This window comes from Panthera leo, chromosome D2 (assembly GCF_018350215.1).
Source record: "Panthera leo isolate Ple1 chromosome D2, P.leo_Ple1_pat1.1, whole genome shotgun sequence".
NCBI classification, from domain to species: Eukaryota; Metazoa; Chordata; class Mammalia; order Carnivora; family Felidae; genus Panthera; species Panthera leo.
In genome coordinates this window covers 32,995,911-34,149,343 of record NC_056689.1, presented here as the reverse complement: position 1 = coordinate 34,149,343, position 1,153,433 = coordinate 32,995,911, and the positions used below count along the sequence as shown (strand labels likewise).

General features: G+C 39.7%; 24 protein-coding genes, 2 long non-coding RNA genes, 1 other non-coding gene and 3 pseudogenes across 102 annotated transcripts in view; 18 read left to right on the top strand and 12 right to left on the bottom strand.

Annotated features, from left to right (window-relative positions):
* ADK (adenosine kinase) overlaps positions 1-50,463 on the bottom strand; it is a 517,703-nt gene extending 467,240 nt beyond the window's left edge. The window contains exons 1-3 of one of the 7 annotated variants that reach the window (XM_042909150.1): positions 9,506-9,567; positions 6,144-6,219; positions 5,877-5,995 (exon numbers count right to left, since the gene is read on the bottom strand). In XM_042909150.1, coding sequence (XP_042765084.1) covers positions 5,877-5,956 — 80 coding nt within the window. In that variant the 5' untranslated portion in view covers positions 5,957-5,995; positions 6,144-6,219; positions 9,506-9,567. Of the gene's footprint in view, positions 1-5,876; positions 5,996-6,143; positions 6,220-9,505; positions 9,581-10,731; positions 10,757-11,971; positions 12,007-12,058; positions 12,293-28,131; positions 28,241-50,368 lie in introns of those variants that run through there. The other 6 variants (XM_042909145.1, XM_042909147.1, XM_042909148.1 and 3 more) reach the window with 6 other exon arrangements.
* Positions 50,464-50,639: 176 nt separating this feature from the next.
* Positions 50,640-74,416, top strand: AP3M1 (adaptor related protein complex 3 subunit mu 1). 2 transcript variants are annotated; one of them, XM_042909143.1, is made up of 9 exons: positions 50,640-50,904; positions 61,280-61,555; positions 62,269-62,440; positions 65,385-65,522; positions 66,936-67,021; positions 67,630-67,763; positions 68,621-68,828; positions 70,515-70,659; positions 71,099-74,416. In XM_042909143.1, the coding sequence occupies exons 2-9, from the start codon at positions 61,283-61,285 to the stop codon at positions 71,197-71,199; spliced, it is 1,257 nt and encodes a 418-aa protein (XP_042765077.1). In that variant the 5' UTR covers positions 50,640-50,904; positions 61,280-61,282; the 3' UTR covers positions 71,200-74,416. The 2 variants fall into 2 exon arrangements, with proteins under 2 accessions (XP_042765077.1, XP_042765078.1); XM_042909144.1 differs by lacking the exon at positions 50,640-50,904 and adding an exon at positions 50,928-51,180.
* A 200-nt stretch (positions 74,417-74,616) lies between these two features.
* On the bottom strand, positions 74,617-184,644 carry VCL (vinculin). Of its 2 annotated transcripts, XM_042909142.1 has the most exons (22): positions 184,363-184,644; positions 148,423-148,493; positions 120,529-120,679; positions 120,237-120,345; positions 118,071-118,193; positions 116,319-116,479; positions 108,114-108,204; positions 106,682-106,829; positions 102,738-102,891; positions 101,364-101,539; positions 98,167-98,357; positions 96,001-96,200; positions 94,743-94,871; positions 90,943-91,092; positions 89,087-89,195; positions 87,668-87,970; positions 86,318-86,442; positions 84,823-85,008; positions 81,584-81,787; positions 79,355-79,558; positions 78,871-78,975; positions 74,617-76,611 (listed from the first exon to the last, which is right to left on the bottom strand). In XM_042909142.1, exons 1-22 carry the CDS (start codon positions 184,528-184,530, stop codon positions 76,465-76,467), a joined length of 3,405 nt encoding a protein of 1,134 aa, XP_042765076.1. In that variant the 5' UTR covers positions 184,531-184,644; the 3' UTR covers positions 74,617-76,464. The 2 variants fall into 2 exon arrangements, with proteins under 2 accessions (XP_042765076.1, XP_042765075.1); XM_042909141.1 differs by lacking the exon at positions 81,584-81,787 and having other exon boundaries at positions 184,363-184,643.
* Positions 141,488-216,931, top strand: LOC122202697. The gene is made up of 5 exons (XR_006194807.1): positions 141,488-141,886; positions 168,143-168,256; positions 186,083-186,138; positions 209,510-209,669; positions 216,008-216,931. It is a non-coding gene; the product is annotated as an uncharacterized LOC122202697 (long non-coding RNA).
* Positions 216,932-251,310: 34,379 nt separating this feature from the next.
* On the bottom strand, positions 251,311-256,242 carry PLAU (plasminogen activator, urokinase). The gene is made up of 11 exons (XM_042908119.1): positions 256,124-256,242; positions 255,725-255,811; positions 255,242-255,275; positions 254,982-255,089; positions 254,490-254,664; positions 254,212-254,303; positions 253,776-254,043; positions 253,411-253,559; positions 252,680-252,820; positions 252,183-252,331; positions 251,311-251,508 (listed from the first exon to the last, which is right to left on the bottom strand). The coding sequence occupies exons 2-11, from the start codon at positions 255,779-255,781 to the stop codon at positions 251,332-251,334; spliced, it is 1,350 nt and encodes a 449-aa protein (XP_042764053.1). The 5' UTR covers positions 255,782-255,811; positions 256,124-256,242; the 3' UTR covers positions 251,311-251,331.
* Positions 256,243-285,932: 29,690 nt separating this feature from the next.
* CAMK2G (calcium/calmodulin dependent protein kinase II gamma) lies at positions 285,933-342,159 on the top strand. 8 transcript variants are annotated; one of them, XM_042908113.1, is made up of 21 exons: positions 285,933-286,121; positions 287,455-287,549; positions 299,017-299,076; positions 306,264-306,318; positions 307,193-307,258; positions 310,242-310,314; positions 310,461-310,563; positions 310,995-311,078; positions 311,525-311,619; positions 312,225-312,347; positions 315,938-316,021; positions 316,270-316,312; positions 320,930-320,973; positions 330,869-330,937; positions 332,077-332,121; positions 333,963-334,011; positions 335,226-335,339; positions 337,370-337,445; positions 337,816-337,910; positions 339,444-339,688; positions 340,134-342,159. In XM_042908113.1, exons 1-20 carry the CDS (start codon positions 286,057-286,059, stop codon positions 339,674-339,676), a joined length of 1,671 nt encoding a protein of 556 aa, XP_042764047.1. In that variant the 5' UTR covers positions 285,933-286,056; the 3' UTR covers positions 339,677-339,688; positions 340,134-342,159. The 8 variants fall into 8 exon arrangements, with proteins under 8 accessions (XP_042764047.1, XP_042764045.1, XP_042764051.1 ...); XM_042908111.1 differs by lacking the exon at positions 330,869-330,937 and having other exon boundaries at positions 285,990-286,121; XM_042908117.1 differs by lacking the exon at positions 335,226-335,339 and having other exon boundaries at positions 285,990-286,121; positions 339,444-339,617.
* Positions 342,160-342,489: 330 nt separating this feature from the next.
* NDST2 (N-deacetylase and N-sulfotransferase 2) lies at positions 342,490-350,788 on the top strand. Of its 4 annotated transcripts, none has more exons than XM_042908110.1 (16): positions 342,490-342,891; positions 343,567-343,812; positions 345,068-345,112; positions 345,197-346,537; positions 346,729-346,816; positions 347,132-347,286; positions 347,472-347,657; positions 347,929-348,057; positions 348,189-348,371; positions 348,464-348,560; positions 348,919-349,042; positions 349,181-349,355; positions 349,546-349,716; positions 349,824-349,896; positions 350,104-350,206; positions 350,304-350,396. In XM_042908110.1, exons 4-16 carry the CDS (start codon positions 345,533-345,535, stop codon positions 350,362-350,364), a joined length of 2,550 nt encoding a protein of 849 aa, XP_042764044.1. In that variant the 5' UTR covers positions 342,490-342,891; positions 343,567-343,812; positions 345,068-345,112; positions 345,197-345,532; the 3' UTR covers positions 350,365-350,396. The 4 variants fall into 4 exon arrangements, with proteins under 4 accessions (XP_042764044.1, XP_042764043.1, XP_042764041.1 ...); XM_042908109.1 differs by having other exon boundaries at positions 342,491-342,891; positions 349,597-349,716; positions 349,824-349,933; positions 350,304-350,788; XM_042908107.1 differs by having other exon boundaries at positions 342,495-342,891; positions 349,824-349,933; positions 350,304-350,788.
* A 283-nt stretch (positions 350,789-351,071) lies between these two features.
* On the bottom strand, positions 351,072-365,411 carry ZSWIM8 (zinc finger SWIM-type containing 8). Of its 4 annotated transcripts, none has more exons than XM_042908103.1 (26): positions 364,707-365,411; positions 362,207-362,360; positions 361,876-361,970; positions 361,527-361,699; positions 361,244-361,351; positions 361,047-361,128; positions 360,792-360,912; positions 360,351-360,552; positions 360,029-360,204; positions 358,662-359,655; positions 357,771-357,902; positions 357,455-357,634; positions 357,160-357,343; positions 356,852-356,950; positions 356,171-356,295; positions 355,504-355,744; positions 355,246-355,404; positions 354,920-355,148; positions 354,461-354,750; positions 354,094-354,317; positions 353,087-353,575; positions 352,673-352,856; positions 352,392-352,568; positions 352,104-352,223; positions 351,670-351,780; positions 351,072-351,549 (listed from the first exon to the last, which is right to left on the bottom strand). In XM_042908103.1, the coding sequence occupies exons 1-26, from the start codon at positions 364,912-364,914 to the stop codon at positions 351,089-351,091; spliced, it is 5,718 nt and encodes a 1,905-aa protein (XP_042764037.1). In that variant the 5' UTR covers positions 364,915-365,411; the 3' UTR covers positions 351,072-351,088. The 4 variants fall into 4 exon arrangements, with proteins under 4 accessions (XP_042764037.1, XP_042764038.1, XP_042764039.1 ...); XM_042908104.1 differs by having other exon boundaries at positions 352,697-352,856; positions 364,707-365,410; XM_042908105.1 differs by having other exon boundaries at positions 351,253-351,549; positions 351,670-351,848; positions 364,707-365,410.
* A 1,649-nt stretch (positions 365,412-367,060) lies between these two features.
* CHCHD1 (coiled-coil-helix-coiled-coil-helix domain containing 1) lies at positions 367,061-368,321 on the bottom strand. Its single transcript, XM_042908321.1, has 3 exons — positions 368,169-368,321; positions 367,927-368,045; positions 367,061-367,362 (listed from the first exon to the last, which is right to left on the bottom strand). The coding sequence occupies exons 1-3, from the start codon at positions 368,290-368,292 to the stop codon at positions 367,249-367,251; spliced, it is 357 nt and encodes a 118-aa protein (XP_042764255.1). The 5' UTR covers positions 368,293-368,321; the 3' UTR covers positions 367,061-367,248.
* A 4,702-nt stretch (positions 368,322-373,023) lies between these two features.
* Positions 373,024-376,578, bottom strand: FUT11 (fucosyltransferase 11). The gene is made up of 3 exons (XM_042907747.1): positions 375,836-376,578; positions 375,091-375,716; positions 373,024-373,489 (listed from the first exon to the last, which is right to left on the bottom strand). The coding sequence occupies exons 1-3, from the start codon at positions 376,541-376,543 to the stop codon at positions 373,342-373,344; spliced, it is 1,482 nt and encodes a 493-aa protein (XP_042763681.1). The 5' UTR covers positions 376,544-376,578; the 3' UTR covers positions 373,024-373,341.
* On the top strand, positions 376,414-384,440 carry LOC122201764. The gene is made up of 4 exons (XR_006194328.1): positions 376,414-376,718; positions 378,858-379,031; positions 382,998-383,072; positions 383,860-384,440. It is a non-coding gene; the product is annotated as an uncharacterized LOC122201764 (long non-coding RNA).
* Positions 376,759-401,793, bottom strand: SEC24C (SEC24 homolog C, COPII coat complex component). 4 transcript variants are annotated; one of them, XM_042907741.1, is made up of 23 exons: positions 401,660-401,792; positions 399,715-399,914; positions 397,494-397,629; positions 388,914-389,089; positions 388,111-388,482; positions 387,690-387,826; positions 384,966-385,077; positions 384,618-384,745; positions 383,322-383,460; positions 382,991-383,106; positions 382,697-382,821; positions 382,386-382,577; positions 382,083-382,176; positions 381,764-381,880; positions 380,817-380,987; positions 380,039-380,135; positions 379,791-379,936; positions 379,430-379,568; positions 379,163-379,281; positions 378,891-379,070; positions 378,452-378,643; positions 378,129-378,218; positions 376,760-377,983 (listed from the first exon to the last, which is right to left on the bottom strand). In XM_042907741.1, the coding sequence occupies exons 2-23, from the start codon at positions 399,884-399,886 to the stop codon at positions 377,843-377,845; spliced, it is 3,291 nt and encodes a 1,096-aa protein (XP_042763675.1). In that variant the 5' UTR covers positions 399,887-399,914; positions 401,660-401,792; the 3' UTR covers positions 376,760-377,842. The 4 variants fall into 4 exon arrangements, with proteins under 4 accessions (XP_042763679.1, XP_042763675.1, XP_042763678.1 ...); XM_042907744.1 differs by lacking the exon at positions 401,660-401,792 and adding an exon at positions 401,217-401,639; XM_042907742.1 differs by lacking the exon at positions 401,660-401,792 and adding an exon at positions 400,013-401,188.
* Positions 401,794-408,267: 6,474 nt separating this feature from the next.
* On the top strand, positions 408,268-417,884 carry SYNPO2L (synaptopodin 2 like). Its single transcript, XM_042907746.1, is given in 5 exon segments — positions 408,268-408,595; positions 409,781-409,932; positions 410,400-410,428; positions 410,431-410,913; positions 414,163-417,884. Coding segments are annotated over 5 exon segments (2,919 nt in total). The 5' UTR covers positions 408,268-408,490; the 3' UTR covers positions 416,313-417,884.
* Positions 417,885-420,139: 2,255 nt separating this feature from the next.
* MYOZ1 (myozenin 1) lies at positions 420,140-426,493 on the top strand. Its single transcript, XM_042907748.1, has 6 exons — positions 420,140-420,227; positions 421,533-421,623; positions 422,547-422,725; positions 424,324-424,567; positions 424,926-425,091; positions 425,998-426,493. The coding sequence occupies exons 2-6, from the start codon at positions 421,551-421,553 to the stop codon at positions 426,227-426,229; spliced, it is 894 nt and encodes a 297-aa protein (XP_042763682.1). The 5' UTR covers positions 420,140-420,227; positions 421,533-421,550; the 3' UTR covers positions 426,230-426,493.
* Positions 426,494-429,832: 3,339 nt separating this feature from the next.
* Positions 429,833-563,729, top strand: USP54 (ubiquitin specific peptidase 54). Of its 17 annotated transcripts, none has more exons than XM_042907951.1 (24): positions 429,833-429,851; positions 478,379-478,416; positions 500,108-500,680; positions 504,269-504,361; positions 523,242-523,376; positions 524,971-525,084; positions 525,220-525,302; positions 525,744-525,849; positions 525,961-526,107; positions 527,426-527,575; positions 529,352-529,520; positions 530,871-531,041; positions 534,622-534,753; positions 534,926-535,306; positions 535,534-535,765; positions 537,945-538,078; positions 541,166-541,333; positions 543,768-543,902; positions 544,823-545,021; positions 546,807-548,200; positions 556,740-556,858; positions 557,176-557,316; positions 560,586-560,772; positions 562,403-563,729. In XM_042907951.1, the coding sequence occupies exons 3-24, from the start codon at positions 500,534-500,536 to the stop codon at positions 562,960-562,962; spliced, it is 5,097 nt and encodes a 1,698-aa protein (XP_042763885.1). In that variant the 5' UTR covers positions 429,833-429,851; positions 478,379-478,416; positions 500,108-500,533; the 3' UTR covers positions 562,963-563,729. The 17 variants fall into 17 exon arrangements, with proteins under 17 accessions (XP_042763885.1, XP_042763887.1, XP_042763884.1 ...); XM_042907950.1 differs by lacking the exon at positions 429,833-429,851 and adding an exon at positions 430,404-430,630; XM_042907953.1 differs by lacking the exons at positions 429,833-429,851; positions 478,379-478,416 and adding an exon at positions 430,372-430,461.
* Positions 464,069-464,340, bottom strand: LOC122201808 (annotated as a pseudogene).
* Positions 563,730-565,591: 1,862 nt separating the features above from the next.
* Positions 565,592-638,419, top strand: PPP3CB (protein phosphatase 3 catalytic subunit beta). 7 transcript variants are annotated; one of them, XM_042909071.1, is made up of 18 exons: positions 565,610-565,649; positions 580,549-580,749; positions 581,432-581,556; positions 584,248-584,359; positions 586,261-586,406; positions 586,674-586,813; positions 586,917-586,994; positions 587,101-587,195; positions 589,972-590,097; positions 608,647-608,724; positions 616,065-616,149; positions 617,130-617,227; positions 632,923-633,166; positions 633,443-633,598; positions 634,642-634,766; positions 634,966-635,532; positions 635,872-635,965; positions 636,556-638,419. In XM_042909071.1, the coding sequence occupies exons 2-18, from the start codon at positions 580,599-580,601 to the stop codon at positions 636,773-636,775; spliced, it is 2,640 nt and encodes an 879-aa protein (XP_042765005.1). In that variant the 5' UTR covers positions 565,610-565,649; positions 580,549-580,598; the 3' UTR covers positions 636,776-638,419. The 7 variants fall into 7 exon arrangements, with proteins under 7 accessions (XP_042765007.1, XP_042765006.1, XP_042765008.1 ...); XM_042909069.1 differs by lacking the exon at positions 565,610-565,649 and adding an exon at positions 575,142-575,414; XM_042909070.1 differs by lacking the exon at positions 565,610-565,649 and adding an exon at positions 575,144-575,414 and having other exon boundaries at positions 616,068-616,149; positions 636,556-638,418.
* A 5,215-nt stretch (positions 638,420-643,634) lies between these two features.
* On the top strand, positions 643,635-675,456 carry ANXA7 (annexin A7). 3 transcript variants are annotated; one of them, XM_042909076.1, is made up of 14 exons: positions 643,635-643,752; positions 654,261-654,315; positions 656,068-656,272; positions 656,989-657,102; positions 658,112-658,176; positions 658,588-658,653; positions 663,929-664,031; positions 664,489-664,583; positions 668,156-668,269; positions 668,500-668,670; positions 670,793-670,963; positions 671,043-671,118; positions 672,159-672,271; positions 673,965-675,456. In XM_042909076.1, exons 2-14 carry the CDS (start codon positions 654,262-654,264, stop codon positions 674,085-674,087), a joined length of 1,470 nt encoding a protein of 489 aa, XP_042765010.1. In that variant the 5' UTR covers positions 643,635-643,752; position 654,261; the 3' UTR covers positions 674,088-675,456. The 3 variants fall into 3 exon arrangements, with proteins under 3 accessions (XP_042765010.1, XP_042765012.1, XP_042765011.1); XM_042909077.1 differs by lacking the exon at positions 643,635-643,752 and adding an exon at positions 649,013-649,031; XM_042909078.1 differs by lacking the exon at positions 658,588-658,653 and having other exon boundaries at positions 643,638-643,752.
* A 5,423-nt stretch (positions 675,457-680,879) lies between these two features.
* Positions 680,880-782,694, top strand: CFAP70 (cilia and flagella associated protein 70). Of its 7 annotated transcripts, none has more exons than XM_042907502.1 (28): positions 680,880-681,170; positions 682,797-682,899; positions 683,890-684,076; positions 701,987-702,085; positions 702,246-702,325; positions 706,070-706,249; positions 708,384-708,566; positions 712,084-712,178; positions 716,467-716,566; positions 719,053-719,187; positions 726,644-726,814; positions 726,995-727,075; positions 728,652-728,743; positions 733,831-733,891; positions 734,208-734,402; positions 735,888-736,019; positions 741,267-741,392; positions 747,131-747,264; positions 747,384-747,499; positions 747,698-747,925; positions 755,785-755,943; positions 756,688-756,809; positions 762,654-762,806; positions 763,332-763,493; positions 765,159-765,248; positions 769,227-769,328; positions 780,634-780,681; positions 782,382-782,694. In XM_042907502.1, the coding sequence occupies exons 2-28, from the start codon at positions 682,837-682,839 to the stop codon at positions 782,460-782,462; spliced, it is 3,375 nt and encodes a 1,124-aa protein (XP_042763436.1). In that variant the 5' UTR covers positions 680,880-681,170; positions 682,797-682,836; the 3' UTR covers positions 782,463-782,694. The 7 variants fall into 7 exon arrangements, with proteins under 7 accessions (XP_042763436.1, XP_042763437.1, XP_042763438.1 ...); XM_042907503.1 differs by lacking the exon at positions 680,880-681,170 and adding an exon at positions 681,236-681,334; XM_042907504.1 differs by lacking the exon at positions 680,880-681,170 and having other exon boundaries at positions 681,236-682,899; positions 706,073-706,249.
* Positions 705,131-705,232, bottom strand: LOC122202891. The gene has a single exon (XR_006194946.1). It is a non-coding gene; the product is annotated as a U6 spliceosomal RNA (small nuclear RNA).
* Positions 782,695-783,804: 1,110 nt separating the features above from the next.
* On the top strand, positions 783,805-785,193 carry MRPS16 (mitochondrial ribosomal protein S16). Its single transcript, XM_042908213.1, has 3 exons — positions 783,805-784,013; positions 784,483-784,743; positions 784,944-785,193. Exons 1-3 carry the CDS (start codon positions 784,001-784,003, stop codon positions 785,075-785,077), a joined length of 408 nt encoding a protein of 135 aa, XP_042764147.1. The 5' UTR covers positions 783,805-784,000; the 3' UTR covers positions 785,078-785,193.
* A 610-nt stretch (positions 785,194-785,803) lies between these two features.
* On the top strand, positions 785,804-792,061 carry DNAJC9 (DnaJ heat shock protein family (Hsp40) member C9). 3 transcript variants are annotated; one of them, XM_042908434.1, is made up of 6 exons: positions 785,808-786,616; positions 787,768-787,824; positions 787,998-788,138; positions 788,665-788,919; positions 790,841-790,927; positions 791,299-792,061. In XM_042908434.1, exons 1-6 carry the CDS (start codon positions 786,539-786,541, stop codon positions 791,416-791,418), a joined length of 738 nt encoding a protein of 245 aa, XP_042764368.1. In that variant the 5' UTR covers positions 785,808-786,538; the 3' UTR covers positions 791,419-792,061. The 3 variants fall into 3 exon arrangements, with proteins under 3 accessions (XP_042764369.1, XP_042764367.1, XP_042764368.1); XM_042908435.1 differs by having other exon boundaries at positions 785,804-787,824; positions 788,758-788,919; XM_042908433.1 differs by having other exon boundaries at positions 785,807-787,824.
* Positions 792,062-793,522: 1,461 nt separating this feature from the next.
* On the bottom strand, positions 793,523-880,031 carry FAM149B1 (family with sequence similarity 149 member B1). 6 transcript variants are annotated; one of them, XM_042908422.1, is made up of 15 exons: positions 879,879-880,030; positions 873,636-873,740; positions 871,578-871,707; positions 845,534-845,676; positions 844,349-844,465; positions 841,817-841,981; positions 838,685-838,872; positions 804,809-804,933; positions 803,110-803,216; positions 799,405-799,629; positions 798,594-798,656; positions 797,983-798,106; positions 797,611-797,736; positions 794,987-795,062; positions 793,523-793,887 (listed from the first exon to the last, which is right to left on the bottom strand). In XM_042908422.1, the coding sequence occupies exons 1-15, from the start codon at positions 879,923-879,925 to the stop codon at positions 793,814-793,816; spliced, it is 1,815 nt and encodes a 604-aa protein (XP_042764356.1). In that variant the 5' UTR covers positions 879,926-880,030; the 3' UTR covers positions 793,523-793,813. The 6 variants fall into 6 exon arrangements, with proteins under 6 accessions (XP_042764356.1, XP_042764357.1, XP_042764359.1 ...); XM_042908423.1 differs by having other exon boundaries at positions 804,833-804,933; XM_042908425.1 differs by having other exon boundaries at positions 845,534-845,695; positions 873,636-873,771; positions 879,879-880,029.
* Positions 880,032-880,048: 17 nt separating this feature from the next.
* Positions 880,049-927,985, top strand: ECD (ecdysoneless cell cycle regulator). Of its 9 annotated transcripts, none has more exons than XR_006194493.1 (16): positions 880,049-880,356; positions 881,558-881,772; positions 885,033-885,150; positions 887,501-887,588; positions 887,693-887,871; positions 888,816-889,008; positions 889,554-889,682; positions 891,523-891,651; positions 893,550-893,635; positions 903,246-903,352; positions 903,487-903,670; positions 906,144-906,211; positions 907,698-907,912; positions 910,205-910,415; positions 912,754-912,850; positions 924,172-924,254. XR_006194493.1 is itself a non-coding variant. In XM_042908417.1 (15 exons), the coding sequence occupies exons 2-15, from the start codon at positions 881,568-881,570 to the stop codon at positions 927,823-927,825; spliced, it is 1,962 nt and encodes a 653-aa protein (XP_042764351.1). In that variant the 5' UTR covers positions 880,049-880,356; positions 881,558-881,567; the 3' UTR covers positions 927,826-927,985. The 9 variants fall into 9 exon arrangements, 7 of the variants coding, with proteins under 7 accessions (XP_042764351.1, XP_042764349.1, XP_042764350.1 ...); XR_006194494.1 differs by lacking the exon at positions 924,172-924,254 and adding an exon at positions 916,548-916,851; XM_042908417.1 differs by lacking the exons at positions 912,754-912,850; positions 924,172-924,254 and adding an exon at positions 927,776-927,985.
* Positions 911,759-945,507, bottom strand: NUDT13 (nudix hydrolase 13). The gene is given in 9 exon segments (XM_042908431.1): positions 911,759-912,819; positions 913,769-913,923; positions 914,988-915,099; positions 915,264-915,389; positions 917,437-917,543; positions 918,358-918,492; positions 920,233-920,372; positions 923,641-923,732; positions 945,139-945,507. Coding segments are annotated over 9 exon segments (1,143 nt in total). The 5' UTR covers positions 945,220-945,507; the 3' UTR covers positions 911,759-912,624.
* P4HA1 (prolyl 4-hydroxylase subunit alpha 1) lies at positions 944,544-1,033,992 on the top strand. 4 transcript variants are annotated; one of them, XM_042908428.1, is made up of 15 exons: positions 944,544-944,755; positions 960,666-960,773; positions 962,524-962,620; positions 964,224-964,375; positions 967,287-967,424; positions 987,390-987,629; positions 990,073-990,269; positions 993,044-993,220; positions 995,201-995,271; positions 1,012,084-1,012,183; positions 1,023,922-1,023,975; positions 1,026,929-1,026,994; positions 1,030,835-1,030,903; positions 1,031,404-1,031,500; positions 1,032,916-1,033,992. In XM_042908428.1, exons 2-15 carry the CDS (start codon positions 960,698-960,700, stop codon positions 1,032,984-1,032,986), a joined length of 1,605 nt encoding a protein of 534 aa, XP_042764362.1. In that variant the 5' UTR covers positions 944,544-944,755; positions 960,666-960,697; the 3' UTR covers positions 1,032,987-1,033,992. The 4 variants fall into 4 exon arrangements, with proteins under 4 accessions (XP_042764362.1, XP_042764361.1, XP_042764364.1 ...); XM_042908427.1 differs by lacking the exon at positions 995,201-995,271 and adding an exon at positions 996,302-996,372 and having other exon boundaries at positions 944,547-944,755; XM_042908430.1 differs by lacking the exons at positions 944,544-944,755; positions 995,201-995,271 and adding exons at positions 945,653-945,668; positions 996,302-996,372.
* Positions 1,006,698-1,007,452, top strand: LOC122202638 (annotated as a pseudogene).
* Positions 1,033,993-1,088,619: 54,627 nt separating the features above from the next.
* On the top strand, positions 1,088,620-1,089,696 carry LOC122202620 (annotated as a pseudogene).
* Positions 1,089,697-1,091,739: 2,043 nt separating this feature from the next.
* PLA2G12B (phospholipase A2 group XIIB) lies at positions 1,091,740-1,123,024 on the top strand. Of its 2 annotated transcripts, none has more exons than XM_042908409.1 (4): positions 1,091,740-1,091,950; positions 1,103,855-1,103,943; positions 1,115,322-1,115,487; positions 1,121,625-1,123,024. In XM_042908409.1, the coding sequence occupies exons 1-4, from the start codon at positions 1,091,740-1,091,742 to the stop codon at positions 1,121,741-1,121,743; spliced, it is 585 nt and encodes a 194-aa protein (XP_042764343.1). In that variant the 3' UTR covers positions 1,121,744-1,123,024. The 2 variants fall into 2 exon arrangements, with proteins under 2 accessions (XP_042764343.1, XP_042764342.1); XM_042908408.1 differs by having other exon boundaries at positions 1,121,622-1,123,024.
* On the bottom strand, positions 1,123,020-1,151,451 carry OIT3 (oncoprotein induced transcript 3). 3 transcript variants are annotated; one of them, XM_042908405.1, is made up of 9 exons: positions 1,150,358-1,151,451; positions 1,145,863-1,146,237; positions 1,144,526-1,144,633; positions 1,138,590-1,138,712; positions 1,134,471-1,134,593; positions 1,132,594-1,132,754; positions 1,130,287-1,130,702; positions 1,125,740-1,125,839; positions 1,123,020-1,124,051 (listed from the first exon to the last, which is right to left on the bottom strand). In XM_042908405.1, exons 1-9 carry the CDS (start codon positions 1,150,416-1,150,418, stop codon positions 1,123,878-1,123,880), a joined length of 1,641 nt encoding a protein of 546 aa, XP_042764339.1. In that variant the 5' UTR covers positions 1,150,419-1,151,451; the 3' UTR covers positions 1,123,020-1,123,877. The 3 variants fall into 3 exon arrangements, with proteins under 3 accessions (XP_042764339.1, XP_042764341.1, XP_042764340.1); XM_042908407.1 differs by lacking the exon at positions 1,125,740-1,125,839; XM_042908406.1 differs by lacking the exon at positions 1,134,471-1,134,593.
* Between the last annotated feature and the right edge of the window lie 1,982 nt (positions 1,151,452-1,153,433).

Sequence of the window (1,153,433 nt, the reverse complement as noted above, 5' to 3'; positions counted from 1 at the left end):
CCCCCCCAGAATTAGTAATCCAAAAGAAAGAAAGAGGTGTGTGTACAAACAAGTGAGAGAACACTCAATATGGAAACCACAGTCTTTTACAACCTAATCTGTAGCATACCAACACTCCTACTGTATGCCATTCCTTATATAGATCAGTCCTAGTACAGTTGGGATGAGACTACTCAATGGAATACCAGGAGGAAGGGATCACTGGGAGCCATCTTGGAAGCTACCAAAGTGTACACTCTGGTCCCCCACCAGTAATCCCTGCCTCCTGTTTTTTACATCCACGTGTAGTGCCCTCCCTCATTATACCAGGCTTGGTGTGTATGATCAACAGTATATGGCAAAAATGATAGCATGTCACTTTCTAAGATTAAGTTATAAAAAAAGACTACAGTTTCCATCTAGGGAAAATGATTGCCTCTCTCAAATCACTAGTAAGAGAGCAAACAGCTACCATGTGTTGGTCCATGAGATGAGAAACTGATATCCTCAGTTCAAAAGCTTTTAAGAGGGCCATCTGGGTGGCTCAGTTGGTTGAGCATCCAATTCTTGGTTTCAGCTCAGGTCACAATCTCACAGTTCATGGGTTCGAGCCCAGGTAGGACTCCACACTGGCTCCTTGCTAATAGCATGGGACCTGCTTGATATTCTCTCTCCCTCTCTCTCTGCACCAACCCCCTCCTCCACTCATGCTCACTCACTAACTCTCTCTCTCTCTCTGTCAAAATAAATAAACTTTAAGAAAAAAAAAGGTTTTAAGAAAGTGAGGACAGCCAATAATGAGTCATCTGGGAATCAAATCTTCCAGCCATAGTTGAGCTCTGAAATGAATACCACCATGGCCAAGAGACTGACTACAACTTGACCAGAGACCCTAAGCTAGAATGACTCAGCTATGCCACACTCTCAAATTCCTGACCCTCATAAACCATGATAGATGCTAAACTTGTTTGTTACTTTAAGCAACCAAGTTTGGGGGTAACATGTTACATAGCAATAGATAATTTTATCAAAGCTTTTTTAAAAAATTATAAAAGCAATTCAAAATTGTTATAAAAATCTTAAACTGTATAGAATGTTGAAAAAAAGGTACCTACCCTAGCCAACCTACCCTCCCACAACTGTTAGAGCTTAGAACATATCCTTTTGTATTTTTTCTTCTTCCTATACAAATCAATGGAATGAGGTTTTTAATGTCTTACCATTTAATATGAACAGAGAGCCAAAAATCAACTAATATTGAAAGAAAGTCTCCATTGTGAAGGCCACAGTAAACAATAAGAGTAATCCACAGAAAACAGAGATAAAGCAGGAAACAGAAGAGAAACCTTCATAAAACAAACAAAACCATCTCTAATTAATATGTTTAGACAGGAGAAAAAGACTACATCCATAACACAACAGAATGTTACATAATAATAATTTACTAACAGCAGGAACAACAACAACAAAAACACTAAAAGCTTTCACAGAGAAAAAGACTAGTGATCTACAAAGGAAGGAGATGCATTTGATGTATGGCAGACAATGGCACATGCCTTCAAATTTGCAAAAAAAAAAAAAAAAAAAAAAAAAAACCCTATTAACCAACCAATAGGTGCAAAGGAAAAAATTTTTTAAAGATCATCACACATATGCAAGGATTAAAATTACATGTACTCATGCACTCTTTCTCTTAGGAAGCTACTGAGGCTATGCTATATACACACACACACACAAACACACACAAAACCAACTAAGCATATATAAGGTATGGGAAACAAGAAATCTGAAACAGGAGAAAGTCAGAGGGAAGTTCAAGGCAAACTGCTGTTTTAAAGGGTGGGGGCACGCCTGAATGGCTCAGTCAGTGGAGTGCCTGACTCTGAGTAAATGGAAACTCTTGGTTTCAGCTCAGGTTCCTGAGCTAATCTCAAGGTTCCTGAGGTTGAGCCCCGCATCAGGATCTGGCATGACAGCATGGAGCCTACTTGGGATTCTCTCTCTCCCTCTGTCTCTCTCTGCCCCTCCCCTGCTCATTCTCGCTTTCTCCCTCTGTCTCTCTCTGCCCCTCCCCTGCTCATTCTCGCTTTCTCCCTCTCTCTGAAAATAAATAAATAAACTTAAAAACAAAAAAAAGTCTAATAGCACAACCTGTTCATTTTGAGCACAAAGATGGAGAACTCTAGAAAGGAGGTCACCAGAGAAAAAGATGTTGACAGACTTAGATTTTTTTTTTAATTTTTTTTTAATGTTTATTTATTTTTTGAGAGAGAGAGAGACAGAGCCCGACACGGGGCTCAAACTCACAAGCCATGAGATCATGACCTGAGCTGAAGTCAGACACTTAACTGACTGAGCCACCTAGGCATCCCCTTACTGATTTTTAAGAAATGAGGAGGCAGAGGGGGAGGAGAAGGGAAGAGGTTAGTAGGCATATGACAGATTTAAATCTAACAGTGGTTTGAAATTTTCAGTAAGTGTATAGAAAATGGTACAAATGAATACAGGATATAATAAGTCACTGGAAGAAAAACAAAAAGTTTTATAAGTAACCATAGTCCACAATTTTGTTCACAATGATTATTGGCTTTTAACATAATTTAATAACATGGGGAAGATGAAGAGGAAACGGTAACAGGTGAAAGGAGCTAAATCCTTAGCTATCACAATAGGGAGTCAATACATATCTAAAACTGGCAAACCCAAAGAGCTCCTGGCTGACTCTGCTGGTAGATGGAGCATGTGAATCTTGATCTTGCGGTCATGAGTTCAAGCCTACGGTGGGGGGTAGTGCTTAAGAATAAATAAAATTTTAAAAAAAATTTTTAACAAATAAATAAAAACTGACAAACCTAAGAAATACCTAGTAATACAGACCTCAAACAGACCCTAAGCTTGGGATTGCTAGTCAGATTGTATGCATGAGAAATTAACCTTCAATTCGCCTACTCTCACAGTAAACATTCAGGAATGTACAGCAGTTTTTAACAGTTACTAGAACCTGGACAACAATGAGATAAGTAACCAGAGACTCTTCAACAATTAAACACCAAGAAATTATAAAAATTCCTGGTAAAAAATGGCAAAAGCAAAGTTCTCAGAAGGCCAGAGGAAATCCTTTCCACTAACATTCATGAACATGATTAGGTTATATCCTCCCACAGGAACTTGAAGATCAAATGTGCCCCTCCACACGGAGTGTTGTGTCCTCTGTTCAGGAAACCCTCCTAATGCAATCGTGTTCTTGTATCCTTTCCCTACACTAAAGGAACATTTATTCTTTGCCTCTCCAATCAACCAGCCTTATAAAAATCACATACAGCAATATTAGTGTATTATTTAGAAACAATTGGATACCAGGAAAGAACAGCTAAGAATTAGAAATGGTTTCTTTTGGAAAAATAGCACTTTTGGGATATAGGGTAAAAGCAAGGGGAGAGGTGGAAGATGCAGCAAAGGACTAACATTATTCCTTAAAAATTTTCAGTACTAGGGCATTTGGGTGGCTCAGTTGGTTGAGTGTCCAACTCTGGATTTGGGCTTGGGTCATGGTCTCAGTTCACGGGACCAAGTCCCTCGTTGGGCTCCATGCTGAAAGCACAGAACCTGCTTGGGATTCTCTCTCTCCCTCCCTCTCCGTCCCTCCTCTGCTTGCACTCTCTCTCTCTCTCTCTCTCTCTCTCTCAAAATAAATAAATGAACTTAAAAACAATAAACCTTTAGACTAGTTTACTTTTTAACTAGCAGTAGTTGTACATTGATAAGTATTTTTTATTCAAAAGTCCAGATACTTTTTCTCTTTTTAATGTTTACTTATTTTTGTAAGAGAGAGATACAGAGCATGAGCAGGGGAAGGGCAGAGAGACAGGGAGACACAAAGTGGGCTCCAGGCTCTGAGCCGTCAGCACACAGCCTGACGTGGGGCTCCAACTCACAAACTGTGAGATGATGACCTGAGCCAAAGTTGGATGCTCAACCAACTGAGCTACCCAGGCACCCCCCAGATACCTTTTTTTAAGTTTATTTATTTATTTTGAGAGAAAGAGAGCACAAGGGAAGAGCAGAGAGAGACAGAGAATTCCAAGCAGGCTCCACACTGTCAGCGCAGAGACCTACTTGGGGATCAAACTCCCAAACCATGAGATCATGACCTGAACCGAAATCAAGAGCAGGACACTTAACTGACTAAGCCACCCAGATGCCCCAAGGCCAGATATTTTTTTAAAAAATCAGAATCAGAAAACAAATTCTATCCAAAAAATTTTGATAGTTAACTCGTTTTCACAGTGTAAGATACTAATAAATATATATTTATTCATTTGGTTAGTACCCAACTATTCCCAGAAAATTTATTTTTACACAGTTCAAATATAAAAAACACTTAACTAAATATGGTCTGAAATGTAAATTAAACACAGTCTAGTGAAATAATAAGGAATACTTTCAAAGTGTATTTTGGAAAAAAATGTTCTGGAACATAAGAATAGGAAAGTCTCTACATTTATGATTAGGATCCAAAACCTTGCTTTTTATCTCCAAGTACTGACGTCAAAAATCAAGTTTAAAAATTAAAACTCAAAACAAAAATACTAAGTTTCAGCTTATTTAGGATGAGCTGCTAATGAAACAAAGAAGCGACTTGAGCTCTCTGTAGTATCAGCACACAGCTGTCAGATCACAACCATTCTGATCACATTTGCATGAACTTTTAAAACCAAATATCCTGGGGCGCCTGGGTGGCTCAGTCAGTTAAGCTTCCAACTTGGGCTCAGGTCATGATTTCACGGTTTGTGAGTTCGAGCCCTGCGTCAGGCTCTGCGCTGACAGCTCAGAGCCTGGAGGGTGCTTCGGATTCTGTGTCTCCCTCTCTCCCTGCCCCTCCCCTGCTCATGTTTGGTCTCTCTGTCTCTCAAAAATAAATAAACATTAAAAAAAATTTTTTTAATAAATAAATGCAGGGTGGCCTGGCTGGCTCAGTCAGTGGAGCGTGTGATCTCAGGGTAGTGAGTTCTAATCATATGTTGGGTGTAGAGATTACCTAAAAAATAAAAAATCTTAGCGGCTCCTGGGTAGCCTAGTCAGTTGAGCATGTGACTCTTGATTTCGGCTCAGGTCATGATCTCACAACCAAAGTGGGACTCTTAACCGACTGAGCTACCCAGGCACCCCCTAAATAGACAAAACAATCTTAAAAGACAACAACAAAGAGGGCTCACACTCTGTCACATTACTTCAAAACTTACTTCTGCAATAATCAGCTGCAATATCAAAACAGTGTGGTAGTGGCAAAAGGAAAGACATAAAGATCAATGGGAAAGAATTGAGAATCCAGAAATTAACCCACAAGTCTATAGGCAAGACATCAGTCTATATAGAGACATAAATATGAGTTTGGGCCGTACATCAGGCTCTCTGTTGTCAGCGCAGAGCCCACTTTGTATCTTCTATCTCCCTCTCTCTCTGCCATTCCCCTGCTTGCACGTGTTCTCTCTCTCTCAAAAATAAACATTTAAAAATAAATAAATAAATTTGAATGTGAGAGAGAGAGACAGAGAGAGAGAGCAAGCAGGGGAAAGAGAGAATTTTAAGCAGGCTCCATGCTCAGCACAGAGTCCTTCACAGGGCTGGATCCCATGACCCTGGGATCATGATCTGAGCCATTTCTTATTATATTACAATAGGCCAAATTTACACATTTATAAATTCTTGCCTGATCCTTTGACATACAAGTTTACCTAAAAGAGTTATAGGGGTAGTTTCCAGGGCATTAAAAAATACAATTTGTTAACAATGGTTGTCCCCCCACCAAATCAGTTGTATTTTTATATACTAGCAATGAATAATCCAAAAGTAAAATTAAGTTTGGGTTTGAAGATGGTGTTGAGGAGAATAAATACCGTGACTTCCAGTGCTTTGCTAAAACTTCAGATGCAAGGCCTTCTGGCCAAGCATCTGTAATTTCGTATTGTTGCAACATTCATTATAACCCTGGGGGTTCCAGCTTCCTAAAAGTTTGCTGTGGACAAACCAGAAAGAAGGTTTATGTAGATTTCTACAGAAATTATGATTCCCGGAAAAGATTTTGAGGAAATGATGAAGGCTGGTATCTTTCAGAGAGCAAAGTGACTTTCTTTCGGTTGGTTCCACGGAAGTTGGTCACTGACCTGTATTCCTGAACTATGAAACATGAATATTGGACTATGGAATAGTTTCTCTTGATAAATAAACAACTAACAAGTACTGTGGAAAAAAACAAACAAGGAAAAATAAACTTAATAAAACAATTCTATTTACAGTAACATCAAAAATAATGAAATACGTAGGATTAAACTTAACCAAGAAAATATAAGACTTACACACTGAAAACTACTAAACACTTTTGAAACAACTTAAAGACAACCTAAATAAATGGAAAGACATCCCCTGTTCACGAACTGAAAGACTTAGTATTGTTAAAATGTCAGTACTTACAAAACTGATCTACAAATTCAGTACAGTCCCATACAAAATGCCAAGTGCCGTTTTTGCAGAAATAGATAAGCTGATTCTAAAATTCATATGGAATTTCAAAAGATTCCAAATGGACATCTTTTTTTTTTAAATGTTTATTTTTGAGAGAAAGAGACAGAGTATGAGCAGAGAGGGGCAAAGAGAGAGGAGACACAGAATCTGAAGCAGGCTTCAGGCTCTGAGCTGTCAGCAAAGAGCCGGACGAGGGGCTCGAAATCACAAAGCACAAGATCATGACCTAAGCCAAAGTGGGACACTTAACCGGGTAAGCTACCCAGACACCCCCTAAATAGACAAAACAAGCTTAAATTAGAAAACAACAAAGTTGGAGGACTCACACTTCCTCATATTACTTCAAAACTTACTACTGAAATAATCAGCTGCAATAATCAAAACAGTGTGGTAATGGCAAAAGGACAGACATAAAAATCAGTGGAAAGAATTGAGAATCCAGAAATTAAACCTCAAGTCTATAAGCAATTGATTTTCATAAGAAGTACCAAGAACATTCAATGGGAAAAAGAATAGTCTTTTCAACAAATGATGCTGAAATAACCAGATTTCCACATGCAAAAGAATGAACTAAACCCTTAACACATAACAAATAAAACAATTAACTAAAAACAAAATCAAACACCTAAATTTAAGTGCTAAAACAAATCTTAAAAGAACACATACACATTGTGATTCTGGATTTAGCAATGAATTCTCAGATACGACAGCAAGAGCACAAGCAACAAATGAAAAAATAGATAAACTGAACTTCATCAAAATTAAATATCTTTGTGCATCAAAGGAAACTATAAAGAAAGCAAAAATAACCCAAAGAAAGGGAGAAAATGTTTACAAATCATTTATCTGATAAGGGGGTCTATTATCCAGAATATATAAAGAGCACTTACAATTCAACAACAAAAGACAAACAACTAAATTCAGAAATGGGTGAAGGACTTTAATGGGTGAAGGACTTTAATATACATGAATAGCACATGAAAAAGATGTTTAACATCTTTAGTCATTAGAAAAATGCAAATCAAAACCCACAATGAAGTATCACTTTACACCCACTAAGATGGCTATAATTTAAACAAAGGAAGGGGCGCCTGGCTGGCTCAGTCAGTGGAACATGTGACTCTTAATCTCGGTATTATGAGTTCAAGCCCCATGTTGGGTGCAGAGATTGCTTAAAAAATAAAATATTTAAAAATAATAATATGGGGTGCCTGGGTGGCTCAGTTGGTTGAGCATCTGACTCTTGACTTTGGCTCAGGTAATGATGCAAGGGTCGTGGGACTGAGTAATGCATCCAGCTCTATGCTGAGCATGGAGCCTGCTTAAGATTCTTTCTTTCTTTCTTTCTTTCTTTCTTTCTTTCTTTCTCTCTCTCTCTCTCTCTCTCTCCCCCCGCCCCCGCCCTCTGCCACTCTCCCCTGCTTATGCTGTCTCTCTCTCTCAAAAATAAAAAAAATTATAAATATTAATTAATTAATAAGGGAAAAGAACAAGTTTTGGCAAGAAAATGGAATCCTCATACATTACTGGTAGGAATATCAAAGGGTGCAACCATGTAGAAAAGTTAGGTAGTTCCTCAAAAAGTTAAACACAGAATTACCATGACTCAGTAATCCCACTCCAATAGATACCAATACCATAGATTAATGAAAATACATGTCCACACAAAAACTCGTACACAAATGTTCATAGTAGCTTGATTCACAACAGCCAAAAAAGGAAACAACCTAAGTGCTCATCAACCAATACAGTGTGTGTTGTGTGTGTGTGTGTGTGTGTGTGTGTGTGTGTGTGTACACAATGGAATATTATTTTGCCACAAAAAGGAATGAGTTACTAATACATGCTACAACTTGGATGAACCTTGAAAAACATCATGCTAAGTGAAATAAGACAGACACAAAAGGCCACAAACTGTTTCCATTTATATGAAATACAATGGCCAAAATAAGCAAATCCATAGAAACAGAAAGCAGAATGGTAGGTCCCAAGAGATCAGAGCATGGAGCAGAGGTGGGGAAAGGGCAGGTAGGGATAGTGAAATGATTACCCATTGGGTACAGTTTTGTTTTTGGGGTGATGAAAATGTTCTGGAATTAGATAGCAGTGATGGTTGTACAACCCTAAAAATGTATTGGCAGTCATTGAATTACACTTTACAAGTGTTAAAATTATAAATTTTAAGTGAACTTTACCTCAATTAAAAAAAAAGTGGCTGCCCTTGGGCACAGACAGAACTTGCTTCCTCATTATATATCCCTTTTTTACTACTTAATTTTTTCTTTGTACCAAATGGTGTCAAACAGCCAGAAAAATAAACACAAACTGATTTCTCAGCTAAATTTAAAACATCAGAAGTTACTATTAAGGGAGAATTAATATAGAATGATCACCTCTGAATTATGTCCTGCATATTCTTCTTGTCCTCTCTAATCCTATTTCTTCTCCCATTTATGTTATAGCACCATGACAGATGTAGTTCACTGATAACAATTTAAAAATTTGGGAACTAAATCATTAGGTAAATCATATATACTTCTTCCTTGCACAGAATAAAAAATAAATTTCAGGGACACCTGCGTTGCCCAATCAAGTTAAGTGTGTGACTTCGACTCAGGTCATGATCTCACAGTTCGTGAGTTCAAGCCAGACATCAGGCTCTCTGCTGTCAGCACAGAGCCCGCTTCGGATCCTCTAGCCACCCCCTCTCTCTCTGCCCCGCACCCATGCACGTGCATGCAGTTTCTCTCTCTCTCTCTCAAAAATAAACTTGAATTAATTAATTAATTTCAAGTGAAACTAGCAACAGGATTGAACAAATGTACCTAAAGTTTTCCCAGAGAAAACTGTGGTCAATTCATAAATAATTATAGTGCAACTTACTATTAATGACATTAAATTTCCTGAGTTTTCCTCCAATTGAAAGTATTAGAGTCCAAAGTCTTCAACAGTTTTTCTTTTGATATAAGTTTCACGTAGTACATACGAAGAATTTAATACTCACTTATCAAGGAAATCCTTATCCACTACAGCAGTGATGTCAAGAAGAGGATTTCCCATCCCAAAGAGAATATTTTCACTAGAAAAAAACACACAAAAATGCAAGCACAAGTTAGAAATACTTCTAAAAGTAAGCTGATGTATAAAATGCACACAAATATAAAAATATGTATCTTCACTTTACCTCAAAAATAAACCTAACATGCTAGTTTATTAAACCTTTGATTTGCTTTTTACATTTCAGACAACATTTTAGAGGTAGCATAAGCTATTTAGAAAGGAGGATGACTTTCAAATTGGATCAAATAGAAGAAACCAGATCATGTGATCTTTTTTCATAATATTCAACAGCTAATGACCAAAGCTAATTAGACTGTTTTTTTAAGTTCTATCATAACAAAAGTTCTATACCCAACAAACATGACAGATAATTAACTTTATCTATCTAGTAAAATACCCAACTACCAAAAATGATTAGGGAGGTTACAGCAAGTCCTCCAGGAGTCCAGCCAAAAGCCCCACCTTGGACAAACTGAATGTGGTGAGACCCACACAATGAGTATCACAGATAGTGTAATTTTCAATTACGTTTAACAGACTTCAAAGAAGTCTATGTTCCACAATGATCCCAGTGTAGCTCAAAACCAAGAGAAAGCTACAACTCTACCACAAGAGATGCCTTAAACAGAAGCCCAACTAACAGCAAGAAATGGACCAGTGGCCATGGTTGGGTCAGCCTCAGTGGGAAGCATTCTTCTAGGTTTTTCAATGAAATTTGCCTCTGTGTAATCTCCCGTTGGTCTCCAGTTTGCTGAAGACCTCTTCCAGTTGCCTCCAAACCAGTTTCTATCTTCATCACACGGAGACTATCAGTAATATCAATACTACTGGTACCCCAGAGTTTCTTTAAGAGAATGAAATATAACCTACACTTATAATCTATAATGATTTAGAAGACTGAATTGCAGTATCCCATTAAAACCACAGTTTGGGCAACTATGGCTGAATACATAACAAAGAGGTATTTGTCCCTTTGTTCTTTTTTCTCTCCCCTTTCTCTTTTTATTTTATAAATTTAATTTTTTTTAACGTTTATTCATTTTTGAGAGAGAGAGAGCATGAGCAGAGGAGGGGCAGAGAGAGAAGGAGACACAGAATCCAAAGCAGGCTCCAGGCTCTCAGCACAGAGCCCAATGCAGGGCTCAAAACCACAGATCGCAAGATCATTACCTGAGATGAAGTCAGACACTTAACTGACTGAGTCACACGGGCGCCAGCCCCCCCTTTTTTCTGTTTAAAGAAAGCTGAATGAGGGAGAGTTAAAAGAAAATAAAATTATCTATTCAGACTTAAGTTGCATTTATAATCAGAAAAAAAATCTAATATAAAAAGAAAATATCTTAAGTACTTAGAAGATAAAGGATCAACAGGCAGATACATTAAAACTTGGCCATCATTTTATTAGAAACTTCTCTGCCTGATTTTTGTATTGTTATTCAAACAATAAAAACTCCTAGAACTTGCTTTTTAAAAAAAAAAAAAAAAAAAGCATGGGATGTTACTGGGCTGCTTAGCTGTTTCTTTTTACTCACCCTTTTTTAGTGTTTGGTTTAATGCATACAGTCATGAATCCACCACCAGAATCAAAATATGTAACATTTCTAACACCACAAAATATTCTGCTACCCTCGTATCAATTGCTCCACCCCAACTTGTCCCCTCTTAGTTTTAGGACAATAATTGTGATATTTCTTTTTCAGAAGCCAAAGCTTTGAACATCTCATGCATTCCCAAAACAGTTCATTGCACTCCATTTGAAAACTTAGTATAGTATTAATAAACCAATGCACCCTCTCTGGGCCTAAGGTTTCTATACTCTAAGAAATATGGGGAAAAAGATGAGCAGAATGAATCATAGAACCCTGTTTAAACTTATATTCCTAAACTTATCTGTCTAGCAAGACTTTTTTTTCCTGAATGCAAATGGACACGAATACATTTACACACAGAGCAAGAATATACTGGAACTGAATTGGTCAAATGTAATAATGGAAGAAATTTTTTATATATCATTAATGATGATTGTTGGGGCGCCTGGGTGGCTCAGTTGGTTTAGCGTCTGACTTTGATTATGGCTCAGGTCATGATTCCAGTGTCGTGGGATCGAGCCCCAAGTTGGAATCCATGCTGAGCATGGAGCCTGCTTAAGATTCTCTCTCTCTCTCTCTCTCTCTCTCTCTCTGCCCTCTTCCCCCACTTGCACTCTTGCTCTCTCTCTTCTCTATAAAATTTAAAAAGAAGAAGAAGGAGGAGGAGGAGGAGGGGAAATGTGATCAGGAAAAAATTTAACTGGAAATTTTTTCTTTTATTATTTATTGTTAATAAACTAGATAACCATAATATTTGCCTTGTTATTGCCAAATAATATTACAATTCAGTTAAGGTCATTTGAAGACATTCTCTAACAAACCAGAATTGTGTGCTTGTCATCTGTTCCTTGTCATCCTCCTACTTTCACTCCAAAGGTACATGCTAAAGAGATCTGGGTGGAACTGACCTACTCCAGTTCATGGAGAGAGTGAGTCTGACTGGCTTAACCTGGAGGAACAGCAAAGTCTAAACCAATCAGCACAATGCATTTCTCTACCCATACTTATCAGTTGAGAGATAGGCATGTAACCTAAACCAGTCAAATCAAAAAGGACGCCAAGGTTTCCTTTCTAGGAATGCTCATATATAAAACATCTTCCTCCAGAGTATAAATGCAGAAGGTGTTGGAAGATTTAAGTACCTCAAGGTTCCCAGGTGGCTGCCTTGAGGTAAATCTGACATCACAGAGGGCAGAATGGAAACTAAGTCATGACACAGAGAAACTGGGTCATTTGATGAAATTGTTGGACCTATTAAGCTTCGCTTGAAACCTATATCCTCTTTGGACTTTTGATTACATGTAAGTTAATTATTTTGTTGATTACAATTTCAGACTCATTTTCTGTTACTAATAGACATAAATTGTCATATTTCATTTTGTAAACTTGTTATATTTTATAATTCATTTTTATTATAAAGCTGTAATATAGACAAGATTGTTAGTATTGGCATTATGAATCCATGTTCATTAATTTAAGTTCCTCTGAGGCTAAAGTCTTAATTAATTCTCAGCAGATCTCTTGGATTTCTTTCCCTTGCCTTTGTGAGACAGGTTATATGGATTTTACTTTTACTGTCACAGAAACATGGAGCTTGAAAAAATATGTTCAACCAAGATTTGAGATTTTCTTTGTATATCTCCAACAGACGGTAATAGATTTATGCATTTAAACAAATTCCACTTATTCACATATATAGGCTGCCTCGTGTCTTATTAAGTTATTTCTAATTCTCGAACTATACACCTAAACTACCTCCCCAAGAGTAACTCAATAAATATACTAGCAGATACCAATCAAAATTTTAACATAAATCTTAAAAACATAATAAATTAAGATGGTGTAGAAGCTTCTGGGTTGGTGAACACAACTGCTGGGAAGGTGGTACCGCCCAGAGTGCACAGAAGTTCAATCCCCCCACTCCCATACCTTTCTGTGATATTGTGATTTAGAATAAGAAATGCACGTTTGGCCTTCTTCTGGATCCCTGGCAAAGAGCTCCTAAAAACCTTGACATTTCTGAGGAGTGGGATAAAGGTATCTTTTGTTATATTAATGAGGTTACTTTTGGAAAACTCCTAGGTAACCTAAGGATGGGGGTGATTCCAAGGGGAACCTCAGGGGACTAGAGGATTAGTAGTCCCCCCACCTCCAGGGAGTGATTTAATCAACTATGCCTATGTAATGAAGCCTCCATATAAATCCAAAAGGATGAGTTTCAGAGAGCTTCCAGACTGGTGAACATATCTGGAGATTTGGGGAAAGGGGCTCACAGAGCATGAAGTTCCTGTCCTTTCTCACATACCTTGGCTTATGCATCTCTTCCTTCCAGCTGTTCCTCAGTTATATCCTTTTATAACGTTAAAATAAATTTCTAAGCCTAAGATGGAGCCATCTCCAGCCCAGGGTGCATCATCAGCAAACTAAACTTTTGTGTTCCGGGGCGTCTGGGTGGCCCAGTCGGTTAAGCATCCAACTTCCACTCAGGTCATGATCTCACAGTCCATGAGTCGTGAGTCAAGTCGTGAGTCAAGCCCCGCGTCAGGCTCTGTGCTGACAGTTGAGAGCCTGGAGCCTGCTTCGGATTCTATGTCTCCCTCTCTCTCTGACCCTCCCCCTTTCATGCTCTGTCTCTGTCTCAAAAATAAATAAACATTAAAAAAAATTTTTTTTAACTTTTGTGTTCCTGTAAATGGTCAGAATGACCAGAAATGTGGTATATCCAGTCAGCTACTCCCCTAACACCAGACAACTCTATACTTATTTGCTTGTTCCTTGATGTCTCTAAATAAAGTCAGATATGCAATCCTAGCCAATCATGCCATTTCCACGTTGCCCCTTCTAACACTCTACAAAATACATGCTTGCCCAAAATCCCTTGGGAGGAGTATTCCACTGCTTCTAAGGCACTGTACACCCCAAATCCACACAGTTTTTCCCTTGAATAAAGGACATGAAACTCATCACTAAATTGTTTGTTTTGTCATCTGACAATTATAAACCATAATCTAGTAAGTAAAATGCTTCTCTGAGTTCTATGAACCACTCCAACAAATTAAATGAACCCAAGTAGGGGGTCATGGGAATCTCTGATCTCGAACTGGTTGGTCAGAAGTACAGGTGGAGGGGCACCTGGGTGGCTCAGTCAGTTAAGCATCCGACTTTGGCTCAGGTCATGATCTCACGATTCATGGGTTCGAGCCCCGCATCGGGCTCTGTGCTGACAGCTCAGAGCCTGGAGCCTGCTTTGGATTCTGTCTCCTTCACTCTCTGCTCCTCCCCCACTCATGCTGTGTCTCTCTCTCTCAAAAATAAATAAACATTAAAAAAAAAAAAAAAAGTACAGATGGAATCCAGAATCTGAAGTGTGGGAAGGGACAATCTTGTGGAACTGAGCTCTTAACTTGTGGCATCTAACACTATCTCCATGTAGATAGTGTCAGAATTGAGTTAATTGCTTGGTGGTGTTGGAAAACCCACACATAGCACTTGCCCTATGCATCTTTTCCATTTGTCTGTATGCTTTATGATAAACAGGTAACGATAAACAAGTATACATTCACAGGTAAACATTAAAAATACAATAAATAGGCAAACATTAAAAAAAAAAAAAAAAAAAAAAAAAGATGGTGTCTTGGGATAGGTTCTCCCAAAAGCAAGTCTGAAACAAAGACTTATAAACAGGGCACTTATTTGAAAAGTGATTCCAGGAAGCAGAGGCAAGAGATGAGAGACTGAAACAGGAAAGGAGGAAAAGCCTATGAAGATGTGTTACTGAGCTGGCCATGATTACAGATGATATCACTCAATCCCATCACTATAGGTGATTGTGGCTCAAACTTTTCAGGAAAAGTTGAAATGTAACTCAGAGATCCCTGTCTAAAGGACAAAAGAGAGAGAATTTATATGGTGACTACTATCTCCCCTTAAAAAAAGTATGCAGCATGGCCCTGATGAGAAATGCTATTAGGTTGTAATTGTCCGAAACCCACGTGGAACCTGTTGCTGCAACAGTGGCTAGTGTAAGAGGTAGCAACAAAATTTAAAATAGTACATAAGAGAAGTCTTCATAAGAGCTAGAAAACCCTCAAAAAAAAAAAAAAAAAAAAAAAGAGAAGTCTTCATAGAGTAAGTTAAAATTAAACAATTATTTCTTAGGGCACCTGGTCTGGCTCAAGTCAGCAAGGCATGCAACTGTTGATCTTGGGTTGTAAGTCTGAGCCCCATGTTTGGAATAGAGATTACTTAACAAAAATTATACAGTTATTTCCAAAAGCAAATAATTTAAACTACTCTCCATCATCATATAACTAATATGACTTCATTCCAATATGACAAATTAAAACTTTGCTAAAAACACTAATTCTTTAAAATGGCTAGTTTCTTAAATAGAAACACAACTTCTGGTTTTGGCTCAGGTTGTGATCCCAGGGTCACAGGATGGAGCCCCACATTGTCTCAGTATGGAGCCTACTTGGGATTCTCTCTCTTCCTCTCCCTCTGTCCCTCCCCTGCTCACATGTGTTCTCTAATAAAAAAATAAATTAAAATTTAAAAAAAAGCACTGAAATACAGTGCGTCTTTCACTTTATCACTTACCATTCTAATACACACAATCTATTTGCTGATCATAACACTTCCCTTGTTCCCCAAGAAAGACTAAAAGTCCTTCCCCTACTTCTTTTGCCTAGCAAATTCCCATTCATCTTTTTAAAATTTTCTCATATGCAACCTTTTACAAAATCTTCTCTACCTAACTCCTACCAAAAGGTTCTCATGTAAAGCTGCACAAGTTGATGTTCACAGTATGGATGAGAGCTTCTGGAGTTCTGTGTTAAGTACTGCTGCCCTTCCTCCCAAAGTTTTATTCATTCTCTCCCCCTAGGTTCTATAAGTTCTTTAATAAACTTTTAACTGATTTTAGGGGTTACTTTGTATTTTATCTTAATTGATCTCAATCAGCGAGACATAAAAGGTGAAATAATTTTTTAAATCTTAATTATATTTGTCTTCTCAACGGCTAGCGTATGATAATCACAAGGGCTTTGAGCAATTTTGCAATTCTACGTTCTGACCTTTTCTATCAATAGACTGCTGCTTTTCTCAGGCTCCCAAAGATCAAGACTGAGTCTAGAGTAAATTTAGATTTTAAAGGTGAAATGACAGATCATTAATTCAAGATAGGTTTAATAAGTTAAAAAGGAATGTTGTGTTCCCTAGAGCAATCGCTAAATGATAATACAACAAAATCCAATAGAGGATATAAAATGAAAAACTATAAAATACTCAACTTAGAAAAAAAAGGCATGAAAGACAAAACAACATAAAGGATAATTGGAAAACATTATTAATACCAACCATATTAGTAATTATATTAAATGTCAATGGATCAAATACTCCAACTAAAAGATAATCACACTGGATTAAAAGCAAATTAAATGTTATTTACTAGAGATACACTTTAAATATAAAGGCACAGAGAGTTTGAAAATAAAAGACTGAATAGAAAGATATACTATGCAAACACTATAAGAAAACTTCAGTGGCTATATTAATATCAGCCAAGGTAGATTTTATTTTTTTATTAATGTATAGTAGACATGCAACATTACATTAGTTTCAGGTGTACAACATAATGATTTGACAACTCTGTACGTTATGCTCACAAGTGTAGCTACCATCTGTCTACATACAATGCTACTACAATACCATTAACTTTACTCCCTATGCTGTATAGACTAGGTAGACTTTAAAACAAGGAGTATCACCATATAAAAAGGATTTCAAATAAATAAATCATTTCATCAAGAAAAGAAATGGCTTCAAATACTTGGCGGGGGGGGGGGGGGGGGGAAACTTGACAGAAACAAATTAGATAAATATACAATCTTAACACCCCTCTTTCAGTAATTGGTAAAACACAAAAATAAGAAAGGAATCACACTATGAGATATTTATCCTAGAAAAATGAGAACTTAGTTCACACAGAAACCTGTACACAAATGTTCATAACAGCTTTATCTGTAATAGTAAAAAAAAATTAGAAACAACCAAATGTCCTTCAAACAAGTGAGCAGGTAAACTGTGGTACACCCATACAATGGACTAACACTCAGTAATAAAAAGAAATGAACTAGGATACAATTTGGATGGATTTCGAAGACATATGCTGAGTGAATATAAAAGCCTTATTTATGTGTTACATACTGTATGATTCCATTTATATAACACCCTCAAAGTGAGAAAAATTACATTGTTAAAGAATAGATTCGTAGCTGCCGGGGCTAAGGTTGAGGGGAGGTGACCATAAAGGGATAACACAAAACACTTTTTTTGTGATGATACAACAGTTTAGTACCTTAACTATGTTAATGGTTACACTAATCTGGACATGATAAAACTTCGCAGATCTATACACCACCACCACCACACCAATAAAAAAACAGTATGTGTGAAAACTGATAACATTCTAGTAATATCTGTGGTCAACTTATCCTGTATCATTAAAGGAAGTTGGGTGAAGAGTGCACAGGATCTCTCTGTACTATTTTTGCAACTTCTTGCGAGTTTTAAAGTATTTCTAAAGAAAGAAAAAGTATATTTAAAAAGTTTAAAATAACAAAAAGGAAAAGTATATTTAAAAAGTTACAATAACAAAAAAGCTTAAAATGTCCTCATCATGACATCATGAGGAATAGCAAAATAAGAGCCTCCAAAAATTGTCTCTCCATAAAAGCAACAAGAACACTGGCAAAAAAAAAATGTCAAAATCAATTTTTTCATCAGAATCTTAAATACTAACCAAAGGCTTACAATAATCTGGGGGGCATTTTCTAAAAAAGGCCAAATCTCATTTAAAACAGCAAGTTTTGGGGGCGCCTGGGTGGCTCAGTCAGTTGAGCATCCGACTTCAGCTCAGGTCATGATCTCACGGCTTGTGAGTTTTAGCCTCGCGTCGGGCTCTGTGCTGACAGCTCGGAGCCTGGAGCCTGCTTCAGATTCTGTGTCCCTTTCTTGCTCTGCTCCACCCCCACTCATGCTCTGTCTCTGTCTGTCTGTCTGTCTCTCTCTCTCAAGAATAAATAAAACATTTAAAAAAAATTTTTTTTAAACAGCAAGTTTTGTGCCATTTTAACTTGCTCTATTCCCATTCCCCTCTTCCCAGCTCCATGGTAGCCTTAAAAAGCAAAAGCCCACACACACAGTGAAAACCAGGAGCCTAGCAGCTGCTAGACAGGTCCAAACAGGACTGGAGCTCTTTCAAAGCCCTATCTTCAGAGAACTGCTATTATTTAAGCTTACTGGCAGTTCCCTGAAAAACCCTACTCCTGAGGCTTCTCATTATTTGACCTGACTCCGAGCTTGCCCAGCTCTAACACCCTTTTCCCCAGGAGCATTTGTCAAAAACAATCAGCTGCAATTGTTTAACCTCCCAGCTGTCTGAAGCAGTTGGCACACACAAGAAGCTAACCAAAAAACTTAAAAGGAAAAATGGAGGCAGGAGACATCCACAAAAGGCTCTGAAAAGTTCTGAATATTCCTGAGGACCTAGAAAGCTATGCACATGTGCCCAGAGCTGTGGCGTGCTCAAGACCTGAAAAGGTCCTAAGCAATCATCTCTGAGCCATGAGTCTCTGCACAAGCAGGAAATAAAGATTATGGCAGAGTTGTAAGCCTGCCTGAATGTTAAAAGGTATGCCTCAACAAGCACACAGAGCCTCTCAGCAAAGATTGGGAGACAATAACAAGTATTGGCAACAAGTGGAGAAAGCGGAATCCTCGTGCATTGTTGTTGGAAATGAGCAGCTAGCTTGAAAAAGAGTTGGACAGTTTCTTGAAAAAGTAAACATTAACTTAGCATATGACCCAGCAATTCCACTCCTAAGTATGGGAAATAAAAACATGTGACAATACAAAAACTTATACATGAATGGTTATAGCAACGTTATTCGTAATACTCAAGTGGAAATACAAATATCCATCAAAAGATGGATAAAATGTAGGATATACATACTATCGATTACTCAGCCACAAGAAGGAATGAAATACTGATACATGCAACAACATAAATGAACTTTGAAAACATTATACTCAATGAAAGAAGCCAGACACAAAAGGCCAAATATTATGATTTCACTTACGAAATGTCCAGAATATGGCAAACCACAAAGACAAAGTAGATTAGTGAATTGCCAGGGGATGGACAGAAAAAATGGTGAGTGACTGCTAACAAGTATGAGGTTTAGTTTTGGGGTGATGACAATGTTCTGGAATTAGATAGTGGTAATAGTCGTACAACCTTGTAAATATATTAAAAAACACTGAGCTGTACAGTTTACATTTATTTATTTTTGAGAAACAGAGTGAGACAAAGCGTGAGGTGGGAGGGGCAGAGAGACAAGGAGACACAGAATCTGAAGCAGGCTCCAAGCTGTGAGCAAGCAGTCAGCACAGAGCCTGATGCGGGGCTCGAACCCACAAACTGTGAGATCATGACCTGAGCTGAAGTCAGACTCTCAACCGACTGAGCCACGCAGGCACCCCGAAGAGCTGTACAGTTAGTTTAAAATGGTAGATTTTATGGTATGTGAATTATATCTCAATTAAATAACAGTTAATAACAATTAAGTAAACGAATTAAACTTGACCTAACTGGTATTTATAGGACACTATACCCAGTTACCATAATATTTATTTACTTAATGAAAAATGTGCACAACATCTACACTGAAAACCTCAAAATACTGCTGACTGAAATTAAAGACTGAAAACACATGTAACATTCAGCAAAACAGACTATAAGCTAGGCCATGAAACTAACTTCTAAATGACCCATGGATTCAAGAAATCTCAATAAAAATTAGAAAATAATTTGAATTGAACACACATATAAAAATCTGTATGATGTTGGGGCGCCTGGGTGGCTCAGTCGGTTAAGCGTCCGACTTCAGCTCAGGTCACGATCTCAGGGTCCGTGAGTTCGAGCCCCGCGTCAGGCTCTGGGCTGATGGCTCAGAGCCTGGAGCCGGTTTCGGATTCTGTGTCTCCCTCTCTCTCTGCCCCTCCCCCGTTCATGCTCTGTCTCTCTCTGTCTCAAAAATAAATAAATGTTAAAAAAAAAAAATTTGTATGATGTAATCAAAGAAGTACTTAGTGGGAGAAATTTCATATATGAAGTACATATATTAGAAAACAGGAAAGGTTTAAAATCAATAATCTAAACTTCTGACTCAAAACAAAACAAAAAAAACCTAGCAAAAGAGCAAATTAACTCCAAAAGAGTAGAAGGGAAAAGATGAGACCAAAGATAAATGAAATAGAAAGCATATTACCAAAACAGAAATTTAAATTTAACAAAACCAAAATCTGGGTCTTTAAAAAGATTAATATGATTGGTAAACCCTTATAAGACTGATCTCCCCCACTACACGCAATAATAGAATATTAGGGGGGTGCCTGGGTGGCTCAGGTGGTTAAGCGTCCAACTTCGGCTCAGGTCATGATCTCACGGTTTGTGGGTTCAAGCCCCACGTTGGGCTCTGTGCTGACAGCTCAGAGCCTGAAGCCTGCTTCAGAATCTGTGTCTCCCTCTCTCTCTGCCCCTCCCCTGCTCATGCTCTGTCTCTTTCTGTCTCAAAAATAAATAAAACATTAAAAAAAAAAAAGAATACTAGGGAAATATTATGAGCAACTGTGTAATAACTCAATAAATTAGAACAGATTTCCTTAAAAATGCAACTTTCCAAAACTGACACAGGAAAAAATTGAAAATCTGACTAATTATGTATCAGTTAAAGAAAGTGAATTTGTAATTTAAAATTTTCTGTTTTACCCAAAAAAATATTTCAGACCCAGATAGCTTCATTACTGAATTCAATAAAAAAATTTAAAGAAACCATATCAATCTTACAAAATTACAATAATTAAGACAGGGGGCACCAGCAGAGCAATATACAAATAGTTCAATGGATCAGAATAGTAAGTCCTAGGAAAAACATACACCAATTTAATCAATTGACTGAGGACTTTTTTGAGAAACTCTTACACCATAGCAAGAATTTAGTTTTAGATGGATCATAGACCTAAATGTGAAAACTAAAACTATAAAGCTTCTAGAAGAAAACATAACAGAATAGTTTCACAATTTTGTGACAGGGATAAGGAAAGATTTCTAAGAACACAATAGGTAATAACTAACAAATAAATCAAATCAATTAATTTGACTTCATCAAAATTTAAAACTTCTGCTCCCAAAAGATGGAAAGGCATGGCTCAAAATGGGGAGAAAACATCTGCTACATATCAAAGTGTGTTTAAGAGTGTGTGTATATATAATCTGACAAATAACTTGTATCCAGAATATAAAAACTACAAATCAGCAATAAAAAGACAACTGAGTCAAAATATAGGTAAAAGACTTGAAATGACTGGCAGTTCAAAACAAAAGATAAGCAAACAGTGTATAATCACAACACCATTAGCCATCAAGGAACTGCAAACTAAAACCACAATGAAATGTAACTACACACCCACCAGAATGACTAAAATAAAAAATGCCAAACATTGTTAAGAATATAGAATAACTGGAAGTCTTATAACACCACTGGTGGGAATGTCAAATGTGTTTAGCTTTCCATTTTAAAAAAGTGGTTTAAAAGTGGTTTGGTGGTTTCTGAAGTTAAATAGACATTTATCCTAGGACACAGCAATTCCACACCCAGGTATTGACACAAGTCTAGACAAAGGCTTAAACAAAAATGTTCACAGCAACTTTATTTAGAGTAATCAAAAACTAGAAACAACCCAAAGTCCACCAACAGTTCCATATAATGGAATATTACTCAGCAATGAAAAGGAACAAACTACTGATATACACATCAAAATGGATAAATCTCAAAATTATTATTGAACAAAAGTAAACAGATAAAAGTAAAGAGACACAAATAGTACTTACTGTATAATTCCATTTATATGAAGTTCTACAACAGGCAAACCAGTAACTACTGATAGAAAATGGTTGCCTGGATGCAACAGGAAATAACAGGATTGACTGAAAAGAGGCAGGGGAGATGAAGATGTTTTATATATTGACCTGAGTTGTATTTATATGAATATGAATATGAATATAGACATTCATATTCAAAATTCAGTGAACTTATGATCATTGATTTTACTGTATATAAATTATTTTGTTGGCATTTTTTTTTTTCACTAGCCAAGTGAATAGACAAATAGGGAAATATTTGTGTCCCTTGGGCTCTGTAAGGCCAATCCTTGCATTTGTATTTTGAATACACTTCCTTGCATTCTCAAGAAAATGATCTCTGATACAGTAACTTATTTAATAAAGCTCTTCCTTTTTGACAAAAAAAATAAAAAATAAAGTTTATAGACTTCCCTAATGATACACTTATTTCATAAATCTCTTTTTGACAAAAAAAAAAAAAAAAGAAAGAAATGATCTATTCCCTCTTTCCAGCATCATCTGTGTTTTTGCTTCCTATGGCATCATTCTTTTCAGCATACAAATATGTTGAAATTTCAGCCCTTTCCTTCCAAAAAACCCACACATATATCTTCAACTGCTATTAAGTCCCTGTTCCTGTTACAGTAAAACACTTCTACAGAAGTGCTCTATTAAATAGTAAATTCCCTTAATCTAGATAAAATTGTTCATTTTATTTATTTTTTTAGTAATCTCTACACCTAATGTGAGTCTTGAACTCACAACCGCAAGATCAAGAGCGGCATGCTCTTCCAAGTAAGGCAGCCAGGCACCCCAAAATTGTTCGTTTTAAATTCAGTTTTCAGAAGCACATATGTGACAAGGCTAACACAGTTATTTAGAGCTTAAGCATTTTTATATGTTGTCTTTATTTTTTTATGTTACTGTCTTAAATCTTCACAATAACCCCATAGGATAGGTATTGCAATTACCTCTGTTTAACAAGAACACAAGGTTTAAAACGTTTTAAAACCTGCCAAAAGTCAGACAACAAATAAATGATTCCCAACTTCAAATCATATGCTTTCATGTTTAAAATACTAGATTTAGACATCCAGAACTCTCAGTACAATAAAAATACCTGACCAATGAAAAACATCCAAATATACCCCCCCCCAAAGGCTAATATTCCATTCTTGTATGGTCCTATTTCAAGTAACACTTCAATGACCAAAATCTACTACAACAAAATTATTACAGTGTATAAGTAGGTGACCAGATAATTTATCACCCAAACAGGACACCTTTGAGAATAAAGGAAGAGCTATTAATAATTATGCCAGGATAACTGTATGATCCAGGAATGTCCTGGGCAAACTGGAACATATGGTCACCCTATTTATAAGTTAGCTTTGCTTTTTGAAAATAAAAATCCATACTTATGTTTTATTATAACGTTTTTGAAATAATTTAAAACTGAGTAGGTATGAAGAGATAAAGAAATATGAATGTTAACAATGTTACAGGAAAGGGTTAACATTCAAACAGTCTAGGCAATCATTTTGGTTCCCTTTTATCTTTGACATTTCTTAATGTAGCAATACTGTGGCTGGAAAGATTTGTAGTTAGAAAACCTTGTATGCTTTTTCAAGGAAAGATGACCTATTTACAAATATGAGCATTAACAACTGACAACACTGCACAGTTCTGTAACAGAAGGGTTTCTGTTTTAGTTCTTCAGAATATTTCATAAATGAAACAATTTCATTTTAATTTAAAAGCTCACTTGTCTCACTAAGAAGTCCCATAGCATAAAAAAGTTTATGTAAATCTGAAATTTATAATTCTTATAAAAGACACAAGTCCTGCAATGAGTTTGAAAATTCTATTTAAAGGCTCCAAAGAAACCAACTCAACAAAGTAAGGCAGTTTCATTCTTAGCCAGATTTTAGTCTCCAAATGAATGTTCGCCATCTGAGTGGCTTGGCAGATATTACTGGACGCATCTCAAAAGACTTGAGTGTTAGGAGAAAAACACCATAGGACCCAACCCACAACCCACATAAATTTTCCTATGTAGGCCTAACCCACAAAAGTGGTTCCATAATCATCATGTAGGGCACAGTCATGTCAAGTCCCAGAATAAACCAAATCTGACCTGTCTGGGCAGGCCAAAGAATAGGGTTCCTCAGCTCTACAGCAAACACTCTCCCTATCTCCCTACCTCATTTTCCTAGTCTTCCCTGGGACAAAATCCAGCTCTAAGCAATGCCCAAAACCAGACTAGACACTGATGTTAGGAAAACAAAGCAATATTCATAGCAGTATTTCGAAACAGTATTGCTCAGTGAAAAGTACATAAAGTGGGAGTCAGAAAACCTAAGTTCGATCCTAAGCTCTACCACTGTCTAACTAGGACATACCCTTCACTTTGGGCCTCAAGGTCCAGTATAGAGAAAGGAAAAGGTAAAATGCCCTCTAAGATTCTCATCTAGTCCTGACACTGCACATTTTCCTGTCTCCTGAATTTAACTCAAGCATCAACTTTCCTATTGGGCCAATTAAAAATGACAAAAGCATCAATTTATCAGATATGTTCTATCATTTTCCAAATAAAGCCCAGCTGGAATCTGATACATATAACAAAAGACAAACATTATTCTTCAAGGATAACTGGTTTTAGAGGCTATAAATTTAGACTCTTCATCAGTAATGATGTAGCAGAGCAGAATGCAAATGGTAAGCCAAAGAAACAGTATCTCCACCAAATTCATTCAAAGATCTAAGGTTTTTTTAAAAAATGCTTTTAATTTGGGGTTCCTGGGTTGCTCAGTAAGTTGAGCGACTGACTCTTGATTTCAGCTCAGGTCATAATCTCACGGTTTATGGGATCAAGCCCCACATCGGGCTCCATGCTGACCTCACGGAGCCTGCTTGGGATTCTCTATCTCCCTCTCTCTCTGCCCAACCCCCACTCGCATTGTCTTTCTCTCTCAAAATAAATAAACTTTAAAAATGGTTTTAATTTAAATCATTGTTGGCGCGCATCCTGTTGTCACTTGCCAACTCAGTCAGTTGAGTGTCCAACTTCAGCTCAGGTCATGATTTCGCAGTTCATGAGTTCGAGCCCCTCATCAGGCTCCGTGCTGAGAGTTCAGAGCCTGAAACCTGCTTCAGATTCTGTGCCTTCCTCTCTCTCTGCCCCTCCCCTACTCGCACTCTGTCTCTCTCTCATAAATAATTTTTTTTTAATTTAAATCACTGTTTATGAATTCCTAATAGTTGAATGCTACACTATAAAGGGCATTGAACCAAGTGTCTAGAGATCTGGATTCTAGTTCAAGATCTGCAACTATTTGTGTGAGCTTACACAAATCCCAACATCTCTTAGCTTTCGTTTCTTGAAATGTAAAATGAGGGAATTAAATAGGTTAGTTTGCTTTCTATTTAAAATTTTTAAAGTTTAAACAATTATTCTCAGATAACACTATTCTCTAGGGGGTTCAAATTGCTTTAATGAGAGAACACTGCATTTATAAAATGCCATAAAATTTAAAAGCACTTTCATACCTACCCAACAACACTGTGGGATACCTATTAGTATCGTCGTCACTGAGTATTTCATTAAACAAACATTCAGAGAAGAAAAGAGGGAAATCAGTTAACTAAAAAAAAAAAAAAATGACTCCTGGAACCCAGGTATGTTGATCATTGGTCCTCATTGGTTTCTAATCTTGTATTCTGTCATTGCAAAAAGCTACATATTACTACATTTAGCATTGATTATTTTAAGTGTGGTATAAAAAACAACATTGGACATAAACGCAGATTTAGATAATTTGTGATCTCAATCACTCTCCTCACCAGTAAAAGCCAGTCAGTAACACCTATCTTTTGGGCTACTGTTAGACTAGGCACAAAATGGGAACAAGCCTAATACCATGTTTGTGAAAACTAAGGCTGACAAAATTGCACTGAATGCAGTCCTCAGTGGGAAGTGGCTGGCATCTGTAGGATTACCAACTCATGTAAAACTGCCATCACTTACACAGACTTGCTTCAACTTCAGTAGGCTCCCTGCCTACTTCTAAACCTACATTCTAAGTTATCAAGTTCCTCAAAGGACTAGAGCAGAGCAAGAGTTGCTATAATTGTCTCTCATAATACTTGACAATTTTTGTTCACAGAAGCAGCTTTTTCAGGAAATTTAAGTAGTATATTGTTCCTATAAAAGCATCACGCAGTGCACTAGATCATGGATGTCTGGATTCAATTCCTAACTGCCACTAAATGATTTGGTACAAGGCACTCGACTTTTCTTGGTCTGTTTCCTCAGGTGTAAATGTGGTATCTGGTTTAGATAACACCTAAAAAAAATTTTTTTTGCGTCACCACTATAATTCAAGGCTATATAAAATGCAACTAACATCTGAAGAAACAAGCATAAATTTAACTATTAGCAGTTATCAATCCTTCCATAAGTCAAATAAGGCTGATGTCAACCTTTAATTCAGTCTTGTGAACAGAACAACCTTTCAACCTCTACATTAAAACATGCATCCTGTTGTCACTTGCCAACAGAAGCTTTAGATTTGTGTTTCTCCACTCAAGAGTAGCCAGAAGACAACGGTCAATTAAAATTAAGTCCACATAAGAACTGATGCTTAACATAAAAGTATCTGACCCACACTCCTAATTAGCAGCAGGCTGCCAGGATGGGAAAGGAAGTGGGTGAGGGGGGGACTAACTTGGTTTGACAGCATAATGTTAATACATCCTAAAATACTAACATTAAAAGCTAGATTCTCATGTCACATGTCTCATTTCACTTACTGTGAAACCTTCCCATGTGGGTCTCCAAGTTTTAGCACCTGAATTTCCTCTTCTGCGTAATGAGGTAATTACTCTTTGTCTATGTTGGTATAAAATTATACAATTAAAGAAACTGTATCCGAGTTCAGCACAGTTGCATCTTACCTTATCTTACCTGAAGGAGGTTCTCAAGTCATCTCTTAAATATCGTGTAGTTCAAAATTATCACTGAGAAACCGTTAAATCACCAGGGCTTAGGCTGCCGGAAGCTCAAAGACCAAACATTAATTTATTTTATTCTCTTCATATTTGTGCTAGGGCCTCCCTTTCTCTGGGACAACGATCGCCAAGGTTTTTTGTTTATTGTTTTTTTGATGTTTTTTGGGGTTTTTTGCCAAGGTCTACTTTAAAAGAGGCAGTTCAGAACACTGGGTAAATACGGCAATTTATCTCTTTTTATAAGTAGTCGCATTAGCATAGTTAAACATTCAGAGAATGCTACTTGCAGAAAGTGGAGTGGCCCATTAATCCGTCACCATTAACCAAAAAAAAAAAAGAAGAAGAAGAAGAAGAAGGGAAAGCAAGAAACCATCACAACTTTGGAAGAGCAACTGGGGGTTAATCTGTTCAGCGCTCTCATTATATATCTACTATCTCACAAAAGTCATTTCACTTGTGAATTTCGGAAAAAAGTAAGTAAACATATGGTACCTGGCCAGAGTACTAATTCCGGTCATAAGCAAACATTTTAGGGGCACACAATTTCACAGCCCGGGAGGCGATCTAATTGCATCAGAGAAGGGCCAAATATACAGGTCTGCTCATGGCCACAAACGAAGTTGTCAGAACGCATGACATGCAGGCATAGCTACACACCGTGCACGTCACACTTCCTCAGGCGCTGGGTCACCCCTAGGGGGGAAAGATAGCTACATTTTTTTCATGAGAAATCCTACACACATAAGCAAGCTTCAGACCCCGGCATCTGGACGAGGGTCACCTCAGCGGTGCGGCTAGTTACAGGGCTCCTCCATGTGCCAAAAACCCAAAAACTTCTGAGAGCAGAAATGACCAAATTGAAAAGTGCAGAGAAGCTGCAACGTGTGGGAGACCCGTGCCACGGGGAGGCTCCAGACCACTCAAGAGAAGGGGAGACACTTCTCGGCAGTCGGGAGGCTAATGCCCAGCAGGCGAGCACTTTAGACTGCCGCCCTCTTTCATTACCTGACGGACGTCATGGCTTCACCTTCCTGCCCCACGCACCAGCGCTCGCGTCCGAAGCTCTGTGTCCGCACCGGCGGCAGAAGCGGCGGCAGCAGCAGCAGCAGCAGCAGCAGGTACCACGGCAACTGCTCCTCTGCTCAGGCACTCGGCGACCGGGAGCGCGTCCTCACACACCCCGCACGCCGGCGGCCCCAGCCGAGACGGCCCCACGCGCTGATTGGCCGCGCCGGGAGGAGGCGGGCACTCCGCCCACGGCCGGTGGCCGGAGATGAGCCGGGGGCGCCTCCGGCCAAGGCGAGCCGCCCGCGCCGTCTCGTGCCGGCTGCCTGGCCCACTGGCTAGCCGAGTGGCTAGTGGGAGCGGTGGCCATCTTGAGTCTTGGTAACAGCGTTCCCCCTATACCCGGTTTATGGGGCATGAGGTTGGGTGCCCGCCTCAAAAATGGCCGCCCGAAACTGGCAACTGGTTTGTCAGTCACATGGCCCCGGTCTACCTCTACAAGCTCAGGTCGCTTTAACAGGACTTGGGACAGGGACGCTGTCAGGGCAATCTTCGGGGATGGGATTTAACAGCCTGGAAAACCCATGTGCAGAAGAAAAGCAGCAACCTCCTGGGAAACCTCAGCCCGGGGAAAATCGAATGCGTGGCAACTCGAATGTGTGGCAACAGCAGCATGATGTGTTAAATTCGAACTCGCAGCCTTTCAGAATCATTTGCTGAGTCCAGCAGTCCCCAAACGTTCTCGGACTTCAGAAACACTTAGAACTTATTTAATATAGAAGTTTCCAGGGCCCACTTTAAACTTTGTGCATCAGAATCTAGAAGGGTGGAGTCCAGATACTAGTATTTTTAGCAAGTCGCAGGTAATCCAGGTACATATATAGTTATAAAGCCTCTGGTCAAATTAACCTACTCATACTATACTGCTTGCCACACTTAACTGTCGGATTACCACAATTTTCTGAAAAGTATTCAGAGCTATGAAGCAAGCAACTAATGCCACGAGGCGGGGGGGTGGGGGGGTGGGGAGGGCGGGAATTGGAAGGACCCTAACTCAGGGCCCTAACCTTACAATTTAGTGGGGCTAAAGGGTTAAGAAACTGATTCTGAACCACTAATAAAAGGTAAATTTCAACTGCGGTAAGGATAGGAGGGAGTAATATCAATACAGGCTTTATGACCTAAACAGCATTTCTTTATTCCCTCTTTATTCTCTGTAAAGTAATATTTATATTAACTCACTACAGCCTCCAGTGTGGCATTCACTACTGACCATACAGGGTGTGATCAATGCCATAGGTCTGAAATTAGTTATATTAGAAACACAACCCAACATGTGATACTGAAATGTGCCTAATGTATCCGAAAGAACTGAATTTTTAATTTTATTTAATTTTAATTAGCTTAAATTTTAAAAGCAGAGCAATGTAAAATATTTTCCATTAAACACAATTTTGTTTTCATTGGACTACATTTCACTTTTTAACTGTTGAAAATTTAGCACCCAAATCGCGACACTGTAAATATAAAATACATACCAAATTTTTCAAGACTTGGTACAAAGAAATATATTAAATATTTCAGTAATAATTTTTATACTGATTGCATGTTGCATTAATATTTTGCTTTACTGAGCTAAAATATATTAAGATTAATACCAGCTGTTTCTTTTCACGTTCTTAACGTGGCAACTAGAAAACTTAAAATTACATGCGTCTTGCATTATATTTCTACTGGACGTTGATATTCTAAGTTAGACTTCCTTCTTCTCTTACCTATCATTGCCCCTCTGACAGAATAATTATGTTCACAAAATGAAATTAGTAGGCAGACCAGTTTATTCAGATCTGTGGTTCCTTGGTAACCATCTAAAACATCAAATATTTCAAAAGACTTCAAGGTTCATTCTAAAATGCTTTTTTAAAGCATTGTTCTCTTTAATTTGGGAAATGCATATCCAGAATGAACCCATGGACTATAAATCTGGTGCGTTCAGTCCAGGACTAAAGGCTGTTAAAACCAGAACTATGCTTGGCTGATTCAGACTTTGACCAAATGTCCACAAGCAGAACAAATCAATTGTTCCTCTGGATTAAACAAGATCTGAATCAAAGAGGCAACAGAATAGCAATTTGAAGTGGAAAATGTTGACAGCCCACATGAACTAAAGTTAAATCAGGAATAATCCTTGGAAAGGATTTCAAAACCTCAATGTAATTTTTATATGGGATGTAGTATAGTGCTACTTTATTATGCATACACATCACTTGACAGATCTTATTAAAATAAAGAGTTTGACTCAATAGGTCTTGTGGCCAACATTTTGCCAGTTCTTTATGCATTCAGATTTCATCAAGTGCTTGTGGTCTGTGGGCCATGTTAAGTAGTAAGGTTGTAAAGGTAGCAAGACAGGCAAGATTTGGAGCCCCTGCTTGACTCCCTACTAGCTGCATGACCTTGGACTGGTTCTTAACCTATCGGTCCCTCAGTTTACCCACTCATGTTTTTCAGGGCATTGTGAAAATTAAAACTTAATTCTAGTAAAGTATCTATTAGAGTCCTTGGTACATGGGTAAGTACTACTTTGTTATAATCACACTGGTTAAAATTACATCTCTGGGAAGCATTATATGAAAGCTAACATGAACGTAGCCCTGTGAAAAACAAAATGCACTTTTCCTCATGCCTAAAATACTCAGTGATTCCCGCTCTTGATTTTTAACAATAAAGTTTTTTAAAATATTAATTTTCTTAAGCTTCTAGATTCGAAATTTTACTTAACAAAAATATACTAAATTCTGTGCCATTAAGGAAAGATAAGGGTCTGTGCTATCCAAATCTTTCACCAAAATAAAGCTACATCACATTCTCATCTAACAATCAAAACTTTAAATGTTTTTTACTCATAATCAGTCTACACAACTTTCAAAAAATTTCTTTTAAAACATATTTAGGTACCAGTTCATTTCAGCAGGTATAGGAATAAAAATGTTATTAGAGCAAAAGGGCTCCTGTGTGATTGAGTCAATAAGGTAGGGACAAAAGTAAAGACAAGTTTTTCCAGGCAAAAGCAGAAGTTCTCTTTATTCTTTCTCTCCTAGGCCTTTCTTTCACTCTTTTTCTAATCTTTCCCTACCCTCCCTTCCACCCAACCTTTCCGATCTCCCCCACCCCCATCTCTCCCCCCATCTCCCCACACCCCCCGGCACCCCCCCCACACACACACACTTTACATGCAGCTACTGAGTAACTATTATTTAAACTTCTTTGATTAATTTTTTTTTTAAGTAGGCTTCAAGCCCAGCATGCAGCCCAATGCAGGGCTTGAACTCACAACCCTGAGATGGAGACCCTAGACGAGATCAAGAGTCAGATACTTAGCTGACTGAGCCACCCAGGTGCCCCCTGATCAATTTTTTAAGTAACTTATTTCAACTGTATTCTTTTCACTTTAGGGAAAAAAATGGCCAACTGAAATTTCTAACCTTCACTAACCTTACAATTTAAATTGTTGCATCAATAAATACATAGTTGCATCAAGATAAGTGGGTCAGAATAGTTTGCTTTTGGAAAGATAGGTAAGTAAATACTCTATTTTATTTAACCATGTGGTTAGTCAGCCACTGTAAAAACAAATACAGTATGTAGACCCACCCTCCGAAATTTTTTCAACAAATGCTTCAAACCTCAAAATAATAGCAAAGTTCTCGTCAAACACAACCAGTTTGTTGTTGAGGGTGCAATAAAACAAGCACTTTCATACATTGTTAGTGGGAGTATAAATTAATACATTTCTAGAAAGCTTTTTGGCAGTATATGTCACCAATTCCTTTTTTAGGCAACTACCATAAATAAAATAGAACAATGTGAACAAAGATTTGTACACCCAGTTATTCATTTCAGCATTAATAGAAAAAAATTTATGATATTCTAAATAACAAAAAATAGGGTAATGGTTAAATAAATTACAGAAGAATGTTATAGAGCTATTGCAAAATGTTTTCAGACACTTTTATAATTTATTTGAGAGACAGAAAGAGTGTGTGTGTGCACACCCTTAAGCGAAACAGGAGCAGAGAGAGAGGAAGAGAATCCCAAGCAGGCTCCATGCTATGAGTGCAGAGCCTGACGTGGGGCTCGAACTCACAAACCATGGAGATCGTGACCTGAGCTAAAATCGAGAGTCAGACACAACCGAATGAGCCACCAAGGCGCCCCTCACAGGCTTTTTAAGGATGTACGAAAATATTTATCATATATTAAATGAAAAAGCAAAATAAAAAAAGGAATGTCAAGTGTGATCTTGACCATGTTAAAAAAAAAAAAATACATGCCATTATGCAAAGAAAAAAGATTGGAAAGAAATACCAATATGTCATTATGGGTTTCTCTGGAGAGTGGGATTATGTGTAATCTTTCTTTTTCATACTGATCTGATTATAAACTTTCTATTATATATTGGTTTTACTAAAGTAAAATTTTTGTAATTATTGTTAAATTTTAATTATCTTTCTGAAATGGTTTAAAAATTCACAACTTATTCTTTCCATTTTTTAAAATGTATTTTTTAAATCACAACTCATCAAAAATACCCTTATTTTTAGAGGAACTGGGCTTATTTTATTCTCATTTTTATTCTTTAAAACAGGAATAACAAAAATGTCTGTGTGATTTTCTTGGTTAATTTTAAATCTTACCTTGACAAAAGTTAAAAGCATTAATACCACTTTTAGAGTTCTACATAGCCCTTATGAGGCCAGCTATCACAACACTGAATGTGGAATGCCTTCCCTGCATATTACTTAAAAACACATCTCTTCATTTAATATAAATGAAAATGCTAATAAAGTAATATTTCTAAAACAATCTATATCCTACTCCAAAGACTTTCTCCTAAAAATAAGTAGTATGCTATAGCCTAAGTTTCAGGAGCCTGGGAAAAAAGAGATGGGAATTCTAATCCTGGACCTAACAAAAAACAGTATAACCCTATCAGTTTTCTTACCTGAAACACAAGGGAGGTTGTTATAGGTGACATCTCAAATCCCTTTCAGTTTTTATTGATCAACAAACAAAAAAAAGTTCACTTGTGTCTCAATACAACTTCGGTTGTTTTTTAAAGAGTTGATCAATTTAAGGCAATTTTAGTCATCTTTCATTATGGACAAGATTATTCCCAGAAACACTGCTAAATGTATTTACTCTTTTCCCCAAAAGACATTATATAAAAAAGGCCTATTATTTTTATTTTCTTTTAATGACTATCTGTAGATCATGTCACATTTCACTTTAACATTACATATTCAAACAATATAATCTTTAAATGGAACCTGATGATTTATTTCCCAAGAGAATTTGAAGAATATAATAACATTTGATTGACTGAACTTTATTTAGTAAGAATTCTTAGCAAACCTCCCTCCCAGGAACACCTACACAGTGCTTCTTTATTTCCAGTGAACTACAAATCTCTGAAACTCAAAGAAAACTTCCAATCTAAAGGAGGAGGGCAACAGTGCTACCCAATTATTTATGCTGACAAGAACACATTTTTAAATTATGCAATTGAGTATCACTACCATTTCATTAAAGAAAGGGCATCTTAACATAAAAATTATGAAACACATCACAAAATAAAGAACAGCTCTTCCCAAAGTACTGTTAGAATCTTATACAGTATAGTTTCTATAGAATAGATTAGTCTCAGGCACCTGGGTGGCTCAGGCAGTTAAGAAACTGACTCTTGGTTTCAGCTCAGGTCATGATCTCAGGGTTGTGAGACACAGCCCCAAGTCTGTCTGTCTGGATATGCGCTGAGTGTGGAACCTGCTTAAGATTCTCTCTCTCGCTCTCCCCCCTGCCCCTCCCCATTCGTGCTCTATTTCTCAAAAAAACAAAAAACACCAAATTTTTCTCATTTTTATTTCACTATAGATCTGGTATACGGTACTTACAAACAAGCTTTTTTTTTTTTTTTTTTAAGATTTTACTTTTGGGGCGCTTGAGTGGCTCAGTCAGTTAAGCGTCCAACTCCAGCTCGGGTCAGATCTCACGGTTCATGAGTTCAAGCCCCACGTCGGGCTCTGTGCTGAGCACTCAGAGCCTGGAGTCTAAGCCTGGAGTCTGCTTCTGATTCTGTGTCTCCCTCTCTCTGTCCCTCAGTCTCTCTCAAAAACAAATAAACATTTTTTTAAAAAGATTTTATTTTTAAGTAATCTCTCTGCACAACATAGGGCTTGAACTCACAACCCTGAGACCAAGAGTCCTATGCTCCACTGACTGAGCCAGCCAAGTGCCTCGGAATTATTCATCATTAACTCAACAAATATCTACTGAGTACCTACTCAACTGCTCAAGACACTAGAAATTCAGCCACAATTAAGAACGTGAACTGCCCTTATATTCCAGCGAGGGGATATGGATGAATAATCAAACAAGTAAGAACATCAAATGATCATAAGTGCTATGCAGAGAATTAAAACCAGCAGTTCAATGTAGAGACAGGCTCCTTTAGATGGTCAGGGAAAGCTTCCAGCAGGAGAGAAATGAATGACAAGACAAAGACAGGTGGAGGCAGGCCATTACTGATAGCAGTAAAATGATGCCTAGACCAGTGTGAAAAAAGGCAAGGGAGAGAAGAAATGTTTGTGGTCAGAGCAAGAAGCAGATCATCTTAGCTTTTATGAGCCTAAGAAGTTTTGATTTTGTTATAAGCATGACAGGAAACCACTATAATTAAGTTTCAAATAGATGAGTAACATGATCTGATTTTGTTTTCAAAAATCACCCTTGGTTATTGTGTAGAGAATGGACTACAGGAGGAGTAATTAAGTTTTAAATGGATGAATAACATGATCTGATTTTGTTTTCAAAAATCACCCTTGGTTATTGTGTAGAGAATGGATTACATGAAAGCAGAAAGACCAAATTAGAAGCCTATTATAGTAATATAGATGACAAACAATAGTGGCGGACATAAAAGAAGATGGGCATTTTCAAGACAGAATGACAGGGCTTGCTGGTGGACTAGACATGAGAGACTAAGGAAAAAGAAGGAATCTAGAGCAACTCCTAGATTTTAGATCACACTGGGCAAATTTGGACTAAACTGGGTAAATGGTGCTGTTTATTGAGATAAATGGAGAAAGCACAAGATAAGCTCAGAAGACTGGAGCTCTTGGAGAGGTCAGGGTTGGAGATAGAGACTTGTGAAACATATTTTTCCTTCTAGTCTTTCTTACTCCATGGTGCCTACTGTTTTCTATTGATAGACTAAAAATAAATGTCCAGAATTGTATATGCAGTTTCATTTGAACACCACCACAAGAAACCATCCTTGGAGTCAAATGCTAGCAGCCATAGGTATACACATAAGTAGAATAAGAAGTAAAACTTCCTGAGTGCATAGTTAGTGGCAGACACCATGCTATCTATCTTTCAAGTACTATCCCATTTTACCTCTCAAATAGCAGGAGATATTTTATTATTGTCATTTTACAGATAAGAAATTGAAGCTCAAAGAGTTAAATAACTTGCCCAAAGTCACACATTACAAAACAGAAATCAAAATTCTAGTAGTTTGACTGCAGAACTGGGGCTCATTACCACTATACACAGTGTCACTAGAGTAAACCCAAAAGTCTGAGACTTTTACAAATATCCAAATTTTAGAACACCACACCATGATTTCACCCACAAGATGCAGTGATTCAGTGAGTTTTCTGATTAGCTAGAGCACCATATGAAATATTTTCAGAAATTGCTTCCTTTGTTCCTATATATGCTTAAATAGATTGAGCAGCCAATGAATTGCCATTTTAATCTTTAATTTAACCAAGACTAAAGCCAAGAATCATTTCTTAGACCTCTTCATTTTTCAAAATTTCATTTCTGTCAAAATCACAAGAGTGGTTTTTGACAAAAACATTTTTAACCACTCTGCAAGAACTTAGGGGGTACACAAGGAGTAGCAAGTGGCTAAATTTACTACCAAGCTAAGTAAATCCCCCATCCTAGACATTCAGCTGTATGAATCTAATTTAGGCCTTATTGAGGCCTTGCTTATCAAAATCTTTCAAGACTCAGGAGTTGAAAACACAAATGTTCACAAAAGGTTCCAATGTAAAAATAAATTAACTTAGATAGCCCTTAGTACATTCTTTTTCTAAGTCCTAGTCCCTACCATTTTCTTTACAACAGTAAAAATAAATGTAGTCTCAAATTGAATATGCAGTTTTATCTGAAAAATATCCTAAGAAATAATCATTTCTATTTGGTTGTTTTATAAATAATGGAACGAATTTGTAATGTTTTCTTTTTAAGTTTTTTTTTGTTTGTTTGTTTATTTAGTTTTGAGAGAGAGAGAGAGAGAGAGAGAACGTGAGCATGGGAGGGGCAGAGAGAGAGGGAGACACAGAATCTGAAGCAGGCTCCAGGCTCTGAGCTGTCAGCACAGAGCCCAGCGTGGGACTCGAACTCACTAAGCGTGAGATCATGACTTGAGCTGAAGTCTAACGCTTAACTGACTGAGTCACCCAGGTGCCCCTCTAACCTTTTCTTTTATTCAACGTTTTTGTTTTCTTTACTGAAGGGGGGTGGGAAACAGAAGCAGATTTCTCACTCATTCTGGTTTCAACAAAAACATAAGAACCTCAAACTGCCTGTATGTGAAGGGAGTTATTAAATCCAAATGTAATCTTTAGGCATTGTAAGAAGGCAGCTCCTTTTGCATGCCAAACAGACATTTTAGGAAGTATTAGGTAGCAAAATTAAGACTTCACAGAAATTTTTGAACCTTAAATCATTTCTTTTTTTTTTTTTAATTTTTTTAATGTTTATTATTGAGAGACAGAGAGAGCGAGTGAGCAGGGGAGGGGCAGAGGGAGGAGGAGACACAGAATCTGAAGCAGGCTCCAGGCTCCAGGCTCCAGGCTCCAAGCTGTCATCAGCACAGAGCCCAATGTGGGACTCGAACTCACAAACCATGAGATCACGACCTGAGTCAAAGTCGGACACTTAACCGACTGAGCCACCCAGGCGCCCCTAAATCATTTCTCCAAAAACCTAAAATAATCAGTATTCCGTGGAAAAATAATATACATAAATTCTGAACTTTGAAACAAAAATAGACATAATATTTCCCAATGGGGAGGAGAAGACTATTAGAGTAATCATCTTTCAAAGGGCAATAACAGATTAAAAGCTTGGAAATATAATTCAGTCATGTTTTTCAAAATTACTTTACCATAATTGTAGCAGATTAAAAATGGCCTCAATTTCTTGGAGACAAAAGTCTATGCCCCCTCCCCTTGAATTTTACCCTAGAACTTTTTGACCAATAGGGTATATGAAGTGATGCTATAACAGATTCCAGACTAGCCTTAAGAGGACTGCCAGTTCCTGTCTTGGTCTCTTAAAGCCCTGAACTGCCAGGTAAGAAGCCCAACAAAGAGGTTGAAGAAACCACATGGAGAGGATCACAAACTACACAGAGAGGTAGAGAAGCAAGTTGAGCCAAGCTTTCCAGCCATCTTCAATGAAGCATCAAGCATGTAAGGACAAACTGAACACTCCAGACCAGACCTGTGGTCAGCTAAATACCTCCAAGTGATCCTAGTCAGTACCACATGGAGCAGAAGAGTCAACCAGTCAAACCACGTCTGAATTCCCAACCCACAAAATCATGAACTCATAAAATGGTTGTTATTTTAAGCCACTAAATTTTGGGATAGAAAGCCACACTCACTGTGAAAAATACATTTTGCATTGCAACCTAATATACTATACTTATACCTAAATGAACAATGTTTCACAAAGCAATACTTAACACTTACCATATTCAATGCACTGATACTTTCTATTCTGTTTTCCTTTTATAAAATACCAGTTATGCTACAACTAAATTGATTCATGATGTAGTTTGAAAAGCATTTTTAATTTATACTTCTAGCTTCACAGGTACATACACAAAGCTAAACAAAAACCTTATTAGGACCCAGTTCATAACAAGAAGTTTCTCACAAACTCACACAGTTCAGGGATGAGTGAAAAGCTGAAAAGATGAGGTGTCTGAGGCTGGAGATTATACAGAAATCAGAAATAGCTAAGAGGAATTGAGCCTTTCTCTTTTTTATCACTTCCTTTTACCTCCCCCTTCCTATTCACAGAGCTATTATTTCCCTCCCCCACTTTTTTCTATGATTATCAAGCATTATGGAATTGAGGTTTTAAATATTATATGAATTTAATGAAATGTTGTAGTCCTATTCTTAAAAGTAGGTTAACTGAACATTTCATCATTTCTATTAAAAGGTTGCTTTTTATTATTATTATTTGTATGAGATCCAAGGCTAATTATGACTATAGGTGATATTTAATGAAAAAAAATTCTCATCATTGCCATCTCAGATCTGGTAGAACATTTTCACAGGATTTGAAATTACTAATAGTATTAAAAGATTAACAGCTTTTCAGACGATTACTAGTAATTGTTTCATTTATAATATAGGAATACTTTTTGAAACAAAGGGTGTGCTTAATTTTTTAGTCATACAAATCACTGTTGATTCCTGTTGTTGTTTACATAGTATCTGAATATTATAGCTAATTATTAAAAATCTTTAATAAGACAGATTCAGGTTTGAATCCTATCTCTGACACTCACTGTGTAATCTTGGGCATATATTACACTTTCTAAACAATAAGTTACTTCATATTATTATAATAATTAATAACATTTGGGACATAAGATTCAAATTATTAATATCAGGGGAAAGTCTAAAATCTGCAAAGTAAATTAAAACTTATTAGAAATTGTTCTCTTAACTGGAACAGTTTAATTCTTAAACATAAGCAAAATTGGGTTTGCTCAAGGCTTTTTAATTGGAAATCTGCTCAAAAGTCAAGTTCAATGAGTTAACCAACTGAAGTATATTCCACAAGGGAATACAGTATTATTTACTCTTGGGGCTTGGGGGGAAGGGCTACATATGTTTTGTTAATAAGAGAACTTGAAAGACAAAAATTAAACAAGATTACTAAACACAGTGCCACCGAATTTCTTTAAATAGTGTGATTATCTAGGACACACAGAATTCACTTTGACAAGTTCTCAATTTGTATCTTCATAAGTGTAATATAAACAGCAGGAAATGTGAGTTGTAGGTCCTGGGTGTGAACTGAGAGCTCACTAATTAGGGAGTCTTAACCTCTCTGGGTCTATTTCCTCAGTTGAAGTCAATTATCTGGTGCCCTTCCTGTGAGGATCTGTAAGAAAAGGTAAGTGAGAGCACATGATATAATCCTTAAATATGTTATTTTATCTCAAAAGGAACAAACTTCAAAGAAAACAGGCACTTCGTTTCTTGTTCCGGAGGGTAAATACAATGGGAAGTTATAGGACTTGGGATCAAATCTCAACTCAAATACTTAATTGCTTTAAGTAACTAGCTGTGTTACCTGACTGATACCACTTAATCTCTTTGGGCTTCAATTCTCTCCTCTACTATGTAAATATTAGACTGATTTTAAGGCACTAACAATCTAACGGTTCTAAAATATGTTCAAAAGTTTCTAAAAATCACATGAAATTGTAAATTACAATTTCAAAGGCACATCTTGGCTGAAATATGCTATTGTTTTCACACCCCAACTCCACAATTTGCAGAAAACCTCAGCTCTGTGAGGTCCCACCCCACCAGAGAATTCACACCCAGTCATCTCCTCCCACCCCTGTTCCTACCCCCACTCCCGCCAGCATTTCCCGGCAGTCTTTGGAAAAACTGCTCAAAAGGAATGGCTAGACAGCTTGCTTATGAGTATACAGATCTGTTTTATAAGTGTAAAGATTCAACATCTAGGCCAACAAATCATTTAAGGAGCTCTGGCTTGGACTTGATATCTACCGGATATTAACAAATCTTCTCAGGAATGTAGTTTATTCAAGCTTCACATAAGTCAAAGGTCTCGTCTGTGTGTGTGTGTGTGTGTGTGTGTGTGTGTGTGTGTGTGTGCGCGCGCGCGTGCGCCCGCGAGTGTTTCCATTAGTAGAAAAATGTACTCCTCTTCCCTTATTTGTGCTGAACCTAGGGGAGGAATGGTGCACACACAGGGGAAATGGGTGCTAAAGAAGGAATTGCTGCCTAATGGAGGAGGGTAGACCAAGATAACTAAAGATGTGTGAGTTTAAGTCTAGAAATGTATGTATTTCTCTATACAGCACCCTTACAACATTCAAACACAGGTTTGTATTCCCCACCCCAAAAAAAGACAAATCTTTTCCTTTCTTTTTTTACTAAAATACTATTTTTAGTACTAAACATTGAATATTACTTACTGAATAAAACAATGTAACTATGGGGGCAGCTGGGTGGCTCAGTCAGTCTCAATCAGACTCTTGATTTCAGCTCAGATAATGATTTTGCAGTTCTGGAGTTCTAGACCCATAGTGGGCTCTGAGCTGACAGTGCAGAGCCTGCTTGGGATTCTCCCTCTCTCCCCTCTCTCTCCGCACTTCCTCTGATCACTCTCTCAAAACACAAAAAGTAAAAAATTAAAAAACTTTAAATAATGTAATTGTAATTGTTTTTATTGTACTATTTCAAATCTAAACCACCCAGTTCTATACATTTGGGTAAGCAACGGCTAAGTAAAACAAACAAGTAGAATTTTGTCAGTATACTTTCATGTGCATCAACAAGCCATCTGTACTAGAGTCACTTCATCTTGAGTGTGTAAGAACAGAGACATAACCCAGGGTGTAAGCCTGCATCACTTCTACAGCTTAACAGCTTTAATCTTCAACAAAACTAAACTAAAAATGATAACTATGGTTTCATCTCCATTTAGGAAAAACAATTCCTGAAAAACTCTATTTTAGGAGGAACCTAAGACTACCCTCAGTCACGCCTACAAAACAAGAAAATGTTCAAATTTCTCATGTGATTAACTTCAAAGACAACACATTTGAACTGTTTATTTTTAAAGGAAATAATTTTCTTGTATTTCAACTTGTTTACTCAAAAACTTACATGGTTTTTCAGACTTCAGCTCTAGGGCTCAAAGAGTAAAACAGTTTATTGCTATATCAAGCCTAAAGGAATATGAGAAAACCAAGACATCTGAATTTGATTCTTCAGCTATATTTTGTTTCCAAGTGACCCCTCTTGGATGAGTCAACAGAGACAGATTCCTTTAAAAGACCATTTTGTGGTATTATCCATTGGTTACACAGCATATTATGTTACACAGTACCCTACAAAATTAAGAACAGTATTGCTAATCCTCAATGTTTTTAGAGGTCTAATTACATTGCAAATAGGGTCACTAATTAAGGACTTGCTAACCCACAGGAAAAAGATTAATCATTCTGATAGGTCACTGAGATCTTTTTTGTAAATGCACTCTTTCAGAAAATGTATTCCTCCACCAGATAAGCAATTTTATATTTAAAAAACAAAACACTGGGGGCGCCTGGGCGGCTTGGTCGGTTAAGCGTCCAACTTCGGCTCAGGTCATGATCTCACGGTCCTTGAGTCCAAGCCCCGCGTCAGGCTCTGTGCTGACAGCTCAGAGCCTGGAGCCTGTTTCAGATTCTGTGTCTCCCTCTCTCTCTGCTCCTCCCCTGTTCATGCTCTGTCTCTCTCTGTCTCAAAAATGAATAAACGTTAAAAAAAAAAAAATTTTTTTTTAATAAAAAAGAAAACACTGACCACAGGGCCTTAATAAAATGTTTACGTAGAAGTATATTTACTTCTGAAGGAATTTTCCCCATAGACAAATGCTGTACATATTTTCTTATTCTATTCTAGAAAAGACACTGAAATCAGCATGCATGCAATGAAAGCCAAAATGCAAATGGAAACTCACATGTTCAGATGTTCTTATGCTGAAAGCTAATTACATTGCTTTCTAAATGAACACAAATCATAGGAGGCCACAAGTACAAACAATTCAAGCAAAAACATCAGAAATAAAACATGTAAGCGAAAGTAACAACTTTAAATCTGCTTTGGAAAATATTCAAAAAGTATCTTTTCAAGTGGCATGTGAAACTTCGGTGTGTAAAGACCACTTCAGTGAAATAAGCCTTCTAAATCTTGAGATCCAAAAGTTGAAGAAAAATCTTTACTTTAGTCAGTATTTTACAGGAAGAAAAGACTAATAACTTAATGACATGACCAGTATTTTTTTTTTTTTATAACGTTTATTCATTTTTGAGAGACAGAGAGAGACAGAGCATGAGCAGGGAAGGGGCAGAGAGAGAGGGAGACACAGAATCCGAAGCAGGCTCCAGGCTCTGAACAGTCAGCACAGAGCTCGACGCCGGGCTCCAACTCACGAACTGCAAGATCATGACCTGAGCTGGAGTCAGACGCTCAACCGACTGAGCCACCCAGGCGCCCCATGACATACATGACCAGTATTGTGGTAGGGCTAAACAAAAGAGATCTTTGAAATACTTAAAGTCATAGATGTGTTGAATGGGAACCTCAGGAAAAATGCAGCAACTGATAAGAAATTCATGTTTCTGCACAATAGCAAAGTTTTAAAACCAATTTAAAATTTTAATAAAGGTCCACAATCCTTTTGTTGAATTTTTTGGGCAAGATATGTTTTGGGGCCACAATTTTATGAGATTCTAAATTTTACGGCTTTTAGGAAGATAATATACTGTATGTACTATGTACTTTGTAAACCACCCACAGTTTCATCAAGCATGTCATTAACAAACTTAATATTTCTACAACAAAACATATACAGTTGTATAAGGCAGATAAATATTACAGAGAGCCTCATATCAAGTTGTGCTGCCAAATTAACTTTTAAAAAAATTAACTTTTTAAAAAAAGTTAAAACTTCCAGTTTTCAGAGCTTTTGGGATTTCAGAAATATAGACAAAAAGATTACAACCTGTAATAAAACCATTATACTACTTATTTTATAAAGTTTCAGATTTACTTAGTATCTCAGAGTTCCATTCTGTAATGGGGATATCTAGCTACTCAGCACCCACCCAAAATATGTATTCAGTGCACATCAAGTTTCTCCAGCTTAAAATGCAGAGTCCTAATATACACGTGCAGTGTAAAAAAGTTGGAAATACAAAAAAAATAAATAAATACACAAAAATAACCCACAATGTTTCCACAGAGATAACAGCTATTAAATTTTAGATGTTGTTGGGGTGCCTGGGTGACTCAGTTTGGTTGAGTGTCCAACTTCAGCTCAGGTCATGATCTTGCAGTTCATGAGTTCAAACCCCATTTCGGGCTCTGTGCTGACAGCTCTGAGCCTGGAGCCTGCTTCATATTCTGTGTCTCCCTCTCTCTCTCTGCCCCTCCCCCACTCGAGCTCTGTCTCTCTCACTCTCAAAAATAAATGAACATTAAAAAAAATTGGGGATGTTGTCTAAATTGTCTGATTCTTTCTATACACATTAATAATTAGGATCAAATCCCCATAATTTTAGTGCGGATTTTTGTTTTTATCTTACTATGGACCTGGAATACCCTTTCAACCTGAGGATGCTGGTCCTAAAGTCTGGAAAATTGTCAGCCATCATTTCTTCTAATATATCTTCTCCACCATTCACACTATTTCCTCTTTCTGGAAAACCCAGTTAGATGTTAAGTTGTTGCCTCTCAATTGATATTTGTATCTCTTAATTCCTTTTTATTTCTCTATTTTACATCTGAGTGAATTACTCAGTACTATCTTCCAATTCACTAATTTTCCCTTCAAATATGTTTGGTCTAGAGTTTGATCAACCTATTTTTTGTTTTAACTTCAATAACTCCATTTATTCTTTTACATAGCTATTTATTTCATATCTATTAATTTTTGATTCATAACATGTTTTTGATAGTGGGGAAATTACAATTCCCAATTCTGAGCCATCTGGCAGCTCAGCCGTCTCTGTGCCGCCACTTTAGGTCCACAGCTTTTTAAAGCAACAGCCAGGAGTAAAGGCACTCAGCCTTCTTTTCGTCCAGGCCCAGCCCAGCTCCCAGTTTCATCCACTTTATGACACCACTTCCCCTACACAATTATTTCCACCAGCTCATAAACCCAGAGTCTAATTGTATACTTCCTTCCCATTTTAGTCCCTGCATATGTTTATCTTGCTCTTGAATATAGCTGTATCTGTTTTCTTTTTAAATTTTGTAATTGCTGCATTTGGAGCAGAGAGTCAACAGTAGGATAAACAATACCATAACAGCTAACATTTATTGTATACTTATGGACTGCCAATTTTATATTTATTTTCTCATATAATCCTCTTAACAATGTTTTGAAGTAGGTACTATTATTATACCCATTTCATAGGTGAGAAAACAGGCACAAGGCCAGTTAGCAACTGTTCCAAGATCACCAGCTAATGAGGACCAAGAGTCAAACCAGATATCAGATTCCAGAGACCATGCTCTTAATCACTATACTGCCTTCCATCCCGATCAAAATGCACTTTATAATTCTGATTCTCTCTTTCTCTCTCTCTCTCTCCCTCTCTCATTCCACCTAACTGTGAACATTTTGCACACAGGCAGCATCTTAAGTGACGGAAGGGAAGTGGAGCTGTATTCCAGGTAGAAAGTAGTATATCAGCCTTATATTTTATTTAGTGTTATTCAGTCTAGGCCTATACCTAAAATCAGAAACACGGTTTTCAATGCCTATCTTTTTTCATAGAGCCCTTCCCACTTTCCCTGAGCTCTAAGCATTTCCCATGTACCTGCCCCTAGACAGCCAGGACCATCCATGCAGGCTTGCCCCTGCTCTCTCTCCACCTCCCTCACTCTGTCCTAGTATATAATGCCCAGGAAAGCACCTTATTAGGACATTCATACAAAGTACCTCAGAAGACTTTTGTTTTCCATTTTCCTTCATAGCCCAAAGCCTTAATCTTAAAGGATTACCTTTGTGAATATAAGTGAACAGCATGCAGTATAATCCAAAAAAGAGCCATCTTCAATTTTAGGCTGCATTATTAAAAATATAAAGTCTAAAAAAGTGAAGGTTATCAGTGCCACTCTATACTGTGCTAATAATTCATTCAACAAACATTAATTGAATCACTCCTAAGGACTAGGCACTGTGCCACACACTAAGGACGTACAAATCACCCTTTCTCTTTGCCAGTCTGCATATATTTTCCTCATTTAATCCTCACAACAGAACGCTCCTAGAACAGTGTGCTCAGTTTGTAAACTAATCTTCCAGAGAATTTTCTGAAAGAGAAAAAAATGTGTTTTAGAAGAAGGGTTATTAAAACTATTACTTGGTCACCTAAGATACTTAGCCTTTTCTCCCTATATTTACTATCCAATTTTTAAAACACAGGGTCCTTAGTAAGGCAGGACACAGAGGGAAAGAATAAAAGGAATCCATGGAAGTGAAATGGTTAGGAAGCAATTATTTGAGAAAAGCTCAATATTTGCTGATTGGAGAATTGCAGTTTGTTTTCTTTTTAATGTTACTAAAAGTCATGACCTGGAACAATCTTTAATTGCTAATGTCAGCAAATTATGATGTTGGCTCTTAGGATTCAACCCTTCCTAACATCAACTTCAGAAATTACAAATATTTGCTATGATGAATAAGTACAGCTATGTCTCAAGAAGATTAGGAAGAACTTGACACTGGAGGTGGAGAGACTAGTTAGGAAGCCAACAAATGTAAGCAAGATAAAGTCTACACTTGAGTTGTGGCAGCAGGAATGGAAAAGGAAAGGTGTTTATGAGACATTACTGAAGAAGAAAAGATCAACTTTGATAATCATATGTGGATGGAAAATGAAGCAAATACCTAGGTTCCAAACTGTGGAGAAAGAATTAGTAATGCCATTAACAGATGTAGGAGCCATGTTAAGAAGGTGCACATTTAGGACAAGACACAGATTTAGCTTGATATACATGACTTTGAAGAGCCAGCAAGACACTCAGAAGATATTCAGCAGATAGTTAAAATTAGGGTCTGACAACTTAAGGACTTAGCAATAGCAATATGATCCAGTACATGTCCACTACAAAGTATGGATGCCCTCTACCTTCTGCTCCAGTCAGACCAAACCATCTGTAGTTCCCCTACAGAGGCAGCTCTCTCCCATCTCTACCTCCAAACAAACCTTCCTATAAAGCCAAGCCTACTTCATACCTGGTTAACTCCTTGTCATCTTTCAGAATGCTCAGGTATCATTTTCCCAACCCTTACTCATTTCCCACCAGGAGGATGGTGCCTGGGTCTTACCTCTCTACATATTAGCACCTAGTATTTAGTACCATTCCTAAAATAGCAGCCACTTAAAGACTGATTGGAAAAAACCAGACTTGGCACATGTTCAATAAGCTTTCAAAATAACAGGATCCTCTTAGAGATGACCACTAAAGAAATGAACTTGGATGAGATTTCCAAAGGAGAGGAAAGAAAATGAGTGGTCCTAAATATAGGTATTCATCGTGGAATATATTCAACTAGGGATCAGTTCCCAAAAATGGTTCTCAACTTCCTTCAGCCCCAAATACCTCATCGGTGACACAAGGAGTATTACCTACCTCACAGGCTGCTGGGAAGATTAAAGGAGATAGCATACATAAAGCACCCAGTATAATATCTGGCACTCAATTAATATTCCCTTCTGTTCCCCAACCCCACATGAAAACATGTTAAAGCCTGCTTATTTCTCTGCAGCTTTAGTAACTGCTACAACCTGACAAGCAATCCAACCTAGAAAAATAATGGATATTTGAAAAAGGGAGGCTAGACTTGTCAAATACTCTCCCTTAGAGTAGTCTTTTCAGTCTCAACACTATTGTTAATGTTATCTAGATAATTCTTTTTTGTTGTAGGGGGCTTCATGTACATTGTAGGATGTTTAGCAGCATCCTTGAACTCTACTTAACTAGGTGTCAGTAGCACTCCATACCAAAAATGTTTCCAGACATTGCCAAATGTCCCTAAGAGGCAAAATTTCCCCTGGTTGAGAACTACTACCCCAGAGCTAACTGAAATTCTCAAAGTTCTAACTCTTCTCCCTGACACCTACAAACATATATCATACATTCGTTCCTCACTAATTCCACACATTAAATTGTGCTTAGGCTTTATAAGCCACTCTCCTGAAAAATTAACCAAAATGGGTAGCTAGCCTCTTAACTGTCAAACCAGTCATCATAGATAATGCATGCAATCCAACCAATCAGTGCATTATCACACTGCAACCCTTAAAACCAAATTAATATAAGTAGGAATAGCCAATCCCCAAAGGTCTTCACACAAAATTAAGAGATTTATCCAAGTACTCAAGTGTCTAATCTTTTAACTTCATGTCTACAAGTGGCACTAAATAGGTTATTATATAAAGTGAGTTTTTAGTTGCCTAAGGACTTGTACAATTTGGGGGTGGGTTTTTTTGTTTGTTTGTTTTTTAAAGTAAGCACTATGCCCAACATGGGGTTTGTACTCATGACGCTGAGATCAAAAGTCACATGCTGTACCAACTAAGCCAGCTAGGAGCCCAAGTACTTTCACAAGTTTTAAATAAACACAATGACATATAAGATACATTCAATATATTTAAGAATTAAGTAGGATGGGGGGGATGGGCTAAGTGGGCAAGAGGCATTAAGGAAGATACTTGTGGGGTTGAGGACTGGGTGTTATATGTAGGGGATGAATCACTGGATTCTACTACTGAAATCATTATTGCACTATATGCTAACTAACTTGCATGTAAAATTTTTTTTAAAAATTAAAAAAAAAGAATTAAGTAGGAGACACCTATATATTGCAACAACATAAAAAGTTATGTACATTAACAAAAAAAAATAAGCAAAAATAGAGAAACAAAAACTGAGTTAACAGTTCTCAAGGGTTTTTGGATAATTGCTTGAAGTTATAAGTATACAGCATGGTAATTAAGAGCACAAGCCTGGAATCAGACTACCTGGATTAAAATCCCAACCCCATCTCTTATTAGATAGGTGACCTTGATCAACTTACTTAATTTCTCTATGCCTGTTTCTTCCTCAGTAAAGGAATTATAGTATCTACCCTGTAAGGCTGTTGTGGGATTGAATGAGTTAAAACAGGTAAACTACTGAAACAGTGCCTGATACATATATACTAAATGTTAAATATTATTATTTATCATTGTTTTTAAGGCTGCATAGCAGACAGTAGTGTTTCTTGGGTGGCTATATAAAAGTTGACACTGGGGGCGCCTGGGTGGCTCAGTCTGTTAAGCATCTGACTTTGGCTCATGTCATGATCTCACTGTTTATAAGTTCGAGCCCCACATCAGCTCTGTGCTGACAGCTCAGAGCATGAAGCCTGCTTCAGATTCTGTGACTCCCTCTCTCTCTGCCCCTGCCCCACTCACTCTTGCTCTCTCTCTCTCTCTCAAATATTTTAAAAAATTAATTAAAAAAAAAGTTGACAATGGAATCAAACAATGGACTTGCATCCAGATGCTCTGGATTCATATTTCAGTTCCTTAACTAATTATTTCATTTGGGCTTCAATCTTCTCACCTGCAAAATAGGCAAATGCCTTGAAAATGTGTCAGCATAACAGAAAAATCTAAGGACCATATGTTTAGTAGGACAGAAAGGAAAAGTTGCATCTGTCTTCCAATTTGGTAGAGGAAACTTTGTGAAGGAGGTACCTTTTAAAAAAATACTCTAGTAATGGACAGAGTACGGAAAGCACATGCCCTTGAACCCAGGTAGGTCTGATTCAAAAAGCCGATGCTTTTTTCAATCTATGGATTGAAAGCTTAACGTAAAAAGAGAACATCCTGGGGCACCGGGGTAACTTAGTAAATTGGGCATCCGACTCTTGCTTTCCACTCAGATCATGATCTCACTGTTACTGGGATCACTCAGGGGTCAGGCTCTGTGCTATTAGCGCAGAGCCTGCTTGGGATTTTCTCTCACTCTCTCTCTCTCAAAATAAATAAACATTTTTTTTTTTTTTAATTGAGAACATCCTGAGTTGTCAAAAGAAAAAATAAGTTTATTTCTTTGCAAACTAATCCTTTGGGGGTAGTAGGAATACATTAAAAGCACTGGCAGAGGGATGCCTGGGTAGCTCACTGGGTTAAACATCAGACTTCCACTCAGGTCATGAACTCGCCGTTTTTGGGTTCGAGCCCCGCGGTGTCCGGCTCTGGGCTGACAGCTCAGAGCCTGGAGCCTGTTTCAGATTCTGTGTCTCCCTCTCTCTGCCCCTCCCCTGCTCGCATTCTGTCTCTCTCTGTCTCAAAAATAAACATTAAAAAAAAAATTTTTTTAAAGCACTGGCAGAGATATGGCCACCATCCATCCAAAACAGCGTGAAAACAGTATCAGGCCTCTAACTGACCTTCTCCTTTCATTTACAAATGCTTCATTCTTTTGGAGGTGAAGGATGATTTTGGAAAAAATGAGACTTGTCTTGTACAATCAAGGAATATCCCAATAGTTTTAAAACAATTTGTCTATACTTACATATAAAAATCAATGTCTTCCAATAAACATTTCAAAATCATCAAGGGCTGTGCATGTTACACTTTATACTTATCAGGAAGGAATATTTTAACAAACAACATTTTACAAGTAAATTACAACATCATGTGAGGCAGGTGTTAGGGGCAAAACTATCTCCACTGCTGCCAAAAAGTAAAAAGAAAAATCAGTATTTCCTATCTATTCAGCCCAATACCGTCCCGCCAAGCCTGCAAAAGGTCTTCAAAGATGTCAACTTTCAGAGTGCGCACAAAAAAGAAAGGTCAAGGCGCCCTTCCGCGACACTACTAAAAATCCCTAAGAATTCTGTCTTTGCCCAAGGGTAGAGCAGTCGCTGGACCTCCTCCTCGTTATCACCCAGAAAATAGGAGGTGGCAGGGTTGGACTCTGCTCTGGACGAGTCAGGTCATCCAAAGTCCCACTAGCCCAGCCGGGGGGAGCTCCCACGTGGCGCCCGCAGCGTGCACCTCGCCAGATATGTTCTCCCCGGCCAGTGTCCTGATTGGCCAAGAGCAGCCGGAGCCGCTCCGGAGCAGGCGGCGACTCGGCCAAACTGGGCGGGCGCGGGGCAAAGGGTCGCAGCCTGGCGGGCAGCTCCGTAAACTGCCGATCGTGTGCTTTGGCCCCAAGCCGACAGCGAGGACACCATTCGGCTCCAGGGCCGTGAAACCCTACGTGGGCCCTGGTTAGCTGCAGACGCCGTCACCCTCCACCCTATGTCGAGGAGCGCTCACCTCAGCGCTCGCGGCGCCTCCACCTTCAGCTTTTTGGGCTTCGGCTCCTCCTCGGTCGCAGCCATCTTCGAACTCCCACCCCTTCTGCTCTCTGGCCCCACCTCCCTTATCTCATCACCGCCCCTTTCTCCCCGAACCCCGCCTCTCCTGACTCTTTCCACTCGGTGTCTCTTCCTTCCACAGCCATTGGCTCAGCTCCCTTCTGGTCCCGCCCCCCGGCTGTAGGGGGACCCCAGACTGAGTTGGGCTGCGTATGAGCGCCTGAGTCCACATGGTGTGAAACCCACTTTCTTCTAGGTTCTGGGTGATCTAGAAGATTTAGATCCTAAACCCCAAGAGACGTCCTTCTTCTCATTCAACGTCTTTCTTCTTATTTAATCTTCTCAATACTGTAGACCCAGTTGGTTTCTTTGAAGCTGTTAGTCAGGCAATCTATTGGGCACCCCACCTGCGGGGTCCTCGGGGCCTTCTCAGCTGCCACAGCCTAGGTCCGGAGTGGACCTGGCGCCGAATCACTGGCTGGCCCAGGTGTCGGGGTGAGTGTGAGGGGCGGGGAGTCTGCGGACAGGGAACAGCTCGAAAACTGGGGGGCAGGCTGAATAGCTGGGGGTCCGGACTCCAGCCTGGGCTTCGGGAGAATTTCTGATGCTGACCAGGCCTCCCTCTCGGCCTTCCAGGCTTTCTTGCCGGCAGGGCCGGAAGGGAGAGGTGCACCTGCAGCCCGGCCTTCTCGGGTCCCACGCCCAAGAGGTTCAGGCTCATTGGGGTCCCTCTCCGTGCTTCAGCGCGGGAAAAAGATTTTGTCACCCACGGTGAGCTGAAGTAGCAACAACTCGGACCTCAGCCGTAGCCTTCTGCTTTGGAAGGCAATCCCCCTGACTAACCTGAACGGACGTCCTGTTAGAGGGTGGCGCCTGGATGAGCCTGGGGTGGCGAATACAGTGAGGAAGGTGTTGCAGTTCTTCAGGAGAGAGGTGACGGGAATCTAAACTGAGTATGGAAAAGTGATGAGCACTGTGGCTGGTTGGATTTGTTGGGTTTGGCTTGTACCTAAAGCTAGAGTTTATAACCTGTATGATTATGAAGGTGGTGCCACTAAAATTAGGAGCCCATACGTGAGGAGAAGGAATTTTGTGGAGCTTGGGATATACCGAGTTTGAAACAGGGGCTTAGGTGTGGATGGTAGAAAGATTAAAAGGGGGAAAAAGAAAAGGCTGGGAAGTAAGCCGAAAAGAAACTTTCAAGGTGATAACCAAACAGGTGAAGTTTCATGTAATAAGAAGTCTTTGTTTTGGTTTGGAGAAAGTTATCAATGACATGAAATGCTGCAAGGTTCAAAGGAGGAATTTGAAGTCTGAGACTAGGTAGCTGGATTTGATGATTAGGAAGTCATTAGACCAGTTAAAAGATCTGCTTGAATACAGTCAATTACTGAGAGGAGAGATTGCAAGTGTAGACTAATCAAACCTTCATCGTTTGGAGCATGAAGCAAAAGTTTATTGAGCGGGTGTCAGTCCCTGTAAGGATTGGGGTTTATTTTTATTTTATTAAAAAAAATTTTTTTTTTAAGTTTATTTATTTTGAGAGAGACAGAGCGCGAGCAGGGGAGGGGCAGAGAGAGAGAGAGAGAGAGAGAGAGAGAATCCCAAGCAAGCTCTGTACAGAGCCCGACCTGGGGCTGGAATTCACAAAACTGTGAGATCACGGCCTGAGCCAAAAATCAAGAGTTGGTCGTTTAACCACTGAACCACCCAGGCGCCTCTGGGGGTTGATTTAAAAAATACAAGACACATCATATTTTGGGGCAGAAAGCAAGTAACCAATGTGTATGATACAAATCTAAGAAAAGAGAGAAGGAAATGGGATCAAAATTACAAATGGAACGATCAGTTATGGAGAGAAAGGAGGACTCTTTAAGAATATAGGAAAAGTGGGGGAATGAGTTGAGTGAGGAATTACCTGAAATTTACATATCTTTGGTAGGAAAGTTCTCTTTGCAGTAAAGTTAGTTTTTCTTACCTGAATCTTAGGATTTTTATGGTATTTCTAAACATTCAACATACTATACTGTTGGAGTTCCCTCTAGATTAGATATGTTTAAGTAGCTCAGTAATATGTAAATGCTTGAGTAGCAAATGACATTTGTAGAGAAGAATTCTCTCTCCCTCAACAAATGATCTCTTCTGTTACACAGAAAACAGAAGCGATCATGTTGCTACAACCAAAGGTACAAACCTTCTTCCCTTTTGTTTAAAGAGACAAAGTGTCCCTTCTTTTTTCTTTTTTTTTTTAAATTTTCTTTTTTATTTTTTAAAATTTACATCCAAATTAGCATATAGTGCAACAATGATTTCAGGAGTAGATTCCTTAGTGCCCCTTACCCATTTAGCCCATCCCCCCTCCCACAACCCCTCCAGCAACCCTCAGTTTGTTCTCCATATTTATGAGTCTCTTCCGTTTTGTTCCCCTCCCTGTTTTTATATGATTTTTGTTTCCCATGTTCATCTGTTTTGTTTCTTAAAGTCCTCATATGAGTGAAGTCATGTGATTTTTGGAAAAGTGTCCCTTAAGGAAAACAAATCTCTGAAGTCTCCCAGTACCATCCTCTCCTTCCTAATCAGGATCCTCTTTTTTTTTTTCCCCCAGTTATTTCCTCTCTCCTACATCATCTGCCTTTTGCCTTCTACTCATACCTTCCCTTAAGCATTTAGAAATATTCTTCCTTAACTGTATTTTGATATAGTCCCATTTATTTTTGTGTCTTTTCATCCTCACAGCTAGAGTTCTTGAGTATATCATCTACTTTCCTTTCTCTGTTTTTTCCACTTTGAGCTATTTCTCAGCCTATTTCATCGTGTCTTGTTTCCAGCATTCCACTGAACTACCACAAAAACTACTTTTACTAAAGTCACCAATGCCCTCTATGTGTTAAATCATAAATTCTCAATAGGGACAAAAAAACCATAATACTTTATATATACTTTATATATTATACTTTATATAGTTGTACTATATATATTCTTCTGGATACACACTAACACTCTATTTACTAAAAATTGTTACCCTCCCTCCTACTTTTTTTTTTTTTTTTTTTTTTTTTTTTTTTTTTACACACTGCTCTCCAGCCACATCTTCTCAGTCTTCTTTTAGGCCCATTTCCTTGGCCCTACTCAGATGTTGGAGTTCTATCCATAGGTTCTTTCTTACTATGCACATTCTCTCTTTGTTGTTGTTTTTTTTTCTTCTTATAGCTATAATCCCCATTAACAAAAAGTCGTGTTTACTCATAAGCATGTCTCCAACTCAGCTTCTCGCTGAAGCACCAAACCTACACACGCAGTGGTCTTGTGAATATATCCATTTAGGTCAAATATATCCAGAATTGGGTCAGTATACAGGACCAGGGCTAACTGCCTCATTTTTCCTCTCATCTCCACCCCCCAAATCCACCTAATCTTTGCTCAAGCCTAAGCATTTCTCCTATCTTTTCATTATACTCTGTCCCTGCTGTCAACTCTGTTAGTCCAGGCCACCACCATAATTCATCTCTCAGCCGGTGTCACAATATCCAGTTGCCTAAGTTTCCACAGTGTGGTTTTTCTTAAAACTATAAATTGGATTTCATGAATTCCCTGCTTAAAACCATAAAAAATGACTTTACATTGCACTAAAAACTAAGTGAACCAGTCTCTGCTTATCTCCTTCCCCGTCACATCTCACCACATCACCTCACCTCCTAAAGTTGCTAAATTTGTGCTGGTTTTCTTTACTTGTGTTCTCTGTCACCTTAAAGATTGGTGAAATTCTGAAGGACTTCTGTCATAGAAATTACATCTTACTGTTTTGTTTGCCTTCTTTGCTGAAGTCTAAACACTCTTAAGTTCAAGGACTTATTTAGTTCACCCTTTTATCTCCATTGCATGCTGTATATAAAACATATTCCGAACTATCTGTTGAATGAATAAATGGTCTAAGTATTATCTGAGAATCAGAGGAGCTAGATTCTTTTCTGATCTCACTCTCTTACCTTGCATATAGGCCCTTCTATGCCCCCATTCTGTTATATGTAGAAGGAATACATTTTCTTTTTTAGACACTATTCCAAGAATAGAAATTTGGCTACACATCTTCCTTATTTATGACTTATTTAAGTCACCACATCTGACTTATTTATGATGAGGTTATGTCCTGATAAACCCATTGTAAGTTGAAAATATTTTAAGTCAAAGATGCATTTAATATACCTAAATTTACTGAACATCATAGCTTAGCCTAGCCAACCTTAAATGTGCTTAGAACACTCAACAGTAGCCCACAGTTAGGCAAAACTATCTAAACAAAGCGTATTTTATAATTAAGTGTTGACTATCTCATGTAATTTATTGAATACTGAAGTGAAGAACAGAATAGTTGTAAGTGTATTTCTTGTTTACTTTGGTGATCATGTGGATGATTGGGAGCTGTGGCTCACTGCCTCTGGCCAGCATCCCACAAGAGTATGGTATCACTCTACTGGAAAAAGATCAAAATTCAAAATACGGATTCTAATGGATACATATCACTTTTGCATGATTGTAAATTAGAAAAATCTTAAGTCAAACCATCCTAAGTCAGGAACTGTGTGTTTTATATTTGCATTGTTTGTGACTCATCAGGTTGAGTGTTCATTTGGTAAAGAGGATTTATGAAGTATGTAAGCTGCAGTCAAAGCTCTGATAGAACTGTTTCTGAACAGTTTCTCATGTGGCTTTAAAATAAGCTGGTAGCATTCTGTTTTCTGATTCAAAAGTCACTAATAACAAAAAGATGGCTATAGTTGCGGTACGTGTATAAATTTCCCAGAAAGTTTGTTAAAATGATGAAAGAAGTAACTGCAGCTGCTAAAAGAATAAGTAGCTAAAGAAACAGGCTAGGGGCGCCTGGGTGGCTCAGTCCATTAAGGGTCCCACTTCGGCTCAGGTCATGATCTCACAGTTCGTGAGTTCGAGCCCCATGTCGGGCTCTGTGCTGACAGCCTGGAGCCTACTTCGGATTCTGTGTCTGCTCTCTCTCTCTGTCCCTCCCCAGTTCATGCTCTGTTTCTCTCTCTCTCTCTCTCTGTCTCTCTCTGTCTCTCTCTGTCTCTGTCTGTCTCTCTCAAAAATAAACATTTAAAAAAATTTTTTAAAGAGACAACTTACACTGCTATGTGTGGCATTTATTTAATTGTTATATGTATTAGGCTTTTGTTCATAATATGAATAGAAGAAATAAGCTCTCTTCTTTTATAATAGAAGGGTAAGGTGGGTTTTAAAGCTAAGCACTGATGAGAGCCACAAGTGTTATGCTTTCATCTCAGCATTAAAGATAACAATAAATCCAGATGGCTGGTTTAACTTACAGTATTCTCCAGAGATTTGAACTATTGCCAGTGAAAACAACTTTGGTGGAAACTTTTCCTGGAAAGAATTTTTCACCAGTTTAAGAGAATGAATAGGAATGTGGCCTCTAAAATAAAGGAACTATGAAGTCACTTGCTTTGAGAACAAGCAGCTCTTCTGGGGTGTACTGTGACAACAAAGTACCACAGACCTATACCTTCTATAGGGTGACTGGTTTAAGAATATAACTTACTGTCAGATCTTTTAAATATAATTTTTGCTCAAAATAATTTATTAGAACACATTTTGACTTCTAAGTAAGCACATCCTTCAGTTCTTTTTCTTAAATTATAAGCTCAAAGAGCACATTTGCTATCCATTTGCTGCCTAGTCCAGTATGGCAACCACTAACTACATGTAGTTATATGAATTTAAATTAAGTTAAAATTAAAACTTCAGTACATCAGTTACATTAGCTGTATTTCAAGTACTCAATGGCCACGTGTGACCAATGGATACTAGTCCATCATTGCAAGAAATCCTATTGGACAGTGCTGCCTTAGAGAATGTTCCTAATAACTAGTCTCTAGGAGCCAGGTGAGAAAGGGAGCCCAAGATTCATGGACCTGGGTTTGAATCTTAGCTCTTATACTTAGTGTAGGATCTGACTTAACATTTCTAAGACTTTATCATCTTATCTGTAAAAAGGGGATAAGCACGATATTTATAACATTGAGTTGTGAAGATTCAGTGAGATAATGTAGATAAGTGCCTAGCATAGTGCCTGGCCCACAGTTAGTAACTGAATACATTTTAGGTATTATTAGTTTATTTACCCTTAATGAATAAAACGCTTTGAAAATTTATTTTTTCAAATAAAATTTGAAAAATGGAGCTGAAAAATTGGAGCTGAAAATTTAGTTTTGCAAAGGGTACCATTTTCCAAAGTTGGCTCGGTTGAAGTGCTCAAATTGGAGTCTTCATTGAGGGAATTACAGTGTTCTCCTTTAAGCTACATTTTATATTTCAGATGAAGATTTTATTCCAAGAAATGTATCATAATACAAGTTTAGTTGCAGATCTTCTCATTGGATATTCCTGTTTGTTTGGTTTTTTTTAAGTGTATTAGCCCAGATGATAGTTAAAAGTCAGTAGGTTCTATATAGCAAGTCTGTATTCCAATGACACTAATTTTTTTTTTTTTTAAGTTTATTTGTTTTGAGTGAAAGAGTGGGAACAGGTGAGGGGCAGAGAGAGAGAATCCCAAGCAGGCTTCACAGTCAGTGCAGAGCCCAACGTGGGGCTCGAACTCACAAACCATGAGATTATGACCTGAGCCAAAACGAAAAGTCAGATGCTTAACCGACTGAGCCACCCAGGTGCCCCTAATGACACTATTTAACACCCAAATAGAAATATAAAGCTGACATGAAACAAACCTATTAAAGCATCTGATTAGATAAAGTATAAAAATGAGCAGGTTGCAGTATTAATCTAGAAAAATTTAGTAGGTCCAATGCCTGAAGTGTCAGGGTTTATTGTCCTGTTGGTTGCTTGCTAAGTAGAGATGGCTTTGAACAAAGAAACGTATTTGTTTCTAATACAGGAACTGTTAACAGCATTTATTTTATGCATAATAATTAATACAGTAATTATTAAAACACATCTTAGTAATTAGTAATTTACTTAAAAACTTCTAAACGTGCCAGACGGGAAGGGGAAATCATCACCAATTAGTCCTTAAATGTCAGATGCTTTCATAAAATTAATTACTTAATCTTAAAAGAACTGCTCAGGTTTATGTCATTGTTTTGTGTGTCAACAGAATTGAATGAATGTATCCATTCTGGAAAGTTTTCTTTTCCTCTTTGGGATTTATCTTCATGCAGAGAAACTATTCATTTTAAATTTTTTACAGTTGGGCTACACTTCTACAGTAGTATAATTTTGAATTAATGGACCACCAGACTAAACACCTGATAACTGATGTTATCCATATAAAAGAAGGGAACATGTTAAGGTACTTAGATATTTTTCCACCATCCCCTATTTGCAAGGATAATACAGTTTTTATTTGAAGCATAATTAACACTCAGAAAATTATATGTCATAAAGCCCAATGAATTATCACAAAATGAATACAACTTGTAACTATATCAAAAAATAAAATGTTACAAGTACCCTAAACCACCCCCATGCTCCTCTTAGTCACTACCCTCACTCTCCTCCATAAAAGCATTTTTATCAAACCATAGATTATTTTGGTCTGTTCTAGAACTTCACATAAATAGAATCATACTGTATGTATCCTTTTGCTTCTGGCTTTGTTCAATAAACAAACAAATCTTACAAACAGATTTTAAGATTTTGCTTCGTGTAACAAGTTTATTTTCATTGCTGTGCAATTTTTCATTTTAGTAATATTGTGTAATTTATTTTTCCATTCCACTATTAATAAACATTTGAGTTGTTGCAGGTTTTCACCATAACAATATATTTTTATACATATTTTGGGTGCACATTTGTACACATTTTAATCCACCTGGAAGGAGATTTGTGTGTCACAGTTATTAAGAATATTTTTTAAATGAAATATAATTCACATACTATAAAATTCACATTTTAAAGTATACAAGTTAGTAGGTTTTAGTATATTCACAAAGTTGTACAATCATTATCTCTAATCCCAGATGGTTTTTATCACCTTAAGACATGAGAAGCCCATAATCACTAACTCCACATTCTTCCCCTTCCACCCAGCCTCTGGCAACCACTAATCTACTTTCAGTCTGTGTAGATTTGCCTATTCTGGACATTTTATACAAATGGAATCATACAATATGTGACCTTTGTGTCTGGCTTCTAAGCATAATGTTTTCATGGTCAGCCATTTAATAGCATGTATCACTTCATTCCTTTTTATGGCTGAATAATATTCCATTGTTTGAAAATTTGTTATTTACCCATTCATCAGTTGATAGACATTTGAGTTGTCTCCACTTTTTGAATATTATGAATAATGCTGCTAGGAACATTTGTATGCAAATTTTTGTATGGACATCCATTCCTAGTTTTCTTGGTTGTATACCTAGGAGTAGAATTTCTGAGTCATTTGATAACTCTGTCTTTAACTTTTGCAAGAATTCACACTGTTTTCCACAGCAGCTATACCATTTTAAATCCCTATCAGCAATTGATGAGGGTTCCAGTTTCTCCACTTTCTTGTCAATACTTGTTATTGTCTGCATTTTGATTATATCTACTATAATGGATATGAAATAATACATCATTGTGATTTTGATTTACATTCTGAGAAGGCATTGAGCACATTTACCTCCGCTTATTTGCCATTTGTATGTCTGTCTTCTTTGGAGTAATGTCTTCAAATTCTTTACCCATTTTTTTTATTGTGTTGTCCTTTTATTATTGAGTTGCTAAGTGTTCATATATTCTGGATAGTAGTCCCTTATAAAATATATGGTTTGCAATTATTCTCTCATTCTGTGAGTTCTCTTTTTACTTTCTTGATAATGTCCTTCAAAGTACAAAAATTCTTAATTCTGATATAAGTCCAGATTATCTGTTTTTTCTTTTGTTGCTTGTGCTTTTGGTGTCATATCTAAAAAAATTATCTAACCCAGGGTACTGACAACTTAATGCATATATGGTTTTTTATAAGAGTTTTTAAATAGTTTTAGCTCTTAGATTTAGGTCTTTGATACATTTTGAGTTGATTTTTGTATATGACATGAGGTAGAGGTCCATATTCATTCTTTTGCATGTGGAAATCTAGTTGTCCCAGCACCATTTGTTGAAATGACTCTTCTCTCTCCCAGTGAATGGTTTTGGCATTCTTATCAGAAATCAATTGACTGTATATGTAAGGGTTAATTTCAAAACTCTCAGTTCTATTCCATTGATCTATATGTCTATCCCTTTGCCAGTACCGCATGGTACATTTGTAGTAGGTTTTTAAAATCAGGAAGTGTGAGTCCTCCAAATTTGTTCTTCTTTTTCAAGATTGTTTTGGCTATCCTTATCTCTCTTTCATTTCTGTATGAATTTTAGGATGATCCTGTCAGTATCCACAAAAAAGACAGCTGGCATTATAGTAGAGATTGCTTTGAATCTTAGGCCAATTTGGCGAGTATTGCTATCTTAACAATATTAAGTTTTCTAATCCATGAACATGAAATACCTTCCCAAGTTTTAGATATTTTTAATTTCTAATTTCTTTCAGTGATGTTCTGTACTATTCAATGTACAAGTCTTGTACTTTTGTTAAATTTAGTCCTAAGTATTTTGATCTTCTTGATGCTCTTGTAAATGGATTGTTTTCTCAATTTCATTTTCAGGTTATTCAATGCTAATGTGTAAAAATAGAAGTGTTTTCTAGGGGTGCCTGTGTGGCTCAGTTGGTTAAAGCGTCCGACTTTGGCTCTGGTCATGATCTCATGGTTTGTGAGTTCGAGCCCCACATTGGGCTCTGTGCTGACAACTCAGAGCCTGGAGCCTGCTTCAGATTCTGTGTCTTGCTCTCTCTCTGCCCCTCCCCTGCTCGCACTCTGTCTGTCTCTCTCAAAAATAAACATTAAAACAAATTTTTTAATAAAAAGGAAATATAATTTTTTATATTAATCTTGTATTCTGCGAGCTTGCTGAACTATGATTTTGTGTGTGTGTACGTCTGTGTTCCTTAGGACTTTACATATATAAAATTGTGTCATCTGCAAATAGAGGTAGTTTTTTTCTTCCTTTCCACTTTGGAGGCCTTTGGTTTCATTTTTCTAATTGCCCTGGCTAGAATCTCCAGTACATACTGAATAAAAATGGTGAGAGTTGGGGCGCCTGGGTGGCTCAGTCAGTTAAGCATCCGACTTCAGCTCAGGTCATGATCTCACGGTCCGTGAGTTCGAGCCCCGCGTCGGGCTCTGTGCTGACAGCTCAGAGCCTGGAGCCTGCTTTGGATTCTGTGTCTCCCTCTCTCTCTGCCCCTCCCCTGCTCATGCTCTGTCTCTCTCTGTCTCAAAAATAAAAACATTAAAAAATATATTTTAAAAAAATGGTGAGAGTGGACATCATTGTTTATTCTTGATATTAAGGAAAAAGGTTTTAATCTGTAATCATTAAATATAATGTTAGCTATGGGATTTTCATAGATGCCCCATCAATGTTAGGAAGTTTCTTTTTCTATTTTAAGTGTTTTTATTATAAACAGGTGCTAGATTTTGTCAAATTATTTTCCTGCACGTTTTGAAATGATTATATGGTTTTATTGTCTTTTATTTTATGTGTGTTGTGTGTTACATTGATTGATTTTCATATGTTGAACCAATCTTCCATTCTTGGAATAAATCCTATTGGCTGAGGTGTATAATCTTCTGTATATATTGCTAGATTCAATTTGCTAGCATTTTGTTGAGGATTTTTACATCTATTCTTAAGTGATATTGGTCTGTATTTTCTTGTATTGCCTTTGTCTGGTTTTGTCAGGATAATACAAGGGTACTTTTTGATGTACACTAAATTGTTTAAACTTTTTTCCCTCCAGAAAATGATTCACAGTCTATTTCTCATAAACTGTTCCGGTGACATATTTCTAGAGAAGCACTGGAAGAGTGTTGTGAGCCAGTCTGTCTGTGATTATTTCTTTGAAGCTCAAGAGAAAGCTGCTGATGTTGAAAATGTACCACCTGTCATTTCAACACCTCATCACTACCTCATCAGTATCTACCGGGATAAGCTCTTCTTTGTGTCTGTCATACAGACTGAAGTGCCACCTCTATTTGTAATTGAGTTTCTACATCGAGTTGCTGACACTTTTCAGGTTGGTTATTCATCACATCTTTTGAACTTAAATTACTCAAGTTAGGGGTAGGACACATGATGATATTCTTTAATTATCCAGCTTTGTATGTGTATTCTATCTCTCTCTCTCCTTTTCAACTAAGAATAAATTCATAAACCCTTTTTTGTAGGCTGTGTAGCAGTATACATGGCTGTTGTATTCATTGTTTCAGTAGAACACAGTAATCTCATGGTCATGGAAGCCACCCAGGCACCCCCAAAAAACAATATCACTTAAGAAGGTTATTTTTTTATATGTATTACAAATTATGTCATCAGGAAACAGTAATGTCCTCTACATACAGTTCTCTGAATGGTCCCAGGATTTTTATTGGTTATGCAGTCTTCTAATATTTACATTTTATTATCTTGCTAAATGTACCAAATAATTGAAAACTTACCTGTGTTTTGGAGGTAGGCAAGTGAAGTTTATAGTTCACATTCTAGTTTAATGTTTCAGTGTACTCTCTGGCTTAATATGTAATAGGAATTCAGTTCAATCTAAAAATATTAAGAAAATTATTCAAGAATAATGTAGAGAACTACAAAGGGTTTTTTTCCTTCTGATTTATGTATTTTCAACATATTAAACAATGAATTATGCTACTATAAGTTTATCCTGCTGAACAAAGAGTATCTAGCAAGCCTTTCTTCATGTCTTCCATTGTGCAATATTATGTACATTTTGTTAAGGACTACTTTGGTGAGTGTTCGGAAGCTGCAATTAAGGATAATGTGGTCATTGTATATGAGCTCTTGGAAGAAATGTTAGACAATGGATTTCCACTGGCTACTGAATCTAATATTTTGAAAGAACTGATTAAACCACCAACAATTCTACGTTCTGTCGTCAACTCTATTACAGGTAAGGTGAAAACGTAGGAACTGAGCAAATAAAACTTTGTAAACAAGTTGTTTATAATCTTGTTTATGATCTGACAGATTATAAAGGTAGTACAGCTTGCCCAGAGTTAAAGTTAGTGCTGTTGCGAAAATAGATGTGTATTTCTTTTCATGGGAAGAGGCTAGGTCTTAAATGAAAAAGAAAACTTTTGGTTTTTATTCTTTTATTACAGATTTTTCTGTAAGACCACAATAACATTATTACTGTTACTTAACACTAAATAATAAGACTGAATAACTTCCCAGTTAATCCTAAAGAAGCCAATAGAAAAGGGAAGGCTACGTAGAAGAGCATTCAATCTATGTACAGACTGGCATTGTAGTATTTAAAACAGCATTATTTTATGTGATGTGATGAATATATAAACTAATACTATACTCATAGTCATTTTGTAGTGTATAAGTATATCAAACCATGTTATACACTTAAACTTAACACAATATTATATGTCAATTGTATCTCAATAAAAGCTGGCAAAAATAGCATTATAAAACTGGCATTATGTTATATATAAAATATATAAAACCCAAATTACTAGACTATAGAAAATTTAAGATCCTCACCACAGAGTACATATTGTCTCTTCCAAGTCTTTGTTTTATACATGCAGAAGATTTATTAAAACAAAAAGATAGGAAATTAGTCTATTTGTGAGATCTCATGCAATGTGGGCCTTGTACTTGTTTTGTAAGTTTCTAATTTTGGTTTATTTCTTGAGTGTAGCTAGAAATTAGGTACATCCAGATGATGGCTTTTTTTTTTTTTTTTTTTTTTTGAGAGCATTGAAGTCTTCTAGAGAAAGATTTCTGTGAAATGTTACATGCCACACCAGCTATAATGTCTACCATTATAAACCCCTCTCCAAATGTACTGACCTAAAAAATGGGGCAAGGGAGGCTTGCAAGAAAGCTTTATTCATCCTCTATACAAGGCTGAGTGTTAGGAGAAATTCAAGGAAAGATAAGATGGAGTGTCTGTGTGCCTAAAATTTAAACTCTGGATGAGAGATTGGGAAAAAAAAAATAAAGTACATAAATAATAGTAAGATTGTAAAAGGCAATTCCATACTTTATAGATAATGCAGTGACACTGGAAGGTACACAGGATATAATATTAAATGGAAAAAAAAACACAAAACCATAAAAATTATTTAATTATCTTAATTATACATAAACATTCATACAGACAAAAAAGCTCTAAAATGTTTTCAATGACCATCTCCAACTAAGGAACTACATACTATCCTTATTTTTGCCTTATACTTTCTAATTTCCAAAATGAACATGTATTTTATAATTACTAAAATAATAGAATGACAGTATATAGGCTATTAAGGCAGTGCTTTATAAAATTCAAGAGAATGGTTCAGTGGATGAAATAATTCCTCCTGAATTATACTGGTTGGCCCTAGGGCAGAGCCCTAGAGAAGCAACAGAATTTAGGGAGAGAGGGAAGAATAAGAGCATTCTATAGATGCAATGATATGAGAAAACACACACAAAGTGAAAAGCCTTGAATTGTATTAATTTGTTTAGCAGAAGCAGAGCTGTTTTTTAGCTGAGTAGTGAGAGATAAAATTAAAGAGTTAAGTTGAGGAAATTCTTGAATGCTAGGCTAAATTTGTTTTGGGGGGTTTTTTGGGTTTTGTTTTTTTTTTTCCCCACAAAGCCAGTGTGGAAACATTGAAAGTTTTGAACAGGAAGATTAAGGCAGTGTTTTTCAAAAATTTTGGAAGGCAAAAGGTTGGAGACACTAACACCAATCAAATGAGACTGTAAAATTATATGTAAAAAAAACAAAATTATAAAAATACAAAAAAAAAATAATAATAAGTGGAACCTACTTATGAGGGAAATGTTTAAAGAAATATACCAAAATGTTAATGGTAGTTGTATTTTGGTAAAAGGAAGATAGATATTTTTAGCCACTTTTCTGAACTTCACATGTGTTGTTGTTGTTATTAAGTATGTACTACTTGTATGTTGGAAATGTAAATTAACCAAAATGTTAAATATGTCACAGCTCAAGGATATGTTTTGGACAACCAGACTTTCTTCAGACATATGTCAGTTTATCAGTAAAAAAGCCAAACATTAAACATGAGCGATATTGCAGCCATATGGGTGTCTGACCTTAAAATGGGAGAAGGCTAGAGTGTGTTCTTCATCCAGTTACTCCACTGAGGCCTGCTTGGCAGCATCTCATGTAGAATTTAAGCTGAATACCAAAGGGCCTACTAATCACTTTGTATTCTCAGTGGAGACATTTTATCAGCAGAAGGTTTTAAAACAACTAGCCTCTTTTCTTCATCAGTGGCAGCAGGATGAGATTCCGTTGTTGAGCCACTGGAATCAGGTTAGGTTACTGTTAACATGAAGAAAGCAAAAGATAAGTAAGTGAATTTAACCTGGTTTGGCACATAGAGGACCACATGGTCTACTTCTGTCTTCTAGAAATTTGATCATGTTGGTATGAATATATCTCCGACAATTCTGGAAACCATCCACAAGTGGTTCTTCAAATACTTCAATGAAGTAAAACCCAAACAGTAAAGAAGCAAATAAAGCATTCTTTTGTTTTTTGGTTTTGTTTTGTTGGTTAATAGCTTCTTCTTTCTTTCTTTCTTTCTTTCTTTCTTTCTTTCTTTCTTTCTCTCTTTTTCTTTCTCTCTTTTCTTTCTCTCTCTTTCTTTTTTCTTTTTCTCTTTTCTTTCTTTCTCTCCTTTCTTTCTTTCTTTCTTCCTTCCTTTCAAGTTAGCTGTACACCCAACTTGGAGCTTGAACTCACAACCCCAAGGTCAAGAGTCGCACACTCTACCAACTGAGCCAGCCAGGTGCCCTTGTAAATAGCTTTTCTGATGACTATTTAATGCATTACCTTTGCTTTCTCCTTTTCCGGTTTCTAGGCAGCAGTAATGTTGGGGACACACTCCCCACTGGGCAGCTGTCCAACATCCCATGGCGACGGGCAGGGGTAAAGTACACAAACAATGAAGCCTATTTTGATGTCGTTGAAGAAATAGATGCAATTATAGATAAATCAGGTAATTGTGTGCATGTAATCTTATTTGGGAAGAAACAGTTGAGCTGACATAAGCTGAACAGAAAATTGAAACCCTTTGGCAGTATGGCTTCAGTGGAAAAGCATTCACTTTCTAATAGCTTAAAAATCTGTTTATTTTGCCCAGAGGTTACATATAATTTTCATAACCACTAGTTTAGGTCTGCCAAACCTTATAAATCAGATCTCATGCTGCCTTGTTAAGCCAGTTATTACCCTGTATGCCTCTGCCTTTTGCCGTTTATTCATTTAAACATTTATTGTATATCTACCATACATCATACTTTTGCTACCACTTTAATATGCAGTACTTCTTTTTTTTATGTAGAATTTTTTTTAATGTTTATTCATTTTGGAGAGGGAGCAACAGAGCACCAGCCGGGGAGGGGCAGAGAGAAAGAGAGACACAGAATCCGTAGCAGGTTCAGGCTCTGAGCTGTCAGCACAGAGCCCAACACGGGGCTTGAACTCTTGAGCCGTGAGATCATGACCTGGGCCAAAGGCAAACACTTAACTGACTAAGCCACCCAGCTGCCCCTATATGCAGTACTTCTAATAACAACCCCCCAAAAAACAGCAGTACTGTCTTAGAATCATAAAGTTTTATTTAAAACATCTAGTCCAACCCTCACATTTTATACATAAGGAGACTGAGGCTCAGAAGAGCTTAGTAATCTGCTTAAGGTCACACAGCTAGTTGCCGTGTGAAAATGAGTTATTACGAATTACAACCAATATCTTTTCTTTAGTGAGTGCTCTTTTTCATTATAAAATTCTATCCTACAGAATAATAACTGTATTATTACAGAATAATGCCTATTTCTTAAAGTTAACAGTTTAGTCCATTTCATGAGAAACTTGCCTCATTTGTAAATTCCATTAAAAATATTTAATTTCAGGGGCACCTGAATGGCTTAGTTGGTTAAGCATCCGACTTCGCTCAGGTCATGATCTCGCGGTTCGTTGATTCGAGCCCCACATTGGGCTCTGTGCTGACAGCTCGGAGCCTAGAGTCTGCTTCAGATCCTGTGTCTCCCTCTCTCTCTCTGCCCCTCCCCCACTCGTGCTCTGTCTCTCAAAAATGAATAAACGTGAAAAAAAATTTTTTTTTAATTTTTAACTTCATATCCAGCAGTCTTTCAAGGTTCACTATCAAGATAGAGTCAGGTTTGATATTCCTTAGAATTACCTACCAGAGTTAGATGTGGGCCATGGCACTTAGTGAAGAAGCTGTTGTAACTGGTGTAATAGATCCTTTGTCCACTAAACTTGTTAGAAGATGTGCAAGTTTCATTATGTCCGACACTCAGGAGGTGTCTCCATTACTTCAGATACAGTGATAGCTCTAGTAAAGACTAAGATTCCAGTGATGTTATCACTTTATTTCTTTCCTCAGGATCTACAGTCTTTGCAGAAATTCAGGGGGTCATTGATGCTTGCATTAAGCTATCTGGAATGCCTGACCTTTCTCTTTCTTTCATGGTAAGTTCTCCTGCCCTGTAGTTCTTTGCATGCCTAATACATATGAAGTACTAAATGAAATGATAAATACTGAGAGACGTTTGTATCTTAGATTATAAGGATTATCTCAGTAATATCTTAGTACAGCTTCCCAAGACAGTGTTTTGATGAGCATGGCCTTTATGAAAAGGCTGAGGTCTTTTCCTGAGTTTGCCAGAAGTGGCTTAAGTGGCTGGCTGCCTTCTGCAAATGTGTAGTCTCACTTAACCGAATTATTTGTTTTGCTGATGAAAGGGCATTGATCTTTTTCATCATTTTAGACTCAGCATGATACACTACTAAGAAAATCAAGAGAACAGAGTTCTGATGCTGTCTTGTCCTGACCTTGACTTCTTCAAACCTCAGTTTTTTCATTTATAAAATGGACATGATACTACTTGTATTTTCTACTTAATAGTTATTGAAATTCAAATAAAATAATATCCATTAAGATTGTGTTAATGTGGTCATAGTAACCAACTCTTAACATGACTCTCTTATCTTTAGGGAGTCTATTAATTTCTCATATCTGAGTAGAGTTGCCATATTCACTGCACTCTATGAGTATTGCTATCTTGTTTTCCTGGCAGAACCCACGGCTTCTAGATGATGTCAGCTTCCACCCCTGCATCCGGTTCAAGCGTTGGGAATCTGAAAGAGTTTTGTCATTTATTCCTCCAGATGGAAATTTCCGACTCATATCATATCGTGTCAGCTCACAAAAGTATGTCGGTGCATCAACCAGAAATCTACCATCGTAGATCAGTGTGATGGGTAGAATTCGCTTTACCTTTTCCATTTTGACAGTTGAATACTTGAATTCATCACTGCTCCCTTTAGCCATGGCCCAGCAGGAGACTCAGGAAGAACTGGTGAAAATATGTATCTAATATAATCAGTGTACCTTGAATCTGAAAGTATAAAATAGTAGTAAATGAGAGTAGTAAGATATATACCTGAGAACAAGCATTTTGGAATTGTGTAACCTGGGCAAAACCTTGAATCCATGCCATAATTTTACTGTGGTCTTTAGGCTTCATAACTAAAGGACACACATATCTCCAGCTTCCCAGGGTATCTCCCAACTAACTGGCTTCAGGACACTCTTTTGTGTACTGAGGTTCAAATGAATGAATTAGCATTATGGGTTGTACCTGGTTTGTCCCTGGAAAATGTCAGAAGGTATTCGGGTAATATTAGACGGGACTTAAAAGCAGAGGAGTTGTTTCTTGGCTCTTACCACATAGAGACTATTTTATTTAGTATAATTTTAAATTATCTTTTCTATGGTATCTTAATTCATTTCTTTAAACTAGGGCTATTTGCCCCAATTGTTTATACTATCTTGACTTGTATATGTATTGCTCAGAAATTGTATGAGTCTTAGTGCAGTGATGCTGGAACCCTGATGTACTCAAACCCCCTGGTACAGATGCTGAATCTCCACTTCTGGGGGTATATGGTCCCACAGTGGAGTCAAAGGCAGGGTAGGACACTCTGGACTGAGGTTTTTAGGCTACCTCTAGAACTGTCTCACACTATTAATCATGTTTGTGGTTGAGTCTGTCTTTCTCTTTTCAGTCTAGTGGCAATACCAGTGTATGTGAAACATTGCATCAGCTTTAAGGAGAACAGTTCTTGTGGAAGATTCGATATTACAATTGGACCAAAGCAGAATATGGGGAAAACTATTGAAGGAATCACAGTAACAGTTCACATGCCAAAAGTTGTACTGAATATGAACCTGACACCAACACAAGGCAGCTATACATTTGATCCAGTTACCAAGGTATGGCCACCTCTCATCAAGAGTAAGCAAGTGTTTCTGCAGTCTTTATTTTGTGATGGCAGGGAGGGCAGAAGGAAGGGTTTAATGTCTTGGTTAAAACTAAAGTTCCTAACAAAACCTAGAGAGCATACTGTGCTATGCGCCTGCCCCTGGCTGTGGAGGGAACCCACATCTGCTGCTGAGGAGATGAACAGAAAACTGAGACTCATTCTGTTCTCCCTCAGAGTGTGTCTTTTTCTCATCCACTGATCATCTAGAGACCCACTCGCTAATGAGGAAGAAGATATAAAAAGCTTTTTAAAAAGAGAGAAGCATTAGCTGGATATAAGAAGATAGTATTGTAGTCTATTGTTAAATTTTCTGTAGAAATTGATCAGTAAGACCTTTCTTTTTCATTTAAAAGCACTGTTTCACACTTTTCCACAGTGGGTACTGGCTAGGAAAGCTGCTTCCTCACTATACGTAAATGTGCCTCTAGCAGAGGGTTTTCAGAGAAACTATAAAAGATGATTTTCTGTCAGCTTCCTTCTTGGGTAAAAAATATGATTCTTTTCAGTGGCAGTTATTGTACTGCCTGATAAGTGAAAAGGCATATTTTTGAATGAAATCATCATCCAATCCAGTCCTAAGGATTTGAAGAACCTCCCCGGATACTACACAGGGCTGAGCAATGAAGGGGGAGCTCCAGATCCCTGGCCCTTCACCTTGGCTTCAGTCGTAACAGCTTCACTTTCTTGACTGTTACTGAGCTTCCACACTAAAGATTTCATTTGAACAAAGAAAGCTAAAAGTTTAAAAAACACCAGTTTAGGTCCATTTTCTCATTTTACAAGAAAAGTAAACTGAGGCCCAGAGACACAGTGAAGGCAATATAGTAGAAACAACATTTGAAATCAGTCTTAGGTTCAAATCCCAATTTTTTTTTTTAAACATTTATTTTTGAGACAGAGAGACACAGAGCATGAACGGGGGAGGGTCAGAGAGAGAGGGAGGGAGGGAGACACAGAATCTGAAACAGGCTCCAGGCTCTGAGCTGTCAGCAGAGCCTGACGCGGGGCTCGAACTCACGGACCGCGAGATCATGACCTGAGCCGAAGTCAGCCGCTCAACCGACTGAGCCACCCAGGCGCCCCTTCAAATCCCAATTTTGCCTCTAAACTAGCTATGTGACCCTGAGCGAGTCATTTGACCCCTGAGCCTCAGTTTCCTTATTGATAAAAAGAAGATAAAATCTGCATCACAGGCTTTTTTTTTTTAATGTTTATTTTTGAGAGCAAGAGCCAGTGGGGGAGGGATAGAGAGAGAGGGAGACACAGAATTGGAAGTAGGCTCCAGGCTCTGAGCTGTCAGCACAGAGCCCTACACAAGGCTCAAACCCACAAACCATGAGATCATGACCTGAGCTGAAGTTGGATGCTTAACCACCTGAACCACCCAGGCGCCCCCAGGCTTCTTTGAGATAATGTGTGAATAGTGCTAAGCACAATACTGTATCCAAAAGTAGATGGTCTACAAATGTTGGTTCTCTGTGCTCACCATTCAGAGTCACCGAAGATCCCAGGTCTCTTGTTTCCAAGACACTGTGCTCCATTCTGTACAGAAATTTATGGTGTCTTTGAACCTTGTCTCTAAACATTTGTCTTTAGTAAATAGTTCAGGTTGTATTTGGTTGTTATGTCTTTTAAGGTACTAACATGGGATGTGGGAAAAATTACTCCACAAAAGCTCCCAAGTCTTAAAGGACTGGTAAATTTACAGTCTGGAGCACCCAAGCCAGAAGAGAATCCAAGTCTCAACATACAATTCAAGATCCAGCAGCTTGCTATTTCTGGTAAGGATAAGTTTTGTGTTTAAGGGTTAACTGAATTTTGCTTAGAAGGCTACTAACATTCCCTCTTTAAAAAGAACTAACTCCAGCCTGCCTTTCACACTGTGCTATGGGGCCTCCTCTCAGGTACAGTGATTTTGGAGAGCACTTTAACTTCCTTCACCAGACCCCCTTCCCAGCACAAAAGAAGGAGTCATTCATACTCACAGAAAGAATCATCTTGAAAAGACATCCCTTGCCCACATGGGAATCTAAACTAAAACCATCCTTCCACAGTGCTATAATTTATGAGCAGTAGAAAGGAGATTGCTTCCAAATGATAAAAGGGACTCTTGGTTAATGTCAGATTTACTGTGTAGTATTCATTGCTAAACAAATATTGTTGGTTGGTGTGACCAGGATAATAATTTGTTCCTTTCCTTACCTATTCTTTTTGACACAGGCTTAAAAGTAAACCGTTTGGACATGTATGGGGAGAAATACAAGCCATTTAAAGGAGTCAAATATGTCACGAAAGCTGGAAAGTTCCAAGTGAGGACATGAGAAGAAGCCAAAATTCCTCAAGATCTGTTTGTTTTCCTAGTGTCATTATAGTTCATTACTGTTAGGTACCAAGTGGGTGGGAATACATATTCTAGTTAAAGCATCCCTGTTGAGCTACACACCGCTAACGAAGTTGCTTAGTAATCAATGTAGGGTTCTTAAGGAGCTTTAAGCTAAGGAAACTTTGAATTACTTAGCTTATTTTGTATCGTTTCAGTTAGGAAGATTCTGGAGGTGATTTCCTTCATGGGGGGCATCAGCTGGAGGCTGCACGTTGTAACAGTAAAGGCAAGAGTCTACAGTGATCACCTGTTTCCTAAAACAAGTGAACTGGTCTCAGCCAGCAGGAGCTGTCTTAATCTGTAATGTGATGCATCAAGTGCAGCCAAATGTCACACCTGATTTTAGCCATCCCAAATCAGCAACTGTCCCAACAGAGGAAATCTCCCCACCCCCAAGAAGTTTACAGAAAACTGCCTCTTCAAGTGTTTGCCTTATTCAGCTTTTCACTTGTGCCATTAAGCAAGCACTGTAGCAGAAGCCACTTCCACATGGCCCTGGCAGGGGGCACTACTGCTCCATGCTTCATTCTCACTATACTTGGTATTGTATTTTTTATAAATAAGATTTTTATGTAAAGCTCAGATTTTGATTTACAGGGACCTTGCTGCAGTATGTACCATCTCAGTTTTGTGCCACTGGTTCAGCCATTTAGATAGCATAGTAAAAATGATTTGTATCAAAGGGGCAAATGCTTTATTAAGGTCATAAAAGGGAACACTACTTCTGCTTTTAGGAAGTTATTGCAAGCACAAGCATTTGAGATTTGAAGCAAATTTAAGCAGTAAAAGAGAAACTTCAGTGAACTTTTGCCACCTTCGTGTTCTATAAAACTTGTCAACACCACTTAAACCATAGTTAGCCTAAAGGCCTCAAGCCCTAGTTCAGCAAAAGGAAGAAAATGTGCCTGCTTCACTATCGTCAGTCTTTTAAACCTTTTATCTTTTTTATTGTTCTTAAGGTCTTGAATTTACCTGCATCCCTTGTCTTCAAGGGGAACCCCCTTTTCATATTGTGTGCTTCCCAAGGTTATGGTAGTAGGTTCCTTCCTGAAGCTGTTCAGAATTATTACTTGAATGTGTCTACTGTACTGACAAAATACTTGGATGTGCATTATATTGAGGCAGAAACAAAACCTTCACCAACACTGATGAAACCATATTGATCCTCATGGTTGGCAAGTCAGTCTGTAGTTGTATCACTTCACTCAACTTCATTGGCTTTGAAGTCCTTGCCCAGTTGTTTTGCCTCATGAGATACGAAGAATGGAGATAGGCTGAAAGATGTAAGTGCTTGTTCATCATGGTTCCCACATGTTCTTGCTTATGGTATTAGTTTTCTTCTCCTTGTGACTCCATTCGTCTCTGCTTATAACTCCCTTTTCTGTATCATGCTAAGAATGACCCTTAAATTCATCACATTGTGCTATCAAGGGCTAGTGGTTGATGCTGGTACACAGAGCCCACCATACAGCAGCATTCTTACCTTTGCCTGCCTAGGGTACCCAGCCTGCCTTTCATCTAATAGGAAATGGCACTTTTTGCAAATTTGGAATTTCCTGGGTAACCGATATCAGTTTGGCAGCTAAAATCAGGGCGTTGCCAAATATTTATTCCCTTTGCCTGAGGTTAATTACCCAGTTCAGTTGCTTTTCATTTTTAATGTCTTTTAATGCCCTATCTTAAAAGAGCAGTCAGTACCTTGGCTTTTCTTTCTGCAGAATCCCTAATCTCAACCATCCATATCGCGAATGTCCAGTTTTCTTTCTGTGCTATCTTCTCATATATAAACAGATTATATGCCAAGAGTCCCTTGTCTTTAGCAATTTCTGCTAAAACTTCCAAGTAGACAGTTTCCTTTTATAATTAAATTATTGTATTTATTAATTTGAATCCAGTAAGTCCTTTATCTAACCTGGCTTTACTGTCAATAAAAAGACGAAGCAACAAATTGATTTTTTTTTAACTTGACTGTTGATTGAGCATTCTCAGATGGGCATGCCTCAGTATCAGAGGAGGCTAAACATGATCAGATTTTGTTCTGTATCATCACATAAGGTGTAAGGGTTGCTGCAGAGCACTTCCAGGTGCTCGTCTCTTAACCTCAGTATGTTAACAGCCATGTGTGTACTTTCTCTAAGCATCACCCTATGGCCAGAGACTGAGCAGTAAGTGATCAAAGCTACTCTCCCTACCACCACCACCAGCACCAACTACTAATAAATAACAAAGATCCATGAATACTTAGTGGAATATTTTTCAAATACAGAAATCCAGCTAATCCCAGAATTGCCCCATTTTATAAATTCTTAAAGGAGCCATCCTAAGAGCAAATGAAGTTAGATGCTCATTCTCTGTATAAGGAAGTTACTATCATTTATTCAAAGAGTATTCACGTGATGGGTTCATTCCTAAAGTGGTGCTACAGAAGAACCTTTGGAAGATGCTGGTCTTACTGTCCTTAGAGTCCTCTGATTTGAGAAAACAACTAAAATATGATGCAGCAGGAAGGCAGCACCAGTGAACATATGGTGAGTAACAAAAATTAGACCATGAATACTGTTTTCAGATGCTGAGCTAATTCTGTAGCCTTGGATATTTCTCTTCAACTCCAGGAGTCTGGAATCTGCCTCCCTAGTCAGCAACACTTCTAAATCGGCAATAGGTGTAGTCTGCAGCACTATCCCCCTTTCACACTCCCCTTTCAGATCTAGAAAACCAGGCAAAAACAGTGATGTGCCCACTCTGCTCCCAAGTACCTGTTCCTACTTTTAGTCAGTGCTTCCTCAAACAAAAGGAGAATGTCCCCAAAAGCTAGCTATCTGCCTTATAGCCCTGGTGGATCCCTGACAGCCCTGTTGTTCTGTATTGGGCTTTGAAATTCAAAAAATAGGCATGTGATATTCCTGCACATGTAACAGCTTCAGCTTCTTAGAGGCAATGGTCTCCACAGCTTGCTAGATGAAGACAGACTACAGGATGATCCACATCAACTGGCTGCTTTCTTTCTATTGTTAACCTTTGTCACCTCCTAGTGTATAATCCCAAACCTGCCCTTTATTATGCAGATCTTTAAGTAAATATACTACTGCTATACAGTAGTATGTTGTTCATCCAGTACATTTGGATTAAATAAAAGTCTTTAGTTGCCAAATCCTGAAGATTAGTTTCATTGGCTATTTTTCAAAACAAAGGAGAAAGCTGGTCTAAACGTTTTTGCTAAAATAATATATCCATCATTTAAATCATTATTTATACAAATGCACTTTATTGTTTTAAACAGAACAAAAGAAGAGGCAGAAAATATTTGCATATAACAAATCCTAGCTTATAAATGTAGTTTTTTAGTGGTGATGTCTCTAATCAGTCTTCAGGGATTTTTTTTTTTTTTTTTTAACTTGCTTCACTGTCTTGAGCGCTGATATTAAGAGAAAAGCACATTGGCGTAAAGTGTAAACCAGTGTCTCAAAACACTGGAAGAACTTGGAGAGCAAACATAATTTTTCTTATTTCCTCTAAGTAATCTTTCGTAAAACAAAAGGTGATCTTTGGCATAGATTCATACTTTAAAGGCATTAATATTGCATTTATATCAGGTAAGCAACTACAAATATGCTGAGGGCCTTAAAAATAATATTCATCAGTTAAAAGAAAATAGAGGAAGCCTGAGTGTACAGTACCAACTTAAGTTTTACACATTCGATGTTGAGATTTAACATATATGGGAGGTGAGAAGAAAGGACATTCAGGCAAGGGTTCTTACTCCTTTACTCATCCAGTTCTGGCTTTGGGAAGAAATAAGATTTCATGTGCTGGGCAATGCTTAGACAGCAGTGATAAGTGCAAAAAAGGAAAAGTTCTTCTCTCACTTTGCTAATAGGAAATTTATGGTGATAATTAAATATTATACCCATTATTCTCTTGGACACTCATACTTGGGAGGGAGGAGAGGATACAGGGTCTTGGTTACGGGAGGTAGGAACATACTGAGGACTATTTCTCATTGATTCATTCCCAACAGTGCCAGAATTCCAGTCTGCAAGTACCAATCTCCCTTAGGAAGTGCCCTTCAGACAGGACTGCCTTTCTCTTAAACAATCCCGGAGGCAAGCACCAATTCTTAGGACAATTTCAAAAGGATAAAAAGGCTCTTTCAAAATTACAATGAACAAACACATATCTTTAAAATCCTGTTTAGGAAGGGGGTGAGGGTAGAATACAAAAGCCAGGACAGGAGACATGATTTGGTTAAAAATTAAATGCAGCATTTCAGCTCAGAACAAGAGATACGAATGAATGATAAGGCCTCAGCACAGACCTCTGCAGGCAGTGACAAAGCATGAAGCTCCTGGGAGTGACCCTGCTGGGAAGATGGGCAGGGCCACACCCCGGCTACTCTGCCCCTCCAGTAGCAGAAAGCACCAGGACACACAGTGTGTTTGTGGGGTGGCTACCTTGACAGGCCGAGGCCGGATATAGGACAGGAATTTTCCCTAGCACAGACACTGCTCAGGGGCAAGGTAAAGACAGAATCATGTGATTCTGTGATTTCCTCCTGAGAGTGAAATTTGGTTTTGTACTGTGGGAAATTAGAAGGATTAAATTGGGGAAGGGCAAGAAGTAAATCCAGGCTCCACCTACTGGGGCTTCCCAGAGGCCATCTTCCCTTGTAGCAGCGAAGCTCACTCTGAAAAGGACCCAGATAGTACACAGCCAGGGTCAGGAGCAATATAGAAAGCCCAAAACAAATTTTGGAGGCACAGTGATTTCGTTCTTAACTAAGCTGTCTGGGCCCTGGGTCTTGGGAGCCTAGCAGGTAGAAGGGGGTAGGGGAACAAGGAGAATGAAGCAAAGAAGGAACTGTCCCCTAGGGAATGAGGGCAGAGCAGGTGTCTGGCTAGTGTTCAGTCTTGGATTCTGAGCTTATGTGAAGTCCATGGGCTATAAGCCCAGTCTTCCTATTGGGATAGAGTGTGCACAAGTATTAACTGTGTTTGAGAATACAGGCTTTATACGGAGACATATTTCAAAGTGTCCATGACAAGAGTATAAATGATTTCTAAAGTGAAGAGGCCTCATTCCTTTCTGTTACGTCAGGCCAGGATGTGGCTTTTAACCCCTAAGCAATTTTCATCATCTTCTGGGACTCCAATCATTTCATTCTGTTTAGTAGGGGTTTCTGTGCCAGCCAAGTTTGACCAAGTGCCTACTGGTACCAGGGAGTCTTTCTAACCCAGCGCAATGTAAATCCAGCATCTGTTCGAATTTTGATTGAAGCAGCTTCAGCTTCTCTAACAGTCTCCTTCACTGACTGCATGAGGTTCTGGGCATTGTGAACCAGCATCTCGGTGGCCTGCAAGGAAAGCAAGAATTCTCCATTACTCACAGTCCCTGACGCAGTCCAACCTCCAAGACTGGCTTAAGCTAGGAGTGGACTGCAGTTTACCCCGCCTGCAGCTGGCGTCCCCCCACTTGTCATATCACTGGTGGTGTAGGGGAATCACCAAAAACAACCCAAAAAAGGCCATCACTGTGTACTATACCAGCAGATAGATTCTAGCACATACTCTTTTCCTGGTCTTCAAACAAGCTCCTGCCTCATGCTCCTGCTGTTCCCTCTACCTGGAATGCTTTTCCCTCATGGTTCACCCCTCACCTCCAGATCTTTGCTCTGATCTTTGGTAAGGCATTCCCTGCTCACTTTACTTTAAATCACAAAGACCTTCCCACTGACAGCATTTCATCCTCCAATTCTTCATTTTTCTCCACAGAACCCATCATTACTAACTGATAAACTGTATGTTTTACCTAAGTTGTTCATTTTATCTGATATTTTACCTGATTTAAAATTTAAGTTCCATAAGGACCGTGATATTTTTCAGTTTTGTTCGCTGCTATGTCTCAGGACAGTGCCTGGCACAAGAGATATTTCATAAATATTTAATTCTAATAAGGAGTGAAAAAACCAAATGAACAAACCCATCATCATATAAATCGATGAAAATCTAAATCAGTAAATCTAAACACAAACTTACAGGACTGGGATAACACTAGTACTCCACCATAGAAACTCAGAGAACTAACAATCTATTAGCTCAGTAATTTACTTCTTAATTGTTATTTGAGACACACACACACACACACACACACACACACACACACACACAAAACCACAAAACTATTTTTGAGCCACAGACCCTTTGAGGAGTTCATGAAGTCTAAAGATTTTTCCCCGAAAAATGCTCGTGTGTATAAAATTTGTGCATGCAATTTCTGAGGGTTCATCGGCTCTGAGAGGCAGAACTATGGGCTTAAATTCCTGGTCAGCTGATCTTTTCATGCCTGTCAACAAAGAGGCCAAGGCCCAGAGAGGCTCAGAGATTTGCCAACCAAACTCACACAATAATCAGGATGAGGACTCAAAACTTCTAACCTGGCAGTCCTGTGTTTTTTTTCATTCTACCACCCTGTCACTTTCTACCTTTTTTATTTGGGATATTAGGTGGAACATAGTAGATATTCCCAGAATATGTTTTTGTTGGTTAAATGATATGGTCTGAAACTATGAGTCCTATTCTTCCTTCCCTGTTTTCTTTACTTCCTTTTCTTGGGGGCAGATGAGATCACATGACAGGAAACAACCCAGTACCCAAACCCTGCCCAGATTACATGGAAGTTAGGGGAGAAGATCCAATTCCTCTGGTGCACAAGGAAGGCCAGGGTGAGAGCTGTTGGATTGAAATATGGTAGTGAAAGCACCACTGGCACTAGGGGAGTAGGTTCTCTGTCTCCTGGCCCAGAGATCAAGGACGGAGTTCCCCAAGGAGAGGGACTGTGTCTGACTTTTTCAAACCCCCTTCATAGTGCCTAATACAGTGAGTGCCACATGCATGCCCATGTACGATGAGCCTGTCTGAGCAGTTCAACAAAAGCTGTGCTACCTACTGTAAGATGACACTGGAAGTCTGGCTTACAGCAGGGCCTACTAGAGAGGAGGTAAGGAGAGAAACAGGTGCTCAGATGAAGACTTTGTGAATAGTCGTGGGCCACATTTCCAGGAGGCAGTGAAAGAGGACAAACTCCAAAAAGTGGTTGCCATCGCTTAAGAGAACCCTCCTCCCATCATCCTTATTTCAATTGCTGTCAAAGAAACTGAGAGAAGCACCTCCTTTGAACTGTCATTTCAGCCTCATCACACGCCCCTGAAAAGCCTACATTATTCAACCTCCCCAGGGTACTTATCACCCAGTGAGCTAGGAAGGAGAAAGTCTCTCCAGTCAAAAAGGTCAAAATGGGCAGGAGTGAACAGACTAGAGGCCTCAAGATCGCCAAACCTATTCCATGGAGAAAAAGAACTGAGCAGAGTCCCAACTGCTACCAACGCTTAACCCTAGGCCTCAACTTCCCATCTGTAAAGTGACCAAAGTTGCATAAGACTTTTACTTCCCCTTCGAAGTTTTTGATGCATCTCTCCAACCAGATGCCCTTCGGAGAAACTCCATTCCACATACTGAATACTCAAATCATGGGTAAAACTTACCCAAAGCTGAATTAAGTTGCTATAATTGGCAAAGAAGCTGCTGGCACGACATCAGCAGCAGCAGACACATACCTGCTCAGATTCTTCATCACTGATGTTGGTCCGACCCAGCATGGTAGCCTTCACGGTGGACAGGATCTTGAGCTGGGTGCTTATGGTTGGGATTCGCTCACATACCTATAAAGAAAATTTAGTATGTTTCTAATGTTTTTCTTACCCACGAGTTCCTTGAGGGCAAGACTTGTCCACCTCTGTATTCCTAGGGGCTGGAATACAGAAGGCATTCAATAAATTACCAGCAGGATTCCACTTGCTTTCTCCCTAGGACCAATATAGTCCCTTTGTTCAGAAAGGAAGCATTAACATTTTTCATTTGATCAGGGAATAAATTTTCCTGACTCTGCCTTTCCCAAATGTACATATAAGTATTTCCCTTTCTGCCATTTCTTTCCACTCCGAAAGCTCCTCCTCCTCCTTGCTCATCCAGTTTTCTCTCTCTTGCTTTCTCCCTCCCATCCTCCCCACTCCAACACACACGCACACTTTTCTTGAATACCTGTAAGAGGTTGGTTCTGATCCGCTTATCGGTGCACTGCTTGGCAACCTCCTTGGCCAACCGCGTTACCTCATCTGAGGCCTTGGCAATGTCCTTGGCACACTGAATCAGTGCCCGCTTGGTACCACTGCCCCCTCTTACCAGCCGAGACATCTCAGCCATCAGCAGGGCCATGCGCTTGGCTGCTGCAATGATGTCATTGCCCTAGAGAGAAGCAAAGACATAATGTGAGCTCAGCCCCAACTCTGGCCAAGTTAGGGAAGGAAGGAGAAGCACAGAGAAGAAAGGACGGAGCCTGCTGCTCCAGTGGCCCTCTGGAAGGGTGGGAAGAAGATAAAAGGACTACTCTTGAGTGACATGGATGGTACAGGAGAACAGAGAGAAGAGTGATCCAAGGCACTCCTCCCAGGACTGAATGAGAGAGACAGAGAGGGAAAGAGATTATCCAACTGAAAAAAAGGAAGACCAGGTAAAATATTAGTCTGGAAGGGCAACATGTGCACCCCTGGCATAGCACTGAACACAGCACTTCAGCATCTCCAAGTTAATCATGGCAATAAAAATGAGGATGAGGTCAAGAAGTTGGTTAAACAGGCATTTTCCTTTCTATAGGGGGAAAGCAGTAAGCTGGCCTGAGGGGAAAAATACAGAGGAGCCTTTCCAGATGCTGAAATCCTCTTCATCCTAACCCTTGTTACAAATAGCAGCCAAGGACCATTGCTGCTGAACTGGAATTTAAACCAAGTAACTGTTATCAGCATTGGTGAGACAAGATGTATTTTCTCACCTAGACTGCTCCTGCCCTCCCTCTACTGCCTCTTATTTGTCCTGTCAGCCTAAAGGAACACGGTATTTTAATTTATCACTTTTTAAAAGGCCAAGAATCAATTTTTCTGTCCCCTCAGCTAAGTGGCTTCAATTAAAGAAACCTTCAGCTAAGAGGATGCCGCGGAGGCACCAGAAAAATAAAAATCATGAGTCAAAGCTATAAATGGAACCCCCACTCCAACAAATAGCAGTTTATCTGAGATTTGGCATCTGGGTTCATTAAAACCCCATGGGTCACAATAAAGAAATGTACAAGTAATTTATGCCTTCAAAAGGTTTCTCTTTTGACTGATAAAAACCAAAAATAACAACTGCAATGTTCAAAACTACCTAAAAGGTCAGGCCCTACTCATTTTTCCCCTCATGCTTTTCAATTTCTATACAAGGCAGTGAAGCATACACAAACCATGCCACTGCAGGGCACCATGTGAGACACCCCCACAGGCATCACGAAGTGGCTGATCACTATGGGGGGAGGCGTGGAACATCTCAGGCAGTAATTGAGGCCAGAGAGAATGCAGGTATGGGAAGTAGTCAGGAGAATAGGGGCATGTTAGACAAGGCTGTCTGGGCCCATCTCTTCCAGTGTAGACCTGGTATCATTCCAGGATTTTATGACCTTGATTAGAAGACAGTGTAGTGCCAGGGTTAGTTATTACCCATCAGTCTTCAAACCCTTTCTTCTTGCAACATGCTACCTTCAAAAGGAAAAAAGAATAATCACCCTCTTCCCTACTCCCCAAACTAGCGTTGGTTCAGTCCCAAGGTCAAAGCTCTGTGGCTGCCTGTCCTACAGCCTTGAAGCACCCACTGTTCCCCACTCCCAGCCCCTCCCACTGAAATACCTGGACAAGCAGTCAGTAAAGCCCCCTTCCCTGTGGGTTCCCATTGAAGCCAGCATCTGCCAGGCAGCCAAGTGCAGGGCCACAAGCAGTCCGCCCCAGAGACCCTGCCGTATAAAGCTGCTTCTCACCCTGATCAACTCTGCCTGAGCCATCAGTGACAGGTCAGCAGAGAAGGGGGTGGCAGGCAAAGCTCAATGGTCAGGCCAGGTGACCTCTTAATGGTCTACAGTGGTTCCAGACCTGCAAGTCATTGAGAGACATATCCACGGCTTCCCAAGGGCTTTAAGGTTCCAATTGTGGCCCCGAGGTAAGAAAAGAAATCCTTTCAAAAAGTGACCCCATCTCTACCCCCAAACATAAATGCAATCCAATTAATCTGGCATTAGCAGACCTATCAAACTTGTGAAGCCAGTCCTAACAACAAGGTGCAGACAGACAGATGCCCGCCCTGCTCAGACTCACAGGACTCGCACAGATCATGAGTGATGCAATGTGTCAAGGCTGCACATGGCCGGATGCATATGGAGCAGCCCCAACCGGGGGTGCTAATCAGTACCTTACTAGACCACTTGGTAGCTTCCCGATGCAATGACTGAGCCGCGGCCAGAATGGGCTGGTTGACCGGCTGACTGGATGGCATTAACAGCAGCTCAGGTTCGTAATCGTCTTCCATGTCAGGGGGGACAGGGAACCCAACAGCATCGGCCGCATCTGCCTCAGCTACAACACCTATACCCACCTCAGCGGCTGGGTTACCCCGCTTTGTCGATGGCAGGAAGGATGAGAAACAGGGACAGTGTTAGTAAGAGCAGTAGGACTGGGGAAGCTGAGCATCAGCTGGTTTAGTAACCAAAGCTTGCCTAGGATGGGAAAGAAAACGGCAGACTCTCCAGAAGCCAGATGAACCAAACTCACAGAAAGGGAATTCTCAGCCTCCAGCACCAATCCCAGCCGCCCTGTTCATAGTGAGTAAAAGAAAGAGCCTCACTCCAGTGGCGAAGGGTTTCCAGAGAAAAAGTCATACCAAGGAAGCAAGTGCAATTCCTTTTACATACACTCACCACCAAAGGTAAACCTGCCAAGAGTAATTCTCAGAATAGTTTTGAGGAGCCAAACAACCAAACAATAGTAGCTGATTACCTTTAAAAGGAATCCAGAGGGAAAAAGTAAATTCAGCCACACAACTTGCTTTGAACAGAAGAAAGTGAGTACTCCCTGCTGGCTCATAAGGACACTATTCTATATCTTCCTGGACACAGGAAGTGAGTTGGGTCAGCTCTGCAGTAACCAGACACAGATCATTATTTCCTTCAGGAATTAAAAAGTCCCAGAGTTTAAAATGATACATCAGAGGCAACTGATAATGAAACCAGGAAAGAGGCAAAAAAACCAAACACAATGGTGATTGAAGAGGACTTATCAAATACCCCACAACCACCCAGCTGAAAGAAGTCTCCAGAAGATGCCTCATCCAGCTTCCCATCTTAGGGAAAACCCACACTTCAGACCACCTCTCTCTCTCTCTCTCTCTCTCTCAAGATCTTCAGGGCCAACACTTCTACAATCTCATATTGCATCCCTTGCTAGTACTGACTCAGAAAGCTGTTCCTTGGGTACAAACTAAATCTCTCCTGTTGCAAACTAGGGTTCTCATCCCAAGCTTAATTTACATACTTCACAGATAACACATGAACGTGGCAACTGATCAAGGCTGGGTTCAGAGAAGCCCAAATGTGGGCCCACGAGAGAACAGGCCCCATGAGGGGAAAGAATGAATTTAATAACAGGGATGGGGATTCTGAAAGGCCAAGGCAAGAAGCAGTGTGATCAGATGCTGAAATAGGTTGAGGGGAAAGAAAATAAAAGGAACTGCCTCAAGGAAGGCAAACCATGTATATGAAGAATGGTGAACACAGGTTTTTTTGTTTTGTTTTGTTTTTAAGAATTTTGTGGGGCTCGAAATCACAACCCCAAGATACAGAGTCACATGCTCTACCAACTGAGCCAGCCAGGTGCTCCTGAACACGGGTTTTTTTATATCAAACATCAGTGGGGCACCTGAGTGGCTCAGTCAGTTAAGTGTCCGACTCTTGACCTCAGCTTAGGTCTTGATCTCAGGGTCATGAATTCAAGCTCCATTGGACTCCACACTGGTCATGGGGCCTACTTAAAAAAAAAAAAAAAAAAATCGCTAACCAAGAGGAAGTAAGAGTTTACATGGAAGTTTAACTGAGGTTGCTATCACTCCTAAAATTCTTATCCTGTACAGGAAACATGTCTCCAAATGTTGATGACAGAGTTGGAGAATTCAGGGAAAACAAGGGGTTCAGGTACATTCTAAACTCTTTCCCTAAACTCTGTCTCAAGTAGGACTCATCCCCATTCCTTAGAAGAGAAGCCAGCTCACTGCTACTGGGGTTCAGAGTCTCAAAATGTACAAAAACAGACTGACAGATACACAAACACATAACACACCCATCCCCCAGATACACACGGTTCAAATAGCTCCTGACTTCACACAGCTCAAAGTTGGCAATCTCCTAATGTTCCAAATCTCCAGGGATAGTCAGACCTAAAGACTTCTGGCCACAAATGGCAGAGTCGGAAAAATATGTAGGCTGATGCTCTCTGCCCCTTAAGTTTGTTTATAATTCATGTATGTTTTGTGTCCTGCTGCACAGTATATCTGGGTTTACTGTAATAAAGCTTAAATTTCCTTTAAAATCTTTAAGTAAAACCAACCTTCATCGTCACCTCCATCCCACTCTCCACATGCAGTGGGACTCTGCTAAGGTCCTGGAGGTGTGCATGCCCTAGTTAGAAAGATACAATTATAAATAATTCCATGGTCAGGCCCAACACCAGCAAGGTCACACTATTCATTCCTTCTTAGAACCTAGGCTCACAGCTAACAGCACAGAAAAATACAGAATTAAAAACCCAAGGTCAATTTCCCAGGCTGGAAAAACCCAAGATCAGCTGCGTGCAGAAGGTCCCTGGGGAACTACATTTAATACAAGAGCTTGAGACAGTTGAGGGTGTAAAAAGGCAAATAAATGGTGGGAATAAAGATCTAGAAGAAAGGGTCATATCACGAACAGTTTAGAACTATATTTCATTGCAAGGTTAGCAATAACATTTAGCTTACATCTAGAAAAGCTTCCACTCACTTTCCATCATTTAGGGGAAAATAGGCAAAAGTTATTCCCAGGGCATGACTGCTGCCAGCATCTAAATTTTCACCAACCACACTAATAGTTACACTTTCAGATTTGTCGAGGTGGAGTTAGCCTGGAGCTGTCTTGAACCAAGGCGTAAGATGATTCTAAGGAAAGGACAAAGCACATGGCTTTTAAGACACCAATCTAACTGCCTTTATGCAAAACAGAAGGAAAATGCAAACACTTCACCTAGCTCTAGCAGAGCCCACAGAAGACTATTTCATGTTTGGAGTGCTGATAATTAGCAAGAAAGCATCTAAAAACATTCAGCAATCTTAAGAAAGAGAAGCAGTTTCTCAAAGACCCCAAATGTCCAGGGTCACAGCAGCTGACCCTTGCATGGACAGAGGACAGGAACCCTCCTCTTAAATCACAGGCAGCCTAGATGACAATAGAAGGAGAAGCCATCAGGCGCCAGAAGCATCTTACTAAACCACAAGTAAGAAGAGGAACATGCTATTGACAACAACAGGAACCAAAGCAGACAGAGGGTAACTTTCCAAACAGACTCTTCTTCCTGGGCTGTGTGTACAGTTCTTCATCCTTTTTCCACAAGAAAAGCTTCATTACTTACCTTGCTGGACCACTTGCGAGCTTCATCATGGAGCTGCCTGGCAGCCATCATCATTGGCTGGTTAATCACCTCCCCGGCTTTCTGCTCAGGGAACTCTTCATCCTTCTCCTCTGGTGGTGGGGGCCTGGGTGGAGGGACCTCACCCTCAGGCAGCGGTGGTTTGGGAGGAGCAAGCTCATCTGTCAGCTAAGAAAGAATTACTGGGTTGTAAGTAAAACCCTAGGAACTACTCCCCTCTAGAATTCTTTCCTTTCCTCTAAAAAGCATCCCCAGAAAAGCCACCCACATTCATTCCATATAAGACCACCCACACTGAGCACAAGGACCACCTGCTTCAATCTCAACAGATGCATATTTTCTTCCTTGTTCTCCACAAAAAGCCAGCAGCTACAGTTTTGGACATATTCCAGGGAGGCACGCACGCACTACTGGACCAAGGATTCCCAAAGAAGATCTAATTTGTGGCCCTGACTATGTTGAAGGGAAGGTGCACAGGCAAATAATTTCTCCCCTGGGCCTCAGGGTCCTCCTCTGTCAATAAGGGGTAGCTAAACAAGCCTCGAAGATCTTGATTCTGCGTGTCATAAATCTGTTGATCCCATAAAAAGCCATTTGCCAGAATAGCCCCCACCCACCCTGGCCCTAACAACCCACCAACAGTCCAGCTATAAAGAATCAAATGAGGCTGAGGCACTGGAGGCTAGGGAAGCACTGTGTCTTAGTTTGGGCAAAATGACCCAGTTGTATCCTCAAACAACTTAGAAATTTACATCTTTTATCGACATTAAACATGGCAAAGTAAGTCAAGGAGAGTAAATCAAAGTATTGCCTTGATAAACTATTCCCAAAGTCCAGCTATTTCTAATACTTGGTTAGAATAATCACTATTTCCTATTCTAGGATTTGTATCTATAAGATATTGCCCAGCTAAGCCTCTTTCTAAACCACTGATTTATGGAAGAATAAATTTATGGTACTTTGGGGTGCGTCAAAAGAGTTTACATGATAGTTGGGGGGAAAATAAACTTGAAAACAAAGAGACTGTATTACTTTGTTACTAAAAAAAAAAGTCAAGTAAAGGAACAAAGAATGCACACAAGAGTGTACCCACTTCAGTTTGCCATTGTCAACTGGGAACACAAGAAAATCTCACCGCAAGATTATTTTCCCACTCTTCATTAACTTACTACTACCTCATCACTCATCACATGCACACTTACCAAAGCCAGTTCCTCTGCTCCAATCAGTTCCCAACACAGCAGGCCAACCCCACAGACCCCCACCTACCCAGCACGCCCCATGCAGAACCATGGGGTTAGGACTCCACTAATTTCAGAATGAAAGATGAAAGTCAACTTGTGCATCCAACTAGGCTTTAAGCAGAAGTTAAAAAAAGACCGCTGGCAACTGAGGCTCCAGAACACAGCCAACCTCCCCCTTGTTAGAGTCCCAACACCCTCTGCTCAATTCTCCCCATCACTCTGAATTTACTTACACGGAGCTGTTCAAGGTCTGGCGGAGGAGGCGGGAAGTCAGGCTCCTGAGGTTGGAAGGCTTCTCTGACCTTGGCCACAGCTCCCAGGATCCGATATCCTGAGTCCAGGAAGCTCTTTTGCAGGCCTAAACATAAGAAGCCCTCACTTTCAGCTGGGCAGGTCAGCACCCTGGAGCACTGTCTGTCCAGCAGAAGAACTGGTTTCTATTAACAAAAGCTGGATGTGAAGCTGCCAGGAAGCATCACAGGCAGTGATTGAAGGGGAAAGGAGGTAAGGGCAGGGCAGAAGCCGCGAGGCATACAAAGAGTCAGAAGGGTCACAGCCAGCTATTCCCAGTGGTGCAGGGTGCCTTCTTGCCTGTACAATTAACAAGTACTCAAGACACTCCTGGGCGTGATCACTTTGGGCTCAGGTGGTGCTCATCACCTCTTTTATGATGAACCAGTCAAGAGATATGCCTGCCTAACTCAGAACAGGGGAGATGTCAGTTTCAGATTGGGCATACATTCCCTGGAGTCTGTCTTATCTTTCTCACTACTCCTTTGCTCACCTTGGCATTAAGTGTATTAACCCTCTCTGTTGAGCTGCTGCTGCTACAGTGTCCAGTCACCGGGAATTCAAGAATTCTCCTCAAACTACTAGAAACTCCAATTAGGAACCTGAGCGTGTCCTTAGTGATGGTGGGTTCGAGATACCAGAAAGATCCTGCCTGGGCTAGGGATGAATAGGGCAGTCCTTCCTACCCACTCCCTTACACTGACTGCATTCTACTCACAGACAAGGCTAGACACACTGGATGCTCAGAACAGGAAGGAATTCGATGTTTCTAACCAAAGGAGTGGTAACATCTTCAGTAATACTGAAAACGTGCTCAAAGTTCAGCTAAAGAAAGTCCAGACTCTTTGGTAGAGGATGAGGACACTCACCTAGGAGATCTACACGTCAACTTAAGCCCTCCCAATTTGACAGAAACAGAAAATGTTTAACAGAGTAAAAGCATTTTAAGAAAAGCAGAAAAGAAGTTATGCATTGGTTATCATGCATCTTTTGGGCAATTTCCAAAACAACAAGTAAACAGGACCAGGGGGTATCTAATCAGACAAGCACAGAAAAGTTGGTCCAGAGAAACTAACTTGCAACAAACCTGCAATATTGCAGAAATTAGTCTGTGCAATATTTTTTTTTTGGACATGAAAAGATTAATCTAGCACTCTCAAACTAAGTATCTGTAGTTTCAGCTCCCAGATATTGTATGCGGTGGTTGCGGGTGGGTGCATATCGTCTTACCACTCTGTCGGCTTCCTGAGTTAACCTCTCAAGTGAGGTGAACCACACCATGAATTGCTTACCAGGGTCAGAAATGTTTCCGGCCACAGCCTTTGCATCCATCACCATTGGAGAGATGGTTTTGCTCAATTCATCAGAGGCGGCTTTCACAGCCTCACGGAACTTGGGATCCTCAGAGTTCTCCACCTCCCTCTTAGCCACCAGCAGGATACGGTTGGCCCGGCGAGCAATGCTGGTTGCCCCAGCGACCAACATCTGTGGCTGAATATTGGCCATGGCCACTTTACACTTGTCCAGATCTTTTTTAATTGCTTCTTCAGAAGCATCCAACAGAGATTTGGTATCAATAGCTTCGTCCACCAGCCCTGTCAGGAGAAAAGGAATGTAATTTAGTTTCTATTTTAGAAGAGAGACTCAAAAACCCTGTTGTCCACTCAAGTTTCTCACGTGAAAGTCTAACACCCAGAATTCTCTCCTTCAGCTCTAAGCCCTTCCTCTACAATCAGAAGCTTCCAGGTGAATACCTTAGTTCAAAAAAAAAAAGTGAAGATGGAGACCGGGAGGGCCATATAGAGTCATAGCATTCGTACCACCGTGGTCACTGGCCTTCCTGTGGCTACAACAGACAACCAGAATTGCAACGACATCAGGAGGAAACAAGGATTGCGTCCCAAGCCTTTACCGCATCTCCACGTTGTGTTAATAACATTTTCTCCCTTTCTGCCTCACTCCCCAGCCATCTGTTGCTTGTTGGCAGCTTGTAGTGCCCAAGATGAGCCACTCAGAGGAGTCTAATAACCTTAACCACCTGTTTCTTGTTTCCGTTGCCTCTCTTACGATACCTCAGGAGCTCCACTTTCATCTCTGGCTGCTACGGACCCTGTCCCAGCAAGTTCTGCAGGGAAGCCGAAGAGCCTGCCTTCCTCATTTCTTCCCTCCTCTCCCATCCCTCCCTCCACAGAGAATGAAGATTCAGAGGTGCCACTTCAATTGCACAGACACAGGTTTGTTGGCGGTTGGTTTCTCCTTTTTTTAAAACTACGTACTTGATAAGTTGGAGGAAACTCTGAGACAAGTTGAATTAAATGGTAGCTATTGTGGTTCCTTGAAATGTGAACCCACTGAAAATGACAGGGACACTTACTGTATCCACAAACACTGCCTCCCAGCCTCTGAAACCAAACTCTGGTTCAGACTGAGCAAAGGCACTATTCAAAGAGAAGATAGGAGCTGTAACAATAAACATCACACAGGGAGGGCAGCATTAAAATAGACTCAAAGAGCCTCTCTTCAAACAAAATTGCAAGGCTTGAATGAGAAGCCGCCGCTGCTCAGCAGCCTTAATCAGGGCCAAGTACACTGTCGGGCACATGACCGTCCCTTCATCCAATTACAGCTAAGTAATATAACCAGTCCTACTCGAGTTTCTCAGAACTCATTCCTCAAGGATTAGACAGTAAGAACTCTGCACACAGCTCTACCTGTCATTTTTTCTACATTATCAATCCACTGGTTCTTCATGGTCTCAAAATGTTCATAAGCAGCTTGATTTCCAGGATTTCTAAGTAAGATGCGAGCAGCTGAGACGACCTGTCAATGACAAAACAACCTTTAAACCTCAGGGCACCCTCCCGCTGGAATACAAACTTTCAGCAAAGCTTTCCCCTCTCTACCTACAGATGGCGCTAGAAAGCCAAAAATGGGTAAGTCTCTTTTCAGGCTGAACACATTAGATTTGGTCTCATAAACATCTCACCCAAATGGGCCCCTGCAGAAGATTTTACAGTCACAGCCTGATGTGGGGAAGGTAATAAAATGACAAAGTAAATGGCATTCACTTGGTACTTCCAAACATATACCAAACTGACCTATGTTTAAGCCCTTGGGAAGACTCTTCCACCTTAAAAATCATCACCAAGAAAGATACTAAAAATTACTTAAAACTGATTATGAATATTTATTTTTAAAAAAGTAACTATAGGGGCGCCTGGGTGGCTCAGTCGGTTAAGCGTCCGACTTCGGCTCAGGTCATGATCTCACGGTCTGTGAGTTCGAGCCCCGCGTCGGGCTCTGTGCTGACAGCTCAGAGCCTGGAGCCTGTTTCAGATTCTGTGTCTCCCTCTCTCTCTGACCCTCCCCCATTCATGCTCTGTCTCTCTCTGTCTCAAAAATAAATTAAAAAAAAAAAAACGTTAAAATTTTTTTTTTTTTTTTTTTTTTTTTTTTTTAAAGTAACTATATACAGTTAAAGAAGTACTTTCACATCTATTATCTTACTGAATCCTCACAACAACCCTATGAGACAGGTCAGGTAATTTCTCCACTTTACAGATGCAAAATGTAAATGACTTGCTCAAGAGCTCCCAGTTAATCAGGTATAGCAGTTGGGGAAGGAACTAACATTTCCTGAGTATTTGGTTAGTTACAGGCTGTACGCATATCCTTTTAATCCTCCAAATGATACACTAGGAAGGAATTCTCCCCATTTTACAGATGAGGAAACTCAAGGTCACAGAAGATTCAAGTCCAGATCTGTCTCCAAAATCCTTACTCTTTCCATCATTGGTATCTTTAGTTTTCTGTTTCTCTTTTTTAGAAATCTCACTTTTATGCAGAAATCCTGTTTTATGTTCCATGTTTTATGGAAGTTTTTAAAGAAAGTTACTCATGTTCATATTTTATGGAAGTGTTTTTTAGAAGTTGGACATGTATGATTTTCAAGAGAATCTAACTTGTTAACATGCCATGTGGGCAAAAGATAAACAATATAAAGGTGTGCTTTTTTTTTTTAAATCTCTCCCTGCATGTTCCCACCAAAGCCAGTATCACAGATGTGTAAAGCCTAGCATGGTTCCTAATATACTACAGGTACACAATAAATATCTGCTGAATAAATCAATTTTAAAAAGATGAGTTTCCTATAATTTGATTACTATATTATTCACAGCATACTGGCTATAACTTGGTTATATAATGAAGTAGAAAAAAGAAAACAAGTTATGAACACAACCGAATTTTTAAAAAATATCCTCAAAGAGATGCAGGGAAAGGCAAAAGCTCTAAAATTCAAAGACTAACCTCTGAAGATTATCCAAATATTTCCCTAATTATGAGTGTGGGTGAGGGGTCACTTTATTAGTTTTCTACTTTCAGAAGTAATCTATGATCATTACAGAAAACTACAACAATATAAAAATGATTTTGAGACTATGAGTGTGTTTCTTTCACGACAATTTACAATAAGTGTTCAAAAATGTATAGAAACTGTTCTATAATTGACCTTTACTGAACACTGTAGGGTGAATATTGAAACAATAAAAAGCAAGCATAATTTTACCTGGGGTGTGAGTTCTCGAGCTGTCTTTACTGATGCCTGAATGCCTTCCACTGTGGATTTATTAGCAGTTCCAACAGCAGCCGCCTTCTCCGCCGTGGCACCAAGCCTTCCCGAATGGTGCTCAAAGTTTGCCGCCCTCTCATCAAATACCTTGAGAAAAAAACAAAAACATTAGGAAACTTTATTTCAATCAAATGGGTCAGGAAGCCTAAGAAAAATTCTCACTTTAAGCAGAGGCAGCAACCACTCAAGCAAAGACTTCACAGATGACATCAAACCCTAGTTAATAAGACAACAATCAATCGCCAGGTCTTGGCCTTGCTCTATCTCCTCAGAGGTTTGGCCACAGGCATCATGTGCGTGCATGCGCACACCCGCACACCCACACACCCTTGAATTTCAGCTCAACCAATGCTTACCAAGTGCAGACAGAACACACAGCACTGTGAAGTCTACAACAAGGACTTCACAGAAGGTGAAGACCAAAAATCCCTGTTCCCAAAAGTCTTATCCTGGAGTTTGAAGAAGAGAGACAAACCCACTCGAGGCTCCAGTGCAGGTGGCTGGGTGCATTAAGAGCCAAGAATATCCACAGTCCTAACCCGAACTCCAGCCTCCTCAAGGCAGATTCGCTCACATATCCATTACCATTAATGTTGTAAAAACTCTGCCCCTGACCTCCATGAGAAAAATGATAGCTGGTGCTCACAATGGGGCCTAACACTAGGGCAGGGAAGGTTGATTTTTATTATCCCAAATAAAAAACCTATCTACTGAATTGTCCATTCAGCTCTCAAATTTGAAAAAAGTTAGCTTTTCTGTTGACATGGATATTATGCAAAGTTGCATACAATGAAGTAGACTATTTAACTTAGATAAAATAACAAAAGCTCTTCTGTCACTTGCTTAGATAACAATGCTTTGAGAAGAAGCAAGGCATACCAAGCAGTGCTGGGTCAGGTTTACACTCCACACAGAGCATATCAGAAACTGCCTGACAGAATCCATCCTCTCCTTTGCCTCCTCCTGAGGGTCTACTTGCCCATACACAGGGACCAGGGCAGACCACCTGTAAAGCCCTCAAGCCCTCCTGGTTCAACAGCAGACTCCAGTCTCCTTGCCAGGGTGCTGTCTTGACCCACACAAGTCTCTTCCCCATAATGGCCTCTTGTGGGTTCAGCCACCTGGTTCTTGCCATTTAATGCTCAGAATCTTTGTCTAAATCTCTGATTTCCTAGTCCCCTTCTCCTGGCCTCAGTCCTTTTATCTTGGCTGGTCTCCCATAATCTGGATCTACAGGGCTTTTGCTTACCCTAGTCAGTCATTTCAATTCCAGCCTTGTCTGCTGCTCCCTCTGACTTAACTGGCCACTTAGCCTGCTTTTTGTATCACTCAATCAAAATTTACTAAGCACCTACTATGTGCCAGACCCTGGAGTAGGTGCTAAAGATACAAAAATGATTAAGACACAATTTCTGCATCTCAGAAGCTCAAATCCTTCAGATGTAAAAAGGGCCCGTAAACAGATACTTATATAGAGTGTGCTATGTACAATCATAAAACTAAGCAGATACCATGCAAGCAAAAGGAAAGGCACTTAACCTTATCCAGGAAGTAAAAGATTAAAGGATAAAAGATATATAGGAATTAGCCAAAAAAGAAAAAGGGGAAGATAATTAGGCAGAGACAAAAAGAACAAAGACATAGAATGGAGAACGGGGAGAGTATGCCGAAAACCATAAGAAATTAAGTACTGCTGGGGCATGAACTGAGAGGCAGAGGTTTGTGGGAAACAGGTTTAGAGAGAGTATTAGAAGTAGATCCCAGTGCTACTTTATCCTATGTGAAAGGAAAGACTCACTGAAGGGGTAGGATAAGAAGGTCAAATCTCTGTTTTTATTTTATTGGTGGCCTGGTGACAGGTTCAAAGAAGACGAGTCACAGCTGTGCAGTCATTTAGGCAGCAGGGGACAAGGATCAGAGCTAGAGCTGCAGCAATGTGTGAATGGAAAACGTAAAGGATTCAAGAAATATTTGTGAGATCAAATTAGCTTGCCTTAAGTTATTTATTGGTATGAGAAGAGTCAATGGCAACTCCCAAATTTCCAAGAGAGAGAGAATAGGAAAAGGACAACACATGCTGATGTCCCAACGAAGCATCAAATTGGGGATAACCAGGAGAGACTTGATCTACTCGTCAAAACTCAGAGAAGTCTGGACTGAAAAACATAGCAAATCATCTTAGCCTAAGGGGACCATGAACGAACTACACCCAGGCCAGAGAAAGAAAATGGGGGTCATCAGCAAGTAAGAATAACACACACCTCCAACCCACCAATGCTACCTGGTCTTGGGTGCCTGACCCAATAACCCCTTCTTCTTTGCTGCCAATATTTGCTTTCCTAGATGCCTCTACAGCTGGAGCAGCCATATGATGGAGTCAATGAAACATAAGCAAGCCACCTGGAGGATTTCTGGGAAAACCTTTACTTTCATTCATTCAATACCAACAATGTCCCAGGCATTGTTTTAAGAACTGGGAATAAAGTATGACAAAACAAATTCCTTGCCTACACGGCCTTTCATGCTAATGTGAGGGAGACAGACAAACAAAAAATGAGGCAAACATGTCATATGTTGATAAATGCTGAGGAGAAAAATAGGATATGGAGATTAGGAAATCACTGGGGGCGGGGTAGGGATGCTATCTTGGGCAGTGACCCAAAAGTGGTATTTCAGTAGAAGCTCAAGGAAGAGAATAAATAATACATGTAATTATCTATGGGAGGAACAGAGAGAACAAGTGCAACAGCCCCAAGGTTCAAACATGGAAAATATAAACATGACATGCTGGGAACACAACACAAGGAAGTCAGTGTAGACAGAGCAGCCTGCAGGGTAAGAGTGGTACAACATGATGTCAGAGAGGTAGAGGGGAACCAGATGCAGTGGTGTGAAGTCACCGTAACCACTCACACCAGCTCATAAGAGGCAAATGCACCCATTTCTTCCCAACCGCTTTCAGTGACTCCACACCGAAACAGCCACAACGGGAATATTTACATCATGGAAACAAACAAACATTACAAATCAGGGCTTTTTGGTTTTTAGGCTTTCTTTCCTAGAGTGCCAGTCTACCAGCACATCACTGGTCTTACTGTTATTGTAAGGATCCTGGCTTCCCTCTGGGACAGGAGGGAGTCATCGGAAGGGGGTGAGTAGAAGAATGACACCAAATCATTTAAAAGGACTACCTTGACTTTTGCGTTGAGAATAAAATGCCCTAATAAAAGGGACAGTTGTGACTGGAGTGCCCTTTCCCTCATTTCTTCCTGCCTTGAACATGATGCATAGGGTTACAAGAGCCATCTCACACCATTAGGAAAAGACCAAAAAAAAATCACAGAAATGCCAGCTGTCACAGTGTCAAGCTGCTGAACCAATGCCAGGGCTACCTATGTCCGTGTTTCTTGTTACACCATAAAAACAAAACCCACTTGTTTTCTTCTCTGATAGTCAGGTCTTCTACAGCTTACAACTCAAGAAATGTCCTAAAGACATTACTAACTGACACACCTGATAACTAAAAGAAGAGTTAGCAAGGCCTTTCCTCTTCTGCCCTTCCACCCTTCACCCACAATTTCCCAACCACTGCCTCTGATGCACACTGAAATCAAATTTTACCTTTACAAATATCCAAATATATATAAATATGCATGCGTGCGTGTGTGTGTGTGTGTGTGTGTGTGTGTGTGTGTGTGGCTGGCCAACAGAAGAAAAGGAAGACTCCAGATACCCACTTCTTCCCTACTGGGAGCATCAGGAGGTGCAGTGGCCGCCACCGCCAACAGCTTGATGGGAGTTGTAGTGTCGCTGAAAACATCTGATACTTCCTGAGTCATCGCCTCCTGCATCCGGGCTTTCAGATCCTTAAAAACATTGTTCACAAATAAAAATTACCAAAAATGTCCAAAAGGTACATCTGCCAATATCCTTACTTTAGTGACACATTCATTCATTCCTTCATTTAATCTTTCATTAAGTATTTACTATAACTATGTACAAAGCACTGAACCAGCATGGAACAGGTCTAAGATATGAATCCTACCCTCTAAGAGATTCATGTCTAGTAGGAGAGGTAAGACAGCACCCACATTCTCCACCCAAACAAGAAATCTTACTTCCTTTCTTGGTGGCTTCTAAGAAATGGTACTGAGGTTCATGGGGTAGAATAGAAGACCCTGAAATGTAAACAGAGTTCCTCGCCACTCCCAATGTTGGAGGAGCCTAATCATGGCCACAGAAGCTGTAAGGATTGTTTGGCAGATGCAGTGCCATATTTCTAAGCATTTTCTTACATTAAGAGTAAAGAAATTAAGAACGGGAAATTTTTCTGACACATGTTTTTTCAGTTAAGTTTCTAGAAAAACTTGATAACCAATATATGTACCCATTTCTTAACATAATCTAAAGACGATTCTTATAAGTCACGGAAAAGGTTCCTTTTCATAGTTATCACACTTAGTCCAATCTAAGTTTTCTGGATTTATAGAAAGAAGTCTCAGTCACTCCCACTGCTTCTCAAAGTGGGTGACACTCACGATACCTGAAATGATGTTAGGTGTTAGATAGAACAGTGTTTTCATTTTGATAATTATGTGTTTTCTTCTAAAGAATATTAGGAAAAATGTAACTAGCACATCAAGCTCATGCTTTCATGATTATTATAAAGTTGTCTTTTAAATAAATCCACCTAAATTTAAAAAGGGAGTCCATTTTAAGAAAAATATTGACCAAATAAATAAACACAGAGGACATATGGTAGAACAAATATCACAAAAGAGGTCTTGCTTGACTGAGACTTGGAAAACAACTTCAGCTGCAGTCAAACACAGGTGAGCTTTTTCCTAGTAAGTTCTAGACTTCATTATATGCTCCTTGATCACACTCTTCACTTTCCCTGGATTCAAGAAATTGTATATTTTAAAAATCTCTCCCCTCCCATTTTTCAATAATAGTAAGCATAGAAATGTAATAATGTGTGCTCCAAAGTTCTACCTTTAAGGAGTCTTGGAGCTGAGATGCAAGTGCTCTCGCCTGAGGACTCTCTCCTTCCCCTCTGGCAGCAAGGTCAGCCAGCTGGGCTGTCAGCTGGTCCACACGGTCACACTTTGCAAGAAGATCTTGGCGATACGGCCCCATCATGACATTAGCCAGACGATGCCCTTCGGCCACAAGACCCCGGATGGCAGCCTGACCTGGATCAAGAGGAAAGCACTGTAACTTACAGAGACCCAGAGAAGGCAACTGCAGTACCATTGTGGTAAACTATTGTGCTGTTGTTGTTGTTTGTTTTATTTTAAAGTTTACTTATTTTTGAAAGAGAGAGAGAGACACATGTGCGCATGCATAGGGGAGAAGCAGAGAGACAGGGAAAGAGAGAGGAGAGGAGAGGAGAGGGGAGGAGAGGGGAGGAGAGGGGAGGAGAGGGGAGGGGAGGGGAGGGGAGGGGAGGGGAGGGCAGGGGAAGGGAGGGGAGGAGAGGAGAGGGAAAGAGAAAGAGAATCCCAAGCAGGCTCCGTACAAGTCAGCCCCAACTCGGGGCTCGATCCCATTGACCCTGGGATCACGACCCAAGCTGAAACCAAGAGTCTGACACTTAAGTGGCTGAGCCACCCAGCTATGCCTGCTGTTTTTTTTAAATAAAAACATTTAGTGGGGTTTTTTTCCCCTAACAATAGAAAAAAAATTAGGAAATACAGGAAAGTATAAATAAGAATAGATAATCCACCCATAATCCTCAGAGACTGATACAGTTGAACATTTCCTACCAGTCTTTTTAAAAATTATTCTACTAATATTTATTTATTTATTTATTTATTTATTTATTTATTTATTTTAGTTCCAGTATAGTTTACAGTGTTATATTAGCTTCAGGTGTACAATGTAGTGATTCCATAGTTCTATACATTACTCAGTGCTCATCACCATAAGTGTACTCTTAATCCCCTTCACCTGTTTCAGCCATCTCCCACCCCTCTCCCCTCTGGCAACCATAATTTGTTCTCTAAGTTCTCTATTTTTTTGTTTTGTCTTATTTTCTTTGCCCATTTGTTTTATTTCTTAAATTCTAAATATGAATTTCTCTTTCTCTGACTGACATATTTTGCTTAGCATTATACCCTCTAGATCCATCCATGTTATTGCAAATCTTTCAGTGTTTTTTTAATGCACTACATGTCCCTATACAAATACACATTTCTCTTTTACAAAACTGAAATCGTACTTTACATTAACTTTTATTCCTTGCCTCTTTTTATTTAATGGGAGCATTTTTCTGCATCATTGAGTATTCTTAAAAAATCATGATCTACACATCTATGTAATATTTTATCATATTAACCATAATTATTGATCATTTATTATTAAACATTTATACTGTTTATATACATTCTCATATGTAACTCTGTATAGAAACATGTCTAATTATTTCTTATAATAAATTCCTCTAAGTCAAATTGCTAAGTCAATGAGTATGAACTTTTTTAAAGCTTTTAATATGTAATACTCAATTGCCATTCAGAACGTTTATACCAGTTTATTCCTCCCGCAGTAAATTATACACCTGACTTCCCAAAACTGGGAATCACCAATTTAAAAATTAATCTTTTTATTCAACAAAAATAGTAAATGAAGTAAACAGATCTTTCAGCTTCAGCAGATTTGCTATCATAATATGACCTAACTTCTTATAGATTCATCCCTAAAAACTCCCCAAAATCAAAATTTTAGGTTTTCAGTTCTACTGGTGACTGTGTAATGCAGGAGCCCTCAAAAATGAAAATAACCTTGGTAGCTAAGTGCTTCTTACTTATTTTCAAAAACTACATTTAGCTGGGTATTTTCCAATGAGTGTAATAGAAATACAACAGAATGGAAGTACACATAGACTGGAAATAATTAGTTCAAAGTTTCGATTCCAACCTGAGGACCTTTCTATTTGCCCACAGCAAAATCATTTACTCACAAATTCTTTTTGAATAAGCCACAGGTATCATTTATGGGCTATATTTGGAAATGGAGTCACACTGTAGGATGATTTACTCACCAGTAGCTGAAGAACCCCTTCTGCACCTAATTTCAGATGAACAGGATCTCTACCAACAACTTGCTTATTTTCACTAAGACCAGTTTATGGAGGGTTAAGTGCACTCATGGCCTTACCAACGCCCCGGTCATCCACTGTGGGATTATCAATCCACCGCTGTGCTTGTTCAATCTTGCCCTCCAGGTGGACAGCTGCCTTGGCGGGTCTGCTGTTGGCCACAGCCCTATTGGTTTTGGTCTGCAAGTTCTGTAGGGCCGTGGCCACCTGTTTGGCCAATGCTCGAGCCTCTGGGGAATCTCCTTTCCCCCTGAAAAGGAAAAAAAAAAAAAAGCCATCCTGTCATAGACACTATTTACAGTGAGAGGATTTTAATTGCTACACAAATGCTAATGAGATGCCAAATTGCTAATGATTATTATTAGCTTAGTTTGGAAGGAGAGTGGTTTATTTATTTGGCACTAAAGTAAGAAATTGATCATTTAAATTCAGATTGCATTATCCCAGTTAAAACATTAAATATGAGTTTGAGTCAATCTACCTCAATCAAGCTCAACCATTTGGTTAGCTGAGCTCAATCAAACATCACTAAGTTGGGGGGGTGGGGCACCTGGATGGCTCAGTAGGTTGAGGATCCGACTTCGGCTCGGGTCATGATCTCATGGTCTGTGAGTTCAAGCCCTGTGTCAGGCTCTGTGCTGACAGCTCAGAGCCTGGAGCCTGCTTTGAATTCTGTGTGTCTCTCTCTCCCTCTGCCCCTCCCCACTCGTGCTCACGCACGCGCGCACGCTCGTTCTCTCTCTCAAAAATAAACATTAAAAAAAAAAAATCACTACATTGGTTGACCCCTCAGTTGACCATCAAGGAAAACACTAGTTCCCTCAGGGATTAGGTGGGCCCAAGTAGCCATGTATGTTGTATAGCAGTAGTTGAAGCAGTTACAGTACTAGTTATAGAACTAGTAGTAAGTAGTACAATTTTTTGAGTCCCAACTCTGATAGTAAATAGCACTCTTATGTTATTTAATCCTCATGACAAACCTAAGAGGTAGACACCAGTATTATCCCCATTATTCAAAAAGCAAAAGTGAGGTACCAAAAGGTTGGATAACTTACCCAAGATCCTATCACTTACTTTGGTAGACTAGGGATTCAAACCCAGGCACTATGACTTCAGAGTCCTCACTCTTAGCTACTTACATTGGTATCAAAATAATTCTCCAATTCTTGCCATAACCGATTGAACTGGTTATCTAACTCAAAGACAACATGAACACAGTCAAGCAAGGAACCTAATTCCAGTGTGCATAAAAGTCACCTGGGATCTTAGTTTTAAATGCACCACCAGAAGAGATTATGATTAAGTACACCCCACTGCAAACACAGTGGGGTCCAGGCTATACATTTTTCACAAGATTCCCAGGTGGTTCTGAGGTATGTTGTCCTTGGCCCATGCTTCAAAAACACTGCATAGTCAACTAGTGGTGGGTCTGGAACTAGAAAGCCTGGGACATGGTAGGGCAAAGCTAGACAAAGAACCCAAATAAACAAAATCAACACACAGACTGAAGCAGACAGCATGCCATACAGCTACTAATAAACAGAGGGAGTAGTTTCCAGTTGCCACCAGACCTGGCCATACTTCAAACTATTAAGTTCCATTAGACATTAGATGCCACTACACATTTCTGACCTCCACTTTTTCTTGAGTTTCTTGTAACCAAATACAGAAATAAAAAGAGAATCACAATTATGTATCACAAAGGGAGATTTCTGCCCCCAAAACCCTACTCCAAAGACTTCAGATTCTAACCATTATGAACATATAAAAAATATGACACATTTTATTTCTCAAGTCCACCTAGAGAAAACTTCAGGTTAATCTTATCTGCCTCACCTGTAAAAATGAAAATGTTAGCCTACCAGCCAGAACAACTAATTTAGATATTCTCTGAAGAACTCCTTTGTGATTTTAAATTTCAGTACCTTCTCCATTATAAAGCTGGACAAAGAAGGTATTTACTTTGGTTCTGATCGTGGCTACTCCCACTGTCAGGAAGCTATGGATATGTATATGTTATACTAATAAGTAATGATGGCATATGACCACACAGGAAGGTTTGCTGTTCTCACCATTAGCATCAATTCTCTCTTCATCATTAAGAAACATTAATGAGTGCCTGATATGTATATGGAATCGTGTTCTGGTCCTTAAAACAGTTTCTCCTTTGAGTATTTTAAACTAGTGATAATGTAAACAGATTATATTAATGGGTTAATATTAACAAACATAGACCTAACTGTATAGACATTATATTTTACAATGATCAAATTATTTTCTCTACCTAAACAACTCAAGATTTGGGGTATAAAACAGTGATTCCCAAATGATCAACCTTGATATATAATCAAACTTGAGCTGCTAAGTTGGTCTTTATCACAACCTCCTGCCTAAAGTATGTTTACCCTGCTCCCACCCATCTCCTATTCATGGTAGGCAGGAGTGTGCTTTCTTAGCCAGTATTGTCCTCTTGGTCAATACAAGACTTGAAAGAATTCTAAAGTACAAGTCACTGAGACAAGGTTAGGTATTCTCCCACGGAAGAACAGGAAATGAAACATGCAAGTTAAATGAAAAGCCAAATCTCACAAGATACTTGACTATGGTTATCCCTGAAGAAGTGGCTGGAGGCCTGAGGTGGAGAAGAAGCGACTTTTGTCCTCTTTTTTAATGTTCTTTTAGCAGTTTGTTTAAGAGAGAAAAATACTGATCAAAGGAACAAAGCAACACCTCTTTATATAATCAAAGTAGAAGCCATGAAAGCCTTTAAAAGCAGTAGCTGTGGTGAGGACATTGTATTTAAGGATGTTTTATAACTGTTACATAAGAAATAACATTGCTGGGGAGAGAAGAAAGCATCTTCTTATGCCTCCTCCCCCTCCCCCCTGTCCACAGTCCACAGTATCTTTTCTTAGATAGCCACAAATATTTCCCTCTTGTGCCTGGGAAACAGTTATGCCACAAACATGATATAGCAGGAAAAGTCCTAGCTTAGAAATAAAAAGTGGATCTCAAAAAAGGAGTTCTTAGCATCCTAAATACATTAATTTAAAACCATGCGATCAGCAATAAACCATTAAACCTCAGTTATGTCAATAATAAAACAGAAGTAATACCTGACCTAGCCATGTCACACAGAATCAACAAGAATACAGTGAAAGAGCATCACATGTGCATTTAACTTATAGCATTCAACTATATATGCACTTGGGGGAAAAAAGAGATTAAAAGGCAATGTCAGAAGTTAAATACATACTGTCTTCGTAGATCTGCTAATTTAGAAGTCAGAGCAGATATTTCCCCAAGAGAACGTAGAATGTCATCTCTCTCTTTAGGATCATCACATAATTCTGCTATTTTCCGAGCTTCAGCCAAAGCCCCTCGAATCTGTTCTTCTCCTTCTGGTCCACCATTTGGATCTGCAAGCCAATTCTAAACACATAAAAATGGAAAAAAAGCACACTGTGATCTCCTCATAAACCACATTTCATTCAACTGACAAGGCCATCAGAAATATTTCAAAAGTAATCACAAGGCACACCAGTGATCGCTTTTACAATGTTGATTCTTACTGTTTTAAACAGGTTCTTAGCTCGGGCAAAATCAAATCAATCCTCCATCTTCTTAAAAGTGATTTTTTTCCTTCCCCATCAGAATAAGTATCTTCAGCGGCGACTGGGTGGCTCAGTCAGTTAAGCATCCAACTTTGGCTCAGGTCATGATCTCATGGTTCATGGGTTTGAGCCCCACATCGGGCCCTGTGCTGAAAGCTCAGGGCCTGGAACCTGCTTCAGATTCTGTGTCTCCCTCTCTCTCTCTCTGCCCCTCCCTCTCTCTCACTCTGTCTCTGTCTCTCAAAAATAAACGTTAAAATTTTTAATAAAAATAAATTTTAAAAAAGAGAATCTTCACAAGCGTATCTTTGCTTTAATCACACCTTACTAATTCTTCAATTTCTCAAACATTTGTTTCTCTGTGAACTGCTTGAAAATCATTTTACAGGAGAGTGGCATCAGAAAACTTTAACCCTTTAACATTGCTATGACCAAATACAGTTGTGAATTCTAAGATGAAGAAAAGCTTTTATATACTGTGATATATACCAGGAACTAGAATTTTCTTAGTGCTCAGAGTACTTTCTCTTTTTTTTTTTTTTTTTTTAATTTTTTCATTTTAGAGAGAGAGAGAGCACACATGCACAAGCAGGGTACAGGGGCAGAGGGAGGAAGAGAGAGAGAGAGAGAGAAAGAAACCCAGGCGGGCTCCACACTCAGCGCAGAGCCCAATGCAGGGCTCAATCCCACACCCCTGGGATCATCACCTGAGCCAAAATCAAGAGTCAGACACTCAACCGACTGAGCCCCCCAGATCCCCCCAGAGTACTTCCTTTAATCAAAGTATTCAAAATTAAGATCTCTATTTCAAAATAGAGTTAACATGAGTCTAAACCTGTGGTAGTAGAGGAAGTGTTAACATTGGTAATTGCTGGGAATCAGTCATCACTTAGAAACACCCATTATCTACCCATCTATATATATGGGGGGGGGGGGGAGGGAGAGAGAGAGATGCAGGATAATTATGGAACCTTTCTCTTTTATTTCCCATCCCTCCTTAAAACCATCATTACTACCTGAGCAGCATCGATCTTCTTGGCAATGCTCTGCTTTGAGTTGGTCATAGCTTCCAGCTTGCGAGCTGCATTTTCCACTTTGGCTGTTAGCACATCCAGACCCTGAGATACCTGCTGGGCCTTCTGCATGGCCACTGGCGAGGCTCCTTGTCCTCTGCTCAAAACAGATGTTGTCATTGTACTCTCTCAAATACTTACTGGCAAAATATCATGAGAAGCACTAATATGTCATTTTTGTTAACATGCTTGTCTTTTTCCTTTCCCCTACTACATCTGGGATAGCACAAGAAAACAGAAGAGATAAAGCAAAACACCCAAACCATCCACTTTCTCCTTTGGCTTTTAAAAATATGCATTAGCTTCCTGGAACAGCATAACCACTTTAGAGACCAGCCTGCAAATTTCAATAATAATGATTCTCCTTTTGATGGTGATTACATAATCAAGTCTGAACTTCAGGGGGAAAATGTGCTTGTGATCTTCTTGCTACAAGGGTTTTGTTACCATAGTAATGTGTGCTTTAGAAAAAAAAAATCCCATTAGATTGTCTTATTTATGGGCAAGTATACATTGAAAATGTTTCAGGAAGCAGCAAGCACAGTATTACTGAAAGCACATGACACTAGGACCAAGTAGATCTGTGTTCAAATCCTGGCTCCTGGGACCTGTGAACCTTGTTTACAATGGGCTTCAGCTTTGTAACTTATAAAATGAGGGGTGTGCAGGTAACAATACTTGCCCTGCTTACCTAACAGAGTGGCTTCAAGCAAAAAAAAAAAAAAAAAACAAAACAAAAACAAAACTTGAAAACACTATGTCAATAAAGTACGAACATATAATTACTACTGTTATTAAATTGTCATGATTATTAAAATGAACCTAATAATAATCTTCAAGTCTACCTTCTACTCCTATGCAATCTATAAATATCAAAACCAGTTGTCACTGAGGTGACAAGAAACTGTTGTTTTCCATCACATTCTTAAAGAACTAATTTTACTATTTTCCTCTCCCAAAAGTGATACACTTCTGAAAATGATGAGCATTATTAGAAACTTGTTTTCTCTTTGTAAGAGACTTTCCAAGTCATAACAAAATACGATTTGCCACATTTTTATAAGCTCATATATTTTTTAAATTTTTTAATGTTTTTTTAGTTTTGAGAGAGAGAGAGAGAGAGCCCAAGCAAGGGAGGGGCAGAGAGAGAGGGAGACACAGAATCCAAAGCAGGCTCTGTCTGTCAGCACAGAGCCCGACACAGGGCTCGAACCCACAAACCGTGAGATCATGACCTGAGCCAAAATCAAGAGTTGGGCACTTAACCGACTGAGCCATCCAGTCGCCCCTCAGGTATTTTTAATCCACTCGGTCTGGTAAACTCAATGATGGGGTGGCAACTTTATCAGTTGGTATAATGGCATGGCTTATCCTCTTAACCTGAGCTTCTGATTTTAGGATGAACTCCAAAACATCTTTGCTCCCCTTTATAGTAGCATGGATCTGTCATTCATTTATCTATCTTTTCAAATTCATCCTTATTGGGGCACCTGGGTGGCTCAGTCAGTTAAGTGCCCAACTCTTGATTTCGACTCAGGTCATGTTCTTATGATTCGTGAGATCAAGCCCCACTGATAGTGCAAAGCCCGCTTGGGATTCTCTCTCCCTCTCTCTCTCTCTCTCTCTCTCTCTCTCCCTCTGCCCCACCCCACTCACACACACTCTCTCTCTCAAAATAAATAAAATAAACTTAAAAAAATAAATTCATCCTTATTTTTCATCTAAACCAATATGTGAAGTAATGAACTCAAATACTATTTATTGCCAGGTATATAAAAGATATATATACCTTTTATTTGTACTTGAGGCTTCCCTTTTATGTGCAGAGGAGTGGAAGACTTTGGGGATTTAATTTGCTTTTTTCCTTCATATCTAGTAATTCATGATGAGAAACCATGTTAGTATAAAAGTCCAATTGTGAAAATGTAAAAATATTGATGGGCTACCTAATTTTTCATTCAAAATAAAAAGTTTACTGAGCCCCATGAGAGGAAAAATATATCCTTACAACCTAGAAACCCCAGGTGAAAAGAAGAGTATCAATGAGGAAATTGTTACTGAGTTTCAGCCACTAAAATGTTAAATAGCTAGGCATATTTAAGAAAAGCTAACAGGGGGATAGCTTTCTAATCTTTCATCAGGAAAGGATATTGCAGACTCCAGTGTGAAGAAGGCCCAGAGCTCCCTTCCCTGTTCTAGCCTTTTCTCTTTACAGATTTATGGCCGATCCCATACAGCAGCCACCTTGTTCTCTTGCTCAAATTCATCTTTCTCTGAACACATACAACTGTGTATTTGAGAATTCCAAGTGAAAACTGTCTACCACACTGTGAAAAGGCTGCAGACAAAAGAGCCAGCAGTGAGAAATTAGAAGAGCCAAGAATCTTGTCAAACTGCATTGGCATTTCTCCGAATGGGAACAGAACTTCTTTTTGTCCTTTCTGTAAAGTTCCTGTCATGCTCATGACAGGGGAGACTGCTCCACAGCAGAAGAAAAAGGCTCACTGGGTTCAATGAGATCACATTTATTTATGCAGTTCCTTCTCCCCTACAAGGTAGAGATCCTAAACCTGAAACCTCTGGAGTTCCCAGGACTGCAGTGAATCCACGATCCTCGGGAAATTATACATAATACTATAGGGGCAAGTTTATGTGCAACTTTTTACATAAAGATTAATGGCTCTCATGAGATTATAAAAATTATTTTGATCCAAAAAAGGTTAAGAAGCACTCCTTTAAGAGCTGTATTCTTGGGGCACCTGGCTAGCTCAGTCGGAAAAGGGTGTGACTCTTCAACTCAGGGTCACAGGTTCAAGTCTCATGTTGCGTGCAGAGATTACAAAAAATAAATAAACTTTAAAAAAACTGTATTCTTTTTTTTTTAATTTTTTTTAATGTTTATTTTTGAGAGGCAGACAGAGACAGAGTATGAGTGAGGGAGTGGCAGAGAGAGAGGGAGACACAGAATCCAAGACGGGCTCTAGGCTTGAATTTACAGTGAGATCATGACCTGGGCCGAAATCGGCTGCTTAACCTACTGAGCCACACAGGCACCCCCAAAAAACTGTATTCTTAAGTTTATTCTGTTAATACATTTGAAACCAAGTGTAATGGTGTACAACATGTCAAGGGGTTATTTCTGAGGCCTGTTTGTATGGAGACCCTATATATTCCAATTATCTCAAGATGTTTCATGACTTTCTTGAAGCCAAATTAAACTTCATCTACACTAGTATTTCATATTTCAATTTTTCCTCAATGCTGATATTATAAAAGTCCATAAAAATGAGGATAATCTTTTAGAGCTGCATTAACTCTATGGCTGAGTTTCAAAGAAGCCTATATTATACTGAGTTTTCTTAACAGTAAACTATATAGATTTAGTTTACAGGGGGAAAAGTTCTAACAGTCAAGTCTTAAAGGAAGTAAAAGAATTATGAAACCAAATGAATAATGACGAAATAGAGACTCAAAAGTCTACAAATAACCAACTTACAGGATAACCTATTTAACTGGATTTTAGAATAACATGAAATAATTCTAGTGTTTTCACTCTTTGTTTCTTTTTACCCATCCTTCATAAAAGATATGGCTACCCATGCCAGACTTCACCACTGTCCCTTATTCTTTCTAAGCCTATGGCTAGAAACTAAGATACCATATTTCTATTTCTATTTCAACCTTGCTACAAAGCATCTGCTACTTTGAAAGTTTATCAAAGGAGAAGTTCACTTCAATCTTGAAAGAATTAATAGAGTATAAAATCTGTGTTGTCCATTAGTCAAAAATAACACAGGGAAATTAGCAGAGACTTGGTCTCTGAATTACTTTGTCAGGAGTGAGATACGATCTGTTACCTAACTTGGGTAAGAGTAGAGCAATTTTACCGGGCTCGGAGTTCAGCCACTTGATCAGTCATCTGCCCCAGCATTTTACAGGTTCCCAGGATCTCTCTGCGTTCTTTGCCTGCACAGAGTTCACCAACTTTTCCAGCTTCATCTAAGATCTGTCTGATGGCCTGCTCACCAGCATCCCCTAAAATAAAGAGATACTCAATATCCTCACTGTTGACATATTAATTATTTAGAAAGGATACTTTACAAGTCATTTCATTCATGAAGGAATGGGTGATTTTTTGAAGACAAGTGAATAGAAGGCAATACATCCGATAGCTAACAGCCAAGCAGTGCCCTTATAAGCAGAGGGTGAGGTTTTAACCACAAATACTTCTAAAAAAAAATACTTGGAACCATATCCATCTGGAGATGATAAGCAGCTTGTGGTAAGAATACAGATGATGAAAATAAGCTCTACTAATTTAATACTACTTAGCACCTCTAACCTCCATTAGGCTTTTCACATTCATTCAAATATTAATCTAAAACTGAATATTAGATTAGAAAATCCATAAAACCCAGCTCAATAACCCATTTGGGTCTTTACGTAAGTCAAATTTTCTTTCCAATTCTTATTGGCATCATTTAATCTGCTTAATTAAATACTTTTTTGACATAAATGGAAATCTGCCCAATGGGAACTAGAAAGAGAAGAGTTTGGTTTTTTTTTTTTTAATATTTATTCATTTTTGAGAGACAGAGAGCAAGCATGAGTGGGGGAGGGGCAGAGAGAGAGGGAGACACCAAATCGAAGCAGGCTCCAGGCTCTGAGCTGTCAGCACAGAGCCTGACGTGGGGTTTGAACTCACGGACCACGAGATCCTGACCCAAGCTGTAGTTGGGTGCTTAACCGACTGAGCCACCCAGACTCCCCTAAAGACAACAGGTGTTTTTTTTTTAAATAATTTTTTTAAGTTTATTTATTTTGAGAAAGACAAAGCAAATGGGGGAGGGGCAGAGAGAGAAGGAGAGAGAGAATCCCAAGCACACTCTGCACTGTCAGCACAGAGCCCAATCTGGGGCTCAATCTCACGATCCATGAGATCATGACCTGAGCTGAGACCAAGATTTGGGCACTTAACCAACTGAGCTACCCAGATGCCCCAAGACAAGAGTTTTTATTCAGAATAATTACCTTTCTGATTCAGGGAAGAAGTGAGCCAGTATTCTGGCAGAGAATGCCCACTTCAGCTTGGTTTATTCCTCCATGATGAGAGGTGATTAGTCTATGCCGTTCATCTTTTTAAGGACCAGTAATGCTTCAATTAGTCAAAACTATCAGAGAATGGAGTATGCCCCTAAATGTTGCAGTAGTTATCTCAGAATTATGAGATTATGGAAAGACCCTCTTTCTTTATTTGTTTGTTTGCTTGACTTTTCGCTTTTTACTGTATCTGTCAGAAAAGTAGAACCAGTGGGTTACCTGGAGAGGCACTGGGATCACGGAGCCAACCCTTGGCCTGGTTCAGTTTGGAGTCTATGGAGGCCAATGCTCTCTTCATGGCTTCAGTGTCCTTTTGAAGAGAAACACCACAATTATTTTCTTTGCAAAAACTGAGATACTATGATACAAAGTAAGACAGAGAAAAAGTTACAGCACTTAACATACAATAGCTAATGTAGTCCTAAAACAGCCTTAAAAATACTCTCATCACACCAGAGTGCTTATTTCTGTCAAAATGCAGCATTGTGCATGCAAATCTTCAGTTAATTCTATTTTGTTTTCTGGTTTCTCTATTGCTAGACTGTGAAAACTGGTAAAATCACTCAAGCCAAAAGATGCTTAATGTCTGCAGCAGGAAAAAGCCCTGTTGTCACATGCCTCATTATCAGCCTTTCCACTCATCTAGCGCAACCCTGGCAAAGCCCTCCCTGCATCAGGGAAGCCTCATTAGCATGTAGCGCCACAAATCACAGTTCTTTTACATCTTGTTTTGAAATACACAAACACTGGATGATGCTTCACTATACTTAATTAATCTGAAAAACTTGGAATTACTGGTTGGAAAAAAACTGAAAATTTTAATCTAGCAATTTAGTTTTAATTCCACAAATAAACCACTGAATGTAATGTAAGAAAAAAGTGTTTTTCTGGCCTTCCCTGCCATCCTCCTCACCCTCCTCATTCTTCGTTCCTTTACCATCCTAACCTGGAAGGAGAGGCAGAATAAAATAAAGCGTGTCTCAATTTATTGCTTACAATCAGGATTCAAAATGGCTAGCATGAAACTACCATAAAATCTCCCAGGATATGGCATGAGAAGCTGAAACAGACTAAAACTATACCTATAGTTTGATGAAGTTTTTAAAATTTCATCAAAGTTTTACTCTAGGGAACTGGCTCTTAGAGAGTTCATCCATCAAAGCATGGATTTAACCTCTGAAGCTCTGGGCAATGCCCTGAATCCTTAACTTTTTTTCACTTTCCAATCCTGCAAAACTGGGGTTCTTAAAAGTGTTGTATCACCATGTTTCCACACGGGGGCACAAGGAGCATTCCCCCCCCCCCCAACTTTTAATTCAAACAAGAATTAGTACAGTATACTAATACAGAGTAAGTGCTGACAACGCTCACAGGCCTAAGGTCAGCAGCCTGACCACAGTTTTTCCAAAGTACCTACTCACATTATAAGGACTCTCGGCTTTAGGATTTCTTCCTTCCCCATTTAAACAGATAATGACTGCTCTCCGTTTTAACCCTGGCTATCAAAGACTCTGAATAGCAAATTCTCAGCCACAGCAATGAATGAGAAGTGAACTAAATTACTGAAAAAATGTAAAGAAAATATTTTCTATTTCTAAGTTATTTGGAATTATGGGGCTATCTATCAACAGAAGGCAGAGAGTGTCATGACAGTATTTCGAAATCCATTTGTAATTAGTACAAGCAGACAAATGGCATTTTTTAAGTGCTTTCGTTCTCAATGGCTTAAATATCTGCTCCTCCTCCATCTTGTTCTACGGCAAAGCCTGCCTTTAAAAGTCAGCATCAGCATGATTCCAAATTAGCAAGGCCCAAATCAATACCTGTTTAGAGAGGCTCGGGCAACTCCCAACCTCAGAGAATTAGATAGCCGTTAGTGTCTAATATAAGTTATAGGACTTCATCTGGATACAGAAAAAAAAATCACGATCTCTGACCGAGGCAATATGCACACACTCTGAAGAGAAATCATATCCACGTAAAAATACCTCATAACCATTTCCCTAACACACTATGTTTTTAGTGAAATAAAATCAGAGATTTATTGCATTTCAAAAACCTAAATTCACAGGAACAAAGATCACATTTTGTGTGTGTCTACTCTAGCATTAATGGCTACTAGTTTGGGGCTCCCTGGCTGGCTCAGTCAGTAGAGCATGCAACTCTTGATCTCAGGGTTGTGAGTTTGAGCCCACGTTGGGAATGAAGACTACTTAAAAAAAGATTAAAAAACAAAAGATTAAAAAGATTAATTTGGAAACTAACTTTGAGGATTTCTTGCAAGTCAAGTTGTTTTAGGTATTTCTTCCCTTCATTTCTTTATTGAACCTCAAATTTAAATATAATTTAATTTTACATGAGGCGCCTGTGTGGCTCAGGCAGTTAAGCGTCCAACTTTGGCTCAGGTCTGATCTCACCACTGGTAGGTTCAAGCCCCGTGTCAGACTCTGTGCTGACAGCTCAGAGCCTGAAGCCTGCTTCAGATTCTGTGTCTCCCTCGCTTTCTGACCCTCCCCCACTCACACTCTGCGTGTGTCTTTCTGTCAAAAATAAATAAACATTTAAAAAATAAATAAATATAATTTAATTTTACAAATTAAGAAACAAGGGCTCAGTCCTACAAACCCAACTGATCTCAGGTTTGCTGACATCAAACCCATGAACTTTTTCCTTTTACCAAAAAGAGCTGCCAAAGATTCTACTAATCTTATGTTATGCAGGTCCTTGCCTTGTTGATGTTGGCTTGGGTTAATAGTGTCCAGAAAATAAGCTCTAGAAATCAAAATCATAATCCTCACTAACCTAAAGGAGTTATTTTATTCCCCATTGCCCAAAAAAGATTTGAAACATAATGACAAAAAAGTGGCTTTGCTCTACTCAGTACCCTCAAAACTAATTGTTTTTTTCCTCCCTAATAAAGCATCAATGACCACCACTCTTGAAGGAGAGAATCTAATTCTCAGGAAGTGAGTAATTGACTCCTGAGTGGAAGATGATGTGGCATCAATAAATTAAAATTCAGAGGTGCTGGTTTTCCCCTAAAAAGCATCTACAGCAAAGTTGAAATGAAGCTGCAATTTTAAACTGGGAATTTCAATTAGTTACCAAAGTTTTTAATAGCCTGAATTTTAGATAATTTTGGTGTTTAAGACAATAACTGAAAGGACCACCTTAAATTCTTTCTGGAACAGAGCAAGTTTTGAATAAACATTTAAACATATTACATTTTAATGTCACATCTATTAAAATAAAAAATGTCCATGGGAACAAATATTTTGGTCTTCTAAGAAACCCATATATATTTCTTTTGAAGGGCAGTATTTATTATGGAATTAAAAGAATTGTCATAAGCAACATAAGAAGTATATTAATATCAAATATGATATAAACCAAGTGACTGAACAACTAGGACCAGAAGTCAATTTTGAGATATATTTATAAAGGGGGAAAATAACCATAACCCTGTGGTCAACCGTACTATGTACCACAGAGTTTTCATTAAGCCATGTGAAGCCTAAATACCAAGTACAATCTGGATATTAAATAGAAGGGAAAACAAAAACAAAAACAAACAAAAAAAACACACCTCATTTGAATATTTTCTCTGCAAAATCTCAAATTTGGGAAAGAGAGAAGTCTCCACCAATTTCTTCTCTGTTTTTTTTGTTGTTCTTTTTTTTTTAATGTTTGTTTATTTTTGAGAGAGAGAGAGAGAGAGAGACAGAGCGTGAGCAGGAGGGGCAAAGAGAGAGGAAAACACAGAATCCAAAGCAGGCTCCAGGCTCTGAGCTGTCAGCACAAAGCCTAACGTGGGGCTCAAACTCACGAACTGCAAGATCATGACATTGGGCTGTTAAGATCATGACCTGAGCCAAAGTCAGAAGCTCAACTAACTGATCCACGCAGGTCCCCTGTTCTCTCTCTCTCTCTCTTTTTTTAAAGAGTGACTGTTTTTTAAAAAGACCAGATCTAAGTGTGCAACTCTGGGGACAGCTGGCATGTCACCTCCCGCTATGGTCCCTTCTACAGTAAAACTCTTCTGAGTTCAACTTTTAAATGAAAAAACCACGGTGGCTGGGCACTGTCACACACCAGAAAGCAGAGGGACAACCTTAAAAGAACTCCTTTCTGCACACCCTCCCAGGAACTGAAACGCTCCTGAAATGTAATACAAAGTGAGATCTAAAGAACACTGACTAGAACTGAGAACCAGAGCTCCTCCTACAAATAATCAAGAGGAACTGTAGTAGAAAAAGGGAGGTCCTACAATGCCATGTTCCAGAAAATTTGCAGTATGGGACTAAGGACCCCCTCTTGTTCACTGCCCAACCTACTCTCCCTTTTCCCACTGACACTTTCCCTCCCCACCTTTCCCTTCCCACTCTGTTCCATTCCTGGTGGCATTCCCCTCCCCCACCCTTAAATTAGTGTTTTAAACAAAGATGTTTCTGGAAAGCATAGACTGAGCAGAACAAAATTTTACAAACTACATTTAAGTGGTGGGAGAAAGTTGTCTACCCCTGAAATTTCAGAGAAGTTACTCTCCCAGACTTCAGTTCCCCATCTTTGAGAATACCTCCCTATCACCAAAATAAAAAAGAATAGCTTCCCAGCTCTAAAATTCTATGCCACCCTATGTGCACACAATCAGAGGTAGCAACTACAAGATCACTTGGATCAGAAGGGAAATCTCAATTGCTTTAACATTTTGGGCTTTTCTCCTTTTAGAGGGGAGGGGCTAAAATATCATAAATGCCTAATTAACTATTTATCTCAAACTCCAAGAGATAAGTCTTTTATTGTATTTGCTGCTAACATAAAACACTCTAAGATTCCTTAAGAAGCTCCATCATATTGTACACCTGAAACTAATATACCATTATATGTCAACTATATCTCAGTAATAAAAATAAAACACCTATAATGGAATCATTTTAATTAACTTATTCAATCTTAAATCATGTTTCATTTTCATAGTAGACATTCTAATAATAATATAAAAAATCCTCACATACAACCTTATTTTTTCAAAAATGATATAAAAATCAACCCTTAAATCTCAATGGTCTGTATTTAACAGCAAGTATTATAGGATCACATGTTCTAACCACTATTTCCTTCTTTGGTAGGATAAAGTAATCTTCGGTGTAAGACATCTGAGTCAGTCACTACATTTACTCACGACCAGCCTAGACCCACAGAAGGAGATCCACTACAAGAACTAGTTCTGAATAATAGCATCTAATGACTCAAGGAGCAGTTGTGGGAGCGCCTATGTAGGGCTCAAAAACTCTTAGCTTTTAAAATTTTTCTCACTTCCTCTTGATTCTCAGCATGCATCAACAAACAAGTAACATAAATACAAAAAAAAAAAAAAGAGATTAGGTATAAACTGCTAAATTTACAAAGGGTAGGATTATGATTGTGTTTAATTCACAAATTCTTTTGCTTCACAATGTATACTAAATTAATTTTTAATGATCACTATGACTGTTGATTTCAGGAGGGGAAAATTTTTACTTTCAAAATAAAATAAAGTGTTTAAAGTGAAAGTACTTTTAAATTTGTAAATCTGTAATTTGAAGGTAGGTATAAAAGGTAAAATAATTAGCTATCGCATTGCCTCTTTAAAAACTTATTTGGCAAGACGCACTTTTACCAAGAATTTTTTCCACTTACTTTCTTCCCCACTTTTCTAGAGGAACCATCACTTTCCAGGAGAAAACTGCACCAATGGGGAAGCATGAAACAAGTATGGTAAGACAAAGTTAATTCTTTATTGGCAGGGTCGAGAGGAGGTAAAAGATATATGTAAATAGAATGAGGAGCCAGTGGTCAAAGACAGACATAAGGTCTGATTAACTCACTGCTTACAGCTGAGCAATGAAAGATGCATAATGCTACCAAACTAAAAAAATAACCAAAATCCTAGTTACCAATTTCCATTCTCAAGGTGAAATTTTTTTTTCTAAGCGTTCTTGCAACTAATAGAAACAATCAAACTTAAGGGGTAGGGCGAAGTAGAGTGAATGGGGATGGGGTTGGAAGTAAGATTTGTCATGTACATCTTTTTATAGCATTTTGATTTTTGAACCAGGTAAATGTATAACAAAAGCAAAATGAGATTTAAAAATAAACATTTCTTGTTCATTCTGATGTGATTATATACTTGAGCTTCTTTCAGGTGAACTAATTTTATTTACTTTCTTTCATTCTGATAGTTGTATAGTACCCTAACAGTCTGGTTCCTTCCAGATCAGCATAAGACTAAAACATCTACAAGAATGTACACAGTGGGGACCAGGTCTGTTTCCCTTGTATATTTCCCCAAGTGCCTAATCCTTGTCCTGAAAAACTCCACTGACCACATTTAAAAAAAAAAAAAGAAGCATCTCTCAATGGAACTTGCACAAAATAAAGCTTAATAACACTTATTAACTAAATGATGGATAACTTTTCCCTTCCAAAAATAGAAAACCATTAAAGTCGTAATGCCTGCTCCTCTTTTTTGCTATTTCTCATCTGCTAGAAGCAAAGGAGAGAGAATAAGGAAAGAGATTAGATTAGGGGACCATGAGGTGATGGAGAACTATGGCTGATTCACAGCTTAGCAGGACATGCAGTGAACCACGAACTGAAGTTAGGAAAAACTTTAGATACACTTAACTTTTTCCCTTTAGATTTTGAAGGCTAGGATTATTGTGAAGGGCAGGTGCCCCATCTAAACTCCTTAGCCTACCCATTTCCATTATGGTTAAAATCTCAGCGACACATCTCCTAAAGCAAAATTCCGGAGCCTGCAAAGAAGACTGGTAGCAAATGCAAATACAGTGATGGCATCTGCTAGAAGTTTCCTTTCCTAAGAGCAGGGTCCACAGGTAACTTGGAGGTCACCCGGCTACTTGGAGAAACTTGCCCCTCAAATGAAGTCAGTAGGAATGACCAGGCCAAAACAGTTCTCAGGAGCCTGTTCAAAAAGATGAAAGCACCCACCAAACACAGAAAGTCTGATATCCCATAGTAATGTATTTTCTTTTGCTTTCCCCAAAGAAATAGCTCAATACGAGCCAGAGTCAGTCTGCCAGACACAGCCCCAAGTCCCAGATTAAACCACATTCTGACGCACATTCGGACACAGTGTTACACACCGGCACACGGAATAAGGCACGGCACACAGCACGAGAAAACCTCACAGACATGCTTTTTCTCTTTTTAAGCGAAAAAGAAACTAGAGGGCAAGAGAAAGCTTACCTTCTAAATGTGAGAAAAAGAATAAAACAAACAAGAGAACAAAAAAAAAGATGCATAAAGAAGTCATAACAGGGAAGTGAAAGTTGTCAAATATGCAAAAGCAAAATTAAGTAAAATATCAAAGACTTAAAATGATTTCACCATATAGATTTAAAATACAGTCTTAGAACTTGTTCAAGAGCTTTGTGCCTCTGTAAACAAATCCATAGTTAAGATAAGCTAATTTCCTTCTGCATATTTAGATTCACTTTCTGGGCAACAAGAGAGAGGGCTGGTGATTTTAAGACCGCAGCTTTGACCTTACCTTATAGGTGTCCTGGAGGATAAACACAGCCCTACTGCACACCCAGTGGAAGTCATATTACAAATCCCCTCTTTGCTACTAGCCTGCTGGGGGCTCTGGAAACACCATCTGAGTCACACGTGGGGAAACTGGATCCTGGAGTGTGTTTCCTCCACTGCTTGTATCTTGGGCTCTACCCAGGAAAGCGTAAACCCAAGTGCCCCTATTCTCCCAGAGAGTCACTAGACAGGGAGAAGCAGACCACAGTAGCAGCAACACAAGACCACCGCGACTAGGCTCTAGAAGAAATCCACCAACTCTTTTGGAGTCCAGGAAGAAATTCTAGATAAAGGGTGAATAGGACCCTCAAACGAGGTTTTCACAAATGTGCAAACTAATATTTTAATTAAGCTTTCCTTAAGGAAAATGGTATGCTGAAGGGACACACCTAGAAATGCCAACAGTTTCCTCTGTAGATTTCTTAGTTCAAAGGTTGGTTAAGGAAAAGTTTCCATAAAATTCAGTCACAGGCATATTCTGTATCTTACTTAGTCACCTAGCAACAACCACCCACATAAAAAGGGAGGGTTCCCACCCAGGGGAGTAGACACCACATCAGAATTCCTCCACCAGACCAGCGAGGGTCCAGCTTAAAGAAAAAGCTACACATCTGAGCCTTCAACTGGCCATTCACCCCACATACCCATTTCTTTGTTCTAGTCTGGGGCAAAGTAAATTTGCAAAAGCAGCTAGTAACCCATGAAACCCATGAAGAGTGAAGTAGAAATTATTTCATAAAATCTGAGTTCTCTTACGCCACCCACAATTACAAGATAAAATGTGAGGGGAGAATTCAGGAGTTTTCTTATTTCCCCTCTGAGAACACACACCTTGCTGGCCCAGGCATCTTCATCCCAAGAAGTGAGTTGTAATACACGGATGATCTCATTAATTTCAGCACTCATCTTTTCTACAGTAAAATTGCGATTTTTCAAAGCTTCTTCTATTCCTTGGTTTTTTGAATTTTTAGTTGTTACAAAAATCTTCATAGCTGTAAAAATAAATGATCAGAAACTAAGCTTAGAATTTAATCTTGCTGTATGACAACATTCACACAAGATATTCCATATTTTAGTACATGTTTTGGGTTTCTAAGATCTTAAAAAGAATATATTAGTTTGGCTCAGTTGATGGAACGTGAGACTCTTGATCTCGGGTTGTGTGTTTGAGGCTTACATTAGGCGTAGACATACCTTAAAAAAATAAAATCTTAAAAAAAAGAATACATTAAAAACAAAACAAAACAAACAAACAAAACACTGAAGGCTGCCAATGAAGTTCCAATATCAGCAACCTTAAGGTACAAGACATCACTACAAATGATCAGGGAGCTAATCTGACATGCATATATAGATGACCTATAATCCCAAAATGTCCAATATCCTTCTAAATCAGTTATCATCACAGCCCTAACACTGTGCCCCATCTAATGCACACCCAATAGGACAAGACAAAAACAGTCAGTACAACTGTAACTGGAGTATGCTCCTGCACCCAATCCTAATGAAGATCCCAAAATACTGAGTTTAGCTTTCAGAGTTTCTCTCAACATGTAGTAGGAACCTTTTAACCCCCGAAAGTACAAGAAAGTACTGATAATTTGAAGCACTAGAGAAAGAGAATATCTTCCCATAAAATAACTAAAATTGTGAAGACAAAGACTAACCAACACTTTACTGAGTTACCCAGATCAGAAAGAAATCTTGCTCCCAAAACTCTTCTATCACATGGAACAGCTGGCCTCAAAAACATTTCCCATGGAGATAGTAAGACTCTACTCACAAATGTTTTGTTTTCTGGTTCATATAAGGGCTTTCTGAGCTCTTACATTCACCTCTCCTTTTTTAGCTACTACCTGAAATGCCAAAGCAGGAAGGCAGGATCTGGGGGTGCCAGGACATGCCCTACAAGATTTTGAAAATAGGAAACAAAACAAACAAAAAAAAAAGACAGACTATAGAGCTGCCCTCTGACAGTTAAACTAACCCTTAACTTGACTAAGATAACTTATGTGAACCATGAGGTATCTGGTACATACTACACACCCAATGAGTGTAGCTCCCTCTTGCTAGCTGAGACAGCAGCCACCATGTTTGCATTTCTGGGCTCTACCCAGTGGAAAAGAAGTCCCATCTGGTACACTAGCTCTGTACAGTTCAATTTATTTTAGGAAAAACTGTGGACTTTGGGTTCACTTCTTTGTCATATAGTACTCTATAATATCCATTCCAGCTAATTCTTTTTTCATAACACAAATAAAAGTGTCAATATTCATATGCCCATAACTATAGTTTCTAGACATTCTACCTCCTAGAAAAGGAGCCTAGTAGAACTATGAGAACAGAGCTGGGCAACAGGAAAGGCAGCTTCAAACAAAGAGTAGGAGAAGGAGGACATTACAGAAGATGAATACTGGTTCTTAGCCAATCAGCTACAGCCATCAAGTAACACCCAATCTATCAGGTCTCATTTTTACCCAGCCTGAAGGACATGCAACCGAGCAGCAAAAGAAAATGAGCTTCAGGAGTTTAGAATATAGTGACTTTTTTTTTCCTGTAAGATAATGTATAGGCAGAAAATACCTGAAATGAGAACTGGCAGCAACTCTTTCACAGTGTTCATGGAGTTCACCAACATCACTCGGTGCTCCTGGTGAGTCAGTTCCTGCTGCCTTTCATCAATCATCTTGGCCATCTTTGTCATTCCTGGGGCATAAGGAATAAATTGTGCAGGGTGAGTCATGAAACGATCCAGATTCACTTTCTGAGCCTAGATCCATTACGAATGACTACAAAAGTCCAAACTGATTGTCGGCTTATTTAAACAACAGATACTGTCACTGAACTGTAGCATTTTTGATAAAAATTTTTCAGGGCAGCTGTAACAATGCAACTTTATTCATTTCATTAAAAGTAATTTGTTAAATGTAAATCCAAACTATGACATAATTTTCACATGGTTGACATATAAAATATATTATATATATATATATTATAAATAATATAAATAATATATATTATAAATAATATAAATAATATATAATATAATGTATAATTATAACATAAATAATATATTATATGTATATATAATATAAAAACGTATTTGTGAAAAACAAATATGTATTTGCAAAAAATGAATAAAAATATTTTGCCTGGTTACTACACATACCAGGTTCACATAATGTATCTGGCCACTGCACGTATGTAAGAATGACATGCAAGCTGAGGCACCTGGGTGGCTCAGTCAGCTGAGCGTATGACTTTGGCTCAGGTCATGACCCCGCAGTTAGTGAGTTCGAGCCCCACATCAGGCTCTGTGCTGATAGCTCAAGGTCTGGAGCCTGCTTCTGGATTCTCCCTCTCTCTGCCCCTCCCCTGCTCATGCTCTCTCTCTCTCTCTCTCTCTCTCTCAAAAGTAAAAACATTAAAAAAAAAAAAAAAATAGTAAAAAAAAAAAAATCTCATGCGAGCTTAGTACTGAGAATCTAATGGCTGAAAAAATCTTAAGAATTACAATAATGTGTTTTGTTTTCATCTTTATATTTTCTGTACTTTCCGATTTGTCCAAAATAAGCATGTACTATTTTTATAATTAGAAACAAATAGAAATATTATAAAAATAATTATACTAAGGACAGCAATCAAAAGCATCTGGTGTTTTGGAACTGGCCTGCTAGCACTTTTTGTTTACTTTGGTTATTATTCAAAGGTGCTATGTGATTCTCTCAAGCTTTGGTTTTCAAACTGCTCTTAAGATTTCTTAAGTAGTTTCACAGATCATCAAAGGATACCAAAGAGGGGTAGGAAAGGAGGTGTTGCCCCTGCCTCATTCAGAATAGTTCCATTTTTGTCTTTTATATGTTGGGATTCCGTGTAAGATTTTATTTGAAGAAATAAACTTTATTTTCCCAGTGCTATGGGAAAGTTTAAAGAATACTGCTCTAAAGGCATTTCCGGGTGATCTTCAAAGATGGCTCAGAGAAAGTCTTAACTGCCATAAGTTTACAGAATGACTATATCGGAACCTCATGAACACACTGTGAATTAAAAATCATTTCACCTAAGGCAAAAGACTCTTATGAGGTGGTATGTGATCTTTACTACTGATAAGTTGAACATCTGAGGTTGTCCTGTCATTGGTCTCAATCATACTTTAAGGACCCTCAAGTTCATGTTATATGCTTATAACAGAAAAAGCTGGTATCTGTTCATGTATTTTGAATATTCAATTCTCAGGTGACTAAACAATCATTTCAAAATGAGACTTAGTCACAGTAGCTCTTCTCTTCTTCCAGGTCTGATTATATTATGCAGCCTCGGGCTAGGGCATGAATCCATAATAGTAGGCAGGCTAATTAACAAGATACGAGGTCATTAAGAGCTACAGGCCAGCTGGCAGACAGTGAAGGAATGCTGTATAATATGGAATGGAGGGGTCAGAATTCAGGGTGGCCTTAAGCATTACAGTAATAGAAAAGTATTTCCTATATTCTCCAGCAACATTTACAATGTCTAGTTTAATTCATTAGGCAGGGCCAGGATTTGTAGAAAGCAGATTCAGCTTTCAGAGACAATGATATCTCCTCAGTAGAAACACAGTGTCAGCTCCATCAGCAGAGTACAGATACCTCAAAAGCCAACGTGTCATGACTAATCTTGGGCAAAAAGCAGGAGGGAGTACTCCTTTCACCTTGATCAAACTGGACAATCTCTCAAAACTCTTTATTATAAAAACTGGACATGACTAACCTGGTCCAAGATTCTTTGTGTAAGTGACCAAATCTTCCATAGTTTCCACCACCTCTGCCACTGTAAGATATTCCAAAATTCCTTTGCAAACTCTAATAATTTTACGAACCTGAAAATAGATTTCATATTTTAGTCAAATGAGTGAACAATAAGTAGAAAACATGCTAATTCAGATGTGCAGCTCTTCGACATCTTCCCATCCTCAACAATCATCAATCCTCCATTATTACCTTTAAGACTATCTTTAAGACTTTTGCCTGGAAGAGGTCTGCATGGGCCTCAGATTGCCTACCTCAGCCTCATCGAAGGTGAGGAGCAGGTCTGATGTGCCGGAAAGGATGCCCCTTGACCCATCGATAAGATAATCTCGAGCAGGCACCGAGTAAGGATCTGATTGAAGCATCTGGGCTGCCTGAACAAGCTTGGTACAAGCATTCTCCACCCTGCGGGGAGGAACTTGGAGTTAATTCACTGGCAGAACCAAACAGAAGAATATCACGTGGAATGCAAAGAATGAAGGGACATATCCACATTTTTTTACTGCATGGAAAATTGCCAAGACCAATTTACAATAGGATTTTAAGATTTTAACTTTTAAAATCTACAATTAAGGGGGTACATCCATCCATCCATTCATTCATTCACACATTCACTCATTCACTTCACTAAGCCCTTGTTCTTTGTTATTTCCTGGCAACAAAAAATGATGACAAAATGTTTTAGACCTTTCAGTTTAGGTTGCTATATATCTCTGCAACTCCTTTGTTTCCTTCTTCCTCGCCCCATAGACACTGCCGTTAAAAGACACCACACAAAGAACGAAAATCCTTAACAACAGTTTCAGATTTAATATCTGAAAGTAAATTAAAATGCCAAAGCACTGTGTTAAATGAAATTTAATAATCAGATAACACAAAGGATTAGGAGGAAACAAAAAGTATGAAGTAATGCATAAATTCTCATTCATCTAGCTAAAAGGATTTGACAAATCCACTGGACTGTTTGAAAAGAGCCCTCTAACACTATGTTGTTAATTAAAAGGCCACTAGCATTAATAACCGAACCATTTATTGATAGTTTAATATTAAAACAGTTCAATAACATAGACAACCTGATCATACAGAATAAATGAATGAATGAATGAATGAATGAAATCAATGAAGAACAGAGCCTCATTGATGTGGCTTTGGATCACTCTTAGACGCCTGGTTGTTTACTGTTCCTTTTTAACTTTTAAATTAAATCTTTAATTTAACTTTAAGTTATATAGAATATGTATAGTCCTATATATGAAAGACAGTGAAAAATCACTTTCTTTCCACTATCTCCCAGACATTCAAATTCCATCTACTTGCAATTAATGTTACAAGTTTCCTCTGTATTCTTTAAAATAAAACATTTATGCATCTAGAAACAAAGACAGGCTTCTACTTTTTTATACAAATAGGATCATACTATTCATACTCTCTGCATTCTGCTTTTTCCACCTAATTTACCTGAGAAATGTTCTAATAAAAGTACATAAAGAGCCTCCTCATTCTTTAATATAACTATACAACTAGTCCATAATTCATTAGCCTGCTACAATAAATCACCTTGAAAAATATCATTTTAAAATGTATGTATCTGTAAGACACAATCCAGAAATGGAATTGCTGAGTCAAAGGTACAGACACTTAAAATTTTGACAAATGTTGCCATATTGCCAATCACAGAAGTTACTTACATTCCTAACACAATAGATGAGAGTACCTATTTCCTCACAGTCTCAACAACTTGGTATATAATCAAACTTAAGTTTATCTTCATCAATATGAAAGACCAAAATTAGATCACAACATAGTTTTTTATTAAGATGAAAGTCACATAACATACAATCAGTCACTCTAAACAGTACCATTCAATGGCATTTAGTATATTCACAATGCCGAGCAACTACCACCCCTCTCTTGCATCAAAACTTTTATCACCTCAGAAATGCAGCCTGAACTCATTATGTAATCACTCCCCATTTCCCTCTTTCCCCATCCCCTGGTAACCCCTAATCTGCCTTCTATCTCCATGAATTTACCTATTCTGGATATATAAAAAGAATCATGTACTATGCGACCTTCTGTGTCTGGCTTCTTTCACTTAGCATAAATGTTTTCAAAGTTCACCCAGGTCATAGTATATGCGTTACTAGTCTGCTCTTTTTCATAGCTGAATACTATTTTATTCAGCTTTGAAAATCTGATTATCCATCCATGTGTTGATGGACATCTGGGTTGTTTCCATCTTTTGGGAATTATGAATAATGCTAACATTCATGTACAAATTTCTTTTTTCTTTTTTTTCTTTTTTTGAGAAAAGGAGTGCAAGCGGGGCAGGGGCAGAGGGAAAGAGAGAAAGAATCACAAGCAGGCTCCATACCCAACATGGAGCCCCACTCAGGGCTCGATCCCATGACCCTGGGATCATGACCTGAGCCAAAATCAAGAGTCGGACACTCAACCAGCTGAGCCACACAGGCACCCCACTGTCATTATGTTTTAGATGTCTTTTATAAATATCATATAGCTACAGATTTTTTATCCAGCTAGGAACTTTTAACTTAGTAATTCAGCCCACTTAAATTCATTAATATTACTGATAACTTAGGATTATTTTCATATCTTATTACTTATTTTCTATATGGCCTGTAATTTTAATTCATTTTTTTTCTTTTTTCCTTATTTTATCTTTTGTTGGCGGGGGTGGGGGGGGTTGCTAGCTATTTCTATCTTTTTCTTATTCCCTTAAAGGTTATATACTCTGTCCTTTTTGTGGTCACCTTAAATATTTTAGCATGCATACTTGGCACATTAAAAATCTAAAACAGGGGCGCCTGGGTGGCTCAGTTGGTTAAGCATCCAACTTCGGCTCAGGTCATGATCTCGCGGTTAATGAGTTCAAGCCCTGCCTCGGGCTCTGTGCTGACAGCTCAGAGCCTGGAGCTTGCTTCAGAATCTGTGACTCTCTCTCTCTCTCTCTCTCTCTCTCTCTCCCTTTCCCACTCACACTCTGTCTCTCAAAAAATAAACGTTAAAAAAAATTTTTTTTAATTTTTTTTTTTAATGTTTATTTATTTTTTCGAGACAGAGACAGAGCATGAACGGGGGTGGGTCAGAGAGAGAGGGAGACACAGAATCCGAAACAGGCTCCAGGCTCCAAGCTGTCGACACACAGCCCGACGCGGGGCTCGAACTCACAGACCGTGAGATCATGACCTGAGCCAAAGTTGGACGCTCAACCGACTGAGCCACCCAGGTGCCCCCCCAAAATATTTTTTTTAACCTAAAATAAAAGCTGTCCTCTTAGCACAGTTGGCAGTGCATCAGTCTCGTGAAAATCTAAAATGAGTCAATATTTCTACCTCCTTCCCAAAGAATGATCTTAGCATGTTTAATTCCCAATCATCCCTTTCTGACCTTTATGCTACTGTTTCCAAGTTTTGTTTTATGTTTATGTTGTTTTCATGTATAATATGTCCTATCTTTCATCTTAACCTTTATATCTCATTAGATATTACATTGTTATACTATGTAAGTCAAAGTTTGTTTATATTTACCAACAAATTGTCCCATATTTTGGTTAATCATTCCCTCTTATATCTCAGGCCTTACATCTAGAATCATCTGACTTTGTCTGAATTGCATTCTTTAGAATTTTCTCTACTAAGAGAATGCTGATAACAATATGTATCCATTTTTGTTTGTTTGAAAATATCTATTTTGTCCTCCTACTTCAAAGACTATTTCTGTAGTACAGATTTCTAGGTTGACAGCTATTTTATCGCACATTGAAGGTATTATTTCACAATGATGTAACAGCAGAAGCAGAAAGATATAATGACAGAAGAAGTAAGAGAGATGCAGGGCTATAAGCCAAAAAATTGGGGCAGCTTCCAGAAGCTGGAAAAGGCAAAGAAATGGATTATTTCCTAGAATCTTCAGAAGCAACACAACTCTATTAACCCATTTTGGACTTCTGACCTCCAGAACTGGAAGATAATGTTGTGTCTGTTACAACAGTAATAGGACACTGTCCTCCAACTGAAATTTACCAGGCATACAAATAGGCATGAAAACACCACCCACAATGAAAAGAAATCATTCAAAAACAACCCAGAAATGACACATGACAAAATTAATAGACAAGAACGTTAAAACCATTATTATAACAGTATTCCATATGCTCAAAAGCTAAAGGAAAGATTGAGTACATTAAATAGATAAATAAAAGATATAAGAACAAGACTCAATAACTGGAGATGTGTCTCAGATACAAAAACAGACTTTATAAATTACTAACAGATAAGATATTGCATGAAAAAAAGATCAGTGAAATTCAAGTCATAGCAAGTAAAATTACCCAAAATTAAACAGAAAAAAAAGACTTGAAAAAATTAACAGATCATCAGTGAGATGTGGTACAACTCAAAGCAGCCTAATACATGTGCAATTTGAGTCTCCAAAGGAGAGAAAAGGGGGAAAGAGAAAACAGTATTTGAAGAGAGGATGACATAAAAAAAATTTTTTTAATGAACACTATAAAGCTGCAGGTCCAAGAAGCTCAATAAAGGCCAAACACAAAAAGCATGAAGAGAACTACACACATCATAAGGAAATTGCTCAAAACCAAGGTTGAAAAGAAAATATTTAAAGTAGTCAGAGAAAAATGACACTTTATATACAAAAAGACAAAGAATAACAACAGACTTCTTGCTAGAAACAATGCAAGCCATAAGACAGTGAAGCAAAGTACTGAAAGAAAAAAAAAAACCATCAATCTAAAAATCTACACCCCAAAAAAAACACATTTCAAAAATTAAGGTGAAATAAAGATTTTTTCAGGTATATAAAAGCTGAAAGAACTCATCATCAGCAAACCTGAACTATAGGATATGTTAAAGGAAATCCTTCAGGAAGAAGGAAAATTATACCAGATGGAAATTTGGACTCACAGAAAAAAATGACAACTAACAAAAGACAAGAGGTTATAAATAACAAAATGTTAAGTACTGAGTAAATATTAAAAATTGTATTATTTAAATATGTTTAAAAGACAATTGACTAAAGCAAGAACTATTTTAAAAGTGAAGTTGAAAAAGGTAAATTTGATCCAGCTGGCTAGATAGACAGTGAGAACTGGCTTTGCCAATGATTAACGGCAGATGCTTTCCATAAATCAAATGAGCCAAATTACATGGAAACATTTAAGACAGGTATATAATACACAATATGGCAGAAAATACATGCTGTAAAACTAGTTACACTTATTTTTAAATGTTTATGGAATTTAAGAAACAAAACTAACGAGCAAGGGGAAAAAGAGTGAGAGAGAGAAGCCAAGAAACAGACTCTTAACTGTTAAGTACAAACTGATGATTACCAGAGGGGAAGTGGGTTGGGGGATTGGTGAAATAAGTGATGGGGATTAAGGAGTGCACTTGTGATGAGGAGCACTGGGTAATGTATGGAAGTGTTGAATTATTACATTGCACACCTGAAACTAACATAGCACTGTATGTTTACACTGGAATTAAAATAAATAAAAATGTTTCAATGAAAACTTTAAAATATTCAAGAGAAATATTTCAAAAGACCTTTAAGGACAGCCAACCACTCATTGAAGACATTTAGTTAAAGAGCACTGGCATCTTGCTTCAAGATATTTCATATCCATTCCCTCGAATTCAAACACCTCTCTCTCCCCCCTCTCTCCCCCCTAACCACTACTTACTCTCTTAGACCCTGCCTTTAAATGACTCTTCTATCAGGAAACCATCCCAAATCTACAAGTACACCTCCTATGTGCTCCCATGAGACTGCTCACACCCTCTCAGTTTAGTTTTCTCTATTTCCCACAAGACTTTAAGTTCAACAAGGCTAAGAACCTTGTCTATCTTGTTCATTAATGTCTTCAGAGAATGCCCAACACATAACAAATGTTCAGTAAATATTTGCTGAATGAGTAAATAAATGAATTTTCACCCAGTATAGGCAGTCAGGAATTTTCACCCATAGAGATCATTAACTTTAAAAAGTCACAAAACTTGGTTTTGTTCCCAGGTGACATGAACCCTGATGAAATTAAAGCAAACAAACAAGAATCACAGAATGCAACTGTTGTACTACGCCTACTTGCAAGGATTCGATTACTGCCTAAGTGTTTCAAATTTGGAAAAAAATAAAAGAAAAATAAATAAATGAAAGGAATAACCATCATGGAGAAAAGAAACAGAAAAAAGATGATGAAATCAAAAGGCTTTGCAGGAATCAATTTGATTCTCCACTAATGGTTCCCTTGTGTGGTAAACTGATAGGTCTAAAACAGACACTGTACCATTTTTCTACAATAAGACATCTGATCTGTACATTAAAATTTAATGGCATTCATAAAAGCCAAACAAATCCCACCATGACTAACCAGTAGTCAGAAACAGACAGAAGTCTGTTTCGTCTGCGGAAAATGAGATTTTAAACATTCAAGCTGCCTCACTTCTTAAAGTGATCTCCTACTTTTTTTAAGTCTTTTATTTTTAATTTTTAAAAAATGTTTCTTTATTTTTGAGAGACAGAGAGCAAGTGGGGGAGGGGCCGAGAAAGAGGGAGACACAGAATTAGGAAGCAGGCTTCAGGCTCCAAAGCAGTCAGCACAAAACTCCACGTAGAGCTTGACCTCACAAAACACAAGATCATGACCTGAGCTGAAGTCGGATGCTCAACCGACTGAGCCACCCAGGTGCCCCAATCTCCTTTTTAACACAAATCCAAAATTTTTAAAAAGCATTTCAGAGAATGACAATAGGAAAAAGGTCTGTTTCCTAAATAATTATATTTCTTGACTCTATCCTAATAATATTGACTTAGATACTTTAAATCAATCAAGTGTATCACAAGTTAAAACTTCTCTCTGCCTTTGAGTCTTCAACATAAATTGAAAGAAAATTAAAGCATAGAAAATTCTTATGCTTTAGATCAATGGACTAATGACAGCCTCACAGGACCCAAAATATGTTCACTCATAACCTACTATATCCATTCTCTCCAGAATTACACATGATATAACTTGATACAATTTAAGATATATAAAGATCCCAAACTACTCAGTTCCATGTGATTTCAGTGATCACTTTATCAAGCTTAAGTTTATGCTGAATTTTTAATTTAAGAAATATAAGAGAAAAACAGATCCAGAAATTATAAAGATTACCTTAAGTCATTTTTAAAGCTTCTACCAGAATGCATCCACTCTTAAATTACTTGAATTTAATTCTTCATCCATCTGTTCATCTAACATATTGAGGACCTACTACATGCTATAAGATACCCAGGAATAGAAAGTATTTTTAAGGGGTGCCTGGGTGGCTCAGTCGGTTGAGCGTCCGACTTCAACTCAGGTCATGATCTTGCAGTCCGTTAGTTCGAGCCCCGCGTCGGGCTCTGTGCTGACAGCTCAGAGCCTGGAGCCAGTTTCAGACTCTGTGTCTCCCTCTTTCTTCTCTCTCTTCCCCAACTCATGCTCTGTTTCTCTCTTCTCAAAAATAAACGTTAAAAAAAATTTTTTTTAAAAAAAGAAAGTATTTTTAAGTCCCTGCTTTTAAGGGGTTACAACTTTGGTAGGAGGAGACATACATGTAAACAAACAAATATAAATTAGTATTTAGAAGTACCTCCAGCAGAGGATAAGGGGACATAAAAGTAGAAGTAGTCCTTTTTACTTGGGAAATTAGGAAAGTGGTGATAGAGAAGGTGGAGACAACATTGCTCCTGCCTCAGAAGCTCAGCACTACTTATAAAGATGATCCTCTTCACAGCATCTTGGGAGTTGTTTTTCCAATGGGATAATATTCCCTCTCTCTCTTACCCTCCCTTCCTCCCTCTCTCTCTCTCTCTCTCTCTCTCTCTCACACACACACACACACACACACACACACACACACACACACACACAGTTCTTTCTGTGAAAAATACCATGCATTTGCCATAAGTGTGGTTTGACCAGAGAGGGCAGCCTACTATCACTAAGTACAGGTAACTCATTCACTCTGAAACCAAACAATCTCCCATCTGCTTCTGTAAAAAAAAAAAAATCAACCAGCAAATCCCAGCTCATTGATTCAGCAGAGGGAAAAAGAGAGTGCCCTGGAACAAAATAATGTCAGGGAGACAGTCTGATAGGCCTATTTAGACATATACCGCTCCATAATATAAAACTAAATGGGGTGCCTGGGTGGCTCAGTAGGTTGGGTGTCCGTCTTTGGCTCAGGTCCTGATCTCACAGCTCATGAGTTCAAGCCTTGCCTTGGGCTCTGTGTTGACAGCTCGGAGCCTGGAGCCTGCTTTGGATTCTGTGTCTCCCTCTCGCTCTGCCCCGCCCCCATCCACACTCTGTCTCTCTCTCCTTCAAAAATAAATAAACATTAAAAAAATTTTTTTTAACTGAAAACCTCTCTGAAACATTCAACAAGTGAAACTATACCTCACCTCAAAAAAACATGTTGGGGTGGTCAGGTGTGGGGGGGAACAATCCTATATCAAATTCACTGATAAAATCTGAACTGGGGTGCCTGGGTGTCTCAGTGGGTTAGGTGTCCGACTACAGCTCAGGTCATAATCTCGCGGTCCATGACTTTGAGCCCCGCGTCGGGCTCTGTGCTGACAGCTCAGAGCTTGGAGCTTGCTTCGAATTCTGTGTCTCCCTCTCTCTCTGTCCCCCCCCCCACAAAATAAATAAATATTTAAAATAAATTTTTTTAATCTGAACTTAGTAAGTACAGCCATTTAGGTTTAGGTTATACATACTATCACACACACACACATACACACACACACACACACACAAATGCATTCTGTTTGCCAAAGACTGAAGTGCTATGGAGAAGAACACCTGAAAATTTGATTTCATGGAAGTCGGATTACCCTGGAGCACACCCAAAGAAGCATACATTTTGGGTCTTATCCTTTCAAGAGAGAGAGATGGTTAGGCCACAAGCATGTCCAATCGCACAAAACAACATTTGGAAAATGGGAAGGTAACAGACAAAAGAAAGAAAACACAATCAACTGGTCAGTGAGGCTTTCCCTACTGTGGCCACTGCGCCCAGCACCTCCATCACTGCCATTACCAACCAGGTTAGCCTTGACATAAGTATTTGGCAGGCAAAACGGCCTGTCAAGACTATTCCTTCTCTCATCTTAATCCCTGTTGAGGCTTTCCTTTCCTTGCCATCTAGGTAGTGTCTCTCAGAGGTCAAGAAAGGCCCAGATCACTTCCAAGTTTGAGAAGTCCATCATATTTAAAAATGAAGAAATGCCAAAACAGGGTCATAAAAATGGTTGGCATAGACTTAAGTGTTTACATTTAATAATTTTAATTGCATGAAAAACACCTTTTAAGGCTTTTTCTCTATGACTATATATATGGTCTCATTTGAAAGGAATATTAAAGTCCAGGCCTGAGAGAGATGCCAGGGGGTAGGGTAAGGGTCAGGCTCTCAAACTCTCTCTGCTTTCCCATATTTAGAGCCTAGTCTCAGCCACAAGTATGATGAGTGAAAATGACTGCTGAGGCGTCAAAAATTCTCCCTTCACCAGGCATTTAAGCGTTTAAATTGTTAACCTGAGGAACAAGCTCCAGTGAAATTCCAGGCATCAGCAACTGGCAGTTCAAGCCTTTCTAGTATCCCTCCAATAGGAAGTACTGCCTCTATAATCCATTCATTTCATCCTCAGATCTTATATACATAGGATTAAAAAGTAATAATAAAAATAATGTGAAGATCACAAAAGACTCAGGGAGTTGTGTGAAAATAAACTTTTCTTTTATATACTGGCCATTTGGCATAAATTTTACTTTGAAATAGCAAAAGTAGATTCATCCTGTGGCATCCCAGAGCTAGGACTAGCCAATATGCTTTGGTCCCAGTGTTACCATTTTGAGAAAGGTCAAGGATCCTCAGCCATTAGTCATCTAGAAACCTGAGTGAAGGCCACAAGAATAGTTACGGTTTTTAGGAGGGAGTCAGGAACACAGAGTACAATGACAAACTTTAATCTAGTTCATGTAGCAAGTACACAGCAGCCACTCACCCACGTGTACACTGTGTGATAACACTAAAACAGGCTGTTCCAACCCTGTGCTCCCAGATTTAAAGATCCTACAGGCCTCATCCATGAATTATTCCTATCCCTTTCCTAACTCAGTGATAGCACAGGACACTGCATGTATACACCCAAAACTAAAATTAAAAACCACAGTGAATCATACTTAAAACATTCAAAGCCTTTCAAGGGCCACACCAACCTCTTTTTGCTAGAATATGTACATTGAGATACCAACACCACAGGCTCACTAAATTCTTTTATTTCAGATGAGAGTAGGAGAGTATGCGACCAGTTTTCACTTCGCCTTCAAACAAAACAGATTCTGCCAGAGCCAACAGATAACTGAAAAGGAAGTGGCACGTGGGCAAGGCGGATGAGAAGTGTCACCTCTGTCCAAGCCACATGCTCTTCAAGTTTTGGTAGGCCACTTATTTGAAAGGTAGAGTATGAGTCATACCCTCTGAATCCTTTAAAGCCTGAATGACTAGTCATAGTCTTTCTCCCCACTGCCTTCACCCCCTGTTCAAATCTGACATCTGATAAGGGAGAGGAGATTCCAAGCCTGCAAAGTTCAGGCAAGAAATCTGCTACCTGTAGGTCCTTTGGCTCCTATGGCTCTTCCTCTCTCTCATGTTAGGATTACAGCAGAAACAGATGAACATAGAAGTAAGCGTGTCTTACAGATACCAGTAGATTTTTAATGTATCTTAAGGCTGTTGTGATGACTAAAACAAAACTTTATTTTAAAACATTAGAGGCCTGACTGATAGCCCTGGAGGAGCAGAGGATGGAGGGGAAGAAGCCCAGAGTGATGGCACGCACTGTGAAGCTGGAGGACAGGCAGCGGCTGGCCCAAGAGGAGGAGAATTAAGCCAAGTGCCTGGCCATCAGGATGATGAAGCAGGAGAAGTACCTTTATAACAAGATCATATTTGGCAAGAGGCACAAAATCCAAGAGGACACCAAATTGGCAGAGAAGCATAAAGCCCACAACAAGGCTGTGAGGTCTCAGAGGAAGGCCAGGGAGGCCAGGTCCATGTGAGTGGCAGCAGCCTCTTGATGGGCAAGGCCCGCCCCTGGCAGCTGGACTTGGCACAGGCAAGCCAGAAGACCCAGACTTGGTGGCAGACCAGAGTCTCTTCCCTTTTCATCCCCTTGCTCCCGCTGCCGGCCCTGGCTTCCTCTCAAGCTCTCTGGCTGGAGACCCAGCCTCCCTTAGATGGAGCTCCCTGCTGGTGGCTGGGCAGAGGAAAGGCTTCTGTGCCAGCCCAACTTGATGCTCCCAAGAGTCAGTGACATGGGGGGCAGGAGCCTGACCAGCCCTTCACCAGCTGCTCCCTGTTCCCTGCTTTCTGCAGTGCACCCCTCCCCCCCCACAACTGGATGGGTGATTTTCCTGCTGCTGTGATGGGGTGAGGGTGGGGAAGCATTTGTTATTAAACAGCTGGAGTTTGGGGGAAAATAAATACAGAAAACATTATAAAATCACTTCACCTTTTGTTCTTATTCACTCCTTATCAAATAATAACAAAAGTCTATTATTATTTGATGGTCCTTACACTAAAAAAGTTGACAGTCACTGTTCTACAGCACAATGTAATGAATGAGTTAGAGGTATAAATGCCTAAACACAAAATGAGGTGGAATAGACACAATAAGAGAATATTTTTACTTATGAAAAAAACTGCCAAATACTAAGATATGGTCTTTAAAAATCTTGAGATAACAAGTCAACAGTAGACTAACATCAGCCAAAAGTCATTCTCAAAAAAGGACTATAAATAACAAAATAATTGACAGAATTTAGGACCCAGGAGAATCATAACCTTATAACCACTTACTACATATAACCTTATAACCTATAACCACTTACTTCTATTGCTTTGAAATATATAAAGCTAAAACTGACAATTATGAGAAAAACTGACAAACCCACAATTACTATAGATTTCAAGATACATCATCATAAGCTGATAATTCAGACAAACAAAATAGTAAGGCTATAAACAGTTTGATCAATAATATTTAGGGGTGACTGGCTGGCTCAGTCAGTAGAGCACACGACTCTTGATCTCAGGGTTGTGGGTTCAAACCCCACTTCGGGTGTAGTGATTACTTAAAAATAAAACCTTAAAATAATAATAATATTTTATACACTGACCTAACTGATATAAAGAAAACCCTAACCCAAGCAAAAGAGAATATACTTTCTTTTTTAAAAATTTTTAATGTTTGTTTATTTTTGAGAGAGAGAGAGAGAGAGACAGCGCGACGGAGATATAGAATCTGAAGCAGACTCCAGGCTCTGAGCTGCCAGCACAACACTGGACATGGGGGTTGAATGCACAAACTGTGAGATATTGACCTGAGTCAAAGCCGGATGCTTAACCGACTGAGCCACCCAGGCTCCCTGAGAATATACTTTCTTTTCAAGCACACATAGCACACAAAACTGACCGCATATTATATCACAAGAGAATTTCCAAGAATTGATATTATGTCATTCATGTTTTGGGCAAATGCAATTTAAATTAGAAATAGAACAATAAAAAGATAGTAAAAAGACTTTTGAAATTTTTTAAATATACTCCTGAATAAAGCATATTATGAAGGATGAATTCACAACCAAAATTACAACTATTAAATGTCTATAGCTGGAAAATTCACAATCCCATTTACAAATGCATCAAAAAGAATAACATACCTAGTAATTAAGTTAACCAAGGAGGTGAACGACCTATATATATATTGAAAACAAGACATCAATGAAATAAACAGAAGACACAAACAGAAAGGTGTTCCATGCTCATGGATTAAAAGAACTATTATTGTTAAAATGTCCATCCTACCCAAACCAATTACAGATTCAATGCAATCCCTCTCAAAATTCCAGTGGCATTTTTCACAGAAATAGAACAAACAGGGGCGCCTGGGTGGCGCAGTCGGTTAAGCGTCCGACTTCAGCCAGGTCACGATCTCACGGTCCGTGAGTTCGAGCCCCGCGTCAGGCTCTGGGCTGATGGCTCGGAGCCTGGAGCCTGTTTCCGATTCTGTGTCTCCCTCTCTCTCTGCCCCTCCCCCATTCATGCTCTGTCTCTCTCTGTCCCAAAAATAAATAAAAAAAAAAAAAAAAAAAAAAAGAAATAGAACAAACAATCCTAAACTTTGTATGGAACCATAAAAGACCCCAAGTACACAAAGCTATCTTGAGAAAGAAGAACAATGCTGGAGGCATCACGCTCCCTGGTTTCAAACTATGTTACAAAGCTACAGTAATTAAAACAGTATGGCACTGGCATAAAAACACACACACAGATCAATGCAACAGGAGAGCCCAGAATAAACCCACACATATATGGTCAATATGACAAAGAAGTAAAGAATATACAGTGGTGAAAGGACAGTCTCTTCAATAAATGGTGTTGGTAAAATTGGACAGCCACAGGCCAAAGAACAAAACTGGACCTCTATCTTCTATCACTCACAAAAATTAACTCAAAATGGATCAAAGACTTGTATATAAAACCTGAAACCATGAAACTCCTAGCAGATAACATAAGTGGTAAAGCTCCTTGACACTGGTCTTGGCAATGATTTTTCTAATCTGAACAACAAATGCAAAAGCAACAAAACCAAAAATAAGTGGAACTACATCATACTAAAAATCTGCACAGCAAAGGAAGCCATCAGCCAAATGAAAAGGCAACCTACTGAACAGGAGAAAATATCTGCAAATCATATATCTGATAAGGGGCTAATATCCAAAATACATGAAGAACTCCTACAACTCAAGAACAAAAAAACGAACAATCCAATTTAAAAATGGGCAGAAGAGGGGCACCTGAGTGGCTCAGTTGGTTAAGTGTTCAACTTTGGCTCAGGTCATAATCTCACAGCCTGTGAGGTTCAAGCCCCGCATCGGGCTCTGTGCTGACAGCTCAGAGCCTGGAGCCTGCTGCAGATTCTGTGTGTCTCTCTCTCTGCCCCTCCCCCATGCGTGCTATCTCTCTCAAAAATAAATAAACATTAAAAAAAAATTTTTAATGGGCTGAAGAAAAAAATAAAAAATAAAATCAAATAAAAATGAGCAGAAAATATGAATGGACATTTTTCCAAAGAAGCCATACAAATGGCGAACAGGCACATGAAAGGATGCTCTGTATCAATGATCATTAAGAAAATGCAAATCAAAACCACAAGGAGAGATCACCTCACCTAGACAGAACGGCTATTATCAAAAAAACTAGAAATAACAAATGCTGGCAAAGATGTAAAGAAAAGGGAACTCTTGTACATTGTTGGTGGGAATGTAAACAGGTGCAGCCACTCTGGAAAACATTATGGAGGTTTCTCAAAAAATTAAAAATATAACTATCATATGATCCAGCAACTCTTCTTCTGGGTATTTACCCAAAGAAAATGAAAACACTAACTTGAAAAGATATATGCACCATGTTCACTGCAGTATTACTTATTACAATAGCCAAGATATGGAAACAACTTAAGTATCCATTGATGGATGAATGGATAAAGAAACTGTGGTGTGTGTGTGAGTGAAATATAGATATGAAATGAAATATACATGAAGAGTGAAATCTTGCTATTTGCAACAACATGGATGGACCTTGAGAGAATTATGGTAAGTGAAATAAGTCAGACAAAGACAAATACCACATCACCTCTCTTACATGTGAAAGCAATAAATCAAATGGATGGACGGATGGATGGACGGATGGATGGACGGAGGAATAACCAACCAACCAACCAACCAACCAACCAACTGACCGGCCAAGCTCATAGATACAGAGAAGAGATTGGTGGTTGCCAGAGGCAGGGTTTGGGAGTGAGAGAAATGGGTGAACTGCTTTTATCTTTTTCTTTAGTTTAAATACATTGAATAACAAAAAGTACCTATAGCTGCTTCCAAACTTGTAGTAGAACTTAGAACAAAATTAAGAATCTAAACTATATTTATTTAAAAACAAGAAGACTGAACATAAAGACTGAAATATTGAAAATAAGGCATTTAAATAATAAACAATATGGAATGAATAAGTCACAGGAATAAAAGTTATAGTATAAGAAATAAAGTCAATGGTGTTGTATGGTGACAAATGGCACCTACACTTATGAGCAAGCACAAAGGATAAACTTGTCAAATCTCTATGTTGTACACCTGAAACTAATATAACATCATATGTCAACTATACTTCAATTAAATAAAAAATAAATAATAAGCTTAAAGTAAATAATAAACATGAAAGAAGAATTCTGGGGGGATATAATAAAACATAAATTTCTAAATGAGTGATAAATAAAGAAAAAAGGCAGAACTAAATAATACTGAACAAAAAAAGTGATATAACTAGAGACGTAACTCAGATGAAAAATAATAATAGGTTATTATGAACTTCATACTAATAAACTTGTGAGCTTAGGTGAATGGATAATTTCTTAGAAAAGTATCAGATTATCAAAGTTGACTCAAAACAAAAAAAAGCCCAAAGTTGACTCAAAATGAATTTAAAACCTGAGTTACAAAAAAAAAAAAAAAAAAAAAAAAAAAAGACAATGAATAATCAAGTTTCTTTCTCTCAAAGACACTAGACCCAGAGTTTTGCATGTAAGTTTGGCCAAACTTTCAAAAAACAGATAATCTTTATTTTCTGTAAACTGTTTCAAAGACTAGAAAAAGCTCTTATATCATGAAGTTAAAATAACCTTGACACCAGAACCAGATAAGAACAGAACAAGAAAATTATAGATCAAGACACCCCATGAACAAAGAAGCAATATCTTTCAAAAATATTAGCAAATTGAATTTAGCACTGCATTTTCTTTTTTAAATCACAACCAAGCAGGGTTTATTGCAGAAAATTGATATTCATGTAGTAGACCAGAGACTATCTTATCAAGTAATGGATAAAAATTGCATTATCATCTCAATAGATACAGAAAAAACTTTAAATAAAAACAAGCAATCATGTTTTTAGTTTTTTGGGTTTTTTTTAAAAGACCTTACTACAGGCAACAATAAATGAGGGGAAATTTTTCTCTGAGTAAAGTTTAAAAAGCAACTAACTTTATTTGAAGAAAATGAGTAAGAAAAAAAGATTGAGAAGCCAAGGAAGGAGGGTAATAATCATTAATGTCTTTCCCCCCTCCCCCACGTATTTTCACATTCATTATCTCATACATTTAAGCATCACAGTAATTATGTTATAAGAAGTTCTTATAATAAAGACAGAAAAAGAGTCTTAGCATATCGGAATGAGCACAGCCTGGGAGTCAGTCCAGGGTTTGAATCCTACCTCTGACATTGATGTATTGGGTGACTTTGCAACAAGTTACTGAGCTTCTCCGAGTCGTAGCTTCCTCAACTGCAAGATGAGATGAATTAAATAATACAACTTAGGGCCACCTAGATGGCTCAGTCAGTAAGCATCTGACTCTTGATTTCAGCTCAGGTCAAGCTCTGCAGCCTGCTTGGGATTCTCTCTCTCCCTCTCTCTGCTGTTCCCCCCTCCCCTTCCACATGAACATGCACTCTCTCCCTCACTCTCTCTCTCTCAAAAATAAACATTAAAAAATCATAATAGTACAACTTAAAATATCCAGTTCACAAAAGGTGCTCAAGAAATGGAGCTATTTTTATAAGGTTCTTTTGCTGTACTAAGGAAAGAGCAATAAAGATTTTAAACAGATGTGGGAAAAAAATTTTCAATCTTGAGAACTTCTTGATTTGGGACTTGACCTATATATGGACAGTCAAGGTAATAATTAAGGGAATACCTGTGTCTAATTATTTATAGTGTTTGTTTGGCTTGGGGCAGTAGGGCTGACATAGACAATGACCTCAATTCATCTATAAAATAAAGCAGCTGGATTAAATAATCTCTAGGATTCCTTTTAACTTTAAAATGTTATGAATTTAACTTCTTTATAGCTTAAGAGTTGCAAGACATCACAATACATCACAAATTACACGTGTAATATTCCTTCTCTGGAAATACTTAGGAAAAGTGTAAACTGTTATCTTCTAAGAGTGGCATAAAAGTAGCACTGCCTTGGAGAGGACGATGGACTACATGACCCTCATGGAAGGTCAGATTGTGGAAAGACCGTGGATTCAGAAGAAGCCATGAAACCACCAATAGGAAACATGTCCTGCCACATACAAGCTGAGCCAACCTTGGGTGAGTTAAAGTTCGTCAAGCCTCAGTTTTTTACCTGTAGAATTATTTTATTAATATCCTGAAGTTGATGTTCTCAGAATTACATAAGAAAATGAAAATACATAAGTACCTGGCCCAATAATATGCTTTTCAAAAAGGTGAGTTCCCTTGGTCCCTTGAGTTCCTTTCAATCATATGATTTTGATTACTCTCTAGAAATCGAAGTCAAAGAATTACACATTAAAATTGTGTATGATTTCTTAATCATAAAGGGTATACAAAGTAAACCAAGGATCAAATCTTTGCCAAACTGTTTAGAACTCTTCTGCAAATCAATAATACTGACTCAGAGTTCATCATTGACAAGACTCAAAAGTTAAACCATTTTTGTTTAAGAAGGTCCCTGAAGGGGCACCTGGGTGGGCTCAGTCAGTTGAGCATCTGACTTCGGCTCAGGTCATGATCTCATCAGTTGATGAGTTCGAGCCCCATGTCAGGCTCTGTGCTGACAGCTCAGGGCCTGGAGCCTGCTTCAGATTCTATGTCTCCTTCTCTCTCTGCCCCTCCCCTGTTCATGCTCTGTCTCTGTCTCAAAAATAAATAAACATTAAAAAACATTTTTTTTAAAAAAAGTCCCTGAAAAACAGTAGTACCCAAATATGTTTAATATGGCAAGTTCAAAGGTGAACTATTTAAAGTTTGGGTGTTTGCTCTAGGTCAAAAATGAAGCAAGTCAGCTGGCAGATGTGAATAGTCTCACAGAACTTTGGTCATCTATGTTGAAACACAAATCTTCTCTTAAATAGCAATGGAAATAATCACACACACACACACACACAAAAACTCAAGTTAAAAAAATAAAGCATTAGAATCGCACATTAGGCCCAGATAAGCAAAGTGCATTGAGTGGTATAATCAAAGAATTAATTCTAAAAAGAGATATTCAGGGCACGTTCATTGAGAAGAACGTTTAAAAATACAAATTTCATCACAGATTATTTTGAGTGTTCAAGATCATAAGCAAAGAAAAAGCTAAATATACAGGCTGGTGATCTAAAAATATGACACTACTACTTTAGGTCAAAGAGATCTAAATTAAATGTAAGCATGTTTCAATCCTTTTCAAACGTCTTCTTTGTAGGACATGAGTATCAACCAAGGTAAAATTGTGCTTAACTAATAAAGTTTTTAAGAGTTAAAACAAGGCAATTTTCTAGGAAATATGATTAATGCTAATCATGCAGATTGTCAACAGTACATAAGCCCTTTCACACAGTATTTTAGAAACATTCTTTTATTCAATAGGCCTAGACATCACAATATGTTTCAAAAATAATCCAAGCTGGTGAATGATTTCAAGCAGACTGTTCAGAGCAGCATTGAGACAGAAACTGGCAACACTTTACAGTTCTACATGAAACTATCATTTGCCTGCCAACAAACAAAGCCACTGATGCCCTTTTTAAGGAGTTCATAGCACTAGACCACCTCACAAGTGACACATTTTGATACATTCAGATACTGAACACTCTTATACAGGGTCCATAAACTGCCTTCCTTTTCATTTATTTATTTTTTATTTTTTTAACATTTATTTATTATTGAGACACACAGAGAGATAGAGCACGAGCAGAGGAGGGGCAGACAGACAGGGAGACACAGAATCCAAAGTAGGCTCCAGGCTCTGCACAGAGCCTGACGCAGGGCTTGAACTCACAAACTGCGAGTTCATGACCTGAGCCGAAGTCGGACGCTTAACCGACTAAGCCACCCAGGCGCCCCTCCTTTTCATTTCTGTTCCATTGCAGAAATAAGAATGAAATTCCATGCACACTACAACAGCAATTTTTCCAAGGCAAATAAAATAGTTTGCCATAAACATTTACCTATAAGGAATCCATCTGAAGTAAATCCACACTGACAGAAAATGGATCTGGTAGGTTCACATAGCTTACTTTCTTTCCTCCACTAGCACCTATTATTCATCCAGTGTTTGGCTATGAACTCTGGAAAACCACTTCCAGCTTGTCATCTTACTGCTCAAGAACTGGAAAGCTTCTCTGCTACTCAATTCCAAGTTCCTCTGCCTGGCTTTCAAGGGCCTTTATCACCTGGCAGAACTTAGCTCAGCCCCTACTACTCCCAACATGACTGTCCCTCTCCTCACAGGCCCCATGACTTGCTCATGCAATTCATTCCACCCAGAGTATTTTCCTTTTCCCCACATCCATCCTACCAAGTTCCATTTCCCACAGGAAGCTTCTTTCTACTATTCCTACTTACAACAACAGCACTTTCTCTGAATTCCTATTATATAGTGAAAGTCAGTCTGCATTACAGCTCTTTAATTTCAAACTTTTTAAAGCATCTTTTTACTTCTTTTTTTTTTTTTTTTTTTTTTTTTTTAAGATTGTTTTCAAGCAATCTCTACACCCAGCATGGGGCTTAAACTCACAACCCCAAGATCAAGAGTCACATGCTCCACAAATTGAGCCAGCCAGGTGCCCCCTTCTTAAAGCATTTTTTAAAAATTTCTCTGCAGCAGCTTTCCACCTTTGTTCCTCCATGATAACACAGAAGAATAAAACCCACATGTATGACATACCCCCAAGTAAAGCATTTGCAAATGTGGCTATTTTATTACTACTAAGAAATAACTTACAATACATCATACAAGTGATTAGTGTGCTACACATAATAGAAGGTGATCAATAAATACTTAATTAACCAATTAGTGTGTCCAGCCCATTAATCAATCAATTACACATAAATATTACTGCTGCTGCTGCCTGATAAGGATGATGATTGACGATGATGCAAAATACTCTTCTCCTGACAGTCTCTACAGGAACACATGACTTCTTACAGGGCAAATCTAACCAATATTATAACAGTACAGCAGGGACATTATACCCCTGAAGTTATGAAGATTGAGACAGTTTCTATGGCAATCCTCGTGCAATCCCACACGTCCTGTGCAACAGTGTGGCTATTACTTCAATCTTGGGTAAAATTAGTAAACTGTAAACTCTGCTAGTGCAGTTAAAGATCAGATAACTCTTACTCCACCCAAGAGAAAGACTTCCTGTAACAATGCAAATCTTGCTCCGTATTAAAATGTTCTTGCTTTTACAGTAAGGAATTGCTCAAGCATTGGAAGTCCCTCACTGAGAATTATAACTCAGATATATAATTTTAACTGATATGAAATATTTTCTCCAACATGTCAACATGCTCTTAATTGCCAGTCACACAAATAAGACCATGATTTGATTTTGACACCCCCAAATCCTAAAAATGCCAAAAATCCTGAAAATATCGTATCTTGCCCCGAAAAAAATCTCTAAACATATTTCAGACTGCTTAGATATAAATCTATCTACAGACCAAGAGCATTCTGTTTTCTCTAGTACTGACATTCTACCATTCTAGGAGTAGAAATAGATCCAAGAATAAATTTTTGAAACTTTTATTCTTTAGTATTGCCTAAGCAGACACTATTAGATAGAAGTGCTTGTAAAAGTAGATGACAGAGGAAGCTCTGTCATGCCCTGGAAACCTCCAAACATCAACCAAACAGCCCAAAAGAATGTCCTACTCAACAGTTCCAAGGATGTCATTAATTGCTTCCATCTGCTTCTCTCTGTCCCCTCCCCCTTCAAGTCAAGGCATCTACAAAAATTTTCTGCTTCATTTTGCATTTGCATTCTAAAGAAAAGCAAGAAAAGCATAAAGAGCTATAATGTTTTAAACTGTGGAATATTTGCCCCCCCAAATCTGTTTGACAGCCACAGTCATATTGTTGTTTGTACCCTGTGCTATTTTCAAGTAACATATTAAGTTAATTGAAAGGAATCTATTCAAAGTCCCCCCAACCTCCCAGCCAAGCTTACAGGTAAAACTCACAGGTGTCTGCACTTGGTCCTAACTCTGCTTTTTTAGGTCACAGGGCCTATATTCTCAGAAAACAGACCCCAACTACAGAACATACTCTTCTCTAGTCGGACCACAACCCACATCCTGGAGGAGCCCCAGACAGAGCAGCTTGAAAAACACGCCATCTTCTACTCTACCTGGCCGAGAGTCGACCCTCTCTCCACACACTGTGTCCCCTCTCAACATCCTTTAAAACTCCTTACAAGGCTCAGCCTGACAGAAACTTGTGGCCGACATCTCTCTTGATGTCTGGCCCCTCTCCTCCCTTAGAGAGTGAATAAACTCTGTCCTGCTTGTCTGGACATGCTTTGTGCAATTCCCTAACAGCTTTGGTGGCCCGTAAGAAGACTGGCCATTACCTACTGACCGGAATCCATCTCAACCAGATCGCCTTCTCAACTTATCTCAGGTGAGTCAAATTTTCATTTTCAGGAGGGCGCTTTGAGATCTTGAGCACTGACAGCAATCACCCACCAGGTGTTGGCCAATTCCCCCACGGCAAGGTTCAAGCCCCAGTACTGGGCTCAGTCAACAATCAACAGTTCACCACTGGAGCGACACCTCCTCTGGGTCTTTCTGCAGTCTTGGGATCCTCAATCCCTTCCCTTCACACAGACCCTTCAGTTTGGGGGGATGCCCCTTTCTCAGGCTCCACACTGGTCAGGGTTTCATCTTCCTGGAACGCTGAGTCAAGATGTCTCCCTTCACAGTTTTTCCCTTTGTTCCTGGTCCTCAAAATCTCCTTTCTCCTCCTAGATTTCCAGATGGGCAATACCTTGTCCACCCCTCCCAAGGACTCCCCTCTGGGATGCCTCCTTAAAAAAATATCAAAAACCTCCAGGTGCGTGGGTGGCTCAGTCAGTTAAGCATGTGACTCTTGATCTCGGCTCAAGTCATGATCTCACAGTTCCATTCGTGAGATCAAGCCCTATGTCTGGCTCTGCAGCCTGCTGGGGACTCTCTCTTCCTCTCTCTCCACCACTCCCCTGCTCACGTGCTCTTTCTCTCAAAATAAATAGATAAAAACCATTTTTACAAAAATCTCAAAAACCTCCAATTGAAACAAGGTATTTGGCCCAAACGTCTTAATTTTCTACTGTAATGCAGCCTGGCCCCAATATTAATTAGATGACCAGAAGGGCTGGCCAGAGAACAGCTCTCTTAACCACAATTCTCTCCTCCAATTGAGTTTATATTGTCATGGCCTGGGTAAATGAGGTGAGGTTCCTTATGTCCAAGCTTTCTTTGAACTCGCTGGTCATCCTGACTTTCGCACTGCCTGTCGTATGCTCCTTCTATCTCCCCAGTTCTACCAACTTGGATTTGACCCTGCTGACCAACCTCCACCTTTCCACTTACCCATAGTTGATCCTCTGGCACCTCCACACACACCCCAGCACCCTCCTTCCCCCCTTAAGCCCTTGCCTCCACTTCTCAATCCTTCTCCTGCCCACTCTCACTCTGATCACTCTTAACAACCTCCTGATGCTCTCACCACCCAATTCCCTCTTCGCAAAGTGGCTACAGCAGGGGGCATTGTTTGGGTCCACGTTCCCTTCATGCCAGATCTTTCTCATATGGAATTTAAGCTTAGCTCTTTCTCAACTGATTCCTCCAGGTTCACTAAAGAATTTGAATATCTCACTCTTTCCTGTGATTTATTGTGGAGGGACCTATATGTTATTCTCTCCACCTGTACCACCCCAGAAGAGAAAAACAGAATTTGGTCCAAGGCTACTGAATATGCCGATGATCTAAACTGCAGAGAGCCTGTACAACATGCTCCCAGCAATGCAGCAGTTCCCTTAGCTGAGCCCAATTGGAATTACCAGCCCTCCTCTGGAGACAAAGCCAAATGCAACCACAGGACCACCGGCTTCATAAGAGGCATGTAGCGGGCAGCTTCTACACAGGTCAATTATGAAAGGTTAAGATAAAGCACGCACAGATCAGATGAAAACTCTGCCCTTTTTCTCACCCACCTCACTGAAGCTCTTTAAAAATTCACAAACTCATGACCTCGAGCCCCACATCAGGTGAGCTCTGCTTCTCTGTCTCTGTCTCTCTCTGCCTCCCTGGGATATTCTCTCTCTCTCTCTCTCTCTCTCTCTGCCCCTCACTTACTTGCACCCTCTCTCTCTCTTTCACAAAGGAAAATCGATCCTGCCTATCTATGCATTTCATCTCCCAGTCAGCCTCAGACATTAGAAAGAAACCTCAAAAGTTGGATAAAGGCCCTCAAACCCCTCAATATGAACTACTGGACCTGGCCTTCAGGGTCTTTAACAACAGACAGGAGGAATCAAAGAGGAAATGAGACAAAGAGATCAAAAACGATCTCATGCTTACTAGGCTACTGCCCTTACTGGAGCTATTCAGTCTTACCCTGCTGGCTCAACCTAAACATTCTCCAAGCCCCCTCCAAGAGCTTGTCACACTTCTGGTAAGCCTGGCTACTGGCCTAAACAATGTCCCAATAAAAAACTGCCACCCAGGAGGCACCTGGGTGGCTCAATTGGCTAAGTGACTGACTCCTGATCTTGAGATCAGGTCATGATCTCACAGTTTGTGAGTTCGAGCCCCGGGTCAGGCTCTGTGCTGACAGCTCAGAACCTGGAGCCTGCTTCAGATTCTGTGTCTCCCTCTCTCTGCCCCTCCCGCACTCATGCGCTTGCTCGCTCTCTCAAAAATTAACAAACATTAAGAAAAAAAAAAACACTGTTCAGTAAGTTTTTCAGTTGATCATAACGTAGTGTTTTTCCTTTATTCCCCATGGAGACCAGGATTTTTCCCCATGATGCAATAAAGGTTAAAACCTATGAATGGTTTACCTAAATCCATTAATGATCTTTACCTAATCAATTGCTTCCTAATTAAAATTGCATAATTACGACTTCCTAATTCTGTCATTAATTTCACATTTGTTGGCTAAAATTCCCCTCATCAACTAGGACTATTCGGTTACTCTGAGATAAAGTCTGTACAGGGAAGGCAAGATAGTTACAATTTTTTGTGTGTGGGTGAAGACAACATTTAAGATCTATTCTCTTAGCAATTTTCAAATATACAATATTGTTAACTATAGCCACCATGCTGTACATTACATCTCTAGGACTTAATGTATCTTATAACTGAAAGTTTGTACCTTTCAACCACCTTCACTCATTTCCCCCATATTCCAGTGTGTGTGTGTCTGTATACATACACACATACAAACAGACCACATTTTCTTTATCCATTCATTCTCTGATGGACACTTAGGTTGTTTCCGTGTCTTGGCTTTTGTAAGTAAGGTTGCAGAGAATATGGGTGTGCAGATACCTTTCTGAGGTGGTGATTTTGTTTCCTTTGTATAAATACCCAGAAGTGGAACTGTGGATCATAGGGTAGTTCTACTTTTAATTTTTTTGAAGAACCTCTGGAAAGGCAAGGTAAATCTTAATTTTTTTCTTTAAATCGCCAATTACCAATAAATAAATAAACAAATAAATAACCTACTAGAGTAGGGAACTGGTGTACTACTTACCACTAAGGATAATCAATGAAGTTTTGTTTTGGTGTTTTTTTTTTTAAGGTTTATTTTATTTATTTTGAGTGAGAGAGCATATAAGCATGCAGGGGAGGGGCAGAGAAAGAAGAAGAGAGAGAATTCCAAGCAGGCTCCACACTCAGGGAGAAGAAGCCCAATGGAGCCCAACGCAGGGCTCAGACTCACAAAAGTGAGATCATGACCTGAGCTGAAATCAAGAGTCAGATGCTTAACCCACTGAGCCACACAGGTACCCCTAAAGTTTTGTTTTGGTTTAAAGTTACCTATTTTTTTGGAAAATATCACTAGGACACACTCCTTAATTTGTCTAAGTCCCCAAGGAAGCCTGTGAGAGCACATAGCATACTTCAAGGATATATTTCTGGGGATGAGCAGAAATTAGTTTCCTGAAAAAAAAATCATTAATCAGTCAAATGATCTTCATAGACTTGAATGTCAGGGTTGAAAGGAAATTTCTGTAGGGTCACCTAGTTCAAATACCCACCTGATGTTGAAAACCCCTTGTGCATTATCTCACCATGCTCTATACTTTCCAGGGAGTGAGGGGCAAACAGGTATGAGCTAGATCTATGTGGTTTTTTTTCTCTTTTTATTTTTTATTGAGGTATAATGGACATATAACATTATATTAGTTTCAGATGTATAAATGATTTTAAATGTGTATATATTGTGAAAGAATCACCAAATTAAGACTAGTTGCCATCCATAGTTTTAATTTTTTCATATGATAACTTTTAAAATTCATGTTCTTAACAATTTTATATTAAACCCCCAAGACTCATTTATTTTGTAACTGAAGCTTGTACGTTTGACCCACTACACCATTTTGGCCCCCCACTCCACTCTGCCTCATCTCTAGCAACTACCAATCTGTTTTGTGAATCTATAAATGATTTTTTAATGTCTTTTTGTATTAACTTGTTTTATTTTTTATTTTTTTTAATTTACATCCAAATTGGTTAGCATATAGTCCAACAATGATTTCAGGAGTAGATTCCTTAGTGCCCCTTACCCATTTAGCCCATCCCCCCCACACACCCCTTCCCGTAACCTTCAGTTTGTTCTCCATATTTGAGTCTCTTCTGTTTTGTCCCCTTCCCTGTTTTTATATTATTTTTGTTTCCCTTCCCTTATGTTCATCTGTTTTGTCTCTTAAAGTCCTCATATGAGTGAAGTCATACGATTTTTGTCTTTCTCTGACTAATTTCACTTAGCATAACATCCTCCAGTTCCATCCACGTAGTTGCAAATGGCAAGATTTCATTCTTTTTGATTGCCGAGTAATACTCCATTGTATATACACACCACATCTTCTTTATCCATTCATCCATCGATGGACATTTGGGCTCTTTCCATACTTTGGCTATTGTGGATAGTGCTGCTATAAACATGGGGGTGCACGTGTCCCTTCGAAACAGCACACCGTGGATAAATCCCTAGTAGTGCAATTGCTGGGTCGTAGGGTAGTTCTATTTTTAGTTTTTTGAGGAATCTCCATACTGTTTTCCAGAGTGGCTGCACCAGCTTGCATTCCCAAGATCTGTGTTTTTAATGTAAGGTAAATATAAGTTTAATTATAATGTTTAACTGACAGCATAGGACTCCTCTTAATATTACCATGCTGATGAAATGGCACATAAACAAAGTAGGCTCATATTGGTTAGAGCTGGAAGAAACCTTGGAGGTTATCAAGTCCAGTGAGGCAAATCAGAAAAGATACTCCCACAAAACAGGCTCTACAAAAAACAGATGCTTCTGGCCCCTTACTTCCTGACACATGAACATTTTGCAGAATTAACAGAAACACCATTATGTAGAAGCACCCACTCAAGTTAGAAATAAAAAGACATCAACATGGGTGAAATTTTGCATCTGTTCAATGAAAATAGAACATAAGGAGGTTAAAAATAAAAGAATACTTCTCACTTTATTTAAAATTGTGATATATAACATACATAGAGAAATTTGTATAAAACATACATATAATGAATAGTTATAAAACAATCACCCATATAACTCAACACTTACATCAAGAAATACATTACCGTTTATTTGTTTATTTTGATATTATTACCATTTCAGAAGCCCCTGTGTGGCCTCACCCTGAGTATAACCCTCTTCCTTCCTCCCAGAGGTACCATTACCCTGACTTTTGTAATCATTATTTCCTTACTTATCTTCATCTTTTTAAGGCAGTTTACTTCTACATGTTTCTGAAGTTTAAATAAATGGAGACTACCTATGTATCTATCATTCATTTCTCTCATTTATTTTTGAGATTCATTCATTTTTTTAATTGAAGTAAAATTCACATAATATAAAATCAACCATTTTGAAGTGAAAAATTCTCTTTCATTATTGATTGGTATTCCAATTTATGACTATACCATAATTGTTTTTATCCATTCTACAATAAACAGACCAGTGGAGTCATCATGAACAATGTTGATATCAATGTTTTCATATATGGATCCTAGTGTACATGGGCATAAGTTTCTCTGAGAATTGTCTGTCCTCTACTTTACTAACACCAAACTGTTTTCCAAAGTGGCCGCACCAATTTACATTCCCAGTAGGAGTGTATGAGAGTTCCAATTGCTCCACATCTTTATCAACAACTAATATTATCACACTTCTTAATTTAGGGTTTATAATGGAGTAATTTGCACAGCTCTGATGAGTAATGAGATAGAGTACCTGTTCATAATTTATTGGCCATTTAGATTTCCTCTTTTGAGGTGACTATTCAAATCCTTTGCCACTTTTTTTTTGTAACTGAATAGCCTTACCTTACTTTTGACTTTTGAAAAGTAAAGATTCCACTTTTTTTCTGTCCTATGCACCAACCTTTACATTTACTTAGGTCTTGACTGCCATAGAACAAAATCACTGAGCAAAGACAAACTTGACAAAGTTTTAACTAATCAAAAGTTAATATCTCCGCTTTTACTCAGGATAGGCCAAAACACCTGCAAATTATTTGTAGGAATTTGGGTGATAAGTAAATATAATTTAAATTTAAAATGTTACTGAAAAAACACTGCAATAAATTTTTAAGTTTGTATCTACTGTTATTCCCTCATCTCCAAGCAAAGGTGTTTAGCATATAACTCAGATTCATGCCTGCTAAGGTCAGAATGTTTCTGAATCTTTTCCATTCCAAATAATGAAACTCAGAAGTCAAACTTTCATTAAAAATCACTATGTCAAAAATGCCTAATAGCAATGAATACAATCAACAGTAGGAACTACAGTGTTATAAGATGAAAAGTCAAAATCTCAATTGTAAACACTTTTATATTAAAAAAAAAAAAAAAAAAAGTTGCTCCTGGAATCAATTTTCTTTCCTACCAAGAGGATTATTCTGCTTAGCAAGAGAAGAATGTTTTACTCACTTAATAAATGCTGGTGGCATATCTCTCTTCAAAATCTGATCTTCAGTGGTTTGAACAGTCTCTTTTCCAACCTACAGGAGAAAAAGATTCACAATTCAATAATAAATTCTCAGACTTTTAAAAACTTATACTTAAACATATTGAAACACATACTTTATCATTGAAGTTTCTGGATTCAAAGAAAATTTCTGGATTTTTGAAATTATCAAGACAGTTCCCATATATCCTTCCACAATATACTTGGATAACAATATGGGATACAAACAATGTACCACCCCTTGTTCAGAGTAATTCATTTGAAGGCACCGCGGAGCACAGTAAAAAAAAGAGATAAACTCATCTCTGAGATATATGTATATATGTTTAATTGACAAACTACTTTATCTTTTTTTTTAAGATTTTATATTTAAGTAATCTCTATACCCAATGTGGAGCTCAAACCCACAGCCCCAAGATCAAGAGTCACATGCTCCACCAACGGAGCTAGTCACGTACCCCTATATCTCTAATACAGTACATGAAGTACAATGAATCAAGATAAGTAAGCTAAATGTCTATACGGGGGGGGGGGGGGGGGGGAAACATATTACTGGAACTGAAAAAAAGTATAAAGCAATTATGATGCTGAAACTAGAAACCAAACATATGAAAATACACAACTTCACCATTAATCAAATAAATTCACACCAGGGGTGCCTGGGTGGCTTAGTCAGTTGAGCATCTGACTCTTGATGTCAGCTCACTCAGGTCACGATCCCAGCGTCCTGGGATCAAGCACCATCTCAGGCTCTGCATTGGGCATGGAGCCTGCCCCTCTCCCTTGCTCATGCTCTCTCTAAACTAAAAAAAAAAATTTTTTAATTAAAAATAAATAAATAAATTCAAACTAAAGCAACACGATTTTTCCCCTAATTATAGATCAACTTTTTAAAAAATAATATATAATGCTTAATGCTACAATAGAATAGTTTTATACCCTTCTAATGGCAATGTAAACTGGCATACTCCATTTGGAAAAGCATTTACTAGTATGTGTTAAGAGATATGAAAAGTCATATCTAGGAATTCCACTTAAAGAGAATATACACTATAAGCAATAATACCAAATGTAGTAATAACAAGATTCACAAAAATATTCACTATCATGGTAGTTATAAAAGCCAAAACATTTTTTAAATAACTTATCCAACAACAAGGAACAGCTAAGTAAATTAGGATAAAGATAGAGTACTACAGAGCCATTAAAACAATGGTTATAAAGACTCAGCACTACATAAAAATTTTTCTGACATTATATTTCATTTAAAAGGAAGAATAAAAATAATAAATACACTATGATTACAACAAACCAGAAAAATCCATATGTATGAAGCAAAACACTGAAAGAATACAAAACAAAATGTTAACAGTGATTATAATGATGCTTAGGAAATTCTGTATCTGTATTTCCTCTTTTCTAATCTTCTGAAATGTGAATATACAATTTTTATAATTTAAAAAGTAATATTAAAATGTTATTCTGGGTTATTTAGATGCAATTATTTCCTACCTAATAACTGTAGTAATTATGTCATTTCATATAAATCTTCCAAATAGTAATATCTAAAAATATCAAAATATATCAAAATATTAAAAGCCACACTAACCAGATTATGTGCACACATATTTATTATATCACAAATGGTACACATACTCACTTTCTTCAAAATTATTCCTCTGTAGGGCTTGGATGTCAATTTTTCTTTCACTACAGCTATATCACATACTCTAAAGTACTCTAAAGAAAGGTAAACTTGAATATAGTAAATGGTGAAACCCACCCATTTTACCAATATAAAGCTACATAAAAGTGCTAAATCATAAATATAAACCACAGTTTAACGCAGAAATCTGTAATTTTTTTTTAAATCCAGAATGGAAAGTATCTCAATCCTACCATTTAACTGTTTAACTTTTGATTGAGTTTAAAGAAAAAAAACAAGTAAGAAAAATCCCTTAGTGCACAGTAAATCAGCTAAAGAAAATAATACAATAAACTATTCTCAGGGAATACAAGTCATGCATAAGTTAATGAATACAAGTTTTTTCTCTCAAGTTAATAGCTCAGAAAAAAGCAAAAACACATATACCACTGTGTAATAGCCAGTGCTTTTGTAGACAATAGACTGCCTGTATCATAATAAAAGCCTTTCAAATCAGCAGCTGGTTCTCTAGAGTTTCTCAGATCAAAACATGACAGAATATTTCCAGATGTATTGTTCACTATATTTTCCAACTAAAATCAACCATTCAAAAAGCTGTGGGCCATGATTTCATGAAATAAAAAATGAAGTTCAGCAACAAAGTCACTAGTTCATACTGAGTATAAGGGCCTAGAAGGATATTCATATTTAGACACATGGAGATTTCTTTTATTTTACACACACAGAGACACAGCAAGGGAAGAAGAGGAGTGAGTTCCTCTTATATCTCCTTTAGAAAACATTCAGTTATTCAGCTGTTATTCAGCATTATGAAACATTTATTGAGTACAACTACATAAGCCAGGCACTGTTCTAGGTATTGGGGCTAGAGCAGAGAGTAAAAATAAGCCTCCTGCCCTCATGGAACTTATATTCTAGTAGGAGTAGACAGAAAGTGCACAAGTACATAAATACACAAACAAAATCACCCCAGATAATGGTAAGGATGATACTATATAGACTATAGGGTAGGAGTAGAGGGTTCCTACTTTAAAGAGTGGATAAAGAAGACTTCCCTGAGGAAGTAACACTGGAGTTGAGACTCTGAAGCTGAGAAGGAAGCCTCATGGAAGAACTGGGAAAGAACACTCCATAGGGAGAAACAAGACAAAGACCCTATGGCAGGAAAATTTGAGTATATCCAAGGAAGCTTAAGGAGGCCAGAGTGGCTGAAGTTCAGTGAGGGGAGAAGGTGTGGTGGTGATAGGGCTGGATAAGAAGGCAAGGGCCAGATGGCAAAGAGCCTTTTAGGCTAGGTTAAGATGTGTGGAATCTTTTCTAAATACAGTAAGAAGAAGGACTGCTAAACAGGAGATTGAAATGACCTGATTTTCTTTTTAAAAAGACATTTTTGTCTGTGATGTGGCCAAGTGATCTTAGTGGGTAAGGGGAAGCAGGCTGACCAGTTAGGAGGCTACTGCAGTCATCCAGCAGAGAGAAGACAGTAACTTAAAATAAGACATGAAAGTGGAAATGGAGAATTAGCTCTTTTGGAGGAGGAACTAATAGGACTTGCTCTTGGACTGCAAGGAGTGGGGGATGGGGAGTAGACCGAGGGGGGGAAAAATCAGAAATGACTTCTGATCAATTAGGTGAGAGGTCTTTGAAGGCAGCAATGCTGGAAGGCTGATATATGGCAAAGATTTACCCTCAAAAAATAAAACAATCATGGGGCACCCAGATGGCTCAGTCAGTTAATTGTCCAACTCTTCGTTCTGGCTCAGGTCATGATCTCACAGTTTCGGGAGTTTGAGCCCCACGCAGCAGGGAGCCTGCTTGGGATCCTCTCTCTCCCTCTCTCTCTGCCCCTCCCCCACTCATGCTTTCTCTGTCTCTCTCAAAAAAAATTAAATTTAAAAATTAAGATAATCTGGGGGCGCCTGGGTGGCCCAGTCGGTTAAGCGTCCGACTTCAGCCAGGTCACGATCTCGCGGTCCGTGAGATCGAGCCCCGCGTCAGGCTCCGGGCTGATGGCTCGGAGCCTGGAGCCTGTTTCCGATTCTGTGTCTCCCTCTCTCTCTCTCTGCCCCTCCCCCGTTCATGCTCTGTCTCTCTCTGTCCCAAAAATAAATAAAAAACGTTGAAAAAAAAATTTTTTTTTTAAAAATTAAGATAATCTGTTTTTAAAAAAATAAATAAAAATTAAAATTAAAAATAAAGCAATCATGAGTACACCCAGCAAAACCATTAAAACAGTTTTACGAACAGCCAATAATCTGACCCTGGTGAAGGTAATTACTAAAGAATGAATGAATTTTACTTAAATATTTTATTTCTCTTTTCTAAGGGTAGGGGTAAGTGGGGAAAGAAAAGTAGATAATAAAAATATACTCAAAGCCTACTTATCCAGAAGCTATTTTTTTTTTAAAAAAAGGCATGTGGTTCCAGAGCCTGTGCTCTTCTTTTTTGGTGGCAGGGAGATGGCGTGGAAGGGCAGAGGGAGAGAGAGAATCTTAAGCAGGCTCCACACCCAGCACAGAGTCCAATGCGGGGCTCAATCCCACCACCCTGAGATCATTACCTGAGCTGAAATAGTCAGATACTCAACTGACTGAGTCACCCAAGCACCCCTTAATTTACTATTCTAAGCTGCATTCATACTTGTGGTGACAGTATCCACAGTCACTCCAATCTTCAATATACTCAATCCAGGATTAAATTAGGTACAATAAATAAATGCTCCCATTTTTAAGGCAAAACACATAAAGCATGACTGTGTAGAATAAATGTCATTTTCACTTGAGGAATTGATTTTTAGCAATCCTGTCCAATAGAACTTTCTGTTATGATAGAAATGTTCTTTTTGAACTGTCCTACCCAATACAGTAGCCAAGAGCCACATATGCCTATTGAGCAGTATGGCTTGTGCAACTGAAGAAGTAACTTATTACTTTTTATTTAATTTTAATTAATCTTAATTTTTTTAATTAAGATTTTATTTTTCATTTATAGCATTTTAAGTTCACAGCAAAACTAAGGGGAAGATAACAGAGATTTCCCATACACTCCCCGCTCCATACAACAGCCTCCCCCATTATCAACAACCCACACCAGAGAGTACATTTGTTACTACCCATAAACCTACCATTGACTACATCATAATCACCCAAAACTCATAGTCAACATGACAACTCACTCCTGGCAACCACTAATCATGTCACTGTCTCCATAGTTTTACCTTTTCTAAAATGTCGTACAGAATCATCCTGTATGTAACCTTTATCGATTGGCTTCTTTCAATTAATTTTAATTGTAATTGCCACATGTGGCTAGTGGCTACTATATTGCACAGCTCAGGTCTATGGGACTTTCACTGTCTCCTAAAACTGGTCTTCCTGACTCTAGACTTCCATCTTCTAATTCACTCTTCACACAGCTGCTAGATTAACCTTCATTTTTGCCTTTGCTGCATGGTCTCTTCACAAAACAAAGGAGCTGGGTCTGCAAAGACAGTTGCTAGATGGAGAAGAGAAGGATCAGACAGTCCAAGCAGAAAGGAAAGAACAGGCAAAGGCTCCGATGTGTTTGAGCATATGGTTGAGTAGACAAGAAAAACAGGTTGGTGTGGCCTCAGCAAAAGAAATGAGGCTAGAAAGGGAAGCTCCAGTCACCTTGGGAAGGGCTTTGTATGCCAAGCAAAGACAGAGAAGATTATGTAACTTAACTTGCCCATTTATTCAAAGGTTGTCATCCTCTGTTCTAGATCTTTCCAATTCAGTGTTGTATCACTGAAGTATCAAGTCAAGAAGTTCCAAAGAAGCCAGTTTCTAAAGATATGCAGGATCAGAAAAGCATCTTCTATTTGTGAACAGCTGGCAAAGTCTATCTAGGAGAGCCAAGATAAAGCTTCACATTTTTTAGGCCATCAACCAGGAAATGTACTTTCCTTCTCTTTCCCCACACTATCAAAACAAAACAGCTTTTTTAGCATCCATCTTTTCCAAACAAAAAGAGTAGAACAATTAAGAAAGGGATTAATTCACAAAATGCTCTTTGTTAACTAGCAGGAATCTTCATGGCTTGTGGAAAACATTTCTCCTGGAGGCCTCAGCCTTACTGTGGGGAAGCACATGATTCCTAATACAAGCTACACTTTACAAACAAGCAGGTCAGTAATAATTTGGACAAATGCTTCTCGAACCTGTGCAGCACCAGTCATCAAAACACTTAACTACTTTAGTTAAGCCAAATGTTTTTACTACATACATGTTAAGAGCACATGCACAGGAATTTAGTGACTTGGTTTCTAGTTACAGCTTAGCTAATAAATAGCCATGTATGGGGGCACCTGGGTGGCTCAGTCTGTTAAGGGTTCGACTTCAGCTCGGGTCATCTCAGGGTTCGTGACTTCAAGACCCGCGTTGGGCTCCATGCTGACAGCTTGGAGCCTGGAGCCTGCTTTGGATTCTGTCTCCCTCTCTCTCTGCCCCTCCCCTGCTTGTACTCTGTCTCTCTCCCTCTCAAAAATAAACATTAAAAATAAACAAATAAATAAATATATGGTCATGTATGTGACCTGAAATGAATCATATAATTACTCAAATATTTCTTCTCAACTATGTGATCTCTTTCCTTCCTTGTCTACTGTAGTTGACCCAATTACCTTTTAGCTCTCTAATAAAGGAAATTTACCTTTAAGTTTATCTTTTCTACCTTCAGTCTTCATTTACCACTTCAAATTCTTTTTAGGAACAAGGCAAGGTATGAAATGATTAATAAATGCAAAATTTAAAAGCTCTCACTTCCTGTATATTTTATCTATACATTTTATGATTGTGAGGTTAAAGTTGATGTCTGATTTTTTAACCTTAAAATAAATCATATTCTCTCTGAAAAATAAATGCCCATAGTTAAAGGGTACAAAGCGGGGGACGGGCACCTGGATGCTCAGTCAGTTGAGCATCGGACTCTTGATCTCATCTTGGGTCTTGATCTCAGGGCCGTGAGTTCAGGCCTCATGCTGGGCATGAAGGGTACTTAAAAAAAAAAAAAAAAAAAAAAGCAGAGAAAAGAATGCCAGAATGCCAAATAGGTCTTAATTATAAGTTCTGAGGTTTTCCAGGTGAGCATTTAAAAACAACCCTTTCAAAGTAATCTAACTTTATAGTAAATACATTTTATTACTTCCAAGCTTTGTTCCATTGCTGAAATTCAGACTTGTTGGTTCTATTCACTGCTAAAACTATTTCTCTTTTATTTTCTTCTTCAGAGAATTGCCTCTAACTCTTGAGGCCCAATTCCCTCAATTCAATAAACAGGCAGTAAGTGCCAACTATGTGTCCGCTAGGTGGTAGGAAGAGAATGAGATAAGAAATAAAGCATCCTTAGATAAAATGAAATAAGGGTAGTGAATGAGTAAGAGGCCTGGGGGCATTTTCAGGGGGCTTGGCGGGAAGCCCTGTTTCTTTTGAAGAGCTCTTACTTTGTTCAGTAGTTAATTTAAATATCTTTTGTTCAATATGTGACTTTAGTTCAAAATTCTATGTGAGAGGCCTTTTGTCTTCTGCTGTTGTTATTATTACTCCTTTCATCACGACCCACTCAATTTGGTTCAGTAATGTACAGAGATTTGGTTTCTTTCCAGCAAAAGAAAGAAAGAAAGAAAGAAAGAAAGAAAGAAAGAAAGAAAGAAAGAAAGGGAAAAAGAAAAAAAAAAACAACTTGGCTGGTTCAAGTCATTACCCAGACTAAAAGTATGTTAATGTAGAGGTCTCCCTTAGCTAGCCTAAATATAAGAAAACAGAAAGACAAAACACATAAGAGAATTTGTGTTAGAGATTTACACAGTATAAGTGGTAGCCATAGAACATCAGATTTAAAGGGTGCAGGGAGATGGTAATCAACAGAAGTCCTTAATGTATTTTATTTTTATTTTTATTTTATTTATTTTTTTTATTTGAGAGAGAGCTAAGAGGGAGGGGCAGAGAGAGAGAGGGACAGAGAATCCCAAGCAGGCTCCACCTTGTCAGCGCAGAGCTGGATCGGGGCTCAAACCCACAAACCGTGAGATCCATGACCTGAGCTGAAATCGTGTCAGATGCTTCACCGACTGAGCTACCCAGATGCTCCCCTAATGTATTTAGACAAGAAAATGCAATGAAAATGTAAGCCAAATGTACACTTAAAGTTACAGTAGGCCAGCCATGGAGCCAACTGATGGAAACCAACTGATTGTGACCAGACAAGGGAATGTGCACAATTCTGCCTGTACTTAGTTTGGCTCAAATCTCTGTTTCTGTAGTATAGCTATTAGGCTGATCAATCCATTATACTGAAGGGCCATTCTGATATGCAGCTGTGTCCAGTACCATGTCTATGTCATAAAACAATAATAATGTATATGCCCACCATCAGCAACACTTTTGCTTATTTTCCTGCAGTGGTGATGGATTTATGATCCACCCACCCCTCACTGTACCTTTTGCATTATTCACAGATGATATACTAGAGTCAGGTGTTTAAAAAGCCATATATCCAGAAAAACAAGGACTCTCTAACCTACTCTGATTTCCAACTCACTCATTTAATCAACCACTCATTGAGTACTTCCTATGTGGTAGGCACTGTGCACAACATTGTGTGCGATGGCAATATAAAAATAAGTGGGATTCAGTCCTTGCCCTTCACAGAAAGACAAGACAAATGCTTAAACTAATCATTGTTACACAGTGTAATGCATGCTCTAACGGAGTCACATCCAAGCTTCAGCTCTGCATCAGTGATGTAGGAGAGGTTTCACAGAGGAAAAGAAACTCTAGAAAGGTTGATAAGAGCTCTTCTCCAGGAGTAATGGGATTTGGGGAAGAAAGAGCTTTCCAGCAGTGGAGCAGCTATGTGAAGGTATGGCCAGTTTAAGGTCCACAAGGAGGAGATATAAAGAAGATAGGAAATTGGAGAAGCAGAAAGGGACCACATTAGGGAGGGCCTTGTGTGCAGTGGACTTAGACTTTATTCTCTAACCAATGGGAAATTATTTAATGGTCCTAAGCAAAAGACATTATTAGGTTTGCATTTCAGTAAGAAAAATTCAGCAGCAAAAATAAAACAAAGGTAAAAAAAATAAAATAAAATAAAACAAAACAAAAAAACTAGAATGATCAGTTCATTTGTTAGTTCATTTACTCAATCAAATATTTATATAACATACCATGTGCCAGGTATTATAGACAGTAATGAAGAAAACACATGTGGCCCCTAATCACACAGAGCTTAGAGTCTTAGTGAAAGTAAAGATAAACTAAAAGCAGCAGCAGTATGGATATGGATATGAAGGCAGATTTAAGAGGTGCATCTATGTGACATTCCATGTGGAGGGTAAGGGAGAAGTCTGGAATGACTCTCAGGCTCCTGACTCAAATGGACTTGGTAGTATAGGTAATATAGGAAGAGAAAACCAGATCTGAGAAAGAAAATCATGACTACCTATGGGATGTTGAGATGGAGATAAGCACTTGCTCAATAAGCAACTGAAGAGATGGTTCCTCAGTTTACATGCCTAGGCTGAAGAAACAGAGCAGAGCTGGTAGAAAAGCAAGCTGGTGAAAAGAGCTGAGAAGGAAATGTCTGAAAACAGGATGTGTGGAATGGTAGAACTATGCCATGAAAGCTAAAGAAATACAGAGTTCCAAGAATGTGAAAGAAGAATCAATAGTGTCTACTGCCATAGTTAATGGTTTCAGTATATTCAGAGAGTTGTGCAACCATCACCATAATCATTTTCTGAACATCATCATCATCCCATACAGAAACCATCTGCAGTCACTCCTTGTATTTATCCCCAAACCTTCTCCACCCCGTCCAGCCATAGGCAATCAGTAATTTACTTCCTGTCTCTACAGATTTGCCTATATTTGATACAAATGGAATCACACAGTGTACAACATTTAAAAAAAAATTTTTAATGTTTATTTATTTTTGAGACAGAGGGAGACAGAGCACGAGTGGGGGAGGGGCAGAGAGAGAGGGAGACACAGAATCTGAAGCAGGCTCCAGGCTCTGAGCTGTCAGCACAGAGCCCGATGCAGGGCTCGAATCCACGAACCATGAGATCATGACCTGAGCCGAAGTCGGACACTTAACTGACTGAGCCACCCAGGCGCCCCAGGATACAACCTTTAGTGACTGGCTTCTTTCCTGTTGGAGCATATAGCGGTATTTCATTGCTTTTTATTGTCAAATAATATTCCATTATATGGTTATACCACATATTTTCTCCCAGTCTGTGACTTGTTTTTACTTTTTTGATGGTGTCCTTTGTAGCACAAAAGTTTTTAATTCTGATGAAATTCAAGTTATCTATTTGTTCTTTTGTGGCTTGTGCTTTTAGTATAGTATCTAAGAAGGCTTTGCATGACCAAGGTCATGAGGATTTATTCCTATGTTTTATTCTAAGAATTTTATAGTTTTAGCTCTTACATTTTAGGTCCACAATCCATTTGAAGTTAATTTTTGTGTATGCTAAGAAAATGGTTATTATTTTCTTTAAAGAAACCAAGCATGTTGATAGGCTGAAGGAAAGGAGGCAGGAAACAAGACGTTGATTATAAAGCAAGGTCTCTAAAGAGGCAGGGACAGAATCTGGAGAACAGGTAGAGACACTAACATTTACCAGGAGGAAATCATCTCTTCCTCAGAGACAAGACGGATGGTGAGTGAAGACAGAGACATTAACTGTAACTGTGGGGCCTATGACCTATATCTTCTTAGGAATTTACAAACAGTTTATTTAAGGATCTAAGATAACTTTCAGTCAGGAAATCTGTTTAATTTAATTTAATCCACCACTTTCCAATTTCTTAATACCTACCAACCTATGATGGAATTGGGATTTGTAGGATATACTTAGGAAAACAGTCATCTAGGCCACGAGTTACAAATTAGTAACTCTTTGTGCAGATTTGGACCAACGGTAATTTATGTTTCATCCACATTGTTTTTAAGTCAAGAAATTTCATAAAGATACAAATTTATGAAACTCTTGACATACTAGAAGATTGGCCACATCAGATCTGCATTTCAGCAAAGAAACAATTTGCTAGAACCCAAATATCCTATACAGGGAATATACTCTCTGTACCATTCCCTATAATCTTAATATCCAGACCATTTCACTCATTTATGTCAGTTCCTGGTCTCTGTGGATATCTAGGTTTATCATTCCCACATTAGGCAACCCTCTCAGTGTCTACACAGAGTGAAAATTCCTGAAGCCACTCTTAGAAATTCCTTATGCAAGTCCCCTCTAAATATTTTGTTATAAAAGTGCTCTTCTTATGAGAGCTGTGAGAAAGACTGAGGGAAGTATTTATGTCAGGAATGACAAAACGGCAGTGTATGGGCCAGGTGTAATCTACAGACCTATTTGACAGGCACGGTATTTTTTTAAAACGGAAAACTTCACATTAAAAAGAAATACAGATGTCCAGATTTTATTGGATATCAGGAAGATCTGGTAACACAAGACTCTGTTTCCATATGGCAACAATAAGCTGGAGATAGTAGCAGTCTTCTTCAATCAGGTCCTACATTTTTCAATTTACCACAGTCCCTACCACTCCCCAGTGTCCTCTAACTGGTCTGATTCACACATTTACACATTTGGTTGTGCAGGCATCTGAGTTTGTGCCACCTGGTTTAATAAAATCATTCAGTTCTTGTATTTTTTTAGTATTTATTTATTTTTGAGAGAAAGTATCGGTGAGGGAGGGATGGGGGTGGGGCGGGGGGACAGAGGATCTGAAGCAGGATCTGCGCTGACAGGAGAGGGCTTGAACTCACAAACTGTGAGATTATGACCACAGCCAAAGTCAGGATGCTCAACTGACCGAGCCACCCAGGTGCCCCAGACAAAATCATTCAGTTCTTAATTAGCACAGTACACAAGGCAAGATTCCCAACATCATGAGTGTCATGGGAAATTCTACTTATGCCTCAGCTGTTTCACTAAAGAAATATCCCCCTCTCCCCCAAACACATAGCTACCTCAAAAAAAAAGAAAAAAATGACTAGAAGGAAACAGCATGGAAAGTAGAATTTCAGGTGATTTCTCTTTTCTTCTTAATCTTTTCCTGTACTTTTCAGATTTTTAAAAAATGACTATGCATTACCTCTATAATCAGAAAAACAAACTAAATTTCTAAAATGTGTCAACAGGGGCACCTGGGTGGCTCAGTTAGTTGAGCATCCACCTGCAGCTCAGGTCATGATCTCACAGTTCATGAGTTCAAGCACCCATTGGGCTAACTGCTGTCAGTGCAGAGCCCACTTCGGATCCTCTGTCCCCCTCTCTCTCTTCCCCTCCCCCGCTTGCACTCTCTCTCTCAAAAATAAATAAAACATTTAAAAATAAAATGAAAAGTGTCAACAATATTCTTGGTAAGGGGGCGCCTGGGTGGCTCAGTCAGTTAAGCATCCATGTCTAGATTTTGGCTCAGGTCATAATCTCGCCATTTGTGAGGTGGAGCCCTGCATCAGGCTCTGTGCTGACATTGTGGAGCCTGGTTGTGATTCTCTCTCTCTCTTTCTCTATTCTTCCCCTGCCCGCACACTCTCTCTCTAAAAATAAATAAATAAAATTTAAAAAAATATTCCTGGCAAGTAATAATCCATAAAGTAATGAGAAACCACCAGTGCCTAAAAGGTTCATATTTTGACCAACTGCCGAAAATTGAATTTAAATGTACACCAATGATAACACAATCACATGGGATAAACAGTAGATGAACCATGTCAGTGGCAAGTTCTAACGTCAAGCAGGCTTATTTGATGCAACATACGTTCCTTAGAACTAGTGTTAAGCTGCCTCGGCAGCAGCCTTTTATTCTAACCCAATTTAAGATTGACTGTATCGGTTAAGGTTAGATAAATGTTAACAGAGCAGCCTGCTCACCAGATTCATATTTATGAAGATGCTGTGGGCAGGCTTCCAATTGGCAAATACTAGATTCTCTCCCTCAACTCAGTACTCTTCTGTACATGTCACAAATACTTACACTTGCACTCTGGATGGCCACTAATTTAACAACAAAGCAGGTCTCCAGCACAGTGAACTTCTCGCCACCACCCACTTTCTCCCAGCCGTCTCAAATAAACACAAAATATTCTCCTTCCATTTCACAGAGAATTTCAGAGTAAAAAAGACTTTGGCAATCTACCCTAAATGCATCACTTTAAAAAGGAGGGTCAGGGAGGTAATTTCTCTAAAGAAGTTGCAGAACATGAATGTAAATCCAAGCATCTTGGCTCCATTTCCTGTGTTTTCAGGTATACTTCCTAACTTGCAAGCCAGACATTAAGTTGACAAATATTCCTACACTCGTTTACAGCATATCAAATCCTACTTAAAGGGATTTCCCTTTTGTTTTGAAACATGCATAAGCAAATACTACATCACATTAAGTTCCCCCAATTCTCACCCTTTAGTCCTGTCTTTAGTAAGAGGAGAACAAGCAATAATTACAGGAAAATAAAAGGATGGTTTTTCATTCAATCTGCTTTACTTTTTCTAATTTTTTTTAGTTATTAAAAAGATTACTTAAACAGGAACTCCGTACTAGTCCCACTAGTCTTATAATTAAATAACTATCGCATATTCATAAATACTGATGGGGAGGAAAAGATCATTGCATGATCTGAATATAATCTTTAGCAGATGCTTCAAGTAAAGAACAGATTCCACTGGGGTCAGGTTTGACACACAATGACTGATAATGTGCTCAGAAAACAGTGCCAACTAAAATAAGAAAATATTAAAGACAGTAAAAAAAAAACAGTTAACATTTAATTCTACCATTTTCTTATCTGCCCACATATACCCTTTACTCCATTCTAATTCCTTCTATTTCGGCACAATTAACTCAGGAAGACTGACATGGGGAACAAAAGCAACAGAAAAAAATTAAATTTCCTTACAACTTAGAGCCCAGTGACAAGTCCTTGAAACAGGCAGAGTGACCTTCCTCTAGGAACTCAACTGCCTGGATGTTAATACTTTGCTAAGGGCTTAACATCCCAACCTCCAGGGCCCTGTTAAGTCTCCATTAACATATAAAAATTCCTTTGGAAACTTCCTTTATCTCTACCCGCCCGCCCCGCCCCGCCCCGCGCAAGATATATGTTAGCAATCATCCTCCAAGCATATGGCCCACTGATATACATCTGAAGGGTCTTATGACTAAGGTTTTACTAGACAGTAGTAAATGACCTATCCTAACAACAGCTAGCCCCTCAAGGTCCTGGAAACTTTGCTTCCAAATTCCTTAGAAACTTATACTATCCCTAACCCCTCCCAACTTGAAAGTATGTAATCAATTGTTCTCACAATCCCAGTGCAGCCCTTTCTGACCATGGGTCCAGTCTTCATGCTTTAATAAAGCCACCTTTTTGCACCAAAGAGGCCTCAAGAATTCTTTCTTGACCGCTTGCTCCAAGCCCCAACATTTCTACATCAAAGACCTTCATTCTTTTATTTTCATTCATTCTTCAATATACCTATAAACTAATCCTTTCAGTATTAAAGTGACTAGCTGGGCTCCTTTAAAAAACAAAAATCATGGATGAAGTGATGGGGGAAAAAAAGCTAACTATTGCCAAGGAAAATTAGGTCAACTCTACTACCTATCCTACGTGTCTCATACATGATTGTAATGAATAAGAATGTGCTTTGTACATCATCAAAGTGTCATCAAACATAGACTGTTTCCGTGCTATAAATGTTAAGTCCCTTAAAGTATTCCAAAGGCCCCACCAGCATCAAAACAGTCTCCATCTTCTTACTGTTCTCTAACCAATCTGCTTTTCTCAAAGAACTATTATTCCACAGAATTTAAAATACACTTTTTCTGTTTAATAGCCAAAATTGCAAATGCATTTTTTTCCTGACAGTTTTAGTTCACAAATGTGCATAATTTCAGTAACAATGCAGCTCTTGCAGATAAGACTGGGTCTATAACCACCATTTGTAACTTTGTCCTTATGGAAAAATAACTTCAAATGAATTTGTAAATGAATTTTTGAAATGCAACCCATTTTTATGTGGGGAAAACTGGGGACCTCATGGAAGGTAACAGGGTAGTGGAAAAGAACTGGGGCTTTGGAATGAATCTCTCCTTCCACTCTGCTATTATTAATACCGTGTCCTTGGGCAAGTAACTTAATCTCTTTCTCACTCTTCTAACCAGCAAAATGGGAAAAGTAAAATCTCTCTCAAGGCTAAAGAATGTAATACATATGTAAATCACCTAATACATCTGTATCTTCCAGGGCCTGGAAGATAACAGGTGCTAAATAAACATTAGTCCTTTTTTCTTTCCCTCTGCCATTGTGGTATTCATCTGTGACTTCTGTTTTCTCCTTTTAAAAAAGTTTTTTTTTTTTTTTTGTTAACTGCGCACATGCTGTAAATCAGGAGCTCTTTATTACTTCATTAAATCTTTATAACAATATACCTATGAGGTAGGTACCATTACAATCTCATTTTACAGATGACAGAGGCAAAGATAGGTTCCTTGATCTGCCTAAAATTACTCAGATACTGGTGTTGACTTCAGCACACCCATGCTCTAATTCTAAACCACTCCCAGGGGTGCCTGGCTGGCTCAGTCAGTAGAGAATGTGACTCTTGACTTAGGGGTTGTAAGTTTGAACCTCCATGTTGGGTGTAGAGATTGCCTAAAAACAAAATCTTAAAAAATACAAATAAAATAAGCCACTCTACTGTGTTTGTGTGTGTATGTGTGTGTGGGTGTGTGTGTGCATGCGTGTATGTGTGTGTGTAATGAGGGAAAAGGATTCAATGATATGGATTGTTTTCTGCTGTTACATCACATGATTCTATAATTCTATGGAGCTATCAGACGGCAAGGATAAGAAAGACTTCAAGCCCACAATGGGTATATATAAACCACCAGGCTGCAGTCTAATCAACTCCTATCCAATTGTTCTGATTTTCCTTCCCAGAAGCTGGAAGGTTTCCACAGCCAGGACAGGTCAGGCTCACTAGGGATAAAGCTGCTTCAGCTCCATAACTGTTACTTGCTTAGGAATGATCAGCTGAGTCAACCTGGCCTCAATTAGCTTTTAAAATTGAACCAGGATTGACCAATAATGTAGCCTTTTACTTTTTTTTTTTTTTTTTTTAATTACAGGTGTGGTCAAAATTTGAAATAGTAACCCAAAGACAAATGTCTTTGAGTGTCTTTACTAATGTTGGGAATCATCCTGCTTGCTAACTGGAGATCATTCAGAGTCACTTTTACAGTTTAGTAATTAAATTTGGCTCCAGGCTGTAACAGACACTCTGACCCATTAAATTAGGGCCAGAAGCAGAATTACTCTATTTCAGCTCAAGCTACAAACACATTTCTTATAAACAGCCAGAACCAGAAATCCAATGTTTGGGAATACTAATATGACAAATGGTTAAGGCTGCTCACTTCAAACGCCCATAAAAAAGATTTGTTTAATGGTACCTAAACTAAATAAAACCCCCAAGTTTTACCTTTAGGCTTTTGTTTTTAACGTTTTTACCTTTTCTTCTTAATGACTACAAACATATTTAGTGCGACTACACATGGGCTAAGCAAGACTCAATTCTAAACTTGCTGAAAAGTGAAATAAGAGAACAGCTGCAGCACATCCAGACCAAACTGGCCGAGATGTACAGACAGAAAAAAAGCTGTTGTCAACCATCCCCAGCTATACTATTTGTGTTTGTGCCTTTTGCCGATTATATTTCATCACTGCTCTTCATGTAACATTAATAGATCAGACACAACCTTGGTTTAATTAGAAGACTTTCACAGGGACATTATTTCCTTTTGTTTCACCTGCTTACTACTACAAAGTACCACAAGCCTAGATGTTGAAGAGCTGCCACAGATAACCAAACCCATCAGTTAAGTTCTGGCTCTACCATCTTACATAACTTATTCCCAGTTGGGGAAAAGAAAGAGAATTAGAACTGAGAGGATTACATTATCATGAGGGTCTATTCATCTATCTAGTTTTTTTGTTGTTTTTTTTTAATTGTTGATGTTGTTTCAAGCAAAGTATCAAAAGTCAATGCTGGCAAAGCACCTATACACTAAACTACAATCCTTTTATCTTCAGTCAGCCCTAAATATCAAGTTCACTCCTAATGATTCATTACAGAACAACACAAGTCTGTATTTGGTTCATAAATGGAAACCTTCCCGAACTGAATTTACATGGAAGATATAACAACAGAGAATCCCTGTAGATAGAGAATGTATAAGATTATCACTGTTGAATTTGAATTTAGAGTGTGAATTCCTACCTTAGCAGGGAAGTTTCTATAAGCCTAGTAATCAATAAATATACTCAAGTCTTAAATAATAATCACATAATTAGATGATCCTCCTTGGGACATATCCAAGTTCTCCCTAGGGTATACACACTTCATCGACTGTGAGGTAGATTCTTCTATATAGCTAATACCATCAAAAATATTATTCAGTGGTGTTGTATTTTCTTTTTTCTTTCTTTCTGTCTTTTTTTTTTTTTTTTTTTTTGAGAGAGAGAGGGAGTACGAGCACAAGTGGGGGAGGAGCAGAGGGAAAGGGTGAGAGAGAATCTTGAGGACGCTGGGAGTAGAGCCTGCCCGCCCGACACGGGCTCAATCTCACAATGGTGAGCTCATTACCTGAGCCAAATCAAGAGTTGGACACAACCGATTGAGCCACCCAGGCACCCCCTTTTTTTAATAAGACATAAACTAGAGATGTTGAAGGTATCTTTTGTATCCTGATGTTTTTAGTTAATTTATTCTTTAAATTATGTCCTAGGAATTCCATTTGTAAGGCAGTGTGCAAGTGATACAAAGATGCAATTAGGCAGTTTATAGTTAGTTAGGCTTGGAAAAGATCAGAACTACATAAATGCCTGCTGTGTATAGGCCAACAGGGAAGTAGAACTTAGCACTACTGGGGGTAGGTGGACACAGAGTGCAACCAGCTGTTGAGATTAAGACAGTCTTCAGTATTTGAGCTAAGCCTTAAAGCATGGATATAATTTCTGGAGGGAAGAAGGTATCTTAGATGGAAGGAAATACAGCATATGCAAAGAAACAGAACTGAGAAGGACTGGAATGTGTTCATGAAATGCCAAGCAGTCTCATGGGGTCTAAGTGCAGGCTTTGAGGGAGGGGCCCTACTCTGGGGTAGGACCAGCAGTAGATTCTGATTTTGGCTTTTCCACTGTCAAAGGTACCTGCCTCAGAGACTCTATTGATCATGTCTGAGAATACATTTTCTCATTTTTATTTATTTATTTTTTAAGTTTATTTATTTTGAGAGAGAGCATGTGCAAGCAGGGAAGGGGCAGAGAAGAGAGATCCCAAGCAGGCTCTGTGCTGATAGCACAGGGCTTGATCCTGCAAACTATGAGATCATGACCTGAGCCAAATCAAGAGTCGGACCCTCAACCGAGCCACCCAGGTGCCCCCACTTTCTCATTTTTAAAATGAGAGAGTTGGGGCCATCTGGCTGGCTCAGTCAGTAAAGCATGCGACTCTTGATCTTGGGGTTGTGAGTTTGAGCCCTACATTGGGCATACAGTTTACTTAAAAAAAAAAAAAAAAAAAAAAAAAAAATGAGAGTTGGATTAGAACATCTCTGAGGTCTATTCCCAACTTTATAAATCTTAAGACTCTGGGTCAGGGATTGGCAAACTTTTTCTATAAAGGGCCAGATAGTAAATATTTTAGGCTTTATGGACCATATAGCCTCTGTCACAACTTCTCAACACTGTTGTAAGCTGAAAGCAGTCATAGAAAATATGTTAATGAGTGGGCAGGGCTGTTCCAAGAAAGCTGTATTTATGGATATTGAAACTTCAATTTTATATAACTTCATGCACCATGGAATCTTCTTTTGATTTTTTTTTCAAACATTTAAAAATATAAACACTATTTCAGCTCCTGGGCAGTATAAATTTTGGCCCACAGGCTATATATATAGTTTGCTGACTTCTCCACTCCATAGAGAAATAAAAACAAAGGGGGGGGGGGGCGTGAAGTGTAATAGCCCTCAAGAGCTAAAATAAGGAGTTTAGATTAATTTAAAAGACAATAGGAGGAGGTACAGACTTCTGAGCAAGACAAGTGTTGAGATCAGAACTGTACTTAGATTTACTAATAAGTAAATTGGCAGTAATGGATGGGAGTGAGAGGCTAATAGGTAACTATCAAGGAGGGACATTATTCTTTTTTTTTTTAATTTTTTTAATGTTTATTCATTTTTGAGAGCCAGAGCGTGAGCAGGGGAGGGGCAGAGAGGGAGACACAGAATCCAAAGCAGGCTCCATGCTCCAAGCTGCCAGCATAGAGCCCGATGTGGGGCTCAACGCACCAATGGTGAGTTCATGACTAGAGCCAAGATGGACACTTAACCGACTGAGCCACCCAGGCGCCCCAAGGAGGGACATTATTAAAGTCTAAATCTAGACTGGTAGCTTTGAAGAAGGAGAAGAAGAAAAAAGATATGGAAGGAAAGATCAACAGAACACTACTTAAAAAAAAGAAGAGGAAAAGGTTTATCTGGCAAACATAATAAAAGGGGTCAATTTCTGGACAAGAAGGGGGAAGAAGGGGATTCTGCACTCCCATTCCTCAGTGCCATCAGTATACGACTACAGGAGACTGAGGAATTTGCCTGTTTCTGGAAACTCTAGAACAAGCAGCCAATTTGGAGCTTCCAGTTCAAAGATAATAGTTTCCTGGTATATTAGGTAAAATGTAGCATTCATGTTTAGGTGTTAGAGACGCAATAGATATGGCAGTTTTAGAGACGATGTTTATTTATTTACGGCTCCTTTTTCTCCAGGGACTTTTCAGCAGCCTTCGCAAATTAGGAAAGAGTATTCATCTGGTGTACACAGATAATATCATTGCGCTTAGAATTTTAAAATCACTCTGCTGACTGTGACTTGGAATTTATCTCTATTTCTTCTTCCTCTGACAGAGAGAAAACTGCAGTGCTGCAAATACAACTGATTCAGCATTACAGTATCTACCAAGTGCAAGCAATCCCACTCTACGAGAGCACTACAAGCCTTCCAGAACTCAAACTTGTAAGGTGGGTGAGGTTGGAGGACAGAGTACAAACACGTATACTCAAGTAGCTCTAATTCATGACAGTATCTTCTAAGAAACATAGGCAAGCCTTATGGAAAGATTAATTTCAACTGAGCCGCCTGGAAAGAAGCTTCAGGGAGAAAGTGAGATCAACATCGGGCCCATTTTAACTCTTGGAAGGGTGATTCCAAGCATTGAAAATAGCACAAACAATAACAAGAAAAATATATGAGAAAATACTGGATGTATCTTTTTTACTTCGAAAGTGGTACATTTTCATTTTTAGGAGAAAAACATGAATTTTGGTAAGAAAAAAAAAGTTTAACCTGAAATCCCACCACTCAATCCCACCACATTTTAGTCTATGCTCTTCCACATATAGGATAATATAAAACGGGATCATTCTAAACATATCTCCCTACTGGTTTTTGCATAACATCTTACTGGAGTGATTAAAAACCACAGGCCTACCTGACTTGAAGGCCAAGTATAGCTCTTTCCTTAGAGCTCCCACTTCAACTTGTTCTTTTCTCTTTCCTTCCAAGATCTCTATAGGTAGATCCATGCTACTAGCCACTGTATTTAATTTTTCTTTTTTCCACATGAAATCAAAAAGGTATGTATGGTATGACTTATTTAACATACAACTTCAATATAGCCATTGTTGACACCTTTTAGGTTTTTGGTCCTGCATTTCAAAGTGAGCTCATTTGCATAAATAAAATACTGAAGTTCTGGCCCTGCCACTTATTAGCCCCGGGCTCTATGAGCCTTAGTTTCCTCATCTATAAAATAGGAGTAACAACCACATAGTGTTGCCCTAAGGATAAATAAAATAATTAGTAATTTTTAAAACCACTTTGTTTCACTGGTGCATTTCTGAAATTGAGAATACTGTGACTCCAAATGTAAATGAAGTAATAAAGAACTCTCTAGAATTTGCCCCATCTTTCTCTATCTGCACTCCCCCAGTGCTTGAAGGCAGCCTTCCCTGTCTCTTGGATGGATGGCTTTCCAACAATGTGTGTCTCACTCTCCAGTCTATGTTCCTCACCACTACCAGGGTTATCCTACCCAAACCCAAAACTGTCCATGTTATACCTCAGTTTAAAATCCTTCCACTGCCTCACATCCAGTGCTTAGAATGGTCCCCTTCTAGAAATTATCCTATAAATGTACTTGCACAGGCATAAAATGACTTAACTGTGTCATTCATTGCCACAGTCTGAAATAGCAAAAGATCACAAATAACCTGAGGTCCCTCCATAAGGGCCTAGTTACATAAACTATGTTACAGTCATCAATGGATTACTATGTAACTGTCAAAAGGTTCAATATGTATTAAGAAATGTTCTCAAAGTATTTCAAGGGAAAAAAATCGAGGAACAGGACAGTAATGATAGGTAACCACTTATATAAAAGGTGAACATATATTGCCTGAATATGCATAAACTATCTCTAGAAGCATACCCAAGACATTGGGTTTCCTGTGTCCATTGGTTTCCTATGAGGAGGAACCCTATTGGTTTCCTATTGAAACTGTGACTGATGTTCAAGGGTGGGATTGAGACTGTTTACTAAATCCCAAACCTTTCAAATTTCAAACCAGGTGAATTTTTTACTTATTCAAAAATTAAAGGATTTTTTGATTGGTTAATATGGCATATAATATTTTTTGGTTGGGTTTTTTTGATTGGTTAATATGGCATATAAGTCCCTTCCCAAACTAGCACAATCTACCTTGGTAGTCTCATTACTAAAGCTTCCCTACTCCCTAACTGCACATTTACACTCTTGTATCTTTGCATTTGCACAGAAGGCTTTTCCATTTTTCTCTGGCTGACAAACTTGCTTGTGCTTCAAATACTGGCTCCCTGGGATGGAATGAACTTCCCCTCCTGTCTTCCTGCCATATTCTGCAAAAGGGCCTTTGGCCTAATTTGATTACATGTTTGATCCCTGGCAAACATGGCTGGGTTCACAGTCCTACCTGAATCCATCAGAAGCTTCTACCCCTCAGATGCAAAGTCCAGACCTCAGAAGGCAATAAAAAGAGTGATGACACAGCAGCACTATTCACACGAGCCAAAAGGAAGGAACCTAAGTGGCTATCAATAGATGAATAAACAAAATGCAGTACATACTCGCAATGGAGTATTATTATTAGCCTTAAAAAGGAAGGAAATTCTGACATAAGATACATGGATGAACCTTGAAGACATTATGTTACGTAAAATAAGCCAGTCACCAAAGGAAAAATACTATATGATTCTACTTTATATGAGTTGCCTAGAGAAGTCAAACTCAAAGAGACAGAGAGTAGAATTATAGCTGTCAGGAACTCAGTGGAATAAGAAATGGGAAGTTGTGTGTAATGGGTACAGAGTTTCAGCTAGGGGCAATGAAAAGGTTCTAGAGGTAGAAGGTGATCATGGTAACACAACAATGTGAATGTACTTATTGTCACAGAATTGTACACTTAAAAATAGTTAAAATTGGGGCGCCTAGGTGGCTCAGTCGGTTAAGCGTCCGACTTCGGCTCAGGTCACGATCTAGCAGTCCGTGAGTTCGAGCCCCGCGTCGGGCTCTGGGCTGATGGCTCAGAGCCTGGAGCCTGCTTCCCATTCTGTGTCTCCCTCTCTCTCTGACCCTCCCCCGTTCATGCTCTGTCTCTGTCTCAAAAATAAATAAACATTAAAAAAAAAAAATTAAAAAAAAATAGTTAAAATGACACCTTTTTATTATTATTTTTATTTTTTATTTTTTGAAGACAGAGAGTGCAAGTGGGGTAAAAAGGACAAAGGGTGGGGCACCTGGGTGGCTCAGTCGGTTGGGCAGCCGACTTCGGCTCAGGTCACGATCTAGCAGTCCGTGAGTTCGAGCCCTGCGTCGGGCTCTGTGCTGACAGCTCAGAGCCTGGAGCCTGTTTCAGATTCTTTGTCTCCCTCTCACCGACCCTCCCCCGTTCATGCTCTGTCTCTCTCTGTCTCAAAAATAAATAAACGTTAAAAAAAAAAAAATTTAAAAAGGACAAAGGGAGAGAGAGAGAATCCTAAGTAGGCTCCACACTCAGCACAGAGCCCTTCACAGGGCTCAATCCCACAATCCTGGGATCATGACCTGAACCAAAATCAAGAGTCAGACGCTCAGCTGAGCCACCCAGGGGCCTCTACAATGGTAGCTTTTATGTTACATGTATCTTCCTGCAATAATAAAAAAAAATTTTTTTTAAAGAAAGAAAGAAAAGAATCAGAGACTTCCACGGTCTCATGACAGTAATATTATCCTAGAATTCCTTCAGATTTCAAAAGTACCTTTCTATTCTCATCCTGGTATTAAGCTCTTATAGTTTCTACACTCCAAGATGTTTTTTATCAAACCAAAAAAAAAAAAAAGAAAGGGAGAGAGAGAATATAATCTTTTTTAAAAGGTCTGATGAAAGAACAAGAGACTATTAAAACTGACAGGCAGATTTTGAAAAAGATACAAACAGAATTCTAGAAGTAAAAAATACTGTCATTTAAATTAAAAACTCAGTAGATGAACTAAATGACAGACACAGCTGCATGAGAATTAGCAAACTGGAAGAAATGAAGAAATTACTAAAGGTAAAACACAAACTACTAAGAAATATGAAGCACAGAGTGATAAAGTACAACATTTTTCTAATTAGAGTTCCCAAGGGACAAAATAAAATGAGGAAAGAGGTAAAAATTCAAAAAGATAATGGCTAAGAATTATCTAGGATTGATAAAAGAAATCAATCCTCAAAAATCAGGGAGCCCAAAAAAAATCTCAAGAAAGATAAACAAGGTCTTAAAAACCCCTGGGAGAAAAGTCGTAACCTGCAGCAAAACAACAATTGGCTGATGTGAATACAGAAACACTGGAATAATATTTTCAAAGTGCTGGAAAAAAATTACTATCAGCCCTGATTAGCATATCTAATGAAATTATCTTCCAAAAAAGAAGACAAAAGAAAGACATTTTCAGCCAAATAAAAACTTAGAATGTATACTGCCCAAAGACCCCATTAAAGATAATACTAGCATAGGGGCCCCTGGGTAGCTCAGTTGGTTGAGCGTCTGACTTCAGCTCAAGTCATGATTTCACAGTTCGTGAGTTTGAGCCCTACGTTGGGCTCTGTGCTGACAGCTCAGAGTCTGGAGCCTGTTTCAGATTGTGGCTCTCCCTCTCGCTCTCTGCCTCTCCCCCACGTGTGTGTTTTTTCTCTCTCTCTCTGTCAAAAATAAAAATAAACATTTAAAAAAAAAGATACTAGTGTAGGGTGTACTTCAGGAAGTAGAGAAATATACCTAGAAGGAAGGTCTGTTCATCACTTCTCTTACATCTCAAAAAAATAATAAATGTGGGTAAATGGGGAAAAAAGCAACAGTATAAGACAACAATACTATCTAACTTATGGGGTGAAAAAAGAAGACAGAAACAAAATTTTACACAACCATAAGTAAAGGGATCATGGAACTAGAAGTATTTTACAATCTTTATATTACTCAGGAAGATAGTAAAAATGCTATCTAATTTAAGACATTGACATTAAATACACATGTTAAAAAAATTTCCAGAAAACCACCATAAGACTAGAAATAACAGTATACCTTCTAAACTAGTAGTGTGGCCATCATATTCTTTGACTCTATTACCCCCATGTTGATAAGACATCTGAAAGAGATTCTAGCCCTCCTTTCAGATAAGAGATACTAAGCCCACCCAGTACCTACCATAGTATGTAGTCATTATATATTTGTTACATTAATTTGGCTGTTCCAGAATAAAATGAATTCTATTTTACAAATGCATTACACTTCTCAACTCTACCTGGAAGGCTGATCCCATCTTACTTATTTTAGTGAGTGGCCTGACTATCCCTTCATCTTTTTTCTTTTTTAGAAAATGGGACAATGAATGCTTGGGATAAAATCCCAAATCCTAAGCTCCATTTCTTGATTCTAAATTGGGGGGACAAATATAGAGGGGGGGATACTTTACTTTTCCCTTCGCTATTGCTCCAAAGGAGTTATCAATCAAAAATTTAGATGTTTGATTCAATCATGAGGAAATGGCAATCAAAGCTCAGGCACCTAAACTGTGAGTGATATTTTCCCCACAGTTGGTAAAACTGTATATTCCACAACATATGGAATTCTACTGAAAGCTTTCACTGGCACTTTGCCTTGTTAAGCAAAAGTTAGAAGTTATGCTTAGACATTAAAAAAAAAGAATCAACACTGCCTTTTCATTAGACTAACATTTTAAAATATGACTTAAAAATTATGGAAAATATCTTAATATATCTAACACTCATTGAGCTCTTAACTATATGACAGGCATAGTTCTAAACATTTTTATGAATTCATTAATCCTCACAATAACACATGATGAGTCAGGTAGTATTATGATTAGCTTTATTTTACAGAGGAGGACCATGAGAAATAGAGATTAAATAATTTCCCCAATTTACATACCTCAGAGGTATCGATCAATAGTGGGATTTGAACCAAGGAGTTTAGCTCTGGAGTCTTTACTCTTAACCATTATACCCTACTGCTTTCCAAGATTCTTGTCAAGTTTGTATCCTGATTTACCTTGTATCTTTATCTAAAGTCTGACTTTGGTATTTGCTAACTCATACTAGATGCATTTTGCCAAACTTGTCTATTCTGTTTATTTGCAAAGCATCAAAACTAATAGAGAATTTCAAATCCATGTTATAGTTTTATTTACACTTAACAAATTCTGCATCTTCCTATGTTGGACAGGATTATTCCCACCTCACCCCAGGACTTTATGCCTGGAATTGATTCATTCAGTAAACAGGAATTAGATGGTCCTACTACATACAATGCTGTGTGCTAAGCAGAAACTTACAGCTACTTTCCTAATTGGCAGCTAAACCTCACCAAGATTCACCCACAGCATGATATATATTTTTCCAAAAAAACATAAAACAGTTTTGGTAGGGAAGCAGCACATGGTCTTCCCATTTGTTCATTCCACAAGTATTCTTCAAGACTCTACTATGTGCAAGCACTATGATGGGTGCTGAAAATTCTGGGGCAAACACAGTAGAACCAGTATTTGCTCCTTAAGGCTCTAGTGGGGAGAAAGATGTTAAGCATCACACAGATAATTACTTACAATTGTGATAAGCAAAATAAGGAAAAAAGTATAGAAATCATATGATAGACAGACCTAACTTAGTTCTGGAGATAAAGTCAGGGAGGGTGTCCCTAAAACACTGACATTTAATATGGAAGTTGAGGATTGGTAGAAATTGCCCAAATAAAGAAGCACTGAAAAGTAGTTCAAGCAGAGGAACAGCACTGTGCTTTGGAGGAAATGAAAACCCAGTGTGTCCAGAGTACCACAAGAAGACAACAGCTGAGGCCAATGCTCAAAGGTCTTTTCCTCACTATGAGGCCCACCACCTGCTCACTCTGCTGCTGGTCCACTCATATTTTCTCTGTGGCTCCAAGAAATAAAGCATTTACAGTACTAGAGCACAACCCCTTAAAATGGGTAACTTAAATTCTGCAAACAATTTTACTGGTGGAGAGGACATGGATAAGATAAATATTTTCTAAGATTATAAATTTCATCTGTATTTCAACAACTTGAAGCCAGAGACCATATCTTACATATCCTACTATCACTCAGAACACCTAGCAAGGTGCATAGCAAGGGTCTGATAAATAATTTTGCTCTTTGGGGAGAAGAGCAAAGATAAGATATTTAAGTGTTAGTAGTCTTGATTTTTTTCTGTGTAAGAATTATGCCGCCATTCATATATCCTTATCCACTTTAACTGTATGAATAAAAACAGGTTGTCTACCTTACAGATAAAACCAATTCTTCAGAGATGCATTGAACAAAGAAAGAGGGCTTAAAATATAGGGAGCTAGGTAATAGAGGTCCCTCACCTCTCAACTCTAAGAACAAATGTGCTATTTCTCTTTCTTCACAGAAAGCTTACTTGTGGGAATAAGGTAAACTTATTTCAAAAGAAGGAATGACTTTTACTTGGATTGTGGCCAGCTGCAATGAAATTCAGCCACTCTCCTCTTAAAAGTCATTTGACTGGAAATCTTATCGGTGGGAAATTCTCTAGGGGCCAAAGATTCTATTTTCTGCAACTTGACAATATTTGTAAAACATTTTTAGTTCTAAGATTCACTACCTCTCATCCTCTATACACATAAAAATCCCACACTCATACCAATCCAATAAGCTGACTTCTAGTAGAAGTAACAAAATTTTTTGAAATCTAAAAGTCCAAATGCGTAACAACAGAATATAATATCATTTATGAACCTTTGTTTTTCTCTTTGATTACATAGCCATTTGTATATAGCAACATTTGAAGGCAAGAAAAGAGGATCACCATGCCTTCCAAGGGAGGCAAAAGATAGTGAGCTATCCTCATTAGAATGACTAGCTGGGATAGCAACTATCAAAGCACAACACACTTGTGGAAGGAATGCCATGAGCAAGGGACTAGGATAAGAACAGCACCAGAAATACCAAGAATATAGCCCCATTCTTGCCCTCCAGAAACCAACAATCTAAAGGAAATACCCTAAGGGAAGGGGCGGGGCAGGTGGGAGGGATAAGAAAAACCACAAATCAATCATCAGACTGATGACCCAATATACAAGGACACAAAATCTACCAAGCGACTGGAAAGAAAGCAACAAATCCCCAATTTCCTATGTCTAATTATACAAGTTCCCTTTTATCCATTACTCTCTCATACCCTACCTATCTCTTTGTCTGCACATATTGCTCATACCTAAATAGATTTAATCAGACTAAAGCCCCCATATCTTTAAATAGTATGTCAAGATTAGTTCTTTCAGGATCTAGCCCATTATTTTAAAGTCATCTCATTCCACACTTACTGAAACAAGCAGTAAAGTACATCATGGCTCTTCAATGGTACATGACAAAGTCTTGGGATATTGTAACAGACTAGGTCTCCTCACTTTTCTTTGCAAATTTTTTTTAAACATTTATTTATTTTTGAGAGATAGATCATGAGCGGGAAATGGGCAGAGAGAGGAAGACATAGAATCTGAAGTAGGCTCCAGGCTCTAAGCTGTCAGCACAGAGCCCAATGCAAGGCTGGAACCCATGAACTGTGAGATCATGACCTGAGCCAAAGGTGGACGCTTAACCGACTGAGCCACCCAGGCACCCCTTTCCTCGCAAATTCTTAAACAGGAAAGTGAATTAAAGGAGTTGAGGTATTGTTTGTTTGTTTGTCTTTTAATGGTGAAAAACAATAAGAACTGGTGCATCTATATATAGTTTAATTTGTATTTATATCCAGGGAAACGCAAATTGGTTTGAAGTAGAGAGAAAAGACAGAGGAATTCATGACTCATAGTATGATACTATGCTGTAACCTGCAGGCCTCCAAATAATATATCAATACCTGGTCTAAATTGTTAAATTTTAAAAAGACATTGCAGTTTAAAAAGAATGCAAGATCCCAATGCCATTTTCAGTTAGGAACATGTTCTCACATTATGAATTTAATAAGTGGCCTGCGTACTTGAAATGACTCTGAAACAGAGAACCACAACCCAAAATAGCCTGAACACTTTTGTTATCTCAACCAATGGGCAGCTAGCCATTCGTTCCTTCCTCTTATACATATTCTACTTGTTTCAGACAAAGCCCACTATAAATTCACTGCAACTGTTCAAATTTGGCTACATCAGATGCTTCAAAGCTGGGGATGAAAAATATACATTGCACAAAATTTTTATTACAATATTTTTCACATAAAAAAGAAATGCTATGTACATGTTCACTTAGTTAAAAGAAAATTATATTGCACACCTATGTCACAGCTTGACACTAGAAATAAAGTAATGAACACAACAGACATGGTCCCTGCCATTGGAGAACCTATAATCTAGTGGAGAAAACAAACACTGACTAAGTATGATGAATGTCACAGGAGAGTATACACATGCCATGCTGAACTGGAGAAGACCAGGAATAAAAATGACCTTCTCAGTTTTGATACATATGAAGCATAAGCATTTTATATGTGTATAAGTGGCTAATAATTAAATAAGTATATAAAATGATGAAACCACTTTTTTAACAAATATACAAGAAATATTAAAATCCAAATAAGTCCCATCCCCATTAAAGTAGTTGCCTTAATGCTGCCCTTATTCCTGGTCTGTAACAGAAGAAGCCAACTTAAGACACTGTGGTTAATACCATAGGACTTTTACTCTAACCTTTATTCTGTCCACTTAGAGTTATACCAGTGCTATTTATACAAAAGCTTTAGAAAAACCCAACTTTCAGGGCACCTGGGTGGCTCAATTGGTTAAGCGGCAGACTCTTGATTTTGCCTCAGGTCATGATCTCGTGGTTTGTGTGATGGAGCCCGCAAGGGGCTCTGCACTGACAGTGGAGCCTGCTTGGGATTCTCTCTCTCTCTCTCTCTCTCTCTCTCTTTCTCTCTGCCCCTCCCCTGCTCATGTTCTCTCTTTCCCTCAAAATAAACAAATAAACTTAAAAAAAAAAAAAAAAGGCCCAACTTTCTACTACATAGATACACAAATATTTAAATTCAGGCCCTATTAAAATTAAAACCATAGTTGTAGAAACATTATAATCTTCAAAACTCTCCAGTTCTCTCAATCACATGAGTAAATGTTAAGTATTATTGGAACAGGGGCGCCTGGGTGGCGCAGTCGGTTAAGCGTCCGACTTCAGCCAGGTCACGATCTCGCGGTCCGTGAGTTCGAGCCCCGCGTCAGGCTCTGGGCTGATGGCTCGGAGCCTGGAGCCTGTTTCCGATTCTGTGTCTCCCTCTCTCTCTGCCCCTCTCCCGTTCATGCTCTGTCTCTCTCTGTCCCAAAAATAAATAAAAAACGTTGAAAAAAAAAATTTAAAAAAAAAATTAAAAAAAAAAAAAAAAAGTATTATTGGAACAAAGTTCACAACCTGTCCCATCCATTTATCTCTTTTGATCCATAGTTTTTCATTTTTCTTTTTTTTTTTTTTTTCCAGAAAGAGAGAGAGAAAGTATGAGCAATAGAGGGAAACAGAATCTTAAGCAGGCTCCATGCCCAGTGCAGACTCATGAACTGTGACATCATGATCTGAGCCAAAATCAAGAGTCAGTCGCTTAACTGACTAGGTCACCCAGACGCCCCTTCATTTTTCAAATGAAAGTTCATGATTCCCCAAAGAGTCCACAAACTACTTCAAATACTATTTAAATACAGAAATCCTACAAAACTACTTTAAATACTATTAGTTGTAATAGGCTTTCAATCTGAGCAGGCATATATACTATAAAAAGCCTTTATCTGTTTTGCAGGCATAAATACTTCTGTGCTGATCTATATCTACTCTTTTTTTTTTTTTTTTTTAAAGAAATGCTACAAAATCAAATGTTACTGTGAAACAGAACCATACCTTCACATCATTCTTTCCACATAGGCCCGTCATGCAGGCCATGCCAAAGAAAGGTTTTAAACAGATAACCTTGCCAGGCCCAGGACAAACGGAAACTCTATGACTAACAGCATTCTCATTGTTTCAGACTCTAGGTGGAAAACTTCCACTGATATTTAACAACTTTGCTCTAAGTGGACACAGAATAGTGGAGTAGAGAAAGCAAAGGATACAGAGGAAGAAAAATAGAGTTCGGGTTCAAGCTATACCACTAACTAGCTGTGCCACTGTGGGCAGGTTACTTAATTTCTCTGATCTATATAGTATCCTCATCTATAAAACCAGGACCATCGCAATACCTACCTTAATGGATTTACTATGATACCGCATATGAAAGTATTTTATTGGGGCACCTGAGTGGCTCAGTCGGTTAAGCGTCCAACTTCAGCTCAGGTCATGATCTTGCAGTTTGTAAGTTCGAGCCCCACATCAGGCACTCTGTTGTCAGCGCGGAGCCCACTTCAGAGCCTCTGTCTCCCCCTCTCTCTGCCACTCCCCCACTCACTCTCTCTCAAAAATAAACATTAAGGGGCGCCTGCGTGGCTCGGTGGGTTGAGCTTCTGACTTCGGCTCAGGTCATGATCTCGCGGTCCGTGAGTTTGAGCCCCGCATCGGGCTCTGTGCTGACAGCTCAGAGCCTGGAGCCTGTTTCAGATTCTGTGTCTCCCTCTCTCTCTGCCCCTCCCCTGTTCATGCTCTGTCTCTCTCTGTCTCAGAAATAGATAAACGTTAAAAAAATTAAAATAAATAAATAAATAAACATTTAAAAAAAAGTATTTTATTAACTATGAAGGATTACACAAATGTTATTATTCACTTTATTTTTTCCTTAATATAGGAATTATATGCTCATTTTAAAAATTGGAAAATACAGGAAAATATGAAGAAGAAAAAAATCACCCACAGGCCTATCACCATTATTGTTGTTGTTTTTTAAGATTTTGTTTTTTTCAAGTAATCTCTACACCTAATGTGGGGCTCAAACTCACAACCTTGAGATCAAGAGTTGCATGTTCTTCCAACTGAGCCAGCTAGGCACCCCCGTTATTTATCTTAACTGAAATAAATCTAACATCAACCAAAAAAAAATTAGAGCAAAAATAATTTCGGATGTTAATGATAATTTATAAATGACAAAATTAATTGCTGATCTTTTTTTAAGAGCAGAACGGCCTTTCCCATGTATCAGTTTAAAGTAAAGACAATCCTGCTATTTGTACCACAGCTGGTCTCAACAGGGTATAATATATGGGTGAGGCTCATAAAAGTCAAGGCCACAAAAACTCCCAAAATAAATATTTCATGAGCCCAAGGAGGAGTTACAACACATGCCCTCAGATGCAATGGAGAAGGCAAAGTGTCTGAAGTCCCATTAATAAAACTACCATGACCGTATGATCACAAAGACTGACAGATTTCTATGGGCCACTTCAGTGGGAAAAAAAGAAAAATTTATATGCCATGCTACAAAACAGGCAGTCTAAGACTTCTGACTTTTTCACACTGCTCATTGAATCCCACCCTTGGAAATTCTTACCCCTCCTCTGTTTTTCGTTTCCCACCCTTCTTTGTCTCAGCACCTCTTCCTTGTTTTGTTTATTACATTAGAATCACTCTCTATGTTTAAAATGGCCTTATTCTATACAATGGAATATTATTCAGCAGCAAAAAGGAATGAAGTTCTGATACATACTATGCTACACTGTGGATGAACCTTGAAAACATTATGCAAAGTCAAAGAAGTCAGAGACAAAAGACTATATATTTTATGATTCCGTTAACACAAAATGTCCAAATAGGCAAATCCACAGAGACAGAAAGTAGACTGGTGGTTGTCTAGGCCTGAGAAAGTAGGGGATCGAGAGAATGAGTGACTGCTGATGGGTACGAGGTTTCTTTTTGACAGGATAGAAACTTTCTAAAATTAGATTGCAGTGATGGTTACACAACTCTGTCAATATATTTAAAAAACACCTAATTGTACACTTTAAATGGGGGAATTGTATGGTATGTGAATTACATCTCAACAAAACTGTTTTTAAAACATGGTCCTCCTCAGGATCCTGAAAAAAAGGACATGCAAATAAATACTCCCATCTTACCCCTCCCTAAGTGTGGAGTAAAAATGATAACTCAGTTGCAATAAGATATGTATAAAAAGTGACCGGACTACTTCTGTTTAACAAATATACTTGAAATTACAACTCCAAATGAGTCTTACCCCTCCAAAAGTAGTCACCTTAATGATGCCCTAAGTCTAAACTTGGTCCTCAGATTCTCAATAATTCTATGCCTCTGTTTGGGTCATTCTTTCCACTTAGGATGCTTTCTTACCACATGTTTAAATGTTCAAATTCCAGCTGTCTCAAATGCTACATCCTCCTTGAAGCCTTCCCGATTCTCCCACCGAAAGTAACCTCACCTTCCTCTGAACTTCCACAGTACTTCACTTCCTTAGTGTCACTTGGGACTTTCAATCTAGTATTATACTTATTCTGCCCAGAATCATACTTACTGCTTTGACATTAAAAGGGAGTCTCCATAAACACCTGTTTGATAAGTGAGTGACTATGCTTAACAATCAAGAAGTTCATCTTCATCTGGTAAACTTTCATTGTGGAAATGTCCAAAAGGCACTTGGACTCAAGAACGACACATAAAATAGTAGGGCTAAGGAATGCCCACCACAAATAAAATTTTCTGGACTAATTTGACACATATATGTAAATAATCTGAGAGAAATTCTCAAACAGAAGCACTGGAATAAAGATATAACTTCCCAAGGTAACTGAAAGAAGCCTGAATTATATCGATTCCAGAATATTTGTTCAAAAATCAGTTTCATTATTTTATAATAACACAACGTTTTTTCCTAGCAAAACCTGAGGGCACTAGTATCAAGTTCCACTAACTTTCCTCTACTGTATTTCTAGTTAACTCCTTCTCCATTTTCGCTGCCACACTCAAAGTCCAGGTCCTCAATTTTTTCATGACCAGCCAACTTAAAAGTTCTCCTAATTTATCTCCTCTCCTACAGTTCCTTCTTTCCTTCAGCAATACTTATTGGGCCATCCTGTGAGGCCTATTCTCCAGACACAACCTAGTTGAGAACTTGACACATGTACACGATTCATCACAACACTCAGTAGCATATATATAAGGGCCACAGTTGGCATTGAGAATTCCACGCAATGGGTAGGTCCCCTGGCCTCCAGAGAACACAACCTATACAGTCTCCCTCAAAAACTATTCTCATCCACTCCTCCCTCCCACTGTCTTTGTTCATCTTGGATAAGATGATTGGATAAGGCCTTCTGTTTAACTGCCATATGTCATACACTGACTTCGTCTCTAATTTCTCTCCAACTTACTTCCTGAGCTAGTCCAGACAATATGCTTGTTGTAACCTGGAAATGACTTACCAGTACCTTTGTTCATTTTAACTATCAGCACAATCCTCCCAACTTTCTCTTTGCTAATTCAGATGTACCACCAACCTCAAGTCCCTTTCTTTGTATGTATTGGGATGCAACTATATGTTTTGTTGTTTTTTTTTTTTTCAGCTCATGACTGGCCTTATTTCTTTTGTATTTGTCTCACGATACTTTTGCAGTGTTTCCTAACTAAGGGTGTATCACAACCACCTATGAAGCTTCTGAAAAATACAAAGGCCTTGAGACTACCCCATGAAAGGCTCCTCAGTTAAGTCTGAGATGGGAGCTGGACAACTTTATTCCTAAAAACCCCTCTGGTGATTCTGATGCACACCAACCTGAGAACCACTGATTTATTACAATGCTCCCTAGGCAGCATTCACTTCTTATTAATTCATGCAATGAAGCTCATAAATAACTTTTCTCTAAATAGCCTAACCAGATATCAACCCCTAGACTAAACTAGCTCTGTTCCAAGTGCAACATGTGGTTTTAAGATTTCATTTCCTGAAGTATTCCATGGGGGGACACTATTACTCTGCCTCTTTACATTGTTTCCTATTTGTTGAAAAATGGAGGTCTGGAATGCAGCCATGTTAGACAACACTACTTAAGAATGTACTCTGGAGTCTTAGATTAAAATTAGTTACAAAAAGAACAAGAACAATATAGAACTAGATATTCTGAATGAATACTGCATTCTTACTGAATAGATTCTTACTAAATCTATACAGAACGAAATTGAGGAATTTAGTCGGTGGGGTCCCCCCCCCCCTTCCTAATTATCAGTCTCTTGAACTGGCTGAGAAGGACCCCTAAAGACTGAGGTAGACTTTCAGCTGCTAAAGTGCCACTAGTGCATTACAGTGCTCTAATCAGACAAGTAAACCAAGCCCCACCCAGACCCACAGTTGCCTCCCAAGCTGCCAACTACCCTGACATACACTATTTACACAGCTCAGTGGGGGAACAGTATGAACTTTTTCCAAAGTTGTCCCTTAGAGGCAGCAGGGGTCTGAGTGAGTCACCCACCCAGGGTGGGAAAGAAGTGTGATATTAGTCAGGGAAGTGTTAGGAGACTGGTCACAGCACCTCTTTTCCCATTTCAGAAGTGAGCTCCGCCTCCCCTAAGAACCACCTCTGTTATTAGTCACAGCTGTGGGCTACAGAGGTCTGCAGGGCCACTCAGCCACCCAGCAAAGTTGTGGGTTGGGGAGGAGACGCCCCGTTCTCCTCTCCGGCAGGGGCCTCTCTCTGGCAGGGGCCGCAGATCCCAGATTCCACAGGCCTCTCCCAACACTCCATCTTGCTTCCTGCCCGGAGGAGGGGCGGAGGAGGAGGGCCCCCAAGTCTAGAAAGGCCCCAGAAGGAGGAACCCGTTTGACAGCAGGTAAAGCCCGGTGGAAATCTCCACGGGAGGGAATAAAATGAAAGGCCGCAGGGTGAAGCAAAAGTGGAAAAGGGACTCGGGGTCATGAATTATTGCATAAAGAAATATAAAGAAATTACCCGGTGTTTGAGAGTGCCAGAGGTGTGAGCAGAAGTAGAAATGCCTAGGAAGGAAGGAGGAGACCGAGAGACGAGTGGCAAGTAAGACAAGTAGACAAAAGAGCCCGACTCGGGGAGCGCGGGGGGGGAGGGTGGTGGGTGAGGGAGGTCTCCGGGTGAGGGGCAAAAGTATTAGAAAGGTGAACAAGGCCGCTCAAATAAGAATCCCTCGAAGGAAAGGCAGGGGAGCGCGCCCGCACATAGGCCAGACTGGGGAGGCCTAAGAAGGAACTGAGAGCAAGACTGTCAACGCGAGGGGCGACAGCCTGCTGAGTGAAAGGGGCCATCAGACACCCTAACAACTATCCTTTACTGAGCGCCTACTGTGGGTCACAAGCTGTGCTAGGCACTTTACAAATACCACCTCGCTGAATCTTCACAACAAACCCGCAAGGCAGGCATTATTATGATTGCCCCCATTTTATGGATGAAGAAACTGAGGCCCAGAGAAGCATAGGGGCTCGCTCAAGGTCACAGAGTGGGGGGAATTGGGATTCGAACCCACGGCCATCTGGCTGCAGAACCCACGCGCAAAGCCACAGGCAGCAAGCCGGCAAAGGGGAGCCATTGGAATGTCTCCTCACCCCGCTCCCCACTCCAGGCCTAGCGCGCTCACCCGGACAAGGTTGCTGACTGCCGCCTGCACAGCGGCCACCGGCGCGGTGAGGTCAGGGATGGCTTTGCCGTCCACCTCGCCTTCCTCGTGCATGATCACCAGGTGGGAGATTTGCTGCGCCACCGGCTCCAAAATGCTCTCGATCGTGCGCGTATGAAACACCGGCATCGCGGCGGCAAGCAGGAGGCGGCGAACCGCTGGCTACAGAGAATTGGGAACGGCTGGGCCGGGAACCGGCAAAGAGACCGACTGCGAGCAGCAACTACGGAGTCGGGGCTTCCCTCGGCGTAACCAGCCCCGCGGGCGCCCCGCCCTCTCATGTAGCCGCGCCCAATGGCAGCACCATTTAGACCGGGTCCGCCACTCCTATTGGTCCCACTTCAAGATGCTCCGCCCTCGCTACCGCGCCGCCAAGAACCCGCCCCGCCCCCATTCCCAAGGGAGGGGCCTGGGATTGGGGCTGCGCCGCAGGGATTGCGACCGGATTCCGGAGACCTAACGCGGGGCGCTCCTTATAAGGGCATGGTGGGAGCGGAGCGTGCGGCTGGAATCAGCAGCCCCGCCCCCAGGAGCCACCTCCCGCCAGGGCTCTGCAGAGCTCCGCCCCTCTGCAGAATCACCTCAGCGGGGCGGGGTCTCCTCACCTCCCGCGGCTCGGGAGTCTCAAGAGATCAGGGTCTCCCCGCCCCCCCCTCAACTTTTCCTTTCGCACAATTCCCTCAAAATACTCTTTCCATTTCCTCTCAGTAATACGTGGAAATATTTTTGGTAAAACATTCATATAACAGGAATGCACATGTAACATGAGTGTCCCATTCATTCACACACACACACTCCACCCACTCCCTTCCTCAGAGATTTTCACTGTTAATAGTTTAATGTGTAGCCTTCTAGACTTTTGGGTATTCATTTTCTTGTACATGTATATTTTCTAAGTAAGTGGGATTAAACATTTTCCTGGAATTTGATATTTTTCCCCTTAATTAAAACCCCCTGGTTATCTTTCATCATTGATAAATATAGGTCTAACTTCATTCTTTTTTAATGGCTGCATGGTATTCCATTGCATTAAATCAAACAATTTATATAACCAATTTCCTACTAGTGGACATTTAGATTAAATTCTGTTTGTCAGTATCAAAAAACAATTCTGCATGACCAGCATTGTGTTGTGCTGCACGTGTGTAAATATCTAGGACAGAAACCTAGAAAGGAAGTAAAAATGAAAAAGTTTTATCAAAAGTTTTACATTTTGATACAACCAAATTACCTATTCCTCTCACAGCACACTTTATATTAAAGACATCTTGTGAATATATCTCTGATTCTCTTTCACCCAAACTTTCCCATTCCAAGGTAACACTTTCACTAATACCACCAAGCTGACATTCCTCAAGTCAAATGAAACTATTTCTCAAGGTCCCACATTTTCCAAGAGGCTAAACTATGTGTGTTTTCCTGTGCAATTTTTGAAGCTATTTTTGTCTGGTAATATATATCCCCTATTTCTACTCTACATGTTGCCAAATCCTGCATTTTTTTCTTCTCATAATATCGTCACTGTTTGGCTACTACTTCCATATCCTTATAGGTAACAGAATTCTATATCTATTTTAAGCTAACATTTATGTATACTTTATAACTTCTAGGCACTGTGTAAACCCTTATTCAAACTGAGGTATATGCAGTTTATACTACTTTATTCTCCCCCATTTTACAGATAAAGAAACTGAAGCTCTGTCGTTCATCTAAAGTTTCACCTAGGACCGGCTAAAGGTAAGGAAACCAAGCCAGGCATCTTCCCTTCCAATAGGCCTTCTTCCACAACCCTCAGCAGATGGGTGACCTCAAAAGACATGCTTACCTCAACACTGAGACTCACTAAGTAACTGCATCAAGAGAGGGAAAGAGACCCATGGCCACCTAACAGCTCTCAAACATGCTGTGGCCCTGATAGCTTGAGTTGGGAATGGCCACCATAATCCCTCACCCCTAGATGCTATGAGGAGCCCACATGGAATCCTGCCTAAGGCAGAAGGCAGAACAGAAACCAGCTGTGGTCACTGGACAGGAGTGGGAAAGAAAAGGTTAGTGGGGGCAGGGGACCAAGAGGCTGGGGGAGCAGGCTACCTAAAACCCATCCACAGGAGGTGGTGAGAGACAGGACCGTGCAAAAGTGGAGATTCCAAACCCCCGATGTGTGCTCCATTGTCTCATTGGACTTCTAAAATACAAACTCAAAGATAAAGTTGGGTTTTTTTTTTTATTTTTTTTTATTTTTTGAGAAAGAGAGAGAAAGAAAGAGAGAACGAGTGGGGGAGGGGCAGAGAAAGAAGAGGAAAGAGGATCAGAAGCGGGCTCTGCGCTGACGACCGATATGGGGCTTGAATTCACGAACCATGAGATCATGACCTGAGCCGAAGTCAGACTCTTAACTGACTGAGCCACCCAGAGGCCCCTCAAAGATAAAACTATAAAAACTAAGACAATAACCCACGAGCATTACACCTCAAATGTGAAGCTCTTATGAGTGCAGGGCCCTGTGCAACCACCCCAGCCTGTGAACCTCACCCTAGTTACACAGCTAGTAACCATGTTAGTCTGACCATGACTAACTCTTGATTACTAAACAGCTCGCAGGAACTCCCTTGCCTGATGGATCCTCTCTTCAAAACTAATAACATTTTTGTCTAGTCTACCACAGCTACCAAAGCTGTTTTCTCTGCTTATCTCACGTAGTAATAGTAATATATGGGCAATGGAATTACATATGATCTTTTTTCTGTAATCCTTACTCTGCCCCCACTTTAATAATTATATACTTAAGTGTAGTTTAACACTTTCTTCTGGCCCATGTATTTCCTGCAAATCAGCAGCAAGACTCAGAGACTTAATCATGCAATAGACTTCTAACTGTAATATATCATCCCTGCCTCCAATTTTATACTCCCGGCTACTCCAGACTAACCATATTAACCTCCCTAAAATACCACATGGGATGTCCAAGCCACATGCTCCCCTCCATCCACATCCGTGTCCACGTCTGTCCACCTCCTCCCCCACACTCATGCACACCATCCAAAATCTTCCATGGCAACTTTTAACCTATGTTAACGTCAACGTCCTCCACAGTCTGTGTTCAGACCAACCTCCTTGCCTTCTCCTTCCTCATCCAGACCCACAGAAAGGTGGGTTAAATAGTGCAAAGAGCTGGAGTCATCTAGAGTTCAAGCCATAATCCCAGCTTCACAATTCAATTGGGATAGAACTCTGACAAGTAGCTTTTCTTCTCTCTCCCTGAATTTCTGTCTTTGTAAAAGTAGAATGATACCACCCTTATAGAGCTGATGTAAGGATTGTTAAATGAATTTGTGTAAAGCACCTAGGAGACCCTCAGGAAAAGGGAGCTGTTACTATGATTACAGCAGTCACAACAGTCACAAAATTGCCGGTGGAATTTTTCTTTTCAGCTTTTGCCTATATTTCTTTTCCAACTAAAACCTCTCTCTGGTTGTCTAAGTCTTATCTACTGTGGTAGGTAAAATTCTAAGATGTCTGCCTAGATTTCCTATCCCTGGTATAATCCTCAGAACTGCAAATGTAATGGACTTTATCTACACATGGTGATGTTATATAGCACAGTTGACCTTAAAATAAGGAGATTATCCAGGCAAGTCTGGCCTAATCACATCAGTCCTTTTTTTCTAAGTGTATTTATTTATTTTGAGAGAGAGAGAGAACACGAGAAGGGGAGGGGCAGAGAGAGGGAAAGAGAGAGAATGCCAAGCAGGTTCTGCTCTGTCAGTGCAGAGCCCAATTTGGGGCTTGATCCCACAAACCATGATCATGACCTGAGCTGAAATCAAGAGTTGGACGCTTGGGGCGCCTGGGTGGCTCAGTCAGTTAAGCGTCCGACTTCAGCTCAGGTCATGATCTCTCGGTCCGTGAGTTCAAGCTCCGCGTCGGGCTCTGTGCTGACAGCTCAGAGCCTGGAGCCTGCTTCCGATTCTGTGTCTCCCTCTCTCTCTGCTCCTCCCCCGTTCATGCTCTGTCTCTCTCTGTCTCAAAAATAAATAAACATTTAAAAAAAAAAGGGTTGGACGCTTAACCAACTGATCCTCCCAGGTGCCTATATTAGCCTCTTTAAAGCAAAGAGTTTTCTTCAGCTGGTCATGAGGTAGTTAAAGATTAGAACCACAGGAAGGATTTAACAAGCTGTCGATAGATTAAAGATGCAGGAAGTCACATGTCAAGGAATGCAGGCTGCCTCTAGGAACTGCAAGTAGACCCTGGCTGACAACAGGAAAACGTAGACCTCATTCCCACAGCTACAAGGAACTAAATTCTGACAGGTAGAATGATCTTGGGGGAGTGCCTGGGTGGCTCAGCTGGTTGAGCATCCAAGTGTTGACTTCAGCTCAGGTCGTGATCCCAGGCTCATGGGATTGAGCCCCTCCTCCACACCCAGTGTGAAGCCTGTTTAAGATTAAGATTCTCTCTTTCTCTCTCTCTTTCTCTCTCTCTCTCTCTCTCTCTCTGCCCCTGCCCTGTTCACGTGCTCATGCTCTTTCTCTCTCTGGAGAAGGAGAAGGAGAAGGAGAAGGAGAAGGAGAAGGAGGAGGAGGAGGAGGAGGAGGAGGAGGAGGAGGAGGAGAAGGAGAAGAGTGATCTCGGAAACAGATTTTCCCACAGAGCCCCCAGATGAGAACTCAGTCCATTGGATACCTTGATTTCAGAATGTGATAATGAACACTGAACCCAGCCACACCATAAAGGACAAACATCTGACCTTTACAACTGTGAGATGAACATGAGTGTTGTGAGGTAACTTGTTACATAGCAATAGAATACTAATGCACCTACCTTCAAGGTCTACTTCTTTTTTTTTTTTTAATGTTTATTTTTGAGAGAGAGAGAGAGAGAGAGACAGAATGTGAGCAGGGGAGGGGCTGAGAGAGAGGGAGACACAGAATCTGAAGCAGGCTCCAGGCTCTGAACTGTCAGCACAGAGCCCAACACAGGGCTCGAACCCATGAACTGTGAGATCATGACCTGAGCCAAAGTAGGACACTCAACCGACTGAGCCACCCAGGCGCCCCCAAGGTCTACTAGTCCTTTCTATATGACTTCCCACCACAAAACCCTGGCATGAACTATTTATACAAACCCTTTTTCCTTCTTAAAACTTATCACAATTGCCCTTTTATTACATGACCACTTTACATTTCTCTCCTATTACAGAGACTGCTAAATGTCCCCCATACTTGTTCTGCTCTTTCTCCACAGTAATAGAACCCCAGATTTATAGCTGGGCACTTAGCCACACTGTTCCAATTTGACACATGGCAAGTTACAAAGCTTTGGTTTTCTCATCTCTAAAATAGGGATAGTAATCTTTTGGACCTTTTTTAATGGAAAGGGCTTAGCACAAAGTCAGCACAAGGAAAACATTAACAAAGGTCAATTCACAGCCTACACTAGACTAAGAAACTAAGTCACAAATAATGTGGTGAAGACCATGTTGTCATGTACCAAGCAGGAAGAGATCACGATAAGGACCTAAGGATAAAAAAGAGTTGATGGGACAGTGAAATCAGTGTAGCTGCAAAGGAAGAATGTTTGGTTAGGAAGGCACCTAGAGGTGGCAGCATGTTCTGGGACATGATTAAATTATAGTAGTCTACCTTATGCACAGGAGAGTACATTCTAAGACCCTCAGTGGATATCTGAAACTGCAGATGGTATCGAACCCTATATACACTGGTTTTTTTCCTATGATAAAGTTCGATTTATAAATTAAGCACAGTACGAGATTAACAACAATAACTAATAATAAAAGAGGACAATTACAACAATATACTATAATAAAAGTTGGTGACTATGGTCTTTCTCTCAAAATATCTTGCCATGCGATATTCACCTTTCTTCTTGTGATGCTCTAAGATGATAAAATGCCTGCATGATGGGACAAATGAGGTGAAGGACATAGGCACTGTGAGGAAGTGTAGGCTGCTATTGCCCTTCTGATGTCTGTCAGAAGGAAGAGCAGCTGCTTCGGGGCCACGGTGGACTGTAGGTCACTGAAAGCCCCCAAGTTGAAGCTTTGGATGAGGGGGACTAGTGTCATCAGACTAAAGTGAATGTTCACATGGCTCAAAGATAAGAATGAAAAGATAAATTTCCACAAGATTATAACCTGCAGAGGTTAAGGACTGTGTGACATTTGCTCGTGGTTGCAGCTGGCTCAACATCGCTCTGCCATATAATTAGTCTGAAGGCCACTAATGACAGGGTACATTGTAAGATATGTAAAAATTTAGCATTTCTCGGTAAAAAATAATTGAGGAAGAGTTTTATTTTTAATGTTTATTTATTTATCTTGAAAGAGAGGGTGGGGGAGAGGCAGAGACAGGGTGACAGAGAATCATAAGCAGGCTTCACACTGTCAGTGCAGAGCTGGACACGAGGCTTGAACTCACGAATTGTGAGATCATGACCTGAGCCAAAATCAAGACTCGGACGCTTAACTGAGCCATCCTGGTGCCCCAGGGGAAGAGTTTTTGATGATGGCAATTATTTCACACAGTGCCCCATAGCATGGGAAGCTTTAAATTCTTCTAAGTCCGTAGCAGTTCTCCAGGTTACGTGAAAAACAGGAAATACAGCTCTCTTTTATTACACAGACTGGGAAATTGAGACATAGTAGCAACTGTCAGTATGAATACAATATGTGGAAATTTTAATCAGGGAGAGAGCTGGGTATAAGATCTAAGTCTTCTGTATTTAGTTGTTTAGTTTAGTTTCTATGCTCTCCTAATTAGTTTTCGGACTGCTCTATGTCAGTTATGGGCCTGAGGATTGGCTTATACCTTCTCAATACTCTCTAGTATACTTCACGCCCACTTTGGTAAATCTACAATTTACACGCACACACTGCATCCCCCAACTCACACAGATGTACCTTCTCTGTTTATACCATCTCACCAACCTCTTCCCCACACTGTCCCCACATCAGAACCACACAGTGGCTCAATCAGTAGTTCTTTCTTTCTTCCCCAAATGCTACATGTACACCACACTCCTCCCTCCACCCCCACCCAAAACCACAACCACTTCCCCCATCACTTTGAAAACAGCAGGGCTCTTCTCTTTTCTTCTTTGTTACCCTTAACTTTATTGAGGTATAATTAACAAAACATACACACACACACACACACACACACACACACACATATATATGCTATACAATGTAGTGTTTTGATATATATTCATACTGTGAAATGATTACTACAATCAAGCTATTTCACACATTCACATAGTTAACATTTTTTCTTGTGAGAATACTTAAAATCTACCCTTTATAAATATACAATACATTATTATTAACTATAGTTATCATGCTGTATGTTAGATCTCTAAAACTTATTCATTTTATAACTGGAAGTTTGTACCCTTGACAAACATCTCCCCATTTCTCCCACTACCCCCCACCCCCTGGTAATCACGCTTCTTTCTTTTCTTTTTCTTTTTTTTTTTACTTTTTTAAAAAATTGGAGTACAAATATCTCTTCAAGATGTAGATTTCATGTCTTTTGGATTTATAACCAGAAGTGGGATTGCATTATCCAAAGAAGATATCTAAGCGGACAACAGGTATATGGAAAGGCACTCAACATCACTAATCATCAGGGAAATGCAAATCAAAACCACGTTGAAATATCACTTCACATCTGTTAGGATGGTTATTATCAAAAAGCCAAAAAATAGTAAGTGTTGGCAAGGATGTGGAGAAAAGTGAATCTTTATTCCCTGTTGGAAATGTAAATTGGTACAGGCATTATGGAAAACAGGAGGGAGGCTCTTCAAAAAATAAAAAATAGAACTATCTTATCCTGATCTTTTCCTTTATTCACCAATTTTTTAAAAATTCAGTATGGATTTAAATCATTTTCAGCTTCACATTTTTCCAGTGTTCTCACTTTTTTATTGCACTTCAACCTTCTACTCTGTGAGAAAGCTACAAAGAAGGTTATTAAAAATTACGTAAAATTTCGGCTCCCAGAGATAGCTACTAATAACATTTTAATATATTACCTTTCAGGCTTTTCTCTGCCCATATATATTTTTATGTGTGTGTTCATTTTTTTCTCACACAAATTTTTTACTGAGATAATTTACACACCATAAAATTTACCCTTTTAAAGTATAGTGTTCAATTTTTATTCCTGCTATTTTCACCTCAACATTATTATATCAAGAACATGTGCTCATGACATTGAATATTCTCCAAAACTTTATTTTTTAGAGTTTATAGCCATTTTAAAGTATGCAAGAATCATAATTTATTTAAACATCTTCTTATTGGACATTTAAGTTGTCTCCAACTTTTCATTATTGTAAATAATCCTTTGAAAAATAGTCTTGTATTTTTATTTTTATAGACATAGAATTATTGTTTTAACACATTTTTACTTATGAGAGGGGCAAATGCTACTGTTTGCCTACCCAATAGACATTCTCTCCTTCATCCTTAGTTTGTAGAATCTCATAGTTTGGAGAGGTGTATTAGTTATCTATTGCTGTCTATAAACTACTCCGAAACAGGAGCACCTGGGTGGCTCAGTCAGTTAAGAGTCGGGCTTTGGCTCAAGTCATGATCTCATGGCTCATGAGTTCCAGCCCCATGTTGGGCTCTGTGCTGACAGCTGAGAGCCTGAAGCCTATTTCAGATTCGGTGTCTCCCTCTCTCTCTGCCCCTCCCCCAGTCATGCTCTGTCTTTCTCTCCTTCAAAAAGAAATAAACATTATAAATTACTCCAAAATAATCCTTTATTCTCTCTCATGTTTTCTATGGCTCAGGAATTTGGAAGTGGCTTGGCTGGGAAGTTCTAGCTTAGAGTCTCTCATAATGTTGCAGTCAGCTGGGGTCATCTCCAAGCTCCTTCAGTCACATGTTTGATGCCTGGACTGGGAAGATTAGAAAAACTGGGGTCTTACATGGTAGAGCCTTTCAAAAATCCCTTTCTATTTCGAGGCACCTGGGTGGCTTAGTTGGTTAAGCATAGGATTCTTCATTTTGGCTCAGGTCATGATCTCATCATGAGATCAAGCCCCGCATCAAGCTCTGTGCTGGGTGTAGAGCCTGCTTAAGATTCTCTCTCTCTGCCTCCCTAGACCCATCTCCCACTCATGCTCTATCTTCTCTCTCAAAAAAAGAAAGGAAGAAAGAAAGAAAGAAAGAAAGAAAGAAAGAAAGAAAGAAAGAAAGAAAGAAAAGAAAGAGGGGTGCCTGGGTGGCTCAGTCAGTTGAGCGTCCGACTTCCGACTTCGGCTCAGGTCATGATCTCACAGTTTGTGAGGTCGAGCCCTGCAACGGGCTCTGTGCTGACAGCTTAGAGCCTGGAGCCTGCTTCGAATTCTGTGTCTCCCTCTCTCTCTACTCCTCCCCTGCTCATGCTCTGTCTTTCTCTCTCCTTCAAAAATAAATTTAAGACAAAATTAAATTAAAAAAAGAAAGAAAGAAAGAAAGAAAAGAGAGAGAATCTCTTTCTATATCTATGTGGTCCCCTCACCATTATCTCTCAAACACGCTTACTTCAGGGTAGCCAGACTTCTTATATAGGACTCAGTACTTCAAAAAGCACATCTCTCAAGAGATCAAGAGCTAGGCAGAAGCTGTATCACCTTTTCTAACTTAGTCGTGCAAATCACAAATATCATCTCCCACCTGAATCATACATAGATAGGCCCACCCAGATTTCAGAAAGGGAACATGGACCTCATTTCTTCCTTGATGTAAAAGTATCAGTCACATTTAAGGAGACATTTGGAAAATCTAACCTGCCAGAAAAGCAAAAATGCTCAGAGAAGGTGGAACCCTACCCAAACCTAAGGGATGAACTATGCTTTGTCTAAACCAATTATGGTAATCCCACTCTTTATTGTTAGTATAAAAGACACTGCTAGCTGTCCACCTAAAATGTATTTATCCTTCCTCCTATCAGAACCCAGCTAAACATACTAAATTACCCAAGCTTTCCTGCAGCTAGGATAGCCAAGTGATAAATTCTGCCTTAATGAAACGAAGCTAAGAGATCTAGTAAAGCTTCCATTTTCCTAATGTAAGTCCTTGCCCCTTTCTGATACACAAGAATATAGCTCCAGGGATAGTTCTTGACAGGCATGGGCCAATCAATACTGTCTATCCACCTGCTCGTAGTGTTTGGTTCAGGAATAAGTATTTGACTCAATTTGGCCCAACATGAGAAAGAGTGACTCTCAGGTCTCAGGTGTAGGAGCTACCAAAGACATGCTTTCTTTTTCCTTCAAGGCATGATATGAAAGCAGGAAGCATCTGCAGTCATTTTTATTTCATTAGGAAAAAGTTTGGAGCTCTGGGGAACACCACAGGAGCTTGAATTTGAAGGCAACACCAGGAAGTGAGAGAGAGACAGAGAAATTTGTCTTCAGTGAAATTTTTATTTTGGACTCAATCCTCACCTAAAGCCAGACTGACCTCAGGATTTTTCATTTACCGAATATATTGGTCAGGGTTCTCTTGAGAAACAGAGCAAGTAGGAACCAAAGAGATTTATTATAAGGAATTGGCTCATGCCATTATAGAGGAAGACAAGTCCTAAGATCTGCAGGATGATTGGCAATCTGGAGACCCAGGAGAGGAATGTTTTAGTTCTAGTCTAAGTCTGAAGGCCTGAGAACCAGGAGGGTTGATGGTGTAATTCCTGTCAAAGGGTGACAGGCTCAAGGCCCAGAAAAAAAAAACCTGTTTCACTTTTAGTCCAAAGGCAGGAAACAAGCTAATGTCCCTGTTGGAATTATGAGGAAAGAAAGAATTCTCTCTTACTTGGGGGAGGGTCACTCTTTTTGCTTCATTCAGGCCTTCAATTGATTGGATGAGGCCCACTCACATTAGAGGGCAATCTGCTTTACTGAGTCTACCAATTTAAATGTTAGTTTCATCCAAGAACACTCTCACAGAAACACTCTGAATAACATTTGACCAAATATCCAGGCACCCCATGGCCCAGGCTAGTTGACACCAATTTAACCAGCACACTGAGCAAATTAATCCCTCTTGTGGTTTAAAACAGTTTGATTTGGGTTTTCTTTCACTTGCAACCAAAAAGGCTACATTGATATAGGGAATCTACTCTGTGCCAGACTGTGCCAAGTGCACCAAAACAGCAAGACAGACCTTCCAGTCTAGCAACATATGTAGGAAGACCACTGCTTTTTTTTAAATTTCTTTAAGTAATCTTTATGCCAAAAGTGGGGCTCAAACTCACACAACCCTGAGATCAAGAGTCACACATTCCACCGACTAACCCAGCCAATTGCCTCCAAACCGTTGTGTTTTTTTGTAAAAATGGTATTAAAAGATAACATTCAGATGACCGCCAAGTTGGTTGACATCTTGACTACAACCTCATAAGAGGAGAGACCCTGAACCAGAACTACCTGGATAAGCTACTCCTAAGTCCTTGACCCACAGATATTTATCTGATATAGTAACCATTTTTGTTGTTTCACAGCATTAAGATTTCAGGTATTTTTTTACACAGGAATAGATGTGTACTAGGCCCCTTCCACAAACATATCCACTAATCTGACCTTTATCATCATCATAAGTTAGCTTTACCTGTTCTTGAAATTGATGTAATTGAATTCATACAGGATACACTCATTTGTTCCTGGCTTCTTCCACTCACTGTTATATCTGTGAGATTCACCATATGCTTACATCTAGAAATAGTCTGTTCTTTGTTATTGTTGTATAGTATTTTATTTCATAAATATACCAAAATATATCTTTTCTACTGTTGGTGGAAATTTAATTTTTTCCCACATTTTGACTATATAAATAAAACTTCTATGAACAATCATATATGTCTTTTGGTTGGACACATATATACTCATTTTTCTTGAAAGCCACTTGAAAAACTGTTTTAATGTTTATTTTTGAGAGAGAAAGAAAGCGCCAGCACATGCAAGTGAGGGAGGGGCAGAGAGAGAGAGGGGAACAGAGGATTGGAGCAAGCTCTGTGGTAACAGCCGAGAACCCCATGTGGGGCTCGAACTCAGGAACCATGAGATCATGACCTGAGTCAAAGTTGGATGCTTAACCCACTTAGCTACCCAGGTGCCCCGTGGAAGCCATTTTTAAAATGTAACATTTCTGGGATGCCTGGGTGGCTCAGTCGGTTAAGCATCCAAGAGCCCCATATTGGACTCTGTGCTGACAGCTCAGAGCCTGGAGCCTGCTTCAGATTGTGTGTCTCCCTCTCTCTCTGCCCCTCCCCCACTCACACTCTGTGTGTGTGTGTGTGTGTGTGTGTGTGTGTGTGTGTGTGTGTCTCTTTCAAAAATAAATAAATGTTTTAAAAAATTTTTTAAAGTAATATTTCTTGCTTCCAACTTTCCTATACTACTGCTTACTCTGATATTTTACTTATTAGCCTCTCCTGCTGTTCTTTTGAAAATGACTGAAAACTCAACCTTATCTTTTAAACACTTCCAAACAATCTTTATTTTTTTTTAAGTTTATTTATTTATTTTGAGAGAGAGAGAAAGAGCACACGTGTGCACACAAGCACAGGAGGGGCAGAAAGAGAGAATCCCAAGCAGGCTCCATGCTATCAGTGCAGAGCCCAACATGGGGCCTAAATCCATGAACCTTGAGATCATGACCTGAGCTGAAATCAAGAGTCAGATGTTCAATCAACTGAGCCATCCAGATGCCCTTCCAAACAACATTTAATTTGTAAATTTTAGCTACTTATAATGGCAAAGGAATAATCAGAGGACATTGTTTTCTTAGCTGTGTGGAGAAAGGGTTCTTCCTATCTCCCTCATTCCCATGGGTTTTTGTAATCCATCAAAAAAGAACTTTCAGTCCTCCTAGATTCTTATGTACAGAGAACTTCTTTCAGCAATATTTTTGCAGATCCAAGAATTGCGCTGTGAGTAAAACTACTACATAACAAAATTGATGAATGGCTAATTTTTGCATATGCCAGCAATTCTCAAACTTTTTGGTCTCAGGATCTCCATATACTTTTTTCTTTTTTAGGATCTCTGTATATTTCTTTTTGTTGTTGTTGTTTATTTATTTTTGAGAGACAGAGAGAGATAGAGCACGAGCAGAGGAGGAGCAGAGAGAGAGGGAGACACAGAATCTGAGGCAGGCTTCAGGCTCCGAGCTGTCAGCACAGAGCCCGTCGCGGGGCTCAGACTCACCGACCACGAGATCATGACCTGAGCTGAAGTTGGATGCTTAACCGACTGAGCCTTCCAGGCATCTCTAGGACCTCTGTATATTTCTAAAAATTATTGAGGACTCCAAGTATCTTTTGTTTATGTGATTATACTTATCAGTATTTACTGCTTTAAAGAAATTGATAAAACTTTTATATATTTATTAATTAATTTTTAAAAATAATGATAAACCCATCATGCATTAACATAAATAACATATTTTAATTGTTTTTATTTTAGAGAGACAGAGAGAGAGAGCTGCAAGCAGGGTAAAGGGACAGAGGGAGTGAAAGAACCCCAGGCAGGTTCCATACTCAGCATGGAGCCCAATGTGGGGCTTGATTCCATGACCCTAGGATCATGACCTGAGCCAAAATCAAGAGTCAGTCACTCAACCAACTAAGCCACCCAGGCACCCCAGAATAATATATTTTTATGAAAAATAATGTGGATGTGGACCTCCTGAAAGTATCTCAGACACTCAAACACTGGACTATGCTACGAGAACCACTGATCTGTGCTGATGCATTCTTTGCCCCTATCATATCACTTTGTATAAACCATCTTTTATTTTGACTTCTCAGCATCACATTCATCTTTATTTGGTGACAAAACCCTTATTTCCTAAAGAGAACCTATTCAAGATGGTTGAGATGAAGTTGACCACACCCCTTTCTCACCCAGTGATATGCATGTGATGCATGATTGCCTAGAGCTTCTTGGGAACTCTCATGCTGAGCTATTAGAAAATTATTTCTCTCCCTCTCTCTCTCTCTCTCTCTCCCTGTCTCTCTCTTTCTGTCACTCACTCCCTGTCTTCCCTCTCTACCTCCAGGTTGCAAATCATGTTTTAGGAAAGCCTAAAAACAACTTTCTTCCCCATTAAGTGGAGGCAGCCTTCTAAGAAATGAAAAGCCCCAATCCCTGATGACATCATTTGAATTATTGGAGCAAGCCAGGACTGAAAAAATCTCTCCTCCCTCTTCTCAGTTGTGTTAGCCAGTTTGCTAAAGTTCGGTCTTTGTTCCTGACAAGTGAAGGAACACTGCTTAATACACATTGATAACATTTATGCATCAATCACAGCCTTCAACATTTAAATATAACATGAGAATTTCAGACATTGTGGTAGGACAACAGGCAAAACATTTAGGTGGTATGGAGTCTTCCAGATATTTATTTCTAAAATGTGGGTACACCTCAGAATCAACTAAGGGAGCTTTTTCAAAATACAAACTTCTAGACCCTGCCCAAAATACTCTGACTCAGTTGATGGAGCCAAAGAATATGTATTATTAGTAAGGTCCCTTGGTGATTCTGACACAATCAGTACAAGATCTGGCATTTGATAAACACTAATCTAGAAAACTATCGATTCCATCTGTAAGAACAATATACAGTATGGATTTCTATGCTTCTATAAATAAAACTTCTTTGGCTAGTACAGGAATGCCATGATTTTCAGAAATTCACTTAAGAGAAATCCTGGAATTTATAAATTAGGTAAAATATTCACACAAAGCATGGCACCCATGCACTTCCCATCCCCTTTCAGCTAAGACCATTTAAGAGTTCTTTGCTATCTTCTTCAAATTTCTATCTCATCCACATCTTTACCAACTAAGCTGTTAACTGTATGTATTAACATCACACATAATATATAACACTGTACAGTATTTGGCAATTCAGCATTTTGCCAATCAATAACAGACATCATTCAAACGTGCAAAAAGCCACTAATAAGGACAGCAGCTTGAACACCATTAGGCTGGGCACCAAAGCAAAATCTAGGAAACTCAGGCAGAAGTTTCTAATTATTTGATCATTATCAAACTTTAGCTGATCTAAAATGGTAGGGAAGACTTTGAGAGAAAATCTTCAAGTCCCCACCCTCAGAAATGTTTGGAAATGGTATTTGCAAATAAGGATTTTGTATATGATAATTATGAAAGTTTTGTGTTGTATTCCTTCAATAAAATGTATTGCTTTTTTCACACAAAGAGGTATTATCTTACTAAATTTATTTCTAGGTATTCGTAGTTTGTTGATAACTGGAACAGCTTTTGAAATTACCCTTTCTAGGAAATTATTTATAATTTAAAGAAAGGCTATTTTTAAATTTACCATAAGATAAATTCTCTTATTGGCTGTGAATAAGATGTATTTTTGATAGTCTCTTGGGTTTTCCTGTTATGTAATCATATCATCTGAAAAATCAAATTCATGTTGCCACTTTATTTGCAATATTTATTCCTGTATATCTTATTTTCTTATCTTTTTAAAAATTTTATGTTTTTTTAAATTTACATCCGAATTAGTTAGCATATAGTGCAACAATGATTTCAGGAGTATATTCCTTAACGCCCCTTACCCATTTAGCCCATCCCCCCTTCCACACCCCCTCCAGTAACCCTCTGTTTGTTTTCCATATTTATGAGTCTCTTATGTTTTGTCCCCGTCCTTGTTTTTATATGATTTTTGCTTCCCTTCCCTTATGTTCATCTGTTTTGTCTCTTAAATTCCTCATATGAGTGAAGTCATATGCTATTTGTCTATCTCTGACTGGCTAATTTCACTTAGCATAATACCCTCTAGTTCTATCCACATAGGTGCAAATGGCAAGATTTCATTCTTTTTGATTGCCAAGTAATACTTCATTGTATATATACACACCACATCTTCTTTATCCATTCATCCATCGATGGACATTTGGACTCTTTCCATACTTTGGCTATTGTTGATAGTGCTGCCATAAACATGGGGGTGAAAGTGTCCCTTCGAAACAGCACGCCTGTATCCCTTGGATAAATACCTAGTAGTGCAATTGCTGGGTCGTAAGGTAGTTCTATTTTTAGTTTTTTGAGGAACCTCCATACTGTTTTCCAGAGTGGCTGCACCAGCTTGCATTTCCATCTTATTTTCTTATCTTATTGCATTAGCTACAACCTTCAATATATCAATTTAGTGATGTTGATAGTCATCTCTTTTTTAATGATAATTACCTTAGTATGTCACCACTTAATATCATTTTACTCTTTGTTTGATATACAGTAAAGATTATATTTTAGTCAGAATATAAATTAGTCACCTGAATGATTTCAATGAGGCATGTACCCATTAAGAATGCTTTCAGCTACAAATAATAGAACCCTAAGACTGGCATAAACAAATAGGAAGTTAACTTCCAAGTTTGACCAAGACAGAGTAACAGGGACCAGATTTACCCTCTTACCTAAAAACTAAAGAAAAACCACACAAAACATTTGAAACAATCATTTTCAAACATTAGCCAATAGGCAGTGCATGGTAGTAACACCTGAAAGAAGAGAAACAAGCAGTGGGAGCTTTACAATTGCTCTGGCTCATTGCCAGGGAGGAGGAACCCAGAATCCATAGTGTCCCAGAGTTGGAAAAGTTTTGCTAGGAGTACAGGCAGGTCAGTGTGAATCAAAACTTGAACAGGGATGCCTGGGTGGCTCAGTCGGTTAAGTGGCTGACTCCTCATTTCGTCTCAGGTCATGATCTCATGGTCGTGAATTCAAGCCCTGTGCCCAGCTCTACGCTGACAGTGTGAATCCTGCTTGTGATTCTCTCTCTCTAATCTCTCTACCCCCCCCCACTTGTGCTCTCTCCCTCTCTCAAAATAAATAAACTTTAAAAATATTTTTAAAAGACTTGAACAAAAAAGCCATGTTTTGCATAGATAGTAGAGTATCTGACACAATCCAAGGATAAGATGTGCAGCCCAGCCTCATAAGACACAGAACAAAAGGGATCCAGGAGTAGTCAAGTACAATAGCAGGTATCTTCTCTGTGCCTTCTTCTGGAGTCCCTTGTTCTCCTGGGCATCTGCTTCATTCTCCACCCTCTGTAGTCTGAATTACTTTACTTTTTCATCCATAGTCTGGAAAATAACTGTCCAAACTCTCTTTGTTGTCTCTCCATTTGTCTCACAAGCATTTTCCCTAATAAATTTGTTGCACATTTAATAGCATCTTGATTTGCTTTTCAATGGACCTGAACTAACAGATCAGTATCAATATATTCTGGTTTATTCAGTCTTAAAAATTATAATGTGAAGGGCAATAATAGCCCAGAGCTATCATTGTGTACAGTCATTCCTCCAACGTGAGGTGAAGTTCATGTCTGTGGTCTCTCCTGCAGTCCTCAGCATTCCTTCCTAAAAAACAAACAAACAAATAAAAAGTTTTACACTACTACCCAAGAATGAGTAACAATTATAGGCATAGGGCAGCCTAGATTCATGGAAGAAAGAACAGTTTCCCCTTCAAGGACACTAAAGATACACCCAATTTACATGATCAAACACATAACTTCCTGATTGAAAACCACTACATTTTATTCAATATTCTCCTAAGAACAAAGGGTGGATACTGTGTACTTGTTTGCATAATTTTAAATCAGTCACGGCTTTTCCAGAACAGAGGGGGGGCCAACTTTCAATATGTATCCAAATCTTCACTTGTTAGCAAGAAGGAACTGCTTATAATTTTTAAGTAACAGTTTTTATTTGGCTTAAAAAAAAAAAGCTCAAGATCCAGTTTCTACCAAGGCAAGCCACTGCATATATTTTATCTCATTTATCCTAAACAGAATAATATCTTTCATTTATCTCCATTTTAAGAAGAGGAGACTGCATTTCAGAGAAATTAAGAAATTTACCAACGGTTGCTTCACTGACTCTTATAGACAGAAATTAAACCAAGTTCCTTCTGGTTCACAATCTAGTATCTTTTGTTGCTTTTTGAGATGCCACTGAAAATCTAGTTTGCCAAAATCTTTGCTAATGATAATATATGGATCTTTAAGCAAACCTGCTTGTCCTTTGTGTTATTTAAAAACGTGAATGGTCTGTGTACTGCTTGGTCAAAAGTTAAATATACATAAATGTCTGCTATATGTTGCTCAAGTTTCTGACACATAGAAAAAAAAAAAAAAGGACTTTTCTTTTCTCTTCCTCTTTCCCTTCATTAGGGCTGAGCTTTCCACTGGTACCCAGTAAAGGATGGAAGTTGGCATGTCCAGGGTTAGACAAATAAATAAATACAGATTTCTCACTATCAGAGAAAGGAGTTACAACTATGGAAATTAGGAAGTCCAGAATATATCCTGGAGTGCTGCAAAGGAACTGGAGATATCAGTCTTATGGCCTGATTAGATAGACAAATATAAGCGTGTGTGTGTGTGTGTGTGTGTGTGTGTGTGTGTGTGTGTGTTCTAGCTCTGTTCACTAAGAGGGTCTAGAAGCAATGGCATTCTGATAACAATGAACCGATTTAGATCTTTTTTTTTCTAGATAACATTATCTGCTAAAAAGAACCAGGTCTCCTTGCCACAATATGACTCTAGGACTAGAGCAAGGAAAATATAAGATGTATGTATTTGGAACATTTTATGACACCAGAAGGTTAAAAACAAATGCTTGAAAAATTATGGGGGCATGTGTATAATACACAGTAACCAGCTTGAGGTGGCTTCTGCTGGTAAGTCTGGGACAAATTGAGTGTCAAAATAAATAATAATAACCGATTGTAACCCTGTGAGTAAAAGACAAATCCTAAGTTCATACTGACATTAATTAATTGATTAATTAATTGGAGAGAAAGGAAAGCTCTATCCTACCTAATCTAGAATGAATGACAAGATTAGAAAACTCCCATTTCATAATCATCAGAATAATAATTTATTCAAGCTAGAATCATTAACTGATGGTAAACTGGTAAAAATTTGCTAAGAAACAAGATAGTCAAATGATCTCAAAGAGTCTTGCTACAAAATAATAATTTATTATGTTATAATAGAGAACTTGGCAGACATAATCTTAACTAAGTAATAAAAGTTGACATTATCATTAATGGAACAAATTGACATCATGTGCCTCCTCGTATGATTCCTGGAGACTAGCACAGCATCACTTCTGTAAGATTCCTGCCAAAATGCATAAATTATAAAGAAACATCAGACAACTCCCCATAATTGAGAAACATTCTCAAAAGCAATTGGTTTGGGCTCTCCAAAACTATCAAGATCATGAAAGATCATTAAACATTGAGAAACTGTTCCAGACTGAAGAAGACTAAAGAGACACAACTAAACGCAATATATGATTGTAAACTGAATCCTGAACCTAAAAGGGACATTATTGAGACCATAAGATTTGAGTAGGGTATATAGATTGGATATTATTGGATCAACATTAATTTCCTGATTTTGATTGTTATACTGAATCCTTGCACTCAAGAAATACAAATTAGAATATTAAAGGTAATGGGGCATTGTGTCTACAACTTACTCTCAAATAATTGAGAAATAAGTAGAGGATCAAGATGGAAGGTATACGGAAGCTCTGTGTACTACTTTGCAAATTTTTTTGTAGATTTGAAATTATTGCCAAATAAAGTTTTAAAAATTAAAAACAAAGGGCACCTGGGTGGCTCAGTTGGTTAAGCGTCCGACTCTTGATTTCAGCTCAGGTCATGACCTGAAGGTTCATGAGTTCAAGCCCCACATCAGGCTCTGTGGTGATGGTGCAGAGTCTGCTTGGGATTCTCTCTCTCTCTCTCTCTCTCTCTGCCCCTCCCTGCTCTCTCTCTCTCTCTCTCTCTCTCAAAATAAATAGATAAACTTAAAAAAATTAAAAATGAAAAACAATAGGGACACCTGGGTGACTCAGTTGGTTAAGCACCCAACTCTTGATTTCGGCTCGGGTCATGACCTCAAGGTTCGTGAGTTCAGGCCCCACATCAGGCTCCGTGGTGACAGTGCAGAGCCTGCTTGGGATTCTCTCTCTCTCTCTCTCTGCCCCCCCCTCCACTTGCACGCATGCTTCGAAAGAAAGAAAGAAAGAAAGAAAGAAAGAAAAACAGACAATGGGATTTTCTTCCCCCAAATAACTCTAAGAATAGCAAAGCCCATCAACACCTCCAAAAGATTGGAGGAATAGAAAACAAAATGTTTCATTTCAATTATTTATGGCTGCATAATAAAACCACTCCAAAATTCAGTGGCTTTATTGTATTATCTGTCATGATTCTGTGGATTGATTGGCCTCAGTTGGGAGTTCTGCTCCTTGTGATGGCAGATGAAGCTGCAGTCATTTGGGTGTCCCCTAGGCTGAACATCCAAGATGGCACACTCACATGTTTGGAACTTTGCTGAGGTTGGTTAGAAGAGGGAGAGGGCTGAAATAGGCCACTGAGATGGCTGGGGCCTCTTTGCCCATGCAGTCTCAGGGTCTCTCCCTTTCTACCTGGTCTCTAAGTCACTTCTCCATATGATCTCTGTGGGATGACCTGATCAGAGGCCGGTGAAAGAATTCCCCCAATGCAGAACAAAAGAGAGAGAAGTTTATTGACTATACCACAAGGGAGCAATGGGCAGGACAGCAAAGGAGAGATGCCTGCCAGGAGGCAGCAGGTGGGGGGTGGGGAAGCTGTATTTAAGGGGGAAGGTGAGAAGGTATGGGAATTTTCCTTTTTTGGAACCTATGTCCAGGTATAAGTAACTCATTGGTCAGCTAGGCCTTATGGATATTGTGAGGTGGGTGGCCTAATGGGCCTGTTTGTATTCAGTAGGGAGTCTCTGTGGGCCCTTCTACCATACTCAGGTTTCCATTGTTCAAGTTAGTTGACTAAAAGTGGCAAGCGCCCTTCAAATACATGCTTTTATATGGACATGAGTATTCATTTCTCTTGGGTTGATATCTGGTCCATGAATATTTAAATATATTTTATAATATATTAATTCTATATATTTATTAATTTTGTATAATTAATTATATTTAATTACATTTCTACATTTAATTAATTTTATGTATTCTATAATATATCTGATTCATTGATATTTTTATGAGAAAGCTAAAGGTTATTTTCCAGTTATTAAACTTTATCTTTCTAATCCCCAGTTAACAGTAAATAATAGTTAATTTGGAAGAAGATGATTAGAGAAGTTGATGGGACCTTTACTTTAAGGGTAAAGGAATTTGCAATCCCTGTCAAAATATCACCAGCATTCTTCAGAGAGCTAGAACAAACAATCCTAAAATTTGTATGGAACCCCAAAAGACCCCCAAATAGTCAAAGAAATCTTGAAAAAGAAAACCAAATATGGAAGCATCACAATTCTGGACTTCAAGATGTATTACAAAGCTGTAATCATCTAGACAGTATGGTACTGGCACAAAAACAGACACATAGATCAATGGAACAGAATAGAAAACCCTGAAATGGACCTACAAACATAATGGCCAACTAATCTTTGACAAAGCAGGAAAGAATATCCAATGAAACAAAGACAGTCTCTTCAGCAAATGCTGTTGGGAAAACTGGACAGAGACATGCAGAAAAATGAACCTGGACCACTTTCTCACACCATGCACAAAAATAAACTCAAAATGGGGCGCCTGGGTGGCTCAGTGGGTTAAGCGGCCAACTTCAGCTCAGGTCATGATCTCTCGGTCCGTGAGTTTGAGCCCTGCGTTGGGCTCTGTGCTGACAGCTCAGAGCCTGGAGCCTGTTTCAGATTCTGTGTCTCCCTCTCTCTGATCCTCCCCTGTTCATGCTCTGTCTCTCCCTGTCTCAAAAATAAATAAAACGTTTAAAAAAAATTTTTTTAAATAAAAAAAAAAACTCAAAATGGATGAAAGACCTAAACATAAGGCAGGAAGCCATCAAAATCCTCAAGGAGAAAGCAGACAAAAACCTCTTTGACCTCGGCCTAAGTAACTTCTTACTCAACACATCCCTGGAGGCAAGGGAAATAAAAGCAAAAATGAACTATTGGGACCTCAACAAAATAAAAATCTTCTGCAGAGTGAAGGAAACAATCAGTAAAACTAAAAGCCAACTGACGGAATGGGAGAAGATATTTGCAAACAACATATCAGATAAAGGGTTAGTATCCAAAATCTATGAGGAACTTAGCAAACACAACACCCAAAAAACAATCCAGTGAAGAAATGGGCAAAAGACATGAATAGACACCTCTCCAAAGAAGACATCCAGATGGCCAACCAACACATGAAAAAATGCTCAACATCACTCATTATCAGGGAAATACAAATCAAAACCACAATGAGATACCACCTCACACATGTCAGAATGGCTAACATTAACAACTAAGGCAACAACAGATGTTGGTGAGGATGCGGAAAAAGAGGAACCCTTTTGCGCTGCTTGTGGGAATGCAAACTGGTGCAGCCACTCTGGAAAACAGTATGGAGGTTCCTCAAAAAACTAAAAATAGAACTACCTTATGACCCAGCAATTGCACTACTAGGTATTTATACAAGGGATACAGGTGTGCTGTTTCGAAGGGACACATGCACCCCCATGTTTATGGCAGCACTATCCACAATAGCCAAAGTATGGAAAGAGCCCAAATGTCCACCAATGGATGAATGGATAAAGAAGATGTGGTGTGTATATACAATGGAGTATTACTCAGCAATCAAAAAGAATGAAATCTTGCCATTTGCAACTACGTGGATGGAACTGGAGGGTGTTATACTAAGTGAAATTAATGAGTCAGAGAAAGACAAAAATCATATGACTTCACTCATATGAGGACTTTAAGAGACGAAACAGATGAACATAAGGGAAGGGAAGCAAAAATAATACAAAACAAGAAGGGGGACAAAATATGAGACTCTTAAACATGGAGAATAAACTGAGGGTTGCTGGAGGGGTTGTGGGAGGGGAGATGGGCTAAATGGGTAAGGGACATTAAGGAATCTACTCCTGAAATCATTGTTGCACTATATGCTAACTAACTTGGATGTAAATTAATTAATTAAATAAATAAATACGAAAATAAGTAAATAAATAAATATTAACTTAAATTTAAAAAATAAAATAAATAAAAAACTATTTTAGAAATAAAAAAAGGGTAAATGAATTTGATTTTTCTGTTTGTTTTTGAGAGAGAGAGAGCGAGCAAGAGAGAGCACTTGTGTGCACCAGTGGGGGAGAGTGGCAGAGGGAAAAGGAAAATCTTCAACAAGCTCCACACTGAGCATGTAACACATGATCCCACAATCCTGGGATCATGACCTGAGCCCAAATCAAGTCAGATGCTCGGGGCACCTAGGTGGCTCAGTCGGTTGGGAGTCCTACTTTAGCTCGGTCATGATCTCGCAGTCTGTGAGTTCGAGCCCCGTGTCGGGCTCTGCACTGACAGCTCAGAGCCTGGAGCCTGTTTCAGATTCTGTATCTCTCTCTCTCTCTGACCCTCCTCCGTTCATGCTCTGTCTCTCTCTGTCTCAAAAACAAATAAACGTTAAGGAAAAAAAAAAAAAGAGTCAGATGCTCAACCAACTGAGCCACCCATTTAAGAGCTTAGATGTTGAAACGTAACTGCGTTGTTTAAAATCCTGATTCTACCATTCACAAGATGTATGACCTTAGGCAAGTTACTTAACTTCTGTGAGCTTCAGCTTTTTTATCTGCAAAGTGGAGGAAAATATAATAATAACTATCTTATTAGATGATTGTGATGATTAAATCAGATGCCTCCAAACCTAACGCTAGGCACTTTGTAAATATGTATTAATTGTTAGTAATTATTAATAATAATTTATATACTGCTGCATTATTACCTTTAAAATTTATTTATTTATTTATTTTGAGACAGAGAGAGAGAGAGAGAGAGAGAGAGAGAGAGAGTGCACCCGTGTGCTTGTGTGTGTGTATGTGCACGGGTGTGTGGGCAAGCAACAGAGGGGCAGAGAGAGGGAGGGAGAATCCCAAGCAGGTTCTGTGCTGTGGCATCAGACACAGGGCTCCAACCCACCAACCAATAAGTCATGACCTGAGCTGAAACCAAAAGTGGGATGCTTAACCAACTGAGCCACCCAGGCAACCCTGCATAGTTACATTTTTATAGTGAAAATGCATTGCTTTTGAAATTTTTTATTTATTTATTTTTAACTTCTTAAAATATTTATTTATTTTTGAGAGAGAGAGACAGCATGAAGGAACGGGGGAGGGGCAGAGAGAGAAGGAGACCCAGAATCCGAAGCAGGCTCTAGGCTCTGAGCTGTCAGCGCAAAGCCCAACGTGGGGCTCAAATTCACGAACCATGAGATCATGACCTGAGCTGAAGTCAGACACTTAACCAACAGAACAACCCAGGCACCCCATTTTTGAAATTGTAAAAACAATTTTTAAATGTGTGAAGTCAACCTTAATTTTGAGCGTTTACTAATACAAATGCATTCTTAAATTATCAAGTCATGCGTTAAGCTGCAAAATAGGAATTTTGCCCTGCTTTCTTGGTGTTTCAGAGGAAACGGAGACTGCTCACTTAAGGTCTGAATTGTGCTTTAGTTATTCTTTTCCATTCTATAAATCAAGGAGGGGCACTTTCCCGGGCACAAAAATTCATGAAGTTGTGGTACCTTTTTTACCAAAATTGTTCCTAAAACAACTACTAATGACATTGAATTTCCTAATCTACAAGGAGTTCCTTAGTATTCTATTGGTCATTCGGATCTTTGAAGCAAAGCAATTCCAACTAAATTTCATGTTGACCCCTAAGGCTTTTTGTTTTAGAGTGAAAGAACTCTGTTAATAATCTAGCATCTTTTCCAAGATCCTGTCTCATCTCCCTTTGGTAGATTGGAGCATTCCATTTTAATTCATTGCCTGTGGAATTAGTAATTATATGATTTCTCTTGTGACTCCAATCTTAAATAATGATATCCCTTTAATAAGCTTTGTTCTATTTATAGGCCTTAAAGAGAAATTTGATTTTTAAGAGAAAACAGCAGCAATACTACAAATAACTGTTAAAATGTATTCTAGAAGCCATTTTCTGTCCTGTTTTTTATTGCTTTATTTGTGTTTCTGGTCAGAAGAACTGGAATGCAGAATGAGGAGCTTATGAGGTTCTCACCCTGGCTCCTCCCACCCATGCTTGGATTCAAACAAGTGGCCACTCACTAGCATATCCAAATGGATACCAGAGCCATTTTCCAGACCTCAGGAGTCCTATAGCCTTTCACCAGCCAAGCTGTAAGTACCTACAAGATAACAAGTACTTTTCTCAAGGCTATCTTTCTGTGTGTGTGTGTGTGTGTGTGTGTGTGTGTGTGTGTAACAGCTTTATTGAGGTATAGTTTATATACTACACAATTTACCCATTTAAAGTGTAAAACTTATTGGTTTGTTTTGGGTTTTTTGAGTGTGTGTGTGTGTGTGTGCATAAGCTGGGGAGGGGCTTGTGAGAGGGAAAGGAACAGAGAGAATCTTAAGCAGACTCCATACCCAGTGCAGAGCCCAACGTGGGGCTTGATCTCATGACCCTGAGATCATGACCTGACCCGAAATCAAGAGTCAATGCTTAACCAACTGAGCCACCCAGCGCCCCTCATTGATTTTTAATATATTCACAGAGTTGTGCAATTATCACCAAAATGAATTTTAGAACATTTTCATCACCCCAAATATAAACCCTATGCCCAGTAACAAAACTCCCCTTTCCACATAGTGACAACAAAGCTCACCAAAAAAAGTATTTAAATTTATCCTACTAAAGCAAAAAGGACAGATTAAGAAAGCTCAAACTGTGCATAGTGTTCTAATTTTTAAATTCTATAATTGTGTTTTGTCCTATCTCAAATTGTGCAAAGAATATTTTTAAGGACTCCTATTTTTTAATTTGGGAAATTTATATTTTATAACAAAAAGGATTGAAATTGAGAAGATATAGAATTTTCCAGCATCTAAAATCGTGAAAATTGGGGTGCCTGGGTGGCTCAGTCGGTTAGGCATCTACTTCAGCTCAGGTCATGATCTCGTGGTTCATGAGTTCAAGCCCCGCGTTGGGCTCTGTGTTGACAGCTCAGAGCCTGGAGCCTGCTTTGGATTCTCTGTCTTCCTCTCTCTCTACCGCTCTGCTTCCCCTGCTAATGCTCTGTCTCTAGGTCTCTCTCAAAAATAAATAAACATTAAAACTGTTAAAATAATTAAAAGAATCACAGAAACAAAACAAACAAACAAACATTCCCCTATTCACCCCAGCCCTAGGCAACTACTAATCTACTTTCTGTCACCTTGAATTTGCCTATTCTGGAAATTTCACATAAATGGCAGCATATAATATGTGGCCTTTTGTGTCAGACTTTTTCATTTATCATAATGTTTTCAAAGTTCATGTTGCAGTGTGTATCAGTACTTCCTTTCTTTTAATGGCTGAATAATACTCCATTGTATGGATGTGCCACATTTTCTTTATCCATTCATTAATTAATGAGCATTTGAGTTGTTTCTACTTCTTAGCTATCATGAATAATGTTGCTATGCACATTCATGTGCAAGTTTTAGTGTAAACATATGTCTTCATTTCTCTTGGGTGTATGCGTAAGAGTGGAATTACTGGTCCATGTGTTTTGAGAAACTGCCAGATTTACATCAAGGCTCTCTTAAGATCTACTTGGTCTTGGGTTAATTGTTGTTCCATTTGGGTATGGTCCTGGAAACAGGCCCTTGCTGTTCAGATAAGAAACTTCTGTCAAAGACTTTCACTACATTATGATCTGAACTTAACAATCTAAAAAAGTATGTGCTTTTCAACATTTTTGAAAATACGATGATTAGCATTCTTCTCTCTAGGGAAAAAAAAAAAGATCCTGTTTATCAAGTTTCCAGAACCATATAGACTCTTAAGGAGCACTTGACTCTTCTCACCCTAAAAGGCTGAGTAGACTTTAGGGGCACGTGGAGCAAGGCATAGTTGCATAAATTAAGGAGCATTACAAAAGAAAATATGTCTTCATTATTGCAAGGAAATTCTTCATTTCGCTTACAACAACATATCTTGTTTCGGAAGTCAGAAATTCATATGGGCTAATAAATTTTTTATTGTAGTCACTCACACCTTAGCACAAATTACTTTAATAATCACACTTTCCTCTTAACCCCTGGTTAAGTACAGACTAAGATGTTCTGGTAGTAGAGGAGGTACTTTAAAAAAGGTAGAAAACAAGTAATTTTAGAGCCTAAAAAGGGGAATTGGGACACACTACATATATTACATTTAGTAGGTTATTTACTGCTCATAAAAATGCCATGAGATAAGTACTATCATTTTCCTTTAAAAATTTTTAATGTTTATTTACTTTTGAGAGAGAGAGAGAGTAAGAGCATGAGTGGGAGAAGGGCAGAGAGAGAGGGAGACACAAAATCCCAAACAGGCTCCAGACTCCAAGCCATCAGCACAGAGACCGACACGGGGCTCGAACTCAGGAACCAGGAGATCATGACCTGAGCCGAAGTCAGACGGTTAACCGACTGAGCTACCCAGTTGCCCCCATTTTTACTTTAAAAGAAAGGAAAAGGGCTAAAAAAAAAAAAGTTAAGTAACTTACTGAAAATCACACAAATTATATGTGAGAACTTTAACTCATATCTATCTGATTCCAAAAAACCAGAGCATCCACTCTCTGTCCTGAAGAGAGAACAAATACTTGCAGAACTCTGGGGCTGGGAAGTAGGGAATGTGGAGAGTAGAGGTGTGCCGAAACCAAACTTTGCCTTCTCTACAAATTTTTTTCACGTCCCTGGTTGCCACAACCACCTGCTGGCAGCACCCCCTGACCCCCAATGGTGCAAAAATGCTAATGAGTCCTTAAATGCTCCGTCTTCCTGGCTTAGAGGACCTACTGTATCTGACTAAGTTAGGATGGTAACAACTGCTGCTGCCTGAGCCACACACTCCAGCAAAACTTCCTTATTTGGAAAAGTCCTTTCCATCCTATCTGGGCAGAAAGAATACAATCTCACATTTAAAAAAAAACAAAATGCTTTGACCTACATCAGAAGGGGCACTTGAAAACACTAAAACACAGAGAAATGACAAAAAGATCAAGTATATTTCTAAATACTTTGCTCAAGTGGAAGGTGGGGGAATGTGGATGGGGTGGGGAATGCTTCATCAGATAGTTAAAAGAAAGAACATTCACAAAACCCTTTTGCTTTAACCCCAGAAGCTCTTCTAGTTAGCAATAAGCTTTGTATCTCAGTTATATGAAATTTAGCACACTTTTTACTGGAATGAAGAAAAAATACATTTTGAAACTGCTGTTGAAGCCAGGAGGGAGCTGAATGGCAGGAGACTATAGTTTCTCAGATGGGGTTTAGCATTGCTTCTCTCCTACGCAGAGGTTATATTTGAAAAGGTGGGACTAAGTGGATATTTTCAGGATGGGCCAATGAGGTCGGCCTGAGTGTTAGCTCTTGCTGTTCCGGGAGCAGCTTGGTAGAAAGATGAAAAGAGGAGACTAAAGTCTCAACCCTGCTGCTGGGTGAACTTGGGCAAATTACTTAACCTCTCTGGGTGGACCTCATTTTGCTCTTCTTTGAAGAGGAGTTGGACTAAATGACCTCCAATAACCTTTCCAGAATTGACTTTCTGTTTTGTGATTTCCATGATTGTGGAAAGGGCTTGTCGAGGCTAAAGCGTGCAACAGAAACCATGGGTTTCCAATGACCTCTAGACACACCCCTCATTCCCTAACTTCCCTCCTGGTACCTTTAAACCCTCAGCCCTTCTGGAGCCCAGGGCCTTGGTGTTGCTTCCTGGCTTCCTGGAGGGACCTCCCAGAAGACCCATTAGTATGCAAAGCACAATAAGCTGAATATCATTCCCAGTGCTTATCAAATTTTATCTGTCCTATATTCCATTCTCTCAGAGTCTGCTTTCAACCACCTGGCCCTGCGTGATGATGGATTAAATCAGATAAAATAACCCTCACTGAGATTTCCTAACATGTAACCCTCCTCACAAAATAACTTAAAAATAATCCGAATATACATCCCTCTTCCAAAGTTCCTCATATCTTTTTTTTTAGTTTATTTACTTTGAGAGAGAAAGGGAGAGAGAGAGCGTGCACATGCACATGCAAGCGCACAAGCAGGGGAGGGAAGAGAGAGAGAGAGAGAGAGAGAGAGAGAGAATCCCAAGCAGCCTCTGAGATGTTATTGCAGTGCCCCAAGTGGGCCTGATCCCATGACCATGAGACCATGACCTGAGCCAAAATCAAGAGTCAGACGCTCACCCGACTGAGCCACCCAAGTGCCCAAAAGTTCCTAATATCTACATTATTTATTTATGTGGAAGGAGACCATTGATGGAGGGGTCTTCCTATGCCCCTGAAATTACATTAAGATTGGATTGCCTTCCCTGATCAGTGACACTTGGGGAAGTTGTCCTATCTTGGCAGGAAGATTGTAAACTCAAGATGGAGATTTTGTTTTTCTCTGCATTAATCTGCAGCTAATGCCAGTGAACATTATCCTTGTTTAATTACATTCACTAACCAACTGACACAACTTCCCCTGGGAAGAAGCTTATCCGACTCTGACTCATGCTTTACAGCATGTTGGATTTGAGGAAATGGATAATATACGCCCCGCTGGCTTTGGAATTTTAAACAGAAACCCACATGCCGCCAAGTCTCCAGCTTACTCCCAAATATGGGAGAATGTGTGCCCCAGCCACGGTTGCAGGAGGCATGCTCAGTGTGACAAAAGGCAAAACCCACAGTGTGTGCTGAATGCCAGGCCAGGCGTGGAGAGGCAGAGCAAGTATTCACTTAAAGGAAAAGGAACAACCCCAGAAAAGTGGTGGGAGGATGCCTCCTCTAAGGACTGTGTCCCTTTCCTAGAGTTATTTTGATGATGTCATAGCAGTGAATGTCTTATTAAAAGTAAAGTAGGAGTGCCTAGGTGGCTCAGTCAGTTATGCGTCCAACTCTTGATTTCAGCTCAGGTCATTATCTCACAGTTCGTGAGTTTGAGCCCACGCTGACCTTGAGGAGTCTGCTTGTGATTGTCTCTCTCCTCTCTCTCTCTCTCTCTCCCCTCCCCTCCTCCCTTCTCGTGCACTCATCTGTGCTGTCGCACTCACTCTCTCTCTTTCTCTCTCAAAATAAATAAATAAGCACTTAAAAACCAGTAAAATCCTTGCCAGCCTCAGGGACTAAGAGGTGTGATTTCAAAGGGCTAACCTTTAGAGGTTTTTAAAGCAGTACTCACAGACACAGCATGTGAGAACAAGAAATGAAATGATAGGAGCCTTGTGCTGAGCTGGTCAGGTCACTCTGTATCCAGATCATGGCAAGAAACTCTCTAGTAGCCAGTGTGCCCCAGGATTCTCTAGTATCAGAGATGTTTCCAGAGTAGAGCTAACTGGGGCAATTGCTCTTGTGTCTGAGCTTAGGGTGCAGGGAGCAGTAACCCAGGGCAGAAAGACATAGATCCTCAGCTGGAAGCCAAAAAAGAAAGGCTCATAGTCCAATTCAACCCCTACCCCCCACTCCATGGCTGAGCCACTCCCTCCTTTTGCCCACACCTCCTAAGTCTCCACATGTCTTCTTACAAACTCTCTTCCTTTTCAGGACTGTCCTTGTTCTTCTTTAAAAAAAAAAAAAATCTTTATTTTTTTAATTTTTAAAATGTGTTTGATAAAAAAATGTCAAAAAATATGGAAATATAACAATAACAGCTCCCATTTATGGAGTGTTTTCTTTGTGTAAGACACTATACGAAAACACTTAATGTGCATCATTTTATTCAGGTAGGTTTATTATCATCCCCATTTACAGATAATAAGATTAAAGTTCATACAGGTGAAGTAACTTGCCGAAAGTCACATGGCTGAGATTTGAACCCAAGTGCTTTCTGTCCTAAGGCCATGTGCTTAAATATTGCACAGGCTTCCTTAAAAGTACAAGGAAGAGGGAAATATCAACCCTCGTCCACCACTCAAAGGTAACTACTGTGTTATCTTTCCAGACCTCTCTTTACATAAGTGTGTGTGGTGTTTATTTTAATCTGATTTTAGTAGAATAAAATCTGGGTTGATTGGGCTTCCAGGAAGAGGGAGAATGAGTCACCCACTGTAATTTATCCAGATTTCTCTTCCCCTTAAAAAGCTCTAGCTCAAACAACCTGCACTTGGATGAGTCCTGAGCCCTCTGCTGGTTTCCAAGAGGCATGGGTATCTTGCTGGAAGCATCATGCCAAGCACACAGTAGGCACTCAGTTGTTTCTCTCCAGTGGTATTATCAGGAACAGGATTTTCTGTTATTCTTGGCCTCTACTCCAATGTAAGTATTTTAGAGCTGTGAGTTTCAGGGCACCTGGATGGCTCGGTTAGTTAAGCATCTGGCACTTGATTTCAGCTCAGGTCATGATCTTGCAGTTCATGAGATCAAGCCCCACTTTGGGCTCTGCGACGACAGTGCAGAGATTGCTTGGGATTCTCTCTCTTCCTCTCTCTCTCTCTCTGACCCTCCCCACCTCTTAAAAAAAAAAAAAAAAAAAGAGCTGTGAATTCCTTCCCTCTCTAGATGGTGCTGGTGCTGGTGCTGGAGCCAGATAAAGAACCAACTGCCCAAGTGAGCCTGGAAATACATACATGTCATCTCTCTGGAGAGCAAAATTGACACCATGACTACTGTTCTGGGACTGCCCTTTAAAACCTTTGCTGAATTTGTACTCCTGGTCTTTCTCATGACTGCTGATGAAGAGAAGAGCTTCAGGGGTAGAGATAGTCACAGGTGAGGTGAAATGTGTGTGTTGGGGGTAGTGAGGAGAACAGAGTGGGATTCAATGGCTCTTCTGGAGTTCATAGGAGCTCCTGTCATCAGTTCTAGCCTGACTTCAGGGGGCTGGAGAATCCCCCACAGCCAATGAAGGGACTGACTTCAAGGGGCGGTGAATTACCCTGCTTGGTCATGAGACCTCAGCTGAGCAAGCAGAACAAATTGAGGCAAGTATGACAGAAGCTAATCAGGGACTCAGGAAACCTGTCTTTCCTTCTTACTTCTCACTAACCACTACCTCCCCCTGCCACACATACAACCACACATATTCTCTTAAAAAATACCCCAAGCCATAAAGGGGTAAATTTTATGTTATACGTATTTTACTATGATTAAAAAGAATCATATTTAGCCAACCTAGGTTAAATATTCTATTCTCTGTCCTTATTCCTATGTCTATGTATTCCTCAGAACTGTAATCCAAGCACTATAATCCACATTATTGCATTTGAATCACCTCAATTTGTGATATAATTTGTGAGTTTCCTAAATGAGGGATTACTAATTTTTTCTTTTTCTTTCTGCTTTTTGTGGAAGTATAACATATACACTGAAAAGTGCACAAATCATAAATATACAGTTCTATAAATTTTCAAATGGCAAACACCTTCATATAACCAAAACCTAAATGAAGAAACAGAATGTCACTAGCACACCTTCCAGTCACTAGTTTCTCAAGGGTAATTCCTATTCATAAATTAAAAACATATATTAACTTCTCCTGTTTTTGAACTTGACATAAATGGAATTGTAAGTATATATTCTTTTTTTGTCTGGCTTCTTCCACTTAACATTATATTTATGATATTCATCTTTACTATTGTATAGAGTTATAGACTATTTATTCCCATTGTGATCTAATACTCCTTTATATGAATTCACCATGATTTATTTATCCATTCTATTGTTGGTGGACATTTGAATTGTTTCTGGTTTTTAGCTATTACAAATAGTGTCACTATGAGCATTCTTGTATATATGTTTTAGTGAACATGTTTTTCTAGAAATGCAATTGCTGTCATAGGGTATGCACATGTTCAGCTTGGATAGATATTGTCAGACATTTTTCCAAGGTGGTTGTAACCAATTTACACTCCCACAAGCAATGTGTGAGAGTTCTGTTTGCTCCATATCCTCACCAACACTTGGTGTTGTCTGTCTTCTTTATTTTAGCCATTCTGGTGTGATGTGAACAGATATCCTGTTGTGCTCTTAATTTGCATTTTCCTGTTGATTAGTGAATGGAGTATTTTTCATATATTTATTAACCATTTGGATATTCTAGGAATTTTTTTAAGGTTTTGCTTTCCTGGTTATTAAAGTAATACATGCTAATTGAAGAAGGTATGTCAAATACAGAAAGGAATCGTGGTGGCTTTGTACACGTCAATTTAGTTAAATTGGAACTACGTTTTCCAGAATTTTTTTTCCCTATCTGATTCCAGGCTAGATTTAGCCACAAGAAAATTTGCATAAAGGGTGCCTGGGTGGCTGAGTCCATTAAGCGACTGACTCTTGGTTTGGGCTCAGGTCATGATCTAGTGGTTTCATGAGTTGGAGCCCCACTGTGCTGGCAGTGCAGAGCCTGCTTGAGAGTCTCTATCTCCCTCTTTCTCTGACCCTCCCCCACTCATGCTGTCTCTCTCTTTTCTCTCTTTCTCTCTCAAAATAAATAAGTAAACTTTAAAAAAAAGTAAGTTTGCATAAGACTTGCAGAAGTGAAGCAGCCATGTTTATGTTCAGAAGGTCTGCATAAAGGCAGGCACCATTGCAACTCATACATGTCTCAGATCTGCTGGTTTACCTGTTGGCATGGGAAGGCAACTGGACTCATAGTTCCCACCACATCTTGTCCTTCAACTTGTTCAACTCCTGGTCCAAATGTGTGTTTAGCTCCATGCCAAAGGTCCCAGCTCCTTTTGCAGGTCACTGACATCACTGAGGTTGGAGGTTGTGGAGGCAGTGGGAGACAGATGCAGGTTCCACTTCACCCTTCAGGGTGCCACATTTTTCTTGCAAGTTCCAGTTTGCCCTCATTCTCCCATACTTCATGTCTCTTCATTCTTCCTAGCTGCTACCCTCCTGACTTCAGGCCCAGTGCGAGAAACATAAGCAGCAAGTGCACATAAGCTATTTAACCAGCGCCCACAATTACATAACTTCAAATCCCTTATAATAAACCACTGATCCTAGGTCATTCTTAGTAGTTATGCATCTCTAATTAAACTCTGATACAGGCAATAAGAAGAAACAGACTTCACCTGTAATCCCACACCCCGAGTGGACCACTGTCAACATCTCAGTCTGTATTTTTCCTGCCTGGAGTATTTTCATTGAAGAGAATGAGTTCTGGTGAGGTTAAGGACTGCTCAGGGCTCAACTGGTAGGTGGCAGAGCCCAGCCATCAGAAATCTGGTTTCATTCACGCCAGTGTGGTGTTGCTTCCACTGTGTCTCAGAATCCCTGAGTGACCCTTTACTCCTCCAGCTTTCTGGGGGCCCTCCAACTCTGAGCATGAGCTCTGGGCCTGTGAGAACAGCTTTTGAACACATTTTCCTGGGCTTTTCAGCCACCTGCTTTTACAGCTTCCCCATTCTGTTCTGACCAAATTACAGGAGTTCCACCTTTCTGTTCCTCTTCAGAAAAAGAAAAGTCTTTTAAAATGAGAGTCATGCTGTGTCATCTACATCCGGAGAACTGTCTAAGAAGTGATGGCCACCAGGGGGCCAAAGAGAGTCCTAAGGTCTTCCCTGCCCTGCCAAACACTGCTCCCCTGAAGTCTAGAGATGAAGTACTTTGATTTAAGCATTACTGTCTTGAGAGTTCTTTTTTAAAATAGAAGTACTCTTGAGAGAGGCAACACATGACATAATTCTTCAGAATGAATGATTTCCCAGATGTAGTAGTAAGTGACAAAAGCTTTGGTAAGAGAGCAGGCTGGACAGGAGACAGAAGGAGGTGAAGTCAAAGACAAACTCCCTACTATACGATTTGGCCAAGAGTCTCCAGGACTCTGAGTTTTATAAAACCAAGAGTCAACAACACTTTTCTGCTCAAACCTGAGACTTGGGCTTGAGCTCTGCTCCTCGCCAAGAGGGTGGACCCTCTAGGACAGATTCGCTTCCCTGAGAACAGAACCAGAGAGAAGCATCCAGAGATGGAGAGCAATTTAGAAACTAATGACCTTTGGAGTGCCTGGCTGGCTCAGTCAGTAGAGCACGTGACTCTCAATCTCACAGTCATGAGTTCAAACCCCAAGTCCAAGTAGGGCATGGAGCCTACTTAACATACATTTAAAAAGCAAAATACATTAAAAGATAAAAAAAAAAAAAATCTGCTCTAGAAACTAGTGATGATGAGAAGAAGCTGGTAACACATACTCTTCCAGCATGTCAGTTATGCCTGACTGGCTTCTTGAAAAAGAAAAAAAGTGGATGTTGTAGTTAAGGTTTCTTGCTTTGTTTGTTTTCCCCTTCCAACAGCTATAGATACTGTTGGCCTCATTCCTGGTTTGTTCCTATCACTGCCCCCCAAGTAGAGGGGATAGTTACTCTACAGGTTGGTTGCTGAGCTGGGAGCCGCAGGCTGGCAGGGAGGCCACAGCCCAAAGCACAGGAGTGCCCAGGGGTAACATTATCCTGCCAGAGCTAAACAAGGAACTGAGTGTTTAGAATAACTTCAAGAAAGTCGTGGGTGTTTCCTCTGTCAGAGAAACAAGAAACCACAGTGAGATAATGGATAGCTATGTTCAGGTCACAGATTATCAGCTGCCATTGCTACTTCCTGTTCAGAATTCAATGCAACTTCTTTCTAGTCACTGGAGCCTCATGGATTCTGCAAGCATGACAGCATTTTGTGATGTGGGGCTTGGAAGTGCTGCTAACCAGAGGTGGAACTGTTTTTTGGGAGGCGGGGGTGAGTCTTCAGGGGCCTGTTCCTTGTAGGTGGTGAGTGAGGAACCATGAGTGAGAATAATTTTTGCCAGACTCTTGGTATTTTTCAGGCTTTTAGACTACGATTTTTGTGCATTATCTTATTTGACTCTTAAAACAAGTGCTATGCAAAAGACAAGTGATAGTGAGGATGTGGAGAAACTGGAACCCTTGTACACTGTTGGTGGGAATGCAGAAAAGTGTCCATCAACTGACGAATGGATAAAGAAGACATGGTATGTATATATTATATGTATATGTATGTGCATATATATATATATATATATATATATATATATATATAATGGAATATTACTCAGCGATAAAAAAGAAAAATCTTGCCATTTACAATGATGTGAATGAAGCTAGAGAGAATTTATTTATTTATTTATTTATTTATTTATTTATTTTTTCAATATATGAAATTTATTGTCAAATTGGTTTCCATACAACACCCAGTGCTCATCCCAACAGGTGCCCTCCTCAATACCCATCACCCACCCTCCCCTCCCTCCCACCCCCCATCAACCCTCAGTTTGTTCTCAGTTTTTAAGAGTCTCTTATGCTTTGACTCTCTCCCACTCTAACCTCTTTTTTTTTTTTTCCCTTCCCCTCCCCCATGGGCTTCTGTTAAGTTTCTCAGGATCCACATAAGAGTGAAACCATATGGTATCTGTCTTTCTCTGTATGGCTTATTTCACTTAGCATCACACTCTCCAGTTCCATCCACGTTGCTACAAAGGGCCTTATTTCGTTCTTTCTCATTGCCCTGTAGTACTCCATTGTGTATATAAACCACAATTTCTTTATCCATTCATCAGTTGATGGACATTTAGGCTCTTTCCATAATTTGGCTATTGTTGAGAGTGCTGCTATAAACATTGGGGTACAAGTGCCCCTATGCATAAGTACTCCTGTATCCCTTGGGTAAATTCCTAGCAGTGCTATTGCTGGGTCATAGGGTAGGTCTATTTTTAATTTTTTGAGGAACCTCCACACTGTTTTCCAGAGTGGCTGCACCAGTTTGCATTCCCACCAACAGTGCAAGAGGGTTCCTGTTTCTCCACATCCTCTCCAGCATCTATAGTCTCCTGATTTGTTCATTTTGGCCACGAAGCTAGAGAGAATTATACTAACCAAAATAAATCGGCCAGAGAAAGACAAACACCATATGATTCCACTCATATGTAGAATTTAAGAATGAAACAAACAAAGGGGGAAAAGAGAGAGAAACCAAGAAACAGACTCTTAACTATAGAGAACAACTGACGGTTAGCAGAGGAGAAGGCGTGGGAAGATGGGTCACATAGGTGATGGAGACTGAGGAGTGTGCTTGTTGTGACCACACCAGGTGTTGTATGGAAGTGTTGAATAACTATACTGTACACCTGAAACTAGCATTACACTGTATGTTAACTAACTGGAATTTATTTATTTATTTTAATTTTTTTATTTTTTGAGAGACAGAGACAGTGCAAGTCAGAGAGGGGTTGAGAGACAGGGAGACACAGAAACCAAAGCAGGCTCCAGGCTCTGAGCTGTCAGCACAGACCCTCATGCAGAGCTCAAACCCACGAACTGTGAGATCATGACCTGAGCCAAAGTCAGACACTTAACTGACTGAGCCACCCAGGCACCCCTGGAATTTATATAAAAAATTTTTAATAATTGAAAATAGAAGTGTTGTGTCATCGAGCAAACCCACTTCTGGGGATTGATCCAAAATAATTGAAGTCAGGATCACAAATCAATATTGGAACTTCTATGTCTACTGCAACACGTTTCACAATAGTCAAGATGTAAAAACAACCTAAATGTCAATTGAAGGATGAATGGATAAAGAAAATGTATAGATACATACAATGAAATATTATTCAGCCTTTAAAAAGAAGGAAACCTTAAAAATATGTGACAGCATGATTGAGTCTTGAGGACATTAGGACATTATGCTAAGTGAAAGAAACCAGTCACAGGACAAATACTATATGATTGTACTTATATGGGGTATCAAAAACAGTCAAACTCATAGAAGCAGAAAATAGAATAGTGGTTGCCAGGAGAAGCCTGGGGAGTTGCTAATCAATAGGTTTAAAGTTTCAGTCATGCAAAAGGAATAAGTTCTAGAGATCTGCTGTACAACATTGTGTCTATAACTTACAATACTGTGTTGTACACAGAAATCTGTTAAGTACAGGGGCGCCTGGGTGACTCAGTCGGTTAAGCATCCGATTTCAGCTCAGGTCATGATCTCATGGTTTGTGGGTTCAAGCCCCACGTCGCGCTCTGTGCTGACAGCTTAGACCCTGGAGCCTGCTTTAGATTCTGTGTCTCCCTCTCTCTGCCCCTCCCCTGCTTCACTCTGTCTCTCAAAAAATAAATAAACGTTAAAAAATTTTTTAGGGACGCTTGGATAGCTCAGTCGGTTAAGTGTCTGATTTCGGTTCAGGTCATGATCTCATGGTTCATGAGTTTGAGCCCCACATTGGGCTCTGTGCTGACAGCATGGAACCTGGAGCCTGCTTTGGATTCTGTGTCTCCCTCTCTCTCTGCCCCTCCCCCGCTCATGCTCTGTCTCTCTCTCTCTCTCTCTCTCCTTCAAAAATAAACATTAAAAAATTATTTAATCTGTTAAGAATAGATATCATGTTAAGTGTTATTACTACAGTAAAACAAAAATACAAATTTAATTTAAAAACCACACTTTAGGGGTGCCTGGGTGGCTCAGTCGGATGAGCATCCAACTTCAGCTCAGGTCATGATCTCACGCTCTGAGTTCAAGCCCCGCATCGGGCTTTGTGCTGACAGCTCAGAGCCTGGAGCCTACTTCAGATTCTGTGTCTCCCTCTCTCTCTGCCCCTCCCCTGCTCATGCTCTGTCTCTCTCTGTCTCAAAAATAAAATAAAATAAAAAATTTAAAAACCACACTTTGAGGGGCACCAGGGTGGCTCAATTGGTTAAGCATCTGACTTCGACTCAGGTCATGATCCTGGGGTCAGCGGGTTTGAGCCAGCTTTGGGCTCTGTGCTGACAGCTCAGAGCCTGGAGCCTGCTTCAAATTCTGTGTCTCCCACTCTCTCTGCTCCTCCCCCGCTCATGCTCTGTCTCTCTCTCTCAAAAATAAACATTAAAAAAAACTTTTAATAAAAAAATAAAAACCACCCTTTGAGAACAGTACTATTATTATCCCCATTTTATAGATGAGGTAAGGGGATCATAAATGTTAATTTGCCCAGGGGTCACAGTGGTAGAACTGGGAATTAGAATCAAGACTTGCTTCTCTCTCTCTCTCTCTCTCTCTCTCTCTCTCTCTCTCTCAGTACTTTATTGAACTGTCACTTACATACACTTAATATGTATATAGCCATGTGGCCACCACTCAGATCAAAATTAGAACATGTACATAACTCGTAAAAGTTCCCCCATGCCCATTCCCCCTAACTTCCAAGGTAACCAATGTTCTGACTTCTATCCTCACAGATTCATTTGAACTTCATATGAATGAAATCATATTCATATCTGGCTTCTTTTGCCCAGTAGAGTGTGTCTAGGGTTTGTCTACCTTGTTGTATGTATCAGCAGTTTTTTCCTTTCCTTACTGCTGAACAGTATTTGATTTTATGAATATACCACCCAATTTACTTTTATCTATCCTCTTGTTGCTGAATATTTAGGTCGTTTCCAGTTTTAGGCCCTTTCGAATAACACTGCCATGAACATTTTTCTTAGGTAGTAGTGAGTTTAACTTTATTAAATACTGCCAATGTTTAATACAGTATTAAATACTTCCAAACAGTTGAGTTGTTCCACATCCTTGCTAATACATGGAATTGTTGGTCTTCATTTTAGCCATTAAAATGAGTGTGAGAATCAGCCCTTTCCCATCCCAAAGCCTATGCAGTATCATAGAGCTCCTGCTACATCCATAGCTCTCGGTCTTGGGTAGGAAAAAGCCACTTAAGTACCACTTACATGTTGGCAGCAAGAATGGAAAGTGGCTTTCCAGGACAGCTACGTGCCAGGACATCTGCCTCCTCCATCATTTCTGAGGTGTGCCCATCAAAGTCAAGATTGAGTGTGCACATGCCATTTTCTAGGAAAAGCTCCTTTAGAGAAAGCTCTCCTGTGGCTTCTGGTACAAGGGTGTGCCAAGTGTGTGGCCAATGTGGTCAGAGCCTACTGTGAGGCTGGGCCTGTTCATTGCTGCTAACAACTTGGAGTGGTTCAAGCCAGAACATCAGAAGGCTCTCAAGGATGTCCTGGCCCAGGAAGCACTGTAGCCCGAAGCATAAAAATCTTAGAACTATTTTGTAGTTTGACTTCATCCCCTAATGTGGCCTTTGAGCAGGTTATTTAACCTTCTGTGACTCAGTCTTGTAAACTATTTAATGGGGCAGCAATGCCTGCACTCTATCTTGCACAGGGTTCTTCAAAGGCTTCCTACTGTTCTTAGAGTGTCTCTTTTTCCAGCTCATCTTTCCCCCATGACCCCTATGCTTCCACCACACTGACCTATTTGAAGTTCATGAGCAGGATGTCTTCTTTTACTCCTCCACATTTTTATACAAGGTGCTTTTATGTAGGTATTCCTTTTCTCTAGAATACCCTTTCTCACCTAGTCCAACTAGCAAACTTCTCTTCATTCTCTGACACTCAGCATGAGCAACACCTCCTTTGTGAAGTCTTCCCTGATCATTCCTTGACTCTCCTAGCCAGATGGATGGCCTCATAACACTTGGTGTTATACATCCACTCACATCACATTGTTTTCTTGTGAGTCTTCCCCATCAGACTGTGGGTTCCTTAAGGAGAAAACCTCTTAGCACTGTGTCAGGCAGTCATGGGATAGCAGTTGCTCAATAAACATATACTGAATTAATGAATAAATCTTGAAAGAAAAGGAAATACGTTAATAGTAAAAAACAAAAAGGAAAGCAAACCTTCAGCACTGTCTCCATTAGTTAAAGAAATACATGCATATGATGAACTATTCAAGCAACAGACGCAGAAGTTTCCCCCAGTCTATGACACACCCAGGGACAGCCCTATCAGCAATTTGCTTTCAGACCTTTTTCTATATGTATACAATTTCTTTTCCCAAAAATGGGGTCATGTAGTTCAGAACCTGTTTTTTATTTATTACATCGTGAACACCCTTTAGAAATATCTCTTTTTTCCCATTATTATTGAAATATAAGTTGGAAGCACAAGTCTCAGACTCAGTAAATAGGTCAGGGATAGAAACTTAAGGACAGAGTTTCCTTCTCCATCCACCCTTCTGGGAAACCTAAAAAGTCCTTTATTCATTCATTCCTGTGTTCTTTTAATTACAAAAGTAACACATGTGCACTGTAACAAATTCATACAATACAGAAATGTATAAATACATAGGTAGATATCTTCCACATATGTATGTGTGTATGTGTATTCACAATTTTTAGGAAGAAAAAGAAGACTGTACTGTACATCCATAGCTACACAAAAAAGTGTTGGTTTTTTCACTTAGTAGCTCATGGACAACTTGATCAATAAGTATATATCAGCCTCATTCTTTTTGAATGTTTATTAATTTTTGAGAGAGACAGAGTGTGAGTGGGGGAGGGGCAGAGAGAGAGAGGGAGACACAGAATCCAAAGCAGGGTCCAGGCTCTGAGCTGTCAACACAGAGCCCGATGCGGGGCTCGAACTCACAGACTGTGAGATCATGACCTGAACTGAAGTCGGCCCCTTAACTCACTGAGCCACCCAGGAGCCCCAACCTCATTCTTTTTATGCTTGCATAGTATTCCATTGAATGGTGTGCCATGATTTAGATGTTTCCTAACCCTTTATTGATACAATATATCCATTGAAAAAATACTTACTGAGCACTAATAGGAAAAAATAAATAGCAGTGTTGAGCTCACAATGGCAGGTTTATCCCAGGATGCTGCGAGAGCCTAGAGGAGATGCATAGGCTGGGAGGCACGTATTTGACTGCACCTAGTAGCATCAAGGATTTACTAGCAAGTATGAATCTAAAAGCTCAGCTTCCCAGCACTCTCCCTCCCACCCAGGCCTTGCATCTCATTGGCTAGAACAAGGCAGGATCCAGGACCCCCAGAGGGAGCTTCCAGAACATGAGCTGAATAGAGCAAGCAGAGTTTGCGTTAGATGAACAAATTGATTTTGCAGACACAGGAAATTTCTCTCATACTTCAAGTCCTAAAATAGAAGAAATATGCTGGGATGCACAGGGAATTAGGGAACTTGGTTAACATTGTGAAGTAAATTTGATGTGCATTTTGAATCTGACAATCTCAACGTGAGCTGTTCCTCACTTCTCAAAAAGACTTTTACTGAAAATCAAGCAAGGACAGCAATCAGGGAATGTTCATACAGTAATAGAATGGAGGGAAGAGAACACTTCAAAGTATTGCTGGTATCAGAGGTGCAGGAAATGGAACCCTTCATGCTCTGCTGGGGAGACTGTAAATCAGGCAGCCTAGAGGGCCAAGTGTGGCCTGGCCCAGCCTTCCTCTTTAGCCTCAACTCCAGATTTTCTCCCTGGCACTGGCCCTGGTATTCCTCCAGCTCAGCCTACTGTCCACCTGAGGACCTCTACACAGGTCTACCTTGTCTGGAAAGATCCTTCTTCCCCAGGCATTCTCCTGACCCTCAGTCTCTCTAATCTTCCTATTCATCTGTTAATTCTCAGTTTCAGGGAGGCTGTCTCTAAACCCCTAGTATAAATTAGGTTCCCCTGTCTACATTCTCTGACAACCCTGTTCTTTTTCTTCAAAGAAGTAACCCTAATCGCAGTAATATATTAATTCATGTAATTATTTGTTTAGTGATAATGTCCATTCAGTGACATAGGATGAATCTGTGTCATTTTGTTCATAACCGAGTTCCTAGGGTCTCATAAATGTCTGACACAAAATTGCACCCAATATATATATGTGTTGAATAAGTGAATGCTTTTAGAGTCTCTATAAAAATTGTAAATGTGATACTGTGTGACTCAGCCATCCTACTGAAAGAGTCTATCCTACAGAAATAGCAAAACTGCACTAAGACATAGGTGCAAAGTGTGTCTGTGGATGCATCATTTGTATTGCAGAGGTTTAGAAAATGCCTGATGTGGTACATCATTCAATGGAATATTATGTAACCATTCAAAGGAATAACAAATATGTATCTATTACTGATATGAAAAATGTAAAGGGAGGGATGACTAAATGAAGCACAAAGGATTTTTAGGGCAATGAAATTACTCTATATGACACAAAAATGATGGACACATGCCATTACATATTTGTTGAAACCCATAAAATGTACAACACCAAGAGTCAACCTTAACATAAACTATGGGCTTTAGGTGACAATGGTGTATCAATGTAGATTCATTAATTGTAACAAATATACCACTCTGGCAGGGCATGTTGATAGTGGGGGAGGCTGTATATGGATGGGTGTAGGGAGTATATGGGAAATCTTTGTACCTTCCATTCAGTTTTGCTGTGAGCTTAAAAATATTCTTTTTAAAAGCCTATTTTAAAAAACGTCCTTGAGCCATATATGGAGGATTTCTAACTTTTTATTTACACATTTATGTTTTCCAAATTTTTTACACTGCACGTATATATTAACCATCTTGGTAATTGAGAAATACTAAAGATAAAAAAGAAAGGAAGAATAAATACTGTCAGTCTATATATACAGTCCATACTGTGCAATTGCATACATGCACAGTAACAACCAGGCATGCAAACATGCTCGGAGCTCTCTAACCACCAATAATAGTATCCACGCTTTCTCCTGAACATCCACAGGGCCACACATTTTCATTCAGGGTGGACCTTGCAGAGGGAGAAGAACGCTGTTCATCTCTAGGAGATTTACTCAAACCTGACCCTGGGAGAGGATGAACCTGGGACCCAGTGAAGGTTGGAATCTGTGTAAGACATCCAGGGAGGGTGTCCTGTGAGCCTGGCACCCTGTTCTCTTAGGGAGGCCCAAACAAGGTTTTTTTTCTCATAATTATAACATTTACATATTTTTATTGTAAAATTTAGACAATACAAAAAGGTACAAAGAAATGAACCAATAACCTATAGCTCACATCTTTGTAATAATATGGTATAGAGATAAGAACATTCTGGTATACATTTTTCTAAACTTTATAATTTGCACATCTATAAACACATATGTATGCAAATATATACAATACATATTTGATTGATATATTTACCTATTTTTGTTTCTTTTTATATGCCTTTGGACTGGAACTGACTTTCATTTTTTCAAAGAAACATTTCATTTTGGAATAATTTTTTTAAGTTTATTTATTTATTTTGAGAGTGGGGAGGAGCAGAGAGAGAGAGACAGAAGAGAGAGAGAGAATCCCAAGCATTCTCTACACTGTCAGCACAGAGCCTGATGTGGGGCTTGAACTCACAAACTGTGAGGTCATGACCTGAACCAAAGTCAAGAGTCAGATGCTTAACTGACTGAGCCCTCTAGGTGCCCCTGGAATAATTTTAGATTTACAGAAAAGTTGCAAAGAGAGTCAGAGAATTCCTGTATAACCTTCACCCAGCTTGCCCTAATATTAACACCTTACATACACCTAAATGTGGTCCACGGTCGGGGTGCCTGGGTGGCTCAGGCAGTTAAGTGTCCGACTTTGGCTCAGGTCGTGATCTCATTGTTTGTGGGTTTGAGCCCCATGTCAGGCTCTGTGCTGACATTTCAGAGCCTTCAGCTTGCTTCGGATTCTGTGTCTCCTTCTCTCTCTGACCCTTCCCAGCTCATGCTCTGTCTCTCTCTCTCTCAAAAATAAATAAATAAATAAATAAATAAATAAATAAATAAAAACATTAAAAAAAATAAAGGTGGTCCATGGTCAAAACTAAGAAATTAATGCCAGTATAGTACTATTAACCTAAATTTAGACATTGTTCAGATTTTACCAGTTTTTCCACTTATGTCCTTTTTGTGTTCCAGGGTACCACAATGCATTGAGACAAATAAGTTTTCATAAATTCCACCTGCTTCTTAAATTACTCCTCTTCTTTTACTACTACATGTAGTACTAACATCAGGTCAGAGTGCCTTCCTTCATTTTTTTTATCTCCTTGCTTTCAGGTTATTTACTTTTCTCATGTGCTTCTCCATAGACTGCCTTTGGAGGACCCCATAGTTATAAGGTCTCTCTGAAGACTCCTTTGGTCGGACAAATCCTGCTCACTGCCTTTTCTCTGAGTAGGGTAAGTCCAGCCAGGAGGTTTGCCTGTTAGGAGGCATCTCACCCAGGACTGGCCTGGATCCACTGTGTTCTGGCTTCTCTCAGTGTGCATCTTCCCTATGCCTTCCATTGTAATTCCCACCCCATGACTTCCCTGAGTATGTCACCTGGGAGCCTAAGCCTTTACCTGCTTTCTCACTCGTACAATCCCTATGTCACTTTAAAATGCCTCCAAGATGCCTAAAACATTTTGTAATGTAATGGGTCTTCCTTTAAAATGTCTATCTAAATTTTATATAGCCACCAACTATTCTAATCATTAAGCTCCAGATGCCCTTATTGTTGACCAACTTTGGGGTGGTAGCTTTTTTTTTTTTTTTTTTTTTTTTTGTCTCTGGTACAGAAAGTTGGACAAATCTCTTCAGTTCATGGTACATTATTTCATCATCAATAGGTAGGTGCTTCTTTTATCCCCCCCCCCCCCCCCGCTTCATCTCCCTACTCATTCATCTTTCTTCCCACCTCATAAGGGGAAATCTCTATAATGCATTTAATACATACCCTTCGGTATACATAGTGTTCTTTTGTGGATAGATGTGATGTTAGCCTCCATCAATGGTATTATACCAAAACTTTTAGTGTATTTCTTCCTTACATGACATATAATTTAATATTGTTGTGTGGCTCTAAGTACATCTGGTTCATTGCGTCTGACTTCTGCACAGTACTGCAAAGCATGCATCCACACATTTCACTTCATCATTTCTCTAGTGATGAACACCTAAGTTACCTCTGCACACAATCTTCTGACAAATATGCTTGTTTATGTTCCATTAGGGACCTGTTTGAGTTTTTTCCAGGGCAGTATACCCAGATGTGGGGTTGCTGGCTCTTTGGGTAGAGTATATTTAAATTCGTGAAATAGAGTCAGGTGGCTTCTAGAATGGTTCTATAAGTTTATACTTCTACCCATGGTTCCCTCTTTCCCACATCCTTGCCAACACTTGTTAGGTAATAGATGACTTGTCTAACTTTTGCCAGTCTAATTAACACAAAGTGATAACAAGTTTTAATTTGCATTGCTTAGAACGCTTCTAAGGTTGAGCATCTCTTCACACACTGGCAAGCCATTCTGATTTCCCTTCTGTGATTTCCTGATCTATCTATCATTCACTTTTCCATTGGGTTTCTGGTCTTTTTCGTGTTTATCTGCAGGAGTTTTCTGCATATTCCAGATACTAATCCTGAGTCTGAGCAAATTTGATTCCTGAAGTCAGACTGCTTCAGATCTTCTGTCCCCCTCTCTCTCTGCACCTCCCTTACTTGCACTCTTTCTCTTTCAAAAATGGATATTAAAAAAACTTTAAAAATATACACAAAATGAGAAGGAGGACAGAATTGGGGGAGGCTTCTACCACTAGCAACCTAATGGCCCCAAACTTCACACATAAGTGTTCTTAATCCATATGAAACTAAGCTATTTTTTCTTTAAAGTTTCCATCTGCAATATTGGATGAGAAACAGGGTGAAGGGGAGAAAGCAAGCTGAGGTGGTATAAACTGCTTTATTCATGATGACTAAAACCTCTGTCTGTTTGAAGTGAACCTTTGCTAAACCTAAAAGGGTCTATTTTCTCAATAACTTGATACCAGCTTCTGTCACACGCCACAGCAGCTGCACTAAGCTGTGGGCTCCCATGTGTTATTTTTAACCCAAATACTCACTAGTACCCACTTGGTCACCAGTATGTGCACAGAAGTGTTTGGGAGCCTGAATGCTTCCATCTACCTCACAGGGATGAATGCCCCATGGCAAGAAGAAGCATTTTTAGTAACTGGCTGGGTAAGGCTTCTGCATGCCCTTGGAACAAGGTTCTTTAGTAAAAGCTGGGTCAGAGAACTCAGCTGTAACCAAAAGGCCTCAGCAAGCCTTCCTGTTCCCTTTGTCTGAATCAGAGAGTTCATGACCCAACCAGCTGCACAGAGGATGTCTGCCCTTCTCAGAGAGGCCAGGCCCTTTATGGTCCATATGGAGGCAGGAATCGGAAGAGAAAAAAATGGAGTCATTAATCCCCATGCAGCAACAGACCATTTGTCTCCCTGGGCTAAGCCATCTTGCCCTCAGACCTAGACTTGCCTCTTTCCTCAGCCCCAATATCAGAACAATTTCTAAAACCCAGAGCATGGCATAAACAACCTTGAGGTAGTCAGAGTTTATTTTCTCTGAGCCTCCTTTGACAGCAAGGTCCACACGCTGCCCGTCAGACCATCCCTCCCAGCCTTTCTTCACAGCCAGAGTTCTGGGCGCCTCCCCATCCTTGGTCGCTTTCACCCCCAGCCCAGCAGAGGCCGCTAGAGTAATGCAGATGGAGCCAGAGTTGGCGGGAATGGTAAAAGAAGGGCTGCCAACAGGGCCCAGGGGCTGGCATAATAGCCTATACTTCAGAAGCTCTCAGTCCAAGCACCTAGCTGGGACAGGCACTCTGAGCCTCCTGCTCAGAGATCCCCTCATCCCTCTCAGAAGTGAAGACAGGGCCAGAGTACTTCCATTTTATTATTTTAAGAAATATGTTTAGTATTTCCATTTTTATGGCTCCTGATATATTTTTAACGCCCCCCAAAATTACTAAAATTGTGGTTTATTTAAAAAGTTTATACTTAGAAAATTAAACTTCATGATATCCTCCCCCACCCATACACACTGCAACATAATAGTACAATTCACAAGCTGTATGAAAATACTTTATAGCACACTACAGTTGGCATGATCTGGTAATGGGACAGGTTTGGGATGCATGTTTTCTGCATCCAGTGAGTGAGACTGAGTGCAGCTCTGTGATGCGTACATAACCCCCACATTTCAGATCCGTACTTAAGGCCCATCATAAATGTGAGACCCTAGCCAAATGGCCCTTCTAGTCCACTGCCTACTATCCATCCCTACCCTCCATGGACCAGGCCACAGTGAAATATTAAACTAAGTACAGAATGGAGAAGAGGGAGCTGTGAAAGTTACTGGTCCCCCTCTTCCAGCTCCCAATCCGTCACCCTTAGGTGGAAAAATGCACCCAGCAGGCTTGAGAAACATAGATGGATGGCAAGAGTGAAGCTTCTCTGCTCCCAGCTGTTTTCTGTACAAGTCTCTACCCCCCAAAACCTCCACTCTGGGCCATTACTCCCACCCCATAGGTCCCAGAGCCTTTTCCTGTGGTTGTGCTGTTTTTCTCAGAGCAGGAAATCTTCCTGGAAATTCTCCAGGAATCCAACATCCTCCTCCTTACCCAGGGGACACTAGCCTCAGGCGTGCAGCCCACCCCGCCCACCCCACCTCCTCTCTGGGCTGGGCCAAGAGGCCCAAACAACAGGAAATTATCATCCCAGGGACCTAGCACTTGCCCTCCGAGTGCCCTGGGCACCTTCTCCTCAGCAACAGTCAGAACAACAACTTCTTGCCAATGAAGAGAAAATAACAACCCATATTTCCACAATGCTGCTTGTCTTCATGTCTCTTTTCTCACTTGGGACCTGGAGGCTGAGCACCACGGACCCCCCTCCCCATCTCCCCAAGATCTGTGGTTTCCGCTCTGGTGCTCAACATTTTCAACCTCTTCCTCCTTGTTCAGCTGTCAGAATCCCCATCTTCTCTGATTGTCATGGGAGATGATAAGGCAAATGTGAATGACCGGCAAGGCCCACAGTTTGCTCCCTCTCCTGAGAAGGTTATATTATAGACTAATACCTCGGGGTATCCTAAAGAGCCTCTGCAACACTAGTTCTGTTGGATGCTCCAGGAAAATGGGGTTCGTGGTCAAATATGTTTAGGGGACATCATATACAGATCTACAATCCTTTATCCACAATGTTAAAGTAAAAACAAAGTCCTGATTCTTTTCAGATTCTTTATTTAACCTACTTAGTGTGACTATCTGCAGAAGTATGTGATTATAGGTGATAAGTATGTGATCCACTCTGCTGGGGATGCTATGGAATAAGTAGTACATTCATTATAATATCTTATTAAAATATGCACAATTCTGAATTCTGAATACATCTGGCCCCAAGGGTTTTGGGTCCTGGATTGTGAACTGTATAAATCCCCTAATTTATCCTATCTATAGCATTTCAAGGCTCTGGAAAGATTGTAGACAAGAAACGAACCATAAAGAGTACTCCCAAAACATATTTGGCTACAAAACTCTTTGTTCCACTTGATATCTATTAATACCTCAAAGAATTTCCATGTGGACACTAGGAAACATGGGATATTCATAAGAATTTAACTCTCTAACAGTGGATTCTCAGACATAGGAAAAGGTGGATCTTCCTGAAAGCTTTTAGAGCCTAGGTCCTAGGGATAATTTTTCCTTATTCTCAGGGATAACACTATGGGCAAGACAAAAAACTAGAATAAGGAAGACTGAGGCAAGACTCTGATGACTCATGTGGGCCTGGGACAGGGACAGGGCCTGCTAGAAAACCCAATTAGGAGAAACACCTATGTCAAGAGTCAAACCAGAGAACCAGACAAGAACCAGGAGGGAAACAGGTAAAAGTTCAGCTAGAGATCAGATATCAAGACACATGCAAAATTTAAAGCACTCAGGAATCCAAGTACACACACACACACACACACACACACACATCCTGGAAACTAAGGCAACTTTTGCCTCATCCTATGAGTTTTTATATGCCTCCTATAAAGATTCACCCATTCTAAAGTATAAAGGTATAAAAGTATAAAGGTATAAAGATAAGTGAAACTCCTGGCTGGTGTGTTAAATCAGTGAATAGGCAGTTAACCCACCTAATGTCCTCTCTTGACCCAGGTGGAAGGGATACTAAGGGGTTTATAAGAATAGCAGATTCAGGCAGTAAGGACTTCCAATATACTTCTTGTATCTCCGGTCTCTGGCTGCTGAATGTTATCATTCGTTGAAATTACACATTGGTAAAAAAACATTGGGCTCAGGTACCACGTGTCAATAGGGCCAGAGCTAGGACTCTGGCCTGTCACAATATGCTAGCGAGGAATGGCCATCTTGGCTAGTACCTCTTAGCAGTCCTGGGTCTGTTAGGTGTCAGGAAACTCTTCAGAGTTAGTGAGTAACTCTAGGATAACTCATTAATGGCTTTCTCTGAGCTTTAAGGCTGGTGCTTGGGAGTAAGCAGGAGCACACTGGGAAAAGGATGTGCCAAATCCATTGCAGGCTTTGTTGTGGCTGACCCCTGCCTCTTGCTGCTGTGAGTGCAGTATGTTCAAGGCCTTTTTAAAAATGTCTCTTCCAAAAGTCTCACACTCACCTTCTGGCTACCTCCCTGTGCCTGCCCTCTATGGATTATTCTCAATCTCAGGATTTCTTGATCCTGGCACTATTGACATTTGGGGCCGGATAATTCTTTGCTGGGTGTACCTGTCCTATGCATTGAAAGATGTTAGTTACCTACTAGATGCCAGTAGCATCCCCCCAGTTGTGACAATCAAAACTGCCAAATGTTTCCAGAGGGGCAAAATCACCTCCCTCTGTTGAGAACCACTTCTCTATATGAATGAGGAGGTAGCATGGCAAACTGAATGTCTGGGTTAGACTCCAGTTCTGCCCTAGGCTAGCTGGATGCCTAGAATCTATGTTATTTCCGATAGGACCCTATAATATTTCTGGCTGAATTTAACCTCTCTGATCCTCAATTTCCTCATAAAATAGAGAAAAATGATAATACATAGTTCACAGGCTTGCTGGGAGGATTAAATGAGATAATTTATGTAAAAAGATCACAGTGCTTGGCACAAAAGAACATTCCAATACCTGTGGGTTATTATTTACCCCTGTCCCTCAGGGCTCTATACCTGTTTCAAAGTGACTGCTAACTGACCTTAAACCGCCTTATAAAACATCTTGATGTTTGACCTTCCCTCTCAAACTTCATTTCTTCAACATCACCCCAAACTCAACACTCCAGACCTACTGACTCCTTGCAATTCCAGGTAAGCAGCCAAGATTTTTATGGCCCCTGTGGTCTTTGTGCACATATGTTGTTCCTTTTGCCTGGTACCCTCTTCCTTTCCCCTGGCTAACTTGCTACATACGCTTCAAATCTCCATGTGGGCAGCCCCAAGCCCAGGAAGGCTTCACCTCCCAAGTCAGGGCAGAAGAGCCTCCTTTGCACTCCCTGGTTTCTCTACTTACCTGTCATCATGCTTCTGACACTTGCATGATCATTGGCTGGATATCTGAATTGCTCCCCTGACTCAGATATCTATGAGGCAAGGGATAGTACGTTGCCCTATGCAGAGTATCCAGAACCTAGCTCAGTGCCTGACGTCCAAAAGGGACTTTGTAATGTTTGCGCAATCAATAACTAACTTTATGAACTGCTTCAGCACTAATATGGAAAAAAAAAAACCCTCTCTTTTTCTCCTCCTTTCCAGATAACCATGTACTATTCTTTTCATTTGAATAGGTAATATTTGAAAATGGAACAAAATTTGAGTTATCAAAAGGTATATGGAGAATGGGGCACCTGGCTGACCCAGTCAGTACAGCATACAGCTCTTAATCTCTGGGTCATGAGTTCAAGTTCCACATTGGGTATAGAGCTTACTTTTAAAAAAATAAAGGTATTACCTATTTTTTAAAAAGATAGATAGATATAGATGTAGATATATAGATATATATATATAGATATGGAGAAGAGTAAGTCTTCCTTTCCCATCCTCCAGCTACCTAGCCTTCCTTCCTAGAGGCCACTATAGTACCATGCAGCCTTTCATTGATGTCCAACTATGCACTTTAAATGGAGCCTTTGTAATCTAGTACTGGGCTTTCTTAAGTGCTATCCCACTGTTAGGACTCCAGTCCAGGCAACCAGCATGAGTCTTCCCCATTCTGCAAATCCTACTTTCCATATTCAAGAAAATGGATGCAATGGGACAGGAAACAAACTTTTGACCCTCTTCAAAGGCAGCAAGACAGGAGATAGCAGATGACAGAGATGACAGCAAGGGAGAAATCTGGTAGATCCCAGCATGGTCACCACCTCCATGTCTCCTAAACTGTCTACACACGCACGCACATACGTACACATACCCAGAATAAAAGCAGAAGTTGGACGCTCTAGTGGACATCCCCAGGAGCACTGTCGCCTGCAAAGCCCCACCCCCTTTCTTGCTACCTTGAGAAATCTGAGGGAGGGGGAAGGTCAGGCCCAGCTTCCAGCTTCCTCCTCCCTCCCCATTAAGAGGAAGCAAACTTCAATGCTTAGTCATTTCCCATGGGGTAGGGCTTTACCTGGGGGTCTGAGTCACCATACAGGTGCCAGCAAGGGGGAGGTGCTGTCCGATATGACACATCTGCTTGCCCAGGAAGGACATTAGCTACTGGGGGTTGTGGGGACCAATCTGACCCTAGATGCTAAGAACCCATACTATTCTGTGAAGGACTTTGGAGTTCCAGGCCAAGGACACGAACTTAGGGTAGAGAATTAAGGCTCCTTTCCTTATCTAACACCTTTTCCTTTCTCCCTCTCATTCCCCTCCACCCATGGGGAACCCATGGCTGGTTAGCCAACCTGGCCTTCAGCTCCTAGTACCTTAGTAGGCAAAGCCACAACCTCCCTGAGAGGACAGAGGTAAGTCCCAGGCACGTTATGGGCCTTCAAAAATGTTATTTCCCTTCTCCTCTTTGAGTTGAGGAGAAAGTCCAGGACATGAGGAGCACCAATGAGCATACTGATCCCAACAAGTAGCCTCAGCGCCTGACCAACATTTCAACCATGCCAGGGGCCTCCTGGAGCTGGCCAGAGGTGACCAACCAAACCCTGGGAGAAGCTGGACTCTATACTGGAAATCTTCACCTTGGCATGACTTTCACTGTGCCTTGACAACTATTTCCACTCCTATTAAGCTGCACTAACTGTAGTAGGCTAAATAATGGCTTCCCAAAGATGTCCACATCCTAATCCCTAGGACTTATATTTCTACCTTACATAGCAAAGGAGACTTTGCAGATGTGATTGAGTTAAGGATCTTGAGATGGGGAGATTATCCTAGATTATTCAGGTGGGCCCAGTGTCATCACAAAGGTCCTTACAAAAGGGAAATGAGGAACCAGAGTGAAAAGGGGGGAGGTCTTGATGGAAAGAGAGGTCAGAGTGATATGGGACCATGAGCCAAGGAATATAGTCAGCCTCAGAAGCTGGAAAAGGCAAGGAAACAGATTCTGCCCACAACCTCTAGTCTTGCTGGCTCATTTTGGACTTTTGACCTCTAGAACAATAAAATAATACATCTGTTTTCTTTTAAGCCATTAAGTTGGTGGTCCTCTGTTACAGCAACAGTAGGAAACTAATACAGATTCTGATACTAGGAGAAGGGTGCTGATGTAACAAATACCTTAAAAGCCAAATGGCTTTTGGAATTGAGCGGTAGGCAGTGGATGGAAGAATTTTAAGTGTGATAGAAAAAAATCTAGGTTCCCTTGAACAGACTTGTTAGTAGAACTATAGAAGGTGAAAATTCTGCTAATGAGGAATGAGAATTAAGTGAGGAGCACAATAGAGAAAACCTATATAGTTTTAGAGAATATCTAAATCATCATAAACAGAATATTAGTAATAATATGGACATTAAAGGTGATGCTGGTAGGGGTTAGAAGGTAGTAATATTTTATTGAAAACTGGAGGAAGGAGGGGAGGGGTCTTTGTTATATAGTGATGGAAAACCTACCTGAATTGCATCCTTTAGTTATATAGAAAGCAGAACTTGTGAGGAGTGAACTTGGATATTTAGCTTAGGATATTTCCAAGCAAAGTATCGAAGGTGCAACCTGGCTTATTTTTGTCTTTATAGTAACATGTGAGAGGAAGGAGATAAGTTGAGAGAAGCACTATAAACAAAAAGGGAGGTGCCTGGGTGGTTCAGTCAGTTGAGTGCCTGACTCTTGATTTCAGCTCAGGTCATGATCCTAGGGTTGTGGGATCAAGCCCCATGTCAGGCTCCACACTGAATGTGGAGCCTGCTTGGGATTCTCTCTCTCTCTCTCTCTCTCTCTCTCTCTCTCTCTCTCTTTCTCTCTCTCTCTCTCCTCTGCTCCTCTCCCCACCCCCCAATAAATAAAAATGAAAGAAAAAGAAAGGAAGCAGGAGTAATGATTTGGGAAATTCTCAGCCTATCCAGATTGGAAAGGATGCTAAAATTAGGAGATTCACTGTCAGGAAAGAATTCTCTGGAAAGAAAGCCAAAGGTGTGACTAGATAACCTTTTGTTAATGCCTTGGAAAGATCAAAAGGTCAGAGTATTCATTTTCTCAGTGGATTCTTAGAAAATATTAGGCATGTGACTCATGTATCCCCACAACCATCTCAGCAGAATCCAGAAATAGGGGTGCCTATGTGGCTCAGTCATTTAAGCATCCGATTTTGGCTCAGGTCATGATCTTGCAGTCCGTGAGTTTTAGCCCTGCATCAGGCTCTGTGCTGACAGCTCAGAGCCTGGAGCCTGCTTTGGATTCTGTGTCTCCCTCTCTTCTGCCTCTCCTCCACTCATGCTCTGTCTCTCTCAAAATAATAAACAAACATTAAAAAAAAAGAATCCAGAAATAGAGGTTGGGTCATCTAGGAAAAAATCTATGGAGGAGACTTTTGTCTAATGGAGTGAATGCCTATGACATGTATGGGAGACCCACAAGTTTCTTGTGAATTTTATACTGGCAGAAACACTGTCAACTTGGATTAAAAGGGATAGAGAAAAACAAAATGAAAGAAGGTTGCCAGACTCTCAACATTCTACAGGCAAGAAACAAGATGATAAAATAAAATTATTCAAGAAAAAGGAAGAACAACTGAGAGAGGAGGGGCAAGCCCAGATGTCAGAGTCTCAAGCCACAGGATTATTCTCAGGCCTTGAAACCTAAAGGAGTTTGCCCAGCTACATTTTGAAATTTCTTAGGACCAGTGACTTCCTTTTTATTCCATTTTCTCCCTTTTTTTTTTTTTTTTTTTTGAGTGAGAATATCTATAACTAGTATTCAGTGCCCATCCTGGGAAGCAGACAACTTGTTTCTTGAATTTCGTAGGTTCACAGATGGAGAGAAAATTGTCCTCAGGATGGATTGTATCCAATGTCTCACCCATGTCTTATTTAGAATATTTAGATGATGAGATTTGAGGATTTTGGGCTGATGAGATTTAGATGATATTTTAGACTGAGTTGATGCTCTAATGGGTTGAGATTTTGAGGGATGTTGGAATAGGTATGTGAGTATATTTTGTATATGAGATAAATGTGAATCTTTGGGGTCTGGAGGGCAGACTGTAGTAGGCTGAATAATGACCCTCAAGAGTATCCACCTCTTGAGGGGTCTGGGTAGCTCAGTTGGTTAAGCATCTGACTCTTGATTTCAGCTCAGGTCATGATCTCATGGTACATGAGATCGAGTCCCACATCAGGCTCTGTGCTGACCTTGGTTCCGGCTTTGGATTCTCTCTCTCTCCCTCTCTGTCTGTACCCCCCTCTCTCAAAATAAATAAATAAACATTTTAAAAAATATATCCACATCTTAATCCCTGGAATCTGTGAATATGTTAATTACACGGAAAAAAGAACTTCACAGATGTGATTAAGTTAAGGATTTTGAGATGGAGAGATTATTCTAGATTTTTAAGAGATCTGGATCTCTTACAAGGGGATCCTTATAAGAGGGAAACAGGAGGGTCAGACTTAAAGGAGATGTGATGATGTGGATTCATGAGCCAGGGAATGTAGGCAGCCTCTAGAAGCTAGATAAGGCAAAGAAGTGGATTCTACTCCCCAGAGCCTCCAGAAGGAATGCAGTCCTGCTGATCCATTTTGGATTTCTGACCTCAAGAGCTATAAAAATAATACATTTGTGTTATTTTATGTTTGTTAATGTTTATTTATTTTGAGAGATAAAGAGAGAGCACAAGTGTGTGCACACAAGCAGGGGAAGGGCAGAGAGATAGGGAGAGAGAGAATCCTAAGCGGGCTCCTCACTGTCAGCACAGAGCCCCACACGAACTGAGATCATGACCTGAGCTGAAATCAAGAGTTGGACACTTAACCAAGTGAGCTACCCAGGTGCTCTTGTGGTATTTTAAATCACTAAATTGTGGTGATTTGTTGCAGCAGCAATAGGAAACTCATAAGCTAACCCTTCTCATTCACCAAGCTCCATACCACTCAAGCCAACCTACTCAATCTTCCACCTGAGGCTGCTTCCACCTTTCTATCTCCTGTAGATTTCCAACTTGACATTTATAACTAATTCCCCCCACAGGCTTCCACCGTTTCCTTGGCATTCCATTGCTTTCTCCTGTTTCTGACCCTTCCCAGGTCTGCATTAGCCTTTGGTTTAACCCTAACTATACATTAAAATTACTTGTGTGTGGTAGGTGGCGTGAGGATGGGAGTGGGGGAGGGGGAAGACTCGTAAAAAATGTTGAAGCCCCAGCCCATACCTATTAAAGCAGGCTCTCAGGTATGTCATTATTAAAGTTCCCCCAAGTGATTCTACTGTGCATACTGTCATTGAGAACACCTGTTTACATGTTGCTCCAGGGTTATCAAACTTTCACATGCATAAGAGCTACCTAGAGAACTCTGAATGTAAATGCCACGGGCTAAGGCCTAGAGAGTCTGGTTCAATACATTAGATACTTATATCCTACTCTTCTAACAAGCTCCTCAGAGGGTCAGATGCAGGTGGCATTTGGAACTTGGAGAGACATTTCCATAGCCTTCTGTCTGCTCCTTCCCCAAAAGACTCAGCTAATTGATAAGATGAATTCCTTAGATCAATGATTCTCAATCTTTGATGAATATCAGAATCACCTAGGGACCTTGCTAAAAATAGTTTCTCAGACACCAATCCAGTCTTGTTTAACCAGATTATGGTTAACAAGCTCCCCAGGAGGTTTTGGTTCATGCTGAAGTCTGAGAATCAATGCTTTAAATCAGTGATTCTGGTACTTGAGTATGTAACAGAATCACCTGCAGGGCTTCTTAAAACACAGATTGTTTGGTTGCACTTATAGAATTTCTGAATCAGTTGGTCTGGGGTAGAGCCTGATAATTTGCATTTCTAACAAGTGCCAGGTGATACTCAAGTTGCTGATTTGAGAACACTTGGAGGGCCACCACTTTATTTTATTTATTTGTTTGTTTGTTGTAAGCTCTATGCCCAACTTGGGGGCTTGAACTTAAACTTATGACCCAGAGATCAAGAGTCTCATGCTCCACTGACTGAGCCAGCCAGGTACCCTGGAGAACCATCACTTCAGATTGACGTTTTAAGCAAAGTGTTGATCTCACCATGTGTCTCTATCCATCCTTTCTCCTGATTCTCTCAGCCATGAAAGAGTCTAGCCAAGGAGAAAGAAAGGGCTAAGGCAAGTGGCCAAGAGACTCTTGACTTGAGGGGGCTACAGAGGGGCTGTTAGGGAAGGACTTCTGGTAAGCTCACCACAGGGGCATCCTGGGATAAATCTAAGAGCTCCTCATGGCCAGTCTCCATGGTGGCCAAATTCCAGTGGAAAATAAAAATGATATGATCAATAGCTGTTAACTCCACATATACATCCAGCCCCACTGGGACTCAAGGGCTTAGAGCTTCCCTGGCAGAGCCTCACAGCCTGTGATAGTAAAAGCTATGCAGGTATAGTGAGTAATAAGAGAAAATCTGAGGTCACCCTTGTCACCAAAGTAATTAGGGGGAAAGCCAAGCTGAAGCTATAGAGTCTTGTTCATCAGTAGTATTGACCTCAGCTTATACACATGCTCTGGAGAGGAGAGCTAAAGAAACCAAAAGAGCAAAGATGAGAAGAGCCAGGTGAGAGAGGAAAGTCATTCCCTGTCCTTTTATTAAGAGAGAGTGAAAAATTAAGGGCAACTGACAGGCCATAACTGGCAAGGGGATGTAAGGGCTGAGAACCCAACCAGCCAAAGTTCTTACAAAATCCACTTTATTTTCACACTCTGCATGCAGAATTTGGTTATGTGCTAAGTTCACATGCCCTGCTCAAACACCAGAAGTCACGTCTCAGTTTTAGGAAGCCAGAAGGCAAATAGCTAGATCCAGTCTGCTGATCCTTTTATACATAGTATAGGCCCATCTACTAACTCACTGACAGTAAATCACAGGACTGGAAGGTTTGGGAGAAGTTTCTAGAGTCAGAACCACAGTCACAAGGCTAAACAGATTTGGGGTATTTACCCCTGCAGGTTTGGACAGAGTCACAGAGGCCATCAGCAGGTCTAGCTTGCCCTGTAGATACTGATCCCCCAAATTCCACCAGAAATAACTCTAGTTTGTTCATGTGCCTGGTAGATATGGCTTTAGGGAAATCACTTATGGTAGAACGTCAGCTGTAAAAGTATACAGTATCTTATCTGTCTAAAGGCAGGAGGCTAAGCCAAATGATACCTTCTTTCACCCCCGACCCAGGCACCAAGTCAATCCTATCTTCACAAAATCTCCCATATCTGCACCCTCTCCTCACACCCCACTGCCACTGCCCTGGTTCAGACCTTTTTCAGTTCCCACCAAGCTCAGTTTAGTGGTCTCTGAACTGGTTTTCCCTGCTCGTAATATCATCTAGGCCCAAGAATCTTCTTTTAATTAGTCTTTAACACTGTTGCCACACGCCCCAAACTTTTTAATGATTCTCCATCATTATGAAGTCCAAAGTCCTTTCTGTAGCAGGCATGGTCGCCTAGGACCTTAGGTGCCAGCTCTCACCAATCCCAGCAGACAAATCACCTCTACAGAATTGGCTTTATACCCCATCCACTTGAACCACCTGCAGTTCTTTGAGTGCTCCTTGCTTTCTCCTTCCTCTTTACCTTTGCACATGCTGTTTCCTCTGCTCAGATTGTCATTTCTCGCTTCTGTATTTGCCCTCCAAGACTCCACTCTTAGCCATCCATGCCCATTTGCACATCTGACTCATAGTTTCACTCTCACTGTACTCCATTCATCTGCGTATCTGTTTTTCCACCTGACTTTTATTCCACTGAAGCTGAGACTGGGGCTTTTACCTCCATACCCAGTACACAGTACAGTGCCAGGCCTACAACCAACAGTAAATGTTTGTTAAGTAAAATGTTTGTTAAGTAAATGAATGAAAAATAAATCAACGAATCAATGAATATCTTGAGTCCTTGCCCAGGCCCCAAACTTCATCAACTTGCCCTGAGTGTCCTTCTTTAAAAGTCCTTTTAAAAAATGCAAACATCCTTGGGCTGGTAGCATATTAAAGTTAATGAGTTATTTTAGATTAACTAGGTGATCAGGCAGAACAAGGGCACACACACACACACACACACGCATGGGTGCCCAAGGAAAGGAGGTATAAAGGCAAGGGTAGAGAGGGCACCAGAGACAAAACAAACTTTACCCACATTTCCTTTTAAATGCAAATAATACTGCCTCATATGTACGTGCCGTTTACAAAGAACTTTCACATACTTTATCTATGATGCCTGAAACCAGAAAGGTAGGTTGGATGAGTGTTATTAACTACATGGTACATACAACACTTAGAGAAATTTGTAACATCCCAAGAAAAGGCTTATGACAAAGTAGTCAAAAGAAAAGAGCAAGATACAAAATTATGCATAGAATGTGAACTATGTAAAAAAGAAGCAAATATTTTAAAAAGGAAATAAATACATCAGAATGCATTCATTCGATAAATATTTATTAAATATCTGCTATATTCTAGACATTGTGCTAAATGCTGGGGATATAGTAGTGATCAAAAACATATCGCCTCTCATGGAAGTTACAATTTGGTGGGGAAAAGCAAACATTAATCAAATAACGAATGATGCAGTAAAGGTAAAATTGCAGCAGTTACAAGTGCGTCAAAGAGGTGGTACTTGTTACCATGAGATTATAGACAAAATAGAGGGATCTTATACAGTTATAGGCAGTCCAGGAAAGACTTCCTTGAAGAAATGATCTCTGAAGCACAAGGAAGAATTTGACTAGTCAAAGAAAGTCCGAGGCAGAAGAAACATCATGAACAAGGGCCCTGTGGTAAGAGAGAGACTGATGAGTAAGAGAATGGTTGAGTAGAGCAAGACCGGGAGAGGGTGGTGCCAGGTGGAGCTAGAGAGGAAGTAGGGGCCAGACACTGCCCAAACCAGCCAGCCAGGAACAATGGGAGTCATTAGGCACACTTGCATTTTCAAAAGATTTCTCCAGAATGAATGGGTGGGGTGTGGGAGAGAGTGGAAGGGGAAATAGAGTCAATGGGGGAGGCCAGTTGGGAAGCTATTGTGGCAGTCCTTGCAGGAGCTGATGGTGACTTAGGCTCAAGAAATGGTGGTGCTGCAAATGGAGAGAAATGGGTGACTTCAAGGGCTATGAAGCAAATTGCCAGGATGGGATGAGGGGAGCAAGAGGAGAAAAGCATTGAGATGGCTCCTAGGTTTCTGGATGTGAATCGATGTGGTGCCATCCCTTGAGACAGAGGGTGATGGAAGAAGTTCATCAGGTTGGGGCCTGAAGACAGGACCCATTTGGGGCAGGTTGTTTGAGGTGCCCTATGTGTGACAACCAAAAGGGGGTGTAAAGTAGCAGAAAATGAGGGTAGGTCTGGCTGGGTATAAGCATTTATAAGTCAACTGTTTATTGGTGGTAATTTAAGCCTGTGTGTGAATGAAACTGTGTGAGAGAAAGTTGGGAACAGGAGAAAGTCTAGAATGAGAACTTAGGGAACCCAATATTCAGGGCCAAGTAGAGGAGGTTGATTGCAAAGGAAACCCAAGAAACCAGAGACGTTAACAGCAACTATGGAATGCTATGGAAGCATTTTACTTTTATAGTTACTTTTATAATTGGGTAGAAAATTTTAGTTAAGGGGAAAAAAAACTTCTTATGGCTCCTTGACCTTAATTAACTTTTTAGATTTTTGAAAAATAGTATTTGAGGGCAAGAGGTGATGTTCAAACTATTTAACTAGTAGGACTTCAGAGCCCCAACACATGGATGGTAGCTAAAGGAGGGAGGGGTGTCAGAGGCCCTATGCCCTATGGTTGCTGGATCATGAAGTGGAAAGAGGCTGGGTAGCAGGAGGCCACATGGAAGCGGTCTTCAAACAGCTATTTCTGATTATCAACCCTGCTTAAGGGTCCTCACCAACTGGATCCAACTAGCTCCTTCCCCCCATGCCCCCACCAGCCCTCTGCCTGCTCATTGCCAACCCTCAAACTCTTCTGTCTACTGCAGTGATTTATTTATCATTTCTTCCCTTTTTTAAAGTAATCTCTATACCAAACATGGGGCTTGAACTCATGACCCCAAGATCAAGAGTCACATGCTCCACCAACTAAGCCAACCAGGTGCCCCTATTCATCATTTCTTGAGAATGCCTTGCCTTTTCATGTCTTCACGATTTTCCCTATACATAGAATGCCTTTCTCCTCCTTGTTTGGCAAACTTCTTTGCATTTTTATAGGCCCAGGTAAAATATCACCTCCTCTATAAAGTCTTCCTTGACTTCCCGAGGCAGAATTGTTTCCTTATCATTGTTCCATATACTTTCTACATACTTTTATTATAGCATTTATCACGTTGAACTGCAGTCTTGGTTCTGTCTCTTTCACAAAGCTGTGAGCTCCTTGAGGACTAAGACTATGTCCCACTCATTCTTGTATCCCCAGCATCTAAAACAATGTCTGGTGTCTAGGTACTAATTTTTTTTTAAAGGTTGTTGAATGACTGCCAATGGGACTGCAAGGTCAGGGGGCCCTAGACTATCTTTTCTCCCAATTTTCTATTTAAAACTCAGCAACAGGGCACCTGGATGGCTCAGTGGGTAAAGTGTCCGACTTCGGCTCAAGTCATGATCTCCCAGTTCATGAGTTCAAGCCCCACGTCAGGCTCTGTGCTGACAGCTCAGAGCCTAGAGCCTGCTTTGGATTCTTTGTCTCCCTCTCTCTAACCCTCCCCCGCTCGTGCTCACTCTCTGTCTCAAAAAAAATAAACAAACATTAAAAAAATTAAAGCTCAGCAACAGTCCTGATACATGCTACAACATTGATGGAAGTGGAAAACATTATGGCAAGCAAAAGAAATCAGTCACAAAAGGGGTGCCTGGCTGGCTCAGTCAGTAGAGCATGTGACTCTTGATCTCGGGGTTGTGAGTTCAAGCCCCACTTTGGGTGTAGAGATTACTTAAAAACAAAAATCTGGGGGAAAAAAGTCTCTCACAAAAGACCACATATTATATGATTCTATATATATGAAATGCCCAGCATAGGCAAACCCACAGAGACAGAGGTAGATTAGGGGATTGAGGAGATGGAGAGAAAAAGGGAGTGACTGCTAACGAGCATGGGGCTTCTTTTTGAGGTGATAAAAATGTTCTAGAATTGATTATGGTGATGGTTGCACAGCTCTGAATATAAAAATCATTAAGTTGTACATTTTAAGGGGGTGAATTGTATAGTATGTGAATTATATCTCAATACTACTGTTATGGGGCACCTGGGTGGCTCAGCCAGTTAAGCATCTGACTTCAGCTCAAGTCACGATCTCTCGGCTAGTGAGTTCAAGCCCTGCACCGGACTCTGTGCTGACAGCTCAGAGTCTGGAGCCTGCTTCAGATTCTGTGTCTCCCTCTCTCTCTGCACCTCCCCAGCTCTCTCTCTCTCTCTCTCTCTCTAAAATAAATTTAAAAACACATTTTGGGGTGCCTGAGTGGCTCAATCAGTTAAGCATCCCATTTTGGCTCAGGTCATGATCTCACCAGTTTGTGAGTTTGAGCCCGCATTGGGTTCTGTGCTGACAACCCAGAGCCTGTAGCCTGCTTCAGATGCTGTGTCTCCCTCTCTCTCCCCTTCTCTGCTCATGCTCTGTCTCTGAAAAATTAGTAAATGTTAAAAAAAAAATGAAATAGTACTATTATTTATTTTTCATTATTTTATTTGTGGCTTTTGTTTGGTTTTGCTTGTTTGAGGTTTTTTTGTTTTTTGTTTTAAGAGAGAGCATGCATGAGCACCTGAGCTGTGCAAGCTAGGGAGGGGCAGAGGGATAGGGAGAAAGAAAGAGAATGTTATGCAGGCTCCACATCCAGTTCTGGGGTGGGGGATGGGGAGCCCCACAGGGGGCTCAGCTTGATCTCACAACTGTGAGATCATGACCATGAGATCATGGCCTGAGCCTAATCAAGAGTCAGACGCTTAACAGGTGCCTCTATAGTATTGTTATTTAAAAAGCACCTCAGCAACTTCTCCCACTGTATCTGATTGAAAGGGAAGGTTCAAATGTTTGCTGCTGGGGAGGAAGATGGACACACTGGGGGTGAGTGTGGAGGGGCAGATGAGGGGTGTGGTGTAGGGGGTTGGCTTGGGAAGGGCAGAGCATAAGTGGAAATCAAGTTGAGTCCTCCTAATAGAACGGGCCACAGAATATTTCAGAAGGAGGGCTTCTGGTGTAAACGGAAACCACTTCAATGAAATCAGGTTTCAGAAAAAAGAAGGATGAGGTTAGCTGAGAAGAGTGAAATTTTACTTTGAAACTAGTGGCTGAGTGTGGTCTCCTCATTTGACCTGGGAATCTTTTAAGAGAAAAGAGTTATAATATAGGCAGGGGTGGAAATACTAATACACTTAGCCTGGAAACCCCAGCATCTCCGAAGTAGGGAGCTTGAAAGGGGGCTGCTCTCCTTTTCCCAGGTTGGGCCCTGCCAGGAGGTCATAGGAAGCCAGCTGAACCCTGTCTTTGCCACTTACCAGCTGTGATGCCTCCGGCAAGTCTCCCTCTGTGTTTCCACTTTCTCTACTGTAAAATAGGGCCAATGATAGCACCTTCCTCATAGGACTGTTGTAAGGATTAAACCAGACACAGTGTCCAATACAGGGGTGCTTGGGTGGCTCAGTCATCAAGAGCATGTGACTCTTGATCTCGGGGCATGAGTTCAAGCCCCATGTTGGCTATAGAGCTTACTTTAAAAAACAAAACAAGGGGCGCCTGGGTGACTCAGTCGGTTAAGCGTCAGGCTTGGGCTCAGGTCATGATCTCGCAGTCTGTGAGCTCAAGCCCAGCATCAGGGTCTGTGCTGACAGCTCAGAGTCTGGAGCCTGCTTCAGATTCTGTGTCTCCCTCTCTCTCTGCCCCTCCCCTGCTCACACTCTGTGTGTGTCTCTCTCTCAAAAGTAAACATTAAAAAATTAAAAAACAAAACAGTGTCTAATACATAGTGAGGACTAGAAGAAGGCAGTCCCTAAGGTGAGTGACAGGTTAGGAACCTGTGAACCCTGAAACTGGTTGCTGGAGAAGGCTGTTCCTGATAGTCTTGAGAGAGAGATTAGGGAAGAGATAGTAGCTGGCAGGGGAAGGGGGGAGTCAGGTCAGGGTGGTGGCTGGGAAATGGTCTGAAAAGAGCAGTGTCATTGCTCAATCCCACCAGTGGGGCTCACACTTCCTGTTTTCAGTGTCTGTGAGCCCAGATGCTGTAGCTGCTCATGTTGGAACAAGATCTTTCTTGGCCCCTCAGGGGAAATGCAGAGGCTGAGAAGCAACTCAGCCTGGGCTGGGTCCCTTAGCTTCACATTATGCCTTTTCTTTCCTGGCAAGTTTCAGCTCCCACAAAACCCACAAATGCAATCCTGGGGTGGAAGAGAGGGGGCTCCCACTCAATCTATAGTTTTATGGTATAAGCCATCATTTTTGTGCCTTTATTAGGTGCCAGGATTATACTAAGAAATTTGTGAACTCACGAATCCTTATAACATTCCTGGGAGGTAGATATTACGATCTCTTTTTTTCAGATGGGGAAACTGGGGCACAGAGAGGTTAAGAGTCTTTCCCTTATCACACAGCTAGTGTCAGAGCCAGGGTTCTAGTCCAGACCACTTGACTCTGTAATCCATGCTCTGAACCACTGGATCATAATAATAAAACAACATGCCAGATTAGAGGGACTAAAAATGAAATACTCTGGGTCCCTGACCTCCAGAGGCCCATGATCTAGGGAACCTCTGAACAGGAAGCCCAGGAGACCTTGCACCCCCAAACCCCACTCAGAAAACTGATTGCTCATGCAGAGAATGCATGCTGACAAATCTTGAATTTACTGAGCCCTTCACATAATCTGGCCAGTTGTCCCCAAAGGATTTCCATCAGGAGTTCTTATAAGAAACACCTGGGAAACTTTTCTAACATCACAACCCCTGGCACCAGTCCTGACCTGAATCACAATCTCTGGTGGGGGGGGGGGGGCATGGTCATGTATGTATTTTTCAAAAGGTTTTCATGTGACTTGGTTAAGAAACACTGCTAAAAACCATTTACATAGGTTGGAAATCCCAACACTTTAGCATCCAACTATATCTCCCCACTTCTTCAGAAACTGATGTTTGGTTCAAAATATGTGGTCACCTCTATTAGGATACCACCTAGGTTTAGATTCTGAGTCCTCTGATACTAGGGATAGCAGTGACTGGTCATGAGCTTCATTAACACACTGAGAAAACTCAGCACCAGCCCCTCACACAGATGATGGGAAATCGTTTTCTATTCCCTGAATGACACAGACCCAAGCCAGACTGGGTTTTGAATCAGCAGTTTTCACTCATGCCAGTGTTCTCCTAGGTTGAGGTCAACCCCAGGATTGTTATGGGCAGAGTAAAGAGAATGTGGTGGGACTTATCCTAGAGGATCACTGTGTACACCCGTACAAGATGTGCGTTGTACAAAGGCATCAGGCTAAGGAGGGAATTGAGGGCAGACATCCAATCTGCACACTAGGCTGTACCTTACATGCTATGCAGGACCTATTCTACAACTCTTCTAGCCTCTACTTCTCAAAGTGCCATTAAGTCCGGAGATTCAGCCCCCAAGGAACTCTGGGGTATATGCCGCCATCATCATTTTCCACTTTTTATGCTCCCCAACTTCCTCCCAAACAAGTACCAAGAAAGAACCAAAGTCTTCAGAAAAATCACATTTTTTGATCATATTTATTCAAAATTACAAAAATAGATATAAATAAAAATAGCAGAATATAATTATTAAATATTCAGTGTATAGGAGTGGTCCTCACTTCACCCAGTGAGGATTGGATAGACTCAGCTGAAAGGTCAGAAGGAATAACTGGCCAAGAAAGAACATCTATGTAAAAGTGAAAGTGAAAATTTAGTGCTGGTCACGGGCCATGCCCCAGAATGATACATTCATAGGCATCACATGAGAGACCCAAAAGGACATAGGAGTCCATGACCTCTCCAGACAGACCATTCTATGTGGCATCATAGTCCATTCAGTTTAGGGAAATATCTAGACTTGCAGTCAGACACAGGAATATCAGCTGTTACTCATTCACACTGACACAGCCTGTGCACGGGTGTGCAAACATACATACACATATATAATATTTCCTGATACATTCATGGAATGTCAGAGCCCTTCCCTAAGTCATTAGTGTCTCCACTCCCCAAACCACTGTTCCACAGTGGCCGAGCTCACTCAAAAGACCTCAGTTCTGTTCTACTTCCTAATTGAGAAATTGTTCCTTTCCCCAACAGTGGGCCTCATGAATGCCCACTGTTGGGGGAGCTGGCTCTCCTTCTAGCTGTGCACAGGAAATGGCATTTTTAACTCCAGGAGGCTTTAGTTCCGAAAAAGACAAACTACTGGTCAATACCATCCTGGGTCAGAACCAGCCCTCCATCCTGGCCACAGGGGATCTGGGCACTCAGCACCCAGGCCTGTATCTAAGGATAAAGCTATTGTTGCTCACCCTGGCGGGCGGCACATGCAAAACCATCTCTGCAGAGCCTATCTTCCTCAGTTTCTTCCTTATATATAGCTGATGCAGATGGTTCTACTGCAAAAACGACAGCATGGGAGTGGGTGGTACCCTTCTCTTCCCTTGGCTCCCTGGGGAGCCTCAGAGGTCTAGGCCATTCTGCTCCCCAGTGTGCCTTTGGATCCAAGGCAGGAAGCCTGAGACTCTTGTGTAGACTCCCGGCTTGTCCTTCATGGCACATCCGCTGCCCCAGCTCACAATCCCAGTCAGAGTCAGGCGGCCGTGGATAGAGCAGACCAGAGGGCCCCCAGAGTCTCCCTGTTAAGCCAAAGACACAAAAGGTGAGCCCAGGGAGAAGTGAGGAGGAGGCCATCTGATCCAATCACCCAATCATACGCAAGAGAGAGAGAAGGGAGTTTCTTAGAGTCAAAATCCTTAGTGACTCCCCACTTTCTACCACATAAAGTTTAAAATGCTCTGCTTGTTTTTCAAAGCCCTGCTATCTGCCACAATTCCATCTACATTCTCAGATCCTTTTCCTCCCCATCCTGGACTATGCCATGTTCACCCATTTTTGTATCTTTCAACTGGAACATTTTCCTTTCTTCCCTAGACCTCCTCAAATCCCTGCAGAGTCACATTCTCTTTAAAGCCTTCCCTCCAGTTGGCACTCACCTTCTGTTCCCAAACATCTAATCATTTACAATTCCTACTACACCCTGAGCACTGAGTTGTATTGTTTTCTATTGTTTTCCTCTTTCTTGTGGTCTTATTTCTTTCCCTCCCCAGTGCAAAGTGTCTAGCACAGAGCCAGGCTCACAGCAAATGTTTGGGAAACATATAAGGGTTAGTTTAAACTGTCTAAGACCTAAGCTCCTAATACTGGCTTCTTGGGGCTTTGGTTGCACAGAGGCTCCCCAAAGCTGGCAGGTACAGGCCCAGGAGCCCTGGGGAGGTTTGGGGGTGACAGGGAGAGAAGCTAGAACTCTCACCTGGCAGGAATCTGTTTCCCATTGTGGGTCAGCAGCACACAGCATTTTGGTGGTGATTTCAGAGCCATAGTAGTGGGGCTGCTGACACTCCTGGTAGGAAATCAGCTTCACAGAAGTCATTTTCAGCTGCTCTGGATAGAGATAGTCAGCTGGAGGGAGGAAACAAGAAGTTTACATTAAGCTGTATATGTCTAGTCTTTCCACTGGGACTCTCTGCTGGAGTGAGGACCAAAAAGTGTCCTCACCAGGGAAAACCTTTATTCATTTCCACCCAAATCTGAGCCTTTACTCCATGTATAGCCCCTCACCCCCCATCTATTTACCTTTATGGCCGATTACTCCCTAAACAGTGCTCCCTACTCCATCCCTGGACCCATCTGCTACCTCCACAATGCTCCCATCTCTATCTCTATGGTCCTCTCTTGATCAAGTTGAGTTCACTTCCAGGTTACAACACTCCCTCAGAACCCTCTCAGCCAGCCCCAAATGTCACTTACTGGTATTCTCTTTTCCAAAGCCAGTGATCTCACAGCTTGTGCCAAAATGAGCATCACCATACGATGGGGGCAAACAGATGGTTTGTATGGACCTGGATGGCTGTGCACACTGGCCTGTGTTGGATCTGATCTTCAGCAAGGCTGGGGGAGGAGGGAAGCAGGAGAGGTCAGGGGGAAAGATCTCCACCTGGTTAGTTGGTCACCATGTTTCGCCTCCAAATGCTGAAGGACTGGCTGTCTATCCCTAAATCGGTTAGGGTCAGAGATCATCCTGGAAAGTCTGCCTGTAGCTTATTACCTGAAACAAGTCTCCCCTGTCCCATGTCTCAAGGGCTTTGTTACAGCTGCCGACAAGAGCTTGGCCAGCCAGAGCCGCTGTATACAGCCATATGGTTGTTTTCTGTGAACAGCTCTGGTTGATGTAGATGAGCTGAATTCAGCCCAATTCTCTAAGTTGCAGATCCCGGGACAGGCAGAGGTTGTATCCAACAAAAGAAGGGGCCTCCCAGCCCAAGCCATATGCCCACAGGGTCACTGCCATCCATAGGAGGCTAAATGTTTGAAAATTTAAAGACTCTGCAGAGGAGCAGCAGGCCCTTCACATATGTCCTTTTGTTATATAAAGTAGGCTTTTCAGTTCCCCTACAACCTCAACCTCCCACTTGGTTCTCTTTTTGGACCCCTCTTCCTCCAACCATCATCATTATGGCAGATAAGGGTTTTCTACTCACCGATATCATTGTGGTGAGCAAGAGTGTCAGCACTATAGTCCTCATGCAAGATGAGATTTTCCACTTCAAACTTCATCTGCCCAAGTGTATCGGAGTTAAGCTTTGACCGACCCAGGTAGACAATGTAGTCCTCCTTCTTCGGGTTATTACTGTGGGAGGGGAGACCTGTTAGATAGTCTGATCTCATGAGATCTTGTCACTTCCCCTCCACAGCAAGCTCAGAGCATGACTTGTCCCCAAGGCCATGGGCCACATGGAGAGGGGCTAAGGGGGTAGAATTTAAGCAGAATCCTTTGCTGGGAAGGAGAATGGGATGTGTCTGGGGTAAGGTAGGAGGGTCAGGGAGAAGAGACAGAGGGACGTACATGAAGCAATGTGTGGCGCTGACCACCCAGCAAGGACTGATGAGGCTGCCTCCGCACAAGTAGGTGACAGAGCCTCCACGGTGCCTCCTATAGATGGCTGCAAACCAAGGCTGGTTCTCGATGGTGGTGAATTCTCCCCCAATAATCTTAAAGCGAGGCCTCAGAGCCTTCTGGCCACACTGAAACTCTGCTGTTTTTGGAGGAGACAGGGGACTTTTTCCTGGAGGAGACAGGGGACGTTTTCCTGGAGGAGACAGGGGACGTTTTCCTGGAGGAGAAAGAGAGGGATATCTTGGGGAGGCAAGTAGGACAGTGTCCCTCTCTTGTCCTTTGACCTCCCAGTTTTTCAAAGTCCTCAACTCTCCTGATGGAATAAGGCGATGTATGAGGCTGTCCCCTTCCACCCTACTGTCATAAATAGGTCAGTGACACTCACCAAAAGAGCAGTCGTGCACCATGCACTGTTGGACAAGCTGGTTTAAGCCAACCTGCACATAGCACCACGGCTTTCTCTGGTTGTCCGGGTTCCTGGTAACACAGAGGGGAAGATGGGGGGGGGGTGTCATTCCAACCCAGAATACGTTTCCTCCCCCTCCAGGGAAAACTCAGCCAGAGGCCTTGCTTTTCTCATGCTATGATCAGTACTCTTGAAACACAGGATGGTACCAAAGGTTCCTGTGTGGCTACGGGAGGGTCTTTGTTGCCCCACCTCACCTGCAATAATTGTGTTTCCCCAGGCCCAGCTGAAGGGCATCAGATCGGAGGGCATGGTACTGTTTCAGAAGAACGGCAGCAGAGTTCCAGGCCAGGCAGGGCCGGCCCATGATGTCGGTGTTGGCCTTCCCTCGGTAAGAGTGACCATTCCCCTGATAGCAGGTTTTCAATGTATCTAAGGAAGAATGTGAGGATGAGAGATATTAGAAAGAGGAGGAAATTCAGACAGGCGTTTTAGAGATCCGGTCAGGCCTTGCATGATTTCAGACCTGGCAGAAAACACTAGAAAGGATCTCCTTCCGTCCCCACCCCACATTTGTGCAGCCACAGATTCATGAGACAGTGTGTCTGTGTACATCACATGGGGATCAAGATGTCCTCCACTCTACCTCCAGTCCTTAACTCCTGCCTGCTCTGACATCCCACCCATCTCACCCTGTCCCCAAATCTCTGGTATCCCCTACTCCCCAGTTAGAGTCAGGATATCCATACCTATCTCACAGTGTTCTCCTTGGAATTCCTTTGGACAGCTGCATCGCTGAATGTTGGAGAAGTACTTGTAGGACACACATGTTCCTCCATTCAGGCAGCCGCAGTTTGCTGGAGAGCACAGAGGTGGAGGGGTAAGCAAGGAGTGTGGGGAGGAGGCAAGGGGGGAGCCAGCCCTGCAACAGGGTCAGGGAGGGGCTGCCCCCTGAGGCTTTTCCAAGATGTCTGTACGGCCAGATATTATGCAAGGGGTGGATACTCACATGCATCAGACACTGGATGAAGTTCATGGCTGCCCTGGAAACGATGAGAGGGATGGGAAAGTTCATCAAAGGTCCCATGCTCCTGGGACCCAAGGGGAAAGACAAACTGGCCTCCTGCCAAATCTCACCTTTTCCTCCAGCTCCCTCTCTCCTCACCTTGTTCATATCTAACTAGCCCTCAAATGGAAGATCATAGGTTTCAAGCAGGGAGAAATGGATTGATCCAAGCAAGCTAGGGTGCAAGAGAGCTAGGCCAGTCTCTGCAGTTTCTTCCCTTGGCTGAAGGTGTGAACTCCCTTGGTTCTCAGGGCCCCCACAGCCACACCTGTCCTATTTTCCTGAGAGGCTAGCCCCCCATAGATGGATGGAATCCAGAGGACCCCAGCTCCCTATGTACAGCTCTCCTTCCTTCCCCTGACGCTGTTCAGGAGTCCTGCCAAGCCCCCTCCCGCCGCCGTAAGTCAAAGCGGGGAAGCCACTTACTTCGGAGTCGCTCACCACCAGGACACAGAGGAGCAGGCACGTCATCAGGACTCTCATGGTGGCCAGGCTGGGGCTCTAGACAGCACTCTACAAAGGAGGGAGAAGTCAACTTGAGGAAGGAGCAGAGGAGAGAGAAGGCGTGCCGGGTGGGTTACCGCAGTTCAGAACAGAAATCCCAAGGTCTCCCCAGAGGCGCGCCTGCGGTGACCAGGCTTCCCAGGCCCCGCCGCCTCTCCTCGCTGGAGGCTCAGGGGTTCCGGCACCCGAAGGGGATGCACAGGCACCGGGAGCGGTGACTCGGACTCTGCTGCTGCGGAGCCGGGCCGCTGGGGCAGCCGGGGTAGGGGGAAGGGAAACCCGCAGGAGCAGCCCTGCGCAATTAGGGTGGCCTGCACTCACCGGCGGCTGCGGCAGGAGGGACTCGGCGCCGGGACGGCAGGGACAGGTTGACACTGAAATCCGAGGGGCTCTGGGGCTCCAGCAGTTGCGCTGTGCTGCTAGCCCGCCGCCGGGCTCTATATCAGGACCCGCCCCAGCCCTGGCCCCGCCCCAGCCTGGGATCTCCCCAACCCCTCCCTTCTCTCCGCTTCCCTGGGGAAGTGTGTTTCCTCAACTTTGTCTGAGAGTGAGGGGCTGCGCGGTCCCCAGGGGAGGGGACGTGCGAGGTCTGAAAACAGAGACACAGAGGCATCTAAATTCCTCGCCCTCTCCTCCCATTCACCTGTCCTGGGCCCCATCCCAGTGCATGGGGCCTCCGAATTGCTCTTGGGAGACTCTCCGTCCAGCTCTGATGTCTCTCCCCAGATCCCCTAAACAGCTCTTCTCCAGCCTTTACACCTTTGGGCCCCAAACGCCTGGGAGAATGATTCGGACCACTGGGTGTGGGGTCATAGTCCGCAGCTCAGAGAGCTAAGTCTGTTTCTCAACGTGAAAATGCACCTGACACATGCTTGCTTACTCCTGCTAACAGGAGCTGTTGAATAGCAGCTCCCCGAAATTCATCAACACAACCAGTGGATAAGACAAAGTTGAGTTTATTGCTTACCGTCCTAAGGGCAGGAGCAGCGGGTAGGCAAGATGGGATTTTACTGAGAATTTAGAGTTTGGTTTAACTTAAGGGTAGCCTTTCAAAGTGAGGGCTTGGTAAGGATTGCATAAGGATCACACACGATATATTATTATAGGATTGTGAGAACAAAGTCTAAGGGCACAAACTGTTGATGCTTTCTATTAAAGTATTGATGGATCTTTCAAAAATTTCCTGTAACAAACAATCCCTTTATTTGCCTGGGCCAGAGTATAGTCAGTTAATAAAGACAATAGAATGTAAAGCCTTATTAAGGTAGACACTAAGCTGTGGAGGGGCAGGAAGTTCTGTTTTCACATCTGAGGAGAGAAACTGGGGAACTGGAGGACAAGAATGAGATTTGTTTTTCACTCTATGCCTTTTTGCACTGTTTCAACTTTTGAAAACATACCTTTATATCACCCATTCCAAAAATATAATTACAGGTTTTTTTTAAGTTTTTAAAATTTATTTTGAGAGAGACAGCATGAGTGGGGGGGGAGGGCCAAAGAGAGGAGACAGAGAATTCCAAGCAAGCTCCTTGCTTCCAGCACAGAGCCCAACATAGGGCTTGAATCACAAAACTGTGAGATCATGACCTGAGCCGAAGAAACTAAGAGTGGGACACTTAACCGACTGAGCCACCCAGGTGCCCCATAATCATAGATTTAAAACAAACAAACAAACATATGTATTGGGGTGCCTGGGTGGCTCAGTTGGTTAAGCATCCCACTTCGGCTCAGGTCATGATCTCACGGTTGGTGGGTCCCAGCCCCTCATAGGGCTCTGCACTGGGCTTGGAGCTTGCTTGAAATTCTCTCTTCCCCCTCCTCCTCCCCCCACCCCTATGTCTCTCAAAATAAATAAATAAACTTTAAAAAATGCATATGCTCACTTGGCTCAGGTCATGAGGTGACGGTTGGTGAGCCCCGTATCAGGCTGTACCCTGACATTGTGGAGCCTGCTTGGGATTCTCTTTCTCCCTGTCTCTCTGCCCCTCACCCACTTGCTCTCATACTCTCTTTCTCTCAAAATAAATAAACTTTTAAAAAAATGCACATGTATTTAGTATTCTAGACTTCACCATAAAGCCTTGTTTCTAATGAGATAAAATAATTGCTTATCAAACAAGGTTGGCCTCCAGAAAGACAGGCCATGTGTAAAGGACTCCACCCGCTTTACCTGCCCGAAGGCAAGCATACATAGTTGTATAGCCATGCACATTCACATATCTCTCAGGCATAGCTGAAGGAGCACAGCAGGGACTCTGAGGTTCAGTCAACCCTTTCCCTTTCCCCTGGTGTTGGGAACCAACACCTTCGTGAAGGAATGGCTTGGGGTGACTTCCTTCTATCCAGAGGGACTGTCCCCTTAATGGGAAGAAAGAGGGCTGTGTCCCTGTAACTCATTAGCATCCTAAAGCCAAGCCCCAGGCTTGGTCCCTCTTTCTGCCTAGGCCTACAACATTTTGTTGCCTGGCAAACCTGAACTTTGGGTCTGGATCCACTTGAGAAGGGAAGGAGGAAGGCAGGGAGAATGCCAGTAGGAAGGAGGAAAGCTTCTTTGCTCTGCTCCAGCCAGAGGTCTCAAGATGCCAACCTCTGCTTGGGGGAAGTTCAAGTTAACCATTCAGCTTTCGTGAGGAAGGTGACCCATCATCCTCTGGAGAGAGTTTTTCTGTGTCCGGCTGAGCTGCCAGCTCTCAGGGAATGGACTGAGTCACGGGTGCTAGAGGCTTCAGAGCTGGCCTGGCTACTTCCTCTAGAAAACTGAAATATGTTTTGTTTGGATTTAGAACCCATTAATTGCAAATAAACGTGATCAAAATGTAAACAGAGATGTTGCAGCCTGAGGACTTACCCCGAAACTACTAGGTTAGGTATCAGGAAATTCCCAGCACACTGTCATGATTCACAGAGCACCCCCAGCAGCTCTCATGACTCCAGATTACTTGGCTGGAGGCTGTCATGCTGATTCTTGAGAGCAGGATGACCTCATTTCCTCCTGGACAAAGAGGCTTGGAGACCGTTATGCAGCGTGACACTTCTTCCCTTTTCTTCCCCCTGCAGTGCCTTCACCTGGTTGAACAATCCTGGAGCCTCCAACTCTTTACTATCTTTCCACTGTATGATCTTTGATGCTCCCTGAAATCTCTGTGTCCGTCTTTTGGTGCACAGCCTGTGCTAGTCTTTTCAATTCTTCAAGGGCAGAGACCACATCTTAAACATCTTTGTCTCTCCCTCAACCCTGGGTACATGCCCTGTTCATGTAGGTGTTTTATGAGGAATGGATCAGTAAACAAGTGGCAATAGAAAGCTTTGGGGCACCCTGAAAGTTTTCCTACTCTCTTTCTTGCAGTGAAAAATACTACTGGTATTGTTTCTGTCTTGTGCTAAAAAGCAATTTGACACAAACTATTCCTCTTTTGTTTTAAACAATTTTTTTTTTTGAGAGAGAGAGAGAGAGAGAGAGAGAGAGAGAGAGCGGGCGAGCGCACGCCTGTGCCTGCGAGCAGAGGATGGATACAGGGAGGGGAAGAATCTTAAGCAGGCTCCACCCCTAGTGCGGAGCCTGGTGCATGGGGCTTGACCTCACAACCATGAGATCATGACCTGAGCCAAAATCAAGAGTCAGACATTTAACCAACTGACCACCTAGTTGCCCCCAAACTATTCCTCTCTAAACTCTTAACAGCCTTATGACATAGCTGGAAATCGTGTCCATTTTGCAGATGAGGAAAATGAGGTGGAGAAAAGATACACACTTGATGAGTGGCAAAGCCAGCACTAGGACCCAGGTTTTCTGATCCTTATTCCCATGTTCTATACCTCACTGCCTCCATGGAGAAGGGAATAAGACAGAATGCTGCAAAGATGAGCGTCAGATGATGTACAATGTTCCAGCTCAGGGGAGCCCTCTTGCTGGTTTTGGGACCACCTTCCAGAATTCTCCTTGGGCTATGGGGCCCTAGTTCTTGGAAAGTCTGCACTGTAGTATGGGTTAGTTGCTTGCCTGAGTTCTAAGAACTAACTTGGTGGTCTAGGCTATCTGAAGTTTCTATCGAGGGTAAGAGAATAAGGAGCATAATGTATATGGTTTCATTCTGTTCCTGACTCCCAGAGTCACACCACCTGCCCCCGCCTCTGTGTTTCAGAAGACCAAACTTCAAAGTCAGATGTGGCAACAAAGACTAATGAAGGGGTCCCCTTTCCCAAAGCTTCTTATAAAAGAGCAGGCAGATGCCAGGTGCGCAAGAAGAACCAGGATGTCCAAACTTGGCCTTGAGACTATGTCCAGGAAACTGGGCCCCTGAAAAGGCTATTTTCTGACCAGCAGGAACCAAAGGGAAGCTCACATCAAGGCACAGGATGTATTCCTGGTCTGCTGTACCAAAAATGTTCAACATGGCGGTGACTGGGTGGCTCAGTCAGTTGAGCATCCGACTCTTGGTTTTGGCTCAGGTCACAGCCTGCGTTGGGCTCTGAGCTGGGCGTGGAGCCTGCTTGGGATTCCCCCTCTCTCTCCCTCTGCACTTCTCTCTCAAATAAATAAAATGAAAATAATAATAATAAAAAAAGAATGTTCAGCATGGTACTACATAGAGAGTAGCGTCTAGCCTCAGGTCTGCCACATCCAGGCTGAATAACCTCAGACAAGACACTTAACTCTCTTCATCTCAGTTCCTAGCTGCAAAATGAGGCAATGCCTGCTCTGCCTGTTCCTCACTTTGCAGATTGAATGAGATCATGCTTGTGTGTGTGGAAGTGTTTGTTCATTCCTTTATTTATGGACCCAATGCCAAGGACAGTTCTGGATACTAGAGATAGAGGGATGAACTTTGTAAACTACAATTCCTACCCTGAGTGCTTGCCTTGCCTTCCTGACTATGGCTGTACTGGGCCAGAAGACCAGCAATTCTCTGGAGTCTGTCCCAGGATTCCAGTTAAGTGGGGATACCGTGTCCTTAGCCAATAGTTCCCAGCAGCTGGCCAGCTGCATGTGCTATTCACCCTCTATAGCCCTGACTCCCATTCCCTCCCCCACTTCTCTGCTGTCTGTGGCCTGAAGCTCCTCTCTTTTTCCCCTACACCCAGGGCAGACAGATTCCTCTGCAGTTCTGGGAAGGAGGCACTGAATGCCAGTCACACAGCTTCCCTGGGTCTGAGGACTCCCACGTGTGTTTAGAGCTAAGGGAAAAGACGCTGTTGTCGCAGTATGCACTGAAACATGATAGGGGAGCTTCTGGAACCGCTAGGCCCCCAGCAGCCTGTGGAAAGAGTGGGGCAGAGGAAGCCACATACTTGCTTCCTTACTCATGGAAAGCAAAGAGCCCAGGGGCTGCATCCTGAGGTTATAGTCTGTCGTCAGTAATGCCCTGAACAGAGAGGCCACGTTGGTCCCTCCAGTTCAGACTCTGACCCCTACTCTTTCTCACCCTTTACGCCTCACAATTTCTGTTCCAATTCCTACGCCGCTGAAGTCAATTAGCTCAGATCTCTGCGTGAATATTTTGAGCCTTGGCCAAATTTTTCTTCATCTTTAACCCAAATCTGTCTTTAACTTCCTAAATCAGGAACTTGTGACCTTAAAGGAGTGTTGGTCATGGCTTTCTAGACGTAGATTCTGAGTCCCCTCCAAGAACTAAAGCTAGGTCCTAGAAATTCTGCTTAAGTTACTGTGCTGGATGGCAATGGCTCCTTAACTGGAAGGTAAGGGGATACCTGGGAAGAAAGGACTGGAAAGGGAAACTGGAAACTGGTGGGTACTACCAAGAAGTCGATGATGTTTAAGGAAATACATTAAGCCAGGAGCTAGTATATTAAAAAAACATTGCTCAGAAGAAAACCAACATAGCATCCATAGCCCATACGATGTATAATATCATGTGCTCATGGCTCTCCCGAGATGATTTCTATATGCTTCTCTGTCTGTAAAGCAAGTGCAAGCACTTCCCTTTCCATTACACAGAGAGGAAAATAGAGGGCTAATGAAGGGAAGTGAATCATCTGAGTTCATTCACTGAAAATGATGAGATTCAGAATTCACCGATTTTGAGGAAACTCATGACACATTTCCACCCTCTCCCCTCCTATTCTGAATCCTCACCGCCTCCCTTCCTGACCACCCTCAATCCCCACCCTCAGTCTCTTTGTCTTCTGAAGGTGCTTCTTTTCTCCAAACAGTGATTGATACTAGTGTGATGAGGCAGCCAAGCCCTGGGGGGAGGTCAGTTTCCTTTCAGAGGGCACACAGGACGAAATGTATGGAAGTCTGTGAGAGGAGGGAGCAGGGACCCAGCAGGGAGCCCCTGAGATATGTGTGTTTGCAGAGTGAGTGGAAAAACAGCATGCAGGTAGTCTAACCAGGAGGCTTCTCTTTACTCTGAAAGCAGTGGATGGTGGGAAGTGTGACAGCAGTTAAAGAAGACAGCAGTTAAAGACAGCAGCTAGAATTAAAGCAGTGGATGGTGGGAAGTGGAGCTGGAGGTGCCTAGCTGGCTAAGTTGGAAGAGCATTCAACTCTTGATCTTGAGGTCATGAGTTCAAGCCCTACATGGGGTGTAGAGATTATTAAAAGAAAGGAAGAAAGAAAGAAAGAAAGAAAGAAAGAAAGAAAGAAAGAAAGAAAGACACTTAAAAAAAAAAAAGTCATTAAAAAAAAAAAAGGAAGAGGAAGGCTGTTCCCCCCAAGGAGATGTTATAATCTATCCTTTGTTAAAAATAGATGATAGGAACCAATTTTTATTTGCTTAAAATTCTTTTTCAATCTTGGCAACAACTTTTAAGGAAGGTACTTTTTTTTTTTAATTTACATCCAAGTTAGTTAGCATATAGTGCAACAATGATTTCATGAGTAGATTCCTTAATGCCCCTTACCCATTTAGCCTATCCCCCCTCCCATAATCCCTCCAGTAACCCTCTGTTTGTTCTCCATATTTAAGAGTCTCTTATGTTTTGTCCCCCTCCCTGTTTTTATATGATTTTTGCTTCCCTTCCCTTATGTTCATCTGTAGTGAAGTCATATGATATTTGTCTTTCTCTGACTGACTAGTTTCCTTTAGCATAATACCCTCTAGTTCTATCCACATAGTCGTAAATGGCAAGATTTTATTCTTTTTGATTGCTGAGTAATACTCCTTTGTATATATACACACCACATCTTCTTTATCCATTCATCCATCAATGGACATTTGGGCTCTTTCCATACTTTGGCTATTGTTGATAGTGCTGCTATAAACATTGGGGTGCAAGTGTCCCTTTGAAACAGCACACCTATATCCCTTGAATAAATACCTAGTAGTGCAATTGCTGGGTCATAGGGTAGTTCTACTTTTAATTTTTTGAGGAACCTCCATACTGTTTTCAGAGTGGCTGTACCAGTTTGCATTCCCACCCGCAGTGCAAAAGCGATCTCTTTCTCTGCATCCTCGCCAACATCTGTTGTTGCCTTAGTTGTTAATGTTAGCCATTCTGATAGGTGTGAGGTGGTATCTCATTGTGGTTTTGATTTGTATTTCTCTGATGATGAGTGACGTTAAGCATTTTTTTCATGTGTCGATTGGCCATCTGAATGTCTTCTTTGGAGAAGTGTCTATTCATGTCTTTTGCCCATTTCTTCACTGGATTATTTGTTTTTGGGGTATTGAGTTTGATAATTTCTTTATAGATTTTAGATGTTAACCCTTTATCTGATATGTCATTTGCAAATATCTTCTCCCATCCGGTCGGTTGCCTTTTAATTTTGTTGATTGTTTCCTTCGCTGTGCAGAAGCTTTTTATTTTATTTTTTAATGTTTTTTTAATGTTCATTTATTTTTGAGAGAGAGACAAAGAGAAACAGAGCGTGAGAGGCGGAGGGGCAGAGAGAGAAGGAGTCACAGAATCCGAAGCAAGCTCCAGGCTCTGAGCTGTCAGTACAGAGCCCAACGCAGGGCTCGAACCCACAGACTGTGAGATCATGACCTGAGCTGAAGTCAGACGCTCAACCGACTGAGCCACCTAGGCGCCCCTGAAGCTTTTTATTTTGATGAGAAAGAAGGTACTATTATTTTCACCATTATGAAGGAGAAAACTGAAGCTCATGGAGTTTAAGCAGCTTACCAAAGGTCACGCTATAGGTAGGTAAATGGTAGACTTGGGATTTATACTCACACCTGGTTGATTCCAGAATGTGGAGAACTATCTCTGAGGCAGTAATGCATTCTGTCAAGAAGGTGAGGGTTTTGGGGGTGCTTGTCCTTTTTTCTGGGAATCTTCCCACTTCTAACCACGGATGCTATCCTGGGGTAGCCCCAGCTGTCCAAGTCTTGTCTGCATTGGTTCCTGACTACCTAGCTTCAGCCAGACTTTAATAAAAATGTTCTTCCTCTTATTTAATATAACCAGCCACAACTGGGTCTAGTCAAAGAAGTGATCACTGGGTCTTCTGGCTATGTTTATTATATCTAAGTGGATCTCTGGAACCATCTATGGCCAGTCTTCCCTTTTTGCAACCATTATTCAACCATATTAAGTAATGGGGATGCCCAAGAGTTCTTCTGTAGGGAAATAACAATAGCTTCTATCTACTGAGTGTGCATTTTATTTAGCAAGCATTGGGTAACAGCTTCATGTGCACTATCCTATTTAATCCTCAATGAGGGAGATGCAATATCATCCCTACTTTATGGATAAGGAAACCAAGGCTCTGAGAAGTTAAAGTTACAAAGCTAAGCTGATACCTGGCAAGTCAAACCTCAGTTTCTCACTCCAAAACTTGTGCTGATTATCACTACGATAGTGTTGTTGCTTTACCCTTCCCAAGGGAAACAATGCACCCTGTTGAATAGGTGCCCAGGAGATTGTAATAATAAACATTCACTGGGACGTCTAGGTGGCTCAGTTGGCTGAGTGTCTGACTTTTGATTTTGGCTCAGGTCATGATTCCAGAGTCATGGGCTCAAGCCCCATGGGATTCTCTTTCTCTTTCTGTCTGTTTTCCCCACTTGTGCTCTCTCTCTCTTCCTCTAAAATAAAAAACTAAAAAAAAATATTCCCTGTTATGTTATCTAACCTTGTCTGATGATAAGAATCACCTGACTTAAAGGTTTAAACAATACAGAATGTCAGGTTACTTCTGGGGAAATTCTAATTCATTGGGTCCAGGATGGGGCCTAGGAATCTGAATCCTAATATGCATCTTAGAAGATTCTTACCATTAAACAATTTGGGGAAAATGTCAGTTAATGCATAATTGGGACTGTTGGTTTACTTTTTTATGTGGGAATACCCAGTTAAGTCACAAACTTTCTATTTCCTATGTCTTCTACTCCAACCCTTTCCTTTGAAATAAGGACCAGTATAGAAGTGGGAAAGATCCAGGGCTGGAAGGCCAACTTTTGCGTAGAATTTCTCAGACAGGGATGAATCAAGAAGGGAATGTACACCTGAGAGTCTTGTGCAAACCCAGCTACCCTGAGGCGACTTTCCTGAAGAATCTGTTCTCAAAAAAGCTAATTGCTTCGGCACTTTTGTACTTGTTCTTTTTTTAGATCCTAGTGATAATTCCATTTTAAAAATGTCAGATGTTTGGCTAATGGAGGGACTTTTCTGTACAGAAATTGAAAGAATTTGGGGAATGAGAGTAACCCTGAAAGTCACAGCAGTGGATGAGAATTTGGTTCCCTAAGTTTCAGGAAAATTGGGAGAAACTGGGTAGAAGTGAGAAGATAGCAGAATTGAGAATATCTGTACTTACTTTCCATCTGTGATAGTTCCTCACAGTTCTTGTGCTGGCACCCTTCTGAGCTTTTTAATTTTTCCCCCTAGGATCTTCTAAGTAAAACTGGGTTTCCAGAGCATTCTCCCTCTGCAGGGAGGGTAGGAACCACCCTCAGAAACAGTGGGCCCAGCAGCTTGTGGGATAACCACAAAGTTTGCATTTTTGGTCAACAAGGAAATAACAGTGACATTCTCCCTGAACAGACTCTCTGCTCCATGGCATAGTGTCCTAGGATTTATTCAGTCTATGTCATGGCAGTCAGCTTATTCTATTTGGAAAGCAAATTCCAGCCCAAGTTCAAAAATAAAAGAATTAAGTTCAACTCAAGCTGTTAATTTCATACAATCAACCAAAAATTACTTTCAAATACCTAATGTGTACCTAGTGCTGGGCTAGACCCTAAGAGCACACAGAACATACGTGATCTGTGTCCTGAAGAAGTTTAAATCTGGTAAGGAAGACAAAATGCATATATATGAAACAATTAAAATGCTATTAAACAAGATGGTTACTATAAAAAAAGGAAAAGAAAAAAGAAAAGAACAAGCATTGGCAAGATGTGGAAAAATGGGAACCCTTTTCCACTGCTAGTGAGATTGTAAAATGGTGCAGCCACCATGGAAAACAGTATGGCAGTTCCTCAAAAAATTAAACATAGAACAACCATATGATCCAGCAATACCAGTTCGGGGTATACATACAAAAGAATTGAAAGCAGGGTCTCAAAGGGATATTTGTACATTCACATCATAGCAGTACTATTCACAATAGCCAAGAGGTAGAAGCAACCTAAATGTCCACTGACATGAATGGATAAGCAAAATGTGGTATATACATATAATGGAAATTAGTCAGTCTTAAAAAGGAAGGAAATCTTATCACATGCTACAACATGGATGAATCTTGGGAACATTATGCTAAATGAAATAAGCCAGTCCAAAAACAAACGAACAAAAAAGGCAAATACTGCGTGATTCTACATATATCTTTAGATACAGAGGTATCCAAAGTAGTCAAATTCATAGAAATGGAGAATGGGAATTACCAGGGGTTAGGAGGAAGGGGGAATGGGGGAGTTATTGTTTAATAGGTATAGAGCTTCAGTTTTGCAAGATGAAGTTCTGGAGATCTATTGCACAACAAAGGGAATATACTTAATAGTACTGAAATGTACATTTAAAAATTGTTAAATGGTAAGTTTTATATGTGTTTTTACTATCATTAAAAAAAATGGTCGGGACGCATAGATGGCTCAGTTGATTAAGCATCCGACTCTCGGTTTCAGCTCAGGTCATGGTCTTGTAGTTTGTAAGTTCAAGCCCCACGTTGGGCTCCGTGCTGACAGTGGGGAGCCTCCTTGGTTTCTCTTTCCCTCCCTCTCTCTCTCCCCTTCCTCTGCTCATGCTCTCTTTCTCTCTCTCTCTCTCTCTCAAAATGAATAAACAAGCTTAAAAAATTTAAAGTCAAAATGCTTAAAAAAAAAGTTAACATCAGTCTGACCACTGACCAAAACTACAGTAAAAGTAGAGAACAGGCACACTGAAGTTAGAGATTTCCTAGGCCTGAACAAATCTTAAGGGATGGGTTATGATGGATTGGTAAGAGCAGAGAAAAAAAGAAGTTCCAAACAAGAGTCCTGGAAAAAGACAGAAGCTGGAATAAACATTGTATATCTTAGAGAGAGTAAATTTTATATGTCCTTAACTGTGGTGTGTGTATGCATGTGTGTGGTTGTATGTATACATGTGTACACGTGTATACAAGAGTGAGAAATCTGGTGCAGTTAAGAAGAGTTTACACTGACGAGTAGTGAGAACAAAGTAGAGCTAAGTAGGATGAGTTCTGGTTGTAAAAGTTCTTAAAAACCACATGATACCATAGACTCCAGAAAGGCACTATAAGTTCTTAAACAAGGATGTGTATAAGGTTTTTAGTAAAGCTGAAAGTTCCTACTAATCTCAATTGAAACAAGAGAAGCAAAAGAGAGTGACCTAGATTGTGTATGGGCCTGGGCTGGAGGGAATGAGGGAAGGATACCCCCCAGAGCTGGGTGCAGTAGCGGAAGGGAGAAATGAAATGAGAGGACACCAGAGGGGAAGTGACAATTCAAGGGAATAGAGGAGAGCCCCTACAGCTGCCTCCATTCTTATTCTTCAGGAGCTTTTGTTTTTCCAAACTTGCGAGGTCATATGTTTTGCTTTAGAAGGAGCCTTAGAAAGGGGGCGCCTGGGTAGCTCAGTCCGGTAAGCATCCAACTCCTGATTTTGGCAAAGGTCATGATCTCACAGTTTGTGAGTTCGAGTCCCACATAGGGCTCTGCACTGACAGCACGGGGCCTGCTCAAGATTCTCCCTGTCTTGCCAAAGCATAAGAGACTCTTAAAAACTGAGAACAAACTGAGGGTTGATGGGGGGTGGGAGGGAGGGGAGGGTGGGTGATGGGTATTGAGGAGGGCACCTTTTGGGATGAGCACTGGGTATTGTATGGAAACCAATTTGACGATAAATTTCATATATTGAAAAAAAAAAAAAGATTCTCCCTCTCTCTCTGCCCCACCTCTGCTCTCACTCTCTCTCTCTCTCTCTCAAAAATAAACTTAAAAAAAAAAGAGCCTTAGAAATTTCCTTTCAAGGGTTATACCATGAAATCCATATTTGAAGGTCAATACAATAGTCTCATGGGTTGGAGTGGGAATAATGAGGGTAGAGAGCCCCACTACCCAATCCCAGTGGCACCTGTCAAGTACAAAGGCCATATCTTGGAGCATAAGCCAAGAGCTTTTTCTTGAAGAAGAGGGTGACTGCCCATGGTGAGGGCTGTGGTTTCAGAGTCAGAATGGAGTTCCATTCCCAGCTTCATTGCTGAGTCCATCTGTGCACCAGGGTGAATCACTTCCCTCCATAGTTCTCTCCTCTTTTGTGAAATGCAGGACGTTTTTTTTCCACCTGCTTTCACGGAAGACAGAAAAGACAAGAAGAAAAAGAAATTTACATCAGGCACCTAATTTAAGCAAACAGGTAAGGACTGGGCTGAAGCAAAGCCCAGAACGTATGACAACGTGGGGGCCGGTTTTGACACACTTTACTCTTGACATCAGAAGTCCATGGAGAGGACGTAAGTACTAAACAGTACAAACAAATGTTGCCCCAGAGGGTCTAGATTCTGGGAACATGAACTGGGAATCCCAACCAAAATTCCAGGTCTCCAAGTTCCCCTGAAGGAGTCATGAGGCTCATGCAGGAGGTGAATCACCACACCCAGGATCTGTCTTGGAGACCTAAACCACCAAATATGAGCCTCAGCAAAGGAAAGGACTTGATGCAAATAGATCGGGCGCTGTAACTAGAATATAAGCTGTTCCCTTGGGTTCCGATGAGACCAAGAAACAATTTTGCCTAAGGATCTGGATGCTGTTCTAGTTCTGAGGTCAGTGGTAGGTCAAAGCCATAAAATTGGTCCCCGTGGAGTCCTATGGTCTCTGGTCTGGAAGACGATATGAATAAAAGAGCTCAGAAGATTGTGGGCCTGATGATATTGAATTTGTATTCTTCCCAAAGCCTGTATTATTTCTCAGTCCAACTCTCCGTAAGCAAAAGGCAGAGAGATGGGCAGCAGCTTGCCAGAACTTGGAAGAAAGACCAGAAAGTACAGGGAGAAAAAAGGGTGGTGACTGCTCATCAGTGATGATGGTTTCTCTGCCACAGGGAAATGCCAACCCTCACAGTCAGGAGAGGTGCATGGGGAGTCCAGAGGGAGGAGCAGACCCTGGGAATCAGGAATGCTTGGAACACTGTATTCAAAAGAGATTTCACACACCCCTTCATATCCATTTGTTTGGCTGTTATCAAAAAAGTGGAAAATAATAAGTGTTGGCAAAGATGTGGAGAGATTAAAACCCTTGTGCATTGCTGGTTGGAATATAAAATGGTGCAGCCACTATGAAAAGTAGTTTGGCAGGTCCTCAAAAAGTTAAACATAGAATTACCATATGATTGAGCAATTCCATTCCTAGGTATATACCCAAAAGAATTGAAATCAGGGACTCAAAAAGAGACTTGTACACCATGTTCACAGCAGCATTATTCACAATAGGTGAAGTCAAAAGGTGAAGCAACCCAACCGTCCACCAACAGATAAATGGGAAAACAAAATGTGGTATATACATGCAACGGAATATTATTCGGCCTTAAAAAGGAATCAGATTCTGATACACACTACAACATGAAGGAACTCTGAAAATTTTATGTTTAGTGAAATAAGCCAGACACAGATTGTATGATTCCACCTCTGTGAGGTATTTAAAATAGGCAAATTCATACAGACAGGAAGTTAAGAATAGAGGTTACCAGGGTTGAGGAGAGAGGGGATGGAGAGTTATTGGTTAATGGGAACAGAGTTTCTGTTTGTAATGTTGAAAAAGTTCTGAAAATGAATAGTGATGATGGTCATACAGCAAAGTAAATGTACTTGATGCCACTGAACTGTACACTTAAAATGGTTAAAAAAGTAAATATTATGCATATTTTACCATAATAAGAATAAATGAAATTAAAATGGTACATTTTATGTTATGTATATTCTACTAAAAAAGGGGGGGGGATCCCATAACACGGGGATCTACCAGGCACTGAGAGTAAGATTCAGAGAAATGGGACATGGGAAGGTGGCAGCAATGATATTCAGAGTCATGAGCTGAGATGGGGATGGGGACTTGGAGGGAGACAAAGAGCCCTGCCCATGAAGGAGAAGGATAAAGTGTGAGAGTCAGAGATGAAAGACAGAGAAGTTGACCAAAATGGAGCCCTATTAGGGAGTAGGGCTGAGTATGGAGAAAGAAATGGGGTTTGGCAGGTTTAATTTTCAAAATGAGTCTTAAGTCTGGGTCTTTTCTTTGGCAGGCACGTGGATTTCCATGTTTAACCACTGCAGGGCTTGTGGTAGATGCTTCTGGGACCTTCATCCACTCTGCAGTGGTCTGCTGGCTGTTGCCCTCTGAGGCTTCCTGTCTCCTTTTAGAGCTGACAGACACCACAGTGAGTCAGTCCTACCAAGACCTGACTCATTTTTGACCCAATTTTAGTAATCAAACACAATACTCTAGAATTTGGCACCATGGCTCAAAAGGTATGGTGGGTATATGGTTGCAAGATCCAGGCTCCAAGCTGCTTCCTGTTGCTATTCCATTTCTTTGTAAAGATTGAAGTGAGCTACATTTAAAATCAGAGAGACTTGAGTCTGAATTCTGTCTTGCCCCTTACTAGCTATGTGTCCTTGGGCAAATTACTTAAACCTCTGAAAGCCATGGTTTCTTCACTTGTCAAATGCAACTATGGAGCTCTGTAGCCTTGGTGGGGGGATTAGATGAGCTCATGTATAAAGAGCTTCTCAGCACTTTGCTTGTCACAAAGAAATTGCTCAGTGAGTTAAGGTTATTATTATTATCACTACTATTAGTACCCTGAGGTCTTTGATTATCTAGGATTGCTTTGCCCCAAGGGCAATGGAACCTTATTCTGGAACTTCAGTAATCCAGATGCCTGTAACCCTGGATTTAGAGCAGGAAGACCTGAATCTGATCTGGGATCCTCAATTTATTAACTGTGTGACCTTGGGCATTTTCCATACTCTTGGTTTCCTCATTTATAAGATGAGGATGATTACATAGAGTTGTAAATTTCAAATCAAATACTATCTGTAAAGGCTTTAAAATAACAACAACAACCAAAAAGCATGGATGTATGTAATGTACTCAGAATCAGAAGCAAGCCTATTTCAGGGCCAAGGTTAGGGTCAAGATGGGAATCAAGGGTGGGATTGGCATGAGGGCTATAAAAAACAATTATGATAAGGGCACCTGGGTGGCGGCTGACTCTTGATTTTAGCTCAGGTCATGATTTCACGGTTTGTGAGCCAGAGCCCCAAGTAGGCTCTGCATCAGCAGCACGGAGTCTGCTTGAGACTCTCTCTCTCCCTTTCTCTCTGCCCCTTCTCCCCCATCCTCAAAATAGATAAAGAAACTCAAAATAAAAACAAACTGATTAAGATGAGTGTTGGCCTTAGGGGTCAAAATAAACTTTTGGGCTAAAATAGGGAGGGAGTCATGAGCAGGATCACAGTAGGGAGTTGGGTGGAGTTTTTAGTTTGGGCTAGGAATTCAGGCCGGATGGTGCACTCTGTCTGAGCCCTGAGGGATACAGCAGTTCTGTGCAGTGACTCAGAGGCGGCTGCACTACCTGGGATAAGGCACTAATCCAGAGAATTTGGTTTGGGGGAAAGTAGAATGCAGGACTTAACAAATCCCGAGAGACTTATAGAAGAGTAGGCCTTTAGGCAGATAGTCAACTGCAGTAGTTCAGTGACCTCATCTCCTTCATCCTTCTCCCCCTAATGAGCTGTCATATTAAGTACCATCCCATCTCCAGGCGTGTCCTGCACAGCGCTGGTCCTCACGGCTCTCATCATCCCTCCACATCTTCCATCATCCACCACCTACCTACCCATCATCATCCAGTCAACAAAGATTTATTGGATACTCACTATGTGTCCAGCACTTTGCCAGATCCTGAGGATGCAATAATGATGAAGGCAAGAATGTTGTCTGTCCTCATGGAGCTTCAGTCTAGACGGAGAGGCAGATAATGCAGTTGAAATTTCAATCTTCTATATTTGTGTGTGTTAGTGAGTGGAGGCAGTTTCTAAAATCAGTTCAAAGGCAAAGATTGCAAAATTATTCTTTTTTTGAGTTTATTTATTTATTTTGAGAGAGAGAGCAAGAGAGTGAGCAAGCACGAGCAGGAGAGGGGCAGAGAAAGAGAGGGAGAGAGAGAATCCCAAGCAGGCTCTTCACTGTTAGCTCAAAGCCGGACAGGGGGCTCGAACTCACAAACCGTGAGTTCATGACCTGACTCGAAATCAAGAGTTGGACACTTAACTGACTGAGCCACCTAGACGCCCCAAAGATTGAAAAATTACTCCTGAAAATATGTTAAGTCACCAGGACTTTGGCATTTAGAAGCACAAAAACCAAGAAATAACAGCTATTTCTCTTAGCATTTCAGGTATCACCTGAGACAGTAGATGTCCAGATCTGGCTTTGAGGGAAGAGCATGCTTTAAATAAAGGAATTTCTTTGTTTCTTTCTCTTTCAGTTGAGTGTGTATAGTCGGGTTTGCATAAGATAACTGCATTAATGAGGGAACTCCAGTGTAAATACAAATTATACCAATATATATGTAATTATTATTATAAATATGTTAAGGAGGAATACAGTGCACTGTGACAATGTATAGTAGAGGGACATAACCCTCGTAAGGGACTGAATGATATGGAAGGTTCCACTGAGGAGGTGACACTTAGTCCTAGAGGATGAATATGAGTTAGCCTGTCATAAGGAAAAAAAAGAACTTTTCAGGCAGGGATATTGACATGAGGCAGGAAGGAGCTTCATGCGTCTTAGAAACTGAAAGCCAATTAGGTTGATGTTAAAAAGATAAGAAAGGGCCTCCCCAAGCCAGTCCACAAAGTGAAGACCTACTCTACACGCTCGGAAGCAGAGAGGGAAGATGGTCTGAAATTCAGAGAATTAAATAATTCAGAGTACAGGGCTAGAGAAACAGAAGTAATCAGTCAACATCTTTTGGAATCACTGGGCTAGCTGCCCTGTGAGATGCAAAGAAGACTAAGAAGTTATTGGAAACAGAGTCAGTGGGACTCACAGCTATAACTAGACATACACCAGGGGTCACAAACGCCAACACCCCAGAGGCTAAGTAGGTAACATAAAGAGTAAAGCAGGCTGAGTGTAGGACAACGTGGGGAAGGGAGTGGAACGACTATGGCAGAAAGGAGAGCTCTTATCTTGTTTAAAGGGGCACCTGCCATCGAGCTCCTGCCAATTGTTGCCAAGTGAGAACTGAGGAGCAGTTTTGCTAAATCTTCCATATTGTGGCAGATGCTGTCAGTTCCAGCGTCTTCTGGCTTTTGGAGCCCACTCTTCTCTGCTGTACAACAGGCTGGATGTTCCTTATGCATTAACACCACCATTGTCCCTTCTCCCCCACACTGTAGCAGCTCCCAGCCAATAACTGCTGGTTTTGGTGGATAAATATGCTAATGCTTTTGCCTCTCAGGTGAGACAACTGTGAGACGCGTGTTCTACACTGGTTCCCCGAATGCCCCAGCATAAGTAAGCTCCAGATGCCCATATGGTAACTTCCTGGGTAACCTTGCCCTTCTACCATCCCTTCCCTGTCTGACTCCCTCACTCCCTAACTAGAGTTTCCTAGGACCACCTTCCAAATAAACTACTTGCAACTGAAGACTTGTTCTGGGAGAAACCTACGTAGGACACAAAATGTTAAGAAATGTCTGAAATCTGGATTTTTTTAATGTTAAAACTTCCCAATTGAAATTATGCAAGTCAACAAAAAAACAGGTTTAAGGGCTGGATTTGGCCAACAGACCATAAGTTTAGGATTCCTGACATTAACTAAGACTTCATCTTTCTTATAGCAATCACCCAGGAAAGGAATACACATGTCAAGAAAAAGTGCTTAAGGAAGAGTCTGATGAGAAAATTCTAAGAGTGAGACTAGTGCTGTGGGAAAATGACTGCTTAAAATATGGGGAATTAGAGAGGCCTCAGCAATAATGAATGCTACTGCGAGGTTGGCAGCTCCTGCCCATGGTTCCCTGCTGCAAGCCCCCTCGCAGCTAGCAGTTATGGCTCCCACCTGAGTTACACAAACGTCCTATGTGAAGTCTCAGAGCAGAGGCAGACCCAGCAGCTGCCTGTACCAAACTGGTTCTGCAGCAAGAGTGGCAAGCCAGGGCCTGCAGCTGCAGGGTCCTCAGAGTGAGACTCTCTTGGTTCCCAGTCAGCAACCCTTCCGAAAACTGCAAGACAGCTGCTATTCTGCATGATCTGAGCCCAGTTCACCTGGCCTCTTGGTGCAAGGAGGGGCCCCCAGAGTATGTGTTCGAGGAGTCAGTGGGGGGTGGGGAGAGCTGTGAATCCCCCTCCCCACACTGGCATCTCTAGCCAAGCCAACTTTCTAGTAGTCATCCAATTCAGCCACCTAAAGTGCTGACAGGAGGCACTGTCATCCTCTGCTGCATAGAGGAAGACACACCAGGCCCTGGAGGGTAGAGGGCTGCAGCTGGCTGGGATGCCCAGACAGGCCCACAGGTGACAGGCAACACCTTATGCCCCAAGCCATCTCCAGCGGTGTTTGCAGAGCCTGTGCTATTTTAGGTTCCTTTGTCATCACTGCAGGCAAACTGGACTGGAGGAGTCTGATTAGAAGAGAAAGAACCGGTTTAACAGAGCTGGGCTGGTGGAGGTTGCTTCCCTGAGTTGGCACCATAGCACCAGGCAGAAAAGCTTCTTCTGAGGCCCAGGACTGGGTTAGGATTCCAGCACTGGCTTCAGAGCTACTTGTCTGACGAAATAGGCAAAGAGGAGGACCTTGAGTTTCAAGGGCTAGCAGCTATCATTCCCATCTTGGGAATAACCATGACAATTAATAACACCTGCTTATAAATGTACTTTAGAGTATATACATTACCTTCATAGATGTGATCTTATTTGATCCTTACTGCAGTCCTATGGACAAGCAGGTCTTACCCATCCCACCTTAAATAGAAGGAATCTGAGACTCACAAAAGTCAAAGTAAGTGACCTGCCCAAGATCACAGTCTTAAGAAAGTGACAATGGTGGGGCCTGAATCAATCGCATAAAGGGGTTTGGGAACCTAGATTTGCACATCTAGAGGTCTTCGTAGGAAGAGAGGAACTCAGGGAAAGTGGGAGAGCCTTGGCCTTCTGCTGGTGGCCCCAGGAAATGTGGCACTTCATGGATCAGTGGCTGAGAAACAGACCCATCCACAGAACCTATTGGTGGTCTACACTATAGGGCAATCACAGCAGGCCTCAGGGCAGCTTCCTCTCCTCTCCTAGCTGGTGGGTGCGAAGGGTTTTTCTGTTCCCCTTATGCCGCCCCCTGAGTCAGCTCTCTGGCATTGCCCTGGCATGTCCTGGGCCCCACGCCCAGGCAGTAAGGAGGTGCTGGCACACTGCCTGGGGAATGCTGCTGTCTTAACTCAAGCCAAGTCCTAGTTACGACCCCTTCCCAGAGGCAGCCCAACAATGGCCACATGGGGAGCTTTGACTTGTAGGCATGGGTGAGTCTTCCTCACTCCTTGGACTTCCTGGCATAGGTGGCATTGGGCATACACCTTTACCTAAGGGCCACAGTCTCAAAGGGGATTCAGGGACCAAATAAATTTTATAGACTGGCTGAGCCAGGCTGCTACCCCACAGCCCTGCTTGGGTTTCTGGTCACATCCAAATAGCTAGGGACGGAGTTGCTTTTGGACAGAAAAGGGGAAAAGAGAGCCAAGACTCCAGCCTGAAGCTGCCTCAGCTGTTTCTGGGGCTCTGACTCAGAAGCTGCTTCTCAGGAATGTTGAGCACATGGGCCTCTGAGCCCCTTGTCCAGGCACAAGGGAATGAACAAGGAACAGCTGGGGTGTGGGGGATGTTTTACCCTCCCCTCTGTTCTCTGAGGATATCTCTCCCAGAGAAACCCCACTGGAATAGATTGAAGGCTCATCCTGGAAGGTCTTGGTCACCTTGTCCAGGAAGGAAGTCTCCTCAAGACCACATCAGCCCCAGGGATAGCCCCCAGGGATGAGTGTCTGTGGCTACCAATTTGCACTTGTCAAAATGCTGCATTGCATGGGTGTCTGTCTTTACCTCTCTAGTTATATTCTTTCTCTAACTGTTGTAATTTCCTTGACCTAATGTTTCTGGATAAAAAGGAGTACCCTAAACAGAACATTCATTTGATAAATACATTGATTGACAAATCATCTGAGAAAAAGGAGCAAAGGAAAGAAAGAGGCAAAGAGAAATCAGTGAGAAAACCAGCAGTCTGGGTCACACCTCAAAATCTGGGAAATCTTTCCTTCCTAAGCAAAGCTCCCAGGCCACTTGGAGAAAGGAGAGCAAAAAAGCTGTGGAGAGGTGGCTTGGCACTTCCTTTCCCCCAGCACCCACCCCAACCCCAGACACCCTCAGATCTCCCAGGAGCCACTGGGAACCATTCCACCTTGAGAGAGGAGGGGACTCCACAGTGATTCTCCAAATGTGGACAAAGGTTCTTATCTCGGTCTCGCATCTTTATTTATTTCATTTCTCTAAAGCAGGTAGATATCCCATGGGATAACCTACTTTGAAATGAGACCCAAGGAGAGCTAACTAACCCTGGAACAGAAATCATGTTAGCAGCTTATCACACAATACAATATTTTTAGGCTTGTCTGCGTACCTCCTTAGATCATAAGAGCTGGGATCATAAGAGTCTGTTTTGTTGACCAAGCTAGTCCCAGGGTCTAGCATGCTACGTGGTACACAGCAGGCGCTCAGTAGTGTGCTCCATGCATGTTTCTTGATTTGGCTAATTGAGGGGCATCTGGAAACTGCCAGCATACTCCTGCTATCTAGCTGCCATCAGCAGCTTTTATTCTGGAGCTAACTCATTCCAGGTCCTGGAATCTGATGGTCTATTGGAAGAAACTGAAGCCAGGTACACTGATAGGCTGTCTCTGGGGCTTTGGGCTCTAGGACAGACTTGGTGTTGGAAATGACTCCTGGGGTGGGGTCTGCTGAGTAATCCACAGCCCTGATGTCTCTCTAAACCCAGGCCTACTGCGGCCCCTAGTGGACAAGCAGAATCACTACCCTTTTGGGGTGGAGGTCCAGCTCCCTCACATCTTTGAAACCAGGAGCTTCAGGTTCTCCATCCTTGGACCCAGGGTCAAGAGTATACACCATGGCACCATCAGCAAGATAATGAACCATATCACAGCAATAGACAAGAGACATCAAACACGCCAATCCATTAAAAAGCACCCATTAGGGGCGCCTGGGTGGCTCAGTCGGTTGGGCGTCCGACTTCAGCTCAGGTCACGATCTCGCAGTCCGTGAGTTCGAGCCCCGCGTCAGGCTCTGGGCTGATGGCTCGGAGCCTGGAGCCTACTTCCGATTCTGTGTCTCCCTCTCTCTCTCTGCCCCTCCCCCGTTCATGCTCTGTCTCTCTCTGTCTCAAAAATAAATAAAAACATTAAAAAAAAAAAGCACCCATTAGGTACAGTACATAAAAGCATGAGGAGGGGGAAGAAGGAGATACAGGAATAAGCAAGGACTCTGCCCTTAAGAAACCTATGCTCTAAGAAGGCAAAACTAAAATTTAAAGTAAGCAAACAGCGAGCCTGTAATCAGGTGCCAAACATTTCAAGAGCTGAATTCAGAGATTTAGCTTAACCTCTCTGTGCCTCAGTTTTCCCATCTGTAAAACAGGGATATAAAATTTACCTTGCAGAGTTACATGAAGTTTATAATAAGATGATGAGGAGAAAATATGGTGTTATTGTTCTTGCTCTTATTCAAGTAATCTACGTTCATCATAAAAAACTTAGCACATTTAAGGAAGAGTAAAATGTTCACACTGATATCATGATCAGAGTACTATTAATCCAATGATATACATTCTTAATGTGTTAAGCATGTCTACAGAAGCAGGGGCATTCTGTGAGTGGTATGAAATCACAAGATTGGCTAGAATTGGCTAAGAAGTTATACATAAGCATTCATACATAATTCTGAAGGAAACAGCATTTCAGCCAAGATGTGACCTACTGAAAGCGATATTATTCCCTGCAGATTTCTGCACATATGTTCATCTTATCAGAGGGACATTACTTCATTACCCTACATTAAACAGCACCTCCATCCCCTTCCCCTACTTTGATTTCCTTTGTAGTATTTATCGCCACCTGACATATTAAATATTTATTTGTTTATAGGTTGTCCCTCTCACAAGAAGGTAGGCTTCCTGAGGGCAAGGATAGCCTCTATTGTGTTCACTGCTCTACCCCCAGCACTGGGAAAAGAAAGGAAGAGAAAAGAAAGAAAGAGAAGGAAAGAAAAGTGAAATATAAAATGAAGTTGACAAAGGTAGGAGAGCTACTGAAGTAACTCTGGAGGGTGAGGTAAGCCAAGTCTAGGGTGGTGGGAGGGAAATGCAGAAGAAGGAATAGACACAAAGACATTTAAAGGGTGAAATATACTGGTGCTGGTTCCTGATGACACACATGATGAAAATAATAATAACTACCATTTATTTAGCATCAGGAATTGAGCCATTAACCTACAAATATTATCATTAAATTGTTATAAGGACCCTATAGTGAAAATTATGACGTCTTTATTTTACCAGGAAGGAGCATGAAGCTCAGGGACTTTGAGAAACTTGCCCAAGGTCACACAACTAGTAAGTGGCAGAATCCACACCCACATCTGCCTCTAAGTGAGATAAGGGATGAGTCAAAGTTGACTCCAAGATTCTGAACATAGGTCATTGGCAGGATAGTCATGTCACTGTCACAGCCAAAGGAACTGGAGAGAAAAACTGGTCAAGGCAAGAGAAGTAATTATAATAATTAATATTTACTGAGCCCTTAATATGAAAGGCACTGTTTTACTTTTCTCATGTACAAATAATGTACTCCTCATAAAACCCTGTGAGGTGAGTTCTATCATCATCCCTATTTTGCAGATGAGAAAACTGAGGCAGAGAGAAGTCACAAAATGCACAGACTCCCATAGTTAGTAAGAGGAGGAGCCAGGATTTATTTGACTTTATTGTTCTTAACCACTATGTTATACTCTCTCTCAATCTGATTAATTTGGCTATGGATCATGTTAAATTTGAGGGGACAGCAAGACATTCAAGCGGAATTATCTGGTAAGTAATCATCTCTAGCCCAGATCTGGGATCTAAGACCCTCTGGAGTTGGTCTGGTCAGACAGTTGGACATTGGTCCTTCCTGAGGCCTAGCCTGCCTGGCCCAGAGCCAGATACTATTTACATCTTGCTGGTCCCCAGATTTATGTTCTTTTCCTCCACTCCACCCTCCCCTCCAGCTCACCTGATCACCCAGTTTCCCAAACACCTGCCAAGCACTCAATATCTCAGGGTCTGATTCACACTCTCTTTTTTACTAGCAATGACCCCTCACCTACAACTCCATCTGCCAACATCCTTCCTTTCCTTTTAGCTCATCCAGCTTTTCCAATTGTTCCAACTGATCTGATTGCTCCCCCATTAAAATCCCATAGTACTTTGCTTTTTATCCCCCATGCATTTATTATTGAGTAACTACGATGCCCCAGGCACTTTAGAGGATACAGGATAAACATAAACAGACACAGACCCTACCCTCATGAAGTCTGTAGTCACACAAACACATGTAAGATTACACTTGGGACAAGCGCTTTGAAGAAGTGGTGGATGGAATTTGCGGCTGCCATTCAGGGATCTGATGTAGTCAAAAGGCCAGGGAAAGCTACTCGGAGAAAGTGGCACCTGAACAGAGAACTGGAGGTTAGGCAAGGGAAGGGAAATGTGATGCAGGTAGCCATTTGTACTATGGTACTTATCTTTTGTTGTATCATTGTTTTATTATCGTGCTTATCTTCTTGCCTCCAGTGAGTAAAGCTCCTTCGAGGCAGGGCCTACTTCTGGCCCATCTTTTTGTCCCCTATAAGAGTTAGGACTGACGCCTACCTAGGGCTGTAAGATATTGTCTAAATGGACTGAGGGGATATTGGCTGTCCCAGAACCCCTCAGCAGAACTGAGGACATTGGCTGTGTGCAGAACCCCTCAGCACAACATCCTCAAAACCTCAGGGGCACTAAGAGGTCACCCTGAGCCCCCCTTCACCGCCCTCTATTGTGGTAAATAAGGAACAGCATCATCTCCAGCTTCAGGCCCATTTTCATGTCCACTCTTGATGAAGGTATCTTCTGGCATTGAGCTGGGGTTTCAGGTCTCATGCCTTTGTGAGCATGAAGGCAGCCTGCCCCTGAGGACTACCTGTGACCCACAGCTTGGAAGGAGCACCAGGGTAGTTGTACCAGGACAGTGGGGTTTACTGGGGTCTCCAGGTCCTGTTAACCTACTGCTTCCCACTTGCCCTTTTGTTCCTGCCACACAGTCCTTCTTTCCACTCCTCCAATATACTGTGACCAATTTTGTTTCAGCCTTTTGCTGCAGTTCCTTCCACCAGGTATGCTCTTGCCCCACGTCTTCAAATGACTGCCTCTTTATCCTTTAGGTCTCCCTTAAAAGTCCCTTTCCAAGAGTATCCATGTTTGAGTACCTCAGTTAAAGAAATTCTCCATTCCTCCCTCACTCTATCCCATTGCTTTATTTTATTTTCTCTGTGAAACTTACTCCAGTCTAAAGGGACCACTTTCTAGGCTAATTGCTTGCCAACAGTACAGACTGCATTACAGTCCATACAGGACTACATTACAGTCCAATGTAAGTACCATGAGGGCAAGAATTTTGTCAGATTGTTCTCTTAGGTTCCCAAGTGACTGGAACAGAATAGTGAGCAACAAGATTAAAGAAATGAATGAATGAATGAATGAATGAATGAATGAGTATCTCCTCTGAGTAAGTATCTGGATTCAGGACTAGGATTAGATTGGGATAAATCCACCTTGGGTTTAAGATTCCAATCTGGATCCCATTGCTAGTATGATCATATCTATATTGAACCCTGCATGCCATTTACTTCTCTTCCACCTCAATACCCACTTTTTTTCACTTCTCTTCAGTCACATCATCCCCTACAACATATTAGTTGTTTGCTCCTAGGCAAGCAACTTTCCTTTTCTTTCTCCCTCTCTTCCTCCCTTCCTTCTTCCCTCCCTCTCTCCTTCCTTCCTTGTTTTCTTTCTAAGCAATGTCTACACCCAACATGGGGCTTGAACTCAAGACCCCAAGATCAAGAGTCAGATGCTCTACCAACTGAGCCAGCCAGGTGCCCCTACTTTGCTTTTCTAAACTCCAGTTTCCTCTTCTATAAAATGGGGCTGATGGCCCGGCCCCTACACTCACAGTGTGGTGGTGAGGGTTACATGGAATAGCATAGGTTAGAGTACCTAGTGCCTATGACTTTCTGGTAGCAAGCTCTCCCTAAAGGTTAACTACAATTATGGTTTTATTATTGTCACCACACCTCTCTTTCTCATTCATAGGCCTCTGGCTCTCCATCCCCTCCCTCTAGCATCCTGTGTGCCTCAGGTCTGCCCACCAGGGGGCCCCACATGCCACTCTTCCAGCCCTGACCATCCATCCCCAATGGTGCAGGCAGCCGGCCCCTTACCTCAGTATCTCCCTTCCGTCTCTGATAACAGCTTTGTCACCTCTCCTCTTGTGCTCCCTCTTCATCCTAAATGTCTCAGTTTCCTGCCCCCAATACTCCATTCATTCTACAAATAGTTACTGAGTACCTACTATATGCCAGGCTTTGTGCTCTGTGTTAAGGATACGAGGAGAAAGATCAGGTACCCTCTATCTTCAAGGAATGCATAGTCTCTAGGAGGATGGTGGAGGGGTGAGAGAGAGCCCTGACCTGGACTGGGGGTGGGAAGTCAGAAGGAAATCAGATTGTCCTTTGGAATCAGCCCTCTAGCTGGGAAATGGAAGGGAGTTCCTTCCTGCCAGTCCCTCAGCCCCTCACTCCAAACACTACAGCTCCTCACATTATATATATCACATCCCCTCCAAAATCTCATCCTCTGTGGCCAATCCTTCAGAGCTCAGCCCCTCACCTTACATTCCTCAGATCCTCTGTTAAGAAATACTGTAGTCATTGGTTAAATCTGTGGTTCCTAACCCTTTTTTCAGTTCTTAGACACAGCAGGGATGGGAAAACACTCCTACTAAGGACGATTGCTATCAGGAGTAGTTACTGAGGTTGGTTGCAACTACTCTGTGCATTGTTGTGATTTGATGTGTCTTCCAGAGGAGAGAGGGGCAACCCTCACCAGGCCCCCTAGCTTAGGAACTGTTTATTTAAATGTTTTCATTTGTCTTTCTCCCTCTTTCTTATCCCCATTTTCATATGTTGTCACTGGTTCAAATACCTCACCACTAATAATTTTCTCAGAGTCCTTGGAGAGAGACCATTACCTCATCACCCCTAATTCTCCAAAACTAGCCATAGAATCTTAGAGTTAGAGGGGACTTTGGAAGCCACTGGTCCAGTGAGTTTCAAACTTCTTTCAGGGACGTCTTTAAGCCAGGGACTCTTCGTCAACAAAACCTTACATTGAACCTCAATATATATGTTGAGTAGCTGCTGTGGCATGACCATGTAACCTGTACATTTCTGTGGAATATGGATTGAAAACTCCTCATGGGCACAAGGCTAAATTCTCTCCAAATTTATTTTACAACATCCCCCAACAAGTAGGTAACTATTGTTTGTTTCCAAAAGTGTCATCCCCCTTGCATTTAAACACCTCACTTTCAACTGCCCCATTTTCCTCAGGTCTGAAGAATAAGTACCTTTCTACTCTAAAATTGCATTCCAAAATTAGGAAGGGAGGCTTCTCTCATTCAGGGAGAAAGTCCCATGGTGCAATTTTTGGAGCCTCGAAAGAGAAAGAGCAGAGGAATGACAGAGGGTCCCACCCAGTGGAACCCCTCTGGTGATTATCAGGGCATCAATTTCCTGTGTAATTCCCTGTTCCCCGTGCTGTGGGCACAGCCTGAGTGCTGGTGCTGCCCAGGGGACTTGCTGCAACCAGAACAGCACAGCTCGAGGACCCCATGAGGTTGCCATAGATACTGATGCGCAGGGAGCTGGTGAACTCGTTATTATTTATATGTATCTTCCTCCTAATTTCTGTGGGGTAGCTGGAGGTTGCGTAGGTACTACAGCAATGGGAATCAGGAGGGTGTGTATGAGGGTGTGTATTTGTGTGTGCACACAAAGGTGTCTATAGGCTCCGAATTGCCACTCTGGCCATGTCAGAGTCTGACTTGTTGACAGAAGTAGTGAGAGAAGGAGGAGAGAGAGAGAAACATAGAAAGGAAAAAGGAGAGAATGATTTGAGTTTTGTTTTGATTGTGAAGTCTAATTTTCCACTTTATTTGGATGTTTCTCAAAATGAGAAGCAGTGCCAAGCACATAGTAGGCAGTTGATAAACATTTGTTGAAAGATAGCTAGTTCCCCTTACACAGTACTGTGAGTCATCCCCAAGGCTTCCCCCCACTATTTTTTTCATCACTCTTCCTTTTACCCAGAGGCTCATTGCAAAGTGCTTTATATGGTTACCCTCAAATATCCAGGGTAGAACCCTCATGCTCAGTGGAGAAGATAGCCCCCACTCTCACAGTAGGTACCTGGCAGTTGTAGTGCTGTTTTAACATTTTTTCCTGGGATACCCTAGGGGACTTTCCAGTAGCCCTAGTCTGTGCTTGTTCAGATCTCCCTCCATCTTCTCACTCCACCTTATATTAATGAATATTAAGTTTCAACATGAGGAGGTCAGGAACCAAGTTGTCCTGAGGGCTCGGGAAGGGCATATTGATGATTAATATGCAGCCCCTATTTCTGGAGTGCAGACTAGCTGTCACTTCTGCATTTAAGGTAGATGACAGAAACTCAGGACTGATTGTCATCCCCATATATAATCTCATTGCATTGCCCTGCCCAAGTCCCACGCTGGGACTTGGAACCTGGCTTTCACCCCAGTGCTTTGAGATAGGAAGTGGCCTTACTCCCCAGCGCCTTACTTCCTGTTGCCCTGGGGAGGGGTGGAGCATGGTGTACTGTCACCTCAGCCCTTTCCTCTGGCCCTCTCTGACCCCTTCCTAGACAATCTGTTAATGCTTTTCCTCTCCTATTCCTTAAATCGCCCCCACTGGGCAGTCTGGCTCTCCTCAGCTCCCAGGGCTGTTGCTTAAGGAGAGGAGGGGAGCCCTCCCTGGGAGATTTGCTCCACCCACCCCTCAGGGAGGCAGCCAGGGAGACTGGAAAGCCTCTCAGCCTCTCAGCTGCCTTCTCTGTGAGCCAGCCTGCTGACAATGGAGGCCTGACTCCCAGTGGGCGTCCTGCTGTAATCAAGACTGAGCTGCAGCAGTTGGCCCAACTCCATCCTGCCCAGTTGGGGCTGGCCCAGGACTTGGGGTACACTTGCCCGGGGAGGGCAGGTCGGGAACCTGCCCAGTGTGTTTCTCCTCCACTGAGACAGTTATGTGCCTCAGTCCTACCATTCCTCTGACAGTGGGGACAGAGGAAGGAATGGTAGCTCCCTCCCCCTACCACAGCCCTAAGTAGTTCCTTCATTCCACAAATATTTCCTGAGGGTCTGGGGCTAAGTACACAATGATGAACAGAGGAGGCAGGGGCCCTGCCCTATTGGAGCCTACAATTTAGTGGGAAGACAAATATTAAATAATAATAGCTACCTCTGTTCTAATTAGGTGCCAGGAGCTCTTCAAAGTACTTTATGTGATTTAGCCCATTTAATACTCACAACCCTGCGAGGTAGATAATATTATTCTTCTCAGTTTTCAGATAAGGTACTGAAGCACAGAAAGATTAAGTGACTTGCCCAACATCACACAGCTGGTCAATGAATTGCCCATAAATCCAAGCAGGCGGTCTGACATCAGAATTCACTCTTTAGACAACCACATTCTAGCTCTACTGCCTCTCATAGCAGTAAATATATCATTACAAATTGTGATGGATGCCATAAAATAAAAATACAGGGTGTGCTGAAAGAAAATGGGGATATTTTCTCCTTCCTTCCACTTGCTCTTCCAGCCCACAACCGCACAAAACGTTTCTAATCATTCCCACTTCATCCCTGCCGTTACTAGCCTGAGAGAGAACATTGTCTTATCTCCAGGGTTGGAGTGCAGGAAGGCAAAGTTCCACCTGCATCCTTGGCTCTGGCCTGGTCTCCCTGAACAAACCGTGCCTGAAGGGTTTTATCTAATAATGGCCCTGATGCTTACACAAGTCTAGACTATCAGCTTCCAGAGGGAAGGCTGCTGAGAGCACTGGCTCTGCACAGGCTGGGGGCGCCGCCCGCGTGTGCAGTCTGACGCCGACTTTTTGACCTTGGCCTCTTCTCCACGTCGTATGAGCCGGTCTGGGGGCTAAAGACTGCTAGAAAACTCGGTGGTCCAGACCGGTACATATTCCCAAAACACACACATAGCACGCACATTCCGAGCCCTTGCAGGGTCTGCCCTGGGACAAACCCACAGGTCGCGAGGCTTTCGGCTCCCTCGAGGTGGCCTGGGGCTGGGACCCCCGCTCCTCTCTGCTCCCCTCTGCTCCCCTGAGCGCGCGGCCAGACCCGGGCGGCTCCCGGGGCGGGGCGGAGCCGGCGGCAGGAGGCCCCTCCCCGGAGGCGGTCCAGGGGCCGGGCGGGGGGCCGGCGGGACTGGGGGCGGGGCAGGCGGGCGGGCGCGGGGGTGTCCCTCCCTCCCTCGCTCTCCCCGGTAAAGTCTCGCGGTGCTGCCGGGCTCAGCCCCGTCTCCTCCTCTTGCTCCCTCAGCCGGGCGGCGGTGACTGTGCACCGACGTCGGCGCGGGCTGCACCGCCGCGTCCGCCCGCCCGCCAGCATGGCCACCACAGCCACCTGCACCCGCTTCACCGACGACTACCAGCTCTTCGAGGAGCTCGGCAAGTACGGCCCTCACGCCGCCCGCCGCGGCCCCCCACCCTGTCCCCGCCGCCCGGGCGCTATGCGGCTCCTCGCCCCGCCCCCCGGCCCTGCACCGGCCGCTGCAGCGCCCCCTCGGCCCGCCCCACCCCCAGCCTTTCCCGCCTGCCGCCTCCGGGGCCCCCTCGTCCCCAGCTCTCTGCCCCGCAGCCCCCTCCGCGCCCTGCAGCAGCTGCCCAGGCTGCTGCACACCGCGCTGTCGCGGGGACTGCAGCCCCCGGACCGCTCCTCGGAGCCCTCCAGCCCCGCCCCTCCCTCATCCATCAGGCGCCCCCCATTCTGACCCCGCCTGCTCGCCGCGCCCCCTCCTCACCCTACTCAAGAGCTCACTCAGCACCCTGTCTCAGGTCCCACGCGCCTGGCACTCAGGACCCTCCCTGGCCCTGCGGCTCCAACCCCGCTGCGGTGCCCGAGTGTGGGGGGGATGTTTGGTGCCCGGCCCCGCCCCCCGCTAGTGATGCTTCCAGGATCCCAGCCCCGCTTCTGGGCAGTGCTGCAGCACCCCCTTATCCCCTCCCCCTATCCCTGCAGTGGTCCCGGGAGCCGCGCGCCGCAGCCCGCAGCATCCCCCTCCCCTCTGCACTGAGCTGGCCGCTGCAGCAGCCCCGGCCCCCCCACCCCCACCCGCTGCGCCGAGCCCGGCCACTGCAGCCCCCGCCCTGCCCGCCCCCCTAGACGTTTCCAGAGCTAGAGAGTGCGAGTTCCCATTTGGGGGAAAGTAGTGGAAAATATCATAGGGTTGGGGAGCTATTGATGTCTGAGATCCTCTCTTTCCGTGCTGTCAGTTGAGCCGGGATGCAGTGGGATGAAGCCAGTTGTGGGGGCTCACTTTCCTCATCTTCCCCTATGATTGAGGGAGATTTCCCTCTCCGGATTATACCTTCTGTCTAATCTTCCCTTCCCCTACCCTCAACTATTCCCGCTGAGAGAAGGGCAGGGTCTCTGTCCCTTCTCCTGGTTCTCCTGGTTGGGACTGCAGAGCTGTCTGTGAGATGCAGCAGGTGTGTGTTTTAAGCATTGCCCACCAGCTCCTGATGTACAGCCTGAGGTTGGGGTGTTGCTTTGTCCAGTGACTAGATGTGGGAGTGGGATGTGGTGGTCCTCCGTCACATCTGTTCAGTGTCATGCAGTGGCCTCATCCTTCTGCCCCACGTTGGATGGCGATGGTCACTATGCTGGTGTGTGTGATTTTGACTAAAGGGGTGGTAATGCGATCATCGCTGTTCTCAGACCCGAAGCGTGTCTGTGTCACTCTGCTCTGCTCCGTGTCCCAGTTCTTTCCCCCTTCTCCCTCCAGGGGTGCTTTCTCTGTGGTCCGCAGGTGTGTGAAGAAAACCTCCACGCAAGAGTATGCAGCAAAAATCATCAATACCAAGAAGTTATCTGCCCGGGGTGAGTGTTCCCCCATCTTGGCCTCTCATTAGACTGCTTTGAAGGGCTATAGCTTCTGAAGATGTTCCAGGAATTAGGAGTTGTGCGTTTTAGCCCCTGCAGAAGAATTGAGATTTCAGGGTTGGTTGACTTGGAAGCCAGGCAAGGAGTTGCATGGGGAACCAGAAGTGCTCAGGTAGAAAAGAATGAGAAAGATGTAAGACATGGAGATAGCTATGAGAAGGAACGGAACCTGAAGGCTCAAGGGAGTTTGGTTTTTAAGGGAGGAGGAGATGTGGGGAGTGGTGGTAGCATGGAATGGGGAGCTCTAAATTTGGAGTCTCTGTGTTGGGGGTAGTGGTAGCCACCCCAGGCCTGTCCTATTCCCTGTGCCCCAGTGGTGACTTAGGATGGAAATGCAGTAAGTGAACAGCTCTGACAAATCCAGCCTCCCCCTGCCCACCAGGCGGCAGAACAGACTCCCAAGGGAAGGGAATCTGTAAACATCAGGGGAGGCTGCTACTGGCGAGGGCTTCTCGGGAACAAATCCTGCCAGATGAACTTGATTGCTTTTTTGATCAAATTACAAAGTTGGTGGTGCAGCAGCAGATGCAGCCTGTCCTGGGGAGAGGGTGATGCCTCATGGTCTGGAAATCTCAATTGCCTGGCCCGGGTGGGAGCAGCATTGCATCCAGATCTGAGGATTGTGAAGGCCCAGGCCTTGGAGCCTGCTTTGTGAGATCCTCCCAAGTACCTGAGGCCAGGAGGGTGAGGCCCTGTCTTTCACACCTCGAACCTACACTCCCTGAACCTTGTATTGGGTGCTTGCCAAACTCACCTCATCTGATAGGTATAGACCCAGCAATGTGTGAAGTGCTATGTGAACAGGTCTAGTGAGTACAGAGGTAATGTGGATGGATTGTCATCGAGGGCGACAAAGGTTATTAGACTCAGAGAAAGGAATTAGTATGGGGCAATGGGATGCCACAAATATATTAGGAGCCAGGACAAACACCCTGGGGAAGGTGAGGACTGTGGTTAATAGTGACCCAGGCGTCTCTGGGTAAGAGATACAGTAAATGTCCCTCAGCATCAGAGAAGCTGTTAAATTCCACAGAGATGACAGTGGGCTTCTGTTATGTGTACAGTTGTTCTGGGACCTGTTTACCAAGGCTGTGTCTGCCTCCTGGCTGGGAGGGCTTCTCTTTATCCCCCAAAACAGAGCTTGTCTTGCTGTCTCCTTCCCAGCTTCCACTTCTTGCCATTCCTCTAATTGGCTATGAAGTTGACTTATTTGTTTGTTTTCTTTCTCTCTGGGTACCTTAAGTCGGAGGCGATGGTTGCCATAGAGATATGTGGGCAGTCAGATGCCCTCCTCCCCTGGGGTAGGGGATGACACAGTGGGCTGGGCTCTTTGGCAGACATCCTCTGGCCAAGGGTGCAGGGTGCAAGCAGAGACGACAGTTCTAGAGTGGATACCTCCCTGTGCCCACGCAGCATAGCCCTGGTGCATCAGAAATGGGGCTGGTGTCTGGTGTCTCCAGTTAGTGATGCAATGCTTAGCGTTCCTCATCTCACCAGTGTCCTCCGACCCAGGCGTAAGAGAGGGAGGGACTCTAGGAACCAAACTCTAGGATGTGAGGATAGCTGTTGTGGTGACTTTGTGGAGCTGCCTGCCTTTGGTTGTCATTTCCTTCTCCTTTCCTACCCACCTGAACTTTCCTGACCTGTGTCATCATGTTCTATTCCCTTCCTCACCTCCTTTCAACCTTGTCTTGGTTTTCTGACTGACATCTTTCTTTCCCTGCCCAAACTGGATGAGGTTTGGTTTCTCTTTGATTTTTTTTTTTTCCTCAAGAAAAGGATTCTTGTGTAAGATCATATGCTTCAGACATCAACTCCCCCTCTCTCGAGATGGTTATGCCAAGACTGGGGCTCTGTTGTATGGCATGCGTGCCAGGTTAACTTAGGGACAGAGGCCTGGTCCTGGCTGATAGGCACAGGTGCCAAAAAGACGGGTCAGGAATCTGTCGGTGCCAGTACCGTTTGGAGGTGGGAGAGTGGGAGGGTGTTGTCTTGGAGATGGAGGGACCAAGCTGGGGGCTGTGCTATAGGTGTGGGCACAGGGGATGTGAGCTTGTGGAGAGTTGGGCCAGGGTGCCCACTAGGCTGGTGCCCATGGGGTTAGGGAGTGAAGGCCATGGCTTCCCTGCAGCCTCTCAGTTTACGCTGTATATTTTATAAAGGTGCAGCAGCTGGGGCTGGGTTTCACTCGTCACTGTCTGTCTGTCTAGGGCTCCGCAGGTGTTGGATTTCTGTGTCTGGGAATGTGGTGGGCCCACTGGAGTCATCCATGAGGGTCCGAAGGGGCTTGCTCTGTTTGCTGAGTCTCTCTGCCTTTTCCTTTCTTGTTTGTGATTTTCTGTGCTGTAAGTCGAAAGGAAAGAAAAGGGTATCAAGCTGCTTCTCCTTGGCATCCATGGTGAAGTGTTCAGGAGGCATGGGGAGAGATCACCTGGTCGTATGGGGGATCTGATCTGGATGGGAATCCTTCTTTTGCTCTGTTGTTTCTTGTCATTGCGGCTTCAGAGGCCCATGTTCATAGCTGTGTTACAAGGTAGGGCGTGCGTGTGCCTGTGCATTGAGCACCGTCTTTGTCTGCTGGCCTGTCTGCATAAAGTCACTGGAAGTCACATAACGTCACTCCCTTTGCTTGGAACAGTGATAGGTGTGGAGTTGGGGCTCTGAAGGGAGCCTGTGGTTCCAAGCTTAGCTCTCCACTAGGCTGAAGGAGGCATTTAAAATAGGCTTGGATGCAGGAGCTAGTGGGCCAGGTGATGGCAATGATAAGTCGTTATTTTAAGATTTAAGAGCACCCCCCAAGGAGCCTGAGCCCTTATGTCTTTTTTTATTTTTAAATCTTCATATTCCCTTCTTATCTTTATTCATATGCATATAGATTTTCACCTCGTGGAGCCTAACATTTTATATCCTGCTCTCTTGCTTACATCCAAAGCGTTTCCCCATATTGCTATAGTTGAAGGGCAAATGGTCCTTTCTTCTTCTGTAGTTTAGGATTTATCCTTGGAACAGTTAGCATTATAAGAAATCTCTGTATTTGGACCATTTATCTGGATTCCAGTTGCTTTTACTACAGTGGATACTTGGCCTTACTAAGAGATGCTACCAGAAACAGTATTTTGAAATCTGTTATAGCACTTGCTATGTCTATTTATTTAGTCTGTATACCCCCTACCCCCGTGAAGAAATTTCTATTGAGGCTAAATGTAAGCAAGCTTTCCTCTTCCTGAGGACCTGTGAAGTGAGGGTAGGAACCATATCTATTTCTTCACTTCTGTGCAGGCAGGGCCCAACAAAGTGCCTGACACATACCTAGCCTATACATGTTGAATGAATGGATTCAAAGGACCACATAACCGGTCATGGTTGCTTCTTGGCTTTGGCTGTCAGGAAACTCGGAGCCAAGTTGTAGGAACCCTCGTACCTTGTGGCTGGCTTGGGTTCCCCCTTTGTGAATCCATGGAGCCAGGCTGTAAGCCTGACATGACTGTTGGAGAGGACACATGAAGTTATAGACCGTGCTTGGGGCATGTATGGTAGGTGGGCGATGTAGGAAGATAGTGTAGCTTATGATTCTTTCTTCCCTTCAGAAATGACCTTATAGGGCAATGTTGGGACTTCCTCTCAGCCACAATTTTCAATTTTAGTATGTGTAAGGATCACCTGAGTACTGGTTAAAAAATACAGATTCCTAGTCTCCATCCACAGAAGGTCTGGGGTTGGGTCCCAGAATCTAAATTTTACACAGGTGCCCTAGTGAATTTCATGCAGGTGGTCCCTCAGCCATGCTTTAAGAAATGCCATCTAAAATCAGTAACAGCATCAACAATCACTCTTGCCACATTCTCCGAGATTACCAGACAAACCTTGGCCCAGCCTTTTCTAGGTGGCATCTCTGCCCGTATGTGGCCATCTGTGCACATGGGCTTTTCTGTGATTAGGGGCCTCCTTCTGAGCCCCCAGATTGAGGTGTCAGTCTGTGTCCAAGCCTGTGGCAAGCTGAGTGGCTGAGATTGTGGCATGTTGGCCACCAGAAGGGCAAAGGCTGTCCCTTTCTGGGTCCAGCTGGCCCTGGGGACTGAAATAGGATCCCCCTGGGTGGTGCCAGCTGTAAGTCCCCACCCCCTTAGTGTTGGCCTGAGTAGCCCCCATGACATTTGTGTCCCCTGTGGTATCTCCAAATGAGACTTTCCTGTTAAGGATCTGGGTGAAGTGAGGGGAGGCAGAGAGAGGAGGGTGAAGCAGCAGTGCGGGAGGGGTAGAAGGAAGAGAGATCTATGCAGCACTGGAATGCCAGGACTCTGCGACTTGAGGAAGCATTTAAGGAGGTTGTATGCAGAACTGTGTTTTCCTCCTGAGGATAATAGGCCAGTCAGTTTCTGTTGACAGAGAGATGGGCATCCTGTATATAAGTGACTGAGCTCCACTGACTCGTCCCCCTAAGTGGATGAGAAAACAGCCTGGAGGTCCCTTCTCTGTGCCAAGGCTTATGCTGGGCCGGTTTTGTCATACAGTCACGCTGTGAGCTATGTGGCTTAGTTCATACAACACTGGCCTGTCACCCTGCCATCCTGTCCACCTTCCCAGAGTGACTTCGGGTGCTGGCCTCATGGGGTGGGGATGGAGGTTGGAAGGTGGCCCCATCCTTGATCTCTTCCTGCTGCTTGCGCTGGTCTCTTGTCAGAAGCTGTGTTCCAAGCTTCGAGGCTATGCTGAAACCCTAGAGGTGAGTGGCTGACCCCATTCTCTGGTGAGGCTACAGGCAGGGAAGGGGAGGCGTGGGTATGACGGGCTCCCGTCCCCATCTCTGTGCTCGCTCTCTGGACAGCCTTGGCAGGCCAACAAGGGCCTGATCCCATGGGTGCCAAAAGGGTGATGACAGGAAGAGATGGGCACTTTGCACCTCTTGAGTGCCTCTCAGCAGAGGCCTTTGTCATCTTCCCAGGGCCAAAAAGATCTGCCCCAGGGCCAGTGGGGAAACCAAGGCACAGAAGGTTGGTTTGTTTCTTTTGAGCTGTAGGTATGCCGTGATTTTGCTAGTGCTCAGACCCCAGCATCCTCAAGCAGTGTGGTCTTCACTTGGCTCCTCCCTTTAAATCAGATTCTGGGCATTTTGTTCCTGTGATGAATGTTGATATATCATCCCCACACCTCCATCTAGGCCCAGAGCTCTAAGCCCAGTGGAGCAAATCCCTCCGTTCTGCTGGCTGAGGCCTCGCTCTCATCTGTACCCCCCCTCTCTGGGTACAGACCCTTTGTGGTGGGGACATTTCCAGCCACTCCCCACCAACACCGTCTCTGCTTCCTGGGTCCTATCAGCAGCAGCAACAGCTTCCCATCTGCTCCCCTCTTTTCTCCTCTCTCTCTTCCCCTCCCCCCCCCCCCCCCCCCCCCCCCCCCCCCCCCCCCCCCCGCTTGCTGCTGCCCTGGGAGGAGCTATTTTTAGGGGCTGCTTCCTGGGATGTTTTACTTGGGGCTGGTTACCATGAAGGAAATGTCACCAAAACAGTGGGCAAAGGCTGCAGGCACCCAGAGCCGTGCCGGGGGCATGGAGAACTCAGCGGCTGACCCTGTTCTGGCCCTGAGAGCATCCAGAGTGTCCAGAGGCAGAGCCCTGCCTTCTTGGACCTTGCTAGTGACCCCATGGGGATTTTCTCCACCCAAGCTGGTTTGGGAGACCTTTGCTATGGAACAACTTCTTGGTTCCTCTCTCCTTTCCCTCCTTAAAGCTTCTCTTATCTTACGACACAAAGGGCAAAGTAGGGCTTGGCTTTTTGTGTCACCTGGTTAAACCTGCTTGAGTTAGGACTGAAGAGAAAGGGAGAATACCAGATTAAGGGACAGAACCTTGGAGGTTCACATGAGCACATTTCAGGGCCTATCCCACTGTACTCATAGCCCTCAGCTGGTCCCGGGTGTGTGAGTGTGAAGGAATTGGAAGCCATGACCCCTGCTCTTACATGGTGGATGGACTTTGCTCTTAATTGGAGACTCTTTGCACCTTTAGAGTGAGATTCAAACAGGAAGGGATGTGGCATCACAGTGTCAGGATGAGGTCAATGGGATTGTGACTTGGGATTCCCACTGGTCAGTGCCCAAGGCCAGGGACTGTTAATAAGCAGCTGGAAATGCGGATAATGACACCAGATCCTTCTGGTGCCCTTGTTTCTTCTCCTCCAGGTGATGCCCCAGAGGCCAGACGGAGGTCTCTGCTGCTTAGTAAGGAAGAGGAGGGCACTCAGGAGGGCAGCAAGAGGAGACATTCCACTTGAAGCATCTGAAATTGGGCTTTAGGAAACTGTAGGAATCTTCTCATCGTTCATGTTGGGATCATAGGCACAGACCCTTGAAATACCCTTTGAAAAGTCAAGGATGTCATTGGGATTGGAACTTGGAGAGTGTTCTCATAGCCAGAGTAGGGCTCTGTGTCCTTTCCATGATAGAGGGTTGTGTATTTAGGTGGCAATAGGATCTTATGTGAAACTAGTGCCGGCGGGGTGCCTGGTTGGCTCAGTCGGTTAAACTTCCCACTTTGGCTCAGGTCATGATCTCACACGGTTCATGAGTTCGAGCCCCACATCAGGCCCTGTGCTGACAGCTCAGAGCCTGGAGTCTACTTTGGATTCTGTGTCTCCCTCTCTCTCTGCCCCTCCCCAGCTCACACTCTGTCTTTGCCTCTCTCAAAAATAAATAAACGTTAAAAAAAATCTTTTTTTAAATTAGTGCTGACACTTGTGGTTATAGAGAAAAGTCGCTAAATCAGTCATATCCCTACAGGGCCATGGAGGATCAATGGCCAGCCTTCCCTGGCCCCTGATCCTGTGATGGAAGGAAAGTGCATTTGGAGTAGGCTTCTCTTTTGGGTTTAGGGGAGAGGTGGTTCTAGAACTCTGCCTCCCCTTTGCCGTATGCTGTCTCCTCACTGCTTCCTCTTTTCTGTCTCGCTTGGCACTGACCCTCTCTGGTCACTCCTTGCTGCTCTTCCTGTGATGGGTACTTGGCCGGGACCAGGTCTGGACATACTTGGGCAAAAGGCAGGAGAGGCAGAGCCTCCAGGGATGCCTGTTTCTCGGGCCTGGCTCTGTCTGGAGGGGCTGTTGGGGAAGGCCCAAGCAGATCCCTGATAACAGCCACTTCTGCTTTCTGCTCCTGTTGCTACCTCTGCTATTGAGGGGGAGAACTTTGCAGAGAGATGTGGTTGGAGCTGGGCTGAAGGTCGGCAGGGGTGGGTCTCTCCATGGCAGCAGCACACAGGCAGGCAGGAAGTGGCCCTGTGCAAAAGCGGGAAGTGGCTGTTGTCAAACAGGAAGGGGGGGCTGGGCCACGTGAGGGGGCGGGGAATAGCCCGCTTGAAAGGTGGGTGGGAAGAGGGTCAGCCTTGGAAGGCCTAGGAACAGTGAGCTCCATGGTCAGTGGGAGGAGGGGTGTATCAAGGGAGAAGGCCACCTTTGTGACAAGAGCACCAGCTGGTGTGTTGTCACCTTAGGATGCCCAGCCAGGCCCTTGACCTGCCACTGTGGACCAAGTCAGTTCAGTGGCCTCACCTCCTTTGGGGTTGTGATACTGTGCGTTAGCCAGGACAGCCCTTGCAATTGGGAAAGATGCTCTACAAACCATATTTGTTCCTGAAATACCACAGCCTCTGCTAGGGTGGAGCCCTCTGCTTTTTCCCCAGACGTAGACCAGTCCTGGAGGGGACTACAGGCCAGGAGGTGTGTGGAGGAAAGAGACAGGAGACAATAGCAGAGAGGCCGGGGTACCGGCTGGCTGTGTATGGTGTGAGGAGGCAGAGAGAGAATGGTTGGCAAAAACCACATGGTTCATTGAGCAGAGCTTCTGCATGGCAGGACGCCACAGCCAACAAAGGTGAGGCTGAGGAAGAGGAGGGATCCTGCAGGCAGTGGCACTTCCTTAGGCTTTCCTCTCTCTGAGAAGCCCCTGTTGCTAACCTTTCACCTGCAGGCTGTAGACACAGGCGGGCCCCACCAAAACAGGAGGGAATACCTCGATGCCCAGGGGGGCTGCAACAGAGCTGAGTCAGAGGGCTCCGCTGGTGTGTTGTGGACTCTCTGGGTGCCCGAGCTGAGAGAGAATGGGTCCAACTCTCTCAGTGTCTCTGGTGATAGCCACGGCTGAGGTTCTCCATGTGCCAGGCACCGTGCCGAGCATTTACCTGATTACCTCATTTAATCTGCAGATATCACTGCCTCTGTTTTCTTTCTTTCTTTGTTTTAAGTTTATTCATCTACTGTTTTGAGAGGGAGAGTGTGAGCTGGGAAGGGGCAGAGAGAGAGGGAGAGAAAGAATCCCAAGCAGGCTCCACACTGGCAGTGTGTGGATGCAGAGCTGGAATTCACAAACCGCGAGATCATGACCTGAGCCGACATCTAGACTCCGACACTTAACTGTCTGAGCCACCCAGGCGCCCCTGACTGCCTCTGTTTTAGAAGTGAGGACACTCTTTCCCAAGGTATCTATCTGGCTCCTTTTATCACCTCCATTAGGTCCTAATCAAATGTCATTTCCTTGCTGAGGCTTTCTGTGATCATCCTATTTAGATATGTACTATTCCCCTTCCCTGCTTTATTTTTCTACATTGCACTTGCCAAGACATTTAATGTGCCATCTAGTTCTTATTGTCTGTCCCTCCCCCAACCCAGCCCCACTAGAATATCACCTCTATCAAGGCAGGGATTTTTGTCCTGTTTTGTTCACTGCTGTATCTACAGCATTTAGAACAGTGCATGTCACATAGAAGGCCTCAGTAAATATTTTTTTGAATGCATGAATGAGGCTCAGATGAGTTTAATAGCTTACCTGATATAGCAGGGCTTGGACTCAACCCGGGGCTGTCTGGCTCCAGAACTGTTGTGTTCATGGATGGACTGCATGGCTAAGGATCAGAGCAAAGACGAAGGAGCAGCCTGGGGTTCAGAGAAGACATGGGGACTCAGCTTCTTGGAGACAGGGCTGAATTAAGTGGCTAACAAGGACCCTCTGGACACTGGGAAGCTCCTTCAAGGAGCTGGAAGGATGAATCTGTGTCTCTCCTCCTTCTGAGTCACTGGTAAAGCCAGAACACCCTTATTTTTAGTGCTGTTGCTCTTGTGGGACTGGAACCATTAGCCAGTAAGAGACTTATGGGAGGAGATAAACATTAATCTTACAGGCCTTCCCCTTAGCAGCCATCTCCGCATTGCAAGATGCTGTTCCTCTGCACCTGCCTGGACAGCCATGCCCAAGGGTTGTGGGTTGGAGGGTGGTGAGGTAAGTGGTCAGAGAGAGGGAAGCTTTGGGGCTGGCTAGCTGGGTACTCCCATCCCAATTTCAGGGGCTGAGAGGAAGGTGGGGTAGCCCTGACATCCTTCCAGCCATATCTGGAAAAAGCAAGCCCCCTGCCAACTGGGCTGGGCTAGCACTACTTTCTCAACTAACTCTAGGGTCTGAAAGTCCCTGGGACTGATGGGTCCCAGGTGATGTGGGAGTGTGGGGTTACCTGTGGTTTTCTGGCTGCATCCCGGTTAGAGGTAATGCCAAACCTGAGGATAGGAAGGAGGGCCTGACCCAGATCTTTGGGCAGCTGGGATGGATTAGCCTGGGCAGCAGGAACTAATCTCTGCCTGTCCCCACCTCCTTTTTCCACAAAGCAGAGCTGTTGCTAGAGGGAAAGTTTAGGACAAAACTAGGGGTGATTGGTGAAACAACAATTAGGAATTCCTTTTAGTCTATAATCCCTGCATTATCACAGACTACATTATCTTGGCAGGCCTGGGTCTGAATCCTAGTTCCTCCCTTTCCAGATGTGTGATCTCGGGCAAGTTATTTAACTTCTCTGGGCTTCAGTGTCATTTTCTGTGAAATGGTGACCGTCATAGCACCTACCTGGTAGGATGGTTGTGGGAGTCATGGCAAGCTCTACAGAGGCTCTTTGCTATTAAGGTAGAGGTAGGGTGGGGAGAAGCCCTTACCAAGGGAGGCAGGAATTGTTTGGCAGATGGAGATGTGAAGTCACCTGCCTGGGCCTGGAGAAGTCGAGGTGAACTGAGCTATGCCCCCACAAAGCCTGGAGTTTTTACGGGTTGCTCTTACTTTTCTTTATCCTGTCATCATAGCTTCATGCTGGAGAAAGGGCTCTAGGCTCAGACCACCTGCATCCACTGCCTGCGACCTTGAGCAGGTTCCCTCAACTTTTTAAGCCTCAGTTTCCTCATTTCTTCACTTGTAATGTAATAGAGTTAATCAGATCCTTTACTTCATAGGGGTTTGGTGGGGATGACATAAGATAATCTATGCCTCTGCCTGGCAAATAGTAAATCCTTAGTAAATAATGGTTGTTACTACTATTGATGCTATTGATAAACCCTTATGAAGCCTCTGTTATGGAAGGAACTCTAGGAAGCATCACTCAAAAAGATCCCACCCTTTAAAGAGCTTGTGACCAAAAGATGGTGGACATAATGTATGATGTGAACATTATAAGAAGTGCAGTGGAAGGTGGGGGGATGGTCAGGGGGAGGAGAAGTCCCATCTACTGAGAGGAACAGGGGAGACTTTGTGTAGGAGGGGACTGTCTGGCAGAATTCCAGCAGGTGGGGTGGAGAGGGCTTCTAGGCCACCTTGCTTTGCATAGTAACATCCTCTCTTTCTACTTCTTGGAGCTCTGCCTTCCTATGGAAGGAATTGACCAATGTTGCTTGCTTGCATCTGAGATCTCCTAGACTCTGGTCATTTCACCAAAGCAGAGTAACCCCAGTGCCTGAGTGTGAAGAGGTGAGAGCTCATAGCAGTGTATGGCCAAGCAGATCCTGGGGAGAAGCAGGATTACCGTAATATGGGCCTCATAATAGTGCCAGCCTCATGGAGTTGTTACGAGAATCAATTAAAAGCTGTTTCTGCCTGGTGTAGAAGTAAACTCTCAAGAAATGTTAGCTATGATTATTTTATCAAATCATTATCATCTTCATCATCATCTTGGTTGTCAGCAGCATTATGTTTCAGGGATGCTATGAAGATTCAATTAGAGAATATATGTAAAACTCCTAGCACAGTGCCTGGTCATATAGTAGGTGTTCAATAAAACTTAGCTATTATTAGTATTTCTATCAAGAAAGAAATTCTGGACACCCTGGCCCAGTGAAATCCCTGCTATAGTGAAAAGGGTACCAGAGTTTTAGTTGAAGACCTGGATTCAAATCCCAACTCCACCTCTCACTAACTTAAGGTGCTTTCCTAGAGCATTACTTCATTTGGAAAAAGTGGTCATAATACCTATCCCTGGGATTGCTGTGACTTGCTGCATTAATTCAGCAAATTGTAAAAAGTGCATAGTTGGAAGAGTGTGAATAGCAAGGTGGCCACAAAGAGAATGGATGGTTGATGGTTTTTGTTTCCTCCCTTCTGCTTTTAGATCACCAAAAACTAGAACGTGAGGCCCGGATATGCCGACTTTTGAAACATCCAAACATTGGTAAGTGCTTAGGGTATTTATCGGGCATGTTGTAGAAGGCAGGGAGAACAGAGGTGCACTGCTTCTGTGTATGAAACCACTTCTGCCCCTGGGCCTTTGCCTGGTGTAATTTTTTTGTCCAAGTGGGATAGCAACTGTGTCTTGCTAAGAATTCTGGGGCGTTCTAGTTTAGAGACCTGAGGGTCTCCATCCCTGCAGTGTTATTTCAGGGCTAGGATGTGAGGATTGGAACAGGTTTTGGACTCCCTTTCTTCCCTTTCTCCTTCCGTCTTTGGGCTGAGGTCCAGGATCCTCAGCGTGTGAGGCACTGGGCTAGTAGCCTGCCAGCATCCCTCACCAGGGGCCTTCCACAGCCATCATAAAAGGGTCCGGATTTTGTTCCTGGACTTGAAAGAGTTTTGTTCCTGTTAACGGTGTCATGCACACTCTGGGGGTTTCCATGGTGCTCCCGTTTGTATTCCCCAGAGCCAGGAAAGCAAGCTGCCCACCCGCCTGGCTTCTCTGGAGAAGGGATGGCAGGGGCCACTCTCATGGGGAAGGAGAAAAAATTAAGAGGATTTCTCCCTGCTCCCACCCCAACTTGGGGGACAAGAGCACATTGTTGGTTGTTCTAAAGCCTGAGGAGGTTTGCCTGCCACAACCCACTCCGGCTCAGTTTTATATTGTTCAGCTGAAATAGCCTTTGCCAAAAGCGTTGGCCCTGATTTGGTGCTTCTTGCAGAGGGGACAGAAATTGGGCTGGCTGCAGCATCTGAGCAGAAACCCCAGTCTTGACTTGAGGCAGAGCAGGGAGCATCTCCTAGGTTTTCCCTGAAAGCCCTGAGTCATCACAAAGAACAACACGTGTTCCCTGCTCCTCAGGCATGGCCTAAATATCGGGGCTCCCACAGTGCCCCGGAGGCCTCCCCCTCTGCTCTGTTGGCGGCCGGGGCTGTGAGGTGACATGCCAAAGCTGGATGCTTCCTCCGGAGCTACCCAGCCTCTGGTTTCCCAGACCTCAGGCTGGAATGCTTAACGTGAGCCCTTACATGGGAGAGCCGAGGTCGTACTCCGGCCCAAGGGGGAGAGGAGCAGCTCTGAGGTAACCAGAACTCCAACCATGCAGGGCTTTACAGATCGCAATCGGCAGCTTGGATTACACCTGAAGCAGATTGGCAGAGCCGGTGCTCGACTCTGCTGGTGCAGTGTGCTCCATTGAGCCAACACCTCTCAGCTGATGGGTCCTGGGCTTGGAACTACTGGAGCTCCCTGGGTGAGCTCTCATGTTAGACCCTCACCTGAAAACAGCACAGTTGGGACCAATGTATCACCTTGGGTAGGAGAGAAGAGACAATGAGAGGAATAACTAGAACAGCAGTCGCAAATTCAGGCGTGTTTTGTTTGGCCAGCTCAGTGGTCTAAAAATATTTCATTATTTGCCAATATTTAAAAACGAGATTTTACATTTTGAAGAAAAAAAAAATTCTGTTTCCCAGTCTTTCGAATCAGACATTGTGGCTCTCCTGAGCCTCCATCTGCTCGGGCTGGGCAGCGGCTGTCCCTTGAGCCTGCTGGTCACCGTCGTTTGCCACTCTCTGGTACCTCATGTTTGCACTGATTGCCATAGGCTTTTGAGCTTGTGACCTCTAACCTAGAAGTTCCAGAACAGGAAGAAAAAGTGTGTTGGTAGCTAAAGCCATCCACAAACACAGAAGCATTTTGATGTTCCAGTCCCAGGTCTCAGGGTCTGAGGACAGCCACTTCCTTTCCTTATGCTACTTGTGACCAACTCATAGAGTAATGATGAACTGTTCTCATGTAGGGAGGAGAATATAGGGTGGGATAAAGGAGGCAGGAGGCGGAACCACCTCCTGGTTGACCTGGTTGACCCTAGAAGGGTTGAGGTAAGATGAAGACAATTGAGAAATGACCAAGGACAAAAATGGGATTCTAGCTGAAAACAGTCATACCCTTCTTTTTATGCATTTCTAGAAATGAAATATATACTTTTGACCTTTTAGACCTTACTTTGGTTTGGTAGCTCTTTCCTTTTTATCTACCTGCCCCCAGCTCTACCTGGAGACCGTCTGCCTCAGCCATCTGCTCTGTTAGGGGGCCAGCGAGACCCAACCCAGGAAAGGCATCCTCACTTCATCAGCATCTGATTGCCTAGAATTGTGCTTCGTGTCATTAATGTTCCCAGATCCTGAGGGATGTTGGTCTGAGGCCTTATTCTGGGGTCAAGAGCAGGGAGAGGGAAGGGTGAGTCAGGACGGTGTCCTGGGAGAGCTGGCTGGCCAGGCTCTCTGGCTTCCGGTGGGAACCAGGGCTGCTAGAGATGTGGTGGAACTGTGGATCCAGGAGGCGGGGGTTGCCATGGATCCTGATCTGGCTTGTGGCGGGAGAGGAGGCAGTTTTGTGCCCTAATTCACTATTCTTCTCCTCTCTTCGCTGCCCCCTCCTTCAGAGCTTTGGCCCTTTTGGCTCCAGCCTCTTTAACTCCATCCCGCAGGGATACAAGTGGACCAGCCCGAGAGTGGTGCAGAGTTGAGGATGCTGAGAACAGAGAGCACATGATCACCCTCTGGTTGCTGTCAGACTCGGAGACCCTTGAATTCAGAAGGATATTTGGTGCAAGGAGCCAGGCATCCCCAGTTTTCCTCCCTAATAGATATTCTATCCCAGAGGTTAAAAGCCTGCTGGAAGAATGAACCCTACTGTAAACTGTGGAGTCTGGGAGACGATGATGTGTCAGTATAGGCTCATCGATGATAACAAATGTGCCGTGCTGGTGGGAGATATTGACAGTAGGGGAGGCCATGAGTGTGTAGGGCAGTTGGTATGTGGATGCTCTCTGTACTTCCTACCCAGTTGTGCTGTGAACCCTAAACTGCTCAAAACAATAAAGTTTATTGATGAAAAAAAAAGCCTGTTGGTTATGAGGCATTAACTGCAGAACCTAAAACATCTTTGGAAGAGTGGCCAGAGGTGTGGAGTTGAGAGGAGGAGCCGGCAGCAGTACTGTCTAGTCTGAGTGGAATGTGTGCTACCTGTGATCTGCTTGCTCCCTGCTCTAAATTCCTCTAATGAATAGACTCTGTCTTCCTTCGTGCTGAGCTGCCCTGGGAGGTTCAATCACAGTCTAGGATTATGGTTTAAAGCAGCACTACTCAAACTTTCATGTGCTCATGAATCATCGAGGGATCGTGTTAAATTCAGATTCTGATTCAGGAGGTCTGGGGTGGACCTGAGCTTCCTCGTGTGTGTAGTCTCCAGGGTATGCCCACACTGCTGGTCTGTGAACCATATATGGAGAAGCAGAGTGTGTGGCTTTGGTATCATGTCTTCCAGGTTTGAATCTGGGATGTGTTGGTCTGTAGCTGTGACCTGCAGCGAATTATTTAGCCTGCCTGCACCTCCATTTTGTTATCTGTGCCTCTTCGTGGAGTTGTGAGAGGGCTCCGTGAGCAAAGGAGGCCTAGGAAATAAATGGAAGTGATGAAAATGGGGATTCTAGCCCCCAGGAGTGATCTTCCCTAAATCCTCAGCCCCAGTTCAGTTTGCAGATTATTTAAGCCAGGCTGCCATTTACCTTGGACCCAGGGCCATTTAGCTAACAGGAAGTGTGGCAAAAACAGGTGCAAAGAAAAAGAAGAAAACATTGCATCATGACCAAGCAGCTCCTAAATCTCTGCTCCAAGGGGGTTCTTGCCCACCTGCTCCTAGATGGGGAGGGCAGCCAGAGTCTCCCATCAGTCCCCCGGGAAGCAGGACCTCCTTCCCACTCTGCTGTTGCTGCAGACACTTTTAACAGTGACGCTTTATCCAAGCCAAGATTTGCTAGTTAAAATATGGCATGTTTTGGGGTGGTTTTTAAGGAATTGGAAATAGCCACAGCACTTGGGTTATGGCTTTGTGAGTGCTTGGAGGTACGAAACATCAAGCAAAGGTATTTAGGTGTTTGGGCTGTTTTTTCTTTCCGCAGTTTTTAAAAAGCAGTAATTAGGTTTATATCACTGAAATGCAGTAAATGCTTTATAGTCCTTTTCCAGGTCTTCCCGTCTGTGGACTTAGTCTAGCCCTCCTTGGCCTTCGACCATCTAATTACTGTGGAACGGGCTGGGTGATTATTTTATTCTGTAGCGTCCTTTACTTCTACTTCATAGCCCTTAACACAGTAGTGCTTAGTTACATATTTGTGTAAGTGCTGGTTTAACACCCGTCTTCCCCACTGGCCTGGAAGCTCTGCAGCAGCATTGCTGGGTTTCTCTTCCTCACAGCCATATCCATGGCCTGTTCAGCCATGCCCGTTTCAGGGGAGCAGGTCGGAATGGCTGGAGTTAGTGGGGACAGGTTGGAGCTCCTTAGCCTAAGAGGACAGAAAAAGTGACTCTCTTGCAGGCAATTCTACAATGTCAAGAATCTTGATGTCAGTTTGTTTTGGCTTCCAGTCTCAGTTCTGCCACTTAGTATGAGCTTGGATGAGTTCCTTTCGGAACCTCAGTCTTCTCGCCTGTCAAATGGGGGTAGTAAAAGTACCTTTCTTAGAGTTCAATAACATAACATATGTGAAGCACTTGCACAATGTCTAACACATAGAAACAGCCCAACTAAATATTAGCTGTTATAACTTGGATCGTTATTATCAAGATTCTGCTAGGGAGGCACTTAGAGTTGTGCAGTCAAGTTTTTCCCTCGTTCTCAGTTCTCCTAATTTTCTTTGCAAGAGAAAAAAAAGTATCTCGTTCAGGTATGGGGACTTGTGCACCTGTCCCTTCTTGTCTCAGTGGTACCTTGCTCTGGGGCACACATCAAAGCCATTCTCTGGGCTGGATTAATTTTCCATTACTGCTCTTCTCTTCTGATTCCCCTCCCCTGCTTCCTCCCACCTGGGCTCTGTGTGTGGCCTTCCTGGAGAAGAGCAAGCGCCAGTGCCTCCATATCTCAGCATGGGCATGGGTGCCTGTACTTTCTGCCCCATTCTCAGCCCTGCTGTGCTAGTCTAAGAGGCAGGCACAGGGGCCAGGGGCTGGGAGAGGCAGGGCCGGGTGGCAGGATTCCCCTGGGAGTGGTTGTTAACATCGTACCTGCTGTACTATTAGCTTACTGTCCTGCTACTGTCAGTCACCTCCCTAATGAAGCTGGTCTTTAGCTTCTGGGACAGCTGATTTCCAGGGGATTATTTGTATTACACACTTTAATGCTTTTTAATAGTGAATTTTTAATTAAATGGAAAGTCCTTTTGGAAGCAAGGGAACAGCAGCTGCAGCAGGACTTTGTGTGCAGCCCCAACTTAGACCAGAGAAGCACAAGTGAGGAGGGGGCTGGCTGGGCTTTGGGGGAGCTCACTTGAGCACGCCTGGGTTGAATAGCGTGGGAGGGAAGAACGGGTCTGGCTGTAGCTCCTTCCTTCTGTCATCTGGGGGCCTAGAGAAGTATGAGCTTGTTTGCCCAAGTACAGGAGGGAACAGTTGGAGGAGGAGGGATCCTGGTAGTACCACCTGCCTTTGATCCCATTGGTAAATCACAGAGATACTGAGTTTGGGGTAGAACTTTGGGTAACCGGATCAGATCAAATAAAGTAGGCGATATGACAGTTGTTGGGCCCTGGATCTGGCTCTGGCAGGTCTGTGTCCTCATTTGTCAACTGAGAAGAACCACAGAGCTGTAGTAATGGCTAAGTGCCTATATTTTATGTTCTGGCTGATCTTGCTGTGGTGGGAGAGGATGTAGGGAAGCCCCTTGGCCCTGAGGAAACAGTCTGATACTGGAAGTGGAATCTGTCATTTGGGGTGGTTGGCAACATGGAGCCACCAAGGAAGAGACACAATGACTTCTGTGTATCCAAGATCTTCACTGGCTGGTTTGGTGTCAGGCCATTCCTAACGTGCTCTGTGAGTTGCTCCTGAAACCCCCAAGGATTGGCAAGGGTCAGACAGAGGTTCCCCATCAGGAGAGATCAGGTGAGGGAAGGGACGGGAGCAGCTGGGACATTCAGCCAAAGCATCTCCTTGTGTTTGCATTAGAATGGTGCTCAGGGGTTGGCATTTAGGCCACAGGTGGCTTTGTGGGCAGAAGCTTGAAAAGGAGACCTCAGAAGACATTAGATTGGTTTTTTGCCCAGGAGCTCTGGAGGCGGGAAGTGGGAAGGGATTCTGCTTGCCAGCCTTTTCCTGCAGCGGGTGAGTTGCCCTAGTCTGCTCATTGCAGTGGCCTCCTGGACCCGTCTATGCTGCTGTCATAAGTGCGTTCGCGAGTAGTCTCTCTCACAGTCTCCATTGCTCTATTGCCTGGCTGTATGGGCTACACTGCATCTCTTATGGGAAGCAGTGGTGTAGACCAGTCTTTGGACTCAGAAAGAGCTGGATTTACATCTTGACCTATTATATCTTTGGCCTTTGGTAAGATACAACATCTCTGAGCCTCCAGCGTCCTCATCTGTAGAATGGGAGTGGTTGTCCAGAAGAATAAACTCCTCGGAGGCAGCTGCTATGTCCCTAAATCCCACCATCCAGCACAGAATCTGACACATAGTAGGCACTCAATAAATGCTTGTAGAAATACATAATGTATGCAAAGAGCCTAACCCAAGGCCTGGCATGTAATAAGCACTTTAATAAACAATTATTATTGTCATTGCCTGAGTTTGCATGTTGCCTCCCATGCTTACCATCCATTAGCCTCCTCCACGTGCCTTCCTGCTGGGCTCTACCTTTCCAGCTTTTCCCCTTGCCTTTAATTCCCCTTTTCCCATCTACTCCCGTAAAAGAGCTCTCGGGCTCGTCCATCTTGTCATTCTTTGTTCCTCTGCGGTCAGCATCCCCAGGTGGTCCTTGCTCTTGCTCTATGTTACACTGTCACGCATCGTATCCCAGGACCACCTCCTCTGGGACTAGCACCTCTGGGAAGGTTCCTGCTTTTCTGTCTTATTTCTTAGCCACAAAGCTTCTATCTCTTGCCTATGTTTGAGGCAGTATGAGATGGCAGCCAGAGCACTGGACCTGAGGTCTGGTTGTTTCTCTGTTCTGTGGCTGTGTCACCTGGTCTTGGGGGGTGATGGGCATGTCGCCACTTCTTACTGCCACTCCTTCAGAAGACCGTCCAGTGAGGCTGACAGGCTGGGACAGGGGTGGGATTGCTGAAGAGGAGAGGAGTAGGTTTCCAAGGTTTCTCTCTGTTAATCTCTGTCCCCATCTCCTCTCTTGCAGTGCGCCTCCATGACAGTATTTCTGAAGAAGGGTTTCACTACCTCGTGTTTGACCTGTAAGTTCCACTTTCTGAGGGTGTGGGGGCCTTTCCCTCCAGCTGGCTCAAGATGAAGGCTTGGAAAAAGACCTAAACTGGGTCTTCAGCCTCTGCTGAGAGTCCCTCTCCTTTAGCCAAAAGAAAGGGTTTGAGTTTGAACTTCCTCTAGTAATGGGCAGGTTGCTCAGGGGACCTCATTGCTCACTCAGTATCTCCCCAGGGCTCTGAACCCCCGGATGGCATTACTCTTGCATTTCTGTTCAGCAGCACACCTTGTGCAAATGCTTTTTTCTTGTTTCTTGGTGTGTTGTCCTTAGTGGAGAAATAGAATACAGCTCTTCACATGACCTTAAAAATTCTCGGAAATTGAAGGTGGCTTTTATTAGTCATAAACTGGACTCCAATTGGTCTCTCCTCCACTTTGGTTGTGGTTTAATATCTTAAAAGTGGCTCTTTACCTCCTGGAAATGCCTCTCTGGTATTTTCAGTATTGGGTCTCTGTGTCCTTGGTCTCATTATTCTTCAACTTTAAGAATAGGTCTGTCCTTCTTGGGTAGCTGTGTATCTTAGTATTCATATTGGTCTCAAAGCTATGACTTTCTGAGTAGATTGATTATTTTCTCTTAGATCTCTGTATATTCTTCTTTGCCTGAGTGTTAACTAATCTGTAGGTTATAGAAACAAATGTGCTGGAGAAAAGGAGGGCCCACATTACCCCAAGGTGAAGCCCCATGTCATTGAAGGATCGAGCATGTTCTGGGCTCTCAGATGAAATGCATGTAGAGTTTGGATTTCTTTAAAAGCTGTTCCTTGGTGTGACCTGTTACCTGTTGGATGCTGGTATTGGCCAACTGACCTACCCCCTTTGACTCTCTCTGTCTGTTGGTTGCAGTGTTACCGGCGGGGAGCTGTTTGAAGACATCGTGGCCAGAGAGTACTACAGTGAAGCTGATGCCAGGTGAGATGGGCGCCCTAGAGTTCAGTGTGAGCCTTGGCCACGTTAGGGGGAGCAGGCATTTTGCCTATTTGAATAGTCTTTGGGGAAGATCAGAAGAGCTCTTATCTGGACAGAGATTCTGTAAGCTGGACCTGGGTTGCATTTGATAGGTGATGTTAGAAGTTAAAAGTTCAATACTCCCAGATCTGTGTTTTTGCGAAGCATTTGCAAGTCTCCTTTATCCTTTCACTCTGGAAATACCTTTTCTTTGCACTACTGTGTACTTGCAAGTCTGCCCAAGGGCCCTCCCTACCCTGCTTCTTTCCTTTGACGAATTTTACTGTGTGCAAGGCATCCTGGGAATGATCCAGAGATGGCGGAAACATGGCTTGTGTTCTGAAGGAGTGTAAACATCTGGGCTAATAATCCAACCAGGAACCTTCTTGGCAGAGATTCCATCCTGGATCACTTAGTCTCTTGACCACCATGACCAGCCCTGATGTGGGGCTCCTCAGGCTGGAGGACTGTTCCTTGGTCATATCCCTCAGCCTTCACCCGCCCCCCCACGGAAGCCCACAAAGCTCTTAGGTGCTTGTGTGACCTGTATTTCCTGCCTTGGCTCCTCCCCCAGCCCTGAGATTTCTCTGAGGGTGATGTCCATACAACCTGGTTTTGATCTTCCTGCCTACAGTTTATCTGGCATTTGTGGCAGCTCTGGCTGCCTCTGGAGAGTGGGGGAGTGCAGCTTCCTCACAAATTTCTCAACCCTGAGAGGCCAGCGTTTGCTGATCAATTTCAGATGCTTCGGCCTCGGGGAAAAATTCTCAAGTGGGGAGATGAATTCCAGTGCCAGCAGGGGAGGACCAGACTCTGGGGCAGGAGGAGGCGGTGATAGCTCTGGGAGCCTGGCGGGGAGGAGGGAGAGCTGGCTAGGGGGAGGGGAGGGGTTGTGTGTGACTGTACCAGTGGGCTTGGCCTGGCTCTGCTGGGACACTTCGCACTTTTGCCATTTTTGGCCAGAAGGCTCTCCCTGCTAGCCTGGCTCTGTTCTAATTATACATTTCTGTGGAGACTCGCCTCTTCAGCTCAGTCTTGAAGTCTCTTTGGCCTACTCATGGGCTGTGTCCTGAAGGGAGGCCTGAGCCTCAGCCTCCAGGAGCCTGGTAAGACCCCTTGGCTCTTGTGGAAGCCCCAGAATCAGATTTTAGAGGAAGGAATAAGAAGTCCAGGACATCAGACCAGCACCCCCCGACACTCTGCAAGCCTGCTCTGCATACCTGGTGGTACCTCCCGGCTGGCTGGGGTCTCATTCTCTAGGCCAGTGATCCTCAACTTCAACACTACTGATGTTTGGGACCAGATAATTTTTTGTTGTGAGGGCCTCTCCTGTGCATTGTAGCATGTTAGAAGTATCCCTGGGCTCTACCCACTAGATGCCAGTAGCATCTCCCCCCGCTGAAAAGGGATTTACCCACACCTTAGAGGATGGCTTGTGAAAACCAGCAATGTCTCCAGACGTTACCAGATGTCCCCTGTGGGCAAAATCATCCCCCACTTTTCACCATTGCTCTAGATCACCAATGCTCTCTGTCAGGAGTTTGACTGCAAGTGTGGCAGGATATTTTGGAAGGTGGACAGCCTGATTCAAGAAATAGCAGTTGCAGTGCCTGGCTGGCTCCAGTGATAAAGCATGAGACTCTTGAGGTCTCAGGGTCATGTATTCAAGCCCCACGTTGAGTACGCCATGTTGGGCGTGGACCTTATTTAAAAAAAAAAGAAAAGAAAGAAAAGAAATAGTAGGTGAAGGTGACTCTGGGTTAGTTTGTTTTTTTTCTGTGGAAAATCATCACCAGAAATGTTCCTCAGTTGCCCTGTTTGGAACCTTCTTAAGCACATCGTTTCTTTTTTTTTTTTTATTTTACTTTTTTCATTTACATCCAAATTTGTTAGCATATAGTGCAACGATGATTTCATAAGTAGATTCCTTAATGCCCCTTACCCATTTAGCCCATCCCCCCTCCCACAACCCCTCCAGTAACCCTCTATTTGTTCTCCATATTTAAGAGTCTCTTCTGTTTTGTCCCCCTCCCTGTTTTTATATTATTTTTGCTTCCCTTCCCTTATGTTCATCTGTTTTGTGTCTTAAAGTCCTCATATGAGTGAAGTCATATGATATTTGTCTTTCTCTGACTAATTTCACTTAGCATAATGCCCGCTAGTTCCATCCACGTGGTTGCAAATGGCAAGATTTCATTCTTTTTGATTGCTGAATAATACTCCATTGTATATGTATACCACATCTTCTTTATCCATTCATCCATCAATGGACATTTGAGCTCTTTTCATACTTTAGGTATTGTTGATAGTGCTGCTATAAACATTGGGGTGCAAGTGTCCCTTTGAAACAGCATACCTGTATCCCTTGGATAAATGCCCAGTAGTTAAGCACATCATTTCTTAAAGGTGTCTGCGTCCTGGGTTTTATCTTTATAGTCTGTGTGCTACCAAGCACAGTGCCTGTAGGTTGTCAATAAATGTTTAAATGAGTGAGTGTACCTCCAACAAAACAACTTAGGTATAGTTGTACTAGCTTTCCTAAGATGCCACCACAAGTCTCTTCTCCAAGAACAGAGTTTCTATAGGGGGAAAAAAGAAGGAAGGGATTGGATGGTCTCTCTTTCTCAGGAGTGTCCCCAATTTCCTGGAAATGGACTGGTTGTATTGGGCCTTTGCAGTCTAGGGAGGCCTGGTGGACTCTGTTCTGGTCTGTCCTCTGCCATTATCTAGTGGGAATCCCTGGACAAACCTGTTAATATGCCTGGACCTCAGTTTCTTCTGTAAAATAGGTTGAACTAGATGATGTCCAGAGTCCAAGGTTTTAGCTATTGTTCAGTGATTCCCTGTGAATCTGTAACCCAGACTTACATGCTTTAATCTGTAGTGTGTGGTCGTGGATGAGTAGTTTAACCCTGCACTGACATTTCTTTTCCTTGTGCTTTTACAGCCACTGTATACATCAGATCCTGGAGAGTGTTAACCACATCCACCAGCATGACATCGTCCACCGGGACCTGAAGGTACTACTACCCAGGCTCCCCCTTTGCCTTCTGCTTGTGAAGCATAGGCGCCACCTGGTGCCAGGGTGTGGTACTGCGAGGACCCAAACAAGGCTTCCTCAGGGCCAGAGGGTGGGTGCCTCATAAGGTTTTTTTCCCTTATACAGCCTGAAAACCTGCTGCTGGCGAGTAAATGCAAGGGTGCCGCCGTCAAGCTGGCTGATTTTGGCCTAGCCATTGAAGTACAGGGAGAGCAGCAGGCTTGGTTTGGTAAGAGTGACCCTGTCTTCCTGGAATGTGGCCCCCGCCCTTCCTCCTCTTCCTGATCTGCTTTCCTCTTTCAGAACTAGAAGCCAGACCCTTAATGGTCCTGGTCTCCTCAGAGACTGGAGAAGGGGGAGGGTACAGAGCGTCCCCCTGGCCCTACGTGACTCAGTACAGTGAGTCTAGCTGTTGTCAGCACAGCATTCTTGCTGCCTCTGGGGAGGAATGGGAGCTCCTGGTAGGCACACAGAGTTGCCCTCTGATTTTTATTCTGGGCACTACAAGAAACCCAGCCTGCCATCTCTTGCTGCCCACGTGCTGAGAGCTTATGTAGCAAAAGCAGCAGGAATGAGAAGGGACTTGGGGGAAATTGCTGATGTGGTTTTAATGAGAGAGAAAGTGGGTTCAGTGTGCCTCTGCCCTCTCTTCTGCTACAGGTTTTGCTGGCACCCCGGGTTACTTGTCCCCTGAGGTCTTGAGGAAAGATCCCTATGGAAAACCTGTGGATATCTGGGCCTGCGGTAAGCCCATTCCACACTCTCAGCTTTTTGATGTTAAGGGCCCTCAACTTCCAGTGATGGTGAGAAAGAGGCATCGCTATTCCTCGTGGGCCCCACAAGTGTCTGGTGTGTGTGAAATCACGGTGTTTGCTCTAGTGCCCCTGGGATGGCTGTTCTCATCACTCGCTCCTCCCCAAGTACTTCCTGGATTATACTGCATCCTTCCTGAAGAGGGATTTACCCACGCCTTAGAGGATGGTTTATGCCTAAAGAAATCCCTGATGTGGGCGGTGACACTGGGAGCGAAGGATAGCAGGAGGGGGCTAGTGGCACAGCATTATCGTCTGCCATCCACTTCCATCTCTGATATAACCTTGACTTTCTGCGTGGCTGAGCCCTGTGTGGCTTTTCTTGGTTCCTCAGTGAAGTAGGTGAGTGACCCCGATGACCTGTGTTCTGTCTCGTAGGGGTCATCCTGTATATCCTCCTGGTGGGATACCCTCCCTTCTGGGATGAGGATCAGCACAAGTTGTATCAGCAGATCAAGGCTGGGGCCTATGATGTAAGGACTGGTTTGTTCATGACCCTCGGGCTCTGTCCACAGGAGGGGACATGTTTAGTATGTCATGGGATATGGGGAGTGTCTGGGGACTTTGAGGACCCAAGGATGGGCATACAGGTCTCAATTCCTGCCACCCCCTATCCCAGGAACAACTTTTTTGCACAGCCTTTCTTGGTAGTTATAAAATTGAGGAGCGCATGGAAGCTCTTTGATCCGTTATTTGCAGAGAATGGCCTGAGAGGTGTGATGTGGTACATAACATAGGGACAAGAAGTGTCCACTGCAGTGCAGCCTTGGGCACATTGTTGAGCCACTGTTTCTTTCTAGTAAGGAGATGGGGTTGAACCAGGAGATGGGATTGCTGGAATCCCCTTCCCACTCTGATCTGATATCCTGGCATTCTAACCATGATTCTATCTTCCTCTCCTAGTGTTTAAGTTTTGACACAGGTGCTGGGATGCCCCAGGGCTTCTCCATCTCTCTGCCAGGGAGGTTTAGATAGCACAGAATATCCCATTTATAGGTGTTGGAACGAACACAGAGCCTCCCTTTCAGAGTGTGGGGCTCACAGATTTCATATGTCTCCTTTCCCTCTTCCTGCTTAGTTCCCATCACCAGAGTGGGACACGGTGACTCCTGAAGCCAAGAACTTAATCAACCAGATGCTGACCATAAACCCTGCGAAGCGCATCACAGCTGACCAGGCTCTCAAGCATCCATGGGTCTGCGTAAGTGTCTTCGCCTGGGGTGGAGGATCTCAGAGATGTCAGCCCTCAATGTGCCCTTAGTACTCTCCTCACCCTCCTTTTTATGAACAAAGAATAATTCTGGGCCCTGAGCAAAGACCCAGCAGAGAGGGAGGGGGACTGGGTGGGGCCCAGGAGGGATTCAAGGAGGCAGTGGCCTAATTGGCTTCAACCTGTCTCTCCCCCACTTACTTGTCAGGTGTGATTTCTGATCTTGAATGAACGCTTAGGTTGACCCTTGCAGACTCTAGAGAGTTGATGATAGAAAGCAGCTGGCACAACCCAAAGTGAATTACCAAGCTTAGGGTGCATATTCAGCTCTCAGCTGTCACACAACTCTAATGGAAATGTGACCAAGACCCAACAAATAAACAAAAGGGGCCTCTGGGCAGTTAAAAAGAGCATCTTGAAGTTCAGTCATAAAGCTAGGAGAGCCTCCTGGCTGTCAATGTGGATCAACATATTCTTTTTCCATGAACACTTCTATAAAGCTGAAATCTGTTTTCTTTTTTTTAATATTTTTTAATTTTTATTTACTTTTGAGAGAGAGAGAGTGCAAGTGAAAGCGGGGGAGGGGAGGAGAGAGAGGGATACACAGAATCCAAAGAAGGCTCCAGGCTCTGAGCTGTCAGTACAGAGCCCGATGCGGGGCTTGAACCCACAAGCCGTGAGATCATGACCTGAGCCCAAGTTGGATGCTCAACTGATTGAGCCACTCAGGCACCCCTGAAATCTGTTTTCAAACAAAGAAGAGGATCTGATACAGTTAGGCCTCCTGACAACCATGGTGCATTTATGTATTTGCTTTTCCTGTGTTTACTGAGTGCCTCTTCAGTGCCAGTCACTGTGTGGGTCCTGAAGATAAAAAGATGAGTAAAGCATGGTCCGTTCCCCCCAGAGATCTTAAAAATTATCTGGGGACGTAGGCACTCAAACAGCAGCCATTCTGCAATCTGACAAGTACATAAAAAAATCTAATGAGTGCACAGGAACTCTTGTTGTCTGGTGAGTAGTGAGGTTACTGAAGGCTGCATGGAGGAGGTGACCTCTGTCCTGGTTCTTGACAGCTGGCTGGGAGTTCCTCAGGATAACAACCTGAAGACAGAGGTTAGCATGGGCCAGGGTGAAAGGCCATGGGAAATTGTGGCAAGTTTAAGGAATGTTAAGTAGTTTGGTTGTAGATGAAGATATGCCTACAAAAATGCAAGAGAACAAGGCCAAAAAGATTCCATGACATACAAGTCTCTGCCTAATGAGTTTGGATTTTATTCTGAGAGCACAGGGAACCATTTAAGGGATTTAAAGAGGGAACGAAGGGGCGTCTGGCTGGCTTGGTCAGTGGAGCATGTGACTCTTGATCTCAGGGCTGTAAGTTCAAGATCTATGTTGGGTGTAGAGATTGCTTAGAAAAAAATAAAATCTGAAGACAATAAATTACAAAAAAATAAAGAGGCAATGAAGTACACAGTTAATAAAGGTCACTTTGGAAGCTTTGTAGAAAATGAAATTGAAGAAGAAAGGAGGCTGGGTCAGAGAGCTCAGGAAGCTGTCGTAATTGTCTAAGCAAGACCAGATGAGGTCTTAGCTAAGGGTAATGATAGGAGACTGAGTGGTGTGGCAAAGAGTGCACAGATTTGGGAGATATTTGGTAGACAGAATCAAAAGGATTAAGTGAGCAGTTGGATTTAGGGAGTGAAGGAGAGAGGTATCTATGGGGACTGCCAGATTTTGAGTTGGTAATAAGCAGAGGGTTGTACCATTCACTGATTCAGAGGAAACCCAGAGGAAGAGCCAGTTTGTGAGAAAAGATGATGATGTTAGTTTTATACATGTCGAGTGTGGTGTCTGGGGACCTCTAGCTGGAGACATCAGATGGGTAGTTAGAAATGTGGTTCCAAAGATTAGAAAAGAAGTTAAAAATTGGAAATGTGGGTTGCAGTCATTTCTGTGTGGGTGGTGTTGAAATAAATGGGATTGTTTCAATGCTGATCGAATTCCCATTATGGCTTGTATTTGCTTCGATAAGAAAAGAGATGGCCACTGAACACCAGCAAGTAAAGACACAGTTAGAGGAGCCAGCAAAGAGGGCTGGGAATGAGAACTTCTGTGGCCGAAGGAGGTTCAGGAGCAGGAGATCCTAAGAAACGAGGTCTCAATAAGGGATGGTCTGCCACAGAGAGTCCATGATAAAGATGGAGAAGAATCCATATACTCTGACCAATCAGAAGCCATTGTTTCATTATTTCACTGACAGAGGCAGTGGAGTGAGAAACTGAACCCTTTCTTCAGTGAGGGAAGAGGGAATGAGGGTGAAGAGAGAAAGAAATGGTACTGTATACAGAAGATGATGAGTCAGGGGAGTTTTATATTTTTGTTTAAGGAGAGGCTTGAGTATAATGTATAGAGAAGAATATAGTCTAGAATAAAGGATTAAAAATATTGACTAATTGAAGAAGCAAATGTTGGGCTAGTAAAAAGAGGTTGATATCAGATGAAAATCACTTTGTGGATGGGGGTCTGAAGTTGAAGGAGTTCTTGTGTGATGATCTCTCATTTCTCTTTGTGGAACAATTTATGCTGTGGAGGAGGAAGTGAAGTTATAAGACTCAGGAAAGGGAAGAGGAGGTTGGCAGACTTGCTTTGGGAACCAGGAAAAGGAGTGGGCCAGGGATGAGGGGAAGGATTATGGGGCAGCCCCATGGAGGGGCACCAGGCTGCATGTTGTGGGATTTATTTTTCTAGCAGACTAGCCAAGACAGCAACAGCAAAGGGAGGAGGGGGGCAGTGAGCAACTTAAAACAGATACTCAAGAACTGGGGATTATACTATGTCCTGGGAGTCATTCTCATAGGCCCCACCCTCCACCATCCTATATAACTCAGTAGCTCCTGAGGACATCACTCTATTAAAATATTACATAATAATTGATGCTTGTATTGATGACCCTGAGTCATCAAGGAAATCATTGTAAATCATCATAATTGTAAATCATTTCCAGTGGACTCTTTAAGGAGGAAGGAAGTTAGCAGTGATACACTGAAGAGAAATTACCATCCAAAATGATGAAAAGAATTGATACTTCAAGGTGAAGACCCTTAGCTTCTCAGATCAGCTTTCAGGTCTTTGTGGGGGTGTGATGAGAGGGGCTCTTGGAAGGGATGAACATTCTCTGTAGAGAGCAGGAACACTGCCTGTTCTCTCACTGCTCAGGAGTGCAGTACGTGCTCAGCCAGCAGTTGCTGAAGGAGTTACTGCATGAGGATCACAACACACAGGATACTCTCTTCCATTCCGTAGCCTCCCATTTCCCAAGGAAGGGGAGAGTGCTGTCTCATGCACCCTCCTAATCTAGCATCAGTTATCAGTGATGTTTTCATGTTCGGATTTTTGTCCTTATATAACCTTGAGTTCGGGATAGTGCTTTTGTTGTAAAAGCATTTCACATCTATGACCTCATTTTATCTTCAGATCAACTCAGGGGTGGCTGAGCACAGAGCCAACAGTGCTAGGACTAGGGTGAGGGGCAGAGGACCTGGCAGGAGGGCTCACAGGCCTGTCTGTTTGGGTTCCAGCAACGATCCACGGTGGCGTCCATGATGCATCGTCAAGAGACTGTGGAGTGCTTGCGCAAGTTCAACGCACGGAGAAAACTGAAGGTGAGTCTTGCCTTTCCAGGCTGCCAGCATCCTGGAATCATGGCTTTTGACAGGACAAAAACCTGTCCTACCCCATCAAAAAGGAAGCTCCCCTTCTGGCTGGAGCTGAGCTGTGAAAGTTGTACATGTTGGGAAGCCCCAAAGACCTGAGGCCTTGAGGCTCTGGACAGCAGCTGCCCTCTGCCTGAGACCAGGCTATGCTTTTCGAGAGTTCCAGCTGAATTGACAGGCCCTTCTTCTTTCCCCAGGGTGCCATCCTCACGACCATGCTTGTCTCCAGAAACTTCTCAGGTATGTTTTCCCAGCCGTGCACTTTAATTCCACTGAGGTGAGTGGGTCAGAACAGGGTGTTGTCATCCCAGTGGTGGGTGTCTGAGGCAATACCTTGACCAATATGAAGATGACCCTGTTTTGAGGGGCTGCTGCTGCTGGGTCCTATTACATGAGATTCTGGGGGACTTCTCTTGGGTTCACATTTACGAATTCTATTCCCTAAACCCTCCCAAAGAGTAAACTGCCCAGCCTCCCATTTACCTTGTCCCTGGGGATTCTTATTTAGTTCTCTAAAGACTCTTAGCACTTTAAGCTTTTAGCCAGTCACTAGGGTATTGGACAATGTGCTGGGGAAAAGAAAGAGATGAGATGTAGTGAATCTTCTCAATCACCACCATTAATTTGCCTACTGGGACCATCTCTACTTTATTGTGTCTAAGTAGGGATGACTAATAGAAATTTTTCCAGATGCTTAAACATTTTGTAGAGACTGTGCTTAAAATATGCTCTGTGATACTAGTTGTGTAAAAGTAAAGAAATAGAGACCAGCAGGATGAAGGGAAAGCAACTTGCTTAAATTTGCCTGAGAAATTGGGATAGTTGGGACCAGTAATTTGTAAATCACACTTGGCATGTCTTTTTAAGATGCAAGACACTCCACCCCACCCCACCCCAACCCCATCATTGTTTGCCCTCAGTGGGGAAGCCCAGTGGCTTTCTGTGAGGAAAAGGTTAATGTCAGAACTTAACTGAAGAAAGAAGGTCTCTTCCCAGCTTGCCTTTTCCCCTCCGGCCTCCACAGCCTCGCAACCCCCAGCCCCACTGTTTTGGCTGAAGACCCTTTCTCTTGTTCTCATAGCAAGATTCCTTCCCTTGCTTTCCTGTGCTGACGTGGAGACAGAGTTGTGTGGCAGCACTCCTGTAGACAGCCACTCTGGGCCAGGGTTGCCCCCTTGATCAGGAGGGGCTTGTCTGTGCTGATTCAGGATAACCTAAGGGCCCTGAGTCTGAGGATACTGCAGGTGGGAAGTCCTGGGTCTTCATGAGCTCTATCCAAGTGAGAGCCATAGGGCCCTGGGGGGGTCAGGACTGGAAAGTGAACCAGGGAAGTGTCCCACCTCAGGCCCATCCCCTGTGTTGCTGGTTTGGGACTCATTCTTATGTAGATATCCATAAAGGGAAGACTTTGGTTCTGGATTCAACTCTCACAAATGAGAGCAGGACAGCACAGCTTGGCTGCCTCCAACAGAGATGGACCTGTAGTTCCACATCAGGCTTCTTGTCTTCCAATTACTTGAAGCTTCTACTTTCTCAGTGTGAGAGCTTTCTGGAGGACGGTCAAGGGCATTTCTGTGCTGACCTAGAATGGTGATCTGTTGTCTCTCCGAGTAGAAGAAATGTGAAGACAGGCCACTGCGTTTCTTCTAGACCAGGAAATCAGTAGCATGTGCCCTGTCCCAAGGCCTCCACATCAACCTCCCTCCCCCGTCCCATTTCAGAAAATTGGTATCCTGGTTTCAGGAAATTGGTCTCTCTGTTAGGACAGAGCACTTTCACTCATCCCTAAAGAGCCTCCTGTCCTTGCTGCCCAGACCTTGTCAGCCTTTGAGCTCACTTTGCCCTGGGTCAGAGGAGACCCAAAAAAGTGCTGCAAGCACTCTAGTATGACTCTGGGACATCTGGGGATAGAGCCTGTCTCTAAAAGCTGCTGCAGAAAATGGTGTCACCAGGTATAATCAAGAAGGAAGGGCACCTGTGTGTTTTTTTGGGCATGAACTAGGCCATTTTCTGAATTTACCCCAAATAGAGGGTGCAGCTTAGCCCTAGACTCTAGCAGGTTAGCTAATAGTGGAATCAGGGCTTCTAGAATGTATTGCTTCAGCAGCCTTTGTTTTCTTTCTTGAGGCTCATTTCTTGGGCATCTTCACCCTCAGAATACTGAAATACAGGCTGAGAAAAGCTGGCTACCTCCCTTGAAGAGGGCAAGCAACCTGTGTCTCTAAGGAGCTAGAGGAATAAGAGAGGGATAGGCAGCTAGGGCCCATCAGTGAACCGAGCTGCACAAGGGCCATGCACCCACCCCTGGCCCCGAGTGCCAGTGTCCCTCCTGTTTGGAATATGGCCAGAGGAAAAGGGCTCTCTGATAATATCCTCATGTAAGTCCCCTAAGGAGGGAAGGTCTGAAGGTGAGGCTCAGTTTCCTCAACAGCCTCAAGCGAGGGCCCGGCTGCCTCAGAAAGGACACCATCTCTCACCGATTCAGGCTTTAGACCCTCGCCTGAGGTGCTTATGGGACAGGTGCTGGAGCTGTGGTAATCCCCACACCCTGACCGAACCCAGTCCTCTCAGATCCCCAGACTGCTGCAGGGCTGGCTGCACCTGCTCATCAGCCTGCCCCTGGCGCCTTCGCTCCCCCAGCTCGGCTGGCTTGGCCACGCCGCCTGGGCCTTGCTGTGCGTGGGCGGCCAGCGGTTCCCGCGCCTCGTGCTGGGGCATGCTCGCTGCTGACTGGCCCCTGTGGCTTTGCGGCAGCTCTGTGCACTGAGAGATTGTATCCCCTCAGTTGGCAGGCAGAGCTCCGCCCCCGCCTCGCCTGCCGCGAGCGCCGCCGGCCTGGCCGGGCAAGGTACGTGGCATGAGTCCCCCGACCGCCTGCCTCGGCTCCCTGCCACCCCACCAGGAGGGCCAGCATGCCAGGCCCACTCACCAGGGAGGCGAGTCCCATGCTTGCGGGCTGAGATGGGCATGCCGGACGGACCACCTAACTTGGCATCTGCGAGCGCATTGGTGTCACAGAGCCCCCTAACCAGCCGTGCATGCTGGGCGCTTGCCAACTCTCAGGAGGCAATAGCCTGGGGACGTGGAGCTGGGCAGCAGGAGGCTTTCCTCCAGACGGCTGAGAGCCTGGCCTGCCTGAGGGCGAAGGCCAGCGGGAGCCCCCAGAGATAGTCCTGGGCATGGCTGGAGCTGCCCAATGCTAGAACTAGGCTTTGTCAGCACTGTTGGCAGACCCCACAGAGGAAGCCATGCCTCTCAAAATTGTGAAGTCTGGCATTTGCAGGCCTCCAGGTCTGAAAGGCTGTAGAGTGCAGAAGCCGTAGAGAGAGCCATCCCTGGTTTTGGATGATAGCCCTGCCACATCCTGAACAAGTCATGTCAGCCCTCCCAGCCTTAGTTTCCTCATTTCTCCGGTGGGGATAATAAATCACGTGGCGATGATTCCGATCATGTATGTCGAAGGCTTTCAACCCTGCCTATATAGGACAGCTTGTAAAACACCCTGATGCCTACACCCCCCACCCCAGACAAATAAAATCAGAATCCTAGGCAGGGGATAGGCATAATGATTTTTTTAAGCTCCCCAAGTGATTCTAATGGGCAGCCAGGGTTGAAAACTCTGGTGTATATAAAGCACTTAACACAGTAGGTGGTCGGGCATAGTAGTAAACACATGAAAAATAAATAAATTTTAAGTCGCCCCAGCATGGAGATAGGACCATAGGCCACTTCTGGGACGTCAGAATTCTTGTGATGGAGAGATCCCTAGTCTTAGATGGGACCCAACTAGGGTAGGAATGGCCACCTGAAGGGAAGAATGGCAGCAGTAACAGTGACAATGGTTTACACTTAGTGAGTACTTGCTATGTGTCAAGGACTCTGCTTAGTGCTTTTCATGCATGGTCCCATTAGATCCTCACCACTGTCCTGTGACCTAGGCCCTATTTTATCCCATTTTATAGATGAAGAAACTGAAGTTCAGGGAGGTTAACTCACTCAAGGTCATACAGGTAGCAACCGGGAGAGCCAGTTGTCATGGTGGATCAGACAGCTGATTCCATCCCCCTGTGCCTCCCAGACTCTGCCATCCACTGTCTGCTACCTTCCTGTGGCCTTGGTGACCAGCAGGCATCACCAGCCTTCCTACACGAAGCTCATCAGCCTTGAGCCTCATCCTGTGCCTGGCTAGAATCTGTTTAATACCTCATTATTCTGCCCACTCCTTCCTGCTCAGTGGGTCCAGAGAGTAGACTGAGGAAAGAGGGGCAGATAGGACCCAGTAAGCCTGGTAAGGACCTGCCCAGTCAAGGCTTCAACCCCCTGGCAAAACCCTCCTGTAGGTGGTCCTGGTCTCTGTGTCTGTGTCTGTCTGTCCTCACGTCTGGTCTCCTTTGTGAACTGTGACACTCTTGTTTCTTAAGAGCTCTCAGGAGATGTCTTGCATCCTTCCAGCTTGGCCGTTCTGAGGAATTTCATGGCATCTAGGGACGGAGCCCTCACCTTTCACCCTGGCACTCTGCTTCCAGACCTGGGTGAAGTTGTTGAAGGCAGAGTTCCTAGTACCCCAGGCAGCTCCAGTATTGAATGTGGTTTCTCCTCCTAAGTGCAGTGTGTCCCTGTTTCTGCTGAGCCCACTTCCGTGGCAGAAGAGATCCCAGGGTGCCACCCTGAGGGTCTGACGCAGCTTGAGATGCCCTTCTTGCTTTGAGGCTACCAGGAGGGCCCTTTTCCAGGGGCTTCAGGAGACTCCTGGCCCCCTTGTCAGACACAGCGGACTCTTGCGGATCCGGCTGCCAGACTTCAGGTTAGGGAGAGAGTACAATGCAGGAGACTTGATTTTCCTTTTTGTTTTCACAGCTGCCAAAAGCCTACTGAACAAGAAGTCGGACGGTGGTGTCAAGGTAGGTGTCTCCACCTCTCTGGCCTGAGACTGGTCTCTCTCCCAATGTCTCTATGGGGGGTTCTTGGCACTTTGTTCCTCCTTTCCCAGAAACCCTCCTATCCTTGCTTTTCTGCTTTAAAACCGGAAACCTTTGTGCTCAGAACAGCAGGTTCCATTGGCCTGAGAGGGCAGGAGGAAGATGTGTTTCTTTTGACCCTAGTTTGATCATGAAGACTCAGAGGAAGTGATCTAAATTATAGTTTACTAAAGCTGAATCCTGAACCTGACTACAGACACATGCCTCATCTCCATGGCTTGACTCTCAGGGTTTTTTTTTAGGTCATTTGGGTCAGTCTTCTCATTTTCTTTTTCTTTTTAGAGTGCAGATCCTTTTTAACAAATGAAAGCAAAGTTTGCCTGGTTAACTCAGGGTACCAGGGCTTGGAACTGGAAGCCACTATCCTTTTAGTTTTTTGTCCTTATCTCCAAAGCACTTCCAGAACCCAGCTCAAATACCGCTAAGTGAAAGTGTCTTGTACTCTCTTGAGGCATAGCCTCCTCAGAAAACAGATGAAGGACATGGTGTATCACAGCTTGTTCCCATTTAGGGAGCTTTCCCTACGGGATTGTGGCAAAAGAACAGGGGGCCACAGGGACCAGCAGAAAGCCCTAGTGGGAGTGGCTGCTTGGGAAAGGTGGAAGAGAGGTGGCTAGAGGTCTTCACAGGTCCCAGAGTGTTCTGTAAATGTTTGGGGGCAGAACAGGTCCTGGGGCTGGGGCAGGAGTTCATACTATCCTGAAGCCTACCAATTTACACCATAGGGTATTTCAAACTATGAAATTATCCAAACTTAAATTCCAACAAAAGTTTAAATTGGGCCTTTCCCCTGGATCTTATGTCCCCGCTGAGATATATATGTGTGCCCCGTTTCCCTCCCCCTCCCCTTCTTCTTTTTCATTCTCTGCATGCCTGCTTCTGTGTACTTCTGCCCCGAGGAGGGGATCTTGGGCTCCACACACACCTGCTGACATAGAGTTGGGGGTGACCAGCAGTCCCCCAGTTATAGGGACATGAACTGGATGGGTGGAGCCAAGTTAGGAAAAGGTGGAAGGTTTAGTTGGAGAGAAAGTTTGCATATTTCTATCTGGGAAAGAAGCTAGAATCAATTGTTCTTTGCAAAGTATTTAATAAGGACCTATCAGAGGCCCAGTGCTGTACTCCATTCTAGGGGCACACAAGAGATAGAAGGGGTGATGTAGTTTTCATCTAGCTTTGAGAAGTCGCAAAGTTAATAGAATAGGAAAATGGACATACCTGAAATCAGCTAGGCACTGAATGGTATTGATTCTGGACCCTGCATTGCATGGTTCAGTCCAAGAAGCTTCTGGGCAAAAGCTTATTGGAGAAAGCTTAAAGGATGTAGGAAGACTGGAACCCAGTCACTGATTGCCTCTAGTGAATGGGATTGGTGGTGAGGACAGAGTGGAAAGACATATCTTTCATTTTTTAGTTTGTACACATGTATTTTTCCTTAAAATGAAAAGGCATTCCTTCTATAACTTAAAAACAACAAAGTAATTGTATGGGTTCTGTCATGCATATTGATGTTCTCTGCTCAACTGGAACATGGGGTTTGTGGTAGAAGGATATCTAAAATACAGCTGGACTGGTCTGGTTGGGCAGAGGGATTAGAGGTTTGTGTGTCAGACCACAGGAAATATAGGCCACTGAGCAGGGAAGCTACAGCAAGAGCTATGCTTTCAAAAGATTTGGCTAAGGGTATAAGGATGAATAGAAGAGGGTGGGAACTAGACACAGAGGTATCAATTAGAATGATCTGGGCATAGAGTGAAGAAAAGGTGATTAGAAATAGAAAGAGCTAATATTGAAAATACTTAACTACCAGAAGAGCACAGGCACCAACTAATCAGAATAGGCACTGCCTAGGGGCACCGGGGCGGCTTAGTTGGTAAAGCATTTGACTTTGGCTCAGGTCATGATCTTGCCGTTCACAAGTTCGACACCTGAATCGGGCTCTGTGCTGACAGCTCAGAGCCTGGAGCTTGCTTCGGACTCTGTGTCTCCCTCTCTCTCTGCCCCTCCCCCACTCACACTCTGTTTCTCTCTCAAAAATAAACAAATATTAAGAATAGGCAGTGCCTGTAGATAATTGGTCCAGCTGTATCCAAGAATGGGAGGCTGTGATTAGAGGTTGGCTGCCCCAACTTCAAAGGAAGTTGACACTGAATATGTTAAAAAGGACCCATCAAAGATAATGTCACAGTTCCTTGAAGATTGGAAGAATTGGTAGTAACTCTGCTAAAAATGGGAGTAATTGTGAAGGAATGCCCATTTTGATGGCCAGAGTTTTATTTTGACCACACTGAGATTGAGAGACAGGTGAAGATCTGGGTGGAGAGGACTTTTAAGGTGCTGGGAAGTACCTGGGGTAGCCCAGGGAAGAGGTCAGTACTGGACCTGCAGATAGGGCTCATATGAGTGAATCACAGGAGTTCACTCATTCAGCCAAATTCCGTGCTTCAGGAACTGGGAAGATAACACCATAGTCCACCCTGTAAGGTGTTCAGAGTTGGAGAGAGACAGAGAAACCAGCAGTGCCCATAGTCTGGTAAGGTCTATGAGGGAGGTGTATATAGGGCAGGTTCTGGGGGAGCAGAGGCCAGCATCTGAGCCAAAACAGGAAATCTTCCTGAAGGAGATGGCCCATGACCTGAGTTTGAAGAACTCCTTTGATCTTGCTAGGTTGAAGTGGGCAGGAGATGGGGGGGATATTCCAGGCAGAGGAAATAGCACAAGATGTATAGGTTTGAAACAGTATGGTGATTCTGGGAACTTCAGTAGCTCTGAAAGCCTGAAGGAAAAAGTGATTGCATGACGTAGGACCTGTAATAAAGCAGTAACAGCCGAGGTGATAGTGAAAAGATGGATAAAGGAGACATTGAAGGACAGGTTTCTGATGGAACTTTCTAGATGGCTGCCTCCAAGGATGAGTGTTAGGCATAGCCTTGTAATATTAGCTTAAGGAGCTAATTAAAAAGATATAGATTCCAGGATCCACCCTGGAATTCAGATTCAGGAAGCTTTGGGTGGGAGGTGGAATCTGAATTTAATAATACTCCCCTTCTCCCATATGAATCTAAAGCGCATGAAGGTTTAAAAGTTCAGTAAATGCATATTTTCAGGGCTATCTGTCATTGAGAGGCTGGAAGAAGAGGAATCATCAAAGGAAACAGAAAACACAGAAGAGGTGGGAGAAGAACAGATATGTACAACAATGTCTGACCTTACAGAGCACTGAGAAGGAGGAGGGCTAGGCAAAAAAAAAAAAAAATCGTTAAATAAATTGCTTTAAATGAGAACGTATGTGGGGAACCCAGTGCCTGATCCTGCTATGTGCTCAGTACATGAGTTTTGTGCTTGAGAGAAGACTTTGAATATAGTAGCTGGATCAGAGGCAAAGATGCAAATGTTTAAGAAGGGAATAATCATCCAAAATTAAATGGCCAGCAACAAGTTGAGGAAAATATTCACAGCAGGTATGATGGGAAGGGTTAATATTATTTTTATACAAAAAAGCTTTCTCTAACAAATAAGAATCCCCCCTAAAATCCAGTAAATAAGTGGTCAGAGAAGATGCACTGACAACCCCATAAAGAGGAGGTAGAACTGGTTAATAAATGTGGATGTTTAGCCTTGCTAGTAACAAAGAAATGCAGGTTGAAATGAGGTGCCATTTTTTGACTCTTAAGTTTGTGATAGTAGCATAAATAACAGTGGCCCTTTCTGAAACAGTCTGCATGTCAAAAGCCATAAAAATGTTCCTGCTGTTTTTACCCTTTAATTTTACTTCTGGGAATTTGTCCTAAAGAAAGAATTCAAGGAGCACCTGGCTGGCTCAGTTGGTTGAGCAGTAGAGCGTATGACTCTTGATCTCAGGGTTGTGAGTTTGAGCCCCATGCTGGGTGGAGAGATGACTAAAAAAAATAAATAAACTTTAGAAAAAAAAATAATTCAAAATAAAAAAACTGAAAGTGGAAGGGTGTTCAACATGACATTTGTAATTGAAAAAATTGGAGACAATTTCAAAAGTCAATAAGATAATGACCAAATAATTACAAGAAATCCATTTACTAGACTTTACAAAGTTATTAATTTTCATGACTATATAATGTTTTATATTAAGTGAAAAAAAGTGGGATATAAAGCAATTCATACACTATCATCTAAATTTTGTTTGAAAAAGTGATATGTTTTTTATTATATTTGGTATATATCATGTGGATAGAAAAAGAACTGGAAGAAACCCCATGAAGTATTAATAGTAACTTTACTGGATGATGGGAATTTGGGAAACTTTTATTTTATATATTTTTCTGTGTTTTCTACCTGTTTTACCTAGACCGTGCATTACTTTGATAATCAGAGTAAAAATCAAAATACTGTTTGTTTCAAAAAGTAAGGCATCAACTTGTATGTAGCTTATAATGATGTTTTTTTTAATTGTGTAAGAAAAAAGACTAGCAAGACAAATAGGATTAGGTGGGTTTTTTTCCTTCTTTGTTTTCCAAGTTGCTTATAATGTGGCTACAGACCTTTTAGAATCAGGAACGTGTATATAACAATGAATGGCGTGGCTGGATGGAAGTACTGGCAAAGGCAGAGGGGAGGGCAACACAAGATATGCGGGGTTCAACTTTTCTGGACTCTATTGAAGGTCAAGGTCACCACATGTGTATATGAGGGAGGCCTATGAAGTTGCTCAAAAGATGCTGACCTGTGAGCATCCTGGGCTCTTATAGACCCACCTTTCTTTCCCAGCTTCCCCTTCCCAATTCCTGGTGTTTAAGATCTGTAGAGAGGTTTGTTTCTCACTGTCCAGAAGTTTTCACAAGATGCTGAGCTATTAGCATTGGTTTGAGCATCGACTCTTCTTGAATTTAGGGACCCCAGGTTCTGGTTAGACTTATTTAATAGTGGTATAGGGACCCAGGGTCTGTAGAAGAATGACAGCCACTTGTGAGGACAAGACTCTGGGGTGGGGGAGGGCACAAACTCTCAGATCCTGAGAGGCCTCTAGTTGAGGACTAGCCCCAAGGCCAGAATGGCCATCCAGTTTTTAAAAAAATAAAGGAAGAAAAGAAAAAAACAAGGGATATAGCCATTTCCTTAAGTACTATTTGAATATTTGTTTAAGTATGGAAAGTAGGTTTGAACCCTTTTCTGATTTCAAATTTTAAATAAATATTTAATTTTTAAATAAAAGTGAGATGTGATTCTTTAAAAATGATCTGGTATTGAAACAGTGCTGCAGGGGCGCCTGGGTGGCGCAGTCGGTTAAGCGTCCGACTTCAGCCAGGTCACGATCTCGCGGTCTGTGAGTTCGAGCCCCGCGTCAGGCTCTGGGCTGATGGCTCGGAGCCTGGAGCCTGTTTCCGATTCTGTGTCTCCCTCTCTCTCTGCCCCTCCCCCGTTCATGCTCTGTCTCTCTCTGTCCCAAAAATAAATAAAAAACGTTGAAAAAAAAAATTAAAAAAAAAAAAAAAAAGAAACAGTGCTGCAGTGTGCTGGTTGAGAGGAGCTCAACTATACATGGTTGAGGGCAAAGCCCTGAAAGGATGGAGAGAGGAACTGAAAGAAGTCTACTAACCCAGTAGAAACTAGCCCTTGGGTAGAAGAGGATTATCTTAGGTTTTCCTGCAGGACAGTTTAGGAAAAAGAGAGGCAGCTGGAATTGAGAACTTACTCCCCATTAGGTGAAGCAGACAATAGAAAGTGCTCTACCTAAGGTGAAGTCCAGGTGAAAGCTTGACAGCATGTTCCTGAAAATCACAAGAACCAAGATTAGGCCTGGTCAGTGTTCCTGCAGTTTTCACTCCAGTGATTCTGGGCAAGTTAGAAACCTGTGCTCTGCTTTAGCCTGGGGAGAAACCAGTGTCCACAAACCCAGTTCAACTCAGCAAAAGTTTGTTGATCATATGCTAACTTTAAGGCATTTTGCTAGGCGCAGAGGAGATTAAAAAGATGGACCTTCCCTCACATTGTAAACACTCTAGTTGGATAAAAGGATAAGTATGGATGTAGCGCACCTTCCTCTTTTTGAGGAATAATTTTGGAAGTAAAATCTCATTTTGGGGCATAAATGAAAGACTAATGCAAAAGAAGTCCAATTAGGGGTTTCTGACTGGCTCAGTCAGTAGAGCATGCAACTCTTGATCTCAGGATCGTGAGTTTAGCCCCACATTGGGCACAGAGATGATTTTTTTAAAAAAAGAAGAAGAGGGGCCCCTGGGTGGCTCAGTCAGTTAACAGTCCAACTCTTGGTTTCGGCTCAGGTCATGATCTCACGGTGTGTGAGTTCGAGGCCTGCGTCAGGCTCCGTGCTGACAGCACAGAGCCTGCTTGGGATTCTCTCTCTCCCTTTCCCTCTGCCCCTCCCCCACTCACTCACTCTGTCTCTCTCTCAAAAATAAATAAATAAAACTTAAAAAAAATTTTTTAATTTAAAATAAATTTAAAAAAGAAACAGAAGCAGCCCAATTATATTTAGGCTTTCTTTTCCTTTAGATGTAATTTTCAATTCTTTTCAATACTTGTAGTCCCTTTCTTTTCAATTTAATACCGTCCTGAAGATGTCTTCTAAAGTAGAATGCAGGCTTTTGAGGAAAGGAGCATTTATCTGACATGTTCACTGTGCCTAGAATAGTAGTCAGACAACAGATAGGACATGTTCCAAGGGTACTTCTGTCTCCCAGCAAGCTAATTATAAAGTGCTTTCACCTTTTAGACACAGCCTTCTGAGATGTACTTTCAGTGTTCCATGTGGTCTTTATGTTTATGCTCTTGTTTCACATCTGAGCATAAAGTCCATGAGCATCTGGCTGAGGGCTAAAGAATCACTGCTTTCAACATTCCCCCTGGTTCACATCTTGATGTCTTTGTCATCACCGCACTTTTAATCACCAGCACTCCTATTTTCCCATTTCCCACTAATTCCAAAATGCAGTGAGATACTGTAGTCTTATAAATGAGCATGGCCACACTGACAAAGAAAGGGATGCTACCAATTCACTGTTTACCAGATGATTTTCAGAAGCTCAACATTTTTATCTGAAAAGCAGTATAGGGGTGCGGCAAAAAACAAACAAACAAACAAAAAAACTAGGTTCAGAAGTATAATGTCTCTAAAGCTGAGGATGGCCCCGAGTGGCTTTTGCTATTTACCTGGTAGCTGCTTGCCCAAATTTTGGGCAGACCTAGTAATGAGAGAAAATAAATAACCTTATAGGAGAGCCAGCCTTGTAAGCCCAAACCTATCAATTTGCAGCAAAATGTTACCTTCATAAACTTGTGAGTTAATCTCTTCACAAAGCTTTGAGCAATGCTGAGACATTTTAGAATATACTAAATCTGTGTTTGTGAACCTGACAGCAAAGGAGGTCTTCTCCCAGGGTCTGGAGGGATTTGTGTGCCTGGTGGTCTAGGTGCTGTTTTAATCCTTCTGGTGCTGGGCTCCAGGTCTCCTTCTTCCACTCTTTCCTCCTGAGGCAGAGCCCGCGCTGCTGCACTAACCTGCGGCGTCTCTGTGCTTCTCTTCTTACCTCCTCTTTCCCCTTCTCTTTCCCTTTCGCTGTGGTGTGTCCAGAAAAGGAAGTCGAGTTCCAGCGTGCACCTAATGGTGAGCCTTGCCTGCCCACCCATCTGCCTCCTCCATGCTGCCTGCGTGCCCGCCTGCCAGCCACGCAAACCCATTCTGCCATGTGCGTGTGCTTCACTCATCCTCACTGCATGTCTGTGCTGTGTGGGCAAGTGTGGCCTGTCCTGCCAAGCAGGGGCCATTGCCCAAGGTTTCCCGGTGACCTAAAAAACGGGCATCGGAATGTATGGTATGGCACCCCCTGCTGCAGAGCTTGGACTGCCTCCAGCAGCCCAGGGCAGGAAGTGAAGCTAGGAGGGACTCGGAGCCAGGTGGCAGTCACAGGGAGAGACCCTCACTCGCTATTGCTCAGGAGGAGAGGCCCTGCTCACTGGGGCCTCCTGCTACAGACTGGCAGCTGGTGGGCATCTGTGTGGTGGGCAGAGGACCTGGTTGTAGGCTCACAGCCCTGAGCCTTACTCTCGGCCTTTTCCCCTATGCAAGTGCCCATTAACAGGCTGTGCCCAACATTTCATCCTTCCCCACCCACCCCTCAGGAGGAGCAGCTGAAAGAATCCAGAGAGCGTACCTTTCTTTCTCATGGGACACAGACCACCAAGGGGAGGGAGCACAGCAGCCTGAATTGTTATGAAACCATCCATTAAAGCCAGAGGTCGGTCCACCTGGGTGACATCTCAGCCTTCTGCAGATATGGCAGGCTTAAGGGCACCCTGGAGTTCTTGCTCCCTGCCAAGATCTCTGTCTCAGCTAGGCTTTGCAGGGAGGGCAGCCTTATCCAATGAGTCCCAAACAGGTCAGACTTAGTAGCTGAGCTAGGGGGGTGGGGAATAGAAGAGAGCAGAGTTTATGTGAGTTTAGACCCACGTCCTGACTATTCCTGGGACCCCTCTCTTCCAGCCTGCAGAGTTCAGTGGAGTCTGGTAGTACTTGGTACCTGGCTTAAGGTTCCATGCCTAGCACTGGGTTTGGGGACATGTCAGCCATTGACAGCAAGCTAGGGTTGGATGCCTTCAGGTCTGGTCTAAGGAGCCATAAAAGAAGCCTCCAGTCAAGAAGAAGTAGGACAGTCTTGCTAGCTTTCTGTGTGTGTCCTAGGAAGGAAGAAGCACATCCTAACTGCCAATGTGTCCTCATTTGTGCCCTGCACAGAGATGGTAGCTACATGTTTGTCTCTCTGTCTTTTGAAGAACATGCAGGCATCAGGCTGCTCTTTGGTGGCCACTGGCTCCACTGGGACTCCCAGTGATACTGAGTACATTGGTGAGGGTATCATAAGAAGCAGAGGGGATTGTAAGAGGCAAAAGAGCCTCTTATAGATATGGCTCCCCCACCCCGGAGATCAGCCTCCTTCCTTCCTCACCATCCTCCCCCACCTTCCTTGCTGTGCCATTCAGTATAACATTTCAAAAGGCAAGGAGATATCCCAGTGGTCTGCTGCTGTTAGGAATGTTGGCCCGCTAGGCAGCCTACTCTCCCGGGGGCTGGGTTCTGGGACCATAGCCACAGCCACCCACCCTGGATTCACCTGCCCTGCCTTGGAGTTCTGCTCTCACTCCCAGTTGAGCAAATCCAAGATTTATCAGGAAGAAAATATATCTGTGCCAACTGCATAGCCTTGTCTCTGCTCCCTGGGGGCAGTGGGTGCATTCTGTATCCAAAGTCACATTCCCCCCCTTTCCTCTAGGCGAGGAAATCTCGCCACCATCTTCTAGGCGAGGTTTTTTTTTTTTTCTTTTCATGTTCCTCCTCTTTTCAGATCAGGCTCCGAGCTGATGTTTTAAGGGAAAGGAAATGCAGGTGGCAGGTTGAAAGGGCAGCAGGAGACTGCCCACAGATAGGGGACCCAGAGTTTCTGAATTTTGTTCTGCTCTCTTATAAACCACCCTTCTTTTTCCCTGTAAAATAAGAAGATCCTGAATTTCTTTGAGCGAAGTATGATTGTGCAGTGACGTGGCATCTGACATAAGCAGAGATTTCTGGAGAGATGCTTTAAAACAAGCCTCTGGGCTAATCCCACCTTAAGGATGCTTCCAGAGCTAGGTCTCTGGGCCTCTCCCAATACTCCCCTCCTCGGATTGATCATCTCTCCGACCATTGCTCCCATCCACATAGTATTATGGAGGCCACCTCAGGCCTAGCTCCTCCGGGCCAGGCCGGGGGGCAAGGGAGGTCTGGGAGTCGAACCTGAGCAGCTTTGGTAACTCTAGAGGAACTAAACCATCTGTTTTCTTGTCTCAGCCACAGAGCAACAACAAAAACAGTCTCGTAAGCCCAGCCCAAGAGCCCGCGCCCTTGCAGACGGCCATGGTACCTCCTGACTACGGCTTCTCCGCCCCTGCCCCTGGCTGCCTCCCGCTCCTTCTCCCTTCCTCTTCTTGCCCTCCCTCCCAGGCCTCCTTGGCCCTTTCCTTCTAGTCCCTATAGAGCAGGCTGCTTTGTGTACTGCCCTGTGGGCCCCTTCCCCTCATTGTCCCATGTGGCCATGCTCCTTCCTGCACTGCACAACTGCTGCTCCTGCTCCTTTCGCTTTTGGGGGGGGAAGAGTGGTCAGGGCTCTCAGCTAAACCTCTCAGCCCCAGGCTGGGCCCCCATGGGTCTGCTGTGGGAGCCGGGAAGGTGAGTGGCTTATAAAAGAAGAGGGTAGGAGCTTTCTTCGGACCTGCACTTCGGTTCTTAGAGGCTCCTTGTAAAATCTGCCTCGGCTTCTCCTTTGCAAAGCCTTGAACAAGAAGGAGGGCTGGGGTCCCTTACCTCTGGATGGTGCTGAGGTCTCTGAGTTCCTGGAGAGCCCCATGCTGGGGGCACTGTGTGCTCCCAGAGCACCTTCTGCTAGTGGTGGCTAACTAGAGAGTTAGCATGGGGGGTGACTGGGAGAGAAGGAGGGATAATTGTGCCTGCAGACCCGGACCCTCGTGCTGCCTTATGGCACAACAGGGACAGGAACTCTGGGGAAAGGTGGTAAAGCAAGCAGCTCTCTGGGCTCAGCTTGCTGAGGGGCCATCCTGGGTCTTTCTGGGAGACTAGTCTACTCTCCCTGTGTCCCTTCCTCCTACATACTCCTTGATGAATGCTGTTGGCAGCGCCTGGCCTGGACCCTCAGCCCCACAGCTCCTCCAGTGTACCTGTCCCGTGGGAAAGAACACTCAGATCTAGCAGGAATCAAGGAATCAGGGACAGAGGCCCTTGACCTCTCAGCTTCCCTGGTACCTGCTTTTGTTAAGTGCCAGGCCTCTCCTTCTTTCTCAGCCAGTGCTGTCCCCTAAATCTGGGGTTTCCCAGCTGTCTGGGACCCAGTTGAGCCAGGATATTTTGTCTTGTGGGAATGGCTGGTGGGCAGGCCTCAGTGGTCATCATAGGGTCTGTGATGGGATAAGGGTAGGGTCCCTCAGGGAAAAGCTGTAGGTCTGTCCTGAGGTCAAGAGGGTAATTTTCATCTTCTCTCACAGGAGCCACAAACCACCGTGGTGCACAATGCTACAGATGGGATCAAGGTGAGTGGCTCCTGAGCTGGTCTCCTGCTTTATGGATCAGCAGGAAACAGGTGGGCTGGATCACAGGGTCTATGGGTCCTGCAGATGGCAGATGACAGGCCACACCTCGAGGCCACAGTATGTGTGGAGTCCAGGCTGGGAATACCGTGCATCTGTTTGTTTCCTGGACAGCAGTATACTTCAGGCTCTATAGTCAGGCAGGCCTGGGTTTGAATCTGGGGCCACTGTCACTCTGGTGCTCTGCACTTCAATTTGCTTCTCTGTAAATTGAGGATAATAATAATTAAATCTTACTCCATGACTTGTGAGGCTTAAATGGCAGCAATTAGCTAGAAAAACAGACTAGAGTATAACCAGACCCTTAGAACATCCTCCATTGCCTCCCCCTCTATGCCCTCAGTAACTTTGTCTTATTTTCACTACTCATGACAAGATAAAAATCTCTCTCCACAGGTGTGGGGGAGGCAGATAATAAACCAAAAACCAAATAAGTAAGATAAAATCCAGTAGTGGTAAATGCTATGAAGAAAATGATACAAAGTAAAAAAAGGGGGGTGAACAAGGCCTTTAATTAAGTGGTCAGGGAAGAACTTCCCTCAAGAGGTGATTTTTGAGCTAAAAACTAAACAATAGGAAGGAGACAGCTGGGCTGACTGGAGCAGAATGCCCTAGACAGGCAGGCTGCAAGTGTAGGAGCTTAGCATGTATACAGAACAGAGGAAATGAAGCAGAGCCTAGAGCATGGAGCCAGGGGAGAGTGGCATGGGGGGGAGGGGGGGAAGGGGTGGGGGTGGGGGAGGATGCGGGTGGCACAGGGAAGAGGGAAGGGAGTGGCAGGGGCAGGGGGAAGGGGGGCAGGGTGATGATGTTGGAGAAGCAGGCAGGCCTGCTTCGTAGGACTTCATAGTAGTTTGCATTTTATTCCAGCAGTCAGGAGAAGCTATTGGAGGTTCTTAGCAGGAGAGTCATATAGTGTAATTTACACTTTGAAAAGCCCCTCTGGCTGTGTTATGGGCAAGAGCTTTAGGGAGGTAGGCAAGTATGGATGCAGGGGGCCCAGGAAGCTATTGTAGTTCAGGTCCCAGATGTTGGTAACTTGGAATCAAATAGTAGCTGTGCATTTAAAGAGAAGGGGTAGAGGTGCCAGGCTGGCTGGCTCAGTTGGTGGAGCATGTGACTCTTGATCTTGGGGTAGTGAGTTCGAGTCCCATATTGGGTGTAGAGTTACTTAAACATAAAATCTTTTTTAAAAAAAAATGAAGAGTTAAGAGACAGGACTTACTTTGGAGGTAGAACTAAGAGATTTGAATTTAGATTGGATAATTAAGATATAAGAGAAAGAGGGGTGCCTGGGTGGCTCAGTTGGTTAAGCTTCCTACTTGATTTCAGCTCAGGTCACAATCTCAGGGGTTGTGAGTTCGAGCCCCGCATCGGGCCCTGTGCTGACAGCTCAGAGCCTGCTTGGGATTCTCTCTCTCCTCTCTCACCACCCCTCTCTACTTGTGCGTTCTCTCTCTCTCTCTCTCTCTCTCTCTCAAAATAAATGAATAAACATTTTAAAAAAATAGAAAGCAAAGATTCAACCTAGAATCAAACCTAGAAGGTGACTGTAGGTTTTAACAACAAGATAGATATTGTCATTTACTGAGTTGGGGAAGACTTGGGAGGGGATCTGGGAACCCAGGGTGTTATAAAAGTCAGATGGCAAGGGTGAAAATAGAACTTTCTATGATTCTTCCTTGTACCTCCTGTAGGAGCACATACTCTGCTTCTGTTTTGCTCAGTTTCTCTGGTTTCCAAGGGCCTGAGTGTTATAGAAACATGTTCTTTTTGGCCTACAGGGCTCCACAGAGAGCTGCAACACCACCACAGAAGATGAAGACCTCAAAGGTAGGTGCTGGCAGGGTTGGGAAGGGACCCTAGCAGTGTCCCTGGTACCTTGGCTCCAGTGGGGCACCTGTCTTGTCTGTCCCCAGAACTGAGAATGGTGACTCCTTAGACTCTAGGAGAGGGCTTGGAATAAAAGCTACTCTCTGTGGGTTGTGAGGTCCCTGTCTGGCCTGGCTGGGCTAGGCAAGAGGCTTCTCTTTTTTGACCCCAGGTCTGGAATAGCTAACCTAGAGGTTTTCCTAAGCCTTTCCAGGGCCAGGGCTCAGAGAACTGTTCCTGTTGCTGATAATGATGTGACATCGCTGTACAGGGACATCCTGAGCCCCTGCAGAAGTAGCCCTTAAATATAGTGAGTCATTAGTAGGGTGACCAATGGTCCCAATTTCCCTAGGACTGAGGTGATTCCCAGAATGTGGAACTTTCAGTTTTAAAACTAGAACGGTCCTGGGCACGTTGGGATCAGTCACTCTCATCACAAAGTCTTGACATGAATGATGGAGCCAGAACCACATTTGGCCATATCCAGGTGGTCCTGTGAGGACCACCACCCTAAGCTTGGGCCTGGCCAGGAGGGCCACGGGGTGTGGGAGGGCGTGGCAGGCCAGACCCCTGGGAATCTCTGCCCTGCTCTTTGGTTTGGCCTCCTGGAATTGTTCCCTTTGCCACAGTAAGTGGCCTGAGGCCAGGCTCTCAGAAAAGATGGAGAAATGCTGCAGGACAGAGCTAAGAGAACACACACAGGAGCAGTAAGGGGGCAATAAACCTTTGGGAACGAAAAAAAAAATAGAGAGCATAAATGTATAAAGCAATAAACAACAGTACCTCTAGGGCTGCTGGCATTAAGGCCAGAGCAATTCAGTTCTGGTGATGCTGGTGGAGTCAGTGGCTCCTTCACTGCTGGGCTCTTGACCTTGTAGCCTAGCGCCCTAGAACATCTTCCCTGGGAGCAGGGGTCCTTGTACAGTCTGTTTGAAGGCTCCTCTGTAAGCCACAAGCCCAAGTCTGTGCACCTTCCCGGGGCTCTCAGCTGGGAGGCCTCTCTGGCAGAGGCGGCAGCGTGGGATGTGGTCCAGTGTCCACAGCAGCCCGAGGCGTTGCCTTGCCCCGGCTCTGCAGTGCCACGGGCTTGGGTCCTGTCTGGCTTGCTCGCTCACCTGCCTTGTTCTGTTTGTTTTGGCTGCTCTGCCTTGCCCTGCCCTGCCCTGGCTGGCTAGCTGCCCCGCTCCGCACTGGGAATGGCAGCTCGGTGCCTGAAGGACGGAGCTCCCGGGACAGAACAGCCCCCTCTGCAGGCATGCAGCCCCAGCCTTCTCTCTGCTCCTCAGCCAGTAAGTGTGAGGGAGGCACAATCTGGCTTCTGTCTCCCTGGCTCGTCCTGAAGCCCCTCAGGGATACCCCCCAGAGCTGTCAGCCCAGCCCAGCTATCTGTCTTAGTAAGCTTGGGGAGCTCGGCCTCTGCTGGGTGGGGGAGCTGATTGGAGGTGCTGTTAATACCAGGCAGGGGCCCCTGGGACCAGGGCCCAAAGACATAAAGAAGAGTGGGTGGAAGAACATGGCATTGTGGGAAGGAATAGAAAGCCACTGGGATATTCAGTGGGCCTTGCCTCAGCAACGAGCCAGGAAGAAAGGCTGAGTCAGAAATCAGGTCAAAGGTGGTGGGAGCGGGGATGATGGTGAAATTGCCATAAGCCAAGAACCGTGTTGGGATTTGGTGTTTCCTGAGGCTCAGCACATCATATTAAGAGCATGAGGCTTGGAGTGAGACAGACTGAGTTTAAATCCCAGCTTCAAAATGTGTGAAGTAGCTTAAACCTCCCAGAGCCTCAGCTTCTTTATCTGTATAATGGGAATAAAATAGCACCTACCTGATAGCACTGTTATGAAAATAAATGAGATAGTAGAATGTCTTGATATGATGCCTTGCTGGATTAATGGTAGCTCATATTTTTATTTTAAGTTGTGTCTGTGTAGGGGATGCCTTTGTCTGCTTCTTTTCCTTCTATTATCTGTCCTTTTAAAGTTTCTAAACACAATCCTCTTCACCCTTAGGGCCCCAGTCAGGTCCTGCAAATGGGTTTGGTGGGTTGGAGAGGGGGTGTGTATGAGTGTGTGTGTGTGTGTGTGTGTGTGTGTGTGTGTGTGTGTGTGTTCACATACCTGCTTGCCTCTAGAAAGTGGATACAGCTCGTTTGTTCCCCTAAGATGCTGCTTACTCACCTGGAGCTGCCTCCGTGACAGTACTGGTGGCTATGGGGCCACCACCTGGCTGTATCTTTGGCTGCACTGCCCTCTCCCAGCTGTGCCTCTTGGCTGTGCTGTTCTAATGCTCGCATTTGTCTTGCAGCCTCTCGCTCCTGTGAGGAAAGGCTTGTGGCCTGGGCCAGCCCGGGGCTCTGGTCAGGGTTGGCCTGAGCTCAGCCTGAGCCCTCTCTTACCCTGGTGGCCTCTGCTGATAGTGGTGCTCCCTGTCAGTGAGCTGCCTGTGAGTGTAGGATGCCACCAAAAGTCCCTTGACTTTGGATAGGGTGGAGGTGGGGGGCTCTTTGGGCACCAGTTCTGCCTGCTGTCATTCTGAACCTCGTCTCAGTTTTCTTGGGGGACGCATCCTGGCATGAGAGCTGGTACGAGATTTAGAGCTATTCTAAGGCTCGTCCAGGGTAAATGGAGCCATCTCTCTGGTGAGAGGCTCTGTTTAAAAAGAGTGTTTATAGTTCCAAGATCCTTTATCCCAGAAAAGCCCTGTGGAGGAGATGAGCAGGGTAAAGAGAATTAAGCATCTGTCCCAGGGCTCTGTTCATCCTTGTGGAGCCCTCATCCTTGGCTAGGTTCTGCTCTCAGGCTGGCTGTTGCCCACGACTAGGTTCTGGACCACTGAATGAGGGCTGGGGTGGTGTAGTGGTGGTGGTAATTGAGACCTGACTGAGCCCCTTCAGGTGAGAGAAGTAAGTGGGTGGTGGAAACAGCCATATCAGGAGATGCTTCTTAGGCTGAATGTGCTGGGGGTGGGGTAGAGAGTCTGGTCAGAGTATTCATGATGGCTAGGCTCCTCAACTGTAAAAGACAAGAGTGTTTTTTGCATCCTGGTTGTTGATGGAGGGGGAGACAAAGGCCAGGGAGCCATAACCAGTGGGTGGGCTTCAGGAGGAGGGGGCCATTAGCTCTACAGACAACAGAGAAGGAATGAAGAGAAAAGTGGGCTCACTCTTCTGCAGAGGGCCTTAATGTTAAAGACAGAGAAGAGGGATGTCTTTGTCACAGAGATCACAGGGGATTCTCTGAAGGATTGGGGAGGGTTCTCTGTCACTTGGGAGCTCCTCAATCCCGTGCAGGTAAATTGCTGGATTTTTCCCCCCCGCAGTGCGGAAACAGGAGATCATTAAGATCACAGAACAACTGATTGAGGCCATCAACAATGGGGACTTTGAAGCCTACACGTGAGTAGAGACCCATTTCCTTGAGACCCAAGTCAACTCTAGAAGCCTTCCCTCTTCCCCAAAATCAGCTTGGACCCTGGGAAAAGGGAAGGCTGGGCCTTGGGCACAATGCTTGAATTAAATACTAGGCCCTTGGGCTGGAATCCCTCCCAGATAGATACCCTATGATAATACCCCACCCCCACCCACCCCCATTCCCCACCCCTGCCATGGTGTCTTGGTGGTGGGCTGAGAGGGTAAGACCCTAAGATCTTAGCCATCTTGTCAGACCTAGCCCGCAGCTAACATGCTGCAGGACAGACATCACTGACAAGGAAGAAAGACAAGTAATCCTATAGGAGACTGACAGGCTATTTTTTTTTTTCTGCAGGAAGATTTGCGATCCAGGCCTCACTTCCTTTGAACCTGAGGCCCTTGGTAACCTCGTGGAGGGGATGGATTTCCATAAGTTTTACTTTGAGAATCGTGAGTGGGTTCGTGCTGCTGATATACTCCTGCCTGACCCTTTACCCCCTTTGCCTCTGTCCCTGCTCACCATCTCCTCTTCCCAGTTGCCTGCTTTTCCCTTATTTGACCTGCTTGGCTGCACCTTGTTCTATGTGTTTGCTTCCTTGTGCCCTGAGGATAGTCTTAAACTGACACCTTTGAAGGACTTGCTTCAGAGCCCCACGTGCCCCGTCATTCTGCAGCTGCTTTGTGGCACAATCAGGGTCACGATTTCTTTAAGCCTCACCTCTTTCCACAATGACTGGAAACCACTGAAATTAGGTTGAGATGACGTCAGCAAGTAGTAATGAAGCTCTGTATGTATAGATTTCACAGTAGAGGAAATTAAAACCAGGATAAGAATGTACAAGCAAGTAGCAGGGCACTGTGGGTGATTTGTGAGATCAGAAGTTGTGGCTAGGGGCCTCCTGAATATGGAGGGAAGTAGTCCTGGCTGAGGGGCTGTACACTCTGGACTCTGGACAGTTCGTGGAAGTTCCAGGGAATAAGAAGATGAATCACCACCTCCTCCTGTCTTTCTCTCCACTTTCTAGCACCCTCCTCCTCCCTATTTTTTTTTTTTTTTTCTTTTCTTTCCCATTTTATCCTGGGCCTTCCCCCATCCTGCCCTGAGGTTTTGTTTTTTTGTTTTTTTGTTTTTTTTTGTTTTTTTGTGGCTTTTTTTTTTTTGTCACAGTTTTTTTCTACTAACTACCATCCTCTCCGTGTCGGCTGCAAATGTAAACCCTTGGCTATCTAAGTAATTCTGTTAGCCAGAAGCAGTTTCAGAGATTATAGAAGCCCTAGGGAGGGTCTCAGGTAGACCCTGTCTAACATTTGAAATGAATTAAAATGTGAATCTCATTAAAAGCAACACAGTTCACAGTGTTCGCTGATAATGGCAATCCAACTTCTTTTGGCCTTCCCGCAGCAGAATCTGGGAACCCTAGGAATATCCTGAGCTTGGTGCTTTGGTGATTCTATTTTAACTTTGGACTTTTTTTTTTTTCCAAATCACAAATCAATTTTGAAATCTTAAGCTCTTGATTTTGCTCTGCAGCCAGTTAGGGACAAGCCAACCCTTACGAAATCTAAACATCGGCCTGGAAGAATGGAAAGATCATAGGCTTTAGTTAGGAGTCAGATGGTCCTGAGTTCAAATGTTGTGTGATTTGGGAAAATTACTTAACCTCCTTGAGCCTGCTTCATTATTTCATAATAAAGAAAATAATATTGACCAAGAAATAATAGTTTATGTATGTAAAACCCCTAGTGCAATGTCTGATTAAAGTAGTAGTTGCTATTATCATTGTTCTCCACCTCTTTCTTCCATTTGGATAACTGAGACTACTGTTATGGGGTTTCCTGGCCTTTGGTGTATGGGGGACTTAGGGACTCCCAGAACGGTTGCTGGAAAAGAGGGTGAGACCTGGAAGAGCAGGCTGGGAGGAAAATGTCAGTGCCCAGGCCTGATGCCCTCCTACCTACTGCACTCTGCCTTGCCCCCTGCAGTTCTATCCAAGAACAGCAAGCCCATCCACACCACCATCCTGAACCCGCACGTCCACGTGATTGGGGAGGACGCAGCTTGCATCGCCTACATCCGCCTCACCCAGTACATCGATGGGCAGGGTCGGCCTCGCACCAGCCAGTCGGAGGAGACCCGGGTCTGGCACCGCCGGGATGGCAAGTGGCTCAATGTCCACTATCACTGCTCAGGAGCCCCTGCTGCACCGCTGCAGTGAGCTCAGCCACAGGTGCACCTGGTGGGGGGGGTGAGGAGGGGGACAGATGGGATCAGAGGAGGAAGAGGAGGTTGAGAAGTGGCACTAGGGGAAGAGATATGGATCATCCCAGGGGAGTGGCAAAGGCTGTCAGACAGACTTGTGTCTGGCCCTAGGACTCTAAGTTGGGTGACTTTGGACAGGTTACTTCCCTACCCTAAGCCTGTTTCCTTAGCTGTCAAAAAAGAGAGAAAGAGTGGTACCTACTTCATTGAGTTGTAAGGATTAAATAAGATACTCAGAAGTAAAGCATTTGCTTAGCAAATGTGAAGCAATGTTATATTTAAATGCTAGCTTCTCCCCCATCCTCCACCTTCTCAGGCAGACTTGGCCACGTGTCTAGTGTGTTTAAGTCCCTGGAACTCATCTGTGTGCTTATTGTCCTTTGTTCTGTTACCACGTCTGTCCTCTTTGACAGGGGCATTAGGAGATCCCAGCCGGAGGTCAAACCTTCGCAGCCAGTGGCTCTGGAGGGCCTGAGTGACAGCGGCAGTCCTGTTCGTTTGAGGTTTAAAACAATTAAATTACAAAGCGGCAGCAGCCAATGCACGCCCCTGCATGCAGCCCTCCCGCCCGCCCTTCGTGTCTGTCTCTGCTGTACCGAGGTGTTTTTTACATTTAAGAAAAAAAAAGAAAAAAAGATTGTTTAAAAAAAAAATGGAATCCATACCATGATGCGTTTTAAAACCACCGATAGCCCTTGGGCTGGCAAGAAGGCAGGAGTTTGTGTGACACCCATCCTGGCATGAGCAGCCGGCTCACCCACCAGCCCTGAAGAGGTGAGCTCGGCCTCTGGCCTCCGTGGACTCAGGGGACCAGGCAAGAACTCTGACAGAGCTTTAGGGGCTATGATGTGATTGCAGCCCCTGAGGTGGCCTGCCTGCCCCAGGTCTAGGAATGGACTTCTTCTGAACTTGCATAGCGCCTAGAATGAGGCTGATGAGAACATCGTGGCCATCAGACCTACTTGTGAGAGAACACAGAGCTCCCAGCCTGCTGTGGAGGCAGCTGAGAAGCAGTGGCCTCGGGACTGAGGGCCTGGACATTGCTGTACTGTTCCATTTAGTGTAGAAAGGAAGAGAATTGGTGCTGCAGAAGTGTGTCCGCCACAAAGCTGTTGAGAAACCTCGTGTTAGTCTGACATGTACTCACTTACTCATCCATTTCTATAGGATGCACAATGCACGTGGGCCCTGATACTGAGGCCCAATACCTGCAGCTGGGAAAGGGGAGGGGTTGCTGCTTTGCTTTGTGTTTGTTTTCTTATAACTTAGCAAGGAGAGAGCCAGGCCCTGGTCAGGGCTCCCCTTGCTGCCTTTGGCAGTTCTGTTTCTGTGCTGATTTGGACCATCTTTGTCTTGACTTTTCATTGTGGTGGTCCCCGTGCTGACCCTCATCTGGGCCTGGGCCCTCTGCCAAGTGCCCCTGTGGGATGGGAGGAGTGAGGCAGCGGGATTGAGTTGATGGTTGTTTCTATGCATTCAGGCTGCCCTCAGGACTGCCTCCCTTCTTACTCTTCCCTTGCTGCACGCCCATCTCTTTACCTGTCTTTGAGATTGACCTGACTGCTCTGGCAAGAAGAGATGTTCTCTTTAAAGAGGCCTCTCTACTGACCAACTGAAGTATATGACTTACTGCTGGACAATCTGCATGGGCATCACCCCCCCTCACCTGCATGTACCCAAAAGAGGTGTCCAGAGCCAAGGCTCCTACATTCATTGTCCCTCTCTGTGCTCAAGGAGTTCCATTCCAGGAAGGAAAGATCTATACCCTAAGCAGATAGCAGAGAAGATAATGGAGGAGCAACTGGTCATGGCCTTGGTTTCCCCCAGAACAACTATGCAGACTTAACTGCACAAATATCTGCACTATTGGGGGAAAGGTGGGTAAATCCCAGCTTCCTGAACTATCTTCAGGAGGCACAGGAGCTGGGAGAAGAGGCAGAGCTACAGGTTTACCTTGGAGCCAGCTGAGAAGAGAGCAGACTCACAGGTGCTGGTGCTTGGGTTTAGCCAGGCTCCTCTGAGCACCTCATGCATGCCTCAGCCCCTGGGCCCCAGCCCTTTCTTGCCCTGCAGCCTGCAGTACCAGCACGCAGACGCCTTCACCACAGGGTTTGGTTTTGCTGGCTTGAAGACAAATGGTCTTAGAGTTCATTAAGACCCATAGCTTCATATGGCTGCTCCAGCCCCACTTCTTAGCATTCTTATTCCTCTTCTGGGGCTAATGTCAGCATCTATAGACAATAGACTATAAAAAAAAAAAAAAAAAAATCACCTTTTAAACAGGAAATGGAAGGCATTTGATGCAGAATTTTTGCATGATGACATAGAAATAATTTAAAAATAGTTAGTGTTTGTTCTGAATGTTGGTAGACCCTTCATAGCTTTGTTACAATGAAACCTTGAACTGAAGATATTTAATAAAATAACCTTTAAACAGTCCATTGTGTTACTGCTGTTGGAAGCTTATGGCCAAAGGCTGATTTGAGCAGCCTGGGTTACAAGCCTTCAGATGAGAAGTAGCTTCTCCCACTCCCTTTGGGCCCACTTTAAAATAAAACTTCCTCAAACTCATCAACCTCCAACTGGTCCACTGGGCTGCTGAGGCGAGTTTGGGGTGGAGAGAAAAGATGTGGACCCTTAGCTGGCGGGCTAGGGGTCTCGCCCCGCCCCCGGGCCCCGCCCGCGTCACGGGCTGCCCCGCCCCCTTCGCCCCTCAGTGGCCCGACTCGGCTCCCCCTTCGCAGGGCTGAGTGGACGAGCCCGAACCCTGGGCCCGCCCCTACCCCGGGAGCCGCGGCGCTCGACGCTCGCCAGACTGTGCCACCGGGCGGGGAGGAGGGGGTGCGCCTCTGCGGGCGGGGCGCGCAGCCCGCCGTCTCGGAGGCCGAGGCTCGACCGAGCGCTACGGAGGACTGTTCGGCCGCCCAGCACCTCGGCAGTGCAGCTGCCAGGCCCGGACTCTGCGGGGACCTGAGGGGCGTCACGAGCGGCAGCGAGCCGCCTCCCCCCACCCCGGGTGGGAGCGGTGGTTGGGCCCGGCTGCGGCAGAGCGTTCTCTCGGAGATGGCGGAGCCGCCGCGACGCGGCCCAAGGCCCCGAGAGCTGGGAAGCCGGGCAGCCCCGGGACGCGGCGGAGCCCGGGGACAGCGGGGACGCCGCCTAGTCCGCCGGGTGAGCCGCCCTTGAGGGTAACCACCCCCCACTCAGAGGGTGGCCCCCACCCACGGTCGCCCGCAGTCCCTCCCCTCACAGACTTCCCCTCAGTGTTGCCACCATAACCACCCGCGGGGTTGTCCCGGGCGGCCCTCAGCGCGGCCCAGCGCTCCCCTCTCCTGCGTCCCCTCCACTAGTCTCCCTCCTAGTTGCTTCATTTCCCTCAGTAGGGGGCTCCTCCTCCCCTCGGGGCTCTCCCAGCCCAATGCCTGCCTCGATGTCACCCCAAGCTCTCCTCGGCGTGTCCCTTGCCCGGTCCCCATCTGGCGCTCCCTTCATATCCACCTGTGACCCCATGTCCCCCTCAGCAGGGACCCTCTACCCGTGACTCCTGGTATGGCAGCCCCGCATTCCCACGTCGCTCGCTCCTCGGTAGCCACCACCCCCCCCCCCCCCTCCCGCGGCATCTGCACCACTTGTCTCCCCGCCTTCCCTGGTTCCTCTCACTAGTGCTGTCGCCCAGCCCAGGCCTGGGGGACCCCTTTGGTTTCTGCCTCAGAAACCTCCCGCTGCTGCTCACACGTACAGCAACCCTTTCCCCGCGTTCCTACTTCGGCATCTGTCATCCCATCCCACACTCGACCCCAATAGCTCCCTCAGCACCCCTTCCCTAAATATTGCTGCTTCTTCTAGGTGTGAAGCCAACATGCAGTGGTTAAGAACCCGGGCTGTGGAGCTCGACAGGCCTGACTTTGAATCCCAGTTCCTCCACTGACTGACTGAGCTGTGTGATCCTGGGCAAGTGACTAAGCTTCTCTGGACCTCAAATTACTCACATGTAAAATGGGGATAATAATAGTGTCTGCCTCTTACCTACCTTCCAGGGCTGATGTGAGCATTAAATATATGGAAAGCTCTTGGAAGAATGTCTGACAAAGAGTAAGCTCTCACTATTTACAATTATTCTTAACAGTAATGGGGGAGACACCCTGAGTGTCCACTTCGTGTCAGTGAGGACTTCTCACTACTGTGTTTTCCCTAAAGAGTTTCCTTTAATTCTTAGGATTCACCCCTTCCCATCACTATTTCAGTCCTCTCCCCAGCTTTCTTTTCATGTCAATTTTACCCAGGCCAAAGCTGAACTGTTCTTAAATCATCTCTCTCAATTCTGAGGAACGCTGTCTCTTTCTGATCTCACCCCTGAGATGTATATGCCTGGGAGTGGGTAGCAGAGAAGGATTGCCAGTCCCTGGCCTTACTAGGAATGGCTAAGCTGGAGAGAACAACAATAAAGCTTCTAGAAGCAGTCTATATATTTAAGAAAACAGTCTCCAAAATTAGGTCTCCCTGAAACTGTTTTCTGATCACACTGTCCTTACCCCTTTCTTACTGGTTGGGTATGACTTAAGCTGTTGTAGCTCTCATCCAGCCCCACTAAGTTTGCTATCTTTTTGTAACAGGATTCAATCCCTCATGTCTCCATAGGCTAGCTCAGGACCCTTCTGAGCTGTTCAGTGATGAGGATATAGTATCACCTAGGCTAAGTTAGGAAGGTGAACTGAAGTGATAGGAAGACAGACTGGACTCAGCCCTCTGGCTTCTCTCAGGCCCCAGTGATGTGGTCTGCCCTGGGGCTACATTTTTATCACTCTCTGACACTCGTGCAGGTGAGATGAAGGACAGGGGATGAGTAATTTTTCACAAGTAATAGAAAAGAGAGTTTCTGGGTTTGGAAGTGAATCGAATGATTAGGTAGCACCATTTCTTTTACCTTTCGAATCTCCCCACCCCCCACCATAGTGTTCTCCTCACTACAAGTTCATTAGTGCTTCTAGCTTGTGATGTTGGGTTTGATTGATGAGGAAGATTAACAGACTCATGACTTTCCTCTTATCTGATATTTCATTGGAGCACGGGACTTGTGGGGCTTTCTGTCCCTTCCTCACAGAACGACCAGAGCTCCTGCTGGCTGGCCAACTGCTTAGTCGTGGGCTGGGAACTTCTTCCAGAGCAGGTTCATTTTCACCCTCCTAAGCTGTTTGGTCTCCTTTTGATGGGAGATTTGTTCCCTTCCAGCCCTTGAATATACTGCTCTAGCTCTGAGCTTAGCTCAGGAAGGAGAATTTATATTCTAAGAAAGGCAACAAGCTATGAAGTGAAGATATGAGACTCAGATTGTGTTGTTCTTCTACAGGAGTTTTTTTTTTTTTTGGAGAACAAATCATCCTGTGAGCAGGAGGTAAGAGAGATGGGTGAAGAGGGGAATGGGTTAATGATACACTTTCAGGTGGAGAAGTAACCCATTGATTTTTCTGTGTTACAGATAGTGAGGGCAGGGATTATGAACTTTGTTGACCTCTAATGTGAGGAGCTCAGCAGGACCAAGAGTGGAGCCTGGCTAGATTTGCATCCTGAAGCCATGGGCCAGGGGGCCATGGTGACTTGAGACCAGTGGACTGTGTCCAGTTGCCCCTCGTTGCCCCTTCTAACTCCCCTACCCTAAAGTAAGGGGAGTTGGCTCCAACTTTTCAGGGAACTGACCCTGAGGAAATCATTTTCCCTTACTTTCCTATCCTACCCTCTTAAGAGAGCCCAGCCTATAGAACTCCTACCTCCCATCCCCTGAGGTAGACCCCATCCCTGCCTCCCCTTCCCCGCCATGCTCAAGCTGTGGAAGGTGGTACGCCCAGCTCGGCAGCTGGAACTGCACCGCCTCATACTGCTGCTGATCGCTTTCAGTCTGGGCTCCATGGGCTTCCTGGCTTACTACGTATCCACCAGCCCCAAGGCCAAGGAACCCTTGCCCCTGCCCTTGGGAGACTGCAGCAGTGGTGGAGCAGCTGGCCCTGGCCCTGTACGTCCACCAGTCCCACCACGGCCCCCCAGGCCACCAGAGACAGCTCGAACTGAACCTGTGGTCCTTGTGTTTGTGGAGAGTGCATACTCACAGCTGGGGCAGGAGATTGTGGCCATCTTGGAGTCTAGTCGTTTTCGTTATAGCACTGAGCTAGCACCCGGCCGAGGGGACATGCCCACACTGACTGATCATACCCGTGGCCGCTATGTCTTGGTCATTTATGAAAACCTGCTCAAGTATGTCAACCTGGATGCCTGGAGTCGGGAACTGTTAGACCGGTACTGTGTGGAGTACGGTGTGGGCATCATTGGCTTTTTCCGAGCCCATGAACATAGCCTACTGAGTGCCCAGCTCAAGGGTTTTCCCCTTTTCCTACACTCAAACTTGGGGCTCCGGGACTACCAAGTGAATCCTTCTGCCCCCTTACTGCATCTCACACGCCCCAGCCGCCTGGAACCTGGGCCGCTGCCTGGTGATGACTGGACCATCTTCCAATCCAATCATAGCACATATGAACCAGTGCTTCTTGCCAGCCTTCGGCCAGCTGAATCCCCTGTGCCAGGACCAGTGCCTCGCCGGACCCGGCTTCCCACTGTCGTACAAGACCTGGGGCTTCATGATGGCATCCAGCGGGTGCTCTTTGGCCATGGCCTTTCCTTCTGGCTCCACAAACTTGTTTTTGTTGATGCTGTTGCATACCTCACTGGCAAGCGCCTCTGCCTAGACCTTGACCGCTACATCTTGGTAGACATTGATGACATCTTTGTGGGCAAGGAAGGTACCCGCATGAAGGTGGCTGATGTTGAGGTCAGTCTTTTTCCTGACTCAAATTTCTTTCCTTAGAAGCTGTTTCAAGCTCTGTCCTATCAGACTCCCTTGATTCTGAGCTTGTCATAGGTATACTCCCTGCCCTTTTCAGGCAGGAAGAACATTACTTTTCATTTTTCTCCTGATCAGTCTGCTCTCATGATTTCTTGTGTTCCTGCTACTCTTCCCAGGCTCTGTTGACCACCCAGAACAAACTCAGGACCTTAGTCCCCAACTTCACTTTCAACTTGGGCTTCTCGGGCAAGTTCTATCATACTGGTGAGTGTATTCCCCTGTTCCTTCAGCATATCTGTCTTAGTTTGGACTGTTCCTTCACTGTTCATCTTCCTGGGCAGGCAAGTTGGAGAAAAGGGGCAGGGTTTGGGGTCAAAATATGGTGAGGAGCTAGCGGTGGATATGAACTTAGGTTAGCATGGGTGGCTGAAGAGCAAGTCAGCAGTGGGGCAAAATAGTCTCAGGTGGGCAGAGGTCAGCAATCTTATCCCAAGAATGGAAGATGGTCAGTGTTGTTACAGAACAGAGGAGGGCACAGGGCCTGACTGGCTGTGGTCAGTGGTCAGTGTGTGGTCATAGGGACAGAGGAGGAGGATGCAGGGGACGACATGCTGCTGAAGCACCGCAAAGAGTTCTGGTGGTTCCCCCACATGTGGAGCCACATGCAGCCACACCTGTTCCACAATCGCTCCGTGCTGGCTGACCAGATGAGGCTCAACAAACAGTTTGCTCTGGTGAGACCCTTGGATCTGTTCCCCATACTTTTTCCCAGAGATAATGATTCCTTTTCAACCTTCCCCTAATGGGCTGCCCTTTCCCTACCCTTTCCATTTTTCTTTCTGTGGAGGTATCCCCACCCTCTTTACCCTCTACTCCCTGAACCTCACCAGGTCCTGGTGAGAATCTATGCCATTCCCAGGAACATGGGATTCCCACGGATCTGGGGTATGCTGTGGCCCCCCACCACTCGGGTGTATACCCCATCCACACGCAACTCTATGAGGCCTGGAAATCTGTGTGGGGCATCCAGGTGACCAGCACTGAGGAATATCCCCATCTCCGCCCTGCCCGCTACCGCCGTGGCTTCATTCACAATGGCATTATGGTGAGGGACCCCTGATACAAACCTGAATCAAACTCCTACATTTAGACAGCCACCAACCTGCACTGACCTGTGTCCTCTCAACTGCCAGTCCAAGTTCACATAATAGGGGGTAAAGGGGTGAAAAGTCATAATGCACATAGTAAGAGTTTTATTGGTGTAACTCAGTACTTTACAAACCCAGGGAATCCTAATGCCTTAGGTCTTTTGTCCCTTATTTATTTTTCATTCTGCCTTTCAAATCTCATGTTAGTTTGTTTTTTCCTTCTTCTAGGTATTACCACGGCAGACGTGTGGACTCTTCACTCACACAATCTTCTATAATGAATATCCTGGAGGCTCTCGTGAACTAGACCGGAGCATCCGAGGTGGAGAGCTCTTTCTGACAGTGCTGCTTAATCCGGTAAGGTGCTGAGAGGAAGGGCTAGAAGATTGGAGAGCTGAAGTGTATGTAGGCTGGGAACTTTGCTCACCAAGCCTGATTCTGAGGTGGGGTAGGCTCTCTAATTCTGACACGCAGGCTCCCTCTTGCAGATCAGCATTTTTATGACCCATCTGTCAAATTATGGAAATGATCGGCTGGGCCTGTATACCTTTGAGAGCCTGGTGCGTTTCCTTCAATGCTGGACACGGCTGCGCCTACAGACCCTTCCTCCTGTCCCTCTTGCACGAAAGTACTTTGAACTGTTCCCTCAAGAGCGAAGCCCCCTTTGGCAGGTATGGTTGGAGCTCAGGCTGACCAGAGACGTGATGGGGGTGGAGAGAGTTGAAGAAAAGATGAAACATCTGATTCTTGGCCTCACCTTCAGAATCCCTGTGATGACAAGAGGCACAAAGATATCTGGTCCAAGGAGAAAACCTGTGATCGGCTACCCAAGTTCTTGATTGTGGGACCCCAGAAAACAGGTGAATCGTCCTTAGCCAACTTCTCTTGCCCTGCCTTAAGCCCAAAGGATTCTTTGGCCAAGGAATTCCCTTCTCATACCCACCTCTCCTTAATCCAGTCTCTTGAGACAGTGATTCTTAATCCTGAATCAGAATCATCTGTGGTTTGTTTTTTTTAAAGATCCACAAGTGATTCTGATGCAGTCAAGGCTGAGAACTATTTTAACTTCCCTGGGTCTCACTGTCTTTTCCTTCTCTCACTCTAGTTTGTCCAAAGGGGATATTACTACTCAGAGTGGTTATTTTCTCACCTCCTTAAAATTCATATTGTTGATCTGGCTTCTTTCCCAAAATAGCCTCGACCTTCTCTCCCATTTAGGGACCACAGCTATTCACTTCTTCCTGAGCCTGCACCCAGCTGTGACTAGCAGCTTCCCTAGCCCCAGCACCTTTGAGGAGATTCAGTTCTTCAACGGCCCTAATTACCACAAGGGTATTGATTGGTGAGACTGGGACCCTTTGTAATGCTTCTCAGAGGAACATTCCCTTCCCTCCAAATCCTCATTCCAGCTTCCACCAGTGCAGGTATCTGGCCCCTTCATGCTGCAAATTCTCTGCCTCTCCTCTGTGCTACTTCCTAGGTACATGGACTTCTTCCCTGTCCCTTCCAATGCCAGCACTGACTTTCTCTTTGAAAAAAGTGCCACCTACTTTGACTCAGAGGTTGTACCACGTCGGGGGGCTGCCCTTCTGCCACGAGCCAAGATCATCACTGTGCTCACCAACCCTGCTGACAGGGCCTACTCCTGGTATCAGGTGAGCCTGAAGCTAGGGATACATTAGGGCTTAAGTGAGGGAGGTGGTGACTGCTAGAGACAGAAAGGAAGAGGGTAGGGAAACTAAATTGCTTTGGTGTGGGATTCCTATGCTGTGTATTCATCAGATCAAGAGTAGGGCAGAATAATTCTATCAAATCACCCATCCTTTCCTATTCCTTGTCCTTCAGCACCAGCGAGCACATGGAGACCCAGCTGCTCTGAATTATACTTTCTACCAGGTGATTTCAGCCTCCTCTCAGGCCCCTCTGGCACTTCGCTCCCTGCAGAACCGCTGTCTTGTCCCTGGCTACTATTCCACCCATCTGCAGCGCTGGCTGACTTACTACCCCTCTGGACAGGTACATGCCCCCCAGTAGCCTTTGTTGGGGTCCCCCTTCCCTTCTTTGTCCCTTCAGCCTAGAGGCTTCTAAGGAATACAGAGGGAACTACATCTCTGTCCCTTTAGTTGCTGATTGTGGATGGGCAAGAGCTGCGTACCAACCCAGCTGCCTCAATGGAGAGCATCCAGAAGTTCCTGGGTATCACACCCTTTCTGAACTACACACGGACCCTCAGGTGGGAGAGCATGACCCAGGGGAGGAGGAATCGGGGAAATGGGGAAACAGGTTGACCATGTCTGTTTGGAAGAGACATGTGTCCCTGTGAGCTGGGAGAGGTAATATACATTTATGGGGCTTGAATTTTCTTTTCTCCCTACCAATTAATGCCCTTTTGCTATTGAGCAGGTTTGATGAAGATAAGGGATTCTGGTGCCAGGGACTTGAAGGTGGGAAGACTCGTTGTCTGGGCAAAAGCAAAGGCCGGAGGTATCCGGATATGGACACTGAGGTGAGTAAAGCCTCAGACAAGGTATCCCTCTCTACCTCTGAGGTCTCATCCTACGTCCCACTCCTTACCATTTCTGCCTCCATTTTTCTCCTCTCAGTCCCGCCTTTTTCTTATGGATTTTTTCCGGAACCACAATTTGGATCTGTCGAAGCTGCTAAGCCGGCTTGGACAGCCAGTGCCCTCATGGCTTCGGGAAGAACTGCAACATTCCAGTCTGGGCTGATGTCCAGGCCTCCTGTACCAGCAAAAGCGCCCCACTACCCTAAAGGGCAAGCCCAGAGCAGGGCCCACAAGGGGTATTAGAGTGGCCCAGCCCCTGCCCCTTCTACCTCAGTGGCCCCCAGGCCTGGGATGGCTGAGAAGGAAAGGGCAGTCCTTTCCCATACCTCTAGGGTCTTATAAAGGGGCTTCCCTTGATACCCCACATCATGGTACTAGGCACCTTCAACCCATGGTCTTTGAAGGTGGGTGAGAATGAAAGGGTCCAGGCAAGGTGTAGAGGAACTTATTAATCCAGTGATTTCCCTCTTCATTCTCAGCAGTATATCTATCTATACCTGGCTATGGGAGGGACCCCCCCCCCCCCCCCCCCCCCACTGTGGGATCAATGGGATCTACCTGTGGCCCGGCCTCCCTAATGTCATTCACATTGAATGGGGATGAGGCCGGACAGTGGCTCATAGAGCTGAGTATGAGCCCTAGCTGTGGGCTAGAAATGTCCTTAATAAACATCCTTATTTTTCTGTTTTGTCTGCCTCACTGGAGTGGGAGAAACTTAGAATAAAGGAAGTATCAGTCTTTTCCCCCACCCCGGTTCAAAGTTCATCTGCACATGGAGGGAAAGAAGGCAAAGGCCCAGGCAGACTAGAGTAAAAAAGGAGTTTATATATTTATAAATGCCAAATAAATACCAGAGGCCACCCAATGCCCCCTCCCAGATAGGGCTGTCTCCCCCAACCCTAGGCTTCTAGGGTTTGAGACATCTTGGCCCCAAGCTACAGCCCAAGAGCAGCTGCCAGTCTGGGCTACCAGAGAACTGAGTGGGGATGATCTGTCCAGCCAAGATTCACTCCCTCTGTGTGAGGGGCCCCCATAGCCACAGGCCTGTATCCCTGTATAGGACCCTAGAGGGGCCAGACTCATGGGGAGAAGGTGGTCATCTCGAGTGAGACCCGCTGCCACAGCTCCTTGGTCTGTTTGCTGCGCTTGAGGTTCTGCAGGATGTCGTTGAACTGCATCATGCCCATGGGTGTCAGACAGAAGGCGCTGCGGGCACTGCGGATTGCATTCACAAAGTCGTCGTAGTCGGCAGGGGTCAGGTGAATCAAACGGTGGTGAATGTACTGGAAGAGGATGAGCCACTAAGCACAGAACCAGGCCCGTCCTCCCTAGCATGCGGGGTAATCGGTTCCATGCCTGCCCAGGAGGTGCTCCACCCTACTCCATACTTCCAGGGTTGTCACCTGCATGTATGCCTGCTGGCAGCGCTGCACCAGTTGGTGGAAGGCCGGGGCACGCAGGTGGTTGTGGGCATGAGCAGGGCTCAGCCGCTGCAGCGTCTCCATGACGATCTCCTGCAGCACAAACGGGCTCAGCACCCCCTTGGCTGCCCCCACACAGAACTGGTGCACGTAGTTCACTCCTGGGGGGCAGGGGGAGGGGCATGAGACGGGGGTGGCCACCTCTGCCCTAGGGACCCAACTTTTATCTCTCAGCTCTGGCCTGGCAGAGAGCCTCCCTCCACCCCAGGAGCTGAGGTAACCCCCCACCCCCCGCGCACGCACACATACCCGACCAAGGCCTCAACTCTGAGCAAGAGCTAGGAAGGAGGTCTGGGACAGGAAGGTGGGGAAAGTGGGTGGGGGCGGACAATGGTCCTGGGGAGGGGAGGTGTTACCCAGCTTTGCTGCCAGCCCCAGCAACCATTTGACATCATCAGTGTAGGGGGGGGAGCGGGAGAAGTTGTTGGGGTGATCATTGTGTGCCCGGCGACCCAGCATCTCCAGTGCCAGCATTCCTGGGAGAAAAGGGTGGGCACATAGTGAAGGTACATCCTTTTCACCCTGCACCTCAATCTGGTACATCGGACCCCACAACAAACAAAGTAAGAGCCGTGGGGAGGGAGGCATCACTAAAGAGCCTCTGGCACAACTGCAGGTGGGGGCACAAAAAAAAGACTTCTCACCAACACGGTAGGCAGCGTGCAGGTGGTGTAGGCTGTGTGGGTTGACAGGCTGACTGTGGGTCTCCTCCTCGGGTGGTGGAAACCCTCCGCTCACCAGAGGACTGGGCTGTGTAGTCAGAGCAGGCAACGAGGCACCCTGGATGGCTGGAAACGTGGATGCTGGATGGACACTGCTCACTGAGGGTGGGATGAAAGCTATATGAGGAATTCACAGCCCAAAGAGGGATGGAGAGGGTTCCTCCCCCCATCTCCCCTGCCCAGTGTACCTCCCCTCCATTCACCTGTTCCCTGTCCCCACAACTCACAGGCCACACTGGTGGGCAGTGGGAGCCCTGGCTCTGTGTGGTAGGGATGTACTGTGATGGGTGCCATGGAAGGGACGGGGAAAGACACAGCAGTGGCAGCAAGTGAGGGGGGAGTCACTGAGTAAGGGTACTGAGCCCCCAAGAAGGCAGGATGCACACCCTAGAGACAGGGAAAAGAGTAGGAAATTATATTAAGATGTGGTTCTCCCCCTTCATCCCACAAGTGGGTATCCCTACATTTCTTATCTTGGTTGGCCTGAGTACCCCCAGACCCCCACCACCTCACCAAGACAGTCCTATTATTCTCCCAGAGTACCCCACACTCCAACCCCACATGAACTCCTAATGTTCTCCCACGTGCCCAACCCCCCAACAAAACACTGGTCTCACCTGTGGGTATGCAGAGCTGGGCACAGGGAAAACGGCAGGCCGGGGCATATGAGGCATTGGGTGGGCAGGGTGAGCTGGGTGGGTGAGGTATTGAGGGCTGCAGGGCAGGTGGGGCTGTAGAGCAGTGTAGGGGTGCAGGCCAGGGGAATGACCATGCCCCAGTCCTGGACCTGGATATAAACTGGACCCCACTGAGATGACTGGCACCACTGTGGCTGCTGCTGTCACTGCTGCTGCTGCCACTGTAACCGGCTCAGTGCCTGGGCCCCCCCTGCCCTCAGGCAGCCCCCGCCCAGCCTCCCCAGCTGCCCTGATCCCACTGGCACTACAGCTTGTAGCCCCTTCACGGGCTGTGGATGAGCCACCTGCTGTTTGCTCATATAGCCAGAACCACTGGTGAGCAACCTCAAACAACACTTCAGGGTATACACCCCCACCCTTAGCCGCTTCTTCCACTGCCATGCAGGCCTTCTCCAACATCAGGTTATCCTGGAAGGAAGGGGCACAGAAGTTAAGGGGAGGGGCTTTACTCAAGCATGGTTGTAAATGACATTCCAACATCTCCCTCTGAGTTGGCTGGTTCCCAGGGAGGCATCAGAGGTCAGAGTCAGAGCAATGAATGCCTCACACACTGAACAAACACTTGGTGACCAGTTCCAAACTACTTACAGTCCCAGTTCCAAACTAACCTAGCCACTCCCTCCCATCCAGTTCCCACTATCTCCCCAAGGCCTTCCCCAAGTATTCCAACCTGGTGACCACCTTGGTCCCTAACCTATAGATCTCCATTTCCTTATCTATAAAACAGGAATAATCCTAACCTCAGAGTCGTAAGGCAAAAGAAGTAATGGATGTGAAAGTGCATTAATATGTCAAGTGTCACCATAATAGCACAAACTAGAAAATTCGTGAACTTTAAGATTTGGAAATCGAGCTGGGCTGTTAGTTTTCCCCATGTCCCTTCCTAGATACCTGAAAGCAAGTCCCCAGATTGCCCCTAGAAATACCTGCTCCTTGCACTGCACCAGGGCCCGCTGGATCTCATTGGGGTTCAATGCATGGGCATGAGGCAGGCAGCTTAGGGCTAACTCCGCTGCTGCCCTCACCATATTGGAGTCTCGTGCCCGTGATGCCCTGTCAGCCAGGGATGCAACCTCAGGGGGCGTCAGGTGTCCATCCCAGCATTCTACCAGTATAGTCAGGGCTGCACTACCAATCTCCATTGCCTGACCTTCAAGGAAAGGAGCAAAAAAAAAAAGGGGGGGGGGTGGTTAGTATGGTGTCTTCTGTCAGATCAGTAACTCCACAAGGATAAGACTCTCATTTCTATCAATTAATCCCCAACCCATTCCCAAATCAAGATACTGGGTTTACCTGTAATCCAGGAAACGTGCGAAGAATAAGTACGTGAGAGCCAGTTGGGAGAAACAAAGTTGTGCAGGCCAAGGGCATAAAGCCCAATCTCGAAGGCGCAAAGGTGCAGGTTGCGGTGAGGACCCTGATGGCCCCCTGAGGAAGATGGATGTGTGAAAATGGAAGTGCTGCTGTTGCCCCCTGCCTTGATCAGCACCGTCTTCGCCAGTTCGAAGTAGAAGTGTGCAGCTGCCTCTGATGGCTGATTGGGTACATGAGGGGCATGACTCTCGGGACGGCGGCCCTTGTACCTGAGGGGGCAATGGGGTAGGGACGGGGATTGGGGTTTCTCTGAAATGGGTGTCCAGGTAGGCAGAAAAGAGCAGGATAAGTGGTGTCGCTGGGGGGACAATAGTTGGATTACACCAGGGATGTGACTCTGAGGGTGGGCCAGATGAGAGGAGTATTTCTTCCACTGACCTGCCAACTTCAACGGTCTTTGCCCGGGCCCCTCCACTGGCACTGGCCCGGCGACTTCCACTGGAGGATGAGGAGCCCAGAGAGTCCGAGGAAGAGCTGCTAATGCTGTCACTGTCCTGTCCTCGGCCCCAGGAGGTGGGGGCCCAGCCCCCTCGAAGTGGCCTCCGGCTTAAGGTGGGAGAACTATCCGATGTTGTTTCAGGGGCACTGCTGTCAATGCTGGCCATGCCTAACTCCCCAAGACAAATCAGTCTCAGAAGCTAGAAGTTACAGAATTCACACTTCAGGAAATCCCTCCCTCCATGTCATCCCACAGGCTGTCATACCTGTGTGTTTCTTCTTAGGCCGCCCTGGGGAGCCCCAACCCCGTCCATTGTAGCCTCCACGACTGCCAAGTGCCAGGCGGCTGGGAACCTTCCCTTCCGCCCTTGGGGTCAAAGCTGCCTCAGATGGGAGGCCCTCACAGGGAGAATGTGGGGAACTTTCTAGGTGGGGAAAATAGGACATTGGGATAAGCCAAGGAAAGGGGACCCCAACATGAATCCATACCATTCATCCCCCCCTGCCCAGTGCCCCCACCTCACCAGGCACATTCTTCTCTGTGAAGCCCTCAGTGGGGCCTGGCCCAGCCCCTGCCACATTCCCTGGCTGAGGAGGCCCTGCAGAGCCCGGGGTCAGGGGTTGCAGGGCGCCTGGGGCAGATGGGCCCCCATGCTTTGAAGGAGACCTCTGGCTGGCTGTGGCTGGGCGGCTGGATGAGTAGAATGAACTCAGTGTCTGGGGCTTATGCGTCTGGCTCTCTCGGTCCAAGAGTTTGTCTAAGATCTGAAGAAGAGAGAAGCAGTGACAGGATGCCCTTTATATCCTCACTTCTATTTCTATTACCTTACTTTCTCTTTGAAACAGCTTAATACTACCTCTTCGGGAAGCCTTCCCCAGTCACAACCATAGGAGAACCTCCTGGATGATAGGCACCGGCTTACATATCTTGATATCCTAACACTTAACACAGGACTGACTAAATTGATATTCAGTAAATATTGAAATAAATGAGTAACTGCTTCTTTTCTTTCATCCCCTGCCCAAGCACTCCTACGAGAACCATTGGTCTTATTCTTTATCAGGTGTCCCCAAGATTTTCCACTTATCCCCTATGGGCAGTATAGCCCTTTCCTCATTGGACTGCAATCCTCTGAGAAAGGGTAAAATTTTGCTCTCTGCCTGTCAAAATCCTAGTACTTCAGTCCCTACCTTTTTGAGCTTGGCTTGATCATCCTTGTAAGTGATCATTAGTGCCAGTGCCAGGTCACCCTTCTCCCGACGTGTGCCTTCACACAGGAGGGGATGCTCTGCCTCGCTCACTGTTGTCTTCATACCTGTGAGAAGAAGGCTCTCATAGGGACTGAGAATGGCCATAACTCCCAAGACAGCAAAAGTGAACAGGCCAGGGCTGCCCAGCCACCAGCATATGTGAGATAAGGAGTTCTCCTGGTCCAACCCACATCCCCCGTGGAAGGTCCCAATTGCCTATTACATCCGGCCTTAGCTCTGATCTGCTTTTTAAGACCTTCATAATTGGCCCACTCTACCTTCATGGCATACCCATCACTTCAAGGAAGTTTGACTCCTTGCCCTCATTAAGACTTGATGGTCCCTGTCTTTATTCATGGTGTTTTGTCCCCTTACCAAAAACTTAACTGATCTTTTGACCTACATTCCGTATTCTATACCCTTCCTGAATCCTTTTCTTACATTTTGTGTGCCATAGCACACCTTTTGTCCCTAAATTCTTGACTGTACTACCTGGTTCAAACATGTCACATTCTGGCTGTCCCACTACCATACCACCCCTTCAAACAGGGACCATGTCTCATGCCCTTCAAGGCCTGGGCCAACTAGCTCACAGAAGTGCTCAAGATACTCCAGACTCACCTAAGGCAGCAACTGCTGCTTCAAATCCCAGCTCCTCATCCCCAGGCATCTCGTTGTTCCAGTTACGACTTGGTGGCCGGGAACCCGTGGGAGAAACCACTGGATGAAAGGTGGAATAAGTCAGGCAGAAAGAAGTGTCACTGGAAAGAATGAAATGTAGGCAACCCAAGACCCTCATCATTCCAGACCACTCATGAAGTTGCCTGATGGGTCCTAAGGATAATTCAGAGCCTTGGGCCTCTTGGTTTCTCCTTAGAGAAAACTACTCCTACCCAAGATCCCCACTCGAGTAGAGTCATGCACCATACCTGGAGCACAGAGAACGTCAAAGATGAAACTGGCCAGCATGAGAGGCAAAACGGGCCGATAGTCACAGAGTGTCCCCTCCCGAAGCTCCTCTGCCCGGCACCGCATGGTACTCATCTCACTTGGACCCAGAGGAATCTTCTTGAGCAGGGCAGCCACCTCAGACTCCTGGTATGCCAGCTTCACCTAAGAATACAGGAAGAAGCTCAGACCCCTAACACTTCAGTAGAGATCAAGCTGTAAGTCTCTGAGGAGTCTCTGAGGAGACTGCAGTACAAGGCTGATGGAACCTCCGACCTCCAAGGCCTTGGTAGAAGCTGGGGGCCGCTGTAGCTCCAAGGCAAACATGCCAACTCGGAAGGCCAGGTTGTGGTGCTCTGGGCGTTCACTTAGCACTGTCAACAGGAAAGCTGCCTTCGTCAGGGTGTTGGTAGCCACCCAGGTCTGACGGCTCGTAGATACCTTGTTCTTCTTGCCCTAAAGAGGGGAAGTACAAGGAAGCAGACATATGAGTCTGACTCATCTTGGTGGAGTGAGGAGGCTCTCACTTGGGGTGGGGCATAGAAGAGGGTTAGCAATAAATGGGGGGAGAGGGGAATGGGGGGTCTCTCACCTTGGCAGGGGGCGGCTCTACCTTGAGGTCAGGTGGGTTGGCTAGCAGGTCCTGGGCAAGCTCCACAGTGAGGCGGGAGGCCTCACTGCTGTAGCCGTGCGCATGCAGGGCCTCAGCACAGGCAAACAATATCTGGAGAGGACGGGCACCACACAGGTTGAAGCCCCAACTTCCAGGGGCAGGACACCATATTCATACTCAAGCAGCAAACATCCCATGAGTACCTGCTATATGCTAGGCCCTATGCTGGTCCTGGGTATACCACAGGAACTCATAGTCTGATTAGAGAAACAGACACACAAACACACAAACCAGCATGAAGCCAGCTACCACTGGGAAAGACCAAGAGGGGCATAAATGAGTAAGATACTTCACTGGGACCTAGGGCAAAGGGGCAAGCTCAGGGAAGACTTCCTAGAGGAAGTGATCTCTAAGATACCTGAGACCTGCAGAAAGAACAGAAGCTAGCCAGGAAAGGTGAGGGAAGAAGATTCTAGGCAGACAGGCCAATCTGTGCAAATGTAAGGATGCGAGAGAGAGCATGGCAAGCTAGAGGAATGGTTCGACTGACTGTAGTAGAAAGGGCAGAATGCCTAGATGAGGCTGAAAAAGCATACAAAGATCAGACCAAGTGAGGCCTCACAGGTCATGCCAAGGGCAGTGGGAAACCACTGAAGACTTTTAAGCAGCAGAGGGACACAATCAGACATTTCAGGAATATCAATATGGAAGCAGTGAAAAGAATGGACTGTAGGCAGGGAGTCCAGACAGGAGCCGCTAAAGGCTTCTAACAGCCTCACTACAGTCCTGACATTCCCAATTAGAGCTAGATGGCCCCTCTCCCAGCTGTAGCGAAAGAGCACCCTCAGTGTCCCCTCAGAGTCCCCTCACCTCCATGCGGCTCTCCTGTTCCAGTGGCTTCAGCCCAGCAAACAGGTCGTGCTCCTCCCCAGCCCCGCCCTCAGCCTTCTCTTCCTCGCCTCCAGCCCCATCCTGGGCATTCAGATAATATGCCTGGTAGTCATCATCCTCCTCTCCAACTGCAGTGGCTGCCTCTTTGGTTTTGGGGAGCCCATTGCCACTCTCATCTGTGGAAGGGAGGTCATCCCGGGTACAGACCTCCCCAGGCAGTAGGCCATGGGGGCCAGCAGAGGCTGTGGGAGGCTCAGGCCCTTCTGAGAAGTACACACCACCATCTTCTTCATAAGTATCTGGGGGTTCAGGAAGGAAGGTGGAAGGACCACGGGAGCCACCAGGAGGAGGGCAGGGTGGCGGGCTCTCAGGGAATCCACCAAAGGTGCTGGCCTCTGCACCGAGGGCCAGGCTGCTGTCATCCAGGCTCATCTCAGCCAGATCCGGCTCCAGGGAGCTGTCTTCGCTGCTCAGCCGTCGCTTGCTCCCACCGCCTGCTGATCCCTTGCCCCCAATGCCAGCCCCACCCAGTGCCTTGGCTTTGCCCCCACCTGGACCCATCTTATGCAGAGACTTATCTCCCCCCTCAGCAGAGAGGCGGCGGGGACCCCGCTGCGATGAGGGGACCCCCTCACCCAATCCCTTGCGCTTGGCCCCAGGCTCCTTGGGCCGCACAGCTGGCTCAGAAGGAAGAGATCGGGGCCGCTCCCGGGATTCCTCCAGGCCCCCAGATCGGGAGGCACCTGGCCGAGGGGGCAGGGCTCGGGCCCAGCACAGTGCCAACTTCCGGTCGGTGCCACTGTAGGTGACACCAGGGAGTGGATAGGCCTCTTCCCAGTTGAAGTAGCAGGCCTCCACCGCTGGCCGGAAGCCAGGGAAGAGCCGCTCCAGGGTCTTTTTGTGCTGTCCCCGCTTCACATTCTCAATCACCTTCAGTTGCCACTGGCGTAGCTGGGCACACAATTCCCGGCGGCTGTGGGAACAAAGTTGGGGGAGGTTGCTGGGGGGCTACATTCTGCTCTGAGAAGGGATGGAAGGAGATAGAGCAGGCATAACCCCCAGAAGGAGGGTACAGGAAGGGACCCAGGGAAGAACTTCTTGAGCCAGCTCATACACATCACTCCAATACTCAGGTATTTGGGAAAGTGGGAGCTATTTAAGGGAGGAAAGGAAGAGAGCTTCTCAGAAAAAGGACGCCTAAATCACTGGTAACCTTAACGCTCAGTACCTCCCATTTCCCTAGGACTAGAAGAATAGTACGTTTCTATGTGCACATGATATGAGGCCTTGGACTGTCCTGGGCTGGCCCAATATCCGTGCTGTGATGAGCCTAGGGGGAGACTCACCGCTGGGGGCTGAGTGCAGGGTCCAAAACAGCTAGCCTCCACAGTGTGACCATCTCATCACACATGCTGGCACATGCATGGGCCGCTACCTCTGACTGCCCATTGCTACGGCCCGTGTGTCCGCTGGCGCTGCTGTGTGAGGCTGAGGTGCGCACGCTGTACCACCAACCTGTTATCTGGAAACAGAGAGCTCTGAGATGCACCTAATAGTTTGGAGAAAGGAAGAGCAGCCCTCCCCAGTGTCCCTGTCAGCAAGAGGTAAATGAAGTTAAGGGAAGGAGAAAATGAACCACAGTGGGGCTACCCAACTCTGGAGGGTTACCTGTTCATAGGTGAGGCATTGGTCAGTGAGGATTTCCAACAAAGGGGCAGCATTGCTGTCTCTCCGTTTGAACATCTCCCGCACAATGCTAAGTAGGTTCCAGACACCCTCTGGCTCGCGGCCCCTCAGAGGGCGCAGCAGACATGCCCATTCAGCAGCAGCTGGAGGCTCCGTGGAAGACAGATACATGGAGTTCACATCACTGTGAAGGTAATGGAGTGGAAAATGATTACTCTGAGATGGGGCTGCATACGACAGGTGAAAGTGCACCAGGGCTTTGACACAAAAGAGGCCCTGACCCAAAATACAGAGTGTAGGAGACAAAAGATGTCTGAGACAAAAATTTTTGAGGCACAGGTATTAACAGAGCAAAGGATCGATTAACAGCCTGAGGGTTGTTCCCTTCCACCACAGACACAGACATAGAGAGATCCAATTTACCTGAAGACCACAGGCGAGGGTCCACAGAACTTGTGTAGTGTCTTCTTGATGTTATCAGTGAGTGTTGACTCATCCAAATACCATGTACTCTGGTCAGAGGCAGAGGGCCCTGCTGTGGGGTCTGGGGATGATAGGTAGTCAGTTACATAGAGATAGGGGCCTGGATTCACCTGACAACAGCAAGCTTTTAGTAAGTGGTGCTCTGCACCACCAGCTTTCTTCCTTCCGACTGCCCTTCCTTCTCTCCACACTCACCCGGGGCTCCACACACTGTATTGATGGCTGTTGACTGGGAAGAGAGGAGTTCATCCAGAAGACGCTGGGCCGTGGGGAGGATCTGAGGGGGAAAGGGACAAAGGCATAAGTGACCCAAGTTGGCCTTGGACTAACATGAAGACTAATATGCAGTCCTGGAGCTTAGAGTTGGAGAAGGGTGTCCCAACCTCACTCACCTGCTGAGGGAGCTCACTGATGAGGTACTGAGCAAACTTCTGCAGCTGGTCCCTCTGCAGCCGAGACAGGGACTCTGAGACTGGGGCACGCAAGCAGACTGCAGAAGCCTGAAGGAGAAACAGAGAGAAACAGAACAAGCTGGAAAAGGTTTGCTGACACTGGAGCAAGGGAAAGACAGGCAGATTAAGGGAGGCGAGGAGGCTCACATTGTGGCCAGGCATGCAGCAGAGAAGGGGGGGATGGAGCGTAGGATAGGGCCAGGATAAATTGGGAGGGCCTCACGTTGTGGATGCGGAAGAGACAGAGTGCCACGACGTGAGTGCACCATTTGGCCCCAGCCCCACAGGTGCAGCTGCAGGAAGTGACCCGGCAGCGGTCAAACATCACAGCCACGTTGTAGGCCCCTTTGGGGGGGACCATCTGAGGTGGCACCACTGTAGCACTCAGGTGGAACCCTGGGGAGAAACATGGGTATGGTCAGGGAGAGCCATCAAGACATAATTCTCTGCCCTCAACCCTGGCCCTGCAGTTATTCCGACAACCTGCTCCAGCTTCTTGCAGTAGGTCCTTAATTCATAACACAGGGGATGGGCAGAGCAGGGGGTGCCACAGGGCATGATGGGACCCTTACCTATCTGCAGTGGGTCTTTCACAGCCCTCATGCGGAACAGCTGGTCCCCTCGCTGGAACTCATCGGCACTGCCATTGGCCAGGCACGAATACAGCCTGGGAGTGAAGAAGAGGACACAGCCACAACTCAGCAAATAACCTGTCAGAGACCATAATGCCCTGGACACGCTCTCCCCAGTGTCACTCCCTCTTGGGGAAAATCCCAGGCACTCCTCCCCTTGTCTTCTTCTTACCACAACCCCAAACACAGTAGCTCCTTTGTTCTGGAGGAAACCCAGCACACAGTGTGGAATATCAGGACCCACTCCCCACCATCAGTCCTTTAGCCTCACCGGATATCCTCTTCATTCTCAGGGAAGCTCCAAAAAGCAATTCGGAGCTGTAGCTGCTCAGGCACTGGGGGATAAACTTTCTCCACCACTTCAAATGGGATATGAAATGCCACCTGCTTTGCTGAGAGCTCCACCAATGGGATCACAAGTCCATCTTTGGAAACAAAGGTTTAGGTGAGGGTAAAGAGAAGGGGAAATGAAAAGGGTCATGATTACCTGGCACCAATGCCAGCGCCTAACATCTTGGGCCCCACCTTCACTATGAAAGAAAAGGGAGATCTGGATGAAAAACCAAGGGACCCTCCTGTTAGGATACATTAACTCTTAAGATTTCATCTGGGGGAGGGCAGCTAACCAACTGCAGCCCATAACTTGCTACCTAAGGTCTAGAACAGAAGATACCACAGATATCCCAGAAACTCCTGGCCAAACAGGTGTGTTCCAGGATCCTAGCAAGCAACCCTCTCACATGGCTTGGCATCTAATTTCCCTTACACCTAGCACTTTAGATTTATATTACATTGTTAATGTCTCTCCCCTGACATTCTCTTCTCCAACTGCTTTTTACTATCCCTTTTTCTCTAGATTATTCTAGGCCTCTAACTAAGGAGAGGAGACAGGCCAGAGCCCAAAGGAGTTAAGAGAGGGACCTCCAGTAGCAAGAGAGGCTGCATGTCCCTTGGCACACCTGATCCTTGGCTTCCTACAATTGGAAGCCTGGGAAGGGGGATGGGGAGGAAGATGGGTTATCCCAAGGGAACCTAGCTGCTGCTCCTGAAAACACCTGGAGTAGGATGGAGTTACCACTCAAGGTTTCCCCCACTTTTAATCAATAAATGGTGAGGGGCGCCCAGGTGGCTTAGTCGGTTACACGTCTCTTAGTTTCAGCTCAGGTCAAGATTTTCGTGGTTCGTGAGTTCGAGCCCCACATAGGCTCTGCACTGACAGCATGATGCCTGCTTGGGATTCTTTCTCTCCTCTCTCCACCCCTTCCCTGCTTGCTCTCTCTCTCTCTCTCAAAAATAAATAAATTTTTTAAAAGGTGAAACGCGACAGACTGCATACATATCTCACCAAATTGCTAGTCAAATTAGAAGACAGATCAGAAAATCATGGAGCTGAAAGAAACCTCTTTTTTTAAAAAAAAAGTTAATCTCCTTATTTTACAAGTGAGAGACTGAGAGTACCCCGAGATGGCAGCGGGTTTGGGGAATGACATGCTTTTCTAGATTTTAACCTATTCAGGAAGATACCAGTATGTTGAAAATTTTCACCGACATTACTTCAGTTACTTCCCTCAAAGTGAAGGAGCTCTAAGCCCCAAGGCTACCCACACATGCAAATGTGAAAAAGCAAAGAGACCACAGAAGACCCACAGTGAAACTGCCTATGATCTTTGTGCATGTGTAGGTGTATGTGCACAGAACATATGCTACCTCTCCAACTGAAGTTGAACACTACCACTCCTAACAAGTGACATATGTACACTTTTCTTTGTCCCAAAAGGGTGCTAGAAATCTCTGCAGGGAAGTTTGGAAAACGGGAGTTTGGAATGGCCGGAGTACAATCACAATCCCAACTGCTGAAAAAGGTCAGCTTGCATTGAGGCCCAGAACAAAAACTGTGCCATGAGGAAGGCAGGGAAAGGATGTGGTAAGTCTTGAGCCTGTGGAGCTTCACTTATCATCACTCTTCCCTCAATCCCCTTTAATAAAAGCAAAATTATTCACAGCACTAATCAGTTAATTCACTGAAAGACCCCAGGATGAAAGAAACTCACAGCACAAAGCAGGAAGAGCATTTCATAAGGAGACTCCAGAGACAGTTTCCTACACTCTTCCCCAGGCCCCAGATGATAGAAATCTAAGGCTCTAATCCAGTGGTCCCAGCTTCTGACAGCTGTTCAATATGGACAAGAAACAAGCCTCTGATTTGAACCTATGTGACTATGGAATCTCCAGTTCACCTCCACTTTCCTATGAGTGGAATCCCTTCTTGGTGTAGCCAGAATCAGAGATCATCATCACCCCTAACAAGAAGCTCCCAATGCACTTTGCAATGGGGGTGACACGCCTCAAGTGGTCCCTTCTTCACAATCCACTCCCTACCCTCCTTCTCTTCTATTTTCTGGCTTGCCGCGGGCTTAACTAGGTAAGTATTCCCAAGTCAGAGGAGTTTTTTCTTCTATTCCATTACTAAGGCAAATGAACCACAAAAAAAATCTACTTTCTGTCGCTAATCGTATCCAACCCAGAATTTCCCAGCCATCACTCCAACACACACACACACACACACACACACACACACACACACACACACACACACAAACACACGCTGATGTGGAGAAGCCAACCCCAGGAAGACTGGAAAAGCGAGTCCAGAAGTCCGTTCCAAGCTGCTCGGGACAGCTCGCGGTCCGGGACAGCTCCCGAGCGGGGACAGCTCCCCAGCAAGGCCTGAGCAGAGCCAGCCCGTTCCCTTCCCCCCAGCTCACCCTTACCTCGCATTCTGGTACCGCCACTGCCACCTCCGCCACCGCCGCCAGTGGGGGAATTGGGCCCCGCTGACTGTTTGCGCCATCCCCGCCAGTTCTGGCAGAGACTCTCGGCCTCGGAGATGAAGGAACAGAGCGAATCCTCCTCAAAGCGGTCCGAATCTTCGAATGAAAAGCGCTCTCCGTCCTCCCACTCCGCGAACATCAGCTCCATGGGGCCTGCACCCCCCGGGGCCGGGTCCCCCCCCGCGGATCCGGGGCCTGGGCCGCCGGCCGGGGGCTGAGGGGAGGCCCGGGGCCTGAGGGGCGAGCCGGGGCTGGGGGTGGCCGGGGCGCTCAGGGCGGCCGTGCCGGACGAGGATCTCAAGCCTGGAAGGGATATGGGACCGGGCCTCGCCCAACTGCGAGGTGCGAACGGGGATCGTGGCCAGTATCCGAGACTCTGGGCCCGGACGAAGCGCTCGGCAGCCGGGGCCTCTCCGCGGCTGCGGCGCCGCCTCCCCCATCAGCTGATCTGAACTTCCGGCCGCGCCGGCCACCACCACTTCCGCCTCACGCGCTTGGGAACCAGACCCGGTACCGGCAGATGTAGAGGACCCGTTTGTTTAATTGCTACATTTCCTGCCTCTTTTTTCTCGAAGCCACCCCAGATACTGTAAGAGGGAACCGACTACCAGCGATACATGAAATGACTACAAATCCCAGCAATAACTCGGCGTCCATAATGTCCCCAAGGAATAAACAGCAGCCATGAATGCCGGGAATCGTAGGCTGTCAAGCGGTACACAGGACAACTGGGTGGAGTCATTGTCTCAACTCCGGATAGGCCCTGGGGCCGCATCACCTTCTGGGAGTTGTAGTCCAGAAGCCTGCATTCCATTAGATTTTTTTCTAAGATCTGATCAGGAAAGCACCTTGAAAAGAATGCATTTGATTTCGGGAAATGGTTGTACTGTTTTGTCAGTGAGTCCTTTGAATCCAGGAGTTTAGCCTTTTTTTGTGGTACGGACACCTTGGCAGCCTGGTGAAGTCCCTGGACCTCCTTCTCAGATTGTTTATAAATGCACAAAATATATAACTTACAAAGGAAATGAATTATATTGAAATACGATTATCAAAATATTAACAAATTTGTAACGTAGTAATACTGCTTTATTTACACATTAAGTAAAGTCCAGCAGCAAGGGTAACTACCATAATTTTGAAGCTAGTGATGGGTATAAAGGATATTGAGGTACCTGCAACCTACTATATGAAAATATTATAATCTCATATAGGTATTGCTAATTGATACTGTGGTTTGTTTTCCATGGTCCTAACTGAAATGCTAAATTTCAGTTGTGGTTAAAGATAAAAAATTTTTCCCATCCACGTCCACAGACCTCCTACTGAGAATCTATTGACCCTAGGTTAAGAACTCCTAAGTCCGGTCCAAAGTGCCTAGGTATTGAGCTTCTTCCTGTAACTAAAAGCCTCAGCTTTCAGAACAAGGCAACTGCCCAGTGCTCTACCCATGAGGTCTGAGGACTATTGGAAGAAGTAGCTGTGTGGGTCAGGGAGGCAAGACCACTTCTTTATCTTAATAATTATCCCACTGGAGCCTTAGAAACCCCACTGATCTTTGTCTATCTAATGCTGCAAGGTATATAGAAAAGGTTAAGTGAATTAAACCTGGAAGGGCAGAGTATATATAAAATGCCATACAACTGTTTCTAATATCAAAGGGTCACAAAAGTTAATGCCTTCAGCAACTAGGTGGATAACTTAATGAGAGAAGTGAACAGGTGATACACAAAGAAGATAACTGCCAAATAAGTTTCAGTTTCACCATGTGGAAGAGGCCAATGGCCAGGTCCCTAGAGAATGGAGACAAAAGATAATCAGCTCTACTTGGTTATTGCCATGCAGGGATAAGAAACTGGGGTTTACAGATCCTTTTATTTTTTCAATTGAAAGCTAAAAAGTGGATTTTTTTAAATGACATTTTTCATATTTTTGAAGGTGATCATTTAATTTAAAAACGAATTTCCAATTGTGTTGGCTAAATAAAATACATCTGCAGTTCATCAGTTTGTGAACTTCTGATTATTCTGTGAGCATTTTGCAGGGACTATTTTGCACAAAATGGGTAGTCACTAAATACAGATGATACCGAAAAACTCTGCATATAGGCAGACTTGAACATCCTTATTGCATCCAAAGGCAAGGACACTAAATGGTGTAAGGACTTCAAAGGCAGAACAAGATGAAAGTTTTTATCCTGCTCCTCGGGCAAATCAAGAAGCAAAGAACTTCCAGAATCTAGGGAAGGATACAGAGTTCAAGTATGGAGGGAGAACCTAATCTACAACAAAGGCCAATTTATCTTCAGAGGATTTTATTTCAAAATAAAGCATAACTTCCACCATGACAATGATTCCAAAGGATGAAAAAGTGTCTTGCCTCCTTTCACCCTGCAAATAGTGCATGGCAGTGCAAACGTTTCCAAAACACCTACACATAGTTCTCAGTAGCTAACAGTCCAGTCATAGAAAATGCTTCTTCATTTTCAACTGACATGAGATTTGTTAGGAAACCTCTGTAACAATTTATTCAGTTTCTTGGGGGATAAACCCCCAGATTCTCCCAACGTGTCATGGATTGATCTCATCTTTCGCGCTGCCTGAAAAGACAGAACAAAAACAAAAATGACAGCTCTTAAGTTTGTCCTGACCTAGGCCAACAGTTCTCACAATACCACAAAGCACACTAATACATTAACCAGCCTGGAAATAGCTGTGTCATCTTCCCAGTCCCCTTTCAACAAAGGGACTTGAGATCTACAGATGACTGTATGACCTGAAGCTACCATGCCAGCTAGCAATTAATTCTAGGTTAAAATCCAAACAACCTGCCTTTCACTATCTATCTTTAGTTCTATTTCAGACAATAATACCTATTTGAGCAGCACGTTAAATTTTACCAAGTGATTTTTTCCCATGTAATTTCCCTTTATGTAATACAAAATTCTGTAAGGTATTAATATTAACCTTATTTTACAACTGGTATAGCTAAAGCTTAGAGCAGTGAAACAAATCGCTCAAGATCACAATGCCTTCAAAACCATAACCTTTTCCACTTGGGCGTTAGTGAAATCGCTCCCACAACTTTCCTTGCCTTGTATAATTGCTTGTATCCCCCCACCCCCATTCTCTCCCAAGATGACACCCTAAGAGCCTTCTGTCACCTCGGCCCTCGAAGCACAATCGAAGAATTCCTTGATCTCTTTTCTGCACGCTTCGTCGCGGAATTCATTCTGCTTCCAACATGCCATCATCACCGACATTTCTGTGATACAAGTCGCCTCTGGAGGAGCAGAACGGGAAGACCCTCAGTCACCCTTACCTTATCTTGTAGCCCTCCCACCCAGCCGCCCCGTTCATCCCTCGGACTTCTGCTCTGGGAGCCTCCTTGGCTCCAACTGCTCACCGCCTCTCTCCCGGCGTCGTTCTCCGACACGATTAGCTAGGATGAGCGGCTTGTTGGGCTTCAGTATAGGTTTCCGTGGGTTTCCCAGCCGCGCTAGCCGACCCCGCAGGCTGGGCGTCGCCATTACGCACCGAGCTCCCGGCAGGCTCTGCGTCACCGTGCGTGACCCTGCGTGACCCCTAAGAGCTCGACGAGGCTTGGCGCGCAGCCTGCCGAAAGCTCGGCTGCCTGCGTGCTTGCTTTTCTTCGCCTCGTAACCCGGCTGCTGGGTTCGGGCACCGGTCGTTCAAGACCTGTGTGCAGGTTGGGAGGAGAGTCTTTGGGGCTCGTGTGCTGACCTAGGCCGCTCCGGGCCCTGAAGTCTGAGGGCGGTCTTAGGCCGGAAACATCCAAGAAAGGGCCCGATAAATGGACACTCAATTATCGTGGTAGCTGGCCGAACTCGAGGGTGATTGACAAAAGCAAGGGCAGAGGATGGGACCGAATCAAAATATGAGACCTTAAGATGTTAGGCTGGGACAGACTATTATTATGTTTTTAATAAGTCTTCAAGAACTGTTGGATTTTACTACCTTTAAAACCACCCCGAAGCCATAAAGAAAAATTATGCTCATATAAACAGTAGCGACCACTTACATATCGTTTCTTCTTTGTAATGATCTCACTGGGTAGGGTGAAGTTTAAGCGCTTTGGCGTTCATTGTCTAAGTTAAGACTCTTTCCAATCCTGTGAAGATACTTGGTGGTATCATTCCTATTATTAGACTTGGCTCTTCAGTTGTGATGCCTAGGTTCATCAGACTTGGCTCTAAGTGACTTTTAGGTGTTTACAAAAGGCACTTTAGGGGCACCTGGGTGGCCCAGTTGGTTAACCCTCTGACTTCATGATCTCAGGTCATGATCTCATGGCTGGTGGGTTCCAGCCCCGTATTGGGCTGGAGCCTGCTTCAAATTCTGTCTCCCTCTCTCAAAAATAAATGAAACATTCAAAAAGAAACAAACAACTCAGTTCAAAGATGTGCCAAGGATTCTCAAGGCATTTATAACAACTTCAAGAAATGTTTCTGGTAACGGAAGCATAACTTGAGCAAGCTTTTAGTTCATAAGATGACTACTTTGGAGGAGCAATATGTATTTGGTTGTGTAAAATTTAGTGTGCTAAAATCATTTATCACAGACGTTTAATCTTCCCATTGATCTCTGCATGACTGGTTCTTCTTCTGTTCTCAGTTCCTGTCAGAGAGGCCTTCCCTGACTTCCCATATCTCTCCATTATCAAGCTGTTTTATTTTCCTCATAGCACATATCACAGTCTGAATTAACTTGTTCATTTAATGTGTGTTTATGGCCTCACTTACCACCGACACCCATTTAAAATGTAAGTGCCATGAGAGACAGGACCTTGTCTTACTGAATTCCTAGTACCTAGAATAGTGATAATAAATACTTGTTAAGTGAACAAGTGTTTCACATATTTTTCCAAGTCTCCAAGTGTATCATACTCAGCCCAGAAATATAATCAAGCAGCAGACACTGTTTAAAAAGAAGCCATTTATTATACAAAATGAAACCTGAGATTATAGGATATTGCAACACATGGAGTAATAAAGGCATCAGCCCCATGCTCCACCCCCAGTCCAATAAAACAGATTCCTAATCAAGCACTTCTACCACCAATAACCCCAAGCCTGCTGCGGTTGACAGAGCAAACTGAGCCCCAAACCAGAGAAAATTCACATTGTTTGCTTTCTCTTCATATTGGTTCTGCTTGCTCTTGTGGAAATGTAGCACCTGGCTTATCTTGCTCTTTTACGAATACTTTTATGGTAATAGGATTAAAGGAGAACGTCTAAAAAGCCCTGTCCACAAAGCAGGCCTGAGTCTCCAGCCACAACCATTCACAAACAATTGGCCCATTTTGTACATAAAAGTGCTAAAGGAATGCCAACCTGAACTGGTGTAATTAGGAGAAGTAAGGATGATTCTACATTTTGCATAACCATCACTTACCCTTTTTATTGCACATAAACTTGAGTCCTAACCTTAGTTTGCATTTGAGTAATGTGTATTTTGCACTATAAATCAGCACCTGCATTTAAGTAGATTGGAAGTTTAGGGGCACCTGGGTGGCTCAGTCGGTTGAGTGCCCGACTTCAGTGCAGGTCATGATCTCACGACTCATTGGTTTGAGCCCCACATCAGACTCTGTGCTGATACCTCAGAGCCTGGAGCCTGCTTCATAGTCTGTCTTCCTCTCTCTCTCTGCCCTTCCCCAACTCACACTCTGTCTGTCTCTTAAAAATGAATAAACGTTAAAAACAAAAACAAAAACTACTCCAAAAAAAAAATAGATTTCAAGTTTAGAAATCAGAGTCCTGAATTTGACTTCTTTTTGTGGGTCTACATTATACCCAATTTTAATAGTATATTTGAAGGTCTATCTTCCCCTCTTGTGCTTTTCTGCAAAAGCCCAAACAGGTTAAGCAAACTTTCCATGCTGTTGTGAGGGTATTTTTTACTAAAAAATAAAATGAAAATAGAACCATTATGACCGTGAAATCCAGTCTAAATTAGAGCTCTCCTTGGCCACATCCTTAGATGTCACAATATTAAGTGTGGGACCCTAGTTGTTGAAGCACCTTACATACATAAACACACACACACACATCTGGTTGTAAATTAGTGTATGTATGTGTATATATATAAGTACATATACATATTAATTTATAGATACACTGATAAGCTATAGAACTTCTTTAGTGATAATTCATTAATACTACACATTACAACCAGAGTAGCTCTAAGGTCCAAGGTATTTCTTGTTCCACTGGCCCTGAAAAACCTAATGGTCTCCCTGCCCTTTAAGCTTTATTTTCAAGCCACAGCAATATAAAGGTTTGGCTATATCCCCAAATCTGCCTAACAGCTTTTTACTGAACCAGCCACTTGTGGTGGCTAACTCTTGCCTCACCTCTCAGCCCCTTGACATCAAGGGCAAGTAAATGTTATAAAAAATACAATTCCAAAGAACCATAATACAACCCACCAGGAGTTTTGCTTCACCACCAACATAAGTCTTGCCTCACCTCTCAGCCCCTTGAGTTTAGGTATGTTCCATCAAAATGTAGTCTCACTAAGTACTATAAAGTTGAACAGAAGGATATCAGTAATAGAATGAGTCAAGTTGGAATATTCATCCCACAGGAACTGAAAAGTGTTCCATAGTATGAAGTAATTATTACAACTATTGCTGGGCTGTTTTTTCCAACGTAATTTTCATGACTCTATGGAGGAAATAGGACTTTTGTAGCATTTAAAAATAATAAAATATACGGGCACCTGGGTGGCTCAGTCGGTTAAGCAGCCGACTCCAGCTCAGGTCATGATCTCTTGGTCTGTGGGTTCAAGCCCCATATCGGGCTCTGTGCTGACAGCTCAGATCCTGGAGCCCGCTTCGGATTCTGTGTCTCCCTCTCTCTGCCCCTCCCCCACTTGCACTCTGTCTCTGTCTCTCAAAAATGAATAAACGTTAAAAAAATTTTTTTTTAAATAATAAAATATAGAGAAGAGTTCATTAGGCAGACAGAAAAGACCAAAGACCTATAAAAACCTGCAGTTTGATTCACCCTGGTCTATTTTAACATTTAAAAATCATTTAGGGGCCCCTGGGTGGCTCAGTCGGTTAAGCGACGGACTTCAGCTCAGGTCACGATCTCACAGTTGATGAGTTCAAGCCCTACATCAGGCTCTGTGCTGACAGCTCAGAGCCTAGAGCCCGGTTCAGATTCTGTGTCTCCCTTTCTCTCTCTGCCCCTCCCCTGCTCATGCTCTGTCTCAAAAATAAATAAAAACATTTAAAAAATCATTTAAATATTAAATTTGTTTTTCTGCCATCATTTCCAGCCATAGTCTCTATCTCTAACCTAAAATAGAGCAGGACAATTCATTAAATTGACATGATATATATTAACCATCGGATCTTTCTGTTCATGAGATGAGAAAGAATTACAGTTATTCCCTAAAAAAGAAGCAAACCAGCAGTAAGCAAAGCTGTCAAAAATCTACAGCCAGTTTAATGTAGAGGAGAATGAATGTGGGGATGGTGGCATCTTCGTCAGATTACGGAAAACCAGGAAAGAAAAAACCATTAAAACAATTTTTTTTAATGTTTACTTTTGAGAAAGAGAGAGACAGAGCGTTAGCAGGGAGGGGCAGAGAGAAAGGAAGACACAGAAACGGATACAGGCTTCAGGCTCCAAGCTGTCAGCACAAAGCCTGACATGGGGCTCAAACTCATGAACTACAAGATCATGACCTGAACCAAAAAAAGTTAAAAAGTTTGACATCAAGAGCAAGTAAATGATATAAAAAATGCAATTCCAAAGAACCATAACACAACCCACCAGGAGTTTTGCTTCACCACCAATGTAACCATTTATAAAGCAGGAGATGAAAAGAGATTAGGAAAGGTATTGAATAGGTGCGCCTGGGTGGCTCAGTCAGTTGAGTGTCTGACTTCGGCTCTGGTGGTGATCTTGCAGTTCCTGGCTTCGAGCTCTACTTTGGGCTCTGCACTGACGATGCAGAGCCTGCTTAGGATTCCCTCTCTCTCTCTGTCTCTCTCTCTCTCTCTCTCTCTCTCCTCTCTCTCTGCCCCTCCCTGACTTGTGCTTTCTCTCTCAAAGTAAATTTTTTTTTAATGTAAAAAAAATAAATAAAGGAAAGGTACTGAATAATAAAGAGTTTAAAGAAGAGCACGGAAATTTTAAGACCCTACTAAACGTGGTCCATTTTACCTCATTCTTAAGCCAAGTACCAAGGTGTTGTTCCAATCACAGTTAAGAGGATGAAATGGCTAGAGAAAGATGCAATTCTTTAAAGATTCTGTTGGATCAGCACTTTAAAACAAGTGGGTGTTTCAGGCTTCTGTTTTCCATTAATCCAAGAACTAGAGGCCTCCATCTCTCATTGAGGAGAGGCCCTAATACCACAAACTGAGACACTGGATACACATCATTAGGGTAAAATATCAGTGGATATAACTGGAATTCCTTGAACTCATAATAAGACAGTGTTCGTTAAGGGATATGCAGTAGATGCCCCTCATGTCCCATGGTAGAATAAGGACTTCCATCTCCTTAACTCTACCAATTTAAAGGCTCTTGCAAGGATAATTAGAGATTTTGGTTCCTTTTCATGAAGATCTCATGTAGGTAGTCCCAAAATTTCCTCTGCTTTGTCTCATTGTTGTGGATCATGGCAGTGAGAGCTTCCCCCTGGTCCAGACCTTGCCAATAATCTTGCAGCCACATCTCCTTCCAGCTGAAACATCAAAATGGGAGTTGGATTATGGAACCTCTGCACAGCTACAAGTCCTGCCTTCTGAAATTTTAAGCAGATATAGCAGTCTCTGGCTAAGACAGGGCTCTGCTTTGAAGGAAAGGGAATGTGAAGTAAATCTAGTAGTCTAGTAATAGTACAGGTGACAGCTGCAAACACAAATCTATCACACATCCCACCCCCAATGAGTTAAACTTCCTGACTTGCCCGCTCCTGGTTCCCAAATGTGGTGGGAGTTTAGAAGAAGGCAGGGCAGTGGGGCAGACTATGGAACCAAGTAGTCTAATATTTAGATGGTTACCTTATAAGCTGCAATTTCAATAATCAAAATGAAGGTGCAGTGCTATCCAAAGTCTAGATAAAACACATTTTCTTTTTTTTAACGTTTTACACTTTTTTTCCTAGTAAATCATAATATGTTCAGCATAAACTAGAAACAAATTATTTGATGGAAGACTCCATTCCCAGAATCAAACTGTGCCAGCAGTATATATAAACAGCCCTCTGCTGCCATCCACTGTGCAAGTTAGTCTCTGCAGGCCATTCTAGCAGTCTTGCTTTATGAAGCTTAATAATCTTTTATCACCTCTCCCCAAACAGGTGTGGTTTGCTGCAAGTGGCTTCAGCATTTTCCCACCCCACCTCCCGTGCTGACCTTGTTTCCCAATGCACCACTTTCTGCCACCTACTGCAGTAGCTTCCTCACTTCTCTTCCAATCCACACTGCCCAGCAGTGTTTATTCTATCTATTGAAAACATTCCTTCCATTCTGTTTGGGGTGAACATATAATTTATCACCCAAATCAGGGTACTTCTAGTAGTGAAAGGAGGTACTATATGGGGCGCCTGGATGACTCAGTCAGTTAAGTGTCTGACTTCAGCTCAGGTCATGATCTCACGGCTCATGGCTCATGAGTTCAAGCCCTGCGTCGGACTCTTGTGCTGACAGCTCAGAGCCTGGAGCCTGCTTTGGATCCTTTCTCTGGACCTCCCTCACTCACACTCTGTGTCTCTCTCCCTCAAGAATAAATAAACATTAAAAAAAAATTAAAGAGTGAAAGGAGGTACTATTAATAATTGTGCCAGGTTAATAGATACAAACCCTACTGCAGACAAACCTCTCTCAAAATACCCATCCATGTATTGCTCATCCCCAACCCCAACATTTCAAAGGTGCTAAATAAACAGCTGAGTTGGTTTTCGAGACAGTCCAACTCCTAAGCCTGGTATTCAGGCTATGTATAGCCTGGCCCGAGTTTATCTGCCCAACTTTGTCTCTCCCTCATCACTTCCCTAAACAGGCCCCCTCTGCTCTGGTTGAAGCCTTTTTTGAATCACTATTGCAAACATTGCTCACATAAGCTGATTTTCATAGGTTGTTGCCCTGAATTCCACTTTGCATCTTTTCCTGAGCTTTTTCAGGAATTAGACTCTCCCAATTAGACTCTTGACACTTTAAAGGCAGAGTAAGCCCATGTCATAATTTCCCTATACAACAATCCCCTCAGCACCTACTGCTACTTCACTGCCCACAGTGAGTAAATCGCTTGATTTGATGGCCACAGGGACCCAGCTATCCTTACCTGTCATTCTCAGGAATCTCTTCCACACTGCCAAATCCAGGTGTGGGCACTGGGCAGTCCATGTGTGAGGGCTGGGCAATGTGAGGCTCAGGGACAGGGATGTCCCCAGGAGAGGCTGCGTGTGCTTTCTCGGCCTCCAGCCGAGCCAGTTCATGGTCACAGACAAAACACTCAAAGCCATTGAGGTAGTTAGGCAGCAAAGGATCATTCACTCCCCACTCCCGATACTTCAGACTATCCAGAAGGAACTGGTTGGTGATGCCCCCAGGTTGTTTGTACGCCAGATATTTCATATATTCCTCATCGTTCCTGTCCAGAAAATCAATAAATTCTGCCAGCTTTTGAGGTGACTCAAAGTCATCAATGAGGATGATGGAGTGATTGTTGGGCATCCAGTCCCTCACAGAGGGAGAGCCGCGATACACAGGCACAGCACCAAGATGCATGGGGCGCCACAGCTTCTCTGTCATGTAGTCGTCACAGATGGCATTTTCAAGGGCCAAGTGGAACTTATAGCGAGACAAGAAGGCCAAGAGCTCTGGATCCTCGGTGGTGGCTGTGGCTGTGTCCTGTAACCGCGGAGTGGGCAGCTCCCGATTTTGTAGGCATTTCCCGTAGGAGTCCACCTGTTCGGGGTAGAATACCGCCGTGAAGTGGGTGCGGCGAGCCGACCTGGACACCCGGGGTCCTGGCCTCCGCCCCGCGCGCCCCCCTCAACCCCCAGGCCCGCCCCGGCCCCACCCACCGGGATGTAACGCATCAGCTCGCGCACGTAGCGGTCCCGGTCCGCAGGCACGTCGCAGTGGGACTGCAGATAGAGCAGCGGCGCGTAGCCGCGTCGGCGCCACTCAGCGCGCTCCTGTAGCGGAGGCGCCGCGCGGCGCAGATAAGCGGTCCCGGGCAGCCACTGAAGCGGCAACGGGTAGTCCGAATGGCGGCTGAACGTGGCAGTAAGATTGAAGAGGCGGATGCCCGGCCCGTGGCTCAGCAGGAAGTTGTTGAGGGGCGACTCCTCGTGCAGGAGCGCCCAATTCTGATGCGCCAGGCGCGGCAGCGGCGCCTCGGAGGCTCGAAAGTCAGTGCCGTAGAAGAGCAGCGCGCGCGTCCGCGAGTGCCCTCGCACCCGTCGGTCCCGGGACGCCACGCACGCGCCGCGCGCGCACTCGATGCGCTCTGAGTCGCCCGGGAAGTGGGGAAATAGCCCTGGGCTCCACCACAGCAGCACCGGCAAGTCCACGGCCTCCTCCCTCCCTGGCTGCGAGGGCCCGGGACTGCGCGCCACCCCCACCGCGCCCAGCGCCGAGGGCGGCCGGAAAACTGCACCATCCCACGGCTCTGCCCAGCCCGCCTCTCCGCCGGTCTCCCCCTCAGCCATGGGCCCAGAGCCGCTGACCGCACAAATGCTAAGCACTCCCAAGGCAGCGAGCACAGCCCCGCTGCTGCACGCCGCCATGTCCACTGGCAGTTGCCCCGCTCCCCTCCCGGCAGCATCAGGCCTCCGCCCCGCAGGGAGTAGCGACCTGACGAAGTCCTACGCCCATGGTGCGTGTGGCGCATGCGTAGTTCTGCTCAGCCCACCACTTCCTGGGAAGTGCTAGGCCTAGCAGCAACAAATGGGACGGAAAATGGTAAGTCACAAGTAAAAATGAGGCTAATTGTTACATCTTAATTTATTTTATTTCTTTACAAATTAAAGATGCATTGAAAAATAAACCAATGAAGAGAAATGAGAGGTCCGGAGCAGGGGCATCCCAGGCTGGGAGCAGGCAAGCCTGGCCACCATCAAGCCTAGCCCTTGTCCTGCCCCAGCCAGTTCAGGTTGGAAGATAACGGTCGGCCACTCTGTCAATACCAGAGCTTGAGTGGTGTCCCGGCAGGAGAGAACAGAGCTCCAGCCACCTCTGCCTCTCCCCTCTCAACAACTCCCAGCTTGGAGAAGCAGTGTTTCCAGTGGGAGCTCAGAGTGGGATGGGGCTGGCTCTGTGAGGTATTGCAAATTGATGACCAGGCTCCCAACAGAACCATCCAGTGTTGGAGCCTTTCCAGCTGGGAAAGAGGCTGTTACCTCTCCCAGGTCTTAATATTCTTTGCAACTCACTTCCCAGGCTCATTCATCCCTGACAATGTGCCTCTATCCACTTAGTGATCACCAATCATTGCAGGAGACAGAAGAGCTAATCAACCACTCTCCAACTTTGACTTGGCTGCTGACTTCCAGGCCCAAAAAGGACTGACCAACCACTTTTCTCTCCACCATCTATGGTCTATACCCCAGCTCTTGTGCACCTGAATGTTTCGTCCCTAATATAGGAAGTTTTTGATGACACTGAGCTGAATTAGCCCCTACCCACCCCCGCATAGTACCCCTGGGATTCCCACTCCTTCCTGCCTGCCCCTCTCTTCTTGGAGGCTGGTCTAAGGGGACACATAATATTGCCAGAGTCTGGGTGCCTCCAAATCCCCCAATACCGAATCATATACAGTGAACTGAGAAACTACATTCATTACGACAGGATTAGCAGGAAAAGGAGGGTAAAGTGAGGGGATAGGGGCACCTTCCATCAGCAGGACATGACAGAGTGGTAGGATACTTGATTCCAGAAAGGTGTCTCCTTATACCTCCCCCTCCCCCCAGAGAGATTGAGGTCAGCTTACATGACTTATAAGATAATGGAACTGTTCCAATTTCTCTGCCATCCTGGTGTACTTTCTGGAAGCTGGCCTGGGACCCTATGCCATTTACCCACTTGCTCTAGCTCAGTAGCTGCCGAATTTCCTTGTGCATATGACAGAGAAAGTCCACATAGGATGCTCCCCCGCTCAAGCTCTTGTCTTCCACCAGGAAGTGCTTGAACAGCATCTCCAGCTTGTCCTCCTGTTTCACCACGATAAGCTATGGCCAGAAGACAGGGTCATGAGGCAGGGCCAAAAGGAATTAAACATGCCCTAAAATCCCATTATCCCATCACTTACTCCCACCCCCCATTCCAGGGGAGGACTGAACAAGGTAAGAAATGCAGAGTTTAGATCAGTGTTACCTTCATGTACCGTGACCTCTGTGCCCTTAAGCTATCAATGAGGCCTCGCACCTTCTTGGACAGTGGATTATCCAGAACTGGCAGAACACTCTGCAATACAAAATTCATTTATCCTTATGGTAAAATTCTCTGAGTCAAGGCAAAATGGGGCAGCAAAGATTTATGCATTATCTGAAACAAGCCTCGGAATAATGACAGCATCCCCCATCCCCTCCAAGGATTCCCTGCTATTAAAGGGGACTAGCATACAAACTTTACTGACTCCCACTTATATCACAAAATGCTTTTCCACACCCATATTCCCCTTGACTTCCTGCCCTCACCAAGCCACTGGTGATCTGACTGAAGGAGGAGACACTGAAGAGGCTCTGGACAACACCCTGTTGGACACTTGCTCCCACCCACAGGAAGAGGTTGAGCCCATTCTCCAACAAGTATATATCCCCATTGCTCAGACGCTCTTCAGATGCTCGAACTGCTGGTGGTTCAGTGGCACTCTCAATGGGAGACTTTGTCTAGACAAAAGGAAGGGGCAAGAGGTTATTTACCAAGGGCCATAAGACAAGTTTGCCCCTTACCACACACACATGAAATTTCAGAAAGCTAAATCAGTAACTCTTTCAGTGTGAAAATTACATCAGATAATGTAGGTTAGAAACAAATTCACTAGAGTCAACCACAGATAATATTAACCTTTCCCTTCCTCCTTCTATGATGCCCCTTTCTCAGTGCAACGTCTCACACCCCAGCCCTTAGTCGCACCAATGGTAGGAGCCGAGGATAAAAGAAGACATTGGTCTCAGCCACATCCATGGAGGTAACCAGCTGTCGGACGTAGGCACGGTCATCAGTAGTGACTTCAGCTCCAGGCTGCAGGACATCACTCTTCAACACACAGTTCAGGTAAACTGGGAGTAGCTTCATGCACTCAGGAAGGATCAACTGCAGGGGTTATCAAAGTAAAGTTAATCATGAGAAATCTCTCCCAAATGCAAAAATTTGTCCTAACAATTCCTGCAACATGCTTGTCCCACCTGTCCTGCAGAGGAGGGGCTGGCACAATTCTTTCTGTAACAGGCCAGGATCTGGGCACACTGAGTGATGAGAGTGTCACGAACAGTCTTCACAGGGCTATTTAGGACCCCCCGGTATGCTGGATGTGAAAGGGAGACAGCACAGTCACTGGCTAGCCACCCCATCACATGTGCTTTCCCACCATCACACCTACCCGGGAATGCTGAATCACCGACAACCACCTTTCTCTCAGCCCCAATCCCCCCTCGCCCTGCCTCTACCCTCACCAAACTTGGCCATGTAGTTGATGAGTGTGTCAGTCTCACAGTTTCGATACAGATCAGCCAGCTGGGTGCAGCAGTTCAGGGCCAGGTTGTGGATGCGGAGCCGTCGCTGCCCTGCACAGCTGGTGTAGAGCAGAGCACACTAGGAGAAGGGAGAAAAGGAGAATTCATACCCCTCCCTCACCAAAGCCCTCTGAAAAACTGCTCCTTTGCTATATTAGTAAGATAGAGGAAAGACATGAGCCATCCCTTCCCCAGCCTCTTCTAGTCCTCTCCACCCACCTCTTATCCTCTTCCCTGCAGCCTATTTATATCCAGTACAATGAACTTGACAGTTCCTCCCCAACCCCTGCCTGCCTGCTACCTGCAGGAGGGCTCCACTCTCTTCATTGAGCCGATCATCATGCTTGAACTCCACAGTCACCGTCTTGTCCCCGTCCAGCCCAGCCAGCTCCACATCTGTTGTGTTGCTCATGTAGAAAGCCCCAAAGAAATCTACAGCACGGATACCTGAAGCCACATGGATAGAGTCAGGGCTACAAATACGACAGGTGCCACTTGCCTCCCTTCCAGATTTAGCCCCCAATCTGCTCTTCTCCAACCAGGACTGACCAGTGCTTGTCCGAACACGCATCACAGCATCAAAGCCAACAACCTTCTGTACGTCCCGACGCAGGTCACTCAGGAACCGTTCCTGGTCATTCTCCACCTGCAGCCCCCCCAGGCCCAGAGTCACATCACTGACTACATAACACCCTGCAGATTATCTCCCTGCATCCCCTCCACTCTACAAGCTGCTGAATCATAGTAACAGTGACGATGATAATAATGATAGCTTTTAAGCATTTGCTACAAGCCCAGTACTACATTAAGTATTTTACATATAACTACTTATTCCTGATAATAAATCTTAAGTATTAAAATCCCATTTTATAGGGGCACCTGGGTGGCTCAGTCAGTTGAGGGCTCGACTCTTGATTTTGGCTTGGGTGTGACCTCACGGTCATGGGATTGAGCCCTGCATCAGGCTCCACGCTGGACATGGAACCTGCTTGGGATTCTCTCTCTCCCTCTCCATTTGCCTCTCTATCGCTCAGAAAAATGGGAGGTTGGATAGAAATCCCATTTCACAGATGAAGAAACAAACAAAAAATAAGTAATTTCTCCTAGGTTATATAGTGAGTATTCTGGGAGGGCCAGAATAACAACTGAAGACTGATTCCAACCCCATGCTCCTAACCACTACCCTTGTTACTCTTTTCTTTACATTATGGGGTCTTCTCCTCCAACAGTATTCCTATTAATGAGTCAGCAGCTAAAGAGCTGCTCCACACGTAGGCAGACATTATCTGTCTGGCTTCCACCTGCCACCCAGAGTCCCATGCCCTACCTGAAAGCAAGCATATTTGTAGACAGAGCCACCAGTGAGCTGGGGTACAACAGAGAGCGTGGCCACATCCACATACTGGTTAGGGAAGAGGAAGAGGTCTACACAGCAGCCTTGGGCCACACACTCTTTGGCCAGGGTCTGATAGGCACCTGTCTGAGGCTGGAACAGAGTCTGGGGAGGAACAGGAGAAAACATTCGAATATCTCAGCTCTACCCTATTTGAAAACTGTATATTTAATATGGGATATTCAAATATATGTAAGACTTCAGATCTACCTCATAAGCATTTGCAGTAGTAGTAGAACATTCTCTTAAAAAGAAGAATCTATCAAGGGGCACCTGGGTGGCTCAATCAGTTGAGCATCCGACTTTGGCTCAGGTCATGATCTCATGGTTCATGAGTTTGCACCCCACATCAGGCTCTGTGCTTACAGCTCAGAGCTGGAGCCTGCTTCAAATTCTGTGTCTCTCTCTCTGCCCCTCCCCCACTCACACTCTGTCTCCCTCTTTCTCTCAAAAATAAATAAACATTAAAAAAAGAAGAAGAATCTATCGAGCGCTTTGGGATGAGATGGGGTAGAGAGGTGTGGAGCACTGGAGAAGGTTGGCAGTCATGGACCTGACATGTGAAAGGGGAGAGTGTCTCATCCCAGTCCCCCTCAAGAAAGTTGAGAGTATTGCATTGTGGGGGCCCCTGAGTGTCCGACTTCAGCTCAGGTCATGGTCTCATGGTTTGTGAGCATCAGCCCCATGTAGAGCTCTCTGCTGTCATCGCAGAGCCATCTTCGGATCCTCTGTCTCCCTCTCTCTGCCCCTCCCCCTCTCATGCTCACACTCTCTCTCTCAAAAATAAATACACATAAAAAAAAAAAAAAAGTACTACATTATGAAGAGTCACCACCTTCCTCTGTAATAGAAAGTTCTCCCCCCATCTCCCAATCCCACACCTTCTCCTTGTCTGTGTTGATCAACTTCCTGTCGTCTCTGTTCTTCAGTTTCCCTGGGGCCTCTGCAATGGGCAGGGAGGTGTGGAACAGAAACAGCTTCCCTGCACACTCAGCAGCCTAGGAAAGAGAGGACTACTTGTTCATTCTTTCCTTTATTCAGCTATTCATTCATCCCTTCCCTCATCATTTATTTGGTGCCAATTATGTCAGATACGCTGACTCATTGGGCAGTCATCAATCACTAAAGAAAGTTATATCCCAGGGAGTAAGATGGTCAGAAGAAAGTGAGGCAGAGAAGTTGCCAGGGTTCTAGCCTTACCTTTAGAGCCTCCATCCCAGCCTGGATAACTGGAGCAAATACTGTCTCTGTCTCTCTTGTGTCTGCAAACATTTCAGGAATCTGGTCCAATAAGCTGAAAAGATAGATGATGGGAGGCAATCAAAATTGCTATCCAGATTCAATGCCTTAGCCCTCAATTCACTGAAGAATCATGTTCCCCCTACCCCAGACTGAAAACTCCTGAGGCACAGTCCCTGTCCATCTGCGGAGCCCTCTGCTCGACTGACTTTCTCTGATTGTCTCTACCCCATTCCCACTTTATCCCCACAATCTGGCTCTTACCTGGTGATGACTGCCCGAGACTCACTGACATTGACCAGGAAGCCATCCAGCAGTGGCACAAACATGTCAGCCACATCCGATACAACCATCATCTGTGGCTGGGCCAGTGAGCTTTTCACATTGTAGAAGTGGAGCACCTTATTATAGGTGACAAAGCCAACACGGATTGCTGACTCTTCTGCTCCACCCTCCCTGTAGAAGGTAACATTGTTACCCACACTTGGCCACCTTCTCCACCTACTGAGTCAACCAGAACCCACCCCCACCCCAGTGATTATCCAAAAAAAGAACCCTGGCTCCATAAGTCTCACCTAGGTAGAAAATCTAACAGTGACTTGAGCTCCTCACAGAGGAGCCTAACAAGACCACTTCTGATGGCATTGTAGGAGACATCAATCATGAAGATAAAGGCAGGAGGGCTGGGAAACTTATTGTTCTGCAAAGGAAGGAAATGTTGGGGAGGGAAGGGCATTGGTAAGCAGGCTAGTTGACTACAGAGAAGTCAATATCAGAGGGGACAATGAAAGGGTGAGGAAAATGAACACAGCAATTCTCAGCTGTCTCACTGTCTTCCACCCACTTCTCCCCATGCTACTTTCTCTTACCTTGCAGTAATCTACAGTGGCCAAGAATTCATAAGAGCCCAACGATAGCTCAGGACGGTCATAAGCATCCACACGTTTGCCGGTATGATCCAAATGTTGAAAATACTGGGGGGGAACTGTGGGGAGTACGTCAGAATATTACTCAAATATCCACTCTCAATCTTAGTAGTCTTGCACTGGCTAAGCTCACTCTACCACCCCACATCCCCATATGTGCCCTACTTCCACAGTTCCTGAATAAGGGAACCTTACCTATCTAACTAGAAAGAGAATAATGAAGATGCAATTCATAACACCCCCCCCCCCCCAATCCCAGCCTCTATGAACATACCATCATTGATACAACTGCAAAAGCAGCACTGGAAGCGCCTCCCTCCCTCAATGAATTGCATGAAGGGGCACATATATGCTTTGCAGCGATTGCAGCGCAAAGGGCCAGATTCCCCATGGTCCACGACATACGGTGAAGCCTAAGGAGCAAAGGGAAGGGGCTCAGACAAAGGAAAGCTACAGCGGGTTGAGACATGTGGCAGTAGATGAAGAAGAACAACTGGAGGGGAGAAGGGCATGGTTGAGATACCTTGCCTGAGGAGGGAATACAGTGAAAGGGAATGAAGACAAACGATGAGGGTACCAGGCAGAGGAATGTCCCTAAGAGTTCAAATTCTATAGTCCCCTCTTCTTACTCCTCATCTCCACAACTCCCCTTCTTGAAAGAGAACTGTGAAAGTGGCCCTAACAAATCAGGGGCTGCTATAAGCATATAAGGAGAAAGCCAAAGATTCCCTAGGATTCTCGTTTCAGGCCCTATCTTCAATTCTCTTCACTCTTGCCCTAGGGATCTTAACTCTGCTTCCTTCCCCAACCAGGTATTTATGACACTGATCCTCCCCATCCCTGGATATCTGTGACATCTACCAGTGTCTCAACTAGATGCCATGCTACAGATAAGAGACCAGCAGCTAAATGTCTAACCATCCCCACTGAGATCCAGAGAGAGAGAACACAGAGCAAGACAGAGAAGCAAGATGTAAAGTGAGCCAGTTATAGAGAAATCCACTCTAAATTCATTAAGCCAGGCATAAACAGACTTTCCTGCCAAAGCCTGGCAGAGCAGCTGACAAGTTCTCTCTCTCTCTTTTCTTGCTGATTTCAGGTATTGAGGTGAAAAATCAGGGCCCAAGCCAGATAAGAGAAGGACTATTGGACCCTGATCTACCTTTTTCCCTTATATGATTTCCTAACATTCCCTAACTCACCAGGGATGTTAGGACAGTATAGAATAAAAATAGAATAATGTACCTGTAATCATCTGGAGATGACCGTAAGGCTTCTGCATTCAGCTGTCTCCTCCCCTACAAGTTGGCCCTGCCTCTTTTCAGTTTGTTTCCCATATGGACCATGCTCCCACCCAACAACTTCTTGGGCTTTTACTCTCATCACAACCACACCCATCAGGAATGGGCCCTTGGGTAGAAAGCTATTGAGATACTCTCCCTTCCTGCCCAACCAGGACTTCTTTCATTGTGACTGCTAGAATCACCTTCAGGAAGAAGTCTTATGCCCCTCTTTTCCTCCCCCCTCTCTTCCTCCCTTTCATTATACTCCAGTCCCTTCCCTGACTCACCTCCTCTGGTGGCAGCCTTGCCAGTGGCTTGATGACAGCTGCTAGAGGCACCTGGGCCTGTTTAGCCATGTCAGATGTGCAAGGGATATTATAGGATGTGCATCGGATGTATCGGGGACTTGCATTCCCTGAAGTAGGAGGTAGAAAACCTAAGTCAGATCACAGAATCCCTCTAGACACCAGCTCTCCATTGCTGATCCACCTCATCACCCCGACATATGCTAGAGCTGATGGCGGCTTTTCCCCTAGAGGGACTGGTCTCTGATTAAAGACTAACAGAAGCCCTATCCATAAGCTGATAATCTTGGAGAAAAGGCCCTCACAGGAAGGAATTAATACCCTTCTTACCTTGGTCTTTCACCAGGAAGTTGGTGGTGACTAAGGGTGGCACCTGGCCCCGTACTCCAGTAACAAATGGCTCTGAACCCCGGTTGTTCCTGTCATCCTCAATAACCTGAATCTGTAGGGAAGAAATGAAATGAGTGAGGGTGACACAAGAAAGGGAAGTACCAGGTCCTAGAAAACCAGGAGAAAGAAAGGCTAGAGCTACTGCACAGAAACTAGTAATTTGCTAAGAACACCTCATGCACCAGGCCTGCTCTCGTTCTGGAGATCACATAAAATGCTACAATGCCAATCTTCCGCTCTATAATCAGTAGCAAGATGCTGTACAGTCAACACTGAGAAAGGGCTTCTATATAAATTGCCCTGACCCCCAATCAGTGGTGACCACCCCATTATTCCCCCCACTCCAGGAAAGTTCCAGCTCTCATCACAAACCTTCAAATATACCAGATTTCACTTCCCTCCCACATTACATGCCCCCCCCCCCACTCCTCTCACCAAGACACATTCTGAGTCAGAGCAGGAAAACAGACAACGATAACCATGTAAAAATGAAATCTACCTGGAATGACTCTACACTCAATGAAAGTAGAAGGGACAGGGTGAGGAGAGGATTAAACAGAAATGAACAGGTAAGGTGAGGAAGCAGATGCTGCCTTATTTTCAGGTAAGCATCCGTGTGTAAATATGGGAGAAGAGGATTAAGTACCCAATCCTTACAAGCCCAATCCTCAGTCCCCCACATTTTGACAGATCCAGCAAAGGAAAGGAAAAAAAAAAAGATTTTGCAAAGCTGGTAATCAGATCTTTGTGTAGGCTGATGACCTTTGGTCAGTACTTCAAGATGGTTTGTAAAACCAGAAAAAGTAAAGGGAGAATAAGACTCCATATTACATAGGAGAAAGAGTTGAAGCTTAGAAATATATCAGAATCAAATAGATTCTCCAGATGAGAAAGTGGCCCACACTTTCCCAAACCAGTAGTCTCTTCCCCTGTGAGAAATACCAGTATCCCAAACTTGTACATTAGTAGTCACCTACCCAAAGTTTTTCCACAAGCTGTAGACATATCAGTCCCAAAGGGGAAGGACCTACTACTCAACTTTGTCCTGTTCCTTCAAATGTCACATGCAGGCTCCTGGAGGACCCAGCAGAACTAAAATCAAAGCTTAACATGCCACCTTACAGCCTGGTCTTCTACCACCCCATACTCAAGGCACTGCCAAACAGCTTGTTATTTCATTACATGGTGACTTGAGACATGCACATCCTTCTGGTTTGTAAAAGCGAGGGTCTAGAAGGACTAAGGGAAGAGGGTGGAGAGGGATGGACATGGTGGATGAGGTGAAGATGAGGTCACAGGCATGCATGGGTGGCATTAACACAGGGATGACACGCACACACACACCACCCCCTGCACTTACTGGACTAGGAATGGCATCAGGGTCTATTCTGTGCCTGGTTTTCTGCTGAGGAGGCAGCTCATTGAGTTGCTTTTAGTGTTTTAATAATAAAGGCAGCAGGGGAATACAGGGAGGGAGACAAAAGAACAAGAAGCAGATGTTACTTCTCTTGACCCAGATGAATTAGACATGAATAGCTGGAGCCCAGCTCATACTGCTGAAATCAGGCCCCCTCTAGGTCAGAAATTCCAGGGCTCTCTGGCCCAACACAGAGGCTTTAATGGCTCAGACTATGATGTAGAAAGATAAAGTGGCAAATAGGAAGCAAGTTTTAGAGAGAGGGGCTGAATGGGAGAAATCTTAAGAAGGAAGAAGAGGGATGTTCCCCCCAAAAGGCCAAACTCCCATCTAAGGACCGTGCTTATGCTTAAAGAAGCCTTTCCTCACATCCAACCCAGATTCTACTTCTCCCTGAAGGAGACGAAAAGGAGGGGCTGCTTAATCCTCTAGGGTCGCTCTTAGCCAAAAGGGTCCTTCACCATGGTAATTCCCCAAAGGAAGAGGAAAGAGAACAGAATGGAATATGACAATGGCTAAGCATGGTGAGGTAACTGACATAGCAAATGTTGCAGACAGAACTATAAAATAGCCCCCACTTGGGAGTACAGTCCCAGCCTCTATTCCAAGTAGGATAAGGAAGCCCTAAGGATTCTGATGATGGCTCTAAGAGTGAAATTCACCCCCCTCCTGGGAGAAGCAGCTTCCCCACACTGCCCTTATAAACTGTAGATCACTTTTCCCCCATCCACACAGCAGGATTCTAGCCAACAAAAGTACTGGAGGTTTCTTCCTAAAACACTGTCCAACTAGGGGCACAGAGAAACCAATGAGGCTTTCCTTCTCTTAACACCTACCATCAGAGAATTCCTACCAGATCTACCCATTAAGAAGACTGCTATCCTACTAAATCTAAAAGGACAAGACCTGGACCCAGCTACTACTCCACAGAAGGGTAGAGGTTACCATGCTATGTCCAATAGTGACAGAAGGCAGTACTCAACCCAGCTGTCTACTGACATTACTGATCACTCTTAGCTTTGCTTTCTTCCCTGCCCAGCTATAGAGTAAAAGTGCCCCCAAAAGATTTCTGGGGCCTCAAGTTCCAGTTCAAAGAATCAAAAATTACATCTAGGTTCTATACCTAACAGAAGATAAATGAAAAGGGAAAATAATCAGAAAACGCTAGGCAAACATCTCATCTAGGTTGACTCACTTATCTGGCAGCCACAAACTCCTTGCCTAGGACCACATAAGTATCTACTTACAGGGCTTGGGATGGCATCAGGATCCAGGCGCTTAGGAGGCAGTGGTTGAGGAGGCCCAGGCTGACTGCCAAAAGTGGATGCTCCTGGGTAGGGACTTCCATAATTGGGCTGAGGGCCCCTGGCTGGTCCAAAGGAACCTGAAAGACAAGGGCACAGGTTGATAAATTCAAAATCCCTGATCTCTTCTTAAGGCCTCAGGGAAATGACTAGACTCCTATAAGTATAGAGGTAATGACCATTCAGAGAAAGACCACACTATCTGAACTAAAAGAAAAAAGAATGTCTTATAAATCCTGCATCCTAGTAATAATACCCTGAAGCTACCCATCTAGTTCACCGCTTAGCAAGCAATATTAAACAAACAAAAACACCTGAATAGTTGAAGCCTTTGGCTTCTAGACAGACCTTGGGAAAAACTTACCATTTTGTTGCAGCTGATAGCCTGGCTGCTGGGAGGAGTGCATAGGTGGTGGTGGTCCTGGGGGCCCAGTCATCTGGCTGCCAGGAGGCAGAGCTTGAGGAGGAGGTGAGGACACATGGTTGGGCTGGCTCACAGAGGGCCCCCCAAAACCCTGTCCAGGCAGGAGTGGACCAGTCATCGAAGGCATCCGAGGACCCCCTGAAGCTGGGGATGTGAAGCTGGAGGCCTGTGGTGGGGCAGATCGCTGGGGAGGCTGGGCCCCAAGATGACCCTGGCCCTGGCTAAGGGGAGGAGCCTGGCCCTGAGGATAGGAGCCATACAGACCAGAGTTGGGGAAACTTCCTGAGGCTGAGGCCAGCGATGTTGGTGGGCCTGAGAAGTAGAAGAGATACAGTCAGAACCCTAGTCATTTTGCCTTCCCCTTTCCACGTGAGAGGGGCAGGAATGACCACTCCTATCAGCTGGCCCTCAGAAGCACAAGAAATAAAAGGGATTCGGGTATACACCAGAGTCTGATGCTTTTAAAAAGAAGGGGAAGGTAGGGGTACCTGAGTGGCTGTCGGTTAAGTGTCCAACTTCGGCTCAGGTCATGATCTCACGGTTTGTGAGTTCAAGCCCCAAATCAGGCTGTGCTGACAGCTCGGGGCCTGGAGCCTGCTTTGGACTCTGTGTCTCCCTCTCTGTCTGCCCCTCCCCACTCACACTCTGTCTGTCTCTCTCTCTCAAAAATAAATAAACATTAAAAATATATATATATTTAAAAAGAAGGGGAAAATAACAATCCTGGGGTCATCAGTACTCACCATAGCCCAGCCCCACAGGGGGAAGGGCTGGAGCCACAGCACCACTGATCTGCATTCCTGCCAGCTGACCAGTCACCTGTGCACTTGTCGGGGGAGGGCCAAAGGGCTGAAGCACAGCTGGCTGGCTGACCACAGGGGCCAATGGGACTGACCCAAATGGCTGAGACCCAGGGAACCTGTAAATACAAGGAAGGCAGAGGTAACAAGTAGGCCGGGAGACCCTTCAAAGTTGGCAGGAGCTCCACATCATACAGGAAACTATACTGTTCTACAGCATCTTCCTGTCATCCTGGGCTCTTTTATGGCTTCATGTTTTTGTATATTTGTAGATGTATTACATTCCTGATGATCCACACTATGATTATTCATGGAAAATCTTGTTTTCCATTAGGTTCACTCCACAAACATATGCCAAGCACCCTCAGATCAGGTATTATTTATTCTACTAGTTAGATTATCACCTCCTCTGACTCAACAGAGTTAAACAATCAAAGTACTTATTACTTTATCCTGGCTAAAGGTGTTAAGAGCAGAGTAAGTCATCTGAGTTTGACATTCTGTACTAATCAGAAAGATGATGCCTGCTCTACCAGAAAGGGACTAGGAAAACAGGACACAAACCAGAGAGCCTTCTAGCCAGGTTTATCTAGCAAAGCCTCATTACTTGGATAGCGACACTGGACATTCCCATGGTATCAGATGGCACATTAAAATATAAATACAAAATCATTCCCGTAGCATTGCATATCAACTAGTAACTAAAGTGGTGTTTTATGTTGATATTACTGCAGAAATCTACAACATAGATTATACATAAAAGCCCCATATGAGATTTCAAGAGTGAATCAAACTCTTCACAACAATAATCAGTTACACTTAAATTCTGATTTATTCTTCCTGCTTATTTTGTCTCTACTAAACAACTTGTACTTTATTATATTTTGTATAATAAATATAACATATTTATTATATTAGTCTTGTAGTTTAACACTTTTCTTTCATTCATTCATTCAACTACTACTTTCTGAGTGTTATGCTAGTGAACCTTATCTCCCTGAGAGAGGAGCTCTGCATTTGTTGTCCTTTGTTGGGCTCTGCACTTTTTGTCTTCTATAGCACCAAACATACTGTTAGCTCCATAGCCTAAGCCCATAAATCCTTGTCAGAATAATTATATTTCATGGTTACTACTCCATTAATATGGATAATACTATCAACTACCCAATGTTATTCCATCACATGCCTGAGTAATAATAAAATACCACCTTATCTCTAAGTAGCGTTACAACTTATAAAGCATCTCTAAGTGCTTTATTTAATGTAATCCTCACAGCAAAATGAGGACACAGCAGATAGAAAAGTAAGACATGAAGAGTATAAGTGGCAAACTAGGCTAGAACTAGAGCCCAGACCTGATCTTAGTTCAATGTACTTTACTGTTTAATTATGAAGTGTAACATAAATAGGAAAAAAAAAAAAAAACATAAAACAAGTATTTACTGTTAAATAATTATAATACAAATACCAATGTAACTAAAAACCAGGTCAAGAAATAGAATACATTAGCACCCAAAGGCCCAGTGCTCCTCCCCTCCATCACAGCCCTCCCTCTCTCTTCTCCTAGAGGTAACCACTTTCCTAACTTCCTAATAATCATTCCCTTGTCTTTAAAACAACATAGTTCAGTTCTGTCACTTTTTAAAAAAATATTTATTTTATTTATTTTGAGATGGAGCACAAGTGGGGGGTGGGGGTGGTGGGGAGAGAGGGAGAGAGAGAGAATCCCAAGTAGGCTCCACACTGTCAGCACAGAGCCCAATATGGGGCTCAATCTCACAAACAGCAAGATCATGACCTGAGCCAAAATCAAGAGTTGGACGCTCAACCAACTGAGCCACCCAGGTACCAGTTCTGTCACTTTTTTACACTTTTGTAAACGGAATCACTTCACATATACTCCTTGAGTTTTGCTCCTTTTGTTCAACCATGATTATGAAATTCATCTATGCTGTTGCATGTAGCATTTCCTTTCATCACTAAATGTTAGTCCACTAAATAAATATGCCATGATTTACTTAAGTATTTTAATGTAGATATCTAGGTTTTTCTAATTTTTTAATATTACAAACAATGTTGCTATGAACACTCATATACCTGTTTATATACATGAATTTTTCATATATATATATATATATACATATATATATATATATTCATGAATTTTTCTAAGGCATGTATCTATGAATGAGTTGCTGGGTCATAAGGTATGTATATCTTTATTTTTTTTTAATGTTTATTTTTGAGAGACAGAGAGAGAGCAAGCGAGCACAAGTGGGGGAGGTACAGAAAGGGGGACAGAGGATCCCAAGTGGGCTCCATTCTGACAGCAGAAAGCCCAGTGCAGGGCTCAAACTCACACACTGTGAGATCATGACCTGGGCTGAAGTCACTCAACCAACTTAGCCACCCAGGTACCCCTGTTATCTTTAATTTTAACAAATAATTCCAAGCTATTTTCCCAAAGTAGTTGTTCTAATTTGCATCTGATCACCGGTGGATAAAGAGTTCCTGTTATTCTGGGGCGCCTGGGTGGCTCAGTCGGTTGAGCGTCCGACTTCGGCTCAGGTCACGATCTCGCGGTCCGTGAGTTCGAGCCCCGCGTCGGGCTCTGTGCTGACAGCTCAGAGCCTGGAGCCTGTTTCAGATTCTGTGTCTCCCTCTCTCTCTGCCCCTCCCCTGTTCATGCTCTGTCTCTCTCTGTCTCAAAAATAAATAAATGTTAAAAAAAAAAATTAAAAAAAAAAAAAAAAAAGAGTTCCTGTTATTCTGATAGTCCAGCAATATTTGGGACTCTCAGACTTTTTAATTTTGCCACTTTGATGGATACATAATAGAAAAGAATCTTGTTACGGCTTTTGATTTGTACTTTTCTCATTATTTATGAGGTTGGATAGCTTTTAATATGTTTCCTCTCTTTTTCAAAATATCTTATATTGTAGTCACGCTACTTGTGATGATGTGAGATGATAAAGTCCCTACGCGATGAGATGAAGTGAAGTGAATGATGTAGGCATTGTGAAGAAGTATTGAGCTACTATTGACCCTCTGACAGTATGTCAGAAAGAGGATCATCTGCTTCTGGATTGCAGAAAGGGAGACTACTGTAATGGTTGCTTAAGGTTGAGAGAGTGGGGGACTGAAGAAATAGCTAAATAATGGTAGCTACTGAGCTAAAGGATATGGTGTTTTTTCTTGAGGTGATGAAAATATTCTAAATTGTAATGGTTGCACATTATCTGCGAATATATTAAAAGCCATTCAACTGTACACTTTATTTTTTTTTTAAGTTTATTTATTTTTGAGAGAGAGAGAGAGCACAAGCGGGGAGGGGCAGAGAGAGAGGGAGTCAGAGAATCCCAAGCAGGCTCCACGCTGTGAGCATAGCCTGATGTGGGGATTCAAACTCACAAACTGTGAGATCATGACCTCAGCTGAAATCAAGAGTCAGACACTCAACTGAGCCACCCAGATGCCTCTGAATTGTACACTTTAAATGGATGAACTACATGATATGTGAATTATATCTCAATTGTTTTCAAAAATGCAATCAAATAAAATTGCACTAAAACCTCAGACCTCCCTCAAGCTTTTGCTCCTTCTTTAGCCAAGCATTACAAAAGAATTGGTCTATATTCTATCTCCATGTCTTTAGTTCCTATTCCCTTTCTCTTTAAAGATTCTTCTTTCTGGGTTAATTTTCCTTTCTTTTCTTAGTCTATCCCTTGATAATTTTCTCATCCAAGGTCGATACATGGTAAACTCTCAGTCAGTTTGTAAATGTCTGTATTTGTACTCTCTCTTAGCCAGGTACATAATTCTACATTGACAATTACATTCCCTTAGTCCTTTCAAGGCACTAGTCTACTATCTGCTCTCTTTTAATATTCTCTATTTAGTCTAATCAATTTTTTTTTTTTTTTCTCTCTGAGAATCCTTTACAGCCTGGGTTGAGGGAGTGTGGTTGTTTCACATTTGCTTCTGGAAGATACTCCAATGATATCACCACCCAAGATGACATTTTTTAAAAAAGCTTTGAGGGGCACCTGAGTGGCTCAGTCGGTTAAGCGGCCAACTCCGGCTCAGGTCATGATCTCACAGTCCGTGAGTTCGAGCCCCGCGTCAGGCTCTGTGCTGACGGCTCAGAGCCTGGAGCCTGCTTCAGATTCTGTGACTCCCTCTCTCTCTGACCCTCCCTCGTTCATGCTCTGTCTCTCTCTGTCTCAAAAATAAATAAACATTAAAAAAAAAATTAAAAAAAAAAAGCTTTGAAAGGGGTACCTGGGTGGCTCAGTCGGTTGAGCGTCCGACTTCAGCTCAGGTCATGATCTCACAGCTTGTGAGTTAGAGCCCTGCGTCAGGCTCTGTGCTGACAGCACGGAGCCTGGAGCCTGCTTCAGATTCTGTGCCCCCCTCTCTCTCTGCCCCAACCCACTTGCATTCTGTCTCTGTCTCTCTCAAAAATAAATAAACATTAAAAAAAATTTTTTTTAATAAAATAAAATAAAAAAACTTTGACATGGGGCACCTGGGTGGCTCAGTAGGTTGAGCGTCCAACTTCACCTCAGGTCATGATCTCATGATTCGTGAGTGTGAGCCCCCCATCGGGCTCTGTGCTGACAGCTCAGAGCCTGGAGCCCGCTTCAGATTCTGTGTCTCCCTCTCTCTCTGCCCCTCCCCCTCTCATGCTCTCTCTCTCTCTCTCTCTCTCTCAAAAATAAATAAACATTAAAAAAATAACGATAATAAAAATAAAAAAGCTTTGAAACACAATTTGTATACCATTAAATTCATTCCTTTTAAGTGTACAATTCAACGATTTTTAGTAAATTTAGAGCTGTGCAACCATCACCAGAATCCAATTAAAAAAATTTTTTTTGATGTTTATTTTTATTTTTGAAAGAAAGACATATATATATATCTAGTATAAATATATATAGTATATGTTTTTAAATTATTACAGAATGAGGAGAGTATATGCAAAATTTTAAAAAGATACTGTTTTTAGTAATCACATTTGTGATAGTGTTAGTATTGTTGTACTGAGACTGCTGTGTACAATAAGGGATAAAGTAAATGAGAAATTATGGCATATTTCAGTATTCTAATTCCATCATCCCCATAGCCTTAAGAAAAAGAAGAGATACAGGTATAATAGGTTAAGTAAAGGCTCTGTAGTCTTGAATTGGAAGTACAAATTTAAACATGTATATGTAGATATCTATAGATATGTAGATATGTGTTTCCTAGCTATGCTTACTGTAAAGGCCCAGGAGTGACCAATCAGTGAACATGCCTAGTGCCCAGATTACGGGCACAAAATGTCATTTATCACCACCAAAATAAAGGATTTCTTGGAAAAATGCCTAATTCCTGGTCTGGGGCTTAAAATGTGTAAGACAATCCTAAGACATCTTATCATTCCCAAAGACTACTAGGGCCATGTCAGAAGTACTCAGGAGTCAACTTGAAGAAGCTCCCATTGGTCAAAGATGGAACACTCTAAACTTCAATAATGATGATAATTGCAGTGGGTTGAAACCCATCAAATATGTTTTTTTTAAAGTTTATTTTGAGAAAAACAGAGAGAGAAAGAACCTGAGTGGGGAGTGGCAGAGAGAGAGAGAGAGAGAGAGAGAGAGAATCCCAAGCAGGCTCTGTGCCACCAGTGCAGAACTCATGAATGCAAGATCATGACCTGAGCTGAAGTCGGGATGCTTAACCGACTCAACCACCCAAGTGCCCCAAAACCCATCAAATTTGTTTAAATTCAGGGTGCCTGGGTGGCTCGGTTGGTTAAACACCTCACTCTTGATTTCGGCTCAGGTATGATATCATGTTTTGTGTGATAGAGCCCCGTGTTCAGCTCTGGCTGACAGCATGGAGCCTGCTTGGGATTCTTTCTCTTCCTCACTCTCTCCCTCAAAATAAATAAATAAAAACTTTAAAAAATATATATGTTTAGGAGCATCTAGGTGGCTCAGTTGGTTAAGCGTCCAACTTCGGCTCAGGTCACGATCTCATGGTTCACGAGTTCGAGCCCAGCATAGAGCTCGCACAGGGCTGCTGTAAGCACAGAGCCTGCTTCAGATCCTTGGTCCCCCCCTCTCTCTGCCCCTCCCCTACTCTCTCTCTCTCTCTCTCAAAAATGAATAAACATTTTAAATAAATAAAAATATGTATGTTTAAATTTGTAAATTCGAAATAACATTAAAAAAGAAGAGGTCACCTTCAGTAGGTAACAAAGGACCAATTCATTCCCTTATAAACTTGGAAATAAAGGTAAAGAAGCAAGCATTTAACCTATATGAGCTGCACAAGTAACCAAACAACACAAGAGGAAAACTGTAACAGTATTCAAACAATTAAATGAAAAACAAAAGAATTCAAAAGTATCACCATTTTGAAAACCCAATGAATTAATATACATATGTATTAAGCTCCAACAATTGCTAACATTACAAAAAAAAGACAAGATATTAAGAAAGCAAGTCTCTGGATCCAGCTGCCAATTTGCAGAGAATACAGAGAAAAGAGGAACATGTTGAACTGTAATAGGAATTTGGAACCAGAAGAATCAAGACTGTGGGAAACTCTTCAGGTCAACTGGCTTCAGTTCTTCAACAGATAAATAGAAAGAAAAGAAAGAGATGGAGGATGGCGGGTGCCTGGGTGGCTCAGTCAGTTAAGCATCTGACTCTTGATCTCGGCTTTGATCATGATCTCATGGTTTGTGAGATTGAGCCCCAAGTCTTGGGATTCTCTATCTCCCTCTCTCTCTGCCCCTCCCTCGCTTGCTCTTTCTCTAAATAAGAAAGAAAGAAAGAAAGAAAGAAAGAAAGAAAGAAAGAAAGAAAGAAAGAAAGAAAGGGAACCTATCAACTTAAAGACACATCAAATTGTTTTTTTGGTTTTTTAAACAGGCAAAACTAAACTGTGGTATCTAGGGATGTACATTTGGGTGTAAACTATTTTTAAAAACACAACAAAGTGGTTACTATAAGAGGATAATCACTACTCATGAGGATAAGGAGAGAGTTATGACTGAATTGAGGCACGTGGAAGGGGCTTTTGGGGCGTGTGGCAGAGTTCTTTCTATTTCTTCATCTGGGTTGTAGTTACAAGGGTATTCACTTTACAGTAATTTCCTAAGCCATACATTTGTTTGTATGGATTTTTCTGTATGTGTTTTATATTATAATGAAAAGACCTATTGCATAAACAAACAAATAAATGTAAATGTATTACTCCCCAGCTTAAAACTCTCCAATGGCTTCTCACTCCAACTAAAATCGAATTTATACTTCCTACTATGACTTACAAAGCACTACATGATACGGCTCTTGACTGTATTTCTACCTTATCTCCTCCACACTCCATTCTGCTCTAGTCACGGTGGCATTCTTGCTCTTTCTCACACCCACTAAATTAATTTCTCCATCAGAGCCTTTACACTTGTTTCCTCTATCCAAGACATTCTTCTCCCAGATCTTTGGATAGCTCCCTGAGTCATTTCACAGAAGTTTCAAACATCACTTCAGAGAGGCTTTCCTTGACCAATGTATTTAAAACAGCTCCCTACCTCCTCACCAGACATTCTGTATATCCTTACTCTGTTTTATTTATTTATATTTGTCTACTTGTTATCTTCTGTGTACTCCACTAGACTATAAATTCCACCAGGGCAGAGATTCGGTCTGTTTTGTTTGCTGCTTTATCTCCAACCTGTAGAACAACACCCAACACATAATAATACAAAATAAATATTTTTGAGTGGCTGAATGAATGAATGAATTTCTTATACTGCTTCTCAGTGTTTTCTAACACACAAGATTAGGGAGCACTTCCCAGGGTCTTTCTGATGCTAACATCTGATGCTAAAAATGTATATTCTGGACACCCAATAAAAATGTCAGAAAGTGACTTCCATTACCACACACCCTACTTGCAGTTATACTTTATCCTTTGTTTACCAAGAAACAAACAATAGTCCAACAGAGATGACTTGCCTTCCCTTAATGGACTTCCATACAAAGACAGGTGTTTATTGGATCATGTACCACCAAAGTTTTTATCATTTATGTGGTTTTTCTTTGAGTATCTTTCTTTTCAAAACTGGTCACACCCAAACTTATCCAGTAAGTCCTACTAATTGCCTGATCTAGAGGAAAGGGAGAAGTCAGAAGAGACATAAATAATTCTGAGATCCTTTCTTCCTGTTTCTCCCTGAGGGCAGGCTCAGTATGATTGCAACAATTATTGAAGATATATGTCTAGTCAAGAAAAAAACTCAAGTTCACAGAAAGAATATACAAAAGAACTCAGGTACGAAGATGGGTTAATGATCTATGGAGGAGACAACAGCAGCACCCATAATCTGGAAAAATGAAAACAAAATACAAAAAAGTAGAGGGAAGAGAAAAAAGGATCTAAGAGAAAGTCAAGAAAAAAGAAACAGGCCCTCATCCATTCCTAATCCTTCTAATTTCATCAGACCGATTTTAGGTTGACCCAAATACATACCTCTGCATCTGAACAGTGGAGCTCGGCCCATTCTGTACATCTCCTTGGCCAAACTGGCCATAAGCAGCCTGGCCACAAGGGGCCTGTGCTGTTGAGGCTGGAGGTGCCTCTGAAGAAGGTGGGGCTCTTGACACACCTGAGGGTAAAGGACAGAAACTAAGCAATTGGGAAATAACTTTCTTCTCCACCCTGAGCAAGGAATATAAAGCAAGAATTAATAAGCTCAGAGCTTCACTGGCCCAGTGCCACAGCTTTGATATCAAAAGGATACCATGAACATGCAACTCCAGCTACAGCAGATTCTGAACATGGACGCCCAGTCAGAGAGTCTCCATTCTTCTAGACAGATATACTATACGTGAAGCTGTAACTAGAGCCACAAGAACATAAGGGCTTCCTGCAATCACCATACACTTTCATACAATCCAGGACAGTCTAATGTTCTTACCCTAGACAAAAAGTCAACTCTTTAAAAAAAAAAAAAAAAAAAGATTTTATTTTTAAGTAATCTCTATACCCAACATGGGGCTCAAAGTCACAACCTCAAGATCAAGAGTCGCATGCTCCACTGACTGAGTCAGCCAGGTGCCCCAAAAAGTCAACTCTTTTAAGGAAAAGATCCTACTCCAGAACTCAGAAACTTTGAACATATGAGAAAGGTAGTACAGAAGGTGATCAAGTAATAAACTGAACTAATTTGTAAAGACAGGCTCCTGTTGGAGAGACTTTTCTGCCAACCTCTTTTTCATATATTCTACTTATCCTAACCATCCACTTCTAAGTGTTGACATTCCCAATATTACATGGCTCAGGAAAGTAATCTCAGGTTGGAGATTCTGCCCAGTGGTTCAGTCAGGACAGCTGACTTGCCATCTCACTAGTGCTGCCACCTTTGTCTTCACAAAAGCTGTACCCCAGCCCTTTTGCTCCTCAGAGCTCCTATCAAAGCTATTTCTACTACTCCCGACCATCCTTTCTGAATACTATCCCCAACCATCCTTCCCACATGAAATGCAGGGAATTAGTTACTCGGCACATCACTTTGGAAATGTTGCTGACCCCTGTTCAAACAATTGTTTTTCTTTTGCTTTGTTACTCAATAGAGATTAGACAATTAGACAATTTAGAACCTGCCTACAGGTTAATTAATCTGAACCCGTTCACTAGCCATCCCAGAACCAGATAGGTTTTCCTTTCAATAATAAAACTTCCCATTGAGGCAATGCCAAACTCCATCCTGATAAGCCAGGAAATGACAGATCAGAGGTGGACTCTGTCCAGCCAAAGTCTCAACCCAGAATAAGGCTCTTCCAAAGACCTGAGACCTAATCTCACCACTTGACAATTTTTTTTTCTCAAAATCATAATTAAAACGGTAATACTTCATTCATTTCCCAAATCTTACCTATGCTTTCTCGGTGCCTTCTTTTTCCCATATCCTTGTATGGAATTTACTATCTTAAAAAGTTATGCATAAAGCATTTGGCATTAACTCTTCAGCTAGCCTAACCAAAGATCTGCTGTTAACCATTTTCCAAAAAGCCTTATGGACAGTCTGTAGAGTACCAGCTGCTCTTCTTGAAAAAGCAATGTAAAAGGCAAACACTGATCCTAAGGCAGCAGATTAGTCTTCTCTTATTGTCCTGATATTACAGAGCATCTAAGAAGCAGAGGAAACTCAAGCAAAGGCAAAAAATGGTATCAACAGAAAGATATGAGAAGCACCAAAATTTAGACACACAAACACCACACTTTTTATCCACGAATTAGTTTCCCATGTCCCAGAGTCATTTATAAATAGAACCATTAATCCAATGACAGGTATTACCAATATACATGAAGAACAAGTGATTTCAGGGAGACTTTAGGTCAACAGGAAATATTCAATCCTGGTCACAGGCTCTGAAAGAGCTGTGACCACAACCTTTCCATCCAGCTGTGAACAAAGCAGCCAGTTGAGGCTATACATACAGGATGACACTCACATGAAATGAACTGCCACTGAATCTGGAAGATGTGCTTCCATTAGATGTCTTAAGGCAGAACTTATGTAAAAACAGGGAAGGGAAGACTGCCCACAGAGTTCTCGTAACTGAGAGCCAGAGGCATGTTCCTCAATCCCAGTCATCCCAACTCTCTAGGCAGCTTCCATAAGGCAATACCACCCAGCTTGAACACTACTGATTCCCCTCCTAAGCTCAAAGGAAACTTGGAAACATACCTGGGGGAGGTGTTTGCTGATAGCCTGGTACTGGGCCATTGTAGGCTCCATAGGAAGTTGGGGGTGCTGTGGACCCTGGTTGCCCACCATAGCTAGACTGATGATACCCTGGGTAGACAGGCTGGGGCTGCCCAAATGGCGGCACAGGTGGAGCTGACTGGTTGACGTTCATTATGAGTGCATCCCCAACTTGGTCTCACCTAATAGATGAGAGAGAAGAGAGATATTAGTCAAAATCAACTTCCTAAAGAGAGAACAACTATTCAGGGTAGAAAGTATAGATAAAAAAAGGACTGACCTTATCAGGCAGTTATCAGCCTAATTGTTCCCATACTACTACAAGATCTTTGTAATTTTCTGCCCCAGCCAGTAGCCACATTACCTCCTCAAAGTAAGGATTTGTTACTGTGAACCCCATGCTTTGTCACTGCCAGGATGGTATAAATTTCAACTTCAGATAGGCCCCATTGGAATGGGGAATAGCCTCCATTCCCCAGTGGTATGATTTCTAGTGTCTAGTCACACAAGGAGTCCTGCCACTGATGAACTACTGTGATATTATAAGTAAATGAAACAGTGTTCCCACTTTCCATTCATTCACCCTAGCATCCATTCATTCAACAAACACTGAATACCCTCTAAAGTGCTAGTCATTTTCCATCACTCAGGCTACACATACAAAACAGATCAGTTAAATTCCCTCCTTCTCAAAAGACAAATTCTAGAGTAACTGATCAGAGAAATAAATTCTTTGGCTGAACTGCAATAATTCAAATGCTACTCCATCCCGTCTTTCCACCAAAAGAATGTATGGATTTGAAAACTAAAGCATTAAAATCATTAAATGCAAAGGACACCCAAAACTCTAGCAAGGTAACAGACACCAGTAAGTGCAGGCCAGGAACAAAAACTTCTCACAATAACCTAGGAAAACAGTTCAAGGATCAATGACAAAGATTTCATGTAAAAAGATCATTCACCTATCCTTCAAGCAGAGGGAGTTCAAGCAGATTTGGAGTATTCCAAATCCCATCACTTCTCCCAACTATCCCGTTTCTGCTCTCCTTGTGTTTGTCATGAATATAGGCCACCACTAAAATTATGACAATCTCACCCAGCAACAGAGGAATGAATGTGAGAGCCTTTCCGGGGTCCTTCCAAGAACAAGACTATCTGATCACATCTGAACGCCTTATCATTCAACTACCCTATACACAGATGGGGCACAGGAAGCAGGAGAGTTCACAGATGCTGTAGTGGAACAATGGGACTCTCCCATTTGCTAAAGAGGGTCATCTTGATAATAGAAAAGCTGAGCTGCTCCTGGGCTAGAATTCTTTAATCTTAAACCCATCTCAGGAGCTGTTCTTCCAAATCCTAAACCTTGCACAGGTCACAAACACTAAGCTTGACAGATGTCCCCTGCCCCTGTATCTTCCTAAATCAGTGTGGGGGCGGGGAGCGGAGGAAAGGAGCTTCTTCGCCAGGAAATAATCTCACACCCAAGAGTTTGGAGTAAGGCTCAAGTCTGGACTTCATTCTGGGTAGACAGCCGAGGGTGACAACCCAGGGGGCGGGGCAAGCTTCCTAGAACTCTGAAGGTAGTCGAGCTGTGGAGGCTGGGAGCGCCGGGAATCAAGACCAAGAAGTCAAGCTAGCTTCTCGGGCCACGACGAGAGGGCTGGTCCATTAAGCATGGAGATCGAGCGTCTCGCGCCCTTCAACAGGCTTGGGGCAGGAAGCGGGAGCCGGAATCTGGGCCAGGAGGAGAGAAGGGAGGGTCTAGGACTGATTCAGGATTGTGGATGCGTGAGGTGAGGGTCTCTCTCCGTGCCCCGCCCCCAGGCTCCTCCCTTCCTTCTCGGACGGGACCCCGATGAGGCCAGTGATACCCCGGCTTCTCCCCTGCTGTCCTACCCACCAACCTCCCGATGCCACTCCTCACCCGGCTCCAGATCCAGGTTCGACTTCGTTCCTAACGTCAAGGATCCCAGGCCCAACTTCCGGTTCCGAGGGGGCCTGAGCGTCGCCCCCGGAAGCTCCTCCCCCACGCTCCAGGGCCGGACACTCCTTCTGCCACGTCTGCAGTAGATGCGCGCGCAAGAACCCGGATGCCGCGCATGCGCCACGGCCTCTCCCGTCGTGGCTGCAGCCTGAGAGCCTCCGCAGGTTCTAGTGCATTTCTGCCTTTTTACCCCGCTCCCCGTTCTGATCACGTTATGGTCCCACTAGCTGAGATGCGATTGAGAGTGACGCATTAGTGACCTCTAATCTAGATCCTGCAGTCACTTCCTGCTGACCCCTGGCCCTATTGATTTCCGTCTATGAACTTGCTCTTATGACTTTCGCTGGTCATAAGATGTGCGGAACTATTATGGTAAAGAGTTCTAACTCGGCTTTCAGGCTTCATGTGTTCGTGTTCTGGCTTAGCTGCTGACCAGCTTAGGCAACTATCTCTGCCTTAGTTTCTTTCATTTTTTAAATGAGAGAATACTGAATGCCCTTATATTAATAGCTTCTTGAGAGAATGTAATTAGACACGTCACACAGGTTGCTTGGCACCATAGCAATCACTCAGTAAATGTCAGATATTACTAGTTAACTTTTTTTATGTTTATTTATTTTGAGAGAGCATGAGGGGGGAGTGGCAGGGTGGGAGAACAGAGATCTGAAGCAGGCTCCGTGCTGACAGCAGAAAGCCCCATGTAGGGCTCAAACTTAACCAATGGTGAGACCATGACCTGAGCTGAAATCAAGAGTCCCACATCTGGGGCGCCTGGGTGGCTTAGTGGGTTAAGCGTCCGACTTTGGCTCAGGTCATGATCTCGCAGTTCGTGGCTTCAAGCCTTGCGTCCCTGCGTCGGGCTCTGTGCTGACAGCTCAGAGCCTGGAGGCTGGTTTGGATGCTGTGTCTCCTTCTCTTTCTGTTCCTCCCCTGCTCGCGCTCTCTCTCTCAAAAATAAATAAAATTAAAAAAAATTTTTTTGAGTCCCACACCCAATTGACTGAGCTACCCGGGTGCCCCAGTTAACTTTTTTTTTTTTTTTTTTTTTTTACGTTTATTTATTTTGAGAGAGAGAGTGGGAGAGGGGCAGAGGGAGAGAGAATCACAAGCAGACTCCACACTGTCAGCACAGAGCCGGAAGCGGGGCTCAAACTCATGAAGGCGAGATCATGACCTGAGCCTATATCAAGAGTCACCCAGGCATCCCTACTTGTAGGGTTTTTAAAAATATATGTGGCCTCACTTAATCCTTTCAATAATAGTTCATTTAATTTTTTTTTTTTTTTTTTTTTTTTTTTTTTTTTTTTTTTAGCACTGCTGTGTACTAAGCCATGTTCTTGGTTCTGGGACTACATAGTGAACAAAAGTTCTTTCTCTCTTGTTGACAGTAAATAACAGCTATTCTGAAGCAGGGAGTGGTTCATTCATTGAAAAAAAATGCACTTATAGTCTGTGCTGGAAGCTATATTAGGCATTGAGCATGCTTTAATAAACAGGAAGGTTGTTTTTGTCCTCAGAAGTTGAGGTCAGTGGTTCTCCAAGTGTGATCCTGAGATCAACAGTATCAGTATCACTTGGAAACCTGTTAGAAACACAAATATCAGACTTGCCTTAGACATACAGAATCAAATTTTGGAGGTGAGACCCAGTGAGCCATGGCTTAATAGGCCCTCCAAATGACTCCATAGCACACTGAAGATTGAGACTTACTAATCTAGATTAGTCATTTGCCAAATTCTGTTAACATGTGTTGAGCACCTTGTCTTAGGCTGTGCCCTCTACTAAGTGTTTTCACAAAATTTATCCTCTGACACCAACTCTCATACCAACATAGGAAAGGAGGTATCTTCTGTCTTGCTTAAAGTTGCACTCCCAGGGGCACCAGGGTGTCTCAGTTGGCTAAGCATCTGACTCTTGATTTTGGCTCAGGTCATGATCTCATGATTCGTGAGTTTAAGCCCCACATGGGGCTCTGTGCTGACAGTGCAGAGCCTACTTGGCATTCTCTTTCTCTCTGCACCTCCCCTGTTCACGCTCTCTCTCTCTCTTTCTCTCAAAATAATTAAACTTAAAAAAAAAAAGGTTGCACTCCTAGTATGTGGTAAAGTCTAAATCCATAGTTTCTTGAGGATAGAGGCTGATGTGTTGCATTATACTGGTTTCTGTGTCCCCACTCTTGTTTCTCAATTGGCTGCACATTAGAATCATCTGGTGCTTTTTAAAATGTCAATACTGGGGCGCCTGGGTGGCTCAGTCGGTTAAGCGTCCGACTTCGGCTCAGGTCATGATCTCGCGGTATGTGAGTTCAAGCCCCGCGTCGGGCTCTGTGCTGACTGCTCAGAGCCTGGAGCCTGTTTCAGATTCTGTGTCTCCCTCTCTCTCTGACCCTCTGCTCTGTCGTGCTCTGTCTCTCTCTGTCTCAAAAATAAATAAACGTTAAAAAAAATTTTTTTTAAATAAATAAAATGTCAATACTAGGTGTCAAAGCAATAAAATCATAATCCCTAAGGCTGAGGCCTGGGAATTACTATATATAGATCATAAATAAATAAGTAAATAAATGTAGGTCATTTCATATACAATCATTAATCCTACTGTCTTATTTTAGGGAACCAGTAGCTTTAAATTTTTTCCAGGTGAGGGGCACCTGGCTAGCTCAGTCGGTAAAGCATGCAAGTCTTCATCTTGGGATTGTAAATTCAAGCCCCACATTGGGTGTAGAGATTACTTAAACATAAAATCTTTAAAAAAATTTTTTTCCAGATGATTCTAATGTGCACTCAAGGTTAATTGAAAGCCACTGGTATAGCACAATGGCTGATTTGTAGCTAGCACTCAATAAGTGTATTTGAATAGTGAGTGAAAGGATATTTTAGATACTCTTTTTACTGATGAGGTCAAGTATCTGCCTGAGATCACACAACTAATAAATGGTGAAACAAGATTCCAAGTCCATTTTAGACACTAAATCCCAGTGTTTTCTATGACTACATCATACACCAGGGCAAACCGCATTTAGCACGTGAGTAGAACAGCTATTCCAGGAAACTCTGTAGCCTTTGATAACTATTCTTACACCACCGTAATGTTATGATTTATAACAAAAAGATCTCTTAGAGTACATTCATACGATGGAAACCTAAAAATAAGTAGAGATTTTATTATTAACATGTGTTGGCATGTTTATGCACACTATCTGTCCATCTTTCCATGACCACCTGTGCACTGTAAGACGTTATTTAATTTAGCCAACATTCATTGAGCACCCTTCACATCAGGCATTGCTCTCTGGACTGTTGACGGACTGTTGCACATAGTCCTTTCAAATTTCTCACAGTCTATGAGGAAGACAGGCATATAAACAAACTACAATATTGGCTGAGGAATGCAGTTAAAAAAATATATGAACAAGGTACATATGTTGCCAAAGGAAGGAAGGATTAATTCTATATGAAGGAAGTGGAGAGATGGGCAGAAATTAGAATTCCTCTACGTTGCCCAGCACTGCACATTAAGAATCATCTGTGGTGCTTTTTAAAATGGCAATACTAGGGGCACTCGGGTGGCTCAGTTGGTTGAGCATCCAACTTCAGCTCAGGTCATGATCTCAACAGTTTGTGAGTTGGGGTCCCACACTGGGCTCTCTAATCTCAGTGCAGAGCCCATTTCGGATCCTCTGTCCACCTCTCTCTCTGCCCCTCTACTCGCACGCTCTCTCTCTCAAAAATAAATAAACATTAAAAGTAAAATAAAAAATAAAATGGCAATACTAGATGCAACAACATGGATGGATCTAGAGGGTATAATGCTAAATGAAGTAAGTCAATCAGGGAAGGACAAATACCATATGATCTTACTCATATGTGGAATTTAAGAAGCGAAACAGGGGCGTCTGGGTGGCTCAGTGGGTTCAGAGTCTGACTCTTGATTTCAGCTCAGGTCATGCTCTCACAGTTTGTGAGACTGAGCCACACAATGGGCTCAGCACTAATAGCACAGAGCCTGCTTGGGATTGTCTTCCTCACTCTCTCTGCTCTTCCCCTGCTCTTTTCAAAATAAATAAATAAAAACTTTAAAAAAAAAAGAAGCAAAATAAATGAACAGAACAAAAAGTCAAACAAGAACACAGACTCTTAAATATAGAGAACAAACTGGGGGCGCCTGGATGGCTCAGTCGGTTGAGCGTCGTCGGACTTTGGCTCAGGTCATGATCTCATGGTTCGTGAGTTCAGCCCCGCGTCGGGCTCTGTGCTGACAGCTCAGAGCCTGGAGCCTGCTTCGGATTCTGTGTCTCCCCCTCGCTCTCTGCCCCCTCCCCTGCTCGTGCTCTGTCTCTCCCTCTCTCAAAAATAAATATAGAGAACAAAATAATTGTTGTCAGAAGGGAGGTGGGTGGAGGAATAGGTGAAATAGATGAAATGATGAGCACTGAGTAATGTATAGAATTGCTGAATCACTATATTGTACACCTGAAATTATTATAAAACTGTATGTTAACTATACTAGAATAAAAATAAACCAAAAAAATAAATTAAACATTTTTTAAAAAAGAGAAAAATGTATAGAATTTATACAAAGAAACTTTAAAACACTTCTGAGGAATATAAGATCAAAACAAGTCTAAAGGCATTCCATTCATTCATTCAATAAAAACCAAGCACTTACTATATGCCAGGCATTGTTCCAGGTTTTGGAGATACAAAATTGAACACAACAGAGAAATCCTTGCCAGTTAGGAACTAATATTCCAGTGGGTAGCAAAACCTAGCATCAAAAATATGTCAATTCTCCCTATGTTAATCTGTAAAGTTCACAATACCAATAAAAATGCCAGTAAGATTCTTTCAGGCCCAAGATATATTTAATAATATTGCAAAAATGGAACATTTATCCTTGCAAAGATGCTGTAAAAAAAAAAAAAAAAATGTGTCCCCAGGGGTACCTGAGTGGCTCAGTCAGTTGGGCAGCCGACTTCGGGTTAGGTCGTGATATTGTGCTTTGTGACTTACGTCCCCGTGTCAGGTTCTGTGCTGACAGCTCGGAGCCTGGAGCCTGCTTTGGATTCTGTATCTCCGTCTCTCTCTGACCCTCCCCCGCTCACACTCTGTCTCTCTCTCTCAAAAATAAATAAACATTAAAAAAATTTTTTTAATTGTGTTCCCAAAGTATACCTGTTTAACATTGCTATTAAAGAATAGAGAGCCTGCCCTGAGTGAGGCATTGGAGTTATGACTCAGTATTACACTACCAATCGTTCCTCCCCAAGAGGGATTATAAAAAGAACCAGATACCCCGGAAGCATGAGCCTGGAGTAGGAAGGTTGGCAAAGCCTCTGTGTCTGCCTCCCAGACATTAGTCAGAGTCTGGATCTGCTTGGCTACACCAAAGGAAAAAAAGAAGAAAGAGAGGGAAGGAGAGAGGGAAGAAAAGAAAAGAAAAGAAAAGAAAAGAAAAGAAAAGAAAAGAAAAGAAAAGAAAAGAAAAGAAATGGAAAAGCATAGACATAGAGCATTCAGAACCCATTATTAGACCATCTTAGTGTTTTGTAGTACTGGTTTACATAAAATAAAGGTATGGCATAAGCATTGTATTTTGTTCTGTAAAACTCTTGCTGTCTAAACATTCTTGCCTGATTGTTTATTTAAACAGTATATTTAGGGGCGCCTGGGTGGCTCCGTCGGTTGAGCGTCTGACTTCGGCTCAGGTCATGATCTCATGGTCGGTAGGTTCGAGCGCCGCATCAGACTCTGCTGACAGCTCAGATCCTGGAGCCTGCTTCGGATTCTGTGTCTCCCTCTCTCTGCCCCTCCCCCACTCATGCTCTGTCTCTCTTTCTCTCTCTCTCTGTCAAAAATAAACATTAAAAAAAATTTTTAAGTATATTTTGGCTTACACTAGACAAGACAGTTATTTCCAAGTTTTGGCAAGTCCCAAAAATTCAGGGGCTAAATGAACAGGGAATCACAAAATGGACAATTGCAACCGTTGCTGAAAGTGGGGAAAAAAATAAAATGACAATACTAGGTACCAGACCAATAAAATCTGAATTCCTAAAGCTGAGGCCTGGGAATCATTATATATATATACGTTAATAGATTATTTCATTATACAATCATCTAATCCTATAGGCTGCCTGTTATTTTAGGAAACCAGTAGTTTTAGTTTTAAAAAGCTACATTGCCATCAGCACTGCAACGGGATATGGATCTCCATTTTGATTAACAGGTAAATTCATACAGCAAGATGAAGGAGGCGCTCTTCTGGGGATCTTGTGAAATTGTGGAACAAGCCCAGCCATTTCTCGCCATGGAACTGAAGCCCACGCTGCTGCTGCCACTTGAAAATGAGCTTTGGAGGAAAGCAGTTGGGATTAGTCCGTGATCCTATTAGGGAAGGCACAGTCCCTGAAAGTGTATATATTAGTTAGAGCTAGTACTCTGAGTCCTGAGTAAAAGGCTCATGCAGGAGAACTGGGGAAAGGTGAGGGCATAAGTTTTGACTATAATTAGCTTTGGGAGTAATACAGCTGGGGGAGGGATGGGAGTACAGCCGGCAACTATTTTGAGCACAGCTCCGATTGACAGGACACGTGTGCTGGACTGTACTGATCCCAGGGCCAAGTTGCCTGCCTGTGGTGTGTGGTGTGGGGGGGAAGGCCTGGGGCAGCAGGAGCAGGACAGCCATACAGACAGGCCGGACGGGGTACCAGCGCCTCGACTTCTCTCCCTGGGACACTGTCCAAACTCCGAGGGCCATAGGCCAAGCTGAGCGATGGGTGCTGAGGAGGAGGTGCTGGTCACATTGTCAGGGGGAGCCCCCTGGGGCTTCCGACTTCAGGGGGGGGCCGAGCAGAGGAAACCTTTACAGGTGTCCAAGGTAAGGGAGAGCCCCTATTATTGAGGTTTCAGGGAAAGGGGAACCCAGGGGAATGTGGGAAGAGTCGTGTGGTGGCCTTTAGGGGAGAAGTGGGAGGCTGTGAAGAAGAGGAGTGGGGGTGGGCAGGTGGGCAGGTGGGCAGGGAAGCATGCTCATCTGGTGGGAGGAGTAGTGTCTGAGCACAAGTTTCTTGTAGGGGGCTACTAGAAAAGAATTCCTGGTTTCTGGGAGCAGAAAAAAAGAAAGTTCCTGAGGCACCATAGTAGCAGAGGTCCTGTTCTGACCATCCAGTCTTTGCTCTCCTGAGTCTGTGCCTCTACTCCAAATTCCAGGAATATAGGGAAGGTTCTAATTTTTCTTTAAATTGATATGTGACGAGCTGAGGCTGTCTTACCCAGCCCTACCCTACCCTGCCCTGCCCTGCCCTACCCTGCCCTGCCCAGGCCCTCACTGCCCCTCTTTCCCTTCACCAGACCCTTTCTCTCCCTATGCAAGACTTTTTAGGTGCTAGGAGGATTATGGCATGATCTGGCCTGTCAGATGAAGCTGTTATCTGTTTGGTTTCACCTCACAGGCTTAGTTTTCTCAACCATAAAATGTGGGTAATAACGTACCTACTTCATTCTAAGGATTAAATGCAATAACACATGTGGAGTGCTTGGCACCATACCTAACATTTAGCAAGCACTCAATAAATGATAGCCATTATTACTAGTATTATTATTTTCACATATGTACATGTGTGTGCACGCATGGCACACATATACACAACCACATTCTCCCAGAATCTGCTGGACTCCCTCCAATCTGGAACACTGTTCTAAAATCTTGACCGTGTAGGTAATGGCCCCTGAGATTCCAAGGCCTAGAAGAGAACTACTGGCTAGTAAAGATATTGCCCTTGGAGGGAAATCTTTAGGTGATACAACTGCCATTCCCAGTACCTCCCCTCTGTAGTTTGCCCCCAGCCTCTTTGATGGAGTAATATGATGTATTACTCCCTCCAGTCTGCACCTTCTTCCCTCTTGATAGGCTTCCTCAACTATAGCTCCATACCCCTCCCATTTCTTACCCTGCAAAATATATCCCCTCCACACATAGGTCCTTCCTATCCTGATTCCTTTCATTCTATTCCCACTTGGAGCCCTCCCTCATCTGCTATCTCTCCTCCCAACACCTTCTCAGATCCGAAGACGGAGCCAGGCTGGCAGAGCAGGACTCCGAGAGAGGGACCAGCTTTTGGCCATCAATGGGGTCTCCTGTACCAGCCTCTCTCATGCCAGTGCCATGAGCCTCATTGATGCCTCAGGGAATCAGCTTGTTCTCACTGTGCGGCGGTATGGAACCCTCTCACCTCAGCCCACCCTCATCCCCCTAGTCCAGGGTTTCCAATGTCTATCCCAGCTTTGTGTCTCACTGCCCTGGCTTCAGCTACTATTAAGTACCCACTTCTTGTAAGTCTGGGCTGGAGTATAAATGTTTGTATATGCCTCCCAGAGGGCTCCAGTGTATCTGCAATTAAGGGATGGGGGTGTCGAGCAGGTATTTGAGTGTGTAGGCCTACTTCAACCCCTTGCCTGTCTCCTCGTCATCACATCTCCCTCTAAGCCCCTGTCCACTTACAGCCCTTCAAGCACATATGCCTCCCAGTTTGTCTTCATATCCCCACTCTTCCCAGCCCACTCGTTCAACCTATAGGCCAGTCACCTCTCTCCTCCTTTCCTTCCTTCTCCCATCCCCTCTAGATCTCTCTAGCTGTCAGTTATCCAGCCCAGTTCTTAAGTACTGTCCTCTTTCCATCCAGGGTAGAGGATGAGGGGCCTGTGCGGTCTCCATCCCCGGTGAGCTTCAAGTGTTGTCACCCTTATCTCCACTGAGTCCTGAGCCTCCTGGCGCTCCAGTTCCCCAGCCTCTTCAACCTGGGAGCCTCCTCTCACCCCCTGACAGTGAGGCTTACTACGGAGAGACAGACAGTGATGCTGATGGACCTGCCACCCAGGAGAAACCCCGCCGACCCCGCCGCAGAGGCCCCACAAGGCCCTCCCCTCCAGGAGCCCTACCTGATGAGGTCTACCTATCTGACAGCCCTGCAGAGCCAGCGCCTGCCGTAGCTGGCCCTCCCAGTCATGGTGACAGCCGTGTGAGCTCCCCATCTTGGGAGGATGGGGCAGCCCTTCAGCCACCCCCAGCTGAGGCCCTGCTGTTGCCCCACGGCCCCCTCAGGCCTGGCCCTCATCTTATCCCTATGGTGGGGCCTGTTCCCCACCCAGTGGCAGAAGACCTCACTACCACCTACACCCAGAAGGCCAAGCAAGCCAGTGAGTGCCTGAACCCTTTTTCCCTAGCCAGAATCCTTCAATCTGAACCCTAAATCTACCCCTCCGTAACCATGCTTTATGCTTCTTTTGGATATAGACTTGGGGACAAGTGGAGAAGAGTGATGAGTAGGAGGGAAAAATAATTATTCTCATAGTCCCCATTATTTTTACTGTTCGAACCAGTGTGGCAAAATGTGCAGGTGGTTCAACCCAACCCAGGAACAAAGTAGGGAAGCTGGAAAGGGACATGAAATCAACAAAGGGTTTGCTTGTTGTTGTTGTTGTTGTTGTTGCTATGATTTTGCTAAGTGTCAGGCAGACAGGGTGAGGGCAGAGTGAAGACATGATGCAGGGGAGTATCTGGAAGCAGGGCAGGAGCTTTTCAGTGTTAACTCCAGGCATAACATCAGAGCCACCTTTGACATTTGTAAATTCAGTTAGGATTCCTGGGACTGGGAGACTATGGGATAGTCATGAGATCCCTAGGAAGTGGCAGAGGGAGGGATCTTCGACTCCTTATCTCAGGCAAGAATGTGGGCCTGGGCAGAAAAAGCCTGTTCCACTTATCTCAAGCTCTTTGCTATTTTTGATGTGAGCTACAGAACAAGGTCTAAGGGTGAGCTTTTTCCCTGTCCCGTGCCTCTACCCCAGAGACCTTTGTTGTCACCTTGAAAATCTAGGATTACCCCTCTAGTTCTCATCTCTCATTTCTTCCCTCTACCGTTCTGATTCCTGGTCCATAGAACTTTGTGTGCCTCAGTCTGGGACAGAGGCTAAGGACATTGATAAAATAGAGACTGACATCCCTGAGAATGTCCAATATCCCACAAAGAAATTCCAGATGCATGCCCAGGATCCCATGCTTATCCCCAATTCTCATTTTAGCACCCCTCCCTTCCTATCATACTGGGTTAGACTGCAGTTAGTGGCTCAAGATATTTTTAGCCAAGCAGACCTCATTGTCCAGTGGGGTGGGGTTGGGGGAAGGGTAGGCAGGTGTCCATGTCCATCACACCGGGGCTTGTGGGGCAGCAGAGAGAAGGGAGGGAGGGGGCCAGGCTCAAAAAATAGCACAGTGAGCTCATTCAGCTGCCAGCTCTAGGGACAAGACAAAGGGGCTTTAAAAGGCGTGGGGGGTGGCTCAAGCTGGTCCTGCTCCAGCCAACACTGCATTTCTCAGCATGGAGAACTTTGAGCCCATCAGCCAAGAGCCCTTCAGCCAAGCCAGCTACAACAAAGCCCCAGACCCAACTCCTGAGCTCCAGGACCCATTCTACGCAGGTACTACCCTCCCATAGCCAAGAGAGTTCTGGGATCTAGACTGGAAGGGAATACATCAACAGCTTAGGAAGGGGTGTCTTTGGGAAAGGTCTTATTCCTTATTCCTTCCTCCTTTTTGACTTCTTTCTTCTCTTCTCAGGAGAGTTTCACTGCCCCTTTCTCAGAATGGGCTGATGCTATGGCTACATGTCAAAGGGGTTTGTGACCACATGAGCTTTAGAAAACTCATGGGGAGGGAATGTGTGTGAAAGAAAGAAGTATGAGTAATCTATAAATACATGAAGGCATGTATATGGGAGTCCATGGGAGGATATATGTGTGAACACAAAAGTGTCTGTATACATGTGTAGCTGGTGTCAAGAAGGCTTTAATAGTAATGGTTACTCACAGTGGGCCTTAGGGCTGCCATTAAATGCTAAATTTACCTACACTATCTCACTTAATCCTCATAGCAATCCTATGAGATAGCCATTATCATGCTCATTTACAGATGAGGAAACTGAACTTCAGTGAAATGAAGTAACTCTCCCAAGAACCAAAAACCTGAACTGAACTCTGGTTCCAGTGCCTATCTCTCATGCACAGTGCTATTCTGTGGTATAAACGTTGGGATGGGTGGAATGAAAGCCCTAATTAGAAAGAAGCTTGGTATCTTGAGTGGAAAGCGGATGGAATTTCAAGAATTTTTCAGGAGGAACTGGGGATCATGGATCAGAGTGTATCTGTGTCCAAGGCAGGGTCGTAGCAGCAGGGCATCCTCTCCCATTTCCTGGCCCCACCTCCTGGGCCCCACATGGCATAGGAAGCCCTGCCCAGGTTGCCCTTAGTACATAGTCCTTGTGTGCCTGCCTCTTAGTGACTGCCTGAGCTCTCTACCTACAAGGATGACCCCCAAAGAAGCCCACCCCACTCCCACCACAGTTGGGTGGTGGTGGTGGGGGGAGGATATATTTAGCGGATGACCTCGAGGTATCCTAAAGATTTGGAGGGTTGTCTTGGTGAGCAGCACTCTGGCTTTTCCTGCATCTCAGATGTGAGGCTATCCCTGGCTGTGAGTATCAGGGGTGTGAGGCACAGAATAGTGCCCTGGTGGTTGGAAGGCCAATATCAGCTCTAAAATTTTGTCCAAACTACTAGTAACAGGGTCTCTGCAGGGGGAGCTCTGTGAAGAAGGAATATGCATGTGTGTGAATGTATTTGAGTGACTGTGCTTTTGTGTGGGTTCATGTGTATTTACATATGTTTATGTGAACTAGGGTATACATAAGCTGGGGTATATACGAATGAGAGAGAAGAGTACATGTGAGAAAATATGCCCATAGCTGGCCTTCACTAGACCCACATTCTTGCTGAAATGTGTGGTGGTTATTTCTATGAATGTGTATGATGTGGACTACATAATGGAGGTGGAAATGTGAATGAAGATCCTTGTTCCTAAGGGTCCTTTGTGTCCCTACCATAGGGGTAGGGGTAAGAAGAGGAGATAAGTCCCTAAGTTTCTGAGAAGCCCCCTAACATGGTCTCTGTAGTAGAAGGAAGTGTCCCTTCTCATTTTGTCTCTTCCTGGGACCTGCCTCATCTCCCTGGCTGCCATGGGAAGTGACTGTCCCTCACCTCCATTGCCAGCCAGGAATGGTGGGAGGCAGGGGAAGAATGTGGGGGTGGGGGGTGGGTAAGAGCTCATCTCCAGGAAAATAGAAGCAGAGTAGAGGGGAGAGAGGATAGGAGAGATGTGGTCAGAGCGGTGTGAGGACAGCCAACCAGAATCTGCCTTCCCTTCAACTGTCCTTGGTTTCACCTTTCACCTACCACTCTGCCCCCAAGTCAGAGGACTTTGCCACAGACAAAAGACATTGTAGATCAGGCCAGTGAAAAGAGAGTAGGTGGGAGGGCTGAGGAAACTGGCTGGGGTGTGGGGAATAGGACTAGAAGACTTTCACTGACCATTTTCCCTCCTGGCTTCCTCAGAACTCCAACGGGCAGAGAGCCTCCAAGAGAAGAGTGTGAAGGAGGCTAAGACCAAATGCCGCACGATCGCATCCCTTCTAACTGCAGCCCCCAACCCCCACTCCAAGGGGGTGCTTATGTTTAAGAAACGACGGCAGAGAGCCAAGAAGTACACCCTAGTGAGCTTTGGGGCTGCGGCTGGGACAGGTGCTGAGGAAGAAGACGGGGTTCCTCCAACCAGCGAGTCGGAGCTGGACGAAGAGGCCTTCTCCGACGCCCGCAGCCTCACCAACCAGTGCGACTGGGACAGCCCCTATCTGGACATGGAGCTGGCCAGGCCAGGCTCAGCTGCAGGAGAGGGCCAGGGCCGGGGGCTGGGAGGGCAGCTGAGTGAGGCCTCCGGCAGAGGGGTCCAGCTCTTTGAACAGCAGCGCCAGCGCACAGCCTCCAGCACCCAGGAGCTGGCACGGGATGGTCCAGCAGCCGTGCTCAATGGGCAGGGCCTGCAATCACCACCTCGGGCCCAGAGTGCTCCTCCGGAAGCAGCTATACTCGCATCCAGTCCTTCCCCAGCCCCTGTAGCCAGCCCCACCCCCTTCTTCCCAGGCAGTGGAGCTCCAACCCCGGCTCCAAACATCTTTAACCGGTCAGCTAGGCCCTTTACTCCAGGCTTACAAGGGCAGCGGCCAGGTACCACCTCGGTTATTTTTCGACCCCTAGCCCCCAAGAGGGTGAATGAAAGCCTGGGAGGTCTCAGCCCCGTCGCACCGCCCTTCCTGTCCTCTCAGGGGCCCACCCCTCTGCCCAGCCACGTGCCGGCCTCCGGTTCCCCCAGCACTCCACGCACCTCAGGCCCCGTGACAGCTACAAGTTCCCTGTACATCCCAGCCCCCAACCGTCCCGTAACGCCAAGCGGAGCCTCGGAGCCCCCCGCTCCCCCTAGTGCCGCTGCCATGACCTCCACCGCTTCTATCTTCCTATCGGGACCTCTGAGACCAGCTGCGCGTCCAGAGGCTCCCGCCCCAGGCCCCGGGGCGCCTGAGCCACCCAGCGCTCGGGAGCAGCGCATTTCCGTGCCAGCTGCCCGCACTGGCATCCTCCAGGAGGCCCGGCGACGGGGGACCCGGAAGCAGATGTTCCGGTCGGGAAACGAGGAGACGAAGAACTCGCCCAACCCCGAGCTCTTGTCGTTGGTGCAGAACCTGGATGAAAAACCCCGAGCCGGGGGAGCGGAATCTGGTCCAGAGGAAGATGCTCTGAGCCTTGGAGCTGAAGCCTGCAATTTCATGCAGCCACCAGGGGGCAGGAGTTACAAGGCTCTGTCTCACGTGACGCCTAAAACCGCTCCTCCAATGGCCGCCAAGACGCCGCCCCCAATGACTCCTAAGACTCCACCTCCAGTGGCTCCTAAGCCCCCTTCTCGTGGGTTCCTTGATGGGCTAGTGAATGGGTCAGCCCATTCGGCTGGAATCCCTGAACCAGCAAGGCTTCAGGGCAGGGGTGGGGAGCTGTTTGCCAAGCGGCAGAGCCGAGCAGACAGGTATGTGGTAGAAGCTACACCTAGTCCTGGCTTTAGCCCTGGCCCTAGGCCCAGAAGCCCTTCCCCTACACCATCACTGCCCTCTTCCTGGAAATATTCACCCAACATCCGTGCCCCACCTCCTATTGCTTACAACCCACTGCTATCACCCTTTTTCCCCCAGGGTGCTCGAACTCTCCCTAATAAGGCCCAATCCCAGGGTCCTCGGGCAACCCCTAAGCAGGGTATCAAGGCTCTGGATTTCATGCGGCACCAGCCCTACCAACTTAAAACTGCCATGTTCTGTTTTGATGAGGTTCCCCAGACTCCTGGCCCCGCCTCTTCAGGGCCCCCCAAAACTGCCCGAGTCCAGGAGATCCGCCGATTTTCCACTCCAGCACCCCAGCCCACTGCAGAACCCCTGGCCCCCACTGTTCTTGCCCCACGAGCAGCCACTACATTGGATGAGCCCATCTGGAGGTCAGAGCTGGCCTCAGCCCCTGTTCTTAGCCCAGGCCCTCCTCCAGAGTCTCCCAGGGGTCTTGGAACTTCCCCTAGCTCCTGTGGCTTCCAGGTAGCCAGGCCTCGGTTCTCAGCCACCAGAACTGGATTGCAGGCTCATGTGTGGAGGCCAGGGGCAGGCCACCACTGAGTGGGGTACAGCTCCCAGGACCAAGGAGAGGTGGAACATCCTGTTCATAAAGTTGCTTCTCCAACCTATCCCATGCCCTCTCTCAGGCATCCGGAGGCTAAATTCCCTCCTGCCAGAGATAGTTTTGGAGTTGGTATCCCATCCTCCTGGCTCCCAACCTCCCTGCTGCTTTCCAACCTACTATCTCTGCTTTGTTATCTGTGCTTCCCTTTGTCTCTGTAGCTCCTTTTGTGGGTCTTTGTCTTTATCTCAGTCTCTCGACCCACACTCCTCCACTGGTCTCTCTTTCTCTACATTTGTGCTTTTCTCTGTGAGCCTCATTTTAACATTCAATGAGAAGCACACAGAGAAGTTACCAGTGAGACCTCAAGCAAGCTTACCATCAGGCAGGCTTCAAAAGGACTAAATTGATCCCTGCACTAAATCGCTCTCTACTCCTCCCTCTCATTTTCCAAGCTTGGCTGGCATATATCTAGGCATGTATGTGTACATTTGTGTATGTGCAAATGTGTGTGAGCACAGATGTGTTCTTATGTCTGAGGCAAGAGTAAGAGGAGAGGTCTAAATAAAGACCAAATCTGGGTCTTCCCCCTGTATTGATGAAAGAATGGTCAGATAGCCAGATAGTGGGGAGAAAGATGGACTGGACTCAAAGATCAGTGTCTGTAGCAGGGGTACAGCATCTTGTGAAACTCACAGATTATGAGAAGACTTGAAGGGCCAGAGCAGTTTGTAAGGGCTGAGTTATACCAGCTAGACCAGGAATAGAATTAAGAATTCTATTCATCAGGGGGTGCCTGGCTGGCTCAGTTGGAGTAGCAAGCAACTCTTGATCTCAGAGTCATGAGTTTGAGCCCCACATTGGGTGTAGAGATTACTTAAATAAATAAAAAACTTGAAAAAAAAAACCGAATTCTATTCATCAGGATTTAAGAGCAACTTAAGAGACCCATACTAAGCTATAAGGATCCAGGAAGTGGAAAAGAAAGACAAAGAATTTCTTCTGAGAATGAAAAAAAATCATTGGCTTCATTGCCTCATGCACCTAAGACAGAAAGGAGGGAGAAAAGTGCCATGGTGTGAGAAGTGACGCAGAAACCAGGAGCAGAGCAGAATGAATGAAATTAATTGAGCCACAGAGAGGAGCATGGGAGGGAAAGAGAGACAGTAGAGGTGGGTTTCAAGAAACTCACTGTGTACAAGAGGGGGATTGGGGAAAAATTTGAGAGAGAAGAATGCATTTGTCAGAGTGAAGATGGATGATGGTAGGGGGATGTGAGAGTGTGTACTGAGTGTTGGAGGAATACGTGGTGTCTGTGCTACTTCCTTTGAGTCTGGCCTTCTGCCTTCTGCAACTTGTCATGATGACCTGGGAAAGGGCAAGGAAATACCCAGAGCCAAAACCTCTTTTCAGTCCTACCCCATCCCCCGAACCCTAGCTTTTGTTCCTTTCCAGCTTCTGGTCCTGATCTCTGATCCTAGATGGGTATGGACTCCCTTTTCACCACGACCACCACCAGTCAATCACGTTTGCTGCTTGATCTGGATTGATCGCTTCCTTTGCATATTGGGTGTGAGTCACAGTACTTTGGTTTGTGCACAAGAATAAACTTAAGCTCCAAATCTTCTGTTGCTGTCATCTCTTCTGGTTTTATTCCTAAATCCTAATTCTCTTCCATCTTTTCTAACCCTGATCTCCTGATTCCTGATCTCTTTCTCCATTCCTGCCCTATTTTTCATCCTTTACCCTTCACCCCCTAGTCTTTTGCTCTTCTTTAACCAGTTCTGTCCCACTCCAATTTAGCCACCTCCACCATTCCCCTTGGTTCTCACTGCCTGCATTCTCCATCCAGATACTCCCCTTTTCCATCTCCTGCTCCATACTTCCCAATCAAGGCCACAATTTGAGAACCAAGAGGAGTGGAAAGTCCCTCCGAGCTTTTGCCATCATGTCCTACCTCTCTGGAGGAAACGATGATATTTCCATGGGAAAGCAATGCCTGGAGGTGAAGATGGGATGGGAAAAGGAAGAAGAGAGGGTGGATCAGTGTGGATTGAGTTTCATATATAGCAGAAGGCACTAGAGGTAGGCTAGAAATTAAGGACTTCTGAGAAGGTAAGTGCCATTACTCCAGCAGGGGGCATATTTGTGCAAATAACCAGGCCCAGGACCCTGATGCTCCCAAGTACAGTCTTAGAATTCCAAAGGAAGGGCCCAGTGAGCATAGGTTGAATTTTGTCTTCATCCACCTGATAGTTCTAGGTACTCAATCATAGCAGACAAAAATTTTGGGTTTTTTTTTTGTTGTTGTTGTTGTTGTTTGTTTTTGAGAGTAGGATGGTGGTGATGACAAAATCACAAGTTTGCCGTTCATGTTTTTTTCTTCTAATTGCTTCTTTGGGTTGGGAGGGCATGGAGAAGGAGGACAAAAGATGAGAGAGATCTGGATGTTAAACTGGTCTGGGCAGAGGCCAACTAGAGGGGAGTAGGATGATCTTTCAGCCCCTAGGCTGAGCCTGAAAAGTTCAGGACAGGAAAAGACAAGATCAGGAAGAGTGGAGGACTCACAGAGTGACAGAAGGGCATTCCAGAAGCTGGAAAGTCACTTACTAAAGCAGCCACAATAGGATGGTGGTGGCTGCAACAGAGGTGCAGCGTGCAGCAGCAGCTGGTTCCAGAATCTGAGCAGGAGGTGGAAGAGGATGTAGGATGTTCATGCAGCTACTGAGGAAGGGACTGGGCAAATGACAGGATTCTTTTTTTTTATTTTATTTATTTTTTTTTAATTTTTTTTAACATTTATTTATTTTTGAGACAGAGAGAGACAGAGCATGAATGGGGGAGGGGCAGAGAGAGAGGGAGACACAGAATCGGAAGCAGGCTCCAGGCTCTGAGCCATCAGCCCAGAGCCTGACGCGGGGCTCGAACTCACGGACCGCGAGATCGTGACCTGAGCCGAAGTCAGACGCTCAACCGACTGAGCCACCCAGGCGCCCCGACAGGATTCTTTTAAGGAAGCTCTCAAACTTATACCCTTGCCCAAGGGCTCCTCTGGAATAGTATGAATGGGACAATCTAGATCCTATTGGGTGTGTGCTCCTTTTGAGGAAAATCCCAAGTGAAAACCCTAGAGAGTAAGGACCTGGCAGGTTAGAAGCCTACCTGTACATCTCAGACACCAACATTTATCCTGCAAAACAGGCTGAACTGAGCACCCCAACAGCAAATGGGGACGAAAAGGGAGAAATTGGTCAAGTCTTCCCCACCTCATCTCTGACAGCATAGGAAGCACTGGATTTGGTTAATTTGGTCCCTTGTCCTGCCAAGATCTAGCTTTCCCAGAGAAAAGATCAACTCATCGAGGAACTTTTAAAACATTCTGAACAGATTTCCTTTCCCCAAACATAGCCCCTTAAGCCCTCCCACTCCCAAAATGTACCCATATAGTCCCTCCAGCTCCAGCCTGGATTGGTTCTGAGTGACTCTCCAGACATGTTCTCCAAATTCTTGCTCTCCAAATTCTTGTCCACGGTTTTCTGTTTGCTTCCTCTTTCCCTCACAGTTTTCAATTTTTCCCTGAATGCTTCTTTGGATCTCAGACTCTAGATGCCAAGAAAGGGGAGTCTCTGGGCAGACTGATCCGTGGCTCAGACAGCTTAGTGGGAGAATCCCAAAGGCTTTTCCTCTCCTTCCTGAGCCTCTGGGCAAGGAGGGCGGGATCTTGGTTCCAGGGTCTCAGTACCCCCAGTGCCATTTGAGCTGCTTGTACTCATCATCTCTATTAATAACTACCCTCCCTCCCCCACTGCCAGTGCTGCCCCCACGCCTGCCCAGCTCGGGTTCTCCAGTCACAGCAGCTCAGTCCTCCAAAGCTGCTGGACCCCCAGGAGAGCTGACCACCACCTCTGCAGCCGGTAAGTTCCAGCTCTATCGCCAGAGGGGCTGGAGCCCACTCTGTTGACTGCTGTGTCTGTGTCTGCAAGAGTGACCCTTGATCCTGGGAGACTTGTCTCCCTCCCCTGTCTATGCTCTGCTCTCAGCTGTCCAGTTCAGGGGAGCCACAGAGTTGGAAGAAGAGGGGCTTAGGAGGGTGGGGGAAATGGAGATGTTGAAGGAGGCACTGGAGTAATAAGAAGGGGATCTGAGAGGCTGGGTGGGAAAAAGAACCTAGTTAGGGCTGAAAAAAGTATAGTAAATGCCCATTTATCAGTTCTGGGGGTCTTGTCTCAGCATACCCCATTAAGTTAGTAGAAATGCAGATGTGTTGTGAAATAGGACTCAGCAGAAAGACAGTGTTTTGCTGAGTGCCAACTTCTGTTAAGGAAGGGCTGGAGTCTGCATCTTTTCCCAGCTTGTCCCCCTCCACTGCCAGATTCTATTATTATGTTCCTATCCCCCCTCAATTCCCTACCGCTATGATATTGCTGAATTGATGTGCATCAAGGTTCAAATGCCCCCGGCCTTCCTCTCCACCCCAGCTCTGGGGTCTGGGGCGGGAGCTACTGAAAGGGAGCAAGGATCACTGCTGTGACCTCCCAGGCCACACTCCAGCTGGCCCAATAGAGGAGCAACAACCTCTCCTTCCTATGGAGAATGTTTTGGGCCGAATCTCCTTGACCCTGGCAGAATATTTTTCTGTGCCACTGCCCTCTGCGCCCCTGCCAGGGCTTGAGGAAGACTGAGGAAAGACCCAGAGTTGGGAATGACAGCCCCAATCTGAGATCTCCATGAAAATAAAAACTTGAAGTCATGCCAAGCCAATGAAACCTGGGTGCAGTGCCCAGCCTGTGTGTTATTTGTTTGTTTTACTCACTGCCCCCAACACATACCGTGTTCCTAATCCCTGCACCAGCTCTATTTTAACAGTAGAAAGGAGGTTTATAGAAGGTAGGGGCAGAGGGTGCATCTATACTTTCTTCCTCACCTCCAAGAAAGGAGAAGCCCTAGAACAATGGGTTTTCACCCATTGTTTTTTCCCCCTTTTTAGGGAAAAATATACGTTTATTATATATGTATATATATATATATATATATATATATATATATATATATACACACACACACACATATATATATATATATATATATATATATATATATATATACACACACACACCCTTAACCTGAAGCCCTTAACCCCAAGTTAAGAAGTACTACCTTACTGCAGATACCTTCCAGTCCCTGTCCATGCTCCAACTCCCCCTTCTCACCCTATTCAGGCTGAATCTGCCTCCACAATGCCACTCTCAGGAACCCCAGCCCCAAACAAGAAGAGGAAATCCAGTAAGCTGATCATGGAACTAACTGGAGGTATGGCATATTTGCACCTACCTAGTGTAGGGACTTCTTGTTAAGAGCATCTCAGCCTCAGAAGTCCCAGAAAAATCATAAAGTTAAATAACGTGAAGAGATATGAAGAGACAAGAGAAATTCGGGGGGGGGGGGCAGGGAGAAAGGTGGAGAAAGGATTCAACACTGATCACACACCCTTCCACCCTTTTCACCTTGTAATCTGAGACAATAATATCCTTGCCATATCACCCAATGCAGGTCCAGGACAACAGGACTCACAGGTCAGTGAGGTATGTTTGAGGAAAAAAATATATATGATGGAGACTGGCACAGAGTAAAGTCTCAGTAAATGGTTAATTTCCTTACTTCCCCTCCCTCCACCCCTCCAGTGCTAGGGAACCTGTGGAAACACATAAAATGGAAAAATACTTAGACTTTTTTTTTTTCCTGGGGGGTGGTAGGAGTATATGCATATGAAGAGCTCTCCCAATGCCCAAAGTCTGTCTGCAGCCAGGGTTCACTGAGGGGAAGAGAAAGGAAAGTAGTTAAGACAGAAATCTGTATTTAGATGTGGCCAACTCCACACAGTGTTGGCCTTTGGGCTTTCCCCCAGGCTACAGTCTCCCCAGTGGTCTCCATCTATGATGTTCCTTTAGTCTTTTTGCCCTGCACCTCATGCCTCTGCCCCTTCTGCCTTATTTACTCTCTCCACTCTGGTATACTGATTCCACTTTGCACCCCAGTTCCTGTGCATTGTCTCCAACTCCAAACCCAGGAAATAAAAATTTCTCACAAACTACATAGAACTTCATCAGACAGTATCTGCTTACCTCTGGGATCTCTGCAGGAGACACACACACTTAGTTGTGGTTGGCATCTGTATTCTGAACCTAGAAAACCTTACTTTTCTCCTTGTCTCTTCCTCCCCACCTCCCTGGAAGGTCGACAGGAGAGCTCAGGCCTGAACCTGGGCAAGAAGATCAGTGTCCCAAGGGATGTGATGTTGGAAGAGCTGTCGCTGCTCACTAATAGGGGCTCCAAGATGTTCAAACTGCGGCAGATGAGGGTAGAGAAATTTATTTATGAGAACCACCCTGATGTCTTCTCTGACAGCTCAATGGTGAGTTCGGAACTTTATAACTCTCACAGCCTAGTGCCTCTTCTGACAGTTTTTTGGTGGGCCCTGAATCTCCAAAATACCACCAACCTCCCCTCTCTGCAAATTTATAAGCTTATTAAGTCCCCAGATATATTAAACGTCCAGGGTGAGTTACAGCCCACTTCTGAAACTCAGTCTCTATCTTAGAGCCAGTGAAGGGGAGGTGGGGGTGAAGAGTACACACCCTCAGGGGGAAAATTCCTTCCCAGTATGGCTAAGTGTTAAAGATAGGGCTGCCAGATAAGACAGGACACCCAGTCCTGTATTTTAAAGTTGAGATATGCATGAATAATTTTTTAGTAAAGTATGTCCCATGAAGTATTTGGGACATAAAAATTTAATTTAGTTCAATTTAAAAAATACAAGATAACAGTTAAATTTTAATTTCAGATATGTGACGAATACTCTCTTGTATGTAAATATGTCCTATGCAATATTTGAAGTGTATTTATAGTAAAAAAGTATTCGTTGTGTCTCTAAGATTCAAATTTAACTGATGCCCTATTTTATTTGATGAATCTGGTAACCCTACAATGAGTTAAGTGAATTTTTATAAACATCTCCTTCTTGAGCCATTCTTTTATCTATAGGATCTAAGGACTCTGGATGTGGGAATTGAAACTGTCTTCTAAGATAGTGAGAATTCTCTAGTGAGAATCATTCTCCAAAGAGAAGGAGGGATTGGAAGGGTGCCAGGCACAAGATGTTATAGCCGAGAAGGAGGGGATCTTCTCCATTACCTTTCCTCCCCCTCTACCTTCACTGGGCAGCCAGGGGAAAGTGGAAATAGATGCCTACATGGGGCCAGAGGCAGGACTTTCTGTCATTGGCCCTTATGTAGGAGCAGAGCAAAAATGCTGAGCCGGTCATATCTAACTTTAGGAGGCCAAAAGCCCTCCTTCCTGGCTGGGTCTGGTTACACTGGTTGGAGCATAGGGGTGTGTATGGTGGGGTGGCTAGGAGAGCCTCCTGAAGGAGTTGGTGGGGTTATTTTTAGGCTTTGGGGCTGAATCCAGGGTTGCCCTTTTGGTCACCCTTCCCCCTACCTGCTACAGTTTCACGGTCAGGAAGTCCTGGTTCAACAGGCACCAAGAGCAGAGAGGGAGAGGAAGAGAAAGACAAAGAAGAGAGTTCTGTCTGTTAGACAAGATAAAGAAAAAGAAGAGGCAGACATCTCTCTAGCTTTTCAAATTAAGCCTGGGTTCTCTGTCCCAACCCCATCCTTTCAAATTATAGTGGGGTGCAAGTCTTGATCCTCTTTGCCTTGGTAAGGATGGGAAAGGAAAGTGTGGAGAATGAATTGTCCCTACCTTAAGGTGTAACTGGAGGAACTGAGCCAAGGGGGGGGGGTCCTATCCATTAGGAGAGTTCAGTTCTTCTCTGTCAGGCTATCCACTATCACTATCCACCTATTGGAGGGGAGATCTCAGAGGGTTCAGTGTCTTCTGGTTGGCCATTTTCTCTGATCATCTCCTCCTTGCTATGCACACCACCTTTGTCTTTGTATATTTCCCATACCCATTGCATAACCTTCCCCTTACTTTGTTCTTTCTTTCCAGGATCACTTCCAAAAGTTCCTTCCCACAGTTGGGGGACAGCTGGGCACAGCTGGTCAGGGATTCTCCTACAGCAAAGGCAGCAGTGGAGGCCAGGCAGGGGGAAGTGGCTCTGCCAGACAGTATGGCTCTGACCAGCAGCACCATCAGGGCTCTGGGTCTGGATCTGGGGGTACAAGTGGTCCTGGGGGCCAGAATGGCAAAGGAAGAACTGCTGGAACAGCAGGGGTTGGCGAGACAGGAACAGGCAAGTATCCTTATGCAAGAGTAATGTTATCTGGTTCTTAGAGTAGAGATATCCCCAGGAATGAGGCCTAGACTGGGTTTAGGGAGCAAGGGAGGCCTGCTGAGGTACCTAGATGGACTCTCTTACCCCAGGAGAATGCCAAAATGTGTCTATTTCACCCAGGAGCTTGATCTTTCTGTCACCTTTCTGGCTTTTCAGTTTCAGTCACAGATCTGCCCTTGGGCTGTCAGGATTCCACAAAACTAGCACAATTACCAAGATTGGCCCCAGCAACTTCCCTAGTACAGAGGTGTAAGACTAACTTCCACTGGCTGCTAACTGCTATTATTGACTCAATTTTCTCTCCCATGGCTGCCAGGAGACCAGACAGGTGGAGAAGGAAAACATATCACTGTGTTCAAGACCTATATTTCCCCATGGGAGCGAGCTATGGGGGTTGACCCTCAGCAAAAAGTGGAACTTGGCATCGACCTGCTGGCCTATGGGGCCAAAGCTGAGCTTCCCAAATATAAGTCCTTCAACAGGTAAGGGGTATGAGGAAGCAACCAGATGCATTCCAGTGTGTGGCACAATGTGCTTAGTTGGAATGGAGACTTTGGTTCAAATATTTCAGAAGGAGGCTGAGGAGGGAAGGAAGGAATATGGGGACCCAAATTGAAAGCCTTTGCTTTTTTTCACTCTAACTCAGAGAAATAGTGCAGTATGATGGAGGAAACATTTGCTGTGAGGCAAGATTTGAATTTTAGTTCACTTCACCACTTATTAGCAGAGTGGGCATGGGACAGTCACCCTACTTCTGAGCCTTGGTTGCCTTGCTCTAAAATGGGAATAATATATTACATGTTTAAAGGACTCTTGAAGTTCCCTTCATTCAAGGTTAGGATTTCATTACTGTCCCTGTAGGAGGATTCTATTTCCTTATTCTCTAGTAAGGCTTAAGTATCTATTCTTTTGGAATTGGGCTTCTCTAGACTGTGAACAGGAGATCTGTGTGAAAGCAGAATGGGGAAGCACCATTCTTTTGCATTTGGTCCTAAGAAGCCTGAATTCTCCAGGCAATGTTAATTCCTCTCACCAAGCCATGTGCTATCCGCTGGAGGTGGGGTAGGAGTTGTGTGTGTGTGTGTGTGTGGGGGGGGGTCTACATTGTATTTTAAGGTAGTCTCAGACCCTTGGGTCTATAGTGTCTAAGTCACAACATCCATGAACCTCTTTATCTAGTACCCCACTAGACTCCTTTTCTCTTCATTAGCTCTGGAGAAAAAGCAAACCAGGAATGGGGAATGGAGCACTAAGGGAGAAAAAGGAGTGCAGAAGCAACCTAAATTAAAATTCACAGACTTCCCCATCCTCAAAAAAGGGTAACATCTCACTGATAAAGCTGTTCCTTTTGTTCTGGTTTTTAATCAAATAATATCTTCTCTTTTCAGGACGGCAATGCCTTATGGTGGATATGAGAAGGCCTCCAAACGCATGACCTTCCAGATGCCCAAGTTTGACCTGGGGCCCCTACTGAGTGAACCTCTGGTCCTTTACAACCAGAATCTCTCCAACAGGCCTTCTTTTAATCGAACCCCTATTCCCTGGCTGAGCTCTGGGGAGCCAGTAGACTACAATGTGGATATTGGCATCCCCTTGGATGGAGAAACAGAGGAGCTGTGAGGTGTTTCCTCCTCTACTTTGAATTAAATTTCTCTTCTCAGGTTCTAATTTGGAGAGAGAATGTTAAGCAGGATGCCCTCACTGTAAATCCAGTATCCTTGTGAGAATGGAGGGGGAAAAGGAGGGAGAGATCTGCCTTTCCAGTCTTCACTCCAAGTACCCACTCCAAGCATCCTTTCTCTCCAACTTGCTCTGTATGGAACCTTCTCTTTTATGGAATTTGCTCTGCCACTGGTAACAGTCAATAAACTTTGAAGAAATGAACTCATTCTTCCTCTGATACTTGAGGGCAGATAAAAACTAAGGCTAACAATGCACAGAGACTAATTAAAGTCAAGTACTAAACGTTCATTATTCAGACTTCAAGACCAGACCTGAGCTCTGGTTGCTTACATACCACACCCATGTCCACACCCACAATACCATATTCATAGGTGTATACAAAGACATACTTATTCAATGGTACATAAGACAATCATGCACAAACACATGTGTTGGTCCATATGTGGGCAAAACTAAGAAGCTATTGTGTGCAGTGGTTAGGAAGTAGGTGTTGGTGACCTTAGTGTTAGTTCTCTTTGTGTAGCTGATTAGAGATTGGGATGATCAGGATTATCCAATTATCACAAAAGTAGAACATGCCAAAAAGTTTCCAGATGACACCAGAATGGGCTGAGGAATATATAAATCAAAGGTTACAGATTCCTGAAAGGATGGCATACCAAGTTAGAATCCAGAAGAAAGTGGGAGAAACAAGGTGCAGTTATAGTATGGCTGGTTCTGTGTGAGCATAGTCAGAAAAGATCTAAGGTTCACGAGGGCACTTCAGTGGTATTCAGAAAGCACTGTAACTAGGGGAAAAAACTGTGACAGCCCAATAGGAAGGAACAACAATATTTTATTTAAAACATTTTTTAAAATTTTCATTTTTTATGAATACAATTTATTGTCAAATTGCCTTACATAGAACACCCAGTGTTCATCCCAACAAGTGCCCTCCTCAGTGCCCATCGCCCATTTTCCCTCTCCCCCACCCCCCTAAATTTTTTAAATGTTTATTTTTGAGAGACTCTCTTAAGACAGAGTGTGAGTGGGGGAGGTGCAGAGAGGAAGAGGGAGACACAGAATCCAAAGCAGGCTCCAGGCTCTCAGCTGTGAGAGCCCAATGTGGGGCTTGAACTCATGAGCTGTGAGATCATGACCTGAGCTGAAGTCGGTGCTTAACCGACTGAGCCACCCAGGTGCCCCTATTTTTAAAAATTTTTAATTTTTATTTCAAGCATGTGGTTTCTTTAGATTCCCAGACTTAGTTACCTCTGTGTTCCACAAAATAAGAGATGAGGACCAGGAAGAATAAGAAGATGGCTTAATAGGATCTGGGAAAATAACTTCTGAGGAGAGCTGGCTGAATTCAGCCAACTCCATGAGCCATTAATGATTTTATTAAGTTGCTAAACTTTGCATAGACTAATCTAATTTTCATGGACCTTGGGTCACATAACATTTACCTTGATCATTTCCCTTTACAACCTAAACAAATTTCAGAGGACTCATACTTCCTTTAAACTCGTACACAAAACTCTATTTCTGTATTCTACTTTTTCTTTTTTTAAAGATTTTATTTTTATTTATTTATTTAAAAAAAAATTTTTTTTTAATGTTTATTTATTTTTGAGACAGAGAGAGACAGAGCATGAATGGGGAAGGGTCAGAGAGAGGGAGACACAGAATCCGAAACAGGCTCCAGGCTCTGAGCTGTCAGCACAGAGCCCGACGCGGGGCTTGAACTCACGGACCGCGAGATCATGACCTGAGCCGAAGTCGGCTGCTTAACCGACTGAGCCACCAGGCGCCCCAAAGATTTTATTTTTAAGTCATATTTACACCCAATGTGGGGCTCGAACTTGCAACCCTGAGATCAAGAGTCGTATGCTCCACCAACTGAGCCTGCCAGGTACCCCCTTTTATTTTCCAAAGATTTTTCTGTTTGTATTTTTTTTCAAATACTTATTATCATTATTATTAATGTTTTTATTTATTTTTGAGAGAGAGAGAGAAAGTGAGCAGGGGAGGGGCAGAGAGAGAGAGAGGGAGAGAATCCCAAGTAGGCTCCATGCTGTCAGTGTGCAGCCTGATGCGGGCTCGATTTCACAAATCGTGAGACCACGACCTGAGCCAAAATTAAGAGTCAGACGCTTAACCGACTGAGCCACTAAGGCATCCCCTGTGTGTATTCTTCTAAGGACAGTGTTGCCATAAGTTGGATTCCCCCCCCCCCCCCAAATAGATCCTCAGACAAAGATGTGGATGCAGGTACATCCTGAGACAAAGATGTGGACCCAGAAGGTTGGAAGGTGATTCCAGAAATCCAAACAGTGTAAGGGAGTGAGAAGAAAGCCAATAAAGGTGTTTTGGGCAACTGGAGTTGAGTCCCATTTGTTACTGAGAAAAATGCTATTCAAAGTGTGGTCCTTGGACTGGCAGCATCACTGTTTCCTGGGAGATTGGTTAAAAAAGCAAACTCAAGAATCTGTGTCTTACTCATCTCTTCAGGTGATTTGTACGTTAGGAAGTTTTGGGAAACACTACAGTGAACTCAGAATTGCCCCACTGAGGGGATGAGGAACTGTAGTATTTAGCCACCAAATGCCATCTTTCTTTGGTTGCAGATTGCTACTGGGAATTTTAACTCTGCTGGCACTTCCAGGCAAAGAAATACACAGGTGTTTGAGGTAGGAAGGTATGGACCTGCACTATCTATTAAGGCTGTAGTAAGCTCTGGGGTGGGCTGAGGGAATATGGGTAGAGCACAGACAGGATCTGGATATGGGTTCACAATTTCCATCAGATTTTCATGCTTAAAACTCTGTGAGTCCTTCACCAAAGTTAAGGACTATATTCTTTTAACAAATGTTTATTGAGTGCCTACTGTATACCAGGTATTGTGTGAGACATCAGCTGTACAAAGACACATAACAACCTTCATGAGACATAGAGATTTCAGTTAACCATAAAATAATTATTAAGCGCCTACCCTTAAAGTTGGGGGAAACAATTCCAAAAAATTACTTCCTGTTTTACTCTTCCTTGTTCACCAACTTTTGTTGTTGTTGTTGTTGTTCTGTTTTTAAGTCCAGTGCAGTAGTGAGAAGGAGGAAAAGAGAGTAAGTTCGATCTGTAACTGACTGTGAATAACCAATTAAAATAACTCACTACTTTCCAGCCAACCTCCACTACGTTCTTTAAATCCATCTTCTGTTCCAGATGCTTCTCAGTCTGCATTTACAGTTGTCTGAGAGCTTGAGAAAGCCCTACAACTAAGTTTTGTGAGTCAGGAATTAAGGATGTGTCCACAGAGCTGCAAGCAACAAGTGCAAAGTTCAAGTCATACACCAATGCGGTCCCCTTCCACATCCAAGGCCAAACACCTGTGCTTATGTTCAATTAAAAATACAAAACAAAACACACAAAAAAACCTTTCATTTCCTATTTTGGTCTGGCGAACTGATAGGGGTGGGGAACTCGTGAATAAACAAATTATTTCTGTGAAACCAAATACCATGTGCAAACCAGTGTGAGAAGAACGGATGAAAATTTCCTGAAGGAAGGTTACGAGGAGACGGTAAGATCAACATCTGTCTTGCTCCATCTCTAACTCCTCATGCATAAGGAAAATGCCAGGAAAACGGAACTAAAGGCGTCACTGCTCTAACTTTGAGGCACTTGGAGCAAACAAGGCCACATCCCTAAAGCTATTCCAGTGTAGGGTTCGCCATACTAACTTCCCCCAGGTCAACCCGTTCCCCCCTGCAATAGTTTTCCGACTCCTTCGATACACGTTCTTCTTTGCCCTCACCCACTACCAGACTTTTCCAGGCCGCCCCTAACGCCTGGCGGCCGCCATTTTACACACTACTATCGCGAGATATACTTAGCCTTCTCAAGCCCGACTCGTTTACTTTCTTGCTAGAGGTTCTTCTCGGCTGTTCTCGCCGTTAGCTGAGGAAAGTGTCGCGAGAGCTGGTTGCCTTGGCTCCCCGTAGCTATAGCAGCCGCGGCGGTTAAGGATGCGGCGGCAGGAACTGTGAGTGCGACACCCTCAGGGGGGCGGGGTCGGAGGTAACGGGGGTGCAGGGGGTAGCCCTGGTGGTGGGGGTAGGTCGGGAATAACGGGCCCAAGTGTGACGTGTTGGAGAGGACCCAGGTCCAGTGGGTAAAGGGACCTGGCGCAGGTCTGCACTAGGGCACTCGGAGGGCTAGAGCTGCCGTGAGGTCCAGTGGGAGGGACGGCGGTGTAGTAGGGTTCAAGGGGCAGGGGCCGGAGTGTGGAAGGGTGTGCGTTGGAAGGAAGAGGGTTACGCGGACTCAGAACTGGATAAAGGGACCGGACTACATCGAGGAGTAAGTGGGAAGAAATGGGGGTACCGCGAGGTGGAGGGTATATTGAATGGGAGCACAGAGGTTGGGCCCGGTTTGCTTTGCGCTGGTGAGGACTGGGGGACTGTGTCGGACCCTTCGCGGCTCACGGGGTCCGCCGAAAGCTGGAATAGGACTGCGCGCCAGGACCTGGGTCCTAAATGGCGTGGCGGGAATGGTGGCGTCCCGGACCTCCACCACCACTTGTCCCTTCCAAAGAAATCCCCCACGGACTGTAAGATGTAGAAGTAGGGTCCTGGTGAACTAGGATTAGTTGGAAAGGTTCTTTGCGGAGAGACTGTTGAGTGGGATAATGAATGATTGCTGCTGTAAAATAAAGTGTGGGGTGGGGACGGGAGAGAAATTCTTTAGGAAAAAAACCCCTAAGATGTACTTCCTCTGGAGCGTATTGAGTTGAAAGAAGGGGTGTGTGTGTGCTGAGATCACGTTTCTTCCCAGATTCATTCAAGTATAGAATTCCTTTACGGTGTACTTTTGAAATTATATATGCAGTGTAAAACCAGTTTAGCTGATACAGTGAAAGAATGTGCAGCACGACACTTAAGCCTTCCACGAATGTAATTTAAAAAGTAAGGAAAGTGTTTCTATTGCTGCAGCAGAAGGCTGAACACTAGGGATAGTTTTAGTTAACTTGAATATAAAACCTAGTGTTCCCAAAGTGCGCATATTCAGGTTATTTGCCTTTTAAGAAATGGATGAAGTTTTATTTTAGGAGATAGAACAAGTTTTGAGTATCTGCTAATCTGGGAATAAAGTGAGTCTCCCAGGAGTTAAAATCAAGGAGAGGGCAAAATATTTAGTTTCTCAGTTTCAGAACTGTTTTGTGGAGATGAGGTTGGACCACTTTGCTCCTGAACTCTTATTTCTACTGAAAACAATGGCTTCAATTCAGGCATAAAAACAATTACAAACTATCTGATAATTTTTCTTACTGTCTTTTGTAGGTATAAATTTGTAGGGGATAACCTCTTTTGATTATGTAACTGGATTTTTCCATTTGAGGTTCACAAATTCATTAATTAGAATAATGGCTTTTAAATCCTTCTGGCACTACCCTTGATGTGGTTAGTCATTGAACCTATTTATTTGATATGTGTTAGACTAAAAGTTTTAATTTGTAATATTAGTAGCTACACTTTAAAGCCTTTCTGAGGCAAGATACAGCTTTATGTGGTTGGGTCCAAATGATTTCTGCATGGATCCATTAAAGAGCTTTACTGAGTTCCTATTATGTGTGGAGTACTGTGTAAGGCATTGAGGGGAGGGGTGAGAGTAATTCATTCATTTATCCATTCAACAAACATTTACTGAGACCTATTTTGTATCATTACTAAGCTTTTAGGATACAAATAGGGGTAAGCTTTGCTCTCTGCCTTGCAATGCTCAGAACCTAGGTAGAGTGACAGAGAAACAAATAATTACAATGTAATAAGCACAATATAGGGGCAGGTGGGTGGTTTAGTCGTTGAGTGTCTGACTCTTGATTTGGCTCAAGTCATGATCCCAGGATCATGGGATGGACCCCATGGCAGGCTCTGAGCTTGGAGCCTGCTTGAGATTCATGAGATTCATTCTCTTTCTCTGCCCTGCGGCCCCCCCCCCCCCCCAATTATATGTGCGCTCTCTCTCTCTCTCAAAAAAAAAAAAAAAAAAAAAAAAAAAAAGCACAGTATGTGCACACAAGCTCATGAAACAAGATTCTGGCCCTCAGGAGTTTTCCTGGTTGACAAGATTATAAAGGAAGAAATAATTTTAAAAATTACAAAATACTAAACAAATTCTAAACTATGCTGCATTAATAGAATACATATTATGTTTCTCAGAAGAGATAAAAGTTATAATGACAAAATTCACAAGTCAGCTTGTGGTTTAAGTCTTTTTTTGGTACTCTTAAATATCACTGTATGTTCTTAAGTCAATAATAAGCATAATAACTAAAATTTTTGACTGATTATTAATGTGCCAGGCACATTATCTCATTTTATCTTCATAACATTCTGCTCTTCAGCTGGTCCTAGTGCTTCAATTTTAAACAAAAAATTAAGGAAGTTGCTAAAGTTCATAGAGCTAGTAAATGTCAGATTAGGGATTGGAGTTGGAAATATATGTGATTGGAAAAACCTAAGCAAGATTCCTTTCTTTTGCAGAGAGAGTACCTTGAGATTGGGGTGGGGCAGAGATTGAAGGTAGAATTGGCCAGAAGATCAGAATTCAACCTCTGTGTCTTTGTTCATATATTTTTTCTCCCTCAAATGTTTACACTACATATGGGAACTAATTTGAATATTAACATGATGCTAAGTATGAGTTTATGTTGTTGAACAGAGAATTGAGTAAATTGCCATATTCATGTTGTATATAATTGTATAGGGAGCTATGCTTGGGAAAATAGTCATAACAAGCAATTGTTAACATTTGCAATCTTCTAGAAAGTGATCATTTTAATAATGGAAATGATTATATTCATATGCAGTATAGAGCAAATGTTATTACAACAGACTTTAAGAGATTTAAACATTTTATACTGCTTTTTTTTTGTATTAAGAAAAATATATACATGTCACATGTATTTATATATTTGCATTCAGACTTTTTTTAAAGTATATTTATTTTGAGAGAGTGCATGCATGCACACATGACAGAGTGGGGAAGGGGCAGAGAGAGAGGGGGAGAGAGAGAGATTTCCAAGCAGGATCCACACTGTCAGTGCAAAGCCTGACACAGGGCTCGATCTCACAAATTGCGATATTATGACCTGAGCTGAAATCTGAAATCAAGAGTCAAATGCTCAACCCATGGAGCCACCCAGATGCCCCAAGGCAACAGGAACTTTTAAGTGACTTGCCAAAGTCACACGGCTGCAATGTCCCAGGTGTCCTGATTTCTAATTAAGTGTTTCTTCTACTGTACCACATTGCCAAATTATATTTAATAATCACTATGCATTGAGTTATAGATGCTCTCAGCTAATTTCAGGAAACCAGAGTTGTCAGGAGGCTATTGATAGATGAGAGTACAAACTGATGACTTGTTTCCCTTCTACTGTACTTATACTTCCTACTGATACTTAGGATAAATGCATAGTTCATTCAGAGGCTTCTTACATTTGGTTTATTATATTACTGTTTCATTTTTCTGTGTCTAGCTGCATTATTGACCCATTTTAATAAATGTTTATATGCCTTAAAAAAAAGTGGAGGGGGGAGCCTCGGTGGCTCAGCTGGTTAAGCATCTGAGTTTGGCTCACATCATGATCTCAGGGCTTGTGAGGATGAGCACCGCATTGGGCTCTCTGTCAGTGAGCCTGCTTTGGATCCTCTGGCTCCCTCTCTCTGCCCCTCCCCAACTAGTGCTTGCATGTTCCCTCTCTCTCAAAAATAAATAAACATTAAGAAAAATGTGGAGGGATACAACTATGTTGTAATACCTAATATTATTAAGAAATACATACACATTTCAAGGTGAGTCAGGTCAGATTTTTCATTGAGTTGACTTTCTGCAGCAGTCCCTCATCTGTAGGCTCCACAAACATGTGGGTGTGAATAAGATTCTGTTTTCTAACACCTTTTAACTAAGTGGGCTGGGTGCCCATGTTTTTTATGTGAATTATTTTTAGGCATTGAGACATTTTTCTAAGAAAGGTTTAGAGTAAGAGTGTAATGAGAGGAAGAGCCTTGAGGGCAGAGCATGGAACTTCTGCCCCAGAGGGTTGAAAACTGAAAGAGTAACCGCCGATGTGTAAAGAGGATAATGGTCGAAAAGTGTTCTTTAACTCTGAATCTCCACAGGAGAGCCTGAAGATCTTTTTTTCTACTTTTATACACATACCTCTTGGAAAGGTTCTGTCCATTTACACTCCTCCAGGGATGTGTGGGAAAAAGTATTAATTTCCCAGCACTTATATCAGCAATAGTAAATAGACATTGAACAAACTAAAAACAGTTTACATGATAGGTGAAAAGTGCTATCTCACTTTAAATTTCCATTTCTTTGCCTGTGAAATTGAACATTTTTCCATATTTATTTTTCTTTCTTGTCTTCAGTGTTTATTCTTCTTCAAAAGACTTGAAAAAAAATTTTTAAAGATTTTATTTTTTAAGTAATCACTATACCCAGCGTGGGGCTCAAACTCACAACCCCAAGATCAAGAATAGCATGCTCTTATGACTGAGCTAGCCAGATGCTCCAAGATTTTATTTATTTGTTTATTAAAATTTTTGTAATTTTAATTTTATTTATTTTATTTTTTTAATTTACATCCAAATTAGCATATAGTGCAACAATGATTTCAGGAGTAGATTCCTTAATGCCCTTTACCCATTTAGCCCATCCCCCCTCCCACAATCCCTCCAGTAACCCTCTGTTTGTTTTCCATATTTAAGAGTCTCTTATGTTTTGTCCCTCTCCCTGTTTTTATATGATTTTTGTTTCCCTTCCCTTATGTTCATCTTTTTTGTCTCTTAAAGTTCTCATATGAGTGAAGTCATATGATATTCGTCTTTCTTTGACTAATTTCACTTAGCATAATAGCCTCCAGTTCCATCCACATAGTTGCAAATGGCAAGATTTCATTCTTTTTGATTGCCAAGTAATACTCCATTGTATATATATATATATATACCACATCTTCTTTATCCATTCATCCATCGATGGACATTTGGGCTCTTTCCATACTTTGGCTATTGTTGATAGTGCTGCTATAAACATTGGGATGCAAATGTCCCTTCGAAACAGCACACCTGTATCCCTTGGATAAATACCTAGTAGTGTAATTGCTGGGTCATAGGGTAGTTCTATTTTTAGTTTTTTGAGGAACCTCCATACTGTTTTCTAGAGTGGCTGCACCAGCTTGCATTCCCCCACCCCCAATTTTTTTTTAATGTTTATTTTTGAGAGAGAAAGACAGAGTGGGGGGGGGGGGCAGAAAGAGACAGAGACACAGAATCTGAAGCAGGCTTCAGACTGTGAGCTATCAGCACAGAGCTGACTTTGTCCAACTCACAAACTATGAGATCATGACCTGAGCCGAAGTTGGATGCTTAAGCGATTTAACCACCCAGGTGCCCCTATTTATTTTTAAATTAAAAACACTTTTTTAAAAGTTTATTTATTATGAGAGAGAGTGAGTGGGAGTAAGGGAGGGGCAGAGAGGGTGAGGAGAATCCCAAGCAGGGTCCTTGCTGTCAGTACAGAGCCTGACACAAGGCTCACTTTCCTGAACTCTGAGATTATGACTTGAGCTGAAACCAAAAGTCAGATGGTTAACTGACTGAGCCACCCAGGTACCCTTGCAGCTCTTTCTCTTTTTTAAAACTTAGCTATGTGCCTATAAGTTCTCATTCTGTCAATATACACTTTTTAACAGCTGATTGTATTTCCTTTTGATTTTTTGTAATTTACTTAACCGTTTTTTTTTTTTTTTTATTGATGGACATTTAAGTTGTCCAAGATTTTTGCATTTACCAACCAAAATGACATCCCTTATTCTTTCTCTTGGATTGATGTTCTAGAATACCTGTAGAGTAGTGGCTTTAATTATTGTTTGAAAGGTATGTATATTTTCAAAGATACTGCCAATCTGCCTTTCATAGAGTCTGTGTACTATTATGCATTCCACTAGCAGATTATGAAAGTGCCTATATCCTTACATACTTGCCAACACTTGGTATTATCAATCTTGTACATTTTTACTAATATGATGGGTAGAAAATTTGCAGTTTTCAGGTTGTGAGTTTGAGCATATTTTAATTTCTTTATTGACTATTTCTTTCTGTGAAACTGTTTATTCTATCCTGTGACTTTTTAAATTTTGTTATTTTTTTTTTAAGTTTATTTATTTATTTTGAGAGACAGAGTGTGAGTGGGGTGGGGGCATAGAGAGAGGGAGAGAGAGAATCCTAAGCAGGCTCCATGCTGTCCGTGCAGAGCCTGATGCAGGCCATGATCCCATGAACTGTGAGATCATGAACAGAGCCAAAATTGACTGAGGCTTAACCCACTGGAACCACCCAGGCACCCCTGACTTTTTTTTAAAACTTTTTCTTTTACCTTTTGATTAACAAGAACTCTTTATATGTATGTGGAAGCATACACTTTTTTAAAAAAGTCATTTATATTTACATTTATATATAGAGAGAGCACATATTTTCTCTAATGTGTTGCGTTGTCTATGGTATCTATTGATATAATAAAATGTTTTTTAGTGTTTGTTTATTTATTTACCATTTATTTATTTTTGAGAGAGAAAGACACACACACACAAATTGTGAGCAGGAGAGGGGCAGAGAGAGAGGGAGACACAGAATCTGAAGCAGGCTCCAGGCTCTGAGCTGTCAGCACAGAACCCAGTGCAGGGCTCGAACTCACAAACTGCAAGATCACAACCTGAGCTAAAGTTGGAGGCTTAACTGACTGAGCCACCCAGGTGCCCCTATTTATTTATTTTTGAGAGGGAGACAGTGTGCATGTGTGCAAAGGCGGGTAAGGGTAGAGATAGAGAGAAAAATCCCAAGCAGGCTTCATGCTGTCAGCGCAGAGCCTGACACAGGACTTGATCTCATGAACTGTGAGATCATTACCCCAACAGAGATCAAGAGTTGGATACTTAACTGACTGAGCCACCCAGGCTCCCTGATATACTAAAATCTTTATGCTCACAGGGTGTTTGGGTGGCTATCTGTCTTTTTCTTTTTTAAAAAAGATTTTTTTTAATTTTAAAAATATTTCTTTATTTAAATTCAAGTTAGTTAACATACTGTGTACTATTGGTTTCAGGAGTAAAACCCAGTGATTCATCACTTACCCAGTGCTCATCCCAACAAGTGCCCTCCTTAATGCCCATCAATCATTAGCTCATCCTCTCACTCACCTCCCTTCCAGCAATCCTCAGTTTGTTCTGTCTTTAAAAGTCTCTTATGGTTTGCCTCCCTCCCTCTTTTTATCTTATTTTTCCTTCTCTTCCCCTATGTTCATCTTTTGTGTTTTCTTAAATTCTACATATGAATGAAATCATACGATATTTGTCTTTCTTTGACTTATTTCTCTTAGCGTAATATACTCTGGTTCCATCCACATTGTTGCAAATGGCAAGATTTCATTCTTTTTGATTGCCAAGTCAAGTAGTATTCCATTGTATGTGTGTGTGTGTGTGTGTGTGTGTGTGTGTGTGTGTATCTCATCTTTTTTTTTAATGGGTGTTTGTTTATAGAGAGTGCAAGCAGGGGAGAGGCAGACAGAGAGAGAGAGAGAGACAGAGAGAGAGAGGGAGAGAGAAAGAATTCCAAGCAGGCTCTGTGCTGCCAGTGTAGAGGCTGACGCGGGACTTGAATTGTGAGATGGTGACCTGAGCCAAAATTGAGAATCAGATGCTCAGATGACCGAGCCACCCAGGCGCCCCTGACTGAGCCACTCAGGCGCCCCATACTACATATCTTCTGTATCCACTTATTAGTCAATGGACCTTTGTGCTATTTCCATAATTTGGCTATTGTTGATAGCGCTGCTGTAAACATTGGGGTACATGTGCCCCTTTGAATCAGCATTTTTGTATTCTTTGGATAAATACCTAGTAGTGCTATTGGTGGGTTGTAGGGTAATTCTATTTTTCATTTTTTGAGCAACCTCCATACTATTTTCCAGAGTGGCTGCACCAGTTTGCATTCCCACCAACAGTGCAAAAGGGTTCCTGTTTCTCCACATCCTCACCAACATCTGTTGTTCGCTGAGTTGTTAATTTTAGCCATTCTGACAGTGTGAGGTGGTATTTCATCATAGTTTTGATTTGTGTTTTTCTGATGATGAGTGATAGGGAGCATCTTTTCATGTGTCTGTCAGCCATGTGGATGTCTTCTTTGGAAAAGTGTCTATTTATGTCTTCTGCCCATTTCTTCACTGGATTATTTGTTTTTTGGATGTTGAATTTGAGAAGTTCTTTATAGATTTTGGATACTAACCTTTATCCAATATGTCATTTGCAAATATCTTCTCCTACTCCATTGGTTGCCTTTAGTTTTGTTGATTATTTCCTTTTTGTGCAGAAGCTTTTTATCTTCATGAGGTCCCAATTGTTCATTTTTGTTTTTATTTCCCTTGCCTCTGGAGACATAACTAGGAAGAAGTTGCTGTAGCCAAGGTCAAAAGGTTGCTGCCTGTTTTCTCCTGTAGGATTTTGATGGTTCCTGTCTTACATTTAGGTCTTTCATCCATTTTGAATTTATTTTTGTGTATGGTGTAAGAAAGTGGTCTAGGGTCATTCTTCTGCATGTTGCGGTCCAGTTTTCCCAGCACCATTTGCTGAAGAGATTGTCTTTTTTCCCTTAGATACTCTTTCTTGCTTTTTCAAAGATTAGTTGGCCATACATTTGTGGGTCCGTTTCTGGCTTCTCTATTCTGTTCCATTGATCTATGTTTCTGTTTTAGTGCCTAGTGCCATACTGTCTTGGTGATTACAGCTTTGTAATACAGCTTGAAGTCCTGATTTGTGATGCCTCCAGCTTTGATTTTCTTTTTGAACATGACTTTGGCTATCTGGGGTCTTTTTCTGGTTCCATACAAATTTTAGGATTGTTTGTTCTAGCTCTGTGAAGGATGCTGGTATTTTGATAGGGATTGCATTGAATGTAGAGATTGCTTTTGGGTAGTATCAAAATTTTAACAGTATTTGTTCTTCCAATCCAAGAGCATGGAATGTTTTTCCATATCTTTCTGTCTTCTTCAATTTCTTTCATAAGCTTTCTATAATTTTCAGTGTACAGATCTTTTGCCTCTTTAGTTAGGTTTATTCCTAGGTATCTTATGGTTTTTGGTGCAATTGTAAATGGGATAAATTCCTTGATTTCTCTTTCTGCTGCTTCAATATTGGTGTTTAAAAATGCAACTGATTTCTGTACATTGATTTTATATTTTGTGACTGCTGAATTCTCGTATCAGTTCTAGCTGATAGTTCAGTTTTTTGGTGGAGTCTTTCAGGTTATTGACGTAGAGTATTATGTCATCTGCGAAGAGTTTAAGTTTGTCTTCTCCTTTGGCAATTTGGATGCCTTTTATTTTGTTTTGTTGTCTGATTGCTGAGGCTGGGACTTCCAGTACTATGTTGAACAGCAATGGTGAGAGTGGACATCCCTGTCATGTTCCTGACCTTAGAGGGAAAGCTCTCAGTTTTTCCCCATTGAGGGTGAGTCTTTCACTGTGAGATCATGACCTGAGGCGAAGTTGGATGCTTAGCCAACTGAGCCACCCAGGCACCCCTATAATTGTTAGATCTTCTTGATGGGTAGATCCCTTAATTATGATATAATGCCCTTCTTCATCTCATTTACAGTCTTTGTTTTAAAATCTAGTTTGTCTGATACAAGTATGGCTACTTTGGCTTTCTTTTGACCTCTGTTAGCATAGTGTGATAGATGGTTCTCCATCCTTTCACTTTTAATCTGTAGGTGTCTTTAGGTCTAAAATTAGTCTCTGGTAGGCAGCGTATAGATGGATCTTGTTTTCCATCCATTCTGACATACCCTATGTGTGTGTGTGTGTTTTTTTTTTTTTTTTTTTTTTTTGAGAGAGAAAGGGCACAAGTGAGCAAGGGGCAGAGAGAAAGGAGAATCCCAGGAGGTGTAGAGAGAGAGAAAGAGAAAGGGGGGCTCACCCAAAGTGGGGCTCCTGTTCACCTGAAACAGGGTTTTTGTTCACCTGAAGCAGGGCTTCAGCTCACCAGAAGCAAGTCTCGAGCTCAGCCAAAGTGGGGCTTGTGCTCACCCGAAGTGGAGCTCGAGCTCACCTGATGTGGGACTTGAACTCATGAACTGTGAGATCATGACCTGAGCCATAGTCAGATGCTTAATGACTGAGCCACCCAGGTGCCTTACCCTATGTCTTTTGTTTGGAGCATTTTGTCCGTTTACTTTCAGAGTGATTATTGAGTGTTTTTAAATAAACATTTAAAAAATATTAAAAAAATTTTTTTTGGAATGTTTATTTATTTTTAAGAGAGAGAGAGAGAGAGAGACAGAGCATGAGTGGGGGAGGGGTAGAGAGAGAGAGGGAGACACAGAATCTGAAGCAGGCTCCAGGCTCTGAGCTGTCAGCACAGAGCCCGATGCAGGGCTCCAACTCATGAGCTGTGAAATCATGACCTGAGCCGAAGTCAGATGTTCAACTGACTGAGCCACCCAGGTGCCACTAAAAAATATTTAAAAAATTAAATAAGGGTAAAAATTCGTCTCTTCAGTTGTACGAGCCATATAGTCACATGTGGCTATTATATTGGACAGTGCAGATATGGAACATTTCCATCGGTGTATAAAATGCCAATGGATAGCACTGAAAAGAATACCAAGATAGGGTGTCTGCCTTAAAGGTTATGTCAAAATGGCTAAGTATAGCAGGTGGGGAATCCATGAACTGCTGGTCACGCATGAAACTCCCCACCCCATTCCAGACCCTTTCCATTGTTGATAGCTGCTGATAAATTCACTGTCCTATTGAGGTTTGGATGTGCCTATAAGTGAAAGGCATCATTGAAAAGGCAAGGGAAGGCAGAGGCTGACAAGGATAACATTCTGGGAGCTGTGAGTATTAAGGGATTTTCCAGACATAGAAGAGATTGCTGAGCATTGGGATGAGTAGGAATGGTATGGGTATGGAGCTGGGAAAATAACGTGAAGTGCTAAAAGGAACATTTAGCTTGTAGAAAAACAATATTGTTCCCAGAAGAAATAATATTGAAGATAAATTCTAATGTTCAGGTTAATGTTGAGCCAATCACCAGCTTGATCACATCTTCACTAAAATTATAGGTTTGTCTATTGATATTAAAAATATGGACACATTTTTTATGTTTAATGAGAATTAGTGGGAAAGTAGAATTCACCTTGAGGTTTACTTTTTTTAAAATGTTTTTTTTTTGAGAGAGACAGAGTGAGCAGGGGAGGGGCGGGGCAGGGGGGAGAGAATCCCAAGCAAGCCCCACACTGTCCTCACAGAGCACCATGTAGAGCTCAATCTCACGAACTGTGAGATCGTGACCTGAGTGGAAATCAAGAGTCAGATGTTTAACTGACTGAGGCACCTAGCACCTCTGAGGTTCACTTTTTAGTCCTTTTTCTTCTACGGAGTACATCTGTAGAAAAGGCTATCCAAATTCTTTATTTTTGTTTTGGGGACAGTGCCATATACTAAATTTGTGAACTTTTTCTCTCTCTCTCTCTCATTTATATCAGACACAAACGTCAATATTTATATGATTGTAGGATATACAACAATGTTTTTAATCTTCTGTTACTGTTTTAGAGTTTTTCTTATTTCTTTCTGTTTGGCTATAAAAATGTGCTCTATAGGCAAGTGGCTTTTGAGAAAAAAGGTATTATATTCATTACTTAGCTTTTTGCAAATAGGAAATATAACCCTGTTGTTGGTGTGCAATGAATGAACTTTTCTGAAATCCATATTTCAGTATTTAAGCACTTTCTCTTAGCAAAGTATCTTCCTGTACCATGTTGAAAGCAAGAAGCATTTTCTACAAAGCATATTTTTCGAATAGCATTTGGGTTTTGAAATGAAAACAGAACCTGAGGATAAGACTATATTGGACTCTTGTGGAATATTTTTGTTGGTCGTATTTTGACCTGGTATGTAGGTTCATTTTTTCTTGTGACATGAAAGGTAGGTTTTTAATATAAAGCCAGCAGGAATTCAACGACTTATTTGAAATTCCCAGAAGAAAAAGTTTTTTCTCGTGAGAAGAAATTTCTAAATAGATATCTTTTAGACAGTACAGTAGTTTCATAGTCAGGCTTGTAGAAAAATCCATTATCTATAGAAACAGAACTTTCTCTTTGTTTGTGTGCCATTGTCTCATTTCTGACCTGGGCTCAGCTGTTGTTTCTGTGCAGATCCACTTCCTTTGGTGGTGCATCCTGTCCTGAATGTTGACCCCAGTCAAAGCTGTATGGTGCCAGAAGAAAATAAGTTTCTTGATCTTTTTTTGCTGTTTCTTTCAGCCTTTATTTATCTTTACTCGTGGTCAGTGAAGACAAGAAAAGAGTTTGTGGACAATTGGAAATTCCCACGTGTTCTTTCAGTGTTGGGAAACCCCAGAGAGAGGCAGAATCTATCTTTCTTTCTTTCTTTCCTTCTTTCATTATTTTGAGAGAGAGAGAGAGAGACACAGAGAGAGAGAGAGAGAGAGAGAGAGAGAGAGAGAGAGAGAAAGAGAACAAGCTGAGGAGGGACAGAACAGAGGGAGAGAGAGAATTCCAAGCAGGTCCCATGTTCAGTGTGGAACCTACATGGGGTTCGATCTCACTACCATGAGATTGTGACCTGAGCCAAAATTAAGAGTGGGATACTTAACCAACTGAGCCACCCAGGTGCCCCAAAGCAGTGTCTGTCTGTCTGTCTGTCTGTCTGTTTATTTATTTAAACATTTTTCAACGTTTATTAATTTTTTGATAGAAACAGAGCATGAGTGGGGGAGGGGCAGAGAGAGAGACACACAGAATTCGAAGCAGGCTCCAGGCTCCTAACTGACAGCACAGAGCCTGACGCGGGGCTTGAACCCACGGACTGTGAGATCATGACCGGAGCCGAAGTTGGATGCTCAACCGACTAAGCCACTCAGGCACCCCAAAGAAGTGTTATTTTAGTTGGGGCCTACCAGGTCTAAGGAAACCTCTAGTTATTTCACAGAATTGAAATAAGAAACTTTGTAATTACAAAAGTAAGTTCTAGACACCTCTGACTTTTAGAGTATTTACTGATATTGAAAATACACATTTATATTATTCATGTTTTAACCAATGTTTAAACCACAAATTGCCACATCACAAGTTATTTTGAGTAGGAAATCTCAATGAAATTCTGGCCATTATTTTAACTGGGCAATCTATAGAAGTCTGATTTACAGTTGCCTTTCCTATGCCTATTCTACAAATTCATGAAAAGACATAACTTGTTTTTAAAATTCAATTTGAAGTTCTTACTTCATGGTGACTCTCATCTTTTTTATTTCTTCTTTCAATAGTTACCTAAATGCCTGTTTTTAAAATAACAGTTTTAGGGGCACCTGGGTGGCTCAGTTGGTTGTGTCTGACTCTTGATTTCGGCTCAGGTCATGATCTCATCATTTGTGAGTTCGAGCCCCGAATTGAGCTCTGTGCTGACAGTGTAGAGCCTGCTTGGGATTTGCTCTCCCTCCCTCTCTCTTTGCCCCTCCCCTGCTTGCGCTTGCTCTCTCTCTCTCAAAATAAATAAATTAACTTTAAAAAATAAAATAAAATAACAGTTTTATTGAGATATAATTCACAAAGTATATAATTCACCCATTTAACGTGTAATTTAAAAGTTTTTAGTATATTTATAGTTGTACAACTGTCAGTGTAATCAGTTTTATTACATTTTTATCATCCCCAAAAGAAACTATATCCATTAGCAATCACTCCTCATTTCTACCTACAACCCCAGCCCTTGGCAACTCTTACTAATTTACTTCTGTCCCTATAGATTTACCCATTCTGAACATTACATACAAATGGAATCATAAGTTATCATTATGTGATCTAGCTTTTTTCACTCAGCATATTTTCAAGGTTTATCCATGTTGTGGCATGTATCAGTATTTCCTTCCTTTTTGTGGCTGAAAAATATTCCTTATTCTACTGTATGAGTATAACACATTTTATTTATCTGTTCACCAGCTGATAGACATTTGGGGTTGTTTCCACTTTTTGGCTATTATAGTTGAGGCGAATGTGGTACTTTGCCCACAAAATAAGGATACTAAGGGTTGTGCAAGTGGAAAATTTAAGGACGCATTCAAATTTTTGCAAGTGTATGGTCACTTGATTGACCCTGAGAATGAGTGCCTCCTTGCACTTTCTACCTGAGAGCCTCAAGTGTCCTACCACAGTCCTAGATATGGATTGGTTCTGATAATACTTTCCTTGAGCTTCACTGTTCTGATAATACTTTCCTTGAACTTCACTGAATACCAACCACTTTTGAAAACTCAGTGAAAAAGTATACTTTGCTCTTTGTCACTTTGCTGTTCAACAGTGTTCAGTGGTCTTCCATTAATTATCAAATACTGACCTGTGATTCTTACTTTATTTCCAGTTAGATTCCCTCTATCTTATCCTTTCAGCCAATCTAAGCTACTTTCTATTCCCTAAACAAGTCAAAATCTTTCTTGTCATCCTGACTTTGCCCATGTCACTTTTCACCCGGAACTAATACACTGAACAAAATTTATTTGTGGTAGCATTGATCAAGGTAGACCAACTATTTGAACCTGTGACACTTACCTTGTTCAGACTCTAGTTCCTAAGTATTAGAAGCAGTCTCCTTCCTCTCTAGGTCACAGGTACTTTCCAGGAAATTAGGAATTTTCTAGGTTTTTTGCTCAGAGTGCTGAAAGACATAAGTCAGGATAAATTCCATAGTTTTTGGTTCAAGTTGTTCTTTTTCCTACAGTTTGCTCAAAGTGCTTTGCTCAGCTATTGCTGAGCAGTGCCCAAGGACATTACTAATATTATGCGACTGATTTGGCTGAGATAAAGCCATGCAAATTGGAAGCCATTAAAAAATAAAATCAAGTCATAGTAATCCATGTACATTTTAGAGTGAAATACTACTTTAAGGCTTATAAGGAAAAATATCTTTCTTCTGCCCTAGTGTTCCTTACCTAACCCTGATTCTTTTTTTTGTTGTCATTTTGTTTGTTTGCTTATTTATTTATTTATTTTGAGAGGGAATGGAGGTGGGGGAGGGGCAGAGAGAGAGAGATGGGGGGAGAGAATCTCAAGCAGGCTCCACACTGTTAGCATAGAGCCCAACATGGGGCTCAAACTCAAGAACTGTGAGATCATGACCTGAGCCAAAATCAAGGGTCAGACACTTAACCAACCCAGCCACCCCAGCCTACCCCCTGATTCTTGTTCCTTACCTACCCCTGATTCTTGTTTTTTAGTGCTTTAAATGTTGGCCTTTTTTTTTTTTTCATTTTTTACCTTCATATATATTTCTGAATGATATGCTTAAATTGCTAAACTGCTATTTTCTATTACACCTTCTCCTGCTCTGCATGTATACACATACACTTTTTCTCACAATGCAGGTATAATATAGTTTTTGGTTAAATCAGTTGTGGTAAGCAAACTAATACCCCCACACCCACCACAAATGTCTCATCCTAATCATCAGGACCTGTAAGTATGTTCCCTTACATGGCAAAAGAGAGTTAAGGTTGTATTTGGAATTAAGGTTGCTAATCAGCTGGTTTTAAAGTAGGGAGGTTACCCTGGATTATCGAGTTGGGGTCAGTGTAATTAATAGGATTGTTAAAAGTGGATGAGAAAGACAGAATAGGTGCTATATGAGAAGGACTCAGTCTCTCTTGCTGGTTTGCAGATGGAGGAAAGAAAACCGTGAGCAGAGGCATGCAGGCATCCTTTAGAAGCTAGAAAAGACAAGGAAAAAGATTCTCCCCTAGAACCTCTAGAAGGGAGCCCAGCCTTAGCACCACTGTGATTTTAGTCCAGTGAAAGTATATGAGACTTAATCTACAGAAGTCTAAGATAAAATGTTTGTGTTGTTTTTACCACAGAATAGAAAACTAATACGTCAATATTCATTGTTTACATTATGGCTTTATAAATATTGTTCACAGCTAAGCCATATAATAATACAGTTCCTTTCTTACATAAAGTAAGAATATTTTAAGCAATAGTAATTGCTCTTTTTTTTTTAAGTTTATTTATTTTGAGAGTGAGCGAGCATGCATGAGTGGGGGAGGAGGAGAGAGAATCCCAAGCAGGTCGTACTGACCTGAGGCTTGATCTCACAACCATGAGTTCATGACCTGAGCCAAAATCAAGAGTTGGACACTCAGCTGAGCCATCAAGGTGCCCCAGTAATTGCTTTTTTGTTTATTTTTTTTTGGGGGGGGGAGTAATTTACCTAAAGTTATTTGTTACTATTTTCCTGAGTGAAGATATAAAGCTAAGTGTCAAAACTAGGTTTTTATTGTTTGTTGTTTTTTGAGAGAGAGAGAGAGAGAGAGAGAGAGAGCGCGAGCTCACCCAAGTGAGCTCGTGCAAGCAGGGGAAGGGCAGAGGAAGAGGGAGAAAGAATCGTAAACAGCCTCCATGTGCAGCTCTGAGCTGATTTCACCACCCTGAGATCATGACCTGAGCCCAAATCACATGTCATATGCTTAACCAACTGAGCCACCCAGGCACCCCAAGACTAGGTTTGAATGTCAGCTCACTTTCTGTATGATCCTAGGTAAGTTACTTATACTCACATTTTATTTTATTTTATTTTACTTTATTTTATTTTATTTTATTTTATTTTATTTTATTTTATTTTATTTTATTTTTTATTTTTTTTATTTTACTTTATTTTATTTATAATCTTTACACCCAACTAGGGCTCGAATTCGTAACCCCGAGATCAAGAGCCACATGCTCTACTGACTGAACCAACCAAGTGCCCCACCCACATATTGTTTAATTGATTTTTTATTGAGATAATTGTAGATTCACTTGCAGTTGCAAGAAATAATACAGAGAGATCTCTGTATATTTTTCTCAGTTTCCCCAAATAGGAACATAAATTTAGCAGAAGTACAGTATAAAGTTGCAACCAGGGTATTGATATTGATAAGCACCACTGATCTAATTCAGATTTCTGTAGTTTTACAGTTTTACTCATTGTGTGTGTGTGTGTGTGTGTGTGTGTGTGTGTTTGTGTGTGTATTCTGTGTAATTTTTTTAGATGTGCAGGTTCATGTATCCATTACTGTAGTCAACATACTCAACAGTTTCAAAACCACAAGGATCTCTAGTGTTGCTCTATAGGCAACCCCACCCCATCCCTGGCAACCACTAATCTGTTCTTCCTTTCTAAAATTCTCTTACTTCAAAAAATGTTATGTAAATGGAATCATACGATGTGTAACCTTTTGGGATTTTCTTTTTCTTTTTTTCCTTTTTTTCACTAAGCATGATTTCCTGGAGATTCACTCAAGTTGTTGCATGTATCAGTAGTTTGTTCCTTTTTATTGCTGAGTACTATTCCATGATATGGATATTTATACCATCATTTGTTTAAACTTTCACCTGTTGAAGGACATCTGGGCTGATTCTAGTTTTGGGCTATTACAAATAAAGCTGCTATGAAAACAACATCATCAACAACAAAAACAAATAAAGCTGCTATGAACGTTTGTGTACAAATTTTATATGAATATACATTTTCATTTCTCAGGAATGTTCAGGAATATAATTGCTGGATTGTATGGTAGTTGCATATGTAGTTTTTAAAGAACCCGTCAAACTGTTTTCCAGACTAGCACTAAAGTAAATTTTACATTCCCATCAGCGATGTATCAGTAATCCATTTTCTATGCACCCTCACCAGCATTTGGTGTTGTCACTACTTTTTATATTAGCCATTCTGAGAAATGTGCCATAATACTGCATTGTGGTTTTGATTTGCATTTCCCTAATGGCTTATAATATTGAACATCTTCTCATGTGCTTATTTGCTATTTGTATATCCTTTTTGTCGAAATGTCTCTTCGTATCTTGTGCCCATTTTCTAACTGGCTTGTTTGATATTTTACTGTTGAGTTCTGAAAGACCTTTGTATAGCTTAGATACTAGTCGTTTGTTGAATACGTGGTTTGCAAATGTTTTCTTCTAGTTTGTAGCTTGTTTTTTCATCCTTTCTCCTAGGCTTTTATAGAACAAAAGTTTTTAATTTTGGTGAGATCTAATTTATCAGTTTTTTTCCTTGTGACTCGTGCTTTTGGTGTCAAGCCTAAGAACTTGGCCTAACTCTAGATAACAAAGATTTTTTTGTACTTTTTTCTTAAAAGTTTTAATAGTTTTGTATTTTATATTTAAGTCCATGATCATTTGGCTTAATTTTTATACAAGGTAAAAAAAAGAAAAAAAAAGAAAAGAAAAGGGGCGCCTGGCTGGCACAGTTGGTAGACTCTTGATGTGACTCTTGATCTCAGAGTCATGGGTTCAAGCCCCACACTGGGCATGGAGCCTACTTTAAAAAACAATAAAAAAAATTTTTTTTAATATAATGTGTGAAGTTTAGGTTGAGTCCATTTCTTTGCCTGTGGATACCCAGTTGCTCTAGCACTGTTGAAAAGGGTTTCCTTTCTCCATTACATTGCTTTGTGCAGTTTTGTCAAAAATCGGTTAAGAATATTTATGTAGATCTGATTTGGGTTTTCTATATGTTCCATTAATGTATGTGTTTATCCTTATGCCAATATCATACTGCTTTTATTATTGTAGCTATGTAGTAAGCCTTAATATTTGGGTAGAGTAATTCCTTCTACTTACTCTTTGTCAAGATTATTTTAGCAGTTCTAGAGTCTGCACCTTTTCATGTAAAGTTTAGAATAAGCTTGTCTATGTCTACAAAAAGCTTTGCTGGGAGTTTGATAGGAACTGCATTAAACTTATACTGTCCCAAAAATAAATAAAAAACGTTGAAAAAAAAAAATTTAAGGGGCGCCTGGGTGGCGCAGTCGGTTAAGCGTCTGACTTCAGCCAGGTCACGATCTCGCGGTCTGTGAGTTCGAGCCCTGCGTCAGGCTCTGGGCTGATGGCTCGGAGCCTGGAGCCTGTTTCCGATTCTGTGTCTCCCTCTCTCTCTGCCCCTCCCCCGTTCATGCTCTGTCTCTCTCTGTCCCAAAAATAAATAAAAAACGTTGGAAAAAAAAAAAAACAACTTACAGATTAGTTGGGGGAGAATTGACATTTTTATGATATTGAGTTTTCCAATCCATAAACAATCCTCTCTGTTTTAGGTCTTCTTTGATAGTTTTCATCAGCATTTTATAATTTTCGGCATATAGACTCTGTACATGTTTTGATAAATGTACACTTAGGTATTTAGTTTTCTTTGGCATGATTATAAATGGTAGTGAGGTTTTTTTGTTTTTGTTTTTGTTTTTTTTACATTTATTTATTTCTGAGAGACAGAGACAGAGCACAAGTGGGGGAGGGGCAGAGACAGAAGGAGACACAGAATCCTAAGCAGGCTCCAGGCTCTGAGCTGTCAGCACAGAGCTGGATGCGGGGCTTGAATTAACAAACCATGAGATCATGACCTGAGCTGAAGTTGGATGCTTAACCGACTTAGCCACCCAGGCACCCTGGTAGTGTGTTTTTAATTTTGGTTTCTGGGTGTTTATTGTTAATATATAGAAATGTGATTGAGTTTTGTGTGTTGATCTTATATCCTGCAACCTTGTTATTACTTTTAGGAATTTTTTTGTAGATTCCTTGGGATTTTTCACATAGACAGTCATGTCATTTGCAAATAGAGATAGTTTTATTTCTCCCTTTCCAATCTGTATGTATTTTATTTCTCTTGCCTTATTGTAGTGCCTAGAATTTCCAATATGGTGTTAAATAAGTGTAATGAGAGCAAACACCCTTACTTATTAGTTCCCAATCTTAGGGGTAAAGTATTTAGTATTTCACTTTTAAGTGTGATGTTAGCTATAAGGTGGGTTTTTTTTTTTTAAATTTTGTTTTATTTTAGAGAGAGAGAGAGCACAGGCAGGGGAGAGGGGCAGAAGGAGAGAGAGGGATAATCCCAAACAGGCTTCATGCTCAGTGCAGAACCCAACAATGGGGCTTGATCCAAGGACACTACGATCATGACCTGAGCTGAAATCAAGAGTTGGACACTCAACTGACTGAGCCACCCAGGTGCCCCACTTAGCTCTAAGGTTTTTGTGCAGATGTTGTATCAGGTTGTAGCTACATATTTTAAAAATTTCAATTGAAATGGTATTTCTTTTGCATTGCTTTTCCACATTCCCAAAGCTGGCATTTACCCTCCATGTTTCAATTGCATTCAGCTTATACTACTGTAATTGATCTTTAGTCATTTGTATTGTGGTTGATTTGTTTTCATTTATCCTTCCCTGTCCTCAGACACATACACCCTCTAGGCTATGAGGGCATAGGCTGTTTTATTCATCTTTATATCCCGAGCTTAGTACAGTGTGCGTGGCACCACTGAATTGTTTTTATTGAAGAAAGGAATAATGAGTGAATAATGAATAAATGAATGAATAATTGAACGAGAGAAGAATAAATTACCTCTCATTGGGCTTAAGATCTTTTTATTTATTTATTTATTTATTTATTTTATTTTATTTATTTATTTATTTTTTTTTTTGGGCTTAAGATCTTTTTAGTTGGTAGGAGTAAGAGCTTTGGAGCCAGAAAGATTTCAAATCTCAGCCCTTCTATTTAATACTACTCTAGGAATTTGAGGCAAATTGCTAAATTTTTCTAAATTTCAGTTTCCTTATCTGTGAAATTAGGATAACAATAACCTACCTGAACAAATTGAGATAATAGATGTCCATTCTTAGCACAGTACCTATCATGTTGTAGGCACTCACATTTTCATTTCTTTCTTCCTTGAACTGTTTTACGTATTTAATGATACTGATTATAAAAATACTTTGTGAACTGTAAAAAGTTATTACAGATATTGTTCATGTTTGCGTTAAAGACAGTCAAACTAATTTTGATTATGTTGGTTTAAGGGGAAAAAATAGGGACATGAGAAAATAGAGAAAGTTTGAATAACTTTGGTTGAGCAATACCATGTGCCAACCACTATGCTCAACACTTTACATGCTATAACCCATTCAATCCTGATAACAACCCCATAAAGCACATTTCTTCCTATGAAGAATTATATCTTAGTTTTTTAACTATAGTTTTCTTCTCTCCATCCATTGTAAATAAGCCCCAGGAATGGAGCTAATACAATTTAATGCAGATTTCAAACTACATCTAGAATATGACAAATAATAACTATTTTATTTCTAAGCTACCATCCTTAGTGTTTGGAGACTGTGTTCTTTAGGCCATGTGTTCTTTTTTTCAGCAAACTTAGTGATATTTACTTTCTACTTCCATCTCTAGGAATATATTAGTGCCCCAAATATATTAGGTTTTTCAGTTATATAAAACCAGAGTAATTAATTTGTCTATTGCCTATGGCACATTAGTTTTTTCAACAAATATCACTAAAAAAGCTTGAATCAATTTTTCAAAGAGGAGAAAAGCAGCAGACTGTTTGAATTTGTATTTAGATTTTTTCTCACTCAGTACTTTATATTGTTCAGGATAAGATCTTTTTTTTTTCAATGTTTATTTATTTTGAGAAAGAGCAAGCACAAGTGGGGGAGGGGCAGAGTGATCAGGAGAGAGAATCCCAAGCAGAATCCCAATCCCTATAAAGGCTTGCTTGATCCTCCGACCCTGGAATCATGACCTGAGCTGCAATCAAGAGTTGAATGCTTAATCCACTTGAACCACCCAGGCGCCCCTACCACCTTAACCATTTTTAATTATACAATTTGTTATTTTTAAATACATTCATTTTTGTGCAACCAATTTCTAGAACTCTTCATCTTGCAAAATTAAAACTCTGTACCTATTAAACAACTCCCCATCCCCCCACTTCTCCCTCCCTTCAGTCCTTGGCAATCACCATTCTACTTTCTGTCTCTGAATTTTACTATTCTAGCTACCTCCTATAAATGGAATCATGAAGTATTTGTCCTTTTGTGCATGCCTTATTTCACTTCGCATAATGTCCTCAAGGTTCATCTATGTGTCAGAGTTTCCTTCCTTTTTAAAGGTAAATAAATTACATTGTATGTGCATATACTACATTTTGCTTATCCATTCTCTTGGGTTGTTTCCATCTTTTGGCTATTATGAATAATGCTGCTATGAACATGGGTGTATAATGATCTCTTTGAGACTCTGTTTTCAGTTCTTTTGGATATATATCCAGAAATGGAATTGCTGGATCATATAATTCTGTTTTTAATTTTTTTGAGGAATTGCCATACCATTTTCTATAGTGATTGCACCATTTTATATTCCCACCAGCAGGGCACAAGAGTTCCAATTTCTCCACACCATCATTGTTTTTCTTTCTGTATTTTGATAGTTGCCATCCTAATGGGTGTGAGATAGAATCTCATTGTGGTTTTGATTTGCATTTCCTTAATGACCCCTGACATTGAGCATCTTTTCAAGGGCTTATTGACCTTTTGTATATCTTCTTGGAGAAATTCTGTTCCTGTCCTTTGTTCACTTTTAAATCCGTTTTTGTAAAGTTGTAGGAGTTCTTTGTTAATTCTGGATATTAATGCCTTATCAGATGAATTATTTGCAAATACTTTCTCCCATTTGTGGTTTGCCTTTTCACTTTGTTCATTGTGTCATTTGATGAATAGAAGTCCTCTTTTTGTTTTAAAATTTTATTTAATATATTTATTTTTATTTCTTTATTATTTTAAAATATTCATTCATTCATTCATTCATTCATTCATTCATTCATTCATTTATAGCAGTGGGGAGGTTCAGAGAGAGAGAGGGAGAAAGAATCCCAAGCAGGCTCCAGAGCCTGACGTGGGGCTTGAACCCATGACCTGTGAGATCATGACCTGAGCTGAAATCAAGAGTCTGACACTTAACTGACTGAGTCACCCAGCTGCCCCTATTTAAGATATTTTAGAAGAATAATACAATAAGTATCGTTGTATCCACCATCCAGCAAATTAAACATTGCTAAATTATTTTAAGCCCGTTGGCTTTCCCCTTCTTGATTGCAAGTCCCTTGCCATCTCTCAAAGGTAACCACTAATTAATTTGATATTTCTCTAAGTAGTTTAAACCCCTTGGTCAGCCTATTAGTATTAGAAGCTTATCATGGAAGAAGTAAAAATACTGTAGAAGTCCTGTGGAAGGCTAAGGTGGGAAAGGATATTTTTTAGATTTTTTTTTTTAAGTTGAAAGCCCAGTTCAGCGCCCATTAGAGATAGTTGTACATAAAAGTGCACAGAAATAATTTGTTGAGTGACTGTATGGTACCCAGGCACTTCTGACTAAAGACATTTAGTACCAACATATTATTTTGAAATGATGTCTACATATCTTTTGGGTTAGGATTGTTATGCACTTTACCAATAAATAGACAGCTATGGCAGAGTAAATGTTTTCTTAAAAGTAGTGAAACTAGGGGCGCCTGGGTGGCTTGGTCGGTTAAGCGTCTGACTTCGGCTCAGGTCATGATCTCACCGTCCGTGAGTTCGAGCCCCGCGTCGGGCTCTGTGCTGACGGCTCAGAGCCTGGAGCCTGTTTCGGATTCTGTGTCTCCCTCTCTCTCTGCCCCTCCCCTGTTCATGCTCTGTCTCTCTCTGTCTCAAAAATAAATAAACGTTAAAAAAAAAAAAAAAAAAATTAAAAAAAAAAAAAAAAAGTAGTGAAACTAGCAGACTTCCAGCATTTAACTCTAATTGCATATAGTGCATTTAGCTGCTTTGGTTAATTGAGACTTGTAGACAGGACAAACAATAAGAGAGGTGTAGAAGCATTACAATTCCTGGTTCTGGAAAATGAGTTGTAAATTCTGAAAAACCAACCAACCAACCAACCAACCCCCAGGTAATTCTGTTAAGGTCTGATTCTGGGCAAGGACCTGTTGAAACAAACAGCTCAATACTCACAGGGTAACAGTGAAGGACCTGACCTCCACTGTAGCTGAAAATGAAATACTTCTCTGGTGAGGCCATAATAGGAACAGCAAGTAGTAGCTGCTGCTGCCACTGCTGCCTGAACTTTGTGGCTGTGTGAAGTGGCTAGAGCAGGAAATGCTTCCATGGCACCAGGCGTGTATAAGGAAGGACTTGTTCTGACTCTGGCCCAGTGGTTGCACAGGTTGTGGGTGTCACTTTAAACATACAAAGACCTGTTTGCTGGAGGAGGAGCGGCTTCCTGAGGATCAGGTGCGCATCAAGGGATGAGCTCATCCTTCTAACCAGACCTGCTCTAGACGCTGAGTGAATGTTTTCCTAATTGCAAGTCCTGCAGCTGCCAGAAGCAGGAAATGGTTGAAGCTTCAGGCACTTTGTGAGTAGCAAAAAAATAGAAGTGATTTGGGAGTCTTCTGAAACATGTGGCTGTGAATATCAGGTTGAAGGTGACACACATGGACACTCAGTCTTTCTCTAAGTTGAGGATTGCAGTAAAGTGTGTGGTGGGTTGCCGAAAGATTTGGTGGTGCTAACTTTAAGGATTCTTTTTGAAGTGACTTAATAATTTGTTTTTTATCTGTCTTGTTTGATTTTGTTGCTCTGGGACTTAAGACTTCTGGGGGCTCCCTTTTTAATTTCCAGGAATCTTTACAGATTTTTTTAAGCGTTAGTTGATGGAATTTATCCTACTTTTGAAATCTATTGTGCTGGCTTTCAGAGACCTATGCATGATTCTATTCTGTTTTAATTTATCAAAACTATTCACTTTAAGTCTCTTTAAAATGAAATTGGTTTTAAAAAGAAAGATCCATTTTTTATTACTTTTTATTAAAATTTTAATTTTGAGATAATTCTAGGTCATGTGGAATTGAGAGATCTGATATACTCTTTAGCCAGTTTCCTGGAATGGCAACATCTCGCAAAATTATAGTGCAATAATCACAACCAGGATATTGACATTGATACAATCAGCACAGTATCCAGCATGTTGCCCTTTTCATAGCTGCATCCACTTCTTTTGCACCACCCCTTCTTTAACCCCTGTCAAACCCTAATCAAAAAATCAATTTTTAAGCAAGAAATTTTATGTGAATCTTAAGTAGTTTATTAGAAATCCACATAGCCTTAATGAAAAGAGCCCTGTACTGTGATAGGAGGTTTTGGTTCATTGTAGTAGCTCTTTGACCTTGGGCAAATAATTTCTCTGTGCTTCAGTTTCCTTATGCATAAAACAGGAGAATAGCATATTAATTTCTATCTAACCTCTTTATAGGATTTTGAGATATTGTAAAGTTCTTTCAAAAAATAAGTTCTATATAGATTAATATAGGTAATGAGGATGATAGTTTTCAAACTAGAAAATATGAAGCAAGTTGTCAACTAGAAACTGAAGCCCAGGATATTGAGAGTGAACATTTTATTTATTTTTTTAATTAAAAAAATTATTTTGAGAGAGAAAGAGAGAGAGCAGGGGGAGGGGCAGAGAGAGGGAGGGAGAGAGAAAATCCCAAACAGGCTAGTACGGAGCCCCATGTGGGCTCAAACTCACGAACTGTGAGATCATGACCTGAGCTGAAATCAAGAAGTACTGCACTTAACAGACTGGGCCACCCAGGTGCCCCAAGAGTGAACATTTTAAAATGAATTTAAATCTTCTGGCTCAATCGAATTTCAGAGTGCTGAAATTGACTGATGATGTCAGAGCCACTGTTGTTAATTTTAAGAAATCATAAAAACCAAAGAGAGACCTATGTTCTGATATCCAAAAAGAGGAAGGTAGTTGGAAAGCTGTAAAATGGATGTGAAATCCTGGAAAAATTCAATTATAAATGATTAAACAGATGATATGGGGTATTAAACAAAAAGATCTCTCAAAAATAAAATAAACTTTATTTTTATTAAAATTTTTTTTCAATGTTTATTTATTTTTGAGAGAGAGAGACAGAGCACGAGCTGGGGAGGGGCAGAGAGAGAGAAGGAGACATAGAATCCAAGGCAAGCTCCAGGCTCTGAGCCTGATGCAGGGCTTGAACTCATGAACTATGAAATCATGACCTGAGCTGAAGTCGGACGCTTAACTGACTAAGCCACTCAGGTGCCCCTCAAATAAAATTATTAAAAAAAAAGGGGAGTGCCTGGGTACCTCAGTCACTTAAGCATTTGACACACAGTTTCACAGTTTTTCATGATATATTCGATACTGATATGTGGTAAAATATGGTTTGGTTGATTAATTAAATGTGTAGAAGATTGAATAACTGTACCCATTTAGATTCTTGGCTTCACCAGGAAAGTCTCTGGTGGATTATCTTTGGGCCTTGGATAGAGTAAAAATTAAAACAAACAAAAAACAAACATGTTAATCAGATATGTAAGTATTGCAAAGCTACGGTTAATATGACAGATGATGAATAAAACCTTAAAAATTATATCTATAGGATGAAATCATGGGCCCAAACTGAAGTTAAATTTAACAGAGATAATCCCTATGTTTAAATTCAAAACCTCAAATGCACAAGAACAGGATAAGGAAGAGCTGATTGTAGTAGTTAATATGGAAGATATCTGGGAATTTTGGTTAATCAATAATATAACAGGAACTGACTATGCAATGTCACTGCTAAAAACACCTCCAACTGTTTTACCAGAAGCTTATCCAGGACACAAAAGTATTGGTTCTAATATATTTTTCTGCTATTTGTATATTTATTTAAGTAGACACTGACAAAAAGTATTCCAAGGAAGGCAGACAGAACCATAAATGGTATAGGAAACTGTTGGGACTTGGGGATGGAAGTGTTGATAAGTTTTAAAACTGCAAAAAATAATAAAACACCCATAATCTTACCACTCAGAATTAACCACTATTAACCCTCTCTCTTAGAAATAAAACATTTCAGGGGCGCCTGGGTGGCTCAGTTGGTTAAGCGTCTGACTTCGACTCAGGTCATGATCTCACAGTCCGTGAGTTCGAGCCCTACGTTGGGCTCTGTGCTGACAGCTCAGAGCCTGGAGCCTATTTCCGATTCTGTGTCTCCCTCTCTGACCCTCCCCTGTTCATGCTCTGTCTCTCTCTGTCTCACAAATAAATAAACGTTAAAAAAAAAAAAAATTAAAAAAAAAAAAAGAAATAAAACATTTCAGATAAAGCCAAAGCTCCTTTCCTTCTCCTCCCTACAAGGAACTCTATCTTATTTTTATCAAGGTAATACATGTGCATAGTTTCAAAAGTTCAGATAGTATTATATGCTTAGAAGGAAATAAAGCAGTTATCCCACCCCTAGAGGAAACTATACTTTTATGTCTTAACATATATCTATATATTTTTAAGTAGGCTCCACACACAGCATGGAGCCCAATGCGGTGCTTCAACTCATGACCCTGAGATCAAGACCTGAGCTTAACCAAATGAGCCACTCAGGCACCCCTGTCTTAAATATTTCTAATAGTAAAGTTATATCACTTGCTTTTAAAAAATATTTAATAGGGCGCCTGGGTGGCTCAGTTGGTTAAGTGTCCGACTTCAGCTTAGGTCATGATCTCACAGTCTGTGAGTTCGAGCCCCACATCGGGCTCTGTGCTGACAGTGCAGAGCCTGGATCCTACTTCAGATTCTGTGTCTCCCTCTCTCTCTGCTCCTCCCCTGCTCATGCTCTGTCTTTCTCTGTCTCAAAAATCAATAAAAACATTAAAAAAATTTTTTTAAATATTTAATATATATGAAGTGAAGTGCTATAGAAGATGAGCTTTTGATTGTTTTAAATGCATATATGTCTTTTCCCTTATATTCTCAATATGGTTATGTAATTTGGGGGGGGTTAAGTAATTATTTTTTATCTTACACAAATATTGAACTTGAGCTATATAATGTACAATGATTATAATCATCTTATACAACTTTTGACTTTCCATAGGCATAATAATTGTCTTGTTTTAATTGCTCAGTTTTTAAAATTCAGATTACTATATCATTCCCAGATTGTCAGCCAGGACCATAAAACTCTGCCCCATTGATTAAAATCCAATAGATAATTTATCAATTTTTTTTTTAACTCTTAGAGGCCTACTTTGTATATTCTGTATATTCTATATTCCACTCCAGCATGGGTTAGTTGTTAGGTAGGCCTGCTTTACAATTCTCACCCTGAGATTTCCTTTCACAGTCATCCTGGGAATTCTGTTTCCTGAATTACATGTCATTTTCTTTCTTGGTTTACTCCCTCATTTTGGTGTAACACATCCTCTAGAAGCTTTCTGAGAGTTAACATTCACAGGAATTAAATTGTTTGAAAACTTGCATATATGAGAATATTTTTATTTTACCCTCAGTATTAAATAATACTCTATTTGGGAATAGAATTTTCTGTTGGAAATTATTTTCTCATTATTTTATTGTATTATTAAAATTTTTTTTAATGTTTATTTATTTTTGAGAGAGAGAGAGAGTGTGAGCAGGAGAGGGGCAGACAGAAGGAGACACAGAATCCAAAGCAGGCTCCAGCTTCTGAGCTGTCAGTCCAGAGCCCGACAGGGGGCTAAAAATCACGAAATGCGAGATCATGACCTGAGCCGAAGTTGGACGCTTAACTGACTGAGCCATCCAGGCTCCCCCATTTTCTCATTATTTTAAAGGTATTGCTATTCCTTTGTTGCCTGTGAACAGTCTAATATTCTTTTTATTTTATTTTTATATAAATGGTAGTTTTTTAGCAAATAAATAAAAGTGTATGATTTCTAGTAAAACAGATTGGGCATTTGCAACACATAATACATTTACTTCAGAATAGAAAATGTGTTAAAAAAATTTTTTTGATATCTATTTTTGAGAGAGAAAGAGTGAGTAGGGGAGGGGAGAGACAGAGAGGGAGACACAGAATCCAAAGCTCTGAGCTGTCAGCACAGAGCCTGACACGACACTCAAACCCGTGAGCAGTGAGATCATGACCTGAGCTGAAGTCAGATGCTTAACCAACCGACTGAGCCACCCAGGTGCCCCCCAAAATGTAGTGTTTTTATATGCCCTAATTCTTATCAAGGAATTGGGATCTGACCACTGAAGTGTTCCATCATTCTTTTTAAAGAAAACCTTTTTGGGGGGTGCCTGTATGGCTCAGTTGGTTAAAGGTTTGGCTTTGGCTCAGGTCATGATCTCACGGTTCATGTGTTCAGACCCCACATCCAGCTCTGTGCTGACAGTGCAGAGCCTGATTGGGATTCTCTGTCTCCCTCTCTGTCTGCCCCTCTCCCCCTCATGCTTTCTCTCTCAAAAATAAATAAACCTAAAAAAAAAACACACCTTTTTGTTGTTGTTGTTGCTAAATATACATAGCATAAAGCTTATCATTTTAACCATGTTTAAAAAAAATTTTTTTTTTTTTGAAAGAGAGACAGAGTGTGAGAGGGGGAGGGGCAGAGCAAGAGGGAGACACAGAATCTGAACAGGCTCCAGGTTCTGAGACTCAGGGCTGGAACCCACAAGCCGTGAGATCATGACCTGAGCCGAAGTCAGATACTTAACTGACTGAGCCACCCAGGCACCCCTCATTTTAATAATTTTTAAGTGTATAGTTCTGTGGCATTAAGTACATTTACATTGCTGTGCAACCTGATGCCATTCTGATTTCATTCCTTTGTATGTTACCTTTTTTTTTCTTACTCTCGAGAAACTTACAGAATTTTCTCTTTATTCCTAGTGTTTTACAATTTAGTGCCTTTAGTGTGGATTTTTAACTTCATTGTGCTAGGGGCTTTAACTTATCTTAAAATCTGGCTATTTTTTGTACTTTTTCTTGGATATTTTTCTCTTTTTCTAGAAAGCCTGAATTGATTCTCTGATTTTTATTCTATTATCTTTTCTATTTCTCTGTATTTGTATTTTATTTTTTGGGAGATTTCCTTAAATTTGTCTTTCAAATCTTTCATTGAACTTTATATTTCTTGTTTTAGAGATGCAAAATCATAACTCTCTGAGAAATACATTTTAGGTTTTTAAATTTTCTTGTATTCCCTAGATTATCTACTTCCTTTAAGCTACCCCATGCCCCTCCCCCCCCCCTCCCGCTTTGAGGTACCATCAGATGTTTGTATTTATAGGCATTCTTCGGGGCTGGTCAGTTTTCCCAGATGGAAGTCCTCCAGTTTCCTGCCTGAGGAGTTTGAAGTCTGACTACCAGTGCTTTGGTGCTGAGAGGCAGAAGGGGGCTGGGGATCTCTCCATTTAGTATATAGACTTCACTTAATCTTCTCAGTGTTTTTAAAGATTTAGCTTTTTATTAAATTAAAAATTTCCCTAGTTTTAATAAGGCATCTCACGCAGGTTAGCTGTGTCTAATGTCCCACAATCACACCCTCTCTGGTTTATACTTCAGAAAGTAAACCTAAAGTCTTCAGAGCATTTGCCTGGCTGTATTGGGTTGAAAGACAGAATTTGAAGCATCTAACTGCTTCTTAAACACATTTTTAAATTGCTTTTCCATTTTTAAGTTCCACCCCACATTCCCTTCTGCAAAGATCCAATTCCTGAGCATTTCCTGGGTTATGTAGTAGGAGTATGTATACTTCTGTTTGCCAACATTTACCCTCTGGTTCTTACACTGGTATGTTAATCAATTACCACACATTTATCTGCTTTCCAGCTTCTAATATTTTGTTTAAATTCTACTCCTTCAGTCATTTACGTTCCCAGTTTCTTTGTCCTTGTGGATTTTTACCTTTTGTATTACTTTACTCTTATTTATAGTGAAGACTTAATTTAGGAGGGAGTAGAGGTAAATGGGTTTAATTCACATATTTCCATTTTTTATAAATTTGTATACATATAAAATGTATCCACAACTAATATATAGTAGTGCTCTGTGTGTTTGAAAATTTTACATATAGGGGCACCTGGCTGGCTCAGTCAGGAGAGCATGCAGCATGTAACTCTTGATCTTGGGTCAAGCCCCATGTTGGGTATAGAGATGATTTATTTTTAAGTAATAAATATAATAAAAAGTAGAAATAAAATCTTAAATAAATAATTAAAAGGGTGCCTGGGTGGCTCAATTGGTTAAACGTCAGCTCTTTTTTTTTTAATGTTTATTTTTGAGAGAGAGAGAAGGAGATAGACAGAACATGAGTGGGGGAGGGGCAGAGACAGAGAGGGAGCCACAGAATTCGAAACAGGCTCCAGGCTCTAATCTGTCAGCACAGAGCCTAACGCAGGGCTCAAACTCGGGAACCGTGAAATCATGACCAAGAGCTGAAGTGGGACGCTCAACCGACTAAGCCACCCAGGCACCCCAAACATCAACTCTTGATTTCAGCTTAGGTCATGATCTCATGGTTCCTAGGTTTCAGCTGTGAATCAGACTCTGCCCTGGCAGTGCGTAGCCTGCTTGGGATTCTCTCTCCCTGCCCCTCCCCTATTTGTTCTCTCTCTGTCTCTCAAAAGTAAATAAATAAATTAAAAAAAAATAAGTGAATGAGTAAATGAATGAATGCATGAATAAAAAAAAATTTACCTATATGGGGGTGCCTGGCTGGCTCAGTTGGTAGAACATGTGACTCTTGCTCTCAGGGTTGTGAATTGAAGCCCCACGTTGGGCGTAGACATTACTTAAAAACAGTAAAATCTCACTGGGTGTTATATGTAAATGATGAATCACTGGGTTCTAGTCTGAAGCCAAGACTACACTGTATGTTAACTAACTTGAAAATTAAAAAATAAAAAAGTAAAATCTGTCTCAAAAATAAATAAACTTTAAAAAATTAAAGAAATTTTTCTTTAATGTTTATGGGGGGGGGGGGGGCGGGCAGAGAGAGAGGGAGATACAGAATCTGAAGTGCACTCCAGACTCTGAGCTGTCAGCACAGAGCCTGATGTGGGGATTGAACTCATGAACCATGAGATCATGACCTGAGCTGAAGTCAGATGCTTAACCAACTGAGCCACCCAGGTGCCCCAAAACTTAAAAAGATTTAAAAGGTCAGAGAGATTATATGGCATTATACCATGATGTGAATCTAGTTAACATAATCTTTGGGAAGGAATATTCTAGGGTATTTACTTCTTCATTTTTCCTTATTTGTATATTCCATTTTTTTTTACAATAAAAATATTTTTTGTTAGAAGAAAAAATTGAGTCACTTCTAACATTTTAAAATAAGAATTAGGGGGGCATCTGGGTGGCTCAGTTGGTTAAGCATCTGACTCTTGGTTTTGGCTCAGGTCATGATCTCATGGTCCATGGTTTCGAGCCCCATCTTGGGCTCTGTGCTGACAGTTCAGAGCCTGGAGCCTGCTTCAGATTCTGTGTGTGTCTCTCTCTCTTCCCTGCTCACGCTCTGTCTCTCAAAAATAAATAGATGTTATTTTTTAAGTTTTATTTTAGTTGAGAGAGACAGAGAGTGTGCGAATGGGGAAGGGGCAGAGAGAGGTAGAGAATCCCAAGCAGGCTCTGCGCTGCCAGTGCAGAAGCCCAATGTGGGGCTCTGTGGCTTGAACTCACCAAATCACCAGATCATGACCTGAGCCGAAACTAAGAGTCAGATGCTTAATGGACTGAGCCACCCAGGCGGCCCCAAAGGTTTAGAGGCTTACCTCCCAGGAACCAGGCACAAAGACCAGCCAAATTCTTTATTATACAATAATGTTAAAACCCAATTCTACTATTAATAACTTCCTCTAGAAAGCCTTTACAGACTTTCCAAGGGACATGTTCACTGTTATAGTTTTTCTTTTTCCCTTATTTAGACAGTGAACACTTTGAAGTTCCCCTGATTTTCGTCATCTTTGCCTCTCTAATATTAGCACTATATCTGGCTTACAGTAGTAAGTAGGCTCAGTAAGTAATGAGCTGAAGTATTTAAGATATAGCTTATGAGGAGATGAGAAGTTCAGTATAGAATTGTTAAAGATCAAATGAAATGAATAGCCTTACTTCATTCCTTCTTATTCTATTCATCAATCATTTGCTCTTCTTTAAATATTTATATACCTTTTTTATGTGGATATCAAATTTACAAAAGAAATAAAAAGGAGATTTTGCTTTTTAAAATAATTCATCAGGGCACCTGGGTGGCTCAGTTGGTTAAGCATCAGACTTCGGCTGAGGTCATGATCTCGTGGTTTGTGAGTTCAAACCCTGCATTGGATTGTCTGCTGTCAGCACAGAGCCCGCTTTCAGATCCTCTTTCCCGGCTCTGTCTCTGCCCCTCCCTGCTTTCTCAGGTGCATGCTTTCTCTCTCTCTGTTTCTCTCTCAAAAATAAATAAACATTAAAATAATTCATCAACGGTCTTTAAAGAGCAACCTTTTTTATTGCATTTAAAATATACCAAATTTTCATTTACATTATTTGTGGGGACTACATTATCATATAATGTAAGTATAATCATGCTGAACATCAGAGAATCTTTGTTTCCTTCTAATCATAAGGGGGAATAAATTCTAATGTCCTCTAATTTGTCCTGTCTGTGCATAGAGCACTTAGTAAAAATGTAATAATATTCCCTAAACCAGACTCTGTTTTATAATTAAAAAATATTCTTTTAAAAAAAATTTTTTTTAACGTTTATTTATTTTTGAGACAGAGAGAGACAGAGCATGAACGGGGGAGGGTCAGAGAGAGGGAGACACAGAATCTGAAACAGGCTCCAGGCTCTGAGCTGTCAGCACAGAGCCCGACGCGGGGCTCGAACTCACGGACCGCGAGATCATGACCTGAGCCGAAGTCGGCTGCTTAACTGACTGAGCCACCCAGGCGCCCCCAAAATATTCTTTTTAAAAAATCTAAAATGTGTTATTTGAGATAGTTTCCCACTCATCTTGATTCAGGGTGCTTTTTGTGCTGCTTCTGTCTGAAGGAGCATCCTTCTGTAAGCCTTGCTTTTCCTCCTGTAGGCTGGCAGAAGACAGTGGAGCAGCCAACACACAAACTACTGTTGGTGCATGGCTAAAGATGGTGGTAATGTTGTAGCACTGTGGGCACCTCACATCCATGAAGCGGGAGTTGAGGCTCTGCAGTAGGCACTTCTTGTGTTTCCTCTTCTCCTCTTCTGGGGACTGGTGGAAGATGTACTTCATGAAGGGCATGTTCTCATGGGAAGGTCATTACCTCCAGAAAGCCAAAAAACATATTCCCTTTTTTTAAAATTTATTTATTTTTGAGAGACAGAGACAGAGCGCAAGCAGAGGAGGGGCAGAGAGAGAGGGAGACACAGAATCTGAAGCAGGCTCCAGGCTCTGAGCTGACAGCACAGAGCCTGACATGGGGCTTGAACTCATGAACTGCGAGATCATGACCTGAACTGAAGTCAGATGCCACCCAGGCACCCCCCAAAAACATACTCTTAATATCTTTATAATCTTTATCTGGGCTAGTTCCCATGAGATAGTATTTCACTGGGATATATCCTTTTTGGAGTAGTGTATACAGTAGAAATTATTTGCGTGAGGAGCGCCTGGGTGGCGCAGTCGGTTAAGCGTCCGACTTCAGCCAGGTCACGATCTCGCGGTCTGTGAGTTCGAGCCCCGCGTCAGGCTCTGGGCTGATGGCTCAGAGCCTGGAGCCTGTTTCCGATTCTGTGTCTCCCTCTCTCTCTGCCCCTCCCCCGTTCATGCTCTGTCTCTCTCTGTCCCAAAAATAAATAAAAAACGTTGAAAAAAAAAAAAAAAAAAAAAAGAAATTATTTGCGTGAGATTTATTTTTTTTCTGTTATGTAATTTTTCATTTGCATGAGATTTTTAAAAAATATACTACTGATTTTTAATAACTTCCTATCCTTTTTCATAAACTTTAAAACAGGTTCTGTTTTTAGAACAGTTTTAGATTTACAGAAAATTGAAATGATGGTAGAGGGTTCCATATACTTCTTCATCCAGTATTCATTATTATTAACAGCTTAGAGTAGATTTATTACAGTTAACGAAACAATATTGATACATTATTACTAACCATTTAAAATTTCCTCACCTTTTATCTAATGTCTTTTCTTTGTCCCAGGGGCCCATCCAGGATACCACATTACATTTACCAGTCATGTCTCCTTAGGCTCTTTTTGGCTGTCACAGCTTCTCACACTTTCCTTATTTTTGATGACCATAACATTTTTTTTTTAATGTTTATTTTGAGAGTGTGATTGCATACACGTCAGGGAGGGACAGAAAGAGAGGGAGAAAGAATCCCAAGCAGGCTCTGCACTGTCAGCATTGAGCCCGATGTGGGGCTCATCCCAGAAACTGTGAGATCATGACCTGAGCCAAAATCAAGAAGTGGACACTTAACTGACTGAGTCACCAAGGTCCCCCTTGACCTTGACAGTTTTGAGGAGTATTAGGGTGCTTCTCTGTTGGAATTTGGCTGATGCTGTTCTTATAATTAGATTGAGGTTATGGGTTTTTAAGTGTGTTAACCTTAAAAATGAAAGAGTTTATTTTACCAGCAAAAATGGATTTATTTTGGAATAACAGAGAATTGCAATTCAGGCCATGCAAGCTATGGTAAAGCCATAGGCAAATCCCACAAACAAAGGAGAGGAACATTATTTTATGGAGAAAGAGGAAGTTGTGAGAGGTTGTTTGGAATGAAAGTCCATTGGAAAACTAGAGTTTAGGAGGATTTTCCATTGGCTGAATTGCAGAGTTAGTAGATTTTTTGTAGGAGATACAATGTACATCTTTCTCTGTTGGGAACTATAATTAAGGATTTTTTCCTTATGATGATTCTCTTGTTGGGTCTGTAATGGACAATTCTTACTGTAATTGACATTGAGTGGTGCAACTCTCCCTTACAGCCTACTCTTCTAGCATCCAGAGTGCACTTATTGAGGTGTCCCTTTATTAATTTTCACGGGTGGAGGATCCCAGAGATACAGAGATATTCTCATCACATCATTTCAAGGGTATACATTATTGACATGATGTATCATTGTTGATAATGACCTTAATCACCTGGCTGAGGTTGTCAGGTTTCTCCACTAAAGGTACTGTCTTCCCTTCTTTCATGCTGTACTTTTTGGAGGGAGATCTCCATACACTTAAGGAGTGGGATTTATGGTCCCCATGCTTGCAGTTGGAATATTTATATAAATTATTTGGAATTCTTATGCAAGGGAGATTTGTTCTCCATTTGTTTATTTAATCATTTCCTTATATCAGTGTGGACTCATAGATATTTATTTTGTACTTTAGGCTAAAATCAGATTTGGCTTTTGGTAGTTCATTTGGTTTGTCTCCTGTGTCCCTTTAATATACTTCTGTCACTTTAGGATTCTTGTTTTGTTTTTAGCATTTCCTTACCTTCTGACATTATAAGATGCTCAGGCTCATCTTGTATATTTCCTGTCCCAGTCCTGGAATTAGCCATTTCTTCACAGAACCTTGGTTTGTTTTATTGGAGAGTGGTATTAAAAACTAAGATTCTTGGCTTCAGGTGTGGTTTTTACAACTGGGGTGTCACTGATTCTAAGCACTCTCAGCTGACAAAGTAAGTAAATGTGTGTGTATATGCATACATAAAAATATTTGTAGGTGTAACCATCTGTATTTTTATTAAGTTAAACACAAGTTAATATTCTAACTCTAATTCATTACCGAATGGAACATTTTATCCTTTTCTTCCTGCTTATCTGTAATTTCCCATTCCAAAAGTGAGAAACCTTCTACTATCCGTCATTCATTTACCTAATTGTTCAGGTCCAGTAAACATGTGTAATGGTTTCAGAATTGTTAACCTGTACACCTGAGGGAAACAGCTTCATTAGCAAGGGTACGATGCTAATGTGCAGTTCCGTGGGCTTTTAGTTTAACGGACTCCAGTAATTTCCAAAGTTTTTTACGTCAGTACCTTTATTCAGTATCTTCGGTGAGGTTGTTTCATAGGTTTATGTATATATTTTTTAAAGTTTATTTATTTATTTTGAGAAAGAAAAAGAGAGCATGTGCAAGTGAGCAGGGGAGGGGCAGAAAGAGGGAGATTGAGAGGATCCCAGGCAGGCTCCGAGGTGCCAGCACAGAGCCCAATGCAGGGTTTGAACCCACCAACCATGAGATCATGACCCAAGCTGAAACCAAGAACCATATGCCTAGCCAACTGAGCCACCCAGGTGCCCTGGTTTGTATATTTTTATTATGGAAAATTTGGGGGTACCTGGGTGGCTCAGTTGGCTAAGCAACTGACTCTTGATCTTGGCTAGGTCATGATCTCATGGTTTGTAGGATCAGGCCCCACATGGGGCTCTCCACTGACAGCACAGCACCTGCTTGGGATTCTCTCTCACCTTCTCTCTCTGCCCCTCCCATGCTCGTTCGTGCACATGCTCTCTCTCAAATAAATAAAATAAGATGTATTATGGAAAATTTTGAACATATACAAAAATAAGGAGAGTATAGTGAGCCTCCATGTACCCATCACCAACTTCATGAAAATTATTGAATTTCTGAAATGAAAATTACTGACTTCATGGTCAATTGTATTTTATCTATACTCCCTCTTTACTAGTCAACATGTGATTATTTTGAAGTAAATCCTATACATATTATTTCCTCTGTAAATATTCCCAAATAAGACTTACCATAATTTAACCAGTCCCTATTGAAAGATACTTAGTTTTTATTACAAACAGTAGAACTATAAATATCCACTTACATTTATCCATTTACGTTATCCATTGACTGCAGGGTAAATTTCTAGAAGTTGAATTGCTGAAACAAATATATAAGCATTTAAAATTGAGAAATACTGCCAAAATTTTTTTATTCCTGTCAAGACTAAATGAAAATGTATCCTTCTCTGCATCCTCACCTACACTGATTTTATCCAACTTTTAAACATTTGGCAATATGAGATCTGAAAAATGATATGTATCTTTCTTTTTTAAAAAATGTTTTCTTAAAATTTATTTTGAGAGTGAGAGAGAGAAAGAGACAGAGACAGTATGAGCAGGGGAGGGGCAGAGAAAGAGAGAAAGAGAATCCTGAGTAGGCCTCATATTGTTAGCGCAGAGCCTGACACGGGGCTCAATCCCATGAGCTGTGAGATCATGACCTAAGCTGAAATCAAGAGTCAGTTGCTTAACTGACCGAGCCACCAAGGTGCCCATTTTTGTTTTGCATTTTAAAAATTGGATAGGACATTTTTCCTGTTTTTATTGTCATCTTTTTTTTTCCTTCTGTGAACTGCACATTTAAAGTCTTTGCTTGTTTAAGAAAAGGAAATAAATTGGGAAGCCTGGCTGGCTCAGTCAGTGGAGCATCTGGCTCTTGGTCTCGGGTTCATGAGTATGAGCCCCACGTTGGGCATAGAGCCTACTTAAAAAAAAAAAAAAAAAAAGGAAAGGAAATAAATTGTCACAAAGGTGTGATTTCCTTTCCCAAACCATCATGTGCTGCCATGTCTCCCTTTTTCCCTGTTTCCAGTTTGTATCACCAACTCAGGAGTAGTACTTATGTCTCTCTTTTATTTTTTTAAATTTTATTATTTTATTATTTTTTTAAATTTACATCCAAATTAGTTGGCATATAGTGCAACAATGATTTCAGGAGTAGATTCCTTAGTGCCTCTTATCCATTTATCCCATCCCCTCCTCCCACAACCCCTCCAGTAACCTTCAGTTTATTCTCCATATTTATGGGTCTCTTCTGTTTTGTCTCCTTCCCTGTTTTTATATTATTTTTGTCTCCCTTTCCTTATGTTCATCTGTTTTGTCTCTTAAAGTCCTCCTATGAGTGATTTTTGTCTTTCTCTGACTAATTTCAATTAGCATAATACCCTCCAGTTCCATCTACGTAGTTGCAAATGGCAAGATTTCATTTTTTTTTTTGATTGCTGAGTAATACTCCATTGTGTATATATACCACATCTTCTTTATCTAGTCATCTATCAATGGACATTTGGGCTCTTTCCATACTTTGGCTATTGTTGATAGTGCTGCTATAAACATGGGGGTGCATGTGTCCCTTTGAAACAGCACATCTGTATCCCGTGGATAAATGCCTAGTAGTGCAATTGCTGGGTCATAGGGTAGTTCTATTTTTAGTTTTTTGAGGAACCTCCATGCTGTTTTCCAGAGTGGCATTCCCAGTAGTACTTATGTCTCTTTAATGAAGGTAAATATCTGCCCTTCTTTTTTTTCCTTCTGCCCTTTTTTCACCCACCAAAGGTAGCTCTCTGTTTTCTGTGCATCCTAGAAATAGTCAAATTGTTTATCAAACAGATGGTTTTAAATCAGCTTCTGAGGGAGTACTCTAGGGAAATATGCCCAAGAAGCATCAGGAAGGATTTCTATAGACAGATGGGGGAATGTTTGTAATTGTTTAGCAATAAGTATGCCCAGCAAGTATCACTTCAGCCTGCTTTGTTCATCTGTTCAGTCTTTCCACATGAACAGAAGATATGTACTCTGACTTTTGCTGCTTGCCATTTTGATGGCATTTTCAGCCTTATTTTTGTCAAAGTGAATTATCTGTCTCCATCCATTTTGGACATATGTGTAATCAATAGTATTACTGTTGGTTTCTTGATGTAGGGAAAATAGTGATTGCATTCTGTCCTGAATTAAATGACAATGTCAGAATGTAAGAATGTACGACAGACTGATTTTCTTTGCTTACGTATTCTTTAAAAACAGCTGTTCAAAATCTCATACACATAGAAATTGTTTGCCAAGCATTTGAAGCCATCTTGTTTTACCAGGTGGCAGCTGCTGCTGTTTGTTGGGACCTAATTTAAACCACAGACATGAAATAGTGTCCTTGTTTTTAAAAAGAGAAAGCATGATTTCTTGAAAAACATCTTTACGGAGATACAATTCACATACGAGACAAGTCACCCATTTAAAGTGTACAATTCAGTGGTTTTTTTTTAAGTCTATTTATTTATTTTGGGGGGAAGTAGGGCAGAGAGAGAGGAGAGACAGAGGATCCCAAGCAAATTCTGCACTCTCAGCGCAGAGCCTGAGGTAGAGCTCAATCCCAGGAACTGCGAGATCATGACTTGAGCTGAAACCGAGTTGGACACTTAACTCATGGAGCCACCCAGGCGCCCCCAATGGTTTTTAATATATTTGCAGCATGGAACAACCATCACCACATCAATTTTAGAACATTTTTATCACCCCTAGAAGAAATGCTATACTTATTATAGTCACTTTCCATTTCCTTCACACCTCCTCTCAGCCCTATGCAGCTGCTTTCTGTCTCTATAATTTGCCTATTCTGAACATTTCATATAATTAGAATCATGAGATAAGTGGTCTTTTGTGATTGGCTTCTTTCACTTAGCATGCTTTCAATGTTCATATATGATTGTAGCATATATTAGTACTTCATTCTTTAAAAAATTTTTTTTCTAGTGTTTTATTTATTCTTGAGAGAGAGAGAGACAGAGCACAAGCAGGGGAGGGGCAGAGAGAGAGGAAGACACAGAATCTGAAGCAGGCTCCAGGCTCTGAGCTGTCAGCACAGAGCCTGACATGGGGCTTGAACTCAAGAACTGTGAGACCATGACCTGAGCCGAAATCGGACGCTTAACCAACTGAGCCACCCAGGTGTCCAGTACTTCATTCTAATAATGGTTGGTTGAATACTGTACCATTGTATGAATATACCACAATTTATCCATTCATTAGATGGTGTATATTTGGATTGTTTCTACTTTTTGGCTATTATGAATAACGCTACTATGAACATTCGTGTACGGGTTTTTTATTTTTTGAGAGAGAGAGAGAGCATGTGCATGTGTGTATGCGAGTGCATGCCTGCATGAGCAGGGTAGGGGCAGAGGGAGGGGGAGAGAGAGAATCTCAAGCAGACACCATGCCCAGTGCTGAGCCTGACTTGGGGCTTAATCCTACCACTGTGAGACCTGAGCCAAAATCAAGAGTTGACACGTAACTGACTGAGCCACCCAGGCTCCCCTTCTAAAAGTTTTAGTTTTAGCTCATTCATTTAGATATTTGACCACATTTTTGAATTTTGAATTTCCTTTTTTTTTGTATATTTTGAGAGAGAGCATGTGAGGGACAGAGAGAGAGGGGCAGAGGAAGAATCCCAAGCAGGTTCTGCACTGTCAGTAGGGCTGATGTGGGGTTTGAACTCACCAACTGTGAGGCCATAACCTGAACTGAAATCAAGAGTTGGATGCTCAACTGACTGAACCACCCAGGTACCCCGACCCCATTTTATAAAAAGTTTATTTATTTTGAGAGAGGGAGGGGCAGAGAGAAAGAGAGGGAGAGAGAATCCTAAGCAGGCTCCATGCTGTCAGCACAGAGTCCATTGTGGGCTCAGTCTCATGAACTGTGAGATCATGACCTGAACTGAATGAAATCAAGAGTCAGACGCTCAATGGACTGAACCACCCAGGTGCCCCAGATACTTGACCCCATTTTGAATGTGCCATGTTTGTTTTTTTAGTATTTTATTTTTTTAACTTTATTTTATCTTGAGAGAGAGAGAGAGAGAGAAAGAGAAAGAAAGAGAATCCCAGGTAGGCTCTGTGCTGTCAGCACAAAGCCTGACATGGGGCCCAATCTCATGAAACATGAGATCATGACCCAAGCTGAGATCAAGAGTCAGACGCTTAACTGACTGAGCCACCCAGGTGCCCCTGCTTTTTTAATATTTTAAAGAGAGTGAGAGAACACACACGCAAGCAGGGAAAGGGCAGAGAGAGAATCGGAGAAAGAGAATCCCAAGCAGGCTCTGCTCTGTCAGCACAGAGCCTGGTGCTGGACTTGATCCCACCACCCTGGGATCATGACCTGAGCCAAAATCAGGAGTCAGATGCTCAACTGACTGAGCCACCCAGGTGCTCTGATCCCATTTTAAGTTAATTTTTACATGTGGTGTGTGATAGGAGTCCAAGTTCATTCTCTTGCATATGGATATCCAGTTGCCTCAATGCCTTTTTTTTTTTTTTTTTAATGTTTATTTATTTTTGAGAGAGAGACAGAGTGTGAATGGGGAAGGGGCAGAGAGAGGGAGACATAGAATCCAAAGAAGGCTCCAGGCTCTGAGCTGTCAGCACAGAGCCTGATGCAGGGCTCAAACCCACGAACTGTAAGATCATGACCTGAGCCTAAGTCGGACGCTTAATCGACTGAGCCACCCAGGTGCCCCAATGCCTTTTTTTTTTTTTAAGTAGGCTTCACAGCCAGCTTAGAGCCCAATACAAGGCTTGAACTCATGACCCTGACTGAGATCAAGACCTGAGCTGACATTGAGTCAGATGCTTAACCGACTAAGCCACCCAGGTGCCCCTCAGGGCCATCAAATATTTTTTTTATTGGGGTGCCTGGGTGGCTCAGTTGGTTAAGCATCTGACTTTGGCTTAGGTCATGATCTCATGGTTCATGGGTTTGAGCCTCATGTTGGGCTGTGTTATGCTTACAGCTCAGAGCTTGGAGCCTGCTTCAGATTCTGTGTTTCCCTCTCTCTGCCCCTCTCCCGCTGTGTTCTCTCTCTCAAAAATAAATAAACATTTAAAATTTAAAAAAAATTTAAAAATTTATATATATAGAGAGAGTGAGCAGCAGAGGTGGTCAGAGGGAGAGAAAGAAAGAATCTTAAGTAGGCTCTGTGCTCAACATGGAGCCTAATGTGGGGCTCCATCCCACGACCCTGGGATCATGACTTGAGACAAAATTGAGAGTTGGATGCTCAACTGACTCAGCCACTCAAGCATCCCTCAATGCCATTTTTTAATGAGACTATTCTTTCCTCATTGAATTGTCCTGGCACAATTTTGTGATATTTAAGGTTCAGTTGGACATAGGGAAAATTTTACCATGTACATCCTAACACATTTTTTGTAACTCCACCCCAAATCAGTTTAAGTTTGCTGAAGTATGGTGGAAATCTCAGAGGCTTTCACTACTGTTAGGGAAGACAAAAAACCATTCAGGAAACAATATTGCAAAAAATAGAAATTATGCTGCTGACATTTTACCATAACTGTAAACTCAATTTGGTTCTTTTGTTGTTGTTTCCTTTAAACAATATTTTTAACGTTTATTAAACACAGCCAGAGTGTGGGCAGGGAGGGGCAGAGAGAGAGAGTGGGAGACACAGAATCTGAAGCAGGTTCCAGGCTGCTCAAACTAGTGAACTGTGAGATCATGACCTGGGCCCAAGTCGGAGGCTCAACCAACTGAGCCACTCAGGTGCCTCTCTTTTCCTTTTATTTGAGTATAGTTGATATATAATGTTACATTAGTTTCAGGTGTATAACTTAGTGATTTAACAAGTTTTCACCACAAGTGTAGCTACCGTTTGTCCCATTACATTGCTATTACAGTATCATTGACTATATTCCTTATGCTGTGCCTTTTATTGCCATGACTTATTCATTCCATTACTGAAAGTCTCCCTCTTCCCTTCACACATTTTGCTTCCCTTCCCAGCAACCATTAGTTTGTTCTCTGTATTTATAGGTCTGGTTCTGCTTTTTGTTAATTCATTTTTTTAAAGATTCCACTTATTAGTGGAATCATATGGTATTTGTCTTTCTCAGTTGTATTTCATTTAGCATAATACCCTCTAGGTCCATCCATTTTGTCTCAGATGGCACAACCTCATCTTTTTTATGGTCATGTAATATTCCAGCGTGTGTGTGTGTGTGTGTGTGTGTGTGTGTGTGTGTGTGTGTGTGTATACACCACATTTTCCTTATCCATTCACCTGTTGATGGACACAGGTTGCTTCTATATCTTGGCTATTGTAAATAATGCTGCAGTAAACATGGGGTTGCATGTATCTTTTCAAGTTAGTCTTTTTGTTTTCTTTGGGTAAATGCCCAATAGTGAAATTATTGGAAAATAATGGTTCAATTTGTTTCTTAAAGGCTTTTAAGGAGATACCTTCTATTTCAGCACACAGTCATTTCAGAGACAAAGGGAGGTGTTATCAGAACCAGGAGCAAATTGCTCTTCAGTTTATTCCCCATTTTAGTTTTTTTTAATTGTTTATCTATTTTGAGAGAAGACAGTGTGAGCAAAGGAGGGACAGAGAGAGACACGTACACACACAGAGCCTGAAGCAGACTCCAGGCTCTGAGCTGTCAGCACAGAGCCCAATGCGGGGCTTGAACCCACAAACCACGAGATCATGACCTGAGGCAAAATTGGACACTCAACTGACTGAGCCACCCAGGCACCCCAGTTCCCCATTTTAGTTTGTGACATCCTGGACTTTTGACACTGTCACCACTTGTCCCTTACTCCTCTTGTGTGTCTGCCCCAAATCTTCACAGATTTGGAGTAAGAACACTAGAAGAAAGAGCTCTAGAAGTGATTGTGTTGTCTAAGGATTTGAAGAGGTTTAGAATAAGAATACAGCAGGTGAACATGAGAAAAATACAGGATTAGGGATCAGATATGGTTTGAGAAAACTGGAGGGAGAGTCTTAGTATAAAAGCATCATAACTAGACCTGAGTGGCTTCCTCTATTTGCAGAAGTAGTAAGTTCAAAATCTGTGTGGTCTGATAAGATCACCTGAATTTATCTTCTCTGGAACAGGAATAGGCTACCAACATAACTTTTACTGGCATTCAATATTTAGTCAACTTTCTTCCCCATCATCATTTTCTTCTTTTTTGATTATACCTTAAACTTGCAGGTTTAAGGTTTAAAAGAGAATGACAGATTCATATTTTTTACTGTTTGCTGTGAGACTAGAATTAGGTGATGCCTATAGTGCACTTGAAAGATATTTCACATTCTTCCTGCTCTCTAGGAGCTTTCAGTCTATTTTGAGAAAATTTAAGTCCTTGTTCTAGAGATATATTGGCTAATATTCATAATGACAATGCTATTTGAGGTAATTTTTAGAAAGATGCAAGATATAATTTAATATATGAATTTATTTATTTTTTTTCCGCCCTGCCCTAATATATGAATTTAAATAATGATGATATTATAACAACAGAGACCCAAATAATGGGTCCCTGACTGACTTTCCTCTTTTTTTAGAGTCCATTTGTGTTAAAAATACACAGAAGTTTTCTTGGATTGTTTTACTGCTTAGGACTATGCTTAACAGCCAAAGTTTCTCTCAAATGTGTCCTTAGGATTAGTTTGTTTTTTTTTTTTATCTCTTTCTTGTCTGCAGTAATACCTCTTCTCAATAATGTGTACCTGAGTGAAATAACCAGATATTGAAGGTATACACACTACTTACCAACGATGTGAATAAATCTCAGAATAAAACTAGAGGGACACATGGGTGGCTCAGTCAGTTGTGTGTCCGACTCTTCACTTTGGCTCAGGGCATGATTTCACTGTTGATGAGTTTGAGCCCTTTGTTGGGCACTGGGCTGACAGTGCCAAGCCTGCTTGGAATTCTCTCTCTCTCTCTCTCTCTCTCACTCTCTCTCTCTCTCTCTCTCTGTCTCTGCCTCTCCCCCACTCGTGCACCCATGCACGCGCTCTCTCTCTCAAAATAAATAAAAAATAAATAAATAAACTAAAAAAAAAAAAAACACTAGATACAAATCAAATGTATAGATTCTCTTGTTTTCCATTGATTTTCCAGTATATTCTTCCATACAACATAGAGTCAAAAAGCTAGAATATTTTTTCTTGTGTTCCTTGTTAACTAAGATCAAGTCCATTTCTTAGTTTCATTTTCCATAACTCCAGTTTAACAGCTTTGTATTAAGCTGTTTTTTTTTTTCTCTTCCTGTCAGCATATAGCCCAGGGATCAAATGCTACTGTTTTTATGGGCTTCCACTTGATATAAAGCAGTCTCTACCCTGCTGCTTCCCATGTCAATCCTCCATAGTTTATTTAAAAGTTCACAGACTTCCTCACTACCCTCTGGAGTGCTAGAATCAAGAGGCTTTTATTTTCCAGTTTAGCTTCTCTGAAGCCACTCAGCTCTTGCCTTTACTGCCAACATCAGCATTATCATTAGCATCTCAGGAATAAAAACCAACAAAAATGGTTTTGCTTTGGGGTTACTTCAGGAGCAGTCACCTTGGTTTTTCTTAGAGCAATTGTTTCTTTTATGACTTTAAGAGAAGCAAAATGTTCTTTCATTAAATTGAACATTCTGCTGTACCCTATCCTGCCTGCTAGTGGAGACCGATTATGAAAAGTTGTGAGATCAGACCAAGAGGGACTTTTTAGCCTGTGTTCTTCCATTGACTCCTGCCCCCCATTTCTCTTGATTGCTTTGTCCACATCTTAGAGGTAGTTCCTCCCTGCTCATGATATTTATGTTTTTTTCCTGAGGTGTTTGCTTATTATGGTCAAAGGTAGGGTATTATGTGTAACACTCCTTACATAGTACTTGAACAATATGACAAGTTTTGTTGAGGTACAGTTTTACAAAGTACTATTGTAGCAAAAATCATCCAGCTTTAGGATCCCTGGACATTTAAACATGACATCTGAAACCATATATATCACTCTCCCTCTTGACCTAGCAATCATGCTCACAAAAACTTTCCTACAGGCAGTCTGGCACTTAAATAGCAGAAACCTGTAGTTACTCAATTTATTTTAGGTGGAGAGGCCCAGTGGTTGGCGGAGAGTTGTCTCTGTTATGTGAGACAGAACCTCTTGTGCTGTCTTGAAAAGGAATTAAGAAATGTCAAAAAATAACTTAGACAAGGTGGAGTATAATTATATAGGAGAGTTTTATGTGAATTATTTTCTGAGTGGTTTCAAAAGAGATTGTAATCTGTTAGGGTGAGATTTTCCTGTGGATCACCTCCCTTGCCTGGCTAATATATGTAAAGTTATTTATCTGGTTAAATTGTAACCAGGGTTGAAGATTTGTTAACTCTGCCCCAGTACTCTAGTTTATTTGATTAGTCCCACAACAAATGTATAACCATCACTGAATGACTTGATTAGAGAGCTTGACATTGTTATTTGTACATTCTTTCTTTGCAGTTAGCACTGATTAGTAGAAAGCCTATGTTTCACACTTTGAAATGACATCTCCACCCCCACCTACCACTAGGAGACCTGTTAGAATACTAATGGTTAGCAAAAGAACAGCAGTATCTTTTTTTTTTTTTTTTTTTAATTTGGGTACGCTTCCTGCTGTGAAAGGAATGCTTTAGTGTATTGTTAAAATGTAAGAGCTTAATTAGTTTTGGGCAGTGCCTGAATATGTTTAATTTTACTAATAAATCTTAAATCTTTTTATAAGTCAACTCATATATTTTCTTGCAAATTATAGAAGAAATACAGCAGACCTTCATATATGGCAGGGATTCTGCTGATGAATTTTTTTTTTAATCAGTATGCTTATAAAACAACAACTTTCAATAAAGCTGTTTTATAACTGGGAGTAATACATAGAAGGGTGTGTGTTGGTCCTCTGGGGCCTTTGTGCCCTGCCTGCAAATGTAAGTTCTGGGCTGACTGATCACATGCTTAGGGGCAGGACTCTGCCTGCTGTTTGTTCTTGGTGACATAACTTGGCCTCTTCCCTGAGAGGGGTGGAGATCTTTCACTGTCTTTGCCTTTGGTTTTGGGAACCTTTGAGATCCCAAGGATTTTAAAATTGATTCTGGAATTCAACTAACTGGTCAGTTCACACAATAACTTTCTTTAAGAGTGTCTTGTTTAAGGAGGAGTTTTGCAGTTCTTGGAATTCTGAATTAAGGATTTAAACAGTAACATTGTTTTGGTAATACAAATGTGTCTTCTTCTAGTGCTCCTTTTGACTGTACTGCAAAGGAATGTTTTTTAGGGCTGGCCCTCCGTTTGGAAGCAGCTGCTATCCTGCAAACCTTATTGTTACACTGCTGACCTTTGTCGTCAGGAATGCCCCTAGAGAAAACAGTCTCCTAATTGTTTTTCTTAAGCCTCTATGAAGTTTGAGATATGTCCTTTCAAGTTATTTGTGGTTACTTTCTTAAGTTTACCTTGTTTACATTTAATTGGAGGCTCCATCTTTTTAGCTTTATCATGAATTGTCAGTTCTGAGCTCCTGGTAGGTGGTAAAAAGAATTGCCCTTCCCCTGTTATCCTGTTCTGCAGGAAGCCTTTGTGGTTTAGATTCACAGTTTCCCATTGTTGCTAGCTGCAGTTGTCTCCTCCCTCCCATACCCTTCCCTCCCCACACCTCTAGCTCTTTCCTTGACCCTCCTCATTTCTCCATCCTTTACCCCACAGACGCCCTTGGAATTGCTGGAGGTTGAGCGTGCTGTCTGGTGAGTATTGTGCTTGTGGCAAAACTGAGTGGATGGAGGGATACAGTCTTTGTGTCTGGTCGGTCTTTGTGAAGTGTTGCTCTGAATAGCAAAAGTTTAAACTTTGAAATTGAGGGTGTTGAACTCTCTTTACTTTTAGAAGGGCTTCTGGATTGTTTGTTTGTTTTGTTTTGTTTTGTTTTTTTACTCTTCTCTCTGTTTCAATTAAAGCTTTGGAAATTTGATGTTTATTACTGGTTAAAAAAATTCTCATAGATTTTCTTGAGCTCATTAAGATTAAAGTAAGTGTTACAGGTTTAGTATTTTAAATTCCCTTCAAATAGAAGGTTATTTGTGATTTTTAAAATATTTTCAGTATTAATATATTGATAAAAGTAATAACAAAGAAAAGATCTGTTTTGTGGATAAGCTGGAAAGTAGTATTTGCTTCCAGAAGCAGAGTAATTCTTTTTTCCTCTCAGCAGAATGTTTTTGGCAAAATTCACTATAGATTATAGTAATATGTTGTTAATTCTGGGAAATGGTTTGCTGAGTACTTCAGGATAACAGATGCTTCTGGGAATTATTTTTTTGGAAAGTTAGATTTGTTCATTAGCTGCTGCTCACCTGAAGTGTGAGATCTATAATCCTTTTGAAAGTAAAATATTTAATATTTAGTGTTCACATTGAGTCAGATATCACTTTCATAAAGGGCTTTTTATTTCTTTGGATTGTATTGATCCTCAGCTAAGAAGCTGTACATGTGCACACCTTTAGTTCTCCAAAAGTATTGCTAATTAAAGTAATATTTATGGTAGACAGTGTGAGGGAAAACTTGTTCATGGGATGTTATTGCTGTTCAATTGAGTCATTTATTCAAGTGATAGTTGCACTTGTACAGTAATGATTTCCTGAGTTTTTACAATGTGGCAGGTGCTAGTTCCTATGCTAAGTACTTTGCGTTTCCTTCTTATTACCAGTACAATTCTGCCATGTAAGTAGTAATATCCCTCTGGTCAGCAGCAGTCATACATGGGTAGAAGGAACATGGTTTTGTTTTTTTTTTTTTTTTTTTCCTGCAAAATGAGAATAATCCCTATTTGGCAGATTCGTTGCGGGAATTAAAGGGCATATCAGACGTCTGGTGCCTAACTCAGAGTTGGTGCTCATTAAGTGTTGACTGCTATTCTAATTTTATAGCTATATTTTGCTGCAAGTCTCTTAGTTGTGTTAGACCTAGGATTTTAACTGGCTCAAAACCTGGAGTCTGGTAGCATGTTTTTGAATATTGTGAAGGTTTTTGGAGTAGATTTCAGTGGATCCCTGCCCATTCCTCCACCTCCTGCTCCCATAGAGGAGGGTGCTTTTTTTTTTTTTTTAAGTTTATTTATTTGGTTTTGAGAGAGAGGGTGACAGAGAATCCCAAGTGGGCTCTGCACTGTCAGCACAGAGCCTGATGTGGGGCTCTAACTCATGAACTATGAGATCATGACCCGAGTCAAAATCAAGAGTCAAATGCTTAACCAACTGAGCCACCCAGGCACCCTGAGGAGGGGTTCTTTATAGACGCTCTTCTTTTCTTGCTATCCTCTGTCACTTTCCCAGTCATGTGCTTGGCCTCTGTCACTGGAGTTGCTTGTGCCATTCAGTACCAGTGTTCTCCCAGCAGAAATGAGTCAAGCCAGTATAGTCAGTGGCATCCCTATTTTCCTCTTGTTGATAGAGCCATCATGCTTTTATTATTGTTTGTGCTGAAAGAATTGGGGTAGTGGTGTGTTTATAATGATTCATAAATAGAGCATCATTGCAATCAAGCATTTAAATTAAGAAGCTTTAGGGGTTTAAAAAATTAGGGGAAAAAAATCTCTAGTTCTAAGTTGTCGAGCCAGAGGATAATATAGGGCAACTTCATGCAACTCATAGTTATCATTTTGCCATGTTGGAGCCTAATACAATTGCTATGGATTCTCTTCCCTTTAACCCCTGCTGTTAACTAGTTTGGTGCTATTAGCAGTGTGTTTGAGAAAGAATATTGTGTTAGTCCTTCTGGCCACAGAGTATCTTTCTTCCATAGACCTTTTGGAAACAGAAGGTGTGATTTAGGTATGATATGATGTAGGCAGTACATTCAGGGAAGAGACAGAGAGATGACTTGGTATACTTACAAGTGAATTAATCCCTAAACTGAAAAATGTGTTTTACAAAGCTTAGCTCTTCATTCATTCTTTAACTTAGTAAGTATTGAGCATCTGTTGGGTGTAAGGAAGTGTAACTTCCTATATTGTATTCTAATAAAGTACAGGTATATTGGTTAAGTACTGATGAATGAAGTTCCTGGGAGGGAGGGAGGGAATATGTCCCAATTGGTAAGGAGCCATATTTAGACAATCCTTTGGAAAATGAGTTAATATAAATGACTACTCCTTCCTGATAGGGTGTGACTATCATTAATCTCTATTGCTATAAATTGCCAGCAGAATGGCTTCTTCAAACAGGTTTGCTGAGTGGAGAGGATTACTTGTATTAGGACTGAGAAGATGGGAGTGGGAAAGGAAGTAGTATTCCTTATTGAGTATACACAGAAAACTTTGTGTGTGTGTGTGTATGTTTTAAGGGGATTAGTGGTAAATGAGGTTGGAAACATGCATGGGTTAAGATTATAGAAGGTCATTTAAGGCCAAGGAGTTTTGACTGTATTTTGTCACTGAAGTTTTCTAAGCTACATAAATAGTGATTGATTAGAGTTTGCTTTTGGCAATATTTTATAGATGGGATTAGAAAGGGAAAAATGGTTTGGAAGTTACTATAGTAGTCTAGGTGAATTGTATTCAGAATGCATTATTTTTAGAATACATTTGCCTTCATTTTGATATGACTTTGGGTTTATGCTAACAATTATAGTTTAATGTCATACAACTTTACATTAAGTTTATGTATGTGTATTTGTACATGTAAGAGAGAAAGGGAGAGGGAAGAAGAGACATATAGGGGATGGCCAATCATCATGATCACTTTTTTTTTTTTAAAGGAAACTCTATGCCCAATGTGGGACTCAAACTCACGACCCTGAGATCAAGAGTTGAATGCTCTAGGGGTGCCTGTGTGGCTCAGTTGGTTAAGCTTCTGATTTATGCTTGGGTCATGATCTCGCAGTTCATGAGTTCAAGCCCCGTGTCAGGCTCTGTGCTGTCAGCTCAGAGCCTGGAGCCTGCTTCAGATTCTGTGTCTCTCTCTCTCTCTCTCTGCCCCTCCCCTGTTCATTCTCTCTCTCTCTCTCTCTCTCTCTCAAAAATAAATAGAACATTAAAAAAAATTTTTTTAGAGAGTTTGCATGCTCTACTAACTGAGCCAGCCAGGTGTCCCCCCAAATTCCCTAGGAATCATAATCAGAGCTCCTATTTTGTACCTGGCCCTAAATATTTTGCATATATAATTTTGTTGAATACTCTCAGCAGATCATATATATTATAGGTAGTAAATGACCTGAAAGTCATAGAGCAGGATTGGAATGTAGATTCATCTTATTCTTTATCATCATCATCATCAAAGCATTTATGCCTCACTTACTAATACCAGGTACTAGGCTAATTAAACATGTATACATTATTGCATTTAATCTCCACAACAATCCCATGATTTAGATGTTATTTATTAATCCCATTTTACTGATGAGGCGCCTGAGACTTCAGTAACTTGGTTAAGATGATACAATTGTTAGTTGTTAGGTGGTGGAGTCCAGATCTGTTCTACTTTGCTAACTCTGAACCCTAAGTTGTATAATTCACATTGTGTTCTCTGGGAATGGTACCCCTTGGATCTCCACTGTGAGTATGGTGTTTCCTGAGGTTATGCAATGTAGTTGGCCCTGCAGAGCCTGCACTTTTAACCACTGTGTTCTCTCTACTATCATGCTCCTTCCCTCAGAAGTCAGTAAATTATCTTTACAACTCTGGATCCTTATAAGGATGGGCTAAGTAGCCTGCAACTGCCATTTCTGAGTTTGTCAGTTACAACAAAGTGAAACATGTCTTCTTGGCTTTGTATTTTCTTTCTAATTGGTTTTGGAAAATTTGTTTACATGACAGTTTTCTAAGTTCTTATAAAAGGAAAAATAAGGCTTTCTATTTTTTATCAGCATACAGTTCTTGTTGTTGTACATGATGTAATAATTTGAAGCTGCCAAAGTCCAACCCTCAGGAAATTGTTTGAGTTGAGTAACTGTATTCACTGGGGAGTTTGAGATAACTAGCCCATAAATCAACAAATAGGTTAGCCTTTTTTTATGGTTGTAGATGCTTATCTCTTTATTTTCAAGCTTGAATCAGAAGCAAATATTGATTCAATTGTTAGAGTCTCCATTAGAAAAAACCTACGGTATCGCAAGCTAGATATGGGCATTTGGGGGGCTCTTTTATTTAAGGAAAGTCAGAATTTATCAGGGTGTTGGAATTGGTTGTTCTAGGTACTTATCCCTTCAAACAAAAAGTGTTCTCTTTCAATTAAACTTTCAGCGATTCACTGCCTATATATTCAACCTTTGTGTGGAATAAAAAGATGCCCTTAAGGAATATATGCTATAGTCCATGTACACAAATAACTGTAACATGAGGGAATGTTCCACATGTTCTGAGACCACAGAAGAGGATGAAATAAGTGAAAATGGAAAGGTGAAAGAGAGAAGGAATCTGGGAATGCTTTTTATTTATTTATTTTTTAAGAAATTAAAATTTTTTTGATGTTTATTTTTGAGAGAGAGAGTGAGTGCGAGCTAGCGGGGGAGGGACAGAGAGAGACTGAGACTCAGAATCCGACCAGGCTCCAGTCTCCGAGCTTTCCACACAGTGCCCAAGGCGGGGCTTGAACACAAGCCGTGAGAATCATGACCTGAGCCAAAGTCCCACGCTTAACCAACTGAGACATCCAGCTCCCCCAGAAAAATTTTAAAGTTTATTCATTTTGAGAGAGAGAGAGAGGGAGGGAGAGAGAGATAGCATGAGCAGGGGAGGGGCAGAGAGAGAGAGAGAGAGAGAGAGAAAGAGAGAGAGAGATTGAAAATCCCAACCAGGCTCTGTGCTGTCCTGGGAAGGGTGGGAGAGCTCAGTTTCCCAAATGGTGATGTCATGACCTGAGCCCAAATCAAGAGTCATCTAAGATCATCTAACTCACTGAGCCACTCAGGCGCCCCTGGGAACGCTTTTGATGCAGCTTTTGATTGCAGGATACTTACGATTTTTAACAAGAAGAAATAGAAAGGAAAGGCACTCCTGGTGGAGGTAATATTAGAGCCAAGGTGCTGAGGGAGTAGAGTACAGAGCATATTCATTATACAGAAAGAGTCTAGCTTACCTAGAGTGGAGGATGAGTGAGGGGCACATAATAGGTGCTCAGTGAAATTTCTGATCAATGAATGAGAGAATAGAAGTTGTAGCTGGAAATAGTGGTAAGATCTAATAATTTTCAAACTTTGTGCAGGCGCCAGGCATATTGAATTCATTTTATAAATTAATAGTTAATTTTACTGGAAGAATATGTGTATATAAAAATATGTAGTATAAAAATCACAATCATGAAAATGAGTCAATAAGAAAAAAAAGCTGTCAGGGGCGCCTGGGTGGCTTGGTCGGTTAAGCATCCAACTTCAGCTCAGGTCATGATCTCACGGTTCGTGAGTTCGAGCCCCGCGTCGGGCTCTGTGCTGACAGCTCAGAGCCTGGAGCCTGTTTCGGATTCTGTGTCTCCCTCTCTCTCTGCACCTCCCCTGTTCATGCTCTGTCTCTCTCTGTCTCAAAAATAAATAAACGTTTAAAAAAAAATATTAAAAGAAAAAAGAAAAAAAAGCTGTCAAAATAGGTCTGGTTAACTGCTTTTTTTTTTTCTTTAAGTTTGCTATTTGTTCATGTTTTTGCCCTATTAGTACTAGAATAGGAAGACAAAAAATTATGGGACAGAAACTTGTAAAAAAATCCATCCATTAATTTTCCCTTTTATGAATTAGAAAAGTACCATTTTTCTCTAGCCAAAAGAAGGTCCCTTCTGGGAGCCATTAAAGATTTTTGAGAAAGAGAGTAATGTGGTATTTTAGGAGTCCTCTTGTAGTTACATGTAGGATTGGAAGCTTGGCAATGAGTCAGTAAGGTGGTGCTTTGATCCAGAGGTGGTGAGGGTCTGAACCTTAGCAGCAGTTACAATGAGAATAGAATGAAAGGAAATAGACATCCAAATCTAGCCCCCTGTTTCTAAAAAGAAATAGTTACTAGTTATTAAACAGCTTTCATATTCTTAGTATATTAGGTGTCTTCAATGATTGGTTACCTCTGGTCCAGCATCCTTTCATTGTATTTTTAGGGAAAATGAGTTTAAATCCCAATTTTAGTTTTACTTAAGAAAATAATGAATTATAGATAATATATCCATGAATTATGGATAATTTAGAAAATAGAGAAAAGGGTATAAAAAATCCATAATTCCATCACCATAATACCCCCCCCCCCTTTTTTTTACATTTACTTATTCTTGTGGATTTAAAACGTTTTCTAATAGTTCATTCTGGGTAAATCAAGTTCTGAGAAACAGGTTCCTGAACTGATAGAAGAACCCATTAACTGCTATACGGTGATGTTAAACATAATAAACCCAGAGATTTCACATGAAGGCTTCACTGGACTCCAGTTTACCAGGATCACAAACTATGTCAATGTCTCCTCTTTTCCTGTAAATCTTAGTCCACTTACCTTTATGCATATAGATCTTATTCTTCCAAATGCCTCTCTGTTCCCTGTTGGGTTCAAGGTTCCATCTCCTTCAATGAATTATTTATACAGTTTAAAGTTTTTTTTAAATTTTGAACCAATTTTGGACTTACAGAAAAGTTGCAAAAATAGTTCAGCCGGCTTCCTCTAGTGTTATCATCTTATATAACCATAGTACAATGATCAGAACCAGGAAATTAGTATTGGTACAATACTACTAATAACTAAAGACATTTTTCAAATTTCACAAGTTTGTCTGCCAGTGTTCTTTTTGTTCCAGGAGCCTATCTAGGTTCTCACATTGCATTTTAGGTGCTTTTCTTCTTTAGTCTCCTGCATTCTGTAAAAATTCCTCAGTCTTTGTCTTTTGTAACTTTGACATTTTTGGAGAATATTGATCAGTTATTTTATCAAATTTTGATTTGGACTTTTCTGATGTTTTCTCATGATTGGACTGAGGTCATATGATTTAGGCAAGAATACTGCAAATGTTGTGTCCTTCTCAGTGTATTATTACAATAGGATTCATGATGTTAGTATGTATTATTGCAGGTGAGGTTGACCTTGATTGTTGATTAAGGTGGTTTCTGCCAGGTTGCTCCACAGTAAAGTTAATAGTATCTTTTACCTTGCAGTTAATAAATATTTTCATGGAGATACTTTGATGCTGTCATTTATATAAATGTCATATTCTCCACACATGAGATTAGTAATGTTTACTTAGAGACTTCAACGAGCTTTTTTTATTATGAAATAAATTTCCTTAAAAGACCTAATCCCTTCTAAGCTTTCTACACCTTTTACCTCGTCTCATCAAAGGGTCCCCAGGATTTGTAGCAACAAATAATTTCTACACTTCATTGATCTTAGCCAATTTCATGTCCCATTTATAATGAAGTCTCCAATGCTAATAACCTGTAGATGTATGAACCTCATTTACCCCACTATCTCTTAGGGTGACCGGCTCTTTCTTCCTGGCCAAGTGCTCCTCTAGGCCTCATCTCTCTTACGCACAAGCCAGTTTCATTTCAGCAAACATTTGAATGACTATTTTTGTGTTTTTTAGAAACATTGGCTAAGAGAGGCTGACTTTGTTGATGAGGAATACAGTAGGGGATAATTAGAGTAGCTTCTGCTATAGTCTGGTTTATTACTTTGGCCTCAGAAAAATGGCAGTACATTTGAGGTACTGGATATACTTGTGAAGTAATTATTCTTTGTATTTCATTAATACAGAGAAATAAAATTTTTTTCCCTAAATTAGCTTCTAGAACATTACTTTTAAGGCTGGCAGTCTTGAGCTATGACCTTTTAAGTTTTTTGGGTTTTTTTTTGTTTTGTTTTTGAGAGAGAGAGAGAGAGAGCAGGGGAGGGGCAGAGAGGGAGAGAGAGAATTCCAAGTAGTCTCTGCACTGTCAGCGCAGAGCCCAACACTGGGCTTGATCCCACAAACTGCAAGTTCATGACCTGAGCTGAAATCAAGAGTCTGACACTCAACCAACTAAGCCACCCAGGTGCCCTGAGCTATGATCTTTTAAATTAGCCCTGTTGGGGTGCCTGGGTGGCTTAGTTGGTTAATATCCAACTTCAGCTGAGGTCATGATCTCACGGTTGGTGAGTTCAAGCCTGGCGTTCGGCTCTGTGCTGACAGTTCAGAGCCTGGAGACTGCTTCAGATTGTGTGTCTCCCTCTCTATCTGTCTCTCCCCCGCTCGTGTGCACTCTGTCTCTCAAAAATAAACAAACATTTTAAAAAGTTAAAGATAAAATAAAATGTAATAAGCCCTGTCACTAAAAAAATTTTTTTTAATGTTTGTTTATTTTTGAGAGAGAGAGAGAGAGGGAGAGAGAGTGAGTGAGAGAGTGTGTGAGCGAGCAGGGGAAGAGAGAAAGAGGGAGACACAGAATCTGAAGCAGGCTTCAGGCTCTGAGCTGTCAGCACAGAGCCCGATGCAAGGCTCGAACTCGCAAACTGCAAGATCATGACCTGAGCTGAAATTGGAGGCTTGACTGACTGAATCACCCAGGTGCCCCAAGCCCTGTCATTTTTATTTTGTCCACCGATCCTCGGTGGAATTATCACAATAGGTTCAAGAATCCAAAATCCAAATGTACATCAACAGTATAATTTACCTATTTAGTGCTAATAAACTAAATACAATGACTAACATACTAGATGTTGCTTTGATTAGTAAAATACAAATTTATTGGTATTACTGAATTTATTATTTTTTAAATGTTTATTTTGAGAAAGAGCACATGCATGTGTGCATGAACTTGGGGAGGGGCAGAGAGAGAGACAGAGAATCCCAAGCAGTCTCCACACCAGCAAGGAGCCCAGCATGGAGCTTGATCTCATGACTGGGAGATCACGACCTGAGCCAATATCAAGAGTTGGATGCTTAACTGACTGAGCCACCCAGGTACCCCAGTATTACTGAATTTAAAGTAGCTTTTGAATTATGTTTTTTCTCAAGTAACATATACTATAGGGGCCCATTTTCTGTAATAGGATTCAGATTCTATGGACCCTGAAGCTCATATAATACAGGGGTCCTGCTTTTTTTTTTTTAATTTTATTTTTTTGAGTTGTAATGTTCTAATAAATATTAAAGTAAAATACTTTTGTTTTATTAGCAAATCAACAATTAACAAAATATTTTAATTTTGGTAAGGTCTACTTTTTTCTTTTTAAAAATTAATTATTTTTAAATTTACATCTAAGTTAGCATATAGTGGAATAATGATTTCAGGAGTAGATTCCTTAATGCCCCTTACCCATTTAGCACCCCCCCCCCCCACCCCGCCACAAACTCTCCAGCAACCCTTGTTTGTTCTCTGTATTTAAGAGTCTCTTATGTTTTCTCCCCTTCCCTGTTTTTATGTTATTTTTGCTTCCCTTCCCTTATGTTCGTCTGTTTTGTATCTTAAAGTCCTCATATGAGTGAAGTCATATATTTGTCTTTCTCTAACTAATTTCGCTTAGCATAATACCCTCTAGTTCCATCCATGTAGTTGCAAATGGCAAGATTTCATTCTTTTTGATTGCCGAGTAATACTCCATTGTATATATATACCACATCTTCTTTATCCATTTGTCTGTCAATGGACATTTGGGCTCTTTCCATAATTTGACTGTTGTTGATAGTGCTGCTATAAGCATTGGGGTGCATGCCCCTTCAAAACAGCACACCTGTATCCCTTGGATAAATACCTAGTAGTATAATTGCTGTGTCATAGGGTAGTTCTATTTTTAATTTTTTGAGGAACTTCCCTACAGTTTTCCAGAGTGGCTGTACCAGTTCGCATTCCCACCAGCAGTGCAAAGGAGATCTTTCTTTTTAATGTTTGTTTATTATTTTTGAGAGAGAGAGAGAGAGACAGAGTGTGAGCAGGGGAAGGGCAGAGAGAGAGGGAGACATCGAATCCAAAGTAGTCTCCAGGCTCTGAGCTGTCAGCACAGAGCCTGATGCGGGCTGGAACTCACGAACTATGAGATCATGATGTGAGCTGAAGTCAGATGCTTAACCAACTGAGCCACCCAGGCACCCCATCAGAGATCTTCTTTCTCTGCATCCTCACCAACATCTGTTGTTGCCTGAGTTCTTAATTTTAGCCATTCTGACAGGTGTGAGGTGGTATCTCATTGTGGTTTTGATTTGTGTTTCCCTGATGATGAGCGAAGTTGAGCATTTTTTCATGTGTTGGTTGGCCCTCTGGATGTTTTCTTTGGAGAAGTATCTATCTATTCATGTCTTTTGCCCATTTCTTCACTGGATTATTTGTGTTTTGGGTGTTGAGTTCGATCAGTTCTTGATAGTTTTTGGATACTAAAATACATGAGCTTCACTTCAGGTGAGCCCTGCTCTCTTTTTCGCTCTTGTCCCTCCTGGGATTCTCTCTCTCTCTCTCTCTCTCTCTCTCTCTGCCTGCCTCTGCCCCTCACTCACTTTTGCCCTTTTTCTCTCTCTCAAAAAAGAACAAAAACAAAAACAAAAAACTTTTTTGTTTTTTTTCTCTGAAGTTTTATTTAAATTGCAGTTAGTTAACATGCAGTGTAATATTGGTTTCCTGGGACATCCAGTGCTCATCACAAGTGCCCTTCTTAATACCCCTCACCTGTTTAACCCATTCCCACCCACCTTTCCTCCTACCCTCAGTTCTCTATAGTTAAGAGTCTTTACAGTAGTTTCTTATGATTCTCATGATTTCAGTTATTGTAAATGGCTCCTCTTTCACTTCTTCTTCTTTTTTTTTTTGTTGGTAGTTTATGTATTTGAGAGAGAGAGAGTATGTGCATGTATGCCAGTGGGGGAGGGGCAGAAAGGGAGAGAGAAAATTCCAAGCAGGATCATGCTGTCAGCCTGTCAGCACAGAGGTCTAGGTGGAGCTCAATCCCATGAACCCTGAGATCATGACCTGAGCTGAAATCAAGAGTCATATGCTTAGTGAGCCACCCAAGTGCCCCTCTTTCATTTCTGAGTATATTTATGAGTCTTCGCTCTTAGTGTAGCTAAAGATTTGTCAGTTTTATTTATCTTTTCAAAAATCCAGCTCTTCATTTTATCTTTTCTATTCTCTTTCTTTTTTTTTTTTTTTTTTTTTTTTTTTTTAACGTTTGTTTATTTTTGAGACAGAGAGAGACAGAGCATGAACGGGGGAGGGTCAGAGAGAGCGGGAGACACAGGATCCAGGCTCTGAGCTGTCAGCACAGAGCCCGACGCGGGGCTCGAACTCACGGACCGTGAGATCGTGACCTGAGCCGAAGTCGGACGCTTAACCGACAGAGCCACCCAGGCGCCCCTCTATTCTCTTTCTAGTATGTGTTAAATTAACTTGATTATGGGAGTCCTTTCACAGTGTATACATATATCACATCATCACATTTTATACTCTATTATATACTACATTATAATTTTATTTGTCAATTATACCTTAAGTGGAAAAAAATTATGAACAGAACTTATTTAGGGCTCTTCAGAGTCTATTCAGCAATAGTATAATACAGGTCACTATAACTTATTCAGAGTTGAGAGCAATACAGTAATTTCTTAGATGCTCTTTCTCCTCTTTCCACCTTTGATTGATTACTTCATAGTTTTAAGACTTGGCTGGAAACTAGTAAATGTGGGTAAAGATGATGATATATTTTCTGTAGAGTTTGGGAATAAATAGCTGCCAGGTAGCCTGCTATCTCTCAGTTTGTTGTAGTCTAGGACTGTTCTCTGCAGAATGCTGAGAGTCCATTGGTTGCTACTGTGAGGGGCAAAATCAGAGAGGAGTACTTGGTAATAGGCTATGGGAGCATTTTTAATTTAAATTTGAATAAATTTGTACATACAGCTTAGTTGCCATTATCCAGGTGGTGGTTATTTTATTTATTTATTTTTAAAATATAATTTATTGTCAAGTTAGCTAACATACAGAGTATACAGTATGCTCTTAGCTTTGGGAGTAGATTCCCATGATACATCACTTACATACAACACCCAGTGCTCATCCCAACAAGTGCCCTCCTCAATACCCATCACCCATTTCCCACCCGCCCCTGCCCTCCCCATCGACTCTAGGTGGTGGCTATTTTTAATCATCATATAATGGCATAAAAACTAAACAAGATTCTCTATTGAAACTGTATGTGGACACCTTCTTTGGAATAGACTGACACTTAAGTGTCATGCTCACTTGTAATGTATATTACATGCTCACCAAGTTTTTTTCTTTTTGGAATCTGCTTGGGATTCTCTCTCTCTCTCTCTCTCTCTCTCTCACCCCTCCCTCTCTCTCTCTCAAAACAAATAAGTAAACACTAAAAAAATATCTTGCTTGATAAGATGAAAGAATTATATGGCAAGTTTATATATATATGTAGTTCATACTTTTTCTGTATGTATAGGTAGAGTCACAATTTATAAACAGAAAGATGGATTATATGACAAGTAAAAGAAGCTTTGGTAAAATTTTGTGATAATGTAACCCACAATAACAGATATATAGATATAACACAGTTGGCTTCTGACCTCCATCCATTCCCCATTCTCAAATGGGGTGGGATAAAGCTCATCCTTTAGAGATGGAGGGTAACAGGGGACCCTAGAAACATTGGTATAATAGAAACATTAATTGTTCTTAAAATTATAGAAAACTTATTTAGGAATTAAGAAATGGGGGTGATCTCTTCAGGCTTGAGGTGGCCAAGGAAGGTTTTCTACGGTTTTTACAAAGAGGCTGGACTACGTAAAGAGGGGAAGAAGGATATTTAATATCCCAAGTAGGTAAAACAGAGTTAAGGTCACAGAAATGGAAGAACACTTTGGGAAGAAGGTTTCATATAGGGAAATAAAAGGAGATAAATATAAAAGGTAAATTAAAGTCAGATTGTATTATTAGGAAACAAGCTAAAAAATTTGCGTATTATTTTGCAAGAGGGATTTTTTTGGGAAACTTTTTTTAATTTACACTTCAGAATATGCTTTTTAAAAGCAATTTAAAAATCTTTGGTAATTTACATTAAATTACCAAAATTTACATAAAAATACCAAAATCTTTTTGGTATAGAGTTCTGAATTTTGCTAAATGCATTATAGAGATGCCACCACAATCAAGATACAGAACAGTTTCATCACCCTGGTACTGCTTCTTTGTAATCAACCTCTACCCTTACTCCCAACTCCTAGCAACCACTGATCTATTCTGACTTTTAATTTTGACATTTCTAGAATGTCATATAAGTGAAATCATGTAGTATATAGCTTTTGAGTCTGACTTCTTTCACTTAGCATAGTACATTTGAAATTCATCAGTGCTTTTGTGTATGACAGTGTTCTTTACATTTTATTTTTGAGTCTATTGTATGGATGTACCATTTACCAGTTGAAGAAGTTTTGGGTTGTTTCCAATTTTTCATGATTATGTGTAAAGACACTATAAATACTTGTATGCAGGTTTTTATGTGAGCATAAGCTTTCATTTCTTTTGGGTAAAATACCTAGGAATGGGATTGCTAGGTCATATGGTAAAAGTATATTTAACTTTACTTATAATTGCTAACTGTGTCATGTTTCATTTTCATCAGCAATTTTGGAGAGTTCCAGTTGCTCTATTCTTCCTCATTAGTACTTTTTTTTTTTTTTAAGTTTATTTATTTATTTTGAGAGAGACAGAGACAGCACAAGTGGCAGGGGCAGAGAGAGAGGGAGAGAGAAAATCCCAAGAGGGCTCCACGCTGCCAGTGCAGAACCCGACACAGGGCTCAAACTCGCGAAACTGTGAGATCATGACCTGAGCTGAAGCCAAGAGTTGAGTGCTTAACCGACTGGGTCACCCAGGCGTTCCCTCATGAGCACTTGTTATCATCCAGTTTTAAATATTTTTTAGCACGGTTTAAATATTTATGATTTTGTTTTTAGCTATTTTAATAAGCACATAGTGTGGTTTTAATTTCCATTTCCTAATTACTAATTATATTTAATATCTTTTTATATGTTTGCTATCTGTGTATCTCCTTTAGTGAAGGATCTGTTAAAATCTTTTGCCCATTTAAGAAAATTGGGTAATTTTTCTTATCAATGAGTTTAGAGGATTCTGTATATATTTTAGATACAAGTCACTTATCCATTATGTGATTTGAAAATATTTTCTTCCAATCTTTGCCTTGCCTTTTTATTCTCTTAACAGTGTCTTTTAAAGAATAAAAGTTCTTAATTATGATAAAGTTCAATTCTTTAATTTTTTTTTTCTAATGGACTGTGCTTTTTTGTTATATCTAAGGAATCTTTGCTTAACCAAAGGTCACAAAATTTTGTCTTCTAGAATTTTTATAGTTTTAAGTTTTCCATTTAGAACTATGATCCAATTTGAGTTATTTTTGTGTAGGATATAAAGTGTGGGTTAAGGTTCACTTTTTTGCATGTTGTTCAGTTATTCCAGTATCATTTGTTGAAAAGACTATCCTTTCTTCATTGAGTTGCCTTTCCACTTTTATTAAAAATTAGTTGACCACGTATATGTAGGCCTGTTTTGGCCACTGTTCTGTTCCATTGATCTGTCTATTCTTTCACCAGTATTGTATGGTGTTGACTATTGAGCTCTACAACTTTGTTCTTCTGTTTCAAAATTAATTTGGCTATTCTAATTCCTTTGCCTTTTCATATAACTTTTACAATCAGCTAGTCAATTTCTACAAAAAGAAATCCTGCTAAGATTTTTATTTGACATTACATTGAATCTATGGATCAATTTGGAGTGAACTGACATCTTAAAATTGTTCAATTTATGAACATGGCATACCTTTCTACGTTTAGATCATCTTTGATTTCTTTCACCAGTGTTTCATAGTTTTCACTACATAGGTCTTACATATGTTTTGTTATATTTTTGCCTAATTATTTTATATTTTGTGGTGTTATTATAAATGGCACTGTAAAAATTTTCAATTTTAGTTGTTTACTGCTAGTATATAGAAGTATAGTTAATCAGCGGTTTTTTTGTACTGACTTTGTGTTCTATGACTTACCCCACATATTAGTTCTCAGAATTTTGTTGTTTTTTTTTTAGATTCCTTGGGACTTTTAAATGTTAAAGAACATCATGTTGTTTGTGAATAAGGACAGTTTTATTTCTTCCATCCCAATCTCTCTATTTTTTATTTCTTTTTCTTGCCTTGTTGCATAGGCTGTGACCTCCAGTATGATGTTGAATAGGAGTGGTAAGAGTAGACATCTTTGCCTTGCTTGGGACTTGAAAAAGGTGAGAGTGATCCTACCTCGCTCTTCTGCTAAGGCATAATTCAAGCTTTTTACCTTTTTGTGTAAAATGCACAAAAAGAAGTAATGAGGCATATTAAAGAGAAATATTAATTTTTCAAAAAAGTAATTATATAAGTGAATTGGAATGGCAAGAGATAGGAGGCCAGCAAGAGGTAATCTATTATAATAATCTAAATGGGAAGTAATTGTGGTATAAACTAGGGTGATGACAGTGGAAGTGAAAAAGAAGAATCAATAAAGAGATTTTTGAGGGGAGAATTGATAAGACTTTGTGACATGGATAAGGAAGGAGGGGATGGATAGGAAGGAGTCCAAAACTACAGAGGTTTTCAGCCTGGGTAATTGGAAATACCATTAGTTAAAAAAAAAAAAAAAAAGATAATCAGAGAGGAGGCACTATATTTGGGGGCAAAGGAGGTGGTTTCTTTTTCTTTTTTAAATTTTTTTATGTTTATTTTTGAGAGCAAGAGAGACAGAGCACAAGTAGGGGAGGAGCAGAGAGAGGAAGACACAGAATCCAAAGCAGGCTCCAGACTCTGAGCTGTCAGCACAGAGCCCGATGCGGGGCTCAAACCCACTGACCACAATATCATGACCTGATCCGAAGGTGAACACTTAGCCAGCTGAACCACCCAGGCACCTCAGGAGGTGGTTTCTGATTTGGACATATTGAACTTACAAAAGTGTGACAATGTGCAAGTATTTGGTGATTTTGTTTTAGAGTTCATGCGATTTGTGATTTGTCAGACCAGAAGTGATGGTTGAAGTTCTGACAGAGGAGGATGAGAATACCATGGGTGGAATTGTAGAGATGAGCAAGAACTTCTGATTTAAACTTTAAGGAATGTATTCTTTTAAGAATGTAACAAAGGAGAGGAAAAGTGAACTGTCAGGAGGAGGAACCAGTGTTCTGGTTTGTTATTCCATTTTATTCATTCTCTCATTTTCTTATTAATTCACCCAATGAATCCAGGATTATGTAGCCTCAAGGCAGCCAGTGTTAGGTGCTGCAAAAAAGAAGAATGAGGCCTGTGGAAAAAGCCAGTAGGTTTTGCAGTTAGGAGACTTCTTTAGATAGCGATGTTCCATGAAGGAAAGTTGTGGTGGTGGAGTCAAGATTAGCACCGTGTCCTGAAGAAGTTGATAGTGAGCATGAAGAGGTAGCAGTTGTAAGTTATTAATTGTGGAGACATTTAGTAGTGGAAGGTACAAAAAAATTTAGGACAGTAGGCATAGGAGTTAATAATTTTGAGGTGGTCTTTGTTGTTGCTGTTTTTATTTTATTTTTCTTTTTAAAGAATATAGGATATCTGTATGAGGTTATCTTTAGAGGGAAAAGAACTTACAAGGAGGAAATGTTTGAAAGGTAATAGTAATAATAACAATCATTTATACAGTAATTACTATATGCCGGACATTGAATTAGCAGTTTGCATGAATTAACTAATTTTTTAAAAATGTTTATTTATTTTTTCAGGGGAGGAAGGGTGGAGGGGGGTGGACAGAGGATCTGAAGTAGACTCAGTGCTGACAGCAGCAAGCCTGGTGTGGGGCTCAAACCCGTGAACCATGAGATCATGACCTGAGCCAAAGTTGGATGCTTAACCGGCTGAGTCATGCAGGCGCCCCTGAATTAACTAGTTTTAATTCTTATAATAACTAGCAAGGTACTATATAGTTGAGAATTATAGACATATGGAGCATACCGAGGGATTGAGGTAATTTCTTGTTGATTTATCAGTGCAAATATAGTTTTCTTAAGTAAACAAGTAAACTGCTGTATAGAGTAATAGAAACTAGAAATGGGAGCAACTTTCCTGGTTAACTCTTTGGATATCTCATTGTAGTGCAGTTTGACTTCCTAATATTTGGGTTATTTTTGGTACTAATCACTTGTAATGGGGCTACTCTTCCTTCATTAGAAACTGAGATACTCTTCATGGTTTTTCCATTTTGAATCATTGATCAGTTGGACATGGTCATTCTTTGTAGACCTTCTAAAATGTTACTCTGTTCCTTGTAATAGGCTCAACTGTTTGGCTTTTTACAAATAGAAAGTTAAACTTTGTATTTTAAAAGTAATTGTAAAATTCAACTGTTTCTCCAAGCACATAGTTAAATTGTGCTAACATATCATTTGTCCTGTATGAGGGTTATTGTTCTTTTTATACAATTAGAAGACTTATTCCTGGTGGCTTACAGCTTTCTAGTATCCTGAAGTCCCCAAACCAAAATTTACACTTACACTTTCAGACATCGCAGTTCACTCATTTTAGTGGAACTCATTATTCATTCTTTGTTTTGAAAACTTGCTAGTACTTTGGCATGCCTATTACATTAAATCTCAACCACTGTGTAAAATAGGTATTCTGCCATCATTTTAACAGACCCAGAAAACAAAGTTCAGGACACTTAAATAGTTCAGGATTACCCAAAATAGTAAAAATATAGAAGTCGAACCCATGTCCTCTAACTCCAAGTCTGGTTCTGCTCCTGTTTGTATATCATAATTACATCGCTTGCTCTTATAACAACTAGGCATTGTACTGTATGTTGAGTTTTCCTTTTCATAGATGTAGTATTGAAACTTTATTCTATTTTATCCTCATATCTAATACGTTTATTTTATCATCATATCAGGCTTTTTTGCATTTATCTTTCTCTTCTCCTTTTTCTTTTTTTAAATTTTAGTTTGGGATTGCTTAATATCACCTGGCATGGTTATTATCTACTAGCTTAATGATTTTAGTCATTTTTTCATTGAATCATGAATACTGCATACATTACAAGGTAATTTCTACGTAATTTTAAATTCTTTTTTTTTTTTTTTTTTTTTTTTTGCTGATATTAATTCTCTTTCAACTTAAAAAAAAATGATTTGAGGGGTGCTTGGGTGGCTCAGTTGGTTAAGCGTCCGACTTCAGCTCAGGTCACGATTTCGCGGTCCGTGATTTCGAGCCCCACGTCGGGCTCTGGGCTGATGGCTCAGAACCTGGAGCCTGCTTCTGATTCTGTGTCTTCCTCTCTCTCTGCCCCTCCCCCATTCATGCTCTGTCTCTCTCTGTCTCAAAAATAAATAAAAACTTTAAAAAAATGATTTGAAACTTATAGAGGAGTTATAAGAAATGGTACAAAGAATCCCCATATCCCTTTCAATCACATTTACCGGTTGTTAACATTATTGCTATATTTATTGTACCATTTTCCCTTTCTCTTTGTGTACACATATACACACACACGTATATATATATAAAATACACACACACACACGTATATTTTTCCCTTCTGAACCATTTCAGAGTACGTTGCAGATATTATGATCTTTTACCTCTAAATACTTGAATATTTATTACCTAAGATGTTTTATTTATTTATTTATTTATTTATTTATTTATTTATTTTTAAAGGTTTATTTTATTTTTTGAGAGAGAGTGAGAGAGTAAGTGCAGGAGAGGCAGAGAGAGAGGGGAACAGAGGATCTGAAGTGGGATCCATGCTGATACCAGAGAGCCTGATGCGGGGCTCAAACTCACGAACTGCAAGATTGTGACCTGAGCTGAAGTCGGGTGCTTAACTGACTGAACCACCAGGTGCCTTAAAGTTCTGTTCTTTTTAAAAATAGGTTGTTTGGGGTGCCTGGGTGTCACAATCATTAAGCCTCCAGCTCTTGCTTTTGGTTGGCTCAGATCATTACCTTGTGGTTCCTGAGATCAAGCCCAGCGTAGGGCTCTGCACTGACAGGGCAGAGCCTGCTTGGGGTTCTCTCTCCCTCTTTCTTTGTCCTTTCCTCGCTCGTGCATGTGAGCTGTCTCTGTGTCTCTCAAAATAAATAAACAAACATTAAAAAAATAAAAATAGGTTGTTAGATGTGGGTATAACTCTTAATTGACTTTCTTATATATCTATAGTAGATGGTATAGTAGAAAGTGTGTGTGGTTTGGTGCTGGACCTACAATTTAAGTGAAATATTTTGTCATCAGTATTTCTTTGGATCATTTGTTACTGCCTCCTTTGACCTTATTCTTTCTGGCTCTCACCTCTAGTTTCTGACACACCTAACGCAAGTGTGAGGGCTTATTGCCTTACCCTACATAATGCTGCCATTCAGAGCCTGAGAATCTTTTTTTCTGTGACTGCTTTTTTTTTCCTCTTTGCTGCCTGAACTCAAGGGTGTGTATCATAGGGCAGGCTGAGTTTCAGTAAGTGTCTAATGCGGATAGTGGAAACCCCACCTGTCTGCCAAGTCCTTTTGGCTGTGAGCAAAGTGGAGGCTTGGTATGTCATTCCTTTGCAGCAGTTGAGCTGAAGGAATGCTGCATGTCTTGTTGGAAGTTGCTTAGTAGCTTCGAATGGGGTGTGTATGAGGGTGTGTATAGAGAGTTGAGGGTCTTTTAGTCTGTGTGGGAGACATGGAATCCTTCTTGGTGCCATGCTAGTCATCAGGGAGTATTTATTGAGTTCCTCCTTATGACCAGCACTGTGATAGGAACTTTTGGAATAGTATGATAAAATACATAATTAAGTCACAGTTTAATAGTCAAAAAATTCTAGTTCTGCCACTTACCAGTTTGATTTGAGCAAGTTAATGTCTTTAAGTCTCACTCTACTCTTCTGTAAAGTGGGAAGTATTAACACCTACATAATAGGTAAAGAATAAATAAAGAATGTAAGTATAGTGTTTAGCAGTTGTCTGACACTAGTTAGTATTTCATTTCATACAGTCATTCAGGATATATGACTGATACCATATAAAACAAATAGAGAGTAATAAAAACAAATAGAGGATAATATGACTCTACAGTGTATAGTCAAATACTTTAATTGTGACATGTAGATTATAAATAGTCTGGGAATTTAGAGAAGGGAAAGAACAGTCTTATGCAACCATTTAATGTTCCTGTGCCTCAGTTTTTCCACTGGACACACTGTGGATAATGGTAGATGATTTCTTAGAGAATGATTAAGATGTTTTAGCATTTTTGCTTTTTTAGGTGATCCATATGATGATAGGAAGTAAGGAAGGGAGAAGCTTGGGGAACTGTTAGAAACCAAATTTAACACTCAACATTCTTAATTTTTTACTTATGTGGACATGGCAGCCTTATATGAAAGCTTAAAGCTGGAGATTAGAAGATTTCCTTCTAGTAAAGGTGTTTGCTTTGGTATTTCTCCCCTGTTGCCTCACTGGAATTTTAATTAGTTGAAAAGTAATGTTGGTCAGTGGATTGCCTGTGATTGTGAGTGCCTCAGATATAATCTGAGGATTAAGTTATTTGTAACCCAAATTATCTCTCTGATCCTCTGGCAAAAATGAAACATACAAACAAACAGGGCAGGAGAAGATTTAGTTCTCCTGGACATGATATTAAGGGCATATGGTTTACTTGCCATGAATATTTCTCTGAGATGGGACATTTCCTCAGAACAGAGCCCAGAGTGATAACTTGGCCTTCCCATCTTTAAATAGGCTTTCATAGCCATGAACATGTAAAACACCTCTAAAAATTTCTTTACTCACAATATCTAACAGAAACTGTTCCAATTCTTAATTTGGTGTATGTTTACTTGGTAATATTTTTGTTAGCTTGATTTTGGAAACTGTATTTGGTGTTCGTTTTGTCCTGATCAACTGTCTTCTAGAAAATTTCAGAGAAATTTCCTCTGAAAGAAAAACTACTCACACCTTTTTTTTTTTTTTCCTCTTTGGTTTGAGCGTTTCTCCCTTTTATTGTTGTTAAGGTTTTTTTTTTTTTTTTTTTTTTGCATTTTTGGTTTGTTTTTGTCATTGTTTGCCAAGGTTTCAAGTTTATAGTGAGAGGTGAGGCAACGTTGATCTTGGCAGAATAGCACAAAGCCAGGAGAGTCATTAAGTGACGCAAGCTTTTAGTTTTTTTTTTTTTTTTTTCTTTTTGTTAAAGCTCTCTGGCACAGCTGGCTATTCTAGTCACAGAGGAAGAGAAGAGACTTTCTGAAGTTCTGAATGGAACGATGGAAGCTGTTTGGGGCATATTAAAAAAAGAGCAGCAGCAATAAGAACAAAAACTCCATATAATTCAAGCAAAATTTCTTACCTTTGTGGAATCTATGTCAGTTGTTTAGAACTTGAGTTTTTACTTCAGACGATGATGGGAAAAGGCAATAGAAGGCGAGGAGGGTTGCATTGGATTCTTGCTTATCTGTCTGCTTCTCCTTCCAGTTGGAAAGAATCTTCGGTCCACAAGAAGCATCATCAACAAGCCTAAGAATACATCCTACCCTGATCCTGGATCCTGTTGGAGTTGAGGACTGCAGGCACTTCACCACGATTTTATGGAGGCAATTCAAGAGAAATAGAAGGACGCAATACCTAAGGATTTCTCTGTTTGTGTTTGTACTGTGCCATGTTAAATTTTGGGCATTGTTTGGAGCAAATGGGGGACGGCTCTGTCATGTGGATCTAAGAGGATACCTGAGTTCCTTGAGCTACATAGATGATGTTTGGAAGGTTGTAAACTCCAAATATTTCAACACAGATTCATTGAATTCTGGATTATCTTTCACAAATCAGGACTTCAGCAGACAGAAACTCTTTCCCCAAAAATACAAAATCTTCTCTAAGTTTTCAAGCTAATTGTGAACAGTAATGTCTTGGAAAAGAAATTATTTTTCAGGGGGCCGTGGTAGTGTCCAAGGCATGTTTACACCTCGAAGCTCAACCTCCATAGCCCCCAGCAAAGGTCTCAGCAATGAGCCAGGACAAAACAGCTGCTTCCTCAACAGTGCCCTGCAGGTAAGGGTAATTTCTTTCTTTTTGGTGAACTTTGACTTTAGTTGCAAATGCTGTGCTTCCAATAGCTCTTCTAAATATAATCCTTGATGGTCTTTGTTTGAGGTCAACAGCCTGAGATCATTTCTAAGTTTATCTGTGTGATTTTAGGCAAGTCACTTATCTCTGAACCTCAATTACCTCATTTATATGAAAAAGAGATTAATAATGATAATAGAAATAATGAGTGTAACTACTACTACTTACCTGCCTGAAGGAGAAAGAAAGTACGTGAACTAAATGATCTTAATACGTGATTATTGATTTTTTCTTGTTTTTTTTTTTTTCTTTTGAGACAAAGATGTCTTATCACCGTACTTGCTTTTCTCTAGAAAAGAAAGCAAAGTTCTTTCCACAAGTCAAAGACCTTTCAGGTACATTACTTTTGTCTTATAATATATAGGCTCTTAGCATACACTGAATGGAGTCCAGTCTTTGTCCATTTCTTCATCCCCTTCCTCTGAGCTCTTTTGTAGTAGCTCATGATTGGTGTATGGACAGATATGCTTAAACAGAACTAGTGGAAAGTAAATTCCCCTAAGGTGTGATTATCTACTGCAGATTTTCCCTTTTGGTGTTGCTTACCATACTAGTGATCTCAGAATCCCAGAGCTTCCTGTCTGTCTGCTTTGCCTTGTCAGGCCCATAGAATGTTAAGTTCATTCCTTTTGGCCTAACTTTCAAGTAATTACTTTCCCTTCTTTTCTGCTTCTCAGAGTAAAAGTAAATTGAATTTGCCATCCAAGATAATTAACTTGGTAAAATATTAGTTTTATGCTTCAGACATAATGAGAAAATATCTTGCTATGATAGAAGAAAAACCAAGGCAATGTATTTGGTATGAAAAGTACTGGACTGGGGTGCCTGGGTGGCTCAATCAGTTGAGCATCTGACTTTGGCTCAGGTCATGATCTCACAGTTCATGAGTTCGAGCCACACATTGGGCCTGCTGCTGTCAGTGCAGAGCCTGGTTAGGATCCTCTGTCCCCCCCAACCCTCCACTCACACACTCTCTCTCAAAAGTAAATACTTAAATAAACAAAAATAAAAAGTACTAGACTTATGAATTAGGAAACTTAGATTCTAGTTTTAGTTTGTCTGTAGACTAGCTCTGTGACCTTGTACAGGTAATAGTATTTCAGTTTACTCATTTATAATATAAGAATTTTGCTAAGCTTATTTATGTAATAAAGTTTCATATTCTCTCTCTCTGTTTTCAAATTTTTATTTGAAAACATTAAAAAATTCTATGCTGTCAAGCCTAGAGAAAGAGTTTAACTATATTCCCTAATTACTACTGTAAATTTCATGCAGTTGGGTAGGGTTGGTTCGGTTTTTTTTTCCCCAGATGATGCATATGGGTTTTTGAGTGACAGTGCATAAACTAATAATACTTTTTAAATTTAGAAGCAGGCAAAAAAAGGTATTGATATAGGTGTGTGTGTGTGTTTACCTCCTTTCTGGCCATAGTCCTGTTTTTATAATTCTGTTTCTTTCTGTATGTTCTATCTGTATTAAAACAATAATATTTATGGCTTTCTGTTCTAATTCCCAGCGCCATATGGACACATACTGGCACACACACACACACACACACACTCACACACACTTCTATGTACTTAAAGATTGTGTCATTGATGGTTTTGGAGTGCCTGTTATAATCACGTTACAAGTTGAAAATAATTGTTTCTATGAACTAATATTCTGACTTTTGATATGAATGCTATGTTGGCCACAGATGTGTTGAACCCACTGTGTTTATTATAAAAAGGTGTTACTTATTTGGGAGTATAGTGCATTTCCAAGAACTTTTGGAATATGTACCTTGAAGACACATAAGTAAGAAGAAGCTCCAGAGCTGTGCTTTGTATGGGGCTCCGGAGGCATAGTGCCTTTTCATATATGATGCCATTTAAATGTTTCCCAAGCAAGAGGTGCCTGGGTGGCGCAGTCGGTTAAGTGTCAGACTCTTGATCTCGGCTCTGATCCATTATCTCATGGTTCGTGTATTCGAGCCCCACATTGGGCTGTGCACTGATGGTGCAGAGCCTGCTTGGGATTCTGTCTCTCCTCTCTGTTCCTCACCTGTTTGTGTGCATGCTCTCTCCCTCTCTCAAAATAAATAAATAAACTTAATTAAAAAATGTTACCCAAGCAAGAGGAACATCCTAAGGCATTAGGCTATATATTACATCATTTATCTTTTAATTAAAGTCCATAGTTTATTCAAATTTTCCTTAGTTTTGCTTAGCATCTTCTTCTGTTCCAGGATCCCATCCAGGGTACCACAGTTACATTTGCTTGTCATGTCTCCTTAGGCTTTTCTTGGCTCTCTTTCACAAAATTTCCTTGTTTTTGATGATCTTGATAGTTTTGAGGAGTAGTACTAATCAAGTATTTTGTTGGATGTCCCACTATTGGGATTTGTTTGATATTTTTCTCATGGTGAGACTGGGGTTATAGGTTTTTGAGAAGAAGACCATAAAAATAAAGTGCCATTCTCATCATATCATATTTAGGTTACATACTATGAACATGATTTATCACTGTTGATATTACCATTTTTTTAATCTGTTGACATGAGGAACACACATCTCTCAGAAAGGTCCAAAAATTGAGAAATCCAACAAAGACAAAATTCCACACTATAATTCAAGCTTCTAAATAAGGTTTCAAATACCATATGATTTCACTTATATGTGGGATCTAAAAAACAAAACAAATGAATAAACAAACAAAAAGCAGAATCAGACCTATAAATATAGAGAACAAACTGGTGGTTGTCAGAGGGGAGGGTGATGAGGGGGATGGGCAAATGGGTGAAGGGGAGTGGGAGATACAGGCTTCTAGTTATGGAATGAAAAAGTCATGGGGAGGGACACCTGGCTGGCTGGCTGTAGATCATGTGACTCTTGATCTTGGGATTGTAAGTTTCAGCCCCACCTTGGGTGTGGAGATTCCTTTTTAAAAAATCTTAAAAAAAAAAAAAAAAAAAAAAAAAAAGATCTTGGGAATAAAAGGCACAGCATAGAGAATATAGTCAGTGGTATTGTGATAGTGTTGTATAATGACAGATGTCAGCTACACTTGTGTTGGTGAGCACAGCATAACGTATAAACTTGTGGAATTACTATGTTGTATCCCTGAAACTAATGTACATGTATCAACTATACTTCAAAAAACAAGTTTGTTCCAAAAAAAAAAAAAAAAAAAAAATTGTTTCTTGTGTGGACAATTAAAGTAAACCCTTATTCTGCAGCTTTTAGCCCATAAATTTCCCCTTCAAGATCACATTTGATGTATGTTATACATTATTTTGTCTGTGTGACCTTCATTTTCAAAGTAATGTATTTTTCAGAATATAGTCTTCTGTCCCTTGTGTTAGCTAACTCACCTTTTTTGGCATTTGTTTTAATATACTAGAATGAGTTTTCTCTTGGGAATAAAGATATATTCAGAAGTCATTACCTATGTTTGCTTGAATTCTTGAATTTAAGATCAAATGGAGTCTTCTTATAAAGTACTGAAGTATTTCCCCTTTTTTATTGCCAGGTTTTATGGCACTTGGACATCTTCCGACGTAGCTTTAGGCAGCTTACAACTCACAAGTGCATGGGAGATTCCTGCATCTTTTGTGCTCTGAAGGTAAGTTCTTCAAATCTGTTTCTTCTCACTACCATTAGGCTGCCAGATGATCAATATTGAGGTAGTTTAATCAGGGGATGCTAAAGAATTTCTTACTGAATTATTTGCTTGTGGCTTAGTGTGAAAGATGATGTGATCAGTTTTGCTTGCTTCAGAGAATTGTTACTTGGCTTAGGTAGTCTGTTTTTCTGAACTTTCTTGCCCATACAGCTCTATTTAATGTGATAGGATACTATTGAGATGTGCTTAGACTTGGAGTATTTACCTGAAGAGCTAATTCTAAATTTTTATTTTGAAGGAATAAACAACCAAGTGTTTTTAGTGGAATTAGCTATTGTTTGTTAAAGCTAAATTTAACAACAAACTCTTCCTATTGAGAAAAGCCAGTACTAAAATTTTCCCGTTCCCTAAATGTTTCCCATTACCACATTTAATAGATTCCTTATACCTGTTCTTGACCCCATGATCTGACTCCCAAGTTTTTCATTTCTGAATAAAATGAAACCTGAGGATTCATTTAGAGACAAAGAAAATAGCAGAAAGTGAGAGATTTCTGACTCAGAGATTTTAGGTATGCTACTATAGAGGAAGAACTAGGTTGTATAAAAGGTCCATTTTCTATACTTTATCTGCTTTTCCAATATGTAGCTTCTCTGTGTTTTCTTGGTTTGTATGTACAATGGATTATTTATGGCTAGGTAAGTCTGTGTGAGTTCTGATAAACATCCAGAGTCATTTTTCAGTTTCAAGAAGTCTGAGTTCTTGGTTTGTCACAGGGATGCTTGGATGTGGTCATATGTTTTAGTTGCTTTTACATCTTGGAGTAAGAACTGTAACAAAATATCCAGGAGAATTTCCCAGTTGTATTGGTTATTTGCAACAACTGATTTAAGACGTTTTTTGAGCAGCATCACTTTGGAATTTTAAGTCCATGATGGGCACATATCTTTAGAAAGAGATGACTGAGTCTTCTGAACGTTTTACCACTTGGGTCACAAACATCTTTTTTCTCTTCCCCTTGGAAGCATTGGAACTTTTAGCAAAATATGTATTACTGATTAATTGGGGAGTTTAAATATGAATTTTAATAAAAGCAAATCTTTTACAAGTTGTAACATTTCTGACTATGCCCATTCAGACAGAAGTCCATCCACAAGGGAATTTGGCTTGATTTTCTGAAGGGTACACTGACATTAAGTATCTAATTTTATTTTTAAAATTTTTATTATTTTTATTTATTTATTTTTGAGACAGAGTGTGAGCAGGGGTGGAGGAGGGGCAGAGGGAGAGAGAGAATCTTAAGTAGGTTCCACACCTGGTGCAGAGCCTGACGTGGGGCTTGATCTCACAACCATGAGATCATGACCTAAGCCGACATCAAAAGTCGGATGCTTAACCGACTGAGCCACCCAGGTGCCCCAGTCTCTAATTTTATTTTATTTTATTAAAAAAAAATTTTTTTTTTTTAACGTTTATTTATTTTTGAGACAGAGAGAGACAGAGCATGAACGGGGGAGGGTCAGAGAGAGAGGGAGACACAGAATCTGAAACAGGCTCCAGGCTCTGAGCTGTCAGCACAGAGCCCGACGCAGGGCTCGAACTCACAGACTGCAAGATCATGACCTGGGCCGAAGTTGGACGCTTAACTGACTGAGCCACCCAGGCGCCCCCCCAGTCTCTAATTTTAAATAAACCAGAAATATATAGCCCTTTGGCTAGCAAATCGAAGAGAAGTCTGGTTCATAACATTTAAAAACTAGAAAGCCAAAGTAAGATACTTGCTAGAGAAATTTGAATCCTGGAGAAATCCCTGGTAGAAGAATCTCCTGAAACTGGAAACACTCATCTGTACCAGGAAGGGATGATAGACCCCCTCACATGCCTTTGTTTAGAACTGTACCATCTTCTTCATTGACCCAGAGGGGACTCTAATGAACTGATTGTCACAGTCTTGTGTTTCAGTTTCCAGAAGCACAAATTGGTACTATAATATAAATTAGAATCACTATATAAGCCAAAAAAGATGGAGAAAACCAGAAACTTTATGGGACACCTTCTGGATACCCAAGTACAGAAAGGAAGATATTTTTTAACTTATGAGGGCTGAGAATGTACCTTGGGACTCTTTCAGAGAAGCAATTGCTTATGGCAGATAGGTAAATGGGCTTAGGGAATCAAAGGCTCTATTTTGGATCTTTGTAACTCCAAGGAGTTCTACTACTTTCCTCGTCACATCATTGTCTCATCTATCCATTAGGTTTATTTTTCTTCACTGCTTCTTTTGTTATATTTGGGAGTATATTAAAAATTTGATGTTTTTCCTCAAAGTGCTTTTCATTCCCTCAGTGCTATATAAGTATTAAATAATGAAGCTCTAGTTTGCATTCTTTTAATTATTGTACACTTCATTTGAAACTTATTATAAATAGACTTATAGTGAGATGGATTAATTTGACAATATGGATGAGCTGAACTTCATTCTAATAGCTGAGAAATTTAAATTGTTAGAATAACCATATTTCTTCGTCCAGCCTGGAGGGCTTTCTTTTCTTTTTTTTTTTTTTCAATATATGAAATTTATTGTCAAATTGGTTTCCATACAACACCCAGTGCTCATCCCAAAAGGTGTCCTTCTCAATACCCATCACCCACCCTCCCCTCCCTCCTACCCCACATCAACCCTCAGTTTGTTCTCAGTTTTTTTTTTTTCCAATATATGAAATTTATTGTCAAATTGGTTTCCATACAACACCCAGTGCTCATCCCAAAAGGTGCCCTCCTCAATACCCATCACCCACCCTCCCCTCCGTCCCACCCCCCATCAACCCTCAGTTTGTTCTCAGTTTTTAACAGCCTCTTATGCTTTGGCTCTCTCCCACTCTAACCTCTTTTTTTTTTTTTTTTTTCCTTCCCCTCCCCCATGGGTTTCTGTTCAGTTTCTCAGGATCCACATAAGAGTGAAAACATATGGTATCTGCCTTTCTCTGTATGGCTTATTTCACTTAGCATCACACTCTCCAGTTCCATCCACGTTGCTACAAAGGGCCATATTTCATTCTTTCTCATTGCCACGTAGTATTCCATTGTGTATATAAACCACAATTTCTTTATCCATTCATCAGTTGATGGACATTTAGGCTCTTTCCATAATTTGGCTATTGTTGAGAGTGCTGCTATAAACATTGGGGTACAAGTGCCCCTATGCATCAGTACTCCTGTATCCCTTGGGTAAATTCCTAGCAGTGCTATTGCTGGGTCATAGGGTAGGTCTATTTTTAATTTTCTGAGGAACCTCCACACTGTTTTCCAGAGTGGCTGCACCAGTTTGCATTCCCACCAACAGTGCAAGAGGGTTCCCGTTTCTCCACATCCTCTCCAGCATCTATAGTCTCCTGATTTGTTCATTTTGGCCACTCTGACTGGTGTGAGGTGATATCTGAGTGTGGTTTTGATTTGTGTTTCCCTGATAAGGAGCGACATTGAGCATCTTTTCGTGTGCCTGTTGGCCATCTGGATGTCTTCTTTAGAGAAGTGTCTATTCATGTTTTCTGCCCATTTCTTCACTGGGTTATTTGTTTTTCTGGTGTGGAGTTTGGTGAGCTCTTTATAGATTTTGGATACTAGCCCTTTGTCCGATATGTCATTTGCAAATATCTTTTCCCATTCTGTTGGTTGCCTTTTAGTTTTGTTGGTTGTTTCCTTTGCCGTGCAGAAGCTTTTTATCTTCATAAGGTCCCAGTAATTCATTTTTGCTTTTAATTCCCTTGCCTTTGGGGATGTGTCGAGTAAGAGATTGCTACGGCTGAGGTCAGAGAGGTCTTTTCCTGCTTTCTCCTCTAGGGTTTGGATGGTTTCCTGTCTCAGATTCAGGTCCTTTATCCATGTTGAGTTTATTTTTGTGAATGGTGTGAGAAAGTGGTCTAGTTTCAACCTTCTGCATGTTGCTGTCCAGTTCTCCCAGCACCATTTGTTAAAGAGACTGTCTTTTTTCCATTGGATGTTCTTTCCTGCTTTGTCAAAGATTAGTTGGGCATACTTTTGTGGGTCTAGTTCTGGGGTTTCTATTCTATTCCATTGGTCTGTGTGTCTGTTTTTGTGCCAGAGGGCTTTATTTTCCAAGAGAAGAGAAGGGATGCTGAGTGGAAGAGTAAATCTGGGATGGATCATCAGCACCTGGAATGTCTCTTTTTTGTTCGCTACTTTAAAAATATTTGTATAGAATATGAAATAATTTGATTCATCATTGAACTAGTTCTAGTCAGCATAATAAGACAAAAGGAAAGATAAAGATTAGGAAGGAAGAAACAAAGTTATCATTATTTGCAGATGATATGATTGGCTGTTAAAAAAAATCCCAAAGCATCTACTGAGATATCAATAGAACCAATAAGAATTTAGCAGGTTGTTGCCTGTAAGATCAAGGTATGACCTTCAATTGCATTTTAATATACGAGCAACTAATAGAAAATGCAATTTAAAAGAAACTTTTAAATAGTAATACAGTATATAAAGTGATATGAATAAATCTAACAAAAAATATATGACATTTATATAAAATCCTCACAAAGACCCAGTATAATGAATAATCACAAAGTGAACATCCTTTAACAACTCTTTAGGTGAAAATAGAATACTGCCTGTACTATAGACATTTGAATCCTCCCTTCTTTCTCAATCACGTCTCCTCCTTTCTCCCAGGGGTAGCCAGTTTTCTAATGTTTGTGATAATCACTTTCTTGTTTTACCTGATAGTTTACTGCCTATGTATCTATTCTTAAACAATTGAATCTAAAAATTACCTGTTTTTGAAATTTATTGTAATTGGAATCATTCTAAATGAATCTGTGTGGGTGTGGGTGTGTGTGCGTGTATGTCTTCTTTAGTGCAGCAGTATGTTAATAAGATCATCATATTGTTATGTGCAGGTTGACTTTGTTCATCTTCATTATCATATGGTATTTCATTGTGTAAATAAGCCAGTTTGTTTATCTATTCTATAGCTGGTAGTCATTTGGATTATTTACAGTTTTTAATTTTTAATGAACAATATTGCCAAGAACATTCTTATTTATATTTACATATGCATACATATTTCTCTTGCATATTTGCCCAGGAATGAAATTACTAGAATCATAGGATATGTATATCTTCAATTTTTTTTAAATTTTATAATACCAACTGTTTTCCAGTATTTCCGTATGTTTTCCAATGTGGTGATACTAATGTATATTCTGACCAGCAAGTTTGTCCTGGAAGTTGAGAAAATTTGATTCTGAAATTCTTATGACAAACAGGGAAGAATAGATATGACATTCTGTTTTTAATTTGAGAGACAGAGAGAGAGAGAGAGAGAGAGAGAGAGAATCTTAAGCAGTCTCCATGCTCAGTGCAGAGCCCCACATGGGGCTTGATCTCACGATCCTGAGATCATGACCTGAGCTGAAACCGAGTCGGATGCTGAACCAGCTGAGCCATCCAGGTGCCCCCAAGACAGAACATTCTTGAAGGATAATAACAAAATGAATGACTTGCCTTGTGTATCAGAGTAGACTAAGTTATGTTTTGGTAGCAAACTAAAATCTCAGTGATAAATATACAAAAGATTTATTTTCCATTCCCATTACTTGTCCACTGCAGTTTAGTAGGAAACCCTACTGATTATAGTCACTCAGGAATGCAGGTACCAAGTTGACTATTGGCCAAGGCAGAGGGAAAAAGAGCTCTGGAGGTTTTTGCACAGGCAGTTGAATGTTCAGCAGATCTCTTCTGCTCAGAGATCACAGACTCGAACTAATCATATGGCTCCAGTGAATCCTAAAAGGGCCAGGAAGTGTGATCCTATCAGAATCCTGGGGAGAGGGAAGAACCAGAAATATTTGGCAAAAGTACTAATGACTACCCTACTTTATCAGATATCAAGGCTTATAAAACTATATTAATTAAGACAATGTGCTGTCAACACAGTATGACTAATAAATCAGTGGAACAAAATCAAAAGTTCAGAAATACATATTTGGAAACTAGCTACTTGCCCTGTGAATCAAAGGAGAAAGTGGACTTTTCAACAAATGATGATTAGGTAATTGGTTATCTGAATAGAAAAAAGAAAAGTAAATTAGATCCCTACGTCATATTATTACCAAAAGTATGAATTTCAACTGAGCTAAGAACTAAAATGTGAAAGAAAACTTTTTTAAAAGTTTATTTGTTTATTTTTAGAGAGAGAGAGAGAGAGATTGTGGGGGGGGGGGGTGCAGAGAGAGAGAGAGAGAGAGAGAGAGAGAGAAATCCCAAGCAGGCTCCATACTGTCAGCACAGAGCCCAATGAGGGGCTTGAACTCACTAACCGTTATCATGACCTGAGCCAAAATCAAGAGTTGGACACTTAACCAATTAAGCCACCTAGGCACCTGGAAGGAAAACTTTAAGTTTTAGAAGAAAATATGAAAGAATATCATGGCCTCAGGGATAGACAGGATTTATTAAATAAGACATAAAAAATACTAAAAAGAATTGATAACATTTTACTACAGAAAATTCAAGAACTTCTGTTCATCAGAAGACTCTAGTAGAGGGTAAGACCCAAGGCTACATGCCAGGAGGAAATATCGGCAATAAATTATATATCCCACAAAGGATTGGTATGCAGCATAGAACTCCCCAGAGAACTCCTATAAAGAATAAGTAAAAGATAATGGAGTCAGTGGGAAAATGGGAAAAACACATCAACAGGCATTTCTCAGTACAAGAAACCCAAAAGATCTTTAAGAATATGAAAGATTCTTATCCTCCCAAGTAATCTAAGAAATGTCAACCAGGGATGCCTGGTGGCTCAGTCGGTTAAGCATCTGTCTCTTGATTTTCGGCTCAGGCCATGGTCTCACGGCTTGTGGGTTCAAGCCCCTTGTTGGGCTCAGTGCTGACAGTGTGAGCCTGTTTGAGATTCTCTCTCTCTCTCTCTCTCTCTCTCTCTCTCTCTCTTTGTGCTCCTCCCCCACTTGTGTGCACACGTGTGCATGCGTTTTCTCTCTCTCTCTCTCTCTCTCTCTCTCTCTCTTTCTCTCAGAATAAATAGATGACTTTTTAAAAAAAGAGAAAAAAAGGAATTAAAGTAAATCAATACCCTTTAGATTATAAGAAAATTTAAAATTGGATAAAATTGTTACCCGAAAGGTGGAATAATAACTTATATACACTTGCTGGTTGGAATATAAATTGATACCACTACTTAGGGAAATATTTTGTCATTACATTTTTCAGGTAAAATTGAAGTAGCATATACCCTACCATTCAGTAATTCTACTCCTAGATACATATTGTAGAAAACTTCCTTGTATATACATATCAGAAGATATATTTGAGAATGTCCAAAGTAGTATTTTTGTGATTATAGAAAAATGGAAACAACCCATTCCAACTATAATAGAATATAATAGAATAGGTTTAAAAATTATGGTTTATTCCTAAAGTAAAACACTGTAGTAGTGAACATGAATAACCTGTAGCTACATATATCAGCTTGGATTAATCACAAAAACATTACAGTGAAGCAAGTCACAGAAGATTATATAAACTATGATTCCATTTATATACAAAGTAAAAATGGGCAGCACTAAACAACATGTTGTTCAGGGATACATATATGTGAGAAAGAGGGAATGATTTTCATAAAATTCAGGACAGTGGTTATCCCTGGAGGGAAGGAGATTATAATCAACTGGGGAGTTCCGCACTCATTAAGTTTTTCATTTCTTAAATTGGTTGTTGGACACATGGGCATTTCTTTTTATTCTTTGGCTAAATATATACATCATGCTTGTTTTTTATTAAAAAAAATTTTTTTTTACATTTATTTATTTTTGAGAGACAGAGAGAGAACACAAGTGGAGGAGGGGTGGAGAGAGAATGAGACACAGAATCTGAAACAGGCTCCAGGCTCTGAGCTCTCAGCACAGACCTGACGTGGGGCTTGAACCCACAAATCATGAGATCATGACCTGAGCCGAAGTCAATGCTGAACCGATTGAGCCACCCAGACATCCCGACTTGTTTTTTATTTAAAGATGATTTTTTTTTTTTAATGTGTATTTAGTTTTGAGACAGAGAGACACACACAGAGCATGAGCGGGGGAGGGGCAGAGAGAGGGAGACACAGAATCGGAAGCAGGCTCCAGGTTCTGAGCTGTCGTCAGCCCAGAGCCCAACGTGGGGCTCCAACCCACGAACTGTGAGATCATGACCTGAGCGAAGTTGGCACTCAACCGACTGAGCCACCCAGGTGCCCCTAAAGGAGGATTTTTATTATAAGTATAGGAAAGTACTACAGTCATTTTAGAAAAGCACATTGAATTGTAAAGAGAAAAATTGGAAATTGCATCACAGAGGTTGTCATTTCTCTTTATGCCTCCTCTTTGGTCAATGATATTTCTAGTAATAAGTCTTTCTGTTCACATATAGTAAAAAGAATATTTTTTTTCCAGACCCCTAAGTTGCCTCTCTATCTCTAGTATCATCCTATTTCATTTGTTTTAACCTAAGAATGTGCTGGAGTGCTATCTTGAAGTTACTCCTTTCTTATAACCTTGAAGTGGCTCCCAATTATTTCTTAAATCACTTAAAAATGTATGCTTATAGGCATTTAAAAAACTAGTTTCATACTTTTTTCCCCCTTCCTTTCCTTCCTGAGGCACTCTCCATTTCAGCTATGACAGCAGATGGTGTACTTCCTATGACTACATTGCAGATGTTATTCACTTTGCCTGGATCCCTTAGCACCCAAAACAATAACATAACAATAAACAAAACAACACATCCCTTTAAAATAAAACCACATCTAGTCCTTTCAGAATTCCATTTCAGAAACATATCTTCTTAATGAAGTTTTAAAAATGTTACCTCTATCTAGAACCATGATTGTTTTACTTAACAGTATTTAGCATGGCTGAATGAGTTTTTGGAAAGGTGGCTCAGCTTTTCTTCCCCGTTGGTATTCCTTATAGTGCTTGCACCATAATATAAATACGTAACTTTTCTGGGTTCATATATTCTTTTAGTAGTCCTTGGATTTTAGTTATAGAGTTTTGTGTACTTGCCTTTTTCTTCACTTTTTTCTTTTTGTCTTTTGTGCTCTCACTCTTGTTCTACTTGAGATTTTCATCATGACTTTTGGGTTTACACTTTTTTTAGTAGGTCTACTTAATATAGGCTGCTTTATGCCAAATTTAGTTAAGGAAGGGTGAGGTGTATGTGTGTGGTGGGGGTCGGGAAGAGTTGATGATGGGAAGATCTGCTGAAGAGTCAAAGCCTGGAATTCTGTCAAGCAGAGCAGTTATCTGGTATCCTACAATTAAGTTACATGTTAACTTTGTGGTGTCCCAGCGTGGGTGTAATTCAGTATATTTAAATCCCATTTTTTCTCTGCCTCCTGTTTAAAAATTAGATGAATGTTTGGTGAAGCAAGTAAGAATTCCTTTTTGCTGGTACTTGGTGACCTGTTTGCATTCTTTAATGCTAAGTTTCAAATGTAAAATTCTTATTTCATAGATATTTTTCAAAACACAAAACTCCAAAATTCCTGCATTTGAGGTACTCTATCAGCACTTGCTCATTCTATAAAGTCAGAATTCTTTTATGTTGGAACATAATTGTTTAGCTCTAGAACTCAATGTTAAGAACAAAAAAGAGACACACACATGTTCCTAGATGAATCAAAAGCTAGCCAACTTTCCCTTAATCTAATGTTTTGGATGAAGGATCTGCCCTTCTAAGTCTGGCTGGAAGATGTGTATCCCTGTTTTTTTTTTCTCCACTTTTTACTTTACCTTGCACCAATCTTTAAAATGCTTTTACTGTTGGTCTTATGTGAACACCTTTTGTTTAATGTTTTTACTTTCTCTTCTGCTCTCTGAATGTTTGTCAATGTTCTTGTGCCTTGTGACCTTCACCAGGTACCATAGTGTATGTTGTATCTAGAGCTTATAATTGCTTTTTGGAGGTTTATACGTAGTATTTAGGATAATCCATTTGGTCCTGTAAAAATATATTGGGTTATTTTTCTGCATTACTTGATACTAAGTTCCTAACCTAATTTCAGCCTCAAAATTTTGCATGCAAATTATTAATGATCGCTTTCATTAAAAATAATTTGTCAGTGTGTCTTTCTTCTTATTTTGAGCCACAATGCGTTTCAACTCTGACTTAACAAAAAGATTTGTGGGCTAATTACTCTGTCCCTTCTGAATCTCCAAATTTATTCCCATCTAGTATTACTAAAAGGTATTTCCTGACCTGAACTGTTGTCATGCCTATAGCCCAGAACTCTTATTTATTATTCATATTGAATCTGCCCTTGTGTCCCCAGCCCCCAGGGTATGACTTTGGTGTTGGCTTATTTATTTATCTCTGTCCAGGGAAGGAAATCCGTCCTCTGTACTTAGTATGCCACAATGATTTTGTTCTCCTTCCAGGGATTGTACTAGAGGCTTTGCAGTGTGCCAAGATGTAGGACAGAGTGTTTTTTGTTATAGGCAAAGAAGAATGCTTCATTGATTGATTAAATTCAACAAATCTCCTCAATTAGTGATTTTTCTTTTAAGAATGTTAGTACAAGGCATCAAAGCCAGAGAATGGTGGTGATGGTGAGGGGTAGGTGAGGAGGAAATAGGTTTTTGTGTATAAGGTGTCCTGTAATGTAAGTTTGTATCTGTACAGCAGTAAGACTGTTCAAAAGGGGCAGGAAAGTCTGTGTTCTGCTGATAGCCCATCAGTTAATTGGAGGGAAATTTGAGAGTTCAGAGAATAAATACCTCAATATATTTTGTGTGTACCATGTAGCTGTTCCTCTACTGGAAAGCATAAGCACAGGGAGTAAAGTGGTATAAGAAATTACTCATTGTGCATTATCAGTCCAGTCCTTTTTTTGGTAGATTATTGGAACAGAAGGTTCTTCATTGTCCTGTGGTCATGGCCAATATCAGAGAAGAGTAAATCCATTATGTTAGACTATTTAAACCAGAAAATTAGATTTCTAATAGGTTATCTGGAGATTTTAGCTAGTAATCAACAGACCTCTCATGAGGAAGGTATATCCCTGTCTAATGCAAATATCATTTACTTGAGTTGAACTTCTTTGTTTTGCTTATCTCTGGGGTATGAGTATATTTGTGTGGTCTTTTGGTTAATCTTTCTTAGTCTTAAAGGCCTATTAGTTTGTACCTAAATATTCTCAACTAATTTAACCATTGATATAACTTGGAAAGTATAAAGTTGAGTCTTTCATCCTTTTTAAAATTTGGAGTTTAGAATTTTACATGATATTCAAATAGAGGGTTATGACTGCAAGGAAAAACATAGTAGATCATCATGATTCTTTCCTTTCCAGAATTTATGGCAGAGCCTGAAACTTATACAATCTCAAAATCTTTGTGCATGTCCAGAAGGGTCCCCCTTTTCATTTCCCCTGTGGGGTAAGTGGTTATGGTATTGATTGTCAAAATTTGATTTAAATACTGTTGGTAATCTCTAAGGTCCTGCATTTTTGATCTTGACAAAAATTAGCAAATTGACTATTATATTTTGTAAAATTTCAACATTAGTTTATGATTTCCTACTAAAAGCAATACCATCCTCTGGTGAATTTGGCCTGTCTCTGCTCTTTGGCTCTCTGTCTAGTGTCTTGAAGTCTTGGTGTTTCTTTCTGTGTCTGTCTTTGTGTGTATGTGGGTGTGTCTCTTTTGCAGAGGTAGCACAAATGAGTGTGATAGGTAGTTTATGATCATCTTTAACTTCACCACTGCAAGTCCAAAGTATTGGGTTATGAATTGAGTGTAAAAAAATCCAAAACTCATGGGGAGATATGGTATCGACAATTGGATTTACTTAAAGGGACTGATACAGGATATGCAGATAATTTTATAATCCGGAAATCCAGAAGGTAGGTATTTTTAGACATAAGGTTAAAGAATCCCAAGGGAGAAACTAGCCAGCTGTTCTCTGTCTTCCCCAATGTTGGAGCAAGAATTTCTATTAAACTGACTGGATATTTGATGATATTAAGGAATTATTATTACCTTTTTTTAGTGTGGTAATTATAGTATGATTAAATTTTAAACAAAGATTTCTTATGTTTTAGAGGCATATCCAAAATATTTATAGATGAATAATGTCTAGTATTTGATTGAGAATGATCTGGGAATGGGATGAGTGGGTGCGTTGTATATATGAAATGAGATTGGCCACAGTTGTTAAAGATAGATAATAGGTACATAGGAGTTGGTTGTGCTATTTTGTCTACCCTTGTATGTTTGAGATTTTCTGCAATAAAACATTAAAAATCCAATGTTACTGGTTTGGATGCCAAAATGGTAAACATTTACATGTTCTTTTCCCCTCTTGAAAGAGAATGTTTGAGATTCTTTTGAACACATAAAACTAGTGAAAATTCTCTTTTCTAGTAGTACTCAAGGAGTAGTACCTCCTTTATCTTTTTTTCAGAGGGTTGTTTTTACAAACAGGCTTGATTGGTCACGTTGAGGCTTACAATTTATTTAAGTCTATGATTTCTAGGAGGTGTGGAGAAAAGGAGTGATTATGAGAGCCAAAATGATGAGAGGTTTGGAAAGCCCGGGTCAAGAAGAGAAACCCTAAGAACTGAGTTAGTAGCAGTGCATAAAATGTATTGTGTCTTTGCAGAAGTTATTGTTGGACACCCTCCAGGAATGAGTTGGACTGCTAACTTTCCAAAGACCTAGGGCCCAGAACGCATCACATTTAGCTGTAGCCCTTCTTCTTGACTCCCATCTTCTCTACTCATGACTTTTTTTTAGAAGGCTAAGGCTAGGCTAAGAAATCCTGAGAGAGAAATAAACAGCTGTTCCTGCCTAAAGACAAAAGTCTGTGTTTTAGGGGGGAAAAAAACTGAAGCAACAGCTGCATTTGTAGATGCCAAAGCACAAAGAGTTTCTGTCTCTATGGCACTTTTATCTTATTTACATGGTTTTTACTAGTCCAGATAATTATGAGCTCCTGTGGGTAGAATTGTTTGCTACATGATCCAAGAGAAATGGGTGGGGAAGCACCTGCTTTTAGTCATTAAAGTCTTGTTGTTTTTGCACTGCATCCAAAAAAATAGTTAACAGACAAAAAGTAATTTGCCTTTTCGAGAATGAAAAGGAAGACCTCTTTGGTTTCACTTTGTGAAGAAGAGCAGAGAGAAACGTCAAAGGTGGGTTTTCTCTGTTAATTGAAATGAAACCATCAGGACCCCATAGGGAAAAATGATTCCTGGGTTTTGGTTCTTCCTGCCCTTTCTCACTCCCTGCCGCAGAACTCAGCAATTGGAAGAATACCAGTTTTTGTTCCTTATTGGTCCTACCACCTGTTCTTACTTCTGAACTAAATGTTCTTGGCTTTCTTTGGTGTGAACAGGATCTCCCTCTGGGAAAGGTGGCAGGAGGGTGAAAAAGGGAGCAGGAGGAGGCCCGTTCCAGCCCTGTGCTCATGTGAGAGGGACACACAGGGGTTAGTGTGCTGCCCTAACAGAGGGGCTTTGTACTACAGCTTCTTCCAGAGCTACAGCTCCACAGATGCATGCTGGGAGCGCTCAGGCTGCTTTATTCCTGATACACTTGCTTTTTCCTAACAATAGCAGAGCAAGACTGATAACAATAATTACAATAAAATAAAGAAGATGCAGGCATTCTGAGTACATTCAGATACTCAGTGTGTATGGAGAAAGTTGCCTGTAATTAAGAGATGAGAAAAGAATATAGTTTGGAGATGTTGATGCCACTGAACACAAGAGTCAGATCTGTTGTTGCATATCGAGTGTGGATATAAGCAGAGCTCTATGTCTTTTCCTTTCTGTGTTGAAACCCTTCTTATCTAATCATGGGAAATCTGCCTCTCTTGAGTAAGAGCAACAGAAGGAGAAGTGGTTTGTCTTTCTTACCCAGATTTCAGAGACTAGGGAGGTCGTTCAAGGTAGATGGCATTTCTGACGCACGGTCAGTAGCAGACAGGCTCCTTAGTAACCTAAAATATAATAATAATGATAATGATGTTGATGATAATGATAATGATGATGACAGCTAATACTTAGATAAGCACTGATATAGCCAGGCATTAGTCTAAGATATAGATAGACAGGTAGATAGAGAAAAAGATAATTTATTTAATCTGTAAATAACACTAGGAGATAACTACTATTACTGATCGTTATTTATTTATTTATTTATTATTTAAAATGTTCAAATTCTATTTATTTTGAGAGAGAGATAGCGGGAGCAGGGAAGGGGGTAGAGAGAGAGGAAGAGAGAGAGAGAATTCCAAGCAGGCTCTGCACTGTCAGTGCACAGCCCGACACGTGACTGGAACTAATGAAACCATGATCATGACCTGAGCCAAAAACAAGAGTCAGACGCTTAACCAACTGAGCCACCCAGGCACCCCCACCCACTAATCCTCTTTTAAAATTTTGTTTTGTTTTGTTTGTTTATTCTTTGAGAGAGAGAGAGAGAGAGAACGAGCACAAGCAGAGGAGGGCAGAGAGAGGGTGACACAGAATCTTAAGTAGGCTCCAGGCTCTGAGCTGTCACACAGAGCCCGACACGGGGCTCAAACTCATGAACCGCGAGATCATGACCTAAGCCAAAGTAGGATGGTTAACCGAGCCACCCAGGCAACCCCACTCAGTAATCCTCTTTTAGAGGTACCTGGGTGGCTCAGTCAGTTAAGTGTCCAGCTCTTGATCTTGGCTTAGGTCATGATCTCATGGTTCATGGGATTGAGCCTCACATATGGCTCTGCACTGACAGCGTGGAGCCTGCTTGGGATTCTCTCTCTCCCTCTCTCTTTGCCCCTCCCACTCTCACTCTCTATCTGTCAAAATAAATTGAAAGAAAGAAAGAAAGAAAGAAAAGAAAGAAAGAAACTGGGGGTGCCTGGCTAGCTGTCAGTAGAGTATGTGACTCTTGATCTATGGGTCATGAGTTTGAGCCCCATGTTAGGCATAGAGATTACTTAAAAATAAAATCTTAAAAAAAAAAAAAAAGGAAACTGAAGACTAGGGAAGTTAAGTAACTTTTCTAAGGTCATAGAAATGGTAAATTTTGGACTGGGGTTTGCGATCCAGATAGTTTGGTTCCGTAGTCCATGCTCTTAATTATTACTCTATGCCATCTCTCAGTGGAGCCCTGTCCTTTCTCAAGCAGGGTCATCTGAACCACAGAACACAGTAAGTGCCTTGAGTGACTGTTCTTTTAATTCTCTCTGGATGATAACATAACAACTGTTATACATAGGAGAGAAGTTAGTTCATTAATAATTGTTGATGCCTTAGAGTATTAGGGCTTAATTCTTGAGGGAACTCAGTTGAGAAAGACTAAAGGGGCTGTAGTTTGCAAATATCACATTTGTACAGAACTATCCTGGAAGTCATTTCCCACTGGTTTGTTTTGGAAGCAGTTTTGGACTCTGGACAAAGGACCAAACCTCATCCATCTCTTGCTCTAGAGATAGAGCCTTTGTCAGCACTAATATCTTAGTAATATCTTAGTATTAACAATTGAGAAGAGCAGCAGGTTGGGATATGATAGTGGCCACTGCTTCTTTTCCTACCTTTTCCTTTGTTTCTCTCTTCCTCTGTTTCAAAATCACTTGGTATAGATATATCAGTTGTCCTCTGAGAATGTTTAACTGTGGACCTAGACCTTTCCTTTTGGTGTAGTTTAATGGTCACTAATAGACATTCTTCTATTTCTAGTAACAAATTATGGAAGGTCCTGTCTTGCCTTTACTTGATTTTAAAATAGATTTGTGAAAAATGTCTAGGTTAATCCAAAGTAATTTGAAGCAATTATAATAGATTTTCCCCCAGCTCCTAGCTTATTAAATAATACTAAATATGTATTACTAATACTGTCATCTCCACATCATATGGAATCATTTGTAGGGAAATAATAGCAGGTTACGTAGCAAATTGTTCTTGAGCTGCTGTTGGGATAGATGCTCAATGTGTAAGAGGAGGAACAATGCTAGTAAGAAAGTAGAATGAGGAGGGGCACCTGGATGGCTCAGTCGGTTGAACATTCGACTTTGGCTCATGTCATGATCTTGTGGTTTTGTGAGTTCTAGCCCTGCATTGGGTCCTGTGCTGACAGCTTGGAGCCTGAAGCCTGCTTCAGATTCTGTGTCTCCCTCTCTCTCTGCCCCTCCCCTGTTCAGGCTCTGTCTCTCTCCCTCTCTCAAAAATAAATAAACATTAAAAATAAAAAAAAAGAAAGTAGAATGAGGGAAAAACAGTTCCAACTTTTACTTAGCAGAATGAAGTTCAATCCCATTTTGTTTTAACCAGTTATATTACCTTAGGAAAATTATATTTCCTTAGGAAAATTTTTCAACTTTTCTAGGTGGTTCTTTATCTGCTTTAAAAAAGAGGGGACTTGATAATATTTTTCCTTAGTAAGATCTACCCATATTACATCATTCATTCTTCCATTCATCCATCCATTCAAAACTAGTTATTGGTTGCCCTCTATATGCCAGTACCCTTCTAAGGTGTTGAGAGTGAGTAGTAGAGTAGAGAATTAAAGGGCAAAACTTTTTTGTACTCAGACTTAGAGAGTATAGTCAGACAATAAATAAGTAAAATACGTGGTGTTATAGATGATAATAAGTGCTACAGAGAAAAATAAAACAGGTAAGGGTAGGAGGTTTGGGAAAGTGGGGGTGGAGCTTGCAATTTTAAAAACAGTGATCAGGAAATACTATATTGAGAGGGTAATTGAATAAAAATTTGGAGAGAGTGAATGACTGAGCTGCTGATAGTTCAAGTAAGATGAGGAACAAGATTTGACCATTCTAAATTGGTGGGGCCTCCTATTCTTAGATCACATAGGTAGGTTTATAAAATGGTCTCATTTCTGGTCTCATTAGTAAGTCTGAAAAATAACCATGGCTTTTTTTTTTTTTTTTTTTTTTTTGAAGAAATTACTGGTAAGAATTTCAAGTGAGTGACATTCTTTGGTATGTTGATATGTAACTCACCATTGAATTTGTTGCTTATCTAGTGAGGATCTGGGCCATGTGATGTCAAAGGAGCATATTCTAATTTATGTTGGGAAGGTCCAATACCACTTGAGAAGTACTCATCAAACCAGGTGCCACTTGTTGCCACTCTGTGTTTCTATTCTCTGAACATCACATTCATCATTGGTTCAGATCAGGTAAAGATGCTGAAGATGGGTAATTTGATCACATTAAAATTTAAAAACTGCTCCACATAAAAGACACTAGAAGACTGGGAAGAAGATATTTGCCACAAATCATATTTGCAAAAGACCCAGAAAAACTAGATGTAGTTTGAAAGACTAAAATTAACTAGTTCAACTGTATTTATTAATTGCTGACAAGGATAAGGGGAAATTTATTTGTATTCATCTGTTACTGGAAGTATAAGTTGACATAGCCTCTTTATAATAGCAAAAATTTGAGACTGCCAAAATTTCAATAAAGAAATGGATAAATATACGTTGTATAGACCTGGTAAAACACAATACAGCAGCAAAAAGGGATGAACCGCGCGCGCGTGTGTGTGTGTGTGTGTGTGTGTGTGTAAATTATGGATAGATCTCAAAAATAATGCTGAATTTAAAAAAGTAAGTCAGTGTGATACTTTGTATACAAACAAAAAATGCACCTAAAAGTGCACTATGTATTATATAAGAATACGTACATACACACACACGTATATAGACACATACACACACATATAAACACACTTACACATATACTTACACATATGTATACAGAAGTATTAAAAACAGAAAATTGTGCAACAAACTCATGATAGTGAGTGGCTGGTAGAGAGTGGGTGGTCTTAAAAGGGACTTCATCTTTTTTTTTTTTTTGAAAGAGAGAGAGCTTGGGGCGGGGGACACAAGTAAGGGAGGGGCAGAGAGAGAGAGAGAGAGAATCACAGGAGGGCAGAAGGAGAGAGAGAGAGAGAGATAGAAAGAGAGAAGCGGGGCTCACCCAAAGCAGGGCTCAAGCTTACCTGATGTGGGACTCAAACTCACGAATCGTGAGATCATGACCTGAGACTAAGTCAAATGCTTAACGACTGAGCCACCCAGGTGCCCAGGACATTAGCTTTATATGTAGATTGGGATTAAACATAATGGAATGTTTATTTCTGGATATTGGACAAGTAGATATTTGTTATATTATTCTTTGTACTTTCAATAATTTTATTTTTTTATTTTTATTTGAGTAATTAAAATTTTTTTTTAATGTTTATTTTTGAGAGAGAGATAGAGTGCTAGCGGGGGAGGGGCAGAGACAGAGGAGAGGGAGACACAGAATCTGAAGCAAGCTCCAGGCTCAGAGCTGTCAGCACAGAACCCAATGTGAGGCTTGAACTCACAAATCATGAGATCATGACCTGAGACAAAGTCGGATGATTAACCGACTGAGCCACCCAGGCACCCCTTGAGTGATTTTAAATTAAAAGAAGGGGCTAAGTTTAATAGGATGAGCCCCCAGAGAATAATTTACCAAACCATTTATATATAATTTGCCCTTATTTACTGTGAATCATCTACCTCTATCTGTGTCAGAGGAAATGAGGTACCCAATTACATTAACTCATGACAGTGGTCTATGGCAGATGGAAGAGCAAGGATCCTTACTAGCACAGATTATACCCTTTATTCTGACACTTGATTTTTTACTTTTTTAGTACTAGCTGCAAGCAGATCAACTCATGGAAAATACGTTTGGTTCCAATGTTATAAGCATGGAGATGCTAGCTTGACAGATTGGGATGTATAGAAGCTTAATAACATCATTGTGCTTTTTCCCTTGTCTAACCTCTTTCCTACAGGGAATCTTTAACCAGTTTCAGTGTAGTAGTGAAAAAGTGCTTCCATCTGACACTCTCCGCAGTGCTCTGGCAAAGACCTTCCAGGATGAACAGCGTTTCCAGCTGGGAATTATGGATGATGCTGCAGAGTGCTTTGTAAGTGTTGGCCTCTGGCCCTCTCTGATATGGGGTGAGACTGTTGATGGTCTCCATCAGGGACTAGATACTTTACTGTAGTATTTACTCTGTCCCTGGTCTCTCAATTAGAGCTAGGAATTTCCCTAGTTTCTCAAAGCTCTAGGGTGACTCTGCTAATACAGTAGGAATTGTAGAATAGGTTTATTCTTTCTCCTTTGGGCTTAACAGTAGTTTTGTGCTTGCCATGGCATAAAACATTGGTCTCACCTTCAAAGGAGACAGGACTCATTAAAATACAAATTGCTGTGTCACACTCCATTGAATTTCTGATTCAGTAGGTCTAGATTAGAGCCCAAGAATATCTAGCTCTAACAAGTTTCCAGGTGATGCTAATACAGATGCTGCTGGTCTGGAGACCATCACACTTTGTGAACTCCTACATTACTAAAGATAATTAAACAGAATAACTGAGTCCCTAGCACAGGCGTGATGTGCTATTTAGATAGCTAGATTGCTCGCAGTGACTTTTAGTAGAGGACTCTTCTGAACTCTGGGTTCTCTCAGTCAACCTTCAAAAGACTCTCTGTCTTTAGACTCTTTCTGCCTGTTGTTAAAAAAAGTTCGAGAGTGATATATATTCTGTTACAGGGCAAAATGTCACCAAAGTCAGAGGTACTCCTGACAAACTGGATTACTTATATATTGCTGGTGGAAATGTAAAATGATATAGCCACCCTGGAAAACAGTTTGGCAGTTTTTTAAAAAACTGTACTTGCAAATTATCATAAGGTTCAGTAGTTGTGTTCTTGGACATGTATCCCAGAGAAACTAAAACTTATGTTTATAAAAAACCTGTACATGAATGTTCATAGAATCTTTATTTATAATAGCCCCAAACTGGAAACAACCCAAATGTCTTTGATGGTAAATAGTGAAACAAGATTTGGTACTTCCATACCATGGAATACTATTCAGTAATAAAAAGGAATTACTGATTTACACATCAACTTCAATGGATCTAAAGGGAACTATGCTGAGAAAAAAAAACACAGTATCAAAAGGTTATAAACCATATGCTCCCATTTATATAACATTCTTAAAATAATAAAATTATAGAGATAGAAAAACAGATTAGTGGTTGCTAGGTGTTCGGGTTGGAATTGGGTGGAAAAGGCTATGAAGGAATAATATAAGGGAACCTTGTGATGGAACAATTTTCTTTCTTGATTGTGGTGGTTGTTATATGACTATACATCTGATAAAATTGCATAGAGTTACACACACAAATAAGTATATGTAAAACTGGTGAAATCTAAATAAACTCTGTAGACTGTGTTGATGTCCATTTCTTGGTTTAGATAGTGTACTATAGTTATGCAAGATGTTACCATTGGAGGAAACTGGGTGAAGGGTACATGGACCTCTTATATAATTTTTTTGAAACTTCCTATGAATTTATAATTATTTCAAATTAAACAGTTTTTTTTAAAAAAAATCAGAGGTATTCCTACCTTCCAAGAGGATTACTGTTTCTCTGAGTAAACTGCCTACCAATTTGTGCATTTTTCTATTAAATATCATTGATATGCTGCTTTTATTCTTTCCTTATTAGGAAAATCTCTTGATGAGAATTCACTTCCACATTGCTGATGAAACCAAAGAAGATATATGTACTGCCCAACACTGCATCTCCCACCAGAAATTTGCAATGACGTTGTTCGAACAGGTGAACATTATTTCTATCTTCATCACTTCTTTTCTTCTTCAAGAACACTGCATCCAGGGATGTGGGTTATCAGATGGGTCTCAAAACAATTAATGACTGTGGTTACTTGGTTTTGCTTTTTTACCCCGGTCCCAGTGTGTATGTACCAGCTGTGGTGCCACTTCTGATCCGCTGCCTTTCATCCAGATGGTACATTACATCTCCACCACTTCCCTTTGGTGAGTCTTAAAGGTTCTCTATTTGTACCCTTAGGTATTCCTTCAAGTGATAAGTTTCAACTGACAGCATCCAAATAGCTTATATCCTTATTGTTAAGATGGTGTTATATTGTAGGAACTCAGAACAATAATTTTAAAATAATTTTTGTTCTTCTTCCTTCCTTCCCAGTCCTCCCACCCCACCCCCCTTTCTTAGGTTCAGTTCTGGTCAGCAAGGTGGGAGGAGAAATGGGGATTCTATGAGCTTTGGATCTGGGGATGGGCAAAGGTGCTCATTGTGTTTGGGACACTGAGACTGGTCAGGACAAGGGGCTTTGGTATAGTGGGCAGAGGAAGAAAATCAAACATGTGAGTTAGGAGTTTGCATGAGTAATCTATTTGATTTAGTTATAACTCTGTGTAATTCCTACCATCATACCCTTCCATTCCCCCACCTTGAAGCAATCAGGCTATTTGTATGCTGGAAAGACGTGAAAAACCCTCACCAAGCATGTTTGGTGAGCTGCTGCAAAATGCCAGCACCATGGGGGATCTGCGGAACTGTCCGGTGAGTTAAGTCAGAGGTGGGGTTCAGAGTGGAGAGGGGAGCCCTCGGATTAGGGAACTGAGGCAGAGCCAGTGGGAAACATCTCAAACCAGCCTTATATATGTATTTCAGAGTAACTGTGGAGAAAGGATTCGGATTCGCCGTGTGTTGATGAATGCTCCACAGATTATTACAATTGGGCTGGTATGGGACTCGGACCACTCAGACTTGGCAGAGGATGTCATTCACAGCCTGGGTACCTGCCTGAAGCTGGGTGATGTGAGTATTAATTACCTTTATCTCTGACTTAGTTCTTGTGTCTTAGTATTGCTTAAGGGCAGTGAATACTTATATCCTAGTATAAGTATGTACTTATAGGTGTAGGTGGTGTAGACTTTTTAGAAAAAATGGGATAAAATTGGTCTTGAAAGACAGGATGGACAGAGCTTAGCTACTGATAAAAATCAAGCAATTTATAGAGTTATTGTGTACTCTACTCATTGCTTGTGTATACAAAGTAGAGTTGGGAGGTGTAGTCTACCACAGGTGGTAATAAGGTCAAAGAAGTGAGCAGTCTTGACTAGAGCTGCTATGGGAGGTGAAGGGGTAAAAGTTGGTGACCTGAGTTTTAGAATACAAAATTCACAGTGAGGAACCAATGTCTGTTGCAAAGGTAATGGAGTAGCTTGGAAAAGAATAGGTTAGCAGTTTTCTGTGCATCTATTCAAGAAAATAGGGAAAACGACTTCAGACCTGGGATCTTTTACCTTATCAGCTCCGTGCCCTAGTATAGGCAGGGTTTTCCTTCAGTTCAAGAGAAGAGCCAGAAACTCTGTGGTTTCCTTTCACTGGTTTCTTTCTCTTATAGTCCTGTGACTAAGGAGATTCCTTGTCATTCTTTAATATCACTAAGTTACAACTGAGAATGAATGCACTGTCTGGAATCTTATTTTAGGTCTCCTGCCCAAGGAATCTCTGACATGAGTAGGTTATACACAATTAAATCTCTTTTTTCTAAATTCCTGTAGTCTACATATTCTGTGCTGTTCTAGTTTTGTTTTATTTCTATGATGATTTTCTCATTCAAATAAGTTTCTCAAGGCAGCATTCTTTTCTTCAAAAATTTTTTGTATATCTGTTAGAACATACAGCAGTGAAATGCTGGTAATCAGCATGGTGGTATTGCTCTTCCTAAGGGACTCTTTACCCCTTAGTTAGGGTCTCAGCAGGAAATTTATATTTGTGGTGCCAGCTGGTAAGTAACCTTTGAAACGTCAGTGTTTGTTTTTGTTTTATTTTGTGTTTTTCTACTTCCTTGGATCCTCTTACAATAGGCACCAGCAATAAAATATTGTAAGTTATGAAGAAACATCACCACCTTACCGGTTTACTGGCCACTATCCGTCTTGCTTTTCCCTACATTTTGTCTTTTTAGGTTCATTTCTGATGATTAATATGGACTAGGAAAAATCTTAGAATGAAGCATGGAGAAACAAGTCAGTACGTTAATAAGAAATGATGGAGTGTGCTAAGAGATTGATTGATGTGAGAGGGCTGAGTATTTGACTGTTTTTTTCATTCTCTTCTTTCCCCACAGCTGTTTTTCAGAGTGACGGATGATCGGGCCAAGCAGTCTGAACTGTACTTAGTAGGAATGATCTGTTACTATGGCAAACATTATTCTACATTCTTTTTCCAAACAAAGATCCGCAAATGGATGTATTTTGATGATGCTCATGTCAAGGAGGTAGGAATATTCAAGCCCTTCTTGAAGTGTTTGATAACAGCAACAAAAAACTAAGGATAATTACTTGTATTTGGTGTTTATTTTCATAATTTTGATGTCTGTTTACTTACCTATCTATTGAATTTATGAGAGTATCAGTCTTCTCCAGTAGATGACAAGTTCCTCAGAGATCGATATATTTCCTGTTATTTTCTCTGAATCCTCTCGCCATGCAGTCAGCACAGTTATGTTTATAGTTGACAGGTTTTTTGTTTTTTTTTTTTTTTTGTATTAAGTGGTTGATTTGAGTGAGAACAGTTTAATGCTTCAAATTAGGTTAGAAGGTTAGCATGAACTTCAGAATTTCAAACTTTGAATTATCAATGGTAATACTGTGTCTTAGGTAATACCTTGTAATACTTTGTGTTAGGGCTGCTATAAATTGTTTTCTGATTGGTACTTACCTGAAGTACCTTATCATAGATTAACATGTTTTGGGGATCATGTAGAAAAAAATAGGGCTATGAGGATATTTAAAGCTGGAAACTTGGTACTATCTAAATCACAGAATCTGTGACTGAAGTCGTTAAAGGATCTGCATGAGTTAGGAAGCTTCTTGATAAAGGCTGGTGGCTAGCCCTGTCTTTCACAAATGGTAAACTCTGTCAAATTTCCTGATTCTCTATCTCTTTTTGCTGTTGTAATTTTGGCTGATTTATATGAATTCCTTGAGCTTTAGCCTTTTTATTTGAAAAATAATACATGCCTTATAAGAAATTAAATAAGATTTGTATATAAAAAGCATGTTTGTTGGGGTGCCTGGGTGGCTCGGTCAGTTAAGCATCCAACTCTTGATTTCGGCCTAGGTCATGATCTTATGGTTTGTGGGATCAAGATTCATGTCAGGCTCTGTGCTGAGCATGGAGTCTGCTTGGGATTCTCTTTCTCCTTCTCTCTCTGGCCCTCCCCTATTTGTGCTCTCTCTCTCCTAAAATAAATAAATAAACTTTTAAAAAAGCATATTTTTTTTAGTTAAAATAATAACTAAGTTAAAAATTTAATGAACATCTATTATGAAATAAGCACTATGCTTATTTCAACTCTTCAGAGCACACCATCTCAGAATGTGACTGGTTCAAGTTTAAGAGAGGGTGAGTTTAGAGATTTGATTGGATTGTTGTTTCCATGGTCTTCTGTCACTCTTTTCCACTGCTTTGGCAGTGCTGAATCCAGTTCAAAGCTAAGACTGAGGTTCATCTGTCTATTCTAAGCAGTTTGACATTTATGTCTTGTCACGTGTGAACTCTGAAATGGAATGTCATTCATTCTAAAGCAGTCTGTGAGAGAGTTTCTGCCTGCTCTTTAGATTCATAAAAGTGATTTTAATATTTAGGAGAAAATTATATAATTTATAGAATTGTAAATTTCAAGCCAGGGCTTTAATATGTGAAAAGAAATTGGTCACCAAGGCAGCTGAAGTCCCCTCACATAGCATGTTCACCTTGGAGAACTTTTATTTATATTTCACAACTGAATTGTTGTTTCACAGGAATGAAAGTAATTTTATTCATCATTCCTATCTCTTGTAAGGTTTGATTGCTTTCTAAAAAGATTTAACAAAAACAGACTTAACAAAAAACTCACGAAATTTAGGTCTAAGGTCTCTTTTGTGGTCTCTTTACCCAAGTCTTGTCTTTTTATTTCTTTTATTTTCTTTAGAAAAAGAGAATAGGAAGATATGTTTTGAATTGTGGTTATGAAGTATAACTCATATTTTTCTGATTGTTTCTGGTTCAGATTGGGCCGAAATGGAAGGATGTGGTGACCAAATGCATCAAGGGGCATTATCAGCCTTTGCTACTGCTTTATGCAGACCCGCAGGGTACCCCAGTGTCTACTCAGGACCTGCCTCCCCAAGTTGAGTTCCAGTCATACAGCAAGACCTGCTACGATAGTGAAGATTCAGGTGAGCAGCCTAGCTCTTTACCTCTTCCTTCTCCCTTCCAATGTGATCACTGGACAGTTAGAACTCATACTTAATCATGAGCCTAGCACATAACTAGCTTATAGAAAGGGGATCCATTAGAGATAGAAAGAAGTGCCAACTCGTGCTGAAGCCCAAAGTGTGCCAGGCTTTGTTTCTTTCAGCCTTCAAGAATGTGTTGCCTAAGTCACCTGGCCCTGATTCAAAAGTGAGAAGGAAATTAGGTTGATTTAGACTGAAATAAGTTTGTGAGGGAAACTCAGTGTTTAACCTTCCAGTATTAGTAAAGATGACTGATTCTCACTAGCAACTTAACAGTGACTTCACTGAGTTGTGAAGACCAAGAAAAAATTATGAGTTACTACAAAGCTAATCATTTTATTTGGGATAAGAGATTTTTGTTTTAAGATGTCAAGTGTAGTAGCAGTATTCCTCAGCCTGTGAATCAGTTTGCTTCTAATTCAGTTGGTTGCAGCCTAAATTGTTCCCCTGTAGCAACAATTTGCAGCTTGATGGCTAAAGTCTCAGCCTAGCCCATAGAGGCTTATAATATATTAGAAATATAGCCCTAATGGTTTTGGCTTGATTTCTGAAAAGGAGAAAAAAGAAATATTCTTTTTGTCTTCTAGATCTAGGATTGTCCTTGAGTATAATTTTGAAAGAGAACACATTTGTCTTTGGAATTTTTCCCCTCCCTTTTGTACCTCCTTCCTGCTTGGTACCTGGTATTCTTCCCAGCCTCGTACCCAACTCAGGCCTGCTCTACTTTTTCTCCCTTTAGTCAAACACCCATTTCCACTGTTGTGCTCATCTCAGTGAGTTGTTCAGAGGAAAGTAGTCTGATTGAACTCATTTACTCTAAAGTATAAGTAACAGCCACATAATTTCTCAGATATATTAAAATGTTTACAATATCAATTAAAATCAAAGTGACATTTCTGGCAGTATAGGAAAAAAATTACGGGATGGGGAACAACTAGTTATTGTCAGGTCGGCCTGGGACTCTCCATCTAAATAGATCTTACTTTTCACAACTTTTTCCTTTCTTCCACTTTTCCCATAGGTTTTCTAAAAGCCCCACAGTTTTTCACAGTGGCAGGCAAAGTGAGGGCTTCAGCAAGGTAGGGACAGGAGTGGGAGGAATTCTTTGTGTGTCTGGGCAATATGGAAGTTGGGTGTTGGGAAGAATGGCTCTGGTATATCCTTCTCACCCTTCCTTCTAGGAAGTTCTTGCCTTATGGACCTTTGTTTCCATCCAGCTGTTTGCCTTCTCTCTGTCACTGTCCTTCTCTCTTTCCTTACTTTGGCATATGTGTCTCCTCCTTCCCTCAGGGAGGGAGCCCTCCATCTCAAGTGATACTCGAACAGATTCTTCAACGGAGAGCTATCCCTACAAACACTCCCACCATGAGTCTGTGGTCAGTCACTTCTCTTCTGAATCTCAGGGGACAGTCATCTATAATGTGGAGAATGATTCCACGTCTCAGAGCAGTCGGGACACAGGTAGGGAGTTTTACAGTGGACCCTGCTTGCCTGATTCAGTTCCTGCACAGAGATTCTCCCAAGAAAAAGAAACTGGGGCAAGTCAGAAACGTTTGTCATGCAAAGGGAGAACTTGGGTAATTGGGTGGGATGAAAAGAAGCAATACAACTCTGACCGAATGATGATGTGCCATTGCACATTTTCCTATCAACAGTAGCATATCAATAAGGATGATTGTAATGTGATTATTAATGTGATTGTTTATTCCAAAATCTGCCTTTTTTTTTTTCTTGCTGTATTCTTGATCCCTGTGCTTCTCATAGTGTCCCAATAAACCCTTATGGTTTTGCACCTCATCATGTTCTCATGCCAGGCTTTATCTTAAGTGAAGGGCTTTGAGAGCAGTGGCATATTTATGGGCATGGATGTGTGCTCATCACCTTGCTTCCTGAAGGGTAGAAAGGCCAAAGAAAGAAAACTAGCTTGTTTGTTATTGTGAGTTCTATGTGGAGAGCATTGTTGAATTTTTCTGTTCTTCTATTGAAGAGTGTACCTGTTGTTGGTGGAAGAAATCAATACAGGGCATACAAAGAACAGTGAGTGACTGATTGATGAGATGAAAAATTTATCACCTAATACACAGAACAGTGCCCATACTCTAGAGACTTGGGAATTAGTGAGTTCATGGCTTCAGATTGGTGGTCCTTTTTAAGTTTTTATTTAAATTCCAGTTGTTAACATACGGTGTATTATTAGTTCCAGGTGTACAATATAGTGATTCAGCACTTGTTGTACAATACCTGGTGCCCATCACAAGTGCACTTCTTAATCCCCATTAACCTGTTTAACCATCCCTCCGTCCACCTCCCCTCTGGTAACCATCAGTTTGTTCTCTATAGTTAAGAGTCTGTTTCATAGTTTGCCTCTCTCTCTCTCTCTTTTTTCCCTTTGTTCATTTGTTTTGTTTCTTAAATTCCACATATGAGTGAAATCATATGGTATTTGTCTTTCTCTGACTTATTTCTCTTAGTGTAATATTCTCTAACTCTATCCATGTCATTGCAAATGGCCAGATTTCAATTTTTTATGGCTTACTAATATTCCATTGTATATATATACTGTGTCTTCTTTATCCATTCATCAGCTGATGGACACTTGGGCCATTTCCATAATTTGGCTATTGTAGATAATGCTGCTATAAACAGCAGGAGTACATGTATCCCTTTGAATTAGTACTTTTGTATTCTTTGGGTAAATACCTTTTTTTTTTAAATAGAGAATTTTAAACATTTTCAAAAGTATCAGAATAGTATACTACCCTTCCATGGACTCATTGACTAGTATCAGTAATTATAACTCATGCTTGGAGTGCCTGGGTGGCTCAGTCGGTTGAGCATCCGACTCTTGATTTTGGCTCAGGTACGATCCCAGGGTTGTGGGATCAAGCCCCACATTGGACTCAGTGCTGAGTCCTGCTTAAGAGCCTGCTTAAGATTCTCTCCTTCTCTGCCCCTCTTCTCTGCTCACACACACTGTCTCTGTAAAATAAAATTTAAAAAAATTAAAAATTGTAACTCATGGCCAGTCTAGTTTTGTCTGTATTTCTATCTACTCTCACTACTCCTGGATTATTTTGAAGAAAATTCCAGATATTATCACTTTTTCCATAAATATTTTAATGTGTCTAAATATTTAGTATATCTGAAACATGAGAAATCATTTTTAAACATATCAATATCACACTTAAAAAATATTAACAATAATTCCTAAAAACCACTGAGTGTTCAAATATCCAAATATAAATGTTGTTATTTTTTAATGGTTTGTGTGCTTAATTCAGGATCCAAGTGAGGTCTATGCAGTGAGATGAATTGATAAGTTTTTTATGTTTCTTTTTTTTATTTTTTTAATTAAAAAAAAATTTTTTTTTTTAACGTTTATTTATTTTTGAGACAGAGAGAGACAGAGCATGAACGGGGGAGGGGCAGAGAGAGAGGGAGACACAGAATCGGAAGCAGGCTCCAGGCTCTGAGCCATCAGCCCAGAGCCCGACGCGGGGCTCGAACTCAGGGACCGCGAGATCGTGACGTGAGCTGAAGTCGGACGCTTAACCGACTGAGCCACCCAGGCGCCTCTATGTTTCTTTTAAAGTATAGGTTTCTCCTCCATTTTTTCCTTGCAGTTTATTGTTGAACAACTAGGTACTTTGTCCTATAGATTCCCCACGTTCTAAAATTTGCTGATTGTATTCCTATGTTAAACTTTAGCATGTTTCTCTGTTCTCTGTATTTCTTATAAATTAGCAGTTGGACCTAGAGCTTTGGTCAGACTCATGTCGGGTTTCTTTTGATGACTATTGTGTAGATGACTACTGCAAAGTATGATTTTTTTAAGACCATATTTCTGAAACTGTGAGTCAGGGAGAAGCCAAATAACGCGATAAACAAGGCATATTTTCCAGCAGAGTCAGGTTTATGTTAAAGGTTTGTGAATGGCTGGGGTAGGGGAGCATACTCTCATTGGTTTAACATTTGCAGATTTAGTTGCTCCAAGTGATTTTCTCCTTTCTTAAATCTTTTTTTTTTTTTGGGCCCAGAGGTAGCAAAGGATCAGATATAAAGCAATAAAAGATTACATTGGTGATTGATTGAAAAGAGATGGGCATGTCACTACAGTGCTGATACCTGAATATGTACAAGAATTTTCATATACTAATGTATGAAAACAGTTCATGGTTCATTTGAAAACCTAGAGGATTGTCTCTAAACCTGCCTTCCAATTTAATTCAATTGCTTAATTCACTTTTGGCTTCCAGCAGTTCAGGTGATTATATCCTTTAGAATCTGACCTTTGCTGTTATCAAATCAGACTCTACATTTACATCCTATGGGCGTGAAGCAGGGCAAGTTATGTATTTTCTGGGCTTCCCAGAAATCAATACTGAGGAATTTTGAAGTGTAATATCTGGGTGAAGCCACGTTGGGTGAAGCCAAGTTTGGTAAAGCACTCATTGTGGATGGGAATGAGAATTATGCAGAGTTCAAATGTCCTAATTTTAAATGATTAACATTTAAGGAAGGTTTAGAACTGAGTGGGAGGTGGGGAGAGGGAGCCACCCACAATCAGACCTCTTGTGGGCAAAGGCTGGGGCAACTTGGATAATACTAGGTATAATAAAAATTAAGCTTTACTTGATGTGTTGCTAAATAAAAGGAAAGCTCTATCTTCTATTTATGAGAATGAAAACATATTGGTACATGACATTTTTATGCAATCTTTAAAACTGTCACGTTTTGAAAATTAGCAAGTAATGTGTCCTTCTGGGTCACTGGGAGAGACTACGGGCAGGATCAAGACTGGTAATTGTTCAGGAGACATTATAAATTTGGAAGCTCCCATTAAATACTTGAGCTTCTCCGCATTTATCTATTGAGAGATTCCTGCTACACTTAAATCAGATAGCCTTAGCCCCTACAGCTTCTGATTCATGGGTATACCAAATTTGTGGCACTGCTGTGAATCCCAAAGGGAAGCTAGGTTCTCAAGAGGATGGAGGTAAGTTTCAGATACCAGCTTACCCCCATTTCCTTGTTCTTTCAGGACACCTGACTGATAGTGAATGTAATCAGAAACTCACATCTAAGAAAGGGTCACTGATAGAACGCAAGAGGAACTCTGGCCGGGTTAGGAGGAAAGGCGATGAGCCACAGGCCTCAGGGTACCACAGTGAAGGCAAGCCGCTCTGCACTCTTTGTCTTTTTTCATTCACTCTGGCAGCCTTTGTCATAGTCCATACTGGCTTTTCTGTTCTGCTCAAAGGGCTTTCCTTGCTTTTACACTTTGTGGTCTAGGTATCTGTGATCACTTTAAACATTTATATTTGTTTCATTCTTTGTGTTTTTAGGAGAAACACTGAAAGAGAAGCAGGCTCCTAGGAATGCCTCTAAACCATCTAGCAGCACCAATAGACTAAGGGATTTTAAAGAGACAGTCAGCAATATGATTCACAACAGACCATCACTAGCTTCTCAGACCAACCTAGGATCTCCCTGCGTGGGGAAGGGAGGAGACCAGACTGACAAAAAGCCTCCTAGAAATCTGCCTTTACATTCTCGTGACTGGGAAGTAGAGAGTACCAGCAGTGAGTCAAAATCCAGTTCTTCTAGCAAGTATCGTCCAACGTGGAGACCCAAACGGGAGTCTCTGAATATTGACAGTATCTTTAGTAAGGACAAAAGGAAGCACTGTGGCTATACCCAGCTTAGCCCCTTTTCTGAGGATTCAGGTGAGGAGATAGAGAAGAATTGGGCTTTTGAATAAAGTTGACTTATGTATTTAAAAAACCTGGATTTTCTGGTAGAGTCAGTAATGTGCATTTTTATATGCTGATGTTGAGCCTTTTGGAGATAGGAGTTCAGTGAATGAGTAGCTGGAGGGAGGGTTGGTTATGTTTAATTTGAGGCAGATGCTAAATCTACCTCCTTTTCCATACTTGTCCTTTGATCGGGATAGCTAAAGAATTTATGCCAGATGAACTAAGCAAGCCACCTGCTTACGACATTAAAACTGGTGGACCAAGCCCCCAGTACAAGCCCTGGGGCCCAGCACGGCCAGGCTCTCACCTTTTAGAACAGCACCCTCGCCTAATACAGCGAATGGAATCTGGCTATGAGAGCAGTGAGAGGAACAGCAGCAGCCCCATCAGCCTGGATGCAGCCCTGCCTGAAAGCTCCAGTGTCTGCAGGTATTGTTTGGCCTTTGAATTGCCTCATTGTCCCTTGCAGCAATGTGAGTCACCAAGAGGCTTTTCAAGTCAGATAAATGGAGAAAAGGACTTTATTACCATCTTGCAGGCAAAGTATTGTGCTTTATCAACTTTCTTTCTTTTTTTTTAAATTGAAATGGGGGGGATGGGTTAAATGGGTGAAGGGCATTAATTAAGGAAGGGCACTTGTTGGGATGAGCACTGGGTGTTATATGTAAGTGATGAATCACTAAATTCTACTCCTGAAACCATAATCACACTATATATTAACTAATTTGGATTTAAACACAATTTAAAAAAAAACCACACTAAAAACCTAAAAAAAATAAAACAAAATTGAAATAAAGTTGGTGTACCATGTTATATTAGTTTCAGGTATACAACATAGTGATTGGACAGTTCTGTATATTACACTATGCTCACCACAATAAATGTAGTTACCATCTGTCACCATAGAATATTATTACAATATTATTGACTGTATTCTCTATGCTTTACTTTTTATCTCTGTGACTTATTTATTTTAAACTGGGAATTTATACTTCTTTTTTTTTTTTAATTTTTTTTTAACGTTTATTTATTTTTGAGACAGAGAGAGACAGAGCATGAACGGGGGAGGGGCAGAGAGAGAGGGAGACACAGAATCGGAAGCAGGCTCCAGGCTCTGAGCCATCAGCCCAGAGCCCGACGCGGGGCTCGAACTCACGGACCGCGAGATCGTGACCTGAGCTGAAGTCAGACGCTTAACCGACTGAGCCACCCAGGCGCCCCTGGGAATTTATACTTCTTAACCCCCCTCGGTTATTTCACCCTTCCCCCAGCCCCCTTTCCTCTGGCAACTACCAGTTTGTTCTTTGTATTTGTGATTTTTGTTTCTGTTTTTGTTTATTTGTTCATTTGTTTTATATTTTAGATTCCACATGTAAGTGAAATTATATTTGTTTTTATCTAACTTATTTCATTTAGCATAATAATACCCTCTGGGTCCATCCATGTTGTCACAAATGGCAAAATTTTATTCTTTTTTATGGCTGAGTAATATTCCATTATATATATATATGTATATATATCATCTTCTTTATTCATTCATTGCTTTCCTATCTTGGCTGTTGTAAATAATGCTGCAATAAACATAGGGGTGCTCTGTCAACTTTCTATAGCAACAGCACCCTCTGCTGGGAGAAGGAGCAAAGGCATTTGAGAAAGAGAACTTTATTACATGTAAAATAGTTTAGTAAATAACTTAAAATGGAAGAATTAGTGAATCAAAACATGTAGTCCTATCATCAGAGAGTAAATACAATTGTTATCTATTCTTGCCTTTCATTTAGGGTAGGTTATTTTTTTTGAGGGTTACAGGGATTCTGTGTTTTATGAAGCCAATGATATTCATAATTCTCTAAGATAACATTGATGGTTTAATAGTGCTCATTGTGCCTTGTCCATAGGGCCCAGTTTGCTTTGTAAATTTTATTTTATTTTATGTTTTGAGACAGAGTACGAGGAGGGGAGAGAGGCAAAGGGAGAGAGGAAGGAGGGAGGGAGAGAGAGAGAGAAAGAGATAAAGAGAGAGTATCTTAAGCAGGCTCCACGCTCAGCACGAAGCCTGATAGCGTACTCAATCCCATGACCCTGGGATTGTGACCGGAGCAGAAATCAAGAGTTGGATGCTCAACAGAATGAGACACCCAGGAGCCCCATAAATTTTAGATCTTCATACATTGTTTCTACTAAGTTGCCACAGAGGCAAGTTTCCTAACAGTGTTGCTGCTTTGAAAAGAGTGATTTTGTCTTCTACAAAGGTGATAATCACACCCTCATATTTTCCCATTGCTCATCCCTTGACATAGGACCCTGTTGAGTTTTACACATGAGAAGATGGCCACAAAGGTGTAAGAAAGAGGAAGGCAACCCATGTGAGAGCTTATATTTATTGATTCATTGAATATGGTTTTTTTTGCCAGACACTGTGCTAGATGCACAAAATGTGAATGAGATGAGATAAGATGGGGGAACTACTTTCAGAGGTAGTTTAGCAGATACTTCAATTTTATATTAGTTTGATGTTTTATTGGTTTTTGAGGGAATTTAGTCCTAGGAATGTTGCAAGTTAACACCCTTCTGATGTTTTCACTAGACTCTGGTTTGTCTTTTGAAGGGATCCAAGTGCTAAGAGATCAGCTGGGTTGGCACCTTCCTGGCGTCACATCCCAAAGTCTCACAGCAGTAGCATACTGGAGGCAGACTCCACAGCATCCAGGAGTAGCTGGGCAAAAAATCAGCACCTCTCGGGTAAGCAGAAAGACACTGGACTTGGAGGACTGGATTTGACTGCCAAATCTATTTGGGAAATATCCTTACCTGAGCACATTTGAAATTGGAGGATGGTTGTACTTTAAGTTTTCCATCACTATGTAAATACGGAGGCATTTGAGCTGTCCCATCTTTGGATTTATCTACTTTTTGTTCTCCATCATGGCTTTCCTGATTGTTCTTTCGACCTTGGCAAGAGCCCTTGTTGGAACAAGAAGGAACAGAAATATGGTGAACTGTGTCAGTAGCACCTGCATTCCTCACAGGAATAAGTTCGCCAGTTTTTGCCTTTGGTGTAGAGGAAGCCTCATGGGAATGGATTTCTTAGTGTTTAGTTCTATGAATTGAGATGACAAAGGGGGATGTGAAGGCTATAGGCAAAACTGGGGAATAAGTAAACCTAAACCTATCCTTATCCCTGCCTCTGTATCCTGTCCAGTATCCCTATTTTCCCTTCTTGAGTGTGTCTTGCGTCCTCATACTCCTTCTTTTTTTTTTTTTTTTTTTTTTTTTTTAAAGTTTTTTTTTAATGTTTATTTATTTTTGAGACAGAGAGAGACAGAGCATGAACGGGGGAGGGTCACAGAGAGAAGGAGACACAGAATCTGAAACAGGCTCCAGGCTCTGAGCTGTCAGCACAGAGCCCGACGCGGGGCTCGAACCCATGAACCGTGAGATCATGACCTGAGCCGAAGCCGGACGCTTAACCGACTGAGCCACCCAGGCGCCCCCTCATACTCCTTCTTAAAATGAGCTCTCAAGGAATGATCTGACTCCTTCATACTAAATGTAAATGACTGGAAATAGTTTAAAGCATGCTTTTTCTAAGAGAAACTAGCATTTTAAAATTAAAGTCAAAGCCTAAAGTAAAAGAATACTAGAATTTCAGGTGTGAGACACTGAGGGTAGAGATTTGAGGTAGTTAGAGGTTTTAGTTCCCTTTTACATTCCTCTCACAATACACATATATACTTACAGTACATATTCCACTTAAGTAGAGACCCAGTCTAAATGGTTTAAAATAAATCCTTTACTTAAAGCTGAAATTTGAGGTGATACATAGGCAATCTCCCCAGATAGAGACTTTTTGCAATGGCTAAGGGAAGGTGGTGAGTGTCTAACTAGGGAGTTCTGGGAGCTACTTGTCTAACTTATAGATCAACCTTCATCCCCTCCCCCCCCCCTCCTTTTTTTTGGTTTGTTAGATCAATTGGGAGTAGAGTATGTGGGCAGAAACCTTAACTATGGTCTGATTTAATGAGCTTCTGGATGTAGTTCTGTGGTCAGCTTACTAGGAAGAAGTGGGTAGAATACTGTGTACCAGCCTGTAGAGGTAAGACCAGTCTTAATGGTATGACTGCCAATTCTCTTGATAGCCACCAAAAGTTCTTAGAGGTGGCTGGAAGGGAAGTATGCAGCAGTAATGACAAGGCATGAATTCTTTTAGGTGTGAGTGCCAGTAGGTTGCTAACATCTGGCAGAGCAGAACAATGCCAATAGAAGCAGGTATCTCTGAAATCCTGGGCTGGAGTAGGTTGTAATTTGAAACCCATGGAAGAAATTCATGCTTCTTAATGAAATTATACATTTGCTTTACTTACTACATTTTAATTTATTTCACGTTGACTAACATTGCTTTGAGAAGCTTGTGGTCATGCATGAGCCTATTCCCCCTTCTCTTTTCTTTAGATAGCCAGTACCTTTTCAGGTCACTAAAGACCGAGTCTCATGACATCTCTAATAGCCCTAATTCTGGACTACTTCGGATAGAATCCACCAATATTATTCCTCCACTGGTAAAAGATATTTTGCAAGGAGTTACAACAAATTCCTCACACACCATACTGTCCTCTTTGTATAGGAGACCCTTAGTATACAAAGGCATGAATACTTGTGGCTCACAATGATCCTATCATTTTATTTTGGCACAGAAAAAAAATTTTTGCCTGGTAACTTTGATCACTCTTTTAAAAAGTTACGGAAGTAAAAATAAGTCCAACAATTTAGTAACCTGCCCTCTCCCTCTTCAAATTGAAGGAACCGGTGTTTCCATCATGGTATATGTTTTTCTACATTTTTTGTATGCCTATGTAAGTATATGGATAAGTTTATTACTACCGTTAAAAAAAATAAAATGAAGTCATATATATTATTCTGTCACTTGAATTTTCACTTAATATATCGTGGATGTCCTTTGGGATCTATTTGGTTCCATCTATGAACATTTATAAAATTGAATTTATACTGGATATTTTATAAACTCTTTAAAAGAGATAGTAGAAATTAAGGGTGAGAAGTTGACTTGCTTGAAGTTTCCCAATGAATCAGTGGCAGCACATGGTTGAGAATGCTCTCTAATAGTTAAGAGCATGGATTATGAATTTAACCTATTTGACTTTATTTATTTATTTATTTTATTTATTTTTTTAATTGATTTTTGAGACAGACAGAGACAGAGCATGAACAGGGGTGGGTCAGAGAGAGAGAGGGAGACACAGAATATGAAACAGGCTCCAGGCTCTGAGCTGTCAGCACAGAGCCTGATGCGGGGCTCGAACCCACAAACTGCGAGATAATGACCTGAGCTGAAGTCGGACGCTTAACCGACTGAGCCACCCAGGTGCCCCAACCTATTTGACTTTATTCAGCTCCATCATTTATTATCGTTGTCATGGCAAATTATTTATTCTTTGTGTGTCTGTTTCTTCTTTCCTAAAATGTAGGCAATAATAGTATCTACTTCATAGGTTGTCATGATAATTAAATAATGAATGTAAAACTGCTTAAAACTGTGCTCATCATATAGTAAATGCTCAACAAATGTTATATTGTTATTGTTGTTATAAAGCCACTCAATAAATATTTTATCATTATCATCATTATCATTATAATTCATAGCCCAGGTCTCACCCTGAATCTGATATGGAAATCACTATCCAAAACATGAATTCCAAAATGAATAAAGACTTCTAAAGGAAAGGCAATGCAGTGGCCATAAATGCAGCAGGTGCTTCATATTAATTATGGAAATGTGGCAATTTCTCTTCTCCCTTGCTTGTATTCCAGGTGGGGAGCTCTCTTCCAAAAGCGAGCTGGATGAATTGCAGGAGGAAGTGGCCAGGAGGGCCCAGGAACAGGAACTTCGCAGGAAACGGGAAAAGGAATTAGAGGCAGCTAAAGGATTTAACCCTCATCCCAGTCGCTTCATGGACTTGGATGAACTGCAGAATCAGGGTAATTGTTCTGAACTTTAGGTTATGGGTGATGGGGACAGAGAAGAGAGGAAAGAAAAAAATATTCAGGCTTATAAATTCCTGTCTTCTGTTTAGCTAAGTTGTATTTTATCATAATTCACTCATTTTAGTGAGAACTAGCTGAAGTAGGAGGTGACAAGCCTGTTGATTGGAAGACAGGCACTGATTTGGGGCTCATCTATTAAAAGTCTATAGATGAGAGATAGTATTATTCATAAAAATATTTCCCATGAACATCTCTACTGTAGAAGGTGTAAATAAAGCTAATCACAATTCAGGAATAGCAGAACAGGGCAGTGAGTAAGCCACACTGATAAGGGAAATTCTACTTGCTCAGCGGAAATACACTCTTGAAATTTCCCACCTGGAGCTTCAAGTGGGTCTACCAAAAAGGTTCTAATAACACAGAGCTTGATTGCCTTTTGATCCTCTGATGATTCATTTCCCAATCTCATGCAATTTTTGTGGACTTTATGATGCTTCTCCAACTGCCCCACACTAGTTACTTTTTTTTCCTTTCACTGCTTTAGGATGTCCTTTTGTACCAAAAGAGATTAGTCTTCAAAATAAGAGTTTAAAATAGGAAAAGTAGGACTTATACCTTAAATAGGCTCCTGGAACTTGTATCTTTCTATAAAATGAATTTATTATTCTTATTATTCAGAATCCCCAGATGTAACATTATGCTAAAATAGTGCAAAGAATAGGAGTCTGTGCTATTTTGGGTGGCTGCTTTCTTGTTGACCACTTCCCACTTCCCACTGGGCTAATTTGGGGGTCTATTTGGGGCCATTTTTCTCCTCTAATCCTATTGTCTTTTGATTTGAGGTAATTGTTGCCTTATATTTCCCAAGGCATTGTATCTGTTTCCAAATTAGTTTTAAATTCCTAGTTCCTTAGCTGTCCCTACATTTGGATAGTCTTCTCTCCCTTTTTGTCCTCAAGCTATATTACACTGGGGTCTTGGGGTTATTATGCTTCTATACTCATCTCCTTCCCTTACCTTTTTTCCTTCCTTTGTTAGTTGGGCAGTACATGAAAGTTGAGAGGGAATCCTGGCCACATTTCATTGTTAATTCTTCATACACTTTGATTCAGAATCTCCTGGAAGAGCAAGGAATGGAGTGCTAAGATTCTAGAGGATTAGAATTAAAATCTAGTACAGTGATCAATTGTAGTGTGCCTGTATATCTATAGAGAAACTTTTTTGTTTTGATGGCTCTCACTACCATCTCTCATTATAAAGATTATATAGATCCAATTGTCAAATATGAGAAGACCTTAGGCCTGGAGGGTAGGTATCAGATCTCTTGATGTGGGATAGAACCTGAATGCCAAGTTCTTCAGAACCAACTTACTACTTCACTGCCCTCCCATTGCTCTCCAAAGGCCACAGTGAATTAGGAAATTAATGTTAGGGGTATGGAAGAGCCTTTCTTACCATGTCAAGCTGGAGGTAAGTGGAAGATGGGGAGATTATGGGAGAAGTGACTGACATTTTGATATTTTTTTTCTTGTGAGCATGTGAAAACTCACCAAAATTCACCATTGTGAGTGAATTTACAATACAGCTTACTACCAGTTTATGAGTGAGTAAGAGCCAAGGGGACACATAAACTTGAGCGTTCTTTTACAAAAGTTGACCTTGCAGTACTTGCTTTTTCATCTGGCACTGTACTTGAACTCTTTTGCACCCGCTTTGGTACACATTTGCTTTCAGGGGAGGAAGGAATATTTCATGCTCCCTCTATGGGAAAGTGACTTTTGCAGTAGGTTTGGCAAGCAAGAGCATGATAAAAGAAAATACTTAGGAGTGCTGATGAAAGGAATGTGGTTGCAAACCAACAACAAAGGCTGTTCAACTGCCCTGGTGGATATATTGAGGTTAGGAACTGTAAAGCACCTGTGCCCAAGAGGTGTACTAATTTTCCAGTTGAGGGTGGTACAGAGAGGACTGTGAATTGATGTAGGAAGGAAATTTTACAGATGGCTTTCCACAGAGTAGTGAAGCCACTTTTGCCTTAACACAGCAGTAGAGGTCTCTGTAGAGATCTGGGGCATTCTGACACTGGTTGGCAAGATGTATCTTGTTGCACTGTGGAAACAGGTCAGTTCCAGGCATAAGAATCCACCCTTTTGCTGTAGACAATACTGTGTTCTTTTCTGGAGGGACCCCCTTAAGAGCTCTTGGAGTTGGAATATGTGGTGGACAATGACATACTCCTTTTTCATGGCCTTGGCAATGTGTTGGTTAAGGCAAAAATGGATGTCCTATGTGTTTCAGAGACTTCTTCATAGCAATGGAGAGTTAGAATAAGGGTAGATCAAAGGCTCAGCCGCAAGGATCTATGTGCCCTTAAGGGAAACAATACTACATAGAAAAAGGTGGAACAAATTGTAATGAAAATGAAAAGTACTGGCCCTTTCAGGGAGGAGTGACGGCTTTGAGAGGTCCTTGCGAGAGGCAGATTCAGTGTTTGAAGAGTCGCTGCATCTGGAACAGAAGGGAGACTGTGCTGCAGCTTTGGCTCTCTGTAACGAAGCTATCTGTAAGTAACTCTAACTGCTACAGCTATGGCAATTTTGACTAACTTTGAGATAGGTATTATTAGTGTCATCGCTCAGTTGGGATGAAAACAGCTTTTATGTCTCCTCACTGTCAGTCTCCCAAACTGAGACCCTTTAGCTATCGTTGCCCTTCAGATTTTTAAGTGTGCCCTGTGCTGTCATGTGGCCTATGGATATTTACTGGAATGACCTCATCAGGAGTCTGTAGATGAACTATCCAGCCATGCCTACCTTCTTATCCCAAGTTAGACGTCAGATTTGAGGTCAGTCTGTTCTTTCTCTAGTCACTGACTAGTTAGGTGGAGCTTATGGCAAGAAGAAATGAATATATTGGCTGTGATTTCCCAGGCCTGTGACTTTGCACTGCATATATGATTCATGTTCTTCCCTTGCTTTCCTGGTATGCTGCACCATAAGGTTACAGTGAAGGACTAAGGCTTAGCATTTATATCTGGTTCTTAAATGTGACCCACAAGAAGCTGTGTTCTGTAAAGACAGATGCAGATTTGGATCTTATTTCTGCTGTTGACTGTCGGGAAGGGGAAGTTGGGAGCAAAGTGTGGAGACCAGAGTCGGACAGGTCAGTTGCAAAGGATGAGAGTGGCAGTCTCTAAGATGGAAGCACCAGTTTATCTTCTTAACTCATTTTAGTTTAGCTTTTTATTTGTTTGTTTTTTTTAAATTTGGATTAATCTGTTTAGCCTCCATGGCTTCCATGAATGTTCCTTATAGCCAGAGCCAGCTCTGTACCCTGGACAGTATGTGCATGGTCCATGCCTTGCATTCCTGCTGCACATTTTGAGTTTTACTGCATATCTTTGCTCATTTTTGGTTCAATTTTATTTTTATTTTTGTTTGTATTTTGTGTTCTGTTTCTGCTATATTTTCTTTTGCATTTTAGCTAAACTAAGACTTGCCCTGCATGGTGCCAGCTCTAGCACGCACAGCAGAGCCCTAGTCGATAAGAAGTTGCAAATCAGTATTCGAAAAGCACGGAGCCTGCAGGATCGCATGCAGCAGCAGCAATCATCATCGCCGCAGCCGTCGCAGCTCTCAGCCTGCCCCCCTTCACAGGGGGCGGCCCTCCCTCAGCCAACAAGGTAGTGCCTGGGATCCACTGTAGTTTATGGACACCAAGGGAGGACATGACCATGGGTGCTCCATAGTCAGAACTCTCCTAGTCTTGGTGACTACAGAGGAGAGAGAAGAGTCCTCTGAAAATATTTTCTTCTCAGATTAGACACACAGAAAACTCATCCCACTGCCAGTCGTTTTCTTAATAGCTCCTAGAAAGATACAGAAAGTATAGCATAATAAATAGACCATTTGTCCATATTTCCTGTGGGTGACTTTGTCCTTGGACTGGTGTAATAACGTGATTATTAAATATGTACATATTATGTTCTCAGACATGGCAATCTGAACTGTTCCATGTTGCAGTAAAAACCATGTGATTTGTTTTGAGATTTCAGTGCTTTCTGTCCCTCATGGAAGCAGAGAAAGCAGTGTTCTTTGCTCTAATTGAACCATAGAGAAGAGACACAAAGATTCCCCTTGTTTTGCTTTCCTATGGGCAGCACTTCCCCAGGGCCACTGGTATAGCTTTCACACTTTAGCTTTGAATTTGGCTCTTACTTACAATATGTAGGTTTAAGTTAAAATTAATTTTGGCTTTTAATAAGCCTGAGTAGTTTTCAGAATATAAATATTATAAAAGCAGCTAACATTTTCTGAACATTTGCCTATGTCCAGGTACTAAGCTAAACACTTTAATTCTCACAATAACCTTAGGAGATAGGGACTATTAGTCTATTATTTAGTGATATTTTATAGATAAGGAAACTCAAGCTCAGGGAGGATAAAATACATAAGGTACCCATGGTTACTCAGCTAGTAAGTGGTAGAGGGGTGGACTTCAAGTCCAGGTCTGTTTCACTCCATTAGGTCCCCTATGGAAGTAGAAGGACGTAGTCTTCATAATGTTGTAAGGGTGACTGGGTGGTTCTACCCACAGAAGTTGAGAGTGTATTCTTTCAAATTTAATGCTAAAAGCTGAGATCTTCCTTCTTCTTTTCTCCTACTGTGTACTCTAGTAGTTGAATGATGATCTGCAAATCTGATCAGAGATATGTTTTGAATATAAGCAATTTAGGCAACTAAACTCTCTCTAGAAAACTTATGCCACTTGATGTAAGTAATTGAGGTTTTATTTAAGTGCTTCTAACACTGAGTTTTTTAGGTCAGAAATATAAAACTATTAGTAAGAAACTGAGTAAATGCAGTTAATTCCTAGTCTCACTCCCAAATCTTTGGAGAGTCACAGTGTATTACTTTGGGAAAATATCTCAGTGAATAATACAACCAAATCCAGATTATGAAAACACACTTGAAGTAGTTGAATTCTGTGTAATCCCAAGAACCAAAATCATCCTGTACTCTGTAAATGTGGCTTTTGGTTCTTTGGGCTGGTCTGCCTCTCAGGACCCTAGGTATGAGTAACTTCTAGGCTTTGCTCACCTTCATGTCATCTGCATGTGGGACTAGCAATTTTTGTTTTTTTAATTTGCAAGAAGAATATGATTGGAATGGGATTTTACAGGTGAAGAATATTGACAAGGACTTCATTTAATATTACTGTGTGCAGCTTTGGTGAGGGTATTTAATAAAGAGAATTAATATTACCTATTGCTTGGGTGTGAGCTGACCATGTGCCTGCCTTCTCTTTTGAACCTCTGAACCATTGACTGTACTTATGCTTGTCTTTCTATTTATTTTTACCATTCCCTCTGTGAATGGCTAGAAATGGGAATCAGATGAACAGGTCTTTTTGTAAGTGATCTTGTCATTTAAGGCAGCTTATGACTGGCTCTCTCCATTTATTTCAGTGAACAGCCTATCCCGCTCCAAGTATTGTTAAGCCGGGAGGCTCAACTAGAACCCTGCACGAATACAGAGTTTGGGGCTAGTTCTTTCATCCACTCACCTGCTTCCTGCCATGAGTCACACTCATCACTCTTCCCAGAGTCATCTGCCCTGTCTGCCCCACAGCACAATTCCCCCAGTAGGTCTGCCTCGAACCTTCTGACTTCAGTTGAGGATAGCATTGACCCCTCTACGCTCCACAGGGAGGCCTTACCTAAAACACCAGGGAGGACTGAGAAGAATGCTCATTATGGTTGGGAACCATTGGATGTACCAGAGAGTAAGCTGCAAGGCTACAAGGGTGACAACAGCAGCTGTACCAGGTTCCTCCCACAAGAAGGAAGAGGTATTGATCAAGAACAGCCATTCCAAGAAAAGAGGGACCCTGTTGTCTCATCCCAGGTGATGCCTTGGTCACACTCAACTGGAACAGACACCTCTGAGAGAGGAGATGCACACAGACTAGGCTGTAGTCCTTCAAGTTCATCAGCTCAGTCCAGCCTTCCCCTGTACAGGGCCTGCCACACTGTAATGCCTGCTGCTTCCTCACCTATGCTTCACTCTCCTGATACTGTGCAGAAGACTAACGAATGCCTCCAAGCCAAAAGCCTCAAAACTTTGTTGACTTCAAAAGTGGATGCTGGCAGCGAGGATCCCTATAGGCCAGAGTTTCCAAGCACAAAGGGGCTTGTCCGTTCTCTAGCAGAGCAATTCCAGAGGATGCAAGGTGCCTCCACAAGGGATGGCACAGGTTCCCAGGATAGAAGTTTGCCAACCAGTCTAAGAAAGAACTCTTCCCCTTCTGACTCTAAGCTTCCTTTCCCACAGGGTCGAGGGAAAGGCCATTGGCCTTGGGCAAAACAACAGCCTTCTTTGGATGGGAGGGACAGACTACCTTCCTGGGAAGAACCTGCTGATTATCCTTGTCTTGCCATGAACTCTGGGCTGCTTAATAGTGAAACTTCTAGGGGAAGACAGCCCAGGTTGGCAGATCCAAGCATGTATCAAGGAAAGCCATCTCAAGTTAGAGACGCTAGGCCTAAGGAACTGGGCAGCAGTGTCGACTTGGGGACTTCCTTGCCTTTGGACTCCTGGGTGAATGTCACAAGGCTCTGTGATTCTCAGCTTAAACATGGGGTCCCTGGGCCAGGAATGAAGTCCCCCCCCCACGATTCCCATACCTGTGTAGCCTATCCAGAAAGAAACCACATCCTTTTGCATCCACATTGGAACCAAGACACAGAGCAGGAGACCTCAGAATTGGAGTCTCTCTACCAAGCCAGTCTTCAGGCTTCTCAAGCTGGCTGTTCTGGATGGGGGCAGCAAGATGTGGCCTGGCATTCATTTAACCAAACGGGTAAGAATGTAACCATGGGCAGGGGGAGTGGGAGACATATAAAAGCCGAAAGCAGAACAGAAGAGGGGTGGTGTTCTGTCCAAATAACATCCTAGGTAAGAGGTGGTAGATCTTCTGACTTTATTTATGAAGACTTTAGGACAAGAGCTAGACCGTTTTCTAGCTATAGTGGAGAATGTGGAGAGAATAATCATTAATGGTCCAATTCCCTCCTTCTAAAGGAAGAAACCAATGAGTATATGCCGGGGCTGTTGTGCTTTCTGGGCATTCTGTGCTAAGGAATGGTTCATAGGTCTTTGAGAGAGACTCAGCCTGAAGTAGGGGAGGCTGAAAAGAAAAGTCATCCTTTTATGGCTCAGGAGGGAACTGAACTAATCCATGATCTAGCTTCCAGATCCGACTTGCAATGAGGATGTCCACATTGAGCCAGATCTGTAAAGTGGTATTTCTAGATCATACTGAATCAGAAATATCAAGAGCTTCCCTGATCCCTTCAGCAACTACCAGCTTTAAAATATTCAAGGTTGTATGCTTGTAGGGTACCCATTCATTGGCTATCCATTAGATTATATTGTGTGAAGAATGAAGTCTGTACCTTAAATGTACTTCACAGACTTGTTCTGGAAATTGTAGACATGAAGAATATTTATAACTTAGATTGATATACTTAAGAACTCCAAAGCCTGAACTATTCTGGTTCCATCATTAACTGTCAGTATAAATTTGGACAAGTCACTTGATATTCCATGACTGAGTTTTTACCTGCAAAATTAGAGAATTGGTTCAATGATTTTCTTTTTAAAGATGCCCTCCAACTCTTTTTTTTTTTTTTAACGTTTATTTATTTTTGAGACAGAGAGAGACAGAGCATGAACGGGGGAGGGTCAGAGAGAGGGAGACACAGAATCTGAAACAGGCTCCAGGCTCTGAGCTGTCAGCACAGAGCCCGACGCGGGGCTCGAACTCACAGACCGTGAGATCATGACCTGAGCCGAAGTCGGCCGCTTAACTGACTGAGCCACCCAGGCACCCCTCTTTTTTTTTTTTTTTTTTAATAAATGTTTATTTATTTTTGAGAGAGAGAGAGAGAGAGAGAGAGAGAGCAAGCATGAGTGGGGGAGGGGCAGAGAGAGAGAGAGAGAGAGAGAGAGAGAGAGAGAGAGACACAGAATCCAAATCAGGCTCCAGGCTCTGAGCTGTCAGCACAGAGCCTGATGCAAGGCTTGAACCCACAAACCTCAAGATTATGACCTGAGCTGAAGTCCAACACTCAACTGACTGAGCTGCCCAGGTGTCCCAAGATGCCCTCCAACTCTTAAAATGATATGTATGATTCTGTGAAATTGAACTCAGAGAACTTTATCTTTAGCTCAGTTTCCATAACAGTACAGGTTATACTGCCAGTTGATGTTTAAATACAGCCATACAGGTATTTACTGAGTACCTAGAAGCTATTCCCAGAAGCTATTGGGGAGGGAGGGTGTCACATAAATATAAGATTTGATATTAAGATATGTTTTTTAGGATATGCATCACAGTGTAGACTTTGCAATAATGTTTATTAATATTCTCCTTAGGTACACGGGACAGGGCAGGATGGGAAGATTCTAAAGAATGAGGAAAAGCTGGTGTCTTCCTCAATTAGCTTCCTGTCTAAGGGAGAAAGAAAATACAAATGTCAAATGTTTTAATAATAAACACATATAAAAGAATATATTGCAATTAAAATTAAACTGTCAAGTATTATATTACCAAAAAAACGCAAATAAAAAAAATTCTTATGTTACCCAAAATAGGAACATTTTTCATTGTGGATAGTTTTGAAAATATATAAACTAACAAAAATCATTGATAATCCCACTATTAATTTCATGAGTTTACTTCTGGCTTTGTTTTTTATGCATATATACTATATATTTATATTTAGTATTTATATTGTTTTGTTTTTATAAAAAGCAAATTATTACAATATATGTATATAGTTTATTCCCATGATATTCTTACATTATATCCATTAGTATTTTTCTTTTGAAACACTTTTAAGGACTACAATATGCTGCATATGAATGTATCATATATTCAACAATTTTATGATACTTTATATACTTTGCTTAGAATTCTTCCAATTTTTAGATAAACTGATGATGAATATCTTTATATTTGGGCACATTTCTGATGAGCTCTTCCAAATAAATTTTTACAAGGATAATAGCTAGTTGAAGGTTAAATACTTTTAAAAATCTCTTGATATGGACTGGTAAATTAGCCTTCAGGAAGATTATACTTCTGTAAACAATTTCAAAGAGTACGTACCAAACAGTACTTTTTTGCTTAATAGTGAACAAAAACTAATTTAAAATATCCATCTGATGAGTCAGTTCTTAAAATCCTTGTCAAACCAGACTAGCCTTTATTAACATAAAGAAGGGATCAGGTGGAATAAATCAGGAAGTAGGTAATGAAGTAAAGTGCCAATTAGGATCTGTATATGATAGACTATATCTTTAGGGGAGTACTTCTTTATCTTACTGTGAAGCATTTTTTTCTTTTTTAGATTTTTAAAAATATATTTATTTATTCAGGGCGGGGGAGGGGCAGAGAAAGAGTACGGAGAAAATCCCAAGCAGGCTCTGGGCTGCCAGCATAGAGCCCCACTTGGGGCTTGATCTCACAAATGGTGAGATCATGATCTGAGCCAAACCAAGAGTCGTATGCTCAACTGACTGAGTGACCCAGGCTCCCCTATTGTAAAGCATTTTTTAAGCATCAAATTACTAAAGCAAATTACAAAGCATCTCTCCCCCCGCCCCCACTTTATTCATATAATTTACAAATAACATGTAAGGTTAAGGTGTACAATGTGATGGTTTGACATATATAATGTGAAATGGATAACGACAGTAAGGTTGGTTAACCCAACCGTCACCACGCATAATTGCAATTTCTTTGTAAGAACATTTAAGATCTATTCTGTTAGCACCTTTCAGGTAAATAATACAATATTGTTAACTATAGTCATGATCCTGTACATTAGATCTCCAGAATTTATTCATCTTCTAATTAGATTATATCCTTTGACCAACATCTCCCCATTTCCCCCACACTCCATGTCAACTACCATTCTTTTGTTTTGTTTTGTTTTTTTAAGTAGGCTTCAAGTCCAGCATGGAGCCCCAGACGGGGCTTAAACTCACAACCCTGAGATCAAGACCCAAGCTGAGATCAAGAGTTGGATGCTCAACTGACTAAACCACCTAGGTGCCCCTTAACTACCATTCTATATTTCAATGAATTTAGCTTTTTTTAGACTCCACAAAGTGAGGTCATATAGTATTTGTTTTTCTCTATCTGACTTATGACTTAAAAAAATATAAAAGCCTTATTGATATATAATTTACATATCATACAAATCACCTACTTAATATGTATAATTCAGTGTTTTTTAAGTATATTCACATATATATATGTCCATCTATCACCACAATCAGTTTTTTTTTTTTTTAAGTTTATTTATTTTGAGAGAGAGAATGTGAGCAGGGGAGGGGCAGAGGGAAAGGGAGATAGAGAATCCAAAGCAGGCTCCACGATGTCAATGCAGAGCCCGACACAGGGCTCAATTTCACAAACCATGAGATCATGACCTGAACCAAAATCAAGAGCCAGATGCTTAACCAACTGAGCCACAAAAGTGCCCCACCACAATCAGTTTTAAAGTGTTTTAATCACCCCAAAAAGAAGCCCTATACCCCTTAGTAGTCACTCCCTATCCCCCCTACCCCTCTCTCCTCCAGCCTCAGGCAACCTCTAATCTAGTTTTTGGCTATATATTTGCTTATTTTGGACATATGATATAATGGAATCGTATAGTATATGGTGTTTTGTGACCAGATTAATTTTGACATGATTATAGTTCCTAAAGAGTTGTGTATAAACATTGTCCTTGACCTCTATTCTAAATTTCATAGAATTTTTTTTTTTAATTTTTTTTTTAACGTTTATTTATTTTTGAGACAGAGAGAGACAGAGCATGAACGGGGGAGGGGCAGAGAGAGAGGGAGACACAGAATGGGAAGCAGGCTCCAGGCTCTGAGCCATCAGCCCAGAGCCCGACGCGGGGCTCGAACTCACGGACCGTGAGATCGTGACCTGAGCTGAAGTCGGATGCTTAACCGACTGAGCCACCCAGGCGCCCCTAAATTTCATAGAATTTTGAAGTTAGGCAGACATTATCTTAAAAATAAAAAATAACTTTTTGTTAGGGAAAATTTCAAATATATTCAAAAGTAATGAGTAAGAGTAAATGTTACAATAGCTGTCCAATAAGCTAGTACTTATGACTAGCTACTTATGACTAGCTTCCATAGTGATTATCTTGGCCAGTTATCAACATATGGCCAATTCTGGTTTACCTATAGCTTCTACCTACTGGATTAGTTTAATATCTATCTATTTACTTATTTACACATTTTATTTTATTTTATTTTATTTTATTTTTATTTCCTTGAGTAATCTCTACACCCAGTGTGGGGCCTGAATTCATGACCCTGAGATTAAGAATTGCATGCTGTACTGACTAAGCCAGCCAGGCACTCCTCTACTGGATTATTTTAAAGCAAATTCCAGACATTATATCATTTCATCCATACATAATATGGAATGTATCTCTAAGAAATAGTGACTCTTTTTAAATGCAAAACTATAATTTTATTATATCTAAAAAATTAACAATAATTTCTTAATGTAATATAGTAACTAGCCAGTATTCACATTTTCTCAATTGTGCCATATATGTCTTTTCACAGTTGGTTTATTTCAAATTAGTATTCAAACAAGATCTACACATTGCATTCGGTTGATATGTCTCAAGGCTTTTTTTAGCCTATAAAATTTTTGTCTGGTAATTTATTTATGGAAGATTTGGTCATTTGTCAAATCCACATTCTAGATTTTACTGATTATATTCTGGTAGTTTTTTTTTTTTTTTTTTTAAACATGTTCTTCTAGCCCCTGTTTTTCTGTGATCTGGTAATTAGGGATAGAGGCTTAATTAAAATCAGGTTCAATTATTTTTAAGATTTTATTTTTTGGGGGGTGCCTGGGTGGCTCATTCGGTTAAGCGTCCGACTTCGGCTCAGGTCACGATCTCACAGTTCGTGAGTTCGAGCCCCGCGTCGGGATCTGTGCTGACAGCTCAGAGCCTGGAGCCTGTTTCAGATTCCGTGTCTCCCTCTCTCTGACCCTCCTCCGTTCATGCTCTGTCTCTCTCTGTCTCAAAAATAAATAAATGTTAAAAAAAAAAAAAATTAAAAAAAAAAAGATTTTATTTTTTTAAGTAATTTTTACACCCAAAGTGGGGCTTGAACTCATGACCCCAAGATCAAGAGTCATGTGCTCTACTGGCTGAGCCAGCCAGCCAGTCACCCCCAAAATATTTATTTATTTATTTATTTATTTTAATGTTTGTTTATTTTTGACAGAGAGAGAGAGAGAGAGAGAGAGAGAGAGAGAGAGAGCGAGCATGAGTGGGGGAGGGGCAGAGAGAGAGGGAGACACAGAATCTGAAGCAGGCTCCAGTCTCTGAGCTGTCAGCACAGAGCCTGATGCGGGGCTCGAACTCACAGACTGCGAGATCACGACCTAAGCCGAAGTCGGTCACTCAACCGACTGAGCCACCCAGGCGCCCCACCAATATTTTTAAATAAGATTTCAGAGATGGTACTTTGTATTTCTATATCAGGAAGTGCATGATGTCTGGTAGGCTTTCTTCTTGTTACTATTGAGCAGTACATCTTAACCCTACCTTCTGTCAAATCCATAAATCCCCTCAGCTCCTTATAGGTGGCCACCTTCATCTCTGCTGAAATATCTTTAAAAGAATTAGTCTATTCCCAGGGGCACATGGGTGCCTCAGTCAGTTAAATGTCCAACTCTTGGTTTCAGCTCAGGTCATGATCTCGCGGTTTCATGAGTTCAAGCCCCACGTTGGGCTCTGTGCTGGCAGTGCAGAGCCTGCTTGAGATTCTCTCTCCCTCTCTTTCTGCGCCTCCCCAACTCTGCTGTCTCTGTCTCTCAAAATAAGTAAATAAACTTTAAAAAATGAAAAAAAAAAAAGTCTATTCCCTTCAGAAGGTTCCAGTGGCTACCACCTTGTCTAGGAATCACACTTGACTTTACTTGAAGAGCACCAAATTCTAACCATTACAGCTACAATTTTTAGATCTGGCTGCCCATCAGAGTCAGCTGAGGAGTGTTTTTTTAAAAAACACAGAAATAATTTTATATAAATGGGATGACAGCACACATGTTGTTTTTATTACAGACATTTTCCTGTTTATCTCTGATCCCCTTGCATGAGTCCCTGCCTTTTATCCTCCACCTTCCCAGGTAGTAATCTAATGTGCATATTTCTGTATTTTTCTGTTGATATAATCCTATGTAGACCTAAATATACGGTTTTTTGTTTGTTTGTTTGTTTGTTTGTTTTTTTGGCCTAAGGTTAGTATTACAGATTCCTCCCCCCCCCTTTTTAAGTTTATTTATTTATTTTGAGAGAGAGAGCACACACATGAGCAGGAGAGGGATAGAGAGAGAATCTCAAGGAGGCTGTGCACAGTGCAGAGCCCAACAGAGGGTTCGATCTCATGAGCAGAAGATCATGCCCTGAGCCAAAATCAGGAGTCAGGTGCTTAGCCAACTGAGCCACCCAGACGCCCCAATTTTTTCCCTTTTAACTTAACAATACTTTATGAAAATCCCTCTAAGTCATCTAGTTTAACTCAATTCATTATTTTTAGTGGCTGGGCAATATTTTTAATTTTTTTTAATGTTTATTTATTTTTGAGAGAGAGACAGAGACAGAGCACAAGAGGGGGAGGGGCAGAGAGAGAGGGAGACACAGAATCTGAAGCAGGCTCTAAGCTGTCAGCACAGAGCCCAACATGTGTGGGGCCAAACTCTGGAACTGTGAGATCATGGCCTGAGGCGAAGTCAGAAGCTTAATCACCTGAGCCACCCAGGTGCCCCTGGGCAATATTTGTTATTGAAGATACCATAGTGTATTTAGCCATCCTGCTATAAATGGGTGTTACTTTATTTCTAGTTTTTTGGCCACTTTAAATAATGCCTCAGTAAACTGGTATTTTTGCTTCTTATTCCCAGGAGTAGGATTGTTGGATAAAAGGGTAAATATATTTTCATTTTTAATGGATATTTCTAAACAGCTTTTTAAGAAGACTATAACATTTCAAATTTTCTTCAACAATGTTTGAGGATATTCTCCTATGCTTTTCAGGAAATCCTTTTGTTTTGTTTTATTTTATTTTATTTATTGATTTTTAAAGATTTTACTTTTAAGTAATCTCTACTCCCAACTCACAATGTTGAGATCCAGAGTCATATGCTCCACTGACTGAGCCAGCCAGGTGCCCCTTGGGGAACCTTTTAAAAAGAAATATTCCCAAAAAAAAAAAAAAAAAAAAAAAAAAGAAATATTCCCAGACTCCACACCACAAAGATTCTGATTCAGCAGGGCTGTGGAGAGATACAGGAATCTGTATTTTTAAAAGCTCCTGGATGAATCTCAGGTGGTATTGGAACCTCTGCATTTAAGTACCAGGAAATACTAAAAGTAATATTTAGCTTGATCTTTTAGATTAGTATCAGGAATATCCTCCTTTAGCCAGATACGTATATTAGAATCAAAATATCAAATCAAGACATGAATTGGTGATAGACATATACATCAAATGTAGGTCAAGGGCATGTGCATTTTCAGAATGGAAGACTTAATTAGTTGTATTGGGGCGAGCCCCTTGGGAGTCACATATCCAGTTTGGAGCAGCTCTTAATAATCTAGCAAGATGTTGAGGAAGAGATAAGCATTTAGTAATGGTTCAGAATTTAAGCATTTAGTGATTGAGCGAAGCCAATGGGGAAATAAAAGAGCATTACACATATAAAATATTGTTGAAGAGCTCCTACTCATAGTAATAGGAAGTGAAAATCAAGAGACTTGAATTTTAATTCTGGTTAATCTACTTACTACCTTTCAGACCCTGGAACTCATTTTCCTGTTATATAATATGAGGAGGTTTGATAGATGATTACTACGTTCATTTCAATTTCTAACTGGACAGAAGATAATGTTCCCTTTGTCATCACAGATGCTCTAGAGAACAACTTTGTCGGACAATTTCCTCTGTATATATTTTAAGTCTTGGGCGTAAGTCTGAGAGAAGTAAAGCTGATTGTGCTTACATAAATGAAACGAGGCAAGATGGGGACATTCAGTTGTCTGTCCACAGAGCCCCTTCTATAACAACGTTCTTTAAAGCCTGTGTTCTGAGACTCTTGTGGCCTATAGGAAACTATCCGTATTCTGAAACTCCTGTTTCTACATCTCAGGAGTACATCCTTCACTGGATTTAAGGATGCTTATTTGTTATTCCATGAAAAAAGAACTGAGTTTCTTGCTCTCATGCTGAAGTTAGGCTTCGGGAGAAGAGATGGCTTCAACCTGTATTTATGTTTTCCTCCTCAGGCTCTGCAGATGGTGTGGGGAGGAGGTTGCACTCAGCCCCTGGCCTTGGTCTCTCAAGGACCCCAACAGCAGAAATGGAGCACAGTCTCCATGAAGCCAGCACAGTGCCTGCTTCTCAGGTAGCAGCCTCAGGTCCTAAAGTGCTGGCATGGGGTGGTGCATTGGGACAGGAAGTGTGGAAAGATATAACTGGTAGGGTTGGTGGTAAAGCAGGAATATGGTAATGTGGGGCTGTTAGAAGAGAACAAGGTTAATGATGGGGCTTCTTTTGAATGAGAAAAGATTGTCATATGGCCACTACCTTTCAAATACATTAATTCAGGTCTTTAGTAGTGAGTCTTACCCTATTTTCTCCCATATCCCTGGGGACAGGGTCTGTGGGAAAACCATAGGTCTGGTGTTTTGTGTCTGCCTCTGTATGTCTGTGTGTTTGAAGGCTGCACCTTGCCGAGGCCCCAGCAGGGAGTATGGGGAGGATGATCAGTACGGTGCAGAGAACTTTCACCGCATCTCACGCAGTCTCAGTGGCACAGTTGTCTCAGAGAGGGACGAGGCTCCAGTCTCTTCCCACAGTTTTGTAAGTAGAATCAGGGTCTCTATTCAGAGCACTGTATTTCTTTTGCTAGGTAAAAATACACTATATGTGAAGGGGCAGGGGAAATTAAAAGCTGTAATTTGGGGGAAGGCCATGTGCACTCAGCAAAAATGATGACACATAGTCATTACTTTATTGACATACATTTTGTTAGAGCCCAGAGGGATGTCCCTTCCCTAGAGCAGTTCTGGAAGGCATATTAAAGGGTTCCCTAGGGTGAGAAGAGTCCTACTAGCCTTGAGAGAAGTCTGAGAATCAATGGCTGCTGATTGGATCAAAACCCATTGTACTAATCAAAGGAAGGGAAGAGATGGGATGAGATATTTTTTTTTGCCTTTTCCTCCCCACTCCAGTATATGATTGAATGGGATCTAGTATGCTTTCATGCTAAAATAAAGCATGTGCTTGGCAAGAAAAGGAAAGTGATTTAAAATCTTCCTCCTTGAGGCTTTTCATATGGAATTAATGCAGTGATCTGTAGGTGAAAGGGACAACCAAGTCAACAGAGATCAACAAAGTCAGATAGTTTCAGTGGCTGGGTTTATAAATTATGCTTTTGAGAATTTCACATACTTGCCCAAGCAAATTGAGTTTTCATTACAATGGAAATTAGGATGCAAAGCTCTAGTGCACTAAAGCTTGTTCACCAGGTCAGTTTGATAAAGATTTAAAAAAAATTTTTTTTAGATACATGATATAAAAATAAAAAGGTACAAAAGGGTACAGAGAGAAAACCAAGTCTCTGTTCCACTAGTCCTTCAGATCCACTTTCCCTCCCAAACAGCAGTCATTTTTTCCAAGTTATTGTTCATAAGTTCCTAAACAACTGTGAACATCTTGTCATTCTTGTTGGGGAAGGTGGTCTTTTCTGCCTCACATTTGTTCTCATGTACTGTTAGTGAATTTAATAGCAAATTGTTACTCTTCTAGGGAGCTGGCTTTCTTTCTCCTGATTCCTATACCATTTTATTCACTGACTCATTCTTTTAAACAAATGCTTATTGAGCATATGTTCCAGGTATTGTGCCTGGTGCTGGGGATATAGTGGTGAGTGAGCTAGATGTAGTCCCTGCTGTCATGGCCCTTACAGTCTACCTGGGGAGACAGATAAATAAAAGAATTATAATATGATAGGATTTAATGCTATGGAAGCATAATAGAAGGGACATCTAAACCAGACTTGAGGGATCAGGGAAAGCTTCCTGAAGGAAGTAAAATGAATATAGTCTGTAAAGGGACTTCAAGCAGATATTCATTGAATTAAAAGTTTATTTGGTATGGCAGGATTAGAGTCTGGCGAGGACTCTGTTGGACAGAATTAACAAATGAGACTGGAAAGAATATAACTAAGAGTCATATCATGAACCACAGTACGAAGTTTGGGAGCATAGAGAGAAGCGGACATGTTGGAGAGCAAAGAGGAAGTAAAAATCATTGGGACTTGGTGTCTGATTCATATGGGGAGAGGAGAATCAAGGATGATAACCTAGAATTATTGGTTGACGATGTACTTGAGGGAAGAGATATGTATAATTTTGGATATACTATATTTGAGTGGAGATATCTGGTAGGCCTTTGGATGTGACACATAAAAGCTTGAAACCAAGATTCAAGAATCATAACCTTTGAAAAGAGGGAAAGAATATTGTGAGGAGAAGGAAAGAATATTATAAGAAGGATATATCTCTGATGAATATCATATTTAAATGGTTTATCTGAAGAACCCTAAAAGGAGTGAGGACCAGAGAGGTAAAAGGGAAACCAGCGTGGCATCACTTCTTCTGTGCAGAATAAAGGAATAGTTGGCTATGTCACATGCTGAGAGGACTGGCACTTGGTCCTTAGGCCATATGGTAAATGCTTCCTATGTTCCATGCTGTGGTAGTTGCTATGAGCGTACACTGATGAAATAACACAAATTTTGCCCTTGAATAGCTTACAACTTGGTTAGGAAATAAGATACACTGGTATATAGATTGTTTTATTTAATATATTATTTATTAGGTGCCTGTTCCAGGTGCTATTCAGGGTGCTGGGAATACTGGAGTAAAAAGAAATGTATTCTACCAGGAGAGAAAGACAATAAACAAGTAAACCCCAGACAATGTATGATCAAGAAGAATAGAACAAAGCAAGGGGATAAGGAATAGAGAGGTAATAGTGGTTATTTTCAGGGCTACTTTTGATACAGTAGTGAGGCAAATCAGCTCTAAGGAAGTAACATTTGATCAGTGACGTCAGTGATATGATAGTGTGAGCCATGGGAAGACTATTCCAGGTAACAGAAACAGAAAGTGAAAAGGCTCTGAGTTGGAATGAGGTTGGTGTGTTGGGGAAAGTTAAGAAAGTCACAGTGAAAAAGGCACAGGAATGGTAGAGATAAAGTGAGAAAGATCATCACCATTGCTACACATAGGAACTTAACAGGCCACAGTGAGGAAGTAGCAGGCTGGGATAGGAAGATCAGATTGGAGGCTGTTGGAGTGGTCCAGTTGAGTTTAAATATAAAACCTATAGGTAGAAATGAGTGTTCTTGACAAAGGCAACTAAAGGAATCGTGAATGAGAAGTGCGAAATGAAGGGCAATGTCAGCATTGGAATGAATCTAGGTGACTTAGGAAAATGTGGTACCAGGAGGTGGAGTTTGGAATGATGTTGGTTTGATTTTGGACATATTAGTGTTTCAAATGTTAAAGGGGCTATTTCTGAGACTTTGCCACAAAAGTGAATGACTAGTGGAGTATAGTCGTTGACACAAGCATCAGTGGTTACAAACTTGACTGGCAAAAGAGGAGACTGCACTATAGCAGTGACGGGGGAGAAGGTGGAGTAGCAGAATTCTTGATTGTATATTTAAGGAGATACATTTTTAGTTCCCAATATTTAGAGTATAGAATTTTCTTTTTCAGTCTCGCAGTCTTTCTGATTTTTTTTCTCTTTCCTATTTTTTCTTTTTAAATTTCTATCTCAGTCTGACTCTACTGTTAGCATTAAAGAATGGGAAAGTGAGGGCTATGAGAAAGGTTAAAGGAAGAGGATCTGCAGTTCTGTGTCTCCATTTCATAGTGGTCTGGATGTCCCTAGAGGAGCTCATGGGAAGAGTGAGTCAATTGGGTCCCTCTCCAGAGCTAGGCATATTGGTACTCTAATCCCCTCCATCTCCCCCTGCTTGCCTCACTGTGTTTACCCAACCATATCCTGCTGTGTGTTAATCCTCATCTTTATGTTTTTTTGTCTTGTCTCACTATAAGGATTCATCAAATGCGAGGAAAAAGCCTTTGGAAACCGGGCACCGTTGTTCCAGCTCCTCTTCCCTCCCTGTCATCCATGACCCTCCTGTGTTTCTCCTTGGTCCCCAACTCTACCCACCCCAACCACAGTTCCTGTCCCCAGATGTCTTGATGCCCAGCATGACAGGGGAGCCCCATAGACCCCCAGGTAACTCTCCCCAAATCTAATATTATGTGCCAGAATGTGGTACTTTTCAGGGATGACCTAGAAAGATCAAATCAGTATACCTACTGGGGGTGGGGGAGTCCCAAGGTGGGTGGTAAAGGGATATGAATTACCACTTTAAGATCAATCATTGGTTTAGGTGAATTGTGATTGAATTATTACTTGGGCAACATGGTTCTTTGATTTTGGGGGCTCTGGTCTAGATCTTTAGAAACTGAACTGGCTCTATCATGATAAGCTTATAAGTGACCAAGGAGAGTTAATATTCAGTCTTTAGGATCCTCCCAAAACAAAAAGTGTCATCTATAGCTAGTTTCTCTCCTACTATCCCCTGAATCTCAGCTGAGGTATAGTCAGGAGGACAAGGAATGAATGGGAAACCTGGACAGACCCTATGTATGGAATACCTGTGCCATATACACAGACCCAGACAATCCTAGGGAAGGTGGGTAGCATCCTTTTGGCTTTCTTTGACCCTCTATAGTAAGATTTGCTACTTTTCTTCCACATGAAGAGGCTGAATCTATAGCTTAAGGCAATGATTCTCAATGGGAAATGGGAGGTACTACTGGCATCAATTAAGTGGAAGCCAGGATGCTGCTAAACATCCTACAAAGCACAGGGCAGTGTTTACCTACACCCACCCCCAACCCCCAACAGATAGTATCAGCTCAAAATATCAGTAGTGTTGAGATTGAGAAACCCTGGCTTACAGATATAAATGCCTTGGGGCAGGGAGTGGTTGTGGTTCTAGAACAGAAGAGTAGTATTGCTGATATGTGTCCAAATTTTAGGGAGGTTTGGATAAGCAGGCCTTCTGGGTAGATGAACTTTCTATCACTCAGTGGAACAGCCAGGTAGCCAGCCCCTTTGACAGTTGTTAGGGGCATCTGATCCATCAGCCAGTATTTTAGTGCAGCCTGTTCTGCACTAAATGTTATAGTGAATATAGGGGAGAAAGAAGGTAGCTCTCTGTTCTTAAAGAGCTCAAAGCTGAAATAATCAGAATGTGCATGCATATAAGAATATATTGCAGATGTTGATGGGCTATAAAAATAAAGAATGGAAAGTATTTTTTAGAAGTGATTTTTAAAAATTATGTATTTTGTTTTGTTTTGTTTTTTAAGTAAAGGGGAATTAATGTGTAGAAAAGACATTCCACACTATATATGTGGTAGGAGTGTGTGAACAAAAACAGAGATCTCAGAGACTAAGCAAGAATGCAAGCAGAAACAGATTAACTAGAGTGAAGGTACCAAATTAAAAAAGCAGAGTGATGTTTTGGAGTGGTGGCTCTAAGAGTAGAGTTGTTACACTGAGTATACATTTGCAATATTAGGGAGCCATTCCTGGGGAGGGAGTGGAGGAAGAATTATAGTGGAGTAAAGTGGAAGTATGGCAACATTTACCCAGGTAGGAGGGAAGAGACTTGATTTTGGTGTATATTAAGAATTCTTAAAAATGAAATTAAAAGCAAAGCTAGTCTTCTTCCCCTGAGGTGTATGCTCTTGGAGGTGTGGGGAGTTGAGAGGTACAGCCAGGAATGATCCTCTGGGAAGGAGAATGGTTTACTGAAGATGCTTAATATTTGGGTTTCTTTTTCTCTTTTCAGGAACTTCGAGGAGTGTCCAGCAGTTTCTGGCTATGTGTGACAGGGGTGAAACTTGCCAGGGGGTCAAGCACACAGGAAGGACTCTGAACTACCAGAGTCTCCCCCATCGTTCCAGAATAGATGCCTCTTGGGGACCATGGTCAGAGACCAACCAGCATATTGGGGCCAGATTCCTGAGTACTCCAGGGTGCACGCCTCAACTGACACACACTGCCACACTACCAGAAAGGCGCCAGGGCCTTCAGGTTCCTCATGCTCAGTCCTGGGGGGATCTTTTCCATTCATCCTCCCACCCTCCCATTGTTCACCCTGTGTCTCCACCATCAAGCAATCTTCATGAACCCCTGAGGTCAGCTTGGAATTTGGGTCCTACTCCTGGGTCTCGAGCCCCTGGTCCTCGAAGAGTAGATATGCCCCCCGATGATGACTGGAGGCAAAGCAGTTATGCCCCACAATCTGGGCACAGGAGAACAGGGGGAGAGGAGTTTCTATTTGTTCTAGCAGATGCTCCTGGAAGAGAGCAGATAAGGGCAAGGGCCCTGCAGCACAATAGGTGGTAAGGGTCACCCCTTCCCTTTCCTGGAACCACAGCCTTCTCTGTTAAACTGTACTGTGGAGGAGCTGGCACCCTGCATCCCTGCTAGGGTTGTGCTAGTCTCATCTCGATGTAAGAGTTGGCAGTGTCCTAGGGGTACCAGGAACCCCTAACAAGACCTGGCTCTTTGAGAGGGAATATTTGAAATTCCAATTTTCTTTCACCTGGCAAAAGGAAGCAACTGCGGTTTGGGCTCTATTTGAGCCACTTTACAGATGAATCCATATTACCCCAGACACTAGTCATTTCTTAGGATCTTAGGGTCACCATTTTATTCCTGGATCCTTTATGCCCCCACCTGCACCTGAGCCTTTATCCTGTGTTCCCTAGTATACTGCCAACTTCTATTCTTTGTTTTACTTACCTATCCTTATTACCTGACCTTCTGTCTCCCCATATCTCATCCTCAGAGGGACATGTAGCTGTGTGGTCATGGTCCTGACCACATCATTCAGGGCAGCCTGTTTGCCCCGTAATTATGAACGGTCAGCCTTCCCTGTGCCCCGACACCTTAGGCCTAGAATGCAGAGCTGCCAACGTAACATTTGCCCTTCTGAACAGATGGAGTCAGGCACACTAACACACCTTCCTGTCCTCAGCAGCAGAGCCATTACTGCCACTTGCACAGTCACCATTGTAAACCCTCAGAGTCAGCTAAACTATTTTAGGGCCAAACATACTGTTTTTGTAAAGTATTTTTCATTAATAAATCTTTAAGATAGTTGTATTTAATTCCTTGTGATTTAATTGTCTATTTAATGCCTTTTGTATGCTCTTGCTCTTTTATGTCGGGGATGGAGGGGAAGGCCTGAATAAGCAAGAAATATCAATTCCCAGGGGCCTGGGGCTCCCAAAGAGAGGATCATGGCACAAACGTGTGTGTGTGTGTGTGTGTGTGTGTGTATGTGTGTATGTCTTTTGACTGAGTGAAGGTGAGGAGCCAAATAGTTGGATATATACTAAAGGTAGGAATTAATGGGCCCCTAAAGTAGAATGGCTTTCCTTGTTATTACTGTTATTAGTGTATTTCCTATTCCTTTCCTGCTAAAAAACACAACGTTACATGCTTTATCCTTCCCTCCTTAGGGAGATTTTTTGGGGATTCAGACACCTCTTAGAAACCCACTGCTCATCTATGTATTCTTGGTGCCCTCCTTCTACAAGTTTGTGCCTCCTATCCCTTCCTTGCTCTCTTCCCGTGGCTGCCGCTACCCTTGCCTTCCCTGTGGAATTTCTGTACTTCCTCTGGTTGTCCTCAAATCATTGAAGCAGGTAGAGCTACTGATGGTGAAGAGGAACAATTATTGCACAGAAACAGCCATTTTCTCCTCTGCCTCACTCCCAAATTCTCCCTCTAAAGGATATTTTGTGGGCTCCCTTTGCAAAGAATACCCTTTGGACACTTCCCTGCCTCTTTTATCCCACGTCTCAAGATCACTGAAATTGACAGAAAGAAGAGGTAGAAAGGTGTTCTTTGAGACCTTTGGGCCACTGCTTACCTAATTAACACCATCCATTATGAACAGATTATGAGAATTTAATGTTCAGGAGGATAGCAGGAATTTCTCATGCCACTTGGATTGTATGCCATCAAGATATATAGATCTTAGTGGCTATGCTGATCTCTGCCCTGTGATTCAGTACATCTCCTACTGTCATACACATACCTTCTAGTAACTATTGATTGAACAATCAGTTCTTGTCCCACTACTCCCTTCCCCATGAAGGTCCATCCCTATAAAGTTTCCGTAAGTCATCAGGGCTCAGATTCTGTATGTGCACAGAAGTACCATATGAAATATTTTTTATGAGGAACTAATTTCTCTATGTATCCCTCTGCCTTCCAAATCTCTATTTTCTGAATGGATCAAGAGGGAGGCTGTGTCATTTTCAGGTGTATACTTTGTCACTTGACAACCCTTGGTTGTCATCCCTTTCCCCTTACCTATTTTGATTCTTAACCCTTGGAGCCTATTCTGCTCTATCTATATTCTCACCCTGTGCCTTCAGACTCTTGACAATTCCAGGCTCTAAACATAAGGGTCAGATAGATTCTCAAACTCCATTTTGAACGGTCACTTCCCTCCAGAACCTACAGTGCCTCCTCTATTTTCCTGTCCCTTACCAACCAAAGTACTCGGATTTGGTAGTCAAATTGTTATACATTTGTTTCTCTATTAGTAGGAGATTCTGAGGTTTGAATAAGTCTCGCCATCTTACTAGGAGCTCCATGAGAGCCAATGTCATGTTTCCTAGCGCTCATTCACTGCAGCTACTAGCAATAGATAGCCCTCCCTCTTCACGGTCTATTGTTTCTGCCTGCCCAGAATTTTAACCTGATCCCTTGGCCTCGTCCTGTTTCTCTTCCAGCCTCAGTAATTTTGCCCAGGTCCCTAGAGTCTGCCCCGCCCCCGCCCCCGCAAGCGCGGTGCATGCCGGTCTTAGCCCCTCTGTAGGGAAAGAGGGTCCGCCATGTTCCCCGGCGGCGCCGCCGCTTGGCTCTGGTAGCCGCCGCCCCCGCCCCCAACCCCGCCCGGCCCAGCGCCTAGCCGAGCCCCGGGCCCAGCATGGCCGCCCCGGAGCCGGCCCGGGCTGCACCGCCCCCACCCCCGCCCCCGCCGCCCCCTCCCGGGGCTGACCGCGTCGTCAAAGGTGAGAGGTGGACGAAGCCCTGGGGGCCTGGCCTGAGGAGCTGTGTGTAAGGGCGGGCGGGAGACCGTCCCCTCCGGAGCGGGCCCGGAAGGGCGGGCGAGTGACTGGCTGCCTCCCTTGGGGAGTGGCCCCTGGGCGGGCCCCTGCTGGGCTGGGCTGAGTCGGTAGCGGCGGCTCCGCGGTCTCCCGCATGCCTTCAGGCCCGAGGCGGGGGTTTCGCTCTCGAGGTCTTCTAGTTGTGGGGGTGAGTCTCCGATCTGCAGTGAGCCCCTTTCTTTTCCTCCTGGGCCTGTCAAAGCGGCCCAGAGGCCGCGATTAGCTTCTTGCTCCGCGACAGCTGCACGCCTGGCTTGCCTGGGCGGACCGAGGGGCTCGGAGACCTTCAGCCACGCGGGGCCGGGCGATGAGCAGTCAGAAATCACCTCGGCTTTGGCCCACGCCTGCTCCCCAGTGACAGCCGTCCGCCCGATTCGCGCCTAGTTAGCGCCAGCCGCAGGGGTTCGCGCTTGGCCCTCAGGTGTCACTCTACGCGGAAACTGGGGGAACCATGTGGGATTGGACAAGGGTGAAGAGACGAGGCAGGATTTGGGGTCCTGGCTTTAAGTGCAGAGAAGATGGAGAAAAGGCAGCATAAAGAAAAAAACAAAAAACAAAAAACCTGATCGATAGGAAAAAGCATTTACTTAGAAAACCGTCGACACTGGTCAAAGGCCAAAAAAGGTTACCCCTCACCTTGTGAACACATACCCATAGAAAAAAATTAAATATTTCCAGGTGGGCAGAATATATGTATGTTTACCGACAACAGGTCAGCAGAAAAAATTTAAATAGAGAAATTGAGGGCAAATTGTTGCTTCAGATTTCCATGCTCTCTAGGAGAGCCCATCAACTTCATACACTGCTGTGGAGGTGAAAAACAGAATTTGAAATGATTTTTATTTACCATGCAGCTTGGTCAATACGTTGACATCATTTTAGAATAAAGTTTTCTTTACCGTATTACATTTATTTTGGAAAGGTAGATACTTCTTTCGTTTGTTCATTTTCATTCAGCTTCTCAAATATACTGGTACAATGTTTAAACACTGTTAGTCCACTTTTTGCAATTTGACCAGAAATGTTTCCATTAAAATATTTAAGAACAAGAAAACCTTTTTCCTTTGTGTTTTTTTAATTTTAATTTTTCAATTTGAGCCTCCTTTAATGATAACACTGATTTGTATCCAGGCTTATGTAGACAATTTTTAAAAGTTAGTGGTATATCCAGTTGGGCCAGTAATTGGAATGAGCTGATTAAAGAGTTTATGGAACCCTGAGAAATCTGTATAAAAAGAGAAGAAGAGAAAAAAAGATTGGTAGTTCAGGCATTTATCCTAAGTTTTGCGGGGGTTGGGAACAGAGACATGGGCTGACTCTTCTTTTTCTGAGTAGGTATATGAGTTGTATGTTCATTTCTCTGGGCACTTTTCACCCTACTGTTAGGACTAGTCACATTCCCGAACAATGAGTTTTTGCTATCCTTATGCTTGTGAGTCTTCTTGGTTTTTGTCATATATATGGTAATGTTTTCCCTGTACTGCTTTAATACGGTAAAAATAAGGTATATTCCTTAGGGGTAAGTTGTGAATCCACAACAGTCATATTTATAGGTTATTGGTGTGGAATAAAAGTCATTTGATTTAGGTAAATAGGAAAAGAACTTGTTGGTGTGGAAAATTATACATTTATAGAATTATAAACAGAGCTCATGGATATAAGATCTCATGTGCTTGGTAGTATATTCTTCACCAGGACAATTTTGATTTCTTTATGGAATTCATTAGCAATTGGAAAGGCTGATAAGGATCACATGTTTAGAAATGGTGGAAACAGACTAGTTTGCCCTGCTCATCTCAGCTCTGGCTTCCTCAGAAATACTGGGAAATTCACCTTTCATACAGAAACCATTTTTAGATTTCATCTTCAGGCTTCTTTCTTGCTTGCCTTCTTTCAGTAATTGTACCATAATGTTTTACTTGATGAGAGAGAACACCCTTGCCAGAAAATACATGACCACGGTGCTGGTTCAACTTGTTAAAATCCAGATTTCTTATAAGTCTAGTATGTGCTAGTTTTGGATCTATACCATCTCATAGTAATAATATTATGGACACCATCATTGGCATTGAATACAGGTAGTCTTTTACTTTCTGAAACTTTTCCTTCTTGTCTCTAAATTTTATGCTCTTACACTTCTAGTTAGGAGGCCGGTTTTGAAGGGGATATAGATCTTTCTGTGTTAAAGATCATGTGCCTGAAGTTCACTTTCATGTGAAGTTTGAGATCTGGAAATACTGTAGGTGATTCATGTATTAACGTAATTAGCCTTTTAGTGAAATTATTATATCGCTGATTATGGATGATTAGGTTTCCTGGTTGGTTCAGGCAAATTCATTTCTGAGCCTACTCCAGCTGCTGCTGGCTCAGGTCAAATTCTGTTTGAAAGTTGCAGTAGCCCAATGGTTTAGGTGAGATAATATGCCCTCTTAGCTATTTTCTGTTAAGCATTTTTCTGTTCTTCAGCTAAAATAAGAAGTTGGAAATAAAATAGAAACAAACTAGCAAAAATGGCTAATTGTATCTGCCTAAGTGCCTTACTGCCACATCAGCAAAATTGGTATTGTAATTGAAGCATAAAACCCTGAATTTATGTATATTGCTCTCCCCCTCTCCCTCCCCCGCCAATTTACTTGACCTGAATTGTCCAGATGCTACCTTTTATTTCCAGATATTTTTAAATACTTCTTTTAAGTGCTTTTTGCCATATAAATGAGGTCCCAGATTTGTAAAACTTGATTGTCTCTTGAGATTATTAGATCTGTTAGTCTTGATATAAAAAATTCACCGTTATCACTTAGAGTGCATTGTCTATATTGTGTATATGTTCATTTAGTATGTACAATGTGACTCACTTTCTTTTGCATTCAATATTTTTTCCTTATTTCCTAGGTTATATTAATCTTATGTCTTAGGTGATCACACTTTCAGATTGAACCAAAATGCTGAAGTATGTGTGTGTGTTGTTTTTTAAGCTGATACATTTCTGTTGGGCAGACTTACCATTCATTTAGGTTCTATTGCCAGCTGTCCTGCTTATAAATCTTAGGTCACTTGGCTCAAGAATTGTCTAGTACCTTAGTTTTATTAGGATTGCTTATTTTCATTACAGATTTTTAGATGACCCACATATGTTGGGTCACATGGCTACTTCAGTGTTTCTTGCTAGTTCTATTTCATCATATTTTAAAGCAACTTGAATTTTAATTTTTGTTTACAAAATTTATTTTGCAGACTTACCTATCCAAAAAGATAACTTTTTTTTTTAAGTTCGTTTATTTATTTTGTGTGAAAGAGAGAACCAGCAGGGGAGGGGCAGAAAGGGAGGGGGACAGAGGATCCAAAGTAGGCTCTGTGCTGACAGCAGAGAGCCCAGTGCGGAGCTCTAACTCACAAACCTCGAGATCATGACCTGAGCTGAAGTCAGATGTTTAACTGATTGAGCCACCCAGGCGCCCCTAAAAAGATAACTCTTGAAAATGATTTTTCTTCTTCCTTCCACCCCCATTAAACTGTTAAGCATACTAAAATAAATCTTCAGTACCATGTGTCCTAAAGAAAGTGAGGGAACAGAGAAAATTATGTGTGTGTGTGTGTGTGTGTGTGTGTGTGTGTGTGTGTATGAGAGAGAGACAGAGATAGAGGGAGGGAGAAAGAGAGGAAAGGAGAGAACATTGTGGTAATTGTCATCTTAGAAGGAAAATGCCAAGGAGGAAATACAGCTGCTCAGTAGTAAGGCAAAAGCTCAGGTTCCAGAACTATTCGATGAATTAGCAAGAATTGAGGAAAAGTTTGGTGAAAAGAATCTTAATTTATTAAATGAGGTTTATCTTAATACCAGTCATATGACTTCATTTCATTTTATCATAAAAGTGTTTATTTACACACAGATAAAATTAGCTGAAGATAATTGGGCATCCTTGTATGTTATGTAAAATTTATTTTGGAACACCAGAATAATCAAATAGCATAATATTTATTAAATGCCTGCTGTATGCTAAGAACTGTAGGGAGACAACAAAAGTATAAAAAATGAAAAACAAACTTGGTCCTTGAAGAAATAAGTATTCATGAGAAGTTATTTATATATGTCATAAGGATGGGTCATTAATTGCTAGATAAGTGACAGAGCCAGTGACTCGTTTGGGTTCAACAGAGATAGATAGTGATGACTCTGGACTGGAATGGTCTAACAAGGGTTTGTATAGGAAGAAAGAGACCTTGAAGGAAGGGTAGGATATAAATAGGCAGAGGATTGGAACCACTTATTTGTGCAACATTTATTGAGTACCAAAGCATAATTATTAGGTATTGAGGATACAGGCTTGGATTAGATACAATTTAAGTAAGATAGATTCTCTTGGAGTGCTGGCACTCTAGTGAGGGAGATATCATTGCAAATAAATAATATAACAAATTTTGTACAAAGTGCTATTGGAGCTATAAAGAAGGAGTTGACTCCCTTATTTGGAGAAAAAGCATCAGTGAGAGGATTATATTTTGAGGTGAGCCTTGAAGGATGAGAAGAATTTTTCCAGAAAGGAGGTAGGACTGGAGTAGGGAAAATAGCAGAAAGGCATGGAGTTGGGAGAGGGGCGGGGGGTGGGAAGCTTGAAAATTTGTGACAGTAGTATGTAAAGTACCTGGCTGGGAGTGGCAGGAGATGAAGTTGGAAACAGTCTTTTGTACACTAAGTTGAGGAGCTGAAACTTAAGCTAATAATCAGTATAGTCTCTGGATGATTAAGAACACAGGCTCTGGAATCCAATTGCCTGGGTTTGAATCCTAGTTCAGCCTTAATAACCTCTCCACTGTACACAAGATACTTAATGTCACCAACCTTCAATGTTCTCATCTGTAAAACAGAGTTAACAAAGTATTATTATGGGGTTTTTGAAGGATTAATGGAGATGGGCCAAATAAAGTACATGGGCTGGCACATGATAAATATTCAACGAACGGTAGCCATTATTATTATTGAACGTTTTAAAATAGAAGAGTGATCCAGTATCTTGGTTTTTGAAAGGTAATATAGTATTGTGTAGAACAAAATAATAGCAGGGAAGATGCTTGGAGTATCAGAAGATTGGGGCATCTGGGTGGCCCAGTTGATAAAGCATCTGACTTTGGCTAAAATCCTGATAACACAGTTTGTGAGTTCGAGCCTGGCATCAGGCTCTGTGCTGACAGCTCAGAGCCTGGAGCCTGCTTTGGATTCTGTGTCTCCCTCTTTCTCTGTCCCTTCCCTGCTCATGCTCTGTCTCTCTCTCTCAAAAAATGAATAAGTGTTAAAAAAATTTTTTTAGAGTATCAGAAGATTAATTATTGAATTTTAATTTTCTTTAATTTTAAATATTTTTTTTTTTTTAACGTTTATTTATTTTGGAGACAGAGAGAGACAGAGCATGAACGGGGGAGGGTCAGAGAGAAAGGGAGACACAGAATCCGAAACAGGCTCCAGGCTCTGAGCTGTCAGCACAGAGCCCGACGCGGGGCTCGAACTCACGGACCGCGAGATCATGACCTGAGCCGAAGTCAGCCGCTTAACCGACTGAGCCACCCAGGCGCCCCTAATTTTCTTTAATTTTAATGTTTTTATTTTCAAGAGAGAGAGAGCGAGAGAAACCAAGGGAGGGGCAGAGGGAGAGAGAGAATCTGAAGCAGTCTCCAGGCTCTGAGCTGTCAGCTCAGACCCCAACGTGGAGCTCAAACTCACGAACCATGAGATCATGACCTGACCTGAAGTCGGATGCCCAATCGACTGAGCCACCTGGGTGCTCCTAATTATTGAATTTTAGGTAGAGTATTCCAAGTTTGTAGAGTGGACAAAATTGAAAAGATTGTAGGGTGCACTTGAGTGGCTCAGTTGGTTAAACATCCAACTTTGGCTCAGGTCATGATCTCATGGTTTGTGAGTTTCAGCCCTGCATTGGGCTTGCTGCTCTCAGTGCAGAGGCTGCTTTGAATCCTCTGTTCCCCTTTCTCTGCCCCTCCTCTGCTTTCTCTCTCTCTCAAAAACAAATAAACATTAAAAAAAAAAAAAAAAAAACTTAAAAAAAGAAGATTGTAGCAATTCTAGGGGAATAAAAACTCTTTCTTCAGCATCTCAGGAGCAAAGTAGTCCAAGGACAAAATGACCAAAGCATGAATTAAGGGAATGAGATACCAGATATGATACAAATTCTGAATAATATTAGAAGGTAGTTCCTATTGGATCAGTGATTGGGTATGGGAACAAAAGAGCAAAACTTTTTAAGTAGACAATGATCAGACTAATTTTGCTTTAGGGATTGATTAAATTGAACAATTGTAGTTGGAGGCAAAGATTGGAATGGCATGTAAAAGACTGGGAAGGTCAAGTAGAGAAGGATCTTAGAAATAAGTTTCAGGCTTTTTATTCCTCCTTATTCCCCCCCCCCCCCTTTATTCTTTAGTTCTTAAGAAACTACACAAAATTTTTGAGTAAGTTAATCTAGCAGTAAGTTAATCAAGGGGAAGGGAAAGTAGAGCTGAATTAGATTTTTTTAGTACACAAAATGATAAAAATTGAACTAGTATTGCAGCAATGGAGATACAAGAAAATGAAGAGAATTTGAAGAATCAATAGGACTTGGAGTCCTGAAAGAGAACAATGACACCAAAATTTTAAGTCCCAGTGACAGAGAATGATGATAACCATGACAAAAGTAGGATAGGAAGGATAACCAATTTTGAGGGAAAGGTACTATATTCAAATCACCACCACAGACTAAAAGGAATCCAAGGAATACCTTGAAATTTTGAAGACTGTGCTATAGGTTTTATTGAATCTGTTCTTAGAGGATGTGGCCAGTGCATGCTTCTGTCTCTAGCACCTGGGTGGGTTATGCCCTTTTTCATGATGAGAAGACTTTTTGTCAGAAGAGCATTGTCATTTTGTTGGTATAGGACAGATTGTACTGGAGTAGCATTCTGACCTCAGTTTCAGCCATGATTCTGCCCCTTACTAGTTGAAACACTTGAGAGAGCCATTTAACTTCTCTGAACCTGTTTTCCCTTTTGTGAAATAGGGATAAAACCTGCCCTACTAAACCCCCAAGATGCCTCTGAAAATCATGTAGGATTATGTATGTGAAAGTACTTTGTAAACAAAGCAGTATAAATATACTGTCATTGCTATATAGTGTCAAGATATACAAGTATTTTAGAAACTATATCATTAATTTAGTAGACATTCAATGGTAATAGTGTTCTAATCACTGTGTAGTTATGAAAGACATAGCCCCCTCCCTTCCAAAGAGTTTATAAGCATGTAGGGGAGACATATTTACAGTGTAATTGTTAAGTGCCATGATATAGGTCTTCATTATATGCTATGCTATAGGACCACAAAGGAAGGGACACCATTAACCTAGTCTGGGAACATGAAGAATTTTCAAGAATTGGAACACTGAAGTGACATTTAAAGACAAGGAGAGGTTAGGTAAAAGATGGGAATAGTGTACCCCCAAACAATAGGGTGTTTGAAAGTATGGAGATTAAAAATAAGTGATGTAATTTTAAAAATGAAAATAAGTATCTGGAGTGTAGAATGTATCTGGAATGTGAGGTAGTGACAAAAGATGACGGTTGGAAATGTAGGCAAGGTTCAGATCACAAGGGATCTCGCATGCCACGTGAAGATAAAGAACTTGGATTTTGTATAATAAAGCCAGTCTTGAATCAAGAGAAGGTTGAGATTTGAATTTTAGAAAGCATATTCTGAGTGTTGTAGAGTAGACAAAATTGGAAAGATTGTAGTAATTCTAGAATAGAAGCCCTTATTCAGTGTTTCAGAACCAAATGAGCAGAAACAGTTCAGGTAATTATTTAGGACCTATTGGCCATGGAGGGTGAGAAATAAAGAGAATTCTAGGACAATTCCTTGATGGGAACTATGGATAATGGCTTAGGGGGGAAAATCACACACTAAATTTTGGACATACTCAATTTGAGATATGTATGGAAAATCCCAGTGGAGATATTTGATAGTTTACTGGGAATCTGGAGTTTAGGGGAGGGCTTTCGACTGAGCACTCTATTATTTGAGGGTCCTCAAAATGTAGATTTTAGTTGAAACTGTAGTTATGAATGAGATCACTAATTCAGAGCGGTATGATAGGAGAGCCAAGGACAGAATCATAGGACACACACTGACATTTAAGGATCAGGAGAAAGACTAGAAGTCCATGAAATAGAGCAATCAGTTGTGACCAGAGAAGTAGAAGAAAAACCAGGTGAATGCTTTCAAGAAACCAAGAGAGGAGAGAGTTATAAGGTGGAGGAATAGAGCAGAAACCAGATAAATATGGATTAAGGAAAATAGACAAAAAGTCAGAAAAGGAAGATACCCATTGCAGATCTTAATACCCTTTCAAAAAGCTCAGTTCTCAAAATAAAGGATATATGGCAGAAACAGGGATGAGGAGTAAAAGAGAGTTACTTGTTTGAATTTAAAAAAATTTTTTTAACATTTATTGTTGAGGGACAGAGCACAAGCAGGGGAGAGCCAGAGAGGGAGGGAGACATAGAATCTGAAGCAGGCTCCAGGCTCTGAGCTCTCAGCACAGAGCCTGACGCAGGGCTCAAACCCGCGAACTGCAAGATCATGACCTGAGCCAAAGTTGGATGCTTAACTGACTGAGCCACCCAGGTTCCCCCTGAATTTTTAAGATCATAAAGATTTAAGCATGTTTAATTGCTCAAAGGAAAGACCCAGTGGAGAAGCAGAGGCAGAGGAAACAATAGAATCATAGGAGGGATGGAGGAGATGACTGCAGTTAAGAGGTTGGGGGAGTGGGATTCAGGATACAAATAGTGTTTAGTAAAGGATAGGAGTATCTTCCTCAGATGGGGAGAAATTTAAAGATGCATACTGGTGTAGACGTGTGGATGGAGAGGAGCAGGGAAGTGAAGTTTGGTCTGAAGGCCTCCATTTTCTCTGTAATTGGACACAAAGTTGATTTACTGAGTAAGAGATAAAGTGAGTGACGGTTCAAGAAAGGGGACCATTTGAAATTTCTACTGAGAAGCATGGGAGACAGAATGTTTAATAGGATTGCTGAGAAGTGCCAATGACCAACTACATTGGGGACCATGAATTTGTAGTAGCACAGAGCCATTTTGATGATTTTATACTTAGCACCCAAGTTTAGAAGCTAATTCATCCAAGAATTGCAGTTTTCCCTTATAGGTAGAATAAAACAAAAGGGCAAAACAATTTAGAATGTTGTTTAGAAAGTAGGTGAATGATGGAATACTTTAAAAGTATAAGAAGCAAAGGTATCCGGAAGGGAGTTGATAAGGAGGGGTTGTCTAGGTTTTTAATACAGTTGAAGAATAGATGGAGTAATGGGAGTGGAACTGAAAGGTTAGGAGGTTTTAATCATTGAGTGAGAGATTGGAGTTCAGGATTTCAGAGGTGGAGCAGTAATTATGGTCAAGGCTGAGGAGTTGAAGTGGAGTGGAACTCAAACTTCTCAGTTCTTATGTTTTAGGTAGATCATTCTGCATGGACATTGATGGTGAGATTTAGCATGGAGAAGGCCTGCAAGCCAGGAGCTGGAGTTGCATGTGAGAAACGACTAGAAGTTTAGAAGATGGCAGGGACAAGGATAAACTATCTAGAAGGCATGAGCCTCAAAGGAGAAGGTATTTTTTTCTTCATTGGAGTGATGAAATTGGAAATGGTAATGCAAAGCAACACTTAAGACTAAAGCCTTCTCTGCTAAGAGTAGTGGTGTGTGGAAAAATGCACAGCATCTATTTTGAAAAAAGGGTTTGAAAAGTATTATCCTTCAGGATAACTAAGATTTAATTAAGATAAAGAGATGAAGACAGCATTACTGTGAAGATCTAAAGTGTGTGTGTGTGTGTGTGTGTGTGTGTGTGTGTGTGTGTGTTGGGGGAAGAGGGATGAGTTAAAAAAATAATGAGGCACCTGGGTGGCTCAGTCATTTAAGTGACCAACTTCGGCCCAGTTCATGATCTGGTGGTTTGTGGGTTTGAGCCCCACATCAGGGTCTCTGCTGTCAGTCCAGAGCCTGCTTTGGATCTTCTGTCCCCCTCTCCTTTTGCCCCTCCCCCATTCTCTCTCTCTCTCTCAAAAATAAATATTTTTTTAAAATGATGGGATTTCTGGAGGCTTAAATGAAAAGGATTGAGAAGGAGGAGAACAGCCAGAGATGGCATGGTGTAAGAGAAATACTGAGAAAAAGTCAGAAATGTAGATGACAGGAGAGACTTTATTTGGATAGTTGCCAATAATGGCAATGATCAGAAGCACAGGCCTCTGAATGATTCTTTGTAGTAAAGTTGTTCAGTTGGCATAGGCTGCATGTACCCCAGTTGGTGTTGGCGGCCTTGTAGGGCTAGCTAATACTTTTGTAGCCTTTGCTTAGAGTTGGGGAATAGGAGTTAGTTGATTTCTAGGATTCCTTACCCAGTAGTAGAAAAAGTGTATCTGTTCTTCCCCTATCCCTGGTCAATACTATTCCTGGTTTGTTTTTCCAACTTCCTAAATTAAAACTTGCTTTATACATTTTTTTAGTTGCCATACATTAAATCTGAATGAAAATAACTTGTGAATGTTATTGATTACTATATAGATGTGTGTACTTCATGCCAAAATTTGGGTTAAAGGAAATGTTTCAACAGAATAGTTGGTCAAATGAATATTACCAATTCAAGTTTCCTAGTGTTGGAAACTTGGTGATTTGAGATTATTTTGTAGCTCTTTATTCTAGCTAATCCTCATTTTTAGCCATCTCAGTTATTGACCATTCACATTACATTTGCATATATTTATATTCTGCTTTTTTCCTATCATAAATATAGGAGAGTAGGAAAAATAGTCTGAAAATAAGGAGGAAAAATATATTAGAAGAATATCCTAGAAAAGCAGGAATAATTGGCTAAAGATGAATTAGAAATAAAAAGAAAAACTTTTTTTTGTTTATTTATTTTGAGAGAAGTATACATGCATGAGTGGGGGAGGGGCAGAGAGCAAGTGAGCAGACTTTGCTTGCGCTCAATCTCCCAAACAGAATGGTGAGATCATGACCTGAGATGAGATCAGGTCAGATGCTTAATTGAGCCATCCGGGCTCCCCAAAAGAAAAAAATTTTAAAGCCTGAAAATAGATGGGAATGCTGTAAAATGACTTAGGAATTAAAGTAGTTGAGAAAAAAATATATATATATTTTTTATTAGAGGGTGTGTGCAAGTGGAGAAGGGCAGAGAGACAGAAAATCTTAAACAGGCTCCATGCTCAGGGCAGAACCTGATGTGGGGCTTTATCCCATAACCCTGGGATCTTGACCTGCAACGAAATCAAGAGTCAGGTATTCAACGGACTGAGCCACCCAGGAGCCCCAAGAATATTAATTTTTGATGACAAAAAATTTTTTTAACTCTTTGACCAGTAGGGTCAATAATTAACCCCCTGTTAGGCCAAATTCTATTTGGTTGGCTTTCTTTTGCCTGGTCAGATCACCTGCTACAACTCCTCTCTCCTTCTACAAAGAGCACATGCCTTTTTCCTCTTATGCCTTTCTACATGCCTTTCCTTATTTACTGATATATTAAAATATATTCTTTTGAAACTTCATTTTCTAATTTCAGCATTGTGTTGTTAGAACAACACTGATCTAAAGTTTTCATCTGCTTTCATCTGTGATGGCATTTCTTTATCTTTGAACCTGTACATTCCTTAGAATGTATCCCAGCTCGTCTTGACATGTAAAAGTATGCCTTGAGTTGAAAAAGTTGAAGAGCATAGGTCTATAGATGACTTACCCATGAGCAGTTTTTTAGATAAATAAAGGCACTTTGGCTCTTGGGGGTAATACTTCAGTGTAAATTGCAGTGGAGCGTTCACAGTGTGCATGAAAATATGTAGTAACACTGGTGACTGGTTGAATTGGGGGGATGGGGCTGGTCTCCCAGTTGGGTTTTTAGGAAGTTCTGCAGTTTGAATAGAATTCAGCCAGGAGTGGAACTTTGTTGTTGATTATTAGAAAGCATATATAATCTAGAATGCAACATCTTAAAGACTGTTTTCCTGAATAGAGTGATAAAGAATTTTTCTTGGCCTGATGAGAAAAATGTGATCCCATCTTGATCTCAGAAATTTGTGTTTGAGATATTTAAGCTTTTCCTTTTTGTAATGTCCCAGAGCACCTTGTGATTTATTTAGCAATCATTTATTAAAATCTGCAGTTCTTAAACAATTAGTTTACTGATTAGGGGCAAGTTTGGTCTGTTTAGTCTATGGCTAGAGAAAAACATACTTTAACAGAGATTTTTATTTTATTAGACTCTGGACATACTATATTTGAGGGAACAAAATGTGTTTTAATGCTTTGTTCTAAATGTGGTAAAAAGTAATGGGAATAAATGTGTTCTAATGAAGAGCAAGTAAAGAAGTTCCAATTTTGTTTTATTAAGTATCAAAGAAAGCAAGAGGGATTGGTGATTTCAAAGTCTTTTAGAATTGGTTGACATCCCTCTGCCTAGTTCTTATCCCACTTCCAGAGTATTGAGTTAGTCCTGTTTTGTTTTGTTTTGTTTTGTTTTTCCCCAGTAAGATAGAACATGGTTACTAATTATTCTTTCTCAGGTAATTGATATAATTCTAACCCAGGCTCCTGTTTTTAGTTTTTTTTGTTTAAGTTGAAATGTAAAGAAGCAATTGGTCCTATACATTTCCAGGCTTCTGTATAATAATTGATAATTACAGTGATGACTCTGAAACATCAAGAAAATACTATATGGTGTATGCCCAAATATAAAGTGAGTTTTTTCTAAAACAATTTTTATTTCAGAAAAGAGGGAGCTGCCTTACATTTGAGACTATATACAGACTCTTACTATAAATTCTCTTGCTTTGTTTTGAGAAACAAAGTACTATTTGGTAAAGAGTGTAAAACTACTTCAAGCTGATTTTGAATGTTTAATGAGGCCACTTGTTGGAGTCAGTGAAAAGGAATCAAATAAATTTAGCAGATATGTAGTAATTTTTCCAAAGTATAGAACCTCAAAATTGTGCTAGATACTGTTGAAAATAGACCTTTTAGTTTCCCATTCTGTTTCCCAATAGCAGTTTTAGAGTACAGTTGGTAATATATATGGGAACTGTGGCTTAGGATTAATTTGCAGTGATAACATTTTATGTGTATTCAATAAGTGATATATCAAACAACTTAAATGAAAGTGAAGATTAGCCTTTGAAAAAAGTGTTAGATGACTTAAAAATGCCTCCAGTGATAAGGAATGCATTACATACATTTGATGTCAAAGATGCGCATAAAGATTTTGAATGAAGATGTTTTGTAAAACATAGGTAGGAGAAAAAGCAGTATTTCAAAATTACCATTTATTAATACTGTTTTAAATCTATGTGTGCAGCGTGCCTGGTTGGCTGAGTCGGTTAAACGTCCAACTCTTGATTTGGGCTCAGGTCATGATCTCATGGTTCGTGAGATTGAGCCCTGCATCATCGGTGCTGTCAGCACAGAACCTGCTTGGATTTCTTTTTCTCCTTCTTCCTCTGCCCCTCTCCCCCCTCTCAAAAATAAATAAACACTAGGGAAAAAAAATCTATATTTGCATCTAAATGAATTTAAATTTTATAAATATTTGTTTTATCTGTATATCTAAAAGTTTCAGAAAATTTTTTTTAATGTTTATTTATTTTTGAGAGACACACAGAGAGAGAGAGAGAGAGAGTGCAAGGGGGGGAGGGGCAGAGAAAGAGGGAACCACAGAATCTGAAGCAGGCTCCAGGCTCTGAGCTGTCACCACAGAACCTGACGTGGGGCTCTAACTCATGAACATGACCTGAGCTGAAGTTGGATGCCCAACCAACTAAAGCCACCCAGGCGCCCCTAAGGTTTTTTGTTTTTTGTTTTTGTTTATTTGTTTGTTTTTTAAGAGGAACTAGCTGTTTTTTTTAAATGTTTGAGAGAGAGAGAAAGAGAGCAAGTGGAGGAAGGGCAGAGGGAGGGAGAGAGAGAATCCCAAGTACGTTCCTCGCTGTCAGTGCAGAGCCTGTCGTGGGGTTCAATCTTACGACTGTGAGATCAAGACCTGAGCTGAAATCAAGAGTTGGATGTTTAACTGACTGAGCTACCCAGGTGACCCTAGCTCTTTTTTTTTTTTTTTAATGTTTATTTATTTTTGAGAGAGAGAGACAGGCAGAGAGAGCGGGGAAGAGAGAGAATCCCAGACAGGCTCCATGCAGCCGGCACAGAGCTCGACGTGGGTGAACTGTGAGATCATGACCTGAGCCAGAATTAAGAGTTGAATGCTCAACCAACTGAGCACCCAGGTGTCCCTGGAGAGTTTCTTTTCAAGTTGGGCAGAAAACATTGTTTTTAACTTCCTTATTATAAACATGGTATGTCACTTTATATTTGGGATTTCTTTCTATTCAGGTTTAAGTTACATTTATTGTGCTTCCTTAAGGTGAAGAGTGTATGTTTTGAGAATTCTGCCAAAAATTGTTATGGCTTAAAGAAAACTTTAGTTATCCTGAAAGAACTTTTAATTTTGAGGCAATTCATTTCTCTAATAAGTCTCAACAAAGAACATGCTATTATATATAGATTAATAAAAAGTATAATTTGATTACTTTTTTAAAAAACCTTTTAAAAAATTAATACCTCTATCCAATAAACACTCTAGCTTTTCAAGTTTTACTTTTGTTTATCTAGATCCATTAAATTAGTATTTATGTTAATATATTAATGGTGATTTATTTTTTATTAATTAAAAAAAATTGCAGCTGTACCTTTTCCCCCAACACATCGCTTGACATCTGAAGAAGTATTTGATATGGATGGGATACCCAGGGTTGATGTTCTGAAGAATCACTTAGTAAAAGAAGGTCGGGTAGATGAAGAAATTGCACTTAGAATTATCAATGAGGGTGCTGCCATCCTTCGGAGAGAGAAAACCATGATAGAAGTAGAGGCTCCAATTACAGGTATACTTATTTATGTTTTGGATATTGTTTTTTTGATTATACCATTATTTGGTTGCTTGGATATAGGGCTGCTTATTCTTCAGCGTATGGTATACTAAATTAATATTACATGGACATTATCTTGAATTTCCAAATTATTTTTTGTAATTTTTTTTTATTTTTGCCTGTTTTTAGTGAATAAGCATGATCCTAAGTAACCTGAGTGCAGAAGTTGGTCTAATATGTTTTTTGTGAAGGTTTCATCAGTTGTGTTGGCCATAATCCAATTTGATTCAACAAATTCTTATTTACTTTGCTTTCAATTATTAGGGGAAAATACCTCAGTGTCAACATAGCAGTCAATAGAAAGTGTTGCGTTAGAATGGAGATTTTAACTGCCACCATTATAATTTTGTAATCTTAAAACATAAGCTTGGCTTCCTGAAGAGGAACTTTATAAATTTAGGTGAAAATTTTGTCACTAACTACAAATTTCATTATTTTTGTTAACTCTTGTTCTAGATCTTGAGCACATGAACACTTGGGTACATCATCCCTATTAGGACTCTTCATAGACTCTGACTTCCTTCTGAGACATTTCTTGATAGAATTTACATTATCTCTTATGTGAAAGAAATTAGAATTTAAGTAAAATTTGTTATTTCAGAGTTTTTTTTCATATCTAATAATCTTCTTGTTTCAGTGTGTGGTGACATCCATGGCCAATTTTTTGATCTGATGAAACTTTTTGAAGTAGGAGGATCACCTGCTAATACACGATACCTTTTTCTTGGTGATTATGTGGACAGAGGTTATTTTAGTATAGAGGTAATAATCATAATACTGTCATTTGATTTGCTTTTAAGTGTTACCATAGATGATTTCCATTAATTCCTAGTAAAATAAGTTCCTTAAAGTACCTATATTGGGTTCTTTTTAATACCTCTGCATATTCTGAAGTTTTTAGGTGAAACTACTATTTATTCTCTTCCACCTTTCAAACTATTCTGTTTTCTTTGTATTACTATGTTTATGAAATTATAATTGCCGTTTTTCCCAGTGGAAATTATGTGCAAACTGAGGGTTCTTTATTGTTCTGTTATCTAGTGGCCCTAAGGAGCTAGTGCTATTTATCTCTTTTGCCCCTAAAGGCATTAATTACCCCATGTGAAAAAAGATTAATTGAATTTTCTCTGATTAAATAAAACATACTATAATGCTTTTATTGCTTAAACCGTAGTGCTTCTATCCCACCTTCTATAGCTATTAAGACCCGAGTCTTTTGTGTATTCTGAAAGTATTCATTTCTTTTAAAAAACTTAAGAGGCATTAAAATGACCTATTGATCATTACTTAACAGTACATGGTTCTTTTTGCTCCTTTTATTTCTCTAATTATATAAATAAAATAAGGTAAATATAGAACAATCTGCCGTTTCTAATATATGCATCTCTCTTCTTTTTTAATTGAAAATGTGGCCATATTATAATGTTGTTCTGTAACTTGCTTTTTTCATATATCTCTATACTGTGATGTCTTTCCAGGTCAGTATATATAAATTTATAATATTTTTAATAGCTGCATTATATTCTGTTGAATAAACAAACCACAATTAATTTCATCGATTTCTTATTGTTAGACACTTACGGTGTTTTCAGTTTTTTGTCACTACAAATGATACCTCAGTGAACCAGGTTTTATATATATGTATATATATATATATCTTTGCACACTTGCTAAATTATTTCTGTGGGGCAGATTCTTGGAGGTAAAATTGTTGGATAAAAGCTCTACTAATATATACTTATGTTGAGCATTTACTATGTTCCAAGCATATTGTAAGCACATAACACACACTGATTAATTGAATCCTCACAACAACAATATGAAATAAGTAGTGTTACTTTATCCATTTTATGGATGAGGAACCTGAGGCCGTGCCCAAGGACACATTGTTAGTAAGCAGTACAGCCAGCCTTATTCCAAGCCTGTACTCTTTCTTAACCACCTCTCCCAGTAGACAATTAAAGCTTTACCTGGTGCATTTCCATGCTGGTTCCTGTTGTTTATATCCCCTTCTCCAGTATTTTTAACCTCCTTTCTGAGGTATGCTAGGATTCATAGTGAGGAAGGAGTTCAGGGCCCTGGCCACCCAAATTCCCTAAGGAATTTTGTTACTCCCCCCCTGAGTTGTTCTTCCTTTATTCATAGTTTCTTCATCAGTCGCCTTAAACTTCCCCCACAGTTGCAAGGAAATCAGAAAATGGCCCTTCTTAACAAAAAGACTGGGGGCTTTGGAAAAACAAAATGAACAATTTTAGGAAGCTTATTGGGAACTAAGCATATTGGTGTGTATGTCCTTGTATTAGAATGTTTTGTAGCTGACTCTTTTAACATATTTTACTGTTACAAAAGGAAAATAATAAAGAAAGCAAAAAAGACAGAGTTTAATAAGTATTTCCCTGGCTTAATTTGTTTTTTCCTTGTGAATAAAATGAAGGTGTGAATAGTTATAGATTTTATACCTTAACTTGTTAAAAATAAAGTTTGTTTTTCTTCTTGTGTATAATTATATTTCCATATGAAATGTCTTTCCTTTTTTTTTTTTTTTTAACCAAATAAATAAAATGTGAGTCTCTTGTGTTAAATATATTTAGAGGGGTGCCTGGCTGGTTCAGTCAGTAGAGCATGTGACTCTTGATCACAGGGTTGTGATAAGAGACCTCACGTTGGGTATAGATATTGCTTAAAAATAAAACCTAAATAAATAAATAAATCTACTTAGAGAAAAGCATCTGCTTTACTGCTTATTTTAATATTCTTTTTTAAATTATACTTTCTTTGAATCAGTTTAGATAATAAGCCCCTACCTTATGTAAGGCAACAAGTATAACCAACAAAATAAACATAAAAAATGGGTATTGCCTTCGTAAGACAGCATGGCATAATGATTAAGATCAGAAGATCAGATTCCTATCTCTTAAAAGTTTTTGTAATTTCAGACAAGTTACTTGAGCTCTTTGCTTCAGTCTCCTCATTTATAAAATAGAGATATTATTATTTACTTCATAGAGTTGTTTGAGGAACAAATGAGGGGTATTAAATATATTGTGCTTGATACATTGTAAGTACTCAATAAATGGTAGATGCTGTTATTTTTGACACTGTTATTATTTTATTTATTGATATACCTAAGAAGGAAACCAATCTGCTGATTGTTTTTACAACAAATAGTCTATAAATCTAAAGTAATTAAATAGATTGACTCATTCATTCAACAGATATTTATTATTCTTTTGCTGTTTGGTAGGTACTTTTCTAGGAGTGGAGGATGAGTGTGAATAAGATGACAAAGTTCCTGATTTCATAGAGCTTATATTTTAGTAAAGGACAAAGAGAAAAAGATAGTAAAGAATAACAGAGATTGTAAGGACAATAGGGTTAGAGGAAAAGGAACAAAGATCAAACAACTTAAACAAAAAGATAAGTTAAATTCACTTAAAACATTTTCTTTTGCAGTGTGTCTTATATTTATGGGTCCTGAAGATTCTTTACCCAAGCACATTATTTCTTCTGAGAGGCAATCATGAATGCAGACACCTTACTGAATATTTTACCTTTAAGCAGGAATGTGAGTATTGCCATGAGAAATACTTTCACTTCCTCAGTAATCTTTTGGAGTGAGGTAGTAGGAGTTTGGAAAATTTACAGTGCAACATTAAGAACAGATTTTGTGTCCCAACACATAAAGCTTTAAGGATGATTGTCAGGAGCTCTCTAGTGGTTAATGGTGTTTCATTCAGACATTTTCATTTCAGTATTTCCTGTTAAGTTTGCCTTTATAGATATATGAAACAGTTTTGAGTTTTGTACATAGTTTTAATGTTTAAGTGATTTTTTTTAACAGGAAGACTAAAACTAAAAGGAAAAAAATTGTTTTTGCATTAGAGACTTTTGTCCCCCAATATTGAAGCTCTCTCATGAAGCTTCTTAAATTATTCATGCTGTCATCATTGCAGATTGTTTCAAACACACTGTTAATGAATTGAAATTCTTAACCTACAATGTTTACCCCATTTCTCTCTTAAATTATTGTGGCAATGGCAGTCTATAATAGCCAGAAGCAACAATATGATATAGGGCAGTATTTGACCTTTTTTCACATCTCTTAACTGGGTGCTTAAGTTAATATTCATGACTATAGTAAGTCTTAGAGTTAAGTTCTAAGAGTAGAAGTAATTTCAGAATTATGGAGACTCATGATCCAGTAAAGATCATATTACTAGAGACTTTCAGTAAAAGAAGAAAAATATAGTGGTAAGTAATGGCAGAGGGGGCAAAGTCAGATAACTTCAAAGATCAGGTAGGTAACCTAAATGAATAGGTTATGAATAATAACATAATAAAAATAATAAAATAATGCAAATAAATAATGAAATAATAATAAATAAATGAATAAAGATGAGACCTGGAAAGTGCATTGACCAAAAGCAATCAGTTTAAAAATTTTATTGAACCACAGTGCTGGAAAACAGATCTGTTAGCAACCTACCAGTTTAGATGGTTGCTGGATATAGATTTTCTCATATTTGAATGTTACAGTGTTAAAAATGGAAAAAAGAATTAAGTTCTTTTTTTCCTTTAGATAATCAACAAACCACCCACCAAAACTCCAGCAAAAATGTAAAATATCCAAGAATTTAAATATATAAAGGAGCAAAGGGATCTCTGTAAAACTAAATTAACAGTTGGATTTGGTGGAGTTTTTTTCTCTTGTGTTATTTTGGCTTCATGCTTCACTGCCCATTTTAACCATTGTAGACTAGAGGAGCCCCTCTGTTTCTCCAATATATGAATAAATTATCTTTTCTTTCTTTTTTTTTTTTTTTTTGAATTGGATGGACCTTGAGTTTTGTTGTGATGATGTAGTCATCTTTCCTGTAACAACAAAGTAGTCACTGACTCTTACAATAAAATAAAGTATTAAAACTATTTTAGCTTTAAGTATAAGTCTAATTTAGCTTTACCTGGCCTATAAAATAGGTAAAAGGTTGGGCTGTTTTTAGAAATTTGACTTATTTATTTTAAGTAATATTTTATGGTGATCTACTGCATACCCAAAGTAAATTTAGAGACTGCAAATATTTTGTCTTCATAAGACCAATACCACTGCTTATTTTATTGATCCTCATACAGCAAGATGCTTTCCTTTTTAGAAAAAAATTGTATACAGTAAAATTCACTCTTTGTAGTGTTTAGTTCTGAGTTTTGACAAGTGCATAGAACTGCCTACCACCATAGTCATGATAAAGAAAAATTTCATCATCCCATAAATTCCTTTTTGCTGTCTTTTTATAGTTACCTCTTTACTCACTGGTGGCCACTTAGCTGTTATCTGTGTCTATAATTTTCTTTCCTTGGTTTCAATAGTCAATTATAGATAGGTAGGTAGGTAGGTCGGTCGATTGATCGATAGATTAATCTTCAAAATGATCAACTAGTATTGTAATTTTCAATTATTTTTTCTTCTAGGTAAAATTAAATATTCAGAAAGAGTCTATGAAGCTTGTATGGAAGCTTTTGATAGCCTGCCTCTTGCTGCACTTTTAAATCAACAATTTCTTTGTGTTCATGGTGGACTTTCACCAGAAATACACACACTGGATGATATTAGGAGAGTGAGTACATATTGTAGTTCCAAGGTTGGTTCCTATTGATAGTACTTTGTTGGGTAGAGAGTAGAAATTTTAAACTTCTCTTCACTGCCAAGATTAGGTAATGGTAAAAATTATCATACTGATATTTTAAGGAAATATTCTCTAACCATTTCAGAACGATGTAGTATGGACAGTATTCAAAGTTGGTACCACTTTACTGTGTCCATTCTGTTCTCACTTTTGACAAGTTATTCTTTTCTTTGTTTCTTTCTTTTCTTTCTTTCACAGTTAGATAGATTCAAAGAGCCACCTGCATTTGGACCAATGTGTGACTTGCTATGGTCCGATCCTTCTGAAGATTTTGGAAATGAAAAATCACAGGAACATTTTAGTCACAATACAGTTCGAGGATGTTCTTATTTTTATAAGTAAGGAAAAATATCCAAGATTAAACACATTTGAGTTGTTAAAATAGCATATATTTCATATAGAAAACCATTATTTTACTTAATTTACTTTTTTCCCCCACAGCTATCCAGCAGTGTGTGAATTTTTGCAAAACAATAATTTGTTATCGATTATTAGAGCTCATGAAGCTCAAGATGCAGGGTAAGAATTCTGTTTCCCTGACCCAAATTAACACCTTATGTACAAATCAAACTTAGTAACTCATAATTGATGCTTTACGATGCATATTAAGCTATTTGTTTTACAGCTATAGAATGTACAGAAAAAGTCAAACTACAGGGTTCCCTTCATTAATAACAATTTTTTCGGCACCTAATTACTTAGATGTCTACAATAATAAAGGTAAGATGTTGTTGATAAAAAAATTGTTAAGCAACTTAGCTTTTTTATTGACTTATTTTTTGAAAATAATGGAAAAGAGGCATTGTTTGAAACTGTAACTATCCAAATCTCATCATAAAAAAGTATAAGATATAAGGGAGGGGAGAGAATAAGAAATAAAAATCCAAAATGTGAAACTTACCATCTGTAATCATTCCACAACTTGTCAGTCATAAAAGCTATCTTATCAAAGAATGCTCTGAATTAAGTCAAAAAATCAAACATGATTTTCTCAAACTCCCCTTTCTTAAATCTTTCCCCTTATAATCAAGAGAATGTTTTCTTGTTTGCATAAAGCTCCTTCTGCTGCTTTGACCATTTCATGTATTTGCACTATATAGTTAATTTAGTTTATCATGTTTCTTGTTTTATTTCACTGATCTAGGTTCTGTTTGTCTTTCTTCCTCCCTGCTTTTACCTCTATCTACAGTCTTATCATTGCCCCATGAAGATTTGTAGTTGAACCTTCTTTGATTAATTCATTCTGACCTCCATTTCAGAGACATATTCTTCCTTTCTTTTAACTATTCTTTTTTCCTTTTTTTTGTCTTTTTTCTTTATCTTCTGTTCCACTAGTTTTCATTCCTTCTCCTTCTGTCCATATTTGATCTCTCTATAATAATTGGGTTTCATTTAACTTTGAACATAGCTTATTGACAGATAATACTTAGGATCTTAATCTAGTTAAGTGTGTGCCAAAGACGTTAAAGATGAGCTTGGGTATGTTTACGTAGTTCACATTTTCAGAAGAGGAAGTTAAGAAGCCAGCTTCTATTCTGTCTTGATATGTCTGGAATTCAGTTGACTATGCCATAGTTTCTAGGGTCACTGGAACAGATGTGCCAGGAGGAAAGAACAGAAGGATAAAGACTTTTTTGAAAGTATTAGAGACATAATGAGGTCATTGCTAAATATGGGTCATAGAGGACTAGAATAAGAGGATTTTTTTTTTTTTTTTTTTGTTATTGGAGATGATGGTTAAAAGATTAAAACATTTGCCTGAGATCAAATGGTAGCATGCTATAAGTTTGATACAGAATATGCTACAAAAACTTAATACTATATTAATTACCAAAACAACCATGCCATGGACTGAGTTGCTAATCTTCAGAAGTTGGTATCTGTGTAGTCTCTAAGGAGTATGCCAGTGCTAAAATGGCCTTTTAAATTGTAGTTTAGTTTACAAACTTCAGAATTTCTGAAGAAGTTATCTAATGATGTGTGGCTTCACTTTTGAAGAAAATGGGTATCTAAGTTTTGACTCAGTTCTCAAGAACAGAATAGAGTGCTACGTTTAACTTTGTACCGGCGCTCTGCTACCTCAACTGTGACCTCCCCTTATCAGCATTATAAGACCTAGTGTTCAGTGCTCAGTTGATTACTCTCTTATTGGTTGTCCTCTGTCAGTTTGACTTAAGGGGTAAAGGGATTACTTTTCTGAGTATTCAGAAAAGAAACTCAAACCATCGAATCTGTCTTGTCAAAATCAGATGTCTCTTAGTAGTGATTAGTCTGTACATAGTGTTAATGATTTGAGTGCTTACATGGTATGGGTATGTTTGTAATGTTTCATTCCATCTATAAGGCAATTTTCTAGATTCTTGCTCTCTCTTTCTCTCTCACTCTCTTGTTTTGTTTTAAAGCTGAAAACTTGGTATCGGCCCCTAATTTCTGAGGCTAAATTTTAAATACTTTTATTTCCTAAGGGAAACAAACACATTACTTGTGACTTTGTATTAGCCAGAATCCCACATCTTGGAATTTAACATTTGCATTTTCATGCTTTTCATTAAAATGGAAAAAAAGTAATCACATAATTATTATATCTACAACACATTTTATACTTTTATATACTTTCATGTGAAATACATTCTCTGATCGTAAAATCAACTTCTGAGATAGGCAGGGTGGACATAATAGTCCTATTTTATGAATGAGAAATAGGGTAGTTAAATAATTTACCAAGCATTACGAAGATAGTATGTGCTATAGCTTAGATTAGAATCTAGCCCATATAACCCAGTGTTCCATAAAATAATATAACCAGTGTCTGAAATCTATGTAGTTAATTTAAGATATTATTTCTTTTAACATATTGAAACATTAGATACCTTAAATTGAGATGAGTATGTTACTTTTGGGTTATTTGGTTATAATATTTTTAATGGAATTTTTTCTAAATGAAGTAAAATATTTCTTTGTGGTAGTTTCACTTGATTTCCCATATAAATGAAATAAATACATTTATATAATCATAAAAACTGCTTTTTTTCTGGCTTTTGTTTTGTTTTGTTTTTTGCTTTATTACCATTTAGCTATCTTTTTCAGGTTGCCTGCAACTAAAAAGATCCTCTTAAAATTCCTTCAACTTATACGAACTTTTAAACCTAGAAAATTGCTCATTGCCGTTCTGTGTTTCCTCTAAAAATTGAGTTTTCACAATTTTGGATTTAAAGTGCATGTTCTTCATTAAATTATAAAGTGAAACAAACATTCTAGAAATCTGGGAATTTCATTAAAAATAACTGTAGATCTGACTATGCTTTATATAAAAGTGTGTTAAAAACAAAAGTGTGTTATTACTAAAAAATTAGTTCCTATCTCCCTCTACTAGTCCTTATTCAACTCACCCCTTGATTCCCTACCCCCTTAAAACAATATTTTTTTGCTTTTATGTGTTTTAGACTTTTGGAGCTAAAGACAAATTGTTACATTCACATTCAAACTTCTCTTTCAGCTGCTGTATTAAAGTATGAAAATAATGTGATGAATATTCGACAATTTAACTGTTCTCCACATCCTTACTGGTTGCCCAATTTTATGGATGTCTTCACATGGTCTTTACCATTTGTTGGAGAAAAAGGTATGATTCTTTTTTTTTTTTTTTAATGTTTTATTACTGTTACATTTACTCCAGTTTACTATTGCAGGCACATACTTACTAAAGGAAACTGAAGTCTAGTTTCACTGTGGGTTCAGCTCTACTTGTGTCAGTGGGTGTGGATATGAGAGCCTCAAAGATATTTTGGTTAGCTGTTTATAGCCCCCGTGTGAGGGTGTCTGGGGGACTAGGAGAAGACTTATAAATAGCCTGATGTTGTCTTCAGCTGTTGGGTTTTACTTTCTGCTTTTCTTTAGCTTAAATCTTTTATGAGGAATGGAGGGATAGCTTTGCTTTGGAATGGACACTTTTGCATATTTTAACACCACTTTTGGGGGATGTCAGAGTATTTTATGGGAGAATTTAAGAGCCCTAGTTTTGGGCAGTGTTAGTTATATGTTAGCAGTTCTGTATACCCTGAGAAGAATGATAAAGAGAAATTCAGGTTCAAACCTAATATTTGTTTTCCTGTATAAAAATATGTATACAAATATAGTCGTGATGCTTTCTGATAATTTCCATTAATAATATATTAGTTTATGCTTATTAGGCTTTTTAAGAGAACATAATGCTATTTAAGATTTTTTTTTCTGTTTTTTTTTTCCTAGTTGTATAGAATTCTTAGGATTTCCTTACTTTATCACATTCTTTTCTATTTAGTGTTAATTTTTCCACAAGGCAATGCCTCAGTTACCATAAGTGGAAAATAAGAGTATGAGAGTACAGATATGATTGTAAAACATTTTGTTCTATATCCCTCTCTATTTTTTCTCACCTCTTCCATGTTACAAAATGTTCCTTTCTGTTTGACATATGATATTTCTGCCAACGCAATTTTGGGTTCTAAAATACAGAGTTAATACTTAAACTGTGTACGTTAAACAGACTTTTTGAAGATTGCCTTCAGTCTTCATCAGTTACTCAGTAGGTCAACAAGTTAATATGGAGATAGAATTACCCACTTTAGCATTTGAGAAGGGGGCCAGTAAAAGGCTTAGGTGCAAGGGATGCATTACACTTATAACCTTCTATCTTTGGTGGATGAGAAATAGTTCAATCATAGCATCATCAGGCTGAAGGGAATTTAAGAATTCATATTGCTCATTCTCCTGCCCTTAGGCTAGACTTCAACTCAACTGTTTTAATGTAATATGAGTGGGGTTGGGGGGCTGGAAAGAAAGGGAAGGATAAGGTAGGAGGAAAATAGACATTTCATGGATTCTGATTTGATTCTCTAATGCCTCTGCAATAAGGAAATACGGTACTTCATTATATCTAGTCTAAATATTTGTGTTTTGAGAAAAGAAATAGGGATAATAGCTTTTCTCAACTAATGCACCTATCAAAAACCAGGGCATCAGAGAATTTTAAAACTAATAGTTAACTTCATAATCATGTAGTCTAATTCCTTTTGAGAGATGAGAAAATTTAATCTAGTTTCTGGGGATCTGTCATAAGTAAAAATGGAGAATCAGGTTTCTATCAGTGTTACTACATTTGAAGTTTGCTACGAAGTAATCTTTTGTTCTTTTTTTGCCACTTTAAATCATCTTATAAAGATAAGGAAGTATTCAAACCTTTTGACCATTCCTCCCCCCGCCCCCGTGAATCTTCTCCAAATTATTCATATCTTTCTAAAAATGTGAAGCTTAGATTTGAACATTATATGCAAATAGAATCCTAGCTAATGTTGAGCACAGTAAGATTTTTTCAAACTCTTTGCATATTTTTCCTTTTTTTTTTTTTTAATTTTTTTTTTTTAACGTTTATTTATTTTTGAGACAGAAAGAGACAGAGCATGAACGGGGGAGGGGCAGAGAGAGAGGGAGACACAGAATCGGAAGCAGGCTCCAGGCTCTGAGCATCAGCCCAGAGCCCAACGTGGGGCTCGAACTCACGGACCGCAAGATCATGACCTGAGCTGAAGTCGGACGCTTAACCGACTGAGCCACCCAGGCGCCCCTATTTTTCCATTTAATACATGTTAGCTATTTAGATAGCCTATTTGATTCTAATGAAAATTTTCTTTTGTTGTAAATAACAGCAAATGGTGGCTCACTTGTTCCACTTTGAAAAAGCCAATTTGACTCTGATGTAATCTCTGAGAAGCAACTAACCTAAGCCAGAGGCTTCCTTGGAGGCTGATTGAATCCTAAAGTTAGATGAAATCTGTGTTTTTAACCTTTTGGGGCTTTTTATTTCTTAAAAAGAAAAATCCTATGTTGGAAAGTTTCCAACATATACAAAGGTATAATGAATAATATGATGAGTTGCTATGTACCAATTGCTCAGCTTCAATAATTTGATCCAGTTATCAAACCATGGCCAATGTTGTATCATTTATATACCCATCCACTACTCCCCACCCAATACATTAATTATTTTGGATCATATATCAGCCATTTTTTTATAGCTATAAATATTTTAGAATGAATCTGTAAAAGATAAGGACTCTTGCTTATTATTAAAGTAACTACACAAACACATTTATTAATTTCTTAAACCCTTTTGAGAATCTGATGAAATTTATAGACTTTGCCTCAGAAAAATATATGTACGTTTGTACATAAACATAACATTTTCAGGATGCTTCTATATCTGAAGTAAATTGGTAACTCCTTTCAGGTTTACTGCCCCCAATTTAAGAACCTCTGTTCTAGAGGGTCCAATAAAGTGCAATCTCCCATAGAAGGTCATACATGTAATATTTATTCATTTACTAGATTTTTTTGGAAAGTCTGTTTTATTCCCGTTACTAAGGATACAAAAATACAAGTAAGACATAGGCCTTTGCAGATTAACAGAGAATTTAAGATACATGAATAATGATAACAAAATGTAGGTGTTCCTAGAGAAGTCTAGTTTTATAGGAATTAAGAGGAGGGGGTAGATTATATTTGTTAGAGGGGTTAAAGTAGCATTTGAACCAGGGCTTGTAGAATGGTGGAATTGGAATTGTAGATATGGGCAGAAGAATTCTAGGTAACAGAATTTCCCTGAGTCAGAAAGCAAGAGAGCATAAGGCCACTGACAAATGTTGAGGGGTTCAGGCTGATTTGCAGTTAAGATGTATGAAGGTCAGTAGTAGTAGAAAAAGAATGAGAAGTTAAGTTAGGGCTAGATGATGAGGATTTTGATCACCACACAGAGAATTTGGAACTTTGATAAATGGTGGGCAGCAGCTGAAACAGAGTATTGACCATGATAGTCATTTAGAAAAATTGGTGAAATGGCCTGGAAGACTACAAGTTGGGAGACCTGTTTTATGAAGCTCCATCAAGAGTCAAGTGGAACTATAATAAAGCCCTGGTAGCATTAGGAATAGAGAGCAGGGGAGAACTGCAAGAATTATAGAAGTACGATGAGTTAAGACTTAACAAGATTGCATGTTGCAGGCGAGGGAATGGTTGAAGATGACTTAGATGTTTGATCTGGTAATGATATTACCATTAACACTCTGTGATGAAAACCTGTTATTTTAGCAACCCCTCACTCTAGTTATAGCTACTCTTGATCTTCATTGGGATTGCTAGGCCTTTGACTGTGTCATTTTCTTATAAGTCAGATCACTCCTTGCCTCTCTTCCTTCTTAATGCACCTTCATACTCCTTTCTCTCTCTTTTTGCTATTCATTTATCTTGCAAATCTTAGCCCCAGTAAATCCAACCATCCATTTTCTCCATTCTTATAGCCAGGGTATAGAACACTGCTGGAGATATTTACACAGCCTTATGAAGTGGTACCACTCTTTGATTGCTAGGCATTGGTTGGGTTCTCGATAGTACCTAAATATTTTTTGTGTCACTAATCTGCTTCCTTTCCCTTTTCCGTTAGGAAATATTATCAATTTAATTTTTTTTTTCTCTTAAACACTTTTTTTTTGTAGCCACTTCCCTCACTCTCAGAGAAAACATATATCACTAGTGGGAGCTTTCTCTACTTATTGTTTCCCTTCTTATAAACCTTGAAGTCTTAACCTTGTTGAAGTCTTACCTTGTTGAAGAGGTGACCCTTTCCATCTAGGGTTAGCCCTTCTAACCTGACTCTAGGATTCCATTATGTTTCTATTTTTTCAAGAAACTTGCTTCATCTCTTAGATCTGTTAGATCTTCTGTATTTTCAGACTCTGTGTTAAGTTCTTTTATAAATTGCTGAAATCTATCTGATCTTTATTTTAAAGATTAAATAACATTTCCCCTATTTGGAATCTTTCTTTGGCAACTACCATGCCTTTCTTTCACAGTTAAGCTTCTGGATGAAAAGTACTATATACTTAAAAGCTACTATTTGTTAGTCATAAATGATATCTCGTAGCTTTCAAGGTAAATCTTAATCTGTCACACAAGGTCTTTGGACCTCTTTACGTTTTCAGCCTCATTTCTTTCCTTCTCATCTTATTCTCTATGTTCTAGCCATAACACAGCATTGCCAATTACCTGCATATGATGCTCATTAGGTTTCATGTTTTCATATTTTGGTTTATTTTTTCATAACAGTTTTAATGAGATATAATTCACATCCCATACAATTAACCTATTTAAATCCTACAGTCCAGTGGTTTTTACTATATTTGTGGAGTTGTACAGTAATCACCACATTTTTGAAACGTTTTAATCATCTTCCCAAAGAAACCCTGTATCCATTAGTAGTCACACCCTATTTCCTCCTGCCTCTCATTGCTGGCTCTCAGCAAGCATTAAGCTACTTTCTAACTCCATAGGTTTGCCTGTTCTGGATATTTCACATAAATAGAATCATACAATTTGTGATCTTTTGTGACTAGTATCTTTCTCTAATGTTTTCAGGTTTATCCATGTTGTGGCATGAATCAGTACTTCATTCCTTTTTGTGACCAAGTAATCTTCTATTATATGGATACACCACTTTAAAAAAAAAAAATATTTTGGGGTCTCCTGGGTGGCTCAGGAAATTAAGTGTCAGACTTTGGCTCAGGTCATGATCCTGTAGTTTGCAAGTTCAAGCCCCACCTCAGGCTTTCTGCTGTCAGCAAGGAGCCCACTTCAGATCCTCTGTCCTCCTTTCTCTCTGCTTGTGCGCTCGCTCTCTCTCTCTCTCTCTCTCTCTCAAAAATAAACATTAAAAACAATTTTATTTGGGGAGGGTGGGTAAAGAAGTTTATTTTAATTGCAGTGTAGTTAACATAATGTAATGCTACATTAGTTTCAGTTGTACAATATAGTGATTCAACAATTCCAACTCGGTGCTCATCAGGATAAGTGAACTCTTAATTCCCTTCATCTGTTTTACCCGTCTCCCAGCCATCTCCTATCTGATAATCATTAGTTTGTTGAAGAATCTGTTTTTTGTTTTTTTTTTTTCTTTTTTTGTTCCTTTGTTCATTTGCTTAAACTCCATGTATGTGTGAGATCATATAGTATTTGTTTTTCTGTGATTGGCATATTTTGCTTACCATTATAGTTTATAGATTCATCCATGTTGTTGCAATGGCAAGATGTCATTCTTTTTTATGGCTAAATAATATTCCGTTGTATGTGTATGCATGTGTATATATATCTCTACATATATATATGACTTTTTCTTTATCCATTCATCTGTTGATGGACACTTGGGCTGCTTCCATAATTTAGCTATTGTAAATAATGTTGCTATGAACCTAGAGGTGCATGTATCTCTTTGAATTAGTTGTTTTTGTCTTTTTTGGTAAATATTCAGTAGTATGATTACTGGATCATAGGGTAGTTCTATTTTTAACTTTTTGAGAAACCTCCATACTGTCTTCCATAGTTTCTACACCAGTTGGCATTCCTACCAACAATGCAACAGTGCAAGAGGGTTCTTTTTTCTCCACAGCCTCACAGACACATGTTGTTTCTTGTTTTTTTGTTTTTGTTTTTTTAAATTTTTTATTTACTTTAGAGAGATAGAACACGCAAACTGGGGAGAGGGACAGAGGGAGAGACAGAATCTTAAGCAGGCTCCACACACAGTATGGAGCCCAATGCGGGGCTTGATCCCATAACCCTGAGATCATGACCTGAGCTGAAATCAAGAATAGAACTCTCAACTGACTGAGCCACCCAGGCGCCTGTTTCTTGTATTTTTGGTTTTAGCTGTTCTGACAGTTGTGAGGTAATAGCTCATTGTAGTTTTGATTTACATTTCCCTGAGGATGAGTGATGTGGAATACCAAATTTTGTTTATGCCTTCATTAGTTGCAAGACATTTGATTGTTTTCACTTTTTAACTATTAATAATGCTGCTGCAGTGAACATTCATGTACAGGTTTTTGTATGGACATATGTATTTATTAGGTATAGAACTGGGAGTAGAATTAGTGGGTCATATCGTAACTCTTATGTTTAACCTTTTGAGAATCTGCCAAACTTCTTTCCAAAGCAGCTGTATAGTCCCATCGACAGTGAATGGTTCCATTTTTTCCATATGCTTGCCAACACTTTATATTATGTATTTCTTTTTTTTTTTAATGTTTATTTTTGAGAGAGAGAGAGAAAGAGAGAGCGCACATGAATGGGAGAGGGGCAGAGAGAGAGGGAGACAGACAGCAGGCTCCAGGCTCTGAGCTGTCAGCACAGAGCCTGACGTGGGGCTCGAACCCATGAACCGTGAGATCATGATCTGAGGCAAAGTCAGAGGCTTAACTGACTGAGCCACCCAGGTGCCCCTATGTATTTCTTATTATAGCCATCATCATATGAAGTTGTGTCTCATTATGGTTTTGATTTGCATTTCCCTAGTGAATAATGGTGTTGAGTATATTTTCATGTACTTATTGACCATTTGTTTATCTTCCTTGAAGAAATACTTATTTAAAAAATTTTTTAAATGTTTATTTATTTTTGAGAGAGAGAGAGAGACACTCACACATACACACACATGCACACACGCACACACAGAAAGTGCAGCAGAGGAGGGGCAGAGAGAGAGGGAGACACAGAATCCAAAACAGGCTCCAGGCTCTGAGCTGTTAAGCACAAAACCTGACACAGTGCTTGAACTCATGAACCCTGAGATCATGACCTGAGCCAAAGTCAGGCGCTTAACTGACTGAGCCACCCAGGTGCCCTGAGAAATGTTTATTTAAATCCTGTGTTCATTAGAATTTTTTTTTTTTTTTTTTTTTTTTTTTTTTTTTTTTTAGAGAGAGAGCACACACAAGTGGGGGAGAGGGGCAGAGGGAAAAAGAGAGAGATCTTTTTTGTTGTTACTTATTTTTGAGAGAGAGAGAGAGAGACAGAGAGCCTGTGTGGGTGGGGGAGGGACAGAGAGAGAGAGGGAACAGAGGATCTGAAGTCGGCTCTACACTGACAGGAGAGAGCCTGATGTGTGGCTTGAACTCATGAACCATGAGATCATGACCTGAGCTGAAACCAAGAGTTGGATGCTTAACCAACTGACCCACCCAGGCACCCTGAAAAAAAATTTTTTTTTTTTTTTTTTTTTTAATTTTTTTTTAAGTTTATTTATTTTTTTGAGACCGAGAGAGACAGAGCATGAACAGGGGAGGGTCAGAGAGAGGGAGACACAGAATCCGAAACAGGCTCCAGGCTCTGAGCTGTCAGCACGGAGCCTGACGCGGGGCTCGAACCCACAGACTGCGAGATCATGACCTGAGCCGAAGTCGGCCGCTTAACCGACTGAGCCACCCAGGCGCCCCAAAAAATTTTTTTTATCACTCACAAAAATGTGCTTTTATTAACAATAATTCATAAATTATATTTATGTGTTTGTACAAACTCTACCAAATGGTGGTTCAATACATTCATTGCCACAAAGGCAGGACAACACATGCCCCAGCTGAAAAGTGTATAGTTCTCATGATTACTATGACAAAATCCTTCCTGAATTGGATTTTCTTCAAATTGTCCACTGAGATAACCATAAAAGATCATCTATAAGACATACAGACATGAAAATTATAATATTGCGCTAATGTTAATATCAGGTTGGGAAAACTATAAGGATCTTGATTATATAGTGCTCCTCTGTTATATCTCTCATCGTCCTGGAAAGCTAAGTTTTCCAGAGAACGAGGTGTTTGTACACTTTCCATTAGTTTAACCAATACAGTTTCCCTGGATTTTTGTTTGTTTGTTTGTTTGTTTGTTTGTTTATTTATTTATTTATTTTTAGTTTTTTTTCCTTTCATGTCTTTTATTTTTATTTATTTATTTTTAATATATGAAATTTATTGTCAAATTGGTTTCATACAACACCCAGTGCTCATCCCAAAAGATGCCCTCCTCAATGCCCATCACCCACCCTCCCCTCTCTCCCACCCCCCATCAACCCTCAGTTTGTTCTCAGTTTTTAACAGTCTCTTATGCTTTGGCTCTCTCCCACTCTAACCTCTTTTTTTTTTTTCCTTCCCCTCCTCCATGGGTTTCTGTTCAGTTTCTCAGGATCCACATAAGAGTGAAACATATGGTATCTGTCTTTCTCTGTATGGCTTATTTCACTTAGCATCACACTCTCCAGTTCCATCCACGTTGCTACAAAGGGCCATATTTCATTCTTTCTCATTGCCACATAGTACTCCATTGTGTATATAAACCACAATTTCTTTATCCATTCATCAGTTGATGGACATTTAGGCTCTTTCCACAATTTGGCTATTGTTGAGAGTGCTGCTATAAACATTGGGGTACAAGTGCCCCTATGCATCAGTACTTCTGTATCCCTTGGGTAAATTCCTAGCAGTGCTACTGCTGGGTCATAGGGTAAGTCTGTTTTTAATTTTTTGAGGAACCTCCACACTGTTTTCCAGAGTGGCAGCACCCGTTTGCATTCCCACCAACAGTGCAAGAGGGTTCCTGTTTCTCCACATCCTCTCCAGCATCTATAGTCTCCTGATTTGTTCATTTTGGCCACTGTGACTGGCGTGAGGTGGTATCTGAGTGTGGTTTTGATTTGTATTTCCCTGATGAGGAGCGACATTGAACATCTTTTCATGTGCCTGTTGGCCATCCGGATGTCTTCTTTAGAGAAGTGTCTATTCATGTTTTCTGCCCATTTCTTCACTGGATTATTTGTTTTTTGGGTGTGGCGTTTGGTGAGCTCTTTATAGATTTTGGATACTGGCCCTTTGTCCAATATGTCATTTGCAAATATCTTTTCCCATTCCGTTGGTTGCCTTTTAGTTTTGTTGATTGTTTCCTTTGCTGTGCAGAAGCTTTTTATCTTCATGAGGTCCCAATAGTTCATTTTTGCTTTTAATTCCCTTGCCTTTGGAGATGTGTCAAGTAAGAAATTGCTGCGGCTGAGGTCAGAGAGGTCTTTTCCTGCTTTCTCCTCTAGGGTTTTGATGGTCTCCTGTCTCACATTCAGGTCCTTTATCCATTTTGAGTTTATTTTTTTGAATGGTGTAAGAAAGTGGTCTAGTTTCATTCTTCTGCATGTTGCTGTCCAGTTCTCCCAGCACCATTTGTTAAAGAGACTGTCTTTTTTCCATTGGATGTTCTTTCCTGCTTTGTCAAAGATTAGTTGGGCATACTTTTGTGGGTCTAGTTCTGGGGTTCCTATTCTATTCCATTGGTCTGTGTGTCTGTTTTTGTGCCAATACCATGCTGTCTTGATGATGACAGCTTTGTAGTAGAGGCTAAAGTCTGGGATTGTGATGCCTCCTGCTTTGGTCTTCTTCTTCAAAATTACTTTGGCTATTCGAGGCCTTTTGTGGTTCCATATGAATTTTAGGATTGCTTGTTCTAGCTTCGAGAAGAATGCTGGTGCAATTTTGATTGGGATTGCATTGAATGTATAGATAGCTTTGGGTAGTATTGACATTTTAACAATATTTATTCTTCCAACCCATGAGCACGGAATGTTTTTCCATTTCTTTATATCTTCTTCCATTTCCTTCATAAGCTTTCTATAGTTTTCAGCATACAGCTCTTGTACATCTTTGGTTAGATTTATTCCTAGGTATTTTATGCTTCTTGGTGCAATTGTGAATGGGATCAGTTTCTTTATTTGTCTTTCTGTTGCTTCATTATAAGTATATAAGAATGCAACTGATTTCTGTACATTGATTTTGTATCCTGCAACTTTGCTGAATTCATGTATCCGTTCTAGCAGACTTTTGGTGGAGTCTATCGGATTTTCCATGTATAGTATCATGTCATCTGCAAAAAGTGAAAGCTTGACTTCATCTTTGCCAGTTTTGATGCCTTTGATTTCCTTTTGTTGTCTGATTGCTGATGCTAGCACTTCCAACACTATGGTAAACAACAGCAGTGAGAGTGGACATCCCTGTCGTGTTCCTGATCTCAGGGGGAAAGCTCTCAGTTTTTCCCCATTGAGGGTGATATTAGCTGTGGGCTCTTCATAAATGGCTTTTATGATGTTTAAGTATGTTCCTTCTATCCCGACTTTCTTGAGGGTTTTTATTCAGAAAGGATGCTGAATTTTGTCAAATGCTTTTTCTGCATCGATTGACAGGATCATATGGTTCCTATCTTTTCTTTTATTAATGTGATGTATCACGTTGATTGATTTGCGAATGTTGAACCAGCCCTGCATCCCAGGAATGAATGCCACTTGATCATGGTGAATGATTCTTTTTATAAGCTGTTGAATTCAATTTGCTAGTATCTTATTGAAAATTTTTGCATCCATATTCATCAGGGATATTGGCCTGTAGTTCTCTTTTGTTACTGGTTTAGGAATCAAAGTAATACTGGCTTCATAGAATGAGTCTGGAAGTTTTCCTTCCCTTTGTATTTCTTGGAATAGCTTGAGAAGGATAGGTATTATCTCTGCTTTAAATGTCTGGTAGAATTTCCCATGGAAGCCATCTGGTCCTGGACTCTTATTTGTTGGGAGATTTTTGATAACTGATTCAATTTCTTCACTGGTTATGGGTCTGTTCAAGCTTTCCATTTCCTGCTGTTTGAGTTTTGGAAAAGTGTGGGTGCTTAGGAATTTATCCATTTGTCCCAGGTTGTCCAGTTTGTTGGCATATAATTTTTTATAGTATTCCCTGATAATTGCTTGTATTTCTGAGGGATTGGTTGTAATAATTCCATTTTCATTCATGATTTTATCTATTTGGGTCATCTCCCTTTTCTTTTTGAGAAGCCTGGCTAGAGGTTTATCAATTTTGTTTATTTTTTCAAAAAACCAACTCTTGGTTTCATTGATGTGCTCTACAGGTTTTTTAGATTCTATATTGTTTATTTCTGCTCTGATCTTTATTATTTCTCTTCTTCTGCTGGGTTTGGGGTGTCTTTGCTGCTCTGCTTCTATTTCTTTTAGGTGTGCTGTTAGATTTTGTATTTGGAATTTTTCTTGTTTCTTGAGATAGGCCTGGATTGCAATGTATTTTCCTCTCAGGACTGCCTTTGCTGCATCCCAAAGTGTTTGGATTGTTGTATTTTCATTTTCATTTGTTTCCATATATTTTTAAATTTCTTCTCCAATTGCCTGGTTGACCAATTCATTCTTTAGTAGGGCGTTCTTTAACCTCCATGCTTTTGGAGGTTTTCCAAACTTTTTCCTGTGGTTGATTTCAAGTTTTATAGCATTGTGGTCTGAAAGTATGCATGGTATGATCTCAATTCTTGTATTCTTATGAAGGGCTGTTTTGTGACCCAGTATGTGATCTATCTTGGAGAATGTTCCATGTGCAGTCGAGAAGAAAGTATATTCTGTTGCTTTGGGATGCAGAGTTCTAAATATATCTGTCAGGTCCATCTGATCCAATGTATCATTCAGGGCCCTTGTTTCTTTATTGACCATGTGTCTAGATGATCTATCCATTTTTGTAAGTGGGGTATTAAAGTCCCCTGCAATTACCACATTCTTGTCAATAAGGTTGCTTATGTTTGTGAGTAATTGTTTTATATATTTGGGGGCTCCCGTATTCGGCGCATAGACATTTATAATTGTTAATTCTTCTTGATGGATAGACCCTAATTATTATATAATGCCCTTTTTTATCTCTTGTTACAGCCTTTAATTTAAAGTCTAGTTTATCTGATATAAGTATGGCTACTCCAGCTTTCTTTTGACTTCCAGTAGCATGATAAATAGTTCTCCATCCCCTCACTTTCAATCTGAAAGTGTCCTCAGGTCTAAAATGAGTCTCTTATAGACAGCAAATAGATGGGTCTTGTTTTGTTATCCATTCTGATACCCTGTGTCTTTTGGTTGGCGCATTTAGTCCATTTACATTCAGTGTTATTATAGAAAGATATGGGTTTAGAGTCATTGTGATGTCTGTAGGTTTCATGCTTGTAGCGATGTCTCTGGTACTTTGTCTCACAGGATCCCCCTTAGGATCTCTTGTAGGGCTGGTTTAGTGGTAATGAATTCCTTCAGTTTTTGTTTGTTTGGAAAGACCTTTATCTCTCCTTCTATTCTAAATGACAGATTTGCTGGATAGAGGATTCTGGGCTGCATATTTTTCCTGTTCATCACATTGAAGATCTCCTGCCATTCCTTTCTGGCCTGCCAAGTTTCAGTAGAGAGATCTGTCACTAGTCTTATCAGTCTCCCTTTATATGTTAGAGCATGTTTATCCCTAGCTGCTTTCAGAATTTTCTCTTTATCCTTGTATTTTGCCAGTTTCACTATGATATGTCGTGCAGAACATCAATTCACGTTACGTCTGAAGGGAGTTCTCTGTGCCTCTTGGATTTCAATGCCTTTTCCTTCCCCAGATCAGGGAAGTTCTCAGCTATTATTTCTTCAAGTACACCTTCAGCACCTTTCCCTCTCTCTTCCTCCTCTGGAATACCAATTATGTGTAGATTATTTCTCTTTAGTGCATCACTTAGTTCTCTAATTTTCCCCTCATATTCCTGGATTTTTTTATCTCTCTTTTTCTCAGCTTCTTCTTTTTCCATAATTTTATCTTCTAGTTCACCTATTCTCTCCTCTGCCTCTTCAATCCGAGCTGTGGTCATCTCCATTTTATTTTGCAGCTCATTAATAGCATTTTTTAGCTCCTCCTGGCTGTTCCTTAGTCCCTTGATCTCTGTAGCAATGGATTCTCTGCTGTCCTTTATACTGTTTTCAAGCCCAGCGATTAATTCTATGACTATTATTCTAAATTCACTTTCTGTTATATTGTTTAAATCGTTTTTGATCAGTTCGTTAGCTGTTATTTCGTTATTTCCTGGAGGTTTTTTTGAGAGGAATGCTTCCGTTTCGTCATTTTGGATAGTCCCTGGAGTGGTGGGGAACTGCAGGGCACTTCCCTGTGCTGTCTTAATTAACTTGCGTTGGTGGGCGGGGCCGCAGTCAAACCTGATGTCTGCCCCCAGCCTACCTCTGGGGCCACAGTCAGACTGGTGTGTACCTTCTCTTCCCCTCTCCTAGTGGCATGGCCCGTCTGGGCTACTTGCACACTGCCAGGCTTGTGGTGCTGGGGATTTGGCGTATTAGCTGGGGTGGCTTGGCAAGGTGCACGGGGGTGGGAGGGGTAGGCTCAGCTCACTTATCCTTCGGTGATCCGCTTCAGGAGGGGCCCTGCAGCTCGGGGAGGGAGTCAGACCCGCCGGAGGGATGGATCCGCAGAAGCACAGCGTTGGATGTTTGCGTGGTACAAGCAAGTTCCCTCACAGGAACTGGTTCCCTTTGGGATTTTGGCTAGGGGATGGGCGAGGGAGATGGTGCTGGTGAGCACCTTTGTTCCCCGCCAAGCTGCGCTCTGTTGTCCGGGGCTCAACAACTCTCCCTCCTGTTGTCCTCTAGCCCTCCTGCTCTCCGAGCAGATCTGTTAACTTATAACCTTCCGGATATTAAGTCCCGCTTGCTGTCCGAACACACTCTGTCCGGCCCCTCTGCGTTTGCAAGCCAGACTCGGGGGCTCTGCTTTGCCGGCAGGCTGCCCCGGCAGGCTGCCCCTCCGCCCTGGCTCCCTCCCGCCAGTCCATGTAGCGCGCACCGCCACTCCGCCCTTCCTACCCTCTTTCATGGGCCTCTCGTCTACGCTTGGCTCCGGAGAATCCGTTCTGCTAGTCTTCTGGCGGTTTTCTGGGTTATTTAGGCAGGTGTGGGTGGAATTTAAGTATGCCGCAGGACACGGTGAGCCCAGCATCCTCCTACGCCATCATCTTCCCCGAAGCCGAAAAAAATTTTTTAATTGAATTGTAATTGACATACAATATTATACTAGTTTCAGGTGTACAACATAGTGATTTGACAGTTATATACATTACTAAATGCTTACCTTAAGTATAGTTAACCATCTTTCACTATACAAAGTTATTACAATATTATTGATTATATTCCCTATGCCGTACTTTTCAATCTTGTGACTTATTTTCTTTTATAACTGGCACTTTGTACCTCCTAATCCCTTTTGCCTATTTTGTCCATCCCCCTGCCCTCTCTCTGACAACCACCAGTTTGTTCTCTGTATTTATGAGTCTATTTCTGTTTTTTGTTTTTTTAGATTCTACATATAAGTGAAATAACATGGTATTTGTCTTTTTCTGTCTGACTTACTTCACTTAGCATAATACCCCCTAGGTGTATCCATGTTGTTGCACAGGGCAAGATTTCATACTTTTTTTTATGGCTGAGTAATATTTCACTGTGTATATATACCACATCTTCTTTATCCATTCATCTATCAGTGGATACTTAGTTGCTTCCATATCTTGGCTATTTTAAGTAATGCTGCAATAAACATAGGAGTACATATCTTTTTTAATTAGTGTTTTTGTTTTCTTCAGGTAGGTGCTTCGAAGTAAAATTACTGGATCATATAGTATTTCTGTTGTTAATTTTTTGAGGAACCTCCATACAGTTTTCTGTAGTGGCTGCACCAGTTTGCATTCCTACCAACAGTGCCTGAGAGTTCCCTTTTCTCCACATTTTTGCCAATACTTGTTATCTTTTTGATACAAGCCGTTCTGACTAGTGTAAGGTAGTATCTCATTGTGGTTTTGATTTGCATTTCCCTGATGATAAGTGATGTTGAACATTTTTCATGTGTCTGTTGGCCCACCTGTATGTCTTCTTTGGAAAAATGTTTATTAAAGTCCTCAGCCCATTTCTTAATGGAATTGTTTGGTGTTTTGTTGTTGTTGTTGTTGTTGTTGTTGTTGTTGTTGTTGTTGTTGTTTTGGTGTTGAGTTCTATGAGTTCTTTATATATTTGGGTAATAACCCCTTGTTGGATATGTCATTTGTAAATATTTTCTCCCATTCAGTAGAGTGCCTTTTCATTTTGTTGATGGTTTCCTTCACTGTGCAAAAGCTTTTTAGTTTGATACATCCCAATTATTTATTTTTGCTTTTGTTTCCCTTGCCTGAGGAGAGATCCAGAAAGATATTGCTAAGGCCAATGTCTAAGAGTTTGCTGCCTGTTTTCTTTGAGTTTTATGGTTTCAGGTTTTACTTTTAGGTCTTAATCCATTTTGGATTTATTTTTGTGTATGGTGTAAGAAAGAGGTCTAGTTTCATTTTTTTGCATGTAGCTGTCCAGTTTTTCAGACATTATTTATTGAAGAGATAGTCTTCTTTGTTATATATTCTTGTTTCCTTTGTTATAGATCCGTTGGCAGTATAAGCATGAGTTTATTTCTGGACTTTCTATTCTCTTTCATTGGTGTGTGTCTTTTTTTGTGCCAGTACCATACTGTTTTGATTACTATAGCCTTGTAGTATATTGGCCATTTGCTTGTCTTCTTTGAAGAAACATTTATTTAAATATTGTGTTCATTTTTAAATGGGTTTTCTTTTTATTACTGAGTTGTAAGAGTTCCTTATATATTCTAGTTGCAAGTTCCTTGTGAGATACATCATTTGGAAGTATTTTTGCCTGTACTGTGGGTTGTCTTTCCACTTTCTTGACGGTGTCCTTTGAAGCAAAGAGTTTTAAATTTTGGTGAAGTCCTCTATTTTTTCTTTTGTTGCTTTTGTTTTTGGTGTCATGTTTAAGAAACTATCGCCTGATCTAAACTAATGAAGATTTACCTCTATGATATCTTCTAGAAGTGTTATAGTTTTAGCTCTTACATTTAAATCTTTGATCCATTTTGAGTTAAGTTTTATATATGATGTGTAGTGGGGGTCCAATTTAATTCTTTTGCATGGGGACATTCAGCTGTCCCAGCACCATTTGTTGAAAAGACTGTTCTTTTCCCCACTGAATTGTTTTGGCACCCTCGTTGAAAATCAATTGACCTTAAATGTGAGGTTTTATTTGCAACAACATAGATGGAACTAGACGTTATTATGCTAAGCGACGTTAGAGAAAGACGAATATCATATGACTTCACTCATATGGAGAATTTAAGATACAAAACAGATAAACATAAGGGAAGGGAAACAAAAATAATATAAAAACAGGGAGGGGGACAATCCATAAGAGACTCTTAAATACAGAGAACAAACTGAGGGTTGCTGGAGGGGCTTGGGGTGGGAGGATGGGATAAATGGGCAAGGGGCATTAAGGGGAACACTTGTCGGGTTGAGTACTAGATGTTACATGTAAGTGATAAATCACTAAATTCTACTCCTGAATCATTATTACACTATATGTTAGCTAACTTGAATGTAAATTTAAAAAAAATTAATTAATTTTAAAGTGAGGTTTTATTTCTGGACTCTTTGTTCTATTCCATTCATCTATATGACTACTTCATACTTTTTCTAACTTATGATTAGAATGCCTTATGTGCCCTCTCTACATGACAAACTCCTACTGCATGATTCCTCTACCAGAAGCCTTCCTTTTCCCTGCAGGTCTTTTGTATACCTCTGCATACTTAAAGCATGGGGCTCATCACTCTTCTGTGGGGGGTGTGTGTGTGTATCTATAAATCTATGTCTATACATCTATATCTATCTATCTATGTATTCTTTAGTATTTAGGAAGCTTCTGGTGAGTAGAGACTGGACTTTTTATATTTGATTCCCAGAGCTTTAGCACAGTCCCTGGCATGTGGTGTGCTATTAATATATTTATAGGAGGAATAATAGGAGCAGTATTGAATTTTGTTTTGGATGTGTTCATTTCTAAGTGCCATTAGGACATTGAGAGGGTTATAGTCAATAGGCATTTTTATTTATTAATTGAAACTTGCTTACACTTTTCTTTTTTAAATTACTCATTTGTCAAATATTGGATGCCTGTCTTCTACCAGGCATTGTACTGGACTCTGAGGTACAGTGGTAAACAAAACATCACCCTGCACTCATGAAGCTTTCATTCTAGTAGGAGAAACAGACAATATAAAATTGTTTAAGATAGTTGACAATAATACCAGCAAGGAAATCCCGAGACTGAAGGTGAGGTCAAGACTGGTGATACAGACTGTGGAATAATCTTCAGAAAGGTGATACTTGAAACTCTGTAGTTATAGATGGAATTGCCAAGAGATTGAGCATATAAAATCACCAAGAGATTGTGCTGAGAGAGTCTTGAAAATATCCAGATTTAGGGGGGAAATAGTCTGAAATGTAGGAAAACCAAAGGAGTAGAATCCTGGAAACTAAGGGAAAAGAGAAGAGAAAAATATGTAGAATGGTAAAGGAGGAGTAAGACTAAGAAAGAACCATAGGTTCAGGTTGTTAGTCATTTGTAATCTTAAGAATTAAGTTTTGGGGCACCTGGATGGCTCAGTTGGTTGAGCATCTGACTCTTGATTTTGGCTCAGGTTATGATCTCATGGTTTGTGGGATTGAGCCCCATGTCGTGCAGGCTCTGTGCTGATGGCATGGAACTTGTTTGTGATTTTCTCTCTTCCCTTCCCCTGCTCATGCTCTTCTCTGTCTAAATAAATAAATAAACATAAAAAAAAAAGAATTAAGTTTCAAGGGATTTGTTAGAGTCCGTTTTCTAAAAAAATTTAATCCTGGGACTTTTTTGAAACAGTGAAACTGTGCTGTAAGTTTTTTCTTACTCTGTAAGGACATGCTATATCCATAAATGGAGAATTTAAATGTATACATTTAGATGTTATTTATCTCTTTTTCAACGTTTTTTTATTTATTTATTTATTTATTTTTGGTACAGAGAGAGACAGAGCATGAACGGGGGAGGGGCAGAGAGAGAGGGAGACATATAATCGGAAACAGGCTCCAGGCTCCGAGCCATCAGCCCAGAGCCTGACGCGGGGCTCGAACTCACGGACCGCGAGATCGTGACCTGGCTGAAGTCGGACGCTTAACTGACTGCGCCACCCAGGCGCCCCTTAATTTTTTTTTTTCAACGTTTTTTTTTTTTTTTTTTTTATTTATTTTTGGTACAGAGAGAGACAGAGCATGAACGGGGGAGGGGCAGAGAGAGAGGGAGACATAGAATCGGAAACAGAGATGTTATTTATCTCTATGGGGCTTCATTTTTTTTCTGAGACCCCTGAAAATTTACTCTGTGCAGAATCGCTCTTAGACTTGTTATCCATTGAACTTCTTTCATTTTGAAAACCTTGGTATTTTCTTTTAGTTTCTTCATTCTTCAATTGGGTTAAAAATCATTTGACTATTATGTGAATAATTGCTGTGTGTGCATATAGACATTTGCATTTGGTCAGCTAACATATAACTTTTTTTGTTTTTTTTTTGTTTTTTTGAATAGTGACAGAAATGTTGGTAAATGTTCTGAGTATTTGCTCTGATGATGAACTGATGACTGAAGGTGAAGACCAATTTGATGGTATGATTATTCATTTTACTATTTTTTATTATGAAATGGTATTTTTGAACTGCCCAGCTTCACTACATAGTCTTGCAAAATGTAGTCATTGCTCTCAAATGGCTATGTCATTTGATAAGTATCAAGACAATTTTTCAGATATTAAGATGTTAAAATCATTTTAGTAATACCACTTTTTTTATGTTGGTATGGGGAAAAAGATGAATTTTGGGAAAGGGGAAATTTGGAAGAACAGAAGGAAAGGAAAATTGAAAGGTACTAAAGAATGTGGTTCTTCATGAATATGGGCACCACTTACAGGGATGATATAAAAATGCTTTTTGTTTCATGGGTACAGTATTCTTAGTGCATCAGAAACATACCTGAACCCCCAATGTTGTTGTCCTTTTTTTTACCCCCGAAACTAAAGTAGACTATTTCCAACTGATGAGTGGTTGTGTTCTAAGAGACCATTTGTTAGGTTTAGTTTGATTTTCAGAAATGGTTTCTGAAGGTTAGACATGGCTGTTTGTTCTTAAGCAAGCCCACCAGGATGTGTACTGATGTGCATTTATAGTGTAAATTAATACTATAGAAACAAAATTCCTTTTATTTTTATGTCTTGAAAAAAATTTTTTTATTTAAAATTTTTTTCAAATGTTTGATTTATTCTTGAGAGAGAGAGAGAGAGAGACAGAGACAGAGCATGAGCTGGGGAGGGGTAGAGAGAGAGGGAGACACAGAATCTGAAGCAGAATCCAGGCTCTGAGCTGTCAGCACAGAGCCCGATGCGGGGCTCAAACTCACAAGCCGTGAGATCATGACCTAAGCCAAAGTCGGACGCTCAACCGACTGAGCCACCCAGGCACCGCTTGAAATTTTTACTTGAAACTTTTTAAGTATAAATATTTTTTAAAATTTAAAGTCACTGAGAAACAAAAATGTAAACAACTTAAAGCTGAAACTCTTTATTTCCTTCCATATGCCCCTCACATCTTTGTTGTAGCATTCTTTTCATAATTCAATCAGTATATAATTGTTTCCATGTATTAAACATGGTCTATGTATTGTTAAAACTTAATAGCTACATATTTCTAGGTTATTAATATACCATAATTTTCAGTTAATCTCATATTGTTTGGCATTTGGGTTGCTTTCAGTTATCCTTATTATGAATAGCATGCAATAAATATGCTTATACAATATTTTTTTTTCTCTTGGAGTGAATTTCTTGAAGAGAATTAGAGAATTAAATATGTGTTTTAGCTTCATTATTTTAGCTATAAACTGCCAGATTACTTTGCAGAAGAATTGGAGCAATATGAAGTGCTTTTTGCCATGGTTTTCTCCACAGGCCCACCTCATTGGTTTTTGTCATTTTTATTTATTTTGCTTGGTGGCTACCTAGTAGTGAATTATAGTTGGTTTAATTTATTTATATTTCTTTGATTTTCTAATGATTGTTAATTAAAAAAACTGCCTACTTTTTCAACTGTATAAACTGTATATTTTAATTGACCACTTATTAAAGTACAACCTGAGTAAAAACTATTTAGAAATTTCTCTGCTTATGAACAGGTTTAATTCTTACACACTGTTGTAAGCCCATTTGTTAAAAGTACAAAGTAACTGTATACAAGTGTCTGCTATTGCCATCTGTTGGTGGCAAACAGAGATGTGCTTTTACTCTGGTTTGTAGTTTCATTAATTGAAATAAATTATTTATATCCATTTTTTTAGTTTGGATAATAAACTTTAATGAGTAATATTTTTTCTTATTTTAATTCTCCTTTTGATGTTTGTGTAGAAGTTTTTAGCTCTAACATACTTTCTTGTATCTGTCTTTTCCATAAAATTTTAAGTAGTTTTTCTTCCTTTTTTTTTTTAATGTTTATTTTTGAGAGAGAGCACGTGATTGAGAGAGGGACAGAGAAGGAGAACAGAGGATCTGAAGTAGGCTTTGCGCTGACAGCAGAGAGCCTAATGTGGGCCTCGTACTCATGAATTGTCAGATCATGCCCTGAGCTAAAGTCGGATGGTTTACAGACTGAGCCACCCAGGCGCCCCCTAAATAGTTTTAATTAAATATTTTTTCTCCATGTTCTGTCACCTTAACCCTTTTCTCTTGTTAGACTAGGTCTGGGTTTAGATTCTCGTTTCTCATAATGACTATATGACCTCAGGCAAATTACTTAGCCTTTCTGAGCCTCAGTTATTTTATCTTCAAAATGAAAGTAATAGTACCTACTTCATAATCTTACAGGTATTGATATAATGACTGCAATAATTTTTGGTTCATAGCTCACTAGTTTTTTCAGGTAAAGTTTTCTATTATTTGTTAAATTCTGTGAAATTTCTAGTAGTAGTTTTTTTTTTTTTTTTTTTTTTTTTTTTTTTTTTTTTTTCATTTTTTATTTATTTTTGGGACAGAGAGAGACAGAGCATGAACGGGGGAGGGGCAGAGAGAGAGGGAGACACAGAATCGGAAACAGGCTCCAGGCTCTGAGCCATCAGCCCAGAGCCTGACGCGGGGCTCGAACTCACGGACCGTGAGATCGTGACCTGGCTGAAGTCGGACGCTTAACCGACTGCGCCACCCAGGCGCCCCTCTAGTAGTAGTTTTAATCAGTATATCATTAAATCTGTATCTTCATCTAGGAAGGTTTTTTTTTTAAATAATTTAGTTTTCTAAATAAACTAAGATCAAGATCTCTTGCTTTATATAATAGTTCATTTAACTATTTCATTTAATGTATTTAACGTACAGTTATTCCATTTAAAATTATATAATTTTTCTTTGAAAAAATCTGTTATCATCAAGTTAAATTAATATTTTAGCATTTTATATTCTCATACTATTACAACTGGTATCTCTTAATGTATTTTCTGTGTATAAGGTGTACATTATGTATTTGTGGGTTTATCTTATGTTTGAGAACCTGGATCAGCAATATTATTTCGTGTGGTAATTTTTATTTTGTTTTCCTTACCTTTTAAAAATCTGTTATTTACATAAGGCACTTATGTTCTACATTTTGCCTTTATTTTTATTTTTAACAAATTTGTATCAATATTATTAATAGTGGTTTTTAAAAATATTTTAAATAGGAGTAGTGATAGGTAATGCTTTAGTCCTCTTCCTATAAAAAAAAGGAAAAAAAAATTCTTTGTTAAGTCTACTACAGTACTTGGCTTAGATATTTATGATTTATATGAAGATAGACACTGAATCATTTTTGGGATTCAACCAGGAATACATACAAAATTTTATTATATTCCTTCTAATGAGATTTTATGTATCTAATCAACATTTTCCTATCAAAGATAAATTATGCTTATTTATCCACTTGTTATATTATTCTTGCACTTCAGGGATGAGTTAAGTTGGATCATTAAAGAGGTGGTGTAGTTTAGTGAAAAGGATCGATGGTTTAGGTATCTTGGTGCTACCATTATGCTAGCTGTGTAATCTTGGAGAAGTCACCTCACTTCCCAGGATCTTCTCATCCATAGATTGAAGGAATAGAAAGGAAATAATTTTAAATTGCTAAGCTGTCATTTATGACAGTGTTTCTGTGGGAAAATACGTTGAGTTCCAGCTTTGAATATAGAAATAGATCTCCCTTCACTGCCAACATAGCAGGTGTAATTACTCATTTCTTCACCCTTCCATACTAAGTATTGGGAGTAGAAACTCCAAGAAAAATTTAAGAGTATGAATCTAGGAGTTTGTATGGAGGACTAAGAATGGTTTGGGGGAGACCCTTGAGGAATGGAGGAAAGGGGAGGACATTAGGATAGGTACTAGGGTGGGATAGCGAAAAGAGCTACTGGAACTAGGTTTATTTCTTTTTCTTAGTCATATTCCTGTATTTCTTCCCCTTAATTCTGTACATTGTTCTCCTTTCCTTTCACCATAATAGCATGTCTTTTGTCCTCTCCTTTCCCTTTTCCTACTCAGCAGTGGAACCATCCTATGAGCTGGGCATGGGGAGAAATCTGACTTAGAAAGAAAACTTGGTGGGGCGGGCGGGGGCAGATTGCTGAGGAAGGTTTAGCTTTTCTGTGGGGAAAGGGAGAGAGCAGGAATGGAGATTTCCCAGTGGCAGGAAAGAAAGAATAGTTTTTGCATATGTAAGCCTGAGATTGGGTAAAGGAATAAGCCTCTTAAGTGATGATCTTTGGTATTCTGTATTGTTTAATGTATATGTAGATTTATTTTTAAAGGCAAAAATTTGCATAAACATATTGCATGTATAAATGCACATTCTTTTTAGAGGTGTTATTTAATCATTAAAAAGAATTTCTGAACACTGATGTCTGTGATTTTTAGAATGCATACTATTTCTTTCATATATTTATCTTTTGTCTTGAGTTTGGTAAAGGAAATACGTAACCCACATGTGTTGTAGTAGTTTTACTAAACTAAAACTTTGCATTTCCTGTAATGGAATCATATATCTCTGCATTAGAATGGAAGATATGGAAAGCTCAAATGAAACATCTCTACTGTCTTCTCTTAGAGATATTACTTGCTTGAAACAGTCTGTTGCTATTTCTGCAAAAAGATGTCCCGCAAGCTCCCAGATTGGATTGGGAACAGAAAGCACATACTATTGATGTTGAGTATGTGCAAAAGTTCTACAATTCAGATTCAAGAAGTTGTGTGCTCTTGTTATTATGGAGTGTGGGAGGCTTAGCCTTTTCATTATTGGGAGTGGGTAAGATTTTCCACTGAGGTAGTTTATGAAGTTACCCACATTTCTCTGTGTATGCTATAGATTTTGCAGATGTTGGTGTCCTTGAAGAACCACATGAGTTTGTATATCATTTGTGTCATTACCTTTCACTTAACATATTCCCATGGGTGACACATTTCCTTAGGGGTATCAATATAAATGGGCGATTGTTGTTTGCACAGTCTCTTATCAGTCTTATGTGTTTTCACGTGTTTTTTTTCTGTCCCTAATTTGTCTACTTTCATCAAATATTATAGTCATTCTGTCCATAATTTCTTCTGAACACATATCTTTTAAGAAATCTTTCCTTTAGAGTTCTAGCCAGTGGCATCCCTCTTTTATTCACTAGATCCTACAATACTACATTTTTCAAATTTTGAATATGAGGGCCTTCATTTTTCTCCCTTTCTTTCTACATTCATTCTTCAGTACCACTGCCAAGTTAAATCTCTATCTTTTTATTTGTCTCAACCACCTTTTCTCCATCATTCACTTCCTTTTTTCTGGACTCTCCATCTGAAGAACGGCTCATATATGGCAATAAAAAAGGTACAGACCAGACAGAGTAACATTGTTTTGAAATATGACTTCATAAGTTATCCTCATATCCATGTAAGTTAGCACATTCATTGAATACTATTGATGCAGAGTCCTCTTGGGCCTTTTGCAAATTTAGTTTAAGTTTTATATGAGTTAGAATTTGATGTTTTTAGAAGTCATATTCCAAGATATCTGTCTTTCTGTGCATGGAAATATTTTTCCCTCTTTTTCATTCCTCTTGTTTTAAAATTTCATTCTTTTGCTTATTTGTAATGTTTTGTACTTTTCCCTGCATGATTAGGGGTGTTTGATTGTCTGTCTTATTCCCCAGAGTAATTTTACTGTGGACATTTACTTTAATATTATGCATGATGTGTTTGTAGACTGATTTTAAATCCTGACTTGTATAGTGTTTTTATATTCCAGTGACTTTTTAAAATTTGAAATCAGTATAGTTTACATATCATTCAGTTTTATATGTATATAAATTAAGGCTGAAAATATGAATGTGCCTCATTGCAGCCATCCTCTCCCATCCTCATACTCCTCTCCCCCAGTCTAGCTGTTTTTAAAATTCTGTCCATTTTAAAACAAAATGTTTGTGTTAATTCATTCAAAGAGATCAGACTTCCCTTATGTCCTTGGACAAGACATTTAATAAATTTAGTTTCTTTGTCTAGAAAATGAGATTAAACTTTGCAATATATCCCTAATGTCTCTTGAAATTCTAATGTTCTATGATTCTGAGATTTTTAGTAGTATTTTGGCATCTTAAAAACACTGTGTAATACCATGGTACCTACACAGTTTTGTATTTGTAAAAACTGTAGCTTCATTGCTCATAATATTACCCTTTAGAGCATCATAAACATGGTCATGGAGCCTGTTTTCTTTAAAATATGTCTTTTGTTTTCGTCTTTGAAATTAGATTTCTTTTCTGTTTCCTTGTGGTAGGGTCCAGTCATCATCTTAGTTTTTAATTATATGGTATTTGTGGGCTGCTTGAATTTTAAATGAGATGCTCTAGCCCAGAAGACTTATGGTTGTTCAGACCTCTGTGTACCTATGGCCCCTTTTAGTCTAGTCTCTTTAGCCTTTCCTTAACTTTCTCCTCAACCATGGTGCTTCCATATGTGTGTTTTCATCATGTTGAAGCACAGCTCTAAGGAACCACACTCTTGGGTCCAGAGTGATTCTAGTTGCTATATATGAGATAACAGGACTGAGATTGTTGTTCTTTCTGGAGGCCAAGGGAAGGAAGATACAATTTTGAGTTTTTCTTCAGCCAAAGATCAAGTTATTTTGGTATATTCTCTTCTGTACCAGTGATAGGCAGTACAGCCAACCCTTTATAGAGGTAACATTAGTGATCCTTTAGCCATGTTTTTTAGGGAATCTTTTCTTGTTCACTCTCCTTGTGTCATACTCACCTAGGGATATAAGAGCTTGTGTATATTTGCATGACTTTGAGGACGTCTAGTCCATGAGGTTAAGATGTGCATTATTGTTGAAATATTAGTATGAACCTTAGTTCAGTGCCATCTGCACAGTAGTTATTGTATACCATTGTTTTTAAACCACTTAGAGCAAGGAACTTACTTTATCATAGTAAGATGGGATATTTCCTGCCTGCATGTCAGAGGCTTTTATAATAGTTAAATAGAAGACTATACAGAGTTATTACCAACTCTTGTCTGTTAGTCTGCATGCCATAGGCTCTCATGAGAATTAAAGACGATAGGATTGTTAGCATTATTTTTGTTCTCTGGTTTGTGATACAGGTTGGGTTCTAGTTTCTTTCCCATTGCTGTTTTACTGATTAGCAGTAGCGTGAGAGTCATAATGTTTGTGGATTACTTTTCATTTGTATCTGTATCAAACCCCAGTCTTAGACCAGTGCTGAGCTAAACAGTGAAGGAGTAAGAAGCTTTTTGGCATGAGTTCATTAAGTCTCCTTCATGTGAGCTGGTGGGCAGAGGGTTTGGTGTTGGTTAAGATGAGCCTGGTATAGGGTAGTGATAGAATGGTGCAAGTGTGGATGCCCTAAACTTGAGTCCTTTTTTCTATTTATTCCATTGAAAGTAGGTTCAGCTGCAGCCCGGAAAGAAATCATAAGAAACAAAATTCGAGCAATTGGCAAGATGGCAAGGGTCTTCTCTGTTCTCAGGTAATGATACATTTTCCTGATTATTTGTTTTACAGAAATTCCTTTTATTGTACTTTGCTGTAAGCAGTGTCCTGTTTGACACCTAAAAGCAACATAGTAGCATTCTTCCTATAAAGAAGTTAGTTGTACATTTACATAGTGAAGAAGGGAACACAAGTCCTTTTGAAACTAGGGGTTTTGACCCTTGTGATTATTTTTGCTCACTTATGGTATGTGTTGCCCTTCTGTGATGAAAGTACTGGTTCTACACCTTAAAAATTAGAGCAGGATAAGAAGGAGGGGGTACTTTTTATTTAAAAAAAATTTTTTTTTAATGTTTATTTATTTTGAGAGAGAGAGAGAGAGAGAGAGACAGCACAAGCGGAGGAGGGGCAGAGAGAGAGACAGAGGCACAGAATCTGAAGCAGGCTCCAGGCTCTGATATGTCAGCACAGAGCTTGACGCGGGGCTCGAACCCACGAGCAGTGAGATCATGACCTGAACTGAAGTTGGACGCTTAATCAACTGAGCCACCCAGGTGCCCCAGGAGGGGGTACTTTTTAGAGTATTCCTGATGAACTTGCTTATCCATACAGGAAGTCCCCTTTGCTGGAGCCACAAGCTGTTTTCCTAGGGTTAATTCAGGTTTAAGGGTACACATAATGGGTCAGTCCTTAAAAATTTGTTTGCAAAACTCGTTATATCTGACATTTGGACTTTACAGCATATGAAATACCATATTTTCTCAATTGCTTGATTCTCATTGATGATTAATCTCATTATATATTTAATAAGGCTTTTCAGGAAAAACAATATATGTGTCAGTTGTAAGGCATACATTTAAAATATAGAAAAATGTCTTATCTTGGAATTGAGGAAAATATGGTAACAACAATGAATGTCATAAATTACATACATGGCCTACCTCTGGGCCCCATCTCATCTTCTGAACTAAGTACTTGTTGGAAGTCTCTGATGTTTGTTATATCTCTTTGCAATAGGGAGGAGAGTGAAAGCGTGCTGACACTCAAGGGCCTGACTCCCACAGGGATGTTGCCTAGTGGAGTGTTGGCTGGAGGACGACAGACCCTGCAAAGTGGTAATGATGTTATGCAACTTGCTGTGCCTCAGATGGACTGGGGCACACCTCACTCTTTTGCTAACAATACACATAATGCATGCAGGGAATTCCTTCTGCTTTTTAGTTCCTGTCTCAGCAGCTGACACAGGCAGAATACTATATGATAGGCAGTGTCTGGTTAATAACCTGACCAAGGCAGAACATTGATAGAATGGGTATTCCTTTCAATTGAAAATAATGGTCAGTCTCTCAGCTTTTAATGAAATGATATGGGAGCAGCTCATATCATAATGGTTAAAATCTTTATTTTTGTTTGTCTAATGCACTCTTTTCTTTTAAGAGCCCCAGTTTCTGAATGTGAATCAAGGATATCCATATTACTAAAATGGAAATGTAATTCCAAGTTTCTTATTTTTTATTTTTTTAATTTATGTAATTGTATTAGACTATGCTTATATTTTCAGATACTTAATTTTAGAATTAACAGTCTGCTTGGGCCCCAGAACATTACTTATGCACTTCACTTGCCAAAAGATTTGTGCAAGGTTTTGTACCCTGGTGAATAATGCCAAAGTTTGTTTTCTGTGGTGTTTGTCAAATGTTCTATGTATAATTGACTGTCTGTAACATGCTGTTTTCTTCCTCTGCAGATGTAGCTGCTTTCCTAAATCTGTCTGTCTTTCTTTAGGTTAGCTGTATGTCTGTAAAAGTATGTTAAATTAAATTACTCTATCAGACGCTTGTCTGTCTTTTGATGTAGAAGCAACTCTGTAGCACCTTGTTTTGAGGTTTGCTGCATTTGTTGCTGTACTTTGTGCATTCTGAACATGAATGTAACATTAGATATTAAGTCATTGTTATAAGGGGTTGAATTTAAATCCTGTAAGTCAAAATTGAAAGGGTGTTATTAAGTGTGCCTTTATTTTGCATGAAAATAAAAAGAATTATACGTAAAGCATTCCTGTAATCTGGCTCATTGAATATTTTATATTTAAAAAAAACTTACTTTTTTTGGCGTAAATATTTGTGTAAATACTGGGTTAACTTTTTGAAAGCCCGTTACATATTAAATAGAAGAGAGTGATGTGAATGTTTTAGCGTATACACAATAACTCAAAGTCTAGATTTCTTTCCCTTGTGGTTGGAAGGCAAAAAATGTGATATGGAAAGTCTTAATTTATGTTTTATTGTAGCCACTTTTGACAGCCCTCCAAGGGACATTGCTCTATTCAAACAGGCAGCAACAGATCTGATGTTTTCCTTAGTCACGGATAACTTTCTTTCTGGTGTCGTAATTAGTGAGTTTTTTTTAAACAAACAAACAAAATAAATAAAATAATTCAAATTTTTGAATAAATTTAAGTTAGGTTGACTTTTCACAGTTTCATTTCACTCAGTCTCATAATAAGTGCCAAATAAATAAATTTTCCTATAGACAAATAATTCCTACTTGTAGCCTATTACATGTTCTATTTTATATGTTATTGTGTTGTCTGCTACCACCACTGGTATATGTGAGAAGTACAGCTAGGTTTTAAAATTATAGTTTCAAATTTACATTCTGAATGAGGTTTCCTTTTTTATTAAAAGAAAAACTGCTTTGATTTTCTTTATATTCCTTACTCCACTCTTACTGTATTGTAGACATTAGCAACATGAGCTAAAAAGAATTTCACTAAAACTAAGATCTTAAACATTCAATAAAACTAGGAAAAGTGTTAATAGAAGAGGATAAACTTTAATGGCTTGAAAAATGGTATACCTTTTCTCCTTTTTGTTCATAAAAGGAAAACTGAAAGGCTTCATACTTTAATAAATATACACTACAGTCATCTCTCCATTATCCTTGGATATATTATTACTTTTGCATTGTATTTATAGCAAACCTTTCCGATTTCACAATTAGTACTTGCTTTGTTGGCAGCTCAGCATTTCTATGCATTTTTAATTTGCATGCAGCCTGAAGCTCAGTCTTCCAACTTTGAACTCACCCCAACTTCAGGGAAGGTTTGAAAGACAGCTTTACCGAAGGGACTGTATTCCCAGTGGAGAGTGAGTTACAAGACAATGCTGAGTTTAAGGGGTCTAATTTGGGAAACTAGATAGCTCCCCAGCTGTACCAGTGATGGCTCTTGATAGTGTGGGGTGATTTCCCTACTATAATAATATTAACCCATTTTTAAGTACATAATAAAACTCATACAGAAGCTGCATCTGTGTGTTTTAAAATTTTTTCCTGATATTTTAGTAGACATGTTCCCTGATATGAATAACTGAAAGTTAAGTATTGCAAAAAAAGTTTTAAAATTCTAATACCTCAGTCCTGTTGTCAGGGAATAAGTCCTATTGCCTTCTCAGTAACTTTATGATATTTGAGTGTTTTTACAAACTACACAACTCTTTTGGAGTAGGAATTGGTATATTTTATGTCTGTTTTCTTCATGGAAATTTGATTGGGAGCTAGCCCTATAATGCTGTCTTCACCACGACCTATATGGGAAAATATGTAACCATCTCTATTTTAGTAATGCCAAAGTCCTCTTAATTATTTATCCTGTGTAGTATTGAGGAACACAGTTTGTGACAGCACTATCCTCAAACCTACTAAGGTCATGTCAAGAGGCCTTATAAAACTGAAAACAAATAGAGGAAAAATTGTGCCATTCAGATAGAATTTTGCAATTATCAGATCTCTTTCTTTCCAGCTTAATTATTAAGCTTCAAGTGGCTTTTTTTCAGTTCTAAACATTCAAGCAGTTTTGAGTGTGATATATGTTTTGTATCTTCAAAAGGATTAGGAGCATTTAGGAGCTTCTGGAAAGAGCAGAAAATATAATTTGACCTAGAACATGCTTTTATATATAAAATTAAAGCCTATAGAATGATTTCAGAAGTATGTTGTTACATTTCATAATTTGAAAAATTTATTAATCGACTTTTGGACTACTGATACGCTCAATTAGATACTAATTCTTACAGTGATATCAGGTTTTATTTTTAATTTGTTACCATATATAACACATATTCTGATAGGCATTTTATTTTTTTCTCATTCAATGCCTAAATTATAAAGAAAATAGTCCATATTTTGAAGAATAGAAGTTGCAGGGCTGATCAAATAGAGGTGGGTCATTTATCCCAGTTTTCTGTCTGGGAAAATTCCAAGAGTATACTCCATATGTACAGAGCTAGATTTTTTAAGTGGTTATTTGTATAGTTGGTATACAATAAGTTTGTCTGCTTGGATTTGTAATATAGTTTAACAGTTAAGGAAAATTAAATTTTTTTTTAATTCAGTGTGCAACCTACTTCTTTTGGGTCCCCCCCCCCACCCCAGTTCACTTTACTATCTTGTTAAGATCAACAAACTTTCCTAATTTAGTCTACTTTAATTCCTTAGATTCATCAGTTTTCTTTCACATTAATAACTGCTTTGGACAACGTTTAGTATTTCTAAATCAAATTGGCCTTGTTGTAGAAGAAGCAAAATAGAAAGGATGGGGTATTATTGTTATAAATATTCTGAGTGTGTGCACTTTGAGTGAAGTGGAGAATTTGCAATGTTGTCAGTCAGTATTGTCCTCTGCAGTCTTTGATCCTGGTCCTCAATGTGAATGTTCTATACACTTTGAACCCAGAGATGAGCCAAAAGAATGTTTGACTACAAAATGTGTGACTAAATAATATTGAAATTCTCTAAATGGGCTAGAGACCAGCTATACTAAGAATGCATTTCTCATTTATATGACCTATGTGTATGTCCATATCATACAGGACTTACTGCCTGAAAGACCTCAGTTCTATCTTGAGTCATCTCTAGTTGGTAGATGGGCTTGAAAAGATGTTTGTTGGCCTTTCCATCTTCATTTGCAAATGCGTGCTGTTAGTACCAGAGGCAAATTTGAGTTCATGACAAACTGAACATAAGCTTTTTTTTTTTTTTTTTTTTTTTTTTTTTTTTTTTTTTTTTTGTAAAGGCTGTAGACGTTAGTATCTGTGGATGTTTGGGACACTAATCAATGTTAGAATAGAAAGGAAGTTCCTAGTAGATAAGAGGGGTCCTTTTAGGTTACCCACAAACAACAGAGCTACAGAACTAGTCTACCAAGAGCAATTCACCAAGTTTACTTTCCTTAAGTTTCATTGTATCCATACTGACTTTTGCAATGCCTTATGAATTAGAAGCAACAGGAAAAGCATTACTGACCCCTTCTAGTTTATATCTTATGGAATAACAGATAATGAGTATTATTTCAGTTAGATGAAAAAAAGGAATCTTCTCTTTGCTCTTCTGCTACAATTCAACCATCATAATTTCACCTTAGAGAATTTCCTTGTGATTGTGATGGATGTGATATAATAAACATGTTGAAAAATTCTAAGGCTATCAAAATACTGAATTCATGATAGGTAATTAATACTGGAGTGCATCTGCATGGGTGCTGAGGTGTCTGTGTTTGCATTAGGTCTATGTGTTCTGTGCTCTGAGCGATGTTGTCATAGTGCTGTGTGTAAACTGTGCTGTGTCAGGAATTGGGGGATTGGATGGGCTCTCTAATGTGGATACTATTTATGTTAAATTGTAAATGATGATGTAGTATGGGATACTGTGATATTTTAAGTGATCATTGCCTTTTCTGCTGTACAATATGACCCTTCTCATCTCTCTCATTCATTTTGCATGCCTCTGCTCACTTCTGTACAGCCACAGTTGAGGCTATTGAGGCTGAAAAAGGTACGATCAGAGTCCTTGCGCTGGGCAGAGATCTGTGGTGTGTGGGTGGGCATCAGAGAATGTCCTGTGGGTGTGTTTTACTCCTAGTTTGCACAGCCCAAGGTGAATCAGACTCACTGACTCATTGAGTTTGATAGTCACATTCCTCTTTTTTTTTTTCTTTTCTTTGTGTGTGTGGTTTTTTTTTGTTTTTTTTTTTTTGTTTTTTTTTAATCACAAGGACCAATTTCCACAGTGACAATCTGGTTTTTCCCTTTTCTAGTATATTGTGCAACCAGCATTGACTTGTTCCTGAATTCTTTAGAGTGCAGCATGTTATGCTATAATATTGTAGCATTTGAGGTTGCAAAGAAAGCTCTGTTCCACATTTTGCATGATTCTGTGCTATTCAGATCATTTTTTTCCTAAGTGAAACCCCCTCTAGGTATAGGTTTGAGTTAGTTTTTACTCATTTTCAGTAATTTACCTGAGACTGCAGGAGCTGTCACTATGATTTTTATTTTTATTTATTTATTTATTTATTTATTTATTTATTTATTTATTTACTTTTTGCTGTTTGGCCTAGTGTTTGCTGATAATATTATACTCATGTACATCATATGTTGGTTTGATGTTACACATTATTTAATGCTTTACTGCCCAACCATTTATTTGGTTCACTTGCACAGACTCAGAATTCCAAAGATTGCACATGTTAAAACAACCAGATTATAACCAGTGGTATGGAAATCTTTTGTATGCACATTTTAATAGTGGAAAATGCATCATTCCAGATGAAGTAAATGAGAAATTACAACAATTGGAGGAGGATTGCTATTTACTTTGATTTGGGTTTCCAAAGAACATGCAGTGAATTATGGAAATAATGCATTGAACATGCATTGAATTAAGGAAAACATTTCCTGAAATCTGAAACTATGAATACTTTTTGCTATCAGCCAAACACAGACCTAACTCCTGGAGGCATTTCCCACCTTTTTCATTTCATTCTGGTGGTGATGGGGTGATGATACCTTGACCTCCAAGATAGTTCTGATCTGCTAAATTTTAACTTAACTTTACTTACCTCTTTCTCCTCCCAAGCTCTTGGTACAGATTTGTATGTCAAGGATAACCTTGTTTAGCCTCCTCACTTGCCCCTACTCTTGTTGCTGCCTTACTGTGATAGTCACTGGTGATTTTAGGGTCTGAGGTAGGAGATAATTGGTATAATAGAAGTCAGACTGAGACCCTGAGACCATTGCCTGTTTGTTAATTTTGGGGTCAGAGGAGAGTTACTTTTGTGCGTTCTTTTATAAAGGCTATGCTAACACTATGAAGCGATCATGTTTATATTCAGGTTTAAACATTTCACATTTTAAGGGGAAGTCTGGAATGGGGATAAGATTCAGTTAAAGTAAGACTTAAATGTTGCTACATACAGCTAATTTCTTTCTTCTTAAAAATCATTAATTATGTTTTTGAAATCTCAGAAATGTTTTTCAATTACTGACTTATCAAATTTGCATTTTGTTAAGCAATACGAGGATTCTCTCCACCACATAGAATCTGCAGTTTTGAAGAGGCAAAGGGTTTGGATAGGATCAATGAGAGAATGCCACCCCGGAAAGATGCTGTACAGCAAGATGGTTTCAATTCTCTGAACACCGCACATGCCACTGAGAACCACGGGACTGGCAACCATAGTGCCCAGTGACCCACGGCTTCCCAGGGACTCTCACATCTCGGGCCCCAAATGGACAGATCACCCCCAGGATCTGGAGGGGTCGGCCAAGCTGACTGTAAATGTCACAGTCCCTCTGGAGAAACCATTGTGCTTTTGAGACCCCAGCCCCCTTCCTGGATGGAGGCTTGAGGGCCCTGGGACATGCTGTACTATCTGATAAGATTGGGTCATCGCTGCCAAGGTGGAGAGCAGTGAGCAAGGGGCTTGGGGCAATTTCCAGTGGAGGGCAACTACACCTCCATTTATGCTTGTGGTTCACACATTTAAGTTTACAAATGAGATTTCTTTTCCCCTCAGTAGAATTAGATTTTGTTTTTTAACCATGACTTCAAATGCAATCCTAAGAGCTAATGTGGACTTTTTTTTCTCATGAAATGTCTTTAAAGGATGAATTAGCATGGTCTTAAAATACATTTCTGAGGTTGCTAAGCTGTATTTTGAATTATGGGCAAAATGCTGAGAAACCCAGTTGGCATTTAAACAAAATGCTGACCTCAGGTCTATAGTTCTTAAATGTGGCTAATTCTGTAATATAGTCTTGGTATTTTTCAATTATGAATGCATAACCTATTTCTAGGCAGACTCTCTTACTTGAACACAAATCCAAAAACTAATTTAGAATCTTTTTTGCCCAGATCTTTTGAAATTTACACCCCAGAGATTTAAGAAAACCTCTAAATTTCAAAATTATGAAGAATTACAGAATTACTCATTTAAGGTACTTTAAAAGAAGTTTGTACATTGTCAACGTAAATTTTACTTCAAATCATGTCTGTAAAACTTGACGTATTTTGTGTATGCATGTTTTCATTTTGCAAATATTTAATATATAGACCTATGATGTACAGGTACGACATGTATAGGTTACCTAGATGTTATGAGAAATTTTAGTTTATTGTGAGTACTCAAGTTGCTTAAATAGCCACCAGGGTGATTTGCTGCTGGCTTTCTATCATTTTTATGTTTTGATGCAAAGGAAATTTTAAAAATGTTCTGGAAGTGTTTTTGATTAAGCAATGCAGCATAGAAGCAATGGTTCTGTTCAATCATTCAGATGTTAGTGGAAGCATAAAAGTCAAGATTGCATGTTGAACATTTTCCTTTGATAGTTACAGAACTGCTTGGTTAAACTAAATGGAACCATGTGCTAATTTTTCACAATTATTGACCTGTATTGATTGCCACTGTAGTTTGATATTTCCCTTTACTTTGGTGGCCTGCTTCCCTCATGCCCTGGAATACAACTCAGAGCTCCAGGCAGCGGAACCATCTATTGTTTTGTTTGCCAGAAAGTGCACCCTGTATGGTCTCCTGTCTAAGTTGGAAATATTATGCATGTGCAGGACTATTCGAGTATTTTATAAACAGTAGCACACAATAAATTCCATGCATGGGCCGCTGCTCCTATCTCTGTGTTGGGTTTTATTTGGAAGATGTAGTCTGATTTGACCTCGTGCAAATCAGAAAATTCTGTTAACAGAACTGGTATATAGCCTTCAGAGAAGATTATCTCGTGGATAGTTCATGATAATTTGATGAATTAAATTCTTATCTTCATAAATTTTGCTTTTTTTTTTTTTTTAACTTTGGTTACATTTGTCTTACATGAGCATTAGTAATTGAGCACTAGAGGACTTTGGGTGCCTATTATAGGCCTTCTAAATCTAATATTTAAAATCACTATTTCACTTGACTTTTCATTGAAAGAAAATGTTATTATCTAGAATTTTGTTACAGTTGTATTGGGAACTTATTGGGTATTTTAACAGTAAGAAAAAGGATATTCATGATACTGCATTTTCTTGCCATCATATTCCTTCTTTGCCATAATCAAAATAGTATGGAATTTTGCAAATTGAGGGAAATTAGGATATTGCTCAACATTTTATAATGTAATCATATGGTAACCTTATTACAGTTTTCAACAATAAATATGATACACATTAGAAAGCATTAATTTAAATTGAAGTGTGTATACTTGCCTAATTTCAGGTAACAAACAGAACTCAAATTGATGATTATTACAGCTTCTAGTTGCTGTATTATCAACTTAACACACATACCAGTCCATGAGCTACCCTTAAAGTTGCTATGCACTGCATACCTTAAAGGTTCTTCTTGATGTTACTGTTTTTATGAAAACTGTGCATCTCTAAATTAAGAGCTTAACTAGAATATCAGGTACCAGGAACTCCGCCCTTAGATTCATCACTGGGGGAATCATGGGTAAACGTAAAACATCATTAGCAAACTAGAATTATGGGTTGATAGTAAAAATTAAAAAGAGGAAGAAAGTAAGAGAAAGGAACAAAATTCAGAAATAGTGGTATATGTTAAGAGTGGTAGAAAAATCACCCAGTGCCTCACCTACCACTTTGTACCTGTTGAATAGGAACCTCTTTCTAGTCTTTCTTCAGAACTATGAACCATAGAAGTATTTTTTAAGGTTTCACAGTGAACCATGAAAGCATTTTTAAGGCTTTTTAAAAAATGTAACTCATGGGGCACTGGGTATCTCAGTCAGTTAAGCCTCCAACTTTGGCTCAGATCACGATGTCATGGTTTGTGAGTTTGAGCTACGCAGTGGGCTCTGTGCTGACAGTGTGGAGCCTGCTTGTGATTCTCTCTCCTTCCCTCTGTCTCTGCCTTTCCCTCCACTTTCTATCATAAAATAAAAATAAATAAAAAAATAAATGTAATTCATGATGAAAGCAAACTGAAAAGTTCAGATCTTTCTAAATTGTAAATTTAAATGTCTGCCAGAGCTAGTAGCTATGATGGTAAAATATAAATTAATATTCAATATCAGTTTTTTCTTTATTTTATATTCCTTTATAGTCAAAGATGACACTCCTGAGTTAGAAAAGACCATCTCTCAGGGTGCCTGGGTGGCTTGGTTAAGCGTCCAACTTTGGCTCAGGTCATGATCTCATGTTTTGTGAGTTCGAGCCCCACGTGGGACTCTGTTGCTGACAGCTCAGAGCCTGGAACCTGCCTCGGATTCTGTATCTCCCTCTCTCTCTGCTCACACTCTGTCTCCGTCTCTCTCTGTCTCTCTCTCTCTCTCTCTCAAAAATAAATAAACATTAAAAAAATTAAAAGAAAAGACCACCTCTCACTTCTCGTGCCTTCTGTTGTTCAGCTAATATTAACAGAACTCATAACCTTTAAATGTTCTGCCAGTTGATTTGAAATAGACCTGAAACATTTGCTTAAAATGAATTATTCCCATTTTACTCAGGATTTTTGCCTATTGCAACTGATTTTCTTTTGTCCACGGCTGTTCTGAATAATGTCATGTAATTGCATCCTTAACACTTTTCTTCCACCTTACCTGCTTTTAGTTTGCTTCCTATAGTCTGGAGTTCCTTAAGAATCCATTTTCAGGGTGTCTGGGTGGCTCAGTCGGTTGAGCGTCCAGCTTGGCTCTGGTCATGATCTCATGGTTCGTGGGTTCAAGCCCCACATCGGGCTCTGTGCTAACAGTTCAGAGCCTGGAGCCTGCTTCAGATTCTGTCTCCCTGGTCTGTCTCTGCCCTTCCCCTACTTGTGCTGTCTGTCTCTCAAAAATAAAGTTAAAAAAAATTTTTTTTAAGGAATCCATTCTCTGCATCTGTTCATGTATAGATTTTTGATTTACCACATTCCAGGACCTTCCTGCAAGTTGTTCTGTTCCCCAGTTTGATGATCACAGAGGCAGGTAAGTGACATATAGCTGGGGCCAGATATAAGCAGAAAGTTAGGTCTTGCAGTCATATAGGACCATTGTCCTAATAACTTACGATAGACTCTGGAGCTTGGTAAGTGAAAAGGAGCTAGGAATGCATAATTAAATCCCTTGGATCAGTATTCATTATAGGAAGGAATGAGAAGATGTTTGAATTGATTCTTTTATATTTTCTGTTCCTAGAAGTAGAATGCATTTTTAGTAATATTTTGATTTTGCTTATTTTATTCCTCTTCTTATTCACTCTTTTGAAATAAATGGAGTGTGCCTGATATGACATTCACTCAGAAAGTACCTTGCTTTCCTTTCAGAGAAAGTGAATTTTACAAATTAATTTTGTTTCCCCTACAATTGATTTTCTTCTATACCATTAAATGACCATTTCTGTTCTTCTTTCTTGGGTATTACATTTGTACTTAATATACAAATTAAGTATATTAATCATTGTGTTTGAGCAGTGTTGTTAGGCTAAAAGGGACTTTGGGCTTGGGGTAACTCTTCCTGGGTCTGGATTAACATCCAGAACTCTAGGAGTTCCCACTGCTCTGAGCTAGTGCCTCCCTTTCCAACCAACTAATGACTTCTGAACTAATCCTAGGTGTTTTTTGTTTGTTATTGTTTGTTTGTTTTTCTGCCACTGTGGACTAAGAGCATAAATGCTGCCTTAGTAAGAGAGGTTAAAGAAGCAGTAGGTTTCATCTTTCCTTAGCCTGACTGGCCTTTGGTGAGTTTGGGTGTGTTGACAGAATAAATACTGAACCGTCTTGGCAGACAAGGAAGATCAGAAAGAGAGAAGTCCATGGGCAGGGGGCCAGGTCCCTCCTTGCCTCGTTAGGGAGAATTCAGTGTTGTCTGTCTGGTTGGCAGGGTATACCTAATCACAGAGATGCAGCATTTCAGCAGTTTGCAAAGGAAAGTGATACGAAGGGACAGCTGCAAGTCAGCCACAGCTTAGATCTGAGGAGATCAAGCATTCACTTCACTTGGAAGAAAGAGAGAAGGAAGGAAGCCTAGGGCTTAGCAGGGTAAGTTCCTTTCCCTTCAAATCATCTGCTTGCTTAGTTTATAGTTGAGTAAAACATTTATCACCCCAAGGAGTGTTAGCACTGATTAAGCATCTGAATGTGCTTAATAATAGTGTTCCTAATGGATTCCTCCTTTTCGCTTTCTCTTTCCTAACTGCTTTTGAGGATCCCCAATGACTAGCATCACTCTCCCCTTTCCCTGCCTCCCCAAAGATGTTTTGTGTTTGCTGGTGAATTACAGAAAATTACATAGGTCTTCCTGGTCTGGAGATAGCGAGAAGATACTGTGGTAGGTGAAACTTGAGGCTTTTGGTGGTGAGGGAGAAGGATGGGAGACCTGGTCTGGGAATAGGCTAATATTTAGGGAATTTGGAGATGAAGGATAATAGTTTTTCTAGACCGTCCAGTTCATGTCTCCTTTTTAGTCCTTGGTGTTGGTGTTTTCTCTTTTATATATGGAGAATAAATTAGAGCCCAAGCCACTGGGGGCAGCTAGAAAAAAGGTGATTCCTTGCTAGGTGACATAGACTGATCTCTAGAAAATTCTGAAAGCTCATTATATGTAATTCTTTCCAACTTCTCCCTTGTCCTCTATGTTTTTTTGCCTTTGTTTCTCTCAGTCCCGTCCCTCCCCTCACACTTGGAGGATCCTGGGACTCTGTGCAGAAAAGTTAGAACCAAAGAAGCTGTGTCTGGGCCTGGGGTACACAAACTCAGACATGAGCTTCATGTAGATGCAAATGCAAGGACCTGGCTTCTCATTCCCACCTTCTTACCTTCCTGCCAGAAATTTAGTTAGTTTGTATCATGAGCCCATTCTAGACATAGAGGAAACTCTCAGGGATTTCATCGCCCCACTCCTCCTCAAACTGTGATTCCTTCATTTCCCAGTGAGTTCAGCCAACTTCTAGAGAGCCAAGAGTTAGTCTTCCTTTCAAGAAGGACCTCTTTGGAAAGGCAGATAAGTGAGGCAATACATTTCTTGTCTTAATTGGCTTCCATTGCAGAATACTTTTAGTTGAACATCAGGAATATATATTTATTAATCCTGGGATTTAAGACCCTTGACTTATATCAGAACAAAGATAATTTTTCTCCATACCTGTAAAGAAAAGATGAATCCATTCTTTCAAGGTTCAAGAAGGTGTTTTCTTGCCTGAGGAGGCTGGGTAGGTAGAGCAGATGAATGCTTCTAAAGTTGCAATGATTCTGGAAATGTGATGAGAATGTGTGGTGATTAAAAGTGGAGGGAAGATTCAGGTCACTTGTTGGAAATGGGGTACTCAGGTGTGAAGGCATCCTTTAGTAAAGGGACCCTTAAATCTTAAAATAATCTACCACCTTCAGGTCTAATTTCTTCTGTATTAGTGAGAATGTAGAATGCAGATGAGCTTAGCTATCTGTTCTTTGGACTCTGAAAACATCCATTTATCTGTGGTATGAGGGGAGAGATTACACAGGTGGAATGAAAGGAGGGGAAAGAAAGTACAAAAGAAAATACAAATTAGTTCCCTCATTAACTGAGGACAGCAGTTTGCAAAAAGCCGTGTCATAAGGTAATAGCTTTTCTTTTTTTTAAGTTTCAATTTTAATTCCAGTTAGTTACAATGTTATGTTAGTTTCAGGTGTACAGATAATAGATTTTAGTGGATGATTCTGGGAGGTTTTTGTTTGTTCTGCCACCTACACTTCATCTGAATGATGATTCTAGAGTTTTTTTCCTAACAGATCTGGTCCAGAAGGATTAAATGTCAGACTATTTTTGTAACAAAACATGATCCCTGATTTGAACTTTAAAAGTTACCTTATTCATAGTAAAACCAACCACTGTCAGCCTTTTTATCCTCTGCCATTTCCCTGTCCCTGGAGGCAGTTAATTGGAAAGTTAATATTTAGATTCTCAATCTCTACAGGTACCTTTCTTTTTTATTTTTTAATTGAGATGAAATTCACAACATAAATTAATCCTTTTAAAGTGAGCAATTAAATGGCATGTCCTACATTCACATGGTTGTGCAACCACCACCTCTATCTGGTTCCAAAACATTTTCGTCATCCCAAAAGAAAACCTCATAACCAGGGGTGCCTGGTGGCTCAGTTGGGTAAGTGTCTGACTCTTGATTTTGGCTCAGGTCATGACCTTACAGTTCCATGGGTTCGAACCCCAAGTTGGGCTCTGCACTGACAGAGCCTGCTTGGGATTCTCTCTCTCCCTCTCTCTGTCCCTCCCCTACTTGAGTGCATGCTCTCTTATGCTCTCTTATGCTCTCTCTCTTTTTCAAAATAAATAAACTTAAAAAAAAAAAAAAGGAAACCCCATAACCATTTAGCAGTTACTCCCCATTCCTCTTCCACCCAGTCCCTGGCAACCAGGAGTTGATTTCTGTCTGTGGGTTTAACTTTCCTCGATATTTCATATAAATGAAATCATATAACGTGACCTTTTGACTTCTTTCAGTTAGCATAATGCTTTTGAGGTTCATCCACATTGTAGCATATTATCAGTACTTCATTTCTTTTTATGGTGTCATATCTAAGAAATTGCCAAATCCATATTATGACCTTTTCCCTTTGTGTTCTTCTAAGACTTTATAGTTTTAGTTCTTAATGTTTATGTTGTTATAGTCAAACTCAAATCATTCTATTTCATTAATTTCTAGAGTGTTCCCATCTACATTTCTTTTTTTTTTTTTTTTTTTTTAACGCTTATTTATTTTTGAGACAGAGAGAGACAGAGCATGAACGGGGGAGGGGCAGAGAGAGAGGGAGACACAGAATCGGAAACAGGCTCCAGGCTCTGAGCCATCTGCCCAGAGCCCGACGTGGGGCTCGAACTCACGGACCGCGAGATCGTGTGACCTGAGCCGAAGTCGGACGCTTAACCGACTGAGCCACCCAGGCGCCCCCCCCATCTACATTTCTATGCTCATGCTCTTCTCTGTGCTAAGAATTCCTTTTTTTATCTCATGTATTCAAAGAATTACCATCGTTCATGGTCTATTTTGACTGCTACCTGCTTTACAAAGTCTTCCTACAGCTAACCAACTAAAGAGACTCTTCTGATTTCCCACTAGTGCTTTAGTTTCACTTACAGTATTTATATACTGCCTTATGTTATGATTTACATTTGATCCCTCTACAGGACATCTAGATGTTGAGTATATTTTTCATATTTGTTTCCATTATTTTATGAGTGATTATATATGTTTAGCAATAAATATTTGTTGAGTGAATGCATGTTTTTATTTTTCCCAATATAGTTCCTTTTGTTTACTCAACAGTTGTAGAAGGAATGGGAGAAGACAAGCCAAGAAAGGAGAATATCACAGAGTTCCTGCTAGGTAGTGGGTGGGTGCGGGATCAGTTCTACTTCAAAACTCGCCTCTTTAGGAAATTTTCTTCATAATTTTTTATAACTTGCTTTGACTATATAACTCTTAGCATTGTGATGCTGATTTTGTGTTGCGTTTAATTTCTTCCTCTGGGTCTATTGCTTACAGCTGTGATGGTAGGTTTTCTAAAATGAATGTTTTATTTCCCCAACTAAGTGAAATTGACTAATCCTCCAATTAGCTGGTAGTTTTGGACAACCAAAACTTTTGTTTGCTTTTTTCTCTCTTTTGATTTTTTTTTTTCTCTCTTTTTTTTTTTTTTTTTTTTTTTTTTTTTTTTTTTTTAGCGTTTAATTATTTTTGAGACAGAGAGACACAAAGCATGAACAGGGGAGGGTCAGAGAGAGGGAGACACAGAATCCGAAACAGGCTCCAGGCTCTGAGCTGTCAGCACAGAGCCCGACGCGGGGCTTGAACTCACAGACCGCGAGATCATGACCTGGGCCGAAGTCGGCCGCCCAACCGACTGAGCCACCCAGGCGCCCCTTTTTCTCTCTTTTTGAAATCAAGAGTCAGACACTTACCCAACTGAGCCACCAGGCACCTCTGGTTATGAGGTTTTCTTTTGGGATGATGAAAATGTTTTGGAACTAGATAGAGGTGGTGGTTGCACAACCATGTGAATGTAGGACATGCCATATAATTGCTCACTTTAAAAGGATTTTTGATTTTTTAAAAGGATTATATGAATAATATATAAATATATTCTAACTATTCAAGAGTCAAATATCACAGATAGGTCTAAAGTTCCTTTTGATTAACCCAGTTCCTGTCCCATTACTTCTTTCTGTCCTCAGTGTTAATCACTGTTATTGGTTTTACATGAGACCTGCCAGACCTTTTCCTGTGCATTTCCTTACATATGTATTTAAATTTTATGTAAAACTTAATATGTAACACATATATGTATAATTATGTTCATATATAATTATTTCCCTGCTGTTTTTTTATAATCGCCTATGGTGATCAATAATCAGTAGATACCAAATAAGTCTTACAGATACCTAGGTCTGAGAGACTAGAATGAGAAGTGAAAGGTCAAACATATGAAAACACATCATATGTGACCAACTTGCAAAGTTTCATTCCATATCTGTTCTGTGTATAGTCCCCAGGTATCAGTGGACAGCCATGGCTCCAAGATCTCGGCAGCGAAGGCACAAGAAACCCCCTTCATCAGTGGCTCCCATGGTTGTGACCCCATCCACAGTTGTGACCCCTGTGCCTCTGACCCTCTCAAAACCTGACCCTAGCATTGATGCGCTTGGCTTCTTCTCCTTGGAAAATAATGTTCCTGGCCTATCTCAGCTAATCCTTCAAAAGCTAAGCATGAAAAGCTATGAAGAATACAAGTGAGTGACTAGCTCTATGGAAGAATAATATCTCTAGTAGAAGTGATTTTAGAAGGCAAAGAGGGAGTATAGCTTGGAGAATATGGGGCATTTACAATGAGGGAGTCTCTCATCCTGACTTTTGTAAGTTTTATTAGTATAGAAGAAATATAATTTGCTTATGTGAGAAATAGTGGGAGTAGATGGAAATATATTGGAGGCAAGGTATAGGTCATGAAAGATTTTGGAGATAACTCTTTTTCCTATTGCCACTTATTCACCGTGCCATTTCTGCAGGTTGGTGCTAGATGGGGGTGCTTCTGTATCAGGCTTTGGATTTCGATGCCCTCAAGAAATGTTCCAGAAGATGGAGGACACATTCCGATTCTGTGCTCACTGTAGAGCTCTCCCTAGTGGTCTTTCAGACTCCAAGGTCTTGCGGCAGTGCAAGAGGTGACTCGTTGGGGGCTAAATGGGGAGTCATCCAGAAATGATCCTATTCTAAGACTTCCTTGCAGGAGGAAAGGTCTAAGAGTTTTCAAAATAACTTAAGGCCCACTCATTTTGTGTGATCCAGGCCACAGAAAGATTAGAAAAGGATTGGGGTCCTTCTTATTTTGGGTATTATGGGGAGGTCAGACAGATTATGGTACAATAGTCCCCTCCCCCCCACCTGCAGTTTGCTTTCTGTGGTTTCACTTATCCATGGTCAACCATGGTCTGGGAGCAGATGATCCTCCTCTGACTATTGTCAAAAAGTCTATAGTAGTGTAATGCTGTGTTGCAGTGCTTATGTCATTCATCTCACTTCATCTCATCATGTAGGCATTTTATCATCTCACATTATCACAAGAAGAAGGGTGAGTACAATACAGTAAGATCTTTTGAGAGAGAGACCACTTTCATATAACATTATAGTATATTATAATTGTCTTATTGTTAATCTCTTACTGTGCCTAATTTATAAATTTTATCATAGATATGTATGTATGTATGTATGTATGTATGTATGTATGTATGTATAGGAGGAAACAGTATATACAGGGTTTAGTTCATCCGTGAGTTCAGTATCCATTGGGGATCTTGGAACATATTCCCTTTGGATAAGGGGGGATGACTGTATAATCTTCTTTACCTCCCTCCTCTTCAGTACTCAAGGTATAAGATCATTATCTCTTCTGGGGAGTTGAGCCATACCTGTGATAATAGGGCAGCTGCAAACTCCTGTTATTTATTTTTTCTGTAAGTGATGTAAAAAGTGAGTTGTTCCAGATATAGACTGAGGTGTCACTCTAACCCAAGAGAATAATTACATTCCTAGCCTCTCATGCCTCCCCTCCCAAATATAATCTCCAAATTTAGTGCATCAGTTGTCACTCCTCTCCTTACCTTCCTTATCCAGTGATCTTTCTTCCTAGGTGCAGGAATATCAGTTCCCTTCCCCTGACATACCTTTGAGGTATAGGAACATCTGTTTCTGGGGCTCATTCTTTCAGGTGCAGAAATGTCTATTACTGTGGTCCAGAGTGCCAGAGGTCAGACTGGCCAGCACACAGGAAGGTTTGTCAAGAGCTGCGTCTTGTAGCTGTGGACCGTCTCATGGAATGGCTCCTAGTCACAGGTGAAGTGATAGTGTTGGAGAACTCTGACATAGTGGTCATAATTGGTTGTATTTGGAGAGAGAGATGAAAGCATGTTGTTAGAAGGAAAAAATGAGAAACTGAGTGGGGCACCCCTGGTCACAAGTTGGGAGAGTACACTTGGAAAGAATATTGAAGCCAGGAAAGGATTATGTCATTCTTATTTCTTCTTTCCTACAGGTGCTTTTGTCCTACCTTCAGGGCCTTGGCCATGCCTGGCTGAAACTGTACAGAGCTGGGATACCTGGTTTTCTATGCGGCATTTACAGCTAGATGCTACACTGGATGCTGTGCTAGGTAGTCATGCCATGACCACCCTGTGGGCCAGCGTAGGACGGCCAAGGCCAGACCCAGATGTCTTGCAGGGCTCTTTGAAGCGGCTGCTGACAGATGCCCTCTCACGACCCTTGACACTGGGCCTTGGGCTTCGGGCCTTGGGGATAAATGTTGGGAAGATTGGGGGAAGCACAGTGCATGTGGTTGGTGCTTCCCATGTGGAGACATTCCTCACTCGCCCTGAGGACTATGATGAGCTTGGCTACATGTTTCCTGGACACCTTGGCCTCCGTGTGATCATGGTGGGTATAGACGTATCTGCTGGCTTTACACAGAACCCCTCAACTCCCATCCTGGAACCTGGCACAGTTCAGCTCAGTGGCCATAGAGGCCTCTATCATGACTTCTGGGAGGAGGAGGTAGAGACTGGGAGGATAGCCCATCCAGATTTGGTGGTGACATTCCATCCAGGTAAGAATCATTTAGGGGAATACTGGGTGGCTTTTCTGGGAATTTTTTATCCTGACTCTTGTATTTTCTATATTTGGAATCCCATTCATTTGGTCAGGTTAAACACAATATGATGACAACTTTGGTTGATCATTAGCCATTTGTGCTATGCCCGGGTTCAGAATTTTCCACTGAAGAACCTGGGGTAGATGATGATGGTAAATGAGCATTGGAGGTGAGCAAGGTGAGGAGAAGGGTGAACACAATTTAAAAAAAAAAAAAAAAAAGTATCTTGCTTAGGCCCTACTTCAGCCTTTCCCCTCTCTATATCCATTTCTATTTTTGTTGTTTTTTCCATAGGTTTCCATGCTTCCCCAGACTTAATGGAGGCCTGGCTGCCCACCCTCTTGCTACTTCGTGATTATGAGATCCCTACATTGATCACTGTTTACAGGTTTCAACTTCCTCCTATTTTTGATATATCCCTGACTCACTCAACACCTCTCTTTAAATTTTTGTTAATGTTTATTATTCATTTTTGACACAGAGAGAGAGACAGAGCGTGGGGGGGGGGGGGCAGAGAGAGAGGGAGACACAGAGTCCGAAGCAGGCTCCAGGCTCTGAGCTTTGAGCTGTCAGCACAGAGTCCGATGTGGGGCTTGAATTCACGAACCGTGAGATCATGACCTGAGCGAAAGTCAGATGCTTAACTGACTGAGCCACCCAGGCGCCCCTCAACACCTCTCTTTATATAGATGAGCTCATTTCTCTCCCCTTTGCTCATCTTCTATCTTCTGGTGAGGATTTTCTTCCTTTCCACACTTGGCTTTCTAATCCCCTTAGAACCAAGTCCTATGCTAGTTAATCAGGTGATTAGTGAGACATTTGGTAGGAAGGGATATCCCCTCGCCTAAACCAGCCTTAGGTAATTTTGGGGATTAATGAGTACAGAAGCATCAAGTTCTGAGAAATTTCTCTCCTATGTTTCTCATAATTAGCACAGCATTTTATTATTATTATTTTTTTTTTATCTGTCTCCCATAGCCATCAGGAATTGGCAGCCTCATTACAGATTCTGGTGGACTTGGATACAAACATCACCGCCTATGGAGCTAACCCTTTTGCATCCCTCAAACCTGAACAGGCCTATTCCAACCCCAACAAGCAGCCAGTATACTGCAATGCCTATTATATCATCTTTCTTGGAAGTTCCTGCCAGTTGGATAGGAGGCAACTGGAAGAAAAAGTAGATGGTGGAGTTTAAATAGCTGACCCAGATCCTGACTGGATTTCTAGAAAATGAGGAGGTTGTAATGAAATTACTCTGCTGATGTCAGGTTGTTGCTGACTTTGAAATCCACTATGTCCTAAACCTCATTCACTTGTCCAGGTAAAGATTCTCAGCTGAATGGGAGTTCTGTGTGATGTGACTCATTTCTAAGAGGTTAGCCATAAATAGCTTCTAGAGACAGGATTCTAGATTTAATACATGGCAAGAGGCCCTGGTATGTCTTTCCAGCCTAGAATTCCTAATAGTTTCCTTTGTGAGAAAGTTTTACCTTGAATCAGATGGTGTAAAGGAGAAGAATGGCACCTTATTCTTTTGGAAAAGACTTTCTTGTTATCCAGAAATCTTGGCTAAAAAATGGAGAGGTGTTAACGACTTGAAGGGGTACACGAATGGGCAAGTCAGAGAAGCGGTTGGGAACGTGGGAGAAGTTGTGAGGATTGGTATGTTGTTCTATTTCCTGGCTTTTTCTAGATAAATATCTTATTTTCTTCTTTTCTATTGGGCTCTTCTCACCCTAGAGTAGCTTTTTGCTTGGTGTTATATTTAAATATCCCAGGGTATCTCAGGCTTTAGTTGAATGTACTGGAGTTATTTGTTATTACCTAGTCTATACCATAATAAACTCAGTTTGGGGCTTCTTGTTGTATCCTTTTTCCTATTCACTGGCAAGTATTACTTGTCTACTCACAATACCTCAAGACTTGAGGTTTCTCTTTTGCCAAAAGAGTTGTTAACACCAGCACTCTGGGCCTGCTACTCTGCCACTTCCCATCTCATGCCATCCTTCTCTTATCATTCTCAAGATGAGGATTTTCCTTAAATATTCATTCCTACGACCTTGCCATGACCTCAGCCTCCCACCCCCAGCCCTAACACATGCATATACATTCTTATTGCCCACTCTGCGAGGGGTAATATTAGAATTCACATATTCATTCACAGTATGAAGTTAGTACCTACCGTGTGAAAGGTACTGCATTACAGCTTTGGAGAGTTACAAAGGTGAGACCTTATTTTTAACCTAGGAAGGGAAGTAATACATATACATAGATAATCTCTATTATAAGATGTGATATGGAATAAGAACCATGAGAGAGGCCTGTACTCCTAAGGTAATAGAGTGAAAAGAGAGATCACTAAGTGAATAGTGAAGCTCTTGTGAAGTAGAATTTTATTAAACAAATGGAAGGCAGGTCATTTCAGATGGAAGGAACAACAGGAATAAGAGTTAAGCAGAAAAGAATAGGAGATATTTTAGGGTACATTGGGGGATTAGTATAAATTTAGTCTGGAAGGTATATTGAGACCAGATTATAGAAGGAGCATAGCTTACTGGTCAGTTTTAGATTTACATAGATCTGAGTATGAATCCTGGAGCAACTACCAAATATGTTTGTGTCTGTGGGAAAGCTAAACTTCTCTAAGTTTCCTTAATTTCCTCATCTGTAAAATTGGGATGATGCCTAGTATTAAGTTACATTAAGAGTTAAATGAAAATGTTTACAAAATTGGAAGACTCACACATTCCAATTGCAAAATTCTACAAAGCAATAATAATCAAGACAGTGTAGTACTGGCCTAGGATAGATATATGGATCAATGAAATAGAATTGAGAAGCAAGAAATTCTTAACATTTATGATCAGTTGATTTTTGACAAGAGTGACAAAACAATCCAATGGGAAAAGAACAGACTTTTTAACAGACAGTGCTGGAACAACTGGATTCCACATGCAGAAGAATGAAGTTGGACGCCCCCCTCCACACACACACAACATAAAAAAATTAACTCAAATTGTATCGAAGATATAAATCACTAAAACTGTACAATTCTTAGAAAAAAACATAGGGGTAAATCTTAATGAAGTTGGATTGGGCAATGGTTTCTTAAATATGACACCAAACGTATAACCGACCAAAATAAAAATAGATAAATTGGACTTTATTAAAATTAAAAACTAGTGAAAAAGGCACCATCAAAAAAGTGTAAAGAATGGGAGAAAATATTCATAAATCATATATCTGATAATGGACTAATATCCAGAATATATATAAAGGTTACAACTCAATAAAAGAACAAATAACCCAATTAAAAAATGGGCAGGGGCACCTAGGTGGCTCAGTGGGTTAAATGTCTGACTTTGGCTCAGGTCATGATCTCACGGTTCATGAGTTTGAGCCCTGCTTTGGGCTCTCTGCTATCAGCGTGGAGCCTGCTTTGGGTCCTCAGTCTCCCTCTCTTTCTGCCCCTCCCCTGCCTCTCTCTCTTTCTCTCTCTCTCTCTCCCCCTCCCTCAAAAATTAAAAAAAAAAAATGGACAAATGATCCAAATAAATATTTCTCCAAAGAATATATACAAATGATCTGTAAACACATGAAAATATGCTTAACATCTTTAGTTATCAGGAAATACAAGTCAAAACCATAATGAAATGGCACTTCATCCACTAAAATGGCAGTAATAAAAAAGAAAAATAACAAGTGTTGTGATGTAGAGAAATTGTAACCCTTATACACTTATGGTGGGGATACAAAATGGTGCAGCTATTTTGGAAAACAGTCTGGCAGTAACTTCCCAAGAAGTTAAATTTTGAGTTACCATTTGATCCTGTAATTCTGCTCCTTGGTATGTACCCATGAGAAATGAAACCATGTATACAAACTGCCATAGCAGCATTATTCATAATAGCCAAAAGATAAAAATCCAAATGTCCATCAATTTATGAATGGGTAAATAAAATGTGTGTCCATGTAATGAAATGTTTGGGCTTAGAAAGGAATGAAGTACTTATTCATGCTACAATGTAGATGAACCTTGAAAACATGTTCATTGATGTTCATGTTAAGTGAAAGTCACAAAGACCATATGGTATATGAGTGCATTTATAAGAAATGTCTAGAGTAGTCAAATCTATGAAGACAAAGTAGATTAGTGGCAGCATACAGATGAGCAGGATGAGGGTATCGGGGTAATGGCTAAAAGGTATGGATTTTATTTTGCGGGTGATATAAATGTTCTAAAATTGATTGTGGTGATGGTACAGCTCTGCGAATATATTAGAAACCATTGAATTGGACACTTTACATGAGCGAATTATATCTCCATAAAGCTGTTACCAAAAGCATTTTTTTAATCTTAGAGAATATAAAAAATTTGCTAAGTGCTTAACACAATGCCCTAGCACATGGTTCATACTTAATAAATGGTAGCCATTGTTGAATCCATACCACTTTAATTTTACACAGTAACAAACAGATTGAGTTAGCAATACTGTATGAGTACTGATTTGACAAGGAAAAACCAGTTGGATACATCATGAGAGGAGATAATGCAGGTGCCACTGAGGTGATAGTAGGCATGGAAAGGAAGAGGTAATTTCTAACAAGTAAATAGTGACATTTTATAGATAAAGCATGAAAGTAAAATCTATAGGGTTTGGTTACTGATGGTGATGGATGAAGTGTGTTATATCTATCAGAATCACCTCAGGAGACAGAAACCACACAGTAATAAATGAGACAAAAATTTCCAACTTACTAGCTGGGGTGATAGTGCATAAAAGTCTAAATGCCTAGCTTCATGCTAAATGCTGAGAAATCTAAAATGGCTTCTGCCCTTAGAGTGTTTACAGTTTAAGAGAAGACTGACATAAACAAGAGCAATATAATAGAGTTGTATTTTCTAACTCAGCAAATGAAATGAAAAAAAATTGCATTTTTAAAAGTTTATTTACTTTGAGAAAGTGAGCAAGCAAGTGTGCATGCTAGCAGGGGAGGGACAGAGAGCAAGGGAGAGAGAGAGAGAATTCTAGAGAGAGAGAGAATTCAGCAGACTCCATGCTGGTCAGAGTGAGCCTGGCACGGTGCTTGATTGCATGAAGGGTGAGATCATGACCTGAGCTGAAATCAAGAGTTGGACGTTCAACCAACTGAGCCTCCCAGGAGCCTCCCAAATTTGCATTTTTAAAATTGTATTGAAAATCCCTTAGAATAGCACTACATTGGATTCTGCCACATCCTCATCTCAGCAGGTCTATCAGAGCCATTTTTGCCTCTAGCATTGGACATTAATCTCTGCTTATTTGATCACCAGATCAAATGTTGGCTTGGGTTTGGAGAGCCCTGTTGTAGTCAAATATTTATTGAACATTTATTACTAGACTCTAGAGATATTCCTATTCTCAATGAGCTTACATTCTAGTAGGGAGGGCAAACGATAGACATACAAAATTTCAGATTCTTTTAAGTGATACAAAGAAAATATAATAGTGTGTAACTGATGGTGGTGTTGGTGGCAATGGTGACTACTAATGCCACAACGTTCAGGCAATACCCACCTCTCTGAGGAGATGGATGACATTTGAGATGATGCAGTGGAGAACATTCCTAGTAGAAGCAATAAATGTGAAGATCGTAAGAATCTCTGATGTGTTTGTGCACAAACCTGGTATGTTTTCCTGGACATAAGGCCACTTTGACCAGAGTTTAATGATTGAGAAAGAAGTTGAAGACGGATGAGATCAGAGAGGTAGGCAGGAGCCAGACTATATAGGGCGTTTCGGACCATGGCCAAGAGTTTGGGTTTTATAATCAAGGGAATGACATGACCCAATTTATTCTTTAGAAAAAACATTTTAGTTCAAGAGTTTCTTAATCTCAGCACTATTGACTTTTGGGATGGAATAATCCTTTGTTGAAGGGGGCTGCCTAGTGCATTGTAGAATGTTTAGTAGTATCCCTGATCTCTACCCATTAGATATTGGTAACACCTTGCCTCCTCTGGTTGTGACAATCAAAAACGTATCCAGACATTGCCAAATGTCTCTGGGAGACAAAAATTACTGCTTTAACTGTACAAAAAATTTATTTAAATATTAGACTCTACACAGTGGAATATTCACATTAGGGGAAACATACTGGCCGCTATTTCACATGAACTCTGGTCCCTATAATGACCTTCAGAGTTGTTTCGTTGCTGCTAATTTTTTTTTTTTAAGATTATATTTTTAGGTAATCTCTACACCCAACAGGTTTTGAACTTAAACCCCAAGATCAAGAGTCACTTGCTCTTCCAACTGAGCCAGATAGGGGCACTTGTTTTTGTTAAGTTTACGCGGTTGAATACAAGTAAATTACATGCTCATGCTGTGACTCCGCTGTTCAATATACCACAGTGGACATCTAGATAAGGTCTATTTGGGCACAAAAAAGGGAGTAATTGCTTACCTAAGGGAAAGTAAGGAAAAGGATGAGGTCAGGAAGTTTTTTGAAGCAGGAAGGAGGCATGCGATCTTTGAATTGAATCTTAATAGATTAATAATTGTTAAAAGGCAGGTAGTACTTTCTAGGCAGAGGAAGTATGAGGAAGAGCTCTTTGATCCTAGAGGTACTGTGTGTCAGGAAGGAAGGACAAGTTGAAAGGATGAAGTGGGAAATGTGGTAGGGTCTGAACAGGCTATTGGATATTTGGGCTTATAGCTCAGGAAAATGGGCTGGAAGTAGATTTGAAAAATATCCTCTTAGGGTGATAGTTAAGGCAGAAGGAGAGGTGGGGATGAAATCATCATGGGAATAGTGTGGGACAAAGAAGAGTACAGACAGTCTGGGGCACCTGGGTGGCTCAGTCAGTATAAGTGCCCAACTCTTAGTTTTGGCTCAGGTCATGATCTCACACTTCATGGGTTGGAGCCCTGTATCAGGCTCTGCACTGGTAACATAGAGTCTCTTTGGGATTCTCTCTCTGCTCCTTCCCTGTTTGTGTGCTCTCTCTCGCTCTCAAAATAAATATTAAGAAAAAAAAAAGCAAGGACCGTCTTCTTAGGGAACACTTAAAATCCGGATGTCTATGTGGGCAGATTGGACAGAGAGGCCCATTATTTGTCAAGTAGGGAGACTGATAGGAACTGGGGAATGAATGCTGGATACCCAGAGTGTTGTGCAGTTTTGTTTAAATTTGGCAGTGACCTTCCTCAAGGACCTCACTTCACTGATGTTTTGGGGCTAAGTATATTTTGCTGTTCCCACTTAAAATTTAATTCACCCTATCCCACCCTTATGAGGAAGCTTTTGGGTAGAAAAGCCTGAAGAGTAGTAAGTTGATGGTGCTCAAACTTAAGGGTGCCCACCTGGAGGGCTTGTTAAACAAATTGCTGGGCTCTGCTCTTAAGAGTCTGACTCAGTAGATCTAAGGTGGAGCCCCAAATCTGCATTTCTAAGAAGTTTACTGCTACTGGTGTAGGGACCATACTTTGCGAACCACTGTGAAAGGTAACTGACTGGTTTTGCATCGGGAATAAACTTTCTTAATGAGTTTAAGATATTGGTCTGAGCCCTTGAAATCACCTCAAATGTTTAATGCGAGTTATTTGTGTTAGATGTTAGGGCTCTAGTGTGAGGGTAGTCTAGAATCACCTAACAACGCATCTGGAGTTGTTTTGATTAATATATCTCGAGTTCTATCTAGACAGAATCCCCAATAAATATTAATTGATTTCATAGGGATCTAATAAAAGACACGGTCTTTATCCTTAGAAGGTCCCAGGGAGGACGGTATATCAGAAGCGGAGAGGCTGCACCTGGCCTCCCATTCGCGGCCCTTCTCAGCCGCCCGTCACTGAAAAGGCTCCGGGATTCCTCAAAAGTGCTGTGATTTGAGAAAGCGCCAATGGGATTGGGGATGGTCCTTGGGACCGAGTAAAGTGATAAAACCGGCTGGTCCACCTTAAGGGAGCGTCTCTTCCCGCAGGTGGAGCTGGGAGGTGCGGACTAAGCGATAGCGCGAGCCAGGCTGAGCCGAGGCACCGCCCCTCCTGCTCCGGGGGCGTTCCCGGCCGCCGCAGCTCCCGTAACGGGCTGGGGCGGTGGCCGCTGCGCTCCGCCTTCCTGGCCCCGCCCCCGGCTCCATCTTGCTGGCGACCAGTGTTGGGCTGTAACGCTGCTCCCCCGGGTCAGGTGAGCGATGGCGCCCCCTACCCTTCCTGCCCCTGTCCCCCGGGTCACGTCGGTCAGGCCCGCTCTGGGGCTTGCCGTGCGGGAGGTGGCGGGGTCCCGCGTGTATCCCCGCGGTAGGGCTCGGTGGGGGTGCCTGTGGGCCTCCCGGGTGGCGGGCGTCTCGGCGTCTGTGTCTCCGGACCTGGGCTGCCCGGTGGGGTGTTCGGGCGGAGGCGCTTTGGGGTGGGATAGGCTAGGCGGCCAGCCAGCCAGCCTGGCGGGAAGACGGGAGGACCTTTCACCGTCCTCTGGGGACGTCCTCGGCTGTCCCGAGATTAGAGGGACTAGTGACACCCTGCACGCAGGCAGGTGACTACAGGTGGAGGGAGGGAAGCCAGAGGATGACCCTGCTGAAGGCACCTCAAGGAAGGCTGAGTAGGAAAGCCAGCGAGAAATACCGAAAGCTGTCTGGCTAGTGACTAGACTTTGCGGTGACACAGCAAATTTAGGGAAACTTGGGAAATTTGTACTGTGCTTAGTGAACCGTAGGACAGGGCCTACGCCTAAAATTGTACATTGGCTCGGGTTTATAATTCTTGGAAACTATTCTAGGAAATAGCTTTCCAGATTTGATTTCTGTTCCCTGAACAGCATCAAGTATGCTGATTAATAGCCCGTCCTGAGCCAACACTTCCTATACATAGGGAGATGGCTGATGTCCACCATAAAGTAACAAACGAAAAGTCGTCCAACCTTTAAACTCGCTAGTATCTTCTATCAGGTGGGGAGCTGATCTGATAAAGTAATCTGTCCTAATTAGAGCTTAATGAGTCACCTTTCAGGCAGGTAAGGAGTCTCAAGCACTAGATCGGTAGAAGAGAGAATTTTAGCCACTTCAAACTTAAGCTGCTTTTTATTCCTCACTGGTGATGGCTGCCTACCTTGTCCAGGAAGTCATGGTTGGCCATGACCCTAGTTCTATATCCAGTGATATAGCCCTTGCTGACTGATTTAATTAGTCCTTCCCGACCAAAAGGCAGGTTTTGGAAAATTGTAGTATCTCCTGTTGGCCACCTTCATTTGCCCTTCCTGTTCTGTATTTGTTTCACAAATCTGCAACAGCTGCCTCTTGTGTTCCTGGGCTTGATGCCATCTTGAGACTCCTGTAGTGAGACCCACCCCTTTTAGTAGCTGACTCACTGGGTGGAGATGGTCTGGAGAACCAAGAATGATTTCTAGTCTTTTAAAAGTAGTTGCTGATGGAGAATGATAAAAAGGAAGTAAGAACTCTTGTTTACCATTCCTTGGGCAAAATGAGTAATTTGTTGAGTCACCATAGGGTTTAAGTTTTTACAAAAGCTTTTTAAATCTAGCTTTTGAATAGATGATACATGCATGACTCCAAAAGGGGTAAAGGTACGTTGAAAATTAAGTTTCCATGGGGCGCCTAGGTGGCTCAGTCAGTTAAGTGCCTGACTTTTTTTTTTTTTTTTTAAATGTGTATTTATTTTGAGAGAGAGACCCAGAGTGCGAGTGGGGGAGGGGCAGAGAGAGAGAGAGAGAGAGAGAAGGAGACAGAATCTGAAGCAGGCTCCAGGCTCTGAGCTGTCAGCACAGAGCCTGACACAGGGCTCAGACTCATAAACCATGAGATCATGGCCTGAGCTAAAGTCAGACACCCAACCAACTGAGCCATCCAGGTGATCCTGTCTGACTCTTGATTTTGGCTTAGGCCATCATCTGAAGGTTTGTGAGTTCGAGCTCCGAGTCAGGTTCTCTTGGGATTCTCTCTCTCTGCCCTTCCCCTGCTTTCGTGCACGCTCTTGCAAAATAAGTACTAAAAAAGAAAAATAATGTAGAACTGGGATTTTGTCACTGGGACAGTTCTTGAGATTTAGAAATTTAAGTTACTTATGTAGTCTTTGTTACTGTAACTACTTGTTGCCGTTAAAATTATTAATTTTCTCATAAACTGTTATCAGATTTTTCCCCCTTTCTTTTGACACTGACCTCTTTTGCCCTTGGTCCACCTGATTATTTCTAAGATGCTGTTGTCCCTCTTTTACTCCTTATACCAACCATACTCCTGTTCCTATTTTTACAACTGGGTCTTTGGATTCCAAATGATTATTTTAGAACTGACTGGATCAGTCTTCTTATTATCTTTATTATTGTAACTTTGACTCAATATATGCCTATTCATTCTCAATTTGGTGTTTTTAGCTTCTTGTGCTTATGTTATAAAGAACACTACAATAACTTAAGTTTATTATCTCATTTTCCTGTACTGTGTATTTACTTTATTTATTTTTAATGTTCATTTTAGAGCACACGAGCAGGGGAGGGGCGGGGGGGGGGGGGGAGTGAAGAGGATCTGAAGCAGGCTCTGAGCTGAGAGCAGTGAGCCCAATTCGGGGCTTGAACTCACGAACTGTGAGATCATAACCTGACCCAAAGTCGGCTGCTCAGCCAGCTGAGCCACTCAGGTGCCCCAATATACTGTGTACTCAAAAGGCAGGATACTTTTCTCCCTCGTCTTTCTATCAGCACCTAGGACAGTACTTATTACATAATGGGATTTCATTATGTTGAATTGGATTTGTTTAGGGTCTTGATGTAAAAGAAATGGATAATCGTTTACAGCCATAATGGGGAGAAGAGCCAAAACACATTGAAAAGTGTGCAAATTATTTGGTAGATCCAGAAATACCAAAATATTCTGGTACCAAAATATGATTCAGAGACCAGCAGCATCAGTATCACCTGAAAAGCCTAGTTAGAAATGCAGAATCTTGGGGCGCCTGGGTGGCTCAGTCAGTTAAGCGTCCGACTTCGGCTCAGGTCATGATCTCGCGGTTCGTGAGTTCAAGCCCCGCATCGGGCTCTGTGCTGACAGCTCAGAGCCTGGAGCCTGTTTCAGATTCTGTGTCTCCCTCTCTCTCTCTGACCCTCCCCCGTTCATGCTCTGTCTCTCTCTGTCTCAAAAATAAATAAAAACGTTAAAAAAAAAATTAAAAAAAAAAAAAAGAAATGCAGAATCTCATGCCCCATCTCAGAACTACTGAAACAGAGTCTGCATTTTAACAAGATCCTCAGGTCATTTACATACATAATGAAGTTTAAGAAGTACTACTTTATCTTGTACATTATCTTGTACATTGTTCAAAGAAGGGAGAGATTAGAGGCACCTGGGTGGCTCAGTTGGTTGAGTGTCTGACTTTGGCTCAGGTCATGATCTCATGGCTCTTGAGTTTGAGCCCCACATCAGGCTGTGTGCTGGCAGCTCAGCGCCTGGAGCCTTCTTCAGATTCTGTGTCTCCCTCTCTGCCCCTCCCTTACTTGCACGCTGTCTCAAAAATAAATACACATTAAAAAAAGGGACAGAAGATTTGAGCTGGATAAGTCAGGAAAGGTGAGTGAACCCAGGCATGAGGGCCAAGTCATTTAATAACAGTGGCTTAACCAAAGGCACATTGGGAATGGTTTAAGTGGTAAAGATGTCTCATTGGAGGTTAGGTATTAAGAGATAAAATGAATAGATAAATTAGAGCCAGTACTAAGGAGAACTGAATTTCAGGCCTATACATTTTCGTGTGATACTCTAGCAGTAGTCTTTGAGGAGGTTTGACCTGAAGAGTGATATGCTGAAAGAGGAGCATTTTAGGAAAATTCATCTAGTGATGGTGCCCAGGAAATTATAACTGTGAGAGTATATGCAAGATAAATAGAAAAGTAATTTTACTAAAATAGGCATCAATGATGAAAACCTGGTCTAAGGATATGGCCATGAGAATAGAAATGATGGGTAGAATAGGAGAAGCATTGCAAAGGAAAAAAAAGTGTTGGGTTACTTACTGTACTTAGTAATAGGTAATTTAAGTAGTGGTACTAGTGACAGATACAGGATTTTTTCCCCAAGTTTTTATTTATTTATTTATTTTTCTTTTTCCAAGTTTTTATTTAAATTCCAGCTAATCAACGTATAGTGCAATATTAGTTTCAGGTGTAGAATTTAGAGATTCATCACAGTACCTGGTGCTCATCACAAGTGCCCTCTGCAATACCCATCATCTATTTAACCCATCCATCCACTCAACTCGCCTCCAGTAACTATCAGTTTGTTCTCTATAGTTAAGATATTTTCTTGGTTAGGTATGGGATATTAGGATTGATCTGGTGGAGAATGATGAATATTTAATTCCAGACCAATACTGAAGGCCTCTTAACTGGCCTCTTAGTCTATGTTTCATTGTGTTTTGATGATTGTCTATCTTAAATTATATACTATCTTTTGCCTTGCATATGACATTGCTGTTCAGCTTCCCTACCAATGTATCATCACCATTTTACTTACTTACTTATTTATTTATTTATTTATTTAAAGTTTATTTATTTTGAGAACAAGCAGGGGCAGAGATAGGGGAAGAGAGAGAATCCCAGGCAGGCTCCATGCTGTCAGAGCAGAGCCTGATGCAAGGCTCGAACTCACAAACTATAAGATCATGACCTTAGCCCAAAGCAAGAGTTGGATGCTTAACCGACTGTGCCACCCAGGTGCCCCTATCCATCACCGTTTAAAACTTAGTTTAAACCTTTGGTAATTCTGTTAGTCTCCAATCTTAGTACAGTGTTTTATGGTAGATGCTAAATAAATGATTTTATATAGATATATTTGCCAGGTATATTATTATATTTGACCAATAGTTTTTCAGATATAAATAAATATTTATTTATTTTTTGGGGGGAGCACAAGTGGGGGAGGGGCAGAGAGAGAGAGAGAGAGACAAAATCCCAAGCAGGCTTCGAGCTGTCACCACAGAGCCCGGTGTGGGGCTCGAGCTCAAGAACTCTGAGATCATGACCTGAACCGAAACCAAGAGTCAGATGCTTAACTGACTGAGCCATCCAGGCACCCCTAGATATTTTTTTAAGAAGGAAATCTTGCAATTTGTGACAACATGAATGAATCTTTTTTTTTAAGCTTATTTATTTATTTATTTAGAGAAAGAAAGCTTGTGCATGCACATGAGTGGGGGAGTGGCAGAGGGAGAGGGAGACAGAGAATCCCAAGCACCTTCCTCACTGTCAGTGCAGAGCCCGACATGGGGTTTAATCCCACACACTGTGGGATCATGACCTGAGCTGAAAGCAAGAGTCAGATGCTTATGGTTAAGTCACCCATGTGCCCCAGTTTTTTAGATATGATCAGGCTATGAAATGGTATTGTTTTGAATATTTGTTTTCCCCTCTATTTATTTGCATTTCTTTTAGGTTGGTAGTGTTTTCTTCAATTGCAAAAGGTACTTACACTATACATATATACATATATATTTGTGGTTTTTGGGTTCACGTTGGCTGCATTTGTTTTACATGAGTGGTCTTTAAAAATTTTTTTAAATGTTTATTTATTTTTGAGAGAGAGAGAGAGAGAGAGAGCGCTAGTGGGGGAGGGACAGAGAGAGAGGGAGACACAGAATCTGAAGCAGGCTCCAGGCTCTGAGCTGTCAGCACAGCCTGACGTGGGGCTTGAACTCACGAACCGTGAGATCATGACCTGAGCCGAAGTTGGAGGCTTAACTGACTGAGCCACCCAGGTACCCCTACATGAACGGTCTTCTAAAAAAAACCAAAAACTTTATTATGGAAAAATTTTGAATGCACAACTGGACAGAAGAGTGTATTGAATACCCACATACTTGTATAAATAATCAACTCATCTAGTTTCATCTATACTCCTGCATAACCCTTTTATATGATTTTGAAGTGATTCCCAGACATATTTTGTCTATAAATATTCAGTGTATATCTCTAAAAAAGCAGATGCTTTACAAAAATCATAACACCATTATCAGACCTAAAGATGTAATAATTTCTTAACATCATCAGATGTTCAAGTTATTGTTTGCATTTCCAAATAGAAATGAGTTCCTTTTGAAGAAAATAACTTTCAAACTCTCTGGTGCAGACTGTAGTTTGCAAAAGGTATTTCCCCTGTCATGTTTGCTGATCAGAATACTATCAAATCTTGATTACCATATATTATCAGAGAATAGATAATGTATGATTGCCTCTTTAATCCCAGATTGGCTGCATTCTGCCACCCCACCTTATTTTCTTTTCCCCCAATTAGAGAATGTATACTAATTTTAAAATTAGTCTAAGTCTTGGGTGCCCGGGTGGCTCAGTTGGTTAAGCATCCGACTTTGACTCAGGTCATGATCTCATGGTTTATTAGTTTGAGCCTCACATTGGGCTGTCCGCTATCAGCTCAGAGCCAGCTTCAGATTCTCTGTCCCCCTCTGTCTCTGCCCCTCTCCCACTCTTGTCTCTTTCTCTCTCTCAAAAATAAATAAACCGTTAAAAGATAAAATTAGTCTAATAAAATTGGATAAATATATTGGCAAATATTGGCAAAATATGTAGAGAGATACTTAAGGCTATTTGTTGTAGCACTGTTTGTAAAAGACTAGAAACAACTCAGATGTTTGCTATTAAGTAAACTATGGAAAGTCCACAAAGTGGAATACTATGTAGTTGTAAAGAGGAATGAAGACTATCTATATACTGCTATGAGTGGTCTCTAATAAAAGAAAAAAGCCAAGTGAAGAAACAGTGTATGTATTGGCTAAATTTTATCTAAGAAAGGAGTGGGGATATAAATATATACATATCAGCTTATGTATTTAAAAAAACACAATAGATGTATAAGCCATAAAAATAATGGTTACATATAGGAAGAGGGAATGAGCAGGGATAGAAGCTAATATCTTTCTGAATATATCTTGTTTTATTGATTTGACTTGGGACCAAGAAAATATTTTATGCAATTATAAAATGAAACTTAAAAAAAATTTTTTTTTTTTTTTGGATAGGCTCCATACCCACTGTGGGGCTTGAATGATCGGCCCTGAGGTCAAGAGAGGCATGCTCTACTGACTGAGCCAGCCAGGTGCCCCCAAAGTAATCTTTAAAAATTAAAAGCACAGTGAAACAGGTGGACCAAATAGGTATCACATTGGTAGCCTAACTCTATAGGAATCATTTTAACTATCTTTAAAACACAGTAATTTGACCGTGCATTCATAGTGGGGTGTATCCCAGTGTAATGCTCTGAATGTGTTTCCCTTAAAGATGACAGTATTTGGAGGTGAGGCCTTTGGGAAGTGCTAATGTAATGAAGGCAGAGCCCTTATGAATGGGATTAATGCCTTATAAATGAGGCTCCAGAAGGATCCCTTCCCCTTCTGCCACGTCAGGACATAGGGAGAAAGCACCAGCTATGAACCAGGAAGAGGGCCCTCACCAGAGAATTTGATCATGTTGGCGGTTTGATCTTTGACTTCCAGCCCCTGGAACGTGAGCAATAAAATTTCAGGTGTTTTGTTATAGCAGCCCATATGGACTAAGACACCCCCACCCCAAATTGCAAAAAAAAAAAAATTTTAAGTTTATTTTGAGAGAGGGAGAAAGACGTGTGCACAAGCGGGGAGGTGGGGGGCAGAGAGAAGCAGAAACAGAATCGCAAGCAGGCTCCATGCCATCAGTGCAGAGCCCTATGCAGGGCTCGAACTCAGTGAACTGTGAGATCATGACCTGAGCTGAGATCAGGAGTCAGACACTTAACCGACTGTACCACCCAGGTGCCCTGCAAAAAAGACTTTTTAATTGTTTTTAGCAATCATGTTGTAGCAATATGGGTATTTGTGTTAATTTCCTGTGGCTGCTGAAAGCCAAAAGTCCTAAATCAGTGTCTCTGGGCTGAAGTCGAGGTGTTAGTAAGGTTGCACTCTCCAGGAGGCTCTAGGGAAGAATCTATTCCTTGCCTCTTCCAGTTTCTGATGGCTGCCAGTGTTTTCCAGTATCTGCCTCCATAGTCACATTGCCTTCCCTTCTGCTCAATTCCCTCTGCCTCCTTTTTACAAGGATACATATTATTACATTTAGGGCCCACCTAGATACTCTAGATAATGTCCCCCAAGGTCTGTAATTTAATCACCTCATTTTTGCAAGATAAGGTGATACTCAAAATCCAGGAATATCTATTGGAAAGCAGTTATTCAGCATACTATAGTTATTATTATTCTGAAACTCTTATGAGTTTATATAGAATTTATACAGTAGGATAAAGTAGGTAGTATGTTAATGTCATTAGGAACTAAGAAGTTCAGTGTAAGGGAAAATATATATAAATATAAAATGTTAAATTAAAAATCCTATAATTCTAAAATTGAACTGGAAATATCAATATGAATGTTTTGTTTTTTTTAAATATTACCCTGTCCCATATTGAAAAGGCATAGAGAAACAATGATCAACTACTAGCAGTAAACATTGCTAGTACTCCGGTTGTAATTTTTAAACATCAGTCATTTACCATGAAAACTGATCAGGGCTCCTTGGAGAGTAGACTAGGTCTGAGGCAAGAAAAATACAAAATGAGCCTGGAATATCATGTGATATAAAATGGCAAGGAAGTTACCCAAAATGTCTGGGAGATTGTGTCAAAACAATGTGTCGGGCAATATTAAAGGCTTCCCTTAGGGGCTTGGGTGCCTCAGTCAGTTAAGCATCTGACTCTTGATCTCAGCTCAGGTTTTGATCTCAGGGTCGTGAGTTCAAGTCCCATGTTGGGATCTGTGCTGGGTGTGGTGCCTACTTGAAAAAAAAAAAAAGAAGCTCTTCTTGGCCAAAGATGGGAGAAATTGAATATTAATAAGAACAATAACTGCAGTGGATTGAAATATATCAGATATGTTTATGTTCTTGAATTCATATTGATACTTCAAAATTTATTAGTCATCTTGTTATGCTATGGAACCAATTCATTTTGAAAACTGGTAAATGAAGAGAAAAAGTACAGTCTATATAACTATTTCAGGAAAACTATACAGTTGCTGAAGGGAAATTTCTTAAGGATTCCAGATAATTAATGAAGAAAAAATGATAGAATTAGATCCACACATTGATTATCAGCCACAAAAAAGAGGGACATCTGATCGTTAGGTGTTTCCTGACAGAAACAAAACAGTATTTTTCAGTATTTGTGCCAAAAAAGGAATCTGAATCTGATCAAGCTTCTAGATCTGACTAAATTTTTAGGAAATAACTTTTAAAGATTATTATGGAGAATCAGTTGGTAAATCCAGATAGAGGGATATTTCAGGACAAATTCTCTGGTTCCTTCAACAAATAAACTGCACTGAAAAAAATGAGAGAGGAGGCTTATAGACTAGAGACATTTAAGAGACACACCAAGTCACTAGAATATATGGACCATAGTTGTATACTGATTTGAACAGCCAAATTGTAAAAAATATTTTGAGATATTTGGGCAAATTTGAACACTGGATACTTGATGATATTAGAAAATTATTAAATTTTTAAGATACAATATTGGTAAATGACTATGGTTTAAAAGAGTCCTTCTCTTTTTACAGATAGTATATTGACATACTTGTGAGTAAAGGAATATGTTTGGGGATTTGCTTTAAATGATCTAGGAAGGATAGTGGTTGGGGTACAAATGAACTAGGATTACCTGTGACTTGACAGTTGTTGAAGCTGAACATGAAGTTATGTGAACATTATATCAGGTTGAGCCACAAGAAATTTGTATGTTAAAACAGTTGAATTTCATTAATGCCACGTAGTTCAATCTAACACTGTTCTCTCTAAAATCTTTCAGGTTTTCTATAATAAACAAGTACAAAATAAAAAGCAATAAATATTTAAAAGATAATTGGAAATTTGAACACTGACACATTGATATTATGGTTACATTTTTAAAATAGTCCTGTTAAGAAAAAATGTTTTTAGAGATATATACTGAAGTATGTATAGGCTAAAATGGTAGAATGTCTGGGATTTGCTTCAAAATAATCCAGTGGAGTGATGGGGGATGAATGAGTGTATTGAAAAAACAAAATTGGCCGTGAATTTGTAATTACTAGAGCTGAGTGTTGAGTCTTTGGGGTTTCTTATACTCTTTACTTTTAAGTTTGAAACTTAATCAAAAGTTTATAAAAAAGGTGTGTGTGGATATGAATGTTAACTCTTAACCATTGTTTCCCATAATGTTATATCACCAAATAAAGGGATTTCTATGGCATTTGGAAAGCATTTATTTTAATCTTTACATTTTAATGTTACCTTCTCTTTGTGGCCAGAAACTATTGCAAGTTTTCCACATATGGAAGTGATATAAAATAGATTTAAGTGAAAAATTAATTGGCTTATAGATATTCCATAAATATTCCATAAATAATAGTGCTGGTAGTATTAAGATATGACAAAAATTGTATGGGGAGGATGAAGTTGGAACATTTACTATGCTATGCTGACTCCATTGGTATGAATGGGGAGATGAAAAAGTATTTTATAAACTTTGCTTATACCTCTAATATTCACATGTTGAATGCCTGACAGACTCTTGAAAGAAGATAGATTTTGTATAAAACCCTTGATGATATGTATCTTCTAAGGACTTAACCCTTATAAAAAATTACAGAGGACATTTTTTATTGTTACAGAATGTCATACCCAGGCTATCCCCCAACAGGCTACCCACCTTTCCCTGGATATCCTGTAAGTATTGCCACTTATAATAGTAAAATAGCTCATGTACTTGGAACAGGTGTTGTATAGGACTAGCCCATGACAGATCTTACACATATGCTAGAACAGGGGTCATAAACTCAGTTGCCCAGAGCTACTGAGTAGAATAAGTGTGTGAAGGCAGGAGGTGGGAGGGAACGAGAGTGTACTTGCCTCATTTATGGAAAGCCAGCAGCTACTCAGCTTCAGCCCAATGTCGTCATGCTGCAATGCAGACTCAATGTTGCTAGATATTCCATTTCTTCAAGTAAAGCCAGAAATATGGATTTGATGTGAAATTGCCCCAATTTTTTAAAATGGGAAATTAATTTTTTTTAATGTTAAATGTTGTATGGCCAATAAAATATGTATGTAAGCTAAATCCATCCCGTGAATCACTGGTTTTTAACCTTTGTATTAGAAGGTTTAAAATAATTAAGGGCTTGACTCAGAGATAACAAATTGCAGTGGATTAGAGGTCCCTGTATTTGCAGTTCTGACACTTTTAGTATTTGGAGTACATTTTTTAAATGTGCTACTAAGTTCTGCCTTGTTGATGTCTATACTATGAGGACTAAACTCCTAGCTGAGGCATTTAAGTAAGAATTATGCATTTCAGTTTTATATTCATAAGTGTATAGGGCTTCTTTCTAACAATGGGAGAATAGAAAGAGAGGTCTATGCAGATTAATGTTAATGTAAGTATCCTTACGTAAAATGAATATATAGCTCTCCTGAATTTATCATAGGAGAGAAGAGAATTATGAATATGTTCCTAGGTCCCTATATACTCAACTGGACTCTGGTTACCATTTCAGTTATTATAGACTAATTTCTGAAACAGACAACCCCAACATCCAAGTGACTTAACACAATAAAAACTTGTTTTCTTTAGTCTCCTAGAAGTCAGTGGCAGGTGGGTGGTGGGGTGGGGTATCAAGGAGGCTTTATTCCATGTAGTCTTTCAGGTTACTAGGCTCCTTCCACATGTTGGCTTTATCATCCTCTAGTGTCTTGGATTCCTCCACTGGATTCTCTGCTTCCAGCTGGCAGATAAAGGGAAAGAGGAAGAGAGAGTGTGTAGGATTGGGCAGGAGGTTTTTAGGGGCCAGATTGGAAGTGGTGTACATCACTTCTGTCTCTGTTCATTCACCAGTGTTCAGTCATATGGTCCTACTTTAACTGCAAAGGGGTCTGGGAAAGGTAGTCTAGCTTTGTGGCCAGGCGAGAAAGTTTAGTGAACGTGTAACAATCTCTGCCACTCTTAGACATTTTCTAGTCTGAACTGGGCTCCAAATGTCACACCCCATGGTAACTCAGGTCACTTTTTTGTTCCTACTATGTAACAGGTCCAGGTGTGTCGCAAAAGAGCCAGGAATTCTCTTTAGGGCAGAGAGCTATACGTCTTTCTAATATTTCCAGGTATTAGGAAAATGAAGGAACTAATGAGCTTTGATAGTTTTTCCTGAAGCCTTGAGGTTTCTGAAGAGTCTCGTTCTTACTCCCAAATAGAGAAACAGATCCGTCTTGCCCGACACAGGTAGAATTGAATGTAACTGAGTTCTGAAAAGCAAGTGTTTTGACAAACTAGCATACAGGTAAACTAGTACAAGATACCAAGACTTTTAATGTGACTTTTACTATGTAAAAGAAAATTTAGACCTTAACAGTTATTTCAGTTTGTTTGTTTGTTTGTTTGTTTGTTTTGGTCACATTCATATGAAAAGTTTTCTGGTTTGTCAGCCTGCAGGTCAGGAGTCAACTTTTCCCCCTCCGGGTCAGTATCCTTATCCTACTGGCTTTCCTCCAGTGGGAGGAGGTGCCTACCCACCAGCCCCAAGTAGTGGCTACCCAGGAGCTGGAGGCTACCCTGCCACTGCAGGCTATCCAACCCCTGGAGGCTATCCTGGTGCCCCACCACCAGGGGGAGCTCCATCCTATCCTGGAGGTGAGTAGTGGGTTGTGGCATTAGTGATGATTTGGGATTGCTGTATCATTTTTCCTTCTCTCTCTCTCTCTCTACCTCTCTCTCTCTACCTCTCTCTCTCTACCTCTCTCTCTCTACCTCTCTCTCTCTACCTCTCTCTCTCTACCTCTCTCTCTCTACCTCTCTCTCTCTACCTCTCTCTCTCTCTACCTCTCTCTCTCTCATCCATTTCATTCTTGCTTGTTTTATATGAGGTCAGAGATGCTCTTAGCCTACTCTCTACCAAAGACCATAAACCTAGCTGGCAAGATAAAGGTTCTTGGGGGCATGAAAGCTGGAAACATTATCAAAAATTCTGTTGTGAAAAGAATTAGAATAAATCTCATGGTAATAAAGGACCAATATATAGCAGTTTACTTGATTATTTGTAATCTTAAGAATTGATTATGATATTTCACTTAGCATAATTGTGACCTTTAGGACAGCTTTGTGTGAAGGCCAAAAAGCTTAGCATTTTTGTTACTATAAGTTAGTTAGGCAGGTGAATGAAGTAAAAATTTTTTAATTTGTTTCATAATGGAAAAGAGTTGATAAGTTGAATTTAGACCAAAAGAGACTGCTGTTATAGCATTAATTGCATATTTTTTCCACTTTTCTTAGTGGATATTAGTAGATATTTTCCTAAAGTTTACTCTTCAATCATGAGAACTGTCACTGTATTTATTCTTTTATTCTAGTTCCTCCAGGCCAAGGGTTTGGAGCCCCCCCACCAGGTGGAGCAGGCTTTTCCAGCTATCCACAGCCACCCTCACAGTCTTACGGTAGTGGTCTACCACAGGTCCCACTACCTGGTAGGTACCAGAGAAAAACAATAGTGTGTTACTTAAAATTTTCAGTTGCCACTGAGAGAACTTAGTTAGTTTGGGATAGTCTTTAGTAAACTTTATACTAAGTACTTTTATAATTTTTTTTTTTTAATTTTAGCGTTCATGAGTGGGGGAATGGGGCAGAGAGAGAAAGAGAGAAATAATTTAAAATACATGGTTTCATTTGCAACTACGTGGCTGAAACTAGAGGGTATTATGCTAAGCCAAATTAGAGAAAGACAAATATATGACTTCACTCATATGAAGACTTTAAGATACAAAACAGATGAACATAAGGGAAGGGAAGCAAAAATATTATAAAAACAGGGAGGGAGACAAAACATGAGAGACTCTTAAATATGGAGAACAAACAGAGGGTTGCTGGAGGGGTTGTGGGAGGGGGGGTTGGGCTAAATGAGTAAGGGGAATTAAGGAATTTACTCCTGAAATTGTGCACTATATGCTAACTAACTTGGATGTAAATTTAAAAACTAAATTAAATAAAATGGTAAAAAATAAATAAAATGAAATGCATGATTTCATGAAATGCATTAATTTGGTGGAAAAGTTTAATCAGTAAGATGGAAATAAGGACCCACTTTTTGAGTTACAAAAAATCTGTTCCAAAGGCAAAAAACCAAAACCTTCAGGAGCTTCCTAGCTCACACCTATACCACTCCTAAACCCTCAGAACTATGCCCTGGCATCCTTTCTAGATGGAATCAAAATTTAGTTTGGTTCAAGTATTTAAAAAAAAAAAAAAGGTATTATTTGTTAGGAAACTGTGTAGGACGTGGAATATTTTAAAAGGTTCCTGTGACCAAAGTTGGTTTTAGGTTTAGTGAATTATAATCTTAAAAAATTACCCTACTGAATAACATGGTGTGAATGTTCTCATGTTTCTATATTCATAATAGTCAATGCTGTTTTGAAAAGTTAAATCCTATGAGATCTGTTTACTGTACTTTTTTTTTTTTTTTTTTTTAACATGTAGGTGGCTTTCCTGGAGGACAGGTGCCTTCTCAATATCCTGGAGGACAAGGTCCTTACCCAAGTCAGGTATTTCTACTCCTGTTTTTAAACTTAGTCCAATTTAATTGGATAACACCAAAGAAGGGCACCACTGCTTTGCTGACATTTCCCTGAAGCAGAGGATATGGTCCGTTATAGTCACTTAAGATTCTGCTCTTTGTGTCTGGTAGACTTGATGCTGTCTTTGGTCCATCTGCTTTAAGTGGTGTCCTGATGACTTTAATAAGACAAGCATAGGTCTCTTCTCACAGGTGATGATACTCCTAACTTTTTCACAGAGATTCACTTGGGTTCTTGGCATTGGTTTTAGTTCTTCCCTCACTTGTAGTTAACAAATATGAACTTGAGTGACTAAGTAATGGCTGTTTTGGGCAGTTTTTGATAAAGTGTGGTTTTGTTTTCTATTTTTACGTTTATAACTTTCCACTCTTTTTTCAGATCAATACAGAATCTTTTCCTTCCTATCCTGTTTTCTCTCCTGTTTCTTTGGATTATAACACTGAAGTGAGTAAGGTTTTCTAGTGTTTACTAATTACTGTATGTGCCTGTATGTACCTTCTTTACTTTCTGATTTCTCGTGTATTGGTCTCTCACACCTTCCTCAAGGATTCCACTGTATCTGTCTTACCATTATGTCTCTGTAGTGCTTGGTAGGGCTTTAACCATAGTAGTCAATTAATATTTGTTGAATTGATTTCTCAATAGCCCTAGGTCTCCTATGTATCAAATGTTTGTCTCATCTCTGTATAGCCCCTTATTTTAATATTAAGTTTAATTTTATATCTTATGCAAGTTACAAGGAACACAAGCAGTATGCTTTTATGCTTATCTTTAGCTTGATTTTCTTATTTATTTCCATCCTCTTTAATCATAAAGATCTAGCATTACCAAGCTTTTTTAAAGCTGAGCTGGGAGAGGGATTAAAGTATTGAAAGAGAAACACTTTAGCTATTTTCTGGCTTACTTTCTTGATTTGAGGAATTTGAGTTCCAGATTAAGAAATTTGTCCAAGACCACACACCTAGTAAAAGACTAAGCTGAGACTAGCTCTAGTTCTTCTGACTCCCAGACCAATGGTCTCCCTGTTACATAATGCTGCTTTGCTGGTGCTATAAATGATATTCCTCCAAAGCACATAGGGAATTGCCTTCAATCTTTTTTTTTTTATTGTTGAAGTTGATTGTTAATCATATTATATATCTATAGTTATTTTAATCATGTATGAGAATTTTTGATTTTATTTTAGCTTAAGCATGCACATAGTTTGAGAGACATGGATTTTATGACTAAGTATAAAAAAAGATTTTCATGTCATTTGCAACTACGTGGATGGAACTAGAGGGTATTGTGCTAAGTGAAATTAGTCAGAGAAAGACAAATATCATATGACTTCACTCATATGAGGACTTTAAGATACAAAACAGATGAACATAAGGAAGGGAAGCAAAAATAATATAATAACAGGGAGAGGGACAAAAACAAGAGACTTAAATATAGGGAACAAACAGAGGATTGCTGGAGGAGTTGTGGGAGGGGAATGGGCTAAATGGGTAGAGGGCATTAAGGAATCTACTCCTGAGATATGGTTGCACTGTATGCTAACTAACTTGGCTGTAAAGTTAAAAAAAAGAAAAAAAAAAAATTAAAAATTTTTCAAACCTAAAACACTAAAAATGAAATATACATACACATGCAACTCATGTGTAACAATTACTACCTTAAGATAGAACTAAAACCAATAAGTGGAACTTAACAGAGTGGTAAATTTTGGAAGATCTTTTAGATGGAAATGGAACAGGCTCCCTTGAGAGGAGTAAGCTTCCTATCACTGAAAGTCCTCTGGTGGATGGTGGTGTGTGAGTATATAATGTGTGTAGGAAGATGAAAATTTTTGTCTTAGTTGGGCATTTGGGACAGGTGACTTCCCTGATTGACTCAATTTTGTTTTTCAGTAGGAAGGTTGGTATCAAATGGGTGTCAAAGGGTAGAACTTTTGATTGCAGTGTGGGCTTTGTTGTGCTGAGAAATCTTCCCTAGTTTGAGTTTTGACCTCTGGAACATGGACCCTGATATCTTTTAATTCAATATAGTGCCTGGAAGATGACAGTATTTTTGATAAAGATTCATTGCAAACTTAGACTTTCAACAAAGAATGAAACAAATCCATTTTTTCCTAAAGATGAAAAATGAGTAGTTTTTGTTTGTTTTTTAAGAAAGAAGAGATGGGACGCCTGGGTGGCTCAGTTGGTTGAGTGTCCAACTTCAGCTCAGGTCATGATCTCACCGTCAGTGAGTTCGAGCCTGGCATCGGGCTCTGTGCTGACAGCTCAGAGCCTGGAGCCTGCTTTGGATTCTCTCTCTCTCTCTCTCTCTCTCTCTCTCTCTCTCTCTCTCTGCCTTTCCCCAACTCATTCTCTGTTCTCTCTGTCTCTCAAAAATGAATAAACATTTAAAAAATCAAAAAAGAAGAGGATGACAGAAGATGAGGATCATCAAATCATAGATTTTGAGGATTAGTTTCTCTTACTGTCTAGTCCAGTGTATGGTAAACAAAGGCTTTTGCTCTACTTAGGATTTTAATGAAGGAAACCTTAGTTTCTTGGTACCATAAAGCTCATGTAAAGCTACAAGTAGAATTTTTTTTTTTAAACCACTATACAAATATTTGTCATTTGTTAGTTCTCTGCTTACATTCTTGGCTTAGAAGGAAGCTTCATAGTGCAGGATGGTTGTTAGAAGAAAACATTGGTGTGAGAGTATTGGTAAGTGGGAGAGATTATTGACCCTAAAAATGTTTAGGCCTAAAAGATGGTCTGGTTCTCTTCTCCCCATTTACTTTGCCCTGCAGTTGCTGGCATATTGCTATATTCAATGGGTATAAATAACATTAAATGCAGTTTCAGTTGCCTAAAAAGCAATTGAATCATTTTACATTTTGGAGTGGTGTTGAATTCATCTTTAAATGATATTTTAGAGATAATGGGTTAAATAAATATATTATTAAAATTCAGTTAAAAGAATGTAGTGGGATATCATCTCACTTCATCCCATCTCTCTTAAGCCCTGATTTGAATAGTTTAAGAAAACTATTGAAGGGGTACCTGGGTGGCTCATTCGGTTAAGTGTCTGACTCTTGATTGTGGCTCAGGTCATGATGTCATGATTTGTGATACTGAGTCTCCCATCAGGCTCTGCGTTGACAGCACAGAACCTGCTTGGGATTCTCTCTCTCTGTCTCTCTCTCTCTCTGTCTCTCTCTCTCTCTCTCTCTCTGTCTCACTCACACACACACTGCTTCTCTCTCTCTCTCTCAAATAAACATTAAAAGAAAAAAGAAAACTATTGTTTCCTAGCTGTATATTTAAAAATTTTTTTAAATTTTGAAATAATTTTGGACTTACAAAAAAGTTATAAAAATTATAGAATTCCTGAATATCCTTTACCCAGATCCTCCAGTGTTAACTTCTTATATAAACACAATAAAATGATCAAAATCAAGAAATAACATTGATGTAATACTATTACCCAAACTATAGATCTTATTCAGGTGTTACCAATTATCCCATTAATGTCCTTTTCTGGTTCAGGATCAAATCCAGGATGAAACATTGCATTTGTTGTCATGTCTCTTAAGTTTACTTGTTTTTTTAATATTAATTTTGATTTCATTTCATTTGTTTTAGTAATCTCTATGCCCAGTGTGGTGCTCGAACTCACAACCCTGAGATCAAGAATCACATGCTCTACCGACTGAGCCAGTCAGGCACCTCTCTTAAGTTTCCTTTAACTTGACACAATTCTTCAGTCTTTTTTGTTTATGACCTTGACACTTTTGAAGAGTACTACCAGTTATTTTGAGAAAATTCCTTAGTTTGGGTTTGTCTGATACTTCCTCATGATTAAATTCAGGTTTGGCCATTTTGACAGGAGTACCACAGAAATGGTCTTGGATCTCCAGTGCATTATTGTATCAGGAGGCACTTATTGTTGACTTATTCTGTTATTGGCAATGATTAATTTTGATCACTTGTGTTTGCCAGGTGCAAACTATGTAAATATCTTGGTTCTCATCTCACTTTTACTCACTAATTTTAGCATCCATTGATGATTCTCTCTGGAAACAGTTATTACTGTGGGATATGTCATAGTGATTTTTAAGTTTCCCCATAGATTTGTATTTTTATGTTTTATTTAATTTTTTTTAAGTTTATTTATTTATTTAGAGAGAGAACATGAGCAGGGGAGGGGCAGAGAGAGAGGGAGAGAGAGAATCCTAAGCAGTCTCCGTGCCATCAGTACAGAGCTCGACACAGGGCTCAAACCCACGAAACCATTAGATCGTGACCTGAGCCAAAATCAAGAGTCAGACACTCAACTGACTAGGCCACCCAGGTGCCCCAATTTGTATTTTTAAAGTATAGTCCCTGTTTTGCCTTCTGGTTTATTTCCTATATAATCTATGAAGAATATTCTACCTCCCAGAATCTCTAATCATTGCTTGCTTTCATTTTGTGCTTTTCGTACTACAAAATGTTTTATTTCATGTTTTTTAATGTTTATTTTTGAGAGACCATGAGCAGGAGAGGGGCAGAGACGAGGGTGGACAGAGGATTCAAAGAGGGCTCTGTGCTGACTGTTGAGAGCCCTATGTGGGGCTTGAACTCATGAACTGTGAGATCATGACCTGAGCTGAAGTTGGATGCTTAATTGACTGAGCCATCCAGGTGCCTCTATTTCATGTTTGATAATGAGGGCCTATAGAGGAAATGGAAAGATATTGCCAAAATTTTATTGCTTATTTGAAACCTCATTGAGCAATTCAAGGTCTGCCTAACTAAAGCCCTCATTATCTTATTCTATCTATCTATCTATCTATCTATCTATCTATCTATCTATCTATCTATCTATTTATTTTGAATGAGTGGTGAGAACAGAATTTTTCCCTTGTTACCAATCTCAGAGAGAAACCATCCAGTCTTTCTCTGTGAAGTGTGATGTTAGCTATAGTTATTGTGCAGAAGCTCTTTAAAAAAATTTTTTTTAATGCTTATTACTTATTTGAGAGAGAGAGAGAGAGAGAGAGAGACAGAGTGCAAGCAGGGGAGGGTTAGAGAGAGGGAAGGAGACACAGAATCTGAAACAGGCTTCAGGCTCCAAGCTGTCAGCACAGAGCCTGATGCGGGGCTTGAACTCACAAACTGTGAGATCATGACCTGAGCCGAAGTCAGATGCCCAACTGACTGAGCCACCCAGGCACCCCTATATTATTGTCTTTAAATTAGACACTGCTGCTCAACACTATCCAGGAATCAGTCTCTTTTTTTCCCTTGTATTCTACCAAGAAGGAAATCGAGGCATAGGAAGATTGTGACTGATTTCACAAGCTTGACTTTTTTGTCTCCTGAAAGTTTGGAGGTTAGCTGTCTTTTGGCAGGAAGGGGATAGGTCTTTCTTGCCTGTTCCAGAATGAGCCCTGAAAATAAAATGCTCATATGCTTTGTCCTAAAAGTTAAACATGGCCTCCTTGCCTAAGAGTGATAACTGGGGAAGTCTTAAGTTGTCTTCTTGTCAGCAGAGAATCCGGGCTTTTAAAAAAATTTGTTTCTTCCACTAAAGAAGTTGAACATTTTTACATCCCCTGCCTCCCAGTTTTATTGAGATATAAGTGACATATAACATTGTATTAGTTTTATGTGTACAACATGATAATTTGATGTGTTTTTATGTTATGGAAGGATTACCACAGTAACTGACTTGGAATTTTTGCTTCTCATTTCAGCCTGCCGCAATGACTCAGGGAGTTCAAGGAACAATCCGACCAGCTGCCAACTTTGATGCCATGAGAGATGCAGAAGTTCTTCGGAAAGCGATGAAGGGTTTTGGTAAGAAAACAGGTTTTTGGGGCGCCTGGGTGGCTCAGTCGGTTAAGCGTCTGACTTTGGCTCAGGTCATGATCTCGCGGTCCGTGAGTTCGAGCCCCGCGTCGGGTTCTGTACTGACTGCTCAGAGCCTGGAGCCTGTTTCAGATTCTGTGTCTCTCTCTCTGACCCTCCCCCATTCATGCTCTCTCTCTCTCTCTGTCTCGAAAATAAATAAACGTTAAAAAAAAAATTTTTTTTTAAATAGAAAAAAGAAAACAGGTTTTTATCTTATTTATAATTGAATCTAAAGTAAAAATAAACTAAATCTAAAGTAAAAATAAATCAAGTTTATGTGTCCACCTGTGCACATACCTCAATTTAATCTGGCACCAGTCACCTTGTAAAGCAACCAAGAGATGTCCTCAAGGAGTAGCCAGCACCGACTTCATCCTTACTTAAACATGTATGGTTCTTCCAGGGACAGACGAGCAGGCAATTGTGAATATTGTGGCCAACCGTTCCAATGATCAGAGGCAAAAAATTAAAGCAGCTTTTAAGACCATGTATGGCAAGGTATTTATATTTTTTTCTTTTCTGGCCACAAACAATGGCCTGTAGACTCTGCCTTTCTGCGAGGTTGGATACTATGTTTTTATTAGTACTGGTGGTACAAAGTAGAGACAGACTCCAGAGACCCCAGAGTGGTGTGTTTGCTATGTATTTCTCTTAAAAGTCTAATTTTGGAGTAATCCTTCATCTCATAATCATACCTCATACTATGTCTGATAGATGCTCAGTAGAAAACAGATTATGGCTACAATAGTGTAACTGATAGTAGATAACTTTATATATAAAATAGATAAACAGTATAATAGTTTGGTTCTCAGTCTTCTCTTTACAGTGGGATTCAATGACTTATCACATAGCCCCTGCTTGTTCTTGGTGTTTGGCATCATCTTCCACTCCATTCTCTCCCTCTAATTGTATCCTGTATTATGCCCATGTGGAACTTCTTGCCATTCCCTGTGTACATCATGATCTTTTATAACTCTATGCTTGGTATATGTTGTACTCTTGGCCTAGAAGACCTTTTCCTCTTTTTCTTCATGGCAAACAACTTCAGGATTTGGGTTAAATCAGCTTCTCTGTGAAATTTCTCTCATTGCTCTAGGCAGAATTTAGCTCCTTCTCTCACTGTGGTCTGATAGCATGTTATAAAACTTCTGCTCTAACTGATCTCACTGCCCACTCCCCAAAACAGTGAGCTCCCCTCAGGCTAACCATGTCCTACTCATTTGTGCATTTTTAGCACCAAGTACAGGAATGATAATAAATAGCCACTTGATAAATATTTGCTGAATGGATGATCAGTAACAAAATATAGCAAGATTCTATGGCTAAAAAGTGCTACTGCTTCTTAGATATAAAGGGGAAAACTGGGTACCATTGGTTTGCCATTTAGATAGGAATCCTAAAACTTTCTAACATTCTCTGGATCTAGTTTACTTTTCTTAGAATGGGGGCAGAGGTTCATCAGTTGGTCCCACTTGACCTATTTTACTCTGCCTTACCCTCCCTCCTTGGCCCAGGTCCACTTCTTTAGTCTTTTTTTTTTTTTTTTTTTGACGTTTATTTATTTTTTGAGAGAGACAGAGTGTGAGTGGGGAAGGGGCAGAGAGAGAGGGAGATACAGAATCCAAAGCACACTCCAGGCTCCAAGCTGTCAGCCCAGAACCCGATGCGGGGCTTGAACTCACAAAGTGTGAGATCATGACCTGAGCCGAAGTCAGACAGTTAAGTGACTAAACCATCTAGGAACCCCTCCACTTCTTCAATTTTAAAGCTGATTAAGCAACACAAACTCTACATTTCCTTAGGGTTCAACCTCATACTTGCTTCTCTAACAAAAGTATTTTCCATATTATGAATTTCTTTAGTTTGTATATAGCCTGTGCCAAGCTGTCCTGAATTTTCTTATATATCAGTTTAGAATTTAAACTCACAACATATGTTTTTTTATTCCCAGCCATCTTTTCTTTGGCTTCCTATTAATTAATAAAAATATCATTCTTCTAGGGGCCCCTGAGTGGCTCAGTTGGTTAAGCATCCACCTTTGGCTCAGGTCGTGATCTTGCAGTTTGTGGGTTCGAGCCCTGCGTTGGGGTCTGTGCTGATGGCTAAGAGCTTAGAGCCTGCATCTGATTCTGTGTCTCCCTCCCTCTCTGCCCCTCCCCCACTTGCTCATGCGCACATGCGTGCATGCTCGCGCGCTCTCTCTCTCTCTCTCTCCCTCAAAAATAAATATTAGGGGTGCCTGGGTGGCTCAGTCGGTTAAGTGTCCGACTTCAGCTCAGGTCATGATCTCACAGTTCGTGGGTTCGAGCCCCACATCGGGCTCTGTGCTGACGGCTCAGAGCCTGGAGCCTGCTTCGGATTCTGTGTCTCCCTCTCTCTCTGTGCATCCCCTGCTCTCACTCTGTCTCTCACTCTCTCAAAAATGAAGATTAAAAAAAAAAAATTTTTTTTTTAAATAAATAAATATTAAAAAAAAATGTTTAAGTCATTCTTCGAGCCTGCTGTGGAGTTGTCCTTGATTCCACATTCTTCTTTATCAGTCTTTGGATACCTATTCAGTGCCTACTATATGCCAGGCACTGCTTTGTCCTAGCATCTGGTTATTAACTCTATCTTGTTGATCTAATATGTAAAAGGTCTTTTTAAAAATGTGCTTCTAGGGGCGCCTGGGTGGCTCAGACGGTTAAGCGTCTGACTTCGGCTCAGGTCATGATCTCACGGTCTGTGAGTTCGAGCCCCACGTGGGGCTCTGTGCTGACAGCTCAGAGCCTGGAGCCCATTTCAGATTCTGTGTCTCCCTCTCTCTCTGCCCCTCCCTTGTTCATGCTCTGTCTCTCTCTGTCTCAAAAATAAATAAACATTAAAAAAAAAAAAAAAAAAAAAAAATGTGCTTCTATCTCAAATCCACTACTCAAGTCCAAGCCTGAATGAATTCTTACCTAAATGTTCTAGTAGCCTAAATGTTCTTATCTATAAACCTCTTTGTCATCGTAGTCCATACTGCCTATGGTTGCCATTTCAATGCCATTTTCTTGCATAAAAATTTCCTGTGGCTTCTCCCAGCATGAAGAATCCAATGCGCATTCTTTAGCTTGTGTTCAAGGTGATGACCCAAGCATATCGTTACAACTCTGTCTCACTAATCTGTGAGAACATTCCCCTCTAACAAAATTGGTTGTCTTACCGGTTCATTAAAAAGGCTTTGCTTGTTCTTGTTTCATACTAGTGACTCCCAACCTTAGCTGAGCATCATAATTTCCTTTCAGACTTAAAAACACTTGCAGAACCTCTGAGTATTTGTCAACATCAGTGTGTTTTTCTTTTCTTTCCTTTTCTTTTCTTTTCTTTTCTTTTCTTTTCCTTTCCTTTTTCTTTTTTTTTCCTCTTTTTTCTTTTTTCCCTTTTCTTTTCTTTTCTTTTCTTTTCAAATAATTCCACGGATGATTTGAGTGCATGGTCAAGCCTGGGAACCATGTTGGTGTTTCTCATTTGTGTTCTTCCTTCTTGCCTGAAATGTCTTTCTCCTTCCTCTTTGCTTGCTAATTTTACATACTCTTCAAGATCTGGACTAGAAGCTTTCTTTGGGCTTTCTAGCCCACTTTAACTTCTCTTGTTTGAGCTTTTTCTGCTGTTTATTTATGTGCTACTTAAGTACAGGCTGCCTTATACTATCTCTTTTTAGGGGTTTACCTTATCTTTCCACAGAAGAACACAATGATGATTCCTGCTTCCACACAGAACAAGAACAGTTTCTTATACTAAGTAAATACCTGCTTATCATTTTGTTCATTTGAATGATTTTTTTATTTCATATCTCTGTCTTTGTACCTGGTATAGTGGTGGAACTATAGTAGGAATTTGTTATTGTTTATTGGTAGAGTGAATAAAATACATCTGCTTTAAAATACAAGCTTGAAATGTATATATTTACTTGTTTCTTAGTATATGCTACTCAAATTTGAAATTTAGGTTTTCATAAAGCAGTTCAATTCCACTTTTCCATATTTAAAAAATTTAGGCAGCAAAATTTGGAGAGCACACATAATTAGTTTGTATTTGTAATTAAATAGGATTTAATCAAAGACCTCAAATCAGAGTTAAGTGGAAATATGGAAGAACTGATCCTTGCCCTATTCATGCCACCTACATATTATGATGCCTGGAGTTTACGGAATGCAATGAAGGTACTGTGTCATTTACTTTGTATATTTTATCCTATTTTAAATGTAAAACCCCACCAATTATGGCAGTTTACAGTGACAGCTAAATCAGTATGTTGTATCATATCATCTGAATAAATAGAGCTTTTTAGGTCTGGAGGCCAAAGAAGTATTTGATGAACTAGTAAGATTTAATTATTTTCTGTTATTTTGTTTTTCTTTTGTATAAGTCTCACTTTCTTCATTTCACATAGGGAGCAGGAACTCAGGAACGTGTATTGATTGAAATTTTGTGCACAAGAACAAATCAGGAAATCCGAGAAATTGTCAGATGTTATCAATCAGAATTTGGACGAGACCTTGAAAAGGACGTTAGATCAGATACATCAGGACATTTTGAACGTTTACTTGTATCCATGTGCCAAGTGAGTATAGTATGAATATATATTGATGGAGGGAACATTCTTCACTTTGTATTATCAGGGAGCATTCTTTATTCCTTTTAATATTTAGCCCCTTGGAATCTTGACATCTTTAAGAGGGGTAGCACAGAATCCAATGTTCAAATTTCTTTGTAGTCACTATTGAGTTTATTTCCACAGATCTAGGTTTGTAAGAGATTAGAAATTAACCTCTTTAACGTTATATGGAATCAGAAATCAGCTTGGCTCTTTGTCTTAGGATGAATCTCATACTTCTTTTTTTTTTTTTTTTTTTTTTTTTTAAGTTTATTTTTGAGAGAAAGAGAGGCAGAGAGAGATGGCAGCGGGGCGGGGGGGGGGGGGGGGGGCGGTGGGAACAGAGGATCCGAAGCAGGCTCTGCACTGAGAGCAAAGAGCCTGATGTAGGGCTTGAACTCATGAGCTGTGAGATCATGACCTGAGCCGAAGTCAGACACTTAACTGACTGAACCACCCAGGTGTCCCTGAATCTCATACTTGCAAGTTTAGCATTGTACTGCCAGTTAAATTGGGCCATCAACTGACGATATGCAGGACTTCCATGGAAGTGCTGTAAGAGGTGAAAACTGTGAGGAGAGCCAGAGATGCAGAAACTTTTCTCAGAGTTCACAGTAATGTGATTAGCACCTTCCTTATTCTGATTCCCCAGATGTGCTGGAGAAGTGATGGAAAATTATCCAGATAGGATATTTGGAATGATATTATAAGCATACTTAGAATGAGATGATGAGGGTCTACTTGAAAAGGCAAGCACACTGATTCAGTGTCAGGAGTTATTGGCTATCCTGCTAGTATACAAAGCTGGGCAGTCTTGAGGGATAGGAAAGCAGAGGTCAGGCTCTTCAGAGCAAAAGGAAGATAGTTGCAGAAAACACAGTGTGCCAAAGTGAGTGAATGTGGAAATGAGAAAGCAAATGGGTGGGAAGAAATTGAATTTACCTACAATGGAATAACAGAGTAGGGGAATAGATTAGCATTGAAAAACAACAAGAAGAAAAACAACAGCAAGAAGACAAAACAGGAACAGGGATTTAATGCTAAAAAATGATTATTTTTTACATGAAGGGCGCCTGGCTGGCTTAGTTGGTAGAGCATGTGATTCTTGATCTCAGGGTTGTGAGTTTAAGCCCCACGTTGGGCATGGAGCCTACTTTAAAAAAAAAAAAAAAAAGACTACATGAGGTGCCAAGTCTCTTTATGCAGAGTTCAAGGCCCAGCTATTTTACAAAGTGAAGAGACCTCTTAAAGGGAGTGAGCAGAAGAATGGCTTCTCAGGAAAATGAGACTGGTTTTTGTGTGTTTGAATCCAAAGGCAATCATCTGGGAAGTTTTTCCTGAGCATCTTTTCCTGTGTGCTATCTTTAGTTTCTCATTTAGAATATGCTTCTGCTTATTTCTTGTGCCCACTGCTCTTCAAAATAGTTTCTCACCTGTAAGGAACACCTCTCCATTGTGTTCAGAATACAGTTTCTCACCTTTAAGGAACACTTGTCTATTGTGTTCCTCAGACTGACACCAAGACTTTAGAGGGCAGCTTTTCCTTCATTTGGGTTTGTGTTTTTGAGAGAAACCAAATGCCCATCTAGGCTTTGCTCTTGTTCAGGCCCACAGCTTTCTCTCTCGCTCTCTCCTTCTTTCCCTCCCATCCCAGTGAAAATTTGGTATACAAATTGGCACAGTCTGGCAGAACTTGAGTTATTTGTAGCTTCTTCCTACAAGTCCATATTATAGACTCCCTCCCTTGACTTAAATTCTTTGAGGGCAGGGACCTTGTCTTTCTTGTGTCCCTACCACCTTGCACATCCTATAGGTACTCTTTCTCTGGAGAACCTAATACAGCCTCACACAAAACAAGTGCTCCATACATTTTAGCTGCATAAATGAATACAAAGTGGAACTCAGTATAATGCATATTGATCTTAAATCCCAGCTAAGGAGAATTATAATTTCTTCATTTGAGTGGTAGTTTATATATCCTAGAAAAGATGTTTTTCTTTTTGGCTTTTTTTTTTTTTTTTTTTTGGTGGGGGAGGATTTTAATAGAACTTGTGTCACATCTTCCAAGTCTTGCCTTCCTCTTTTGCAGGGAAATCGTGATGAGAATCAGAATGTTAACCACCAGCTGGCTCAGGAAGATGCTCAACGTCTCTATCAAGCTGGTGAGGGGAGACTAGGGACAGATGAATCTTGCTTTAACATGATTCTTGCCACAAGAAGCTTTCCTCAGCTGAAAGCTACCATGGAGGCTTATTCCAGGGTATGAGCTTTTCTTTTGAAGATCTGGCTTCTGTTTTAAGTTGTGAAAATATTTTAACCCTTGTGTTTTTTGTTTGAAGGTGGCTAATCGAGATTTACTAAGTAGTGTTGCCCGTGAATTTTCCGGAAATGTTGAAAGTGGTTTGAAGACCATCTGTAAGATACTTTTATGTTTTGCTTTGTTTTGTTTGTAAATGAATGAGGCTTTGACTAGTTGTTCCCATTAAGTGATGATGCTTAATATAGCCTTCTGGGAATCTGCTTAGAGGCTGAGCTAATCCCGTGTTTTATATACAATTCCTTATGAATGGTGGTGGTGTGATCGAATAGTGTTGTTTTGGAATTAGTTGGTCTTTATTCTGTATGCCCTTCATGAGGATTAAACAAGAATATACAGTAGATGTAGCAGGTCCATTAAAGTGAATGGGAAAGCCCTAAGGAACTATAAGTGACATCACACAAAGTGTCATTTTGAGCTCCCAAAAACATCTTTCAAATACTCAATCCAAGAGACCCTTTTCCCTTTTGAAATCAAAAACCCAGTTTCTGGTGTTCTTTGAGATGTCCGATGAAATGGAAATTTAATTCTCCTGGAGAATATATGACTAAAGAGAGTATTAGGAACACATGTGGTATTAGCAATTGAGTGTCTTACAAATATTACTATAGTAATTATAACTAAAGTAATAATGTACAGTTAGTATACCTCTACCATTTGCAGGAAAAGACTTTGCTGTTAATTTTCCTAAGAGAAAATGTGTCAGATTTATTATCATTCTCAAATCTTGGCTCAAATCTGTTTTTGTTTTCATACTGGAATGTATCTCCTGTCCTTCTCTCAGACTTGTAGAATTCAGATTTCAGTCATTATTCCTTTTTAAGTAAGATATTATTGGCCACAGTTGCTATAGATTTTCTCACTTGAAGGGAAAAAATGTAAAGAGTGTAAGCTATTGCATCTATGGAAAGAAAATGGGATTTATTAGCTAGAGGGAATCCTCTAGAATTGAGGGTAGCCTATCTAATGTGGCTAGAAAGATGGATTCTGAGAAAAAAAATCAAGAGGGAGAACATCACCTCAAATTTCTCAGATAATTCTATAGAAAATGATCAAAGGCAGGCTAGAAGTGATAAATGAAGCTGGAGCATGGATACCTTTGTCAAGGCATCATGTGTGAAGTATCTCTAACTTGCAGTGCAGTGTGCCCTGAACCGCCCTGCCTTCTTTGCTGAGAGGCTCTACTATTCTATGAAAGGTGCCGGCACAGATGACTCCACCCTGGTCAGGATTGTGGTCACTCGAAGTGAGGTGAGGCTTTCTTTTTTTGTCTGATCTTACTTGATTTTGAATGTTAATTTTCTGAAAGTTCCTCAGCAGGTTGTCAGTCCCTCGGAACGATGTTAAGAAAGGGCATTGGGGAGGGCACCTGTTGGGATGTGCACTGGGTGTTGTATGGAAACCAGTTTGACAATAAATTTCATGTACTAAATAAATAAGTAAGTAAGAGTTCCTTTGTCACTACTGGCGGAGGCTGTGTGAAGTACAGTGTTCATTCTCCTCATGCTGTGAGAGAGGCTTAAGTTAGTGCAACAGACGACTGTGTCTCAGTGTAGCCAGTGCCAAGAATTTTTCCTACTTGAGGAGGTCTGCAGAGAATACTGGGTTATATCAAGTTGGAAAATATTTATCTTTTCATTTTCATTTTGCTAATGTAAAAAATTTTGTGAAAGATTAATCCTATTGGATAATAAAATTCTCGACATTTAGCATAGCTTTTAATTATAAAATAATTTTTAAAAATTTATCTTTATCTCTTTATCTAAATATACCTCAAATATTTTCCTTTCTTTGACTTTGTATATTTATTAGAGTTCTTTCTTAATTGAAAGAAAACCTATGCCACTAAATTATACTAGAGAAGGTAAATCATTTTTAAAAAGACAACCATCATATGATGTTTTTTAAAAAGTTGTGTATTTGTACTTAGACCTAAATTTTCTAAGCACGATCTTTTCTTTAAATTGTAATAAAATATATACAACATAAAACTTAACATTTTAATCATTTTAAAGTATGCATTCCAGTGGCATTATGTACATTCACGTTGTACAACCATACCACCACAACTTTTTCACCTTGCAAAACTAAAAATCTATATGCCTATTAAACAATAATTTACCATTCTCCTTTCTCCCCAGCCCCTGGCAACCACCAGCCACCATTCTATTTTCTCTTCCTATGAATTTGACTACCCTAGGTACCTTGTATAAGTGGAATCATACAGTATTTATCCATTTGTGACTGGCTTCTTTCTTAGCATAACATTTTCAAGGTTCATCCATGTTGTAGCATGTGTCAGAATTTCTTTCCTTTTTAAGGCTGACTAGTATTCCATTGTATGTATACAATACCTTCTTTTTATTCATCTGTCAATTGACAGGTTGCTTTCACCTTTGGCTAGTATGAACACTGGTGTACAAATATTTGCTTGAGTCTTTGCTTTCACTTTTGTGTACATACCTGAAAGTGGAACTGCTGTATCGTATGGTAGTTCTATTTTATTTTTTTTTGAGGAATCACCATATCTTCTTCTACAGCAGCTATACTGTTTTACATTCCTACCAGCAGTGCACAAGGGTTCCAATTTCTCTACATCCTGCTAACACTTGTTATTTTCTGTTTTTGATAATAACCATTCTATCAAATGGTTTTATTATTTTTTAAATGGTTTTTAAATCACCAGTATTTTTTGGAATAATAGATGAGACTAGTACCACCCTTATTCAATATTTTTACAGAACAGTAAATTAGCCTTTCACTGGATGATGCTAGCAGTGGTATAAATGCTAGCTATTAAATGTCAGTCACTTGGTGTGTTTTTTTTCCCTCTCTGCTTTGATTATAATTATATTCTTTTCACTATTAAAGAATAATTCTAATAATACCAGTTTTCTCTTAACAGCTTTTTTCTAACATCAAAAATATCATCTCTTGCATGCAGATTGATCTTGTACAAATAAAACAGATGTTCAAACAGATGTATCAGAAGACCCTGAGCACAATGATTGTAAGTGACACAAGTGGAGATTACCGAAGGCTTCTGCTGGCCGTTGTGGGCCAGTAGGAGGGATTTTTAAATAAATGAAGCTCTTCACAGCATATCCTTCAAAGCAGTGGCTGACCTGCATGCAGCAATATCAACCATCACCAAACCAAAAGAGCTTTTTACTAAGGATTGTGTCAGGGTATTGTGCTTGGTTTGCACATGTGGTTATTGCCTTAATTCCAATGTTATTTTTTTCTCTATATACAATCAACGTGAAGCCATATCACGATGATGTAGTATTAACGCGATATTTGTAAGGCATAATTCTCACTGTTCTTACTCTAATCAGGGTCCCAAATTGAATAAAAATCACAGCAATCTCTAATTCTCTGTAATAATGATGAATAAAAAAAAAAGTTGCTGAAACTCTGCCTTCCAAAGCCCCATAGGTCCATTGGACAGTTATAGTTGGTAGTATATCAAAACTATATTTTTAAAAAATTCAGCTCTTTTGACATAGAAGAGTAATTTGCATCTTATTTTACACAAATTGGTATTTTATATTTATAAACACTAAACTTTCCACATAGTGAATAGATGAGTATTGCCTGTAACAACTTTTTAAAAAGGGATTATATGTTTATGTGCATAAAATATATAGCCTACTTTTTTTTTGTCTACTAAAATTCTCTAAAGATCTTTATTGGCCCTTGGCTTTAAAAAAAATATTATGAAATAGCTTCTCGGCCTTTTGGCTAAGATCAAGTGTAAAAAAAAAAATTATGACTTTAAGAATTAGTTGTAATTATGATTCAAGAAAGTGAAGCTTCACATGTAGGAGGTGTTCAGTTAATGAGTGAACGAAGCTTAAAGCATCACTGGGAAAATTGAGTGCTAGCTCTTTGGAGAAGTGTTCAGGAGCTCAGTTAGTGGTATAGGAGGATGACTGCAACACCCATTGGTTTACCCCCAGTACTGAGCAATTACTTATTGAGTATATTGATCATTATAGTGGGTAGCCAGGAGAAATATGAAGGAAGGAAATTTATAATATATTGGGGGTTCTAAATAAAAAGACACCAAAAAAAAGTGGTAAATGTTAGATTATAAATTCTGCTGAGATGAGAACCGTAGTTCTTTGTGTGAAGCTCCCTGGCACAAAGCAGAAATTTAATAGATTTTATGAATGATTGTACTAAGAACTGAGGAGAAGAATAGTAAATATGAATTATAATTCAATGAACAGTTTTGTGTAAATACCAAGGGGCATATAAGTTGGCATAAGATACAACCTTACTCTTAGATAGACCTATGTACAATTGTGGCATAAGGTAAGATACATGGGTAGAAGGATAATGGGTTAAGATGGATGTTAATTACTTTTTTAAAAAAAAGTATCATTGAGGGTTGCCTGGGTGGCTCAGTTGGTTAAACGTCCGACTCTTGATTTCGACTCAGGCCATGATCTCACAGTTTGTGGGATCGAGCCCCACATGGAGCTCTGCGCTGATAGTGAGGAGCCTGCTTGGGATTCTCTCTCACCATCTCTCCCCTACTTGCACTATCTCCCTCTCAAAAATATATAAACATATATTTTAAAAGTATCACTTAGGGGCGCCTGGGTGGCGCAGTCGGTTAAGCGTCCGACTTCAGCCAGGTCACGATCTCACGGTCCGTGAGTTCGAGCCCCGCGTCGGGCTCTGGGCTGATGGCTCGGAGCCTGGAGCCTGTTTCCGATTCTGTGTCTCCCTCTCTCTCTGCCCCTCCCCCGTTCATGCTCTGTCTCTCTCTGTCCCAAAAATAAAATAAACGTTGAAAAAAAAAAAAAATTAAAAAAAAAAAAAAAAAAAAGTATCACTGAGGGGCGCCTGAGTGGCGCAGTCGGTTAAGCGTCGGACTTCAGCCAGGTCAGTATCTCGCGGTCCGTGAGTTCGAGCCCCGCGTCAGGCTCTGGGCTGATGGCTCGGAGCCTGGAGCCTGTTTCCGATTCTGTGTCTCCCTCTCTCTCACCCCCTCCCCCGTTCATGCTCTGTCTCTCTCTGTCCCAAAATAAAAAAAAATAAAAATAAAAAAAAATAAAAGTATCACTGAAAAAGTTCAGTTTGGATGTAGGTTTTACAAAAGTAACAGTGATGGGATTTGGTAAAGATGAGAAATGGGGGTAAAGTATTAAGGAAAGAAAAGATATGATCAATAAAATATATTTTTTAAACCTTTTGAAAATTAGATATAATTCATATACCGTTCACCTTTTTAAAGTGTACAACTCGGTGGTTTTTAGCATATTCACAAATCTGTGCCATCATCACCATAATTAATTTTGAACATTCTTATCACCCAAAAAGAAACTTTATACCTATCAGTAGTCACTCCTCATTCCCCCTCCTCCTGTCCAGCCCGTGGCAATCACTAATCTACTTTGTGTTTCTATGGACTTGCCAATTTTGGACTTTTCATATGAATGGAATCATTAAATATGTGGCCCTTTGTGTCTGGCTTCTTTCAATTAGCATACTGTTTTTTCAGGTCCATCTGTGTTGTGGTATGAATCAGTCTTCATTCTGTTTTAAGGCTAAATAATCCACTGTAACAAGGACACACATTTTTTTTTTTGTCCATTCATCAACAGATGGACATTTGGGTTGTTTTTACCTTTAACTATTATGAATAATGTTGCTGTGAACATTTATGTACAAGTTTTTATGTGGACACATGTTTTCGGTTCTCTTGGCCATGGAACTAGGAGTGGAATTGCTGAATGATATACTATCTTTATATTTAGCTTTCTGAGGATCTGCCAGACTTTTCCAACAGCTGCACCATTTTACAATCCTACCAGCAGTGATCCCAGTTTCCAAAAAAATTTTTTTTTTTACTAAATTTCTCTTCATCCTCACCAACACTATCATTATCTGTCTCTTTGATTATAGCCAAGTGGATGTGAAATGACCTCTCATTGTGGCTTTGATTTGTAAATTTCCCTTTCTTGTGCTTATTGGCCATTTGCATATCTTCTTTGGAAAAATGTTTTCTAATACTTTTTCCATTTTAAAATTGGGTTATTTGTCTCTTTATTGTTGTAAGGGTTATTTATACATTCTGTGTAGTAGACCCTTATCAGATATTATTTTGTATGCTTCTGTGTGTTTTTATGAAGTCAGTTTAGGTTCAGCCATAAGAGGAGACACAAGAGAGGCTCAAGAACATTATTATATTCAAACTTTCTAGAGAACAGAGGCACTGCACACACAGGGCCATATGGGAAAGACACCAGGGTGGTCAGGAGGAGGGCCAGGGGGGAATGCTTAGGCCATGACCTTTATTGGGGTTTCTGAGGGAGAAGCAAAGTTGAATAGGATAAATAATTCAGTATTGGCTAGTTTGAATAATTTTGGTAATTTTTGAGCTATATGGGTGGTCTCTAGTGTCCTCTTACCTGGCTCTAGGATAATTAAAGTAGAGAAATATTGCCTCCTCGGGTGCAGGGCCAAACGTAAGAGGTAAGGCTCTGGATTGGTTAGTTTGCATATCAAAGGCATGCTCCTAGTTGGGGGCCTTTGCTGTCTCTGAATGGGCTAACCAGGGAGAAGGCAGTCACTCCCCAGTCAGAAAAGTTTTTTAAGATAGAAAATATAATACACAAAAAATTATATACCCACACAATATATATTTACAAAGATTTTCTCCTGTGGACTGCCTTTTTCCTTTTTTTTTAAGTTTTTTTTTTTTTTTTTTTAAAGTAATCTCTATACCCAACATGGGGTTCAAATTCATGACCCCACATCAAGAGTTGCATGCTCTATGGACTGAACCAGCCAGGTGCCCCTTTTTTACTTTTCTGCTGGTGTTCTTTGATTTTAAAGCACAAAACTTTAAAATTCTGATTCCAGTTTTTCTATTCTTTGGTTGCTTGTACTTTCAGTGTCATGTCTAAGAAACAATCGTCTAATGCAAGGTTAACATGATTTACCCCTATGTTCTCTTCTAATATTCTAATGTTTTTAGCTTTTACATTTAGGTCTTAGTTCATTTTTATAAATGGTGTGAAGGTGTTCAACTTATTTGTTTCGCATTTTAATATATGGTTGTCCCACCATCATTTGTTGGAAAGACTATTCTTTTCCCACTGAATTGTCATGGCACTCTTACTTTATTTCTGAACTCTCAACTGTATTCCATTTGTCTATATGTTTATCCTTATGCCTTGATTAAGCTACACTTAATACTTGATAAATGTAGTTTTGTAATAAGTTATAAATTGGGAAGTGTGAGTCTTCCAACTGTGTTCTTTTTCAACATTGCATTTGCTATTCTGTCTCTTGCATTTCCATACGAATTTTATTTTTTAATTTTTTTTAACGTTTGTTTATTTTTGAGAGACAGAGACAGTGTAAGCAGGGGAGGGGCAGACAGAGAGGGAGACACAGAATCTGAAGCAGGCTTCAGGCTCTGAGCTGTCAGCAAATAGCCCGACACAGGGCTCGAACCCATGAATTGTGAGATCATGACCTGAGCTGAAGTCGGACGCTCAACCAACTGAGCCACCCAGGCACCCAATCAGCTTGTCCATTTCTGCAAAATATCCATCAGGGATGTTGATAGTGATTACTTTGACTTTCTAAATCAATTTGAGGATGAGCAATACATTTGATTGTATTAATGAATGTTGTCAGAAATAAATTGACTGGAAATAACAGATTAGCTAATTAGAAACAATTTTTTTGGAGTAATGTGAAAGGAGTTTGTTGGGATAGTGAGTCATTTAGTGGAGGTTTCTGAAACCCAAACTAAAGAGTTTGAATTTTATTAGATGATAGAACTTTTTTTGTCCCCCAAATTGGTTTGTATATGTAGATGACTTAATTCTGATTTTTGGTACTGTTGTATTTTCTGTGGCACTAAAAAGGGCCTTTTCCTTGTTTTCTTGCAAAGTTGATGTTTTAAATCTGTCAAAAAACATTTGAATGCCTTTCCTTGTAAGGATTATAAGAAATTCAGAGTGGTCACTGCTATGCATTCCAGGAGAATAAAAGAACTATATAACACAAGGTTTTACCCTCAGGCATTCCACAATCTAATGATAAAGGGTTAATTATGTTTAAGGAAGTGACACCTGTTACTTATCCTTTCTTGCCTTGGCATCATGAGTGATCTAGAACAGTTCCCTAACAAAGACTTGGCCGTAACCCTTGCTTATTATGTAAAAAAAGTATTTCGTGGGCAAGGTAGGATGGCTCTCTCAGTACTAATTCACTCAGAGCCCTCACCTGGGAAAAAATCCAGAGAGAAATTACTCAGTAGTTCCATAGGTCTATTTGTTTTAATTACTAATAACACTGCAACATTTAAAAGATTTTTTTTCTTAATTTTTATAATTTTAATATGTTTATAACAGAAATAAAATTTATTTTTAAAATTTGGCTGTGGTAGTTTTGTATCCTAAGACATTTCCAATGGGAGTAGTATGTGTGTGTGTATAGTTTAATAATTTTTGAAATAATTTTAAATGTACAGAAAAGTTGCCAAAACAGAGCAAAGAATTTCCACATCTCTTTCACCCAGATTCTCATATAGTTAACACCTTATTGCTTCATTGATCACTTTATTTACATGTATATGTGCATATGCATATATTCCTTACTATGAGTCCTTTTCTGGACATTTTGAGGGTGGACAAAGCAAACTACAGACTTGATGTTCCAACACTCCTAAACACCCTGTTGTGTATTTTCCTCTAAATAGTGTCCTATATAAAAGCAAACAAACTTCCATATCAGGGAATCAGTTTTGGTACACTACCATCCAATCCATTAAGCCCATTCAAATTTTGCCCACTGTCACAACAGTGTCTCTTTTCTGGTCCAAAATACTATACAGGAATACATATTGCATGTAGCTGGCATATATCTTCAGACTCCTTTGGAACAGTTCCCAGTCTTTCATGTCTTTGACAGTTTTAAAGAGTACAGCACTTACTTTCAAGGGGGTGGCCTAAAACCTGAGTCTCTCTGATGGCAGGAATAGCACAAAATGATGCTTTCTTTTTCCCAGTGAGTCTCATCAGGAGGCATGCAATGTAGACTCCTCCCAATCCTGGTGATGTTAACCTCAACCACATGGTATTGTTGGTTTCATTTCACAATTTCCCCTTTGTAATTGATTGGTATTCCAAAATCATGCCAATATTCTCTTCTCATCAAACCTCCTCTCACCAACTTTAGCATCCACTTATATAGTGTGTGCCAAATGGTAATTCTCTGTTTCCATCATTTCCTCTTTCTTATTGGGTTGGCATTCTGTTAGGAGCTTTCTTTTCCTTTCTCTCCATTTATTTATATTCATGTGAACTTGTGTATCCCTATTTTACTCAATGGACTGTAATCATTATTATCATTGTTTATTTTGACGCCCAAATTTAACCAGTGGGAGCCCCTTCAAAATGGCTCTTAATATTGCAACATTTGAAAGTATGTATGTTGCTAAGATCCATCCACGTGTAGTTGCAGTTAATTCATTTAGACTGCTTTGTAATATGCTATTTTGTGACTATATAATCAATTTGGTCATCCACTCATCCACTGACGGGCACTTGGGTTGTTTCCACGTTTTTGCTATTTTATTATTCCAAAACTCTTGGTGTTTTCAAATGTATTAAAACTTTGGATTAGTATTATATACTTCAAGTCTACTTATTGTATAAGTATTGAGCACCAGAAGTAGGACTGTTTTGCACTCTCACCAACAGTGTGTGAGAGGCTCACTTTTAAAATAACTCATCTGCATTTTTCATGGAGAAAGATTTAAATGACCGGTTTTCAAAGCCGTGTAGTAAAGGCTTTTATTTTATTTTTAAGTAAATTTCCTCTTGGTTTTCCAACTATTTATGTAGGGATATTGAAAGGAAAAGGTCGAGAAAACAAAACCCAAAGTTAGAAAACGTTGCAGTTAAGCTAAAGCAAAGTTGCACCCGCGAACATGGCAACAGAAACTGCCACTCGAACGCCTAGTTCCTGGAGCGCAGGCGCAGGCAGCTGTTTTCCCCCCACCAGAAACCATTATCGCGAGTCTTAGGGATAAACTTGTAAAGAATGCCAGAACTAAGTTCTCGCGAGAGGTAGTTAGTTGCTATAGTTGCGGGTAACGCAATTGTGGCTGCCTCAGGTAAGACGGCTGTAATTCCTCCGAAAACCCTCTGCCCCCCCCACCCCCCACCCCCCCCCCGCAATCTCTCCTTCGTGGACCTGCGACCACACCCCGTTAACAGCTTCTCTTCAGCTACAGCCAGAGTGAAACGCTGGGACCGCATCCCAACGCAGTGCACTCGGGTACAGACTTAAATGCCACCGACCCTGCTAGGCGCAGGAGCTACCGCTAACCCCGGACCTCCCACCTGAATCCAGACTTAGACCCCTTTCTGGCTCTGCGCCGAGGTTTCCGGCAGTAAGCGGGCGCTAAGCCTGTGTCCCCAGACCACACCCCTTCACATGGTTTCCTTCATCAAACCTTTTCTGATTTGACTGTTACCTTACATTTTCTTAGGAGCGATATGACAAGAAGTGCAGGTCTGCTGGGGGCAACAGGAGCGCCCCTCCCCGACCCCCACTGACTGCCCTGACCATCACTTGTAACTAGCCAGATTTCTTGCATTCATTATTCAGTAAATACGCCGCTAAGACAAGGCAAAGTGCCGGGCACTCAGAGACTGTAAATACGAGAGAGATTCCTTGTATGTAAGGGAGTATTTGAGCATTCAGGAAAAGCAGTGCGTATTAATAATACCACTTGTGCGGTGCTTCATAGGTTAAGCAGTTTTAGTGGATATTCACAACAAATGCGAAACATCAGAAGTTAAATTATATATTTTACAGAAGGTGAAACTGAGGCTCAGAGAAATTAGGCTTTTGTCCAAGATCAGGCTAGTGAAGGTCTAATTCCCGTGATACTATTGAAAAGGAAAGAAGAAAACTGATGTAAAAAGTCATTTTCAAATGTGAACTTGATAAGAAAATTGTCAGGGTCACTTAGGCTGTGATTGAGCCTGAGGACATGGTGTTAAACAAGTGACCTGTTTTAGATGACTAAAGGTTGAGGGAGTAGCTGAGAAGAGGCAGAATAATTATATAGCCTGGGGACACTAGATAGCTCCTTTTTTGTACCACCACTCCTAGACACAGCATAGTATGCCCTCAGTAAACATTTGAATTGCCTTAAGTTCCACTTTGAATTGAGTCAGAAAATCTTTCTTAAACATATCCAATTAATTTTTGAAATTGTGTCCTTAATGTTGCAAAATAATTTAAAAATATCATTGACTAAATAAGATGTATGTCAGGACTTTTGCCAATGGACTAGCCATTATTCCGTATGGCTGTTTCCTTCCTGTGCTCAAAGTATAGTTTTGTAAAAGTGAGAGATTAAGGAACCGTTGAGGGGAACTTTGCACATCAAAAAAAAAAAAAAAAAAGTCTACCAAAGAACACTATGGAAGATGTGGGGGGCAGCGGGGAGTAAGGGAGATGGCACTCCTACCCTCTATGTCTTGTGATGATTTGTGCTTATGGGTTAGTTACACATATAAGGATCATTTTAGTACTAACTGATGTAATCCTCCTTGTGAACAACTCTGTAAAATACTGCCTGTCTAGCTGCAAAGGTTGAAAAGGGCACAAAACATTGATGGGACTATGGCATTTTCCTAGGTTATCCCCTAGTATTGGTTATGATATAATATGGGTACTTCTACAGCTATGGTACTGGAGGGGAAAGGTGGATTCATTATATTTACAGAGACCAGAGAAGACCAGAGGGACTTTGCCCAAGTGCTGATATGGAGCAGGTGTCATCAACAGGCAGACCTGTGCAGATCACTGTGACAGATGGATATGACTTGGTAATGTTATCTTTGGAAATCTGAGAAGGCCTTAGTTTATTCATTCTTCTTGAAAGTACATTTGTCTTTGAGTTCAGGTTTCCCTGTCAAACATCTACCTGCAGGTTGGGGGAAGATGTATTGGAAACAGCAGCAGGAGAAATGGTTTTGCACCCTCCTATAACACCTGACCTGCTGGTCTTACTTAACATTGCCCTGGGTACTACTTTCTCAGTTTTCCTTTTTGTTCGACTATATAATCAGCAGGTCAAATCACTATGTGTGTAAAATACCTGGCAACTTGAATACTAAATTTTACCGGTGAAACAAGAAGTGATTTTTGTTTTCATAGACCGCAGGTCTTTTCTCCTGAAAAATATCTGAATTCTTCCAGAGTTTCTCTTGTGATTAATTTCATTTGATGAATTTAAATAAAAACTACAATATGAGTTAACTATAAAAATTACAAAATAATGAAATGGCAGATATTCATTCACTATTATGAAGTCAAAAGCTCATTGCAAAACAGGATGTAATGAATAATATTTTGCTTTGTTTTAAAAGGTGTATAAAAGGTGTGTATAAATGTGTGTACATATTTGTATATATATTTACATATACGTGCATATATATTCACTGGAAAGCACTAAAAAATATATTCTAAAATGTTAATAGTGTTTACATATTAGAGTGAAATTACAGGTGATTTGTTTTCCATGTGCTTTTCTCACTTTTTCAAATGTTTCACAATATACTTTTATAATCATGTAAACACAAGAAAAGTTATTTTTAAAACTCCAACATAATGGCATTTAAATAGAATGTTGCAGTTAGTTACAACTAGACTTTTTAAATGACTTTCTACCTACCTAACCTTTTTGTATATGTGGTATAGTTTGTTAGGAAAACACGGAAAATGCTATTTGGGTCAAGTCAAAATGAGTTTCCAGATGTATAGGAAAATTCTCTATTTGAGTAAAATTGTAAAGTGTATCATCCTTCTGTCAACAGAAAGGTTTTAAAGGAGATACTCCAGTTACTTTTATTCGTGCAGAATTCAGTCAAGTGGTTCTGGGAGACTCTGCAAAAGTTACGGTTTCTCCAGAAGGAACTGCAAAATACAACTTCACTAGCAGCTTTGAGTTCAATCCTGAAGGAGGAATTACTTTGGATGACCTCGCCCACAAACCTGTGTTCTGTAAGTCCTGTGGTACTAAAAATGTTAATTATGTGAGTATGTTATAAGGAGATTCTGAGGTATTTAGTAGTTGTTTGGGGGGAAAATGAACACACCTTACCTTCTTAACCTAGGAATAATGTGGTATACTTTGAAACCTAGCTGCTTTTGGCAGCAATCTCCATGGCCTGCTAATTCTAATCAATTTGTATCAAAGACCTTTTGACATTTGGCTGAACTTTGCAGCCCTTGCCTCCGGAGTTGGGTTGAGAGCTTTTCCTAAATATTCCTATATTTAGGGTTGACAGATTTAGGAAAAAAAAAAAAACAAACCCTGAAAAACAAAATTTGGGACATACTTATATTAAAAATTTATCCATTGGTTATCTGAAATTCAAATTTAATTGGGCAGCTTGTGGGGCACCTGGACAGCTCAATGGGTTAAGCGTCCAACTCTTGATTTCAGCACAGGCCATGATCTCATGGTTCGTGATATTGAGCCCCATGTTGGGCTTCATGCTGACAGCAAGAAGCCTAATTGGGATTCTCTCTCCCTCTCTCTCTGTCCCTCCCCCACTTGTGCATGAGCTCTCTCTCAAAATAAATAAATAAACTTAAAAAAAAATAATTGGGGTCTTGTATTTTACCTGGCAATCTTGTCTGTACTTCTGTATACAGTACTTCTGTACACTTTTGAAATTCAGGTTTGTATCTTATTTATTTCAGAATTTCTAGCTCCTAGACATAAAAGGACATAACTGGGCTCAAAAAGTGTTTGTTGAATGAATTAATGAATATATGATTTCTGTATCTTCTGAGTACACAGTATTTATTTATTTTTTGAGAGACAGAGAGAAACAGAGCACGAGCAGGGGAGGGGCAGAGAGAGAGGCAGACACAGGATCCAAAGCAGGCTCCAGGCTCTGAGCTGTCAGCACAGAGCCTGATGTGGGGCTCGAACCCATGAACTGTGAGATCATGACCTGGGCCGAAGTCGGTCACTTAACCGACTGAGCCACCCAGGTGCCCCTTGGCTTTTTTTTTTTTTTTTTTTTTACCTGTACTCTTAATTTTTGTTTAGTTATTTTTGTAGTGGCAACATCTCCTATGGTTCTTGCCAAAACCACAGATTCCAAGATCTCAGACCTAGGGAAGGAAGACCTGGGAATCATACAGTACTCTAGAACGTTACTTTCTAAACCTTTTTTTTTTTTTCCATAAGAGTCACCTGAGGCTCTGGGAGAAAATAGTTTTCAGAGTCCCACCCTAGAACACTAAATTCATGATTGCCAGGAGAGGAGCCTAGGAAGCTGCATGTAGGAACAAAAGTCTCAGGTGACTCCTGGGAAGCATTGCTCCAGAAAAGTGATTCCTAGCTCTTGCCTAACTGGAAATCAGTTACCCATGGAGGCATCCATCTGATCCACGCTCTCTGACCACTTTTTTCTACTTCTTTCTTCTTTGCTCTGTGCTTCTCTGTTAATCCCAACCTCAAATAAGAGGAGTGTCAAGTCTCCTAATTGCCTCCCTCCTTGTCATGTTAAATGGGAAAAGCAGAACTGGAACATTGTTTTAAATGTGTCACTGAACTCATGAGAAAGAAAGGGCAAGCCCTTTGTTCTAGAAGCAAAGCAGGGACTGAACCTGGAACTCTTGAACAGCTGCTATTGGTGTGTGGTGGTGTTGGGGGAGAGGGCAGTACTGCAAAATCTAGGGGCTTAGGTTTTAATGCTCTTAGACAAACAAAGACCTTGGGCTGCGGTAGTTGGGAGTTGAGACTGAGACTACCCCCTTTACCACAGCCTAGACTCTCAAAAAGAAAAAAAAGTCCATTCCCCATCATATGTGTCTAGCCATTGGATAGATGAAAAAAGTCTTTCCTAATAAGTAGTAATCATAGGATTATGCCAATCATTAAATAACATGTTTTCTTAAAACACACAAGGAACATTTATACAATAAAAAATGGCCAAACAGTGGGCAATAAAGCAAGTCCTACCGTATACCAAAGAATCAATGGCATACAGACTAAGTTTTCTGAGTAAAATACAACAGTCAACAAAATTAGAAATCTATAACAAAAACAGAAAAAAAGAATCCATTTGGAAATTTTAAGACGTAGTTAAGTATAATTCATGGGACAAAGGAGAAATCATAAGAAAAATTGTAAAGCATTTAGAGTCAATCAACAGTAAAACACCAAATATCAAAAACTTGTGAGATATAGCTAAAGTAATTCTTAAGATAAATTTATGCTTTCAAGTGCAGTCATTAGCAATAAGTAAGGATTTAAAACAGAACCTGTGGAGTATATATACTTTCCCCTATTCCTCTCACCAAGGACAGGTGCAAACCCTGGACTTCATATGTAAAACAAACATAAGAGACTCTGCAATGAAGAGAGAAGAAGGAAACTTGAGGGGCGTCTAGGTGGTTCAGTCAGTTAAGCATCTGACTTCAGCTCAGGTCATGATCTCATGGTTAGTGGGTTCGAGCCTCGCATTGGGCTCTGTGCTGACAGCTCAGAGCCTGGATCCTGCTTTGGATTCTGTGTCTCCCTCTCTCTCTGCCCCTCTCCTGCTCTTGTTCTCTCAAAAATAAATAAATGTTAAAAAAAATTTTTTTTTAAAGAAGAAGGAAACCTGAGACATAAGGTATGACGCAGTGGTGAGTTCCTTGGGTTTTCTTTTTGCCTTATATATTCCAAACTTCATGCTGAAGAAGCCAGCAGCCTAGAAACATGAATGAATGAGTGCAGACCAAATAAAAAACAGAAGTCTGCTTTCTCTAATCAAAAGACCAGGAAAAGCGCAGCCTAGTAAGACACAAAACTTTAGACAGTAACTTCTCTGCTCCAGCCAAACACTAACTACACACAAAAAAATGTGGACCCACTCACACCCAAGCTGGGTAGGGGATGTAGAGTTGTATTCTCACAAAGCTGAAATTAGGTGCCCCAGCTGGTGGTTTTAGAGCATACGAAATAGGAAACCAGGACCTTTGTGCTATCTAGCCATGACCTCTCTCTCACCATGTGGTTTTTAATGGAGACCACACAGGGAGCCTAGACTTCTGCCCCAATCTAACAAGTGTCAAGATAACCATTTTACTTCCCACTGTGGTAGTATGAGGCCTAGTGTAGGGTCGAGACTCACCATCTCGTCTTCGTAATGAGACTACACCCACTGTGGTATCAGTGGAAAAGAAGTAAGGAACCAGAACTCCCACCCCTTCTCAAGAGTAATGAGGAGCTGTCCCCCTCAAGTATCAATAGAGGCTGAGTGGAGATATGCTTCTATCTCCACTTGGCAATAATGGGGCAATGCCCCTCCCCTTCCTCTATTGGAGCAGTGTAAACAACAACAACAACAACAGCTAAAACAGATGATTTAAGGTTCAGAGTTTCATAACATACAAAAAGTCCAAGACTGCATGAAAATCACCCATCATACCAAGAACCTAAGGAAACTGAATTAAAAAAGAAAATCAGTAGATGCTAACACCAAGATGACAGAATGACAGATATATTAGAATTATTAGACTAAGATTTAAAAAAGCCATGAGATTGGGGTGCCTGGGTGGCTCAGTTGGTTAATTGTCCAACTTAATCTCAGGTCGTGATCTCACAGCTCATGAGTTTGAGCCCCGTGTTGGGCCCTGTGCTGACAGCTCAGAGCCTGGAGCCTGCTTCTGATTCTGTGTCTCCCTCTCTCTGTTCCTCTTCTGCTCATGCTCTGTCTCTGTCTCTCAAAAATAAATAAACATTAAAAAAATTTTTTTAAAGCCATGAGAAAAATGGTTTTAGTGAGCGATTGCAAACAATGAAAAAATAGAAGGACTCAGCAGAGAAATAGAAGGTCTTAGAAAGAAATAGAAGTTATAAAGAAGAACCTAATAGAAATTTTAGATCAGAGGTGCCCGGGTGGCTCATTTTGTTCAGTGTCCAACTCTTCAGTTCAGGTCATGATCTCATGGTTTGTGAGATCAAGCTCCATGTCGGGTTCTGTGCTGACAGCACAAAACCAGCTTGGGATTCTCTCCTCCTCTCTCTCTGACCCTCCTCCACTCATGCACATGCACTTTCTCTCTCAAAATAAATATACTTTAAAAACAAATTTTAGATCAGAAAAATACGAGTGTTATGAAAAGCTCAATGAATGGGCTCAACAGCAGAATGGAGGAGACAGAGGAAAGAATCAATGAATTGGAAGATAGAACAATAGAAATATCCAAACTAATATAGAGGAACTAGACTAAAAAGATATGAACAGAGGGGCGCCTGGGTGGCTCAGTCGGTTAAGCCTCTGACTTCAGCCTTCATGATCTTGGCGTTCCCGAGTTGGAGCCCTGTGTCAGCTGTGTGCTGACAGCTCAGAGCCTGGAGCCTGTTGGAGATTCTGTGTCGCCCTTTCTCTCTCTCTGCCCCTCCCCGACTTGTGCTCTGTCTCTATCTCTCAAAAATAAATAAACATTAAAAAAAAAAAAGATATGAACAGAGCCTCAGAAGCTTGTGGGACTATGACAAAGATCTAACAGTGTCATCAGAGTCTCAGAAGGAGAGAAAGAGGATGGGCTGAAAAAGTATTTAAAGAAGTAAAGCTCGAAAATTCCCCAAATTTGTGAGAGACATAAACCTACACATTGAAGAAGCTAATCAAACTCCCAGTAGGATAAAACCAAAGAAATCCATATTAAGAAACATAATTAAACTTCTGAAAACTAAAGACACAGAACAAAATCTGAAACCAGGGGAAAACAATTAGAATGACATCAATTTATCATCAGAAACCATGGAGGCCCCAAAGGAATGGCATAATATTTTTAAAGTGATAAAAGAATTGTCACCCAGAATCCAATACCCAGAGAAAAGATATGAAGGGGAAATCAAGACCTCAGTTGAAAGATGACTGAAGGAAGTTCTCTAAAGAGAACTGAAAGTGATAAAAGAAAGAACCTAGGAACACCAGGAAGGAAGAAATAATATGGTAAGCAAAAATTTGGATAAATAAAGTAAGCTTTCCTTCTCTTTGGTTTCCTAAATTGTGTTTGACACTTGAAACAAAGTATAACACTGATGCAGTTCTAAAGGTATATTGAGAAAATATTTTAGGCAGTTTTAAACAGGGAAGGCAAAGGGACAGAAAGGGAGATAAGATTTCTATACTTCACTCAAACAAATATAATGATGATATCAGTAAGAAGTAATGTATGTATAATGTATTGCCTAGAGCAATCACTAAAAAAATCTATACAAATAGATACACTTAAATGTATTATACATAAAATGGAATTCTAAAGAATGTTCATGCAATCTATAGGAAAGCAGAAAAAAGAAAACAAATGAAAAAGAGAGGACAGGCAACCCCTAGGAGACTTAAGCCCTAATATATTAATAATTACATTAAACATATCAAGAGACAGATTGCAGAGTGGATTTAAAAAACATGACCTAACTATATACTGTCTACAGGAAACTCAAAATATAACTATATAGTCAGGTAAGATGTAAAAAGGATAGAGAAAGATGTATTATGCACATATTCATCAAAAAGTGGAAGTGATTATATTAGCATCATATAAAGTGGACTTAACAAAGTAAATAACCAGAGACAGAGAAGTTCATTATATGATGATAAAAGAGTCAACCCACCAAGAAGACCTAGCAATCCTAAATATGTATGCACCAAACAGCAGAGCTGCAAAATATGTGACGCAAAAACTGATAAAACTGAAAGGGGGAGTAGACATGTTCACTCAATTATAGTTGGGGACATAAATTCCTGTCTCTCAATTTATAGAATAACAGGTAAGATAGAAAATCAACAGGTATGGGGCACCTGGGTGGCCCAGTTGGTTAAGCATCTGACTTTGGCTCAGGTCATGATCTCACGGTTCATGGGTTTGAGACCCGTGTTGGGCTCTGTGCTGACAGCTCAGAGCCTGGAGCCTGTTCAGATTCTGTGTCTCTCTCTCTTTCTCTTTGCCCCTCTCCCACTTGCAGTCTGTCTCTTTCTCCTTCAAAAATAAATAAATATTAAAAAAAAAAGGAAGAAAATCAACAGGTATATAGGAAAACTCAACAGCACCATCTGCCTACAAGATCTAATCAATATTTATTGAACACCCAACAATAGCAGAATATACATTATTTTCAAAAACCCACAGACCACATACTAAAATCATATTCTGTGTCATAAACTTAACCTCAACAAATTTAAATGAACTAAAATAATGTGTTCTGTGACAATAATAGTATCAAGCTAGAAATCAATAATACAGAACAGGAAACACTCCAAACACTTGAAAACAAAAAGACACACATTTTTTTTCTTTAATGTTTTATTTATTTTTGAGAGGGAAAGAGTGTGAGCAGGGGTGGGGCAGAGAGAGAGGGAGACACAGAATCTAAAGCCGGCTCCAGGCTCTGAGCTGTCCAGAGCCCAATGTGGGGCTCGAACCCACGAACTATGAGATCATGACCTGAGCCAAAGTCAGACGCTTAACCGACTGAGCCACCCAGGCACCCCAAGACACACTTCAAAATAATCCATGGGTCAAAGAGGAAGTCTCAAGGGACATACAAAAAAATACATTGAACTGAACGGAAATAAAAACACAAGGTAACAAAGTTTGTGGGACGTAGCTAAAGCACTGCCAAGAAAATTTATCACACTAAATGCATACATTAAAAAAGAGGAAAAGTCTCAAATCAGTAATCCTAAATGCCACTTTAAGGATTTAGGAAAAGAAGAGCAAAAATAACCCAAATCAAACAGAAGGAAGAAAATAATAAAGATAAAAGTATAAAGTAATGAAATGAAAAACAGAAACAAAAGGGAAAACAATCAGTGAAACAAGTAACATAGCTGGTTATTTGGAAAACCGACAAACCTCTAGTAAGACTGACCAGAGGCCGGTGGTGGGGGAAGAGAAGAGGCACCGCATATTATCAATATTAGAAATGAAATGGGATAACATCACAGATGGTACAGATATTAAAAGAATAATAGATATTATGAGCAACTCTACATACATAAAATTGACAACAAAATGGACCAGTTTTTTGAAAGACACAAACCACAATTCATCCTATAAATAACATTGCCCTGTAACTATCAAGGAAATTGAATTCATAATTTGAAATCTCCAGGATTTCAAAGACAGTTGAAACTATCTCCAGATAGTTTCATTGAAGAATTCTACCAAAAGTTAAAATAATAACTAACGCTAATTCTACACAATCTTCCAGAAAATGGAAGAGGAGGAAATACTTCAATTCATCTTATGGCGCTAGTGTTACACTGATACCTAAAACAGTCAAAGACAGTACAAAAATAGAAAACTTAAGGCCAATGTTTGTCATGAATATAGACACAAAAGTCCTAACAAAATACTAGCAAATAGAATTCAGTAATACATAAAAAGAATTATACAACATCATGAAATGGGATTGATTCCAGTATTTGAAAATTAATCAATGTATTCTACTACGTTCATAGTCAAAAGAAGAAAAAGCATGACAACAAAAGAACAAAAGTATTTGACAAAATTTAACACCAATTCATGATAGAAACTCAGAAAAATACAAATAGAGGGAACTGCACCCTGATAAAGGCTAACATACTTAACGGTGAAAGATGGAATGCTGTACCCCTAAGGTTGAGAACAAATGAATGAGGTGTTCTCTCGCCACTCTCATAAACATAGAGCTGGAAGTTCTAGAAAGTGCAATAAAGTAAGAAAAGGAAATAAAAGGCATATAGATCTGAACAGAAGAAATAAATCTGCCCCTATTTGCAGATGACACGATTGTAGAAAATATCAAGGAATATGCAAAACTTATAGAAAGAAAAAGTGAGATCATAGGATGAAAGGTAATCGACAAAATCAATTATACTTCTATATACTAGTGATAGATACATGGACATTGATACTAAAAATACAATACATCATTTACAAGTGATTTTTTAAATGAAATAGTGTATATTTAACAAAACTTTTTTTATCACTTATGTGCTGAAAACTATACACTGTTGAATGAAAGTTTTAAAAGTCTTTGTACATGGAGAGACATTCTGTATTCATGGGCTGGGAGATTCAACATAGTTAAGATATCATTTCTCCCCAGATTGATACAAAGATTGAATGTAATTCTTATCAAAATCCCAGAAAGATTTTTTTGTACATATGGACAAGACTATTCTATTTTTTAAAGATTATTTATTTATTTATCTTGGGGCAGAGAGAGAGAGAGAGAGAGAGAGAAGCCCAAGCAGCCTCTTCACTGACAGTGCAGGGCTCAAACTCACAAACTGTGAGATCATGACCTGAGCCAAAGCCAAGAATTAGACACTTAACCAACTGAGCCACCCAGGTGCCCCAAGACTATTCTAAAATATATATAGAAATGCAAATGAACTAGAAAAGCTAAAACAATTTTGGAAAGGAATAAAATGGGAAGAATCAATATGGTTAATTTCAAGATTTATTATATAGCTACATTAGTTAAAATTGTGTGGTGTTGGTGGAAGGATAGACACATAGATCAATGGAATGGAATAGACCCATCCAAATGTGCCTAATGATTTTTTATAAGATTTTGTTTTTAAGTAATCTTTACATCCAATAAGAACTTTACATTCTTAATATCCAATGTGGGGCTCATACAACCCTGAGATCAAGAGTTTCACGCTCCACAGACAAAACCAGTCAGGCACCACTGCCTAATGACTTTTTATAAAAGTAAAAAATAAATTTATTGTGGGAGAGGTAGCCTTTTCAACAAATGATGTTAGAGCAATTGAATATCTGCAGGCAAAAAAAGAGAACTTTATACATATCTTATACAAAAATTTAGTCATATCTTATACATAATAATCTCATAACTTATACAAAAATTAACTCAAAATGGATCACAGATTTAAATGTAAAATGTGAAACTACAAAACATTAAGGAAAAAAGGAGAAAATCTTCAGGAATCTAAAGTTGGGTAAAGAGCTTTGAACACAAAAAGCGTAAGCCATAAAAGAAAATAAACTTGACGAATTGGACTTAATCAAAATTAAAAACTCTTGCTCTATGAAAAACTCTGTTAAGAGGATGAAAAGACCAGCTACATAGTGAGAGAAAATATTTGCAAATCACAATCTGACAAAGCAATAGTATCTAAAATATATAAAAAACTTTCAAAACTTAACCGTAAAAAATACTTCAAACAATACAGTTAGAAAATAGGCAAAAGACATGAAGAGACATTTTACCAAAGAAAATACACAGATGGCATATAAAGATATGGAAAAGTGTTCAACATCATTGGCCTTTAGAGAAGTGCAAATCAAAACCACAATGAGATATCACCACACACCTATCATTACCCACATATCAGAATGGCTAAATTAAAAATAGTGAAAACACCAAATTCCAACAAGGTTGCAAAAAACCTGGATCATTGATACATTCCTTCTGGAAATGTCAAATGTTAGAACTTCTGGTGGGAATGTCAGATGTCAGTCTAGAAAGCAGTGTGGCAATCTCTTTAAAAATAAAATATGCAAAGCACCATGTGATCCAGAAATTGCACTCCTGGGCCTTTATCCCAGAAAAATGAAGACTATATTCACTCAAAAACCACTATATAGTTTATACACCTTTATAGACAAAAACTGGAAACAACCCAGATGTCCTTCCATGGGTTAAATAAATGTACAGCCAAACCATGAAATACTACGAACAAACTACTGGTACACGAAACAATCTCAGTGGTTCTCCAGAGAACTGTGCTGAATGATGAGGCCAATCTTAAAAGGTATATACTGCATAATTACATTTATAGAAGACTTTTGAAATGACAAAGCATAGAAATGGAGAACAGATTAGTGGTTGTCTGGTGTTAAGAAGGAGGATGGTGGAGGTGACTCTAAAAGGGTAACATGGGTTAAAAGAATAACCATGATCCTTCTGGTGATGAAATGATCTGTATCTTGACGGTATCAATGTCAATTTCCTGGTTGTGATATTTTACTGTAATTATGCAAGATGCTACCACTGGGAAAAAATGAGTACAAGATAGCTTTCTTTATTATTTTGCACAATTACATGTGAATCTGAAATTATCTCAGAATAAAAAGTTTAATTTGATATATTCTATTCTTAAAGGGGAATAAGCATCTTTGGTAGTAAGAAGAGTCATGAAACTCAACACCACTGGATAAAGCATTACTGTCTGCTCACGAGTGAAAGAAAGGACACCAATTAATGAGTCCTCTGCACAGAGCCCACAAATTAGACTGAAACTGTGAAGGTAGCTGTGAAAACAGAAAAAAAAAATTCTTTCTGGAGACCATGAGTACCCTTTGCAGTATAGTGTCTGTCATCTTCCCCTCAGATTCTTCTTGAGATTACTTCATGCAGAGAACCTCTTCTATCCAATTCATCTAGAGTTAAGCTGTATAAAAGAAAGTTTCCTCTTGCTAGTGGGAGTTTGTTAACAGTGTATAAGTCTCCTAAGAAGATGAAAGAGGGCTTTGACCATTTCATTTTTGAAGCTTTGAGTGTATTAAAAAATGCACACATGCCCAAAAGGTTAAAAAATTGTTTAATTATGGTATGTGTTAAGGTCTATCTTTAATAAAATGGTTCTCTTAATGAACATAAAAAAGATTAAAGTAAATGAATTAAATACTTAAGAAGCTACTTAAACAACAGAGAACCCCAAAGACTATAAAAAGACAGAATTAAGAACAAAAATTAATAAATTGAAAAATAAGCATTAGAAAAGAGCTACAAAAAAAAAATCTGCCTGCTTATTTAAAAGACTAACAAACTAGACAAACTTCTGGCACAAGTGAGCCAAAACAAAACAAACCCAAGAATACAGTGTTAGGAAGAAAATGGGGCTTTACTACAGATAGAGTATATTTTTGAAAATTATACAAAGAATACTTTTGAAGATTCTGGGAAGACAGGAGAGTAAGAAGCACCAGGAATCTGTCTCCTCCTCAGGACAACACTTGCACTGCCACATTTTATCTGATATAACTGCTTTGAAACTCTGGAGTCTATGGAAGGCTTGCAACTTCCAGGAGAAGATTTGGATTGCAAATTAAGATTAAGTTTGGTTAATTTCAGATCTTAACACAGTAGCAGCTGCTCATCCCCCATCCCTCTAGGCTTGTGTCAGGGAGTCATGTATGTGTTCCTCTAGTAGCTTGCTGGAGCCAGGGTGAGCTAAAAGGACCATGTCCTTCAAATATAGTGGATCTGTGCTCTGTTTGCCAATTGTTGCTTCTGATCACAGAGGTGCAGATAAAGAGCCTCCTCTCTCCATTACATTGTTGTAAGGCCCTTCCTCTCTGGTTGAAGAAACTACCGGAGATTTAAAGGGCAGTATCCTTTTCCCCTCTTTCCTAGGGCACTTAAAAACAACTGTAAATAAGGGGAAAAGTTGAATGTGACCATGCATGTCCAGGGAAAGGCTCAGAAAAGACCTGAAAAGACCTTAATTTTACACCTCAGCCTGACCTTCAGCACAGAGACAGCCTACAACAATGACAAAAATAAACAAAAACAATAACAAAAAAACCCAGTATACCCTGGGAAGGGGGAGAATCTAATTTCCAGATTTATCCCATTATTAGATTCAGATATCAATGTTCAACAACAACAACAAAATAAGGTGTATAAAGAAACATGAAAGTATAGCCCATTTAAATGAAAAAAAAATCACAAGAAACAACAGAGTTGGTGAGGATGTGTAGAAGAAACTCGCATGCACTGTTAGTGGGAATACATATTGGTTCAGCCACTGTGGAAAACAGTATGGAGATTCCTCAAAAAATTAAAAATAGAATTAGTATACGATCCCGTAATTCCACTATTGGCATTTACTCAAAGAATATGAAAACACTAATTCGAAAAGGTATATGCACCCCTATGTTTATTGCAGCATTATTTATAATAGCCAAAATATGGAAGTAACCCAAGTGTCCATTGATAGATGAACGGATAAAGAAGATGTGATAAATATATACAATGGAATATTACTCAGCCATAAAAAAGAATGAAATTTTGCCATTTGCAACAACATAGATGGATCTAGAGGATATAATGCTAAGTGAAATAAGTCAGAGAAATACAAGTACTATATGACCTCACTCATGTGGAATTTAAGAAACAAAACAAAGAAACAAAAAAGGAGACAAACCAAAAAACAGACTTTTAACCCAAACAAACTAGTGGTTACCAGAGGGAGGTGGGTGGGGTGATGGGTGAAATAGGTGAAGGGGATTAAGAGTACACTTATGATGAGCACTGAGTAATATATAGAATTCTTGTACCACTATACTGGTGTTTTGTTTTGTTTTGTTTTGTTTTGTTTTGTTTTGTTACATATTTGTTCATTTGGGGTGGGGAGAGTGAGACAGAGAGAGAGGGAGAGAGAGAATCCCAAGCAGGCTCTGTGTTCACAGCAGGGCTCAATCTCATGACCCTGAAATCATGACCGGAGCCGAAATCAGGAGGCAGATGCTTAATTGACTGAGCCACCTAGGTGGCTGTACCACTATATTGTACATCTGACACTAATATAACACTGTACATTAATTGTACTGGAATTAAAAGTAAGTAAATAAATTTAAAAAACAAGGAACATCTCAAATCAACAATATAGCTATACAACTTAAGGAATTAGAAAAAGAAGAACAAAATTCCAAAACTCACAGAAGAAAGGAAATAATAAAAACAAAAGGAGAGGTAAGCAAAATACAGAATAAGAAAACAATGAAAATCAGTGAAACCAAAAGTCGTTTTTAAAAAAATCAATGAAATTCACAAACTTTTAGCTAGATGGACTAAGAAAAAAGAGAGAAGATGCATATAACTAAAGTTAGAAATTAAAATGGGGCTATTACTACCAATTATAACAAATTAGAAATATAAGAGGGTACTATGAAAAATTGTTCACCAACAAATTAGACAATCTAAATGAAATGAAAAAATTCACAAGGATTCAAAACTACCAGACTAAATCACAAAGAAAGAAAATCTCAATAGAACTTTAACTAATGAGGAGAGAGTAAATCAGTGATAAAAAAAAAAAAATCTCCCAACAAAGGAAAGTTCTGGGCCTGATGGCTTCACTGGTGAATTCTACCAAATACTTTAAGAACTAATACCAATACTACTGAAACTTCCCCAAAAAATTGAAGAGGAGAGAACATGTCCTAACTCATTCAGTGAGGCCAGCATAATCCTGACACTAAAGCCAGACAAGGTTGCTATAAGAAAACTACAAACCAATGTCTCTTATGAATATTGATGCACAAATGCTCAACAAAATACTAGCAAACCAAATTGTGCAGCATATTAAAAGGATTATACACTATGACCAAGTGGTACTTTTTCTTGGAATGCAAGATGGCTCAACATACAACTCTGTCAATATAATAAATCAAATCAACAGAATGAAGAAAAAACCCACATAATCATCTCACTTGATACAGAAAAAGCATTTGACAAAATTCAAGAACTTTCATGAAATAAACACTTAGCAAAGTAGAAATAGAGCGAAACTACCTCAAAATGATAAAAGCCATATATAAAAATTTCTCAGTGAACATTATACTTAATGGTGAAAGACTGAAAGCATTTCCTCTAAGATCAAGTACAAAGCAAAGATTCCTGCTTTCACCACTTCTTTTCAAAATAATAATAAAAGTTCTAGCCAGAGCAGTTAGGCAAGAAAAAAGAAATAAAAGGCATCCTAATTGGAAAGGAACAAGTAAAATGATCTCTGTTGCAGATTATATGATCATATATGTAGAAAACAAAGATCACACACACACACATACACACACAATTGTTGGAATAAATGACTTTGGTAAAGCACCAGGATACAAATTCAGCATACAAATAGCAGTTGCATTTCTATATACTAACAATGAGCAACATGAAAAGTGAGTTATAAATGAATTCCATCAAAAGGAGTAAAATATCTAAGAATTAACTTTACCAAGAAGTGAGGTGCCTGGGTGGCTCAGTCGGTTGAGCGACCGACTTCAGCTCTGGTCATGATCTTATGGTTTGTGAGTTCCAGCCCTGCGTCAGGATCTGTGCTGACAGCTCGGAGCCTGGAGCCTGCTTCTGATTCTGTGTCTCCCTCTCTCTCTGTCCCTTCCCCGCTCATGCTCTGTCTCTCTGTCTCAGAAATACATAAACATTAAAAATTTTTTTTTTGAAAAGAAAAAAGAAAAAAAAAACTTAACCAAGAAGATGAAAGACTTGTATAATGAAAACTACAAAACATTGCTGAAAGAAATTAAAGATGACACAAATGAATTGAAACACATCCCATATTCATAAATTGGAAAAGTTAATATTGTTAAAATGCCAATACTACCCAAAGTGATCTACAGATTCAATTCTATCACTATCAAAATACCAATTTTTGTTTTTGCAGAAATAGAAAAACCCATCCTAGAATTCATATGTAATCCAAGACACCCCAAATAGCCAAAAAATCTTGAAAAAGAGCAAAGTTTGAGGTCTTTTATTTACTTTTTTCAAAACTTACTACGAAACTAGAGTAATCAAAAAAGTATGTTGGCAGAAAGAGAGACATGTAGAACAATGGAATAGAATAGAGAGCCCAGAAATAAACTCTCACACATATGGTCAAATGATTTTTGACAAGGGTGCCAAGACCATTTAATAAGGAAAAGGCAGTCTTTTCAACAACAGGTGCTAGGAAAACTAGATATCCACATACAGAAGAAAGAAGTTGGACCTAACACTATATGTAAAATTAATTCAGGATGGATAAAGAACCTAAATGCAAGACTTGAAACAACAAAACGCTTCGAAGAATATAAAGGACAAAGCTTCATGATGTTAGATTTGGTAATGATTTATTGGATAGGATACTAAAGGCACAGGTAACAAAAGAAAAAAAGAGAAAGAAAGACAGAAAGACAGATGGAAGAAAGAAAGAAAGAAGGAAAGAAAGAACAAAAGAAAAGAAGGAAGGAAGGAAGGAAGAAATTGGACTTTACGAAAATTTAAATATCTTGTGCCTTAAAAGACACTACCTACAGAGTAAAAAAGCAGCCCACAGAATGGGAGAAAAATATTTACAAATCATGTATCTGATAAGAAATTAATATTCAGAATATAACAACAAAAACCAACCTGATTCAAAAATGGACAAAGGACTTGAATAGAACTTTCTCCAAAGATCTACAAATGGGTAATGACCACATGAAAAATGTGCAACATCACTAATCATTATAGAAATGCAAACCGAAACTACAATGAGATATCACCTCTTACATATTAGGATGGTTTCTATAAAAAAACAAACAAACAGAAAACAAGTGTTGACAAGGATGTGGACAAATTGGAATCTGTATTTGGTGGGAATGTAAAATAGAACAGTCACTGTGGAAACTGCTAGTTCCTCAAAAATGAAAAATATAATTATCATATGATCCAGCAATTTTACCTCTGAGAATATATCCAAAAGATTTGAAAGCAGGGTCTCAAAGAAATATTTGTACACTGATGTTCATAGCAGCATTATTCACAAAAGGTAAAATGTGTAAGGAATCTACATGTCTATTGACAGAATGGATAAGCAAAATGTGACATGTATACAACTGAATATTATTCAGCCTTAAAAAGGGAAGAAAGTCTGACATATGCTACAACATGGATGAAATTTGAGGACATTTTGCTAACTGAAAGAAGCCAGTCACAAAAAGACCAATGCTGTATGAGGTACCTAGAGTAATCAAATACATAGGGATAGGAAGGATCCTCTGTCCAGTAGGAGGGGGAGAATGGGAATAATTAATAGATATAGAGTTCCAATTTTAGAAGATGAGAAGAGTTATGGAGATGGAGAGTGGTGATGGTTGCACAAAAGTGTAAATGTGTTTGGGGCACTTGGAGGGTTCAGTCAGTTGAGCGATCAGTTCTTGATTTCAGCTCAGGTTATGATCTTGTGGTTTGTGGGATCGATCCCCAAGTGGGACTCTGTGCTGACAGCATGGAGCCTGCTTAGGATTCTCTCTCTCTCTCTCTCTCTCTCTCTCTCTCTGCCACTTCTCTGTGCACGTGCACACACCCTCTCTCTCTCAAGATATATAAACACTGAAAACAAATAGTAATAGAGGTACCTGGGTGGCTCAGTCAGTTGAGCACTCGACTTCAGCTCAGATCATGATCTCATATTTTGTGAGTTCGAGCCCCACATCGGTCTGTCTGCTGTCAGAGTGGAGTTCGCTTGGGATCCTCTGTCTCCCAAGCTCTCTGCCCCTCCCCTACTAATGTTCTCTCTCTCAAAAATAAATAAACATTAAAAAACACATTAAGATTATAAATAACAATAATCAAGTGTGAGTGTGTATAATGCCATTGACGGTACACCTATGGGTAGATGGTAAATTTTATGCAATGTGTTGTTACCACAATAAAATACAGACATTAAAAAAAGAATATTTTGCCATTTGAAATATTTTCATCTTTTGAAAACAAAGATCACAGAGTTTTATAACATACTACATAGGCATGTATGTTATCAAATTGTATTATCTTTGCCAAAAATTGCCAAAAATACTGAAGATGAACCTAAGTCTACATGAAACAAAAACTGAGAAACAAATTAAACACCATGGAAAAGGGGAGACAAATCCAGAAAATGAGACATTCTATAAAACAATTGGCCTGATGTCTTCAACAAATCAGTGTCATAGAAAAAAAGTATGTGGGAGGAAAACTGTTCTAAATGAAAAGAAATATAAGAAACATGAGAACCAAATGCAACATGTGGTCTTTGATTGGATCCTAGTTTGAACAAAACAGCTACAAAATAAATTTTGGAATAATTGAGAAATATTAAATGTAGACTGGACATTAGATGAATTAAGGGATTACATTTAATTTATTATACACTTGCTAGATTGATAAAGTTATTGTGATTATGTAGGAAAATGCCATGTTTTGAATTTGTATACTTTAGGGGTAAAATATCATGATGTTTGTAATTTACTTGAAAGTATTTCAGCAAACAAGAATAGATGAAACAAATATGACAATATTTAACTATTGTTAAATCTAGTTGATGACTATGTAGTATTCATTCAGTATACTAATCTCCATAACTTTTTATGTATTTCAAATTTTTCATAGCAAATATTAAGCACATACACAGAGTAATGCTGCAGTGAAAAACCTGGTACATACCTTGGGGCTCTATCAATCACTCTAAGGTCTGCTAAGCCGTATGCTAGGCAAAAGATCTAGAACAGTATTGTTCAAATTGCAGATTGCGACTGTGTAGTCATTCCTAAAATCAATTGAAGGGGATTGTGACCAGTATTTTTTTTAAGTTTATTTATTTTGAGAGAGAGAGAGACAGAGCACGTGAGCAGGGGAGGGGCAGAGAGAGAGGGAGAATCCCAAGCAGGCTCCACACTGTCAGCATGGAGCCCGATGCAGGCCTCGCACACACAAACTGTGAGATCATGGCCTGAGCCAAAACCAAGAGTTGGACCCTTAAATGACATAGCCACTCAGGCGCCCCATGACCAGTAATTTCTTACACATGAAATAGAATAGAAAATATCTAAGGGTTTTCAGTTATTAAGGATGAATATTACATGGAACTTTGTTTTAATCGTATGTATCAGTTACTTTTATATGTGTGTACCGATTATGATGTGAAGTCCGTTGTTTACTATAACTTGTATGCAAAAAGTTTAATAGGTCGCTCGGGTGGTTCAATATTTTCCACCAGAAGTCACTAATAATGGTGCCTTCTCAAGTTTCAAGTTAATTTCTCTTAAATTTCTTTGACAATGCTTTGTTAGCTGCACCAGGGTTATCTGATGGATGACCCAGACGTGTTCTCATTTTCTTTGTTTTGATTTTTCTAGTAACTATGACTGAAGTTTTACCAAAGGAAAAGAAACAGAAAGATGAGAAGACCTTAATTCTTGGTCAAGCTGTGGTGGACCTTCTTCCTTTACTGGAAGGTCAGATGTGTGATTTGCTCAATAGCAGATATAGCAAAGCTCATAAAATTTAGCTCCAGTGAAGTCCCTCAGTGAATTTGAGGGACTTAATAAAAAGATGAGCACATTTATCTCTGCCTAACCTTTCCTTCTATGACTTGACTTTGCCTTCTTCTTGCAGGAGAAAGTTCATTTGAAACAATAATCCCCTTGCACCCTGTGCCAGGCTCGCCTTTAGAATCTCTTCGATCAGGTGCTAAGGTAATCAGAGTTTTAAATCTCAACTTTCAGCTAGCCGTTTAGTCTACCAAGTCTATTTGCTATAAAGGTTCAATTTATTTGAGTCCAGTTCATCAGGTGTCTTCTTTTCACAGGCACACATAGCGTTAAGTTCTGGGAAACAAAGATAAATAAGGCAGAGTCCTACTTTACGAGTCCATAATCTACACACCATGGATTATAATCAGTGTGATTAGATGGTGGAATGGGGCATGTGGGCACAGAATAGTTATTGGTTATTTTGCCCAGGGGTACATGTAAGGAAGGCTTAACCATGGAAATGCCTCTTGAGCTATGTCCTGATGGATTAAATTGAATAATACATGAATGCACCTAAAACACTTTCTGGCATAGTGAGCCTGAATTGGTAGTCTGTGCCACTGGTGTCTTCTGGGCTTTGTTTTCCATTCTTCCTGGGGATTGGTAGCTTCTTGGGGCATTACTTTTGCCACTCTGGTGCAAGTGCACTCACTTTCAGCAGATACCCAGGTGCCTTCTGTTTTGCACAAGTAAAAGAGAGAGGAAGGCTCAAATGACCCAACTATTTCAAATGCAGTTCCCTAATTAACCATTACTGTAGGTCCTCCCTGCTTCTTGTTGATTCTGACCTTGGAGCTGCCATAATCCACTCCTGCATCTCCTGTGGTTCTTTCCCTCTTATTTAGGCTGTGGTTGGTTTCTTCTCAGTTTTTGTTTGTTTGTTTTTGGTTTTGTTTAATATCTGATTTAATTTGCTCTCTGTCTTTCTAAGATTACTAAAACTATGTAGTCTAGTGATGGCATTTCTTATTTTCCAAGGATATTATAGCATTATCCTTTTATTGGCTCTAAAGATATAATTTAGTATTTTTCTGTCATTTCATGTGATTTGTGCTAGAAAGAGGTATATATTTGAGCTCAGTCTGCCTTTCTTGGTTCCATGTCCCTGCCTATGTACCGTTGATTTTCCTTACATATCTTTAGAAGAAAAGGTAGTCAAATGGATTATTAGTCCTTAGGATATTTGCTCATAGTATTCCTGTGTTCACTTGTTTTACACACTCAGTGAAAAAATATGACAATTTCTATTTGTTTGAGAATTCTCATTTTATTTTATTTATCAAGTTTTATTTATTTAAGTAATCTGTATACTAAACTTGGGGTTCAAACTCATGACCCTGAGATCAAGAGTTGCATACTCTTCTGACTGAGCCAGCCAGGCGCCCCCAGAATTCACACTAATTTTATATTTAAGCATTACACTGATTATTCTCAAGACTCAAAGAGTAAAATGATATAAACCTGTTCTTGGAAAAGAAGTTCCAATTCATCTTCAAGTATTCCTTGTCTTGATTGATTGAGTGATACAAATTAGAAACCTTAGGGACATTTTACTTATCCTTCCAGAGACATATTGATTGATCAGAGATATGACATTCTTCAATGCCTCTCTTTCTTAAAATCTGCTTTCCTTTGGGGTGCCTAGGTGGCTCAGCTGGTTAAGTGGCTGACTCTTGCTTTAGGTCATGATTTTGCCGTTCGTGAAATCAAGCCCCTTGTTGGGCTCTGCACTGACAGTATGGAGCCTGCTTGGGATTCTCTCTCTCCCTCTCCCTCTCCCTCTCCCTCTCCCTCTCCCTCTCCCTCTCCCTCTCCCTCTCCCTCTCCCTCTCCCTCCTTCTCTCTCTCTCTCTGTCTCTCTCTCTCTCTCTCTCTCTCATGGACATGTGCTCTCTTTCTCTCAAAAGGTAAATAAATAAACTTAAAAAAAATTCCCTTGGACCCTAAATACAACCAATCCCCAAATCTGCCTTTTAGCAAATCTAGCCTTTTATATCTTCTAAGTCCTCTGGACTCTCCTTAGCTTTATCTCCACTCTTTATTGCCTTATAATCTCTCATTGGAACATTACAAGTAGCCTTGTAACTACCCTTGCCTCCCCCAGTTTCGCCTTCCCATGGGTGGAAGGGTGTTTGCAGGGTGGCTTACAAGGGAATATGGTCACATCTCATCCCCTGCTCAGTACTATGTAGTTCATGGATTCCCCCCACTGCTTACATGTTAAGGTCTAGATTCCCTAGCAGTCATGCAACAGCTTTTATAATAGGAGTCTGACACTTGTTCAGTCACATCTCTCAGACTCCCCTCATTATGTTTTATATTATAAAATCCTGAACTACTTACATCTGAACTGAATATACCATGCTATTTCAATCCTCTTTTACATAAACTCTTCTTTTTGTTCAGAATTATTTTCTTTCCCTTTCCTGCTTATCTAAATTGCAAACTCTTACTCATTTTGTAAGTCACTTCAGACGTCACCATTTCTCACTTCTCCCCACCCCAATAATTAATTATTCACTTCCTCCTTGGTGCTCCTTGACTAGGGACTAGGGCATTTTATACAGGTCTCTTTTATAGCATTTACCATAAATCATGGAATTATAATATGAATCCCATAATAAAAAGAGCCACATCTCCTTTATCTTTATATTCCTTTTTTTTTTTTTTAAGTTTATTTACTTATTTGAGAGAGAGAGAACATGCACGTGTGTGTGCGAGGAGGGGCAGAGAGAGAGGGAAAGGAAGAATCCCAAGCAGGCTCCATGTTGTGAGCACAGAACAGAACCCACGTGGGGTTTGATCCCATGAGCCATGAGATCATGACTTGAGCCGAAATCTAGACTTGGACGCTGAATGACTGAGCCACACAGGTGCCCCTATCTTTATATTCCTAATGCTGTGGTAAAGTGCCTGGCATATAATTAGCAACCAATACACATTTTATTTTATTTTACTTTATTTTATTTTTATATGGAATGCTTCATGAATTTGCATGTCATCCTTGTGGAGGGGACATGCTAATCTCTGTATTGTTCCAGCCAATACACATTTTAAAGCTACTTTTTATGGTATCCTGTGTGAAAATGTCAGATATATACATATGTTTCTATATCTGTATCTATATCTATCTATCTACATGGGTATATACATATATATTTGAAAAAACAGTTTTCTTGTTAAAAAGCACGTTGCCAAATCAGAATTTATATTGGAGATATAACTTGGAAATTTCTCATTAGTGGAATACAAAATTCTTTAACAATAATATCAATTATTCTTATTAATGTTGATTCCTAAGAAATAAAATTAAAAAATGAACAAATTATCTTTCTCCTCTCTAGTTGAAAAAGTCATGACAGCCCTATTTGGATATATCACTAACATCAAATCCTTGGCAGCTCTTCTGAAAAATTCATTTTTGAGCTCGTTCATGGGACCAAGAAATACTTTCTCATCTGTGAAAAATAGAAATATAGTAAAGAATATGATTTTCAAATACTTAGTAAAAAACCTAAAATTTTAAAAAAGTACTACATTTAAATTACAAAAATAGTCACAGAATATAAACTAGCAAAAAAAATCAGCTCAATCTCACTCATGTGAAACTACTATTAACATTTCATTATAGAACCTTCTGATTCCTCTTCTATGTGTATTTGTATACATGTGTGACCTGAGTATGGTAGAGGGGAAAGGCCTCTAGCTTAGGAATAAGATTCTCATCTAGGCTATAGTTCTAACTTATGGGACCTAGAGAAAGTTATTTGAAGCCTCTATATGGAAATAATTAAACTTGACCTTCTTACCTTGAATAGTGATATGAGATTCAAATGAGATAATGAAAAAAAGGGTGGGGAGGCCTCTTGCATTTGCAAAATGCTGCATAATTTTATTCTTTTCCAGCAGTGCAGTCTTGAAGTTAAAGTATTTGTGGCAGAGCCCTTATTGACCACAGCACAGATTTTAGGAGGCAATCTACTGAAGGTCACATTGGAGGCTGCCTACTCTGTGCCTGAATCTTTCATTCCAGTAGGGCCTCTGCAGAACTACATGGTTGGTCTGCAAGTTCCATCAGTTGGAGAGGTAAAGCCCTACAGCCAGATATTTAGATAGATTTAAACACTCATATGGTCATCTCTTCCTTACCTGCTAAGATTTCATTCAAAGCAAGCTCTATTAATTGAGGAAATTTATTTTAGGCTTAAAAAAATAAAGTTTTCTAATGTTTTATATATAGATATCTATAGTTTACATGTTATATGTAATATACATTGCATATAATTTGTATCAATAAATACATATTTATGGTGGAAAATATGTAAAACATTTTAAAATTGATAATTTTAATATATTGCTACACATTACTTTTATGCATATATTTTGTGGATTTTATACAATGTACTTAATTATATAAAACTTTCTCTTAATTTCAGGTTATTTTCTTAGTCCAAATTTCTATAGAGTAATTATATATAGATTTTTTGAGGCTCTTGATAGATATTTCAAAGTTGCTTGCTAAAAGGTATAATTAGTTAATACTCTCAGATGTTCTATTGCAATTTACATTTCAGCATAGAACCCTCCAATTCCTCTTCACTATTCACATTCCCACCAGCAGTGTAAAGGGTTCCAATTTCTCCATATCCTCATCAATATCTAGTATTTTCTGGGTTTTTTTTGTTGTTGTTGTTTGTTTTTTTGATAATACTTATCCTTACAGATATGAAGTGGCATTTCCTTGTGTTTTAGATTTGCATTTCCCTAAGGACTGATGATGTTGAGCATCTTTTCCCCTCCTTACATTGCCATTTGTATATCTTTTTGGGGGAAATGTTTATTCAAGTGTTTTGCCCATTTTTGAATCTGGTTGTTTTTTGTTGGTTTTAAAAGTACTTTATATATCCTACCTATTAATCCCTTATCAGGTATGTGACTTGTAAATATTTTCTCCCATTCTTTACTTTGTTGTTAGTATATTTTGCTGCACAAAATTCCTAATTTTGATGAAGTCCAATTTATCTATTTTTTTTTCTTTTATTGTCTCTGCCTTTGGTGCCATAACCAAGAAATCATTGCTTAATCCAATGTCAAGAGGTTTTCCCCCCTGTGTTTTCTTCTAAACGTTTTATAGTTTTAGCTCTTAGATTTAGGCCTTTGAACCATTTTGAGTTAATTTTTGTATGTGGTTTAAGGTAAGGATATAACTTGATATTTTTGCATGTGGATAATTAGTTTTCTCAGCACCATTTATTGAAAAGACTGTCCTTTCTCCATTGAATGGTCATGGTATGCTTAATTTTGAAGTTTTTGCTAGCATTCTCATTTCTGTGGAGGAGCAAATTTTCAGAGGTCCTTACTCTGCCATTCCAGAAATGCCTCTCTGTCACAAAAGTTCTTCCCAAAGAACTAGAATTGTTGAGTTATAGGGTATGACAATTTTAAACTTACTGGATTTTAAATTTACTGCAATATTGCTTTTCACAGTTATACCAATTTATACTTCCATCAACTATGTATAACAATACCATACCCTTTACAATATTGCCAGTGCTTGATATTTTCAGACTGATTTTGCCAATCTGTGTTTTAAAATGATATCTCATAGTTTTAATGTGCATCTCAATTATTATTAAGTTTATCTAGCATGTTTTTATATAAACATTGGATTTTCTAATTTTCCTTTCTACAAATTGCCTATTTACATCTTTGTTAATTTTCTTTTACAAGTATATATTAGATAAATTATAGATAGGAAAGTGCCTATATTGTTAACCCTTGTCAGATTTGTTTTTAAAAAGGTAATTTTTAAAAAGGTATATCATAACTCTCATATAAATATAAAATGACGAAAGGGTTTTAAACCAGTTCAAAGGAGAATTGGGGAAAAAAACACCCATATATAAGCAATCAGGAATGTTGAGATGAATTTCCTAATAATTCTAAACTCATCATCAGCCACAGGTCAATAATTGATTATATCTCCACTGGACAAAATATGTTTGCATATCTATGGACAAGAATAACTTGCATTGTTACTATTTTTTTTTTATAAATTAAAGAATTATAAAACAGCACAAATACAGAATCAGATAATCACAAAAGGAAGGGTCTGTTAGATAATACCCAACATTACACTGAAAATATACTTCAATAAACTTTTTTGTTCATTTTGAACTCTTTAAAAAAACTTCCTGATGTATGATAATTTATTCTGTAGAAAGACTATCCCATTTTGTTCAAGAATGGAACTCTGAAGATTGGAGGGGAAAGAGAACCTGTTCCCCGGCCTAAAAAATGGCCAATTGCCAACATTCTGGCTCCAGGAGCTAATGACATTCCTAATGCTTTCATTACTGGTGGGCCCTATGAGGAAGAAGAAGGAGAACTCAATCACCCTGAGGTGAGAGAATTATGTACTTTTTTTTGAGACAAACTAAGTGCATAGACAGATGGTAAGACGTTTTTTGAATCACTCTAATTTATATAAATCTGTTACTTGTTAAAATAAAACAATTGTCTAATTCTGATGAAAATGTCTCCTAACTTCTTAAGTTCAACAAACAAAATAGTTTATTAAATTCAAATTTACTCTTTATTTTATTTTGAATTTATGAACTTTTGAGAAGGCAATAATATGATCATAGTCATGCATATAAAAGCAAATATATATACTCGAAGAAAGAAAGACTCACAAACAAAAATATTTAGAAGAGCAAAGTTTCCTTGCAAAGAATGCAAAAAGGAATAGATTTCAGAAAGACTGACTCAGACATCAGCATAGTAAAAGTCAGGGATAAAATTGTTTTTCTTTAGGAAGTCCAGATTTATAGAAAGTATTCAAAATATTGTTATTTTCAGAACTAGAACCTGTCAGGAAGACACTGCTATTTTTATTTTCTCTGAGGGTGTAAATTTATTTATTTATTTATTTATTTATTTATTTATTTATCTACTTATCTATTTAGTTATTTATTTCTATTTTTCTTAAAGGTTTATTTTTAACTGAGTATATAGAGTGCTTAATCATATTAAAAGCAGGGAAAATGTCAGTTTTGATTTATATACACACATATGTACATACAGTACATACATGTATTCTTTCCTTATTGGTGGCATACTCATACTGTTTTTTTTTTTTGTTTTTTTGTTTTTTTGTTTTTTTTCATGCTGTTTTGCAACTTGCTTTTTAGTAGATCTTGGTGATTTCCACATCACTACTTAAAGAGCATTCTCATTCTTTTTCTTTTTTCCTTTTTTTTTTTTTTTTTTTTTTGAGAGAGAGCTAGAGTGCAAGTGGGTAAAGGGCAGAGGAAGAGAGGGAGAATCTCATGCAGGCTCCATGCCCAGCTCAGAGCCCGATGTGGGGTTCCATCTCACCACCATGAGATCATGACCTGAGCTGAAATTAAGAGTTGGCCGCTTAACTGACTGAATGACCCAGGCGGCCCATCATTCTTTTTCTTTCTTTATTTGTACTTGCTGTATGACATGACATTATATAGACACACTTAAATTCACTTAACCAGTCTGCTATTGGTGATCATTTAGGTTGTTGAAATTATTCTTTCTTTTTATTCCTCCCTCCTTTCCTCCTTCCATCCTTCTCTTTCCCTCCTTCTTTCTTTCTCTTTTTATTTTCTTTCTTTGTTTCCCTGTTTCTTTCTATTTTACTGCAACTTATACTTGTCAAGAGCATAGAAAATGCTGCAAACATACTGGCAAATGTTTCTTGAATGAGCTAATAATCATTAATGGAAAAATTCAATAAAATTATTTGTAAAATGAGGATGGTTGAATTATTTTAAGTATCTGACTAAATATTTTAAATAGTTGAAATAAATCTGGCAATATTTGAAAACCACTGTGCAGTATCTTCTCTCATCATTGTGATTAGTGAATATTCATACTGTTTCTTGATTTATACTTTCATTTAGATCAGAAACTTTATTTTACGTATTTAGATCTTATATTTTAGTTTATTTTTAAATTTTGTTTGTTTCAAGTTTTTATTTAAATTCCAGTTAACATATAGTGTAATATTGGTTTCAGGAGTAGAATTTAGTGATTCGTCACTTACATATAACACCTAGTGCTCATCTCCAGTGCCCTCCTTACTACCCATCACCCATTTAACCCTTCCCTCACCTACCTCCCCTCCAGCAACCCTTAGCTTGTTTCTGTAGTTAATAGTTTCTTACGGTTTTCCTCCCTCTTTCTTTTTTTCCTTCCTTCCCCTATGTTCTTCTGTTTTGTTTCTTAAATTCCACATATAAGTGAAATCATATGGTATTTGTCTTTCTCTGACTTATTTCACTTAGCAAAATACAGTTTATCTCCATCAAATGGCAAATTTCATTTGTTTTGCTGGCTGAGTAATAACCCATTATATATATATATATATATATATATATATATATATATATATATATATATATATATAATAAAACATATATATTTACTTTAGATCATTAGCTCTCTGGTTGCTCGCTTGAGCAAGCCTGGTTGCTCGCTTGAATCATCTGGAAAGCTTTTAAGACAATAGCAATGGGGCACCTGGATGTCTCAGTCTGTTTTACATCCAACTTGGTCTCAGGTCATGATATTGTGGTTTGTGAGTCCGAGCCCCACATCGGGCTCTGTGCTGACAGCTCAGAGCCTGGAGCCTGCTTCAGATTCCATGCCTCCCTCCCTCTCTGCCCCTCCCCCACTCGCACTCTGTCTCTCACAAAGAAATAAACATTTAAAAAAACAAATTAGGGCCGCCTGGGTGGCTCAGTCGGTTAAGCAGCCGACTTCGGCTCAGGTCATTGTCTCACGGTCCGTGAGTTGGAGCCCTGCATCGGGCTCTGTGCTGACAGCTCAGAGCCTGGAGCCTGTTTTGGATTCTGTGTCTCCCTCTCTCTGACCCTCCCCCGTTCATGCTTTGTCTCTCTCTGTCTCAAAAATAAAAACGTTAAAAAAAATAATAATAAAAAAAATAAAAAAACAAATTAAAAAAAAAACAAAACAATAGCAATGGCCAAGCCCTAACTGAGATCAATTACATAAGAATTTACTTTCAAAATATTACACTGGGGCTCCTGGGTGGCTCAGTTGGTTAAGCGACTGAAATTGGCTCAGGTCATGACCTCATGTCTGGTGGGTTTGAGCCCCTTGTGGGCTCTGTGCTGACAGCTTAGAGCCTGGAACCTGCTTCAGATTCTGTGCCTCTGTCTCTCTCTGCCCCTCCCCCACTTGTACTCTGTCTCTCTCTCTCTCTCTCTCTCTCAAAAATAAATAAATATTTCTTTTTTTTTTTTAATTTTTTTTTTTAACGTTTATTTATTTTTGAGACAGAGAGAGACAGAGCATGAACGGGGGAGGGTCACAGAGAGAGGGAGACACAGAATCTGAAACAGGCTCCAGGCTCTGAGCTGTCAGCACACAGCCCGACGCGGGGCTTGAACCCACGGACTGTGAGATCATGACCTGAGCCGAAGTCGGACGCTCAACCGACGGAGCCACCCAGGCGCCCCCAAAATAAATAAATATTAAAAAAATATATTACCACTGCCCAGGTGTTGATTTTTTTAAAAGCTCCCAGATAATTCTAATATGCATTCAAGGTTGAGAATCAGTGATTGAGATTATATGAGTGAATTTTTGGTACTTAGTACTAAATTAATGTGAAGGTAATATAAATTATCTTACATACTTTAGTAATAGTAAAGTACCCTAAAATTTAAGATTTAAGTAATAGTAAAGTACCCTAAAATTTAAGATTTAACAAGTAGTTACAGTAGTAGTTGTAGTTATACTAGTAATAGTAATAGTAATAGTAATAGTGTTGTGATCAAATCCCTTAAAAGAATGACTTACAGATTTAGCAGGATGAAACCATGGCACACTGAGAGAACAAAAGTCTCATTATTTTACAGGACAGGGAATTTAGGAACCAAGCAGAGTGCATAAAGAAAAGGATTACTTGGGACCTGGAAAGTCGCTGCTACCTTGATCCTCCTGCAGTAGTCAGGTAGGAAGAGGAAGGGGATTATGTCTAAGCAACAACTAGAGGTGGGAAGAAATGTTACTTTTGTTAATTTTATCTATATTTGAGTTAAGGTGATCTGAGAATCCCTTCCACCAAATCTGCTAATAACAGAGGCTTTTAGTGATCGTGGTTCTGATTCCTTTTTCATATAAAACAAGTCCAGAGCTGATATGTATGGTAGCTCCACAGTGTAGCTCCATCGGGTATACAGGCTCCATCTTTATTTTTGCTCTACCTTCTTTAACATGTGCTTTCCATCCACAAGGTTGTTTCATGGTCCAAAATGGCCATTGGAGCTCTATCCTGCATATTCACATTCCTCACAGAAAGCTGGAAAGGGCGAGTGTTTATGGATAAAAAAGGATACATGCTGGGTATCTTAGACCCTCTTATAGAGCCTTTCTAGAAACTTACAATTTCAGTTTTATATCTCAATGGCCATCTCTAGATGCAAAAGAGGCTAGGAATTATGTTTTTGTTATACACATTGTCATTCAGACTAAATCAGGGGTTAGAGGTGTGCTTGCATAGCTCAGTTGGTTGAGCATCTGTTTTGGGATCAGGTCATGATCTTGTGGTTCATAGTTCAAGCCCCATGTTGAGCTCTGTGCTGACAGCTCAGAGACTGGAGCCTGCTTTAGATTCTGTGTCTCCCTCTCTCTCTGCCCCTCCCCTACTCATGCTCTGTCTCTGTTTCTGTCTCTCAAAAGTAAATAAACATTAAAAAAAATCTAAATCAGGAGTTAGATACTAAAGAACAGGACACTTGATATTGTGTGGGTAACTACCATTCTCTGTCACAGTTACCTGGCGGTTAGGGAGAGATGATAAATAAGGGACTATCAAAATACGTATAATTAGAATGAGCAACTCTGGTTTTCTTTTTCAATTCATAGGCTTTTTTTTTTTTTTTTTTTAACGTTTATTTATTTTTGAGACAGGGAGAGACAGCATGAACGGGGGAGGGTCAGAGCAAGAGGGAGACACAGAATCTGAAACAGGCTCCAGGCTCTGAGCTGTCAGCACAGAGCCTGACGCGGGGCTCGAACTCACAGACCGCGAGATCATGACCTGAGCCAAAGTCGGATGCTTAACCGACTGAGCCACCCAGGCGCCCCTCATAGGCTGTTTTTAAGAAGAGTGTTAGAATTACAGAAAAATTGAGCAGACATTTCCCAGAATTCCTATATACCTCTGGTTCTCCACTTGACTGTGGTGTATAGTATAAATATACATTGTTGGGGTGCCTGGGTGGCTCAGTCGGTTAAGTGTCTGACTTCAGCTCAGGTCATGATATTATGGTTCATGCTTTGAGCCCCGCATTGGGCTCTCTGCTGTCAGTGCAGAGCCTGCTTTGGATCCTCTGTCTCCTTCTCTCTGCCCCTACCTTGCTCTCTCTTGCTCTCTCTCTCAAAAATAAATAAACATTAAAAATATAAATGTACATTGTTGGGGTTGACTTGCTTATATTCTGTTAAGGATACATTGTTGCTCTTATTACTTTGAGTAGTTACCTATTTGATCAATTAAAAATAAGAAAAATTTGAAAATTTATTTTACCTTAATTTTGTCCTCTGATTCTCTTCTTTTCTTAATGTAGATCCAAGTTTCTGACCCATATCATTTTCCCTTTCTCTGAAAACTTTTAGCATTTCTTGCAAGGCAGGCCTACTGGCCACAAATTCTCTCCATTTTTGTTGAGAAAGTCTTTATTTCTCCTTCCTTTTTTTTATGATTTTTTTTTTTTTAGTTTATTTATTTTGAGAGTGTGAGAGAGAGGGCACAAGCTGGGGAGGGGCATAGAAAGAGGGAGAGAGAATCCCAAGCAGGCTCTGCACCATCAGCACAGAGTCCAACACAGGACTTGATCTCACAAACCGTGAAATCATGACCTTAGCAGAAATCAAGAGCAGACGCTTAACCAGTTGAGCCACTCAGGCACCCTCTCCTTCACTTCTGAAGGATAATTCTCTGGATACAGAAATCCAAGTTGGTGGTGTGTTTTTTTCCAGAAACTTTGAATATTTCACTCCATCTCTTATTGCTTGCATGGTTTCTGAAGAGAAATCCAATGTAACTCTCATTCTTGTTCCTCTATAGGTAAGGTGTTTGTGGTTTCTCTCCCCTCTGTCTTCTTTAAAGATTTTCTCTTTTTTCTGTGGTTTTCTGCAGTTTGAATATGATATACCTGGACATAGGGTTTTTTTGTTTGTTTTCTGTTTTGTTTTGGTATTTATGATGCTTACTCTTCTCTGAGCTTTCAGTATCTGTGGTTTGGTATCTGTCATTAATTTAGTAAAATTCTCAGTCATTATGATTTCACATATTTCTTTGGTTCTTGTTTCTGTTTTTTCCTCTGGTATTCCTGTTATATCTTCTATAATTGTTCCATAGTTCTTGGATATTCTAATTTTTTTTTTTCATTTTTTTCTCCTTTCCATTTTAGTTTGGGCATTTGTTATTGACATATCTTCAAATTCACTGATGATTTCCTCAGCATTGTTCAATCTACTAAGTCCATCAAATGAATTCTTCATTTTTGTTTCAGTGTTTCTTGTTTCTAGCACTTCTTTTTTATTCTTTCTTGGGTTTCCATCTCTCTGCTTACATTTCCATCTCCCTATTACATTATTTGCAGTTTGTCTACTTTTTCCATTAGTGCTCTTAACATATTAATTATAGTTATTTTAAATTCCCTACATGATTGGGGCATCTGGGTGGCTCAGGCAGTTGAACACTGGACTTCAGCTCAGGTCATGATCTCGAGGTTCGTGAGTTTGAGTCCTGCATCTGGCTCACTGCTGTCAGTGCAGATCCGCTTCGGATCCTCTGTCCCCCTCTCTTTCTGTCCCTCCCCCACTAGTGCTCACTCACTCTCTCACTCTCTTTCAAAAATAAATTTAAAAAATATTAAAATATTCCCTATATAATCATTCGAAATTTTGTGTCATATCTGAGTCTAGTTCTTATGTTGTGTCTCTTCAGTATTTTTTCTTGCCTTTTAGTATTCTTTGTAATTTTTTATTGGAACCTGGACATTATATATTGGGTGATAAGAAATGAGGTAATTAGGGTTTTTAGTGTGAAGTTTTCTGTTAATGTGGCTTGGAGCTGGGCTGTGTTTAATGTTTGCTGTAACTGTATGTGCTAGAGGCTTCAGTTTCCTTTTTTGTTCCTCCCCTGTTGTCTTTGAGTTTGCCTAAAAGAGGGTCAGTGTTTTGCAGCCTCTCAAATCCACTGTTCATATACCAAAACCCTGTTGGTGTGGTGATAAGGTGTTTGGAAGGGGAAGTATTTTAAAATACTGTAATTAAACTTAGTATTTTAATGGGTTTGACTTCCTGGCCTGTGGCAATCAGAAGTGTTTAATAGTATTTTTTACTTCTTATGTGAAACAGGAAGGCTAGACAGAACTAGAATTGTCTAATTGCCCTTCTCCTGCATCAGATAAGACTCTGGTAAAATAGTTTCCCCTAAAGGGTAAGCATTTGTTATGGGTAACACTCCAGGCATATTTCAAAATGCTTACTGTTCCCTTCTTCCTACTTAAGAGGATTTTTCTCATATCTTCACCATGAATATCTGAAGTGACTCCTTGTTTTAAAGCCAAAAAAGTGTGGAGTCTATAACTCTGGCTAATCCAGCCTCCAGCAATTTGTCAAAATTACCATTAAAGTGTTTCCACAACTTATTGACTCCATTGCTTTCTCCGACCTGTACACTGACGTCAGCTGTGATTCTCTGTATTTGCCTCTCCTCCAAATTTTATGGTGGTGATTTGCCCCATGAACTTAATTCTTAGATGGATCTAAGAAAGGTCATTGATTTTTCAGCTTGACCTGCTTCTTAGTGTTGTTATGAGGACAGGAGCAACAACTTCTAAGCTCCTTACATGTCAGAGCTGACACTGTAAGTGTACTCTATTTTCACAGTATAAACATATTTTATATGATTTGCATACTTGTCTGATTATTTCTTTAGAATAAATTACTAGAAGTGAAATTTCTGGCTCAAAGATTATGACCATTTTAAGGCTTTTGATTCACATTTACAGATTGCTCTCAACAATGTATAGTTTGCCTCTGCTAGCAGTACAGTAGAATTATTTTTGGAATTTTATAAATTTAGGAAGCTTAAAACAACCCACCTACCTAATAAAAATGTTTATATATGTTTGCGTATTCCATTACTTTTAAAAAGAGTCTTCCCTTTAAATTATACTAACTTGATTTTTTCATACAATTCTAATGGGCTGATTTTTAATTTGCAGTTTTCAGAAGCGAATTGTTGATTGCCGCTTTTGGCCTGTAGAGATCACAAGAGTTCCTCTGACTACTGTACCCAAAGGGAAAGCTGCAAAATTTGATAAGGTAAATTTGTTCCCTTAATGATAGCTATATAAGAAATGCCTGGTCAGACCCAACCTATTATTCTGCTTCTTTATTTTTTAAATTTTTTAAATGGTTATTTATTTTTGAGAGAGAGAAACTGAGCACAGGCAGGGGAGGAGCAGGGAGACGCAGAATCTAAAGCAGGCTCCAGGCTCTGAGCTGTCAGCATAGAGCCCAACACGGGGCTTGAATCCACGAACTGCAGGATGATGACCTGAGCCCAAGTCAGATATTTAACCAAACTGAGCCACCCAGGTGCTTGTTATTCTGCTTCTAGTTCTGATACAGAAGGAACGTGTGAACTGATGTGGGTGCTCTCTAGGGTGACTAACTTAACCTGATTTGTCAAGTAGTTTCCTGGTTTTAGTGCTGAAAATCTCATGTCCCAGGAAGATCTCCTGTCCCTGGCAAATCAGGATGACTGGTCACCCTAGCTCCCTCTTGTCCACTAAAAACTGTTTAGGCTTTATTCCTAGACATCCTATTTCCCTTTAGCTCTTTAAAATGGTTTTACTATAGGTAAAACCACACAAAATAGCCATTTTTATAGGTCAAAGTAGTTAAATATTGGGAATATGGCTCAACCTAATACATCTTCCTGAATTTCTTTTCGACATACCTACTTAAAATGTTTTAGCCTACTAATTAGAGTAATAGGGTTCATCGATGTACATTATTCTGAAAAGATCTAGCTTTGTGAGCCTAGAACATGTTCTCTGTTGTTTTATTTGTGCATGTCTGGTCTTTTCTGTTTGTACATAAACTCCCTTAGGGTAGTCATAGACTACTTTGTATCCTCTATAGTACCTAGCATGATTCATGGTATACAGCAGACAATTAACAAGTACCTAAATTCTTTTGATTTTTATTTTTTTTATCTTAAACAAATTTTTTTCTAATGTTTATTTATTATTGAGAGACAGAGAGAGGCAGAGCATGAGCATGGAAGTGGCTGAGAGATGGGGAGACACAGAATCTGAAGCAGGCTCCAGGCTCTGAGCTGTCAGCACAGAGTCCGACTCAGGGCTCGGACTCATAAACCTAGAGATCATGACCTGAGCCGAAGTCGGAAGCTTAACCGACAGCCACCCAGGCGCCCCCTTTTGATTTTTAAAATAGACATTTTTACATAATAAAAATACTACTGCCAGTAACCACGTCTCCCTTTGTAATATAAAATATACATTGCTAACTTTCCTTAACAACACAATGTTATTATATATATGTAAGACTTTTAAATCTACTTTTTTTTTTAAATTTTTCTTTTTTAATGTTTATTTATTTTTGAGAGAGAGAAGAGCCTGAGCCGGGGTGGGGCAGAGAGAGAGGGAGACACAAAATCTGAAGCAGGCTCCTGGCTCTGAGCTGTCAGCACAGAGTCCCACATGGGGCTCAAACTCATGAACTGCAAACCGCAAAATCATGACTTGAGCCGAAGTCGGATGCTAAACTGACTGAGCCACCCAGGCGCCTCAAATCTAAATTCTACTTATTGTAATATGTGAAATCAAAGAGATTACTTTTAATCTTGTGGGAATTAAATGTGTTTTCTTTCAGTAAATTTTTTCCCTATGAAAGTTTTCTATGGCAAACCATTAAAAATTATGTTGTTATATTTATTAACATGTTATTCATCTTTGTGATGGGGGTTTAGATAAAATTAGGGGGCACCTGGGTGGCTCAGTCAGTTGAGCGTCTGACTTCGGCTCAGGTCATGATCTCGTAGTTGACAAGTCAGAGCCTGGAGCCTGCTTCAGATTCTGTCTCCCTCTCTCTCTGCCCCTGCCCTGCTCATGCTCTGTCTCTCTCTGTCTCAAAAATAAATAAACATTAAAAAAAAATTAGGTAAAATTAGCGATGGCAAATACAGAGTGGCAGACTATCATTCATCCTCCTTCATCCATGGCAGATATTACTGATTAATCAAAACATTGTTTCTTTCTGAGCCCAGATAAGGGTATAGAATCTTTCTCAATACAGTACTCTGAAACAACTCCACCGATTGTTTAGAATTTAGGCATATTAAAGTCTATTTAATATGATGATTTGTAAGATCCTTTCATTCATAAAAATCTGTGAACTAAAGCTAAAAGCCACATCTTCTGATTTCTTTTTGTTGTTGTAATTATTTTACAAAGCTTCATTTTTCCTAAGAAGGAATATTGTTAAATTGACTTTTTTAGTTGAATATATATATAATCAATTAATTTGAGCATGTGTTATCCGACTACTGCCTTTACTATTCATTAACACCGTTGGTATGCATTATTTCAGTGATTGTGGTATTATTAAACCCATTTTGAAGATAAATGTAGATCCAAAATATCTATGTAACTGGCCAAGTCAAATAGTTAAGGAGCATAGCTAGTTCCTAAAGCCAGGTCTTTGAAAAACTAAGTCAGAGCTCCATACCTTCTGCTACATTGCTCTATAGCACCAACAGCTCTCCGGTTTTATTCCTTTAGACTGATGATGAAAGTCAGCTTTCATTTCATGGTGTGGCTTATGTGAATATGGTCCCATTGCTGTATCCAGGTGTGAAGAGGATTCGGGGAGCTTTTCATGTTTACCCTTACCTAGACAGTACAGTCTATGAAAAGGTAAGAAAAAATTGTACAGAAGGTATTATCCTAATTTATCCTTTATGTATGTGTTTACTTACATCTTTAGCATACATATCTTTGCACTTGAAGTTTGGAACCGTTGGTATACTGGGATGGTAAATATAGCACCTTGCAGTCATTCTGTCATTGAACCTTAAAAACTTTAGGATAATGAGGAGCACCCCGGTGGCTCAGTCGGTTGGGCATGCAATTTCGGCTTAGGTCATGGTCTCAAAATTTGTGGGTTTGAGCCCCACATCATTTTCTCTCTCAAAAATAAATAAAACATTAAAAAAATTTAGGATAATGAAAAGCCAAAAACTGGAAACAACCTAAACCTCCATGAACAGGTGAACAGAAAAACAAATTTTGTGGTATATCTATATAACGAAATCCTACTCAGTGATAAAAAGGAATGAACTATTGATATGTGCAGCATGGATGAATCTCAAATGCATTATGTTAAATGAGAGAAGCCTGATAAACGAAAGTACATAATGTATGATTTCATCTAAATAGAATTCTAAGAAAATAGTCTGTGGTGACCTAAAGCTGACCAGTGGTTGCTTAGGAACAGGAATAAGAGAGAGGGATGGATTACAAAAGAATGTGAAGAAAGTGTTAGGGATGATGGAAATGCTGGTTATCTTGATTGTGGTGATAGTTTCACATGTGTATACATATGTCATGTCAAAAGTAATCAAATTGTATACTTTAAATATGTAGTTTGTCATATTTCAATTTTACTCAATACAGTCAGATACATAATCTTTAAAATAATGAAAGAAGTCTATTGTGTTAAGTATACAAAACTTAAATCCATGAGCTGATTAGTGATTTTTAGGTGTTAAAATGTTAAAATCATCTATCTTTTTATCTATCTATATGTCTACATATAAATATAGAATATATATATGTGTATTTTTCCCCAAACAAAAAATCAGTTTTACCATATTTTTTCTTAGGAGAAATTGAGTCTTTGTAAAACACAACAAAAATAATAACAAAAAGGTATTACTATTTCATTATTATTAGGACAGCTATTTTTCAATAATGGAGTCATGAAAGACCTATCATCTATTTGCAAACCAACTGAGTAGTAAACTCTTTCTATATATTATTTATTTTTGAGAGAGAGAGAGAGAGAGAGAGAGAGAGAGTCAGAGCATGAGGGGGGAGGGGCAGAGAGACAGGGAGACACAGAACCCGAAGCAGTCTCCAGGCTCTGAGCTGTCAGCACAGAGCCTGACACAGGGCTTGAACCCACAAACCGTGAGATTATGACCTGAGCCGAAGTCTGACGCTTAACCGACTGAGCCACCAGGCGCCCCAGAAATCCTTTGACTCAGAAATCACACTTATAAGGATGTATCTGAAGGAAATAATTTAATAGAATCAAAAACTCCATGTTCACCCTTCAGTTTTAGTCTCTAGAACTTTCTCATGTTCTGTAATACAATTTTTAGCATTAGAATAGATTTGGCAATATTGAATGGTTTGCCTTCCTTTCTGAAAGTGTGTGAAGCATTACAAAGAAAAAGATGTGCAAGGACTATGAGTACAAATAAAAATCTATATGTAGTGTTTCCAATTATTGCAATTACTGTAAAGAGTGTTAAAAATGTTTTGTAGAATACAAAGAGGGGAAACATCATAAGATTTCAGTTTGTCATCTGTCTACAAATACTATAAATCTTAACTGTTAGTGACAGAAATGTCCATCTGTTTTACTTACACTATTTGTTTTTCTTTGAAAACATGGCGTATGCAAAAGTATCTGGGTTAAGTTTGGCAGAGTGGAAAAGCAAATGAAATTAGAAAAAGAGCTAGCAGTGATGAATGTTGCAGTGTGTAAATTAAAATTCCTAATGACATAAAAAAAACCCAACTCCGTATTCAGAAAAACTTTTTGGGATCTAGGATAGCAAAAATTAAAAATAATTTTTGTGTTTTTAAAAAAATTTTTTAACATTTATTTATTTTTGAGAGACAGAGAGAGATGGAGTGCAAGCAGCGGAGAGGCAGAGACACAGAGAGACAGAATCCCAAGCAGACTCGGGGCTCTGAGCTGTCAGCACAGAGCCCCACGTGGGGCTCGAACCCACCAACCCTGAGATTTTGACCCGAGCTGAAGTCGGACACTCAACCAATTGAGCCACCCAGGCACCCCTAAAAATAAGTTTAAGGGGCGCCTGGGTTGATCAGTCGGTTGAGCCTCTGACTTCAGCTCAGGTCATGATCTCGCGGTCCATGGGTTTGAGTCCCCCATCGGGCTCTGTGCTGACAGTTCAGAACCTGGAGCCTGCTTCGGATTCTGTGTCTCCCTCTCTCTCTGCTCCTCCTCTGCTCATGCTCTCTCTCTGTCTCTCAAAAATGAATAAACATTAAAAAAAATTAAAAAATAAGTTTAAAATGTCTATAATAGAGAAAAGCTTAGAAAATGATTGTAAATAAAAACGATTCAATATGCATCTATTAAAAAAGATAATTGTTAATGCTGTGTAAATAGTTAAATGGAAAAAAAGAATGCCAAAATGTTACATATAGCATAGATAAAAATAAGTTGCAAATGAGTTTATTAACATTGTTAAATGTGAAAAATATAAAAGTAGAAGTGGCTATTAATTAAAAAATATGAATTCAGGAAAGACTTTCCTAGGCTTGAGAGCAATGAAAGATATAAAAGATTTAGATTAACAAAAAATGAATAGCTTCTATGTATAGGAGAAACCATCATAAACAAAATTACAATGTAACTGAAAAACGGGAGAATATTTGAATATATGTAGGAAAGATGGTTACTATTCCTAAAATATAAAGCACTTTATCAAATTGATAAGAAAAACACACTAATTTTGTTTTAAAGGGCAAAGTACATGAAACAGTACTAGACAAAAAAAGAAATGCCAATGGTCAATAAATAAAAGAAGAAGAAACATTTGGCCTTACTTAGAATCAAAGAACTGCAAATTAAAATAATAATAAAATACAATTTTACCTGTAGAATTAGTCAATTCTTTAAAACATGGTAATGCCCATTGTTGGGAAAGGTGTGATAAAGCAACTCTCATTCACTGCTAGAAGTGTAAATTAGTACAAACCATGAAAAAATTTTTGTCAGTACGTATTAAGAAGCTTAGAATACTTATATTTTTTCCTGTAGCATTCCTACTTCCAGGAATCTATTTTAAAGGAATAAGTAGAATTGTATCCAAATTTTACTAAATGAAGATATATCTGAGGGAAGTAGTATATTATAATTGAAAGGTTATAGGCCTTGATGTCAGTCAGCCTCTAGTTTCAATTCCGGAATTAACCAGCTGGGTAACTTCAGGCAAGTGACTAAGTTTCTCTCAACTTTAATTAATTAATTGATTTATTATAAATAAATTTATTATAAATGAAGACAGTGCTTTTTTCCTAGAATTGTTTTACATATTAAATGAGATAAAATATGTAAGGTACTAGGAGTGTAGTACTAGGGGTGTAGTAGGGGTGATTGGAGACTATTGTATATACATTAAAAATTACCTTATGAAAAATTTTAAAACATGAAAGGATACATGTGATAATCTTTTAAATGAAAAATCAGGATATAAAACTACATTCAATATGACCACAACTTTTAAAAAATATATAATCATAATTAAATATATATGTATATATGTATATATGTATATATATACATATAATATTGGAGAGAAAATCTTTCTGGCTATGTCTGAGTGAGAAGGTTGTCAAATATTCTCCCCACCACCACCAAAAGCAGCTGTAATTGGACAAATTGACAAAAAAACCTTTCAGCACTCTGGAAATTGACCAAAGGCATCAACAAACTGAGAAGCATTAATGCATGAAAAACTATGGAGTTTGAGGCTTTCTTGGTTAGGGCTGCTTCTAAAACTTCCCTAAGTTGTTCCCTACTCCACTTCTTTAGCTTAACCAGTGCAGTGATTATCCTAGGGCAGGATAGGCTGTGAGGACCAGCAACTTTGCTGCCATACAAGAAGACTCACACAATTTGGAGCAGTGGATGAAAGACCTATGCCCAGCAATGCTGTTGGTTGAAATTTGTGGAGAGCAACCAACATAACTGAAATGAGAGTCCCAGGAAAGAGAGTAAGGGGCAGAAAAGATACACGGCAAAATAATGTCTAGAAATGTCTCATGTTTGATGAAACCATTAATCTACATATCCAAGAAGTTCAGAGAATCTCAGGTTGGATAAGCATACAGGCATCTACAACATAGACATTAGAGTTTACTGCTGAAAGACAAAGAGAAAATCACGAATTCAACAGGAGAAAAACAACTCATTGCTTATAGTTGCAATGTATTTAACAGCTGATTTTTCTTCTGAAACAATGGATCCAGAAGGCAGTAGAATAACATATTCAAAGTGCTCAGTGAAAAAGCTAGCAATCAAAAAGGAAGGTAAAATAAAGACATCCAAAGATAAACAAATATTGAAAGAATTTGTTGCTAACAAATTTGTCTTGTAAGAAACACTAAAGGAAGTTCTTCTGCTTGAAAGGATATGGCATTGATTGCTGACTTGAATCCACAGGAAGAAACAAGGAGCACTAGAAATGGCTAAATTTAAGTTAATATAAAAGATTTCAGAAATACAGTATGTATTTTTTTTAATTTTTACTCTTAATTTCTTTGAAAGACATTATATAAAGCATTAATTATATTGTTGGGTTATAACATGTATAGATTTAATTTGTATGATAATAGTAACATAAAGGAGGGAGGATAGAATGGAACTACAGTGTACTAAAATTTCTACATTATACCAGAATTAAGTTAATATCAGTGTGATATACATTGTGATTAGTTAGGATGGCTAAGAGAATTTGTGTGTGTGTGTGTGTGTGTGTGTGTGTGTGTGTGTACATATACATATTTAGCATAATAGAAGGCATTTAAAGGAGGAACAGAGGAACAAAAAAGACAGAAGATATATAGAAAACAAATAGTAAAATGGCAGACATAAATGTAAATATTTCAACGATAACTTTATATGTAAGTAGTGTTAAATACCCCAATGAAAGGACAGAGATTATAAGACCACATTTAAAAAAAAAAAATCAAGATTCAGGGGCCTGGGTGGCTCAGTTGGTTGAGCATCCAACTTTGGCTCATGTCATGATCTTGTGGTTCATGGGTTTGAGCCCCACATCGGGCTGTGTGCTGACAGCTTGGAGGCTGGAACCTGCTTCGGATTCTGTGTCTCCCTCTCTCTCTGCCCCTCCCCCACTCACACTCTGTCTCTCTCTCTCTCAAAAATGAATAATGAATGAATTAAAAAAAATTTTTTTTTAATCAAGATTCAATAATATGCTATTTAAAAACAGACACACTTAGATTCAGATACATGGAGATTGTAGCAAATGGTTGGAAAAGATATGCTATGCAAATAAAAAACATAACAGAGCTGAGTGGCTATATTTATATCAGACAAAATAGACTTCAAGACAGGAAGTATTACTAACAACATAGAGTGGCATGTCATAATGATTAAAGGGTCAATTAATCAGAAAGAATTTACAAAGTATTGTGTAAAATAAATATATAAATTATAAATGTATACACACCTAACAATAGAAACTCATAATACTTAAAGCAAAAACTAACAGAATTGAAAGAGAGATAATCTGACATTTAGAAATTTCAATATTTCAATCTTAATACTTGGTAGAAAAACTACATAGAAAATCTATATTAAACATTAACTTAGCGTACAACCCACAAAATCATTGTTTAAAATGTTTACTTATTTTTGAGAGAGAGAGAGAGAGAGAGAGGCTCTCACAAGCGAGGGAGGGGCAGAGAGAGAGGGGAACAGGGGATCTGAAGTGGGCTCTGTGCTGACAGCAGCAAGCCCAATACGGGGCTTGAACTAATGAACCATGAGATCAGCACCTAAGCCGAAGTTGTACACTCAACAGACTGAGCCACGCAAGTGCTCCCCTCAACAAGATCATTTTTAAGAACCTACCCAAGAGAACTGAAAACCTGCATTTACACAAAGACATGTATATGAATATTTATAGCACATCAGTGAAACTATCACCACAATCAAGATAAGGCAAATATCCATTTCCTGCCCCCCCCAAACTTTCTTGTGTCTGTTCTTATCCTCTCATACCTTTGACCAGTCTTCCCCTCTTTGTTTTTTAGTCTGGCTTCTTTCACTCAGCATAAATTCTATTTAGACTTCAACCATGTTGTTTAATTTAAAAAATGTTATGATTCTGGGGGACCTGGGTGGCTCAGTCGGTTAAGCATCTGACTTCAGCTCAGGTCATGATCTCATGGTTCGTGAGTTTGAGCTCCGCGTGGGGCTCTGTGCTGACAACTCAGAGCCTAGAGCCTGCTTCAAAATCTGTGTGTCCCACTGTCTCTCTCTGCCCCTCCCCCGCTCACGCTCTGTCTCCCTCTCTCTCTCTCAAAAATAAATAAATATAAAAAAATTATTAAAAAATGTTATGATTCTTCTTCATTTATCTATAGTTTGATTTTCCCATACAAAATTTTTAGTTTGAATTTTAAACTTGCCCTATTTTTCCAATTATAGTTGATAGGCAAGTAGTAATTAGATATTTCTTATGCAGAAATAAATTCTACCTGTTACAAATCAGGAATCCTAAATTCTCTCTGGTCCTGCAAGAGAGCAGACACTGACACAGAAATGAAAATGAGAGAGGCTAATGTCTGGGAGGAGACAAGAGCCCTAAACAGGGATTTCGTCTCCATATTTATTGAGCTATCAAGATTTTACATACGTGGTGAGTGTGCAGAAGGAAACAGATAGGAATCATTAACTCATATGTGTAAGAAGCAAAGGGTCTGGGAGGAAAGTAACATTTAAAGTTGTGGTCAAAGCACAGTAATATATCGGTGCCAGATGGTAAGTAGTTTCCTGTAGGTGATACAACGAATTAGCGGTCTTCTTTAAAGTTTCAGATTGATGGAGCATGCAATTTTAAAGATAACAAGTTACTAGTTAGCTAGTCTAGCTAGCTAACCTTGGGGGCTTTCACCCTGCAGCAGCTCTGGGCCCTAAGCCTTTTTAACCCATTTGTGTAAATGTGAGGAATTCTTGAACCTATTTCCCCTATCTACCATTTAAAGTTAATCTGAAATTATGTATCAAAAATTAAAAGTTTTCTAGGAACAAGAGTTAAGAAACACCAAAACCAAGCGATGTTGAACAATCTCATTGTAATAATTTAAATAATAGGATAGATAGCTAATTTTCTATGAGGGCTTTACCTGTTCAACAAGTATGGTGATTCAGTGAAGTTTTTCTTTTCCCTATTTCCCTCTGATTCTACAATGTTGAAATTATCTAGAAAACTAAATGTTGTTAAAGAATAATGTGAGTTTCTTTCAAATTTGTCTCATTCGCCTGTGATTCACTGCATTTTTTTTTGTTTCTTTTCAGACCAAATGTTTATTTAGCTTGTTCCGGGATACTGGCCATCATTTGATTCAGAATAATAAAATAGGAGGAATTAATTCTCCATTGTCTAAACTAGTTGTTTCAAAGAACCTGAAAGAAGATAAAGCAGTCAAAGAAAAGGATATAGAAGGAAGGCCTAGGCCTGGGGATATGGTAGGTTGTTGAGAAGGTGATGATTTTGCTAGCTTTGTTACATTTCACAGGCTTGTACTGATTATAGGGTGAATTGCATCAATTTAGTTTGCCTTTTGTTGCAACTTAATGATCATTGTTCCTGCCATTGGGAAGACCATGTAAGAATTCAGTTTTTGAGGCGTGTTCATTTTCTTTCAGCAAGCACCTAGTATAAAATCTCAGAGCTCAGATACTCCTTTGGAAGTTGAACCCTCTCTAAGCCACAATCCAGAAGGACAGGTAACTATGCATAAAGAGTTGGAAAATTAAGTTTAAATTCATCAGTTTTTTACTGAGCAAGATAGTATGGTATTGTGAAAAGTTCTCATTATCTCAATTACCATCCCATATTTGCCATGACTAGTTTATAACTTTGGGTAAATTTCTTTGTCTTGTTGAGACTCTAAAATGAGCAGGTAGTACCAAATTAACCTTAGGTCCTTTCTAACATTAAAAAATTATGTGTTTTTGTAATTCTACTGTATTATATATTAGAAATCATGCAGAGATGCATCATCTGTAGCATTTACTCCTCTGCCCTCAAGACACTCAACAGTCTGGTGGGTGAAACAGATTGGTACATAACTAACCATAACACAGAATTTTGATGAATATTATAATAGAGGTACAAATAAAAGTGCTGTTTGGGCTCACATAATACAGATGAATCGCTCCTAAGATAAAGCAGTCTCAGAAGGCTTCATGGAAGAGCTGGCATTTGAGCTAAGTAGTGAAAGATGAAGAGAATAGTTTGCCGGATGAAGATGAGAGGGTAGGCATTTCAGGGCAAGGGAACAGCCCGAGTCAGGACACAAAGAAGGTAGCAGAATTTAGAGTGAATCAGTTAATTTTGTGTATGGAATACAGATGAAAAGAAAGGAGAATTTCTAGATAGAGGTGAAAAAGGAGAGAGAGGCCGTGTTGAGTTGTAGAAAGACTGAAAGATTTGCTAACAAGTTTGGACTTCATTATGTAGCTGATAAGGAACTCTTGAGCTTCATCTTGGAGACTCCTATTAATGGTTTTTAAGTCATGTAGAAATAAGACCTCCTATGTATTTCAGGGTAGAACTCTTGCAAGGAAGTAAAACCGAGAAAATGAAGTTGGGGTAGGGGCTTCAAATATTGGTTTATAGGTTTTTCTAATTGTACAGGTGAGTGTGTGATGATAGTTTGATTTAGGGAAGAGATTGTAGTAAGGAAAATCAGAAACTTGAAGAGGCAAGATTTGGAATTGGGGAGCTTTAAGGGTGCTGAGGAAGAAAAGCTAAAGATAACGCAGGTTTCAAGCCTCACTTTCAAGAAGGATTACAAAATCATAAGTCAAAGAGAGATCAATATAAGGGAAATGATAAATTTTGGACATGCTGTATTTAGGGTGCTGGAAAAAAATTTGGATAGAAATGTCCATCAAACTGCAGTTGGTAGATGGTGATGTGGATTCTGTGAATGGGAATGTCAGAATATTTCTGATTGGAAATACTTGGACTTGGAAGATTTGGTGGCAGAAAGAATAGCATTCACTTAAAACAGTTACAAGAAAAGTATTGAACAAGTTAAACAGTGCTTCAGCTGAGGTAGAAGTTTCCAATAATAAAATTGAAAATCCTTTTATGCAAGAGATAACCACTGTAACTATTTTTCTTTCCAGTTATTTTTCTATATTAAGAATATTTTGACAGTCAAGATCATACTATATATGTATAGTTGTATATGCAATTTTCTTATATTGTATATGTTATCCTATGTTACTAAAATTTGTTCATAAATATCTGTTTTTAATGGAAAGAATAAATGAGAGAAAAATATCTTTACAGCAATATGTAGAAGCAGGCACATACATTGTGTTGGAGATTCAGCTGGACAAAGCCTTGGTTCCAAAGCGAATGCCAGAGGAGCTAGCCAGAAGGTGTGTAGCAATGGTTCTTATATTTATATATTTTTTTTTGCAAAAACATTTTAGATATAAATAAAAGGAATTCAGATTGTCTCCATAAATATAATTTCCCTAGACTAAGCAGCAGACAGTTTTCTGGTTTTTTAGCCCAGATTAAGTTTCTTTTGTTATAGTTGTCTTCTTATTACAAAAGCAGTATATGCTCAGCATAAAAAAAAAAAAAAAAAAAAAATCAAGGGATACCTGGGTGGTTCAGCTGGTTAAGCACCCGATTCTTAATTTTGGCTTAGGTCATGATCTCATGGTTTGTGAGTTCAAGCCCCAAATCAGGCTCTGTGCTGACAGTGTGGAGCCTGCTTGGGATTCTCTCTTCCCCTCTTTCTCTGCCCCTCCCCAACTCTCTCTCAAAAATAAATACATCAACTTAAAAAAAAGTCAAGATTTTGAGAAAATTGAGATCAGCAAGCATATAAAAATACTCAGATTTCTACTCACCCAGTGATAACCACTTAAAAAAGCTTTTTAAAATGTTTATTTATTTATTTTGAGAGAGAGACAGAGAGAAAGAGAGAGAGAGAATCCCAAGCAGGCTCTGCATTGTCAGCTCAAAGCCTGATGCAGGGCTCGATCCCATAAGCCATGAGATCATGACCTGAGCCAAAATCGAGAGTCAGATGCTTAACCAATTGAGCCATCCAGGTGCCCCAGTGATAACCACTTTTAAAAAATTGGTATTTATCCTTCTGGAGTTAAAATTCCTAAAATACACACATACACACCCATGTCACATATAAATAAGTGCAATTTTTAAAAAACTTTTTTTATATTGTACCATAGTGCTTTGATTGTGTTTCTAAGAAGTTGTCCATTTCATCTAGGTTGTCCAGTTTGTTGATGTACAACTGTTCATGGTATTCTCTTATAATTCTTTTTACCTCTATAAAAATGGGGAGTACTGTCCCCATATTTATTTCTGATTTTAGTAATTTGAATCTTCATTCTTTTTTCTTAGTGGTTACCTTGGAAATAATAATTACCATCTTTTTTTTTTTAAAGTTTGTTTATTTATTTGAGAGAAAGAGCAGTGTAGGGGCAGTGAGAGAGGGAGAGAGAGAATCCCAAGCACTAACAGTGCAGAGACCTATGCAGGGCTTGAACTCATGACATCATGACTTGAGGAGAAACCCAGAGTTGGATGCTTAGTTGACTAAGCCACCTAGGTGCCCCTATAATGACCATCTTAAACCTTTAACAATCTAATTGGAATAATACCAACTAAGCTTCAATACTATTCACCCTGCTCCTCTATATCTCCATCTTTCCCTTTTTATATTATTATTGTCACAGATTATATTTTTATACATTGTGTGCCTATTAGCAAATATTTCTAATTACAATTTATGCATTTGCCTTCTACAAACAAGTAAAGAGGGGGTTATTTTTATTTAAAAATTTTTTTTTACTGTTTGTTTATGTTTGAGAGAGAGAAACAGAGGGTGAGCAGGAGAGGGATACAGAAAGAAGGAGACACAGAATCTGAAGCAGGTTCCAGTCTCCAAGCTGTCAGTACAGAGCCCGATGTGGGGCTCGAACCCACGAACCGTGAGATCATGACCTGAACCACCCAGGCTCCCCAAACAAGTAAAGAGGAGTTTAAAACCAGAAGTACAATAATACTGGCTTTCATGTTTACCTTTACCAGTGTTCCTTATTTCTTCAGTTACCTTACAGTTACTGACTAGTTGTTCTTTCATTTCAGCCTGAAGGGCTCCCTGTAGCATTCTTTTTTTTTTTTTTAAAGTGTATTTATTTTTGAGAAAGAGAGAGAGGGGGACAGAGGAACTGAAGTGGGCCCCATGCTGATAGCACTGAGCCCGATGCAGGGCTTGAACTCATGCTTTGAGATCATGACCTGAGCCGAAGTCGAATGCTCAACTGACTGAGCCACTGAGGCACCCCTCTCTTTAGCATTTCTTATGAATTAGGTCTTACTAATAGACTCTTAGTTTTTTTAAATATAATTTATTGTCAAATTGGCTTACATACAACACCCTGTGCTCATCCCAACAAGTGCCCTCCTCAATGCCCATCACCCATTTTCCCCTCTCCCCACCCCTCCATCCACCCTCAGTTTGTTCTCTGTATTTAAGATAGACTCTTAGTTTTTGTTTATTTTGTTAATTTCTTCTTCATTCTTGAAGGATGATTTGCTGTATATAGAATTTTTGGCAGGCATTCTTTTTTCTTTCAAAACTTTAAATATGTTACTCTAGTACCTCTGGCCTCCATGGCTTGTGTTATTCTTTTTGACATTATTGAAATTATCTGTTTATCTTTTGTGACAAGTCACTCCTCTCATTGCTTTTTGAGTTTTTCTCTTGTCTCTGGCTTCTGACAATTTGACTACAATTTATCTTAATGTAGATCTCTTCAAGATTATTCTGCTTGGAAGTTGTTATGCTTCTTGGATATATAGATTCATGTCTTTCTCCATATTTTGGGAGTTTGGGGCCATTATTTCTTCATAATTCTTTCTGCCCCTTTCTCTCTCTCTTCTCCTTCTGGGATTCTCATAGGGTATATGTTGGTCACACACATTGTGTATGTTGATGGTGTACCACAGATTTTAGGCTCTCTTTACTTTTTTTTATTTGTTTTTCTTTCTGTTCCTCAGATTGTGTAATTCCAATTATCCTCTCTTCAAATTTGCTCATTCTTTCTTCTGCCTGACCAAATCTGTTGAACCTTCTAGTAATTTATCCTTTCTGTTATTGTACTTTTCAACTACAGACTTTCTGTTTGGTTCTTTTAAAAATTTCTGTCTCTTTACTGATATTCTATTTCCTTTCTGTTTATACATCATTTTCCTGATTTCTCTTTCCTTGTTTGTGGTTTCCTTTAGCTCTTGAGCATGAGTAAATTGCTTTATTTCACATCTTTTTGTAGCAAGTCTGATGTGTGGACTTCTTCAGGAACAGTTTCTATAGATTTATTTTTTTCCTTTGAAAGAGGCACACTTTTATGTTTTTTGTACATTTTGTGATTTTTTGTTGTTGAAAACTGGACATTTGGATATTATACAAACTTTGGAAATCCGATTTTCCCCTTCCCCAGGGTTTGCTGTTCTTAATTGTTGAAGTTGTAGATTGTGTTTAGCCAGTGTGGGTTGGTTTATTTTGTTTGTTTGTTTTTTCGGCCAATGTTTTGATTGAGATTTCCTTAAATGCCAAGATCTTAAGATAATCAAACAAATAAAAATAAAACAAAAAATATTTGTTTTGTCTGCAAATGATTCCATGCTGGAGCATTCTTTTAACACTTAACAAGGCTGTTTACATTTCTGCCTCAACCTTCACTTCCTGCTTGCACTGGGCCTATAGGTCAGTCAGTGGTGGAAGCTTGGGGTCTTCTCTGGTCTTTTCTGAGCATGTATCCTATCCTAGGATGTGTGCAACTTTCATGTTTAACGTAATGCTGTCAAGGTTCATCCATACTGTAACATGTATCAGTACTTCATTTCTTTGTTATTAAATTAGATTTCACTGTATGGATGTACCACATTTTTTCCCATTCTTTAGTCGATGGACATTTGGACAATTCTTAATACAACATTCGATAATGATTGTGTTAAAATGGAGGTCAACTGATGTAACTCCTCTGCTCAGAAACCACCAGTGACTCCCTGGCACACTCTGAGTAAAAGTCAAAGTCCTTGCAATGGCCTACAACTGCTTACATATTCTGTCTGTACTTTGCTCTCACTTTTTCAGTCCAGCCATACTTGCTTCCTGCTATTCCTCACACATGCCAAGCACATTGTTGCAGCAAAGCCTTTACACTTTCTGTTCTCTTTGCCTGTACTTTTCTTATCCCAGATATCTACACAACTTGCTTCCTCACTTCCCTGAGGTCTTTCCTCAAATGTTAGCATCTCAGTAAAGTGTCTTGATGAAATGTGCTTCCCTACTTCACCACCCTAGTTCCCAACGTAGTCTATTTGCCTTCCTGCATTGTTTTTCTTCACAGCACATATCACTAACATATTTATCTTAATTATTGTCTTTCTTTCCCTGCTAGAATTCAAGCTCCATGAGGGCAAGAATTTTTATGTACTTTGTTTTATGCTCTATCCCCAGCATCTAGAAAAATGACTGATGGATAATAGGCAGTCAGTATATATTTTGAATGAGTGAATAGATAACGTTGTCTCTGGAGAGGAAATTGGATGGCTGGAAGACAAGGTTGTCAACAAGGCTAAAAACAAGGAGACAATTTAGTATATGTTGTTTCATGCCTCTTAAGTTCTGAATCATGAATGTATTACCTATTAAAATAAATAAAATTAAAATTAGAAATCAAGAGCAGAGATATACAATTACATATGACCTATTAAAGAAAAATTGAATTTGTGAATTTGATTATAAACTTTAAGGCAGTACGATATACTTCAGCAGGAATCTGAAGCTACAAGGAGGAAGAACTAGAACTTAATTTCCTCTAGTTTTTGTAAGGTCTCCTGAAAATGGAAGGTAGAAAGTTTAGCATAAGTAGGTTGACAGTGACAAAATATACTTTCTTACTCACCACAAAGTCTGGTATCATTATTGTAATTGAATGCAGTCATAAATTATGACCAAGAGTACACTTTTTATCCTCGATGGACAGGAAAGAAAAGTTTTCACTTGCCTTGTACCATTTGGATTTCCAAAACTTCATGCTATCAGAGACTCTTCTGAGTGCACCTAAAATCATAACACCCATATCTTTCCAACTCCTGAGTCGAACAGTCTCTTGAGTGCAATAGCAGTTTTAAAAAATGTGTGAGAGTAAAGCCAGGGCTCAAATTAGCCAAAAAAAGTACAACTTAGTTAGTTTCTGAGTAGCTGCTTCCTGGCTTCTTCCCTATCTAGCTCACAGCCATATACTGTTCTATGGTTCACATCTAGGCTTTTATATGAGAGAAATGCACAGTGCTCAAGTGTGATGTGGGAACAGACCTTAGATCTCCCTCGTATAGGCTCTTTGGAGGTATGAATAAGAGAACATAAATCTGCGGATAATTGTTTATTTTTTGTTGTTGTTTTTTTTTCCTGGTACAGGGTCAAGGATATGATTCCGCCAAGGCCGCCTCTTACCCGTCGGACAGGAGGAGCTCAAAAGGCAAGTGCCAAAGCTAAGGTGAAACTATAATAACATGTTGAGTATACCCATTTGAAAATAAGGCATGGACTCTTTAGTATGTTTTCCAGAAGGCGTGAGAAATTTTAGCTGCATATATTTCCCTTCCTGGTTTTGTTTGTGACCAGTGGCAGACAGTGAATAGTGTATAGTGTTTAGTCTTTGGCTGGTCTCTGAGCTGAAAAGGGCAATTTGTACCTAAAGCAGTATTGAATGTAAAACCCAATCCAGTTTCAGACTTCCATTACACATCTTGATCTCTCTGAGGCCTCTTTCCAGACATTTTGTATTTTCCTAGGCAGTGAGTGACTACCACATGCAGATCAAAAATATTTCTAGAGCCATTCTGGATGAGTATCACCGGATGTTTGGAAAACAGGTGGCCAAACTAGGGAGTGATATGGATAGTGAAACCCTAGAGGAACAGAAGTGCCAGCTCAACTATGAACTTAACTGCTCGGGAAAATACTTTGCTTTCAAAGAACAACTCAAGGTAAATATTCATTTAATTATTCCATGGATTTTTATGAAGCATCTTCTCTACATTCTTAATTATAGTTGTCCAGCTATGCTTCCACATTCTTGCTGGCAATGTGCCTTATGATAGAATGCCACAAACTCTACTTGTGCAAAGCCTTGGAATGGTTCAGTATCCATTCCAAGTGTGAGCTTTTAAGAAACTAAGTCTTTACTTGAGGGGGCCAAGTTTTGAGACAGGTTTCATGTTGCAGGGATGAAACTCTGTACATGTTACTGATTCCATGACTACTCTGTCTCCCATTGCCAATCTTTCCATAGTCCACACAATCACTAAGATTTGAGAAATATTTACTTAATAATAATTTCCCAAATAATAATGGCTAACATTTATTGAGTGTTTGCTTACACCAGACAAATTTTTAAATGCTTCAAATTTTACTAATTTAATCCTCACAACAACCCTATGAGGTAGATATTCCTCATTTTACAGATGGAGAAATGCAATATTAATTGGTTAAGTAATTTCCTTAAGATCACAGAGATAGTAAAGGTTAAAGATGGGGCTTAAAGTTAGGCAATCTTGCTCCAGAACTCATATTCTTAACTGCTACACTGGATTGCCTCTCTGAGCACATTTACTGTGTGTCCTGTCCTGTACTAAACAGATAAAAAGAAAGCACATGGAAGTAATAAAGTGAAAAACACTGATGCTGATGGAGGCAAAACACTCTTCTCAGTAGATGGCATGATTACAACTTAGTTTAATTCCTGGTTCTGCCATTACTAGCTGGATGGTGACTTTATCTCTTTGAGCTTCAATTTCTTTGCCTAACAATAAGGGATAATACTAATATTATCACATGGGTTCATTATGAGAATTAAATAATATAATGCATGGAAACTGCTTAGTACAAAACCTGACAATAACATTAACTTAAGGGGAATAAAAGCTGTCATGGCTATAGCAATATGTTATTTGTACAGCATTTTAAGCTTCACCACCTACCTGTTATCTTTCTTTGGCTTCTCAATCATCTTCTGAAGTAAGATAATAATACCAGAAACGCACATCCATATAAGAAATGAAGAAAATGAGGTACTAACTGTAATTTTTAAGGTTGTACAGTGGCAGGATTAGAACCAGAATTCCATTCTCTAGACTGTCAAATCAGGCCTTTTTCTCTTGTATCATGTGGCCATGATGAGAGATGTAATACATAAACCTAATGCTGAGGTCTTCTTTAGCTTTATAACTCTCTTCACATGATATGAGTTCTGCATTGACTATATTAGTGATGACGTTAAGAAAAGAAGTCATGCAGAGTATGTCGAAAATCAGAGGAAAATCAGAGAGCTGACACTCTTATCAGTCACCAAGGGAGAAACCAATCATCTTCTGAAGTTCTGATGAGCCTTAGACCAGATGCTCAAGGGAGGCCTGTGTTGTCAGCATGGTACTGGACTCTGTTATCAAATAGGTGATCTATACCTCTTACAGCATGCTGTAGTAAAGATTGTGAGAGAGAAGTATTTGAAGACAACATCATTTGAAAGCCAGGAGGAACTTCAGACATTTATTAGTGAGCTCTATGTGTTCTTGGTGGATCAGATGCATGTGGCCTTAAACCAGGTAGGTGATCAATAACTGAGAGCCCTTCCTTTTCTCTTTAAGGCATCAAAGTCTCTGAATGATTCCCTCCTTCCTTGATTCCTTTCTTCCTTAATTCAGCAAACAGAAATGTGATCGATTAAAACAATAAATAAAATCGGCTAATGCAAATTGTAAAACAAAAATCATCATTTTATTTATTCTGTGAATGTGTGTAATTCTCAGTTTGTTCTCTGATATTGGCAATCAAAACCAAGAAACATTATGAGATTTCAGATATTGGACCTATATGACAATGATGCTTCACACATGCCTTTTCATTGGCCGGGTAGCCTGTTCTTCTCCCATTTGTCTGTTTTTTTTTTTTTTTTTAAGTTTATCTATTTATTTTGTGGGGAGGATGGGCAGAGAGAGGGAGAGAGAGAATTCCAAGCAGGCTCCACGCTCAGCGGGGAGTACAACACAGGACTTGATCCCACAACCATGCAATCATGACCTGAACCAAAATCAAGAGTTGACCATTTAACTGACTGAGCCACCCAGGTGCCCCCCTCCTCCCATTTATCTGTTTATATCTGTATTTGCACAGCTTGCATATTGCCTTCATTTGCTCATTTTTAAATGTATACAGTTGTGGTTTATTTGAAAACTATGACAAAAACCAAAGTCTTTTTGTCCTATTGGTAGTCGCTAAGCAGGTATGCTTCCTCAAACCCTCTATTCTATTTGTTCTTTCCTTCACTTGATTTTCTTCTCTGTCACCATCATTTTTTCTTTCAACTTGTCTAGCCTTTCTGGAAGAGGAGGGTGAGGAATGTCCAGTATCCTAGCTAGCATTAAGAGAACAATCCTGCCTTGGGCACAGATGACTTGGATGAATTGCTTTGAAAATTGAACATTAGGTGGTAATTACTGTTGCCTTATGCCTCCAAGGAATCCCTGTCTAGTAGACGAGAGAGACATAAAATACAAATAAATGTAGCAGAGTGAGGTCAATGCTGTGAAGGGGTGTGTCCACGGTAAAGCAGGTTAGGAGATGCCTAAATAAAAAGTAATCAACTTTGCCCTGAGACCTGTCAGGAAAGGATTCACAGAATAGCTGTGGCTTGAGCTTGAAGGCTAAAAAATTCTCAAAGTGGAGGATTCAGAGTATTTGAGTCATAGGTAACATCACAAAAGCTTGGAAGCTTGGAAGCATATGGGATACACAGAAACTGCATATAGTTCGGGAACGGATGCTAAACTGGTTAAGGAACAGAGAAGCAGGAGGTGAAGCCAGGGATCAATAAGTTCCTAGTAGCGGAGTTGGGAATATGGATGGAGACCTTGTATGCCACAGAAAGAAGTTTTGCCTTTTCTATTATTAGCATTTTGGAAGCAATAAATTTAATTATTTTACACTGGGGAATAGTATGATCAAATCTACATTTTATGAAAAACACTGATAACAGTGTGTCAGTTGGGTTAGATGCAGTGAAACTGGTGATGTTAACTGGTTATTACATAGTAAGTAGGAAAAGGGGGCAAAGATTAAGTTTAAGGCTCAATGACTGGGTAGCAGGTAGTACCAGGAAGTGGGACAAGAAATACAACACAAGCAGATTTACTGGGAGGTAGGTGATATTGAAATTACTTTTGAATATTAGCTCTTGTGGGATTTTTCTCAAGAGTGAGATCTGAGCTGGAGATGAGATTTGGGGAGCCATAAGTGCATATAGGCATACCTTGGAGATACTGAAGATTTGATTCTAGACCACCGTAATAAAGCAAATATCAAAATAAAGTGAGTCAAATTAATTTTGTGGTTTCTTAGTGCATATACAAGTTATATTTACACTATACTATACTCTATTACATGTGCAATAATAGCATTATGTCTAGAAAAACAATGTACATACCTTAATTAAAAAATAGTTTAGGGGCGCCTGGGTGGCTCAGTCGGTTGGGCGTCCAACTTCAGCCCAGGTCATGATCTCGCAGTCCATGAGTTCGAGCCCCACGTCGGTCTCTGTGCTGACAGCTCAGAGCCTGGAGTCTGCTTCTGATTTTGTGTCTCCCTCTCTCTGGCCCTCCCCCACTCACACTCTGTCTCACTCTCTCTCAAAAATAAATAAACATTAAAAAAATTTTTTAAAAAAGTTTATTGCTGGGTGTTTGGATGGCTTAGTCAGTTGAGCGTCCAACTCTTGATTTCTGCTCAGGTCATGATCCCAGGGTCATGGGATTGAGCCCTGTGTCAGACTCCACACTGAGTGTGGAGCCTGCTTAAGATTCTCTCTCTCCTTCTGGCCCTCTCCCCAGCTCACACACACTCTCTCTCTAAAACAGAAACAAAAACAAAAACAAAACCTAAAAACTTTATTGCTAAAAAATGCTAACCATCATCTGAGCTTTCACTGAGTCCTAGTCACTGATTACAGATCACCGTAACAAATATAATTAACAATAAAAAAGCTTAAAATATTGTGAGAAGTACCAAAATGTGACACAGAGACAAGTAAGCAAATGCTATTGGAAAATGGTACCAACAGACCTGTTTGACACAGAGTTGCCATGAACCTTCAATTTGTAAAAAAAAATAAAAATAAAAAAAGCAATATCTTTGAAGCTCAATAAAACAAGATATACTTGTAGATATACTTAACTAAACTATGGTTATAGATGGAGCTGCTGAGGAAAACATAAGTAGAGAGAGAAGCAAGCTGGTGGTAGAACACTATAGAAATACCAACATTTAAGGGATGGATGAATAAAAGAATTAAGGAGATAAGTGAATTGTTAAAAGAGCAAAAGAACCAGAAGACAGTGGTGTCACAAAAGCTAAGGGAAGAGAATTTTAAGAAGAAAAAGTAGTCAACATTGTCAAATATTCCTAGGAGTTATGAAAAACAAAAGCTGGGGAATGGGAAGGGGAAGGGGAAATTGGAACGAGGCGGTCAAAAGATACAAACTTCAAGTTACAAGATAAACAAGCACCAGGCATATGATATACAGCATGATGACTGTAGCTAACACTGTTGTTTGATATATTTGTAACTTGTTAGGAGAGTAAATCCTAAGAGTTCTTACCACAAGAAATTTTTTTCTTTTTATTGTGTCCATGTGAGATGATAGATGCTAACTAAACTTACTATGGTAATTATTTTACAATATATGTCAGTCAAACCATTAAGCTATGTGCCTTAAACTTACACAGTGATGCACGACAGTTATATCTGAATAAAACTGGAGAAAAAGAAAAACAAAATTTGAAAAGTTTTCATTGGATCTGAAAATAAGGAGGTTATTAACTTTTACATAGCAGTATCATTGGACTAATGGAGAGGATTCAAATTATAATGAATTGTGGAGTAAATGAGTGCTTAGGAAACAGATAAATATAAATTCAGGAAGCTGGGGGACGCCTGGGTGGCTCACTTGGTTGAGTGTCTGACTCCTGATTTCAGCTCAGGTCATGATCTCAAGGTTTCTGAGATCAAGCCCCATGTCAGATCTCTCTCTGCTTAAGATTCTCTCTCTCTCTCTCCTTCTATTTTCTTACCCTCTCCTGATTGTGCACTCTCTCTCTCTCTCTCTCTCTCTGAAAATAAATAAATAAACTGGAAAAAGAAGTTGGAAGATAAAAGGAAGAAGTAGGAAAATAGTAGCCAGAAATTATCAAGGTTTTCATTTTAAGCTAGAAATGCTTTTAGCATGTCCATTGGTTTGGGAGAAGGAGTCAGCAGACTGGGAGAAATTAAAAATAGAAGGAAAGAGAGAATAATTGATGGCAAACCCAGGGTATATACAAATGGGAAAGAATCAAGAAGTTAGATGGAAAGATTAGTCTTGCAACAGAGAAGGATGTGATGCTTCTTCAGACTGAAAGTAAAGAGATACAGTGGATACAGAAATAAACTATATCAGTATGGTGTTCAAAAGCTGAGGTATCCCTGGCCCGATGATTTCCATTTCCTCTGCGAAGTAATGTGTTTACTGGACAATGAAGGGAGTAAGGGTTGAATGAAAAGCTTGAAGAAAGAAAATTTAGACACTGCATCATAGTATTATGGAATGTGTTGCTAAACAAGGACAAATACATAGATTACTGAGTATGAAAGGCCTTTAGCTAAGACTGAATGCCAAAGACTCTGTGGCAGCTCAGATATTTCTGTGTGTATGCAGTCTTCTTCTGGACCAATTAGCAGCTCCTGTAGGACTGTTTTAATTTGGGAATTTTCAGGCCAAGTGCAGGCAAAGGACAAGGTGCCTGGGACCTGAGTTTGCTGGTGAGAGTAGTATGAGTGGATTATCATGAGGTCGGGTATTACACAGTTGGGAAAAGACAGGTATATTAGAAATGAGGGAAATAAAGTCAGAGTAGTTTTAAGGGGATTAAGTCACAAAAAGATTGAAGGCTTATAACATAGGTTCTTGGAACAGGATATTAGAGGTAGAGTATTTCTGGTTTAGGCACTGTAGTATGTTGCTGGAGGAATTTGGAGGTCAAGATCATCAAAATCAAAAAGAACAAAGAACAGAGACATAATCTCTAACCAGGAGCTTTCTTTGGCCCATCTCAAATTAAGCTTTACTCTCTACGTCCCTTAGCAACTCTACTTGTTAATGTCACTGATAATTTTTTTACTTCTAAATTCTAAAGAATTGGAGGTCTTCCTTGGCAGTAGCTTCTGATCCTGGAGATTACTTATTATACTATAACTGCTTTCCTGGATGGCATATAGGACATAATATTTTTCTGGGTTTTTCCCTACCTTTCTGACTATTTCTAAAATGTTTCCTTTTGGGGATATATTTATATATCCCACTGAAGGTACAAAGGTAACTTCCAAAGCTTTATCCTTAGTCTCCTATTTTTTTGATGTTTGAAGATTCTAGCTAGTGCTTACCAACCTTTTTCATGTCATGGCACCTAAAAATGATAATATTCATCCCATACACAAGAGAAAATTAAGGAAGCTGTTTGAGGTCAAAGGAGGCTTACTTAAGGATTTTGACTGCCCTAAGTGTTGAGGAGGAGAGTTCTGTTCTAATTAATTTTTACTCACTTCCATGAGCTTAGATTGTTGGTATTCATATACCTGACTTTCTCTTTCATCCTTGATATGTCTCTCTTGGTTCACTCTTACTCTCTTACTATGTTGAACTATAAGAAACTCCAATGTCATTTTCAACCTCGTGACTGAGGTCTCCCATCTAGTTTATTTTTATAAGACTCTCTACTTGTAATTGCTTTGTTTTGTCTAACTAACATCTTGATGTTGACAGACCATGCCAGATGATGTCCAACACGCTGTTTCAACCATTTATACAAGCAATGAACAGCTTCGACTCTTTGCATTTGAAGCAGAAGTCAATGAGAACTTTGAAATGGCAGCAGTGTATTATGAAGAGGTAATTAAAGGTCTTTCCAGTAGTTGTTATTACTATTATTTGTGTAATATGGGTATAGCAAATAGTAGTTTTTAATTATTTAAAACCCATCAGGACTGATGAGAGGACAGACACATAAATCAATAACATAGAGTCTATAAATATGTCCACACAAATAAGGCCACTACATTTTTGACATAGATGTAAAAGAAATTCAATGGAGAAATGACAATCTTTTCAAAGAAATGGCTTTAGAATCATTGGTCATCCATATGCATAAAATGAACTTTGACTTAAACCTCAAACATTGTAAAAAATTAACTTAAAATGGACCACACATCTGAATCTAAACCATAAAACGATAAATATTTTAGAAGAAAACAAAGGAGAAGGTCTTCATGATCTGGAGTTAGGTAAAGAGTTCTTGGACATGACACCAAAGCATGATACATAAAAGAAAAATATGATAAATGGAACTTCATCAAAATTAAAAATGTGTGGTCTGTAAAAGACACTATTAAGAGAAAGAAAAGGAGAAAATATCTGCAAGACATATATCTGACAAAGGATTTATTTGTATCCAGAATATTAAGAACTCTTAAAATTCAACAATAGAAAAACAACTAAATAAAAATGGGCAAGAGATTTGAACAGATATTTCACTAAATATGATAAATAAGAACATGAAAAGATATTCAACATAATTAGCTATTGTGGAATGCAAATTAAAACCACAATAAGATGCCACTACAACTTATTAGAGTAACTACAATGAAAATGCTGACAATACAAAGTGCTAATGAGGATACAAAGCAACTGGAACCATCATACTTTGTCAGAGGAAATGCACAATGATAACGTCATTCTGGAAAATAGTTTGGCAGTGTCTTATACATTCACCATATGACCTACTCCTGGATATTTACCTTAAAGAAGTAAAATCTTATGTACATGAATGCTTACAGAAACTTTATTCATAATTGCTCAAACAGAAGCAACCCAAATGTTCTTTAAAGGGTGACTAAATAAACTATGGCTTATCCATATAATCTATTCAGCAATAAAAGAAATGTATTACTAATACAACAACTTACATGAATTTCAAAGGCATTATACTGAGTGAAAGAAGACACTGTCAAAAGGTTACATACTGTATGGTGTCATTTATATGATATTCTTTTTTTAAATTGAAGTATAGTTGAATACAATTTTGTATTCAACACTTTAAGGTGTACAATATAGCGATTTGACAATTATATATATTACAAGATGCTTACCACAATAAGCATAGCTACCATTGGTCACCATACAAGTTATTATGACATTATTGCCTACATTTCCTGTGCTGTACTTCTCATTCCCATGACTTATTTATTTTATGACCTGTAGTCTGTATGTGTTAATCCCCTTCACCTATTTCACCCATCCTCCCACTCCTCCTCTGACAACCACCAATTTTCTATATTTATGAATCTGTTTCTGGTTTTTTGTTGCTGTTTGTTTTGCTTTGTTTTTAGATTCTACATATAAATGAAATCATATGGAATTTGTCTTTTTCTGTCTGATTTATTTGTCTTAGCGTAGTGCCTTCTAGGCCCATCCATGTTGTTGCAAATGACAAGACTTCATTCTTTTTTATGGCTGAATAATATTCCATCACACACACACACACACACACACACACACACACACACACACACACCACATTTTCTTTATCCATTCAGCTATTGATAGACACTTAGGTTGCTTCCATATCTTGACTATTGTAAATAATGTTGCAATAAACATAGGGGTGCATATGTTTTCGAATTAGTGTTTTGGTTTTCTTTGGGTGAATACCCAGAAGTGTAATTACTGGGTTCTATGATATTTTTATTTTTAATCTTCTGAGGAACTCCCTGCTGTTTTCCATAGTGGCTACGCCAATCTACATTCCCATCAACAGTGCACAAGGGTTCCTTTTTCTCTACATCCTTGCCAATACTTGTTATTTTTTGTCTTTTTGACACTAGCTATTCTATTTTCATTTCCCCGAAGATGAGTAATGTTGAGCATCTTTTCAAGCATCTGCTGGACATCTGTACATCTTCTTTCAAAAAATGTCTATTTAGGTCCTCTGTCCATTTTTAATCATATTATTTGTTTTTTTGGTGTTCAGTTGTGTGGGGGTGGGGGGATGGGCAAAACAGGTGAAGGGGATCAATAGGTACAAACTGCCAGTTATAAAATAGCATGTCTTTAAAGGTCATTCATGTCATAGTATGTATTAGTATTTTATTCCTTTTTATGGCTCAGTAACATTCCATTGTATAGATAGAGCACATTTTGTTTATTTGTCCATTAGGTGATGGGTATTTGACTAATATCCACTTTTTGACTATTATGGATAATGCTGCTATAAACATTCATTTATTGTTTAAGTTTAATATGGACATATGTTTTTAGTTCTCTTGGGTATATACCTAGGAGTGGAATTGCTAGGTCATATGGTAACTCTATGCTTAACTTTTTGAGGAAATGCCAAACTGTTTTCCAAAAGGTTGTACTCTTTTATATTCCCACTAGCAATAGATGAGGGTTCCATTTTTTTCATATTCTCACTAATTCTTATTATTATACATCTTTTAAACAATTATAGCCATTCTAATGGGTGTGAAGTGGTATTTCATTGTGGTTTTATTTTGCATTTCTCAAATATCAAGTTATTTTGAACATCTTTTCACATTTATAATTTTTTAGTAGGAAAATATGTTCCAGATTTTTTTGGAATTAATGTTCTAAATTAATTGACAGAGGAATATTCAGACTATAACAACTTCAAAACATTAATCTATATGAATCATATGTTATGTCTTTATGTCCTTATTTCACTTTGCATATGTTCTCAAAGTTCATCCATGTTGTAACATCTGTCAGCATTTTCTTCCTTTTTAAAGCTAGCTAATATTCCATTGTATGTATATACCATAGTTTGCTTATCCATTCATCTGTCAGTGGGCACTTGGGTTGCTTATACTTTTTAGCTATTATGAATATTGCTGCTTTGAACATGGATGTACAAATATCTCTTTGAAACTCTGCTTTCAATTCTTTTTTTTTTTTTTTTTTTTTTTTTTAATTTTTGGGACCGAGAGAGACAGAGCATGAATGGGGGAGGGGCAGAGAGAGAGGGAGACACAGAATCGGAAACAGGCTCCAGGCTCCGAGCCATCAGCCCAGAGCCCGACGCGGGGCTGGAACTCACAGACCGCGAGATCGTGACCTGGCTGAAGTCGGACGCTTAACCGACTGCGCCACCCAGGCGCCCCAACTCTGCTTTCAATTCTTGTGGGTATATATACAGAAGTGGGATTGCTGTATCACATGATAATTCTATTTTTAATTTTTTGAGGAACAACCATCTGTTTTACAAAGTGGCTGCACCATTTTTACATTCCCGCTGTTTACAAGAGTTCTAATTTCTCTGCATCCTCAACAATTGTTATTTTCTGTTTTCTTGACCCTGGCTCTCTTAATGGGTATGAGGTGGTATTTCATTGTGGTTTGATTCCCTAATGATTAGTAATGTTGAGCATCTTCTATGTATTTTGGCCATATGTAGATCTTCAGAGAAATGTCTATTCAAGTCCTTTGCTTATTATTGAGTCAGGTTGTTTAACTTTTTGGTGTTGAGTTTTAGTAGTTCTTTATATATCCTGAATATTAACCCCTTACTAGATATATGATTTGCAAATATTTTCTTCCATTCTATGAGTTACTTCTTTACTCTGTTGATAGTTTCTTTTGATGTACAAAAGGTTTTTTTTAATTAAAAAAATTTTAATGTTTATTTTTGAGAGAGAAGACAGAGCATGAGCAGGGAGGGGCAGAGAGAGAGAGAGAGACAGACAGACAGACAGACAGAAGCTGAAATAGGATCCAGGCTCTGAGCTTTTAGCACAGAGCCCAATGGGGAGCTTGAACCCACAAACCATGAGATCATGATCTGAGCCCAATTCAGATGCTTAACTGACTGAGCCACCCAGGTGCCCTGATGTACAAAAGTTTTTTAAAAGTTTTTGATGAAGTTCAATTTGTCTGTTTTTTCTTTTGTTTCCTGTGCCTTTGGTGTCATATCTAAGAAATCATTGCCAAGTCCAGAATCATGAAGCTATTGTGACATATTTTCTTCTCAAAGTGTTATAGTTGTTATAGTTTTAGGCATTAATATTTAGGTCTTTGATCCATTTTGAATTAATTTTTATATATGGTGTTAAGTAAGGGTCCAAGTTCATTCTTTTGCATGGGGATGCAGATATCCAGTTTTCCTAGCACTGTTTGTTGAAAAGTCTGTCCCTTGCAGCTGCTCTGGAAAACAGTGTGGAGGTTCCTCAAAAATTAAAAAAAGAACTACCCTATGACCCAGCAATAGCACTGCTAGGAATTTATCCAAGGGATACAGGAGTGCTGATGCATAGGGGCACATGTACCCCAATGTTTATAGTAGCACTTTCAACAATAGCCAAATTATGGAAAGAGCCTAAATGTCCATCAACTGATGAATGGATAAAGAAGATGTGGTTTATATGTACAACGGAATACTACATGGCAATGAGAAAGAATGAAATCTGGCTATTTGCAGCAACATGGATGGAACTGCAAGGTATTATGCTAAGTGAAATACGTTAGTCAGAGAAAGACAGATTCCATATGTTTTCACTCATAGGTGATCCTGAGAAACTTAATAGAAGTCAATGGGGGAGGGAGATGGGGGGAAAAAGTTACAGAGAGGGAGGGAGGCAAACCATAGGAGACTCTTGGATACTAAGAACAAACTGATGGTTGTTGGGGGTGGGGGAGAGGGGAAAGTGGGTGATGGGCATTGAGGAGGGCACTTGTTGAGATGAGCACTGGGTGTTGTATGGAAACCAATTTGTCAATAAATTATATTTTTTAAAAAAGCCTGTCCTTACCTCTTGGATGGTCTCGGCCCCTTTGTCAAAAATCATTTAACCATAAATGTGAGGATTTATTTCTGAGTTCTCTATTCTATACCATTGTTCTATATATTTGTCTTGATACCAGTACCACACAGATTATATAGTTTTGTAAGTTTTGAAATTAGGAAGTATGAGTCCTCCAGTTTTGTTCTTTTTCAAGTTTGTTTTAACTATTCAGGGTTCCTAGAGATTCCATGTAAATTTTAGGATGGGTTTTTCCATTACTGCAAAAAATATCATTGGGATTTTGATAGAGATTATATTGAATCTGTAAATTTCTTTGGACAGTATTGACATCTTAATAATATTAAGTCTTTCAATCTATGGACATTGGATGTGTTTCTATTTATTTATGTCACCTTTAATTGTTTCAACAGTATTTTGTAGTTTTCACTTATTATGAGATGCTTCTTTTTCATATGTGTACTTAAATTTATATTTGCCATCTCAAGACTATGACAAAAATGATTATAGATGAATCTTTAAAATGAACTGTAAAATGAATCTAGGTTTCCAAGTAATTGGATAAGCTTATGGTAACCAGAACATTGACACTAGGAAGGAATGAGTTGAAAATTTAATTTTTAAATCATTCCAATATTTATTCACCACATATTATAAGCCAGAACGGTGACTGTGCTAGACATTCAGAAATCAGTGGTAAACAAAAAATGACATAGTTTCTGCTTTCATAAAACTTATGGTATTTGTGGTTTTATGTGCATAAAAATATGACATACTGTGCAATAATCTTGGTCCTCCTAATGCTTCATGTGATAGAGGTTGGTCCGTGAGCCCCAGAACTTGGAACACTGGCTGGACTACGGTGCCTTCTGCCTCCTAACTGAGGACAACATCAAAGCACAGGAGTGTTTTTGGAGAGCCCTTTCCCTCAACCAGAATCATATCCACAGGTATGGGTGGAAGATACGTGAAGAATGAGTAGGAGCAGATAAGCTTCTGTATGAAATTTTCTTGGTTCCATGACTGACATGGGACCATATTGTTAATCACGTTGCTGGTCTCTTCTCAGCCTGTTGCTGTGTGGTGTCCTGGCTGTCTTGATGGAGAACTATGAGCAGGCAGAAATTTTCTTTGAGGATGCTACTTGCTTGGAACCAACTAATGTTGTAGCCTGGACTTTACTTGGTATGGTATTTTCCTGTGATATGAATGTGTTTTTTTCCATTATAAGATTCTCCCTTTCTCTTTTCATTCTCTAATAACTCATCATGTAGTTCTTAAACTTTGGTAAAAAATTTGGAAAGGCAAGTGAAATGTTGCAATTCTTTAGTATATGGTGGTAGAAAACCAGTCACATTTATTTTAGCATTTTTCTTTCTTCAGGTTTGTACTATGAAATTCAAAACAATGATATTCGAATGGAAATGGCATTTCATGAAGGCTTCAAACAACTTCAGGCACGAATGCTTCAGGCACAAGTAGCGAAGCAGAGGGGCACTGGTACTGTAGAGTACATTGAAGAAGGAGGGAAAGTAGAATCCAGTTTAGGCCCTTGGGGAATCACTAATGGTTCTGCAACAGCAATGACGGTGGAAGCGGAAGCAGCAGCAGGTAGGACCAGGAAACGGAGACGATGAGTGGCTATTAGGAAAATTAGTGGCCTTATGAATAGGAGCTGGCAAATTGTAGGTACTTGGCAAATATTTGTTAAATGAGTTAGTAGATGGAGTTTTGAGTTGTCCCAGGTACACCAAGAAAGACTCCTTCTAAATATTTCCTCATTCATATGTTTGCAAGTGTGAAGTTTTCACTGTTGCTATTCAGGTTTTTGAATCTTAGAGAATTTACTGTCTCTGTGTATGCATAAAAAAGGTATCATTGTAGCAGAGTAAATTTCTTTCATTATCCCATCACTTTCTTTTCCAACACTCTCAATCCCTCTCTTGTGGTTCTTAAGTTTATTTATTTATTTACACACACACACACACACACACACACACACACACACACACCCTTTTTTCCCTGTCCTTCATTGCCATTCTCCTTTCCTCCATTTTAGAGAATCAATCATTCTAATGTGTTTAACCTAATATGTGGGTTTTTGTTTATGTGTTTCTTGCATATGGTATTTTGTTTATATGTTGTTGCGTATTATTATTTTGTGTGCATGTATTTTTAACAGTTTGTCTGAGATGTAATGGACATTCATAAACTGCACATATTTAACACATACAATTTGATATGTTTGACATATGAACACACCCATGAAAACATCACCACAATCAAGGTAATGAACATATCCCAAATCTCCAAAACTCTCCTTGTGCCCATTTGAATCTCTTTCTCTTGCACCCATTTCCAAACAACCACCAAGCATCTGTCACCATCAGTGACTTTGCATGTCTAAAATTTTAGAATTCTAGGAAATTTCTAGAATTTTCTGATTTATTCTTTACCAACATATATATTATTTATCAACTTATACATGATTGGAATTGATTTTGACTTGAAAGTTTGACAGAACTCAACCATAAAACAACAAGAGCCTGGGTGGTTTTTTTTGTTTGTTTTTTGCAGGAGGTGTCTACCATTTCATTTTCTTAATATTTAATGTATTTGTGTTCTGTATTTCTTATTGTGTTATTCATGGTATTTTATACTTTCTAGGAATTCATCTAGGTTTTTAAATTTTATTTAATTTTTTTATATTAATCAATTATTTTTTAATAGACTTATTTTTTAGAGGAGTTTTAGGTTCATAACAAAGTTGAAAGGAAGGGTTAGAGATTTTTAATATACTCCTTTCCCCTACCCATGTGTAGTCTCTCTTTTTATTAACATTCTTAATGACATTTGATGAGGAGTATCTTATCATATGCTTATGTGCCATTTGTATATCTTCTTTGGTGAGGTGCATATTAAGGTCTTTGGCCATTTTTTTTTGTTTTTACTTTTTGATTTTAGAGAGAGAGAATGAGATCAGAGGAGAGGGGCAGAGAGAGAGCACAAGAGAGAGAATCTTAAGCAGGCTCCACATTCAGCATGGAGCCTGATGCGGGACTTGATCCCACGATCCTGGAATCATGACCTGAGCGGAAATCAAGAGTCGGACACTCAACCTACTGAGCCACCTAGGCACCCCTTTGGCCAGTTTTAAATCAGGCTTTGTTTTCTTATTGTTGAGTTTTTTTTTTTTTTTTTTTTTTTTTTTTTAATTTTTTTCAACGTTTTTTATTTATTTTTGGGACAGAGAGAGACAGAGCATGAACGGGGGAGGGGCAGAGAGAGAGGGAGACACAGAATCGGAAACAGGCTCCAGGCTCCGAGCCATCAGCCCAGAGCCTGACGCGGGGCTCGAACTCACAGACTGCGAGATCGTGACCTGGCTGAAGTCGGACGCTTAACCGACTGCGCCACCCAGGCGCCCCTCTTATTGTTGAGTTTTAAGAGTTCTTTGTATATTTTTAATTTAAAGTATAATTGATATATAACATTATTTAGTTTCAGGTATACAACAGAATGATTCAATATTTGTATGTATTGCAAAAGGATCACTACAGTAAGTTTACTCAGCATCCATCATCACACACAGTTACAATATTTTTTTCTTGTGATAAGAACTTTTAAGATCTACTCTCTCAGCAACTTTCAAATATACAATAGAGTATTATTAACTATAGTCACCATGCTGTACATTACCTGACTTGTTTATTTTCTAACTGGAAGTTTGTACCCTTTGACTACCTTCACCCAATTCACCTACCTCTTATACCCTGTATCTAGCAACCACTAATCTATTCTTTATGATTTCAAGGCTCTTTTTTGTGTTCTTGTTTTTTTTATTTAATATTCTACATGTAAATGAGATCATATTGGGTTTGTCTTTCTCTATATCATATCATACCTATATATAATATAGGATATTATAGCATAACAACATTATGCTAATATTATATAATAATATCCTCATGATGCATCCATGTTGTTACAAATGGCAATAGTTCATTCTTTTTTGATGGCTGAATAATATTCCATTGTATACCACATTTTCTTTGTCCATTCATCCATTGATGGATACTTAGGTGGCTTTCATGTCTTGACTACTATAAACAATTCTGCAATGAACATGAGAAGGTATATATATCTCTTCAAGTTCTTATTTTCATTCCTATGGATAAGCCAGAAGTGGAATTGTTGGATCATATGGGTATTTCTAGTTTTAATTTTTTGAGGAAACTCCATACTGTTTTCCATAGTGGCTGCATCAATTTACATTCCAAACCACCGTGCACAAGGGTTCCCTTATCTTCATATCCTCACCAACACTCATTATTTCTTGTCTTTTTGATAATAGCCATTCTAGCACATGTGAGGTGATATCTCATTGTGGTTATGATTGGCATTTCCCTGATGATTAGTGATGTTGAGCATCTTATCATGTGTCTGTTGACCAGCTAAGACGTCTTCTTTGGAAAAATGTCTATTCAGATCCTCTGCTCATTTTTAAAATAAAATTGTTGTTTTCTTTGCTATTGAGTTGTAGGAGTTCTTTATATTTTTTAAACATTAACGCTTGGGGCGCCTGGGTGGCTCAGTCGGTTAAGCGTCTGACTTCGGCTCAGGTCACGATCTCGCGGTATGTGAGTTCGAGCCCCGCGTCGGGCTCTCTGTGCTGACTGCTCAGAGCCTGGAGCCTGTTTCAGATTCTGTGTCTCTCTCTCTCTCTGACCCTCCCCCCGTTCATGCTCTGTCTCTCTCTGTCTCAAAAATAAATAAACGTTTAAACATTAACGCTTTATCAGATGTATGATTTGCAAATATTTTCTCCCATTCAGTAGGTTGCCTTTTCATTTTTTTACAAGTTTTCATTTGTTGTACAGAAGCTTTTTAGTTTCATAGAGCCCCAGTTGTTGATTTTTACTTTTGTTGCCTAACAGTGTGTATCTTGATTATGGTAGTGATTAAAAGAATCTATAAAATGGGATAAAAATGCTTAGAACTACATACACATATACACACACATACACACACACATACACACACAAATGTATATGAAAACTGGCAAAAATAGATGAGGTCTTTAGTGCACTAAAGAGTTTTGTACTAGTGTCAATTTCCTGGTTTTGATATTATACCATACTATAGTTGTATAAGATGTCACCATTGAAGAGAGGCTGGTAAGGGTACATTGGAACTACATGCTCTGTATTTGCAACTTCCTTTGCATCTATAATTATTTCAAAATAAAGAGTTAAAAAATCCTTACAAGTAGCAATTGTGAGCACTTACATGAAGTCTTAAAATATAAAGCTCCATGTAAAATGACAACAACAAAAACTACCCAAAAAAGCTAATATTCAAAACTTATTACTTCTTTATTATTTTACTATCATCTACACTGTTGAAGTTATTTATATCTAATTGTACTCATATGTAGAAATATTATATAATGGTATGCTATTGTGCATTTCTTCCTAACTCTTCATTCAGTGATGTAACATTGGTTTCTTGAAATCAGCCATGATTGGGGAATTTATATCATAGAAATCAGTAAACACTACAAATCAGCCTTCTCACATAGCCAAAAGCCAATTGTTGAACATTTACCAGCTCATGACTCAATATATAGGAAAATTTCAAGTATTTGTAATTTAAACAATACACTTCTAAATTTTTTTTTTTTTTTTTTTTTTTTTTACATTTATTCATTTTCGAGAGACAGAGAACAAGCGGAGGAGGGACAGAGAGAGAGGGAGACACAGAATCTGAAGCAGACTCCAGGCTCCGAGCTATCAGCACAGAGTCCCATGCGGGGCTCCAACTCACAAACTGTGAGATCATGACCTAAGCTGAAGCTGGACGCTCAACCGACTGGGCCACCCAGGTGCCCCTAAACAATACATTTCTAAATAACCCATATGTCAAAGAAGAAATCACAAAATAGTTCGAACTGAATGTAATGAATCACACAACAAATCAAAATTGGTAAGATGAACTAAATTAGTTCCCAGAGGGAAATTTATAGCTTTAAATACTTCTATTAAAAAAATAAGAGGTGTGCCTTGGTGGCTCAGTCAGTTAAGCGGACTTCAGCACAGGTTGTGATCTCCTGGTTCATGGGTTTGAGCCCTGCATCGGGCTCTGTGCTGACAGGTCAGAGCCTGGAACCTGCTTCAGATTCTGTGTCTCCCCCTCTCTCTGCCCCTCCCTGCTCTCTCTCTCTCTCTCAAAAGTAAATAAACATTAAAAAAATTTTAAAAAAGAAAAAGAAAAGACAGGGGAACCTGAGTGGCTTAGTTGGTTGAGTGTCCAACTCTTGATTTTGGCTCAGGTCATGATCTCACAGTTTATGAGTTTGAGCCCCACATCGGGCTCTGCACTTGGGATTTTCTCTCTCTCCTCCCTCTCTCTTTCTCTTTCTTAAAATAAATAAATAAACTTAAAAAAAAAAAGAAAATAAAAGACAAAACTTCAGGCTACCCCATTCCTTCCACAGACTCAGAAAATAGAAGAGGGAATACTTCCCACAGTTTAACCATAGTTATTACTGTGATATTCAAAGTTAGACAAACCCATCCCAAGAAATGTACACACCAATAGCCTTCATGAACCTAGACACAAAAATTCTTAACAAATATTAGTCCATGAATTTCAGCAATATATATAAAAGGTAATATATCCAATTGAAGTAAGTTTGGTCTTACATTTGAAAATTGATGCAATTTACCACTAGAATAGTTAAAATTTTTAAAAATGATAATACTAAGCTATGGCAAGGATGTAGAATAGCTGGAACTCTCAAACTTTTGGTGGGAATGCCAAATGCTAATAGCCACTTGGAAAAACTGGCAGTTTAAAAATAGTTATACATGTGCCAGCAATTTCACTCCTAGGTATTTACCCAAGAGAAATGGAAACATTGCAATTTGTACACAAATGTTCATAACAGATATATTTATAACAGGCAAAAACTGGAAACAATCCAACTGCTTATCAGTAGATGAATGGATAATAAATTTTTTCTTATGTGCACAATCAAAAACCACTCAACAATAAAAAGAAACAAATTACTGATACACACACATGGATGAATCTCAGAAACATTATGCTAAGTGAATAAGCCAGATGCAAAAGAATAGATACTATATATTCCATTTAAATGAAATTCTAGAAAAGGCGAAACTAATCTGTATTGACAAAAAAGCAGATTAATGGTTGCCTTTGGATGGGAGTTGAGGATTACCTTCAAAGAACACAAGGGAGCTTTCTGGGGTAGAAATCTTTTTATCCTGATTGTGACAGTGAGTACATAAGTGTATACATTTGTTAAAATGCACTGAAGTATATACTCAAAAGGGAGCACTTTATTATATGTAAATTATACCTCAGAAAAGTTGGATATTAATATTTTTCACTAAGATCATAGCTTACTCCTCAATCATTAGTCTGAGTTATTTAACCACTCTCTCCTTCCTAAAATACATGTTCGATTGCCTCCTACATCTCCCAACAGTTTGGGTTTCCTTTGTAAGCTTCTCTTTATTATTACACTCATTAGATGTACTCATTTCCCAATAATATAGTCATACTTTCTAAGAGCTCACCTGCACTCACAGTTTTCCTTTTACTACTGATGACTCTCAAATTTCTGTATTTAGCCCTGACATCCCTCCGGAACCTAGGAGCTGGATTTCTCTGCTAGTAAACTTAACTCTTCATCTCTCAAATTGACTCTGCATCATTCACTATATTAGGCACTCAAGTTCATGATCTGAGTCATCCCTGCATCCTCTTACTTTCTGTATTGAACTTCTGGCATCCTTCTATCAGATTAATTCTCAAGACCAGCTGGTTCTCTTTCAAAATGCTCCTTGCATCTTCCCTTTAAATTTACATGACTCTTTATTACCAAATACCAAGATTGTTGTAACAGCCCTATTACAAACCTCTTTGTCTCTGTCTGCATTTTTTTCTTCTTGCTATGTAGCACTGCTAGAGTAATCTTCATAAAATACTGCTTTCATCTAATAATTTTTCTGTTCAAAACTTTTCATTGTGTTCTCCTTTTGTCTACAGAAGAAAAATCCTAGCATTAAAATATCAGTACAGTCTAGCTCCAACCTGTCTTCCCCTTCATTTTATTTATGTAATCCTCAATACTCTTTAAAATAATTAGCTCACTAATGCATCTGACTCTTGATTTCAGCTCAGGTCATCTCATGGTTCGTGAGTTCGAGCACTTCATTGGGCTCCTTGCTGAGCGGAGCCTGCTTGGGACTCTCTCTCTGCCCCTCTTCCTCCCCTCTCAAAATAAATAAATAAATAAACTTAAAAAAAATTAGTTTTTGGGGCTCCTTGGTGGCTCAGTCAGCTGAGCAAGCGAGTTCAGCTCAGGTCATGATCTCGAGATTTGTGGGTTGAGCCCCGTGTTGGGCTCTGTGCTGACAGCTCAGAGCCTGGAGCCTACTTTGGATTCTGTGTCTCCTTCCTTCTCTCACTCACTCCTTCCCTCTCCCACTCATGCTCTGTTTCTCTCTCCTCCTCTCTCAAAAATAAACATTAAAAACTGTTCACTACTTCCATGCTTTTGCCAATGGCATGCTCTCAGCCTTAAATACCCCTCCCCCTCTACCTATCCAACTTCTACCTATTTTTCAAAGCCATATCTTTTAGAAGAAGGGTGACTTCTTCTAATTGGGAGTCAGTTGGTACTGATCATTTCCTGCCTGGCACTGCTTTTTTAAAAATTTGTCAAACATTTATTTATTTGAGAGGCAGCAAGACATGTTCTGGAGCTTCAACCAATTATTTAACTTCTCTGTGATTCACTTTCTTCAAAGGAGCATAATGAATGTTGTGAAAAATAAATTAGATTATACAATAACGTTTTTAGTACAATTCCTGGCATACTGTCATGCTCAAATATAGCTACTTATGATGATGATGATGATGATGGTGATTTTTGAACACTGAGATAAAATGAGTAGAATTCCTGTCCTTCAAGAGTTTTAATTTAATCTAAAAATATATTAACTTTCTTGACATGCTGGGTTTAGAAAATAACTTTTATGATAGGTATTTGTTTGACATTTTCATGACTTAGGCTAGCAGCAGGGTTGGACTAGGGGTCCTAGTTATAGAAAGCTGTGCTATCAGTTTAGCTTGTACTCTTCAAATTATTCAGAAATATAAAAAGTTTGGGGCACCTGGCTGGCTTAGTCAGTGGAACATGGGATGCTAGATCTCAAGGTTGTAAGCTCGAGCCTTGTTGGATCTAGAGATTACTTAAAAATAAAATCTTTTTTAAAAAAAGAAATATTAAAGGCTGCAAAAGAAGTCTGTCCTTGCAATATTTAGGTAATATGTTTCTTATGCTTTGAAAATAATTATATTTTATCTCCTGTAATAACCTTTTAATATCCAATGTAGGAAGGTGGGGTTTTTTTCTCATTAAAGTTTAATCTATTTAGGACCAAGAGATCCATCATACATTCTAGATGACTTTCTTGAAGAATCCTCCAAACTGCAGTCTGATTCACGAGAAAACATTTTGTCCCTACAATATCAAGATCCAACTATCAGCCAAAAACCATCCAATATACTTGTCAAAGACATACCAGCAAAGAAAGGTACTTAGGAATAAAGATTTCCACTTGCAAGAAGGGTGTAAACAAACTAGACAATGATGAAAACACTTATGATTACCAAAATGGTGATCTTAACTTGTGTGAAGTTGATTAGTCATATCACCTAAGTTCCTTCATATGAGGCTAAACTCTGATAATCCAAATTCAGTAGTGTAGCTCTTTCCATAAGCAAGGTTTTATATTATCTCAGAGAAGTAGCTAACTACAGGCTTATGATTTTCTTTTTTCTTCAAGTTTATTTATTTTGAGAGAGAGAGAAAAAGAGAGAGAGAAGCAGAGAGAGAAGTAGAGAAGGAATTCCAAATAGGCTCCGCACTGAAAGTGTGGACATGGCACTCTGTGGAGCTCAAACCCACAAACCATGAAATCATGACGTAAACTGAAATCAAGAGTCAGATACTTAACCAACTGAGCCACCCAGGTGCCCCCAAACTTAAGATTTTCAAACAATGATCATTTTAGAATATCTACATCACATTCAGGATGATCTGCATACGTTAAAAAACCATTTCATTTGTTGTGACTTGCATTTGGAACCACCAGTAGACTAACCTTGAGAACTTTTGAGATCTTTAGGGACCATTGCTATAGAGGAATCTATTGCTTTTCAGGTTATAACCTCTCTCATAGATTAGAATAGTCTCCTTGCTACATTTGTATGTCTGAGCTTCCGACATTCTTTTCCTTTATGTCTAATCATCTATTCTTTTAATATAATAATTTCAGAAACATCAAAATGTCAAGATTCATCAACCTTTTTGCATCCCAGCCCTTATGGTGTTTCCCAAACTCCTGCCACCATCTTCATGGAGACCATACGCTTCTTGATGAAGGTCAATGCTGTGCAGGTCAGAATATTTGGAAAAGGGCAAGTAGATAGAAAGATTTTAGCGAAATGATTATTCAGTGGTATCTTTCCAAGCTTTAATATTATGATACAAAAATCAAATATGCTTTTGAGGGCACACTGTAGGCCCAATGGTGTGAATATCCAAATGTGAACCACTCTCATCATTCATGATGAAAATGCAAATTGAGATAGTATCAAATTGGCAAATAATATTACCCACTTTCAGTGAAGTAGCAGTGAAATGTACCTCACTATACATCTGCTCCCTGAAGAATACTAGCAGACCAAAATCAGGCTCTAAAGGCACATGTAGCCTAATATCACTTTATTATCGGAATTCATATTATATGAGTGTTGGGGGTTAACAGAAGGCTAATTATACCCTCATTCCTCTCTAGGTTGTAAACAATTGGAAGCAGATACACAGTGCTATGTGGGGAATAAAAATATTAAAGTTATTACTTGTAAAACTGGGCTGCAGGGGTGCCTTGACTCTTGATTTCGGCTCAGGTCATGATCTCACAGTCATGGGATGGATCTCCACGTTGGGCTCTGTGCTGAGCATGGAGCCTGCTTAAGATGCTCTCTCTCCCGCTCCCTCTGCCCCTGCCCCACGTGTGAATACAGTTTCTCTCTCTCAAAATAAATAAATAAAATCTTTTTAAAAAATGGGCTGGAGAAGCCCTACAAGAGATCCTAAGGGGGATCCTGTGAGACAAAGTACCAGAGACATAGCTACAAGCATGAAACCTACAGACATCACAATGACTCTAAACCCATAACTTTCTATAGTAACACTGAATGTAAATGGACTAAATGCGCCAACCAAAAGACATAGGGTATCAGAATGGATAAAAAAACAAGACCCATCTATTTGCTGTCTACAAAAGACACATTTTAGACCTGAGGACACTTTCAGATTGAAAGTGAGGGGATGGAGAACTATTTATTATGCTACTGGAAGTCAAAAAAGCTGGAGTAGCCATACTTATATCAGATAAACTAGACTTTAAATTAAAGGCTGTAACAAGAGATGAAGAAGGGCATTATATAATAAGTACAGGGTCTATCCATCAGGAAGAACTAACAATTATAAATGTCTATGCGCCGAATACAGGAGCCCCCAAATATATAAAACAATTACTCACAAACATAAGCAACCTTATTGATAAGAATGTGGTAATTGCAGGGGACTTTAATACCCCACTTACAACAACGGATAGATCATCTAGACACATGGTCAATAAAGAAACAAGGGCCCTGAATGATACATTGGATCAGATGGACTTGACAGATATATTTAGAACTCTGCATCCCAAAGCAACAGAATATACTTTCTTCTCGACTGCACATGGAACATTCTCCAAGATGGATCACATACTGGGTCACAAAACAGCCCTTCATAAGTATACAAGAATTGAGATCGTACCATGCATACTTTCGGACCACAATGCTATGAAACTTGAAATCAACCACAGGAAAAAGTTTGGAAAACCTCTAAAAGCATGGAGGTTAAAGACCACCCTACTAAAGAATGAATGGGTCAACCAGACAATAAGAGAAGAAATAAAAAATATATGGAAACAAACGAAAATGAAAATACAACAATCCAAACGCTTTGGGATGCAGTGAAGGCAGTCCTGAGAGGAAAATACATTGCAATCCAGGCCTATCTCAAGAAACAAGAAAAATTCCAAATACAAAATCTAACAGCACACCTAAAGGAAATAGAAGCAGAGCAGCAAAGACACCCCAAACCCAGCAGAAGAAGAGAAATAATAAAGATCAGAACAGAAATAAACAATATAGAATCTAAAAAAAACTGTAGAGCAGATCAACGAAACCAAGAGTTGGTTTTTTGAAAAAATAAACAAAATTGATAAACCTCTAGCCAGGCTTCTCAAAAAGAAAAGGGAGATGACCCAAAGAGATAAAATCATGAACGAAAATGGAATTATTACAACCAATCCCTCAGAGATACAAACAATTATCAGGGAATACTATGAAAAATTATACGCCAACAAATTGGACAACCTGGAAGAAATGGACAAATTCCTAAACACCCACACTCTTCCAAAACTCAATCAGGAGGAAATAGAAAGCTTGAACAGACCCATAACCAGCGAAGAAATTGAATTGGTTATCAAAAATCTCCCAACAAATAAGAGTCCAGGACCAGATGGCTTCCCAGGGGAGTTCTACCAGACGTTTAAAGCAGAGATAATACCTATCCTTCTCAAGCTATTCCAAGAAATAGAAAGGGAAGGAAAACTTCCAGACTCATTCTATGAAGCCAGTATTACTTTGATTCCTAAACCAGACAGAGACCCAGTAAAAAAAGAGAACTACAGGCCAATATCCCTGATGAATATGGATGCAAAAATTCTCAATAAGATACTAGCAAATCGAATTCAACAGCTCATAAAAATAATTATTCACCATGATCAAGTGGGATTCATTCCTGGGATGCAGGGCTGGTTCAACATTCGCAAATCAATCAACGTGATACATCACATTAATAAAAGAAAAGATAAGAACCATATGATCCTGTCAATCGATGCAGAAAAGGCCTTTGACAAAATTCAGCATCCTTTCTGAATAAAAACCCTCAAGAAAGTCAGGATAGAAGGAACATACTTAAGCATCATAAAAGCCATTTATGAAGAGCCCACAGCTAATATCACCCTCAATGGGGAAAAACTGAGAGCTTTCTTCCCTGAGATCAGGAACACGACAGGGATGTCCACTCTCACTGCTGTTGTTTACCATAGTGTTGGAAGTGCTAGCATCAGCAATCAGACAACAAAAGGAAATCAAAGGCATCAAAACTGGCAAAGATGAAGTCAAGCTTTCACTTTTTGCAGATGACATGATACTATACATGGAAAATCCGATAGACTCCACCAAAAGTCTGCTAGAACGGATACATGAATTCAGCAAAGTTGCAGGATACAAAATCAATGTACAGAAATCAGTTGCATTCTTATACACTAATAATGAAGCAACAGAAAGACAAATAAAGAAACTGATCCCATTCACAATTGCACCAAGAAGCATAAAATACCTAGGAATAAATCTAACCAAAGATGTACAAGATCTGTATGCTGAAAACTATAGAAAGCTTATGAAGGTAATTGAAGAAGATATAAAGAAATGGAAAAACATTCCCTGCTCATGGATTGGAAGAATAAATATTGTTAAAATGTCAATACTACCCAAAGCTATCTACACATTCAATGCAATCCCAATCAAAATTGCACCAGCATTCTTCTCGAAACTAGAACAAGCAATCCTAAAATTCATATGGAACCACAAAAGGCCCCGGATAGCCAAAGTAATTTTGAAGAAGAAGACCAAAGCAGGAGGCATCACAATCCCAGACTTTAGCCTATACTACAAAGCTGTCATCATCAAGACAGCATGGTATTGGCACAAAAACAGACACATAGACCAATGGAATAGAATAGAAACCCCAGAACTAGACCCACAAACGTATGGCCAACTAATCTTTGACAAAGCAGGAAAGAACATCCAATGGAAAAAAGACAGTCTCTTTAACAAATGGTGCTGGGAGAACTGGACAGCAACATGCAGAAGGTTGAAACTAGACCACTTTCTCACACCATTCACAAAAATAAACTCAAAATGGATAAAGGACCTGAATGTGAGACAGGAAACCATCAAAACCCTAGAGGAGAAAGCAGGAAAAGACCTCTCTGACCTCAGCCGTAGCAATCTCTTACTCGACACATTCCCAAAGACAAGGGAATTAAAAACAAAAATGAATTACTGGGACCTTATGAAGATAAAAATCTTTTGCATAGCAAAGGAAACAACCAACAAAACTAAAAGGCAGCCAACGGAATGGGAAAAGATATTTGCAAATGACATATCGGACAAAGGGCTAGTATCCAAAATCTATAAAGAGCTCACCAAACTCCACACCCGAAAAACAAATAACCCAGTGAAGAAATGGGCAGAAAATATGAATAGACACTTCTCTAAAGAAGACATCTGGATGGCCAACAGGCACATGAAAAGATGCTCAACGTCGCTCCTTATCAGGGAAATACAAATCAAAACCACACTCAGATATCACCTCACACCAGTCAGAGTGGCCAAAATGAACAAATCAGGAGACTATAGATGCTGGAGAGGATGTGGAGAAAAGGGAACCCTCTTGCACTGTTGGTGGGAATGCAAATTGGTGCAGCCGCTCTGGAAAACAGTGTGGAGGTTCCTCAGAAAATTAAAAACAGACCTACCCTATGACCCAGCAATAGCACTGCTAGGAATTTACCCAAGGGATACAGGAGTACTGATGCATAGGGGCATTTATACCCCAATGTTTATAGCAGCACTGTCAACAATAGCCAAATTATGGAAAGAGCCTAAATGTCCATCAACTGATGAATGGATAAAGAAATTGTGGTTTATATACACAATGGAATACTACGTGGCAATGAGAAAGAATGAAATATGGCCCTTTGTAGCAACGTGGATGGAACTGGAGAGTGTGATGCTAATTGAAATAAGCCATACAGGGAAAGACAGATACCATATGGTTTCACTCTTATGTGGATCCTGAGAAACTTGACAGAAACCCATGGGGGATGGGAAGGAAAAAAAAAAAGAGGTTAGAGTGGGAGAGAGCCAAAGCATGAGAGACTCTTAAAAACTGAGAACAAACTGAGGGTTGATGGGGGGTGGGAGGGAGGGGAGGGTGGGTGATGGGTATTGGGGAGGGCACCTTTTGGGATGAGCACTGGGTGTTGTATGGAAACCATTTTGACAATAAATTTCCTATATTGAAAAAAAATGGGCTGGAGATGTGACTGGTCTCAGATTTGACTTACCTGACAGGTAGAATTACTGGAGAATTACCCCCTTCTCCCAGAGAAGAACATTCTGTGAGGCCTTCCTACCACATGGGAAACAAGAAATATATCCTTGAAGCAAGGAGTCAGAGAGAAAGATCCGGGAACCAGGAGCGTGGCTCTGATCCTGCAGAGTGCATGTTCCACTTGAGGATGAGCAAGCTCAAGAAAGGGAAAGAATTATGACCTGGCTTGGAGTGGGACACGTCAAACAAGAACTTTTAACACATTAACCTTTCCTAGTAGAGAAACAGACTTTCTGTCTCTCGGATTAAATAAGTCACTATCACCCCATGGCAAAGAGCCAGAAATGCAGGTAGAGGGAACAGCTACAGAGCCTCCTCCCACTATTTTCCTAAGAAGGTATAAGTGTTAGTGGAAGTTTCTATATTATAGGCTAAGATGAGAACAGAGGGAGAAGAAAAGAAGGGCTTCCCCTCTGCTGAGCAGGTACATCTGACTTTGTCAAATTTGCAAGCTTCGTATAGTATTAAAAACGAAGAAAAGACCAAAGTATAAAACTGGCAAACATAAATGAGAGTTTGTCAGAAACAGACATTTACTTTTCCAAGATCCCAAGTCTAGAACTTTAGAAGAGGGGTTTTGCTTTACCATAAGTTTCCTTAGTAATTACAGCTGCCTGAAAATGTTACCTCATGTATAAATGAAGTGATTGATGAAGTGCTTTTGTCTGCAACATAACAAATACAGGCTAAAACTTATATAGTACAATGACCAGCAAGACCAGAATGTCAATATTTTGTGACTATGTGAGTAGCTGGTAATGGAACCATGATGTCCTGAATCTTTATAATTCACCTCTAATTTTGAAGTTGATAATCATTTCATTCTATAATATGTTTCTTATTAGTTGTTTTCAGGGACATAATATTCAACTGCAAGAGCTATGGAACTGAACAATGCAGCCATTTACATATTCCTTACAATCTGATTTTTCCTTGTAGTATGTGCACAGAGTGCTTGCACATGAGCTGTTATGCCCTCAAGGAGGCCCCAGCTGTGAGTATTACTTGGTGCTGGCCCGGACACACCTTCTCAAGAAGGACTTTGCCAAGGCAGAGGAATACCTTCAACAAGCAGCCCAGATGGACTACCTGGTAATAGCTTTTGCTAGAATCTCTTGAGTTTAGTTTAGAAGAGGGGCAAGCAGCCTTTCTTAGAGGTGGTGATGCCAAGTCATGGGTAGATTTAGTTACCAGAGTTAGAGGTCATCAACTGTCAGTAAACTCATGTATTTCCTTCCATTGTTTTTCTCAAGCAGTTATGAGTTTTGCAAAAAGCAGAGAAAAGGGTAAGGATAGCTCTTTAGCAGATAGTTGATCTATTTCAAGTCTTCTGGACTTCTTCTGTTTTCTCATTGTGAACATTGTCTTGGTTATATTTCAATGTTTTTCTTAATATTTACCCCAAAGACAAAATGGTTTTGAAGAATGCAAGAAAGAAATGAGAGGGCAGACCTAGAAAAATATCTCCCAGTGCAACTGAATGGCCCTCTTTCTAATTGAATGCTATTAGGAAAAGGAAAAAAGGACTTAATCTAATTTTAAATGTTAAACAAAGATCATTAATGTATTTATAAATACCACCTCATCCCAGGTACCACTTGTTCTTTACTTTCTCAGAACCCTAATGTCTGGGGCATGAAGGGCCATCTTTATTTTCTAAGTGGAAATCATGCTGAGGCCAAGGCATGCTATGAGCGAACCATTAGTTTTGTAGTGGATGCTTCTGAGATGCACTTCATCTTCCTGCGACTGGGACACATCTATCTGGAAGAGAAAGAGGTGAGGGATACAGGATGGGGAGTAACCATGTAAATAAATCAGGTTACGGTCTGAGACCTGACTACAGTTCAAGCATTAGCATTCATCTGTGTGGACTACACATACTCATATAATAATGATACTTTTACATCCAAAAGTAAAGTGACTTGACCAACATTAGATAAACTAGTAATTAATAGAATCAGGATTCAAACCCAGGCAGTCTAATACTACAGTCTGTGGTTTTAACCATTATGATACTAAAAAGCTGTATCATAAATGTATACATTTATACAATAAACGTTATTGTAGTTACTATTTAAGCAAACTTTCTTTTATTAGCAGTAGTAAAAACATTCTTAGCTTGGCTTTATTAATGGAAAATATCAAAAGACCTTCTCCAAACTTCTTCCTCAGCACAGAGGTTTATAGTTTATTTGGCTGAGGGTAGCTAGCCCCATTTCATAGGACACTCTGACCTGACTCTTTAGTAATTACTGTCCATATTTTAGGAACCACCCCAAGACCTTCTAAAAGAAACTTTCTGTTATGGAAAATTTCAAATACATATAAAATAGAATAGTAGAATGAACCAACATGGGCTAATCATCCCATGTTAACAATTATCAATATTTTGCCAAAGTCCTTTTGATTCTGTTTTTGTTTTGACTTCATTCCATTTCTCCCTCCAGAACACCCAATTTTCTTTCTATATAAAATAAAACAAGAGCAACAAGAAATTACAAAGCATTATAATGTAAGTATGATGGCTCACATAGGCTTGAGAGAGAAAAATCACTATCCCATTGCAGTGTACTTCCCTGAAAGAAAGTTTCCTTTCTGACATCATTGCAAGCTGCATCTGAATAGAGCTTCTGACTTGTGTAGTCAAGGCAAGCAATTTCCCTAGGCAAGCAATTCTTAGGCTATTTGCTAAGGCTTACCTATAGTTGCATCTCTCACATTGGAGATACAAGACAAGAAGTAATCTACTTCTTTTGAAAAATTTTTTTTTTAGTTTTTCTTAATGTTTCCTGTATCACTCAGTGCTAAAAAGAGATAAGCTAGCAAACCATGAAGAAACATAAAGGAAGCTTAAACAGATATTACTAAGTGAAAGAAGCCAATCTGAGAAGGGTACATATTGTATGATTCCAACTGTATGACATTCTGGAAAAGACAAAACTATGGAGATAGTAAAGAAATCAGTGGTTGGGTTGGGGAAGGGAAGTGATGAATAGATGGAGCACAGAGGATTTTTAGGACAGTGAAAATACTCTAATAATGGATACATGTCATTATACATTTGTTCAAACCTATGGAATGTATAACATCAAATGCAAACCTTAAGGTAAACCATGGACTTTAGGTGATGAAGATGTATTAGCATAGTTTCATCAGTTGTAACAAAGGTACCACTCTGATGGGGCATGTTGATAATGGGAGAGGCTATGCATATGCAGCGGCAGGATGTATATGAGAAATCTCTGTACCTTCCTTTCAATTTTGCTGTGAACCTAAAACTGCTCTAAACAAACAAACAAACAAACAAACAAAAACAATTTAAGGGTTCCTTTAACTTAGATTGGTCTTTGGTACAACTACAGATGCCCCATGACTAACTTAGCAATACAACATTTGAAACTTCCAGAAGAACAATAGCTTAGGGGCGCTTTCTTTCTACAGTATGAAAAGGCAAAGAAAACCTACCTGCAAGCCTGTAAGAGATCACCTTCGTGCCTTACCTGGCTAGGACTGGGAATCGCCTGTTATCGGGTAAGAGGGTGAAGACTCAAGACTGTGAATACAGCTGACCTTGATTCCTTGGTCTTCTAAGCACCCTGGACGTTTGTAATGATGGTGGGAAGATTTACTTTTCAAAGGTGTTCAGTAAACTAAACAGTCAATCTGTACTATAAGAAAAAAATTCTTTAAAAACTCGCACAAAAACCGGAACCAGGAAGTTATATAATAAAAAATTTCATGTTATTTGGTACAGAAACTCTTAATTTTATGATGTTATCTGTAAGGGGAAAGTGATATGATAAATGAAGAATCTACTCAATTAAATTAAAGAAATTGATTGATTCTTATTAAGCTCTATGGCCCTTCTGTATTCAGGAGGAGATGCTACAGCTTCTGGTAGATTTTTTACTCCATGACCCCTAAAAACTCTCCAGTCACCCTTTCCTTTTTTTTTCTTACAATCTTTGAAAGAGGCATGCATCCTGCTATTCATGTCTAATTTCTTCAATGTATTCTTGATTCTAACCCTCTCATTTTCTCCTAATAACTTACTCTCTTATTTTTTTCTTTTTATTTTATCCTTCCCTTCTCAACTCTTTCCCCATACTTTCCCCCTTCTTATTTAACCACAGTGATAACAACCAAATGAATTGTCTGTGTTTCCTGTCTCCTCTTCCTTATTGCTGTTTTTTTAAGCATGAAGGTAATATATATTCATTATGGAACATTTAGAAGATACAAAATGTGAAGAAAACATAAAAGCATCCGTAATCCAACCATTCAGTGATAAGCACTGTCAACATTTGAATGCATTTTACTGCAGTCTTTTTTATACATATATGAAAGTAATTTTAATGTATAAAATTGTAAATAATATATTTACTGCTTTGTAATCTTTTTTTCTACTTAAACAGTATAGCATTGATATCTTCTCACATCACCAAAGAGTCTATAACACGATTTCTGATGACTTCTTGGTGTACCCTTGTTTGGATGCATAAATGAAGTGACCATGTAATTTGTCTTACTGACCAGAAACTAAAGAAAACACCTTGGATTAAGCCATGCCACTAAGATGTTTAAGTAATCCCTACTCCCTACCAGTGTTTTAGTCATACTATACCTATGTGTGGACATACTGTAGTTTATCTGATCACTCATTATTGGACATGTTAGTTTCTACAATTATACTATTATAAATGAAGCTGAGATAAACGTTCTTGGGCATAAATCTCTATGCTTAATTCTGATTATTTCCTTAAGATCCATCCTTAAAGAATGTAGAAGATTTTAAAAGTCTTTAAATTACAGTATCAATGTGCCCCTAGAAAGGGTATGTACTGATTTATACTCTGCCAGAAGGTATGAGAGTACATTTCACTGTTACCTCATTGAAAGTGGGTAATATCATTTGCCAATTTGATAGGTATCTTAATTTGCATTTGCATCATGAATGAGGTTGAAATCATGTGATGTGTGTATTTCTTTACTTGTGAATTATCTGTTCATATCCCAGGTCCCATTTACGTTTCACTTCATTGCAATTAGGCTTACCACTTTACCACTTTACCTTTACCAACTTACTGACCCTTCTGACAGAAGTTCCTGATAACATCCTAATTGCCAGATGCCACAGACACTTAGGTTAAGTCTCTCTGAAGCTTAACTCCATTGAGTGCCTTCTTCCTGAAGCCCTCTCCTCCCTAGGTTTCCATAATACTTCATTTACATCCTTCCAGTTCCATGCCTTCCTCTCTGGTATCTCTTTCTCAACCTTTTTTTTTTTTTTTTTTTGCCAGCTCCTAGTTTTTTTAGCCACCATAATTGTTGGGTCCCCCCACCCCCACTCGGAGTTCTATAGTCAGCCCTCTTTTCCTGTCACCATATTTATTCACCCTAAGAAATAACATCTATCCCAGTGGCCTTAACTACCACTTGTGCCCCAATGAATTATAAACCTTTAATGCATAACACTTTTCAAGTTCTGACCCTTAAACAGTGTAACATACACCTCAAAATGTGCATAACTGAAATATAACCTACCTCTGAAGGATTCTCATATTCTGAAAGCCTACCCCTTCTCCTGTATTCCATGTCTTCATGAATGGGACTGTAATGAACCCAATCAACCAAGCCAGAAACTTAAAAGCTGTCCTAGTCTACTTCTCCTATTACTTTTAACTAGGCACCAAATATCCTATTGATTTTATCTCCTAAATGTCTCTTAAGTCTGTTGTCTCCTCTCATCCCTATTTTTACAGCTCTAATTCAAGCCTCATCCCTCATCTTCTAGGGTAATCTGTCTTCCTTCAATTCATCTCCCACATTGTTATCAAAGTGGTCTTTAAAATCTGGAAATACTATGTTACTCCCCTACTTAAACCATTCAATGGCTATCCTTATTTCAGAATAAAATTTACATTCCTTTGAATGAATACATATGATTTGGTCTCACCTAACACTTTAGTTTCATCTGCTTACTGTCTTTTCCCTAATCTCTCTCTTTTCTCCAGACACACAAGAATACTTAAGAGTTTCCTGACCACACCACACTGTCTTGTGCCGCCATGCCTTTGCATATGATATTGCTTTCACCTGGAATGCCTTTCTTCACCTTGTACAGCTAACAAACTCCTTTTTATTCTTCAAGATTCACTTTAGAGCTGCCCTTTAATTTCAGTGCAGAAATATTCCCATTTTCCTATTTCCCTCCACTAGATCATATATATGCTTTTATTACAGAAATGTTTATTCTGTATTGGAACTATTTATGTGTTTGGGTTTTCATTTTGTTTTATTTATTTCTTTACATATCTGTCAGTGAACCCTTTGAGGGTAAAGGTTGTATGTTATCTTTTTATTCACAGTACCTGGTATACTGAATAAATCATTAGCAAGTATAATTGATTGAATAATGTTGGTTGAATAATGAATCAATACATTGATTGAATATTGATTCAATATTTTAGAGACATTTAAGGTGTGGACCAAAGTCTGGGCATTGCTTAAAAGTCATTCTTCATATGGGGCGCCTGGGTGGCTCAGTTGGTTAAGCGGCCGACTTCGGCTCAGGTCATGATCTTGCGGTCTTTGAGTTCGAGCCCCGCGTCGGGCTCTGTGCTGACAGCTCGGAGCCTGGAGCCTGTTTCAGATTCTGTGTCTCCCTCTCTCTGACCCTCCCCTGTTCATGCTCTGTCTCTCCTTGTCTCAAAAATAAATAAAACATTAAAAAAAATTTTTTAAAAAGTCATTCTTCATATTGTTTTGGGCCTGGAAATCCATACTTTTCTTTTCTAAAACAGAAAAAAAGAAGAGCTATTTTACTGGGGAGAAGAGTGACTTATTTCTTCCTTAGGTGACCTTTTGGAAGATTTTACAAAGCAAACTTACTTTTAGGAAGCAGCAATGATATCCATGTGTCCAGAGCTCAGGGAGAATTTTAGAGTCTGAATATTGTATTGATTCCTCAAGACTGTGCTGTCAATAACTAATATTAGGGGAAAGGAAGCTGTCTGAGCAATAGTATTTTGGCAGGCTAATGGGACTTTAACCTTAAGAAAGGGGTGCATGATGTAAAGGAAGAAACCACAAATGTATCTGACAGCCTACTGTGTATTGGAAAATCACTGAATGATGCACACACAATAGTGAATACTTCTGATTTTCCAATCTTGGCACCTGAAGCTCCATGGTTCATGGAGGCCCTGATGGGACTGCTGTAGAGGAAAGGAGGAAGAGAGGGGTGTAAGTTGAGAGCCTAGCAGGCAGAACTCCAGTTTGCTCTACCTGGATTTTTAATCAGAGCAGTTCTGCTTTTAACAGGTTGGGCTACCACATAAGATTTTGTTTGAAGAAAGAGTTCTGCTAAAAATTAAAAAATTGAAAACTGTTTGTATAGGTCACACACACCAATGTTATTTGAACATAATGTTTTCAACTACACTAACTCCAGCTGGCTTAAGGGAAAACTTCTTTGACTTAACTCATACTTTTCTTTTTTCTGTCAAGCTGGAGGAGCTCACGGAAGCTGAAGATGCTCTCTCTGAGGCCAATGCATTGAACAACCACAATGCTGAAGTATGGGCATATTTGGCTCTGGTCAGCCTAAAAGTGAGTGTTTATTAGCCTTACACAGTGCCCTTTTAGGGCAATGAGGTGAGGAAGTAAGTAAAGCAAGAGATAGGTAGGTGGCCATTAATGCATGATAGTTGAGATTTAGTGAGTTTCTGATTTGGTTATTATACTTATGAGAAAGGAGAGGCCAAGTCTGAGAAGCTGCTACTTGGAATGTGCTTAAAAATCATATACTCAGGTGTGTTTGTATGGAAACTGAGAGCAAGTCACTTGGGCTTGTTGGTCATAGGTGAGCAGGAGTGGGGTGGGCCAGGACTGATTGTCATCCAGTGTTCTGGGTTGGGTGGTCTCTCTGTGTTACTTTTAAGCTTCTCTGAAGTCCCTGGGCAGGGTGTGCTAACCAGCCCAGCTCTGTGCATCCCTTTCCTCAAGATGAAGGATATAGTGATCAGAGTCTGGCCTAGGGTTGGGATTAGGAATGCTGAATGGGGAGCTGTTTGAGGGCAGTGACTGATGGTACAGTGGGATGGCAGATGATACTAGGGGGTGGTAGCCATTCTCCTGCTGCCCTCCTGGATGCCTCTTGGCCTGCCTAAGCTCTCAAGCCTGGGACATTGGTATGCATTCCTTGTATAGTCATTCAAACTATGAATCTATAAAAAAATTCCTCCATATCCTCTCTCATCTCCTCCTTTGTTAGTTGTGTATGACCCAGAAAAGCTATATAAGAATCTACTGACAAAAATAAAGGCTGATGAGGATGCCCGGGTGGCTTAGTTGGTTAAGTGTCCACCTCTTGATTTCTGCTCAGGTCATGATCTCATGGTTTGTGAGACGGAGCCCCATGTTGGGCTCTGCACTGACAGCAAAGAGCCTGCTTAGGATTCTCTCTCTCCCTCTCTCTCTGCCCCTACCCTGCTCACTCTCTCTCTCAAAATAAATAAATAAATAAACATTTAAAAAAATAAAGGCTGATGATAAATGTGCAAACACAAATGCATTACCAAAAAACATAAATAGATTATTCAACAGAAATCTCTGACACACTAGAGCAATTTTTCCCAGAGTCCATTGTCTGGTAACTACAAAGCGTCTTCTTTGCAGTTGTCTCTGATTTTTTTTCTCTGAGATAAGAATTTGGGATAGTCTAGACATTTACCTGATACTAATCAGTAAATATATGTTATTTATATTTAAGAGGTGTTTAGTTATATTTAACGACTTCACTCCTGAGTTTGCTTTTCATCAAAGTAGTTTGCTTTTCAAAAGAATAAATACATTTAGGGGTGCCTGGGTGGCTCAATCAGTTAAGTGGCCAATTTTGGCTCAGGTCACGATCTTGTGGTTCGTGACTTCAAGCCCCACATTGGGCTCTGTGCTGACAGCTCAGAGCCTGGAGCCTGCTTCAGATTCTGTGTCTCCCTCTCTCTCTTCTTCCCTGCTTGCACTCTGTCTCTCTCTCTCTCTCTAAAAAGTAAACATTAAAAAAAATTTTTTAAATAAATAAACACATTTTTAAAATGGGAGTGCTCTTGTATCAGAATGTAAACAAGGCCAAAGGCCAGTGAAGGAGATGCTCTACTAGACTTTCTAAAACATGCCTTCCTGTTAAACTTCTGGCTGAAGGTGCTTATCCTTGACATATATGGGAGATTAGGAAGGGCATATTATGGGAGTTGTGATAGCTACTTTACCTATAGAAAATAACTCTCCTATAATTAAATAATTTGCTCAGCAGTCTAAGATCAAATGGGGAATAATAAGAATGGCTCTTTGTTTTCCAATGGCCAGTATGACCTCAAACTGACAGGGAGTATTGTAGGGAGTATTGTGATTATAAGAGAAATAAACAAAATTAAAATTACTGGTTTTTCTTTTTGGAATAAATGTCTTGAATGTCAATATGGGAGATACCTGAGTTCTTCCCCAACTCTGCCACAACTAACCATGGGAACCTGGGCAAGTCACTTAAAGTTGCTGGACTTCGGGGCACCTGGGTGGCTCAGTCAGTTAAGTGACCAACTTCGGCTCAGGTCATGATCTTGCAGCTCATAAGTTCAAGCCCCATGTCAGGCTCTGTGCTGACAGCTCAGAGCTTGGAGCCTGCTTGGGATTCTGTGTCTCCTTCTCTCTCTTACCCTACACTGCTTGTGCTCTGTCTCTCTCTCTCTCTCTCAAAAAATAAATAAACATTAAACAAATTTAAATTTTAAAAAAGTTGCTGGACCTCAATTTCTTTATCTTTAAACTAAAAGGGCCAAAATGGAAAATTTTAATACACATCTTGTAGAAACTGCTAGGTCAAATAGGAAAAAAATTGAGGATATGTAAGATTTGAATTAAAAAAAAAAAAGGTTGACCTCAAACACCAATATAGAACTCTGTGCTTAATAGTTAGAGAATACATATTCTTTGCAAGTACAGATGAGTTGTTTCTTAAAAGTTGACCATATGCTAGACCACAAAGAGAGATTGAACAAATGCATATAGATCACACTACTAGTGAAATTATATGTAAACAATTAAAACTTATGCCAGAAGACACAGATACATTTAAACTTAAATTCATACATGTAATTAATTCATAGATCAAAGAGAAAATCACATGACAATTTCTTGTGGTGGGTAGAGTTTTAAAGATGACCCTTCCCACAAGATTATTCCATCAAATACTAATATAGGTACTGCTGTCAAGGGATTTTGCAGATGTGCTTTCTTTGCTGCTGCCTTTCTAGCTCCTTTAGGTGGAAGGTTAGGTTGTATATTTGGGACCTTTCTTGCTTCTTGAAATAGTCCTGAATTGCGACGTATTTTCCTCTTAAGACTGCTTTTGCTGTGTCCCAAAGGGTTTGGACTGCTGTGTTTTCATTTTCATTTGTTTCCGTATATTTTTTAATTTCTTCTTTAATTTCCTGGTTGACGCATTTGTTCTTTAGTATGATGTTCTTTAACCTCCATGTATTTGGGGGCTTTCCAGATTTTTTCTTGTGGTTGATTACAAGTTTCATAGTGTTGTGATCTGAAAATATTCATGGTATGATCTCAATCTTTTATACTTGTTGAGGGCTGTTTTGTGATCCAGTATGTGATCTATTTTGGAGAATGTTGCATGTGCACTCGAGAAGAATGTGTATGCTGCTGCTTTTGAATAAAATGTTCTGAATATATCTGTTAAGTCCACCTGGTCCAGTGTGTCAGTCAGAGCCTTTCTTTCCTTATTGATTTTCTGCCTAAATTATCTGTCCTTTGCTCTGAGTATTAAAGTCCCCTACAATTATGGTATTATTATCTATACATTTGTTTATGCTTGTGATTAATTGATTTACATATTTGGATACTTTCACATTGGGGACATGAACATTTACAATTGTTAGCTCTTCTTGATGGGTAGAGCCTTAATTATTACATAATTCCCTTCTTCATCTCTTGTTACAGTCTTTATTTTAAAATCTAGTTTGTCTGATATAAGTATGGCTACTCTGCCTTTCTTTTGACATCCATTAGCATGATAGATGGTTCTCCATCCCCTCACTTTCAATGTGCAGGTGTCCTCAGCTCTAAAATCAGTCTCTTGTAGACAGCATATAGATGGATCTAGTTTTTTTTATCCAGTCTGATATCCTATTGTTGCAGACTTTGAGTCTGGTGTTCTCTCTTGTCCAGCAAGAGGATGGATGTAGAATTTTATACAAGAGAGGCTAATGTCCAGGAGGAAACGAGAGCCCTGAATAAGGGTTCTTTCTCCATATTTACTAGGATCAGAAGGCTTACATACATGATGGACATGCAGAAAGAGACAATAAAACAGTGATCATTAACTCGTGTGTGAGAGAAAGGGGGTTAGAAGGTATGCGGTGTTAAGGGTTAGGATCAAGACAAATCAAAATCCTGGCGCCGAGCAGATGGCCGTTTACTGCAGGCAACAAGCTCCGTGTCTATGTATCTTAACTTTTCTAGGGGCTAAGACAGATAGAGCATGCTACCTCAGGGTTAACAAGGCATTTTTCTTGCTAATTAGCTCTGGGTCACCCTGCTTCAGGGGCTTTCAGCCTCTACCTGTTCTCACTTTCATCCTGTGGAAGCAACTTTCTGCTTGATGCTTTGTTCTACACTGAGCATTTTCACCCTGAGGCGGCTTTTCATCCTAAGCCTTGATAACTCCTTGGTGAAAGCTCAGAGAATTCTTAAACTTATTCCCCACACCTATGTCTTTTGATTGGGGCACTTAGTCCATGTACATTCAGAGGGATTAATGAAAGATATGGATTTAGTGCCATTGTGTTATCTGTAGGTTTCATGTTTGTGGTGATGTCTCTGGTCCTTTGTAGTCTTTGCTACTTTCCACTCAGAGTACCCCTTAGAATCTCTTGCAGGGCTGGCTTATGGTCATGAGCTCGTTTAGTTTTTTTTGTCTGGGAAAGTCTTTATCTCTTCTATTCTGAAGACAGCCTTGCTGGAAAAGGATTCTTGGCTGCATAGTATACCTATTCAGCACATTGAATATTTCCTGCCACTCGCTTCTGGCCTGCCAAGTTTCAGTGGACAGGCCTGCTACTACCCTTATGAGTCTACCCTTGTAGGTTAAGGCCCATTTGTCCCTAGCTGCTTTCAGAATTCTCTCCGTATCTTTGTATTTTGCCAGTTTCACTATGATATGTCATGGTGTTGACCTATTTTTGTTGATTTTGAAGGGAGTTCTCTGTGCCTTTTGGAGTTGGATGCCTGTTTCTTGGGGAACTTCTCAGCTATAATTTGTGCACATAAACCTTCTTCCCTTTCCTCTTGCTCCTCTTCTTATGGAACTCCTATGATACGGATATTATCTCATTTCATGGAATCACTTAGCTCTCTAATTCTCCCCTCATGATCTAGTAATTTCCTTTCCCTCTTATTTTCAGCTTCATCATTTTCCATAATTTTATCTTCTATTTCACCTATTTTCTCCTCTGCTTCTTCCATCCTCGCCGTCACTGTGTCTAGCTTATATTGCATCTGATTTATAGCATTTCTTAATTCATTGTGACTATTTCTTAGGTCTTTGATCTCTACAGCACTAGATTGCTGTCTTCTATACTTTTTTCAAGCCCAGATATTAGTCTTATGACTGTTATTCTAAATTCTTGTTCAGATATATTGTTTATATCTGTTTTGAGCAATTCTCTGGCTGTCATTTCTTTCTGGATTTTCTTTTGAGGAGAATTCTTCTGTTTCATCATTTTGGTAGGCTTTTGTCTTCTACATGTTTTAGTAGCTTCTTATGTGTTCTGCATGTGCAAGTACTATTGTATTAAAAAGGACTCAAACACTGTCCAGGGACTGGAATTTTAGGAAGTGTTTTTGGAGTGTGTTGTGTGCACTCTGTTGTTGCATTTTGGTTGCTCTATCCCACTCGTCAGTCCTCTGCAAAGCTCCTCCTTGATTTTAGTGGTGGAGTGTTTGGACCTTCTACCAGGTGTGCTTTGATTTGTTCATTGAAACAATGGTTTGTCAGGTTTAAAGGTCTCCTTAGTGAAGTTCTAGTTGAAGAGACTCAAGATGAGGCCTGACTGGAGATTTGGGGCAAAGGAAAGTGCTAGAAGAGAAATTCAGGACAAAACCAGCAGGAAAGCTACTACCAACCCCCAAGGGATTTTGCAGATATGTACAGAGATTATCCAGGTGGACCTGTACCATTCAGGTGAATCTTTTAAAAGCAGGGAGTTATTTTCTGGCTGGGGACAAATAGGGAAGTCAGAGGAATTCAAAGCACAAGAAAGATTCAATGCACAATTGCTGGCTTGAAAATAGAGAGGGACCACATATCAAGGAATGTGGATGGCCTCTAGAAGCTAAAATGCCAACTGCTCACAGCCAGCAAGGAAATGGGGACCTCCATCCTACAAGTACAAAGAACTGAATTCTGCCAGTAACCTGTATGTGTTTGGAAATAGACTCCAGATAAGAATCAGATCCTCTGATGGATCTGGGCAAAGTAAATTGAAAACCATCTGGAATCCAGGATTCATCATTCTAGATTTCATTAAGAACATTAGTGATTCATGTGAAGAAGTCAAAATATCAACATTTACAGGAATTTGGAAGTTGACCACGGGCCTCATGGATGATTTTGAGGGGTTCAAGTCTACTTTGGAGGAAGTAAATGCAGATATGGTAGAAATAGCAAGAGAACTAGAATTAGAAGTGGCACCTGAAGATGCGATTGCATTGTTGTAATCTCATGAAAAAAACTTTCACAGATGAGGAGTTGCTTCTTATAAATGAGCAAAGGAAATGATTTCTTAAGATGGAAACTTCCTGGTGTAGATGTTGTGAAAGTGGTTGACAGAGGTTTAGAATATTATATAAAGTTAGCTGATAAAGCAGTGGCAGGGTTTGAGAGGATTGATTCCAACGTTGGAAGAAGTTGTACTGTGGGTAAAATGCTGTCAAACAGAATTGCATACTACAGAGAAATCATTCATGGAAAGAAGAGTCAATTGATGTGGCAAACTTCATCATTGTCTTAAAGAAATTGCCACAGCTACCCCTACCTTCATTAACCTTCACCTTGATCCATTAGAACCCTTCAATATCAAGGCAAGACCCCTACCAGCAAAAAGATTACGACTCACTGAAAGCTCAGATGATGGTTAACATTTTTTAGCAATAAAGCATTTTTATATGTTTATTAATTTTTTGTTTTTGAGACAAAAAGAGTGCACAGGGGAGGGACAGAGAGAGAGAGGAAGAGAGAAAGAATCCCAAGCAGGCTCAGCACTGTCAGCATACAGCCTGATGCAGGGCTCAAGCTCATGAACTGTGAGATTTGGCCTGAGCCAAAATTAAGGGTCAGATGGCTTAACTGACTGAGCCACCCAGGCACCCCAGCAATAAAATATTTTTTAATTAAGGTATGTACATTGTTTTTAAAAACATGATGCTATTATTTCTCACTGAATAGACTACAGTATAGTGTAAGCATAACTTGTATATGTACTAGGGGACATCGCTTTATTGTGATATTCACTTTATTGCACTTGTCTGGAACAAAACCTGCAATATCTCTGAGATATCCTTGTGTACTGGAAGTTCCACCATGCCAACAACACACATACTCATAAAAGACATTGGGGGAAAAGGATTAAAAGGGAATCTACAAGCTGAAAGATGAATAAAAAGTTTCACTACTGAAAGAGTAGACAAAAAACAAAGAATGGTGGTTATTGTTGGGGGAAGGAGTTGGGAACAGAGTGGATAGGGTCAGGGTGGAAGCAAGACCTTTTACTATATATCTTATCATATCCTTTTGATTTTTACTTATGTATATGTATTATCTGTTCAATAAAGATTAACACAAAGAAGTAGATTTGCAAAGTTGCTGGAAAAATATTAATATAAAAATCAATATCATCAAAATCAAAGATCATTAGCAACAATCAATTTGAAAGTCTAACTTTAAAAATCTCACTCAAGATCTTATGGATGAAAGTGTAAAACTTTACTGAAGGACATAACAGAAGATCTAATAAGGATACTATCTATGTTCATGGACAGGAGGTTTCAAGAACACAAAGTTGAAAATATTCCCACATGTCTAATTTTAATGCAATTCCAATAAAAATAATAACAGGTGTTTTTTTTTTTAGGAACTTGATCAAGTAACCCTAAAATTCACTTGCCCAATAAAGGCTAAAAAAATCATAATGACAATATGGACAGGATAATAAGAGGTGAAGACTTTTGTACCAAATATTAAGACTTATTGTGAAGCTCTGATAACTAAAACTGAGTGATATTAGGGTAGGAATAGGTAAGTGGAACATAACTGCTAGACAGAAGTAGACCCACATATATGTGGAAACTTAGGTTTTAATTAGATGGTTTTTAAAAATAATGGGGTTTCCTAGGAATTTTCCCTGAAACTTTTCCTCCAACAACTAAAAACTACACAAGCACAAGATGTTTATTACAGTATTATTGCAATTGCAAAATATTGGAAACAACATACATAGGAGAATATTTGAATAAACTATGGTATATCCACATAATGGAGTACTAAGCTACTGAAAAAAATAATGGAGAAGATGTCTATGAACTGATGTGGAGTGATTTCCATGATATATTGTTTAGTGAAAAAACTAAAGTGCAAGATTTTATACCATCTTTTGTATAAAAAGGAGGGAAAAAGAAGAATTCATTCACAGGTTGGCTCATTTGTGCAAAAAAAGCACAGGAAGGAAAAACCAGATTAATGAGAGTGGGTCCTTTAGGACATGGGCAGACATAGAGTAGAAGGGAGGCAATGAGTGGGTGACACTCTGATTATACTTTTTGTACATATCTGACTTTTGGAACCATGTTAACGTTTCATTTTTTTTTTTAAAGAAATTCAACAAGAAACAGGGAGATTGTATAATTCATATCATAACAATAACAGCAAAACTACTTCCCATGAATAACAGCACTGAAGGTGGGAAAAAGAAAACTAACTCAAGATACTTTGGGGGACACCTGGGTGGCCCAGTCAGTTAAGCGTCTGACGTTGGCTCAGGTCATGATCTCACAGTTCATGGGTTCGAGCCCCACGTCGGGCTCTGTGCTGACAGCTCAGAGCCTGGAACCTGCTTCAGATTTGGTGTCTCCCTCTCTCTCTACCCCTCCCCTGCTCATGCTCTGTCTCTCTATCTCACAAAAATAAATTAAAATATTTTTAAAAAATTTTAAAAGATACTTTTGAAAAATTATTTGAAATATATACTCTCAGACTAAAAAGGAAAAAAAAAACACAAATATTGGACTCAGGTTAGTAAGCTTTTTGGGAGTGATAGAAATCATCTAAAACTGGATTGTGGTGGTGATGGTTGCACAGTTGAACCTTAAAATTAGTGAATTTTATGGTATGTAAATTATACTTCAATAAAGCCAATTTTAAAGATTGTATAGCCCCCCAAAATGAGGAACAAATGGACTATTCAATAAATACAGATGGAGCAACTGGCTATCCATATGAAGAAAATTAGTTCCTTTCACCAAACATGCACGTGGATGCATACATACTTCCAGCTGGTTTAAAGGCCTAAATCTTAAAACTTTGGGTTGCTTAGGAGAAAATATAGAGAATACCTCTATAGCCTCGGGGTGTGCAAATTTTCTTATGACTACAAATGCACTAGCCAAAAATAAAATTAGCAACCTTTTTTTTAAGTTTATTTATTTTGAAAGAGACAGCGACAGCACAAGTAGGGGAGGGGCAGGGAGAGAGGGAGAGAAAGAATTCCAAGCAGGCTCTGCACACTAGCGCAGAGCCTGACGCAGGGCACGAACTCATGAAACGGGGAGATCATGTCCTGAGCTGAAACCAAGAGTCAGTCCTTAACCGACTGAGCTCCCCCGGCACCCCTAAATTAACAATTTTAAAATAGAAACTCATGCATAACAAAAGACACAAAAATAAAGCTTAAGGACTTTAATACTTGCAGAATTTATAACTTATTACAGTTTATGTAATTATATAATATAGCTATTATATAAATAAATAATATGCCCTACAATAAGAAAAAAACATACAAACAATCTGATTGAAAAATGGTCACAGGATAGGAATATACAATTTGCTGAGGTGGAAATTGTAAAAGTCAACAAATTTATGATAAGAAGTTTGCCTCACTTGTAATCATGAAAATGCAATTTAAAATGACATTGTGACAGAAATTCACACCCATTAAACAGGGGAAAATTAGTCTGATATCAACATTGATAAGGATTTTCAGAATTGTTGATATAAATTGATAACTATTTTGAAGTGCAATATGGCATTATTTACCCAAATTCTTACCTATAACTTAGCAATTTTATATCTAGATATACCTAAGAAAAATATCAGAAGACATGTACAAGGATGTTTATTACAGCATTTTCCGTAATAGCAAACAAACAAAAAATGTCACTCTTTTCAAAATTGTTTTGGCTGTTCTAGATCCTCACATCATTTGGACCCCAGCAGAAATGAAACAAAGGTAATAGTGACAGGAAAGGAAGATGTGCTAGAAAATTCCCTGGAATTCAGTGAACTTCAGGTGGGGATATCTTTGAAGTGTATATATTATAGGAAAGTCCTTTATTTTTATTTTTTTAATAATTAAAAAAAATTTTAACGTTTATGTATTTTTGAGAGACAGAGAGAGACAGAGCATGAGTAGGGGAGGGGCAGAGAAAGAGTGAGACACCGAATCCGAAGCAGGCTCCAGGCTCCGAGCTGTCAGCACAGAGCCTGAGGTGGGGCTTGAACCCATGAACCATGAGATCATGACCTGTGCTGAAGTCAGGTGTTCAACCGACCAAGCCACCCAGACGCCCCTAGGAAAGTCTCTTAAATAGTGAAAGTTTTGTGAACTAGTAAAAATTTATCATGAACTGGCACTGATCAGGAATTTGGACTAGATATTTTCTAAGTTTCCTTCTAGCCTGAACATTCTGTAGTTTTCATATTTATTTAATATTAGGTATTATGCATGTATTTCATATTTATGTATTTCCCAAGTGACATTGTATACTCTAATTTGTTATGCACAAACTTGTTAAGTATAATAGTGAATTCATATTATTCTCATTTAATACCTAGATGTGCTTCATGCAAAAAATAACTGGGAGAAATAGTTAGGTGTCCTTATCTCATATCCAGATATGCATGGAAGCAATTCCAGTATTTGCTTTTTTCTAATGCATAGAGACAGGATAAAGTGCAATAGTTAAAACCTTGGGACTCTGGAGCCAAACTGCATTGTTTTAAAACCTGGATCCTCCACTTACTAGCTTTGTAACCCTGGGCATTTATTTATCCTCTCTATGCCTAGGTATTTCTATCTGTGAACATGGAATTATAAATAATAGCAGTTTTTTCCTAGAATTACTTTGAGGACTAGGAATGAAAGTGTGTAAAGCACTTAAAACAATATAGACAATTAAAACAGTATAAATCACAAAGTAAGCATTATGTAAGTTTTAGCTATTGTTAACAGAATGGCTTCAATCCTGAGAGAAACAAATGACTCATGGTGTTTTCAGGGGGAAAAAAATGAGAGGCCAAGTTATCTTTAAGATTTTTAAAATGAAGAAAGAATATTCATATATCTCGTGTGTGTGTGTGTGTGTGTGTGTGTGTGCACGCGCGTGCATGTGTGTATACATTTGCAACACATATATATACAAGGATATCTGCTTTTTGATATCACCTTTCATTTTTGTTCCCCCTTTGAATCCAGAGGGTAATCCTATGTTTTGGTAGAAATGTTTGTGGCACTGTACTTTCTTACCGTAATGTTTATGATATGTCATCATCACCAGCTGCTGCTCTCTTTTTCAGGCTGGACGGGAACTGGAAGCTGAGCAGGCCTACAAGTACACAATGAAGGTATGATGCAGGTGCCTCTGCTGCTTGTACTGAGGTTGGAAAACTGGGAGGAAGATGCTGCCTTAATTCAAGACTTTACAACATTTCATGATGTGAATATTTTTCTAGAGGCTCTTCTTACTATCTTTGCCGTTTGCTGCTGGGTTTGGAATAACCCATATATTGGAATAACCCATATATTACTATGGGGGATCTTTTTTCTACCTCTTTATAGAATTTGGTTTAATGGAAAGACAGATGGCCTGGGAGTCAGGAGACCTGAGTTATGGTCCTAGTTTTGCCATTAACTTTACTGTGTTAACCTCTCTGGGCCTCATTTTCCTCGTGTGTAGACCCAAGGTGTTGGTCTAGTCCACAGATCAGCACACTTTCTGTAAAGGGCAAGATTATTTATATTTTAGGCTTTGTGGGCCAAACTGTCTCTATTGCATCTACTACTCTTCCCTTGTAGTGCAAAAGGAGCCATAGACAATACATTAACAAATGAGCATGGTTGTGTTTCAGATAAAAGTTTTACTTACAAACACAGGCAGCCAGCCGGATTTGGCTCATGAGCAGTAGTTTGCCAACCTCCATTGTATTCTATTAATTATGAATTACAGATAATTTGACTTGAAAGATAGTGGCTTAAAAAAATTGGGAGTTTTATTTTTCTTATCTAATGAAAAGCCCAGGGCTGGGATCCCAGCTCCACAATGTCATCAAAGACCTAAACTCTATCTCTTTGCTTCAGTCACAGCATGCAGTTCCCATCCTTCATTGTTGCAAGGCAGCCACTGTAGCTCAGGCCACCACATACATGTTTCAGGCACAATAAAGAACAAAAGGGAGGAAAGAACAAAGAAAACATGCTGGCTATTTCACCTTCATTACGAAGCAATGACTTTATGGGGATAAAAGATATAGCATAGGGAATATGGTCAATGGTATTGTAATAGTGTGTGGGACAGATGGTGGCTATACTTATTAGCTATACTTATTAGTGTAATGTATAGACTTGTAGAATCACTGTGTTCTACACCTGAAACTAATGTAACATTGTACCTCAACTACACTCAGATTAAAAAAATAAAGATGTTTCACAAGTACATAGAATTTGATGGTAAAGAAAATCATTTCCAGAGAAAGTATCTACTTTTGGGGGGGAAAAAGCAGCAGTGACTTTAGCTGACATTTCATTAGCCACAATTCGTCGTAAGACTACCCCTAGATCTAAGGGAAGAAGGGAATGGAGATTTTTAGCTAGCTGCATTCCTGCCCTGAAAAGAAGTGAAGATTTTGTTAGTAAGAAAGGAGAGTGGGTATTTAGTGGCCACTAGACATCTCTACTACACATCTAGAGTCTAAAATTAAATCTAGTATCTTTGATTCCTGTCACTTGCCAAATTGGAATATTATAGTCAAGATAGATTGGGTGATGATGTGAACTCTTTTAAAAGTAAACTTTATTAAAGTTATTTTACAAAAAAATACACAAATTGCAAATGTTTATACTACTTGAATTTTCATAAAGTGAATGTGTCCATGTAAGCACAATGTTCTGAGGTCTTTTAATGGAGCTACCATGAAATAGGGAATATGGGAAGAGCCAATTTCATGCCAAGGAACTATATTCTTTAACTGTGGCCCTGTAAATGAGGGGTTTCCACAAAGATATATCAGGTATGACATGTCTCCTCCCCTTCCATCTTCTTATGCAGCTGAAATTGAAAGATGAGACTCTACTTGCAGAGATCCACACGGTACAGGAGGCAGTTGGCTTTGGAAATCCATCTTTCTGACATCCTTCCATCTGAAGACTATTCTGTATGGGACTCTGAACTTCTTTCCTTCCCAGAGAAATTAAACCCTGGATATTTCATCACATGAGGCCCGGGAATGGACAACACCATGAACAGAAACTCGTTCATTTATTTCCATGGGCTATCTTACTGGATAGCCCTTCCTGGGATGTTTTACAAATGACTACTGTAAACTAGATGACAATAAAAAATGGAAGAGATTAAAAATTCATCAGTGTGGTTCTGGAGTTAATTAAGGTATACTGAAGTATATGTAAGAACATAATTATTTCTATAATTAAGGTATAGTGGGTTCGTTATTAAGGTTTCTGGTAAAAGCTTATCAGATCACTCCTTTAGGACGTCAACTGCTAAAGTCTCTGGCCTGGTTCACTTCCTGGAACTTGAGAATTAAGGTATCAATTTCTAAAGTGGGCCTAAAGTAAGAATGCTATGCTAGGTCACTGTATTAGGACAAACACATTAGTTGTGACCAGACCCTTTGGATTCAATGGTGAACAGAACTGAACAGAGAGGTCTTTGCTCATTACCTCTAATCCCAGGTATCTTCATGGATCTAAATCACAAGGGCTCCAAGGAGAGTCCATTACTCTATAATGGATGGAAAACTCACAACTGAGGCCATTATTCTAGGGCTAGAGATGACAAAGGAACCATCCTTCACTCCTTTTCTTCTAGATCACTGCATAGCAAAACCAGAAATAAAGACTCCTTTTTCTTATTTTTTTTAAAGAAGGTGCAGAGGAGGGAGGTGGAGGAATAGGAGGGAAAGTGAAAGGCATATTAATAAACATAGAAGAATAAAATAAACTCCACATTCATTTATTGTTCTTCTACAGCCTCGACTCTAACGCTACTTCCTTTATGAAGTCTTCCTGAGGCACCAAGGAAGTATCGGGTTTGCCTTCTCCTCCGCTGCCCCAGGACTGTATACTGACCACCTTTAGCCACTCTGGTGTGGGGTTCTACGTCTCCCCCACGTGACTATGAGCTTCCTAGGGGCAGGGACAGCGCCCTTTCAGCTAGGCCTTCTCAGCAGTGGCTTAGGCTCTAAACAGGTGCCCAAAACACGTTCCCTGGAAGGATGGATTTAAGAGCACTTTAGCAATTCTCCTGGCCGCTCCCCTGGATTCTCCCAATATTCCTCACTCTAGCAGGAACCCACTGTCCAATGAAGACCGAGAGCGCCCACTCAGCTCGGCTCGCACTACCACCCCCGCTACACGCAAATGCAACGCGCCTTTTTTGCAGCAGTTTAAGGTACATTAGGGTTCGCAACGTTGCCTTATGGGAAGGGTAGGAGCGAAAAGCGGAAGAGGCGGGGCGAGTGGACTCTGCTTCCGCCACCAGGGCGCTAGGGCTTGGGTCACGGACAGGTCACGCCCCAGGTTCGGCAGTGTGGACTTCGGTGTTCGTCCTTCGCCCCTCCAAAGCCGTAGCGCTGATCAGTGCGCACAGCGGGGCGCTGCGAGGCGCGGCACCTGGCGCCCTAAGTCGCGGCGCACGGCGGCTGCACCATGGTCCAGATCAGTGAGTGAGCTTCCGGGCGGAGCTCGTCGGCGTATGGGGGGGTGGGGGGGGGTGGTGGCGTATGGGACCAGATGAATGAAACAGCTTTCTCCAGGGCGAGTTGGAGGCCACCCCAACCTGAAACAGCCTTACGTTTAGCTCTCTCCTCAGTTTTTTCTTCCTTAATCTTTGCTGAAAACCTATGAAACAAATGGCATTCTGTTTATAGATGAGGTAGCTGAGGCTCCGTTGTGGTTGCAGAGCTATTAAATGGCAGGCTGGTGTTGAGTGGATTGAGGGATGAGGAGGTAGTCACTTCTCGTTGAAGAGCACGAGAGGAGTTTCACAAAGAATATAATATTTAAACCAGATTGACAATAATTGATTGGATGTAAAGATACCACAGTTGAAGAAGGGGCTTGTTTATCTAACTCATTTTGTCCATTTTGTGTACTCAGTTCTTGTGTCTTAACCGTTTATTTCTCTATAGCTACTGTCCTCTGCAAGGCCTACCATGGAGGCCACTTAACCATCCGCCTTGCCTTGAGTGGCTGTACCAACCGGCCTTTCTACCGCATTGTGGCTGCTCACAACAAGTGCCCTAGGGATGGCCGTTTCGTGGAGCAGCTAGGCTCCTATGATCCATTGCCCAACAGTCATGGAGAGAAAATCGTTGCTCTCAACCTGGACCGGATCCGGCATTGGATCGGCTGTGGGGCTCACCTCTCTAAGCCTGTGGAGAAGCTTCTGGGTAACTTAGCTCTAGACTTACTTCATTGAGGGGATTTTAAATTGAAGTCAGTTTCAGGATGATAGTAGTTCAAGAATGACTTTCATTACCTCAGGCTGATCAGGACTGGAGTGAGAGCTGAAGTTGTGTTCTAATTGTCATTTTGAATGTGGAGACTCCTTTTTCCATGTTATAATGAGTGAAAATCCTGTTGCTTGTAGGTCTCTCTGGCTTCTTCCCTCTGCATCCCATGATGATCACAAATGCTGAGAGGCTGCGAAGGAAACGGGCACGTGAAGTCCTCTTAGCATCTCAGAAAACAGACACAGAAGCTACAGAAACAAAAACGAGCTGACTTCAGCTGAGCTTGAGCAGAGCATTGGGAATAGGGTCAAAGTTCTCTTAAAACACCTGTGCAGAGCACTTAGTTTTATTAGATTTGGAGGTCAATAAATGGAGTTTTCTAAGTCACCCATGTTCTGGCCTGGCCTGAGCAGGGCTCAGGGAGAGATTTGTTCTTTCTGACATAAAGCTGGGTCTAGGTACTAATTCGATTTTTCAGCCTTCGTCTGGGAGAAAGACCATGACTATGGGGTGTGTTGGACTTGGGTTGGGCCCTGGATCTCTTGGGCAACTTTACAATCTGTTGCCTTCCAAGACCCCTGTTTGACAGCCCCCAGCCAGCCTGTCCATGGTCCATCAGAGCAATTCCTTCCTTAATCACTTATGGTCATCCCACTAGCTCAAAGACACAGTTACTTTGCTTATTATTATTTTTTTGTAATTATAAATTTATATTGTCTTGTTTGACACATAATCTCAAATTTACAAAGGCAGATTTTTTTTTAATTTTGTAGTGTTTATTTATTGTTGAGAGAGATAGAGCATGAGTTGGGGAGGGGCAGAGAGAGAGGAAGACACAGAATCCGAAGCAGGCTCCAGGCTCCGAGCTCTCAGCACACAGCCTGACGCAGGGCTCGAACTCAAGAACTATGAGATCATGACCTGAGCTGAAGTCGGACGTTTAACCGACTGAGCCACCCAGCCGCCCTACAAAGGTAGAGTTTTTAATGAGCTTTTAGGCTGTAAGAGCCTATTTTAAGAATAAGAAAATGGAAGAAAGGTAATATTGAAAAGTACCTATGTACATTCTCAGCTCTTTACAAGTAGGGTTATTTGTGAGGATTATTAGGTATCATGAAAGTGAGTAGGATTGTCTCTGTTTTATTGATGGGAGGCTGAGGTTCAGAGGTGGAAATTTGACCAAGGCCACCTATTTTCATTTGGGCAGAGCTAGGATTCAGAGCCCACTATGCATACCTGGAGAGCCCTTTACAGCATATTAGAGTGTCTGGAGCAGGGTGGGTGTGAGATGAGCAAAGATGAGGGGCTTTTCAAAAGTCCACTGAAAAAGCCAGTGATAGGATGAGGTTTAGGTATCATGAATTTGGCAATATAAATGATGGGCTGTGCCCAAAACCCAAGATGTCACATTATCTGGTCCACCATTTTGCAGGACAACCATGGACACGGATTGGAGAATTTTAGCGCACACCCTGAATAGTACAGATTTCAAATTCTGGCATGAGACCAGGGTGGGGAGATTTATAGAGGAGATACTAAAGGGCTATCAATGTACCAATTTATTTTATTCTCTGGGTTTTGTATTCTGAGGACAGTTACCAGCCATCTCATTATGGCATCATCAAGTCTGTCCCAGGGGTGTCACTGGTTGGCCTCCCTTGCTTTGAGGGAACTTTGAAGGCAGAGAAGGTCAAGAAGAACTGACTACCTGGATTTGATCTGGAATCTGGGAATGAGAAATGCTATGAAAACCATGGGAACTCTGGAAGTTAAAGATAATAATCCACTTTGGAGAGTTCAAGATCTTTGGGTAAACTGTAATTGTAGATCAGAGGAGAATGATTCTGAAAAGTATTGACCAGCAAGGGGAACTGCTGGGAAATGAGTTAAGCTAAGGTATTATTTTGAGCTACTGAGTTTCTGCCAACTCAAGTATTCACTTTGTGCTTTGGTTTATCCTTTGCCTAAGATCTGTATACACACACTTCCTGTGTGAGCTCATCCTGTCCCTGATTTCCAAGGTTATCTCAAGCTCTAGCCTTGTTTTGGATCTCCTGACACAGTTTCTTACCATCTTCTAGTTGATTGCATCAAATTCAACATGCTCAAACCCAGCTTTGCACTTTAGAAAGCATTAAAAAAAAAAAAAAAAAAAAAAGCTTTTTCTTCAGCATCTTTATTTTTACTAAGGTGAGGGTTTGGGTCACGTTACCTTCACCAAAGTGAAAGGTAAATGGGAATGATTCTGTAATAAACGTTAGAGTTAAAAGACCGGTATTTTGTGCTTTTGGTTTAGGGTTTTTTTTCTTGCAGGAATCAAGGGAAAGCCCTTACCCAGCAGTCCCAGCCTGTAGGTTGCAAAATTATTGGGTCTGCGCGTTCTGTGTACTCCTATCTGGATCGTTGAACCATGTCAAATTGCCAAATGTCAATGCTAATGCAGTTTTTTTACATTAAAAAGGCAAACAAAACAGCAATATATAGATTCGAGTAGTATGGACCTGCCATATATTAAATAAGCTTATGCGTTGGGACACTGGGGAGAAGATAGGCGCCAGATTTCCTGAGTAAGGGGAGGAGGGCATCCTGGCACTGGGCGGTAAAGGCTAGCCACGCGGAAGGAGGTTCCCACAGCAGCTCCCTCTAGACTGGCCACGCCCTCGTGTTGCAGCCGCCGTAAAGTGCGGCGTCCTGGCCACACCCCTCCGGCGCTTCTTGTGACGCAGTCGCCCTGGGTATTTTTGCGCGGGAAAAGGAGGCAGTTCGGAGCGCTAGGCAGTGTGGCCGGAACCGGCAGTTTTTGCGGAGTTTGCAGCTCGCTCCCTGCCCTTACTGGCCATGGGGCTGCTGGAGCTGTGCGAGGAAGTGTTCGGTACTGCCGACCTTTATCGAGTGCTGGGCGTGCGGCGCGAGGCCTCGGACAGCGAGGTCCGGCGCGGCTACCACAAGGTGTCTCTGCAGGTGCACCCGGACCGGGTCGGCGAGGACGACAAAGAAGACGCCACCCGCCGTTTCCAGGTACGTGAGTCCCCGCTCCACTGGCCTCCTGGGTTTCTCTTGGTCTTTTGGCCGACTGGCCCCGCCCCAGCGGAGTGCGCCCAGCCGGATCTGGCTTTTTCTAATCTTTAGTTCTTAAGCGCGGTTTCAGTGAGGAATGCAGAGGGTGACTTTTGGATGCTCTTTCCCCACAGATCCTCGGGAAAGTCTATTCTGTTCTGAGCGACAAAGAGCAGAGAGCACTGTACAATGAGCAGGGAACAGTGGACGAAGATTCTGATGTGCTCAACCAAGATCGGGACTGGGAGACGTATTGGAGATTACTTTTTAAAAAGGTAGAGGACTCTGGAGATTTCTCTGTGACTGTTCATTCATTCAACAAACGTTTATTGAATGCCTTTAAGGCATTGCATTTTGTGTTGTATAGGAATGAGGAATTTGTTTCATCTCAAAATACAGATATATACACACATACAAGCAAGCATTCCTCAGGAGATACAAAGAATAAATCTATTTAAATGAGCCTTTACTGTTGATGTGGAGCGATTGTAGTGAAAAAGGTAGTTTAATATTTACGAGATAGTGCTTCATTGTACATATCCACATGTAAGTCTCTTGTTTTCCCGGGAGACTTCACTTAAAATTTCCTGGTCTGTAATTTAGTAGTTGTGAAGGTGGAGCAGGGAGAACTCTGGAAAAGCTTTGGCATAGAAAACGTGGTTCCTTGCAACAATTTCAACTCAAGCAACTGTTGTACTTGGGGGGAAATATTTCAACACCTAAATCTAGTTTTACTAGTATGCTTTTTATTTATTTAAAATAAAATTGTCAGTTAAAGCTAAAGTATATGTCTCTGTTCAGATATCTCTAGAAGACATTCAAGCTTTTGAAAAGACATACAAAGGTTCTGAAGAAGAGCTGGCAGATATTAAACAGGCCTATTTGGATTTCAAGGGTGACATGGATCAGATCATGGAGTCTGTGCTGTGTGTGCAGTACACAGAGGAACCCAGGATAAGGAACATTATTCAGCAAGCCATTGATGCTGGCGAGATCCCATCCTATAATGCCTTTGTCAAAGAATCGAAGCAAAAGATGAATGCAAGAAAAAGGAGGGTAAGATTTTGAACGCAATTTATTATTTATATCCTGATTGCTTCCGAAGAGAATATGAGAGTATTTACAATAACAAATATATAGATTACTGAAATGCGAATCAGGGTTAACTTATTAAATAGTGGTTGTCTAATGAAATGAGCATGCCAGCTCATCAAGAGAAACTTTTTTTCCCTAGTATGTTGTGGTCAACAGGATTTTACTATGTGTATGGTTTAACTAATATCTTTTCTTTTAAACTAATATCATCTTAACACAAATATTCTTTATTCCTCAAGAGATAAATTAATGGAGTCTAGATACATAGGTTAGATGGTGGTTCTCACTCAGTTAAGGGATGGGGAGAGGATGACAGAAACTTTTGGGGAGGGGGGGCACTGTGTCTTGTTAATACAGATTTTCTTTTGCCCTTGCCCAGACTGATTCTTGAGTTAGGCCTAGAATATATATTTCTATACAAACGATTCAGTTTATTTTGATGCAACTGTATTCCCAAACACACTTTGAGAGAAACACTATTGTGGGGAACCCAGGATTGTGGCCTCTGTACCTTACTATACTGTGGCATTGGTAAAGGGAGGGTTGATGGCAGGGGAAGGTAATTTAGGAACAGCTGAGATTCTGGGAGGGAGTGGATTCAAGGTAGCAAACATCTGTGTGTCTGGTCTTCTGGGGTAGTAACCATTGCCTCAACCTGGATTTCCTAATGGGAGCTCTGTGGAAAGTAGACAGTGTAAGATTTGGAGGTGGAAGTAGGTCTGCAGCTTTGATACAAGATACATACCAGGGGTGAGCTCGTGTGTGTGTGTGTGTGTGTGTGTACATATTTGTTGAGCAAGGTGGAATGTGTATCAAGGTTATCATTTTGGGGGTGCCTGGCTTGCTTAGTCAGTAGAGCATGCTACTCTTAATCTCAGGGTCATGAGTTTAAGCCTCATGTTTGGCATGGAGCCTACTTTAAAAAGTAATAGTATTAATCATTTGGGCTCATAGGCTATATCTGTTTAGGCTCAAGTTGACCGTTTAAGTTGGTAATAATTTTCTCTGGTGAAATTGAGCACAGCTGTATCCAGTAATAGGATATTGGCTTGAGAAACTTCCCTAGAATTGGGGGATGGGGGATGGTATAGTTTTGAGAGAGACTCCACCAAACCTGGGGAGTGGGTACACAGTATTAAAAGACAGAAATAGAATACAAGGACTGAAAGTAGAGCATGGAAACTCTTTTTATTGGAATAACAAAATCCTAATGTATCATCATTCCCAGTATTAATGGTGTTCATTGTTACTTAGAAAATTTGCCGGGGTTTGGGACCTATTATAGTGTTAGTTGTTGCCCTGAAATAAAGAACAAACTCATTAACCTTTCTCAAGATATTCTTGTTGTATTTTGGAATCAGTGCCCTAGGAAAATTTGGCAGAAGGTGGCTTTGAAATCAGGTAAAGAAAGGTTAAAACTGAGTTTGTTAGTATTTGTTCTGACTACTTGGGAATTTTAAGCCAGGGTTACTCTCAAGGCTGCCACAAGTCACATGTAAAAAGTGGGTTTCCAGAGGAGAGGAATCTGAGATGCCTGTATCTTGACAACATTTTTGAGGGCATCCTTGGTTAAATGACCTTTCCTAGTTCTAGTGTTTTGTTTTCATTCTTACCACCTTGTGGCTTATGAATACCAAACTACTTGCTACCCCTAGCTAGTAGAAATGAGGGAAACTCAGAAATGCTTATTGGAATCAGAGGATCTACTGCATGCTGTCAGCTGTTTTGTCTTTTAATGAATGACATATTTATGTAATTGTGTCCTTTTAACCTGTATAATCCTCAAATTGAAAGGTTATTAATAGATTTGGTGTTGGGAAAGAGGGTATGTTTTTAGTATATGCTAAGTTTCCATGGAGTCTCATGTGAGTTTCTGTTTTAGGCTCAGGAAGAGGCTAAAGAAGCAGAAATGAGCAGGAAGGAGTTGGGCCTTGATGAAGGAGTAGATAATTTGAAAGCAGTCATTCAGGTAAACTTGACAGGTTGTCTTTAAAGGTTGTCACCACTTTCGTGTTCTGATTCCTTCTGCTAATATTTTCATTATAGTGTATATATGATGTTGTGGATATTTTGTTTTCTTTTAAGACATAATTTGCATATCATGCATACCATGTTTTCATTTTTTTAAAGTGCACAATGCAGTGGCTTTTAGTATATTCATCAAGTTGTATAACTGTCAGCACTAATTCCAGAACATTCTCATCGCCTTAAAAAGAAATCCCTTGCTCATTAGCAGTCATTCACCCATTCTCCCTTCCACCAGCCCTTGGCAACCACTGAGTACTTTTGTCTCTGGATAGCCTTGTGTTTTGAAAGCTTGTGTTTTAACTTCTTAAACAGAGCAGACAAAAGGATCGGCAAAAGGAAATGGACACTTTTCTGGCTCAGATGGAAGCAAAGTACTGCAAACCTTCTAAACGAGGAGGGAAAAAAACGCCTCTCAAGAAAGAAAAGAAATAATGGAATTTTCTCTTCAAAAGTCTTTAAGTGTTAATTGGTGCCCTTACAGGCAAGGTACAGTCAAGATTTGAAGACAAAAGTCAACCCTGCCCTTGAGAAAAATTGTCCTTCCAGCCTAGATTATTCAGATCAATTCTGTAAACCACGCAGAATCTCTCAACCTGATTTTAGGAACCCTAGAAATCCCCTGACATTCTTTGAGGTCCTGTATGAAGGAGTTTAGTGGTGATTTTTGAGGGAATGGGGGTGAGTGGTGTATTCCTGACAGCACTTGCTTCTATGGGTCTTCTGTGCAAGAAACTCTTATCTGGAATGTGGGTCTGTCCCATATAGCCTTTAGCAGTTGTCATTTTGGCACACAAGAGTGTGCACACAGCTGCAGAGTATTCGAAGTGATGTGTGTGTTTATTAGAACAGTAACTCTACCTGGCTAGAAAGCCTTCAAAACACTTGCTGGACATCTGTCTTTCACATATTTGCGAGTTTACTTTCGGGCTTAATATTCTTGAATAGATCCCCTTTCCTTTTTGTTTTACTCAACCAGCTTTTGTACTCTGCTTGAAGTGTAGGAGAAACATGTTCAGATTACCTCAGGCATCTTTGTAAGACTTAATACCTGATGAAATAAACAGGTTAAAAAGGACTATTAAGTTGTGGGGCCTTTTAAATGATCTATGTGATCATTTAAAAATCTGTGATCTAGAGAAACTATGGAAGGTGCGTAGAGAAGAGGGAAGAAAAATAATCCTAGTCAGCTTATTTATAGTAGGTAGTCTGGTTTAAGTATCATAAACAGAAGTTGTCCTACCTGTAACTGTTGAGTGTTCTTAGGTTGTTTGTTTCCTCATCTATAAAAGGTGAGGGAATTGGGCTAAGTGACTTCTTCAGAGGTGTCTTCTGACTCTCTACATTTGAAAGGCAGACCATCTTGATCCCGTGGTTTGTTACTATGCACTCATGGTATTGATTTGTGAGAAAAGTACAGGTTTTTACTAATTTAGTCAGACCGGTATATAGTCATTGGAATATATGGAAATTTTTTTAGCAATTGTTTAACTTAATATCTCTGATTTGTAGACTTACGTATCCAATACCATATGCATAACACAGCCCTTCTGTTACTGAGCTTTATGTATGATAACTGAGGTAAGCACATGAAACACTTTCAGTTTGTGATTACACACAGGTTAAAAAATACTCTTTAATTGTGTTGGAAATATAATTTAAGGCAGGTTGTTCAAAGCATCTGTCTTCTTTATATGATAGCATTAGTACACCTTGATATAATAAAAAAAATACCCCTATTTATGGTCACTTGAATTTATCCACTCTGAAGATTAACAATAAGATTTAAAACTTATAGGGTCATCAAAATTAAAGTTCAATGAAATTTAAATAAAATAAATTTAAGCCATAGTTAAAACCTGCATTATGCTGCATTTATGAATGTCTTCCAAAAAAAAGTCCATGGTGAAATCAGAAGAATGTTGAAGTTCTCTACTTCTGCTCTTAGGATATGTTTATACTAGACCAATTACCAGAGTTTCTGAAATTTTAAGGCATTGCTGGCTTACCAGCAGATTCTATAAATTTTCAAGTTGACTTAGAACTTAAGAAGAAAATCTGATAAGGTGAATTTAATAGTTTAAAAAAATATATATAACCACTAGAGTCCTTTAAGAAGAAAAGAAGCATAATCTGATATCAAGTAGGCATTGTGAGGTTGAGCTGTCCTGTCTGAAAATATATATACATTATGACTTATTAAATAAGTTACTTTAAACCAGTGTTCAACATTTATGTCTTTATTACTCACCCCTTCCATACCTCTTTGCCTAGAAGATTGGACATCTAAAGAGAAAGCTTTAGGAATAACATCTGTTTGATGAGTAGCTCAGAGTTTTGACAGAACTGTCTCCTAAAAATGCCTTAAAAATGAGTACAGCTCTCCAGAAATTCATACAAGTGGAAGTGTTCTGAAGCCAGTGATATAGCTTCATGTTATCAAACAATCATTTGCTGCTTTTTGTGTATGTATAGTCTTCATAGACTCTTACAGAATCCTATAATTGAACTGATCATCATTAACAGACAACATGAGCAGTGATTTGGGGATAATTATTCATTTGTTACATTTTTGGATACAAATTCTGCTGTCCAGTGGAGTAGGTTAACTTAATGCTGAAAGAAGATGGTAACTGGAAAAACAGTACCCATGTAATCTTTGGCGGATATTCTTTTTTTTTTCCTCAGTCGGTTACACCAGATTAACACTTCATGAAGATGGTTTTAAGTTCTTTTGTATACAAGCTTTGCATCACAAGATGACTGGACACTGATTCATGAAATTCTCTCACGTGTTCCCTGCAGCCTGAAGCAGGTTCTTCTATTTGCCCTATGGTCCCTGCTTGGTTCTAGAGACTGGTCCACCTCTGTTTTGGGATTTTGTAGACCCATGTAACTGAGGACCTGTCAGACAAAGATGACATCATAAAGTAACATTAGTAGACATTTTAGATTTGGTAATCTCAAATTTATATCTAAGGGCTTTTTTGCTCCAATTACAGTTGGACTGAAATTTGGAGACTGGTACTAAGTAATAAAGTATATATTTACCAAGGCAGTAAGAACCACATTTACATTATTTTATCGTGTAAAACCTACAAGTCTGTATTAAGATATGAAACCTAGTTCTAGAGAAGAACCCACCAAGTAAAACAGACTAATATGTCTGTTTCACTTATCTAAATGTTATAACTGGCCATCAACATGGCTAAATGGAGTAACTATAGCTCAGAGGCAGCACTGTGTCTCTTTGAGGACTACTAATCCAAGAAAAGAATCCACTGAAAGCATTCAGAGACTGCCAAAAAATGCAAATAGGAACTGAACAAGAGAATTTACTTGGATGACAGAGATAATTTGAGGCAGATTATTTTTTAATCTTATTAACAGGAAACATTTCAACTGCTTAGTACTTCCATATTTCACCTACAGCATAATGAGAATGACCCTGATGTGGTGAGAAGACCATTATAGGAAGATAACTTTTAAGTTAAGATATCCTTAAAATTTCTCCTTTCCTATGAAAATACAGTCTATAGAATATGACTTAGAAATAAAAGTTAATGGGATAGACTAAGACTCTGCATGTCTTGTCATTTTTAAATTTCTTTTCTTACCTTGGCCTAGCAGGTTAACTGACCATAACAAGTTTATTCTACAGAAATATGGATCTATATAATAAAACCCATGCAGTGTTTGAATGTTATAAAAATGACTTATTTCACTTAAGTTTTTTAGATTGAAGAAAAGAAAGTACTATCTATTTTGCCAGAGTGGTGAGAAGTTAATTTACATATGAGAAAACGAATCTGGAACTTGGCTCTGGGCAATAGAGGTCTCCTTGATCTTTATTATATGCCATTTCCAAAGGAATTTGAGATGATTTACAGATGTTGGAAAACAAAATATAATAAAATCTGGAGGAAGGGAAAATAAACATAGAAAACAGACAAAGACAGGGTCTTAACATAGCCACATAGTAAAATAAGAGCAATGGTCCCACCTGTCACTGCAGATCCCCTACCAGGTGGGGCCTGATGAGGATACTCAGCAACACACGAATGATATTGTGTATCTGGCTGCAAAACAGAAAAGATGAGACACTTCTTACAATGGGACTTCCCCCAAAGGATGTATGTTAGTAGGTTTACAAAGGAATACCTTGAAATCAGACAGCAATGTAAATGGCATTGTCTGCCAGCTGAGGGACAAGTTGGTTGAGTGCACTCTTGTATTTCAAGTAAAGAATCCCAAGCCGGGGACCTACAAAGCCATTTGTTAACTTGTAAGAATTTTTAAGTTCTTCTTTTAAAATTTTCTTAAGTTCTAAAATTTTATTAATATGCCTTTAAGATAATTTTAGCACTTATAAGTAATCCATATGGTTTAATATTTCTCAGTATTTATAATGGCTGTCAAGGGAATTTTATCTAATTTAGACTGCCTGCTGACTAAAGTTTAAAACAACAGAACAGAGCCTTTTCAGCAACATTAAAACACCCATGACTTTATCTCCATACTTGAAATGTGACTCTCAGTATGAAGTTCAAACATTTCAAAATCACCTCTGATAATTTAAAATTTTTAAGATATGATTAAAACCCTGAAATGTAAATATCAAAAACAACAACAACAACAACAACAACAAAAAAACCTATCAATGCCATCCTGCTGGGGCTTCTGGAATAAAAAACATCCCTCTCAGTTCCCTGTCAGAGCACTGGAATCAAGACATTTCAGGAACCTTTTTTTGGTGAAGCCCCATTTTTTTTTTTTTACTGGGGTCACCAAACTTCCTTTCTTCAGAGGGCCAGAAAGTAGATATTTTAGGCTTTGTGGTACGTACTGCTAGAAACTGCTCAACTCTGCTGTTAGAGTGGGAAAGCAGTCATAGATGGTACATAAGTGAATGAGTATGGTAGCTCTCCTGTAATAACTTTATTTACAAAAGCAGACTAACTTTTGTGGTGAGCTAAATGGTCCATAAAAATAGTTTGTTCACCTGTAGGAGCAGAGTGCTAGTCTGGAAGTGCCAAGCCAGGGACTCAGTTATAATGCTCTCAGTTACATCGAGCAACTAGCTGATCTCCCTTTGCATGACAGCAAACTGGGAAAGACACAGCTAAGGTAAGAAATTCTTACTTTTATTGTTATAAACATCAGAAAAAGAAGAAACTGAAAATTATATATAAATGTTTTATAGAGAATCTAGCTGTAGAATATAATCATGGAACACTGCTTTAACAAGTGCCCTGAATCAAATTATGAGAGGACAGATTTAATAGCGGTTCTCAAACTTTTCTAGAGTTCACATTGAGTAAGAATCAGAAATGCTCACATTTCCCTTTAGGTCATGTTTTGGTGAATCTCCCCCTAAATAAAGTCTCCTAAGGTCTGTTGAGTTCAAGTGTCCCTTCCTGCAGCTGCTGCCAAAATTTATGTCCACTTGGAACCTGTGGATAGGACTATTTGGAGATAGAATTTCTGCAGATGTCATCAAGATAAGGTGAGGTCATATTGGACTAGGGTCAGCCATAAATTCAATGATTGGTATCTTCATAAGACGGAAATCTGGACAAAGACACAGGGAGGAAGGCTGTGTGAAGGCATAGGTGAAAACTGGAGTGATGCAGCTGCAAGGCAAGGACGGCCAGGGACTGCTAGAGTCCACCAGAAGCCAAGAAGAGATGAGAAGATCCTCATCCATAGATCCTGTAGTGGGAGCATTGTTCTGCTGACACCTTGATTTTGAACTTCTAGGCTCTGGAACTGATAGAATAAATTTCTGTTGTTTTAAGCCACCCAGTCTATGGTAATTTGTTACGGTAGCCCTAGGAAACTAATACAACATCCCAGTAATTTATTGTTCTCACCACTCTTTCAGTGGAGGATTGTATATTGCTTTAGGCTGATACAGTTCAAAGCTTATGAGTTAGAATAAGTGGGCTTCAAATAGCACCGTCCTGAAAACTGGTATAAGATGTGAGGCCCCTGGCTCCTGGGCACTGAGTGTGGCCCCATTCACTTCCCGAGGCTCTTCATGCCCTCTTGCCACAAAGATCAGGTGGGGCTGAGCTCCTGGCCTACAGTTGGGCAAGGTCAGTGCATGGCCTCCACTCCCAACTCAGTTTTCCTATTTGCTTAAAAGGCTAGTAAATGCACATTAAATGGTAATGTAAGCATCTCAAACATCAAAGAGTTGACTTCTATTTTTTTTAGGTGAGTTACCTATCCATCAGTCCACATCATAATCTGATACCAGTTCTGGTGTAACTCTGTAAGGGCAGTGTTAGAGAATGAGTTATGCTGATCTGATATGCACTGGAGTTTAACATTTTTTTTGTTGGTTTATTCTCAGAAATATTTAATATTTAACAATTTAAATTGTTTAGAATTTGTGACTCATGTATAAGGCATTTTAACTTATTCTTTTTATGAGTTGAATAAGTGGCAGAGACCAGTTAGAATTTCAAAAAAATGTACTACTAATGCTATTTTTATTATTAAGAACCTCAGCTTTTATTCTTGGAGTTGATTAAGCTACTACATTAAATCTTAAGTCTGCCAGACTAGTTTTTTTAATTTTCTTTCCCCAACTGTCAAGACCATAGAAGTATGTCGCTTTACCAAAAATGACTGAGTAGTGTTGGGCCTGGAGAAAAAGTCAGGTAAAAGGAGCCTCTCCTGGGGCTGCTGATGGTTAGGCTCATCCACCACTGCACTTCGAGCTCGATTGGAGTCACCATGGGTTTTCTGCAGAGGAGACAAAAATTACAAGAAACAGTTAATTTATAGTGAGAGCTGTACATGGCCTACATCACCCCAGGTAGGTATGATAACTGCAGGCCAAGCAGCTCCAATTCCATTGTCATAAATTAGGATTCAGTTTGTACTTTTGACAAAATGCAGTATAAATCAAGACCAGAACATGGATCCTGCACAATTGCTGGCCCTGAGGTCTCATAAGCACATGGAAAAGGCAATAGGAGAAAGACCTACCGTTTGCCTTTGTGACCCCACAGTGCTTAAGTGTTCCACTTCAGCTGTGCCAATAGGTGGCAGGAGATTGTTTCGACTCAGGGGCATTGGTGAGGGAGAGGAGAGTGAGTCCGCCGCTCCTGGACTGCAGATCCCACCAGCAAACACCAAGATAGGAAAGCATAAAGTTACAACAATACAAGAGAACTAATTAGAACCAAAGAAATGAAGGAGATGAGTTAATGTCATGCACAGATGCTTTAAGCTGTTTATGTTTTTACGTAAAGAAATCTCAGTGAAAGGATTTTGGAAAATCAGAGTTTGGTTTTTTTTTTCATAGTATTTTCATAGTATTTTTCTTGGTATTTTCTGATTTTTGTTGAAACTTTATCCTGGGCACACAGCATAAGTTGAGCTCTTTGTGAAATTTTCCCTGTCTGGTGTTAACACTGCATGGTGTTAACCTGTTATGGATTTGTAATTTCGTATCTGATGGAATTCTCCACAGTTCTGGGCCTTTTGATTGTCCTTTTCACTAATAACAGTAGTCCTCCCTTATCCACACTCATCCTCAATAAATTTAATCTATAGCTGTATCAGTATCAACATCAACATAATAAAATAGTTCTCACCAGGTGAGAAGAACCCTGGTGTCATGAAAGATTTGTGGTCGGTATAGACATCTCTTACTGAATCTATGGGGACAAATTAAAACAAGAAATTGAAAAATCAAAGTCCACGAATGACATGTTGGGAGAGAAGCATAGTGACATATGCTTAATTTAGAAGCTGAATTCAAAACACAGTTATAGCCATATTACCTCATACCCTTGATCATAGACTTAGAATCAAACATCCTAATATGTTTTATGAATCAACAACTAATGAGAGAATTTTATTTAAAAAATTGGCTTCTAAATATTTTTTGCATTATGAGGCTCAAAGTGAAGTAAGGGTAGGAAAAGGGAAGAGAATATGTTTAGTGTTATTTCCTAAGAAGTGCTAAGGTTTATTTTTCCTGGCATGTAGGCAAGTACTTATCTGAGGTTAAAATGTTATCATTGTCAGTAGAATAAGCAGATCCCAATGGTACAGAATAATATTCAGAGGATCTATTATTTTGGGATGAGTTTCACTGAACATATACCCACTAAGGAAGATGTTTAATAAGATACATATGTTTTATTCTTTAGATAAGTGTCACTGAAGTATTCTAGCCATTCATTTGTAGAAATATAAATCTTAAGCTAGACTAACAGAAAGATCCAATAACCGTATTATATTCAAATGTAACCACATCTTTTCTATATTGAATTTAAACAATCATGAGAATATGTAATGATTAATTTCTAAGCATATATTTAAATGCTACATTTAAATTCTGTTCATAAAATTCTTCATTAGTTTTATCACAGTTTCCAAAAATTCTGCTTTGAAACCTACACTCGGGATCCTCTGAGGATTTCTTCCACAGGCCTTGGCGTTCCAGCGCGTGAATGGCTTGTGCTGATGGGATGAAGCGTACGTGGTGGGGGATTGCGTCTCCTGGCGGACTGCACTGTGTATGACAGAGCTGATGTACTAAGCTCCAGGGCTCGATTCGGCCAATTTCGGGTTGAAAGGATGGTACTGGATCCAGGTCTCATAAGTAGCTTGTCATCAAGATCTCTAGTGGCCAAATCAGAAACCCACAATGAAATCAGAATTGCTATGTATAGAGAAACAGGACTCAAAAGCTTAGAGTGTAAAATACATTCAAGGGAGAAAAAGGCAAAGTAATCTAGTTTATACAAACTACATAATCTAGTTCAGGCATAAGAATGTGTTCTGTTTTTTTTTTTTGTTTTTTTTTTTTTAAGTTTATTTATTTTGAGAGAGAGCAAGCAGGGGAGGAGTAGACAGAGGGGAGGAGAGAGAGAATCCCAAGCTGGCTCCACATTGTCAGTGCGGAGCCTGATGTGGGGCTTGAACTCACGAACCGTGAGATCATGACCTGAGCCAAAACCAAGAGTCGGATGCTTAACCGACTGAGCCACCCAGGCACTCTGAGAATGTGTTCTTAAAAGGACATCATTTTAGTCATACAAGTAATTTAATAGAATGGAGATTTGGGAAAGCAAATCCATTATTCACCTGCCAAGACCATGACTTCTTCAGTTACAGTGAAGGCCAGCCTGAGGAGTACCTACACTAGAGTGCTTCCCGAAAGTTTACCTCAGGGAATGAGATCCCCACCATATTTGAGGCATTCTTTGTGCCAAAGGAAAGACTTAGTTGAAAGGCAAATATTGCTGCTTGGAAGCAACGTGGCACCGGTGTGGCTCCCACTCAAAGATTAAAATGCTGAGCTCGTGGGGCGCCTAGGTGGCTCAGGCCGTTAAATGTCCTACCTTGGCTCAGGTCATAATCTCTCAGTTCGTGGTTCGAGCCCTGCATCGGGCTCTGTGCTGACAGCTCAGAGCCTGGAGCTTGCTTTGGATTCTGTGTCTCCCTCTCTCTTCCTCTCCCACTTCTGCTCTCTCAAAATAAATTTAAAAATTAAAAAAAAAAAAATGCCACGCTTGTTGGAGCCTGCGGGGGTAGGGGTTTGGGTTCCTTGGAAAGCTGGAAGCAGGTAAAAGGTCCAGAGCCTCCTGCTGCCCAGGGCACTAGGACTACAGAAGATCTCTATTTGCATAAGCAACTGAAATAACACTTTCTGTAAGTACTCGGATAAGTAAAATATCATGCCGAAACAGTTCAGTAGTTTAAACTTTGCCCTACAGATTTGGGGGTTTTTATTTTGTTTTTTTAAAACATAGGAGAGACATTTGTGCTATAAGACACCTAGGAGAGCATTTGGACAAGGAAATGGAGGGAAAGTGAAAGAATTAAGCTCTACCACATGCTCTTTTGGCTTTCAACAAGTTTCTCAAACTTTCAGGCCCTTTGATGTCTTGTTGTGCAAACTATACCTCAGTGTTTGGAGGACTGTGAAGAGGAAATACCCATCAAGGAATGGACTAAACCTTGAGCATTACTCACAAGAGATCTTGCTGGTCTTCCTGCCTCCCTAACCATTCACTTATTAGCCTTTCCACACCCAAACTCCTTTCCATTACAGAAGCTTTAGGCCTTAAGTGCTCTATGCTTATCTTTATTTTGTCTTTTGGACTACTCATTTATAATTCTGGATTCAGTATCACCTCTAGCCAAGTGACTTCTAGATCACCTTCCAAAGGTGACCTCTTTGATGTTGCCAGTGAGATGGCCTGGCATTATAAACTCAACACACCCCAAACCAAATTCATCTTTATCCCACAACAAGTTTCCCTTGAAACAAGTTTCCCTTCTCAGAGTTGACTTTGGTTCTTCTATTTTTATAGAATCTGATTTCTTTTACAGTAGCTCCTAAAATATTCCATTCCTTTCTTATCTTTTGCTACAACTTGAGTACAGACTTTTAGTAGCTCATGCTTGAACACACACACACACACACACACACACATACACACACATGCACACACACATGTATATATAGACACACACATATATAATTCTTATTTTTTTTAGCTTTTTTTTTTTTTTAACGTTTATTTATTTTTGAGACAGAGAGAGACAGAGCATGAACAGGGGAGGGGCATAGAGAGAGAGAGAGACACAGAACCCGAAGCAGGCTCCAGGCTCTGAGCCATCAGCCCAGAGCCCGACGCCGGGCTCGAACTCACAGACCGCAAGATTGTGACCTGAGCTGAAGTTGGACGCTTAACTGACTGAGCCACCCAGGCGCCCCTTTCTTTTAGTTTTTTAATGTGTTTTATTATTTTTGGGAGCGATAGAGTGCAAGTAGGAGAGGGGCAGAGAGAGAGGGAGACACAGAATCTGAAGCAGGCTCCAGGCTCTGAGCCGTCAGCACAGAGCCCAATGTGGGGCTCGAATCCACAAGATGTGAGATCATGACCTGAGCCAAAGTTGGACGCTTAACCGACTGAACCACCCAGACGCCCCCCCCCCCCTTTTTTTTAAGTAATCTCTCCACCCCAGCATGGGGCTCGAACTCACAATCCCAGGATAAAGAGTTGCATGCTCTTCTCACTGAGCTACTCAGCTGCCCCTTGAATCCCTATGTTAATTAGACTCTTTACCTTCAGTTCCTCCTGCTTCAATCTGTGTTCTGCTGTGAAATCTATCTTTCAGATTCCTGATTTAAATATATGTGCTCCCAACTGAATCATACATTGCTGGCAGAAGTGTCAAATGGTGTAATTAGCTTTGGCAAACTATGGCAGTTTCTTATAAAATTAAACATATACTTGTCCTATGACACTGTCTACATACTGACCCAAGAAAAATGAGGCCATAGGTCTACAAAAAAAAAAGACCTGTGCAAGAATGTTTATAGTGCCTTTAAGCATAACAGCCCTGATCTGGAAACACCCCAGGTGTTCACTAACAGGAGAATGGAAAATGAATTGTGATGTATTCTTACAGTAGAATCTTACTTGGCAATAAAAGAGATCATGTGCAACAACATAAATGGATCTCAAAAACATGGCATTCAAAACCCCCAGTCTGGTCCCAGCCTTCATCAATTTCATAGCCTTTTTTCCCACTAATTACACCATGATATATCTGTTTTAACTCTGAAAGATTGTCAGTGGTCTTAGGTCAGAAGCATTAAAATTGTGACCTACCTCTTCCTTTTCTCATTATAGCAAAACTGGTCTGCTTTCTCTTCTAAACAGTTCTTATTTTCTTGTTTCCAAACCTTTTCCCACACCATTCCTCCTACCTACAATAGCATTGTTGCTCTTCTCTGCTTATCCAAACTCCCATCTTTGAAGGAAAAGTTCAGACCTACAGTTACCCACCAAAATGCCTTCCTTCTTTGGGATCACCATGCATTCATTCTGGGTACCACACACTTGACATTCAGTCACAAAGATGCCCTATATGGGTCTCTTTTTACCCATGTGTGTCTTCTCTTTCCAGTTACATTATCTGCTCCTTTAGGATGGAAACCATTTCCTTAGATGTTTTTACTTCACAAATTTCTCTGGTTGCTTGGTAGGTACTCAATATGCATATTGATCAACTGATTTAGCTTTCCTTTTATTTCTCAGTGATCTATGTAAATTCTAGAGTCTATTAAAACTTTATACTTCTTACAGTAGCTTGTCCATTAGGGAGAGATTTCTTGGTTGTAGAGGCATCCCATGGACCAAGAGACCATTCACATTTGGCTGATGACCACTTGCTGCTTGACAGAGATTCATCTACATGTCAAAAGAAAATGTTACTTGTTATTGGTCGGTGAAGATACTTGCTTGGTTTCCCAACTTTGCCGAAAGATAATATTTACAAATTAGGAGATCTGTACATTTTTCTCCTATGCCTTAACTTTTGTAATATCTTTCTCCAGTAGCCTAGCTGGGTCCCCAAGTCCACTGTTAAAATCACAAGTCAGAGTCCTTTTCTCTTCATTTTTAAATGACAGCAGGCAAGGGAAGCCTGATCAACTGAGATGAAAGCTGTTGACAGCCACTCTGATAAGGGATAGAGAACTTCATTACTATCATTATTTACATTAGAAAAGAAAACCAAAAAGAAAACAAAATATGAAACAAAAATAGAAAAAAAAAGTAAACTCTGATGTAATCTCTTTCACCATCAAACAATCTTCTACTCTGCACAAACATACTTTCTCTTTCACTACCCTGGAGCAGTCAGCTACTGTCATTACCTAAAATCTGAAGACTTTTATTAGAAAGAGTTAATCTTATTTGTTCTAGTGTTATCAGGGTTTAATCTTCCTTGGACTGACATTGCCACCTTGAAGTGCTGTTGATTTTCTCTGTCAGATCATCAGTTCAGTGCCCTTTCTGGCTATCTCCTTTTCTGCTGTAGCATGCATTTTCCTCCTACTTTCTCTCAGGAATCTTTGAACTAACGCTTCTCTTTCCTTTGGTCACTAGCAGCCAGAAACATTTAAGTTAACTATTCATAACTTAGGGTACCTAACCCATAGTCAGACCACTTACTTAAGCATGTTAGAAGTATTTTATTACCACCAAGAACATTAGTTTACCTGGTTAAGCCACCAATGTGATAAGATATGGATGGGCCTTCCTGATTTTATTTTTATGTAACACATATGTAAATCCAGCAGAACAATATCAGCCAGTATGCCAACAAAGCAAATACTAGATCTGGTTGTAAAACTCAGGGTTGATGAGCATGGCTCAAGGATTAGAATCCCCCCACCCCCTTTTTTTTTGGCCACAAGTTAACACTGAAACTACCATGTAGGAATTGGGACTAGATGAGGCGATGTGAGACCAGGTTCATCAGCCTTCTGCAAGAAATGGCTGTCCTTATGTCTGTCCACAGATTTAATTGGGACTTCTTTTTCCTTACTTTGGTTTGCTTTTTATGCCTCAGTTATTAATGAGTACTAAACACCCAAAAGGCAAAAAAGTCAACAGATTCAAATGTCAAAAATAAAAATCAGGTAGGCTGAGAGAAGAGAAAAAGGAGTCAAAATGGAGAAATTCAAAGCATAGGATGTTACCCTTTTCGTCATATCCTTTATTCTTCTCCCAAACAGACTTAGGCTAACCATATAGCTGATTCTACGTTGTGTAACTTACGGGTGACTTTTTTAAAAAGCTGACTATTAACCCTAATTAGCTATTAATTTTTTAAACTGAAATTAAACTTATAAGTGCAGAGTCACTGGATTATTGTGATAAACACGTTACTGAAAAAAAGTTAAGTCATAAATAATAAAATTAAGGCAAATAACTCTGAGCAAACTTCTGGCAAGAACAGTCGTAGGTTCTCCAGTACATTCCCGTGTGGGGCTTACTGTATTTGAGGTGATGGACAGCACCTTCGACTGTGGCACTCGAGGTAAAACCAAGGGTTGTGGTTCACTCAGCACACAGGGGCTTTCTGAAACTGGTCTGGTGTTTGCAACATTACTCTCATCATCTGAACAAAGGAATAGAATCTGTTACCCATGGATATCTTCAGACCCACAACAAAACCGAAAAATAATCTTCCCTGAGAATTCATAATCTCAAGATAAGCTTCATGCATTTTTGCAGCCCAACTTAATACCACCTGCATGGTTCAAAAAACAAAACAAAAACAAAAAACAACCCTCAAATTAAGTTAAGTGGTTTCCAAGGCTGGTGATACCTACTTGTACCTGGCAGAAGGAAAAACAACTCTAGAGCAAAGCTGTCCAATAGAATATTTGGAGTTGATGGAAATACTCTACATATGCACTGTCCAATATAATGGCCTCCAGCCACATGTGGCTCTAAAGCCCTTAAATCTGGCTAGTGTTATAACCAAGTAGATTTGGAAAAGAAAAAAACTACAGAAGAGAACTAGAAATGCTAAAATTAAAAACAGAATTAATAGATTAGATACTGCTGAAGACAGAATTAGTGAACTAGAAGAAAAATGTGAAGAAATAATTCTGAATTAAGCACAGAGGAAAAATGAAAAATATGAACTACACACTAAAAAGATAATTTTACTGTTTGTAAATTATAACTTAATTTTTAAAATGGATAAAGAAAACCACAATGAAACTTCCTTTTAAGTGTTGTCAAAAAATTAAACATTGATTAGTAAGTACTGATGAGACTGCACACAGGAACTTGTGTACTTGTTAATGGGCATACAGAACTGGTACAATCACTTTGGATAATTTGATGTTATCTAGTAAATTGATGATGCATATTCTCTATGACCCAGAAAACTGTATTCCTTGGTATATACCCTAGAGGAAATCTTACACATGTGTACTAGGAGAAGTGTTCAAGATTGTTTATAGCATCATTGATCATAATTTCAAAACACTGGATTTGGGGATTTTAGCACTTCTCATCATCAGTTATAGCTCCAAAGCTCAATTCAAGATGAGGAATCATGTTTCTGAGTAGAATTGACATGCACTCTGGGTCTTCATTGTTTCTAAATCACTTCCATTATCATCATTTGGTTTCCTGCTCTGGTTTAATTCAGAGAAAGTATATCTTTTCTTGACAGAAATGTCCAGCGAAGCTTGTTTCTGCATTAGCAAATTAGGGTTAATAGTAACAATAATTATTCATTTTAATTATTAGGTTTGGTTTTAAAATATTCTTTCAAAAAAAGGGGGGTGCCTGGGTGGTTCAGTTGGTTAAGCATCTGACTCTTGATTTCAGCTCAGATCATGATCTTGTGTTTCATGGGATCAAGCCCCACATCAGGCTCTGTGCTGACCATGTGGAGCCTCCTTGGGATTCATTCTCATTCTCTCTCTCCCTTCCCCTAACCCCCTCTCAAAATAAATAAATAAATAAATATTAAAAAAATAAAATATTCTTTCATAATTTGGATTTTTAAAATGGTCTGATTAAAAGTTAAATGACTAGAGTGGCTAGGGGCACCTTAACTCAGTCCGTTAAGCATCTGACTCTTGATTTCGACTCATGTTACAATCTCCTGGTTTGTGAGTTTGAGTCTTGTGTTGGGCTCTGCACAGACAGTGTGGAGTCTGCTTGGGATTCTCTCTCTCTCTCCCTGCCCCTCCCCCCTCTCAAAATAAGCAAACTTAAAAAGAAGTTTAAATGACTGTGAAAACAACAAGTTATAAAAATAAATGTTTACATTTCCTCAAGGTTTTACATACTTTTGGGTTACAGTTGACAAACCTTAAAATACCACAAGTTGTCAAATGGTCCTATGCAGTTTGGCTTTGTTCCTCATGGAGGGGTAGAAAAAGTTGCTTTAGTAGTAGGGATAGGTTTGTACCAGCACCGGTAGGTTGGCTCTGATATCAACTAACCAACTGGTCCACACCAAATCCAAAAATGCAAGAGTTATTTCCATACTTCAAGATGTTATTTTTAAAAAGTAATGATAATATCTAACGTTTATTACACTCTTACATATTCCAGTAACTATTTTATATCCTCTAATGTAACTCATTTATTCCTTACAGAACCCTATGAGAATTAGTATCATACTAATATAAAGAAATTTAATCACATATATACAGAGTCTGTAGAAGTATACATAGCCACATCCACACATTTACATATGGTTTATGGCTGCATTCAAGGGCAGAGCTGAGTAATTGCAACAGCCCAACCTTGGTAAATTGTGAAAGGTGAAATGAAAGTTTTTTCTGATATCTCAATGCTTGATACTGAAAAATTGAAAGAGTCTCTTTATTTATCGCCAGTGTTTATTATTGAGTTGCCTGGCTGGTTCAGTCAGTACAGCATGCCACTCTTGATTTCAGATCGTGAGGTCAAGCCCCACATTGGTCATGAAGCCTACTTAAAATTTAAGAAAAAAAGTATTTATTATTATTGCAGTTTGGATATGACTGTGGACTTTATAATTTATCTCATATTATCAAAACCTTAAACTCATAAACCAGTTAGTTTTTTTATTTTGTTTTGTTTTGTTTTGTTTTTAGAGACAGTGGGGGAAGTGCAGAGAGAGGGAGAGAGAGTCTCAAGCAGCTCCATACCCAGCACGGAGCCCAACATGGGGCTCAATCTCACCACCCTGAGATTATGACCTGAGCCAAATATCAAGAGTCAGATGCTTAACCAACTGAGCCACGAGGTTCCCCTTAACTAGTTAGTTTTTAAAGGGTGTTGGTTCTAAACTCTAATACTAGCTTTAAAAGAGAACTTGACAAGCATACAACAGAGTGGCTTAAAAAAGAACCCACACAGTATCAAATATAGCAAACATGGAGCAACTGGAACTCTCATACAGTACTGAAGAGTGTAAATAGATGCAACCACTTTGGAAAATTTTTTGACAGTAGCCACTGAAGTTGGAATAGCATGTTTTATGACCCGTTTGTGCTACTTTTAGTCATGTATTACATGCATAAAAGACACATACAAAAACATTCCTGCCAACACTATATGCTGGTAAACTGCAAACTACTCAAATGCCCATCAACAGTAAAATGTGATACAGTCATACAATAGAATATAACAATGAAAATATTGGGGCACCTGGGTGGCTCAGTTGATTGAGCATCTGACTTTGGCTCAGGTCATGATCTCATGGTTCATGGGTTCAAGCCCCATGTCAGGCTCTGTGTTAACAGGTCAGAGCCTGGAGCCTGCTTCGGATTCTGTGTGTCCCTCTCTCTCTGTTCCTCCCCTGCTCATGCTCTGTCTCTCTCTCTCTGGCAGGTAGGAGGGAGGAGAGAGTGGATGATGGGTATTGAGGAGGGCACCTGTTGGGATGAGCACTGGGTGTTGTATGGAAGCCAATTTGACAATAAATTTCATATTTAAAAAAAAAGAAAAAAAAGGAAAAACAAAATAAATAAAACTATTTCTCCATCAAAAAAATAAAATAGAAAAATAAAAAAATAAAAAAATAAAAATTACCCCCAAAATTAAAAAAATAAAGATTAAAAAAATGTTTAAAAAAAACCAATGAAAATATTACTACAAGCAAAACAGTTGAATTTAGTTAGCAATGTTGAGTTTAAAAAGACAGATGTAGAATAGTATATACTATAGCAATCCATTCTTATAAAGTTATAAAACAGACAAAATTAATCCTAATAGGATAGGGTTACTCTTCGGGATGTAGAAGTTTAGTAAGTGACTGAGAGAAAGCACGAAGAGGGGTTTGTGAAGTGTTGGTAACATTTTATTCTTGGTCTGGGCACTGGTCATATATGTGGATTCATTTTTTTTTTTTTTTTACTTGAAGTATAGTTGACACATGAGTTTCAGGTGTACAACACAATGATTTGACAATTATGTACATTTCAGAATTCTTGCTACTGATGCATAGTTACCATCTCTTACCAAAATTGTTACTATATTTTGAATATATTCCCTATACTGTACTTTCATCCCAGTGACTTATTGTATAACTGGCAGTTTGTACCTCTTAATCTTCCTCACCTATTTCATTTATCCCCCCACCACCCTTCCCTCTGGCAACCACTAGTTTGTTCTCTGTGAGTCTGTTTTTATTTCCCTTACTTTTCCCCTTTTGTTTCCCTTTCCCACTTATTCTTTTTAATATGTATTTTGAGAGAGAAAGAGCAAGAGTGGGGTAAGAGCAGAGAAAGAGGCGGAGAGAGATAATCCCAAGCAGGCTCTGCGCTATCAGTGCAGAGCCTGACACAGGGCTTGAACTCACAAACCGTGACATTATGACCTAAGCTGAAATCAAGTGTCAGACACTTAACTGACTGAGCCACACGGGCACCCCTATTTCGTTTTTTACATTACACTTAGAAGTTAAATCATGGTATTTGTGTTTTTCTATCTTATTTAACTTAGCATAATACTTTTTAGGACCATCCATGTTGTTGGGAATGGCAAGATTTCTTTCTTTTTTTTCAATGGTTATTTTTTTTATTTTTATTTTTTTCAATATATGAAGTTTATTTTCAAATTGGTTTCCATACAACACCCAGTGCTCATCCCAAAAGGTGCCCTCCTCAATACCCATCACCCACCCTCCCCTCTCTCCCACCCCCCATCAACCCTCAGTTTGTTCTCAGTTTTTAAGAGTCTCTTATGCTTTGGCTCTCTCCCACTCTAACCTCTTTTTTTTTTTTCTTCCCCTCCCCCATGGGTTCCTGTTAAGTTTCTCAGGATCCACATAAGAGTGAAACATATGGTATCTGTCTTTCTCTGTATGGCTTATTTCACTTAGCGTCACACTCTCCAGTTCCATCCACGTTGCTACAAAGGGCCATATTTCATTCTTTCTCACTGCCACGTAGTACTCCACTGTGTATATACCACAATTTCTTTATCCATTCATCAGTTGATGGACATTTAGGCTCTTTCCATAATTTGGCTATTGTTGAGAGTGCTGCTATAAACATTGGGGTATAAATGCCCCTATGCATCAGTACTCCTGTATCCCTTGGGTAAATTCCTAGCAGTGCTATTGCTGGGTCATAGGGTAGGTCTGTTTTTAATTTTTTGAGGAACCTCCACACTGTTTTCCAGAGTGGCAGCACCCGTTTGCATTCCCACCAACAGTGCAGGAAGACTCTCGTTTCTCCACATCCTCTCCAGCATCTATAGTCTCCTGATTTGTTCATTTTGGCCACTCTGACTGGTGTGAGGTGATATCTGAGTGTGGTTTTGATTTGTATTTCCCTGATGAGCGACATTGAGCATCTTTTCATGTGCCTGTTGGCCATCCGGATGTCTTCTTTAGAGAAGTGTCTATTCATGTTTTCTGCCCATTTCTTCACTGGATTATTTGTTTTTTGGGTGTGGCGTTTGGTGAGCTCTTTATAGATTTTGGATACTGGCCCTTTGTCTGATATGTCATTTGCAAATATCTTTTTCCATTCCGTTGGTTGCCTTTTAGTTTTGTTGATTGTTTCCTTTGCTGTGCAGAAGCTTTTTATCTTCATGAGGTCCCAATAGTTCATTTTTGCTTTTAATTCCCTTGCCTTTGGGGATGTATTGAGTAAGAAATTGCTACGGCTGAGGTCAGAGAGGTCTTTTCCTGCTTTCTCCTCTAGGGTTTTGATGGTTTCCTGTTTCACATTCAGGTTCTTTATCCATTTTGAGTTTATTTTTTTGAATGGTGTAAGAAAGTGGTCTAGTTTCATTCTTCTGCATGTTGCTGTCCAGTTCTCCCAGCACCATTTGTTAAAGAGACTGTCTTTTTTCCATTGGATGTTCTTTCCTGCTTTGTCAAAGATGAGTTGGCCATACTTTTGTGGGTCTAGTTCTGGAGTTCCTATTCTATTCCATTGGTCTATGTGTCTGTTTTTGTGCCAATACCATGCTGTCTTGATGATGACAGCTTTGTAGTAGAGGCTAAAGTCTGGGATTGTGATGCCTCCTGCTTTGGTCTTCTTCTTCAAAATTACTTTGGCTATTTGGGGCCTTTTGTGGTTCCATATGAATTTTAGGATTGCTTGTTCTAGTTTCAAGAAGAATGCTGGTGCAATTTTGATTGGGATTGCATTGAATGTGTAGATAGCTTTGGGTAGTATTGACATTTTAACAATATTTATTCTTCCAACCCATGAGCACGGAATGTTTTTCCATTTCTTTATATCTTCTTCAGTTTCCTTGATAAGCTTTCTATAGTTTTCAGCATACAGATCTTGTACATCTTTGGTTAGATTTATTCCTAGGTATTTTATGCTTCTTGGTGCAATTGTGAATGGGATCAGTTTCTTTATTTGTCTTTCTGTTGCTTCATTGTTAGTGTATAAGAATGCAACTGATTTCTGTACATTGATTTTGTATCCTGCAACTTTGCTGAATTCATGTATCCGTTCTAGTAGACTTTTGGTGGAGTCTATCTGGTTTTCCATGTATAATATCATGTCATCTGCAAAAAGTGAAAGCTTGACTTCATCTTTGCCAGTTTTAATGCCTTTGATTTCCTTTTGTTGTCTGATTGCTGATGCTAGCACTTCCAACACTATGGTAAACAACAGCAGTGAGAGTGGACATCCCTGTCGTGTTCCTGATCTCAGGGGGAAAGCTCTCAGTTTTTCCCCATTGAGGGTGATATTAGCTGTGGGCTCTTCATAAATGGCTTTTATGATGCTTAAGTATGTTCCTTCTATCCCGACTTTCTTGAGGGTTTTTATTCAGAAAGGATGCTGAATTTTGTCAAATGCTTTTTCTGCATCGATTGACAGGATCATATGGTTCCTATCTTTTCTTTTATTAATGTGATGTATCATGTTGATTGATTTGCGAATGTTGAACCAGCCCTGCATCCCAGGAATGAATCCCACTTGATCATGGTGAATAATTCTTTTTATGAGCTGTTGAATTCGATTTGCTAGTATCTTATTGAGAATTTTTGCATCCATATTCATCAGGGATATTGGCCTATAGTTCTCTTTTGTTACTGGGTCTCTGTCTGGTTTAGGAATCAAAGTAATACTGGCTTCATAGAATGAGTCTGGAAGTTTTCCTTCCCTTTCTATTTTTTGGAACAGCTTGAGAAGGATAGGTATTATATCTGCTTTAAATGTCTGGTAGAATTCCCCAGGGAAGCCATCTGGTCCTGGACTCTTATTTGTTGGGAGATTTTTGATAACTGATTCAATTTCTTCACTGGTTATGGGTCTGTTCAAGCTTTCCATTTCCTCCTGTTTGAGTTTTGGAAATGTGTGGGTGCTTAGGAATTTGTCCATTTCTTCCAGGTTGTCCAGTTTGTTGGCATATAATTTTTTATAGTATTCCCTGATAATTGCTTGTATTTCTGAGGGATTGGTTGTAATAATTCCATTTTCATTCATGATTTTATCTATTTGGGTCATCTCCCTTTTCTTTTTGAGAAGGCTGGCTAGAGGTTTATCAATTTTGTTTATTTTTTCAAAAAACCAACTCTTGGTTTCATTGATATGCTCTACAGGTTTTTTAGATTCTATATTGTTTATTTCTGCTCTGATCTTTATTATTTCTCTTCTTCTGCTGGGTTTGGGGTCTCTTTGCTGCTCTGCTTCTGTTTCCTTTAGGTGTGCTGTTAGATTTTGTATTTGGGATTTTTCTTGTTTCTTGAGATAGGCCTGGATTGCAATGTATTTTCCTCTCAGGACTGCCTTCACTGCATCCCAAAGCGTTTGGATTGTTGTATTTTCATTTTCGTTTCTTTCCATTTTTTAATTTCTTCTCTAATTGCCTGGTTGACCCATTCATTCTTTAGTAGGGTGTTCTTTAACCTCCATGCTTTTGGAGGTTTTCCAAACTTTTTCCTGTGGTTGATTTCAAGTTTCATAGCATTGTGGTCCGAAAGTATGCATGGTATGATCTCAATTCTTGTATACTTATGAAGGGCTGTTTTGTGACCCAGTATGTGATCTATCTTGGAGAATGTTCCATGTGCAGTCGAGAAGAAAGTATATTCTGTTGCTTTGGGATGCAGAGTTCTAAATATATCTGTCAAGTCCATCTGATCCAATGTATCAGTCAGGGCCTTTGTTTCTTTATTGATCCTGTGTCAAGATGATCTATCCATTGTTTTAAGTGGAGTATTAAAGCCCCCTGATATTACCACATTCTTGTCAATAAGGTTGCTTATGTTTGTGATTGTTTTATATATTTGGGGGCTCCTGTATTTGGTGCATAGACATTTATAATTGTTAGCTCTTCCTGATGGATAGTCCCTGTACTTATTATATAATGCCCTTCTTCATCTCTTTTTACAGCCTTTAATTTAAAATCTAGTTTATCGGATATAGGTATGGCTACTCCAGCTTTCTTTTGACTTCCAGTAGCATGATAGATAGTTCTCCACCCCCTCACTTTCAATCTGAAGGTGTCCTCAGGTCTAAAATGAGTCTCTTATAGACAGCAAATAGATGGGTCTTGTTTTTTTTATCCATACTGATACCGTATGTCTTTTTGTTGGAGCGTTTAGTCCACTTACATTCAGTGTTATTATTGAAAGATATGGGTTTAGAGTCATTGTGATGTCTGTAGATTTCATGCTTGTAGTGATGTCTCTGGTATTTTGTGGTCCTTGTAACATTTCACTCACAGAATCCCCCTTAGGATCTCTTGTAGGGCTGGTTTAGTGGTGATGAATTCCTTCAGTTTTTGTTTGTTTGGGAAGACCTTTATCTCTCCTTCTATTCTAAATGACAGATTTGCTGGGTAGAGGATTCTCGGCTGCATATTTTTTTTCTGTTCATTGCCTTGAAGATTTCCTGCCATTCCTTTCTGGCCTGCCAAGTTTCAGTAGATAGGTCTGCCACTAGTCTTATGGGTCTCCCTTTGTAGGTTAGAGCCTGTTTATCCCTAGCTGCTTTCAGAATTTTCTCTTTATCCTTGTGTTTTGCCAGTTTCACTATGATATGTCGTGCAGAAGATCAATTCAAGTTATGTCTGAAGGGAGTTCTCTGTGCCTTTTGGATTTCAATGCCTTTTTCCTTCCCCACATCAGGGAAGTCTCAGCTATGATTTGTTCAGGTACACCTTCAGCCCCTTTCTCTCTCTCTTCCTCTTCTGGAATTCCTATTATCCGGATATTGTTCCGTTTGATTGCATCACTTAGTTCTCTAATTCTCCTCTCATACTCCTGGATTTTTTTTTATCTCTCTTTTTCTCAGCTTCCTCTTTTTCTATAATTTTATCTTCTAAGTCACCAATCTCTCCTCTGCCTCCTCAATCCAAGCTGTGGTCGCCTCCATTTTATTTTGCACATCATTTATACTATTTTTTTTAGCTCCTCATGACTATTTCTTAGTCCTTGATCTCTGTAGCAATAGATTCTCTGCTGTCCTCTATACTTTTTTCAAGCCCAGCGTTTAATTTTATGACTATTATTCTAAATTCTTGTTCCCTTATATTGCTTAAATCGTTTTGGATGAATTTGTTAGCTGTCGCTACTTCCTGGAGTTTCTTTTGAGGAGAATTCTTCCGTTTCATCATTTTGGGTAGTCCCTGGGGTAGCTCCAAACTGCAGGGCACTTCCCCTGTACTGTCCAGAGTACAGTGGGCAGGGCCTCAGTCAGACCCAATGTCTGCTCCCAGCCCACTGCTGGGGCCACAATCAGACTGGTGTGTACCTTATCTTCTCCTCTCCCAGGGGAAGGACTCACTGTGGAGTAGTGTGACTCCCGTCTGGGCTACTTGCACACTGCCAGGATTGTGGTGCTGCTTCGATGGGATCTGGAGTATTAGCTGGGGTGGATCCGCAAGGTGCCGAGGGGCAGGAGGAGCAGGCTCAGCTCACTTTGCCTTTGGTAGTGCAGGAGGGGCCTATCAGCACCAGGAGGGAGGCAGACCCGGTGGAGGGATGGATCCACAGAAGCACACAGTTGGGTGTTTGTGCGGTGCAAGCAAGTTTGGTGATGGGAACTGGTTCCTTTTGGAAATTCGGCTGGGGGATGGGAGAGGGAGATGGCGCTTGCCAGTGCCTTTGTTCCCCGCCAAGCTGAGCACTGTCTTCTAGGGTTCAGCAACTCTCCCTCCTGGTGTCCTCTCGCCCTCCCTGCTCTCTGAGAACAGAGCTATTGACTTTTAACATTCCAGATGTAAGTCCTGCTGGCTGTCAGAACTCATGCAGTCTGGCCCCTCCGCTTTTGCAAGCCAGACTTGGGGGCTCTGCCTTGCTGGGTGGCTGCCCCTCCACTGCCCCGGCTCCCTCCTGCCAGTCCATGTAGCACGCACCACCTCTCCACCCTTCCTACCCTCTTCCATGAGCCTCTTGTCTATGCTTGGCTCCGGAGAGTCCATTCTGCTAGTCTTCTGGCAGTTTTCTGGGTTATTTAGGCAGAGGTGGGTGGAATCTAATCGATCAGCAGGACACGGTGAGCCCAGTGTCCTCCTACCCCACCATCTTCCCGAAATCCTCTTTTAACGTATTTTAAAATACAGTTTGCTAATATTTTGTTACAGATTTTTGTATGTGTGTTCATCAGGGATATTGGTCTGTAATTTTATGTTTTTGTGTTTGTCTTCTTTTGTATCAGGATAATTCTGATCTTATAGAATGAACTTGGAAGCATTCCTTCCTCTTCTGTTTTTTGGAATAGTTTGAGAGGGGTAGTTATTAATTTGTCTTAAAATGTTTGCTAGAATTCACCTGTAAAGCATCATGTCCCAGACTTTTCTTAGAAAATTTTTTATTACAAATTCAAAATTCTGTTACTAATAATTGATCTGTTCAGATTTTCTAGTTCTTTCTCATTTATTCTTAGAGAATTGTATGTTTCCATTAATTTATCCATTTCTTCTAGATTATCTAATTTGTTGGTATATGATTTTTGATGTAGTGTCTTATTATCCTTGCATTTCTATGGATTAGTTTGTACCTTCTCTTTCATTTCTGATTTTATTTGAGCCCTCTTTTTTTATTGGTGAGTGTGGTACTAAAGGTTTATCAATTTTAATTTTCAGAGAAACAGCCCTTAGTTTCAGTGATCTTTTCTAATGATTTGTAGTCTCTAATTCATTTGTTTCTACTTTGAGCATGATTATTTTCTTCCTTCTGCTAACTCTGGGCTTTGTTCTACTTTTTCTAATGCCTTTATGTGTAAAATTTGAAAGTTTGAGACTTTTCTTGGTTTTTCAGATAGCCCTGTATTGCTATAACCTTCCCTCTTGGAAGCACTTTTGCTGTGTCCCAAAGATTTTGAACCATCATGTTTCCATTTTCATTTGTATCCAGGTATTTTTTGATTTCCTCTTCAATTTTTTTCATTGACCCATTTGGGCTATTTAGTAATATGTTGTTTAGCCTCCACGTGTTTGTATTTCTTCCTGTTTTTTTCTTGTAATTGATTTCTCATTTCATACCATTGTGATTGGAAAAGATACTTGATATTATTTAAATGTTAAATTTATTGAGACTGATTTTGTGGACTAACATGATCTATCCTTGAGAGTGTTCCATGTATACTTGTTTCATGTGTATTCTGTTTTAGGATGGAATCTTCTGTATATATCTGTTAACTCTACCATGTGTGATGTATCATCCAAAGCCACTGTTTCCTTATTGATCTGCTATCTAAATGATATATACATATATAGATATGGGATGTTGAAGTCCCCTCATATTATTGTATTATACTGTACATTTCTACCTTTGTGTTTGTTAATATTTGCTTCATATATTTAGGTACTCCTATATTGGACGTGTAGATATTTACAATTATTATATTCTCTTGTTGGATTGATCCCTTCATTATTATGTAATGCTTCTCTTTGTTTTAAATTTTTTTTAACGTTTTTATTCACTTTTTGAGAAACAGAGACTGTGAGCGGGGGAGGGACAGAGAGAGAGGGAGACACAGATCCAAAGCAGTCTCCAGGCTCTGAGCTGTCAGCACAGACCCTGATGCAGGGCTCAAAACCAGAAACTGTGAGATCGTGACCTCAGCCAAAGTCTGTCGCCCAACAGACTGAGCTACCCCGGTGCCCCTATATTCTTTGTTTTAAAGTCTCTTTTGTCTGATGTAAGTATAGCTACTCTAAGTTTCTTGTGGTTTCCATTTGCATGAAATATCTTTTTCTATCCCTTCACTTTTAATCTCTGTGTGTCCTTAAATCTAAAATGAGTTTCTTTTAGGCAGCATACATATGCTTTTTTTATCCAGTTACCAAATTTTATTTTTGAGAGAGAGCCTGAGTGGGGGAGGGGCAGAGAGACAGGGGGATAGAGGATCCCAAACGGGTGCTGTGCTGACAGCAGTGAGCCTGATGCCAGGCTCAAACTCATGAACTGTGAGATCATGACCTGAGCTGAAGTTGGATGCTCAACCAACTGAGCCACTAGGCACCCCTAGTCACCAAATTTCTTTTGATTGGAGCATTTAGTCCATTTACTTAAAGTAATTATTGGTAGGTATATACTTATGGCCATTTTGTTAATTGTATTCTTGTTATTTTTGCATTCTTCCCTGTTCTTTTCTTCTTTTTTTGCTCTCTTCCCTTGTGGTTTGATGACTTCCATTATTGTTATTTTTGGATTCCTTTCTGTTTTGCGTGTATCTGTCATAGGTTGTCAGTGTGACATCTGTAACATCCTATTTATATATAGTAGTCTATATTAAGTTGATGGTTCCTTAACTTTGAATACATTCTAAAAGCACTAGATTTTTATTCCTTCATGTTTTATGTATATGATATCATATTTTAGATCTTTTTATTTGGTGTATCTTGACCAACTTTTATAGGTATAATACAAGTTACTACTTATACTAGCTTTATAAGGGATTGATTACTACCATTACTATATGTTTGCTTTTAACAGTAAAATATTTTTCCTTTCGAAATTTTCTTCTACTTATGGCCTTTTCATTTCCACTTAAAGTGCCTTTAACATTCTTTGTAAAGCTGGTTTAGTAGTGATGAACTCTAACTTTTGTTTGTCTGGGAAACTCTTTCTGAATGATAACCCTGCCAGGTAGTATATTCTTGATTGTAGGTTATTCATTTCAGCACTTTGAATATATTATGCCACACCCTTCTGGTTTGCAGAGTTCCTACTCAAAAATCAGCTGATAGCCTTATGAGGTTTCTCTTGTATGTAACTGTTACCTTTTCTCTTGCTGCTTTTAAGATTCTTTGTCTTTAATTTTTGCCATTTTAATTATGTGTCTTGGTGTGGACTTCCTTAAGTTCATCATATTTGAGTTTTTCTGCAATTCCTGGGCCTGGATCTCTGTTTCCTTCCCAAGATTAGGGACGTTTTGGCTATTATTTCTTCAAATAAGTTTTCTACTGTCTTCTCTCTCTCGTTCTCTCTCTATCTCTCTCCTTCTGTGACCCCTGCAATGTGAATGTCATTACACTTAGTATTATCACGGAGGTTTCTTAACCTAGTCTCTTTTTAAAATTCTTTTTTCTTTTTGCTGTTCAGTTTGGTTACTTTCCATTACCCTGTCTTTCAGATCACTGAACCATTCTCCTGCATCCTCTAATCTGCTGTTGATTCCCTCTGGTGTATTTTTCACTTCAGTTACTGCATTTTTCAATCTGTTTCTTTTATATTTTTTATACCTTTCTATCTTCTACTATTCTCTCAAGTCCAGTGGATATCTTTGAACTCTTCAGTAGGTAGATTGCTTATCTCTATTGCATTTAGATGTTTTTCTATTGTTCTGTCTTGTTCTTTCATTTCAACCTGTTCCTTGGTCTCCTGATTTTTTCTGATTCTTTGCTTCTGTGTATTAGGCCTGATTCTGAAAGTGGTTGCCTTATGTAGAAGGTATCCTGTGGTGTGTTATAGTGCATTCCACTCTGGTCACCAGAACCAGGGCTATCCCCTGTGTGGGCTACCTGCACCCTCTGTTGTTCTTGACCCAAGACTACTGTGGGAGCTCTTGTGGGAGTGTTTGCCTCTTGAGCACCTCACTGAGAAGCCTGGCTGAAGCTGCTGTAGGCTCAGTGGTGAGCAAGAGTAGTCCTCAGCCTAGCCGTTGCAGTGACCCACTGTGACTGCTGCAGGTGCAGTATTTGGCAGGTCTTGCCCCTGGTGTGGCTAGCTGAGAGACTCAGCAGCACTTACTGTTGACATGCTGGTATGTTAGGTTAGCTTCCCCACTTCCCAGGGCAGGCATCACTTTGTAGATGAGCTGCTCTTGGCCAAGGCTGACTGCCAGGTGTGGCAGGGTGGGAGCCACTTCTGGAGGCACCTGCCAAGTTGGTTGGGTTGGGTGGGGTGAGATCACAGGGAAATGCTGGAGCAGAGCAAGTAATGCCAACAAGATAGATGGAGGTGTCAGAACTGGCTCCCACAAGTGTCTTTTCTGAGTTAGGGAAAGGATAATGGTGTCTGAAAGTACTTCTCTTCCTAGAGAAAGTTGCCACACATCCCTTTTTCTCTGGCATATGTCCTAAAATTAGTCAAGAAATAGCCAGGAAGATGATGGAAGATACCTAGGCTCTCTTTGTCCCATGAATACAACTAGATAAGTATCAAATATCTGAGAAATCAACCTGAAGACTGACAGAACAACTCCACAACTAAAGAGAGAAGAGGCCATATCGAAGAAGGTAGGAAGTGCAGAGATGTGGTTTAGGGCGGAAATGGATCTTGGCTGATGTGGAGGGGTGGGAGCAATGAATGCAGAGAAGGGTGAGAGCGAGAGGAGCATACAGGGGAATACACAAGGAGAACGTTTCCCCATAGTCACTGGCTTAGAAAATGAGAAGGGCAGAATTTCATGAGTTCTTGCAACCAGCGGGGCTTAAAGCCTGGAGTTGTAAAAGTCAGCAGGCTTGGCTAGGATAGAGCCAAGTGTTCCTGAGAGCATTCACAAGAGACACCACTCCAAGAACAAAAGAGCTGGCTAGTGCCATTTTCCTCCCCCACCCCTCAGCATAAACACAGCCACCTGTGGGAATCAGTACAGTGCACACACCAGCTGCCTACACTAAGCCCCACACCCTGCGCTCCAATGGAATTGCCCTCCTCAGTCATGCTAACTTTGTCCCAGTGTGGCAGGACCTCCCCCAGAAGACCAGCACAAACCCTGCCTATACCACATCTCTCAACCAGAGAGTTTTACAGGGCTTCAGTTCCAGTGGAGGTGTGACAGGTCTCATTTCACAAGCACACAAGAGCATACCTAGTTTTAACTCACCACATTGAGGTTTGGGACCACACACTTGCCCACTGCAGGCAAGGCAAGCTTCTGCAGATGACTGACCTGAAGGACAGAGCATCCAGAACACAACAGCAGAGCATATGCAGCACACACATGGCATGAAGTGCCAGGCCCTGGCCACTATATGACCTCTTCCTCATAAAGCCATTACTCTCAGGAATAAGGGATACAACTGGCTTCTCTAGAACAGAGAAGCAGTCAGAGGCTTAGACAAAATGAGAAGACAGAGAAATTTATCCTAAATGAAAAAACAAAATAAAGTCACTGCCAGAGATGTAAGTGAAACAGATACAAACAATCATGAGGGTACTCACTACACTTGAGAAAAGAATGGAAGACACCAGTGAGACCCTTACCACAGAGATAAAAGAGGTAAAAAAGAACCAAAAAATGAAAAGTACAATAAACGGGATTAGAAACATGCATGATGCAAAGAATAGCAGGTTGAAAGAATCAGAAGAACAAATTCATGACCTAGAAGACAAAATAATAGAAAGCAATGAGGTTGAACAAAAGGGAAAGAATACCGCAAATCGAACATAGACTTAAAGATCTCATTGACTGTATCAAACATTATGTTTGTATTATAGGAGTCCCAGAAGAAGAGAGAGTAAAGGGGGCATAAAATTTATTTGAAGAAATAATAGCTGAAAACTTCCCTAATCTGAGGAAGGAAATATATCCAGATCCAAGAGGCACGGAGAGTTCCAAACAAAGTCAACAAAAGCAGACCATACCAAGACATATTGTAATTAAATTTGCAAAATACAGTGATAAAGAAAAAATCTTAAAAGCAGCAAGACAAAAGAAGTCACTAACTTACGAAGAAAAACCCATAAGGCTAGCAGGAGATTTGTTAACAGAAACTTGGTAAGCCAGTAGGGAGTGGCATGAAATACTCAGAGTGCTGAATGGGAAAAATCTGCAGCCAGGAATACTCTTTCAGCAAGGCTATCATTCAAAATAGAAGGAGAGTGGGAAGCCTGCATGGCTCAGTTGGTTGAGCGTCCAACTTCAGTTTAGGCCATGATCTCATGGTTCATGAGTTCAAGCCCCGCATCGGGCTTGCTGCTCTCAGTGCAGAGCCCACTTTGGATCCTCTGTCTCCCTCTCTCTCTGTCTCTCCCCTGCTCATGCTCTCTCTCAAAAATAAATAAACATTAAAAAAATAATAGAAGGAGATAAATAGTTTCTCAGACAAACAAAAACTAATGGAGTTTGTGACCACTAAAACACCCCTGCAAGAAATACTAAAGGGGATTCTCTGAGTGAAAAGAATTGACTAAAAGTGGACGGTATAAAGGCAGGAAAAACAAAATCAGTAAAAATGAGCATTTCTGTAAAAAAAAAATTAGTCAAGAAACTCACAAACAAGAATATAAAATATAATATATACCTAAACTGTGGGGAGGCAAGGAAAAAAAGAATGGGTTCAAACTTAAACAACCATCAACTTAATATAGACTGCTATATGCAGAAGAGGTTATATGCAAACCTGATGGTAACCATATATAAAAAAACTACTAACATGCAAATAGTAAAAGAAGGAAATCCAAATATGTCACTAAAGAAAATATCAAAACACAAAAAAGAGAAGACAAGAAGGGATCAGAAAATTCCAGAAATAATCACAAGTAATTAAATGGCAATAAATACATAAAAATTAATAATTACTTTGAATGTAAACAAACTAAATACTCCAATCAAAAGACATAATGTGTCAGAATAGATTAAAAAACAGCACCCATCTATATATCCTGCCTACAAGAGACTCATTTTAGACCATAAAGATACCTACATATTGAAAGTGAGAGGATGGAGAAACATTTATCACACAACTAGATGTCAAAATAAAGGCAGAATAGCAATACTTGTATCAAACTAGACTTTAAAACAAAAACTTGGTAACAAGAAAAAAAGTGGTGCTATATTAATAATAAAGGGAACAATCCAAGAAGATCTAACAACTGTAAATATTTATGCATCTAACATGGAAGCACCCAAATACATAAAACAGTAACAAACATAAAGGAACTGATAATAATACAATAACAGGAGACTTTAACATCCCACTTACATTGGTGAACATATCATCTAAGCAGAAAATTAACAAGGAAATAATGGCTTTGAATGACACACTGGACTGGATGGACCTAATAGATATATTCAGAACATTCCATCCTAAAACAGCAGAATACACATTCTTTTCAAATGCACACCGAACATTCTCTAGAGTAGATCACATATTTAGGCCACAAATAAGCCTCAACAAATACAGGATTGAAATCATACAATGTACCTTTTCTTTTTTTTTTTTTTTTAATTTTTTTTTTTTAACGTTTATTTATTTTTGAGACAGAGAGAGACAGAGCATGAACGGGGGAGGGTCAGAGAGAGAGGGAGACACAGAATCTGAAACAGGCTCCAGGCTCTGAGCCATCAGCACAGAGCCTGACGCGGGGCTCGAACTCACAGACCGCGAGATCATGACCTGAGCCGAAGTCGGACGCTTAACTGACTGAGCCACCCAGGCGCCCCACAATGTACCTTTTCTGATAACAACATTATGAAACCAGAAGTCAATGACACACACACACAAAAAAAATCTGGAAAGACCACAAATACATGGAGGTTAAATACCATGCTACTAAACAATGAGTGACTCAAATAGGAAATAAAATAAGAAATTTTAAAAAATACATAGAAACAAACGAAAATATAATAGTCTAAAACCTTTGGGATGCAGCAAAAGCTGTCCTAAGGGGGAAGTATATAGCAATACAGGCCTACCTTAAGAAGCAAGAAAAATCTCAAATAAACAATCTAATCTTACACCTAAAGGAGATAGAAAAAGAACAATAAACAAAGTGTAAAGCCAACAGAAGGAAGGAAATAATGAAGATGAGAGCAGAGATAAGTCACATAAAAACTAAAAAACAAAACAGAACAATAGAGAGGAGGAGTTAGATGGCAGAGAAGTAGGGGGACCTTGGGCTTTCCTAGTCCCTCAAACAGCTGTATTGAGGTCAGATCACTTGGAACACCCAGGAAATCGACCTGTGGACTGGCAGAAGGATCTCTGCAGTTAGAGGGAGACAGTGTGGCAGGTGTGAGGTGCATGGAAGTGAATTTGGGGAGAGAATGGCAGTGCCATGGAGGGGAAGGGAACTTTCTGTGGAGAGACAAAAGGGAGAGAAAGAAAAAGGGGTTCAGAGAGTGCAGCGTTGGTTTTGCACAAGAGGAAAACCTCTCTGGACCATGGACTGGGGACCGGGAAGTACTGAGTGTTGCAGGTTTTGTTTGTTTGTTTGCTTGCTTGCTTGCTTGTTTTTTCCAAGCAGCGTTTGGAGCTCAAACTCAAGTTTTGGAAGTGTGCAACTTTCTCTGGAGCAGAGCCATGGAGTACACCCCTGGTGAACAGGGAGCTGACTTTGGAGTGCATAGCATGGTGTAGAGATCTCCAGGGCACATTGAAAGAGATTATTCCCCTAACTGGAGTACTTTTGAAAGAGGGTATATTGCCTCCCCAAGAGCAAAACATTCTGCAAGTGCCAGCAAAACACTTTCATCAGCAGGGGACAGAGGTGCATTCAGAGGGAACATAACCTTTGCTGCTTTTAGTGGTGCTATACCATATATTCCACACACAGCTCAGATGTGGGACTGTTTTTCAGGGTGAAATGACTTCAGACACAGTGTAGAAAGCCCTAATCTGGAGGATGGGGTGGGTCCACATAGTGCTAGGTCCTTTAAGACTTTGAGTTTTGAATCACAGCCGTGTGCCAAAGAAAAAATGCAGTAAACTTGTGGCACACTGTAAACTGACTTCCCTCGCTATTCTGTGAGGGCTGCCTGAACAGCAGGGGTTGTGAGATCCCCTGTTCAGGGAGGAGAGATTGAGGAGGTGCCATTTCCTGCCCCCCGACAAACACCAAAACAGTGGGACTTGAGAGAGCAACATAGTGGCCCCCAGTGGAGGCAAGAGCCACTTACACCAAACCCCTCTCCCCTATGCCTGGCAACTGCTTATTTACTGGGGCAAGACTGACTGAGCCAATGCAGCAGGACTCTCCTCCAGAAGACCAGCACAGCCAGTACCCTGTGTGTGCCAAGTGTACTGAGAAACAAGTGCTTCAAAACGACAACAGCAATTCTGGTAGAAATAGGACCAGGCTTACTTTTCTTTTGGAATCAGACTCATAGTTCTCATTTCCTCCCCGTACCCCTCAGGCTTCTTTTTTGCTTTTCTTTCTTTTTCCTTAATTTTTCCTTGGAATTAGCCTTGTTTTTTTGATTCACTGTTGGGGTTTTTTTTGGTTCCCTTTCCTTTTCTCTTTTTTTGAGATCAGTTGTTTTTTTTTTTTTTTTTTTTTCCTCCTCCTTAGGCTTATTTTAACAAACAAATCAAAGCACACCTAGTTAAAGGTCTAGACACTCCCCACCACAAGCAAGGAGGAGCTCTGCAGAGGACTGACCAGTGGGAAAGAGCAGCCAAAACACAACAGCAGAGTGCACACCGGAAATGCTTCTGGAAATGCCAGGCCCTGGACAGTGTATGACCCCTTTTTAATGTAGCATTACTCTCAGGTGCAGGAAATGTACCAAGCTTTTAAAACACACAAAGACAGAATCTTAGCCAAAATGACAAGATGGAAAACTTCTCCCCAAAACAAAATTCAGGAAGAAATCACAGCTAAGGAATTGCTTAAAACAGATTTAAGCAATATATCTGAACAATAATTTAAAATACCACGCATAAGGCTAATAGCTCAGCTTGAAAAAAGCATAGGGGACACCAGAGAAATACTTGCTGCAGAGATCAAAGACCTAAAAACTAGTCAGGCTGAAATAAAAAACGCTATAACTGAGATACAAAACCAACTGGATACAGTCATAGTGAGGAGTGAAGGGAAGAGAGGAGAGAATAGGTGATATGGAAGATAAAATTATGGCAACTAATAAAGCTGAAAAGAAGAGGAAAAGGAAAATCTTAGATATTGAGAGGAGACTTAGAGAACTTAGTGATTCCGTAAAATGAAACAATATCCGTATCATAGGAGTCCCAGAAGAAGAGCAGGGAAAAGGGGCAGAAGGCTTATTTGAACAAATTATAGATGAGAACTTCCCTAATTTGGGGAAGGAAACAGGCATTCATGTCCAAGAGGCACAGAGAACTCCCCTCAAAGTCAATAAAAACTGGTCAACACCACAACATATCACAGTGAAACTTGCAAAATATAGAGAGAATTCTGAAAGCAGCTAGGAACAAAAGGTCATTAATCTATAAGGGTAGACACATAAGGTTAGTAGCAGACCTATCCACTGAAATTTGGCAGGCCCAAAGGGAGTGGCAGGAACTATTCAATGTGCTGAATGCGAAAAATATGTAGCCAAAGATTTTGCATCCAGCAACGTTGTCACTCACAGTAGTGGGAGAGATAAAGAGTTTCCCAGACAAACGAAAACTAAAGGAGTTTCCCAGACAAACGAAAACTAAAGGCCACTAAACTGACCTTGCAAGAAATTTTAAGGTGGACTGTGTAAGTGGAGACAAAAAAAAAAGACCAAAGCAACAAAAACTACAGTGGATCAGAGAACATCACTAATAATACCAACTCTACAAGTAACACAATAGCACTAAATTCATATCTTTCAGTAATCACTCTGAATGTAAATGGACTAAATGCTCAAATAAAAAGACACAGTGTGTCAGAATGGATTAAAAAAACAAGATCCATCTAATATGTTGCCTACAAGAGACTCATTTTAGATGTAAAGACACTTGCAGATTGAAAGTGAGGGGATGGAGAATGATCTATTATGCTATTAGGCTATGAGGTCAAAGAAAGCCAAAGTAGCCATATTTATGTCAGACAAACTAGACTTTAAAGCAAAGACTATAACAAGAGATGAAGAAGGGCATTACATAATAATTAAAGGATCTATCCATCAAGAATATCTAACAATTGTAAACATGCCCACAACATGGAACCACCCAAGTATATAAATCAATTAATCACAAACATGAAAAAACTCATTGATAATAATACAGTAATGTAGGGGCCTTTAATACCTCACTTACAACAACTGACAGATCATCTAAGAAGAAAATCAACAAGGAAACAATGGCTTTGACTGACACACTGAACTGGATGGACCTAACATATATTCAGAACATCTCACCTTAAAACAGCAGAATACACATTCTTCTCAAGTGCCCATGGAACATTCTCCAGAATAGATCACATACTGGGTCACAAATCAGTCCTCAACAGGTACAAAAAGATTATGATCATATCATGCATATTTTCAGATCACAATGCTATGAAACTTGGTCAGCCACAAGAAAAAAATTGGAAAGCCTTAAAATACATTGAGGTTAAAGAACATCCTACTAAAGAATGAATGGTTTAACTAGAAAATGAAAGAATAAATGTAAAAAAATATGGAAGCAAATGAAAATAAAACATGACAGTCCAAACTCTTTGGGATGCAGCAAAGGCAGTCCTAAGAGGAAAGGCCTATCTCAAGAAGCAAGAAAGGTCCCAAATACTCAATCTAACCTTACACCTAAGGGATCTTGAACAGGAATAGCAAATAAAGCCTAAAGTCAGCAGAAGAAGAGAAATAATAAATATTAGAGCAGAAATAACTGATATAGAAATGACAACAACAACAAAACAGTACAACATATCAACAAAACTAAGAGCTGGTTCTTTGAAAGAATTAACAAAATTGATAAGTCCCTAGCCAGGCTCACCACCACCACCACCACCACCACCACCACCACCAACAACGACAACAAAAGGACCTAAGTTGATAAAATCATGAATAACAGAGGAGAGATCACAACCAACACCACAGAAACACAAACAATTATAATACTGTAACAAATTATATGCCAACAAACTAGGCAATCTGGAAGAAATGGACAAATTCCTAGAAACATACACACTACCAAAATTGAAAAGAAAGAGAAAATTTGAACAGACCCATAAGGAGCAAAGAAATTTAATCAGTAATCAAAAATCTTTCAATAAACAAGAGTTTTGGGGCAGATGGCTTCCCGAGGGAATTCTACTAGATATTTAAAGAAGAGTTAATACCTATTCTTCTCAAACTGTTCCAAAAAAACAGAAATAAAAAGAAAGCTTCCAAACTCATTCCATGAAGCCAGCATTACTTTGATTCCAAAACCAGACAAAAATCCCACCAAAAAGGAGAATTACTGGCCAATATCCCAGATGAGTCTGGATGCAAAAATTCTCAACAAGATACTAGCAAATCAAATTCAACAGTACATTAAAAAAATTATTCACTATGACCAAGTGAGATTTATCCCTGGGCTGCACAGCTGGTTCAATATTTGTGAATCAATCAACATGATACACCACATTAATAAAAGAAAAGGATAAGAACTGTATGGTCCTTGGGGCACCTGGGTGGCTCAGTTGGTTAAGTGCCTGACTTCAGGTCAGGTCATGATCTCGCGCTTCGTCAGCTGTGCTGACAGCTCGGAGCCTGGAGCCTTCTTCAGATACTGTGTCTCCCTTTCTTTCTGTCCCTCCCCCACTCATGCTGTGTCCCTCCCTCTCTCAAAAATAAATAAACAGTAAAAACAAAAAAAGACCCATATGATCTTCTCAATAGATGCAGAAAAATAATTTTACAAAACGCAGAATCCTTTCTTTATAAAAACCCTTAAGAAAGTAGGGATAGAAGGAACATACCTTGGTATCATAAAGGGCATATATGAAAGACCCACAGCCAATATCATCCCCAATGGAGAAAAACAGAGCTTTCCCCCTAAGGTCAGGAACACAACAGGATGTCCACTCTCAACACTGTTGTTTAACATAATACTGGAAGTCCTAGCCTCAGTAATCAGACAACAAAAAGAAATAAAAGGCATACAAATTGGCAAGGAAGAAGTCGAACTTTAACTCTTCAAAGATGACATGATACTCTAAGTGGACAACCTGAAAGACTCCACCAAAAGATTGCTAGAACTGATACATGAATTTGGCAAAGTCACAGGATATAAAATCGATGTACAGAAATTGGCTGCATATCTATAACCAATAATGAAGCAGCAGAAAGAGAAATCAGGGAATTGATCTCACTTATAATTTTTGGTGCAAGAAAAACCATAAGATACCTCAGAATAAACCTAACCAAAGAGGTAAAAGATCTGTACACTGAAAACTATAGAAAGCTTATGAGAGAAATTGAAGAAGACACAGAGAAATGGACAAACATTTCACGTTCATGGATTGGAAGAACAAGTATTATTAAAATGTTGATACTACCGAAAGCAATCTACATATTCAGTGCAATCCCTATAAAAATAATACAGCATTCTTCATGAACTAGAACAAACAATTTTAAAATTTGTATGGAACCACAAAAGACCCTGAATAGCCAAAGTAATGTTGAAAAAGAATACCAAAGTTGGAGGCATCACAATTTCAGACTTCAAGCTATATTACAAAGCTGTAATCAAGACAGTATGGTACTGGTAAAAAACAGATCAGTGGAACAGAACAGAGAATTCAGAAACAGACCCACTAACGTATGGCCAACTAATCTTCAACAAAGCAGGAAAGAACATCCAATGCGGGGGGGAAAAGACTGTCTCTTCAGGAAATAGTGCTGGGAGAACTGGACAGCGACATGCAGAAGAATGAAACTGTATCACTTTCTTAACTCATACACAAAAATAAATTCAAAATGGATGAGAGTCCAAAATGCAAGACAGGAAGCCATCAAAATCCTACAGGAGAAAATAGGCAGCAACCTCTTTGACCTTGGCCACAGCAACTTCTTACTGGACATGTCTTCTGAGCCAAGGGAAACAAAAACAAAAAGGAACTATTGGGACCTCATCAAGATAACTTCACTCACAATCCCACAGCAAGAGAGAGAGAGAGGGGGAGGGGGAAGAAACATTGGCTCAGTTGTGATCATGTGGCATTTGGTGTAACATACTACTTATGTTGCAAAACATTGCTCGTTTATCAAGTTAAAATTTATTAGAAATGTTTGTCTTGTGGAACATTTGCAGAACGAGTTACTCACAATCCAAGGCTTTACATACAATGGAATATTACTTGGTAGTCAAAAAGAATGAAACCGGGGCACCTTGGTGGCTCAGTCAGTTAGGCATCCGACCTCGGCTCAGGTCACAGTTTGTGAGTTTGAGCCCCACATTGGGCTCTTTGCTGTCAGCACAGAGCCTGCTCCAGATCCTCTGCCCCTCCCCTGCTCGCACGCGCACACACACACACACACACACACACTCGCTCTCTCTCTCTCTGTCTCTCAAAAATAAACATAAAGAAAAAAACTTAATAAAAGAGCAAAACCTTGCCATTTGCAACAATGTGGATGGAACTAGAGCATATTATGCTAAGTGAAATAAGTCAGAGAAAGACAAATACTATGATTTCACTCATATGTGGAATTAAGAAAAAAACAGATGGATACTGGGAAAGGGGAAGAAAAATAAGAAAAGAGAGAGAGAGGCAAACCATAAGAGACTTTAAATACAGCGAACAAACTGAGGGTTGCTGGAGAGGAGGTGGTCTAAATGGGTGATAGCCATTAAGGAGGGCACTTGTTGGGATGAGCAATGGGTGTTATATGAAGTGATGAATCATTAAATTCTACTACTGAAACCAATACTATATCTATTTTAAATAACCTGAATTAAAAAAAAACAAACAATAGAATAGAACAATGAAACCGGAGCTGGTTCTTTGCAAAAATTAATAAATTTGATAAACTATAGCCAGACTTATCCAAAAGAAAAGAGAAAGGACCCAAATAAAATCACAAATGAGAAAGGAGAGATAACAACCTACACCATAGAAATACAAACAATTAGAATATTATAAGTATGCCAACAAATTGGACAACCTGAAAGAAATGGATAATTCCTAAAAACATAGATTACCAAAAACTGAAACAGAAAGAAATAGAAAACTTAAACCTTTAAGCAGCAAACAAATGGAATCAGTAAAAAAAAAAAACAAAAAACAAAAAACAAAAAAAAAAAACAACTCCCAGACGAACAAAAGTCTAGGACCAGATGGCTTCACAGACAAATTCTACCAAACATTCAAAGAATAGTTTAGAGGTTAGAGTGGGAGAGAGCCAAAGCATAAGAGACTCTTAAAAACTGAGAACAAACTGAGGGTTGATGGGGGGTGGGAGGGAGGGGAGGGTGGGTGATGGGTATTGAGGAGGGCACCTTTTGGGATGAGCACTGGGTGTTGTATGGAAACCAATTTGACAATAAATTTCATATATTGAAAAAAAAAGAATAGTTAATATCTATTCTCAAACTATTTCAAAAAAATGGAAATGGAAGGAAAACTTCCAAAATCATTTTATGAGGCCAGTATTACTCACCAAAACCAGATAAAGACACCATAAAAAAAAGAGAAGTATAGGCCAATATCTCTGATGAACACAGATGCAAAAATCCTCAACAAAATAACAAATATTGTTAAAATATCCATACAATCCATAAAAAAGAGGATTCAAGTGAAATCAGAAATGAAAAAGGAAATGTAATAACTGATTCCAAAGAAATAAAGGATCATAAGGGACTATGAACATTTCTATACCAACAAATTGGACAACCTAAAATAAATGGATAATTTTCTAAGAACATACAACCTACCAAGACTGAATCATGATGAAATGGAAAATGTGAACACACCAGTTACTAGTAAGGAGATTGAATGAGCAAGAAAAAACTTGGCAACAAACAAAAATTTGGGACCATATGGCTTCACTGGTGAATTCCAACAAACATTCAAAGAAGAATTAATACCAATCTTTCTTATACTCTTCCAAAGAACAGAAGAGGAAAGAACTCTTCTAAACTTTTTTTTTAAACAAGATTGGCATTACTTAGTACCAAAACCAAGGATGCCATAAGAGAGTACAGGCCGATATCCCTGATGAACATAGATGCAGAAACCCTCAAGAAAATATTATCACACCAAATTCCACAATACATTGAAAGGATAATATATCGTGATTAAGTGAGATTAATCCAGGGATGCAAGGATGGTCAACATCTGCAAATCAGTCAATGTGATACACTACATTAATAAAAATTAATATCATATGTGATAATCTCAATAGATGCAGAAAAAACATTTGACAAAATTCAAAAACTCTCAACAAAGTGAGTACAAAGGGAATGTACTTCAACATAATAAAGGACATATATGACAAACCCACAGCTAACATTATACTCAACAGTGAAAAGCTGAAAGTTTCTTCTAAGATCAGAAATAAGACAAGGATATGCACTCTCACCACTTTTATTCAACATAGTATTGGAAGTCCTAGCCAGAGCAGTTAGGCAAGAAAAAGAAACAAAAGCTATTCAAATTGGGAAGGAAGAAATAAATCTCTCACTATTTGCAGATGATATATTATATAGAAAGCCCTAGAAATTCTATCAGAAACTGTTAGAACTAATAAATGAATTCAGTGAAGTTGTAGGATACAAAATCAATACACAAGAACGTACTGCATTTCTATACACTAATAATAGACTATGATAAAGACAAAATTAAGAAAACAATCCCACTTGCATCAAAAAGAATAAAATACCTACGAATATATTTAACCAAGGAGGTAAAAGACCTGTATACCGAGAACTACAAAACATTAATGAAAGAAACTGAAGAAGGCACAAATAAATGGAAAGATATTCTGTGCTCACAGATTAGAAAAATTAACATTTTTAAAATGTCCAAAACACCCCCCCCGTGCAAAATGCACAGATTCAATAGCTTTTTTTCACAGAAATAGAACCAAATAATCCTAAAATGTGTATGGAACCATAAAGACCCCAAATAGCCAAAGCAATCTTGAGAAAGAACAAAGCTGGAAGCATCTTGCTCCCTGTTTTCAAGCTATATTACATAGCTATAGCAATTAAAACAGTAAGGTGCTGGCATAAAAACAGACACATAGATCAATACAATAGAATAGAAAACTCAGAAATAAACCCACACATATATGGTCAAGTAATTTACAACAAAGGAGATAAGAATATAAAAGGAGTAAAAGACAGTCTCTTCAATAAATGTTTTTTGGAAAGTAGGACCAGTATCTTACACCATGTACAAAAGTCAGTTTAAAATAAAGGCTTGAAGGGGCGCCTGGGTGGCGCAGTCGGTTAAGCCTCCGACTTCCGCCAGGTCACGATCTCGCGGTCCGTGAGTTCGAGCCCCGCGTCAGGCTCTGGGCTGATGGCTCAGAGCCTGGAGCCTGTTTCCGATTCTGTGTCTCCCTCTCTCTCTGCCCCTCCCCCGTTCATGCTCTGTCTCTCTCTGTCCCAAAAATAAATAAAAAACGTTGAAAAAAAAAATTAAAAAAAATAAATAAATAAAATAAAGACTTGAAGATAAGACCTGAAACCACAAAACTCCCAGAAAAAAACATGAGGTAAGCTTCTTGACATGGGTCTTGGCCATGATTTTTTGAATCTGATGCCAAAAGCAAAACCAAGGAAAGCAAAAAAACCCAAAAAAACAAAACAAAAAAACACCATCAAATTAAAAAGCTTCTGCACAGCAAAAGGAAAAGTCAACAAAATGGAAAAGCAGTCTATTGAATGGGAGAAAATACTTGCAAATCATCTATCTGATAAGGGGCTAATTTCCAAAATTTATGAAAATATATACATAGCCAAAAAAAATCCAATTTAAAAATGGGCAGAAGATCTGAATAGACATTTTTCCAAAGAAGAAATACAGATGGCCAAAAGGTACATGAAAAGATGCTCTACGTTACTCATCATCAGGAAAATGCAGATGAAAATTAAAATGCAGTTTCACTAGTCAGAATGGCTATTATCAAAAAGTCTAGAAATAACAAGGGTTGGCAAGGAGCTGTAAAAAGGTAACCCTTGTGCACTGCTTGTGGGAATGTAAATTGGTATATCCACTATAGGAACCAGTATGGATTTTCCTCAAAAAAATTAAAAGCAGAGCTACCATATGATCCAGCTATTCCACTTCTGGGTATTTATCCAAAGAAAAGGAAAATACCAACTTGAAAAGATAGATGTACCTCCATGTTCATTGCAGCATTGTTTACAGTAGCCAAGATATGGAAACAACCGAAGTGTCCATCAGTAGATGAAAGGATTAAAAAAAAAGCAACTGCGGTGTATATATACAAGGAAATACACTTCAGCCCTAAAAAAGAATGAAATCTTTCTATATGTGACAACATGAACGGACCTCGAGGGCAATATGCTAAATGAAGTAAGTTAGAGAAAGACAAATAACATATGATCTTTCTTATAGATGGAATCTAAAAATAAATAAATAAATAAATAAATAAATAAATAAATAAATAAATAAATAAAACCAAGCTCATAGATATAGAGAAGAGATTGGTAGTTGCTAGAGGCAGGGCATAGGGAGTTGGACAAATGGATGAACACTTTTTGCTTTTGTTTTTAGAATGAATAAATTAAAAAATTTTTTTCATATCTATAAAAGAATGAATCACCAACAGACTCACATTTACATACAGGTTTAAAATATTTTAAAATGTTTAATGAAATAAAATTCATATAACATAAAATTCACCATTTTTAACCATTTTACAGTACACAATTAATTGGTTTTTAGTATATTCACAATGTTGTGCAGTCAGCACCACTATCTAATTTCAGAAAATATCTATCACTGCAAAGAGACACCACATACCTCCCAATTCCTTTCTCCCTATATCCCTTGGCAACCACTAAACTACTTTGTGCCTCTATGGATATGCCTGTTCTGGACATTTCAACTGAATAAAATCATACAATATGTGGCCTTTTGTGTTTGGCTTCTTACCCTTAGCATACTATTTTCAAGGTTTATCCATGTTGTAACATGCATGATTACTTAATTTTAGTTTATGAACTAATAATATTACATTGCATAGTACATTAGTTACTTATCCTGCTATAACAATATACCACAGACTGAATGGCTTAAATAACAGAAATTTATTTTCTTAAAGTTCTGGAGGTCAGAAGTTCAAGATCAAGGTGCTATTTGGCTTGTAGGCAGCTGTGTCCTTGCATTACCACTTTTCCGTGCATGCACAGAAAGGGGGCTTTGGTCTCTTCCTCTTCTTATAAGGATACCAACTCTATAGGATTAGGTCCCCATGCTTATGACTTCATTTAACCTTAATTACCTTCCTAAAAGCCCCACCTCCAAACATTCACACTGGGGATTAGGTCTTCAACATATAAATTTTGAGGAGGACACAATTCAGTCCATAACATATGTATATACCAAATTTTGTTTCTCCATTCATAGCTGATGAACATTTGCGTCAATTCTAACTTTTTGACTATTATGAAAATGCTGCTATGAACAATCATACACAGGCTTTTTTGCAGATAAGGTTTCAGTTCTCTTGGTTATATACTTTGAGTGGAATTGCTGGTCATACGGCAATCTTATGTTTAAGTTTTTGAGGAACTACCAAACTGTTTACATGGTAACCACACCCTTCTACCTTACCACAGCAATGTATGAGTGTTTCAGTTTCTCCACATACTCACCAATACTTGTTATTGTCTTCTTCTTCTTCTTTTTTTTTTTTTTAATGTAGCCATCATAGTGGGTAGCCATCATTGTGATTTTGGTGTTGGTTTGTATTTCCCTAATGAATAAGGATGTTGAACGTCTTTTCATATGCTTACTGGCCATGTGTGTATCTTCTTTGGATAAATACCTATTCAAGTTGTTTGCCCATTTTTAAGTTGAGTTGTTTGTCCCTTTGTTGTTGAATTGTACTTTACATATTGTGGATGCTAGAATCTTATCAGGTGTATGATTTGCATATATATTCTTCCATTCTGTAGGTTGTCTTTTCACTTTCTTGATAATATCCTTTGATACATAGATTTTTTTTTTTTTTTTAGGATAAAATCCAGTCTATTGATTTTTTTTTTTTAATTTTTTTTTAAAGATTTTTTTTTTTTTTTTAATTTTATTTTTGGGACAGAGAGAGACAGAGCATGAACGGGGGAGGGGCAGAGAGAGAGGGAGACACAGAATCGGAAACAGGCTCCAGGCTCCGAGCCATCAGCCCAGAGCCTGACGCGGGGCTCGAACTCACAGACCTCGAGATCGTGACCTGGCTGAAGTCGGACGCTTAACCGACTGCGCCACCCAGGCGCCCCCAGTCTATTGATTTTTTTGCTTGTGGTCTTGGTGTCATATCTGAGAATCCATTGCTAAATCCAACCTCATTAAGATTTACTCTTATGTTTTCTTCTAAGAGTTTTATAGTTTTAGTTCTTAAATGTATGCTTGTGATCCATTTTGAGTTGATACTTTGTATGTAGTGTGAAAGAAGGGTCCAAATTCATTCTTTTTCATGTGGTTATCCAGTTTTAGCACCATTTGTTGAAGAGACTATTCTCCCATTGAATGGTCTTGGCACCCTTGTTGAAAATCAATTGGCTGTATATGTGAGGGTTTATTTCTAGACTCTTGATGCTATTCTGTTGATCTGTATGTCGATTCTTATGTCAGTACCACACTGTTTTGGTTAATGTACCTTTGTACTAAGTTTTAAAATCAGTGTGAAATGTGAAGCCTCATACTTTGTTCTTTTTTAATATAATTTTTGACATTCACTCAAATCTGTTTGGGGAATATTGCCACTTAACAATATTAAGTCTTCTAATCCATAAAACACAGGAAGACTTTCCAATTCTTTAGGTCTTCCCTATTTTCTTACAATAATGTCTTGTAGTTTTCAGTGTAAAAGTCTTACACTTTCTTGGTTAAGTTTATTTCTAAGTATTTTATTCTCTTTGATGCTATTATAAATGAACTGTTTTCTTAATTTCATTTTTGATTGTTCATTGATAGAAGAATTTTGAGAAACATGATAGAGAAAACATAAATTGCCTTGAACAGACTTAGTAGAAATTTGGATTTGGAGGATGCTCTATTGGAGGGTTCAGAAGGAAATGAGGAACATGTTATTAAAAACTGGAAGAAGGAGGTGCTTGTTATTTAGTGGAAGAATGTTTAGTGTAATGGTCTCCTGTGGTCATGTGGAAGGCAGCACTTAAAGTGATGGTTCTGGATGTATAGCTAAGAAGAGTTCCAATCAAAGTTATTGAAAGTGAGGCCTGATTTTTTTCCTGCTACTTATACAATAAAACATGAGATGAGAAAGAGAAACTGATGGAAAAAAATATTAAATGTAAAGAAACCAGGACTTTATAACTTTGAAAATTTTGTATCTCTAGATGGTGAAAGAGTTTAAATGAAAGAAGGCTGTCAGACCCTCAAAATTCTACTACCAGGGAGCAGTCTAATAAAACTACTCAGCTTTCACACATGTGAAAAAGGAAGGATGATTCAGAGGGCAAAACCAAGAGCCCAGAGGTTGGAACAGAGAGCTATTTCTAGGACTAGAACTCCCAGTATTTTCCCAACTGGACTTCAGAATTACTATAAACCTTTTTTTTTTTTTAACCTTCCATTCTTTTTTTTTAGTGTTTATTTATTTTGAGAGAGAGAGACTGTGAGTAGGGTAGGGAGCAGAGGGAGAGAGAGGGAGAATCCCAAGCAGGATCTGCACTGTCAGCACAGAGCCCGACATTGGGCTCGATCTCATGAACCATGAGATCATGACCTGAGCCGAAATCAAGAGTCAGACACTTAAGTGATTCAGCCACCCAGGTGCCACTTAACCTTTCATTTCTGCCCACCCCCCTCCCTTATCTAGAATGTCTGTTATCCTTTCCCTGGCCCACTATTGTATGATGGGTGTGTTGGGGTAAGGCGACTTTTCTCTATGACAGGAATGGTTGGTTGGATTATATAGTTAGATGTTTATATTCCTATGTATATAGCCTTTAGTTTCACAGATATATAGATGGAAGAGAATTGGGCCCCAGTAACTTTACTTAATGTATTATATCCATTCATGGGAAGTTTATTCATACCAAGACCTAATTTAGATGATAGTATTTTGAACTTCTGAGCTATGCTATAATAAGTCTTATGGGAATTTAGTTTATTTTGCATGTGGGAGCACAGGAATCATTAGGGGCAAGTGGGAGAATTGTAATGGACAAACTCTAAGCTTTGTGGACAAACTCTTTGTAATGGACAAACTCTTACCTCTTGGTGTTCACATTTTTTTTTTTTTTTTTTTTTTTAGTTTTTATATATTTTTGAGACAGAGAGAGTCAGAACATGAGAGGGGGAGGGGCAGAGAGAGAGGGAGACACAGAATCCGAAGCAGGCTCCAAGCTCTGAGCTGTCAGCATAGAGCCTGATGTGGGGCTCGAACCCACAGACCGCAAGATCATGACCTGAGCTGAAGTCAGAAGCTTAACCTACTGAACCACCCAGGCACCCCGGTGTTCACATCTTTGTAGAATCTCCCTTTGAATGTGACTTACTCCAGACCAACAGAAGATGGTAAAAGTGATGAGATGTCACTTCCATGAATATGTTACATTATATAAGCTTCTGTTTTGCTGACTAGCTCTCAGCCTTTCTTGCTGGCTTTGAAGAAGAAAGCTGCTGTGACTCCTACAGTTACAAGAAACTCGATACTTCTAAGAACACACAAAAGGGGAAGTGTTTCTGTTCCTAAGTGAGCCTCTACATGAGAGCCTAGCTGTGGCCAACACCTTGATCACAGCTTTGTGAGATCCTAAGTAGAGAACTAGCTAAGCCATTCCTGGTCTTCTGACCCACAAATCTGTGAGATAAAAAATGTATGTTGTTTGAAACTGATAAGTTTGTGATCGTTTTGTGTGCAATACAGAAAAACAAAATAATTCTTAAAAAGCTAAATATACATTTAACCATATAATCAAACCATTCCACTCCTAGAAATTTACCTAAGAGAAAAGGAAATGTATGTGCAAAAAATTCTTGCATAGTAATGTGCATAATAGCTTTGCATATTATAGTCCCGAATTGAAAAGAACCCAAATGTCCATGAACAGGTAAATGGATAAACAAATTGTGCAACAGTGGAACACTTCTTGGGAATAAATTGCTGACGCACACATTTACATAGATGAATTTCAAAATGATCATGCTGAATGAAGGAAGCTTACAAAAAGGAAATACCCTGATTCCATTTATATGAAACTCTACAAAATAAAAACTAAACTATAGTGAAAAAGCACGTGGCGATTGGGGGTCAGGCAGGGGCAGAAAGGGATTACAAAGGTATTATATATATTATATTGACTGTTTTGTGGTTTCATGTATACATAGGTCAATTGACCAATTTACACTTTAAATATGAATGGTTTATTGTATAATCGCTTATTCTTAAGTAGAGCAGTTTAAAAAATGTATTTGCCACTTGCACATCTTTTTTCTCACAAATAATTATATTCAAATAAAACACAGTATAGTCATCATAGAATAGCCTTGTTACTCATCCACTCATTTTCAAATATTGTCTAAATATCTGTTAATGTCTGTGGAAAATACAAATGTGAGTCTTTTGCAGTAATGAAACATATAATCTGAAAGACTAGTCAGGGTTTGGAAATCATAAATAATTATTTTTTTATGTTGTTTTCACAAAGATCCTTACCAGAAGCAAATCCCTCCCAATGACTACGTGTCAGCTGCTCCATACAGCTCAGAACTTTGCTCCACACGTCGTCAAACACATAAGCAAGGACGTCCTCTTTCATGCAGTAAAATGGAGCAATGGGAGGGTACCCTAATTTCTGTTTCTCTGGAGATGCGTGTAATTTCTTTCCTTGAAACCCCTCTTCCCTGTAACAGAAGCAAATAAGACTTCCTAGTTATTCTTTACTGAGTGTTCACCACTGTGTTTTGTGCTTCTCCAGGAGCGTGATTTGTGTCCCCTCCCCACATGTATATGTATGTAGCTCAGTATATGTATGTAGCATATGTGTTAAACTGTCTTGTGACCTAAGGGAGTTCTCAAACAGACTGAATTTCCCTTTTTACTCCCACCCCACCCCACTACTCTGCCAAAAAAAAAAAAAAAAAAAGAATAAGAAAAAGAAGACTGAGGTCTCATTGTGTATTTTTTAGCTTTGGACAGTGAACATTTCAGTTGAGCAATAAGCTATGACAAGCATACAGAAATAACCTTTTTGTTGTGACTGGATAACATTTAGATTACTATTCATGTACCATTTAATGATGGGCATGTGACTGTGTCACATAGTTATTTGAGGCAGTGATTCATTAGAGAAATAGTGTACTTTTATTAATCCAAACAAACAATTGGCATTTGGCTGGAAAGGGAAAGGAGGGGAGCCCACCAGCACAAGAAGCTACTGTGAGGCCTTTTTGGAGACCATGTAGCTATCTGTAGTCCAGAAACTCAGCCAAGTCTGTCTCTTCTCTGGAAGGGGGTACCAATAGCCCCAGTATTTGGGGGGCAAAGATCTAGCTGACAGATATGCTTACCTATGATAGATGTATTATAAATTAACACAAAGCAAATTCTGAAACACTTGGGCTATGAAGAAATATCTTACGGCCTCTCCCGTGAAAATTATCCCTGGGGTAGCAGAGGTGTCAAGAATTAAATAAGAAGCTCTAACTAGGAAAGAAGGATGCTAAGAGGTTTATGCAGGGCAGCTAAAGACTCTACTTCTTTCCCAAGGAAGAGCTGGCATAGCATTAAGTTGGGGAGAAGGCTGATTTAGTATTAATTGTATTTAAATTTATATTTCTTTTTATAGGAGATAACACTTTCATATGATGAAAAAAAATTCACATTCTACAGAAGGAAATGTATTTATGTAGTGAAAAATAAGTTTACATTTCTGTCTCCCAGGCACCATTCCCAGAAGCAAACATCATACATTGGTCCAGGGAAATAGTTACGTTATATACTGCACTGCATTGTGGCCTTTTATTTAAAAATGTATCTGGCCCTCCATCTCTATTAATACATATGAATACGCCTCTGAAAAAATAGCTGCAGAGAATTCTACTGGATGTACCATAGTATATCTAACTATCCAGTTATTGATAACCAGGCTTTTGTTCTTATAGTCAGTAGGACATTTAATATTCTTGTATGTAGTTCTTTGGCTACATGGGTATTATATCTGTAGGATAAATTCCTATAAATAGAATTATTGAGTGAAATGGTATATACATTTAAAATGGAAAGATATTGCCCACTTTCCTCTAAAGAGAGATAATCTTCAGTGTTGAAAAAATGTGCCTTTTTTCCATTCAAGGAATTATCAAACTTCTTTGTTTTCTCTGCCAGTCTGACAGATAAAATAGTATCTTGTTATAGTTTTAATTTGCACTGCTAATTGTGAATGAGATTGAATTTTATTTCCTTTATTTAAAATCCATTTTCTTTTGGGGCGTCTGGGTGGCTCAGTTGGTTAAGCGTCCGACTTGGTCTCAGGTCATGATCTCACGGTTCATGAATTTGAGCCCCACATCAGGCTTTGAGTGGACAGTGTGGAACCTGCTTGGGATTTCTCTCTCTCTCCCTCCTTCTTTGCCTCTCTCCCACTTGTTGCGCTCTGGAACTTTTAAAGGCTTGGAGGAATAGCTTAAGAGGTTAATGTTTCAGAAGGGTAGCATAGGATAGTGAAGAGAGCACTGGATTTAGAGTAAGATGAATAAGGTTTTAGGTCTTAGCTTTACCTCAGACAAATCATTTAACCACCCTGATTCTCACCTATCCTATAGAGATGGTAAATAATATCTGTGTCACAGGACTATTGTCAGAATACAATAAGAATGGATATAAACAAGCATTATTAATTGTAAAGTCTGTGCTAAGTGTAAGGTTTTATATAAACTGTGTATACCTTTTCAAAAAGGATTTACGTAAACAAAGTTCACACCTCTTCAACTGCTCCTTTGAAAAGTTTCAGATTTCCATGAATTAACTGGTGATGATTTACAAAAGGTAAAATCAAATTATGTGAAGAAAGAAATTAACTCATTTAAAAACGTTTAATCTCAGGAAGAGGCAAATAACACATTCAGGAAGAAAATACACAAGCGAGTCTGGTATGTGGAAGCAATAGGAATTTATATCAACTAAGCACATGAACTCTAGATACCTCAGAAGTAATAGGAAATAAATAACCAAGTGACATCAATCTAATTATATGTAATATTGGTTGTGTACTTTATATTTTGTTTGGTCGTGTTTTTTTTTCTGTCTTGGGGGGGCGGTTCTGAGTAGTAGATTTTATTATTTTTTCAATCCATTTTTAGCGAGAGAGCAAGCATGAGTGGGGGAGAGGGGGAGCAGAGGGAGGGAGAGAGAGAGAGAGAGAGAGAGAGAAAGAGAAAGAGAACCTCAAGCAGGCTCCACACTCAACACAGAACCCAATGCAGGGCTCAATCCCACAACCCTGGGATCATGACCTGAGCCAAAATCAAGAGTCAGACACTCAATGGACTGAGTCACCAGGTGTCCCTGAGTAGTATACTTTAGAAAAAATAGAGGGGTGCCTGGGTGGCTCAGTCAGTTAAGCATCCGACTTTGGCTCAGGTCATGATCTCACAGCTTGTGAGTTTGAGACCTTTGTCAGGCTCTGTGCTGACAGCTCAGAGCCTGGAGCCTGCTTCCGATTCTGTGTCTCCCTCTCTCTCTGACCCGCCCCCACTCATGCTCTCTCAAAAATAAACATTAGAAAAAAATAGATATTAATACACAAAATAGGGGGGGAGTAAAAAGCTTAAAATACTTAACACTCACATATCAGTGTGGTCGAATGCTAGGTATTCCTCTATTATTCCTTCAGAGATTATACAGTCTTCCTCCTCTCTTTCCATAGAATACACACCAGGGGATTTGGCAATGGGAGATGCTTTGTGAGCATAAGAAGATGAAAAATGTAACTTCTTTCCCCTAATACCAAATCTGGGAGAGGAAAAAGCAATTATTAATTGTATATAACATAAACAGTTCCTACAGCAATTCAGTCATACGAGTTTCAGCTCAAAATCCCTTGCCCTGCTGACATCTCCCCAGACTATTCATAGTCTTAATACCTATTGTTTCTCAGAACAGAAAGAATAAACACTAGCCATAGACCTACTCTGCCTAGGTGTACTGTGCGGTATCAAATACTATTTGCTGTCTTTTCAGATGCAACAGCTAAGGCTATGAGATAAGTTTAAAAATATTTAAGAATAACCAGTCAGAATGGCTAGTATCAAAAAGACAAGAAATAACAAGTATGGGAAAGGATATGGAGAAAAGGGAACCCTCATGCACTATTGGTGGGAATGTAAATTGGTGCAGCCACTATGGTTCCTCAAAAATTAAAAATAGAAATACTATATGACCCAGTAATTCCACCACTGAATTCCACCTGAAGAAAATAAAAACATTAATTTGAAAAGATACATGCACCCCTATGTTTATTGCAGCATTATTTACAGTAGCTAAGATATGAAAGCAACTTAAGTGTCCACAGATAGATTCATGGATAAAGAAGATGTGGTATGTATATACAATGGAGTATTACTCAGCCATGAAAAAGGTCGGAACTTGACATTTGCTACAACATGGATGGACATAGGGCATATAACGCTAAGTGAAATAAGACAGGAAAAGACAAATACCATATGATTTACCTTAAACATGGAATCTAAAAACCAAGAAAAAGGAATAAACAAAACAAAACAAATAGATTCATAAATACAGAGGACAAACTGGTGATTGCTAAAGGGAATAGGGATTGGAGGGTTGGCAAAATAGGTGAAGGGTATTAAGAGGTACAGACTGCCAGTTATAAAATAAATAAGTCACAGGAATGAGAAGTATGGCATAGGGAATATAATCAATAATATTGTAGTAACTTTGGTGGCAGATAGTAACTATACTTATTGTGGTAAGCATTTTGTAATTTATATAATTGCTGAATCACTATGATGTACACCTGATACCAGTATTTTATATTTAAGTCTCTTTCAATAAAAAAATTGATGAAAAAATTAAGAATATTAATAATTACAACTTTCATGTACCTCAGGAGATAATATGCTTATTTCAGTAACTCCATCATAGTTCAAAATGCATATGCCTTAAGGGCAGGGATCTTCTCTTATTTATATTTAAATTTCTCTTCCTACCCAGGTATTCAATGAATATATGATGACTCATTCAGTTCAGAATCTTTACTTTGGAGAAAACCAGTCAAATCTGAGCAGTACAGTTTTTTTAAATGGCTCTGTTTAACGAAATATTAAATATAACCAATGTATATTTTGTGATATTCTTTATAATTTTGTACCTTAAGTATTTTTTAATGGAAAAAAAAAGAATAAACCTGTGGCACTTTTCAGCAAGGCTAGTGGGAAAATCTGACTTGAACACATTTTGGAAATATGTGCAAATATTTAAGAAGAATATTTAAAATATTTGGAAATATTTCCAAATTTCTCCCATTCCATAGGTTGCCTTTTAGTTTTGTTGATTTGTTTCCTTCACTGTGCGGAAACTTTCTATTTTGATGAAATAAAATAGTTTATTTTTGCTTTTGTTTTCCTTACCTCAGGAGATATATCTAGAAAGAAGTTGCTACAGCCAATGTCAAAGAGGTTACTGCCTGTGTTCTCTAGGATTTTTATGGTTTCAAGTCTCACAGGTCTTTCATCCATTTTGAATGTATTTTTGTGTATGATGTAAGAGAGTGGAACAATCCTATTTTGGTTTGTTTTGCTGTTGTTTAAAGAGTTTGAGGTGTTCAAAAGAATTTAGCTATTTTAAATATACTAATTACCCATTTTAAGTTAATAAACTAATAGCAGTTTAACTTCTGTAAAGAAATTAAGTTGTAATTAGTATTATATGTTTAAGAAAAATTACTTTTTCAGTATTTTTTCAAAAAATCTTTAAAGTGTGTTTCTCAAACTCCTAAATCTCCTGAAACCAGTCTATCTACACTTTATTTCAAGAAGGAAATGCCTGTATCTATAAATATATAGAGATAGAGATAGAGACATAGAGATAGAAACATAGACAGAGACAGAGATAGAGATAGAGATAGAGATATATCTGAATAACAAAAGTATCCTTAAACCCTAGGGAATCACTTACTTTTTGAACAAAAAAATTATATAATAAAATTCTCTATGCATAAAAACTGTGGTCAATCTTAACAGCATTTTCTGTGCTTTATTAAATACCATCAAGTAAAACATAAGTTTTTTAATCCCCTAGTATAACTGGCAGAATATAACACTTTGGATACATAAATACTTACATATTAGAAATACTTACATAGTAGAATCTCTTTCTTGAGAAAGTGTTGTCTCATGTGAAACTGAAACAACAGAAGGGGATCTAGGATACAGTCCATATCCTTCGCTTGGAGTGATTATCTGCCTACCCAGGATCCTTCAAAATGAACAACGTAAAGAGACAATCAAGCACGTTCACCTGGCATACATACAAAATGTAGATATTCTTGGAACAAATATGATGGCTCTCTATAAAAGTCCAGTGCATACTTAGTACGCTACCGATTAAGAATGATTCTTAAGAGAAAAATGTGAATCCAGAATCTTATTACAGGTTATAGCTTTCTTCCACAGAATAGAGATGGAAAAGATAAAGCTATAGCCTCACACTGCTGAAAAAATCCAAGGAAACTGAGCAAAAATTTGTAATTTTCCCTCCATCCTCTACAATAATCTTCATTAAATCTGCTAAAATGGATGAAAGCCAGGCCAAATTAGTGAAAACTATAAATTATATTCTTAAGAACATGATGCTATATAAATTTTAGGTATAAATTTTAAGTAGTAAGTATAGTAACTTACTATAGTTACTATACTTACTATATAAGTAAGGGAAGTAAGGGAAGTAAGTGAGGGAAGCTTCCTAACAGCTTATGTCTGCTTTTAAATTTGTGTAAGAATTTTCTTGTAGACAACAGTGTAAACAAATACATTTTCTGACCCTCTTGCTCCAAAGAAGAGCTCTTTGGACAGCCACAATGCATAGATCTCAGCTACAGGTAAAGGAACTGCTTTTCTCAATTAGGACAACATGGTGGTAGTTATGAACACTCTAAGAAACTTCCATCAACTTCAGTTTTCTCTCAGTGCAGTCTTTATACCATATGGCCTTATTTACATTCATTAAAACCAAGTCCATAAAGATTTCAGAATACAAGCTTTTTTTGGATATCTGCTTTTTTAAAATTATTTTTTAATTTTTTTTTTTTATTTTAGAGAGACAGAGAAGACAGTGAGGAAGAGGGGCAGAGGGAGAAAGTCTTAAGGAGACTCTATGCTCAGTGTGGAGCCTGACGTGGAGCTCGATCCCCCAACCTGAGATCATGATCTGAGCCGAAATCAAGAATCGGACACAGCCAACTGAGCAATCCAGGCGCCCCTAGATATCTGCTTTTCAAATTTTAGTATTAGCCATGAATACAAGCCAGATCTAGGGCTTTAATACCTGAGGTGAGGAAAGCTGCATGTCCATTGTTGGCACTCTTCCTGTAGACTCTTAGTATGCACACTCAACTTCTGCTCATACAAGAGCTCGTCAATGGCTATGAACATTGCCTGGACCTTTTCAGTGGCATTTTGATCAAGCTCCTGGAAGAAAATATCACCCCTAAATATTTAGGTGAGCTTTTAAAGTCCTAAAGGTTGAAAGCAATCAAATTTAAAATTTAGTCCATTTGAAATACTGTTGAATTTCCATTAAAAAATTTAGTGAATTTTCATCTTATAATATTCAGATTTCCTTCATATTCCTATGTAAACAAAATTTATAGAAATACCTACTTTTTTAAAGTAACATTTTCTTCATTATAAAAATACTATGTTTATTGTAATCATTTTGAAAGATCCAGAAAAACAAGAAGAATAAATTAAAATTACCAATAATTCTACCTAATATAATGATTGCTAATTTTAGTATAGTTGCTTGGTTCCAGTATTTTTTTAGAGCTGAAGATAGACAGTTAATCCTATACATGCGGCCTTAGGGATGCTGACCCTCCGCCCCCATGTGCCCCCTTTCCCCCCTGCCACACACAGTCAAAAATCCATATATAACATTTGGCTCTCCAAAAACCTAAGTACTAATAGCTTACAACTGACTGGAAACTTTAACAATAACCCATATTTTATATATGTATTGCATACTGTATTCTTACAATAAAGCTAAAGAAAAGGTTATTAAGAAAATCATGGTGGGGGCGCCTGGGTGGCTGTCAGTTGAGCGTCTGACTTCGGCTCAGGTCATGATCTCACAGCTCGTGAGTTTGACCCCCGCGTCGGCTCTGTGCTGACAGTTCAGAGCCTGGAACCTGCTTCGGATTCTGTGTCTCCCTCTCTCTCTACCCCTAACCCACTCGCATTATGTCTCTGTCTCTCCCAAAAAATAAATAAACATTTAAAAAAATTTTCTTTTTTTTAAAAAAAGAAAAGAAAATCATGGTGTGCCTGGGTGGCTCAGTCAGTTAAGCGTCTGACTCCTGGTTTTGGCTCAGGTCATGATCTCGCAGTTTCGTGAGCTCAAGCCCCACATCAGGCTCTTCGCTGGCAGCCTGGAGCCTGATTGGGATTCTCTCTCTCCCTCTCTGCCCCTTCCCCACTCGCGCTCTGTCTCTCTCAAAATAAATAAATAAACTTAAAAAACAAAATAGGGGCGCCTGGGTGGCTCAGTCGGCTAAGGGTCTGACTTTGGCTCAGGTCATGATCTCTCAGTTCCTGAGTTCAAACTCCACATCAGCTTCTCTCTTTCTCTCTCTCTCTCAAAAATAAATAAACATTAAAATTTAAAAAAAAATCCTAAGAGGGGAGCCTGGGTGGCTCAGTCAGTTAAGCATCTGACTCTTGATTTTGGCTCAGGGTCTTTATCTCACTGTTCATGAGTTCAAACCCCACGTCCACCTCTGCACTGACAGTGTGGAGCCTGTTTGGGATTCTCTCTCTGCCTCTCTCTCCACCCCTCCTCTCTCTCTCAAAAATAAATAAATAAACATTAAAAAAACAGACAATCATAAGAGAAAATACATTTACAGTCCTGTACTGTTTTGAAAAAAAGTCCACATATAAGTGGACCCACACAGTTCAAACTTGTGTTGGTGAAGGGCTAACTGCATATATATCATTTTGTAGTCTGTATTTTTATTTTACTTTTAATTTTTTTTAATATGTATTATTTATTTTAGAGAGAGAGAGAGAGCACAAGCGGGGTTGGTTCAGAGAGAGCGGGAGACATAGAATCCAAAGCAGGCTCCAGGCTCTGAGCTGTCAGCACAGAGCTGACAAGGGGCTTGAACTCATGAACTGTGAGACCATGACCTGAGCTGAAGTCGGACACTCAGCCAATTGAGCCACCCAGGTGCCCCTGTAGTATGTATTTTTCAACTGAGAGTTTAGGTTATCTCCCTGCCCTCTGTAATCCTTTAGTAGCAGCAATAGAGATGGCTATAAAATATAAATCTGATCATGTTATTTGCTTCCTTGCTTTTCTACTTTATATTTATGCACCCTTTTTTATTCTGGTGGAACAAAAAGTATAAGATAATAAATCTGTATTTTCACTCCACGAATGAAAATCAGTTTCTACCCAATTAAAAAAGACTTGCTAGATAGATATGAAGGCTAATTTTAAAGACTGTTGACCTTAAAAAAAATACAAAAAAAAAAAGTGTCAGCTTTTTAAAAGCAAAATAAGCTTCAGGAATAGCAGAGAATTGCAAATGGGGACAAGCAAACTTATGGCAAAGCATAGGCAAGTCCAGAACAGAGGAGAGGCTTGCTTTTATAGGCAAAAGGAGGAAGCTAGAAGGGGCTGTTATGGCTTCTCATTGGATGAGTGTGGTGGTTTCTCACTGGTTGGGCTGTGGATGGGCAGGAAGAAATTCTTCCTCCTGCTGGGGTATATAAAGTAAGTTTCTTCCTGTTGGGGAATGCAAGCTATGGTTTCTTATGGAGGGATGGTAGTGTGTGAGAGATTGCTCTTTAGGGCTTCCCAACTCCAGGTTTAATGATATTTCTTTTATTTATTTTCACAAGAGTCAACATAAGTAATATTTCTAAAAAGTCTTTTACTGTTTTCAAGCTTCTGGGGGCTGAGGTGGGACTTTTCTAGTCTCAGTGAAATTTTTTATTTATTTTTTTCATGAAGCATCAAAGTTCTTTATTAGAGATGAGAATGGGATAATGTTGAGAAAGAAGTGACTAGCACAATCTCCTAGCAAGCTGGCTGTCTTTTGTTTTGTTTTGTTTTGTTTTTGCATTGCAAGCATTTTTTAAAAATTTAATTCCAGTATAGTTAACATACAGTACTATTGAGGGTTGATGGGGTGTGGGAGGGAGGGGAGGGTGGGTGATGGGTATTGAGGAGGGCACCTTTTGGGATGAGCACTGGGTGTTGTATGGAAACCAATTTGACAATAAATTTCATATATTAAAAAAAAAACATACAGTACTATATTAGTTTTAGGTGTACAATACAGTGATTCAACAATTCCATACATCACCATACATCACTGTGCTCATTATGACAAGTGCAGTCCTTGATCTGTATTACATTACCGATTTCACCTACCCCCCACCCACCTCCCCTCTGGTAACCATCAGTTTGTTCTCAATAGTTAAGAGCCTGTTTCTTGGGGCACCTGGGTGGCTCACTTGGTTAAGCCTCCAACTTCAGCTCAGGTCATGATCTCATAGTTCATGAGTTTGAGCCCCACGTCGGGCTCTGCACTGACAGATTCTCTGTCTCCCTCTCTCTCTGCCCCTCCCCCACTCACATGCTCACGTGTGCTCTCTCTCAAAAATAAACATTTTTTTAAAAGAGGCTATTTCTTGGCAAATTTTTTTCTATTAAATATTTATCTGCTTAAATGCTATTATGTCAACTCTTCTTGTTGTTAGTATTTGCCTATTATAACTTTTCCCATCCCTTAATATCTGGGTGTCATTCTGTTTTTGAAATGTTTATTTAAATAGCATGTAGCTAGAATTTTAAAATCCAATTTCAGAGTCTCTGTCTTTTCTTAATAGGTAAATTGTATCCACTTATTATAATGTGCAATATTTAGACTTATAGCTACCATTTGTTTTGTGTTTGTATTTAACCTTTTTCTTGTGTTTTTTATTTTCTTTTTCTTCTGTTACATTTTTTCTTGTTTCCTCTATTAATTTGGAAGTTATTCATTATGTTTATATTCTACTAGTAGTTAAAATTTTAGCATCCGTACTTCATTTTTTTATTTTTTTAAATTTTTATTAATTTATTTTCAAGTTATTTAACATACAGTATATTCTTGGCTTCAGAAGTAGAACCCAGTGATTCATCTCTTACATATGACACCCATTGCTCATCCTGAAAAGTACCCTCCTTAATGCCCATCACCCATTTAACCCAACCCTCCAACCCCTCTCCAGCAACCCTCAGTTTGTCCTCTGTATTTAAGACTCTCTATGCTTTGCCTTCCTCTCGGTTTTTATCTTATTTTTCTTTCCTTTCCCCTATGTTCATCTGTTGAGTTTCTCAAATTCCATACATGAGTGAAATCATATGATATCTTTCTCTGACTGACTTATTTCGTTTAGCATAATATCCTCCAGTTTCACCCACATTGTTGCAAATGGCAAGATTTCATTCTTTTTCATTGCCCAGCATTATTCTATTGTGTATACATACTATATCTTCTTTATCCATTCATCCATCGATGGACATTTGGGCTCTTTCCATACTTTGGCTATTGTTGATAGCACTGCTATAAACATTGGGGTGCATGTGCCCCTTCGATTCAGCATTTTTGTATCCTTTGGTTAAATTCCTAGTAGTGCAATTGCTGGCATTAGGTAATTCTATTTTTAATTTTTTGAGGAGCCCCCATACTGTTTTCCAGAGTGCCTACACCACTTTGCATTCCCACCAGCAGAGCAAAAGAGTTCCTCTTTCTCCACTACCTTGCCAACATCTGTTGTTGCCTGAGTTGTTAATTTTAGCCATTCTGACAGGTGTGAGGTGGTATCTCGTTGTGGTTTTGATTTGTAATTCCCTGATGACAAGTGATGTTGAACATCTTTTCATGTGTCTGTTTGCCGTCTGGATATCTTCTTTGGAGAAATGTCTATTCATGTCTTCTGCCCATTTCTTCACTGGATTATTTGGTTTTGGGGTGTTGAGTTTGATAAGTTCTTCATATATTTGGGACACTAACCCTTTATCTGATATGTCATTTGCAAATATATTCTCCCATTCTATTGGTTGCCTTTTAGTTTTGTTAATTGTCTCCCTTGCTGTGTAGAAGCTTTTTATCTTAAGGAGGTCCAAATAATTCATTTTTGCTTTTATTTCCCTTGCCTCTGGAGACATGTCAAGTATGAAGTTGTTGTGGCCTAGGTCAGAGAGGTTGCTGCCTGTTTTCTCCTGTAGGATTTTGATGGTTTTCTGTCTCAAATTTAGGTCTTTTACCCATTTTGAGTTTATTTTTGTGTATGGTGTAAGAAAGTGGTCCAGGTTCATTCTTCTGCATGTTGCTATCCAGTTCTCCCATCACCATTTGCTAAAGAGACTGTCTTTTTCCCATTGGATGCTCTTTACTGCTTTGTCAAAGATTAGTTGGCCATATATTAGTGGGTCCATTTCTATGTTCTCTATTCTGTTCCACTGATCTATGTGTCTGTTTTTGTGTCAGTACCATACTGTCTTGATGATTACAAGTTTGTAATACAGGTTAAAGTCCAGGATTGTGATACCTCCAGCTGTGGTTTTCTTTTTCAACATTACTTTGGCTATTCAGGTTCTTTTGTGGTACCATACAAATTTTAGAATTGTTTGTTCTAGCTCTGTGAAGAATGCTGTGTTATTTTGATAAGGTTTGCATTGAATGTGTAGATTGCTTTCAGTAGTATCAATATTTTAACAATATTTGTTCTTCCAATCCATGAGCATGGAATGTTTTCCCATTTCTTTGTGTCTTTTTCAATTTGTTTCATAAGCTTTCTATAGTTTTCAGTGTACAGATATCTTACCTCTTTGGTTAGGTTTATTCCTAAGTATCTTATGGTTTTTGGTGTAAATGGGACCAATTCCTTGATATCTCTTTCTGTCGCTTCATTATTGGTGTATAGAAATGCAACCAATTTCTGTACATTGATTTTATATCCTGTGGCTTTACTGAATTCATGTATCAGCTCTAGCAGTTTTTTGGTGGAGTCTTTTGGGTCTTCCATGTAGAATATCATGTCATCTGCAAAGAGTGAAAGTTTGACTTCTTCTTTGCCAATTTGGATGCATTTAATTTTGTTTTGTTGTCTGACTGCTGAGGCTAGGGCTTCCAACACTATGTTGAACAATAGTGGTGAGAATGGACATCTCTGTCATGTTCCTGATCTTAGGGGGAAAGCTCTCAGTTTTTCCCCATTGTAGATTATATTACCTATGGGCCTTTCATATATGGCTTTTATGATGTTAAGATATGTTTCTTCCATTCCGACTTTCTTGAGGGTTTTTATCAAGAAAGGATGCTGTACTTTGTCCAATGCTTTTTTTGCATCTATTGACAGTATCATATGGTTCTTATCCTTTCCTCTATTAATGTGGTGTATCACATTGATTGATTTGTGGTGTAACACATTGATACTGAAACAGCCCTGCAGCCCAGGAATGAATCCCACTTGATCATGGTGAATAATGCTTTTAATGTATTGTTGACTTCGATTTGCTAGTATCTTATTGAGGATTTTTGCATCTAGGTTCATCAGGTATATTGGCCTGTAATTCTCCTTTTTAGTGGAGTCTTTGTCTGGTTTTGGAATCAAGGTAATGCTGGCTTCATAGAATGAGTTTGGAAGCTTTCCTTCCATTTCTATTTTTTGGAACATTTTGAGAAGAACAGGTATTAACTCTGCTTTAAATTTTTGGTAGGATTCCAGGGCTCTTATTTGTTGGGAGACTTTTGATAACTGAGATTTCTTTGCTGGTTATAGGTTTATTCAAATTTTCTATTTCTTCCCATTTGAGTTTTGGTAGTGTGTGAGTGTCTAGGAATTTGTCCATTTCTTTCAGATTGCCTAGTATGTTGGCATATAATTTTTCATAGTATTCTCTTAGAATTGTTTGTATGTCTCTGGTATTGGTTGTGATCTCTCCTCTTTTATTTGTGACTTTATCTATTTGGGTCCTCTCTTTTCTTTTTGAGTAGTCTGGCTAGGGGCTTATCAGTTTTGTTTATTCTTTCAAAAAATCAGCTCTTAGTTTCACTGATCTGTTCTACTGTTCTATATCATTTATTTCTGCTCTAATCTTTATTTCCCTTCTGCTGGCTTTGGGCTATATTTGCTGCTCCTTTTCTAGCTCCTTTAGGTGTAAGGTTAGGTTGTATATTTGGGGCCTTTCTTACTTCTTGAGATAGGCCCGAATTGCAATGTATCTTCCTCTTAGGACTGCCTTTGCTGCATCCCAAATGATTGGACGATCATGTTTCATTTTCATTTGCTTCCATATATTTTTTAATTTTTTATTTAATTTCCTGGTTGACCCATTGGTTCTTTGGTGGGATACTGTTTACCCTCAATGTATTTGGGGTTTTCCAAATTTTTACTTGTGGTTGATTTCAAGTTTCATAGCATTGTGATCTGAAAATATGCATGGTATGATCTCAATCTTTTTGTACGTGTTGAGGGCTATTTTGTGACCAGTATGTGATCTATTTTGGATAATGTTCCATGTGCGCTCAAGAAGAATATGTATTCTGCTGCTGTAGGATGAAACGTTCTGAATATATGTGTTCAGTCTATCTGGTCCAATGTGTCATTCAGAGCCATTATTTCCTTGATTGATTTTCTGCCTAGGTTATCTGTCCATTGTTGTAAGTGGAGTATTAAAGTCCCCTATAATTATGGCATTATTATCCAAAAGTTTGCTTATATTTGTGATTAATTGATTTATATATTTGAGTTCTTCCACGTTGGAGGCATAAATATTTACAATTGTTAGCTCTTCTTGATGGATAGACCCCTTAATTATGATATAATGCCCTTCTTCATCTCTTGGTACAGTCTTTGTCTTAAAATGTAGTTTGTCTGATGTAAGTATGGCTACTCCAGCTTTCTTTTGACATCGTTAGCATGATAGATGGTTCTCCATCCCCTCACTTACAATGTGCAGGTGTCTTCTGGTTTAAAATGAGTCTCTTGTAGGCAGAATATAGATGGATCTCATTATTTATCCCTTCTGATACTCTGTGTCTTTTGATTGGGGCATTTAGTCCATTTACATTCAGAGTGATTATTGAAAGGTATGAATTTAATGCCATGGTGTTATCTGTAGATTTCATGTTTGTTGTGATGTCTTTGGTCCTTTGTAGTCTTTGCTGCTTTCCACTCACAGAGTACCCCTAGAATCTCTTCCAGGGCTGGTTTAATGGTCATGAACTCTTTTTTGGTTTTTGTTTGTCTGGGAAAGTCTTTATCTCTCCTATTCTGAAGACAGCCTTGCTGGATAAAAGATTCTTGGCTGCATAGTTTTCCTGTTCATCACATTGAATATTTCCTGCCACTCGCTTCTGGCCTGCCAAGTTTCAGTGGATAGGTCTGCTACTAACCTTATGTGCCTATGCCCGTAACTTAAGGCCCATTTGTCCCTAGCTGCTTTCAGAATTCTCTTTATGTTTGTGTTTTGCCAGTTTCACTATGATATGTCATGGTGTTGACCTGTTTTTATTGATTTTGAAGGAGTTCTCTGTGCCTCTCAGACTTGGATGCCTGTTTCCTTCCCCAGATTAGAGAAGTTCTCAGCTATAATTTATTCAGATAAAACTTCTTCCCCTTTCTCTCTCTTCTTCTTCTGGAACTCCTATGATGTGGATATTGTTTTGTTTCATGGAATCACTTAGTTCTCTAATTCTCCCCTCATGATCTGGTAATTTCCTTTCCTTCTTTTTTTCAGCTTCATTGTTTTCCCATTTTATCTTCTATTTCACCTATTCTCTCCTCTGCTTCTTCCATCCTCACTGTCACTGTATCTAGTTTATTTTGCATCTCAGTTGTAGCATTTTTTAATTCATCAGGACGAGTTCCTAGGCCTGTGATCTCTGTACAAAGAGATTCTCTAGTGTCTTCTATGCTTTTTTCAAGCCCAGTTATTAGTCTTATGACTGTTATTCTAAATTCTTGTTCAGATATATTGTTTATAACTGTTTTGAGCAATTCTCTGGCTGTGATTTCTTCCTGAGTTTTCTTTTTTGGGAGAATTCCTCTGTTTTCTCATTTTGGCTAGTTTCTGCTTTTTGTGGGTTTTAATAGCTTGTTATTACTGCATCTGTGAGTACTTCTATATTAAAAAGGGGTCATACACTGTCCAGGGTTGGCACTTTAGGAATTGTTTTTGGCATACCTTATATGCACTCTGTTGTGTTTTGGCTGCTCTATCCCACTGGTCAGTCCTCTGCAAAGCCCCTCCTTACTTTTAGTGGTGGAGTGTTTGGACCTTCAGCCAAGGTGTGCTTTGATTTGTTTGTTGAAGTAACCCTGGAAAAAAGGGAAAGGAGTGGGGAGGAAGCCTGATCCCATAAAAAGAAAAAAAAATGAAAGTGAGAAATGAAGACCAAACAGGGAATCAAAAAACTATCAGGCTAAATTCAGAGAAAGAGAAAGGAAAATAAAGAAGAGAAATAGAAAAGGTGTAAAATGAATAGAATAAAAATGCCTAATTGAAAAAATATATGTATATATATAAATGACCAAAGACAGATCAGAAACTATGAGCCTGATTCCAAAAGAAGAGGGTAGAAAGAGGAAAGGAAAGGAAAGGAAAGGAAAGGAAAGGAAAGGAAAGGAAAGGAAGGGAAGGGAGGGGAGAGGAAGGGAGGAAAAGAGTTAAAAAAACAGTCATCTGTTGGTGCTGGGACTGGTGGCTGTACTGGTCTAGAGGAGAGGCCGCCTGCATTGGCTCAGAGTCAGCCTTGCTCCAGTAGATAGGCAGTTGCCAGGCACAGAGGGGAGCAGTTTGGTGTAAATGGGTCCCACCTCCAATGGGGGCAGCTGTGCTGCTCTCTGAAGTCCTGCCATGTTGGTATTGGGGAGAAAAAATGGCAACACCCAATCTCTCCTCCTTTCCCTCCCTGAACAGAGTTTTCTGTCAGGCAGCCCTTACCCAATAGCACAGATGGTCAGCTTTCCCTGCTCCACAGTTCTCTCAAGGCTTCTAGCTGCTCGGCTAGATTCAAAACCCAATGTCTTAAAGGACCCCGCATCCTGTGGATCCTGTTCTGGAGTAGTGCCACTCCACCCTGCGGATAAAAGGCCTCTGGCTGGCACCTGCAGGGTCTTTTGTCTTTGGGGAGGCAATAAACCCTCTTCCCAAAGTACTCCAGGAAGGGGACTGTTCTCTCCCAGTGCACCCCTGAGATTGCTACAGTGCTGGGGCCCGACTGCCTTCTCCCCAGTAGCATGCACCGTGGCTTTGCTCTGGAGAAAGTCACGCACATTTGAAACCTTCACATTTCAGCTCCTAAGGCTGTTTGCAAAATACAAACTGGCAATCTCCCCATTTCTCATCCATGGTCGAGAGTCCATGGTCTGGAGAGGTTTTTCTCATGTGCTAACTTGATACTTTTTGAAGACCTGTCTCTTTTTGTCTCTGCACTGAAAGGGTTCCCTCCCCTCCGTGCCTTTGCCATTTTATCTCCCCCTAATCACATACATGTACCTCAATCCTGCCAAGCTGTCTCCCTCCAACTGTAGGGACCCTTCTGCCACTCCACAGATTGATTTCCTGGGTGTTCCAAGTGATCTGACCTCAATACAGCTGTGTTTGAGGGACAGGGAAAATCCCAGTCCCCCTACACCTCTTCCATCTTTAAAAAAAATTTTTTTTAATGTTTATTTATTTCTGAGACAGAGAGAGACAGAGCATGAGTGGGGGAGGGGCAGAGAGAGAGGGAACACAGAATCCGAATCAGGCTCCAGGCTCTGAGCTGTCAGCACAGAGCCTGATACAGGGCTCAAACCCATGTACCTCAAGATCACAACCTGAGCCTTAGTCGGTTGCTCAACCAACTGAGCCACCCAGGCGCCCCAGCACCTCTTCCATCTTAACTCTGCCCCATACTCCTTTATTTTTCTAACAAAGTTAGAAAGTTAGTTTGTTTGTTTTTAGCATTTCTGGCCTCCACTGAAACAAAGCAAGGACTTTGATCATTTTGCCATATATATACATATATCAAATCATTATACTATATAGCTAAAACTAATTAAGTTATGTGTCCATTTTTAAAAATAGGGGAACAAAGGGATGCCTGAGTGGCTCAGTCAGTTAAGCGCCAGACTTAGGCTCAGTTCATGATCTCACAGTTCGTGGGTTCGAGCCCTGCATCGGGCTCTGTGCTGACAGCTCGGAGCCTGGAACCTGCTTTGGTTTCTGTGTTTCCCTCTCTCTCTGCCCCTCCCCCACTTGTGCGTGAGCTCCCTCTCTCTCTCTCTCTCTCTCTCTCAAAAATAAATAAACTTAAAAAAAAATTTTTTTTTAAATAGGGGAACAAAGATAGGAAACATGTTGTGTGAGGATAGAATCCACGGAATTTGATGACAGATTTGATGAGACAGATGGTTAATGAAGATGAATCTAAGCCTCTATTCTGGGTGATAGAAAGGATGATACTAGTGATAATAGTGAACATTCATCAAATAAGATATCCTTAACTGAGAAGATATCAATAGTCTTTATACTAAGTAATGAATCTGTACCATATCTTTTTTGGTTTAACTTTTTATTTTGACCTAATTTCAGACTTAGTATCAGATATCTTTAAAGTAGGAAAGGTAAACACTTAGGACTTCTCAGGAAACCTTCTTACCAGTGCTTTCTCAAGCTTTAGGACCATGTGGATCATGAAATCAATATAAAATGTTATTAAATAATACCCAAAAAACTAAAATAGAATAAAGTAGATAGAATGTAAAATATCATAGTATCACTCATATACAGGTTATTACTTTATAGAACTTTGTCTTCTGTTTTAGGTACACACCATGAGTCATAATGTCAACTACGTGTCTTAGTGTGAGTTGCAATTTTAAGTTTGATGCCACCTATCTAGACAGGGCCCAGTAAGCCATCTTTCTAGCGTAAACTGTCCCTACTCCAGTTTATAGGATTAGAGTATTAACTGGAACAGAAAGGGACATAGGGGCTTCAGGCATCTTTCATCACAATGACAATCCAATTATGTAAAACACATTTTTCTAAAAAGGACTTTGATATGATTTAACTTCCCTCGAAGTATTTTTCATGTTTTTATTTTGAATTTTAGTATTGTGTTATTTTTAACACATAAAATGTTGTCATTTGTTTTATTTTTCCAGTATGCTTTGCCAATTACTTTGCTTTCTGTTGCTTCATGTATTGCATTCCTTTCTTCTGGCTTTTTCTTCTTGGTATAATCTATCCTTTAATGGTTCCCTCAGTGTGTATATATGTATGGGAAACTCTTATTCTATAGATGTTTAAAATGTCTTTATTTTGCCTTCACTATTTAAAAATTTTTTTTAATGTTTATTTATTTTTGAGAGAGAGAGAGGCAGAGTGCGAGCAGGAGAGGGGCTGAGAGAGGGGGAGACACAGAATCCGAAGCAGGCTCCAGGCTCGAAGCAGTCAGCAAAGAGCCCGATGTGGGGCTAGAACTCATGAACGGTGGGATCATAACCTGAGCCGAAGTTGGATGCTTAACTGACTGAGCCACCCAGACACCCCAATTTTGCCTTCATATATTTATTTCATATATTTGTATATCTTCTTATTTATCATCTAGAAGAGATATATCGTTCATGTATATATACTTGACATACACTGAATATATCTCTTGTTTTCCGTAGTACTTTAAAGATATAATATCATTATCATCTAGCATTCGTTAATTGTGAGCTATCTGTTGTAAGTCTGATTTTTACTCCATAACATGTGGAATGTCTTTCCTAAGAGTTTTTAATGTTTCTCTTTTTATCTTTGATTATCAGCAGTTTCTCTGAAGAGGTTTTTTGTTTTTGTTTTGTCCCTCAGTTGATATACTTTTCAACATGCAGACTGTTATCTTTCTTCAATTCTTAAAAAAATTCAGTAATTATTACTTTCAATACTACCTCTTTCCATTCTCTTTCTAAAACTTCCATTAGACATATACTGTAGCATCTTAATCCAGCTTTCGTGTTCGTAACTACTCTTCAAATTTTCAATGCCTAAATTTATCTCTCTAATTTGAGGTGATTTTCTTAGCTCTATCATTCTGTTCACTACAGTTCTGTTTCACTCTGTGTGCAGTTTACCGTATCTATTGACATATTTCAAGTGCTATTCATTTCCAGGATTTTAAACTGGATCTTCATATCTGTCTGTTCTTAAGATCTGTACCTGCCTTGATTTAAAACCCAATAATTTTAATGGATGCTATCTTATCACTTAATTCTTTGAGTATTTCATAAGCTTAATAAGCTTATTGAGGAGTGTGTACAATAACATTTCAAGTATATACAGCACAAGGAGATCTGAGAAATGTATTAATCATACTAACCACCATTCCCTTCCAGATTTATAACATTTCTGTCACTCTGTCACAATATACCCTCATTCCACTTTACAGCTGGGAGCCTCCCGTTCCCCATGCCAGGACACCACTGATCTGATTTCTATCACTACACATTAGGTTTTTTTTTAATTAAAGTTTATTTATTTATTTTGAGAGAGACAGAGGCAGTGTGAGTGGGGGAGGGGCAGAGAGAGGGAGGGAGGGAGAGAGAATTCCAAGCAGGCTCTGCACTGGCAGCACAGAGCCCAACACAGGGCTTCAACTCACATACCGTGAGATCATGACCTGAGCTGAAACCAAGAGTCAGATGCTTAATCAACTGAGCCACCCTGGTGCCCCTAGAACTTTGTATAAATAGGATCATGCAGGGTGTACTTTTCTGCGTTTAGCTTCCTTCACTCAGCAGAATTTTTTTGAGGTTCATCTATGTTGTTGTATGTGTTAGTGTTCATTACATTATATTGCTGAGAAGAATTTCATTGTAAGGATATGCTACAATTTATCCATTCTCCTTTTGAGGAACATTTGCATTATTTATTATGAGTAAATCTGATATGAACATTTATGTATGTCTTTTTCTGGACATATATTTTTATTTCTTTCAGATAAATACATTGCAGTAGAATTGCTGGATCTTAAAAGGAGTATAACGTTTAATGTTAAGCTATTTTGCAGAGTGTATGTGTGTATGTATACACACAACATACACACACATACATATATATGCACATACATATACATACATACATACAATTTAGCACTGCCACCGAAAATGTGTGAGCATTAAATTTCGCTCCACGTCCTGGCTAAAACTAGGTATTTAGTTTTAGTTTTAGCAGTTTTAGTGAGTGTGACATGGTGTATCATGACAGTTTAAATTGGAATTTCTCTGATGATTAGTATTAAACATCTTTCTATATGCTACTTGGACATATATCTTCTTTCATGGAGTGTTCAAGTCTTTTGCCCATTTTTAAAAACTGGTTTGTCTTCTTAATATGGAATTTTAAGTTTCGGATACAAGTCCTTTGTCAGATATATGTAGTGGTGCAAATATTTTCTCCCTGTCTGTGATTGTCCTTTCATTTTCTTGATGGTATATTTGGAAGTTCAAAAGATTTGTAAGTTTAATGGAATCAAATTTATCCATTTTTTTAGGTTTATGCTTCTGGTATGTCATATCTGCGTATTATCTTGCAGGTTTTCTCACATTTTTTCCTAAAAAATTGACAGTTTTTGCTCTTACATTTAAATTTATAGTTAATTTTGAGTAAAATTTCTATATGATGTGAATTGAGTTTAACTTCATCTTTTTTGCATATGGATAGCCAATTGTCTCAGCAACTTTTATAGGGAAAAAATACTCTTTTCCTATTAAATTGCTGTGGCACCTTTGTCAAAAATCAATGGACTCTACATGTAAGGGTTTATTTCTGGATTATCAGTTCTGTCCCTCTGATCATTATGCCTATCCTTATGTCAGTACCACACTACTTTGATTATAGCACCATTTTATTAAGTTTTGAAATATGACAGTGTAAGTCCTCTAACTTCCTTCTTCTGTTTCAAAATTGTTTAGACTAATCTGGCTCCTTTACAATTCCATGTCAATCTTAGTACCAGTTTAATCAGTTTCTACAAAAACTCATAGGGATTTTGATAGGGAATGCACTGTATGTATACATCATATACGTCAATTTGGAGAGAACGTGGTCTTAATATTCAGTGTTCCAATCCATGTACCTGAATTTTATGTATGTATGTATGTGTCATTTTCTCAGCAACGTTTTGCAATTTTCAGTGTACAAGTTTTGTGTTTCTTTTGTTAAGTTTATCCTTTTTGCTCTAATGTGAATTGAATTTATTTTTTACCTTCATTTTCAGATTGTCCATGTGCAAATGTGTAGAAATACAGATTTTTAAATTTAGATACAATTCATACACAATTGAATTCAGCCTTTCAAAGTGTGCAAGTCAGTAGTTTGGGGTATACTTCCAATGGTCTGTGGTATATCCACAGTTGTGCAACCTTATCTTAGAACATTTCATTACCCCAAAAACAAATCCTGCCTCCATTAGCAATCACTCTCCATTTCTCTCTCCACCCAGTCCATGGCCACAACTAACCTACTTTCTCTGTCTCTGGATTTGATCTTCTGGACCTTTCATATAAGTGGAATCATATAATATGTAGCCTTTTGTGTCTGGCTTCTTTCACTGAGCCTGTTTTTAAGGTTCATCCACAGTGTAGCATGTATTAGTACTTCTTTCCTTTCTATGGCTGGATAATATTCTATTACGGAAATATACCACATTTATAATTGATTTTTATAAACTGACCTCATATACTGTGACCTTTCTGAACTTATTTCTTTGTTCTAGCAGACTTGGGAGGGGGGCCAGGGGGAGTGTGAACTTTAGGATTTTCTACATGTCATCTGCGAATGGAGATAGTTTTATTTAGTCCTTTCCGATATGGATGCCTTTCATTTCTTTATATTGTCTTACTGCACTGATAAACTTCCAGACAATGCTGAATAAAAGTGGCAAGTGGAACTGAGTATTACCCAAAGAATATGAAAACACTAATTCAAAAAGATAATATGCACCCTTATGTTTACTGCAGCATTAATTACAATAGCCAAGACATCAAAGCAATCCGTGTGGCCACTGATAGATGAATGGATAAAGATGTTTGTGTGTGTACATATACATATACATATACATGTACATATGTGTATATATATATATATATATATATATATATACACACACACATATATATCCAACACATACACAATGAAATATTACTCAGCCATAAAAGAGAATGAAATCTTGCCATTTTCAAGAATATGGATGGATCTAGAGAGTATAATGCTAAGTGAAATAAGTCAGAGAAAGACAAATACCATGATTTCACTCATATGTGGAATTTAAACAAATGAACAAGGAAAAAAAGAGACAAACCAAGAAACAGACTCTTAAACAAACTGATGGTTTCCAGAGGGGAGGTGGGCAGGAAGGTGGATGAAATAGGTGAAGGAGATTAAGAGTACACTTATGTTGTGGCACCTGGGTGGCTCAGTTGGTTGAGTGTCCGACTTCAGCTCCGGTGATGATCTCGCAGTCTGTGAGTTCAAGCCCCACGCTGGGCTCTGTGCTGACATCTCCGAGCCTGAAATCTGCTTCAGATTCTGTGTCTCCCTCTCTGCCCTTCCCCCACTTGCACTCACAAACTCTCTCTCTCTCAAAAATAAACAAACATCAAAAATAAATAAATAAAAAGAGTGCACTTATGATGAGCACTGAATAATGTACAGAATTGTTGAATCACTATATTTACACCTGAAACTAATATAACACTGTATGTTAACTATACTGAAATTAAAATAAAAATTAAGTTAAAAAGTGGTATATGAATGTCCTTACCTTGTTCCTAATCTTAAGAGGAAAATATTCAGTCTTTTCCCAAAACATACAATGTCAGCTGTTAAGTTTTTTTTAGATGCCCTTTGTCAGGTTGATGAAGTTCCTTTTCATTTCTAGTTTGTTGGGAGCTTTTATCATGAATGGATGTTGGATTTTGTCAAATGCTATTTCTGTGCCTACTGAGATAATGTCATTTCTGTCCTTCATTCCATTACTATGATGTATTAATTTTCTAATGTTTAACAAACTGTGCATTCCTGGAATAAATCCCACTTAGGGCAAATAATCCCTTTATGGTGCTAGAGTTGGTTTGCTAATAATTTAAAGTTCTTGTGTCTAATTTTAAGAAGGATATTAATTTGTAGTTTTCTCTTCTTGTGATGTCTTTGTCTGATTTTAGTATCAGGGTAATAATGGCCTCATAGAATGAATTAGGAACTGTTCTCTCTTTTCTGAAAGATTGGTATTATTTCTTCTTTAAATATTTAAGTGTATATAGAAATACAACTGATTTTTTATATTGATCTTATATCTTGTGGCCTTGTTAAACGCTATTAGTTTTTTTGTTGTTGTTGTTTATTTTAGAGAAACAGAGAGAGGGCACAGCAGGGGAGAGGGGCAAAGAGACAGACAGAGAGGGAGAGGGAGAGGGAGAGGGAGAGGGAGAGGGAGAGGGAGAGGGAGAGAGAGAGAGAGAGAGAGAGAGAGAGAGAATCTTAAGCAGGCTCCATGCTCAATGTGGAGCCTAATGTGGGGCTCGATCCCATGGCCCTAGGATCATGACCTGAACCGAAATCAAGAGTCAGATGATCAACTGATTAAGCCACCCAGGTGCCCCTAAACTCTATTAGTTCTAATAGGGTTTTTGTTTGTTTGTTTTGCAGATTCTATAGAATTTTTTGCATACAAAATTCTTTTCTTATGATAACTTTGGCTTTGGTAGCAGGGTAATAATGGCTTCATGGGATGAGTTAGGAAGTGTTCCTCTGTTTTCTAAAGAGTTTATGATAGTTATTTATTCTTCTAAATATTTGGTAGAATTTGCCAATGAAGCCATTTTTGCCTGTTTTTTTTTCTTTGTAGAAAGATATTTTACTAATTTAATTATTATAGATCTATGTGGATTTTTTAAAAAATCCATTTGGCAATTGTGTCTTTTTAGAAATTTGTCAATTATATCTAAATTATCTAACTTCTTGGCATGAAGTTGCTTATTACATTCCCTTAACCTTTTAGTTTCTGAAGGATCAATAATTATGACCCCCTCATTCATTTCTAATCTTGTTAATTGTGTCTTTTTTCTTGGGAAGACTAAAGACTTGTCAATTTTGTTGAATTTTTTTAAAGAACCAACCTTTGACTTTATTTATTTGTCTCTATTTTTGTTTTCTATTTCATTAATTTCTACTCTCATCTGTATTATTTCTTTCCTTCGGCTTGCTTTTGATTTAATTTACTCTTTTTTAGTTTCTAAAGGTAGAAGCTTATGTTATGGATTTGAGACCCTCTTTTTTTTTCTGTAGACTTTTTCTATTTTTAAAATTATATTATGCATTATATTAGTTTCAGGTGTAATGATTCAATATTTATATTGTGAAATGATATATTGTGAAATGTATATATGTGAAATGATATATTGTGAAATGATTGCAGTAAGTCTAGTTAACATATGTCACCATACATAGTTACAGAATTTTTTTTCTTGAACTTTTAAGATCTCCTCTCTTAGCAACTTTCAAATATGCAACACAGTATTATTAACTATAGTCACCATGCTGTACATTACATGTACATAACTGGAAGTTTTAAATTTTTGACTCCCTTTACCCACTTTACCTACCCCCCAACTCCCACCTCTGGCAACCACCAATCTGTTCTCTGTGTCTGAGTTTGATTTTTTCCCCTACAGTATTTAAAGCTATTAATTTTCCTCTAAACACCACTTGAGCTATGTTCTACAAATTTTGATATTTTGCTTTTCCCTTTTCATTCAATTCAAAATATTTCCTAATTTCCCTTGTAGATTTCTTCTTCGACCCATCAGTTAATTAAAAGAAAACTGTTTAATTTCCAAATCTTTGGGGATATCCCAAATTTCTACTTAATTCCAGCGTGGTTGGAGAACAAACCTTGTATAGTTTCAGTCCTTGTATTAGTCCTTGTTTTAGATAAAAAAGAATATATATTCTGCTGTCGTTGTGTGGAATGTTAGGTCAAGTTGATTAATAGTGTTATTCAACACTTCAATAGGTTTGCTGATTTCCTATCTATTTGTTCTCTTTTTAATTTTTTTTCATGTTTATTTTTGAGAGAGAGAGAGACAGAGCATGAGTGGGGGAGGGGCAGAGAGCGAGGGACACACAGAATCCAGAGCAGGCTCCATGCTCTGAGCTGTCAGCACAGAGCCCAACGTGGGGCTTGAACTCACAAACCATGAGATCATGACCTGAGCCAAAGCTGGACGCTTAACCGACTGAGCCACTCAGGCACCCCTTTGTCTAGTTGTTCTATCAAGTATTGGGAGTGGGGTATTGAAGTCTCTGGGTATAATTTTTGTGTTGTCTGTTTCTCCTTCACTTCTGTCAAATTTTACTTCATGTACTTTATGGTGCTTTAGGGCTTGTACTTAGATGTGTATATATTTGTACAAGCCTTTTTTTTTTTTAATGTTTGTTTTTATTTTCGAGAGAGACAGAGCATGAGTGGGGAGGGGTAGAGATAGAGGGATACACAGAATCCGAAATAGGCTCCAGGCTCTGAGCTGTTAGCACAGAGCCCAATGCAGAGCTCGAACTCACAAACAGTGAGATCATGACCTGAGCCGAAGCCAGACACTCAACTAACTAACTGAGCCACCCAGGCGCCCCTGGCTTTTTCTTTTTTTTTTTTTTAATGTTTATTTGAGACAGAGTGAGTATAAGCAGGGGAAGAGCAGGGGGAGGGCAGATCTCATGAACCAAGAGATCATGACCTGAGCTGAAATCAAGAGTCAGATGCTTAACTGACTGAGCCAGGTGCCTCGAATTGGTCTTTTATCATTATGAAATGTCTCTTTGTTTCTAGTAGTATTGTCTTTATTTTGTCTGCCTTGACTTTTTTTTTTAGGTTTTTTTTAACGTTTATTTATTTTTGAGAGAGAGAGAGACAGAGCATGAGTGGGGGAGGGGCAGAGAGAGCGGGAGACACAGAATCGGAAGCAGGCTCCAGGATCTGAGCCATCAGCCCAGAGCCCGACGCGGGGCTCGAACTCACGGACCGCGAGGTCGTGACCTGAGCTGAAGTCGGACGCTTAACCGACTGAGCCACCCAGGCGCCCCTGTCTGCCTTGACTTTTAATTTCTGTGCCCTTTCATTATTTCCTCTGCATTTGCATGCTGCATGGATATGTGGAGAGTTTATCAGTGCCTATGAGTATCTTATTTCCCGGGTTTCCTTGATAAATTTCTGGGTAGTCTACTTTTTTTGCCCTAACCAGTACTAAATCCACAGACTATCTGAGCCACTATTTGCCTTGTTTGTATGCCACTGAGTTTGCTACTGTTACTGATGATGCCATTGGGGTATCAGTTTGTGTCCAGGTTCCACTCCAAACTACTGAGCCCTCTGGTGGTGAAGCTGCTAGTTGTCACAGCTTGCCTCTTTGTAGTAGAACACATTCTCACTGTTCTTAACTCATGGTTCTAATGATTTTCATGAATAACTGCTTCTCTGTTAAGTTCAATTAACAGAGAATTTGGTCAATTCCAGGGCTCTGAAATGGTTGCTTGTGACTTTTTATTGTTGCTTTTGGGGAAAAAGACTTGTCAAGGTATTCACTCTGCCATACTAGAAGTCCCAACTCATAATTTTCTTTTATGATATGTTTTTCTCAGGTTTGGGCATCAATATATTATGATGGCTTCATAAAGTGCATTAAAAATGCTCCTGTTTTTTGGAAAAAGCTGTGTGACTTTTATTTCTTCCACAAAAAAATGTATGATAGATTCAGTAGTGAAACCATGTAGGCGTAAAGCTTTCTCTAAGAGAGTTTGATTCAGTTTCTTTAAGAATTTTACAAGTATTCAGTTTTGAGGAATTTTCCATTTTATATAAGTTGCAGAATTTATTGGCATAAAACTGTTCCTATTCTTTTAACGTCTGTAGGGTTTGAGGTGATGTTTACTCTTTCATTCATGATATTTGTAATCTGTGTTTCCTTGCTTTTTCTTGACTAGTATCACCAGAGGGCTTATTATTAATCTTTTCAAAGGATCCTTTTCAAAGGATCAACTCTTGGACTTGTTCATTTTCTCTTTTATTTATCTGTTTTCCTTTTCACTGATTTTTGCTCTTCATTATTTCTTTCATTCTTCTTTCCTACCATTTTAAGCTAGAAACTTCAATTATTCATTTCAAAGCTGTATTCTTTTCTAAAATAGGCATTTTTAAAAAAATTTTTAATTTTTTAATGTCTTTTATTATTTTATCTTAGAGAGAGCAAGAGTGAGCATGAGTGAAGGAAGGGCAGAGAGAGGGAGACACAGAATCTGAAGCAGGCTCCAGGCTCTGAGACCAACATGGGGCTTGAAGTCATGAGCAGTGAGATCATGACTTCAGCCAAAGTTGGATGCTCAACTGACTGAGCCACCCAGGCCCCCCTAAAAAAATTTTTTTTAATGTTTATTTGTTTTTGAGAGAGAGAGAGAGACAGAGTGTGAGCAGGGAAGGGGCAGAGAGAGACAGGGAGACACAAAATCTGAAGCAGGGTCCAGGCTCTGAGCTGTCAGCACAGAGCCCAATGCGGGGCTCGAACTCATGGACTGTGAGATCATGACCTGAGCCAAAGTCAGATGCTCAACTGACTGAGCCACCCAGGTGCCCCAGGACTGATGTTCTTGTAAGAAGACATGCCAGAGGTCTCTCCATCTGTGAGCATGCCCAGAAGAAAGGCCATATGAGGACACAGTATGCTAGAAAGAGAAGCCTCGCCAGAAACCAACTCAGACGGCACCTTGCTTTTAGACTTCCAGCCTCCAGAACTGTGAGAAAATAAATATCTGTTGCTTAAGCCACATAGTCTGTGGTGTCTTGTTATGGCAGCCTGGGCTAAGACAAACTGCCTCTTTTATTGCTAGGGAATAGTCCTCTTAAATAGGGCAAACTCAGTGTTTTCAAGTTTAGTTTGTCTCATATTATAACCATGTCAGCCTACTGTGTTCATGGTATATCCTTCTCTGTCCTTTAAATTTCAACCTAATGTGCCTTTATATTTACAGTGCATTTCTTCCATATAGTATACAGTTGAGTTTTGCTTTTTATCCATTCTGACAATCTCTGCATTTTAATTGGAGTGTTTAATCCATTTACATTTGTTTTAATTGTTGACAAAACTGGGTTAACTGTACCATCTTGCTACTTCTTTTCCATTTGTCCCTTCTGTTTTTTGGTCCTCTCTTGTTCCTTTCTTTTTTTTTTTTTTCCCCTGACTTATTTGATCAACAAATCGAGTATTTCTTAGTTTTCCATTTTATTTCCCCAATTGGCATAACTTATTCTTATAATTTTTTAATGCCTGCTCTAGAGCTAATATCATGCATTCATAACATATTGAAGTCTAGTTAGAGTCAGTATTTTACCACTTCATGCCTTCTTCTTCACACTTCCCATTTCTCTCTTGATACCTGACACTTCACAAATATAACAGCCTTATAACAGAATAATTCCATTTACAACCACCTATCCTTTGAATTGTATTTGTCTCATCTTTCACTTCTATAGGTATAAACTCTATCTTGCATAAAGAAGAAATCACCAAAAAATATAGACTTTTGTATTTACCCGCTTATTTATAATTTCTGGTGCTCTTTATCTCCCCCTGACCTGCATATTCCAGCTACTTCATCTTCCATGAACTCTGATCTCTGTTCCTCAGCACAATAGGACCACCATGCCTTGTTTGGACTCTGGCTCACAAATCCACAGTCAGAAAGTTATCCCCAGTCAGGAACCAGGGTAAACAGGGGCTCACCTTATGAGTTTCCTTTCTCAGGGACTGTAAATATATACTGCCTGTTATTCAGTGCCTTAGAGACACCCAGCATGGAGTTTCAAAATCAGAACAGAATAAGGAAAGCATCAACCTGGGAGAGCAGCCTGGTATATGAAATTGGAACCCACGCAGAGTAATGAGGGCGTCTGTGTAGGAAGATGGTCTGTTGTATGGAAGGAGACCAAGAGGGGTGAAGAGAACATCTAAGCAATTTTCCTGACCCTGGGCAGTGCAATAGGGTTTTCTAGTTATTTTGGCAGTATAACAAGTACTCCCAAACTTACTGACTTAAAACAGCAACAATCATGTATTATCTCTCCCGGTTTATATAGGTCAGGAATTTTTAATCACAGCAGGAATAGCTTATCTCTTCTCCACAACATCTGAGATAAAGCTCTTAAAAACATCTTGAAAAACATGAAGGCTTGGACCTGAATTCATTTGAATGGTCATTCACTCAAATCTCTGACAGTTGATGCTAGCTTTCAGCTGGGGGCTTCAGTTCATTTCCACATGGGTTTTTCCATGTGGTCTGAACTTCATCACAACACAGTGGCTGCAATCCAAGGTCAAGTATCCAGAGAGAGAGAAAAAGAGGCAGGCAGAAGCTGTGTTACTTTCTAACCTAGAAAATCATGCAGCATCACATTCACTGCATGCTAATGACTGAGGCAAATGATCCATTCAGATTCAAGAGGAAAGAACATATATCCTATCTCTCAATGGAGGAGTATCAATATCTTGTAAGAAGAGCATCATGTGAGATGGGATATATACTGGCATTTCTTTTGAAAATACAGTGCCACAGTGGGTGTTTTCAGGCGGGGGAGCAGGTTGTTTCTGGGTGTTGGAGCACAAGTAAGATGAAGAGGATGTCCATGTGGGGAGTAGCCAGCTTGTAATGTTGGAACCAGAATGGAGAGAAGAAAGCTACTATGTTGGGAGCAGGCAGCCTCACACAGGGTGACAGTCCAAGCAGGATGAAGAAGGTGTCTGTATAGAAGTCAGGACTACACTGGGTGTCTGACTCTGAGCAGGGTGAAAAGAGCACCAAATGGGTAAAAGGATGCAGGGGGTAGTGACCCTGTATAGGTTGTTGAAACATCTGTGAAGTAAGAAGGGTATTTGCAGAGGTTAGGAGGCAGTAAAATTAATAGGAAACTGGTTACATTCAGGAGGATTTATCAAGTAAATTACCTACTCTGACATACATGTGATACCTGCAATGAAATGTTTGTGTAATATAAGGAAAATATCAACATTATTTATATCCTAACTAGAAACCTTGAAAAAGCATGATCATAACAATAAATGTCAATGATAAATGTATTCTTCAAAAAATTAAAATGGTTTTAATTCAACTCCTAGGTATATACCTAAGAATATTCAAAAACATATGTCTACAGAAAAACGTTCACACAAATATTCATAGTAGCATTATTCAAAATAGCCAAAAAACCAAAATAACCTAAATGTCCATCAACTGATGAACAGATGAACAAAATTTTGGAATTTTTTGGAATAATATTCATCAACAAAAAAGAAGTACTGACACATGCTAAAACATGGATAAATCTTGAAAATATATGAAGTGAAATAAGCCAGACACAAAAGGTCACATATTGTATGATTCATTTATATGAAATGTCAGAATAGGCAATCCATACAGACAGAAAGCAGATTGGTGGTCCACAGCGGGTTGGGGGACTGGAGGGTTGGAAAGGGACAGCTAATGCATATGGGACATCTTTTGGGGGTGATAAAAATGTCCCGAAATTAGACATAGTGATGGTTGCACAACTTTGTGAATATACTAAAACCACTTAACTGTTCACTTTAAAAAAGTGAATTCTGGGGCGCCTGGATGGCTCAGTTGGTTGAGTGTCTGACTTCGGCTCAGGTCATGATCTCACAGTTTGTGAGTTCGAGCCCCGCGTTGGGCTCTGTGCTCACAGCTCAGAGCCTGGAGCCTGCTTCCAATTCTGTGTCTCCCTCTCTCTCTCTGCACCATCCCCACTCATGCTCTGTCTCTCTCTGCCTTAAAAATAAATAAAATATTTTTTTAAAAAAAGTGAATTCTATGTTATGTGAATATCACAGTTAAAAATAATAATAATAAATCCAGTGAAAGTTTAACCTAGTATTAAATAAATGAGAAATCTATTAAAACATATAATAACATGTTAGAAGTTTTAAAAACATGACAAAGAATATAAATTTTTGCCAGAAGCCAACATTATCCTACAACTCAGTTCCCTTAAAAAACAGGGACTGTACCTTTACACACCAGCAATAAATAGATTAAAAATGTAATTTTTAGGGGCGCCTGGGTGGCTCAGTCGTTTAAGCATCCAACTTTGGGTGAAGTCATGATCTCACAGTTTGTGGGTTCGAGCCCCGCATCAGGCCCTGTGCTGACAGCTCAGAGCCTGGAACCTGCTTCAGATTCTGTGTCTCCCTCTCTCTTCTCTCCCCTGCTTGTGCTGTCTCTAAGATAAATAAATGTTAAAAAAATTTTTTTAATGTAATTTTTATATTATACCATACAAGGTACCTAGAAATAAATATTCAACAAGTGGAACTTTATGGATACAATTATAATAATTTATTAAGATATATTTTAAAAATTAATATTAAATGAAAAGATTTATGGCGTGCCTGGCTGACTCAGTCATTAGAGTATAAGACTCTTGATTTGGGGGTTGTGAGTTCAAGCCCTGTGTTGGGTGTAGAGATTACTTAAATAAATAAGCTTTAAAAAATGCAAAGATTTATATATCAAATTCATGAATAGAAGAACTCAATATCATTAAGATAGCAATCCTCCCCAAGTTGACCCATGCAATTTAACAAACAGATTCTAACATATATGTAAAGGATTGGCCAAGAGAATTGTGAACAATGCCGTAAGAATTCCCTACCAGATATTATGGATTAGAAATAAATAAGTCAATCTCATCTCAACACCCATTAAATAATGACTGAATAACATTTTGGGTAGATATCTTTAGTCCTTTTTTCTAATATATGTATAAACAAAAATATATGTAAACTCAAATTAGAACCACACTGTACATACTATTTTTAATCTGTTTTTTTCATTTAACAATATATCATAATCATTTTCCCAGTCTATAATAGCTTAATAATCAACCTCTAAGAACAATTTAAACAACAAGGTAACATTAGTGGTGGAGAGACACATTAGTGTACTGCACACAGCAAAAGGAGTAGATCCAGGGCCCAGATCCATATTAATATGCAACTGTTTAAGTCAAACACTAAGTACCTAAAAGGATTAACTACTATATCCATAAAAGCAAAGCAAATACTGAAAGAGGGTAAAAACTGATGAGAAATATTAAAATGTAAAGAAACCATGAAGGAAAGTAAAGGAATGAAATATACTGACAAAACTGATAAATCCTAACTCCCAGAATAGTCTGCCAAGAACTCCATCAGACCAATAACCAACAACTCACACCATATCCCCAGGAGAAGTCCGAGCTGCCTTCAGTGGAGATCCCTGTGCCTGTATAACTTGGAAAAGCAGATCTTGAATTCCCAGTGTCAGCTGATGTAAAAGGTGATTCTTGTGTGATGTCAGACTCACTAAATGCCCAATTTGGAAGGAAGAGAGAAAAAAGAGAAATTCTTATATTTCCTCAAGTTTCTGTAGCATTAACTATTCAGCAATTTACTAGATGACAAGCATATACACAAATATATCTATCCACAGGAGAAAAATAAATGAAGAACTTATCAATTAAGCATCATGGAAAAATCCTACCTAATTCCTGCAGAATTGATGACAGTGATTCTAAATAATTCTAGTGGTGGTTTACAATAAATATTTTTTAATCTAATCTATTGTCAAATTGACTTATATACAACACCCAGTGCTCATCCCAACAGGTGCCCTCCTCTTTCCCCTCTTTCCCCACTCTCCCCCACCCCCATCAACCCTCAGTTTGTTCTCTATATTTAAGAGTCTCTTATAGTTTGCCTCCCTCCCTCTCTGTTCATAACTATTTTTTTCCCCTTCCCTTCCCCCATGGTCTTCTGTTAAGTTTCTCAAGATCTACATATGAGTGAAAACATGGTATCTGTCTTTCTCTGACAGACTTATTTCACTCAGCATAACATCCTCCAGTTCCATCCACGTTGCTGCAAATGGCATGATTTTATTCTTTCTCACTTCCAAGTAGTATTCTATTGCATATATAAACCACATATTCCTTTTTTTATTAAAAGATTTTTTTTAATGTTTTATTTATTTTTGACAGAGAGACAGAGCATGAGTGGGGGAGGGGCAGAGAGAGAGGGAGACACAGAATCCGAAGCAGGCTCCAGGCTCTGAGCTGTCAGCACAGAGCCCGATGGGGGGCTCGGACTCACAGATCGCGAGATCATGACCTGAGCCAAAGTCGGACGCTCAACTGACTGAGCCACCCAGGCACCCCAAACCACATATTCTTTATACATTCATCAATTGATGGACATTTAGGCTCTTTCCATAATTTGGCTATTGTTGAAAGCACTGCTATAAACATAGGGGACATGTGCCCCTATGCATCAGCACTCCTGTATCCCTTGAGTAAATTCCTAGCAGTGCTATTGCTGGGTCGTAGGGTAGTTCTATTTTTAATTTTTTGAGGAACCTCCACACTGTTTTCCAGAGTGGCTGCACCAGTTAGCATTCCCACCAACAGTGCAAGAGGGTTCCCATTTCTCCACATCCTTGCCAGCATCTGTAGTTTCCTGATTTGTTCATTTTAGTCACTCTGACCAGTGTGAGGTGGTATCTCAGTGTGGCTTTGATTACAACAAATACTTTAACATTCTACTTATAACATCTACCTTTGAAAACTAAAAACATTTCAGAAGTATGAAAGTAATATCTGGACTTGTGTGGCACTTTTACAGTTTACCAAGCACTTTTATAGATATAATCCCATTTATTCCTCCCAACAACTTGGTGATGTAGAAGTCAACCCCATTTTAAAGACAATCTATTGAGTTCTAGGTTTTGAAATTAGTTTTTATGATTATAATTTTTCTATACCACATTGCTTCTTAGAACCCTCTTTGAAGTTACAGAATGATAACTGCAGCTAATACTCACCATATGCCAATTATTGTGCCAAGTTTTACATATTTTATCTCATTTATATTTACAACACTCTTTAAGAGATACTATTATCTGGTAAGTAACTTGCCTAGTGTTACTCAGCTAGTAAGTGGCAGAACCAGGATTAAAAATCAGATCTGTTAGACTCTTCCTGAGTCTTGTCTTTTAACTATGTAATAATACTACTTTAAGGGTTATAAGTATGATGTTTTCATTAGCTGTTCCAGAATAAAAGTTGAGTGGTACTGAAAATGCGATAAAAGTCCTTGTTTTGTTTCATTAGTTCAAGATTAGATATCAAGCCCAAGCCAACAAACACACACACACACACACACACACACACACACACACAAAACACTTTTGCCATTATGCAGTGTAATAAGCAAACAAGTACAATTTGTGTTGTTACCTTTGGGAACTCGTATCTTTTTCATGGCTGTCATTGGTAGAAGAAATTTCATCCAGCTGCTCTGGAAGGGGATGATGATTAATAGCATGTTTTGTTATTCCTTTCCTGTGAAAGATTTTTTAAAAAGTTATATTTCCTGTAAAGAAAAAAACATACTTTCAGCAGCTTAACCTACAAGCTAATCACCTAACTCCTGCTGCTCTGGGACTGCACTGTCCAATACAGAAGCCGCTAGCAATTAGCAGTTAAAGTGTGGTTAATTGGTGTGATGAGCATCACTGGATGTTGTATGGAAGTACTGAGTCACTATACTGGGCACCTGAAACTAGTATCAGACTGTACGTTAACTGGAATTCACACAAAAACTTTAAAATTTGGTTAGTCAAAAATGGGATGTGCTTTAAGTTTATAACACACAGGATTTTGAAGGCTTAGTATGACAAGGACGTGTAATGGATCATTGATAATTTTATCTTGATTACATATTAAAATGATAATATTTTGGGTATACTAGATTAAAAAACATATTCTTAAAATTAATTTCACTTCAAATTTAAAATATAATAAGTTATAATCAGATACCTATTAGAATAGCTAAAACAAAATATGGTAGTAACACCAAATGCAGGCGAGGATGTGAAACCAGATATCTCATGCTCTCCTGGTGGAAATATAAATTGGTACAGCCACTCTGGAATAGTCTCATAGCTTCTAATAAAACTAAACACATGCATTTACCATAAGACCTAGCCATTCACTCTTGAGAACTGATCTCAGAGAAATGAAAACTTACGTTCACACAAAAATCTGTACACAAATGTTTGCAGCAGTTTTATTTATAATTGAAAAAAAATGGAAACTGAAATGTCCTTTGATGGGTGAACGGTTAAACTCTGATATATCCACATGATTAATAAGATTGAGCAATAAAAAGGAGTGAACTATTGATACATGGAACAACTTGGATGGATTTCAAGGTGAAAAAAGCAATCTCAAAAGGTTACATACTATATGATTCTATTGATATAATGTTTACAAATGACAAAACTATAGAGGTACAGAAAATATTAGTGGTTACCAGAAGATGGAGAAGGGAGTGGAAGTGACTATAAAGGGGTACACAAGGACATTCCTTGGTGGTGATAAAAAAGCCATCTTGATTGTACTGGTGGTTACACAGTTCTATAAATGAGACCAAACTGCACAGAAGTCTATATACACATACACAAAACAGTGGATATAAAAACTGATTTAACAGTATTGTACCAATATCAGTTTCTTGGCTTTGACGCTATACTAGCTACATAAGTTGTCATCTTTGGGGGAAACTGGGTGAAGGGTTCATGGGACTCTATGTACTATTTTTGTAACTAACAGTGAGTCTATAATTAGTTGAAAATAAAAAGGCAAAAAATTAATTTTACCACTTTCTATTCTTTTAATGTGACTATCTGAAAATTAAAAATTATATATGTGGCTTATATTATATTTCTATTGGACAGTGCTGCTCTAGGGAATTCAACATGTACATTAGAATAAACTAAGGGGTTAATTATTTTATGTTCGAGTCTTAATCATCCATAGTAGGCTTTCCTCCCCCACAAAATTCTGTAATAAATTAAGTTTAGGAAACATGATAGTCTAAACAAAGTACACAGGCTTCTTTATAAAAGGTCTTCTCAGGGTCTTTAATATGCCAATGTATATTATAAATCTCTAATATTCTTATTTCACAGAAAGGAAAGTGAAGCACAGAGAGACTAAGTAACCTGCTTAAGGTCATATGTCTAGGAAGTGATGGAGCCAGGATTCAAATCCAAGTACTCTGGCTCTGAGGCTTCTCAGAGCAAATGAATAATTTGAGAGTTTAATTCACTAAAGAAATAGAAAGCTATATCTATTTCTATTTCACTATTTTCACTAATAGAAAGCTATATCTTTCATATATAAAGATAAAGCTAAGGGACCCAGCAGCAGAGCTTTTACTTTAAATTATTTCTCAAATGGTAGGGATGGACAGATGATTAAGAGACAGATGAAAAGGTGCTCAACATCACTCATCATCAGAGAAATACAAATCAAAACCACAATGAGATACCACCTCACACCTGTCAGAATGGCTAAAATTAAGAACTTACGCAATAACAGATGTTGGCAAGGATGAGGAGATAGGGGAACAATTTTGCACTGTTGGTTGGAATGCAAACTGGTACAGCCACTCTGGAAAACAGTATGGAGGTTCCTCAAAAAATTAAAAATAGAGCTACCCTACAACCCAGCAATTGCACTACTAAGTATTTATCCAAAAGATACAAAAATGCAATGTTTATAGCAGCACTATCAACAACAGCCAAATTATGGAAAGAGCTTAAATGTCCATCATCTGTTGAATGGATAAAGAAAATGTGATATATATACACAATGGAATACTACTCAGTGATCAAAAAAGAATGAAATCACCATTTGCAACAACGTGGATGGAACTAAAGTGTATTATGCTAAGTGAAATAAGTCAGAGAAAGACAAATACCATATGATTTCACTCGTGGAATTTTTTTTTTTTTTTAATTTTTTTTTCAACGTTTTTTATTTATTTTTGGGACAGAGAGAGACAGAGCATGAACGGGGGAGGGGCAGAGAGAGAGGGAGACACAGAATCGGAAACAGGCTCCAGGCTCCGAGCCATCAGCCCAGAGCCTGACGCGGGGCTCGAACTCACGGGCCGCGAGATCGTGACCTGGCTGAAGTCGGACGCTTAACCGACTGCGCCACCCAGGCGCCCCTCACTCGTGGAATTTAAGAAACAAAACAGATGAACATAGGAGAAGGGAAGGAAAAATAAGATAAAAAGAGGAAAGCAAACCGTAAGACTCATATACAGAGAACAAACTGAGGGTTGCTGGAGGGGTGTTGGGTGGGGAGATGGACTAAATGGGTGATGGGCATTAAGGAGGGCATTTGTTGGGATGAGAGCTGGGTATTACATGTAAGTGATGAATCACTGGGTTCTACTCCTGAAACCAATACTACACGGTATGTTAACTAACTTGAATTTAAATAAATTTACTTAAAAAAAAAATGGTAGGGATGGATTTGTGGAGAGCTATTTTTTACTCCTCTTATTCAACAATCCTCGAACCAAAAGTTGTCTTTGAGACAGTGGCAGTAAACAGAAATGTGGATTCCAGCTACAAGACAGAAATTTAAGACATTTTTTAGTCTGTCAAAGAAATCTCTATAAAATGACTGTTAGGGGCGCCTGGGTGGCTCAGTCGGTTAAGTATCCAACTTCGGCTCAGGTCATGATCTCGAGGTTTGTGAGTTCGAGCCCCGCGTCCGCTTCTGTGCTGACAGCTCAAAGCCTGGAGCCTGCTTCAGATTCTGTGTCTCCCTCTCTCTCTGCCCCTCCCCTACTCATGCTCTGTCTCTCTCTCTCTCTCTCCCTGTCAAAAATAAACAAGCATTAAAAATTTTTTTAAATAACAGATAATACCAAAGAAATATTAAATGTAATAGCATTGTTTTTACATAAGAAAATGCATTTTTAGAGATGCATACTGCAGTATACAGGGGTGAAATGATAGTGTCTGGGGTTTTGCTTCCTTATTTACAGATGATGGACAGAGAGGCTGAAAAGAGATAAAGAATATAGATGAAGCAAATATATCAATTTTTGATCGTTATTGAATTTGGGGGATAGGTGGTTCAATATATTATTCACTATACATTTATATTTGAAACATCACTTTTTAAAATTTTATTTTTATTTTTTAAAATTTACATCCAAATTAGTTAGCATAAAGTGAAACAATGATTTTAGGAGTAGATTCCTTAATGCCCCTTACCCATTTAGCCCATCCCCCCCTCCCATAACCGCTCCAGCAACCCTCAGTTTGTTCTCCAGTTGTTCTTGAGTCTCTTCTGTTTTGTCCCCCTCCCTGTTTTTATATTATTTTTGTTTCCCTTCCCTTATTTTCATCTGTTTTGTTTCTTAAAGTCTTCATATGAGTGAAACTTATCACTTTTTAAGTATTAAAGCTGTATGTTGAAAACTTTTTATTTCAAGCTCTTTTCAATATCTATAATTTGGAACTATTAGGGAGAAAAGGAAAGTTACTTCTTCAAAGCAAATTATCATAATGCCAAAAGTAAAAATTGCTTTTATTTTACTATCATTTAGATACATATAATCTTCATTATCTTCATTATTCACATCATATTCTCCTAGAGAATCACCTTTGGAGAGAGTGGTCTTTAAGGAGTATCAAGTCAACAACAGAGAACAAGTAACAGAACTATACTGGATCAGTAATTCTGGCCCACTAAGTGCCTACCAGCAATTTTTTTCACAAAAGATTTTTTTTTTGCTACTTTCAGAATGGTCAGAACTAATTATAAAAGCAGACTTTTAGCTAACACCTGTTCCCTTTGTTTGGAAAATGACTTTCTTCTTCCTACTTCCTAAAAAGCTTATTATCTGAATTGCTACTGTGTAGATATCCTATTACTTAGTAGATAATAAGCTTCTGTAAGGCAAGAAGAGATCACAGATTTTCTTTGTATGGCTATTGTAGCAAGTAAAGATGGGAAGGGGCAAGAAAATTGCCAATTACTAAGGATCTACCCTGTGCCATTATTTTATTTCATCTTATTTATTTTATTTTATTTATTTTATTTTATTATTTCTTAATGCTTTTATTTTTGAGAGGGAGAAAGAGACAGAGCTCCAGCAGGGGTGGGGCAAAAAGAGAGAGGGAGACACAGAATCCGAAGCTGGCTCCAGGCTCTGAGCTGTCAGCAACCCATGAACCGTGAGATCATGACCTAAGACAAAGTCAGATGCTTAACTGACTGAGCCACCTAGGCGCCCTTGTGCCATCATTTTAGATATGCTTTTAGATAAGGTGTTAGTCCTATAGTCCAGAAATGAATGCTCAAATATTTAGTAATTTGCTTAAAAGACACATGGCTAGAGAAGAGCTTAGCCAGAAACCCAGAGTGACTGAAAATTCCACGCTTGTTATTATCATATATACTTAGCATATTTTTTTAATTTTTTAATGTTTATTTTTGAGAAACACACACACACACACACACACACACACACACACACACACACAGAGTGTGAGTGGGGGAGGGGCACAGGGAGGGGGAGACAGAGTCTGAAGCAGGCAGGCTCTGAGCCCTCAGCACAGAGCCTGATGCGACCCTCGAACTTAAAAAGCACAATACTATGACCAGAGCTGAAGTCAGATACCTAACCAACTGAGCCACCCAGGCGCCCCTATACTTAATACTTAATTAATAAATGTATAATTGCTAAAATTACATAGCTCAATGGAGAAAAAAAGTTGGGATTTGAGGATTAAAAGGCCAAGCTCAAAACCTATTGGTTTTATAATCTTAGGATGTGTAACCTTTCTGATGTTTCAGCTTCTGAAAAACTGAAAGCTAATCATACCCATCTTACAGAATTGTTGCAAGGGATCAAAATGTGAAAGTCTTTTTGAAAGTGTAAAGCATTAATAAAAGCAGGACATTATCATTACTTGCTAAATTACAACACCTCACCAAGGGTGGGAGGGGTGTATTTCAGCTGCAATATATGCTCTCTAAAGCAAAACTTATCCTTAAGGATTCTGATGTTTAATTACAAAAATGGGGAAACAGAATGTATAATGATTATGACCAAGGCTTCAGGATCAGATTGACACCAGGTTTGTGTGCTCCACCACTTCCTGGCTGTGTAATCTTTGGCTTGCTACAATCTTTAAAAATCTGGGTTCGTTATCTGTAGAATGTGCAAAATAATATTCTCTATTCTGGTATCCTTCCTAATAGGATTAAGTGAGCTAATGCATGTAAGCAGCTTTGCACGGTGCCTGGCACTAGATGTATTCAACTTTTTTGTAGCACTCAGCTATTAGTAACTTCTCGATTCGTCAATGGCCATTGACAGTGAGGCATGAAACACTGAGTAAGCTACAAATGCCAAAGACCCAGTCCCTGAGTTCAGGAAGTGCAGCCCAAGAGGGCCAAGCCCTAGGACAGCACAGGAGACATGCCCTTAGCTGGAGATGGAGGTGGAAGGAGAGCGTCCAACAAGGCTGGGAGGAAACAGTTCCTTCCCCTGCCCTGAGAAAGGAAAGGTGGGAAGCGCTGCTTGGAAGGGGTCCCCAGAGCGCCCGCTGCCCGCCTCAGCCTCCCACGGCCCCGGTTAGGATGGCTGAGCAGTCCACTTACAACTCCAAGCTCTGTGGCACCGCCTTCCGGGTGTATCTGGAGATCATCCTCCTCTTCCTCCTCTGCCGCGGAGGGGGCGGGCACGCCAGGGTCGGGGCCTCGGGACCTGGCCCTCCCGCCGGCTCCGGCCCGGCCCCCTCCCGCCACCTTCCGGCCCCGTCACGCCCCGTCGCCTAGACTCCGGACCGCCACCTCTCCAGGGTCCCCACCCCTCTAGCCCTCCGCCCTGCCTGCTTCCCCGCGGGGGCGGAAGTGACGAACGCACCTGAGCACCCACCTAATGTTCCCGCGGACGCGCAGCAGTGACGTTGCTGGGAGTTCCGGGGCGAGCGGGTGTTTCAGGGGTGTCGGCTAACCTCAAGCGCCCGAGAAGCGTCTGGCCTGACCTTGGGCCGGACTTGGACTGCTACTGACGCGGTAGGAGGGGCGGTCGAGGAAAGGTGCCGCAGCCGAGACGCGTGGGGCAGGCCCGAGGATCGTAAGCGGAATTGGCTTCAGTTTGTCGGATGGAGGGAGAAAGCGTAGTCTGAGTCAAGAGCGCTAGACTCCAGCTCAGCCCTCTGCAGCTTGGTCTCTTCTCTTTCTGTGCTCTGGTTTTCTCACCTGTACAGCAAGGAATTAGGCTGAGTGGTCTCGAAGCTCCTTCCAGTTCTGACACTAAATTCTTCATAAAAATGTGTGCTTGGCATTATGGGGCGGGTCGACAGAATTATCTGTCGCTCTGGCTTGAGAAGCCAAATGATTTGGACAGACTGCGGTGACTGGATGCAGGTTCCTCTCGACTTCGTTTTATTAGCCCATTAGAAAACCGAGTAAGGATAAAAATCGAATTGTGCCTTACAGTGGACCATCCAGTACAGTGCCTGCCTTTACCAAGCCTCATCTGGCAGCAATAGTGAGCTAGCACTTTTGTTTTAAGGAAAACCCTTAGAAAATAGATATCTATCTACCTGCTCTTAATATACTGGAGCTGTACCCCCTGAGACCTGAAAAGGGAGCAGTTTTAGGACAGCTGTAGGATCAAGAACCGTGGGCAAATTATTTTGGGGTGAGATGATAGGACATGAATGTTTTGTATTCCCCTATGCCATACAATATTCATAAAAAGAGGTTGAAATTTTGCAGCCTAAGGGAGATTGCTCATAAGAGCTTTCAAATAATAACAGTTTAAACTGGGGGAGGATTTTAGAAATGAAAGAGTAACATTCTCATTCTACAGTTAAGGAAAAGGCCCCAGAAAGAGAAAGTGAAGTGCCGACAGTGACAACTAATTAGCGGCGGACCTGGGACTTTTGATAGTATTGAAACATAAAATGTTATTGTAGTGTTTCTCAAAGTGTGCTACACACACTGCTGCTAGTACAAGGGCAAACATTTTTTTAAAATTCTTACACGCCTATTAATTTGGGAATGTGACACTGGATTCCCATTTACTGTATTATATCAAAAGTTCTTTTAATATAATTTCAAGTGTGAAGAACATAATTTTCAGCATAAAAACCTCATTAAAAGAATATTAAATAGGTGTTACTATTAATGCTTGATAAAGTCAAAAAATTACAATGATAGTATGTGGGGAACTGAATTTTGGAAAACAATGGAATCATCTAGAATAGTTTGAGAATTTGGATATTCTGCATTATTCTATGTGGTTTATGTTATTGAAACTTTAAATGTAGTTTTCAAAGAATGGAAGAAAATATGAAGCTTGCTACAGTGGAAGACACTGTGGAGTATCACCTATTCCTGATACCAGATGAACCAAGAGACCCAGAAAAACACAAAGAGATTCTTCAAAAGTATATTGAGAGGATAATGACCCACTTTGCACCTATGCTGGTCCCCTATATCTGGCAGAATCAGCCTTTCAATCTCAAATACAAACCTGGAAAAGGTATGGCTCTTTTACTTGATTTGATACATGTGAATTTTAATTCTGACAACAGTGATGTGTAATAGTCCATAGTTCATTCAGTGTTGTCAGGAGATTTATAACCTGAACTTTTTAGATTAGTGATGCTTGCTTATATTTGGTTAAGCCCTTAAACTAACCAAAAAAAATTTTTTTTAATTCATTTGATGAAAGCTTTCTAATAGTAATTACCTTAGGAACCTAATACATACTCAAAATGACTGAACCGTGGCTATTCTTTGGAACTTTACTTTTCTATGCTAGAATGTATCTGGGTACCTGTACTAAACAGGTCAGGCATCTGCTTCCTTAACCATAGCTTCCTTTAGTGGTTACTCTGTATTCCTCGCTCTTGATCATGGGTTTCGTAGGCTGCCTTTTTTCACACAGTTGGCTCTACCTGACTTATAAAGAGCAATCATTGGGCTTAATGACCATTATTTGCCTCTCAGAAGTATTTTGAGGTTCTTTCATGCTTCCTTGTGTTGTTGGTGCTTAAGATCTGACCTCTGGCCAAGTATGGCACTTTTTCTTATCATTTCATATAGCTTTAGTAAAATGACTCCTGAATAGGTGACCAAGGCTCTGCTCCAGGGTCTTATTTCAGGAGTCTAGCATCTTTTGATACTGTCAGTCTAGGTCTTGATTTCGTGTTTATCTGTTATCTTTTGGTTAGCAGTTGCCACATGTCTTCCCTTGTGTTCATTTTATAGAACCCCTGTTCACTGAAACACATGTAATATTTATTGGCAAGAACACTCTCACAGTGGCACAGCACATCCAAGACCAACTCCTTATCTGTTTCCTAGAAAATCATTTTTACCCAATGTTTTCTTGTTTTCCTTAATGGCTTTGCTATCCACCTAGTTATTCAAGCTTGTTAGTAATTCAGAATTGTATTCAGCTCTTCACTTCAGCATATTCACTTCACAGCACTAAATCCTACTGTGGTTACTCCTAAAATATGACCCTTTCTCTACATTTCCTTGGCTACAATCTAGACCCTCTTAATCTCTTCATCTGGAAGACTACAGTAACCACCTAAGTAACCTCTCTGGTTCCCATATCTCCAGTTCTTCACATTGTTGCCAACTACCCTTGTAAAACACAAATTTGATCATGTTACTCTTCTGCCTAACATCCTTCACCAGTTCCCCATTGCTTCTGGATGAAGTTAAAATTGAAGTTTAATATATAAGGTAGATAAAAATAGACACTTTAATTGGAGCTTCTCTAGTTGAAGAAATTTGAGAGACCTGGGGTGAGGTGAAGAGTTAGTTGGGATGTTCTTCCCACCTGTTTTTGTTTTTGTTTTTGTTTTTTTGGGGTTTTTTTTGCCATGGCAGCTCTAAAAACACTCTATAATGTGCTTGTTTGACCCTTAGTCTGTTAATGTGGTAGATTACATTTCTTTTTTTAAAATTTTTTTTTTTAATGTTTATTTTATTTTTGAGACAGAGAGAGACAGAGCATGAGTGGGGGTGGGTCAGAGAGAGAGGGAGACACAGAATCTGAAACAAGCTCCAGGCTCTGAGCTGTCAGCACAGAGCCCGACGCGGGGCTCGAACCCACGAACCGTGAGATCATGACCTGAGCCGAACGAAGTCGGAAGCTCAACCGACTGAGCCACCCAGGTGCCCCTACATTTCTTGATTTTCATACACATTCCATTCCAGGAATATATTCTACTTGGTCATGGTGTACAATCCTTTTCATGTGTTGAATTTAGTTTGCTAGTATTTTCTTGAGGATTTCTGCATTAGTGTTCCACGGAAATTGGTCATGGTTTTCCTATATTGTCTTTGTTTGGCTTTATTATGAGGGTAATGCTGGCCTCATAAAATGAGTTTGGCAGTGTTCCCTCCTCTTCAGTTGTTTGTAAGAGTTTGAGGAGGATTGATGTTAATTCTTCTTTAAATGTTGGTAAAATTCTGGGGTGCTTGGGTGGCTGTCAGTTAAGCATCCGACTTCAGCTCAGGTCATGATCTTACAGTCCCTGGGTTCGAGCTCTGTGTCGGGCTCTGTGCTGACAGCCCAGAGCCTGGAGCCTTCTTCAGATTCTGTGTCTCACTCTTTCTCTGCCCCTCCCTTGCTCATACTCTGTCTCTCTCTCAAAAATAAATAAACATTAAAAAAAAAGTTTAAAAAAAATGTTGCTAAAATTCTCCAGTGAGCCTTTCTCTGTTGGGAAGTTTTTTGATTACTGATTCAGTCTCTTTCTAGTAACCAGAAGTAATTCAGTCTCCTTCTAGTGATCCAGTCTTGATATGTTGTGTGTTTCTAAGAATGAACTTATTTCTTCTAGGTTATCCAATTGGTTGGTGTACAATTGTTCATATCATATGTTTCCTTATAGTCCTTTTTATTTCTGTAGTATAAGTTGTTATATTGCCTGTTTCATTTCTGATTTTAGTTACTTGTGTCTCCTTTTTTTTCTTACTAATTTAAGATTTTGTAAATTTTGTGATCTTTCAACAAACCAGCTCACCTTAGTTCATTTTTTTCTGTTGTTTTTCTGTTCTCTATTTCTTTTATCTCTGTTCTAATCTTCATTATGTTCTTCTTTCTGCTAGCTTTAGGTTAGCTTTTTCTTTTTCTAGTTCCTTAAGGTGTAAAGTTAGGTTGTTGATCTGAGATCTTTTATAACTATAAACTTCCTCTTAGCACTGCTTTTAGTATGTTACATCTTTGTTTTCATTTGTCTCCTTGTATTTTCTAACTTCCTTGGTGATTTCTTCTTTGACCTATTGACTTGTTTAAAAGTGTATTAAGTTCTGCATATTTTTGAATAATGCACTTGTTTAAAAAATTCCTGCTCCATCTAAATCTAGCTTCCTGATATTCCTAGAACACTTTATTGTCTGTCATGCTTATGTGCCTTTGCACATGCTATTCTCTTTTTCTGGAAAGCCTACTTCTGGTCATTCTTCCACATGAACATAGCTCAGATATTCTTTATGGTCACAGAGCCCTCAGTGCATATGTCCATTCATTATCTTGTTGTTGTTGTTGTTGTTTCATTATCTTGTTTTGAGATGGTGTGGTTGTCTTGTCTCCGGTTGTCTATGGGTCCTTAAGGGTGGGCTTTTTATATCCTGTTCAGAGTTGCAACCCCAGCTCCCAGCTGTGATACCTACAGTATAGTCAGTCAATGAATGTTCGTTTAATTGAATGATTACTTGTATGTTTATATGCACAGACAAGTTTATTTGGTTATATGATTGCTTTTCTCTTGTTTTTAGGAGATGTTCCTGCTCATATGTTTGGCATGACAAAGTTTGGGGATAACATTGAGGATGAATGGTTTATTGTTTATGTAGTAAAGCAAATTACAAAGGAATTTCCAGAGTTAGTAGCAAGGTATTAGTTATTTTAATAATCTAAAGGAATTCTCTTGTTGAGACTGACCACATTTTTATCCACTTAGTAAAAATTTTTTGGTAGTCTGGTAGAGATTGAACAAATTTGAGACATAGATTTTGAAAGTGACTTGTGTGTTTTCTTCCTTTTTTCTTGTGACTTCCTTTTCTTGAGGAAAAATTAAAGTACATTGGAGAATTTAACTTCTAAATTTTTAAACGAAACCTGCCTATTTTAGCTTTTTAAAAATTATTCTCATTGTGAAAGACCAAATACAGATGGTAAACAAAGTTCAAACAATACCAAAGGGTGTACTGCTCTTTAAAAACAAAATCGTAGAAAAAATTCCATTCATGTATACATATACATATACATATACATATACATATACATTACAGATTTCTTTACTATGTCTTCCTCTATTTTACCATAGCGTGTACCCCCCCCCGCATATATGTTGAGAAATCACATACAGAAAAATTTAAAGAAAAATTAGTGAACAGTATTGAAAGCAAAGTAGGTAACACTGTTTAAAATGGAAACTGATAGTTCTCTGTAATTACCAAGTTGTGTCAGCAGAGGGCGTTTCACCCATTTGCCGCATGTTATTCTAGTTTTCCTGTTAGCCCCCAAATTCTAATCCATTCCCCCAACCTCTTCCCCAGCTGAACAAAAAGAAAAACAACTCTGAAAATGTATTATTATTTCAAAATTTCAAACATGAAAGTAGAGAGAATGAACCCACGTGTACTCCTCACTCAGCTCCAATAATTACCAATTCATGGTCCTTTACCCATAGCTTTCCCCTCCTCATTTCCCCTACTCCTTTTACATAGCAAGATTATTTTAAAGCAGATCTCCAATACTATGCCATTTTATCTTTAAATACTTTTAAGATGTAAATAGAATAGATAAGAATTCTTATTTTAGACGCTACTGTTACCACACCTAAAAATAATTGTCAGTAATTTCTTCATAAATGATAGAATTTTATATGAACAAACTCCAAGATAGATGTTTCTATCTTTACAATGGTAATAGGGGAGGACAATGCCTTTTGTGTATGGATTCTGATCTTTATATAATGATGGCGCATACCTACACACCAGGCCTATAAAGCTCTTTGACTAATAGGCATCTACTGTCTTGTTGGGGATTTGGTTTTTAAATTTTTTTTTAAGTTTGTTTATTTTTGAGATAGAGAAAGAGAGTGTGAGCAGGGGAGTCACAGAGAGAGAGGGAGACACAGAATCTGAAGCAGGCTCCAGGCTCCGAGCTGTCAGCACAGAGCCCGACACAGGGCTCAAGCTCACCAACTGTGAGATCATGACCTGAGCTAAAGTCGGACACTCAACCAACTAAACCACTCAGGTGCCCCTTGTTTTTAATTAGAAAAAGAAAGAACTTCCTCTATGTCTCTGCCAGATTAATCTTCCTAAGGTAGAGCCCTAACCATTTTTCTACACTGCTTTAAAACCATTCATTCCTTAAAAAAAAAATAGAATAGAATAAAACCAAGCTCATTCTCATTGACTCTGCCGACATTTAAAGCTCTTCCCAAAATGATATAACTGTGCTTTTCTAGTCTTGTTCTTTACTAGTGCCATTCTCCAAATATCTACCTTAAATAGACACCTCCATGATTTTGTCATTGCTAATCCCTCTCCCAAGAACATCTCAACTTTTCTCCGTATATCTCCACCCATAAAAAGTGAAAAAATCTAGAATCTAGAAAAAATCTACCTTTTGTGTGACAAGAGGAGAAAATAAGAGTTTATATTCCTATTAACTAGATTATGCTTAAGTGAACCTAGAAGGATAAACAAAAAATAACAATGGTTGGAGGGTAGGAATGGGGCATATAGGGACAAAAGTAGGAAGGAAACTGTTCCATTGCAGAACTTTTTATGTACTTTTTAAAAGTTTAGCCATGTGACTGTCTTACCTATTCAAAATTTTAAATTTAAAAAATAATACAAATAAGGCAAAACAAAATTATCTTTCAGGGTCCAAGTAACTCTTCCATAAAGGCTTTCCTTATCTTGGCTCTATGTGGGTTTTTTTCTTCTTTTGACACCTAATTGTATGTTTTTCATATTTGTGTCTGTTATTATTTACTTGTGTACTTAATTTGCTCTCCTTATCATCTCCCTCCAACTCCTCTTTCAATCTTACAATCTCCCTGAGAGATTCATGGTGTCTGAAATATTTTGCTTTATTATAACAATCTGTACATAGCATGTACTCATACATTAACTAAAATGAAAGAGAACATATTAGAATAAATGTGTTTTGATTCATAGCATATATGTGCTTTTTGAATGCATAATTGGAATTTCTTTTGCAAAAGGATTGAAGACAATGATGGTGAATTCTTGTTAATAGAAGCTGCTGACTTTCTCCCTAAATGGTTGGATCCTGATAATAGTGCCAATAGAGTAAGTGTATCCAAGTTTGGAAAATTTACAGAGATGAAATCATGTTACTAGTACCTAGAGTTTGTCAGTGCCCAGAATGAAAATTAAAATGTATCATTTTGCAGGTATTTTTCCACCAGGGAGAGCTGTGCATTATTCCTGCACCAAGGAAACCTGGAGCAGTATCCTGGTTACCCTCCACACCCCCTACAATCCCACAAGCTTTGAATATAATCTCAACACACCCAGAAAAAATTTTGGCTTCAGATTCTATACAAGCTGCTGTGAATAGGCGCATTAGAGGGTAAGAAAAATATTTTCAGTGCTAGTCAAAGAGCCTTTTGATTTAATGCGGTTCAAGTCTTCCACTGAATGTGGAATTTCTTTCACCTAGATTAATGCTCATTTTCATTCTGTCTTCATCCTTCATGAAAGTGACTAAAAACAGATTAAATTTACATGTTTAAAAATTAAGGAACAGATGTATCTTTTAATTCCCAATCATAGATGTTATATTGCAGTCCCAATATTTTTGCATTTATTTACTTAGATATTGTGGCTAAGTTCTATCTATATCCATAGGTAAAAATTTTGAGACCTTGGGGTGCCTGGGTGGCCCAGTTGGTTAAGCATCCAACTCTGATTTCAACTCAGGTCTTGATCGCAGGGTCATGAGTTTAAGCCCCTCGTTGGTCTCTGCACTGCACGTGGATCCTACTTCAATATTTTTTGAGACCTTTAGGAATGAAAACCTAAGGGAGCATAGTGTGCTTTGTGGGACTCTGTATAGTATTCTTTGGTCTGTGTGGAACACTTTAGGCTCTATGCCGAAAAGACAGTCTTTACCTAACATATTAGTTCAACCTTTCACATTTGAGTACCTAGGCAATGTTTACTACCATTCAAGTTTTAACAATATAAAAATCTGTCTTAACTTTGTTTCAGCATACTTTGTACCATTGTTTTAAAAGAATAAACTCTGATTTTATTCTTGTTCCAAAAAATAGTAGAGTTTTCATTTTGTTTTTATTGAACTACATTAGTCCCTTTTCTTTATTTTCCATTTCTTCCTACCTTTTCTCTTTCTCTCTCTTCTTTTCTGCAGTTTTAGTGTATATGGTAGCTTTATCTTCACTTTCCTTGTCATTCAACATCTCTTGATGAACCAAGACAAGGGGAACTAAATGCTATAAGAACGCTAGATATTTACATATCATAAAATAAAAATAATTATGTTACCTGTCACAGATACCCAGAAAAAATTCAAGCCTCCCTTCATCGAGCACACTGCTTCCTTCCAGCTGGTATTGTAGCGGTGTTAAAGCAGCGCCCCAGATTGGTGGCTGCAGGAGTCCAAGCATTTTACCTACGGGACCCTATTGACCTGCGAGCCTGTCGTATTTTCAAGACTTTCTTGCCTGAAACACGAATAATGGCATCGGTAAGATAGCTCTCCCGGTTATTTGTTTCCTCACTGGCAAGAGAGTTGAACATCATTTTAATTGTGCACTAGAAAAAACTGGAAATATTCTGCTTCCTCATCTCAAGTTAATACACTTTTTTTTTTCTTTTCTCCCATTCTAGTGGAGGAAGATTTCAAGAGATTTCACTCCCTAGTTTGTATCTAAATGTTTCCTAGATATTTTCTGGCCACATTTTTCCTATTTTGTTTTCTTCTTAAGAATAAAACATTTCATTTCTTCCAGAGAATTAAGAATTATTCTTTATCTTCTACCCACCTAAACTGCCATATAATGTAACTGATAAGAATTCCATTAGTGATAACTAAAAATAGATTATGCAGTTAATTTTATGGTATGTGAATTAATGTATCCCAATAAAGCTGTTACTAAAAAATGTAGGCAGTAAATAGGTTGGATCTTCTTTGCATTTCATATGAATATGAAGCTCATAAGAAGAACTGTGAAATGATACTGAATTTTTACTTTCAGGAAGACTCAATGTGTTTTGTGTCCCAATGTCCAGGTCACTTTCACTAAATGTCTGTATGCACAGTTGGTGCAACAAAGGTTTGTGCCAGACCGGCGGAGTGGATACAAGATGCCTCCTCCATCTCATCCCCAATACCGAGCCCATGAATTGGGCATGAAGTTGGTAATGAACCATAAAATTTTATATTCTTCCTTTAGGTAAAAGGGCTCTTAATAAATAATGGCACAGCATAGAAAGTCTAGAAATATACCTTATTTACATGAGAATGTGGCTCTCAAACAAGAAGGAAAATGTATTATTCAGGAAATGATAATAGAACAACTAAGAAGCTGTCCAAAAAGTTAAAGTTAATTCCCTCACACCTATACCAAAATAAATTCCAGGTGGATGAAATATTTAGAGAACATTGAAACCATAATACCTGAAAACACAGAAGAATTTTTGATAATTTGAGTAGAAAAGGCCTTTTTAAACAGGATTTGAAATCAGAAGCTATTAAAAAAAAAAAAGACTGGTAACTTTAATTATTAAAAATTAAGCATTTGTGTGTTGGAAAGAAAAATCCCATAGCTAATGTCAGAGATAGTAAACCTGAAGAAAGCATTATATTTGCAGTTTAAAAAAGAGCTAATTTCTATAATATATAGAGAGTTCCTACAAGTCGGTATGAAAAGAAATACTAATTAATTAAAAATGTTCAGAAACCATGAACTGACAGTCCACAGAAAAGGAAATACAGATGATTTTTAATTTAAACATAAAAATGTTGGCCCTTGCTCATAATAAAAGAACTGCAACTTAAAGCTACAAAATAGTGTTTTTTACATTTGGCAAGTATCAAAAAGTTTGATAGTATATACTGGATTGGTGGAAATACATATTTGAGATACTCTCGAACATCATTGATGGGAATATAAATTGATTCAGTCTCTTAGAACAGTTTGTCAATATCCATCAATTTATAAAGTACACAACTCTTCTGCTCAGCATTTTCACTTCTAAACATTTATCCTCCATATATTTTACATGTGTACATAGATCTGATGATACTCATGACAGTATTACTTCTGGTAGCAAAAGATTGGAAATTACCAAATATCTATTAGTAGGGGAATAGTTAGATAAATTACGACCTGCCTATGAAGTGAATTGGATAAATTTGTGTGATCATATAAAATGATCTCCAAGGCATGTGACTTAGTGAAAAAGCAAGGTTTAGAACGGTGTGTATGCTGCTATTTAGTGATGGAATAGGATATACAGACACAGATACATATCTGCTTGAGTGCATACATTACTTCTGAAAAGATACGCAAGAAATTGGTAATTATAGTTTCCTCTAGAGTGATCAGGAAAGCTCCCTATCTAATTTATTTTATGTGCATTCATTATATTTTTTAATCAAAGTACCCTTAAAATGATATGATTCCTTCCCTTTACTATATCTAAGACCATGGTGAATTCATTTATATTTTCTGTTAGATGAGAAGCCTTTTCTAAGCCTTTTTTTAAGCAAACAACAAATAAGTTTAAATTTCTGGTTTTGTGATCAGCAAGAAATCTCTTTGAAGAGAATAAGAATCTTTGTTTTGCATTATTTGCTTTCGCTTTATAATTTTTAGTAATCTCTATATAGAAATTGAAAAATTGGAGGGGCACCTGGGTGGCTCAATCAGTTATGCATCTGACTCTTGATTTTGGCTCAAGTCATGATCTCACAGTTCATGAGTTTGAGCCCCACTGCTTGGGATTCCCTCTCTCTCCCTCTCTGCCCCTCCCTGCCCCTCCCTGCTCATTATCTCTCTCTCTCTCTCTCTCTCTCTCTCTCTCTCAAAGTAAATAAACAAATAAACTTTTTTTAAATGGAAAAATTAGAAATAATCACATTTTTCATAAAATTCAAAGTGTTATAAATGTCCATATGTCAAATCACCTAGTTCTTAAGTGTGATTAAATGGAGAGAAAATAACTTAATGATGAAAATTCTGTCTATTCTATCTAGGCTCATGGATTTGAAATCTTATGCTCCAAATGTAGCCCACATTTTTCTGACTCCAAGAAATCCGTCATGACTACCTCACCACTCTGGGCTGGCTTCCTTGAAAGTCTGAAAAAGAATGATTACTTTAAGGTAGGACTTGCAATGCATTTGTAAAACTGTATAGTCCAGGGGAAATCAAGCTAGTGAATTAGAGATCTATGGTCCATATTTAATGTATAACATTATTAGAGAAGCTAGAGTTAAAAGGGACCATTCTAGTTCAGTGTTAATGAGGGAGTGACTATGAACTGTTTCCAATATTTTAGAAAAGTTAATAATGTTTATATAAAATTATGATAGTTATCATTTGTATCTGAAGAGCAATTTATGCAAATCATAAGGCAAATATGAAGACACCAAATAGAAAATGAGCAAAGACACGGATTAAAAAAATTACAAAAAGACAACTAATAAATTTCTTGTAAAATATTTACTCTCACAAGTAGTAAAGATATATGTATCAACAGAATAATAGTTTTTCACATATGTGAAAAAGGATCTGAATGAGGCTTCATGCTATTGAAAGTACAAATTAATACTCCCTATACATTGCTGGTAACATTGCATATTGATAGAACTTTAACTGGAAAGTAATTTGCTAGTGTGTTCCAGGAGCTATAGAAAGGTTCAAACTCAGAACCTTTACTTTGAATAATCTATTTTAAGGAAACATCCAAGAAGTAGAAAAGTCCATTAAGAATATGATGGTATATGAACAGACATTTCTCCAAAGACATACAGATGGCCAACAGATAAATGAAAAGATGCTTAACATCACTAACCCTCAGAGATGGTGAGGCTAAATCAGAATGGCTAAAATCTAAAACACAAGAAACCACAGGTGTTGGTGTGGATGTGGAGAAAAGGAACCCTCACGCACCATGGATGAGAATGCAAACTGGTACAGCCACTGTGGAAAACTGTATGGAGGTTTCTCAAGAAATTAAAAATAGAATTATCATATGATCCAGTAATTTCACTACTGGTATTTACCCCCCAAAAATGAAAACACGAATTCAAAGGGATACATGTATTGCTATGTTTTTTGCAGCATTATTTAGAGCCAAGACTATTTATAGCCAAGGGAAGCAACCCAAGTGTCCATCACTAGATAAATAGATAAAGAAGGTATGGTATGTGTATACACACGCACACGCACACATATGCGATGGAACATTACTCAGCCGTAAAAAGAATGAAATCTTGCCGTTTGCAACAAAATGGATGGTTCTAGAGGGTAGAATGCCAAGTGAAATAAGTCAGTCAGAGAAAGACAAATACCATATGCTTTCACTCATATGTGGAATTCAACAAACAAACTAAACAAACAAAAAACCAAACTCTTAGCTATGGTTATCAGAGGGCAGGTGGGAGGATGGGTGAAGTAGGTGAAGAGGATTAAGAGTACAATTCTTGTGATGAGCACTGAGTAATGTATAGAATTATTATGTTATATACCTGAAACTAATATAATACTGTATGTTAATTATACTGGAATTAAAAATTTTTTTAAATATCATATAAAGACTGTAGCAATATAGAAAAGTGCTTATGATATCATAGTATATTTTCGAAAGAGTGTAAAATATTAAGTACAAATGCCAAAATAAACATGCATATGAAAAGCAGAAATGGCAGTGAAAATGAGATTATGCTATTTTTTGGTTCTATTTGTACTTTGTTTTATAAATTAATTACAAATCAATTATTTATTAATAACCAATAAAGTACTAGAAAATGGTAGAAAATCTTCCAAATTGGAAAGAGGTCTTTAATGGTGAAAAGGATTAGGAACCACTACATAGAGCCTAGTCCCCTTGTTTGGAGAAAATGGAGCCCAAACAGGTACATCAATGACAAAACAGGGACTAGGACTCAGGCCTCGTGATTCCTGAACAACATATCATACACTGCCTCCCTGAAAATTGCTGGTGAGTGGGTAATTTCAGTGATACCATGTAAATAATGTTATGATTTTTTTCTTTCAGGGTCTGATAGAAGGTTCTGCTCAGTACCAGGCAAGGCTAGAAATGGCAAAGAACTACTTCCAACTCTCAGTAAACCGGCCAGAAAGGTGAGTTTATCACTACCTAACCATGGCAGCAAGAGTGGTAACCTGCCAGATGTTAAGGAGTTACTCACTCTTGAGATAGTTGCAGAAATTGGAATTGCTGTGTTTAAAGAGTTAACGGCAAGGATCATGACTGCTGAAGGGGATGAACTGGGAGAGAGGAGGTGTTGCTACAGAAGATCACTGGATCTGGCACCCATCATCATCATCATCACCTAACGGCTAATGTTTATTGGTACTTACAAAGTGTATTGGTACTTAAAAATTTGTTTGATCTCTCTTATAGTCCTGTGAAATAAGTATGATTATTATCATTCCCTAGTTACAGCTGAGGCCAAGAGAGATTAAGTAGTTTGCCAAAGGTCACACAGCTAATTAGTGACAGATCTAGGGTTTGAACTCAGGCAGTCTGATATCGAGCATGTGCTTAATTCCTGTAGGAGCCCTTGACTGTGTTTAGCTACATTTAGGAGAGGCTGAAACATAGGATAAAGCAGGCAGTCAGCTTTCAAATCACATCTCATTCTAACCTGCCATACATTTCCTAGAAAAAGAAAGAAATGAACACAGGGTTGGCAGGAAATGGCACCCCTTTAAAATTTTATAAGGTCAAGTTCTCATAATGGTGGAGTAACATATCCAACTAACCCCCTGCCAAGTGTAATTATAAACTCTGGATGGAATTTAAGAAACAGTTACTTGAAGACACAGTAGAACAACAAAATTGGGCCAAAATTGAAGGAAATAGAACCCTTTGAAAGAAGAAAATCACAATAGATGAGGTCCTCATTATCTGAGTTGTCACCTGAGGTCACTTCCTAGTCAGTGCAGCACCAAGGAAAATAGAGCTCAAGCAGAAAACTTTGGTCTTATTGAGCTCAGGAATCAAAGGTCAGATTTTGAGTATTGGAAAAAACTCAATTTATGTTTGTAAAATTGAATTTGAGATACTCAAAGCTATTAAATAATATAAAAGCAATAGCTTTTGTATATATCATGGTTAAAACGTCCCAAGTTGTATGTGTTTTTCATTTGTTGGACTTTTTTTTCTTTTTTCCCTGGAGGAAACTTAATTGGTTTTGAACTTCATTCATTTTGCTTACATCTCAAACATCACTTATTTGTGTAATAGAATGTTCTTTGAGGACTGGTGAAGCAAAGTTGATGCTGAGAAAACTCTAACCTCAGTGTCTGTGAGATAATAATGACTTTACAGCAGTCTTTACTCTTTCAGAAGTGTCTGCGTGTGTCTTTGTCCTGCTCCCATCAGTTTTATGGCAGTAATTGATGGTAAAAAGAGGATGCCTTCTTAGGGAATCATTTCAGAAAACTTGAGAAAGAGAGTCAGAAGAGGAAAAGAGGTGGCCTCATGTTTAGGAGAATCTGCCCCAGATGATTCCCATCCACCTCTGTGGGCCACTCTGTGAAGACACATCACCTTACAGACTTGGGTTAAACAGATGTTAGAAAATTAGACTCATGTGTAGGAGAATCAGGGCTCCTCACACAAAATAAGATACATTGGTGGTTAGGTAGTTATTTTTAAATAATGGAAGTTTGTTAGGGCACCTGGGGGCTCAGTCAGTTAAGCATCTGGCTCTTGATTTTGGCTCAGGTCATGATCTCAAGTTTTGTGAGTTTGAGCCCTGCATCGGGCTCTGCACTGACAGTGAAGAGACTGCTTGGGATTCTCTGGCCCTCTGTCTCTGCCCCTCCCCTGCTTGCACGTGCTATCTCTTTCTCTTTCAAAATAAATAAATATTAAATAGATAATGAAGTTTGTTGTTGTTACAAAAGTAATGTATTCACTCATTATAGCAAATAAAGATGTAATAAGGAAAAAATATATATCAAAGAGTCAACTACTATTATCATTTTGATCTACTGCATTCCAGGATTTTTTTTCCCCATATCCATCTAGTTGATTTTTTTTAAATTGTACTATATAAAAATTTTGTATCCTGCCCATAATTTTTCTTATTACCATCTTACATTTTCCAATGACATTAAAAAGTATTTATAAGTGTAATTTTATTTTATTTTTTCTTAAAGTTTACATATTTATTTTGAGGGAGAGAACATGAGTGGGGGATAGGCAGAGAGGGAGGAGAGAGAGAATCCCAAGCAGGCTCCCTGCTGTCAGCGCAGAGTCCGACACAGGGCTCAAACCCACAAATTATGAGATAGTGACCTGAGGTGAAGTTAGACGCTTAACCGATTGAGCCACCCAGGCGCCTCTATAAGTGTAATTTTAAAGAGCTGCACAACATTTCAGCAAATGGATGTACCATGACTTACTCAACACACCTTTACTATTGGAGAAAGAATTATAAGTAGCTTAAATGTCCAACATTGTAAATAGTGCTGCAGAAGAGACTCCTGTTCCCCAAACCAGGATAACTTCTAAACAATTTAAAACCAAACTCACATCTCCCTCCAGACCTGTTCTTGAATTCCCAGTTTTTTGGGTTTTTTTTTTAATACTTAGATTAATGTCAGAGACTGTTTCCCACTCTCCTTTTTAATAGACTACCATCCTTCTTATCACCTAGACCTCCTGGCTCTCGTTTGATCCAGTCCCTAGATCTTTTTTTTTTTTTTTTAATTTATTTTGAGAGAGAAGGAAAGAGAGTGCATGTGCATTAGCAGGGGAGGGGCAGAGAGAGGGGGAGAAAGAGAATCTCAAGCAGGCCCCGTGTCAATGCAGAGCCTGACATGGGGCTCCATCGCATGAAACATGAGATAATGACCTGAGCCAAAATCAAGAGTCAGATGCGTAACTCACTGAGCCACCCAGGCTGCCCCCTAAATCCTTTTTATTGTTATCTTGTGTCTTACATTTTTCTTTTTTGCTGCCTACCTACTCTAATATGTATATATATATTTTAACACTTAATTCTTGAACTATAACGATACCTAAACTTGCTTCCCAACCTCTAGTGACTCTCCACTTCCAATGCAACCATTAGAGCCAGAGAATATGCTTGAAATATATCTTTAATCATATTACCCCCTCTCCTAAAAATTATTAGAGATTGTAATAGTGAAAAATTGAACAGTGTAAGTATCCATCAATAGTAGATAAATGGATTGTGGTGTGTTTGTAGGATAGACTACTATCCATTACTTAACCAGAGATTAGCTAAATATATGTAAACCAAATCCAAGGTTTCTAAACCTTGGCATTGTTGACATTTTGTACAAGATAATTCCTTGTTGTGGGGTACTGTTGTGTGCATTATAGGATGTTTAGCAGCATCTCTGGCTTCTACCTAGTAAATGCCAATAGCTGTCCACCCTGCCCCCAATTTTGACAACCAAAAATATCATCAGACATTGCAAATGTCCTCTGGGGGCAAATTGTCCCCAGTTAAAGCCACTGATCGAAATAAATACGTCTTGAAAACATGATGTTGAATGAAAAAAGGATATTGTAAATGTGTACAGTATGGATGCTATTGCATATAAAAAGTTTTAATACATAAAATACTATATATTACTTATAGACATGTGTATATTCATTCATTCAACCAATATTTATTATTTCCAGGCACTAGGGATACAGTAAGCGAATCCAAAGTCTCCCTGCCCTTATGGAGTTTACGTGCTAATGTAGGAGAAAGACAATAAATCACTATATGCTGTTAGATGGTGATCAGTGCTTTAAAGAAAAAAAACAGGGTGTGGGGACAGAGAGGTCTAGGCTGCTCTTCTAGATAGTTTGGTCAAGGAGGACTTTCCAAGGAGGTTTAGTTTGAGAAGACACATAAGTGAAGTTAGGGAATGAGGCATACAGGTATTTGGGGGGATAAAATTCCAGGGAAAGAGAACAAACAGCAGTTACAACATAGATACGTACACATGCGTGTGTGCGCACACACAGACATTCACACATATACACACTCAGTGGACCAGAAGGGCATTTGTGAGAGCAATCATTTCTGGGTAGCAACAAGATGGATTGGAACTGATAGTGTTGGTCATCAAAGGAAAAATATTAGCTTTATGTGTAATTTTTAAGGAAATGTATATGTTACTTGTTTAATTTTTTATGTTAAGTGTCAAAGTATAATCATACCTTTAGATTAGAAGTATAACAATATTATAATTCTAGGTGGGTAAAGATATGCTATATCATCTTTTTTTTTTTTTTTTTTTTTTTGGTCATCTTTTAGACTTGTCTGCACTATTTAAATCTCTTAAAACAAAAATTAAAAATAAAAAAGAAGCCGTCAGTGATCACCTGCTGCTTATTTCATTGAGTCCAAACTTAGCCATTTCAGGCTCACTGTGCTCTCATTTCAGTCCATCTGTTCAGCCCTGTCTGCCCCACTTAAGCCACACTGAACACCATTTGCTTTGTGAACATGTTCCTCAGTTCTCTGCCTCTATACAAATGTTCATTTCCCCTCTTGCCTGAAGTTTCTCTACCCTATCTTCCTTGTCAAAATCTTACCCATTCTTTAAGTCCTAACTCAACTACGTCCATTATCTCTTTTCCTTTTTAATTTTCTTGTAGTTAATGTAATCATCTCCTGTGACTCTACATAGCATTGGTATTCCTATATGATTTTATATTTTGTAACTTGTTATGATTATTTGTGTATTTCTTTTCTCTCTCCTAATAATATTTTCATAATATGGAGTAGGGATAATTTCCTGTCACCCACATGATTTAGCAAGGTATGCAGATCTTTATTAAATAAATGTAAGTCCATTCTATAACTTGATTTGCTCCATTCTAAATAGGTCAGGGAAGCATGGGTGACTTAGTTGGTTAAGCCTCTGACTTTGGCTCAGGTCATGATCTAGTGGTTCGTGAGTTCCAGCCCTGTGTTGGGCTCCGTGCTGACAGCTCAGAGCCTGGAGCCTGCTTTGGATTCTGTGTCTTCCTCTTTTTCTGCCCCTCCCTCACTCGTGCTCTTTCTCTCTCAAAAATAAATATTAAAAATTTTTTTTTAAATAGCTCAGACAGGGTTCAGGTTTCCGTTAATTTATGTAATAGGTCATATTGGGGTGCCTGGGTGGCTCAGTCCGTTAAGCGTCTGACTTCAGCTCAGGTCATGAGAGCTCCATGTCGTGTTCTGTGCTGACAGCTCAGAGCCTGGAGCCTGCTTCAGATTCTTTGTCTCCCTTGCTCTCTGCCCCTCCCCCGCTCACACTCTGTCTCTCTCTCAAAAATAAGTAAACATTAAAAAAAAAAAAAACAGGTTACATTGCCATCATAAAATAGTATGCTCATTATATAGATAATTTCTGTGCATATTTCCTCGTTAGTTTATTGTAGGAAGATCATAAAATAATATCAGATGACTTGATTTCAAGCTTTTGCTGTCCAACTCAATGACCTTGTAAAAGTTATAGAATATCACAGAGCTCTGGTTTTCTCCTCTATAAAACAGGATTATCACTTATAATAGTAATTAGAGGACTAAATAAGAAAATGTATTTAAAAAAATTTTTGTTTAATTTACATCCAAGTTAGTTAGCATATAGTGCAACAATGATTTCAGGAGTAGATTCCTTAATTCCCCTTACCCGTTTAGCCCATCCCCCTCCCACACCCCCTCCAGTAATCCTCTGTTTGTTCTCCATATTTAAGAGTCTCTTATGTTTTGTCCCCCTCCCTCTTTTTATATGATTTTTGTTTCCCTTCCCTTATGTTCATGTGTTCTGTGTCTTAAAGTCCTCATATGAGTGAAGTCATATGATATTTGTCTTTCTCTAATTTCACTTAGCATAATACCCTCTAGTTCCATCCACATAGTTGCAAATGGCAAGATTTCATTCTTTTTGATTGCTGAGTAATACTCCATTGTATATAGATACCACATCATCTTTATCCATTCATCCATCAATGGATATTTGGGCTCTTTCCATACTTTGGCTATTGTTGATAGTACTGCTATAAACATGGGGGTGCATGTGTCCCTTCGAAACAGCACACCTGTATCCCGTGGATAAATGCCTAGTAGTGCAATTGCTGGGTCGTAGGGTAGTTCTAGTTTTAGTTTTTTTGAGGAACTTCCATACTGTTTTCCAGAGTGGCTGCACCAGCTTGCATTCCCACCAACAATGCAAAAGAGATCCTCTTTCTCCGCATCCTCGCCAACATCTGTTGCTGCCTGAGTTGTTAATGTTAGCCATTCTGACAGGTGTAAGGTGGTATCTCATGGTGGTTTTGATTTGTATTTCCCTGATGATGAGTGATGTTGAACATTTTTTTCATGTGTCGGTTGGCCATCTGGATGTCTTCTTTGGAGAAGTGTCTATTCATGTCTTTTGCCCATTTCTTCACTGGATTATTTGTTTTTTGGGTGTTGAGTTTGATAAGTTCTTTATAGATTTTGGATACCAACACTTTATCTGATATGTCATTTGTAAATATCTCTCCCATTCTGTTGGTTGCCTTTTAGTTTTGCTGACTGTTTCCTTTGCTGTGCAGAAGCTTTTTATGTTGATGAGGTCCCAGTAGTTAATTTTTGCTTTTGTTTCCCTTGCCTCCAGAGACATATTGAGTAAGAAGTTGCTGCAGCCAAGATCAAAGAGGTTTTTACCTGCTTTCTCCTCGGGGATTTTGATGGCTTCCTGTCTTACGTTTAGGTCTTTCATCCATTTTGAGTTGATTTTTGTGTATGGTGTAAGAAAGTGGTCCAGGTTCATTCTTCTGCATGTCGCTGTCCAGTTTTCCCAGCACCACTTGCTGGAGAGACTGTCTTTATTCCACTGAATATTCTTCCCTGCTTTGTCAAAGATTAGTTGGCCATGTTTTTGGGTCCATTTCTGAGTTCTCTATTCTGTTCCATCGATCTGAGTGTCTGTTCTTGTGCCGGTACCATACTGTCTTGATGAGTACAGCTTTGTAATACAGCTTAAAGTCCGGGATTATGCTGCCTCCTGCTTTGGTTTTCTTTTTCAAGATTGCTTTGGCTATTCGGGGTCTTTTCTGGTTCCATACAAATTTTAGGATTGTTTATTTTAGCTCTGTGAAGAATGCCGGTGTTATTTTGATAGGGATTGCATTGCATATGTAGATTGCTTTGGGTAGTATTGACATTTTAACAATATTTGTTCTTCCTATCCAGGAGCATGGAATATTTTGCCATTTTTTTGTGTGTCTTCTTCAATTTCTTTCATAAGCTTTCTATATTTTCAGTGTATAGATTTTTCACCTCTTTGGTTAGATTTATTCCTAGGTATTTTATGGTTTTTGGTGCAGTTGTAAATAGGATCGATTCTTTGATTTCTCTTTCTGTTGTTTCATTGTTAGTACGTAGGAATGCAACCAATTTCTGTGCATTGATTTTATATCCTGCAACTTTGCTGAATTCATGAATCAGTTCTAGCAGTTTTTTGATGGAAACTTTTGGGTTTTCCATGTAGAGTACCATGTCATCTGTGAAGAGTGAAAGTTTGACCACCTCCTGGCCAATTTGGATGCCTTTTATTTATTTGTGTTGTCTGCTGAGGCTAAGACTTCTAATACTGTGTTGAATAACAGTGGCCTGAGTAGACATCCCTGTCTTCTTCCTGACCTTAGGGGGAAAGCTCTCAGTGTTTCCCCATTGAATATCATATTAGTGTTGGGTCTTTCGTATATGGCTTTTATGATGTTTAAGTATGATCCTTCTATCCCTACTTTCTTGAGGGTTTTTATCAAGAAAGGATGTTGTATTTTGTCAGATGCTTTCTCTGCATCTATTGAGAGGATCATATGGTTCTTGTCCTTTCTTTTATTGATGTGATGAATCACATTGATTGTTTTGTGGATATTGAACCAGCCCTGCATCCCAGGTATAAATCCCGCTTGGTCATGGTGAATAATTTTTTTAATGTATTGTTGGATCTGGTTGGCTAATATCTTGTTGAGGATTTTTGGAAAAAAATTTTTGAATGTTTATTTTTGAGAGAGAAAGAAGAGAGAGAGAGAGAAAGAGCCTGGAGCCTCTGAGCTGTCAGCACAGAGTTCAACTCAGGGCTCGAACTCATGAACCGTGAGATCATGACCTGAGCTGAACGACTGAGCCACTTAGGCACCCCAATAAGAAAATGTATTTAAAGTGCTAGCCTAGCATATTATACATGCAAGATTCATTTTAGTTCGTATTTTCCTCAGGGTTTTCTTTTCCTCATATATATATGCTATATATAAATTAAAAGAGTTGCACTAAGTCAGCAGCTTCAAGATGGTGTTCCGTGCAGCCTGCTGCAGAGTGAAAGGCAAAGGTGAAGTAGATATATCTCTGAGCCTCCAGACTCCATTTTAATCAAAGCAGTTTTTTTTTTTTTTAGCTTTATTGAGATATAATTGAGAAACAAAATCTAAAGATATTTAAAATGTATATCATGGTGATTTTTTTTTTCATGGTGATTTGAGATATGTGCATGTGAAGGGATTATCACTAACTAGTTAATTGACAATTCCATCACCTCATATATTTATCTTTTTTGGGGAGCAGTGAGAACATTTAAGTTTTACTCTCTTAACAGATTTCAATTGTATAATACAGTGTTATCAACTATGGGTACCATGTTTTACATTAGATCCTCAGACTGTATTCAGAAACTATATACCCTTTTACCAACCTCTCCTTATTTCTCTCACCTCCTACTCCCTGGCAACTACTGATCTATTCTGTTCCTATGAGCTTTACTTTTTTTTAGATTCCACATATATGTGATACCATGCAGTATTTGTCTTTCTCTGTCTGGTTTATTCAATTAGCATAATACCCTCAAGGTCAATCCATTTCACAAATAATAGGATTTCCTTCTTTCTCATATATATTTCTCTGAATAATATTCCATTGCATTGATATAGCACATCTTCTGTATTCATCCATTGATGGCACACTTAAGTTGTTTCTATATCTTAGCTATTGTGAGTAATGCTGCAGTGAACATGGGAATGCAGGTATCTCTTCAATATTCTTTACATATATACCCAGAAGTAGAATTGTTGGATCATATGGTAGTTCTATTTTTAATTTTTTGAGGAACCTCCATACTTTTTTCCATAGTGGTTACACCAGTTTACATTCTCACCAACAGTGTACAAGGGTTCCCTTCTCTCCACATCCTTACCAATGCTTATTCTCTCTTGTCTCTTTGGTGGTAGCCATTCTGACTGGTGTGAAGTGATATCTCATTTTCATTTTGATTTGCATTTCCTGATGATTAGTGATGTTGAGTGCCTTTTCATGTACCTGTTGGCCATTTGTACACCTTCTTTAGAAAAATGTTTATTCAGGTCCTCAGCCCATTTTTAAATCACATTTGTTTTTTCCTATCAAGTTGCATGAGTCCTTTATATATTTTGGATGTTAACCCTTTATCAGATATATGTTTTTGTAAATATTTTCTCCCATTCAGTAGGTTGCCTTTTCAGTTTGTAGATGGTTTCCTTTGCTGTACAAAGCATTTTTTCTTTGAGCTCTTTTATATTTTAGAGTTACTGGTAAGATTTTATTTGAGAAAAAGGGGTCTATAACTTAAAACAATTGCTTAAAAACAAATTAGACTAGATAATTGCCTCCAGCTTTAAAATATTTTTTTGTGATTATTATTCTGAGCTGTCTTATAAAAAAATCCCCATGTCTTTTATTTTTTATAGCTCTCTTGCTCTGAGCCCAGGTGAAGAAATCTTAACCTTATTACAGACCACACCATTTGATATAGAAGAGCTTAAGAAGGAAGAAGCTAATCTTCCCCCAGAAGATGGTAAGTCATGGGCCAAGAGAGAGCAGAAGGGTGAGGAAAAATTAAAATATTCCACTAGGTCTCATAGGCCCCTTCTCTGAGAGTACCTGCCATGTGAGTATAGTATGGCAGTATCATGTTTTCTTCTTTTTCAGATGACCAGTGGTTAGATCTCTCACCAGATCAGCTGGACCAGCTACTGCAGGAAGCTGCTGGCAAAAGAGAAGCAGAGCCCATTTCCAAGAAGGAGGAACAGAACTATGACTTGACTCAAGTCTCAGAGAGCATGAAAGCTTTCATATCTAAAGTCTCAACCCACAAAGGAGCAGAGCTGCCTCGGTAATTTGTGTTAAAGTATAAATATATAAGTAGTTAAAACCCAGATGTTAAAGTTATCTAGTCATTGCCATTTCCACTCTTTTTTTTTTTGTACTGCTATGTTTCCCTCTTTTGGTGCCTAGTACCCTGATGACTTTTTTGGAGTCATATTTTTAATAGCCTGATCCTTTGCAATTCTTTTTTTTTTTTTAACTTGTTTTATTTATTTTTTTTAAATTTATATCCAAATTAGTTAGCATATAGTGCAACAATGATTATAGGAGTAGATTCCTTAGTGCCCCTTACCCATTTAGCCCAATCCCCCTCCCATAGCCCCTCCCGTAACCCTCAGTTTGTTCTCCATATTTATGAGTCTCTTCTGTTTTGTCCCCCTCCCTGGTTTTATATGATTTTTGTTTCCCTTTCCTTATGTTCATCTGTTTTGTCTCTTAAAGTTCTCATATGAGTGAAGTCATATGATTTTTGTCTTTCTCTGATTGACTAATTTCACTTAGCATAATACCCTCCAGTTCCATCCACATAGTTGCAAATGGCAAGATTTCATTCTTTTTGATTGCCGAGTAATACTCCATTATATATATATACCACATCTTCTTTATCCATTCATCCATCGGTGGACATTTGGACTCTTTCCATACTTCGGCTGTTGTTGATAGTGCTGCTATAAACATGGGGGTGCATGTGTCCCTTCGAAACAGCACACCTGTATCCCTTGGATAAATACCTAGTAGTGCAATTGCTGGGTCGTAGAGTAGTTCTATTTTTAGCTTTTTTTGAGGAACCCCCATACTGTTTTCCAGAGTGGCTGCACCAGCTTGCATTCCCAGCAATTCTTAAAGTAAGTCAGAGAGACTGCTCAACAGATCTAAAAGCTTCCATCCCAGAGCTGTGTAAGGAAACTGCATTTTACTCTTTAAACTTTTACTCAGAACCTTATGGACTCTTAACATCTAGCTCTCAGCAAACTCACACTTCAGATCTGCTACCCAACAAGCAGATTGTAAGCTTCACACTCAAAAGAGGGGAATAAAAGATTTCATCAGAGAAAGAAATAATAACAGGAGAAATGGGAAGTTACATTTGGCAAATAAATGTAAGAAAATAAGATAGATGGAATTGTTACTTGTATAGCAAATATATCTTTATTCATGTTGATGCTCTTAAGCCTCATAAGAAGATTAAAATTTATGTTCAGTATTCTCTAAGAAAGCAGAGATAAAGAAAGGTATATTCTTATTTACTTTTAAAGGTTTAGTTCTTAAAGAAATAGACTTTATGTAAATTAACTCAGATAAGTGATTTCTTCTGCTAATGCTATATATATCTTGTGGGAGGTGGATGGTGGGTAGGTCCCTAAATTGGCATAAGTTAAATGTGCATAAACAAAGTGCAATTTTTACTTTTCTTACATCAGTCTTTCCCATTTCTTTTGCCCTCAAGACCATTTAAACTACAGTTTTTCTTGGTGTACCTCTTGAGATCCTATATCTGGTAGTGTTCCTAAGAATGGCACTGCTTTTTTATTTTTTTTATTTTTTTTTATTTTTTAATATATGAAATTTACTGTCAAATTGGTTTCCATACAACACCCAGTGCTCATCCCAAAAGGTGCCCTCCTCAATACCCATCACCCACCCTGCCCTCCCTCCCACCCCCCATCAACCCTCAGTTTGTTCTCAGTTTTTAACAGTCTCTTATGCTTTGGCTCTCTCCCACTCTAACCTCTTTTTTTTTTTTTTTTTTTTTTTTTTCCTTCCCCTCCCCCATGGGTTTCTGTTATGTTTCTCAGGATCCACATAAGAGTGAAACCATATGGTATCTGTCTTTCTCTGTATGGCTTATTTCACTTAGCATCACACTCTCCAGTTCCATTCATGTTGCTACAAAAGGCCATATTTCATTTTTTCTCATTGCCACGTAGTATTCCATTGTGTATATAAACCACAATTTCTTTATCCATTCATCAGTTGATGGACATTTAGGCTCTTTCCATAATTTGGCTATTGTTGAGAGTGCCGCTATAAACATTGGGGTACAGGTGCCCCTATGCATCAGTACTCCTGTATCCCTTGGATAAATTCCTAGCAGTGCTATTGCTGGGTCATAGGGTAGGTCTATTTTTAATTTTCTGAGGAACCTCCACACTGCTTTCCAGAGCGGCTGCACCAATTTGCATTCCCACCAACAGTGCAAGAGGGTTCCTGTTTCTCCACATCCTCTCCAGCATCTATAGTCTCCTGATTTCTTCATTTTGGCCACTCTGACTGGCGTGAGGTGGTATCTGAGTGTGGTTTTGATTTGTATTTCCCTGATAAGGAGCGACGTTGAACATCTTTTCATGTGCCTGTTGGCCATCCGGATGTCTTCTTTAGAGAAGTGTCTATTCATGTTTTCTGCCAGAATGGCACTGCTTTAAAAAAAGTTCCAAAGAGTTATGTTTAGGATAAATGGTCTTTTTCCTTTAACCTTGCAGAGAACCTTCTGAGGCTCCAATCACTTTTGATGCAGATTCTTTTCTTAATTATTTTGACAAGATTTTAGGTAAGTTACAGTGCGATGTTTATTTTCATTTTGAAACTACAAGGCTGTGGCTAGAGCACTGGAGCATTGGAAGTCAAAGTATTTGCTTTTTCTTCATGATTTTAAGTTGCTTTCAACCATGAACTTCTGCCCAGTTGAATGATCTTGCAGAGAATGCTTAGCTCAGTGCCTGACATAGTTGCTGCTCGTTCATTATTTGAATGAGTGAATGCTATGTGGCCAGATATGGTTTCCACGTTAATGCTGTTTATTCTCTTTTAGACTTACTGTACTTAACACTAATAATAAAAAGACAAATAGCCCAAATTTAAAAGTCAACAAAGGATTTAAATAGGCAGTGCCTTGAAGAAGAAATATAGACAAATATTCGAAAAGACTTAACTGTTTCTAGTAAGTGAATACACAATACAAAATAACTTATTTTTTTGCCGATCATATTGGCAAAGATTTTAAAGATTGGCAATACCCAGTTTTCTCAAGAGCTGAAGAAATGGGCACTGTCAAACCGTGAGCGTGGAACTGTAAGTTGTCTTTCTCACGGTGGTTTGGTATCCTAGAAAATTTATAATCTTTGACTTAGTAATTTATTGCCAGGAATTTTCACTATGAAAAAGACATAATGTGCTAAGATGGTGATTGCAACATTGTTAATAGCAAAAAATTAGAATATCCCAAATGTCCATGGAGAAGGAAATGGTTAAAAAAATTGTAGTAGGTTTGTGTTATGAAATGTGCATTTTTAAAAAAAATTTTTTTTAACATTTATTTATTTTTGAGACAGAGAGAGACAGAGCATGAACGGGGGAGGGTCAGAGAGAGAGGGAGACACAGAACCCAAAACAGGCTCCAGGCTCTGAGCTGTCAGCACAGAGCCTGACGTGGGGCTTGAACCTACGAACCGCAAGACCACGACCTGAGCCAAAGTCAGACACTTAACCGACTGAGCCACCCAGGTGCCCCAAACATTGTGCATTCTTAAGAAAGAATAAGGTCCATCTATGTTTTCACAAAGAAGGACTTCCAAGACATATAAATAAGTGGAAAAGCAAACCATAGTTCAATATGTATGTATGTGAAAAAAAAAAAGAACCTTATGTTTATATACATATGTGTAGGACTACATAAAGGCCTGGATGCCCACCAAACTGTTAAAAGATGTTTAACTCTGGGAAGAGAGTGAGCTGTGAGACAATAATAACTCTGTATGGCTTGAATATTTGTATCAAAATATATTCATGTAGTTTTTAAATTTTTAAAAAAATTTTAGTAATTGAATTCTCATTTAAAAAAAAATTTTTTTTTTCAGCTCAGCCTATGTACTTTTCTGAAAATATCTGCCAGCAGTACCATTTTCTGGAAGGGGTTTTTATGAAGTTAATTTGTGTATATTGGTCCTTTTATGAAGATAATATTTAACTCTTTTGAAAGGTATAATTACTCAAGAAGAAATTACCATGTGGCTCTTTCTGTGTTGGGGTCTGTGTAGGGCCAAGACCTCATGAATCAGATTCTGATGATCTGGATGATGAAGACTTTGAATGTTTAGACAGTGATGATGACTTGGATCTTAAAACACAGGGGACTGGGGAAGAAGCATCTTTAAAAGGAACTCTTAATGATCTCAAGTCATACATGGCCCAGATGGACCAGGAATTGGCAAATACCAGTGTTGGCAAAAGTTTCACCACCCAGAAGCAAATGGTACGTGTGTGTTTAACCTTTTCCCGTGTCTGAATATCTTAATATTATGAAGGAAAGCTAAACCTATATTTTATCTTAGTTTCTCTTTTTCTTTCCTTTTTTTGATTTGTGATCATTTTTTGGTGATAAATTTGATTTTTTTATTTGAAATAAATAAGAATGTAAGACTGCTAATGTTTCCCTAACTATTAGGATGAAAGACTATTAACTTTACTCTCCTAAATATAATTTATTTTTTTATTTTTGATGTATTACATTTATTACTTATAAATGTATTAAAATTATAAATGTATGATTAAAATTAATTTTTATTAAAAAATTTTTTTTCTTTAATGTTTATTTTTGAGAAAGAGAGAGAGAGAGACAGAGCATGAGCGGGGGAGGAGCAGAGAGAGAGAGGGAGACACGGAATCCAAAACAGGCTCCAGGCTCTGAGCTATCAACACAGAGCCCAACACGGGGCTCGAACTCAGAAACTGTGAGATCATGACCTGAGCCGAAGCTGCTCAACCGACTGAGCCACCCAGGCGCCCCTTTATTTTTTAAGTTTTTAAAAAAATTTTTAATGTTGGGGCGCCTGGGTGGCTCAGTCGCTTAAGCGGCCGACTTCGGCTCAGGTCATGATCTCGCGGTCCGTGAGTTCGAGCCCCGTGTCAGGCTCTGTGCTGACAGCTCAGAGCTTAGAGCCTGTTTCGGATTCTGTCTCCCTCTCTCTGACCCTCCCCCGTTCATGCTCTGTCTCTCTCTCTCTCTCTCAAAAATAAACGTTAAAAAAAAAAAATTAAAAAAAAATAAAAAATTTTTAATGTTTATTTATTTTTGAGAGAGAGAGAGAGCGTGAACACAAGTTGGGGAGGGGCAAATAGAGGGGGACAGAGGAACCGAAGCGGGCTCCAGGCTGACAGCAGAGATCCTGATGGGGGGCTCAAACTCACAAACTGCGAGATCATGACCTGAGTCAAAGTTGGACACTTAACCAACTGAGCCACTGAGATGCCCCTTAAGTTTAATTATATTAGTTCTTCTGTTATCAGGATTTAAAAAGTCATGCGATGTGGTCAGATTATGCAGTTGCATTCTCCTACTCGCAGCTTACACTGACTTTAAAAAAAGAGAAAGGATCTAAAATATCTAAATAATTTTCAAGTCTTAATACTGTTTGTTTTTTTTTTCTTTTTTAATTTAGAACCATATTAAGACTTCATCTTACAGTCTTTTTTATCCTAGTTTTTATACCATCAGTGTCTAACCTATACCTCAAAGACATTATGAAGGAGAGTGGAACTTCTGGATTAGGGTTTGAAATCCAGTTGAGCCACCCACTGTGAATATATATCCATTAACCAATAATACCTATGTTGTAGGATTAACATGAGAACCAAATGAGACAACAGTAAAACCCACAATAAGGCCCTTAATGAATGTTACTCACCTTGCTTTCATCATCTAAACTACATTTAAACTAGAATCATTTCCATTATTGCCCAGACCTCATAAAAACCAAGAAACCGTATTGTTAGATTTATCTAAAGTAGTGTATCTTAGATTTTAATATGTATATGAACCATCTAAAGATCTAAGTAAAATAAAAGTAAAACATAGAAAATAAACAAAATTCTAGTTAAGTAAGGTCTAGGGTGAAGCCTGAGATTTTACATTTCTAACAAGCATCAAAGCAGTGCACGTGCTACTGATGCTTGAACTGCACTTTGAATAGCAAAGATAGTCTATAGATCACGCTACAGTCTTTCAAATCCTTTCCCCATCCTGTGAAACCAGAGGCTCAGGTAATAACTCAGAATCTTTGTGGTTGAATTCCGCAGAACTTCAGGTTTTTACTTGAAGTTTTTTCATTGAGGAAAAAAAAAAGAAATCTAGTTTCTTTCATTTAGAAAAAAAAAATAGGTTCATATATATATATATATATATATATATATATATATATATATATATATATATATATAAAATGTTCATTTTTATTTCTTTTACAACTCTTAGGTAAGTTATAAATATGTCTCCTTAACCCTGGTTATCTCCCTTGGGCTATTTCAGAATGGGGAAGAAGTCCAATTTATAAAAACTTTTCCTAGAAAGAAGTGTGTTTTAATCTTTAGAACATTCTATTGTGTGTGTTAAATTGTAAGGTTTATTAGATTTCATTTTTACTTTGTCATTAAGGATAAGAAATTTCCTTTTTAATTTAGAATTCAATTTTACATTGTTTAGTTTTTATTGTAACTACCATCCAACCTAATGGCCTATTATCTCATGATTTTCTTTTCTATCAATAAGGAACCTCTCTCCCAGACTACCAGTAATAATTCAGATGAGGAAGATTCTGGTGCAGGAGGATCTGTTATGACACCAGTGGACGTAGACCTGAACCTGGTTTCCAACATACTGGAATCCTATAGTTCCCAAGCTGGCCTGGCAGGACCTGCGTCCAACCTTTTACAAAGCATGGGAGTACAGCTGCCTGATAACACCGATCACAGACCCACAAGTAAGCCGATGCAAGATTAACCGGCGCATCTCACCTTTTTTTTTCTTCTTAAATAAATATTGAGTCTGATTGTGCTCATTTGTAGTGTGGATGACTATGAGGTAACATAAAAGGTTTTGAGGTCAGCAGGAGAGGGAATATCAAGTTCCTGGATAGCCCCTGATTTACACACTCCATGTTTAGAACATTACGTTTATCTTTATTAAGGGTTAAAGGCAAAAATAAGGAATGAATGAGTTGCTTTTTTATTCCAATTACCAGGCTCAATCTGGTAACAGATACATTTGTTTTTATGTTTTACCTGTTTTTCCTATTCTGCTTCATGAACTGAGTGGGCTCTTTTTATTGTTAGCACCTTCATAGCCCATTGCCACATGAATATTGTCTATCCAGGTAGGCCCTGTACCAAAGTTCGTTTTATTTATCTGCCATTTTTAGTTCCCGAACCCTGCCCTGTTTTGCCTCACTTTTCAGATATCCTTGGAGTTCTAAGAAGCAAAGCCCTCTCCCCACTCACTGCCAGGAAACAAAGTTCAACGTTGCAGCTCCTCTATTAGCCTCTCACATCTTTTCTTTTCTAAAACAACACATTAATCCAAAAGCAAACAGTTACTCCATGGTAAGTTTGAGAAACTCATAACCAGGAATCCTGCACACTCCCCTTTCTGTCAGTATTTTCAGATTGGGGGATGTGTACACATGTGCTCACAAACACACCCACATAGAGACCGAAAACATTGGGAGATGGTAATACACATGGACCCTGAACTGTTTTCTTCTAACCGCAAGATATGAAGAAATCTCAGGACCTCTCTTTCGAGAGTGCTTTTCCCTTCTACATGCTGGGTTCAGTTCAGGTCAGGGCAAGCTGCCAACCTAACAGGACAATCAAGACCCGTCACATACTATCCCTCAACGTTTCCTGATGAAGGCACTTTGATTTCCCCAAAGCACTGATGATTTGCTGGCAATGGCGAAAGCAATGACCTTTTGGGATCAGAGGGAAATTCAGTGCTTCATCTTGTCTAATTCTAGAATCTCTTTTGCTTAGTCCTGTAGACTTTGATGTGTGACTAATGTTAGGGTCTCTGGCACTTGTGTCTTTTATCATAAATTAGTACCTAAAATCATCCCAAGATACAACTCTTTCCCGGCCATTCCTCTTTTCAAACAGACCTCTAACTGTATTTCTTCTGCACATCGCTTCATTTCTTCCACATTTGGAACCTGGACTTAAATGTTTATCACACTAACAGATTGCTTTTCTCCCTCCCTATCCCCTGTCCCAAATTCTCACTTTCTACAATTTCCTCACTTCGTAAGACAGAAAAATGCATCTGAACAAAGGTGTGGAAATTTACTTTATTTCCTCCAGATAAATTCTTCTCTTCTATGATGAGGTGTAGAATGACACATGAATGATGAGAAATCCTACATTAGTTTATCTGATAAAGCTCAAGAAATGGTTCATCCTCACTAATCCCTGAAGTGAAGTTACAACACTTAACTGGGTATGCAAATGGCAGTGACTGTTGTGCATTTAGGAAGTCAGACATGGCAAAGTGATCATCTTTTCCTTGGGTCACAAGTTGAGCAAGTTAACTGCAAAAGACTTAACTATCATAAACCCCACTGGGGTGCAGTTACCTCAGCAAAACATCACTGCATCTGATTTATTACAGAGTACCCTGAGGAAGACCTTGGCTCCCACTTTCCTCAACCCTTCAGATGACTTAAATATGGCTTTTATTTAAATACCAGGTTGTGCTATTTTTCTTAATTCTGTGAGGATTAAAAGTCAGGAGTGGGTTGAGTTTTGCTGTATACTTTTCAATAGTAAGATAAAATTCTATCAGGCACATTTTGGCAGTTAGTATAAATCCAGCATTAACAAGATACCTGCTGAAGAGACGTTTGCTTCCAAGGCCTCAGTGAAAATTGCTGAACAAAGGCCTATATCCAAACTAATGCTTCAACTTTCCCTCTGATTTTGACAATCGTCATCATATCAGTTTGGCATTTTTGATTGCCTTTGAAGAAGAACTTCCTTAACACTGCTGTTAGAGGCAGCCCACTGTAGGATTACCTTCTACTCTGCCTTATTATGAAGTTGTCCTGGAGATGGCCTTTTATCACCTCCCCTTTATCAACTGATCTCTCTTATGCCCCTCCAAGATACTGAGAAAGGATCTAGATGTCTCAACCTGAGTTAAGCAGGCAGGGTAGAACAGTTTGGCTTTTCTACCCACTCCTTAATCAGTTGGTGGGCAATGGCTAACTTGGGGGGCAACCAGAATGTCCCATTCTGTTGCTGAGTGTATGGATTATTTCTCCTCAGGGCTGTGGCCACCTCATCATGACTGAACCAGTCAGCTGCCTCTAGTTCTCTCAAGTTCACCTGGATCTAAAAGACATAAAGAAAAACAGGATGTAAGGTTAGGAGCTATAAAATTTAGAATACTCTAGCCAAACGTGAGAAAATGTTTCCAGAACTGAGCAATACCTGGGATCTATAGGCTGGGAGTTTTAGATATTGCACAGAAGCAAGAGAGGCATAATTAAAAGGTGAGAGTTAAATATATTTTTGTAAATAGTGAAAAAGAAAAAAGTTCATCTTAAAAATCCTGGAAGCACAAATACTGAAATACTGAAGAGTGGTTAACAGTGAGGTGTAGTATATAAATAATGTTTGTTTTTCTTTGTGCCCCTTTTGATTATATAACTTTCTATTTAAAAACATAAAATTACTCTTCTTTAAAGGATAAGGGATAAAGGATAGTGATAATCACAAGCGTAGTATCTTCTTTGCAACGCAAATTCCCCCCCACAGGAAGCTGAGACAGATGAGATATTACGAACTCTATGCAAACTGAAACACACAGGTAGGAACCTGTGCCCACAATGCCATCTGTCAAGGATGCTACCGAAAAGCAAGATGAGGCCGGGTAAGGCAACATCTAAATCCCTTTCTACCAGAAGTTCCTAGGATTTTATATAATTAGTCCCCAACATCCTAACAGACTTGAACAGTAAGACCCATCCTGAAATCCATCATTCAATTTGATTGATATATTTACTGTGTGCCTTCTCTGTGCAAGATGCTCTGTTAAGTCCTGATGATAAAAAACCGTCTCATGACTGAGATACAAATACGGAAAAATGGTGATTATGTTGGTGCTCTGAATTTTCATGGAGATTGTTTCCTTTATAAGATTGCAAATTCTTCAAGGGACCAAATCATATGTTACACATCCTTTGTATAATGTAGACAGTGCTGGATAACACACATGCCTACTAACCAACTTGAGTGAAGCAAAGGAAATAAACAGCAGAAGGGAAGCATCAGAACTTACCTCTGTCTGCCCTGATTTCACAGTTGCATGACAAGCAATCATGAGTGAGCTATTAGGAAAGGGCCAGTGCTGGGATGCAGAGTACTGTAGTCTTTCCACCTCCAATCACACCTCTTCTGCAACTTCTCTCCGGACAGCCTCTTCCAGGCTTTCACCTATAAGCACTCAGATTAATTCAGGACAGCCCTGCAGCGGGAAGGGTGATACAGATGCCCATTTGTGAAAGGAGCGGAAACTGGCTCCAAAGTTTCAATGAAGTATTCTTGGGAAAGCCCTAAATCCCGAGTCTCAGTAACAGCGGGAATCAAGTCTGGGGCTGGAGGCTGAACTGCAATACTTACACTAGTCATTTGGTTAGTTGTAATGCAAAATAAGAGTAGCAGTGGGAGAAGCTACTGCTGACCTCAGCCTTAATAAAATTGTAATGCCACCTTTCACCATTTGCAAATTTTACCCCAACAGACTGAGAAAAAACAACCTGTAAATGCTGAATTCTAGTTAATACAATGCATGCTGAAATATTTAGGGAGAAGTATACTAATGTCTGCAAACTATGCATCAAAGAATAAAGCAGATTGATGGATGGATAGAATAGATAGATATGTGATAAAGTAAATGAAGAAAAAAAGTATGGGATTTAGGTGGTAAGTGTATAGATAAGTGTTAACTGTAGAATTCTTTCAGCTATGCTGTATACTTGAAAATTTGCCTAATACTGAAAAATTATAACGCCAGAAGGAAGTTTTTTTTTTAATATTTGTTTATTTTTGAGAGAGAGGAAGAGAGAGAGCATGAGAAGGGGAGACACAGAGAGAGAGGGAGAGAAATAATCCCAAGCAGGCTCTGCACTGTCAATCCAGAGCCCGACACGGAGCTCAGTCTCACAAATGGTGAAATTGTGACCTGAGCCGAAATTGAGAGTTAGACACTGAACTGACTGAGCACCCAGGCACTCCAGAGAGAAAGAATCTTAAGCAGGCTCCATGCTCAGCACAGAGCCTGACATCTCATTGGCCTTAGGACCATGACCTGAGCTGAAATCAAGAGTCAGATGCTCAGCCAACTGAACCACACAGGTGCCAAAGAAGGCAGTTTTCTTGACATCATAGGGAAGAGGGTGCTTAATACTCCAAGCACTGTGGCAACAAGGCAAAGAAATACCTACTATTATTAAGCTTTTGTGTCCTCCAATCATCTGTATATGCCCTAAACTCCTTACCTATATCACAAAAACCTGCCAAGGCAGAATACATTCCCTTGGGAAAGGAACTCTGGCGGGCAAGCAGGCATCGAGTCCCATCTGACACCAGAGTGATCACCACAGGAGCCATCTAGGAAAAGGGGATAGAAACTTCGACATTAGGGCTTTGGAGCCTATTAATGGGATGAAGGATTGGATAACTAAGGAGAGCCTTTGAATTGTACAGGCTTTTGTCCCCAGGACAGAGTAGCGCATAGCCTTCTTGGATTACTGTCCTTTTAAAGTAGTGCTTACCTGTGGATAATAGATAATCTTATTGGAAGGGCATACACGCTTGCTGCCAGCCATATTCTTCTTGGTGGGCTGCCCACTTCTGCTACAGAACTGATGACCATCATGCCAACGGAGAAGAGCCTGAGCCTAGGAATACAAAGATGGGCTTGGTTTCATTTGGAGAGAATATGGAGCTCACCTATAATAGTCCTGGGCCTAGTATTTAGAGCAAGTCAAAGGGAAAATTTCCAGCTCACCTACTTTATTATTTTTGTAATGTTTATTTATTTTGAGAGAGAGAGAGAGTGCGAGCAGGGGAAGGGCAGAGAGGGAGAGAGAATCCCAAGAAGGCTCCACGCTGTCAGCACAGAGCCCCACTTGGGGCTCAGTCTTACGAATCGCAAATTGTGAGATCGTGACCTAAGCCAAAATCAGGAGTCAGACACTTAACCGACTGAGCCACCCAGGCACCTCCAGCTCACCTACTTTAAATGGTTATTAACTGTTTAAACTTGCTTTTTTTGTTTGGTTTCTTTTTTTCTTTTTTTTTTTTTTTTGAGAGAGAGAGAGAGAGAGGGTATAAGCAAGCGAAGAACAAGAGAAAGAGAGGGAGAAAGAGAATCCCACGAGGGGCAGAGAGAGAGAGAGGGAGAGAGAAGCGGGGCTCACCCAATATGGGGCTTGAGCTCGCCGGAACTGGGGCTCATGCTCACCTAAAGGCAGGACTCGAACTCACAAACCATGAGATCATGAACTGAGCTGAAGTCAGATGCTTAACTGTGCCACCCAGGCACCCAACCATTTAAACTTTAAAAACAAGGAAAACTGTCTGAACATATTCCTCTAGCATCTAATATGAATAAAAGAAAGTATATTTTAAATGTATTATGAATTATTTAAAGTACATATAATATATAAAGTATTGTAATGAATGCCCCATGCACTTATGACCCAACTTAAAATAAGACATTACCTCAACATGTACTCCTCCCAATAAAAGTGGAATTTGTTTGCAAATAAAAATGTTTAGAGGTGTCTTTTTAAATTAAATGAACAATTTCTTGCCCTTCTCTTCCTGTTCCAAAGGCAAGGCTTTAGGGAAGGGACTAGGAAGCCTTGGGGAAGAGTCTAAAGGGCTTGAGCATTTTTAAAAGTAAACACAAGAGCCTTGGGACTGAGTTTTGGAGTTGAGAGCACAGAAAAAACCTGAAGGTTGGTACTCTATGGAGCAGACCAGTAGAGAACTCTCTTGACCGTATTTTTTTTCTTTTTTTAATCCAGTTGTCTTTTCTCTCTGGCTTCTAGGTTCTCCATGCCAGGTGAGGTACCTGGGTTCCTGTTACAAGCCCTGTAGAGAGAGCCCTCCCTTTGTACAAGTACCTGAATGCTGCAATGAGCAGACTTCCGTAAAATTTTATATTAATTTCTAATGTCAATAGTGACTCGGTTCCTGGGGGCTGCAGCCAGCCTGGGATATCTGTAAGAATTTTTGGGCGACTCACCTAGATGTTGTTTCTTTCTTGCTCCTCTTCCTCTGTGTAATCTAAGTGCATTAAACATATTTGCAGGGGTGTCTGGGTGGCTCAGTTGGTTGAAAGTTGGACTTTGGCTCAGGTCATGATCTCACAGTTCATGAGTTTAAGCCCCGCAACAGGCTTGCTGCTGTCAGTGCAGGGCCCGCTTTGGATCCTCTGTCCCCTTCTCTCTCTGTCCCCCCCCCCCCCCCCCCCCCCCCCCGCTCACTCTCTCTCTCTCTCTCTCTCTCTCTCTCTCTCTCTCAAAAAATAAACATTAAAAAATATATATTTGCAGAAAAAAAAATTAAATGAAAAACCAAAAGTACTTCAGCAAGTGAAATCCAAAGCTGTGAGGATGTCATTAAAGCAATACAAAGTAATTTCTCATAGGAGTAACATGATGATGTATATATTATGCTGTGGGTCATTAAAAATATCATGAGGCTGATAATCGGACTGCTATAGGAGAAAATGGTCCCGCCAAAAGTAAGAACAAAAGAAGAAGAATAAGCAATCTTCCTACAGCACATTGTCCAGCCAAGGTTTGTAGGAAGGACTATGATCTCTCTGCACAGGAGGAAATCAAATGTCATTCTAGCCTTGCATATGCATGCATGTATTCACCCATCAACACTGCTTGACTAAATTTCCTACAGAACTGAGAAGTCAGAATCTACCGTGGACAGCAAGGAGGCATCCTTTGTATTCAGCTGAAAGAGAGCCTTCCTCAGCTCCATGAAAGACCCCTTGAGCTCTGTCTCCATTTCTGGTTTCTGTAAGGAAGCTAGAAAAGGAGAAATGAGAATGAAATGAAACAAATGCCAAACCTTGCCTTAGGGCCCCTCTCAAGGATACCTGTTAGAACAGTGTTTCCCAAACTCACCCAATAAGACTTAACTAGGGAAAATAAAAAATGTATAGGTTCTCAAGTCTCTACCTGGAGATTCTGAACAGCAAGGGAGTGAGGGCCAGAAATCTGTATTTTTTATCAGCATTAGGTGATTCTTATGTTCATGCAAATTTGAGAAAAATTAGAGCATAGTATTTCTCAAGATCCTCTTCAGAGTAAAATACTTGCACTAGCCACATGCTATCCCTGAAAAAGAGGTAAAATGGAATGTCTAGGCTTCTATCTGCACCTCATTCCAGCATCATTACATTTACACCTAGACCCTGAAAGAGAGAAGGAAAGCCTAATAGGAGCCATGAACCTATACCAACCTGGTTCCCAAATGTAGGTCTGAAGACCCTGAGCTACTGCGTGGTAACATTTCTTCCCACTTGAGATAAGAACAATGTCATTAATTTTAAAACATTGCTTATGAAATAGTTAAGAAATATAAAATGTATCAAGGTACTGAGAATAATACAATAAACATCGGTGTACCTACCACCTGAGAAGGTATTAAAATGTTCTTTACTTTCTTTAAATGATAATGATAGTAGATGGTAGGATTTTTTATATCCTAACTTAAAAAAAATACAAAGTTAATAACCTTTTGGTGTTCTCAAAATTTTCTTTGAAATTTTGCTATTATGTTGAAACCCCAAAGTCTGAGCACCACTGGGAAGTGCCCATTAGGAAGAATGTTCTATACCATTTATGGAAGAGGAGCTATTTAGACCTAGATCCAGAGCAAACCATGCTTCATGCTGTTCAGAGCATCCAATCAGCACAGAATCTTCTATTCTTTGTGTGTCCTGTCCAAACTTAGCTAGGAGCCTTTCCAACTCTAAGAAACAGAAAGGGAGAAGGGAGAAAAACAAAGGTTTTAATTAAATCACCACAGCCATATTAGACTCATAGGAAATCCTCTACTTCAGTTTGAAGTAGATATACCTGCTTCTAGTCACTGCCCTGCAGCTAATTAGCAATGTCACTTAACCTCTCTAGGCCTCCACCTTCTCATCAGCCACCTAAAGTGTTTAGACTAAAGAAGGAATTCTTACTGTGTAACACTGGACTCTCATGAATGTATCATGAAAGGAGCATATCCCCTAGTTAAAAAAATACACAATAGTTAATGTAGTATGACACTGGGGAAAAAAAATGTGTCATGCTTAAAATGGAAGAGAACAAATCAGTTAAATATGATTTAGTCTCCAGATTATGCTGCTTGTATGGACTAGGGTAGACGATTCATCTGAGATCCCAGTCTGTATAAGACAAATGATGCCTAGAGAGAAAACCTGTCCTCCTCTGCATGAAGGACTTATATTTATTTGTTCATAATACAACATAACATTGCCTTCTGATGGCATCCTTATACTCTTCCGCACTGCTAGAAACTATCCAAATACTCCAATATCTGGCCCATGGAGGAAATTCACTGGCTTTGTTTGTATTTAGAAGTCAGTATATAGTGATATCATGTAAAACTGAGAGTACCTTGAATGCAAAATCCCAATGGCTTAGGTATGCCTAGTTATATACCCTAAAAGAGTTCTCAAAACAAACTAATTTTAAATCACTTTTCATTTTGACCCTTCTAAAATTTTTTAGACGAGATCGGGCACATTCAGGGTGGTATGGCCGTAGACCCTTCTAAAATTTTTTAAAATTTATTTATTTTGTGGGGCGCTTGGGTGGCTCAGTCGGTTAAGCTTCCGACTTCAGCTCAGGTCACGATCTCGCGGTCCGTGAGTTCGAGCGCTGCATCAGGCTCTGGGCTGATGGCTCAGAGCCTGGAGCCTGCTTCTGATTCTGTGTCTCCCTCTCTCTCTGCCCCTCCCCCGTTCATGCTCTGTCTCTCTGTGTCCCAAAAAATAAATAAACGTTAAAAAAAAAACTTTTTTTAAAAATAAAATGTATTTATTTTGACAGAGAAGAGTCAAGGAGGGGCAGAAACAGAGAGAAACAGACAATCCTAAGCAGGTTCTGCACTGTCAGCACAGAGCCCAATGTGGGGCTTGAACTCATGAACTGTGAGATCATGACCTGAGCCAAAAGCAAGAGTTGAACAGTTAACTGACTGAGCCACTGAGGCACCCCTTATTTTGACCCTTCTAGAAGAAATGAAGTCCTGACGCAGATCTTAAACAGTAGAACAGTGTGCAACTCCATGGAGGCTGGAAATCACTGGCCTAAGGCAAGGTTTGGCAAAATATTTTAGGCTTTGCGAGCCATGTGGTCCCTGTCACAACTGCTCTGCCATTGTAGTGCCAAAACAGCCACAGACAACATGTAAATGAATGAGCGTGACTGTGTTCCAATAAATATTTACATTACAAAACAAGCGGTGGGTTCCAATTTGGACAGCAGTCTCGCTAACCCCTCGTTTAAGGCAGTACTGGTTCACACCATCACCATATGATATCTGGACAACTCAGGTTTGTACACTACTAACTGGCAGAAACAGTTTGAAAAATCTGGACTCTCAGGTCAAAAGATCCTTTCTCAGGGATTTGATATGGATGGAATTCTGCTTAATGGCCACAGGCTGGTCTATTCTACAGGTCCTCTTTGGGCTTACCTAGTAGGCTATGCTGGGGGGCCTGGTATTGATGTTCTGATTTCTGAAGCAAAGGAGCCAGGCTATGAAAGAGGTAAAATGCTCCTGTCTGCTGGGCTTTTTTACATGCATCATCATCTTCCTTCAGTTCAAATAAATACCTGTATTTTGGAAATAATCAAAGCATTACAAAACCACACCTACTTATACAACATTCACCTTTTAGAACTCTGTCCCTGCATCCCTCTCCTACCATAGTTATTTCCTTTTATTTATATTATATCCTAAATTGCTCTGAAAAGTGTTTCAGTTGGCTGCAGGCAATCATTTCATTCCTTCCTTTGTGCTACTATACACATTTGCCCATACTTCTGTGGTTGCACTTCTGTTATACCATTTGTTAATTTGTCTGTCTCCCCTGAAAAACTATGATCTCCTTCAGGACAGGGTCAGCCTTAGTTCTGTATCTCCAGCAATTAGCATATTGAATGGCTCAATTCAATAAATATTTATTGAATTGAACTTCAAGGGTAATAAATATTTACTGAATTGAACCTCAAGGTACTTTGCCAATATTACGCTGTGAGGCAAGAATTTACATGCAGTGGAGTGAAAGAAAAACAAGTACAGTGATAAAACATCAACCACAGAATACCAAGAGATGGGAGCAGACTTTATTATTGCAGACAAAGAGCAAACAGTATAACTTAAGTAACTCTCATTCAGTCTAGGGATGATAAAGACCAGATTTTATCTTCAATCCATTGTAGCTTCAAACATCTAGTCCCCACCCACCCCACCATCCCCGTGGACACCATTAGCTCCTTATTTCTATGGAAGAGACCACTAATGGGAAAGTGATGCCCATGCTTGACCTACACTTAACTTAATAAGTGTAACATTTTCAATAGCCAAAATACAAATACAGAAAAGACAACATCCTATCATTAGTTTCTCTAAAAGAAATAGTATTTGATCCAGTTCTAGGCTTTCCAAGCACCTTCATTAAAGATGACCTAAGTCAAGAGCCTTGGAAATCAGGTCAGGGTCCACATGACTCAAGGGGTACTGAATGTGGGATTCTCCTTCTAGAGCCTTAGGGATAACCATTCTTGGCTGTTAAAAGCCCCCAAAGAGACTCAGACTTATGGCAGATTTTGTCACTTAAGTGGGCAACACAGTTTATGGTTATTTTCTGTAGGATCTGGGAGCTTTTGTAACATCAATAGTGTTAGCTCAACATGGAACTGCAAAGCAAAATGATAAATGTGCCCCAGTGGTCTCTTTGGGAAACTTTTTTTTTTTTATTTTTAAAAAATGTTTATTTATTTTTGAGAGAGGGAGTGTGAGCAGGGGAGGGGCAGAGAGAGTACACACAGAATCCAATGCAGGCTCCAGGCTCTGAGCTGTCAGCACAGAGCCCAACGTGGGGCTCGAACTCAGAAACGAAGGGATCATGACCTGGGTGGAAGTCTGATGCTCAACCCACTGAGCCACCCAGGCGCCCCAGAACCTATTTTTGACTGTATGATAAAGGGAGTTACAATGAGCTCTTTATAAACACAAGACCAAAGAAACCTGAGATCTTAATCCTCATGGTATTTTTAAACCTTTTGAAAGTGACTGCGGCTTCCTGGGGCAAAGACTTAATGCATGTCAAAGGAGAGACATGTGCCACTCAGAAGTTACCAAATATAAACAATAAAACAAACACTGCTGCCTTCCTAAAAGAACAGTAAGAGTGGTACAACCTGTGCTTTGCCCTAATGACCCTATAAAACAAAACACCTACAAAAACACCCAGGTTAAGTTCTTAAACTCGAGGCCTCACTGGAACTGGAACTGAGATCCAAAAAGATCCTTACATTTTTCTTCTTGATCAGGAACACTAATTTTAAAAATTCATTTTCCTCCCTTAGTTATAATAGCATGGGAACAACACTAAGGTTATCAGACTTAAACTGTTTTTTTTTCCTATTTATAAAAATAAAAAGTCATCAGTAAAAATCAGTAAATATAGTTAACAATTTGTTCAAAAAAGGGAAATCATCAAGAATCTCACCATTCAGAGATGATCGCTCTTTACACCTGGGAATTCTTCGAACTATTTATTGTGTATCTATATGAATGTAGGTGTATTCAGAACCATACCTACTAATTTGTAGCCTTTTTTTCTTTAACATTTTTTCACACCATGTTCCTTATTGAAAGAATTTCATTCAGGATTTTTTACTCATTTTTAAGTCACTTTAACGCAGTCATTTTTTAGACTATTCAATAATTGTTCAATAATTCAATTATTGCTCTCAAAGTCTCAGCCTGAGAACTGCAAATAACCTAAATGCCCAACAGTATCTAAAATAAGGGCTGCAATTTTGTTTTCTCCTGCTTATGTCAGACTGTATGCTTAGGGGTCTTTAAATTTTGGACTGGGCATTCCTGTCTGACAGAGCTTTTTATGTAGGAAGCCTTGGTTAGGACTGTATCTCTTCAGAGGAATTTTATATTTGCTTTTGCAAGGTGCCCAGGGGTATTATAAGTCTAGGACTACTACTTACATTCTTTTTTTAGGTTGGGTTTGGGATCCATACCACACAGATGGTGCAAATTTAAACCCCAAAACTATGAGAGCAGGATAGTGATTTCAGATTCATGGATTTCAAATTTGCCCAAGCCGTGACAAAAAAAGTCCTTTACCATCTACCTATACTGGTATAGCTTTGTTTTTTTGTTTTTTTTTTTTTTTCCTGGTCTATCTTTCACTGGTAGTTTAGTTCTTTCTTAGGGGGTGAGGGGATTAGAGTTATCACCTTATTTTCAGGAAACTTCATGAACTATCACTCAGTATAGTTTTTCATTCTATCATATGGGCATACCATAATTCAATTAATTTGTCCCTTACTGTTCATTCATCCATTCAGCAATCCTTCGGTGCCTACTCTGTACCAGGTATTGTTTTATGCACTAGGGGTACCATAGCAGGAAAGACAAAGTTCTTATCTTAATAGAACTAAATATTTAAGTATGTCAGATATTTTAGATATTATTGGAAATTTAGTTTATTTAGAATGTTTCCAATTATAAATAATTTGCAATGAACATCCTTATATGTAAATCTTTTTATTTGTTTGTTTATTTATTTTGAGAGAGAGAGAGAGAACACGTGTGCACGAGAGGGACAGAGAGAATCCCAAGCAGGCTCTGTGCTGTCAACACAGAACCCAAAGCCTCTCAATCTTACCAACTGTGAGATCATGACCTGAGCCAAAATCAAGACTGGGACGCTTAGCCAACTGAGCCACCCAGGAACCCCATATGTAAATCTTAATCATGCATCCTTAATTCTCAATATAGGATTTTGAGATATTTATATTTTATAATGTAATGGGCCAAAAAGAATAATCAGAGCTCAGGTTGGTCACAACTCACCGGCTCTTAGTGACATAAGTTGACAGCAGCCTATAGGACCAAAAAGATTTTCTCCTGCAAGCAATTCCACAATACAGGGACATTGTCAGGTCCTTAGAGAAAAGAGGAGTTAAAAAAAAAAAAAAAAAAGTCATAGTATGCAATTTAAAGTAATGAATCACCAAGAGGGTTACACTTTAAGCCAGGATAGGATTACTTTTTAATATTAAGGAAAGAGAAACTGAATAGGAGTCAGATGATCTGGCTTTTCTAAATTGCATTTCTACCACTAACTAGCTGTGGGATTTCAACTTTTCAGTACCTCTTCTAATCCACAAAATTGAAACCTGTTCTGCCTACCTAATAGGTTATTGTGAGAATCCACTAACTATCCATAAAAAAATATATGCTCCTCCTTCCAGATTGCGGATTTGTTGTTAGAACATAGTTGCTAGGCCAAGATCTATGTTTCTCTCCTCTCCTGTATCTAAGCAGGGCCAAAAGTAGGTCTTAACATGGAATGTGAGTGGAAGTGATGTATATCTTTTCTAGGCTGAAGCAGTTAAGACGTGGGTATGCCTTCTCCATCCTCTTTCTTCCTACTTAGAAGACTCCAGAATGGCAGTCATTAGACGGAGAAGCTGTATCCTTGAATCACAACACAGAGAAAAGCCACCTGCCAACCACAAACCCCCCTCCACCACACCACTCTGGACTATTTGTGAGGGAGAAATAAACTTCTACCATATTAAGCTACTGAATTTTTGAAGTTTGTTACAGCAGCTAGCATTACTCTAATACACAGGTAAGCCTGGGAGTGTCTCCAGAGTAATGGAGCTAAAGTTTCTCAGGATATATGAAAACCAGTCCCTCCAAGAATGAAGTAAGAGGAATCCTATAGATAAGAAAAATATAAAATCATGGCCATTAGGAAAATATTTCAAAAGGCAGCTATGCAAATCTACATGAATTCAAGACATTTTCTATTTTTTGAATCTCACTGTGAGAGAAAAAAAAATTCTGTATCTTATGAATCCATTCTGCAGAAGGTGATTCCTTTTAAATTGTTTATCAGTAAGTATTTTATTCCCCATGAAAAGTACATTTCACATTGGCAATAAAAGTCAAGGAGTTCCACTGAAACGAGAAAATCAGTACAGTTAAATAACCAACCACCCTTTTAACTGTGCCCAAGGGAAGCAAGCTTTAACACTAAACAAATCGCTGAGTTTAGGCTTACTTCTTGGTTGCATAATTGTGAATCACTGATGACTAATCCTTGGACAGTTTTGGCTAAATCTATGTCCTAGCCAAGGGTAAAATATATTTAGCAAACGACATTCAACAAAGAGTGTTTATTGAAAGCTGACTTTAGGCAAGATCCTTTAAGGAACACAGAAATGTACCAGATGAGGGGCGCCTGGGTGGCGCAGTCGGTTAAGCGTCCGACTTCAGCCAGGTCACGATCTCGCGGTCCGTGAGTTCGAGCCCCGCGTCAGGCTCTGGGCTGATGGCTCGGAGCCTGGAGCCTGTTTCCGATTCTGTGTCTCCCTCTCTCTCTGCCCCTCCCCCGTTCATGCTCTGTCTCTCTCTGTCCCAAAAATTAAAAAAAAAAAAAAAAAAAAAAAAGAGAAATGTACCAGATGAAAAACCTGCTGTCAAGGGACTCTAGCAGGAGAGAGAAAACAAACACAGCTTTCCCAGAAAACAACATGTGATATATGGGTTACAAAGCATTCTGGGAGAGTATTAAAAACATAATCCCTATTTTAATAACCCAAAGACTTGTGTGATATGCTAGAAGAAATGTATTTACATTTCTCATATATGTACATGTCATACATATATGTATGTCTCATGTACAAACTCTGAGAATGTAAATATTTTGGAGGGGGGGCAATTTGGGAATATCTATCAAAATGCTAAATAAACATCCCTTTTACCTAGCAATTTTTACTTCTAGAAATTTATCCTAAGAAGGAAAGGATATGTACTGGAATGTTAACTGAAAAGTGTGCTAAAAGGGAATAATATACAGCTCTTAAAAATAAATAGAAAATAACAGTGGAAATGTACATATATAGTAACAGGGAAAGATATTCAGAACATATGATTAAGTAAAAAAAGCAGATAATATTTGGTTGGTTTACCATGATCTAATTTATAAAGAAAAGGACATATACATACCAGTAAACATATCTTAAGGTGACTAGAAGTGAACATACCAAATCGCTATTGCTAACAGGTGACTAATTTGGAAGAATGGGATGGAGAGAAGGACTGAAAAGGGTACTTATAATTTTGACATTTACTTATACACTGCTGTACTTAAAAAAAAAAAATTCTAACCATTTGTACATACTCCTTTACAATAAAATAAAGGTAATAAGTAGTTGTTCCTGAGACTCACTGCATACTGAGGCTAGTTCCAAGCCAGTGTTCTTAGGAGTACCTCACCACATTCCCTGGGAACCAAAAGGATTTCCTCTGGTGAATTCCTTGAATCCTGAGAGCCAAGAGCTGTTTGGTTGTAGCTATACCAACTAATCTGTGTGGCCCACTGGCTTCCTGATGTTTTGCCTAGTTTTTGTTACTAAATTAACTTTAGCTAGTTGTAGATTATTGTGGTCAGCTGACTCAAGGGATGATGGTCACAGAGCTTGTAAAAAACATAGTCAATTTCTTAATGTAGGTTTGAAAACATACTAACAATCAAGAGGAAAACCAGACTTATTTTAACTGAGAATTGTACCTTCATTGGTGAAGCCATAAATCTAATAGATAAAGATTAAGTCTAATTCCTTTTCTTAACGGTCCCTTGTATATTTTTTATACATGTCTTATATAAAAGCAGTATAGAGAGCAGTAAGAGATTATTTAAAAGTCAAAGAAGAAAAAATGATTTCCTTAAAAATCAGCTCTATTTCTCTTTTAAATAGCTCATTTAAATTATAAAGTTAACATAACTACATTATAGGACATCTAGAAAACAGAATTGTGAGAGCATCCATAGTATCACCACATAAATATAACATAATTTAATATGCATTTTCTAATCTTTTTACACATATAATGTCTACATATTTGTAATCTGAGGACATGTTTTCTACTTGCCTTCATAAAACATGTCATAAGGAATTTTCTATGTTTTTGTATAAGCTATATAATTTTTCAACTACATAATACTACATTCAGGTAGACTCATCCTTATTTTGCTAAACATTGCCCTGATTTTTTATTTTAAATTACCAGAAATAAGATACCACTAAATACTTGCGTGCATATTTTCAGGTTACTTCTTTTAAGTTTCCCAAAGTAGAATTACTGGGACAAAATTTAGTTTAAAATCCTATGGCTCTTTCTACACATTGCCACACTTACAAGATTCAGTAGTATTTACTTAAAAAAAAAAAATAGCGAGGGTGGGGGGACTTTCATGTTATATCTCTTTGATTAACTATAGAGTTTGGGAGTGTTTTGAGATTTAATAGTTCCGGTTTCCCTTTTCAAATTGTTTGATGTCCCATGCTCATTTATTTACTGTGGTTTTACACTAGCATTTCAACCATTCTAGTTTTTAGAATATTTATAGTACATTGATAGCATTTTCCATAATGTGATCACAGGAACACACTATAGGAACCAACTGCTATATGTACTGCTCTTCTCTGTGGGCTCAGTCATTAAGACTGAACCTCTGTAGAAAAAAAGAGGTTCTTTTAACCATAAGGAGGATATATGAATTACTTTTAGGATGAAAATGTAATTTCTCATAGCTCCATACTATTTAGAAATCTAATGCAGGGAAACTTTGTTGCTTTTTTTTCTAAATGGTTTGTGATTTGTTCACTCTTTTAGGGATCTTAAGGTATGATGTTTTATTCAATGTGTGTTGGCTCAAGGGCTCACCTTTAGTAAACACGGTGGAAAACAACTGGTAAACCTGCTACGATCCTCACATCCAGCCACTCAAATGCCACATTACAAAGAGAATAGCTGTTTTTCTTTGAATTGGCAATTACTATCATATTTTATTCCTGATGGCAAGCTAGGGATAAAAGCTCACTATTCACTAAATGAGTTTTGGAAGAAAATAATAGCACTGTTATTTTGCCTTAGATGATAAACTGAGGCCTGCCTTTCATTTTGTTTACAGTGCCTGTGCGTATCTCCAGACTGAGGAAGGAACAGGGAAGTCAGCATTGAAGAGATCTGGACTTTTATTCCAGGCACCCAACTAACTGAATTTGTGACCTGGGGCTGTTACCTAGCTTGTCCAAGCTTGGTGTCTGTCACACTTCTCACAAGGGAAGGAAGGAGAGAAAATGGATCTCAAGTGTATTACAACCATCAAGTTTTCACATACTAATTCTCAGGTCCGTTAGACTGCAAAATCCTTAAGGGTTGGGATTGTATCTTTCCCTATCTATAGCATCTAGCACTGTCCTACCACAGTGTAAAACACAATACATGTGAATGAATGAATGAATGAATGAATTTATCCTATTTTACAAGTGAGGAAGATAAAGGTTTAACCAATCTGAAATCACAGTTTAGAAAGCGGTAATTTCAAACCCAGGGCTACATGGCTCCAAAACCCATGTTTTGATGCAAAATACATGGGAAAGCACTTTTTAACATTCATTTTTAACATTCATGTTTTTAAAAAGTACAAAGACTAATACAGATGAAAGAATATTATTTTTTACCAAAAACTATTCAATGAGGAGGTAAGACTGTTAAGATTAACAATTTCTCCCAACCTCCTGTAATAAATAATTCCCACATTTCTCATCCTGTTCATCTTAACTGAAGAAAGATTACTTTATAAAGCACTACAACATGAAGAAAAAGCCCATCTCGAATCTCTGTGGTACATCTACAAGGAAGTTTGGTAGTGTTTGAGAGAGCCCTTTTCAGACAGTCTGTCTATTCATTACTGTGGACCTCAATGGAATGAGGAAATATGCAAAACTGAGGATACAGATTTCAAGGTCTCACTAAGTAGCTTTATGGTTTGCTTTTTAAACATTGTTTCCTCCCTTAATTCAAATATAATCCAGGCACAATGCAAAGAAGTTAGCAAATTCCATTTTTAAATGACTCTCCAAGAAAGTATCAGAAAAATATTAGCTTCAGTTACCAGGTAAAACTGTGGTCATTCCCTGGTTTCTTCAAGAAGTAAGGGAGACTAAGCTAAAATTACAAAATGCTGTGACCGAGAGCTTTTTTCAAGTTTTGATTATGTCTCCCCATAAAATCCCTCCTGCACTTGGAATCTCAACAGTTTTCTGTTCTACTGTACTCACTCTGAATTCTGTTGGGGGAGGGCACCTTCCTAGGCCTCAAGAATCAGCAGAAACCAGGAAACTTCTAATGTTCCTGGGAAGTAGGGCTTCCCTTCCCCACAGGGACCATGGCTGCCTCTGCCACACTTCCCAGAATCCCCTAGAGATGCACTCTGGGAAATGTAGTTCTGTTTTCATGCTAGCTGTAATTGTAAACATGATTTTGCCTCACTCCCCAGAATCCACCTAGAGATGCACTCTGGGAAACGTAGTTCTATCTTCATGCTAACTAGTTGTAAGCATGCTTTTGCGTCACTCCTCAGAATCCACCTAGAGATGCACTCTGGGAATTGCTTAATCCACAATTGTGCCTGCTATCCACTCCAACTGCAAAGTTAACCATGATTGTCAAAAGCATGATCTAAGATCTTCAAAATTCATTATCTGGAAAACTGTCTTTGGAGACTATAAACTAGCATTAGATTCAATTTTGAATAACAAAAAGATAGTCAAACCCATCCTAATACACAGCATATTTGTTGTGGGGGAGGGAAGGAGTGTTGAGGCAGGAAATCAGATAACTTTCAACCTTTCTGTATCTTTATTTCTGTCTCTGTCTACCCACTTTAGAACTAGCTGTAACATTTCATGAAATTCTGCAATTTAAAAGGACCTGACTGTGTCTAGATGTGTGGCAGCTTATGTTAAAATGCATCCCTTGATCAACCAAGGTAGGATTCCATCTGTCTGAAAGCAGTCCTCCAGCAGAACTACTTTGGTTCTGCTCTTTTCTCTACTTACTACTAAAGTTCCTTGCTTATAGATGACAGTTTTGAAGTCCCTTCATTTACAATGTATTTAATGAATACCAAATGTACCTAGGACTATTATTAGGATCAGATATAGCAGGGGAAAAAGACATGAAAATTTCTGTCCTCCTGGAACTTACATTCTAAAGGAAGAAACAAACAAGTATATATACAATGTGTCAGGTGGTTATAAGCGCTAAGGAGAAAAATAAAGCAAGATAAGAGGAGGGAGGATTTTGCTATTTTTTATAGGATGGCGATGGCGATGGCGAGCCTCATTTGAGCAAAGATAGTGAAGGAGTTGAGGAAGGAAGCCAGGTGGAAATCTGTGAGAAGAGATCTGTGGATAGAAAAAATCAGCAGATGCAAAGATCCTGGGGAGGAAGTGTAACTGGCAGATCCAAGGAAAGCCCAAGACAAAGCATGATGGTCAGAGATGAGGTCAAAGAGTAGCCAAGTACCAAATCACGCAGGGCTTCACAAGTCTTAACAATTTTTGTAGAGCCATTGTAATGCTTTCAGTTTTTACTCTGGGTTGGATGGGATGTTACAGAAAAATTTGAGCAAGATCTCAATTGAGTGAGATGATCTGACTTACATTTTAAAGGAATTACTCTGTGTGTGGAGATTAGACTGTAGGGGATAAGAGTTATTAAATCCTGAATGTCATTGTTAATGTGTAATTCAGTTACATGGGAAGCAAGAATGGTAACTGGTTGACCAGCCGTTTCTTTTGGACCTTTTCATTAATACATGAACGCAAGGTTTTTATCAGGCTGATTCATTGTCCTTAAGGAAGGCACAGAAAATTTGAAGGATATAAGATTATAAAGTCAATAAGTTCCAAAGAGATGGGGAAGCACGCTTAGGGAAACTTAGGGATCTAATACTTTTTTATTTTGTAAAGTTTATTTATTTTGAGAGTGTGAGTGCACGTGTGTGAGTATGTGAGCATGTGAGATGGGAAGGGGCAGAGAGAGGTGGGGGCAGAGAGAGAATCCCAAGCTGGCTCCATGCTGTCAGCAAGGAGCCCAACAGGGGGCTTGATCTAACAAGTGAGATCATGACCTGAGCTGAAATCAAGAGTCCATTGCTTAACTGAGTGAGCCCCTCTAATAATTTTTTAAAAATCAAAATAACTATATTTTTGAGCAATTAAGTGTTAAGTGCTATATAAGAAAAATAGTGCTATGGTCTGAATGTGTTCCCTCAAAATTCATGTTGAAATAATAATACCCAATGTAATACTATTACAAGGTGAGATCTTTGGGAGATGATGATTGGGTCATGAGAGTGGAGCTTTCATGAATGGGATTAATGCCCTTATAAAAGAGGCCCAAGAGCACTCCCTTGCTCCTTTCACCATGTGAGAAGTCAGCAGTCTGCAACTTAGAGGAGGGCCTTCACCAGAGCCCAACCATGCTGGCACCCTGATCTTGGACTTCCAAGTTCCAGAATTGTGGGAAATAAATTTCTGTTGTTTATAAGCTACCCAGTCTGTGGAATTTTGTTGTAGCAGACCAAATGGACTAAGACACATAGTCAAGATTAACTGGGCATTTACTGTGTTCCAGGTACCATGTAAAGTGTTTCATATATTATCATTAATCCTCACAGTCTATGAGATATGTATTATTATTATTTGCACATTACAGACAATAAAACAGGATTCAAAAAGTTAGAAAAAGAGAATGAAGAGTGACTGCTAGTGGGAACAGAGGTTTGGAGTTGCTTTGGAGTGATAAAAATGTAAAATTGATTGTGGTGATGGTTGCACAATTCTGTGAACCTAAGAACTAAAGATCACTTCATTCATTCATTCATTCATTTATTCATTTATTTTAATTTTTAAAAGCTTATTTATTTTTTTTTTTTAATTTTTTTTTTTTTTCAACGTTTTTTTATTTATTTTTGGGACAGAGAGAGACAGAGCATGAACGGGGGAGGGGCAGAGAGAGAGGGAGACACAGAATCGGAAACAGGCTCCAGGCTCCGAGCCATCAGCCCAGAGCCTGACGCGGGGCTCAAACTCACGGACCGCGAGATCGTGACCTGGCTGAAGTCGGACGCTTAACCGACTGCGCCACCCAGGCGCCCCAAAAAGCTTATTTATTTTTGAGACAGAGACAGTGCACAAGTGGTGGAGGGGCAGAGAGAGAGGGATACAGAATGTGAAGCAGGCTCCAGGCTCTGAGCTGTCAGCACAGAGCCCAATGCGGTGCTCAACCCCATGAACTGTGAGATCATGACCTGAGCTGACGTCGGACGCTTAACCAACTGAGCTACCCAGGCACACCTAAAGATCACTTTAAATGAGTAAGTTACATGTTATTTGAATTATAGCTCAATAAAGCTGTTAAAAATATTCAATCAAATCATTAATTGTGTTAAACAATCACAGTGCATGGTTAGTAAATACAGCAAGTATGCTATAAATAACTATAATCCTTAGAATGTTGTTAGGTCATGATGATAAGGTAAAAATTATCTTTCCTCAGACATGCTTAAGTTTATTTTATTTTATTTTAATTTTTTTAACGTATATGCATTTTTGAGAGAGAGAGCACAAGCAAGGGTGGGGCAGAAAGAGAGGGAGACAGAATCCGAAGCAGGCTGCAGGTTCCAGGCTCCCAGCTGTCAGCACAGAGCCAGATGTGGGGCTTGAACCCACGAACCCATGTACCGTAAGATCATGACCTGAGCTGAAGTTGGATGCTTAACCAACTGACCCACCCAGACACCCCTGACATGCTTTAGTTTAAATCAATGGCAATGTTTAACCATGTAATAAATTAATACTGTTTTAAGAGCAAAAACTGAGCCTCAAGTGGTTGAATCCCAGTCTAGCTTTTGGTGATGCAAGTAACAATGTATTTAAAGATAAGTATTTATTAATTCATTGAACAGTTATTTATGGAAAACCTGTCATATGCTAAGCATCATACTAGAATTGAGGTTACAGTGGTGAATAACATACTGTCTCTGCCATCAAAAATTAATTATTCATGTATATGTGTGTGTGTGTGTGTGTGTGTGTGTGTGAGAGAGAGAGAGAGAGAGAGAGAGAGAGAGAAAGTGGGTGAGCATGCAAGCATGTGAGACAACAGCCCATTTACTCAGTCTTTGGCCACTTATAGGAATGGACAATGGGATGTAAGGTGTACCTGAGCAAACTTGGGAGAGAAATTACAACTTCATTCTGTAAGTAGGTTTATGGTTGGATAGTGTATCATTTCACATGGGACAAGAAAAAGATCTCAGCAAATGGGTGGGAAAGGGGTTTACATCAGGGTCCTTTAAATAATAAACCACTTTCAAAAAGTCCTATCTGCATAGCTCATGGTGCCATGAGCAGCGGGAAGTCCTTGTGCTTCTCTTCAAGAGCAAAATGCAATAGGTTTTCTTCTCCTCTATCTCCCAAATATGGAATGATACTTAACAGCAGTGAATGGAACCAAGACCATACTCAGCTGGAAGACAAGATAAAACAGAACAATTAGGGCATACCAAGTTAACAATTAATTTGAATATATGATTTTGTTAGCATAATGCAGTCATTTGACTGGGTTTCTATTTCCTGTTAATTGAACTCTTAACGCTCTTTGCTTTTGCTCTCCAACCGCCTTTTCAAATGACTACCTGTGGATCATTTCACTGTAGTCACTAACAGTTCCATCAGAAAATTGGCAGAACTAGAGGCGCCTGGGTGGCTCGCTCAGTCGGTTAAGTGTCCAACTTCGACTCAGGTCATGATCTTGCAGTTTGTGAGTTCAAGCTCTGCGTCGGGCTCTGTGCTGACAGCTCAGAGCCTGCAGCCTGCTTCGGATTCTGTGTCTCCTCCTTTCTCTGCCCCTCCCATGCTCATGCTTTGTCTCTGTCTCTCAATAATAGATAAACAACAACAACAACAAAAAGAAAATTGGCAGAACTAAATGACATATCGGATAAAGGGTTAGTATCTAAAATCTATAAAGAACTTATCAAACTCCACACCCAAAAAACAAATAATCCAGTGAAGAGATGGGCAGAAGACATGAATAGACACTTTTCTAAGGAAGACGTCCAGATGGGCAACAGACACATGAAAAGATGCTCAACATCACTCATCATCAAGGAAATACAAATCAAAACCACATTGAGAAACCACCTCACACCAGTCAGGGTGGCTAAAATTAACAACTCAGGAAACAACAGATGCTGGCGAGGAAGTGGAGAAATGGGAACCCTCTTGCACTGTTGGTGGGAATGCAAACTGGTGCAGCCACTCTGGAAAACAGTGTTGAGGTTCCTCAAAATATTAAAAATAGAACTACCCTATGACCCACCAATAGCACTACTAGGAATTTATCCAAAGGATACAGGAGTGGTGATTCATAGGGGCACATGTACCTCAGTGTTTATAGCAGCACTTTCAACAATAGCCAAATTATGAAAAGAGCCTAAATGTCCATCAGCTGATGAATGGATAAAGAAGATGGGTTTATATACACAATGGAATACTACTTGGCAATGAGAAAGAATGAAATTATGCCATTTGCAGCAACGTGGGTGGAACTGGAGGGTATTATGCTAAGTGATATAAGTCAGGCAGAGAAAGACAGATATCATGTGTTTTCACTCATGTGTGGAACTTGAGAAACTTAACAGAAGACCATGAAGGAAGGGAAGGGGAAAAATTATTTACAAACAGAGAGGGAGGAGGCAAACCATAAGAAACTCTTAAATACAGAGAACAAACTGAGGGTTGATGGGGGGTTGTGGGGGAGAGGGGGAAATGGGGGATGGGCATTGAGGAGGGCACTTGTTGGGATGAGCACTGGATGTTATATATAAGCGATGAATCATGGGAATCTACCCCCAAAACCAAGAGCACACTGTATACACTGTATGTTAGCCAACTTGACAATAAATCATATTTTTTAAAAAATTGGCAGAAATTAATAAAAAATTACCAGTTTCATTATCAGGTAAAAGATCTAGCAAAAGGCTTTCAGTAATGAGTTACAACTATCATTGGATAACTTTCACTTCTCTAGTGTCTTGTGTAGTTTCATCTTTACCCCAATATCTAGAGAGGTTCTAAGTATTAGACAAAGTGATATTGTGTGTGATTATATTACCAAAGCAAATGTAATTTTTTCTGTTACTTAATTTGGTGATTATTTTACTTTTCAAGGCCTCAATTGGAGATATCCCTAAATCTCTAACATTTTATAACATAAATATTATCCAGATACATATTATGTTTTCAGTGTTGGATGAAAAGAATTTAGAGATTTCCCCCTGATTTACTCTCTTTATTCCTACATTACAATGGAAGCTTGAGAGGTAGTTTTATCAGTTATCTGCTATAACAATAATGCTTCATTAAAAAAAAATCATAAAATCACAGAAGCTTACAAGTTTTTACTCACATACCTGGAGTGGTTGGTTAGGTGATTGTGCTGATCTTGGTTAGGCTCATTTACCTATTTAGGGGTGGTACACTAATAATCTAAAATGGTCTTGGCTAGGACAATGTGGGTATGGTGGCTCTGCTCCATGTGTCTCTCATTTGCTAACAAGCTAATACAGTATTTCATGCTTTTCCAAGAATTTTCAAACAACTATCTTAATTGACTCTCATAATGTTTTTATGTGGTTGATGGAGCAAATATTATTATGGTCATTTGGTGGATGAAGCATAAAAGTTAAGACAATTCACTTAGGACACCCTGCTATACTGTTAATGATGACTAGAACCTGAGCTCATTGATATTACCTGTGCTCCTTCTAGACCAGATTTTTTTCTTCCTACCAAATACTAGAATTCTGTGACTGAATGAATTCCAAACTCACCAAATAAAGTTGAGATTTCTGGCATTCTTGCCTGGTTTGTTTGAGTTCTTGACAAGTTCATTTGGGTGGAAGAATGCATGGACTGGCCAACCTCTACAAATCTTTCAGACAGCTAAGTCAGATGTTTTGTGTCTAAACAGAAGCATTCTTCTGAAATCTATCTTGTTTTCAATAGAATATTTTTTTAATTTGTAAACATTTCCTGTTTGAAGAATAGCTGTTGGACATTCCCCTGCAAGCTATAGCACTTGAAAATATGTAATATTTAGGACTCAAGTTATTTATATTCAAAGAGTGAAACATTGCTAAGGAAAAAATATCAGAAAATGGGAAAGGAGTAACTGGAGTCTGATACAGCTGTCATGCTATTCATAAATTGTTCACAACCAAAATTAATAAATAAGTGTGCCGTATTCACTAATGTATTTACAATGCTGGGTATAATACCTGGAATAGTAAGTGTTCAATAAATATGTGTGAATGAATGAATGAATAAGTGAGTAACTAAAACAGACTTTCTTACTAGAACAAATTGATCCGAATAGAGTGAAAACAAAAGTTGTTCTGTATTCCCTTGATACCACTGTTTTCCTTTTGGAAAACAAGTATACCTCCTTTGGGAATTAGAACTTTGGTTCAAAACAAGAAAACAGCTGAGAGTTGAATTGGAGCCTTCTCTAAAATGACTCTTAATACTAGTGCTAGGGCATTACATCAGTTAAGATGTGTTTGGTTACTTGTAATTGAGATTTGGGAAATTTTAAATTTAATTTACTTAAACAATAAGGGAATTTATCAATTTGCATAGCTAACATATCCAACTGTAGTTTAGGCCTCAGATACTTTTACTCCATCTCAGCTCTGACCTATTTCATATGTTGGCTTTGTTCTCAAGTTGGCTTTCATCATGGTAGGAGAAGGGCTTCCAGAAGACCTTAGGGCTATTTACTTTTTTGTTACTATCCAGAAAATATGTCTACCCTCAGCCATGAAACAAAAGTATTGGTCTTCACTCTATTTGGATCAATTTAGGCTACAATCTCCACTTTCTGAACCTTTAACCAGACAATTCCTGAGATCAAAAGAATGTCATGAACTGTTTGGGACCTGGATTAAGCGCCCATCCCTAATTACTGTGGCAAGACAGATGGTCACTTTACTAATGTGAGTCAGGCTTATCAGGATAAGGGGCCTCCTCTAATTTTGGAGTAGATGAGTTTCTTGGATATGCAGTTTGATTTTATTATTTTTGGAATATACTTTGTCATTATTTTTGCAGATATTTCTAAAGGTTCATTTTTCTTTCTCTTCCCCTTCTGGAACTCCAGCTAAAATACGTAGGATTTTTGAAACTGTCCCACAGCGAATTTTGTTATTCTACTTGTTTTTTACTTTTTTTCTCTTTGTATACTGGCATCCCCTACTTTTCAAAAGTCTGCGTAACACCACTTTGCATTTATGAAAGACCTACATCAGTACCCGTTTTTGCTAACTGAAAGAAATCAGAAGAGGATTTTTGCTTTTACCAAAAAAGACAAAAAGCAAAAACTGTTCAATGTTTGTTTTGCAGTGAACTATTATGAGGCAGTATGCACTTCTAACAGAGTGGCACTACCAAGCTTCTTCTCCAGGAATTACACTCAGCATCCAGCATCAAGCCACCATACCTTTGCACTGTGTCTGTGAGCATCTGTTCTTTATCTTGATTTATTTTGTGTATCTGTTAGCAAGATGTGTCCTAAAATATCAGAAAAGCCTAAAAGAGGTTATTTTTGGGGTCTGGGAATGCTAAAAAAAATGTCCATATAAATTAATAGTGATTGCTTCTTCACTTTATGGCATTTCAGCTTAGGGAAGGTTTCATAGAAATGCCGCATTTTCTTCAGATGGCGGTGAAACTGGTATTGGTTTGGATGACTTGATCTTTTCTCAGCTGTGTTGACTACACTGATAAGTCCAACAAAAGAATTATTCATCTCTGAATATTATGGGATTTTCCCCCCTAGAACCTTCCTTTGACTCTTTCTTGTAATTTTCATCTATCTTCTGAAATTCCCCATTTGTTCATGCATGTTGTCCACTTTTTTTCACTAGTTAGTTGGAAGTCTTTATCTGACAGTTCCAACCTCTGGTTCATCTCTGAGTCCCTTTCTGTTGACTACTTTATTTCTTGACAATGAGATTTTTGTTCGTGTCTCTCATGCTTTTCTAATGAATGCTGGACATTGTGTGTGGAACGGTATTATTTTCCAGTAGGTAGTGTCCACACCTGACAAAAAACACACTTCTTCTTCTGTCAGGTTGTTAATGGAGGGGGTTCCGTCAGTCTAGTTAGGAGTTGAGCTGGACTGGGGCTTCATACAGCACAGACTTCAAATTCATTTAACACAAAGGTGCCGTTTCCTTGGGCTTAGCATGGGGGCTGGTGTGCCAGAGAGTTTTTCTCAGCGTTTCTGCTTCTCCCTGGGCTTTCAGTTGACCCTGCATTCTTATGCCACAGAGGGGCTCTCTCTCTCCACACTCATCATTAGCCTGGGTTTGTGATGGAGATTTTCCTGTGTCCTAGTTTAGCCTCAGTTTTAGGGAAGTTCTGTGTGCTTGGGCCTCGTGGGGTGGGACTTCTTCAGTTTCCTCTCTGTGGCAGCCAACGCAGCCTTTTATCTATGGTTGGTCTTGGGCAAGAGTTTCCTGCTCCTTCCTTAGCAATAGTGGACCTCAGCTTGTTAACAGTGTAGGATCCAGGGTCTAAGAGAGTTTCCTGCCACCACCACCCCCCCAAAGATAAAGGGCTTTCCTTCTATACTTCCCTTATCCACAAAGGATCTTTGTGCCCTGGGGGCCAAAGAGTTTGCTACCCCTTATCCAGTGGCTTATGGTTTTTGCTTCGTATTATAGAAGAGTCTGAGGAAAAAGGGTCTGAGAGGCTTTATGTCCAATTCCTAGCAGCTGCCGATTACCTCCTTTATGTCTGCAACATTTGGGGTTCTCTATGATCTCCTGTCCTGACCCTAATTGTTCATCTGAGCACTACTAAGCTTGTGGGAAAAACTTGCAAGTGCAATCTCCCTTTGTGTCTGAAGCTCCCAAGTTACATACTAGCCTACACATGACGTTTAACAATTTGTTAAAATTTTTGTTGAGTTATTTCTTACCCTGACAAAGGCCTAAACTGTGTGGACCATTTATCCCTGGAACTCAAGTTACTTGGTTGCCTTGCAACCTCAGCTGTTCGGCATGCCCAAGAAAATGTATGATTTTGCAGATTATCTGGCTTTTTTTTTTTTTTTTTTTTTGGTCATTGTAAAAGTGGCAGCAAAAGTCTTTGCACTTGTTTACATCCTAGGTAGAAGTCACAACTAAACTGAAATGCTGGGCAATTTGGAAAGTCTTAATAAGGTTGGCAAAGCAGGGGATGAATTCCAGGTAGGCAGCACACAGTATCCATTTCAGGTACAAATATAATCAATAAACATCATTCTGGTAATACGTTTTGTAAAGGAAAAGTTTGACTTTGTTTAGGCAGTAGATAGGTTAAGATAGACTGAGTAATGCTGAAGTTATAAATAACTAAGTTTTAGTGAGTTAACATAACAGAAGTTTGTTTTTCATTCAAGCTACATATCCAATGGAGATTGTCAAGTGGAGAGTTTGAGGCTTTGTTCATTGTAGGAACTCAGAGACCTGGGCAGATAAAGGCTTCTTCTTGATATGGGCTTCCATGGTAACTGCAATACTTCCATGGTAACATGTCACTTTCTTTGGCCAAAGCAAATTGGCCAATAACTTTAAAGAAGGTGAAGAAGGGCAGACCTTTCTGTCTGGTAAAAGTCCTAGAAATATTTGGTGAACAGTACTAATGAATACCATAGGAAGGTAGCCTTGTCTTGCCAACCAACAGTAGAAAGATATGTGCAGTTAATGTGCAGTTGACTCAAGTTTAGCAGAATTAAATCTGAAGAAATCACAGATTAATTTTAAATTAGAACTGCAAGAAGATAGAAGTTTAATTTTTATTTAAGTTTTTATTGTGACATGGAAGTCTGCTTAATATTGACAAAGTATTAATGGGCACAGTAAGTTTGAAACTTACTGTCATGGCCCCTGTCATTTCAAATCCAATCAAGATTCAAAATCAAACTCTTCAACTGCTCTGCAAATTCACCTCACTTTCCCAACTTCCTTATTTTGGTTGTTGATACCATTATTCTGCCAGCTTTCCAAAGTAGAGACCATGGCACATTTTCTGTGTAACTAATATGCCCTGCTGTGCCAGCTTGAGGGTACAATATGAAGTCATATGCCTTTTACCAGTATGATTGAAGGTCTTAATGCTTCTGTCTTGCTTACTGAGAGGACTTTTTCTCTCTAGCTTCCTCTTCCTCAGATAATTCCCATGATTTCAGGAATGCTTATCCTGTGTAAGGGGTCAGTCCTAATTTACTACATTCATTTCTAGGCCAGAACATTAGGAAATTTACTCAGACCCTTGAGAAATGTCATTGTCTTCAGCTATTGTTTCAGTCATAGTCATATAAGTGAATGTATTAGTTTCTTAATGCTCCTGTGATAAATTACCACCAACTTAACAGCTTAAATAATACAAATTTATTATCTTACAGTTCTGTAGGTCAGAAGTTTTCCATAGGTCTCACTGGGTTAAAATCAAAAGTATTGGCAGGGCTATGTTCCTTCTGGAGGCTATAGGGAAGAATCTGTTTTCTTGCCTTTGCTGGTTTCTAGAGGCTTCCCACAGTCCTTGATTCATAGCCCCCTCTCTCCATCTTCCAATCAGCAGTGTAACAAATATCTCACTTTGCTTCCATCCTCACAGCTCTTTCTCTGATCACAGCTGGGAAAGATTCTCGGCTTTAATGAATCATTTAATTGAATATGGCCCACATGGATAATACAGACTACTCTCACCACATAAAGGTTCTTAATTTAATTACATCTGCAAAGTCCTTTTGCCACGTAAAGTAACATAGTCACAGGTGTAAGGGAGTAGGATGTGGACATCTTTGAGGGGCCATTATTCTGCCTGCCACAGTGAGCATACCTATCGAGGCCACAGGATACAGTTGGTCTAGCTACCCGGTTGCAGCCACTTTCCTCAATGCCACACTGACAGGATGTTAGTGACTGGAATGGTTTCCAGTTTCAGCTGCATTCATCCCTTGACTTTCATGTTCCTACTCATGATTAAACAGAAAGTCCTTGTTGCTCCTTGTCCCAAGGCCCATCCCCATGTCCAGTGACATGGAAAACTCATATTCTTACATTGCATTTTTCCTTTGTGAAAGTAAATAACATAATATTACCACACTATTTAAAATACCTCAGGGACGTCTGGGTGGCTTAGTTGGCTAAGCATCTGACTCTGGATTTTGGCTCAGGTCATGATCTCGTGGTTGTGAGATTGAGCCCCACATCATGGTAGGTGCTGAGTGTGAAGCCTGCTTGGGATTCTCTCTCTCCCTCTTTCTCTCTCTGCCCCTTCCCTGCTCATGCCCTCTCTCTCTCTCAAAATAAAAAAATAAATAAAATTTAAAAAATAAAATATTTCAGTGCCTTTCCATTGTACTTGTTTCAGTACTAAACAGGCCCTTCATAATCTAGCCTTTGCATACCAGTCACCCTCGTTTCTCCCTTGCTTATGGAACCACAAGCACACTGAATTTCTTTCAGCTTCTCAAATGCATCAAGTTTTTTCCTGTCACACGATCCTCACACTTACTATTCTCTCTTTAGAATGCTCTTGTTCACACACTTCATCTGGCCAACTCAGGTCTCAGTTTATGTGTCACTTCTTCAGCGACACTTTCCCTGTGTTAGTTATCTAAATTATGTCCCTACTGTTATTCTTTTTCCATAGCACCTTAGTTTCTTTTATTATAATTAATATGTATCTATATATGTACTTATTTACTGTATTGTAAATTTTCTTCAAAGGACTCCAAGTTATATGACAGCAGGAATCATATATCGCTCTGTCCAATAAATTTATAAACTCTTTAAGAAACTGTCTAAAGTTTGATCTTCCACAGCTCAGTAGGCAATGTCTTAGAGACAGTTGGTAGGCGTTCCATAAATATTTATTCAATGAATCTTGGACGACTAATCTAGATTCCATGTTCTTTCTTTTCTAATTCACATAGCATAATATTCTAAAATATTGCTTCCATCATCTTAATCCCCTGCTGGAAAACCTATCCACACTTACCTATTTTATCAAATTCAACTTTATTATTTCTCCTCTCAAGTAAAGTATGTAGTATTTTATAATTCTCACAACTCAATACTTATCTACTCTCTCAAATGATTTCTAATTGTTTCTTATATGTGAATGCAGTGTGATTAAAACTGCCTTTGACAAAGCACCTAGGTTCGTTGAGTGATTCTTGATTTTGGCTTGGGTTATGATCTCAGGGTCGTGGAATTGGCCCTGTATCAGGTTCTCTTCCTCTCTCTCTGCCCCTCTCCCCTGCTCATATGCTCTTTCTCTCTAAAACAAAAACAAAAACAAAAACAAGGGGCACCTGGGTGGCTCAGTCGGTTAAGCATCTGACTTCGGCTCAGGTCATGATCTCATGGTTTGTGTGTTTGAGCCCTGTGTTGGGCTCTGTGGTGACAGTTTAGAGCCTGCTCCAGATTCTGTGTCTCCCTCTCTCTCTGCCCCTCTCCCATTCCTGCTGTTTCTCTCTCTCAAAAAATGAATAAAAATGTTAAAAAAGAAATATTTTACAAATCCAGGAGCACCCGGCTGGGTTAGTTGGTAGAGCATGTGACTCTTGATCTTGGGGTTGTGACTTTGAGCCCCACATTGGGGGTAGAGGCTACTTTTAAAACATTTTTATGGACCCAAGTAATTAGAAGAATCTCCCGCAGATTATCTTCAGGCTCCCTAAGTTTCAGCTTTGCTTCTGCTCCACTATACGTATTTTTTGATGGTAAAACATAGGATACATTCAAATAGCTATAAAATGTCTGGCCCTGCACCTTTGTTTTACAATGATGGGTGGGTTGGCACAATGGGTGGTAGTATTCTTGGATGCCATTCCTACACTGGGACAGCTGGCAATATTTTAACTATGCATAGAGGTAACTGTGAGTTACAAAAATATATCCCGCTAAACTCAAACCAAATGTATTCTAACTCAACTTCCTGGAGCTAAATTTAAAAAATGCCTGCTAGCCACTCCTACACCACTGGACAAGGGGAAGTGTGACAGAGGAGAAATCAGTGAAGAAAGAGTTTGCAGTCTAAAGATTGCAGTTAAAATTTTTGTGAACTGTGTGCATATACTGCTAGGGCCCCTTCCAGAGCCTTGTAAAAGGCGAATGCCAATGAAGTCCCTGCCTCCCCACCCCCCCCCCCCCCCCCAAGTTAAAGTTTTCTTAGCTTCACAGTAAATCTGCCTCAGGGTCTGGGGCCATTTTATTTATAGGGTGGATTGTCAATTTTCAGTCAGCTCAGACAGGGTCAGTGGATATGTTGATTACACCTCCATTTGAGGTAAGATTTGCCTCTTGTGTCAAAGGGCTCTGTTTTTTGTTTAGACTAGAAGTTTTCAAACTCTTTGATCTCATGACCATCTCACTCCTAAAAAGTACTGAGGACTCCAAAAAGCTTTTTGAGGATATCTATCAACATTAATGGTATTAGGAGTTAAAATAAGCATATAAAATATTTATTAATTCATTTAAAAATAAAAAACAATAAAGCTGTTACATGCTAGCATAAATAACAAATTTTAATGAAATATAACTATTCTTTCAAAACAAAAAGCATTTAGTGAGAAGAGTCGCATTATTTTACATTTCTACAAATCTCCATATCTAGCTTAATAGAATTCTCATATCTGCTTCTGCATTGAATCTGTTGCAATATCACCTAACATGTAGACTCTGGAAAAGCCCAGTCTTAGTATGAAATAATTTTGAAATAATGTGGACCCCCAACTACACTTTGAGAACCTCTGAGTTAGACATCATCATATGTACTTTCTGGATGCCTAGAGCTTCCAAAGTACCCGCTCTCTGTATCTATTTAATCAACTCTGCCTCCTAGATAAGAGTCAAATGTTAATTTTTGCTATGCTTTTTGGCATACATGGAAAACTTTAGAAACAATTTTTAATGAATCACAAATCTTAGAGAAGTGATTCTTCTCTTTTACTGACAAGGGTCAAAGTATCTCCTTCATTATCTGCTCCCTGATAGCAAGGCTTTCTTCTTTTAGGAATATAATGGCCAAGGCAAATGTTAGAATAAGACCAGACACAAGATTGGATGCCTTATAGGGTATAACGACACCATCTAGTATTTACTCAGTCCTTTCTGCGTGCTAGGAATGCACGAAGAGCTTTGCATACATTATCTCATTTAATTCTCACAGCAATCCTATGGGATACCTACCATCTTTCCCGTTTTACAGACCAGGAAACTGAGATAAAGACAGGTTCATGCCCAGCTCAGCTGGGAATTGAACCCCAACAATCTGTCTCTGGAGCCCACAGTCCATTATCTACTGATAAAGTATAAAGGTGGCAGATAGAGTGAGATTCGTATAAAATGACATAAGAGGTGAAAAAGGGGATAAAGCAAAAAGCCTCAGGGCCAAGATAGCAGACAAACTAACAGGGAATGCATTGTATTATTTTCCACCCGAGGCTTCTTTTTAGCTTCATTTTCTACGCTCCCATGTTCCTCTTCTCATATTTAAGTTATCTCATTGCTGGTGGTTTCGACGCCCAGGCCTAGGCTGATCTTGAAATTAAGGCTTTAAACAACCTGATGAACAGCAGCGAGGCAAATCCGAGGTAACGAAGGTGACGGTGGCGTGGCGAGAAGCCTGCGCAGGCGCATCACAACCCCAGGCCCGCCCGCTGTCCCCCTCCTGCCTAGGACTCTGGGGCTGGTGGGAGTACGGGTGTGGGCCGCGGGCGCGGACCGGAGGGAGGTGCGGTCTGGGCGCCTGCGCAGTCTCCGGGGCGCTGGTGTGATCGAGCTCACGTAGCGAGGGCTGCAGTCGCCTCCTCCCTAGCGCTGCCGTCGCAGCCTAGAGGTTATAAAAGGGCTAACTGGCTCCCTCTGCTGCCCAGTCGCGCCGCCAGCGGGCTGAGGGGAAGGAGCAGGTATCGGGCCCAAGAGCAGGCTACAGGGGACTGAAGAACGCGCCGCCCCTCCCGCCCCACTTCCCAGGTGAGACGCTTCCCCGACCCTGGGGACTGTAGCTTCGGCCCTAGGACCGCTGTGGCCCTTCTCGGACGGCTGTGGCGGTCCGGTCCCTCCCTTCTCTGGTGGGATGGCTTGGGAGCGGAGGGTTCTCCAGTTTACCACAGTGGCCTTAATACCTTCATTTCTGGAGACTCGGCCCCGCGCCCCGCGCCCCGCGCCCCTTGGCTGCCCCAGAGGCCCTACTGCCCTTCTCCGTGCTCCCCTTCCCGTCTCCTGCCTGGTCGGCGCCCCCGACCGTTGGGGCTGCGGCAGTCTCTGTCTCCGCCCTGGGGACCAGGACTTTCTTGAATATTCCTTCCTTCCCGGGGAGGGCTCACCCTGTTGATTTTTCCGAGCTCTCCTCATACCTGGTCCTCCCTCCAAAAGCTGGGGGGAACGCGAGGGCGGGGCGTGGGTTTCTGGCCTCCACCGCCGCAGATGGTTAGCATGTGGCCGGGTAAAGAGCGGGTTTTAAAGCTTAGAGCAGGAGCTGAAGCACTCGAGGCGTTTCTACCCTGTCGAAAAGTCGTCGGGTCTGGGAAGCGGACCCAGCTGGAGAAGTTCAGGCTCGACTCATCTGTTGCGCGCAGCGGTGCTGCTGGAGCAGCTAGATGCAGCCCGGGGCGCCGAGTTTCGGGCTGCTCGGTTGAGGAAGGCGGCTGTCAGATCACCCGGTCGTCGGGAAAGCTGCTCTTCCTTCCCTCTTCCTCCACGATTTTTTTTTAAAGGCACAAGAGCTACGCACCCCCCCCCCCCCACCCCTTCTTTCTCTCAGCAGAGAGTTTGCTGCTTCTAAAAGTCCACATCATTAAAACGAGTTCCATGGTTGTGTGAGAATTTTGAGTTGGATTGCACGAATGGCCCTCCAGATGCATGTTTTAAAGGGGGAGGATGAATGGTACCATCTCGCCTATTTCTAGGGGACTATTTCTCCTAAATAATCGAATGTATTAAATACAGTTCAGTTTTTAGACACAAACATGCGTTCCGGGGAGTGAAGACTCTTGGAATTTTGCGCTGTTTGCTTTAAGAAAGGGATGATGAAGAAGCTCGCTCTCCTTTTAGGAATTGATCTGAAAGGCCACAGAGGCTTGCCAATTTCAATTTAACTGTTTCTGGTTTCTCCGAGAGCTGTGGCTCCCGGACTTTCCCTTGGAATGCACTCCAAAGGGATGAAACAGCCACTACGTGAGTGGGGGAGGGGAAAAGACGTGGCAGCAGTGTTCTTTCATAGTTTTTGCTCATTAAAAAAAAGTTTCTGTGAAGAAACGTGTTTCCACTTTTAGGTTTAGATGTGTGAATAGCCTTATGAATGAGGCTAGTCTTCTGAAATAATCAGATGAAATAGCAGGAACATTGGAATTTAATTTATAAAACCTTCTGAAAGGATTTTCTGGTCGAGTTTCTATGGAGCAAATGGATACATACCTTAAGGATACATACCTTAAGAAAATATTCAATAAGCTGAAAGTGAACAACCGTTAACATGTTTTGCCTCCATTTGAAGTTTAAACAGACATTATGTGTTTTTTTTCTTTAACTCTGGCTTTTTGGCCTGTGAGTATAATTTCAGAATTTTAAGAACCTTGAATTTTAACATTTCCTTTTTGTGGGAAGTGTAGGTTTTATCACTTACCTTTAAAAGCCATGTCAGTTTTGGTTTTGAAACATTATGCCTTAAGTCCTGCCAGTATTTTAGATAGCTGATGGCAAGTGCTTTTTATAGATTTAACATAGACTAACTAGGAAGAGGACTACTTTGTTTCCTTTTAGATGGATTATGCTGTTTCCTTTGAGATCGTAAAATGAGTTTTATTTTGAAGTACTAAAAGCCAGGACTTTGGTAAGCAGATAATTACATTTGACATTTTGTGTCTTGGTAACTAAGGTAGTAAAACAGATAAAATATATATATATATATAACTTTTAATTACCATAGAACAATTTAGACAGTGCAAAAGACTATTGAAAAAAGAAAGCTTTTCTGTCACCTAGGTGGTCCAGGTTGTTGCAGGTGAATCTTGGCTTTTTGATAAAGAGATGTTAGTTAACCTTTTCTAATACTGCAGAGCGGGTTGTATACTGACAAGCAGTGTCTTCCATAAGGTGATTAAGTTCAAACTCCTGCTTTTATTCCAGGGATGCAGCAAGAGTTATTCTGGGGACCCAGTGGTAAAGCTGCAAGCCTTCTTTTCTGTGGAAGGAATGCCTTAATTTATTTAGCAATTAATTATCAACTGGGATATAATTACTGCTCTTAGGTTTGAAAAGTGTGCCCTGTGAGATACATAGTAACAGTTCTCAACTTATTTTAAGGTCATGAAATCCATTGAGAATCTGACAGAGGTATGGATCCTGGGTCAGAAAATGCAAGTGCAAACATCTGCATGGAATATTATATACCATTTATAGATACTCCCCTCCCCCAACCCCGCACATCTGTAAATTATCATAAGGATAAAAAAAAATTAATCTTTAAGTACATCTAGGTATCTTGATGCAGTATTTCTTGAATATTTATGAAAATGGAACTGAGCTCCTAAGTCTGATTGGACTTGAGTATATAGATGACAACAATAAACTTTTGCTGAAAGAGTTTTAACAGAAGTTGAAGAATTATTAAGTTGCTAAATTGCCTAGGCAATCGTATATTACATTGCTCCCCCTTCTGGCTGCCCCTTCTGTCTGTTGTAATATCTCTGTTGTAATATCTCTTTGGTTCTATTCTGAAAGTGGGAAATGCTTGAATGTAAACAAAAATAAATTGCATAGGCCTTTGGCATTAAACCAGTCCTCTTCTTACAGTGAAAACTTAAATCTTAAATCATAATGGTGTGTGTACAATATATGAATATGTAAGAGACAAGCCAAATAAAGTGTGCGTGTGTATTTGTGAAACTAGTTAAAACTTCATTCATGTTTCTACTCAATGAAATTTATTTGTATAAATTGAAGCTATCTTCTCATTAGTTTTTTTTCTGGCCAAATATTGTGCCTTAATAAAAACTAGAAATTCAAAAGTCTTCCTTAAAATTACTCTAGCAATGGGGTGCCCCGGTGGCTGAGTTGGTTAACAGTCAGGCCCTTGATTTCAGCTCAGGTCATGATCTCACGGTTCATAAGTTTGAGCCCTGCATTTGGCTCTGTGCTGACAGTGTGGAGCCTGCTTGGGATTCTCTCTCTCTCTCTCTCTCTCTCTTTCTCTCTCTCCCTCTCTGTCCCTTCCCAACTCATGCTATCTCTCTCTCAAAATATATAAATAAACTTTAAAAAAAAAACAGATTACTCCAGTAATTTTTGAACTTGGTATAATGAAAAACATTCCTTTTCCTGATGTTGATTTGGATGATAAGTTTGACTATTAGTATATTTGGTTGGACATTGGCAAAAATACAGTACAGGATTCATGCTTCTTACATAGTGTCATCTGTGAATGCATACTATCTTAGACTTCTTCCTCTTCTTGCTTAGTGTTTCATATAAATATGTCCATGTTTTGGTGGTTTACCTATTTTTCATTTAAATAGTAATGTTATAATATGTTAAATTAATGTACTCATCCTTTCTTTCTTGTTGGGCATTTGAACTGTTTCTCCATTATAAGTAGTGCAAAGAGAAGGCTATAAATTAGTGGTTTATTTTATACACCTGTATAGCTACAATAAACTTTAACCAGTTTTCTATCTGCATTTTTTTTTCCTTAGGAAAAGAAACACTTGACAATAAACCTTGTATCAGTAATTTTTCTTACCCCTGAAAGAATTTTCTAGGGGCATTGGACTAGGCTCTAAAAAGAGATTTTTTAAATCTACTTGATAATAATGAAAGTACTTTATGTTTTTTAAAGTGTTGTTTCATATATAATTTGATCCTTAAAATAATTCTGTGAGGTAGTTTTATATCACCCCCATTTTACAGATGAGGAAACTGAGAGTTAGAGAAGTCAAGTAATTTGCCCAAGAATACAGTAACTGTCAGCACTAGAACTTGGACCCAGGTTGTCTGTTTTCTGATTCACATTATTTCATTCCCGATAATTGATCAGATTGAGTTTGAGGAAATAGAATGGGTAAAAAATCAATTTACTGCATTACCAATGTATTATAAATGTTGAAATAAGGTAGGGTTCCTGGTTAGTAGTAACTAACTTAATCATTCCTCTTAATTGAATTTAATTTAACTTGTTTAATTTATTTAGTTTTTTAAACATGGGAGCATTTAAAAATTTTTTTTTAAATTTGTTTTTATGTTTATTTATTTTTGAGAGAGAGAGAGAGAGAGACAGACAGATAGCATGAGCAGGGGAGGGGCAGAGAGAAAGGGAGACAGGGAATCTGAAGCAGGCTCCAGGCTCTGAGCTGTCAGCACAGAGCCCCACTCAGGGCTTGAACTCACGGACCACAAGATCAGGACCTGAGCTGAAGTCAGAAGCTTAACCAACTGAGCCACTCAGGTGCCCCCACTCAATTTAATTTTAAAAGCATTTATAATGTGCCTGGTAGCCTATGGGAAAATCCAAAGAGTGATGAGAAATGTTTTGTAGGAGAAATAAGACAGGAAAGTTACATGCTTATACAAGCACAGTACCAACATTTTACTTGATATTAAATCTGAGTATGTGTTGAATGGAAACTCGTATCTAGATTCACATTTCTGCAACCATGAATTTATCTCTCCCTATTCCAGTGTATGTGATTTTATTTCATATATATTTTTCTGAACTTGACAGCTTTGGATCTGGCATTAGAAAAAAAGGAGGGAATTGAAGGCTAGAATGAGTAGAGGGAAAGAAAAATGGAATTTGTCCTAAAATGTATATAAATTCCTGGGCAGGGAGCTACCCATTGTCCATTAGGAAATACGAGGTGCTCAAATAAAAAATTTTTTTTGCATATGAATATCTAACTACTACTCTAGACTATTTTTGCTTTATTGAGTTGCCTTTATACCTTTGTCAAACAAACAGATACATTTTCTTTTTAAAAAAAAATTTTTTTTTAACGTTTATGTATTTTTGAGACAGAGACAAAGCATGAATGGGGGAGGATCAGAGAGAGGGAGACACAGAATCTGAAATAGGCTCCAGGCTCTGAGCTGTTAGCACAGAGCCTGACGCGGGGCTCGAACCCACGGACCGCGAAATCATGACCTGAGCCGAAGTCGGCTGCTTAACCAACTGAGCCACCCAGGCGCCCCCAAACAGATCCATTTTCTGTATCTGGATTCTCTATTTTGTTCTACTGATCTACATATTTCATTGAAAATTCTGCTTTTGGAATATTTTGTCATCACCTCATGTTCCTTATTTAAGCTTAAAAATTCTAAAATGTAAATATCTAAATTTTACTTTTTCACTTATATCCTTAGAGTGGTGAAGACACTAACATTGTCTTGTCAGGACTTCCTAGGTAAATAAAAAATAAATGAAATTTGTTTTGGAGCAAAAGGGATTGATAGTGGTATTGTGTCAACTAGTAGAGCTGGGGAGTTGAATATTTGGATTTTGCTAACTCTGTCCATGATTTGAATTTGTGCTACTTTGACTTTGTTTTTTAGCTCACTTCTTTACTTACAGAAATAGAAATGTTCTATTAAATGTTTATTAAAATGCAGAGGTTGAGTGAAGATAATTGTGATTCCACTTCTCAGGTAACATTTTTGTAGTTAATTACTGTGTGAAGTTTTTTTTTTATTATTTTTTTTAATGTTTAGTTTTGAGAGAGATAGCATGAGCGGGAGAAGGCAGAGAGAGAGAGAGAGAGGGAGAGAGAGAGAGAGAGAGAGGGAGAGAGAGAGAGGGGCAGACCCAGAATTGGAAGTAGGCTCCAGGCTCTGAGCTGTCAGCATGGAGCCTGACGCGGGGCTCGAACCCACAAGCCGTGAGATCATGACCTGAGCCTCAGTCGGAGAGGCTCAACCGACTGAGCCACCCAGGCGCCCCATTACTGTGTGAAGTTTTAATTGTGTGTGTGTGTGTGTGTGTGTGTGTGTGTGTATACAAAATCTTTAAACTTAGAGATTAGACTTTAAAACTTCCCCACATATATATTTCCCCAATCTTCAAAGTAGAAAACAAACCTAGTTTTAAGAGTTTGAATCGCTAAAGGATTGCTGCTTTTTATATTACTGCTGGTTTTTTAATTTAACCAATATTTATTGACATTTATGTTATTAAATACTCAGTTTCATTAATATAAACCAGTTAATATAGCCAAGAGAAGATGCTGGAAGGTCTTTCTTAAAGTTAGAATATATAGACTATGTTAATATTTGGAAATACCAGCATTTATAAGCCACAAATAAAACATGCATAATTTAATGGTTGCTTCTTTTCCTTTTTCCCTTCCACTGCCTCTGTTCACTTTTCCTACTCAAATTCTTAAATTATGAAAGTCTGCATCTGTCTGCTAGTAGACTAGGCTACTTGTTCCTTCTCACTGTCTTAGCCCAGGATTGAGGTTTCCTGGGCTTCCCACCATTCACCAAGTCTTTTCTTTTTCTACATCTCTTGAGACATCTTTGGCAACAAGTCCATCTATTCTTAAATTCTTGCCTCACATCCAAAAGTACCATTTCTTAAGTGTCTTCTATGTGTCAAGTATCCTCTTAGACCCTTCCATCTAAATTACTTGTGTTTTTTTAAATTACTGGCTGATGGTCAAATTTGACCTCATATTTTGATACCTTTTCTGCTTATTTGGCTTCCTGTTAAGGGGACCACCAAATAAAGGTGGACATTATTGATGAATCTTACTAATTCGGGGGCTTTTAATATCACATACGGTAAATTTTTTATATTCTGTATTCTGGACACAAGAATCCTGACCTTTTTTCCTACATTGGGAAATTTATGCATTTTTAACTGAAGCGTTTGAAATAGTTGGGTATATTATACAGTTTAAAAGTCATTGAAGAATAGCACCATTTTAATAATAAATAATAAGATTGATTTCTTTCTCAAACTTTCTCCATCAGCCTATATTGTAAAATGTTTCTGGTTTAGGAGAACTTGACTTTTGTTGTTGCAACAGAAACTTTAAACATTGAGTTTAAGTTCAGTTTTTTTAAACTGGTAATATATTTTATTCACTTTTATTTTAAATTTATTTATTTAAATTTAGGTTAGTTAACATACAGTGTAGTATTGGTTTTAGGAGTAGAACCCAGTGATTCAACACTTACATATAATGCCCAGTGCTCATCCAACAAGTGCCCTCCTTAATGCCCATCCCTCCCATTTAGCCCATCCTCCCACCCACCTCCCCTCCAGCAACGCTCAGTTTGTTCTGTTTTTAAGAGTCTCTCACAGTTGCCTCTCTCTCCATTTTTATCTTGTTTTTCCTTCCTTTCCCCTGTGTTCATCTGTGTCTTTCTTAAATTCCACATAGGAGTGAGATCATATGGTATTTGTCTTTCTCTGACTGACTTCGCTTAGCATAGTACACTCTAGTTCCATCCACGTTATTGGAAATGGCAAGGTTTCATTCTTTTTGATCGCCAAGTAATATTCCATGGTGTGTAAGTGAAATACATATTTCACTTTTGAAACTTATATGTTTCCTAGTTATTTTGTGTAAGGTGGAAACTAGAACTGTTTAAAAGACCTATGCAAATCTAGTACATTAGTAACTGAGGATTTTCTTTTTTGGTGTACTATTTTCACAACCACAGGTGTGCTTGCTAGGTAATAATATAACCATCACAGAAACAAATGTGAGGCAGAATACTGGTAAAGGAAAACAAAGCAAGTTTAAATTCAATTTTGAATCCAAATTCCAATTTAAATATTTTTTAAAAAATGGATTAAAGTAATATTCTAAACTCTGTATCTCTGGTACAGAAGTGGCACTTACTGGATTTCTAACAGGCCAAAAAAAATTACCGTATTATTTATTTTGCCTATAAGAATATTAACTGTAGAGTTAATGAGAGAAACTATTAATTAGGACTCTGGGTTGAACAGAAACCCAACTTATACTAGCACACAGTAGAATTCATGTAAGTATTGTGAGGAAAGGGAGTTTTCTTAACAATTGAGGTTAGGAATGTGATTAGACTTCAAGAGTATCTGGAACATCAGAATGTTTTCTTCTGTCTCTTGTCCATCTTTCTCTCTGTATATCTGCTTCATTTTTTATTCTTTCTAGATAAATTTCATTCACTTTTTGGCCCATATGTCAAAACTTGGTCTGTTACTTTTGAGCTTTATATAATTCAGGCATTCAAAGAGTGCCTGCCCTTTTTTTTCTCAATTTTATTTTCAAAATTTCCAGGAAAGAACTTTGAATGGCCACTTGGTGAGGGAGAAGTATCATGCTGTTTAACATGACTGATAAAACTATGGAGATGAATTAAAGGTAGATTGGGCAGTAAAAAAAAGGTAGAAGGGACAGTTTCCAGAAGAAAGTAGTCGCGGTAGAAGTACCACACAGACAAAAATAGGTGTGTGTTTTTGAAATGATATACTCAGGTTCTTTCTGACTGGAAAGACTTTGAATTTTGCAGGAACCTCCAAAAGACAGACTGTGTAGTACTTTCAGTTAAGGGTGATCTTGACTTAGAGCTTCTTTCCAATCAAATTTCAAAATGCTGTTCATTTGGAATTAAGCCAATGACTGGGTTCACTGCTCAAGTACAGAAAGCTGTGGGAAAGAGGCTAACATGATTTCTGAATTTTTGATAGAAAAGTTGGTCATAACCATAAAAGCACTTGTCTGTCAGCTTGTATTTACTAGAGCTGTAGCTCACTCTCTTTGGGAGCAGAAGTATGACTGGAATTCATGGTGTTAAGTTAAAACAAATGGCAATTTGCCAGAGGGATTATAGGGAAGAACAGAAATGTAACTTAGTTCTGTTAGTTAAGTACTCTTAGTTGTTTTAGAAAATCCATCTTGCTTATATGGAAGAGACATGCCAAGTCTTGATATATACCACATTGTAATAGCCTAAATTAGAAGGCTGAATTTGGGGGCACCTGGGTGGCTCAGTTGGTTGAGGGTCTGACTTCGGCTCCAGTCAAGATCCCACAGTTCATGAGTTCTAGCCCCACAATGGGCTCTGTGCTGACAATTCAGAGCCTGAAGCCTGGTTTGGATTCTGTGTCTCCCAGTCTCTGCATGCCCCCCTGTCCTCCCTACCCCTCATGCTCTGTCTCTGTCTTTCTCTCAAAAATAAACATTAAAAAAATTATATAAAAAAAGAAGACCTAATTTTTGACTATAAAAACTGTCAAAAAAAATTAAAGTCTAACAGATGTCAGGAAGACCAACAGTTGAATGTGGGATTTGTATGAGGTTAAGTAAACTTAAGTTGGAGCCCTCTAAAAGAAGATTTGGAGTAGTTATGGAAGGTATGGAGAGACTGATGCAAGGAGACCCGTGGAAAATTTTTAGTGTCGGAGAAAGTTTAGATTAGAATATCAAGCATTCTTTAGTCAGCCTTATTAATTTTTGATGATTTGTCTGGGAAAGACCAACTTTTTAAAATGTTGCAATTTTTTTTCTTGGAAGAAAAATGTTAGAATGAAAGGCTAATAGAATTATTTGCCAGGTACCCTGTTCCTAGTAACTCATTGAATAACGTGTACGTACAATTCAATGAATCCTGATAACTCAAAGTTGTAAATATTTACAATGTAGTAGAACTGCTTTAAAATCTGTTCCCAGGTTTGATTGACCTGTGACTATATGGGATTGGACTTTCCTGGGAGAAGGACTGTAGGAAAGTTTTGGATAAATATTACACTTTGCTATTTGTTTTTATCCTGGCTTACCTGAGAATATGTTTTCCAGAAAGATTTCTTCCATACAGTTTAGAAAACTGTTTTAGAAAACAGTATGGGAGAAATCTGTCCTCATAGTTTCCAAAATATAATATTCGTACATATTAAACATTATGTGTTATGTACATGTATGTTATGCAAATTAGATAATAAACACTGATGAACCTACCATCTAACCAAGTCCAAAATATTATCTGTAATTTTTCTGTAGTGTTTCAGCACTAAATTTTATGGCCATATAAACTTATCTTTGTATCTTTGACTCCTCTTTGGCTTTCTCCCCCCCCCTTTCCTTTCTTTTCCTTTCTTTTTCTTTCTTTCTTTCTTTCTTTCTTTCTTTCTTTCTTTCTTTCTTTCTCTCTCTCTCTCTCTCTCTCTCTCTCTCTCTCTCTCTCTCTCTCTCTCTCAGTTTATTTATTTATTTTGAGAGAGAGAGAAAGTAAGCATGAGCAGGGAGGGTCAGAGAGAGGGAGACTGAGAATCCCAAGCAGGTCTGTGCTGTCAGCGTGGAGCCTTGTGAGATCATGACCTGAGCCAAGATCAAGAGTTGGAAACCTAACTGAATGAGCCACCCAGGTCCTGCTCTTTTCTTTCTTTTTTTTTTTTTTTTGAGTCTAGTCTTTTTAGACAGCTGAGATTTACCTTCCTTGCATCCTCTTTAACCCATTTAAATTCTACTTCAAACTTGTTTTAGGACTTAGAACAGGAGACTTTTGTATCTTTCTATTTTTTTTTCTTAAGATTTTTTTTTTAAAGTAATCTTTACACCCATCATAGGGCTCAAACTCACAACCCCAAGATCAAGAGTCACATGTTTTACCCACTGAGCTTGCTATTTTTGATAAAACCCTAATGTCTTTTAGGATGTTTGACCCTTAGATGCTTATAATGATTTGCATTGCAAGCTGTTAACTGAATGGAGATGGAAGTAAATGGAAATGAGACATCAGAAGTAAGGAAACCATTGTTTTAAAAACCTGTGATTGATAAAGATATGCTTGCTTATTAACATGTCACTTAAGGTTCCTTTTTTTTTTTAAATTTTATTGTTTATTTTTGAGAGAGAGAGCGAGTGCTGGTGCATGGGCATGAGCGGGGGAGGGACAGAGAGACATAGACACAGAATCTGGAGCAGGGTCCAGGCTCTGAGCTGTCAACACAGAGCCTGACACGGGGCTTGAACTCCCGAGCTGTGAGATCATGACGAGCTGAAGTCTGATGCTTAACCAACTGAGCCATCCAGGCACCCCTTAAGGTTTCTGAAAAAATGGGGATGGGACATAGTATTAAAAGAGATTAGAGGACTATTCACTAGAGTAATTAGAAATTCAATTATATTTTTCAAAAAATAAGTTGAAGTAAAATTGTACTGTCTTAAAGGTGGAGAGCACCTTTTGTGTGATTTGTTTGTATCTGGTGGTTTTCAAAGTGTGATCCCCAGATCATCAATATCACCATCACCTGAACTTGTATAAATTATTTAAGTACCTCAGACCTTTAGGTGATTTTGATATAGCTAAAGTTTGAGAACTACTGTTCTATAGGGCTATCTTCCTTTTTATTAACTAGTTTAAGTTGGCATGGTAGTTTGGTAATGCTGTGTGGGTCTGAACTTTCCATTGTAAGTGACAGAAATTCAACTTGAACTAACTTAAAATTCCTTAAAAAGGGAATTTAGAGGCTCCTTTGATGGATTGGAATGTTATTGGGGTAGCTCACAGATTCAAAGCAATAATTGGAAGAATCAGGGCTATGGAGCTTGGAATTATCTCTGCATGACTTTGTTCTGTTTATAGATTGGGTTCCTAGGTGTCTTTGACAAGTGGGAAAGATAATGTGTTGCTCCCAATTTGCATCCTATGAGCTTAGCAACTCCAGAAGGAGCTGCTTTTTACCATTTCACAAGTCCACCTCTGAGACGTTATGTTCGTGGGAATAAGTGTCAATGACTGACTTAGCCTGCATCATATGTCTGTTAGGAGGAAGGATAATAGAAAAGTATACTACTCTGACATTGTAGTTCATGGCTAGATATCTGGGTTGCTTTTATATAAGCTTACTATCTTTGTAGCAGAGAGAAATCTGGAGGCATATAGAGTTAGAATATGGAACATGCTGTAATGTGGATAGTATTTGTTAGCTACTTTTTTGTATTAGAGAGTAGTTAACCACTTCATTAAAAGCGTAGGGTGACCTACATAGTATGGGAGTTGATGTTTTAGGTTTATTATTTTGTATATATTGTCACTATGAAAGTAAATATACCCTGGGACATCTGGAAAATACAGAGAAATAGAAAAAAAATGACCTAATGTTCTTTCCAGAGACAACTACATTTTGGTGAATTTCCTCTGCATATTTTCATGCATAGTTATGATCATATTATAGTAAGTTTTTTCTTTGTTTTGATCAGTATTTATTTATGATTTTCTGTCAGAGTAGTGGAATCTTAATCTCATTCAATACAGATTCCACCAGGGTTAGAGTTGTATGATGTTAATTTATTTTAAGTCTTTATTTTTTAAAAGCAATTTAGGTTCATAGCAAAGAACCTGTACAGAAATTTCCCATATACTCCCTACCCCCACACATGTGTAGCCTCAACATCCCCCACCAGAATGGTACATTTGTTATAGTTAATGAATCTACATTGACATATCATAATAGCCTAACGTGCATACATAGTTTATATTACCCATTCACTCTTGGTATTATATGTTCTGTGAGTTTGGACAATATATGTCCAAAAATAAATGATGTGTTTATCATTATATCATACAGAGTATTTTCACTGCCTATAAATCCTCTGTGCTGTATCTGTTCATCCTCCCATCTCCCAATCACTGATCTTTTTATTGTTTTCATAGTTTTGCCTTTTCCAGAATGTCATATAATTGGAATAATACAGTACATAACTTTTTCAGATTGGCTTTTTTTTACTTAGTAATACACATTTAAGATTGCTTCATGTCTCTTCATGGCTTGATAGCTCGTTTCCTTTTAACACTGAATAATATTCCATTGTCTGGGTATACCACGTTTATCTATTTACCTACTAAAGGACATTTTGGTTGCTTCCAAGTTTTGGCCGTTATGAAGAAATCTGTAAATATCCATGTGCAGGTTTTGTGTGGACATAAGTTTTCAACTTTTTGAGGTATATACAAAGGGAAACAATTGCCAAATTGTATGGTACGAGTATGTCTGATTTTTTAAGAAACTGCTAAACTGTCTTCCAAGATGGCTGTACCATTTTGCATTCTCACCAGCAATGACTGTGAGTTTGTTAATTTTTAAAATTTGTGTTTTTATTTAAATTCACAAGTTAAAGGACATACTCATTTTAAGTTCCTTGACATATATATATATAGCACCATCAATATTTTTAATTGTGAATTTGTTAAATTTGTTTAATTATTCATTTGAAGGACAAAAAAAAAGTCCTTGATTACTCAGTGAACTTTTTGTTTAACTATTTTTAGTTTTTCTTTTGTGACTTTCTGTGTTCTTAATCCACTTTTCTATTAATATCTTAGTGGTCTTATTGATTTGTATGAGCTCCTTTAATGAGCTCTATTTTCTTTATTTTCCTAGTTTGTAGTTTATAGGTTTTTAAAATGTATATGAGCCTAGATTATTTTGCATATTTAAATTCCATCTGTCTTTTGATAGGTTGTTTGTATCATTTTTAAAGTTCAGAAATTCTCTTTTTAGAGATCCAGTAACTTTTCTTTTTGTTGTTTTTTGTTGATTATAGCTCTTTAATCCATCTAGAATTTATTTGCAGCATGATGTAAGGTAAAGGTATAATTTATTCTTCATTTGATTAATGATTTGAATTTTTATGTAAGCTCTATCATTCTTAAAATGTAGTTTTCAAACTTTGATGATATCTGTAGACGAATAGTTCTTGATTCATTGAGAAGTTTAAGGACAGTGAAAGATGACAAAGAATTTTAGTGACAAAATATATTTTAGCTATGAAAAAATCATAACCTCTTACCCGACAAATCTAAACTTCCCTATCAGAGTTAAACGTTTAGACAACATTTCTGATTAGCCTTCTATTAGTACAGCAAAAGCATTTGTATTTTCTAAATAACATTTATTCATGAAGAAAATTATGGCTGAAATCTGTGTAAACAGTGAGAAGATTCTAGACTCTTCAGACAGCCCAGTAGTTTGAAAAAGCCTTGTGCTTTGGCAGGAGCCCAGGGGAGGAAGTGTCTGCATCTGCTGCATTCTAGAAGCCTTCCCAAAGAGTTACTATAAAGTAGCCAAGAGAGCAGTGTATTTCACTACTGTGTGGTTCTGGAAGTTTGTGGCAAACTTAAGGGAGGAGACTTAGGAGTACTTCCAGAATGTCAGTTTTTGTGGTGATCTATTTTTTATTGAGTTTCAAGAAGGAAAAAGTAGGTTTGTTTTTTCGTTTTCCTTTTTTTTTTTTTTGGCCGAATAGGGAGCTTTCCAATGTGAACTTCAACCTGTTGGTTTAGGTGAAGTGACTTGGAAAGAGTCAGAGGTGCCTGCTCAGAAGAATAGGGTGACAAGAAGAGTAACAAATGCGAGCCTGTTACTGAGGCAAAAGGTACTGTTATAGTAACTGATTCTTTTCTAAGGTAATAAGGAGGACTTAAAAGTCCATGTATGTGATGGTGGGGGAGCAAGAAAAGAGTGCTATCAGGACATTTGGGAAAGAAGGGTAAATCTTTCTGCTGAATAGTTGGTACTTGCACCTGCCATGAAGAATCCATTCTAGTAGTCAGTGCTACCAGTGACAAAGGAAAAAGAAAGAAAGGGTTTGCTGCCAAGTTAAAAAAAAAAAAAATCCACAGCTATGTACTAGGCTAAGAATTTTTACATAGAACACAGTAGATAGAAAAACCTCAACACAAGGTCCTTTGAGAGAAATTACTAGCTTAAATCTACAGGTCTGTTTATTCTTTTTGGATTCTGTACAACTTTTTAAAAATAACAGCTTTATTGAGATATAATTCATATACCATACAATTCACCCATTTAATGGTCATGATTCAGTGGTTTTTAGTACTTTTACAGTGTTCTTCAACTATCAATCACCAGTTAATTTTAGAACGTTTTCATCACCCTAAAATCTACAACTTTTTTTTGACTTATTTTTTTTTAAGTTTATTTTGAGAGAGAGAGAGAGAGAGACAGAGCATGCAAATGGGGGAGGGGCCGAGAGAAAAAGAATCCCAAGCAGTCTCTGCACTGCCAGCTCAGAACCCAACGTGGGGCTCGAACCCACAAACCATGAGATCATGACCTGAGCCGAAGTCAAGAGCTAACACCTATTCTACTGAGCCACCCAGGTGCCCCCAAATCTATAACTTTTAATTAAATTTATTTTAAAATTTAAAGGCATGTGGGAAAAAGATGAAACAAGTTAGTAATTTGAAGGATTAATCAGTGGCTCTGAAACCTTTTTTTCCCCTTTAAAACATATTCTAACATTTTAGAAAGTATTTTAGTAATATTTAAATTAAGTTACTTTAATGAAGTTGTATATTTTATGGGAAATTCATGGTTTAGATGTAGATCACAGAGAACACTTATTTTTCAGGCTATCTGAAAGAGGTGCTATTATCTAATCTAATTATAGTAGTAACTAAGGAGAAAACAAACTCGGGTTGAATTTTTAAGCATAAATTGTCATTTATATTTTTCTTTAACATGAAATATAAAGTTAGTACTCTAGTTATATGCAAAATAGGGGCACCTGGGTGGCTCAGTTGGATAAGCATCGGACTCTTGACTTTGGCTCAGGTCATGATCTCACAGTTTGGGAGTTCAAGCCCGCATATGGCTCTGTGCTGAGAGTGCAGAGCCTGCTTGGGATTCTGTCTCCTGCTTTCTTTGTCCCTCCCCTGCTTGCTATCTCTCTCTCAAAAATAAATAAAAATAAATTAAAAAAAAAAGAAAAATGATAGTTGCTTTTATTAAATTGTTAAATCAATTTATAAGAGTTAATAACAATCTAGGGCAACCTTAGGGTCTGACTTACAATTTGTTCATAGGAAAAATAGATTGAGAACTTTTCCTACCCTATTTTTTTTTTTTTTTTTTTTGTAATGGCCATATTTTCTCTTGTAGGTGTGTGAACCTGAAAAATTAAGTCTTCCAAGATGATCTGGTATATTTTAATTGTAGGGATTCTACTTCCCCAATCTTTGGCCCATCCAGGCTTTTTTACTTCAATTGGTAAGTCTTACTATTTTTTGGCTTGTATTATTTTTGCATGTAAATTTTTCCATTTTTTAGTGTTTTTAGATCAGTAAAAACAAATACAGTGTATTCTTAGAGACTGAAGTATGCCTCAGTCCCTTCCCTTTTCCAAGTCTCTCTTTTTTAAAATTTAACTTTTTCTTTACATTTTTTTCTGATTACAAAAGCAGTACATTTTCAGGTTAGAAACTTATGAAAATTTAGAAAAGAATACCAAGAAAATTCTTTGTTAGTGAGTCCACTCAACAAATAACTTAATATACATACTTAGTCTTTTTTTTAACACACAGTATTACAAAAGTATTGCAAAAATAACATACTGATTAAAGGAGAAACAGACAAAAGTACATAGAATGTATGATGAACTCCACATGTCTTTCCCCCAGAAATATTTTTCATGTTTAATATGTATCCTTTTATGTTTTCCTATATGCATACTTCATCTGCCTTAGTGAGATGTTTTCTTTCATCCTGTTGACCAGTTCTACACTTATGTGATTGTAGTGCTAACTAAAACAAAAGCGTTATATTTATGACACCTAATTTCGGGATATAAAATAATGAGTCTTCTTATCCCATTATAAATAACTAAACACAGATGATTTGAATTTCGTTTGTGAAGTATACTTATGTATACTTAAGAAAAAAATTTTTTTAACGTTTATTTATTATTGAGAGACAGAGAGACACAGAGTGTGAGCAGGGGAGGGGGCAGAGAGAGGAGGGGACACAGAATCCGAAGCAGGCTCTAGGCTCTGAGCTGTCAGCACAGAGCCTGACGCGGGGCTCAAACTCACAAACTGTGAGATCATGACCTGAGCCGAAGTCAGACGCTTAACCGACTGAGCCACCCAGGCGCCCCCTGTATACTTTTTGTTGAATAAAAAATTAATTCTAATTAGTCTCAAGAACAAAGAGTGAGAGCAGAGGTAGGGAAGAAGAAAAAAGTAGTGTTATTTTGTAATTTAAAAATAAAATTTTAGACGAAGAAACAATTTGCCAGTATGGTCCAATTTGCAAAATGAAGTAGCTTGAAAACTAGAATTGGAACATATGATTAGAAAGTTTTTGTCTTTGGAGCACCTGGGTGGCTCAGTCAGTTAAGTGTCCGATTTCAACTCAGGTCATGATCTCACAGTCGTGGGTTCGAACCCCATGTCAGGCTCTGTGCTGACAGCTCAGAGCCTGGAGCCTGTTTTGAGTCTGTGTCTCCCTTTCTCCCTCTGCCCCTCCCCCATTTGTGCTCTGTCCCTCTCTCTTTCTCGCTCTCAAAAATAAACATTAAAAAAAGAAAAAAGAGGGGCGCCTGGGTAGCTCAGTCGGTTAAGCGTCCGACTTCAGCTCAGGTCACGATCTCACAGTCCATGAGTTCGAGCCCGGTGTCGGGCTCTGTGCTAACAGCTCAGAGCCTGGAGCTTGCTTCCAATTCTGTGTCTCCCTCTCTCTCTGACCCACCCCCGTTCATGCTCTGTCTCTGTCTGTTTCAAAAATAAATAAACTTAAAAAAAAATTTTTTTTTAATAAAAAAAAAAAGAAAAAAGAAAGTTTTTGTCTTTATCTGGTTAAAAAAAAAGAGGAAAAAACATATTTTCTCCAATATATCTGTGTTTAATGCTAGTTGAATCTTCTCAAAGAATGAAACATTCTTGATCATTTTTAAATTATTCTAAAATACTTGTGCTGATCAATGCAGGTATTTGATGACCTTTCCTTCTCCTCCTTTTAGGTCAGATGACTGATTTGATCCATACAGAGAAAGATCTGGTGACTTCCCTGAAAGACTATATTAAGGCAGAAGAGGATAAATTAGAACAAATAAAAAAGTAAGCAAAGTGTTCTACTTACGATTCTGACTCTACCTGGATGTTTTCCCTCTAGAGCTAAAACATTCTTTGAGTGGAAGTGGAAGCCATTTGTCTTAAAAAGCCAGCTGAAATGACTAACATAGGAGTGCAAAAAATAAGAGTTAGGCCTGGGACAAGAGTTCGGGTAGGGGATCGTGGATTGAGATAAGGATATAAATGGCTATGGGTTGACTGACAATTTCTAAAAATGGTTGCTAATTTCTTCTGTCTTCCTCTAATCTCCCTAATCAAGTCATCTTCTGGAACAGTTTTCCAATTCTATTCTTCATTGCTATGGCTCCATTCTAGAGATTATAGTGATAAGTATTGTTAGTATTAATTGATACGGTTTTTCCTTAAATGCTAATTTATTTTTAATTGACTCAGGTTATAGTTAATCCTGAGAATTCCTGCCTTTTGTTTAGTGAGTAACTGACTATTCAGTTTTTGTTCGTTTTAAAGTATAGTTTTTAGGTACTGGGGTGCCTGGGTGGCTCAGTTGGTTGAGTGTGTCTGACTCTTGATTTTGGCTCAGGTCATGATCCCAGGGTCATGCGGATTGAGCCCTGCATGTAGCTCCGCACTGCATGTGGAACCTGTTTGGGATTCTCTATCTTCCTTTGTCATTCTAACCCACTTGTGCTTGGTGTGTGCGTGCGCTCTCTCTCTCTCTCTCTCTCTCTCTCTCTCTCTCTCTCAAAATTAAACAAATAAGATAAGATATAGTTTTTAGATACTGAATGTAGAATTTTTGTACAAGTTTGATTTAAATGAACATGTAACAGAATTTATAATAATAATAATCAGTTATTTGGATTTAAGGACTTGTGGGGAGACGTATTTTTAGACTCTTGCTAGAGAGATCCAGTCGTAACTTAAAAAAAAATTTTTTTTTTTGACATTTATTCCTTTTTTGAGAAACAGACAGTGTGAATGGGGGAAGGACAGAGAGAGAGGGAGACACAGAATCCAAAACAGGCTCCAGGCTCTGAGCTGTCAGCACAGAGCCCGACGCGGGGCTCGAACTCATGAACTGTGGGATCATGACCTGAGCCAAAGTCAGACGCCCAACCGACTGAGCCACCCAGGTGCCCCTCCAGTCACTTAAAGATAAGTTCCATTTACTGTAACCATTTGAGAGAAGCAAAACTACAAGAAAGGCCTTATATTGATTCTACCATGCTAGATTTTATCCATAACAGCCTTGCTTTTTAAAAAACCTATAATTTTGTTTTAAAAATAATTCTTTTTTTAAGGGAGAGTGCACGTGAGTGCATGTGTGCACTGTTCAGGAAGGGCAGAGAGTGGGAGAGAGAAGGAATCTTAAGCATGCTCCATGCTCTGCATGGAGTCCAACATGGGGCTCGATCCCAAGATCCTGGGATCATGACCTGAGCCAAAATCAGGAGTCTGATGCTCAACCAACTGAGCCACCCAGGTGCCCCTAAAAAGAATTTTTTAAATACAGTTTTAACTCAAAAGCCTCTAATCTCATCTTTTTTCTTTTTCTGAGTGATTTACTAAATTGTGTTCTTCCTTATTAAGTGTATGTATGCTCCATTTATATGTCTTACATTTCCAGATGGGCAGAGAAATTAGATCGACTAACTAGCACAGCGACAAAAGATCCAGAAGGATTTGTTGGGCATCCTGTAAATGCATTCAAATTAATGAAACGTCTGAACACTGAATGGAGTGAGTTGGAGAATCTGGTCCTTAAGGATACGTCAGATGGTAAGTCTGATGGTAAGAATAATGAGCCAAAAAAAAAAGTAAGATAATATTGGTGCCACCTGTGGAAATGCCACTAGTGATGAATTCAGTTCCCAGAACATCAAGTGTTCAGTGTTGTAATTGAAGTGTTGCAGGGTGTGTCTGATTTAATTAAAGTTAGTCTAGATCCTGAATTCCTTGATTTAAAAAAAAAAAAGGGAATAAAAACAAATAAAAAAAAAAACTTCAGGCTAAAAAAAAGTAATTTGTGTTATTGGTGCTTTTTGCTTTGAAGTTTATAAAAATGAATTATTTGGCATATAGCTTCATTACTGAAGGTAATGAAATAATTATTAAATTAATAATTAATAATTAATTAAATGAAATAATTCCTAAAATGAAAAGGTTTAGCTTCAGACTTTAAAAATTTATGGGTAAATCTCTATCTTCTAATCAATTTTTAATATATTGGGAGTGGTACTATAAGGAAAAGTGTTAGTTATTTTCCACATAGTATTTTGAAGTTTAGAATTGTTTTACCTGAATAGTAAATTTAAAAACGAAGGCTGCGAACAGTAACAATGAAGGTCTTTCTAATTGAACGATAAAATTGTAGTTGGAGTATTGAGGTATTTTAGATATTTTAGTAACAGACACAGAAAACTAAGTCTGGAGTTTAAGAACTGGAGGGAATATGCTTAGAGTAGGGGCTCAAATATTTGTTCAGTGACTAAAGGTGGAATGAAAAAAAAAGGGAGAAAGAGGATGAAAACTGAGCTAGCTATGCAAATGAAAATACTCTAAGGGTGCTTACAAGTGTTTGTGAGCAATAAACCATTATGCGTAGGACAGAAAACCTTGGAAAGAAAAGTTAAGGCAAGCACTTGTGAAAATTTCTTCATGGTAAGAGGGAAATACTGGTGGTTAGTTGCTCTCTTACATAGCACCATGAGAATATTTTTAAAGTCATGTACGTATGTGTATACACACACACACACGCTTAATTAAAAAAAATTCTCAAGTAGTGACCTTTATGACTTAAGTTATTTTATAAGGTAAACCTTGAGACTGACATTTTAATCTGTAGTAGTCATCCCTTAATTCTATAATGCGTATATTTTTTCTCTTTTTTATTGGAAAGGATTTAAGTAACTTCTTGGATTTTGTTTTGGGTCATAGAAAATTGTAAAATTTGTAAAATCCCATGTGGACATTGTGACTGAGTTGGTTTTAAAAATAAAAAATATGCTTGATGAGAACTTTAGCCCTCTCCTAGCCAGTTGTTCATTTGCACAAATTCTTGGCCTTTTGCTGATCAAAGTACACATAGTTGATTATAAGTAAATGAGAGGGAAGGGAAGTTTCATACCTAGCTTTTATTTATTTATTTTTTTAATGTTTATTTTTGAGAGACAGAGATAGAGTGAGACAGAGTATGAACAGGGGCAGGGGAGGGGCAGAGAGAGAGGGCAAGACACAGAACTCGAAGTAGGCTCCAGGCTCTGTGTTGTCAGCACAGAGCCTGATGTGGGGCTTGAACTCACAAACTGTGAGATCATGACCTGAGCTGAAGTCGGACACTTAACCAACTGAGCCACCCACGTGCCCCCATACCCAACTTTTATTTGCAAATGCTGACACATATTAAAATTTTAAATCAATTTTGTTTTGGTTTTGGTTTTGGTTTTGGTTTAACCTTAAGGAGTATTTAGCACCCATTCTCCTTAGGCATTATATAGTTATCAGTAATTAGTTTGTTAGTTTGATTTTGTTATATTTTATATAAAACCTTTTAATATTAAGATCAGATTCTATATAGAGCAAATCTTGGTTGATCACTATACTCAATAATTTAACAGATCTGAATATATTTTAATAAACTAGTTCACTTGATCTTAAATATATTATTAAAAATCTCTTTCTTCCTCAGGGAATTCCACCAAACTTTACATATTTACATAATTTATATAGTGTGTCGCACATGGAAGAAGAAAATACAACTTTTTTTTTTTAAGTCTATTTAAAAAAAATTTTTTTTTTGATGTTTATTCTTAGAGAGAGAGCATCAGCAGGGGAGGGGTAGAGAGAGGGAGACACAGAATCGGAAGCAGGTTCCAGGCTCTGAGCTGTCAGCGCAGAGCCCGGCATGGGGCTCAAACTCACGAACCGTGAGATCATGACCTATGCTGAAGTCAGACACTTAACCAACTGAACCACCCAGGTGCCCCCAAAATAGAACTTTCTTTAAGCGCATATATTTTACTTACAATCTGTTATTTGAAAGTATAATTGGTTGGGGTGCCTGGGTGGCTCAGTTGGTTGAGCATCTGACTTCAGCTCAGGGTCATGATCTCACGATTTGTGAGTTCGAGCCCTGCGTTGGGCTCTGTGCTGACAGCTCCGGGCCTGGAGCTTGCTTCTGATTTTTTGTCTTCCTCTCTCTCTGTGCCTCACCCGCTTGTGCTCTTTCTCTCTCTCTCTAAAATAAATAAACATTAAAAAAAATTTTTTTTAAAGTATAATTGGTTGCCAGTGGATGTCATTTTCAAATCTGTGAATCCCATTTTTCAAGCTTAGTGGAAGCTACGTTGTGTAACTAAAAACTCAGTTATCATGTTGATCTTTACCTAATACAGATAGGATTTATGCAATGACTTCAGATTACTTAAGCAACATTAGGGTTTGGGAAGATTGAGTAAGTTAGAGGTATTTCAAATCTTAGTGTATTTGTTTTTGTTTTGTTTTTTTTTCCCTGTTGAGCATGTGGAACTTGTTATGGTAGAAAACTATAATAAAATGAATTTTGAAAAATCCTTATAAACACTGTATATTGCAGATTGGAAGTCTGTGAGGTTCTAGTCATTTTTTTTTTCTTTTTGTATTTGTTTTGTTTTCCTTTTTTTTTTTTTCTTTTTTTTTTTTTAATTTCAAGGCTTTATCTCTAACCTAACCATTCAGAGACAGTACTTCCCTAATGATGAAGATCAGGTTGGGGCAGCCAAAGCTCTGTTGCGTCTCCAGGACACCTACAATTTGGATACAGACACCATCTCAAAGGGTAATCTTCCAGGTAAGAATTCTTTTAGTCTATAAAACACTTATCACCTGGTTGCTCCATTCAGTCCATTAGGACATTAATCTAAAAAATCTTTTGTATTTTAAGATTTTTAACTTTAGTTTATTTCACAGTCTTTTATGCCAAATAACCCTCTGTTTCTCTAGGACTTAAGAGTTGTAAGTTTCTAGCTTGTGAAAGCTTAATGTTACAGGAACTAAACTTATGTAGTCATGTTTTTCTTTAGAACATCCAATGTTTATATGTGGTTATAAGGCAATTGATAGTCAAAGTTTATATGTTCATTAATTTAAAAACCAAGACATATTTGGTGTATACAGATTTTTAAAGGGTTCTGTAATATGGAACATCCTGCTTTTTCCCATTTTTGGCACAACCTTTTTTTTTTTTTTTTTTTTTTTTAGGTTACAGCTGATTTCATTCAAATTTGCTTTAAAATTTTTGTTGTGCAGAAGTTAAATGACAAATTTATCATCTTAGTCACTTTTAAATGTGTGGTTTAGTGGAGTTAAGTACATTCACACTGTTATGCAACCATCACCAGCATCCATCTCCATAGTTCTTTCATCTGGTAAAACTAAAACTCTGTACTCATTAAGTAATAACTCCCTATCTCCTATTTTCCCCAGCCCTATCATTCTATTTTTTAAGTTTATTTATTGTTGAGAGAGAGTATGTGAGCAAACAGGGGAGGGGCATAGAAGAGCTGGCAGAGAGAGAATCCCAAGCAGGCTCCGAGCTGTCAGCACAGAGCCCATTGTGGGCCCCAACCCAGGAACTGTGAGATTGTGCCCTGAGCTGAAATCAAGAATTGGACGCTCAACTGACTGAGCCACCCAAGTGCCCCTTATCATTCTACTTTATGTTTCTATGATTTTGACGATTCTAAGTACCTCATATAATTGGAATCATACAGTATTTTTTTTTTGTGAGTGGCTTATTTCACTTAGCATAATGCCCTCAAGGGTCATCCATGTCATACCAAATGTCAGAATTTCCTTACTTTTTAAGGCTGAATGATAATGCAACATGTACATGCAACATGTGTAAACACACACGCACACACACAATCACATTTCGCTTATCCTTTATGCATCAGTAGGACACTTTGGTTGCTTCCATGTGTTAGCTATTGTGACTAATGCTACTGTGAACATGGGTGTGCAAATATCTCTTTGAGACCCTGCCTCTCATTCTTTAGGTATATATACCCAGAAGCATAATTGCTGGATCCTATGGGTCAAATTCTGTTTTAGTGTTTTGGGGAACTGCCATACTATTTTCCATAGTAGATAGACCATTATATATTTCCACCAACATGTATAAGGGTTCCAATTTCTCTACCTACTCTCCAACACTTGTTATTATCTCCTTTTTTGATAGTGGCTATCCTAATGGGTGTGAGGTGATATCTCATTGTAGTTTTGCATTCCCTCATTATCAGTGATGTTGAATATGTTTTCATGTGCTTAGTAGCCATCTGTATGTCTTTATTGGAGAAATGTCTATTGAAGCCTTTTGCCATTTTTAATTGTTTTTTTGTTATTTTAGGAGTTGTCTATATATTCTAGATGTTAATCCCTTATGAGATTTATGATTTACAAATATTTTCACCCATTCTGTGGGTTGCCTTTTTAGTTGGTTGATACTGTCTTTTGATGCATAAAATTTTTAAATTTTTGTGAAGTCCAATTTATTTTTTCTTTTGTTGCCTATGCCTTTGGGGTTGGTTATATATAAGAAATCATTGCCTCATCCAATGTCATGAAGCTTTTCTCCTATGTTTTCTTCTAAGTTTTATTGTTTTAGTCTTACATTTAGGTCCATTATCCATTTTGAGATAATTTTTTACAAATGGTGTTAGGGTAAGCATCCAACTTCATTTTTTTTTGCATGTGAGTATCCAGTTTTTCCAGCACCATTTGTTAAAAAGACTGTCCTTTCCCCACTGATTGGTCTTGGCACCTTTGTCAAAAAGTTTATGACCATATATGTGAGAGTTTATTTCTGGGCTTCCTGTTCTATTTCATTGGTCTGTATGCCTGTCTTTACGCCATATTAATACCACACTGTTTCAATGATTGTAATTTTGTTGTGAGTTTTAAAATCTGGAAGTTTGAGTTCTCCAGTTTTGTTCTTTTTCAAGATTGTTTTGACTATTCTTTTTCAAGATTGTTTTGAGTATCCCATGAGATTACATATGAATTTTAGGATGGGTTTTTCTATTTCTGCAAAAAATATCATTGGGATGTTGGTAGAGATGGTATTGAATCTGTATATCAGTTTGGGTACTATTGCCATTTTAATAGTATTAAGTTTTCCATCCTTGAACATAGGATGTATCTCCATTTATTTATGTTTAATTTATTTCAGCAACATTTTGTGGTTTTCATTGTACATGTCTTTCACCTCTTTGGTTAATTCCTAACTATTTTATTCTTAGAATTATTTTAGTGGTTTTCTTTTCAGATTATTCATTGTTAGTATGTAAAAATGCAACTGAGTTTTGTGTGTTGACTTTATATTCTGCTACTTTGCTGAATTTATTTATTAGCTCTAATTGTGTGTGTGTGTGTGTGTGTGTGTGTGTGTGTGTGTGTGTAGTCTTTAGGGTTTTCTGCATAGAAGATAATATCACCTGCAAAGAGAGACTATTTTACTTCTTCTTTTCCAATTTGGCTGCTTTATATCACTTTTTATTGCCTAATTTATCTGGCTAGAGCTTCCATACTAAATTGAATAGGAGTGAAAATGGGCATCCTTGTTTATGTTCTTCATTTTAAAGGAAAAGCTCTCAGTCCTTCACCATTGCATATGTTTGCTGTAGATTTTTCAAGTATGTCTTTTTTATGTTTAGGTAGTTTCTTTTTAGTTCTAGTTTGTTGAGTGTTTTTTCTGCATCAGTTGAGATGCTCATGTGTTTTTCTTCCCTTTATTCTGTAATGTGTTTTACATTGATCTGTTTTCATATGTTGAGACATCCTTGCTTTCCAGGAATAAATTCCCCTGGTTATGGTGTGTTATCCTTTTAATATTCTGTTTGCCAGTACTTCATTGAGGATTTTTCATCAATGTTTGTAAGGGATATTGGTCTGTAGTTTTCTTGTACAGTCTTTGGTTTTGGTGTAAGGGTGATGCTGGCCTCATAGAATGAAATGGGAAGCATTCTCTCCCCTTCAATTTTCTGGAAAAGTTTGAGAAGGATTAGTGTTAGTTCTTTAAATGTTTGGGAGAATTCTCCATTGAAGCCATCAGGTCCAGGACTTTGCTATGTCAGGAGACTTTTGATTACTGAATTAGTCTCCTTACTAGTTACCGGTCTATTTAGATTTTCTATTTCTTTCTTAGTCTTGGTAGGCTTTTTGTTTCTAGGAATTTATCCATTTCATCTAGGTTATTCAGTTTGTTGATGTACATTTTTCATACTACTCTCTTATAATCTTTGTGTTTCTGTAGAATCAGTAGTAGTGTTCCTTCTTTCATTTTTTCAGAGGGGAAGGAGGGGCAGAGAAGGAGGGAGAGAATATTAAGCAGGCTCCACACTCAGCATGAAGCCTGACTTGGGGCTTAATCCCATGACCTTGGGATCATGACCTGAGATGAGATCAAGGTTTGGATGCTCAACCGACTGAGCCATCCAGGCATCCCTCCTTTTTTTTTTTTTTTTTTTAATTTATTTTTGAGACACAGAGAGAGAGAGAGACAGAGCATGAGCAGGGGAGGGGCAGAGACAGAGGGAGACACAGAATCTGAAGCAGGCTCCAGGCTCTGAGCTGTCAGCATGGAGCCTGACACGGGGATCAAACTCACGGACTGTGAGATCATGACCTGAGCTGAAGTCAGACGCTTAACCAACTGAGCCTCCCAGGCGCCCCAAGGCATCCCTCATTTTTTATTTTAGTAATTTGAATATTCACTTTTTTTCTTAGTTCATTTAAGTAAAGGATTATCAGTTTTGTTGATCTTTTCTAAGGACCAACTTTTGGTTTCATTAATTTTCTTTTTTTTTTTTTTAATGTTTATTTATTTATTTATATGAAATTTATGTCAAATTGTTTTCCATACAACACCCAGTGCTCATCCCAACAGGTGCCCTCCTCAGTGCTTACCACCCGCCCTCCCCTCTCTCCCACCCCTCATCAACCCTCAGTTTATTCTCAGTTTTTTAAGAGTCTCTTATGGTTTCACTCCCTCCCTCTCTAACTTTTTTTTTTCTTCCCCTCCCCCATGATCTTCTGTTAAGTTTCTCAGGATCCGCATAAGAGTGAAAACATATGGTATCTGTCTTTCTCTGTATGACTTATTTCACTTAGCATAACATTCTCCAGTTCCATCCACGTTGCTACAAATGGCCAGATTTCATTCTTTCTCTTTAATGTTTATTTTTGAGAGAGAATGTGCACATGTCTACATGTGAGCAGGAGAGGGGCGGAGAGAGGGAGACAGGATCTGAAGAGGACTCTGCACTGACAGTAGAGAGCCTCATACAGGGCTTGAACTCATGAACTGTAATATTATGACCTGAGCCGAAGTCAGATGCTTAATTGACTGAGCCACCCAGGCACCCTGGTTTCATTAATTTTCTCTATTTTTTTTTATAGTCTATTTAATTTACCTCTAATACTTCCTTCTGCTAGCTTTGGGTTTAGTTTTTTCTTGTTTTTCTCGTTTCTTAGTTGTAAAGTTGTACAAGTTAGGTTATTGATTTGAGATCTTAAGTTGTAAAGTTAGGTTATTGATTTGGGATCTTTCTAGCTTTTTAATGTAAGCATTTACATTACATCCTTTTACACTGCTTTCACTGTGTCATGTAAGTTTTGGTATGTTGTGTGTTTGTTTTCATTTGTTTTTAAGTAGTTTCTAATTTTCTCTGATTTCTTTTTTGTTCCATTGATTGTTTAAGAATGTGTTGTTTCATTTCCACAAATTAAAAAATTTGCTAGTTTTACTTGTGTTACTGAAACCTAACTTCACATAATATTTTATGTATGCTCTCTCTCACTTTTTCTATGAGTATATGGCTTACTACCATTACTATCTCCTTGTCATTATCAGCTGGAGAAATAAATTACTTCTGTCTTCATATTGAAATTCATTTTCATGGTGAGAATATACAGTGGGAAGAGTTACTTGTTAAGATGTTTTCTTGCTCATCTCTCTTTATTTGGGGTGAATATCAAGTGGGAATATAGTACAACAATATTAGATAAAATCTCCATTAAGCTGGAACATAGTTCCATTATTTCCTATTCCTACCAATATTATACATTGCTAACACTTCTGATAAGATCATAACTATTTTTTAAAATTGGCTTGGGGCATGTGGGTGGCTCAGTCTGTTAGGTGTCCAACTTTGGCCCAGGTCATGATTTCGTGCTTTGTGGGTTCAAGGCCTGTTTCGGGCTCTGTGCTGACAGCTTGGAGCCTGAAGCCTGCTTCGGATTCTGTGTCTCCCTCCCTCTCTCTCTGCCCCTCCCCTGCTTGCACTCTGTCTGTCTACCAAAAATAAATATTAAAAAAAAAAAACAACAACAAACATTGGCTTTTGGTATAAGACATCAATTTGTTTAATAGATATTAACTATATAGTATGTACCAACCATTCTGTTCGGTTCTAGGGATACAATAATGAATAAGACCAATACAGCTCCTTGCCCTTAGGATATTTACATTCTTATGATATAGTATGATGAATGCCTGAGTGAGGATAATTTAGGATACCATGGGAGCACATAGAAGGAAACCTAATTCTGCACTTGAGAAGAGGCATAAAGGAAGGCTTCCTGGAAGACACATTAAAAATTAGGATATAATAGACAAGGGATTAACCAGGAAATTGAGGAAAAGTGTAGGCATGAGAAAAGTATTCCAAACAGGGAGAATGTGTATAAAGGCCAGAGAGGAGAGAGTGTATTATATCAGTTATATTAACAAGTAGTTTGTTCAAGAGGTGAGTGTATGGAGTGTAGGGATGGGAGTTTGGTTTTATGAGAGTAGTGAGAGAGAGGCTAGATAAGTTAAGCAGAAGCTATCTCTTGAAGGGCTTTGTAAGCCACGTGGAGATGTTTGAAATTCTCTGAGTGCAATGAGGAACCACTGAAAAGTTTTAGAGAAGTTAATGTCATTTTCATTTTAGGAGTATCATTGTGACTGCAGAATGGAGATTGGATTGGGACATGGGGGTAGGTACAAAGAATTCAGGGAGGAGGCTGTTGTAAAAATTTAAGAGATGATAGTGGTAGCTAGTAGGTATGGAGAGAAGAGGACAAGTTATCAAGCTGTTTAGGAAGTGTAATGGTGAAATTTGATGGTGGACTTGATATGGGTTTTTGGCTTAAACAACTATATGGGAAAATAAGACACCCTGAGAATATGCGCAGTTATTTTTCATTGGAACAATATTTATCCTTTCTTGTGTATTTTGTATCTCTTTATTGACATTTCTTCTTCTTCAACTCACTGTTTTGGGTTCAGTTTTTATTGAATTTTTCTCTCATGCAAATTCCTTATAAGTAGAGTCCCTGAAATTTTCTAAGCATAATATGTCCTATAAGTGGTAAAAATAACACTAGAGTGAAATAATAAACAGTTTTTAGGCTTTTCTTGTTCGCAAAGATCACATTAAAAGATCACAAATGTGTTTGAAGACCCCTTCTGCACTTTTCCTTCTTTTCTCAAGGTACTGTCTATTCTGAACTTGGTGGTGTTTGTCCGTTTTCTTATACTTTACTGCATATATTGTTGTGTTTTAAAAATGTAAATGATATATTCTGTTTATCTTTCTGTAACCTTTTTCACTCAATTTTTTTAGTAAATTCATCCACATTGATTAAACTCCTCTAAAAACAGTGTGGAGGTTCCTCAAAAAATGGACGGTAGGTCCTCATAGACCTACCCTATGACCCAGCAATAGCACTGTTAGGAATTTACCCAAGGGATACAGGAGTACTGATGCATAGGGGCACTTGTACCCCAATGTTTATAGCAGCACTCTCAACAATAGCCAAATTATGGAAAGAGCCTAAATGTCCATCAACTGATGAATGGATAAAGACATTGTGGTTTATATACACAATGGACTACTACGTGGCAATGAGAAAGAATGAAATATGGCCCTTTGTAGCAACGAGGATGGAACTGGAGAGTGTGATGCTAAGTGAAATAAGTCATACAGAGAAAGACAGATACCATATGTTTTCACTCTTATGTGGATCCTGAGAAACTTAACAGAAACCCATGGGGAGGGGAAGGAAAAAAAAAAAAAGAGGTTAGAGTGGGAGAGAGCCAAAGCATAAGAGACTGTTAAAAACTGAGAACAAACTGAGGGTTGATGGGGGGTGGGAGGGAGGGGAGGGTGGGTGATGGGTATTGAGGAGGGCACCTGTTGGGATGAGCACTGGGTGTTGTATGGAAACCAATTTGACAATACATTTCATATATTGAAAAAATAAATAAACTCCTCTAACTGCTATATGGTAGTATATGACAGAATTTATTTATTCATTCTCCTGTGCATGGATGGACATTTTGGTTATTTCCAATGTTTTGCTATGTCAAACAAGGTTTCAGTAAGCATTCTTGTGTATGTATCCTTTTGCACACCTGCAAATGTTTCTTTAAAGAAGTCAGGGTATATGCTTTTTCAGCTTTACCAAATATGGCCAGATTGTTCTCCAGAGCAGATGCACCAGTTTGTACTATCACTAGCAGCGTGTAAGAGTTCCCATTTCTTCATATACTTGCCAATCCTTGGTTTTGTCAGACTTAAAATTGTAACAGTTTAGTTGTGAAACAATCAGGGTGAGAGTAGAGGAAGGATATTTGTGTTTTCAATTGTCTCAAAACAAAAAAATCAGAGAAATGCTTATTTCAGTGGATGATTACTGATGCCAAGTTACTCCATGATATTTTTTTTTTGTCTCCTTCCCCTTTTTTGGGTCTGTCTTTTGAAATGCTTTGTTGATCTATTTTTAATTTTTTTTAATGTTTATTCATTTTTGAGAGAGAGAGACAGAGCACAAGCGGGGGAGGGACAGAGAGAGGAGACACATAACCTGAGGCAGGCCAGGCTCTGAGCTGTCCCGTACAGAGCCTGATGTGGGACTCAAACTCACAAACTGCAAGATCATGACCTGAGCTGTATTAGATGCTTAACCAACTCAGCCACCCAGGCGCCCCAATACAGTTTTTAAATGTTTATTTATTTTGAGAGAGAGACAGAGTGTGAGTGGGGGAGGGGCAGAGAGAGATGGGGGAGACAGAGAATCCCAAACAGGCTGTGTTTTGTTAGTGCACAGCCCGATGTGGGACTCAGTCCCATGAACCATGAAATCATGACCTAAGCTGAAATCACGAATCAGATGCTTGACCAACTGAGCCACCCAGATAACCCACTTTGTTGATATTTTTAATATAAAATCTAATAAGTTCTATGCATTTTGGCAGCTGGTGTCTTTATAGTTCATAGACTAGTCCTTTGGCTTCAGGTTGTTCCTAACCCTGATTTGTTGAATAGATCCATATCTTCCAAAGATACATGCTTTTTTTTAGCTGTGATTTTTTTTTTTTTTCCTGGTATGGAGAATGTCTAATGTATAAAATTTTATACAGGTAGAAGTTGAATGTTCATGCTGTTTAAACTAAATGACCCAGGTTATGGATGAGCCACAAAATTGTGTTTTTAAGCAAAGTTTTCCTCTACTGTCATATAGTATTCTAATTTATATTGTGATAAGAAATAAAAGGACTCTTGGGGCGCCTGGGTGGCGCAGTCGGTTAAGCGTCCGACTTCAGCCAGGTCACGATCTCGCGGTCCGTGAGTTCGAGCCCCGCGTCGGGCTCTGGGCTGATGGCTCAGAGCCTGGAGCCTGTTTCCGATTCTGTGTCTCCCTCTCTCTCTGCCCCTTCCCCCGTTCATGCTCTGTCTCTCTCTGTCCCAAAAATAAATAAACGTTGGAAAAAAAAAAATTAAAAAAAAAAAAAAGGACTCTTAACTAATTCACAACATTCTTTTCTCCTCATCAAATTTTAACCATTTGCCCTTTATATGAAAGCTTTCTGCCATCTTTTTCTGACAACATCACTTTTTAAATTTCATTTTCTTTGCCAATTTTTTGCCCATTTACTTTTTCTCAGGTTCTCTATTTTGGAAACAGCCTTCCCTTTCAATTGCTGCATCATTTCTTTTTCATTTTCTTCTTTTAAGAATGTGATTCCCAGGTATTCTGCCTCTAATAATTGTGAATGGGTCAATAGGTAAAATAAGCAGAGCCTCTTTAACTACCAAAACAGAAGAGCTAAAGATCTACTTTCTTATCAGACTTTCAAATAGCATTGCCAGAATATCAGGTCATATAAAAAATATCACTGGGGCTACCTACATGTAGTAATGGCGGACTGTCATTTTGTCTTTTGCATGTCATGAGAAAACTACTCTTAATTGCTTCATTATAAGCTTATCTTAAATCTGTACACCAGTTTTCATAACTGAAAAATAGTAGGGGAATAAAACAATTCTTTTTTAAAAGTTTTAATGTTTTATTTATTTTTGAGAGACAGAGACAGAGCATGAATGGGGAGGGGCAGAGAGAGAGGGAGATACAGAATCTGAAGCCGACTTCAGGTTCCGAGCTGTCAGCACAGAGCCCAGTGTGGAGCTCAAACTCACGGACCTCAAGATCATGACCTGAGCCAAAGTCGGACACTTAACCGACTGAGCTGCCTGGGTGCCCTGAAAATCAAAGTTTAAATGTTTTTTTTGATTTCAGGAATTGCATCATTTTAAGCTATTAATAAGTTAGTTTCTTGGTATCCTTTCCTAGGGTGGAATAATAGGTAGTTAAGGGACAAGTGTCAAATATGTATCTTCATCTTCATTGTAGGAGTACACCGATAATCAGTCACTATCCGTAAGTGACTAATAGGAAAAAAAATGAATGGAGCTGGTTGTATGTATCGAATATTAGGTTGTATTGGTCTGTGTAATCCTCCAGTAGTACATAACACCTCCATGCTAGCCTTCTGCTTGGTAGTGGAATCTCATGTCTTTCCCCTGCACTAGTAAAACATGCCCATGCCTTTACTTTCTCTTAGTTTATTTCTCACAAACTCCTTTTCTGCTAGCTAGCATTTAAAAACAAACGGGCGCCTGGGTGACTCAGTCGGTTGAGTGTCCGACATCGGCTCAGGTCATGATCTCTCTCGCAGTCTGTGGGTTTGAGCCCCACATCGGGCTCTGTGCTGACAGCTCAGAGCCTGGAGCCTGCTTCGGATTCTGTGTCTCCCTCTCTCTCTCTCTCTCTCTCTCTCTCTCTCTCTCTCTGCCCCTCCCCCGCTCATGCTCTGTCTTTCTCTCTCTGTCAAAAATAAATAAACATTAAAAAAAAATAAACGTTGACATCATTGGATAGGTATAACTAAGTCTGATTCTAGCCAATTCAGTGACTCCTTGAAGTATATTCATTTAGTCATTTACCAGGGAAAACACCATTGTGTTCCTTTTTCTACCAGTTTCTTTTGCACTATTATCAGACACTTAAATGTGTAAGATTATATCTGTTTTATTGAAGAAATACTAGGTTAGTCTGCTTTTGACCAATAGTTTATTTTAAAAACTTCACTATTCTGGAAGTATGGCTTTTATACAATATTTATTTATTATGAGACCTATATGTTCAGAAGTCTGGCTAGAGGTATCAGTTTTATTGATTTTTTTTTTCAAAGAACCAGCTCCACTTTCATTGATCTCTTCTATTGTGTATTTAGTTTCTATATCATTTATTTCTGCTCTAATCTTTATTTCCTTCCTTCTCCTGATAATATGTTTTGTTTGTTCTTTTTCTAGGTCCTTTAGGACCTAAGGCCAGGTTGTTTCTTTGAGATTTTTTTTTCCTTTTTTTTTTTTTTTTTTTTAATGATTTTTAGCACAGAGCCTGATGTGGGGCTTGAATCCACAAACCGTGAGCTCATGACCTGAGCCAGAGTCAGACACTTAACTGACTGACCCTAGCCAGGTGCCCCTATTTGGGATATTTTTGCTTTTTGAGGTAGACCTGTATTACTATAAACTTCCCTCCTAGAACCACTTTTGTGGTGTTCCAAAGGTTTGAACCATTGTGTTTTCATTTCATTTGTTTCCTTTTACTTTTTTATTTCTTTTTTTTATTTCCTGGTTGACCCATTCATAGTTTAGTAGCATGTTATTTATTTGTTTTTTAAAATTTATATCCAAGTTAGTTAGCATATAGTGCAATAATATTTTCAGGAATAGATTCCAGTGATTCATCCCCTATGTGTAACACCCAGTGCTCATCAACAAGTGTCTTCCTTAATGCCCCTTACCCATTTAGCCCATCCCCTCACCCACAGCCCCTCCATCAACCCTCAGTTTGTTCTCTATATTGAAGAGTCTTTTATGTTTTGTCCCACTTCCTATTTTTATATATTTTTGCTTCCCTTCCTCTATGTTCATCTCTTTTGTATCTTAAATTCCACATATGGGTGAAGTCATATGATATTTGTCTTTGTCTGACTGACTTATTTCGCTTAGCATAATACATTCTAGTTCTATCCACATTGTTGCAAATTTCATTCTTTTTTATTGCTGAGTAATACTCCATTGTTTATATATACCACATCTTCTTTATCCATTCATTAGATGATGGACATTTGTGTTCCTTCCATACTTTGGCTGTTGTCAGTAACAGTGCTATAAATGTTGGGGTGCATGTGCCCCTTTGAAACAGCACACCCATGTCCCTTGGATATATACCCAGTAGGGCAATTGCTGGGCCGTAGGGTAGTTACTATTTTTAATTTTCTGAGGAATCTCCATACTGTTTTCCAGAGTGGCTGCACCAGTTTGCATTCCCACCAGCAGTGCAAAAGAGATCCTCTTTCTCTGCGTTCTCACCAACATGTGTTGTTGCCTGAATTGTTAATTTTAGCCATTCTGACAGGTGTGAGGTGGTATCTCATTGTGGTTTTGATTTGTATTTCCCTGATGATGAGTGATGTTGAGCATTTTTTCATGTGTCTGTTAGTCATTTGGATGTCTTGGGAAAAGTGTCTATTCATGTCTCTTGCCCATTTCTTCACTGGATTATTTGTTTTTTGGGTGTTGAGTTTGATAAGTTCTTTATAGATTTATGATACTAACCCTTTATCTGATAGGTCATTTGCAAATATCTTATCCCATTCCATCAGTTGCCTTTTAGTTTTGTTCATTGTTTCCTTTACTGTGCAGAAGCATTTTATCTTGATGAGGTCCCAGTAGTTCATTTTTGCTTTTGTTTCCCTTGCCTCCAGAGACGTGTTGAGAAGTTGCTGTGGCTGAGGTCAAAGAGGTTTTTGCCTGCTTTCTCCTTGAGGATTTTGATGGCTTCCTGTCTCATGTTTAGGTCTTTCATCCATTTTGAGTTTATTTTTGTGTATGGTGTAAGAAATTAGTCCAGGTTCATTTTTCTGCATGTTGCTGTTCAGTTTTCCCAACACCATTTGCTGAAGAGACTGTCTTTATTCCATTAGTAGCATGTTATTTAACCTTCATGTATTTGTGGTCTTTCCAGATTTCTTTCTTTCTTTCTTTCTCTTTTCTTTTTTTTTTTTTTTTTTGTGGTTAACTTCTAGTTTCATGGTGTTGTGGTAAAAAATTATGTATGCTGTGACTTTTATCTTTTTGAATTTGTTGAGGCTTGTTTTGTAGCCTAATATGTGATCTATTCTGGAGAACATTCCATGTGTACTTGAAAAGAATGTGTATTCTGCTGTTTTACGGTGGAATGTTCTGATTACATCTGTTAAATCCAGCTAGTCCAGTGTGTCATTCAAAGCCATTGTTTCTTTGTTGATTTTTCTGTTTAGATGATCTGTCCATCAATGTAAATGGAGTGTTAAAGTCCCCTGTTATTGTATTATTATTGAATAGTTCCTTTATGTTTATTGTTAACTGTTTTATGTATTTGAGTGCTTCCATGTTGGACACATAAATATTTATAATTTTAGATCTTGTTGGATTGTCCCCTTTATTTAAAGTCCTTGTTTTAAAGTCTAGTTTGTTTGATATCAGTATTGCTACCTTGGCTTTATTTTGACATCCGTTTGCACAATAAATATTTCTCCATCACCTTAATTTCAATCTGGAGGTATCAGATCTAAATTGACTCTCTTAATAAAATAAAAATAAATAACATGAGTTTCTTGTAGACAGCATATAGATGGGTCCTGTCTTCTAAATCTATTCTGTCACCTTGTGTTTTTCGATTGGAATATTTAGTCCATTTACATTCAAAGTAATTATTAATATGTATTTATGGCCATTTTATTACTTGTTTTATGATTGTTTCTGAAGATTTTCCCTGATCCTTTCTTGTCTTTCTCTCTTTCATGATTTGTTGGTTTCCTTTAGTGATATATCTGGATTTCTTTCTCTTTATTCTTTGCATGTTTATTAGTGGTTTTAGGTTTGCATATAACCTCTTATGCATATAGCAGTCTATATTACGCTGATGGTCATTTAAGTTTGAACCTCTTTACTCCTTTCTTCCCTATGTTTTAGAATATGGTGTCATATTTTACATCCTTTTATTTTGTGAATTTCTTGTCTGACTTTTTACAGAAGAATTCATTGTTATTGCTTATGTGTTTCCTGCCTTTATATAGTTGCTTTTAGTGTCTCCTTTCCAATCAAAGAGTCCCCTTTAATATTTCTTCAGGGCTGGTTTAGTGGTCATGAACTCCTTTATTTTTTGTTTTTTATCTCCCCTCTATCCTGAATGACAGCCTTGCTGAATTGAGTATTCTTGGCTGCAGGTTTTTCCCATTCAGCACTTTGAACATACCGTGCCACTCCTTTCTGGCTTGGAAAATTCCTGCTGAAAAATCTGCTCATAGCCTTGTGGGGTTTCCTTTGTATGTAGCTGTTTTCTTTTGTCTTGCTGCTTTTAATATTTTTTCTTTATCGCTGTATTTTGCCATTAAATTTTTATTTATTTATTTATTTATTTATTTATTTATTTATTTATTAGAGAGAGAGAAAATGTTTGAGTTGGGGAGAGGGGAAGAGAGAGAGGGGCCAGAGGATCTGACATGGGCTTTGAGCTGACAACAGCAAGCCTGATGTGGGGCTTGAACTCACAAACCATGAATGAGATCGTGACCTGAGCTAAAGTTGGACACTTAACCCCCTGAGCCACTCAGGCACTCCTATATTTTGCCACTTTAATTACAACATGTCTTGGTGTGGATCTGCTTTTGTTGAGAGAGAGAGAGAGAGAGAGAAAGAAAACCTTAAGCAGGCTCCATGCTCAGCACAGAGCCCAGTGTGGGGCTTGATCCCACGACTCTGGGATCATGACCAGAGCTGAAATCAAGAGCCAGATGTCTAACCAACTGAGCCACCCAGGCACCCCTTACTGGACTATTTGCATTTAAAATATGCAAATCCTAGACATAATGTCATTTTATTCATAAATAATTAAATATGCATATCTAACTGATCAGTCAGGTCTTTTCCTTTTTAAATGACATAATCACTGTTATCCAACCTAATAAAGTGGCAGTATTTCCTTTGTATAACTTAATACCCAGTCAATACTTAGTTTCTCTGTTGATCTCAAAGGTATCTTTTTACAGTTGCACATTTTGGTTTTACCTCTTAAAGCTATTTTGTTCTTCTCTTTTCCCCTCCTTCTTTCCCTCCCATTCCACTGAATATTTGGAAAAACCTGGTTATAGGTCTTGTGGAATGTACATTTTGGAGTTGCCTGATTTCTTCCTTTGTGTGAACTTGTTCCTTTAACTCCTGTGTTTCCTACAAACTGGTTAGAGCTTGAGACTCCATTAGATTCCAGTTAAGTTTTAAAATTAACTCCATAGGTGGTGCTCTGAACTTCCCATTGAATTTTATGACCAGACACTTAACATCTCATCATACCTTTTGTGCTAGTGATTGATGGGTAGCGTCACTGGTGGAAGACTGATACGTCCAAATGAAGTTTTCCATGAGTTTCATCTAATTGTTTTGGCAGCCTGGGATGATAATTGCCTAGAACTATTTCATTAGGGGTTCTAAAATTTTGATTAAAAAAAAAAATTTTTTTTAAACGTTTATTTTTGAGACAGAGAGAGACAGAGCATGAACGGCAGAGGGTCAGAGAGAGAGGGAGAGACAGAATCTGAAACAGGCTCCAGGCTCTGAGCTGTCAGCACAGAGCCCGATGCAGGGCTCGAACTCACGGACCGTGACATCATGACCTGAGCTGAAATCGGACACTCAACTGACGGAGCCACCTGATTTTTTTTTTAAATTAATGTTTATTTATTCTTGAGAGATAGAGACAGAGCACGAGAAGGGGAGGGGCAGAGAGAGAGGCAGAATCAGAAGCAGGCTCCAGGCTCTGAGCTGTCAGCACAGAGCCTGATGCGGGGCACCAACCCATGGACCGCGAGATCATGACCTGAGCCGAAGTCGGACATCCAACCGACTGAACCACCCAGGCGCCCCAAATTTTGAATTTTTTATCCCATCATTCTTTCTACTTTTATTAGCCAGAATTCTATCAGTAAGAACTTTCTGGAACCATTTGGTTACCCTGAACTAGAGTTTATATATGAAGGACAAGATAAATCCTTGATTGTTTTTCTTGTATCAACAACATTCAGAGTAATGAGTTGATGTCATAATAACTTCTAGTAGTGATCACTGATTTTTTTATCTGAAGTATCATTATAAACTCATGGATTTTTATATATTTTTATATTTCAATCCATTATATTAATTATTCATTTGATGTCCAGATATCCTATTTGAGACCAGTGGGATCATCTTTAGATTGGGTAATTTGTCTTTTTGAAATGACCCTATTTTTCTTTGCTAGCAAGGAAATTTCATTTTTTGCACAGTTTTTTCCAAACTTACACATTTCTACCCCAAAGCAGGAAGAATCAGGCCTTGATTCTTTTTTTTTTAAGTGTTTCTTTTGAGAGAGAGTATGATCACATGAGTGGGAGAGGGGCAGAGAGAGAGGGAGAGAGAGTATCCCAGTCATTGGTTCATGAGATCAAGATCATGACCTGAGCTGAAATCAAGAGTCAGGCACTTAACTGACAGAGCCACCTTGTCACCCCAGGCCTTGATTTTTTTTTTAATGGGGAATGACATTTAGGAAGTGGAATATAGCTAGGTTTTAAGGATGTCAATTGCTATTGAGTTTGTCATTCATTCTAGATCTTTTCAATGGACAGATATAGGAAATATGTGAGTTCATGTTGTTAATTCCAATTAAAATCTCCAAGTATCTCATCTGATTCACTGTTTAAAGATGGGATGTTATATGAAGATTCTATTCATATCATTCAGAGTTATACTTTTTATTTCTTTATTATTTTTTATTTTTAAATATTTATTTGAAAGTTTATTTTGAGAGAGTGCATGTATGTGCACATGTGAGAGCACAAGTGGGGGAGGGGCAGAGAGAAAGAGAGACGGAATCTCAAGCAGGTGCTGCTCCATCAGTGCACAGCCCAATGTGGGGCTCGAACTCATGAACTATGAGATCATGACCTCACCCAAGATCAAGAGTCCAACATTTAACCAACTGTGCCACCCAGGCACCCCTATTAATTTATTTTTAAGAGAGAGCGAGAGAGAGAAAGAGTGCACAAGTAGGGGAGGGCCAGAGAGACAAAAAGAGACGCAATCCAATGCAGGCTCTAGGCTCTGAGCTGTCAATGCAGAGCTCATCGTGGGGCCCGAACCCACTAACTGTGAGATCATGACCTGAGCTGAAGTTGGATGCTTAACTGACTGAGCCTCCTAGGCACCCCCATTTATTTCTTTCTATAGCTTCTTTGTTTTTGTTTTTTTTTTGGTTCTTAGGAAGTAATGGTAATTGTACAGTATTTGAAAAGGTAGAGAGGTATAAAGATTTAGGAAACAACTTGTAATCCATCCCCCAGGGTATCAGTTTAGCATTTTGACATATTTCTGTCTAGATTTTTCTGGCTTTCCTATATAGCATTTGAAATTATCTTTCTGAATGAAAAATACTGTTCCATTATATTGACATATCTGTCTTGCTCTTAGTTTATTACAGTTTTTAGCTGTAATATTTGGTTCAGCTATAAAAAAATTATTTATATAAGAAGGTGTTTTTTCCTCAACCCTTAGTATTAAACTCAAGAAAATAATTGAAAAGTAGTATCAATTCATAGGCATAAAATTACTACTCTTGTTTCATATTGCCAAATGTCTTAACAGTGAAGTTACCACTTTACTACTCCCTCCCCTAGTAAATTTTGCCATTTTATGGTATAATTTCACACAAACTTCTGGAGTCATAGTGTACAGATTCCAATTCTGGCTCTTTGCTGTGTGACCTTGAGCATAATAGTTAAACTCTTTCTACTGTAGTTCCTTATCTGGATTGCTTTGAGAATTAAATGAGTGACAAATGCCTGGCACATAGTAAGATCTCAGTAAATGTATGTAGGCTGTTGTTTAAAAATATTTTTCTGGGGCACCTGGGTAGTAGTTCAGTCAGTTGAGTGGCCAACTCTTGATTTTGGCTCAGGTCATATGATTCCAGGGTCATGGGATCAAGTCCCACATCGGGCTCTATGCTCAGTGTGGAACTTGCTCGGAATTCTCTCTCTCTCTGCCCCTCTGCCCCTCCGCTGCTTGTACTCTCTCTCCCTCTCTCCCTCTCTCTGTAAAATAAAAATAATAATAATAAAGTTAAAAATTTTTTTTTCTTCAGCATTGTTTTAATTTCATATATCTTGGGGCACCTGGGTGGCTCAGTCAGTTGAGCGACTGACTTCAGCTCAGGTCATGATCTCACGGTTTGTGAGTTCGAGCCCCGCGTCGGGCTCTGTGCTGACAGCTCAGAGCCTGGAGCCTGCTTCTGATTCGTGTCTCCCTCTCTCTCTGCCTCTCCCCCACTCATGGTCTGTCTCTCTCTGTCTCAGAAATAAATAAACATAAGAAAATTTAAAAAATTTAATTTCATATTTCTTTAATGATTAGTGAGATTTTTTTCTTCAAGCATTGTGGTTTCCTATTTACATTTTATTTCACGTGAACTGTCAAATATCCTTCTAAAAAAAAAATTTTTTTTACATGTATTTATTTTTGAGAGACAGAGTGAGATAGAGCGCAAGTGGGTGAGGGGCAGAGAGAGAGGGAGACACAGAATCCAAAGCAGGCTCCAGGCTCTGAGCTGTTAGCACAGAGCCCGACATGGGGCTTGAACCCACGAACTGTGAAATCATGACCTGAGCCAAAGTCAGACACTTAACTGACTGAGCCACCCAGGCGCCTCAAATATCCTTTTTTCAAACTAGGTTTTTTGTTGTTGTTGTTGTTTTGTTTTGTTTTTTAAGTAGGCTCCACACCGAATGTGGGGCTTGAACTCACAACCCCGAGATCAAGAGTTTTATGATCTACTGACTGAGCCAGTCAGGTGCCCCATCTTCTTTTCTTAAGATAGAAGTTTTACTTCACAAACCAGTTGACATACCAACACCAAAAGCACAACTGATTAAAGATTAATGTTAGACTTCACCAAAATTAAAACTTCTATACTTCAAAGTACACCATCAAGAAAGTGAAAAGACAACCCATACAATGGGAAAGAATATGTGAAAATCGTATTTATGATCAGGGACTTGTATCCAGAATATATAAAGAACTCTAAAAATAGTGAAAAGATTCAAATTTTTAAACAGACAAAGGATTTGAATAGATATTTTCCCAAAGATGATATACAAATGGACAATAAGCATATGAAAAGATACTTCGTATCATCATTAAGGGAAATACAAATCAACATAATGAAATACTACTTTATATCCAGCTAAATGGCTATAATAAAAACAAATGGACAACAACAAGTATTAGTGAGAATGTAGAGAAATTGGAACCTTCATACATTGCTGGTGGGATTGTAAAAATGGTGTAGGCACTTTGGAGAACAGTTTGGCAGTTCCTGAAAATGTGAAGCATAGAGTTGCTGTGAGACCCAGCAGTTCCACTGCTGCATATAAGGGTAATGATAATAAATGTCCACACAGAAACTTGTGCATGCATGTATGTAGTAGCATTGTTCATAAAAGCCAAAAAACTGGAAACAACTCAAATGTCCATCAATTGATAAACAAAATATAGTCTTTTCATACAATGGACTATTGCTTGGCAATAAAAAGGATGCCACAACATGAATGAACCTTGAAAACTTTATGCTGAGGTGAAAGAAACCAGTTACAAAAGACCCTGTGTTGTGTAATTCCACTTATATGAAATAAGCAGAATAGACAAATCTGTAGATTCAGAAAGTAGATGAGTGGTTAAATAGGGCTGGGGCAGGGAAGGGGAGATAATGGGTAGTGACTGCTAATGGTTACAGGGTTTCTTTTTGGGGTGATGAAAATGTTCTAAAATTAGATTTGGTGTTGGTGGCACAACTCTGAATATACTAAAAACTATTGTATTCTTTAAATGGATGAACCTTATGGAATGTAAATTACATGTCATTAATGCTGTTGGAATAAAGGGGAAGGAAAAAGGAAAGGAACCAATTTACAGGTTTGCCTCTCTTCCTGTCCATTCATTTCTTGCACAGATTGTTGGTTAGGAGTAAGATGTATGTCATATGGTAATTCCTGTTGTGCTAGAAAATTGCATGCTTCAACTTAATTGATGTTTTATTTTAGGATGATGGCTGATAATTGAAGTCTTGGGTTTTCTAGGTCCATGACCCCTATTAGTGTGATTCTCAGCATGTTTCATTACCTTGTAGATTGTTCCTTTGTTCATAAACTTAGGATAATTCTTGTTTTTCCTACCTCAGAAGGTTGTTAAGTTCAAATGAAAGTGAGATAGCACTTTGAAAGCTGTATAGTCCTAAATAAATAGAGAGTAGTATTAAGATTTCTAAAGTTCTCTGTATTTTCTTTCCATAGGAGTAAAACACAAATCTTTTCTAACAGTTGAGGACTGTTTTGAGTTGGGCAAAGTGGCCTACACAGAAGCAGATTATTACCATACAGAACTGTGGATGGAACAAGCACTAAGGCAGCTGGATGAAGGCGAGGTTTCTACCATTGATAAAGTCTCTGTTCTAGATTATTTGAGCTATGCGGTATACCAGCAGGGAGACCTGGATAAGGCACTTTTGCTCACAAAGAAGCTTCTTGAACTAGGTATGTTAAATTGGCCTAATTTAAGATTATATATATACACACACGCACACACACACACACACACATACATATATATGTATATATAAATTATATATAATTATTGTATATAAAAAGTGCCAACCTATATGACAACATAAATGTATATGTATAATTCTGATATATGACTACATATCTTGTCTTACATATATATGTATATAATGATAAATATATATAATTCTGATATATGTGTAATTCTGATAAGTGTAATTTGTTATATAGCTTTGGTACATTTTTTTTTCTTTTTTCAGGTTTTTATTTAAATTCTAATTAGTCAGCATACAGTGCAGTATTAGTCTCGGGTAGAATTTAGTGATTCATAACCTATATACAACACCTGTGTTCAGTACAACAAATGCCCTCCTTAATTCCCATCACCTATCTAACCTATACCCCCACCTACCTCCCCTTCATCAATACTCAGTTTGTTCTCTATAGTTAAGAGTCTGTATCTTGGTTTGCCTTTCCAACCCCCCCCTCCCCCCCCCATGTTCATTTGTTTTGCTTCTTAAATTCCACATATGAGCGAAATCATACGGTATTTGCCTTTCTCTGACATATTTTGCTGAAGATTGTACTCTCTAGTTCCATACATGTCGTTGCAAATGGCAAAATTTCATTCTTTTCTATGGCTGAGTAATATTTATTCCATTTGGTACTTTTTATTTGTTATAAGTCAATAATCTATCTGTTAGACAAATTTTATCCTCTCCCTGTTTATACACTAAATAAGTGGCAACTGATTTTCCTCAGTTAATGGTACTACAACAGTGGCTGTGCTACTCTGCTGTATACTCTTCAGGAATTTCAAAAGTGGACCTAACCTAGCTAACTCAGTAAAAAATGTTTATTTACCATGTTGTTATATTAAATATTACCCAGTTTCCTTTGAAATGTTTTGTGTTCTTACATTTCATGTTTAAAAATGATCTTGTGATTTAAAATAAATAGACTGAAAATGTAATTTGTCATATTCAATATTTCAAATATTAGATAATGTGATATCCTTTGAGGATTTTATCACTAGTGTTTTGAACTTGTTTCTCTAAGTATGATCCAGGGACCATGTGCTTTGGAATTACTTGGATACATATTAGAAATGAAAAATTTCTTGATTTCCACCCCAGAGCTACTAAATCAGAATCTGTGGACATTGAATTGTATGCTAATAAATTCAGGTGACCTCTGGTATATAATGAAGCTTTAAAACATTTCAAAAATTAATTATTTTTATGAATAGGTTAATATGTGTATTTTGGAAAAGTCAAACAGTTTAAAAGAATTGGCCATCTGAAAATGAACTTCTGATAATTAGGTTATTTCTTGGTTGAGTGAGTTAATAAATTGAGATATTAGTTCAAGTACCTTTTTTTCAGTATTTTTTCGTGATTTTTTTCTCCTCACTTAAAGAATATTTTACTCCTTATAGAAAATTTTTAAAAATAAGAAAAGATATGGAAGAGTCATCCATAAGTCTATCACTGAAAGGTTTTCACAATTACAAATTTTTTTGTTTCATTATAGTATATACCCTCTTTCCTGCACATACATACTTATCCCATTCTTTTACAAAATTAAGATTATATTGTATATCACAACATATATTGTGAGCAGTTTCTCAAAGACAAAATCTTACAAATGTAAGGCTAGATTTCCTAAACACTTCATTTAATATCACAAATGAGGTTTCTGTGTATTGTTCTTTTTTATTTTTGTGTGTATGTGTGGTGGTTTGGATTTTTTTTTTCCTCTAGGATGGGTGGAGTAGTCTAGTCCTCATTTCCCCTACTAAAAGATAGCTAAAAATGATGACTAGCAATTCAGAGGCAGTTAGTGGATTCTGCTTTATTTGAAAATTATATCTTTAGTTTCTCTTTTTCCATCTCACTTAGAATTTGGGGACTGAAATTCACTCAGAAGTAGGCTGTGTTCTGCATTTATAATGTATCTGTGGTGAATGTTGCTTTTGAACTGTATATACACTGTCTTTCCCATGATGATTACATTCAGTCTCAGAAAAATCTTTTCTATTGCTTAAAATAAGTAGAATGAGTGATATTTTAGAATTCATTTGACATCAAACTGATCATAATTATTTCACTGAGACTTTTCTTTGAGAACTTTTCAGTAAGTTCTCAAAGTAGAATATTTACTTCTTTGACATAAATGGCTGATTCCTTCTCCGGAACTCTTTGTATATAGGGTGACAGTAGGTGATTTACTTCAGCCAGTACTGGTTTATACCTGTTGTTTTGGTGTAATGATTTTTATTAGTGCCTCCTTTTACTCTCATAAGTGTCCCGGTTTGAAAGGTAAATTAAATGATCCTGCATTTTTATATTCCTATATTCTGATGCTTGAACAACTATAAACTTAGTCATGGACATGCTTCCTTTCTCTCCAATAGATCCTGAACACCAGAGAGCTAATGGTAACTTAAAATATTTTGAATATATAATGGCTAAAGAAAAAGATGCTAATAAATCTGCTTCAGATGACCAATCTGATCGGAAAACCACACTGAAGAGAAAAGGGGTTGCTGTGGATTACCTGCCAGAGAGACAGAAGTACGAAATGCTGTGCCGTGGGGAGGGTATCAAAATGGTAAAGTGGAAAAGCCAATTGTGTGTGTGTATGAATGTGTGTGTGTGTGTGTGTGTTTGTACATAGTTCTAGAGAGAATCAGAGTTCTTTTATATTTAAGCCTATGTGATAAATATTAGAATTAACTGCTTAAAGTATTACAGTATACCACATCACCTTATTGTGGGTGTCACACTTAATATGCTCCAGCTGTTAGTAAAATAGTTTTAGAATAAAGCTTTAGAATAAAGAATCATTATTGCATTTTGTTTATTTTTGGTAATATAACTCTTTGCATAGGCCAAAAGAGGCTTATTTTTATAAGATGAGGGATGAGATAATTTAAGGGATAAGATCATTTAAGCTTTATCTTATATCTTAATGCAAAAGAGATTTCTGCAGTCTTTATAGAAATAATATATCATCCTAACCCATTGTATAAAACAAAGAATTCATCTATACAATAATCTTTTGTGGTTTTGCTCCTAGCTGACCTTGACAAGATTGCTTAGTGAAACATGTTAGTCTATTTAAGAAATATTTAAAACGCAGAAAGGATTTCAAAAGATTTAGCTTTAACATTTATTTTTTTATTTTATTTTATTTTTTTTAATTTTTTTTTTTTTTCAACGTTTATTTATTTTTGGGACAGAGAGAGACAGAGCATGAACGGGGGAGGGACAGAGAGAGAGGGAGACACAGAATCGGAAACAGGCTCCAGGCTCCGAGCCATCAGCCCGGAGCCTGACGCGGGGCTCGAACTCACGGACCGTGAGATCGTGACCTGGCTGAAGTCGGACGCTTAACCGACTGCGCCACCCAGGCGCCCCTACATTTATTTTTTTTAAAGACTCAAATGTGCCTATAAATATCCCTTCCTTTATTGTATATCTATATTTATGTATTTATAACTCAGAGTACCAGTGCTTCAGGGTGTTAATAGATAAAAGACCACAAACAAGTTTAAGTCTGGAGAACATAGGTTTTTGTTCAGCCTCAGGACTTTTCAGAGTCCTTTTATGATAATGTACATCACGGATATGCTATACATTGTTTCCCAACATTAATAGATCATGGAACCCTTTTTTTAGGAATATCATGGGGTACTAGTGTTCAGCTGAATGTGGGCATATGTAGGAGGAGTTAGTGAATTTTTGAAGTAAGTACTTTTAAGTTGTAAACATTTGAATAGCGTTGTAAGGTTTTCTCTGCTATTGATAAACTCAAGCTGGACTTTACATTTTGATATTGATGACTTTTTGACATTTGAGGACTTATCATTGACAGCCTAATCTCTAACAGCAAATGTGTAGATCATATCTATGTTGACACTTTTGATAGCTAAGTTCATGGAGACCTGGAAGAATATGCTTACTTTTGCTTTGGTGCTAAGGAGTAAATATAAGGGTGATAACACTCTGATAGACTCATGAAACATTTTTTTAATTTCACATCTAAATATTTTATTATGTATCTATTGAAGATAAAGATAATCAAAAAACCATTATCATACCTAAAAAAATTCATAATATTTCCATAATATCATGAAACATCTAGTGAGTGTTCAAATTTCCAATAGTAAGCAAATATTTTTTATTGCCCTTAATAACTGTTAAAGAACAAATCAAAATAAAGACATAGGTATAAAATAGAAGTCTGCTTAATTTGCCAGTTTGTTGATATGACACACACACAGTAACTCTGCCCAAAATCAAGGGATCGTCTTTATCCTCAGAATAGTTAAATTCACCTCATGGTTATATCAAAGACTTATATAAATACATATTTAGATTTTTTTTAAGTTTATTTGTTTTGAGAGAGAAACTGCATGCACGAGTGGGGGAGGGGCAGAGAGAGAGAGAATCCCAAGCAGGCTCCGAGCTGTCAGTGCAGGGCCTGATGTGGGGCTCAAACTCATAAACTGTGAGATCATGACCTGAGCCAAAACCAAGAGTGGGATGCTTAACTGACTGAGCCACTCAGTAGCCCAATAAATCTTTAGATTTGACTCTAGGTAAATAAAGTACATGGAGAATAAACATGAATCATTATTTACTTGCCTTAGTAGGTTAACCTAATATTTAAAACAAAAACTAATATTATTCCTACTTCATATATGATACACTTATTCAATCAAGAGAAGATTCAGCAATGGAATCACTTATTTAGTTAATATAGGTTGAAAGGAACATTTGTTTTGTCGATCACTCAATTTTTAATATCTATCAATAAAAGCACCTGCCTTCTTTAATAACTTATTTTTTCTTTTTCAGAGTTACTCATTTTCATCTTTGCTTTTTAAAACTACCTAACTAAATCTATTTATTTATGCTACAAGCATTTAACTGGGAGGTATTTAGATAAACCTGATGAGGTTTTGTTTTGTTTTATTTCTCCTTTTAGAAATTTTTTTTCTGGGTGCTTCCCAGTTAGTTTGTGAAGTTTGGAGCAATGCTGGTCATTCATTTCATATTTTCATAAATATGTCATTATTTCTTTCATATTTAAATATCTCAACCTTATTTTAATGAGACAAGGGTTGGAAGAGAAACCCTACCTTTTTTCTTATATAAGGCCTAACACCTCTCCCAGAAAATAATCATTAATAAACCTTGTAAAGTCCTGAATGTCCTATTTGATGCAAAATACTTGCAGAGTACTGTTTCTTTTGTATAGTCTACCATAAATGCTCTATTTATACACAAGCATGATTATTGTTTCTTTCCTGCATAGGAGCAAGCATTAAAAATATTATTACTCTAATATATTTATCATTTTTGTAACTTTATGTTTAGACTCCTCGGAGACAGAAAAAACTCTTTTGCCGTTATCATGATGGAAACCGGAATCCTAAATTCATTCTGGCCCCAGCTAAACAGGAGGATGAGTGGGACAAGCCTCGTATTATTCGCTTCCATGATATTATCTCTGATGCAGAAATTGAAATTGTCAAAGATCTAGCAAAACCAAGGGTAAGTAATTTTTTATCTTTTCTCCTTCTCAGTTTACTTTACCCATGTTATCAGTTTTGCCTTTGCAAGTTACAAATATGATAATTGATATGGCAATAATCCCACAGATAGTTTTAGATATTGTTGTCATAACATAATGGAGTTGTTAACTAGGCTCTATGCCAATTTTTCCTTAGTTATTAACACAAGTAGCAAACCCTGCATCTGGGTTTTAAGCACTTAATTATGAAAATCATAGATGAGATTTTTATTGACACTTAAATTTGTGTTTCAGTATCTTCCTGAAAAAGTTTTGTATGTATTTTCGGAACTTTAGTCTCATAGACTAATCAAAGACCAACTTTCTCCTATCTTCTATATTTTTATCTGAAAGAATACTTGAAGTATTTTTATTTCCCTTCTGGCACATTATTACTAGAAAGATATAATTGGGCACAGTCATCATGCTAATTTGAAATGAGGACATCATAGTTTTCTGAATTTAACTCACATAATTTATCTTAAGAAAAACAATTTAATGTAAATACAGTCCCATAAACTTATTGTTTAGCATAGAAATTCTTTTACGAGAATGGGAGAAACACTACCCTTTATGGTCTTGCCTTTTTCCCCACCAGCTTGTTCTCATTGAACAAGATCTCCATTTTATATCATTGATAGTAAAATACAAACTGCCCTCACTTTTATAAAGAGACTGTTACACAGGAGTTGGCAAATTTTTTCTATAAAGGTGCAGATAATAAATATATTTTAGGCTTTGCTGGCCATACCATCTGTCACAACTACTCAGGTTTGCCACTGTAGTGCGAAAGCAGCCATAGAAAATATATAAATGAGTGTGGCTATATTTCAATAAAACTTTGTTTCCAAAAGCAGGTGGCAGTCCATAGTTTGCAGATCCTTGTTATATTAAAAGATTTAATTATCTGGATTTCTGTACTGCAAAATAAACCTAAAGTCAGAATTTTTGTTGTTGTCAAATTTTATGATTCCAAATTGGTACTTTTTGTTTTTTTATCAAAGATTACATTTTAATGGGAAAGACTGGTCTAATATATATATTATATATATAATATATATATATAATATAATATATATATATATATCCAAGGGAATTCTTATCACTCTTTCATCATATTGTGCCAGTATTGTCTGAATTCCTATTTTCGTCCATTCTTTGTGGTCTATAAACCAAGTAAACCAAAACATCTTGGTAGAATATTGATTAAGAATGCATTTCAGCTTGGGGATCAAGTCATGTATCTCTGGGTTTGGAGACCTCAGTCTTCAAAGGGGATGCCTCAGTTGGATTATTTTAATAAAAAAATTCAAAGGCAATAAAAATTTTATTCTCTTTTGTTAACCTCCAAAATCACCCTCCATTTTTTTTTAAAGTTTAAAATCATTATCTTGGCTGTCATCAATTTCTTACTGTTTTTGTACATTTATGAGTTCTTTTCATCTACCTTTCTGTTAGGTCCCAAGATTATTTCACTGTATATGTGAAATATATGAACATATATATTGAAGGAAGGAAAGATAGATTTTGAAACAAATTTTGAACAACATTAACCTTTGCAGACAGTTGCATCACTAAAAAAATTAAAATAAGAGGTTTGAAATGGATCATTAACTGCAAATAGCCATTCTTATAACTATAAATTAGACTTCACATTTTAGAAATTTTTCTTTCCTCATAGTCCCATCATCCAACCATTGAAAGAAATTTAATTTCTAATCTCTTTTGTGTATCCTCCATTCATGCAAAGCAAAAACAAAATTTTTAAAATAACAAAAAAAAATCCAAAAACTAAAAAACTTCCAAGTCTCAAGGCTTAACACAAGATGACTGGAAGTCTATGGAGTTCTTTTCTATTTTCATTTTCCTTTGTAAAAATCCCAGAATTCTGACCGGTTGGATAAATGTGATTCCTTTTTTTTTGTTTTGTAATGCGACTATTTTGATGGTTGGCTTCACAGCTGAGGCGAGCCACCATTTCAAACCCAATAACAGGAGACTTGGAGACGGTACATTACAGAATTAGCAAAAGGTAAGAGATGTGTATGTTGCATATTTTGCCCTCTAATGAGTGTTTTGTACATCCTACAGGAATTATTCATTTAAGAGAAGTAGGTCATTTTCAGTCTCCAGCTCAAGTCACTGCCTATTTATATAAGCATGGGTAAAATGCTTTGTGTTTCACAGGTCTTTCCCTTTAACTAGAAGTTCTCTTTAATCTTTAATTGGTCTGTTATTTTTAGGGAATTAATATGCTTTGCATTTCTCTTCAGGTCAGGAATCCAATCTCCAGGAAATGGCTTGATACTTGTTTTCTGTTTCCTTTTTCTTGCCAAAGGGGAAAAAAAAAGAAAAAGAAGCAGCCTGGATTAATCTGGGAGTAGCCTTTGTTTATATAGTTCTCTCACATTCATAAATGCTACAGTGAATTCACATCATCCTTCATGGTGATTGTACTGGCATTTGTTCATTCATCTTGTGAAATACCATTGTCATTTTGAAGTAATCTGTATTCCTCCTGTTGGAGTTATTTTAAAAAACTTGCTGACTTGAAAGTTGGCAATGGAAAGAACAGAGTTATGCTTCTGATCTTAGTCTTCCAACTACTATTATTCATGAACTTAGTTGCCTTTTACTTCGCCAGAGAGGCTTAACTACAGTTTTATCTCAGTGAGAGTTTTAAAAAATAAATTTAAAGAGACTATTAACTATTCTTTTGTCACAATACTTAAAGGACATTAAACTTCTAGATCTGAGAAAGCTCCTGTGAAACCCAGTGCTATAAATCATTTACATACAGCTTCAAATGATTTAAAAAAAAAAAAAAGTGAAAGGACAATAAATCTACAACAAAAATATGTCAACCCATTTTCTCTTGATTTGGAAGTGGCTTTTCATTTATTGCCACCTTTCTAAATGTTTTTGCTGATTTGAAACCATTACCTACCATCCAGACCAATCTGAACTCTTCCAATCACCTGTGGCTTGGCAAAACAAAACCAACAAAAGCCCAAAATTGCCTGCTACGTTAGTAAGTCCTTGTCCTTTCTCTTTTTTTGTAGCTGAGCCGAGCTACAGTACATGACCCTGAGACTGGAAAATTGACCACAGCACAGTACAGAGTATCTAAGAGGTAAGGGAGTAATGGAGAGAATTTTAGTCTTATTTGGACTATTTTCTTTCTTGAGAATCTATTTTAATAAAACCCATGATATGGTTTCTAAGACCTAGGCTTTAAGCATGACAACTATGCCTGAATTTTCATGATAGATTAATAAACAGACATGGTTATGGGACAGTTAACAGAGATTTTCTAGAACTAACTTACTAGATTTCAAAATGCTTGCTGAGACTCCCCAAACTCCCCCTAAAATTGAGTAAGAGAAGTTCCCAAAGAACCATCATAGAAACAAGGCCTAATTTGGCTTCTGCAGTAAAAGCAAAGGTTTAAAAATCTCTAAGTCACCAGAATAGCTATAGGTATTGAGAAAGGGCATGCCTTGAAGGATTCCATAACAAATCTTTTTGAGTCAGTTGGTTTCAAATTCTTTGCTTTTACCAATGTTTAAAGAGAATTTACTTAAGTTATTAGCTGATAGACCACTGAAATAATTTTAACAATAGATTACTGTGTAACTAATGTATATAACTTAGAAGGAATCTGCAGAATAAGTGACATTGTTCCAACAGAATTCCTTTTCCATCTACTTATTTACAAAGGAGTTTTCTCAGCTCTCATGAAAATGAAAATAGAAATATATTAAGTTTGGTCTCATTCTAGAAATAAGTAATATTTATCCATGGTTATAATACCTAATTGAAAATAACGAAATAAGCTCCTTCCATCTCATTATATCAATTTATAAAAGTATTTTTGTTGTAGAGAAGTATAATGTAATAAAAGACTTCTAGGAATAGAAATGTATATCTCTAGGACAAGGCTTCTCAACCTCAGCATTATTGATGTTTCAGATCAGATAATTCTTTGTTGGTGGTGGTTGCCCTAAGCTTTGTACAAGCTTAGCTGCATCTCTGGCATCCACTAGAAGCCAGTAACACCCTTCATCCCAGTTGTGACAGTCAAAAATGTCTCCAGACATTGCCAAATATCCCTTGGTAGGCAAAATCCATCTCCCACCCCAAAGACTTCACCTCTCCACACATGTTGAAAGCCACTATTCAAAAATGGAATGAAAATGCAGTTCAAGAGGAAAAAAAAATTTTGAATATTATTGCTGTAAGTCATAGCAAAAGTACTATGAAGGCTGTCAGAATGCATTGTTTCCCTACTCTTTTTTGGGCAAAGCTCTATGTCTTTTGTATGGTAATAACCTTCAACATCCTCACACACATTTCCTGGTTTCCTAACTGTCTGCCCTATACTACCTGCCCCCCCTGCCCCAGGTAGAAGTCATGGAGAAAATTTAATCTCTGTGATATGTCAGGGAGATGAATAAATGGTAAGGATTTGCAGAAACTAATTTGGATAATGTTTTGATACATGATTTATAATGCTTCTGTGCATTGTAATTAACTCTAAATTTCAAGTTAAACTTCAGCTATTTTTCCATTCTATTACAGAATATTATGCATGTGTTGAAAAATAAACCCTTTATTTGTGGGGGTAAAAGAAAAAAATTAACCCATTAAAAATAATATTTTATCAAAGATTATTTTTTTATATGGTTTTAGGCATTTTTACTGTCCTAAGGCTTGTATCTAACTTCTCCAGATTTGGATGCTTTTAGGAAGCACATAAAATAAATTTTCATGAACTTAGTTCTTTGGAAGTCCTTTTTGGAAATTTTTTATATATACAATGGACCTTTTGAAGAAATAGCCAGCCCACAGAGTCATTGGACCCTTACCAATAAGGCAAAATAAATTATTCTTGGAAACTTTTTTTTCCTTAAGAACTAAATATTTCTAAACATTTTGAGCTTATTTTTTTAGTATTTTAATTTTATAGCTCTGAGAAGAATTTTATTGGATTTTTTTTAGAAAGACACAACCATACTTTATATTATATAAGGCAATAGAAGTCATTTAGCCAGCAGCATTAGAAGTTTTAGAAGACTAATACCAGAATAAATTCACCTAATCGCAACAAAGTGTGCAGAGAGTGTGTTTGTGTTCAAAATTACCTAGTAACAATAGAATTCCACAGCATAGTGATATTTATATTTACCCAAGGAAAATTGTTCAGCAAATCTTTTAAAAATAAAATATATATGTTGAGAGAGGCCGTAACTGTTAAAGAATTGGCTCCATAAAGTATCCTATACATTTCATATTTAACAAATAAAAAGTTTTTGTTATTTTAGGAATTCATTAGCTATGCTGAGACGTTTTCTACCCATCAATGTAAAAATCTGAATTTTGAAGATGCCTACAAGTGAAATAAATGTTTTCTGTTTCCTTCATACATTATACCTCTGAAAAAGGCATCTCAAATGCAAAGTAGAAGTATTTATGTGTACTGATGTCAGTTAATGTGGTTCCTTTTGCTGTGGGAACATCTGTATTTTGAATGGGTCAGAAAGGAATTTCAAATATCTGTATTTTGAGAAATTTCTCAGTGATTACATCATATTCTGAGGAAGGAAAATCTGTTCCAGCATCCTAGCAAATAGAATTTTATTTGGGTAAAGTATCTGTGGAAATCCATTACTGTTTATTTATTGACTTTCTGAACTTTTGGTAAGGCATCTCTGTCCTTTCCTATATTAGCCTTTCCGATATTTAAAAAAAAAAAAAATCCCAAACTAAAAATTTACTACAGCTTATTAATGGAAATGCTAATAATTTTGGCTGAATCAGAGAAATGGAATTTTAGTTTTGAAAAGGTAAACATTGAGTTACTGAAAAGGCAGTTTAGTTATGTGAGTTCATTAAGTCCAGTTAAAATAATATAAAGAGATTTGCAAATAAACAATCCACTTAGTGTAGTAGAAAAAGCTTCTTTGATTCTGGTGGGTTATTTTTGGAAGTGGTTTTCATTTTCTTACTCTCAAGTACAGATTTCCTACAATAATGACATTTTCTTATGCTTGAGATTTAATGTAAATAAGGAACAAATACAATATAAAAGCATATTAATATACTATAGAAGCAAATACAAATATATTTGAATAATTTCAGATATTTTTAAAATTGGAGTCCTTTTTTTTAAAAAATTTTTTTTTTTAACGTTTATTTATTTTTGAGACAGAGAGAGACAGAGCATGAATGGGGGAGGGGCAGAGAGAGAGGGAGACACAGAATCCGAAGCAGGCTCCAGGCTCTGAGCCATCAGCCCAGAGCCCGACGCGGGGCTCGAACTCACGGACCGCGAGATCATGACCTAAGCTGAAGTTGGACGTTTAACCCACTGAGCCACCCAGGCGCCCCAGAGTCCCTTTTAACAATGACATTACTCTCTTTTGGGTTGAACAGTGGTTCTCAGCTCAGATTAAAATAACTGAAATGGACAGATCTATAGTGTTATTTCATAATTGTCCCACTAAAAACCAAAGGGCTGGGATAAATTTCCAGTCTAGGTGATCAGCATTTCTTTGTTAACCATCAAGCGCTTACAGAGAGCAAAACTTTTTTTTTTTTTTAAAGACAAGTATTTTTTTTTTTTTTTTTTTTAGTGTTTATTTTTGAGAGACAGCCAATGGGGGAGGGGCCAGCAAGAGGGGGAGAGAGGATCTGAACCAGGGGTGGAACTCACGACCTGGGGGATCATGACCTGAGACAAAGTCAGCTGCTTAACTGACAAAGCCACCCAGGTGCCCCAAGAGCAAAACTTTTAATAATTCTTGTTTTTGCAAAAAATCACATAGTGGTTTTATATTAGCTATTTGTAAAATGTAAATTTTCACATGTGTTGAGTTAGAAGAAGGTAATGATACTATTCAAATTATACCACTCACATTTTCCTTTGGAACTTTGTAACATTCTCCAAAACCTCCAAAATGAATTTTTCTATTTACTGAACATGAGGTCCTTATTAATGTATTAGAAATATAGTAATGCAGTATGAGAATGTTGTTCCTTAATCAAATAGAGCATTCCAGTGACATTGTAAAATAGCATATATTAGAAGAATAACAAACACTTCTTAATAAAAAAAATTCATTAGAAAGGAAAAAATGTTGAAACATTACTCTGAATATACAACTTAGCTCTTGGGTTCCTGTGATTAAGACCAAAAGGAATATAGTTTGTGTTATCTAATTAGTAACAGAAAAAAGAAACACATATAAAATTATCTGGAGAAAGAAATAGGGTTTTCTCATGGCACTAAATTGTGTTGTACGGAAAAAACACTGTATAACTTAGTTGAAGTTTTCTTTTCTTCTTTTTTTAATGTTTATTTTTGAGAGAGAGAGAGAGAGAGCATGTAAGCAGGGGAAGGGCAGAGAGAGAGGGAGACAGTGGATCTGAGAGCTCAATGTGAGGCTTGAACCCATGAACGGGGAGATCGTGACCTGAGCTGGAGTTGGACACTTAACAGACTGAGCCACCCAACAATTTCAATTACAGTTGTACAAACAATAAAGAAATGTTCTTCAAATGATTTATCCTGTTACAGCAAATACTGTAACTTTATGTTCTAACTCTGTTGAAAAACACTGAGTACTTAGAAGAGAGAGCCTTGATTTCTTTTGATTTCATTTAGTCCAGGAATGACTTCCAGATTCTAAGGAATAGACAGTTAATATATAATATAGTATCATCGTCTTCACTGAATTTTTTGGTGGTGTTACAACAATCTAAATTCAGGGCTAATTTCTTAGAGTAGATGATAGGTCTATAATAATGTTGCTGAAGACAGATTAGCAGTTGGGGTCCAGATGAATAAGATGTTTTAAATGTATAGAGTTCTCATAGATGCTGGAGAGGATGTGGAGAAACGGGAACCCTCTTGCACTGTTGGTGGGAATGCAAATTGGTGCAGCCACTCTGGAAAACAGTGTGGAGGTTCCTCAGAAAATTAAAAATAGACCTACCCTATGACCCAGCAATAGCACTGCTAGGAATTTATCCAAGGGATACAGGAGTACTGATGCATGGGGGCACTTGTACCCCAATGTTTATAGCAGCACTCTCAACAATAGCCAAAATATGGAAAGAGCCTAAATGTCCATCAACTGATGAATGGATAAAGAAATTGTGGTTTATATACACAATGGAATACTACGTGGCAATGAGAAAAAATGAAATATGGCCTTTTGTAGCAACGTGGATGGAACTGGAGAGTGTGATGCTAAGTGCAATAAGCCATACAGAGAAAGACAGATACCATATGGTTTCACTCTTATGTGGATCCTGAGAAACGTAACAGAAACCCATGGGGGAGGGGAAGGAAAAAAAAAAAAAAAAAAGAGGTTAGAGTGGGAGAGAGCCAAAGCATAAGAGACTCTTAAAAACTGAGAACAAACGGAGGGTTGATGGGGGGTGGGAGGGAGGGCAGGGTGGGTGATGGGTATTGAGGAGGGCACCTTTTGGGATGAGCACTGGGTGTTGTATGGAAACCAATTTGACAATAAATTTCATGAAAAAAAATAAAAAAATAAAAATAAATGTATAGAGTTCTCCAGCTAAAGAAAATCCTATTATATTTTGGAGAGGTTTTCATATGAAAGTCAAATTAAGTGAAATAACATGCATAAGTAGAACTTATTTCCCACTCTAGTGACTATAAGAGAACCACAATTAAGATAACAGTTTATTTTTTTTTATGTTTATCTGAGAGAGCATGCAGGAGGGACAGAGAGAGAGGGAGAGAGCAAGAATCCCAAGCAGGCTCCACACTGCCAGCACAGAGCCTGACGCTGGGCTCAAACTCAAGAACTGTGAGACCATGACCTGAGAGCAAAGGTTGGACACATAACCAACCAAGCCACCCAAGTGCCCCAACAGTTTATTTTTTTTAACCTGTAATCAGTCATTAATGACTTTAACTGCTAAGCCTCAGACCTTCTGTTCATATCATTTATAGTATAACAAGTGCAATTTAAATTTTTTTAAAAATCTAAACAATTAAAATATTTTCCTTCTAGGATTAGCAAAAATTAAAAAGATTGATTCTGGCAAGGATTTTCTGAAATGGGCACTCGTAGCATACGTTAGGAGTATAAATCACTTTTTTGGAGAACAATATGACATCATTTATCAAAATGTGAAAGTCATCTAGGAGTTCCACATCTAGGAGTTTAACCTACGGAGATATTCCCACAAGTATGCAAAGATATACAAAAATTTTCATTATACTATTGTTTGTAATAGATAAAAAGTAGAAATAATCTTATTTAACCAGTGCTTTATTGACAGACCTTCATGGTCATTTTGGAAGTAAAGATGGTTTATTTTAAAAAGAAAGGCAGTAGTTAAAAGCACTGTGGAATGGGAATGTAAAATGATATATTTACTATGGAAGAGTCTGGTATTTCCTCAAAAAGTTAAACATAGGATTACTATATGAACCAGAAATTCCACTGCTAGGTATATACCCAAAAGAATTGAAAGGAGGGACTCAAACATATACTTGTACAACCGTGTTCATAACAGCATTGTTCACAATAGCCAAAAGTTGTAAGCAACCCAGGTGTTCATTCATGGATGAATAGATAAATGTTATATATTCATATGATAGAATATTATTCAAAAAGAATGAAATTCCAATACATGCAACAACATGGATGAATCTTGAGAATGAATAAATGAAAACAAGTAAGTGAAATAACACACAAAAGGACAAATATTATGTGATTTTACTTACAGTAAGTACCTAGAATAGAAAAATTCATACAGACAGAAAGTGGATTAGAGGTTACCAGGGCCTGGGAGGAGAGGGAAATGGCAAATTATTGTTTAATGGGTACAGAGTTTCAGTTGGGATGATGAGAAAGTTCTGGAAATAGTGATGATGGTTGCACAACTTTGTGAATGTATTTAACACCACTGAATTACACACTTAAAAATGGGTAAAATGGTAATTCTTATGTATTTTTTAAACCACATATATACAATTTTATATATATATATATATATATATATATATATATATATATATATTTTTTTTTTTTTTTTTTTTTTTTTTTTTTTTAACTGAGGTTGTGCTATATGTACTGACTTGGAAAGATGTCAGAAGTATTTTCGGTGGCAGGGAGAAGTATATGCGTATATTGATACGGAGATGGGAGGGTTGGTAGATTCCTAGTTTTTAAAAAATTATCTCTGTACATTTGTTTATATACAGAGGGAAATGTTGAGGATATATAGCTATTTATTAGTAGTGTTTACCTGTGAGGAATGGGACTAGGAAAGGAACTTCATATACTTTTGTATTGTTTGAAATTTTTATAAGTATTTTTTTTTTAATGTTTGTTTATATTTGAGAGAGACAGACAGACAGTGCATGAACAGGAGAGGGGCAGAGAGAGAGAGATGGAGACAGAATCTGAAGCAGGCTCCAGGTTCTGAGCTGTCAGCATAGAGCCCGATGCAGGGCTCGAACTCACAAGCCGTGAGATCATGTCCTGAACCAAAGTCGGACATTCAACTGACTGAGCCACCCAGGCGCCCCAAGTATTTCTTTTTTTAAGTAGCTTTATTGAGATATATACATACCATACAGTTCATCCATTGAAAGTGTACAATTTAGTGGCTTTTAGTATATTCAGAGAGTTGTGCCTCCATCGCCATAATCAATTTTAGAACATTTTCATTACCTGAAAGAGAAATTCTGTACTCCTTAGCAGTAACTACTCAATCATCAATTCACCCCCCTCTAAGCCTAGTCCTAGGTGACCACTAATCTACTTTCTGTTTTTATGGATTTGCCTGTTCTGGAATGAAATCATATAATATGGGGCCTTTTGTATCTGGCTTCTTTCACTTACCATGTTTGTAAGGTTCATTCATGTTGATGTATGTATCTGCATTTCATTCCTTTTCATGGCTGAGCAATATCCCATTGTATGGATATACCACATTTTATCTATTTTATTCATCCATTGATAGTGGCGTTGTTTCTACTTTTTGGCTAATATGGATATTGCTGCTCTGAAAATTCATGTACAAGTTTTTATGTGAATGTAAGTTTAAATTTCTCTTGGGTATAGACTTAGGAGTAAAATTGCTAGGTCATATGGTATCTCTATATTTAACCATTTGAGGAACTGCCAAACTTTTCCAAAGTGGCAGCACCATTTTACAATCCAACCAGCAATGTATGGGGCATTCCAGTTTCTTCACATCCTCACCAACGCTTGTTATTATCTTTTTGATGGTTATGGCCCTCCTAGTGGGTGTGATATGCTATCTCACTGTGGTTTTGATTTGGATTTCCCAGTGGCTGATGATGTTGAGCATCTCTTTATTGGCTGCTTATTGGCCATTTGTACATTTTCTTTGGAGACTGTCCATTCAGATCCATTGCACATTTTGGTATTGAGTTATTTGTCTTTTATTTAGTGGTAATAGTTCTTTATAGATTATAGACTCAAGTCCTTATCAGACTTTTGATTTGCAGAAATTTTCTTCCATTCTGTGAGTTGTCTTTTCACCTTATTGATGGTGTCCAATGAAGCACAAAAATTTTTTTATTTTGATGCTATCCAGTTTACCTATTGTTTTGTTGTTGCTTATAGTTCTTTTTTGAGAGAGAGGGGGAGAGAAAATCCCAGGGAGGCCCCACATTCAGCACAGAGTGTGTGGGGCTTGATCCCACGACTGTGAGATCATGACCTGAGCTGAAATCAAGAGTCGGATGCTTAACTGATTGAGCCACCCAGGCTCCCCTATTATTACTTGTTCTTCTGATGTCATAGCTAAACCAGTGTCTAATACAAGGTCACAAAGATTTACACTTGTATTTTTTTTTCTAAGAGTTTTATAATTTTACTTCTACATTTAGGTCTTTAATCCCTTTTGAGGAGATATATATATATATATATATATATATATATATATATATATATATATACATACACACACACACACACACACACCCCGTAGGGAAGTAGGGAGTCCAATTTCTTTCTTTCACATGTGGTTATCCAGTGTCCTTGGACTATTTGTTGAATATAACCATTTCTTGCTTTTATAATTTTAAAAGTGTAAAGTGAAAGTTTGGAATGGTAATTTGCTAGAATAGCAAGAGTGAAGGCGTTCTTGGTAGCAGGAGACTTCAGGCTGAAGAGTAAGCATTGTCAAAGAAAAGATTAAAGATAAAGAGGCAGTGATTGATAGAATGAGGCCTGTGGAGTTAGAAAGGGTAGGTTCAAAAACATAGATAAAAGATCCAGCCTCTGTAAGACTGAAGGACAATACTTCTACCAGAATATAAGAGAAAAGGTAAGAATAGATGCTTGTGGTTGCAGGGACGGAAGTTGAAGGTAATAGAAGTAGGAGACAGGTTCTCTGTGGGTGATAGGATGGGACAGGAACAATTATCAGGATGCATCTAGTTTAAAATTTTAAGAGAATATTTACCAATCTTGTGTTGCAGTTAGCTATAAAAATCAAGTCAGTAGTTTGTTGCTTATAAAGTTCAAAAATCTGTCAAATTGTTGCCAGCCAAAACGATAGCTACACCAACATACCAGATTAGTTCCTGGTTCTCCTAGCAATTCAATCAGAATTGGGAGAAATAAGTTCTTAATATATGTATCAGCTATACCCTTTATAATAATAAAATTCTTGGATCCTTCCTTTTCCTGCTCTGCTGAGGAATTCTACTCAGCCAGTCCCTATAAATTTGTAAGAGATCACGAGACAAATAATTATGGTAAAATTGAATAAATCTTGGATTAGTTCTTTTTTTTTTTTAATGTTTTAATTTATTTTTGAGACAGAGACAGAGCATGAGCAGGGGAGGGGCAGAGAGAGAGGGAGACACAGAATCTGAAGCAGGCTCCAGGCTCTGAACTGTTAGCACAGAGCCTGATGCAGGGCTTGAACTCATGGACTGTGAGATCATGACCTGAGCTGAAGTTGGACGCTCAACCGACTGAGCCACCCAGGCGCCAGTCTTGGATTAGTTCTAAGAAATCTCCAGGATTCATTTATTCATTCAGCAGAAATAAATTGAGATCTGCTATGTGCCAGACACTGTAATAGGTTCTGCAGATATAGTAGGGAGCAAAACCAGGCAGACTTTATATGTATTTCGGACTAGTAGTTGAAAGAAGACATCTTAAACAACAAATTAATATATAATTACTGTGATAAATTATACAAAGTAAGAATATATGGTACTATAAAAACATTAGGGGCAGCTGCCTTCTCCACTTCCAGGTGCATGGAAGTAGCCTCCCCCTGATGTACTTTAGCTGCAGGCAGTTGCTAGCTCCGAGATTAATGATTTTGGGGGGGACAGCTGCCACCACCCTCCACCCTCCCAACCAAGGGTGATTCCCATAGTAGCATCTGGCAGGTGCCCACCAAAATCAGTGTGGTCCTGTTATATATCAAAAGTACCACAACCTTGATTGCTTTTGCGAAGAGCATTTTATTTCCTTACATCAAAGAAAATGTTAAGTTACCTGCAGACAAAAATACTTATTCATTCTTGGAAAGAAGAAGAGTGCCGGAGGACCTCAGTCTTTTGAGGTAACAGGCTGAAGAGGATTCCCATCAGGATGAGGTGTTTTTGACCTCTGCAACATCTGGGAATAGGGTGGATGATCTGCAGTAGATGACCCAGGCTGTGGCAGATAATGTGTGCTGGCAGATGTCTCTGCATGGAAAGACCATGGTACTGACAAGTGCACGTCTTCATGTAGAAGGCAGCATTTTATAGCTGGGAGAATGAAAGCAGCATTCTTTGAAGATGTAGTTCCAGCAGTTAGGAAATGGAGAGAAGCTGGAATGAAGGTGTATATTCTTCAGAGAGCATAGAGACATAGAAATTATGACTAGTACATTTTACAGAGGAAGATATTCTTGAGCCTGTTGATAGTTACTTTGATGCCAAGGTTGGGCAGAAAGTGGAGAGTGAGAGTTATTGAAAGACTGCAAGTAGAATTGAATGCTCAGTCAACAACAACCTGTTTTTGACACGTTACTGTGGAGGCTAGTGCTGCTGAGGAAGTAGACTTGCATGTAGCTGTGGGGGTGAGACATGGCTAAGTGGGGTTAAGAAATGATGAAAAGCCTATAGCCTCATCAAATCATTCAGCAAATTGTTTGTCTTCTTCAATCTAGGAAAAGATTTCTAAGGAAGACAAACTGTTTCTCATAGTTTGTCCCTGTAGTCTCATTTTATTTTAATGGTAAAAGTAGCTTACTTTAAAAATACATATATACACATGTGCAAATATGTATGTGCTCAAATTACCTTCTACAGATACATGAGTGATAAAACTCTCCATTCAGTGAAATGAAACATTTTAAAATCTATTATATGTAAAAATTGCTTGAAACTATAACACTAACCACTACTGAGGATAAAGTATAGTCAATAGAAAAAACTAACAGATCAAATGTGTCATGTATCAGGTCATATACCAAAATGGAGAGCCAGTTTTGAGCAATGTTTTATTTTTTTTTATTTTTATTTTTATTTTTTTTTTTTCAACGTTTTTTATTTATTTTTGGGACAGAGAGAGACAGACCATGAACGGGGGAGGGGCAGAGAGAGACGGAGACACAGAATCGGAAACAGGCTCCAGGCTCTGAGCCATCAGCCCAGAGCCTGATGCGGGGCTCGAACTCACGGACCGCGAGATCGTGACCTGGCTGAAGTCGGACGCTTAACCGACTGCGCCATCCAGGCGCCCCTTGAGCAATGTTTTAGAAGCTTTGCTATTTTAAAATCTGAAAGTGTTTTAAAGTCATATATTTAAAAAAATTTTTTTAATGTTTATGTAGTTTTGAGAGAGAGAGAAAGAGAGAGACAGTGTGAGCGAGAGAGGGGCAGAGAGAGGGAGACACAGAATCCAAAGCAGGCTCCAGGCTCTGAACTGTCAGCACAGAGCCAGGCATGGGGCTCAAACTCATGAACCACTAGATCATGACCTGAGCCAAAGTTGGACGCTCAGCCAACTGAGCCACCCAGGGGACCCTCAAAGTCTTATTTTTAAAAATAAAAAATTGCCTGTGTTTAATTGTGAGAGAATAAAATTTAGTACAACAGCTACATTTCTCAATATGTGCTTACCTATATACAAAAGACAAAGATAGTTGCCTGTGCTCCACTAGAGGGCAAAATTAGAAAACTCACTTTAGTCTTAAACAAGAGAGTGTATGTTACTTAAGAAGAAACTTGCTAATCATTGTGGGATCCACAGTGATCCACAGCTAATCATTGTGGGGATCCCATTGTGGGATTTCATTTCATGATTATCAATGAAAAAGGTGGATTAATGTAATAGCTAAAAAAGAGATGTGGTTCTTAATGTTTCAAAAAACAGTTCTAATCCTGTCAATTGTGGTCATTCTAGATTTTATAGCTGCCTTTCTGACAGTATCTTAGCACAGTTTGAGAAAGTATATTATTATTATTTACTATCTTTAAAATGAACTTACTGAAATCAATCTGTCAGATCAAGAAGAATTCTATATATTTTCTTTTGAAATGGGTATGAGAAATGTAAATTTTATAACAGTATTATTTATCCTGGTTCAGTTCTTATAGCCTGTCATGTCTATTTAATGTTGTGATTAGTAAAAAAAACAAAACAAAACTTCTTTGTCCTTTTTTGTCCTATTCCTCTTACTAAAATAAAAAATAAGCAGTTTGACAGGAAGGGGTGAAGGAAAGCTTCTCTGAAGAAGAGATGACTAAATTGATAATCCAAAGCCTTATCTTTACAAAATGAAAAAGAAAAATATTTGTGGCAGAGAGAAGAGCATGTGCACTAGCCTTGGGGCTTGCTGGAACATGTTCTTGAAGAAGTGATGCTGCGGTACCTGAAGAGAGACCGAATATAGTAGTAGAAGTTCTAAGGGAGACTAAGACCGAGCAACCAGAGAGACTGAAGGAATCCTGAAGAATGAGTGAGTGAGGAGGAGTTTCAAGGATGAACATACAGCTGTTACTAGAATGGCAAATAGGATGAAAATTGGAAACATTTTGTTAGATTTAGTAGCACAGTAGTTATGGGTGATATTAGCCAGAGCAGTTTTGGTGGAGTGATAGGGACTGAGGCAAGGTTGGAATGGATTAAGAAATGAAGAGTTGGGTGCTTGGCTGGCTCAGTGGTAGAGCATGCAGCTCTTTATCTAAGGGTTGTGAGCTTGAGCCCCCATATTGGGTGTAGAGATTACTTCGAAGTAGAATCTTAATAAAAAAAAAAAAAAGTCTGTGGAAAAAGGGGACTTAAAGAGGGAGGAGAAAGAGATTGGTAGCTGGAGCAAGACAGAGAGTTAAAGGAAGGAACTTTATCTGTTTGTCTATCTATTTATTTATGGAAAAGACATAAGCCCAGTTAAAAGCTGTGGGAGGAATTGAGAAGAAAAAGTTGATCATTTAAGAGAGAAAAGGTCTAATCAATGAATTATGCTTCCTAAAATGTCAGAAAATAATAGAATTTAAGACAGGGAATTAACCTTATAATGGAGAGAAATCTCTTTGGAACTGGAAGGGAGGAACTAGATGAACTAAAAGGAACAGATAGATGCAAATGTATGTAGATTGTATGGTTTCTTTTTTCTCTTAGGTAGGAGATATGTACTGAGAGAAGGGGGAAATTGGGTGGGTTGGGATTCAGAGTAGAAAAAAGGAGGAAGAGTAAGGGCCCATTTGAAGTTGGTGTTCATGAATTTTCAGGGAATACATATTTGCCCTATTTCATGACTTTATTTAGTAGGGTTTGGTGACACAGGCGTAAGCTCAGAGAAAAAATTTCATTAAGGATAGTATTTTTGCCAATTTAATTTAGGGATTTAGCAACAATGTTGATGAAATGTGGAGTGAGAGATTGATGAGAGAAGTAAAGGAAAAAGGCTGATAGACCAGGAAAAATTATATATAAAGGAGATAGTTTAATTTGGGAGTACCTTTTTTTATTTAGCTATAGTTCCCATACCATAAAATTCACTCCTTTAAATAAGTGTATAATTCAGTGGTTTTTAGTCTTTTTAGTTGTGCAACCATCACCATTATCTAATTTTCAAACATTTCCATCACCTCAGAAAGAAAGCCTGTACTTACTAACAGTCACTCTGAATGGGAACATCCTCCCTCGCCTGGAAAACCACTAATCTACTTTCTGTATCTGTTGATTTGCTCATTCGGATATTTCATATAAATGGAATCATAATATGTGGCCTTGTGTATCTTGCTTGACATACTGTTTTCAAGGTTCAACCATGTTGTGGCATGTTACCAGTCCTTCATTCCTTTTCATGGCACAATAATTGAGCATATGGATAGATCACATTTATGTATCCGCTCATCAGTTGATGAATATTTGGATTATTTCCATTTTGGTCATTATTAATAATGCTGCTATGAATCTTTATGTACAAGTTTTTGTATGAACATATGTTTTAATTTCTCTTGGATATGTACCTGGGAGTGGAATTGCTGGGTCATGTGATAACTGTATGTTTAACAATTTGAGGAACTGCCAGACTGTTTTCCAAAGTGGTTGTACCATTTTACATTCCTACCAGCAATGTATGAGGGTTCTGATTTCTTTACATTCTCACCATCACTTGTTATTGTCCATCTATCTGTTTTTATTATAGTCATCTTACTGGGTGTGTTTGGATACCTTTAAAAAACTTATTATTTATTTTTAATTTTTTTAATGTTTATTTTTCAGAGAGACAGTGTGAGCAAGGGAGGGGCAGAAAGAGAGGGAGGCACAGAATCCAGAGCAGGCTCCAGGCTCTGAGCTGTCAGCACAGAGCCCAATGCGGGGCTCGAACCATGAGCTGTGAGATTGTGACCTGAGCTGAAGTCAGAGGCTTAACTGACTGAGCCACCCAGGCACCCCAAAACTTACTGTTATTTATGCAAGTAATATAAAGAAGTAATATAATGAATTAAAAAAATGAGGGGCGCCTGGGTGGCTCAATCAGTTAAGTGGCTGACTCTTGATTTCAGCTCAGGTCATGATCTCCTGGTTCGTGAGTTTGAGCCCTATGTAGGGCTCTGCACTGACAATGTGGAGCCTGCTTGAGATCCCCTCTCTCTCTCTCTCTCTCTGCCTCACCCCTGCTAACTCTGTGTCTCTCTCTCAAAAATAAAAAAAAATGAATTTTTTTCTCATAAAATATTTACATTATATATATCAGGCTAAAAACCCTACGACCTCCACCTCAGTCAGTTCCTATACCTTATCTGGGAAGAAAAACTGTTTTCAGTTTGGTATGTATTTTTTCAGAATTTTTAAAAATTCTGAATGTAGATAGCTTACATTACATGAATCCAACTGTTTTCTTACATTAATCCAACTGTTTTCAAAGAAAACTCTATAATAAATGAGATTAGTTTTTTCTTTTCCAACCTTTAACTGTGAAATATAGCATTTTTAAAGGTTTATTTATTTATTTTGAGGCGGGGGGAGGGGAAGAGAGTGGGAGAGAGAGAATCCCAAGCAGGCTCCGTGCTGTCAGTGCAGAGCCCAACATGGGGCTTGATCCCACAAACATGAGACCATGACCTGAGCCAAAACCAAGAGTCGGATGCTTCACTGACTGAGCCACCCAGGCACCCCTAACATGTAGCATTAAAAAAAAAAAATTACAACATTCTTTAGTAAAAATCACATCAAACAAGCCAACTAAATGCCTATAGGTAAAGGCTTATTATCCCATATATTATGACTTTTAAAATGATGGCTCTTAGTCTTTACTTATTGAAACATTATAAGTAAAACTAATATTTTCTTCTTGTTAGTGCCTGGCTCTCTGGCTATGAAAACCCTGTGGTGTCTCGGATTAATATGAGAATACAAGATCTAACAGGACTAGATGTTTCCACAGCAGAGGAGTTACAGGTAGGTAATCACATTATCCTTAAACTATATGCTATCACATTATTTCTTTACACTTTTTCAAACAATGCTTTAGATGAGATTTCCTAACACTGTGCAGGCACTCTACAGGTATTGCAGGATAATTTGGGACCAAAAAAGTGAATATGCAAGCTGAGATCATGCAAAGTGGTCTTAATCAATGGCAAAAATTATGAATATCTGTGATTTCCAAAATTGTTTACAAAATTAAAAACTCTTATTGTTAAGTATAACTTAACAATAAAATTAAGTATAACAACAATAAATTAAAAACTCTTATTGTTAAGTATAATTTTATAGGGGAATGAACAATATGTAACAATATTTATTAAGCACACTACAAGTTTTTTTCATTCCTAAGCCTGTCAGGTGACCAGGCTTTTTTAAAAATTTTTTTTTAACATTGATTTATTTCTGAGAGACAGAGCATGAGCAGGGGAGGGGCAGAGAGAGGGAGACACAGAATCCAAAGCAGGCTCCAGGCTCTGCACTGTCAGCACAGAGCCTGATGGGGGCTCAAACCCACAAGTGGTGAGATCAGGACCTGAGCTGAAGTCAGACACTCAACTGACTGAGCCACCCAGGCGCCCCTCTTTTTTTTTTTAATGTATTTTTTGTCTTTTCTATTGAGATATAATTTACATACCATAAAATTTACCCTAGTTTTATTATATGCACGTGGTTATGCAACCATCACCACTATCTAATTGCAAGAACATTTTCATCACTTCAAAAAGTTTTAGTATTCACTCCTCATTCCCTTTCCCTAATGCCCCTGGCAACCACTAATCTACTTTCTGTGTGTGAATTTGCCTAGATATTTCATATCTAGATATTTTATATAAATTGGATAATACAATATGTGGCCTTTTGTATCTGGCTTGTTTGACTTAACATAATGTTTTCAGTGTATCAGCACTTTATTCTTTTTCATGCCCGAATAATATTCCATTGTTTGGATATAACCACACTTCATATATTTATCAGCTGAAGGATATTTGGTCATTTGTATTTTTTGGCTATAATGACTAATGCTGCTATGAGCATTTGTATACAAGTTTTTATACCAACATTTAAATTTCTCTTGGGTATATTCTACATATGGAATTACTAAGTCATGTGATAACTTTAGTTTAACATTTGAGGAATTGCCAAACTGTTTTCCAAAGTGACCATACATTTTACAATTCCATTTGCAATGTATGAGAGTTATAATTTCCTCACATCCTTGTAAATAATTTGTTCTTGTCCATTTTTTGTTTGTTTTTAAATTACATCCAAGTTAGTTAGCATAAAGTGCAATAATGATTTCAGGAGTAGATTCCAGTGATTCATCCCCTTTGTATAACACCAAGTGCTCATCCCAACAAGTGTCTTCCTTAATGTCCCTTACCCATTTAGCCCATCCCCCCACAGCCACTCCAGCAACCCTCAGATTGTTCTCTGTATTTAAGAGTCTCTTATGTTTTGTCCCCCCTCCCTGTTTTTATATTATTTTTGCTTCCCTTCCCTTATGTTCATCTGTTTTGTATCTTAAATCCCACATATCAGTGAAGTCATATGATACTTGTCTTTGTCTAACTGACTTATTTCGCTTAGCATTATACACTGTAGTTCCATCCACATTGTTGCAAATGGCAAGATTTCATTCTTTTTGATTGCCGAGTAATACTCCATTGTATATATATACCACATCTTCTTTATCCATTCATCAGATGACGGACATTTGGGCTCTTTTCATGCTTTGGCTATTGTTAATAGTGCTGCTATAAACATTGGGGTGCATGTGCCTCTTTGAAACAGCATACCTGTATCTCTTGGGTAAATACCTGGTAGTGCAATTGCTGGGTCATAGGGGAGTTGTATTTTTAATTTTTTGAGTAACCTCCATACTGTTTTCCAGAGTGGCTACACCAGTTTGCGTTCCCACCAGCAGTGCAAAAGAGATTCTCTTTTTCCCCATCCTCGCCAACATCTGTTGTTGCCTGAGTTAATTTTAGCCATTCTGACAGGTGTGAAGTGATATCTCATTGTGGTTTTGATTCACATTTCCCTGATGATGAGTGATGTTGAGCATCTTTTCATGTGTCTGTTGGCCATCTGTATGTCTTCTTTGGAGAAATGTCTGTCCATGTCTTATGCCCATTTTTTAATTGGATTATTTGTGTTTTGAGTGTTGAGTTACATAAATTCTTTTATATTTTGGATATTAACAACCCTTTGTCAGATATGACATTTGCAAATATTTTCTCCCATTCAGTAGCTTATTGTTTAGTTTTGTTGATTGTTCCCTTTGCTGTGCAGAAGCTTTTTATTTTGATGTAGTCCCAACAGTTTATTTTTGCTTTTGTTTCCCTTGCACAGGTGACATGTTTAGAAAAATTTTGCTGCAACTGATGTCAGAGAAATTATTGCCTGTGCTCTCTGCTAGGATTTTCATGGTTTCACATTAGGTCTTTAATCCATTTCTAGTTTATGTCTGTGAATGTTGCAACAAAGTGGTTCAGTTTGATTCTTTTGCATGTAGCTGTCTAGTTTTCCCAACACCATTTATTGAAGAGACCATCTCTTTCCTATTGCATATTCTTGTCTCCTTTGTTGAAGATTAATTGACCACATAATTGTGGGTTTATTTCTGTGTTTTCTATTCTGTTCTATTAATTTATGTGTATGTTTTTTGACCAATACCAGACTGTTTTGATTACTATAGCTTTGTAGTACATCTTGATAGTGGAGATTGTGATACCTCCAGTTTTGTTCTTTTTCAAGATTGCTTTGGCTATTGGAGGTCTTTTGTGGTTCCATACGAATTTTAGTATTATTCTAGTTCTGTAAAATAATGCTGCTGGCATTTTGATAGGGATTGCATTAAATCTGTAGATTGCTTTGGTAGTATGGATATTTCAACAATATTTGTTCTTCCAATTCATGAGCATAGAATATTTTTCCATTTCAGTTTTTTTCATCAGTGTTTTATAGTCCTCTTCAGTTTCTTTCATCAGTGTTCTACAGTTTTCTGTGTACAGGTCTTTCACTTCCTTAGTTAGGTTTATTCCTAGGTATTTTATTATTTTTGGTTAAATAGTAAATGGGACTGTTTTCTTCATTTCTTTCTGCTACTTCATTATGAGTGTATAGAAATGCAGTGGATTTGTGTATATTGATTTTGTATCCTGTGACCTTACTGAATTCATTTATCACGTCAAGTAGTTTTTTTGGTGGAGTCTTTAGGGTTTTTTATGTATAGTATCATGTCATCTGTAAATAATGAAAGTTTTCGTTTTTCCTTACCAATATGAATGCCTTCTATTTCTTTTTCTTGTCTGATTGCTGTGGCTAGGACTCCCAGTACTATGTTGAATAAAAATAGTAAGAGTGGACATCTTTGTGTTGTTCCTGATGTTAGGGAGAAAGCTTTCAGTTTTTCACCATTGAGTGTGATCATAGCTGTGGGATTATCATATATAGCCTTCATTATGTTGAGGTATGTTCCCTCTAAACCTACTTTGTTGAGGGTTTATATCATGAATGAATGTTGTACTTTGTGAAATGTTTCTTCTGCATCTGTTGAAATTATTAAGTGGTTTTTATGCTTTCTCTTGCTGATGTGATGTATCACAGTGATTGTTTTGCAAATATTGAACCACCCTTGAATACCAGGAATAAATCCCGCTTGATCCTGGTCAGTGAGTTTTTTAATGTACTATTGAATTTGGTTTGCTAATATTTTCTGGATGTTCATCAGAGATGTTGGCCTGTAGTTTTCTTTTTGTATAGTGTCTTTATCTGGTTTTGGTGTCAGGGTAATGTTGGCCTCATAGAAGCTTTTCTCCCTCTTCTACTTTTAGAATACTTTGAGAAGAATAGTTATTAACTCTTCTTGAAATATTCGATAGAATTCACTTGTGAAGCTCTCTGGTCCTGGACTTTTGTTTGTTGGGAGGGTTTTTTTTAATACGTTTATATTTATTTATTTATTTATTTATTTATTTATTTATTTATTTATTATTATTTTTAACGTTTTTATTTATTTTTGAGACAGAGCATGAGCAGGGGAGGGGCAGAGAGAGGGAGACACAGAATCTGAAGCAGGCTCTGAGCTGACAGCTCAGATGTGGGGCTAGAACTCACAGACTGTGATATCATGATCTGAGCTGAAGTCAGACGCCTAACCGACTAAGCCACCCAGGCGCCCCTATATTTATTTATTTAGAGAGAGAGAGAGTGAGTGAGTGAGCCAGGGAGGGGCAGAGAGAGAGGGAGAGAGAGAATCCAAAGCAGGCTCCATGCTGTCAGTGCAAAGCTCAATGCAGGACTCAAATTCATGAACCATGAGATCACAACCTGAGCCAAAATCAAGAGGTGGACACTTAACTGACCAAGCCACCAAGGCCCCCCTGTTGTGAGTTTTTTGATTACTGATTCAGTTTGTTTAAATTTTCTGTTTCTTCCTGATTCAGTTTTAGGAGGTTAATATGTTTCTAGAAATTTATCCATTTCTTCTAGTTTGTCCAATTTGTTGGCATGTAATTTTTCATAATATTCTTTTGCACTTCTTTGTATTTCTGTGGTGTTGATTGTTATTTCTCCTCTTTCATTTCTGTTTTTGTTTATTTGAGTTCTTTTTTTTATGAGTCTGGCTAGAGGTTTATCAATTTTGTTGAACTTTTCAAAGAGTCAGTTCCTGGTTTCATTGATCTGTTACATTGTTTTTGTAATTTCTGTTTCATTTCTTTCTGCTCTAATCTTTATTATTTTCTTCTTTCTGCTGGTTTGGGGTTTTGTTTGTTTTTCTTTTTCTAGTCCCCTTTAGATGTAAGGTTAGGTTGTGTATCTGAGATTTTTCTTGCTTTTGAAGTAGGTTTCTATTGATATAAACTTCCCTCTTAGGACAGCTTTTGCTGCATCTCAGTTTTTGTTTTCATTTGTTTCCACTTTTTTTTTTTTTTTTTTTACTGATTTCTTGGTTAACCCATTCATTGTTTAGTAGCATGTTATTTAACCTGTGTGTATTTGTTCTTTCCCGAGTTCTCCTTGTAATTAGTTTCTAGTTTCATAGTGTTGTGGTCAAAAAAGATGTTTGGTATGACTTTTTAATTTGTTGAGACTTGTTTTGTGGCCTAATAAGTGATCTATTCTGGAGAATGTTCCATGTGCCCTTGAATGTATATTCTACTATTTTAGGGTAGAATGTTCTGAATAGATCTGTTAGAGCTGTGTGGTCCAGTGTATCATCCAAACCAACTGTTATGTTGATTTTCTGTTTAAATGATCTATCCATTGATATAAGTGAGTGTAAAGTCTCCTAGTATTGTATTATTAGCAATTATTTCCTTTATGTTTGTTAGCTGCTTTATGTATTTGGGTCCTTCTATGTTGGGTGCGTAAATGTTTACAATTTCTATATCTTGTTGGATTGTCCCCTTTATGGTCATATAGTATCCCTCTTTGTCTCTTCTTACAGTCTTTGTTTTAAAATCTGTTTTATCCAATATAAGTATTGCTACTTAAGCTTTTTTTTACTTCCATTTGCACTATAAATGCTTTTCTACCCCTTCACTTTCAATCTGCATGTCTCTTAGGTGTGAAATGAGTCTCTTATAGGCAGCATATAGATGTGTCTTGATTTTTTTAGCCATTCTGTCATCCTCTGTTTTTTGTGTTTTTTTTTAATTGGAGTGTTAAGGCCACTTACATTCAAAATAATTGATAGGTATGTATTTATTGCACTTTGTTACTTGTTTTATGGTTGCCATTGTAGTTCTTTCTTTCTTGTTCTCTTCTCTCACGGTTAGCTGGCTTTCATCAGTGATATACTTGGATTCTTTTCTCTTTATTTTTTGCATGTATCTATTACCAGTTTTTGATTTGTGCTACGATGAGGTTTGTATATAACATCATATGCATACAGCAGTCTGTATTAAGTAGATGGCCACTTAAGTTTATGAAGTTTGAATCCATTCTTTTTAAAACAAATTTTTAAAAAAATTTTAAATTTTTATTTATTTTTAAAAGGGGGGGCGAGTAGGGGAGGGGCAAAGAAAGAGGGAGAGAGAATCTGAAGCAGGCTTCATGCTGTCAGTGCAGAGCCTGATGTGGGGCTCGAACCCACTAACCACGAGACCATGACTTGAGCTGAAATGAAGAGTTGGACGTTCAATGGACTGAGCCACCTGGGTGCCCCAAGTTTGAATACATTCTAAAAGCTTTAAATTTTTACTCCTCTCCCCTGCCACATTTTAGATATATGGTGTGATACTGTACATCCTTTTGTGAAACTCTTGACTAATTTTTTAAAAATTTTTTCTTCTAATGTTTATTTTTGAGAGAGAGACAGAGGGTGAGTGGGGGAGGGGCAGAGAGAGGAAAGGAGACACAGAATCAGAAGCAGGCTCCAGGCTCTGAGCTGTCAGCACAGAGCCCTATGCGAGGCTCAAACCCACGAGCCATGAGATCATGACCTGAGCCAAAGTAGGACACTTAACGGACTGAGCCACCCAGGTGCCCCTTGACTGATATTTATAGATAAGCTTAATTTTATTGCTTTTATGCTTCCTACTCTTCATACTTCTCCTTATGGTCTTTCATTTCCACAGAGTCTCCTTTAACATTTCTTATAGAGCTGTTTTAGTGATCATGAATTCCTTTAACTTCTGTTGTCTGGAAAGTATCTCTTTTTCTATTCTGAATGATAGCCTTGCTGGATAGTATATTCTTGGCTGCAGGTTGTTTGTTTGTTTGTTTGTTTTTCTCAGCTCTTTGAATACATCCTGCCATTCCCTCCTGCCTGCAAAGTTTCTGCTGAAAAATCTGCTTATAGCCTTAAGAGATTTCCCTTTTATGTAACTGTTTTCTCTTGCTGCTTTTAAAATTCTGTTTATTACTGCTTTCCATTTTAAGTACTACGTGTCTTAGCGTGGACCTCCTTGTTGATTTTGTTGGGGGCTCTCTGTGCTTCCTGGATCTGGATTTCTGTTTCCTTCCCGAGAACTGGGAAATTTTCAGCTATTATTTTTTCAAATGAATATTCTGCTTCCTTCTCTCTCTCTTTTCCTTCTGGAATTCATATAATGCAAATGTTACTACGTTTGATGGTGTTACTGAGTTCCCTTAGTCTGTTTTCATTTTTTTTTTTTCTTTTTCCTGTTCAACTTGGTTGCTTTCCATTACTGTGTCCTCCAAGTTGCTGATCTGTTCTCCTTCCCCTAGTCTACTATTTATTTCCCTCTAGTATATTTTTAACCTTACTTATTGAGTTGTTCATCTCTGATTCGTTCTTTTTTTTTTTTTTTTTATGTTTTGTATCTCTTTGTTGAGGGTCTCACTAAGATCCTTCACTTTGTTCTCAAGTCTAGTATGACTATTACTTTACTTACTTATTTTTAAATATTATTCCTTTTTTCTTTATTTATTTTGAGAAAGAGCGTGCGAGTGGGGAAGGGCAGAGAGAGAGGGAGAGAGAATTCCAAGTAGGCTGTCATTGTCAGTGGAGAGCCTGATGCAGGGCTGGAACCCATGAACTGTGAAATCATGACCTGAGCCAAAGTCAGACACTTAACCGACCGAACCACCCAGGTGCTCCTATGACTATTACTTTAAATTCTTTATCAGGGATATTATTTATCTCTGTTTTGCATAGGTATCTTGTGATTTTGTCCTGTTCTTTCATTTGGGACACACTCCTCTGTCTCCTTATTTTGTCTAACTCTGTCTGTTTCTTTGTGTTAGGTAAGTCAGCTATGTCTCCCACTCTGGAAAACAGTGGCTTTGTGAAAAAGAGGTCCTATAGTACCCTGCAGTGCACTGTCCCCTGTTCATCAGAACCCAGTGCTTTAGGGATGTTTTCTATGTGTGTTGCATGTGCCCTACTGTTGTGGCTGAGCCACACTGCTTTTAGTCCGGTTGTCTGCAATGGCACTCTCTGCCTGTTGTGGGCAGGTTTTGGTCTCTGTGTTGTTAGTGACCTAGTCTAGGGCCACCTTGGGCTTGAGTTGAGTCAGACCAGACATTTGCCAGAGATGGAGTAGCACTGAACTGCAGGGTGCTTTCCCTGTGTTGTGCCCTGAGAAGCTTTTGTTGGTGGGTAGGGCCTGTAGTCAGACCGATGTCTGCCCCCAGCCCACTGCTGGGCCATAGTTGGACTGGTACGTGTATTTATCTTCATCTCTCCCTGGGGCAGGAGTCACTTTGTAGTGGTAGAGGTCCCCATCAGGGCTACTTGCACACTTCCAGGCTTGTGGCACTGCTTTGGATGGACTCTGGCCAAGGGTCTATTGGAAGTGCAGGTCCGCAAGAAAAAGCAGGCTGGGATTCATGGTGCCTGCAAGATCTACACTGGTTTGCTGTGGGAGAGAGCTTGAAGACCATGAGAAAACTGCCCAGACTGGAATGGAAGGGTGGGTCCATATAATAGCTCGGTGAGTAGGGGGAGGGTTCAGAGGGCACTGTTAATAAGGTCCATGCAGGTGTGCTGTGAGAGGGGACCTGAGGCTGCTTGGGATGGAGGGGGTATGTCTGCAGAAGAATGTCTGGCGGAGCTCTCACTGTTAGCAGGAGAGTGTTCTGCTGCCCTGGTTCCCATAGGTGTCTGTGAATCCAGGCTGGGGAAGGGGGCAGGGGAAGGAAATGGCTCTTAGAGAAGTCCCCCTCAAATCCCTGCCCCTCCAGCTCATGTACTGAGATTAGTAAAAAAAATCTCCTTCCTGTATACCCAGGCATTTTTAAAAAATTTTAAAACACTTTTATTTATTTTTGAGAGAAAGAGCATGAGCAGGGAATGGGCAGAGAGAGGGGGAGACACAGAATCCAAAGTAGGCTCTAGGCTCTGAGCTGTCAGCACAGAGCCTGACACGGGGCTTGAACCCACAAACTGTCAGATCCTGAGCTGAAGTAACTGAGCCGAAGTAACTGACTGAGCCACCCAGGCGCCACCCACCCCAGGTGGCATTCTTTTTTTTTTTTTTTTTTTTTTTCAGGTGGCATTTTTCAAACTGCCTCTTCTATGCTGTGTGTCAGCTGGGCTCTTCAGTGCACTGTCTCTTTAAGGGCGGAGATTCAGTTTCCTTCTGCCCTCAGACTCTCCCAGAGCTGAGCTTGCCGATTTTTAAAGTTCCAGGTGGTAAGCCCACTGATTAGAAGAACATGAGAATCCATGCCCCTTTGGTTTTCAAAGACAGATGTTCTATTATAGGGATTCGTCTCACCCATACAGGCCCCGTATGCATGGTGTGCCTTGTGTGGAGGTCTGCTCCTCTCCCCTCTCCACTCCACTGCTTCCCTCCCTCCCACAGGCAGTCTCACAGTCTTTTTGGCTCCCTACCACATCTCAGCCCTTCCTACCCTCTTCCATGTGTCCTCTTCTCTACATTTAGCAGTGGAGAGTCTGTTCTGCAAGTCCTTGGGTCATTTTCTGGGTTATTTACACTGATTTTGATATTATCTAGGTGTGCCCGTGGGACAAGGTGAGCCTAGGATCCTCATATTCTGCCATCTTCCTCAGAAGTCCCTGGTTGCTTGTGCTTTAGCTATCTAAGAAACTATTGCCTAATGCAAGGTCACAAAGATTTATACATGTGTTTTTTCCTAACAGTTTTATAGTTTTATCTGTTATGTTCAGGTCTTTGATCCATTCTGAGTCAATTTTGTATATGAGGTAGAGGTCCAACTTCATTCTTTTCATGTGGATATTCAATTGTCCCAGCATCATATATTTAATTTTTTTTTTAATGTTTATTTATTTTTGAAAAATTTTTTTAAACGTTTATTTATTTTTGAGACAGAGAGAGACAGAGCATGAACAGGGGAGGGTCAGAGAGAGAGGGAGACACAGAATCTGAAACAGGCTCTAGGCTCTGAGCTGTCAGCACAGAGCCCGACGCGGGGGTCGAACTCACAGACAGCGAGATCATGACCTGAGCTGAAGTCAGATGCTTAACCGACTGAGCCACCCAGGCACCCCACCAGCATCATGTATTTAAAAACTACTCTTCCCTATTGAATTGTCTGGGTAATCTTTATTGTGAATATTGAGAATTAAGGTGCTTTATATCTTTGTAAACACTTATCAAGGATAGTTTAAACATTCCTTCTTATTGTGAAATTTGGGGCACCTGGGTAGTGCAGTGGGTTGAAAGATTTTTTTTCCAATATCATTTCTTCCTTCCTCCAAGACATCTTTATCCTTTCCATCACAATCACTTTCCTTATGTCGGTAAGTTTGCCTTCACCACGTTCCTCTGGCTGCATAGCTAGAGTTTCTTGACCTGCACAAGTGGAAGCATTCCCCTTGTCATTTTTTTTCTATATCACCATTTAAGTTTGATTTGAATTTTACTTAGAGCATTATTACTTTCCCTTTTTCTGCTGTACATTGTCTTTGTTAGCCATTTGCCTCTTCCAGCTATTCATTTTTGTAAAATATCACATGAGTTTTCACTGGGAGATAAGGAGGCAACACAACTACATACTTTGGTGTCTGTGCATGAATTAACAGATGTGCAATGACCAATCACTGATAGACTTTGAAAGAAGTGATATGATTGGTCATTCATCATGATGTGCAATTGTTACTTACATCGTAATTTGTGGACTAAAGTGCTAGCAGCAACATTTGTACTTTATGCAATTTCTCATAGTCAATATGTTTTGGTGACTGAAATTTAAACTATGTTGTTGGAACTTTGGTGTTAATGAGTAGCTAAACCATTAGATGTGTGCCTTTTGGAACTGTGCAAAAGCAGGATAGCCTATATTTAAATTGCTTCATTAAGTTGCCATTTATTCCATGGTAATCTACAATTTCCTTGGTATTCATTATATTACTAAAAGGTCTTGTATGTATCTTTTTCTTTCCTGATCTGTGTTTATTCTCATCTGCCTAACCCTCACAGGATCTTTCAGGCTATGTGATACAGTTTTACTTAATAGGTTGATTCAACCCAATGTGTCTACAATATAAGGAGTAAAATATCCAGAGTAATAATAATTCACATAGGACTTGGACTTTGCTGTGGGCAACACTCTTTTAATTATGTTTTTCTTTCATTTCATTGGTAGTGCTCTTTAAATTACATTCTCCTTTTATTGTGTCATATTGGGATACAAGGAGGGAGCTAAGGGAAGGCATCATTCTCCTTAATTTATAAATAAGAAAACTGAGATTGTATTCAGAATTACATATATTGTAACTAAGAAAGCTAGAATTTAAACTCAGACCAGACACTTTTTTACTCTTTTGCTGCTTCCCACTGGGACATTGTCATTACCGATTAAAATTGTAGGAAGATATTTTATTAAAATTGATTGGGAGTTTCCCAGAAGTTGGGGCTTTGGAAAACATGAGTCTTGATTTAAATTCCAAAGATAAGTGTTTAGTAAAAATTAATAATAGAAATCTCAAAACTCTAATTCTATAATATTTTAATTCTAAACATTTAAAAATTCTGATTCAAATTTTAGTTTAAGTTATATATTAGAGGAAAACATGTATCTCAAAATTTGCTAAAAGAAGGCATATTGACTAAGGTTCTTAAATATATAGTAGCTATCCTTAGTTTTTTATCCTTGGTTCCTTAGGAACTGTCATTAATTTCAACTGCTTTGCTTCTAATTTCTCTAGAAGTACCTAACCATATCATGTAAGAGGCCAAAATAGGACTTACAGATTTTTTGAATAGTAATCTTGATTTTTTTTTAATGCATGCTTTCTTCCTCTTCTTCAGGTAGCAAATTACGGAGTTGGAGGACAATATGAACCCCATTTTGATTTTGCACGGGTAAGTTTAAAAAAAAAAAAAAGGAGAATGTAGGAGTTCTAACTGAAGCTTAGGCATGACATGTTAATTCTGTTCTTTTAGTAGTAAAAATTCATAGCCTGTTTGCAATTTGTGGAAGCATGGTGGAATAGACATTCTATAAAATCTTTTTAGCAGTAACAAAACAAAACAAAACCCCTAGATGTTAAAAAAAATTTAGGATACTTTTAAATGCATTGCTGAGACTGGAAGAAAGTAAAGGAAATTCCCAATTCCCAAAATGAACAAAGAAAACCTAGAAACTAAAATTAGAGTTAAAGGGGGGCTGGGCCAAAAAAGCTGAAGCTGAAAGCATTTGTCTCCAGGAATCTAGAGCTTTGAGGATTGATGGCTGTGTGAGAGGACCTGCCACTGTGCAGGCTACTGAACTTGAGACCGATGCATAAAACCTGAATCTCCAAAAGGATTATACCCTCAGAGAAAGAAAGAATAGCCTTGAAAAGAATCTGCTTGGAGTCAGGAGCCTTAAGGAGAGTTGCCTCTCATCATCCAGGTGGGCATGGAATGTGTATGAGAGCCTCTTCTGGGAGTTTGAAAGCCTAGGCCTGCTCTCACGTGAACCTTTTATTTTGAATTTCACTACCCTGAAAGAGGAGAAATTAAAGTTGTTCATTTAGGTAGTGCTTCTTGGTACCTGGCAGAGACAAACTCATGTCCTCCCTGAAGACAGGCATCTTTATTCTAGTACCTCAAGAGTTTTAAAGATTAAGGTCAGCCAAATACAAACTCATTAAAAAAAAAAACTGGTAATAAGACACCATTGGTGAGACTAAAGTGACCAACAGATTTAGAAGCCCCAGGATGTTAGGTACTTGAATAATCAGAGAATATAAAATAACTGTATAGTAGTTTTAAAAATAAAAGGATAAAAATTAATAAACTCTCAAAATGATTTAACATATTTGAAAAACAAATAGAAGCTCTAGGTAGAAAAAAGTAATTGTTGAAAATTTAAAGTTTGATGGATAAATTAAAACAGATTAGAGAGGGGTGCCTGGGTGGCTCAGTTGGTTGAGCATCCAACTTCGGCTCAGGTCATGAATTCATGGGTCCTAGGTTCAAGCCCCACATTGGGCTCTGTGCTGATAGTGCAGAGCCTGCTTGGGATCCTGTCTCTCCTCTCTCTCTCTCTCCGTCCCTCCCCCACTCATGCTTTCTCTCTCAAATAAATAAACTTAAAAAACAGAGACAGTTGAAGTGCATTAGTGAATGAATTGGTAAATCTGAAGAAATTATAAGAATACATTAAGAGACAAGATAAAAAATACAAAACAGATGTAGAGAGACACTGGAGAATATATAATATGAAAGCAGTTTGCTAAAAAGCTGTCCTTTACCAAGTACTACTCTTGCTTAAGATTAATAAATATTAACCTTACTTTTTTCACATTAAGCTATAAATTATACATTATACAAGTATACAAGTCCTCATTAAGCTTTATCATAAATACATGAATTCTAAGAACTGTCTCTGGCATTTTAATAAACTTCTTGATCTACTGTCATTTTAAAAATAAGAGTACATTTTTTTGAAGGAAAACAGCCTATATTGTGTCATGGCCCTTGACTAGCTTAAATCCCAGAATTGTACTCTTTTTCTATGTAGGCCAGCAAGGAATATATTTTTAGTCTTTCCCTTCTTTTTTCAATTATTGAAAAATGTCTGAGAGTCTTGAATGATGTGAAAGAGTACAGTTCAAGCTCTGATATTAGTGCAACTAAATTTTTTTCTTAGTTTTTTATTTTGAAATAATTACAGATTCCTAGGAAGTTGCAAGGAAATGTACAGGGAGGTCCTGTGAACCCTTCCCTCAGCCCCCCCCCCCCCCCATGTTAACATCTTGCATTACTGTAGTTGACTATCAAAACCAAGAAATAAGCATTGGCACAAGACACGGAGCTATTTCATATTTCACCAGTTCTATTTGCACTAATTTTGTGTGTATCTATGCAGTTTTATTACATGTGTAACTTTGTGAAAGTACCACACAATCAGGATGCATAACTGCACCATGACTGCAAGACTCCCTTACAGTCCTGCTCTTATAGCTGCGCATACCCTTCTGCTTCCCATCCCTTAACTGCTGGTAGCTGCTAATCTGTTCTTTGTAATTATCATTTCAGAAATGTTATATAGATGTTATATGCAGTATGTATCTCTTTTCACTCAGCAGCATAATTCCTCTGAGGTTAGTGGAGTTCTTAAAGAATGTGTCAGTAGTGTGTTCTTTTTTATTGCTCAGTAGGAGTTTACAGTATAGACACACCACAGTTGGTTAATTGTTCATCCTTTGAAGGACAGTAAGGTAGTTTCCAGTTTGGGGCTATTACCAATAAAGATGTGTATAAATTTCTGTGTGAAAAATACATTTTCATTTTTCTGGGATAACTGCCAAGAGACTGTATTATATTTTAATTTAGATTTAAATAGCTAGATGTGAATTGTCCAGCCAGATTAAAGTGCTGACTGTACAAAAGAATGACAAGCATAGTAGCAGTAAACATTTGAATGGACCATGAGTTCAATTTAAATCTCAAGGTAAATTCTTTACCTGCAGAGAATAGAGTTCATGAATGTAGCTAAGAGGCTCTTTCCCCCCTGCCCCTTTGGAAGCTAAAACTATAGGCATTAATTAATAATCTGTGGATAGTAGATACTGATTTTCGTTATTTAGGCTAATAAATATAGGTCCCCCCCTACCCCCAGTGGTCTTATCAAAAGTATTCACTGTACAATCTGAGTCAACAACCAACAAGTATTTGAGTGCTTGCTGTATATCATGCACTAGACATTATAAACGAACCTTTTGGGTTTTTTTGGCATACCCTTAAGCATATTACTGGTATTTAGTGCCACTGGATAATTTGCATTCCTGAATTTTATACCATTGAATTTGTTGTGTTTTATTCACAGAAAGATGAACCAGATGCTTTCAAAGAGCTGGGGACAGGAAATAGAATTGCTACATGGCTGTTTTATGTAAGTTATAGCTAAAAAAAAATTTTTTTTTTGCTAAAATTTTTAAGTTGGGATTTTTATCACATGATGTTTATTTTGATGTTCAGATGTCTGTTTTCCTTAGCTCTTATTTAACATCCTAATTTAAAGTTTTTACAACTGAGTAAGTGGAGGGTTTTTGCATTTGTAACTTTTTCAGATAGTAATTTTAACTTATTACTAACAGTCTCAGGGCACCTGGGTGGCTCAGTCTGTTGAGCATCTGACTCTTGATTTTGGCTCAGGTCATGATTTCACGCTTTGTGAGTTTGAGCCCCATATTGGGCTCTGCGCTGACAGTGCAGAGCCTGCTTGGGATTCTCTCTCTCTCTCTCTCTGTTTCTCCCCCATTTGTGCTCTTCTCTCTCTCTTTAAATAAATAAATAAATAAACTTAAAAATATAAAAAAATTAATATTACTAACAGTCTATTTGGAGACAATCATTGTGGATATTTTGGTGTATGGACTGTTCATATGTGTATATAGGCATCTCTGTATATATTCACACACATTTAATAAGCTTTCCTTTTGAATTTTTTATTGATACATATAAGAAAAGTATACAAATCCTAAGTACTATAACCTGAAATTTTCACAAAGTGAATACATCTGGTGTAAGCAGCTAAATCTAGAAAGCACGTTATAGCATCCTGGAAGCCCCATTAAGGGTAACCATTTTCACATTGGTTAGTAAAATTTCAAAACAGTATGATCATTATTTTTAAAATTGTTTATATACCGGGGCACCTGGTGGCTCAGTTGGTTAAGAGTCTGACTCTTGATTTCTGCTCAGGTCATGGGCTCACAGTTGGTGAGTTCAAGTCCCTCACTGTGAGTTCCCTGCTTGGGAATCTCTGCCTGCCCCCTGCTCGTGCACCTGCACGCTCTCTCTTTCCCAAAAGAAATTAAACTTTGGTCATAATATTTGCCCCAGTTATCTTTTGTTGCATAACAAATCACCCCAAAACTGAATAGATTAAAATAACTTTTTATGTCTCATGGTTGTAAGGTGGGCTTCACTCCTGGTTCTTGCTGTGGATCATTCATGCATCTGTAGTCAGTTGATGACTGGCACTGGGGTCATCTTGAAGGCTGAGGTTGAGGCTGGCTTTGGCCAGAGTACCTGCATGTGGTCTGGGCTTCCTCCCAGCATGGTAACTAGATTGCAAGAGCAAGTATCTCTGCAAAAAGCAAGGCTGAAGTGCATGGCATTTTTATTACCTACCTTCAGAAGTCAAATAATGTCACTTCTCCTGGCTTTTATTAGTCAAGGCAATTACAAAGATCTGCCAAGTTTCAAGGGGAGGAGATATGGACCCTACCACTCAATAAGAATGTCTGTGTCACGTAAACAGAACATGTAGGACAGGGAATACTGGGAAATAGTATATTTGGAAAATATAACCTTCTACAATGTTGTAACCTTTGTTAACTTCAAAAGATGAATTTGAAGTCTAGACATAAATTTTGCTTATTTCATTGTTTTGTCCACCCCCTAACCCATTTGAATGATATGAAAATGGCATCTCTTTTTGCTGTTTATCTCACTCCCTACCAAAATTTGTGTATCTCTGCTCAGTCTCATTTTCCTTCTTCATTGCTTCCTGCTACCTTCCCTATTTGTCTTTTACTTTTTTCTTCCATTCTTCTCTCTCTCCTTCCCTCTTTGCAACCCACCTTTTCACCTTCCTACCTCATCACCCTCCTTCCCTCTTACAACCTTATCTGTTTCTAAAAAGATTTAAGATACCATAAAAAAAGGATTTAAGCACTGTAATAAAAAGGATTTAGGATTAAAAAAGAATTTGAGACATATAATGTTAGTTAAAGATGAGAGAGAATTATTACAAAGGGAAAACCAGGAGAGACGATGATACATTATACAAAATTCATGCTGTGAAATCTTGTATACTTTTTAGAAGTGAATTCTCCATAATTGTACCAATTTATATCCTACCTTTAAGCGTGATATGTTTAACCTTTTGGTCTGTACATCTTTCACTTATTATATTGGCAGTTATTGTGGTTTTAGTTTGTATTATTAGAGAGGTTGGTCATCTCTTCTGATGTTTGAGACATTAAACATTTTTTTTTGCTTTTATGAATATTGATGCTATACATTATTTGGTCCAATATCCATAAATATTAGATTATTTGACCATTAGATTATATGTTTGATTATTATATTCTATCTTAATTATATAGCATTTTGATTAGATCAGTAATTTTGCCCCCCACCCCCTGCCATTGTTTAAGTATTGTCCTACATGGTCCATTTAGCACAACTTTTTCATTTCTTCAAAGTTAGCTCTTTGCTCCAGTGGATGTATTCATCATAGTACAATATCCTTCTTTATCTCAGTGCTTTTATTTTTATTTAAACTGTGTCCGATATTAAGATCAAATTCTATTTTCTTTGGTATAGCATTTGCCTGGCAATCTTTTTGTTTCAAGGTTTCTTGTTTTAGATGTGACTCTTGGATATAGCACAGTTGGGTTTTGCTTTGTGATACAGTCTTTGTATATACGTTCTACTTACGTTGCTTGTGAAAAAATCTTCACTGCATGATTGGTTTCCTGTCTCATTTTGTCCATGTGATCCCTTAATTTGGAAGATTTGTGTTTTACATTTAAAAATTCCAAATTTTAATTCTGGTATAATTAACGTACAGTGTGATATTAATTTCAGCTCTACAATTTAGTGATTCAACACTTACATACAACACCTGGTGCTTATCACAAGTGCACTCCCAAATCCCCTTTACCTGTTTACCAGAGTGGAGGGGGGATGGATGGGTAAATCATCGGTTTGTTCTCTACAGTTAGAAGTCTGTTTCATGGTTTGTCTCTTTTGTTCCTTTGTTTCGTTTCTTAAATTCCACATATGAGTGAAATCATACAGTATTTGTCTTTCTCTGGCAGACTTATTTTGCTTAACATAATACTCTCTAGATCCATCCATGTTGTTGCAAATGGCAAGCTTTCATTTTGTATGGCTGAATAATATTCCGTTGTATATATAGACCACATCTTCCTTATCCTTTCATCAGTGGACACTTGAGCTGTTTCCATAATTTGGCTGTTGTAAATAATGCTGCGATAAACATAAGGGTGCCTACATCCTTTTGAATTAGTGTTTTCATTTTCTTTGGGTAAATACCCAGTAGGAGCACCTGCTATAAATACTGTAGACATTAAAGCTGAGCAATGAACAAAATAGATGAAAATTCCTGCCCCCATGGAGATTATATTCTAGTGCAATAAATACATAATTATACCCTTGTATTACTTGATTTGATTTTAAATCCTTTTTTTTTTTTTTTTTTAACCTCTGGCTATAAAAGAAGTAGCTATAAAAGACATCCCTATCTCCCTTCCTGACTTTATCATTTCTTTTACTTTTATTTTTTTTAAATATAAGTATATAAACCTAGAATAGAACAGCATCTTTGTTTGTTTAAAAACTGAGTAGCATGGGGGCACCTGGGTGGCTCAGTTGGTTGAGCGTCCAACTCTTGGTTTCGACTCAGGTCATGACCTCACAGTTTCGTGGGTTTGAGCCCTGTATTGGGCTGAGCACTGACAGTGTGGATGGAGCCTGCTTGGGATTCTCTCTCTCTCTGCCGCTCCCTCACTCACATTGTCTCAAATAAATAAGTAATAAATAAATATAAAAAAACCTGAATAGCCTGCACAAACTATCTATGTAAATAGAAGTCCAGATGTTCTCATATCCTCTGCAGTATCATGCCTTCCTCACAATGGCATATTTAACTTTATTATAACAGTGCTTCTGATAATACTGTCTGCAATTCTTACAGATGAGTGATGTGTCAGCAGGAGGAGCCACTGTTTTTCCTGAAGTAGGAGCTAGTGTTTGGCCCAAAAAGGTAAACTTGGTTCATTTGTTTTGTGGGTCTGTTTTTTTTTCCCTGAGGAAGAGATGCACCTTTGTTTCACAGTCTAATTAATGAATAACATTTTTAAAGATAGAGATAATGTAGTCCTTAAGTATATTAGGTAAAATTTTAAATATGTTTATGGTACACTTTACAATGATTACCTAGAAATAATGAACAACCAAGGATTAGTACTCAAAAGTTTGCATTTCTGAAATGGGTTCCATATGATGGAACCTCCATCTTACTACTGTAAGATTTGTTAGCTTTGTTTTGGCAAATCCCCTTTGTCAGGCAGCTTTGTGGTATTGACATTTTCATGTGATCACCAAAATTTTGTAAATGATTTAGTCATATTTTCAGAATTTTATTAGAGAAGCTATAATGCTGCCATGGAGGAGTAATTCCACAGGAACAGAGGAAAATTTAATTACTACAAAAAGTGATAACCTATATCTTATTTGGAGATAATTTTGTATTATTCTCCACAGGGAACTGCTGTTTTCTGGTATAATCTGTTTGCCAGTGGAGAAGGAGATTACAGTACACGGCATGCGGCCTGTCCAGTGCTAGTTGGAAATAAATGGGGTAAATATTTCCTATATTCTCTTTTGTCTCATATTTTGAAATTAGGGTAGTCTATATCTTAAAAAGAAAACAAAACTCCTAACACTGAAAGGGATTCAACCAACCAAGTTTCTGATTTTAATATAAATTTACTTTCAATAGATCAGAATTCTGATGACAGATTTTAACAGTAGTCCCGCTTCTTGACTCAAAGTTGAATAAGACAGTGTCTTTCCCTCAAGGAGTGTACAGTTGTCTGAGACACACTAATGGATAAATCAGAATATAGTGTAGTACACGCTAATACAGAGATGTATACAGAAGATGATGACTCCTTATAGTTGGGAGGCTTCTTCAAAGCTTAATTTTAAAATTTGGTCTTGAAGAGAGAGCAGTATGTTTTCCAGGCATGTCAGGGACCAGGGCCAGGACTAGTGTGAGGCTAGAGAGGCACTCAGGGTCAGGGTCATGCTAGTTTTTAATGTGGCCAGTCATAAAGAAATAGAAGCAGGTGAATTTATTTTTATACATATCATTTAACCCCATAAATCCTTTTCAATATGTGTCACTAGCCACATTTCAGGTACTTAGTAGCCACATGTGTCTAGTGGCTACTGTCTCAGGCATAGCAGGACTAAGGAGTGACACCTGATTGTTAGGATTTTAAAAATCTTCTTTGATGATTATAATGTTTGAGAATCACTGGACTAGAATGAGGCTAGTGGAGATCAGTTTAGAAGGCTCTTTTACATTGTCTAAGTGGGTGATGATGAAAACCTGGACTATGGTAGTAGCAAAAGGATTGGAGAGTAAAGAGACTGAAGAGATATATAAGGAAAAGTGGCAGGCTTTGATGAATGATAGATGGGATATAGGAGTTGAGAAAGATAAGAGTAATTATGGGTCCTAGTTTACTTTGTACATGTTGAAGCCATCGATTGGGTTCTATGATAAAGAAGGAGTAGAAAATTCTGTTTGAGTTACATTAAAAAGCAGTATCTTGGAATCAAGGAAATTTAATGAGCACATAATAGTAGTGATTGATTGTAGAATTGTTCCTGTACGGTGGAGGCTTTGTGTTCATCTCTAAAATGTCCCTGTATTAGAGATAGTATTTTTGCAAACAGGTAAAACAATGTTCTGTCTCTACCTACATCTTCATTCCAATTGCATTTCATTTCAAGATTTACATTAAATATCAGAAACTTTAGGAAATGCACATACGTAGACTCTCATGTGCTTCCAACATTTAGCGGAGTTTTGTGTGTGTGTGTTTTTTTTTTTTTTTTAAATAGAGTGCCTAGGTACCATCTGCCTTCATCTTATTTTGGTCTTGAACTTTTAGCTCATGTAAAAACTTTGTTATAGGCCTAGTTCTTACAAGTGAATTAAACTTTAGATAGTGGAGAATATTAATGTATTTTTTTCTCTCACAGTATCTAATAAATGGCTCCATGAACGTGGACAAGAATTTCGAAGACCATGCACCTTATCAGAATTGGAATGACAAATAGGCTTCCCTTCCTCTCCTGCTATACTCTAATGTGTCTGATATGCACATTTCCCAGTCTTAACTTTCAAGAGTTTACAATTGACTAACACTCCATGATTGGTTTCAGTCATGAACCTCATCCCATGTTTCATCTGTGGACAATCACTAACTTTGTGGGGTTTTTTTCCTTTTAAAAGTAACACTAAATCACCATATTGTACATATAAACCTTTAAAGTTCAGTTGGTATCACAGAGGATAAAGCAAGGTAGAGTTAAAAAATAAGGAATTTTTACATTTATATCTTAAAGAACTTCTTGGTTGGATTAAAAAAAAAACACTTTATGCATCTGATTATAGTATTTCACTACATCTCAGTTGGTAGGGGGTAGGCTAGAATGGGCCATGTGATTATAAGCCTTATAGTTTGGACCTAGGTATTACATTTACCTAGTCTTATTTTCTGGATCTGCCTAAAGACTAGGAGTAAGCTAGACCTCTAATCTGGGTTCCATTTGATGTTTACCCCTCCATATGCTATTCTAAGTTGATTTTTTTCCTCTCAAATCTTTTTAAAGAAAGTATACTGTATTTTACCAATCCCATTCTTCTCTCACAGCTCCTCTGTGGTGAATCAAATCTGCTTGAGTTAAAATAATTTGATTAAAAATGTTTTTTATTGCAAAGCCCTATATAACAACAGTGGGCCTTCTTAACTAAAATGATCATTAGTCTGTTTATTTCTCCCTTAAAATTTGCTGTTTTTTGTAATGCTAATACCTTGCCTCTTATTCCTGCTATAGCAGGGTGATGATATTGGTGTTCTGGTAAAATAAATATCGTGCCTTAGGAGACTGGAAATTTTAAAATGTACAAGTCCTTTTAATGATGAGGGAATTGATAAAAAAAAAAGAAGAATCTTTTTTCTAAAAAAGCCAAAATGTCTGTTTTTTTTCACTTCTGAAATGTGTTGTGACAACAATGACCTATTTATGATCTTAAATCTTTTTTTAAAAATGTTTCTGTTTTCTGTGTGGTATTTTTCTTATTTGAATATGAATGCATACTCTAGTGACAACAGGTGATTTCTATGGATGTGTGTGTGTGTGTGTGTGTGTGTGTTTTTTAACACAGAGGACTTAGATCTATCCCTTTGGTTTTCATTCACTTTCATGTCACACTGTTCTGGTAGAACTCTGAACTTTCAGCCATTCAATCAATCAGAATATGTTTCCTTCAAAAGAAGCTCTACAACTTGTGGTTATAAGGTTACTATAATAATGGTACTTAAGACTTTCTCTTATCCAAAAGTGTGGTATAATATAAAGCCATGAACCCAAAGAAGTATATCAGTTGACCCTTAAAACTAACCTTTTACATTTCTTATGGTGAATCTTAATTCATACAAGGGCTCTTTATCCTTTATGCACTATTTAAATATTTAAGGAAGAGTTTGGTTGTTTGGGTAAGAAGGTATTAAATCAACTGTGAAATTCCTTTCTCTCAAATACTTTGTTTCACCACAGCTATTTTAGTAAGAAATATTGGAAATGACCTTTAGTACTTTAATTTACTTAGATTTTTTTATACATGATTTTAAAAAATCCCGTTAGAAGCAATGTAAATGCAAAAGGATAGAAATAAAATGGGAGTTCAATGAATGGAAACTAACCTTTCTTACCTTATGTGTTTTAGCAAACAGAATAAAAGTAATATATATTTCAGAAGCAATGACATACTCTTACAAATTTCCTCATTCAACCTAGACTCTCTATGGGGACCAGTAAACTCTTTTCAGTATTAGATCTTACAGAACCCTCCCACATTTCCAACATTACCATTTTTCTTTCCAAATGGAAAGGAGGAAAAAAAATCCAGTAAAAAGCTTTGAGTCCAGTGGTCATTGCAATTTTTTTTCTTATGGTGAACATTAAAATAAATGAGGGCTACATACCAACCCTGGATGCCCTGGGACACAGAAAAAAAAAAAAAAGGCATGGTTTAAAAAAGCAACTAAAGGGGCACTTGAGTGGCTTAGTTCACAATCTCGCAGTTCATGAGATTGAGCCCCATGTCGGACTCTGCACTGACAGCACAGAGCCTGCTTGGGATTCTCTCTCTGCCCTTCCCCTGCTTCCACACATGCTCTTCCTCTAAGTAATTATTTAAAAGAGCAACTAGAATATAAAGGACCCTGCCAAAGGGTAGGAGAGCTGCTGGAACGGTCTCTGGATTAGAGGGAATGGCAAGTGCCATGGTTTATGTTCTCCCTCTACTTTGATAGCATGGATGGGAGTGGGGTCTGGGCACCCTAGCAGGCCTACTACCTTAGTGAGACCTAGGCCTCTAGCCCACACCAGCCCCAGATATCCCACCAAGGCAGCCCCAGGTGGAGCCAAGAATGGGCACACACAAAGAAACCCCTAGTGAGTGCTCACTATAGCTCCAGCCATCTTAGCAAGGTGACACAGGCCCAGAGAACCCCAGAATACTCCAAATCTGCCCACTTTGGCTCCAGATGACTTGCTAGGGCACCCATGGCACAGCACTCCAGGACCCCCTGGCCTGTGCCCACCTTGGCCCCAACACTTCAAGGTACCCTTATGTGGAATGCCCTGGAACCCCCAGGCCCACACCCTGCCTCAGCAACAGCTGCCTCTCTAGGGTACCCCCTGCACTGAGCACCTCAGGGCACCCCAGCCTGAACCCACCTCAGTTTCAGCTGTCCTACCAGGGTGTCCTCTGCACCAAGAGCCCCAGGACCATGCCAGCCCATGCCCACTTCAGCTACAGCTCACCTGCCAGGGCACACCCTCTGTGGAGTGCCCCCAGCCCACACCCAACCTTGGCTCTAGCTATCCCACCAGGGTGCCCTCTGCACAGAGCACAACAGATTCCCCAACTTGTGCCCCATCAATGTACCCTTTCCCCAGAGACCCCAGGCACCAACCCAGACTACGCCCATTTCAGCTCTGGCCATCCATTAAGGACAGACCTAGCACCCCCAGCTTATGCCAGCCATTGCTTCAGCCAGAAAACCAAAGTCACCAGGTACACATAGTCTACATGGGATGACCATACACAAGACCATTATTTGAGTTTAGGAGAAGTAGCTATTCCACCTAATTCATAGAAATATACACAGTAAGTTGAGCAAAATAGGGAGACTGAGAAATGTGTTTCAAATGAACAAGACAAAACTTCAGAGAACTAAATGAAATGGAGATAAGCAATATGCCTGATAAACAGTTTAATGATAATAAAGATGCTCACTACACTAGAGAGAACAGAAGAGCTCTGTGTGAACTTGAAGAAAAATATAAAAAGAACCAATCAGTTGAATACAATAACTGAAAAAAATACACTAAAAAGAATCAACAGATTAGCAGATGCAGAAAAATGGATCAGTGATCTCTTTTTTATTTTTTATGTCTTATTTTTGAGAGAGACAGAGCATGAGCAGGGAAGGGGCAGAGAGATGGAGACAGAAATCTGAGGCAGGCACCAGGCTCCAAGCTATCAGCAAAGAGCCCAACATGGGGCTCAAACTCACAAACTGTGAGATTACGACCTGAGCCAAAGTCGGACGCCCAACCGACTGAGCCACCCAGGTGCCCCTGTATCAGTGATCTTAAAGGGTAATGGAAAGCAACCAAGCTGAAGAGAAAAGGAAAGAAAAAATGTTGAGGTTTATTTGAGAGAGCAAAGCAGGGGAGGAACAGAGAGAGAGAGAGAGAAATTCCAAGCAGGCTCCACGCTGTCAGCACAGAGCCTGATGTGGGGCTTGAACTCTCAAATTGTGAGATCATGACCTGAGCCGAAATCAATATTTGGACACTTAAGTGAGCCATCCAGGCACCCCAAGAGAAAACAATTTTTAAAAATGAGGATAGGTTAAGGGATCTCTTGGACAACATCAAGCAAATACATTATAGGGATCCCAGCAGGAGAAAAGAGAGAATAAGGTGCAGAAAACTTCTCTAACCTGAGGAAGGAAACACATCTAGGTTCAGGAAGCAGAGTTCAGCAGAAACTTTGTAGGCTAGAAGGGAGTGCTGAAAGGAAAAAACCTGCAACCAAGACTAGACTATCATTCAGAATTGGAGAAAATTTCCCAGACAAAATTTAAGGTTTATCACTACTGGGGTGCCCTGGGTAACTCAGTTAAGCATCTGACTCTTGGTTTTGGATCAGGTCATGATCTCATGGTTCATGGGATTAAACACAGAGTCTGCTTGGGATTCTCTCCCTCTCTCTCTGCCCCTCTCCAACTTGCACTCATGCTCTCCCAAAAATAAATAAATTTGGGGGGCATCTGAGTGGCTCAGTTGGTTAAGCATCTGACTTGGGCTCAGGTCATGATCTCACCACTTGTGAGTTTGAGCCCCACATTGGGCTCTATGCTGACAGCTCAGAGTCTGGAGCCTGCTTCGGATTCCATCTCCCTCTCTGTCTGCCTTCCCCCACTCACGCTATCTCTCTCTCTCTCTCTCTCAAAAATAAACATTAAAAAATGTCAAAAAATTTTTTAAAAAGTTTATCACTGCTAAACTGGCCTTACAAGAAATGTTGAAGGGACTTCTTTACATGTGAAAGAAAAGGCCATAATTAGAAGAAGCTTCTGAATAAAAAGATGTAAACTATGACAACACACACAGAAAACATGATGGGAAGAATAAAAAAGTTCTTTTAGGGGGCACATGGGTGGCCCAGTCAGTTAAGTGTCCAACTTCTAGTTTTGGCTCAGATCATGATCTCACAGTTCAGAGATCTCCACATTGGGCTCCATGCTGACAGAGTGAGGCTTGCTTGGGATTTGCTCTCTCCCTCTCTCTCTGCCCCTCCCCTCACAAGTAAATAAAGAAACAAGCAATAAATAATTAAAAAGAGTTCTTTTAGAATGTATTCAAACTTAGCCATCAACTCAATAAATACATATGCTTACGATATTATATATGAACCTCATGGTAACCACAAACCCCAAATCTGTGGCAGATACACAAAAAATACAGAGAAAGCAAGCCAAACATAACACTGAAGAAAGGCATCAATCACAAAGCAAGAGAAGAAAGCAACAAGAACTATAAAACCAACCAGGAAACAGTTCACAAAATGGCAAGAAGTACATACTTGCCAAAAATCACTTTAAATGTAAATGGTCTAATCAAAACATATAGGGTTGGTGGAATGGATAAAAAAAAAAAAACAAAAAAACAAAACAAAAAAACCCAAGATCTATCTGTATGCTGCCTGCAAGAGCCATGCTTAAGACTAAAGACACAGACTAAAAGCAAAAGGATAGAAAAAGTTACTGCATGCAAATAGAAGGGGGAAAAAAGCCAGGGTAGCAATACTTTTATCAGACAAAATAGACTTTAAAACAAAGACTATAGGCGCCTGGGTGGCGCAGTCGGTTAAGCGTCCGACTTCAGCCAGGTCACGATCTCGCGGTCCGTGAGTTCGAGCCCCGCGTCAGGCTCTGGGCTGATGGCTCGGAGCCTGGAGCCTGTTTCCGACTCTGTGTCTCCCTCTCTCTCTGCCCCTCCCCCGTTCATGCTCTGTCTCTCTCTGTCCCAAAAATAAATAAAAAACGTTGGAAAAAAAAAAAAAAATTAAAAAAAAAAAAAAAAAAAAACAAAAACAAAGACTATAACAAAAGACAAGACCATTAATAATGATAAAGAGAATCTAACAAGAGAATGTAACAGTTGTAAATATCTATGCACCCGATATTGGAGCACCCAAGTACATACAGCAAATATTAATAGACATAAAGGGAAAAATTGACAGTAATAAGATAACAGTAGGGGACTTTAACACCCCATTTATATCAATGGATAGATCATCCAGGCAGAAAAACAATAAGGAAACAAGTGTCATCAAATGACACATTAGGACAAATGGAGTTTACCCATATATACAGAACATTCCATCCAAAAACAACAGAATACACATTCTTTTCAAGTGCACATGTAGTATTTTCCAGGATAGACCACATGTTGGGTCACAAATCTCAATAAATTTAAGAAGAATGAAATATCATGCATCTTTTCAGACCACAATGGTATTAAACTAGAAATCAATTATAAGAAAAATCTAGAAAACACAGGTACATGAAGGTTAAATAACATGCTACTCAACAATGAATGATCAACCAAGAAATCAAAGAGGAAATTAAAAAAAATACATGGAGACAAATGAAAATGAAAGTACAGTGGTCCAAATTCTTTGAGACACAGTGAAAACATTTCTACAAAGGAAATGTATAGCAATGCAGGCATACCTCAAGAAACAAAAATCTCAACTATGCAATCTAACCTTACACCTAAAGGGGCTAGAAAAAGAACAAAGCCCAAAGTTAGTAGAAGGAAGGAAATAATAAAGATCAGAGTGGAAAAATGAGATGGAGACTAAAAAAAATGGAAAGGATCAAAGAAATCAAGAGCTGGTTCTTTGAAACAAACAAAATCGATTAAACTTTAGCCAGACTCAAGAAAAAAAGAGAGATGACACAAATAAAATCAGAAATGAAAGAGGAGAAGTAACAACCAACGCCACTGGGGGAAAAAATGATTTTGAGACTACTACAAAAAATATGCCAACAAATTGGACAACATCAAAGAAATGGATAAATTTAGAGGTGCCTGGGTGGCTCAGTCAGTTAAGCATCTGACTTTGGCTCAGGTCATATTCTCACGGTTTGTGGTTCGAGTCCCACATTGGGCTCTATGCTGACAGCTCAGAGCCTGGAGCCTGCTTCCGATTCTGTGTCTCCCTCTCTCTCTGGCCCGCCCCTGCTCATGCTCTGTCTCTCTCTCAAAAATAAACATTAAAAAAAATTTTTTTTTTAATGGATAAATTTCTAGAAACATAACTTTCCTAAAATGAAGTAGGAAGAAAAAGAAACTCTGAACAGACCAATTACAAGTAAGAAAATTGAATTAGTAATAAAAAAAAAAGCTCTCAACAACCAAAAGTCCAGGACCACATGGGTTGTCAAGTGAATTCTACCAAAAACTGATGAAGAGTTGACCTCTATTCTCAAACTAGTCCAAAAAAATAGAGGAAAAAAAGCTTTCAAATACATCCTACAAGGCCAACATTACCCTGATAACAAAACCAAAGACACTACAAAATAAAAAAGAAAGAAAAAAGAGAACTAGAGGCCAAGATCCCTGATGAACATAGATGCAAACATCCCCAACAAAATATTAGCAAACCACAATTGTAAACAATACATTAAAAGGATCATTCACCATGATCAAATGGGATTTATTCCAGGGATATAAGGATAGTGCAAATCAATCAATGTGACACACCATGGTAACAAAGCAAAGAATAAAAATCATGGTCATCTGAATAGATGCAGAAAAACATTGACAAAATCTAACATCCATTCATGATCAAAAATCTCAACAAAGTGGGTTTAGAGTGAATGTACCCCAGCATTATAAAGGCCATACATGAAAAATCCACAGGTAATAGCATACTCAATGGTGAAAATCAAAGCTTTTCCTGTAAGATTAGACACAAGGCATGGATGTCCATTCTTACCGGTTTTGTTCAACATAGTATTGGGAGTCCTAGCCACAGCAATCAGACAGGAAAAATAACAGGCATTCTAGTTGGTAAGGAAGAAGGTAAACTCACTCTTTGTAGATAACATTATACTATACATAGAAAACCCTAAAGACTCCACCCAAAAACTATTAGAATAAATAAATTCAGTAAATTTACGGACACAGAATTTATACATAGAAATTGGTTGTGTTTCTATACACTAATAGTGAAGTTACAGAGATAAATTAAGAAAACAATTCTATTTACAATTGCACCAAAAGAATAAAATACCTCAAAATAAACCTAACCTGTATGGAAACCAATTTGACAATAAATTTCATATATTGAAAAAAAAACAAAAACAAAATAAACCTAAGCAATGAGGTAAAAGACCTCTACTCTGAAAGCTATAAAACATTGATGAAAGAAATTAATGAAACAAATAGAAAGACATTCCATGTTCATGAATTGGAAGAATTAATATTGTTAAAATGCTCATATTACCCAAAGAAATCTACACATTGCATACACTCCCTATCAAAATACCAATAACATTTTTAAACAGAACGAGAATAAATCTAAAACTTATATGGAACCACAAAATACCCCCAATAGTCGAAGCCATCTTAAGAAAGAATAAAACTAGAGGCATCACAATTTCAGATTTCAAGATATACTACAAAGCTACAGTCATCAAAACAGTATGGTATTGGCACAAAACAGAAACATAAATCAATGGAACAGCATAGAGAGGCCAGAAATATACCTGTATTTATATGGTTTATCGACAGCAAAGATGGCAAGAATATATAATGTGGAAAAGAAAGTCTCTTCAATAAATGGTGCTGGGAAAACTGGACAGCTTTATGCAAAAGAATGAAACTGGACCACTTTCTTACATCACACACACATGTGAAATGAACTCAAAATGTATTAAAGACTTAGATGTGAAATACAAAAGTATAAAACTCCTAAAAGAAACATAGGCAGTAATTACTTAGTTAATAAGAAACATCGACCTTAGCAACGTTTTTCTAGCTATGTCTCTTCAGACCAGGGAAACAAAAGCAAATATAAACTACTGGAACTATACCAAAATAAAAAGGCTTATGTACAGTGAGGGAAATCATCAAAATGAAAAAGCAACCTACTGAATGGGAGAATATATTTGTAAATGATATATCTGCTAAGGGGTTAACATTCAAAATACATAAAGAACTTACACAACTCAACAACAAAAACACGATGTGATTTAAAAATGGGACAGTTTTCCAAAAAAAAAAAAAATGTTTCCAAAGAAGACAGATGGCCAACAGACACATGAAGAGATGCTCAACATCACTCATCATCAGAGAAATATGAATTAAAACCACAATGATAGGGGCTCCTGGGTGGCTCAGTCAGTTAAGCATCCGACTTCAGCTCAGGTCATGATCTCATGGTTTGTGAGTTTAAGCCCCATGTTGGGCTCTGCACTGCCAGCTTAGAGCCTGGAGCCTGCTTCGAATTCTGTGTCCCTCTCTCTGCCCCAGCCCCACTCACGCCCTGTCTCTCTCAGAAAGAAAACATTAAAAAAAATTTAGGGGTGCCTGGGGGCTCAGTTGGTTGAACATCCGACTTCAGCTCAGGTCATGATCTCACCATCCGTGAGTTCAGGCCCTGCGTCGGGCTCTGTGCTGACAGCTCAGAGCCTGGAGCCTGTTTTGGATTCTGTGTCTTCCTCTCTCATTGCCCCTCCCCAGCTCATGCTCTGGCTCTCTGTCTCTGAAAAATGAATAAACCTTTAAAAAAATTTTTTTTAAATATTTTAAACCCACAATGATATATCACAAACCTTAAAAAAATTTTTTTTTAATATTTAAAAAACCCCACAATGGTATATCACCTCACACCTGTCAGAATGGCTAGAATCAAAAACACAAGAAATAACAAGTGTTGTTGAGGTTGTAGAGAAAAAAGAACCATCATGCACCATTGGTGGGAATGCAAACTGGTACAGCCAGTGTGGAAACAGTATGGAGATTCCTCAAAAAGTTAAAAATAGAAATACCCCAGATGCCTGGGTGGCTCAGTCGGTTAAGCGTCCAACTTCTGCTCAGGTCATGATCTCATGGTTTGTGGGTTTGAGCCCCGCGTCGGGCTCTGTACTGACAGCTCAGAGTCTGGAGCCTGCTTTGGATTCTGTCTTCTTCTCTCTGCCCCTCCCCACTTGTGCTCTGTCTCTCGAAAATAAATAAATGAAAAAAAAAAAGAAAAAATAGAAATACCGTATGATCCAATTAAAAAAAAAAATAATTGCACCTCTATATGTATTGCAGAATTATTTATAATAACCAAGATATGGAAGCAACCCAAGTATCCATCAATAGATGAATGGATAAAGATGTTAGATAGGTAGATAGGTAGACAGGTAGGTAGTCAGATAGATGGATGTTATATATAGCCAAACAATAGCCAAACTATGGAAAGAGCCCAAATGTCTATCTACTGATGAATGGATAAAGAAAATGTGGTAGATTGTGGGGAGGGGGAGCCAACATGGCGAAGTAGGGAGATCTTCCGAACTTCCCTCTTCTCCCAAACAAAAAAGTGTTGAAGCCAAAAGACTTTGAATCCCAAGAGTCTGGGAGGAAAAGAGACAGTCGTGCTTCCAGGGATCTACTGAGACAACCTGATGGGCCATAGGTGCGTGATTGCAAACTGTGAGAGATAAAACGAATGGAGGGAGGGATCTGCTTCTGCAGAGTGACAAAGGGAAGAGAAAGAGCAGCTGGGGAAGCATAGGACTATATCCAGACAAGAGAAAAACCTCAGACCAGGACAGAGAACGATCCAATCTGTAACTGTGGGGCTTGCTCTGGACTGGGGCCGGCTGCCGGGATCACGCACCTGGGGAGGAGAGGAGCCAGCCCCAGGCTTGGTGGCTAGGTCAGGGGCACAGTCCACAGTAGGAGAAAACGATCCCCTCCCTGGAGGGCTGTGGGACAGGACAAAGCCTGCCTGTGCCCGCCAGCCAGGGACCACACATGGGGTGGCACGGAGAGGTGATTCCCCAGTTCCCTGGTGTGTGGAGTGAGAGTTTGAATCCCAGCCAAGTGCCAGACATAAGAGTCTGGGAAGCGAGACAAACTGCCTTGTTTTGCACCTATGGCAAAAGTGAGGATGGCTTGAGCAGAGTAGTTTGGAACACCAGGTCTGTGGAGGAGACTGGGGCAGGGGGAGGGGGGGGAGGGTGGTGGGTGGGGTGTTACCATTTTTCTCCTCACAACCACCACGGTGGGACCTCAGGGACCAACAGCTGGACCGCCTACACCAAACCACGCCCTTCCTAGCCGGGTAACTGCGTATCTACTGGAGCAAGGTAGAAGCTGAGGAAGCAGATGGCCCCTCCTCCAGACCTGTGCTGCTGCATTGGCTGGTTTAACTCTCCTGTAGACACATTCTTCCTTCCTTTTCTCCTTCTGTCTTCCCTCCTCTAGTCTGGTTACTCTGGTTGTTAGTTTGTTTAAGCAGACACATTTAATCCATTCTCTTGATACATGTTCCACACCTTCTTTATTCTCCATTCTCTCTCTCTGGATTAAGCTGTATAGTTTCTCTGTCTGGATAACTTTATTTTCTTTTTCTTTTTCCCTGCCTCCTTCTTTATTTTCCTTTCTCTCTCTCTCTATTAAGCTGTATAGTTTCTCTGGTCAATTTTTATTCTTTCTTTTTCACTGCCCCTGTCATTTCTCTCTTTGTATGGAATAAGGCCTCTTTCATCAGTACCCATCTCCACCCTGTTGTTTACTTGTAGCTGGTATGTCTGGTGTTTTGTTTTTTGTTTGTTTGTGTGTGTGTTTGTGTGTTTTTGTTTTCTGGTTTTTTGTTTGTCTGTCTGTTTTCCTTTCCAGGGCTACTTCAATGAACAAATCAAAGCACACCCAGTGAACAAATCAAAGCACACCAAAACATCACTATGAGTAGGGAGAGAAAATAACCAAAGTTACAACAACAGAGAGCAAGTAACACTCTCCAAAAAACATCTGAAGGGCCACGACCTGTATGACCCCTCTTTAATATAATACTGCTTGCAGGTACAGGGCACATAACAAGTTTTTAAAACACATAAGGGACAGAAAACTAGCCAAAATGATGAAATGGAAGAATTCTCCTCAAAAGAAATTACAGGAAGAAATTACAGCTAAAGAACTGATCAAAACAGATATAAACAATATAACTGAGCAAGAATTTAGTATAATAGTCATAAAATTAATCGCTGGGCTTGAAAAAAGCATAGAAGACAGCAGAGAATCTATTGCCACGGAGATCAAGGAACTAAAAAATAGTAATGATGAATTAAAAAATGAGGTACAAAATAAAATAGAGGTGGTCACAGTGAGGATTGAAGAGGCAGAGGGATAAATAGGTGAATCAGAAGATAAAATTATGGAAAAAGAGGAAGCTGAGAAAAAAATTCTGGATCATGAGGGGAGAATTAGCTAAGTGATTCAGTTAAACAGAACAAATATCTGTATCATAGGAGTTTCAGAACAAGAAGAGAGAGAGGCTGAAGATGTACTTGAACAAATTATAGCTGGGAACTTTCCCAATCTGGGAAAAGAAACAGACATTGAAATCCAGGAGGCACAGAGAATTGCCTTCCGATGTAACTGGAATCGATCTGCACAACATGTCATAGTGAAACATAATGAAAATACAAAGATAAAGAGAGAATTACGAAAGCAGCTAGGGATAAACAGGCCTTAACATACAAGGGTAGACACATAAGGGTAGTAGCAGACCTATCTACTGAAACTTGGCAGGCCAGAAAGGAGTGGCAGGAAATTTTCAATGTGATGAACAGGAAAAATATGCAGTCAAGAATCCTTTATCCAGCAAGCCTGTTATTCAGAAGAGAAGGAGAGATAAAGGTTTTCCCGAACAAACAAAAACTGAAGGAATTCATCACCAATAAATCAGCCCTACCCTACAAGAGATCCTAAGGGGGACTCTGTGAATGAAATGTTGCAAGGATCACAAAGGACAAGAGACATCACTATTAGCATGAAACCTACAGATAACACAATGACTCTAAACTCCTATCTTTCAACAATAACACTGAATGTAAATGGACTAAATGATCCAATCAAAAGACATAGGGTATCAGCATGGATAAAAAACAAGACCCAATATTTACTGTCTACAAGAGACCAATTTTAGACTTGAGGATACCTTCAGATTGAAAGTGAGGGGATGGAGAACCATCTATCATGCTACTGGAAGTCAAAAGAAAGCTGGAGTAGCTATATTTATATCAGACAAACTAGATTTTAAACTAAGGGCTGTATAAGAGATGAAGAAGGGAATTATATAATAATTACAGGCTCTATCCATCAAGAAGAGCTAACAATTATGAATGTCTATGCACTGAATTCAGGAGCACCCAAATATATAAAACAATTAATCACAAACATAAGCAACCTTATTGATAAGAATGTAGTTATTGCAGGAGACTTTTTTTTTAATGTTTATTTATTTTTGACAGAGAGAGAGACAGAAAGTGAGTGGGGGAGGGACAGAGAGAGAGATTGGGAGACAAAAAATCTGAAGCAGGCTCCAGGCTCTGAGCTGTCAGCACAGAGCCTGACGCAGGGCTCAAACTCACAGACTGTGAGATCATGACCTGAGCTGAAGTCGGATGCTCAACCGACTGAGCCACCCAGGTGCCCCTGCAGGAGACTTTAATACTCCACTTACACAATACTCCACTTATTGGACAGAAAATCAGTAAAGAAACAATGGCCCTGAATGATACACTGGACCAGCTGGACTTGACAGATATATTTAGAACTTCTCATCCTAAAGCAGCAGAATATACATTCTTCTTGAGTGCACATGGAACATTCTCCAAGATAGATCATGCACTGGGTCACAAAACAACCCTCAATAAATATAAAAGAATTGAGACCATACCATGCACACTTTCAGATAACAATGCTAAGAAACTTGAAATCAACCACAGGAAAAAATTTGGAAAACCTCCAAATACATGGAGCTTAAAGAACATCCCACTAATAAACAAATTGGTCAGCCAGGCAATTAAAGAAGAAATTAAGAAATATATGGAAACAAAGGAAAATGAAAATACAACAATTCAAATCCTTTGGGATGCAGCAAAGGCAGTCCTAAGAGGAAAATACAATACAATCCAGGCCTATCTCAAGAAACAAGAAAAATCCCAAATACAAAATCTAACAGCACACCTAAAGGAACCAGAAGCAGAACAGCAAAGAAACCCCAAACCCAGCAGAAGAGAATAAAGATCAGAGCAGAAATAACAATATAGAATCCAAAAAAACCAGTAGAACAGATCAATGAAACTAAGAGTTGGTTTTTTGAAAAAATAAACAAAATTGATAAATCTCTAGCCAGGCTTCTCAAAAAGAAAAGAGAGAGGACCCAAGTAGATAAAATCATGAATGAAAATGGATTTATTACAGCCAATACCTCAGAAATACAAGCAATTATCAGGGAATACTATGAAAAATTATATACCAACAAACTGGACAACCTGGAAGAAATGGACAAATTCTTAAACACCCACACACTACCAAAACTCAAACAGGAAGAAATAGAAAATTTGAACAGACCCATAACTAGTAAAGAAATTGAATCAGTTATCAAAAATCTCCCAACAAATAATAGTCCTGGACCAGATGGCTTCCCTGGGGAATTCTACCAGACATTTAAAGCAGAGTTAATACCTAGCCTTCTCAAGCTGTTCCAAAAAAATAGAAATGGACAGAAAACTTCTGGACTCATTCTATGAAGCCAGCATTACTTTGATTTCCAAACCAGACAGAGACACCTCAAAAAAGGAGAACTACAGGCCAATATCTCTGATGAACATGAATGCAAAAATTCTCAACAAGATACTAGCAAATTGAATTCAATGACTTATAAAAAGAATTATTCACCATGATCAAGGGGGATTCATTCCTGGTCTGCAGAGCTGGTTCAATATTCACAAATCAATCGATGTGATACATTGCGTTAAAAAAAGAAAGGATAAGAACCATATGATCCTGTCAATAGATGCAGAAAAAGCATTTGACAAAAATCAGCATCCTTTCTTAATAAAAACCCTCAAGAAAGTCAGGATAGAAGGAACATAGTTAAACATCATAAAAGCCATATATGAAAAGCCCACAGCTAATATCCTCAATGGGGAAAAACTGAGAGCTTTCCCCCTGAGATCAGGAATTCGACAGCGATGTCCACTCTCACCACTGTTGTTTAACATAGTGTTGGAAGTCCTAGCATCAGTAATCAGACAACAAAATGAAACACAAACCATCCAAATTGGCAAAGAAGAAGTCAAAATTTCACTTTTCACATATGACATGATACTCTGATGGAAAACCTGAAAGACTCCACCAAAAGACTGCTAGAACTGATAGGTGAATTCAGCAAAGTTGTAGGATATAAAATCAATATACAGAAATAGGTTGCATTTTTATACACCAATAATGAAGCAACAGAAAGAGAAATAAAGAAACTGATCCCATTTACAATTGCACCAAGAACCATAAAATCCCTAGAAATAAGCCTAACCAAAGATGTAATAGATCTGTATGCTGAAAACTATAGAAAGCTTATGAAGGAAATTGAAGACGACACAGAGAAATGGAAAAACATTCTATGCTCATGGATTGGAAGAATAAATATTGTTAAAATGTTAATGCTATCCAAAGCAATCTACACATTCAATGCAATCCCAATCAAAACTGCACTGGCATTCTTCTCAAAGCTAGAACAAACAATCCTAAAATTTGTATAGAACCAGAAAAGACCCCAAATAACCAAGGTAATACTGAAGAAGAAAACCAAACTGGGAGGCATCACAATCCCAGACTTTAGCCTCTACTACAAAGCCATACTCATCAAAACAGTATGGCATTGGCACAAAAACAGACACATAGACCAATGGAATAGAATAGACAACCCAGAATTGGACCCACAAATGTATGGCCAACTAATCTTTCATAAAGCAGGAAAAAGTATCCAATGGAAAAAAGACAGTTTCATTAGCAAATAGTGCTGGGAGAACTGGACAGCAACATGTAGAAGAATGACTAGATCACTTTCTTACACCATACACAAAAATAAACTCAAAATGTATGAAAGACCTAAATGTGAGACAGGAAATCATCAAAATCTTCGAGGAGAAAGCAGTTAACAACATCTTTGACCTCAGCTGCAGCAATTTATTACTCGACACATTTCCAAAGACATGGGAATTAAAAAGCAAAAATGAACTATTGGGACCTCATCAAGATAAAAACCTTCTGCACTGCAAAGGAAACAATCAATGAGACTAAAAGGCAACCGATGGAATGGGAAAAGATATTTGCAAACGATATATCAGATAAAGGGCTAGTATCCAAAATCTATAAAGAACTCACCAAACTCCACACCCAAAAAACAAATAATCCAGGGAAGAAATGGGCAGAAGACATGAATAGACACTTTTCCAAGGAAGACATCCAGATGGCCAACAGACACATGAAACGATGCTCAATGTCACTCATCATCAGGGAAATACAAATCAATCAAAGCCACACTGAGATACCACCTCACACCGGTCGGAGTGGGTAAAAAGAACAAATCAGGAAACTATAGATGCTGGCGAGGATGTGGAGAAACGGGAACCCTCTTGCACTGTTGGTAGGAATACAAACTGGTCCAGCTGCTCTGGAAAACAATGTGGAAGTTCCTCAAAAAATTAAAAATAGAACTACCCTGTGAGCCAGCAATAGCACTGCTAGGAATTTACCCAAGGGATACAGGAGTGCTGATGCATAGGTACATGCATACATGTACTCCTATGTTTATAGCAGCACTTTCAACAATAGCCAAATTATGGAAAGAGCCTAAATGTCCATCATCTGATGAATGGATAAAGAAGATGTGGTTTATATATACAATGGAATACTACTTGGCAATGAGAAAGAATAAAATGATGCTATTTGCAGCAACGTGGATGGAATCAGAGGGTATTATGGTAAGTGAAGTAAGTTAGAGAAAGACAGATATCATATGTTTTCACTCATATGTGGATCTTGAGAAACTTAACAGAAGACCATGGGGGAAGGGAAGGGGGAAAAATAGTTACAAACAGTGAGGAAGGGAAGCAAACCATAAGAGACTCTTGATTTAAATACAGAGAACAAACTGAGGGTTGATGGGGGTGGGGGAGGGGGGAGAGGGGAAAGTGGGTGATGGGCACCGAGGAGGGCACTTGTTGGAATGAGCACTGGGTGTTGTATGTAAGCCAATTTGACAATAAATTATTTTTAAAAATATACAGTGGAACATTAGCCATTGAAAAGAATGAAATCTTGCCATTTTCAATGACATGGATGGAGCTAGAGTGTATTAAACTAAGGAAAATAAGTTAGTCACAGAAAGACAAATTCCATATGATTCCACTCATATGTAGAATTTAAGAAGCAAAACAAATGATCATGGGGGAGAAAAAGAGGAAAACTAAGAAAAAGACTCTTAACTATAGAGAATCGATGGTTACCAGAGGGGAGATGGGTTAAACAGGTGATGGGGATTAAGGGGTGTGCTTGTGATAAGTACTGGGTGTTGTATGTAAGTGTTGAATCACTAAATTGTACACCTGAAACCAATATCACACTGTTGTTAAGTGGAATTTAAATAAAAACTAAACAAACACACTAAAAAAGCAATCAACCATCTACTTTGGTGAAAATATGATAAAATGGTTATTACAGTATGAAAGGATTGACAAGAGTTGTTGTAAGCAGTAAACACATACACACACATAAATATGTAAACCAACACATATGCATACACACAAGTATGATGTTGCTGAGAAGAATCTAAATATCTTTACATAACCAAGTGTTGACTGGTTATATGTAAATTCCTTATCAGATAGCCACTAAGTCCAGAGAGCTGAGAAATGAACAACATATGCACAGGGACCCATGCACTTAACCAACTGAAGACCGATTGCTAACATTAAAAAATTTACAGAGTAATACCAAAACACAACAATTATCCAATTGTGAAATAGCTATAAATCACTTGAGAAGTAATAAACAGAATTACAAAATAGAAATTGCTAGGAGAAAACAGTATGAGAAATGACATCTTCATCTGAATAGTCAGTAACACAAAAAGCAATCATTTCTTTTGACAGCACTTATTTCACTACGGTATAAGATGGTGTTTTAGAAGGCACAATGTTGGGAATTTTGAGAAAAAGGAATGAATTATCAACACTAGAGAGTACCCTTTGTCAAACTATCAGATTTATCAGAATAAAATAGATTTCACATTCCTATTCTCCTAATGTCTTTGGATATTACCCCACAATACTGATGAGTTATGCAAAATTAACAGTAGTAGACCTGTAATGTTCTGAGCTGTCTGCTTTATTAACTTTTATCTGACGATTTTAAGTTTACTTTCTGTGTGAATGTAGCATTCAATTAAATATATGTTTTGATGCAGTGAGACTGATGAGCTACAAAAAGAACATTGAGAATAAGGCAGTCTTATCAAATGTAAAAGCAGATTTTTAATAAAAGGAACAGCCAAAAGGAGTGGAAGTCCTTATTCCACTTTTTGAAGTATTGTTGAAATTCCATTACAGCACTGTTCTGTTAAAATTAGTTGTACAAAGATAATGACAGATAAAATAGGCTTTAAAATCCAAAAATATAAAATCCTTAGATTTTTGTTATTTTGGTGTTCCAATATCCCAGTAGGCTTATTTCTAACACAAATCTGTTTTAGGCTAACCACTTTAAAGAATTCAGAAAAGAACATTTCACATGGAACACAGAGTGATGTGCACTTTTATATTTCAGGGCATTTTATAGAGATGAATTGTATCTTGAGTCAATCATTTCTATAAAATGCATTCACTAATTTTAAGTACAACAAAGAACCAGAATTATTATTATAATATCTATTTTAAAGGCATAAATGTAAACTCCACTGCAATGTAGGTTTTATATGGGTTTGATATATCAGGATCTAAATTATATTATGTAAAATACATACATAATGGTTAACTTCTAATAACATATTAATCTTATCCTTTGATACCTGTATAAAAAACTTATTATAGTTGTTAACTCTTAGAAGATAAAATAACTTGCATAATAGCTCAATTATGTATGTTCTAGTTTTTACTTTACATTTAAAAAGGAACAAAGTTAAGTCTCTGTGACATGAAATATTTTTTCAGACTTTTATTGTGAGATAGGAAAAAGTGGCCCTTATTAAAAATAATCAGTGTTAACTGTCCCACATTCCCTTTTTACTTCTGCAACCATGGGAAAATAGTCTATAGAAAGATAAACTAAGGTAATAATTAAAAATGCTCTGAAACAGTGCTACTTAGAGTGTGGTTTGCAGAAGAGTTGGCATGGTATTTGTTACTGGTCCACAACAAGATAAGGAAATTACATCAAAATGTAAATAAACTACATCAATAAGTATATGGTTTTGTTCAGCTGACTTTTTTCTTTCAAATTTTTATTTCAATTCTAGTTAGTTAATATATAGTATAATATTGGCTTCAGGAGTAGAATTTAGTGATTCATCACTTACATATAACACTCAGAGCTCATCATAACAACTGCCCTTCTTATTACCCATCATCCATTTAGCCCATCCCTGCCCACCTCCCTTGGGCAACCCTCAGTTTGTTCTCTATAGTTAAGAGTTGCTTATGGTTTGCTCCCCCCACCTTTTTTACTTTTTTGGAGCTTTATCTGCTAAATATAACCTATAACTATAAATATTTATCTGCTAAATATAACCTATAAATTCTAGTAGAATTTTAAAATATATCACATCAGACCTTTATTATGAGTTGAAAAGATTGTTAACAGAACCATTAGAAAATAGTAGGTTTATTATATCAGCATTATTCAATTAAAATCTTAGATATGCAAATTTAATAACTAGAGTTATATATTAACAATGCTTAGTCCCATTATATAAATTGGTGATAAAGATGACAGTTTTATTTTAATTTATTTTTTATTCTCAAGTTAGTTAACATAACAGTGTAGTCTTGGCTTCAGGAGTAGAACCCAGTGATTCGTTAAGAGTCTCTTATGGTTTGCTTCCCTCATTTTTTTTTTTTTTTTTTTGCCTTCTCATGTTTATCTGTTTTGCTTCCTAAATTATATGTGTGAGTAAAATCATATGGTATTTGTCTTTGACATTTTATTAGCATAATACACTCTTGTTCCATCTATATCTTTGCAAATGGCTAGATTTCATTCTTTTTGATGGCTGAGTAATATTCCATTGTGTATATTTATCACATCGTCTTTACCCATTCATCAATCAACAGACACTTGGGCTCTTTCCATACTTTTGCTATTGTTGATAATGTTGCTATAAAAATTGGGGTGCATGTACCACTTTCAATCAATATTTTTGTATCCTTTGGGTAAATATCTAATAGTGCAATTGCTGGGTCATAGGGTAGTTCTATTTTTAATTTTTTGTGGGACCTCCCCTTTTTTTTTTTTCCAGAGTCGCTGTACCAGTTTGCATCCCCACCAACAGTATAAGAAGGTTCCCCTTTCTCCATATCCTCCCCATCATCTGTTGTTTCCTGTGTTAATTTTAGCTGTTTGGGCAGGTATCTCATCATGATTTTTATTTGTATTTCTCTAATGATGAGTGATATTGAGCATCTTTTCACGTGTCTCTTAGGAATCTGGATGTCTTCTTTGGAAAAATATCTATTCATGTCTTCTGCTCATTTCTTAATTGGATTGTTCTTGGGGTGTTGAGTTTGATAAGTTCTTTATACATTTTGGATAATAACCCTTTATCCAATATATCTTTTGCAAATATCTTCTCCCACTCTGAAAGCTGATTTTAGTTTCGTTGTTTCCTTTGTTGTGCAGAAGCTTTTTATCTTGATCAAATCTCAATAGCTCATTTTCACTTTTGTTTCCCTTGCCTTAGGAGATGTGTTTAGTAAGAAGTTGCTATGGCCAAGGACAAAGAGATTACTGCCTGTGTTCTTCTCTAGGATTTTGATGGTTTCCTGTCTCACATTTAGGCGTTTCATTCATTTTGAATTTATTTCCATGTATGATGTAAGAAAGTGATCTAGTTTTCCCAACACCATTTTTTGAAGAGACTATCTTTTTTCCATTGGAGAGTGTTTCCTGTTTTGTCAAAGATTAGTTGACAGTTGACTTTTTTCATAGCAAGATTTTCAAGATGAAGAAAGCAGTGTTATTTACCTATGTTACAGGCTTGTTACCGTAGTGAGAACTAGCTTTAAACAACATTGCTCTAAAGCAGTGGAAATTGTTTGATTCTGCATTTTTAAGAGTACTAAGAGTTTAATATGTGTGGTTTGCATCTTGGCTGCAATAGGGGAAGCAAATTCCGCATGTCTTAGCATAATGGGAAAATACTTTGGAATAATTATTTGGCTTTGCAAATAATGTATCAAGGAATCAAGAGTATCAAGATCAATGTATCTTCTAGAGGAAGATAGCTGACTAGGATGCTCTAAGTCCTTGTTCTCCCTGAGAAACATGAAATAAACAGCTAGAATCTGGATAAAATAACCTTATAGAAGTTTGAAAAACAGTCAAAGGTTTACAGTAACCAACTGAATGCTCAGTCAAGAAAAAGCCATATTCAAAATGGCAAAAAATTTTGTGGTGTGTTTACTTACTCTTCCCCTACCCTAAAACTGGTACTGGGTAGGTGGTAAGAAGTAGTTGCCCAATTTTCAGTTTCCTCTCTTGAACCTAGTTTTTAACATTCTAACCTGTTTGAAGGGTGCCTGGGTGGCTTAGTCAGTTAAGCATCTGACTTCAGCTCAGGTCAAGGTCTCATGGTTCATGAGATCAAGCCCCGCATCTGTGCTGATGGTTCAGAGCCTAGAGCCTGCTTCGGATTCTGTGTCTCCCTCTCTCTCTGCCCCTCCCCGGCTCACACTCTGTCTGTCTCTCTCTCAAAAATAAACATTAATATCTTTTTTAAAAACTTTTTTTAATGTTTATTTTAAATTTTATTTTTTATTTTTTTAAATTTACATCCAAATTAGTTAGCATATAGTGCAACATGATTTCAGGAGTAGATTCCTTAGTGCCCCTTGCCCATTTATCCCATCCCCCCTCCCATAACCCCTCCAGTAACCCTCAGTTTGTTCTCCATATTTATGAGTGTCTTCTGTTTTGTCCCCCTCCCTGTTTTTATATTATTTTTGTTTCCCTTCCCTTATGTTCATCTGTTTTGTCTCTTAAAGTCCTCATATGAGTGAAGTCATATGATTTTTGTCTTTCTCTAATTCCACTTAGCATAATACCCTCCAGTTCCATCCACATAGTTGCAAATGGCAAGATTTCATTATTTTTGATTGCTGAGTAATACTCCATTGTATATAGATACCACATCATCTTTATCCATTCTTCCATCAATGGATATTTGGGCTCTTTCCATACTTTGGCTGTTGTTGATAGTACTGCTATAAACATGGGGGTGCATGTGTCCCTTCGAAACAGCACACCTGTATCCCGTGGATAAATGCCTAGTAGTGCAATTGCTGGGTCGTAGGGTAGTTCTAGTTTTAGTTTTTTTGAGGAACCTCCATACTGTTTTCCAGAGTGGCTGCACCAGCTTGCATTCCCACCAACAATGCAAAAGAGATCCTCTTTCTCCGCATCCTCGCCAACATCTGTTGCTGCCTGAGTTGTTAATGTTAGCCATTCTGACAGGTGTAAGGTGGTATCTCATTGTGGTTTTGATTTGTATATGATGAGTGATGTTGAACATTTTTTTTATGTGTCAGTTGGCCATCTGGATGTCTTCTTTGGAGAAGTGTCTATTCATGTCTTTTGCCCATTTCTTCACTGGATTATTTGTTTTTTGGGTGTTGAGTTTGATAAATTCTTTATAGATTTTGGATACCAACACTTTATCTGATACATCATTTGTAAATATCTCTCCCATTCTGTGGTTGCCTTTTAGTTTTGCTGACTGTTTCCTTTGCTGTGCAGAAGCTTTTTATGTTGATGAGGTCCCAGTAGTTAATTTTTGCTTTTGTTTCCCTTGCCTCCAGAGACATATTGAGTAAGAAGTTGCTGCAGCCAAGATCAAAGAGGTTTTTTCCTGCTTTCTCCTCGGGGATTTTGATGGCTTCCTGTCTTACGTTTAGGTCTTTCATCCATTTTGAGTTGATTTTTGTGTATGGTGTAAGAAAGTGGTCCAGGTTCATTCTTCTGCATGTCGCTGTCCAGTTTTCCCAGCACCACTTGCTGGAGAGACTGTCTTTATTCCACTGAATATTCTTTCCTGCTTTGTCAAAAATTAGTTGGCCATGTTTTTGGGTCCATTTCTGAGTTCTCTATTCTGTTCCATTGAGCTGAGTGTCTGTTCTTGTGCCAGTACCATACTGTCTTGATGAGTACAGCTTTGTAATACAGCTTAAAGTCCGGGATTATGCTGCCTCCTGCTTTGGTTTTCTTTTTCAAGATTGCTTTGGCTATTCGGGGTCTTTTCTGGTTCCATACAAATTTTAAGACTATTTGTTCTAGCTCTGTGAAGAATGCTGGTGTTACTTTGATAGGGATTGCGTTGAATATGTAGATTGTTTTGGATAGTATAGACATCTTAACAATATTTGTTCTTCCTATCCAAGAGCATGGAATCTTTTTCCATTTTTTTGTGTCTTCTTCAATTTCTTTCATAAGCTTTCTATAGTTTTCAGTGTATGGATTTTTCACTTCTTTGGTTAGATTTATTTGTAGGTATTTTATGTTTTTTTGTGCAACTGTAAATGGGATCGATTCCTTGATTTCTCTGTTGCTTCATTGTTGATGTATAGAAATGCAACTGATTTCTGTGCGTTAATTTTATATCCTGCAACTTTGCTGAATTCATGAATCAATTCTAGCGTTTTTTGGTGGAATCTTTTGGGCTTTTCATATAGAGTATCATGTCATCTGCGAAGAGTAAAAGTTTGACCTCCTTCTGGACGATTTGGATGCCTTTTATTTCTTTGTGTTGTCTGACTGCAGAAGCTAAGACTTCCAATACTATGTTGGATAACAGTGGCGAGAGTGGACATCCCTGTCTTGCTCCTGACCTTAGGGGGAAAGCTTTCAGTTTTTCCCCATTGAGGATGATATTAGCGTTGGGTCATTCATATATGGCTTTTATGATTTCAAGGTATGCTCCTTCTATCACTACTTTCTTGAGGGTTTTTATCAAGAAAGGATGCTGTATTTTGTCAAATGCTTTCTCTGCATCTATTGAGAGGATCCTATGGTTCTTGTCCTTTTTTTAATTGATGTGATGAATCACATTAATCGTTTTGCAGATATTGAACCAGCCCTGCATCCCAGGTATAAATCCCACTTGGTCGTGGTGAATAATTTTTTTAATGTATTGTTGGATCTGGTTGGCTAATATCTTGTTGAGGATTTTTGCATCCATGTTCATGAGGGAAATTGGTCTGTAGTTCTCCTTTTTCGTGTGGTCTCTGTCTGGTTTTGGAATCAAGGTAATGCTCGCTTCATAGAAAGAGTTTGGAAGTTTTCCTTCTATTTCTATTTTTTGGAAAAGTTTCAAGAGAATAGGTGTTAACTCTTCCTTAAATGTTTGGTAGAATTCTCCTGGAAAGCCATCTGGTCCTGGACTCTTGTTTTTTGGCAGATTTTTGATTACTAATTTGATTTCCTTACTGGTTATGGGTCTGTTCAAGTTTTATATTTTTTCCTATTTCAATTTTGGTAGTATATATGTTTCTAGGAATTTGTCTATTTCTTCCAGATTACCCATTTTATTGGCATATAATTGCTCAAAAATTCTCTTTTAATTGTTTTTATTTCTGTTGTGTTGGTTGTGATCTCTTCTCTTTCATTCTTGATTTTATTTATTTGGGCCCTTTCCTTTTCCTTTTTGATCAAACTGGCTAGTGGTGTATCAATTTTGTTAATTCTTTCAAAGAACCAGCTTCTGGTTTCATTGATTCTTTCTACTGTTTTTTGTTTTTTGTTTTGGTTTTGATAGCATTAATTTCTGCTCTAATCTTTATTATTTCCTGTCTTCTGCTGGTTTTGGGTTTTATTTGCTCTTCTTTTTCCAGCTCCTTAAGGTGTAAGGTTAGGTTGTTATCTGAGATCTTTCTTCCTTCTTTAGGAAGGCCTGGATTGCTATATACTTTCCTCTTATGACCACCTTTGCTGCATCCCAGAGGTATGTTTATTTATTTTTTGAGAGACAGAGAGAGCACAAGAGGGGAAGGTGTCAGCACAGAACCTGACGCGGGGCTTGAATGCACCAACTGTGAGATCATGGACTGAGCCAAAGTCGGACGCTCAACAGACTGAGCCACCCAGGTGCCCCCAAACATTAACATTCTAACCTGCTTGGAAGCTGCCTGAAGGACTCATTTATTTCGCCTAACTCAGAGCTCTTATACAGAAAAGCTTATAACTAGAAAAAGCCCTGGGAAGCATCAGACAGTTTGTTACAGCTGTATGGCGACTACAGACCTGCAGATACCTAAGGCAAGAGACTACATGTAGCACAATAGAAGGTTCCTAAAGCAGGCTGGGATGAGAGTTTTATGGAAATTAAGATATTTAAAAGCAGCCATGTATAGGGGAGAACAAAAAAAGCACACACAGTCAGGGCAAGTCAGGAAGACCTTAAGAAACACCTTAAGAAAGACCAACAAAGACCTTAAGTCACCACTCCAGACTGATCCCAGGGATCAGAACATGCCCTGCTAATTATTGAGGGTCTTTCTCAGCATGGATAAAGTCTATAAATCTGGGAGAGGTGGCTGTTTTTTCAAATATCTAATTTTCAGTAAAAAAATTACCACAAAACATATAGAAAACAGAAAACCATCATCCATTCAAAGGGAAAAAATAAAATGGAAGAAACCATTCCTGAAGAAACACAGATACTTGATATATTAAATGAAGCCTTTAAAATACCTGTCTTAAATATGCTCAGAGTTAAAGGAAAACAGGGACCAAGAACTAAAGGATGTTAGGAAAATAATATATAAGCAAAATGAGAACAAAAGGTTCAAAATTATAAAAAGAACAAAGCAAAAATTCTGGAGCTGAAAAATGCAATAACTGAATGGAAAACATTCACTAGAGGGGTTCAACTGTAGACTTGAATAGGTAGAAGAACAAATCAGCAAAATTGAAGATAGGTCATTTGAATTGATCAAGTCTGAGAAGCAAAAATGAAAAGAATGAAGAAAATTGTACAAAACCAAAGGGACCATAGGACAACATCAAGCAGACCTGTATACATATTATGTGTCCCTGGAAGAAAGTTGCTGAGAGATCTTTTGAAAAAGTAATTGTCAATAATTTTCAAATTTGATGTCATGTGTGTAAAAATCCTAGAAATTTAAGAATTCCAAGTAGGATAAACTCAAAGAGAATGACACTGAGACATTTAAACAAACTCTTGAAAGACAAAGACAAAGTGAGAATCTTGAAAGCAGCAAGAGAAAATTGACTTGTCATATACAAGGATGTTGTAGGCTCTAAGTCTAAAGTTCTCTTTTGGCCAGCAAAAGAGCAGGACACATGATGAAAAGCAAGAGATGGCTAATATCCGGGAAAAGTCAGGATCCTGAATAAGGGTCCTTGCTCTGTATTTATTTGGATCAGAAAGCTTAGAGACGTGACGGGCATGTACAAAGAGACAAAGGAAACTGGAAACATTAACTTGGGGATGTTTTGAAGATATACGGTGTTTGGGGTTTGGGTCAGTGTAAAACCAAATCCTGGCACTGGGAAGATGGTTGTTAGTGGCAGACAGGAGGTGCTGTGTCTGTTTAACTTAGCTAGCCTAGGGGATGAGACAGATGGAGGAATAATCTCAGGGTTAACAAGGCACCTTTTCTTTTGTAAATCATCTCCTCTCTGGGCTGCTTTACCTGCAGCGCAGCGGGTCTATAGCCCAATTTACCTATTTACCTAACTTGGTCTTTTCTTCCTGTGAAAGCAGCTTTCTGCTATAGTACTAAATTGGGGGTGCTTCCACCCTGAATATCTAATCTTGCTTATTTCATATATCTATGTATTGGGCACCTTTGTGCCCCTATTTTTGGGCCTTTGCCCCTCCCTCTCTATTCTGGGGGCTCTGCACCCCCTCTTTATTCTGGGTTTCCTTTGTACCTCCATATTCTTGGGGTGCCAATCTGGTTTACCCAAACGTGGGTGTGAGCATTTATGGCTTTGTATTTCTTTATGCTTTGTTAACCCATTGGTGTAAGCCCAGGGGATTCCTAAGCTTATTCCCCACACAAGGAAACGTGAATAAGATTATCAGTGGATTTTTCAGCAGAAACCTAAGAGGCCAAAAGACAGTGGAAAAATACATGTAAAAGTGATGAAAGAAAAAATGTCAATCAAGAATTCTATATTTAGCAAATCTGTCCTATAAAAACATAGGAAAAAATTAAGACATCCCCTGATAAACAAAAACTAAGGGAGTTTATTACTACTAGACCTGTCCTACAAGAGATGGTTCAAGTTGAAAGGACACCAGATGTTGACTTGAGGCCATATGAAAATATAAATATCTATAATAAAGATAAACATATGGACAATAGACAAATCAATATTGTAGTTTTAATTTGTAACTCCACTTTTTTTGTAGTATTTAAAAGACAAATACCTAAAAAATAAATCTGTATTAATGGGTACACAACATATAAATATGTAATTTGTGACTTCACTAACAAAGGGGAATGGAGTTTTTTTTTTTAAAGGAGTAGAATTTTGTGACTGAAGTCGGTATCATTTCAAATTAGATTGTTATAAATTTAGGATATTATATGTAATCTCCATAGTAACTACAAAGAAACTATAGAACATACACAATAGGAAATGAAAAGGAATCAAAATACATCATTACAAAAAACCAGCAAGACACAATGGAAGGTAGTAATAGAGGAAATGAGGGACAAAAAGCTGTAAGACATAAAGAAAACAAAATGGCAAGAGTAAGTCCATCCCTGTCAGTAATTCCTTTAAATGTAAATGCACTAAATTCCCCTATCAAAAGACATAAATTGACATAATGGATAAAAAACATGACTCTAATATATGCTGTCTAAAAGAGGTTCACTTTACATCTAAAGTCATGCACAGGTTGAAAGTAAGAGGATGGAAAAATATATATTCCCTATCAATCCCAATGATTTTTTTTACAGCAATAGAAAAAGCCATCCTAAAATTAACATGGAATTTCAAGGACCCTAAATAGCCAAAATGATCTTGAATAACAATAGAGGTCTCAGACTTCTTGATTTCAAAGCTTACTATAAAGCAACAGAAATCAAAATAGTGTGGTATTGGCATACAAACAGATATATAAACCATTGGAATGGAATTGATAGCACAGAAATAAATCCTCATAATTCAACAAAAACAACAAAAAATTTTTTAATGGACTTGACAGGACTTTTTTAAATGGACTTGACAAGTCCAGGACTTGACATTTCTTCAAAGATATGCAAATGGTCAGTAAACACATGAAAAGGTGTTCAACATTAGTAATCACTAGGGAAATGCAACTCAAAATCACAATGAGATACTACCTCACATCCTTTAAAGTGATTATTATCACAAAAAAAAAAAAAAGAAAATAATAAGTGTTGGCGAAGCTATGCAGAAATTGGAATCCTTGTGCTTTGCTGGTAGGAGGCACTAGCAAGTGGTAGATCGTCATTTCTCAAAAAATTAAATCATTATCATATGATCTAGCAATTCTATTTCTGGGTACATATCCAGAAATAATGAAATCAGGGACTCAAAGAGATATTTGTACTCATTGTAATAAAAGCAGCAGTGTTCACAACCAAAAGATAGAGGCAACCCAAGTGTCCACCAATGGAGGAATGGATTAACAAAATGTGGTATATACCTATAATAGAATATTATTTGCCTTAAAAAGGAAGGATATTCCGACCCACGCTACAACATGGATGAACCTGGTAAACATGTTCAGTGAAATAAGCCAGACACAAAATGACAAATATCATATGACTGCACTTATACAACATATCTAGAATAATCATTCATAGATATAGGAAGTAGAATAGTGGTTGCCAGGGGCTGCAGGGGTTGATGGGGAGTTACTATTTAATGGATATAATTGCAACTGGGGAGGATGAAAAAGTTTTGGAGACAGATGGTGGTGATGGTTGCATAACAACATGAATGTACTTAATGCCCACTTAAAATGGTTAAAATTGTAAATTTTATTACAATAAAATAAGTTTGAAATAAACTAAAATGGAATTACCCTATGATCCAGCAATTCCTTTTTTGGGTATATACCCAAAAGAATCAAAAGCAGGGAGGGGCGCCTGGGTGGCTCAGTCGGTTAAGCGGCCGACTTCGGCTCAGGTCACGATCTCACAGTCCGTGAGTTCGAGCCCGACATCGGGCTCTGTGCTGACCGCTCAGAGCCTGGAGCCTGTTTCAGATTCTGTGACTCCCTCTCTCTCTGACCCTCCCCTGTTCATGCTCTGTCTCTCTCTGTCTCAAAAATAAATAAATGTTAAAAAAAAATTAAAAAAAAAAAATCAAAAGCAGGGAATCAAAGAGAGATGTGTATACCCAAGTTCATAGCAGTATTATTCACAATAACCAAAAGGTGAAAGTAATCCAAGTGCATCGACAGATGACTGGATAAATAAGGTAAAAAAATAAAAATAAAAAGGACAATTTTTAAATGAAGAAGAAATAAAAGAATTAAAAAGAAAATGACATTGAAAATAAGGAAAGAAGATCTAACAGAGAGATAATAGGAATTCCAAAATAAATAACAAAGTGAAGAGAATGATGCTTAAAAATTTTATTTCAAGAAAACTTTCGGTACTGTAAGTATCTGACATTTAATTTTTGACTGTAATATTATTGCCTGACATTAAGCCTTTGATGCCAAGGCATCCATTTCAAAGACATCCATCACCAACAAAAGTATTGTCAACTCTATGATGCAGCTATAAGCAAAACAACTGGATAAGGAACCAGGCTGCCCCCACCCATGAAGTTCCTCTTTTAGAGATACCTGGGTAACCTAGATAACTGGCCACTTGAGTGTCTCTGCCTTTCCCTTCCCATGCACTAATTTCTAACTCTTATGCTTGAAATTTGCCAATAAAGAATGAACCATAGAACCTTAGGCACACTACCCTCTGACCCTAATAAAGACAGAGCCCCAGGTCTGTGCTTCCCCCCATCCCATTCTCTCTACCTTTGATCTTGCCATGTAACCCTCAGGCATGCCCTGTACCCTCCAGAATCTGTGAGTAATAAATTTTGTTCTTCAAAGTCTCTGATGGTTTTGCTGAGGTGTGCCCTACAATCATAATAAGAATGACAAAGGCTCATCCAGCACCAACATCAGCTCCAGTCTAGGAAATGTCCATTGGGGTTTGTCACAAGTAATATGGACCCAGGCAAGGGGCTCAGGCATTCCTAGGTGACAGCATCACTATCAATAGGTTGGAACTGACACAACACTTTCTTCAAAATATTTAAAACACTATATTGAAAAAGAACATTGTGTATCTGTGAACAATGAGCCAAAATGACCAACACCAATACATTTGTAAAACCACCAGATTTTAGAGAGGGAGAAAACTCCTTTGAGCATTTTGGCAAAAGTCCACTTGACTTATAAAGGAAAGATAATTAGATCATGATCAGATGTTGACAGCAACACTTTATCCCAGAAGAACATTGATTAATACGTTTAAGATAGTCAAGGAAAGAAAGCATGAACAAAGAATTTTGTATCTGGCATGACTAACCTTCAAGTATGAAGGGCACAGACAAATCTATGAACATGCAGGAACTTCTTTGTTCCTATGATCCCTTCCCAAGGAATCTGGAAAATGAGCTTCAGATACCAGAAGGGAAGTTATGAAATAGTCAGATATGAAAGACAATGAAAGCTATGGGATACGGCAGCATTTACAGGAAAATTAACCTTTAATGTTTATAGTAAAATACCAAAACAGATTTAAAATTAACATATTTACAGTGCACCTACTATGGAAAACAGTATGGAAATACCTCAAAAAATTAAAACTAGAACTACCATATGATGTAGTAATTTCACTTCTGGGTATTTATCTATAAGAAACAAATGCACTAACTGGAAAAGATGTAAGCACCCCCATGAGCACTGCAGAATTATTTACAATATGCAAGACATGGAAACAACCTAGGTGTCCATCAATGGATGAATGGATAAAGAAAATGTGGTGTGTGTGTGCGCACGCGTGTGTGTGTGTACGATGGAATATTATTCAGCCTATAAAAAAAGAAAATTTTGCCACTTGTGACAACATGGATGTACTTTGGCAACATTATACTAAGAGAAATAATGCAAAGATAAATAGTATGATATTGCTTATAAGTGGACTCTACAAAAACAAAACAACAAAAAAAGCCCCTGAACTCAGAAAACAGATTGATGGTTGCCAGAGGTAAGGGTGGGTGAAATGGGAACAGTAGTCAAAAGGTACAAATTTCCAGTTATAAAATAAATAAATCCTAGGGATATAATGTGTAGCATCATAACTATAGTTAATAATACTGTATTGTGTATTTGAAAGTTGCTAAGACAGTAAATCTTAAAAGTTCTCATCATAAGAAAAAATTGTAACTATGTGTGATGATGGATGTTAATGATTTGGTGATTATTTCACAATATATACAAATATTGAATCATTATATTATACATCTGAAACTAATATAATATTATATGTCAGTTATATCAGAAACAGAAAGAAAGGAAAGAAAGTAAAGGAAAGGAAAGAAAAAGGCACCTGGGTGGCTCAGTTGGTTGAGTGTCTGACTCTTGGTTTTGGCTTAGATCATGATTTCCTGGTTTGTGGGCTTGAACCCTGCATCAGGCTCTGTGCTGATGTGAACCTGCTTGGAATTCTCTCTCTTCCTCTCTCTCTCTCTCTCTCTTTCTCTCTGCCTCTACCCCCCCCCCCCACACACTCTCTCTCTCTCAAAATAAATAAATAAACATTTTTTAAAAGAAGGAAAGGAGAAGAGAAAAAAGAGAAAAAAAGAGAAGAGAAGAGAGAAAAAAGAGAAAAAAGAAGAGAATAGAAACGAATAGAAACGAATAGAAACGAATAGAAACGAATAGAAACGAATAGAAACGAATAGAAACGAATAGAAACGAATAGAAACGAATAGAAACGAATGATCAGGCCCAAATATCAACTATGCCAAAGTTGAGAAACCTTGATCTCAGCAATTTGATCAAGAACAGCTGATAGAAATGTATTGATTGTGATCAAGTACAGTATTTTCTTGAAATTGCATTTAAAATCTTCAAGGAGTATTGCAGTTGAGCCTGATAGATATATACATCAGATATCATGTTCCTCATCCTATTACGTTTTTCTTGAAATATTAAGGGGCATTATAAAAACAAAAACAAAAACAAAATAAATATATTTAATTAGAGAAAGAATAAGGAAAACCCTTAGTATGATGCAAATAATTAGTGCTTAAATGAAAGTTTACAGCACTTAGTGTCCATATTAGAAAAAAAGGTCAAAAATTAATAAACTAAGTTTCTACCTTAAGCTAGAAAAGTCATACAATGAAGCATTACTCAGCAATGAAAGGGAATGAAGTACTGATACATGCTACAAGATGGATGAACTCTGTAAACATATACTAAGTGAAAAATCACTCACCCAGGACAACATATTATATGAGTCCATATATATGAAAAGTCCAGAATAGAGAACTCTATAAAGAACAAAAGCAGGTGGGGTAATTAGGGGATGGAGTAATTAGGAAGTGAGGGTTAAGGTATATAGAATTTCTTTTGGGGGTAATGAAAATGTTCTAAAATTGACTGTGATGATGAATACACAATTCTATGAATATACTAAAAGATATCAAATTGCACGTTTTAAGTTGTTGACTTGTATGGTATGTGAATTATATTTCAATAAAAATATTTTATTAAGACTAGAAAAAGAACAAATTAAATTAAAAGTAAGCAGAAGGGAACTTAACACTAAAGAGCAGGAATAAATGAGATAGAAAGTAGACCAACTATAGACAAATTCAATGAAACCAAAAGCCAATTTTTTGAATAGATTGATAAAATTGACAAACCTCCAGCCAGACTGATAAAAAACAGAAAAGAAACAAATTACAAACATTAGGAACTTTAAAAGAGACACTACTATAGTTTCTATAAGCATTAAAAGTATAATAGAATATGATGAATATCTGTATCAATAATTAGACAGCTTATATGAATTGGATACATTTCTTGAACAGGACAAATTAAGAAGAAATAGTCTGAATAGACTCATATCAAGTAAGAAATTGAACTAATAATTAAAAATATTACCATAAAGCAAAGTTGAGGTCTAGATATATTCAGTACTAAGTTCTATCAAACACGTACAGGAGAATACCAATCCTATACAATTTTTTTTTTTTTTTTTTAGAAAATAGAGGAGGTTGAAACTTTCTTACTCATTTAAGAAATAAGTATTACCTGGGGCACCTGGGTGGCTCAGTTGGTTAAGCGTCCGGCTTTGGCTTAGGTTATGATCTCACAGTTTGTGAGTTTGAGCCCCATATCGGGCTCTGCACTGCCAGCTCAGAGCCTGGAGCCTGCTTCCGATTCTGTGTCTCCCCCTCTCTTTGCCCCTCCCATATATATATATAAAATAAACTAATTTATATACATATATAATAAACTAATTTATATATATAATAAACTATATTATATATAAAAATAACAAATATTATATTTTATAATATATAACTAAAATATGCATTTATATATATAACAAAAAAGGTACAGATTAATAATGCAAAATCTATATACAAAAATCAATTTGAAATTGAATTTTTAAATAAAATTTTTTTTTTTAACATTTATTTATTTTTGAGACAGAGACAGAGCATGAGCAGGGGAGGGTCAGAGAGAGAGGGAGACACAGAATCCGAAACAGGCTCCAGGCTCTGAGCTGTCAGCCCAGAGCCTGATGCGGGGCTTGAACTCACAGACCACGAGATCATGACCTGAGCCGAAGTCGGACGCCCAACCGACTGAGCCACCCAGGCACCCCTGAAATTGAATTTTTAAAAATGTGTATATAAGATAAAAAATGTTAAACTTAGAATTATATCTAACAAAATATGTGTGTTAGCTCTGTACTGAAAAATATTTTTAAAAATCACTGAACAATATTTTAAATGACCCTAAATAAATGAAGATATAGATCATATTTACGGATTAGATATATCAATATTATTATCCCCAAATTAATCTACAGATTCAACATAATCCTAGTCAAGATCCAGGCAATTTTTTTCCCCTAATTGACAAGCTCATTCTAAACTTTATGTGGAAATACAAAGAATGCAGAAGAAAACAAATTGGAAAAAAATGAACAAAGTTGGAAATTTTACATGACCTGATTTAAAGACTTTTTAAAAAGCAACCGTAGTAGAGATAGTATATATTGTTATAAGAATAGACATATCTATCTATCTATCTATCTATCTATCTATCTATCTATCTATCTGGAACAGAATGCAAAGTCCAGAAGTAGACAAACACATACAAATATAGTCAATTTTCTTTAAATGTTTATTTATTTTTGAGAGAGAGAGAGAGATAGAGAGACAGAGTGCGAGTTGGGGGGTGGGCAGAGAGAGGGAGACACAGAATCTGAAGCAAGCTCCAGGTTCTGAGCTGTCGCACAGAGCCCAACGTGGGGCTCGAACTCATGGACCCTTAGATCATGACCTGAGCCAAAGTCAGATGCTTAACCGACTGAGCCACCCAGGGGCTCCTAATCAATTAATTCTTGGCAACCTTTTGTCAGTAATTCAAAGGGAAATGGATAACCTTTTCAACAAATGTTATTGGACTAATTGGATATCTATCCATCTACCTACCTATCACCTATTTACCTATCTACCTACCACCTATGTACTTATCAAGCCTCAACCTTTACTTCACATTATACACACAGAAAAACTTGAAATAGATAATATACTTGAATGTGAATGGTAATATGGTAAGAATTTAGAAAAAACACGGGAGAAAATCTTTGTGGCCTTCATGTTGGCAAAATTTTCTTAGAACACAAAAAACACTAACCACAGGAAAAAAAAAAAAATTTGACTTTACCAATATTTAAAATTTCTGTTCTTTGAAATATACTTAAGAAAATGAGAGTTAAGCTACAGACTGGAAGTAAATATTCACAAGATACACCTGAAAAAGGGCTTCTATCTACAGTGATAAGAAGATAAGAAGATAGCCCAGTTTTTAAAAGGGCAAAGTTTCACTTTGAAACTTCGCCAAAGATGCATGAATGCCCAAAAAGCATATTAAAAGATACTTAAGATCGTTAGTCATCAGAGAAATGCAAATTGAAGCCACAATAAGATACCATTACATACTTACTAACATAGGAAAAATTTAAAAACTGACAATGCTACGTGTTGGTAAATATGTACAGCCACTAGAACTTTCATATACTGCTGGTGGAAATGCAAGATAGTACATATACTTTGGAAAAAAGTTTCATAGTTTTCTATAAATGTAAACATATGCTTACCAAATAACTCATCAATTTCATTCCTTGGTATTTACCCAAGAGAACTGAAAAGACTGTAAAAACTTCCTTGTATATGAATGTTCATAGCATTATTCATGATAGTTAAAAACTGGAAAGTTTATGCCCACAGGAGAACGGATAAACAAAGTGTGGGATATCCATTTAAGTGAATATTTCTCAGCAATAAAAATCAGTGATATATGTGATACAGGGCAGGGATTGACCAGGAAGGGCACAAAGGACATTTTGGGGTGAAATTGTTCTCTATCATGGTGGTGCTTACTCAGGTGTATTCCTTTATCAAAACTCTTATACAGTGTGTTTAAAATGGGCATTTTAGGGACACCTGGGTGGCTCAGTTAGTTAAACGCTGACTTTGGCTCAGGTTATGATCTCATGGTTCATGAGTTCGAGTCCTGCATCAGGCTATGTGCTGACAGCTCAGACCCTGGAGACAGCTCAGAGCCCGGAGACTCCTTAGGATTCTGTGTCTCTCTCTCTCTCTGCCCCTCCTCTATTTGCACTCTTTCTCAAAAATTAATTAATTAATTAATTAATTAAATTAAATAAAAGATGTGCATTTTATTCTATGTAAGCAATCCCTTAGTACAGTATAGGTTTTCAAAAATTATCAAATAACTTGGCACTGCAAAGTATAAATAAGGCACCCATGGGTGCCTGGGTGGCTTAGTCGGTTGAGTATCTGACTTCAGCTCACGTCATTATCTAACAGTTCATGAGTTTGAGGCCCGCATCGGGCCCTGTGCTGACAGCTCAGAGCCTGGAGCCTGCTTCAGATTCTGTGTCTCCCTCTCTCTCTGCCCCTCCCCTGCTCATGCTCTGTCTCTCTCTCTCTCTCAAAAATAAACAAACATTAAAAATAATACATCCTAACCAAATATCACCAATACCAAGAATGCAAGGATCAATATTTTAAACATGTGTTAATAAGATCCAGTCTTAAAAATATAGTATTAATCATTGGGGAAAGGTGTTTGACATACATTCCTGATTTAAAACAAACAAAATTTTGAACACTGGAAGTAGAGGGAAACTTCCTTAATTTCATTACGGGTATCTACTACCAACTTCCAGGAAATATCACATTTGATTGTGAAAGCAGTTTTAAAGCATTCCAGTTAATGCCAGAAGTTAATGTAAATGCTGCTTTTAGGCAACAGGCTTGAGCAATGGAAACTTGAGCAAGGCAAAAGAGTCCATAGTGACTGTTCAGCTGACACAAACAGACTCATTAAGTGACCCACCTTGAAATAGTCATAGGTTGTAACTGAACAATTGTAATTGACCAATCAGTAACGTCAAAATGCTTGCTAGCACTTCTTCCATTCAAAATGGTTCCCAAGGTATTGCTGGGAAAATAGCAGAATAGGAGAACCCTAAGCTTACTTTGTCCCATGGATATAGCTAGGTAACACTCACATCAGTGTAAATAACCCAGAAAATGACCTGAAGACTGGTGGAACAAACTCCACAACTAAATGTAGAGGAGAGGCCACATCAAAGAGGATAGGAAGGGCAGCGACCTGGTGAGGACTGAACAGATCTCAGGACTGTGTGGGAAGGAGGGACCCAGAGGCACTAAGAAAGGAGAGAAACAGACTATAACACCAGGGAGCCTGCACAAGGAAGAAGAATCCCCATAACATTTGGCTTTGAAAACCAGAGAGGCAGAATTTCAAAAGTTCTTACAACCAACAGAACTTAAAATCTGGAATTAAAAATCAGCAAGCTTTGCTCTTGGAGAGCTGGGAGGGCAAGAGGAAACTGAGCCCCCCCCCCCTCCTCTGCTTAGAGAGAACACAAGAGCCTGCAGAGATACAGCACAGATGCAGCAGTTTGAAAAACACCTGGGGCATATGGGAGGGTTATTTACTCATCTTAGAGTGTGTCTGGAGGGACAGAGATTGTTGGGAAACTCCTCTAGGAACAAAGAAGCTGGCAGGCACTACTTCCCTCCCTCTGCTCCCAAGCGTAAACACACAGCCACCTGTGGAAACATATACTACCTAACTTGCTTATACCATGCCCTGCCTCCCCAACTCCCCTGTGCTTTGGCAGACCCACCTCTTCAACCACCCCTCCCAACTCATGTGCTTTGTGGGGCCTTAGTCCCAGTGGCAGCAAAGTTCCTTTTCCCAGAGGACCTGTAAGCAAACTTGCTAAAACTGCAAGCTCCATCCCCATGTACTTTGTGGATCTGCCCCTTCTAATACACTCTTGGCCAGAGCCCATTCAAATCAGGGCCACAAGCCTAGCAGTGTGCAAGCAGCCCTGACAGGACAATTCCCACTCCAAAGTGACTCTTGCCCTGGAGAGAGGGAAAGATATCCATACACACCAGATCAACTGTGGCCCCAGCAATAGTCTGGGGGCAGACAGCTAGCTGGTCTGACTGCAGGCCCCACCCACCAACAAAAGCTTCTCAGGGCACAACACAGGGAAAGAACTACAGTTTGGTGATATTGCATCTCTGGCAAATGCCTGGTCTGACTCAACTCAAGCCCAAGACAGCCACAGACTGATCCACCAACACCACAGGGACCAAACACTGCCCAGAACAGGCAAAGAGAGCCACTGCAGATGACTGAAGGAAAAAGCAGGTTGGTCACAATAGCAGGGTGCACCCAACATGTACAGGGTGATTTTAGCCAAACAGACTTGAGCAATGGAATGTAGAAAGGGTCCACAACAACCACCTGGCTGAATACAGACAGGCCCATCAGGTGACCTACCTCAAAATATCCATAAGGCCCTAACTAACCAATAGGCTACTGTGACTAATAGGTATGCACAGTTACCAAAAAAAGGAAAATTCCATATGTCTCCGTACCTCCTCACTTTTCCCTCATTAAAAACAGCCCCTTCCCACTACCTAGTTGCAGAGAGCCTCTTCTTTGCTGTTCCGCCTGCCACTTCCTTGAGGTGCATTCCACTCTCACTGCCTCTTGACACACAGCCTTCTCCTCTGCTCTCCTGCCCACAGTGAATACACTGTGGTGCATCCAGTAAACTTCTATCTCTTTTGTTCTGTCTCAGGTGAATTCTTTTACCTCCCACACTGCTGGCTTCCACCTGATCATCACCCCACATTTGGGGGATCCTATCCGATCAAGAGACACCCATTTAGACACCACACAACACATAGGAGACACCTCTAAAATGTCAGTTCTGGTAAACAGGGAACACTGTACTGCAGAGCACTACAGGATCTCTTCTTTATAAGGCCACACCTTTCAAGAACAGGAGACATATCTGACTTACGTAACATACAGAAACAGACAGAGAGGTAGATAAAATGAGGAGAGGAATATATGTCCCAAATGAAAGAACAGGACAAAACCACAGCAAGAGACTTAATTGACACAGAGATAAGTAATATACATGACAGATAATTAAAAGTAATAATCATAGCTGATATAGGAAGATGGCGGCATAGGAGGACGCTGGGCTCACCGCGCGTCCTGCTGATCACTTAGATTCTACCTACACCTGCCTAAATAACCCAGAAAACCGCCAGAGGATTAGCAGAACGGAGTCTCCGGAGCCAAGCGCAGACGAGAGGCCCATGGAAGAGGGTAGGAAGGGCGGCGAGGCGGTGCATGCTCCACGGACTGGCGGGAGGGAGCCGGGTCGGAGGAGCAGCCTGCCAGCCAAGCAGAGCCCCAAGTCTGGCTGGCAAAAGCGGAGGGGCTGGAAGGACTGTATTCCGACAGCAAGCGCGACTTAGCGTCTGGGAGGTCATAAGTTAACAGCTCTGCTCAGAAAGCGGGAAGGCTGGAGGACAAAGGGAGGGAGAGCTGCTGAGCCCCCGGACGGCAGAGCTCAGCTTGGCAGGGAAGAAAGGCGCTCGCCAGCGCCATCTCCCCCGCCCATCCCCCAGCCAAAATCCCAAAGAGAACCAGTCCCTGCCAGGGAACTTGCTCACTCCTCGCAAACACCCAACTCTGTGCTTCTGCGGAGCCAAACCTCCGGCAGCGGATCTGACTCCCTCCCGCTGCCACAGGGCCCCTCCTGAAGTGGATCACCTAAGGAGAAGCGAGCTAAGCCTGCCCCTCCTGCCCCCGTGCACCTTGCCTACCCACCCCAGCTAATACGCCAGATCCCCAGCACCACAAGCCTGGCAGTGTGCAAGTAGCCCAGACGGGCCACGCCACCCCACAGTGAATCCCGCCCCTAGGAGAGGGGAAGAGAAGGCACACACCAGTCTGACTGTGGCCCCAGCGGTGGGCTGGGGGCAGACATCAGGACTGACTGCGGCCAGCCCACCAACTCCAATTATACACCACAGCACAGGGGAAGTGCCCTGCAGGTCCTCACCACTCCAGGGACTATCCAAAATGACCAAAAGAAAGAATTCCCCTCAGAAGAATCTCCAGGAAATAACAACAGCTAATGAACTGATCAAAAAGGATTTAAATAATATAACAAAGTGAATTTAGAATAATAGTCATAAAATTAATCACTGGGCTTGAAAACAGTATAGAGGACAGCAGAGAATCTCTTGCTACAGAGATCAAGGGACTAAGGAACAGTCACGAGGAGCTGAAAAACGCTTTAAACGAAATGCAAAACAAAATGGAAACCACGACGGCTCGGCTTGAAGAGGCAGAGGAGAGAATAGGTGAACTAGAAGATAAAGTTATGGAAAAAGAGGAAGCTGAGAGAAAGAGAGATAAAAAAATCCAGGAGTATGAGGGGAAAATTAGAGAACTAAGTGATACACTAAAAAGAAATAATATACGCATAATTGGTATCCCAGAGGAGGAAGAGAGAGGGAAAGGTGCTGAAGGGGTACTTGAAGAAATAATAGCTGAGAACTTCCCTGAACTGGGGAAAGAAAAAGGCATTGAAATCCAAGAGGCACAGAGAACTCCCTTCAGACGTAACTTGAATCGATCTTCTGCACGACATATCATAGTGAAACTGGCAAAATACAAGGATAAAGAGAAAATTCTGAAAGCAGCAAGGGATAAACGTGCCCTCACATATAAAGGGAGACCTATAAGACTCGTGACTGATCTCTCTTTTGAAACTTGGCAGGCCAGAAAGGACTGGCACGATATCTTCAGTGTGCTGAACAGAAAAAATATGCAGCCGAGAATCCTTTATCCAGCAAGTCTGTCATTTAGAATAGAAGGAGAGATAAAGGTCTTCCCAAACAAACAAAAACTGAAGGAATTCGTCACCACTAAACCAGCCCTACAAGAGATCCTAAGGGGGATCCTGTGAGACAAAGTACCAGAGACATCACTACAAGCATAAAACATACAGACATCACAATGACTCTAAACCCGTATCTTTCTATAATAACACTGGATGTAAATGTATTAAATGCGCCAACCAAAAGACATAGGGTATCAGAATGGATAAAAAAAACAAGACCCATCTATTTGCTGTCTACAAGAGACTCATTTTAGACCTGAGGACACCTTTAGATTGAGAGTGAGGGGATGGAGAACTATTTATTATGCTACTGGAAGCCAAAAGAAAGCTGGAGTAGCCATACTTATATCAGACAAACTAGACTTTAAATTAAAGTCTGTAACAAGAGATGAACAAGGGCATTATATAATAATTACAGGGTCTATCCATCAGGAAGACCTAACAATTATAAATGTCTATGCGCCGAGTACCGGAGCCCCCAGATATATAAAACAATTACTCATAAACATAAGCAACCTTATTGATAAGAATGTGGTCATTGCAGGGGACTTTAACACCCCACTTACAGAAATGGATAGATCATCTAGACACACGGTCAATAAAGAAACAAGGGCCCTGAATGATACATTGGATCAGATGGACTTGACAGATATATTTAGAACTCTGCATCCCAAAGCAACAGAATATACTTTCTTCTCGAGTGCACATGGAACATTCTTCAAGATAGATCATATACTGGGTCACAAAACAGCCCTTCATAAGTTTACAAGAATTGAAATTATACCATGCATACTTTCAGACCACAATGCTATGAAACTTGAAATCAACCACAGGAAAAAGTCTGGAAAACCTCCAAAAGCATGGAGGTTAAAGAACACCCTACTGAAGAATGAGTGGGTCAACCAGGCAATTAGAGAAGAAATTAAAAAATTTATGGAAACAAACGAAAATGAAAATACAACAATCCAAACGCTTTGGGACGCAGCGAAGGCAGTCCTGAGAGGAAAATACATTGCAATCCAGGCCTATCTCAAGAAACAAGAAAAATCCCAAATACAAAATCTAACAGCACACCTAAAGGAAATAGAAGCAGAACAGCAAAGGCAGCCTAAACCCAGCAGAAGAAGAGAAATCATAAAGATCAGAGCAGAAATAAACAATATAGAATCTAAAAAAACTGTAGAGCAGATCAACGAAACCAAGAGTTGGTTTTTTGAAAAAATAAACAAAACTGACAAACCTCTAGCCAGGCTTCTCAAAAAGAAAAGGGAGATGACCCAAATAGATAAAATCATGAATGAAAATGGAATTATTACAACCAATCCCTCAGAGATACAAACAATTATCAGGGAATACTATCAAAAATTATATGCCAACAAATTGGACAACGTGGAAGAAATGGACAAATTCCTAAACACCCACACTCTTCCAAAACTCAATCAGGAGGAAATAGAAAGCTTGAACAGACCCATAACCAGCGAAGAAATTGACTTGGTTATCAAAAATCTCCCAACAAATAAGAGTCCAGGACCAGATGGCTTCCCAGGGGAGTTCTACCAGACGTTTAAAGCAGAGATAATACCTATCCTTCTCGAGCTATTCCAAGAAATAGAAAGGGAAGGAAAACTTCCAGACTCATTCTATGAAGCCAGTATTACTTTGATTCCTAAACCAGACAGAGACCCAGTAAAAAAAGAGAACTACAGGCCAATATCCCTGATGAATATGGATGCAAAAATTCTCAATAAGATACTAGCAAATCGAATTCAACAGCTTATAAAAAGAATTATTCACCATGATCAAGTGGCATTCATTCCTGGGATGCAGGGCTGGTTCAACATTCTCAAATCAATCAACATGATACATCACATTAATAAAAAAAAGAAGAACCATATGATCCTGTCAATCGATGCAGAAAAGGCCTTTGACAAAATCCAGCACCCTTTCTTAATAAAAACCCTTGAGAAAGTCAGGATAGAAGGAACATACTTAAAGATCATAAAAGCCATTTATGAAAAGCCCACAGCTAACATCATCCTCAATGGGGAAAAACTGAGAGCTTTCCCCCTGAGATCAGGAACACGACAGGGATGCCCACTCTCACCACTGTTGTTTAATATAGTGTTGGAAGTTCTAGCATCAGCAATCAGACAACAAAAGGAAATCAAAGGCATCAAAATTGGCAAAGATGAAGTCAAGCTTTCGCTTTTTGCAGATGACATGATATTATACATGGAAAATCCGATAGACTCCACCAAAAGTCTGCTAGAACTGATACATGAATTCAGCAAAGTTGCAGGATACAAAATCAATGTACAGAAATCAGTTGCATTCTTATACACTAACAATGAAGCAACAGAAAGACAAATAAAGAAACTGATCCCATTCACAATTGCACCAAGAAGCATAAAATACCTAGGAATAAATCTAACCAAAGATGTACAAGATCTGTATGCTGAAAACTATAGAAAGCTTATGAAGGTAATTGAAGAAGATATAAAGAAATGGAAAGACATTCCCTGCTCATGGATTGGAAGAATAAATATTGTCAAAATGTCAATACTACCCAAAGCTATCTACACATTCAATGCAATCCCAATCAAAATTGCACCAGCATTCTTCTCAAAACTAGAACAAGCCATCCTAAAATTCATATGGAACCACAAAAGGCCCCAAATAGCCAAAGTAATTTTGAAGAAGAAGACCAAAGCAGGAGGCATCACAATCCCAGACTTTAGCCTCTACTACAAAGCTGTAATCATCAAAACAGCATGGTATTGGCACAAAAACAGACACGTAGACCAATGGAATAGAATAGAAACCCCAGAACTAGACCCACAAACGTATGGCCAACTCATCTTTGACAAAGCAGGAAAGAACATCCAATGGAAAAAGGACAGTCTCTTTAACACATGGTTTTGGGAGAACTGGACAGCAACATGCAGAAGGTTGAAACTAGACCACTTTCTCACACCATTCACAAAAATAAACTCAACATGGATAAAGGACCTGAGTGTGAGACAGGAAACCATCAAAACCCTAGAGGAGAAAGCAGGAAAAGACCTCTCTGACCTCAGCCATAGCAATCTCTTACTCGACACATCCCCAAAGGCAAGGGAGTTAAAAGCAAAAAGGAATTACTGGGACCTTATGAAGATAAAAAGCTTCTGCACAGCAAAGGAAACAACCAACAAAACTAAAAGGCAACCAACGGAATGGGAAAAGATATTTGCAAATGACATATCGGACAAAGGGCTAGTATCCAAAATCTATAAAGAGCTCACCAAACTCCACACCCAAAAAACAAATAACCCAGTGAAGAAATGGGCAGAAAACATGAATAGACACTTCTCTAAAGAAGACATCCGGATGGCCAACAGGCACATGAAAAGATGTTCAACGTCGCTCCTTATCAGGGAAATACAAATCAAAACCACACTCAGATATCACCTCACGCCAGTCAGAGTGGCCAAAATGAAGAAATCAGGAGACTATAGATGTTGGAGAGGATGTGGAGAAACGGGAACCCTCTTGCACTGTTGGTGGGAATGCAAATTGGTGCAGCCGCTCTGGAAAGCAGTGTGGAGGTTCCTCAGAAAATTAAAAATAGACCTACCCTATGACCCAGCAATAGCACTGCTAGGAATTTACCCAAGGGATACAGGAGTACTGATGCATAGGGGCACTTGTACCCCAATGTTTATAGCAGCACTCTCAACAATAGCCAAATTATGGAAAGAGCCTAAATGTCCATCAACTGATGAATGGATAAAGACATTGTGGTTTATATACACAATGGACTACTACGTGGCAATGAGAAAGAATGAAATATGGCCCTTTGTAGCAACGTGGATGGAACTGGAGAGTGTGATGCTAAGTGAAATAAGCCATACAGAGAAAGACAGATACCATATGTTTTCACTCTTATGTGGATCCTGAGAAACTTAACAGAAACCCATGGGGGAGGGGAAGGAAAAAAAAAAAAAAGAGGTTAGAGTGGGAGAGAGCCAAAGCATAAGAGACTCTTAAAAACTGAGAACAAACTGAGGGTTGATGGGGGGTGGGAGGGAGGGGAGGGTGGGGGATGGGTATTGAGGAGGGCACCTTTTGGGATGAGCACTGGGTGTTGTATGGAAACCAATTTGACAATTTCATATATTGGAAAAAATAAATAAATAAAAGTAATAATCATACTCATAGGACTTGAAAAAGAGTGGAGGGCATCAGTGAGACCCTTAACAAAGAGATGAAAAAGAATCAATCAGAGATGAAGAACACAATAAATGAAATTAGATGGAATAAATACTAGACTAGAGGAAGCAGAAGAACAGATCAGCAACCTGGAGGACAGAGTAATGGAAAGTAATCAAGGTGAACAACAAAAAATTATGCAAAATAGAATAGATTTAGGGAACTCATTGACTCCCTCAAGCATAATAACATTTGCATTATACAGATCCCAGAAAGAGAAGAGAGAAAAAAGGGACCAGAAAACTACCCAAATCTGGGGAAGAAAACAGATATTCAGATCCAGGAGGCAGGGATCCCCCAACAAAATTAACCAAAGGAGAAAGAACTAAGACAAATAGTAATTAAAATTGTAAAAAGTAGTGATAGTAATTTTAAAAGCAGCAAGAGAAAAGAAAACAGTTATATACAAGGGTAATTCCATAAGTTTATCAGATGGTTTTTTTAGCAGAAATTTTTGCAGGTCAGAAGGGGCACGATATACTCAAAGTGCTGAATTGAAAAAATCTGTAGCCAAGAATACTCTATCCAGCAACTCTGTCATTCAGAACAGAAGAACAAATAAAGAGTTTCCAGACAAACAAAAGTTAAATGAATTCATGACCACCACTAAAGCAGCCCTACAAGAAATGCTAAAGGGGACTCTTTGAGTGGAAAGGAAAGATCATAAGTAAGAATAAGGAAATTAGGGAGCATAAAAGCAGTAAAAATAAGTATATCTGTAAAAATCAGTCAAGCAACTCACAAAATGAAAGGATGTAAAACATGATACCATATATCACAAAATAAAAGGATATAAAATATGACACCAACATGTGGGTGGGGGAGAGGAGTGAAAAATGGACTCAAACTTAAGCAACCATCAGCTTAATATAGATTACTACATGCAGAAGATGTTGTATACCAAACTCGTTCTATGATGCTAGCATTACCCTGATACTAAAATCAGATAAAGACACTATCCAAAAAAGACAGCCAGGGGTGCTGTGTGGCTTAGTTGGTTGAACATCCAACTCTTGATTTTGGCTGAGGTCATGATCCCAGGGTCATGGGACTGAACCCCACATTGGGCTCTGTGCTGAGCATGCAGCCTGCCTAAGATTCTCTCTCTCTCTTTCTCTGCCTCTTCCCCTTCTCTTTTATACTCTCTCTAAAATACAAAGAGAGAGTGAGAGAGAGAACTACAGGTCAATATTGCTAATGAACATAGATGCGAAATCCTCAACAAAATGCTAACAAACTGAAGCCAACAATACATTAAGAGAATCATTCATCACAAGCAAGTGCAATTTATTCCACATGCAAGAGTGGTTCAATATTTGCAAATCAATCAACATGATACATCACATCAATAAGAAAAAGGATAAAAACTATATGATCATTTCAGTGGATTCAGAAAAAGCATTTCACAAAGTACAACAACATTCATGATAAAATCCATCAACAGGGCACCTGGCTGGCTCAGTTGGTGGAACATGTGACTCTTGATCTCAGGGTCAAGAGTTTGAACCCCACATTGGGCTTAGAGCTTACTTAAAATAAACACAGAGTAGGTTTAGAGGGAATACATCTCAACATAATAAAGGCTACATATGAAAAGCCCACAGCTACCATCATATCAATGGGGCGAGAGCTGTTCCCCAACATCAGGAACAAAAGTATCTACTCTCACCCTTTTATTCAACATGGTACTGGAAGTCCTAGCCACAGCAATCAGACAAGAAAAAAGAAATAGAAGACCTTTATTAGTAAGGAAGAAGTAAAACTTTCATTATTTGTAGATGACATGATACTATATATAGAAAACTCTATAAACATTTCACCAAAAATAACTAGTATAACTGATTAATGAATTCAGTAATGTCACAGGATACAAAAATCAATGTGAAGAAATCATGTGCATTTCTATACACCTTAATGAAGCAGCAAGAAGAGAAATTAAGAAAACAACCCCATTTAAAATTGCACCAAAAATAATAAAGTACCCAAAAATAAATTTAACCAAGGAGGTGAAATACCTGTACTCAGAAAACTATAAAACATTGATGAGAGAAATTGAAGATTATACAAATAGAAAGATAGTCCATGCTTATGGACTGAAAGAACAAATATTATTAAAATGTCCATACTATCAAAAGCAATCTACAGATTTAATGCAATCCCTATCAAAATACCAACAATATTTTTCGCAGAACTAGAACAATCCTTAAATTTCTATGGAAACATAAAAGACCCTGAATAGCCAAAGAAATCTTGAAAAAGCAAAGCTGGAGTCATCCCAGTTCCAGATTTCAAATTTTATTATAAAGCTGTAATAATCAAAACTGCATGGTTCTGGCACAAAAATAGACATATAGATCAATGGAACAGAATAGAAAGCCCAGAGATAAACCCACCATTATATGGCCAATTAATCTACAACAAAACAGGATAGAATATGCAATGGGAAAAAGTTTCTTCAACAAATGGTGTTGAGGAAACGGGACAGCTACATGCAAAAGAATATAACTGAACAACTTTCTACATCATACACAAAAATAAATTCAAAATGGATTATAGATCTAAATGTGAGACCTGAAACCACAAAAATCCTAGAAGAGAGCACAGGCAATAATTTCTCCAACATTGATCATAACAACAGTTTTCTAAATAGGTCTCCTGAGGCAAGGGAAATAAAAGCAAAAATAAACTATTGGGACTACATCAAGATAAAAACCTTCTGCACAACAGAGGGAACAACAGTCAAAAAAATTAAAAGGCAACCTACAGAGTAGGTGAAGATGTTTATAAATGACATATTTGATAAAGGGTTAATATCCAAAATATGTAAAGAACAATTTACAACTCAACAGCCAAAAAACAAATAATCCAATTTAAAAATGGGCTGAAGACATGAACAGACATTTCTTCAAATAAGACGTCCAGATGGCCAACAGATACATGAAAAGATGCTCAACATCACTCATCCTCAGGGAAATGCAAATCAAAACTACCATGAGAGGGGCATCTGGGTGGCTCAGTTGGTTAAGCACCGACTCTTGATTTTAGCTCAGGTCATGATCTCACAGTAGTGAGATGGAGCCCCATGTTGGGCTCTGTGCTGGGTGTGGAGCCTGTTTGGGATTCTCTCTGTCTTTCCCTCTGTCCCTCCCCCACTTTCACTCTCTCTCTCTCAAAAAAAAAAAAAAAAGTAAGTGGTTGTAACAAAAAAACAAAAACAAATTACAATGAGATATCACCTCACAGATATCAGAATGGCCAATATCAACAACATAAGGCACAACACGTGTTGGTGAGGATGTGGGGAATGCTCTTGCACTGTTGGGAATGTAAAATGGTGCAGCCACTTAGAAAAATAGTATGGAAGCTTCTCAAAAAAATCAATAGAACTACCACATGATCCAGCAATTGCACTACTGGGCATTTACCCAAAGAATACAAAAACACTAATTCAGAGGGATACATGCACACCTATGTTTACAGCAGCATTATTTACAACAGCCAAATTATGAAACCAGCCCAAGTGTCCATTGATAGATGAATGGATAAAGAAGATGTGGTATATATATACATAATGAAATATTATTCAGCCATAAAAAAGAATGAAATCTTGCCATTTGCAACAACATAGATGGATCAAGAGAGTATAATGCTAAATGAACTAAGTCAGGGAAAGACAAATACCATATGATTTTACTCATATGTGGAATATAAGAAATTAAATAAACAAAGGTGAAGAAAGGGACAAACCAAAAAAAACCAACTCTTAACTACAGAGAACAAACTGATTACCAGAGGGGATGTAGGTAGGGGGCCGGGTAAAATAGGTGAAGGGGATTAACAGTACACTTATGGTGGGGTGCCTGGCTCTTTCAGTCAATAGAATGTTCAACTCTTGATCTAAGTGTTGTGAGTTCGAGCCCCACGGTGGGTGTGGAGATTACTTAAAATCTTAAAAAAAAAGTACACTTATGATGAGCCCTGAGTAATTTATAGAATTGTTGAATCACTATATTGCATACCTGAAACTAATATAACACTGTATGTTAACTCTACTGGAATTAAAAAAAAAACAAAACAAAAAAACAGTTGTTCCCAAGGTCTTGGTAAATACAAGAAAAAGAAAAGAGTTATGGGGCAGGTAGTTTTGTAAAGCTCACACTACCCATTCCAATTCTTGTTTTGCTATACTAAATAGACTGGAAGGTACAATATTTTAAAGACTTCCTATCCATAGGCATCCCTAGGCTTTATCAGAGAAACAACACACTTGAGAGCAATGTATGGTAGCATTTGCACATGAGAAGACTTGCAGATGGCAAGCCTTGTGGTGGTGATGTCTGGTTCCCTTGGGGCTTCTGTGGCAGATTTCTGGCATCTATGCCTAAGTATGGAGTGGCAGCATTTTTCCTTGTTGTGTAGCAACCAAGCTCAGCATCTCCTACCCCTCTAGATATTGTGACCTCATTAATATCATCCTTAATATTCTTTTTCCTTAAATTAATAAAGTGCTATGTTAGAAGCAGCCAGGAGTCTTGGCCAAGAAAAGGAATTTTGGTTAAAAAGGAAAAAATAAATTTCTCATTATTTGCATATTATATGATTGAGTATAGAGGAAAATCTGTTAAACATGATAAATACAAGTAACTATAATATCATTTTGAAAAGTTATTATGAAAGTAGAGATAAAATGCTACTTATGTTTGGAAGGAAAAGAGAATTTCTAGCTTTGGGAGCCCTGTGATGGTGGGAAGATGCTGAGGGGCGGTAGGCATGTGGTTATGCTGTATAATCCTTTAAATGCTGATGAACTCAGTTTGCTACTGTTCTAAATAAGACATTTATATCAATTCATTAACAGTCTATAGTTTTCTTTCCTGTGGTGCCTGAGTCTCACATTGGTATCAAGGTGATACTGACCTCTTAAACTGAGTTAAGAAGTGTTTTTTCCTCTTCAATTTTTTTGAAGAATTTGAGAAGGAGAAAGATTGGTGTTCTTCGTATGTTTTATAGAATTCAACAGTGAAGCCATCTGGTCCAAGGCTTTTCTCCGGAGGTTTTCCATTATGAATTCAATCCCAAACTAGTCATAAGTTCTATTCAGATTTTACATTTCTTTATTCAGTCCTTTTAAAAAATTTTTTTAAAGTTTATTTATTTTGAGAGAGAGAGAGAGAAAGTGTGTGTGTGTGTGTGTGCACGCATGTGTGTGCATGCTCACAGGCTGGGGGAGGGATAGAGAGAGAGAGTCCCAAACAGGCTTTGCCTTATTAGTGCAGAGCCTGACACAGGGCTTGAACTCACAAACCGTGAGATCATGACCTGAGCCAAACTTACGAGTCAGATGCTTAACTGACTGAGCCATTCAGGTGCCCCTTCAGTCCTTTTAGTTTGCATGTTTTTAGGATATGTCCCTTTCACCTAGGTTATCCGATTATTGGGGTACAATTTTCCATAGTACTCTTATAACCCTTTTTATTTCCATGAAGTTGGTAGTAATGTGCCCTGTTGCGTTTCTTATTTAATAATTTAAATCTTTAGGGCACCTGGGTGGCTCAGTCAGTGGAGTGTCTGACTTCTGATTTTGGCCCAGGTCATGATCTCATGGTTCATGAGATCAAGCCCCAGATCAGGCTCTACACTGACAGCACGGAGCCTGCATGGGATTCTCTCTCCCCTTCTCTTTCTGCCCCTACCCTGCTTGCTGCTGCTCTCTCTTAAAATAAAAAAATATATAAAAAATTTTTTTAAATCCTCTTCTTGTCTTAGTCATTGTAGCTAAATATTTGTCAATTTTGTTGACCTTTTTAAGTGGGATTTATTTTTGGAATACAAAAATGGTACAATATATGAAATGTAACACACCACAGTAATAGAATGGAGGAAAAACTCAAATAATTTCAACTGATATAGAATACACATTTTAACCCCCTGATAAAAAAAACACTTCAACAAACTAGGGGTAAAAGGAAACTTTCTCAACATGGTAAAGACCATCTATGAAAACTGAACAGTTAATATCCTCAGTGGTGATAGTCTGAAAACATTTTTCCTAAGATCAAGCCAAGGATGCCCACTTTCACCACTTCTATTCACCATAGTATTGGAAGTCCTAGTCAGAGCAGTTAGGCAAGAACAGTAACAGACATCTAAGTCTAATGGAAGAATTAAATTATTTCAGTTCACAGATGAGATGAACTTCTATGTAGAAAACTCTAAGTAGTCCACAAAAATCTCCCTCTAGAACCAATAAATGGATCCAGCAAAGTTGCAAAATATAAAATCAATACTTTTTTAAAAAGTTGCATTTCTATACGATAACAGACAATCTGAAAAGAAAAATAAAATTATTCCATTTACGCTAGCATCAAAAAGAATAAAATACTTAGGGACAGATTTACCCAAGGAGGTTCAAGATTTGTAAGTTGAAACTTTATTAAACATTGATGAAAGAAGTTAAAGACAAAAATAAATGGAAAGTCATCCATTATTGATGGCCTGGAAGACTTAATATTGTTGAGATGATAATACACAAAGTAATCTATAGATTCAATGCAATTTCTATTAAAATACCAGCATTTTGTTTCTTGCAGAAATAGAAAAACCAATCCTAGAATTCATATGGAGTAAGGGGCCCCAAGTAGCCAAAACTGTTTTTATAAAAAACAAAGTTAAAGGCCTCATACTTCTTGATTTCAAAGCTTACCACAAAGCTAAGGTAATCAAAACTGTGATATGGGCTTAAGGATAGACATATAGACCAATAGACTGGAATAAAGAGCCCACAATGAATTCCCACAGACATGGTCAAGTGATTTTGACAAGGGTGCTAAAACCATTCAATGGTACAAGCAATGCTTTTTTCAACAAATGGTGCTGGGAAAACTGGGTATCAACATGCCAATGAATGAAATTGTTATCATACACCACATATAAAAATTAGGGTAAAGTGGATCTTTACAGCTGAAACTGTAAAAATCTGGAGGAAAACAGAGCATTATCTTCATGATACTGGATTTGGTGATGTTTTCTTGGATATGACATCAGAAGCACAGGCAATAAAAGAAATAGATCAATTGGACTTCATCCAAATTCAAAACTTTTGTGCAAAATTTAAAACTATCAAGAGAGTGAATGGCAATCCACAGAAGAGGAGAAAATATTTGCAAATCATGTATCTACAGAAGATTAATATCCAGGATATAGAGCAAATTCTTAAAACTCAACAATAAAAGTAACTGCAATTAAAAACTGGCAAAGCAGCTTCCACAGTCATACAGGATGCTGCCAATGAAGGCTATTTCTCTCTCAATCCATCAGAACTACTGAGTCATGAGCTGTATCACTGAGGGGCTAGAAGAAGCTGGGAGAGTGGCAGATAGCACTCTTAGATGGCATTAGTGACACACAGTTCCTGTGTCAGAGGCTGCTTGCAGAAGTCACTGGGATGGCTTGCATGTGGATTCCCCCTAGGTGGCACATGGGCATGCTTAGCACCCGATATGGCTCACCCATGCATCCCCAAATCCTGTGGCTGACTCCCAGTGTGCACTCCCGATGGTACTGGGGTGAGCTTTGGCAGATAGCTAGTGGGTATGCACAGACATTTGGCTTGGATCTGGAGGCCATCTGGAGATGCCACAAACTTGAGGTTTAAGCCTGCCCTCAGTGAAGCAAAAGGAAGGCTGTCAGAATGTGATCTGGTGCATTACAGGATTGAGAGAAGACATTCAGATTTAATAATTCAGCCAAAAGAGAAAGCAAAAAACATTGAGCATAGAAGATCTGAGAAAGTCTTAGAATCCTTAGCAAGGATGACAGAAGTTATTTCTTTCCTAAAGGCAGTTATTAAAAACTGGAGATGACCCCTACCTCAAATGTGAAGACAGCAACACAAGACTTGAAAGAACATGAAAAATCAAAGAAACATGACAACACTAAAGGATCACAATAATCTTCCAGTAACCAAGTCTCCTAAGGCCAAGATGACCATGTAGAAGGACCCTAAGCTCATCCCATCCCACGTTTACAGCTAGGTATCACTCACAGCTGAGTAAATAAGCTGAGAATAATCGGAAGATGGGCAGCACAAACTCCATAACTAAAAGTAGAGAAGCTGCATCTGAGAGGTTAGGAAGGGCAGAAATGGTGGTCAGGACCTGCCCCCAGGAGGGAGGGAGCTGCTGGCACAGAATGGAGAAAGCACCAGAGAGCCCATATGGGAAAGACAAATCCCCATAACAGCTGTCCTTGAAAATCAGAGGGGCTGAATTCTATGAGTTTGTATGTAACCAGTGGGACTTGGGGCCTGGAGCTTTAAAAGTCAGCTGGTTCAGCACTGGGCAAGCCAGGAGGATGAGTGATAGCTGAGTCCTCACCCATAAGAGACAACAGCCCATGGGGAGGCAACACTTTGCATAAGGTCTGGGGTAAATGGGGAAAAGATCTGTTTATATGAATTTTGGAGTGTGTTGGGGGACTTCTGGACCAAAGGATCTGGCAGGAGCCATCTTCCTCCCCCCCAGTCCCCAGTGTAAACACAGAGCCACCTGCAGGAGGCAGTGCTGCATAGACACTTGCTACCTAACCTGGTAGCAGGGCACCTGCCCACAAGTTCTCCAAGCCTGCTGGCCTCTGCCCTGGGCTAAATGCAAATTTTGTTAATGCCACTGTGTGCCATGCCCTCAGCCATTGCACTTTGGGGGATCCAGCCAAGAACTAGTGACTCATCACCAATTATGCTAACACTGCCAGCCTGTTCTGGTGCCTTCCTGTGGTCATGTCTCCTGACACCCGGGCTGCCTGGGTTTCAGTAACACCAGAGATCAAGCACAGACAACAACAGGCGAAGAGTCAGTGCAGATGTCTGGACTGAAAGGAAAAGCGACTCAGACAAAATAGTAGGACTCAAGCAACACATGTAGGAGACTCCCCTGAAGTGGCAAGTTTCTGATAAACAGGGGACACTGCAGTGAAGGGCACTACAGGACCTCTTCTTCATAAAGCCACTACTCTCAAGAGCAGAAGATGTAGCTGACTTTTCCTAACACACGGAAACAGACACAGCAAGGTAGACAAGGGAGAGGAATAATATGTCCCAAATGAAAGAACAGGACAAAATCACAACAGGAGATCTAAGAGAACAGAAATAAGTCATATACCTGATGAAGAATTTAATTTTTTTAATGTTTATTTTTGAGAGACTGAGAGACAGAGAGACACAGAGAGAGGAGACAGAGCACAAGCGGGGATGGGGCAGAGAAAGAGGGAGACAGAATCTGAAGCAGGCTCCAGGCTTTGTGCTGACAGCTCATAAAGACACTCAGTGGACTTCAGAAAAGGGTAGAAGACATCAGTGAGACCCTTGACAAAGAGACAACATATCAGAGATGAAGAACTCAATAAGTGAAATTAAAAATACAACAGATGCAATCAATAGTAAGCTACAGGAAGCAGAGGAATGTATCAGTGACCTAGAGGATAGAGTAATGAAAATCAATCAAGCTGAACAGGTGAGAGATGTATAAATACTGCTTAATGAGAATAGATTTAGAGAACTCAGTGATGCCATCAAAAGCAATAACATTCCTATTATAGGGATCCCAGGAGAGGAGAGAGAAAGGGGGCAGAAAATTCACTTGAAGAAATAATAGCTAAAAACTCCCCAAATCTGGGGAGGAAAACAGATCCAGATTCAAGAGGCACAGAGATTCCCTAGCAAAAGTCAACCCAAGGAGGTCCAACTAAGACACACAGTAATTAGAATGGGAAAAAATAGTGATAAAGAATTTAAAGGTTGCAAGAGAAAAGAAGACATGTACATACCAAGGAAACCCCATAAGGCTATAAGCTGGTTTTTCAGCAGCAACTTTGCAGGCCAGAAGGGAGTGGCAGGATATATTCCAAGTGCTATATGGAAGAGATCTGCAGCCAAGAATATTCAATTCAGCAAGGCTGTCATTCAGAATAGAAGGAGAAATAAAGTTTCCAGATAAACAAGGGTAGAAAGAATTCATTACCACTAAAGCAGCCCGCTAAGAAATGTTAAAGGGGACTGAGGGGAAAACAAAAGCCGTAAGTCAGATTAAGAAAAATAGGAAGCACAAAAGAAAAAAAAAGAAAAAAAAAAGTTTATCTGTAAAATCAGGCAAGAGAAGACAAAAGGATGTAAAATAAAAGGCAATAGAAGAAATATCCGAAATATGGAGGGGAGAGGAGTAAAGAATGAGTTCAAGATTAAGGACCATCAGCTTAATATATATTGCTACACGCATAAGATGTTACATATCAACTGAATGGTAGCCATAAATCAAAACAGTAATAGATACACAAAAAATAAAGAGCAAGGAATCTAAGTTTATCACTAAAGAAAACCAGCAAACCATGAAAGAGAGAAAGAGAAGAAAGGATAAGAGGCTGACTACAAAAGCAACCACAAACCAAGTAACAAAATAGCAATAAATATGCATCTATCAATAATGTAAATGGACTAAATGCTCCAATCAAAAGAAAGGGTAACAGAGTGGATTAAAAAAACAAGACCCTAGGCGCCTGGGTGGTTCAGTTGGTTGAGCGTCTGACTTCGGCTCAGGTCAAGATCTCAGGGTTCGTGAGTTTGAGCCCCACATCAGGCTCACTGCTGTCGGTGCAGAGCCCACTTCGGATCCTCCATCCTCCTCTCTCTCTGCCCCTCCCCAACTTGCTCTCTCTCAAAAATAAATAGAACATTTAAAAAAATAAAAAAAATAAGACCCATCTATAGGCTGCCTACAAGAGACTCATTTCAGACCTAAAGACACATGCAGATTCAAATGAGGGGATGGAGAAACATTAATCACGCAAACGGATGTCAGAAGAAAGCTGGAATAGCAATATTCTGTTGGACGAAATAGAATTTAGAACAAAGTCCGCAGGAAGAAACAAAGAAGCACTATACATAATAATAAAGGGGGCTGCTGGAGCTACCGAGCAAGGTGGTGGCAGAACTGGAAACAGCATGTACACATTCCTCCCCCAGACTGGTTCTCCATTCCCAGCCTGGGTGCAGGATCCCTGCCTGCATGTATGGTGGGTGGAGAAGCTGAAGCCAGTGAGTAGCACATGAGAACCAGGGCATCTTCCCTCTGGAGGGACTCCTACCTAGTGCTGGACAACGGTCCAGAGGAGCTCTCCCACTTGCACCTATGGATAGGACAGCAGCCATCCTGGGATGAACAGGGGGCCTGTGCTGTGCTGGTCGTGCACCTCAACACCCTGCCTGGCGAGAGGCTGGGGCAGCACCGAGAGGTGCAAGGCAGTGAGTTTGACCTCTTCATGAGCTACTTCTCATGTGGCCTCAAGTACCAGGAAGGTGGAGTAGAGTCAGCATTTCACAAGACCTCCCCAGGGGCCACTCTAGCTGCCACCAAGAAACTCTACCAGATCAAGAGGAAGAAGAACATCCATGCCACTGAAAGGGCACTGAACTGAGACAGCTTCAACACTGGGGACTGCCCCATCCTGGACCTGGGCCAGAATATCTTTGCCTGGTGTGGTGGCAAGTTCGACATCCTGGAGCACTGCAAGGTGCGGTACCTGGACATGGCCATCTGGGACAGTGAGCGACAGGGCAAGGCCCAAGTGGAGATTGTCACTGATGGGGAAGAGCCTGTAGAGATGATCCAGGTCCTGGGCCCCACGCCTCATCTGAAGGAGGGCAATCCCGAGGAAGACCTCATGGCTGACCAGGCAAATGCCAAGGCTGTGGCTCTGTATAAGGTCTCTGTTGCCACTGAACATCAACCTGACTAAGGTGACTGACTCCAGTCCCTTTGCCCTCAAGTTGCTGCTATCTGATGACTGCTTTGTGCTGGACAGTGATGCTTTGTGGCAAGCTCTACATCTGGAAGGGGTAAAAACCGAACAAGAATGAGTGGCATGTAGGCTCCACGTGGCTAAGGGCTTCATCTCCTGCATATGGTATGCCCCAAACACTCAGGTGGAGATTTTTCCCCAGAGTCATGAGAGCCCCATCTTCAAGCAATTATTCAAGGACTGAAAATGAGGATGGGCCTCTCCCTGCCCCCTGCCTACTTTCTCCTTCTCCAGCTGCCTGATTAGTGCTGAGGTGCCCCCATGAAGTTTCAATAAATGAGACTAGTGCTTTCCTGGAAACAAAAATAAAGGAGACGATGCAACAAGGAGATATACAACAATTGTAAATATTTATGCGTCCAACATGGGAGCATCCAAATATATAACGCAGTTAATAACAACATAAGGGAACTAATCAATAGTAATACAATAATAGTAGAGGACCTTAAAACTCCACTTACATCAATGGACAGATCATCCAAACAGAAAATCAAAAAGCAAACAGTGGCTTTGAATGACACACTGGACCAGATGGATTTAACAGATATATTAAGAACATTCCCTCCTAAAAACAGCAGAATACACATTCTTTTCAAGTACACATGGAATGTTCTCCAGAATAGATCACATATTAGGCCACAAAACGTGCCTCAACAAATTTAGCCGGGAATGAGGGTGGGCGTCTCCCCTCCCTCTGCCCACTTTCTCCTTCTCCAGCTGCCTCAGTGCTGGGGTGCCCCATGGATGTTCCCATTTTCATTGTGACTGGGCCCCACAAATCATGCACCAGGCCCTGATCACCACTTCACCAGTGACAGCCTGTCCATTTCTGAGTCCTTTCACCTTTTTGTCTCAGTTTTCTCACCTCTCAAACAGGAACGATATCCACCTTACTTCACAGAATTGATGTAAAACACACATACACTGGTTTGGAATATATAGATGCTTTAAGATACTGGTGGCATTGTTGTTCATAGGATTTTTTTTTTAAGTAGGCTCCATGCCCCTTACGGGACTTGAACTCACAATCCTGAAATCAAGACCTGAGCTGAGATCAAGTCAGATGCTTAACCGACTGAGCCACCCAGGTGCCCCCATGATGAAATATTTTTTCACCATTGCCCTTTCTGGAGTCTGAGTCTCTAGACAAAAAGATTTCTTATCCAAAATGAAGAAATGTAATTCATTATCTTCTATGGGGCTTGCCAGACTTTTGAGAGAGAACCTATATGACTCATTTGGTCCATAAAGATATCATTTATAGAGACTAGTGATCTCATGGAATTTATTTCTTCATGTGGCTAAAAGCAAAGTATGAACTGAAAGTGATGCCAAAACTCTGGACTTAGTCAACAGTCTTAAAGCCTAAACTTTCAAATTCTGTTTCTGATAAACCTTTAGTTAGTTTCTAAGCAGCTTGAGTAAAAACAACACAAGGAGAGTGGAGTTCCCTCAGCACCATCTCTGGGCAATCTGTAGAGATCAGACACTGTTGAGTGCAAATGAAAACGCTGCTGTAAGCAGAGAGGCAAAAATGTCCCAGCACCAGTGTGGCTGCACTTAGGAACTCTGCCGGGTTGGAGGACAGAGTCCGAGAGCCAAGAAGAGACTAAGGCAGAAGCCGGGGTCCCAAATCTGAAAGCCCACTTCACACACACTTAGAACACACGGATAATATCCTGACCATTGGTCTGGGTGCCATTGTTAACCCACTGACATTGGGGGTTTCCTGAGCTCTCAATACATCCTCCTAAATCTCCCTAGAGACCATGCACAGATGACTGGCTTAGGGGTGGTGCTGGGATCTTGGGACAAGAGCTTGTGTCAAGAGGCTAGCCCTAAAGGCCCAAATTTGTAACTGATCAATAGGTTAACGAGTTGGTTGGGGGCAGAATTCCAATTGCTCCACCGCTCGTGCCTCCTACAAGTTGGCCAACATCTCCCTCCTCCAGGGCTGTGGAATCCACTTTGAAGTGTTCTCTCTGACTGGCCATCCCTCAGATGGGCCCTCCCACTGCCTAACCTTTACCCTTTCTAATTGCCCTGATCTCATCCCAACCTCCATTGCTATGTTTAAAGTCCACCTCTGGGGAACACACAGATTGAGTGTTCCAGATAACCCCCTTCCCAGTCCTGCTTGACATCTGGCCAGCAGGCTGCATACCTGGATTTCCTGGGACACTGGCTGGGGTTTGAGGAAAGACCTCAGCACCCAGCTGGCTTCAGGATGAAGCTGGCCACTGGCTTCTTGATTTTGTGGCTCAGCCTGTGGGGTGGCCCAGCTCGGAGTGACCCCAGCCCTGATGCAGAGGAGTCCTATTCAGACTGGGGCCTTCGGCACATCAGGGGCAGTTTTGAATCTGTCAACAGCTACTTCGATTCCTTTCTGGAGCTGCTGGGAGGGAAAAATGGAGTCTGTCAGTACAGATGCCGATACGGTGAGTGCATGCGCGGTTTCTCTTCCTGGTGGGCCTGTGAACAGTGGGAGCAGGGTCTCAGTCTGTCACACACTTTTCCCTGCCATTCACCTCCTAAGTCGGTTTGCCAGATTCAGCAAATAAAAATACGGGATTCCCAGTGAAACGTGCATTTCAAATAAACAACCAATAATTTGTTAATATATTTGAAATATTTGGGACACACTTACACTGACAAATTATCGGTTGTTTATCTGAAATGCACATTTCACTGAGTTTCCTGGATTTTTGCTAACAAACTTACTCCAGGGGAACGGCTTCATTTTAGTGAGCTTGTTGTGAGGCCATTACTTAGAAACAAGAAGTATGGGTGGGGGTCGGGGAGAAAATGAGGAGGTCTTCGTGAGGAGTTCCTAGGGATGAAAACTTGAGCTGAACATTCAGAGAAAATTCTACTGGGAGGTGAAACAGCTTCCTCAGTCACTCTGTGCAAAGCTTGGAGATGGATTCTTCTTTCCTCCTAATGTAGTTCACACCTCCCTGCCAGCTCTGTCAGTCCCTGATGGGCATCAGTGTGTCCGACCCTCCTAAGAGAGCTTACGGAGTATGACTGCCTCAATCAGCAATGGCAGGCCTTCAGGGATTAGGAAGGGCTTGCTGCCAGCTGTCTCTGCCCACCAAGGACCAGGCCCTGAGCAGGTCTCAGACTGTCCCTCAGGCCTGGCGTCAGATGTACCGTTGTGAACGGGTAGGGCACTACCCTGCCTGAGTTGTAAAGAGGGTACGTGGGAGCCAGGGTGCACTTCCAGCTGCCAGGAATTGTCCCTGGTGTCAGTTCTTCCTTCTCCACGCTAGGAGTCAATTTAAGGGCAGCAGGAAGCGGGGGCCCTGGACCTTGCTGCTGGGAGGCAGGAGTAACTTCAAAAGGGGAGGAGAGTGGTTTTCGAAAGCATGCACGGTTTCATATAGCATTAGTTTTATGGTTTACGTTATCAAATATTTCATCATGGGATTGGAGATGGAAATGGTGAGTCAGTCTAGCCTAGCAGGAAAACATTTAAGAAATATTTTCTCCAAACACTTTTGAGAAAGAGAGAAAGAGAGAGAGACAAAAAAGCTGCATAATTGCAGGACTCACCCAATCAGTCTCACTCACTCCCTTTTTACCTGTGAGCAGGGGACATCACTTCCTTACAAACCATGAGTGACTCAATGGGTAATCCTTGAGGCAGAACCAAAAATCTTGCAGCATAAAAGTTTGAACCATATACAGTTATGGCGAACAAAAGAGTCGCATCTTCTATGTGATGATCCCTTAGGGCAAAAAGCCATCTGCGCTGGGCCTACCTGGGCTCCTGGCCCCATCTTCGGCCAACATGGGTTGGACAAAGGCAGAGGTGACTTGTCACTGGACTGTGCTCACCTAGTTTGCATCAGTGGTGCAGGGAGGGGGTTAACTCACTTCAGGTATTTCTTCAACACAGGTGCTATTTTCCTTCCTAGAGGCGATAGGAGACTTGGGTCTGTGGTTTAGCAAATAGATAACCACGGGGATTGTTTAGGAAAACAAGAGTCAAACCTTCTTTCTTCTCTGGCAAAACAGCATTAAAAGATTTCAGCAAATTTTGGTTGCAAGTACCTGGGCAGGGGCAGCAGCTACTAGTGGGGGATGGGACAGTCAACAGAGACATTGCTGGAAGGCAAATAACTCCACTCACTCTGAAAACAGAACCTGTGCAAGGAGGGGCCTGAAAAACATACAAAATAGGGGGTTAAGCCTTATTACCTTTGGAACTTAGTGGAGCCAAGAACCTGGAGGCCATGGCCAAACGGCACAAAATATCTTCTCAGGTTGATTATGAATCAAGCAATCTTTGGAACAGAAAATACCTAATAATTAACTGGGTCTCTCTGTCCTTTTTCAGTTTGCTTTGTGGTACACTTCTTGTGCACCACGCCTCTATCCCCAAAGCGGTGGTTGTCAAACTCCTCTGCTTTGAAGTCTCTAGTGGGCTTAAAAAGACTGCTATCTTTCCCCACCCCCCACCACATTTCTGATTGGGTAGGTAGGTAGGTCAGGGGTGGAGCCACAGAATTTGCATTTTTAAAAGTTCCCAGGTGATCCTGGTGCAGGACCACATTTTCAGGAAAAAAAAAAATCAATTTTAAAGGTTACAATCTTTTGTCAGAGGAAATAATTTAGCAACAATTAGTCTACCAAAAAAATTTTTTTTCTATTTGATAAGTACTTAACCTCTACTTAAAACCATAGTTCTCTATCTTGGCCCTGTACTTACCAGCACCTGGGGGTCTTTAAAAACTCCTGTGCCCAATCAGAATCTCCATGGGCTGGACCCAGATGTCAGTATTTAAAAAAAATTTTTTTTATAGGTGTTTTTTAAATGTTTATTTATTATGAGAGAGAGAGCGAGCACAAGCAGGGGAGGGCCAGAGAGAGAGGGAGAGAAAGAATCCCCAGCAGGCTCCGCACTGGCAGCGCAGAGCCTGATGCTAGGCTGGAGCTCATGAACTGTGAGATCATGACCTGAGCAGAAGTCAGACGCTTAACTGACTGAGCCACCCAGACATGCCCAGATTATCACTGTTCTTAATGTTTCCCAGGTGATTACCAAGTGTATGGAGCACTATTTTAATAGGTCTTTCATGGAGAACTTCAGCCTGTAGGTTGTTCTGACAGATGAAGGTGTGTTTGTGGCCTGGTAGCCTACAACATTGTGTCAGCATTGGTTTCCCCACTTCTTAGATCTACAGCAGCTTGTTTTCATGTCAACACATAAAATCTGTACTTGTTAAGGATCAGACTGTAAATACAATGAGATTCAGCAGGTATTAGTAGCAGATGCAGCACAGCTGCTATAAGGGTATGCACTAATGTGATCAAGATTTCCTCTTCCTGCTGCCAGAGATTCTGATTCAATAGGTCTGTGGTAGGACCCGGGAACTGCACGGGAGGCCCTCGAACTAACTAGGCTTTGAGAAATACTAGTAATGGAAAAATCATGGGTTTGAAGTGGGTGTGTGTGTGTGTGAATTCCATTGCTGGTGACCTTGGGCAAGTTATCTAACTCTCTCAACCTTTGTTGACTCATGTTTTTTTTTTTAATTAAAAAAAATTTTTTTAAGTGTATTTACTTTTGAAAGAGAGAGAGAGCATGAGCTGCAGAGCGGCAGAGAGAGAGGGAGACACAGAATCTGAAGCAGGCTCTAGGCTCTGACCTGTCAGCACAGAGCCTGATGCAGGGCTTGAATCCACGAACTGTGAGATTATGACCTGAGCTTCCTGACCTGAGCCAAAGTTGACCCTCAACTGACTGAGCCACCCAGGTGCTCTTGTTGACTCGTGTTTATAAATGTTAGTAACACCTACCTTGCAAGGTTGTTATAAGAATTAAGAATTAGTGCTAGGTATGGAGCACGGCAGGTACCGAACAAGTTTTATAAATGTTATGAGAAATATGGCCTGGTAAACAGGTTAAATACGCATTCAGATTCTTCCAGTTCTCTTTCAACATAAACACACACACACACACACACACACACACACACACACACACACAAATCCCACAGGCTGGACAATACCTTCTCAGCTTCTGGAAGAAATCATCAAATGATAATTTAAGTATTCTGTGCTTTTATGAAGGAGGAGGGTCTCTGCAGCAGAGTTTGTGTGTCTTGTAAATTATGATTGAAAGTACTGGTCCAAGGACACCTGGGTGGCTCAGCTGGTTAAGGGCTCAGGTCATGATTTTGGCTCAGGTCATGATCTCACAGTTCGTTGACACGGAGCCCTGCGTTGGGCTCTCTGCTGGCAGTGTAGAGCCTGCTTGGCATTCTCTCTCTCTCCCTCGCTCTCTGCCCCTCCCCCACTCACGTGTGCATGCGCATTCTCTCTCTCTCTCTTTCTCTCTCACAAAATAAATAGAACTTAAAAAAAAAAAAAAGATACTGGTCCACACTCATACTTTGATAAAAAGACCTCATGATAGAGGTGCCTGGATGGCTCAGTCAGTTAAGCATCTGACTTTGGCTTAGGTCATGATCTCACAGCTCGTGAGTTCCAGCCCTGTGTCAGGCTCTGTGCTGACAGCTCAGAGCCTGGAGCCTGCTTTGGATTCTGTGTCTCCCTCTCTCTCTCTCTCTGCCCCTCCCCCCATCGTGCTCTATCTCATTCTCTCTCTCTGTCAAAAATAAATAAACATTAAAAAAAAGACCTCATGATGAATTTCTTCTTGGGTTTAGTTCTAGGAAAAAAAGTATCTCTAAATATCTTTTAATCTGTTTAAAATCTTAGAGCAAAATTTTATGAACCTGTGAGTTCGTATCTTTTTCCAGGGAAAGGATTCACATCCTTAATCAGATTCTTAAGGGGATCTATAGCTTGAAAAAAGGAAACAGCTACTGGTTTAGAGGCAAAGATTGTTCTTGTGCTAGGGTGACCAACTGTCCGGTCTGCTGGTGGCTGAGGGGAGAGGCGGGGTTGGGGTGGGGATTCCTGGGACATGGACTTTCAGTACTAACACAGAGACAGTCCCAGGCAAACCAGGACAAGCTGGTCATCCTCCCTCCTGCAGTAACTTAATCTGTTTTAGTAACTGAAATAGAGTTTATTGCTTCAGTAAAATTGTCAGAGTTCTGCTTTGTTCCCTTGGTGTGTTACTCATGCTGTATTTGAGTGTTTCTGGAAGGACATACATTTCAAATAAAGTAGTCTGATTCCTTAGTAGATCTCTAGCAGAGCAAAGCTCCTGCAGGAGCCAGCTGGGTGGGGAGAAGGGACACACCCTCCCGGGAAGATGTAACCCTTGATCTGGGTAATAAAGCACAGAAGTTTTTATTGTTCTTTTCAGTGACAAAACTGAGAGGGAAGAAAGGTTGGGTCCAGGAGGCAGTGTGCATGCTTGTGGTAGAACTTGGGTTTTGTGTCTAACCCTCCTCTTAAATCTCCCTCATTTGTCTTTTGTGTCTGACGTGTTTTATGGTGTCTCAGTTTGTTCGGAAGGTTTTAATTTTCATAAGATCAAGTCTGTCAGTCTTTTCCTTTATGGCTTCTGAATTGTTTGCCTTGCTTAGAAAGCCACACTCACAACATGATTATAACAACCTTTTGCTAGTTTTTTTCTGTGAAAGCAGCCATGTCTAATATGTAATAAATGAGTGTTTCTGTGTTCTAATTAAACTTTTTTACAGACACTAAAATTTGAACTTCATATAATTTTCACGTCACAAAATAATATCCTTCTTTTGACTCCCTCCCACCAATTATTTAAAAATATAAAAACAATTGTCAGCTGGAAGGTTATATAAAAACAGGCAATGGGTTGGTCTTGGGTCATCGTTTGCGAACCCTGAATTAGAGGATCAAGTTGTCAGCCTCCCAATTCTATAAATAGCCAAAATCAGAAAATAAAATTAGTCTGTGGGCGTAGTCCATTATTGATGCCCAGACTCAAAACATCAAACTGTAAAGACTCATTGCTAAGCTCAACTCAAAACTACTCAAGCTATAATTTGAGGATATAGTAAATTATTTCTGCCCAGATTCAAACCATGACCTTTTTTCTTAGAACTTTTCCTTCAAGCTTCATTCCTAGATAGAATTCCTGCAGCTATCATAAACTATTAAATAAATACAAAAATTAAAAATAACCAGCAGGACAGGTGGCTAGTGTCTGTAGTTGGCGTTCCATTAGCTTTCAAACTGGGATATCAGAATTTTATCTTCTATGAGTTATCAAGTACAAAAAAGGTAGAGGGAAACCCAGGAAACTGCACAGAGTCTTCTGCAAAAGCTCTTTATCAACAAAATTATTAAAGGTGTAAGTTTCATCATAAAAATTATGCATTAGTTTCTTCATTAAAAATGTTCCTCCTGACTTCTATAAAGCTAGTATGTGTAGAACATTTGTAAAGGAACAATCCAAAGAAAAAATAAAATCACCATAATATTACCTACAAGAGACAATTCACATTTAATCTATGGCATAGTATGATTATTTTCATATGTGTATTTTGATTAATAACATTACTTAATACATTTTACCCATTCCCCAACTCCCAGTAATTCTGGCACACACACACACACACACACACACACACACACACACACAGAGTAGGTTAGTAGGGTATCATTGGTAGGGTACATTTCTCAAGAACTTTGAAAAGTAATGCAGGGATTACTGGTGGGCTGGCAGACTCCATCAACAAGCACAGTACTTCTCCATTATAAATAAAAAATGTTAGGTGAAAATAAAACATTAGAAAAGATACGCCCTCAAGCTAGAATGGAATACATGGAAACTTATAAGTTCCATTGAAGTGGAACACTAATTCTAAAGTAATGAGCAGGAGCTGAGCTAAAACCCTTGGGGTTTTTAAGATCACATGTAGACTCTAGGGGCTGAGGAATGGGTTTTAATACTCATACAAAGAGAGAAAGAGTAACTTTCACTTGTAAGAATTGGGAATCTGGAACTGAACAGTCTGTATAAAGCTTAAAGCCCGAGGAGCTGCCCAGTCTGTTTAAAATGGGTTAGAAAATATCTACCCAATATTTCAAGAAAGTAGCAGGGATGATTTCCATCCACCTGGGGCTGAGACTTAAAGGGGGAATAAAGAACATCCACCAAAAAATCACTACTCCAAACATATTCTATTCACACATGTAGCATCTGAACTTAAACAGTTGGCCTGATGTGAGTTTCCCAAGCTGAGAAATTAACATAAATACTAGTGTCTCAAGGATCTTAAGGCTCCTAGAGCCACAGCAAAGGTAATTGAGGAACCAATATGTAGTACATGACCCAGGGCACAGAAATTCCTTCAGGAAAAAAAAGCCCTTCTGAAGATAAGGTCTTACTGAAAAATTATACACTATGTGAAAAAATAATCAGGAGGGAGAGACAGCAGACATTAAAAAAATGACTTGTATCCCAAAGACTGGAGATTATAAAAGAATATTTGAAATCATTAAAGAAATAAAACAAGGACTAGAAAACATAATAAAAAGACAGAACTCGGTGAAAATGAATGCATAGATTTAAAAGAAGAATCAAATTGGATTCCAAGAAGTGAAAATTATAGTTCTTGAGAGAGAAAAAAAACAGCAGATGGGTTAAATAGCAGATTAGTGAACCTAGAGAGAATTAGTGAAATGGAAAATAGATTTGATGAGCTCGACAAAATTCAGCACAGAGAGAAAAAAGATGGAAAATGTAAAAGAGAGGTTAAGATATACGAAGGACAGAATTAAGAAGATTCATCATTCAGTAGTAAGAACCCCAGGAGAAGAAAGTAGGGAGTATGAAGAAAAGAAAATATTCAGACGGTGGCTGTGAATTATCCGAGGTGAAAGAAACCAGGTCTTCAGATTTTTCCAATCAAGATAAGGATATACAATCCACATCTAGATACAGTGTAGTGAAACTGTGAGGATGTGGAGAAATTGGAGCCCTTGTGCAATTGTAACCCTTGTGTTGGGAAGGCAAAATGCTACAGCTGCTGTGGAACACAGTTTGACAATTTCTCAAGAAGTTCAACATTGAACTACCATATGACCCAGCAATTCCACCACGTAGGTATATGTATGCCAAAGAATTGAAAACAGATATTCAAACAAATATTTTTGCACGCAAGTGTTCATAGCAACACTCTTCACAATAGCCAACAGATGAAAACAACCAAAATGTCCATCAGTGGATGGATGAATAAACAAATTGTGGTATATTCAGAGAATGGTATATTATTCAGCCATCAAGTGAAACGAAGTACTGATACATGCTACAACACAGATGAACCATGAAAACATTATGTTAAGTGAAAGAAGGCATATATATTGTATGGTTATATAGTGTATGGTTCCATTTATTCAAATATCCAGAATAGGCAAATCTCTAGAGACAGAAAGCAGATTAGTGAGGGGCGCCTGGCTGGCTCAGTTGGAGGAGCATGCAACTCTTGATCTTGGCGTTGTGAGTTTGAGCCCTATGTGGGGTATAGAGATTACTTTAAAAAAATCTTTAAAAAAAGTAGATTAGTGCTTACCAAGGATTGGGAAAAGGGGAGAATAGGAAATGACTATTTAATGAACATTTGGTCTCCTTTGGAGGGTGATGAAATGTTTTTGGAAGTAGACAGAGACAATGGTTACACAACACTATGAATGTACTGAACACCACTGAACTGTGCACTTTAAGATGGAAATGTGAATTTCACCTAAAAAAAAGAAAATAGACTTCATCAAAATTAAAAACTTTGGGTATTCAAAAATACCATCAAGAAAGTGAAAAGACAAGGGGCTCCTGGGTGGCTCAGTCAGTTAAGCGTCCGACTTCAGCTCAGGTCACGATCTCAGGGTCCGTGAGTTCGAGCCCCGCGTCGGGTTCTGGGCTGATGGCTCAGAGCCTGGAGCCTGCTTCCAATTCTGTGTCTCCCTCTCTCTCTGCCCCTCCCCCATTCATGCTCTGTCTCTCTCTGTCTCAAAAATAAATAAACGTTAAAAAAAAAAGAAAGAAAGTGAAAAGACAAACCACAAAATGGGACAAAATATCTGCAAAGAAGATATATATGTGAGTGGCCAATAAGTACAGGAAAAGATGATCAACATAATTAGTTATTAGGAAAGTGCAAATCAAAATGACCATTAAATACCACTTCACACTCATTATAATGGCTGTAATAAAAAAGACAGATTATAACAAGTAGAGGAGAGGATGTGGAGAAATTAGTACCTTTATACATTGCTGTAGGGAATGTAAAATTGTGTCACCACTTTGGAAAATAGTCTGTTAGTTCCTGAAAATGTTAAACAGAGTTAGCATATGACCCAGAAGTTTCATTCCTATGGGGGAAATGAAACCATATTGTCCACACAAAAATGTTTGTGGCAGCATTTTTCATATTAGCCAAAAAGTGGAAAAAATCTAAATGTTCATCATATTTACTTGGCAATAAAAAAGAATGAAATTCTGACACACGTTACAACATAGATGAACCTTGAAAACATTATGCTAAGAAGCCAGAAACAAAAGGCCACATATTGTATAATTTCATTTATGTGAAATGTCCAGAATAGGCTAATTTACAGAGATAGAAAGTTGATTAGTGATTGCCTAGGGCTAATAGATAATCCCATCTTGGAAGCAACATACCTCCACTTCTGCCATGTTTTCTAGGTCGCATAGACCAAGCCTGGGACAATATACAAGGGCATGAATACCAAGAGACTGGGATCGCTGGGTGCCATCTTGAATGATGATCTCATACACTCATTTTACCACAGAAACAAATACCAAACAGACTGTGGCAGAGACTGCTTATTGTATCCTAATGTCTTCCCCTTTGTCCGTAGTAATAAACCCCTCCCTACAATTTTAAGCTGGGCTCATGGTGCCTACACTGAATAAAAACTTCAATTCCTAGCCCATTTTTGACAGTAGATATTGCTGTTTGATTAAGATCTGGCCAAAGGGAAGCAAGAGGAAGTGATGTCTAATTTTGGAATGTGTTTATTAAAGAGAGGAGCTATGACCCTTCTAACTCCTTCTTTTATCCTGCTGTTTGTAATATGGATGTGTTGACTGAAGCTCCATCTTGAACCATGAGGGCCAGGGTTGCATTCCAGGGCTGGTAGAGCAGAAAGTTAGAAGCAGTGTGGGTTCCAGAGAAGTGTAGATTTACCATATGAGCCCTATAATCTTTAATTCTGGGTTATGATATATTCTATCTTGTTTAAGCATCAGAATAATACAATATGTTGGAGACAGAATAAATATATGGTGAAAATGAATACTCTATTGAAGGACATAAAGGAAGACCCAACTAAATAGAAAACTGTACTATACCGATGTTTGGGAAGACAGAATATTATAAGAAATTCAGTTATCTCCAGGTTAATCTATAAAGTCAATGTACTTTCAATCAAAATCCTACACTATCACTTGTAGAATTTACTAAAATGACTCTAAAATTCATTGCAAAACTATAGGTCCAAGAGTAGTCAAACAATTTTTAAGAGTAATAAGGAGTGGCACCTGGGTGGCTCAGTTGGTTGAGCATCCGACTTAGGCTCAGGTCATGATCTCATGGCTCATGAGTGGGAGCCTTGCGCCGGACTCTGTACTGACAGCTCAGAGCCTGGAACCTACTTCAGATTCTGTCTCCATCTCTCTCTGCCCCTCCCCCACTCAACACTGTCTCTCTCTCTCTCTCAAATATAAATAAACATTTTTTAAAAAGTTAAAAAAAGAATAATAAGGAGGGAGGTCCTTAAATCATAGACTTAATATCTAAAAATTAAAACAGAAAGGGGGGTGCATAGGGAGCTTCAACTGTACTTGTAACAATTAAACAGATAAAATATGTATAGTAAGTTTGGCTAAGTTAACATTTATTATGTTTGTGTAGTGGGCTCATGGATGTTTGTTTCTCTGATTTTCCTTCATAATACCAAATAATTAAAAATAAAATACCTTGTAGGAGAAGGTAAAAGAAAAGAAAGAAAAAATAAATGCTATATGCCTCACTCTGAGGATTAATTCTTAGCTTATTTCCTCAGTCTTATGCTCTGTCTTGCGTCTCCTAAAAAGGGGCAAAGGGTTGTGATAGAAGAACATGGGCTTTGGAGACATAAAACAGGAAATCTGGATTTATATCCTACTTCCCCCACTTAATACATGACTTAGGCAAGTCACACGCCCCCTTAGTCCCATTTTCCTTATCTGGATAACAGGATGAAAATGCTCACTGCCAAATTGTCCTGCAGGGCTCTCTCTCTCTCCTTTTTAAATTAATTGTTATTTTTTTATTTGGGAGAGAGAGAGAGAGAGAGAGAGAGAGAAGCAGAGAGAATCTCAAGTAGGCTCCATGCTCAGCGCAGAACCTCAGGCAGGGCTCAATCTCAAGGCACCGTGAGATCATGACCTAAGCCGAAATCAAGAGTCAGGATGCTTAACTTACTTAGCCACCCACCCAGGTGCCTTCAGGGTTCTCTTTCCCAATGATGACTACCATCATTAACATTGACAACATTTCTTTCTCAATAATTGAAAGATTATAACATAACTCAAAAGCCATGTAGGAGAAACCAAGAAATTCAAAGCCTGCCAGATGGTTTCTGCTTAGTTCTATGATACAAAGTCTCACATACTGCATGGTAATTATTTCTATGCTCTTTGATCAATAATGCTTTGCCTACATTTATGGAATCTTGCAAAATTTCCTTCAAGATATTCTGAAAAAAGTTTTGTGGTACTGTTATAATTCTTATTTGTTAAATGTGTGATCAGGTAGTGTTCTGCTTTTTCTGTGCATGGCGTGTGGTCTTACAACGGATGGAGTAAGACACCTTGAGTTTTGGTTCCATTTTTCCATGGACCTTACCTTCAAAGTCATGCACTTAAGAAACATTAGAATTGTTAGTAAATAAATGCTCATAAAATTCTTTAAGATTAGGAGAGAAACGCCAACCTGGCATGAAGATTATTATCCTTTTATGACATTATCGTCGTCGTCACCATCATTGCCACCAAATTTGGATGTGAATATCTGGTGAGAAATGATGACTTAAAAAAAAAATTTTTTTTAATGTTTATTGAGAGAGAGAGAGAGAGAGTGCAAGCAAGCGAGTGGGGGAGGGTCAGAGAGAGGGAGACACAGAATCTGAAACAGGCTCCAGGCTCCAAGCTGTCAGCACAGAGCCGACCCGGGGCTCCAACTCACAGACTGTGAGATCATGACCTGAGCCAAAGTCGGATGCTTAACCAACTGAGCCACCCAGGCTCCCCAGAAATGATGACTTTTAAAGGAAAAATTGAATATGCTTTAAGATAATTTTTATTTGATGAATGTTCCCAAATGTTTAATTTCTAAATATTTCTTCCTGCTTCTTTCCTCTCTTTCTCCTGCTAGGAAAGGCACCAATGCCCAGACCCGGCTACAAGCCTCAGGAGCCCAACGGCTGCAGCTCCTATTTCCTGGGTCTTAAGGTACCAGAAAGTGTATGTACCGCCACAATTATTTTCTTAGTTGATTGGTTTTAACTAAGACAAGTCCGAGAGTTCTCACTGATGGGAGTGATCATTTATGGAATATAGTTTTAATGTTTATTTATTTTTTAGAGAGAGTAGGAGACAGAGTGCAAGCAGGGGAAGGGCAGAGAGAGAGGGAGACACAGAATCCGAAGCAGGCTCCAGGCTCCGAGCTGTCAGCACAGAGCCCGATGTGGGGCTCAAACTCACGAACTGTGAGATCATGACCAGAGCCAAAGTCAGATGCTTAACCGACTGAGCCACCCAGACATCCCTAATTAAGTATTTTAAATTGGATTCAGAGTAAGGGAGATAATTTTCAAAGAAAGTATCCAATATCCTCTTATCAAGGATACTTGTCCCTCAGATAAGACCTTGTGTAGTGAACTTTAAAATCACCACTGCAAATACCAGCCAAATATTAGGGGATCGAACATAACTTCATATGAAATCTGACAAGTGTGACTTTTTTAAATTAATGAGACTTTCCTATGATGTCCTGAAGCCATTGGCACTGAACAGTGAGAGCTGGTTGCTATATTGTCAGGACTTTTGCAAGTGGTTGACCTCATGCCTGGTAGCACCAAACCAGCTCTGTTTAGAGTTTTAAGATCATAGTAATCTGCACACACACACCCCCACACAAGCATGCCCCATCCCCACACACACATCTAGCCTCCGGCTAAACACTTCTCATCACACCAATGGCCATTTCTCAAGCTACTGGCCTCCCCTGAAAACAAGTAATAAACTGATTTCTTTCAAGACCTCTTGGGGGCCCTTTTATCTTTTTTACTTCAGAAAAGATGTGTTACATAAAATGTAGATAGAGGGATTTCCCATCTAAGCCATGATTTTGAATTGTGTCTTAATCAGGCTAAACATCACTTTTCTGCTGATTCAAAAGATTTTACTTTGTAATAGTTTTATAAGCAGCATAACGTTTACTCTTTTAATGCAAAAGCTGCCCACTAATGTGGCATAATTTGGCAAATTGAGAAAAGGTCCCCTTTCCTCTTCCATTTGTCAGAAATTTATCTTAATATCACTCTTGGAAATTAATATTTTTCTTAGAAAAGGAAATTTGACTGCCATTGGCTAGACATTTTTCTTAATAAATATACAAATCTATGATATCTTGTGGGACAGTGACCCCTTTGATATGACACTCTTGTGCACTGTACAACCTGCACAGCCGTATTCCCAACCTCGCCCACAACCGTCAATATGTGTATGGACACAGAAGAAAGACAATCTTTCCAAAAATATATTTATATTAGAGAAGCCCCTTTTTTGGCTAATATACTTTACTTGATTCCAAGTAGGAGCTATAGAAGTGGCATTAAAACCTCAATAAAGATGTAAAAGTGGGCTTGGGAGTTAAGATGGTGGAAGGTAGGGAGACCCTAGGCTGGGTTTCAAAACCCATCCTTTGAACACAGCTAGATAAACATCAAATCATTTTGAATATCCAAGAAATCGATCTGAGGACTGAAAGAGAAAAATGCACTAGTGGGATGCATAGGTGGCTCAGTCGACTGAGCATCCAACCCTCGATTTTGGCTCAGGCCATGATCCCAGGGTCGTGGGATTGAGCCCTCATTGGGGTCTGCACTGAACATGAAGCTTGCTTAAGATTCTCTTTCTTGGGGCACCTGGGTGGCTCAGTCAGTTAAGCATCCAACTCTTGATTTTGGCTCAGGTCATGATTTCACAGTTCGTGAGATCAAGCTCTGCATCAGGCTCTGTGTAGACAGTGTGGAGCTTGCTTGGAAATCTCTCTCCCTCTCTCTCTGCCCTTCCCCCAGTAGCGCTCTTTCTCTCTAAATAAATAAATAAATAAATATGAAAAAAAATTTAAAAAGATTCTCTCTCTCTCTCTCCACCCCCCCCCCCCCACTTGGACCCTCTCTCCAGCTTGTGCTCTCCTCTCTTTCTTAAAAAAAAAAAAAAAAAAAAAAAGCGCAACTGAAGGTGAAAAAGCTGCCACAACATGGAAGGTAGAAGCTACAGAAAGTTGATTTCAGAAAGAGAAGAGCTGTGAGTGCTGTGATGGGGAGGGAGTCCTGATCATGGAGAGAGGAGTGAGAGGAAAACAAAGAGAGAGAGAAAAAAAAATGAAAGTGCGTGTGGGGAATTGCACAAGAAAAACTCTTCCCCAAAACCATTGACTGGAAAAATGAGAGGGGCTGAACACAGCAAGTTTTTATACACAGTGGTGCACAAAGTCTAAAGTTTTGGAGGACAGCACCATTGCCAGGGTCATGTCTGGCAGGCTTAATGAGGCTCTGGTGGGGAAGGAGGGTGGAGACCCAGAAGTGGACAGCATGGCCTAAGGATCCCCTAGGTCACACCCCAACTAAGAGTGCATTTGGGAGAGGGAACACAGACTCTCCAAGGGGAAAAGACCCAGCCAGCACCATTGAGCTGCCCTGTTCACTAACATAGGAAGGGAGATGCTGGCTGGGGACAGTGAGCCTTGGTGCTGGCTTTCTGCCATGCTTTACCATAAACTCCAAACCTCTGTGTAGTCACTCAGCTGATATCTGGGACAAGCCAGCACTGGCCACAGTGCAGTGAGACTCTCTTCCAGAGGATCAGTGCAGCTCCGTGCACTACGCAGATCTCTAAAATTTAGAATTTTGAAACCCAGCCACACGCCTGAGATAAAACACAGGAGTGTCGTGCCACCCAGCAGTTGGACAGCTCAGATGCAGACAGGGTGAAGGTTGGGATCTGGCCAAAGCTGGGGACACAAGAGAGGTGATTGCTCTTCTGTGAGGACTTCCTGAAGAGTGGTGGGCACAAGCTCCTCATTTCAGGGATGAGAGAGCTGGTGACACCATTTTCACCCTGCCCATCAGCACTGACGGACTTCACTGAACAAAACAGTGCCACCAAGAGGATGGCAGAGCTACTTACACCAAACCCTGCCCTCCTGTGCCCTGCAGATGCATCTCCACTAGAGCAAGTCCACTTGAGAATCAGTCCAGCAGGCCCCAACCCCAGAAGACCAGCACAAATCCCTCACATGCACCAAGTCTACCAATCATAGAATGTTACAAAACTTTAGCTCTAGGGGAAATAGGATCTAGCTTCCTTTTTTACCCACCCTTATGATACTGAAAAAACTATTTTATGATTTTATTTTATTTTATTTCTTAATTTATTACATATATATGTTTTGGGTTTTAAAGTTTTTATTTATTTATTTTGAGAGAAAGTGAGTGAACAGGGAAAGGGCAGAGAGAGAGAGAGGGAGAGAGAGAGAATCCTAAGCAGACTCTGCACCATCAGCACAGAGACCAAAGTGAGGCCAAACCCATGAACCATGAGATCATGACCTGAGCCAAAACCAAGTCAGTCAGTTAACCACCTGAACCATCCAGGCTCCCCACGTATATATGGTTTTTTTGGATCTAGCTTCTTTTAACAAGCAGACTTTGTGTTCCCCCACCTTAGGATACAGAAAAAGCGATTTTATTATTTATTTAATTTTAAAATGTTATTATATCTATATATCTATCTATTTTGGATCTGGCTCCTTTTAACAAGAAACACACAGGATCCAGCTTCCTTTTTTGTTTTTTGGGTTTTTTTTTTGGACCTTGACAATATGACAAGATGAACGAATTCATCCCAAAAGAAAGAACAGGAAGAAGTAACAGGCAGGGATTTTATCAATACAGATATACGTAAGATGTCTGAATTATAATTTAAACCAACAATTATAAGGATAGTAGCTGGGCTTCAAAAAAGCATAGAAGACACTAGAGAATCCCTTACTGCAGAGATAAAGGAACCAAAAATTAGTCAGGCCAAAATTAAAAATGTTATAACCAAGATACAAACACAAATAGATGCTATGACAATGGGGATGGATGAAATAGAGGAACAAATCAGTGATATAGAAGATAAAATTATGAAAATAAGCTGAAAATAAGAGTGAAAAAAAGGCATTGGATCACAAATGTGGACTTAGGGAACTCAGCAACAAAGCATAATAACATTAGTATCATAAGAGTTCCAGAAGATGAAGAGAAAGAAAAAGGGCCAGAAAGTTTGTTTGAGCAAATAACCAAGACATATCATAGTGAAATTCACAAAACACACAGACAAGACAAGAATCCTGGAAGCAGCAAGGGAAAAAAGTCCTTAACTTACAAGGAAAGGCAGATCAAGTTCATTCTAGCAGATTTGTCTATAGAAACTTGGCAGGCCAGAAGGGAATGGCATGATATATTCAACATGCTGAATAGGAAAAATATGCAGCCAAGAATACTTTATCCAGCAAGCCTGTCATTCAGAATAGAAGAAGAAATAAAGAGTTTCCCTGACAAAAACTAAAGAAGCTCATGACCACTAAATCAGCCCTGCAAGAAATATTACAGGGGTCTCTTTGAGTGGGGAAAAAAAGGACCAAAAGCAACAAAGACTAGACATCACCAAGAAACACCAGCTTTACAGGCAACACAAAGGCACTAAATTCATATCTATCAATAATCACGCTGAATGTAAATGGACTGAATGCTCTGATCAAAAGGCATAAGGTATAAGAATGGATTAAAAAAAAAAAACCTGTCTATATGCTGCCTATAGGAGACTCACTTTAGACCTAAATACACCTGCAAATTGAAAGTGAAGGCATGGAGAACTATCTATCATGCTAATGGACATCAAAAGAAAGCTGGCGTAGCCATACTTATATCAGACAAACTACATTTTAAACCAAAGACTGTAATAAGAGCTGAAGAAGGGCATTAATAACAATTAGAGGGTCTATCCATCAAGATCTAACAATTTATTCCCCATACTTGAAACACCCAAATATATAAATCAATAACAAACGTAAAGAAACTCATTAAAATAATATAATAATAGTAGGGAACTTTAACACCCCCGCTTACAGCAATGGATGGGTCATCTAAACAGAAAAATCAACAAGGAAACAATGGCTGAATGACACACTGGACAGAATGGACTTAACAGATATATTCAGAACATTTCACCCTAAATTAGCAGAATACACATTATTTTCTTCTTTCTTTCTTTCTTTCTTTCTTTCTTTCTTTCTTTCTTTCTTTCCCTCTTTCCTTCCCTCTTTCTCTCTTTCTTTCTTCCCTGAGTAGGCTTCATGCCCAGTGCAGAGCCCAACACAGGGTTTGAATCCATGACCACAAGATCAAGTCCTGAGCTGAGCTCGAGTCAGATGCTCAAAAACTGACCCACCCAGGTGCCCTCCACATTCTATTCAAGAGCCCATGGAACATTCTCCAGAATAGATCACATACTGGGTCACAAATCAGCCCTCAACAAGTACAAAAAGACTGAGATCATATCATGCATATTTTCAGACCACAATGCTATGAAACTTGAAGTCAACCACAAGAAAAAATTTGGAAAGACCACAAATACAGGGAGGTTAAGAACATCCTACTATAGAATGAATGGCTTAACCTGGACATTAACAAAGAAATAAAAAAATACGTGGAGGCAAATGAAAATGAAAACATGCAGTCCAAAACCTTTGGGATGTGGCAAAAGCAGTCCTAAGAGGGATGTATATTGCAGTACAGGCCTGCCTTAGGAGACAAGAAAAGTCTCAAGTATACAACCTAACCTCACACCTAAAGTAGCTAGAAAATGAATAGCAAATAAAGCATAAAGCCAACAGAAGAAGGGAAATAATAAAGATTAGAGCAGAAATAAATGATATGGAAACAACAACAAAAACAGTAGATCAAGAAAACTAAGAGCTGGTTCTTTGAAAGAATTAATAAATTGTTAAGTCCCTAGCCAGACTTATCAAAAAGAAAGAAGAAAGGATGAAAAAAGGTAAAATTACAAATGAAGGAGGAGTGATCACAACCAACACCACAGAAATATAAACAATTATGACAAAATATTATGAAAATTTTATGTCAACAAACTGGGAAATCTGGAAGAAATGGACAAGTTCCTAGAAACCTACAAACTAGCAAAACTGAAACAGGAAGAAATGGAAAATTTAAACAGACCCATAACCAGGGCACCTGAGTGGCTCAGTTGGTTAAGCATCTGACTTTTGGTTTTGCTCAGGTCATGATCTCATGGTTCGTGAGTTTGAGCCCCACATCAGGTTCTACACTGTCAGTGTGGAGCTTCCTTGGGACTCTCTCTCTCTGTCTCTCTCTCTCTCTCTGACCCTTCCTTGCTTTTACTCTTTCTCTCTTTCAAAATAAATAAATAAAAACTTTTTAAAAACAGGCACCATTTAAAAAGACCTATAACCAGCAAAGAAATTGAATCAGTAATAAAACATCTCCCAACAGAGGCAGCTGGGTGGCTCAGTCAGTTGAGCACTTGACTCTTAGCTTTGGCTCACATTTGAGTGTCGAGTCAGGCTCCATGCTGGGTCTGAAGCCTGTTTAAGATTCTTTCTCCGTCCCTCTATTGCTCATGGTCTCTCTCTCTCTCTCTCTCTCTCTCTCTCTCTCTCTCTCAAGAAAAATAATCTTCCAACAAACAAAAGTCCAGGGCCACCTGGCTTCCCAGGGGAGTTCTACCAGACATTTAAAGAAGAGTTAATACCTATTCCTCTCAAACTGTTCCAAAAAACAGAAATGGAAAGAAAACTTCCAAACTCATTATACAAGGCCAGCTTTACCTTTATTCCAAAACCAGAGATCCCACTAAAAAGGAAAACTATAGGCTAATATCCCTGATGAAACTGGATGCAAAAATTCTCAACAAGATACTAGAAAATCTAATTCAACAGTACATTAAAAGAATTATTCACCATGATCAAGTGAGATTTATTCCTGGTTGCAGGACTGGTTCAATATTTGCAAATTGATCAATACAATACACCCCATTAATAAAAGAAAGGTTAAGAACCATATGATCCTCTCAATAGATGCAGAAAAGCATTTGACAAAATAAAGCATCCATTCTTTTTTTAAGATGTTTATTTATTTTGAGAGAGAGAGAGAACAAGTGGAGGAGGGGCAGAGAGAGAGGGAGAGAGAGAATCTCAAGCAGCTCTGTGCTGCCAGCATAGACCCCAACACAGGGCTCAAAATCACAAACCGTGAGTTCATGACATGAGCCAATATCTGAGTCAGACACTTAACTGACTGAGCCACCCAGGTGCCCCTTGTTTATCTTTTAAAAAATGTTTATTTATTAATTTTGAGAGACAGAGAATATGAGTGGGGTAGGGGCAAAGAGGGAGAGGGAGAATCCCAAGGAGGCTCCACACTGTCAGCACAGAGCCATCCTTCTTGGCAAGGAAGAAGTCAGACTTTCACTATTTACAGATGACATGATACTCTATATAGAAAACCCAAAAGAGTCCACCAAAACATTGCTAGAACTAATGCATTAACTCAGTAAAGTTGCAGGATATAAAGTCAATGTACAGAAATCTGTTGCACTTCTGTACACCAATAATGAAGCAGCAGAAAGAGAAATCAAGGAATTGATCCCATTTACAATTGCACCAAAAACGATAAGATACTTTGGAATACACCAAAGTAAAGAGGTAAAAGATGTGTACTCTGGAAACTATAGAACACTTATAAAAGAAATTGAAGAAGACACAAAGAAATAGAAAGACATTCCATGCTTATGGATTGGAAGAACAAATATTATTAAAATGTCTATACTACCCAAAGCAATCTACACATTTGATGCAATCCCTATCAAAATAACACCAGCATTTTTCACATAACTAGAATAAACAATCCTAAAATTTGTACGGAACCACAAAAGATCCTGAATAGCCCAAGCAATCTTGAAAAAGAAAAGAAGTTGGAGGCATCACAATTCCAGACTTCAAGCTATATTACAAGGCTGTAGTGATTAATACAGTATGGTACTGGGCCAAAAACAGACACATAGATAAATGGAACAAAACAGAAAACCCAGCAATGTACCCACAACTTATATGGTCAACTAATCTTTGACAAAACAGGAAAGAATATCCAATGGAAAAAAGATAGTCTCTTCAACAAATCGTGTTGGAGAAACTGGACAGCAACATGCAGAAGAATGAAACTGGACCACTTTCTTACACCATACACAACAATAAATTCAAAATAGATGAAAGACCTAAATGTGAAACAGGAAGCCATCAAAATCCTAGAGGAGAACACAGGCAGTAACCTCTCTGACATCGGCCGTGTCAACTTCTTACTCGATATGTCTCCTGAGTCAAGGGAAACAAAAGCAAAAATAAATTATTGGGACCTCATCAAGATAAAAACCTTCTTCACTGTAAAGGAAACAACAAAACTAAAATGCAATTTTCATAATGGGAGAATATGTTTGTGAAAGACATACCTGATAAGGGGTTAGTACAAAATGTATAAAGAACGTATCAAACTCAACACCCCAAAAAACAAAGAATGCAATTAAGAAATGGACAGAAGATGTGAATAGACATTTTTCCCAAGAAGATATCCAGATGGTTAACAGACACATGAAAAGATGCTCAACATCACTCATCATCAGAGAAATACAAATCAAATACAATGAGATATCATCTCATACCTGCCAGAATGGCTAAAATTAACAACACAGAAAACAATAGCCAAAGTATGGAAAGAGCCCAAGTGTCCATTGACTGACTAATGGATAAAGAAGATGTGAGATACACACACACACACACACACACACACACACACACACTGGAAGAGGAAGAGTGCTCAGCCATCAAAAGGAATGAAGTCTTGCTGTTTACAATGACATGGATGGAGCTAGAGTATATTATGCTAAGTGAAATAAATCAGTCACAGAAGATAAATACCACACAATTTCACCCATATGTGGAATTTAAGAAAGAAACAGATGAACATATGGGAAGGGGGGAAAAAGAGAGAGAGCGAATCAAACCACAAGAAACTCTTTATGATAGAGAACAAACTGAGGGCTGATGGAGGGAGGTGGGTGGGTGGATGGGCTAAGTGGGTAATGGGTATTAAGGAGGGTACTTGTCATGTTGAGCACTAGGAGTTATATGTAAATGTTGAATCACTAAATTCTACTCCTGAAAACAATATTACATTATATGTTAACTAACTAGAATTTAAATTGAATTTTGAAAAAATTAAAAAAAAAGAAATGTAAATGTGGATGGAAATTAGGATGGACACACTGCTTCAGCAAGGCTTGACTTGTGATCAAAATTTTCTCTTCTTCAGTTTTGAAGCTTTCCCTTCCCCTTCACTTGTTTTTCTGTAGAATCCTTTGTTCCAGGAACTTGGTATGGATGGCTGGCACCAGTGTTTGACATTCCTATCACATCTGCCCAGATCCTGTATTTTCCTATAAAACCCCTCAACCTCCTACCCAGGGTGGGGGCTTTCACTCTTGGAGGCATTAGCCTGCTGCAGCCTCCTTTGTATGGCAAAGTAATAGACTATCTCCCTTCTTTATCCCTAAATCTGTCTTCGTATTACATATTTCAGCTCTGGAGCACAGAGGTTGGTTTTTGACAACAGTATGCACTCTATTTTGAGAGTAATGTCATTTTATTTACTGGTACAAGTATTGTCTAGGACCAGTTCAAGAATTTCCAATTCAGTTGAACTGAATGATAGCGACTATACTCATCTATCTAATTAATTCTCAGTTACCTCTGCTGATATACATTTAGTTTTTGGGATGAGGCACGAACAAAGTAGTTTCCTTCAGGTGTCAGATGATAGGAATTTACCCAGAATTGCAGAGCCCAGGCTGTTGCCTAGCCTAATGAGTTACATTACCTCTTACTGTAACAATGGATTTTATTTTCTTTTTCTTAGAAGGGTATTTTATTTTATTTACCTTTTTAAAGAGCTTTTTCTAAAAACGTTTATTTATTTATTTTGAGAAAGAGCATGAACAGGGGAGGGGCAGACAGAGATAGAGAGAGAATCCCAAGCAGGCTCCAAGGTGACAGCACAGAGCTTGATGTGGGGCTTGAGCTCACAAACTGTGAGATCATGACCTGAGCTGAAATCAACAGTTGGACACTCAACCGACCAAACCACCCAGGAGCCCCTATTTTATTTTTATTAGTTTTCATGCCCAGCATGAAGCCTAACGTGGGACTTGAACTCAAGACCATGAGATCAAAATGTGAGCTGAGATCAAGAGTTGGATATTTAACCAACTGAGCCACTCAGGGGGCCCTGTCAGAAGGGCATTTGAAACACCAAAGTCCATAGTCTGTTTTAAGTGGTCTTGGAGCAAAAGTTCAGATAAGAGAGCATTTAAGGAGAGCCAAGTGGAAAGGATCTATAATAGCTGATTAATCAATCTCCACCCATACTGTGAAACCATATTTCCACACCTTCCACTTGGGTTCAAGTTTATATTATCAGAAGAACTGCAAAAGATTCTAAGATGCTCTACCAAAGTCTAAATGCCCCTGTTCCAAACTATTTCACATACCACAGAATGATCACTCTCTGTAATCACTCATTCTATCATGTTCCTTCTTTGCTCAAGTCTTTATCAAATCTTACTAGGTACTTTGGAAGTCAGAACCATCTACCAACTTACCTTTCTTAAAAAAATAACAAATAAACAAATAAATTCCTGCTAAGACCCTTGAAACACCAAACTGACTTGCTCACATATGATTTGCTCATTATCTCTTTTCTTTACCCTCATGTCTAATAATTCTCTAAAAAAAAAAACACGTAGAGTTATCAAACTCTAGATGTGGCATTCTATGAAGTTACTCAGTTTATGCCACAACATTTACAGATGTTTATAGGAGGCTTAATACATTTATGTGTGTGTGTGTTAGATATTGACATTTAACCATAGTCCCCTTGTGGTCAGGAATCATGTGTTCTATACCCCACTCTGCTCCCTGACATGTACAGACAAGACACATGCCTTTAAAACAGTATATGGGGTGGGTTTCTAATAAATGCTGGTGACCTCTTGGTGAACTGAGCCTTGATTTTTTATACTTCTGAGCCTTTGAATCTTTTGCTCAAATAAAATCTCACATAATATAGGTTTTAGTTAAATTTGGAAGTCCTGCAGCTCTGCCCTCTTCACTAACCTTCGGATGTTTATTTTCATCCCTGTAGTGGCCTGTGAATTTGAAAATTACTAAATCCAAAAGAAAAAGAAGAAAATGGACTATTCAGAATTAATAAGCTAATAACCAAACCATAATTGAAACTTAACATCCTGCAGCTGTCAACCTTATGCATTCTCTCAAGTCACTGGTATTTCTGAATTGATCTGATGTGTAACAGGAATTTGAGAACTGGCCTGTCAATAACAAGGTGGGCAAGGTTGCCTAAGGTCCTTGGTCCAAACGTGGCCTTTTCTTCCTTCTCTTTTCTTCCTTCACTTTTCTCCAGATGGATTTGGGCATTCCAGCAATGACCAAGTGCTGCAACCAGCTGGACGTCTGTTATGACACCTGTGGTGCCAACAAGTATCGCTGTGATGCAAAATTCCGATGGTGTCTCCACTCTATCTGCTCTGATCTGAAGCGGAGTTTGGGTTTTGTCTCCAATGTGGAAGGTAGGTATCTTAAGGGAATCTACTGGTGAGCAGGGAGTTTTGTTCCTGTTTTCATACAGAAAGGTATCCAGAGCCCCTTTACGCAAAGAGACCATTAGAGCTCACTGAACTTTCTTTATAGAACACTGTGACGAATGTTAAGAAGGGTGAAGGAAGATTCTGGGCATTCCTTCACTAAAGTTCTTGCTGTCCTGCCCAGGAGCTGCTGGCACCACTCCTGATGGACAGGGCTACACCAAAGCCTTTCCAGAGATATAAAAATCTATCCTTTAAGACTGGAGAAAGAGTTGCCCAACTGGCTTTGATTATTCATTCCACTATTAAATAATTTTCCATATCAGGAATTTTTCTGTAGGACCACTTGATTTGGTTTAAGCCCTTTTTTTCCTTATTTTGCTTTCAGTTGGGGAAAGCATTTTTTAAAACCCATCTTTTTTGTTTAAGCTCTTTGTATTCTTCAGGATAATTATTTTTAAACAACTGCTTAGCTACCCAGTTTCTAGCACTGATTGTGTAATTTCCTTTTCCTAATTCACCTTTGGAAAAGCTTTAATCCTTTAGTTTCTGAAGCCAGAACATTATATTCAGGTATTCACATTATATATTTTTAGATGGCAAAGTTTGAAATTTAAGCTTATAAGGAGTTGGCCTCATGCCACTGAGAAAGTCAGCAGTAGAAAGAATTTTGGATCATTTTCATAGATCGCTGTCTAGAGTGTAGTCCTAAAGTGAATGTGTAAAGGCTTCAAAATATGAATAATTAATTGGGCACTGTAAAAGGGAGTATCACTCTCTCTGTACCTACAAAAGGTGAATAAGTGCCTGCTGCTAATCTAAGGTCAGGTCAAGTTACTTCCTCTAAGCAATGTCCTATTGACTTTTTCTCCCAAATATCTCTTTGATATACCACTTGCCTGGTTACTGCAAGTTAATCTAATCTCTGGATCCCATCCAATCTATTTTTCTCATAGGGACCAGATACATTTTTGTACCATATAAATCCAGTCATTTCCACCCTCTGTGGAAATTCAATTGGTTCCTTCAATTGGTTCCTCTTCCTTAGGAATAAATCCAAACTCCTTAGTATGATATACATAGCCTTTCCTGATCCAGTGCTACCCTACCTCTCCAGCATTATTTTGCTTATTTCTGATTTCTCTCCTGACTTCTGCCATTCCAAACTACTTGGGTTGATGAACCATATTTTTCTGCCTCTGCAGTTCCTTCTGCTTGGAACACTCTGATCATTTTTTGTTGTTGTTGAAATAGCTTTATTGATACGTAATTCACATACTATACAATTCAACCATTTAAATGCTTTTAAAATATGTTCACAAAGCTATGCAATCAGGCCCATAGTCAATTCTAGAACATTCTGACCACACCAAAAGGAATCCCCATAGCCATGAACAATCCCTCTCTCTTTTCCTTTCCTGGCCTTTGGCAACCATGAATCTGCTTTCTACCTCTATTGATTTGTCTGTTCTGGACATTTCATATAAATGGAATCATAAAATATGTGGTCTTTTGTGACAGACATTTTTAACTTAGCAAAGTTTATCTGTGTTGTAGCATGTATCAGTATTTTGTTCCTTTTTATTGCTAAGTTATAGTCCATTCATTATATGGATATAATGTATTTTCTTTATCCATTCATCAAACGAAGGACATTTGGGTTGTTTGTACCTTTGGCTATTATGAATAATTCTGGTATGAACATTGATATATAAGTTTTTGTGGAGACATATCTTTTCATTTCTCTTGGGTATATATCTGAGTGGGGGGGTGGATTCTGGGTTATATGGTAATTTTATGACAAACTGTTTTCCAAAATAGCTGCATCATTTCACATTCTCACCAGCAATGTGTTAAGGTTCCAATTTCTCTACATCCTTATCAACCTTTGTTATTATCTGTCTTTTTGATTATAGATCTTAGAGAATGTGAAATGGTATCACATTGTGGTTTTGATTTGCATTTCCCTGATTGCTAATAATGTTGATTATATTTTTATGTGCTAGTTGGACATTAAATATCTGCTTTGGAGAAATGTTTAATCAGATCCTTTACCTCTTTTTAAATTGGCTTACTTATCTTTTTTATTATTGAGTTGTGAGTATTCTTTATATATTCTGGACACAAGTCCCTTATCAGATACATGCTTCACTAATATTTTCTCTCTTTTTGTGGGTTTTTTTTTTCACTTTCTTGATGAAATTATTTGCAAAGCAGATGTTTTGCATTTCAATAAAGTCCAACTTACCTATTTTTTTCCTTTTGTTGCTTGTACTTTTGGTGTCATATATAAGAAGGCTTTGCTTTATCCAAGGTCACAAAGATTTGCTGCTATGTTTTCTTCTAAGAGCTTTGTTTTAGCTTATACACTTAGGTCTATGATCCACTTTTAATTTTTGTGTATGATGTAAGAAAGAGATCCAACTTCATTCTTTTGTATGTGGATATACAAATGTTCCTGCATATTGTTGAAAGACGTTTCTCATACTCAGTTGTTTTTGCACCCTTATCAAAAATCAGTTGAACAGAAATGCAGTATTTATTTCTAGATTTTCAATTCTATTTCGTTGATCTATGCCAGTGACACATGGTATTTATTATTATGGTTTTGTAGTAAACTTTGAAATCAGGAAGTAATCTTCAACTTTGTTCTTCTTTCTCAAGATTGTTTTGGATATTCTAGGTCCCTTGAATTTTCTTATGAATTTTAGGTTCAGCTTGTCAATTTCTGCAAGAAATGGCAGTTGGAAATTTGGTAGAGATTTTGTTAAATCCGGAGATCAGTTTGAGGCATGTTACCATCTAACAAAATTATGTTTCCTGATCAATGAACATGAATGTCTTTCCATTTATTTGGATTGTCTTTAATTTCTTTCACAGTGTCTTCTAATTTACAGAACACAAGTCTTACACTTCTTTTGTTTAAATTAAGTACTTTTCGTTTTTTTGTTATTATAAATGAAATTATTATCTTAATTTTATTTTCAGGTTATTCATTGATAATGTACAGAAATAAACTGATTTTGTATATTGATCTATTATCCTGCAACCTTGCTGAACTCACTTATTTTTTTTTTTTTAATTTTTTTTTAACGTTTATTTATTTTTGAGACAGAGAGAGACAGAGCATGAACAGGGGAGGGTCAGAGAGAGAGGGAGACACAGAATCTGAAATGGGCTCCGGGCTCTGAGCTGTCAGCACAGAGCCCGATGCGGGGCTCAAACTCACAGACCGTGAGATCATGACCTGAGCTGAAGTCGGCCGCTTAACCGACTGAGCCACCCAGGCGCCCCTGAACTCACTTATTAATTTTAATAGATTTTAGTGGATTCCTTGGGCTTTTCTATACATAAGATAATGCCATTTACATATCATCTTCCTTTCCAATTTGGATACCTTTTACATATTCCTCTTGCCAATTGTCCTGTCTAGGGGTTCCAGTACAATATTGAATAGAAGTGTTGAGAGCAATGTCAAAAGCAAATAAACAAATGGTACTAAACAACCAATGGGTTGAAGAAGAAATCAAAAGAGAAATAAAGAAACATTGAGACAAATGAAAATGGAAATACAACATACCTAAACTTATGAGATGCAGCAAAAGCAGTTCTAAGAGGGAAATCCATAGCAGTAAATGCCTACATCAAGAAAAAAAGATCTTGAATACATAGCTCAACTTTACACCTCAAGGAACTAGAAAAAGAAAAACATTGGAGCCCAAAGTTAGTAGAAGAAAGTGAATAACAAAGATCAGAGCAGAAATAAATGAAACTAAGACTAAAATAACAATAGAAAAGATAAATGAAACTAGGAGCTGTTTTGTTTTGTTTTTTTTTTAAAGATGAAGAAAATAGACAAACCTGTAGCTAGACTAATTAAAAGCTAATTTGAGAGGACTCAAATAAATAAAATCAGAAATAGAAGAGGAGACATTACAACTGATACCACAGAAATACAAAGGATCACAAAAGACTACTATGAATAATTATATGCTAATAAATTGGACAACTGAGGAGAAATGGGTAAATTCCTAGAAACATGCAGTTCCTAGGAACATTCAGTTCTTACTGAAACTGAATAATGAAAAATAGAATCTGAACAGACTGATTATTAGTAAAGTGATAGAATCAGCAATCAAAGATCTCTCAACACATGAAAGTCCAGAACAAGATAGACTTTTATTTTTCAACTTTTTTTTTTGAGAAAGAATACAAGTGGGGGAGAGGGGCAGAGGAAGAGAGAGAGAGAGAGAGAGAGAGAGAGAGAGAGAGAGAGAATTCCAAGCAGGCTCCATGCTCAGCACAGAGCCCAACACAGGGCTTGATCTCACAACCATGAGATCATGACCTGAGCAGAAATCAAGAGTTAGATGCTTAACTGACTGAGCCACCCAGGCACCCCAAAATGGACTTTCTAAGTGGCTTCAACATTTAGAGAGAAATTAATCATCCATTTAAATCGTTCCAACATTTCAAGAAGAATTAAGCATCCATTCAAATGACTTCAACATTTAAGGAAGAATTAACACCAATCCTCAAATTCTTCCAAAAACTGAAGAGAAGGGAGCACTTCCAAACTTACTTTATGAGGCCAGTATTATTCTGATACCAAAACTAGCCAAGGACGCCATAAGAAAAAAAACTACAGATAAATTTCTGATGAATATAGATGCAAAAATCCTCAACAGAATATTAGCAAACCTAATTCAATAATATTAAAAGGATCATACATCATGATCAAGTGGGCTTTATTCAAGGGAAGCAAGAATTGTTCAACATCGGCAAATCAGACAATGCGATACAGCACATTAACAAAATGAAGGATAAATATTGTATGATCCTCTCAATGGATGCAGAAAAAGCATTAACAAAATTCAACATTCATTTGTGAAAAAAAGCTCTCACCACAGTAGGTATAAAGGGAACATACCTCAACATAATAGAGGCCATATGTGACAAGCGCACGGCTAACATCATACTCAATGGAGAAAAGCTGAAAGCTTTTTCTCCAAGATGAGGAACAAGACAAGGATGCCAACTTTCACCACTTTTAACATAGTATTGGAAGTTCTAACCAGAGCAATTAGGCAAAAAGAAGAAATAAAAGATATCCAAATTGGAATCAAAGATGTAAAACTACCACTATTTGCAGATGACATGATATCATATATGGAAAACCCTAAAGTCTCCACAAAGAAAAACATAAACCTATTAGAACTAATAAATTCAGTAAAGTCACAGGATGCAAAGTCAATATACAAAAATCAATTTCATTTCTATCCACTAATAATGAATTATCAGAAAGATAATTTAAGAAAAATTATCATTTACAATTGCATCATCAAGAATAAAATACCCAGGAATTAATTTGACCAAGGAGGTGAAAGACTTGTGCATTGAAAATGGTCATACTACCCAAAACAATCTACAGATTCAATACAATTCTTATCAAAATTCTAATGGAAGGTGTTCTGAGATGCCTTTCATAATAACCTTTACCCCAAAGGCATAGACTTTTTTTGTGTGGGTTCCCATACCACCATGATATTACTTCCATCACAGTGTAGTGTAACCATTAGTTTACCTGTCCATCCTGTCGACCTCTTTGTCCAAACTGTGAGTACTTTAGTTGGGATCTCTTTGGTCTTTGCATCCCTGATGCCTAACAGAATGGCTGACCAACACATATGTTTTTCTTAATGAGTGAATTGTTATTCATCCCACACTTAAACAGAGAAAGCTACAGAAAACATAGTACAGTTATCTGAGGGAGCATTCTGCAAAAATGGGAGATTTTCCATGGAGTGTGCATAGTGATACAGGAGATTCTGATTGCTAAATGTGATTTTGACCTAGAGGCCCATAAAAGAAGGGCACCTCAAAGTATATTCTGCTTAATTAGATTGGATGGAAGCTTATTAAGTTTCTCTTAAATGTATGTTCTTTTTAATTATGTATTTGGATCACTGCTTTTATTTTCCTCTGGGTATCATGTCATGCTTGGAATTACATTTGTTTTTAAAATTACTCAAACTACTTGGGATAGTCTTGTACATTAACCTTTTATTTCTCTTCATTTTTTTCTTTTTTTTTTTTTTTTCCTCTTCATCCTTTTCAAGCAGCCTGTGATTCTCTGGCTGATACTGTGTTCAATACCGTATGGACCTTGGGCTGCCGACCTTTCATGAATAGCCAAAGAGCAGCCTGCATCTGTGCAGAAGAGGAGAAAGAAGAGTTATGAGAAAGAGGTGATCCCTTCCTGGTTTTGAGTGATGCCACAGCTGTCAGTCTCAGAGATGGTAGTGTGGCAGATGTGTCTCATCCTTGCTTCCAAATGTTTGGATAACACAAAGCAAGAGAAAGGAAATATTGTTCTACAGCTGAAACGTGAGTCCCATCCTTTGGGAGAACTGGAAAAAAGACATGGAGTGATTTGAAGACTACTCTTTATTTTACCAATGGTCTCCCCAACCAAGAAACATTTGCCTGGCAATTCAGTTCTTAGTTTAAAGACTAAAATAAAGACTAAAATATTGGGATTCTCGGACTTGGTAATTATATTCATAAGTGAAATTTTGCAGCATCCAACCATTTGGGAGGCAAGGACTTTCCTCTGATTCATGTTTCAGTTGCCAGTAAGCATCTCACGTTTAATAAAGTGTTCTTTTTAGGAAATATGAAAAGAGATGAATGAATTCCATTATCACCAATGTGCTTCCATTTCACTTAGAAGAGAACAGAACCCAACCTGGTAAGTTCCACCAATGATAACAATCATTCCCACTGGTGCTGGAGAGATAAGAACAAGTGGGAAAGGTCAGAGACTTACTTGGTGAAGACCAATGGAGGTGGAGGTCAGATGGAGTTAGGTCTCTGAGGTTCCATTTTTTTCCTTCAGTGAATTATTCCTGTGATATTCCCAGTTACTAAGTGGTGTTAGTGTCATGGTAGGATCTGAGAAGCATTTCGTAAAAATTGCCACTGAAGATAGCTAGGAGAAGTCCCTGAAATCTGAGGACACACAAATGGTCAGTTGCTAAACTCTGGTTCTCAATACTGACTGCAGATTAGAATCATCAAAGGAGTATTAAAAAGCAGAAACCCTCTGGGGGTGGTATCTACCTATAGGTGTTTTATGAGTGCTCCCCACCTGATCTTGATGCACTGGGAGGGCTGAGGTCCACTAAGATCAGGGATCAGCAAATGAAACTCATGGGCCAAATCAGGTCTAACACTGCTTCTGTGGCGTTTTATTGGAACACAACCATATTCTCCTTTGTTTATGGTCACTCCTGTGCTACAACCTCAGAGTTGAACAGTTGTGACAGACTGTATAGCCAGAAAGCCTAAAATGTTTACCATTTGGCTCTTGACAAAAAAAGCTGGCCAATTCTTGATCTAGGTCATTCTGTCCTTTCACTTCCTTTTGTTAATTTTACTGGTTGCATTAAGAATTGTTGATTATAGCCGTTTCAAAAAAGAAAAAGAAGAAAAACTGTTTCCTGATCTTATGTAAAGCCATAAAAATAATTGGCATATTAAGAAATTGGATTTCATTGCATATAAAATTTATCTCTGTGATTTATAATATTTACTTCAATAAACTTTATTAAGCACCTACCTACAAAATAGAGCATGGTATAATTTACACCTTTTTTTTATTGCCGTATCAGTCTGAGGGCTTAGAATGCCAAATAATAGGACATATGGTACCAAATTTTAATTTTGTCTACAGTTCAGTCATTGACCCACTTAAATGCATGTCAATACATTTATTAATATTTATTAATTGAAAACATTTCACGTAATATAAAAATATCAAAAGAAAACACTGTGCAAGAGGAAAATCAAATAATATTTTTTAGTACACACTTATACTGATAAACTTCCGAATCTCCTATAACTACTCTGCGTTTGAGTTGAAATTTCAGGGAATGATTATTATTTACATATTTAAGGAGTTGCTGGGTATTTAGGTCATAATTTCAAGCAACCATTTAATTTGTTTTAAGTTTATACTTCAGAAGAGCATGCCCGACTTTTGATTTTAGTGGTCCTATTGCATCCTACACGAGGTGTTTTATTGTAGGAAGGAAATGTGGGGAGCAGGGTGAGCTGCTTTCTTGCAGGGACAGCATAGCTTTCGACGTTGGGAAGACGAAGCCCATGGGTTGGATCAGTCAGCAGTGAGGTGACCTTTCCTGACCCAGCAGCCGGAGTCAGAATGAGTCAGTTCAGGGAGTCTGTCTAAACCCACAGTATAAGGTTCAAAGAAGCGCCATGTTCTAGGGTGTTGATTGGTGCTCTCAGAGGGCGTAGGGAGAAGTTCCAAAGAGGTGGGTGGCCCAAAGCCAGGACTCGGGTGTTGGGTGGTCCTAGTCCTCCCAGTCGATGCTGATCGGGCCGCCTGTCAGCATCTGGCTCTGCAGACCAGCTGTATCCTCTCCCTCTACTGCCTCACGACGCATTCGCCGGTGGCAGCCCTGAGCACAGCGAGAATGCTCGTCCAGCCTTCCACAGACAAGGACCTGGCAGTGCAGAAACACTTCCTGGAAAGACCATAATTATAATTAACAAAAATAATGATAACAGCTACCACTTGTGGAGCCCTTTCTAGAAGCTCGACACTATACCAAATGTTTCATATATATTGTCTCGTTTCATCTAAACAACAACTGTTTGAGGTAGATGTTATCATCCCCATTTTACAGATGAGGAAACTGAGACTTAGGTTAGGAAACTTGCCCAGATTCACAGCATTGGTCAGGTGGCAAACACACTGAGTCATGTGGGTGATTTAGAACCCCACATCTATAACTTTTGCTTTTGTACAGGGACAGGAGAGACCTCTGAGAAGGCAACATCTAATAATGTTAACATCTTCATTCTTAGCATCAAAGTCTGGGAAAAACATTGGTGCCCACACACTTCCGTGTAAAATAACAAGTTCTTTGCCCAAGCTTCTTCCTACAAGTTACCTCCCAAAGCATGCTGCCTGCTTGAGGAGGGAGATCAGGATTAGCCATCATGATTAGCAGGTGCTCTGGAACAGCGATGTAACTGCTCACTTAAATTCACTTAAATGCAGGGTGGAAAAGAATATTGGTCTCTTAAACTTCTTTTGGTTTAAATGTCTCAACAACTCTACTAAAACAAAAACCAAAAAAGCCTCCACCTTAACGTACTATCTATGGCCTCTTATAACTTCTGTGTATGTATAATTTTCAAAAACGTAGCATATTCAATATGCATGTAAACTGTTATGATAAAAGTTTTTTCGTATCTCCTTTTTCTATATTTCTCATTTTAATAACTGCTTAGTATTGCATTAACTGATATATGGTAGGCCTGGTTGGGGGCTTTCTCTCATTTCCCATGTAACAATGCTCTGTAAACACATCTAACAAATCTTGTTTTTCTTTTTTTTTTGCTTGTTTGTTTTTGAGAAACGGTCAGAATTGGAGTTTTTAGAATATGATTTTATGGTTATTACTACATATTATCAGACAATTTTCCAGAAATTATACTCCTTTATACTGTCACTGTATTCTCCCTATAACTTTGATAACTTTGCAAGCATTGTGATAAATTTTTATAAATTTAATACGCATAAAATAATGTCTTATAATTGTTTTAATTGGCATCTTAAGTACTATTTTCACTGAACGCTTTGCTATTTGTCTTTTCTGTGAATTTTCTGTCCATCTCCTTGGCCAATGACTACCAAGCAGACTTTTTCAACCATATCTGCCCACAATGATTTAAAATTATGATCATATAGTATTTTCTTTGAACAAGCACAGTGATTTTCTTGGGAGGGAGGCAGATAACTGTGATATTAATGAAGGTATTAGGCTTCTAGGTGGCCAATTCTACAGTATTTTTCTTTACTTTATAAAATTTTTTTTATGTTTATTTATTTTTGAGAGTCAGAAAGAGAGCACAAGCAGGGGAGGGGCAGAGAGAGAGAGGGAGACAGAGAGTCTGAAGTAGGCTCCAGGCTCCAAGCTGTCAGCACAGAGCCTGACACGGGGCTCAAACTCATGAACTGTGAGATCATGACCTGAGCCAAAATTGGACACTCAACCGACTGAGCCACCCAGGCACCCCTACAGTATTTTTCAGAGGGGAATGCAGATCCTAACTTTGGTCTCATAGAGAAGGTCAACGAATTGGAACACCAATTCAGGTCTGGGGGTGGGGGGTGTAGGTTACAAGGTAAAGGTGTTCAGCTCACCTTGTGGTCTTTGCCCACAAACTTGAAGACAGGAACCTGAAAGTGCTTTGCTAAGTGGTCTCGTGATGTGTACTGCTTCACTGAGTCATCTGAAACACAGCTGAAAGCAAGACAGGAGAGCACGTAAGACTTGATTGTTTCTACAGAGGTGGAAAAACAATCCAGTCCAATGTGTTTGGTCCAAAGAGTGGCTAACTGGGCAGAGGAGGCTGGGCTGAACTCAAGCTTGTTGAGAATGAAGGAAAAATGAAATTCCCTCCCTAGAAAGGCATCTTCAGATACAACCCTGTTCATTAATCATCTCTCATTCTCTGTACCCACAAACTGGGCACAAGGACCTCTTGACATATTAATGTACTGAAGTGCCAGCAACAGCAACCACATTTATTCCAACGATATCTCTGGAAATGAAGGTATCTTTGTAAGGCTGTATTTTTATTTGTAATATATGGTAGGGATTCTGCGGTTACATACTTGATAATTGGCTTAAAAAGGCTTTTCTTTTAACTAGACTTCATAAATATTTATTGGACACTTTATATACACTAACCCTCACGGCGGGTTCAGAGATGAGCAAACCCCAACTTGTATTTCAAAGAGCTGCATAAAGACCTAAGTTCCAGAGAGAATAACTCGTTCTCCTGAGGAAAGTTCATTCACCTCCAAACTGTTGTAATTCCTCTTTTCCCAAGTTTAACGCTAAGTTTTGGTTTTGTAGGGTTTTTGGGTTTTAATCTCAGGTCTACTGCTTGAAGTGAAACTCGTAGGGTACGTCAGGGTTAGCTGAGGAAAAGATGTGTTCTTGATTCTCAATTTTGAGACCAGGGTTTAGTATTTGATGAACATTTTCTTCCTACAGGCCAGGGATTACACCTGTATCATCTTTCCCATTCTGAATTTTAAAGGAACTTTATTTTCCCTGAATGTATTTTCCCTTTTATGGATACCTAATAGTTCTCGCCTGCCAGGTCAGGAAAAAAAAAGTGGGGATCAGAAGTAAAAGTCTATGAAATTGGATACTTGCTCCACATGCTTAAAGACCACTTTCTAGTTCATTGCTAAGTTTCAGTGCAGTTGAAAAATCCCATAAAATTGTTTAAAAATAAGGCATTGTGACTTATATTACCACTAGTACCATATTCCCCTGAACTGAAGATCTAAATATATAATGCAGTCTCTGTTATTTCTTGTATTTATGTACTCATTTTCATTTTCCTGAGGTAAAGTTAATTTATACCATATTTTGATTATGTTCTATAATAAATACCTACTGCATATCTAATCTAATGCAACATACTCTGCTGGGAACTGCAGAGGATATAAAGATGAAAAATATGGTCTGTGATGTCAAGGAGTTTACAGTCTGTATCTATGATAAAAAAGAGTAAAGCGATATTAAAATGGCACTTTTCACCTAAGTGCCTCACCATTTTCAATTTACTCTTACCTAAAAATACTATTGTTGTTGTTTTTTCAAGAGAGAATGAGGCAAAAAGAGTTGTTACAGGGTAATATATTACAGAAGAGAACCCAGAACAAATTCTGGCTCTTGACTTGGGGTTTGCCATGATTACACAATGCTAGTTCCTCAGCTCTAAGTTGGTGTGTTGAAAGAAAGTAACAATGGTATATAGGATAATACAAAATCATTGATTACCCAAATGTTGTCCAGTATTTTATTTTGGAATTCAATATGTTTCTTTTTCTGGAGACTAACTTTCTAATTCTACTTTGCGTGGGCTTGTATTAAATTACTTTGCATTCCCAGAGCACAGGCCGATTGAAACTGGAGGGAGGTGAATGAGATGTGCCAAATATCAGGAGAAACCATCCCGATTTAAATTTAAGCTGAGGACGATGAATAATCAAAGAGTTTATAAATGTAATCACACTGCATTATGTTTACTTTAGGGCTCTGGACTAGCTTCAGATTATTGTTATGTTAAATGCTCACGCAATAATTCATTTGACCAATATTTAATGACCCTATAGGCTAGGCATTGAGGAGGAAAGAGAAGGAAAGAATATTTCTAGTTCAGGTTAGAAGGAATCAGGGAAGGCTTCATGGAGGAAAGAAATCCTGTTGAATCTTGAAGGACCAGTAAGATTCAGGCAGCAAGAAAAGGGGAAGAAGATTTCAGGCAGAGGAAACAACAGGTGCAGTCAGAAGGGTGTAAGGAACCATGGAGTGTGGGAATTGCCTGTAGTTCCCTTTGCCAGGAGCAGAAACTGGAGAAGGCAGAGGTCAGAGGGTGAGGCACAATAAGCCAGGCTCAGAGTTGGATTTTATCTTGAGGAATTGTCTCATATACACCATTACAGTACTATCCACTATTGTGCCAGAGATGGGACTATTTGCCTGGTTACTAAATAGATCTCTATAGCTGTGTTTTTGAGTTCTTGTCTCTGGCTTTTAAGCATTTTAATTTCTCCTGTAGCATTTTCAGGTGGGGGGCTATTTTGTACATGCTAAGGGCTGGAAAATTAAATAGCACAGCTTCTTAGAACTGTCTAAAATAAAAAGTATATAGTCCTTAACTATCTGAATAACAAATGCATAAACAAACTTTGCAAGCTTTATTGAGATTGTAGATTACATCTTTTTCCAGTAAGTGGGTTATTATACATTTATTTTTGTAAAAAGTAAGTACGGGGGAAGGAGAACACTCTTGGAATGAGAGAAAAGTTCCCTATCTTGATTATAGTGATGGCTTCATGAATGTATACATCAGAACTTACCCAACTGTACACTTTCAATGTGTATGCTCACTGTATGAGAACGGTACTCCAATAATGCTGTTAGACAAAAAAAAAAGGAACCAAAATCTCCTCTCCCCCTTAAAGAAAATCCATTCCTTAATCTATTAACTTTAGGATGTGAGTGAAAAAAATAAATAAAAAGTGATACTTCTAATTTTCACTTTAAAACTTTGTGAAGATAACTTTAAGATGGCAAGAAATCCCAAGAACTACAGACTCCTATGAGACCTATTACTGGCCACCCAAAACAGCTCAGAATGATAAATTTTCCATTTTCTGAACACAAGAAAAGGAGGCTACAGAAAGCTGAGGCTAGAAGTACTCCTGCTGGTAAACAGTGAAATTTACTAACCAAAGGAAATCAAGAGCCATCAAAGGTTTTCAACATGGATCTGACCATATATATATATATTTTTTTTTCAAAAATTTGAAGTTTGTCTTCCTTTTGACTAGATATCCAGGGACTCGTGAAGCTGAGATTTGAGAGTTGGGACTTAGGGGGCTGTTGGGAGGCTGTTTTAGCTGTCCAGGTGAAAGATAACAAGGGCTGGAATTAAGACAGTAAGAGAACAGAGAGAACAGCATGGGGGTACGGCTACTTTCTACAAAAGGCTCTTGGTTGATCCCAATGTGCTTCAAGAGTTGAAAAATCACTGTGTGAGAGATTGACAACAGCAGGTGGAGGTTGCCTGTGATGAGAGATCTGGTAGATAAAAGCTAAGTAGATATTTCAGAGTCCAGCAGGCCAATTAGCAAAGGGCATGGCCCATGTGGTGCTCTCGCTAGACCATTTCCCTTTCATTGAGCTGCAGTCCCTGCCCCTACCTGAGATATGTCCCACCTGACACTGAGAACAAGGAAGAAACTGATAAGATTCTGCCATGAGTTTGGGGTATGAGTGTAATTTTCCTGGGAATGTAAGCAATGGATGGGATAACTGCCAGACTTCCAATCATCCCATGAGACACACATAGTTCTCAATCCAAGGATTCTTAGGAGATAAAGGAAATCTCCTTTGTATAAAACAAGCACAGAAAAACCAAATTTCACTTGATCTTTCTTCTCCTGAAACCTTCCAAGTATTTTTTTTCTCTCCTTTGCTACCCAAGCTGCTGCTGCTGCTGCTGCTTCTTCTTCTTCTTCTTTTTCTTCTTCTTCTTCTTCTTCTTTTTTAAGTTTATTTATTTATTTTGAGAGAGAGAGAGAGAGCGAGAGAGCACACACACACAAGCAGGCTCTGTGCTGTCAACACAGAGCTCGATGCAGGGCTTGAACTCACAAATCATGAGATCATGACCTGAGCCAAAACCAAGAGTCGCCCCTCGCTACCAAGCTTCTTAAAAGAGAAGTCTACAAGGGGTGCCTGTAGTCTACAGGGATGATTCTTGCTCCTTTATCTCTAGTCCTGACCTTGTTCCAAGGTCTGATATACATTTCCAACTGCCCACTGAACTTCTCTTCCCATATATCCTACAGGCATTTACAATTCAATAGCATTACTTGGAATTATCATATTCAATATTTCACCTCAAACCTGCTTTTCTACTTATAGCCCTCCGTCTTGGCTAATGGCATCTAGTCAGTCAGCTGAGCTAGACCCCTTGGAGTCATTTTTGACTCTCTGCTCCCTCACCAGTTTTTACCTCCAGTATGACAATGAGTGGCTTCTGAACCAATTAAGAACTCATAAGAGTGCCATGTTGTTTTAGGAAATGACCGAGTAGGCTTGTGCACTTAGAAGGTGGATGTGAACTGGGGGTAGTAAATGGTGTAAGCAGCATAATTACCCATCCTGGATGAGGTAGTACTTCAGGATCTCGTCGATCTTGGAGGTGGGGGTGGCAAAGCAGCTCTCCACTAGGCTTTCTAAGCCATTCACGTGCACGACAGGCTCAATGCCAAAGTAGAGGGAGTCTCGAAGCTTGAGGGTGGGCAAAGCTTCCCGGTAAGGCTCTTCAAACTCATTGTCCTTGAAGATCTCCAGAGTGAATGGGAAGATTCCATGACTGCGGCCCATGATTTCCAGTGGGGTATTTCGAAGGTTAGGAACGTAGCCTTCCGAAATGGTGTACAGGCGTGGAAACTCGCAGGTCACTGGGATCAGCAGTTTGCTGGTTCGGATGATGATGTCCCCGCTGCTCCCTGGGGTCTGCTTGGGTAGACCTGTCACAAGGTTGCTTGCCACGATCTTGTCATTTACCACCTGAGCCGGGCCAGGGCCAGGAGAAGAAAAGATTTTATGTTTATTTCTAAGGAGTTCCCCATCCCCACCTCCCAAACCCTGCCCCACTCCTGACTGTAACATTCTCTCAACTTCTATTTACATCAAAACACATAAAAGATTTGGTTGCTGAAGACTGGAACTGTTTTTTTTTTTAATCACTTCTTTTTAGCAAGATGTTCTGACTGTTAAGAATTTTATATACTACTTCATGGTCAACCCACGCATTCCTTTGGAGTATTACTCATAAAACCTGAACTATGCAGAATCAGCAAATTCAAAGCTCTGGTGTTTTAGGAAGGAATGGCTTCTATTTTTTTTTTTTCCCCGGACTCCTAGACCTGCTGATCAGGCTGCGGCCTGACCTTGTGCTGAACTCATCCACAGGCAGAACTTCAGCTATCACATTTATGCAGATGACTTTCAGTTCTTTGTCTCCAGCCTTGTCTGCTCTCCCGGGTGCCAGCAAATCCAACACACCATGGGGGCCTTTCTACTTAATCATCTACAGATACAATAAACACAATTTGCCTAAAGTGGGACCACCTTCTCCTGAGATACCACCCCCATGTCTCAATCTAAGTTCAATTGGCTCTCTGATTTCTCTCAGTCGAATTCAGCAAATAAATATTTATTTAATCAGATGGTCATGAGAATCTCTGCCCTGATCTCCTGGATCCAGGTCCCCTTTTCTCTATCCATTTCTCATGCTTCTGATCTCATCACAACAGTGCCTGCAACCCCCCTCTATGGTATAGAGCCCAAATGTCTCACCCTCGCACACAAGGCAGATCTTTGGAAGCAGTCTCGCACCCGCACCCCCACCCTACCCTGTCTACTTTTCTAGTTTCCTTTTCCAATATGAATTCCTTGCCAGTCAGTCTGAACTGCCCATTCACTCAGCATAAGCCTTAAATATTCCCATCTCTGAGACTTGCTCACTTGTTTCTCATCTGAAATGCCCTCTCCTCTCTGTATAAGCCACACACATGCTTCTACTCCAGTTCAAGTCCCATTTGTCTTGACATCCCCAATGTTTGTCCCTTTCTAGACTGCTATAGCACCTGTCATCTGTATCACTGTTTCTTTCTTTCTTTTTTAATTTATTTTTGAGAGAGAAAGAGAGGGAGAGAGCATGCATGAGTGGGGGAGGGGCAGAGAGAGAGAGGGAGAGAGAGAATCCCAAACAGGCTCTTCACTGTAAGCACAGAGCCCGATGTGGGGCTCCATCCCAGAAACCATGACATCATGATCCGAGCTGAAATCCAGAGTTGGACACTTAACTGACTGAGCCTCCCGGGCGCCCCTCACTCTTTCTTATTTATATTGTGTGTGTGTGTGTGTGTGTGTGTGTGTGTGTGTGTGTGATCTCAATACTACTGTGTATGTTCTCAAAAGTTAGGAATCTTATTTCATATATCCCTCAGACTCCAATGCAGATTCTTGGACAAAAATACAAACCTTGAACCTCTGTCTAGTTTACAACTCGAACTCATTTGTTACCTCATAAATGAACTTTCATCTGTGTCATTTGCTTTCTTCAAGTAAAATAATTGGTCAGAGGAGATGTGACCAGTCTCCCAGTGCTGGTGCTGAGGCACTCGGGAAAATGTCTGTACACATTGGAGAGACAGGACTATTTAAGAACACAAAGAGCAGAACTCTTCTTACCTCTCTGTGCTCACAGTGCCAGGACCACGGCAGATGCCCAATAATATATGTGTTAAATGAACGGCATATGATTCTTTGAGCTCCATTATTTAATGTGGAACTATTTCATCTATAACACAAGCCACGCTGCATACCTCTGTCAACTACCTCCCAAATAACTGGCTTTTGGTTATTCCCCAAGCGTCCTCCAGGAAGAACCTACATTGACCACTGTGCCACACGTCTTGAGGGAGAAGAGGATGTTGACGTGGGTGCCGTTGGACACTCCTCGGCAGGAGGTGTTGGTCAGGAAGAGCTCCAGACCGCCAACCAGGTCCCTGGGGATGCTCACTTCAATGGTATTTGACCTGCACAACACGGGGACTGCGGCAGAAAGGGGGCTACTGTTAGAACTGGGAAATTTGAATTGGGAGAAGGGTAAGGATGGTGTCTAGGGGAAATAATTTTAACCTCACACAATTTGAGCTTTTTGTTTTATCCTTAAGAAAGTCTATGAGGCTCAAAACAAGTTGGTGAATAAAACCAGGACTCCTAACTCCCAGGGTTGTGGTCTAATAATGATCCTCAAGTAATTGTTCCCCGAATGAGGAAATATTGTGTTTGAGTTTCAATTTAACATTTATTTCAAAGTGTGGATAGCATAGTTCCATGAACTGAAACACCTAAAGGATTAACTTTTAGCACAAACACAATTTATTGGCAATACAGAAAAAGTACTGCTTTGATGTAGGCTTAAATTACATAACAGTACTGCTCTGACTTTACCATTAATTATGTCTCATAAAACAGAGGTAATAAAAACAACGTTAGTGCACTTGGGAAAGAGTTCCAAATTGTCCTTGCATTGTTCAGTAAACCATAAATGCTGACTATAAATTCCGCTTTAACTTAATATGAAAAAGATTGCTTTTCTTTAGTGTTCCTGTGTTCAGTTTTCCAGACTCTACAAATACCCGAAAAGAAATACTTATGGGTACTGTCAGAAAATATGTGAGGACAACATCAATATGGGAGGATATATCATAACAATAACACAGTATAAGGAAATCAGAGATAGGTGCTCATTAAATATTTGCTATGTGAATGAGTTAATATTCTGGACATAAATAACTAGATTTCCAGAAAATAGTTCTCAGAGAATTGTTGATGCTCATATTGTAATTGTAGGGAGACGAATCAGCTCCCTAGGGCTCTCAACTTAGTTTCACCACCCAATTATCTGTTAGAAAAGAGAGGAACTGCATCAGTGTCTTAGACTTCAAAATTAACTATTAGTTATACTGCTAATAATAGAAATTAGAGAAAAAAATCAGAAGTAAAAAGCAAAGGAAACTGTATGGACCATCAATCCCATTTCTGGGTATTTATCCAAAAGAACTGAAAATAGGATCTCAAAGAGATATTTGCACACTCATGATCATAGCAGCATTATTTGCAATATCTAAAATGTAGAAGTAACTCAAGTGCCCATCAATGGATGAGCCCCTAAACAAAATGTAGTATATAAATACGGCAGAATGTTATTCAGCTTTATGAAGAAAGGAAATCCTGTCATATGCCACATGGGTGAACTTTGTGCTAAATGAAATGCTAAGTGAAATAAATCAATCACAAAAGATACATAGTCACATGAGGTGTCTAAAGTAGTCAAACTTCATAGAAATAGAAAATATAATAGTGGTTGCCAGGGCAGGGGGTGGGGAAGGAGGAATGGGGGGAATTATTGTTTAATGGGTATTGAGTTTTAGTTTTGCAAGATAAAAACATTCTGGAAATCTGTTGCACAGCAATGTGAATATACTTACCACTACCGAACTATACATTTGAAATTGGTTTAGATGGTCAATTTTCTGCTGTATTTTTTTTTGTACCAGAATTTTTTAAAAAGCAAAAGAAAATGAACTTTTTGGTACTGCTGTTTAGAGAGCTTCTCTTTTGAATGATCCCAGAGTAAAGATGCAGAGATATACACTGTCAAAAGAGCTGGTGCTCTACAAGATGGGAATATTAACACACTTGAGTGAAGAAGGCAGGGAGATTCACGGGGGAGAGCAGAGGTTGAGCGCATCCATGTACTACCTTGGCATGTGTGGTTATCCTCAGACAGCACCAAGCCCCGGGGACATTCACACTGATAGCCCTTCTCAGACACAAGGCAAAGATGGCTGCAGCCACCATTGTTATTGTGGCATCCTTCAATGTCTGCAATAAAACCAAAAGAAAAGGGAGTGATCTTGCAGGCCTCTTTCCCAAGAATTCTATTCTTGGGCTGGCACTTGGCATCAGGGAATATATTTGACTCATTGCAGTATCACTGGGGTCTAACCCAGTCACTGAGTCATGTAGGGAAGTCCACACAAAAAATGTTTATTAAGTGTTATAGCTAGAAAGAGCAATCTTAGGACATCTAAAGCTCTAACCTCTTAAGCTGGTCATTTTGTAGAATGACCTTCAATCTGGATTTGTCTGTTTTTCTCATGGTTATATGACAGTTTTGGAGAGGAAGACCCAAAAGTCATTTCTTAGTTGCTGTAATCCACCCATTTTGAAATTTTATAGCATATGACTGATATAAAAGGGACTGACAGAATATAAATTCAACTAGACTAGAGAGACATATCCATTATTGCCAGTTGGTTGGATTGCCAGACCCTCTCCTCAAATCTCTAGGAACAATAGCACTGGGATATGTGCCTTGGGCTGATAGCACACTTATAAAACTGAGGCCCAGGGGCGCCTGGGTGGCTCAGTTGGTTAAGTGTCCGATTTCACCTCAGGTCATGATCTCACCGTTTGTGAGTTTGAGCCCCGCGTCGGGCTCTGTGCTGACAGCTCAGAGCCTGGAGCCTGTTTCAGACTCTGTGTCTCCCTCTCTCTCTCTGACCCTCCCCCATTCATGCTCTGTCTCTCTCTGTCTCAAAAGTAAATACCCATTAAAAAAAATTAAAAAAAAAAAACCAAAAAAAAAAAAACGAGGCCTGGATGACACACTCTCACATACTCTTTGTGACATTCCTCTCTTGAGGTGTTTTTTTAAAGTTTCCTTTAAAAAGCTTTGCATTTTGGGGTGCCTGGGTGGCTCCTTCGGTTAAGCATCCGACTTCGGCTCAGGTCATGATCTCGAGGTTTGTGAGTTTGAGCCCCGCGTCGGGCTCTGTGCTGACAGCTCAGAGCCTGGAGCCTGCTTCGGATTCTGTGTCTCCCTCTCTCTCTGCCCCTCCCCTGCTCATGCTCTGTCTCTCTCTGCCTCAAAAATAAATAAAACATGTAAAAAAAAAAGGTTTGCATTTTCTTTCTCTTTCTCCTTCTCCTCTATTTCCTTCTTCCTTTTCCTCCTCCTCCTTCCTCTTCCTTCTCTTCCTCTTCCTCTTCTTCTTTTTTAGTAGGCTTCGTGCCCAGCATGGAGCCCAACATGGGCTTTAACTCACAACCCTGAGATCAAGACCTGAGCTGAGATCCAGAGTCAGACACTTCACCAACTGAGCCACCCAGGTGCCCAGAAAGTTTTGCATTTTCAAAAAGCATACTCAACCAAATGAACAAGAAAAAAATATTCAATTGAAAACTGAAGAAACTACCACACGATTTCATAGTTAGTTGGGAAAATTAATGACCTTTGTGGGCTCTAGACATTGTGAGGGGTCATCAAATTCCGGCGTAAGTTTTACTGGGACACAGTCACGCTCATTCATTTACCAATTGTCTGAGTGCTTTCTCACTACAGGGCAGACTTGAGTAGTTTCAACAGATTCCATACGATCCCCAGAGCCTAAAATACCTACTATTTGGTCTACACAGAAGTTTGCTGCCCCTGTTCTAGGGGTAAGATAAGTAAAGGGAATGCTTTCAAAGCATCTCAGATGCTCAAAGAAAGATGGAAGCTGATTTCCAGTTATAGTTATAATTCTCAGTTCAATAACAGTTTAAAAAAATTAGTTCCTTGGAACATTAGTAAATTAACCTGGGATCAACCGATTTTTGTGAAACATACAAAGAATACAAATTTGCAGTGAATTAATCCTTGCAAAACTTAGGAAGTATTAGGCTATTACCTGTTTACAAATCTGGATACTTAAAAAGGATAAAAGTACTACTATTGGTTTTTGAAAGAGCTGAAAATGATATAGAACAATGTAGAAGGCAGCATAAAAATATACTAGAAAATGTTAAATCAACATTAATGGGATTTTTTTTCTAAAAATGATCTTCCTTAAGTCAATTTAATTTCTCTGGGTCTCGATTTCAATATTTATAAAAGGAAAGGATTGGACTAAATGTTCACTCAGGCTATTTGTAGGTCTAAAACTGCAAAGCACAAAATAAGTTGAAATTCTAAGTTGGCATAAAGGGTTTAAGTCTCTTATGAGGATATTCCAAATGTTTGGATACATCTGGCAGGTGGGATTGTGGGTCATTTTAGTTACCTTTCATTTATTCCTCTGTATTTATTTTCTTCTATGAACATAATTTTCATAATAAACAAAACAATAAAAATTACATAAAATTAAAAAGAGGCTTTTATTTTAAAAAAGAAGATATAATTATTTAATGACTAAAGAAACAAATATGTTTGGACTATCAATAAAACTTAAGCGTTTCAAATATGCATCTTAATGCTAAAGTATACCTGATATATAAATTTTGTCTTCTCTTAAGATACTTTCAATCATGATTATTAGGTTTTAAAATTATATGAAGATTAACACTAATACTGCCAATAAAATGCTTGCAAATAGTTACAAATGTTCCTCATGGAACATTTCATTAATATTTCAATATGCAAAGATTATTACATAAAATAATTAAGATTTAAAGAAGATTCAGGACATTATCCTTACTCAATAAAATTTAAAGTACATTTAGTCTTGTTATAAGTGACAGTAGTTTAATATTCTGGCTAATGGTCCCTCGGTTATTAATGCAAACTTTGTTGCATGGAACAAAATGTAGGAACTAGGCATAATTTTTCCTTTCGGGATATTATTTTATTATCTTGAATATTACCAGAATAAAGTGAACTCTTATAAGCAGTGTTGTACCACAAATTCGATTTAGCCTCACAGACAAATCATAGGTCCTCTGTAAATAATAATTAAGCCGCTGATCTCTTCATATAATCTGCAAAGAGGGTTTTTCTTTTTTTTCTTTTGGTCCCTCAACTCCCAATGGTATGCGATTCAGACTCAGTAAAGTGGAAGGGATGACATTTTAGTTGTGATAATTTACAAGGGCAAAGGTGTCTTAGAGAAAGAACATTACCTAAGTTTCATATCATTGTGAGAGTACACAACTGCCATTTCAACTATTTGACATACATTACAAATTCTTTTTTATTACTTAATCATATAAAATGTACACAGCATTTCTGCTATTAACAATAGAAAATTTTAGTTATCTTCCCCACAGTGTATTAATCTCCAGTAAATGCAAAGCATAGAGGGGGAAAAAAAAATGCCTACATGTGAACCAGGTTCCCAAACTTCAAGATGGTAAGACTCACCTAGTGGAACTTGGTAAAAACACAAACCCTAAGGCCCATCTCGCCCCCCTGAACCAAGGTTCCAGGAGAGAGGACTGGCAAGGGCCAGGTTTGAAAGCACCCGGGTGATTCTCCTCAGCAGGAATGTTTGAGAAACCCTGCTATAACCATCTCTATTATCTTCCTACTCCAACTATGCTCCTCTGTAGCAGAGGCGTCACCTAGAAGTTATTTAGAAATGGATTATCTTTGCCTGGCCCCCGATCTACTGAATCACCGTCTGCATTTTAACAAGATCCCAGGTGATTTATGGGCACATTAAAGTTTGAGAAATGCATAATACCCTATTTTTTCCCCCAAATTAAATGCGGCCCTTGGGGCACCTGGCTGGCTCAGTTGGTAGAGCCTGTGCCTCTTGACCTTGGGGTTGTAAGTTACAGCCGCACGCTGAGGGTAGAATTTACTTAAAAAGAAAAAAAAAAAAGTGGCCCTCTGCCTCTTGCAAAATACAACTGCCTTTATCTTGAAGATGAACTCAAAACCGAATTCTGCCTGCAACATGACAGTCCCCAATGACGGTGAACCCCTTTTGTCATTTCTTTACATAGCCCAACCTTGACTCTCTCCTAATGCTGGACAATTTCATGAACATCAATCAAAGAGTAAGCCAATGATTTAGTCTGGGATCTTGATCTGAATCCCTTCTTACCCATTCTCACCTTCACACGTCTTGCCATCACTTCTTAGCACACGGCCAACCCCACAGTCACAGCGATACGAATTTTTCAGATTTACACAGATCTCACTGCAGCCACCATTGTTTTGCTCACATTCATTTTCATCTGTAGAAGAGAAACCACCCTGTTTACACACTGTTGAGCAGCTCAATCTTTTCTCAAGCCCCTTAGCAGAGTCTTCTCATCTTTTCAGAGCCTGTCGATACACCAATCCTTTGCTGTAATCCTCATAATCACTTCCATTAACCTGATCTCCTAAACCAGGTTATTTACCCATCTGCCCTCTGCTAGAACAGAAGGCACTTAGTTGTTGGCCAATTAATTCCCTTCTAAGAGCAAAACTGGGGAAATGAAGTTTCTTTTGTTACCCGGCCTCACCTATTTGTTTGTATTGGTGAATCTCACTTTTTCCGGTGAGTTCCTGAAGTTTAACTAAATAAATACAGACTTACAAATCAAACTGTGTTTTAAATACATCAGAGGAACTTGCAGTGCAGAAATGAATAGCTGATAAAAATTATGTGTGAGGCCATCTTCTGTTATAATATGAACAACTGCCCTTGAAGTCTATTTTGAATATTGGAATATTCCTATTCGGTACTTAAGCAATGACTGTTAACCTTTTTAAGAATCTGATAAAGGATAAGTACTCTTGCTATAAAAAAAAATGCACAGCTGCTTGCTATAAAAAATGCAAATGTCACTTCCCGTACTTCTACAAAGAAAGAGAAGCTTGGGAGATACATGTATCATGGCTTGGAGTTGGGGGTAGGGGTTTGGGATTTGAACACCCACAGGGTGACAGATGGCATGGCCTTGGGCTCAGGAGAGGAGGTGAGCTGCAAATGAAACCCTGCTTAAATCCAGGACCCCAGAAAACATATCCCCACAATGAAAGGGGGAGTAGAAGAACTTTGCCCTGAGGCCCACGGACACAGTAAGCAAGCTCTTTCTGAGGCCTCGGGGAGAGAAAAATCCTTCATAAACAACACAAACCCCAAGTCAGGCTTTGCTATGGTTGAAGTATGAACTTATAATTCCCATGGAAAATGGGGATCTTGGAGCTGAGAAATTGGTATAAAATTTGGCCTGGACTGGCGCAACTTCTGTTGTGCATGACAGAAGCATTTGAAAAACTGCTCTGTAGTCAAACTTCCACAAACCAGGCAGTCAGAGGGGAGTTCCACAGAAACACAATTTCAACAGGTGGTGGTTTGCCACAAAACACTACGCATGAGGAAATGATCCACGATGAGAATGGCTTGGCAAGATAACAAATGGAAGGCTCTGAACTGGAGATAACAGAATACTCCAGAAAAATCTGTAATGCAATGATCTAAAAAATTACTAAACAGATGAAAGAAAGGATAGTAACCAAGATAAAAGAAGTATGCAAAAAGACAAAGTAGAATTGAAACCAAACAAATGCACAGAACTTGTAGAAATGAAAAATGTAGTGCATAAGATTAGACTCTTCACTGGGGCCACTACTGCCTGGCCAGTGGATGGTTACAAGTGCCAGCTGCTTTCCTGGATGTGGCCATACTCTGTCCCAAGCCTGGACAGCTTACCTCGAGACTAATTTTTTTCTTTTTCTTTTTTTCTTTTTTTATGCGAGACAGTAATACACTTCTGATTTAAACCATTGGTATTTGGGAGTTTACTGTCACTTACGGCCTTAGATGCTCTCTGCCCCAGCAATTCTACTTTTATGAGTATACTCTAGAGAAAATCTCACACATGGAGTAAGGTATCATTTTTATGTTAATTTTAAGAACAAAAACAATGGGGGCGCCTGGGTGGCTCAGTCGGTTAAGCGGCCGACTTCGGCTCAGGCCATGATCTCGCGGTCCGTGGGTTCGAGCCCCGCGTCGGGCTCTGTGCTGACAGCTCAGAGCCTGGAGCCTGTTTCAGATTCTGTGTCTCCCTCTCTCTCTGACCCTCCCCTGTTCATGCTCTGTCTCTCCCTGTCTCAAAAATAAATAAACGTTAAAAAAAATTGTTTTTTAATTAAAAAAAATTTAAAAAAAAGAACAAAAACAATGCTATATATTGTTATGGGTACATACATAAATAATAAAAGCATAAAAACAGGGACCGGAAGAACACACAGTAGTTTCAAAACAGTGATTACTCCCAGAGGGTGAAAAAGGGAAATGAAAAAGGAGATGGAGTGAGATGACTTCATTTGTATCTGTAAAATTTCATTAAAAAGAAAAAGGGGGTAGCTGGGTGGCTCAGTGGGTTAAGCATCTGACTCTTGATTTTGGCTCTGGTCATGATATCACAGTTTGAAGGTTTTAGCCGGGCATGGGGATCTGTGCTGACAGCATGGAGCCTGCTTGGGATTCATTCTCTCTCTCTCTCTCTCTCTCTCTCTCTCTCTCTTTCTGTCCTTACTCTGCTCTTGTGCACTCTCTCTCTCTCAAAATGAATACACATCAAAACAAAAAGATTTACTTTTTAAAAAATTCTTATTTATTTTTGAGACAGAGAGACAGAGAGAAAGAGAGACAGAGCATGAGTTGGGTAGGGGCAGAGAGAAAGAGAGACAGAATCTGAAGCAGCTCCAGGCTCCAAGCTGTCAGCACAGGGCCTGATGCGGGGCTTGAATTCACAAGCTGAGAGATCATGACCTGAGCTGAAGTTGGATGCTTAGCTGACTGAGCCACCCAGGTGCCCCACAAAAGATTTACTTTAAAAAAAAAAGAAAAATGGAAGAAAAAATGAACTATAGTTAAATCTGGGTACATGAATTATATTATTTTATCATTCTGGCCAATAATCCTGTTGTATTATTTTCTTTTACACTTTTCTTGGACTAAAAAATTAACATAATTTAAAATAATAATTAAAATTATATTATATATATATTTTAAAATAAAGGAAAACTTACATTAACACAGAACTTTGCCTTTAATTTCAGGGAATTCATGACAGACTTCGAATAGGAACTGAGGTGATTTCCCTACACACTGCTAGGCAAAGATGTCCAACATAAATTGCTAACCAAGAGATGTGTACAATATGCAGCCTTTGGTGTAAAAAAAGGGCAGTAAATAAACATACATATTTACATTTTTTATATCTGCCTGAAGAAATCTTGGGAGCATACATCAGAAAATATTACAAGAGTTTACCTGAGATGGGGTTGGAGAAGGGACAAATGGGACAAATGGAGGACAGAGAGCTAGACATTTCATTGTATACCATTCAAGCTGTTCAATTTGGGACCCATCTAATTATCTTATCTATTCAAATGTTATATTAAAACAAAAGCTGAGGGGCGCCTGGGTGGCTCAGTCAGCTGGTGCTGACAGCTCAGAGCTGGGGGCCTGCTTCAGATTCTGTGTCTCCCTCTCTCTCTGCCTCTCCCCTGTTTGCACTCTCTCTCTCAAAAATAAACACTAAAAAAAAAAAAAAAAGCTGAGTAATGAAACAAAGACTGTCTTAAAATGAAGCCAAATATTTCCCAAGCACATCGTGTGTGTGTGTGTGTGTGTGTGTGTGTGTGTGTGTGTGTGTGTGTGTGTGTGATGGAGAGGGGGTTAGGGAAGGAAGTTAGGGAAGATTACGGGAACAATCATCTCCTATATCCCAAACCTTTTAGCATTAAATCACACAAAGTCCATCATGCAAGATCCCTAAGAGCTGGCACAGGAGGGCATAAACATACTCCATGGGGTTGTCAGTGGGGTTCATTAAGGAGGCTGAAGAACATAAACTTTTCTACAATAAGAATCTTTTTATATTCCTCTCAACTTAATCCCTGTTCCATTTGACCTGTTACTGTTCTTGAAAAGGCAGGTGTGGGCCAGTGTTCCCTTTCTCTCTGGGTGTGTTTTAAGTGTTTATTTATTTTTGAGAGAGAGAGAGAGAGAGATCATGAGCAGGGGAGGGGCAGAGAGAGAGGGAGACAGAGAGAATCCTATGCAGGCTCCACACTCTCATTGAAAAGCCAGACGCAGGGCTCAAACCCATGAACCATGAGATCAGGGCCTGAGCTGAAATCAAGAGTTGGTGACTTAACCAACTGAGCCACCCAGTTGTCCCTGGATGTGTTTTAAACCTATTTGAGTCTGAATACCTTAATGGGAAACTAATGTTATGAGTCATAACATTAATGGGAAAAGATATGATCTTCAGTCTTGGGTTTTTTAACTCTATTTTGTTCCAGTTACAGACAAAAACTGAGTGTAAGTAGACAACTCTAGATTTCCTAGAAAATTATCTGACTCCCATTTCTTGCTACTCAGAGAAACCAAAATTATGTTAGTGCAGCTGTAGGAGTGTGTTCTTAGATAATCCTAGAGCAAAGCCATCTGACAGAAATACAAAGCAAGCCACATAAGTAATTTAACACTTTCTAGCAGTCACATTAAAAAAATTCTAAGAACACGTTTCATTTAATCCAATATGTCTAAAATATTTCCTCTAAATATAAAATCAATATTAAAATTATTGAGATATTTAAAAAAATTTTTTGAATGAATCTAGTGTGTTTTTTATACTTACAGCATATCTCAATTTGGATGCTAAATTTCCCTTTCCTTTCCTTTCCTTTCCTTTCCTTTCCTTTCCTTTCCTTTCCTTTCCTTTCCTTTCCTTTCCTCTTCTTTTTTAGTAGGCTATATGCTGCTTTTCCTTTCCTTTCCTTTCCTTTCCTTTCCTTTCCTTTCCTTTCCTTTCCTTTCCTTTCCTTTCCTTTCCTTTCCTCTTCTTTTTTAGTAGGCTATATGCTGGGCATAGAACTGGAGCTTGAACTCACAACCCTAAGCTCAAGACCTGAGCTGAGATCAAGAGTCAGATTCTCAGCTGACTGAGCCACCCAGGCTCCCTGGTTGCTAACTTTTCATTGAATTACTTGGTTGGGGAGTGCCTGGGCGGCTCAGGTGGCTAAGCGGCCGACTCTTGATTTCAGCTCAGGTCATGTCATGGGATTGTTGTGCGCTCACACCGCTGAGCCTGCTTGGGATTCTCTCTCTCCCTCTCTCAATCTATCTTCCCCTGCTCACTCTCTCTCCCTCTCTCTCCTTCTCTCAAACAAATAAATAAACATTAAAAAAAGAGAAATACTTGGTTGGCATTTAGAGTCATAAAATTTACTGTTGGTTACTCAAGTTGTCCCAAACATTTTCGGTTTTCCAATGACTGAATAAAATATCACTTAAAAAAATTTTTTTAACATTTATTTTTGAGAAAGAAAGAGAGAGAGAGAATGGGGAGGGGCAGAGAGGGAGACAGAGGATCTGAAGCAGGCTCTGTGTTGTGAGTGCAGACCCTGATGCGGTCTTGAACTCATGAACTGCAAGATCATGACCAGGGCCGAAATCAAGAGTCAGTTGCGTAACCAATGGAGTCACCCAGACATCCCTCAAGTATCAGTTTTTAAATTAAAATTAGGTAAAATTAAAATTTAGTTTTTCAATCACACTAGCCACATTTCTTTTTTTTATTTTTTATTTTTTATTTTTTTAAACGTTTATTTATTTTTGAGAGACAGAGAGAGGATGAGTGGGGAGAAGCAGGGCGAGAGAGGGACACAGAATCCGAAGCAGGCTCCAGGCTCTGAGCTGTCAGCGCAGAGCTGGATGCGAGGCTCAAACCCACGAACTGTGAGACCATGATCTGAGCCAAAGTCAGATGCGTAACTGAATGAGCCACCCAAGGGCCCCCACACTGGCCACATATTAAGAGCTCCACAGCCACACATGGGTAGGGGCTGCTGTATTGGACAGTGTGAGTCTAGACTGTTCCTCCACATGTATAAATTTGGTTTGAGGCTTTAGTCGCAAACTAAAAAGGCAAATACTGTTCTAAGGGTTTAGAGACACAAACTAGAAAAATGACAGTCAGGAAGTTTTTGATTTGCCTTTTGATGTGAATGGCCTATTTCCACCTCACAATTAGTTTCTTACCGAAGCATGTCTGCCTGTCAGGGCCTAGCACAGTTCCCGGAGAGCACGTGCATTCACTGGTGTCCAAGCAGCTGCTGTGGCAGTCCTCATCACAGATGTCATAAAAATCTGTGGAAAGATAAGGTCGACCTTTCACGACGGGTTAAGGACCAGAGGACACTTATTCATGAGAAAGCCTCATGGGTTCAATCATGAGGTAGGAGCTCTTGGCCAACATTGAGAGTTCTCATAGTTCAGGGTTTATGTAACCCAATGGAAAGAGATACTGCCCAGGGACATCTGTCATTTAGATCAATGGTTCCCAACTTCAGATCCACAGGTGATAGTTTCTGCAAATCTAAAACCTCACCAAATACGAGCTGTAGATTAAATAAGTGTTAGGCCCTATTCTCCTATGTATTTTATTTTTTATTTAAAAAGATTTTTTTAAACATTTATTTATTTTTGAGACACAGAGAGAGACAGAGCATAAGTGGGGGAGGTGCAGAGAGAGAGGGAGACACAATCCAAAGCAGGCTTCAGGCTCTGAGCTATCAGATAGAGCCCAATGTGGGGCTTGAACCCATGAACCGTAAGATCATGACCTGAGCCAAAGTTGGACGCTTGACTGAGCCACCCAGACACCCCTGTACTCTATTTCTTAAATGCATACAGATTTTTTTTTAAGTGTCTGACTTCGGCTCAGGTCATGATCTCACAGCTTATGAGTTCAAGCCCCACTTCGGGCTCTGTGCTGACAGCTCAGAGCCTGGAGCCTGCTTCGGATTCTCAGTCTCCCTCTCTCTCTGCCCCTCCCTTGCTCGTGCTTTGTCTCTCTCTGTCTCAAAAATAAATAAACATTAAAAAATTTTTAAATGCATGCAGATTTTGATGGGATTAATAACACAAAAATTTGTTTTAAAATACTACTGATCTCAAGCAGGTTTTTCCCATTACATATCATTTAAAAAAAATCAATGGATACTAAGCACAGTACTACCTTATGGATGTCTGATGTATATCTTAAAAAAGGGTCCTCCATACTCAAAAAGGTTAGAAATCCACTATTTAAATAACCCAAGTCAACATTTCATTTTCTAATGTTTTGTTTGAGTGGAACAAAGGCAAAATAAAAAAGAACTGATCAAAGTCATAATTCCTTTCCCTTTCTGTTTCTTCAGGACATCTCCAGAAACCTAAGAACAGATCACAGAAATCACAATCTGAAGTTACCTGTGACTCTAAATCAATGTTATTTAGACTCCGAGATACTACGATAACTCAATTTCATACAGCATTTTTCTGATGCCATCTGTGGCCCTCATAGGGGAGGAAAAGAGCACAGAGAAGGTACTCACGACCACAGTAGGCATGAAAGCAGACACTGGGCTTGGTCAGACGATATACATAGTAGCCACCCGGACAAGCTTTGACCTCCACCGTGGTGTTCCAGAGGCAGCAGTTCCCACCGAAGCTTGCGCAGGCCTGGCGTTGCACGATGCCGTCACCTTCTAGAGGGTGGCTACCATTGAGCCAGACAGGTGCATGGGTTCCACAATGGTTTTCAGGTATGCAGAAGGTGGGCATGGCATCCCCTGCCATGCCTGTGAAGCGGTACCACTCCCCATCCACATGGTTGTCACATAGAGGGGGGCCCTGAGACTCATCGAACTGGTGGTCCGTGTTCCTCCATGGCTCATTCAAGCTGATGTAAGCAGAGCAGGGATCTAGGGCTGGGGATGAAACAGACACCTCAGAGGCAGGCACCTTGTGGTGTTTCCGATTACAATGGCGAAAGCTTGAGTCCACCTACTTCATCTTACATTTTGGGGGGGGGAGGGGCTTAAGAAAGAAATAATCTAAAAGCCCAAACAGTAGCTGTTTAAGATGCCTCAAGTTGACTTAAACATGTTTTATAATGCCTGTTGCAAAAATTATTTCAAATCTATTTAGGGTTTAGTGTTAACGTTGGACTCAACTTTTTTCCAGAGTAATCATTTGATAGAAGGATAGTTGTTCAGATCAAGGGAGTTTAGGATTATAGTTTCACTGAACTCTGTTCGAGTCAGACAATATTTTGAGTATGGTGTTCACCTAGAGGCTATATTATATGAAAGTATGGACAAATCTGGGGTCCAGTGACCAGACTCAGAAGGGAACCTAAAAATTACCAACTGGGGAAGAAGCAGAGAACTATACTTTGGAGAAAAAAAGACTGAAGAGTATGCATCAGTTTTCACAAATGTAGGTATTCTGTTATTAGAGCAAGAGCAGACTGTTGCAGGGAGGGATTTTAGGTCAGCTATGGACTAACGGAGAGGCCGTATCTCAGTGTTGTAAGCTTTTCATCTAAGACATTTAAACAAAGTATTTGGATGGTCATTTGTAAGCAAGACTGTGAATGACATTTTGCACTACTGGAAAGTTTGACTTGTGAATAAAGGTGTACAGCTCATCCCACTGACAAGGAAAATGCCTCTGGCACAAATCCACTGTTTTGAAATACACAGTACACTGACAAGTAATCACCAAAGATATTCTCAAAGGGAATGTTGGTATATATTGAAAACTTATTGAAAATAGGAACTTTTTGTGTATAAACAATTAGCTACGGCATCACCCTACAGCCAAATTTCTCAAGCATGCCTTTGTAGTGCATAAATCACATGGACAAACATCTTATCAAAAATATTTTAATGACTCAAGACACCAATATCCTCTATATTGTCACTGCTTCCCTCAATTTCAAGGAAACATGGAATTAACGTAGGCAAACTGTCTTTATGAAGAATCTATAAAACCAAGAAATTCTAGAAAGGAATACCAGCCGGAGAGTACTACTATCCTTTGTAATGCACATGAGGCCAACTTACCTGACATTGTAGTCAGGGAATTCACATTAAGACCAATGCGCTTTGTAGACAGAAATTCAGTTTTAGCAAATACTGCACAATAATTAACTGTGGATGGACCATGGTCATAAAGTTTAAGTTGTCTAAGAAAATATTTTGAATTTTCTAAGTCTACTTTTGAACTCCGATTTTCTCTCTAAATTCAGTCACATGTAGAGGAGGGTGTAGCCTAGTGCTAATGGCCCCAAAGAGAATATGAAATTTTGCGAGAGGAAGTAAGGCTATTGCACTTTCTGGAAATAACACATTTGCAGAGCTGCACATGGCAGGAGCCTCTCTCTCTCTTTTAAAATGTGCCTGAGATATTCCAGCTGCGCCTTAGACCGTATGCGATGTCACTTGAGGGCAGGAAATGTCCTCATACAGACTCTCTCCCCTCTCAAAAGGGAAAAATTCCCTCATCTGCTCTCCCAGCTGTGATTCTCTTAAGAAGCAAGGTTTCCAGGGCAATTTTGCAGGTGATTATAAATTCATAGAAATATTTGGTTGATCTCCTTGGCTCTAATTTTATAAGAAATGGTTAGGTACTCAACTTTTAATGGCTTTTGCAGAAATTCCTAAACCTCCCTCAACAACTATTTCATGATTTATAAAGTTTTTCCTTAAATTTAACTGTCATTTTTTGGTGTTATTTGTTAAAAGTTCACTTCCTCTCATTGAAGGGAACATATGGCACAAATAGGGGAAATTTACCGACTATGTTCTGTAAAATAAATATATTTTTAAGTTACCCATGCAATATTTTCTAACATTAAATACACCCATTCCTCTCCACTCCTTAGATCCTTTAATAATCTGGCCACTGGTGTGAATTCCTGTGTTTAGTCTCTCAGTGTGGAGTCTGACATTCAGTATTATGCATGCTGCATCCTAAATTGCTGATGTATACACTCCTTAAATGGGAGACCTTCAAAACGAACAATTCCATCGGTTCCTTGCAAAGTTGAGTCCCGGGCCAGCCCTGCCAGGAAGGTCCTCTGTCTTGGCCAGGATTCCTGCCTGAGGGCCCCCATCCGCGGACCCCCGTCTGGGATGCACGGAAGCTTGTGTGTCCCCAGGGCTGGCACCTCACGGGGGCCAAGTGCAGAGAGCAAAGTCAGCCAGGGTCCCCACCCTTCCATCCCCAGCCCTCCAGGTGGGGGGGATGCCACCCCTCGGACTGGGTCCAGGCGCCCCCAGTGTCCTTCCTTCCGTCTCCGGTCCTCCCAGTTCCTACTCTTCCCCTGTGCTTCCTGCGCTCTCACTTCCTCTCTTTTCCCTCCCCTCCTTTTTTTCTTTCACTTCCCCTATCCTGTAGGGGAAGACCCTCCCTCGGGGCTCCCCAGCTCCCAAAGTCGTTGGTTCAGTTCATTCATTCATTCATTCATTCATTCATTCATTCATTCTTTTTAATTCTCAAGTTAGTTAACATACAGTGTAGTCTTGGCTTCAGGAGTAGAACCCAGTGATTCATCACTTACATACAGAAGCCAGTGCTCATCCCAACAAGTGCCCTCCTTAAAGCCCATCACCCATTTATTCCACCCTCCACCCCCATCAACCCTCAGTTTGTTCTCTGTTTTTAAGAGACTGTTATGGTTTGCCTCCCTTTATTTATCTCGCTTTTGGCATCGAGTCAAAGTTCTAGAAGGGCTGCAATAAATAAATTTAAAAAACCAAAAGATCTGGGAAGAGAGAAGATGTATGATGGGTGGGAACAAGAGGTATTGGAGAGTAAGCAGTAAAGAATGGGAAGAAAGGCAAACAGAAGCTTCCGGGTGGTGGGGGCTACTTTTGCTGGGGCAAGTCTCGGTTAGTTATTGGCAGAAGATACGGGTGATTAAACCTAGCTCAAGTCTATCTTTTTCTAATAGACTATTTTTTAAGAACAATATTAGATTTAGGGAACAATTGAGAAAATAGTACAAAGAGTTTCCATATACTCTGTGCCCAGTTTCCCCTATTATGAAACATTGTACATTAGTTGCAGTACCTTTTCCACAGTTCATGATCCGAAGGTGATACATTATTATTAACTCAAGTCCATAGTTTAGATTTCCTTAATTTTTGCCTTTGTCTTTATTCTAGGATCCCATCCAGGATACCACATTACCTTAATTTTCACATCTCCTTGGGGTCTCAAGCCTATTTTTAATGTGCATCCTTAAAGGTGCTAGAGTAAGACCTGAGTTACCCTGAAGAAATAAATCAGGGTCAATTAAACAGAGCTACTCAAAAGTGCCAAGCAGGATGGCTCTGTCCATCTCGATCTCCTCTTACTCTCTCTTCCAATTAGAACTTAAATTCTATTGGAAAAAGGAGAAATGTGTTAGTAACTGGAACTGAAACTTTGTTTTGCCTCATTGGCCAGTCTTGTGCCAAGCCTGAGAAGGGAGAGAGTTTATGATTCACTCAGTGTATGCAAAAAGTCCGTATTTACAGATGTCTAGACTGAGAAGTTCAATTTATCCAGATCTGTGCCTTTCATGGGGATAGAGCTTTCATTCAGTCCCTTGAATTCATTAAAAACAAAACAAAACAAAACAAAACAAAACAAAACAAAACAAAAAAACCAATCAACCAACCAACCAAAAAAAACCCCTCTATCCTCAACTCTAAAGATTATTATCTTTTTTCGCTCTTAAAGTTGGAATTCTACAAGTGCCTATAATATAAAGAAGTTAGAATTCTTTTTACACGTACTCCAAGAAATATTTAGCTTGTGGAAAGCTGTTGGTTGTGGCAAATCCATGGAAATTCTGGATGCCTGGGCAAGAGGCTAACTGGAACATGAAACAGAAATTCTTTGAAAATGTATCTATCATAGGTTATCATACATTTTCTCACACTATTCTAGAACCAGTATTTAAGATATTGGAACCTAGCTCTTAATTATCTGTTCATAATAGCAAATTCCTACATCAAAAAGTGCGTTGTGCCAAGTATGTGACACAAGACTCACCCATTGGTGATGCAGGTGTGATGGTGAGAAAGACGCAGGTGAGAAGCAGGAATTGAGACATCCTTCTAGACCAGCCACCGCAACAGACTGGAAATCCTCTTAATTCCAGTTGTCCTTCGTCTCTTCTTTTTCAAGCACTTTTTGAAAAAGGTCACTAGGCTCTTACGAAAAAAGACTTTACAGTACTGGTTGGGGCTTTATCAGAGGAAGAGGATGAGTGGGATAAGGTGTCCATTGTTCTGGCCTTGACCCCAGATAGAAGCACTGCTTTACGCTGTCAACAGGGTTATTGATGTTTTTCTTCAGTGGGGGAGAAAGCCCGTCACAATCCCTCATCCTCCTATTGTTTTCTCTCAAGAATTCCCTGCACCAAGGCCTCTGGTATCTTATCCAGAAGGGAACGCTAAGTGAGGGACATCCCCTCATGTCAAAATCTTGTTTTGTGACTTCTAGGAATTAATTTCATGGTGTTGCAGCCGTACCATTCATTGCTTATGAAATGAGAATGGGATAAAGCCAAACTGTTGGCACTGGTCATTAGGAAACATCTTGGTCAGATGGTGAAGGAGATTATAAAGGCACACTAAAAAGTAGCAAGGAGACGTGTGGATTAGGGACAACATTCTCTTGAAGCAAGCTCCTAAGTGTGCTTTATTATGGTCTTTGGTCTCAAAACTTCCTAAAAAGAAGGTTTAAGTTGCGTTTTTACCAATTCCAGCAGCAACACCTCAGTTTTCATAGTGTCTTTCTGTTCCAAATTAAAATGGTTTAGTGTTCCTTATTTTACTAATTCTCACACGAAGAGGTAGAGGCTTCAAATTCGGAATGACTCACTCATTAAAAGTAACAATACTGAAAGTGATTCTTACTACAATTTCATTTTTAGACAAAAGAGGCAAAATGAAGGGACCTGCGTATTATGTGTCCCCAGACAACCTTTGGTAATTACAGGTCCAGAGTCTGCCAGCTCCCTGACGTTCTACAGTGTGTGGAAACCTGGGACTTGGCAAGCACTAGTACAGGAGATAAGGTAAAGGGAGGATAAAGAGAAGGGTAGAGGACAAGTTTTTATTTTATTTTTTTTACCATTTAAAACAATGTTTATTTATTTATTTTGGTGGGGGGGGGGGGGAAAGGGGCAGAGAGAGAGGGAGAAAGAGAATCCCAAGCAGGCTTTGTGCTGTCAGTGCTGAGCCCAACGCGGGGCTCAATTTCATGAATCATGAGATCAGGACCTGAGCTGAAATCAAGTCTGACACTTAACTGACTGAGCCACCGTTTTTGTTTTTTTTTTTTTAAAGTCGGTTTCATGCCCAACATGGGGCTTGAACTCATGACCCTGAGATCAAGAGTTGCATGCTCTACTAACTGAGCCAGCCAGGTCCCCCGAAAGATTGTGTTTTTAAATACTATATTAAACCAGGATCTGAATGATACCAAAGTTTCTCTCTCCTACTCTTACCTTGATCTGATGCTTTGGGCTTCTATCATTCGTACACTATTTATATTTCTTGTCCTATAACCAAATTTCTAGTGACTAGGGAAGGGATATTTGTATTAGGAAGTAGTTCACAAATGTGTCTTCTTAATCTCTTGTCATATTTTTTTCCTATGCTAAGTGGCATCCAAATTGGTGTGGCCCCTTTCCTCTAAGGGTTTCAGTTCAATTAAACATTAGTGCTTACTAGGGGCCAAGTGCCATGCTGTCTCTGGTTTTTGACAGTGACTAAAGGTAAAAGTGTTCCTGCAAGCACAGAGTTTACAGTGCTCTAGAGTGGAAAGCTCTAGCAAGGGGTTTCTGTTGATCTAAATTTATAGTTAGCTACTTTATCACTAGCAGATGATAGCAGAACACAGGCAATCTGACCATTTTTAGCTTATTAAGTTGCAATTTGATGGCAGCAATGGATGCATCTGGGACTGAGGAACTGTCTCATTGCAGTTAAGGAGTTAGTGCTCTTAACAGAAAAAACAAAACCCTGCAGTTTCCTGTCCCTGAGAGACCATCTGAGTGCTTCATATGTGTTGCAGAGAAACAGAGGACGTGTGCATGAGATAAACTCAGATTTGCTGCCAGGATTGATGGTCAGAGTCAAGGACTTTTACCAGATAGCCCTTTGGTTCTGTAAACAAGCATTCCCAGGATGGTAGGACTTTTTTTTCTTATTCCTATTTTTTCCTTTTTAGTTGACCTGCCCTTTCATTTTAATTTTTTATGATGAAAAATTTCAAATGTATACAAAAGTAGAAAGAATAATACCAAGCTGCAATTACTAATATTTTGTCAATCTTATTTCTATACCAAGATGCATTTCTAACATATGGCCTTTTTTACATAACTGTAATGTCATTCTTACTACTATGAAAACTTAGTACTAATACCCATTTCATATTAAAATTTCCCCAACTGTTTCAAAATTTGCATTGCTAGTTTGAAGTCAGGATTCAAACAAGAGCCATACATTGCATAGAGTTATATCTCTTAAATTCTCTTAATCTAGAATGGTCCCTCCCTTTTCCTCAACGCTTACACCATTTGTTGAGGAAAGCCAGTCATTTGTCCTATAGAATGTCTCACGTTCTAGATTGCTTTGACTGCTCCTTGTGGTGTTTTATAGCGTCTCCTTTCCCATATTTAATGTTAATTCTTGTTCATATTTTCTTATTTTTCTAAAGTATGTGCTATTAGAAATTAAAAACAAAAATATTCTGGTGACACTGAAGGAATTTAATGCACCGGAGGAATGCAGGAAATAGATCAGTTAGGAGGCAGATGAACCATTCTGCTGTTCAGGAGAGATCTGAGTTTACCTAACAATCTGAGAGCTACCAGCTTACAAATGGGGGAGGGGAGTGAGTGAGATCATCTATGGAAAATGGGGCCCAAGATGGAACCCCAGAGAAGCCGAACATCAAAGATGTGGGCAGAGGAAGGGGACGCTGCAAACGAGGCCAAGAAGTAGTCAGAGATTTAAAGAAGGAAACTCAAGAGTCGAGTCACAGGAGCAGAAGATATTTTTGAGGAGGGATTGCTCAGTGGATGATGAATTTATAAAACATATGCAAATGAAAATTT

Excerpts from the sequence above, each read along its gene's own strand:
- PPP3CB (XM_042909069.1), top strand. The coding sequence starts at position 575,363 with ATGGCAGGGACAAGGATAAACTATCTAGAAGGCATGAGCCTCAAAGGA. Across the intron at positions 633,599-634,641 it reads GTCTTGCGGCAGTGCAAGAG|GTGCAGAAATGTCTATTACT; the intron begins GTGACTCGTTGG and ends TCATTCTTTCAG. Across the intron at positions 635,966-636,555 it reads ACATTGATCACTGTTTACAG|CCATCAGGAATTGGCAGCCT; the intron begins GTTTCAACTTCC and ends TGTCTCCCATAG.
- PLA2G12B (XM_042908408.1), top strand. The coding sequence starts at position 1,091,740 with ATGAAGCTGGCCACTGGCTTCTTGATTTTGTGGCTCAGCCTGTGGGGT. Across the intron at positions 1,091,951-1,103,854 it reads TCAGTACAGATGCCGATACG|GAAAGGCACCAATGCCCAGA; the intron begins GTGAGTGCATGC and ends TTCTCCTGCTAG. Across the intron at positions 1,115,488-1,121,621 it reads TTTTGTCTCCAATGTGGAAG|CAGCCTGTGATTCTCTGGCT; the intron begins GTAGGTATCTTA and ends ATCCTTTTCAAG.
- DNAJC9 (XM_042908433.1), top strand. The coding sequence starts at position 787,645 with ATGGGGCTGCTGGAGCTGTGCGAGGAAGTGTTCGGTACTGCCGACCTT. Across the intron at positions 788,139-788,664 it reads GGAGATTACTTTTTAAAAAG|ATATCTCTAGAAGACATTCA; the intron begins GTAGAGGACTCT and ends GTCTCTGTTCAG. Across the intron at positions 790,928-791,298 it reads ATTTGAAAGCAGTCATTCAG|AGCAGACAAAAGGATCGGCA; the intron begins GTAAACTTGACA and ends CTTCTTAAACAG.
- SEC24C (XM_042907741.1), bottom strand. The coding sequence starts at position 399,886 with ATGAACGTCAACCAGTCAGCTCCACCTGTGCCGCCATTTGGGCAGCCC. Across the intron at positions 397,630-399,714 it reads TCAGCAAACACCTCCCCCAG|GTGTGTCAAGAGCCCCACCT; the intron begins GTATGTTTCCAA and ends CTTTACCCTCAG. Across the intron at positions 377,984-378,128 it reads AGAGGTCACGGTACATGAAG|CTTATCGTGGTGAAACAGGA; the intron begins GTAACACTGATC and ends TTCTGGCCATAG.
- MRPS16 (XM_042908213.1), top strand. Across the intron at positions 784,744-784,943 it reads GCCTGTGGAGAAGCTTCTGG|GTCTCTCTGGCTTCTTCCCT; the intron begins GTAACTTAGCTC and ends TGTTGCTTGTAG.
- VCL (XM_042909142.1), bottom strand. The coding sequence starts at position 184,530 with ATGCCGGTGTTTCATACGCGCACGATCGAGAGCATTTTGGAGCCGGTG. Across the intron at positions 101,540-102,737 it reads AGAAGATCGATGCTGCTCAG|AATTGGCTTGCAGATCCAAA; the intron begins GTAGTAATGATG and ends TTATGTGTTTAG. Across the intron at positions 85,009-86,317 it reads CAGACCTTGAACAGCTCCGT|CTGACAGATGAGCTTGCTCC; the intron begins GTAAGTAAATTC and ends ATTCTTTCTTAG.
- CHCHD1 (XM_042908321.1), bottom strand. The coding sequence starts at position 368,292 with ATGGCGACGCCCAGCCTGCGGGGTCGGCTAGCGCGGCTGGGAAACCCA. Across the intron at positions 368,046-368,168 it reads ACGACGCCGGGAGAGAGGCG|AGGCGACTTGTATCACAGAA; the intron begins GTGAGCAGTTGG and ends CTGCTCCTCCAG. Across the intron at positions 367,363-367,926 it reads ATTGTGCTTCGAGGGCCGAG|GCAGCGCGAAAGATGAGATC; the intron begins GTGACAGAAGGC and ends CTGTCTTTTCAG.
- P4HA1 (XM_042908428.1), top strand. The coding sequence starts at position 960,698 with ATGATCTGGTATATTTTAATTGTAGGGATTCTACTTCCCCAATCTTTG. Across the intron at positions 960,774-962,523 it reads AGGCTTTTTTACTTCAATTG|GTCAGATGACTGATTTGATC; the intron begins GTAAGTCTTACT and ends TCCTCCTTTTAG. Across the intron at positions 1,012,184-1,023,921 it reads CCACAGCAGAGGAGTTACAG|GTAGCAAATTACGGAGTTGG; the intron begins GTAGGTAATCAC and ends CCTCTTCTTCAG.
- USP54 (XM_042907951.1), top strand. The coding sequence starts at position 500,534 with ATGTCTTGGAAAAGAAATTATTTTTCAGGGGGCCGTGGTAGTGTCCAA. Across the intron at positions 538,079-541,165 it reads AAAAAATCAGCACCTCTCGG|GTGGGGAGCTCTCTTCCAAA; the intron begins GTAAGCAGAAAG and ends CTTGTATTCCAG. Across the intron at positions 548,201-556,739 it reads GCATTCATTTAACCAAACGG|GCTCTGCAGATGGTGTGGGG; the intron begins GTAAGAATGTAA and ends TTTCCTCCTCAG.
- ECD (XM_042908415.1), top strand. The coding sequence starts at position 881,568 with ATGGAAGAAAATATGAAGCTTGCTACAGTGGAAGACACTGTGGAGTAT. Across the intron at positions 887,872-888,815 it reads GTGAATAGGCGCATTAGAGG|ATACCCAGAAAAAATTCAAG; the intron begins GTAAGAAAAATA and ends TACCTGTCACAG. Across the intron at positions 907,913-910,204 it reads TCACCACCCAGAAGCAAATG|GAACCTCTCTCCCAGACTAC; the intron begins GTACGTGTGTGT and ends TCTATCAATAAG.
- FAM149B1 (XM_042908421.1), bottom strand. The coding sequence starts at position 879,925 with ATGATCTCCAGATACACCCGGAAGGCGGTGCCACAGAGCTTGGAGTT. Across the intron at positions 871,708-873,635 it reads AAAGATACGAGTTCCCAAAG|TGAGTCTGACATCACACAAG; the intron begins GTAACAACACAA and ends TTGGGCATTTAG. Across the intron at positions 797,737-797,982 it reads TGGGGTCACAAAGGCAAACG|AAAACCCATGGTGACTCCAA; the intron begins GTAGGTCTTTCT and ends TCTCCTCTGCAG.
- MYOZ1 (XM_042907748.1), top strand. The coding sequence starts at position 421,551 with ATGCCACTCTCAGGAACCCCAGCCCCAAACAAGAAGAGGAAATCCAGT. Across the intron at positions 422,726-424,323 it reads TCTTCTCTGACAGCTCAATG|GATCACTTCCAAAAGTTCCT; the intron begins GTGAGTTCGGAA and ends CTTTCTTTCCAG. Across the intron at positions 424,568-424,925 it reads GGTTGGCGAGACAGGAACAG|GAGACCAGACAGGTGGAGAA; the intron begins GCAAGTATCCTT and ends CATGGCTGCCAG.
- CFAP70 (XM_042907502.1), top strand. The coding sequence starts at position 682,837 with ATGGAGCAGGTGTCATCAACAGGCAGACCTGTGCAGATCACTGTGACA. Across the intron at positions 726,815-726,994 it reads GGCCTAGGCCTGGGGATATG|CAAGCACCTAGTATAAAATC; the intron begins GTAGGTTGTTGA and ends ATTTTCTTTCAG. Across the intron at positions 741,393-747,130 it reads CAGCAGTGTATTATGAAGAG|AGGTTGGTCCGTGAGCCCCA; the intron begins GTAATTAAAGGT and ends TTCATGTGATAG.
- CAMK2G (XM_042908113.1), top strand. The coding sequence starts at position 286,057 with ATGGCCACCACAGCCACCTGCACCCGCTTCACCGACGACTACCAGCTC. Across the intron at positions 306,319-307,192 it reads CACTACCTCGTGTTTGACCT|TGTTACCGGCGGGGAGCTGT; the intron begins GTAAGTTCCACT and ends TGTTGGTTGCAG. Across the intron at positions 316,313-320,929 it reads TGTCTCCAGAAACTTCTCAG|CTGCCAAAAGCCTACTGAAC; the intron begins GTATGTTTTCCC and ends TTGTTTTCACAG.
- ANXA7 (XM_042909076.1), top strand. The coding sequence starts at position 654,262 with ATGTCATACCCAGGCTATCCCCCAACAGGCTACCCACCTTTCCCTGGA. Across the intron at positions 654,316-656,067 it reads CACCTTTCCCTGGATATCCT|CCTGCAGGTCAGGAGTCAAC; the intron begins GTAAGTATTGCC and ends CTGGTTTGTCAG. Across the intron at positions 668,270-668,499 it reads GTTTACGGAATGCAATGAAG|GGAGCAGGAACTCAGGAACG; the intron begins GTACTGTGTCAT and ends CATTTCACATAG.
- OIT3 (XM_042908405.1), bottom strand. The coding sequence starts at position 1,150,418 with ATGTCTCAATTCCTGCTTCTCACCTGCGTCTTTCTCACCATCACACCT. Across the intron at positions 1,130,703-1,132,593 it reads CGTGTGGCACAGTGGTCAAT|GTGGTAAATGACAAGATCGT; the intron begins GTAGGTTCTTCC and ends GGCCCGGCTCAG. Across the intron at positions 1,124,052-1,125,739 it reads TTGTGGGCAAAGACCACAAG|GAAGTGTTTCTGCACTGCCA; the intron begins GTGAGCTGAACA and ends TGGTCTTTCCAG.
- NDST2 (XM_042908107.1), top strand. The coding sequence starts at position 345,533 with ATGCTCAAGCTGTGGAAGGTGGTACGCCCAGCTCGGCAGCTGGAACTG. Across the intron at positions 349,934-350,103 it reads AACTACACACGGACCCTCAG|GTTTGATGAAGATAAGGGAT; the intron begins GTGGGAGAGCAT and ends GCTATTGAGCAG. Across the intron at positions 350,207-350,303 it reads ATCCGGATATGGACACTGAG|TCCCGCCTTTTTCTTATGGA; the intron begins GTGAGTAAAGCC and ends TTCTCCTCTCAG.
- AP3M1 (XM_042909143.1), top strand. The coding sequence starts at position 61,283 with ATGATTCACAGTCTATTTCTCATAAACTGTTCCGGTGACATATTTCTA. Across the intron at positions 65,523-66,935 it reads TGCAATTATAGATAAATCAG|GATCTACAGTCTTTGCAGAA; the intron begins GTAATTGTGTGC and ends TTCTTTCCTCAG. Across the intron at positions 70,660-71,098 it reads CCAGCAGCTTGCTATTTCTG|GCTTAAAAGTAAACCGTTTG; the intron begins GTAAGGATAAGT and ends TTTTTGACACAG.
- FUT11 (XM_042907747.1), bottom strand. The coding sequence starts at position 376,543 with ATGGCGGCGTGCAGCAGCGGGGCTGTGCTCGCTGCCTTGGGAGTGCTT. Across the intron at positions 375,717-375,835 it reads AGCTGATGCGTTACATCCCG|GTGGACTCCTACGGGAAATG; the intron begins GTGGGTGGGGCC and ends TACCCCGAACAG. Across the intron at positions 373,490-375,090 it reads GAGATTCCTGAGAATGACAG|CTGGAAGGAGATGTGGCTGC; the intron begins GTAAGGATAGCT and ends TTGATGTTTCAG.
- PLAU (XM_042908119.1), bottom strand. The coding sequence starts at position 255,781 with ATGAGAGTCCTGATGACGTGCCTGCTCCTCTGTGTCCTGGTGGTGAGC. Across the intron at positions 255,090-255,241 it reads TCATCCAGTGTCTGATGCAT|CAAACTGCGGCTGCCTGAAT; the intron begins GTGAGTATCCAC and ends TGTGCTCTCCAG. Across the intron at positions 254,665-254,981 it reads AGGAGAACACTGTGAGATAG|ATACATTGAAAACCTGCTAT; the intron begins GTATGGATATCC and ends ATTCTTCCTTAG.
- ZSWIM8 (XM_042908103.1), bottom strand. The coding sequence starts at position 364,914 with ATGGAGCTGATGTTCGCGGAGTGGGAGGACGGAGAGCGCTTTTCATTC. Across the intron at positions 362,361-364,706 it reads TGGCGGTACCAGAATGCGAG|ATGGACTTGTGATCCCATTG; the intron begins GTAAGGGTGAGC and ends TTGTTTCCAAAG. Across the intron at positions 352,224-352,391 it reads GCACGCTGCCTACCGTGTTG|GAATGCTGGCACTGGAGATG; the intron begins GTGAGAAGTCTT and ends CTTTTCTCCCAG.